The sequence below is a fragment of the Somniosus microcephalus genome, chromosome 5, assembly GCF_052327205.1.
Source record: "Somniosus microcephalus isolate GS21.2 chromosome 5, FLI_Smic_1.0, whole genome shotgun sequence".
NCBI classification, from domain to species: Eukaryota; Metazoa; Chordata; class Chondrichthyes; order Squaliformes; family Somniosidae; genus Somniosus; species Somniosus microcephalus.
This window is the reverse complement of record NC_140991.1, coordinates 293567608-294721040: the sequence shown is the minus strand read 5'-3', so window position 1 is coordinate 294721040 and position 1153433 is coordinate 293567608. Positions and strand designations below refer to the sequence as shown.

At 45.2% G+C, this 1153433-nt stretch overlaps 2 protein-coding genes across 3 annotated transcripts; one reads left to right on the top strand and one right to left on the bottom strand.

Annotated features, from left to right (window-relative positions):
- Window positions 1-203925: 203925 nt before the first annotated feature.
- On the top strand, window positions 203926-1005987 carry gmds (GDP-mannose 4,6-dehydratase). 2 transcript variants are annotated; one of them, XM_085989143.1, is made up of 11 exons: window positions 203926-204183; window positions 329341-329385; window positions 333898-333985; window positions 335495-335604; window positions 494841-495033; window positions 497091-497195; window positions 538414-538541; window positions 850100-850218; window positions 907575-907700; window positions 1004907-1004975; window positions 1005456-1005987. In XM_085989143.1, exons 1-11 carry the CDS (start codon window positions 204088-204090, stop codon window positions 1005463-1005465), a joined length of 1089 nt encoding a protein of 362 aa, XP_085845269.1. In that variant the 5' UTR covers window positions 203926-204087; the 3' UTR covers window positions 1005466-1005987. The 2 variants fall into 2 exon arrangements, with proteins under 2 accessions (XP_085845269.1, XP_085845268.1); XM_085989142.1 differs by having other exon boundaries at window positions 203927-204183; window positions 907575-907671.
- A 12760-nt stretch (window positions 1005988-1018747) lies between these two features.
- On the bottom strand, window positions 1018748-1020899 carry LOC147117811 (forkhead box C1-A-like). Its single transcript, XM_085989141.1, has one exon. The coding sequence runs from the start codon at window positions 1020692-1020694 to the stop codon at window positions 1019270-1019272; it is 1425 nt and encodes a 474-aa protein (XP_085845267.1). The 5' UTR covers window positions 1020695-1020899; the 3' UTR covers window positions 1018748-1019269.
- Window positions 1020900-1153433: the final 132534 nt, after the last annotated feature.

Genomic DNA, 1153433 nt, shown 5'->3' with positions numbered 1-1153433 from the left:
GCAGATTGGAGGGTGGCAAATGTAACCCCACTATTTAAAAAAGGAGGGAGAGAGAAAACAGGGAACTACAGACCGGTTAACCTAAGATCAGTAGTAGGGAAAATGCTTGAGTCTAGTATAAAGGATCTGATAACAGGACACTTAGAAAATATCAACGGGATTAGACAAAGTCAACATGGAGTTATGAAAGGGAAATCGCGTTTGACAAGCCTACTGGAGTTTTTTGAGGCTGTAACTGGTAGAATAGATAAGGGAGAACCAGTGGATGCGGTATATTTTGATTTTCAGAAGGCCTTTCATAAGAGGTTAGTGTGCAAAATTAAAGCACATGGGATTGGGGGTAATATACTGGCATGGATTGAAAATTGGTTAACAGACAGGAAACAGAGAGTAGGAATAAATGGGTCTTTTTCGGGGTGGCAGGCGGTGACTAGTGGGGTACCGCAGGGATCAATGCTTGGGCCCTAGCTATTCACAATATATATCAATGATTTGGATGAGGGAACCAAATGTAATATTTCCAAGTTTGCAGACGACACGAAACTAGGTGGGATTGTGAGTTGTGAGGAGGATGCAAAGAGGCTTCAAGGAGATTTAGACAAGTTGAGTGAGTGGGCAAATACATGGCAGATGCAGTATAACATGGATAAATGTGAAGTTACCCACGTTGGTAGGAAAAACAGAAAGGTAGAGTATTATTTAAATGGTAATATATTGGGAAATATTGATGTACAAAGGGACCTGGGTGTCCTTGTACACCAGTCACTGAAAGCAAACATGCAGGTGCAGCAAGCAGTTAGGAAGGTAAATGGTATGTTGGCCTTCATTGCAAGTGGATTTGAGTACAGAAGCAAGGATGTCTTACGACAGTTATACAGGGCCTTGGTGAGACCACACCTGGAGTACTGTGTGCAGTTTTGGTCTCCTTACCTAAGAAAGGATATACTTACCATAGAGGGAGTGCAGCGAAGGTTCACCAGACTGATTTCTGGGATGGCAGGGCTGTCATATGAGGAGAGATTGGGTCGACTAAGCCTGTATTCACTAGAGTTTAGAAGAATGAGAGGGGATCTCATTGAAACGTATAAAATTCTGACAGGGCTAGACAGACTGGATGCAGGGAGGATGTTTCCCCTGGCTGGGTGGTCTAGAATGAGGGGTCACAGTCTCAGGATACAGGTAGGACATTTAGGACTGAGATGAGGAGAAATTTCTTCACTCAGATGGTGGTGAACCTGTGGAATTCTCTACCACAGAAGGCTGTGGAGGCCAAGTCACTGAAGATATTTAAGAAGGAGATAGATAGATTTCTAGACATAAAAGGCATCAAAGGGTATGGGGAGAGAGCGGGAATATGTTATTGAGATAGAGGATCAGCCATGATCATATTGAATGGCGGAGCAGGCTCGAAGGGCTGAATGGCCTACTCCTGCTCCTATTTTTCTATGTTTCTATGTTTCATGATAATGGAGGAATTGAATATCAGCCCAAAAAATGATATTTTGTATAGGATTACTATTACATCTGTAGGCTTAAATAATACTACAGGTTTATAGTCATCTCCAACCACTATTATTTCCTCATCCAGGAACCCACGTTATACCTTTACCTTCTAGGCTTGCAACTAAAACCACATTGAAAAAAAAGGACTAAAACTAAAAAGAAAGAACTTAGTAAAACACTAAAATTGTTTTAAAAGTCTGATTAAAAAGAGAAATCCGAACCATCATGAAGACGTAGGTGTCCAGGTCACTACCACGACACACTCTTCCCATTTTGTGTTAGTCATGCTGACCTTCCTGATCACTGCCGCTTCCGACTCGCAGCCTCCTAACCCCACCCGGCCTCCGATTCCGACCCCAGCCATATCTCCCTCCCTCCTCCCCCCGGCCTCCAATCATTCTTCCCCGGCCTCCTCTCCTGACCCCCGGCCTCCGATCTTTCCCCTCCCGACCTCTGACCCCCAGCCATCTCTGCCAAACCCCAGCCAAACATCCTTCCCCTCCCAATCTCTGACCCCTGGCCTGCTCTCCTGACCGCCAGCCTCCCATCATTCCACCATGGCCTTCGACTCCTGGCCTCCGCTCCTAACCTCCGGACTCTGATCCTTCATCCTTAGCCTCCGTTCCCAAGCCCAGGGCTCCGCTCCTCCCTCTTAGCCTCTGATCCTTTCCCCTGGTCTTCGATCCTGACTCGCACCTTCACTTACCTGGTGGCCTGCTGTGACACTAGCAGCGGCCTGATCTTGGTCTCCTTCTTGCCAGCTGACTGTGCGTGCCATGTTGGCTCCATTGAAATGAGGCCCAAGGCCCTCAGATAGGTCCTGGGAGGAGGAGGAGACAAACTGGAGGGGCCAGGGGTTGGGGGGGCAGTGGGGTGGGTGGTGGTGATCAAGCACAGAGCAGTAGTGGCCTGCAGTATTGCTGTAGGGACAGTAAGCACTCCTGCTCCTCCTGGCTCCTGGCTCCACATGAAGGTAAGTGAGAAATAGTTAACTTCAGTGGCCTCCAGCGGTCCCTGTAGAGCGGGAAAAACATCAGAGCTTGCGCAGTGCCGGCTTCGCCTAGTTTTTGACCAATTTTAGAGCGGGGATTTTAAACAGCCTGTGCAAGGGGCCTGATGCCTGTTTAAGGTGGGCGCCGGGGATGCCTGAATATTGCCCGAGCCAAAATGGTGTCGGACATTTTCAGGAGCCTTTGTTTTGTGCCCAAGAAACAGGCAAAATTACATTCACTTTCGCCCTCACTGTGTCATTGTTTGCTTTGTATGAGATTAACTGTACCAGGCCACCTGCCCTTTCACCTCTTCCCTTCCCAGCGTCCAAGCGAATTACTTGTACTTCTTTCAATTTAGCACATTGTATTCGCTGCTCACGATGCAGTGATTGGGTGACCACTTTGCTAAAGACCTCCATTCATTCAGTCAGCAAGCATGACCCTGAGCTTCCGGCCGCTTGCCACTTCAATTCTCCGACCCACCCATACTCTGACCTCCGACTCCTACATTGTTCCAATGAAACTCAACGATAGCTCGAGGAACAGCACCTCATTTTTCTATTAGGCACTTTACAGCCTTCTGGCCTTAACACTGAGTTTAACAACTTTAGATCTTAACCACCACTCCCATTTTCTCAGACAGCTGGTGCTGGTAATGGAGGATGGTTTCACCAGAGCCACTGGGAGTGCAGGAATTAGGTTTTGGTGCTTGGGGTGGGCATCCCCTATCAATACATGACCTGGAGTCTAATTGTCTTTCTTCCACCACATTCCCAGGCCATGGGAGCCTTCTTCTCTTTGCCAGATTTTCCATGTTTCCCTCCCCTTCTGCTATCTGCTGTAAACATTTACACCTCCTCTGGACTCATCTTTTGTTTCTGTACTTTTTTCATTATCACCTCATTCCCCCTCCTATTGCTCATCGGCACACTGCCCCTCGGCCACACCATCCGAAAACATAACGTCAGGTTCCACATTTACGCGAACAACATCCAGCTCTACCTCACCCCCACCTCTCTTAACCCCTCCACTGCCTCTGATTTGTCACACTGCTTGTCCAACATTCCAAATTGGATGACCAGAAATTTCCTTCAATTACATATTGGGAAGACCAAAGCCATTGGGGGAAAAATTCGGTACCTTAGCGCCTCCAGTTAGCGCCAGCCGATGGCGCTAATGGGGCACTAGAGTATTATCTCCAAGGCAAGGCAAATCCAACACCGCATGCCAAATCCTGCCTCACCCCCACCCCAACCACCACAGTGCTGCCGCTAACAGTTATCGGCGGGAGCCTCAACGCCAGGTGGATCGCGATGTCAGTGAGTGTGCAACATTCACTGACCGCCTGATCTGCAAAATTGATTGTCGCTACCTACCTTAGTGCCTGGAAGAAACAGTGACAGGAAGAGCTGGCGTGAAGCAACAGTAAGCTGGCTCCAGGGACGTTATTTAAAGGGATCATCAGTAATGAGTCGCAGCTGTAGGTTAGTGGAGTTTCAGTGCTTTCTTGTCAGCTTTACATAGTGCAACAGTCTCATTCCATAATTTCAACGTTATTTAGTATCAGGAGTGTTGTGGCAAATAAAAAGTAGCTACAATTTAAAAAAATCAAACTGCTACACTTGGTAACATTAATGGACGCTGTACTGGCAGTCGACCTTACCCTCCAGGATCTATGGCGGAGGGAGCGGAGGAAGCGAGAAAGACTGGAACATGTGGCCAGAGGGAGGAGGAGGGCAATCAGGACTCTCAACAGGAGGCCTTACCCTCCAAGGGTATTCCGAAAGCACTTCTCCTACCTCCAATTAAGAAAGTAGCAGTATATTAGAAGGCTTCACTTCACCAAGGAGGTGGTCACAGAATTCTGCCACCTCCTGCAATCAGACCTACAGCTTCAGATCAGGGCGGCCATGGCTCTCTCAGTGGCAGTCAAGGTCACCATCGCCCTCAATTTCTTCGCCAGCGGATCCTTCCAGTCTGCAACAGGAGACATAGCTAACATCTTGCAGTTCGCCATCCATCGCTGCATCTGGGAGGTCACAGAGGCTCTCTACAGTAGGAGAAGGGATTACATTTCCTTCCCCATCACCAGAGAGAAGCAAAACGAGCATGCATGTGGCTTTGCCAGGATAGCAGGATTCCCCATCATGCAGGGGGCCATTGACTGCACCTATGTGGCTTTGCGGGCAGCGCATAACAATCCTGAGATCTTCCATAACCGCAAAGGCTACCACTAACTTAATGTACAGTTGGTGTGCGACCACAGACTGTGAATCCTCAATGTGAATGCCCGCTATCCTGGCAGCAGCCACAATGCCTTCATCCTACGCCAGACCTGCATGCCAGCATTCTTCCAGCCACCATGTCAAGCTCCCGGCTGGCTGGTCGGAGACAAGGACTATCTGCTCTCCACTTGGCTCATGACTCTCCTCCGCAACCCCAACATTCCTGCTCAGCACTCACATAATGAGAGTCATGCTACCACCAGGAACATCATCAAGCAGACTATCGGCCTGCTGAAGCAATGGTTCCGCTGCCTTGACCTCTTGGGAGGAGCCCTCCAGTACTCGGTTGAGCGGGTGTCCTATTTCGTGGTGGTCTGCTGCATGCTCCACAACTTGGCCATCATGAGGACCCAGCGCTTGCCACCAGGGATTGCAGGACCACCTCAGGAGGAGGAGGAGGAGGAAGACGAGGAGGACGAGGTGGAGGAGGAGGAACAGGAGCGAGGGAGGAGGCAGCCACGCAATCAGCCTTCTGGAAGGGCGGTCCGTGACCGCCTCATCAGACTGTGGTTCGAATGAATTAAACCCCAGAACCCCATTGCTCACCACATCCCTATCATTCCATCCCTGTTGCAGGCCATATTACAGCGCAAACTGAAATGAGACACACCACAAAAGAATACAAACTGAATTAATAAATGTATCAAAAATCAGTGAACACATATTTACAACAACAATATTAACTAGTCACCCTTGTGCAATCCCTGAGTGCCTCTCGTTACTGTGCCTTTGCCTACTCTAGTGCTCCTACGAAGTGTTGGCCCAGTGGCTGCAGCAGGGCTGGTGGAAGGCTGCTGAGTGTCTGTGTGGGAGACTTCAGATGGCCTTGCAGGACGCCCTCAGCCAGCTCTGGGCCTGGAAGGTCCGGCTGTAGACTGCACCACCTCAGCATGGGCGGCAGCAGTCTGGGCTGGCTGTGTTACAGGCAGCGACAAGGGCAATGGCAGAGTGGCAGTGGTGGGAGCAGGAATGCTGTCATCCTGAGAGAGGACAGCAGATTCCTGCTCCACTGACCCACTGCCACTCCCCCGGGGCAGCACCTCAGTATCCCGAGCAATCTGTTGGAGCACAGATTGCTGGCCTGCTGCGACACCGTGAAAGCCTCAGTTAACGGTGGTAGACCCAGCCACGATGGCAGCAGTCAGAGCTTGCATGGCATCATGCTGAGACTGTATGAGAGCAGTCTGAGATTGAATGGCACCAAGCATAGACTCCATTACAGCACTGAGATATTGCGTCGCTTCCACCTGTGCTGCAATGGAAGCTGCCAGATCGCCCATGACACGCGCTATCAGGTCTGGGTCGCTACGGTCTCTCTGGGAGTCTACCATCCTTTGCAGACTAGAAATGATGGGTTCCATGGTGTGCGCAGAGCCTTGTGCATTGTTGGAGTTGGACTCCTCCACGCTCCCTATCATTGCCGAGAGGCTTTTGGGCACCCTTGCCATTGCACCTATCATTTCCGTGTGCATGCCCATCACCCTTCTTCTAAACGCCTCCCCATTGAGGTCCTCATCCGAGTCCTGACAGCAGAACTCGTGCATGAACTTACTCTCCGGGGAGCTGGCCCCCAAGCTACCCTTTCCACCTGGCCTTGCTGCAGTCCACTCGTCCCCGGTGCCTCACCCTGTGCAGATCCCGCTACTATATTAGTCTCTAAAGAACGCGTAGTGCCAGTATCTGAGCTGGTGCCTGTGGGTGAGACATGCAGTGACGCGGTGTGTTCTTCCTCCTCTTCTCCCGCCTCGCTCTCTACAGTGCCCTCAGGGAGAGGCTGCTCAGGTGCTTGCTCATTATCTGAAAGCATAAAGGCACAAGAGTCGGGTTAAGGTGAGGGGAGGGGGGCAGGACGGAAGAAATGCATGCATGCAACATGAGTAGCTGGAAAGTGCGAAATTGTGGGATGAGAGGGAAGTGGGATGTGAGAAGAAGGAGTAGGAATGAACATATCGTCGTTGTCCCCAAGGGGGCCAATGTCGCCAGTGGCCACAGCGCCCACCGCCTGGCGCCCAATAATCTGTGGTACTTGAGTCTCTAGCTCAGACAGTGATTGGGTGTTGGCTTGTCCCCCACCTGTGAGCTCCTGCTCCCTCCTGTTGTGGGCCACCTTGGCCTGCAAGGGAAAGGAAAGTGTATGAGTGAGTGTGGAGCAATGTGTTTGGGTGATGTGCCTGCCATAGTTGAATAGCTGTCATTGTGTGCAAGGTGCGAGGTGTGGGTGTGAGTGTTTGTAGGTAGAGATTGTTGGTGGGTGAGTGCTGGGGGTGTGGTGCTTTGGGCAGTGTGTGAAGACTGTGGTTCAGATGGTGGTATGTAGCATCTGTTGAAGCGTTCAATCACCCTGACCATCCGAGTAAGGTCGTTAAATTACTTCCTGCACTGTGTGTGGGTCCTGGGGACCACAGTACTGCCTGAGATGTGCTGGGCTACCTCCCTCCACGTGGTGCGGAAGACTTGCGGCGAGAGCCTCCTGCCACTTGCCGGGTAGAGCACCGCACTCCGTCTCTCCACAGCGAACACCAACGCCTCCAATGCTTGTTCACAGAATCTGCGGGCTCTCTCCCTGGGGCATGGATCTGCCATGAGTACAGCTGCTTCAGTCCTCTGGCTCCTTCTCCTTGACCTGCTGCTGCTTGCTGAGTCAGCTGCACAGTCAGCAATGCTGAGAATAAGGTTCTGCACCATCAATTAACCTCCCCTTTAAGTACTGAAAAAGGCCTGTGGCAATCATAACTTATACACCAAATATTGGTCCCCCCTTTGAGGGTAAAGCCAATGAGCTTGGGTTTAAAGACTTGATTTATTTGAGCAGTGAGCACAAATTTTGCATGCATTCTAAAGCACTAGCACCCAGCACTAATTCTCCAACTTTTCTAAAGATACCGCCCATTCCTGGGCTATAATGAATTTCTAGTCCATTGTCTTTGGCCCATGCCACAAAATCTGTTTCCTAGCCAGCAACTCCATCCCTATCCCGGGCCTGTGTCTGAGGCTGAACCAGACCGTTCGTAGCCTCAGCATCCTATTTGACCCTGAGATGAGCTTCTGACCCAATATATGCTCCATCACCAAGACTGTCTACTTGCACCTCCATAACATCGCCCGTGCCACCCCTGCCTCAGCTCATCCGCTGCTGAAACTCTCATCCATGCCTTTGTTACCTCTTGGCTTGACTATTCCAACGCTCTCCTGGCTGGCCACCCACTTTGCACCTTCGGTAAACTTGAGCTCCTCCAGAACTCTGCTGCCTGTATCCTAACTCGCCCCAAATCCTGCTCACCCATCACCCCTGTGCTCGCTGAGCTACATTGGCAACGGCTTTATTTTAAAATTCTCATTCTTGTGTTCAAATCACAACATGGCCTCACCCCTCCTTATCTCTGTGACCTCCACCGGCCCTACAATCCTTCTCGAGGTCATTTAGGGATGGGCAATAAATGCTGGCTTTGCCAGCGACACCCACGCCCGAGGAACGAATAAAAAAACTACACTGAGATCTCTGCGCTCCTCCAATTCTGGCCTCTTGCACATCCCTGATTTCTTTTGCTCCACCATTGGCAGCTGTGCTTTCAGCTGTCTTGGCCCGAAGCTCTGGAATTCCCTCCCTAAACCTCTCCGATTCTCTACCTCTCTCTCCTCCTTTAAGACGCTCCTTAAAACCTACCTCTTTGACCAAGTTTTTGGTCGCCTGCCCTAATCACTCATTATGTGGCTCGGTGTCAAATCTTGTTTGATAAACACTCCTGTGAAGTTTTGGGATGTTTTACTAAGTTAAATGCACTCTATAAATGCAAGTTGTTGTTGTTGTTGTACATTCATCAGCTTTGCTTTTCATCACTCCCTCCTCCACCCTATCACAGACCTCTCCCTTTTGTTCTTACCCTGCTCCTTTTTCCCTGGCTCTGTACTTGCTTAAAAGCTGTTCATCTCTAACATCTTCCAATTCTGAAGAAATGACATCGACCTGAAACGTTGGGCTGGATTTTACCAACCTCGGTGGGTCCATGGCGGGCAACCTCACTGCTGGCTCTAGCCCGCTGTCCAAAATGATTTTTCCCCTGTTTGGGCTAGTTAAGCCCGTCCAGTGCGTTTGCCGGCCAATTGAAGGAAGTGGGTCTGATGAGGTCATTTGATGATGCGTCATCAGCCGGTTTCCTTAAAGGGACCATGCACAAATTTATTTTGACAGTTGTGCTGTCAGTGTTCTACAGCATGAGGTGCTGCAAACACTGACAAGCACTGCACAGAGGTGCAGGGCTGCACCCAGGCTCTACCATGATTGCCTCCATATGCTTATGGAGGGAGTCACAGCACGCAGGGAGGTTCTCTTCCCTTCCCTTGAGTGGAAGAGACCTCCCTCAGACACCAATGCAGCCTGGTTGCACATTGCACAGGAGGACACAAGCAGGGATGTCGTCAGGAGGACCAGGCTGCAGTGGCACAAACCTTTCATTGATCTCAGTAGATCACGAAACGTTATTGCAAAGCCACACTCAACCTCATCCTGCTGTGCCACTCACCACATCCCCATCACTCTGCTTTCCCTACCCTACTCCTGCACATCTATACTCACACCCACTCACCTTGCACCTCCACCCATCCCTCTCTATCTACATTATCACTTCCCCATCTCACTAGCCACCCCTCACACTCACCCTCATCCTAGTGCAATCATAACAACTAACAACACACAAGGGTAGGCACTTGGGTGTTTTAGCCAATGTTCATGCAAAGTTTCTGTTAATGTGGTATCAAGCATTGAAACCTTTATTTTGAACACTTTGCATTCTTGGACAGATTTGTGTGCACCTTTGGAAGTGGCTAAGTGAGTTGGAGTGAATGGTGAGACATAACGATACCCCCTGCAATGGTGATGAGTGTGAAAGGAATGGCTTGGACATTGTAGGGATGCTTTATGTTGTTGGTGTGGGGTGGTGCCAACCTGGAGCATCATGTGGCAGCCTGGGTGTACAGCATCAAGTGAAGTAAATCTGGCCATGGTGAGGCCATCCCTGGCCACCCGGGCAACAATGCAGTTGGGTGCTGATGCCCTGTGTCCTGTGCAGCATCAGTTGATTGCGGAGTAAGTTAGTATTGTTGTTGGTGCTGCTGGTGTGCCTGGTGATGCTGGTGTTGGGGCTGATCATGGTGGGATTCTGAGGACCAAGGTGAGATAGTTTCAAGGGCACCGATGCTGATGGAATAGATGGCAGGTGAAGTAGAGATGACAGAAGCGATCTGTCAATGGTGGGAGAGGTAATGAGGTCAGACTGGATGGAGACTTGTGTAAGGACTTGCAGCATCCTGAGTCTGTAGTGGAAATGCAGTTTGGAGAAGCTATTGGCTAAGGGAACATTTCTCAATCAGCTGGGAGTTTTGACTTGACATTTGAAGCTGTCAACTCAACAGCTGAAATAATGGCCACTGACCTCCTGCCTCAGCCTCACTGACGAGGTCTAAGAAACTGGTGGGTGACCTGTCAAAATCAAAAAGCTGGGAGAAAAAGCATTAAGTGGCTGTAAACAAACCTTTAATGATTTCAATTGCCTCCCCCGCTGCTGCGTGTCGGGTCTGCTCAGCGCTGGCAGACCCGACATTTGGGAAAGGCGCGTGGTGGCGGGTTGTCAGCGGGATCCCGACCTGCTGTCAAAATTTTTTTTTCCCACCCAACCCGCCATCAATCGCGCCCACTGACCACCCCCAGAAAATTCCCCCCATTAACTCTGTTTCTCTCTCCACAGATGCTGACCTGTTGAGAAAGACACAAACCATTTCTAGAGTGTAAGTGCCCATTTCAAAGGCACATGACTTGCCTCTTTATATTGATTGTTTGCAGATGGTCCCCTGCCAGGAAAAAATGGTTTGATGTGTTCCTTACACAATAGATGAGAGTTTGCTGCTTTAATGAAGATCCAGAGATGTTATTAGTAATGATTATGCAGCCAGCAGGATCGGTACCTAATTAAGGCATGTTCTGTTTGGCTAGGCTGTGCTTTCTGACGTTGTTTTCATCTGTCCTTCCTTATGACTCTGATCTGTCACTGTAAAAAGTAATTTGCAGTGGACAGTTTTTGTTTAAAACAACAACAACTTGTATTCATATAGCACCTTTAAAGTGGTAAAACGTCCCAAGACGCTTCACAGGAGCGGTATCAGAAAAAATTTGACACCGAGCGACATAAAGAGATATTAGTTCAGGTGACCAAAAGTTTGGCCAAAGAGGTAGGTTTTGAGGTGCGGCTTAAAGGATAAGAGAGAGGTAGAGAATCAGAGAGGGTTTAGGGAGGGAATTCCAGAGTTTAAGCCTAGGCAGTTGAAGGCACGGCCGCCAATGGTGAAGTGATGAAAATCAGGGATGTGCAAGGGGCCAGAATTGTAAGAGCACAGAGATCTCAGAGGAGTGTAGGGCTGGAGGAGATTGCGGCGATAAGGAGGGGTGAGGCCATGGAGGGATTTGAACACCCAAATTTTTAAATCGAGGCGTTGCCGGACCAGGAGCCAATGTAGATCTGCGAGCACGGGCGTGATGGGTGAACTGGATTTGGTGCGAGTTAGCATATGGGCAGCAGAGTTTTGAATGAGCTCAATTTTACGGAGAATGCAAAGCAGGAGGCTATCCGGGAGAGCATTAGAATAGTCGAGTCTGGAGGTAACAAAGGCATGGATGAGGGTTTCAGCAGCAGATGGGCTGAGGCAGAGGCAGAGGCGGAGGCGGAGGCAGGCAATATTATGGAGATGGAAGTAGACGGTCTTGGTGATGGAGAGGATATGGGGTCGGAAGCTCAGCTCAGGGTCAAATAGGCTGCCAAGGTTGCGAACAACCTCAGACTAGGGAACGGAGTTTGTGGCAGAGACCAAAGACAATGGCTTTGGTCTTTCCAATATTTAATTGGAGGAAATTTCTGCTCATCCAGTACTTGAACTGTGAAGGATACATTTTTTTTATCTTCCATTGACTCAGCTTGGACAGATAAGAAAAGAGAAACATAATCATCCCGGCACCCCATATTTTTTAACTATCCTATTTTGTTAAGAGTTGGGGGCTATAGGGATAACATAAGGTACAGTTCTCACGTAAAACTTTTCATCATGGATTCATATTCAAATGTGAATGGAGAGAACTGCAAAGACTTTAGAACTTTTATTATTTTGGAAAGGTGGTATAAATATGGTGTTTGTTGTGTTCCTGCTGATTCAATTTTATTTCTGTATAATTTTATTTTACAATAAATTGTGGCACACACTATCTCATGTACTTCAAACGCAAGGTCAAGTTTTGTTTCATAGGAAGCGTTGGCTTGTTTTGCATTGAACATGCATGAAAATTTTCCTTTCCAGCGGTTTTATACAACTGAATGCTTGCTGGGCTAGTTCAGAGGGCATTTCAGAGTCAACCAAGTTCATGTGGGACTGGAGTCACATATAATCAGACTGGGTAGGGGCAGCAGATTTTTTTTCCTAAAGGACATTTGTGAGCCAGTTGGGTTTTTACAACAATCTGACAGCTTTATGGTCCAGATTTTTTTTTAAACTGAATTCAAATTCTCAATCTACCATCGCCGGATCATTAGTCCAGGTCTTTGGATTACTAGTCCAGTAACATTACCACTATACTAACAGTTACCATGATAAATGATACCTCGCTCTTCTCCCTCTCCAAGCAAAAATAGTTAACCAACACGTTCTTTTCATGAAGGCAATGCTCTTTGACGTAAGAAAACTACTAGGCACTTGGTCAGAGTATTAAACAAGGCTTTAATCGACTGTTTCACAACATGGAAGTCTACTTATCCTTCACTAGTTCCTGTTTACAAAATGTCCCTGAGCAAGCTGGGCCCGTGCCCGAGTATTTATACTCTCCCTGGACAGCGCCACCAGCAGGCCACCCAGTATATTTCATAAGTCCTTTCTACATAAATGGCACGATTTATGTCACACTTTATTTTAAAAAAACCTCTGCTTTCATCTTATTGCTGCTAATGATCTTTTAAGTCTGATATCAAATGGTAGAGAAATGAAAGGTGTACAGGACAACACCTCTCCTGCTATCCTGCAAAAATACAGTCATCATGAAAAAAGTGTGTTATATATAAAAAAAGGATGGGAGGGGGCTGGAGTGGAGCATGGACTGGTTGGGCCGAATGGCCTGTTTCTGTGCTGTATATTCTACGTAATTCAATATATGTAATTTAAAATAACATTTTTTTTTCAAAAGAAAGGGTTCAAATCCAAGGTAAGGACATCAGCTTGACATGAGATTTGCAAAGCATACAGAATTCTTGATCTCCAAGAAGAGAAGCAGGGAATGTATGAAAGCAAATAATTCTGTCGGTCAGAATTCTATTTACTGAATGACCCTGTACTCAATGAAGCTCACAGCGTACCAATCCCCTGAGATATACGTTAATAGAGTTGTTAACTTTTGCGCCCCCCCCCCCATCCTAATTGGAAACAGGACAAACTATGACATGCTTTCAGGAACTTGTGAAATATGTATGTAACATTTTCCCATGCATTTCAATAGATAACAATGAAAAGGGAAGTGCTGAATCCTTTCTATCGGGGATAATTCTTTCCAAAATTTTGTGAATAAGTTGTTCCATATCGTGTTCTTTTTATAACAGTTTTGAACTTGAAAGATGGGAATGTCTTAATTTGAGAATAGTTATGTTCTCTCATTTTTAAGTTCTCCCTGTGTCATGTGCAATTCCTTGACCAAGAAGGGGAGTAGAGCTGTCTGCCTATGCCACGCGTATAACCAGCCACAAGATGTGTGCAAGAGAGGTTTTCATAGCCTCTAAGATTAGATAGTCACCAAGTAGAGAAACTTATTGTTTCTTAATGTTTTAATGTCTTAAAAGAAAGAATTACTCATTTGCTTCTGAATGCGTGCTTTTGTGTAAACTTGTATAAAAATTGCAATCTATCAGACTTAGTCCCTCTCAATTGTATGGAAGATACTTTAAATCGTCAAGCAGATTATGTGTCAAGATTTGTGTTGTTTATGAAGTAGGAGCTACAGAGAATGCCACAATGTACTCCATTGAGTTAACTCTCCTTACCTCTATAACGCTATCTGAGAATCATGCAAGAATTGAGAAACATGCTTTAGACTGTGTGTGTTTATATAATTTCTTCCTTGATGGCAGACCCATAAATAACATCTTCTGTCATGCATCAGAGGTCATGGTTACCAGTGAGTGGGTGGGTGACATGTTGAGAAGTTAAATATTCTGCTGTGTTGCTACTCAGTACCTTCTGTACTGAACCTTTCTCTGCTAAAGTGCGGCTACTCTGTGACTTGCCTTCTATTCTTACATGTAAGTTAAAATGGCTGGGGTTTCAAAAGATAAAACTGGGCCCATTTTTTTTAACACCCTTTTAAATTAACAAAATTGGAGGTCAAATCCTTCTCTTAGTCAAAGCCGGTTTTTCTTTGTAATTAATGAGCCCCCCCACCCCCTCCTAAAGAAATTGCATTTTCAGAAACCGTGCGTTTTAAAGCCTTGTGTTTCTGTGATTTCTTTAGCGGACTGTTAGTTATGGAGAAAAACGGACATTCTCCTTTATTGTTAAAAAGAAGAATTTCAGGCTCATATGTGTCGTCTTTACGTTTTGTAAATCCAGCCACATTCACATTGATACAGAGGAGTACACTTCGAGGCTCTGCTGATTAAAAATAGACATTCGCTGTGCAGCAAGCTTTCTCCTCACTCCCCCTGCATTTACTGAGTAGAACGGTTTCCTAGGTTATCATTCTTGCTGACAATGGAAAAATGTTATAAACTGTACACGTGTTCAGCAAAGGGAATACAGAATTTGAAGGGTTAAACAAATTTGACTTCTCAACTGGGGCAGGGTCAGTGGCAGCTGGGGGTGGGGTGGGGGGGGGAGGGGGTTGGTGGGGGGGGCTACAATTGGCCTCAGTTCCCCAAATTAGGGTGAGGGAAAATTCAGCCAGAGATCCCACGCTGATCACTGTGCACTGACTCTGATGCACAATTATGTGTGTGGGCATTGAGGCAAGGAATGGATTGGGCTTGTCTGTGAAGCATTCCTATGGTTGTATAGCCTGCTGATACTTTGAGGTACCAGGGGACATCCAGTGCCGACAAAGCTGTGTCTGCTGCAATTCAGTGTTTTCATGAATGGAGAGGAGAAAACTGGGGGTGGGGGGGGGGGGTGGAGAAGAAAATGTTGCCCAGAACCTATCTAAAATTAGGCTGACTGGTAAAGATTTCTGTAGTGTATGTGCCTTTAAGTCAGAACTACTTTTTACAGCTCCTGTATACTGTAGTACCGGCAGTGACCACGCCGGTATATAAGCTGTGCGCATGCCTCTGTACCCCAGTCTAGAGATTACCCTCCTCCAGTAAAGACCTGTTATTTGTTGATGTACAGCATCCGTGTGATTATTTATCCACTGAACCACAGATCTAACAATTTCCTTTATCACGATGTTTGCTCTTCTCTTCCTCTCTCCCCCCTTTTTGTCAGTCACTAGCTCTCTGTGTCTGTCAGTCTGCAATTTTCCATTCTCATATCCTTGTGCAGCAACTTTCAGCATCAATTATCTGTCTAACTCACAAATGCATCATTAACAAAAATCATTGCTGCTTTTGCTGCATCTACTGCATTCTTTCGCATAGAATTAATCCTTTCCTCTTCATTTTAATCCCCTCAGACAATACTGAACGCTACTAATATGAAGGGAAAAAAAAGAAAAATAAGTTAGTTGACACTGTGAACAGTACAGAGGGACATGGCAGCGTATTAGTGAGTCTTTTTAGGGCTCACTAAAAAGTGGAATGCTCTCAGCAGTGGTATTGGGGATAATAATATTCTTCAGAACCTAAGAAAAACATATTTTACAGAGAAATTTGCAGCGCCTAACTTTTTCTTCAGATCCATAGTTCTTTGATCCCACAGAAGTACTTGGCTCCTGTGTGGCTTGACACTTGTTTTTTAAAGCTCCTCACAGTTCTGAACGTGCCATACTGTTTCGCACAGTGTGAAGCCTTCAGTTATGTCTTCCTGCCTCAGACGGCATGATAGATGATCGTGCTTCTCCTATCTGTAGCGGTGGTAGTGGAACCCTTTCCCCCCACCCCCCCCCCCCCCCCGCCCGACTAAGAAAAATAGACGATGCTGCCTGGACAAATAACTCAGAACAAAAAAAAAGACGTTAATGGCTCACAATAATTGCGGTGTTTAAACATTCCCATGAAGTCCAGACATCAGTGCTGCAGCCTGGAATATCTGGGATGTGTAGCATTCTTTTTAAATGACACAAGCGTTAGACCAACAGTGTGGGAGACAGTGGGCAACAGAGACTCGAGTTTCCAGAAATACGTTGTCATGTATTTCAGTTCCTGCAGTCCAAAGAAGAACTGGAATGTCAGCCTCAGAAGTACTGACGCAGACAACCTGCCTTTCACCTCCGCTCCCTCCCAAGAGCAGCTACTTCAGAAAGTGAAAGCTATATATAGCTCAGCTCCTATTGTACCAATAGGGCTAATCAGTGTGACCATGGAACTTCAGCTCTTTGCTGAGAAGTTTTATGAAGACTCATACTTTATATTTAACTAATTCCTTAATCATTGCCAAATGTATTCATAGATATATTTTAAATAGCATTTTATTTAATACTTTTTATAGAGAAAATTAACCCTCAATGCACTAGCAGCCGCAGGGAATACTTAACTCCCTGGCTGGCCATTTGTTTTTAGGAGTTCAGCTCTTGCAAGGTTGAAAGATCTCCTACATGGGCGCTACATAGATGTCGAGGGTAGCTTTATTATTGTGATAATGTGTATCATATTAATATATATGTACAATTTAAAAGAGTCGCTTCGAATGACTCCTGGATAGCTGTGAGTTTGTCCAGTGACTGACTGAACTCTACAGATCAGGATGTTCCCAGGAAAGCAAATTTGGCAAGATTCCTGCTCCTGATCACTATCCAGTGATGCCTGATGGAAGTGCACACTTGTCAACATTTAGCAAGGTGCTTGACTGTGATGCCCTCAGCAGTTGAATAGGCTGTTGACAGGTATTGTCAAGAATGGGCAGTTAGGGTAAACACAGGAGGGAGACCAGCGCCTGTGGAATATTAATCTATCAACAAGCCTCTAGAAAGAGAGGGGAGAAAATTGATGATATGGGGAAATAAAGTTTTTTTTAAAAGAAGCAAAATACCGCAGATGCTGGAAATCCGAACTAAAAACAGAAAATGCTGGAAATACACAGCAGGCCAGGCAGCATCTGTGGAGAGAGAAACAGAGTTAACGTTTCAGGTCGGTGACCTTTTGCTGACCTCCCCCCGCCGATTCGCTATCACCTGTTTTACACTATCGTATAAAGTAAAATGACTCCCAGGTTAGAACCAAGTCATCAGCCTGAAACGTTAACTCTGTTTCTCTCTCTACACATGCTGCCTGACCTGCTGAATATTTCCAACATTTTCTGTTTTTTTTTAAAGTTACTTACACTCTGTCAGTTGTTTCATTTCCCCTCCATTCCTCCCTCCCCCCGGCCTCTTCTCAGTAAATACCGGTTTAAATTTTATGTTAGTTCTTGTCAATATTAAATACTTTATAAATTTTATTTTACCTCATTACTTATTTGTTAAAAAACAATACATTCCACTTGGAGCTAATTTTTAGTGTCTAGCAGGTTGAAAACACAATGGGGGTAATTTTGGCTCGGTGCGGTAATGTAAAATGAGCGATAACGAATTGGCAGCCTGTTTTACATGGAAGTAAAAATCAGGAGAGATGTAAAATGGGCTGCCGATTCGCTATGGCCCCGATTTACACTATTGCACAAAGGCAAAATGACTCCCATGTTAGAACCAAGACAGACGTTTATTAAAACTAGCACAAGAGGAAGCTGGACATTAATTTGCGTTTCTTTGCAGCAACACGTGACAATATGCAACAACCAATGAGATAAGTTGTTGGTGCTGAAATAAGTTAGTCCATTAGCAGTAAAGCAACAGTTAACAATACACAATTGGGGGAAGTGGGTGAGACACTGACCTTTCACCTTTAGGACTCGGGTTCACATCCAGCCCACACTGACCGGATGAATATCTGCTGGCTTTAAGGATCCTACGTGAAATGAGTTGTGAGAGTTCTCAAACACCACAAAAGGCTATCCCTAGTTTGTCCCTAATTAAGAATCGCTCGGAGGCCACACAGTGGCTGCTGTGGGAAATAGAAAATAAATCACCCCGATGCAGTTGGCAGTGCTAGTCTGAGGATGGGGCTGCTGCATTTCGTTGCAGCAGAGTAGAGGGAGCTTTACTATGTGTCTGGCTGTGTGCTATACTTCACCTGGGAGTGCTCGATATAGACATCAACTGCCTGAAATGGGAACAGCTCCATTCTCAAGCATTAAAATCCCTTGCAGTGACGAGCACAAAAATTGAAATAAAAAAAAAAGATTATTTTGAAAGCCCAGGTAAAACAACAACTTGTCAGTTTCTTTGATTGGGTTATTCATAATGCACTGTGTAAAATAGGAGACCCTAGTGTATTAAAACTATTTATTTACTTATAAACTGACTACTGTACACTGATGAAAATAGTAAATGGTTCTGTATAGTTTTTTAAAGTTATTTACAGTTATTTAAAATGAGGTTTCTCACAGGTGGTGCACTAAACACTTATTAAAAATGCTTAATTTTTGGTGATAAACCCATTTACAGCTGTATTAATAAAACTGCACCAGGTCACCATTCTTAAATACATCGAGGATGGTTTATTAATGCAAAAAAAATTAAAAAGCAGCCCGATTGCACTGGTTCATGGAGGATTTTACGTTTGTTATTGTGCAAATGAGTCTGACCAGGAACTTGAAACATAAAATCAATTCGAAAAACTAGCGCAACTTTGAGCGCAATTTGTGCACGGATTGCCGATTGCGCCCAAAGCGAACACTATACCCCCATTGGTTTCTTCACCTAGCATCTTTAGTGAAGAATGAGCCCAGTATAGCAAAGAATCAGAAGTTTCAATCATTAACCAGGCCATCTCTGACCTCTTCTGTCCATATCTTCCACTTGGCCCCGATTTTAACTCCAGGTGGATTCCCCGCTCAGGCCTGAGCTAAAATTACAGTCCCCTTCAGTGATGTCATTGGGCCACAATGTAAAGAAGGACCCTGTTGGCTCCGGGCGCATGTCCTTGCCTACTGCTCAGGAAAGCAGGTTACATATGCAGATGTTGCGATCATGGCGGCTTTCGGACAGATAAGAGCCAGGGCGATTTTAACAGCCCACCCGCCAGGTTTCTGCTGAGCGAGTAGGGTTAAAATCACCCCCATGCCCAAGGAAAACAAATTTACCTCAGCTCCCTCTGCAGGACACTCGCCCCCTCCCAACTCGCTCTGTTTTGACCCTTCATCGACCCTGACATCGCTGCTTCTATTTGCCTTCTCGATGGCTCCTGTAACGTATGTACCTTTAAGGGGGGAACTATGTTTTACAGCTCATGTATACTGCAGTACCAGCAGTGACCACACCTGTATATAGCACTGAGTAGTAATCTGTACAGTTCAGTTGCAGTGTGAGCCACGTTGAGTAAACACCTGTTGTACCGTTCTCCGCAGTTTGTGGCTTATTATACATGGACGTAACATTGGCGACAAGGCAGGTTCGAACCTACCTGCAACTCTGCATCACCTCCCGGGGATTCGTTCCTGGAGATCAGTGGATTGGAGGTCAAGGCCAGAGACTCGGGCGTCGACCACGGGCAACCGCCCAGTCATCCAGCAGAGACTCGAGAATTGTGGGGGAGGCTGTCAAGAGCCAGGCTTGGCTTTCCAGTCGAGGTGGTCCAGCGAAACGGGCTGGCAACAGGTAGTGCACAGACCCTTCCCGGACAGCAGCGGGCTAGAGCCCGACTGAGCGGCACAGCAAAGGGCCGAGCAGCGTCGACGGGGGAGAGAGAGAGAGGGCAGAGCGCACAGGGTGCAGCCGGTGTTCAGGGGCCGAGCAGCGTCAGAGAGAGGGAGAGAGAGACGCGCAGAAACCCGCGAGGCGCCGCCATTGCCACGAGGACCGCCGAGAGCGGCGTTGGCAGCAGCGCAGGAGAAGCGCACGAAACCTACAGGGCGCCGCCATTGCCACGAGAACCGCCGGGAGCGGCGTTGGTAGCAGCGGGGGATGAAGGAAAGCGTGGGAGACGCCATTTTAAGCCATTGGGAGACGCCATTTTAAACCACACCCAAAATGCCGAAGAGTGGCAGTATCACCGCATTTGACAATGAAGTCGAAGATTGGACTACATATGTCGAATGAATAGAGGTGTACTGCAAGGCAAATGAGGTGTCAGATGACAAGAAAGCGTCGGTATTGTTAAATTTAATGGGTGCAAAGACGTATGGTTTATTACGAAATCTAGTAACCCCAACGAAGCCAATGGAATAGAGTTTTGAAGACATAGTAACGATACTAAAGGAACATTTAAACCCCACACCGCTGCTGATAGCAGAAAGATTCAAGTTTCACAAACGGAACCAGCATAAGGATGAAAGCAATGCTGAATATTTAACAGAACTGCGCAAACTATCGAAACACTGCCAGTTTGGAGCGGGACTGGCAGATACCTTAAGGGACAAGTTTGTGTGTGGGCTTCAAAGTGAAGGAACCCAGAAACGGCTTTTATCTGAAAAGGACCGTACGCTGGAAAAGGCTTTCAGCATTGCGGTATCATATGAAGCAGCAGCACGGGGCGCTGCAGAGATACAACAGAGACCGCAAGAATATGGCACAAATGAAATGTCATATGGAACAGAGAAGTGCTATCGCTGCGGCAGAACAACACACGACCAGAATGATTGCTGGTTCAAAGACAAAGTGTGCAGACAGTGTGGAAAAGTAGGACACATAGCACGAGTCTGCAGGTTGGGAAAGAAAACCAGCAATAAGAAACCTACCAAAGGAAAGTACAAGAAGGTACATAAGATGATGGAGAATAGTTCAGACGAACAAAAGAGTGATAACGACTCCGAAAGCAGGGAACTGAGTTGTCTGAAACTACATCATGTGATCACAATGGAGGATCACCGAACCATTTGGGTCACTCTCAAGTTAGCAGGAGTCCAGGTAAAGATGGAATTGGACACAGGATCAGCCCTAACAGTCATAAACCGACGGGACTACGAGCGGCTATTCTCACACATACCCTTGAGAGGCACAAAAATTATTTTGAAGACGTACACGGGGCAAAAAGTCTACCCCAAAGGAAAAATAAGGGTGACCGTTATATATAACGGTAAGGAAACACCAAAACTAGACCTGTATGTATTGCAAGATGGAGGACCACCATTACTGGGACGTGAATGGATCCGGAAAATACAACTGGATTGGCATTCCATACAAGCACTGACTGTGGCTGATAAAAAGGATGATGACGTCACACCTGCGCGACTGTCAAAGATCCTAACTGATGCGAAAGAAGTGTTCCAGCAAGGACTCGGAACACTAAAAGGCATGACAGCGATGATTAAAATTGAAAAAAACGCAAGCCCAAAATTTTTTAAGGCCAGACCGGTACCTTATGCGATCCGCCCAGCCGTCGAAGCAGAGCTGGAGAGTCTGGAACGTTCAGGGGTACTGTCCAAGGTAGACTGGAGCGAGTGGGCTACACCCATCGTCCCTGTGATGAAAAAGTCATTGAGCAGCACGCCTGGGGAACCAAGGAAGGTTCGCATCTGTAGGAACTTTAAGGTAACAGGGAACCCAATCCTTCACACTATGCAATATCCACTTCCGCGGATTGAAGATATTTTCGCCTCGCTATCTGGAGGGAAATGCTTCACTAAGATTGATCTGGCCCAGGCGTATCTGCAAATGGAGGTAGAAGAAGCATCAAAAAAAATACCTCACAATCAACACCCATAAAGGTCTCTACCAATACAACCGGCTGGTATTCGGGGTAGCATCAGCTCCGGCTATTTGGCAGAGGGCAATGGAACAAGTCCTGCAAGGGATCCCAGGGACCCAATGTTATTTGGACGACATCCTGGTCACGGGCGAAAATGACAGTGATCACCTTGCCAACCTGGAGCAGGTGCTCACTAGATTGCAGGAATATGGGATCCGAGCTAACCGCCCCAAAAGCGAGTTTTTTAGAAAACAGATCTCGTATTGTGGCCACGTTATCGATAAAGAGGGGTTACATAAGTCCCCAGAGAAGATTGAGGCAGTAGTCAAGGCTCCAGCACCGGAAAATGTGTCACAACTGAGGTCGTTCCTCGGGCTGGTAAACTACTACCATAAGTTCTTGCCAAATTTGTCTACAATACTACACCCACTGAACACCCCTTTGCAAACTGGGGTGCCATGGAAGTGGAGTGACGAATGTAGACGAGCTTTCCAGAAGAGCAAAACACTAATCACATCGAAAGAGGTATTGGCCCATTACAACCCGGCATTACCAATTCGGTTGGCATGTGATGCGTCACCCTACGGCATTGGAGTGGTGCTGTTGCACAAATTCTCAGACGGCTCAGAGAGGCCAATAGCCTTTGCATCACGATCACTAACCTCAGCCGAGCGTAACTACACCCAGATTGACAGGGAGGCCCTCAGCCTAGTGTGGGGAGTGAAAAAGTTCAATCACTATCTGCACGGGCAGAAATTCACCTTGCTGACTGATCACCAGCCTCTTGTCTCCATTTTTAATCCGAAGAAGGGCGTTCCGGTGATGACTGCACAACGACTACAAAGATGGTCACTTTTTCTAGGGGCGCACCACTATGAGATTGAATATAAGGGCATGAAACAGCATGGAAATGCTGATGGGCTATCACACCTGCCACTGCCTACTGCGGAGGAAGCACCAGCAGTGGATCCTGTCAAAATATTCCATTCGATTATAGTTGAATACCTACCGGTAACTAACGCTTGTATCGAAAAGGAAACCCGGAATGACCGGACACTGTCTCGGGTATATGATTTGACGGTGAAGGGATGGCCAGCACATGGCGACTCACTGTTGCCAGCATTCTCGACAAGGAGAGAACAGCTGTCAGTGTGCCGGGGGACCTTGATGTGTGGATCCCGAGTGGTAATTCCACCCAAGTTAAGGGATAGAGTGCTCAATGAGCTTCATGAGGGTCATCTGGGAGGGGTAAAAATGAAAAGCCTAGCCAGGCTTATGTGTGGTGGCCGGGAATCGATAAACAAATCGAGGACCTGACCAAGAGCTGCTCAGGATGCCAGAAAGTCCAAAATGCACCACCACAGGCCTCTCTACACCCATGGGAGTGGCCCTCATCTCCATGGCAACGGGTGCATATTGATTTTGCTGGTCCATTCATGGACTCAATGTTTTTAATAGCCGTGGATGCGCACTCGAAATGGCCTGAGGTCATCAAAATGTCCTCCACCACCACAGAGAAAACTATTGCAGTCCTACGGACCATTTTTGCCAGGAATGGCTTGCCAGAACAGATTTGCTCCGACAACGGACCACAGTTTGTGTCCGAAGAGTTCCGGAGGTTCTTGAAAAAGAATGGGGTAAGGCATTACACATCCGCCCCGTATCATCCAGCCACAAATGGATTGGCTGAGAGGTTCGTACAAACCTTTAAGAAGGCAATAAAGGCTATGTACAATGACAACATTCCGCTGCAGCACAAGGTGGACAATTTCCTGTTCGCCAACCGGAATGCGACACATGCAGTCACCAACCAGGCCCCAGCCATGATGTTCTTTAACCGAAGGTTAAGATCTCGCCTGGATTTGCTCAGACCAAACGTACGAAGAGATGTTGAGAGTAAACAATTCCAGCACATCCATGAGAAGCCAACAAAGAGCTTCAATGTAGGGCAACCAGTCTTGGCCCGCGACTACCGAACAGAAAAGTGGCAGCCAGGAACGATATGCACACGGCCGGGCCCACTAATGTACACAGTGGACGTTGGGGAGAGCATCGTGAGATGCCATGCTGACCAGATCCTAGAGTCACAGGAACAAGTCAACCCCATGCCTCGCCTATACGTACCTGATGATGAACCCGACGTACAGGTCGCATCTACCCCAGAAACAGTAGCATCGGAAGCTGATGAACCAACCGATGACAGGGGGCCAGAATCGCCTCCGCACCAAGAGCAAGACACTCGGGAAAGGCGCTATCCAGAAAGGATCAGGAAGCCTCCCCAAAGACTGAATATATAAATAGACTATTTTCAGCTAATGTTGCATGTTAAAAAGTGTTAATTGTAATTAGTTTGATATTTAATTGTTAAATGAGTGTTATGGTACTGTTAATCTAAAAGGGGAGGAATTGTAATGTATATACCTTTAAGGGGGGAACTATGTTTTACAGCTCATGTATACTGCAGCACCGGCAGTGACCACACCTGTATATAGCACTGAGTAGTAATCTGTACAGTTCAGTTGCAGTGTGAGCCACGTTGAGTAAACACCTGTTGTACCGTTCTCCGCAGTCTGTGGCTTATTATGCACGGACGTAACAACACCCATCTCCATTAAGTCCATCATGGTCTCCCACCTGTGCCACTCCCCAAATACAACACCCACCTCCACACCCTCAGAGGCCACAAACTCGAGCACACCGATGCATGACTGACCTGGTCATCTAATGCCAGATCTGGCATCTTCCTCTCCACAGCCAAATTCTCTTACTATTCCAGGATCATCATAGAGAGCAAGAACAATTCTAGACTAATTTCTCAATGACATACTGCATCCTCTACCTCACATTCCTGCCCCCTCCATCCTTACCTCCAACCCAAAGTGTGTGGAGTTAATGGACTTCATTATCTCTAAGGCTCAACCATTTGAACTGCCACCTCTTCCTCTTTTTTTGTCTTGCTGGCTCCACCCTATCCTTTCCCAGCCTCTTCCTCACCTCAGTCCTGACTATGTATCCTATCCCATCCATCTCCCCTCCAGCTTTCACCAGGTTTGTCTACATGAGACCCAACTCCTGCTCCCTCCCCGTCCAACTCCTGAATACTGAACTACTTCTCCTTGCCCATCATCATAAATGGCTCCCTTTGTCCAGCTGTGATTGTAAAGCATCCAGTATTGCTATCCCCCTCTCCCGCATCACACTCTACAAAAAAACTCACCTTGATCCCTCTGACCTTTCCAACTATGGTCACATATTTAACCTCTCTTTCCTCTCCAAGGTCCATGAATGCATTGTTGCCACCTAGTTTCGTGCCCATTTCGCCCACAATTTATCTTTAAATCTTTATAACCTGGTTTCTGTCCTGCCCACCTCACCCAGGTAACCTTCGTTGATGACATTCTCTGTGACTGTGACCGTAGTCTGCTATCACTCATTGTCCTTCTCAGTCGTGTTTAACATGGTTAATCACTCCATGCTTCTCTGCTGTCTGCCACCTGTAGTCCACATTTGAGGGACTACGCTCAACTGGCTCCATTCCTACTTGTTCCAAGGACCCAACATCAGATCCCATAATACAAAAGCAAAATACTGCAGATGCTGGAAATCTGAAATAAAAACAGAAAATGCTGGAAATACTCAGCCGGTCAGGCAGCATCTGTAGAGAGAGCAACAGAATTAACATTTCAGGTCATCGACCTCTGGTAACTCTATTTCTCTCTCTACAGAAATAACAACAGAAAATGCTGGAAAAACTCAGCAGGTCAGGCAACATCCGTGGAGAGAAATTTGAGTTGACGTTTCGGGTTGGACCCTTCTTCAAAACTGGAAAGAAAAGAAACTAGATCGAAGGCAGGGCTGCGATCGGACAAAAGAATAAAAGAAACAAAAGAAGTAAAAGAGATTAGAAGCTAGACGAGATGGTAATAGGCTGGGATTAGGTGTAAAGTGTACTGGCAGGGCAAAAGATAGCTGCCAGGTGTGAGAGAGAAACAAAAGGAAAAGGGGGGGGGGGAAAGGAGTGGAACAATTACAAGAGAAAATGAAATAGGGGCCGAGCTTATGATCTGAAATTGTTGAACTCGATATTGAGTCCGGAAGGCTGCAGACTGCCTAATCGGAAGATGAGGTGCTGTTCCTCGAGTTTACGTTGAGCTTCCGTGGAACAATACAAGAGGCCAAGGACGGTGAGGTCCGAGTGGGAACGGAGCGGTGAATTAAAATGACAGGCGACCGGAAGCTCGGGGTCACCCTTACGGACTGAACGGAGGTGTTCCGCAAAGCGGTCACCCAATCTGCGTCTTTTTCTTTCCAGTTTTGAAGAAGGGTCCAACCCGAAACGTCAGATTGGGTGACCGCTTTGCGGAACACCTCCGTTCAGTCCGCAAGGGTGACCCCGAGCTTCCGGTCGCCTGTCATTTTAATTCACCGCTCCATTCCCACTTGGACCTCACCGTCCTTGGCCTCTTGTATTGTTCCACGGAATCTCAACGTAAACTCGAGGAACAGCACCTCATCTTCCGATTAGGCAGCCTGCAGCCTTCCGGACTCAATATCGAGTTCAACAATTTCAGATCATAAGCTCGGCCCCTATTTCATTTTCTCTTGTAATTGTTCCACTCCTTTCCCCCCCCCCCCTTTTCCTTTTGTTTCTCTCTCACACCTGGCAGCTATCTTTTGCCCTGCCAGTACACTTTACACCTAATCCCAGCCTATTACCATCTCGTCTAGCTTCTAATCTCTTTTACTTCTTTTGTTTCTTTTATTCTTTTGTCCGATCGCAGCCCTGCCTTCGATCTAGTTTCTTTTCTTTCCAGTTTTGAAGAAGGGTCCAACCCGAAACGTCAACTCAAATTTCTCTCCACGGATGTTGCCTGACCTGCTGAGTTTTTCCAGCATTTTCTGTTGTTATTTCGGATTTCCAACATCTGCAGTATTTTGCTATCTCTCTCTACAGATGCTGGCTGACCTGCTGAGTATTTCCAGCATTTTCTGTTTTTATATCAGATCCCATAAACTGCCCATTACCAAGACCACATACGATAGCAAAATACTGCAGATGCTGGAAATCTGAAATAACAACAGAAAATGCTGGAAAAACTCAGCAGGCCAGGCAATGTTCGTGGAGAGAAAATAGAGTCAACGTTTCGGGTCAAACTGAGTTTTTCCAGCATTTTCTGTTATTACCAAGACTACATACTTCCACTTATGCAACATTGCTCACGTTTGCCTTTAAGCTGATGAAATTCTTATTCATGCTTTAGTTATATCAAGAATTGCACTTCTCATTGGCCTCCAAGTCCTCCCTATACAAATTCCAACTAGTTCAAAACTGCAGCCTGCATTCTGTCAGGCATAAGTCTCACACCCATCACCCCTGACCTTACTGACATCTAATCCCAACACAGTGAATCCTGTTTTCCAGTGCACTGAGTCCCAAATCCTTGTCTTCCCATACAAATTCCTCCATGCGCTACGGTCCTCCAACTCTAGGCCCCCGTGCATCCTCCTCTCATTCCTCACTTGGTAACAGAGCGTTTAGCTGTCTTGGCCCAACCCTCTGAAACACTCTCCCTAAACTTCTTTGCTTTGCTATTTTCCTCCCTAACTGATAAAACCTCCGTAAAATCTTTTGATTTTGCCTTCCGTAAATTCTCTACTGCTTGGCCTGCCACCTATGTGTATTTATTACATTAAAAGGTGTAAAGTCCGCACCTCAATAATACACGGACTTCGGGAGAACAATTAAACAGGTATTTTACTGAACAGAGGGTAACGTCAGACTGAAGTACAGAAGCCTGCTAGGGCCTTTTATACAGGGGTGGTCACTGCCGGTACTGCAGTATAAAATCAGTTCTTCTCTTAAAGGTACATACACAACAATTCCTCCCCTTTTAGATAAACAGTACATAACATTCATTTAACAACTAAATAATAACTAATTACAATTACAATTTTCTCGGTACTATATACATCAACTGAAATAATCATTTATAAGTTCAGTCTTTGAGGAGGCTTCCTAATCCTGACTGGATAGCGCCTTTCTCGAGTATCCTGTTCTTGCGGTGGAGTCGATTCTGGCTCATTGTCATTGGTTGGTTCGTCAGCTTCCAATACCACTGCTTCTGAGGTAGACGCAATCTGTACTTCGGGCTCATTACCAGGTGCACATGCTCATGGTATGGGTTTGGCTTGTTCCTGTGACTCTAGAATCTGGTCAGCATGGCGTCTCACGATGCTCTCTCCAACGTCCACTGTGTACATTAGTGGTCCCTGCTGTGTGCATATCGTTCCTGGCTGCCATTTTTCTGTTCGGTAATCGCGGGCCAAGACTGGTTGCCCTATCTTGAAGCTCCTGGTTGGCTTCTCGTTGATGTGCTGGAATTGCTTATCCTCAACATCTCGTCTTATGTTTGGTTTGAGCAAATCTTCGGTTGAAGAACATTATGGCTGGAGCTTGGTTGGTGACTGCATGTGTCGCATTCCAGTAAGCAAACAAGAAATTATCTACCTTGTGTTGTAGTGGTATGTCGTCGTTATACATCACCTTTATTGCCTTTTTAAAGGTCTGAACAAACCTTTCAGCCAATCCATTTGTGGCTGGATGATATGGGGCAGATGTGTAATGTTTCACCCCATTATTCCTCAGAAACCTCTGGAAATCCTCGGACACAAACTGTGGCCCATTGTCGGAGCAAATCTGTTCTGGCAAGCTATTCCTGGTGAAGATGGTCCGTAGGACTGCAATAGTTTTCTCCGTGGTGGTGGAGGACATTTTGATGACCTCTGGCCATTTCGAATGGGCGTCCACGGCGATTAGAAACATTGAGTCCATAAATGGACCAGCAAAATCAATGTGTACCTGTTGCCATGGAGATGAGGGCCACTCCCATGGGTGTAGAGGGGCCTGTGGTGGTGTATTTTGGACTTTCTGGCATCCTGAGCAGCTCTTGGTCAGGTCCTCGATTTGTTTATCGATCCCGGCCACCACACATAAGCCCTGGCTAGGCTTTTCATTTTTACCCCTCCCAGATGACCTTCATGACGCTCATTGAGCACTCTGTCTCTCAACATGGGTGGAATTACCACTCGGGATCCACACATCAAGGTCCCCCGGCACACTGACAGCTGTTCTCTCCTTGGCAAGAATGCTGGCAACAGTGAGTCGCCATGTGCTGGCCATCCCTTCACCGTCAAATCATAGACCCGAGATAGTGTCGGGTCATTTTGGGTTTCCTTCTCTATACTTGAGTTTGTAACAGGCAGACATTTGACTATGGTCGCATGGAATATCTCAACAGGGTCTACTGCAGGTGCTTCCTCTACCGTAGGCAACGGTAGGCGCGACAGCCCATCAGCGTTTCCATGCTGCTTCGTACCCTTGTATTCTATGTCGTACTGATGTGCCCCTAGAAAAAGTGACCATCTTTGCAGCCGTTGCGCCGTCATCACCGGAACGCCCTTCTTTGGGTTAAAAATGGAGACCAGGGGCTGATGATCAGTCAGTAGGGTGAATTTCTGCCCATGCAGATAGTGATTGAACTTCTTCACCCCCCACACCAGGCTGAGGGCCTCCCTGTCAATCTGGGCGTAATTACGCTCGGCTGAGGTTAACGAGCGCGACGCAAAGGCTATTGGCCTCTCTGAACCGTCAAGGAATTTGTGTGACAGCACTGCTCCGATGCTGTAGGGAGACGCATCACATGCCAACCGAATCGGTAATGTTGGGTTGTAGTGGGCCAATACTTCTTTTGAAGTGATTAGGCATTTACATTTCTGAAAGGCACGCTTACACTCATCACTCCATTTCCATGTTACTCCAGTTTGCAGCAGGGCATTCAGTGGGTGCAGAATTGTAGATAAATTCGGCAAGAACTTATGGTAGTAGTTCACCAGCCCGAGAAACGACCTCAGTTGCGACACATTCTCCGGTGCTGGAGCCTTGACTACAGCCTCAATCTTGTCTGGCGACTTATGCAACCCTTCCTCATCAATCATGTGGCCACAATACGAGATTTGTCTTCTGAAGAACTCGCATTTGGGGCGGTTGGCTCGTAGCCCATATTCCTGCAATCTAGTGAGCACCTGCTCCAGGTTGGCAAGGTGTTCACTGTCATTTTTGCCTGTCGCCAGGATGTCATCCAAATAACACTGGGTCCCTGGGATCCCTTGCAGGACTTGTTCCATTGCCCTCTGCCAAATAGCCAGGGCTGATGCTACCCCGAATATCAGTCGATTGTACTGGTAAAGGCCTTTGTGAGTGTTTATCGTGAGGTATTTCCTAGATGCTTCTTCCACCTCCATTTGCAGATACGCTTGGGCCAGATCAATCTTCGTAAAGCCTTTCCCTCCAGATAGTGAGGCGAAAATATCTTCTATCCGTGGAAGTGGATATTGTACTGTGTGCAGGACTGGGTTTACAGTTACCTTGAAGTCCCCACAGATGCGAACCTTCTTCGGCTCCCCAGGCGTGCTGCTCAATGATTTCTTCATTACAGGAATGATGGGTGTGGCCCACTCACTCCAATCCACCTTGGACAGCACACCTGAACGCTCCAGCCTCTCCAGTTCTGCTTCGACGGCTGGGCAGATTGGGTACGGCACCGGTCTGGCCTTAAAAAATTTTGGGTTTGCGTTATCTTCGATTTTTAGCATTGCCTTTACTCCTTTTAGAGTCCCAAGTCGTTGTTGGAACACCTCTTTTGCGTCAGTTAGAATTTGTGACAGACGTCCAGGTGCGACGTCATCATCCTTTTTGTCAGTCACAGTTAGCGCCTGAATGGAATGCCAATCCAATTGTATTTTTCAGATCCATTCACATCCCAATAATGGTGGTCCTCCATCTTGTAGTATATATAGATACAGTTTCTGTGTTTCCTTGCCGTTATATTTAACTGGCACCCTTATTTTTCCTCTGGGGTAGACTTTTAGCCCCGTGTATGTCTTCAATACAATGGACGTGTCCTTTAAGGGTATGTGTGAGAATAGCCGCTCATAGTCTCGTCGATTCATGACAGTTAGGGCTGATCCTGTATCCAATTCCATCTTTACTTGGGACCCTGCTATCATGAGGGTGACCCAAATGGTTTGGTGATCCTCCTTTGCGATCACGTTGTGTAACTTTAGACAACTTAATCTCCTGCTCCCGGAGTCGTTATCACTCTCCTGATCTTCCGAACTACTGTCTGTCATTTTTTTTACTTTCTTGTACTTTTCCTTAGTAGTTCTTGTAGTGTTGGTTTTCTTTCCCGACCTGCAGACTCTTGCTATATGTCCCATTGTCCCGCATTGCCTGCATACTTTGTCCTTAAACCAGCAGTCCTTCTGATCATGGGTTGTTCTGCCGCAGCGATAGCACTTTTCTGCTCCATACGCCATTTTGTTAGCGCTGTATTCTTGTGGTTTCTGTTGTATTCCCGCAGCTCCCCATGCTGCTGCTTCGTAGGATACTGCCACGCTGAAAGCCTGTTCTAGCGTCAGGTCCTTTTCCAAAAGTAGTCGTTTCTGGGTTCCTTCACTCTGGAGCCCGCAGACAAACTTATCCCGTAAAGTGTCTGCCAGTCCTGCTCCGAACTGGCAGTGCTTCGATAACTTGCGTAGTTCCGTAAGATAGTCAGCATTGCTCTCATCTTTGTGCTGGTTTCTTTTATGGAACTTGAATCTTTCTGCTATCAGCAGCAGTGTAGGGTTTAGGTGTTCCTGTAAGATATTAACAATCTCCTCAAAACTTTTCTCCATTGGTTTAGCTGGGGTAATTAAATTCCGCAATAGGCCGTACATTCTCGCGCCCATCAAATTTAATAATACCGACGCCTTCTTTCCATCGGCCACCTCATTTGCCTTGCAGTACACTTCAATTCTTTCCACATACGTGGTCCAGTCTTCTACCTCGTTGTCGAAAGCAGTGATACTGCCACTTTTCGGCATCTTGAGTGATTTAAAATGGCGCCTCCCGCGCTTTTTCTTCTTCCCCAATGGAATAAAATGGCGCCTCCCGCGCTTTTCCTTCTTCCCCAATGGAATAAAATGGCACCTCCCGCGCTTTTCCTTCTTCCACTTGCTGCCACGCTGCTCCTAGCGTTCTACAGGGTAATGGCGGCGACCCGCGGCTTCGGCGCTTCTCACTTTTCCTTCCCCTCGTTTATTTTCTCTCCGCTGCCCGGTTCTTGAGCACCGACCGCGCCCTGTGCGCTCCACCCTCTCTCTCTCTCTTTCCTCCCGGTGACGCTGCGCGGCCCCTTTTGCAGAGCCGCTCGATCGAGCTCGAGCCCGCCGCAGTCCGGAAGGGTCAGCGCACTACCTGCTACCAGCACGACTTGCTGGAACACCTTGACTGGGGAGCCAAGCTCAGCTCTCCACAGCCTCTCCCGCAATTCTCCAAACACCGATGGATCCTTGGGCGGTTGCCCGCGGTCGACGCCCATTGCTCTGACTTCGACCTCCAAGAAACTTCTTCTCAGGGAAAGGTCCCCGTGAGGTGATGCAGTACTGCAGGTGAGTTCGAACTTGCTCGTCGCCACTGTAAAGTCCGCGCCTCAACAATACACGGACTTCGGGAGAACAATTAAACAGGTATTTTACTGAACAGAGGGTAACGTCAGACTGAAGTACAGAAGCCTGCTAGGGCCTTTTATACAGGGGTGGTCACTGCCGGCACTGCAGTATAAAATCAGTTCTTCTCTTAAAAGGTACATACACAACAAAAGGTACTATGCAAATTGCAAGATATTCCTCTTCGAGATCTATGTCCAATTCTAACCTTAGGATGTTGGGACTAACTGCCGTCCTATATATAATGAAGGGGTAATATTACTAATATATCTATAACATATTAAAAATAGTGAGTGGTCTCTACGTTCCAAAGTTATGACACCCATAAGTGATGTAACATTACATGACAAGACTACCTAAAAGAGCAATACAAAATGTACCTTTGGAATAGACAAGGGTGAAAAACGTGGAAAAGGATCAATAAGAAAATAAAAAATATAAATAAGAGGTTTGAATCCGCAAAAAAGTGATCATTTGTAGGAACGAGCTGAAGGACAATCACGGCCGGCCAAACGTAGACTCAATGGAGGTGGAGCCTTTAACTATGCAATGGAATGCTGAAACAGAAAAACATTCCTCCAAGTATATGGTGTAGTATAATGTTTCATTTGTACCCTCCTCTTCTTTCTTCTCCTTCTCCTCCCTTCTCTCCTCCCCCTCCCTTCTCACCTCCCCTTTTCTCATCTCTTCACCTTTCCTCCCCTCCTCACCTCTCCTCCCCACCTCACCTCACCACCTCACCACTTCACCTCACCACCTCACCTCACCTCATTACCTCACCTCTCCCTCAACCCTCCCCTCTGCTTCCTCTCTTCTCCTCTCTCCTCTCCTCAATAGGAGTGTACAATGGGCAGTAGCAAATCAGCCGTCCATTATACACCCTGCCTGATTTTCCTTTCTATTGACTTCAATGGAAAAAAATTCTGGTACAGCAGGTGGCCAATCTGCTACCACCTATTCTACGCCCCACCAAAGTTCAATGTGCAGTGCATAAGAATTAATAAGAATATGAAGTATGGAGAGAGGTGGTGCAGTGGCTTAGCGTATAGATTGCTGTGGCAGGGTCTTGGAACATGAGATTCCACGCACTGAATGAACTCCTGATCTATTGTATGGAGATGCTGGGACTCTCATGTGCACTGCCTTCCCACCTCACCGTCCCCCCCCCCCCCTTCCCACCAGGGTGAGGTAGTCATCCCAGGGATGCTTTCACACATCTGGTAGCTGTTTTCGGAATAGCATTGGTAAGGCTTTGAAACATCTCAGCAGCAGATGTGCTTGGCACAGAAAGACCAGAAAAAAAGAGTGGATGAAAAAACAAACGCACAAGAAAGTTTTCTATTGACCTTAAGAACAAAAAAGGAACATGAATAGGTCATTTACCTCATTAAACCCACGTCTTCCAACTCACCAGATACAAGTTGCACAGTTATAAATATTCTTATTACATATTGACAAAGAATATTTATGAGTAAAACTTCCAAGGACATAAAGATAGTGGAAAGAACTTACACGCCAGCATTTAGTGCCAAGCTACAAGGAAGAATGTGAGTTCAAGTCATGCCCCCCTACCTCAGTTCTTAATCAGAGCCTCATCAAGCTGCATGGCACCGATCAGAAATTGTAGCTGCAATGTCTCTCAGCAAGGGAATGGAAAAATAGGCAGGGAGAGTCCTGCTTGGGTGATCTCTGGTGATTCCCGTTGGATAGTTATATTGGCAGCAGTCTGGAAGCGGACCTCGTACCCGCCTACCTGCCTTGGCCCCAGGTGCTGGGTAAAGCAAATTATCAAGAATAGCGGGCAAAAATACAAAATAAGAGTGGAAGCTTAACTAAATATCTCTGAAGCAATTTTGCTCTAAGCAGCTAAAGCAATTGAGTGAAAACTCCAGGGTATCAATTGACCATCTAGATAGATAGTCAGGTACTATCTATACCTGACCAGCGGCACTCTACAGAAGACGATTCAGTGCTCACAACAGTACTGGTGTCATAGGGCCCCACAGACAGCTCAATCGCCTCTTCTGATGTATTCATCCATACCTTTTGACATAAGAAAACTACTAGGCACTTGGCCTAAGTATTAAACAAGGCTTTATTCAACTGTTTTTCAACATGGAGATCTAGTTGTGTCCTTCACTAGTTCCTGTTAAAGAATGTCCTGAGCAAGCTGGGGCCATGCCCGAGTATTTATACTCTCCCTGGACAGCGCCACCAGCAGGCCGCCCAGTATCATTTCATAAGTCATTTCCACATGAATGACAAGATTCATGTTACCTTTCATATTCATCATCTCCATTTAAAACAAATTAATTAGCATTGCATTAACTAGTTTGGCAGAATTCTATTCCATGTTCCGGAGCAAGGGGGGAATTTAATCTTTAGTCTTATTTAAGGCTTGCTAACTTGGTATTTATGGGCTTAGAAATTGCATCGCACCCGAATTGGGCTATTATCCTGTTGGATTGGCACGTGGAATGGGTACGCACATACAGCCCACCATATTGGTCCCTTAGGCATCTGTTTTATGTCTGTAAAACAGATGCAGCGTGGTCCAATTTCTAGGCCATGTTTTCTAAACTTGCAGTCATAGGGCTGGATTTTGCCAGCCCCGAGGAGGCGGGTATGGAGGCGGGACTGCCGGTAAAGTTGCAGAATGTGGGGGCGGATGGCAAACCCGCCCCCATCCTGCCTCCGTGCCCTTTTGCGTGCCAAGCTCATTTGCCGGCACTCCCGGTCTCTGGTGGCCCAGCTGGGCGCTGGGATGTGCTGCGCCAGGCACCTCCTGTCAGGGTTTGGGGGCCACGGGGCCGTGTAGATACGGGGCCGTGCTCTCCGGGCAAGGTAGGTTCTGGACCCAAGTGCAGAAACCAGGCTAGAGGCAGGTAGACAATCTTTAAGGTACTTTACTAAATTCACACATAACTAGATTCATACAAGGAACACAACAATATACATAGAACTCGAGACAAGTTACAAAACGGCTAGTCAAGAATAGGAACTCAGGACAGCTTCCATGAGGCAACCTACTTGTCCAAACTGAGCTGAGATAAGCTTACCACAAGCGCAACCAGCTTGCCGAGACGAGACTCGAGACAAGCTTTCACGAAGGGCTGCCACAGGGGTAACAGGCTTATCAATGAGCTCAAGACAAGCGCCAACATGGCAACATGCTAGTCCAGCCCAGCACCTTATCAAGACTAAGAACAACAAAAACACAAACTTAGATACATCTTAAATACAGAGTTCGAGATACACCTTAAATACAGAGCTCGGGATACATCTTAAATACAGAGCTCGAGATACACCTTAAATACAGAGCTCGAGATACATCTTAAATACAGAGCTCGAGATACACCTTAAATACAGAGCTCGAGATACATCTTAAATACAGAGCTCGAGAGAACCATGGCAACCAGCTAGTTAAAGCCAGGAGCCACAGAGCAAAGGCTAGTCCCCGGTTACCCGGTTAGGACTGAGCAAGGAAGGAAACAACCACAGAACCTATATACCAAGAAAACCAGGTGAAACCCATGAACAGCTAACAGGCCGTTAAGAATTAACACAGGAGGCTAGGAACAATTAACAAAGGGCTAGAACCAAACAAGTGAAGGTGCCATCTAGAGGCTACAGAAAAAACTGACTGGCACCCTCACACCTCCCCTTTAATAAGGGGAGGAAGGCCTGCACTACCGCGGCATGTAGCATCGTGATGCTGGCTCACAGCGCCCGAAGAGGGATGCAGGGCACTTCCAGTAGCACCCCTCCTCCCTCTCGGGGCACTACCTGGGAAAATCAGCCGCGGGGGCGCTACCTTTTTCAGGGCACTCATTTTAGCGCCCCGGTGAAGTTAGCCCCCAAAGGGGGCGCTACCCAATTTTTACCCGAGTGTCTCTGCTTCCACCACTTCCGTCGGCAGCGATTTCCAGGTCCACACCACTCGCTGTGTAAAAATGTTTTTCCTCACATCCCCCCTGTATCTCTTGCCCAAAACCTTAAATCTGTGTTCCCTAGTCCTTGTACCATCAATTAGTGGGACCAGCCTTTCCCCATCTAGCCTATCCAAACCCATCATAATCTTGTACACCTCTGTCAAATCACCCCTCAACCTCCTTTGCTCTAATGAAAACAAATCCAGCTTCTCCAACCTGTCCTTGTAGATAAGATCCCCCATCCCCGGAACCATTCTGGTAAATCTCCTCTGTACCCTCTCAAGGGTCTTCACATTCTTCCTAAAGTGTGGTGATCAAAACTGGACGCTATACTCCAGTTGTGGCCTAACCAGCGCTTTATAAAGGTTCAGCATAACTTCTCTACTTTGGTGCACAATACCGCTATTTATGAAGCACAAGATCCCATATGCTTTGTTAACCACTCTCTCAATATGTCCTGCCACCTTCAGGGACCTATGCACATTAACTCCCAGATCCCTTGTGAAGGAATAAGCCGTATAACCTATTCAGAAAAATACACTATCTTTTGAAAGAATTCTGGCCTTATTACAACATGACAAACTGGGTTTGGAAATCTAGAAACCTAACGATGAAAAAGCTGTGAACGCATTCTGGTTATTGAGATAAGATAGTTGTTGACACTGAATCAATAACCTTATTGAAACAGAAGGTTAAAGGCTCCGGCAGGCTGAACTTTTCAGAATGAAACAATGGTTCACCATGGATAAGGTGCTCTAATTTACACCTCGTAAAGAAGCACAAACATCTGCCTTCGTAAAAATGACATCAAGTAAAAAACACACCTGCCGTAACACCGTTTTTTATGGTAAACTTAGAACACATAGAGAGGAGACATCATTCTGTAATGCTACCAGCTGAGGTGACTGTAAGAATTGCAGGGGTCAGCAGAAAAATGACTAGAGATAATTAGCTTGCATCAGCAGAAAACCTTAAAGGAAATACCACTGGAAAAGGGTATAAATATTGAACTCTCAAATGGGATAGTAGACTCGCTTTAAAGGGGCAAAGCGACTCTCAGCTTCAGAGGCGGCTCTGTAAGTCTCCAACTCTTTGTATCTCGGGGATCAAAGGTATTTGATTTTGGTGGATATCCTGTAGAACACTAAGAACTGTAAAACTGTAGCAAAGTTAAGATTTGAAAGTAAGGTTCTCTGATAATAAAATTGTAAGCTTTCTCTTTTTGGAACTGTTAATGTTGCGATTGACTCACCAACTGTAAACTGCATGTCGGTTCTTTAATAAATCTATATATTTTTAGAATTGTCTGACATAAGACTTCTGTATCAAAAACTCGCAAACTCAATCTCTGTACACTCTTTGGTGAGGAGTTGTAGAATTCTGGGGGAGTTTTGCAGACCCTCATAATATCCGGAACATTACAGTCTAGCTAAACTTATTAAAACTGCTATCTGGAGGACGGTAACATTTTCAGGTTGTTCCTTTCCTTTAGGGAGAGATAGTCCGGACCTTTAGACCCAATTAAGCGTCTTTAGGATTCGGCTACCTCAAACTTTAGTTGAAAGTGAACGTCTGAGGAATATGCCTGATCTGGGGTAGCCCTAAAGGGGCTAGGACTAGTAATTATCCCTTCACCCTCTGTCCCTGCACACTCTTTAAAATTGTGCCATTAAGTGTATATTGCCTCTCCCTGTTTCTTCTGCCAAAATGCATCACCTCACACTTCTCTATATTAAATTCCATCTGCCACTTGTCTGCCTATTCTGCTAGCCTTTCTATGTCCTGTTGCAGTCAATTGATATCAATTCAATTCAATTCAAATCGCTTTATTGGCATGACAAGGTACATCTTATGTTGCCAAAGCATTGAAAAACATTCATGGTTGAACGCAAAAAATACAGATCTATCCATACAGTGTATAAACAGATATATCCCTGAGTGTATAAATATACATTCATATAATTTGTATATACTCTTTTCTTATATTTAGTGGTTGTCCCTCTGTTTATGGCAAGCTGTAACATAGTGTGCCACTAAGGTTACACAATTTCTCTCTTCCCCTAGTAGGTATGGGAGTTTTTGGTCGTCATTCAAATTTCTGAATTCCGGGCATATTTTTGTGAATTTTGGGTAGAAATTCTCCCTTATGCCCTGATATTTTCTACAAGCTGTGAGGAAGTGCATCTCTGTCTCCACCACTCCCTGACTGCAGTGAGAGCATATCCTGTCCTCTCTTGGTAGCCGGGTCTGCCTGTGTCTACCTTTTTCGATCGCCAGGCTATGTTCACTAAGTCATCATCACTGTTTGCCGCACCCCAAGTTTGGTGTCATCGGCAAATTTAGAAATTCTACTCTGTATTCCAATATCCAGGTCATTTATATATATCAAAAAAAGCAGTGGCCCCAGCACTGACCCTTGGGGAACACCACTGTCTACAATCCTCCAGTCTGAAAAGCAGCCATTTACCACAACTCGCTGTTTACTGTCCTTAAGCCAGTTCCTTACCCAAGCTGCCACTAACCCACCTATTCCATGAGCCTCAATTTTGTTAACCAACCTTCTATGTGGTACTTTGTCAAACGCCTTCTGAAAATCCATGTAGATAACATCCATTGCATTCCCTTCATCAATCCTCTCTGTTACTTCATCAAAAAATTCAATTAGATTAGTCAAACACGATCTTCCTTTTACTAAACGTGTTGGCTCTCCTTAATTAAACCTCTCCAAATGCCCGTTCATTTTTTCCTTGATTATTTCTCTTACGCGTGATTCTACATTGTGAGAGCTCTGTGACTTCAGCGGATGTGGCGGCAGGCTGCTCACTTCCCTGCTGCTCCTGCTTAGATGCCTTTGGCAGCCGTCCTCTGGTTTTGGGAACCTTCGAGGACCCCGCCAAAGTCTGCTCCTCCTGCGGCCATTCCTGTTGCCTCAGGCAGATGAGGCTGTGGCCGAGGGCTCGGCAGTGGCAAGGGAGTGGGAGCACTTGGAGAGGAGCCCCCACTTCCTTGTGCTCGTACATCACCGTCCCTCTCATGGGTCACCCGCACTTCACTGCGAGCAAGTTGCTGGAGAGCACCTTGCTGCACATCGGTGGGGCCATGTGGACCCGTCACTGTACTGACATTCCTCATGACAAGGACGTCCATGAACCTCTGGTTTCTCTCCTCAATAGATGCACATCTATCCTCCATGGATGGCCATCTATTTAGAAGTGTTACCATGTTCTCCTGAGTCTGATGATTTATGTGCTCCATGAAGGTTGCCATCCTTTCCATTGCAGCACCTATATTGCCCATAGCATTCACCATGGCATTGCTCATGTTTAGCATGGACTCCTCCATTCTCTGCACACTCGCAGTTACCGTGGGAAAAAACCCACTCAGAGCCTCCTGCACTTGTTCCTGAAGCTCCAGCAGGGCTCTTCTTCTGGATGGCCCCCGAGGCTCAGCGTCTACATGCAGCTGAGCAGAGCTGGGAGAGCCCAGCGTCCTCCGACGAGGACTCTCCACTGCTGTCCCTGTCTCCAACATCTGCTCCTGCTCACCTGTGAGCTGTGATACACCAGGTGACAACACTACTCTATCTCGCACAAAACCCACTGAGGTGTGCATCTCTGCGCTGGTGCTGGGTGCGCTGAGTGCTGGTGACGCTGCTCCCTCAGAGGCTGGTGGCTCCTCTGAGGAGTGCTCCTGCTCTTCCTCCTGTACAGTGGGGAGCGGGGCTCTCGATGGTCCTGCGGGGGAGTAAATGCATGAGTTAGACAAGTGAAATGTAGGTTGCAGATATATGCCATTGTGCAGATGCTCAGTACTCATTCTCTATGAACATCGTATCCCATATTAGTCACTCATGATTGCTAAATCAGAGGGTTGGAAATCAATTCTCTCACCAACTTGCTGTTCTATGCTCGTCTCTCCATCCCCCACTGCCAACTCCTCTGCACCTCCAGCGATCTCCAGGGCTGCCTCCTCAGCGCTCGTAAAGTGAGGCAGGAATGGTGGTCCTCCTCCTGTCCTCCCCCTCTACCTTTTATTGTGCGCTCTCTTCTCCTGCAGTGAGGGACACAAGTGGAGTTTGAGAGAGACTGATGGAGTGAGTGTTAAGAATGGATGACATAGATGTTTAGAGGCAGACTGTGAAGGAGTGAGGTGCACTAACCTTATTCCCTCCCTGTGCATTTTAAGTTGTAGGCATTGCATAAGGTTGTGAGTGTTGCATATCAAGGTGGGGACATGATTCTGTACAGAGAAAGAGAGGGATGGGTGAGGGTGCAAGGGATGTTAGAGTGAGTTGGGATGTGCAGGGGAAGATTCCCAATGCAGATTGATGGGGATGATAAGAGATGAAAGGCAGATTGAAGGTAAGTGTGATGTTATACTCACTTTAGCTGATCTCAACAGATCATTAAACCTTTTTCGACACTGAATCCATGTGTGTCTGCACACAGATCTCAAACTCACCATGGAGGGAGCCCTCATCGAACCTGGGTGCAACCTTAGTTTCTTGCGCTGCGCAGCAGCCAGTACGTCTGAGAGAAAAATGCTAATGCTTCTGCAAAGGGGACATGACCCCTTTAAATCTTCACTGAAACAACGCATCATCAGACGCGAGCATCTGGCACTCTGCAAGCAATTGCCTGGAGGGACCCACACGTCGGCCGTAACAGGCCAATCATGGTAAAATTTCACCTGTGGGGCAACGACAACCAGGAGTGGGACCGGAACCCCCCTCCGACCCGCCTCCGACCCGACTCCGACCCGCCTCCGACCCGCCTCCGACCCGACTCCGACCCACCTCCGACCCCCCTCCGACCCGCCTCCGACACCCCTCCGACCCGCCTCCGACCCCCCTCCGACCGCCCTCCGACCCGCCTCCGACCCCCCTCCGACCCGCCTCCGACCCGCCTTCGACCCCCCTCCGACCCCCCTCCGACCCGCCTCCGACCCGCCTCCGGCCCGACTCCGACCCGCCTCCGGCCCGACTCCGACCCACCTCCGGCCCGCCTCTGAAACGACTCCGACCCGCCTCCGAACCGACTCCGACCCGCCTCTGACCCGCCTCCGACCCGCCTCCGAAACACCTCCGACCTGACTCCGACCCGACTCCGACCCGACTCCGACCCGACTCCGACCTGCCTCCAACCCGCCTCCAACCCGTCTCTGCTGGGAAAATCGCGGCCCAGGTTTCTGTTTTTATTCTGGAATTATACAGTGGAGGAGATGCAAGTAAACTGTGATGAATTTCCTCTAGACTTGCAGTTAAAATTTCCATGAATTTCTGACTGAAAAACACTGTGAGTGCCATTTTGCCAATGCCCATGTGTTTATAATCCTTTCAAAATTAAATTGGTAATAACAATGTTGAGTCATATCTCTTTTGGAAATAAACCCTTATATTCAAACTGTAGTGTAAAACTAGCTATAGAGTGCTCACGATTACTTATATCCCTGCTCCTCAGACCAATTAACTAATAAGAAACTGGAAGCTTTATCATTTAATCTATGCGTACTTGCTTATTGAGCTTTGTTTCATTAGAATAAGCACTCAATTTACCATTTAAATTAAATAATTACTGTTCTGATTTTGAGGGATCATTCCTCTGTGCTTTGCTTAAGTCACCTTCTGGCAAAAATGCAAATTAAAAGCTTTTACATTGAATCTAGGATGGTAGTGTTCTCATTTCCTCATGGTAAATTGAATTAAATTATGTTAATTTCCACCTTAACAACCAGAAATTAGCCACTTGACCTTGTTGCTTATTGAAAATGAGCAGCAAATGTGATGGTTCATCCAGATCCAAAATTACAGAAATGAACGTCACATTGTACGTGTTTAATTGGTCAAACAACTGATTTTTTTAAAAAGTGGACAATCTTACGTATTTAAGAATAATACCAATATTTTCAATGCAGCCCAAAAAGATGTCCTGCAATACCCATATGCAATGAAATAGAGAAAAAGATGGAATGATTTTAAAAGGATAGCACGATTAAAGATGTTCCCATAACAAAGGTCTTGAAAAGTAAAGCTAGTGGAGATGTGTCATTCAGGAAAAAAACTTAGAGAGTTTGGATACAAAAGAGATGTTAATGATCCCAAGGATTATAATTTTGGATATAACCCTTACCCGACCAGCAGGTTCCTTCTTGTTAAACATCAGAGAGCTTTTTGGTTTTACTTGACTGACAATGCAGCCATGAATGTTCTCTCCCTTTTCTGGCCTGATCATTTTTTTTTGCCATGTGACTCTCGCCTCTGAATCAGAAGGTTGTGAGTTCAAGCCCCTCTCCAGAGACTTGAGCACATAATCTCCCCTGGGTGGGGAGTCTAGAACTAGGGGGCATAGTCTCAGGATAAGGGGTCGCCCATTTAAGACTGAGATGAGGAGGAATTTCTTCACTCAGAGGGTTGTGAATCTTTGGAATTCTCTACCTCAAAGGGCTGTGGATGCTGAGACATTGGGCTGGGTTTTGCCAATGGGGAGCTTTTGGAGGCGGGACTCCCACTTATTGGGTTTCATTCCCGCCTCCATCAACTTCTGGCCAACCCACACTATTTTCCCTTGATTGACCTTGTTAAGCCCGCCCAGCGGGCTTAGCAGGCCAATTAAGGGAAAGCCGGTCACAGCGAACATCAACGTATGACGTTTCATCTGTCAAAAGTTTTTGACAGATGAATTGTCATCATTTGACAGCTATGTGAAGCTGTCAAACACTGACATTCTCTGTAGTTTGATGAGTTCTTGAATACAAGACTTCATCAAACCTCTTTCTTTTGCAGAAATTAGATGGTTGTTGCATTGGAGAATGCAATAGCCATCTGTTATCTCTGCCACAGAGGTGCGAGACTCTCCGCATCCCCACCAATTGAAGCCTGCAGGAAGAAACAAAGGTAAGTAAACTTTTTTTAACACTTTCCACTTACCTCACATACTCACCTCTCCACACTTGCACCCATCACTTACCTTTACAGCACAATTTTGCACCCCTCTGACCCCCGCAGACCCACTGCTCAGCTTGGTGACCCTGGTGGGGTTCGGAGCCTTCGGGAAAAATGGGGATAATCCTCTTATCTGCCTGTTAACTACCTGTTAACAGGCAGATAAGTGGCACTGATCCCCTCCCCGCCTCCAAGGAGAAAGGACCCGGCGCAGGTCAGCTACCCACCTCCTGGCAAGATGGCACGGAGGCGGGTTGGGCACCCACCCCCAAATTCTGCCATTTTCCTGGCAGTCCCGCCTCCAAACCTGCCTTCCCAGGGCTGGCAAAATCCAGCCCATTGAGTATATTCAAGGCTGAGATGGATAGATTTTTGGACTCTAGGGGAATCAAGGGTTATGGGGATCGGGTGGGAAAGTGGAATTGAGGTCGAAGAACAGCCATGATCTTATTGAATGGTGCAGCAGGCTCGAGGGGCCGTATGGCCTACTCCTGCTCCTAATTCTTATATTCTTATGTTCTTATAATCTAGGCTGACAGTTCAGTGCAGTACTGAAGGAGTGCTACACTGTTGGAGGTGCCGTCTTTTGGATGAAACGTAAACCATCTGCCACCTCAGGTGGATGTAAAAGATCTCATGACACTATTTGAAGAAGAGCAGGAGAACTCTCCATGGTGTCCTGGCCAATATTTATCCCTCAACCAACATCAGTCAAGCAGATTATCTGATCATTATCACATTGCTGCTTGTGGGACCTTGCTGTGCGCAAATTGGCTGCCGCGTTTTCTACACTTCAAAAGTACTTCATTGGCTGGAAAGCATTTTGGGACATCCTGAGGTTGTGAAAGATCTCAGCGTATGGCCAACACTGGCAAGGCCACATTTACTGCCCATTCGTAGTAGCCCTGAGAAGGTGATGCTGACCCTTTTCCTTGAAGTGCTGCAGTCCTTATGCTGATGCTGCTCCCACAATGATATTAAGTAGAGAATTTCAGAGTGTTAACCTAGCAACAATGATGGAATGGTAGTATATGTCCAAGTCAGGATAACATGTGGTTTGGCGAAGAATATGCAGGTGATGGTGTTCCCATGATCTTGCTGCTTTTCTCCTAGATAGTACAGTGGGTTGATGGTGGAGGATTGGCAGGGGCACTGATCAAGTGAAAGGCTCTGTTCTGGATGGTGTCAAGTTCTTGAGTATTGTTATGTCGGCACCCATCCAGGTGAGTCATAAATATTACATTCCACTTCTTACATGAGCCCTGTAGATGGTAGAGAGACTTCAAGAGGCCAAAAGATGAGTTGTTCATCGCAGTGTACCCAGCCTCAGCTCTGCACTTGTACCCATGTTACTTATATAGCTGGTAGCAGTTAAGTTTCTGGTCAATGGTGACTGCCATGATGATGATGGTAAGGAGCGCAGGCAGTGGTGCCTTGAAGGTCAGGGGAAGGTAGTTGGGACTTTTTTTGTTGACAATGGTCATTGTTTGGTACTTATGCGAATGTTACCTGCTACTTGTCAGCCCAAGCATGAATGTTGTCCGTATCCTGCTGTAGGCTGGCATTGGCTGCTTCATTATTTGAGGCATTGTAAATGCAACAGAACATAATAGAATCATCAGTTAACAGCCCCACGCTTGACCTTATGAAGGCTATTGATGAAGCAACTGAAGATGGTTGGGTCAAAGGCACTGCCCTAGGGAAATCCTGGGGTGGCAATGATCAGCTCCCAACAGCCATGACCACCTGCTTTTGTGTCAGGTATGACTCCAGTATCAGGAGGGTTTTCCTTTTGAGCATAGTTTTGCAAGGTCTCCATGGTGCTATGCTCAGTTGCATGCTGCTTTGATGTCGAGGCCAGTTATTCTCGCCTCTCCTCTCGCACTTAGCTCTTGCATCCAGCTTAAGATCAAGGATGTGATGAAGTCTGAAGCTGATTGGACCTGTTGGGGCCTAAACTGAGTGCTGGTGAGCAATTTATTGGTGAGTAGGTGTCGTTTGATGGCATTGGTGAGAAAGACTAGCAAGGAGATTTGTGAGGTGCTGACTATCATTATTAGAGTGTCAATGGACACTGGGGAAGTGCCAATAGATTGGAAACAGGGTGATGTGGTTTCCATATTTAAAAATTTTGAGAAAGTATATGCAGGCAACTACAGACTTATTTAGATTTACTTAAATTCCATGTAAAATAATGGAATTGATTATCGGTAGTAAACTTGAGGATTATCTTTGCAACAACAACTTAGTAAGCAGCAGTCAACACAGGTTTAGACAGAGAGGGTCCTGCCTGAACAACCTCTCTGATTTTTTTTGAAGAAATGGCAACCCAAGTCAACTGTGGTGAACTCGACGTTGTGTACTTAGAACTCCAAATGATATTTGACAAAGTTCCACACAAAACATTACTAATAAAGTTCAAAGCTACGGGGATTCAGGACACATGGGCCTAGAAATTCAGTGGGCCTTGCGCCCACTTAGCGCCTAAAGAGGTCTTTTGCGCCGGCGGGGTGGTAGCGTGGAAATTGAGTGCAGCGGTATTGGCGGCGGTAGCCGTTAGCACTGCGCCGGGACCGATGACGTCATCGGTGTGCGCGGTGGCCCGTAACGCCCTGAAACCGCGCCGATCCCCATATTTATTTGCGGCCGCCTCCTCCGAAGCGGGCGCAAACAGCGACCAGAAAACGGAGCCGTCCTGCTGCCATAGTGGGGCGCTTTAAAGCGGAAGGTGCGGCCGGCCGCTTTTTCGGCGGCCGCCTGCCCGCACCTCCTTCCCCGGCCTCCTCCACCCCCCCCCCCGCGGCATTGCCGGCTGGTTTCCGTGGAGCCTGGCACTTCTCCGTTGTGCCGGGCTCTTTTGCCGGCACTCGCGATCGGGGCTCCGGCCGTTGCAGGCACCTCCCCCTTAAGAGAAGGAGGAGGCCTGCAGTACCGCAGCCTGCCGCACCGCATCGGGTGGCGCTGCGGCAACTAGCGCGCCGATATTCAGTTGCAGCGCCCCAAACGGAGGCGGGCACACCCTGGTATAGCGCCCGCTTCCGAATTGGGGCACAGAAGACGAATATACGGCGTGCGCTAATGCCTCCCCGCCCAGCGCTAACTTTTGGGCGCGAGCGAGCTGCCCGCGCCCAAGTGAATTTCTAGGCCATGGTATGCACTGGTATGGGTAAGAAATTGCCTGAAAGCAACAGGTACTGGTTAGAGGGGTAATGTTGGGGGTGGGGGAGGGGGTGGAATATTGAGTGGGTTGCACCAAGGACGTGATAGGACCATTATTGTTCCTAATTTACATCAATCACTAAATGCAAATTGATCAAATTTGCAGATCATACCAAACTGGATGGGCATTGAATGTGGCAAGCCTGAATTTAAAGAATGAGTTAAACACAATGGCCCAGAAATTCCAGTCGGAGGCTTCCCACGGGCGTAAGCCCCCGACCTGCACAACGAACCGTGCCGACCATAATGCTCTGGGCCGGCATAGAATTCCATTGATGTGCCTCCTCAAACTGCCGGTGCACAGGGCATGCGTATCCCAGGGGCGCAGCTAGTTTGCAGCGTCCCTGGGATCACGTGGGCCATGGGGAGCCAATCGGAGCAGGGAATCTCCTGTCAAATCTATGAATAGAGATCACCCTCAAAACATAAGTAAAACTTCAAATACATTTTAAAAAATCACATTTTTAAAATGACTATAAATTACATCAATTAACTTATTTTAAACAAATATTTAAATTTTTGAAAAAACTAATTAAAGTTTTCAACGGGGCTAAAAATAAACTTACCTTTCTTTAAAGTATTTTAAAATGATAAATAAGTGTTAAAAAAAATTTATTTTACTGATATCACCTCTTACCTTGTTAAAAGCGGGCCTTGCGCCTGCTTTTCCAGGCGTAGCTGTTACCGACTTACCCGGACTGCATCAACCTCGAAAAAAACGGGAGTTCCAGGCGTACGCGCAGCCTATCCGGTGCAGGCATTTGTCCTGTGAAGCCCTTTCTTCAGAGAACGGAAGTTCCGGTTTCCAGCGCACGCACAGTGCATGCGCAAAACCGGCACTTCCGTTGGCCCTACGGGTGAGTACACAGCGTGTACACACCCTTAGGGAATGGAATTTATGGGCCAATATGTGAATGGGTCGAACAATCGCAGATGACATTGAATGCAGACAAGTGTAAAGTATTGCACATAGGAAGGAAAAATGAGTGATTGACATACAGGAAACTTTTGTTTATCCGGAGGTTAAATGTCCGGAAAGCTCTATCTACCGGCAAAATTCAGGAGTCGGTTCAGTTAATTTTTTTTCTTTTCGTTGCTTCTTTTCTCCAGTCCTGGCTCTGCAAGCGTCTCTGTAGCTAAGCAATAGCTTCAGCTAGACGCTTGCAAGCTGCGCCGACTGTTTTGAAGCTGCTGCTAAGCAACAGGGTTTGTTGCTTCACACGGAGCTCTGAGCTCCGTATGTTTTAACATTAGCGCTGGTTTCTATGGCAGTTTTGATTTAACGGCACCAGCTCGGTCCCGTCGGTGCCGGATACCAGAAAGTTTCCTGTACTTCACAAATGGAGTAGAAATAGCTACGGATAAGGTTGAAAGAGACCTTGGGGATTTAGTAGACTCAACTCTCAACATGTCCAATTATTACAGACCATCAATCAACATAGCTAATAGATTGTTGTACTACATAGGCAAAACAGTAGAAACAGAAGTCAGAGAAAATCTTGATCAAATGGTATAGTCAGACTAAACCTTGAGTACTATAACAAAAGCAAAATACTGTGGATGCTGGAAATTTGAAATAAAAACAGAAAATGCTGGAAATACTCAGCCGGTCAGGCAGCATCTGTGGAGAGAGAAACAGAGTTAACGTTTCAGATCGATGACCCTTCGTCAGAACTCTTGAGTACTATGTTCAGTTCTGGTCACCCAAAAACAAGGGATACATTTAAAAGGCTAGAGGCAGTGCAGACAAGAGCTATGAGGATAATCCCTAGTGTTGGGATTTGAGTTATGAGGAGAGACTGAAGAAAATTGGGCTTTTCATCATGGAAAGGGAGCATCTGAGAGGTGATCTTATAGAGGTATATCAGGGAGTACATGGTATGGAAAAGGTTAATCCAGGATACTACTTTAAATTGAACAGTAGGAGTAGGACAAAGGGACACCAGTTCTCAAACTAGTAAGAGATAACTTTGGGACTGATGGTAGCAGACAGTGATCAACACTCGGAATTGGGCATCCAGGCAGAATGGTGGAGGCAAAAACCTCAAAATGAAATAATTTTAGAAGCAACTACATGCAGCATTTGGTGGATGAGTTAAGACCTTCCGTGTCCAGAAATATCTTGTGAAATTTTGCTGATGATTGGGAGGATACTGATGGGGCAGTAATTGGCCGGGTTAGATTTCTCCTGTTTTTTTTGTGGATTGGACAGACCTAGGCAATCTTTCACATTGTCAGGTAAATGCCAGTGTCATAACTGTACTCAAATAGTGTGGATAGGGAAGTGGCTAACTCTGGTGCACAGGCTTTCAGCACTACAGTTGTTGTCAGGGTCCATGCCTTTGCCGTGCCTGTTAGATCCGTGGTTCAGTGGATAAATAATCACACGGATGCTGTACATTAACAAATAACAGGTCTTTACTGGAGGAGGGTAATCTCTAGACTGGGGTACAGAGGCATGCGCACAGCTTATATACCGGTGTGGTCACTGCCGGTACTACAGTATACAGGAGCTGTAAAACGTAGTTCTGACTTAAAGGCACATACACTACAATTCCTCCCTTTTTAGATTAATAATACCCCCTTAATATTCAAATAACAATTACATTTTTACATGTACATTCAATAACAAAAGTCCATTTATAGATTCAGTCTTTGGGGCGGCTTCCTGACCCTTTCGGGATAGCGCCTTTCCGGAGGTTCTTGTTCTTGGTGCAGAGGCGATTCTGACCCCTTTTCATCGGGTAGTTCATCGGGTTCCACTGCTACTGGGTCTGAAGTAGATGCTACCGGTATGTCGGGTTCATCCCCAGGTACTCGAGACATGGGGTTGGCGCATTCCTGTGATGCTAAGATCTGATCGACGTGGCGTCTCACAATGTTCTCCCCGACATCCACGGTGTACATTAATGGCCCCTGCCTTGTACATATCGTTCCGGGTTGCCACTTCTCTGTTCGATAGTCCCGGGCCAAGACTGGTTGCCCTACATTGAAGCTCCTTGTCGGCTTCTCGTTGATGTGCTGGAATTGTTTGCCCTCAACATTTCTTTGCACATTTGGTCTGAGCAAGTCCAGACGAGATCTCAACCTTCGGTTAAAGAACATCATGGCCGGGGTCTGGTTGGTAACTGCATGTGTCGCGTTTCGGTGGGCTAATAAGAAATTGTCCAGCTTCTGCTGTAGTGGAATTTCCTTGTCGCACATGGCCTTTATCGCCTTCTTAAAGGTTTGTACGAACCTCTCAGCCAATCCATTGGTGGCTGGATGATACGGGGCGGATGTGTAATGCCTTACCCCATTCCTTTTCATGAATTTTTGGAACTCGTCGGACACAAACTGTGGTCCATTATCAGAGCAGATCTGCTCTGGCAAACCGTTTCTGGCAAATATGGTCCGTAGGACTGCAATCGTTTTCTCTGTAGTGGTTGAAGACATCTTTATCACCTCAGGCCACTTTGAATGAGCATCCACTGCTATTAAGAACATTGAGTCCATGAATGGACCAGCAAAATCAATGTGCACCCGTTGCCATGGAGAGGAGGGCCACTCCCATGGGTGTAGAGGGGCATGTGGTGGTGCATTTTGGACCTTCTGGCATCCTAAGCAGCTCTTCGTTAGGTCTTCGATTTGTTGATCGATTCCCGGCCACCACACATAAGTCCTGGCAAGGCTTTTCATTTTCACTCCCCCCAGGTGACCTTCATGTAGCTCTTTTAGCACTCTCTCCCTTAACTTGGGTGGAATCACCACTCTGGCTCCACACATCACTGTTCCCTGGCATACTGACAGCTGTTCTCTTCTGGATGAGAATGCTGGCAACAGTGAGTCACCATGTGTTGGCCATCCCCTCACCATCAATTCATATACCCGTGACAGCATCGGATCATTGCGGGTCTCCTTCTCTATAGCCGCGTTTGTTACTGGCAATCGTTCAATTATCAACGAATAAAATATCTCGATAGGGTCCACTGCTGGTGCTTCCTCCACCGTAGGCAGTGGCAGGCGCGATAGCCCATCAGCATTCCCATGCTGTTTCGTGCCTTTATATTCAATTTATATTGATTCGCCCCTAGAAACAGGGACCATCTTTGTAACCGCTGTGCAGTCATTACTGGCACGCCCTTCTTAGGATTAAAGATGGAGACAAGTGGTTGGTGGTCAGTCAGCAAGTTGAACTTCTGCCCATGCAGATAGTGGTTGAATTTTTTTACTCCCCATACTAGGCTGAGGGCCTCCCTGTCAATCTGGGCGTAGTTGCGCTCGGCTGAGGTTAGTGACCGAGACGCAAAGGCTACTGGCCTCTCCAACCCGTCTGGGAATTTGTGCGACAGCACCACTCCAATGCCGTAGGGTGATGCATCACATGCCAAACGAATTGGTAGTGCTGGGTTGAAATGGGCCAACACCTCTTTTGATGTGATCAATTCTTTACACTTCTGGAAAGCTCGTCTACGTTCGTCATCCCACTTCCATGGTACCCCTGTTTGCAGTAGGGTGTTCAGTGGGTGTAATACCGTAGACAAATTTGGTAAGAACTTGTGGTAATAGTTTACCAGCCCGAGGAACGACCTCAGTTGTGACACATTTTCCGGTGCTGGAGCATTGACTACTGCCTCAATCTTGTCAGGGGACTTATGTAACCCCTCTTCATCGATGACGTGGCCGCAATACGAGATCTGTTTCTGGAAAAACTCACACTTGTGGCAATTAGCTCGTAGCCCATATTCCTTTAATCTGGCGAGCACCTTCTCTAAGTTAGCGAGGTGATCACCGTCATTTTCGCCCGTGACCAAGATGTCGTCCAAATAACACTGGGTCCCTGGAATCCCTTGCAGGACCTGATCCATCGCCCTTTGCCAGATAGCCGGAGCCGAGGCTACTCCAAACACCAGCCGGTTGTATTGATAGAGACCTTTATGGGTGTTGATCGTAAGGTAATGTTTCGAAGCTTCTTCTACCTCCATTTGAAAGTACGCCTGGGCTAGATCAATTTTAGTGAAGCGTTTACCACCAGATAGCGAGGCGAAAATATCCTCAATTCGTGGAAGCGGATATTGCACCGTGTGAAGGACTGGGTTCACTGTCACCTTAAAATCCCCACAGATGCGGACCTTCTTTGGTTCCCCAGGCGTATTACTCAACGACCTCTTCATTACAGGAACGATGGGTGTAGCCCACTCGCTCCAGTCCACTTTGGACAGTACTCCTGAACGTTCCAACCCTTCCAGCTCTGCTTCAACCGCTGGTCTGATCGCATAAGGCACTGGTCTGGCCTTCAGAAACTTTGGGCTTGAATTTTCCTCTATTTTAATTGTTGCTGTTATTCCTTGTAGTGTTCCTAGTCCCTCCTGGAACACTTCTTTTGCGTCAGTTAGCTTTTTTGACAGTCATCCAGGTGTGACGTCGTCATCCTTTTTAGCCTCAACCTTCAGTGCCTGTATGGAATGCCAATCTAATTGTATCTTTCGGATCCATTCACGTCCTAGCAGTGGTGGTCCTCCATTTGGCAATACATATATATCCATTTTAGGTATTTCCTGACCTTTATATGTCACTTTCACCCTTATTTTCCCTTTGGGGTAGACTTTTTGCCCCGTATACGTCTTCAAGACAATCTCTGTGGCTTTCAAGGGTATGTGTGAAAATAGCCGCTTATAGTCTCTTTGATTTATGACTGTTAGAGCTGACCCTGTGTCCAATTCCATTTCCACTTGGACTCCATCTATGTTGAGTGTAACCCAGATAGTCTGGTGATCCTCCATTTCGGTTACATTATGTAGTTTCAGACAACCCAGCTCCTTGCTTCCGGAGTCTGTGTCACTTTTTTGTTCGTCTGAACCACTGTCCATCACCTGGTGTACCTTTTTGTACTTCTCCTGTGGAGATTTCTTACTGTAGTGTATGTGCCTTTAAGTCAGAACTACTTTTTACAGCTCCTGTATAATGTAGTACCGGCAGTGACCACACCGGTATATAAGCTGTGCGCATGCCTCTGTACCCCAGTCTAGAGTTTACCCTCCTCCAGTAAAGACTTGTTATTTGTTTATGTACAGCATCCGTGTGATTATTTATCCACTGAACCACGGATCTAACAGTGGCGATGAGTGTCGATGCGAATCTACCTGCAACATAAAACAAAAACAAAAAAATAGTCGAGTCCAGGAACACGGGCGTCGACCGCGAGCAACCGCCCAGCAGTCAGGCAGAGATCCAACTTCGCTGGGGAGGCTGTGGAGAGCCGGGCTTCGTTCCCCAGCCACAACGAGCAGTAAGAGACCGACGACAGGTCCAGAGCAGACCCTTCCCGAGCAGCAGCAGCTGGAGCCGACCAACGGCAGAGAGAGAGAGCCGAGCAGCGTCGACGGCGTAAGAAAGAGGGTGAAGAGAGCAGGGCGCAGACGGGGGTTGATCACCGAGCGGCGTCGAGGAAAAATACTGCAAACCGGGGAGAGAGAGAGTAAGAAACAGCCGGGTTCTAGACTGAGCGGCGTCGACAAATATCAAGAGAAGAACGCGCAGAGCACAGCCAGGGATCACGGGCTGGTCAGGGTCTGCGGGGCGAAGCAAGGGGAGATGCCATTGAGCTGCGGAGAAGCAGGGAGAGCGCGGGAGATGCCATTGAGCCGTGGAGAAGCAGGGAGAGCGTGGGAGGCGCCATTGAGCCGCGGAGAAGAAGGAAGAGCGCGGGAGACGCCATTTTGCGAAGCCACAGCGGATAAGACGGGCGAGCGCGGGAAGGAAGGGAAGCGCGGGAGACGCCATTTTGTGCCAGCGGAGAAGAAGGGGAAGCGCGGGAGGCGCCATTGGTGATAGTTAACGCACAACCAAGGATGCCGAAGAGTGGCAGTATCTCTACGTTTGACAATCAAGTCGAAGATTGGGCGACATATGTGGAACGTATTGAGGTGTACTGCAGGGCGAATGAAGTGCGAGATGCTAATAAAGCACTGGTTCTGTTAAATTCCATGGGTGCAAAAACTTATGGGTTACTGCGAAATCTAATAACCCCAGAGAAGCCGGTAAACAAGAATTTTGAAAGCATAGTAGAAATCCTACAGGACCACTTAAACCACACACCGCTGCTGATAGCAGAACGATTTAAGTTCCATAAAAGGAACCAACACAAAGACGAAAGTAATGCTGAGTACCTAACGGAACTGCGCAAGCTATCGAAATACTGCCAGTTTGGAGCGGGACTAGCAGACATGTTAAGGGACAAGCTGGTGTGTGGGCTACAAAGTGAAGGAATCCAGAAACGGCTTCTATCAGAAAAGGACCTTACGCCGGACAAAGCTTTCAGTATGGCAGTATCACATGAAGCAGCCGCAAGGGGCGCTGCAGAGATACAATGGAGACCGCAAGAATATGGCACCAACGAAATGACCTATGGAACAGGGAAGTGCTATCGCTGCGGCAGAACAACACATGACCAGAAAGATTGTTGGTTCAAGGACCAAGTGTGCAGACAGTGTGGGAAAGCAGGACACATAGCAAGAGTCTGCAGGTCTGGGAAGAAAACCAACAGTAAGAAATCTCCACAGGAGAAGTACAAAAATGTACACCAGGTGATGGACAGTGGTTCAGACGAACAGAAAAGTGACACAGACTCCGGAAGCAAGGAGCTGGGTTGTCTGAAACTACATAATGTAACCGAAATGGAGGATCACCAGACTATCTGGGTTACACTCAAGATAGACAGAGTCCAAGTGGAAATGGAATTGGACACAGGGTCAGCTCTAACAGTCATAAATCAAAGAGACTACAAGCGGCTATTTTCACACATACCCTTGAAAGCTACAGAGATTGTCTTGAAGACGTATACGGGGCAAAAAGTCTACCCCAAAGGGAAAATAAGGGTGAAAGTGACATATAAAGGTCAGGAAATACCTAAAATGGATATATATGTATTGCCAAATGGAGGACCACCACTGTTAGGACGTGAATGGATCCGAAAGATACATTTAGATTGGCATTCCATACAGGCACTGAAGGTGGAGGCCAAAAAGGATGACGACGTCACACCTGGACGACTGTCAAAAATGCTAACTGACGCAAAAGAAGTGTTCCAGGAGGGACTAGGAACACTAAAAGGAATAACAGCAACAATTAAAATAGAGGATAATGCAAGCCCAAAGTTTCTGAAGGCCAGACCAGTGCCTTATGCAATCAGACCAGCGGTTGAAGCAGAGCTGGAAAGGTTGGAACATTCAGGAGTACTGTCCAAAGTGGACTGTGTAGTGATCAATAACATGTCATTCTGTGGTGGACACTAGGTGGAGCAGTAGAGCTGTATATAGCTGTATGTATAAGACTACACTACCCATGAGGCTAGGCTACCCACAAGGCAGCAGTCAAGATGGAAGCCTCTACAAGATGCTGTACCTAGTCCACATGGCTCAATAAAGTAACTAGCAAAAGCTAGCTGTGTTCATAATAAGAATGTCTAGTTATTAATGAACATAACATGGTACCAGGGTGGTGAAGTTCTGCTGAAAATTGTGAAAAGCGAAATGGAGAATTTGAAGCAACCAGAGCGTTTGAATCTCACAGAAAAAATCGACTAAAACTGGCAGACTTTTAAACAGCAATTCGAACTCTACATTGCAGCCATCGGATTCGGTACGAAGCCAGATGCAAGGAAGATAGCGTTGCTGCTTACGGTTGCAGGCCCACAGGCGATAGAGGTATTTAATACATTTGTATTTAATCCAGCGGAGAACAGAGAAAAATTAGAAGATGTGCTAAAAAAATTTGATGCACGTTGCTCTCCCAAAAAGAATGAGACCTATGAAAGATACATCTTCTGTTCTCGGACACAGCAACAAAATGAGACTTTTGATAGCTTTATAACTGATCTGAAACTGAAAGCACAGACATGTAATTTCTCTGAGCTCAAAGCATCCATGATTCATGACCAGATTGTGTTTGGTATTCATGATAAAAAAAGTCAGGGAATGCCTGTTGAGAGAAACCGAACTAACATTGGAAAATGCTATGACAATATGCAAAGCCAGCGAGCTAGCTCAAAATCACGCGAAGACTTTCAGTGAAATCAATAATGATGCGAATGTAATGAGTGATAATGCTGCTGTCGGTGCTGTGTCCTACAAGGGGAAGAAACGTGGGCAGAACAGAAATGAAAAGCAATCGGAGGATGAAATTTTTAATTGTAAACGCTGTGGTTACAAACACCAGTTAAGACAATGCCCAGCGTTTGGAAAAATGTGCACAAAGTGTAATGGAAAGAATCACTTTGCCAAACAATGCTTTTCAAAAGTAAAAACGACGAAAGGGCAACGAGTTAATGTGATTGAGGACACTGATTTAAGTGAGACATTTTTTGCAGGAATGGTGTCATGTGACGATATCAAAAAAGATACAGAAAATGTGCAGCCCTCAGAAATAGACAATGCTGAACATAAAGTTAATGCAGTAAAAGAGGACAAATGGATGATCCCACTGCAGATAAATGGAGCATTAGTTACATTGAAACTGGACACTGGGGCAAAAGCAAACTTAATCAGTATGAGTGACATTGACAATATGAAAGAAAAGCCCAAAATACAGAAAAAGTCAGTACTACTGAAGGACTATAATGGACAGAAAATAGATAGCTTAGGTGTATGCAGACTTAAAGTGACAGTCAAAGACAAAGTGCATCATCTCATGTTTTCTGTTGTGGCTGAAATGCTTGATTCACTACTAGGTGACAAAGCTTGTGAGGACTTAGAACTGGTCAAAAGAGTCTACCGTATAAACTGTGCCATAAGCAGACCAGATGACTCAGGTGATGAAGCAGAGAGCCCATCAAGGATGAAAAGGCCAATGGGTATCCATGTCTTCAAAAAGCCTAGTTTCTCCAAGAAGAAAGAAAAAGACTTTAAGGTCAAAGAAAAGCAGTGGAAAGAGAAAAAGAGAAAGAAGAAGCCTGCACCAGAGCAGGAAGCAGTTCCAGTGGATACTCCTTCTTCCCTCAGGCCAATCTTTGGTGTTCCATTAGCCGAGGCTGCTGAGAGGACTATGCTGTATGATGGGATCCAGCTGCCAGCAGTTTTTCGAGAGTGCATTGACTACATTGAGAGTTATGGCATGAAGAGTGAAGGAAACACTGAAACCCTCTCCAAGCAAAGACCGCAAGGAGACCTCAATCTATACAAGAGCAGATTGATGACAATGCCGCAACTGCATCTTGTCATTCACCGCCAGAACAATCTCATGAAGACACATCAGACTTACCTGTGTTGAGAAGGTCCACACGTGAAGTAAAAGAGCCTGATAGACTTAATCTTTGAGTACAATGTAAAGCTTTGAAAATGTGTTGACTGTTTTGAAAATGTTTATGTTTATAGAGCACTAACAAAAGTGTTACTGATATTATCTTTATTGTTTTCTTGAAAGTTGAGTGATATTGATTTTGTTAAACCTCCAAAGAAAGGGGGATGTCGTGATCAATAACATGTCATTCTGTGGTGGACACTAGGTGGAGCAGTAGAGCTGTATATAGCTGTATGTATAAGACTACACTACCCATGAGGCTAGGTTACCCACAAGGCAGCAGTCAAGATGGAAGCCTCTACAAGATGCTGTACCTAGTCCACATGGCTCAATAAAGTAACTAGCAAAAGCTAGCTGTGTTCATAATAAGAATGTCTAGTTATTAATGAACATAACAGACTGGAGCGAGTGGGCTACACCCATCGTTCCTGTAATTGTAACGGCTTCAGCGGCACTTCCCTCTACTCGCCGCCTGATGGCGGTTTTTGAGGCTTCGGTGCGCTGCTGCCGTACCTTTGGGCCCCTCTCCTCACCTGTTTCTCGAGTAATTGATCTCATCAGAGTAATCAGGCTAGTTAATAAAGTGGTTCGGTTCTGTCCCTGTTTTGTCTGTGTGCCTCTGGCCTCACCTGTGTATTGTTAAAGTATTTGTCTCCTGTCTCATTTGAATAATTATGTCACGTGACCACTCTGGCCTGTATTTAAGCTTCCTGTTTCCTGTCCTCTTGGCTCAGTCCTGGGTTCACCTGCCTGCAAGTAACAGCTCTTGCTGTGTCTCTGGCGTTCTCGAGTCTCTCTGTTTTCGAGTCTCAACTGAATCTCCTTTCGAGTATTACCATGTCTCTGTGTTTTCAAGTCTCAAGTGCATCATCCTTTCGAGTGTTCCCCTGTTTCTATGTTCACGAGTCTCAAGGAAGCATCTTTCGAGTTCTACCCGGTCTTGAGTCCTTGGATAGGTTTCCTGCGCTTGGGTCCACTACCGAAACACTAGCAAAACGACCCCGTGAATGCACGGCCCTGTGACGGTAATGAAGAGGTCATTGAGTAATACGCCTGGGGAACCAAAGAAGGTCCACATCTGTGGGGATTTTAAGGTGACAGTGAACCCAGTCCTTCACACGGTGCAATATCCGCTTCCACAAATTGAGGATATTTTCGCCTCGCTATCTGGTGGTAAACGCTTCACTAAAATTGATCTAGCCCAGGCGTACTTGCAAATGGAGGTAGAAGAAGCTTCGAAACATTACCTTATGATCAACACCCATAAAGGTCTCTATCAATACAACCGGCTGGTGTTTGGAGTAGCCTCGGCTCCGGCTATCTGGCAAAGGGCGATGGATCAGGTCCTGCAAGGGATTCCAGGGACCCAGTGTTATTTGGACGACATCTTGGTCACGGGCGAAAATGACGGTGATCACCTCGCTAACTTGGAGAAGGTGCTCGCCAGATTAAAGGAATATGGGCTACGAGCTAATCGCCACAAGTGTGAGTTTTTCCAGAAACAGATCTCGTATTGCGGCCACGTCATCGATGAAGAGGGGTTACATAAGTCCCCTGACAAGATTGAGGCAGTAGTCAAGGCTCCAGCACCAGAAAATGTGTCACAACTGAGGTCGTTCCTCGGGCTGGTAAACTATTACCACAAGTTCTTACCAAATTTGTCTACGGTATTACACCCACTGAACACCCTACTACAAACAGGGGTACCATGGAAGTGGGATGACGAACGTAGACGAGCTTTCCAGAAGTGTAAAGAATTGATCACATCAAAAGAGGTGTTGGCCCATTTCAACCCAGCACTACCAATTCGTTTGGCATGTGATGCATCACCCTACGGCATTGGAGTGGTGCTGTCGCACAAATTCCCAGATGGGTTGGAGAGGCCAGTAGCCTTTGCGTCTCGGTCACTAACCTCAGCCAAGCGCAACTACGCCCAGATTGACAGGGAGGCCCTCAGCCTAGTATGGGGAGTAAAAAAATTCAACCACTCTCTGCATGGGCAGAAGTTCAACTTGCTGACTGACCACCAACCACTTGTCTCCATCTTTAATCCTAAGAAGGGCGTGCCAGTAATGACTGCACAGCAGTTACAAAGATGGTCCCTGTTTCTAGGGGCGAATCAATATGAAATAGAATATAAAGGCACAAAACAGCATGGGAACACTGATGGGCTATCGCACCTGCCACTGCCTACGGTGGAGGAAGCACCAGCAGTGGACCCTATCGAGATATTTTATTCGTCGATAATTGAACGATTGCCAGTAACAAACGCGGCTATAGAGAAGGAGACCCGCAATGGTCCGATGCTGTCACGGGTATATGAATTGACGGTGAGGGGATGGCCAACACATGGCGACTCACTGTTGCCAGCATTCTCATCCAGAAGAGAACAGCTGTCAGTATGCCAGGGGACAGTGATGTGTGGAGCCAGAGTGGTGATTCCACCCAAGTTAAGGGAGAGAGTGCTAAAAGAGCTACATGAAGGTCATCTGGGGGGAGTGAAAATGAAAAGCCTTGCTAGGGCTTATGTGTGGTGGCCGGGAATCGATCAACAAATCGAAGACCTAACGAAGAGCTGCTTAGGATGCCAAAATGCACCACCACATGCCCCTCTACACCCATGGGAGTGGCCCTCCTCTCCATGGCAACGGGTGCACATTGATTTCGCTGGTCCATTCATGGACTCAATGTTCTTAATAGCAGTGGATGCTCATTCAAAGTGGCCTGAGGTGATAAAGATGTCTTCAACCACTACAGAGAAAACGATTGCAGTCCTACGGACCATATTTGCCAGAAACGGTATGCCAGAGCAGATCTGCTCTGATAATGGACCACAGTTTGTGTCCGACGAGTTCCAAAAATTCATGAACAGGAATGGGGTAAGGCATTACACATCCGCCCCGTATCATCCAACCACAAATGGATTGGCTGAGAGGTTCGTACAAACCTTTAAGAAGGCGATAAAGGCCATGTGCGACGAGGAAATCCACTACAGCACAAGCTGGACAATTTCTTATTAGCCTACCGAAACGCGACACATGCAGTTACCAACCAGACCCCGGCCATGATGTTCTTTAACCGAAGGTTGAGATCTCATCTGGACTTGCTCAGACCAAATGTGCGAAGAAATGTTGAGGACAAACAATTCCAGCACATCAACGAGAAGCCGACAAGGAGCTTCAATGTAGGGCAACCAGTCTTGGCCCAGGACTATCGAACAGAGAAGTGGCAACCCGGAACGATATGTACAAGGCAGGGGCCATTAATGTACACCGTGGATGTCGGGGAGAACATTGTGAGATGCCACGTCGATCAGATCTTAGCATCACAGGAATGCGTCAACCACATGTCTCGAGTACCTGGGGATGAACCCGACATACCGGTAGCACCTACTTCAGACCCAGTAGCAGTGGAACCCGATGAACTACCCGATGAAAGGGGGTCAGAATCGCCTCTGCACCAAGAACAAGAACCTCCGGAAAGGCGCTATCCCGAAAGGGTCAGGAAGCCGCCCCAAAGACTGAATCTATAAATGGACTTTTGTTATTGTATGTACATGTAAAAATGTAATTGTTATTTGAATATTAAGGGGGTATTATTAATCTAAAAAGGGAGGAATTGTAGTGTATGTGCCTTTAAGTCAGAACTACTTTTTACAGCTCCTGTATACTGTAGTACCGGCAGTGACCACACCGGTATATAAGCTGTGCGCATGCCTCTGTACCCCAGTCTAGACTTTACCCTCCTCCAGTAAAGACTTGTTATTTGTTCATGTACAGCATCCATGTGATTATTTATCCACTGAACCACGGATCTAACACTTACTGTTGGTTTTCTTCCCAGACCTGCAGGCTCTTGCTTTGTGTCCTGCTTTCCCACACTGTCTGCACACTTGGTCCTTGAACCAACAATCTTTCTGGTCATGTGTTGTTCTGCCGCAGCGATAGCACTTCCCTGTTCCATAGGTCATTTCGTTGGTGCCATATTCTTGCGGTCTCCGTTGTATCTCTGCAGTGCCCCTTGCGGCTGCTTCGTGTGATACTGCCATACTGAAACCTTTGTCCAGCGTAAGGTCCTTTTCTGATAGAAGCCATTTCTGGATTCCTTCACTTTGTAGCCCACACACAAACTTGTCCCTTAACGTGTCTGCTAGTCCCGCTCCAAACTGGCAGCATTTCGATAGCTTGCGCAGTTCCGTTAGGTACTCAGCATTGCTTTCGTCTTTGTGTTGGTTCCTCTTATGGAACTTAAATCGTTCTGCTATCAGCAGCGGTGTGGGGTTTAAGTAGTCCTGTAGGATTTCTACTATGCTTTCAAAATTCTTGTTTACCGGCTTCTCTGGGGCTATTGGATTTCGCAATAACCCATAAGTTTTTGCACCCATGGAATTTAACAGAACCAGTGCTTTATTAGCATCTGGCACTTCATTCGCCCTTCAGTACACCTCAATACGTTCCACATATGTCGCCCAATCTTCGACTTGATTGTCGAACGTAGAGATACTGCCACTCTTCGGCATCCTTGGTTGTGCGTTAACTATCACCAATGGCGCCTCCCGTGCTTCCCCTTCTTCTCCGCTGGCACAAAATGGCGTCTCCTGCGCTTTCCTTCCTTCCCGCGCTCGCCTGTCTTCTCCGCTGCGGCTTCGCAAAATGGCGTCTCCCGCACTCTTCCTTCTTCTCCGCGGCTCAATGGCGCCTCCTGCGCTCTCCCTGCTTCTCCGCGGCTCAATGGCGTCTCCCGCGCTCTCCCTGTTTCTCCGCGGCTCCTGCTCAGCCCGTGATCCCTGGCTGTGCTCTGCGCGTTCTTCTCTTGATATTTGTCGACGCCGCTCAGTCTAGAACCCGGCTGTTTCTTACCCTCTCTCTCTCCGGTTTGCAGTATTTTTCCTCGACGCCGCTCGGTGATCAACCCCTGGCTGCGCCCTGCTCTCTTCACCCTCTTTCTTACCCCGTCGACGCTGCTCGGCTCTCTCTCTCTGCCGTCGGTCGGCTCCAGCCGCCGCTGCTCGGGAAGGGTCTGCTCTGGACCTGTCGTCGGTCTCTTACTGCTCGTTGTGGCTGGGGAACCAAGCCTGGCTCTCCACAGCCTCCCCAGCGAAGTTGGATCTCTGCCTGACTGCTGGGCGGTTGCTCACGGTCGATGCCCGTGTTCCTGGACTCGATTATTTTTATTTTTTTTATGTTGCAGCTAGATTCGAATCGACACTCGTCGCCACTGTTGGATCCGTGGTTCAGTGGATAAATAATCACACGGATGCTGTACATTAACAAATAACAGGTCTTTACTGGAGGAGGGTAATCTCTGGACTGGGGTGCAGAGGCATGCGCACAGCTTATATACCGGTGTGGTCACTGCCGGTACTACAGTATACAGGAGCTGTAAAAAGTAGTTCTGACTTAAAGGCACATACACTACAGTGCCGAGTGCACGCAACCATTTCTTAATGTCGTGGAGTGAATCAAATTGGCTGGACACTGCCATCTACGGTAGTGGGGAGCTCAGGATGAGGCATAGAGGGATCATATAATTGGCACATTTGGCGGAAGATGCTCAATAGCACTTCAGTTTTGTACACTTGCACTCACATGTTGGGCTCACCATGGTTGAGGATGGGGCTGTTCATAGAGCATCCTCCTCCCATTAGTTGCCTGATTGTCCAGCACCATTCTTAACCGGATGTGAATGGGCTACAGAGCTTCACTCTAATCTGGCGTTTGTGGACAGCTTAGAACTGTCTATAGTCTGCTACTTTTGGTGTTTAACGTGCCTGTAGTCCTGTGTTGTAGCTTCTCTCGGTTAGTGTCTCATTCTAATGTGTTCTATTGCACCTGGCACGCCCTTCTAAAATCCCCATTGAACCAAGGCTGGTCTCCCAGCTTGATGATGAGTTCGGGATGTGCCAGGCTATCACATTACAAATCGTGGTGGTATCGAGTCCTGCTGCAGATGAGGACCCGTGGTGTATCATGGATGCTAATTTGGGGCTGCAAACTCTAACCTTAGTCTGTCTCACTCAGCATAGTAATAATGCCACACTAAAAGAATTGAAGGGGTTGCGACCAGACTTTGGCTTTGTTATTCCTTTAAAAAAAAGGTCTATCTTCAGGCCGCCTTCACGCAATTTGTCAATTAAAAGGTGGTGGAGAGGCCTTCCACCAAAACTCCACCCCTAAAAATGATCACTGCGATTTCCCTCCCATGACCCCGCTGTGATCCCGATCTGCCTGCCAGATACATGCCTCACCGGATTGAAATGAAGCGGGGGCATGGGTAAGTGCCCGCCAAGAGTTCCCTGCATTTCCACCCACTTACCACCCCTGAGAATCAATGCCATTGTATGGTGCCTCACAGGCAGGAAGAGATTCGGGAAGGTGGAAGGTCACACAGGAGTGTAAGTCTGCAACGCCGTTTTGCTGATAGTCGCTTCCTCTACTTTGAAGCTGCAGGGCTCTGAGCATCTAAGGGTATTTTGCGAAACTTGCTGAGAGTTTAAAGGGAGCTCTGCCTTGTTAAATAATCCCCTCTTGGGATTTCATTGTTCCCGTGCCTTTGAAGAAGTGTATGATGAGGACACAGAGAAGGAACGGATGGAAGCCAGGATAGTGCAGCACCATGCACGTAAGCAACAGCCGACCGCCAAGTATCAATACCACAGAGTCTACAGACTACAGAGGTCTGGTCTGCATTTATCCTACAGGCAGTGTCTGTGAAGGCTGTGTTTCAATCTGCTAACTGATTTATTCCACTGCCGGCTACCTGGAAGCATCTGGGTGCATAAAAGCCTCTTTCCGCAGGGGTCGCTGCCTTGTCTGTGGCTGTGGAGGTGACAACAGCTCCAAACGTTTATGCATCCAGATGCTTCCAGGTAGCCGCGAGTGAAAATGAGTCAATCAGAAGTTTGTGTTGTTGCACTGTCGAGGCATGCCTCTGCGTTCATTCAGTTCCACATGGACCCAGCAAAACAGGGAGAAAGAGGGCCATCAACTTATTCCGAGTGGCTGGATTCCCGCAACTGCAAGGTGACATTGATGCCACCCTTCTTGTTTGAAAGGCCCTGTCTGAAAGCTTTATCACCATCATCTGCAGGAAGGGATTCCATTCCCTCAGTGTCCAGATCGTGAGTGATGTTGGCCACCCCATTATGCAAGTCAACGCAAGCTATCCAAGGAACAGCCATGATTTGTTTATTCTCAGGCAATCCAGGACACCTGCACTGCTCAGCCAGTGCAGTGTGACAGGGTGGCTGATAGGAGACCCAGGGATACCAGCTTCAATCTTGAATGATGATGCCTTTTCTGAATCCAAGGACAGAGGCCCAAAAACAGGTTCAATGAGACCTTGGCGCTACCAGGATCATTGTGGAACAGATCATTGGAATTCTCAAGTCTTGTTTTCAGTTCCTGAACAAGTCAGGGGAAACCCTGTGGTATAGTCCAGCAAGGGTTTCCAGAACTATAGTGGCTTGCCAACTCTTCCATAATTTGGACAGCAAAAAGGGATTGCGCCTTCCAAACACAGAAGGTGAAGTGGAAGAAGGTGCTGGAGACTTGTCCTTTTATTGAGCTATACTATTACTGTTACCTCTTATTACCATAACTAACCCTTGTGCCTAAAATTCTTTTCACTGTGCCCCTAACCTTTTACTCCTATGTGATGATGCCTCAGTGTCAGGAGATTGTGAGATTTGTGGCTGGGGCTGCACAGATGGAGCCCTCGAAGACTGAGGTACCATTCATCTCAGTGAAGCTGACGTCCTTGTAGGACCTGCTTCCAGTGTCATTCCACTTGCACAACCAGTGCCTACTGAGCCTAGACCAGAAGTACCCTTCAGTACAGGCTTTGGAGGGGGGACTACAATGATGTCAGCACATTATCACTGCCATGGTAAGCAGCAATATCTGCACTGACTCCTTACAGACCACTAGTGTAGGACACAGGCTCAGTTGGGCTATTGTCTGCGTGACAGCAGGTAGAATAGTTCCAATTAAGTCCTGAATGCCCTGAGCCTGGGTGTTCTTCAAACCATCTGTGGAAGCTTAAATATGATAGTGAATCAGCCACCCATTTTACACTCTGCTCAATTTTCTTTCCTATTGGCCTCTACCACCCACGACGAATTTCACTCCAATGTCTTTTCACTCAACTATATTCCCTTGTTGAGCATACTATCATGTGCAGGCAGTCTCTTCACTGCTCACGCAACTTTGCAGAAAATGTGATATGGGACAGTGGAATGGTAGGCGCGATGATGTACCCATGAGCAAGATGGTGGGAGTCTTTTGTGCCTACTGAGGGTCTCATTCTTTGCTTCCAGCAGTATCTCAGCTTCCGTGTAGGCACTCATGCCTTCACTTACCTTGACCAAAATATTTTCGGCACTGAATAGCTGTTTATGGGGTGGTATAGTTGGCACAGGCCTCCCTCCGCACTACCTGCACATCTTTATTCTGCAGCATAACTCCTTGAGGGGTCAAAGAGCCATCGTATTCTGACCATACCTCTGCCAACATTACCTTCTGAGAACCTTGGCGTCTTGGACATTGCAGACTCCCTGTCCCCTACAGATGGTGCTCCTTTATATGACATCGCTTTTCAACATTCAACTGCGGCTCTGGCACTCTCTCTCTTTCTTCCCTCCTTCTGAGTCATCTGCTGTCTATTTGGCAATTTCAGCTGCAGCAGCTCTTTAACTGCTGCGGGCTGCCCCAATTTCCTACCTTTCCAGTGGCAGAGACCCCAGTCAGGAATGGGATTCTCACTCAAATCCCACCTTGCATATTAAATGAGCCTCCACTCCAAGGAAATTGCAATGAGGTGCCATTGAGATCATATGGGTGGATGGAAGTGATGACTCTCAATTTTACTGACAATCTCAGGAAAATCCAAGGTTTAGTCTACTGAGCAGTGATGGTTCCTACTAATGTTATTGTGGACAGGTATGGTCAGCAGCCGGTAGTTTGACAAGAATGAGGTTGAGTAGCTGCTTCTGAGAAGCCCTCACTGTGGGTCAGGAGGGGTCAAAATCTGATGGTTGGCTAACACGGCCAAAATCAGTCAAAAGCAAGAGCAAGGCTGTGTGAGGTAAAACATCAAAAAACATCTCCAACAACTTGTTCCTACCTGTAATAATCGTTCCTCAAATCAGCGCTCTTCAGGCTCAAAACATCTTCACTTCTGCCAGTCTCTGTTGTCGCTGGCAACCACTGCACTTACACTTCTCATTCTGACTTACTAAAATCAGGAAATTCGGGGCTGCAGCGCCACTGACCCTCTTTAGAATATAATGAGGTGTCTGGGGATTCGGTGGGCAGATCACTGGAAGAGCTACAACTTGGCGGGAGGAGAAATCGATTTGGGGGGGGAACTGGCAGAAACGGCCTCCATCCCCTTTTGCTGCCCCTCCCTGCAAAAAACTCAGTGCCAGTGCCACCTCCTTCTATGTGGCACGAGAGAGATTTTTTGGATGCTTCCTTTCGTGGAGACCCAGCGTTCTGCCTCTCCTCTGTTCTACTGAGGTTTGGACATGGTCTCAGTGAGGACTTTAAGCTCTCTGCTTCTGCTTCTCCCTGACATGCCCTTGTCCCCCTTTTATCTGTCCATGCCGGATTCGCCAATAGAAAGCAATAGAAGAGTGGAAAACATCTCGAAAGGTGGGGCACAAAGACACGTGAGCCGTAGAGTGCAGTTACTTAACAGTGGCGGGTGGCACGTGCGCCCAGTCACTTATGCCCCTGACTGCCTGTGAGCAGTTCAAATCGCTCCCACGCCCCTGGGTTCTAGACACCGGACTTAGGTATAGGCGGCGATACAGAAAACTCGAGTAGACAGGTGGTTTGGTGTAAGAAAACCAAGATTTTATTAAAACAGAAACGAAAACACAGTCTTATGAGAAATTACTGGCAGAAAAATTACAGGCATATAACAATGATTATTATACTTATACAGGGAATGGGGAACACACGGCACATCGAGGGAAAAACAACTACTTTAACAATCCCCTTATCCTTATCCCACCCCTATGCCTAGCTAGATTAAGCTATGAGGGGCCAGGAATTCATGCTCACCAATCCAAAGCAAAGCCTGTTGTTTTAGCAAATGCGAGTTTTGAGGTCTGGCCTCCTGTCCTTTGGGGTATTCCGTCGCCACGTGGTCTCAGGGCGCGGTGCTGGAGCTGTTGCTGCAACACACCTTTCTTCTCCTCAGCTACCGTCATCGTCTCGTCGCAATGGGTTCTCTTCTTCTTCTCCCTCGGGCGGTCGTCGGCGGTAACGTTGCGTCAGCGAGACGGTTGGCAGTTTTCACTGCTTAGATTTTCCTACCCATTCTTGGAACGCCGGTATATTCGTTATGGTGTGGACACCTGCGTTTAATGCCTGCTTAATCGCAGTGTTTAACTAGCCAACTTAGTCTCACTGTCAATATATTTTCTTCCCCCAAGCGCCAGCTTATAACTAGGTGCTCGGTCTTAATTAATGTGTCTTCTGCTGCCCTTCTCTGCTCTTGTCGGGTCATTACCTTTTTTCTTCGTCTCACCTCGTTTTGCCTCGTTTCATCTTGTTTCGCCCTTTTGTGGTCCGTGTGTCCTGTATGACTTTGGACTCGGGTCTTGTCCCCACCCGCGCTTGGTATGGATGTCTTTGGTTGCAACTTAATGCAGGGAGCGAGAAGAGAACCCACCATGAGGCCAGGGCATGAGTACGAGCGGCAGGAGCCCAAGACCAGACAAGAGGTCAGAGTCAAGAGAAGAGAGCAAGTGAGCCGTTGCTACTAAGGGCCTACAGTTATACTCCTTTCGATGGCCCTTAATCTGCGCGCCAAATCAGGTCAGTCCATTGTTTGATTTTTGACGGGCTGTTTTAAATGATTATACCAATCTAAACTAACTAGTTTTAGATGGCCGTTTATCGCACCTGATGGCCCGATGTCCGGGCTGTATTGTCATTAATGCATTTTAATCAGCCTGTGCAGCCTTGATGGCTTCCATAAGCTGTTTCCGATTATTTATGCGGACAAACTAATGGCCTTGTGCTTAGGCCTAACTGGGTTGATCTGTTTCAATCTGACGAAATGCATATTCAGTGTTTGCCTAGCTGTCTGGTTTTTCAAACACAAAAGCCCTTTTCACAGAAATGCATTTTAAGTTTCGATTTCCCTAAGCAGCCTGTTCTGTGCTGCAGAGTCCAAGCTTGTAAAATCTTATAGGCTTTTGGTCACGAGGTGCAGATGCCATCTTTTGGGTACCCATTTTAAATTGTCCATACCGGGTCCCTTTTATTAATAACCTTGGGGAAATGTGGGAATTTTGTGAATCCTACACTCCCCCCTGTGATACTAAAACTTGCTTGAAGTATCATCCTTACAAGGTGAGCAAAATTTTCTGACCATCCATAGTCAACCTTCCCCTGTAATTACCTATCTAATATACCCACGGCACATGCACTTCCCATTCTGCGAAAATGTAGTGTACATAAGTATACATAGAATAACTACAGTCGTTTACACACATCCAAGCATGGAGGGGGTCCAACACCCCTGCACCACTTGGTAAACATACATCTTTATTAAAAACAACAAACACAAAAAAACAACAATCTTTAATCAAAAATGCAAGGAAAAAACTCAAACAGGCGTATCTCTCTCTACCTTCACATAATGTTCCTTCCAGATCCTCTGGTTTCGGAATTCTAACAACTGACCTTTTCCCTTGCACTGGATGCAGACTAGATACAACACTATCCCTAACTGGCAAACCACGAGAATGTGGGAAGCCAGTCTGATCCACGAAGGGACCTCTATGTTATTGAAAATGTCCCACCAGGATGGAATCACAATATCCAATATCTTAGCCTTTATCTCTACGGTTTTCTGCTCTCGAGCGTAAAAATGTTTCTGCGAAACTATAATGGCTTTGAGTATTTTGGTAAGGTGTTCAAGGAGAGGGGGAATTTCATAGCCAAAATGCGCTACATACTTCTGCAAGTTGGTAAAATTCTCCTTCACAGTGAGGTGAACAGTGGAGGGTTCAGGAATGGGGACAATTCGCTCCTGGGCCACTTGAACTTCTGCCTCGGGTTTAAAGCAGAAATTGCTATCACTAACCGGACACCAGCTATGCTGTCCATGCTGGTAGTGGGACACTCCTGTGGTGACACACTACGTTCCACCTCCTATATATGCTACATGCGGGGGAACATGGCCTTGTGCCATTGCCTCCATGGTACAATTTATAGGTTTCGTGCCAGCAGCTCTGAACCCACACTGTGGTTTTGAATAGGCGTTCAAGTGCTGGGGACACAGGATTACGTGTGCGCCCCCCAGCTCCGGCACCCTGAAAGGTCAGTACCTGTCATAGCGTGCTCCCACTTTATGACGTAAGGTGGGACCGCTGTGAAACGAATGTGTGCACCCCCTTGAATGACTCCAATGTTCTGAACCCTGTATACCGGCGCGGGTCGGGCTGTCCTACCCACGACCAGCATCCTAACTACTACTCCCATGATAGTCTGCAATCCACTGGGACTGGGTAGGCTTCGGAAGCTAGCCGGAGTTGGCATGGGCTTAATGCATTCTCAAATGGATGGAGGGCTGCGAGGTGTTTGTTGCTGATCCAGGAGGGGACTAAACCCTGTTTTAAATCCTCCAGATTACTGCGGCCCTCGCCCAGCAACCACGCCCCATAAAGCACGCACACTTCATTCTGCGCTGCCTGGTCAGAAGCATTTCTATCTTCCCTTATGAGGGCATTTACTGTCCTTGTGTGCTTCTCCAACTCCGCTATAATCTCCTTTAAATGGACCGTCATGGCCTGGTCCTCATGCAACTCCGAGCCCACTACTTTGTTCTCATCCATTAATATCTTCCTTAATTGTGTTTTTAAACCGTTTATCTGGGTCTGCAGCTCTATGTCATCCAGACTGTTGATGACAGAGGACCCAGTGTTAAATGCAGTAAAAACATCATTCCATACTCCCCTTCTTTGTCTCCCTGCATTACCCAAAAACTCGCGGTGTCTGGTGTACAGTTCGGTTTTGTCGACATTGGCGAAATCGAACTCATAAAACTTCCTGACCATGTCCTTTAATAGGGCCTGGTATAGCTGCTCTGTTTCTTTGGGACACCACTCTGGAAAATGTACCTCGGTGAGATTTAAAATCACGGAGGCTACCGCGTAGTGTACCCCCTGGTACAGCACCTGATCGGTAGGGACGAGTACCAGCCCATTCCCTGGTCCCTTGGTGGTGGTGGTGCACCCTTCCCTGTGTATCCTCGCTGCCGGCGCAGTGGGTGGGGGCTTACGGGGGCGGGTTACAAGCTCAGTGGCATTGACTGGGATCGGGGAGTATGGGACCGCGCACACCTTCCGGCTGGCATCCCACTTCATCCCCTTCCCGGTGTCTCGCCACTGCCAGTGGAAAACAATGGATATGCCTGCAGGGCAGACCCTCTCTGACCCCCACATACAGATGTAAATCCCTTGATCCGGTTCCCACCACTTGTCCCAACACACACTCAATCCTCCGTGAGTCCCTGTAATCGTCCAGTGGGTATTGTTCCCCAACCGTTCCCACTCGACTGCGGGGTTTCTCATATCTTTGCTCAGCTTTCTGAGCCACCACCACCTATCCAGAGGAATGTGTTCCTTGCACGTTAAACATATACGCTTCCCTACGGTGACGCTAACCCTTGTGGTAACGACCCGTAACCTGGGGCACAGGAGGGAGGCCTCCCCGTATGTGAATCCGGTTTGGCTGGAGTACTGAGATGAATTGGACTCCAGCCACCCTGGCCACCTTCCCTCGTGGGCGTAGACGGCGGTCTCCTCTGCATCCCGTTCACCGCTTCCGTCGGTCGCTATAGGTGCTCTATCTCCCGAGCACCCGTAGTTGTGGGAGTCTTCTACGGCACCCCTCTTTCCCAGGCTCAGTCCCATCAGGGCAAGTAGGATTACGGTCCCCTTCATCCCGACAGTCTTTCTGTAACAGACACAAAAACATACAGCCAGGTTCCCAAGAGATTCTCTGGCTTGGGTGAAGCATGGTCGGGTCTCGCGACCTCGACCCAAATACACACACTCTTAGCAGCTTACTACTTATCCAAAACTACCCATCACCTTATTTAACTTAAGCTAAAACACCCAAACTTAAACTAAATACTTAAACTTAACAATACAAACTTAAATTACCTAAACTATATACATCCGCCGCCCGTCTCTGGGCGGCCAGGCTAATTCCTGGTTGGACCGCGGCACACCGCTTTCCCCAGCGTGGCCGCACCGTCCTGCAATGTTTGTCCCTCGCCACCCATGGCGGCTAGCTGGGGACCTCTGTCCTTTGACTTCCCCCTGACTCGGGAGGCTGTCCCTTTAAACTGGGGAGCTGGTGACCATGGCTTTCTCGGCTGGGGCGTCCGTGGGGACCTTCTAGGAACTTTGGCGGGTGGGGCTTTCTTGGCCAATGGGCCTTTAACCCGGACCACTGTCCCCTCCAGTGCGGCCTGTGGGCTTACCACTACCGTTGGCTGGGGATCTTCTTCCTTAGGCTTGACCGCTCCCGAACCTGGGCTAGGGGCAGGTAACTCTTCGCAGCCTGTTGCTGTAGGCTGAGAGTCTCCGCCCCCAGGTCCCAAAACTGGGTCCGGGGCGGGGTCTTCGCCATCAGGTCCCTCCTCCTCTACACCTGGGTTAGGGGCGGGGTCTTCACCCTCGGGTCCCTCCTCGTCTGGATCCCAGAAGAGTGGGGGAGTGTCCCAATCGATGGGCAGGATGGCCCCCCCCTTTAAGCAAGCCACAGCGCCTGCCTGCGCTGTCTGTGAACTCGCTTCTGCTGCAGGCTGAGGAATTTTATCCTCAGACCTTACCCCAACTGGCTGTTTTCCCCTTTCAGGTTGAAACAGTTTGCACTGGTTGATATGAAACCATTTGGTACGCCGGGGCATTTTAACGGCGTATACCATGGGGCTGGCTTTATCTACAATGCTGTAGGGCCCCATGTACAATGGTTCCAAACTTCCTACTCGGGCATAGTTCCTCACCATGACCTGATCTCCTACCTCCCACTCGTGGTGCTTTCGGGGTTCGAGCAGCAATCAGTTACTCTGATGCTGCCTTCCCATGTTCCCAGCCGTCTGCTCGTGGACCTGCTTCAGGTGCTAAAAGAGGTTTCAGGCGAACCTGTCCCAGTTTTCCTCCCTGAGCTGACCCTCCGTGAGCAGCGGGGCTAGTACATGGGTGAGGGTCCGCATAACCCTGCCAGTCATCAGCTCATACGGGGAGTATCCCGTGCTTTTCGACTGGCTGGCCCGGATCCCCATCAGGACCAACGGTAGGACCTCGGCCCATTTACGGGGCGAGTCCACCGTCTCCTTCCTCAATCTTTCTTTAAGGGTCCTATTCATTCTTTCCACAATCCCTGATGACTGCGGGTTGTGGGCCACATGCCATTTCCCCTCGATGCCGAGCAGCATAAGGGTATTCTGCATCACCTGTCCGGTGAAGTGGCTCCCTTGGTCGGACTCCACATACTGTGGTAGTCCTCACCGCGAGAACACTTCCCGGACCAGGATCCTGGCAGTACCCAGAGCTGTGGCTGTTCTGCAGGGGAAGGCCTCTACCCATTTGGTGAACACGTCCACCAGGACTAGGCAGTACTTATAGCCTCCCTGGGCGGTGGGCAGGGGCCCAATGTAGTCGACCTGTATCGACTGCCATGGTCCCTCTACCCTCCTGATGTGTCCCATAGGTACCTTCCTTTTGTGGGGGTCGGGGTTATTCGCAGCGCACACAAGACAGCCTGCACAGAACTCACGGACATCCTCCCTGAGTCCCGGCCACCATCCCGACTGTTCCACCCATTGCCAGGTGGTCTCAGGCCCGGGATGTCCCGCTCCTGGGCCCTCATGTGCCAGTTGAAGGAATTCCCTCCGGTGCTGCTGCGGCACAACCCACTGTTCCCCCCGGAACAGCATGCCCTCTTTTACGGAGAGGGGTGCTGTGCCGTACGGACCCTCTACCCTTTTTCCCTCAGTCACTGCACTGAGGACTGCCTTGAGGACGGGGTCTTGGGCTTGGACTGTCTTAAGGTCCAGGGCCAACGCTACCCCTGCATGCCCTTGGGTCCCGTCCCTACCTCTGACCGCCGCTATGGGTCTGGACCCAAATGGGTCCCAGAAAGTGCCTGTGCGGGCACCCTCCTTGGCGAGCAAGTCAGCCTGCTGGTTGCCCTGGCTGCGGGGTTCTGTGGAGGAATGGGCTTTCACCTTGTGGATGAAAATCTCCCCTTCCTCCCCCACTGCGTCTAGGATCTTTTCCAGCAGTGGTTTTACTGTGAGGGGTCTCCCGTCGGCGGAGGTGTGGCGCGGCGGGACCAAATGGCCAGGTACTCCGTACACGAATTGCATGTGAACATGCTGTCCAAGCAAATCGTGTAGGGGGTGGGGAAGATTTTGGGGTGTGTAACAACGTACACCACCGCGGACAGTTCAGCCTGCTGGGCGCTCATGGTGCTGGGGAGCTTAATCGCCAGGGCAATGTTTGCCGTTGGGTCATAAACTCCGCACCCCGTGAGACGCTCGTCAGCAGATACCGTGCTGGAACCGTCTACATAGATCTCGTGGCCCGTAGAATGTATCCCGGCCCATAAACCTATGTTCACCTCCCAAACCCCTTCAATAGAACGCCGGTGGGCTGTTCCAGGATATATCAGGTTGGCTGCGAGCTTTGGCTCGCAGAGACCTTTCACCTTAAGATCCATCTGTGAGAGGAGCAAGGTCCAGCGGGCAATGTGGGCACTGCTCACTGTTCTATCCTTGATCCTCCCATCCAGAAGCATCTGGGTGGGTGCGTGATGGGTGAGGAGGGCGATGGGAGAGGTGCCTGTGAAGATCAGCGATCTTTTCACAGCCCAATGTGTGGCCAAAAGGTGACGTTCACAGTTGGAGTAGCTCCTCTCCACATCCGTGAGTATCCTGGAGGAGTAGACCACCGGCCTCAGCCGGCCGTGCCGCTCTTGGAGCAGTACAACATTCAGGCTGTCCCCGCTGGCTGCTACCTCCAGGAAAAACTCTTTCCCCCCATCTATGACCCCTAGAGCCGGTGCGGTCTACAAGTCCTTTTTGAGCCTGACGAATGCTGTCTGGCAACCCTCATCCCAAAGCCACTCCACTCCCTTGTGTAGGAGTCGGAGCAGAGGGGCTGCTGTGGCTGCATAGTCCTCAATAAAGTCTCTGCAGTAGCCGGTTAGCCCTAGGAATGACCTCACACCCGTTACTGTGTTGGGGACCGGTAACTCTTGTACCGCTTCTCTCCTAGCCTTATCTATGGCCCTTTCTCCAGCGCGGTCAGGCCCAGGAATTTTACCTCCTGCTGGCCGATCTGCGCTTTCTTTGGATTTACCTTAAAACCCTTTTGCCCTAGCAGCTCCAGCAGTTCGGCCAATAGTGGGCCATGCTCCTCTTTCGAGTCAGTGAACAGGAGCAGGTCATCCACATATTGGACCAACTGTCTGGGCCGGCTAAAATCCTTTAAACTGTTTGCCATGCACTGATGGAAAATGCTGGGGCTGTTGTAGAAGCCCTGCGGCAACCAGTTCCACGTGTATTGTTGCCCTTTAAACATAAAGGCAAACTTGTACTGATCCTCCCTCCTTAAAGGGATGGACCAAAAACCCGTTGGAAATATCCAGCACTGTGAAAGTGGTCGCGGATGCTGGAATACTTCCTATCAGGTCGGCAACTGCTGCTACCGTGGGTGCACAGGCTGGGATGTTACTATTGAGCACCCGATAGTCCACCGTGGCCCTCCAGGAATTGTCCGGCTTTCTAACTGGCCACAATGGAGAGTTTACGTGGGTGTCTATCGGCCTCAGAACTCCCTGCTGTACTAACTGTTGTGTCGGTACATTTCTACCTGGACACAATTTAGGGCTCAGAACTCAGAGATTCAAACATGAAGTGCTTTATTCAGGAAGGAAAGGAAGTTCTGGAAAGTTCCGAACAAAGAGAGCTAAACTTAACCAAGAGAACACCCAACCATTTATCTGCTGTGACAGCGCCACCACAGGTGGGAAGAGAACACACAATACATAACACTAACGAGGACATGGCTGCTTCCATGTCTAGCTCTGCTTCCCTGGGGAAGTTATACTGTTTCTGTGGTCGGGCCATGGGGTCCCCGTCTACGCTGACCTCAAACCCATTGACCCTCCCGCAGTCATGTTTGTGCATGGCAAATGTGGCCAGGTGGGCCTGCACAAATGCCTGGAACTCCGGTGGGGTATTGCTGACCATAAGCTTGAGGTTATAATACTCTTTGGGCTTCATGGTGCATAGGGTCCACTTCCCTTCCTTTCCTGGGATCACTACTACCTCACTGTTCTTTCCTTTGCCTGCCCCCCATAGGCAATGATTTCTCAAATCTACTAGGATCCCGTGGCCTACAATAAAGTAGGCCCCCAGGACCCCTCTTCCACCCTCCACTTCCCATTTCATCAGGACACAGGTCCACTTGGAGCGGAGCAGTCCTAACTGAATGGCGAGCGGGATGAAAAATGAGCCAGCCTGTTCTTTGCCTGTGAACCCCGACAGACTGTATGGGACCCCGTTAGATAGAGGCGAGGTGGTGGGGTTAGCTGAGTAGACCACGGTGCATAATGCCCCCGTGTCCAACAGATAGGTCCCCGTCACCTTTTCTACCTCCATCTCCAAGAGGGGTCTTTTCCATTCATCATACCGGAGAGAACTGGCTCTAGTCAGGGATGTTGGTTGGATGGGGCTGACGGGGTCAAGGCACCGGTAGTGGCTGCTACTCTCCCCTGGCCAGTCAATAAGGACCTCATGGTGTCCAAAAGTGACTCGACCTCTGTGGGAGGGATTCCTGCCCCCGCCCTTTGGGCTGGGGCTGTGGAATTCTTTCCCTTGTTATCTTTCCAAGGGTTTTTGCACTCCTTCCGCGAGTGACCATCCTTCCTGCACCCGTAACAATTCGTCTTTGTGCTGGGGGGGTTATTCCCTTCCTGGTGCCACTCTTTCCTACCCGGTCCGGGTTTCACCTCATGCACCTTCCCCTTGGGTGAGTGTGCATCGGCTCCCCTACCATTTTTATAGGCTAGAGTCAACTGCCTGACCACCATAAGTTCGGTGGTCTGGGGGTTTTTGGGTTCGAACCAGACATCTGCCTTTGCCCGGACCTGTGGCAAGCTGTTCGCCACCAAGCAACGGAGCCAATGGGCCAGGGGATCCCCGTTCAGGAACCCCGGTTCGGCACCCCCGGACAGGCCCTCTGGTACACAGGCCATACCGGTCCGCGAAAGCCTGCGGGGTTTCCCCTGCGAGCTGGACCGTCTTCTCCACACGGGAGAAAAGACTTCCCTCATTCATCCCCATGGCCTCCAGAACGGCATCTCTGAGCTCCTCATACCCGCTCTGCCCCCTCTTACACTCGTCAGAGAGGGATTGGAGGGGACTACTCTCCAGGGAGAATAGCAGCATCTTGGCTTGCTCAGCGCCATCGCAGTCGTTGACGCTGGCTGCCTGCTCTATGTCCCTGAAGTGGATCGAGGGGTCTCCCTTTTCGGACAGCTTCGGGATATGGTTGACCATAGCCCTAAGCTGTTGGGTGCTATAGGGTAATACGAACTGGTTTTGGAGGGGTCCCTCATCGTCGCCATTGATGGGTGGGCTGAACCTCCGATGCCGTGCTGGGTTCATCGGTCCCGGCTCCGACCTCTCCGGCGGGGGTTGCTCCACCTCTGCTCCCACCTCTGGCTCCACCCCCCCTTGCTGCCAAACCTCGCTGAAACTTGGCACTTCGGGTGGTGGTCGTGAGATCTCCTGCCCCTCAACCGGGTCATCCCTGGGCACTACCGGTGATGTTGGAACTGTCCTCCCCTCGTTCCCCATAAAATCCGCCTGACCTGCCTTTGGGCTTATGAGGCATACCATGCCTTTTGCCTTCCGGAGGGCCTGGCTCAGATTTTGTATCCGCTCTTTACAGGGGCCGTGGTCTGCCTCCTCAAACCCCTGTTCGCTCGCTAGCTTGTAAGCTGACTTTACCTCCTGTACTTTCTCTTCCTGTTCCCTAATCTGCCTTGCCAAGCAGGCGTTCTTCTCCGGCAACCTTAACTCATTTCCCTTGGCCTCGGTGACTTGGCACCATAGGTATTCCAACTGGGCCTTGTGTTCTCCCATTAAATGCACTCTCTCCTGATTCAATGCCTGCAATGCTACCAATAACTTCTCCCCTGCTAGAGCCTTATCCTGGATCTCCAGGGCTGACTCCCTTAACTCGACTTCCTGTGCTGCAACGAGCCTGTCCAAAAGCTGGACCTGCTTTTTGAAACACATCAGCCAAACTGCCTTCTCTGAGGACTTCTTGTGTTCCTTTCCCTCTGTCCACTTAGTTGCTGCATCTACCGGACGCCCAGCCCTTAACAGAGTGGTGATCCACTTCTTAGTGATATTCACCTTGCTAAACACATTATCAGGAATCCTTTCCTCCATCATGGTTTGCTCATCCGAACCATTGTCTACTGTATCGCAACCCTGTTGCCGGTGTCCTGCCGCGGTTGCAATTTTCTGTAGGGAGTGGCGGGTGGCGCGTGCGCCCAGTCAGTTATGCCCCTGACTGCCTGTGAGCAGTTCCAATCGCTCCCACACCCCTGGGTTCTAGACACCGGCCTTAGGTACAGGCGGCGATACAGAAAACTCGAGTAGACAGGTGGTTTGGTGTAAGAAAACCAAGATTTTATTAAAACAGAAAAGAAAACACAGTCTTATGAGAAATTACTGGTAGAAAAATTACAGGCATATAACAGTGATTATACCTATACAGGGAATGGGGAACACACGGCACATCGAGGGAAAAACAACTACTTTAACAATCCCCTTATCCTTATCCCACCCCTATGCCTAGCTAGATTAAGCTATGAGGGGCCAGGAATTCATGCTCACCAATCCAAAGCAAAGCCTGTTGTTTTAGCAATTGCGAGTTTTGAGGTCTGGTCTCCTGTCCTTTGGGGTGCTCCGTCGCCACGTGGTCTCAGGGCGCGGTGCTGGAGCTGTTACTGCGACACACCTTTCTTCTCCTCAGCTACCGTCGTCATCTCGTCGCGATGGGTTCTCTTCTCCCTTGGGCGGTCATCGGCGGTAACGTTGCATCAGCAAGACGGTTGGCAGTTTTCACTGCTTAGATTTTCCTACCCATTCTTGGAACGCTGGTATATTCGTTATGGCGTGGACACCTGCATTTAACGCCTGCTTAATCGCAGTGTTTAACTAGCCAACTTAGTCTCACTGACCATATATTTTCTTCCCCCAAGCGCCAGCTTATAACTAGGCGCTCGGTCTTAATTAATGCGTCTTCTGCTGCCCTTCTCTGCTCTTGTCAGGTCGTTACCTTTTTTCTTCGTCTCGCCTTGTTTTGCCTCGTTTCGTCTCATCCCCCCCCTTTTGTGGCCCGTGTGTCCTGTATGACTTTGGACTCAGGTCTCGTCCCCCACCCATGCTTGGTATGGATGTCCTTGGTTGCAACTTAATGCAGGGAGCGAGAAGAGAACCCGCCACGAGGTCAGGGCACGAGTACGGGCGGCAGCAGCCCAAGACCAGAAAAGAGGTCAGAGTCAAGAGAGCCGTTGCTACTAAGGGCCTACAGTTATACTCCTTTTGATGGCCCTTAATCTGCGCGCCAAATCAGGTCAGTCCATTGTTTGATTTTTGGCGGGCTGTTTTAAATGATTATACCAATCTAAACTAACTAGTTTCAGATGGCCGTTTATCGCACCTGATGGCCCGATGTCTGGGCTGTATTGTCATTAATGCATTTTAATCAGCCTGTGCAGCCTTGATGGCTTCCATAAGCTGTTTCCGATTATTTATGCGGACAAACTAATGGCCTTGTGCTTTGGCCTAACTGGGTTGATCTGTTCCAATCTGACGAAATGTATATTCAGTGTTTGCCTAGCTATCTGGTTTTTCAAACACAATAGCTCCTTTCACAGAAATGCATTTTAAGTTTCGATTTCCCAAAGCAGCCTGTTCTGTGCTGCAGAGTCCAAGCTTGTAAAATCTTACAGGCTTTTGGTCACGAGGTGCGGATGCCATCTTTTGGGTACCCTTTTTAAATTGTCCATACCGGGTCCCTTTTATTAATAACCTTGGGGAAATGTGGGAATTTTGCGAATCCTACAGTGAACCGAACTTTTCTTACAGGGAAAACCCACTCAAACACATGAGGCATTTTGGGGCCTAGCAATTTATGGATCGCCATTGCTGCCTCATGTACTTTACAGCACTGTCACTGAAATCTGGTGCTGTCAATTAAGGCAAATGAAGAGCGATCATGATGTTTGCAACAAATCAAGTGTTAATGTTTCTTTCTGAGGCTTCCAGCTCCATCTTACATTTAAATCTCACTATGCTGCTAAAGGTTTGCCATGTTGGTTTTATATCATCTTATTTAGTGAATATGTAACTGTATGTAACACATATATAACATTAATGGTCCTCTTGTATCTGAACTCCTGAAAGTTTGAAAGCCAGTAGAGTTCAAGTCTTTCGCAGTGGACTCTAGAATATTCTTGTCAGTTGGCACATAGTATACTTATTGTGAATCAGCTAGTCATAATTCATGTTCATATATTTTCACATATGATTCATTGACATCCAAACTAACGATTGCATCTTTGAACTAAAAGCCCATTGTCTTATCTGCAGAGGAGGAAAATGACTCAGATGATTTGGACGATGAGATCAGAATGGAATCAGCCCACACTGATGAACGAATAGCTCAGAAAAAACATAGGGAGGAGGTGCCCTTTACTCCAGCATCCTGCAGAGCGCTACCTCGCAAAAGGCTCTCGTCATGCAAGAGCCATTTAAAGTGCACCAAGGAACATGTTGACCACAAGAGTTAGCAGATCTTTACCTAAGAAAGGATATACTTGCCATAGAGGGAGTGCAGGGAAGGTTCACCAGACTGATTCCTGGGATGGCAGGACTGTCGTATGAGGAGAGATTGGGTCGACCAGGCCTGTATTCACTAGAATTTAGAAGAATGAGAGGGGATCTCATTGAAACATATAAAATTCTGACAGGGCTAGACAGACTGGATGCAAGGAGGATGTTTCCCCTGGCTGGGAGGTCTAGAACGAGGGGTCACAGTCTCAGGATATGGGGTAGGACATTTAGGACTGAGAGGAGGAGAAATTTCTTCACTCAGAAGGTGGTGAACCTGTGGAATTCTCTGCCACAGAAGGCTGTGATGCCAAGTCACTGAATATATTTAAGAAAGAGATACAGTAGATAGATTTCTAGACACAAAAGGCATCAAGGGGTATGGGGAGAGAGCGGGAATATGGTATTGAGATAGAGGATCAGCCATGATCATATTGAATGGTGGAGCAGGCTCGAAGGGCTGAATGGCTTACTCCTGCTCCTATTTTTCTCTGTTTCTACGTTTATCCAAATCTTCTCCGCTTACAGCATAAGACTGCAGAAGCTGGGGCTCAAAGGCTCTGGGTATGCAATACATTAGAGATATTGCCCACCTGCAACAGTAAACTTAGACCCTAGCATCAGTGTGTGCAAGAGGCAGACTGCAGCTGTTTCTCCAAATTATTGGGTGCTCTGGTAAATAACCAGACACCCCACCTCCATTGAGCTAATGCATGTTGCCTGTCAGACCGCCTTAGAGTCTTCTAAAATGAGCCTGGTGGGATTAATGGGGCAGAATTGAATGCTGCAATGGATAATCCTGCAGAGGTTCCTAACACTTTGGGCTGGATTTTGCGGGGGGTCAGCGGACGCGATCGTGGTGGCGGGTCGGGTAGGAAAGTGTTTTTCTCCCCCAGCGGGTCGGGACCCCGCTGTGAACCCGCCACCACGCGCCTTTCCCAAATGTTGGGTCTGTCAGCGCCGAGCAGACCCGACATTCAGCAGCGGGGAGGCAATTAAAATCATTGGTGGCTTGTTTAAAGCCACTTAACAATAGTTTTTTCCCAGCATTTTGGATTTGACAGGTCGCCCACCAGTTTCCTGCTGTGCCTAGACCTCGTCTGTGAAGCTGAGGCGGGAGGTCAATGGCCATTGAATCAGCTGATGAGTCAACAGCTTCAAATGTCAAGTCAAAGCTCCCAGCTGATTGAGAAATATTCCCTTAACCACTAGCTTCTCTAAACTGCATTTCCACTACAGATTCAGGATGCTGCAAGTCTTTGCACAAGTCTCCATCCAGTCTGACCTCATTACCTCTCCCACCATTGACAGATTGCTTCTGTCATCTCTACTTCACTTGCCATCTATTCCATCAGTGCCCCTGAAACTCTCTCACCTTGGTCCTCCGAATCCCACCACGATCAGCCCCAACACCAGCATCACCAGGCACACCAGCACCATCAGGCACACCAGCAGCACCATCAACAACACCATCCTTCTCCGCAATCAACTGATGCCCCACAGGACACAGGGCATCAGCACCTGACCACATTGCTGCCTGTGAGGCCAGGGATGGCGACACCATGGCCAAATTTACTTCACTGGACGCTGTACACCCTGGCTGCCACATGATGCGCCAGGCTGGCACCACCCCACACCAACACCATGAAGCATCCTTACAATGCCCAAGCCATTTCTTTCACACTCATCACCATTGCGGGGGGTATCATTATGTCTCACCATTCACTACAACTCACTAAGCCACTTCCAAAGGTGCACACAAATCTGTCCATGAACGCAAAGTGTTGAAAATAAGGGTTTCAGTGTTTGACACCACATTAACAGAAATTTTACATGAACATTGCATAGTTGGTATGATTGGACTAGGATGAGGGTGAGTGTGAGGGGTGGTTATTGAGATGGGGAAGTGATAATATAGATAGAGAGGGATGGGTGGAGGTGCAAGGTAAGTTGGTGTAAGGATGTGCAGGAGTAGGGTAGGGAAGGCAGAGTGATGGGGATGTGATGAGAGGCAAAGCAGGATGAGGTTGAGTGTGGCTTTGTACTAACATTTCGTGATCTACTGAGATCATTGAAACATTTGCGGCACTGCACCCAGGTCCTCCTGACCACATCCTGCTTGTGCCCTCCTCTGCAATGTGCAACCAGGCTGTGTTGATCTCCTAGGGAAGTCTCCTCTGCCCATGGGAAGGGAAGAGGACCTCCCTGTACATTGTGATTCCCTCCCTAAGAATATGGAGGGAGTCATGGGAGAGCCTGGGTGCAGTCTTTGTGCAGTGCTTGTCAATGTTTGCAGCACCTCAATGCTGTAGAACACTGACAGCACAAATGTCAAAAGAAAGTTGGCCGTGGTCCCTTTAAGGAAATCAGCTGATGACGCGTCATCAAATGATGTCACCAGACCCGCTTCCTCTAATTGGCCGGGAAACTCGCTGGGCGGGTCTTAACAAGCCCAATCTCGGGAAATTCATTTCAGAGGCCGGGATGGAGCCAGCAGCGGGGTCGGAACCCGCCACCGACATCGCCCGCCAAGGACTCACCGGGGTTCGTAAAATCCAGCCCAATTTCTATGACAATACATGCCACATCTGGTTGATATTGCATAGCAAATGACATGACATAAAATTAATAAAGCAAATCCTTGGTAGTGTCGCTTACAGACTGAGTTACTTTATACCAAGATCCAAATGTTAGATGGATTTGGAACTTTCACGAACAACCATCTGAATAAAAAATATCATTACAATTCCTCAGCAAAGTTATATTAAAACTTATTTAGTAGTGATGTAAACGACTTAAATGTTTTATTTTTTATTGGTAGAAGGGGAAGTGCAAAGAGACCTGGGTGTTCTTGTGCACCAGTCGCTGAAGGTAAGCATGCAGGTACAGCAGGCGGTTAAGAAGGCAAATGGTATGTTGGCCTTCGTAGCAAGAGGGTTCGAGTACAGGAACAAGGATGTCTTGCTACAGTTGTACAGGGCCTTGGTGAGACCGCACCTTGAGTATTGTGTGCAGTTTTGGTCGCCTTATCTGAGGAAGGATGTTCTTGCCATGGAAGGAGTTCAGCGAAGATTCACCAGGCTAATACCTGGGATGGCAGGAATGACGTACGAGGAGAGATTGGGTCGATTGGGTTTATACTCACTGGAGTTTAGAAGATTGAGAGGGGATCTCATCGAAACCTATAAAATTCTGTCAGGCCTGGACAGACTAGATGCAGGAAGGATGTTCCTGATGGCGGGGGAATCCAGAACCAGGGGTCACAGTCTAAGGATAAGGAGTAAGCCATTTAGGACAGAGATGAGGAGGAATTTCTTCACCCAGAGAGTGGTGAACCTGTGGAATTCTCTACCACAGAAGGCAGTGGAGGCGAATTCATTAAATATATTCAAGAAGGAGTTGGATATATTTCTTAAGGCTAAAGGGATCAAGGGATATGGGGAGAAGGCAGGAACAGGGTACTGAATTTGGATGATCAGCCATGATCTCATTGAATGGCGGCGCAGGCTCGAGGGGCCAAATGGCCTACTCCTGCTCCTATCTTCTATGTTTCTATGTTTCTATAATTTACCAATCTTTAATTTGAAGACTTGTTGAGTTTCAGCATTGTTGAATCCAGTCCATTTTTCCTTAATGTTAAAATTAAAATGTAATAATATGTATCTAACAATATAATCAAATGTTTACACAGCAGTGAGTCTAAAACTCTCTTCCAATCCTGGCCTCTTACGCATCTCCAATTTTCATCACTCCAGCATTGGCGGTCGTGTCTTCAGCTGCCAAAGCCATAAGCTCTAGAATTCCCTCCCTCAATCTATCCACCTCTCTACCACTCTCTCCTCCTTTAAGATACTCCTTAAAACCTACCTCATTGACCAAGCTTTTGGCCACCTATCCTAATATCTCCTTATGTGGCTCGGAGTCAAATTTTATTTTAAAGCAGTCCTGCGAAGTGCCTTGGGATGGTTTACTACGTGAAAGGTGCTATATAAATGCAACTTGCTGTTGTTTAATTTCTAATTTGACTTACCTAGGTCATTTTTAGCACCAATAAAAAGCAAGATAGCAGCCTTGCTTACTCAGATAGGATGGGCAGAATTTTCATTGTGTCGTGGAGGCGGGATTGGAGGCGTGTGGGGGGTTAAAATCGCAAAATCGGGGGGCACGAACCCATCCCGCCCCCAACCCGCCTCCATGCCAGTTTCAAAGGAGGCGGATACCCGACCTGTGCTGGGACCCGCCTCCCCGAGGCGGGAAGGGGATTAGTGCCAATTAACTGCCTGTTAACGCGTAGTTAACAGGCAGTTTTTAGCCTAATCCCTATTTTTATTGCTGAAGTGTGGGATTCCCGACGGCTCCAAACCACGCCAAGTTAGCGAGGCGGGCCGTTGGGCTGAAGGACTTGGAGGGTTCGAGGTGTCCGGTGTTCAGGTGAGTAATGGGTGCATGAGTGAAGAGGTAAGTGTGTTTGGTGTGTGTAAAGTGTTTAAAGAAGTTTTACTTACCTTTACAGCCTTCCTTCCTTCAGGACTCGGGAGTCCCTCATCTCACCGGCACAGAAAGCAGAATGGCCGCGAGCTGTCAAAAGTTGCAGCATTAAGCTTTCTGTTCTGGAGAGATCTCTAAATCAGCCTGAGAGGAAGGAATTAACTTGGAATACAGATTGTCAGTGTTTGACAGCTTCAAAGAGCTGTTGAACGCTGATATTTCATCTGTCAAAAGCTCTTGACAGATGAAATGTCAATCTGTGACGTCACCTGTTGCTGGGTGGCCCTTAATTGGCCTGCTGAGCCCGCTGGGCGGGCTCAACAAGGTCAATCAAGTCAAAATCGCGTGGGTTGGTCACAACTCGATGGAGGCGGGACTACAACCCCGAAAGTTGTAGTGCCGCCCCCTACACGCCTCCAGACTCAAAATCCAGCCCGATATGTTCCTCATACTGGCCTTTTCGTCCCTTTTGAATTTTCTATGAAATGAGGATACCACAGAGTAGCAGCAGTGTTTGGATGTGCTTCTGGTTTATGCAACATTTTTGCTGCAATTTCCTGCCATTTTATGATACACTTGTATAAAGTGATGGAGATATTATTAAGCGGGTGTTTGTTAGACATTGCTGCAGTTGTTTAGAAATAATTGGCAAATGCCAAGCCATCTGTGACATACTTAAATTTAAAAACACAGATCAGGAAGACAAAAGATCCCAACATGTCCTGCATAGAACATCAATTTTTTAATAACATTTTCAAAATAATAAAGAACAACACTGAGGAAAAATGGACAGGATATAAGTGATTAAAATCACTAACTGTAACTGGCTGTAATTGGCTGTAATATTATCAATTACAGATTGAACCATCATTAATCACTTCATGACCAGCTCTGAAACCATGAAAAACTACATTAGAATACCCGAGCAATGTAAAATGTTATATAAAACATGATTTATTATATGTTATATAGATTAAAACATTGCTCAGTGTTTACATTGAGATATTGGTTCAAATTGCAATAGTAGCTTAATAAAATAATTTATATTACGTAACAGATTATCACTGCTGTCTTGAATGTGTAACATTTTCAACTGATCTCAAAGTATTCTTTGAGCGTGAAGCCAGTTGTTTCATGACCACTGGAAAATGGAGGCAGGCTAAGGTCACTTACTGCAGTACAATCTTCCATTGCTGCTCATAGCAGGGCAGGCAGAACGGTGGCAATAGGCGTTTGGCATTATCAGATTCACACCTACAGTGCAAAATAGCAAATCAGACTGACAATAAAATCAATTGGAATTGGTTAGTCACAGTAATAATATCCTTTTTCAGGAGAATATCACCACTACTTTAATACAAGTGTATCATAAAATGGCATCAAATTGCAGCAAAAAAGTTATATAAAGCAGAACCACATCCAAACACTGCTGCTATCTTAGTTATCAAGATAGGCTAAAAGAGTTGGGACTCTACACTTTAGAAAAGCGTAGGGCTGGATTTTGCCAATGGGGAGCTTTTGGAGGCGGGACTCCCACTTGTCGATGTCCCGCCTCTATCGACTTCTGGCCAACCCACGCTATTTTCCCTTAATTGACCTTGTTAAGCCCGCCCAGCGGGCTTAGCAGGCCAATTAAGGGGAAGCCGGTTACAGAGAACATCAGCGTATGATGTTTCATCTGTCAAAAATTTTTGACAGATGAATTGTCATCGTTTGACAGCTCTGTGAAGCTGTCAAACACTGACATTCTCTGTAGTTTGATGAGTTCTTCTATTCAAGACTCATCAAACCTCTTTATTTAGCAGAAATTAGATGGTTGTTGCATCGGAGAATGCAGCAGCCATCTGTCGTCTCTGCTGGTGAGATGCCAGAGTCTCCGCATCCCCAACGATTGAAGCCTGCAGGAAGAAACAAAGGTAAGTAAACTTTTTCTAACATTTTCCACTTACCTCACATACTCACCTCTCCACACTTGCACCCATCACTTACCTTCACAGCACACTTTTGCACCCCGCAGACCCCCGCAGACCCACTGCTCACCTTGGTGACCCTGGCAGGGTTCGCAGCCTTAGGGAAGCCCACACTTGTGTGGGTAAAATGGGGATAATCCTCTTATCTGCCTGTTAACTGTGGCTGCAATTCCCTTCCCGCCTCCAGGAGACGGGACCCGGCGCAGGTCGGCTACCCGCCTCCCAGGAAGATGGTACAGAGGCGGGATGGGGGCGGGGTGAGCACCCGCCCCCAGATTCTGCCATTTTCCCGGCAGTCCCGCCTCCATACCCACCTCCCCAGGGCTGGCAAGATCGTGCCCGTAGACTTAGTGGTGATCTGATTGAAGTTTATAAGATGATGAAGGGAATAGATTGTGTTCCAGTTGACAGTTTGTTCCAATTGTTCAAATAGGTTAGGGAGGACCAGGTGTCACAGTTTTAAGTTATATAAGGCCAGTTCTTGGTTCGATGTCAATAGGTGGTTCCTTTCCCAGAGAATAGTGGACCTCTGGAACAGGCTGCCATCTCGTGCGGTGGACACCGATTCATGGAATTCAAATGAGAGCTGGACCTGTTTCTGGCTGGGACGGAGATCACCTCTTACAGAAGGGGTGGTATTGCAGGGAATTCAGGGCCAGACTAGTTTCAATCACCTAGATGGGTCGGAGAGGAATTTCCCAGATTTTTTACCCCCCAAATTGACCTGGGTTTTTAAATCTTTTTTTTAATGCCTCTCCCAGGAGATCACATGGTTTCGGGTGGGGCGGGGAGTGTATCTGTTGTGATACACAAGGTATCACGATTGCGTGGGACAGGCTGGATAAACCAGGAGGCCTTTACCTGTCCGTCACTGTTCGTATGTTCGTAGATGTTAACTCGATTGGCAATCTGTGAAAAGCAGCATGGACATCTGGCTGGCAGATGAGAGAAGAGCTCACAGTAGAAAGAGGGATTGTAGTGTAGAGAGTAATATAACAGACCATGTGTGCTGCTCAAACAGACTCCTCAGCTGTTTTTCCCCCTCATTTTTGAAGTCCTATTTAAGAGCTCACATGGGACTGCTGTGTATATTCATCTTGGTGCAACAGATGTGTGATGAAATATTCCATTCATCACTGCCTGTGACTGTGGTCGGTCAGTGTCATTTCCCTTCCCCCAGTCCTCATTGTATTGTTTATTGGAATGTGCTGGAATGTGCTGTGTGTAGGGCTCCGCCCATACCTGGCCCCTTTTGTAAGCTAGCTCAGTCTGGCCTCAGTCTCCAGAAGGAAGATACCTCTCTCTCTTACGTGTTACTTTCTAAGTTAATAAAAGCCTTGTTTTGTTTCGCTAACATCGAGTCTCGGAATTATTGAGGCACATCAATATGTAGTTAGATGACATAGGCAAGGAGATTCTCACTGAGTGCTGCCATTGCGCAATATTGAGATTAGTGGATTTGTTTTACTTGCTGTCTTCCCCGTCTCTGTATTTTTCTGCCCTGACTATATTTGCAAATGAGCGTTAATTTTGTTCACAAATGTTATTTTATTTTGATTTACAGCACCAAGAGATACAATTTTCCCAACCTCTCCAAAGCCATTTGCCATTGTCAAGTGATGACCGACAGAACGAAAGAAAACAACGAGCACGATTTTTTTTCCCATAAGAATTTAAAGCTGAAACCATTTTTACTTGGTGGATGGAGACAGTGTGGGACATTGAGTGGCACTGTGTAGCTGGAGGACAAAACAAAAATTACAAGATTGTAGGGCTTTCTATTCACGGTGGCACGAGAGGCATGCTTGTCCACTAATATTGTATTTCTATTTCTAGCTTGTCCCCATGGCAATAAATCGTGAATAAAAGTGCTCCTACAAGCAAAGGCAATGCACATCCTCATAAAAGGTGGCTCCGACCTACACCTTTAAAGCCCACATAAATGAATAGCAGTCTGCCTGTGGACTCAGTCATGTTTGTTTGCCTGCTCGTGTCCTGAATGGTGGAAGCCTGCCTCCATACAGCTCAGTCAATGAGTTCTGATCTCGCAGACTTTTCCCAGCCATTGGGTAAGTTACCAACCTCAGCAAAAGCGTCATTTTTAATTGGGGTGAGATTGTTTGTGATCTTTATATGGATATGTTCTGTTTTTCATGTAGCTTTGTGTGAATTTGGCCATTTTCCCAGGCCCATTAGTGAATCAGTTTGGCTCCTTGTGAGGGGTATCATTATTTTTACATCTAGTAGTGCGCATTCATGTAAGTGTTTAAGTGATCTAGTAGTGTAAATGCATCAAAGTCCCAGACCATCTAGAGGGAGTTATTGATCTTCATGCATGCAGCAGGCTGTCCCTAATCGCACGTTGCAGTTATGTTGCCTCGAATTCAAAAGACTCAAGTTTTAGGCCTTCTGGATCTAAAGAAGTCAGAATGTATGAAAACATTTACCCTGGTATCTAGTGACATAGCTGAAACCTGACGAAGTAACCTCTTGAGTAAAGGAAAGTTCAAAAAAAAAATCTATGCTGGATTCAAACTGATGACCTTGTGATTAGGGAACCCATTCCTTTACTGCTACTGGACAACATCCAAGTTAACTTTTCACAAGGAAGTCTAGAAAGATCACTAAGTGAATCACAGAATCACAGAAACCCCACAGTGCAGATAGAGGCCATTTCAGCCCATCGAGCCTGCACCGACACATATCCCACCTGATCCCCGTAACCCCTACACCAACACACATCCCACCCCCGTAACCCCACGTATTTAATCCCCCTAACACTAAGAGTCAATTTATCATAGCCAATCAACCTGACCCGCACATCTTTGGACTGTGGGAGGAAACCGGAGCACCCGGAGGAAACCCACGCAAACACGGGGAGAATGTGCAAACTCCACACAGACAGTCGCCCGAGGCCAGATTTGAACCCGGGTCCCTGGCGCTGTGAGGCAACAGTGCTAACCACTATGCCACCGTGCTGCCCTTAGTGATGCTGAATGAGAGGGGGGGCAATAAATCATCATATCTATAATTCTCTTTAGTTGCTGCCAGATCCTTATAATGCTTTCTGCGATTCCCATTTAGTCATCTATTTGTAAATTAACATTGGAACTCGTCACTGATCATATCCACAATCCTCAAGTGGAGTTTTCAATGGACGTCATGCAACTGACTGCTAGATTTCGGAGCTCAGTGTTTGCATGTTCCCCTACCAAAATCACTGGAGGCTGTTCTTTGAAGCTTTGCAGTGCCTACTTGAGGGCTTGAACAAGAAAAGTTGAGTCATAGCTCTGAAACATAAATGGTACTTTTATGATTTCCTGACCAATTATGGAGAAACTGTGTTCAGTTTTGATTTATCACAAAAATTTTCCCATATGCTTGAGGAAATAAGACCATCTCCTTAATCTACAGAGCATGCTCAGTGTCAGAATGCAGCGTGGGAATATGCTTGCTTGCTCCACAGCAACAAATAGATGGCTTAGGAGAATTCAATCGTATGATGTTTTGAAATGCCTTGGACGATCACAGTAGAGCTGAAACAATCTCTATGAAAGAGTGCAGTACCAAATGATACACACTCATGGTAGCAGTGAGGTGGGGAGAGAGAATTACTCTGGTGTCTTTATATTATAGATCAGTCAAAAAAAGTGTGTTTAAGATGTCCATTTCCCCCATCTTTTAAGCAATGGTAATTTCTCCTGTTTTGAATGCTATGTTAGTTGAGCATTGCCCATTGTGTTTCACTTGTGATGCCCAGTTTTAGCACTTGGCTCAACCCTCCAGAACCTAATCCCTGCTTTCTTTCTGTAAATGCTGCTTTCGACTGGTGCATAGATCCACCTATTCATTTCCTCCTAAACAAAATATCATGATTATCTAAATAGAAAAATAAATAGAAAAAAGGACAATAATTTATATTTCGCTATGCAACATGCCATGGGAGATGTTTCAAATTTATAAGCAGATGTTTGCATAAGAATGAAAGTATACTCCGTGCAGGATTTATCTGTGCACGCCACTTAAAATGTGCACCCTTCTAATTCTCGGTTCTGTGACTTAAAGCATTGCCTTAATGTACAAATGGTGAAAGTGGAGTGAGGCTAGGTTACACTGTGAGAAAATATTGACCTCACATCTCAGTGATGCAAAGTTTAATTCCTGCCAGAGATCAGATTCAGATTGTAGTCACCTATGGAGATGGATTGTTTTTATTCCCGTAAAACAGATTAGCTGAAAGGCCACGCAGTATTAACCTGATGACCCCGATCCCAAAAGGACAGAGTCTTCCGTCTGACCAAGAGTCTGCATAGCTGAACCATTGTGTAAGAAACTTCTGGCTACAGTTCCCCCATCCACAGAGGCGTCAGAATGAGAGAATTTTAGATGCCTGAAATAGCCAAAAATGGTTTGGAGGAAATATTGAGAAAGAGTTTGATTCACTAACTAATTTGTTTTTCCTAACTAAGAAGGTAAAGTCCTACAATCCATTGTAACCTATTGAAATGACCATTGGAATTCTGATCACATCCCGAATGTTTTGAATCCAGTATAGAAAACGTAATACATTTGTTGAGGAGGAAAATAAAATAGTTCATCGCTATGACATTTTCCCCCTGAAATTAATGATATAATACTGGTTCTTTATGGCTTATTAAATAACAGAAAGACCACATATCACATCTCTCAGCACATAACGAAGCACTTTTTATGTAAGTCCTGAAGATAGTGTTTCAGAGGATTGAGCCATTAGCAAAGCTAGCTTAATAAAGACAATGTACCTGAAAATCAGCTGGAAACATCTGTGAATGCCAGAATGAAAATGGCCTTTAATTGTAGAAAGAACCTCTACATGACAAATACATAGGATCAAAATCTAAATCTCAACTATAAATGTGATAAACACTCATAAAAATTTCTCTTTATTAAAGATCTGATTGAAGCATAAGAACATAAGAAGTAGGAGCAGGAGTAGGCCATACGGCCCCTCGGGCCTGCTCCGCCATTCAATAGGATCATGGCTGATCCGAACCTAGACTCACGTCCACTTCCCTGCCCGCTCCCCGTAACCCCTAATTCCCTTATCAGCTAGGAAACTGTCTATCTCCGTTTTACATTTATTTAATGTCACAGCTTCCACAGCTCTCTGAGGTAGCAAATTCCATAGATTTACTACCCTCTGAGTGAAGAAGTTTCTCCTCATCTCAGTTTTGAAAGGGCAGCCCCTTATTCTAAGATTATGCCCCCTAGTTCTAGTCTCACCCATCAGTGGAAACATCCTCCCCGCATCCACCCGATCAAGCCCCCTCACAATCTTATATGTTTCGATTAGATCGCCCAACCTACTCAACCTTTCCTCATAAGTCAACCCCCTCATCTCCGGAATCAACCGAGTGAACCTTCTCTGAACTGCCTCGAGAGCAAGTATATCTTTTCTTAAATATGGAAACCAAAACTGTACGCAGTATTCCAGGTGTGGCCTCACCGGTACCCTGTATAACTGAAGCAAGACTTCCCTGCTTTTATACTCCATCCCTTTTGCAATAAAAGCCAAGATTCCATTGACCTTCCTGATCACCTGCTGTACTTGCATACTAACCTTCTGTGTTTCATGCACCAGGACCCCCAGATCCCTTTGTACTGTAGCACTTTGCAGTTTCTCTCCATTTAGATAATAACTTGCTCTTTCATTTTTTCTGCCAAAGTGCATAACCTCACACTTTCCAACATTATATTCCATCTGCCAAATTTCTGCCCACTCACTTAGTCCTTTTGCAGGTTTTTTATGTCCTCCTCACTCACTGCTTTCCCTCCCATCTTTGTATCGTCGGCAAACTTGGATATGTTGCACTCGGTCCCTTCCTCCAAATCGTTAATATAGATTGTAAAGAGTTGGAGTCCCAGCACTGACCCCTGTGGAACACCACTAGTCACAGATTGCCAACCCGAGAATGAACCATTTATCCCAACTCTCTGTTTTCTGCTAGATAGCCAATCTTCCACCCATGCCAGTATATTACCCCCAATCCCGTGATTTTTTATCCTGTGCAGTAATCTTTTGCGTGGCACCTTGTCAAATGCCTTTTGGAAGTCCAAATACACCACATCCACTGGTTCCCCTTTATCCACCCTGTTTGTTAAGTCCTCAAAGAATTCGAGCAAATTTGTCAAATATGACTTCCCCTTCATAAAACCATGCTGACTCTGTCTCATTAAATTATGCTTATCCAAATGTCCTGTTACTGCTTCCTTAATAATGGACTCCAACATTTTACCAACCACAGATGTTAGGCTAACTGGTCTATAGTTTCCAGCCTTTTGTCTACTTCCCTTTTTAAATAAGGGCGTTACATTAGCAGTTTTCCAGTCTGCTGGAACCTTACCTGAATCCAGGGAGTTCTGGAAAATTACCACTAATGCATCCGCAATCCCCACCGCCACTTCTCTCAAGACCCTAGGATGTAAGCCATCAGGTCCAGGGGATTTATCCACCTTTAGTCCCATTATCTTACCGAGTACCACCTCCTTAGTGATTTTAATCGTGTTTATCTCCTCCCCCTCCCCCCTATAGCCCCCTGTTTGTCCAGTGTTGGGATATTTTTAATGTCCTCTACTGTAAAGACTGGTACAAAATATTTGTTCAGCATTTTTGCCATCTCCATGTTCCCCACCACTAATTTCCCGGTCTCGTCCTCTAAGGGACCAATATTCACTTTAGCCACCCTTTTTCTTTTTATATAACTGTAGAAACTCTTGCTATCTGTTTTTATATTTTTTGCTAGTTTACTTTCATAATCTATCTTCCCTTTCTTAATTAATCTTTTTGTTATTCTTTGCTGGCTTTTAAATGCTTCCCAATCTTCTATCCTCCCACTAGATTTGGCTACTTTATATGCCCTTGTTTTCAGTCGGATACTATCCTTTATTACTTTACTTAGCCACGGATGGCTGTCTTTTCTTTTATGCCCCTTTTTCCTCAGTGGAATATATTTTTCTTGAAAGTTGGGAAATATCTCCTTGAATGTACACCACTGCTCATGTACCGTCTTACACTTTAATCTATTTTCCCAGTCCACTTTAGTCAACTCTGCTCTCAAAACTTCATAGTCTCCTTTATTTAAGCTTAGTACGCTGGTTTGAGATCCAACTCTCTCACCCTCCAAGTGAATTTGGAATTCAACCATGTTATGGTCACTCATTCCAAGGGGATCCTTTACTAGGACATTTTTTATTAACCCTGTCTCATTACACAGGACCAGATCTAAGATTGCCTGCCCCCTGGTTGGTTCAGTAACATACTGCTCAAGGAACCTGTCCCTAATGCACTCTATGAACTCTTCCTCAAGGCTGCCCTGCCCAATTTGATTTGTCCAGTCAATATGAAAGTTAAAATCCCCCATGGTTATAGCTGTTCCCCAACTATTTCCTGATTTATACTCCGACCAACAGAGTTGCAACTGTTAGGAGGCCTATAGACTACGCCCACTAGTGACTTTTTCCCCTTATTATTCCTTATCTCCACCCAAACCATTTCATTATCCTGATCCTTTGACCCAATATAATTTCTCACTATTGCAGTGATTCCATCCTTTATTAACATAGCCACCCCACCTCCCTTTCCTTTCTGTCTGTCCTTCCTAATTGTCAAATACTCCTGGATATTTAGTTCCCAGTCATGTCACCTTGCAGCCATGTTTCTGTAATGGCCACCAGATCATACCCATGTGTAGTTATTTGTACCGTCAACTCGTCTATTTTGTTACGAATGCTGCGTGCATTCAGATAAAGAACTTTTAAATATGTTTTGTGACAATTTATTCCTGCTTTTACCCCCTTTACTACTTTACCTTTATATCTTTATACATTCTGTCCCTTCCTGACACGCTCTGGTTTTTAATTCCCCCACTACTACCTTGCTCTATTGCCTTCTCCGCTGACATTTTTATTTTTTGCTCTCTTGAAACCTCCCCCCCCCACTAATTAGTTTAAAGCCCTCTCTACAGCCCTAGTTATTCGATTCGCCAGGATTCTAGTCCCAGCACTGGCCAAGTGAAGCCCGTCCCAAGTGAAACAGTGAGAAGTACAGCACACTACAGAGAGAGGGAAATTATATTTAAACTAATCAGGCCCATTTTTTAAAAGACTGCAAATTGCTTTAGCACAACAGCATGGATGTCACTTTTAAATGTACATTAGGGGAGGGAGGTTAAACAGTAATCCTGCACAAAGCTGTCACCATGCTAGTTTTGGAGATGGACCCAGTGGCAGATGATAGGACATGAATTATATCCTGTTTGTATGCTGACAATGGGACAACAGAACAGACTCGACATATGTCTGCCTCCGACTGTCTGTGTAAACAGCTCAGATTCTGAACCTATTCCAAACTTGTCACTAAAGATTTTAATTTAAAAAATAAAAAAAGCAAAAAAAAGGGAAATGCATCAATGGTACAAATAGATATGATGAGGCTGATTTTTCTCTGCCTAACACCTCATGAGTGACTGGACCTGGAAGGCTAGGTAGGGGATATTGAAGTGAAGACCCGTTATGCATTTTCTGGGGCATCCCCTGGCATGGACAGGAGGCTCCAGCCTGAAACAGCTTACATTGTATGTTAATGACATGGGAGTGACATCAAAACACCTCTGCATCAAGGTCCTGGGCATCCAATTACATCTGGTGCTAGAGGTGGTGGCCAGCAACTTCGGATTGGAGGATCTGAAGCAGAGCTGCCAGAACCCTCTGCACACATGCAGCTTTCATGTAAGCTATTGAGGAGGAGGAGTAGCAGAGCTGGAGATCTCTGGCTTACTGCTACTAAGGGGAGCCAGAATCCAGTGGGAATTTATGCTACTGGTTAAAAAATCTGGTTATTATGTCATTGCTGTTTGTGGGGGCTTGCTGTACTTAAATTGGCTGCTGCGTTTCCTACATTACACCAGTGACAACACTTCCAAAGTACTTCATTGGCTGTAAAGCGCTTTGGGATGGACTGAGGTCATGAAAGGTGCCATATAAATACAAGTCTTTCCTTTCTTTTCAATAAGGTTGGACACAAAAAGCCTGTGCGACTAGCACTTGGAGGTCATTTTTGTCTTACTTCCGGCTCAGTGAGACTGAGCATTGAGTGGCTGAACCAGTAGTCTTTAAAGAGACCACTGCAGGCCACTCTGAAAAACTCAAAAAACCGGCTTTGCCATTGCTTTTTGTGGGGTCGGGGGAATATGAATGCTCCTCCTGGCACCACGAAAATCATCGTGCCCGCTGCTGGTTCTTCAGTGCACCTCGCTCCCCCGCTGAGATTGCCTCCGCCCCCTTCATGCCCCAGTTAAACGCCCCCGCCCTGATCAACAAGCTGCCTGTCAGCGCTCATTCAGCATTGTCTGATATTATTGTACTGAGGCCCAAACCATAAAAGTTGTTTGGGCCTCTCGCCGACGGCACTGGGCGGGCATCCTGATCGCTCCAAGAGGTAAATGAAACTCGGCCCCAGGGTCCTAGTGGGTCTTAAAGCAGTGCAAACTAGACTAGTTGGGGGTTAAATGCAAGAGGGTGCAGCCTTACACCCCCATGCACAAATGCTCAGTTTCAAGGAGCCCCGGAGATGGGGCTTCAGACCTGATCATAATGAATGTCTTCCCTCCCACATGACAGCTGTCCTTCATTCTGCCAGCACAAATCACACCTCATCTAGAGCCATCCTTTGTTCCTTAACCTGTCCTATTACCACCTCCTCTCGCCTTGAATATCTCTTAATGTCTCTCAATGTCTCTTAATCTCTCCTGCTTTCTATCCTATCACTGACCTTCCCTTTTGTTCTTTCATCCCCTCCCCCTTTTCCCAGCCCCTAAACCTGCGTTCCATTTCCTGCCTTTTTCCAGGTCTGACAAAAGGTCATCGACCTGAAACGTTAACTCTGTTTCTCTCTCCACGGATGTTGCCTGGCCTGCTGAGTTTTTCCAGCGTTTTCTGTTGTTATTTCGGATTTCCAGCATCCGCAGTATTTTGCTATCATAATAATGAAGAGAGCACTGTGGGAGGAGGCAGCATCAAGATGAGGAAGGATGTTCTTGCCATGGAAGGAGTTCAGCGAAGATTCACCAGACTGATACCTGGGATGGCAGGAATGATGTATGAGGAGTGATTGGGTCGATCGGGCTTGTACTCGCTGGAGTTTAGAAGAATGAGAGGGGATCTCATTGAAACTTATAACATTCTAACAGGACTGGACAGACTGGATGCAGGATGTTCCCGATGGCGGGGGAGTCCAGAACCAGGGGTCACAGTCTAAGGATAAGGGGTAAGCCATTTAGGACAGAGATGAGGAGGAATTTCTTCACCCAGAGAGTGGTGAACCTGTGGAATTCTCTACCACAGAAGGCAGTGGAGGCCAATTCATTAAATATATTCAAGAAGGAGTTGGATATATTTCTTAAGGCTAAAGGGATCAAGGGATATGGGGAGAAGGCAGGGACAGGGTACTGAACTTGGATGATCAGCCATGATCGCATTGAATGGCGGAGCGGGCTCGAGGGGCCGAATGGCCTACTCCTGCTCCTATCTTCTATGTTTCTATGTTTCTATCAGGTAAGGGTAGCAGCCCACAGGTAAGTGAATGGGTAGTTGAACATGGCGATTGGGGGCCTTGCTTCCCGCCCGCCGTTTTGGGGCCTTAGATGGCTGCATAGCGCCTGCAGAACTGAATTTAACCACCACCAAGCTGTCCTACACCCTAAGATGAAATCCGCCTCTTGATTCTCTCTGATTCGCTCCCACTTTCTAATTGTTTGGCCAGGAATTTGCTCTGAGCTTCTCACGCTCCACTGCCCTAACTTTGCTGGAAGTGCAGCGGAAACTCCATAAACCGGGGTTTCCAACACAATTCCAGTGAAGGTATGGTGGTGGAGCGTGAGCAGCACCAAGGAAATTCCTAGCCTCTCTTGCCCTACTTCTATCTTTTTGCATGTTTGACTTTCTCTCTCACACACAGTTTTCTCACTGCAGTCTCTGTATTTTATTTGTCTCCAACATTTGTTATAAACCTGCTCCATCTCCAGCTTTTTTCAGTTCTGACGAAGGGTCATCGACCTGAAACGTTAACTCTGTTTCTCTCTCCACAGATGCTGCCTGACCTGCTGAGTTTTTCCAGCATTTTCTGTTTTTATTTCAGATTTCCAGCATCTGCAGTATTTTGCTTTTGTATTTGTTTTAACTCTTGCTGTCTCTCTTTTTATGTCTTTCCTTCCCTGTATCTCCTCTCTCTTCTGTATGTCTCCCAATGTTTGTATTGTTCTCACACGTTCCTTTACTGATGTATTCAATTTCTGCCTATTAGCGTGTCTAAAACTCAGGGTATGCACCAAGATGGCAGCCAACATGTATTAGATCAACGTTATGTAAATAAAGAAAGATTTGCATTTATATAGAGCCAAAGTGCTTTACAGCCAATGAAGTGTAGTCACTGCTGTAACGTAGGGAGCATGGCAGACAATTTGTGCACAGCAAGCTCCTACAAACAGCAATGAGATAATGACCAGATAATCTCTTTCTTGTGGTGTTGGTTGAGGGATAAATATTGGCCAGAAAACCAGGGAGAACCTCCCTGCTCTTCTTTGAAATAGTGTCATGGCATCTTTTATGTCCATCTGAGAGGGCAGGCGAGGCCTCGGTTTAACGCTTCATCTGAAAGGCGCCACCTCCGACAGTGCAGCTGTCCCTGTCAGCCTGCGGTTTGTGCTCAAGTCCCTGGCGTGGGACCTGAACCCACAACCTACTGACTCAGAGGCATGAGTGCTGCCACTGAGCCAAGGCTGACGCAAGATCAGGCAGGGGAGGATGACCCTGAACTTGCTGTAACATGTACAATGAAATAGAAACTGATGGCCAAGACTCAAGCTGGGTTCCAGGAGGAGGCTGGGTGGAAAACAGCACATCGTCTGAAACTGGAGCCCGTATTTATGAGGGGAGTGGATGGTCTACAGTCTGGGAGCTACATTTTTAAACCGTCCAAAATGTAAAAATATATTCGATTCTGGTACTAATGGAAGACTTGAAACACTATCATGAATTTTGATGTATTGAATTTCGCCCCCACTGTCTCTCCAGAAAGTGGCAATGAATCTACTCTCTTAAAGCATCCTCAAATGTCTTCACATGAGGGAGTTGAGACATGGGCTACCCCATGATACTGCAAACATTAAGCTGTCAGAACTGATCCCCCTGGGACAGCAGCTATCCTGAGATGAGAGTCACTTCAGGCCTCTAAGGTTCCAAAGGAGCCACCCCAGCCAGCCACTGCTCCGCCACATCTCACTTAGGGAACGTCTCGGAGGAGTAGTGGATTAGGAACTACAGCAGGTAAGATAGCTGGCACAAAGGGGAGTCACGGTATTAAGAAGTAGTTGTAGAAAGGGAGAATGTATTTTGTTGGCATTTTCTTGAATGTTGTTGTTTAAGACAGCTTGATCACATAGAGTTCAGAGTTCATTTCTGTGTATGCTTTCAACTTTTGGGAGTTGAAGAAGATTTCTGTCTTATGAAGGATTTTGGTAGAACTTGGAAAGTGAGGGACTTTGTGAGGATATGGGGGGAAATAGACAAGTGTGAACCCCTCCAATCAGGTTTCCGCCCCTGCCGCAGCACTGAAACAGCCTTTTTTCAAAGTCAGAAATTAAATCCTATGTGACTGCGAACATGGTAAACCATCCTTCTCAACTTGTCTGCAGGTTTTGACATGGTTGAGCTCACCATCCTCCTCCAACGCCTCTCCTCCATTGTCCAGCTGGGTGGGACTGCCCTTACCTGGTTCCATTCCTATCTATCCAGTCGTAACCAGAGAATCACCTGCAATGGCTGCTCTTCCTGCTCCCGCACCATTAACTCTGGAGTCCACCAAGGATCTATCCTCGGCCCCTTCCTATTTCACATCTATATGCTGCCCCTCGGCGATGTCATCCGAAAACATGACATCAGGTTCCACAGGTGCGCTGAAGACACCCAGCTCTACCTCACCACCAGCTCTCTCGACCCCTCCTCTTCCTCTGATTTGTCACGATGCTTTTCCAGTATTGGATGAGCAGAAATTTCCTCCAACTAAATATTGGGAAGACTGAAGCCATTGTCTTCGGTCCCCGCCACAAACACCATTCCCTAATCACCGACTCCATCCCTCTCCCTGGTCACTGCCTGAGGCTGAAACAGACCATTTGCAACCTTGCAGTCCTGTTTGACCCTGAGATGAGCTTCTGACCCCATATCCTCTCCATCACCAAGACTGCCTACTTATACCTCCGTAACATCACCGTCTCCATCCCTGCTGCTGAAACCCTCATCCATGCATTATTTACCTCCAGGCTTGACTATGCCAATGCTCTGCTAGCCAGCCTCCTGCTTTGCACCCTCCGTAAACCTGAGCTCCTCAAAAACATTGCTGCCCGTGTCCTAACTCACACCAAGTCCCGTTCACCCATCACCCCTGTGCCCGCTGACCTACATTGGCTCCTGGTCTGGCAAGGCCTCGATTTTAAAAGTCTCATCCTTGTTTCCAAATCCCTACATGGCCTCACCCCCTCCCCTATCTCTGTAGCAGCCACAAAATGACCCTCTCGTTGTGGTATCCACCTCAGGGACACCTTGTATCAGCACTTACTGCCACTGATAAAGTGGCGGAAGTTACTTGGGGCAGGTTTGGGGAGGAAATGGAGGGGAATAGGGCCGAGGGTTAGTCATGCCTTCCCTTGACTCCATGTAAATGTGGCAGAGTGGGCTTCTGGAGCGCCTTGAAGGCATTTTTCTGTGAGGGGTAGACAGGTCCAGTTTTTTTGTGCTAGATTTGAGCCAGTATCCTTTACTCCGTTGACCATCCCAAAACAGGCGGCCATTTAAAGGAGAATCCAGGCCTCTTCTTTGATTTAGAAAGTCTATTTAATATATCTTAACATCTGAGTTGCTTTATACATATTAGAATTTGTTTCAGCACCACTCATTGAGCTGATTTGTTTTTTGAAACAGCTGAACCAGGGTGCCTGGAATTCTAATGGTTAACTTATTGCCACTGTCAAATAAGTCACACAAAAAGACGACATTTGTCCATTAGTGTTTGTATTTACCAACCAAACAACTTTAATGGGCCTAACAGGATGATTCAGTTAAACGTTGGACTTATCAGGGGACAGGGAGAAGGTCACAAGTGAGGAACATGTGCAAGTAATGGGTAGTAAAATGGGTCAGGTAATGATGGCTGAAAAATATAATCAGACTCACATTTGTTATAAAGTTCTGCAGCAGTTGGGGAACTTCTAAATATTATTAAATTAGTGTCAGCTGTGGCTCAGTGGGTAGCACACTCGCCTCTGAGTCAGAAGGTTGTGGGTTCAAATCCCTACTCCATGGGACTTGAGCACATAAATGCTAGGCTGACACTCCAGTGCAGTACTGAGGGAGTGCTGCCCTGTCAGAGGTGCCGTCTTTCGGATGAGACATTAAACTGCTCTCTCAGGTGGACGTAAAAGATCCCATGGCACTATTTCGAAGAAGAGCAGGGCAGTTATCCCCGGTGTCCTGGCCAATATATCTCCCTCAACCAACATAACAAAAAACAGATTATCTGATCATTATCACATTGCTGTTGGTGGGACCTTGCTGTGTGCAAATTTGGCTGCTGCGTTTCCCACATTACAACAGCAACTGTACTTCATTGACTATAAAACGCTTTGAGACGTCCGGTGGTTGTGAAAGGCGCTATATAAATGCAAGTCTTTCTTTTTCTTTTAAATTAAATATATGGCCATTGCTTCCTGGCTAACAGCAACGCTGCGGCCATAAAGGACATGTGACATTGAATTTTGGTTCTCAGCTGCTTCCCTTGTGTTGAAGAATAAGGATCACAACTCATAACAACTTGATTGCTTCTCCCAAAGCTGGCCTCTGCTTTTTATCTTTAAAATCGCTACTGGCCTGTTTAATTGAAATCACTTTTGCAACACAAAGGGAAAACTTACTGCCAGAGGGTGTAACCCTATTCCACCAGAGAGAATTTAACAAGGCAAATGGTTTAACTTATACATAGTAAACTTTACAAATTCACAATTCTTACAGAAGTAAGAATGAATACATTGTATCATTAAGCAGACTCCTTATATCATCAGTTTCAATTTACCGCTGGAAAAAAAATCACAACTGGAAGTGAGTGCAATATGATCTGAGATTAATACCTCACTGGTGATTTACCAGAGCAAAGTTCATGCAGTACTCATTTTCTACCACTAGATGTAGCTTAAATACTAATGTGAAGAGGACGATATTTACTGAGTGCGTTAGAGACATCTAGAGATACTAAAAGGTACTTCACAAAATTGGTTATAATTTTAAAAAGAAAATGCGGCTGGGAATCCTCACCTTAAATGCTACATTTTGTGAGGCAAGGCTCATTACAGGAGAATGGATTAGTGAGTCAGGCACAGAGTTTAGCTTGATAGCAAAATACTGCAGATGCTGGAAATCCGAAATAACAACAGAAAATGCTGGAAAAACTCAGCAGGCCAGGCAACATCCGTGGAGAGAAATTAGAGTCGACATTTCGGGTCGAACCCTTTTTCAAAACTGGAAAGGAAAGGAAATGAAATAGGGTTCACCCGAAACGTCGACTCTAATTTCTCTCCACGGATGTTGCCTGGCCTGCTGAGTTTTTCCAGCATTTTCTGTTGTTATTACAGAGTTTAGCTTGCCCGATTTGCGGGGCTCCCGATTTTTCCAGTCATTAGAATTCATCACTGGCAATAGAAAAGAAAGACTTGCATTTATATAGCGCCTTTCACGACCTCGCGACGTCCCAAAGCGCTTTACAGCCAATTAAGGACCTTCTTTTTAACATCTCATCCAAAAGACCACACCTGTGGCAACACAGGACTCCCTCAGTACTGTACTGGAGTGTCAGCCTAGATTCCGTGCATGCGTCTCTGGAATGGGACTTGAACCCTCGATCTTCTGACTCAGTGACAAGAGTGCTACCAACTGAGCCACAGCTGACACAGTCACAAAGTGGGCAGGCCAGCTCCGTGCCTGATTCTCTGATCCATGCTCCTGTTGAGTGGAGTGGAGTCTCACAAAATTTACCCTGAATGTTTAACATTGTAGTGTATCTACATAACCAGATATACTTACGCTGTCAAATTTTAGATGAGATTTTGTCCTGCTTTTACTTGTATACATCTCAATAACACCGCCGTCTCTTCCCCTGCCTCAGGCCCATCTGTTGCGGAAATCCTCCTCCAAGCCTTTGTCACTTCCAAACTTGACTATTCCAACACCCTCCTGGCCATCCTCCCAGCCTGCACCCTCCTCAAACTTCAACTCATCCAAAACTCTGCCGCCCATATCTTAACCCACATCAAGTTCCACTCAACCACCACCCCTACGCTCGCTTATCTACACTGGCTCATGGTCCCCCAATACCTCTAATTTAATATTCCCATCCTCGTGTTCAAATACCTTCATGACCTCACCCCTCCCTATCTCTGTAACCTCCTCCAGCCCTACAAACCTCCGAAAACTCTGCGTTCTTCCGTTTCTGGCCTCTTGTGCATCCCCCACTTCCTTTGCCCCACCATTGCCTGCCATGCCTTCAGGCATCTAGGCCCTAAGACTCTCCTTCAAACCTTCCTCTTTCACCAAGCTTTAGGTCACCTGTCCTAATATCTCCTTCTTTGGCTTGGTGCCAATTTTTGTCTGATTATACTTCTGTGAAGTGCCTTGGGATTTTCTTTTTTACATTAAAGGCACTATATAAATGCAAATTGTTGTTGTACTTGTATACACATATGTGCAACCAGAACAAGAAAAAGAATGGAAACAATTGCAATATTCTTACTTGTATATGTACAGCAATATTATACACACTACATCACATCCAATGACTTTTCCTGCTCTTTATTATTTACGTGCTATCACCCAAGAAGCTCATCCAGGGGCATATGGCCTGCTTTCACAAATAAGGTAGCGATACTGTGCTCTGCCTTTCTACCTTCTCCATCTACCTATCCAACATTAAGAGCTGAATGAGGCAAAGCTTCCTCCAAATAAATGTTGCCAAAACTGAAGCCACCATCCTCAGCTTCAGGAAGACATCTGTGCTTCTGGCTTCACCAATCTCCCCGGCAGCACTCAAGCTAGGTCTAGAGGTGCAAAATTTAGGAGGTCGTGCTTGCCTCTATACTCAACCTCCTCTCCACATCCAATTTGTCACTAAGATTGGTTCCATTCAACGCTGAAAAATTGCTCTTCCCTCCAACTCTGCTGCTGAAGTTCTAACCCATACCTTTACCACCTTGTGGCTGGCCCCATCCCTGTGAAGTACTCATCATGCAGGAAGCCATGGTTATCATTCTCACACAGAAACATAGAAACATAGAAACATAAAAGATAGGAGCAGTAGGTCATTCGGCCCCTCGAGCCTGCTCCGCCATTTAATGAGATCATGGCTGATCATCCAAACTCAGTACCCTGTCCCTGCCTTCTCCCCATATCCCTTGATCCCTTTAGCCTTAAGAAATATATCTAACTCCTTCTTGAATATATTTAATGAATTGGCCTCTACTGCCTTCTGTGGTAGAGAATCCCACAAGTTCACCACTCTCTGGGTGAAGAAATTTCTCCTCATCTCTGTCCTAAATGGCTTATCCCTTACCTTTAGACTGTGACCCCTGGTTCTGGACTCTCCTGCCATTGGGAACATCCTTCCTGCATCTAGTCTGTCTAGTCCTGTTAGGATTTTATAAGTTTCAATGAGATCCCCTCTCATTCTTCTAAACTCCAGCGAGTACAAGCCCAATCGACCCAATGTCTCCTTATACGTCATTCCTGCCATCCCAGGTATCAGTCTGGTGAATCTTCGCTGCACTCCCTCCATGGCAAGAACATCCTTCCTCAGATAAGGCGATCAAAACTGCATACAGTACTCAAGGTGTGGTCTCACCAAGGTCCTGTACAACTGCAGCAAGACATCCTTGCTCCTGTACTCAAATCCTCTCGCTGTGAAGGCCAACATACCATTTGCCTTCTTAACCACCTGCTGCACCTGCATGCTTACCTTCAACGACTGGTGCACAAAGACATCCAGGTCTCATTGCACTTCCCCTTCTCCCAATCTATTGCCGTTCAGATAATAATCTGCCTTCCTGTTTTTGCCACCAAAGTGGATAACCTCACACTAAAGCCGATGATCGCCTCCAAATTAATTTGAGTTCGGAAGGAGGTCCGAAAATCTGCTTTCAAATGATCTTGGGCTAAATTTAAGGTTATTTAAGAGGATGAAAGCAAAATACCTAAAATAAAACCAGAAAATGCTGGAAACAGTCAGCAGGTCGGGCAGCATCTGTGGCGAGAGATACAGAGCTTACGTTTCAGGTCGATGACCTTTCAACAGAACTGGAAGATGTTAGAAGTGAACAGCTTTTAAGCAAGTACAGAGCCCGGAGAAAGGGGGTGGGGGGACAGTAATAGAACAAAAGGGAAAGGTCTGTGATAGGGTGGAGGGGAGGAGTGATTAAATGACAAAAGAGATGATAGTGCGAGGCAAAAGGAGGTGATATGGTACAAATAAAGAAACAAAAGTTTAGTCCAGAGGAGCTGTAAATGTTCACAGCTGAAAGCAGAGGGGGAGGGAAGGATAGGCAATCGTGGCCCAGGAATGTGGCGGAGTAAGGTAGGCCCTAGGGGTGCGGACAATCTCGTCCGACATGTACCGATAGGGGATCCCCACCCCAAGCACCAGCCAACACCTCCTCTCAGTGGTTCTGGTGTAGCCATCCACCATTATCAGCACCTGCTGTCTGAGAAAATGGGAGCAGTGGTTAATATCTACAGTCGTTAAACTCAATGTTAAGGCCAGAAGTCTGTGAAGAGTCTAATCGAAAGACGAGGTGCTGTTCCTCAAGCTTATGTTAAGCTTCATTGGAACAGTGTAGGACCGGCCGAGGCACCGAGAGGTCAGAGTATGAGTGGGCGGGATGGAGAATTAAAGTGGCAAGTGACCAGAAGCTCAGGGTCATGCTAGCGGACTGAGCGGAGGTATTCAGCAAAGCGATCACCCAATCTGTGGTTAGTCTCCCCAATATAGAGGAGACCGCATCGTGAGCAGTGAATACAATGTACTAAATTGAAAGAAGTACAAGTAATTCACCTGGACGGTGGGAAGGGAGGAAGTGAAAGGGCAGGTGGCCTGGTACAGTTAATCTCATACAAAGCAAACAATGACTCAGTGAGGGCGAAAGTGAATGTCATTTTGCCTGTTTCTTGGGCACGAAACAGAGGCTCCTGAAAATGTCCGACACCATTTTGGCTCGGGCAATATTCGGGCGTCCCCGGCGCCCACCTTAAACAGGCCTCAGGCCCCTTGCATAGGCTGTTTAAAATCCCCGCTCTAAAATTGGTCAGAAACTAGGCACAGCCTGCGTCGCGCAATCTCTGATGTTTTTCCTGTGCCACAGCGGCCTAAGCAGCGACCCGGAATTATTCAGATGAGGTCTAATTTTGGATGAGCCTCAGGCCTCCTGCCCCAGCATGCGTTTCGAGCATCCTGACCATTGTCCGCTTGAAAACAGGCCTAAATAAATTTCTCTCTCCCAGTGATGGTGAATTGGTGGAAATTGATCGTCGGTAGAATTATCATAGCACAGAAGGCGGCCATTCGGCCCGTCGAGCCCGTGCCGGCGATTTAAGTAGCTCGCGTGATCATATTACAGCAAGAGTTACATGTCATTGGACCAGATTATCGTAAAATAAAGCAGAATGACATGGGCTCAGCTTTCATTTTCTCAGTACTTATGTAAGCTTAGAAAGTTGTTCCCTCGTGTTTGCCAAGTAGGCCAATTCATGGCAGGCAAAAAATAATAATTGTACAGCTAGCGGTAAGCAATTTGAAATAAGATATGCAGTGTAAATGATAACTTTTAGCTTACATGCCAGATATAGTAGGATATTAAACTGATGTTTATCTTGATTGCCAGGCCCTCTGTCTAAGCTGTCAATTCACCCTGAGAGAAGCAAACCAGATATTTTGCTTTTTGTCTGCAGCGGTGACTGCTCCTTATTTTCACTCCAACCCAAGCTTTCCCCCCCCCCCCACCCCCGCAAAAAAATGGGAGTTTCCTGCTGGATGACCGCAGGTTTCTGTCTCAATCGTTGTATGTTACGGACTGATGCTGCTACTGATCAGCTGATGTCAGATGATCCAGTTACTAGGCAATGACCCAGTTACACTGAGGTTGTGGCTGAAACCAGACTTTTTTTTTATACAGGAGGGAATATTGTGAGTAGTGAGGCTGGAGGGGGTAGATATGTGAGCAGAGTGTAAGAGAGCAGTGTTCTTACCTTGACAACTCTGGTGAGGTCATTGAACTTTTTTGTGACAATTCAGACATGTCCTGGGAGTTATGTTCTTGGCATTGAACTCCTCAGTGACCTCTTCCCACTAGTGGCGGAGGTATTCTGGTGGGCTTTCTGCTCCCTGGGGGTATCAGAATCTCCCTCCCCTTGTCCACCACCGGCACAAGAGCCTCCAATGTGGCATCAGACGACCTTGGTGTCCTCGCTGGACCTCTTGCAGCCATTTCTCCACTTGAGAAGTTTCCCTGCTGCCTGCAGCCAGAGTGCACCTCACCTTGAAGAGGTTCTAGCTGCCTTTAAGTGGCGTCAGAGATGCCAGATTTCTAGTGTTCCCCACCCCCCTGCCCCCAAACAGACGTGTAGCCAATGAATAGCACGGGTAACGCTGGCTGCACGCCTGAATCATTTTAATGAGGTCATGGCATGAATTTAACAAGGTCCCTGGGAGCACATGAACAATCGTGTGCCGCCCACGCCCTACCCTGCCCCTGGAGGTACCAATTGTAGGCACCTCTGCAGCTGTGCCCGGGTTCCTGACAGGAGGCATGAGCCATTTCTGAAAGGGATAGAGAATTGCAGACGGAGTGAATACACATGCTGAAGATGGGCTGCTGAGATTTTAGTGTTTTTAGTGTCTAAAGTGGGGGGAAAAAGTTTCATTTCATTTCAATTTTTAAAAAAGGTTTTAAAATTAAATTTAGTTCTAGTTAAGTTAGTTTAGTTTAGGTTAGTTTAAGTTTAGATTAGTCTAGACAAAGTAGAGAAGGAAAAGACCGCCAGAAAGACTACCAAAGAAAAAAAAACCCAGAGGAAAATAGAGGAAAAAAAAAAGCCAAAGCAAAAAAAAAAAGAAACAAGAGAAGAACTACACAAACCAGTGAACGGCAGCCACACGGGGCTTCAGCAGCGGTGGTTGAGTCGGCGGCATCGGGACCGAGTTCGAGGAGGCGAGGTGACTCGGGCCGCAGCCCAGCGGTCCAGCAACCGGCACAGCCGAGGGGACTCGGGCCGCATCCCAGAAATCGGAACGCAGCCCGGCAACGGGCACAGCGGAGAGGACTCGGGCCGCATCCCAGAAATCGGCACAGCCGAGGAGATCCGGAACGCAGCCCGGCAATCGGCACAGCGGAGAGGACTCGGGCCGCATCGCAGAAATCGGCACAGCCGAGGAGATTCGGAACGCAGCCCGGAAATCCAGCAATCAGCACAGCCGAGGGGACTCGGGCCACAGCCCAACAATCCAGCACGGGAAAGGCCCGAGGAGCCAGGCCAGCAGGCACAGAGACCTCTGAGGAGAAGGAGAGCAACCAGAAGGCTCGCAACCAAGACCGTGAGTACAGGGCCCAGGGAGGGAGGCCCAGGGAAAGGCCCGAGGAGCCAGGCCGAAACAGAGGCCCAGAGACCTCTGAGGGGGAGGGGAACAGCCCGAAGGCACCGGGAAACAGTGGCTCACAGACTCAGACCTGAGAAGGGTGAACCCAGGAGCCGAGGCCCAGGGACCACGGGGTCGGAGAGGGGGACCGGGAAAGTTCGCGAACAGGGAGAGGGTAACACCAAACCCGGGGCCCCAGAAAAGCTTATTCTAAGATCAACAATACTTTACCAAAAATGAGCGAATCAGAAGATCCACAACAGCCCCGCTTCCAGATTCCCCCCAACACCACAAAAAAAGCTATAAAAACGATCAAGCATGCTCAGATGAGAGAAAAACCAGAAACTCTCTTTACTGACTGTTACAACAATGGGACAAAAAGTAACCTCATATTCTACTCAGATCAGCCAGCGGCTTGGATCAGAGCAATAAAATCACACTATACCAGTGTTAAGCTAAAAAATACCGCAAATGGGTCCATAATGAAAATTAACACACCAGGAGACAGTTCAATCACGACTGTCAACGCGTACAATACCGGAACAATATTAGTGCAAGGCAACCTCGACAAATTTGCAACGGCCTTCAGGACACTGAAAAGATCAACTACGAGGGGAATGAACAGCCCCAGAGTGGCCCGCACTCCCCCCAACATTGACAACTTACCAGGAGAAAATCTGCATGGTCAAGGGATGAACGAGCCACACAGTTCAAACCAGACACTAACCCCGGGGAACCACAGCCACACGATACAACTGACAAACCCCAGCATAACTACCACGGAGGAAGCCACACATAGTCCCCCTACCATTCCCAGCCCACCAAGAGAAGAGCAGCATAGCCAGGAAGTGAGTGAGCCTTCCAGGGCCGACCAGCTTAGCCAGGAAGTGAGTGAGCCTTCCAGGGCCGACCAGACACATACCCCGGGATCACACAGCCAGATACAACCAAAAGATAAATTTTATCAATTAGAGATAGAGATGGTTAAACTTAGAGAGGAGGTCCTCAAATTGAATGACAAACAAAAGCAGGAGAGGGAGAGACACAAGAGAGAGCTGAATAGACTTGATAACCAGGTGAATCTACTTAAGAATCAGGTGAAAGAGCTGCAGGAAAAAGAAGAGAGCCATAGAGGAGAGAAAACACCATTAGACCAGCAACCAGAGACTAGAGATAAGACAAGACAGAGCCGGACGGAACGGCTGCACTCCCACACGGAACAAAAGCAACAGACACACAATACAAGGGGTGCCACACAGACCGACCAGCATGCTGACTCGCAATCTTCCCCCACCACCATGGAACCACAAGCGAGCCGCTCACAAGAGGTACGCACACACCAGACACCCCAGCCCAGCACACACACTATGAGTCCAGGCGAAAGCCACCAGACAGTAAACACAAACAAGGCTGACGTCGTAATACTCATAGACTCAAATGGGAAATTTCTATGGGAGAAAAAGCTCTTCCCTAGAAGTAAAGTAGAAAAGATTTGGTGCCCAACAACAGACAGAGCCATGGGATGGCTGACCAAAGCCAGATTAGGCTCCCCCCAACACATAATAATACACACGGGCACAAATGACCTAAAGGCCAAACAGAAAGAGGTAGCAACATCGCTCAGAGCAATGATTAGGAAGGCAAGCAGTACATTTCCAAACACTAGAATCACTGTTTCCACAATATTGCCGAGAACAGACTTCAACAACAACACAATTCATGAGATAAATGCCAGCATAGCAACAGAATGCGAATCAAACCACAACGTACACCTGGCCCAACACCCCACCCTCGATGAAGAATGTCTTTACGACCACGTCCACATCCAAAGGCAAAAAATATCGATCTTTGCTAAAGCCCTGAAGGACGTCGCTTTTAACCGGGTCCATACCCAGACTCCAAGAGGACCCCCCCCCGACCACCAGAGATCAGCGGGGTACATATCAGGAACACTACAAAGACCACCACCACACCAACCGAGACCGGAGAGGATCCCCATGCAAAACAACATTATCAGACCTGCACCACTCCTGTCCCACAGGGGAATAGGACCGCTACCAGCCAGACAGAGGGAGAGATGCACAGGACGTACGCAATACCTCAGACAGAAACAATCCATTAAGAGACAATAAGCAGATGTGCAGCAGCATCTACTTCCGCCTTATGGATCAAGGACTAATTAATAGAAAGAACTGTAACCAAATTGTATTAACTTTTGTAGACAACTGGGGTGATCTTTTCTTTCCCCACACTTAGACACGACAAACACGTACCACTCTTTAACCTATCATAGAAAAAGATAAAACTTAACATGAAATCCTTATATATTTCGACCTGGAATATCCAAGGTCTACGCTCTTCACTGCGAGAAGTGAAGAGTAGGACCCCAGAGTTCATAGAGGAAACTAAAGATCTAGATATTATCATTTTACAGGAAACTTGGTATAAAGGAAAAGGACACACCGGCTGTCCCCAAGGGTACACTGAGCTAGTGGTCCCCTCCAATAAATTACCAAGTGTAACCCAAGGCAGAGACTCCGGAGGCATACTGATCTGGTTTAAAACAGAACTTAAGAATTACATCAAATTTATAAAAAAGGGCGAAAACCATATGTGACTCAAACTTGAGAGGGAGATTATCTCAAACACCCAAGATGTTTACATTTGCGCACTTTATATCCCTCCAATCGATTCCCCGTACTACAAAGAGGACACCTTCTCCAACATGGAGGGGGAAATTATCCAATACCAGGCCCAGGGGAACGTGTTGATCTGTGGGGACCTCAATTCAAGAACGGGCGAAGAACCAGACTTCACCAATAATCAGGGAAACAATTACGTATTCGGGAATAACCACTTTGACATCCCTTCCCTTCCATACAGGCATAACTGCGACAAGCAGTCAAATACCAACGGTAAACAGCTACTACAGCTCTGTCGAAACCTGGGTCTGTACATTGTCAATGGTAGGTTCATAGGAGACCTCCTAGGAAGATCGACCTACTGCTCACCTCTTGGCTGCAGCACAGTAGACTATATGATTACAGACTTGGACCCATCCTCTTTCAGAGCATTCACAGTCAAACCACAAACAACACTGTCAGATCACAGCCAAATTACTATGTTTCTCAAAAAGACAGAAACAAACAACATAGAAACACAACCCAGTAAACTGTACAACACCAAAAAATCGTACAGATGGGCCAAAAACGACACGGAAAAATACCAGAAAACAATTAGCAATGCATCAACTCAAGCTCTCTTAGACACCTTTCTGGATAACATATACACTCACAATAAAGAAGGCGTAAACCGGGCAGTTAGTAAACTAAACAATATTTTTGATAATTTGGCAACAAATGCAAACTTGAAAGCTCGCAAGAACAAACCCAAAACAAAAAACTATGAAAAATGGTTTGACCATGATTGCCATAACATGAGGAAAAAACTTAGAAAACTATCAAACCAAAAACACAGACATCCAGAAAACGAGGAATTACACCTTACTTATTGTCAGACGCTAACACAATACAGAAACACACTCAGGACCAAAAAAGAGCAATTTATTAAGAATACACTCAGCTCCATGGAGGAATCCATTGAGTCGAATTGTTTCTGGGACAACTTGAAAACACTACACAAAAAACAACACGACGATTTGTCCATTCAAAATGGGGACACATGGGTAAACCACTTTGAAAAATTATACCAGAAAAACACACTAGGACCAGAGCAACACCAAATACGCAAAAAACTTGAAAAGCTTGAAATGGCCATAAAAGATAACCAAAACCCGCTAGACGCCATAATAACAGAAAAAGAACTTCTTGAAAAACTCAAGGACCTGCGACCAGGAAAAGCTTGCGGGACAGACGGCATACTAAACGAGATGATTAAACACGCAGACGACAAACTGAAACTGGCTATCCTAAAACTCTTCAACTTGGTTCTGAGTGTCGGTTATTTCCCTGACATCTGGAACAAAGGACTCATAACACCCATATACAAAAGTGGGGACAAAATCGACCCAAACAACTATCGAGGCATCTGTGTAAACAGTAACCTGGGGAAGGTATTCTGTAGCATCATAAACAAAAGACTTATAAACTTCCTTGAAGAGCACAATGTCTTGAGTAAAAGCCAAATTGGATTCCTGCCAAACTATAGAACATCCGATCATATCTTCACCCTACAGACCCTAATTGACAAACACGTTCACCATAACAAAAGCAAAATCTACGCATGCTTTGTAGATTTCCAGAAGGCTTTCGACTCCATCTGGCATGACGGTTTATTCCTGAAACTTATCGAAAGCGGGGTAGGAGGTAAAACATATGATGTAATTAAATCAATGTATACAAACAATAAATGTGCAGTTAAAATTGGAGACAAACAAACAAAATACTTCCCACAGGGGCGGGGGGTGACGCAGGGCTCGCCAATCTCACCGACACTCTTTAATATTTACATTAATGGATTGGCAAAACTACTTGAACAATCTACAGCACCCGGCCTCACCCTATATGAATCCAAGGTTAAATTCCTCCTCTATGCCGACGACCTGGTTCTGCTGTCACCAACTAAGGAGGGTCTACAGCAGAACCTGGACCTGCTGGAGTCGTACTGCCAGACTTGGGCCCTGACAATAAATCCCCAAAAAACCAAAGTCCTTGTGTTCCAGCAAAGATCCAAACAACATGGACCCACAATAAATTTCACAGTAGGAACAACCAAAATTGAACAAACCACTCACTACACATACTTGGGCTTAAAAATCAGTTCTACGGGAAACTTCAAACTGGCTGTGAATGAACTGAAAGAGAAAGCAAGAAGGGCTTTCTATGCCATCAAAAAATCAATCCAAATAGAAATCCCAATTAGCATTTGGCTCAAAATTTTCAAATCAGTAATTGAACCAATTGCACTCTATGGCAGTGAGGTCTGGGGACCACTAACACAACAAGATTTTGCAAAATGGGACAAACACCCAATTGAGATCCTACATGCGGAATTCTGTAAAAGTATCCTCCGGACTCAAAGGAAAACAGTAAACAACGCATGCAGGGCGGAACTAGGCCAATACCCATTAATAATCACTATCCAAAAAAGAGCCACCAAATTTTGGAATCACCTACAAATGAGCAACCCCCAATGCTATCACTACGACGCCCTGAAATGCCAAGAGCTGACCATAAAGAAGAATACCCTCAGTCAACTAGTCCTGGGACTCAATAAAGTAACTACTAACAATACTAACAATAACCAGCCCCAGGACAGTGACAGGGTAACACAAAGAATTCGACCCAACACAATCGTCGCTAAGCAAAAGGAAAAATATCTGTCATATTGGGCAGAAACAACAAAAACCCAAAGCAAACTCAATTGCTACTTGGCCCTAAACAGACAATACAACATAGCTGATTACCTGACCATGGTAAAGGATAACAAACTGAGAAGAACCTTGACAAGGTACAGACTTAGCGAACATAGCCTAGCGATCGAAAAAGGCAGACACAGGCAGACCAGGCTGCCAAGAGAAGACAGGATATGCTCTCACTGCAGTCAGGGAGTAGTTGAGACAGAGATGCACTTCCTCACAGCCTGTGGAAAATATCAGGGCATCAGAGAGAATTTCTATCAAAAATTCTCACAAATATGCCCTGAATTCAGAAATCTGACTGACAACCAAAAACTCCCATTCCTACTGGGGGAGGAGAGAAGCTGTGTAACACTGGCGGCACACTATGTTACAGCTTGCCATGAACAGAGGGACAACCAGTAAACTAAGACAAGAATATATATAAACAAGGCGAAAATATATTTATAAACTCAGGGATATACCTGTTTATACACTGTATGAATGGAACCGCGTTTATGTGTTCAACCATAAATGTATTTTGATGCTTTGGCAACATAAGATGTACCTTATCATGCCAATAAAGCGATTTGTATTGTATTGTATTGATAGCCCTCGTCGGTCAGTAGCCAGCCTGTAACCTGACAGCCTGGTTGGAAGGAAGGCGGCACAGAGGACTGGCGCAGGATGAAAGAACCACGACTGCGGCCAGAAAGCCGGTCACGGACCGGCATGATGTGCTGGCAGGGGTCGCAAACAAGCTGGACGTTGAGGGAGTGGAATCTCCTGCTATTAAGAAAGATGCCAGGCTGGTGACGGGGAGCACAGCACGCAAGGCAATGTGGGATAAAAACAGAAACTGCCGGGAATAATCAACAGGTCAGGCAGCATCTATGGAGAGAGAAACAGAGTTAACGTTTCAGGTCGATGAATTTTTGACCCGAAACGTTAACTCTGTTTCTCTCTCCACAGATGCTGCCTGACCTGCTGAGTATTTCCAGCATTTTCTCCTTTTATTTCAAATTTCCAGCATCTCCAGTATTTTGCTAAGGCAATGTGGGTGCAGTCTATGGTACCTTGCACCCTGGGGAAGTCGTCAATGCAGGAGGAGGCTTGTGTTCTCTCGTGCTGCTTCGCTCTGTCCATAGGGAAAGTGAGGTATGTGCTCCTCCTGGGCTAGAGAGCCTCCGTGACACAGCGCCGATGTCACCCAATGCAGCCAGGAAGAAATCAGTCGCATAAAAGTTAAGGGCCGCAGTGACCTTGACAGCCACAGGCAGTGCTGTCCATGCCTTAGTTCGAGGCTCGAGTTGCGGCTGCAGCAGGTGACGTAGCTCAGTGACAGCCTCCATTGTGAAGTGCAGGTGACTGGGACATTGCTCCTCAGTGAAACTAAAGTAGGCAAAGTGCTCGCTGATTACCCGCTGTGGGTCTGATCTCCTGCGCAGTGCCCTCCTCCTCCCTCTTCTCCAAGCTGACCCGGCACTTTCCTCTCTTCTTGTCTGCTCCTCCTTGTCCTCCAGCCGCAATGGCAGCCCTGCTAGATACCCATGACTGTAGTAAAACTGGTTTGAAGGCAGCCAAAAGCAGAGCAGCACCAGCAAAAAAAAAACGTGTTATCAGAATGCATAAAATATGGGAAAAAACACCCAAAAGTTAATGAACAGCCTCTAAGGACAAACAAAACCAGATGTAGTTTAAATAGCGCTTCTGAAGGGTTCTTACTGACTGAGCAACAGGAGTTGCTGAGCGAATTTATCATGTGACGAGTCAAGGACTGGGGCAGACCAAAATCACAAAAGGACCCTACAACAAACGCAGGACTCTTATTTAAATATTATAATGAGCTTCCTGAATTGTTTTGGCGTGCACGATAGAGGCCTAACGGATGAGCCTGATCCAACTTACCAAGCAGCGCACTTCCAGCGTGGGTTGGGCACGCGCGCGACGCTCATCATATTGGATACTTAGACACTCGGTTTATGCTTGTAAAATGAGCGTGGTGCCTAGGCCATAGTGTCTGAATGTACCCCACTGACAGTGCTTTACATACAACAAATTATTTTGAAATGCCGTGTCTTTTGTTAAGCCAGACATTACAGCCATTTACACACAGCAAGGTCCCACAAACTGTAGTGCAAAGAAAGACCAGCCATAGGGTTTATGGTGCGAGAAGAATTTTGGCCAGGACCCCAGAAGAACCCCTGGAGTTTTGGTTCGCTGCTCATCCCTAGATCTTAAGACTATGGCCTAGAAATTGGAACCTTTAGCGTATGGTTACAAATAGTCTGGGGAACTTGTACTGCATCTGAAGGCCTGATCCATTACTGTCAGTCAGTTGTGTAACGCAAGACGTACACTTGTACACCAGATTTTCAAATCTTACTAATAAGCGCTTGCAGTTGTGTCAGTAAACTGGAAATGAAATGATAATTGGGCTTTGTAAATGTTTACTGTTATTCTTACAAATGTCCGTATTGAATATGCATCCTGTTCCTCTGAAGTAAGAGGTGTGTGCTTATTACATTCTCAATTAAAGGAGATCTAATGACTTTTTCCTGTATCTGAAGGAATTTTTACATCTGCATTTACGCACATCGATATTCAGGTGTTCAGGGTATCCAGTAAACTTTTCACATCTCTTGGTCTATTCGGGAAGAAATCATAGATCACCTATGCTGGCTCTGATATCCAATATTGCAAACAAATCTCCCAGTTCCAGTACACCATTGCCCTTTCAAAAATGCTTATCCAGGTACTTTCTAGAGAGATAAACTCCTAAAAAGACTTAGGCCGCGATTTTGTCTACCGAGGCGGGTTAAGTGCGGCCGAGGTAGGTGGTGGGCTAAATGCGACCCCGCTCCCGGTTCCATCGCACTCTGTTGAAGTGATTTTGCCCTGATTGGGCTTGTTAAGCCCACCCTGAGAGGTTCCTGGTCAATTAATAGGAAGTGGGTCTGATGACATCACTTGATTACGCGTCATCAGCTGGTTTCCTTAAAGGGGCCATGTCCACATTCATTTTGACAGTTGTGCTGTCAGTGTTCTACAGCATTGAGGTGCTGCAAACACTGAATCACTGCACAAAGGTGCACGGCTGCACCCAGGCTCTCCCATGACTCCCTCCATATGCTTATGGTGGGAGTCACAGCACGCAAGGAGGTTCTGTTCCCTTCCAATGGATGTAAGAGACCTCCACAGGAGACCAACGCAGCCTGGTTGCACATTGCACAGGAGGACACAAGCAGGGATGTCATCAGGAGGACCAGGCTGCAGTGGTGCAAACCTTTCAATGATCTCAGTAGATCACAAAACATTACTGCAAAGCCACACTCAACCTCATCCTGCTGTGCCACTCATCACATCCCCAACACTCTTCCTTCCCTACCCTATGCCTGCACATCCTTACTCACACCAACTTACCTTGCACCTCCACCCATCCCTCTCTATCTACATTATCACTTCCCCATCTCACTAGCCAACCCTCACAATCACCCTCCTCCTTGTCCAATCATACCAACTAACAACACACAAGGGTAGGCACTTGGGTGTTTTAGCCAATGTTCATATGAAGTTTCTGGTAATGTGCTGCCAAACACTCAAATCTTTATTTTCAACACTTTGCGTTCTTGGACAAATTTGTGTGCACCTTTGGAAGTGGCTTAGTGAGTTGCGGTGAATGGTGAGACATAACGGTACCCCCCGCAATGGTGATGAGTGTGAAAGGAAAAGCTTGGACATAGTAGGGATGCTTTATGGTTCTGGTGTGGGGTGGTGCCAATCTGGCGCATCATGAGGCAGCCAGGGTGTACAGCATCAAGTGAAGTAAATCTGGCCATGGTGATGCCATCGCTGGCGTCCTGGGCAGCAATGTGGTCAGGTGCTGATGCCCTGTGTCCTGTGCAGCATCAGGTGATTGCGGAGCAGGTTGGTGGTGTTGTTGGTGCTGCTGGTATGTCTGGTGATGTTGGTGTTGGGGCTGATTGTGGTGGGATTCTGAAGACCAAGGTAATTTTTTCAAGGGCACTGATGTTGCTGGAATAGATGGCAGCTGAAGTTGAGATGACAGAAGCGATCTGTCAATGATGAGAGAGCTAGCTCCAAGGAGGTGACACTGGATAGAGAGTTTAGTCCAAACACTTCCAAACTGCATACAGCTCAAAAGTGTCTTCCAAATCCTGAAGGCTCCAGCTTCTGACATTGGAAAGTGAACAGCTGTGAAATGGTAGCTTTTATACCATTTTTGCAGCTGTTACCTATTCACAGCAATGGAGAGTCATAGAGAACCTGACACACTCAAATGACGTGATCACCGAGCGATGGGAACCTCATGGAAAAGTTGGGAAAATGGATAGAAGGTGATAAAATGCTGTTCAACTACCTTTGAAGACCCTCTTAACTATCTCAATTGGCTGACCCGCTGCTTAGTGCCGGGCCTGCAAAGCGCAGGCAGACCCCGCACTTGGGAAACTGACATGGAGGCGGGTTCAGAGCGGGATTCCGACCCGTTATTAATCCTTACAGTGAAAAGCCTCTGTAATAACAAAACTTATTCACTATATTTGTCTATTAAAATAGTAGGCTGTTTTTATTTGGATTCTAGGGAGTAGAATCCGAATTATTGGTTGCATTCTTTAAAATCTGACAGATCAGTGTGTTTTTAGAATTTGATTTATCTTGCATACCCTCTCTGTCAACCTACAAAACAACCGGAAACATAGCGCTTCACTTTAATAAATCGCGATTTCCTGAGAACGTCGCACAGATAGATAAGACCCGACCTTCGGCCTCCTGCTGATCTTACCGCCTGAAAGAGCGCATCGCACGGGAGGTTCTGCGCTGCGCTCATTTAAATCACGGCGCTGCCTGCGCTCTTTTTACTAGCGGCCGTTAACCTTGGCCCGCGGTGACACCGCCCGTTTTTGGGCTTAATCGAATTTCTAGGCTTATATTTTGCAGATTGAAGGAGTGATATTAAAACTTCAGCAGTCCCTTGTGAGATCCGGAAAGTTATGAACCATGGCACGGTGTGGCTGTGTTGTACTTTTGATTTTCATTTTAATTATTTTGAACGTGCCCAAATGATGATCATTAGACTTTGTATTAAACTTTCTCTCACAAGTGTCTTAATTCACTTTTTAATCTGGCACAGTCAAAAAAGTAAGGCAATTCCACAATGACTTTGAAACCACTGGGAGCAGCTTGAATTTCTTGAATTACAGTGAAACTGTTCTAGCCTTTGACACCAAACCTACTTATGGCATCTTGCAATGAAAGGTCATTATGTTTCAAATTGAGTTAGCAGCCCTTACAGTTCCTTGCTGTGAGACTGTGTTTTATATAATTACACTTTGTATAATTTTACTTCATTTCAAAATGATCTTGGCATAAAACACAATACTGACCACCAATATGACCTTATCAAAGTAACTTTGAAACAGTGTGGTTCCAACATAACTATCAAACTGTTACTTTATTTAGAACAAAATGACTGCAAGTATAAAATCTATTTTCTTGTGACCACAATAACACTGAATCTGTTCTATTTGGACCATAAACAAATCTGTACAGCATTTAACCATGAAAATCTACCTTCCTTTCGATGCAAACATATATACTGTATACAAAAGTCTTGCATCTAGTACATGTCCACCACATCTCAACGTGTCATATTGTAACTCTTTAATGTGTGACATTTGAAAAGTGACGCACCTCAACATGCCACACCTCAAACTGCATGCCACACTTACATCTCATTGGCTAAACACTGACAAATCACAACTGAAATGGGAGGGAAAGCTACCTATCAATAATTGGCAGTTAAACAGCTACCTATAACAAGAAACAGCGGGGTGGTGGTTGTAGCACTTCCATGTTCTTGTGTGAAGTTGAACCATACCAAAGTAGACAGAATTCAGATCTATTCAATCCGTTTTGAACTCATCCTATTCAAATCTATTCAGATTTCAACAGCAGGAATTGCCACTTGAAGTAATTGTACTGTCTGGTCTTTTAAGCACCGGTATGTTCTATTTCGCTGTGCTAAAGGAAGGTTATGAAACCCAAATCTAAAAACATTCTTTCCATCAGTTTTTTCTTGTATGTTCCTGTGATTGGTGCCATTTTGAAAGCATTTTGTTTGTGAAGTAACAATGCCGACCATTAGAAATATCTTTGTCCAGCCCATTAATCTGCAACAACTGCCAATCACAAATTACTTTTACAAGGGGAGGAAGGGGCCATATTATTTCAGTAGACACTGATATCTCTTTTTTAAAATCTTTTTCTCCACCTGTTTTTCTTCCTGTCCTCCCCTACCCCAAACGTGTTGCCACATTCCTGGTAAGACTCCTGGATGCTGGCTGCGCTCGGGAACCTCCCTCAAGTGGCACGTTATTTATGTTTGAGTCTTGACAGTGAAGCTATTCAATCACAGCTGGGCATCACATATCCACATGTGCACTTCCAGCCGGGAATTCTGAGCAAAAATCGGGAGCAGGAGCCTTGGCCATTTCCCCCCTCTCGCTACTCAGGGACAAAGTGCTTCCTGCCATCATCCAGGCAGAGATCAGCGCATTCAGCATGGACAAGGGATTAAACCTTTCTGATCTGTATGGCTCAGGTATTCAAGGGATAAACTTACTGAGCTGAGCCGTTTATGTCTTTAAATTGTCAGCATGGTTGTCTTTCTATCAGTGAGTTTATTGTTGTTATGCTTTTTGAAAAATTAATCATAGCACATATAACAATCCATTTGACTTCAGATAACATTCAGGGTGACAGTGGAAAATCTCACTTGCTGTGTCCTATGATAGCACAGTGGTAAGAAGCAGGCTGCTCACAATTCCCCACACATAGAATTACATAGAAATGACAACATCGAAACAGGCCATTCAGCCCAACTACTCTGTGCTGGTGTTTATTATCCACATGAACGGTACTACTAATCCCATGTGCCTGCCCTGATCCCATGCCCCTTTACTCTCTTAACCTTCAGCCATCTATCTAACCTGTTCTTGAATGTTACTTTAAATATTAGGTTTTTTTACCTCACATTTACCGACATCAAATTGTAGCTGCCACTTTTTTGTCCAGCCCGCCATCTTATCAAGTTCCCCTGCAGCTTCCTCGTCCATTCAGATTTAACTCCCGGGCCTCATGAGGCCAAGATAGTTTGCCCCACTTCGACCCCCCGTCCTGAGTTAAAATCGAGGCTTCTATCCTCATAGGCCCTCTTTGCTTTCCTTATCCCTTTCTTAGCCTCTTTCCTTATTTTTTTCATGTTCTCCCTTATTTCTTTATCATTTTCATCATACCTGTAGGCCCCATATGCCATCCACTGCAATTGTAGTTTGTTGCTAATCTCTTTATTTTGCCACAGCATTCTGAAATTTCTGAAGTATTCGCCCCTTTTAATGGTATATATTTTTTCTGCAGCTTTGCCATCTCCTTTTTCAAAATTCCCATTGCTGGTCTAAAAAAAATAGGATAAATATATAGGGAAAGATAAAATCTTAAAAAACAAAATTATTTGCTTTTCCCAAAAAATAGGTTAGTTTGGTCCTGCTGATCTCTCTATAACTACGAAACTTTTGGCAGCACATCACTAGTACCCTGTATAAAGATATCTTTTTCCTGAATGTCATACAATTTTCTTGGGAAAATTTATTGGCTTAGCTTGAGCTTTTGGCTTGGCAAGTCCCACCATGTTAGACCTTTGGCTCAGCTCAAACTTAAAACAGTCTGGGACTGGGAGACCCTCCTTTGCTAATTTTTTAAGAACAAGGGATTGTGTTACAAGATGATGCATTTTTGAATCTTTCGCCAGTCAAAATGGGGCTGATTTCCTTATTTGGGCTCAAGATGGGTACAAAGGAGCCTGGTGTGTGCGTCTGCACCAATCTGATATTTCACTGTGCACGCAGCACTGGGAAAAGTCAGCCTGTTAACTGCTACAAAAATGAGGGAGCCACCTACTAGGATTGAGCGCTGGATCATGTTCCAGACCTGAAGTCATCCAAATTCAGTCATTTCAAATCTTTGAAAGGACTCAAAAATGGCCAACTGTAGTTCACTTGAGTTCAGGTGGAATAAACATGCCCAGAGGATTAAAATGTGCCTCAAAATCTGCACAAGGATTTTGTATATTGCACCATGGTTTCCTGTTCTCATAGCAGATGGCGACTGCTTGTGACTGCTGTTTTGCTGGAGTCTTGTTTTTTTAAATTCCTATCACGACAATCAATTCTCTAGCAGTAGAGTAGGCATTAATTTTATGGCAACAAGGGAAGGGAATTGGATCTAACATTCTAAATTTCTTAATGGTATTGATGTGCTGATCAAAGCAGAACAAGTAGCTGCTTTCAAACTCGGCCTGTTTGGCGATGTACTCATGTTTATGTTCTAAGTCAGAAATTGAAAACATATGAAAGCTAATATTATAAATATTCTTTTAAAACATCATCCTATAAAACTTGATTCTGGTGGTGCACTGGCACAGCGCAATGAAACATCCATATATTCTAGAATCATAGATCATGGAATTTTGCTGCATAAAAATAGGTCTTTCGGCTCATGGTGTCTGTCCCATTAACCTGCCCTTTCAATTTTTTCTTTTCAAAATATTTATGTATCTACTTTCCTTTTAAAAGCTATTATGGATTCTGAATGTTAACCCTACTCGTTCAGCAGAAACCTGGCGGGTGGGCAGTTAAAATCGCCCTGGCTCTTACCTGTCCGAAAGCCCCCAAGAGGTGTATAAGATTATGACGGGTTTGGATAGGCTAGACGGGGAAAGGCTGTTCCCACTAGTTGATGGTACAAGGACTACGGGACACAGATTTGAGGTTTGGGGCAAGAGATACAGGGGAGAAGTGAGGAAAAAAAAATTTACGCAGCGAGTGGTGATGACCTGGAACTCGCTGCCGACGGAAGTGGTGGAAGCGGAGACACTCAGGCCTCAATTTTAACTGACCCGTGGAGTCGGGATTGGAGGCGTGCAGGGGGTTAAAGTCCCGAATTCGGGGGTCCCAACACCATCCCACCCCCAACCCGCCTCCATGTAAGTTTCAAATGAGGTGTGTACCCCCCCCCCCCCCGCACTGGGACCCACCTACCCGAGACGGGAAGGGTTTAGTGACAATTAACTGCCTGTTAACAGGTAGTTAACAGGCAGTTTTTAGCCTAATCCCTATTTTAAAGCTTGAAGTGTGGGATTCCCGACGGCTCCAAACCACGCTAAGTTAGAGGAGTCGGGCCGTCGGGCTGAAGGACTTGGAGGGGTCGAGATGTCGGTGTTCAGGTGAGTGATGGGTGCATGAGTGCAAAGGTAAGTGTGTTTAGTGTGTCTAAAGTGTGTAAAGAAGTTTAAATTACCTGTACTTACCTTTTTAGCCTTCCTTCCTCTAGGTTTCAGGAGTCCATCATCTAACCGGCACAGAAAGCAGAACGGCTGCGAACTGTCAAAAGTGACAGCCTGCAGCTTTCAGTGCCAGAGAGATTTCTAACTGAGTCTATGTAGAAGGACTCAGGTTAGAAGTAAGACTGTCAGTGTTTGACAGCTTCAAACAGCTGTGAAACACTGATATTTCATCTATCAAAATGTCTTGACAGATGAAATTTCAGTCTGTGACGTCACCTGTTGCCGGGTGGCCCTTAATTGGCCTGCTGAGCCCGCTGGGTGGGCTCAACAAGGTCAATCAAGTTAAAATCGCGTGGATTGTCTGCATCTCAATGGAGGCAGGACTACAACCCCGAACGTTGTAGTCCCGCCTCCTTCCCAACTTCTGAGTGAAAATCACCCCCTCAATGTTTTCAAGGGGAGACTGGATAGGCACTTGAGGGAAATAAACTTGCAGAGCTATGGGGATAGAGCGGGGGAATGGGACTGACTGGATTGCTCTACAGAGAGAGATGGCACGGACTCGATGGGCTGAATGGCCTCCTTCTGTGCCGTTATGACTCTATGATCACAACAACTACAAATTTAACCTGCTCTCCTGAGCAGGCAGCAAGGACTGAGCGGGGAATCCACCTGGAGTTAAAATCGGGGCTTCCACCACTGTTTCTGGAAGGACATTCCATGCCCTAACAACCCTCTGCGTAAAAAATTCACCTAAGCTCTCCTTTTGTTCTTGAGGTCCTCTAGTTACTGACTCAACAACCCTTCAACATTTTGAAAGCTTCTCTTAGATCTCTTCTTAGCCTTCACTTTTCTAATGAAGAGAAGCCCCAATTCCGTAGTCTCTACTTAAGGTAAAGCCTCTTACCTCAGTATGACCATAGTGAATCTCTTCTGCACCCTTTCCGTAGCCTTGGCATCCTTCCTCAAGTAGGGCATCCAAAACTGGACACAAAGGCCTATATATTCAGCCCGTGTTTCGGGCACTAATTCGGTTACTAAGCCCCTAATGTGGCTGTCAGGAAGCGCACACACATTTATGGCAAGAAGTGTGTTGTCCGCCATATTAGGAAAGGAAGAAAAACCATTGTGCAGTGCCGACGCCTGAAAAGACAGGCATTAGACGCTTTGCATATGAAAATAAGGGCCTAACGTCTGTTTGAGGCCCACACTACAAGATTGGAAAACCATGCCTTGGGGCTGCCTGTTACCAAAAAGGTAAGTTTTTGTAATATACTTACCTGAATGTGGAGTTGGGAGGAGCAGGAGTGCTCCTCCTGACCCCACATTTAAAGATCACAGGCGGCATGCTCTGCCAACCGGCCATCCGAGAGTTAAAATCTATCCTTTAGAGTCATAAAGGAAAGGGTGCTGACTTATTGGGGGTAATCTTGACAACATAGAAGATGACCTCCAAGTCACCATGGACCATTTCTCAGATGCCTGTAAGAAATTTGTCCTCATTACAGTCTAAAGAAGATGGAAGTTTATACCAGCCTGCCCCGGAAAACACTATATTCCGCCCAATATTACAATCAAAGGGCACATGCTGTCTGCAGTGGATTGGTTCACCTACCTAGGAAGCACCTTGCCATGTGATGCCATCCTAGATGATGAAATGAACCACAGATTTGTTAAAGCCAGTAGTGCTTTGGAAGGCTCCGTTTGAGGTTTTCGGATAAAAGGGGCATTAAACTGGCAACAAAATTTAAGGTCTACAGGCAATAGTTGTAACGTCTTTACTGTATGTGTACAATAGATGGACCACTTACAGTCACCACGTCAGAAAACTCAATCACTTTCATTTAGGTTGCCTCAGAAAGATCATGAAAATTCAATGGTGGCAAAGATTCTGGACACTGAAGTCCTCAGAAGAGCAAATATGCCAGACAATGATAGCAATAGCACAGCTAACATGAGCTGGTCACTTAGTCTGAATGCCTGATATTAGACTATCCAAGAAGGTATTCTACTGTAAGCTGAAGCTTGGTAAACGCTCTTCTGGTGGTCAGTTCTAACAATATAAGGATTGCCTAAAGACCAGTCTAAAATAATGTGGCCTTTCAACTGACACATGGGAACATGATGCTTGTGACAGGAAAAAGTGGCAAAAGATAATTCACATTTTACAACGCTTGAAGCAAGTCATATCCAGCTAGCCAAAGGAAAGATAGCCCAAAGGCAATCGAGGAAAGATCACCCCTTAGGTCAATCTGACATCCGATGTCCTGAGTGTGGGAAAACATTCCTCGCAAAACTTGGACTTTACAGTTATATGCAAACCCACAACCTGGAGATGAATCATTGACAACGATGGGCAAACCATCATCATCATTCCCTTGATGCATTTCTAATAATGCTGAATCACATTTGTTGGCAAGAACCTGTCTAGTTCCTTCTTGAAGCCCATTAAAGTTCTTGTTCCACCACCTGTGCCAGTAATCTGTTCCCTATTCATGTCAGGAAAAAAAAGTTCCTCCTGCATTTCCTGTCTCTTTTGTGCTTACATTCTGTACACAACAGAAAAGCTTACTTGGACCCAATTTGTCTAAACCTTTCATAATTTTAAACACTTCGACCATATCCCCTTTTAGTCTTTTTTCAACAGACAAGAGCCACAGGGTTGTCAATCCTTCCTCATGTGTCATTCCTTTAAGTTCTAGGAACAACTGTGTAGACGTTCCCTGTACCCCCTCCAATAATATCCTTAGGGAGACCAAAACTACACACAGTACTCCAGATGTGGCTACACCACAGCCAAATAAAAATGCTTAAATGGCCTCACTGGATTTATATGTTAAACCCCTTGCTCTGCATCCTAACAATCGGTTTGCTTTTTTTTGACAGCCTGGGAAAATTATGCTGATTGTTTTAGTGACCTGTTTATTAAAATCCCAAGATCTTGCTCCTGCTCTGATACCTCAAGTACATTCCCATTTAACACATAATCCACATTAACCATCCCTCTGTCAAATCTTCTAACCTTACAGTTCTTTGTATGAAACTGCATCTGCCATTCCTCTGCCCATTGATTGAACTTATCAAAATCCTTTTGAGTTTGTGAGCATTGATATTCATCATTTTTCAATTCTCCCAATTTGGTATTGTCTGCAAATTTGGACACTTTGGGCACATTTCCTTCCTCTAAATCATTTGTAAAAAATTATAGCCAAACAGCGGCCCCAACTCTGAACCTTGTGGCACTCTGGCTGCCAATCAGATGCCTATGCACTACTACTCATAGTTGTTTACCAACCTAACATTTGCCAATCCCTTTTAATATATTCCTATCTATCCCATAGGCTTGGAATTTATATAATAGCCTATTATGTGGGACAATGTCAAATGTCTTCCTGAAACCCAGGAAGATAACATCCACTGTCTCTCCCCTATCTACTAGGTCTTTCATCACCTCATAGCAATCCAATAAATTAGTCAAGCATGGCCTCCCACTGCTAAAACTGTCTCGGATTAGCTGGTGCCCCTCAAGATGCATCTCTCATAGTACTTTCAAACACTTCCCCAACAGTGGATGCGAGGTTTACAAGTTTATTATTTGATGGTTCATCCATTGCCCCATTTTTGATCCAATCCTCTGGGTCTTGGCTTCACTCAAGTGAACTCTGAAAAATATTAGCAAGAGGTCTCGCCATTGTTTGAGCAGATCACCCACTTGTTGTAGAACTCACCCAATTTTCATACCATTGATCTTAATGGAGTGAAAATCTCGAATGAAAGGACAAAGAAGTCTGATGTGGTGTAATGTTCTAGGATGGGGACTCAATTGAGGGAATGGTTCTTTATTTGAAAGTGGGGGGAAAGGAGTCAAAGCATTGGTGGAAAGGCAGACTGTTTTAAACAGAAAAGATTTCAATGATGAATTGGTGCAGCAGTCCTCTGAGTGATGGTCATCATGCTGCTGTCTTCCATGTACTGATACATTCAAAGCAGCTAGGGCCACCTCCCTAGCAATGTCCAAAATGAGGCCTCTTTGTATGTCAAAGCTATGCAGAGAAAATATTCTACAACAATGCTGGACACACAAGCTACAACCATTACTACACTTCAAAAGTACTTAATTGCCTGTAAAGCACTTTGGAACGTCTTGAAGTCATGAAAGGCCTAAATAAATGCAAGATCTTTATTTTCCTTTGTTCTTACTGCAAAGCCCCTGGCACCCATTTTAGATCCTGATAAGATACAGAGGGCTAGAAATTCATTATAGCCCAGGAATGGGCGGTATCTTTAGAAACGTTTGAGAATTAGCGTCAGACGCTAATTCATTCTCACTGCTCAAAGAAATGATTGGGCCGCTAAATCAAGTCTTAAAGGCTTAGCTCAGTGGCATTACCCTCAAAGGGTGGACCAATATCGGGTGCAGTAAATCTCAACTCATCATTGCCACAGGCTTTTCCCAGTACTTAAAGGGGAGGTTCATTGATACTGCAGCGCCTCATTCTCAGCATTGCTGGCTGTGCAGCTGCTCAGCAAGGAGAAGCACAACAAGGAGAAGGAGCCAGAGGACTGAAGCAGGTGTGCTCATGGCAGATCCACCTCAGTCGGGTGGTCAGGGTGATTGAATGCTTCAACAAATGCTGCATACCATCATCTGTATCACAAGCTTCACACACTGCCCAAAGCACCACACCCCCAGCGCTCTCACACCAACAATCTCTACCTATCAACACACACACCCACATCTCACGCCTTGCACACGATGACAGCTATTCAACTATGGTAAGCACAAGGGTCATTAGTTATTAGAATGAAGGTGATATGTGTGATATGTTTATGTATAAATTTATTAATGGAGTTTGCAATATTTTGTGGTCACCCTCATTTCACCTTTGCACCCAGGAGGACGCTGTGATATGGCATGACACAGGGATGGTATGATGGGCATGTGGTGAGTAAAAGGTTTAAGTCATCCTGGTGTGAGGCTAGAGGTCTGTTTGGAGGAGGTGGCAGAATTCTGTGACCAACACCTTGGTGATGCGGAGCCTTCTAATCCAGGAAACTTTGGTTTATCCGGAGGTTAACTGTCCGGAATGCTCGATCCACTGGCAAAATTCAGGAGTCAGTTCAGTAAGTTTTTTTTCTTTTTGTTGCTTTTTTTTCACCAGTCAGGCTCTGCAAGGTCTAGCTAAAGCTGTTGCTTAGCTACAGAGATGCTTGCAAGCTACGGCCGACTGTTTAGAAGCTAAGCAACAGGGTTTGTTGCTAGATACGGAGCTCAAAAGCTCCGTATGTTTTAACATTAGCGCTGGTTTGTCCGGCAGTTTTGATGGGACGGCAACAGCTCGGTTCCGTCGGTGCCGGATATCACAAAGTTTCCTGTACATTGCTCCTCGGTTAATTGAAGGTAAGAGAAGTGCTGTCGGAATACCTTCGGAAGGTAAGGCCTCCTGATGAGAGCCCTGATGGCCTTCCTCATCTCTCTGTGCACATGTTCCGGTATTTCTGTCTGCCTACACTCCCTCTGCTGTAGATCCTGGAGGCTGAGGCGACATGTCAGGACAGCCCCAAATAATGTTGCCAAGTGCAGCAGTTTGAATCTTTGAGCAATAAATATAGCTACTTTGCATTTATCAGAAGACTGCTGTTACAAAAGAAGCTTGAAATTACTCATACAAACTGTTCCACTGGGTGAAACTGATAAGAACCCTCTGAAACTAACCTGCCCTGATGGCTGCGAGTGACCAATGCTGGTGCCTTTAAATAATGTCGCTGGAGCCAGCTTCCTGCAGCTGTACGCCAGCTCTCCCTGTCGCTGTTTGGTCGAGGCACTAAGGTAAGTGGCGACAATGAATTTTCCAGATCAGGTGCCCAGTGACTGACATCATGATCTGCCTGCCATTGAAGTCCCCGGTGGTACCTCGTTCTGGCAGCGCAGCGGGGGGGGGGGGGGGAGGCTGGATTTGTCGTGCGGTGCTGGATTCATCTTGCCCTGGCGCTACTGCATCAGCGCCCCATTACTGCCATCTGCAGGCATTAATGGGAGGTGCTAAGCTACCGAATTTTTCCCCCAGCGGGTCCTCCCGATGTACACTCTTGCTGAGGCATGTGCTTCATTATAGCACCCCTCTGCTCCTGTTTGGACTATATTTAGTGAGGGCATTATCCATGTAAGCAGGCGGTAGGCTTTGTCCTGCACAAGCCTCCATTAAAGCCATTTCCTAGATTACAACAGTACACTTAAAAAGTACTTCATTGGCTGTAAAGCACTTTGCCTGAGGTCATGAATGGCACTATATAAGTGTAAGTCTTATTTCATTTATTGAGGTCAGGGAGGTCCAAATTTCTAAGTATGAATGGAGCATGACTACTACCAGCATATCTCGCACTGATGTGTAGGATCCTCTGTGTGTTGTCACACATACTCTGTACATTTAGGGAGCGGAAGCCCTTTCCTATTGAGAAAGTTGAGCAGGTTTTCTGTCAGAGCTCACAGGTTAATGTGAGTGCCATCAATTGCACCCTAGATCTTTGGAAAGCCAGCAACCCCATAAAGTTGGGTGGCCCTATCTGGCTGCCCTGCTGTAATGCTAAAGGATGATGAATTCCTCAGCTCTCCTGTAAATTATGTCAGTCACCTGACAATGCCTACCTGTACTACATCCTGGTGAGATTACGTAGATTCCCCATGGTTGCATGGTGCCATAAAAAGTGCGTGAGTTGTCACCTTCATAGCCACAGATAGAGCAGTGTGGACAGATAACTGTAGCTGCAGGTCCTCGTGCAGTAGGTGGAAGTTTTCCCCTATTTCCTCTTTGGTGAAACACACTCTTATATAAACTAAAATTGTCATCTGAATTGTGTTGCCAGCATATGCTCTGTGGGGGAGGGAGTAATATCTAGTGGAGAGCTTCCTCCTTAAATACTGCCTGACGTCCCTTTGTTGCATCCTGTGCTGCTCCTCCTCCTCCTCATCATCATCATCTTTCAGATGAACGACAAACAAGGGTCTGGATCTGGGAATGCTATACCCATTCCTGGAAAACCCTCATCATGGGTGGGGCGATGAGGGAGCCAAAACCTCTCAGTGGACTCACATTCTCAGAAGCGGTGAGAAGCAAGACCATGTCCCTGTAGGCAGAATACGCAAGTCATTCCCAGCTGCAGAAATTGCCAGTGAAACTCTCCACACTCTCCGGCTCGCAAACTCCTCACGTCCTCCTTTTTCGGCTGATCCTGGCAAAAACGGGACCTTATCATACTCATTCTAACAGTTACAAGCCAATTCGAGGGGGGTCAATTGCGGGGCGCAGAAACAGCTGCCAACCCCATGTGCCCCGATTACACACACGACTTGGAATATTGAGGATTAACTTTTTTGTGTGAAGTTTTAAAATATCTTGTAAATATTTCACCTAAATTGGTCCTAGCACTGGCATGAGTTTTGCCACAAGAACATACTACATACAGAAGCTATTACAGAATGTAAAAGTACCAATGTGGCAATGCATCATGGGCATGGTAGCGATTGTTACCAGACTTGCAATCCCTGGGCGATTCAAATCCTGCCATGGCAAATTGTGAAACTGATATTCATATAAATTTGGTAACTTGTGGGCGAGCACCAGAACAATGACAATAAAAACCCAACAATTTCAGGGAAGGGAATCTAAGGGCAGCACGGTGGCATAGTGGTTAGCACTGTTGCCTCACAGCGCCAGGTACCCGGGTTCAAATCCAGCCTCGGGCGACTGTCTGTGTGGAGTTTGCACATTCTCCCCGTGTTTGCGTGGGTTTCCTCCGGGTGCTCCGGTTTCCTCCCACAGTCCAAAGATGTGCGGGTTAGGTTGATTGGCTATGATAAATTGACCCTTAGTGTTAGGGGGATTAAATAACTGGGGTTACGGGGATAGGGTGGGATATGTGTTGGTGTGGGGGTTGCGGGGATCGGGTGGGATATGTGTCGCTGCAGGCTCGATGGGCCGAAATGGCCTCTATCTGCATTGTGGGGATTCTGTGAACTCCCATTGAGTCTGGTCTACGTGTGACTCTAATGTCACATTCAGGGCAATTAGAGATGATCAACAAAAACAGCCTCTCCAGCGTCACCCACACCCTGAGTTTAAAAAAAATAGTAGGGACACGTTTTCATGTCTCTTAATGCCTATGATACGATACATAAAATGTAACTGAGATGATAGTGGAAGCGGTAGTGCTCTGACCAGGCCGATTCATCCCAAATTGCAGTCAATTTTTAAAAAAAGCCTTGCATTCCAATGGAATCTATCTGTTACAGCATACGGCTGATTGGCTAGAAGTGCCCAAGAATACTATTAATGATGCCCGTATTTTGTAAAATGATACCAGTTGGCCCCGAACAGCATTTTTGTCACTGTCTTAAAAAAAAAATGTTACGGGAAAGGGAGTTAGGAGACTTCCAATTTTAATAGAGCACATTTCTTGGCTTCAATGAGCAATATATATTTTATCTATTAATTTTCCTGTGCAAGCATCCAACTGGGGCTGAGACATGAGGCCCAGAAGGAAAGCAGCTGGCTTAACTTTAACTGTAAAAGTGTATTTACGTGTTTTAAAATAGTTGAATTCTTAAGCAATTCCAAAGCAACACATACATGCCAAAGCTAGCATCACACCTATGGCAACTGGATGGATATTGAGTAGGTATTTTAATTTTTAAATTTTGTATACGGACAAATATTAAACTTAGTCAATCTTTGTCAGCTTTTTAACATCACAGATAGATTGTCTAACAATTGAAGCTGAATATCATTCCTCCTATATCTTTTTTCCTAAATTGAATTGGTGACTGATAATTCAACGCTGAAGGAAACCTCTTGAGCTTTCCAAAAGCAGAATACTGCGGATGCTGGAAATCTGAAATAAAAACAGAAAATGCTGGAAATGCTCAGCAGGTCAGGCAGCATCTGTGAAGAGAGAAACAGAGTTAACGTTTCAGGTCGATGACCCTTCGTCAAGACTGGAACAAGTTAGAGATGTAACAGATTTTAAGCAGGTGTAGGGGCAGGGAAAGGGGGGAGAGGAGGAAAGAACAAAAGGGAAGGTCTGTGATAGGGCGAAAGGCAGGAGAGATTAAATGACAAAGGGGATGATGGTGCAAAGCAAAAGGAGATGGTAATGGGACAAGTAAAGAAACAAAAGATGAGTCTAGAAGAGGTACAAATAGGAATGGCAGAAGCATCAACAGCTGCCATGTGGAAAATAGGGGCCGAGGTTATGGTCTGAAATTGTTGAACTCGGTGTTGAGTCCAGGAGGCTGTAAAGTGTCTAATCGAAAGATGAGGTGCTGTTCCTTGAGCTTACATTGAGCTTCGTTGGAACAGTGTAAGAGGCAGAGGATGGAGAGATCAGAGTGGGAATGGAGCGGAGAATTAAAGTGACAGGTGACCGGAAGCTCGGGGTCACGTTTACGGAGGTATTCCTCAAAGCCATCACCCAATCTGCATTTGGTCTCCCCAGTGTAGAGGAGACTGCAGCGTGAGCAGCGAATCCAGTATCTCTGGAGCTTCCCTGCTGGTTAATGGGTAAATGTGCCTGGTGTGATGCTCTGCCACATAGAGTTGAATTTCCCAGACTTAATTCCTGGTCAGGCTGAGTTGGTTGCCCTCAGCTGGACAGTGCTATGACTGGCCTCAATACATCTAGCTATAGGCTGGGCAAATCTGCGAGGGTTTCTGGTCCACTGCCCTGATCCTTGTGGAAAGTATGCATGTTTGTCAGCTCAGGAGAAGACCTGGCTTGGCTTTGATGCTCTTCGTTGTTGAACAACCTCAAGGTCTAGCTCACATGTGGGCACTGAATTTCCTTGGGTTATGGTCCTGGAGGTTATTACATAGAACTTATAGCACAGAAACAGGCCATTCAACCCAAATAGTCTGTGCTGGTGTTTATATTCCACATGAGTCTCCTCCCATTCCATCGACCTCATCGCAGCCTTTCAGCATATTCTCTTTTCTCGCATGTACACTGACGACACCCAGCTCTACCTCACCACCACCTCTCTCGACCCCTCCACTGTCTCTAAATTGTCAGACTGCTTTTCCGACATCCAGTACTGGATCAGTAGAAATTTCCTCCAGATAAATATTGGGAAGACCAAAGCCATTGGGCAGGATTTTCATTGGGCCGTGGAGGCGGGATTGGAGGCATGTGGGGGGTTAAAATCTCAAAATCGGGGGGCACGAACCCATCCCGCCCCCAACCCACCTCCATGCCAGTTTCAAAGGAGGCGGATACCCGACCTGTGCTGGGACCCGCCTCCCCGAGGCGGGAAGGGGATTAGTGCCAATTAACTGTTTGTTAACAGGTAGTTAACAGGCAGTTTTTAGCCTAATCCCTATCTTTATTGCTGAAGTGTGGGATTCCCAACGGCTCCAAACCATGCCAAGTTAGCGAGGTGGGCCATCAGGCTGAAGGACTTGGAGGGTTCGAGATGTCCGGTGTTCATGAGTGAAAAGGTAAGTGTATTTGGTGTACGTAAAGTGTTTAAAGAAGTTTTACTTACATTTACTTACCTTTACAGCCTTCCTTCCTTCAGGTCTCGGGAGTCCCTCATCTCACCGGCACAGAAAGCAGAATGGCTGTGAGCTGTCAAAAGTTGCAGCATTCAGCTTTCTGTTCTGGAGAGATCTCTAAATCAGCCTGAGAGGAAGGAATTAACTTGGAGTACAGATTGTCAGTGTTTGACAGCTTCAAACAGCTGTCAAACGCTGATATTTCATCTGTCAAAAGCTTTTGACAGATGAAATGTCAATCTGTGATGTCACCTGTTGCCAGATGGCCCTTAACTGGCCTGCTGAGCCCGCTCAACAAGGTCAATGAAGTGAAAATCACATGGGTTGGCCACAACTCGATGGAGGCGGGACTACAACCCCGAAAGTTGTAGTCCCGCCTCCTCAATGAAAATCCAGCCCACTGTCTTCGGTCCCCGTCACAAACTCCGTTCCCTAGCCACCGACTCCATCCCTCTCTCTGGCAACTGTCTTGAGGCTGAACCAGACTGTTCACAAAAGCAAAATACTGTGGATGCTGGAAGTCTGAAATAAAAACAGAAACGAAAGGTCATCGACCTGAAAAGTTAATTCTGTTTCTCGCTCCACAGATGCAGCCTGACCTGCTGAGTTCCACCCAACCACCAGAATTAATATCTGCAATGCAAATGCTTTGAGACATATAACCAAGGAATAGCCAGCATTAGATGGGAGAGAGAGAAAGAAAGAGAGAAAGAGAGAAAGAAAGAGAGAAAGAGAGAAAGAAAGAAAGAGAGAAAGAAGGAAAGAAAGAAAGAAAGAGAGAAAGAAAGAGAGAAAGGGAGAAAGAAAGAGAGAAAGAAAGAGAGAAAGGGAGAAAGAAAGAGAGAAAGAAAGAGAGAAAGAAAGTGTTGTGTATGTACCTTTAAGGGAATAACTGGTCTCAGACTGCAGTACCGGCAGTGACCACCCCTGTATAAAAGGCCCTAGCAGGCTTCTGTAGTTTCAGTTTCCAAGTTGTCTCCATTCAGTAAAGACTTGTTATAATCAACTCCTGCAGTCCGTGTCTCAATTATACACGGACATAATACTGGCGACGAGTAAGAAACGAACTTACCTGCAACTCAGCAGCACCTCAGACGACGTTATTGAAGGTCGAAGCCAGAAGAAAGAAAAAAAAAATCCAAAGAAACTCGAGAAACGGGCATCGACCGTGGGCAACCGCCCTCCAAATCATCGAATTGAAAAGTTGCAGGAGAGACTGTCAAGAGCCAGGCTTGGTTCTTCAGTCTGTGGTTTCCCAGCTAATCGGGCTGGTGGCAGGTAGTGCACTGATCCTTCCTGGGCTGCGGCGGGCTAGAGCTCGATCGGGTGGCTCTGCAACGGGGCCGGGCAGCGAGTCGGGAAGCAAAGAGAGAGAGAGAGGGTGGAGCACTCAGGGCGCGGCCGGTGCTTCGAAGCTGGGCAGCGTTCGGACCTAAGAAGAGGGAGGGAAGTGTCCCAGAGGGTCCGCTCCACGACGGGAACGGTTCTTCGATTAACGGAGCAAATATTGAAGCACGATAGAAAAATAAAAATACCGCGGAGAGCGGCGTTGGCAGCAGCGATCGGGGAGGCGCGAAGACCATAGGGCGTCGCCATTACAGGATAGTAAAATAAATATAATCGCCAGCAACAGCGTTGGCAGCAGCGGCAACGGCGGGAAAGCGCGGGAGGCGCCATCTTAACTCGGCGGGGAAGAAGGAAAAGCGCAGGAGGCGCCATCTTAGATTTTCAAGATGCCAAAGACTGGTGATATCACTGCCTTCGATAATGCAATAGAAGACTGGACCACGTATGTGGAAAGAGTCGAGGTATATTGCGAGGCAAACGAAATAGCCGATGAGAAAAAGGCATCGGTATTGCTAAATTTAATGGGCGCAAGAACGTACGGCCTATTGCGGGACCTGATTACTCCAGCCAAACCGAAGGCGAAGAGTTTTAACGAAATTGTTGCTATCCTACAGGAACACCTAAATCCTACTGCTGATAGCAGAAAGATTTAAATTCCACAGGAGAAATCAGCATAAAAATGAGAGCAATGCTGATTACCTTACGGAACTATGCAAGTTATCAAAGCACTGCCAGTTCGGAGCAGGACTGGCAGATACCTTATGGGACAAATTTGTCTGTGGACTCCTGAGTGAAGGAACCCAGAAGAGGTTATTCTCAGAGAAAGAGCTGACGCTAGATAAGGCTTTCAGCGTGGCAGTACCGTACGAAGCAGCAGCAAGGGGAGCTGCGGAAATACAACAAAAGCCACAGGAATACGGCACCCACGAAATGACACGGGGATTTGCAAAATGTTATCGCTGCGGCAGAACAAACCATGACCAGAAGGACGGCTGGTCCAAGGACAAAATATGCAGGCAATGCGGAAAGATGGGACACATTGCACGAGTTTGCAGGTCTGGGAAGAAGACCAACGACAACAAAAAGGCTACTAAGGAACCGTACAAGAAAGTACAAAAGATGACGGACAGTAGTTCCGAAGACCAGATGAGCGATAGTGAATCCGGGAACAAGAGACTAAGCTGTCTCAAACTTCACAACGTAATCGCAAAAGAGGATCACCGAACCATTTGGGTCACCCTCACGATAGCAGGGTCCCAAGTCAAAATGGAATTGGATACAGGATCAGCTCTAACCGTCATGAATCGGCGAGACTATGAGCGGCTATTCTCACACATACCCTTGAGAGAGACATCCATTGTCTTGAGGACGTATACGGGGCAAAAAGTATACCCCAGAGGAAAAATAAGGGTGCTTGTCGAATACAACGGCAAGAAAATACGGAAATTGTATCTCTACATTCTGCAAGATGGTGGACCACCGTTATTGGGACGTGAATGGACCAGAAAGATAAGTTTAGACTGGCACTCCATTCAGGCACTGACGGTGGCTGGTAAAAAGGATGACGACGTCACTCCTGGACGATTGTCAACCATCTTAACTGATGCCAAAGAGGTATTTCAACAAGAACTGGGCACTCTTAAAGGCGTAACCGCCTCGATAAAAATAGAGGAGAATGCAATTCCCAAGTTTTACCATATGCAATTCGCCCAGCCGTTGAGGCAGAGCTGGAGAATCTGGAGAATGCAGGCATGTTATCTGAGGTAGACTGGAGCGAGTGGGCGACACCCATCGTTCCTGTCATGAAAAAAATGTTAAACAATAAGTCTGAGGAGCCAAGGAAGGTTCGCATCTGTGGGGGCTTCAAGGTGACGGTGAACCCAGTTCTTCACACAGTACAATATCCTCTTCCAAGGATAGAAGATATCTTCGCCTCACTATCTGGAGGGAAGCATTTTACAAAAATTGACCTAGCACAAGCATATTTACAGATGGAGGTTGAAGAATCCTCTAGGAAGTATCTCACGATAAACACTCACAAAGGTCTTTACCAGTATAATCGACTGGTATTCGGAGTAGCATCAGCTCCGGCGATATGGCAAAGAGCGATGGAACAAGTCCTGCAAGGGATTCCGGGGACTCAGTGTTACTTGGACGACATCCTAGTGACAGGTGAAGATGACAGTGAACACCTTGCCAACCTAGAGCAGGTGCTCACTAGACTACGTGAACATGGGCTACGAGCCAATCGCCCCAAGTGTGAGTTTTTTAAGAAACAGATATCGTATTGTGGCCACGTGATTGATGAAGAGGGGTTACATAAGTCCCGTGACAAAATTGAAGCGGTAGTTAAGGCTCCAACGCCTGAAAATGTGTCGCAACTGAGGTCATTCCTCGGATTGGTGAATTACTACCATAAGTTTTTGCCGAATTTGTCCACAATTCTGCATCCACTGAATGCCCTACTACGAATGGGAGTAGCATGGAAATGGAGCGATGAATGCAAGCGGGCCTTTCAGAAGAGTAAGGACCTAATCACTTCAAGAGAAGTATTGGCTCACTACAACCCATCACTACCGATAAGACTGGCGTGTGATGCGTCTCCCTACGGCATTGGGGCGGTACTGTCACATAAATTCCTTGATGGTTCAGAGAGGCCGATAGCTTTTGCGTCACGCTCGTTAACTTCAGCCGAGCATAACTATGCCCAAATTGACAGAGAGGCCCTCAGCCTGGTGTGGGGGGTGAAGAAGTTCAATCGCTACCTGCACGGTCAGAAATTTACTCTACTAACTGATCATCAACCTCTCATCTCCATTTTCAACCCTCAGAAGGGCGTACCGATAATGACGGCACAACGGCTACAGAGGTGGTCCCTTTTCCTAGGGGCTCACCAATATGACATCAAGTACAAAGGAACTAAACAGCATGGGAATGCTGATGGATTGTCGCGCCTACCGCTGCCGACGGTGGAAGAAGAACTGGCAGTGGATCCAGTGGAGTTATTCCACTCGACTATAGTCGAATGTCTCCCTGTGACGAATGCAAACATAGAAAAGGAAACACGAAATGACCCAACACTCTCCTGGGTCTATGATTTAACGGTGAAGGGATGGCCAGCACATGGCGAACCACTGCTGCCAGCATTCTCGCCGAGAAGAGAACAGCTGTCAGTGTGCAGAGGAACCTTGATATGTGGATCCAGAGTAGTAATTCCACCCAAATTGAAGGATAGAGTGCTCAATGAGCTTCATGAGGGTCATCTGGGAGGGGTAAAAATGAAGAACTTAGCCAGAGCGTTTGTGTGGTGGCCGGGAATCGATAGAGAAATCGAAGAGATGACCAAGAGCTGTACAGGATGCCAGAAGGTCCAAAACGCCCCACCACAAGCCCCTCTACATCCATGGGAGTGGCCCTCATCTCCATGGCAAAGGGTGCGCATTGATTTTGCTGGTCCCTTTATGGACTCAATGTTTTTAATTGCGGTGGATGCACATTCAAAGTAGCCAGAGGTAATAAAAATGTCCTCAACCACCACAGAAAAAACTATCACAGTCTTACGAACCATATTCGCCAGGAATGGGCTGCCTGAACAGATTTGCTCTGACAATGGACCACAGTTTGTGTCTGAAGAGTTCCGGAGGTTCTTAAAGAACAATGGTGTTAAGCATTACACATCCGCCCCATATCATCCAGCCACTAATGGATTGGCCGAGAGGTTTGTTCAAACATTCAAGAAGGCTATCAAGGCAATGTGTAATGAAGATATACCCCTACAACACAAGGTGGATAACTTCTTGTTTGCCTACCGGAATGCGACACATGCGGTTACCAACCAAACTCCAGCCATGATGTTCTTCAATCGAAGGCTACGATGCCGCTTGGATTTGGTTAAGCCAAACGTCAGAAGAGATGTGGAGAACAGGCAGTTTCAGAATATGAATGAAAGGCCGACCAGGAGTTTTAAGATAGGTCAACCAGTTTTGGCCCGGGACTACCGCACAGAGAAATGGCAGCCAGGAACGATCTGTAGACGGCAAGGACCTCTAATGTATACCGTGGACGTTGGGGAGAGCATTGTAAGACGCCATGCTGACCAGCTTCTAGAGTCACTGGAAAACGTCAACTCCACACCACAATCTGATACACCTGACGATGAAACCGAAGTACCAATTGCATCTACCACAGAATCGGTGATATTGGAAGCAGACGAACCAAACAACGACATTGATCCCGACTCAACCTTGCCAGAAGAACCTGATATCCCAAAGAGGCGTTATCCAGACAGAATCAGGAAGCCTCCTCAAAGACTGAACTGATAATTGCTTAACTTCAACCCATGTATCTAGCAACTGTAATTGTAATTGTAATTAGTTATTATTTAGTTGTTAAATGAATGTTATGTACTGTTTATCTAAAAGGGGAGGAATTGTTGTGTATGTACCTTTAAGGGGATAACTGGTCTCAGACTGCAGTACCGGCAGTGACCATCCCTGTATAAAAGGCCCTAGCAGGCTTCTGTAGTTTCAGTTGCCAGGTTGTCTCCATTCAGTAAAGAGTTGTTATAATCAACTCCTGCAGTCCGTGTCTCAATTATACACGGACATAATAGAAAGAGCGAAAGAGAGGAAGAAAGAGAGAAAGAAGGAACGAAAGAAAGAAAGAGAGAAAGAAAGATAGATAGAAAGAAAGATCGAAAGATCATTTGCATAGCAGCTTTCATGACCTCAGGATATCCTGAAGCACTGCACAGCCACTATTTTAGTGTAGTCACTGATGTCATTGCAGGGAAATGCAGCAGCCAATTCGTACAGTGAAGTCCCACAACCAACAAGATAAATGTCCAGATAATCTGTTTTCAGTCATTTTGATTGAGGGATAAACATTGGCCAGGACACTAGGAGAACTCCTTTATTCTTCTTCTTCAAATAGTGCCATGAAATTTTTTTACGTCCCCCTGAGAGAGCAGACAGGGCCTTGGTGTAACGTCTCATCCAACCGACAGTGTCAGCCAAGTGTCATGAGTTCAAGTGTCTGGAGTGGGGCTTAAACTCCTGACCTTCTGCCTCAAGAGGTGAGAGTACTGCCACTGAGCCAAGGCTGACACAGAATTAGCTTTCATTATCTCTGTATCCAGTAGAATGACTGAGTGCAAATGCTACAGCTAACTTTCTCTCAATTTATATTTATCTTTAGCAAGGTTAGCTCCGAATTCTTAATGTGTTTCTGGATTTCTTTTTCACCTGTGACGACAGTCCAATATTGCTGTGCTTTTAGGTGAAATAACCATTTTTCTTCCATTAGGTCACCACAGAAGCAGCTGTCTTTGGAATTGGTACAGTTACTGACATATAGCTGGAGAGAGAAAAGGTCTCCAATCATACATAAGTAGGCAAAAGAAACTGATTTGTCTTACTTTCAACTGATGGGCAATACTCATCAGCAATGGGGGCCAAAATCCATCAGTATCAGCTCAAAGAACATGTGTGTTGCTGCTTGAAAGAGGATTATTTATGTAAAGTTAGAGAACACATTTCAAGACTGCAGTGACTTTCAAACTGCCATGAACAAGCATAAGATCAATATTAAAATAGAAGTTTATTGTGTTGGAGTGCTCGTTGCCTTGGTCCCACAATCACTGAGAAAAACAGAAACACGGCACAAGTAGTTTCCACAAGAAGGAATGAAACAATACAATAACTTTTTCTCTCACACAACCCAGACCTGACTATTGTGCCACTTGGGAATCATCTTGCATAAGGAACTTGGACGATGATCTTAAAAATATACATACACAATATTTTGTGTCAAGGAACAAGGCTCCATAGTGGCTTGACATATTGTCCTTTCATCTTTGAGAGCTAGAATAAAATCCAGCCCTCTGTGAGCTGATATAAGTCTTTCTGAGCTATTAACAAATACAAAACTGTGCATAATTCACATTAATCAGCACTAAGACAATAGTCTCACTCAGAGCGGTTTCAAGGTGTAAGCAATTTAAAAATATCACACTGGTTAGTGTGAGGAGAGAAACATTATTATGAGGTTGGGCAGAGTGAGTTTTGTACTGCACCTAGCCCATGCTAACCTGACCCCAGAGCACTTGATACTGACATCTGCTAGAGAAAGGAGGAAAAGTTCCTTTCATTGATGTCTGTCATCTTAATGAGCACAAAAAAGCTCTCGCCCTATGACTTTTGTGACAAAAATAAATACAACAAAGCATTATTTTACTTCGGCATACTTTGTTGAAATGAACCATATTTGCAAGACTAGCACTACCTCTAATAAATTGTCACTCAAGAAAGACTTGCATGTCTCTAAGAAATCTCTCCAAGTGCCTCACATATATTAATTATACAATGAAGTGTAGTGACTATTATTATTTATGCAAATCTAGAGTTAGGTTTATAGTAAGCGCACATTACAAAATCACTGACATCGAGAACAAAAGAGACTGCAAGACATTTTGTTCTGCCACATAACTTGCTGGCCTGGATGTTCCTCTGAATTGCTGCCCCTGGAGCCTTTGTGGCCTGAGTTGACTCTCATCCCAGTGAAGCTGCTGTTCCCAATGAATCAGCTTCCAGCAGCTATTCTCTTGCAGTAATAAGGGAATGCTGGACCAATGCTTGAAGCTCCCTCATGTGCATGCATTGGAGGGCACCTACAGGAGGTTGGGTCATTGCCACTCTCTGGAGAGATAGCGGCATCAGCACCCATTCCTTGCAGCCCACTGGTGCTGGACATAGGCTCAGAGGTGCTACTGGCCAGTGTCATCACAAACCACCAATGTCTTTAGCAGCTCTTCCTGATGCCCCCTGCTATCGCTTTCTTCAGGGTGTTCTGCAGATGGACTCCTCCCACTTGTCCCATCATCTCAACCACATGCATAGAAACCATCTCTATGAGATTGATGTTCAGTAATAGTTATTCTTTGAAAGACTGAGCCCCTAAGATCTGGGTCCCTGAAGCTCCTTAGCTAAGGGCAGTCATCTCGCCACCCTCCATGGAGGAACGGCACTCTCCCCTTTCATTTCTAGCTCCACATGCTCACTCGAACTCCGTGTTTCACCTAGTGAAAACCCTTCTGCTGGGGCTGAAGTCTCTGCTCTCCAAAAACAAATGTGCCCCTTTAAATGGATACAGCATTTGAAATGATGCCACGCTGAAATTCCCTCCACCCACGACCCACCCCCACCCCCAGCAGCAGTAAACCTATCGGGGGTGGTATTGCCACTCCAAATTCACCCTGTGTAGCAAATGAGAACACCAGACCCCAGACTCCGGGAGGAAGATGCTGCTCGTTAGTGGTGGAGCCACGTGAGTCTGCAGCCATCCCACCCCACCACTAACCTGCCAATCGGAGATGATTCTTCTTGCCTTAACTGTAAAGCCATTTGGAACATCACTTATTAGCGGGTGCTAAAAAGCTCCTTATCTTTTTCATTGGTCTTCCCCACTTATATTCCAATCCTATCATAAATCAAAGTTTCACAATATCCTTTTTCTCATACATCTTATAAGCTGTTCAAAACATTCCACTGAACTCTTTCAAAATAGTAATTACTGAGAAATTTATGGAATAATTATTCACTGTCCCAAAGGAGGCGAGATGCCAGCCAAGCATTTGCAGTAAATGCTTTAATGTTGTCATAATTTTTTTGGAGATAGAACTTGTAGTAACTGGTAAAAAGTCAAAAGCACAGCTAAAGTTCATCAAAGGTAATCCTGCGTAAATTTTGTTCAAGACAGTTTGACAACATAGTCCGAGACAGACCTGCAGGGAGATATGATGGTGCTGACGTTACTGTCGACACCTGAGGAAGTCACATCAATTTAACATACACTTAAATAGTGCAACTGTATCCAATGTAAAACAGGTATAATATTAAACTTTCACAAGGAGCTTGTGTTTTTAAGCACAATTCCTTCGCCGTACTCAATAATTTTCTGGGTAGTTTATTTTATGTGAGTGATTTACCCTGGTCCCGGTTGAGGATGGGATTTATTACCTGATTCCAACCCCCTTTTATGGGCCTGTACCTTTACACGGTAGCCGCATCCAATGGGCATTGTGCGGTTATTATTTGTGTGCATACAGGAATTGCATTTGCAATCCGATAACATTTTCTAAGCAAATTGCTCGGCACACAATTATGAGAAGGAACCCAATGTCAATGTAAATCTTGTGCAATCATCCTTTTGGTACCAAGGCAAGCAGGATGGGCCATTTGCAGTACTGTGCCTTTTTGTCACAAGCAAACCTATTAGATGGTTTAATACAATTCAATTCAATTCAATTTTATTTGCCATATGTACTAGTACAATGGAATGCTTACTCCACGCAGGGACACGTCAGCTATTTTTACAGCGCCGTGTTCAGAAAGTCAATTCTTTGGCATCCAGTGGCAGTGGGAGCACGCTGTCCCTCAGCCGCTCCGTCCTCCTCGTCACCGCGGCCTCCTCCTCATTGTTGCCGGCTCGGCTCCACGTGTGGTGGCCTGCTTCTCCCGCTCACCCTCTGGCCACCATTCCCGGCTCCCCTCCTCCCAGTCGGACTGCGAGTCGTCGTGGCTGCTGCTGCTGCTCGATGCGCTGCGCTGCCTCCGCCCGACTCGCCGAACACATCCTCCGGTCACCGCGGCCTCCACCTCACCGTCGCCGGCTCCACATATATATAGACAGGACTTGTCCTATTTGAAGAATTCTACTGTTTTTGTTTTTTTAAAAAGAGCGACATCTTAACATGACATTTCTTTAAACAGCTATTAATGTTTAAAATGCACTGACTTCAGCAGTGTGATCTAATCAACTTCACTGACTTCACAATGTCTGGCACACAGGTCACAGCTCTTTAGAAAAAAAACATGTTTCTGTGGGGGTTTTTTTAAGGAAGGACAAGTTGTGCAGCGTATAACGTTAAATCTTCTGAGTAAAACTTCGGGCATTAAGTAGCAGGCAGGAAAGATAACAGGCAATTAATCTTTAACCGTAATAGGTAACCTGTGACATGTTTCCTTTTTCTTTTCTGAAACAGTGTCAGAACAAAAGACATGTAAAGTAGAAACGTGTGCACTGTCTTTGTTTAGTTGCTGCACTGCAAGTACTGCCTCATTTTTTATTTCTAAAATGTCGTGACGTGTCTTACCTTATTCACGCTCATTTTATTATCCCACATCTGTCATACAGATAACATCTGAAGGGTCAATTGGAAGTAACTCATGACCTTCTTCATCACCAGAGCTTCCTCTGCTGGCACTTCCTGTCCAGACTATACTGAGAAAATGAGACTCTTACAGAAACTTGCAGCACTAGCTCAGGCAAAATAAAGATACCTCAGTTAGCCAATGCACAAATACCTTAAGTCCTGGGCCTCCAAAAAGTGGCACAATGGGCTGCTGATGAGGAAACAGGACATGGTCTTATCGCACAGACCCATTGATATTTATGCTTGCGGACTATAATAAAAAGGGTTGTTTGGGTGTCTGTGTGAGGAAGGTTTTCTTGTATTTGTGGTGGGAAAAGCATTACAGAAAGCTCTGAAAGTCAATCACACTCAGCCAGTTGATGAATGAAGTGTTGCAGACAGAAGCTAATGTTAGCTGAAGAAATCTGCTGCATAAACTAAAAATACTGGCACCGATTGTTTTTGAGCCACTTTCCTCTCACTCATTCAGATTGTTCCGACATTGATGTCTAAAAAGTCCCCAACACTTGTAAAAATAATAATGTTACGTTATAAATGCATACACCAGTGAAACCTGAATCCTACACATGCTAAGCATAGTTTAAACGTGATATAAGCAGTTAATGGGGCTTACATCTGTTAGTATCACAAATCAGGCACGATTCCAGCGGTACGCAGCGACGGCGCACCAAAACAGAGAGGCCCGAGGGCCTAAACTAAATTTGTTCTCGGTCCTCACCATCATAATTTAGGTGAGCTGCGGGTGGCCAATCAGGTGCCCCAGCACAGCCCGCCTACCTGGGCCTAACCAATTTTATCCAACACCGAGCCCCACAAGTCAATCCGGGGGGGGAGGCGATCGCGAGTGGGTGCAAGGGCATGCTGACAGCGGCACACAGTTGTTTTATGGAGCCAGGAGGAGCTCTCCTGCCCCTCTCTCACTTCACAAAAGGAAACAACATTTCAGAAGGTTTTTTCAGCCCGCTGGTTAGACCTGGGAAAATTGGTTGCAGCTTGCACATCATAATTCCAACTGGTCTAAACAAATTCAGGAGTCCGGGTCTGAAATGGGCACAGGAGTAGATCTGGTGCGGGCCTCTGATCTGTTCAATTGGTTATCATTGCTCCTGTTTTATGCCGGTAAAACATACACAATGTTGACTTTAAGCGCCAGTTAGTTTGCAAATCAACATAGTTTGTAGGTGTGTGAGGTACACTCAACTTCACAACTTTGCTACTGCTTCTGCTTTATATCACACATTTGGTTGTGGTTTCAAGGGAAATAAAAATACAGAAGCTGTTAGGGGCCTACAATATACTTACACTCCACACTGCACACAGTTCCACTTTCCTTAGCTTTCCTTTGGGAACTAATTCTGCTCCATATATACAATAGTAGACCAGGCAGATCGCCCACCTGCTGCTAGAATTTGGAGCAGAACATGGTTCTGCCTGGCCTCCATCCCATTTCTTAAATGCAGGCATTTTCTGGGGCTGGGGGCGGGATTGCAAGTGGACCTTCTGCCTGCTTCCCCCACACCAAAGGTCGTTACTGGGAGAGTTCCCGGGTTATGCTGGGAATTCCGCCCATTACGTCCTCATAAGGCTTCAGCAGAACTCTCACTAGCTCAGAGCCAATATGAGTACAAATGAGGCCTTCCAAAAAGCGCCAAACCTTTACCAAGCAAGGGTAGTAAAACCCATATTGGATCAGTTATTATCTTTATAAAAATGCTCTCTTAGCTCCAAATGGACACCAAAGATGTAAAAACTAGCTTGACATTAGGAGCTCCGCCAGGCCTTCTCTTCCAACCTCAGGGCGACAGGGCACTGCTCCAATTTTCCAGGCCAATATCAGGACAAATGCCACCGATGCACCCTTGCAGGTGTCACTGTGCAGATAACTCCTTCCCACTGGCAGTATTTCATACAGGACGGCATTTGTTGACATCTTGTTCTGCACTAGTAGCAAGAAACTCCCTGGGCAGTGTGGGAATAAAATCCAATTTATTGCCTTACAAGTACTTTCTGCATGTTTGCTTCGTGTTCTTTTACCCCAGTACTTCCCCTTGGTGATAGTGGATATTTTGTATGTTCTACCTCCTAATCCTGTGCTCCCTCTTAGCAGGAGTAACATTGATGGGCCTTCAATAACCACAAAACTAGAAGTTATAGACTTAAACAAGTTGGCTTTTAATCACTAAGATCAGAGCTAACATCTCAACACGCCGACTGGTTCACAGGAATGAGTCATACAGATCCTGGGATCTTTATGTAAGAGAAGTCAGGGGCGGAGCCAAGAGCCAAGACCTGGAACCTCCCAGGTTAGTCAGGAAAGAGGAAGTGAAACTATACACAGTGGGGGAGGGTAATATACATGAGTGCAAAACGAATACAGGGTCAAGACAAACAGATTTCATTACAGCTCTCTTAGCTCCAAATGGACACCAAAGATGTAAAAACTAGCTTGACATTAGGAGCTTCGCCAGGCCTCCTCTTCCAAGCTCAGGGCGATATGCCACTGCTCCAATTTTCCAGGCCAATATCAGGACAAATGCCACCGATGCACCCTTGCAGGTGTCACTGTGCAGATAACTCCTTCCCACTGGCAGTATTTCATACAGGACGGCATTTGTTGACATCTTGTTCTGCACTAGTAGCAAGAAACTCCCTGGGCAGTGTGGGAATAAAATCCAATTTATTGCCCTACAAGTACTTTCTGCATGTTTGCTTTGTGTTCTTTTACCCCAGTACTTCCCCTTGGTGATAGTGGATATTTTGTATGTTCTACCTCCTAATCCTGTGCTCCCTCTTAGTAGGAGTAAGTGAGGTGGATGGCTATGGGTGTCAGTGGGAGCCTCTTGGGATTGTGCTTTTCCTCCTCATGCAAGGTCACAAGGTGGTGTTGTGGTGACAACACATCTGGTATTGCATGGCTGGCTGGTCCTGCCGCTTACTGGCACAAATAGTCCGGAATTTTGAACTTTGCGTCGAGTTGGGTGAGTGCAGGCGATATAGCGGGTCGGGAACGCGATGTTAGAACATAAGAACATGAGAAATAGGAGCAGGAGTAGGCCATTTGGCCCTTCAAGCCTGCTCCACCATTCAATATCCTCATCTCCACTTTCCTACACTATCCCCATACCCCTTGATTCCCTTAATATCCAAAAATCTATCTGTCTTGAAGATACTCAACAACTGAGCCGCCACAGCCTTCTGAGGTAGAGAATTCCAAAGATTCACCACCCTCTGAGTGAAGAAATTTCTCCTCATCTCAGTCCTAAATGGCCGATCCCTTATTCTGAGACTGTGACCCCTGGTTCTAGATTCCCCAGCCAGAGGAAAGATCCTCCCTGCATCCACCCTGTCAAGCCCTGTAAGAATTTTGTATGTTTCAATGAGATCACCCCTTCTTCTAAACTCTAGAGAATATAGGCCTAGTCTACTGTTCTGAGCAATGCGCTGCTCAGAGCGACTTTCATTTAATGGCCCCAATTGAAGGAGTCATGCGCATTTCCTGGCCCTATTAAATGGTGCAGGTCTGATGACATCATTGATGACTCGTTTCCAGCACCCATGTTTAAAGCAGCCTTGCACTTAACTCATTTGAAGGTTGCCAGAGGAGGGTGGAAGGTGACAAAGAAAGGTTACAGTACTGCTATAACTTTGGAAGGATGGATAGCCAAAGGCAGAGGGCTGCACCATGCTTCCCTGATTCATCCCTGCATGCTCTGATGGAGACTGTCAGAGCACGCATGGATGTCCTTGTCCCTGCTGATAGGCAAAGAAGACCTCCACAAGAAACAACAAGAGCCTGACTGGGTATAGCTGAGGAGGTCAGCAGCGGGGATGCCGTGAGGAGGACCTGGATCCAGTGCAGGAAGCGCTTCAATGATCTCATGAGGTCAGGAAAGGTGAGTGCAATGCCACACTCACCTTCATCCTGAAGTACCTGTCAACACATCCCCATCACTCTGCCTTCCCAAGCCTACTCCTGCACATCATTTCTCACACCAACATACCTTGCACATCCAACCATCCCTCTCTCTTTATGTACATACTCACATCCCCATCTGACTAACGACCACTGACACTCACCCTCATTCTAATGCAATCATAGCAAGTAACACCACAGAAGGAGGTCATTTGGCATTGGCACCCCACTCCCTCACAGTCACCCTCTATAGATGTAATTCATCCATTCCTTACACACGATCCATCACTCTCACTCAAACTGCTCTTCCTTCCCTCCTTGCAGGAGAAGAGAGCCCACAACAACAGAGAGAGGGGGCAAACCAGAGGTGGGCCTCCAATAATCGCACATCTTACAGCAGCAGAAGAAGCAGCTCTGGAAGTTTCAGCAGCTCGAGAGACGCTGGCGGTGGGAGACGGAGAGAGGGGGAGCATCCCAGCAACCTGGTGATAGAATCACATCTCATAAAGTCACATGGCATAAAACAGTCACCCATATGGTGACTGATGTCAGCAGCCAGTGAAATGTCATCATGTGCATAATGGTAACGTTACACATTCTTATTATAACACTTCAAATTCATCTCTTTACTCTCCCACAGGTCCATCAACTGCCGCCCGCCCCCCCGCCCCCCGCACCCCACTGTCCAGCCGGAGGAGGAAAACGACTCCTCAGAGGAACCTCCAATCTCTGAGGCTGCAGCGTCAGCAGACCCAAGCGCAGCCAGCACCAGCGCAGATACTCACATCTCGGTGGGTCCTTTGCACCATACAGTAGAGTTGTCACCTGGTGTCTCAAAATTCACAAGTGAGCAAGAGCAGGTGGTGTTGACAGGAACACCAGGGACGTTATATAAAGGGATCATCAGTAATCACTCGCAGCTGTCAGGTTAGTGCACTTTCAGTGTTTTTTTGTTAGTTTCACCCACTGCAACAGTTTCATTCAGTAATTTCAAGGTTCTTTTGTATCAGGAGTCTTCTGGCAACTAAAAAGTAGCTACATTTATTCTTCAAAGATTCAAACTGCTACACTTGCCAATATTAATGGGGGCTGTACTGGCGCCACCTCGCCCTCCAGGATCTACAGCGGAGGGAGCGTAGGCAGCGAGAAATACGGGAACATGTACGCAGAGAGATGAGGAGGGACATCAGGGCTCTCACCAAGAAGCCTTACCCTCTGAGGGTATTCCGAGAGCACTTATCCGACCTTCAATGAAGCGAGGAGCAGTGTATTCGACAGCTCCGCTTCACCAAGGAGGTGGTCACAGAACTCTGCCACCTCCTCCAAACAGACCGCCAGCCTCACACCAGGATGACTTAAACCCCAGATCCCCTTTGGTCACCACATCCCCATCATTCCATCCCTCTCACAGGCCGTATCACAGCGCAAAGCTGAAATGAGAGACAACACAAAAGAATGGTAAGTGCAGTAATAAATTTATCAAAAAGTAGTGCACACATATATACACCAAAAATATCTACTTTCCACCCTTGTGCAATCACTTAGTGCCAGTCTTTACTGTGGCTTTTCCTGTTCTAGTGCTCCTACAAAGTGTTGGCCCAGTGGCTGCAGCAGGGCTGGTGGAAGGCTGCTGGGTGTCCGTGCCGGAGATTTCAGATGACCTTGCAGGACGCCCTCGGCCAGCTCTGGGCCTGGAAGGCCCGGCTGTAGACTGTGCCACCTCAGCATGGGCGGCAGCTGTCTGGGCTGGCTGGATGACAGGCAGTGACAAGGACAATGGCGGAGTGCTAGTGGTGTGAGCAGGAATGCTGTCATCCTGAGAGAGGACAGCAGCCTCCTGCTCCACTGACCCACTGCCACTCCCCTGAGGCAGCACCTCAGCATCCCCACCAATCTGCTGGAGCACAGATTGCTGGCCTGCTGCGACACCGTGAAAGCCTCGGTTGACGGTGGTAGACCCAGCCACGAAGGCAGCAGTCAGAGCTTGCATGGCATCAAGCTGAGACTGCATGAGAGCAGTCTGAGATTGAATGCTTCAAGCACTGACTGCATTACAGCACTAAGACGTTGTGTTGCTTCTGCCTGTGCTGCAACGGAAGCTGCAACATCACCAGTCACAAGTGGTATCAGGTCTCTCTGGGAGTCTACCATCCTTTGCAGACTGGAAATGATGGGCTCCATGGTGTGTGCAGAGCCTTGTGCAATTTTGGAGGCAGACTCCTTCACGCTCCTTACCATTGCCGAGAGGCTCTCAGGCACCCTTGCCATTGCACCTATCATCTCCGTGCACATGCCCATTGACATGAATCAGTCATTCATGAAAGAAAGACTTATGAAATAATACTGAGCGGCCTGCGGGTGGCGCTGTCCAGGGAGAGTATAAATACTCGGGCATGGGGCCAGCTTCCGCAGCATATTCTTAACAGGAACTAGTGAAGGACACAACTATACCTCCATGTTGTAAAACAGTTGATTAAAGCTTTGTTTAATGCTTAGACCAAGTGCCTAGTAGTTTTCTTACATCACCCATCACCCTTCTTCTAAAGGCCTCCCCATCGAGTTTCTCATCTGAGACCTGTGTAGCAGAACTCGCGCGTGAACTCACCTTCCGGGGAGCTGGACCCTGAGCTACCCTTTCCCCCTGGCCTTGCTGCAACCCACTCGTCCCCGGTGCCTCACCCTCTGCAGATCCCGCTACTATGCTAGCCTCTAAAGAACACGTAGTGCCAGTATCTGAGCTGGTGCCTGCGGGTGAGACATGCAGTGACGCGGTGTGTTCTTCCTCCTCTTTGCCCCCCTCGCTCTCTACCGTGCCCTCAGGGGCAGGCTGCTCAGGTGCTTGCTGATTATCTGAAAGCATAAAGGTACAAGAGTCGGGGTAAGGTGAGGGTAGGGGGCAGGAAGGGAGAAATGCATACAGCATGATTAGCTGGAAAGTGCGAAACGCTTGTGGGGTGAGAGGGAAGTGGGATGTGAGAAGAAGGAGTAGGGATGAACATACCATTGTTGTCCCCAAGGGGGTCAATGTCGCCGGTGGCCACGGCACCCGTTACCTGGCGCCCAATAATCTGCAGCACTCGATTCTCCAGCACAGACAGTGGTTGGGTGTCGGCTTGTCCCCCGCCTGTGAGCTCCTGCTCCCTCCTATTGTGAGCCACCTTGGCCTGCAAGAGAAAGGTAAGTGTGTGAGTGTGGAGCAATGTGTTTGGGTGATGTGCCTGCCATAGTTGAATAGCTATCATTGTGTGCAAGGTGTGAGATGTGGATGTGAGTGTTGGTAGGTAGAGATTGTTGGTGGGTGAGTGCTGGGGTGTGATGCTTTGGGCAGTGTGTGAAGACTGTGGTTCAGATGGTGGTATGTAGCATTTGTTGAAGCATTCTCTCACCCTGACCACCCAAGTGAGGTCATTAAATTTCTTCCTGCACTGTGTGTGGGTCCTGGGGACCACAGTGCTGCCTGAAACGTGCTGCGCTACCTCCCTCCACCTGGCATGGAAGACTTGTGGCGAGGGCCTCCTGCCACTTGCTGGGTAGAGCACCGCTCTCAGTCTCTCCACAGTGAAAACTAATGCTTCCCATGCTTCATCGGAGAATCTGCGGGCTCTCTCCTGGAGGTGTGGACCTGCCATGAGCACACCTGGTTCAGTCCTTCGGCTCCTTCTCCTTGTTCTGCTTCTCCTTGCTGAGGCAGCTGCACAGCCAGCAATGCTGAGAATGAGGTGCTGCAGCATCAATGAACCTCCCCATTAAGTAGTGAAAAAAGCCTGTGGCAATGCTGAGTTGCGATTAGACTGCTCGCGATATTGGCCCACCCTTTAAGTGTAACACCAATCAGCTTGATTTAGTACTCCAATCATTTTATTGAACAGTGAGCACTAATTTTTTGTGCAGTCAAAAGCATTTGCGCCAGGTGCTAATTCTTCAACTTTTCTACGGACACCGCCCATTCCTTGGCTATAATAAGTTTCTAGTCCTTATTGTTTTGATTTAAATTGCAACCTGTGTGGGAACACAGCATCGGCGGCAGTTCAAACCGGTGGCAGTGAGTCAGGAGCAGCCCGACTAGAGCGAGCCTGTGTGGGAACACAGCATCGGCGGCAGTTCAAACCGGTGGCAGTCAGTCAGGAGCAGCCCGACTAGAGCGGGCCTGTGTGGGAACACAGCATCGGCGGCAGTTCAAACCGGTGGCAGTGAGTCAGGAGCAGCCCGACTAGAGCGGGCCTGTGTGGGAACACAGCATCGGCGGCAGTTCAAACCGGTGGCAGTGAGTCAGGAGCAGCCCGACTAGAGTGGGCCTGTGTGGGAACACAGCATCGGCGGCAGTTCAAACCGGTGGCAGTGAGTCAGGAGCAGCCTGACCAATTCAACAGCAGGGGAGAGAGGTAAAAAGTAATCAAAGTGTGACGTCACCAGGAAGCAGGTAAGTGATTGGTTGGTGAGTATTTGGTTGGTGAGTATATCTCTTTTTTTTTAAACTTTAACTCTGGTTTATAGTTTCTAAGGTCTCTCTGGTATAGCAGGGACTGTTGGTAAACCAGTTAACTGTAGTGTAATTAGTGGGATTGATTGATTTAATTTAAATTCAATTAATTAAAGGGTAAGTCATGGCAGGACAGCCGGGCCCCGTGATCTGCTCCTCCTGCGATATGTGGGAACTCAGGGACACTTCCTGTGTCCCTGACAACTACATGTGCAGGAAGTGCATCCAGCTGCAGCTACTAACAGACCGCATTGCGGCGCTGGAGCTGCGATTGGACACATACTGGAGCGTTCACGATGCTCAGGACAACGTGAATAGTGCATTTACGGAGTTGGACACACCGCAGGTAGACGTTGGACAGGAAGAAAGGGAACGGGTGACCAACAGGCAGAGTACTAGGCGCAGGCAGGTAGTGCAGGGGTCCCCTGTGGCCATCCCCCTCTCCAACAGATACACCACTTTGAGTACTGTTGGGGGGGATGGCTTATCAGAGGAAGGTAGCAGCAGCCAACTTCCTGGCACCAGGGGTGGCTCTGCTGCACAGAATGGGAGGAAAAAGAGGGGTAGAGCTATAGTAATAGGGGATTCAATTGTAAGGGGAATAGATAGGCGTTTCTGCTGCCGCAAACGAGACTCCAGGATGGTGTGTTGCCTCACTGGTGCAAGGGTCAAGGATGTCTCCGAGCAACTCCAGAACATCTTGGAAGGGGAGGGTGAACAGCCAGTTGTCGTTGTGCATATAGGCCCCAACGATATAGGTAAAAAGCGGGATGAGGTCCTAAAAGCGGAGTATAGGGAGTTAGGAGATAAATTAAAAAACAGGACCTCAAAGGTAGTAATCTCAGGATTGCTACCAGTGCCCCGTGCTAGTCAGAGTAGAAATAGAAGGATACTTCAGATGAATATGTGGCTAGAGGAATGGTGCCAGGGGGAGGGATTCAAGTTCCTGGGACATTGGAACCGGTTCTGGGGGAGGTGGGACCAGTTCAAACCGGACGGTTTGCACCTGGGCAGGGCTGGAACCAATGTCCTAGGGGGAGTGTTTGCTAGTGCTGTGGGGGAGGGTTTAAACTAAAATGGCAGGGGGTTGGGAACCTGAGCAGGGAGACAGAGGAAAGGGAAACAAGGATAAAAGCAAAAGGTAGGAAGGAGAAAAACAAAAGTGGCAGTCAGAGAAATCAACGGTTTAAATCAAACACGGCCACAGTAAATAATAATTCTAATAGGTCTAAGAGCGTTAAAAAAACAAGCCTGAAGGCTTTGTGTCTTAATGCGAGGAGCATTTGTAATAAGATGGATGAATTGGCTGCGCAAATAGAAGTAAACAAATACGATTTGGTTGGGATTACGGAAACGTGGCTCAAGGAAGGCCAGGACTGGGAACTCAACATCCAGGGGTATTTGATATTCAGGAAAGATAGGCAAAAAGGAAAGGGAGGTGGGGTAGCATTACTGGTTAAAGAAGGGATTAACACAATTGTAATGAAGGATATTAGCTCTGATGAGGTGGAATCTGTATGGGTAGAATTGAGAAATACTAAGGGGAAAAAAACGTTAGTGGGAGTGGTTTATAGACCTCCAAACAGTAAGGCGGAGGTTGGGGATGGCATTAAAAGAGAAATTAAAGAAGCGTCTAATAAGGGCACAGCAGTCATCATGGGTGACTTTAATCTATATATAGATTGGGCCAACCAAATGAGTAACAATACTGTGGAGGAGGAATTCCTGGAGTGTTTACGGGATGGTTTCCTGGACCAATATGTCGAGGAACCAACCAGAGATCAGGCCATCTTAGACTGGGTATTATGTAACGAGAAAGGATTAATTAGCAATCTTGTTGTAAGAGGCCCCTTGGGTCGGAGCGATCATAATATGATCGAATTCTTCATTAAGATGGCGAATGAAGTAGTTGACTCGGAGACTAGGGTCCTCAATTTAAATAAAGGAAACTATGATGGTCTGAGGAGCGAGTTGGGTTGGATTGGTTGGGGAATGGCACTCAAAGGGTTGACGGTGGATAGGCAATGGCAAACATTCAAAGACCGAATGGATGAACTACAGAAGTTGTTCATCCCAGTTTGGCATAAAAATAAAACAAAAAAGGTGACCCAACCGTGGCTAACAAGGAAAATTAGGGATAGCATAAGGTCCAAGGAGAGGGCATATAAATTGGCCAGAAAAAGCAATAATCCTGAGGATTGGGAGCAGTTTAGGATTCAACAAAGGAGGACAAAGGGATTAATTAAGAAAGGGAAAATAGAATATGAGAGTAAGCTTGCAGAGAACATAAAAACTGACTGTAAAAGCTTTTATAGATATGTGAAGAGAAAAAGATTGGTGAAGTCAAGCATAGGTCCCTTGCAGTCAGAATCGGGGGAATTTATAATGGGGAACAAAGAAATGGCAATCCAACTAAATACATATTTTGGTTCTGTCTTCACAAAGGAGGACACAAATAACCTCCCAGAGATGCCGGGGAACATAGGGTCTGATGAAAGGGTGGAACTGAAAGAAATCAGTATTTGTAGGGAAATGGTGTTAGGAAAATTGATGGGACTGAAGGCCGATAAATCCCCAGGGCCTGATAATCTACATCCTAGGGTACTTAAGGAAGTGGCCCTAGAAATAGTAGATGCATTGCTGGTCATCTTCCAGAACTCGATAGACTCTGGAACGGTACCCATGGATTGGCGGGTAGCGAATGTTACCCCACTATTCGAAAAAGGTGGTAGAGAAAAGGCGGGGAATTATAAACCGGTAAGCTTGACATCGGTAGTGGGGAAAATGCTAGAGTCCATTATAAAAGATGTAATAGCAGAGCACTTGGAAAGCAGTGACTGGATCGGACAAAGTCAACATGGATTTACAAAAGGTAAATCATGCTTGACTAATCTACTGGAATTTTTTGAGGATGTAACTGGTAAAATAGATAAGGGAGAACCAGTGGATGTGGTGTATTTGGACTTTCAGAAGGCTTTCGATAAGGTCCCGCATAAGAGATTAGCGTACAAAATTAAGGCACATGGGATTGGGGGCAAGGTATTGACTTGGATAGAGAACTGGTTGGCGGACAGAAAGAAAAGAGTTGGAATAAACGGGTCGTTTTCCGAGTGGCAGGCAGTGACTAGTGGGGTACCGCAAGGATCGGTCCTAGGACCCCAGCTGTTCACAATATATATTAATGATCTGGACGAGGGAATTAGATGTAATATCTCCAAATTTGCAGACGACACAAAGCTGGGGGGGAGGGTATGCTGTGAGGAGGATGTCGTGAAACTCCAACACGATTTGGACAGGTTGGGTGATTGGGCAGAAACATGGCAAATGCACTATAATGTGGATAAATGTGAGGTTATCCACTTTGGTGGCAAAAACAGGAAGGCAGATTACTATTTGAATGGCAATAGATTGGGAGAAGGGGAAGTGCAAAGAGACCTGGGTGTTATTGTGCACCAGTCGCTGAAGGTAAGCATGCAGGTGCAGCAGGCGGTTAAGAAGGCAAATGGTATGTTGGCCTTCGTAGCAAGAGGGTTCGAGTACAGGAACAAGGATGTCTTGCTACAGTTGTACAGGGCCTTGGTGAGACCGCACCTTGAGTATTGTGTGCAGTTTTGGTCACCTTACCTGAGGAAGGACGTTCTTGCCATGGAAGGAGTGCAGCGAAGATTCACCAGGCTGATACATGGGATGGCAGGAATGGCGTATGAGGAGAGATTGTGTCGATTGGGCTTATACTCACTGGAGTTTAGAAGATTGAGAGGGGATCTCATCGAAACCTATAAAATTCTGTCAGGCCTGGACAGACTAGATGCAGGAAGGATGTTTCTGATGGCCGGGGAGTCCAGAACCAGGGGTCATAGTCTAAGGATAAGGGGTAAGCCATTTAGGACTGAAATGAGGAGGAATTTCTTCACCCAGAGAGTGGTGAACCTGTGGAATTCTCTGCCACAGAGGGCGGTGGAGGCCAGTTCATTAAGTATATTCAAGAAAGAGTTGGATATATTTCTTAAGGCTAAAGGGATCAAGGGATATGGGGAGAAGGCAGGGACTGGGTACTGAATTTGGATGATCAGCCATGATCTCATTGAATGGCGGAGCAGGCTCGAAGGGCCGAATGGCCTACTCCTGCTCCTATCTTCTATGTATCTATGTATCTATGTATCATGGTAATATAATACAGAAGCTTGTTGTCACCCCTTGCAGATTCATAACAAATCAGATTCATAATTAATTTAAAACGGAGATAGACAGTTTCCTAGCTGATAAGGGAATTAAGGGTTATGGGGAACGGGCAGGGAAGTGGACGTGAGTCTAGGTTCGGATCAGCCATGATCCTATTGAATGGCGGAGCAGGCCCGAGGGGCCGTATGGTCTACTCCTGCTCCTACTTCTTATGTTCTTATGTTCTTATCTCAGTAGTTCTGAGAAGACTTATCATGAAATACCAAATTACAAAGGGGTCTGTAGATTTGACAATCAGAGCTAATGTAACGATAGTTAACATAAAATTTGAATGTCAGTGGGAAAAATTCAGTCCTGTGAAATTGAGAATCTGTCAGTGTCTTTCCTGTTCGGCCGTGATTTCATTCATCAGTACTGGATCACAATTTGGCTTGTATGACTGGGTGCAATTCAGAACAGATGCTGGCTGTTTCACAGTGAAGGAAAAGCTCCTCAGAGACAGGTTTCAGTCAGACAGAAACCTGGGGATAGATCCATCGAACCACAGACAGCAACAACGCACAGCCCCTTGGTTAGACTTGCACTACAACAGAGAGGGGAGGTACAATGTAGGATAGCCAGAAAATTACTTGGGGGATAGTACTTTACTCAAGAATGTTGAAGAACAATTCGAATTAATTGGTCACCCGGCCTCTGGCAAATGTGTCAGAGATAAATGATTTGTTGAAACGCAGATATAAATTTTCCACTGTTTTCTGACTAACAGGGACAGACTGATATGATTATATATTATATTAACACACAGGAAGCTGCACCCATTGCCTTAACCTCCTCTCGCAGGTCACTGGCAAAAAATGCATTGGCAGGCCAACATGTTGAGGAGATGCCTCTTGAAGCGCTAATGGGAGGCGCAAAGCAACCAAATTTTTCCCCCTTGGTCTCCTTACCTAAGGAAGGATATACTTGTCATAGAGGGAGTGCAACGAAGGTTCACCAGACTGGTTCCTGGGATGGGGGGATTGTCCTGTGAGAAGAGATTGAGTAGACTAGACCTATATTCTCTAGAGTTTAGAAGGATGAGAGGTGATCTCATTGAAACATACAAAATTCTTACAGGGCTTGACAGGGTCGATGCAGGGAGGATGTTTCCCCTGGCTGGGGAGTCTAGGACCAGGGGTCACAGTCTCAGAATAAGGGATCGGCCATTTAGGACTGAGAGGAGGAGGAATTTCTTCACTCAGAGGGTGGTGAATCTTTGGAATTCTCTATCCCAGAGGGCTGTGGAGGCTCAGTCGTTTGAGTAAATTCAAGGCAGAGATCGATAGATTTTTGAATATTAAGTGAATCAAGGAATATGGGGATAGTGCAGGAAAGTGGAGGTGAGGTAGAAGATCAGCCATGATCTTATTGAATGGCGGAGCAGGCTCGAAGGGCCAAATGGCCTACTCCTGCTCTTATTTCTTATGTTCTTATGCTAGCAGATGATATTGAGCCAACCTTGGGCCCATAGTGTTTCCTGTGGTCAGAAGCCAACCAGGGAGTCTTGATTTTGCATTAACTATGGAAGATTGAACAAGGTGACCATTAAAGACAAATGACTGAGTGGATGACTCTTTAGACTTTCTAGCAGAGGACAAGCATATTAGCACACTGGACATGGCTTCTGGACACTGGCAAGTGGCTGTACATCTTGTCAGTAGCATCACAAGAACTGGCTTATGCAATTAAAACTAATGACAGTAAAATCCAGCAACTCGAATCAACCATCATGCACTACAGGGTTGAGCAGCCGATAATGTTCGAAATGCCTTATTTAATGAAGCGGGTAGAAACCAGAAAAAGTGGAGGAAAGGACTCACACAAAGGACAGATTCTTAAGGAAGAGGATGCTGCCATAGACATAGTGAAGGAGGAGGTTGTGGAGACACTTGATAGGATAAAAATTGATAAAGAAGAGGTATTAGAAAGGCTGGCGGTACTTAAAGTAGATAAGCCACCAGGGGCGGATGGGATGCATCCTAGGATGCAGAGGGAATTGAGGGCGGAAATCGCGGAGATACTGGCCATAATATTCCAAACCTCCACAGATTCGGGGGTGGTGCCAGAGGACTGGAGAATTACAAATGTTACACCATCGTTCAAAAAAGGGTAGTGGGGAAGCTTTTAGAAACAGTAATCAGGGACAACATTAACAGTCACTTGGATAGATGTGGATTAATTAAGGAAAGCCAGCATGGATTTGTTAAAGGCAAATCGTGTTTAACCAACTTGATCGAGTTTTTTGATGAGACAACAGAAAGGGTTGATGAGGGTAATGCGGTTGACGTAGTGTACATGGATTTCCAAAAGGCGTTCAACAAAGTGCTACACAATAGACTTGCCAGCAAAGTTGAAGCCCATGGAATAAAAGGGACAGTGGCAGCATGGATACAAAATTGGCTAAGTCACAGGAAACAGAATAGTGGTGAATGGTTGTTTTTCGGACTGGAGGAAGGTATACAGTGGTGTTCCCCAGGGGTCGGTTCTAGGACCACTGCTTTTCTTGATATATATTAATGACTTGGACGTGGGTGTACAGGGCATAATTTCAAAATTTGCAGATGACACAAAACTTGGAAGTATAGTGAACAGTGAGGAGGAGAGTGATAGACTTCAGGAAGACATAAACAGGCTGGTGAAATGTGCAGACACATGGCAGATGAAATTTAACACAGAAAAGTGTGAAGTGATACATTTTGGTAGAAAGAATGAGGAGAGGACATATAAACTAAGTGGTACAATCCTAAAGTGGGTGCACGAACACAGAAAGACCTGAGGGTGTGTGTGCACAAATCATTGAAGGTGACAGGGCAGGTTGAGAAAGCGGTTAAAAAGGTTTACGGGATCCTCAAAATAGGGATTAGGCTAAAAACTGCCTGTTAACTACGGCACACTGAAAATCTGGCCCAAAGAGTCTGCAAAGGGATATAGATAAGTTAAGGGAGTGGGCAAAAATTTGGCAGCTGGAGTACAATGTGGGAAATTGTGAGGTTATCCACTTTGGAAGGAAGAATGAAAAAGCAAATTATTATTTAAATTGAATGAGACTACAAAATGCTGCAGTACAAAGGGATCTGGGGGTCCACCACCGCAAACCACCAGTTAAATTTCGCATAGAAAAGCAGGGTATTTTTTAAATGGCGAGAGATTGGGAAAAATTGGTCTTCAGAGGGACCTGGGTGTCCTTGTACACTAACCACTGAAAGTTAACATGCAGCTACAGCAAGCAATTAGGAAAGCAAATGGTATGCTGCCCTTTATTACAAGAGGATTTGAGTATAAGAGTAAAGACATCTTGCTGCAATTATTTAGGGCCCTGGTGAGACCACACCTGGTGTATTGTGAACAGTTTTGGTCTCCTTGCATAAGGAAGGATATACTTGCCATAGATGGAGTGCAACGAAGATTCAACAGACTTATTCTTGGGATGGGGGATTGTCCTATGAGGAGAGATTGAGTAGACTAGGCCTACATTCTCTAGAGTTTAGAAGAATGAGAGGTGATCTCATTGAAAGATACAACATTTTTACAGGGCTTGACAGGGTAGATGCAGGGAGGATGTTTCCCCTGGCTGGGGAGTCTAGAACCAGGGGTCACAGTCTCAGAATAAGGGATCGGACATTTAGGACTGAGATGAGGAGAAATTTCTTCACTCAGAGGGTGGGGAATCTTTGGAATTCTCTACCCCAGAGGGCTGTGGAGGCTCAGTCGTTGAGTATATTCAAGTCAGAGATTGATAGATTTTGGGATATTAAGGGAATCAAGGGATATGGGGATAGTGCAGGAAAGTGGAGTTGAGGTAGAAGATCAGCCATGATCTTATTGAATGGTGGAGCAGGCTCGAGGGGCCAAATGGTTTACTCCTGCTCGTATTTCTTATGTTCTTATGTTATGTTCTCCCTGCTTGCTCTGACTCCCTCCACAAGCATATGTAGGGAGTCATCTGAGAACCTGGATGCAACCCTCTGCCTCTATTCAGTCGTGTGTGCAAGGCCGAGCGAGACCCAAATGGTAAAATGTACTGCCTGCACACTCCTAGATGAACCTTCAAATGCAACGTTGCCATGGCTCTTTTAAATATCCCGGCTGGAAATGATTCATCAAAGTTGTCATCAGACCCGCAGGCCTGTCTTAATAGCCGGCATTAAGGGAAAGTCGTTCTGAGGAGCGGGATGAAAAGGACAATGTGGTCCCGTCCTGCCACATCGACCACTCGCATCCGACCCGCCCAGGTAAAGGAAATTCCGCCCATAGTGTAATTCCCCCACTCAGCCACAGTGGCATTTTTGAGATCTTATAGCATCTGAATTTATTGAGTGAAAGCCTTTCCTTTTAAGGTAGACGTCTCCTTTCAGATAACATATACAGATAGACTGGTAAGCATAATCAATGGCACCCAAGATATTTCGAAAGGCAATAACAGCAAAAAAGCCTTGTCTGGTGCTCAACAGTAACAACATGCATTTATATAACGCTTTTAACCTAGTAAAACATCCTAAGGCGCATCTCAGCTGCTCCCAAAAGCCAGTACTGAAAAGCCCCAATTGCTTCATTAATTTAGAATTCAAATGGAATAAATGATAAATGTTGGCATTATAAAAGCAATGACCTTAATGAATAGTTATGTAGCTGATTTCAAGCAGTCTATCCACAACCGTAGTTTTATGCCCAGGTGATAAGTTCAAAATCTACCCTTATTTTGTTCATCTTACTTTTGTAACACAGAAGAAAATCCATTAGTTTACAGACAAAATTGGAAAAAAATGTTCTAAAAAATGTTTAAATTAATGTGAGCAAATTAAAAAGAACTTGCATTTATACAGCATCTTTCATCTATTCAAGACATCCCAAAACACTCTCACACAGCCTTGAATTATGTTTCGAAGTTCAGTCATTTTTGTTGTGTCAGCAAACTTTAAGGAAGAGAGTGGAATGAACAAGTGGGAACGAATACACGATTGCAATAAATGTAGTTATAGGTGATGCTATAGAATGTAAATGTAAACTCAATGACCTATAAATTTCATTAAAACTTGGATAGGATTACTGCTTTATAGTTATTGAAAGATATCAGTTGTTGTTTATAACAGATACATGGGAGGATTCCTCTGTTTGCTATTTGTAGTAAAATTGTAAACATTTCTCTTTACTTAGATTGATGATTTCACTACAAATAGTAGTCAGTGGAAATCTATTGCCATTTTTAAAAAATGTTCTACTGTTGCCGTGTCATGATTTGTATATGTCACTTTCCAACCTATAGATTACACATGGTCTGAGAAAAATTGATCTTAATAGGCCCTACAATGTTCATCCTCACTTCTTAAATGAATGACAAGTCTTCATTCACAACATACCATGGTACAATAGTAACCCTTCCACATGATACCAGTGTTCGCAACTGTCCTCATAAGCTCTTTTGCATGTGGCCCTTACAATTCCAATGTTTTAGGAGAAACACAATACCCGAGAGGCAGACAACTAGGAGAGGGAACCCACGATTTGAGCAGGCTCATAGATTTCAAGGAGCAAGCTATCAAGCCGATGGCGAGGCAGGCCTGCAATTGCAGTTGGTGATCACTGGGTCAGTGGGCCAATGCCAACCGCAGGTGAATGGGTGCAAAGCAGTAACTGCCTTTGATACTAAGCTGCCATTGAACTCCAGAGCTAGCTACCCTCTCCGGGTGCTGCACACCTATCCTATGCCATAACTCTTCAACCACAGGTCCAGCACAGCAAATGGGGTGGGGAGTAGGGGGGGGTGGGTGGGGGAGGGCAAAAGATAAGGATGATAATGAGGAGGAAGAGGAGGAGGAGGAAGAAAGACATCACCATCTCTTGATCGATGAGGATGATGATAATGAGGAGCATCCTGCCCCACTGACCACTGCCCCGTCAATTTAACCTCTTTTACCATCCACCAAGCACCAACTCAGAGACCTGTTGAGATCAACTGTGAAGGAATAAGCAATATATCTATTCAGAAAAATACACCATTCTATGAAAGAATTCTGACTTTATTAAAACATGACAAACTAGGTCTGGAAATCTGGAAGTCTCAACAATGGAGAAGCTGTAAACAGCATACAGGCTATTGAGATAAGATAAGTTGTTGACACTGAATCAATAACCTTATTGAAACAGGAGCTTGGAGGCTCCTGAAGTCTGCAGCCTTGGAAAGAACACAATGGTACACTCTGTTAAGGTGTTCTAAATCACACTTCGGAATGAAACACAGAAAATTAAGAAACATATGCCTTCATAAAAATGATATCAAATGAAACACAGGGGACACGATTCTGTGTTGCAACCAGCTGAGGTAAATAAGAATTGCATAGATCACCCTGTTAAGGTGTCCTAAATTACACGTCGTAAAAAGACACAAACAGAAGACCTTGGTAAGAATGACATCAAATAGATGCACCTGCTGGTTACACTGTTTTTTATGATAAGCTTCGAACACCTAGGGTAGAGACATAATTCTTAATGCTACCAGCTTATCTAACTGTAAGAATAGCAGGGGTCAGCAGAAAAATGACTAGAGATAATAAGCTTACATCAGCAGAAAACTTCAAAGGAAATACCACTGCAAAAGGGTATAAAAATTGAACTTTCAAATGGGATGATAGATTCGCTGTAAAGGGACTAGGACTAGTAATTATCCCATCACAAGATAATATAGATGAGGATATTGCACCGGGTGAATCACAGAGGAAGCTGGAGGAGTGGGAAGTGGATGGAAACTCACTTATTTCCCTGCAGACTTTGCAAAGATAGCTTTCCTTGACTGAAAGGCATTGGACTCAGATTTCATGGGTCCTGCTATGAAAAGAAGGATGTTGGATGAACCTCCCACCTTACATCCAGGCACTGAGGAAGTGTGGTAACATTAGAATAGCGCTTATCTTCAGTGAAGACATCAATGGAGCATTTATCAGCCATTGGAATCTGCAACCATCTCCTCCTCCGCAGCAGCCGAGGGCAAGTTGGTGTCTCTTCCTTACAGTAATCACACTTTGCAGTTCTGGATGTCCCGAGATTAAGGTTGAGAGATCCCTGCATTCTGGCTTGCAGACACTTGGGCCTGGCTTGCAGGAGACACTCTTGTGGGGCTTTCAAGATCTGATCGGAGCTGCTATCATGCTAAACATCCTCAACCTGAGTTTAGTTTTGAAAACTCCAATTATCATGTGTTTTTTAAAAATAGTTATTCATTAAAATGTTTACATTATTTATATTATGTGTGAGACAGTGGCCCCGATATTAACGGGGTGATGGGACGTGTGCAGGAGAGTCCGGTAGCAAGCAAAGAACCCGGCAAGGCTGGGGACGTGGAGGTCCTGCTGAACTTAACAGCAGGGCCTCATTTAAGTAAATCATAGCAGACTCCCTCCCACCAGCCAGCCAGATTAACTGGCTGGCGGGCGGGAGCAAAAATTAGCGACAGGAGGCCGCAACCAGGGATTCTGCCCTGAGGTCAATGTGAGGAAAGGCTCCAGCCATGATCAGGGCAGTGGCGGCGGGGGAGGGGCGGTGCGGGGTGTGTGAAAGATTGGGGCCATGATCGGGTGGGGCAGGAACCAGAGAGATCGGGGCCGCGATTTGGAGCGGAGTGGGTGCTTCCAGCGGGATCAGCTGCTGATGTCCGATTTTGATTCAATGAGCTTGTTGATTTCAATCAGTCGCACTGGCCGGTCCAATGAGTGGGATCGGGTTGGCTGGCCGCCTCTGATGATGTCGTAATAGGAGCTGCTTTTAAAGCTGCCCTCCAGCCTGAGCCTTTCCATTGTGGTTTCCTGGACCTGATTTAAATGCTATGACTTCTTCCAGAAGCAAGGCAGCTCCTTGTTTTAATGATGGGTTCCTCCAAGTTCTTGTGGATGCTGTCAGAGGGCGCAGGGAGATTCTCTTCCCTCCTGATGGCCGGAGGAAGCCTCCTCAGCAGACCAAGGCAGCCTGGCTGCGCATTGCTCAGGAGGTGAGCGCAAGGTCCATTTATGCACAGTCATGGATCCAGTGCCGCAAAAGGTTTAATGATCGTGAGAACATCAAAAGTGAGTATCGCATCTCACTTGCCTTCACTCTGCTTCCCTTCTCTTCTCATCACCAGCACTCTGCTTTGTAAGTCTCCTCCGTCACATCCCACCTTACTCTTATTTCCCTTGCACCCTTTCCTATCCATCTCTGTCTCTGCACTGAATCACTTCAGCATCCTGCCTATGCACACTTTAGACTCGCTCTCACTGTCATGCAGTGACAACAACTAACAACGCACAGGGAGCTAGCTTCCTCTTGGCATCTTACCCCTTCTTCATCTCCCTCAAAGCTTCTATGGTAGGGATTATTCACACTCACTCCATCACTGTGGCTGAAACACCGCTTGTGTCCCTCCTTGCAGGAAAAGATAGCCCATAATAAGAGGGAGAGAGCAATGACTGGAGGAGGAACACCTACCCTAGCAACATTGACCAGTGCTGAGGAGGCTGCTAACGAGATTGTTGGAGCTGGCGAGGACCTGGAAGTGGGCGATGGAGAGATGGGCACACGAGGAAGCTGGTGACATAATAGAGTTTCATCCCTCTCGGAAAGCAATGCAACATGATGTTCATAGAGAATCGCATTGTATCATCTACTCAAAAGGATGTGTCTGCTACATCAATATCAGATGTCTAATTCAAGCCTTTACTCTCCCACAGGATCATCAAGCGCCCCCCTCCCCACGATCCAGGACGAAGACCCGGACATCTCCTCAGAGGAACCTGAAGCCTCTGAGGGACCAGCGTCACCAGGACTCAGCGCACCCAGCACCAGCGCAGCAACGCACACCTCAGTGAGGCCATCGCGATTTAGAGTAGTGTTGCCACCTGGTCTATCACAGCGCACAAGTGAGCATCAGCAGATGGTGGAGACAGCGACAGCAGTGGAGAGTCCTTGGCGGAGGTCGCAGGACTCTCCTAGCTCTGCTGAGCTGCATGCAGACGCTGTGCCTCTGGAGCCATCCAGAAAAAGAGCGGTTCGTGAAATATAGGAACAAGTGCAGGTGTCTCTGGAAGGGTTTGCCTCCATGGTTAGTGCGAGTGTGGAGAGAATGAAGTAGTCCACCTCTAACATCAGCACTGCCGTGGTGGGGGCAATACTGCATGAAAGGATAGCTACGGCCATGGAGGAAAAAAGTCACCAGAGTCAGGAAAACATGGTGATATCTCTGGAGGAGCAATGGGCAGCTATTGAGCAGAGAGACCAGAGCTTCATGGACGTCCTTTTGATGAGGACTGCCAGATGCGGGTTCTCATGGCCCCATGAAGTGCAGCAAGGTGCTCTCCTGCCACTTGTCAGCACTGAGGTGCAGCTGACCCATGAGAGGGATGTTATTGGCAGGACAGAAGGAAGTGTGGGCTCCTCTCAAAGTGCTCGCACAACCATGCCACTACGGAGCCCTTGGTCAGAGACCCACTTTGCAGAGACAACTGAGATGGCCGTTTCAGCCCCTGCACAGCTGCAGGAAGAGCAGACTGTTGCAGGGCACTCCTGGCCTCCCAAACCCAGAGGACGCCCACCAAAGGCATCTAAGCAGGCGCAGCATCCTAGTCAGCAAGATGCCTCTACATCTGCTGAAGCCACAGGGGAAGCACGCAATTACAGAGCCATATGGTGGCCACCTATGGTCGAAGAGTAAGCTTATGGTAGTGTGCATACCCTGGTTGATGGGCAGCAGTGAACTGGAGGGATGCTGCATTGGTCACAACAGGGCATGAAGGCTCCCCTCATCCTCCGCCTACTCCTCTTCCCAGGAAGATATGTGGTGAGCCACACGGCTGCTGCTCCTCCGATTATGAGGACCAGGAGGAGAGGGCATAAATGTTTCCCATCCCCTTGCTATAGATTTCATTTGAGGTAACAATCTTGCAAGCGCACAGTCGAAGTGGCCTGAAATAATTCCATTCATGATACACTGCAGATGGATGTCAGCTTGAACAGTCAGAAGGCCAATAGATGTGCAAAGTGTTATCCCATACCTACAACAGCAAAGTTGTAGCATTTGAATGTCAGCCATGTTTCAGGGGGGCTTTTAAAGTGCTCCACCAATGCATACAAATCGTGTCCTTCAGCAACTCGTCTCCTTGAACCTGGCCTGTTTCTGACTAGTCGGGAACCAGGAGCCAGAAACAGGAAAATGGGAAACCACTATGAAAATAGAATTAGCAAGGCAGTTAACAGGCTGTTAACTGCCATAACTACCTGTCCCACAGGTTGGAGACGAGTCAGTTTGGGAGCAGCTAAACAGACACTCAGGAAAATCGGGTGGGTGCGGGATGGCTGCGGCTTGGGTGTCTGAAGCCATTTTTCCCAATTTTCCCAACAGACCCGCCTCCTCAGAGCTATTAAAATCGAGCCCCAGGAATCTATCCATCAGCCAAACCTCACGCTCAACACACAGTTGTGGCAAACATGAGCTCCACCTGCCTCAGTCTACCAAATCCCTACAGATAGCAGATCAAAGTATTTCCCCCCAATGCGGCCAAACACCAGCAGCCACACTGCAATATTAGCCCAGAAATTTGGGTCCCCACGCGTGAGTATGTGCCAAACCCCAGGAGCATTTCCCCGTGTTACCAAAACCCAAGATAATCACCCAGTGCCCAGGACTGACCCCATTATTAACAAAGCATGGGACTGTCCCCAGTTAAACCTAATTTCCCTCTCCAGTACTGTTAAATACCTGAATACTTACCTCCAATTAGCACATCTTGCATACCAACTTGTTGCGAGCTCTTAGCTTTTAAAACTGAATAAATAAATACGTTGTATTATATAGCACCTTTCATGTCCTCAGGACATCTGTTTCAAAGCCAAATAAATCAGCTTTGAAGTGTAGACAATTGTTTTTTTGAGCAAATGCAGTTGGCAATGTTGGCACAGGAAGATTCCACCAACCGTAAGTAAGATGACCAGTTAATCTGTTTTAATGATATTGGTTGAGAGAGAAATGTTGGCTAGGACAAAAATGCATAGGTAAAGGAATGTACATAAAAAAACAAAGGCCATTCACTTACAGTTTTATTCACATAACAATGGACAGAATTGTAGACTTCCACACCCAGAATACTAGATAAATCCCACATAACAACAGAAAATGCTGGAAAAACTCAGCAGGTCAGGCAACATCCGTGGAGAGAAATTTGCGTTGACGTTTCGGGTTGGACCCTTCTTCAAAACTGGAAAGAAAAGAAACTAGATCGGAGGCAGGGCTGCGATCGGACAAAAGAATAAAAGAAACAAAAGAAGTAAAAGAGATTAGAAGCTAGACGAGATGGTAATAGGCTGGGATTAGGTGTAAAGTGTACTGGCAGGGCAAAAGATAGCTGCCAGGTGTGAGAGAGAAACAAAAGGAAAGTGGGGGGGGGGGGAAAAGGAGTGGAACAATTACAAGAGAAAATGAAATGGGGGCCGAGCTTATGATCTGAAATTGTTGAACTCGATATTGAGTCCGGAAGGCTGCAGACTGCCTAATCGGAAGATGAGGTGCTGTTCCTCGAGTTTACGTTGAGCTTCCGTGGAACAATACAAGAGGCCAAGGACGGTGAGGTCCGAGTGGGAATGGAGCGGTGAATTAAAATGACAGGCGACCGGAAGCTCGGGGTCACCCTTACGGACTGAACGGAGGTGTTCCGCAAAGCGGTCACCCAATCTGCGTTTGGTCTCCCCAATGTAGAGGAGACCGCATCGTGAGCAACGAATACAGTATACTAGATTGCGAGAAGTACAAGTAAATCGCTGTTTCACCTGGAAGGGGTGTTTGGGGCCCTGGACAGTGGGAAGGGGGGAGGTATAGGGGCAGGTGTTACATCTCCTCCGCTTGCACGGGAAGGTGCCAGGCAAAGAGGAAGGGCTGTTTGAGGTGATAGAGGAGTGGACTAGGGTGTCTCGGAGGGAGCGGTCCCTGCGGAATGCTGAAAGGGGAGGGGAGGGGAAGATACGTTTGGTGGTGGGATCACTTTGGAGGTAGCGGAAATGCCGGAGGATGATCCGTTGAATGTGGAGGCTGGTGGGGTGAAAGGTGAGGACAAGGGGAACCCTATCGTGGTTGAGGGAGGGGCAGGGGTGAGGGCAGAAGTGCGGGAGATAGAACTGACACGGTCGAGGGCAGTGTCAACCACAGTAGAGGGGAATCCTCGGTTGCGGAAAAAGGAAGACATGTCTGAAGCACTGGTGTGGAAGGTGGCGTCGTCGGAGCAGATACAGCGGAGGCGGAGAAACTGGGAGAATGGATAAATCCCACAATGGCCCAGTAATTCGGGTCCCAACGCATGAGTAAGCACTGTGTACTCATGCGTGGGCCCGATGGAATTGACGGTTTTCAGCATGCACAGCGCATGCGCGGAAAACCGGCATTTCCTTTCCTCTGAACCAAGGGGTTCAGAGGTGGAACGCGTGCGCACAGGAGTCTGCGCGTGCGCACTGAAATTCCTTTTTTTTTTTACAGGGTTGCCCGTGCAATAAGGCCTCCAGTTTTTACGTGAGAAAAAAGCAGACGTAAGTACTTCGTTTTGAAAGGTAAGTGGTCTATCAATTAAAGTTAGAATTTTTTTTGCACAGGTTTATTATTTTTAAAGACTTTACAGTAAAGTAAGTGTATTTTTAGACCCGATTTGTTAAAAAATTATTTTTTCAAAAATTTGAATAATTGTTTAAATTAGTTTTTTACAGTTATTAATAGTTCATTTAATTAGTGGGATGTTTTTTTAACTTTTATTTGAAGTTTAAGTACTGTTTTGGGCGCCCGGAGTTTTCACGAGTTTGACAGTTCTTACTATCAAACTCATGAATTAACTTTTGCAACCTCTGATTGGTTGCCCAGTGCTCATGTGATCCCAGCTGGCTCATCGAACTAACTACGCCGCTGGATCACGCAAGCACAGCGCGCTGGGAGCTGAACCGGGCCACTGACAGGAAATCCACACAGGGCCAGGCTTCAACTGTCGGCGCGCTATGTAAGTGTAGGTCGGGGGCTTGCACCCGCGGGAAGCCCCCGACACCAATTTCTGGGCCAATATCACTTAATAAAAATAGAATTTGACTTATTCAGTCACTGTAAATTAGTGGCACTGATCCAATCCATACACGGCATAAACACCCCTATCATTAGAAAACAGTAAATCCTCGACTCATAATTTGTAACAGCACACGAGGTCTACTAAAAAGTACATTTATATCGTACCTTTCATGACCTCAGAATATCCTAAAGCAGTGTACAATCAATTAAGTACTTTTGAAGTGCAGTTGCTGTGGCAATGTAGATACTAGTAATTGTATCTGCATCCACTTTGTCATACTTACCTCCTGTATCATGATCTGGTCACACCTGGTGTAACAAGGCCCTCATGCCTGTTACCTTACTTAAATGCCTAGAGCCATACTTACCCTGCAATGCAGGCCTCCCAAGAGTAGTTCACAGTTGAGCCTCTTCTCCATCTCCCAACTGACTCACCCCCCAATGCCAACCCCAACCCAACCCGTATGTTTCTTTGCAGCCTTACAGCCATGCCCCCACCCTCACATTAGCTATCGACAAGTGCCAAAATGGGTTTGAGAGTAAAAGTTGTACAAAGGTTCATTGGAAAGTCTTCTTAATTAGCATGTCAGTTTTAAGCTCTAACTCTCTTGCTTGCCATGGTCACCATTTTCTCGGCGAGTTTTTCTCTCCCTCTCATCTGCTTTGATTGCTTTAAATATAGCAGAGAAAAAGCAAAGGCCTCAATTTTAACCCCCAACCCCCGATGGGCGGGAGAGGATCGGCGGAGGATTAAAATATCAAGACCTCATTCCCATCCGTTTAAAATGTAACAAGCACGAAGCAGGCCAGCAAAAGGCAGGCGTGGACCTAATTGACATTCAAAAGTCACAGCCCAGTGATATCAATTTTAATAACTTGTCATAGTATAATTTGAACTCACAACTGCTGGCTGACCAGTCCAGTGCCACAAACACTAGGCCAAGTGGGTGGGGGCAGGAAAAGAGGGAAACTGGAATGTAATCTGCTTCAGGCCACCCTTCAGGCAATCATTAGAAATGTACAAGCACAAACCAAGATGACTCACCCTCTGCTTTTCCACCCCTCCTTTTGGAGACCTACTAAGCCTCCATTTGGTGGCTCAACATGATAGTGCAATTGAGATCAGGAACCTGTTGAATGAGGGTGTGTCTTAAGAACACTCTGTCAATGTACAATGCAACGATGTTTGTTTTTATTAGAATTTTCTAAATGGTAGTATGTATTTTATATAGAAAATAATTCAGTAAGACAGCCAGAATACAGACATTATTTCATGAGCAGAGGCGCCCAGTAACTCAGGAGTCCTTTGGGGCTCATGGGTTACTGGACTTTGACAAACGTGCAATAAACTCTGCATTCCTGCTGTCGCAGTAAATTATCCTCCTATCACCTTTGCTTTTTAATGTAAGCCTCAATCTTGACATGACAAATTAATTTTTAACCGGAATTGTGAAAAGAATCTGCATTTTATTTAATTGTCTTGCTTTAAAATATCGTAAACTTTACAGCACCATTATGTGATGCAATTAATCATAAACCATGTTATGGTTTAACACTTCTGAAATTTAAGTCCTGAAGTGTGCAAAGTATATTTTTATATATATTTACTGTACCTGCAAACAATGTCTAACACGAGTAGGTTGACAGCTCTGTTGATTCTAATTTATTACCAACAATTATAGTCACACCTAGCAGACTAAACATGGCATGGTGGTAATTCAGTGTAATTGGAGCCACCTGCTAGAGAGTGGCGGCGTTGAGCCAAACCATTTCCTATTAATTACCATGTAGTATTATATCCCAGTCATACATTTGAAGAATTGTCTTCTCTCATTGTATTATTACATTTTTTACAATTTTTATTCAAGCTCCAGAACTTGTTCTTGGAAAGAAAATGGAAATATTTTTAAGTTATATTATTTTAATACTAGATAATGAATGCTAAGAAACAACAGCCATGACATTCCTCAGACTGCGGCCTTCCAGTGCGGATCCTGCCTGATTTTGTGGGGTCAGCGGGTGGGCACCTCATTTTCACGGGTCAGGCAGGGGCATCTCCAGCGTCCGCCTGCCCATGCCTGCCAGCGGCATTGGTACATGCCCAGCCGTGATGAGACTTTCCCAACTTGGCCATGATCCTATCAGCCCTTTGGGCAAGGGGAGGCAACCTGCACAGTTCTTTTTAAAACTTACTTTCTTTAGGGGTCCAAGCTGCTTTCCTGGCCTGGATCCCACTGGCGGGGCCCACTTACGCCCTTGTGGAGGCCAATACACTTGGCATGCTGACCACTACAACCACACTGGGTGCTGACTTAGGCTCAGGAATTGCAAGTCCTGGCTGTGGGAGTCTCTACCCCTGGCTCCACTTCCTGGAAGCCATTTATCTTGTGGGGGAGTCCAAAACTAAAGGTCATAAATATAAGATCGTCACTAATAAATCCAATAGGGAATTCAGAAGAAACTTCTTTACCCAAAGGGTGATGAGAATGTGGAACGCGTTACCACAGGGAGTAATTGAGGCGAATAGCAGAGATGCATTTAAGGGGAAGCTAGATAAGCACATCAGGGAGAAAGGAATAGAAGGATATGCTGATAGGGTTACTTGAAGAGGGGTGGGAGGAGGCTCATGCAGAGCGTAAATGCCGGCATAGACCAATTGGGCCGAATGGCCTGTTTCTGTACTGTAGACTCGATGGAAGAGGTGGATGGCATTAAGGGAAATGGCAAAACCTCAACATAACTGACTCTCTGCCACTTTCCTGGAGGTTCTGTCAGTCTCCCACCAGAGTTACTGCAGGAAAGTGGTGCAAACCCTATGGAATTTCAAGGCCAAATTTACAAACTCAGTTAACCCAATGTTTAGCTAGTAGTTCTTAAATTATTAGCATTTGAATTGAGTTCCTCTACCCATTGTGAATTCAATAATAAGAACATATGAACGCAAGAAATAGGAGCAGGAGTCGGCCATTCGACCCCTCGAGCCTGCTCCGCCGTTCAATAAGATCATGGCTGATCTTCTACTTCAACTCCACTTTCTTGCACTATCCCCATATTCCTTGATTCCCTTAATATCCAAAAATCTATCGATCTCTGTCTTGAATATACTCAACGACTGAGCCTCCACAGCCCTCTGGGGTAGAGAATTCCAAAGATTCACCACCCTCTGAGTGAAGAAATTTCTCCTCATCTCAGTCCTAAATGGCCGACCCCTTATTCTGAGACTGTAACCCCTGGTTCTAGACTCCCCAGCCAGGGGAAACATCCTCCCTGCATCTACCCTGTCAAACCCTGTAAGAATTTTGTATCTTTCAATGAGATCACCTCTCATTCTTCTAAACTCCAGAGAATATAGGCCTAGTCTACTCAATCTCTCCTCATAGGACAATCCCCCCATCCCAGGAATCAGTCTGGTGAACCTTCGTTGCACTCCCTCTATGGCAAGTATATCCTTCCTTAGGTAAGGAGACCAAAACTGTACACAATACTCCAGGTGTGGTCTCACCAGGACCCTATATAATTGCAGTAAGACGTCTTTACTCTTATACTCAAATCCTCTTGTAATAAAGGGCAACATACCATTTGCTTTCCTAATTGCTTGCTATACCTGCATGTTAACTTTCAGTAATTCGTGTACAAGGACACCCAGGTCCCTCTGAACACCAACATTTCCCAATCTATCACCATTTAAAAATACCCTGCTTTTCTATTTTTCCTACCAAAGTGGATAACTTCACATTTCTCCACGTTATATTTCCATTATAAATAGTGTGTAAGGCTGATGGTGGGACAGCTGCTCCTGGGGTGCTGTGTGTAGCAGCAATGAAATGAGCTGGCTTTGCCAAGGTCAGCTCACTCACATTATAGTGGGACATTCCCAGCTTGATGCACTGGACGTGCATAATAGCTGGGGTTGGGATTTTAGACGCAACAGCTGGTGCGCGCTCTTGAAGCTGCTCTGCAAATAAAGAAGTGGAGAAATGGCAGCAGCAGTCCCCCCATGCAGTGTGGCAGAGGGTAAGCACTGGAGAACATCACTCTAACAGATCGACAACATACACCGTTACGGCCCATAAAATGTGCGATCTCTGATAATGTAGTGCACGCTGCCGGTTCTTTTGCTACGAGGCAGATTAAGATACTTGGTGAGAAATGCTGTTGTATTTAGTGGTCCTGATATAAGGCTGAGAGGAAAAGGGATGGTGCTTTATTTGGACATACATGGAAATAATTGTTATGCTTTATGATGGACAATGGAGGACTATTGTAATGAGCTATAAAATAGGCCACATTGTTTAGATCTTGCAGATTTACTATCTGTTATACAGTACAGGGCACTAAAGTAAGTTAACATTATTTCTGTTTTTTTTGCTTCCTGTATATCTTAAGTATTTCCAGTTCATGAATCATTAAAAAATAAACAAAGTGGCTTACCATTGATTCCAATTCATTTCCTACTGATGAAGTGGATTTAGCTGTCTTGGTGCTCTGGTAGGCTTTGTGGGATTATGGTGTATGGTACACATTGCATACAGACCTTTATTAATTATTTTTCTATAAAATACACTGAATAATATCAAAAATGGCAAGCTCCTGTGGAGGCAACTGTAATTCAAAGGTGTTTCATTGTATGCAATGTACATTTATGCCACTCGGGCTTATGACCTTTGCACCTACGTCGTACCATTTCAACCTCAAAGCCTGGCTTATTGTGCCAAGCACATAGCAATAAAGAAGTGATTTATTTTTAATAAAATATTAATGTATTCATTTTTTAAAAACCTAGTACACACTAAGTTATATATAAAGTGCTATAAAATTAGTTAATATAATCTTTTTAAAGCTTCACTGTCACGGCATTTGTGAATAAAATCTTTTGTGCTAAAAATTAAAATGCTCCTGAAAATGCGCGATCAACCCACGCCCGTTCAAAATAATCCAGGCAGGTCGCAAACTTCGTGCTGCCTGCTAATTATAATGGCCCAGAAATTCGGGTCGGAGGCTTCCCGCAGGTGCAAGCCCCCGACCTGCACTTACATAGCGCGCCTGCCGTTGTGCTGTGGGCCCGCGTGGGATTCCGATCCTGGGCCTCCTCCAACTGCCGGCGCGCAGAGCTTGCGTATCCCAGGGGCGCAGTTAGCTCGAAGCGTCCCTGGGATCACGTGGGCCATGGAGAGTCAATCATAGCAGGGAATTTCCTTTCATAAATTTGACAGGAAGACCTGTCAAATCTATGAATAGAGATCGGCCCCAAAACCTAACTAAAACTTCAAATGAATTTTTTAAAAAACATCACATTTTAAAAATAACTATAAATTATATAAAATAATAACTATTTTAAACAATAATTTAAATTTTTGAAAAAATTAATTAGTTTTTAACAGGGCTAAAAATAAACTTACTTTTCTTTAAAGTATTTAAAAATAATAAACCTGTGGAAAAAATGTTTTAATTTTACTTAATTCACCACTTACCTTGTTAAAAACAGGCCTTGCGCCTGCTTTTTAAACGCGCAGCTGCTGGAGACTTACCCTCCCGGAGAAACCTGTTTAAAAAAAAAAAAAAATGGAAGTTCCAGGTGTACGCGCTGCCTCTCTGGTGCACGCGTTCGACCTGTGAACCCCTTCCTTCAAGGAAACGGAAGTTCCGGTTTCCATCGCATGCGCAGTGCATGCACGAAACCGGCACTTTCGTTGGCCCTACGCGTGAGTACACAGCGTGTACTCACGGGTGGGGACCCGAATTTCTGGTCCAATGATTCTGCCATTCAGCCCAGCGCTGAACACGCTGCTGAGTGGCTGCAAGCAGGGAGCCCAAGTTTGTGCGAGGCTAGCACTACTTAAATTCTCATCCGACGCTTCAACAAAAAACTTTTTTTCTTCCTTTCTGATGTCAAGCATCACGAGCTTCATCAACTCCTGAACACCACCGCCCCTCCGGAATCTTCTTCCCCTTCACTTTTCTCTGCCCCCCCCTTCTCCCAATCTCACCCCCTGCCGCGTTTTCACTATCCCTTCTGACCTTCCCCTCTCTGACCCCGAACGATCAGTCCTCAGCAAAGGCCTGAGCTTCATCCCCTTACGCCCCCACCTCAATGAATTTCGAGCTCGGCACGATGCTGAGCTCTTTTTCCGCTGCCTTCGCCTCCGTGCCCACTTCTTTGGCCAGGAGTCTTCCCCCCGCACGGCTGACCCTTTCTCCCGCTTTCAGAATTCTCGTTCTACCTGGACCCCTCCCTCTGGCATCTTACCCTCTCTTGATCTTTTCATTGCAAACTGCCACCGTGACATCGGCCGTCTCCATTTCTCTGCTCCCCTCACTCACACCAACCTACCTCCCTCTGAACTTGCAGCACTCCATTCTCTCAGATGCAACTCCAACATTGTCATTAAACCTGCTGACAAGGGTGGTGTTGTTGTTGTTTGGCGAACCGACCTCTACCTAGCGGAAGCTGAACGCCAACTCGCCGACACCTCCTCCTACCTCCACCTGGACCATAACCCCACTACCGAACATCAAGCCACCATTTCCAAGACTGTCACTGACCTCATCTCCTCTGGAGATCTTCTCCCTACGGCCGCCAACCTCATAGTTCCCCAACCCCGCACAGCCCGCTTCTACCTCCTTCCCAAGATCCACAAACAGGACTGCCCTGGTAGACCCATCGTTTTAGCCTGTTCTTGCCCCACGGAACTTATCTCTTCCTATCTCGACTCTATTTTTTCTCCCCTTGTCCAGTCTCTTCCCACCTACATCCGCGACTCTTCCGACGCCCTCCGCCACTTTAACAGTCTCCAGTTTCCTGGCCCCAACCGCCTCCTTTTCACTATGGACGTACAATCCCTCTACACCTCCATCCCCCACCAGGATGGCTTGAGGGCGCTCCGCTTCTTCCTTGAACAGAGGCCCAACCAGTCCCCATCCACCGCCACCCTCCTCCGCCTGGCTGAACTTGTTCTCACATTGAACAACTTCTCCTTTGACTCCACTCATTTCCTCCAAATCTAAGGTGTTGCTATGGGTACCCGCATGGGTCCCAGCTATGCCTGTCTTTTCGTGGGATATGTGGAACACTCTTTGTTCCAGTCCTACTCGGGTCCCTACCCTCACCTCTTATTCCGGTACATTGATGACTGTATCGGTGCCGTCTCCTGCTCTCGCCCTGAACTAGAAAATTTCATTCACTTTGCTTCCAATTTCCACCCTTCCCTCACGTTCACATGGTCCATCTCTGAATCTTCCCTTCCCTTCCTCGGCTTCTCCGTCTCCATCTCTGGGGATAGGTTATTGACAAACATTCACTACAAGCCCACTGACTCCCACAGCTACCTGGACTACACTTCCTCCCACCCCGCCTCCTGTAAGGACTATTCCAATCTCCCAGTTTCTCCGTCTCCGCCGCATCTGCTCTGACGATGCCACCTTCCATACCAGTGCTTCCGACATGTCTTCCCTTTTCCTCAACCGAGGATTCCTCTCCACTGTGGTTGACACGGCCCTCGACCGTGTCCGTTCTATCTCCCGCACTTCTGCCCTCACCCCTGCCCCTCCCTCCCGGAACCACAATAGAGTTCCCCTTGTCCTCACCTTTCACCCCACCAGCCTCCACATTCAACGGATCATCCTCCGCCATTTCCGCCACCTCCAACGTGATCCCACCACCAAACAGATCTTCCCCTCACCTCCCCTTTCAGCATTCCGTAGGGACCGCTCCCTCCGCAACACCCTAGTCCACTTCTCTATCACCCCCAGCACCCCTTCCCCTTCACCTGGCACCTTCCCATGCAAGCGCAGGAGATGCAACACATGCCCTTATACCACCCCCCTGCCCACTGTTCAGGGCTCCAAACACCCCTTCCAGGTGAAACAGCGATTTACTTGTACTTCTTGCAATTTAGTATACTGTATTCGCTGCTCACGATGTGGTCTCCTCTACATTGGGGAGACCAAATGCAGATTGGGTGACCGCTTTGCGGAACACCTCCGTTCAGTCCGTAAGGGGGACCCCGAGCTCCCGGTGGCCTGTCACTTTAATTCACCGCTCCATTCCCACTCGGACCTCACTGTCCTCAGCCTCTTGCATTGTTCCACAGAAGCTCAGCATAAACTCGAGGAACAGCACCTCATCTTTCGATTAGGCACTCTACAGCCCTCTGGACTCAACATAGAGTTCAACAATTTCAGATCATAAACTCGGCCCTTATCACATATATATATTTTCTTTTTTTTATCCACACTTTTTATTTGGCCCCCTTTTTTTCTTCCCTCCCACATGGCAGCTGTCCTTCATTCTGCCAGCACAATTCACACTTCATCTAGAGCCATCCTTTGTTCCTTAACCTGTTCCATTACCACCTCCTCTTGCCTTGAATATCTCTTAATGTCTCTTAATCTCTCCTGCTTTCTATCCTGTCACTGACCTCCCCTTTTGTTCTTTCATTCCCTCCCACTTTTCCCAGCCCCTAAACTTGCTTTCCATTTCCTGCTTTTTTCCAGTTCTGACGAAGGGTCATCGACCTGAAAGGTTAACTCTGTTTTTCTCTCCACAGATGCTGCCTGGCCTGCTGAGTTTTCCCAGCGTTTTCTGTTGTTATTTACTACTTAAAGCTAGCCTGCACTACTTAAAAGCAGCCTGCACCTCTTAAAGGAGAGGTGCCATCTGGCTGCAGCAGGTGATTCAACTGGCTGGGGAACAGAGTCTGAGCAGGAACAACACAGAGTAATGATGCAACAGGGCAGAATCTCTGACGCAGCACTGGAGTCCTTGGTGCAGGAGGTGGACAGAAGGAGAGAGGTCCTGCATCCACAGGGTCCAGGAGGCCCTCCAGATAAACTCTGAGAAGTGAGAAGGCAATGAGAGTCAATGGCAGTCAATGATACCAGTGTAGACCCGAGGACCTGGATGCAGTGTTGCAAGAAATTTAATGACACACAACGAGTGGTCAAGTTCAGTGAATTCATCCTCAAATGCCATATCCTTACAACTGTACCACTAGGCTAAGATACTGATCAATTCACCACCCCCCTTCACTCACCTACCAACAATTTCTATCAATCATGACTTATACCTCGCATTCATAGCGTTACCTCACCCTCACACAATTAGCACTGCTGCAAGCCTCACACCCACATCTCGCAGCTTGCACACACTGCCAGCTATTCAACCATGAGAGGTACATCACCCAAACACTTTGCACCACACTCACTGACACACTTCCCTCTCTCTTGCAGGAGAAGGTGGCTCATAACCAGAGGCAGCAGGGGCTAGCCGCAGGGAGACAGATGTGCCTGCATGACTTTACCCCCACGGAGAGATGATGCTGGAGATTATTGGAGCGGCCATCGCTGAGCCCGTGGCCAGCAGCACGGGCGAAACAATGCCAGATGCCGGTATCTTGATACCTAATCCTCCTTCTCACATCCTACTTCCCCCTCATCCCACAATCTCCTCTGATTTATAAGCTGCAGATGGTGTAAGCATGCCTTTCTTGCTTACCCTCCTCCCCTCACCACAACTTTGTGCCCTTCTCCTTTCACATAGCCAAGAACTGCAACCTGGCCAGGCAGTGGTGGAGGAGCAGGAACTGCAAGAGGAAGAAGGCAGTGATGCTGAAGACTCAGCTCGCAGCCCCCAGCTCAGATACGGACACTGCACGTAATTTAGACGGTAGCATAGAGGCGGGATCTGCACGTGGTGAGTCACCGGGCACGAGTGGCCTGCAGCCAGGGCAGGGGGAAATGGTCGCACAGGTGCCAGCTTGCTGGAAGGCAAGGTCCTGCACGAATTCTGCTGCAGAGGACTCAGATGAGGACTTCGACGTGGTGGCCTACAGAAGAACGCTGATGGGTATGCACAATAAAATGCTTAGTGCATTGGCAGGCCTGCCAGAAAGCCTGAGTGCAATGTCAAGGTGCATGGAGGAGACCAACACCAACCTTGCACAGGGGTTTGAGCAGAGCTTGGAACTCATTCTTCCAGCGTGGAAGTGGCGGGCAACTCCATTAGCGCACTTGTGGTCCCACCGATGATGCAGTGTCCGATGGCCGATGTCTCAGCTTCCATTGCAGCCAAAGCAGAAGCCACCCAACATCTGAGTGCTGCAGTGGAAGCTCAGACTGAAGTCATGCAAGCTCAGCTTGTTGCCAGGCAAGATCAGACTAAAGTCCTGCAAGCTCAGCTTGCTGGCATGCGAGCTCAGACTGTGGAGAGCAGGGCTCAAAGGGGCTTGCAGGGTGTCACAGCAGTCCAGCAATCTGTCCTCCAACAGATTACTAGGATTGCTGAGGCTCTGACCTGGGGAGTGGCAGTGGCTCCATGGAGCATGAACCTGCTGTCCTCTCTCAGGATTACAGCATTCGTCCTCCCACCATTGCCACTCCACCAGTGCCCTTGTTTTTTTTTTATTTGTTCCTGGAATGTGGGCATTGCTGGCAAGGCCAGCATTTATTGCCCATTCCTAATTGCTCTTGAGAAGGTGGTGGTGAGCTGCCTTCTTGAACTGCTGCAGTCAGTGTGGTGAAGGTACTCCCACAGTGCTGTTAGGGAGGGAGTTCCATTATTTTGAACCAGCGACGATGAAGGAACAGCTATATATTTCCAAGTCAGGATGGTGCGTAACTTGAAGGGGAACATGGAGGTGGTGTTGTTCCTATCAGCCTGCTGCCCTTGTCCTTCTAGGTGGAAGAGGTCATGGGTTTGGGAGGTGCTGCCGAAGAAGACTTGGTGAGTTGCTGCAGTGCATCTTGTAGATGGTACACACTGCAGCCATGGTACGCCGGTGGTGGAGGGAGTGAATGTTTAAGGTGGTGGATGGGGTGCCAATCAAGCGGGCTGCTTTGTCCTGGATGGTGTCGAGCTTCTTGGGTGTTGTTGGAGCTGCACTCATCCAGGCAAGTGGAGAGTATTCCATCACACTCCTGACTTGTGTCTTGTAGATGGCGGCCTGTCAGCCAGCAAGCCTGGCCTGCTGCCAGCTATGCCGAGCAGTTGCAGTCCAAATCCGGGCCTTCTAGGCCCAGAGCTGCTCGAGGTTGTCCTCCAAGGCCATCTGCTGTCTCCCCCACTGAAAGTCAGCAGCCTTCCACCAGCCATGCTGCAGCCACTGGGGTAGCACTGCGTAGGAGCACTAGTACAGGCAAAGGTACACGGAAGACAGGCACTAAGGGAATGCACAAGGGTGATTAGTTGATTTTGGTATATAATATTGGATGGTTTGATTTATAAATCTGGTTTGGAACTTTTTTTGTGGTGGCTTTTATTGTAGCATTGTGGTCAAGAGGACGGTGTGATGGTCAGTAACAGAGAGATGGTAAGGTATAGGACTGCTGGTGAAAGGGGAATTGGGGTTGCGTTCACTGGTACTGCAGTCGGTCGAGTCGATCACGGATAGCCCGGCCAGAAAGGGGCCTCCTCCCTTCCTACTCCTCCTCCACCTCCACCTCCTCCTCCTCAGCTCTTCGAGCAGCTGGTCCTCCTCTGTGTTGCCTCTGCTCATTCTCCCTGTCATGCTGCAGGCCAAGGGGGATGCAAACTACTGCACCCATGTCTGGGTGCAACTAGTCTGAGTAGAAGCCTTGAAGTAAGCTGCCACACTACTCCCTGGACACTTCATCAACTTCAAATAGGATAACAGACCACTAAACATGTACAAACTCACCAAGAGCCAGTAGAAATCAATCAGCAACTAACCTGAAAGCAGGTGATGATCCCTTTAAATAGCACTGGCCGGGGGTCCTTCCTGCAGCTGGCCGCATGTTCAGCTGTGCGTGTTTAAGAGAGGGCATTCGCTCCAGTGTTGGGCTCGAAAATGGCAGTGCTGGTGCCAAATCAGCTGACCTCACGATCTGCGTACTCTGCATACTTCCGGCACATGCTCCCAGCGTTCGTGCTGACAACCTACCCAAAATGGCACCTGGTGCGGCCTGCACCTGCGCCGCGGATGCCATTTTGGGCCCGAAAAACCAGGGGGCTACATAGCCAAATTTAGTGGCCTTTAATGGTTTAACCCTGTAACTCATTCCCATGTAACCATTGTTTTTTTAGTTAGTTAAAAAAAGAAGGAACTTGCATTTATATAGCCCCTTTCACAACTACAGGACGTCTCAAAGTGCTTTACAGCCAGGAAATACTTTTACCGTGTAGTGACTGTTGGAATGTAGGAAAATGCGGCACAGTTCACAGCACAGTCCCACACTTAGCAATGAGATAATCTGTTGGTTGAGGGACAAATATTGGCCAAGACATCAGGAGAAGTCCCCTGCTCTTCATCAAATAGTGCCATGGCAGATGTGGCCTTGGTTTAACGTCTCATCTGAAAAACGGCCTGTCCGACAGTGCTGCATTCCCTCAGTACTGCACTGAAGTGTCAGCCTGGATTATGTGCTCCAGACTCTGAAGTGGGCCTTCAACCCACAACCTTTTGAAGCAAGAGTGCTACAAGGTGAGCCAAGCTGACACCTTGGTATATGGTTAGGTGTTATAACAGAATCTCTGTAAATTCTCCCATCGACTAGCAATAGGAGTAAAAGTAGGCAGGAAAAATGTATTTTGCCCACAGACTCTTCTATTGAAATTGATAGTGATTGAGTAAATATCATACACCAAGAGGCCTACAACTCCTCTGCAATATTGCCTGCCTCTGCCCTTACCTCACTCCCACCTTTACTGAGACCTTTATCCATACTTTTCCTTTCTCCAGTGCCCTGCCAAACTCCATGTAGTGTCCGTGTGTAGATAAAGACACTGAAGACAGGAGTTGGTTCATAGGTATTTACTAAGCAAGTCTGGGGGGGGGGGTTTCTAAAGGATATATACAATACACAGGCTTATATAGCCCAAGTGGCAATTACCGGCATTACGCACACCTGGGGCTCTTAAAGGCACATACACCACAATTCCTCCCCTTCTAGCTAACTAGTACATCATATTTTAAGTAATTATTAATTACATGTTATATGCAAAATAATATACATTGCTGTATTAATTAATTATAAGTTAGTCTCTCAGGAGGCTTCCTGACTCGGTCCGGATAACGCCTCGGGGGTGTAGTAGTTTCTGGTGGTGTAGTAGGTTCTTCTGGCAAGGCTGATTTGGCTTGAAGGCCAGTGTCGGGTTCATCGGGCTCCAGTATCACCGGATCGGAGGTAGATATGGGTATCTCTACTTCATCGTTAGATGTATAGAGTGGTGGTGTAGGTTGTCCCTTTTCGGATGACTTGATGATTTGGTCAGCATGGCGCCTTATTATGCTGTCTCCGATGTCCACGGTATACATCAGTGGTCCTAATCGTGTGCAGATAGTTCCAGGCTGCCATTTCTCGGTACGGTAGTCCCGGGCCAAAACCGGTTGGCCTATCTGGAAGGCCCTAGTTGGCCTTTCATTCATGCCCTGAAACTGCCGGTTCTCCACGTCCCTTCGGATGTTGGGCTTGACCAAATCCAGCCGGCATCTTAGGTTTCTATTGTAGAACATCATGGCGGGAGTTTGGTTAGTAACCATATGCGTTGCATTCCTATATGCAAATAAGAAGTTATCCACCTTGTGCTGAAGTTTTATGTCTTCATTACCCATGGCCTTGATGGCCTTCTTGAAGGTCTGGACAAACCTTTCAGCCAATCCATTGGTGGCGGGATGGTATGGGGCGGACGTGTAGTGCTTTACCCCATTGTTCTTTAAGAACTTTCTGAATTCTTCGGACACAAATTGCGGTCCATTATCAGAACATATCTGCTCCGGCAGCCCATTCCTGGCAAATATGGTCCTTAATACTGTGATGGTTTTTTCCGTGGTGGTGGAGGACATCTTTATTACCTCCGGCCACTTGGAGTGTGCATCAACTGCGATTAAGAACATTGAGTCCAAAAATGGACCAGCAAAGTCGATGTGCACCCTTTGCCAGGGAGATGAGGGCCACTCCCATGGATGTAGAGGGGCCTGTGGCGGAGCATTTTGGACCTTCTGGCATCCTAGGCAGCTCTTGGTCATGTCTTCGATGTCTCCATCGATACCTGGCCACCATACAAACGCCCTAGCTAGGTTCTTCATTTTCACTCCACCCAGATGCCCCTCGTGAAGCTCCTTTAGCACTTTATCCTGGAGTTTGGGTGGAATCACCACTCTGGATCCACACATCAAGGTTCCTCGGCACACTGACAGCTGTTCTCTTCTTTGCGAGAATGCTGGCAACAGTGGTTCGCCATGTGCTGGCCATCCCTTCACTGTTAAATCGTAGACCCGTGAGAGAGTAGGGTCATTTCTTGTCTCCCTTTCAATGGCAGAATTTGTCACCGGTAGACATTCCACTATGGTAGAGTGGAATATCTCTACTGGGTCTACTGTAGGTGCTTCTTCTATCGTTGGCAACGGTAGGCGTGATAAACCGTCAGCATTCCCAAGCTGTTTTGACCCTTTGTATTCAATGTTGTATTGGTGTGCCCCTAGAAAAAGGGACCACCTCTGTAGTCTGTGTGCCGTCATAATGAGGACACCTTTTTTAGGGTTGAATATGGAGATGAGGGGTTGATGGTCAGTCAGCAAGATAAATTTTTGTCCGTGTAGGTAATGGTTGAATTTCTTCACTCCCCATACCAGGCTGAGTGCTTCCCTGTCTATCTGGGCATAGTTACGCTCAGCTGAGTTCAATGAGCGTGACGCAAAAGCTATCGGCCGTTCCGAGCCATCAGGGAATCTATGGGACAATACCGCGCCTATGCCGTAAGGGGATGCATCGCACGCCAGTCTGATTGGTAGTGATGGGTTGTAATGAGCCAAAATTTTCTCGGATGTGATTAAGTCTTTACATTTATGGAAGGCACGTTTACAGTCTTCGTTCCATTTCCAAATCACTCCTGTCTGTAGAAGATCATTAAGAGGGTGTAGAATAGTTGATAAGTTTGGTAAAAATTTATGATAGTAATTTATTAATCCCAGGAATGACCTTAATTGTGAAACATTTTCAGGTGCTGGGGCTTTTATAACTGCTTCAATTTTTTCAGGTGACTTATGCAACCCTTCCTTATTAATTATGTGGCCACAATATGATATCTGATTTTGGAAAAATTCGCACTTGGGGCGATTTGCTCGTAGGCCCCGTTCTTTCAGCCTAGTGAGCACCTGCTCCAAATTGGCAAGGTGCTCGTTGTCGTTTTCTCCTGTTATAAGGATGTCGTCTAGGTAGCATTGAGTCCCCGGAATCCCTTGCAGGACTTGCTCCATAGCTCTTTGCCAGATAGCTGGAGCTGATGCTATTCCAAAAACCAGTCGATTGTACTGGTACAGGCCTTTGTGTGTGTTTATTGTGAGATACTTTTTAGAGGTCTCCTCAACCTCCATCTGTAGATATGCCTGTGCCAAGACAATTTTTGTGAAACGTTTCCCTCCGGATAGTGAGGCGAAAATATCTTCTATCCTCGGAAGAGGATACTGTACCGTGTGAAGGACCGGGTTTACAGTCACCTTAAAGTCTCCACAGATGCGAATTTTTTTCTGTTCCTCAGAGTTATTTTTCAATGTTTTTTTCATGACTGGAACGATGGGTGTTGCCCATTCGCTCCAATCTATTTTGGATAATACGCCTGCCTTTTCCAAATTCTTCAGCTCTGCCTCGACTGCCAGACGTATTGCGTATGGCACCGGTCTTGCCTTAAAAAATTTTGGAATTGCTGTATCTTCCACTTTTATTGAGGCGGTGATGCCTTTCAAGGTTCCTAGTTTCTCTTGAAACACTTCTTTGGCGTTGGCCAAGATGTCTTTTAATCGTTCAGGTATGATGTCATCATTGTTTTTTTCCTTACTGGTCACCGTCAGTGCCTGAATGGAGTGCCAGTCTAAACGTATCTTCCTTATCCATTCACGTCCCAACAACGGTGGACCACCATCTTGTAGAATGTATAAATACAACTTTTGTATTTCTTTGCCGTTGTATACCACAGGCACCCTTATTTTTCCTTTGGGGTAGACTTTCTGCCCCGTATATGTTTTTAAGATAATGGATGTGTTTTTTAGAGGTATATGCGAAAATAGCCTCTCGTAATCTCGTTGATTTATTACGGTTAGAGCTGATCCTGTATCTGGCTCCATTTTAACTGGGGACCCTGCTATTGTGAGGGTAACCCAAATGGTTTGGTAATCCTCTTTGGCAAGTACATTATGTAATTTGAGACAGCTTAGTCTCTTGTTTCCGGAGTCGCTATCGCTATTCTGGTCTTCGGAGCTATTGTCCGTCATCATTTGTACCTTCCTGTACTTTTCTTTATTGATTTTTTGTTTTCTGTCAGTGGATTTATTTTGTCCAGATTGGCATACCCGTGCAATGTGTCCAATCTTACCACATTGCCTGCATGCTTTGCCCTTGAACCAGCAGTCCCTCTGGTTATGGGTGGATCTGCCACAGCGATAACATCTTCCGAACTCCTGTGTCATTTTATGGGTGCCGAAGTCCTGTGTCTCTTGTTGTATCTCTGCAGCTCCTTTTGCTGCTGCTTCGTATGATACAGCCATACTGAAAGCTTTGTCCAATGTTAAATCTTTTTCAGAAAGCAGTCTTTTTTGTGTTCCTTCACTTAAGAGACCGCAAACAAATTTGTCTCGAAGATAATCCGATAGTCCTGCTCCGAATTGGCAGTACTTTGATAGCTTTCTTAATTCGGTTAGGTAATCAGCGTTACTTTCATTCTTGTGTTGATTTCTCTTGAAGAACTTGAATCGTTCCACTATCAGCAGCGGTGTTGGGTTTAAATGCTCCTGCAGGGTATCAACAATTTCTTTAAAAGTCTTGTCCTTTGGTTTGGCTGGAGTGATTAAATTTCATAACAGCCCGTATGTCTTCGCGCCCATTAAGTTCAGAAGTACTGAAGCTTTTTTTTCATCTGTTATTCCATTTGCAGTGCAATAAACCTCTACTCTTTCCACGTATGTGGTCCAATCTTCTATTTCGCCATCAAAAGCCTCAATATTACCAGATTTAGGCATTTCAGAAAAGATATGGCGCTTCCCGCGCTTTTTTTTTCTCTCTGTAGCAACGATATGGCGCTTCCCGCGCTTTCCCGCCGCTGCTACCGATAACAACGCTGTTTTACTGTGGTTTCCGTTTATTCACTGTTGGAGACTCGTTCCCGACGGAGGTCTAAACGCTGACCTGCTTGCCGCGCCGGCCGTCTCTCGAGTGCACCCTCCCAGTCCGTTATTGCTTGCCTCCGATTTCGCTGCCTGTCTCAGCTGTAGAGCCCGCCGCTGGAGCTCCAGCCTGATGCCCAGGAAGGATTAGCACAGTACCTGTCACCAGCTTGGCCAGCTGGTGAAACCACAGTTTCTCTTACTTCCTTGAGTCTTCTGGACGCTGGAGGAATCGATGTCCTTGAGGTGCTGCCGAATTGCAGGTAAGTCCGTTTCCACTTCGTCGCCACTGTAGTGTCCGTGTGTAGATAAAGACACTGAAGACAGGAGTTGGTTCATAGGTATTTACTAAGCAAGTCTGGGGGGGGGGGGGGGGGGGGGGGTTTCTAAAGGATATACACAATACACAGGCTTATATAGCCCAAGTGGCAATTACCGGCATTACGCACACCTGGGGCTCTTAAAGGCACATACACCATAATTGCTCTTAAAGGCACATACACCACACTCCACCCTATGAAAACTCCAGTTCTGCTGCCCACATCGGTCCCACTTGGTTCCCTGTCCCCCAAAATCAAAATCCATGTCTTTGTTTCTAAATCCCTGCAGGGCCGTGACTCTCTGTAATTCTGCAACCTTTTACCAACCTCAAGCTCCAGTCCCTTGGGCATCCAGACTCTGGCCTTCTATGCATTGCAGCCTCCAATCGCTCCACCACCGGTGGCAGTTCCTTCGGCCTACTCTTTGGAACCCTCGTTAACCTGTGCTACTTCTCCCCCTAACTTTAAATGCCTCCTCAAAGCCCATTGTTTTCCGATGCTTTTGGTCACCATTCACTTTTCCATTGCTGCGTGGCATCCATTTCTCCCTGGTGAACATAAGAACATAAGAAATAAGAGCAGGAGTCAGCCATATGGCCCCTCGAGCCTGCTCCGCCATTCAATAAGATCATGGCTGATCATCAACCTCAATTCCACTTTCCCACCCGATCTCCATATCCCTTGATTCCCCTAGAGTCCAAAAATCTATCCATTTCAGCCTTGAATATACTCAAAGACTCATCATCCACTGCCCTCTGGGGCAGAGAATTCCAAAGATTCACAACCCTCCAAGTGAGGAAATTCCTCCTCATCTTGGTCTTAAATGGCCTACTCCTTATCCTGAGACTATACCTCCTAGTTCTAGACACTCCATCCAGGGGAAACAGCCTCTCAGCATCTACCCTGTCAATCCCCCTCAGAATCTTATATGTTTCAATGAGATCACCTCTCATTGTTCTAAACTCCAGAGAGTATAGGCCCAATCTACACAATCTCTCATCATAGGACAGCCCTGGTGAAGAGCTTTGATACATTCTAATACATTAAAGGTGCGATATAAATGCATGTTATTGTTTCTTTACCTACCTTCATATGCTCCCATTGTTTTGCATGGGAAAAAAATGGTGCCCAAATGAGCACTCTCCATAAACTAATCCCAGGAAAAAGGTTTCTTACCAAAACATTAAAAAAAAGAATGAACACAAAAAATTACAAATCAAGAAAATATTTTATCAAAATATTATTAACTGAGATGTAGGGAGGTGATTTTCCACTGGGTGGGTGGGCAGTTAAAATCGCCCAGGTTACTGATGGCTTGGGATTTTAACCTGCTCAACGGAACAGGTGGTGAGGACACCCGTCCAATGACGACGGGGTCCTTTTTGAAATATGCAAGTCTGGTCCCGATGACACGTGTTTTTTTCTGACCAGTCACTGTTTGGGACCCAACTGCAATCTTAACTCGGCAGCCTGAGAGGGAAGTTGCAGTGATTTCCCTGCCGAGTGGGGAAGAGAATCTGGGCCAGAACAGGTCCAAAAAGGGATCTTAAAAAAAAATATTTTTTGTACTTCCTTGTGGGGCCTGGAGGAGCAGGAGCTCTCCTCTGGGCCCACAAGTACAGTCTAGGCCTCTTCTGCCATGGACTTGCCCGCGACCCCCCCCAATTGCGAGACCCCCATGGGCGGCCCAAGCAGCTGATCCCACTACTTACCTGGTCTTGGTGGGCGGCCTCCGATTTTCATCCGCTTCCGGCCGACTTCTTTCCCGGAACGGGTGGGTAGTCGCCTGGCAGCATTTAAATATGGTTGCCAACTCTGGTTGAAGACATTCCTGGAGGTTTGACCACGTGATGTCTGACCATGTGACATCTATTCACGCGACATCTGATCGTGTGGCGTCTAATCGTGTGATGTCTGCTAATGTTACTGGCTTTACCGTGTAAAAGTTGGGTCCCCTGTAGGTTGAGTATCTTTGGTCGTGGTTTTGTGTCAGCAGCTGTTGCGTGCAAAATTCCGAGAACCGGGAATCCACGCAGGGAAGAAGGGAAATGGAGGGCAGGGAAGAAGGGAAACCAAACACAGAGGAGGGATTCACTGGGTGGAAACCAGAGGTGGGGGGAACTTTGATTCCACCATTAACTAATAGTAGCTCACTGAATTTGCACCGATAACTAACAATAATACTGGTAACCCTCAGATTCCCCTCCCAAAAAGAAAGACTTGCATTTATATAGCGCCTTTCACGACCACCGGACGTCTCAAAGCGCTTTACAGCCAATGAACTACTTTTGAAGTGGAGCCACTGTTATAATGTGGGAAACACGGCAGCCAATTTGCGCACAGCAAGCTCCCACCAATAGTGATGTGATATTGACCAGATAATCTGTTTTTGGTTATGTTGGTTGAGGGATAAATATTGTAATAACCAATAGTAATACAATAACGCATTGAGAGTCTATATGTAACTTGTAGTATACCTGTAACAAATAGGAATCCTATAACAGGCTGATAGTCACCATGAAACCATAGCCAGAATCCCCCTGCAGCGCACAAGCTGCAGTCAGGCTCCCCAGTCGATGACACTTTTAACAGGCCCGATGAAAGCTGCGAAACTAAAGCCAAAGGACAGTTTTGAAATGCCGAATACTGCCACAAGTAGACATGCCACAAAGCATACTGTTAAACCCTTTAAGGCATTTTGTGCTGAGCCATCCAACTAACAGAAGCTTATCAGCAAATCAGGTGTAGTCCGCCATGAGATAAATAGCCCACTGAATGCACCATGCGTGTGCATGGTGCCGCATAGGAAGAGTGGAAACAGCAAATTATAATTCAAACTGAGGCACCTAGAAACCTTAAAGGATCTTGACACAAGATGCTTCTTGTTTTAGTGTCTGACAGAGGGGATACAGGGACGGCAGTGCATGCGACTGTGCGTACCTGAACTTGTAAAATCTCAGGATCACTGCTTGCAGCACATGATGGCTCATAATAAAAAGGGAGCAGAGCAGAACTTAAAAAGTTCCCAGTCACTACAAGCACTTGACTCCATTTGAGGAGATCACCCTGAACATCGCAGAGCATCAGAGCATTGGGGGAGTCAGGAAGGATGAAGCCCGTGGGCTCCCCCAAGCTAGTGCCATCATGTTTCGTACTGTGTTTTTAAAAAAATCCCTTTTTACTTCGTATTGTAACGCTCTTGTGAAGCGCCTTGGGACATTTTACTATGTTAATGGCGCTATATAAATGCGTGTTGCTAATGTTGTTGTGGATTTGCTTTATCACTCTAAACAGGAGATTCAATATCGTTGTTTTGGTGGCACGGCTCCTTTTGTGTCCCGCTGACCCTAAAACACCAATGCTTTTCTGTACAACTCAAGACCATATGGAGACTGAGAGTGGGTGAAAGGTTATGGAATGCAGATGCCTATGGATTAGTGCAGCTCCAAACAGTACAAATGAAGTAAACTCTTAACCATAGGTTGGGAGATCAAGGAGAGAGAGAGACATCTGCAGGGTTGAACTTACCCGACTGTAATATGTGTCTCTTCTACAGCAAAGCGCCCTTTGTAACCTGAGGTGTTGGTCGTGAGTACGTTCAGGTTCATTTAACCTTTAATAAATCTTCAAGCGTTTGGCTGCATGTTGAACTCGTCCTTGGCATGTAGGCACAGAGCTGCAGCCTTTGTGTATATCATTACAAAATGCACATTCCTAATAATGCTGTGAAGTGGTAGAATGAATACAATAGTTCAGAGTCTGGTGGGTTGAAATAATATTTCGAGAGGTATTGACAAAGTTTTGAAATTAGAAAATGTCGACGGTCAGAAAAATTTGACTGAACTGAAGATTTTCTAGGTGGATCATTTTTTTCAAGAACTTACAGACAAATAGACTGGAGTTGCACCAAGGTTCAACTCAACTGGAGAGAAATGCTGACTAATGGTTTGCTGAAATACAGGGACAGACAGGCTAGAACATAAGCAAACACTGAAAGAAATTGCATGGGAGAATAAAAAAGGAGTGGGGAAAAGGAGACAGGCACAGGGAGAGGTCTATTTCTTGGTATATTTTGCCACTGAAGTATTTATAAATGTCAGTCTGCTCAGAAATAATCCACAAAGGCTGCAGTATTCCCAAATGCTTTCAAACATTTTCTAATATTGCAAGGTTCTGAGATATTTATTTATTTTACATTATGTACTTTATCCAGCAAATTCTCACAAGACTGGACTTCCTACGGTTTAATTTCCCCTGGTACTAAAATCTATCTGCTCAGCCTGCACTGGGGCAAGTTTGCCCATTAGAAGACAATCTAGCTGTAAATGTTTACTTCTCCAGTATTATAATCCTACTTTGATGCCTAGAACAGAGTGGGGAGAGGAGTGGGGGAGGGCAGAGGAGAGAAATGGGGAGAGGGTTAGGATGGAGAGTGGCATGGGGCAAAAGTGGAGGAGAGAGAAATAAAGGGGAGAGTAGCAAGGGAGGCGAGAAGCAGAGAGGGGAGAGGCGAGAATGGGAGGGGAGGGGAGAAGAGAGGAGAAGAAAAGCTGGGGTGAGGATAAGGAGAGGAGAGGGGAGAGGGAATGGGGGAAGGAGGTGCAGAACAGTGAAGGATGAGAAAAAGGGGAGTGGAGGGAAGGAAAGAGGAAGAGAGAGGGAGAGAGGAGAAGGGAGGGAAAAGGAGAGAGGGACAGGGAGAGGAAGGGAGGAACAGGAGAGAGGGAGAAGAGGGCCTGGGGAGGGGAAGAGAGACAGGGAAAAGGAGGGTAGGGGAAAGAGGGAATCAGGTGGAAAGTGGAGAGGGAGTGGAGAAGAAGCAGAGATAGAAGGGAGGGAGGGGTAGAGAGGCAGAGGAGGGGTTAGATATATTTCTTAAGGCTAAAGGGATCAAGGGATATGGGGAGAAAGCAGGGACAGGGTACTGAATTTGGAGGATCAGCCATGATCTCATTAAATGGCGGAGCAGGCTCGAGGGGCCGAATGGCCTACTCCTGCTCCTATCTTCTATGTTTCTATGTGGTAGAGGACAGTAGCTGCAGAAGGGAGGAAAAGAAGAGGGGGAAGGGAGAAGCAGCAAAGGGAGGGAGGGTGGTGCAAGGTGGGGAGGGAGGGGCTGGGGAGAGGGAGAAATTGGGGACAACTTCTCAGTTGGGTGGTGTATGTCGGGGGATTGGTGTTGGCGAAGGGGTTTTGCCACAGTTCAATTTTTGCTTCAACGGGGAAGGGAATTTTTGCCTAGGTGGGGGAGGGAGCGGAGAACAATGGCCCAGAAATTCGGGTCGGAGGCTTCCCGCGGATGCAAGCTTCCGACCTGCACTTACCTAGCGCGCCGGCCGTTGTGCTGTGGGCCCGCGGGGGATTCTGATCCTGGACCTCCTCCAACTGCCGGCGTGCAGTGCTTACATATCCCAGGGGCGCAGTTAGCTCGATGCGTCCCCTGGGATCACGTGGGCCATGGAGAGCCAATCGTAGCAGGGAAATGCCCATTCATAAAATTGACAGGAAGAGCTGTCAAAACTATAAATACTATAAGCCCCAAAACATCACTAAAACTTCAAATAAATAAAAAAAAAAATCACATTTTTAAAATAACTATAAATTACATAAAATAACTATTTTAAACAATTCAAATTTTTGAAAAAATTAATTACATTTTCTAACGGGGCTAAAAATAAACTTACCTTTCTTTAAAGTATTTAAAAATAATAAACCTGTGGAAAAAATGTTTTAATTTTAATTAATTCACCACTTACCTTGTTAAAAGCAGGCCTTGCGCCTGCTTTTTACATGTGTAACTCCTGGAGGCTTACCCTCCCGGAGAAAGCTGCAAAAAAAAGTAAGTTCCAGGCGCACGCGCTGCCTCTCCGGCGTACGTGTTCGACCTCTGAACCCCTTCCTTTAAGGGAACGGAAGTTCCGGTTTCCCGTGCATGCGCAGTGCATGCATGAAACCGGCACCTTTGTTGGGCCGACGGGTGAGTACCCAGCGCGTACTCATCCGTGGAGACCCAAATTTCTGGGCCATTATCATTTTTCTGATGGTTAAAATGCTCTTTTTTTCACTTCTTTTCGGTAGTTGAGCAAGAGGGTGTAATTACAGCGCAATAGGCTTTCATACACAGTCTGCATTATAAATGAGGGCATAAGAATTTATAACTCATAGAAATAAATAAAAGTTACAACACGGAAACAGACCATTCGGCCCAACCAGTCCTTGTTGGCATTTACCTTCTACACACGCAAATAGTTGTAATCACATCCACCTATTCAATCTAATCTTGAATGTTAACATGGTTTAGCCTCAACCACTGACCCTGGAAGTGAATTACATGGATTCACAACTCTCTGTGTGAAGGGGTTTCTCCTGCCCTCTGTTCCAAGGGGAAGAAATTGGGTGCCTTTGCGCCTCCGGGGGGGGGGGGTTGCCAACGGGGTGCTACTGGCTTTGCGACCGGGTGCGGCGCTAGTACCGACGGCCGCGAGATTGAGCTAGAGGTTTGCGGTGGCGGTAACCACTAGTGCCACGGTCTCCTGCGCCCGGAGATCATGACATCATTTGGGTGCGCAGAGTCCCAGCTCAGAAATTCACTCTTGCCCCCTGCCTGAGTGCCTGTCATTAGCACCGACAGGTACAGGAGGCGGCTGGAGTCAGATGAGCACTGGAGGAGCACGATATAAAGGGGTCAACTTCCGGGGTTTTTTTTGTCGGCAAACAATAGTTTGACAGAAGCAGACAGGCGTTTTGACCGTTTTCAACTTGAAGGAGTTTTCTGGCTGAGAAAAATGTCTCACTTTCATTTGGGTTACATTTGATAGTGCAACATTTCCATCATTTAATGGGGGCTGTACTGGCGCAGGGCCTCACCCTCCAGCGTCACCATCGGAGGCAGCGGAGGCAGAGAGAAAGATTGCAAAATGTGACCAGAGGGAGGAGGGCCAACAGGGCTCTCAACAGGAGGCCTTACCCTCCCAGGGTATTCCGGGAGCACTTCTCCTACATTCATCTCTCAGAGGAGCAGTGCCTTAGAAGGCTCCGCTTCAGCAAGGAGGTGGTCACAGAGCTTTGCCTCCTCCTGCAGCCAGACCTCCAGCCTCAGCTCAGGACCAGGATGTCTCTCTCAGTGGCAGTTAAGGTCACAGTCACTCTCAATTTCTACACCAGCGGCTCCTTCCAGGCTTCAACAGGAGATATTGCAAATATTTCACAGTTCGCCGTCCATTGCTGCATCCGGGAGGTAACAGACGCTCTCTACAGAAAGAGAAGGGAGTACAACTCATTCAGAGAAACAGGATGAATGCTCATGTGGCTTTGCAAGGATAGCGGGCTTCGCCATGGTTCAGGGCATCATTGACTGCACACACATGGCATTGCGGGCACCTCATCAAAATGCAGAGGTGTTCCGTAACCACAAAGGCTACCACTCTCTGAATGTTCAGTTTTGTGTGACCACAGACAGCGCCTCCTCGCTGTCAATGCCCGCAATCCTGGCAGCAGCCACGATGCATTCATCCTGCGACAGACCGGTGTCCCAGCACTGTTCCACCCACCACATGAAGCTCATGGCTGGCTGCTCGGAGACAAGGATTATCCACTCGCCACCTGGCTGATGACAACCCTCCGCAACTCCAACACTCCTGCTCAGCACGCATACAATGACGGCCATACCGCCACCAGGAACCTGATCGAACACACTATTGGGGTGTGAAAGCAACAGTTCCGCTGCCTTGACCGCTCTGGAGGAGCCGTGCAGTACTCCCCTGATTGAGTCTCCCTTTTCATCGTTGTGTGCTGCATGCTGCACAACCTGGCCATTCTGAGGGCCCAGCCATTGCCACCAGGGATTGCAGGACCACCTCAGGAGGAGGAAGAGGGACAGGAGGAGGAGGAGGAGGCGGAGGAGGAGGATGAAGAGGGGAAGGAGCAGCAGCAACGGAGGAGTGAGCCACTCAATCTTGCTTCTGCAAGGGTCGTTCGTGAGCGCCTCATTAGACAGCGCTTCCAATAAATGAGATATCACGTGGTGTTTGCACAGCACAAACACATTGTTACATCCAGCTCGCAGCCCCTATCACTGGGTAAAGGTCAAATGAGAAATATCACAAAATGTGCAACGTCAAATTAACAATTTAATATCGAACACAACTCTCTCTTAAGAAACACTATTCATAAAGAAACAATATATTTACAAACTCATCAATGTATTGACACACACTACCCCCATTTGCTAATAAAGTCTTCTTTACTCCCCTTCTTCAGTCATTTCCCTCCCCTTTGGAGCTCCCCCCTCCCAACCCTACTGCTCCTCCGTAATGTGGCCCCAGTGGTGCAGCAAGGCTGGTGGAAGGCTGCTGAGTCTAGGAGCCAGAGACTGCAGATGGCCTTGCAGGACACCCTCGACCAGCTCTGGGCCTGGAAGGCCCGGCTGCAGACTGCACCACCTCAGCATGGGCGGCAGCAGTCTGGGATAGCTGGGTTACAGGCTGCGACAGGTGCAATGGCAGAGTGGCAGTGGTGGGAGCAGGAATTCTCCTCTGTATCAGGGGGTTCAGCTTCTGACTCTGTCTCCACTTCAAAAATCTCAATTTCTAGTTCTTTCTGAAAAGCAAAATTGGGGAGGACACAGCAAGTCACCACAATTCACAAGACATATTGGGAGCATACAAGGAAGGATCCCTGGGCCTATATAGGTATCTGAATCTTCCCTTTAATTTGAGTGCAAATGTGACCTTTGTTACAGCATTCCTTTTCTTAATTGGTTGTCCTTCACAATGGTTCTGGAAGCCATGGTATTATTGGATACCCCTTACCTCCAAGAAGCTAGCACCTTGCCCTTGATTCTAAAAGAGTGCACAGACATTGAACGACCAAAGGATGCATGGGGGGCACGGTGGCATAGTGGTTAGCACTGTTGCCTCACAGCGCCAGGGACCCGGGTTCAAATCTGGCCTCGGGCGACTGTCTGTGTGGAGTTTGCACATTCTCCCTGTGTCTGCGTGGGTTTCCTCCGGGTGCTCCGGTTTCCTCCCACAGTCCAAAGATGTGCAGGTTAGGTTGATTTGGCTATGATAAATTGACCCTTAGTGTTAGGGGATTAAATACGTGGGGTTACGGGGATAGGGTGGGATATGTGTCGGTGCAGGCTCGATGGGCCGAAATGGCCTCTATCTGCACTGTAGATTCTGTGATTCTGTGTGATTCTGCGAATCATGACAGCTCCCTGCATTCTGTACACTAATATGCAGAAACCTATGCCTCTGGTCACATCAATTGGACATTAAGGGAGTGAAATCCCCTTTAGTTCACGGAATGGTGTAGGATGACAGTAGGAGCTTGTTTGGCCCCATGTGTGCAATCTATAGCAGTCATGGAAATTCTGCAATCAAATAAACATTAATGGTCTGCTCACCCATTTGTTTTGATTCTGCATTAAATGTAATGAAATGCACTGGGAAACAGGACTGACCTAGCAGAAACTCTGTTGCCCCTAAAATGAATCAGCGGCCAGGAAATTAAATGGGAAAGTCACTTTCTGAGCCACATTAAGAGCTGTCCTGGAAGTTTGCAGATCTCCTTGCAAAGCTCTTCCAGGGTTTCTTGACTGAACTTGTTTTATGCAAAGTCCCTGGGATTTATTCAATTAAGATCTTGTCAATCTCTATATCCTGGGGGCTGGGTATCCGTGAGATGGGGACTGGATCTCATGAAGTTTTGCCACATGAGTCTGGCCTCCTGGATTCTCTGCTGTTCCTCCTTCAACATATATATTGTAAACCCCACTGGGAAAGCCATACTGCAGCCTAACAGCATGTTTTCGAGAAATTTCCCAGACGAAAAATAGTCTTGAGGGAGAAATGAAGCTCGGAGCCTCAAAAATAAAGGGCTAAAAAATTTAACAAACGACCAATCCAAAATAAAGTTACCTGTCTCTACATAACAGCAGAATGAAACACGTAGAGTTTGCCAAACCTCGAGGATAGCCCTGGAGTCTCCAGGAATTATTGATCTCCTGGACACTACTGCGAGAAATCTAGGAGAAAAATTGTGTTTCTTTTCATTTTCATTGAACACTTCTGTTTATTAGTCATAAAAATATTGGAGATGGGAAAAAAAGCTGCTTGACTGGGCTGGGCAGTTGGAGGTTGGAGGTCATGTGACCAAACCTCCAGGACTACATCCAACCATAGTTGGCAACCGAAAAACACAGCATTTCACCGTTAAGATTCCTATATCAGCCTTCTTCAGCTGCTGTTTCAAAATACTGCTTTTTTTTTATAGTGACATGAGTTAGATGGGTGATTCTTATGGTGGAAATGATGGAATTTAGGACTGATGACATCATCCTGGCCTCTTGCTAGCATGGGTGTATTTTACACTCTCCCTCAATTCTGGTGGGATTTTGGGTAGAATTTAAATGGGTTGTAAATCTGGGAGATTATTTTGCTTTCTGAAATTCTGACCAAACTGTCACGATACCTTTGCTGGGGCCATAGAATCTTCAATGAGTTTGCAATCAATCTCAGTCTTTGAGATCATAAAGTTGATTTAAAATTTCCCCAATGTTGACTGAGCTGTACATTCACTCTTTGGCCAGTGTTTTAGAATGTGACTTTTTCCAAAGCACCAAGCTCTCAGGGCTATCAATTTCCCGAATGGTTAACAGTAACCTTTAGAATCAGAAAGAGTGCAGCAGACTGAAAATTCATGTAAATCTGGTACAGCACTGCGGCTATTTTACAGAGCGACAAACATAAAAATAAGTTACTCTTTTTGTCAAGGACAAATGAGCAGTTGTCACTTGGAATAAAGTCATGGGGCAGGATTTTCATTGGGCCGTGGAGTCGGGATTGGAGGCGTGCGGGGGGTTAAAATCCCGAAATCAGGGGTCCCGACCCCATCCCGCACCCAAACCCGCCTCCATGCCAGTTTCAAAGGAGGCGGGTACCCGCCCCGCACAGGGACCCGCCTACCCGAGGTGGGAAGGGATTAGTGACAATTAACTGCCTGTTAACAGGTAGTTAACAAGCAGTTTTTAGCCTAATCCCTATTTTTAAGGCTGAAGTGTGGGATTCCCGATGACTCCAAACTACGCCAAGTTAGAGGAGGCGGGCCGTCGGGTTGAAGGACTTGGAGGGGTCGAGATGTCGGTGTTCAGGTGAGTGATGTGTGCATGAGTGAAAAGGTAACTGTGTTTGGTGTGTCTAAAGTGATTAAATAAGTGTTACATACATTTTCTTATCTTTTCAGCCTTCCTTCCTTTAGGTCTCGGGAGTCCCTCATCTCACCGGCACAGAAAGCAGAATGGCTGCGAACTGTCAAAAGTGACAGCCTGCAGCTTTCTGTGCAGGACAGATTTCTAACTGAGTCTGTAGAGAAGGACTTATGTTAGAAGTAAGACTGTCAGTGTTTGAAACGCTGATATTTCATCTGTCAAAACCTCTTGACAGATGAAATTTCAGTCTGTGATGTCACCTGTTGCCGGGTGGCCCTTGATTGGCCTGCTGAGCCCGCTGGGCGGGCTCAACAAGCTCAATCAAGTTAAAATCGCGTGGATTGGCCACATCTCGATAGAGGCGGGACTACAACCCCGAAAGTTGTAGTCGCTCCTCCAACCCGACTCCTGAATGAAAATCCTGCCCATAGAGTTATACAGCACAGAAAGAGGCCCTTCGGCCCATCATGTCCGTGCCGGCCATCAAGCTCTGTCTATTCTAATCACATTTTTCTGCACTTGGTCCGTAGCCTTGTATGCTATGGCGTTTCAAGTGCTCATCTAAATGCTTCTTGAATGTTGTGAGGGTTCCTGCCTCTACCACCCTTTCAGGTAGTGAGTTCCAGATTCCAACCACCCTCTGGGTGAAAAAGTTTTTCCACAAATCCCCTCTAAACCTCCTGCCCCTTACCTTGAAACTATGCCCCCTGGTTATTGATCCCTCTACTAAGGGGAAAAGTTCCTTTCTATCTACCCTATCTATGCCCCTCATAATTTTGTACACCTCAATCAGGTCCCCCCTCAGCCTTCTCTGCTCTAAGGAAAACAACCCCAGCCTGTCCAGTCTCTCTTCATAGCTGAAGCACTCCAGCCCAGGTAACATCCTGGCGAATCTCCTCTGCACCCTCTCCAATGCAATCACATCCTTCCTATAGTGTGGCGACCAGAACTGCACACAGTATTCCAGCTGTGGCTTAACTAGCGTTTTGTACAGCTCCATCATAACCTCCCTGCTCTTATATTCTATGCCTCGGCTAATGAAAGCAAGTATCCCATATGCCTTTTTAACCACCTTATCTACCTGTCCTGCTGCCTTCAGGGATCTATGTACATCCACATCAAGGTCCCTCTGATCCTCTGTCCTTCCTAGGGTCTTACCATTCATTGTGTATTCCCTTGCCTTGTTAGTCCTCCCAAAATGCATCACCTCACACTTTTCAGGGTTAAATTCCATTTGCCACTGTTCTGCCCATCTGACCAACCCGTCTATATCATCCTGTAGCCTGAGGCTTCCCTCCTCGCTATTTACCACTCCACCAATTTTCGTGCCATCTGCGAACTTACTGATCATACCTCCTACATTCATTTCTAAATCATTAATGTACACTACAAACAGCAAAGGACCCAGAACTGATCCCTGCGGTACACCACTGGACACAGGCTTCCAGTCACAAAAACAACCTTCGACCATCACCCTCTGCCTCCTGCCACTAAGCCAATTTTGGATCCAATGTGCCAAGTTGCCCTGGATCCCATGGGCTCTTACCTTCTTGACCAGTCTCCCATGTGGGACTTTGTCAAAAGCCTTACTGAACTCCATGTAGACTACATCAACTGCACTACCCTCATCCACCCACCTAGTCACCCCCTCGAAAAATTCAATCAAATTGGTCAGACATGATCTCCCACTGACAAAGCCATGCTGACTATCCCTGATTAATCCCTGCCTCTCCAAGTGGAGACTAATTCTGTTCCTCAGAATTTTTTCCAACACTTTCCCCATCACTGATGTTAGGCTCACTGGCCTGTAATTCCCTGGTTTATCCCTACTACCCTTCTTGAACAATGGTACTATGTTAGCTGTTCTCCAGTTCTCTGGCACCTCCCCTGAGGCCAGAGAGGTTCTGAAAATTTGTGTCAGAGTCCCTGCAATTTCCTCCCTTGCCTCACACAGTAGCCTGGGATACATCCCGTCAAGGCCTGGGGATTTATCCACTTTTAAGCCCGCTAAAACCGCTAGTACCTCATCCCTCTCAATGCTAATTTGTTCAAGTATATCCCAATCCCCCTGCCTGATTTTTATGCCGACATCACCCTTCTCCATAGTGAACACAGATGCAAAATATTCATTTAAAACCTCACCCACATCTTCCGGCTCTACACACACATTGCCACTTTGGTCCCTAATGGGCCCTACTCTTTCCCTGGTTATCCTCTTGCCCTTAATATACTTATAAAACACCTTGGGATTTTCCTTTAATTTGCCCAGCAGTGTTTTTTCATGCCCCCTCTTCACTCTCCTAATTTCTTTTTTAAATACTCCCCTGCACTTTCTATAGTCCTCTAGGACTTCCACTGTTTTTAGTTCTTTGCATCTGCCAAAAACCTCCCTTTTTTTCCTAATCCATTCTTGTTTATCCCTTGACATCTAGAGTTCCCTGGGCTTGTTGGTCCCATCCTTGACCTTTACAGGAATATGTTGGCGTTGTACTCTCTCTATTTCCTTTCTGAAAGACTCCCATTGCTCTGATGTGGATTTTCCTACAATTAGCTGATCCCAGTCCACTTTGGCCAGACCCTGCCTTATCATATTAAAATTGGCCTTCCCCCAATGTAGAATCTTTATTTCCGGTCCATCTTTGTCCTTTTCCATGACTACCTTAAATCTCACTGAATTATGGTCACTGTCACCAAAATGCTCTCCTACTGACACTTCGACCACTTGCCCAGCTACATTCCCTAGAATTAGGTCCAGTACCGCCCCCTCTCTTGTAGGACTTTCTGCATGCTGGCTCAATAAGCTCTCTTGGATGCACTTGAAGAATTCCGCACCCTCTAAGCCTTTCACACTCTGACTATCCCAGTTAATATTGGGGAAGTTGAAATCCCCTACTATTATTACCCTATTATTTCTACACTTCTCTGAGATTTGCCTACATATCTGTTCCTCTATCTCTCCCTCACCATTTGGGGGCCTATAGTACACTCCCAGCAAAGTGCTTGCCCCCTTTTTGTTTTTAAGTTCTACTCATTAGAGGAATCTGCTAAGATATCATCCCTCCTTACAGCAGTAATTGACTCCTTGATTAATATTGCAACACCCCCTCCTCTTTTACACCCCCTCTGCCTCGCCTGAAGATTCTATACCCTGGAATATTGAGCTGCCAGTCCTGCCCCTCCCTCAACCATGTCTCTGTGATAGCAACAATATCATACTCACATGTGTTCCTCAACACCTTCAATTCATCTGCCTTACTCGCAAGACTCCTTGCATTAAAATAAATGCCATCCAGCCTTGCCATACTCCCTTGTGCCGTTACATATTTGCTCTGCCTTCCAGGCTGACTTGCTTTTCCTCTATATTTGGCTGTGCATCACCCCTTACTATAGCTCCACTCCGTATCCCATCCCCCTGCCAAGTTAGTTTAAACCCCCCACAACAGTACTAGCAAACCTCCCCGCAAGGATGTTGGTCCCGTTCCGGTTCAGGTGCAATCCGTCCGACTTGTACAGGCCCCACCTTCCCCAGAAGTAGACCCAGTGATCCAGGAAACTAAAGCCCTCCCTCCTGCGCCAACTCTTTAGCCACGCATTCATCTGCTCTATCCTCCTATTCCTATACTCATTAGCACATGGCACTGGGAGTAATCCAGAGATTACAACCTTTGAGTTCCTGCTTTTTAATCTGCTACCTAGCTCCCTAAATTCTTGTCGTAGGACCTCATCCCTCTTTCTACCCATGTCGTTGATACCAATCCACATCCCAGATGGAAGAGCAATAGCGTGCAGAGTCAACGGGGAAAATAATGTTATAATTTATCAAAAGCAAAATACAGCTGCTGCTGAAAATCTGAAATATAAACAGAAAATGCTGGAAATATTCAGCAGGTCAGGCAGCATTTGTGGAGAGAGAAACAGAGTTAACGGCCCTGAAATTGCATTGTCTTCCACGGCATACTCTCAAAGTACGCCATCGTATTCTCTTTGAAAGGCTCCAGAAGTTAGGGATTTCCGCATGTGCGAAATCTGGAACTTGTGATCTGTCAAGGTACGCTTTGACAAATCATCTGAACCGACTGAAAAATTAGTATTGCGGGTGTAGAGTTGGGCTATTTGCCCAACAACTGCCCAGTAATTGCCCGTGCCACTCTTACGGCTGGTAAAAGCAGGCAGAGGGCCTGCTTTCATCAGCGTAAGGCTATATATAAGGCTTAAATAAAACATTTAAAAATCCAAAATTTTGCACATAGACTTTAAATGAGTTTATGCTTAGATTAAGATGTTTAAAATTATTTATCAAAAAATTAAATTTTTATTGAGGTTGGTGCAATGAAGGGACTTATGAATAAAATTGCAACTCAGTACATTGATAATCATTAGAATTCTGTAAATTGTATAATTATTTAGGGATTCCATTGCATATCATTAAGGGATTCCCTTCGTAAATGACTGCAATGGAATCTTCCTTTGTCATTGGACCGGGTCCACGTGGTACGCTTCCAAACTGCCTGCACCCCTGAAATCCATGGACCTTTCCGCTGCCGTCCGCCTGGAGGCCCGAGCCCGCAACTCTTCGCAGCCTGGGCAGCTGGAGATAAATTCGTAGATGTTTCGTGGTTGGACGCATGCCTCCGACCGCAGTTTCTAGGCCAACGTTTCAGGTCAATGACCTTTCGGTAGCAGCCAATTTGCACACAGCAAGCTCCCACAAACAGCAATGTGATGATGGCCAGATAATCTGTTCTTGTTATGTGGATTGAGGGAGAACTATTGGCCAGGACTCCAGGGATAACTCTGCAAAATAGCACCTTGGGATCTTTTACATCCACCTGAGAGAGCAGACTGGGCCTCGGTTTAACGTCTCATCCAAAAAGACGGCACCTCCGACTGTGCAGCACTCCCTCAGCACTGCACTGGAGTGTCAGCCTAGCTTTATGTGCTCAAAGTCCCTGGAGTGGGACTTGAACCCACAACCCTTACTGACTCGGAGGCAAGTGAGCTACCCACTGAACCACAGCTGACACCTTATGAAGTTTTTCCTTTCCTTCAGTGATAATTAGGAAAACATAGAAACATAGAAGATAGGAGCAGGAGTAGGCCATTCGGCCCCTCGAACCTGCTCCGCCATTCAATGAGATCATGGCTGATCATCCAAACTCAGTACCCTGTTCCTGCCTTCTCCTCATATCCCTTGATCCCTTTAGCCTTAAGAAATATATCTAACTCCTTCTTGAATATATTTAATGAATTGGCCTCAACTGCCTTCTGTGGTAGAGAATTCCACAGGTTCACCACTCTCTGGGTGAAGAAATTCCTCCTCATCTCTGTCCTAAATGGCTTACTGTGATGAAATAACTCTGTGTTCTGGCATTTGTATTGTCTGTTGTTGTTGTACTTGTTAATGTCTGGAATGTTCTACAGGTGTAACCACTAATGCTCCTCCCTAGCCCCGCCCCTCTGGATCCTCCAGATTGGTGTGAGTCTTACTTATAAGAGCTGGGTCTTACTCATAAGGGCTGGGTCAGTGATGAATGATGGGTGCCCTGTGTTAACTTGATGCCATGTTCTTACTTAATAAAAGCCTTTAGTTTTAAGCTTTAACCTCTTGGATTCAGGCTGTTATTTGGCACATCACTTACCCCTTATCCTTAGACTGTGACCCCTGGTTCTGGAATCCACGGCCATCGGGAACATCCTTCCTGCATCTAGTCTGTCTAGTCCTGTTAGAATTTTATAAGTTTCAATGAGATCCCCTCTCATTCTTCTAAACTCCAGCGAGTATACGCCCAATCGACCCAATCTCTCCTCATACGTCATTCCTGCCATCCCCGGTATCAGTCTGGAGAATCTTCACTGCACTTGTTTGTGCCCCTTTTTTTTTTAAAAAGGGCACTTTTGTTAAATTTGACCCTTGATGAATAACTTAAAGTCAATCGGCAATCATGAGCAATAGGTGCAGTATCCGTACGTGTACTTCCAGGCCTGCTGGTGTCGCTGTGGCTGGAGTGGAGCGGGGAAGCAGCGGCAGCGGAGGCGGGCAGTTGCTAGGGGCGGGGCCGAGTTCAGACGGTTGCCACCGAGCGGCCGGCCGGGGTGGCCGCTTCCTTCACAACACGGAAGTGCGAGTCGGCATCATTCACACCGTGAGAGGCGAAGTGAATCTGCAGCCAGTGTCAGCGTGTGCTGAGAATAACGAACGGGTCGCCATGAATCAGCTGAAGTGTGCAGCGGCGGGCGGTGACAGCCCGGCCGCATCGCCCGGGAGAGACAAAGTGGCCATCATCACCGGCATCACTGGACAGGTAGGCATCAGGCAGAAGGGGAGCACATGCCGGCAACCTGACAGCCTGCTGATACATTGCATTCATTCAATGCAGTCAAACCCCCCTCTCCTCCAAACACAACCCTTTCAGATTGATCTGGGTTTTTTTTTGTGTGCCAGTTGTGCACTTCCAGGGTTTGCTTTCATTACTTTTCCTTTCATCACTTCACACCTGGACGGTTAACGCATCGAGTGCGAAATAACCGGCTTTGCAGCAGTTTACTTTTAATTTTTTTTTTATTTGATCTTGCATTAATATGACAGTTTGAGTACCTTGATTTCCCCACCAGTCCACCCTCTGCCCAGTCAGGCAGGTAAACGTAGCAGATAAGTAATGTGCACAAGATTTGAGGTCACTTGCTGTCTGTCGCTTGGCTTCTCTTTCTCTTAGCTGGTCAGAAACCCAGTAGATTTGCTTTTTAGCAGACTGTATACATTAACATTTGAATGGGATAGTTTCCCACCTTCTCTCCTCTGGAGGATAGATGATGAGGAAACTGGCATAATTTATATTTCACAAGTGAAGCGGGCTAAACTGATTAATGGTGTGAGTTTCCCACTGTTATCATGTACTCTGCGTGTGCCACGTGTTAGGCTAGTAAGTAAAATGATGAGTCAGATAGAAACTTTAGTTGCAAATGGGAATTACATTTGCATAAGAATATTGTCTGTTCTCAATTAAGAACTAGGTGCCAGTGATTACCGTGAAATTCTTTGATTTGCATCAGACAGATGGTGAACGCTGCAATATGATACCTATATTATATCTTGATAATTCTGGTAAGCTTGTATTGAATATGTTACAAACCCTGAATTTTGTGAGAGGATGTCATCATTCACCAATTGCACAGAGTATCTTTGCTGTTGATGTCCACTGCAAAGTCCACCACTGGGGCAAATAATCTACCGAGTGAAAGTTAAATAAGAACAACTCCTACCAACTGCAGGGTAAAATTATAAAAAAGGATTCTGGGAGCAATTTCCAGCTGGTAATCTCATTTTGTGGTTCGGACAACAGTTAATGGCATCTGAATTTCATAAGAGATTATAGTTGCTGGGTACAGCAGTGCGGTGGTCATGAGCTTGACGACTGTCACAGCAAGTTTTGAAATGGAGTTCACTAAACCTGGTAACTTGTGGGCTAGGACCAGAAAGAAAATGATCATTAAAGATTGTTGTAAAAACTCAACTCGTTCACTAATGTCCTTTAGGGACGGGAATCGCCACCACTACCCGGTCTGGCCTTACATGTAACTCTAGTCCATACTACAGGAAACTCTCTTTTTATCGGCACCTAAATAACCGGAAATCTCTCTTAACCGGCAAAATTCAGCAGTAGGTTCAGGTAAGTTTTACTTCATATTAGTGGCCATGTAACCGGGGTTCCTGGATCTATGGCCGTGTAACTGGGGTTCCTAGATCTGTGGCCGTGTAACCGGGGTTCCTGCAGCTGTAGGGACGCCTGGATCTGTTGCTGTGTAGGGGGCTCTCGTACCTTAGTAACTATACCTCTCTGTAATCCGGACTTTTTGATCAACCGGCACCACGCCGGTCCCATCGGTGCCGGATAAAAAAGAGTTTCCTGTACAAGGTTGACTCTTAATGTCCTCTGAAGTGGCCTACCTCCAAAAAGAAGATGCATGGCCATCACCATCTCCTCAGGGCAACGAGTGATGGGCAATAAATGTGGTATCATCACCAATCTCTAGAGTTATGTTATGAGCAGTATTTTTTTTTTTTTTTAAGTGAAATTGTTTTCTTACCAGTATACCCAGGAATTGGGAAGTAGGATTGCGCAGGGGAAAGGTAATAAAATTGTTTGTGATGTTGAACATTGAGGTATGCTGCAACATATAGCAGCTTCAAATATAAAATTTTTACAATATTGTCTAATCAGTTTGAGCACTGTTTTGTTTATATTGTATAAACATTACTTGCTAGAATAGCTGTGGAATTGTTCTTCAAAGTAAATGGGTTGAATTATAAAGAGTGAACCAAGCCAATTGTCCCACTCATGAATGGAATAAATTCTGGTTCACTGGCTTGCAATCAAGTACCTTGTACTACAGATGCAATTTAAAGCCTAAAATGAAATACTGTGGGGTTCATATTAATATCCCATAAAAAGTGGGCTGGTACCTGCATGCTTTATTGGTGGTGTGTTTTCCCAGAGTCCGGTTGCTTTAGATTGGATCCAGCTTACAAAGTTGCAAAGTATTTACAGCACAAACAGGCCATTCGGCCCAACAGGTCCATGCCGGTGTTTATGCTCCACGCAAGCCTCCTCCCTCCCCTTTTCATCTAACCCCGTCAACTTGTGGACCAATGTTGCATGAAAATGAATGAAAAGCAGACGTTATGGTGGGTCTCTTAGTGGGGTAAGAACTTTCCTTCTCTTTTTTAAGTCTTTAACATGAGTTTGGGCAAATTCAACTTTCAGGCTGCTTCCTAGTGTTGAGTCCACAGCTTGATGCTGATCAGAAAGTGGGAAAATGGCTATTCTCCAGCACTGCTACAGATCTCCGATGTAGGGAGGTACAAGGGAAAACCAATGGAAATCTGTGAAGCAGGTGGCCTTCCAGAAAAACTGGCACTGCAGTAACAAGATAGCATGTAGGTAATAATATATCGCCTAGTCAAAGAGAGTTATTTTTGTGTGCATATCATATTTAATTACAGTTGCCTTGGTAAGTGGTGGGTTGCTTTGTCTAATCATAAGAACAATGAAGATATGTTACAACTCCGAATCATACTCTCAGCCTAACGTAGAAGAGAACATTCTGAAATGCTAACAGTTACAATGCTAGGCAGTAAACTTGGGTGCATCTTCTTCTCTCTGCCTCACCCACCACCAGCTCTGTCGAGAGTTAATGGCATTTTGAGATTTAACATCAAGCTGGCTTTCAGACTTTTTTTGTTAACTAGAGCACTATTCGGTACGTTAACCATACAAACTATGTTGGCAGTGTGGGTGCTAAACACTGCAGATATTAAGCACTCTCTGCACAGTGTGAATGTGGACGTCATAGTGAATGTTTCATGTTTCAGTAGTGGTAGTAGCTTGAGGGGAGGCCAGTCGTGTCTGTGCCAGCTCTTTCAAAGATCTATTCAATGAATCCCACTCCCCCGCTCATTCTCTATACCCTGCAAATTTCTGCTTTTCAAGTATTTATCCAATTCCCTTTTGAAAGTTACTACTGAATCTGCTTCCACCACACTTTCAGGTAGTGCATTCCAGATTGTAACAACTCGCTGCCGAATAAAAAACATTCTCCTCATTTCCCCCCTGGGTTTTTTTGCCAATTATCTTAAAACTGTGTCCTCTGGTTACTGACCCTTCTGCTATTGGAAACAGTCTCTCCCTATCTACTCTTATCAAAACCCCTCATAATTTTGAATAATTCTATTAAATCTCTCCTTAACCTTCTCTTCTCTGAGTAGAACAATCCCAGCTTCTCTAGTCTCTACACATAACTGAAGTCCCTCATCCTTGGTACCATTCTGGTTAGGCTCCTCTGCACCCTCTCAAAGGTTTTGGGATCCTTCCTAAAGTGTGGTGACCAGGATTTGACGCAATATTATAGCTGAGGTCTAACCAGTGATTTATAAAAGTTTACCATAACTTCCTTTCAAAGAAACAAAATGTGTGGATCACACATGTCTAAGCACACATTCCCTGCTTTCAATGTGCTTTTCCCTCCACACCAGTTCACCTAACATCTTTTGCGCTGTCACCATTTGATCTTCTATCTCATTGGTGTATGCAAGCATTTGTCATGGAAGCAGTCTAATGATTGGTGAAATATTATGAAGCATTTAAGCTTTTGCGAATGTTCATGGTTTAAGTATGGGGACAGAGTTGTCACAATTTCAAGTGCATTATGTGATCTAGTAATTGGGTAACAACATTTGAACTTTGGGAGCAGCCAGTGTTTGTTTTCAAATAACTACATTCCCTTTCCTTCAAGCAAAGATCATAAGAATTGTGTTGTGTTGAAGGAACAACAAAGTGGATTGTCTGTGATTTATTTCCCTCCCCCTCCCAATATGGTGGGATTCTGATGTCAAATGTGTGAAGGTATCAAGTAACGGCACAGTACTTCTGTACAGGTTATCGGGTAAAAGGTGAATGGGGTCACACTTTAGTGTCTCTGTCCCACCCACCAGCAGCCAGCTTCAAATTCTGCATTGGCAGAGACCTCCAAGTATTTGTCTGGATTTCTGGATCCATTTTATTGGGGGATTCAGTGATGGTGCTGCCATTGAATGTCAATGGGAGGTAGTTAGGCTCTCTCTTGTTAGAGATGGTCATTGCCTGGCACTTGCGTGGCGTGAATTTGCCACTCATCAGTCCAAGCCTGGATGTTGTCCAGTAATTGCTGCATGCAGGCATGGACTGCCTCATTTTCTGAGGAATTGCAAATGGAGCTGAACACTGCAATCATCAGCGTATAGCTCCACTTCTGATCTTATGATGGAGGGAAGGCCATAGATGAAGCAGCTGAAGATACTTGGGTCTAGGACGCTGGCCTGAGGAACTCTTACAGTGATGTCCTGGGGCTGAGATGATTGGCCACCAACAACCACACCCATCCTTTGGGCCAGGAATGACTCCAGCCACTGGAGACTTTTCCCCCTGATGATTCCCATTGACTTCAGTTTTACTAGGGCTCCTCTGTGCCACACTCAGTCAAATGCTGCCTTGATGTCAGGAGCAGTCACTCTCGCCTCACCTCTGGAATTCAGCTCTGTGTTCATGTTTGGACCTAGGCTCTAGTGAGGTTTGGAACTGAGTGGTCTGGTGGAACCCAGACGGAGCATCGGTTAGCAGGTTATTGGTGTTGACGACTCGTTCCCTCACTTTGCTGGTGATTGGGAGTAGGCTGATGGGGCGGTAATTGACCGGGTAGGATTTGTCCTGCTTTTTGTGCACAGGACACAGCCGGGTAATTTTCCACATTGTCGGGTAGATGCCAGTGTTGTAGCTGTACTGGAACAACTGGGGTAGAGGCACAGGTAGTTCACGTGGAATGAATCAAAATGGCTGAACGCTGTCATCTATGATGGTTGAGAACCTCAGGAAAAGTCTGAGAAGGATCATCCACTCAGCACTTCTGGCTGGAGATGGTTATGAACGCTTCAGCCTTGTCTTTTGCACTCGCGTGCTGGGCTGCACCATCATTGAGGATGGGGACGTTCTTGGAGCCTGTTCCTCTTGTTAAGTGTCCACCACCATTTGCAACTGGATGTAGCTGGACTGCAGATTAATGTTGGTTATGGGGTCGCTTAGCTCTAGCATGCATGTTGTCCTGTATTGTAGCTTCACCAGGTTGGCCCTCATTTTTAAGTATGCCGAGTGCTGCTCCCTATATGCTCTTCAACACTCCACATTGAACCTGGGTTGGCCATTTGGCTTGATGGTGATGAAGGAGTGAAGGATATGCCAGGCCATCAAGTTCATAAATTGTGGTGAAAAACAATTTTGCTGCTGCTGATGGCTCACAGTGCCTCGTGGATGTCCAGTTTTGAGCTGCTAGATCTGTTCTGAATCTATCTGACTTAGCATGGTAGTGGTGCCACAGGACACGATGGAGGATGTCCTTGGTGTAAAGACGGGACTTGGTCTTCACAAGGACTGTGTGGTGGTCACTCTTACCAATACCATCATGGAGAGATGCATTTGCAACAGGTAGAGTGATGAGGACGAGGTCAAGTAGGTTATTCCCTCATGTTGTTTTTCTTACCAACTGCTGCAAGCCTAGCTTGGCAGCTATGTCCTTCAGGACTCGACCAGCTCGGTCCGCAGTAGTACTGCTGAGCCACTGTTGGTGGTGGATGACTTTCCACTCGGTGTATATTCTGTGCCCTTGTGCTCCAAGTAGTTTTCTCTTCCAATACCCTACCCTCCCCAGAAGTCTATTCCAAGTGTTGATTATTCTTTGAGTCAAAAATTCTTCCTGACATCAGTTTTGATTTTGGGCTTCATCTGTTTGTCCCCCTGTCCCTTGTCCTACTATCCTGGCTTACATTCAAGTAGTGCTACAGATTTACCTTTTCTTTACTAGTTAATATAGTATATACATCTATAATGTCCTCTCCAGTTAACTTTCTTTAAAGCTGAAGAACCAACATTGTGGCTCTTTTCTGTACTGCCTTAAGGGCTTGAATGTTCTCATGTCATGGTGACCGACATTGGAGACAGTACTTGGGATGTGGCTGATCAAAGCCCTGTACAGTTTCAGCATCACAGCCTCTGACTTAAACCCACATTGTTTGGCAGTGTAGTTCAACATTCTGTTTACTTTGTTGCTTGAAGCTTCACAGTGACTTACGCTAAGTGCTGAGTATACTACTACCCCCCCCCCCCCCCGCCAAATCTCTCTCAACCTCAGATTTAGCTAGTTCTACACCATTCCTAAATATGCCAACCAATTTTTTTCCCCATTGTATAATTCTTTATACTAATCTGCATTAAATTTCAACTGCCCAGTTACAGATTTTATCTAACTTTTTTTTAGTTCCTGGCTATTCCTATAACTTGATTCCTTCCCCCTTCATACCTGCAAACATGACCATTTCACGTTGAATTTCTGAATCCAAGTTATTAATATAAATGAGAAACATTGGAGGTCCCAACACTATAACATCACTCCCCTAATAAGTACCTGTTGTTTCCTTCTTTTCAGCCATTTTTAAAAATCCATTTCCAGTTGTTACTTTTTGTCGTGTTGGATTGAAATCACTCTTGGGATTTTCCAGGACAGGATGGAAAGCAACTTGCCTTTAACATAGAAAACACCCCCAAGGTGCTTCTTGTGGAAGAAGACTTCATAGAAGCTCTCTTAAAATGATGTGTTGCATTTGGGTGCATCATTTTCTTCTCGTATTGCTTGTTGTGATTTGTCAATATTCTTACCATTTGGTCCCACTTGTTATGATGTATGCATTTTGTTTTCTTGAAGACAGCAGGTACCATGGGCAAAGCCGCACCCGTGTATTAGAGCAAACGGGCAGGTAAATGTATAAATTGTGTTCCTGTAAGCTGAGCGGGCTAGCTTATTGGTTTCAAACTTATGTTTGACTGGGAATCGGGGGGAAAACTCTCCACTGGCTGGAGTCATACCTAGCACAAAGGAAGATGGATGTAGTGGTTGAAGGTCAACCATCACAGCCCCAGGACATCGCTGCAGGAGTTCCTCAGGGCAGTGTCCTAGGCCCAACCATCTTCAGCTGCTTCATCAATGACCTTCCCTCCAAGATAAGGTCAGAAATGAGGATGTTTGCTGATGACTGCACAGTGTTCAGGGCCATTCACAACTCCACAGATAATGAAGCAGTCCATGCCCACATGCAACAAGACCTGGATGACGTTCAGGCTTGGGCTGATAATTGGCAAGTAACAGTAATTCGTGCCACAGAAGTGCTAGGCAATGACTATCTCCAACAAGCGAGAGTCTAACCATCACCCCTTGATATTCAACGGCATTACCATCGCCGAATCCCTCACCATCAACATCCTGGGGGTCACCATTGACCAGAAACTTAACTGGACCAGCCATATAAATACTGTGGCAACAAGAACAGGTCAGAGGCTAGGTATTCTGTGGTGAGAGTCTCACCTCCTGACTCCCCAAAGTCTTTCCACCATCTACAAGGCACAAGTAAGGAGTGTGATGGAATATTCTCCACTTGCCTGCATGAATGCAGCTCCAACAACACTCAAGAAACTTGACACCATCCAGGACAAAGCAGCCCGCTTGATTGGCACCCCATCCACCACCATAAACATTCACTCCCTCCACCACCGGCGAACCGTGGCTGCAGTGTGTACCATTTACAAGATGCACTGCAGCAACTTGCCAAGGCTTCTTCGGCAGCACCTCCCAAACCTGCGACCTCTTCCACCTAGAAGGACAAGGGCAGCAGGCACATGGGAACACCACCACCTCCAAGTTCCCCTTCAAGTCACACACCATCCTGACTTAGAAATATATCGCTGATCCTTCATCGTCGCTGGGTCAAAATCCTGGAACTCCCTCCCTAACAGCATTGTGGGAGTACCTTCACCGCACAGACTGCAGTGGTTCAAGAAGGCGGCTCACCACCACCTTCTCAAGGGCAACTAGGAATGGGCAATAAATGCTGGCCTTGCCCGTGACACCCAGATCCTGTAAACAAATAAAAAATAAAAAAAAAGTTTATATTTTTCAATCTTACATAAAATTACATAGAATTTACAGCACATAAACAGGCCATTCGGGCCAACTAGTCTGTGCTGATGTTTATGCTCCACACGAGCCTCCTCTCACCCTACTTCATCTAACCCTATCAGCATATCCTATTACACTCTATTCCTTTCTCCTTCACCAGATGTTGTTTTTGTTTAGAAACATGTTGGTACCTCAATTGCCAGACAGAGGTGTGTGTGAGTTTATAACTTACTATTTAGGGTACATGAAATAAATGAAAATAATTACTGTAAAATGGAAAATCACCCCATGGTTTCGAAGTTTATAGTGATGTAAGAATTGTTAAGTAACAAGGTCAATTTTTTTTAATAAAAGAAGAAATTCTGGACTCTACTTAGCAATGGTTTGTGGCAGTGTATTCCACATTCTAACTGTGTAAAGACATTTTTTCTAACCTCCACTTTAACCCTTTTTATGATTTATCCTGAACTTGTACCCTCTTGTTACTTTCTCACTGATTAGGGAATGCAACGTAACACTATTTACCTTATCATAACCCTTCACAATCTATCAGGTCACTCCTGAACCTCTCGGCTCTCGTGAAAAAAATGCTGACATCTCAAGTCTCATTTCAGACACGCATGCTCTTTTGCTCTTTGGTTCATATACGTCAATGATACCTAAATTTGAAACCAGGTGCAAAGTGTCAATATGTGTTCTCGTTACAGTACATTTATTTTCTGTTTTAACATGATTGCTTCCAAACATGTTTAAAGAGGCACATCACTTTAGAGGAAGCTACTTTCAGTGCAAAGTATTCCTCCCAGCAAGATTGTTTTATAAAAAATAAAAAAAATAGTTTTAAAATGTCTCCTCTCTAAGAGGTGACATTCTAGTGCCCGGTACTGAACCCTTTGGTGTGTGTGTATATATATAATGTTATAATGATAAGGGTATTTAAAAATTAAAAGAAAAGCTTGATTCTTGGAAGTTAAACTAAATTGTTCAGTTATGTCAGGTGTTAAAGGTGGTCAACGCCAAGTGCCGGGCGGTGGTTAAGTAACATCATAAAAGTTTCAGGCAGGAGAAGACCTTCGATCGATCTAGCCCACCTTGTTGCATTTCTAATAACCCTGAATTCCATTTGTTGACGAGATCCTGTCTTGATCCTTCTTGAAACCCGTTCAGGTTTCTAGTTCCACCACAGTGCTGGTAATCTGTTCCTCATACTTAACACCCTTTTAGTAAAAAAGTTCCTATTTTCTTTTGTTGTCCTTAATAACAACTTATATTTATATAGCACCTTTACCATCCCACGGCGCTTCACAGGAGTGTTATTTAAAAAAAAAAAATTGACACCACGCCATATAAGGAGATGTTAGGACAGATGACCAAAAGCTTGGTCGAAGAGTAAGGTTTTAAGGAGCATCTTAAAGAAGAAAGAGCGGTGGAGAGATTTAAGGAGGGAATTCCAGAGCTTGGGACCTAGGCAGCTGAAGGCATGACCGCCAGTGTTGGAGCATTTAAAATCGGGGACGTTCAAAAGGCCAGAATAGGCGGAGCACAGAGGTCCAGGGGGATTATAGGACTGGAGGAGATTACAGAGATGAAGAGGGGCAAGGCCATGGAGGGAATTGAAAACAACGTTGAGAATTTTAAAATCGAGGCGTTGCTTAACTGGGAACCAATGTAGGTCAGCAAGCACAGGGGAGATGGGTGAGCAGGACTTGGTGAGAGTTAGCACATGGACGGCAGAGTTTTGGATGACCTCAAGTTTATGGAGGGTATAACTAGGGAGGCCGGCCAGGAGTGTTGGAATAATCACGTTAAGAGTTGACAAACATAAGAACATAAGAAATAGGAGCTGGAGTGGGCCATTTGGCCTTTCACAAGAACATAAGAAATAGGAGCAGGAATAGGCCATTTGGCCCCTCGAGCCTGCTCCGCCATTCAATAAGGCCCCCAATCTCAGTCCTACCTTAATCAGGTTGCGAATAGACCTCTTCCCTCAGTCATTTGTAGTGCTAATAGCACTGATTAAAACCTCTGTGTACAAAGGCATAGATGAGGGTTTTCGCAGCAGATAGGTAATCTGTAAATTCTATGCACGGCAGTAACACTAACTTGCATCAGATTTGCTCAAGGAATTTTAAACACTTCTATCATATTTCCTGAGTCTTTTTTCAATTTTTCCTCATAGCCATAAAGCTCGGGCAAACGATGGCCCTGAATTTCCGATCGGAGGCTTCCTGCGGACGGATGCCTCCGATCGGAAAAAATCTACGAACTTACCTGCTGGTTCCGTAGATCCCGAGGCTTGTGATCCTGGGCCTCTCCTTCGAAATGCGCAGAATCCCAGGTATCCCAGGGGCGCATGCGGTTCGCAAATGCCCCGGGATCACGTGGGCCATAGGGAACCAATGAAAGAAGGGAATCTGAAATAACAACAGAAAATGCTGGAAATACTCAGCAGGCCAGGCAGCATCTGTGGAGAGAGAAAGAGTTAATGTTTCAGGTCTGGGACCCTTCATCAGAACTGGAAAATACATTTGAAAAAAACATTATATATTTAAAATTAATTAAAATGACATTTAAGTAAATATATTAAACAAAATAAATTTTTTTGGGGAAAAAATTTAATGTTTTTATGGGGCTAAAAATAAACTTACCCTTTTGAAGAGTATTTTTAAATTTATAAATGAGTTATCAAATTTCATTTTTCTATTCTTTAAAACTCTTAAGCTGGTAAAAGCAGGCCTTACGCCTGCTTTTACCAGGCGTAAGAATTTGACAGGCATTCAGCAGGCTGAAGTTGTGCAAAAAGTGCATGCTCCACCCGTAGAGGCACTTTTCTTGTGCATGCGGATGATCTGTCAAGTGAATTCTTGACAGATCGCAAGTGCCGGTATTCAGCGCATGCGCTTTGCATACCTGAAACCGGCACTTGCGCGACCCCTACTGGCGCAGACGCACCTTGTATGCACCCGTAGGGGTTGCAAAATCCAGCCTGATATCTATTGTGCTTGCATTTCATACTTGCTGATTTGTCACGTTTGAACTTTATAGACCTGGAGATTCAGAAACTATTGTTCTTGGTGCTGTTGCCTCATTGGTAGATAAATCCTAAATCGGAATACTAATACCTGTTACTATGTGCAAATTGATGGGGACAAGGCTTTATATGTGCATACATGCCAACTGCTAACATTTCATTCTGACAGTCAGCAAAATGGGAATCTAGTCAGCATGTCAGTGTTAGCTGACAAAAATCAGCATCGACCAGACCCTCAGCCCTCAATCTCAGTCCTTCCTTAATCAGGCTGCGAATAGACCTCTTCCCTCAATGTCATTCGTAGTGCTAAGCCTCTGTGTACAGTCACTGTAACCTCTCGTGCTACAACCTTCCTTTAACTCTCCATTCTTCTGATTCTGGCCTCTTGTGCATCCCCGCTCCCCCATGTCCCACCATTGTGCCTTCAGTCACCTAGGGACTGTCCTTAAACCCCTCTGCCTCTCCACCTCCCTTTCCTCCTTTTTAAGAGGTTCCTTAAAACCTAGCTCTTTGTTCAACCCTCCTAACAGCTCCGTTAGCTCAGCTTTCCTTATGCTTCTGTGAAGCACTGTAGGACGTATTTTCTATGTTAAAGGCATTATATAAATGTAAGTTGTGTTGCTGCTACTGATGTGATGCCATTTTTGTTTATGGTATATAGAGGCTGGAAACACTGCTATTAGTGTTAGGAGTGGCACTGAGAGCAGAAGGGCCCAGTCAATTCTAATAGCACCAGGATTTGGGTAGCAGTGGGATGCGGGGGAAGGGGGATGGATGGATGTCAGGAAAAGGGAGAGGGGAAGTAATGGTATGAAGGGAAGAGGGCAGGAGCTGGGAGTGGCATTTTGGTATAGGGAGGGAGGAGAATTCCAGCATTAACTGACAGGGAATGGGGATGAAGATCTGAGGGGTGGGGAAGGGATGGGAGGGAAGAACACCATCTTGAACTGAGTTGGAGGGGGAGAAGAGTTCCAGATTAAATTGAGGTGCGAGAAGGAGAGGAGGTTGGAAGTTGGATGGTATACATGGTCTGTGTAAACAGGGCCTGCAAACACTAAAGTACTGTTGAACTGGGTTCGATGTGGGCAAATGAGTGTCGTTAACTTTTGGAGAAATGATGGTCTGATTGGTCTGTTGAAAATCCAACTGCCACTTTGTCTTCTTATAGAATAAAAATCCATTAATTGTGAAGTAGAAAAGTGCTTAAAACCAAAATTCATAATTTTTAATTTAAAAACTCAAAATGTTACACGGAATTACATAGAATATACAGCACAGAAACAGGCCATTCAGCCCATCTAGGCTGTGCTGGTGTTTATACTCTGCACGAGTCGCCTCCCATTCTGTCCACCTCACCTCAGCCTTTCAGCATATCTTTCTATTCATGTACTCAACACTCAACATCTCCGACACTGCAGCCGATGCAGGTGTGAAAATTGTAATTCATTTCAGACGTCATCCACAAACCTGTTTTCTACCCCCGTGCAGCTACAGGATGTATGGGAGCACGTCACTGAACTCCTCCTGAAATGCACTGCCAATTTTGGCTCTTCTGCATTGGATTTCTCCTTTCAAACTTTTGTGTGTTTATTTATGGGCCCACAAATTCGGGTCGGGGGCTTCCCGCGGGTGCAAGCCCCCGACCTGCACTTACCTTGTGCGCCGGCAGTTGAGCTGTAGGGCCCCGTGGAATTCCGCTCCGGGGCCTGGCCCAGCTGCCGGCGCGCTGTGCTTGCGTGTCCCAGGGGCGTAGTTAGTGCGATGCGTTCCCCTGGGATCACGTGAGCCATGGGCAGCCAATCGGAGGAGGGAAAAGCCCATTCATAAGATTGACAGGAAGACCTGTCAAAACTTATAAATACTACGGGCCCCAAAATAGCAGTAAACCTTCAAATAATTTTTTTTTTTAAATCACACTTTTTAAATAAACTATAAATTACATTAAATAACTATTTTAAACAATTTAAATTTTTGAAAAAAATAATTTTATATTCTAACGGGGCTAAAAATAAACTTACCTTGCTTTAAAGTATTTAAAAATAATAAACCTGTGCAAAAAAGTTTTAATTTTAATTAATTGACCACTTACCTTGCAAAAAGCAGGTCTTACGCCTGCTTTTTAAATGTGTAAATCCTGCAGGCTTACCCTCCCGGGAAAACCTGTTAGTTTTTTTTTAAAGTTCAAAGTGCACGCGCAGCCTCCCCTGCGCGCGCGTTCGACCTCTGAACCCCTTCGTTCAGAGGATCGGAAGTGCCGGTTTCCCGCGCATGCGCAGTGCATGCAGAAAACCGGCACTTCCATTCGGCCTACGGGTGAGTACCCCGTGCGTACTCACCTGGGGAGAGCCGAATTTCTGGGCCATGTTTTTATTCTTTCAATAGAAGTGAATGAATGTTATGTATACCTTTACCTTAAGTTACAAACCCTGTTTTACTACTTGGTTTCATATGACATGAGCTTATAATGAGGGCCATTCTTTAGTTGTCAGTTTTTATGGCTTGTCTCGGCTTTTTTGAAAGTGTCAGTCAGCTCTTGCTACTTTCCGAGATTAAGATGCATGTATGTGCCCTCTAAGCCTCCATGGTATGCACCTAAGTGGCCCATGAAGGCAAGATCCGTGCACGCCCTTCTTCTAATCTAAAAATACTGCACATAGAATAGAATCTTTGGGGGCGATTTTGCCAGCCCTGGGGAGGTGGCTTTGGAGGTGGGACTGCTGGGAAAATGGCAGAATCTGGGGGCGTGTACCATCCCGCCCCCAACTCGCCTCCGTGCCATTTTCCCAGGAGGTGGGCAGCCGACCCGCTCTGGGTCCCGTCTCCTGGAGGCGGGAAGGGGATTACAGCCACTTAACTGCCTGTTAACAGGCAGTTAAGAGGATTATCCCCATTTTTCCACCAGAGGTGCGGGCTTCCCGACGTCGGGAAACCCCGCCAGGGTCACTGAGGCGAGCAGTGGGTCTGCGGGGGTCGGAGAGGTGCAAAAGTGTGCTGTGGAGGTGAGTGATGGGTGCAAGTGTGGAGAGGTAAGTATGTGAGGTGAGTGAAAAGTGCTAGAAAATGTTTACTTACCTTTTGTTTCTTCCTGCAGGCTTCAACAGTTGGGGAACCGGAGACTCCAGCATCTCACCAGCAGAGATGACAGATGGCTGCTGCATTCTCCGATGCAACAACCATCTGATTTCTGCTCAGCAGATAGGTTTGATGGGTCTTGAATACAAGGACTCATCAAACAACAGAGAATGTCAGTGTTTGACAGCTTCACAGAGCTGTCAAACGATGACAGTTCATCCGCCAAAAATTTTTGACAGATGAAACGTCATACGTTGACGTTCTCTGTAATCGGCTTCCCCTTAAAGGTCAATCAGGGGAAAATAGCGTGGGTTGGCCACAAGTCGATGGAGGCGTGACTAAAACCCGACAAGCAGCAGTCCCGCCTCCAACACACCCCCATTGGCAAAATCACCCCCATAGAATGTTATAGTATGGAAGAAGGCCATTCATCCCATTGTGTCTGCACCAGCTTCCTGAAAGAGCTAATAAGAGCTTACTCAAATTCTCTTATCCTTTCCTTATAGCCTTTAGAATTTATCTTGGTCAGATATTTATCTACTTGTTTTTTTAAATTCTGTTACGGATTCTCTTCTACAACTGTTATAATTGGCAAATGAATTTCAACACCGATAAGTATGAGGTATTAGATTTTGGTAAGAAAAATAAGGTCACATCTTACTTGGAAAATAAAAATCTAAATGGGGGTAGAAGAGCAAAGGGATCTCTGAGTACAAATACAAAAATCACTAAAAGTAGTGACACAGGTTAATAAGGCCATAAAAGAGCAAACCAAGCACTAGGGTTTATTTCTAGAGAGATAGAATTGAAAAGTAGAGAAGTTATGCTAAACTTGTATTGAACCTTGGTTAGACCACACTTGGAGTACTGTGTACAGTTCTGGTTGCCATATTATAAAAAGGATATAGAGGCACTGGAGAGGGTACAAGAAAGATTTACAAGGATGATACCAGAAATGCGAGGTTATACCTATCAGGAAAGAATGAACAGGCTGGGTCTCTCTTTTTTCCTCGAAGGCTGAAGGGTAACCTAATAGAGGTCTTTAAAATTATGAAAGGTTTTGATAGAGTAGACACAGAGAGAGTGTTTCCACATGTGGGGAAGAGAAAAACTAGAGATCATCAATATAAGATAGTCACCAAGACATCAAATAGGGAATTCAGAAGAAACTTCTTTACCCAGAGAGTGATGAGAATGTGGAACTCGCTACCACAGGGAGTGGTTGAAGCGAACAGTATAGATGCATTTAAGGGAAGGCTGGATAAGCATATGAGGGAGAAGGGAATAGAGGGCTATGCTGATAGATTTAGATGAGGAAAGACGGGAGCAGGCTCGAGTGGAGCATAAACGGCAACATGGACTGGTTGGGCTGAATGGCCTGTTTCTGTGCTGTATATCCTATGTTTCTGGTAGAGCATTTCATGTCATAATAACTCTTGCAAAAAAACTTTAAAACATTCTCCTAACCTCTCCCTTTTGATAAATTAATAAGGTTGATTTTCCTCTGCTATGCACCTGCCCTCAGGCAAGGGGTCAGATTATGCGCCCCACCTGTGCTGGGGCTTCCCATCAAGCAGACCTATTCTAATGCGGTGAGAAGGGACACTTACAGCCTCTTGCCTCATTCTCTGATCCCAAAGGGACACCAGGGGAACGCTGGTCCAGTGGTCTTCCCCAAGACCCCCATGGACCAAGCGTCTTCAGAGGTCCTGGGGAACAGACTGAAAAGATGCAGTCAATATAAACATTTTTTTTTACCGTCTGCCCCACCCAGAGATAATTTGAGGCCCAGAGCACAGCTGCAGACCTCGTAGCTCGCCTCCTCCTCATTCCTTCCCTGATGTCAGTACAAGGCCACACAAGTGGCCCAGGACAGGAAATGTGGGTGCACCTCCTCTTACACGTGTAGCACACAACAGGTATGCTGCAACTGGGGTCGTGTAGCAATAGCCCAAAGACAGAAATATACCTTAAGGTGGAGCTCTAACAGCCTTCTAATTATGGAGGCAGTGCTATTAATCTATTCTTTTCAGGACTGCCAACAAAGGATTTGATGGTGGGATTGTCGATCGGCTTTAGAGACTAGGTGAAAAGTCAAATTTGAAAGGGTAACCCAAGGTAGACTTGACATTAGAACATTGATAGGTGACAGCATAGAGTAACTACATCCACTAAAGAAAGAACTTGCATACATATGAAGAGTCTGCGAGGTTCCCGAGGTCAGGCCAAAGAGTATGCAGGCAAGTATAAATATTTCTTGTTAATCCCTTTTTCCGCCCCCCCCCCCCCCCCCCCCCGCACTCCCTCCCATCCTCTTGGAGAGCAGCAGCCTGAAGAGCCCAATCTCAGTGGCCGGGAGCACAGCTGTCGGCCCAAGAGGCATCCAGTTGTGCTTACATTTTCTCCCAGTTGTACAGGTGCACGCCCCAGCCCAGGGGTGGACTTGCACCTGGAGTTCACCCGTGCCGTGCAAAAGCAGGACCCCAGGCCTCCTTGCGTGCACAGTGCCCATGGTGGAAAATCTCCCACTCACTCTGCTTACTGACTACTGCCAGAGGAAATAGCTTTTCCCCCTTTATCTTATTAAAACTTTTCATAATCTTGAACACCTCCATCTGATCCTCTTAACTTTCTCTGTTCTATTGAAAAGAACCCCAATTTCTCTTGTCTCCTCATAACTGAAGTCTTCTTCCCTGGCATCATCTTATTAAATCTCTTCTGTAGGCTTGGCACTCTTCCTGAAGTAAGGAACAATATTCTAACTGTAGCCCAACCAATTATTTATTCTGGTTTAGCATTACCTTGGTGTTTTTGCACTCGATGCCTCAACTTATAAAATCTAGGATTATATGCCTTTCTACACCTTTATCAAGTTGTTCTCCCAAGTTTTAAAGTCCTATATATCTGAGCCCCTTAGTTTCTCTTGGGAACATAGGAACAGGAGTAGGCCATTTAGACCCTCGAGCTTGTCAATTAGATCATGCCTGATCTGTATCTTAACTCCATTTACCCGCCACAGTTCCATATGCCTCAATACCGTTGCCTAACAAAAATCTATCAATCTCCATTTTGAAATTTTCAACTGACCTAGTGTCAGCAGCTAACCTTAAACACCTCAATCAGATCACCCCTTAATCTTCTATACTCGAGGGAATACAAGCCTCGTCTATACAACCTCATAATTTAACCCTTTTTGGCCCCGGTATCATTCTGGTGAATCTGCGCGGCACTCCCTCCAAGGCCAATATATCTTTCCTGAGGTGTGGCGCCCAGAACTGAATGCAGTACTCTTAATGCAGTTTAACTAGAACTTTATACAACTGTAGCATAACTTCCACCCCTTTGTATTCTAGTTCCCTTGAGATGAAAGCTAACATTCCATTAGCCTTTTAAATTATATTTTTTTACCTTACCTATCTACTCATTTTTAGTGATTTTTGTACATGGACCCCAAAATCTTTCTGCTTCTCTATAGTTCCTACCTTCTCCCCATTTATAAAATACTCTGATCTATCGTTTCTTGGGTCTAAAATAGATGACTGCACACTTCCCCACATTGAACTCCATTTGCCACAGCTTTGCCCACTCACTTAATCTATCGATGTCCCTTTGCAACTTTCTGCTCCTATCTACACTACTACTGTGCCACCTACCTTAGTGTTCAGCATACTTGGATATATGGCTCTCTATTCCCCCATTATCCCTACTTTCCGTCTCCTACCTCGTAACCAATTCCCTACTCATTTCAAAAGGTTGCCTCCAATTCCATACGTTTTCATTTTTCTTAACAGTCTCCTGTGCGGTGTCTGAGCAGTGGGAGGCATTCAAGGAGGAGATAGTGAGGGTTCAGAGCAAATATGTTCCCACAAAAAAGGGGCGAGACTCCCAAATCTAGAGCCCCCTGGATGTCGAGTGGCATACAGGGTAGGATAAGGCAAGAAAGGGAAGCTTATGTCAGATATCGAGAGCTAAATACTGCAGAAAGCCTAGAGGAGTACAGAAAGTGCAGGAAATTAGGAAAGCAAAGAGAGGGCGTCGAAAAATATTGGCAAGTAAAATTAAGGAAACCCAAAGATATTTTATAAATACAGTACATAAAGAGCAAGAGGATAACTAAAGAAAGAGTAGGGCCTATTCGAGACCAAAAAGGAAGCTTGTGTTTGGAGGCGGAAGACGTGGGTATGATTCGTAATGAATACTTTGCATCTGTCTTCACAAAAGAGAGGGACAGTGCAGACATTGTAGTTAAGGAGGAGCAGTGTGAACTATTAGATGCGATAAACATAGTGAGAGAGAAAGTATTTAAGGGGTTTAGCATCTTTGAAAGTAGATAAATCGCCAGGCCTGGTAGAAAGTTATCCCAGGCTGTTCAGAGAAGCAAGAGAGGAAAGAGCGGAGGCTCTGACTATAATTTTCAGCCCTCTCTGGCTACAGGTGTGATACTGGAGGACTGCTAACGTTGTACCATTGTTTAAAAAGAGAGAAAAGGCTAGATTGTGTAATTACAGGCCAGTCAGTCTAACCTCACTGGTGAGCAAATTGTTGGAAAAAATTCTGAGGGACAGTATTAATCGTCATTTAGAAAGGCACGGATTAACCAAGGACAGTCAGCATGGATTTGTTAAGGGATGGTCATGTCTGACTAACTTGATTGAATTTTTGAGGAGGTAACACAAAGGGTTGATGAGGGTAGTGTGTTTGATGTAGTCTACATGGATTTTTAGCAAGGCTTTTGACAAAGTCCCACATGGCAGACTGGTCAGAAAAGTTAAAGCCCATGGGATCCAAGGGAAAGCAGCAAGTTGGATCCAAGATTGCCTCAGTGGTAGGAAGCAAAGGGTAATGGTCGCCGGGTGTTTTTGTGACTGGAAAGCTGTTTACAGTGGATTTCCACAGGGCTCAGTACTAGGTCCCTTGCTTCTTGTGGTATATATCAATGATTTAGGCTTCAATATAGGGGGCATGTTTAAGGAGTTTGCAGATGATACAAAAATTGGCTGGGTGGTTGATGGTGAGGAAGATAGCAATGGACTGGTCAAGTGGGCAGAAAAGTGGCAAATGGAATTCAGTCTGGAGAAGTGTGAGGTAATGCATTTGGGGAGGGCAAACAAGGCAAGGGAATACAGAATAAATGGTAGGATACTGAGAAGTGTAGAGGAATAGAGGGACCTTGGAGTGCATGTCCACAGATCCCAGAAGGTAGCAGGCCAGGTAGATAAGGTGGTTAAGAAGGCATACGGAATACTTTACTTTATTAGCTGAGGCATAGAATATAAGAGCAGGGAGGTTATGATTGAACTGTATAAAACACTAGTTAGGCCACAGCTAGAGTACTGCGTACAGTTCTGGTCACCACACTACAGGAAAGATGTGATTGCACTAGAGAGGGTACAGAGGAGATTTACGAGGATGTTGCCAGGACTGAAGAGTTTTAGCGATGTTTTCTTTGGAACAGAAGAGGCTGAGGGGAGACTTGATTGAGGTGTATAAAATTATGAAGGCCTAGATAGAGTGGATAGGAAGAATCTATTTACCCTAGCAGAGAGGTCAATAACCAGGGGGCATAGATTTAAAATAATTGGTAGAAGGATTAGAGGGGAGTTGAGGAGAATTGTTTACACCCAGAGGGTGGTGGGGGTCTGGAACTCACTGCCTGAAAGGGTGGTAGAGGCAGAAACCCTCATCACATTTAAAAGGTACTTGGATACGCACTTGAAGTGCCGTAACCTACAGGGCTACGGACCAAGAGCTGGAAAGTGGGATTAGGCGGGAGAGCTCTTTTTCGGCCGACACAGGCATGATGGGTCGAATGGCCTCCTTCTGTGCCATAAATTTCTATGATTCTATGATTCCATCAACAAAGCAACTTTTTGGCAAAAATGCAGAACCAAAATGGAATAAAGTTATTTGCATGAATTTCATAATATGTTAAAAAAAATATCAGGATGTGATTTCAAGACTGAAATCTAATCGCAGAGTTCATGTAATGACTATAAATCTCTTAGGTTTTTCTGTTACAGTTTATGATCTCCTTTGAGCCTCATTCTCCTTATGAGGTTTTGGCCTTGCAGTCTTTTCCAGATATCCATTGTTCTCTGTATCTACCCCTGTATAAAATCTATAAATATACTTTAAGGCTGTGTTTAAAGACCCTGAAATATCTGTATTGAGTTAATTACCAAAAATTGTCAAGTGAAAGAATGACCAGTCTAATATATTGGGACTGGTTAATAAAAATAATTGTCCTAATATGAATTCTATTTCCCTGTGGAAATGCACTGTTGTTATTATTGGCACACAGTATCACAGTTATACCTCCTTATTCTCTGAAACTATGGATCATCAACATATGATCCATGTGCAATGAATGGAGTACATTTTTCAGTACAAGGTCCACTCTGTCAGTTCACAGGAGGACAAACATTTCTAACTTCATCCTTCCCTCTCTTTTTGCGTGTATTTCAGTTCTAGAGTATGGACTACTTTTCAATTTTTTACATCTTGTAGCACTCGCAGTTCGACATCCTTCTGAAAAGTTTACTTGGCTTCATTTGGTTTCTTGTCTTCATCAATTACCTAGTAGATGTCTTCAAAAGTTATGTCTGCTATTGATCCGTGGAGTGATTACCACCTCCCTATCCGAAAGACTGTGGTTACTGAATCACTGCAGGCAAGTATAAACAACATTGGATAATTGGCAGGCAAATATTTTGTTAGCTTCAGCACTGAGAACAAGAAGTCAGTAATTCTGTTGGCAAAGACTGACCATGATGTTGCCCACCCACCTCTCCTCTTTAAAGTAGTGATGGTCATCTAGCTCCCTGTCTTTAACATTACTACAATATAAAAACAAATCATTAATGATATAAAAGGCCTCAATATCTCAAATCTCTACTTGTATAACTACAGTTTTCCAAACCTGGCATCATCCTAATAAGAGATTTAATAGAGGTTTTAAAATTAAGATTTTTGAAGGGTAAATCTGAAAGGGCTATTTTCTCTAGTTGTGGAGATGGTGACAAAGAGGCATCATTTTAAAATTGTCATTAAACGAGTGAGGAAGTAGATGAGGTGAAATTTCTTGTGTGTTGTTGAAGAAGAGACTATTGCATCTTTTACCAGGAGATTGAATGAACATTTGAAGCAGCTGCTACAGGGCCATGGGGAGAAAGCAGAGAAGTTCCATTAGTTTGGGACTGCTGCAGCAAAGAGCTGGCACACAAACGATGGGCTGAATGCTCCTCTTCTGTGCAGAAAACATCAACGGTTCATTTATGATCCACATTGGCGCCCCATCCCCCATGATATTCAACTCAAAACCCTTGGCCTTGTTTATAAATCCCCCCCATGACCTTCCCCCATCCTGTCTCAGCAACTTCCTTTAACTCTATATCCAGTTCGGAAAGCTCTGCTCCTTTGATGCTAGCTTTCTGCGTTTCGACTCCCCTGCCCTTTGGCCTACCATTGGCATCAGAGCCTTAAGTTATCTCAGTCCTACTCTCTGGACCTCCTTCCCTAAACCTTTCCACCCTTAAAAACCCCCTCAGAACCTATCTCTGACCAATCCTTTTTAAACCTCCAACGGGGAGTCCAGAACCAGGAGTCACAGTCTAAGGATAAGGGGTAAGCCATTTAGGACAGAGATGAGGAGGAATTTCTTCACCCAGAGAGTGGTGAACCTGTGGAATTCTCTACCACACAAGGCAGTGGAGGCCAATTCATTAAATATATTCAAGAAGGAGTTGGATATATTTCTTAAGGCTAAAGGGATCAAGGGATATGGGGAGAAAGCAGGGGCAGGGTACTGAATTTGGATGATCAGCCATGATCGCATTGAATGGCGGAGCAGGCTCGAGGGGCCGAATGGCCTACTCCTGCTCCAATTTTCTATGTTTCTATGATGCCCTTCCTAGCTAGGCATCCCTTTTCTCTACACTAGTTTTTTAGGATATTCACTTTAAAGACACTATATAAATGTTGTTATCACATCGCACCTGGATGTTGGGTTTGAGGTGAAGAAGTTTAACTTTCCCATATACGTACATTTTTGTTCTCCTAGCTCCTGAGAGTTGCATCTCAAAGGTTGGTAGTGAAGTGATGCCACAGTGCCATCTCCTTAATGTTGCTTTTGTTCCCCTGGCATGATTGCATCCTGTCCTTGCAACATCCTTCCACAAGTGCCTCACACCCACAGCCATCAAATATAGCCAGGTCGATACTCCGCGCTCTCCCCCCCCCCCCCCCCCCAGTCCCCCACCGCCTCGCAGACTCCAGCATCATTTATGACCCCCCTAAGACACCCAAATTCACTGGCCTGGAGCCCTAGCCAGATCTCCCCCCATACTGCTGACCTCCACTCATCACCTGAAAATAGGGCCTCTAGGTCCTCTCCCTTTCCTGTCCTCCAGGCCCTATCCCTTTCCTGTCCTCCAGCTACCACCTGGGGCTTGAAAAGAATGTACCAGTTGCCGGCTTGCAGTCATGGCCATATCATTCCCATGACCACTGCCAACACCGCCCACTGATAAAAGGAAAAAAAAAGAGAAAAGAAGAGGGAGAGAGAGGAGAGACCCAGCAATGCAAAGGCAATGAAGACGGCTAAAAAAGAGAGAGCATATTTTGCAATCCACTACCATCTGTTTTGTGCATCCACCAAAAGTGAAAATCTACCACATAAAATCTTTATTTCCACATGAAATGTGATAGTTACAAGATTAAAAGTACTGTATTCAATGTGTTACTGTTTTTTTTCCAAAGTTAATCCGCTGCAGAAATGTAGGTAATAAGTTATTTCAGTTTCAGTGTAGAAAAATAAACTCTTCAGTTTCATGTTATCGTTTTCATTTCAGCTGTTGAATTGCCGATAGTAAAAGCTTATGTTAGACTGCTAGAAGTGGTATAATGGTGATTGAAACGTCTGCTTTACATATGCATGTGTGTCCTTCTCTGCATCTCCCGTAGAATTGCACACACGCAAGTCAGAGAATGTGGCTTCTCTCTCTCTCCTATCTATTCTGTTGTCTTCACATTGCCGTCTTTTCTCGTCTGCTTCTCTTTCTTTTTCAGTATGAAGATGATGGGGTGTTTTGGCAGAGAAAGGAGCATCTGACAGCTACTGGCTGAATATTTCAGTAGGGGTTATGGGGATAATGTGGCCACCAATGCCTCCCTTCCCATCTTATTACTCATGCTTTCCCCCACTCCCTCACTCTCCATGTGTCCCCCACTTCCTCTGCTTCCTGCTACTCCCTAGCTTTCCTACTATCCTCCCACTGTGCGTGCTACCCCTTCAAACTGCTCACTTCTTACTCACTTGAGACCAGGTGGTAAGCAACGAGAGGCCTGCTTACCTTCACCCTCAACCTGTTTTCCTCCTTTTTTTCCTCCCACCCTCCTTTCCCCTCAAATCCAGTTCCTGCAAAAAGGCTTTGTTTTTAAAATAAACCTTTAAAAAAACCAACAAAATCTATTTAGGATGAGGAAATATACTCTTGGTCTCTCTTACTCAATCTTTCTCTGTGTCTCCCAGGTGTCCGCAATTAGAATATTTACATTTTCCAGTTGTCAACAAAACACAGGTGATATAATTAAAGGTTTCTCTTTGCTTCAAAATTCAATTTGTGTTTTGTTTGAAAAATGAACTCAAATTAGGACGAGGAAAGACACTGTCAGCTTAATATGTACATACATATTCTCTCTGTTTATAAAAAAAAAACACTCAATATAAACTTTACCTTATTAAAGCTTTTGAAGTTTGTCCTCTAGATTTTCTAAAAATAATTTTTAAAACCAACTGAGCAGAAACTGCTAGAAGCTAAAGAAAAAAGTTTCAGCAGTTCAGCTGACTGAGAAGTACTGATGTATTCTGGGAAATTGGATACATTGCACATGTGCAGATTACCATCTGCATTCAGCTAACCTAATTCAGGAAAAATAAAGACGTTACAAAGATAAATTTAATTACGGTATATATGTATTCCTTGATTTTGTTTTGTTTACAATTTACATATTTTGAATATTAGATACTTGTTCAGAAAATGGGAGTGGGGTAACGGTGGCTTGGGTACTGAGGGTCAGAAAGGGGTCCTGGGCAGGTTGGGGCCCCATTCATTTGGCCTCCCTCTGCCATAAGGGTATTAATCCCTCCCACCCCAATACTGTCAGATCTCAGGAATCACAGAATCACAGAAACCCCACCGTGCAGATAGAGGCCATTTCGGTCCATCGAGCCTGCACTGACACACATCCCACCCGATCCCAGTATCCCCTACACCAACACATATCCCACCCTATCCCCGTAACCCCACGTATTTAATTCCCCTAACACTAAGGGTCAATTTATCATAGCCAATCAACCTAACCCGCACATCTTTGGACTGTGGGAGGAAACCGGAGCATCCGGAGGAAACCCACGCAAACACGGGGAGAATGTGCAAACTCCACACAGACAGTCGCCTGAGGCCGGATTTGAACCCGGGTCCCTGGCGCTGTGAGGCAACAGTGCTAACCACTATGCCACCGTGCTTGTCCATTTCTGTCGGACCGTACCTTCCCCACCCCTACCCCAAATTCCTTAAAACCTTTCCTGATCTTGCCGGACCCCAGGAACCCCTTCCTGGAACCGCATTGCATTGTTCGCAAACCCGTAGCTCACATTCCCAGTGCAGCAGGGCCCATATCTCCGTGATCATAGAACCTAGGACCTGTCCCATTATTCCCAGACCCCCTACCAGAGCTTCCTGACCTTATATAACTAATTAACACACTGGCTGTATTTATAAGGATTATTGGTAAGAATTTTCCAGAAACCACTTACAATAGATTTTTTAAGACTTGAGGATGTTGATGGAAGTAAACTGCCACAATTATTTATTAGAATAAATACATTTAGAATTGAATCCGTGTCGTGTTGGTGTACTTGAGAGGATGGAGCGATTTCATATTTGTGTTTCTAAATTCATACAAAACTATAATGTAAATGGGGGTGGTGAGGATCGAGCTTACTGTGAAGGTCCTGCATTTTATGTCAAGCCTGGCATTTTTTTTCTCTCGTAACTAATATTTCTGAATTTGTTAATTGCAGAGTTGATTTGTAATCCAACTCTGAGAAAACTGGCCAAAGCATGTTGCTGAATTGTTTCCAAATGATCAAACTGGTCTGGGGTTAGACCGTTATGCCATGACTTGCACAATTGCTAATGTACTGAATAGTTTTAATAAACATTCATGATTGTTACAAAATTGTGTCAGCCATAAATACCTTCTCTGGTTCAGTGACGTCACTCACTCCCGTAAGCATAAGAATTAAGAGCAGGTGTAGGCCATATGGCCTTTCGAGTCTGCTCCGCCATTCAGTAAGATCATGGCTGATCTTCAACCTCAACTCCACTTTCCCGCCCGATTCCCATATCTCTTGATTCCCCTAGAACCCAAAAATCTGTCTATCTCAGCCTTGAATATACTTAACGATTCAGCATCCACAGCCCTTTGGGGTAGAGAATTCACAACCCTCTGAGTGAAGAAATTCCTCCTCATCTCAGTCTTAAATGGCTGACCCCTTATCCTGAGACTATGCCCCATAGTTCTAGACTGCCAGGGGAAGCAACCTCTCAGCATCTACCCTGTCAATCCCCCTCAGTATCTTATGTTTCAATGAGATCACCTCTCATTCTTCTAAACTCCAGAGAGTATAGGCCTGATCTACTCAATCTCTCCTCAGAGGACAACCCTCACAGCCCAGGGATCAATCTATTGAACCTTTGTTGTACTGCCTCTAAGGTAAGTATGTCCTTCCTTAGGTAAGAAGACCAAAACTGTGCACAGTACTCCAGGTGTGGTCTCACCATAGCCCTCTTGGGGTGCTGTGAGGGAATATCGCGGCGCACTGCAGCACATCGCGGCGCACTGCAGCACGTCACGCCACAATACTGCAGGCCTTCCTCCCCTTCTTAGCTGGGCCACCAGGGATTGGAGTGCCGGCAAAAGAGCCCGGTACTCAAGAGAAGTGCCGGGCTCACGGAGCGCAGCTGGCACTCCGCGGGGTGGGGGCTGAAGAGGAGGCTGGGGACGGCAACGGGGGCAGGTGTTGGCAGGCGACCAGCAACAAAAATGGCCGTCCGGCACCTCGCCTTTAATTAGCACCGCCCCGGCCGCAGGTAGGCCCCCCTGACCCCGTTGGACATGGCATCCGGCGGTAAATCAGGGGGCGCTACCAAAGATCGTGGCCGGGGCGCTGTGCACGGCGATGATGTCAACGCTGGCGGTGCAGCGCCATGGGGCGCTAACGGTTACTGCCGCCGCTAACCTCCCGCTGAATTTCGCGAGAGGCATTGGTGGTACCGCGCCCGGGTGCTGGTTGCTTTGCACCCCGTTAGCGCCCTCTTAGGGCACTAATGGGAGTCGCAAAGCAACCAAAATTTTCCCTCTTGGGGTCCTCCTCACAGCTTACTTTCCCACCTAGCCTTGTATTGTCAGCAAACTTGGATACATTGCACTCAGTCCCTTCATCTAAGTCATTAATATGGTTTGTAAATGCCTGAGGCCCAAGCACTGATCCCACTAGTTATAGCCTGCCAACCGGAAAATGACCTATTTATCCCTACTCTCTGTTTTCTGTCCGTTAACCAATCCTCTATTCATGCTAATACATTACCCCCAACCCCATGAGCCCTTATCTTGCGTAGCAACCTTTTATGTGGCACCTTTATTGAATGCCTTTTGGAAATCCAAGTATACTATATCCACTGATTCCCTTTTATCTACCTTGCTAGTTACAGTCTCAAGAAACTCTAATAAATTTGTTAAACACGATTTTCCTTTCATAAAACCATAAGCAGCCTGAGTGTCTTGCTATTCTAGGAGTTGACTCACATTGCCCTATATCTACTTGTATGATAGCATAACCCAGGGATTTAACAATAGCATCCCCTCGTGATCTGGACCAAATAATTGTGTGTTTCTTGAAAGCAGTCCGAGTGAACACTTGATATAAATTATTACAGCGCATTATTGCCCTATCTGGTGAACATACAGAAGAACAGTTATGATTGGATTCATTTACTTTCATTAACACAAGATGTCTTTGTGTACTAATATAAAAATAATGAAGCTCAGCTCCGCTTCAGTGACTTAAAGCTAATTTTCTAACTCCTCTCTCTGCCATTCCTTCCTTCGCACAGTCCTTTGATGACTGACGGACTGCACAGCGAACTGTTTCCAAAAACCAGTCTCCTTCCGGTGTCTCTGATTCTCTGCTTTATATTCTGGCTGTGCACACCCAGAAAGATATCAAAACCTTCCAATATAATGGGTGGGAGGCATTTTTCGATTACCGAGACAAGCTACCAAGTTTCTTATTACAGTACTCGCAGTCTATTAGGAAACACCATCAAAACTACCACATTAGTATCTTCACCGACTGTCTCCGACCTCTTTTTATTTTACTTGCAGGAATATACTAGGCTTCACAGCCCAGCATTAAAAGTAACTTTTTTTCATTTCCTTACTGTGGAAAAGTGGTCAAAATGGATATGGTAGCCTAGCGGTTGTGATACTGGATGAGCAACCCAGAGTAAGTTTAAATCCTGCCATGGCAAGTTTTGAAATTGAATTCAATAAGTCTGGGAATTTGTGGCCTAGTACTGGAAAATAACCATGAAAAATGCTTGATTGTTGTAAAATCTCAATTGGATTACTGATGTCCTTTGGGGAAAGGAGCCTGCCACCTACATTTGATTTTTATCCAACGTTATGTGGTTGACTCCTAATGCCTTCAAGCCAACTAGGGATGGGCAATAAATACTGCCTTGCCAGTGTCACCCACAGCTAAGAACAAGTTTTAAGAAATCTTGAAGTGTGAAATACTGAGAAGGATCACAAGGGGAGGGACATTGATTATTCATTTTAGCAGCAGAAAAGTTAGCAATGCTCCTAATTCCAGTCTTTCTCCTTATAAACACCAAGGGGGCGAGTTTTCCAGCCCTGGGGAGGCGGGTATGGAGGTGGGACTGCTGGGAAAATGGCAGAATCTGGGAGCGGGTACCCAACCCGCCTCCGTGCCATCTTCCCAGGAGGCAGGTACCTGACCCGTGCCAGGTCTCGTCTCCTTGAGACGGAAAGGGGATTAGTGCCAATTAACTGCTTGTTAACAGGTAGTTAAGTCAGTTTTTTGGCTAATCCCTATTTTGAGCCCTAAAGTATGGGCTTCCCGATGGCTCTGAACCTCGCCTGGGTCAGCGAGGCAAGCCGTGGGTCTGCGGGGGTCGGAGGGGTCGAAATGTCCGGTGTGCAGCTGAGTGAGGAGTGCAAGTGTGGAGAGGTAAGTGCGTGAGGTGAGTGTAAAGTGTTTTAATCAGATTACTTACCTTTGCTTCTTCCTCCAGGCTGCATCCCTTTAGGCTGCGGAGCTGCCTCATCTCACCGGCAGAGAAAGCAGAAATACAGCAGCCTTCTGCTTTCTGCTCAGGAAAGCTTTCGAAGTGAGCCTGTGTCCAATGTCTCTACTAAGAAGACAGATTGTCAGCGTTTGATAGCTTCACAGAGCTGTCAAACGATGACAGTTCATCTGTCAAAAGACCTTGACAGATGAAAGGTAATTCGCTGACATCATCTGTCACCGGCTTTCACTTAATTGGCTGGCTAAGCCCGCTGTGTGGGCTTAACAAGGCTAATCAAGGGAAAATAGCGTGGGTTGGCCAGACGTCGATGGAGGCGGGACTAAAACCCGACGAGCAGCTTTCCCGCCTCCATCACGTCCCCATTGATAAAATCACCCCCCTAATTTCAGTTTGTTGCACTTTCAATCCAGCTGCTGATCCTCAGTTTGGTACTGACAGCTTCTAGTTTTAAAACAGCTCTTCATAAAACCTGTAATTCCTTCAATTCAATTCAGTCGAATATGTTCCTGAGTTTTCTATCTTGTTTTTCACAGATAAATACTAGTTCACTCGTGTTTCTCTATTTTAGTCATTTAAATTACTGGAAATACACATTAGGCCGATCAGCACCTGAAAATAGAAAAGACAGCTCAATGTTTCGGATGTAGACAGCCACAACACCAGAATCGCTAACCTTTTCTGTATTTATGCCAGATTTCCAACATTGGCATTTTTAATCTCTTAATCTTTTTCATCCGTGCAGTAATCAAATATGTTGCTCTCATTCCTTTTTTTAAAAAGCTTTTTGTGCTCTATCTGCCTTATTTTATTTTGTACTGTTCTTTTAAATTGAGTACATTTTGAAGTTAACAAACCTATTGTCTATTTTCTCAAACCTGGCATTTTTAAATTTAGTGAAGAAGGGAGATCTATTTGACGTTTCCGGTAATGCGATTTTTTTTTTTAGGTACCTCTGCAGCGCCACCTCTGGCCATCTCTATCTCCTGTGACATTCATACCAATTGGATAACAAATTCTATTCCTAACATAGATTTACAAAATCATCTGCACATCTTGCTGCAGAGAGTTAGCTCAGGTTTCTGACGCATATCAGTGAGTTGTCCAGATGAATATTAATGGCCTGAATACAATAGTTTTGTCAGACTAAAATATATAAAGGTATTTGGCTTGACAAAGGGTTTGACTCGAAATGTTGACTCTATTTTCTCTCCACGGATGTTGCCTGGCCTGCTGAGTTTTTCCAACATTTTCTGTTGTTATTTCGGATTTCCAGCATCCGCAGTATTTTGCTATCGTAAAGGTAATTTGTTCTTGAACCAGTATACAGGAAACTTTTTTTTATCCGGCACGGACGGGACCGACGTGGTGCCGGTTCATCAAAAATTCCGGATAACCGAACGCTATAGTAAAAGATACGGAGCCGAGAGCTCCGTATAAAGCAACAAACCCTGTTGCTTAGCTTCAAAACAATGGCCACAAGTTGCAAGCGTCTCTGTAGCTTAGCAACAGCTGCAGCCATCCCTTGCACAGCAACACATGGAGGAAGGCAAGTAATAAAAGTTACCTGAACCTACTCCTGAATTTTGCCAGTTAATCGAGGTGCCGGTAAATCGAAAGTTTCCTGTAGTCCTTTTTAGTTAACTGTAACTAATTTAGTGTAACTCTTGGTGTGTTTTGAGCCTACGCCCTTCAAAACACAGTTGTAAGTCCTTCTCTTCCTTTTCCTTTTCTGCCAGTCCCACAAGGCTGTTAATCTAAATGCCCAGAGTACTGAATGATACTTAAGTGCAAATGGATTTAATAGTGTGGCAAATTATGTATTTAGTGAAGTAAAGTTTGCTGCACAAGACTTAAAAAAAAAAAAAAAAAATTATATTTGTCAAAGGGTGATTTGGAAAATATGTAAGAGGGACATTCTCATTTGTGCTCTGTGACGATCAGCAATTCACAAACATTTATTCTTGGAAGCCAATCAATTTTCTTCAGCTACAGAAACATTTGAATTTAATAAGTAATGTAATTTGTGACAAAACCGCACTTAATCAAAGTATTAGCAGTGCTTAATGTGCCAAGACACAAACTGTAATAGTTAAGGTGGATATCACTGGCCAATATTTTATGTTAATTTCAGTATCTGCCACACAATTTCACTATTATCTCATTATCATTAAAGGTATTTCACTTTATAATATTGCATGAACATTGTGTCACACATTTATCACATACAGTATTAGTATTGCTATTTATTTCATTCTCTTGTTTCTATCTTGTGTAATCTTTACCTGTCACTTAATTTTTCCTTTGTTTCAACCTGTTCTGCTTTTTTTTCTTGTTTTTTTATTCATCTGCCGTTTGTCATTTTATATATTATTTAACTTTTATTGTGAGGCATATGCTACATGTGTGTATATATAAGTATAAATAATATATGTGCAGGCAATTAATGAGCAAATGAGCAGTACAACTTACAAATCAGCAACTCCTTTCTAAGCTGCTAGTTTGATTATCTTACAAGTCTCTGAGGAGTGGTCGTGGCTGGAAGTAGGGGTGGGGCCATGGGAGACTCCATCAAGTGAATTGAGATTTGCGATAATGCTTTGAAGCACAGCATTGTAAGACGTGTGCCTATAGGACAATATGGTAAACCCTAGTGTAAAAGTGGCGTTATGGATTGTCCACCCAGTATAGAAACTGCCCGTTTTTTATTTCCATTTATGACGATGGAAATTAAAATCAGGCGGTCTCTGTAATGGAAGGCCAATCTGAAATGGCAGTTTTATACCTGGCTGGCAAGTTGAAAATCTACTCCATATTGTCTTATAGGCACACTTCTTATAATGTGTTTAAAATTAGTATGCTGAGGAGCTAGTCCATTAATGGTTAGTTGGAGGTACATTAACGCAAAATGGACAAATATCCTCCTGATTACCAGCACATATTCTCATGTCTGGAGGAGGCGTCAACAAATAATTTACTGTAATAGCTGTTAATCTGGGTAATATAATGGAACCTGTGAAAAATCTTTAAGTATCATTATCCATGACAGGGTCTCTTTGTTGGCATAGTTGGCAAAGCTCTCACCTGGGGCAAAGGTTTATGGATTCAAGCCCCACGCAAGAATTTGAGTACATAATTCAGGCTGGCACTGCAGTGCAATTTTCAAAGAGTCCATTGTCAGAAGTGTCATCCTTCGGATGCAATGTTAAACCTATTCCTGTTGTTTAAGGTGGACGGTAAAGATCCAATGACACTCTTTGGAAAAAAGAGTTGGGTGTTGTTTCCCATTCTCCTGGCCAACATTCCTCCCTTATACCAACACCACCAAAAACAACAGTGTAACCTGTTATCCATGTATGTCATTGCTATTTGTGGGATCCTGCTGTCTTCAAAATAGCTGCCATGTTGCTCACAAAGCAGCATATAAATGGAAAAGGTAAATATTAAAGATTATTTCAAATTAAACTGCAAGAGTATGACAAGGAGCCACATGTTCACATTAGTAAATGGCAAATTTAGGACTGATACCAGGAAGTTTTTCTTCATGATCAACATGTGAAATAGATTCTTGGATAGAGTAGTGGAGGCAAAAACCCTGGAATCATTTAAGAATCCATTGATTGCTGCAGTAGGATACTTCAGGTTCATTCTGGATGGATGAATGAAGAAGGACCTAATGTCCTCCTTCATCCATAATTATATTGTGATATAAATCCAAAGGGGCGAAATTGGGTGCATTTGCGCCTCCCATTAGCACCCCCGGGGGGCGCTAACGAGGTGCAAAAGGCTTTGCGACCAGGCGCGACGCTGACATCGACTCCGGCCATATTCGGTGGGAGTTTTGCAATGGCGCTATGGCGTTGCACCCCGATCTCTTTCGCCTGGAAATCATGATGTCATCGTCGTGTGCATCGCCCCGGACCCAAAATTGACTTCCGCCCACTGCAACAGCGCCGGTCGAAAACACTTGGCAGCTGCAGGAGGCGTGCAGCAGGCGGACGGCCGCTTCAGGGGTGATAATTAAAGGCGAGTTTGCCGAGGTAAGCGGAAAAAAAACGTAACCTTTCTTGTAGTTTTTTTCGCGGGTCCCTGCCCGCGATCGATCAGCCCGGCACTCAGGCAGAGTGCCAGGCTGATCACGCAGGATCGCGGCTGCCTTGGTGGTCCAGGTAGGTACTTTTTAAATTGCAGCGCTGGCCCTTCCTTTTAAGGGAGGGAAGGAGCCTTTGAACGCGGCATGGCCCAGTGTGCGGCGCTGCTGAAGTCTCCGCCCCACCTGCTGCTGATTGCGCTCCAGGAAGGAAGTGGAACGCTTGATTTAGCGCTCCACTTCCTTCTTGGAATGCAATCGGCATATTTTTCAAAAGTTTGAAATCGTTAGCGCCTGGCGCTAACATTTCAAACTTTTAAAAAATTAGCGCTCCAAACGGGCAATAGTGAACTTCTCCCCACAAGTCTTTTGGCTAGTTTTGGTATAAAGAGACACCAAATCAACTGCATTTTAGAACTCTCTCCTACTCCATGTTGCTATATATCACTCATTATGTGTGTCTTTGTTACCTTTATCCAAGTTAATAAGGAAGGGAATAAATAAGGACAATAGAAGGACATGCTTTGTGTTAGAAAAGAGTGAGATAGTTAAGGTAGGACGGGTTGGATCTAGAGAAATGAGCAGGGATTGAGCAGCTATAGGGACAAATTATTGAGCAGGTACAGCAGATCAAAGCTGTGCACAGAATGGACTGAATCCATTTCCACATGTTACCAAGTCCACACATTGGACAGAGAGCGGCTTGAAAAAAATATGTTCAAGCAAATTATTTCAACTGCTGTGTGCCCTCAAATTTTAGCTTGTACTGTATTGGGGTACCTTTCTTTCCTTTTCTTTTTCTCCCTCTTTCTACTCTCATTGTCCTGCAGTTTACCTGGCTCTTGCTTTTTTGCCAGCTCCTTGTTTGGACATGCATATTTAAATGTGGTCCACTGGCTTTTTTTGGTTATTATTGTTTAATGCTTTTATGATATTTTATTCATTTTTGTACCAAGTTTTTGTGTGAGTTTCTGCATCTATTTGGAGATATTTTCCTTGTTCCCAGCTCAAGTGTAAGGAATTCATTTGGTCTTTTTCTCATTCTTTTAATATTTTTATAGCCAGGATCTGCTGCTTCAATCCTTGCTGTTGGCAGTGAATTTCATTTCAAGGCCCTGATGGTTTTGCAGCCACTGGAATGATTCAGATCAGTCTGCTTTTGCTGTAAGGCCTGCAATACTCTCTCTTAATTTTTTAAAAATCCTCCAAAGACTGACAGAAACCTGAAAAATTGGACTTTTGCTGTCTGGTTTATATAAAAAAAAAATATGCAGCCTGCTCAATAAACCGATTGGCCAAAAACAGGACAGGTGGCATCTCTAAGGGAGAAAGGAAAGCGTGCTGCAACAGTCAGGGAGCTGAATTATGCTAATTTTAACAAAGCTGAAAACAATTTAATCTCTTAATGTCTCTTAATCTCTCCTGCTTTCTATCCTGTCGCTGACCTTCCCTTTTGTTCTTTCGTCCCCTCCCCCTTTTCCCAGCCCCTACTTGCTTTAAAATCTATCCCCTTTCCTGTTTTTTTTCCAGTTCTGACGAAAGGTCTTCGACCTGAAACGTTAACTCTGTTTCTCTCTCCATGGATGTTGCCTGGCCTGCTGAGTTTTTCCAGCGTTTTCTGTTGTTATTTTGGATTTCCAGATCCACAGTATTTTGCTATCGCTGAAAACAACTTTGTTGCTCCTGTTGCATTTTTGGGGTTCATTTTGCCCTTTTTACAATAGATATTTTTGGCTTCTTTGTTTGACTACTCTCATATGTGAGCCCAAGCTCTCTAAGTCCTCAAGAATGTTTCTACTTTCCCTGATCTGTAGGTAGAACACCTAGGATTACAAACGGATAACTTTCTTTTTTGGATTACTTCAGATCGTCCTCTAACTGGGAGGAGTTCAGCCATTCCCGGACACACGGAGTGGTGTTTGCGTGTGTGGGGAGGGGGGGGACATACAAGTGATGGGGTTTGGGGCCCCCTCGATCAAACCTGGTCACCATATTATAAAAAGGATGTAGGGGTAGTGGAGAAGGTGCAACAAAGATTTACAAGGATGATACCAGAACGGAGAGGTTATAACCATCAATAAAGACTGAACAGGCTGGGGCTCTTTAGGCCGAGGGGGCGACTTGATAGAGGTCTTTAAAATTATGAAGGGGTTTGATTGGGTAGACATAGAGAAGGTTTTCCATTTTGGAGGGAGACCAAAGCTAGGGGCCATTTAATATAAGATAGTCACTAATTAATCCAATAAGGAATTCAGGAGAAACTTCTTTACACAGTGATGAGAATGTGGAACTTGCTACCACAGGGCATAGTTGAGGCAAACAGCACAGATGCATTTAAGAGGAAGCTAGATATGTACATGAGGGAGAAAGGAATAGTAGGATATGTATATAGGATTAGATGAAGTAGGGTGCATGGAGGCTTGTGTGGAGCATAAACCCCGGCATGGACCAGTTGGGCCGATTGGCCTGTTTCTGTGCTGTACATTCTATGTAATTCAGCCTCTCGTTCTTTCCTGTGCCTCCACAGGATCCCACTTACCTTCAAAATTGCAGAATAGCACTATTCTAGACCTTGTTTTTGGATTTAACTTCGAAACAAAATTACTAAACAGTAAATAAAACAAGGAAATAATGACATAACCTATTTTAACAGTAGCATTTAAGCTTTGAGCTCCTCGTATAGCAGAAAGCAGTGAATAGTACACAAGTCTGGGGTAAAATTAGGTTATAGTTAACTTTCTTACATTGATTCTTTTCCAATTTTGATCAATTTACCTTTTTTTATTTACTTCAACTAGCTCTCTTCGGATGCAGACAGACGTTTTCCCTTTGAAGGTTCCAGATCAAACTTGGTGATTTGAAAAATTAATAAATAATTAGCGCTTTATGAATTTAAATAGCAGTCTTTTAAATTCCAATTTTGACATGCATCTAAACTAATCACGCAGCGTGCTCGTATTTGAGTTGATATGGCTTGGCTCCTTCCTCAAGCAAACTGCCTGGAGACCAACAATATATCGAGTTGAGCTCGGCGATGATTTCTGTGAGTGAAGCTGGTTTTTAACTCCCGAATGAAAGTAGCCAGTATCAACCTAAAACGTGGACAAAAGTGCTTCAGTTTTGTCACAACTCTTATGAGTTGGAGTACAATAATGATGTTTCTTCCTTACAGTGGGTTCCTTTGTGTCTAACCTACATTGAAAATGCAATGCAGATCTTCAGAAGCACCATTTTGCTTCAGTATTCAAAGTAATTTCTAGGAAGCACAAGTAGTAAACCTGAGAAGAGCATAATCCAGTTTATAATGTGTAGATGTATTATTTTAGTAAAAATTATTAGAAACGATATAAAGTTTTAGTCTTCCCTCTCAAAATGTATTGCAGTGTACAAATTTGCAAGACTTGCTAACATTCAAACTATAACGAGGCAAAATTTTGCAATTTTTAAACCTCAAATGATGATTATTGAATTTGCTGTGTTGGCCATATAGTTTACAGCTTATTGAGTATAATGTGTACTATTTAGTTAATGCTTAATTTGGAATTTAATACCATCAATATACTGACATGATGCCTGCATTGCATGTGGATCTGTGAATTAACAGAAAACATGAACCACTGGCAGCTTTTTGGACATTTCGAAAGAAAACACAACCATAAATTTACAACAAATGGTTCTCGTACAGTAATTTATTATAAAGATATCATTGCTTCAGTGCTGGCGGTGTAGTTGCCAACTGTCAGTTTTATTCTACAGCCTCACCTTGTCAGACTGGGGCACTAAAATTGCTAGCCGGAAACCAGGGCATTTATGAGGGAGTTCCTGTTATTGACTTGGATTTGATGCCAAGTCTGGTGTGGGAGTTTATTCTCAAGTGCTGTTCTGACATGCTGCATTCTTCAAAATTGTTTTTTTAAAAGAAGCAGTGTTTTAAATTACTGCATTGACAATTGTAAATAAGTTTATATATAACAGTACCCCGTGTGCCTCTATATATTTACTATTTTCTAGACTATAGCAAACCTCCGTACGTGTCCTTTTAAAATCTAACAGGTGATTTTTTTCAGTCCTTTAATGGAGACCAGTTTTAATGTACTGGTGCTGCCCATGACTTCTTTTCATCAAGACAGCAATCTCCTTGACGGGCGCTGTCTCAATGACTCCGGTGGTGAATGAACCATACAGAGACCGGGAAGTTCCCATGTTCAATACTTGGTCTGGAATAAGTGTCCTGGGTTGAGGATAGGAGCACGGCAATAAACCTTTAGGTGCCCTGACGAGGATGGGGAATTTATCAGCCAGGATTCTCGCTCGTGATTGCTATCTAATGGCTCCTGCTGCGAACATTGCGCGGGGGTGTGCACGTTGGTTGAGGTCAAGACCGGGCTCCGCTGTAATGCCTCCCATGATCAAATAGCGCCTGGGCTCATATTTGAAGCTGGATAGTGATCAGGAATTAGAATCCTGGCTGATTTTACTTCTCCCTAATTTGGGAGCATAAATTAATTCAACAGCTGTTTGTATGCTTTAATTAACTGTAAGCCCTGTTTTCATTTGCTTTTAACTAGCTCAGCCTGCCTGGTAATTTTTACTGTAGCATATTACAGTGGGAATACAAGTTCATCTGAGATTTAAGTGATCTTGTAACCAGATATTCTCATAGCATGTTGTTTGTTAATATACATACGGAGCAGCTTTTTAGTCTGGTGCCCTGCTTAGCTGCATACCATGGAGCTTTGGGCTCCACATATAAAATGTAAATCCATGTTCCCATTAAGATGCAAGAAATATGAGGTAGCTATACAAAATCAGTCCCGGCATGCAGCCCTCCGCACGAGTGCACATGGGGAATTTAGGCGTTGGTTCCCAATAATTTTATGTCCTTTAAATTTAACGGGCATCTTGGGAGCACTTGCCCAAATTCCCTGTATGCACTTCCGTTGAATGATGCTCAAAGCTGGGAGGGTGAATTAAAACTAAAAATAAAATGACCCCACTTGGGTTGTTTGGCCAGAACTCCGGGTTGCCAGGGCTCTTGTGGAACTCATGGCCTATGCTGTGATTTTTTTTTTTTCCCTTAAATTTTCTGAATGGAAGTAAAAGTAGATTTGCGACGAGTTCAATCCTAATAGCGCAAAGTATTTCACCCTCAAGATGTTCAGTATCTGATGTACAGCAGCTACATTTTACTTTTGTAAGTCTATCTTTAAAGAAGTGCATGCAGTTACAGGTTCTTTATTCTGTAACTGTGGATTGAAATCTTCCACCACCCCCGCATTATGGACTGACATGCAATAGGAGCAGAAATATGTTGTAGGCATAAAATTAGAAATGTTCCAATGCAAGATTTTCTAGGATCTAAAAATAAGTACTTTGAAGGGGGAAAACTGCAAATATTAATTTCCAAGATCCTTTCCCACTCTTGGCAGCTCAATGAGTAAATGCACTGTGTGGTGTACTGAATCATACAGACCTGGAAGATCACAGCTGTGACCCCTGCTGTGTGCTGAGTTAGCCTAATTCCAGCTGAAGTGGCAATAGGGTCGTTTTATTTGGCTTCAGCACCGGGGGAAAAAGCATTTTTTTCTTCTTTTTTTAAATGCACTGTAATTTTAGAGGACTTCTCCAGGTTGTGTAGTACCTTGATACAATTAAATTTGCTCAGGAGCTTTGCTGTTACTTTGGAAACACAGCACTTCTTTGTTTTGTTGGAATTCATGGGTCATGTTGTGGTTTTTCATTTAGAGTTTTTGGATGGAAATAAAAGTTAATGAATTTGCTGCAGCTTTAGGCCAAATGGCACGAGTCTTCCACCCACATGGTGCTCACTCGCGACAGAAACACTTTCACAGCTCAAATTTAATGCCGGTGAAGAGAATTTTCCAGTTTTGTTAGTCAATATTTCAGCCTCCAATAACCATTTGCGAACAATGAACTGATTCTTGTGCACAAGGAGTGCGTTTTCCTCATATCAGTGCTCTATCGTTAAATTGGATTAATTGTTGGAGCCAAGCCTTAGTCTATTACATTAGCAAGTAAAATGCTACCGAGATTGATTAGGTGCAAGGGGTACAAAGCAAGAGGCAGTGTCAGCACATCGACAGTAAAAAGTACAACAGGCTTTTTTTTGCCTTTGAGTCACAACATGACAAAAATGTTGAATTGAGGACATATTTTGCGGAGGAGGGTGATATATTGATGGTGGTATTGATTCAAGAGCAAGGCGTAGCGAGTTGCAGTTCCAACGTGCTGGGTCATAAAGTTATAGAATGGGCGTTTCTGGCTTTTATTCCCCACATGATTAGTACCCGGACTTACACTTGGTATTGTGGGAAAGTGCAATGTGGAGACTTGGTGCTTCCTAATTGAAAGAGAGAATAATCACAAGGAGGGATGTTCTGGGCTGTGCACTTCATAACCAGTTATGGATAAACAGAGAACAGGCTTCCTGTCTACTCTGTTGACTGGCTTGGCAAAACAAAAAATGCAACCTAAATGTTCTTCAAAAGCAGACGTTAAATATAAAAATATTTTGCTCCTAATATTTCAGAATCACAGAAACCCCACAGTGCAGATAGAGGCCATTTCGGCCCATCGAGCCTGCACCGACACATATCCCACCCGATCCCCGTAACCCCTACACCAACACATATCCCACCCTATCTCCGTAACCCCACACATTTTAATCCCCCTAACACTAAGGGTCAATTTATCATAGCCAATCAACCTAACCTGCACATCTTTGGACTGTGGGAGGAAACCGGAGCACCCGGAGGAAACCCACGCAAACACGGGGAGAATGTGCAAACTCCACACAGACAGTCACCCGAGGCTGGATTCGAACCCGGGTCTCTGGCGCTGTGAGGCAACAGTGCTAACCACTATGCCATTTTTGCACGACATAATTAGTGCTTTGGTCTATATGCACCAAACCAATGATATAACAATCAGTAAATACAAGAGTGTCTGCTTCTCCTACATTTGGATTGATTTCAAATTGAATAGGTTTCAAATTTATCTGGAAATGTGATATTTGTTCAGATGGATTTGAATGCTTCTCACCTGTACTTGGAGTGAAAAATAAAATGTTAGGACAAAAGCAGCATAATTTTTTTTTTTAATGAAAAGAACTGTTTTTGAGTTAAAGGAGACGTAACTTCAGGGTGATTTTAAAAAAAGTGTTCCCTGTGTGCATGGTTTAGTAGAATGTTTATAGCTTGGCCAAAACAAATATTTAAAAAATTATGAAATAATTAATTAAATAATAGGATTGTGACTAAATAGTCTGATAATGTTCTGTCAGCAGTCTTCTCACTAGTAGATTTTTTTTGGCGTTCAAGGTGAGGAATGTTGGTACTGAGGAATGGAACACTTTCTCACTTTAGGCATCCAGTATTGGCATCAAAAAGTCTCGGGTCAGTTATAGTGCAGGACAGGTGCAGAGCGAAGCTCCCTCTGCTTTCCCAGCAATGTGCAAAAACCTCCATCTCGTAAGCACATTGTTTGCCTCTTTCCCACACCATCCTTGCTTGCCCTCTGACTGAGATTGCTAGTTCAATGCTAAATGAGGAGCAGATTAGTGCTGTGAGTCAGTCCCAAGCTGTCAAGGCTGCCTAAACTTCTTTCAAATGAAGAGGTTTATATCTCAACAATCTGAACTGGATTTAAGCTCTGGCCTTAGAATGAAAGGACAATATACAATCCAACTACACCAACCATTCTCCATAGAAATATGTTTAACATTAGTTTTTTTTTAATCGAATAGCTTTTATCAAACCATTCTTTTCAAAGCTAAACTGATATAGTTCCACTAATCAGGTGTCATCGACCTGAAACGTTGACTGCGATTTCCCCTACCTCGGCAGATCCGGGCCGGATGACCTCGGTGGCAGGTCCCGACCCCGCTGCTGGCTCCAGCCCGCTGTGTAGATTGATTTTATATTGATTGGGCTTGTTAAACCCGCCCAGCGCATTTGCCGGCCAACTGAAAGAAGCGGGCCTGTGACGTCATTTGATGACGCGTCATCAACCGGTTTCCTTAAAGGGACCATGTGCAAATTGATTTAGACATTTGTGCTGTCTGTGTTCTACAGCATTGAGGTGCTGCAAACACTTCCAAGCACTGCACAGAGGTGCACGGCTGCACCCAGGCTCTCCAATGACTCCCTCCATATGCTTTTGAAGGGAGTCACAGCACGCAGGGAGGTTCTCTTCCCTTCCCATGGGCGGAAGACACCTCCCCAGGAGATCAACGCAGCCTGGTTGCAGAGGAGGACACAAGCAGGGATGTAGTCGGGAGGACCAGGCTGCAGTGGTGCAAACCTTTCAATGATCTCAGTAGATCACGAAACGTTACTGCAAAGCCACACTCAACTTCATCCTGCTGTGCCACTCATCACATCCCCATCACTCTGCCTTCCCTACCCTACTCCTGCATATCCTTACTCACACCAACTTACCTTGCACCTCCACCCATCTCTCTCTATCTACATTATCACTTTCCCATCTCACGAGCCACCCCTCACACTCACCCTCATCCTAGTCCAATCATATCAACTAACAACACAGAAGGGTAGGCACCTGTGTGTTTTAGCCAATGTTCATGTAAAGTTTCTGTTAATGTGCTGTCAAACATTGAAACCTTTATTTTCAACACTTTGCGTTCTTGGACAGATTTGTGTGCACCTTTGGAAGTGGCTTAGTGAGTTACAGTGAATGGTGAGACATAACGATACCCCCCGCAATGGTGATGAGTGTGAAAGGAATGGCTTGGGCATTGTAGGGATGCTTTATGTTGTTGGTGTGGGGTGGTGTCAACCTGGCGCATTATAGAGTCAGATTTATACAGCACAGAAAGGCCCTTTGGCCCATCGTGTCCGCGCCGGCCATTAAGCCCTAACTATTCTAATCCCATTTTCCAGCACTTGGTCCGTAGCCTTGTATGCTATGGCATTTCAAGTGCTCATCTAAATGCTTCTTGAATGTTGTGAGGGTTCCTGCCTCTACCACCGTTTCAGGTAGTGAGTTCCGGATTCCAGTAACCCTCTGGGTGAAAAAGTTTTTCCTCAAATCCCCTCTAAACCGCCTGCCCCTTACCTTGAAACTATGCCCCCTGGTTATTGAACCCTCTACTAAGGGGAAAAGTTCCTTTCTATCTACGCCCCTCATAGTTTTGTACACCTCAATCAGGTCCCCCCTCAGCCTTCTCTGCTCCAAGGAAAACAACCCCAGCCTGTCCAGTCTTTCTTCATAGCTGAAGCGCTCCAGCCCAGGTAACATCCTGGTGAATCTCCTCTGCACCCTCTCCAATGCAATCACATCCTTCCTATAGTGTGGCGACCAGAACTGCACACAGTATTCCAGCTGTGGCCTAACTAGCGTTTTGTACAGCTCCATCATAACCTCCCTGCTCTTATATTCTATGCCTCGGCTAAGGAAGGCAAGTATCCCATATGCCTTTTTAACCACCTTATCTACCTGTCCTGCTGCCTTCAGGGATCTATGTACATGCACACCAAGGTCCCTCTGATCCTCTGTCCTTCCTAGGATCCTACCATTCATTGTGTATTCCTTTGCCTTGTTCTCCCAAAATGCATCATCTCACACTTTTCAGGGTTAAATTCCATTTGCCACTGTTCTGCCCGTCTGACCAACCCGTCTATATCGTCCTGTAGCCTGAGGCTTCCCTCCTCGCTATTTACCACTCCACCAATTTTTGTGTCATCTGCGAACTTACTGATCATATCTCCTACATTCATATCTAAATCATTAATGTACACTACAAACAGCAAAGGACCCAGCACCGATCCCTGCGGTACACCACTGGACACAGGCTTCCAGTCACAAGAACAACCTTCGACCATCACCCTCTGCCTCCTGCCACTAAGCCAACTTTGGATCCAATGTGCCAAATTGCCCTGGATCCCATGGGCTGTTACCTTCTTGACCAGCCTCCCATGCGGGACTTTGTCAAAAGCCTTACTGAAGTCCATGTAGACTACATCAACTGCACTACCCTCATCCACACACCTAGTCACCCCTTCGAAAAATTCAATCAAATTGTTTAAACATGATCTCCCCCTGACTCTTAGGCAGTTCCTCGGAACCGAGGATGACTTGCTTCCACATTAAAAATGAGTTCGCAGGTGACTGATTAGTCCAATGCGGGACCTACAGTCTCTGTCACAGGTGGGGCAGACGGTGGTTGAAGGGGCGGGTGGGTGGGGTGCTTGGGTTGACGTGCGCTCCTTCCATTATTTGCGCTTGGCTTCCGCTTGCTCCCGGCAAAGAGACTCGAGGTGTCAAAGTCATGCTGACTATCTTTGATTAATCCTTGCCTCTCCAAGTGGAGACCAATTCTGTCCCTCAGAATTTTTTCCAATACTTTCCCCATCACTGATGTTCGGCTCACTGGCCTGTAATTCCCTGGTTTATCCCAACTACCCTTCTTGAACAATGTTACTATGTTAACTGTTCTCCAGTCCTCTGGCACCTCCCCTGTGGCCAGAGCGGTTCTGAAAATTTGTGTCAGAGCCCCTGCAATCTCCTCCCTTGCCTCACACAGCAGCCTGGGGATTTATCCACTTTTAAGCCCGCTAAAACCTCCCTCTCAATACTAACTTGTTCAAGTATATCACAATCCCCCTGCCTGATTTCTATGCCTACATCGTCCTTCTCCATAGTGAACACAGATGCAAAATATTCATTTAAAACCTCACCCACATCTTCCGGCTCTACACACACATTGCCACTTTGGTCCCTAATGGGCCCTACTCTTTCCCTGGTTATCCTCTTGCCCTTAATATACTTGTAAAACACCTTGGGATTTTCCTTTATTTTACCCGCCAGTGTTTTTTCATGCCCCCTCTTCGCTCTCCTAATTTCTATTTTTAAGTACCCCCCTGCACTTTCTACACTCCTCTAGGGCTTCCACTGTTTTTAGTCCTTTGTATCTGCCAAAAGCCTCCCTTTTTTTTCCTAATCCATTCTTGTATATCCCTTGACATCCAGGGTTCCCTGGGCTTGTTGGTCCCACCCTTGACCTTTGTGAGAACATGTTGGCGTTGTACTCTATTTCCTTTCTGAAAGACTCCCACTGCTCCAATGTGGATTTTCCTACAAGTCGCTTATCCCAGTCCACTTTGGCCAGATCCTGCCGTATCATATTAAAATTGGCCTTCCCCCAATTTAGAACCTTTATTTCCAGTCCATCTTTGTCCTTTTCTATGACTACCTTAAATCTCACCGAATTATGGTCACTGTCACCAAAATGCTCTCCTAATGACACTTCTACCACTTGCCCGGCTACATTCCCTAGAATTAGGTCCAGTACCGCCCCCTCTCTTGTGGGACTTTCTACATGCTGGCTCAATATGCTCTCTTGGATGCACTTGAAGAATTCCGCACCCTCTAAGCCTTTCACACTCTGACTATCCCAGTTAATATTGGGGAAGTTGAAATCCCCTACTATTATTACCCTATTATTTCTACACTTCTCTGAGATTTGCCTACATATCTGTTCCTCTATCTCTCCCTCACCATTTGGGGGCCTATAGTACACTCCCAGCAAAGTGCTTGCCCCCTTTTTGTTTTTAAGTTCTACCCATATGGCCTCATTAGAGGAACCTGTTAAGATATCATCCCTCCTTGCAGCAGTAATTGACTCCTTGATTAATATTGTGACACCCCCTCCTCTTTTACACCCCTCTCTGTCTCGCCTGAAGATTCTATACCCCGGAATATTGAGCTGCCAGTTCTGCCCTTCCCTCAACCATATCTCTGTGATAGCAACAATATCATACTCCCATGTGTTCATCAACACCTTCAATACATCTGCCTTACTCGCAAGACTCCTTGCATTAAAATAAATGCCATCCAGCCTTGCCATACTCCCTTGTGGCTGTGCATCACCCCCTACTATAGCTCCACTCCGTATCCCACCCCCCTACCAAGTTAGTTTAAACCGACCCCCCCCCCCCCCCCCCCAAAACAGTACTAGCAAACCTCCCCGCAAGGATGTTGGTCCCGTTCTGGTTCAGGTGCAACCCGTCTGACTTGTACAGGCTCCACCTTCCCCAGAAGCAGACCCAATGATCCAGGAAACTAAAGCCCTCCCTCTTGCACCAACTCTTTAGCCACACATTCATCGGCTCTATCCTCCTACTCCTATACTCACTAGCACATGGCACCGGGAGTAATCCAGAGATTACAACCTTTGAGGTCCTGCTTTTTAATCTGCTACCTAGCTCCCTAAATTCTTGTTGCAGGATCTCATCCCTCTTTCTACCTGTGTCGTTGGTACCAACGTGAACCACGACCTCTGACTGTTTGCCCTCCCCATTCAAAATGCCCTGCAGCCGTTCAGTGACATCCTTGACCCTGGCACCAAGGAGGCAACATACCATCCTGGAGTCATGTCTGTGGCCACAGAAACGTCTATCTGTTCCCCTTACGATAGAATGCCCTATCACTATTGCTCTCCCACTCTTTCCCCCCCCCCCCCCCCCCCCCCTGTGCAGCTGAGCCACTTGTATTGCCACAGACTTGGCTCTTGCTACATTCCCCTGAGAAACCATCTCCCCCAGCAGTATCCAAAACAGAAAATCTGTTGGAGAGGATGGACCCAGGGTACTCCTGCACTACCTTCCTAGTTCTTTTACTCTGTCTGGCGGTCACCCATTTCCTGTCTGCCTGTGCACTCTTTACCTGCAGTGTGACCACCTCATTAAACGTGCTATCCATGAAGATCTCAGCTTCACCGATGCTCCACAGTGACGCCAGCCGCAGCTCCAGCTCCAAAACGCGGATTTCGAGTAGCTGCAGCTGGAGACACTTCCTGCACATGTGTTTGCCCTGGACACCGAATATGTGCCTGACTTCCCACATAGCGCAGGAGGAGCACTCCACGCTGCCGAGCTGCCCTGCCATGTCCTACCCTTAATTTACTCCCTTTACTTCCTCTAACTGAAAGAATATTAAATACACTAGGGACCTTACTTCACTTTAAACACTACTTACTGTAAACTAGAGACCTTACTTTTACTTCAACGACTGGACTGTAGAAATACTCACCAGGTCCTACTTACCAGGTCCTACTTACCAATCAGCTCCTTCCCTGGTTGTGATGTCACTTTAGCGGTTTCGCAGTTATTGTTGTTTGACTGCTCCCACTCTCGGACTCTCTCCCAACTCGCAGCACTCCTCTTCTTTGCTCCTTTATGGCCGCTCCGCCTTCTCTCAGGTCCCACTGCCGCTCCCACACAGGTCCACCTCCTCCGGTGTCGGGCCTCCTCTGTAGCGCTCCTTTATGGCTGCTCCGCCTTCTCTCAGGTCCTGCTGCCGCTCCCACACAGGTCCTCCTGCTCCGGTGTCGGGCCTCCTCTGCGGCAGACAGGGTGTACACCATCAAGTGAAATAAATCTGACCATGGTGAGGCCATCCCTGGCGTTCCGGGCAGCAATGTGGTCGGGTGCTGATGCTCTGTATCCTGTGCAGCATCAGTTGATTGCGGAGAAGGTTGGTGTTGTTGTTGGTGTTGGGGCTGATCGTGGTGGGATTCTGAGGACCAAGGTGAGATAGTTTCAAGGACACTGATGCTGATGTAATAGATGGCAGATGAACTTGAGATGACAGAAGCGATCTGTCATTGGTGAGATAGGTTGTTCCAATGAGGTGACAATGGATAGAGAGTTTGCTCCAAACACTTGCAACCTGCATAAAGCTCAATCTGTCTTCCAAATGCAGTAAGCAACAGCTTCTGAGCTTGGAAAGTGAACAGCTGTGAGATGGGAGCTTTTATAGCACATTTGCAGCTGTCAAGTAATGAGATGATCCCATGCTGATTCAACTCCTGACCTCCTTACCTGATGTGATCCCTGAGCAGCATGGACCCCGTGGGCAACCTCGTAAAATGTTAAGTTGAGCTCAAAATACTGTTTAATGGGCTGTTAACAAGGACATAATGACCTGAATTGCCTCCCCTGCCGCTGTGTGTTGGGTCTGTTCAGCCCTGACAGACCCGACATCTGGGAAAGTAGCATGGCGGCGGGATGACGGCAGGTTCCCAACTCGCTTTCAGGAAAAAAAAATTCCCATCGGACCCACCACCAAATGCGCCCGCTGAGCCCCCAAAAATTCCCCCGTTAACTTTGTTCCTCTCTCCACAGATGCTGCCTGACCTGCTGAGTATTTCCAGCATTTTCTGTTTTAATTGCATGTTTTTTTCATACGTTCCTGGGATGTGGGCGTCACTGGCGAAGCCAGCATTTATTGCCTATTCGTAATTGCCCTTGAGAAGGTGATGGTGAGCCGCCGCCTTGAACCGCTGCAGTCTACGTGTTGAAGGTACTCCCACAGTGCTGTTAGGGAAGGAGTTCCAGGATTTTGATTCATAAAACGCAATGCCTGATATCTGAGTTGGAGAGTGTGTAAATTGGGATTTGCGCCTTTGCGGAACCAGGAATTTCTGACAGACTGGTTGATGCTTTCTGTCGTGGGCTCCTTGATAGCTTTGTTTTTGTGTATCTACTCGATTGAATCCTTTTATCATTTTAATCACCTTGATTAGATCACCCCTCAACCATCTAAACTCAAGGGAATATAAACCAAGTTTATGCAACCTGTCGGCATAGTTTAACCCTTTAAGCCCTGGTATAATTTTGGTGAATCTGCCAATATATCCTTCCCGAGGTGCAGTGCCCAGAACTGAATATAGTACTCCATATGCGGTCGGCCCAAAGCTCTGCATAACTGAAGCATAATTTCTTCCCCTTTGTATTCCAGCCCTTTTGAGATAAAGGCCATCATTCCATGAACCGTTTTGATTTTGTTTTGTATCTTTGCACTAGCTTTTAGTGATTTGTGTACCTGGACACCCAAATCCCTTTGTTCCCCTGCAGTTCCTAGTCTCTTGCCATTAAGAAAATATTCTTATTTGTCGTTCTTGGATCCAAACTTGATGGCCTTATACTTGTCCACATTGAACTCCATTTGCAGCAGCCACTCATTTAATCTATCCATGTCCCTTTGTAACGTCCTTCTCCCATTTACACAACTTACTCTACCTCCTAACCGTATCATCTGCAATTCTTGGATATACAACTCTGTATCCCTTCATCCAAGTCATATATGTTGAAAAGCTGAGGCCCCAGTACAGATCCCTGGGGAACACCACTTGTCACATCCCTGCAATCAGAGAACATTACTTTTATCCCTATTCTCCTGTCTCCTACCTTCCAACCGAATATTCTTTAGTACGTTTGAGATGTTGCCCTGTATACTTTGCAATTCAATTGGCAATGACCTTCTCCAGAAGCTCCCCCAAGATTTGCAGTCCTTCATTCAATGCCTCCACCTTGAGTTGGCTGACTTGTCTGGATCTCTCATGAAGGGAGAGAAGGCTTGCAGGTGCTTCTGCCACTGCCACTGCCACTTTCTCCTGGCTGCCCTGCAATGGGTTTGCTTCCTCTTCAGGCGGCGTCAAATGCTGGACGTTGGCAATCCCCCTTCAGTAGCTTGGCATTCCCTGGCAATATGTGCTGTTTTCTCCTGCAGGAGGAATGCATAGTGTTAATTGGAAGCCACAGTCCCCAGATCCCGCAGTCACGAACAGTCAGGATTTGTGGAATGGATGTTGGCTAAGGTAGCTGTCAGGCATCGAGGGCCTAGATTATGAGACTTCAGTGCTAGCATGTATTACGGGATGTGAAATACTGATCATGAGTGCTGCCAAGTGATTTTCCTTCTGGGACATGGTGCTATGTTGCACTTCCTTTCTCTTCCTATTTCTTATTCTTTTCTCTCTCGTTTGTGTTTGCAGTTGTAGCCATAGATGGAGAGAGGCAGCAGCACTGAGACAGGTAGGTTAGAGGCAGTTACATCGACACTTAGACATCAGTGTTTAAGATAATAGTATCCCGATGCAGGGAAGCGGGTTCGGCAGCTACATTGGGACTCTGGCAGGTTGCTGCGGGTGGGGGAGGAGGGAAGGGTGGGGGCTGGTGTTAGGATGGGCAGGCGTGCTGGCATGTTCAGGGCCAACAGTCCTTTGTCAGCCTTTAAAGAAAAGAAAGACTTGCCTTCATATAGCGCCTTTCAAGACCACCGGACATCCCAAAGTGCTTTACAGCCACTTTTTGAAGTACAGTCACTATTGTAATGTCGGAAACGCGGCAGCCAATTTGCGCTCAGCAAGCTCCCACAAACAGCATTGTGATAATGACCAGATAATCTGCTTTTGTGATGTTGATTGAGGGATAAATGTTGGCCAGGACACCAGGGATAACTCACCAGCACTTCTTCGAAGTAGTGCCATGGGACCTTTTTACGTCCACTTGAGAGAGCTCAGTTTAACGTCTCATTTGAAAGACGGCATGTCCAGTGGTACTTGAACCCACAATCTTCTGACTCGGAGGCAAAGGTGCTACCACCTGAGCCACTGGCTGACACGAGAGTTGTTTTGTCGGGCTGTTTGGGTTGCATCAGTCTGGGCTGACTAATTCCTGATGGCAACCTTCCCTCCCACTCCCAGCACAGAGCCACAGATTCGTGAAGTGAATGCTAAAAACAAAAAGCGCTCATCTTGAGAAACCCATTGACAAATGGCTAATCTGCTGGAAGAGAATTTAAAAAAAAAAAAAGAATCAGTCAGCTAGTGCTTGTGGGTCTCACAGCCGGAGCCCAGTGGGCTGATGTATGTGTCCCACTCCCACCAGCATTGTTTTTCCCCCTCCAGTTGGGACCTGCAGGATGTTGAATTCCTGAGGCAGGCCTCAACTGGAGAGCGTTATTAACGCACCTGGGAATGGGAGTGCGTGTCAGCCTGCACTGCTCCCACTGAGAGAGCTGGTTGCTTTACCTCTTTTTTTTAATTCTCCGCTCCATAAATCTGACCATCCTGCTTTTGGATGTCACTGGTGACATTTTCTCCTCTGCTTTGAACAAAATTCCTGCCTGGTAACTTGTGGAGGTTAACCGCCTAGTTTCCTGCTTGTTTATACAATAAACTGATTAGTGCAGTTATGTAATGTTTGCGTTAATTTGCTTCCGATGGTCGAGCACGGTGCATCTCTTTGAATTTGCAATGTTCTCGCCTGGGCAGTAAATGCTGCAAGAATGTCTTACTGTCAGACAGTTTGAATATAGCCCCTTGCTTCTGCTGCAAGTAGGCAAAATACCTTAAAAGGTAATTATGAATTTCAATAATAGAATGCCTTAGAATATTAGGTTCAAGTCTGTTTTCTTTAGAACAGATGAGATTAAAGGGTGATTTGATAAGAGATATTTAAATTACGATAGGATGGGACAGGGTAGATAAAAGCAGACTGTTTCCAATTGTTGAGGGATTTAGAACGAGTGGCCATAGGTACAAACTTCAATGCAAGAGATTTAGAACAGAGCAAAAGAACCTTCATTACCCAGAGAGTTGTGAGGCTGTGGAATTCGCTTCCAGGGTTAGTGATTGAGGCAGAAACCATGTCAAGATTAGACTGGATCAGTGAATGAAGGTAAAAAGGTAAGTGGATAAAGGGATATGGGAAATCTGTGATTAAGTCCTGCCCATGTGGAGGGTAAATGCTTTCACAGGCTGAATGGCCTATTTCCATGCTGTAACTTCGACATATTCCCTACTGGCAGATCAGCTATTTCTGCTAGCGGGTTTTTCTTCAGTTGGGAGCGATTTAGCAAGCCATTTAAAATTGTCAAGCTTCAAACCTTCGGGACTGGGTTTAGACACCTACGGTTCATGATGTCTGCACAGGTCCTATAAAAAGAATGCTTGCAGTAATCGTGTTTGTAAATAGAAGAGGATCCAAGTTGGATATTCACCCATATAAAAAGGAATGTTAATGTCAGCACAGTTAAGGAAGGAATAAAAAGACACGACAGCAAACCTGGTCCAGACTGTAGTGTCCTAGTTACAGGCATCGTTGGCTAGAGTGGACGTTGTTTGGGTTGTGAGGACCATGGCTTGTTACCCAATTCAGTTACAATGCCTAGATTTAATTTGAGAATCAATGGGACATGGGTAGATGTGTATTCAATTACCATAATTAAAGATTCAGTTCAGTTATGCCTTTATGACTCCCAGTAGTTGATGTAGTTGATGTTTAGTTTATCATTCCAGCAATCGATCTTTATTTAATTCCACTTTATTTTGCAAATTGAAACTGTAGCTGGCCAATAGAGCAACAAGCAATATGTAACTGACTATCAAAATACTTAATTTAAGGTTGAATACCTTGTGTATCCCTTAAATAACAGATGTGTGCAAAAAATTTGCATTTTTTTAACTTCAAGCTGTATGCAAAGGACCATATTTATGAATAATCACAACGTATTTATTAGTTTTACAGTAAACCTACTGCAAAAATAAGGTTTAAAAATGGAAAGTAGTGGAGATGCAATGACCACTTATATTTTCTTCCAGTCAATCATTTTATAATAGATAGGCTGGGGTTCTTTTCTTTGGAACAGAGGAGACTTAATTGAGGTGCGTAAAATTATGAGGGGCCTAGATAGTGTGGATAGGAAGGACCTATTTCCCTTTGCAGCGAGGTCAATAACCAGGGGGCATAGATTTAAAGTAATTGTTAGAAGGATTAGAGGGGAGTTGAGGAGAACTTTTTTCATCCGGAGGGTGGTACTTGGATATGCACTTGAAGTGCCGTAACCTATAGGGCTACGGGCCAAGAGCTGGAAAGTGGGATTAGGCTGGAAATTTCTATGATTCCATTATATAACAAACCCATATAGTTGTTTCAATAGCACCTGCTTAAAACTTGTTACATCTCTAACTTTTTCCAGTTCTGATGAAGGGTCGCAGACCTGAAGCGTTGGGGGTGATTTTGCCAATGGGGGCATGTTGGAGGCGGGACTGCTGCTTGTCCGGTTTTAGTCCCGCCCCCAACGACTTGTGGCCAATCCACGCTATTTTCCCTTGATTGGCCCTGTTAGGCCCGCCCAGTGGGCTTAGCAGGCCAATTAAGGGAAAGCCGGTGACGGAACGCTTTGAGAAGCTGTCAAACACTGACATTCTCTGTTGTTTGGTGAATTCCTGTACTCAAGACTCACCAAACCTATTTCCAGAGCAGAAATCAGATGGCTGTTGCATCGGAGAATACAGCAGCCATTCTGTCATTTCTGCCATGGAGATGCCGGAGCCTCCGGATCCCCAACGATTGAAGCCTGCAGGAAGAAACAAAGGGAAGGAAACTTTTTCTAACATTTTTCACTCACCTCACATACTTACCTCTCCACACTTGCACCCATCACTCACTTCCACAGCGCACTTTTCGACCCCTCTCACCCCCCAGAGACCCACTGCTCGCCTCGGTGAGCCTGGCGGGGATTCCCGATGTCGGGAAGCCCGCACCTCTGCTGGAAAAATGGGGATAATCCTCTTAACTACCTGTTAACAGGCAGTTAAGTGGCTGTAATCCCCTTCCCGCCTCCAGGAGACGGGACTCGGCGCGGGTCAGGTACCCGCCTCCCGGGAAGATGGCACGGAGGCGGGTTGGGGGCGGGATGGGTACCTGCCCCCAGATTCTGCCATTTTCCTGGCAGTCCCGCCTCTCCAGGGCTGGCAAAATCGCCCCCGTTAACTCTGTTTCTCTCTCCACGGATGTTGCCTGACCTGCTGAGTGTTTCCAGAATTTTCTGTTGTTATTCCATATACTGTAGATGTTTGTCAGCTTACCAAACCTGTTTGATTTTATTTTATTCCTTTTTTAATAAAATTTTCCCTTAGGCTCGCTGCTGAGGTAGTCATTTGTGCACGTAGACAGTGAGCGTTGACCAGGTATTTGACCACACCTGAGAGGATGCTGTCCTCATACAACATATCGGTTTCCAGCAAGTTTTGCTGCATTGTGTTCAAGTGTAGGGACCTTGGCCAGTTTTTCCTTTTCTCTCTGCTGTTTGTTTGCCCCTTCCTAACCTATGGATTCTGAGGCCAATTGCAACACCCTGGTGCAATCATGCTATGATCAGCTACCTCAGCACAGTCTGGAGACTGAACCTGGAACATTAATAGTTTATATGATTCAGCTACTCGCTCCTTTAACCAGCTGAGCCATCATGATTCCACCAGTTTGATTCTAATGCAGTAAAAAGCTGAGAAATTTCTCTTGTAAGCAATACTATGCAGAATAGGTACAAGATTCTTGTCCTGTTAGCAACTTTTTTCCTATAATATAATTTAGAAGTAATGATGCCATGGGAGTCTAAATAATTCACGTGCAAAACTATTCCAATGATTTTTCTTGCCATTTTTTTCCTTTCCCCATATCCACTGTAGAAAGATAGTGACTCTTTTCTGGGACATGGGTGTCATTTGCCCAAGTGGTCGTCATTTGCGTGTGTGTGAGCAGATAGTGATAGGAGGCTATATAATTGCAGGAGGCATCACTGCTGAGCCCAATCCTGTCTTCACGCATTGTTCACTCTCACTCTCACTCTCACTCACACTCACACTCACACTCACACTCACACTCACACTCACACTTCCAGCTGAGAAGCGATCAAAAGTGGGAAACCAGGCCAATTTCCTTAACCTGGGGGCACTGTGGTCAATTAGAGGGACCTTACCACCACTCTGACTGAGATGAGCAAACATCACACAGATTGGGGATTGAACCAGGGACTTTTTTAAAAATTCGTTTATGGGATGTGGGTGTCGTTGGCAAGGCCAGTATTTATTGCCCATCCCTAGTTGCCCTCGAGAAGGTGGTGGTGAGCCACCTTCTTGAACCGCTGCAGTCCGTGTGGTGAAGGTACTCCCATAGTGCTGTTAGGTAGGGAGTTCCAGGATTTTGACCCATCGACGATGAAGGATCGGCGATATACTTCTAAATCAGGATGGTGTGTGACTTGGAGGGGAACTTGGAAGTGATGGTGTTCCCATGCGCCTGCTGCCCTTGTCCTTCTAGGTGGAAGAGGTCACGGGTTTGGGAGGTGCTGCTGAAGAAGCCTTGGCGAGTTGCTGCAGTGCATCTTGTAGATGATACACACTGCAGCCACGGTACGCCGGTGGTGGATGGGGTGCCAATCAAGCGGGCTGCTTTGTCCTGGATGGTGTGTGCGTGCATGCGTGCGTCTCAGCAGCTCGGTGGATAAACCTGTGAAAGCTATTCACAGTTAAACTTTTTTTTAACCAAAGCAAGCAATGGAAACATTTCCAGCACACTTTTTTTGTTCTATACTTTCTAGTAAAGCAGCAGTACCTTCTGTAAAATCACAAAATGCCTAAGGCCTATACCCACGTCATGCCAAAAACTACAAACGTGTATTGTTATTCAGTGATGCAGAAAGATGTACGAGTTAAGATTTAGCTAATGGGCAGGTGCGTGCAGGTGATTATAATTCCCACATTCTTTTCTTGTTTGTCACACTTTTAACCTGGCTATATTTTAAGTGTTTTTTCAGTGTGTAACAAAATATGATTTTGTAGACCATCTGTATTCGGGGTCAAGCTGCTTAGCATGTGTTGAAGATATGTGAATTCCTCAGGTTGTGTCTCAAAATGTGCTCGCATCTTGTAAGCTTATCTGTCGCTAAAGTCATTCCATTCCTAAGATGGAGAATTGCATGAAGCTTCTGCAGTGTCTTGTTGTGCCACCAGGGGAGCTGAGAGTCTTCTGATGTAATAATCTTAAAAATAAATGAAGCTGATTAACACCGCCACCCCCCCATCCCCCCCGAGGATAATGCACAACCTTGTAGGCTTAGACAGTTGAGTTTTATTTGCAAAACTCCATTATTTTACCAATCTCTCATGAAGGTAGCACAGCTAATGTCATTCCTGGATCAATAGAAATTATATTGTTAACACTTCTATCATTTGCCTGAACAACATTGTTTGTTAGCATATTTGCAAGAGCTTTAAATACTCAGTTACAAAGGGGTATGATGCAAGAAGAAATGTTGTTAAACATTGCAGACATTCTGATTACAATGATTATATTCCTTTCATTTTTGATGCATAAGCAAAACATCAATTTCACAATTAGTAGCTATTTAATAAAAAACATTTTTTTTGGAATTTGCTATTTTTTTCTGATATTTTAGTATTTTTAAACAAATAGTGAGGAACGGACTTGGAAACATGGTTCTGACAGTGTGAGGGTGCGGAATTAACATTAATACCATTAAATTCATCCTCGGGGTGCTTTACTTTCAATGATCCACCTTAATGCTGACCCATCAAACTGCCGGGCTCTAAGTTTATGCCAGTTACCTGAATTATGGCTTTGGGGTTCACTATTTGAACAAAAATTATGTATAATTAAGACATTAAGAGAACATGGTGCTGTCTTTTTTACAAAGTGTTGTGTATGTACCTTTAAGGAATAACTGGTCTTAGACTGCAGTACCGGCAGTGACCACCCCTGTATAAAAGGCCCTAGCAGGCTTCTGTAGTTTCAGTTTCAAGCTGCCTCTTGTTCAGTAAAGTACCTGTTAAACTGTTCTTCCAAAGTCCGTGTATTATTGAGGCGCGGACTTTACACAAAGTGATAAACCTCTTTCCATTTGTTTACAAACACAACACAATTATATAAAGCACATTGAAATGCAACATTATATCACTTGTATAATGCCATTGTGATGAAATTGTCTCAAACCTTAAAAAAAACATGTTTTCCAGAATGTCAGTGCCTGCTTACCCTGATGATTTCCCTAGGGAGAACTGGTGGGTGCAAGCAGATAGTGTTGATTCATTCAAATACAAATTCGATATATTTCTTTCAGAAAATACTGTTTTAGGATACAGTATATGAGCAATTTGAGATGTGGCATATGGTAGGTTTGAGAGGAGCGGATGACTTTAGAAGTATGGTTCCCAAAGCTTACCATCGCTGGGGGGTTTCTTCGCCTTGTGTGTGGGTATGTTGTAGATTAATTAATAGAGATTGATTGCCATGATTATTCAACCATTGCATCCGGATGTTAGAAGGTGAACTAGTGGACCTTGGTCTTTCTGTAATCTAGCAATTCCTGTTGATATGATTTGTAGTCTTGTTTTTTTTTAAAATTGAGCGTTGATTCTGATACTCTAACTTCTGAGGAATGATATTATGCAGATGTGTTCATCTGAAATATATGTTTAAAAGAGTTAATGATTTGAGTACTAAAAATACAGTGTGTTTGTCTTTTTAAAAGGTTGGTTGAGCACCCCCTGCTGTAACTTGACTGACATTTACCCTGTAATCGTGCCCAAAGCCACCTGTTCACACACAGCAGTCTGAGGATTTGCAGGTGTTTTTATTTGCTGTTCCACAGAGTGGCAGGCTTGAGGTGAGATTGAAATCTCTATTGCCATCTACAGGTAAATTTACTTAAATAGCAAACACAAAGGAAACTCAAGTTGTTTCCTAAGAGCTACTGCAGGGGACGCTCGATGCCATGTTAATTTTCTGTTTTCAAATCAATCAGTGCTGATAGACTGCTATGTTCCAGTTAGTAAATCTTTATTGTAGTCCTTTTGTCATTTTGATTCGTTCATTTTTTCTTGCTTCTCTGCATTTCTGCATTTCTCCCTCTGGTCTTATCAGTTATTTATTATGCACTGTATAGCCAATCTGTTGACAGCTATCTATCTTGGTCCACTGACCTATTCTTTGCACTGGCCGTTATCAGCTGGGGCATACCATAGTTCTGCCTGCCTGTCAGAATGGTTTGAAATTTGCTCAGCCGATCAGCGGTGAGGAATACCACTGGTCTGAGGGAGGAAATGGCGTATATCTTTTGGTTTTAACACATGGGGTAAAATTACTCCAAAGACTTCACCTTCCTTGTGTTCACAATATGTGAAGTCTGAAATTTTGCACCTGTCATGACCTATCGACTGTTTTGCAGTGAGATGTAACACTTCAAAATGCCATACCATTTACCATTACAGTTTAAGATTTTGCAGAAAATTTATCTTAACCTTTTTGATTACATTTTTCCAGAAATTCTGATGTATATATTTATATGACTGCACCAATGTAACCCTAACTAATCATCCTGAAGCAGTTTTAGTCATCTAGTCTTAAACAGCTCATTTATTATCTGAAGGTACCAATTTTTGTTCATGTATTTGAAGGCGAAGATTCCGCTGTCAAGTGTTGGCCAAAATAATTGGAAAGACTCATTCTCTGTTGCCTACAGACAAGTCCTTGTTTTCAAAATAGTCTAAATTGTGGTTTTCAAAATGTTAGTTCTAGCCATCTTTTTCTGGCACCAGGTCAACAAATAGTCCATCAAGTGGCATCATGCTGTCGAGCTTGGCATGGAAATCCCAAAATTGTGCAACAAGACATTTGGGGAAAAAAGTGACTGCATGTAAATGACCTTGGTTTCACCCTAATTTAACTGGTTTATCCAGGTGCCTCGCTAAATTAGCAGTATTTACCTTTTGGCAAATCTGTACCAAATGATAGTTGCTGCTGCTTATAGCACTGAGCTACATTAATCAAGAAGCAAAAGAAGCATTTAAATCGTGAGGCATTTAAGTGGTTTCTGCTCAGCAGTTCATAAAGGACTCCTGCTGTTCAAAGACTGGGTTGTGTCCTATGCACAGTACTGGTACTTCAATCCACAAATTGCTGTGGTTTTGATTCAGCTTCGCCAAAATATGACCTAACCAGTGTAGACAAGTTAGTTTCCACACACAAACCATGCTCTTGCTTTGGATATTTTTATTCTTTCATTCCAAGCAATATAATTTCATAGTAAAATTCCTCAGTTTGAGTGCTGGTCAATGGAACTTCAGAACTCAGCAATGGCCTTTTTAAAAAAAAAAAAAGAAACTTTATAATATCCTGCATATTTAAGAGTATTTTTACTCTACCTTTACTGCAGTACACGTAAACTAAACATAATGAAAACGCCAACGTGTTTCGAGGTGCAAGACTTCTTTTACTCCAAATGCACGTCGAGCATTGTGAGTTTGTGCAGAGAGACCATATTTTTTATATTGTACCAGAAAATCTGTTTTATTGTATCTTTTGGTTTGCATTGATGCTGATTTCTTAAGCCTTTGACTCGATAATCTGAAAAATGTATTTTAGGTGCCTTCTTTTAATGAGGGAAAGAGATCCTTCTTTTGTGTGTATACCTCAAGTGAAGGAGCTTCTACCAGTCATTTATATGATGCCTCTGTGATATGAATGGGCGCACAATGCAAGCAAAAGTTTTTAAAACTTGGAGAATTGAGAAAAGATGAAATGTAGGGAAGCAGTAGATAACTACTAAAGTGAAGCAGTATGATCTTATTAAGGTGTATTGCAGTAGTATGTTTGTTTTCAGTATGTGGTGGTGTTTTTAGTAGGGAAGGAGCAAGTTACATAAGGGGTTTAAAAAAATACAGATGTCAACATTTATGGGAAATGTGTTTGGGTTGAAAGCTATCATTCAAATTGAGCATAATTTTCCGCCTCATTACAATGACCCAAGGAAAGTCTTGACTGATTGCACAGATCAGTTTTAAATAACTTTCAGGATTGGAGCTATAGGACTCACTAAGAATTCCAAATAGAATGTACTGTTCCACATAAAATGTATAAAATACACAATGCCAAAGCAGTTTTAAGTTAACCACCTGCCTCGAGGCTCACAGATGCCTTTGAGAAAAGTGTGTAGTAAATTTTCAGTATAAATGCTGTTTTCTTCTGTGAGCTTATTTTTGTTGCTTTATGCAGTGCTAAGTGCTATTAAGGTGCTACTAAGGCATACCTTTTTGTGTACAAATGGTCTCAGACGAAAATGTTTGGGAAGCCGCTTGACCCATCGTACCTGTGCTGAGTAGAGCAATCCAGAACAAATCCAGTGCCCTACTTTCTCCCCATAGTGCTGTATTTTCCTCTGCCTCATTATTATTCATTTTTCTCCTGAAAAATGCAATGGTCTCTGCTTCAACTACTCCCTGTGGCAAAGCATTCTACACTCATCTAACGGTCTGCCTAAAGAAATTTCTCCTAATCCCTCTTCTTAATCTCTTGGGAACAAATTTTAATTAACAGCCCTTTGTCGCTGATGCCCCAAACCAAAGAAAATAGATTTCCCTGTTCATTCTATCAAAAACCTTCATAATTCTAAACACCCATATTAAATCTCCTCATGGCTTTCTCTGCTCCAATGGAAACAGTCCCAGTATCTCAAGTCTCTTCTCAGAACTATAGGGCACGATCTTGCCAGCCCCGGGGAGGCGGGACTGCCAGGAAAATGGCACAATTTGGGGTGGGTGCCCAACCCGCCCCCATGCCATCTTGCCAGGAGGCAAATAGCTGACCCGTGCTGGGTCCTGTCTCCTTGGAGGCGGGAAGGGGATTAGTGCCAGTTATCTGCCTGTTAACAGGCAGTTAACAGGCAGATAAGAGAATTATCCCCATTTTGCCCACATAAGTGAGGGCTTCCCGAAGGCTCCGAACCCCGCCAGGGTCACCGAGGCGAGCAGTGGGTCTGCGGGGGTCGGAGGGGTGCAAATGTGCGCTATGAAGGTAAGTGATGGGTGCAAGTGTGGAGAGGTGAGTATGTGAGGTAAGTGGAAAGTGTTAGAAAAAGTTTACTTACCTTTGTTTCTGCCTGCAGGCTTCAAGAGTTGGGGATGTGGAGAGTTTCGCACCTCCGCGGCAGAGATGACAGATGGCCATTGCATTCTCTAATGCAATAACCATCTATTTTCTGCAAAAGAAAGAGGTTTGATGAAGTCTTGAATTCAAGAACTCGTCAAACTACAGATAATGTCAGTGTTTGACAGCTTCACAGAGCTGTCAAACAATGACAATTCATCTGTCAAAATTTTTTGACAGATCAAACGTCATACGCTGACGTTCTCTGTAACCGGCTTTCCCTTAATTGGCCTGCTAAGCCCGCTGGGCGGGCTTAACAAGGTCAATCAAGGGAAAATAGCGTGGGTTGGCCAGAAGTTGATGGAGGCGGGACTGAAACTCGACAAGTGGGAGTCCCGCCTCCAAAAGCTCCCCATTGGCAAAATCCAGCCCATAGTTCCTATTCTTGGCATTATCCCAGTGAATCTACACTGTACGTTCTCCTTGGCTTTAATGTCCTTTCTATAATGGGGGACCGAAAACTGCGCACAGTACTGCAACTGTGGCTTAACCATTGCCTTATACAAAATTATCATAATCTCCCTGCTATTGTATTTATGCCTCTCCTTCTAAAACCCAAAATGCTACTGGCCTTTTTTTATTGTTTTATCCACCTGCATTTGTACTTCCAGGACATTATGTCACATCTTTATTGCCAGTGAGTTGGTATTCTGAGTGGGATAGAAGTTTAAGTATTTCTACAGTATATAATTTAGATTCTATATACTTTAACCTATTCTGTTGGTGCCTTTAGCTTTGTTTGAATAAATTACCATCATACTTTCACAGTTTATGCTAACAGCAAATTTGTACAGGCTTTATTTCCCCCAAATTAATGTTTTGTATCTTAGGCCATAAGATAACACATTACCTATGGTCCTGTTTACTTTAGAAGCATTTTTGCAGAGAACAAAAATATTTTTTTTTCAAAAAATACTTTGCATTAAAAACAGTATCAGTGAAATTATATCTTGCACTTTTATTAAATTCTGCAGGTTAATTCAGCAATAAAGATTATTGAAGCTATACAGAATGCGATCTGCTAATGCAGTTGGGGAAACCATATACATAGCTTGAAAAGTGCAAAATGCATTCAACATTCCGCGGTAAATCAAGTTAGCATGTTGGCTATTTTTGTACAATTAAGTGTACTATTATGTTCCTAAATCAGAAAAAAAGAATTCCTCCCATGGTTTCATTCCATTTTTGAAACCGTTTGTGTTCACTGCTCTCAAACTATTTGGGCTGCACAAAGCATGTTCTCTCTATTAATGTGCAGCTGGCATCATATTTATGGAGCTGAAGTAAATGGTCCTTTGTTCTTGCCAAAATTTGTATGTAATTAAAAAAAAAAAATCAAAGTGTATCTCAGCATTGCAAGATGTGTATTGGTGGCGTAAAGGCTATGATTAAGGGTTTCCTGAGGAAGAATTACAGAAAGAGATGCAGGACTCTACACTCCGTTCAAAGAAAGAGGTATCCAGTCATTATTTACCAATGTGGCTTCAGTTTTTTAAAAAAATATTCAGTACACTTCAAAATTTTCGAAGAGAACTTTCTGGGGAACATATTATTAAATGCAAATAGCTACAGAGTTCTGTTATTTAAATTGAATGTCTAGACAGCAGATACGTTTTACTCTTGTTACCTAAGAAATTACTGTGACAGGCCTCCAGATTAGTGATTTCTCAGGTGGACTGAGTGCAAATCAGTTGCAATTAAACAAGTGAAGTCATTTTCTGATGATAAATGGCTTTGCTGCTTTAATGGCATAACTATGTCAGCCTGACATTTGCTTCCTGTGTTGCATTTTGGCTTGGCTGCAGCCAGGAAGAAAAGTAAATTGTGGAACTTTTGGGAGATCCGAGATGCAGCTTAAAAAACATTCACAGTGTGTGTCTTTTGATATGTCGGACTGACGGGGAAGCCAACTGCAATTCTACTGAAGAATGAGTTTGGTTATGGTGATCGGCAGTTGCTGTCTGGCAGGGGCAGGAATCGGGATGTGGGGTTGGGGACTAGGCTCTCGAATGTTAATTACCATGTGAGCAGGGACTCTTGTTGAAAATATAAACAGTAGAGTGTCTACATTTCTGAGACAGATGCAGCGATATAAATGCAAAGCTTTTGCTCCAGAAAATGCCTGGGTCCAATGTTAAGACTGCATCCCATGGGTTTGATTACTCAGCCACTGATCACTTCAGTGGTTAAGGAGGTCTACAGTCATATTATTTGCATTAAAACTGTGACTGTATTAAAGCAAATAATAATAAGGAAAAAAGCACTGCAAATAAAAGTAGAAAATGCTGGAAGCATGCAGCAGGGAAAATACAGATTCATGTTTTGGATATAGACTCTTCGTCAGACCGAGACCAGGTTCTGACGTAGGGTCGAGATCCAAAACTTTAACCTGTCTTTTCTCCTTTAAGATGCTGACGGACTTGCTCATGGGTATTTATTTTGGTCATAACATTTCTGGTGTGTATTGAATTTGTTATCATTATATTGTGACCACTGAGCCACTATTCAATTTACTTCTTCCTCACTGGTTAAATGCTTTTCTCCTTTCTCATTTAAAAAAAAAAAAAATTGTTATTCAGTAACTATATTCTGCAATATCTTTTCTCTTTCCCCCCCCCCCCCCATTTTAATTTTCTTGCAATCACATTCTACCAAAAACAAATTCTACCCAGTCTTATTTCAGCAAAAGAAAATACTGATACAACCACAAGACAATTCCTTACCCACCTCACTATATACAGGTAAAAATACAATTTAGTGTGCTTATACACAAAAAAATCCTCAAAGTCAGAAACTTATTCATCAATGTGATTCCAACAACCATCATGCCCGCAACAATACTTTGGAACACAGCATAGCTTCCAACTCACCACAAAGACTGCACTGTTTTTCTCACATGACACTTTTCAGCATTTTCTGCTGAGTTAGTGCTCAGGCAGAAAACATTATTTATTATTATAAATTATAATGCCATTTTATTATTTTATATACAATACGGATAAAACATGGCAGTAATTCAACAAACATAGAAGGCACCAAAATCTGCTGACCTCCGGGTAACCCCTAGAATCGCCTCGGCTCCAGGAGGTCCAATTTGAAAATCAGGGATCTATCTACTGTGGTGTTGCTTGTGGCAAGTTGGAGGCTGTGTTGTTTTCTGAAGTACAGGAAACTCTCGATTTACCGGCACCTAAATAACCGGAAATCTCTGTTAACCGGCAAAATTCAGGAGTAGGTTCAGGTAAGTTTTACTTCATATTAGTGGCAGTTCTGGATCTGTGGCCGTGTAACCGGGGTTTCTGCACCTGTTGCTGTGCAACAGGGATGCTTGGTCTGTGGCTGGGGTTCCCACACCTGTTGCCATGCAACAGGGACGCCTGGATCTGTGGCCTTGTACAAGGCTCGCGTACCTTTTATTATACCTCTCTGTAATCCGGACTTTTTGATAAACCGGCACCACGCCGGTCCCGTCGGTGCCGGATAAAAAAGAGTTTCCTGTATTGTTGGGGCATGTTGGTTGTTGGAATCACATTTATGAAAATACTTGTGACTTTGGTAATTTTTGTTTTTGTTTTTACCTGTATATAGGTAAGAAAAAACAGCTTCCCATTTTGTTCTCACCCAGCAAGGGCATTGGGTGCAGTCTGTTTCAGGTGAAGCCTGTCTATCCTGTATGGGCCACTCCTCCCATGTTAGCATATATATTGATATATTTTAGAGATTTATGTCTTTATTACAACACGTGCATTGTCATTTTGGGACATGGTTCTTCTTTCATTTGGCCAATAGATGCACCCAGTGTTGAATCATTGTTACATATGTCATCTACTATAATTGCCTCTACTATAGTTGCCTGTAGTATTTCAGAAGTATGAGATCACAATTTGAGAATTATTATAAATACTATATTTTAGGTGTATCAAAGCTGTGTTATCATTCACCCTGAAGACTGGAGAGTTGAGTCTTCCTGAGAGACAAATATAGTTAAGATTCTTATCGTAGAATCATAGAATGATGCAGCACAGAAGGAGGCCATTTGGCCCACCGTGTCAGTGCCAGCTTTTTGAAAAACCTATCCAATTTGTCCCACTCCCCAGCCCTTTCCCTATAGCTGTGCAAATGTTCCCTCTTCAAGTATTTATCCAATTCCCTTTTGAAAGTTCTTATTGAATCTGCTTCTGCCACCCTTTCAGGTAGTGCATTCCAGATCACAACACCTTGCTCCGTAAAACAATTCTCCTCATATCGCCTTTGGTTCTTTTGCCAATTACTTTAAATTGGCAATTTAGCAAAAATAGGCTGAAATTTTTCTTCATTGCAACATGGGGGTAAGTTTCTAGATGTCAGAAATGTACCAGATGATCTAATGACCTCTCAAAACAACACAACAATGCAGCACTAAATAGTTGTCTGGTCTATAGAGAGGTTCCCAGTTTCTAATATACGTTTAAAAGATGTCTGATGCTGTTGTTTGGGAAGATAAAAGCCATTGGGCTCGATTTTCAATGGGCCTTGGCAGCGTTTGGGGGGTTAAAATCGCGAAAACTGGCGGGCGGGACCCCCCCACCCCCCGCCTGATTCCTGACTCCGAGCAACTTTAACTCAGTTGTGTCTAATGGTCCCGACTCGTCCCACCTCCAACAGGCGGGATAGGTCGTGAAGGCCCTTAACACGCACTAAATAGCCTCTATAATCCTATTTTGAAAGGCCCTTGCAAATTTAACCCTTTTCCCACATTAAACACGCCTGGTGGGAAACACGATGGTGAAACCTGGCGGGAGCACTATTGGATTGCTGACTATCAACTGCAGGTCAACCATTAAAGAGGAGATTTGATCAGCCATTATTTGCAGGTGGCAGGACTTAGTGGTCTCAGGTCTGGGGCATTTTTAGAAGGCTTAGCCACACCTGTGGAAGTTTGGAGCCTGACACCCATCTCCAATGTGACCTCCTGGGAAACCCCTCTCGCCACCTTCACTGAGCGCTTCCTCAACTGAGGCATATACCAGAAGCATGGGAGCCATTTATTTCCTTCCCTTCTGGGCATTAGATGAGCTCGAGCACCAGCCGCGGCACCAGCAGAACCAGGAACAACAGCAGCAACAGGAGCGCCAGGCTGCTGCTCACCCACCTGAAGCTGCACAGGCCAGAAGGGGCCAGCGCTTGGAAGTGGCTTGAGAGCACCTTGCTGCACATCAGGGAGGCCATGGGGACCCGTATCTGCACTGGCAGTCCTACTCAGAAGGACTTCCATGAAGGTCTGGTTTCTCTGTTCAATAGATGACCATCGCACCTCCAGAGATGTCATTCTATTCTGAACACTCACCATGTTTTCTGCACTCTGGCAACTTATCACCTCCATGGAGGTTGCCATCCGTTCCATGGTGATGCGTTGATGTGCCAATGACTCCACAAAGGCTCTGCTCATGTTCGCTATGGACTCCTCCATTCGCTCCACACTCGCAGTGACCCTGGAGACAAAACCTGCCAGAGACTCCTGCATCTGCTCCTGGAGTTCCAGCACTGCTGATCTTATGGATGGACCCAGAGGCAGAGGGTCGACATGCAGCTGAGCCGAGCTGGCAGAGTCCTGCGCCCTCCGAATAGGACTCTCCACTGCTGTCACTGTCTCCACAATCTGCTGATGCTCACTTGCGAGTTGTGATACACCAGGTGACAACACTACTCTATCTCGCGATGGTCCCACTGAGGTGCGAGTGTCTGCGCTGGTGCTGGGTGCGCTGAATTCTGCTGACGCTGCGCCCTCGGAGATTGCAGCTTCCTCTGAGGAGTCTGGATGCTCAGGCTCTTCCTCCTGGACAGTGGGGACGGGTGCTTGCGATGGTCCTGTGGGGGAGTAAAGGAAAGAGTCAGAGATGTGATGCCAAGGTTACATGCACATTGCATATTGCAGATGATCATAAGTCAATCTGTTAGAGCTTCAGAATCATTATCAGCGACTCATGCAATGTCAATGAGAGAGATGGAAAACTATTCTGTCACCAGCTTGCTGTGATGCACCCGTCTGTCTGTCCCCCACTTGCGCATCTTCCTCCAGCCCTATGATCTCCAGGACCGCCTCCTCCCAGGGGCTACTGAGGGTGGCCCTCCTCCTGTCCTCGCTCTTTCTCGCTTATTGTGAGCTCTCTTTTCCTGCAATGAGGGAGACAAGTGGAGGTTGAGTGAGAATGAAGGAGTGAGTGTAGAGATTCCATAGCATAGATACTTAGAAGGAGACAAAGATGGAGTGAGGTGGCAAGACCAAGGGCCCTCCCTGTGTGTTGTCAGTTGTTTTCATAGCATCACAGTGATAGGGAGTGTGAGGGCTGCATAGTCGAATAGTTAGGTGAATGTGACCATAGAGAGAGGGAATGGGTAAGGGTGCATGGATGTCAGTGTCAAGTGGGATGTGGAGGAAGCGATTGCTAAAGCTGAGTGCTGGTGAGGAAAGGCAATGGGGATCAGATTGAGGGTGATGGGAAATTCATACTCCCTTTTCCAGTGCGCAGAAGGTCATGAAATCTCTTCCTGCACTGAATCCAGGTTCTACGGGGTACTGATAATGAGTTGACCTCCTCTGCCACCTGGATCCACACAGCCTTGGTCTGCTGGGGAGGCTTCTTCCTCCCTGAAGAAGGGAAGAGCACCTCTATGAGCTCTTGCTCCCTCAACTAAAGCCTGCAGGGCAACATCATCAAACCTGGGAGCAGACCTAGGTCTCTGGCTGGTCATTCTGCCTCCAGGTCCCTCTAGCATGAAAGGGCAAAAGGTTGGCAGTCTGCAGAAGAAGCAAGGCTTGTTGCAGCTTCTAAATGCAGCAGCAATGATGACATCATCGGAGGGGACTTTCAGTCAGGAAAAACTCATTTACCAAGGGTTCCCACACGTTGGAAATCGATTGGACAATTAAGTTAAAATTGCATTAATCTCCCACATCCATTTAGATTTGGGTGGATGACACGAAACGCGGATAACACGACACCATCCCGCACCTGAGTTAAAATCCAGCCCCTTGTCTTTGGTCCCCACTGCAAACTCTGTGCCTTCACCATTCCATCTACCTCCCTGGCCACTGTCACAGGCTGAACCAGACTCTTTGCAACTTCACATCAGAAATGACTGGGCCACTGTATCCTATAGTCTATACTGAAGCAAAAATAAGTACCGATCGAATGTAATTGCGTGGAATATATCATTTTTCATGAGTAAACAAGCAATTAACATGGTTTTTGGGCAGTGCTATGTTTTTACTGCATTTCCTATTTTCCAAACAATTGTGAATTGTCTCTTTAATGCAAAGTTTACACATTAAAGTCAGACCTGCGGACCAGTTTGGATGGTCTTAAGTAAACTTTCCTTGCAGGTAAAGCTGCTCATCAAGAGACCTTGGTATCCTCTTGGGGAAAACAGGCTAAATCATTGTTTATTCTTAGGCTTTCTTTGTTTTTGGGTTGAACTGATGAAAGTGATTATAATCCTCTTCCTTTCTTGATCAAAAAACTTTGAAAGTCATGTTTTATGCAACCAGAATTCAGTAGGAATAGATTTAGTCACTCTTGGGTGAGAGTTCTCGGGACAGCAGTCCGTGGAGTGAAATTGTCAGGACAATTTACGATGAATCCCCTGATAGCCCCGTGTGGAACTTGTTGACCAATATGCTCGATCATAGAATCATAGAATGGTTATAGCGCAGAAGGAGGCCATTCGGCCCATCAAGTCCATCCCGACTCTGCAAGAGCACTTCAGTTAGTCCCACTCCCCTGCCCTTTCCCCGTAGCACTGCAATTTTTTTTTCCTTCAGGTGCTTATCCAATTCCCTTTTGAAAGCCACGATTGAATCTGCCTCCACTACTGATGCGCTATCAATTACTCATAAAAGACTGAGAGTTAAGAGAGTAACTAAAGGCTTTTATTAGCAAAGAACAGAGCATGCCTCTCGTGGTTGACTGGGTTCCAAGAAGGCAGGGGGCTGCAGGTCAATCACCTTTTATACCTGGGCCTGTGTGGGTGGAGCCAGCCGAGACATGTTGAGGCATGCATAGGTACAACAGTGTGTAACAGCAACAACAACAGTGGTTTACCACATTCACCCCTTGTTTAAAATTGAGTCCGGCGGGGTGAAGTGTACTAAAGGTTCGTGTAAGTAAGTCTATCAGGTGGCCTTGTATGCCGTCCTGATCGTCGTGGTGGCGGCGGTGATGGTGCAGCATCCAACGTTGAGTCTGGCGTCTCATTGAGTGGTTGGGTGGTCAATGACGGGTCCTGGGGCTGCGGCATGCCGTCTAGCGGGGTTGGGTTGTGGGTAGTGGTGGATGGCAATGGTAGTGTTTCAGGGGCACCCAAAGGTGCGAGATCTCGTGTGGGGGCTGTGTCCTCCCGCCCGTCCGGGTACGCTACGTAAGCGTACTGGGGGTAGGCGTGGGTAGTGGTGGATGGTGAGGGGGGTGTTTCGGGAGCACTCGAAGGTGCGAGGTCTCGTATGGAGACTGTGTCCTCCCGCCCGTCCGGGTACACCACGTAAGCATACTGAGGGTTGGCATGGAGGAGGCTCACCCTCTCGACCAGGGGGTCCGTCTTATGGGACCTCACGTGCTTCCGCAGTAGGACGGGTCCTGGAGAAGTCAGCCATGTCGGTAACAAGGTCCCCGATGTGGACTTCCTGGGGAAGGAGAACATTCTCTCGTGAGGGGTAGCATTGGTGGCTGTACAGAGCAGTGACCGAATGGAATGGAGCGCCGCAGGGAGGACTTCCTGCCAGCGAGAGGTCGGGAGGCCCTTAGATTTCAAGTTTAAAAGGACTGCCTTCCAGACCGTCGCATTCTCCCTTTCCACCTGGCCATTCCCCCGGGGGTTGTAGCTGGTGGTCCTCCTTGTAGCGATACCTCTCGAGAGCAGGTACTGCCGGAGTTCGTCGCTCATAAAGGATGAGCCCCTGTCGCTATGAATATAGCTAGGGAAACCGAACAAGGCGAAGAGGTCATTCAGACATTTAATGACCGTGGTACTGGTCATGTCTGAGCAAGGGCTGGCAAACGGGAAACGGGAGTACTCATCAATTATGTTGAGGAAGTACACATTGCGGTCGGAGGAGGGGAGGGGCCCTTTAAAATCGACGCTCAGCCGTTCAAAGGGGTGCGTGGCTTTGATCAGGCTTGCTCTGTCTGGCCTATAAAAATGTGGTTTGCACTCGGCACAGATTTGGCAGTTCCTGGTCATGGTCCTGACCTCCTCGATGGAGTAGGGCAGGTTACGGGATCTGATGAAGTGAAAAAACCTGGTGACCCCCGGGTGGCAGAGGTCATTGTGGAGGGTCTTCAGTCTATCGACCTGCGCGTTGGCGCATGTACCATGTGATAGGGCATCTGGGGGCTCATTGAGTTTCCCGGGCCGGTACAAGATATCGTAATTGTAGGTGGAGAGTTCGATTCTCCACCTCAAGATCTTGTCGTTCTTGATTTTGCCCCTCTGCTTATTATTAAACATAAAAGCTACTGAACGCTGGTCAGTGAGCAGGGTAAATCGTTTTCCGGCCAGGTAATGCCTCCAATGTCGCACAGCTTCCACAATGGCCTGGGCCTCCTTTTCGACAGAGGAGTGTCGAAATCTCGGGGCCCTGGAGGGTCCTTGAGAAAAAGGCCACGGGTCTCCCCGCCTGGTTAAGGGTTGCAGCTAGGGCAAAGTCGGAAGCGTCGCTCTCCACTTGGAAAGGGATGGACTCATCCACTGCGTGCATTGTGGCCTTCGCAATATCTCCTTTTATGAGAGTGAAGGCTGCACAGGCCTCTGCTGTCAGGGGAAGGAGGTGGACTTGATGAGGGGTCTGGCTTTGTCCGCATAGTTCGGCACCCACTGAGCATAGTACGAGAAAAACCCTAGGCATCTCTTCAGTGCTTTTTGGCAGTGGGGGAGGGGGAGCTCCATAAGGGGCTGCATCCTGTCGGGGTCGGGGCCGATGACTCCGTTCTCCACTACACAGCCAAGAATGGCAAGGCGCTTGGTACGAAACATACATTTGTCCTTGTTGTATGTTAGGTTCAGCCGCTGGGCCGTACGGAGGAATTTCTCTAGATTAACATCATGGTCCTGCTGGTCGCGGCCGCAGATGGTGACGTTGTCTAGATAGGGGAAAGTGGCCTGGAGCGCGTTCTGGTCGACCATCCGGTCCATCTCCCGTTGGAAGACTGAAACCCCGTTGGTGACGCCGAAGGGAACTCTGAGGAAGTGGTACAGACGACCGTCAGCTTCAAAAGCTGTGTACTGGCGGTCCTCAGCCCTGATGGGGAGCTGGTGGTATGCCGACTTTCAATAATCCCTTCCTTCAGGAGTCTTGCTACCTCTGATTTAATGAAGCTCCTATCCCCGGCACTGTAACGCCTGCTTTTGGTAGCGATGGGCTTACAGTCGCGGGTGAGGTTAGCGAACAAGGAGGGGGGGGGGACTTTAAGGGTGGAGAGGCTGCAAATGGTGCGCGGCGGGCGATTTAAAAGCTGCTGGCTGCAGACTGTGAGTGGGGGGAGGGGTCCGTCGTACGCTAATGTGACACTCTTAAGGTTGCACTGAAAATCCAACCCCAGTAGAACGGCAGCGCAAAGATGGGGCAGGACCAGGAGTTTAAAATTTTTGTATTCTGTGCCCCATACTGAAAGGGTCACTACACAGTAGCCACCGACGTCCGCTGACTGGGCTTTGGAAGCCAAAGAGATCCGATGTCGCGTCGGCAGGACCGGGAGAGAGTAACTCCGCACCGTGTCGGGGTGGATAAAGCTTTCCGTGCTCCCGCTGTCAAAAAGGCAGGTAGTGGCGCGGCCGTTTACCTTAATGTCCATCATGGACCTGGACAGTTGATGAGGGAGAGATTGGTCCAGCGTCACGGAGGCCAGCGTATGGTCGAGCGAGTCGATGTGGTCGTCAGATGAGGCGGTGGTTGAGTCCGGGTCCCCCGTGGTTGAAGTTGGAGACGTCCGAGATGGCGGACAAAATGGCGGCGCCCATGGTCCCGATCCCCACGCGGCTGGGGGAGCCCAAGATGGCGGACAAGATGGCTGCCCCCACGGTTCGCACGCGGTGCTGCTGGCGTTAGCGGTTTTACCTTTGCAGGCGCTGACAGTGTCCTTTCTTTCCGCAGCCGGAGCAGGTAGCGTTTCTCGCCGGGCAGCGTGCTCTGGGGTGTTTTGCCTGGCCACAAAAATAACATTTCTGTGCCTTGGACATCGCAGCAGCAGTTGAAGGTGGCGGTCCCATGACCCACGGTTGTGGCGTCCACGTTGCGGAGCGGTTAGGGGAGAAGGCGTCCATATTCCTGTGGGCCGCGTCGAGCGAGAGCGCGAGGGACACTGCCTTTCTCAGGTCCATTTCTCCCTTTTCCAACAGTCTCTGCCGGGAGTAGTCGGACCTTAGACCCGCAACGAAAGCATCTCGGATCAGTCCCTCCGTGTGTGCTGCGGCTGATGCTTCTTTGCAGTCGCAGTCTCGGCCGAGTATCCGTAGTGCCCGTAGGAAGGCCTCCACCGATTCCCCGGGCTGCTGTCTGCGGGATCTTAAGAGGTGCCGGGCATAGACCGTATTTACCGGGCGTGTGTATTGCCCTTTTAGCAGACCGATAGCCGCCGCGTAGGTCGTCGCGTCCTGGATTATTGTATAAACTTGGTGGCTCACCTTTGAGGCCAGGATTTCCAACTTGTTTTCGTCCAGGGTCACAGTTGAGGCTTGCAGGTAGGCCTCGAAGCAACGCAGCCAATGCGCGAATTTGGTAGCCGAACCCGCCTCTTGAGGGTCTAGGTCCAGGCATGTTGGTCTGAGGGCTCGCAGCAGCTCCTGTTGCTCAGCGTTTGGTGCAGCAGCCTGCTGTTCAGCATTTGGTGCAGCAGCCTGCTGTTCAGCAAATGTCGACATTTTGTTTTTGCTAATAAAATTGAGGCGCTATCAATTACTCATAAAAGACTGAGAGTTAAGAGAGTAACTAAAGGCTTTTATTAGCAAAGAACAGAGCATGCCTCTCGTGGTTGACTGGGTTCCAAGAAGGCAGGGGGCTGCAGGTCAATCACCTTTATACCTGGGCCTGTGTGGGTGGAGCCAGCCGAGACATGTTGAGGCATGCATAGGTACAACAGTGTGTAACAACAACAACAACAACAGTGGTTTACCACAACTACCCTTTCAGGCAGTGCATTCCAGATCCTAACCACTCGCTGCGTAAAAAGTTTTCCCTCATGTCGCCTTTGGTTCTTCTGCCAATCATCTTAAATCTGTGTCCTCTGGTTCTCGACCCTTCTGCCAATGGGAACAGTTTCTCTCTAACTACTCTGTCTAGACACCTCATGATTTTGAATACCTCTATCAAATTCCCTCTCAACCTTCTCTGCTCTAAAGAGAACAACCCCAGCTTCTCTGGTCTATCCACGTAACTGAAGTCCCTCATCCCTGGAATCATTCTCGTAAATCATTTCTGCACCCTCTCTAAGGCCTTCACATCCTTCCTAAAATGCGGTGCCCAGATTTGGACACAATACTCCCAGTTGAGGCTGAACCAGTGTTTTATAAAGGTTCATCACAACTTCCTTGCTTTTGTACTCTATGCCTCTATTTATGAAGCCCAGGATCCCGTATGCTTTTTTTCACTGCTTTCTCAACCTGCCCTGCCGCCTTCAATGATTTGTGCACATATACCCCCAGGTCTCTCTGTTCATGCACCCCCTTTAGGATAGTACCCTTTACTTTATATTGCCTCTCCTCGTTCTTCCTACCAAAATGTATCACTTTGCACTTTTCTGTGTTAAATTTCATCTGCCATGTGTCCGTCCATTTCACTAGCCTGTCCATGTCTTCTTGAAGTCTATCACTATCCTTCTCACTGTTCACTATACTTCCAAGTTTTGTGTCATTTGTTCACCACTATTCTCTGTTTCCTGTCACTTAGTCAATTTCGCATCCATGCTGCCACTGTCCCTTTTATTTCATGGGCTTCAATTTTGCTGGCAAACCTATTATGTGGCACTATACAGTGTCTGCTGTGGCTCAGTGGGTAGCACACTCACCTTGGAGTCAGAAGGTTGTGGATTCAAGTCCCACTCCAGGGTCTTGAAGCATGTAGGGACAGATTGAAGATGGCGGTGAAGACATCAGCCAGCTGATCAGCACATTCCTTGAGTACCCGTCTGCTCTCTCAGGTGGACGTAAAAGATCCCATGGCACTATTTCGAAGAAGAGTAGGGGAGTTATCCCCGGTGTCCTGGCCAATATTTCTCCCTCAAACAACATAACAAAAACAGATTATCTGGTCATTTTCACATTGCTGTTTGTGGGAGCTTGCTGTGTGCAACTTGGCTGCTGCGTTTCCCACGTTACAACAGTGTCTGCACTTCAAAAGTACTTCATTGGCTGTAAAACGCTTTGAGACATCTGGTGGTTCTGAAAGGCGCTATATAAATGCAAGTCTGTCTTCTTCACTTTATCAAATGCCTTTTGGAAGTCCATGTACACCATGTCAATTGCATTGCCCTCATCAACCCTCTCTGTTGCCTCATCAAAAAACTCGATCAAGTTAATTAAACACGATTTGCCTTTAACAAATCTGTGCTGGCTTTCCTTAATTAATCTACACTTGTCCAAGTAACTGTTAACTTTGTCCCTGATTATCGTTTCTAAAAGCTTCCCCACTACCGAGGTTAAACTGACTGGCCTGTAGTTGCGGGGTTTATCCTTGCATCCTTTTTTGAACAAGGGTGTAACTTTTGTAATTCTCCAGTCCTCTGGCACCACCCCCGTATCTAAGGAGGATTGGAAGATTATGGCCAGTACCTTTTGCGATTTCCTCCTTAACTTCCCTCAGCATCCTATGATGCATCCCATCCGGTCCTGGTGACTTATCAACTCGATGGTTAACTTTTCCCTAGTTTGTACTGGTTTAGCTGTTTTCAGTTGGGCAGTCATTGGCGTGCTGTAGCTCACAGTGCCTGTGTGCTAGCAGGAAGAAAAAGAATTCAACCAGGGTCCCACAGTTTGCTGTTCATTGATCCTTGCTGGAAACTTTGCACGTGTGGATGTTGGATGAGAAGAGAGAAAGACTCAGCTGTGGTGGCATAGTGGTTAGCACTGTTGCCTCACAGCGCCAGGGACCCGGGTTCGAATCCGGCCTCGGGTGACTGTCTGTGTGGAGTTTGCACATTCTCCCCGTGTTTGCGTGGGTTTCCTCCGGGTGCTCCGGTTTTCTCCCACAGTCCAAAGATGTGCGGGTTAGGTTGATTGGCTATGATAAATTGACCCTTAGTGTTAGGGGGATTAAATACGTGGGGTTACGGGGATAGGGTGGGATATGTGTTGGTGCAGGGGTTAAGGGGATCGGGTGGGATATGTGTCGGTGCAGGCTCGATGGGCCGAAATGGCCTCTATCTGCACTGTGGCGTTTCTGTGGTGTCGTCCACCTTCAAATAGTCTACCAACATTCAGTGGGCCCAGGCATGAAGGATGGCCATTTGCAAGAGGCTTTGGAGGGTGGATTGGTGCCCTTGGAACAGCACCCTAAAGGAGTCAAGACATTCAGAAGAGAAGGGAAGAAGTTTGGGTGAGAAGGAGGAAATTTTCAGTTTAGATTTTTAGAAACTATTTTGCTTAGAATGAGCAAGACTGGCAATTCTTATTTATAGATGTGACACCTGATTCTGCTTGGAGGTGAACCACCTTGAGTAGATTTGAGGTAAGTAAAATACAAATTACTGTCAGGAAGTCTAGGCTCAAATGTAACATATTAACATTGTTTCTTTTTTCTCCTCCTTCTGTTCTTTTGTAGTAATATGGAACCATATGCATATTTGCTTTGGAGTGACTCCATTTGGAACAGCAAGTTGAATCATGAAGCTAAAACCTTCCCCAAGTTTGATCCTGCTCATCATAGAGAAACTGCTTCAATAGCAGACAGGTTTTCCAAATTCAAAAATTTTTAAGTGTGGCCCCATCTAGAGTACTTGGCTATAAAATATTGGCTCTGCTAGATTCCAGTATTTTGGGAAAAAAAGTACTCTGGATAATGGGTTTCTCTTAATGTCATTTTAACCTGTCTGCTGTTGAAGATTTTCCAGTCATTTTAAAGATTTTTTTATTGTTTTTGACAGGCTCGATGGGCCGAAATGGCCTCTATCTGCACTGTGGGGTTTCTGTGATTCTGTGATCATGCACCTTTCATTGATTGAGCAGGTGTCTGACCATGAAACCTGCTGCCACATGACTGCTAATGTTACTCTGTCATCACCTGCTGAAACAACTCCCCTTCTGATGGCTTTCCCACCCTGCCTCACCTTATTTTTGAAGTTTGCTTTAAATTTTATAGTCAAGTTTTGTGCTCTGGATTCATGCAGCACGGTGGCATAGTGGTTAGCACTGTTGCCTCACAGCGCCAGGGACCCAGGTTCGAATCCGGCCTCGGGTGACTGTCTGTGTGGAGTTTGCACATTCTCCCCGTGTTTGCGTGGGTTTCCTCCGGGTGCTCCGGTTTCCTCCCACAGTCCAAAGATGTGCGGGTTAGGTTGATTGGCTATGATAAATTGACCCTTAGTGTTAGGGGGATTAAATACGTGGGGTTACGTGTTGGTGTAGGGGTTACGGGGATCGGGTGGGATATGTGTCGGTGCAGGCTCGATGGGCCGAAATGGCCTCTATCTGCACTGTGGGGTTTCTGTGATTCTGTGATCATGCACCTTTCATTGATTGAGCAGGTGTCTGACCATGAAACCTGCTGCCACATGACTGCTAATGTTACTCTGTCATCACCTGCTGAAACAACTCCCCTTCTGATGGCTTTCCCACCCTGCCTCACCTTATTTTTGAAGTTTGCTTTAAATTTTATAGTCAAGTTTTGTGCTCTGGATTCATGCCTGCTGAATTGAGGTTGCCCAAACTTATTTCACTTTAAGACCTGTACAACCGACAGAGAGGAGAGAGGCTCCTCTTTTCTGGATTTGAACCATTTACATGGGCTCCAGTACAATTCGCTGAATACATCCTTGTGGATGTTGAACAGACACTGTCTGTTGTCCATTAACGTTTTTATATGAGCTATAAACGTGGCAGCAAACATTTACCCCATATTGACCATTGAGCTTACAACTTCTCCAGGAGAAGTCCATGCAAATATACTAAGCCAGTGACTTTCAAGCTTTTGTGTGTGGGAGCCCTCTACAAATATTGACATACTCCATGGGATGCCCTTTGCCCTACGTCTGTAAGATAGTATTGGGTACCCAAAGGAAAACCGTGTCATCATTGCAGGAAACATATTTTGTTCATATTTAGCAACAGAAATATATACATAGAATTTACAGCACAGAAACGGGCCTTTTGGCCCAACTGGTCTGTCTGTGTTTATGCTCCACATGAGCCTCTTTCCACCCTACTTTATCTAACCCTATCTGCCTATCCCTCTATTTTTTTCTCCCTTGTGTACTTATCTAGCTTCCCCTTAAATGCATCTATGCTATTCACCTCAACTACTCTCTGTGGTAGAGAGTTCCACATTCTCATCACTCTGGGTAAAGAAGATTCTCCTGAATTCCCTATTGGATTTATTAGTGACGATCTTATATTTATGAGCCCTAGTTTTGGATTCCCCCACAAACGGAAACATTTTCTTTACGTCTACCCTTTCAAACTCCTTCATAATTTTAAAGACCTCTATTAGGTAATTCTTTAGCCTTCTCTTTTCAAGAGAAAAGTTCCACGGCCTGCTCAGTCTTTTTTGATAGTTATAACCTCTCAGTTCTGGTATCATCCTTGCAAATCTTTTTTGCACCTTCTGCCGTGCGTCTATATCCTTTTTGTAATATGGAGACCAGAACTGTACACCGTACTCTTTGAGAGTAAAATAATACACTAGCTGACCAACAAATATGGGAAAATACAAAAACTGATGACAGCCTAGTAGAACTTAGTAGAACCTAGTTAACTTGGTGAACCGTTTGGGATTCTCTCATGAATCTCATTGGGTTCAAGGCCCCAGTTTGAAAATCAGAGCAGCAAATCATTGAGTGAAGAAGTTTTCAACCTCTTACCTACTGAGATTCACAGCCTGTATCAGAGAATTCTGCCTCCCCGCCCCCCACCCCTCCTAGTTTATAGTCCATATAGATTGAGAATTTGTGCATAATATGAAAAGGTAACCATTCACTTACACCTGATACTGTGTGACTACTTACATTTTGTGTAACCTCCTGTGCAAGTATACTGGACAAATTGTACGCTCCGCATCTGAAACTTGGTGTCTTGCTTTCAGCTGCTAGCCTGCTATGCTCTCCATCACAGGATACAATGCAGAGCAGGAATGCACAGGCCACTGCTGGAAGTGCTGTAGCTGAGCATTATCATCTGCTCAAGTTGTCCTGTCCCTTGGCTTAGCTTGGAACATCCTTTTTCCATCTTCAGCCACTTTAATCTTTGTCCATCATGCTCCCTCTAACCTCTAACTTATCAATCTGGTGTTGACCACAAATGTGCTTTTTGCTCACTATTCAGCAGTCATCCTTGGATTTCCTTTCTGGTTTCAGATTCTCCTGGCATCTTTGGTCTTTAGCCGCTCCTGGCATTTTCCTGGCAATCCATCTTGTTTGCATTTATTAGATTCTCACCCAACTGGTATGTCTACGAACCATCTCTTGCTTTCTACAAAGGAATGGCATATTTTTTCCCTGCTAAGATTTTTTTTTACCTTCCTTTAACTAATTTGTTCTGAGCCTCCTGTTAAACTAGTTTTCCTAATTGTTAACATTATTATCCATTTTTTTAATGTGTTTACTCCTGTTCCATCTGCATGTGCAAAATGGATGCTACCCTGAATCCAAGCTTCCCTACCTTTTTAATTTGCCCTGATCCTCTCCCACCCCTGCACCATCTTTTCTTCATTGTCCCTAACACTCAAATTTCATCTCAGCCCCATATACAGTTTCTCCCAGATTAGCCTATATCTGTTCTGTTTCGGCATCCTCTGGTACAGGGAACATGTTGCCAGTTTTATCTCATTAGACACCCAAATTGCCCTATTTTCTACTCCCAGTATGTTCTTTGCTAGCTGCACTCCTCCATGGTAAATTTCTCTAATGTTCCCATCTCCAACTTCTCTTTCCTTTTAAGTGCCTTCTACATCTTCTACCTGCTCCCTCCGTCCCTTCAGACAATTTTGTGATCCCGTCCCTTCAGGTCACCCTCCAAAATATCTGCTCATAAGTTAACAAGTCTGTTCTCATTCATGGGGGAACAATTCAGTATCGCCTCTTTTGGGGCGCCATTATCGAACCAGCATCGTGCTGCTCAGTACCCAAAACTCCTTCACACAGCGTTGAATCTCTCCAGAAGTCAGTGTCTCTCGCTCTCTCTCTCTCTCTCTCTCTCTCCGAATGCGTGGTGCAAAAATGTTAGCAACAAAAAAAGGCAGGAAGCAGTCACCTTTAAATAGCGCTCCCCCAGTCCCTGCCTGACTGCGAAACGCTCCCCTCAACCTGTTGTTGCTAGCGGCAGGGGGCGCCACTCAATATCCGGTCTGGGGCGCTACTGGGGTGTTGCGCACTCGACTGACGTCACGATCTGCCGGCGCAGGAGATCGTGGCGGTAGTGTTTAGCGCCGCCGCAAAATGTCTAGTTAATTTCGCGAGCGGCGCAATCATCGCCGCGCACGGGCACTAGTTGCTTTGCACCCCATTAGCGCCCTCTTGAGGCGCAAACCAACTGAATTTTTCCCCCCTGATCTTATTTGGAAGAGTGTAGCCTACAGTTGGTAATTCTTCCCCCTCATTGAAGTTTTGTTCCACTACATTTCTCAAGCTAATTGTTTCGGTGCTGCTGTGACTGTCGTTTCCAGATTCCACACTAGCATCTCTCCCTATAATTCTGGATCCTTTTTATTTCCTGTAAACTTCTATATACCTCTGCCCCAACTCCATCAACCTTCCCGACCGGTTAAATTTGGTGGTGCAAATTGTCAACATGCTGCTCGAGCACAGTTTCCTTCATTCAATCATCTTGCACCTTTCATAAGATTATCTAACTCCACCCCTATCTCTCCCTGTCTGTTGCTGAGATGAATTCATACTTAATTACCTTAAAGCATGACTTTTCAAATGCTGCCCTGAATGGGGCCCTCCTTATTGCCCATCACAAACTGGAACTCATTCAAAATGTTTCTGTTTTTAATCTCCTCGAAGCCCTACACTACCTTGGTTCTCGACAGGCTCCATTGGTTTCCTGAGTCTCTACAAATCAGTTTCATGATCTATCTAAATAGAGACATAGGGCTGGATTTTACCAGCCCAGAGGAGGCGGGTTTGGAGGCGGGACTGCTGGGAAAATCAAAAAGAATGTGAGCGGGTCGCGAACCCATTCCCAACCTGCCCCCAAATCTTCCCGGGAGTCGGGTCCCTGATTTGCGCAGGGACCTGACTTCTAGCGGCAGGAAGAGGATTATAGCCACTTAACTGCCTGTTAACAGGTAGTTAACAGGCAGTTAAGAGGCTTTTTCCCATTTTGAGACTTCTGCGGGCTTCCCGACGTCGGGGAACCTTGCCAGGGTAAGTGAGGCGCGCTGTGGGTCTGTTGTAATGTTTGTGTATAGATGACAGCTGCAGAAGTGGTGTGAAGGATGCAATGGGACACTGGTGAGTATCAGAGGTAAGGAGATGTTGGGAAAGTCATTTTTAATGTGTTTAGATTTTTCTGTAGGTGACGAGCTTTGAAGTGTTTTGTGTGGCCTCACCTCATTGGGAGAAGTGACAGATCGCTTCTGTACCCTCACCTGCAGCTGCCATCTGTTTTATCCTAAGGAGAGAGTTATTGGAGAGCCTGGGTGCAAGGGCTCACCTTTGTACAGTGATTGTCAGTGTTTGACAGTACCTCAATGCTATCAAACACTGACAAATCATCTGTCAAGAAGAAATGGTACGTCCCTTTAAGAAAACTGGCAGGTGAAGCGTCATCAACTGACGTCATCTGACACCAGCTTTCCCTTAATTGGCCAGCAAGCCCGCAGGGCGGGCTTAACAAGGCCAATTGGGGCAAAATAGTGTCTGCATCAGACGTCGCTGGGGGCGAGACTAGAACCCGGAAGGCAGCAGTCCCGCCCCCAACTTGTCTCGGTAAGTAAAATCCAGCCAATAGATAACAAAAGCAAGGAAGTTATGATGAACCTTTATAAAACATTGGTTTGGCCTCAACTGGAGCATTGTGTCTAATTCTTGGCACTGCACTTTAGGAAGGATGTGAAGGCCTTAGAAACAGGGCAGAAAAGATTTACGAGAATGATTCTAGGGATGAGGGACTTAATTTATGTGGATAGACTAGAGAAGCTGGGGTTGTTCTCTTTAGAGCAGAGAAGGTTGAGAGGAGATTTGATAGAGGCATTCAAAATCATGAGGGGTCTAGACAGAGTAGTTAGAGAGAAACTGTTCCCATTGGCAGAAGGGTCGAGAACCAGAGGACACCGATTTGATGTGATTGGCAGAAGAACCAAAGGCGACATGAGGAAAAACCTTTTTACGCAGTGAGTGGTTAGGATCTGGAATGCACTGCCTGAAAAGGTGGTGGAGGCAGACTCAATCATGGCTTTCAAAAGGGAATTGGATAAGTACCTGAAGGAAAAAAAATGTCAGGGCTACGGGGAAAGGGCGGGCGAGTGGGACTAGCTGAAGTGCTCTTGCAGAGAGCCGGCACAGGCTCGACGGGCCAAATGACCTCCTTCTGTGCTGTAACCATTCTATGATCTCCTCACCACCTTCAAATGCTTTCACTGCCTTGCCCTATCCTATCTCTATGATCTCCATCAGCTTTGTGCCCCTGCTCCTTATCTTCACTAGTCTGGCACTGGTCTACTCCTTGTGCTGCCTTCTGCTCCACCAATCGTGGTGGCTCTTTTAACTATCTTGCCTCTGCCATTAGGTAGTTCCTTTCAAAAACCTTCTGTCTCGCTGCCTCCCTCCTTGCTTTTAAAATCATAGTTAATAACTTATTTTATGAATGCTTTTCAAGTGACGAACTGAATTAAATTAATTCCATTAATTCCCCTCCCTACCCTGGGCAGCAGAGGGTGGGGAGTCATTTTTATTGATCTTGTAAAGCATTCCAGCACATCTTCCCAATGCAAATAATGCTACATATGCAAGTAGTTGTTGATCATGATGGCAGTGGAGCTGGTATTTTAGATGATTGGTAGAGAAACCACCTTTCTTTACATTTTTGATGAATATCAATGGATCAGGAGTCCTGTGCAAACATTTTCTGTGTTCCATACCAATGGTGCACAGTTAATATATGGTATAATACATTTTATATTGCAGCTGAATATGCTTGTTATTCAATCTTCAGTTTCTTTTGATGTGGGAAATGGGAACTAAATGCTTAAACATTAAATCCACACAAATTCAATTTCCTATCCTTGCAGTTCTTCTTGGACTTTTAGTGAAAGCTGCATAATAGATTTATGATTATGGTACGTGGGGCATACGGTGTCTCATAGTCCACAAGGCGTATGTTGTGCACAGAACTGTAGGACACTAAAACCTGCTCCACTCACTGTGTTGTTTACATGGACTGGATCAACTTGCATTAACATTCCGCCATCTGCTTCTCGCAAGAAGGGCATCTCTGGAAATTGCACGTGTGCAGTTTGTGATTTTCCATCTATTACAATGAATGGATGGAAAATCACAGGCTGTGCTCCCACGATGCACATCCTGAATGCAGTGGATTGTGGAAACACCCCCTAGGTGTGTGGTGCAGTGTTTTTAGATTGGATCTGAGCTTCTGGTTTACTTTTTAACCAAAGTTGTTTAGTTTGAATGAGTAGACAATTAAGATTAGATCCAAGTGTGCGCAGTTGTTCCTATACTTCTTTCAGATTCCTTCATGAGAAGCCTCATATAAATAGATAACTTTATCATTTTCCTTATTGTGGTCAGGTGTTGAAATTGCTTTTTAATATGAACATAGACATATACAAAAATATTGGTAGGAAGAAACAGGTGGTGCATCTAGCCTTTCCCATACTGTTATTATGCCTTATGCATCACGTGAAGAGACTCCTTACCCCTTAGGTACCATTCCGTCTCCAGGGAGAGGCGACAAACCAAACCAAAACCCCAAGGCCAGTTAAGGAGGAAAAAATCTGGAAAAAATCCTCTTAATTCCCTCTAGGCAATCAAAACTTCCCACAAATTCCACAAGATTGTATTTTATTGAGTAACTTATTGTGAGGTACCTTTATAAAATGCTTTCTGAAAATCCAGGAGGACATCTGATCTATCATGTATCATTGACTTGGACGAAGGAATAGAGTTGTATATCCAGGTTTACAGATGATACTAAAGTATGTATGTATGTGTTTGTATGTGGTATGTATGTATATATATATGTATGTATATGAAATAGAAGCAGGAGTCGGCCATTTGGCCCCTCGAGCCTGCTCTGCCATTCAATAAGATCATGGCTGATCTGATCTTGGCCTCAACTCTATCCCTGCCCGCTCCCCATAACCCTTGACTCCCTTATTGTTCAAAAATCTGTCTCTCTCCACTTTAAATATATTCAATGACCCAGCCTCCACAGCTCTCTGGAGTAGAGAATTCCACAGATTCACGACCCTCTGAGAGAAGAAATTCCTCCTCATCTCCGTTTTAAATGGGCGACCCCTTATTCTGAAACGATGCCCCCTAGTTCTAGATTCCCCCACGAGGGGAAACATCCTCTCTGCATCTACAATGTCAAGCCCCCTTAGCATCTTATGTTTCAATAAGATCACCTCTCATTCTTCTAAACTCCAATGAGTATAGGCCCAACCTGCTCAACCTTTCTTCATAACACAATCCCTTCATCTCAGGAACTAACCTAGTGAACCTTCTCTGAACTGCCTCCAATGCAAGTATATCTCTCCTTAAATAAGAAGACCAAAACTGTACGCAGGTGTGGTACGCAGGTGTGGTCTCACCAATACACTGTACAGTTGTAGCAGGACTTCCCTACTTTTATACTCTATCCCCCTTGCAATAAAGGCCAATATTCCAAATTAGGAGAAACAGTAAGTTGTGTAGATGGGAGTAGGAAGTTACAAAGGGACATAGACAGATTAAGTGCTTGGGCAGGACTAGCAGATGAAGTTCAAAGTAGGGAAGTGTGAGGTCATCCACTTTGGATCCAAGAAATACAAATCAGAATATTGTCTAAATGGGGAGAAACTAGAAACTGTGAAGGAGCAAAGGGATTTGGGCGTCCAGGTGCACAAATCACTAAAATCTGGTGCACAGGTACAAAAAGTAATCAAAAAGACTAATGAAATATTGAGGAACAGCACCTCATCTTTCTGTTGGGCACTTTATAGCCTTCCGGACTCAACGTTGAGTTCAACAATTTCAGATCATAACCTCTACCCCCATTTTTTTGGACAGCATCTGCTGCTGATGATTCTGATATTCCCATTTACACCTCTAGATCCATCTTATGTTTCTTTACTTGTCCCATTAACATCTCCTTTCGCCTTGCACCATTAATCCTTTTGTCATTTAATCTCTCCTTCCAGCATTTTCTGTTTTTGTTAATGAAATATTGTCCTTTATCTCAAGAGGGGTGGAATATAGAGTCTTGATCAGACCCCATCTGGAGTATTGTGTTCAGTTCTAAGCACCGAACCTCAGGAAGGATATATTGGCTTTGGAGGGAGTACACTGCAGATTTACCAGAATGATACCAGGGCTTAAAGTGTTAAATTATGACAGATTGCATAACTTTAGTTGTATTCCTTTGAGTTTAGAAGGTTGAGGGGTGATCTAATTAAGGTGTTTAAAATTATAAAGGGATTTGATAGAGTAGACACAGATAAACCATTTCCTCTGGTGGCAGAATACAGAGCAAGAGTAAACATCTTAAAATTAGTGCTATGTTATTTAGGACTGAAATCAGGAACCACTTTTTTACACAAAGGGGTGGTGGAAATGTGCAATTCTCTCCTGCAAAAGGCTATGGTTGTTGGGTCAACTGAAATTTTCAAGACTGTGATAGACAGATTTTTATTGGATAGAATTATCAAGGGATATGGATCGAAGGCAGATAAATGGAGTTGAGGTACAGGTCAGCCATGATATAATTGAATGGTGGAACAGGCTCGAGGGGTTGAATGGCTTACACCTGTTCCTATGTTCCTATAACCTGGTGACTTTTTCAAAACATTTATTCAAAATAGTAAGACTGGATCTTCTTTTCCAGAAGCCGAGTTGGGTGTCCCCAATGACTCCTTCTTTGTCTAGAGCATCACATGATCCAGCTGGAATCCATTTTCCTTCCCCACCACTGCCCATACATACCACTGATTAGCATCTCCACCTCCCACTGACAGGACAAGAGTAGACAGAGACCAGGCAAAGGAACAAAAGAGAGAGAACATGACATAGAAGGAACGGTAAAAAAAGACGAGCGAGAAACAAAAGTGTACAGAGAATGAACCACCAACAGTAAGACAGCAGACAGGTAAAACTGAGTGCACCATTGAATTACCATCAACTTCCTGGGGGTTACCATTGACCAGAAACAGAATTGTACCAGCTACACAAATGCAGATCAGTGACTACATATTCTGCAGCGAGTGGCACACCTCTGAGTCGCCAAAGCCTCTCCACCACTTGCAAGGCACAAGCCAGGAGTGCAACGGAATACTCTCCACTTGCCTGGTTGGTACAGCTGCAACAACACTCGAGAAGCTCGATACCATGCAGGACAAATTGGTCGTCTTGATCGGCACTTCATCCAATGGCAGCTCATCATCTTGCCGTTGCAGCCACAGCTCCAGGTTCCACGAGCCTAAATATACACTCCCTCCACCACAGGCATACTGCGGCTGCAGGATACATTGCAGCACCTCCCAAACCCACGATGTCCACCATCTAGGAGGACATGGACAAGGACAGCAAGTGCATGGAAACACCAGCACCTCTGAGTTTCCCTCTGCTTTGCACAACATCTCAACGTTGGACATATATGGCCGTTCCTTCATCGTCGTTGGGTCAAAATTCTGGAACTCCCCACTTAACAGCATTGTGGGCGTACCTTCACCACATGGATTGCAGTGGTTCAAGAAGAAAGCCCAAACCTTCTCAAGGGATGGGAATTAAAATGCCATCCTTGCCAGTGATGCCCATATCCCAAGAACACTTGGGCAAATTTTGACTGTTAGGTAGATAACAGTGTCCTAGCTATACTGGAACAACTTGGCTAGGGGAGTGGCTCGCACTGGTGCACACGTCTTTAGCACTGTTGCTAGAATGTTGTCAGGGCCTATAGCCTTTGCTGTGTCCAGTGCATTCAGCTGCCTCTTAATGTCAAGTAGAGTGAACTTAATTGCCTGGGCACTGGCATCTATGATGGTGCGGATCTCGGGAGACTGACACTCTTAGCTGAAGATAATTGGAATGATTGGTAGTATCAAACAGAGTAGGTGACATGGTGAAGAATATCTCCCCTTAAGCCTCAACTATTGTAGGTAAACAAATTACATGTCAGAATTATAAATGGTTGTGATTTGCTATTCTCAGGAGTACTGTAAATACAGCCTCTCAATCGTACACTGCCTGATTACGTTAGGTTCTAGAGTGATCTTTAATTAATAGTTGATGTTTATGATCCTGTCAAATTGCACAGGGGCTGGTAACTGGAAGAGCAAGCCTGAAGTTGAGTCCATTCATCTGTAAACCTATTTTGATTGACACATAGTCCATTATTTTTTAATCTATATTTTTCAGTTTGTATTTGCAAAGTTGCCAGTTTTTTTTAAATGTACCATTGCAAATGTCTGTGTTTGAATCTGTTGATAATTAGGGTTCCTCTGAGGATCTCTGCTGTAGTCAGTTACTCACTTTACTGTGTTTGAATATGTATTCTTGAGCGCGACTGTCCAGGTTGCATATACTCTGTGATAGCTGCCATGATCCTGTGTCAGTAGATGTGTTTTATAATGGGATCGAAACCTCTATTTCGGTTATCTTCTCTCCCCTGTCCACCCACCCTCCCACCAACAAGGTGGAATGTTCAGCTTCCCTGAGGCGATCAATAATGTGAACCAGCCAACAAAATCTGAAGCTCATCACCAATGTGCCGGTAGAACTGGAATTTTAAATGACCTCACACAGTATGGTTGCAATGCTATTGCAGCTACTGCTAGGCCAGTGCCCTGTCTTTATTTTGTTTCTTTTCCGATCAAATTTCAATATTGGTAGTGATTTGTTATCGGGTGCACAAAGCTTTCAATCTAAGGGGTAAGTATCAAAACATTTTTAGATCTTTGTCTTAATTTAGTTAATATTTTAGCTCATCTCCAGTGCATGAGCTGCCCAGTCTATTTTGGAGAAAAGCTGTAATTCTGCATTTTGTTCTAATTGTACAAAATTGAAATTGCCAAATGATACTTGAGTTAAATCAGTCATGCTCAGCTCCATTGTATAAAATCAATGTGGATCAATATTTCATTTGGCTGCATTTGAATCAAGAATGTTAATACGGTCAACAAGGCTTGACCCTTTGAGAACAATACTCGCATTTCAGCACCTAAATAAGTAAAACAATATTAGGATTATTCTTGTGTAATTCTCATCATAGGATGAATTGTGCAATGTTCTTTGTTACTTTCTAACCTTCATCACCGGAAAATAATTTTTGCTGATGTTTCTGCGAAGGAAAAGACGTGCCTATTTTGAAAGTGGAAAAGTGCTTCTATGTTTGAAAGCTTAAAATTACATGTGAATCAATGTGAGCTCATATGAATTTATTCCCAAATACCACTTGGTTGCAGTAACTGCAAAAAGCAAAAATCACCCACTGATCCTGTGGCTTTTGGCTACCAAGACTTTGTTTGATCTACGACTGTGCCTTCTGTTTAAAATGAAATCCTCACTAGGCCACCACCTTCTTACAGAGCTTCAGTTGTCTAGTTAACATACACAAAATTGCTATGGAACTCAGTATCAAGCAGTTCTTCTGAATAAAAGTTTTTGAACTTATTTTAGATGTTTTTGAACTTATTTTTCTTTCCCCCTCCCTAGGAGGGTGCAAAATGTGGCAGACAAAATTTCCTGTGGGTAGTTTTTTTTTGACTGTAGTGCCTATGCAAAATAGAATCAAATATTAACCGTGATATGTCAGTTTTTAAGTGCTCCAGAGACATTCTCCTTAGAGCAGAGAAGGCTAAGAGGAGATTTGATGTTGGTGTTTAAAATCTTAAAGGGTTTAGATAGAGTAAATAAAGAGAAACTGTTTCCAATGGTTGAAGGGTTGATAACCAGGGGCACAGATTTAAAGTGATTGGCAAAACAACCAGAGGTGGCGTGAGGAAAAACTTTCTTATGCAACGAGTGGTTAGGATTTGGAATGCGCTGCCTGATAGGGTGGTGGATACAGATTCAATAGTAGCCTTCAAAAGGGAATTGGATAAATACTTGAAGGAGAAACAAAAATGCAGGGATATGGGGAAAGAGCGGGGTAGTGGGACTAACTGGATTGCTCTTCGAAAGAGCCGGTGCAGACTCAATGGGCCGAATGGCCTCCTTCTGTGCTGTACTATCCTATATTTCTGGTCCATTCTGGCATGAGGAGAAACTAAATGCCGAGAAGGATCATATCCTGATTTGAAAACTTTTGCTTTCTCAGGCATGTAACAACATGCACATATTTACTGAATTTCTTCCAGTTCTAAAGGCTGTTGAACTGTACTAAGTTGTTATCTTTCAGCAAATGAAAAATTGAGTTCAACAATTTCAGACTATAACCCCTGCCCCCATTTTTTCAGGTGGCAGCTGTTGATGATTCTGCCATCCCCATTTGCAACATTTAATCTCCCCTGCCTGCCACCCTAGCACAGACCGTCCCTTTAGTTCCTTCCTCTCCTCAGCCCCTGCCTCTGCACCTGCTTAAAACCTGTTACATCCCTAACTTTTTCCAGTTCTGACGAAGGGTCACAGACCTGAAATGTTGAGCGCGATCTTGCCAGGCCTGGGGAGGCGGGTTTGGAGGCGGGACTGCCGGGAAAATGGCAGAATCTGGGGGCGGGTGCCCATCCCACCCCCAACCCGCCTCCGTGCCATCTTCCCAGGAGGCAGGTAGCCGACCCGCGCTGGGTCCCGTCTCCTGGAGGCGGGAAGGGGATTACAGCCACTTAACTACCTGTTACCTGCGGAGGTCGGAGGGGTGCAAAAGTGCGCTGTGAAGGTTAGTGATGGGTGCAAGTGTGGAGAGGTGAGTATGTGAGGTGAGTGGAAAGTGATAGAAAATGTTTACTTACCTTTGTTTCTTCCTGCAGGCTTCAACAGTTGGGGATGCGGAGAGTCTCGCATCTCACTGGCAGGGATGACAGATGTCTGCTGCATTCCCTGATGCAGCAACCATCTGATTTCTGCTCACAAAAGAGGTTTGATGAGTCTTGAATACAAGAACTCCTCAAACAACAGAGAATGTCAGTGTTTGACAGCTTCACAGAGCTGTCCAAAATTTTTGACAGATGAAACGTCATACGCTGACGTTTTCTGTAACCGGCTTCCCCTTAATTGGCCTGCTGAGCCCGCTGGGCGGGCTTAACAAGGTCAATCAAGGGAAAATAGCGTGGGTTGGCCAGAAGATGATGGAGGTGGGACTAAAACCCGACAAGCAGCAGTTCCGCCTCCAACCCGCCCCCATTGACAAAATCGCCCCTGTTAACTCTGTTTCTCTCTCCACGGATGCTGCCTGGCCTGCTGAGTGTTTCCAGCATTTTCTGTAGTTATTTCAGATTTCCAGCATCCGCAGTATTTTGCTATTGCAATATAACCTATTTTTAGTTCTGAAAAGCCCCACACCATGAATTGAAGTAAATGATTGGTCATGGAAGTGCTTGTTACTCAGTAGAGCCTGTTGTAGATAGGGGCTGAGCACAGTACCAGGCTGAGACTTTAGGCCAAAACCAAGTTGCCTGAATTAATCTGGGTGAACCTAATGTAAAAATTGGGAGTTTAGTGAAGACAAATCTGGAAGCTTTTTTAAAATTTGAAATATGGATTGTATACTTTGCTGCTGGTAAACTCGTATTTCCCACCAGGGACCGGGAAAGAATAGCAAAACTGCACTTAAATTATCATGTGGGTTTGACAGTTCATTCATTTGAGGTCAGGATGTGACGTACGTAATCCCCATGTGGTCTGACATTTTTGTTAGTCAGAGGAGAGTTTGGAATGTTTGTCAGTTTGGCAAAGTGACAATCCTGCTGTAGGTGCCCTACATTGTTTACTGCTTGAGGATGGAGAATTATACATATATACATTGTCTGAATGTGTTTTATTTAAGAATGGGAGGATATGTAATTTGTTACAGAAGAACAGGGAGTGTGGAGTATTCGGATCCCTGGTTCCCTTTTCTTTGTAATAATTTTGTTTCAACAGCCGTTTACACGTTTTCTCAGGTCTTGGTAGAATTTAGAATAACAAAGTACAAGCTGCTTTGTAGGTTACATTTATTTGGACAAATTTCCTATTGAAATGTTTGTTTATTTTCCCACTAACATTGGGGGTGCATTAAACTCAAGCCATTTAACTGTTGCTCCATAGTCAGTGGCAGATACTATATAGTATGTGAGTGCACAAGAGTTTACGTTTCAATGTTACTGCTGCCACATCAAATTAGGTGTGCATTTGAGCCACAGATATATAAGCCTATGGCGCAGATTTTTTTTTTTCCTGTTACTGTGATTTATCTGTAGTAGATGTAAAAGTTGATGAATTTCAATAAATAGAAACATGTACAATTAGGACTGTATTTTCGCTAGAGGCAGTCAGTGTTAGCAACCATTCTCCCCAGTAGCAGAAAGACCACTAAGAATTAATGTTGGCACTATTTTAACCAGCAGTTGTATGAATCCATTCTCTCATTCTATTGAAGGTTTGTGTGTGTCTGTGTGTACAGTCAGAGATGACAACAATTGAACCTAGGTCATGAATAAGAACTGTAAGGAGATACCTTTAAGTCATTTTTGATGTTTGTGACTTCTTGAAGCCTATGTAACTCTTCCAGTAGCATCTATAAAAGTTATCTGTTTCAGGTGTTGCTCATTCATTTCCAGTTTCAGAAAATCTTCTGTGGCTTGTCTCAATAAAGAAGTACTAATTATTTTATGATTTTGTTTGATCTTCAATGTCCATTACATTCCATGGCGATTAAGCTTGTGGTTCATATCACTTGATTTACATAAGGGACCTGGGCCAGCAATTTCCTTGGAGCCTGCTGCTGTAACTTGGCTGGAAGTGCAGTAGAAGCTCTGTTTATGCATGCAAATGGGATTTCCAGTGCAGTTTCGACAAAGTTGCTGTTCCAAGGAGATTCCCAGACCTGGATTCTGAAATTCAATGCAAAGTGGTCAGATTTGCAGATGATTCCAAAATAGAAGGGGCAGTGGAACTGGAAGAGGGAGCTCAGGGATTACAGAATAAGTTGCACAAAAATATGTAAATCAACATAACAGTGGTGAATAGAACTTAATGCAGACAGGGGTAAAGTGCTGGAAGGAAGGAAGGAAAAACCAGTGACCTACATCCCTCAGGAAAATGTTGAAGTAGCTAATAATGAAGCTGAAAGAGACCTAGGAATTTTAGTAGACTTTGACACTAAACATTCCAACCATTGCAGCAATGAACAAACCAATAGGATGTTGAAACACACAACCAAAACAGCAGAACAGAAGTCAAGGGCCTGGAAGTTTGGCTACTAACAGGTCTTCTAAGCCTCCAATATGGCCGGCAAGAAGTGCACACATTGATTGCACACACAATGCCTTGCCTGCTCCCTGTCACCAGCCTGACATCTTTATCAATTTAAAGGAATTCCACTCCTTCAATGTACAGCTAGTTTGTGACCACAGGCAATGCTTCATGCAGGTCTGTACCCACTATCCCAGCAGCAAGCATGACTCCTTAATCCAGCGCCAGTCCTCTGTGCCGCCTTTATTCCAACCAGGCTGCCAAGTTACAGGCTGGCGATGGGGCAACAAAGGATATCCTCTCTGGATATTGCTCATGACTCCTGACAGGAACTGGTGCATGGCTGCAGAGCATGCCTACAACGAGAGCCATGCTGCCACAAGGGACATTATCGAACAAACATTTGGTGTGCTCAAGCAACACTTCCACTGCTTGGACTGTTCTGAAGGAGCTTTGCAGTACACCCCCAAGTGGCAATCCAGATTTGTCGTCTGCTGCATGCCCCACAACTTCACCATCGCGAGTATTGCATGCTGCCAACATGCACATTTACTGTTGTGTACAGTTCCCACCTCTCCCCTTGCGCACCTGATTCTGGCCGCGATCGGATTTCCAGGTCATTGAAGGTAGTGCTCAAACTGTATAGCCCTCGGGTCAGATAGCACCTTTAATACTGCATTAAATTCTGGTTACCAAGAAACAAGGGAGATATTCAAGCACTGGAGGCAGTACAGACAAGAACTGAGGCTGATTTCCTAGGCTGGAATTTTCCGGGGGGTGGGGGGGGGTGGGGGGTGCGGTCAGTGGGTGGGATCGGTGGCGGGTTGGGTGGGAAATTTGATTTTTTTTGACCGGGTCTGGACCCCACTGTCAACCCGCCGCAACGCGCCATTCCCAATGTCAGGCTGTCATTGCTGAACAGACTCGACGGGCAGCGGTGGGCAACCCAATTAAACTCATTAGCATTTAGTTGACAGATCATTAACAGGCTTTTTTAACTTACCTTTTCACTTTAACTTCATGGCCATGGGAACCACGCTGTTCGGGGACCACAGCTGTCAACCTGAGGTGGGAGTTCAGTGGCCATTGCTCCAGCTGATTACTTGACAGCTTCAAATATACAGTAAATGCTCCCACCTGACAGATCATCACTTTCCTCAGCCACAAGCTGTTTCTCAGTCCATTTCCAGCACAGATTCTGCAGGCTTTCCACTTTCCACTCTCCATCCACTCTTGGAAGAACTCTCTCACCATTGACAGAATGCTTCTCTCATCTCTACTTCACTTTCCATCTATTCCATCAATATGGGTGCCCTTTATACTGTCTCACCTTGGTCTCAGAATCCGACCACAATCAGCTCCAACACCAGCAGCACCAACAACACCAACCTTCTCCACAATCACCTGATACTGCACAGTACAGAGGACATCAGCACCCGAGCACATTGCTGCCCGGGAGGCCAAGGATGGCCTCACCTAGGTCAGATTTACTTCACTTGATGCTGTATACACATATAGCTACCACATGATGCACCAGGTTGGCACCACCCCACCATAAAGCACCCCTACAATGTCCAAGCCATTCCTTTCACATTCACCACCATTGTGGGGGGGGGGTACCATTATGTCTCACCATTCACTGCAACTCACTAAGCCACTTCCAAAGGTGTACACAAATCTGTGCAAGAATGCAAAGTGTTGAAAAAAAAGTTTTCAATGTTTCACAGCACATTAAAAGTAACTTTACATGAACATTGCATAAAACACCCAAGTGCCTACCCTTGTGTGTTGTTAGTTGGTATGATTGCAATAGGATGAAGGTGAGTGTGAGGTGTGACTAGTGAAATGGGGATGTGGTAATGTAGCTAGAGAAGGATGGGTGGAGGTGCAAGATAAGTTGGTGTGAGTAAAGATGTACAGGAGTAGGGTAGGGAAGGCAGAGTGATGGGGATGTGATGAGAGGCACAGCAGGATGAAGGTGAGTGTGGCTTTGTACTAATGTTTCGTGATCTAATGAGTTCAATTGAAAGGTTTGCACCACTGCACCCAGGTCCTCCTGACGACATCCCTGCTTGTGACCTCTTCTGCAATGTGCAACCAGGCTGTGTTGGTCTCCTAGGGAGGTGTCTTCCGCCCATGGAAAGGGAAGAGGACCTCACTGCGTACTCGTGACTTCCTCCATAAGCATATGGAGGGAGTCATGGGAGAACCTGGGTGCAGCCCTGCACCTCTGCAGTGATTGTCAGTGTTTGCAGCATTGCAATGCTGTAGAACACTGACAGCACAAATGTCAAAATAAAGATGGCCATGGTCCCTTTAAGGAAACTGGCTGATGATGCATCATGAATGACGTCACCAGACCAGTTTCCTCTAATTGGTCGGAAAACGTGCTGGGCGGGCTTAACAAGCCTTATCAGCGGAAAATAATTTTTCAGAGCGGGATGGACCCAGCAGTGGGGTTGGGACCCGCCACTGACGTCTCCTGCCACGGACCCGCCGAGGTAAGGAAAATCTCGGCCCTAGAGTCAGAGCCTGATTAATGAGGAAAGATTGGAGAAATTTGGACTTTGGCCTGGAAAGGAGGCATCTTGAAGTTGATTACATGGAAGTATGTAAGATTGTTAAGGGAATGGAAAAAGTAAACCCAAAATATTACTTGAAACTAATTGAGAATAGAACAAGGGGAAACCGGTTCAAACTAGAAAAAGATTATTTTAAGCGTAATATCAGTAAATTATTCTTCCAACAAAGAACACTCAATGTTTGAATAGACTTCCAGATGGAGTAGTGGAAGCAAAAACCCTGGAATCACTTAAATAGATAGATACTACAGCAAGGGAAATTCATGATCTTTCTGGATGAATGAATTAAGATGGGCTGAATGGTTTTCCTGGAGTTGATCAATTGTAGTCAGCGCAGAACTTGTCTTTCAAAGGGTCCTCTTTCCAGAAAGGAGAGAGCATACAGTCCCTACTGTGACTCGAACATAATGTTCTGCAGTTCAGCAGGGCCCGGGATACAATCACAGCATTAGTGGATGCCATTTCTGTGGTGCTATATGAAAGCTTCATGTGCCCACTACAGCTGAACCTCTTTAAAGTTTGGTATCTATTACATTTTTGGGTTTCTTTTACCTCTGCTCTTTTTAAAAAAAAAAAAAATAATTTCCATATTTTGGATTCTTCTCATAGATGAGTCTTAGCTCTCTACATCATAGAAACATAGAAGATAGGAGCAGGAGTAGGCCATTCAGCCCCTCGAGCCTGCTCCACCATTCAATAAATCATGGCTGATCATCCAAATTCAGTACCCTGTCCCTGCTTTCTCCCCATATCCCTTGATCCCTTTAGCCTTAAGAAATATATCCAACTCCTTCTTGAATATATTTAATGAATTGGCCTCTACTGCCTTCTGTGGTAGAGAATTCCACAGGTTCACCACTCTCTGGGTGAAGAAATTCCTCCTCATTTCTGTCCTAAATGGCTTACCCCTTATCCTTAGACTGTGACCCCTGGTTCTGGACTCCCCGACCATCGGGAACATCCTTCCTGCATCTAGTCTGTCCAGTCCTGTCAGAATTTTATAAGTTTCAATGAGATCCCCTCATTCTTCTAAACTCCAGCAAGTATAAGCCCAGTCGACCCAATCTCTCCTCATACATCATTCCTGCCATCCCAGGTATCAGTCTGGTGAATCTTCGCTGCACTCCCTTCATGGCAAGAACATCCTTCCTCAGATAAGGCGACCAAAACTGCACACAATCCTCAAATGTTTTTACTTGTCTTGGTATCTAGCTACGTTTCTTCGTCCAGTCTGGAATAGGGAACAGAGAATGCTTTAAAAAAATTACTTCAGCTACTAGTTATAACCCATTCCTCCACAGGATCCTCCTAGCCCTCAGAAAGCGGAGGAATAACATTACACTCGACTTTCTTTTAGGCTTTAACTGCCAAATACATTTATTAAACAGTAATAGACTAGTAAGCTAACACAATGGAGATCATTTCCACCTCCACTGCTTGGGCGGAGCTGATTAGCCGCTCGATATAGAACCTGCCTGACTTTCATCTCCATTAAGTTCAAAGGGAATGAAAATTACACCCAATAGAACATATATTTTAACAGTGGCTGTTAAGCAAAGCTGACGCCTTGTAATAGAAAATAAATAATTCCTAACTTTCATGCTAATTTTAATTAATTATTAGATGCGATTTTCTTTTGTCATCTTTTATTTCACCAACTACAGAAGTATCTGGCTGAGCTAACACGCTTTGAAACTTTCAGATAGATTCATTGCAAGGACTACTAAATAGACTCGTCTCTTTGAAAGCCCCAGATAGATTTACTGAGATGAAAAGGGTAGGTTGATAAATACCTTTTGAAATAGTGACTGGAGGAAGCAGAATATAAATAACATCTGTTAAATTCACAAAAAGCTACTGATCAGACACATATTTGAACAAATTATACAGCATGTTTGTATTTGAAATGAGTGCCTCCCTTAAGCAACAGCCCAGTAACCAACCAACTCAATTTTGCAACAGTGAATAAAGTTAGGAGAGCATTTCTGTTAATTAAGCTTTTTTTTAACCTTTTGTGTACCATGTCAGAATTAAGCCAATCCCAGCTGAGCCTTAGACAGACTTGCTTCATTTTTATCAGTCTCTACTGTCTTAAGTTGCCATAGTTCAACACCCAACTGTGGTGGGCACAGCACAGCAATATCATGTTGGCTGGCCTGGACAGCAGTCCCCGCTGCCATCAATTGACTTAGTGACTAATACATTCATATTGGGAGCTGACTTTGACAATCTGGGCACATGGAGCATGGAACCTTCCTGTCACTTGCAGCATGTAAACAGACTCAAGCTTCTAGCGGTTTAGATGCCTTTTAATCACTGTGAATCCAACACACAGTAGAATCATGAAAGTCTGGACGATATGATTGTGATCTATTGCATTTGAATGCTGTGCAGGATTTAGTCCTTGGCTCTCTTGATGTGACACTGATGCAAACAGAATTCTGACCTTTTTCAGTCCAACAGCTACCAGTTGCAGAGAATGAGGTGGCGAAATATTCTCAGCATCCCACAGGTGATCTGTGGGGACTTTGACAAGTGGGCCTACCTGGAAGTAGACCTCATGGTTACATTCCAGAATGAGAGGGTACCAGAGTTCTGTTCAAATTTCCAGCCATCTGGGTAGTGGCCCTGTGTGGCCTGTCAATCCACTGGCAAGGGAAGTTACTGTTGCTCCCCATATCATAGGTTATTCACAAGATTCGAAAAGAGTAAATCAAATTGTTTTCAGATCTTCTGACTCTTAGTGCTTAGTGACTCATTGGGATTCTGTACAGAAAGAACCTACTGACCCAGATCAATAGTTGAATCTAGGGCAGTAACCCCCCAGAGTTTTCATTTGGCTAGACTTTTGAAAGAGCTTTTAATTCTCTTTCTGTTTGTAGCTGCGGTACTGCTTTTAGAAATTCTGTTTTTTGCCAATTTTCTGGCATTCACCTTCCCCTCTTCTGAAGACATTTGATCCTTACTGAATAGAGTTCCACAGATACCAATTGCCCTTTGGCATCTCATCCAACTGGGCCATTGCTCATTTGTGAGCCTTGCAGGTGGCATCATTGCAAATCCTGCCCTTGCCCAAGAGCCATACCTGCACATGTTCAACAATCTCTACTGGAAAACAAATTAGGAGCAGGCATTCTGGCTGATTTTTTTTTACTCCTCAGTCCAGAGGTCCCATACTGCTGCCTAATGAGACTGAGAATCAACCCTGGGAAGTGCCTGGTCTGTGTGGCTCAATTATTTTACCTAAAGTTGCTGAATCATTGGAAGATTTGGTTTTTTAAGTTTGTTTCTAGTTACATTCTTTTATGCTAGTGCTTGCTGGTTACTGAATTCTCTGGGTAAAAAACTGATGGTCTGCCTTAGAATGTGGATGCTGCACAGCTAATCTACCTGACTGCTCACAGCATTAGTTTTCTAAAGGGGAAATCTTCATGGGCTCATTGCAATTCCTATTTGTCTGTACAGGTTGAACTCCTTGCAAAAAGTGAGGAACACTGTCTTTAATAAGTACTTAGCGGTCTTGGGATAACTATTTGCAAACAGACTTACCAAATCGCAGATTAAATGTATTTTGCAGTGGCATAGTTGAACTGAACCCGTTGTGAAATGTGAAGTGCCGTTCAACTTTCTCAGTAGACTGGGCTTAAGTTGACCTTGAGAAGGTTTCCTTACTTTTCCTGGGAAACAAAGTGACAAAGGTGGGGGAAGTGACCTTTACACATGTCGCAGGATGGGAGAATCTCATGTATAATGTCAATAATATTCGACTGGTATTTCCTTTATGATTCTCCCTACTACTGACTTGGACTTTCTTTTAGTAATACATGGACAATCATTTGATAAAGGAAGAAAGCACTACAGGTTAAGTAGTTTCACCTTCTAAGCAATACAGTAACAGGTGACCTGTTTTTGGCCATTAAAAAAAAAGTGCTGCCTTCAACTTGAGGGTCTAAGACTGGACTAGGTTGACCTGCTCTTTTTTAAGTTTTCTTTTCCCTTCTCACACCCTAAGGAAAAAATCTTTTCATGCATTTTGTATCTCTCCAGAGGTTTGGGTGAGATTGCGAACCAGCTGTGTGAGAAATCATGAATGTAACCCATATCTAGCCACTAGCAGTGCAGCAAGTTCGTACAGTAATATCCTTGCTATCAGTCTGTGGTGAATCACCGGTACAAGCTATTCCTGCCACTTTGTAATGCGCTGTATTAATGTACTGTACCAACGTTTTATGTCACTGGGCTATTCCAGGAGCTTTTAAATAGAGAATTGTCAATTAAGTTACTTGGGAAGGGAAATCTAGATTAAGTACTTTTTGTTCAAATTATTTCCCCAACTTTATAGTCTAAAATAATAGACGCATCAGAATTTTATTTCATATTTTTAGTGCAAACACTAATTTTGTTATTTGCATGGAGACCTTTAAGTCTCTTCTAGAATGCTGCAATGATGCTACCAACCGGGATTGTGCCTGTGCATTCTGGAGTGTCTTAATAGAAAATAGTGAGGGCCATGGCTTCAAACCAGCCTAGGAGCTGCTGTGGAGCCATGAGACCGCAGGGACCCATGCTATTGGTGGGGAATCTGAATCCCCAGCCAAAGGCATAGTTTCTTGAGATTCTGCAATCCTAGGGCTGGTTTAAAGTCCTGACCCCAGATGTTACGTGTATAGCTAGCTACCTCTGCTATTTCCAATGAATCTCTCTGTCATTGACATTACCTGAATGACTCAGCAGGGAGGGAGACCCAACTCTAGGCTCTCCATGCTATAAGAACATAAAAAAATAGGAGCAGGAATAGGCCACTTGGCCCCTCGAGCCTGTTCCCGCCATTCGATAAGATTGTGGCTGATCTTGGACTCAAAGCCACTTCCCTGCCCGCTTACCATAACCCTTCACTCCCTTATCTTGTAAAAATCTATTTCCACCTTAAATGTATTTAATGACCCAGCCTCCACGGCTCTCTGGGGCAGAGAATTCCAAAGATTTATGACCCTCTGAGAGAAGAAATTCTTCCTCATCTCAGTTCTAAAAGGGCGACCCTTTATTCTGAAACTATGCCCCCGAGTTCTAGATTTCCCCACGAGGGGAAACATCCTCTCTGCATCTACCTTGTCGAGCCCCCTCAGTATCTTACATGTTTCAATAAGATGACCTCTCATTCTTCTAAATTTTAATGAGTATAGGCCCAACCTGCTCAACCTTTCTTCATAAGTCAACCCCCTCATCTCAGGAATCAACCGTGTGAATCATCTCTGAACTGTCTCCAATGCAAGTATATCCTTCCTTAAATAAGGAGACCAAAACTGCACGCAGTACTCCAGGTGTGGTCTCACCAATACCCTGTACAGTTGTAGCAGGACTTCTCTGCTTTTATACTCCAACCCCCTTGCAATAAAGGCCAACATTCCATTTGCCTTTTTGATTACTTGCTGTACCTGCATGCTAACTTTTTGTATTTCATGCACAAGGACCCCCAGGTCCCTCTGAACTGTAGGCTTTTATAATCTCCATTTAAATAATAATTTGCTTTTTTATTTTTCCTGCCAAAGTGGATAACTTTGCACTTTCCCACATTATACTCCATCTGCCAAATGTTTGCCCACTCACTTAGCCTGTCTATATCCCTTTGCAGATTCTTTGAGTCCTCTGCACAACTTGCTTTCCCACCCATCTTTGTATCATCCGCAAACTTGGCTACATTACACTCGGTCCCTTCATCCAAGTCATTAATGTAGATTGTAAATAGCTGAGGCCCCAGCACCGATCCCTGTGGCACCCCACGAGTTACTGTTTGCCAAATGACCCATTTATCCCGATTCTCTGCTTTGTTAGTTAGCCAATTCTCTATCCATGCTAATATATTACCCCCAACTCTCTGAGCTCTTATCTTATGCAGTAACCTTTTATGTGGCACTTTATCGAATGCCTTCTGGAAAGTTGGTGGTAGATTTTAACTTTCACCACCGGGCAGAAAACTGGTGGCAGTGGACTGGCCACCGGTTATATTTCTATTGAAGTCAATGGAAAGGAAAGTCTGGCGAGGTGGATAATGGGTGGCGATTTACTTCATGCAGTTTTTCACCCAGCGATGATGGTTAAAATCTATCACTGGATGTTTTTACTAAAATGTCAAACAAAATTCTGCTGAGTATTATTTAGTTCTATTAAATGGGAGGGTACTTGGAACAAAATGTGATAACTGTAGACTTTGCTTTTCCTTTTGTTATTCTACTTTCAACAAAATTGATAAGATTCATCAGGGAAAATAATTTAACAGTTTAAAAAAAATAGAGCTGCTGGATATTACCCCTACATCTCTGTGCACACCCAGAAGCGCAAACCTGTCATGTGGGTGTTGGAGGAGTTACACAGGTGGACTAAATGCAGCAAAAGCTTAATAGCAGTGTATTGCATTTAAAATTGCTGCATAGTAAAGTGTTGTAGTCTTGGTGGTCTTAATCTGGCTATTGAAAGTGTAGAAGCAGTAAACTGGTTTTGAGTAGCATTTTATTTCAAATTGAGGTAAATGTTGAAAGAAAAAATTCAAAAGACTGAGTACAATTTCCCCAATGCTGCAGGTGATCCATTTACACTGACATTTGTGTGTCTCTGTGTACTATTTTCTTGTCAATTTTTTTGACATTTTTGAATGGATTCTAAATCCTTTTCCATCAGCATACCTTTTGCCAGAGGTATTTTGTCAGCATTGCTTGATTTTCTAATTCTACAGATATCGAGAACTTCAGATTTTGAAGTCCATTGCTGAGGTTTTCATTTTACGTTCGATGCCCCATGGCTTTGTGAAAACTTTGCATGTAGTTTGAAAGAGGAAGATTGATGTGTTTTCCTAATTTTATATCATTTTGATAATTCCTACTCGTATTGTACCATAACATGTGGTACAAGTCCATTTATAATCGCAGTTCTTTAGTACCTTGAAAGTTCTTAAAACTATGTTCGAGATAGAACAGAGGTAAAATGATGTCACCAAGACCTGTAGAGGACTTCAAAATAAAAATAAATTGTCTAGTGCGTTTATCCAATGAATACAGATTCTTTATATGTTGGAGTTTGGGTTCATATTTACTCCAAATCCTTTATAGGTTCAAATAAAGTTTTCCGCTGTGTTGTCATCATCTTGTACTGTGACGAGCATTCCCTATTCCCAACCCTCAACCCCACCTCTGCCTGCAAATTAGGGACATTGGCATTTTTGCCGGCTTTGACCTGGTAATATGGCCAGTAACAGTATTTTGCCGATTTTTTTTAATTTAACCTAATCTGTTGTAACATTCATTTGTAATGTTTTAACCCATCCCTTTTACTAGCGATTTGGAATGCATCTTAATGTTTGCTTGCAATCTGCAGGAAGTTTCATCTTTATTTAAAATTACACGATAAATTACCATGACGTTCAAAGCATTTTGCAGCAGACTTAAGTATTTGGTACATTTTTTAAAAACCTGGGCAATTCTGAGGCGGATACTGCTGTGATTGAGGGAGTAGGCAGTGCTGAGTCTCATAAGTTGAATATTTATGTCTCGAGTCAGAAGTGTTGGAAACAATGATTCCAAACTAAACATTATTAAAACAGTAATGGTTTTTCCAGCAATTATTTATTTTTTAACTTTTTATTGGCCAAATATATATTTATGGGTGAGCACTACTAAAATAATGATATTGGGGCAGAGCAGTTACATACATTTAGATAGAAAAATATATTTGGACTCAAGACTTTTAATATTGAAGTATTTCTTTAGAACATACCATTGTGTGCCTAATGAAAATGCTTTGGTATGAATTTAATATTTTCTAAATCCAGTAGAATTTAAAAAAAAGTAAAGAATATAAACTACTTTGGACTCAGATTAGAAGTAAAAAAAATACTCCTATATGTGTGTGTGCACGCACAGTTTGTTGGTTCAAGTGCTTTTTAAAAAAAAAAATTATTTAAGAGGGTTTAATTTCACATCTGAGTAGGGCCAGGTGGCAGGTTGGGGCCTGTGATCATAAGGCAGCTTAAAATAATAGTTCTAAGCCATAATCAAATATATAGTGTTTCAATTTTTTTTTCAAGTGTTGAAAGGTTCTAAAGATATTTCCTGAATTTTCTGATTTTTATCTGATTGGGAATTTACAGTGAACGAAGAACGCTAAATGGTAATTTTGCAATACAGCATTTATTCCAGGAACGACCTGATAACTTCTGAGTGACCAAGCCACAAATTAGCTGTTAGTGTTGATCTCGTGAGTGGATTAAGTTGTTTAGAGTATTCTGATTGTTGGGAATTCAGAAAATAATTTCACTTTTTAATCCGAGTGGGGGACTGTATTTATAGAGCTCTGCACTCCAAAAATAATTTACTGTGTTAAAAAGCTTTGAGATGCTTCAATGTCCTGCCAAGGCATTTTATAATTGCAAGCTTCTTTCCTTCCATCTTTCCGGGCATCCTTTTAACTCAAGATATTTGGCTGCTGCATTCAAAACTTTAAATGGGGATTTTAGTTAAACAGTTTGGGCTGTTACAGCTGCAAAGTTAACCGTGTTTTACGGTTGGTCATGTATCCAATGAAAACTTTTAGCTCCGTGACTGAATAGTAGGTCAGACGTTTTGAGAGATCTTTCAAAATGAATTCTGCATGCCATCAAGTAATGCGGATGCTTAAATATCCCCTGTTATAGCGCACATATTTTGCTCTGAAATGCAGAACTGATCTTGAAAGGAAATTTAAATTTCTGCTCTATTATTCAGTTGTGGAATGAAAAATTATTATCTCCATGACCAACTATAAAGCTATGTTTAACCTATGTCCCTGCTACGAGATTTTAAATGTGGTGGCGCAAGGACTCCTGTGGAAAGGAAGGGAATAATTCCAGTTGTGATGCTGTTTTGTGACCATGGAATGACATTTTTAAGCAAGAAAGGTTATTCAAGCGCGCCAATGGCATCAAGTTGATTGCGACCAACAAAAGCTGAGGCTGTTATTATCAAAGAAGGAAACCAAGTGCCCCTAACATGATTTATCAGGTAAATGCATTGTGTGGTGTGGTACCAAGGCATATTACTAAAACGTCCCAGGCTCGACATCTGTTTTGTGTTGAATTAGCTGATCTCAGCCGAGGCAGCAATTGGGCTGCTACAACTGGGCCGTGGAGGGGGGAAAAATAGATTAGCTGTGGTTCCTGTCCAAAATTGCTGCTCAATAGCTTGTGCTGGAAAGTGTGAATTGGGCTCCGCTGTGATGCTTCCAAGGTAAAATAGCTGAACTGCACTGTCTGAACTCATGGATAAAGGATGGTCACTTACGATAAACTCGTGGATAAAGGATGGCCCAGTTCTGACGAAAGGTCATCGACCTGAAATGTTGGGCTGGATTTTGCCAGCCGAGACGAGTTGGGGGCTGGACTGCTGCCTTCCGGGTTCTAGTCCCGCCCCCCACAACGTAGAATGAACCCACGCTATTTTCCCTTGATTGGCCTTCTTAAGCCCACCCTGCAGTTAATTGGCTCTAATCCCCTTCCCGCCCCAAGGAGACGGGTCCCTGCGCGACTCGGGGACCCGCCTCCCGGGAAGATGGCACGGAGGCGGGTTGGGAGCGGGGTTGGTACCCGCTCCCAGTTTCTGCCATTTTCCCGGCAGTCCCACCTCCAAACCCGCCTCCTCAGGGCTGGTAAAATCCAGCCCATTAACTCTGTTTCTGCCTCCACAGATGCTGCCTGACCTGTTGAGTATTTCCAGTATTTTCTGTTTTTATTTCAGATTGCCAGCATCCGCAGTATTTTGCTTTTGTGTCATGGATAAAGGATAAGTCACTTAGATGAGGTAGTGTAGAGTGATCAGTGCCCATGGAATTGTATCCCAACAGGAGCCAGTGCCGACAGAGGGTGGGGAGAAGGAAACTGAAGGTCTCGCTTTCACGCCATTACAAATGTAAGCTCTAAGTTTAGTACGTGCATTTCTGTGTGTAAAAGCATATTCTTCATTTGATTGAACATCACATGTCACTGATATGGCTAGAAATGCAGTTGGGTAAGTGCAGGAAAGCATCTAATATAAAATCTATGGCCTAGAAATTCGCTATCGCCGCGCCAGGTCTTTAGCGCCCGAAAGGTAGCGCCCGCCTGAAATTCAGTTGCAGCGCCCCAAGACGGAGGCGGGCGCTATTGCAGGGTTTGGCCACCTCCGCTTGGGGCGCTGAAAGTCAATTTCAGGCGTCCAGCTGCCGCAGCGCCACCCGATGCGGTGCGGCAGGCTGGGGTACTGCAGGCCTCCTCCTTCTCTTAAGGAGGAGCTGCCTGCAGCCGTGAGATCGCCGCTGGATTCCCCCGGCAAATGAGCCCGGCACCACGGAGAAGTGCCGGGCTCGCGGGGGTCAGAGACCAATGCCGCGGGGGGGGGGGGGGGTGGTGTGGGAGTCCGGGGAGGAAGGTGCGGCCAAGCGGCCGCCGGGAAAGCGGCCGGCCGCACCTCCACCTTTACGCCCCGGCCTCTCGGAGCTGCAAGGCCCCGTTTTACAAACGCTCTTTGCGCCCGCTACGGGAGAGGCGGCGGCAACTGAATTTGGGCGTCGGGCCGGCATCGCGTTGGAACCGGGGCGCTGCGCACACCGATGACGTCATCGGTGCCGGCGCAGCGCTACCGGCTAACGCCACCATTTGCGCTACACTGAATTCCAGGCTACCAACAGCGCCGGCGCAAAAGACCTCTTTAGGCGCTAAGTGGGCGCTAACACCACTGAATTTCTAGGCCTATGTGTTTATTTTTGTTGCTGTAATGTTAATTCCATGAAAATAAAATTGTGAAATTTTTTTCTGTAGTGTACATTTGTACTTTAGAACTTATTTTAAGTCTTTTGCAGGTTATCTTTATGAAGGGAGAAGTCTGTGTATTCCTCTGTATTTAGCAATACTGTAGTTTTGTAAACCAATGCAGAGTAACCAAGGCTGCTGTTCAACAGACATTCAGGAGGACAGCAAAAAGTTGGCATTTTCTGTTCCCCTCCAATCCTATCTTAGGAATTTTGTAAAATTCTGTTGCCGCAAACACCGTGTTAAAAATACACTGATGGTTTTATTTCTTAAATTAAGATAGCTATTTCTTGATGTCTTGTTTAAATTGCATAATATAATTTAGAACCCAAGCACATCACCATACTTGTGAGGTGACTCATTTAATACTTGTGCATCAGAGTCATTCCAACTTTGAAGCTTCATGCCAAGACTTCAGTGTTTATAGCTCTGGATATTGCATTAAATCCCCACTGGGACTCCTGCTGTTCCTGGTGTCCACTTCGAATACTTAGGACAGATTATTTGTGGAGACGTTCATTTCTTCCAATGTATTAGCAATCCAGAAAAGGAACTAATGCAAGGGAGTGATTTAACTATTCTCATTACTAAATATTCACTTGTTCAACATTGGCTTCGTTCCTTTTGATAATTTGTTTTACCCTGAGCTAGAAATCATAAAGCATTTCTAAAATTGCTGCCAAATAAAACTGTGACACCAAGATAATTATTCACTTTCAATACAGTTACCTCACAAATAAGTTTAAAGTTTAGTACATTTTATGGATAAAATAATGAGTAAATTTTTGTTGAGGAATTTCAATTTGGCAAGCAAAAAAGATACAAGCGCATTGTCAAAATCGCCTGATTAAAAAAATCACCTTTCTATTGTTGCTAGTTGTTTCCAAAAACAGGTTCAACAGATTGATTCCTGGGATGAGAGGGTTGTCGTATGAGGAGAGGTTGAGTAGATTTTGCCTATACTCTCTGGAGTTTAGAAGAATGAGAAGTGATCTCATTGAAGCATATAAGTTTCTAAGGGGAATTGACAGGGTAGATGCTGAGAGGTTGATTCACCTGGCTGGGGAGTCCAGAACTAGGGGGCATAGTCTCAGGATAAGAGGTTGGCCATTTAAGACTGAGATGAGGAGGAAATTTCTTCACTTAGAGGGTTGTGAATCTTTGGAATTCTCTACCCCAAAGGGCTGTGGATGTTCAGTCATTGAGTATATTCAAGGCTGAGATCAATAGATTTTTATACTCTAGGGGAATCAAGTGAGTTGAGGTTGAAGTTCAGCCATGATCTTACTGAATGGTGGAGCAGGCTCGAGGAGCTGTATGGCCTACTCCTGCTCCTAATTCTTATGTTTTTATAAGACATGGGGTCAAACTTATCCAAATTCTACATGCTTAAGTGGAGAATGTACAAAACCCAGAACATTTCTAAAAGCTACAGCAAAATCCATATAATAATTAGCAGTGAATATCCAAGTGAAATAATCAAAACTTCCTTCTGATCACTTTCAGTACATTGGGACTGAAGACATAACCTCCTTTTTATAAGAAGGATTGTTTTCAGTTCTGCCATAAACTCCACTCTCTTGCCATTGACTCCTTCCCACTCCATGGCCATTCACTCAGGCTGAATCTAGCTGTGTGAAACCTTGGAATCCAGCTTGATTGAGAGCTGAGCTTTAATCCCCACATCCTATCCAACACCAGGATTGTTTGCTTCTACCTCTACCCAGCTCGCTCTACCCAAGGGCAAGCAGGATTTTATCACCCCTCGACTCAATTTTTCGAACATTCTGTTTTCCGACATCCCCGACCTCTCTTTGATGAACCCCAATTTGTCCAAAACTCAGATGTGCTTATCCTGTGCTGCACCAAGTCTCATTCAGCTACCGCTTTATCACTGACCTACACTGGCTCCATGTCCCCAACTGACAGATGAAACTGTGACATCTCCATCATAAGGTCAGAATTGGGGATGTTCGCTGATGATTGCAGTGTTCAGTTCCATTCGTAACTCCTCAGATAATAAAGCAGTCCGTGCCCACATGCAGCAAGACCTGGACAACATTCAGGGTTGAGCTGATAAATGGCAAGCCACACAAGTGCCAGGCAATGACCCTCTCCAACAAGCGAGAGTCTTACCACCTCCCCAGGACATTCAACAACATTACCATCATCGACTCTCCCACCATCAACATCCTGGGGGTCACCATTGTCCAGAAACTTGCCTGCATGAATGCAGCTCCAACAACACTCGAAGCTTGACCCCATCCAGGACAAAGCAGCCTGCTTGATTGGCACCCCATACACCACCTTAAACATTCACTCCCTCCACCACCGGCGCACCGTGGCTGCAGTGTGTACCATCTACAAGATGCAATGCAGCATCTCACCAAGGCTTCTTCGACAACACCTCCCAAACCCACGACCTCTACCGCCTAGAAGGACAAGGGCAGCAGGTGCATGGGATCACCACCACTTGCAAGTTCCCCTCTGTTAAGTATGTGTATTGTATTGAACAATTAACACAAAGACTTAAACGTATAACTCAAACAGGTCTTTACTGGTTGGAGGTAGGGACTATACGTAGGTCTTTACTTCATGCCCACAGGCGGGAACTGAGGGGAGATCAGTACCCACAGTACTATTTATACCCCTATGGCCAGGAGTGGTACTGCGTATCACTACGCCCTACAAGTAGTGCAGTCCTGTCCATAGGTTCAAAGTAGCACACATATTACATACACAACATTCCTCCCTTCCTAGCTTTACAGTCATCTCCCCATTTAACATAACGTAATAACATATATACATATATAACTTCAGGTTTACATAACAGAATAACATAGATACATAGATAACTTCATGTCAAAACAGATCACAGATTCAATCTCTGTGGTGTAGTCGGTTCAGGTTGCTGGAGTGACTCATTCAATAGTCCTTCCATGGATTTAACAGTTTGAACTTCCGAACTGAATTGGCTCCGTTCGGAGGGACCACGTGTGTGATCTGGTAGAGGTAATAATGGTTCAGATGGGTCATCTTCTGTTTCGACTTTTCCTTTTCTGCTTCTTGGAGACTCTCTGGGCTCCACTGTCAGCTGCCAGCTGCATGCGCAGTTCCTCCTTCTCTTCCTCCTTTTTCCGTAGTAGAGCCACCTTCTCCCGATGTTCCGTAGACTTTCGGTGCTCCTCCATGATTTCTGTATGGTGGGAGTCGAAGTTACAAGTTGGGCAGGACAGGACATAGTAATATTCGGTGTCGTCCTGATCTAGGCCAGCGAGAGGGTCTTCTATTTCCTCCATACCCAGCTGGGCGTTAGCCAGCTTTTGTTCCAAGTCCAGACATCTTTCCTGAAGAGACTTCTTCATGCGTACCTCTTCATCCAGCTTTTTCTGGGCTTTCAGCAAGTCGTTTACTAATGACCTCATTTGAGATTTTACTACTTCAACTTCTTTTGGAGATTGATTGATCGGACTATTCAATCCCTCTACCGGAGCAGCTGTTTCAGCGGTCTGTTGTTCTACGTTGACGTGAGTCAGCGTACTTTTGGCATCCAAGGGCTGCTCTGTTGCAGTCATCTCAGTCTGTGTTGCCACCTCAGCTCTTCCAATAACCTTTGAGAGCTCCGAACCCCTTTCGTTTGAATATTGAAGTTCGTGTTCAAGTTTTTCCCATTTCAGAGTCCTGTCCTTCAGCATATGCAGGAGTTGGCTGACCGTTAACTCCTCTGACATCAGACGTTTTGTGTGCTCCTGCTCCATTTTCTCCATCAGCTGCTTCTGTTGTCTTTCCAGATTCTCCAACTCTATATCAAAGAACTCTTTCGTTGCATTCAACTCTTGCTCAAAACGGCGAAGCATTTGTTCTAATTGCTGTTGTAGTTTGAAATGGAGTTGAGTTCGAGCCCGGTGTCCCTCAGAAATGGGCACATCAGTAGACTTGCCAGACTCAGAATCCACAGTTAAACTATGTTGTTGTTGCTCAGTGGAATTCTGTGCTGAAACTTTGTCTTTTGCACCTGAGTTGGGCTTACCATCATCCGTTCCAGAGTCTGGGCCGACTATCTTCACCGAGTTCTCACTCGTTATTGTTTGTAGGAAATGCCAGTCCATATTCATTTTCCTAATCCACTCCCGTCCTAGTAGTGGAGAACCTCCTTCAGATATCACATATAAGTCCATTATTTGACTGTCTTCGCCCTTGTGGACCACTGCAACCTCTATTTTCCCGATGGGGTACACTCTTTGCCCCGTGTATGTTTTCAATATAATCCCCGTATCCTGTAGGGGAATATGTTGGAATAACTTTCCGTAATCTTTCTTATTTATGACCGTCAATGCCGATCCAGTGTCCAATTCCAGTTTTACTTGGACTCCTTCTATCTGAAGAGTGACCCAAATTGTCTGGAGGTCTGCACCCTTACCAGCGTTGAGTACTCTTAAGCTAGCCAGTTCATTACAGCTTAAGCTAGCCAGTTCATTACTGCTAGCGTCTGAATCGGACTCCTGTTCGGTCACCTTGTGTACCTTTGCGTATTTTCCTTGCGGTGACTTCTTGTTGCTGGTCTTCTTCCCTGACCTGCATACTCTAGCTATATGTCCAAGCCTACCACAAGTTCTACATTCTTGGTTTTTAAACCAACACTGGTTCTGATCATGCGTTGTCTTTCCACAACGATAACATTTGCCAGAACTCACACCCAATTTGTGTGCACTGAGCTCCGATGACCGTAGCTGCATTACTGCCGTGCCTCTCGCTGCGGCTTCGTGTGCTGCTGCCATAGTGACCGCCTTCTCAAGCGTCAGCTCATTCTCCTCGAGCAGTCGCTTTTGTGTATCCTGTTTAAATAAACCACACACAAATTTGTCTCGTAGTGCATCTGTCAGTCCCGTTCCAAACTGGCAATATTTCGCTAATTTACGCAATTCCAGCAAATATTCAGCATTGCTTTCATGCTGTAGCTGCCTTCTGTCGTAAAATTTAAATCGTTCCGCTAGCATCAGCGGCGTGGGGTTCAGATGATCTTTCAGGACAGTAACAATCTCATCGAACGTCTTATCCGCCGGTTCATCTGGTGATAACAGGTGTTTCAATTGCCCGTATGTCTTCGCACCCATTAAATTTAATAATGTTAGAGCTTTATCTTGGTCACGAATTTTATTGGCCTTACAATAATTTTTTACTCTTTCAACATATATGGCCCAATCTTCGAGGTCACTATCAAAGGTGCTAATATTCCCGTGTTTAGGCATTGTAGATTTGCAATTTCTCAGATTTTATTTTGTTTACTTGTTATCAAAGATGGCGGCTTCCCGCTCTTGCCGTCGTCCTCCGCCCACAAAATGGCGGTTTTCCCGTGCTTGGCGGTCTTCACCCGTCCCCCGACGCCGTCTCCCTTCAGCCCCCGAGTGCGGCCCTTATCTCCTGTGCGATCGATAGCCCGCGCTGTGCATCGCGGCTCTCGCACCTTGAGCTTCTGCAGCCGCCGCGCCTTTCAGTCCGAGTGCGGCCCTTATCTTTGGTCCCGATCGCTGGCCCGCGCTGCGCCTCGCACTTGAAGCGGCTCCCGGCCTCTGGCTCACCCGCTCGCGCGGCTCTTGCTCCCTCCCGGGCTCTGGCTTACCCGCTCGCGCGTTTCACCGCGGCTCTTATCAGGGATTGCGATCGCCCTTATCTTCTCCAACTTCCCCAGCCCTGTCTTTGCAGCCAACGCTGCACGGCTTACCCCACCACCTAGGTTGAACAAGGAAACTGCAGAAAGACTTCTGTCAGTCGCTGGAAGCTGTCAGGATGGCTGCTGCACTCCAGTGCTCAGTCGCTGATGGAGGCTTCAGAGTCCTAAAGCCTGTCGCTTCTAGTGGGGTGGTGATGTTTGAAACCTCTCTTCAACTGCCGCAGGGTAAGAACCTGACTCGTCGCCAGTGTTAAGTATGTGTATTGTATTGAACAATTAACACAAAGACTTAAACGTATAACTCAAACAGGTCTTTACTGGTTGGAGGTAGGGACTATACGTAGGTCTTTACTTCATGCCCACAGGCGGGAACTGAGGGGAGATCAGTACCCACAGTACTATTTATACCCCTATGGCCAGGAGTGGTACTGCGTATCACTACGCCCTACAAGTAGTGCAGTCCTGTCCATAGGTTCAAAGTAGCACACATATTACATACACAACACCCTCCAAGTCATAATCCATCCTAACTTGGAAATATATTGCCGTCCCTTCATCGTCGCTGGGTCAAAATCCTGGAAAACTCTACCTAACAGCACTGTAGGAGTACCTTCACCTCACGGACTGCAGAGGTTCAAGAAGGTGGCACACCACCACCTTCTCGAGGACAATTAGGGATGGGCAATAAATACTGGGCTTGCCAGCGATGCCCACATCCCATGAATGAATTTTTTTTTTTTAAAGCATTTAATTTAAAATCTTTGTCAACATCTTCAAAGCCCTCCATAATCTTGTCCCACCTTACCTCTGAAACTTTTCCCAGTCTTTTGACCCCTGATCCACCAGTTAGTTCTTCAACTCTGGCCGTTTGTGCATCCTCCACTCTCTTTACCTCACCATTGGTGGCAGAGTATTCAGCCTCCTCGCCGCTACTTTCCAGAATTTTCTTCCGAACCCCCTTTTCCTCTCTACCCCTTTAAAAACCAAACTTTCAGATATATCTTCTAAATCTCCCATCATGTTTTGGCATCCATTTCTTTTTATATTTTTCCCTTCTGTGAAGTTCTCGGGATGTTTTTCAATGTTAAAGGTGCTACATATATGCAAGTTGTTATTGTTCCTATAAGACATTTAATGCCACTGAAATAACAGGGGGGAGAAAATCTTTATTTGACATATAAACTTACTGTTACCAAGGTTGCGTGTAAGTGGAATAGTCTCCAGTATATGTACTAATTGTGCGGATCTTAATGCATTGCCAATTAAAGGGAGCTGCGTGAGAATATTCAAACTTAATTGCAAATGATACGTTCGGATGATGCAGATAGCAGATTTATTCCTGACAGCAGGGGTTGAATACCACTGCAAACTTGGCATTTTCTGTTGTGTTTTGAACAGAAGTGTGGCGTATTCTATCCAATCTAGGCACAGGTAGGCTAATGCAATCAAACTGAAGTACAGTAGACTGGAATTGAGGAAGTAAGATGCTTCCTTTCAAATATTGTGGGAGTCGTTTAGGTGGAGTGCTGGAGAGTAAGTGGTAGACTCTGTGTCATAAGGTTTTGTAACACAGGACATCCACCCAAGTTTTAATTACTCTCAAGTACAAATTGTGGAAGTTCAGTCCTTGGTTGGATTTGATCCAATTTTGGGCTTCTTTATCAGATGCCAAATTAGTGGAAGGTCTGCCTGAAGTAGAGTTCCTCAGCTCCTCTAGTCCCTTCCTGTCCCTTAATGTAATCTAAGGGAAACAGAGTGGAGGTTGCAGTTCAAATCACATTAGATAAGCCACAATATCGCAGTGCAAGCTCCATTCACAGTCTACAATTTTAGTCTTGGCTGCAACCTAGTGTGCCTGATATGCAGTGCTTAGTAAGAATGCAAAAATGTAGTCATGACATCGGTTCTCAACACTTCTGTGGAACTGTTAGTTTTGTTTTCTTCCTCTTTTTTGGAAAGTGTTCAGATATGAACTGTACTTTTTTTAGCCAGGACTGTGCTTAGTGGAATCTGTGCGTTGGTCCTGAAGCTGTGCATGACAACAGGTGCTTTCTTTTCAGCCTCAGTGCAAGGTCTCTCTCAATAGCACTGCAGAAGCTCATATAGTATATCAAACTAAAGCACAAAGCAACAGTTCAGATTTCCGAACTAATGGTTTTCATCCCACAATAGATGTCGTCTAATTCTGGGAAAGACAGTTGATGGTCAGTTTGGCCTTGACGGCTCAAGTTTTCTGTTACACAGCCTGTGATAATTAATAAGTACTGTGATCTGAATCTAGTCAGTAACAGCCTTTTAGCTTCAGTCCTTTTCTGCTGACTCCACAGGGGAATTTCAGTTTTACTTTGTGGCAGCTCTTCCTTTAGTGGTTTGTTTTCAAAATATAAAAGTTCCATTCTGGAATTCTAGTTCTTCAATGTGCAAAATTATAGACAAATGAAATATGGAAATATTTAAAATGTTTTGTTTCCTCTGCCATGGCCCAGCAAGTTTATACAGTCAGCAGCTAAAACAAATTGGGAACAATCCTGGGTCTAATCTCCAGTCTCTGATGAATTAGTACATCTTTGCTGGGGTGATGATAGAGGCATAACAATTGGCCTCAGTGCCCATGGATTAGGGTGGGAAAAATCATCTGAGTTGTGATTGCTGTCCAATAGCCCCCTGCTGGAAGTGAGCATGTATGGATGTTGGCTGAGGGTAGGATTGGGTTTGGCCATGGTGTCCCCTGTGGACTAGGCTCCCATCTTAATAATGACCTCTCAGCTAAGTTAATGGAGCAGACCTGGTGCTCGAAGAACTGGACCCAGCAAAGAGTCAATATTTTCAGGAAAGGAAGGGATTGGGGAAGATTGAGAAAAATAAATAAAAAGCATTCTTGTATCAGTTGTGAGGGATTTATAAGTATTTTATGCTCTCCATCATAAACTGTTCCGGATCTTTTGATGTAAGGATGCGTTATTTTTTTCTTTATGATTTTCTCATCTTCCTTTTATTTTCCTGTTGTCCCCAGGCCATATGCTAAGGGTGGTTGGGCAATCCACTGCTGCCTGTGCCATTATTGCGTTGGGCAGCTTTGAGGTGGACAGATGTAGTCTGGTGACGGTCTCTGATTTTTCTGCTTCCTCGTGGCATGGCTGCGACTGGCAGCTCTGTTGTGTGGAGAGTTGTAGACATGAACTCGTGTACAGTACTACCACTGTGTAATCAAGAACTTGTCCCACTTGCCCAAAGCCAAATTGGTTAAGGCACATTTTAATATATTTCTTATTTGTATTGGTCAGCCATTTGTTAAGAGTTAATTTTTTTTAACATGTTAAATGTAAACTTTTGATGTCAACCGAACACTTTATTGAATTGAGAAGGTTGTATTGAAATTACCCAAGTGCCTTCTGTTTCTTTTTAAATGTGTCTTCCATTGCATACATATTGGAAGCTGACATGTTTAAAGTCTGCAATATTATAGAAGTTGCTGCTACACTTTAAAATAGTGTATGATGCACCACAGTGTCACTCTTAAACCGTGTTCTATCAAATAGTAAGTACTGTACGTGGATTAATGACTTGTGATTTTTTTCAACTGATGAGTACCCAGTGCTGGCTGTTATATCAAAGATTTGCAGAAACTAGGCACACACACTATCTTCCATTTTCTCTAACCTACAAGGGAAGGCTAATTGGAAAGCAAACCATTTTGGTTGTCAGAGACCTTGGAGCAAGTCACCTGCCTTGCATGAACCAGAAAATAACATACCGTACTTGGGAGGCCTTTTTTAAGGGTTAACCTAAAGAGAAATTAAATTTAAAAAAAAAAAAATCTGTACTGCACCATAAAAAAAATCTATTTGTGAGAACTAAAAGGCAGCAGTAGTTATTTTCCAATTGTTTTGAGTGCAATTGATGTGAATTTTCAATCTTTGATTAAAATAAATCAAAATGAATGTGGTATGGATAAAGATATGTATTGTGACTAAGTGAAATGGCTTATACGGTTTTTTATTGTCTAATGCTATAAACTTAAGTGATTCATTTTTAATTTACTTTTTATTTTGAGTGTCTGGGCAATTTATTATAGTTCTTTAAAATATAAAATACTTTCTTCTGGCAAACAGCGTAATGTGAAAATCTGATATCAAATTTGTTTCTAAGCTGCTGGAGAGCTGCTGCTGAAGCAGTGTTTGAGTATAGTCATTGGATGATAGCTGAACAAGTCTTGTCTGAGCATGTGTGATTATATAATCTCGTGGCACCCTGTCTGACTGTCAGCCAGCTCCACATGCAAGTCTTTTCGGTGACCTTTTAGCCTGCATTTAAGAGTTGGTTACACCCTCCAAATGCTTACAAAGTTATATTTCCCAGTAATTCGCTTGTGAGATAAAAATTAATAGTACCCATTTGCTTAATGGTGTGCACCTTTTAGGTCTTGAATCTCTACCATCTTCACTGCTTTTCATCTGTATTGTGCTACCTTTGGCATATAGGTTGTGCTGCACATATATTTAAAAGTGGGTGTAAAGAATAATGATGTCAGTGAGTTTAACGCAGTCATTTATTTACTCAGTTACACTGTTCACAAAGTGCTCAACGCTTTTGTCAATAAATTTGTAAATGTCAATGACGTGTAATGGTGTGTGTGAGACATTTTTGAACAATGCCTGCTAGAATTGTGAAAAAGGTCCAGCAGTACAATTATAGGGTTTGCCTTTCTCAACTTGGGTGTGCCTGGAGAGAGCGTTGTGAACTCGCCTGCTCTAATTCTGCCTCACCCTGTACATTAAGTCTCTCACACACACGCCCACGTTGCCATATCCAACCACTTGACCTCACCATCGCCCGAGACCTCTCTGCCTTTGCGGTCTCGATTACTGACAAGAGCATGTTTCATCGTGTTTGTGTCTTCCTCAATGTCCTTATTCCACCTGATCACCCCAGTCTTTCCAACCCTGGCAAAATGTATCCCTCTCGAGCTCTTGCTAGCATCCTGTCTCACTCCCAACTCTGCCTCCTCAGACCCTTTACCTGCCACAGTACTGGTGCCTTTGTCAATCTGCTAAACAGCTCTCTTGCATCTGTTTTTGAGGGTTCCTATCAGACCCCTCGTTATCTTTCACCCTACTGCTCTCCCTGGAACTCTGTAGCCTCACATTTGAGGGCTACAGCTTTAAGCATACTTGGCTTGGTCATCCCTACCAGATCTTGCTTGACCACCTCAAGTATTAGCGACTCCCCTTCTCCGCTGCCAATTTCTACTACTACTCCGAGATCATCTTGGATAATAAGGCTACACTAAATTCCTCTTTACCACCCCAAGCCAGCTGCTTTGCTCTGCCAGCCTGTGCATCCTCACCTTTGGTGCGAGAAACTCCTGGACTTTATTGACTGCAAAGTTAAGGCCATCTACAGGAAACGCTCGTTTAAATGGCACCTAAATATCCGGAATTCTCTAATAACCGGCAAAATTCTCACTCCGAAAACTACAGTATACAGTCGTTTATAAGTTTTGTTTTACTGTTAAGTAATTAAAGAGTTATGGATTACCCTCAACTGGCATTACTGTACTTAATCAAGCATCTTCCACCATCCATTTAACACAACATTCTGTAGGTGAGTACCCAATTATACTGCACATTTCTTGATTTTTTAAAATTTTTGTTTGTTAAAAATAGCCTTGGTAGATATACCTCTCCGTTATCCGGAATTTTTAATCAACCGGCACCATCCCGGTCCCGTCGGTGCCGGATACAAAAGAGTTTCCTGTACTCGGCTGCCTCAGCCTCCTGCTGTTCTGTTGCCTAGTTGGTTTTTGAACCTCCTCCTCCTGGCTTCCCCAAAACCAGCCCGGATTGCAGAATATTCTACATTTCCCACTCCCATTAGCACTTCCGGATAGAGCTATTGACTGCACAATTGTCTGTTGTTGGCACAATACTTGTGAACATTATCAGCTGTTCCCTTTCTCCAGGCACTGTTTCCCTCTTCCTTAACCCCACCACTTACCTTTAGTGAGCTTGTGCCTGACCTTCTAGAACTACTGTCCCATTTCAAAATTTCCCTTTGTCTCTAAGTTCTTGGAAATCTTTCGGGGAATTTTTGGGGGGGTCATTGGGCACGTTCGGTGGTGGGTTGGGTGGGAAAAAAATGTTTTGACAGCGGTTGGGACCCTGCTGTCAACCCGCCGCCACACGCCTTTCCCAGATGTCGGGTCTGTCAGCGCTGATGACGTGTCATCCAATGACCATCATCAGACCCGCTTCCTTCAATTGGCTGGCAAACGCGCTGGGCGGGCTTAACAAGCCCAATCAGGGGAAAATCATTTTGGACAGTGGGCTGGATCCAGCAGCGGGGTCAGGACCCGCCACCAATGTCGCCCGCCGAAGTAGGGGAAATCGCAGCCTTTATTGCCACCAAACTCTGTGCCTATCTCTCCCTAAACCCCTTGTTTGAGACCCTTCAGCCTGGTTTCCATCCATTCACAGCAGGACAAATTGAACCTAGCCAGTTACTGCCCTTTCGGCTTACTCCCAATCATCAGCAAAGTGATGGGAGGAGTGGTCAACAGTGCAATGAAGCAGCACTTGCTCACCAACAACCTGCTCACAGCTGCTCAGTTTGGGTTCCGCTTGGACCACCTGGCTCCAGACCTCAAAACAGCTTTGCTCCAGGCATGGACTCAAGTCCTGAATTTCAGAGGTGAAGTGAGAGTGACCGTCCTTGACATCAAGGCAACATTTGATTGAGTGTGGCACCAAAGGAGACCTAACTAAACTGAAGCCATTGAGGATCATGGTAAAACTCTCCAGTGGATGGAGTCATACCTAGCACAAAGAAAGATGGTTGTGGTTGTTGGAGGCCAAACCTCTCAGCCCCAGGGCATTGCTGCAGAAGTTCCTCAGGCCAGTGTCCTAGTCCAAAATACCTTCAGCTGCATCATCGTTGATCTTCCCTCCATCATAAGGTCAGAAGTGTGGCTGTTCGCTGATGATTGCAGTGTTCAGTTTCATTTGCAATTCCTCAAATAATGAAGCAATCCATGCCCACATGCAGCAAGACCTGGACAACATCCAGGATTGGGCTGATAAGTGGCAAGTAACATTCATGCCACACAACTGCCAGGCAATGAAATTCAATGGTAGTACCATCACCGAGTCCTACATCATCAACACTCTGGCCATTGACCAGAAACTGAACTGCACCAGCCACATAAATGCTGTGGCTACTAGAGCATGTCAGAGGCTGGGTATTCTGCAGCGAGTGGCTCACCTTCTGACTCCCTAAAGGCTCTCCACACCTACAAGACACAAGTCAGGAGTGTGACGGAATGCTCTCCACTTGCCTGAATGCATACAACTGCAACAACACGCGAGAAGCTCGACACTATCCAGGACAAAGCAGTCGGCTTGACTAGGACTCCATCCACTAACCTAAACATCCACCCGTTCTGCCACCGGCAAACTGTGGTTGCAATGTGTACTATCTACATAGTGCACTGCAATAATTGTGGGAGCACCTTCATTATACACACTGCAGCGGTTCCAGAGGAAGTTTCACTACCACCAACTCAAGGACAACTAAATAAATTCCGGCTTTGCCAGCGACACCCACATCCCAAGAATGATTTTTTTTTAAACCGTAGCCATCCTGATCAAAGTTATCCATGATATCCTGTATGATTGCAACCACAATGCGTTATTTCTGTTCATCCTCCTTAACCATTCTACCGCTTCAATATGTCTAACACCTTTCCACTGCAGGCCACCTCCTTGGCATTGCCTGTTCAAAATTCTGTTCATACATGTCCCAACTTAGCCTGCTCAGCTGCAATGGCCTCTCCTCCTGCACTGCACGGTCACCACTGTTCTCCGAGGCGCCATCCTTGGACCTCTCCTATTCTTCACAAGCAGGCTGCCTCTTGGTCAACTTATCTGTAAGCTTGGGGTCAATTTTCATATATATGCTGACAGTGTCTTAGCTTTACGTCACCACCCTCCTCCATTACTTTTGATCTTCTACACTGTTCCAGTGAAGCTCTACCATCCCTATGTTGGGCATTCCGACCCTATGAGCTTAACATTGACTTTAATAACTTAAGACCTAACTGTACCCTCCATTGTCCCTACAGCAGTGGGTGCTTGCAATGTTGGGAGGATCTGTCCGATTCCAGGAGAGGCACGGCGGTTTGGCACTTGGGTCCGATACCCACAGCACTGGCAGTGGTCGGAGCTCATTGCATGAACCTGTTCTTTTCTTGTAATTGGTGGATCCACCGTACTTGCATATTGCTTGCTGTTTTGATATCTGCTGCATTTGCAACTTTTTTTCTCTCTCATGTTCCTTTTCTACATGGCCATCTCGTATCTTTTCACCCCCCACCCCCACCATGGCTATTTGCAGATACTCATGTCCTTTCTGTATGCCTGCATTATCTCGCTGATGATCTTTTATCATCTCACTGCTTACTATTGAGAGCAGTTTTCAAGTCATTTAATTGGCCCAGTAATTCCGGGCCCAACGCGCGAGTACGGACGGGGTACTCACGCGTGTGCCCGGAGGAATTGCCGGTTTTCAGCATGCACAGCGCATGTGCTGAAAACCGGCATTTCCTGTCCTCTGACCCAAGGGGTTAAGAGGCAGAACGCGCGCGACTGCACAGGCAGCGCGTGCGCAGTGAAATTCCTTTTTTTTTCCAGAGTTGCGCATGTGTCAAGGCCTCCGGTCTTTACACATTGAAAAACCTCACGTAAGTACTTAGTTTTTCAGGTAAGTGGTCTATTAATGTAATTGAGAATTTTTTTTCCCACAGGTTTGTTATTTTTAAAGAATTTACAGTAAGGTAAGTTTAGTTTTAGCCCTGTTTTTTATATAATTTTTTTTTCAAATTTTAAAATTATTGTTTAAAATAGTTTTACAGAGTTCTTTATGGTTCATTTAAGTAGTGCAATTTTTTTTAAATTTTCTTTCAGGTTTAAGTAGTGTTTTGGGGCCAGGAGTTTTCATGAGTTTGACGGCTCTTACTGTCAAACTCATGAATGAACTTTTGCAACCTCCCATTGGTTGCCCTATGCTCACGTGATCCCAGCCGGCTCATCGCACTAAGTACGCCGCTGGGTCACGCACGCACAGCGCGGCAGGACCTGAAGCGGGCCAGTGAGAGGAAATGCAATGCGGGCCAGAATTAAAATGTCAGCGCGCTGGGTAAGTGAACTTGCACGCGCAGCAAGCTCCCGATCCTAATTTCAGGGCCATTAACTGCGTCTGTGATTGGTGTACCTGTTGGATTTTTTCCCTCTCTTCCCCTCTCTTAATTCTTTTTTCAATCTTGATCTCTTAGCCTTCAGTCTGATGAAGACTGCACATCCAAAACACCATAATATGAATTTTCTCTTTACGGATGTTGACTGAAGTGTTCTGGGACGTCAGCCGCTATGTAAATGCAAGTTCTTTCTTCAATACCAAATAAGCCTAGTAATAACACTGCTCGGGTTTTAGTGTTACATTTTTCATGTCAACGAAAAATATAGAGCAAGCAAAAGCAATGTTTTCTTTTTATATGTAGTAATTGACTGATATATTTCTGCTAAGGAAAATATGTTGGAATTGAAAACCATTTTAATTTAAAAGAGAGAATAAATGTGCGTACTTAGAAGAAAATCATTTCATTAAGAATTTTCAGATGACAACGCAAACCAAAAAGCTAAAGTTTTAACTTGTTAGTGTAACCCTAAGATGTGATCATCACGTTCATGCATCCATTATTCTCTCGCTCTTTATCTCTCTTTCTCTAGCTCTCACTCTCTCTCTCTTTCTTGCTATCTTTCTCGCTTTTGCTCTTGCTCTTTCTCTCGCTTTCTCTCCCTCTCCTCTCTTTTTCTCCTTCGCTCCTCTTTGTTTCCTTCTCTCTTTCTTTCCCTCTCTCCTTTTTCTCTCTTCCTCTTTCTCTCACTCTTTCTTTCTTTCTTTCTCTCTCTCTCTCTCACTCTATCTCTCTCTTTGGGTAGGGATGCAGCAGATAATGACCTGGTCCCAATTTCTCGGCAGTCTGCTAAATTTCTGTACATGTTTTGGCAAAACTTAATTTTAACTTTTATTGTAATAAAACCTCATTCACCCGCAAGTCTATTTGTCTTCCTCCACTCTCCTCCAATGTTGGTGTGTATATATAAGAACAACACTAAACATGCAGGCCTGAGTTTCTGCTGATTATTTCGGCGCAATTCAACCGAAATTGGCGTAACCGGCGCAACAGATCGCGTAATTTACCCTTAAAATTCCGTTCAGCGCAACTCGAGTTTCCGTGATCTTTTGCGCTGGTTTAAATAACATCGTGCTAGAACCTCCACCCACAAAACTGGCCATGGCACCAGATCGAAATCACAGAATCCTCACAGTACAGATAGAGGCCATTTCGGCCCATCGAGTCTGCACCGACACATATCCCACCCTATCCCCGTAACCCCACGTCCCCTAATTAGTCACCATTGGGAGTTTCCGCTAATTACTCCCATTTGCAGGCCTTCGAGGTAGCTCCAAAAATTAAGCTGGTTCTTTTTGGGCTAAGAAACTGACTACTGTACTCCAATATAACTAGCAAATGGTTCGGTATCTTTTTAAAATCATTTTCAGTCACTTAAAATCTGGTTACTCACAGGCGATGGACTGACACTGTGATTAAAAATGCTTGTTTTTTTGTGATAAACCCATTTTCAGCTGTACTAATCAAACTACACCTAGTATCACTTTTAAAACGCTGCCCGATTGCGATGGTTCATGGCAAATTTTGTGTTCGGCGATATGCAAATTAGTTTGAGCTGAATCGCGAGTGGGGAAAAAAACACACTTTTCGAAACGGGCACAATTCTGGGCACAATTTGTGCCCATTTCGCAGATTGCGCCCAAAGCGGAAACTCTCCCCCGCACTACCCGAATACATCCGTGCATATAATAGTGTAACATTGGAGTGACGGATTCAAAAAAAATTAAACTAACCATATTAACAAGAAATTAAGTACTTGTGATTATATTCTACATGGCCATATTCTTGAAACAGATTTTTCTTTCTTTGAAGAAGCAAGCAAAAAAAAAATGTAAGTGCCATTATTGAGCAATGGTGCAGCACTTTAGAATTTGCAGGTTTAGCTTGTGTAGTTTAAAAGAGTTTTTGTTCTCTGCTGCTCTTTCTCACTATCTGTAAAGCAGTGCTCCTATCATAGACTAGGAATTGAAATGAAAAGGAAGTTGATGCCAGCACTGTACCTCCACATTCCAGTGTGAGTGGAAACTCTGAGAGACAGCCTGAGTGAAGGCGGGGGGAGGGAGGGAGACATTACTGACCCGGTTCATTTCTGATCCCTCTTATGCTAGCTGAAAGGACTGCTTATTTTTGTACTTTAAAATAAAAAATGAGAAATGTGAATTTCTATCCCTCCTAGATATTGTCAATTGTAGACATGAAACAGATATAGTGTTTGCTAATTAAAAAAAAAAAAATCACTTTTTCCACTTGACTTTTGCCATTAGGGTGAGTTCTTATTCTTTACACTCCTTACTTCTGGTTTTGTGGAAACTTGGCAATTTTTTCTATTCCCTTTAGCAGCATTAATAGCCCATAATGTTTCTTTAAAATTGGAGCCTTGAGATTTTTGAACTTCAAATTTGAGAACACCAAAATGTATAGTGTTGTGCACTGTGTATAAACTCTTTCACATACAAGTTTTGGGTTCTGATCCAGTAAGTGCAGTACATGATATATGTAGTGAATATTGGCTTAGAAATTCGGTATCGCCACGTTTGGGGTGCTACAGCTGGGCGTTCACTAAATTTAGTGCCCGGCGCAACTTCGCGCCACCTTCGCCGAAATTGAGTTGCATCGCCCCAAGAGGTTGCTGCTGCGCTAAAGCAGGCGATGCACGACTATCATAAGGTGCTAAGCCGGCGAGCCGAGGCGCTAACACCGAGGGCGGGCGCAGCGCAGGTGCGGCAAGTTTCTGAATGAAGGCAGACACGCTGGTGCCGGTCAGCTCTTAAAGGGGGAGGGTCGACTTGTTTGGCTGCCATGTCCTGCACACTGCAGCCCTGAAGCAAGGCCTGACCATTGCTGGTTCATCAGTTCTACGCCCAGGACCATGGAGAAACCCGCTATTCTTCCAAACCCCATTGCATGCTCTTGCTGCTTGTCCAGGGTCATGGGGAAGGCGATGTACTGATGTCTCCTTCTGAAAAGGGCATTGGTCACCTGGCGGATGCAGCAATGTACCGCGAACTGGGAGATGTTGGCAATGTCCCCAGTAGCAGATTGGAAGGAGCTGGTGGCATAGAAGTTGAGAGCCACCGTCACCTTCACTGCCACCGACAGAGACGTCCTGCTCCCCAGCTGTGGCTGCAGATCTCTGCGAAGCAAGTGGCAGATCTCAGTGACCACCTCCCTTCTGAATCGCAGCCTCCGAACACACTGCTCCTCAGACATGTTCAGATATGAGAACTGCTGGCGGTATACCCTGGGTGGGTAAGGCCTCCTGTGCCGACGCCTGTTGGCCCTTCTCCGTCTGGCCATGACTGGCACTCTCTCACGGCGTCTCTGAGCCCTTTGAATGCAATGCAGAAAGCCAACGTTTCCACCCATTGCTGCCCCCATTATATGTGGCGACTCAAGGCTATGGCACTGAAAGTTAAATCCAAGTGCAAAGCTCTGGCCTGAAGCCAGAAGTACCTGTGCGAGCGCTGAGTCAAAGCAGAAAGCTCTCTTCCCTTTGTCTCTCTCCAAATATCCATCTCTCACACAGAAGGATTGGCACAAAATGGCTGCCACTTATAATGCAGGAGGAGTCCCCTTTAAATAGCGCCCCGCAGCGACTGGGAACTGTTCCCCTCTACCAGTCGCTGGGGGCGCCAGGCGCACAGAAGGGCGGCGCCACTGAAGTTCCGGTTCGGGGTGCGCCAAGGGCGTTGCACCATGAAATGACATCACGATCTGCGCGCGCAGCTGAGCGGGCGCTGCGGTTTTGCGCCGCCGCTAAATCTTGAGTGAAGTTCGTGAGAGGCGCAGATCGCGCCGTGCCCGGGCGCTAACTGCTTAGCGCCCCACTTCTCCTAAGGCGCTAGCGGCTGGTGCTAACAACTGAATTTCTGGGCCATTGTCACTTCACAACATACCCACAGTGAAGCACAGGACATTGATTGCACATTTAGTGCTAACAAGTGCTTGTGTTACAAACTCAAGATCTACCACGCACCAAAGTCCATTGAACCAGCCGTGTGCACAGTTAGTATGCCATTGTTGTAAGTGAGAGTGTAGATGGAATTGTGCCAGATACACTTTAAGATGGAAAAATGACCAATAGGGAAAGGTTAAAAATTGAAATATATAATGCTCAGTTTGAGACCTGCATTTATGTAGTGAAAATTAAAGCAGGATATGTTATAGGGTGACTTAAGTAATTGAGAGTCCAATGGCTTTTTCAGTTTAATTTACTTGCTTTAGTTGAGTGGCTTTTGTCTGTTCTCAGCTAACTGAAGTGAGTAAGGATAATTCACAACTGTTATTTTGAAAACTTAAACTTTTTATTGTACCAGGATTTTCATTTTGATCTATTAACTAATTCACTGTTTCTCATATACAAACTATTCCTGATAATTCAATGTTTTTGCACTTAAAACATTGACTTAAAAAAACATTGACTTATCTGAAAATTGGAATTAACAACAAATTAAAGGTTCCATCTGAAAAGCATCTTTAACATAGAAAAACATCCCAAGGTGCTTCAGAGGTGTAATCTGAATAAAATGGATGCTGACTCAAAGGAGGAGACATTAGGAGGAGTGACCAGAAGCTTGATCAAAGAGGTGGGTTTTAAGAAGGGTGTTAAAGAAAGAGAGGCACAGGTTTAGAGAGGGAATTCTGGAGCATGGGGCCTAGACTGATGAAGGCACTGCTGCCAGTGTTGGAGCAATGCGAGGGATGGGATGCACAAAGGTTAGAGGAACACAACGTTTGTGGGAGGGGTAGTAGAACTAAAGGAGGTTACAGAGATAGAGCCCCCGAATTTAGGTGGGGGGTGGGAACGGAGCGTGTGATAACAGAAGCGGGCGTCGAGTCGGCAACTTCGGGAGACGTGGAGGCCAGGCCGATTTTAATGTCCAGGCCTCATTTACATAAGGCTTCCAGGTTTCCCGGCCAAGTGACGCGACTGCCGATGCTCCTCCCATCCCGCATGAAGCAATCTCCAGTGGGAGTCTCGGCCACTATTAAAAGCGCCAGTGCATCTCTTCAAGGGAGGCAGCATTCAGTCAGGGCTCAAATCTGAGTAATTGTAAATCATTGGTGGAAAGTCTCTGTGTCTGCGGTTGTGCCTTCTCTGCTCCCATACTGGTGAAAGCTAGCTTGTCCAACTTGGGAGCTTCAGCTAGTTCACGTGGCATGGTGGAGGGATCAGTTTGTAATCCTTGATAGTGTAGCAGTAAAGGAAAGAAAGCTTCAAACAGTCATTGTGCAGGACTCGCTGCCTTTGAAGGGGGAACTTGATGACATGTTCTCGTGCTCTGTTCTGATATGAAAGACAGGCTTCTGGCTTGCATTCCAATATCATATACCTGATATCCCCTATTTAGGCCACTGCTAGTGAACATCTGTTCCTGGCAGCCAGGAGTCAGCCTTCATACATAGAATCAAAGGTATTGCCTCAGATCCGACTACATTCTATTCTCAAGACTGTCCTTCCCTGAGCAATGAGTTACTTGAATGATGGACTCTGCATTAGACATAGCACCAATCAAAATAATCAGGGCTATTCCTCTGTTGCTTGGTCCTTGGATCACAAGATTTCCATTGCAGATGTCGTGTTGGTACCATTCCCTCTCTGGTGAACATGGTTGGTCAAGCACATCAGCCATGCTAGAGATGAAGCTACTAATCTGAATTGGAAGTATTCATCCAGGCAATGATCTTCCCATCTTGCCCAGCCACTCACCCTGTATGGTGGCCAGGACATTGTGCATATTGTTTTGGTGTTCAACTTCCTCACGTAGTTGGTGGCCCCACTGACCTCTTCTGACTTTTTAGGAAGAAGTCGTTAAATTCCCAAAAAACACAACAGTGACTACAAATTCACAGCCCGCAATACAGTGAAAGACTACAGCTGTATTGTCATTGTGGCCTCTTTACATCCAGCACACTGAAAAGTGCCAATCCAATCCCACCAGGGTTTCCCGAGCGATGTTCCCTTCCTCCGTGTTTCCCGTGCTACACCAGTTAAAATAACATTGGGGTCCTAATTGTGTAATAGGACCCCGGTCTACATATATCCATGAGCCTCCCGCCTCTCCATAGCGGGAGACTTGTCGGCCCCAATAATCACCGCTGTTCATATTGAAGCGGGTTGAGTGCGGGATCACCGCTTCTGCCACTTTAACCTCTCACCCGACCCTTTCCTGTCCATCACGGACGGGGTTAAAAGCAAGGTCAGTGAGTTACTGTTTAGCTGATGTGGAATGTGCACATTCTCCCTGTAGGGACAAATCCCACTTCGCTAAGTGCAAAGAGCTTGGGTGCATTTTGACAAGACGAACTTAGGGGCACAGGAATACTGCTGGAGATGAACCAAGTGAAAGCATGCAGCCTACCAGCGCAGTTAACTGGTAACCTTCCTGTTGCTTGTTCACCAGGGTCACCCAAACCATCAGATCTTTGACTTGTAGGGTTATTTGGAGCTACAGCTACAGAATAATCTCAGTGACAGACATGCCCCTTTAGGTTCCATCAGTGAGACAGGCTGGCTGTTCAATCATCATTGTAACAGTGCAAACCAGCCTGGGTTAATTTGTCTTTCTTAACTAGCTCAACAATAAAAATTGGACCATAAACTTTAACTATATTGTAATACTTATTGATGTGTGTACAATTTTGAACATGAGTAGTGAGTTTCTAACCTTTTTCATTTTTTTTTGGTCTCCTTTAGGATGGCTCGTATCTGGCAGAATTTCTGTTGGAGAAGGGCTATGAGGTGAGAGAATGCAGACTTGACTGGCTGCTTTTAACTGCATTTACTCTGTTTCCTGTCTTGCTATACTGTGTATTTTCCAGTGAAGTCCAGCTAAATAATCTCCGCTGTAGAAAAGAATATGCGACATGGCAAACATTTTGTGCCAAACCATGGTCTTCACTTGGGTCTGTTGCTACGTATGTTTATACAGTCAGATAAGCAACAACCTGCAGAAAGGGACTTAAATACTTAATAAAGTTGGAAACTGCACTGCCTATTATTGAATTCTTGACCCATTTAAAACAGCACTTTAGGGAATTAAACAACTTGGTGGATGAGTTTAAGAGACTGGACTATCTGGTGCAAAATCACTTGGGGATCAACTGTAGATGTACTGGATTATGTGACCGGGTCTGCGATATCATCAATTGTCCCCATCACCTAGAGGAAGAGAAAATAACATCATTTAACTCCTTAAGTAGTGCATTTCCCTTTTTAGCTTCCAAGATGCACAACCAGTTGATTATCAGATGAACCAGATGCAGTTGATTCATTAAAAACTGTTAATGGTTAGAAATCCTCTTTAATTGCTCCTCGTTTCTCTGCTGCTATACTAGATCTGCTTTTGTGCACTACTCACCTCCTTTGGATGAAGGGTCCCAGACCTGAAACGTTAACTCTGTTTCTCTCTCCACGGATGCTGCCTGGCCTGCTGAGTATTTCCAGCATTTTCTGCTGTTATTATTGTTAATTATCAATCCGTTTAGTTTACAGATACAGCTTGTTCGATGAAGAACTTTACTGTAGAACTGTAATATTGCATGAATATTATAATGTGTTACTTTGTAGAATCTCTTGGGGTAGATGCCACAGTATTACAACTCATTTACTAAATGAATGCAAAATATCTACTCTGGTGTTTTAGCCAATGTTCCTGTAAAGTTTGTATTAATGTGGTGCTAAACTTTGAAACTTTTTTATTTTCAACATTTTGCATTCATGGACAGATTTGTGTGCACCTTTGAAAGTGGCTTAGTGAGTTGCAGTGAATGGTGAGACATAATGATACCCCCCCCCCCCCCCGCAATGGTGATGAGTGTAAAAGGAATGGCTTGGACATTGTAGGGATGCTTTATGGTGTTGGTGTGGGGTGTTGCCAACCTGGCGCATCATGTGGCAGCCAGGGAGTACAGCATTAAGTGAAGTAAATCTGACCATGGTGAGGCCATCCCTGGCCTCCCAGGCAGCAATGTCGTCAGGTGCTGATGCCCTGTGTCCTGTGCAGCATCAGTTGATTGCGGAGAAGGTTGATGTTGGTGGTGCTGGTGTGCCTGGTGATGCTGGTGTTGGAGCTGATCGTGGTGGGATTCGGAGGACCAAGGTGAGAGAGTTTCAGGGGCACTGATGGAATAGATGGCAGGTGAAGTAGAGATGACTGAAGTGATCTGTCAATGGTGGGAGAGGTAATGAGGTCAGACTGGATGGAGACTTGTGTAAAGACTTGCAGCATCCTGAGTCTGTAGTGGAAATGCAGTTTAGAGAAGCTTGTGGTTAAGGGAATATATCTCAATCAGCTGGGAGCTTTGACTTTACATTTGAAGCTGTCAACTCATCAGCTGATTCAATGGCCACTGACCTCCCGCCTCAGCTTCACAGATGAGGTTTAGGCACAGCGGGAAACCGGTGGGCAACCTGTCAAATCCAAAAAGCTGGAAAAAAAACATTGATAAGTGGCTGTAAACAAGCCACTAATGATTTTAATTGCCTCCCCCACTGCTGCGTGTTGGGTCTGCTCAGCACTGACAGACCTGACAATTGGTAAAGGTGTGTGCTGGTGGGTTCACTGCGGGGTCCCGACCTGCTGGGGGAAAAAACACTCTCCCACCCGACCCGCCACTGATTGCGCCCGATAACCCCCCGCAAAATCCAGCCCCTGGTTTCTCTTTCCAACCCTTCTTAAATAATGGAGTGGCGCTAGTAAATGTCCAATCTAACGGCACATTTCTTGAATGAAGAGAACGTTGAAAGATTATGATTAACACTTCTGCAATTTCCTTACCTACTTCTTTGAATACCATAAGGTGGAAACCAGCATGTCCTGGAGATTTAGCTGTCCTAATTAGCATTATTTTCTCCATAACCTTTTTTTGGACTTATTTTGAATCCAATAAGTTCCTCCCCATGATTTATAATTAGTTTCCCTTCTATCACTGGTATTGTATCCTCTTCCTCGACTGTGAAAACGGATACAAAGTACAGTAAATTCTTTCTTATCCGGCACCAATGGGACCAGGATGGTGCCAGTTGATGAAAAATTCTGGATAACAGAGAGGTATACCTACCACGGTGCTGCTTTTCCACTCACCATCACCACTGACTAACTCGGCCACCGCAGGAGACTCGGACTCGGCAAAACGAGTGCTGGATGGATTCGGCAAGATTACCAGTTATTGAGGTGTTGTTTTGTATTGAGATATATCTATTTTGCCAGTTATTAAAGTGTTCCGGATGATAAAGTGCCATTTAAACAAGAGTTTACTGTACTCGTTTAATAAATCTGCCGTTACCATCTAGACTATTACAGTGTGACCTGCTTTAATGGGCCCACATCTCCCTTAACCATTCTCTTACCCGATATATTTATAAAAAACCTTTACTATTAGCCCTTGTATTACTTGCAAGTTTTTTTTCTTTTTTTTTTGCAGTCCATAATGTTTTCTTTGTCTCCCGATGTTGCTTTCTATATTTCTCCTAGTCTGCTAGATTAGCACTTTTCTTGACATTTGTGCAAGTCATTTCCTTTAACTTTCTACTGTTTTTTTTTACCTCATATGTTGACCATGGTTGCTTTAATGTGCAGGTAGAATTTTTGCTCTTTAGGGATATGTATTTGTCTTGTATTGTGCTAAATACTTCTTTGAATACTTTCCACTGTTTTCCTGTACGTTTTACCTGTTAAAAGCTCAGCCCAGTTTAATGTGTTCAGTTTACGTCTCATTGCTTCAAAGTCAGCCTTATTTAAGTTTAAACCCTTGGTTTATGCGTGATCTTTCTCCTTCTCAAACTCAATGTCAGACTCTATCATGTTATGAACACTGTTTGAAAGATGCTTCCTTACTGCCAAAATATACAATATACAGCCCTATTTATTGTTCCAGCCTGTTTCAGGTACAGCCCATCCCAGCGGTACAGCTCCTTCCTGTCCTAGTATTGGTGCCAGTGTCCCATGAAATAGAACTCCTCCTTCCCACACCAGTCTTTCAGCCAAGCATTCCACTTTCATGATCTGTTTGCCCCTATGCCAGTTCGCACGTGGCTTGAGTAATAATCCTGAGATTACTACCCTTGAATAACCACTAGAAATACGTGGGGACTGACCAGCACTTTTTCTTTCACCAGAAGAGTAAAACAAGGTTGTGCATTAACATCCTTCCTGTTCAATGTTTTCAATGGCATGTTGAATGGCATCTTAAAGAGAGGCTGAGAATGCCCATTCCAAGCTTTTCTCAGATGATTTGTTGTTGATGGACTTGTCTGCTGTTTTGAACCCTGGGTTTACGAGTTGCAAGTGGTTGTGAGTGCACCCATGACTTGTTTTATGGCCAATGTTCTGAAGATATTGATTGGAAGATTCATACAGGTACCAGAGATTTGGGGGAATCACAACTTTAGCTTCAAGACTGATTTTTGAGATTACCCCAAGAAGGGAGAAAAATTCTTGTGGTCTTGTCTCTTAAACTGTGAGGTGTATTTGATACCAGATGACCCTGAAGTAGGAACAGTCCAGTCCTCTGCTAGTAAGTTGCATGGTTCGACCAGATTAAGCTTCAGCAATACCCCTACATACACCTGGAGGTATTCTTGTCAACTTGTGTCGAACTTCTCTGCGCTTAGATATGTGGGGTGCAACCCTAGAGGGAAATACCAACAGCAACAACAACTTGCATTCATACACTGCCTTTAACATAGTAAAATGTCCCAAGGCGCTTCACAGGAGCATTATCAGACAAAGTGTGACACCGAGCCACAGAGAGAGCTATTAGGACAAAGCTTGGTCAAAAAGATAGATTTTAAGGAGCAACTTAAAGGAGGAAAGAGAAGTAGACTGGCAGAGAGGTTTAGGGAGAGAATTCCAGGGCAAACGGATGCTTGACTTATGATTTCTCAGTAGTTTTGTTTGGAGACTCTTAAGTAAAGCTGGGTTTCTGCGAGAGTCAGATACGTAGCTGACCAAAAGATTCTGTAATAGTCTATATGACAGCATAGAATACCCGTGTTGCTGAAAACATCTTTGCATTAGGAGGTAAGCACTTTGGTTTCCCAAAAGCGTAACAGCAATAAAAACTAGAGTTATTTTAGGGGCTGTGATTATTTTAAGACCACTCTGGTATTTATTGGTCTAGTAGAAGTTGTTACCTTCCTCCTGCACATTTTGTCCTTTGAATTCAATTTTTTTAGGTCTGCTAATGAGACTCAATGAATGATGAATAGATTTAACCTCTTTTATTTTTTTTGTTGTACATTTCTTCTCAGGTGCATGGCATTGTACGTCGATCCAGTTCTTTCAACACTGGGCGTATTGAGCATTTGTACAAGAATCCTCGCACACACATGGAAGGGAGTAAGTTCGTGTTTGTACATGGTTGACACTTTTCTTTTACCATTAAACTGTTCCCTTGCTGAATTTACTTCCCTTTTTGACTTTAGTTTTTTGTACAGCTGCACTAATAAAAACTTTTTTAACTTGTTAATTAATAAGCATCCAATTTGGTGGTATGACAGCTTTTGAACCACATTTTCATTTTCACAGTTTTGCCACCTTAGTCCATCAGTAAAACTGTGATAGCAGTTATTTGATGCATTTTATTACGCTGATGTAAATTTTAAAACCTTTTTAGGCAATTATGGTGATGTAAAACTATACATTGGCACAGATTCTGGTTGTTGCGAAGTTACCTTTTAATACTGTAAGGAATTTTCCTGTTAATTGCCAATAATTTTATAAAACCTTTTTGTCGCGTTCTGTCATTTGTTTACTTCAGGTTATAAAGCTTGTTGAACTAATTTACTATGATGGGTTCTGATTGAATGTTTTATTTTTCTTGTAATAACATTGAGAAACTTCCATATTAAGAATATACTTAAACATTTAACATTGAGTTGATGCAGGTAATGCAAGAAAATTACATTTTAATTTGGTGATTCTTATCTCCAACATATTTAAAATGGATTGAATATTTTAAATTTGAAATTGTGGTGGCAATAGGAGCTGTTGATGAGCAGTCACTACAGTAGTGTTCATTGAGTTAATGCAATTCTATCTAATATGGAGAATTAGTTGTGTTGTGGTTCAACATTGGTCAATAGAACAGTAGTTCAAGGGCACCATTGAATTCATACATGTAAGAAAGTGAAATATGGAGCTTTCAAACAATGGGGAGGATGAAGAGAGAGAGAGAGAGAGTTGTAAATTATAAACAGGAAGTGCAGAAACAAACCCTAGCTCTGAACTGGCTCGGTCCAGCCTTCTTTCTCTGGATCATTCTTAATAAGGGCACTGGACCACTGACTGACTACTTTCTGTTGTTGGGCTGAGCCATTAAATTATTTGTGCATTTTGATGGAGAAAATGGGAAAACAACTTAGTGCAAATATATGTTAATACTGTACTCTGCTTTGTAATATATTAAAATTTTGTTTTTCAATCTTTCATTCCAGTTGGTGGTTAATGACTCATTGTTTTGGAATGCCTCATTATTGACCTTTCATTTTCATTAAAAACCTTCCATTTGCTTTTTCTTTGAATTATGATAACATTAAAGAGACAACATCATTGTTTTCTCTCTAATTTTGATCCATAATTAAGCTGTTTGGATATTTTGTAGCACTAATATAGTAGCCCCTCTCTAACATTCTTGGATGGACCACTACTGCTCAATTAAGTGTTATCTTTTTTATTTTTTATTTCATTAACAGAAAAACAATACAAAATAACCTGTCTATAACACAACCTGACCTAGTTTCAGTTGGACTTCAAAGACAATGGTTTGGAGAATGTTCATTGTGTTGGTATTGTTGATTTGTTAAATTCTAGACACTGCTGACACTAACTTGGACTTTCAATTTACAGATATGAAGCTGCACTATGGGGACCTCACTGACAGCACATGCCTAGTAAAGATCATCAACGAAGTGAAGCCCACTGAAATCTATAACCTGGGTGCACAGAGCCATGTTAAAGTAAGTGATTTTGAGCAGAATATTGTATTGCCCGTCAGTACATATCTAGAACGTAAACTTAATGGGACTTGCATGCATAATGTCATCCTGAGCGATTCAGTGTTTTAGGAAAATTAGGCAACTGTCTAATTGTGCTGATGGACACTGGTAAATTGAAATTAATTGATAATAAAGACCCTGCAATATTAAAATGGTTTCATATCTAAACTGCACAAGTTAGCTCAGCACAGTGTAGAAACAAATATAGAACCAAGAGCATTTTTTCTCAGGAAGTTGCTTTTTTCCTTTTCAAGATGTTTAACTCTGGTTTTATAATTTATGCAAGTATGACATGATGTTTGGGCTGCACTTTGTGGACACTAATCTCCAGTTCCTCTCTAGTTAAAAGCTGAGATTGGGCTGTTTTGCCTGAGGGTAAATGTTTGCACATGGTGAACACGTCAGAGAATTAGCAATGGTCTGACATCGAGATAGTTTTCTAGATCAGTATGTCGAGGAGCCAACTAGGGAACAGGTAACAGGCTATTTTAGATCTAGCATTGTTGAATGAGAAAGGGTTAATTAATAACCTTGTAGTAAAGGAGCCTCTAGGGAAGATTGATCATAATATGACAGAATTTTATGAGTTTGAGAGTGATTTAGTTAAGTCCGAAACTAGGGTCTTAAATCTGAACATATAAACTACATAGGTATGAGGCGAGTTGGCTAAGGTAGATTAGGAAACCAGATGAAAAGATATGACAGTAGATAAACAATGGCAAATATTTAAAGAATTAATTTATAATTCGCAACGAATATACATTCTCCTAAGGAAAAAAAATACCATGGGATTACTAGTCCAACCGTGGCTAATAAGAGAAGTTTTAAGGATAGTATTAGATTAAAGAAAGAGGCTTATAATTTTGCCAAAAAGAGTAGCAAGCCCGAGGATTGGGAGGATTTTAGAATTAAGCAAAGGATGACCAAGAAATTGATAAAGAAAAAGAAAAGAGAATATGAGAGTAAACTAGCAAAATGCATAAAGATTGTAAAAGCTTCTACAGATATGTAAAATGGAAGAGATTAGTGAACATAAACTGGGTCCCTTAGAGGCAGAGACAGGAGAAATTAAAATGGGGAATAAGGAAATGGCAGAGACATTAAACAAATACTTTGTACCTGTCTTCACAGTAGAAGACACAAATAACATTCTGGAAATAGTGGGGAACCAAGGGCCTAGCAAGATTTAAAAAAAAAAATTTGTTCATGGGATGTGGGCGTCGCTGGCAAAGCCAGTATTTATTGCCCTTGAGAAGGTGGTGGTGAGCCGCCGACTTCACACACACAATCCCCACAATGCAGATAGAGGCCATTTCGGCCCATCGAGCCTGCACCGACACATATCCCACCCTATCCCCGTAACCCCACGTATTTAATCCCCTAATACTAAGGGTCAATTTATCATAGCCAAATCAACCTAACCCGCACATCTTTGGACTGTGGGAGGAAACCGGAGCACCCGGAGGAAACCCACGCAGACACAGGGAGAATATGCAAACTCCACACACAGTCGCCCGAGGCCTTGAACCGCTTGAACCGCTGCAGTCCGTGTGGTGAAGGTATCCCACAATGCTGTTAAGGAGGGTGTTCCAGGATTTTGACCCAGTGACGATGAAGGATCGGCGATATATTTCCAAGCCAGGATGGTGTGTGACTTGGAGGGGAATTTGGAGGTGATAGTGTTCCCATGCACCTGCTGCCCTTGCCCTTTTCGGTGGTAGAGGTGGCGGGTTTGGGAGGTGCTGTTGAAGAAGCCTTGGCGAGTTGCTGCAGTGCATCTTGTCGATGGTACACACTGCAGCCACAGTGCGCTGATGGTGGAGGGAGTGAATGTTTAAGGTGGTGGATGGGATGCCAGTGAAGCAGGTTGCTTTGTCCTGGATGGTTTCGAGCTTCTTGAGTGTTGTTGGAGCAGCACTGATCCAGGCAAGTGGAGAGTATTCCATCACACTCCTGACTTGTGCCTTGTAGATGGTGGAAGGGCTTTGGGGAGTCAGGAGGTGAGATACTTACAGAATACCCAGCCTATGATCTGTTCTTGTAGCCATGGTATTTATGTAGCTGGTCCAGTTAAGTTTCTGGTCAATAGTGACCCCCAGGATGTTGATGGTGGGGGATTCGGCGATGGTAATGCCATTGAATGTCATGGGGAGGTGGTTAGACTCTCTTGATTAGGCAGAGTCAACATGGATTTATGAAAGGGAAATCATCTTTGACAAATCTAAGAGTTTTTTGAGGTTGTAACTAGCAGGGTAGATAAGGACAAACCAGTGGATGTAGTGTATTTGGATTTTCAAAAAGCATTCAGTAAGGTTCCACACAAGAGGTGCTCATGGGATTGGGGGTAATGTATTAGCATGGATTGAGGATTGGGTAACGGACAGAAAACAGAGTAGGAATAAACGGGACTTTCAGGTTGGCAGGCTGTAACTAGCAGGGTACTGCAAGGATCAGTGTTTGGGCCGCAGCTATTTACAATCTATATTAATGACTTAGATGAAGCGACTGAGTGTCTGAGTGTAACGTATCCAAGTTTGCTGATGGTACAAAGTTAGTTGGGAAAGTAAGCTGTGAGGAGAACGCAAAGAGGCTGCAGAGAGATATAGACAGGTTGACTGAATGGGCAAGTACATGGCAAATGGAATACAATGTGGGGAAGTGTGAATTTATCCACTTTGGTAGGGGAAAAAAAAGCAGAATATTTTTTGAATGGTGAGAGACTGGGAAATGTTTGCCTTCAGAGGGACCTGGGTGTCCTTGTACATGAATCACAGAAAGTTAACATGTAGGTACAGCAATCAATTAAGAAAGCAAATGTTATGTTAGCTTTTGTTACAAAGGGATTAGAGTATAAGAGTAAAGAAGTCTTACTACAATTATACAGGGCATTGGTGAGGCCACACCTGGAGTACTGTGTACAGTTCTGGTCTCCTTACCTAAGGAAAGACATACTTGCCATAGAGGGAGTGTAATGAAGGTTCACTAGACTGGTTCCTGGGATGAGGGAATTGCCCTATGAGGAGAGATTGAATAGACTAGGCCTATATTCCCTTGAGTTTAGAAGAATGAGAGGCGATCTAATTGAAACATATAAAATTCTTAAGGGGCTTGACAGGGTTAATGCTGAGAAAATGTTTCTCCTGGCTGGGGAATCTAGAACACGGGGTCAGTCTCAGAATAAGGGGTCGGCCATTTAGGACTGAGATGAGGAGAAATTTCTTCATTCAAAGGGTTGTAAATCTTTGGAATTCTCCATCCCAGAGAGCTATGGATGCTCAGTCGTTGACTATATTCAAGACTGCGATCGATTGATTTTTGGATACTAAGGGAACCAAAGGGATATGGGGATAGTGCGGGAAGGTGGTGTTGAGGTAGAAGATCAGCCATAATCTGATTGAATGGTGGATCAGGCTCGAATGGCCTACTCCTGCTCCTATTTCTTCTGTTCTTATCCGCTCTTTTCTCTGATCCATCTTCCCCTGAAAAATGTCATTTGAGAGAAATTATTTTGATCATTGTTGAAAAGGGCATCCCATTAAGTTGTTGACAAGTAGATTGAAGAGTATCAAACCCTGAATATCCTGAGGACAAAAAACAACGACTTGTTAGTTTATAGCTTCAATGTTCCTGGAATAAACCATGCTATTTTTTAAGAATTATAAATTGTTGCTTGTGATTGACGTTTATTAGAGCTTAGTGGGCTAAAGGGTGTATTAACGTGGTTACCAATTAAAGCAGAAGAATGTGACTAGGTGGGATGATAACAGGCTGGTGCATTATGAGACTGGATGTAGCAAAAGTGTCAGGGAGTGGTTTGAGGGTGGCATAGTAGCAGAGGGATGTTTTGGGTGTGGTATGAGTCAGGAGAGGATGCTATGAAATTATATTAACTCCCTACAGAACTGTGCCAAATCTTTCACATGAAAATAGAGTGCAAGCGATTCCTGATTCTGTATAAATTGTACTTTATGCTAAATAAAAAGCTCTGTACTAAATTCCCAGGTTGGTAATTTAGGCTCAAGTGCAACCTGATCGACATTTAAACCCTGCTCTTCTCAGTGAACAAAATGATGTGGCTTTCCGGCACAATGGTAGATGGAATGCAGTGCTGTAGAACACTAATCCTTCCATAGTGGACTGACGAGAAAATCTATGTGAAACCAAAGGAACAGGAAAAAGAACATTAAGCCTGTTCCTTCCACAGACCAGCTATCATGGACTGTACCCAAGTTTAATCATCTGAGGAAAAACTGTACAAAGTTTATCTTTCTCAGCCTTCCTCAAAGATCAATTGTGCAAAACCTCTAAAACCTATCTAACCGTATATCCTACATTATTTATTCTTGACAGATTATCTTCATTGGCATGATGTTTCCATGGTCCCAGCAACTTATTTTCGAGCCTTCAGTTCCATTTCGAACCTCCCATTCAACAAGCTCTTTTGCTGGTGGTCTATTGTATATAATCACTATTGTACATGGAAAGTTATCCTTCAAATCGCAAGCCTAGCTTGAGCCTCATCCATTTTATCAGCAAGGCCTCCAGTTCTATGTTGATGAGCAAAGTTAAATATCTTTTATGAATATTAAATATCTTATTTGCTTCTACACCATCGTTTCCGCTCGGCATTTTACACATTAGGATTGTGCTTCATTAGTTCAGTTCTGTTATTTTCTCTTTGTAAGTCTTAAGTTCTAGGTGGAGCCCACGTCCACCATTATAGCCACGTCCACCATTATAGCAAAGGTACACCTGCTTCCACTTAGAATACAGCCCGTCAACATTAGGTTCAAGCCTTATTCCTTTTTTCTTGAATATCACAATAACATTTGCTGTCCTCTTGCCCTTAGGTACAACTTGTATATTTAAGAAATTCCTAAATGTTAACCAGAGACTCCTATTTCCTTAAAATAAGGTAAGTGGTGAAGGGGGTGTCTGGAGGCATTCATGGTCAGGAGGAGGGAAACCTGGGGTAAAGGAGGCCCAAGGTTTCCTTGTGGGACCCGAAGGAGCACTCCTGCACCTCCCAGCCCACAAGGAAACCAAAAAAAGGTTTAATTTACTCGTTTTTCTGGACCACTTCTGGCCCTGCAGCTGCTTGTCGCCACTTTTCACTGCTACTCCGTGCGACTTGCACGATCCTTCCAAGCCAAGGGCACTGAGGCTAATTGTAGCATTACTGCCACATTAATAAACTGTTAGAATTATAGCACCACCGCGGCTCTCGTGTAAGTGAAGGATCGTGAGGGGGGGGACGAAGGGGTAAGAAAGAACGCCGGAGTGGGGGGGTGGGGTGAGGAGGGAGGGAGAGAGGGAGAGGGAGAGAGAGAGAGAGAGAGAGAGAGAGAGTCAGGGAAACTCTGGGCTGGGAGTGGCGATAATCGGGATGATGCGTTACAGGTAAGTAACTTACCTTTTTTTGCAGGCGATCTTTAAGCTTGGTTTCCCCGAGTGCAGCCGGCGCTAGCAGAGGCTGCCTCAGGGCAAACCAATGTTACAGTGGGGACCAGAAGCAGGCATTGGGTCCTTTATTTGCATATGCAAAGGGCATGATGCCTGCTTCATATGTGAGTAAAGGATAACTCTTGTTTGGCATTACCCAGTATGGCGGCCATCGCATTTCTGGTCGGAAGTGCTTCCTCCCTGCCATTTTGGGGCCTAAGTAGGCCGTGTATCACCTTAAAAACAAGTGCTATGCAACCTAATTTCTAGGCCTTAGAGTCTACAACATAGGATGAAATTACTAAACACTTAGAGAAGCATTGGTTTGCAAAGGGCTTGTTGTGATTGACTGATTCAGAGTTTATAGATAAAGGGAATGTGGTGGATGTATCAGTAGATTTTTAAAATTCATTCGTGGGATGTGGGCATCGCTGGCAAGGCCAGCATTTATTGACAATTCCTAATTGCCCTCAAGAAGGTGTTGGTGAGCCACCTTCTTGAACCGCAGAGGGCAGTTAAGAGTAAATCACATTGGTGTGGGTCTGGAGTCACATATAGGCCAGACCAGATAAAGACGGCAGATTTCCTTCCTTCCTTCCCTAAAGGACATTAGTGAACCAGATGGGTTTTTATGACAATCCAGTAGTTTCGTGGTCACCATTACTGATACTAGTTTGTTTTTTTAAAATTCTAGATTTGTTTAATTAACTGAATTTAAATTCCCCAGCTGCCATGTTGGGATTTGAACTCGCGTCTCTGGACCATTAGTCCAGGCCTCTGGATTGCTCGTCCAGTAACATATCCACTATGCTACTGTACCCCTGATAAGGTGCCATATAAGAGACTTGTTAGAAAATGAAGGCACGTGGTATAAGAGAGAACACACTTACATGGATAGAGAGAGAGCAAGGGGGCAGGGATTAAAACGGTGGATTATGTACTAAACATCATATAACATCGGCCCTAATTTACATGTTCTTTGAAGAAGCAATGTCTTATTATGTCTATGGCGTTGCTTCATAATTTTCTCCTCTGGTTGTCGTTTTAACCTCTGGGATATTGAAATCCTAAATAATTATTATAATCAATTTCTGCTGCCACACTAACTTGTTTAAACAGTAATCCATCTACCTATTAATCATGAGCTGACAGTCAAAAACACTTGCCAGTTATTACTTGGTTGCCCTTATCATTACTAATTTCTGCCTAATCTGCTTCCTCCAGCTTTCAATGGGGCTATTCTATTTTCCAAACATGCCATATTGAAACAATACTGGAAATACCAGCAGGTCCATCAGCATCTGTAAAGAGAAAAGAGGGGTTAATGTTTCAGACGTGGACTCTAATTAGTTGCATAGTGTTTTTTGTCTTCATGTTGGTGAGACGGGTTTATGTCCATTTATTTTTTTAAACTTGGCCTACATGGCTGAAGGAAGGTACCGTGATGAGTGGGAAAGCAACTAATATAAAATGAAAGCTTTATTGCCATAATTAGACTTGAAAATAGAATGGAAAATGTTTTCTCGACCTGTTGGCATAACCAGAACCCACCAAGCATTGACACACCAGACAAGCACAGCAGTGCACACGAGCACCATTATCACGGTGTGGAATCAGTTTCCACCAATTCAACCACTTAGTAAAACTTACTCACTGCCACAATATATCTTGTACACTGTATATTATGAAAGTAACACATGGATGTGTTGTAGCCAAGGACTAATTGCAATAACTATATATTTCTTTTAAGTGTTTAGGTATAGAAGTTTGTAATAGAAGCTCTGCACTCTGAAGGGTAATATACAATGATATACATTAATTAGGTTTCGTGTGCCTCACATCTGTATTCTGTAAATGCAACAATTATAGCTAATCAGAAAAATGCACTGGCTTGTCTTCAGCATTTTTCTCATTTTCCTGTATCCTTTTAGCATCTTAACTGTCCTTAATAGTGTGACTTGTTGTTGAAGAATAACCAGTATAAAAAAGTTCTTCCTATTTAGTGAAATCTTTTGTATTGGAGTTCTGATACAAAATGACTGCCTATCTCTTAATGTTGTGTTTTCTTTTCCCAGTACCATTTGTTTGTTTTGCATGTGATGTATGACTTCTAAGTTTGACTTCAGAGACGTCTCCTGTTTCAATAAATGGAATGTTCGTCTGCAATATTTTTACATGTATATATTTATGTTGGCTGCTGTCTCCCAGAAACTACAGTCCTCTATGAATCTCTCACTTCCAGTTAATTAAAAATGGGCCATTCTGAAAGTAAGAAAGTAAAATAATAGGAAATTAGCCTGGTTTCCTATAGGAAACACATGAAGATAGAAGTGACTCTTACAATATGATTACAGTACCGTAGCAGCATAATTTTCATAGAAATATAAACACATGTCATGGTGAAGTATGAAATTTGTCTCATGACCTATTTTTTCAAAACCTATGACAAGAATACACGACATCAAATAAAGAGGAAGTCCATTTTAATGTGTGTTACCATTTACGTTGTTCAATCAAAGTGCTGAGATGTAATTTATATGGTGCACGTCTAGTTAATAAAACAATAAAAATAGGCCCCTTTAGGGCAGGATGGTAGCATCGTGGTTCTGTAGAATGGAGTGGTAAGACATGATTTGAACTAGTGATTGTTTATAAGGGGAAATTCCTGACTCTGGCCATTGTATCAGGAGAGAGCAGGGGCTAGACATAAGCTAAATGCTCCTCTGCAAGGGTAGAAGAAAAAAATGACATGGTGAACCATCACTTGCCGATCTTTTGATGGCTGACTACAGATTGGCCTTGCGAGAGGTCTAAAGCCAGGTCCTATCCTGCCAATGTGATGGTGCATAGCATGGAGAGACTTTAAAAAAAATAAAGGGAGAAAAATACATTTAAAAATCGGGGTAGGGTAAAGAGAAACAGTTGTTAATGACAAATATATATATTTTTAATAATACAAAGTGGTGAATAGTAACATAAGCAGTTTGAGTAATAATTAATGTACAGAATCAAGAAGGGCTCCTCATAAATGGAATATACTGGGCATTTCACTGTTTCCCCATTTTGTGTTCCATCCATGTCACCAACACCAAGACATTATGCTATTTCCACCCATTGACTATGAATAGGGCATGGGAGAAATCTGACCCAATATTGTTTTCATCCATGCAAACCAATGGTCAGAGTTTTATGCAGACAATATTTCAGACTTGAGTGTTTGCTTGTTTGTGTTTGTGGACAAAAATCAATGCCACTCTTCAATTGTCCCCAGACTCCTACCCACAGCTTCTTCTCCGTGGGATCAAAACTCTGCTACTTGCTGGGGGTGGGAATTCCTGATCTTGTGAAACTACTGAACAATCAGGAATTCCTGCCATAGTGTGCAGCAGAGTTTCAATCTCTGGAGCATTAGCTTCAGGTAGGGCTAAGAGGAGAATTTGGGCAGAACGTTGCTAGAGTGAACAGGAGAAGAATGCCTTTGTGAACTGGAGGGAGGAGTAATAAGGGGGAAAATTGGAGAAAAGTGTGGGTATGCACTAGAGGATGGAAGAAGAACACCAACATAAACTAGTGCTGAGAAGAAGAATGTTGGGGATAATTTGATGAGGAATTAGGGGAGAAGAATTTCTATAAACTTATATTCAAGAAGGAGTTGGATATATTTCTCAAGGCTAAAGGGATCAAGGGATATGGGGAGAAAGCAGGGACCGGGTACTGAATTTGGATGATCAGCCATGATCGCATTGAATGGCGGAGCAGGCTCGAGGGGCCGAATGGCCTACTCCTGCTCCTATCTTCTATGTTTCTATGTTAAGAAATGTGCCTGTCTGAACTGCAGGGAGTTAAAGAAGTACTAGAGTCACTGATGAGGTAGTGGGGAAATAAAAGGTATAATCATGACGGGGAGAGGAAGGAAGACTATCCGTGTGAATTGGGTGGAAAGTGAAGAGAAAATTGCCTCCATATCACTGTAATAACTGTATAAGCAATTTAGATACTTTAGTTATGGGAAGGATCGATACGTATCCATAACTAGACACAAAATTGGAAGAGTAGTAAACACTGAGGAAAATAGTAATTGACTTCAAGAAGACATAGATAGGCTGATGGAATGGCAGACACATAGCAGATGAAATTCAACACCAAACAGTGTGAGGTGATACATTTTGGTAGGAAGAATGAGGAGAGACAATCTAAACTAAATGGTACAATTTTAAAGGGGGTGCAGGAACAGAGAGACCTTGGGGTGCATGTGCACAAATCTTTGAAGGCGGCAAGACCGGTTAACAAAGCAGTTAATAAAGCATATGGGATCCTGGGCTTTATAAATAGAGGTATAGAGTACAAAAGCCAGGAAGTTATGCTAAACCTTTATAAAACACTAGTTTGGCCCCAGCTGGAGTATTGTGTCCAATTCTGGCAATCGCACATTAGGAAGGATGTGAAGGCTTTGGAGAGGGTACAGAAAATATTTACTAGAATGGCTCCAGGGATGAGGGATTACACTTATGTGGATAGACTGGAGACGCTGGGGTTGTTGTCCTTAGAGCAGAGAAGGCTAAGAGGCGATTTGATAGAGATGTTTAAAATCATGAAGGGTTTAGATGGAGTAAATAAAGAGAAACTGTTTCCAATGGCTGAAGGATCGATAACCAGAGGGCGTAGATTTAAGATGATTAGTAAAAGAACCAGAGGCGACATGAGGAACAACTCTTTCCTGTAATGAGTATTTAGGATTTGGAATGCACTGCCTGATGAGGTGGATACAGATTCAATAGTAGCCTTCAAAAGGGAATTGGATAAATACCAGAAGGAGAAACAATTGTAGCACTGGGGGGGGGGAAAAGCAGGGGAGTAGGACTAACTGGATTGTTCTTCGAAAGAGCCGGCGCAGACTCGATGGGCTGAATGGCCTCCTTCTGTGCTGTACTATTCGATGATTCTAATGGCCTGCAATTTCTTTGCAAGATGTGAGAAAATTCCTGCACCTTTTGCTACACAAGTGATGGAATGTTGGCTGTACCTGCAACATATGTTATGACAAACCAATACCCTACTGCATTTTTAATGTGACTACATGTTATGAGCTCACATTCAAGGCTGTTACTCAGCGTTTTTCATGTTCTTGGGTTGTCATGTATGTGCTTCACCTTTCAGTTTACGTTTGTTATTTCAATGAGGGAAGGGTTTTTTAATACTTCCCTTGATGTGTTGTAATATGCCTCTATGGCCAGATATAATCTCTCTGGAACAGATTGTTTGGTTGCCTGGAAAGTTAGTTATTTTAGAGAGGAAGCTTACACAGCAACCCCTTGCATAACCTTGTTTAAAAAAAATTGCTATGGCGAAGGTTTTAGTCAAAACTGACTAAAAGTTTAATTTTTCTCAGGACTTATCCTTTAGCTTCCCTGTTTCTGTCTGATATACTTTCATTTATGCCATTTTTTTCTTTTGGTCTCTTTCACTGTTCATTTGTCAATGCTACGATTAATGTCCCCCATTTTTCATGCAAATCATGGATCACCTCATCAGGAGTTTGACCAAACAAATTTTGCTTCCATGTTAAGTACTCTTCCTCCTGGGCAGAAGCATGGCAGATGCAATATAACGTGGATAAATGTGAGGTTATCCACTTTGGTGGCAAAAACAGGAAGGCAGATTATTATCTGAATGGCAATAGATTGGGAGAAGGGGAAGTGCAACGAGACCTGGGTGTTATTGTGCACCAGTCACTGAAGGTAAGCATGCAGGTGCAGCAGGCGGTTAAGAAGGCAAATGGTATGTTGGCCTTCGTAGCGAGAGGGTTTGAGTACAGGAACAAGGATGTCTTGCTGCAGTTGTACAGGGCCTTGGTGAGACCTCATCTTGAGTATTGTGTGCAGTTTTGGTCACCTTATCTGAGGAAGGATGTTCTTGCCATGGAAGGAGTTCAGCGAAGATTCACCAGGCGGATGGCAGGTATGACGTATGAGGAGAGATTGGGTCGATTGGGCTTGTACTCGCTGGAGTTTAGAAGAATGAGAGGGGATCTCATTGAAACTTATAAAATTCTAACAGGACTGGACAGACTAGATGCAGGAAGGATGTTCTTGATGGTCGGGGAGTCCAGAACCAGGGGGTCACAGTCTAAGGATAAGGGGTAAGCCATTTAGGACAGAAATGAGGAGGAATTTCTTCGCCGAGAGTGGTGAGCCTGTGGAACTCTCTACCACAGAAGGCAGTAGAGGCCAATTCATTAAATATATTCAAGAAGGAGTTGGATATATTTCTTAAGGCTAAAGGGATCAAGGGATATGGGGAGAAAGCAGGGACAGGGTACTGAATTTGGATGATCAGCCATGATCGCATTGAACGGCGGAGCAGGCTCAAGGGGTCGAATGGCCTACTCCTGCTCCTATCTTCTATGTTTTTTCTATGTTTTTCTATTCGCTGCCCCTTCATCCTGTTCCTCCCTTTGGGAAGAAGGGACTTTTTTTTATAGGTACTTTTTGAAGTTAAACGTTGAATTTAAAATGAGGAAAAGAATGAAATTGCAGCACTGGCAAATATGTTGGCAAGTGTAAAAGTAGCAGTTTAGGCCTGATTCAAGAAACAAGGGCATTTTTTTTCACAGCCACCAGTCAGGAGAAGAAACTGCTCAATTTTTCTGTTTGGGTCATTTGCATGTGCAGTGCTCCCTCCTGGCGCAGGTTACCCCTGGCAGGGTCTTGCACTGGATTGGATGAGTGGAAATAGGAGCATAGCTGCAGGCCTCAGAGGCTTGCAGCTATGCTGCTGGCCATCCGCATCAGGGCCTTCTGGCTACTGCTGAGGATCATCCTTCTAAACATTGAAGAGGAATAACCTTCATCGAGGCTCCATTTTCAGGGTGCCTCTGGGACTCTTTCCCAGTTGAGAAGAATATGGTGACTCTGACTCTGCTTGGGAGTGGCCTGAAGGTGGGGCAGGGGGTGGGGGGGGGAGAGGGTGCACTCCCAAGAAAGATCAGCGGGGTGCGGCTCTGGCTTTCTATCGATCCTTTAGCTTAATGGGAACAAGTAGCATGACAAACCCAGGGTCTGCATTTGAGAGCATTGTGAAGTAGCAAGCGGACAGGTACTCACCTGATTCTGGACTGGGTCACTTAGTTGTATCATTAACTTCTGGGCTCATTTGAAAGATGTATGATGATCAGAACAAACGATTTAGCACAGCAACAATTGCAGAAATTCACATGATGGGTACAAATGATATGATTTGACTCTGCCGTGACTCTGTGGTAGCACTCTCACCTCTGATTCAGAAGATCATGGGTTCAGGCTCCACTCCAGAGACCTAAGCACATAGGCCCATATTTTCTGATCGCAGGCCTCCCGCGGGTGGAGGCCTGCGATCTGGAAAAATCTGCGCCCTTACCTGAGGGCTCCCAGGACGCGCACACTTCCGCTCCTGGGCCTCAGCAAACTTGAAGTGCACAGGGCCCACTTATTCCAGGGGCACATGTAGTTCGCAGCGTCCCTGGGATCACATGGGCCACGGGGAGCCAATCACAGAAGGGAATCTCCCTTCATACATTTGACAGGAAGACCTGTCAAATATATGAATGGAGATCAATGAAAAAACATAGTAAACTTTAAATAAACTTTTTTTAAATCACATTTTTAAAATGACTTGAAATTACAATAAATTGTAAAAATTAAATTTTTTGAAAAAATAATTGAAGTTTTTTACAGGGCTAAAAATAAACTTACCTTTTTTTAACGTATTTTTAAATGATAAATCAGTGAAAAAATTTTTAAAAACTTTTTTCAACTCTTATCCTCGTAAAAGCAGGCCTTACGCCTGCTTTTACCATGCGTAAGAATTGTAAGGGTTTTCTGCGGTCGGAGGGTCTCCAAAAAGCGGAACTACCTGCCCGCAGAGGCCCTTCTCCAGGGCAGCCGGAGGATCCGTCAAGACCATTCTTGACAGATTGGAAATGCCGGTTTCTAGCATGCGCTGTGCATGCCTGAAACCGGCATTTCTGCTGTCCCTACGGGTGGGTACACAGCGCCTACCCACCCGTAGGGATCGGAATATCCGGCCCAGTATCTAGGGTGGGACTTTAGTGCAGTATTGATGGAACGCTGCACTGTTGGAGGTGCTGTCTTTCAAATGAGATGTTAAACTGAGGTACCGTCTGCCCCCTTAGGTGGAGGTAAAAGATTCCATGGCACTATTTGATGTGGAGCAGGGGAGTTCTGCTGGTGTCCTGGCCAACATTTATCCCTCAACCAATACCAAAATGAGATTATCTGGTCAATCGTCTGATTGCTGTTTGTGGGACCTTGCTGTTTGTGCAAATTGGTTGCCGTGTTTCCTTACATTCCAATAGCGACTGCAGTTGTAAAAAGTACTTCATTGACTGTGAAGAAGTTTAGGATGTCCTGTGGTTGTGAAAGGTGCTACACCAATTCGAGTTATTTCTTGTTCTCCAATTTTAATAAGGAGTGTCTTTTACCTCCCATTGTTTCAGGTTCATTATTGTAATATCTCGTTTTATAGTTGGCAAGCGCTTGGCTCCTGTCTGGTCATTTTCACTTTCATTCAGACGAAGTTTAAACTGTGCCGGTGAGCGAAGTGGAGCTGAGTGTTTATTGACCGCAAAAGCAGATGTTATAGATTGAACTCAGCATCAGTCCTTGGACCTGATTGTGGCCTGTTCAATTTTATTACTCCGTGGCATGGAAAAAAAAGGTCAGATCTTAAGTCCAACCTTAGTTGGTGCTTACTGTTGTTGCCATTTTTATTGCGAAGCTGTAGGTGTAGTAGTATTATTTCCGGTCTTTAATATACAAATCAACACAATTCTACTCCTGCTACTTGCATGAATATTTGCATTGTTTATATGAAGGGCAAATAATATTTAATTCCTTTCTTTCTTAATTAAAAAAAAAAGAAATTTGGTTCTGAAAGTACATTGTGGAATACCTGTGTACAAATGCTGCATGATTTTGTCTAAAATAACACTTTCTACTTTAGCAAAGGCATTCATAGATCCTTACAATGTAGAAGGAGGCCATTTGGCCTGTCATTCCTGTGCATTAACCTATTCAAAGTAAATATATTCCTTTACAGTTGCATTTAAAGAATAGAACATATTTTGAGCGAATGTGTTGAGAATATTTAACACTTTTTATAATTAAAAAGCCAAACTCCTTATTTACAATTAACTTAAATTTATTTCATTATTTTTGAAGAAAAAAAAAAATTGCCTGGGCTAATCCAGGACAGTCAACAAGGGAAGGTCATGCTTGAATAATTTATTTGGAAATTTTTGAGGAAACTACAGAATGTATACGTCAAGGGAAATGCAGTGGATGTTGTACATATGGATTTTCAGAAGGCATTTCAATAAATGCCGTATGAGACTTCTTAAGAAAATGACAGTGTATGGTATTAAAGGATATGCATGGATAGAAAAATGGTTGGGGAAGCAGAGGAGGGATAAGGGGACATAGTCGCAGGGTAAGAGAGCGACCATTTAGGACTGAAATAATGAGAAATTTCTTCACTGAGGGTTGTGAATCATTGGAATTCTCTGCCCCAGAGGGCTGTGAATGCTGAGTCTTTGAGTATATTCAAAGCTGAGATCGATAGATTTTTGGACTCTTGGGGAAGCCAGGGATATGGAGATCGGGCAGGAAAGTGGAGTTGAGGTCGAAGTTCAGCCATGATCTTATTGAATGGTGGAGCAGGCTCGAGGGGCCGCATGGCCTACTCATCGAAACTTATAAAGTTCTGACAGGTCTGGAAAAACTAGATGCAGGTAGAATGTTCCCGATGGTCGGAGAGTCCAGAACCAGGGGTCATAGTCTAAGGATAAGGGGTAAGCCATTTAGGACAGAGATGAGGAAGAATTTCTTCCAGAGAGTGGTGAACCTGTGGAATTCTCTACCACAGAAGGCGGTTGAGGCCAAGTCTTTAAATATATTCAAGAAGGAGTTAGATATATTTCTTAGAGCTAAAGGTATCAAGGGATATGGGGAGAAGGCAGGTACGGGGTACTGAGTTTGGATGATCAGCCATGATCTCATCGAATGGCGGAGCAGGCTCGAGGGGCCGAATGGCCTACTCCTGCTCCTATCTTCTATGTTTCTATGTTCCTATTTCTTATGTTCTTATGATATTTTCAAATTTGTGGTATTTGGGTGGTGGTGTGCTCCAGGGATACCGCTCTTTCTAAAAAATTTACATAAATGATTTGTAATCACTGTGAGAAATGATATTGAAAGTTTGTTGTTCATAGCAAATTGGGACATAGCAATCTGGCAAATTCAAATAGAGAAATTGAAAGAAGGGAAGAATAGAGGTTATCAAACTTATAGAATGTTTGTCCCCTCAAACTTATAGAATGTTTGTCCCCTCAAACTTATAGAATGTTTGTCCCCTCAAAATTATAGAATGTTTGTCCCCTCAAAATTATAGAATGTTTGTCCCCTCAAAATTATAGAATGTTTGTCCCCTCAAAATTATAGAATGTTTGTCCCCTCAAAATTATAGAATGTTTGTCCCCTCAAAATTATAGAATGTTTGTCCCCTCAAAATTATAGAATGTTTGTCCCCTCAAAATTATAGAATGTTTGTCCCCTCAAAATTATAGAATGTTTGTCCCCTCAAAATTATAGAATGTTTGTCCCCTCAAAATTATAGAATGTTTGTCCCCTCAAAATTATAGAATGTTTGTCCCCTCAAAATTATAGAATGTTTGTCCCCTCAAAATTATAGAATGTTTGTCCCCTCAAAATTATAGAATGTTTGTCCCCTCAAAATTATAGAATGTTTGTCCCCTCAAAATTATAGAATGTTTGTCCCCTCAAAATTATAGAATGTTTGTCCCCTCAAAATTATAGAATGTTTGTCCCCTCAAAATTATAGAATGTTTGTCCCCTCAAAATTATAGAATGTTTGTCCCCTCAAAATTATAGAATGTTTGTCCCCTCAAAATTATAGAATGTTTGTCCCCTCAAAATTATAGAATGTTTGTCCCCTCAAAATTATAGAATGTTTGTCCCCTCAAAATTATAGAATGTTTGTCCCCTCAAAATTATAGAATGTTTGTCCCCTCAAAATTATAGAATGTTTGTCCCCTCAAAATTATAGAATGTTTGTCCCCTCAAAAATTATAGAATGTTTGTCCCCTCAAAATTATAGAATGTTTGTCCCCTCAAAATTATAGAATGTCCCCTCAAAATTATAGAATGTTTGTCCCCTCAAAATTATAGAATGTTTGTCCCCTCAAAATTATAGAATGTTTGTCCCCTCAAAATTATAGAATGTTTGTCCCCTCAAAATTATAGAATGTTTGTCCCCTCAAAATTATAGAATGTTTGTCCCCTCAAAATTATAGAATGTTTGTCCCCTCAAAATTATAGAATGTTTGTCCCCTCAAAATTATAGAATGTTTGTCCCCTCAAAATTATAGAATGTTTGTCCCCTCAAAATTATAGAATGTTTGTCCCCTCAAAATTATAGAATGTTTGTCCCCTCAAAATTATAGAATGTTTGTCCCCTCAAAATTATAGAATGTTTGTCCCCTCAAAATTATAGAATGTTTGTCCCCTCAAAATTATAGAATGTTTGTCCCCTCAAAATTATAGAATGTTTGTCCCCTCAAAATTATAGAATGTCCCCTCAAAATTATAGAATGTCCCCTCAAAATTATAGAATGTTTGTCCCCTCAAAATTATAGAATGTTTGTCCCCTCAAAATTATAGAATGTTTGTCCCCTCAAAATTATAGAATGTTTGTCCCCTCAAAATTATAGAATGTTTGTCCCCTCAAAATTATAGAATGTTTGTCCCCTCAAAATTATAGAATGTTTGTCCCCTCAAAATTATAGAATGTTTGTCCCCTCAAAACCATAGAATGTTTGTCCCCTCAAAACCATAGAATGTTTGTCCCCTCAAAACCAATCAGGATTATCAGTAGAAGAACGAAGGGGAAGTTTGAAGAAATATTTCACTCCGAGGTTATTAGAACGTACAATGCTTTGAGCAGGAGAATGGAGCATGTGCCATCATTTAAAATAGAATTATTTGAAATGAGGGAATATAAAGCAATATGGAAAGAGAACACAGAAATGGGATTAGAGTAGATAACTCCAGCATAGTAGGACCAGCAGAGGCACAATGGGTCAGTCGGCCTGTTGCAATATAAACTATTTGTGCTCACCAGTGTTTAGAGATGGGAATCCCGGGAGCTGGAATCCTTTTCTTTTTATGTTACTGATGATATCAAACATTTGACTTTTGGTATACTCTATGCAACATAAAAGCCAACCCCTACTGCACTGCTGACTTACCATTTTCCACAGTCTATCTTTACCTCAGAGTAAATTTCTCAATTAATCCCAGTTGTTTTATGTTTAAAGGGTATTTATTTTGCTATTGACTCGTGGTTGGTCACTGATTAAAATGACCCAGAATCATTTCCCAGAATTGTTAGTAATCATAAATGAGGGGTTTCTATTCTGTATGTCTGGGCTTGATTGGAACGCAGCTGTGAAATAACCCATCTTTCAATTATTCTTGAGAGTTATTAAAATGAACATGAATTTATTAGCATTTTTAAAAAAGTGGGGTGGAGTTTCCGCATTGGCTGCAATCGGCAATTCGGGCGCAAATTGCGTTTGTAATTGCACTAGTTTCCCAAGGTGAAGTTATGGTTCAAGTTTCTGCTCAAACTCATTTGCATAATCACAAATGTAAAATCGTCCATGAACCAGAGCAATTGGGCAGCATTTTTGTTTATTTTTTCTTGCTTTGATTAACAATATTCCATCTATATATATAAATCGGTCGATCTGTCTGTCTGTCCTTCTGTCTGTCCGGCATTCTGTCTGTCTGTCTGCACGTGTGCTTGTCCGGCTATGCGCTCGAAAGTTACAGGGCGTACCTACGCGTGCGTTACGTCGAAAGAAAGCTTACCTTTCCAAAACGGTTTTAAGTGTATTTACGTTTCAGCCGGGCTAAAATCGCGCCCGCGGTATCCGAAAAACCTTAACGTTCCGCTCATTAGCATCTCATTATCCGCTCATTAGTGACAGAGTGACCTCGAGCTCGACCAATCGTACGCTGGGTTGCTGGCGTGTGCCGCCGGGCCAATCGGTGCGTGTGTGGGCGGGCCTTATCGTTCTGAACCGAGGTGAGTAGCCGCCATCTTGCTTCCATTCTTTTTCCTGCTTTCTGCGTCTTTCTTTTCAAATATACATTTCCAGCAAAATGAAATTCAATTTATTAAATTCTTTTAAAATAAATCACTCATTTGTAAATATTTTATCTAACCTGAACATTCTTTTTCCTACCTTTGCCTGTTTTTTTCTTAGGCCTGAAAGCCTGGGCCTTTCTTGCCCAGCCAGGCCCGAGCTAGGTAACTGGGCTGCTGCTAAGCTCCTCACCCACCCCCCCGCCCCCCCCCCCCCCCCCCCTGGTGTCACGTTACCCGGGGCAACGGCGTCAGCCACGAGGGTCAGGGTGCGCGCGCAGCAGGAGCAGGTGAGACTCTGTTCCGCGGGGGGCGGGGCTCTCGAGAGTGCGGATCTCGGCCTTGGTGCAGCTGAGACGCGGCGTCTCTCTCTCTCTGGCTCGGCCGGGGGGCGGGGCTTGGTCAGCGTCAACGGTTACCCTGGCAACCGGGCCCTCCGGCCATCTCGCACAGCCGCAATCTTGAAGCCAGCTCGGGAGGCCGGTGCTCGGAAGATCGCGCCTCCGGAGTTCGGTGCTTGGTTGGTGGGGGGGGCGAGTCTCGGGGGGGCCAACCTCTGGAGTTCGGGGGGTGGGGATCAGGGGGCTCGGGAGTTTGGGGGGACGGGGATCAGGGGGCTCGTGGACTCTCCCCCTTCCCCTCCCCTCCCCCCCTCCCTCCTCTCTCTCTCCTCCTCCCCTCCTCCCCTCCCTCCCCGCCCCTTCTTCCCCCTCCTCTCCCCTCCCCCCGCCCTCCCTTCCCCTCCCCCCCGCCCTCCCCTCCCCCTCCCCCCCTATCTCGGGGCGGTGTCTGGGGCGCAAAGCGCAGTAGCGCTGGAGCACTACGCAGCTGCTCCGCATAGCGCTGACACGTTTCATCGCCCCTCCCCTTCCGGTAAAGGGGAGGGATGCTGTGCACTCTGCAGGCCATTTGACGGCCTCCACTAGCACACTAGGGCGGTGTGGTGCCGTGGCTGCAGCGCGGCACTGAGATGCAGTGCCGGGTTGCGCGATGGCGGCCACGGCCCACGCCAAGGGCCGCCACGAGGGGCCGATCTAGAGGTCGGTCAAAACAATGAATTGGTGGTGCGGGGTGCAGCGGGGTTTCCCCTTTAATTACCGCCTCACGAGCGGAGGTCAGCTTGGTTCGCGACCTGCGAGGCTGTCGCTGACATCGCCCACGGCAGCTTCACGGGGTGTAGCCGAATTTCTGCCGCAGGGCGGTAAGGGGCCATGACAGGGTGCTAAAGGATCGCATCGCTGGCGGCGCAGTGCCTTAGGGTGCTACCGGCTACCGCCGCCGCTAACCTCCCGCTGAATTTTGCGGGAGGTGTTAGCGGCGCTGCGCCCGGGCGCTAGCGAGGGACACAAACCAACCCAATTTTTCCCCCGATATTTTTTTTATATTTAAAAGGTGCCTGTTGGTGACCTTGCGCATAAAAAAAAAGAAGCTTCATTTTTAGAGCCTTCTCGAAGCCCCGCAAATGGGTACAATTAGCGAAAAATTGCCATTGTGATTAATTTGATCTGGGAGCGTGGCCAGTTTTGTGGGCGGGACTAGCTAACCAGCGCAAAAGACCTCGGAAACTCGATTTGCGCTGCACGTAACTGGCGCTTGAAATTCAGCGATCTTCTGCGCTAGTTTGGCCGATTTCGGACGAATTGCGCTGGAAAGACCAGCGCAACCGAGCGGAAACTCTACCCCAGTGAGTTTAATTGACAAGGGAATGATGTGAATTAAAAGAAAAATAATATATCTTATCAGAGACATGTGGTGGTAATCTTATTGGAGTCAAAGGCTTCTTATTTTTATTTGCAGGCTCATGTAACGTGACCTTTTTAATATGAAACTAATATTTTTGCTTTTACAGTAAATTACATTTTTGTAGACATGCAAGTTACTGTAAAAACAAAAGTATCACTTTTATCTGAACACAGTTATTCATTTCCTTTTTCAATTGACAGATGGCAGCAGAGTGCCATGCATGTTAAGAAGCTGGCTGCTGTGCAGGTACGATGCTGTGCAGAAACACCACACTTGCACTGTTAGTTTATATCGATTGTACTCAGAATGTATTCTACTCCTGGCACCAATTAAGTCAGGCAGGCTGGATTGCTAATTACCACTGAAGATGAACCGGAGTAAAGAAAGCAGGTGGGATTCTAAAGTGTTGTGATGGTTCTATATTTGAGACTCTGTGCGTTTGCTTTTGTCCCTTCTCTGCAACTCTGCTTGGAGAACTGATGTTGGTTTATAATTGAGCTTAACTGGAAAAATAGTGCTAATTTTTACAGGTCAAATTGGCAAGATAAAATATTTATAGGAAATAGTTGTTGAACGTTCTGTTACTGAAAACATAGGGCTGCCTCAGGTTACGATATGGTTTGGCCAGTGTGCGTAGCTTTCAGTCAAGCAAGTTTAAAAAGGAAATGTCAGCTCATGAATCAGGCAGGCATGTCTTGGGAATGTTCGCTTGTCTCGCACAAATCTCTGCCAGCATTTTAGAAAAGCTGCACTGCTGCTCTTTGCGTTGGGACAACAAAAATGAGCAAAACTCGTTTCAGTTCTCTTTCTGTCCTGTAATTCATAAGGAATCTAATTATCTACTTGTTAAGAGTAAGAGCCTGACAGCACAGAATGACTAGTTAGTAATTATGTATTATGTTATGCATATTTGTGTTTGTAGCGTTAAAACTGTAACCATGGTTTCCCACAGGTGGTTTTCGTGGCCTTTTCCACCCATGGAGCTGAGAACATGTATCTTGCTTCTTGTGTGCGATTATAGATGAATAGCATTTATAGTTCTGAAATAATTTTTATCAGAAAACTCAGAAGTATGTTTTCTGTCTTGCAGATAAAGTGTAATTTTTAGGATAAGGTGGATTTTTGATACTTAACACCCCTTTTTCAACAGTGGACAACTTTTAAGAGACACCTCTGCACTTTTGCCACGAATCACAATACCATGTAGAACATGCTCTCAAAACAACAGTTAACAAATAAACAATAGCAATGATATTTTTAACAGGTGAAAGATGTTGGTGAAGAACTTGGGTGACTAAGAGAAAATAAAAACAATAGGTTACCCTTGTGAATCCCATTACAATGACACATTATTGACAATACAGATGTTCTTGTGGGATTAGAAGTGATTGTAAATTTTAAATGAAAACAATGAAGATCACAATAAAAATTATTGCTTTTACATTAAAAAACTGATGTTTCCATTTTCTGGAGTATTTTGAATATAAAAGTGAAAATGCAGTGCAGAATTTTGCAGGAGAAAATCAGAAGCGGGTACAAACCATTGAGTTAAATTAATATGTTTGGAAAATGGTTAAATTTCAATTATATCACGCAGAACTGTTCTATAGAGATTGAAATTGTTGTTAACTAGATTTACGTCAAACCAAAATGAATATACTGAGACCAAGACAGGAACAAATTAGGACTTGGTACAATTACGTATGCAGTGTACAAGTAGTCAGCAATTAGGTGATAGCAAGTTTAAATATAAGGGAACTATGTTTCAGCAGGTGTGATCCACATTTTGTATGTACTCACTACACTTTAGCTGCACAGTTTACCTCAGTACACCATCTGTAATCCAAAACCTCTTGTTTCATTGGGGTAGAGAAGGGATTTTTTTTGCTGTAAGTTTCACAATGTTTTTTGGTTTGAGTAAAATGGGAGATTTCATTTAAATGCATATGTTCACAGACGAGTGATAATGTAATAATTTTTCTAAAGGTTTGAAAAATTCTCTTCTGGAAACTGACCACCTGCATTTTATACGATGTTGGATTCTAATTGTTTTGAGTTAAAGCTGCCAATAGACACTTGGCCCAGTCTGAATGTTTACAGCCATGCCGTATGTATGGAATCAATGCAGTGTTGGCATTTGGCACATGCATACACCTTTGGATTTTCTTATAATTAACGTAGTTAAATTATTCTTGATTTAAATTCTATGATGTTCAACCAACTTTTAAAAATTATTTCAAATTTAATTTTCATTTTTTAAATTTTTCTTGGTACTATTTGATACCATTCAGATTATGCATTTTAACTCTTTTTTAAATGAATGTACATGCTATTAATGTGAAGCTTTGGAACTCCAGCTGTATTTATACGCAGTCGACATTATGGGTGGGTGGTAATAATGAAACCCGGTTTGCACACTTCAGCAGAGAAAACCTCGGAACTAATCTGAACTAGTGAATGTACTCGAGTACAACATTGCATGTAACCGGGTTAAATTATGAGGACAGGTTGCATAGATTTGGCTTTCATTCCTTTGAATATAGAAGATTAAGGGGTGATCTATTTGAGGTGTTTAAGATGATTAAAGGGTTTGATAGTGTAGATAGAGAGAAACTATATCCTCTGGTGGGGGAGTCAGAACAAGAGGGTTTAACCTCAACATTAGAGTGAGGCTGTTCAGGACTGATGTCGGAAAGCAGGTACGGGCACACAAAGGGTAGTGGAAATCTGGAACTCTTTCTTCCAGAAAGCTGTTGAGGTGAGGTCAATTGAAAATGTCAAAACAGAGATTGATAGATTTTTGTTAGGCAAATGCATTAAAGAGTTACACTACCAAGGCGGGTAGATGGAGTTAAGATACAATTCAGCCATGATCTAATTTAATGGCCTACTCCTATTCCTATGTTCCGATAACACAGGATAACAAATTGATATCCACACTGGTGTCACAAAATTTATCAGCATGTTCAGTAAAAGCCTGTCAATATATGTCAGGTTGGTGGAGAAACTACCTGCTGTATCATTTCAAACCTGTGTGTTTGTGCCCACATCGCCTGCCAGCTCGTCTTTTATTTTGAGGTGGCTTGGAGCTGGAAGGGATAGCGGGCATTGTGTGTTGAGACAGCAGCCACAAAATTCAATACTTGGAGCGATTTATGGTGCATTGCACAGAAATGTTGCAGTTACTATTTGAGCTCCTTAAACGTTTTGTCATTTGTTTATTGAAAAAATTACTCATTTATAAGGTAAAGACATCACTATTTCCCAAAAAGCAGGGTTGGATGCACCTCATTTAATTGCAGCATAATGCTGAAGCTATGGAGCAAAATATTAAGTTGGCTTTTACTCGTGATCAATGTTCCCTGTAATTTTTTCTTTCGGTGCACGGGCCCTTTAACTGGCTGCGCGGCCCATTCAATTTTTTGTGCATGCGCTGTTATTTCCATTGAAAGGCCAGTGAGCGGGCTGTGCGGCCACGCAGCTTAGCGGGAACGTTGCCTGTGACACACCCATCCTTGACAATAAGTATCGCCAACATCTATCTAATTCGATATTTATCAAATTTTTGCTGTCAAAGCCCCACCAAAAACTTTTAGCCTCCTATGTGCCTTTTCTTAAGGATATTGGTACTGGTAAGTCTGCAAAAGAGTCTCTCCAGCATGCTCTTATATTGGCAGGGATCAGGTGAACTGTGAAGAGAGATTTGTCTTGAATTGGCATTAAGCTGATACATGGGTTGTCCTGTTCATGCACAAAAAAGCCCAAGATTGATAAAGGACTCAATACATTTTAGTAATCAATTTTGGGCCACCTGCTATTTGAATAATGACATGGTCACTTTATAATGAATAGACTACACAGGTGAGCTGGCTGTTTGTAATTACATGCAGTGGCCATATGTTGCTGGAGATATAAAATTACAGCTTTATTCTAGTGCATGCTCTTTATTTAAAAAAAAAAAAATTGGTTTAGAAAAATCAAGTTGTTCTTTTATAAAAAAAAAAAAATGCCACAAATAAGTTTTATTTCCCAAGCGCAAGTAACTAAACTAAACTACATTTCTGGATTTGTACCTATGTCACATAACCATGAACTGCATTTTAGTATCGTCAACTAGGGTAAGGAATACAGTTCCTTTGACCAACTGGATTCTGACTTTAATTTGACAAAAATCTGTTTTTATTGCAGGACAAAATAATTTTTGCCATAATAATATGCTAATTTAGGGGAAAAGCCTAAATATTGAAACTTTTGAAGACTGTATCACTACAGAAATATTTTCCCAGGAAACGCTGCACTGTAAGAGTAATAAACACAAATTGAGGATCAAACCAACAGCTTATGCCAGCTTGTGAACGATGTTTAAAGTTCCTGTGAGTTTTAACTGCTGGTCTTATGGTGTAAAATATTTACAAGGCTATAGTTTGTTTACGTTATTACATTGAACTTCATTTTTTTCCCCCCATTTAGAAAAATAATTTATGTAACTTCTTGTAACTCCACAAAATTCAGAAGTGTGTTTTTTATCAAAACATTTTTAGATTTTGAAACTGACTGAATTTAATCAGATTAGTTTTGTAAGAGCAAATTTATTTGTATAAGAATATTTTACAGTAATTTTTGTGCTTTTAACATTTTTATAGTTTTAAATATAGATCATTTTATCAATGATTTTTTTTAAAGTATTTTCTGCTGATGTAGAAACCGCATTTTACTTGTAACACAAGAGATGATGCCCTTTTGTTGGACTTATCTGTATTATGCAATACTTTATTGGTCTATCAGAATTTAAAAGAACTAATGGTGTAATTCTATTTTTTTATGTTCCACATTAATTACTATATTACTTATTTTCAAAGTTGCCAAATTTGAGCAGTTTGATAAGAAAATACTTTTCCTACGTTCGTAGCAAAACTTTCCAACGGTATTTGAAGTTTCAAAGCCCAGAAACTCCACTTTGTTGCATACATGTTAGACTGCTTCATCTCGGATTTGTTATGCTAAATTTATAAATAAAGACTTTTGTTTTAATCATGTTAGTACATGTTACTTTGGAAAAAATCTCTGTGGAATTGAATTGTAATTGTAACTCGTGTGCGTAATTGCACATAATGAGCTCTGTACATGAATGGCGTTGTTCATAGTCCTCTTTCCTTTCTTAACGTCGCTTTTCTTTAAGAGATGTTTAACTCCTAGATTACTCCTTAAATGTATAGTTTTGTAATGACTGCAATACCATGTTACAAATCTCAAAAAATGGAAATTCCACCGCTTCTCTTCTCAAAATTGAAACCATTATAATTTGTGACCTTTTGTTTAGTTCATTTATTCGGCCAGGGTGAGAAAGAAGAATATTTTTATTTCAACAGTAAGTGTTGAAAATAATTACTTGTGGGAGCACTTTCTGGCCTGACTCTCTGAACGCTCTCAAGTAATATCACTAGAAATACTCACAAACCTAGGGTTATTTATCATTCTCATCCTTTGTGTTAATTCATCTCATTATATTCTTCCTTTAGTTACCAGTATCTCTAATAATATAAGTACTCATTACAGTATTTAAAAAAAAAAAAAAATGCAACAATAAAAATAGAAAAGGGAGGTGGATGGAAACTAAGGATGAGAGTTAATCCTAAAACCTCATAACTCTTAATTTAAAAAGGGTTATTGAAAGTGATAGTATATACTTATAAAAAGTTGCAAAATACAGTATAAACTGCAATATTTTCCTAAAATAATTTAAAATTGGCATTTTTGTCATTTCATGGAGTTATTGAAATCTCTCAAACCAGGTGAACACATATGTGTAAATAAAATTCCTAAAAATACATATTTTTAAATATTAAACTGGATTGACATAGGGAAGCATTGTTCAGTATTTACACTGGGTAAATAATTGGGTACAGTAGGTGCACTGTATCTCCTACTTTACATTTCATACCAATAAAAAAATGTATTCATTGCAACTGTAAATATGAAATCTTTTGGTCAGTGTAAGTTCCCGCATATGTGTAGAACCCCGTGTATTACTGTAAAGGGCCAGTTTGGTATTCATTTACTTAAGTGGATTTTTAAATAGCTGAATAGAATTTAGCCATTTGATCATAAAATAGATTCATAAGCTCACACAAGTCAGGTGCATTGAAGGACATTGTAGTGCCCCCAATTTCCCTGAGGCACTAATCACCAGTAGCCCTGTATTAACAAAATGATTATCCAGAATAGTAGTTACGAATTGTAGCTCTCTTGTAGTTTTACAATTCGAGCTACTCTGTGTAACTTAATTGTAAATTACATTTGCTGTGCAGTTTTTAAACATGCAAACTAACTGTACTCTCAATGTTATGGGGAAAATAGAAATCTTTTTAATTTTTGAATTTGTGAAGTTCAATTTCAGTGTTCATGAAAATAGACACTTATAATTCATTTATGTTTGATCTGTTAGGCTACCTGTCATTTGTAGAAAATGATGCATCTCATGTGGCACGCAGATACGCACAGACACACAAGTGGACCAATGCTATTATTGGGAATCATTTGTGACTGACAACTGTTTTCACAGACCTCATGTACGCAATTAGTGAATGCTTTTATTTAGAATTTTAATTCATCATAACTTCAAAATAGAACTTTCTTGGGATCCTGTAATTTTTTTGAATACTGTGAATGGGTACAATAACATGTAGCTTTTTGAGAGTCTGTTACATCAAATGGTTTAAAAACTATATCATTTACAAAGAATTATGACCAAATTTAATATCCTTATTATTGTTAATTTAGGGTATATTTGTTTAACCAGGGACTATATAGATATATATTTTATTCGTTTATGGGATGTGGGCGTCACTGGCAAGGCCAGCATTTATTGCCCATCCCTAATTGCCCTTGAGAAGGTGGTGGTGAGCCGCCGCCTTGAACCGCTGCAGTCCGTGTGGTGAAGGTACTCCCACAGTGCTGTTAGGTAGGGAGTTCCAGGATTTTGACCCAGCGACAATGAAGGATTGGCGATATACTTCTAAGTCAGGATGGTGTGTGACTTGGAGGTGGTGGTGTTCCCAGCGCCTGCTGCCCTTGTCCTTCTAGGTGGAAGAGGTCACGGGTTTGGGAGGTGCTGCCGAAGAAGCCTTGGCGAGTTGCTGCATTGCATCTTGTAGATAAAACACACTGCAGCCACGATTCGCTGGTGGTGGAGGGAGTGAATGTTTAAGGTGGTGGATGGGGTGCCAATCAAGCGGACTACTTTGTCCTGGATGGTGTCGAGCTTCTTGAGTGTTGTTGGAGCTGCACTCATCCAGGCAAGTGGAGAGTATTCCATCACACTCCTTACTTGTGCCTTGTAGATGGTGGAAAGGCTTTGGGGAGTCAGGAGGTGAGACACTCGCTGCAGAATACCTAGCCTCTGACCTGCTCTTGTTGCCACAGTATTTATGTGGCTGGTCCAGTTAAATTTCTGGTCAATGGTGACCCCCCCAGGATGTTGATGGTGGGGGATTCGGCGATGGTAATGTCGTTGAATGTCAAGGGAGGGGCGGTGGTTAGACTCTTGCTTGTTGGAGATAGTCATTGCCTGGCACTTCTGTGGCGCGAATGTTGCCTGCCACTTATCAGTCCAAGCCTGAATGTCATCCAGGTCTTGTTGCATGCGGGCATGGACTTCTTCATTATCTGAGGAGTTGTGAATGGCACTGAACACTGTGCGGTCATCAGCGAACATCCCCATTTCTGACCTTATGTTGGAGGGAAGATCATTAATGAAGCAGCTGAAGATGGTTGGGCCTTGGACACTGCCCTGAGGAACTCCTGCAGCGATGTCCTGTCAACCACCGCAACCATCTTCCTTTGTGCTCGGTATGACTCCAGCCAGTGGAGAGTTTTCCCCCCCGATTCCCATTGACTTCAGTTTTACTAGGGCTCCTTGATGCCACACTCGGTCACTCTCACCTCACCTGTGGAATTCAGCGCCTTTGTCCATGTTTGGACCAAGGCTGTAATGAGGTCGGGAGCTGAGTGGTCTTGGTGGAACCCAAACTGGGCATCAGTGAGCAGGTTATAGGTGAGTAAGTGCCGCTTGATAACACTGTCGATGACACCTTCCATCACTTTGCTGATGATTGAGAGTAGACTGATTGGGCGGTAATTGGCCAGATTGGATTTGTTCTGCTTTTTGTGGACAGAACATACCTGGGCAGTTTGATAACATTTGGAGACAGGCTTGGTGGGGTTACTGAGCTTGATTGTGCAAAGTAGCTGATAGAATTATTGCAAACTTCCTGGGTTAATGACTATCGTTTCAGCTGGATCTTGGTATTAATTCAACTCTTTCTTATTGATATACTGTACTCAGTAACTTCTCTGAGCCATTTATTTGGTTGTGCTATTAATACTGGTTCGGCATATGTATTTCAAGTATTGGGAATAGACAAAAAATCCAAATGATTTTCTTTATCATAGAGGCTTAACTTTGATTGTTTAACAATAACGGTAAAATATCGTTTTAAAAAAAAAAAAAAAAACCTACATTGCTGGATCACAGTAACTCTCTAAGTAGAGAGAAGTTGTTTAAGCAATTGTACTGCAATAGTCCACTACAATTAATTTGCCAGTCTTGAAGCCTACTTTATGAAGATTACCGTATCTGGTCAGTTTTCAACATTTGCTTAAAGCCAGGAAATTTTCCATTTTTCTAAGGTTTCAATGTTTGTCAGGTAACTCAAGCAATGAAAAGTGTTAGGTTAGTTTACAGTTGCAGTGTATTCAGCATTAATTAGTTAAAGAGATACTGTCATTGTCTTTAGGAGTTTTCTTGGGTTGCTTTGATACTGGCACTGTTTCAGTTTTGATTCCAGAAAACCAGCCCCTGGATTTTAAACTGTTAAATCCGTTCCTTTCGCCTGGTTGCAGCTTCATAAATCCACAAAAAACTGGCTCTACGAGTTTACCACCAGAACGAGGGAGCGGGATTTAGCAACATAAATGTCGGGCTCACAAAGGCTGGTTTCTGGAATTTGAACTGAAACAAAAGCGATATTAAAAGTAATTTTAAACTTTACCCAGTAAAAATAGGTCCACCCAACTTTTGATCATGGCAAATCCTGGCAAGTTTACTTTTGGATTTCAGCTGGCTGCGTGAGAGATGTGCGTCAGTAGCCGGCTCCATTAGCACAAGTACTGTGCAATGTCAACACAGCTTTAGTGTGTTTTTTTAATCAAATTCTGCCACAATGACCGAACAGTTCAAACTGCTACTATTCAAACTTTTTCTAATTGTTTTTCAGTTGCTTTATTTATGTTCCCCCTTAATCTGTCTATCTGTAATTTGAAAATGCATTTTGGCAAGCATGATTTGTGACTCTTACCATACGCACCCAGATGTTACAAGCCTGTACTCGGTCCTTGAAAGATAAATGGTCTTGATGACAGTGCCCCTTTAAATATCTCCAGTGAATGAACACAGCCTTTATTGCAAAATTAAATGATTTTTATTTTTCTCGTTGGAAATCAAAGGCTTAGACTGAATAGAGGTGATCAATTGTTGGAGTGAAAATTAGCTCCCATGTATGATGTGCCTTGGAATTGCACACTTTCTGCTGGGAAAACTTACAAATAGCTGCTGTGTGATAGAAGAAGTAACTGCTGCTGATGTACAATTCATCCCGCTTGTGTAGTGGGTAATATTTTGTTTCTTTGTATTGTGAATTTGATGCGTCCTAGTGCTTTTCACTACTGAGGTTGGGAATGCATTCAGGGTAGCCTTTTGAAGGTGTCCAGGAGCTGATGTAAGGCTGCTATACTTCAGTGAATTCTCAGTATGTGTTTATTTTATTCATTTACATTTTTTGTTGTAGCTGTTTGTTTCTACTAGCCCCTTTGGGATAGGTTCGGCCAGTGATATGGGAGCAGTCTGCAGATTATGAGGTGGGAACATATGGTTCTAGTAAAATCCTTTAAACCTGTTACCAAATATAACACTTTCAAGAGCAGAAAATGCTCCCCCTGTCCACCTACCATCAAAAAGTCCAAGTTGAGAGAGAGGTTGTAAAGCAAATGCTTTCCTAGATGTGTTAGCTTTTGCCACCTCTTATTGCTATGGAAAAGCAATAGTTCACCCTTGTATTTTGTGATTTAATGATGCCAGTGACAGCTGAAATATTACATTTAGTTTTGGAGGTAATGGTGCATTCTTGACTTTTTACTGAATTGTACTTTTTAGATTTAATAAGTATTTTCATACTTTTTTAAAAACTGTGATTTTGAATGTGTAGCAATTCTCAATACAACACTTAATTTTGGATGTTGGGAAGTTCTCTTAAGTGTTCCATTTTGTGTGTTAAATACTGACAATTATTTTAATTGCTTTAATTCCTGTTAAATTATACCTGTTAACTCTCCCACCAGCTTTTGGTAATGTACAAACGTTCTGACTGAGTCACCTGCTTGTGGTAAAGTTTTCTGAATCTTGCTTGTGCATTAATTACTAATGATTCTTAAAAAATAATTTTGCTAAACATTCGATTAGATTTTCATCTATTAGCTTCCAAAATGCAGCACTGTAAACCATGTTAGTGCCATGAGATGTGATGCCTCTGAAAGAGTTAAATTTTATCCCAACTACAGAATGTTCCACAAATATGAATGTTTGAAGCAAAGATAAATCTGCAAAAACCAACTGACGAAACATGCCAGTTCCATGCGGGATATATGACTTCAGCCCGAAATACAGCTTTATTGATAATGAAAAGAATGACAGGAAGATGTTGTAGTAAAATGGTGCAGTTCCACAGACATTGTACTACATTTGTTATCTAGAACTTGCTGCATTTATGCCACCATGTACACAAACCCAGCTAATCTGCAGTCTGTCACTTCAGTCGTCATTGTTTAGTCTGTTGCATAAATGGAAATGTTTGTAAGATCAAGTTCTTTCCCTCGTAACAGAAAACTTTTGTTTTCATGGAGGAAACAACACTTACATTACTTGCTGATGTACAGTAACTTATTTGCATGTTTTTTAGACTTTGTTTGTTCTGCCTGCAGATAGGGAGCTGATTAAGAGTTACATGATGCTTTCAACTATTGGTCTAATGATTTTTTAAGTTTGTACTCTGGATGTGGACAATGCTGGCAAGGCCATTGTTACTGCCCAACTCTAGTTACCCTGAGAAGGTAATGGTGGGCCTTCGTGAACCGCTGCAGTCTTTGTGCTGTTGATGTTCCCATGATAGTTTTAAGGAATTCAAGGAATTTAAACCAGTGATAACGAAGGAACAATGGTATATGTACAAATCAGGAAGGTGTGTGACTTGGAATGGAACCTGGAAGGGTTGCTGTTCCCATGATCTTGGTACGAATGTTCTGTCACTTTCAGCCCAAACCTCTGTGATGTGATCCAGCTCCTGCTGTAGGCTAGCATGGGCTGCTTCATTAATAGAAGTGGTTAATGGAGCTAAACACTGCAGAACCATCAACTCAGTCCCACTCCTGACCTTATGATAGAGGGAAGGTTATTAATGTAGTAGATAGAGATGTTTGGGTGGAGGATGCTTCCCTGAGGAATTCCTGCAACCAAATTCTTGTGGCTATGATGACTGGCCTCCAAGAACCATAATCATCTTCCTTAGTGTAGGGTATGACTCCAGCCATTTGGAGAGTTTTCACATTGATCTCTCACCCCTTGACCTCAGTTTTGCCATGGCTCCTTGGTGCCATACTCGGTTGAATGCTACCTTAATGTTGAGGGCAGCTACTCTCGCCTATCTTCCAGCATTCAGCACTTGTGTTTATGTTTGGATCAAGACTGTGATGTGGTTTGGAGCTGACTAGTTCTGGTGGAACCCGAACTGAGCATCAGTGAGCAGACTATTGATGAGTATGTGTTGCTTGATGTCAGTATTGATGACTCCTTCCATCACTTGGTTGATGATTGGGAGGAGGCTGATAGGGTGGTTTTCTTCTTCTTCCATATGGTAGTAGCAAAAAAACAAATCAAACATCCAGGCCAAAACTTCCAGTGTAACAGTGTGGCTATCTTGTAGACTGCCTGCGAATTTCCTCTGAGGGCAGTTCTCATTGATGTGCTCCAGGGTCTGATTAAGAGCTCCGCAGTCACTTTAATCTTCCATCTATGGAGGCAGCAGCATCTACCATGACTGGTTCTGAGGTGGTTGATGGTTGTCCACTGTTTGCAAGGAAGGTTTGATCCTTCAGATTGTACTGTGGGGTCCTTTTTATAAGGAATCCATTTAGTATGCTGCAGTTCTTCCAAACATTTCGCCATCGGTCATCAAGGCTAAGGGTGGTAATTGGCCGCGTTCGATTTGCCCTGTTTTTTTGTGGATAAGACATCCCTAGGTACTTTTCCACATTTTCAGATAGGTATCAATTTATAACTGCATTGGAAAAGCTATGTAAGGAGGATGGCTAGTTCCGGTGTGCCTGGATGTTGTCAGGGCTCATAGCCCTCACTGTTCTAGTGCACTTAGCCACTTCTTAATGTCACGCGGAGTGCTCGCAAAAGCTTCAGCCGCCTTTTGTACTCATGCTGGGCTCCACCACAGTTGAAATTGGGGATGTTCATGGAGTCTTCTCTTCTCATTAGTTGCCTGATTGTACACCACCATTCTTGACTGGATTTGGTAGGGCTACAGACCTCTGCCCTGATCGGGTTAGTTGTGGAACTGATTAGCTCCATCTATTGGCTGCCGCGTTCTATGCTTATCATGCAGATTACCCTGTTTTGTAGGTTCACGAGGTTGGTGCCTCATTCTAAGGTACACCAGGTATTGTTCCTGTCATGCTCTTCTGTACTCCCCATTGAACCAAGTTTAGTTTCCTGGCTTGATGGTGTTGGAAGAGTGAGGGATGTGCCAAGTCATGATGTTACAGATTGTGGTGGTGTACAGTTCTGCTGCTGATGGCCCACAGTACTTCAAGGATGCTTTGTTAATCTGTCCCACTTAGCACGGTGGTAAGCACCACACCATATGACGGGAGGGTATCCTCTCTATCATTGTACCATTTATTTTGGGAAGCTGGAAACATAATGCACATTAATAATTTACTGTCAAATGTGATTTTTATTTCATATATAACCTTTTCTCAAACTTTACATTTTTTGTATGGTACGGTTAACATTTCCCATTATTTAAATGTAAGCCTGTAATTAATCCGTGCAGCAGCCAGCTACACACTTTTAATTCTTAACGCTATCGGCCAAAATATACTGTAGCCAATGAACAAACGGCACCTGCCGTTAGTTAGACTTGCCCTTGCCAGTTTAATCGCCATGAGCTTTTACACGGCAAGTTGCTGTATGTGGGAGATCGAAATGGCGCGGCGCCCTCTACATGGCATCTGGGGTCTGTGTGAAAAGGGCAAACAACTGTGTATCTCCTTAACCAATCAGATTGAAAAATCGTTAATGAACAGCACAGAGTCTGAACCAGGAAGTGTAAGTCAGAATAGTGAATTCAATGTCAAATTAGGTAAAGAAAGAGAAATAAAGAGAGGGAAAGAAAGATTGGCTTGAGAGAGAGAGATAAAAGAGACGGAAAGAAAAAGTTAAAAAATAACTTAAATTTTGTTTTTAAATCTCCAACAGTAGTTAAAAGCTGAAGGAATGCAACTCCACACTTCTAAAAGTTAATTTTCAGTGTCAGAGAGGTTGTTTGGCAGTAATTAAGACTTAGCACGCCATTAAAAAGGGTACTTTGAGTGAAATGGACAAGTCCTGACCAATGTTCCCTTTAATTTTTTTGGCTGCGCAGTTCATTCAAATTCCTGCGCATGCGCGGTTTTTCCTATTGTAAAGCCAGCAAGCGACCTGCGCGAGACCTGCAGACGGCTGCGCCGCTTAACGGGAACATTGGCCTTGACTTTCTGTGGCAATTTTAGTCCGTATCCAGGACGTTAGTACAGGAACTTCACATCATTCAATACATTTGAATGGGGAGCCAGACAGTGAGATGCTGTTTTCGTGCAGCTTACGGAGGAGTGGTGCATCTCGGAGAGCAACCTTCGGATTTTCACATTTAACTGCACATCTGCGCTGGCCTGAAGTTGCTGTCCGATTTGCGCATAAATAACAGTGAACCTCACCGTTATTTTTATAGTAAATTCTGTCCCTATATAGTTGGTGTTTTTTTAAATTCTGTATTAATGTTTTTTTTTACATAATAGAAGTGTAAAATATATTTTTCCATCCGAGGTCAAAGAAAAACAAAAAAAGAACTAAACCAGCAAAAATAAGTGAGCAAAAAGGAGCCTAATAAAGGGTGATACTGTGGCAGTGATAGAGATGAAACTGGAATAATAAGGGTCACCTATGAGGGTAGATATGGGAATCCAGTTTTGAGTGGAATAGGCTACATGTATAAAGAAGAATGTGACTATAGGGAAGTTGGCCATAGTGATCAAGGTTCTGTACAGATAAGATTTTGATTGTCAGCACTATTTAAACCGTATATTTTGGAAATACTGATTGCACCCTCTGTGTGCCATAGAATAAGAAAGAAAGACTTGCATTTACGTATATAGCGCCTTTCATGACCACCGGACGTCTCAAAGCGCTGTACAGCCAATGAAGTACTTTTTGAAGTGGAGTCACTGTTGTAATGAGGGAATGCACTGTTGTGATACAGCACAGAAGGAGGCCATTAAGTCTGCGCCGGCTCTTTCGAAAAGCAATCCAGTTAGTTCCACTTCCCTGCTCTTTCCCTACAATTATTTTGCCCTTAAAGGATTTATCCAATTACTTTTTGAAAGCTACTATGGAATCTGTTTCCACCACCCTATCAGGCAGTGCGCTCCAAATCCTAACCACTCGTTGCGTAAAAAAGTTTTTCCTCATGTCCCCTCTGGTTCTTTTGCCAATCACCTTAAATCTGTGTCCTCTGGTTATCAACCATTGGAAACAGTTTCTCTTTATTTACTCTATCTACACCCTTCATAATTTTAAGCACCTCTGTGCCTGAACCTGAATACCACGGAATCCCCTAAATCCTACCCTCTCCTATAATCTAAAGGCTAACAGCCAAGCTTACCTTACCTTCCTTCCTACTTTTTTCAATCTTGGGGTGTCCTGCATTATGACCTGTTTCTCAGTTTAAAAAAAAATAATGGAATGATGTTTCATTTACTCTGCAAAAGAAATACAAATGTTAAACACTTTTGTTTGTGTGTCTTCATTCTCATTTTCTTTCTTTTCTTTTCTTTTTCTCTCTCTTTCTCTCGCACGCACAAATACACACTCACTCACTCACTTTCTCGCACGCACATGGAATATAAGCCTGAGACCAATTATTACCATGAAATTACTTCATGGTATTGAGCTGATTTTTATGTTTTATTAACAATGTACAAAGCATGTTGTGGCATTGTTTTATTGCTTTCTTTGTGCTGACAACTGCAGTCAGTATGATTGTCGATGAGTGATGCTGTTTACACTGAAGAAGTGAGGATTTGATATCTCAATAAGTTTACCAGTATGAGCATTGTTATTCTATGTTTGTGTGTATGTGTAAGTGAGACAGGTAATGGCTAAAGTACATTACCACAGGAATGACATTTTGCAGAAAAGAACATTCCAGGAACAAATTTTGTATTGATTCTCAAATCACTCAGTTTGTGCAAGGTTAGCATGAGTGGGAGTAGCATAGTCATGCAGATGTTACATGGAGACCATCCAACACATGGTCTGTGCTTGAGCTTCATGCGTGGTATGTAATACCACCAGCCTATTGTGCAGTTTATTTATTCTAATCTTTAATTTTCTCCACTTTCACATGACACACAAGGAATAATTTTCCTGGGCACAGTGGTTTGCTTGGGTGCAGAGAATATCAAAAAATTGAGTGGCTCGGATCATATGGCTGTACTGGTTTTTCCTTCCACTAACTTAAATGGGAAGATAATAAAGCAGACTGCCTTAGTGGCATGAGTCCCGGCCTACCCGATTTTCCAATATTCATTGCACCCAGGGGCTACAGTGCACCGGAGTGCTGACCCAGGAAAATCTCCCCAGGAGTATCTTACAAAAATTTTGAGGGAAACATATGCATGTAGTCACCACACTTATTAAGAGCAGAAGTTAGAACTTGCATGATATTAGCACAGTTAGTGGAAAAAATAAATGTTGAAAGGTAGGAAACATCGGAAAATATTTGAGGGTGTGGGGCTGGCGAGAAGGAACAAAACTTTGGTGGTAGCTTTATTCTTTTGAAGATGAAAGCAACATTGAAACTCTATATAAAAAAAATTTTAAAAAAAATAATGCAGAACCAATATCCTGCTTTTCTGAAGCAATACTGCAAACAACAGCATTGACCACTGAAGATCTATATCGGGAAAAACTTTGGAATATTTAGAAAAATCTGAAATTTGTTCCAGTTCAGATTGCTTTGATTGCAACTTTCTGTTTTTTAAAAAAAAGAGAAGGCTTCTTATCTGGTGTCAGTAGAAAATTGTAGTTTTTGCCTGTTCTGTGGTACTTGTGTTATTTTAAAAGTAGTATGAAAAGAATGCCTAATAACAGAAAATGCTGGAAAAACTCAGCAGGCCAGGCAACATCCGTGGAGAGAAAATAGTCAACGTTTCGGGTCTAACCCTTTTTCAAAACTGGAAAGGAAATGAAATAGATCGAAAGGCAGGGCTGGGAGAGAACAAAAGAGAAGTGAAGAGACATTAAGAGGTATTCAAAACGAGACGAGATGGTGATAGGACTAGTGGAGACAAAAGACGGCTCAGATTAGGTGTGAAATGTTCTGGCAGAATGAGAGACAGCTGCCATGTGGGAGAGAGAAAAAAAAGGAAAGGGGGGGAGGGAAAAACCAAAACAAAGGGGTGGATGAAAAATATAAGTAAAAATGTAATAGAACATTTCACACCTAATCTGAGCCGTCTTTTGTCTCCACTTGTCCTATCACCATCTCGTCTCGTTTTGAATACCTCTTATGTCTCTTCACTTCTTTTGTTCCCTCCCAGCCCTGCCTTTCGATCTATTTCATTTCCTTTCCAGTTTTGTAAAAGGGTTAGACCCGAAACGTCGACTCTTAATTTCTCTCCACGGATGTTGCCTGGCCGCCTGAGTTTTTCCAGCATTTTCTGTTGTTATTTTGGATTTCCAGCATCTGCAGTATTTTGCTATCGTACTGAAAAGAATGCCTATATGGTTTCCATCAGCAGCTGGAAGAGAGAGTGGTACATGTGATATTCTTTCTTGTTTTGGTAGTGCAGTATGTTGCTGTACCAGTGCTTTATCAGAGAGGTTTAAACTTGTGGCTCCCCACATGTTGGGCTCGAATTTCATCAGGCCGTTGAGGCGGGATTGGAGGCATGTGGGGGGTTAAAATCGTGAAATCGGGGGGCACGAACCCATCCCGCCCCCAACCCGCCTCCATGCCCGTTTCACAGGAGGCGGGTACCCGACCTGTGCTGGGAGCTGCCTCCCCAAGGCAGGAAGGGGATTAGTGCCAATTAACTGCTTGTTAACAGGTAGTTAACATGCAGTTTTTAGCCTAATCCCTATTTTTATCCCTGAAGTGTGGGATTCCCGACGGCTCCAAACCATGCCAAGTTAGTGAGGCGGACCGTCGGGTTGAAGGGCTTGGAGGGTTCGAGATGTCTGTTCAGGTGAGTGATGTGTGTATTAGTGCAGAAGTAAGTGTGTTTGGTGTGTGTAAAGTGTTTAAATAAGTTTTACTTACCTTTACTTAATAATGCAGCCTTCCTTCCTTTAGGTCTTGGGAGTCCCTCACCTCACTGGCACAGAAAGCAGAGTGGCCGCGAGCTGTCAAAATCTGCAGCCTCTGCTTTCTGTTCTGGAGAGATCTCTAAATCAGCCTGAGAGGAAGGAATTAACTTAGAGTACAGATTGTCAGTGTTTGACAGCTTCAAAGAGCTGTCAAAAGCTGATATTTCATCTGTCAAAAGCTCTTGACAGATGAAATGTCAATCTGTGACATCACCTGTTGCTCGGTGGCCCTTAATTGGCCTGCTGAGCCTGCTGGGCGGGCTCAACAAGGTCAATCAAGTGAAAATCGAGTGGGTTGGCCACAATTCGATGGAGGCGGGACTACAACCCCAAAATTGGGAGCCTCGCCTCCTACACGCCTCCATTGATAAAATCCAGCCCGTTGAGTTTATGGGTGATCCCAATCCTTTGTGAGAGTGGAAGTGCTAAGTAGAGGCCAAGCACTACATCATAGGAATAGGGTCAAACTGGGGGACAGTTGCAGACCTTCTAGCAGCTGGTTGCATTGGTTGAGGGTTTGGAGCAAGCCACTTGCCCTCATACTCTCGGTTAGGAGTGACGTAGTTTGTGTGCATAAGCTTCATCCACAGCAACTTCCAGATCGAGTAGTGAAGGCAGAAAACTTAGCATCATTCAAGAAACATTTCTATTCTATAATGGGGGAATGTCAGGATTTCTTTGGAAAGGTGAATCAAGGTGGGCTGAATGGCCTTCCTCATTCATTATTCTCTTGGGATCTTGAGAGACATTCTCCAGAGAGAGTTGTGTCTCATTGCATAGAAGACAACTAGTATCTGTGTTTGCAACACGATGAAGATCCTTACAGCCTGGAAAAAATGAGCAACTGATTTTAACAGTGCATTCAGGGAAATCCTTTTCTGTCTCATTTAGCTTCCCTGCCTGACCCTTAACTCGTGCAACAAAATCAGCTGTCCATTTGGAGCATTAGAAATTCTGATATCCAGAACACTCTGCTCCCTTTGGTTGGAGGCTTTGACCTGTTCCCAGTCCTGGGCACTAACAGATGTCTGGGGATACATTTATGTTTGGTGCTTCTATAGTTTGGGTCATAAGAAAGCACTGTTTACATTGGTAAAACTGTCTACTTAATGGTTGCAGAATTGCTGGTTTTAGCAGTGTAAATGCTGTTTTTTCACAATCTGAATGACAGAAACACAAAAGAAAAATGTGCTTTAGGATCCACTACCAAATCCAGCAAATCTTAAAGCCTGCTGCTACCAGTTTTAAACATGTCTTCGCTGTTTCGCCCTCCTGCACACTGCTTTACTTTCTGTTCAGTTTAGTGACTTTGTGTGGAGTGACTAGAAATACAGAGGCCAAAAACCTCATTTTTCAATGAACTGTACACATGCAACATGGCCCCACCCTCACTTCTTGTTTTCATTATCAACCACCTGCTTGAACCCCTATCCTCAGACCCCCTCCTCCTTCACCGCCAACAAGTGAGGGGAGCTCATCGATTTTTTTTGTCACCAAGCTGGAGACTATCCATTCAGCTAGCTCTACTACTTCACCCCCCTTGCCGATCAAGCCAAATCTACTCCCAAGTCCCCCCACCCTTAGCCCTAAACCCCGTCTCTCTTTTCTCCCCGATCTTTCCCTGCCTATGTCCTTTCAGAGTAATTGATATTAATTTGATGACCCTGCCCAGAGTCCTCATTTTCCCCACAGGAAGTGAAAGCTTCAAATCTGTTTGAAAGCATAAGTTGCTCTATGCTGTCCTGCTCTAATCTTTCCTTCCTGCCTTTTCCCGCCCCTCGGACAGTCACTGATCTTTCTAATGCCTGCTCTCTATCTCTCATTGATGTGATTATCCTCTCAAGTTCTCACTGTAAAAAAAAAAGCTCTCCCTCCTTGATGTGTCAAATTGTCTCCATCTCCTTCTCAAGTTCTGAGATTTTGAGCTTGAACAATGTGAGTTGGTGATACTGCCACAGGCATGTTTGCCTGAGTCAACACTGTCCCACGTAATGGGCTACTACATGAAGTCTAAACCCATTATATAGATGGGAATGTATTAAAATGTATTGTTAAATGGTAGATTAGGTGGTAGACAACAATGAGTAGCAGTTTTGGACAGGTATCTCGTTGGCAGCCAGTTGCCAGTGAGGCGACACACAAGGTTCAGTTTTGAGGCCGCTGTTGGTTATCTATATATATAAAAGGATCGCTCTGTCTGTCATTCCATCTGTCTGTCTGTCTGTCTTGTATAAACTCGAAAGTTATAGAGCGTACCTACACGTGTGTTACATCGAAAGAAAGCTTACGATTCCAGAACCGTCATAAGCGTATTTACGTTTTGGCCAGACAAAAATTGCGCCTGCGGTATCCAAAAAACGTTCAACATTCCGCTCATTATCCGCTCATTAGCATCGAGTGACGTCGAGGTCGACCAATCGTACGGTCGAGCGACCCGACGGTCGACCAATCGCTGCGTGGCGGGGGCGGGCCCTCCTAGAGTCGAGTGACGGGATGATTGACCAATCCTATGCTTCGGTGACCTGACGGTCCACCAATCGGTGCGTGTGTGGGCGGGCCTTATCGTTCTGAACCGAGGTGAGTCGCCGCCATCTTGATTCTAAACTTTTCATTTCTTTTTCCCGCTTTCTGTGTGTTTCTTTTCAAATCTACATTTCCAGCAAAAAAAAAGTTGCTTTTAAAACACACATTGTTTTTTAAAAAAGTTAATTAATTTGTAAATCTTTTCTGTAACATCTAGAATTTTCCTACCTTTAACCGTTTTTCCAGGCCTGTAAGCCTGGGCCTCTGTGGCCCAGCCACGCCCGAGCTAGGCACCTCCCGTCGCGCTGAACAAGCGGCTCGCGATCGCCGCCATCTTTGTGAAGGCTGGAGGGGGCGGGCCTGAGCCGAGCGTCGCCACCGCCGCCATGTTAGTAAAGGCGGGTGGGGCAGGAGTCAGCGTGCGCGACTTGAGTCCGGCCGGGCCTCACGCGGTAGGTTGCGCGGCGGCGTCTCTCTCTCTGCTCTTGAAGCCGGCTCGGGCGGGGCTCGGGAGATCGGGGGGGGGGCGGGGCTCGGGAGATCGACGCTCGGGAGATCGGGGGGCGGCGCTCGGGAGATCGGGCCTCGGGAGGGCGGGGCTCGGGACATCGGGGGGGGGCGGGGCTCGGGGACTCTCCCTCTCCCTCCCCCTTCCCCCCCCTCCCCTCCCCCCCCCCTCCCCCTCCCCCTCCTTCCCTCTTCCCCTCCCCTCTTCCCCTCCCCCCCTCCCCCTCCCCTCTTCCCCTACCCCTCTCCTCTTTCCCCCCCCTCCCCCCAGTCGCTCTCTTCCCCCCCCCCAGTCGCGCTCTCTTCCCCCCCCGCAGTCGCGCTCTCTTCCCCCCCCAGTCGCGCTCTCTTCCCCCCCCCCAGTCGTGCTCTCTTCCCCCCCCCCCCCCAGTCGCGCTCTCTTCCCCCCCCCCCCCAGTCGCGCTCTCTTCCCCCCCCCCAGTCGCGCTCTCTTCCCCCCCGCCCCCCAGTCGCGCTCTCTTCCCCCCCCAGTCGCGCTCTCTTCCCCCCCAGTCGCGCTCTCTTCCCCCCCAGTCGCGCTCTCTTCCCCCCCAGTCGCGCTCTCTTCCCCCCCCCCCCCCAGTCGCGCTCTCTTCCCCCCCAGTCGCGCTCTCTTCCCCCCCAGTCGCGCTCTCTTCCCCCCCAGTCGCGCTCTCTTCCCCCCCAGTCGCGCTCTCTTCCCCCCCAGTCGCGCTCTCTTCCCCCCCAGTCGCGCTCTCTTCCCCCCCAGTCGCGCTCTCTTCCCCCCCAGTCGCGCTCTCTTCCCCCCCAGTCGCGCTCTCTTCCCCCCCAGTCGCGCTCTCTTCCCCCCCAGTCGCGCTCTCTTCCCCCCCAGTCGCGCTCTCTTCCCCCCCAGTCGCGCTCTCTTCCCCCCCAGTCGCGCTCTCTTCCCCCCCAGTCGCGCTCTCTTCCCCCCCAGTCGCGCTCTCTTCCCCCCCAGTCGCGCTCTCTTCCCCCCCAGTCGCGCTCTCTTCCCCCCCAGTCGCGCTCTCTTCCCCCCCAGTCGCGCTCTCTTCCCCCCCAGTCGCGCTCTCTTCCCCCCCAGTCGCGCTCTCTTCCCCCCCAGTCGCGCTCTCTTCCCCCCCAGTCGCGCTCTCTTCCCCCCCAGTCGCGCTCTCTTCCCCCCCAGTCGCGCTCTCTTCCCCCCCAGTCGCGCTCTCTTCCCCCCCAGTCGCGCTCTCTTCCCCCCCAGTCGCGCTCTCTTCCCCCCCAGTCGCGCTCTCTTCCCCCCCAGTCGCGCTCTCTTCCCCCCCAGTCGCGCTCTCTTCCCCCCCAGTCGCGCTCTCTTCCCCCCCAGTCGCGCTCTCTTCCCCCCCAGTCGCGCTCTCTTCCCCCCCAGTCGCGCTCTCTTCCCCCCCAGTCGCGCTCTCTTCCCCCCCAGTCGCGCTCTCTTCCCCCCCAGTCGCGCTCTCTTCCCCCCCAGTCGCGCTCTCTTCCCCCCCAGTCGCGCTCTCTTCCCCCCCAGTCGCGCTCTCTTCCCCCCCAGTCGCGCTCTCTTCCCCCCCAGTCGCGCTCTCTTCCCCCCCAGTCGCGCTCTCTTCCCCCCCAGTCGCGCTCTCTTCCCCCCCAGTCGCGCTCTCTTCCCCCCCAGTCGCGCTCTCTTCCCCCCCAGTCGCGCTCTCTTCCCCCCCAGTCGCGCTCTCTTCCCCCCCAGTCGCGCTCTCTTCCCCCCCAGTCGCGCTCTCTTCCCCCCCAGTCGCGCTCTCTTCCCCCCCAGTCGCGCTCTCTTCCCCCCCAGTCGCGCTCTCTTCCCCCCCAGTCGCGCTCTCTTCCCCCCCAGTCGCGCTCTCTTCCCCCCCAGTCGCGCTCTCTTCCCCCCCAGTCGCGCTCTCTTCCCCCCCAGTCGCGCTCTCTTCCCCCCCAGTCGCGCTCTCTTCCCCCCCAGTCGCGCTCTCTTCCCCCCCAGTCGCGCTCTCTTCCCCCCCAGTCGCGCTCTCTTCCCCCCCAGTCGCGCTCTCTTCCCCCCCAGTCGCGCTCTCTTCCCCCCCAGTCGCGCTCTCTTCCCCCCCAGTCGCGCTCTCTTCCCCCCCAGTCGCGCTCTCTTCCCCCCCAGTCGCGCTCTCTTCCCCCCCAGTCGCGCTCTCTTCCCCCCCAGTCGCGCTCTCTTCCCCCCCAGTCGCGCTCTCTTCCCCCCCAGTCGCGCTCTCTTCCCCCCCAGTCGCGCTCTCTTCCCCCCCAGTCGCGCTCTCTTCCCCCCCAGTCGCGCTCTCTTCCCCCCCAGTCGCGCTCTCTTCCCCCCCAGTCGCGCTCTCTTCCCCCCCAGTCGCGCTCTCTTCCCCCCCAGTCGCGCTCTCTTCCCCCCCAGTCGCGCTCTCTTCCCCCCCAGTCGCGCTCTCTTCCCCCCCAGTCGCGCTCTCTTCCCCCCCAGTCGCGCTCTCTTCCCCCCCAGTCGCGCTCTCTTCCCCCCCAGTCGCGCTCTCTTCCCCCCCAGTCGCGCTCTCTTCCCCCCCAGTCGCGCTCTCTTCCCCCCCAGTCGCGCTCTCTTCCCCCCCAGTCGCGCTCTCTTCCCCCCCAGTCGCGCTCTCTTCCCCCCCAGTCGCGCTCTCTTCCCCCCCAGTCGCGCTCTCTTCCCCCCCAGTCGCGCTCTCTTCCCCCCCAGTCGCGCTCTCTTCCCCCCCAGTCGCGCTCTCTTCCCCCCCAGTCGCGCTCTCTTCCCCCCCAGTCGCGCTCTCTTCCCCCCCAGTCGCGCTCTCTTCCCCCCCAGTCGCGCTCTCTTCCCCCCCAGTCGCGCTCTCTTCCCCCCCAGTCGCGCTCTCTTCCCCCCCAGTCGCGCTCTCTTCCCCCCCAGTCGCGCTCTCTTCCCCCCCAGTCGCGCTCTCTTCCCCCCCAGTCGCGCTCTCTTCCCCCCCAGTCGCGCTCTCTTCCCCCCCAGTCGCGCTCTCTTCCCCCCCAGTCGCGCTCTCTTCCCCCCCAGTCGCGCTCTCTTCCCCCCCAGTCGCGCTCTCTTCCCCCCCAGTCGCGCTCTCTTCCCCCCCAGTCGCGCTCTCTTCCCCCCCAGTCGCGCTCTCTTCCCCCCCAGTCGCGCTCTCTTCCCCCCCAGTCGCGCTCTCTTCCCCCCCAGTCGCGCTCTCTTCCCCCCCAGTCGCGCTCTCTTCCCCCCCAGTCGCGCTCTCTTCCCCCCCAGTCGCGCTCTCTTCCCCCCCAGTCGCGCTCTCTTCCCCCCCAGTCGCGCTCTCTTCCCCCCCAGTCGCGCTCTCTTCCCCCCCAGTCGCGCTCTCTTCCCCCCCAGTCGCGCTCTCTTCCCCCCCAGTCGCGCTCTCTTCCCCCCCAGTCGCGCTCTCTTCCCCCCCAGTCGCGCTCTCTTCCCCCCCAGTCGCGCTCTCTTCCCCCCCAGTCGCGCTCTCTTCCCCCCCAGTCGCGCTCTCTTCCCCCCCAGTCGCGCTCTCTTCCCCCCCAGTCGCGCTCTCTTCCCCCCCAGTCGCGCTCTCTTCCCCCCCAGTCGCGCTCTCTTCCCCCCCAGTCGCGCTCTCTTCCCCCCCAGTCGCGCTCTCTTCCCCCCCAGTCGCGCTCTCTTCCCCCCCAGTCGCGCTCTCTTCCCCCCCAGTCGCGCTCTCTTCCCCCCCAGTCGCGCTCTCTTCCCCCCCAGTCGCGCTCTCTTCCCCCCCAGTCGCGCTCTCTTCCCCCCCAGTCGCGCTCTCTTCCCCCCCAGTCGCGCTCTCTTCCCCCCCAGTCGCGCTCTCTTCCCCCCCAGTCGCGCTCTCTTCCCCCCCAGTCGCGCTCTCTTCCCCCCCAGTCGCGCTCTCTTCCCCCCCAGTCGCGCTCTCTTCCCCCCCAGTCGCGCTCTCTTCCCCCCCAGTCGCGCTCTCTTCCCCCCCAGTCGCGCTCTCTTCCCCCCCAGTCGCGCTCTCTTCCCCCCCAGTCGCGCTCTCTTCCCCCCCAGTCGCGCTCTCTTCCCCCCCAGTCGCGCTCTCTTCCCCCCCAGTCGCGCTCTCTTCCCCCCCAGTCGCGCTCTCTTCCCCCCCAGTCGCGCTCTCTTCCCCCCCAGTCGCGCTCTCTTCCCCCCCAGTCGCGCTCTCTTCCCCCCCAGTCGCGCTCTCTTCCCCCCCAGTCGCGCTCTCTTCCCCCCCAGTCGCGCTCTCTTCCCCCCCAGTCGCGCTCTCTTCCCCCCCAGTCGCGCTCTCTTCCCCCCCAGTCGCGCTCTCTTCCCCCCCAGTCGCGCTCTCTTCCCCCCCAGTCGCGCTCTCTTCCCCCCCAGTCGCGCTCTCTTCCCCCCCAGTCGCGCTCTCTTCCCCCCCAGTCGCGCTCTCTTCCCCCCCAGTCGCGCTCTCTTCCCCCCCAGTCGCGCTCTCTTCCCCCCCCAGTCGCGCTCTCTTCCCCCCCCAGTCGCGCTCTCTTCCCCCCCCAGTCGCGCTCTCTTCCCCCCCCAGTCGCGCTCTCTTCCCCCCCCAGTCGCGCTCTCTTCCCCCCCCAGTCGCGCTCTCTTCCCCCCCCAGTCGCGCTCTCTTCCCCCCCCAGTCGCGCTCTCTTCCCCCCCCAGTCGCGCTCTCTTCCCCCCCCAGTCGCGCTCTCTTCCCCCCCCAGTCGCGCTCTCTTCCCCCCCCAGTCGCGCTCTCTTCCCCCCCCAGTCGCGCTCTCTTCCCCCCCCAGTCGCGCTCTCTTCCCCCCCCAGTCGCGCTCTCTTCCCCCCCAGTCGCGCTCTCTTCCCCCCCAGTCGCGCTCTCTTCCCCCCCAGTCGCGCTCTCTTCCCCCCCAGTCGCGCTCTCTTCCCCCCCCAGTCGCGCTCTCTTCCCCCCCCAGTCGCGCTCTCTTCCCCCCCCAGTCGCGCTCTCTTCCCCCCCCAGTCGCGCTCTCTTCCCCCCCCAGTCGCGCTCTCTTCCCCCCCCAGTCGCGCTCTCTTCCCCCCCCAGTCGCGCTCTCTTCCCCCCCCAGTCGCGCTCTCTTCCCCCCCCAGTCGCGCTCTCTTCCCCCCCCAGTCGCGCTCTCTTCCCCCCCCAGTCGCGCTCTCTTCCCCCCCCAGTCGCGCTCTCTTCCCCCCCCAGTCGCGCTCTCTTCCCCCCCAGTCGCGCTCTCTTCCCCCCCCAGTCGCGCTCTCTTCCCCCCCCAGTCGCGCTCTCTTCCCCCCCCAGTCGCGCTCTCTTCCCCCCCCAGTCGCGCTCTCTTCCCCCCCCAGTCGCGCTCTCTTCCCCCCCCAGTCGCGCTCTCTTCCCCCCCCAGTCGCGCTCTCTTCCCCCCCCAGTCGCGCTCTCTTCCCCCCCCAGTCGCGCTCTCTTCCCCCCCCAGTCGCGCTCTCTTCCCCCCCCAGTCGCGCTCTCTTCCCCCCCCAGTCGCGCTCTCTTCCCCCCCCAGTCGCGCTCTCTTCCCCCCCCAGTCGCGCTCTCTTCCCCCCCCAGTCGCGCTCTCTTCCCCCCCCAGTCGCGCTCTCTTCCCCCCCCAGTCGCGCTCTCTTCCCCCCCCAGTCGCGCTCTCTTCCCCCCCCAGTCGCGCTCTCTTCCCCCCCCAGTCGCGCTCTCTTCCCCCCCCAGTCGCGCTCTCTTCCCCCCCCCAGTCGCGCTCTCTTCCCCCCCCAGTCGCGCTCTCTTCCCCCCCCCAGTCGCGCTCTCTTCCCCCCCCCAGTCGCGCTCTCTTCCCCCCCCCAGTCGCGCTCTCTTCCCCCCCCAGTCGCGCTCTCTTCCCCCCCCAGTCGCGCTCTCTTCCCCCCCCAGTCGCGCTCTCTTCCCCCCCCAGTCGCGCTCTCTTCCCCCCCCCAGTCGCGCTCTCTTCCCCCCCCAGTCGCGCTCTCTTCCCCCCCCAGTCGCGCTCTCTTCCCCCCCAGTCGCGCTCTCTTCCCCCCCCAGTCGCGCTCTCTTCCCCCCCCAGTCGCGCTCTCTTCCCCCCCCAGTCGCGCTCTCTTCCCCCCCCAGTCGCGCTCTCTTCCCCCCCCAGTCGCGCTCTCTTCCCCCCCCAGTCGCGCTCTCTTCCCCCCCCAGTCGCGCTCTCTTCCCCCCCAGTCGCGCTCTCTTCCCCCCCAGTCGCGCTCTCTTCCCCCCCAGTCGCGCTCTCTTCCCCCCCCAGTCGCGCTCTCTTCCCCCCCCAGTCGCGCTCTCTTCCCCCCCCAGTCGCGCTCTCTTCCCCCCCCAGTCGCGCTCTCTTCCCCCCCAGTCGCGCTCTCTTCCCCCCCAGTCGCGCTCTCTTCCCCCCCCAGTCGCGCTCTCTTCCCCCCCCAGTCGCGCTCTCTTCCCCCCCCAGTCGCGCTCTCTTCCCCCCCCAGTCGCGCTCTCTTCCCCCCCCAGTCGCGCTCTCTTCCCCCCCCAGTCGCGCTCTCTTCCCCCCCCAGTCGCGCTCTCTTCCCCCCCCAGTCGCGCTCTCTTCCCCCCCCAGTCGCGCTCTCTTCCCCCCCCAGTCGCGCTCTCTTCCCCCCCCAGTCGCGCTCTCTTCCCCCCCCCCCCCCCAGTCGCGCTCTCTTTTCCCCCCCCCCCCCCCCAATAACAACATGCCCTCGAAAAAGCCTCGGCACCGCCGGGCACTCCAGCTAGTAATTTTTATAAATGAGTTTGAGTAAGGAATTATGTTGAAAATGTCCAGATTTGCAGATGATACCAAATTGGGAGCAGTGGCAAATGATGCACACAAATTCAAAAGGAACTTGACAAGGTCGATCAGTGGGTGGAAAAATGGCAGATGCAGTTTAATACATGGAAATATAAGGTTGAGATTTGGCAGAGGGGAAGGTTGATGTGGATTATGTGCTAAATGGGAATGTACTTGAGGTATTGGAGCAGGAGATAAATCTTGGAGTTTTAGTGGACAGGTTCAGCGCAATGTTCCCAGACTGTTTTAAAAAAGAAAACAAAAAGAAACCTGAAGAATGTTGGGATGCACAGCAGGAAGCATAACATAAATCCAAAGCGGTCATTCTAAAACTTCGTTTTGCCCTGGTGCGACCACATCGGGAACACTGTGTAGTTTTGGTCTCCCTATTTTCAGAAGGTATTCAGTTATTGGAGGGGGTTACAGAGAAGAGCTACACATTTGATCCTAGATTTTAAAGAGAGTGATTAATGAAGAAAGAGTGACATCCTGGGTCTTTTCTCTCTTGAAAAGAGAAGACTAGGAGGAGATACGATAGAAGTGTTTAAAATTAAGAAGGGTTTGGCCAAATTGGCTTCAGGTCAACTCTTCTGTTAGGTGCAGCATTTAAGCACATACAAATTAAGAACAACAAAAGAAAATAGGAAATGCTTGAAGTAATTTTTTTACTAAAAGGATGGTAAGAATGTAGAACAGATTACTGTCATAGGTAGTGGAATAAGAAACTTTAATGGATTTCAAGAAGGAATTATACAGGTTTTTTGTCAACAAATGGGATTCAGGGTTATTAGAAATGCACAAAGAGAATACTGTGGATAGGTGAGCTAGATGGATCAAAGGTTTACTCCTGCCTGAAACTGTTGTTATGTAACACCTGGTGCTCAAAACTCCCACATCTTACAGAAATGACACATCACTGTCTCTTCCTGTGTTTTCAGGTTTAGTTCGTTTTTTTCTACTTTAAACTTTATATTACCGACTCCCATTCTCACAAAATTCCTGTTTTAGATCGCTTCACTCTCGCATTGTTCCCACCTCACTCAGTGATGTGCTCTCAGCTCAACTTTGTTCTATTCATACTGATGCTACAGGAAACTTTCGATTTACCGGCACCTAAATAACCGGAAATCTCGGTGAACCGGCAAAATTCAGGAGTAGGTTTTACTTCATTATTTATTTGCCGCCTTCCATCTGTGCTGTGCAAGGGTGTGGCTGCAGCTGTTGCTAAGCTACAGAGACGCTTGAAACTTGTGTTCATTGTTCTACAGTTGTTGCTAAGCAACAGGGTTTGTTGCTTTATACGGAGCTGTCAGCTCTCCCTACTATAGCGTTCGGTTATCCGGAATTTTTGATGAACCAGCACCACGTCGGTCCCGTCTGTGCTGTTATGTTCATTAATAACTAGACATTCTTATTATGAACACAGCTAGCTTCTAGCTAGTCATTTATTCAGTACACGTTCTCTAGGTACAGTATCTGTAGAGGCTTCCATCTTGACTGTTGCCTTGTGGGTCTTAATATCATACAGCTGGGTAGTGTAGTCTTATACATACAGCTATATACAGCTCTACGGCTCCACCTAGTGTCCACTATAGAATGACATGTTATTGATCATTACACGTGCCGGATAAAAAAAAGTTTACTGTACATTGCGCAATACAGACGCAACCTACCAGTACACAAGCAATGTGTTGTAAGATATATGAAGAAGGTAGTCACAGTAGTATTATGGTATTAATACAGCTCGTGAGGCATTAGTTTTAGTTGCCATGCTAACTACATCTCCCGTGACACACATTATTCCACCTCCGAATGAAATCCAATGGCATGCAGCCACAACATATTTTATGTTAAAAGTATTTTACCATTAACATTAAAAATAAAGTCCCCACACATTCATTTGCTGCCGCATCTCAGTGAGCAAATGACCTTTTTTTTAAACTGTGCCATGTGATATCATTTCCTTTGAAGGCATCGTGATGAATTCCACTGCAAGAATGTAAATTGAACCTAATATTTATGTAAATGATTAGCATTTATTTGCAAAATAATATGTAACAAAGTAACCATTTCAGGGCACTAATACTAACATGCACAGTCACTAAAGCACTTAAAAGGAAAGCACATATTTTCCCAAACCCATTTTTCCCCTACATTTGAGCTTGGCCATGAATCCCTCAATGATCGAATACTCTCTTGGCGCTCATTATCTAGGCTTACACATTTCAAATTGCCACTTGGTGAATGTATTGAAGGGATCCCAGCAACCATATTTCCTGATTTTTTCAGTCATTGGTGAGAGAGCCTGATTCCACATCTCAATGTGAGTCACCACATTCAGCAGAGGAAGCAAGAAAATGATTTGGGTGAACAAAAGAGGGGAAAAAAGATAAATGAACAAATATGCAACACAAAATTTTGCATAAATCTATCAAATGTGTTTTGCTGCACAGAAAAATTTATTACATGCAATATAGAGAGACTAAATTGTTACAACTTAGCCTCTTCTACACAGTGGAATCAGTGCAGACATATTGACATCCTAGAGCCACACACATGTCCTTTTATATTAGAAAAAAGAAAGATTTGCATTTATATTGCGCCTTTATGACCACCAGACGTCCCAAAGTGCTTTACAGCCAATGAAGCACTTTTTGAAGTGTAGTCACTGTTGTAATGTGGGAAATGCTGCAGCCAACTTGCGCACAGCAAGCTCCCACAAACAGCAATATGATCATGACCAGATAATCTGTTTTTTTTTGTGATGTTGATTGAGGGATAAATATTGGCCAGGACGCTGGAGATAACTCCCCTGCTCTTCGAAATAGTGCCATGTCCACCTGAGAGAGCAGATGGGGCCTCAGTTTAACGTCTCATCCCCCTGGAGTAGGACTTGAACCCACAACCTTCTGATTCAGACAGGAGTGCTATCCACTGAGCCACAGTTGACACTGTATTGTAAAGGGCAAGTTCAAGTGCAAAGGATATGATTGGAGACGCTCTACCTCTGCAATCTAGAAAGAAGGTACTTAAGAGGGATCATCTTGAGGTTTATAAAAATATTAAATTGTACCAATAAGATCAGCCTAGAATATTATTTCTAAGTAGGTCATAAATTTAAATTATTGAAAAATAAATTTAGAGCAGAAAGTTGAATTATTTTATTCAAAGCACATTAAGGACTCGATTTTGCCAGGCCCGAGGAGGCGAGATTGGAGGCGTGTGAGGTGGTAAAATCGCAAAAAATGGCAGGCGGGCCCGATCCCGCCTCCATCCTGCCTCTGAGCAATTTTCCCAAATGCGTGTTTTCTGACCCTGTTTCCATCCCGCCTCCAACATAGAAACATAGAAGATAGGAGCAGGGGTAGGCCATTCGGCCCCTCGAGCCTGCTCCGCCATTCAATGCGATCATGGCTGATCATCCAAATTCAGTACCCGGTCCCTGCTTTCTCCTCATACCCCTTGATCCCTTTAGCCTTAAGAAACATATCCAACTCCTTCTTGAATATATTTAATGAATTGGCCTCTACTGTCTTCTGTGGTAGAGAATTCCACAGGTTCACCACTCTCTGGGTGAAGAAATTCCTCCTCATTTCTGTCCGAAATGGCTTACCCCTTATCCTTAGACTGTGACCCCTGGTTCTGGACTCCCCGACCATCGGGAACATCCTTCCTGCATCTAGTCTGTCCAGTCCTATCAGAATTTTATAAGTTTCAATGAGATCCCCTCTCATTCTTCTAAACTCCAGCGAGTACAAGCCCAATCGACCCAATCTCTCCTCATACGTCATTCCTGCCATCCCAGGTATCAGCCTGGTGAATCTTCGCTGAACTCCTTCCAGGGCAAGAACATCCTTCCTCAGATAAGGCGACCAAAACTGCACACAATACTCAAGATGTGGTCTCACCAAGGCCCTGTACAACTGCAGCAAAACATCCTTGTTCCTGTACTCAAACCCTCTTGCTATGAAGGCCAACATACCATTTGCCTTTTTAACCGCCTGCTGCACCTGCATGCTTACCTTCAGCGACTGATGCACAAGGACACCCAAGTCTCGTTGCACTTCCCCTTCTCCCAATCTATTGCCATTCAGATAATAATCTGCCTTCCTGTTTTTGCCACCAAAGTGGATAACTTCACATTTATCCACGTTATATTGCATCTGCCATGCTTCTGCCCAAATCATCCTGGAGTTTCTCTGCATCCTCCTCACAGCACACACGCCCACCCAGCTTTGTGTCGTCTGCAAATTTGGAGATATTACATCTCGTTCCTTTGTCTAGATCATTAATATATATTGTGAATAACTGGGGTCCAAGGACCGATCCCTGCGGTACCCCACTAGTCACTGCCTGCCACTCGGGGGAAAAAAAACCCGTTTATTCCAACTCTTTGCTTTGTCTGCCAACCAGTTCTCTATCCACGTCAATACCTTGCCCCCAATCCCATGTGCCTTAACTTTACATGCTAATCTCTTATGCGGGACCTTATCGAAAGCCTTCTGAAAGTCCAAATACACCACATCCACTGGTTCTCCCTTATCTATTTTACCAGTTACATCCTCAAAAAATTCCAGTAGATTAGTCAAGCACGATTTACCTTTTGTAAATCCATGTTGACTTTGTCCGATCCTGTCACTGATTTCCAAGTGCTCTGCTATTACATCTTTTATAATGGACTCTAGCATTTTCACCACTACCGATGTCAGGCTTACCGGTCTGTAATTCCCCGTTTTCTCTCTACCACCTTTTTTGAATAGTGGGGTAACATTAGCTACCCTCCAATCCATGGGTACTGTTCCAGATTCCATCGAATGTTGGAAGATGATCAGCAATGCATCTACTATTTCTAGGGCCACTTCCTTAAGTACCCTAGGATGTAGATTATCAGGCCCTGGGGACTTATTGGCCTTCAATCTCATCAATTTCCCTAACACCATTACCCTACAAATACTGATTTCTTTCAGTTCCTCCCTTTCATCAGACCCTATGTTCCCTGACATCACTGGGAGGTTATTTGTGTCCTCCTTTGTGAAGACAGAACCAAAATATGTATTTAATTGGTCTGCCATTTCTTTGTTCCCCATTATAAATTCCCCTGATTCTGACTGCAAGGGACCTATGCTTGACTTCACCAATCTTTTTCTCTTCACATATCTATAAAAGCTTTTACAGTCAGTTTTTATGTTCCCTGAAAGCTTACTCTCATATTCTATTTTCCCCTTCTTAATTAATCCCTTTGTCCTCCTTTGTTGAATCCTAAACTGCTCCCAATCCTCAGGTTTACTGTTTTTTCTGGCCAATCTATATGTCCTCTCCTTGGATCTTATGCTATCCCTAATTTCCCTTGTTAGCCACGGTTGAGTCACCTTTTTTGTTTTATTTTTATGCCAAACTGGGATGAACAAATTCTGTAGTTCATCCATGCGGTCTTTGAATGTTTGCCATTGCCTATCCACTGTCAACCCTTTGAGTGACATTCCCCAATCAATCCTACCCAACTCGCGCCTCAGACCATCGTAGTTTCCTTTATTTAAATTCAGGATCCTAGTCTCTGAGTCAACTACTTCATTCTCCATCTTAATGAAGAATTCGATCATATTATGATTGCTCCGACCCAAGGGGCCTCGTACAACAAGATTGCTAATTAATCCTTTCTCGTTACATAATACCCAGTCTAAGATGGCCTGATCTCTGGTTGTTTCCTTGACATATTGGTCCAGGAAACCATCCCGTAAACACTCCAGGAATTATTCTTCCACAGTATTGTTACTAATTTGGTTAGCCCAATCTATATGTAGATTAAAGTCTCCCATGATGACTGCTGTGCCCTTATTGCACGCTTCTCTAATTTCCCTTTTAATGCCATCCCCAACCTCCGCATTACTGTTTGGAGGTCTATATACCACTTCCACTAACGTTTTCTGCCCCTTGGTATTTCTCAGTTCTACCCATACAGATTCCACATCATCAGAGCAAATATCCTTCCTTACAATTGTGTTAATCCCAAGAGGCAGGATAGGCCCTTAAGGCCCTTAATAACCAGAAATGCCTCTCTGATCCCATTTTGAGAGGCCTTTCTGATTTTACCACTTTTCCCATGTCCTGTACGTCTCCTCTGGAACACGCCGGTGAATCCTGGCGGCCTCACAAGTGGACTGCTTACTGACAGCTGCAGCTCCACCATTAAAAAGGAGTTTTCAGCAATCATCATTTGCAGGTGGCAGAACTTTGTTGTCTCAGGTCTGGGGGAACTTTTAGCAGGCATACCCATTGTTGTGGAAGTTTGGAGCCTGACACCCATCTCCAGTGAGACCTCCTGGGAAACCCCTCTCGCCACCTTGACTGAGCTTTTCCTCAACTGAGGCATATACCAGAAGCATGGGAACCATTTATTTCCTTTCCTCCTGGACATCAGATTCGGACGAAGACCAGCCATGGCAGCAGCAGAACCATGAACAACAGCACCACCAACAGCAGGAGTGCCAAGCTGCTGCTCACCCACCTGAAGCTGCACAGGCCAGAAGGCGCCAGCGCGCGACCACATTGCTGCCCGGGATGCAAGGGACGCACTCATCTTTGGCCAGATTTGCTTAGCCTGCACAATCAAACATTTTGGCTCGCACCTTCTTATCAGACCATCGACAATGGCCAAGAACCTGCGGATTCCTATCACTCTGACCACCATACTAACAATTGCAAGTCGCCCTAAGCCCTCAATGTGGAAGTCCCATTTGCGAAATGACACACGCCACAACTGCAGCAGTTTGCCATCAGAATTTTTTATGACAATAACCATCTGATGGCTTTTCAAAATTAAACATAACATTACACCCAAGTGACTACCCTTGTCACTACTTGTGCATTATCTTCCTCTTACGCGTGCTCCTACGTGGTGGTTCCCCCTTGGCATCAGCACATGTGGAGGCCCCTTGCTCACTTTCTTGCTGCTCCTGTCTTGACACCTTTGGCGGGCGTCCTCTCGGCAACAGTCTGCTGCTCCTGCGGCTGTGCAGGTGTTGAGACGCCGATCTCAGTTGGGTGGGGACTCTGGTGGGGCTCTGACTGAGGGCTCTGCAGTGGCATGGTCGTGTGAGTGCTTGGAGAGGAGCCCCCACTTCCTTGTTGTATGCCACCAACATCCCTCTCATGGGTCAGCCCCACTTCAGAGCTAGCAAGTGGCTGGGCTGCACCTTGCTGCACTGCAGGGGGGTCATGAGAACCCGTTTCTGCACTGGAAGTCCTACTCCAGAGGACTTGCATGAAGGTCTGGTTTGTTTGCTCAATAGCTGATCATCGCTCCTCAAGAGACGTCAGTCTATTCTGAACAACTACCATGTTTTCCATACCCTGGCGACTAAGCTCCTCCATGGACGTAGCCATCCTCTCCTCTTCCGTAGCCATCTTCTCCTCTGCGGTAGCCAGCCTCACCGTGGAGGTAGCCATCCTTTCCAAGGAGGTTGCCATCCTTTCCGTGGTGATGCGTTCATGTGCCAACGCCTCCAAAAGGCTCTGCTCATGTTAGAGATGGACTCCTCCATTCGCTCCACACTCACAGCGACCCTGGAGACAAAACCTGCCAGAGACTCCTGCACCTGTTCCTGGAGTTCCAGCACCGCTCTCCTTATGGATGGACCCGGAGGCACAGGGTCGACATGCAGCGGAGCCGAGCTGGGAACGTCCTCTCTACTGCGATGAGGACTCTCCACTGCTGTCGCTGTCTTCACCATCAGCTGGTGCTCACTTGTGAGCTGTGATACACCAGGTGACAACTCTACTCTATGGCCCGAAGGTCCCAACGAGGTGTGATTGTCTGCGCTGGTGCAGGGTGCGCTTAATTCTGCTGATGGAGCGCCCCCAGAGGTTGCAGCTTCCTCTGAGGAGTCTGGAAGCTCAGGCTCTTCCTCCTGGACAGTGGGGACGGGGGCTCTCGATGGTCCTGTGGGGGAGTAAAGGAAAGAGTTAGAGATGTGAGGTAAAGGTTGCATGCACATTGAATTGTGCAGATGATCATAATAATTCTGATGCTCTAACAGATTGACTTATCAGTCACTCATGCAATGTCAATGAGAGAGATGCCAAACTATTCTGTCACCAGCTTGCTGTGATGCACCCGTCTGTCCGTCCCCCACTTGGGAATCCTCCTCGATCCCGGCAAGTTCCAGAGCCGCCGCCTCCGAAGTGGTGAGCTGGGCTACTGAGGGTGGCCCTCCTCCTGTCCTCACTCTTTCCCTCTTATTGTGGGCTCTCTTTTCCTGCAATGAGGGACACAAGTGGAGTTTGAGTGAGAATGAAGGAGTGAGTGTAGAGAATCCATAGCATGGATGCTTAGAAGGAGACAACGGGCCCTCCCTGTGTGTTGTAAGTTGTTGTCATTGAGTCACAGTGATGGAGTGTGAGGGCTGCATGGTCGAATAGTTAAGTGAATGTGACCGTAGAGCGGGAATGGGTAAGGGTGCAGGGATGTCAGTATCAAGTGGGATGTGGAGGAAGAGGTTGGCAAAGCAGAGTGCTGGTGAGGAGAGGCGATGGGGATGAGATTGAGGGTGATGAGAAAGTCATACTCACTTTTCCTGTGTGGAGAAGGTCATGAAACCGCTTCCTGCACTGCAGCCAGGTTCTGCGGCACATAGAGATGGCATTGACCTTCTGGGCCACTTGCAGCCACACAGCTTTAGTCTGTTGTGGTGGCTTTTTTCTCCCCGAGGAAGGGAAGAGCACCTCCTTATTAGATCTTGCTCCCTGCACCAGAGCTTGGAGGGAGGGCTCATCAACGCAAGGTGCACACTTTTGCTTGCTGGTGGACATGGTCGGTAAATTCATACAATGTCCAAAGCGTTTCCAGTCTCCAGAAGAATCAAGGCTGCTTGCAGGCCTTAAATCCAGCAGCATTGATGACATCATCGGAGGCGAGTTTCTGTATGAAAAGACTCATTGGGCCAGGGGTTCCCACACGCAGGAAATCAATTGCCCAATTAGGGGAAAATCCCACTTTTTCAACATATCACTTAGGATTTGGGGTCCTGACACGATTTCCACCTGACACGACCCAGCCCACCCACACTGACAAAATCCAACCCTAAATGTTTGAAATGATTTGGCAAGCAGGATAGTCTTGGGAAAGACATTAGGAATGTTCAAAATGTAGTTCGGCATTCGGCTAGGCAGTTTACTATGCTGGAAGGACAAGCTTTGATGGGCTGAATGACCATTTGCGTCCTTAGCTCTTCTTGCATTATGATTAGGTAAGCCGTGATGACAGCCTCACCTGGAGCCAGCTAACTAGAATGCACTTTAGTGTTTCAATTGTACACGTCAGTCTGGAATTTTAAGTTGCTACTTCTCGATCAGATAATTTAATGTCGCTTTTACGCAAGATTTTGCCTGTTTAACCAAAAGACAATAATTTAATTTATGTGCTTTTCTTTTTTTTAAAAAAAGGAAAGGTCAAAAAGTTCATGGAATTTATTTTTTTAAAACACAAACACATTGATGGATTTATGTCTAACAGTGCCAAATAATGTACCTTTACTGTCCTCTGTAGTTTCAGTGGATGCTTTTTAAGATCATCTTTGATAAGGTCACCTCCTGGCTCCATGTATTCTGTCTAGCTGAGAGGCTAATATCTGCTTAGTGAACTATAAAACCTCAGTCTATGCAATTCAGCCTGCAAATTATACAATAAATCAATCACCACACACTGGCATAGGCCATATAGCTATTGCTACAGAAAATCTATTTTGCTAAAGGGTTTTCCGGTACATTATACAGCACCAGGTAAAAGTTGTTACCTTACTCTGCCTAACCAGTAATTTGCAAATGCCTTTGACAATAGAAAAAATTGGATGTGCAACATTTAATTATGCCTAGTTTTGCTTCACTGCAAAGAGTTAAAAGATACATTTTTGGCCCAGAATTTGCTGAAAAAGTAACAGCGTTTGAACGACACTCGTTCTTATTTCTGTGCAAATCGTCCAGCAACTTATTGCAAGGAAGAGATTCCTCGTGAATTGCGAATCGCTACAAATTGCTGGCCGATTTGCACCACTCTGCCGTTAGCTTCGCAAAAATGGCACCTCGTCCTTGACCTCCCTGTGATTTTCATGAAACATAGAAAAAAAAATAGGAGCAGGAGTAGGCCATTCGGCCCTTCGAGCCTGCTCCGCCATTCAATATGATCATGGCTGATCCTCTATCTCAATACCATATTCCGGCTCTCCCCCCATACCCCTTAATGCCTTTTGTGTCTAGAAATCTATGTCTCCTCCTTAAATATATTCAGTGACTGGGCCTCCACAGCCTTCTGTGGTAGAGCATTCCACAGGTTCACCACCCTCTGAGTGAAGAAATTTCTCCTCATCTCAGTCCTAAATGTCCTACCCCATATCCTGAGACTGTGACCCCTCGTTCTAGAACCCCCCCCCCCAACCAACCCACCCAGCAAGGGGAAACATCCTCCCTGCATCCAGTCTGTCTAGCTCTGTCAGAATTTTATATGTTTCAATGAGATCCCCTCTCATTCTTCTAAACTCTAGTGAATACAGGCCTAGTCGACTCAATCTCTCCTCATTCGAAGTTGCTGCATTTGCACATTCATTGCCCATTAAACTCATCACAGAAAGTTAAGTCTAGTAATTAACAGTACAAGTACCCTTTTAATGGCATGATAATTGTTAATGACTGCCAATCAACCTTTCTTGCCTAGAAAATGAATAATTCTAAGTGTGGAGTCCCATTCCTTCAGGTTGTGATTTGGTGTTGGCGATTTAAAAAAAAAGTCAAATGTTTAATTTTTCATTCTTTTTCTTACTTTTCCTTTCTGTCTCTTTTTCTCTCTCTCTTAATCCAGTCTTTCTTTCCCTCTCTTTATTTCTCTTTCTGTACCTGATTTGACATTGAATTTACCCTCCTTCTCAGCCCTTCCCCTGTTTATTTCTCAATCCTTTAAATTCATTGCTTAAGGAGATACACTGTTTGTCCCATTGTTCACCAAGGTCCCAGATGCCCTGTAGCCCTTGCTGCGCTGTTATCAGCTCACACTTCCAGCACCTTTGTGGGCAAAAAATTTGAAACCTGCATGAACAAGTCTAACGAACAGGGCCGCAGGATGCCCCGCTCCAGCAAAATCTGGGCCTTTATCACAGCAAACATGGGATTGCTCAGCTGTTTAAATATAGAATTAAAAATATTAGTTACTCATTCCAGTTGATTATTTTGAGTGCTTTACTCTGAGTCTTGACTTAGCGATAGCACTCTTAGCTTTAAGTCAGAAGGACGTGGGTTCAAGCCCTACTCCAGAGACTTGATCACATAATCCAGGCTGACACTTCAATACAATACTGAGGGAGTTCTGCAATATCGGAGACAGCATCTTTTGGATGAGATGTTAACTCAAGGCCCCATAATCTCTCTCATTGTAAAAATCCAATAGCACTATTCGAAGAAGAGCAGGGGATTTGTCCCAGTGTCCTGGCCAGTATGTGTCTCTCAACCATCATCACCAATACAGATTGAAGGTGAGAGGGTGTCTGGCATCTCACATTGTGGGTGGGGTGGGGTGGGGGGGGTGAAGGGAAGTGAATGAAGAGTTAAGGATGAGGTGAGTGATAGTAGATTGAGGGGGAGGGGAGGGTACAGGGAGCTCAATGGGGAAGAGATATGGTGAGTGATGAGAGTGAGGGAGCGGTAGGAAAGGGAAGGAGTAATGGGAGGGTAAAAGGGTACAGGTCACATGATGAGAGTGGGCAGATGAAGGCAAAGGTAGGGGAACCTTTGAGGGCCACGTTTCCCCCACAAATCCCCACCCTAAAATAGAACTTGCAACCGTTGGTGACTACTTTCTGTGCCACGCCACCTACCACCTCTCACCCAAAAGGATAGAGAGAAAGACAGAGAGAATCTAAAAGAAAAGTTAGGGAGAGAAATAGAAGAGAGCGGGAGCAGAAGCAGAGAGAAACCGCAACCTTAAGAGAGGTAAGAGAGAGACCATACTCTCCCAATTATGTGCAATGCCACAGGAAATCAATTAGTGTATATATTATATATGCTAGTCGATCTCTAGTGACACTTCATACAGAGACCAGATGTAGTCATTAGGTGATGCGGAGTTAGCGGCTGAAGGACAGTTGATCAGGGTGCGCAGGTGTAAATTTATATATTGGCCTGTAATTTCCGATGGGAGGCTTCCTGTGTGCGGGTGCCTCCTATCGGAAAAAAATCTACGCACTTACCTGAGGGCTCTCGAGGTCTGGACACTTCCGATCCTGGGCCTCTCCACAGTCGAAAAGCGCAGGACCCACGTATCCCAGGGACGCAGGCGGTTCGCAGGTGTCCCTGGGATCACGTGGGCCATGGGGAGCCAATGAAAGAAGGGAATCTCCCTTCATACTTTTGACAGATAGACCTGTCAAAAGTATGAATGGGGATCACTGAAAAAAGACACTAAAACATTAAATAAATTTTTAAAAAGCTATCACGTTTTTAAAATGAGTTAAAATTACATTAAATTAAATATTTTAAGTTTTTTACGGTGCTAAAAATAAACTTACCTTTTTTAAAAGTATTTTAAAATTATAAATGAGTGGGGGAAAAAAAATATTTTTTGTTACTTTTTTCAACTCTCATGCTGGTAAAAACAGGCCTTACACTTGCTTTTACCAAGTGTAAGATTTCTAAGTGTTTTCAGCGGGCGGAGGTTCTGCAGAAAGCGGAACTCTCCCCCTCACAGAGGCCCTTCTCCAGGGCAGGCGTCCGATCTGTCAAGAGGATTCTTGACCGGTCAGAAATGCTGGTTTTCAGCGCATGCACTTCGCATGCCTGAAACCGGCATTTCCGATGTCCCTATGGGTGTGTACATAGCTCGTACACACCCGTAAGCATCAGAAAATACGGGCCAATATTTTGATATTGGCCCAGAAATTTGTGTCGGGGGCTTCCCGTGGGTGCAAGCCCCCGACAGTTGAGGCCTGGGCCTGCGTGGATTTCTTCTCTGTGGCCCGTTCCAGCTCCCGGCGCGCTGTGCTTGCGTGACCCAGCGGCGTACTTAGTGCGATGCGTCGGCTGGGATCACATGAGCACTGGGCAACCAATCGGAGGAGGGAAAAGTCCATTCATGAGGTTGACATAAGACCTGTCAAACTCATGAAAACTCCGGGCGCCCAAAACAGTACATAACCTTAAAATAATTTTTTTTTTAAATCACACTATTTAAATCAACTATAAATAACATTAAATAACCATCTTAAACAATAAATTAAATTTTTGAAAAAATTTTTTAAATAAAAAATCAGAGCTAAAAATACACTTACCTTACTGTAAAGTATTTAAAAATAATAACCCTGTGGAAAAAATGTTCTAATTTTAATTAATTGACCACTTACCTTTTAAAATGAAGTCCTTACGTCTGCTTTTTTAATGTGTAAAAAGTGGAGGCCTTCACGCACGGGCAAACCTGTCAAAAAAAAAAGGAAGTTCAACGCGCACGCGCTGCCTCATACGTCGCACGCGTTTCACCTCTTAACCCCTGCTTTCAGGGGACCGGAAGTGCCGTTTTCCCGCGCATGCGCTGTGCATGCAAGAAACCGGCACTTCCATTGGGTCCACGCGTGGGTACCCCGTGCGTACTCACGCGTTGGGACCCGAATTAATGGGCCAATATATATCGTTAAATAGCAGAATTTATGGCAATTTGGGAAGCAGAGAAATAGAATTGTTTGGAGCATAGATGTTTCTCTGCAAGGGAGACTACAGAGCTGGGAGAAGTAAAACTGAGGTGCTACAATGCCAGCACTGGTGGGAGGGTATAATTACTTTGTGTTTAAAATCTTACTTTCTGTGTTTAAAACCTTGCTTCCAGCTGACACTATTTTGTCACACTTTTGCATAATTAAATAGGTAGTTTGCATTATAAATTATGCACATAGGAATTTATAATAGGAAAGTTGATGTAAAAGTGTGGCAACTGGAAATAAGGTTTTATAGAGAGGAAGTGTGTGCGTTTCTAATATAGTACTGTCGATCTCCTGTGGTTTTTTTCACCCAGCGATTCAAAACCAAGTGGAGACTTCAGGTGGAGTGCCTTGGGATGTTTTACTACGTTAAAGGCGCTATATAAATACAAGTTGTTGTTGTCGGAGCAGGGTTTGAAGGCGGGCGGAGAGTTTTGCTTTCTGCAGAACCTCCGCCCGCTGAAAACCCTTAGAAATCTTACGCCTGGTAAAAGCAGGTGTAAGGCCTGCTTTTACCAGCATAAGAGTTTAAAAAATTAAAACAAAATTAATAATTTTTTCACTCATTTATAATACAGAAATGTACACACTTCCTGTCTATAAAGCCTTGCTTCCAGTTGTCACACTTTTACATCAACTTTCCTATTATAAATTCCTATGTGTTGTTGTTGGAGCAGGGTTTGAAGGCAAGAGATCATTGTTTCTGGGCATTCAGATATAATTCAGTTCCCATTTTAAATCCATGCATTCTGTCCTTGTTTTTATATTACCATTATACGTTTCTATGTCCACATTTATACTGGAAGTTACTTAGGTGAACATGTCACAAAGTAATTACACTCTCCTGTCAGTAGTGCATCAGCGCCTCCAATGGCAGGAGGGTGTAATTACAATGTGATTAGTTTACATAGGCAATTTTCATTATCATAGCATCGTAGAATGATACAGCTCAGAAGGAGGCCATTCGGGCTGTCGTGCCTGTGCCGGCTCTTCAAAAGAGCGATCTAATTAGTCCCACCCCTCCTGCTCTTTCCCCATAGCCCTGCACATTTTATATTATAAATGTGAACATCTGAATTTATAACAGAAAAATAATATCAATAGAGAACACATTGGGAAATGGCAATTTACAGAAAATGAACCATCACATGGCATAGGGCTGTGTAACTAGTTTTAAATTCCATTATATTGTATGCATGGACAGAATTTTTATGATTTGCCTTTGTTCAGCAAATTGTGAAACTGGCACTATTTAAAAAAGGTGGTAGAGAGAAAACGGGGAATTATAGACCGGTAAGCCTGACATCGGTAGTGGTGAAAATACTAGAGTCCATTATAAAAGATGTAATAGCAGAGCACTTGGAAAACAGTGACAGGATCGGACAAAGTCAACATGGATTTACAAAAGGTAAATCATGGTTGACTAATCTACTGGAATTTTTTGAGGATGTAACTGGTAGAATAGATAAGGGAGAACCAGTGGATGTGGTGTATTTGGACTTTCAGAAGGCTTTCGATAAAGTCCCGCATAAGAGATTCGCGTGCAAAGTTAAAGCACATGGGATTGAGGGTAAGGTACTGACTTGGATAGAGAACTGGTTGGCAGACAGGAAGCAACGAGTTGGAATAAACGGGTCTTTTTCTGAGTGGCAGGCAGTGACTAGTGGGGTACCTCAGGGATCGGTGCTAGGACCCCAGCTATTCACAATATATATTAATGATCTCGACGAGGGAACTAGATGTAATATCTCCAAGTTTGCAGTTGACACAAAGCTGGGTGGGCGTGTGTGCTGTGAGGAGGATGCAGAGAAACTCCAGTATGATTTGGACAGGTTGGGTGATATGGCAGATGCAGTATAATGTGGATAAATGCGAGGTTATCCACTTTGGTGGCAAAAACAGGAAGATAGATTATTATCTGAACGGCAATAGATTGGGAAAAGAGGAAGTGCAATGAGACCTGGGTGTCCTTGTGCACCAGTCGCTGAAGGTAAGCATGCAGGTGCAGCAGGCGGTTAAGAAGGCAAATGGTATGTTGGCCTTCATAGCAAGAGGATTTGAGTACAGGAGCAAGGATGTCCTGCTGCAGTTGTACAGGGCCTTGGTGAGACCACTCCTTGAGTATTGTGTACAGTTTTGGTCGCCTTATCTGAGGAAGGATGTTCTTGCCATGGAGGGAGTGCAGCGAAGATTCACCAGACTGATACCTGGGATGGCAGGAATGACATATGAAGAGAGATTGAGTCGATTAGGCTTATATTCGCTAGAGTTTAGAAGAATGAGAGGGGATCGATTGAAACTTATAAAATTCTAACAGGACTAGACAGACTAGATGCAGGAAGGATGTTCCCAATGGCGGGGGAGTCCAGAACCAGGGGTCACAGTTTAAGGATAAGGGGTAAGCCATTTAGGACTGAGATGAGGAGGAATTTCTTCACCCAGAGAGTGGTGAACCTGTGGAATCCTCTACCACAGAAGGCAGTTGAGGCCAACTTATTAAATATATTCAAGAAGGAGTTAGATATACTTCTTAAGGCTAAAGGGATCAAGGGATATGGGGAGAAAGCAGGGACAGGGTACTGAATTTGGATGATCTGCCATGATCTCATTAAATGGCAGAGCAGGCTTGAGGGGCCGAATGGCCTACTCCTGCTCCTATCTTCTATATTTATGTTTCTATACTCATAAAAACACCATGCAATGTGTGATGCATGTGCATACAAAATGATAGCCTTTTGATTTTCCTTGTCCTTTCTGCTAACATTTTTAAATCAGTTACAATTATTCAATCTTTGCTACAACATCCAACTGTTGGAGATTACTGTGATTATAAAAAGAACAATAATAGTTTTGCCACTATTTTGTATCCCCCTGTTTTTCTCCTAACTTCACATTCTAACTACCACTTGACCAGATAATGCTACAGTAATTCTTTCATAAAGAAAGCACCAGGTTTCCTCTGTGGCAACTCTCCATGAATAAAGTCATTTCATTGTTGTAATCTCTTAAAAAGTAACTTAACTATACTGACAAGATAACAAGTAACTTAACTATACTGACAAGATAACAAGTTGTATAAGACCTACAAAATGCCAGTCGGTTTAACGTCAGTGGTGGGGACGCTTTTAGAAACAATAATCTGGGAGAAAATTTACAGCCACTTAGACAAGTATGGATGAATAAACGTGAGCCAGTGTGGATTTGTTAAGGGTAAACCGTATTTGACTAACTTGATTGAGTTTTTGATGAAGTAAGAGAGAGGGTGGATGAGTGGCGTAGGGCAGTGCAGTTGATGTTGTGTATATGGACTTTCAAAAGGCGTTTGATAAAGTACCACATATTAGGCATGTTAGCAAAATTGAAGCCCATGCAATAAAAGGGCAGTAGCAGCATGGATGCAAAATTTGCTAAGGGATAGAAAACAAAATTTGCTACGGGATAGAAAACAGAGTTGTGGTGAATTTTGGACGGGAGGGAGGTATACAATGGTGTTCCCCAAGTTTCAGTACTAGGACCACTGCGGTTTTTAATATACATTAATGACTTAGACTTGGGGGTACAGGACACAATTTCAAAATTGGCAGACGGCAGGAAACTTGGCACTGCAGTAAACAGTGAAGAAGATAGTAGCAGACTTCAAGAGGACATAGACAGGCTGGTGGAATGAGCGGACACATGGCAGATGAAATTCAACGCAGGAAAGTGTGAGGTGATACATTTTGGTAGGAAAAGTGAGGAGAAGCAATACAAGCTAAATGGTACAATTTTAAAGCAGGGTGCAAGAACAGAGACCTGGGTTGTTTGCACAAATCTTTGAAGGTGGCAGGACAGGTTAACAAATCAGTTAATAAAGCATATAGGATCCTGGGCTTTGTAAATAGAGGCAGAGCGTACAAAAGGCAGGAAGTTATGTTAAAACCTATATAAAACACTAGTCCAGCCCCAGCTGGAGTATTGTGTTCAATTCTGGACACCACACTTTAGGAAGGACATGAAGGCTTTGGAGAGGGTAGAGAAGAGATTTACTAAAATAGTTCCAGGGATGAAGGATTACTGTTGCTTGGATAGACTGGAGAAGCTGGGGTTGTTCTCCTTAGAGCAGAGAAGGCTAAGAGGAAATTTGATCGAGGTGTTTAAGATCATGAAGGGTTTAGATAGAGTAAATAAAGAGAAATTGTTTCCAATGGCTGCAGGGTTGATGAGCAGAGGGCACAGATTTAAGATGATTGATAAAAGAACCAGAGGAGACATGAGAAAAATCTTTTTTACACAATGAGTGGTTAGGATTTGGAATGCACTGCTTGATAGTAGCTTTCAAAAGGTATTTGGATAAAACTTAAAGAAGGAAAAATAGCAGGGATATGGGGGAGTGGGACTAACTGGATTGCTCTTCGAAAGAGCCGTCGCAGACTCGATGGGCCGAATGGCTACCTTCTGTGCTGTATTATTCTTTGGGCTGGATTTTGCCAATGGGAGCTTTTGGAGGTGGGACTCCCACTTGTCGGGTTTCAGTCCCGCCTCCATCAACCTCCGGCCAACCCACGCTATTTTCCCTTGATTGACTTTGTTAAGCCCGCCCAGTGATGGAATACTCTGCACTTGCCTCGATGAGTGCAGCTCCAACAACACTCGAGAAACTCGACACCATCCAGGACACAGCAGCCTGCTTGATTGGCACCCCATCCACCACCTTAAACATTCACTCCCTCCACCACCGGCGTACCGTGGCTGCAGTGTGTACCATCTACAAGATGCACTGCAGCAACTCGCCAAGGCTTCTTCAGCAGCACCTCCCAAACCCGCGACCTCTTCCACCTAGAAGGACAAGGGCGGCAGATGCATGGGAACACCACCACCTCCAAGTTCCCCTCCAAGTCACACACCATCCTGACTTAGAAGTATATCGCCGATCCTTCATCATTGCTGGGTCAAAATCCTGAAACTCCCTACCTAACAGCACTGTGGGAGTACCTTCACCACACGGACTGCAACGGTTCAAGAAGGTGGGTCACTACCACCTTCTCAAGGGCAATTGGGGATGGGCAATAAATGCTGGCCTTGCCAGTGACACCCACATCCCATAAATGAATTTTACAAAAGGGGTAAGTGCTTTGTTTCAAAATAATGATTACTCTATTTTTCAGTAAATGGCACATTACGTTAATATTAATGTTCTTATTATGGAGTGTTTTGTTTATAACACAAGTTGTGTTTTTAAAATAGTGCTGTTTACTTTTCATTATTTTAAAGATGTTTGTGCTGTCTTGTGTTGTATAGAAGTGGGATAGCTGGCGAGTTACTACCATTGACGTGGCAGTTCATCAGAAGTCAATGCTGTTGATAAATTGCCTTGCAATTATGGGCCCCTCAGTTGACACTGGGATGCAACAAAATAAATCTGAATGGAGAGCTGTGGGAAGTAGGAGCACCAGGGATATAAATTTAGGATGAAGAATGAGGGAGAGGCAGACCAGAAGAAAAAGATGATGGGGGAGAGGAATAAACTGGGAAAAAGTGAGAACAACCAAGAAGAAAGCCAATAACAGTAAGCTGAAAGGATCTGCAAGAGGTAGCTGGGACATGTAGGGCAGCATCGCAAGTTATTTCCTGAAAGTGGCATATGAGGCACATGGAGCACTGCTATTGGGTCTTCTGTTGAGCATCCGCAAAAATATTTTAAATACATTTTCAAAGCTGTTTATGATTATGAATTAGAGAAATCCACTTAATCCAAGCACTTTCTGAATCCATCATAAACTTGGAAGAAACATTTTATTTAAATTGTCCCTTTTTTTAGTATATAAAAACAAAAGATGTTGATGGTAGGGGACATGGCATTAGAAACATAAGAATTTCTGGACAAAAAAGGACATGGTCAATCTAGTTTGTCTTCTACCATCCTGGTAGTCGCATTATATAACGGCAATGGTGTTGTTGATTAATGATAACAATCAATCTACCAATTGGTCTACAACAGGCACCGATATGACATGAGGAAACACCAGTGGTGGAGAGCTTTGAGAACTATAGGTCCAAAGTCACCTGTTCCTCCTAAGCATGCTACACTTGCCAGATGGCATGTCTCAAATTACTCAAATAATGTATCCCAAAATGTTATTTTCTGAAAGAAATCTATCTAGTTTGCATCAATACTAACTGCTTTCAACATTTTCCGAGGGAGCCTGTTCTACAGATTGACCACTTGCTCACTGAAAAATTGTTTCCGCAGAATAGTTTTGAATTTATCCCTCTTCAAGCGCAGAATCCCCTGATTCTACTGCTCTGGATAAGGTGAAATAGATTGTCATGGTGGTGCCATTGAAGACCAGGGGAGGTAATTGGGTTTTTTGTTGTTGCAGTTGGTCATTACCTAGCATTTGTGTGGAGGAAATGTTACCTGCCACTTGTCAGCTCAAGTCTAGATGTTATCCAGATTTTGCTGTAGGCTGGCATGGACTGCTTAATTTTAGAGGATTTGTAAATAGAACTGAACAGTAGAATAATCAATTAAGAGCCCCACTCCTGACCTTATAATGGTGGGAATATCATTGATGAAGCTGCTGAATATGGTGGGACTGAGGACACTTCCCTAAGGAAGTCCTGCAGTGATGTCCTAGGACTGTGATGACTGGCCTTCAACAACCACAACAATCTTCCTTTTCGTCATGTCAGTCCAGCCACTGGAGGGTTTTCCCTTTGACCCCCATTGATGTCAGTATTGCTAGGGCTCTTTGGTACTATACTCTGTCGAATGCCACCATGATATCAGGGGTAGCTACTCTAACCTCTCCTTAGGCATTCAACTCTTGTGCCCATGTCTGAATCAAGAGCTGAGTGGTTCTGGCCATATCTAAGCTGAGCCTCCGTGAGCAGATTATTGGTGAGTAGGTGTTGCATTGATAACTCCTTTCATCATTTTGCTGTTCATTGAGAGGAAGTTGATAGGGCAATAATTGGCTGGGTTAGATTTGTCCTGTTCTTTCCAGATAGAACATACTTGGGCAGTTTTCCATATTGTCGGGTAGCTACCAGTATTTGAAGAGCTTAGCTGGAGGGCAGCTAACTCTGGTGTTCAGGTCTTCAGCACTACAGCCAGAATGCTCTCGGGCCCAGTAGCCTTTGGTGTGTAGGTTGGTCCAATTGGTTCTTTTGGCTGAAGATGCTTGCAAACATTAAAACCTTGGCCGCGATTTCGCCTACTGGGGCGGCCAGGGTTGGTGGCGGGGTGCGACCCCGCTGCTTGCGCCAGCCCGCTCTGTGAAAAGAATTTTACGTTGATTGGGCTGGTTAAGCTTGCCCAGCATGTTTCCCGGCAAAATAAAGGAAGCGGGTCTGATGTCGTCACTTGATGGCGCGACATCAGCCGATTTCTTTAAATGGAGCATGCGCAAATTCATTTTGACAGTTCTGCTATCAGTGTTCTACAGCATTGAGGTGCTACAAGCATTGCACAGAGGAGCACGCCTGCACCCGGGCTCTCCCATGACTCCCTCCATATGCTTATGGAGGGAGTCACAGCACGCAGGGAGGTTCTCTTCCCTTCTAATGTGCGGAAGAGACCTCCCCAGGACACCAATGCAGCCTGGTTGAAAATTGCACAGGAGGACACAAGCAGGGATGTCGTTAAGAGGACCAGGCTGCAGTGGTGCAAATCTTTCAATGATCTCAATAGATCACGAAATGTTACTGCAAAGCCACACTCAACCTCATCCTGCTGTGCCACTCATCACATACCCATCACTCTGCCTTCCCTACCCTACTCCTGCACATCCTTACTCACACCAACTCACCTTGCACCTCCACCCATCCCTCTCTATCTACATTATCACTTCCGCATCTCACTAGCCACCCCTCACACTCACCCTCATCCTAGTCCAATCAAACCAAGTAACAACACACGAGGGTAGGCACTTGGGTGTTTTAGCCAATGTTCATGTGAAATTTCTGTAAATGTGGTGTCAAACATTGAAATCTTTATTATCAGCACTGTGCGTTCTTCGACAGATTTATGTGCACCTCTGGAAGTGGCTTAGTGAGTTATAGTGAATGGTGAGACATAATGGTACCTCCCGCAATGGTGATGAGTGTGAAAGGAATGGCTTGGGTATTGTAGGGATGCTTTATGGTGTTGGTGTGGGGTGGTGCCAACCTGGCGCATCAGGTGGCAGCCAGGATGTACAGCGTTAAATGAAGTAAATCTGGCCATGGTGAGGCCATCCCTGGCGTTTTGGGCAGCAATGTGGTCGGGTGCTGATGCCCTGTGTCCTGTGCTGCACCAGCTGATTGTAGAGAAGGTTGGTGTTGTTGTTGGTGCTGCTGGTGTGCCTGGTGCTGCTGGTGTTGGGGCTGATCGTAGTGGGATTCTGAGGACCAAGGTGAGATTATTTCCAGGGCGCCGATGCTGATGGAATAAATGGCAGGTGAGGGTGAGATGACAGAAGCGATCTGTCAATGTTGAGAGTGGTTGTTCCAATGAGGTGACCCTAGATGGAGAGTTTGCTCCAAACACTTGCAAGCTGTATAAAGCTCAGCCTGTCTTCCAAATGCAGTAAGCAACAGCTTCCAACCTTGGAAAGTGAACACCTATGAAATGGGAGCTTTTCCAGACCATTTGCAGTTTAGAAATGATCACATGCTGACACAACACCCGACCTCCTTACCTGACGTGATCTCCAAGCAGTGGGGAACCCGTTGGCGAACTCTCAAAATCTAAAGGTAAGCTTAAAATACTAATTAATTGCCTCTTAACAATCCAGCTAATGATGTAAATTGCCTCCCCTGCTGCTTGGTGTTGGGTCTGTTCTGCACTGACAGACCCGACATCTGGGAGACTAGCATGGAGGCGGGTTGACAGCGGGTTTCCGACCGACCTGCCACCAAACGCGCCCCTGACCGCCCGAAAATTCACCCCCCCTTGTCTCTCACAGTTGCATGCTGGACTCAACCATATTTGGGGACGGGGATGTGCATGGAACCTCTTTCCTTCATTTGCCTGGTTGTCCAACACCATTCTGACTGGATGTGCGAGAGTTTTGTTATGCTTCGTTGATTGTGGGAAAGCGTAGCTCTATCTACAACCTGCTGCTTTTGATGCTCATCATGTAGGTAGCCCTGTTGTGTAACTTCACTGGGTTGGTGGCTCAATCAAAGATATGCCGGTTGCTGCTCCTCACATGCCTTTCTACACTCTCCATTGAATCGGTTTTGATCTCCTGGCTTGATGGTGATCAAGAAGTGAGGGCTGTTTTGCGACATGAGGCTACAAATTGTGGTGGTTTACAATTATAGAATGGTGAAGTAAGTCGCTCCCTCGCCTTCTGACACAGGCCCAATCTGTCTGCTTTGTCCTTCAGGACCTGGTCAGCTCAGTCAATTTGGGTGTGCAGGGAACTGAAAATATCTGTGCCTGAACAGTGAGGCCCAAGGCATACACAATATTGGGCCTTCAGCATCATTTCCATTGAGCTGCGGAGAGTGATGGGCAGCCCGCTGGTGAACAGGGATTGAAGATCGAATAAGTGTGGGAGGGAGGGGGCAATCAGATCGGGATGTAGCAGTGTGCATGGGCAGAGGAGGAGCGGTGGTGATTGGGAAGGGGAGCGGCAACAGAGATTGGGAAGTGGAGCATTGGCGATTGGTGGGGTGGGGTAGCAGCGGCTCGTATTCTTTTAATGTGGGGTTGGTAGGAGCCTCAAACTGGTGGTAGGCCCCTTATTTGGATATGCAAAGGACCTAATGACAATTTTTTTTAACCCTTTACCGCACTTGGCTTGGCATTGCTTTGCACTAGTAGTCTAAGCTTTGGAAGTCGCAAACTGGGAGATCAAACTTGGAACCCTGCACTCTATAATGCTCTGCATTGGTATACCTTGCTGTCCCAATATATTAAAGCCTTTAGTGAAATCATTGAAATTATCCTGAATATCTAGCACAGGAAAGCAATTTGTGAATAAAAAGTGAACTGTTTTGAAGCATTATTAGGCATTATTATTCAAAAATATAAATCATTGACCGCACATATAAGACTGCAATATTTTTTAGGTTTCGTATTAATGTTTCGTTTGGATACTCCCTTTGGTTAGTTGTTACTGAATACAGTATGTAATAATAATAAATAACTTCCGGATGAAGTTATGTGCACATCACTTCCTGTGAACTGTGAACTCTGTGCATACATCACTTCCTGTGCATACGTTGCTTCCTGTGTTTGGACTAGTATAAATACTGAACTGCTCAGTATGGTAAAAGGGCTTCTCCTAGAGGCATGGTGAAGACCGCTCTTGTATATAGTATAATTATAAGTTGCTTAAAGCTTACTTTAAAGTTCCTTGATGTGTGAGACTCCTTTTTTACATCAATTTAAGCAACTTAGTATTTACACTCACAAATACTAGACCTTCGGACAAACTCGGAGTTAAGGATCCAGGGAACCACCCATCATGGAAAACATCCTTAAACCTACTCGTCTGGACTTGGACCCAAACGCACCAGCAGCTGGCAGGGTATGGAAGCATTGGTACCGTACTTTTGAGAATTTTCTTGATGAATGTAAAGCGAATGCTTCTACTAAACTGAGGATACTTATCAACTATGTGACCCCAACAGTGTTTGAATATGTTGATGAATGGGATCATTACGATGAGGTGATCCGGGCACTTAAAAAACTATATGCCAAGACCGCAAATGAGGTCTATGCTAGACATCTACTGGCCACAGCCCGACAAGGGCCAGGGGAATCGATTAATGAATTCCTTCAAGAACTTCGCAGGCTCAGCATAGATTGTAACTTTCAGGCAGCCTCGGCTGAGCTGTACCGCGAAGAAATGATTCGTGATGCTTTCATCTGCGGGATTGCCTCTCCATTTATACGCCAGCGTCTACTAGAAAGTAAAACACTTGAGCTACAAAAGGCTTTTGACCTGGCTTGTTCTCTGGATTTGGCAAAGAAAAATGCAGACCTCTATCAGCTGCCCAGATCTCGATCTGCTGCTGTAACTGCGACCAGACGATTCAAGTGGCCTCAGGTGAACCCTATCATGGAGGAATCTAATCCTGATGATAATTCTGATGAAGAAGAGGAGTATGACCCCACTTTAGCAGCCTCTTGGCAATCTAGGAAGGAATGCTTCTTTTGTGGAGATTCTTTTCACCCTAGGAAATTCTGCCCTGCTCGCAATGCGATCTGCAGTCATTGCGATAAAAAGGGACACTTTGCAAAAGTTTGCCATTCAAGAGCCTCTACGAGGGCCTATCCAGCTAAGGCCTACCGAACTGCCCCAATTAGGGCCTATCAAGATGCTCCGGCTAGGACCTATCAAGCTTCCTCTCGAGCTCTCTCCCGAAGAAGCACACCTAGAGTTTCAGCCACTCTCTGTGCAACCACACCAATTACAGCTGCTTGCCCACAGAACCTGTTTCATGCAGCTACAAAAGTTTCAATTAATGGGCATACCTTAGATGCCTTAATTGACTCAGGAAGTACTGATAGTTTCATTAGAGAACAGATTGTTGCGAAATTGAAACTACATATCTTCCCATCGGACCAGGCAATTGCGATGGCTCAGTCATCACTTAATACCAGAATCTCCGGCTTTTGTATTATTGATATGACACTTAATGGTCGCATGTATCCCTCCACCCGACTTTCGGTGCTCAAGGACTTATGTAGTGATCTCATCTTAGGGCTGGATTTTCAAAAACAGCATAAGAAACTCACCATTGAGTTCGGCGGATCCAAACCTGGACTTACTATTTCTAATATACTGTCTAAATTACCGTTTTGTGCATTATCAGCAGCTTCACTTGATGAACCCTCATTATTTGCCAGTATTCCTCCTCGATGCAAACCAATAATAACGAAATCGCGGCGCTTTAGTCAGGAAGACCAATCTTTTATTGAGGCTGAAATCTCTCGACTTTTAGCAGAGGATATCATCGAACCATGTTCGTCGCCCTGGCGGGCTCAAGTAGTCATCGTCAAGAACCCTCTAAAACCTCACAAACAACGACTATGCATTGATTATTCGCAAACCATCAATCAATATACTGACTTGGACGCCTACCCATTGCCACGCATTGATGATATATGGTTAATAAACTGGCCGAATACAAAGTGTTCTCAACTTACGATTTAAAAAGTGCCTATCATCAGGTACCCTTGAAGGTCTCGGATAAGCAGTACACGGCCTTTGAGGCTAATGGACGGCTGTACCAATTTCGTCGCCTCCCATTCAGGGTTACTAATGGAGTGGCTGTCTTCCAATGGGCAATGGATGGCCTGGTTAAGCAGGAAAACTTAAGGGACACTTTTCCCTATCTTGATAACATTACTATTGCAGGTCACGATCAACAGGAACACGACGCCAACCTCCAAAAATTTCGGGATGCCCTCCATCACCGTAACTTAACTGAATGAATCTAAATCTGTTGAGTCGCAACCGACCATCAACATCCTTGGCTACTGCGTAGGCAATGGTATCATTAAGCCAGACCCAGAAAAACTTCGCCCGCTCCAAGAGCTCCCGTCACCTAAGAATCCGGCTTCTTTACGTCGGGCTCTCGGTTTGTTTGCATACTACGCTAAATGGATTCCTCATTTTTCAGACAAAATCCAACCCTTGCTGCATGCTAGATCATTTCCATTGGAAACAGCAGCTGTTGCAGCCTTTAACCTTCTCAAAAAACAGTTGGAGAAAGCGGCTCTTCACTCCATCGATGAGAATCTCCCTTTCATAGTCGAATGTGATGCCTCGGAGGTGGCGATCTCGGCTACTCTGAATCAGGAAGGTCATCCTGTAGCATTTATGTCCAGGACCTTACAAGGTGCCGAGCTACATTATCCTCCGGTTGAGAAGGAAGCCACAGCCATCATAGAGGCGGTACGGAAGTGGAACCATTTCCTAGCTCGCCAGCACTTTACATTAATCACGGATCAGCGATCAGTCGCCTTCATGCTCGATAATCGAAAACGAACCAAAATTAAGAATAAAATACAGCTTTGGAGGATGGAACTGGCCTCTTTTGGTTACACCATTCACTATCGACCTGGCAAGGAGAATGTGGCCCCGGATACCCTCACACGAGCATTCTGCTCCACTATGTCGTCCTCTACTCTCATAGATGTCCATAATGGATTGTGTCATCCTGGCGTTACGCGCATGCTACATTTCGTACGATCACGGAATCTCCCTTTTTCTACTGGAGATGTAAAGAAAATATGCTCAGAATGCCGGCTTTGTGCAGAATTAAAACCTCAGTTCTTCCGCCCCTCAGATGGTATGCTCATACACGCAACCCAACCGATGCAACGACTTAGCATCGATTTTAAGGGCCCAGTGCCCTCTTCAACTCGGAACACATATTTGCTCACCATGATTGATGAATATTCACGTTTTCCGTTTGCCTTCCCCTGCTCCAATATGCTGGCGTCCACAGTAATCTGCTGCCTTGAGCAGGTATTTTCTCTCTGTGGCATGCGGCTTACATTCACTCGGATCGGGGTCCATCCTTTATGTCAAGGGAACTCGAGGACTACCTCTCAGAACGGGGAATTGCTACAAGCAAAACAACGCCATATCATCCCATCGGAAATGGGCAGGTAGAGAGGTATAACGGTATCATCTGGAATTCCGTACATCTTGCTTTAAGATCTCGGGGCCTACCAAACCAGCAATGGGAAGCAGTGCTTCCGGATGCATTGCACTCTATACGGTCCCTTCTTTCTACAGCCACAAATACTATACCTCATGAGCGGTTCTTTGGATTCCAGCGTCGCTCATCTTATGGGACATCCCTCCCGTCATGGCTAACTACTCCTGGACCTGTACTACTCCGAAGATACGTTCGGACGTCTAAAAATGACCCTCTCGTAGACGAGGTCGAACTAGCCGATGCCAACCCCACCTATGCATACATACGATATCCCGACGGCCAAGAATCTACCGTATCATTACGGGATCTGGCTCCTTGCCCACCAGGACCTAGTGGGACATCGAGTGATGGTATTTTACCAGGAGCCTCTTGGAACCTACCGGGTACCCCACTCCAGGATCCTGATCTGACACCAACTAGCTTGGTGCTGGTAGAACCCCGTACTCAAAGTTGCGACCCTCCCAGTACCGCGTACCAAAGTACTGATCCGCCACAGACCAGCTCTGCACCTCCCTCTGAACAGAGACAGACCAACTCTGCACCTATTGGGGCTCGTACACGAAGCCATGATCTCCCCGACCCTTCACAGGGTAATCCAGGCCACACAGACTCTGACCAATGGCCAACAGCATGTAAGCGGACCAGAGACCCTCTACGACGGGAACCCAAACGGGTGCGACTCTTCCTCATTCGGCGGCTGCGGAATAAAAGGAAGACCACAGCCTTCTAATCTCGCAGGAGGGAAGAATGTAATAATAATAAATAACTTCCGGATGAAGTTATGTGCACATCACTTCCTGTGAACTGTGAACTCTGTGCATACATCACTTCCTGTGCATACGTCACTTCCTGTGTTTGGACTAGTATAAATACTGAACTGCTCAGTATGGTAAAAGGGCTTCTCCTAGAGGCATGGTGAAGACCGCTCTTGTATATAGTATAATTATAAGTTGCTTAAAGCTTACTTTAAAGTTCCTTGATGTGTGAGACTCCTTTTTTACATCACAGTACATTATGTTCCGGGAATAATCTATGTTTTAAATATTTATTATGTAATGGAAACTTATGGCACAGTAAGCATGATGACATTGGGCAAATGAGGGTGTGGCTCCTCCAGAACTTTTGATTAAAGAAAGCATAAAGGGGAAATGATTGTCTTGTTTTTGTACTCCATAATTATTCTTGTACCTTAACTATGATGAAATGACAAGTTAAAAGTGTGGAACTGGTAGAGGTTGCTTTTCAAGGGAAATAGTATGTCTTTCATTACTGCTTGAGAACCTGCACCAGCTCTTGTGACTCATGAATCCTTCTCTTAGGACCAAGCCTCTCATTAATTTAACATCTTAAGCAGTTCGCATGCATTTTACTACCCAATATTTAAATTCTAGAGAACAGCAAGTTTTCAGTCAGATAAATATGGAGTAGGATTGAAAGAAACTTGTATAATGAGTGAAAATGGGTTGTTACATTTTTTGATTGTAGCATTAAACAGAAATAAATGTAGAAAGTGCACTGTTCATAATTGCTAGTATCTGCATGCAGTAAACAAATACTATCCAAAGCTCCATTTTTTAATTAACTTTTTATAGCCTTTTAACAAAAACTTGACACAAATGCCAAGAATATAGAAACAAAAGTTAGTCAAATAAGTATAATAATTCAGAAACAATCACTACTTTTTTTCTTTGTTAAAAAACCTATTTTTCAAAGATGTAATTTAATGATCAATTGGGATAGTCACATTGAATCATGCAATGCTAGATGTGCTGGTTGGAGATGGTCTAATTTATGAGAGGTTGGTTCTTCTAAAGCACTTGTGATTTGATAGTTCTGTCTTGAATCTTAAAGAACTAGATGTGCTGATAGGAAACATGCTGATTTATGAGGGCTAGACTCTTAAAATATTTTTGATTTACAATGATCAGCACACTCACCATTCTGTGTGTCCTTTTTCCTTTTAACACGCAGAACTTGCCCTCGTTTGTCCTCTCCTCCTCCCCCTGTATTTCTGAAGATGTGGCGACTGTAGCAGTATAGACACAAATACAAAATAACAAATATTCAATGATAATATGCTGACATTTTAAAATCTTATTATGGGTACTGACCAGAATTAATTTAAAAAAGTGGAGGGAAACTTAGTACAGTATGTGCAAATTGTGAACAATATTACCTCTTGTGCTTTAGCAGACTGTCTAAATGTTATTTTTGGACTTCAGTGGACTTCAGTGATTGAAGTGACGACCCATCACATTTGCTATATTTAATTTTCTCTTTTTTTCTTTTTGTAGTTTTAAGTTATTTTCTGCAGGGAATCTTTTAATTTTCGGTTGTGCAAAGCATATTTGCCGTATAAACAAAGGCGATTTTTGTCTGGCTCTGGAAACGAGCCAAGCTACTTGACATGATGACAGGTGTGATATTATTTAGAGCTGGTTAAATTCAGGGCTGTATGGGTGCTTTGTTTCCCCTAAGATTGTGTTTTGACTTGCATATTTTTAACTGCCATTGTGGTATTGACCTTTTTTTATTCAATGGAGAGCAAGGAATATGCCTGTAAGAGCTAGTCAAGAAATCACTGGCATTCCTTCTACCTGATTTGCTCATCCTGTATAAATACTTTGTGGAGGATTATTTTAAGAGTTTGTTATCAGTTAATGTTTTACCTTGCCTAGACATTGTTTTAAATTGATATTTAAAAATAGACATGAGTACCTAGAAATTTGGCTGTGCATCGGCCTATGGGCGCTAAAGGCCTCCCAAGCTACCAATATGGCAGGCAGGGACGTGCACGCTCATTACAAGCTGGATGTACACCGCCCACCGTATTGGTAAAGGCCATTAATCGGCCTACAGTATCCACACCTGAAAGAGGCGTTAAGCTACTTATTTGCATATACAAAGTGACCAACGCCTGTTTGAGACTCCACCGCAAGATTGGTTTACCCTGAGGCAGCCTGCGCCAGAGCTGGCTGCACGCAGGAAAACCAGGCCTATAAGTGGCCTTACAGGCAGTTCTTCGAGGGACTGCATTTTAGGCCTCTCCCAACAAGGTAAGATTTAAAATACCGGCCCCACATTAAAAGAACGCAGGCCACTGCCGGCCACAACTCCCGCCCTCGCCGCCATTCCCTCTCTCCCACCACTTCCACCCGCCGCCGCCCCCCCCCCTCCACGGATCACTGCTCCCTCTTCCCTGACCAACACACTCTCCCAACCCGGTCACCCCTTTCCTCACTTACCTGAGAGCCACAGCGATGCCAGCAGTGGCCCGATCTGAAATCACGCTTCGCCGGTGAGCTGCCTGTTACTTTCCACAGCTCACAGGCTCGATGGAAATAAGGTCTGAAGCCCAATATTGGGGGCGTTTCGGGGCTCCCTCCACCTCTTGCATACCCAAAAATGGGCGCGCCTGAATTTCTAGGCCAAGGCCTAATAGGAAGTGAAGTAAGATTTATTTCTAATAATAATAACTTTTTTTTACTTATAACTATGTTGGGTTGAATAACTTTTGCTTAATTACTACAGAAAAATGATTACCTTGAAATTACACTCTGCAAATATTAGTATAGGAACTCTTAACAAGCTTGTATGAAATACTTTTGTAACTATTTTAGCAGGGGCTTGTTTAAAATAAATGGCTCAATATATTACATACTATCACATTGTTATGTATTGTGTGTTCTCCTCCCACCTGTGGTGGCGCTGTCACAGGAGATAAATGGTTGGGTGTTCTCTGTTAAGTTTAGTTCTCTTTGTTCAGAACTTTCCAGAACTTCCTTTCCTTCCAATAAAGCACTTCATGTTTGAATCTGAGTTCTGAGTCCTAAATTGTGTCTAGGTAGAAAGGTACCGACACAACAAGTGGCAACGAGGAGCGGATGAATCTGCGTACGTTACGGGTGCAGTGAGTAAACAGAAAATTTAATTTGAAACGTGAGATGGCTACTATATTAGGAAACATCGGTGATCTTGATGAAAATGTGGAGCAATGGAGTGCATATACGGAACGTTTTGACTCTTTTGTATTGGCGAATGCGGTGGCAAATGAAAAGGTCGTGCCTACCTTTTTGAGTGTAATCGGGCCAAAGACATTCAATTTACTTCGCAGCCTCGTGCAACCAGATAAGCCAGGAACTAAAACATATAAGCAACTAGTGGAAATTCTTGGAGCACATTTTTCACCAAAACCTCTGGTTATTGCTGAGAGATTTAGATTTCACAAACGGAATCAAGAGGAGGGGGAATCAGTGACGATGTTTATTGCTGCTTTAAAAAGGTTGTTGGAACACTGCCAGTTCAAGGAGGTGCTGAATGACACCATTAGAGACAGACTTGTGTGTGGTCTGCAAAATGCAGCCACACAGAAGTGCCTTCTTACTGAGGACAACCTTACTCTTGAAAAGGCCATTGAAGTTACTGTCTCCATGGAGATGGCGGAAAAGGAGGCTCACCAGTTGAGTTCAACAGGGAGAGTTCACAAGGTGTCGTCTGAGCCTAAAGGTGCGTGGAATGGCACATGTTACCGTTGTGGGAAAACGGGCCATCACGCTAATGACTGCTGGTGTACGGAGCTGGAATGCCGAAATTGTGGCAAAAAGGGTCACATTGAACGCGCCTGTAGAGGTAAAAAAAGAACAGACAGAGCTGGGAAGCATGGAAGCAAAATGTCTGTATTTGGACAAGAGAGGAAAAAGAGTGTTCATTCAGTGCAGTATGATGGAACAAGCAAAACAGAGGGGAGTGACACCTCTGAGGAGGAAGAAGTGCACATACTGACGGTTGCAGGTGATTTAAATGGCTACTGGGTGTCACCACTGGTGGAGGGACAATCAGTGCGGATGGAGGTGGACACAGGCGCGGCTGTGTCCCTTGTTTCAGACACTGTCTACAACAAAATGCTAAAGCATCTTACCCTTCAGCCAACAAACATTGTGCTAAAGACGTATACCGGCGAACCTGTGGCCATGAGAGGCGTCATTGAGGTGACAGTTAAATTGAACGGACAGACTGCAAAACTGCCACTATATGTGGTAAAGGGAAATTACCCATCGCTACTGGGACGTGCGTGGCTAGAGAAAATCACGCTGGACTGGCTTGCAGTCTGCATGATGTCAAAAGGGGAGTCAGGTCTGACTGCAGTGTTAAACAAACATGCAGAACTCTTCAATGGGGAACTTGGGAGCATGAAAAAGATCAGCGTGAGACTGGACATTAAACCTGACAGCAAGCCGAAGTTTCACAAAGCCCGACCTGTACCCTATGCAATTAGGCCAAAAGTTAAGGCGAACTTGGAGGCCTTAGTCGAGAATGGAGTCCTGGAGCCTGTGAGCGTGAGCAAATGGGCCACACCCATTGTTCCTGTCCTGAAAAAGGATGGATCTGTTTGAATCTGCGGGGATTTTAAAGTGACTATTAACCCGGTGCTGTCTGCGGAACAGTACCCTCTTCCCCCTCATTGATGATCTTTTTACGCGCCTGGCCAGAGGGCAAAAGTTCAGCAAAATAGAATTATGCCAGGCTTATCTACAAATGCATGTCGATGACAAATCAAAGGAGCTGCTGACAATTGTGACACACAAGGGGCTATACAGGTACTGCCGCCTTCCGTTTGGAATTACGTCGGCCCCTGCTCTATTCCAAAGGGCAATGGATCAGATTTTGAGTGGACTGCCAGGAGTCCAGTGCTACCTGGACGACATCCTTGTCACTGGGACAAATGAGGAGGATCGTCTTCTGAACTTGGATGCGACACTACAACGACTGAAAGAGTACGGACTCAGAGTTCATAAAGACAAATGTGAATTCTTTCAGTCTTCAGTTGAGTACCTGGGGTATGTGATTGACGCTACTGGCCTGCATAAGGCGCCATCAAAGGTCAAGGCGATCGTGGAGGCCCCAGCACCCCAGAATGTGAGCCAGTTACGTTCATTTCTGGGGCTACTTAACTACTATGGGAAGTTTATTCCAGACTTAGCAACTGATGTAACGGCTTCAGCAATGTTGCTATGTCAAGGCAAAACATGGAAATGGACTGAACTGTGCAATGAAGCTTTCGCCCAACCAAAGAAAGCATTGCTGAAATCGGAGGTCCTGACACACTTCGACCCAAAGCTACCCGTGCAGCTAGCATGTGATGCATCACCATATGGTGTGGGAGCAGTCATATCCCACATCATGCCTTCTGGTGAAGAGAAACCTATCGCCTTCGCATCATGCACCTTGAACAAGGCCGAGAGTAACTATGTGCAGATCGAGCGCGAGGCCTTGGGAATCGTTTTTGGAATTCGAAAAATTTCATCAGTACCTGTTTGGGAGAAGGTTCACACTCCTGACGGACCACCGTCCATTGACTTCAATCTTCAGGCCCCACACCGGAATTCCGTCTCTTGCTGCAAGCAGGATGCAAAGGTGGGCTTTACTGTTGTCAGGACACACATACGACATCAAATATCGCAAATCAGACTTGCACGGCAACGCAGACGGTCTCTCGAGACTACCCTTGCCTGTTACTCCCCCAGAGCCTCGTCAGATAGACATCTTCTACTTTAGACAAGTGGAGGGAGCACCTGTCACTGCAGTTCAGGTGCGAAGGTACACCCGCAATGATCCTGTCTTGTCTGAGGTAATGGATGATGCCATTCGAGGGAGAGCTATAGGAGATTCTCCTAGTTTGAAACCTTACATTTCAAAAAGAAATGAGCTCTCCATCCAGGCAGGTTGTCTTCTTTGGGGACGCCGTGTCATCATTCCGCCACCTCTGAGGGAACCTATACTGCAACAACTTCATACAGGCCACAGTGGGATGGTTCGGATGAAGGAAATGGCAAGAAGCTACTTCTGGTGGCCAGGTCTCAATGGGAATATTGAGGAGAAAGCCAAAACATGTTCCCCATGTCAAAGGGTCCGGAATGTTCCACAGCTGGCAACCCTACACCCCTGGGATTGGCCTGCAGAAGTGTGGCAGCGAGTACATGTGGACTTCGCCGGTCCTTTCGAAGAGAAGATGTTTATGGTGGTTGTGGACGCTCGTAGCAAGTGGCCGGAGGTCGCTGTGATGAGGTCTACCACGGCAGAGAAAACAATTGAGAAACTTGGTGAGATGTTCAGCCATTATGGCTCACCGGAACAACTCGTAAGTGACAACGGTCCACAATTTGTATCACAGGAGTTTGCAACCTTCCTGCATGTGAATGGTGTCCAACACATCAGGTCTGCGCCCTATCATCCCTCTACTAACGGCCAAGCAGAGAGGTTTGTGCAAACTGAAGCACGCCTTGAAGGCATCGCAAGGTCAGGGCTCAATCCACCAACGTCTGAACAGCTTCCTGTTGTCCTACAGGAACGAGCCGCATGCCACAACCAAAACTTCCCCCGCTTCGCTCATGATGAAGAGGCAGTTGCGGACAAGTTTTGACTTACTCAAACCTCCAAGGGCAGAACAGGTTGTCCATTGTCAACAACAAGCTCAAGTTGAAAAGAGAGAGAAAAGAGCCAAGGAGAGACGGTTTCACCCTGGAGAGCACGTCCTAGCTCGAAACTACAACACTGGACCGAAATGGGTTCCTGCTACGGTGATCGCGCAGACGGGCCCTGTGCCTTACATGGTTGAGACTGCTGAGGACGTTGTCTGGAGAAGACACACAGATCAACTGTTGCTAGGGGCAGAGACAGCCACAGAGGCTCCAACGGCTGGTTGGCTTGAACTGTTTCCTGATGATACCGCAAACCAGCATCCTTTGCCACAGTGCTCTTCTCCAACACAGGAAGTCAAAGAGACTGTTCCACCTGTGCAAACTCCTGACTTTCGACTGACACAGGCACCTTCTCCATCCAGGCCTGTGTCAATGCCTACTACTGTGGAAGCCAGCGATGACCGCCAGTATCCTGTCAGAGAGCGGCGGCCTCCAAGACGCTTGGATCTGTAGGCTTAGTGACTTACCCTGGGGTTTATTCTGCCCCAGTCTTGTGGGTAAAGTCAGGGTTTGAGGCAGTCTACCTCTACCCTAGGTTCATTGAGTGCATTGAAAGTAACTTACCTGTTGAGGAATAATGTGGACCTTCCATTTAAGAGGGGAGGAAATGTTATCTATTGTGTGTTCTCCTCCCACCTGTGGTGGCGCTGTCACAGGAGAGAAATGGTTGGGTGTTCTCTGTTAAGTTTAGCTCTCTTTGTTCGGAACTTTCCAGAACTTTCTTTCCTTCCAATAAAGCACTTCATGTTTGAATCTCTGAGTTCTGAGTCCTAAATTGTGTCTAGGTAGAAAGGTACACAAATTTTCAGAACCTCTCTGGCCACAGGGGATGTACCAGAGGACTGGAGAACAGCTAACGTAGTACCATTATTCAAGAAGGGTAGCAGGGATAAACCAGGGAATTACAGGCCAGTGAGCCTAACATCTGTGGTAGGGAAATTATTGGAAAAAATTCTGAGGGACAAAATTAGTCTCCACTTGGAGAGGCAAGGATTAATCGGGGATAGTCAGCATGGCTTTGTCAAGGGTAAATCATGTCTGACAAATCTGATTGAATTTTTCGAGGGGGTGACTAGGGGGGTGGATGAGGGAAATGCTGTGGATGTGGTTTACATGGACTTCAGTAAAGCTTTTGACAAAGTCCCGCATAGGAGACTGGTCAAGAAGGTAAGAGCCCATGGGATCCAGGGTGCCTTGGCGCGTTGGATCCTAAACTGGCTGAGTGGCAGGAGGCAGAGGGTGATGGTCGAAGGTTGCTTTTGTGACTGGAAGCCTGTGTCTAGTGGGGTACCTCAGGGATCGGTGCTGGGTCCCTTGTTGTTTGTGATCTACATAAATGATTTGGATGAGAATGTAAAAGGTATGATCAGTAAGTTCGCAGATGACACGAAAATTGGTGGGGTGGTAAATTGTGAGGAGGAAAGCCTCAGGCTACAGGACGATATAAACGGGTTGGTCAGATGGGCGGAAAAGTGGCAAATGGAATTTAACCCTGAAAAGTGCGAGGTGATGCATTTTGGACGGACAAATAAGGCAAGGGAATACACAATGAGTGGTAGGACCCTAGGAAGTACAGAGGGTCAGAGGGACCTTGGTGTACATGTACATAGATCCCTGAAGGCAGCGGAACAGGTAGATAAGGTGGTTAAAAAGGCATATGGGATACTTGCCTTCATTAGCCGAGGCATAGAATATAAGAGCAGGGAGGTTATGATGGAACTGTACAAAACGCTGGTGAGGCCACAGCTGGAGTACTGTGTGCAGTTTTGGTCGCCTCACTATAGGAAGGATGTGATTGCTTTGGAGAGGGTGCAGAGAAGATTCACCAGGATGTTACCTGGGATGGAGCGCCTCAGCTATGAAGAGAGGCTGGACAGGCTGGGGTTGTTTTCCTTGGAGCAAAGAAGGCTGAGGGGGGACCTGATTGAGGTGTACAAAATGATGAGGGGCATAGATAGGGTAGACAAAGAGGAACTTTTCCCCTTAGTAGGGGGGTCAATAACAAGGGGGCATAGATTCAGGGTAAGGGGCAGGAGATTTAGAGGGGATTTGAGGAGGAACTTTTTCACCCAGAGGGTGGTTGGAATGTGGAACTCAATGCCTGAAAGGGTGGTAGAGGCAGGAACTCTCACAACATTCAAGAAGCATTTGGATGAGCACTTGAAATGCCATTGCATACAAGGCTATGGACCAAATGCTGGAAAATGGGATTAGACTGGACAGGGATGGATGGGCGGCGCAGACACGATGGGCCGAAGGGCCTCTTTCTGTGCTGTAAAACTCTATGACTCTATGACAACACACATAATGTTTACAGCACAGTAACAGGCCATTCAGCCTAACTGTTCTATGCTGGTGTTTATGCTCCACACGAGCCTCCTCCCACCTCACTTCTTCATGTCCTATCAACATATCCTTCTATTCCTTTCTCCCTCGTGTACTTATCTAGCTACAGGAAACTCTCGATTTACCGGCACCTCAATAACCGGAAATCTCTGTTAATCGGCAAAATTCAGGAGTAGGTTCAGGTAAGTTTTACTTCATATTAGTGGCCGTTCCTGGATCTGTGGCCGTGTAATCGGGGTTCCTGCACCTGTTGCTATGCAACAGGGCCACCTGGATCTGTGGCCGTGTACGGAGCTCTCGTACCTTTTGCTATACCTCTCTGTAATCCGGACTTTTTGATAAACCGGCACCACGCCGGTCCCGTCAGTGCTGGATAAATAAGCGTTTCCTGTACCTCCATTAAAGTAATCAACTAAGAAATTCAATACAATTATGTTAAGTAACACTCCGCTGATATTTGCTCAGTATAATTACAAGGCCTAAGATGCTATCAATTGTTTGATCTAATGTATACTTTGTATCATGATACCATCATTGTTTTCGACACTCTTACGTTGCCTCTACTAGTTTTGCTGCTGTATCCTGGAACTGGTTCTCTTCATTGGGGAAACGTGAGTGATTCTGATGGAAAGAAGAGAAGCTTTCAATGTTGTGGCGTGATGTGTCTTTTCACTTCTAGAGATGCACTATGTCTCAAAGCACCGTTTTCTGAATTCATTTATCAGTTAATACTTCAAAAGAGTTAGCTTAAATATGACTCCAGAAAAGTGATGCATTCCTAAAGTGTAGACAGCATAGCACTGACTAGCAGTCTATCAAAAAGCTTGTCACTTTTTTTTTGAAAAAGGGTAAGTCTGGAGTGTAACCACAAACCAATGTGGTGAAGTCCTCCTTACATGCTTAGCCACGTGTTTAGAGCTTTAGTGGATGCTATACTGATCACGGCCATTCCAAGTATCACATGTCCACACAAAATAGCTTCTATCTTGCCAGGATCACCTGAAGAAGGTTCTGAAAAATATTTTTCAGCTTTCCTAATGGTTTTGTTCAAAATAAAATTCATTTCTTAACCTGTTCATTCCCATCCTTACTTCACACACTCTTCTGTCACATGGCAAGCAAATGATTTGTTCCCAGACCAATGCGTCTCTGCAGCTGACCACTAGGAGGTGCAGGAGATTGATCTGGCTATACTTGATCCTTCCACCTTGCACCTAGCAAATGTCCATGGGTGCAATAACAACAGAAAATGCTGGAAAAACTCAGCAAGTCAGGCAACATCCGTGGAGAGAAATTTGAGTTGACGTTTCGGGTTTGACCCCCCTTCAAAACTGGAGAGAAAAGGAACTAGATCGAAGGCAGGGCTGCGATCGGACAAAAGAATAAAAGAACCAAAAGAAGTAAAAGAGATTAGAAGCTAGACGAGATGGTAATAGGCTGTGATTAGGTGTAAAGTGTACTGGCAGGGCAAAAGATAGCTGCCAGGTGTGAGAGAGAAACAAAAGGAAAGGGGGGGGGGAAAGGAAAGGAGTGGAAAAATATAAGTGAAAATGAAATAGGGGCCGAGGTTATGATCTGAAATTGTTGAACTCGATATTGAGACCGGAAGGCTGCAGAGTGCCTAATCGGAAGATGAGGTGCTGTTCCTCCATGGGTGCAATCCTTAGCTTTTTTTCCACGTTTGTGAATTCATAGTATTCTTCAAAATAAAATATTGTAAATTGTGACTGTAATAATCATAATATAATTAGACATTGGTGTCAAAACACTTACGACAGTATTTTGAGAGCTTTAAAAAGCAGCAGATTTCTAGAGTGGATGATTTATATGGCATTTAACTGAGAATGTCTTGAGTTAAAGCAGGTATTATCTGGAAAGCAATTTTGTAGAACTGCTGCTACAGAAGTACTCACCAGTCTTTTTGTTTTTTATAATGTAATTTAATATTTTGGAAAGGTAACTACCGGCCAGTCAGCAAAAGGTTGGTAGTGGGGAAACTTCTAGAGACCATAATTCGGGATAAATTAATTGTCACTTGGAAGAGCATGGGTTGATCAATGACCGGCAACATGGATTTGTTAAAGGCAAATCATGTCTGACTAACTTGATTGGGTTCTTCGATTAAATAACAAAGAGGGCAGTGCAGTCGATGTGTATATGGACTTTCAAAAGGCGCTTGATAAAGTGCCACATAATAGACTTTTTTTGAAACTCATGGGATTAAAGGGGCAGTAGCTGCATGGATATGAAATTGGCTGTGAGGAAGAAAGCAGAGAGTCGAGTGAACGATTGTTTTTCAGACTGGAGGGAAGTATACAGTGGAGTCCCCCAGGGGACCACTGCTCTTTTTAATTAATATATCTTAATGACTCTCACTTGGCTAAAGGGGGCATCATTTCAAAGTTTGCAGATGACACAAAGCTTGGAAGTATAGTAAACAGGATAGTAGCAGACTTCAGGAGGACATAGGCAGACTGGTGAAATGAGCAGTTGAAATGGCAGATGAAATTTAATGCGGAGAAGTGTGAAGTGATGGATTTTGGAAGGAAACTGACAAGAGGCAGCATAAATGATATGGTACAATTTTATAGGGGGTGCAGCAACACAGAGACCAGGGGTTCACAACAAATCTTTGAAGGTGGCGGGACAAGTTGATAAAACTGTTAAAAAAGCATACAGGATCCTTGGTTTTATAATTAGAGGCATGGAGTACAAAAGCTAGGAAGTTATGCTAAACCTTTATAAATCACTGGTTTGACCTCAGCTAGAGTATTGTGTCCAATTCTGAGTGCCACACTTTAGAAAGGATGTCAAGGCCTTGGAGAGGGTGCAGAGGAGATTTACTAGAATAGCACCAAGGATGAGGGATTTCAGTTATCTGGAGAGACTGGAGAAACTGGGATTGTTCTCCTTAGGGCAGAGAAGGTTAAGGGGAGATTTAATAGAGGTGCTCAAAATTATGAGGGGTTTTGATAGAGTAGATGGGGAGAAGCTGTTTCAACTGACAGGAGGGTTGGTAACCAGAAGACAAAGATTGAAAATAATTGGCAAAAAAGCCATGGGAGAGGTGAGATTTTTTTTTTTTTTTTTTACAATCTGTTGTTATGATCTGGAATGCATTGCCTGGAAGCAGATTCAATAGTAACTTTCAAAAGGGAAGTGGATTTCTACTTCAAAAGAAAAACATTGCAGGGCTACGAGAAAGGAAGTGTAGCTCAGGCACGATGGGCCCAATGGTCTCCTTCTGTCCTGTTTCATTCTATGATCCTATGTGAAAACAGTATGATCATTGCACCACTTGTGGGGTGGTTAAAATCAAGGCCTTGGTGGTTCAGGTTTCCACTCCTATCTTAAGCTGCTCTACTCCACTACCCAGCCAATACTATCTATTCTAGTATAACAACAGAAAATGCTGGAAAAACTCAGCAGGCCAGGCAACATCCGTGGAGAAAAATTAGAGTCGACCTTTCAGGTCGAAACCCTTTTTCAAAACTGGAAAGGAAATGAAATAGATCGAAAGGAGGGCTGGGGAGGGAACAAAAGAAGTAAAGAGACATTAAGAGGTATTCAAAACCAGACGAGATGGTAATAGGACAAGGGAGGACAAAAGACGGCTCAGATTAGGTGTGAAGTGTACTGGCAGAATGAGAGACAGCTGCCATATGGGAGAGAGAAAAAAAAGGAAAGTGGGTGGGGGGGGGTGGGGGAGGGAAAACCCAAAACAAAGGGGTGGAAAAAAAATATAAGTAAAAATGTAATAGGGGCCGAGGTTATGATCTGAAATTGTTGAACTCGATATTGAGTCCGGAAGGCTGCAAAGTGCCTAATCGTCTTTTGTCCTCCCTTGTCCTATTACCATCTCGTCTGGTTTTGAATACCTCTTAATGTCTCTTTACTTCTTTTGTTCTATCGCAGCCCTGCCTTCGATCTATTTCATTTCCTTTCCAGTTTTGAAAAAGGGTTAGACCCGAAACGTCGACTCTAACTTCTCTCCACGGATGTTGCCTGGCCTGCTGAGTTTTTCCAGCATTTTCTGTTGTTATTTCGGATTTCCAGCATCTGCAGTATTTTGCTATCTATCTATTCTAGTCTCTGGTACCTCTGGATTTCGCACTGGGGCAGGTCTGAAGCGACATCTTGCATTTAAGTTATTTTTGTTTCCCCCTTATGTTCTCCATTTTTAAAGATGACCTCAACAATTGATTGCCAGTGTTATAATTAACAAGGACATTAGGAAACTGAAGGTTTTTTTTTTAGCAGAACACCTACTAATACTTCTGTCAGCTCTAAGTAAATGCTCTACAACAGGCAATTTGTTACAGTATTGTAAAGAAATAATGAGATGTGGAAGTGGTGTGGGTAGAATTTTCAATTCGTCTGTAATGAGAAGAAAATGGAATCTAATTTCCACTCATTTTATACTTTAATGTATTGTAAACCTAAGAGAAACTGTGAGCACTTCAGCACTGGGAATAGAACAATTGGCCAGACACATTGATAAATATTCATTTAAAATTAGCTTGTTACAGAGCATTAACCAGCGGCAGAGCTATAAAGGAAACACCATGGTATAAAATTATCTTTGGATATTTATTAGCAATTAATTCTGAGTACTGAAGGAGAATTTTTGCACTAAAATTTGTTTTAAATGTTTTTGTTTAATAGAAGAACTTTAAAAAAAATTGATTCCATACATTTTCTTGTACTTCATCATCTACACAGAAAGTGTCTCGGAAACTCTTTCTGCAGATATTTGACAGATGCGTGTGAAATTGAAAAGCTCAGTGTGACAATGGGTCCTTGAAGGGGTTAAGATAAAAATAGGTGTTCTATTCTATCCTTGGGAGCCAGATTACCAGTAAAATGATGAATGCCTTTCAATGGGAGCCCTCTTGGTACACTATTCAGAGACTTTGATTAGTGTGTTGAGTCTAGCCTCACATCTTAAAGGCACGCACTATAACACCTGTGAAGAATTAGCGATAGCTTTCAGTAACTCACACCGACACTGCGATATCGCATCACTGAGAAAGTACTTTATTTCTGATGACATGATGTCATTGCACTCGCATGAAATCGCATAGATTTAAAAAAAAACACTGCTTGGTTGAAAAACCTGTCATCCTTGAAGTAGGATTTTGAACAGTGTAAATACCAGAGTCATTATGCCCAGACATGACAGCATGCTGCAGGATTCTTCAGTGAAATCAGACATACAATACACAGAGAGTTGAAATGACAATAACATGATTGTTACTTGGTGAGCCACTGAGAAATGGGCTTGTCAGCTTAATACCTGGGGGAAAAAGCTACATATATATGAATTCAGAAAGGTGACAAAGGATCGGATTATCTTGCAAATTATAGCTTAGTGATATTGTAGTTATGTCGTAAATTGTTTGCATGTAAATATGTCAAAACAATGTATTATGCTATGCTATTATGTAGTTGTTATACAAGGGGAATGCGCACACATTCTCTTGGAACAAGCAACGGATCCCAAGTTATAACTTGGGGCTAAAAGTTCAGTTAGAGTTATGGTGAGCGGTGGTTTGTGTGCAAGTGTCAGAAATTGCTGCGGACCACCTGGTTTTTTTGAGCCTGGTCGATTGCCATTATGCCTTGTTCTAGAGAGGTGGTGATGCTGATAGAGAAAGAAGTTTCAAATTTGAAACATAAATTTGGAGGCAAGTAACCAAAATGAAGTGCTTTTTTGGATTCTGAATGTTTTGTATCTAATGGTCTAAGTTTTATTAAAGGAAAATGAAACTCTAGTACTCTACATGTCAACCTTCAGCCTAGTACATGCAGCTTTCCACCATGTATTCAAATGGATTTTCAGACAGCTAAATAGCCTAGATATCTCTCGTATTTTGAAAATAATAATTTGTGTGCAAAATAATCACATTTGAAGGGATTTCCCATGGAGCTCTATTATTAGCCCGTATTTACTTGTCAAAAATTGCAGCACACGTATGCTTGGCCTGTTTTCAAACTTCTTTCATAAAATTGAGCGTCAGGTACAAAATATTCAAAAAATAACCCCCTCCCCACCCCACAAAACATTTTTTTCATGACTCGAGTTGAGCAGAAATGTTCAAACTGAAACTTGCTGGCGCATCAGAATGCCACTTTTAAAATCAAGGCACTAGGGAAAAGTTCCAATAGTCTGCAGCAATCTCTAGCACATAGTAGCTTGCCCAGCAGGGCAAAAACCACAGGTAAGCATTGCGTAAAAAATTTGGAAAGGAGGGAAAAGTACACAGGATAGACTTATAATTAAGCAATGAACATATACACTTATCCTTAGAATCATCTTCTCCCTTAAATAAAACAGTGTGCAAAATGCTCGGAATCAGGAAAGTGTTGACCTCCCAATTGGCAAAGCTGTTAGTTCACACCCCAGCTCTTGTATATTGATGACAAAATTTTCCAATCTTCAGTGAATGAGTTTGGTTCTCTGCTGGGTCACACAATATGTGCACTATATGGCATTGGCGCATAATATGCCAGATGGGAATGGAAAATGGAACGAGCATCTCCACCTCTCATCCAGCAGTATTCTTGCCAACGGTAAGGCTTCAGGCTGAGGTCAGGAAGTGGAGCAATAGTAAGATTTAAAGAAGTGCGTGTGGGTTGGTGGGAGAGGAGAGGAGATCCAAATAAAAAATATACATGGCACCCACTTGTAGTATGTGGCACAGTGGTGCAGTGTGTTGGAACTTCCATGGACTATGCCACAGAATGGTTGGATGTGGATTCAGAGCAGTTATTGGTGGAGGCTTAAAGCAGGTTCCCTGCTCATTTTCTTGGCCTGGAGTGACAGCAGCTTGGCAGTGTGTGGGGAACAAGGGGAAAGGGGGAGAGAAAAAAAATCAAATCACATCCGAGAAAGGCTGGTGACTGTAAAGTTCGCAATAGCCAGCTTCTTTCGATAGCTATGCCAATTATTTCTGAACAGGGAAGTGTAATTTGGCATAGCTAACATGGAAGTGGGGGAATAACGCTGAGTGCAGCCCGTGTATCATTTAGGTGTCCTTTTTTTTAATAAAAATCCTTCCCACAAATACAAATACAGAACAGCATTCATGTAATTTCCAGTAATACTTCCATAAATGCAACTTCTATCTATTCATTGGAATTTGCTGATTAATATAATAAAATTTCACTTATCAGACTGGTCCCGTTTTCTAAACTGAATAGTGTGGACTATAGTTTGAATGTTTTCCACATACATCCTTGATTAAACAGCCTTTCTGAAGAAATATCTCTTCAATAATGTCAGTTATCTTCACACTATTTTCAGGCTTCCAGAATAAAGCCCCACCTATATTCACCGGGTATTAAAGAGCAAAGACAGAAACAAAAGCAGAAATGATGTTAAATTGCTGATGAAATGAAAGTGCTGTACAAAATTGAGTGTTCCCATTCCCCCGATGCTATACAGACTGAAGCAAAAATTTCCTTAATGGTTACATGTTAAATCACTGCAGAAGAATTGTTGACAAAAGAAACTGAGCTAAAAGTCCACTGTCTCAAATCTGACCAGTTTGCTATAATTGATGAACTATCACATTCTTCCTTTCTGAATTTTGGTGTCTCTACCTGTTTTGAATGTGGCTACAAAAATGAACTGCCAAGCTGCTGTCACATCCAGTATAGTCTATGCTTAACTGAAATATTCTCTGAGGCAGGTCTAGCTAGATCGGTATTGGTTGCATATAATTTACAGTGTTTTTGTCTCCATGGTTTATGGCCTGACATGAGGATTTTCAAGTCTGTCACTCTACTGTGTGGGTGAAATAGTTCTGAATTTCAGTGGACCACCGACACTGTCTGTAATTTAAGTAATGATTGATTTAGTACCATCTTGGGAGCTCAATTTTAGCAGGACCAGCTCTCAGAGAAAGTTAAATGCCCGCAGTTACTGTATTTTATACCAAATACAAGAGGCCAATACTTGCAGGTACAGTATATCTTGTTCAGATTTTCCATTTTCAGATTAGTAGTAGCTGCTGGAATATTGGGTGTAAATGTATCCTTTAAAGGCAGAGTTAAAATAGTTCAGACTTTGGTCACACATAACATGGTGTTCGATTTCAGTTTCTGAGCACTTCGTGTAACGGTTGCCATTGCAACGGCGTAAAAAAATCAGATCAAATTTCATACTTTGCTGTGAATGACATGGAATAGTTCAATCTTGATCATATCTCTTGGGCCAGAATCAGCCAAAAGCTATTAGCTATTTTTAACAAGAAAAATAGGGGGGTTTGTGGAGGGAAGTGTGGGCTTAGCACTGGTGTCAGAGGAGACCACAATGCCTGTATGTGACAGCCAGGAAATGACTGTGACTGTTCAGTGCCACAATTGCAGCATTCCTTTAAAATTGCACAATGACTAAAAAGTAACTTTCATAGATTAGCTTGTTACCCAAAAGCAAATACGAAGTGCTTGGGTTCTTTCCGTATCTGAGATAGTGGTGAGTACGTTGCTGGAACAAAATTGAAGACACCATCTCCCTCGGGGGGGAAAAATTATCAAGTGGGTTGTAACTGTGCAGGAAAAGAAGCTAATACTGTATTATTGTTTTTCTTGCAACCCAAATTAACCCCACGTGTCATACAGAGTACAGTGGGTTCATTGGGGTGGTTACCGGGAAGGAATTTTAGTGAAGAGTTCTCTTAAAATCATACACTATGATAGCAAAGTTAGAGTGGCTTGCAGCACTCATCTGAACCCTGAGTTTAAATTATAGCCTCTTATCATCATATCTATTAGCTTTGATCTCCTGTGGCATTGCTCACAACCAAAGGAAAAATAATATCTCATTCCACTAGCCTTCCGTATCTCTCTCTCTCTCTCTCTCTCTCTCTCTTTCTGTCTTTATGTCTCTCTTTCTTTCTTTTCTCCTCTCTGTGTGTGTGCTTGCCTTTGACACATTTGCTTCCTCTTGCTGCAAGTTTGTTCTTCCATTTGTCCCCTGTCTCTTCTGTATGTATCCCATTGACTCTGCATACCACTGGCACATGTTCCTTTACTGATTTACTGAATATGTATCTGTTAGCTTTTCTAAAGGCCAGGGCACGCAGCAAGGTGGCAGCCAATATTGAATTGGTACCAGTGCTTGGCAGAGAAAGGGCATGCTGGAGCTGTAGCAGCATGCATGGGTGAAAGATTAATTGGAGGCTGGAGTATGAGCTGGGAAAGTTTTTTAAAATTCATTCAGAGGATGTGGACGATGCTGGCATGGTCAGCATTTATTGTCTATCCTTAATTGCCCTAGAGAAGGTGGTGGTGAGCCGCCGCCTTGAACCACTGTAGTCCGTATGATGAAGGTACTCCCACAGTGCTGTTAGGGAGGGAGTTCCAGGTCTTTGACCCAGCCACGATGAAGCAATGGTGATATATTTCCAAGGCAACGAGACCTGGGTGTCCTTGTGCACCAGTCGCTGAAGGTAAGCATGCAGGTGCAGCAGGCTGTTAAGAAGGCAAATGGTATGTTGGCCTTCGTAGCGAGAGGTTTGAGTACAGGAACAAGGATGTCTTGCTGCAGTTGTACAGGGCCTTGGTGAGACCACATCTTGAGTATTGTGTGCAGTTTTGGTCGCCTTATCTGAGGAAGGATGTTCTTGCCATGGAAGGAGTTCAGCGAAGATTCACCAGGCTGATGCATGGGATGGCAGGAATGACGTATGAGGAGAGATTGGGACGATAGGGCTTATACTCACTGGAGTTTAGAAGAATGAGAGGGGATCTTATCGAAACTTATAAAATTCTGACAGGACTGGACAGACTAGAGGCAGGAAGGATGTTCCCGATGGTCGGGGAGTCCAGAACCAGGGGTCACAGTCTAAGGCCTAAAAATTCAGGGCGCCAGCTTCGCCAGGGCGCCGGAAGTACCGCCCCGGAAGTAGTCGCGGCCGCCCGCCGCAAATTCACTATCGGCACCCCAGAGGGAAGCGCGGCGCTACTCGAGGCGCCCCACATCCTTCTTGGGGCGCTGCAACTGAAGATCGCAGCGCAACGTGCCGCAGCGCCACACGCTGTGGCACGCCGTGCTGTGGTACTGCAGGCCTTCCCCCCCCCCCCTTCTTAAAGGGGAGGGACCTGCTGCAGCGCGCTCGAAGAACGCGAGTGCCGGCAAAAGAGCCCGACACCGAGGAGAAGTGCCGGGCTCTTGGAACACAGCCAGCACTCTGCGGGGGGTGGGGGGTGCTCAGGAGGCCGGGGACAGCGGCGCGAAGAGGTGCTGGCAGGCGGCCAGCAAAAAAAATGGCTGCCCCGCACCTTAGCGCCTCTACCGCCGCGGGTAGGCCCCCCTGAACCGGTCGCGTAAAAGCAGGGGGCGCTACTAAATTTCACGATCGGGGCGGTAGAGGGGTGCTGTGCACACCGATGACATCATCGGTAGCGGCGCAGCGCTAAGGGCTAGCGCCGCCATTAGCGTCCCGCTAAATTTAGTGGGAGGCATGGCCAGTGGCGTACAACCGACTAAGTGCCCTCTTAGGGCGCTAACGGGTGGCGCAGCCCACTGAACTTCTAGGCCTAAGGATAAGGGGTAGGCCATTTAGGACAGAAATGAGGAGGAATTTCTTCACCCAGAGAGTGGTGAACTTGTGGCATTCTCTACCACAGAAGACAGTAGAGGCCAATTCATTAAATATATTCATAGAAACATAGAGATAGGAACAGGAGTAGGCCATTCGGCCCTTCGAGCCTGCTCCGCCATTCAATGAGATCATGGCTGATCTTCGTCTGAGATCATAGCTGATCTTACCAGTTCAGTACCCCGTCCCCGCCTTTTCTCCGCAACCCTTAATCCCCTTAGCCTTCAGAAATATATCCAATTCTCTCTTGAAAATATTTATTGAATTAGCCTTCACAGCCCTCTGTGGCAGGGAATTCCACAGGCTCACCACTCTTTGAGTGAAGAAATTCTTCCTCATCTCTGTTTTAAATGATTTGCCCGCTATTTTTAGACTGTGGCCCCTGGTTCTGTGCTCCCCGGCCATTGGAAACATTCTCTCTGAATTCAGCCTGTCCAGGCCTGCCATAATTTTATATGTTTCGATGAGATCCCCTCTCAATCTTCTAAACTCCAGTGAGTACAAGAAGGAGTTGGATATATTTCTTAAGGCTAAAGGAATCAAGGGGTATGGGGAGAAAGCAGGGACTGGGTACTGAAATTGGATGATCAGCCATGATCGCATTGAATGGCGGAGCAGGCTCGAGGGGCCGAATGGCCTACTCCTGCTCCTATCTTCTATGTTTCTATGTAAGTCAGGATGGTGCGTGACTTGGAGGGGAACTTGGTGGTGTTCCCATGCGCCTGCTGCCTTTGTCCTTGTAGGTGGTCGGGGTTGCGGGTTCGGGAGATGCTGTTGAAGTCGTGGTGAGTTGCTGCATTGCATCTTGTAGATGGTACACACTGCACCCACCTTGCACCAGTGGAGGAGGGAGTGACTGTTTAAGGTGGTGGATGGGGAGCCAGTCAAGCGGACTGTTTTGTCCTGGATGGTATCGAGTTTCTTGAGTGTTGTAGGAGCTGCACTCATCCAGGCAAGTGGAGAGTATTCCATCACACTCCTGACTTGTGCCTTGTAGATGGTGGAAAGGCACTGGGGAGTCAGGAGGTGAGACACTCACTGTAGAATACCAAGCCTGTGACCTGCTCTTGTTGCCACAGTATTTATGTGGCTGGTCCAGTTAAGTTTCTGGTCAATGGTGACCCCCCAGGATGTTAATGGTGGGGGATTCAACGATGGTAATGCCGTTGAATGTCAAAGGGGGATGGTAAGACTCTCTCTTGTTTTCAAGTTGTTATTGAACTGAAGGAGATAATAGCAATCTTGCCTGGTTAGGCCACATTCGACAGGCCTCTCTGAATTCAGATTGTGCATCCAAAGTTAAATGTCATGCTGGCATTTGTTATTCATTTGTGGTGGATGGCCTGTTCAAACTCGTTAAAAATTTCAAACAATGTAATATGTGTTTCTTTTATCTACTGTATTTTTGGGGGATGGATGAGTGGTTAGACATCTTCATGGTTCCTTGTTATTTATGAATGAGAAGCATGCGTATGTGAACTTGACAGACGCTGATGTAATAACATTTCTCTTTGCCCACAAACCTACAAAATCATGTAATATTGTGTGATAACAAAGACATCTGCAACACGTTAATCAGTTTTCATAATAGAAGATCCTGACTTGTAAGCTGGCTTTCCCATTTTATATGACTGGATTTAATAAATATATTGAGATCATTCCTACATCCTTGAAACATGCAGTAAGACTCGCTACATTTTTCAAGCAATGTTACATGACTATTGTGGATAGCTAGACAGTTGATTGGGATTCATGAGTTATATTACATAATTGTAGAAGACCCAGTATCTCCTGAAAATACATTGAATTATACAAGTATTTTACAAGAGTGTAGTATAGTCCATGGGGGTTAAAGTAGGCTCTGTAGTGCCCATCTTTTAGGTGCTACACGGCAACCTAATGCTCGAAAATGGTGTTGATCTGCGTGCACACTTCTGACGAGGAGTGTGCAAGACACCATCTTGGTAAAGGGGATTGCGCTCGTCCATACCTAATGACTGTCTGCAGCATGTAGAGCAGGCAGATTATGACGTCAATCAGTGTGGAACGCTGATTTGACGCCAGCGCTGCCATTTTTGAACGCCACACTCCATTCAATGCACTGTCTCAACATTGCGCAGCTGAACACGACGTTAAATGGAATGAAGGACCCCCCCCCCCCCACCAGCGCTATTTATAGGGATCATGAACTACTGACAGGTTAGTTGCTGGATTATTTCTTCTGGCTGCTGGTGCAAATGTACGTGTTTTTGGAGCTAGCTTATACTTGGCTAAAGTTTGAATAGTTTACAGGGACTGGTCTGGCTGGTGCTGAAGTACTTTTCTGTTCATTTAAAAGCTGGTACTGAAACAAGTTGCTTCCAGACATGGGTGGCCTGGGAGGCCTTCTTTCTGGGAATTGAGCATGATTGGGAGAATGACAAAAGGTCTGCTTTCACCAGCGTAAGAAAAGTAAACATTTTAAAATAAAAAATCATTCACAAACATTTAAATTTAGTTTATGTAAATTTTGGCCCAGATTAAAATATTTAAAATTATTATTCAAAAAAGTTAAATTTTTAATGTAAATGCTTCATTAAAGGAACTTTTAATTAAATGTGAAAGTGGGAACATTTATTTTTATTAGAATTGTGTAAATTCTTTAATTATTTGGGGATTCCATTGCTTGTCATGAGTGGATTCCGTTCAGAAATGATAGCAATGGAATCCCCCTTTCTGATAGGAGGAGCTGGCCCATGTGATCCTAGGGATCACGTGTGCCTGCTGGCCCAGGACGCAAAGTCTCTGAAGTCCAGGAGCCTGCAGGTAGGTTTGGATTTTTTTTTGGTTGGAGGTGTTGGAGAGGAAACAGCTAAGGGTACATGTCAAAGGAGGTATCTTGGAATGGAAAGATATGATGATTGATGTTCCACAGGGGTACATAAATTATCTGCATGTAGGAGTTGAGGGAGAAATATGGAAATTTTCTGTTAATGCCAAATTGGAGGGATATGACACATTATGTTGAAGATTATGAAAGACTGCAGGAGGACATAAGTTATGAGGATCGATCGAAAGATGGCAGATACAGTCAATGTACAAAAATGTAAATAGTGCCTTTTTGGAAGCAAGAGTAGAAACCGGAACTACTGCCTTAAATAGTAAGGTTTTAAATGGACAGATAAGCTTATGGACCTTGGTGTGCAGATACACAATGGCACAAATAGATAAGGTCGTAACACAGGCAATGGAATGCATGCTTTTGTATCTCAAGGCATAGAATAGAAAACCAAAAAGGTAATGTTGAACATGTACAAGACTTTAGTTAGGGTGTAGTTGCAGTGTGGGGTACAGTTTTGGACACCCCATTATAGGAAAGATAATGGAAGCAATGGAAAAGGTGCAGCATAGGAAGTTACCAGGGATGAGGGGTTACAGTTCTGAATAAAGGCTTGAGTATTTTAGGTTTTCTCCTGAGAGCAGAGAAAGTTAAGGGGTGACTTCTAGAGAGAGGCCTTCAAGATTCTGACAGGTTATGAAAAGGTAAACAGTAATAGATTGTTTCTATTTGCCGGTAAGATGGTAATGAAGGAGCACAAATTTTAAGATAATCACAACAATAATTAAAGGGGAGGTTAGAAAAAAAATTCTAGAGTGGTTAGAATGTAGAATTTTCTACCAGTAACAGTTAAAATAGAGTTCATGCTTTAAAAGGGAAAGAATATTAGAGTATCGGAGTTTTGGAGAGAGTGGGATTATCCAATCAGCTTGCGTGGAGAAAAATGCTGGTGTAGACTTGATGGGCCGAATGGTCTGTTTCTGCGCTGTAACATTCTATGATTCTGTAATCATTTCCGCATTTATTAACAGCATATAACCAGAATAATAGAGATGTTTAAAATTATAAATAGCGTGGATAGTGGCCTGTTACCAGCGATTGAGGGGTTTAGAATGAGGGGACATAAATATAAGATTTATGTGAGAGACTTGGGGCAGAGAGCAGGAGAAACTTTTACACAAAGGGCTGTGAGGCTGTGAAATGCACTACTGGAGTTCGTGATTGAAGCAGAGACCATGGCGACATTTAAAAATCTGTTGGATAGATGGCTGAAGGAAAGAGGAATAAAGGGATATTCGAAAAGGGTGGGCACATGGGATTAGGAACACTCTTCATGTAGAAGATTAACACTAATGGCCCGTTTCTGTGTTATAATTTCTGTAATTTTTTGTGAAGGTATAGGGGGCTAAATTTGGGTGATTTGCGCCTCCCGATAGCGCCCTAAGAGGGCGCTAATGGGGCACAAATCAACTAGTGCCTGGGCGTGGCGCCGCTAACGCCTCCTGCGAAATTCAAAGGGGGCGCTACCCAATTTTTACCCCATAGACTATAAGACAATATGCAAATAATGGAATGCCAATGTACATTATTTATAGCATACCTGTTTCACATCATAAATGCTTAGCCATCTGATTATACACTGATAACATGTTCCTTTAAATAATAAAAGCTGCAGGGACCTTTGAGGCATATGATAGACAAAGTTGCTACTTTACAATCTTATTTTTGGGCCAATATGATTTTAAAATTCAAAATTTAACATTTAAAAAATACTTGACTAAATTACCAGAAGAATTTTTTTTTTAATTCTCCTTTGTGACTATTTTATTTTCTTTCTGTTGGTGACTTTGCCTTAGTTTAATGCAGTGCCTGTGTCTTTAAAAGAAAGAATTTGCATTTATGTAGCATCTTTCAGAATGTCCCAAAGCACTTTATAGCCAATGAAGGACCTTTAAAGTACTTTATTAAGTATAATGTATATTGTAAATATAAACTAAATTTTTTGCTTGAAATCAAGAAAAGGACAATAGCATCTCCAGAATCCTGAACAAAAGCACTGAGCTGCCAACACTGAAGCAAAATGCATTCCTGTTCATCAACTTTTTTGGCCTTGGGTTTTCCTGTCAGTTTTACTATATGGCTTCCTTATCAAAGCACTTTATCAGAAGGGAGTGGATGTGGGTTAACCACTTCACTCAACTTTACTTCCCAACAAACCATTTATGAGCAATTGTCAGCAAAGTGTTGTATGCCAACTCCATGCAGACTTTCTGGTATTCTTCAGCTGCACGGCACACAGGTGTGGGTGAGTAAAACTTTTCAGTACTCATTTTAAAGAAAAAGAGTCCTTCCTGCTTGTAATGTTTGAACGTCTGTCAGGCTCATGGCGACCTGGTAGCTCTGGCTGCCTCAGGGCAAACCGATCTTGCAGTGGGTCCTCAACCAGGCATTTGGCCCCTTATTTGCATATGCAACGTGCCCAACGCCTGTTTTAGGTGTGGGAACTGCACGCCAATTTTTTGCCCTTTACCAATATGGCGGGTGACGCACATCTGGTTTATAATGAGTGTGCGCTTCCAGTCCACCATACTGGAGGCCATAGATCCTAAAGGTGGGAGGGGTGTGCAGGTAGGAAAGGAATTTTTTTTAAAAAGCCAAATGGAATTTTGAGTTTTATACAGAGTGGCATTGACTACAAAAGCCAGAAAGTGATGTTGAATTTGTATAAGACAATGGTTAGGCCACAGTTGGAGTGTTGCATGCAGTTCTGGGCATTGCTTTAGGAAGGATATTGGAGTTGTGGAAAGGGTACAGGGAAGATTCACTCAAATGATACTAGGAATGAAGGACTATAGTCATGAATGAAAGAATCCAACAACTGAGGCTTCTTCTCTTGAACAGAGAAGATTAAGGGGAATCAAAGTGAGCTTTTCAAAATAAGGAAAGGATATAAGATGATAAACAATGAAAGGTTGTTTCCATTGGTTCATGAATCAGATAAAGGGGGCAGAGACTCAAGATTATCATTAGAAGAATGAAGTGGAATATACATAGAATCATAGAATAATACAGCACTGAAAGAGGCCATTCGGCCCATTGTGCCTGTGCCAGCTCTTTAAAACAGCGATCCAGTTCATCTCACTTTCCTGCTCTTTCCCCATAGCCCTGCAAATATTTCCTTTTTTAAGTATATATCCAATTTCCTGTTGAAAGTTGCTATTGGATCTGCTTCCACCACCCATTTTTATGACAATGCGTTTTAGATCATCATAATTCACTGAGTAAAGAAAATTCTCCTCATCTCTCCACTGGCTTTCTGTGTCCTCTGGTTACTGACCCTCCTGCCAGTGGAAACAGTTTCTCCCGATCTACTTTATCAAACCCCCTCATAATTTTGAACACCTCTACTGAATCTCTCCTTATCTTGCTCTGCTCTAAGGAGAACAGTCTCCTTCTCTAGTCTCTCCATATAACTGAAGTCCTTCATCCCTGGTACCATTCTAATAAATCTCCTCTGCACCCTCTTCAGGGCTTTGACATCCTTTCTAAAGTGTGGTGCGTAGAATCGGGGGAATTTTTACCCCAAAAAAACGGGTGGGTAGGCATCAGGTGGGAAGTTAAAGTGTTAAAAATCTGAATCCTGACCTCAACCTGCCTCCAACCCGCCCACTTCCGGTTTTAGCGGAGGCGGGACGGGGGCGAGCAGCCAACCCGATTTAAGTGGAGGCGGGTCACCCATTGAAATATTATAATGAGGCTGGCATGCCTCATGGTGATCCACCAGTACAAATTTAACTCTGGCTGGTCGGGTGTGCATGTGTACGTGTGTACATCAAGATGACTGGATTGGGCTTGGCTATGATACCCTGATGTTAAATAACAGATACTCCGTGTGCAGTCTCTCACCTGAGGAATGGCCACTCAGGTGAGGTACTCCAGCATGAAACAGCAGCTTAAAGAAGAAGACAGATAATTAGGGGAGAAAATTGATTGAGAAAAAAAACCTTTGTGTGTGTGTGTATATATAGATTTAAGCTCAATAGAATAATTTACAATAGCTGACATTTACAATAAGCGCTTTACAGCGACGTAAACCCCTAAATAATGTCAAACCGTCTGACCTGTAAGTTCAGAGGGCAAGTGCTTAATGTAGTCCAACATAAAGAAGTCATTTCTTTTCCTGTAAACCACTCACGGTTTGTTTTATTCATACCTCACGTTGTTTAGCTTAGCATTTTCTATTTAGAATGATACGTTTATCTTATAAAGTAATTGTTTGTTCTGTTTTGTGCAAAACTCATTGGTCCAAAGAAGGCTGGTGCTCAGAATAACACAGGCCTGAGGCTGAGTGAAATGTGCACACGGTCTTGTACTTTACATTAGTGCCCAGCAGCTGGAGAGCAAAAAGCAGAACATTGGCCAGTGTGAGAGCAGCAAAGTGGAGAGGACAAGTTAAGCAGGCTTGATGTGGAGAGGTTTTTGTGGTGGTCTGGAAGTCAGTGGAAACACATGCGGATAGCTTATGTTCTTTACAGAAAGAAACCACCAGACCACGTGTAATAGTAGGGAAAGTGTGGCTTTAAAATTCTTGGTGTATACTCATTTTAAATGGAGACAATGGCCTCGATATTACCCCCCCCTCGATATTAAAATCTTTTTAAAAAAGGGGAAGGAGACCCCAACCCGCTGCATGCGCACTCATTGCCATTTTTACATAGGAACATGAGGCCATTCAGCCCCTCAAGCCTGTACCGCCATTCAATGAAATCATGGCTGATCTGCGACCTAACTCCATATACCCGCCTTTGGACCATATCCCTTAATACCTTTGGTTAACAAGCTAATTGGCTGCCGCGTGTCCCACATTACAACAGTGACTCCACTTCAAAAGTACTTCATTGACTGTAAAGCGCTTTGAGACGTCTGGTGGTCATGAAAGGCGCTATATAAATGCAAGTCTTTCTTTCTATCAATCTCAGATTTAAAATTAACAATTGATCTAGCATCAATTGCCGTTTGCAGAAGAGAGTTCCAAACTTCTACCACCCTTTGTGTGTAGACGTATTTCCTAATTTCACTCCTGAAAGATCTGTCTCTAATATTTAGACTATGCCCCCTAGTCCTAGAATCCCCAACCAGCAGAAATAGTTTCTCTCAGTCAACCCTATCTGTTCGCCTTAATATCTTGAAAACTTCAGCGTGTTTCGTGTCTTTAGAGTGTCCCACCCTCAAGAGGCGGGGCACTTCATTAACATATTTAAATCAGGCTCCCGCAGAGCAATTGTGAGCCTGATGTAACAGTTGCCAAGTGGGTTTCCCAGGGATCGGGAAACCCGGCAGTAAAAGGGAGCCGGGCGCTGCTGGCTCAAGAAGGTAAGTGCATTGTACAGCACTCCTTGTGGGCCAGGCCAGCCCCTCAAGGAAGCTTTCAGCCTTCCCTTTGCCGATGGTGGTCTCTCTCTCCCCCCTTCTACAATAGTCGGCCTCCCCTGCCCCCCTCCAGCCCCGATGTGTCGTTCCCTCCCTTCTGCGATTGCCTCTTCCCTCCCCCTGCCCGATCTCTCACTCCCTCCCTCCCGCGATGGGCTCTCTTTACCCCCCTACTAATCGCAGATATCTCCCTACCTCCCAGTTGCCAGGGACCGTCCCCTAGGGTTTCCTGCCGCGGTATTCCCGCCCAGCAGCCGGCCAGCCTGTCAATTTGGCTGGTTGCCAGGCCAAACAAAAGAAAAAGGGGGAGAAATTGAGTATAGCCCTGTTTGGGGCGCCAGCCTCGCCAGGGCGCTAAAAGTAGCACCCCGGAAACATTTGCACCCGCGCACCGGAAATTGAGTGGTTGCGCCCCAAAGGGAGGCGCCCCGCATCCCTCTTGGGGCGCTGCGAGTGAATATCGTGGCGCTACTTGCCACAGCTCCACACGCTGCGGCACGTCGCGCTGCGGTACTGCAGGCTTTCCTCCCCTTCTTAAAGGGGAGGGGCCTTGTGCAGCGCAACCTGGGGCCCAGCTGGGCCCCCGAGGATCGGGAGTGCCGGCAAAAGGGCCCGGCACTGAAGAGAAGTGCCGGGCTGTTGGAGCGCAGCCGGCACTCCACGGGGGGGGGGGTTCAGGAGGCCGGGGACGGGAGCGCAGGCAGGTGTTGGCAGGCGGCCAACAACAAAAATGGCCGTCCCGCACCTCGCCTTTTAATTTGCTCCTCCCCGGCCGCAGGTAGGCCCCCCTGAACCGGTCGGACATAGCGTCTGACAGTAAATCAGGGGACGCTGCCAAATATCGCGGCCGGGGCGTCAGCGGGGCGCTGCGCACACCGATGACGTCATCGGCAGCGGCGCAGCGCTAACGGTTAGCGCCACCACTAAGGTCCCGCGGAATTTAGCGGGAGGCGTGGGCAGTGCCAGGCGTGGGCAGTGCCGCGCCCGGGCGCGAGTTGGCTTGCGACCCACTTAGCCCCCCCTTAAGGCGCTAAGGGGTGGCGCAACCAACTGAATTTCTCCCCCAAAGAATTGTAATGTCCTGTCGTTAAATTTGGCAGGACCTCTGCATCACCAACCTTGCTGGGTTCTCCCTGCGCTCCCCTGCACCCTGACCGCCGCCTCGTAAATATCGGGGCCTATATTGTTGAAGGTGGTGGGCTTTTTTTCGACTTTAAAAAGACAACCACATTTTCTTTCTCGTAAGAATATAATAGGAGCAGGAGTAGTCCACACGACCCTCGAGCCTGCTCTGCCGTTCAATAAGATCACGTCTGAACTTTACATCAACTCCACTTTCCCGCCCTATCCCCATATCCCTTGATTCCCTTAGTGCCCAAAAATCTAGTGCTCTCAGTCTTGAATACACTGAACAACTGAGCATCCACAACCCTCGAGAGTAGAGAACTCCATGAATTATATGACTGTCTCGAGGGTGACTTTTTGGGGGGATAGGAGGATATTGATATGCCTACACCCACAATAGTTGACTTTGTGAGCACACAAAGAGGCTTTTATTGCAAAATGGATATTTTTTATGACTTTTCCATTAGGAATTTGCTGACTTAACATTGGTATATCAGAGGGAAAAAAGTGTACATTTGCACAGCACCTTACAACATCAGTTAGAAATGACTCAAAATGTTTAGCACATAATGAATTACTTTGAAGTGAACTCGCTGTTATGTAGGCGAATGCATCAATTACTCAGGTGCATAGTTGCAAATAACCAAAATAGTCTCTTTTGATGTTCCATAATTTAAAGAATGATGTCTGCCAGCAACATGACCCTTTTGTTTCAGCCTTTCATCCGCCAAGGCAAGCCTGCCCCTTCAAGTTTATACGCTCTGCTCTTTACTGCTTCGATTCAAAGTTCTGATAGATCAACAGATTGTAATTTATAATCTTCACCATTTATATTCAGCATTTACACCGGGTTAAAAATATTCTCTAGTATTTATGGATGCACTTAATTACAAGGCAGCATGCTACGTTTTTCCTGTATATGGCTTAAGAAATGGATTGAACAAAGAGGCTTAATATAGCTGTATGTTACTATGGTTACCAATCAACAAAATCATAAATATTTCAGGTCTACTGTAAATCATTTTTTGTTTCTTATCACCGTTTGATCAGCTGGTTGAGAACAGTAAGTAAAAATCATGCGCAGGCTTAGAGATGTTACCATTTTCATAAGAATTTTAGAAAACAGAAACTTGTTGCGAGGTTTGGAAGGGAAATGAGACTTTGTAACAGATATTGTAAAGGCCTCATTTTGTAGTTTATCCAACTGCTGTACACTATTAGAGAATGATGTGGAAACAATTCTGCTGTAATGTTAACCGGTCTTTTGAAATCTTTTACACAGTACCTTTTTATTTACAAATAAAACTAACTTTGTTTATACCTTACTGAAATGCATGCACGTAAGAAAAATACATATAGGCAAGAATATTTTACAAGTCAATTATACATTAAATTCAGATGATGTCATGAAATGTGGGATCAAAACTCATAACATTTATCAAACTCATTTGAACTTCAAAATGCATTAATTGTACTCCAGCTTGCATTCATTTATATAGACAGGTGGAACTTGTCGTTTTCTGCGCTATCAGCAAATAGTTTTTTTTAATTTCTCTCTACACTATAGGGAAATAGAGCATTAACATATTAATATTTATATATATTTATATATATATATAAGGGATATATATATATATAGATATGTTTGGACCCGAACACCCTGTGATTTAAGAACAATCTCGCCATCAATACGCAATGTAAAATTCAACAGTTGAAAGAATTACAACTAATATTAATGCTCTTTTGGTTTCTTAATATTAACTTTGAGTATTTTTTACTTTTAAAAACAATGAGGGATTGACTTTTACTCTCTGGGTTTTGGGTGGATTGGGTTGGGTTGGGGCAGGGGTGAATGCAAAGTGCACTCGCAGACACAGAGTTCAGGTGAAACGGGTGGAAGGCAGCAGCTGCCCGACAGGTGGGAGCGGAAAATTGGGCGCCCAGAGGCTCACCTGGAAAGCGGATAAGTCGCAGGAAAGGGGCTTTGATAGGATCTCACAGGAGAGATGGGGAGGTTAGTCCGTCCGAGGCACAGGAGGCTGTGACTTTCCTTGTGGGGCCCGGAGGAGTACTCTTGCTCCTCCTGGCTTGATTTTGACTTATTTGCCTGGCCTCTTTGACCTCCCGACAGCTGCTGACCTTTCATCCGGCAGGAAAGCTGCGGCCTGAGTTAACACCCAGCTGGGGTGTTCCATTGATGTCATGGGATCCTGTTTTACATAAATGAACGAGGCTCCCACCTACCTCTGTCGGGCGCCTCGGCTGCAGAACTGCAGTGGTGGTTAGAGATTCCAGCGGGAACGAGGCAGTAGGACTGCACACTCCATTTTAAAGTCCCTCCCTCTGGGAGTCTTGATGACGCTGTTGGCGATAGACTTTGTAGGAGAAGCTGCTGAGCTTGATGATGCAAATGAAGTGAACTTAATTCTCATGTGAATAGTTGAAATGGCAGGATTCCTGAAGCACCCTGAGTTAATAACTATATTGATTTGTTTTGGCAGCTTATCTGCACGCTCAAGCTGAATAACTCCTCTCAGCCCATGTACCTGATGAAGTTGTCAGCACTCACTATCCAAACAAAAATATATATATATAGTTTTTAAATAAAACAATCCAGGAGTGTAAAAAGGAGTACCACTTGCAACAGTTCCGATAATGTTATTTCTGCTACGGTAAGTACTGTTAATCAGAATGTGCTGTAACTCAGATCTGCTACTTTGAATTGGTACGTTACATGCAAAGAATCTGAATTTAAACTATTAATACATTATCTCAAAGATTACATTGATTGAAGCGGTGGAATTAATCCAGCCATTCTTTCAGAAGAGCAGTTGGAAGAAGGCAAAAGATTACAAGCATCAATGGGAGATGGGCAACATTTGGAGCTGAATGCAATTATTCAGCAATGAATGTATTTCCTTTCCAGAATAGCGCAGAGAAAAATTTGTCTCTACTTCAAAGTTAATACATCAAGATTTTTAGTTTTATTTCAACAGTGTTGCCATGGGAATGTAATGCAGTGTGCTAATTAGTGGCAGGTCATAGATTCATACCTGTGAGTTATGTATCTCAGCAATGCTATTATAAGCAAGTTGCACGTGGAAGAAGGGAAAATCAATTGGAGAGTTGTACAGGGCTAATCTTCCATGCCCCTTAGCAAATTGTCACAGAGCAGCATAGATAGAGACCTGGGGAGTGGTTCACTGCCCGTTCCTATACTTAGGTATATAGGTAGCAAACTGTGCATTGTTTTGGAACTCCAAGGCTGGCCAGATGGACTGATTTTTTTTTTTATGTTCCTATGTTCCTAATTGTGTAATTAGTTATTAAAATAATATGATCTGAGAAACTGCGTGTGAATAGTTTTTATCCATTGTAACTTCATATATTACCAGTTCCATTTTGTTTTAAGTTATAGGTGATCAATGTACATAGATTGTCAGCGATATTCATGTATAAACACTTAAAACACTCGTATGAAATTCTTTCGTGTGCCGGGGAGGTGTTAACCCATTTAAAATAAACATTCCTGAATTAAAATAGGGGACAGAGGAATGTTAGACAAACACGTTAAGCATACATCCACCGATGTTCCTGATGGTAATTTCCAGGCTCAGGTTCCTGCATGCATCCTGCAACATTTTGTTTGGTTCAAGTTTAAATTAAATTGAAACGATCGTAATCCATGAGTATAGAAACCTAAATAAGTAAATAAGAATAACATTGCTTCTATTTATTGCACATCAGACTAGCTAATATTTTTGCTGCTGTGTTCATGTAATATTTTTTTTGTCAATTATATAGATGTGTGTCCTGAATGTGTGCAGAAATATATGCAAGATCAATTTATGAGAAGCTTGGCAAAGATGTTAATTTAGTTATCTTGTTATTTTCATGTTTTCTTCACTACAGATTTATAAGCCGTTCTGAAATAGGCTTCTAAAATAGATCACTATTTAATTAGTTCTGAGCAATTACTTTATTTGGAATGATGTGGGAGGTTTCAAACTGTGAGTGTTGCCTTGGTAAAATAAATAAAAATTAACTGCGTGTGTTTATTAGCCGTTTAAATTGGGCAGTTGCTCATGCAGAAACGGGGAGCCTTAACCTCAGTGGTGTTTAGTTGGGAGCCAGTAACCATGGCCCTCGGTTCTGAGCTAATAACTTGTGAATGTAAGAAGTCACACAACACCAGGTTATAGTCCAACAGTTTTATTTGAAATCACAAGCTTTCGGAGCGCTGCTCCTTCGTCAGGTGACTTGTGAAGCACTGGAAACCAAAGGTATCATGTAATATTCGTTGTTGTGTTTTCATTGTGGAAGTGTTGGCCTAGAAATTCAGTCGCGTTTGCGCCCACTTATGGGCTATAGAGTGGTTTGCGTCGGAAGTTTTTTCGCGCCCGAAATTCAGTTGGTCCGTAACATCGACGTTAGCCGGTAGCGCTGCGCCGGCACCGATGACGTCATCGGTGTGCGCAGCGCCCCGGTTCCAATGCAATTCCGGTCCGACCGCCAAATTCAGTTGTGGCGGCCGCAAACAGCGTTTGCAAAACGGTGCCTTGCAGCTCCGAGAGGCCGGCGCATAAAGGTGGAGGGGCGGCCGGCCGCTTTCCCGGCGGCCGCCTGGCCGCACCTCCCTCCCCGGACTCCTGCACCACCCCCCCGCGGCATTGGTGTGTCACTCCCGCGAGCCCGGCACTTCTCCGTGGTGCCGGGCTCATTTGCCGGGGGAATCCAGCGGCGATCTCACGGCTGCAGGCAGCTCCTCCTTAAGAGAAGGAGGAGGCCTGCAGTACCCCAGCCTGCCGCACCGCATCGGGTGCCGCAGCGGCAGCTGGACGCCTGAAACTGACATTCTTCGCCCCAAACGAGGCGGCCAAACCCTCCAATAGCGCCCGCCTCCGTGTTGGGGCGGCGCAACTGAATTTCAGGCGGGCGCTACGGGAATCCGGCCGAGCGCTAAATTTCGGGCGCTAAAGACCTGGCGGGGCTATACCTAATTTCTAGGCCCAGATGCCAAAATAATGAATTTTAACAGACAATTAGGGAACCAGAGAATTATTTGATATTTGCCTGTTGAGCGATACACTGTCAAAAACATTGAGTAGCATCATTAGTGAGGATTGTGCAATTATATAACTAGAGGAGGCATGTGCCTATTTGCTGCATCTAGTCCTATATAGCTCATTGTTCTAACTGTACTCATCATTAATAGAAAGCAGCAAGTACACATCCTGTAACCCTATTTCCTTATTTATTGTGAGTATCCTTCCTATGCTGAGATACATTTCCTTTGTAATAAAGCAGTGAAAACCCATCCTTTGTGCAAACTTTACTTGGACAGCCTCTCACTTTGGTATTGTCATGTACACCTTTGATGTGTTGTGCAGCTTCATCTTCTCTTTTTACATTATTACATTTAATATTCACATTAAATACTTAACAGTATAAAAACTAGGCAACTGAAAAAATGCTAAAACTATAATACATATTTTGTATACAGTATTTTATATGAAATAACAACAGAATGCCGTTTGATAGAATTGTAATAAGAATGGATAAAATTAAACTTGGTGGTATTTGAGAGCATTGAAAGACCTGGAGACTATATACTGCAGAACCAACAAGCAAACCAGAGAATGCTAATGCTTATTTGTAACTAGCATGTTTCTGAAGGGTATATGTGAGAGGGATATCTGTAAAGGGACAGTGCTTGGTGAAACGGAGTCAATTGTAAACTTTAATAGACTTTAAAAACGGGAATTTGGTGCAGAGGGGGAAAGAGGGTGCGAAGTAATTTAAACCAAGTAAATATATAAATAAATAACCAGTAATTAATTAGGTCTAAGGAGATAAAATTTAAATGAATTAAGTAGTGGATACCAACATTAAACAAAACATAAGACTTTTAAGTAAAATGATGAGACAGCTGAGACCCGTTGCCTACAATTCCTGAGCCATATGGGAACTCCAGGATGCTTCATGTGTCCTGGATAACCACGTGTTCAGGAAGTGCACCCAGCTGCTCAAACTCGAGCACTGGGTTTTTGAGCTTGAGGAGCGGCTATAGTCACTGCAGGGAATACGGGAGGCTGAGAATTTCCTGGATCACATGTTCTAGGAGGTGATCACCCCACAGCCACAGAATGTTCAGGGGATAGTAAGTGGGTCGCCTTCCAGGAGTGTGGCGCTCACAAACTGGTTTTCAGTGCTGAATACTGGCGACACCGCGGGGAAGTGCAGCCTAGAGCACGGCCATGGCACCGTGGGGCAATTGGCTGCTCAGGAGGGGACAGCGAAGTGTGGAAATACAGTTATCATAGGGGATTCAGCAGTCAGAGATTAGACAGGCGTTTCTGAAATAATAATAATAATTCAACTTTATTGTCATTGCACAAGTACATGAACAACGAAATGTGATCTTGCAAGCTCCCATGACTGGGAGAAGCAAAGTCGGTGCGCGCCGCCATTCCATTTCCACCATTCCTCCTGTCCGACAATCTTCAGCCCAACGCCCGGGCCTGCTCACCAGCCGCTCCTCTTTCCGTGACCTTCTCACCAACCGCCCCTCCTCGGGGCTCCTTCCGTGACCTTCTGTACCTGGTCTTCCCTGATGGTCACCCCTCCAGGTACTAACCAGGCCTGGCTCTGCTTAGCTTCCAAGCCTTGCCAGTGACCCTGTCCCTAGTCCCAGGAGGGGGCTCGACCTGCAGAAGACGGTGGCCCTCGCTAACTCGTTAGACGTGGCCCTCCAGAACATGGACGCCTACCCCCCTGACCGGATGGCCACGTGGATGCCACGGGAGCAGCCATCTTGGGACCCGGTAAGGCCACAAGCCGCCAGCAGCCCAACTACAGCGGCAATGACCAGAGGCCAGAAATGCTACTTCTGCGGCCAGGCCGAGCACCCCAGACAGCAATGCCCAGCAAAGGACGCGACCTGCTCCAAATGCGGCAAGAAAGGCCACTGCGCGAGAGTGTGCAAGGCGAAATCGACCCCCAATTCCAGCAGCGCCTCGTGTGAACCGTACAGGCTGCCATTTTGGACCCCACCAACCACGTGTGAGTCGTGCGGGCCGCCATTTTGGACACCACCAGCCGAGGGGGAGCCGCCATCTTGGACACCATCTCGGGACTAGACCCTCGGCGCGGGCGAATACTACAGCGACCCACCGACCTCGACGATGGCCTCCATCACCCTGGACCAATCTAGGCCCCATCAACTAGCCAGGTCCATGATGAACGTAAAGGTAAATGGCCATGCCACAAATTGCCTTTTCGACTGCGGAAGCACGGAGAGCTTCATCCACCCCGACACGGTGCGACGCTACTCCCTATCGGTTATGCGCACACGCCACCAGGTCTTTATGGCCTCAAAGTCCCATACGGCGGACGTCGGCGGCTACTGTGTAGCGACTCTGACAATGAACGGCGTGGAGTACAGAGAGTTTAAATTCCTCGTCCTGCCACAGCTCTGCGCTCCCGTACTGCTGGGATTAGACTTCCAGTGCCATCTGGAGAGCGTCACGATGGCATATGGCGGGCCCCTGCCCCCACTTACAGTCTGCAGCCAGCAGAATTTAAACACGGCGCCGCGCAAAGTATGCAGCCTGTCCACCCTGAAGGTCAAACCCCCCCCCCCCCCCCGTTGTTCGCTAACCTCGCCAAAGACTGCAAGCCAATTGCTACTAAAAGCAGGCGGTACAGTGCCGGGGATAGGAGCTTTATTAAATCAGAAGTACAAAGACTCCTGAGGGAAGGGATTATCGAGGGCAGCACCAGCCCATGGCGAGCCCAAGTGGTGGTAGTGAAGACCGGCGAAAAACAGCGCCTGGTTATTGATTACAGCCAGACGATCAATCGATACACGCAATTAGACGCATACCCACTTCCCCGCATATCTGACATGGTCAACCAGATAGCACAATACCGGGTATTCTCGACGATTGATCTGAAGTCGGCATACCACCAGCTCCCCATCAGGCCTGAGGACCGCCAGTACACGGCCTTCGAGGCTGACGGTCGCCTCTACCACTTCCTCCGAGTCCCCTTTGGCATCACCAACGGGGTCTCGGTCTTCCAAAGGGAGATGGACCGGATGGTTGACCAGAACGCGCTGCAGGCCACCTTCCCCTATCTAGACAACGTCACCATCTGCGGCCATGACCGGCAGGACCACGACGCCAACCTAGAAAAATTCCTCTGTACGGCCCAACGGCTGAATCTGACATACAACAGAGAAAAATGTATGTTCCGCACCGCGCGCCTCGCTATTCTTGGCTGCGTGGTGGAAAACGGAGTCATCGGCCCCGACCCCGACCAAATGCGCCCCCTCCTGGAACTACCCCCCACCCACTGCCTAAAAGCCCTGAAGAGATGCCTAGGGTTCTTCTCTTACTACGCCCAGTGGGTGCCCAACTATGCGGACAAAGCCCGGCCCCTCATCAAGTCAACCTCCTTCCCCCTGACGGCAGAGGCCCGTGCGGCCTTCACCCTCATAAAAGAGGACATTGCGAAGGCCACAATGCACGCAGTGGATGAGTCCATCCCTTTCCAAGTGGAGAGCGATGCATCCGACTTTGCCCTAGCCGCAACCCTTAACCAGGCGGGGAGACCCGTGGCCTTCTTTTCACGGACCCTCCAGGGCCCCGAAATTCGACACTCCTCAGTCGAGAAGGAGGCCCAGGCGATAGTGGAGGCTGTACGGCACTGGAGGCATTACCTGGCCGGTAAACGTTTCACCCTGCTCACTGACCAACGGTCAGTAGCATTTATGTTTAACAACAGACAAAGGGGGAAAATCAAAAATGATAAGATATTGCGGTGGAGGATCGAGTTATCCACCTACAACTACGATATCTTATACCGGCCTGGGAAACTTAATGAGCCCCCAGACGCCCTATCCCGTGGGACATGTGCCAACGCACAAGTCGATAGGCTACGGACCCTCCACAACGATCTCTGCCACCCGGGGGTCACCAGGTTCTTCCACTTTATTAAAGCTCGCAACCTGCCTTACTCCATCGAGGAGGTCAGGACCATGACCAGGAACTGCCAGGTCTGCGCTGAATGCAAACCGCATTTTTATAGGCCAGACAGGGCACACCTGATTAAAGCCACCCGCCCCTTCGAACGTCTCAGCGTCGATTTCAAGGGGCCCCTTCCCTCCTCTGACCGCAACACGTACTTCCTCAATATTATTGACGAGTACTCCCGTTTCCCCTTCGCCATCCCCTGCCCGGACATGACCAGCGCCACAGTCATCAGGTGCCTCCACGACCTGTTCGCCATATTTGGCTTCCCCAATTACATCCACAGCGACAGGGGCTCGTCGTTCATGAGCGACGAGCTGCGCCAGTACCTGCTCGAGAAGGGCATAGCCACGAGCAGGACTACCAGCTACAACCCCCGGGGTAACGGACAGGTAGAGAGGGAGAACGCAACGGTGTGGAAGACCGCCATGCTCGCCCTAAAATCCAAGGGCCTCCCAATCTCCCGCTGGCAAGATGTCCTCCCCGATGCGCTCCACTCCATACGATCACTGCTCTGTACTGCCACAAACGCCACCCCTCACGAGAAGATGTTCGTCTTCCCCAGGAAATCCACCTCGGGGACATCACTACCGCCATGGCTGACATCTCCGGGACCCGTCCTGCTCAGGAAACACGTGAGGAGCCATAAGACGGACCCCCTGGTCGAAAAGGTTCACCTCCTCCACGCCAACCCACAGTACGCCTACGTGGCGTATCCTGACGGGCGGGAGGACACAGTCTCAATTCGAGACCTCGCACCCTCAGGTACCACCCGAAACACCATCGATCACCACCCACTACCTCCACCCAGCACCACTACCCACGACGCACCACCGGGGTGTCTACCACGAACTGACGACATGCCGGTGCCATCCCTACCCCGAGAGGACGACACGCCAGTGCTCCGTCCCACGCGAGAAGCGGCCGCGGGCAAAGAACCGCCGCAACCGGCACCACGAAGATCATTACGGCAGACAAGACCCCGGAGAGACTTTCGTATACGAACTTTTGAAACACTTCACCCCGCCGGACTCTTTTTTAAACGAGGGGTGAATGTGGTAAACCACTGTTAACCTGTACATGCCTGTGTGGTAAACCACTGTTAACCCTGTACAAGTCCAGGCATGTCTCAGTCTCACATGGTGTTTTGGCTCCCTGGTGCCAGGGTAAAGGACATCACTGAACGGGTGCAGAACATGTTGCGGGAGGGCGGTGAAGGGAACAGCCAGAAGTCATAGTCCATGTGGGAACCAGTGGCATAGGTAGGAAAACGGTTGAGGTCCTACAGACAGAGTTTCAGGAGCTAGGGAAGGAAGTTTAAGAGCAGGACCTCAAAGGTAGTAATCTCTGCATTACTCCTAGTGCCACGTGCTAGTGAGTATAGGATATAGGAGCAGTAAGATAAGACCGGTTAACGCGTGGCTGGAGAAATGGTGCAGGAGGGAGGGCTTTAGATTCCTGGGTCATTGGGACCAGTTCTGGGGCAGAAGGGACCTGTACAAGATGCACGGGATGCACCTCAACAGGGCTGGGACCAATATCCTAGCAAGGAGGTTAAATCGTGGTGTGGTGGTGGATCTAAACTAGTTTGGCAGGGAGATGGGCACCAGGATGAAGCATTAGAGAAGAGATAAAAAGAGCACAGAGGACTGGGGGAGACAAACAGCATTAGAATAAAGAGTAGCTCAGAAATAGGAAGTATCAAATGGGGGGAAATGTGAGGCAGACAGATGGGTTTGGGGTGCACGTATGTAAATGCCTGGAGCATGGTAAATAAGGTTGGTGAGCTGCAGGCACAAGTAGCGACATGGGATTATGATATAGCGGCAATAACGGAGACCTGGCCCAAACAAGGGGAGGAATGGCCACTTGCTATTCCTGGCTACAGTGTATTCAGGAAAGATAGGGAAGGAAGTAAAGGAGGGGAGGTGGCAGTATTTATGAAAGATACTGTTACAGCACTAGAAAGGGATGATGTACTTGAGAGTTCAAAGACAGAATCTATTTGGTTAGAATTGAGGAACAATAGAGGAGCTATTACACTGCTGGGTGAATACCAAAGGCTACCAAATAGTGGGAAGGAGATAGAGGAGCAAATCTGCTGGCAAATTTCAGAAAGATGCAAGAACTTTAGATTAGTGATAATGGGGGACTTCAATTATCCTAATATAGACTGGCAAAATAACAGTATAAAGGGCAAAGAGGGCGAGGAATTCCCGAAATGTGTACAAGAGAACATTCTTGATTAGTGTCTCCAGCCCAATGAGGAAGGAAGCTGTGCTGGATCTGGTTCTGGGGAATGTAGTGGTGCAAGTGAAGCACATTTCAGTGAAGGAGCATTTGGGAAACCGTCATCACAATATATCAGGTTTAGAGTAATTATGGAAAAGGAAAAGGAAAAATTGAATGTAAAAATACTCAGCTGGAGGAGGACTAATTTCATTGAGTTGAAAGGGGATCTGGCCCAGGTGGATTGGAATCAAAGATTGGCAGGTAAAACAGTAAATGAGCAATGGGAGGCTTACAAAGAGGTGATAGTTTGGGCACAGACTAGACATATTCCCAGGAGGGGGAAAAGAAGGCCATCCAAAGCTAGAGCTCCCTGGATGACTAAAGATAGAGATTAAAATGAAACAGAAAATGGAGGCTTATGATAAATGTCGGGTTTATAATACAGTAGAGAACCAAGCTGAATACAAAAAGTACAGGGGAGAACTGAAAAAGGAATTAAGTGGGACAAAGAGAGTGTACGAGAATTAATTAGTGGCTAACATAAAAGGGAACACTAAAGTTCTTTATAAACATATAAATAGTAAAAGGATGGTCAAAGGAAGGGTGGGGCCAATGAGGGACCAAAAAGGAGACCTTTTTGTGGAGGCGGAGGAAATGGCTGAGATACTAAATGAGTATTTTGCATCCGTCTTCACAAAAGAAGAGGATGCTGCCAATGTCACAGTAAAGGAGGAGGTAGTAGAAAATTGGATAGGATAAAAATAGATAGAGAAGGTACTTAAAAGGTTGGCAGCGCTCAAAGTAGCAAAGTCACCTGGTCCGATGCGTTCTAGGTAGCTGAAGGGATCAAGGATGGAAATAGTGGAAGCTCTGGCCACAATCTTCCAATCCTCCTTAGATATGGGAGCAGCGCCAGAGGACTGGAGGATTGCAAATGTTACGCCCCTGTTCAAAAAAGGGAAGAGGGATAAACAGGCCAGTCAGCCTAATGTCGGTGGTGGAGAAACTTTTAGAGACAATAATCCTGAAGAAAATGAATTGGCACTTGGAAAAATATGGCTTAATAAATTAAATCCAGCAGGGATTTGTTAAAAGTAAATTGTGTTTGACTAACTTGATTGAGTTCTTTGATGAAGTAATGGCAAAGGTTGATGTTGTGTATATGGACTTTCAAAAGGCGACAAAGCACCACATAATAGACTTGGCAAAATTGAAGTCGGTGGGATTAAAGGGGCAGTGGCTTACGTGGATACAAAATTGGTTAAGCGACAGAAAGCAGAAAGTAGTGGTGAACGGTTGCTTTTCAGACTAGAGGGAAGTGTGCAGTGGTATCCCGCAGGGATCGGTGTTGGGACCACTGCTCTTTTTGATACATATTAATGACCTGGATTTGGATATACAGGGAATAATTTCAAAGTTTGCAGATGACACGAAACTCAGAAATATAGTAAACAGTGAGGAGGATAGTAACAGACTTCAGGAGGGCATAGACAGACTGGTGAAATGGGCAGACACATGGCAGATTAATTTTAACGCAGAGAAGAGTGAAGTGATTCACTTTGGTAGGAAGAATGAAGAGATGCAATATACAATTTATAGGGGGTGCAAAAAACAGAGACACTTGGAGGTGTATGTACACACGTCGTTGAAGGTGGCGGGACAAGGCGAGAAGACTGTTAAAAAGGCATACGGGATCCATGTCTTTATAAACAGAGGCATAGACCAGAATTTTCCAGGGTGGTAGCGAGCGTGATCGGTGGCGGATTGGGTGTGAAAGTTGTTATTTTTGACAGCGGGTCAAGAACCCGCTGTCATCCCACCCCCACATGCCTTTCCCCCAGATCGGCAAGAGGTGGGTGACCCAACTGAAATGATTAACGGCTTGTTGTCAGACCCTTAACAGGTTTTTTTCAACGTACTTTTTAAATTTAACTGCATGGCAACGGCAACCACGCTGCTCGGGAAGCATGTCTGTCAACCTGAGGCGGGAGTTCCGTGGCCATTGCTCCAGCTTATTGCTTGACGGCATCAAATATACAGTAAAAGCTCCCACCGGACAGATGATCACTTTCCTCAGGCAGAAGCAGTTGCTCAGTCCATTTCCAGCACAGATCCTGCAGGCTGCAAGTGTTTCCAGCAAAGCCTCATTGAAACAACCGCTTTCACCATTGATAGAATACTACTGTCATCTGTACTTCACCTGCCATCTATTCCATCAACATGGGTGCCGTTTATACTGTCTCACCTTGGTCCTCAGAATCAAACCACGATCAGCCCCAACGCTAGCAGCACCAGGCACACCAGTAGCACCAACAACGACACCAACCTTCTCCGTAATCACCTGATGCTGCACAGGACAGAGCGCATCAGCACCCGAGCACATTGCTGCCCGGGAGGCCGGGGATGGCCTCATCATGGCCAGATTTAGTTACCCTTACAAAAATGATATACCAGGTTGGCATCACCCGACACCAACACCATAAAGCATCCCTACAATGACCAAGCCATCCCCTTCACACTCATCACCATTCCGGGGGTACCGTTATGTCTCACTAACTCACTAAGCCACTTCCAAAGGTGCACACAAATCTGTCCAAGTGTTGAAAATAATTTTTTTTATGTTTGACACCAAATTAACAGAAACTTTACATAAACATTGGATAAAACACCCAAGTGCCTACCCTTGTGTGTTGTTAGTTGGTATGATTGCACTAGGATGATGGTGAGTGTGAGGGGTGACTAGTGAAATGGGGATGTGGTAATGTAGATAGAGGGGGATGGGTGGAGGTGCCAGGTATGTTGGTGTGAGTAAGGATGTGCAGGCGTAGGGTAGGGAAGGCAGAGTGATGGGGATATGATGAGAGGCTCAGCAGGATGCAGTTGAGTGTGGCTTTGTACTAACGTTTCCTGATCTAATGAGATCATTGGAACATTTGCAGCACCGTACCCAGGGCCTCCTGAACACACCCCTGCTTGTGACCTCCTCTGTAATCTGCAACCAGGCTGTCTTGGTGTCCTGGGGAGGTCTCTTCCGCCCATCGGAAGGGAAGAGAACCTCTCTGCATGCTCTGACTTCCTCCGTAAGCATATGGAGGACGTCATGGGAGAACCTGGGTGCAGTCCTGCACCTCTGTGTAGTCATTGTCAGTGTTTGCAGCACTTCAATGCTGCAGTACACTGGCAGTACTATGTTAGATTAAACGTCAAATCTAATGTGGCCAAAGTCCCTTTAAAGATCCCGGCTGAAAATACGTCATGAAAGACGGTACCAGACCCGCTCCATTTAATTGGGCTGGGTAACGCGCAGGACGGGCTTAATAGGCCCTACTAACGTAAGTTTATTTTCAGCAGCGGGATGGAGCTAGTGGGGGGGTTGCACCCTGCCATGGCCACTGCCCGCACCGGGCCTGCCAAAGTAGGCAAAATTCCGGCCATAGAGTACAAAAGCAAGGAATGCTAAACCTTTATAAATGTAAGAAGTCACACAACACCAGGTTATAGTCCAACAGCTTTATTTGAAATCACAAGCTTTCGGAGCGCTGCTCCTTCGTCAGGTGACGAAGGAGCAGCGCTCCGAAAGCTTTTGATTTCAAATAAAGCTGTTGGACTATAACCTGGTTGTTAAGTCTGTGTGTTCCAGTTGTATTAAGATTAATTACTGACACAGACTACAAGAATAAAGTTCAACAGGTCTTTACTAGTTGGAGGTCAGGACTATACTAAATACAATCTCACTACACAGTACTTATATACCGGTGGTCACCACCGGTATTACGTATACAGCAGCCAGAGAAAGTAGTACATCTCTTAAGGTGGAACAGGCTTAAGTTCTCTTAAGGTGGAACAGGTTACATACACCACACTGGTGTTGTGTGACTTCTTACATTTGTCCACCCCAGTCCAACTCCGGCATCTCCACACCAAACCTTTATAAAACACTGGTTAGGCCCCAGCTGGAGTACTTTGGCCCATTCTGGGCACCACACTTTTTAGGAAGGATGTCAAGGCCTTGGAGAGGCTGTGAGGAGATTTACTAGAATGGTACTAGGGATGTGGGACTTCAGTTATAGGGGGAGACTAGAGGAACTGGGGTTGTTCTCCCTTAGAACAGAGAAGGTTAATGGGTGATTTGATAGAGGTGTTCAAAATCATGAAGGACTTTGATAGAGTAAGTAAGAAGAAACTCTTTCCAGTGGCAGGAGAGTTGGTAACCAGAGGAGACACAGATTTAAGGTAATGGGTGACGAAGAAAAACATTTTTAGTCAGCAAATTTTTATGATCTGGAATGCAGTGCCTGAAAGGGTGGTGGAAGCAGATTAAATAATAACTTTCAAATGGGAATTGGGTAAATATTTGAAGGGGGAAGAATTTGCAGGGCTATGGGGAAGCAGCAGGGCAGTGGGGCTAATTGGAAAGCTCTTTCAAAGAAGCGGTTCAGGCACAGTGGGCACGAATGGCCTCCTGTGCTGTAAGATTTTCTGATAATGCTGGCTCAGCAAGTAGTGGTTAAGTTTGCATTTGAACTTCAGCAGAGAGGACACAGAGTTCCAGATGATGAAACTGCTGTACGTGTGCTGCTAGTGTTTGTTTTAGAATTTATAGATTGATATTTAGAATCTTGAGGTAAGACAGCTCTTATCCTCGAGCCAAATCTCCATGCTAATACCTAAAGTGCTCGCAGTTCTTGCATATGGGACTGGGTAGCACAGTGGGTCGAACATTGTCCTTCCACTGCTGGAATCTGTATTCAAATTAACCCATGTTGATAGAATGAAAGCCTCCTCTGTTGGCCAACTGTAATATTCCTAAATAAAAGAGTTAGGGCAATCTGAACCTAGTTTTATATGGACACAAAACTGTCTATAATTCAACACAAATTAGAACTAAAATTGATGTGTCACTCACCATTGCCAAAATTATAAACTGTTGTGGGTAATGTAAATGCCACCGTGGTGTTGCAGGTGGGGCTTTTTTATGGTTAGTGTTAGCTCATATTGCTGGGGCAGAGTAGAGGAGCTTTACAACGCATCCAGTTCATGTTTTACTTGGCCTAGGAATGTTTGGTGCTAGCAGTTCGTGCCATCCCCCAGTATGGTCTTCTCACAAGAATTAACAAACAAAAAATCCAAGAAAATCTTGTGCTACTCTGGTGACTATCTTGTAGAGGGCCGACAGCCTGAACACACTTCACAGATATTGTCGAGGACGGACTCTGGCATAGAGTAGTCTTGTGTTACGAAGGATTTGGACTGCATTGAGTCCAGGAGCAAGAGATTGACTTTCTTTGCAGCTTGCCAAACATACCCAATATTTAACCATGTAATTTTGTGTAGCACTGAAGTTGGTGACTGTAACAAATAGGATTTAATTTCTTTAATGTTACCATTCTTAATGATTTATTTTACCTGTATGCTGGCAATATCTATCATCACAGCATATAGAGGACATACAGCCCGTCACACCTCTGTCATAGCTTGGTCTTCAACTGCAGTTTGTTACCTATTTGTTCTCCTTACCTAAGAAAGGATATACTTGCCATAGAGGGAGTGCAGCGAAGGTTCACCAGACTGATTCCTGGGATGGCAGGACTGTCATATGAGGAGAGATTGGGTCGACTAGGCCTGTATTCACTAGAGTTTAGAAGAATGAGAGGATATCTCATTGAAACGTATAAAATTCTGACAGGGCTAGACAGACTGGATGCAGGGGGAGGGTGTTTCCCCTGGCTGGGGGGTCTAGAACAAGGGGGTCACAGTCTTAGGATACGAGGTAGGACATTTAGGACTGAGATGAGGAGCAATTTCTTCACTCAGAGGGTGGTGAACCTGTGGAATTCTCTACCACAGAAGTCTGTGGAGGCCCAGTCACTGAATATATTTAAGAAGGAGTTAGATAGATTTCTAGACACAAAAGGCATCAAGGGGTATGGGGAGAGAGCGGGCATATGGTATTGAGATAGAGGATCAGCCATGATCATATTGAATGGCGGAGCAGGCTCGAAGGGCCGAATGGCCAACTCCTGCTCCTATTTTTCTATGTTTCTATTTGGCAAGTGCATATGATTATTAAGCCAAGGAGCTGCAAATTTGTTCCAAAATAGAGCTTGGTATCTTTATAAAGAAAGAGAAAGATTTATATACTGTAGCATGTCATGTCCTCCTTGTATCCCAAATCACTTCACATCCAAATGACTTACTTTTCGAAGTTTAGCCTCTGTTATGTAGGAAAACATAGAAACATAGAAGATAGGAGCAGGAGTAGGCCATTCGGCCCCTTGAGCCTGCTCCGCCATTCAATGCGATCATGGCTGATCATCCAAATTCAGTACCCGCACCCTGCTTTCTCCCCATACCCCTTGATCCCTTTAGCCTTAAGAAATATATCCAACTCCTTCTTGAATATATTTAATGAACTGGCCTCCACCGCCTTCTGTGGTAGAGAGTTCCACAGGTTCACCACTCTCTGGGTGAAGAAATTCCTCCTCATTTCTGTCCTAAATGGCCTACCCTTTATCCTTAGACTGTGTCCCCTGGTTCTGGACTCCCCGACCATCAGGAACATCCTTCCTGCATCTAGTCTGTCCAGTCCTGTCAGAATTTTATAAGTTTCAATGAGATCACCTCTCATTCTTCTAGACTCCAGCGAGTACAAGCCCAATTGACCCAATCTCTCCTCATACGTCATTCCTGCCATCCCAGGTATCAGCCTGGTGAATCTTCGCTGAACTCCTTCCATGGCAAGAACATCCTTCCTCAGATAAGACGACCAAAACTGCACACAATACTCAAGATGGCAGCCAATTTTGCACACAGCATGATCCCACAAACAGCAGTTGAGATGCAAGCTCTTGTTTAGTCGTGTCGGTTGAGGATAGGAATTGACAACGGGGAAGGCCAGCTCTCACTCCAAAATAGCAATATAGTCTACTCTTAATTCAGTAGCTTAATTAAAATTCATCTAGTGAAAGTGAGGCAGTCTTGGTAGGGTCCTTGATGAGGTACATGCAGGCTACATGTCTCATTTGCTATTCTAACCTAATGCTTACTGTACTGTGATACTACTGCACTCTGTTCAACCAAATATGGACCCAAGGAATACGATCAGCTTTTGGTGTGCTAATAAAGTATTTTCATATGTTTGCACAGCAGTCTGTTGGCACAGCATTATTATGTGATTCTATATATCTTCAGCAAGAACTTCCAAGTCAGCTTTATTCCTATTTCACTTGCACCCTGGTGCCTCCACCTTGCAATTATTTTTCACACATCCGCCATATATCATCAGAATTTAAAAAGAAAAATTCTTTAATTGCTGTTCTCATTGACAAATGCAGCCTTTTGGTACAAGGCTGTAATTTAGTATGTATGTTCTATGCAGAGAATCATAATTATGTTATGACAACGAAGGAGTCTATTTGGTTAATCATGACTGTGCTGGCTCACTGACAGAGCTATTCACTTAGTCCCATTTCCCTGCCCTTTTAGATTTTTCTTTTAAAAATATTTATCCACTTCCCTTCTGAAAGTATTACAGATTCTGCTTCCATCACTCTTATCAGGGCATTTGGTGTCCTAACAACTCCAGAAAAAAACAATCTCCTACCCCCTCTCTTCATTCTTTTGGTCAGCATCTTAAATGTATGCCCTCTAGTTATCAACTTACTGGTTAGTGGAAATAGTTTTTCCCTATCTGCTTTATCACAACCCTCAATTTTAAACACCTCTAGTAGATCTCCTTCTCTGTTCTAGTGAGAAGAACCCATTTTCTCCAGTCTCTCCTCATAACTAAAGCCTCTTATTCCTGGCTTTTGTGCTCTATGCCCCTATTTATAATATCTAGGACGCTAATGCCTTTTCTTTATAGCTTTATTAATCTGTCCTCCTATTTTTAAAGATATTTTACAGTTGTTGACAACCAGTAGGGTTTTCTGTCCTGGTTTATGATACTGTCGGAACCCCTCAATTCAAAGCCTTGTATTATATCATGGAGTTATTCAAAGCGTATTTAAGTATGAGGAAAGTAAGGGGCACATAGATTTTCTGAAATGGTTATTCTTATTTCAAATCATAGCATATATGTTTGGCTTGTATGTGTGTCTTTGGGCACTAATACACATAAATGTAGATTTGGGAGTTTGCATATTAGCCAGCAGTGAATAAAATGTCTTAACAAATGGGAATTTCAACCAATTTTATTACATCCCTTTCTCTTAAGCTGCGTTATTGCCAGAATAAGAATGATTACTAGTTATATTAGTTACCGCCAACAATTACTACTGCTACTAAATTATTATGCACACATGTAACTAGTTATTACAAGAGATTGTAACATTCTAAAATAGCAATTAAAAGTGAAAGAGGCATTAGGAATTGGCTACTTATTTTATGTGGGACTAGCTGGCAAGCTTCATATTCTAGTTGATAGCATCTTAATTATACTCTTGGAAAACAAGCCTGTTATTCCCACATTGTGACTTACTTTAGTATAAAGGATAACATTTCACTGACGTCTGAGATGAAGTCAACAATTGCTGGAATCTATAATCACATAAGTAGGTGTAGGATTCACAGTAGTTTCACTGGGAGCAGCAATGTCATTGGATTAGCAATGGGATATTACCCATTGCTAACGTAATCTGTTTTAACAACCAGGAAGGCCCATCATAGACAGAACACAAAGAGAATAAGAACTCAGCAGAGCCGGGGACGTGGAGGCCCTGCCCATCTTAAAGAAAATGCTGCAGTCTCCAAACTGACAGCCTGGCTGGCAAATGGGAGCACGAGCAAATGGCAGGAGGCCCCAGCCGGGGGCCTGTGGTAGGCGACAGCTCGGGGCCGCGATTGGCAGGAGGCCCCAGCCGGGGGCCTGTGGTGGGCGACAGCTCGGGGCTGCGATCGGGAGGGGAGGGGAGTGTTTCAAAGCTCGGGGCCGCGATCGGGAGGGGAGGGGAGTGTTTCAAAGCTTGGGGCTGCGATCGGGGGTGGGGGTGATTCCAATTCAAAGCTCGGGGCTGCGATCAGGAGGGGGTGATGTGTTTTATAGCTCAGGACTGTGATCAGGAGGGGGTGGTTTGAGAAGTCGGAGCTGCGATCAGGGGAGGTTGAGAGGTCGGTTCCTCGATCGCGGTGGGGGAGGTCGAGTGGTCTGAGCATTGATCGGGAGGGTGGGGTGTGGCCTGGTTCAACATAAGAAGTAGGAGCAGGAGTAGGCCATACGGCCCCTCGGGCCTGCTCCGCCATTCAATAGGATCATGGCTGATCCCAATCTAGACTCGCGTCCGCTTCCCTGCCCTCTCCCCATAACCCCTAATTCCCTTATCTGCTAGGAAACTGTCTATCTCCGTTTTAAATTTATTTAATGTTGCAGCTTCCACAGCTCTCTGAGGTAGCAAATTCCATAGATTTACTACCCTCTGAGTGAAGAAGTTTCTCCTCAGTTTTGAAAGGGCAGCCCCTTATTCTAAGATTATGCCCCCTAGTTCTAGTCTCACCCATCAGTGGAAATATCCTCACCGCATCCACCCGATCAAGCCCCCTCACATAGAAACATAGAAGATAGGAACAGGAGTAGGCCATTCGGCCCTTCGAGCCTGCTCCGCCATTCAATGAGATCATGGCTGATCATCCAAATTCAGTACCCTGTCCCTGTCTTCTCCCCATATCCCTTGATCCCTTTAGCCTCAAGAAATATATCCAATTCTTTCTTGAATATATTTAATGAACTGGCCTCCACCGCCCTCTGTGGCAGAGAATTCCACAGGTTCACCACTCTCTGGGTGAAGAAATTCCTCCTTATTTCAGTCCTAAATGGCTTACCCCTTATCCTTAGACTATGACCCCTGGTTCTGGACACCCCTGGTTCTGGACTCCCCGGCCATCAGAAACATCCTTCCTGCATCTAGTCTGTCCAGACCTGACAGAATTTTATAGGTTTCGATGAGATCCCCTCTCAATCTTCTAAACTCCAGTGAGTATAAGCCCAATCGACACAACCTCTCCTCATACGTCATTCCTGCCATCCCAGGTATCAGCCTGGTGAATCTTCGCTGCACTCCCTCCATGGCAAGAACGTCCTTCCTCAGGTAAGGTGACCAAAACTGCACACAATACTCAAGGTGCGGTCTCACCAAGGCCCTGTACAACTGTAGCAAGACATCCTTGTTCCTGTACTCAAACCCTCTTGCTACGAAGGCCAACATACCATTTGCCTTCTTAACCGCCTGCTGCACCTGCATGCTTACCTTCAGCGACTGGTGCACAATAACACCCAGGTCTCTCTGCACTTCCCCTTCTCCCAATCTATTGCCATTCAAATAATCTGCCTTCCTGTTTTTGCCACCAAAGTGGATAACCTCACATTTATCCACATTATAGTGCATTTGCCATGTTTCTGCCCAATCACCCAACCTGTCCAAATCGTACTGGAGTTTCACGACATCCTCCTCACAGCTTACCCTCCCACCCAGCTTTGTGTCGTCTGCAAATTTGGAGATATTACATCCAATTCCCTCGTCCAGATCATTAATATATATTGTGAACAGCTGGGGTCCTAGGACCGATCCTTGCGGTACCCCACTAGTCACTGCCTGCCACTTGGAAAACGACCCGTTTATTCCAACTCTTTGCTTTCTGTCCGCCAACCAGTTCTCTATCCAAGTTAATACCTTGCCCCCAATCCCATGTTCCTTAATTTTGCACACTAATCTCTTATGTGGGACCTTATCAAAAGCCTTCTGAAAGTCCAAATACACCACATCCACTGGTTCTCCTTTATCTATTTTACCAGTTACATCCTCAAAAAATTCCAGTAGATTAGTCAAGCATGATTTACCTTTTGTAAATCCATGTTGACTTTGTCCGATTCTGTCACTGCTTTCCAAGTGCTCTGCTATTACATCTTTTATAATAGACTCTAGCATTTTCCCCACTACCGATGTCAGGCTTACCGGTCTATAATTCCCCGCTTTTTCTCTACCACCTTTTTTGAATAGTGGGGTAACATTAGCTACCCTCCAATCCATGGGTACCGTTCCAGAGTCTATCGAGTTCTGGAAGATGACCAGCATCTACTATTTCTAGGGCCACTTCCTTAAGTACCCTGGGATGTAGACCATCAGGCCCTGGGGATTTATCGGCCTTCAGTCCCATCAATTTTCCGAACACCATTTCCCTACAAATACTGATTTCTTTCAGTTCCACCCTTTCATCAGACCCTATGTTCCCCGGCATCTCTGGGAGGTTATTTGTGTCCTCCTTTGTGAAGACAGAACCAAAGTATGTATTTAGTTGGTCTGCCATTTCCTTGTTTCCCATTATAAATTCCCCTGATTCTGACTGTAAGGGACCTACGCTTGACTTCACCAATCTTTTTCTCTTCACATATCTATAAAAGCTTTTACAATCAGTTTTTATGTTCCTTGCTAGCTTACTCTCATATTCTATTTTCCCTTTCTTAATTAATCCCTTTGTCCTCCTTTGTTGACTCCTAAACTGCTCCCAATCCTCAGGATTATTGCTTTTTCTAGCCAATTTATATGTCCTCTCCTTGGATCTTATGCTATCCCTAATTTCCCTTGTTAGCCACGGTTGAGTCACCTTTTTTGTTTTATTTTTATGCCAAACTGGGATGAACAAATTCTGTAGCTCATCCATTCGGTCTTTGAATGTTTGCCATTGCCTATCCACCGTCAACCCTTTGAGTGACATTCCCCAATCAATCCCACCGAACTTGCTCCTCAGACCATCGTGGTTTCCTTTATTTAAATTGAGGACCCTTGTCTCTGAGTCAACTACTTCATTCTCCATCTTAATGAAGAATTCTCCATCTTAATGAAGAATTCTATCATAATATGATCACTCCGACACAAGGGGCCTCGTACAACAAGATTGCTAATTAATCCTTCCTAGTTACATAATACCCAGTCTAAGATGGCCTGATCTCTGGTTGGTTCCTCGACATATTGGTCCAGGAAACCATCCCGTAAACACTCCAGGAATTCCTCCTCCACAGTATTGTTACTAATTTGGTTGGCCCAATCTATATGTAGTTTAAAGTCACCCATGATGACTGCTGTGCCCTTATTGCACACTTCTTTAATTTCCCTTTTAATGCCATCCCCAACCTCCACCTTACTGTTTGGAGGTCTATATACCACTCCCACTAATGTTTTTTTCCCCTTAGTATTTCTCAATTCTACCCATACAGATTCCACATCATCAGAGCTAATATCCTTCATTGCAATTGTATTAATCCCTTCTTTAACCAGTAATGCTACCCCACCTCCCTTTCCTTTTTGCCTATCTTTCCTGAATATCGAATACCCCTGGATGTTGAGTTCCCAGTCTTGGCCATCCTTGAGCCACGTTTCCGTAATCCCAACCAAATCATATTCGTTTACCTCTATTTGCGCAGCCAATTCATCCACCTTATTACAAATGCTCCTCGCATTAAGACACAAAGCCTTCAGGCTTGTTTTTTTAACGCTCTTAGACCTATTAGAATTATTATTTACTGTGGCCACGTTTGATTTAAACCATTGATTTCTCTGACTGCCACTTTTGTTTTTCTCCTTCCTATCTTTTGCTTTTATCCCTGTTTTCCTTTCCTCTGTTTCCCTGCTCAGGTTCCCAACCCCCTGCCATTTTAGTTTAAACCCCCCCGAACAGTGCTAGCAAACTTTCCCGCAAGGATATTTGTCCCGCTCTGGTTCAGGTGCAACCCGTCCGACTTGTACAAGTCCCACCTTCCCCAGAAGCAGGCCCAGTGATCCAGGAAACTAAAGCCCTCCCTCCTGCACCAACTCTTTAGCCACGCATTCATCTGCTCTATCCTCCTATTCCTATACTCACTAGCACGTGGCACCGGGAGTAATCCAGAGATTACAACCTTTGAGGTCCTACTCTTTAATCTGCTACCTAGCTCCCTAAATTCTTGCTGCAGGACCTCATCCCTCTTCCTACCTGTGTCGTTGGTCCCAATGTGAACCACGACCTCTGCCTGTTCACCCTCCCCCTTCAGAATGCCCTGCAGCCGTTCAGTGACATCCTTGACCCTGGCACCAGGGAGGCAACAAACCATCCTGGAGTCACATCTACGGCCACAGAAACGCCTATCTGTTCCCCTTACGATGGAATCCCCTACCACTATTGCTCTCCCACTCTTTTTCCTCCCTTCCTGAGCAGCAGAAGCACCCCTGGTGCCAGGAAGTTGGCTGCTGCTGCCTTCCTCTGGTGTGTCATCCCCCTCAACAATATCCAAATTGGTATACCTGTTTGAAAAGGGGATGGCCACAGAGGTTCCCTGCACTACCTGCCTGCTTCTATTGCTCCGCCTGGTGGTCACCCATACAATCTTATGTTTCGACAAGATCGCCTCTCATTCTTCTGAATTCCAATGAGTAGAGGCCCAACCTACTCAACCTTTCCTCATACGTCAACCCCCTCATCTCCGGAATCAACTTATCTATATTGTATTCCAATTGAATTTTACATGCCAAGTTTTACCACAGTCCCTGTCTTGTAAATATTGCCTAGGTCCTTCTATAATTCCTCAGCTGTTCCATCAGCCTGTTGCCCCCCTCCACCATTTAGTATCATCTTTGAATTTGCCCAACTTTGTGTTTCAGAAACAGTAGGGAGAACAGATCCCTGGGGCACACCACTCAGTACATCATCTTAGCCTAACGTCTTTCCCTTCTCTCTTGTCTAATTCCTTATCCAGCCATACGTTTTGCCAAGGTCCCACTTACTTAGGTTTGTATAGAAGCTTACAAACTGGATCTTTATCAAAGGTTCTCTAGAAGTATAAGGGGGAAAAATTCGGCCGCGCCCCCTCTGGGGCACTAACTTCGCCGGGGCGTTACTTTTAGCGCGCCGAAAACGTTAGCGCCCCAGTGCCATAAGTTGAGTGATAACACCCCAAGCAGGAGGCGGGGCGCTACTTGAAGCGCTCCCCCTCCTTCCTTGGGCGCTACCATTCAATATCGCGGCGCTATGCGCAACAGCGCCACATGCGTCGGCACATAGCACTGCGGTATTACAGGCCTCCCTCGCCTGATTAAAGGGGAGGGGCCTAGCACAGCACGCACCGGGGCCCTGCTGGACCACCAGGGAGTGGGGTGCCGGAAAAAGAGCCGATCGTGGCCGGCACCCCGCATAAAGAAGCAGAAGGGGACAGGTGCTGGCAGGCGGCACAAAAAAGGCTGCCCGGCACCTGCCCTTTAATTTGTGCCACCGCGGCCGCAAACACAGCACCCTGACTCTGTCGGACATGTCGTCTGGCGGTAGGTCAGGGGGCGCAACTGAAGTTTGCGGCCGGGGTGCTGCGCACGATGATGACGTCATCGCCGGAGGCGCAGCGCCGCGGGGCGCTACCGCCGCCACTAACCTCCTGCTGAATTTCACGGGACGCGTTAGCAGCGCCGCGCCCAGGCGCTAGGGGCTTTGTGCCCCGTTAGTGCCCCCGGGGGCGCTAATGGGAGGCGCAAAGCAACCCAATTTTACCCCTAGGTGTACTATATCATGGGGCTTTCCAACATTCAGTTAGGGTGTCACTTCCTCAAAAATGTGAAGGTGATTGGTCAGACAGGACCGTCCCCTTTTGAAACTATGCGACTACCACTTACTAGGTTGTTTTCATATCGGTGCTCCTCCACTTTGTTTGTACTGATGTAAGACTAATGGGCCTGTAGTTAACCGAGTTTGTTTTATCACCTTGCTTGAATCAAGGTCCTAAATTGTCTCATTTCCAAACCAGTGGGCCATCCACAGTATTCATTGACTCCTTCATGACGACTGTCAGCACTATGACCCTAGTCTGACTTCGGATCCTCAGTATATACCACCTGTCCCTGGGGATTTATAGGTTTTTAATCTGTCTGGAATATCCATGCAAGTGATAGTAAAGTCATTAGGTTTAGTTCTAGAACTTCTTAGGTTGTTGATGTGCTATGAGTGCCTTCTCTAGTGAGTACTTCCAGGAAATAATCATTTAATATGTTAATTATTTTTGATTAATTCTCAGTCTCAACACCATTTGCATTCTTAACTAATCCAATTCTTCTTTAGTAACCTTTTTTTTCTATTAGAATACCTGAATAATGTTTTAGTGTTACATTTCTATAGCGTGGCTTTTAAAATTTGTCAGAAGACATAAAGAAGGGTAAACATGTTGCCTATAAAATACTTACCGTTGTCCTGATTTTGCCAGAATATAACAAAACTGAACCAAATAACTGCATAGTCATAAACTTTGTAAGTGGAGTATTTTTTAAGTAGAAAGGTACAGTTCATTTAATTTTAAATTGGTTAAACAAACTGAATTAAGGAAAAGGCTACTGTATACTGTTGTCAGCCATGTGATAAAGTTGAATAACTGTTGCAATCCGTTCTCATCCACTCGTGTCATAAGTGAGCACTATCTAGTGCCTGTTAAAGTGCATTGTAAAGCTGATAGAACTTTGCATTTGAATGAGCCAATGCATTCTCCATTCTCCAGTTCATTAAGCTCATAATGGCCCTGTAATAAATTTACCTTGTCACATTTACTGTTCTGAAGATGTTTAGATTAAGGCTGGGAAAGTGGACACTCCTGGTAGTATGAGAACACAAGCTATAAAATGTAGAATATTTGGGCCAACTGTGTGTGAAAACAAAAGTTGACAAACGTCCTTTGGGATTAACTAGCACTTCTCCTAGCCCAGCGGAGAGCACAGGAGGTGTTGGAAAGATACTCGGTAGGAGGCCTTGAGAAAGACCAGGTGGCAGGACCATGATCTTTCTTAGTGTTGGCTGTCACATCCATTGTAGACAGATGCAGCCAGTGTCATCAAGAGGTGTGAATTGATTTCAGCAGTGATTACGTGCATAATGAAAACTCATTAATAGCAAAGTGTGACATTGCAAACCATATTCTGTCCCAGTTTAATTGCAAAAAATGTCCTCCTTTTTCAGACAATTTTTAGAGGGCAGACTATTTTGATTAAACTGGTAAAACTAGCTTAAATAAAAATAAAAATTAATGAATGTTTTCTTTAAGTAACATAATGGGCAATGATGGTGTCATTTTTGTGTGTAATGGCACTTTTACTTTAGGTGAGTGCTGTCAATCGCAGACGTGCAGATCTCTCACTTTCAAATATTAAAGGACTTAACGTCTGGATACCCAGAAGCATCAGAGCCTCATGTCTCTGAGTCTTGCAAATTGCTGTCATTTCCTTTTAAAACTAAACTTATGATGCTAGATTCCCTCCTTTTTGGCATGGGATTTATGGGTCTCTGGCCTAAACAGGTCTGGGTTGAAGTGATGGCACCAGCTCAAGTAAATAGGGAGAATGGCACATTGGAGGTGTTGGTCTCCATTCGAGTGTCACTCCCTGCCATCCTTTGAAATAATGTGATACTACCATATAGTATATATATATGTATATAGAACAGTAGCACAGCATTGCTTACGCTGCTTCTATCTTCCAGTTTGCACCAAATGATCTCAAACCCATTCATATTGCAAGTTTGCTGCAGATCAGGGCAAAATTGGCGAACATAAATGGCTGCAGCCAGACTGACTGTCTTGAGGTATCTGTGGATTTAAAGTGGATTTGCTGCCACTTGCCTGTGCATTGCCCCCCTCCTGTCTCCCCCCCCCCCCCCAAACAAAGCCACTGACAAAACACTGCAGGTGACTGCTGCTTGTCTACACAGTTTTAAAAACGATACCCTGTAGTTGAAAGACAGCTACAGGGAGAATACAACTCTTAGGTGTTTTTACTTTTGTCCCAGGTTTGCAAAGAGCAATGTCACTTTGTGATTTATAAGTGATGGTTTCCAGCAGCTAGTTCTGCAATATAATTGGACTATCGGTTTCAGTCAAACTTACTGTTGCTGCTCATTCAAAATCCACAATACTGTGGATCAGTGACTTTCCAGTTAATTACAAAAAACCAAAGAACATTCTAGATATTTAAGTTATCCTTTGTCAGAAGCGTCCCAAAATGCTGCACATACAATGAATTAATTTGAGTGACTTGCTTTGTAAGCAACTGTGTCAACCAATTTGCCCATTGTAAGATCCTACAAGCAGGAATTGGATGAATGACCAGTTAATTGTGTGGTGTTAATCAGGACACTGGGAGAACTTGCTTCTCTGAGTAATGTAATAGGGTCTTTAATATCCACCTGAACTACAGAAACGAGCAGGCGAGGCATCAGTCCATCTCATCTGAAGGGCAGCACCTCTGACAATGCAGCACTCCCTTAGTATTACACCGAAATATCAGCCTAGTTTATATACTCATGTTCTGGAGTGGGAATTGAAACCATGACCTTCTGACTCCAAGAAGAATCCGACCAATTGAACCAAGTGGGTACACAAAGTAAGAGGATGTGAAGTTTGGTTGAGCATTGGATTCCCATTCATTATGCTGAAGTTCAAATTCAAGTCTTGATGGAAATAGGAACTAGCTTCCTCCATAGGTCAATTTTGTTTTTTTGGCTGATCAGTTAAGGTAGTATACCTTTCGGTGGAGTGGCCCATTACGAGATGTTTGGCGAGGGCAGGAATGGCAGGAACTAGTAAGATGGTCGGGAAGACCTGTATCTGTGTCTGTATCAGCTTCCATCAGTGAATTGCCTGCATCAGTCGTAGCATTTCCCAAAAAAATCAATTAATTATGAAAAGTCATTTGAGATGTTTTGATGTGAAAGACACTATGCAAGTGCATTTATACTATAGAGAATAACAAAGATAATGGCAATAGATAAGTGAATGTTCCAGTTTGTGCCGTCCTATGCCCTAGAGGCGGATTGAAGACGGGACAAAAAGGATTAAAATTTGGGGGCAGGAGATGACGGCTTGGTGATTCATGTACCATATTCCTCATTCCTCCAGCCCCACTGTATTGTCACAGAATGGCATTGTCAAAGGCCATGGTGACGTCTATGGTACCTGAATTCCAGACTGTGCAACCTTTGGAGGCTGTAAAAGTGATTGGGAAAATGATGACAGATTACATTAGTTAAATTTTCGATCTTATTAAAAAAATCTTGGGATGACCTTAAATTGCCTTCATATTCTGGATTTGGTGTTTTGTAGTACTTCTGTTATTTTTCTTAAGCAGTGGTAGGATGGTAACAATTTGTGGCTATCCAATTAGATTTGAGTGATTTATAGATGATGCAGACACTCAGAATAATGTTGCTGCTTGTAAAACCATGTTATTAGAAACAGCCCAGAGAGAAACATATTGGCCCAGAAATTCGGGTCGGGGGCTTCCCACGGGTGTAAGCCCCCGACCTGCACTTACCTTGCGCGCCGGCAGTTGAGCTGTAGGGCCCCGTGGAATTCCGCTCCGGGGCCTGGCCCAGCTGCCGGCGCGCTGTGCTTGCGTGTCCCAGGGGGGTAGTTAGTGCGATGCGTCCCCTGGGATCACGTGAGCCATGGGCAGCCAATCGGAGGAGGGAAAAGCCCATTCATAAGATTGACAGGAAGACCTGTCTAAACTTATGAATACTACGGGCCTCAAAATAGCATTAAACCTTCAAATAATTTTTTTTTTTTAAATCACACTTTTTCAATAAACTACAAATTACATTAAATAACTATTTTAAACAGTAATTTAAATTTTTGAAAAAAATAATTTTATAAAAAAACAGGGCTAAAAATAAACTTACCTTGCATTAAAGTATTTAAAAATAATAAACCTGTGGAAAAAATGTTTTAATTTTAATTAATTGACCACTTACCTTGTAAAAAGCAGGCCTTACGCCTGCTTTTTAAATGTGTAAATCCTACAGGCTTAACCTCGCGTGAAAACCTGCAAAAAGAACCTAAGTTCAAAGCGCACGCGCAGCCTCCCCTGCGCGCGCATTCGACCTCTGAACCCCTTCGTTCAGAGGATCAGAAGTGCCGGTTTCCCGCGCATGCGCAGTGCATGCAGGAAACCCACACTTCCATTCGGCCTACGGGTGAGTACCCCGTGCGTACTCACCCGTGGAGAGCCGAATTTCTGGGCCATTACATTTAGTTCTGAACTCAGCTAAAAGCATAAGACCTGAAAATGACTCTGAGGAATTCAACTATCTGTACATTCTAATGTTATGACTTATTTAGGCAATACACCATATATTTGGTATCTTTTGAAGTACAGATTGCTTATACATAGTTTGGCCAAAAATATATACTGCTTTTGAAGTTAAATTGTTCTAGGATGTAGTATTAATTTGTGAGTATTTGTGCCATTTGCAGTCAAGATAGTGGCTGTTAATGCTCTGCGCACTTGGAAACAAAGATTGCTTTCTCTTGTGTTTTCTTCCAACTTGTTTTGAAGCAAATGATTCATCAAATGGTGAAGATTAAGCGGAGGAATCTGCCAATTTGTAAAATTTGACTCCTCCTAATTAAAGCAAGGCAGCAGGATACAGAGTTCCTGCCCTGCACCTGATTAAAGCCAAATGCACTGAGAACAGCTGGATTTGGGAGGAAGCCGTGAGCTGTACTCAGCTGGGGGTGTAAGAGAACAAGAAAAAGGCCTGAGTAGGCTCAAGCTAGCTGATGATGGCTGCTTTGTTGTCACCTTCTTTTGAGTTTCCAGATAGCATTATAGGAATCCTGCACTGGTAAGAGGTAACAGAAAGGACACACTGTTAAAGGAAGCAGAGCCCGAACACTGGCAAAACATTTAGTCATCATTGTATAACTTTTCATGTTTTAAAACATTTTGTAGAAGGACAAAATATCTAATATAGTGTGAACTTCAATCTAGATTTAAAACTTTTTTGTAAAGAAAAAAGAAAGACTTGCATTTATATAGCGCCTTTCACGACCACCGGACGTCTCAAAGCGCTTTACAGCCAATGAAGTACTTTTGAAGTGTAGTCGCTGTTATAATGTAGGAAATGCGGCAGCCAATTTGCGCACAGCAAGCTCCCACATACAGCAATGTGATATTGACCAGATGTTGTTTTGTGATGTTGATTGAGGGATAAATAGTGGCCAGGATACCAGGGATAACTCCCCAACTCGTCTTCGAAATCGTGCCATGGAATCTTTTACGTCCACCTGAGAGAGCAGACAGGGTCTCCGACAGTGCAGCACTCCCTCAGCACTGCACTGGAGTGCCAGCCTGGATTTTGTGCTCAAGTCTCTGGAGTGGGACTTGAGCCCACAACCTTCTGACTCAGAGATGAGAGTGCTACCAAGGGAGTAATGGCTGACACTAAACTCATTTCCATTTTCATTAGGTATCGTGTAACTTAAGAAAAAAAAAAAAATTTGTATTAAAATACTATCCTGTTTCTACATTGTCGCATCACAGATGTGAACTACTTTAGGCCTAATGACCCATACAGATGTCGTTCTGCAAAATGAAAATTGCCAGGATTCCTATTTAGGAGGAGTCTGAATATTTTTTTGTTATTGACATTGTTAACTAATGTTGTGCCTTAGGCCACGATTTTGCCAACCGAGGTGGGTCCGGGGTGGCCGGGGTCGATGTTGCAGTCCCAGTCCGCTGCCTACTGTAACCCGCACTCTCCAAGCGATTTTTCATTGATTGGGCTGGTTAAGCTCACCCTGCGAGGTTCCCAGCCAATTAACAGGAAGCGGGTCTGATGACGTCATTTGATGACGTGTCATCAGCCGGTTTCCTTCAAGGGGCCATGTCCATATTCAGTTTGACAGTTCTGCTGTCAGTATTCTACAGCATTGAGGTACTGCAAACACTGACGAGCACTGCACAAAGGTGCACGGCTGCACCCAGGCTCTCCCATAACTCCCTCCATATGCTTATGGAGAGAGTCACAGCACGCAGGGAGGTTCTCTTCCCTTCCCATAGGCAGAAGAGACCTCCCCAGGAAATCAACGGAGTCTGGTTACACATTGCACAGGAGGACACGAGGAGGGGTGACGTCAGGAGGACCAGGCTGCAGTGGCGCAAACCTTTCAATGATCTGAGCAGATCACGAAACGTTACTGCCAAGCCACACTCAACCTCATCCTGCTGTGCCACTCATCATATCCACATCACTGTGCCTTTCTTACCCTACTCTTGCACATCTTTACTCACACCAACTTACCTTGCACCTCCACCCATCCCTCTCTATCTACATTATCACTTCCCCATCTCACAAGCCACCCCTAGCACTCACCCTCAACCTACTGCAAGTATACAAACTAACAGCACACAAGGGTAGGCACCTGAGTGGTTTAGCCAATGTTCATGTGAAGTTTCCGTTAATGTGTTGTCAAACAATGAAATCTATATTTTCAACACTTTACCTTATTGGACAGATCTGTGCTCACCGTTGGAAGTGTCTTAGTGAGTTGCAGTGAATGTTGGGACATAACTCCACCCCCCCCCCCCCCCCCCCACAAATGTGAAGAGTGTGAAAGGAATGGCTTGGTCATTGTAGGGATGCTTTATGGTGCTGATGTGTGGTGGTGTCAACCTGGTGCATCATGTGGCAGCCAGGGTGTGCAGCATCAAGTGAAGTAAATCTGGCCGTGGTGAGGCCATCGCTGGCCTCCTGGGCAGCAATGTTGTCGGATGCTGATGCCCTGTGTCCTGTGCAGCATCAGGTGATTGTGGAGAAGGTTGGTATTGTTGCTGGTGATGTTGGTATGCCTGGTGATGTTGGTGCTGGAACGGATTGTGGAGGGATTCAGAGGACCATGGTGAGATTTTTTTTCAAGGGCACTGATGCTGCTGGAATAGATGGCAGCTGACGTTGAGATGACAGAAGCGATCTGTCAATGGTGAGAGAGCTTGCTCCAAGGAGGTGACAGTGGATAGAGAGTTTACTCCAAACACTTCCAAACTGCAAAAGTGTCTTCCAAGTCCTGAAGGCTCAAGCTTCTGACATTGGAAAGTGACCAGCTGTGAAATGGTAGCTTTCATACCACTTTTGCAGCTGTCACCTATTCACAGCAATGGGGAGACAGAGAACCCGACCTACTTACCTGATGTGATCTCCGAACGACGTGAACCCCGTTAAAAAGGTGGGAAAATAGAAATCGGCTGGCAAAATACTAGTTAACAAGCGTTTAACAAGCATTTAACTATCTTAAATGCCGCCCCCACCCCGCCGCTTGGTGTCGGATCTGTTCTGAAATCGCAGACCCGACACCTTGGAAAGTTACATGGAGGCGAGTTCCCAACCCGTTGTCAATCATTTTGATTTTGACAGTGGATCCGCCTCTGAACCTGCACTCTGAGCACTGGCAAAATCGCGGCCTTAGTGATTGTGGACAAATAAAACGTTCCAAATTCCACTCACGCACTTACAAAACCTTAGTGTGCTAGTGGTAGGTTAATAATGCACCCTGGCAGGAGCATGGTAAGTGTTACCAATAGGAGTTAAACAGTAAGCAATAGCAATACTCAGCCCTGTTTGACAGTCTTGTGTGTACCACTAACAGATCTCTGTTTGAAGCCTCCAGGTGGCGCTGTTGTTGAAGTCCCAAACTTAGATATAGCAAATACTGGAGTTTATGGAAAACTGTTGAAATAAATAATTGAACCACAAATACTTTGTAAGCAGTGTGGAACTGTACATTTTGTTAATTTTAATCAATACCCTCATTCACCATAACTTCTGTTTTTTTTTAAGCACATTCAGTACAGTGATAGAAATGTTGTTGCAGCCCAAATCTCCATGTTGTTTTTCTATTGAATCTATTTGCATCAGTACTAGGGAAGAAATAATTCCCAGTATTAAAAAAAAATTGTCAGACGGGAAGATTGAATTGTTAGTCAGAAATATAAATGAATATTGTTCTGTTGAAAGTCGCATTGTGTCCTCCTACCCTCACTGTTAAATGACAAATTCTTTAAATATTTATTGGGATAAATTAGTACAACATATGTTCTGAGACGTGCAGTATGTGTTTGGAGCTTTTATTCTTTTCAGCTATTCCATGTGGTGTCTGCCAAGTAAGATGCATGTGTATTGAGCTGGAAGATCTCAAACGAGATCCTCGGATATCCATTTTTATCTTCCCTGTCACCTTCCCAAAATAGATTTGGAAAGTACTCCTGTTTAATATTTAAACACTTAAAATTACCTTCCTGAAAAATGAAGATAAATTTAGCTGAGTTTTGTTTTTAATGTGCACTATAGCTATGAAAAATGGATTATGTAATGCATTGAAATCTTGTTATTCTATTAGTATTTCAAGTCTCTATTGTATGACTAGTAATAGGCAATAAGTAGATAAAATTGAAGGAAGGCAACGTACAGTCAGTGTCTGTGCTGCACACTAGTGACGGGTTTTATTGCATTAATGTTAAGCTGAAATATTCCAAATGTAATTTTTTTTTTAAACTAAAAACCCTAGTTGAAGGCCCACTAATGTTGAAAAGAGCACAAGAAGACTAAATAATTAAAGAAATGGTGGTTAATTAGCACCAAACTTATTATTTAAAAGTCTGTAGATTATTGTAACAATATTTTGCATGAATTAGAATGGATTCATATGGGGTGGCTGTTTGCAACTGTACACTCGGGCAAAGAAAGTGAAATAGGTGCATATAAGAAGCCTGACAGCTTACTCTTAACTACTGAAACAGGATTCCATGCTGTGGAATCTACCTTACTGTTGGTAAACACTACCAGATTACAAATAGGTTAATTAGTTTATTCAAACAATACTTTGGGTTAAGAAACTGCAGTGTCGTGTAGTTCCAGTGCTGCTGTTTAGCACAAAGTGTTAATATATTACAAAGCTATTTTGGATGCGTTGAATGCTGTTTTGCAACAAAATAAATCTAGTATTCAACAGGGTTAAGGGGCGTGCTTAGGTTTCTTTTAAAGAAGTTTCTGGTTGTTTCCAATGCTCCCCCTAAATTGTCTTTGTTGTGCGCGGCCTGTTTATTTCAGTGCGTGGTCCCTTTAAATTTCTGCCCGTGCGCAGTATTTCCAATGGAGAAGCTTGCGAGCGGTCTGCGCGGTACCTCGCAGATTACTGCGTGGCCGCGCACGCGCGCAGCTTAGAGGGAACTTTGGTTGTTTCCAATATACAGTTTCACATGAAGAGTCATAAAGATGTTGAATAAATGACTACGGAATCAAATAGACTGAATGGGCTTAAGAGACAAAATATGTTTCTGGAGAAAGAGTGGATTGAGGGATATGGTGAGAAGGTGGGGTTAAGATAAGTTTTTTTTAAAAAGGCATGAATTTGTTGAGCTAACCAGCCTTTTCCTGTTAAGGCTTCCTATGGTCCGAGTACTGCATTTGTTGACTAGGAAATTGCTCTGCTTACATGGAAACCTGTTTAGTTCAGCTTCCTTCCCAATGAGACTTCCTTATTGTGGGGGGGGGGGGGAGAAAAAAAATCACTTTCGTATCAGTAAATTCCCCAATTTATCAATGCATTTTAAAATTGGACACTAATGATGTTTGGTACAATTTAGACAATGTGTTGGTGAGACAATTTCCTAGGATAGGTGAGATATCGTTACAGTCATATAAATAGAGAATCGAGAGTGTGGCTTTCTTAACAGAAGTAATTCAGAGCAATGTCTGATTTGTATTAAAAGTAATAATTCCATTTACCCTCAACAGAAGTGCATACGCATTCTCTTCAGAGCATAATTAATCACATTTTTATATGCATTTTATTACAAGATGCTACTTTTTATAGAATGGAACTCCATTTTTTTAAGGTAAAGTCTATTTCCTGCTCAGAAATGTCACTTTAACAGGGACCAACTTCAATCATTAGTTTGAAGAGTGGAGAAAGCTTCAAATTCAGTAACAAATTTAGACCTTGGTCAACCTCACCTTGGTGTTGCTCCTTTCAAGATATATATTCAAAAATTCTCTAATCCCAAATTATGGCAGGCTTTGTTTCTATGGGGGGGGGGGGGTCTAGAACGAGAGGTCACAGTCTCAGGATACGGGGTACGACATTTAGGACTAAGATGAGGAGAAATTTCTTCACTCAGAGGGTGGTGAACCTGTGGAATTCTCTACCACAGAAGGCTGTGGAGGCCCAGTCACTGAATATATTTAAGAAGGAGATAGATAGATTTCACAGAATCACAGAATCACAGAAACCCCACAGTGCAGATAGAGGCCATTTCGGCCCATCGAGCCTGCACCGACACATATCCCACCCAATTCCCGTAACCCCACGTATTTAATCCCCCTAACACTAAGGGTCAATTTATCATTGCCAATCAACCTAACCCGCACATCTTTGGACTGTGGGAAGAAACCGGAGCACCCGGAGGAAACCCACGCAAACACGGGGAGAATGTGCAAACTCCACACAGACAGTCACCCGAGGCCGGATTCGAACCCGGGTCCCTGGCGCTGTGAGGCAACAGTGCTAACCACTATGCCACCGTGCTGCCTTTCTAGACACAAAAGGCATCAAGGGGTATGGGGAGAGAGCGAGAATATGGTATTGAGATAGAGGATCAGCCATGAGCATATTGAATGGCGGAGCAGGCTCGAAGGGCCGAATGGCCTACTCCTGCTCCTATTTTTCCATGTTTCTATGCCGATGTTGCCAATGGAAACTTACATTGAAATTTCCTGCAGAGCTCATTTGGTTACAGTGGTATAAACTCTTGTAAAAGAACCACAAGTGCAGTGTCACCGATAGGGACGCCAGGAAACCCAGGTGGAGCACTATAAACACATGCACCGTCCACCGTTCTTCAAAGTACAGCTTGGGAGTTGAAGGTAAATGTAAGATTGCTGCCCTCTTGTTTTAATTATTCAGTGTTTCAACAGTATTTCTATTTTCAGAGATGTCCATCGAGGACAGCACGGGCTCCTCGCCAGGTATGTCCAGATTGAGCCCTCCCCGCAAGGCAAAATTGTGACGTGCGCAGCCGGCCACAATTATTCTTGGCACCCGTTCTGCCGTGTACTGCAGGACATTCCCTGATCTGTCCAGGCACCTGAATCTCCACTCCTCAAACTAGCCTTGGACGTTGGTTCCTGTTAAGCTGACATTTCCTAGCAGGCCGCTGAATCGGACTTTTAACACCCTTATGGTCCTGTCCACCTCCTGCCTGGTCACTGCATGGGCATGATTGTAACTGCTGCATCGTGAATCACATGGAATAGTGTCATCGGCCATGGCATCAAAGAGATGGGCATTGTCCCCGAGAATCCATCCATTCATTCGCCTTCCCTCGCTGCATAACTGCATAATGGCTGAATGGCGCAGGAGAAAGATGTTGTTGCAGCTTCCCATATGCTGTGCATTGACGTGCAGTTTCTGTTGCTGGCTATCACGGACAGTCTGGACATTCAGCAGGTGGAACTACTTCTTGTTGATATGTGGGACAGAATTCCAAGTTGGCGTCTCCCGTTCCAAGTGGGTGCTTTCGATCACCCGCTGCATCTTAGAGCATCCAGCAAGCCTGTAGAAGTGAATGGTCCTGTCTCTCTGTTCCACTTGCGACATACCATAGCTGGTGAAGTCAGGTGTCCTCCAAGAAAAGGGCATCTGTCACCTGGTGAATGCAGGCCCGTCCAGCTCCCTAGCTGATATTCCCTAAATTCTCCGTGGTCAACTGGAAGGAGCCAGAACCATAAAAATTCACGGCTGTGGTGACCTTCATCTCTACAACAGTGCTCTGCGAGAAGTCAACTGTGTATTCAGGTATTCCTGCCAAATGTCACGCAGATGACTGATGGCTTCTTTTGTGAAACGCAGCCCCCTGACACCGCTCCGCCAAGAGGTCCTGGTACGACTTGCGGTAGGGGGCTAATAGCGAGTGGGCTGCTGTTTTCTTCCCTGGTGCCCCACTTTCAGCCTTCTACCTTGCTGCTCCTCTTCCATTACCATTATTATGCAGAATATGGGTATGCCCATTGGGAAGGTTATTCCAGTAGCTTAGTCCTGTTGAATGTGTTAGTGGGGGGAGAGGGGTCCAAAATATTTCTGGTGCACTTTGGTTATGTCTAGAAAAATTGTAAACAATCACTATCAAACCCCAGAAATAAAGTTCTTCCAAGGCTGAAACTCCTCAGTTACACCGATATCAGGGAACTTTGGTGTTGTGCTGTGCCTAAATATATGGGCATAAAGCTACACCAGCACATTACAGGTGTAAATGCAGGAAACTCATGTGAGCTGCTCTTTTTTGTACGGGGCGGAGCTATGTTAATGAGCAGCAGAGGATTTTGGTGGACTTATTGCGGCAATGGCACAACAGATCAAGGAAATTTGCCTGTAACCCTGTTTCAGTGCAAAATTAGTGCAATTCAGCGATGTGCGAGTTTCGTCGCTAAAAATTGGCACCATGCCACTCGTGTGCCGTAGGTACAGTGAAAATGATGAGGAAATTCCAATCCAATGTTATCCTGAGACCGCCCATTTCCTGCAGTTTTTAGAAAGTGTAGTTAAGATATCAGTCAATGTGCAGATTAAAATTAAACTTATAGGGGGCTAAATTCGGTTGATTTGCACCTCCCGTTAGCGCTAATGGGGCACAAATCAACTAGTGCCTGGGTGTGGTGCCGCTAATGCCTCCCGCGAAATTCAGCGGGAGGTTAGCGGTGGTGTTAACTGTTAGCGCGTGCGGTGCTGTGCCGCCGGCGATGACGTCATCGCCGTGCGCAGTTCCCTGCTCGCGCCCCGGCTGTAATATTGGGTGGCGCCCCCCGACTTACCGCCGGACACTATGCCCACCAGGGTCAGGGAGGCCTATCTGCGGCTGGGGCGGCGCTAGTTAAAAGGGAGGTGGCAGGCGGCCATTTTTATTACTGGCCACCTGCCAGCAACTGCCCCCGTTGCTGGTCCTGGCCCCCGTGAGGCCCCCCCCAGCGGGGTGCCGGCTGCTCTCCGTGAGCCCGCCACTTCTCTTGAGTGCCGGGCTCGTTTGCCAGCACTCCTGATTCCTGGTGGCCCAGCTGGACACCCGGATGCGCTGCACCAGGCCCCACCCCTTTAATAAGGGGAGGAAGGCCTGCAATGTCGCAGCACGTAGCACCACGGTTTTGGCTCGCAGCATTCCAAGAGGGTCGCAGGGCGCTTCCAGTAGCACCCCTCCTCCCTCTCGGGGCGCTACCTGGGAAAATCAGCCGCGGGGGTGCTAACTTTATTGGGGCGCCCCGGCGAAGGTAGGGGGCGCTACCCAATTTTTACCCCATAATACTTTGAGGCACCAGTTTCCATTAATAAGTAAGATGTAAACCACTGTCCTTTATGGACTATAAGTGATGGACGAGTTCTCTAAGGTGACGTTCACTTGCACTTACAAAATGTTCTGAAAGTAGTAATAAGCAGCAGAATAAATAAGAGAAGGTTGGAGTTAAATGTGCTTGTTTTTCAAAACCATTTCCAAATGCATTTTTTGATTTTGGTGTAAGATTGGTCATACAGTTTGCAATGTATTTTGAATTAAGAGGTGCAGGGGGCAGGGTTGGTGTAATGGGTATGGCAAATGAGTGACAGGACTCTGACAAACATCAGAGCCATTGCATGCAGAGGAATTCCATCAAACTAAAACTGCAAAGGAACAGTGGATGTCTTGCTAGGCAGATACTCTGGGCTCTTGCCGACATAGTCTGAAAAGAACACTTACTACTTAATTCATCACCACTTCAGAACACTTCAGTCTCACATACTTGAAAGGTTAAAGCATTAAATAGTTTCTCACCCAGTGAAGGCTGCACTGCATCTATCGCAGGCTGGCTGCTCCAGTGTTGACATGCAGACCCTTTATGATTTCAGCCCTGTACAAAGCTTCAGATTTGTTCTGCCATTCTGATTGCTAAAACATTTTTGTCATATTGAGCAGGTTAGCAGCTGATGACAGCTACCAAGGGGATGAGTTTTTAAATTTAATAATGGAAAATTATTTTGTAACCAGTCAGTGTATAAAGCATGACTGAATAAAAAAGGAAACTTGGGGACCCATATTGAATGAATAAGTGTTAAATTTAGGTGTGTATAAAAATACAGTGCTTATCCCTGTATATGCCCACAACGTTGGGTTTTAGATGAAGCCCGTCTACTTTTACAGATGTGGGAAAGAACTCCTCGGTGGAGTCGCTCAGTTTAATGCTGTGGATTCAATGTGGATAGTCCTGGGGGATTTCCACAGAGCATGTGTACTAGCCAGTGCTAATATTTTGTAATAGCATAGATTGTAAAATTTACAAAATAATTACAGAAACAAATTGCAGAACAAAAGCATAGATTATGATCAGATTTTACAGACTACAGCAAAAATTGGCCAGTGGACACTGTCCATGGGATGCCCTCTCTGCTCCCCTCAACTAAATGGCAGTGTTAAATTTGTAGTATTGAAATGAGAGGCTCTTGAGGAGCTGTTTTTGAGAGAGTAATTCTAAAACAACACTGTTGGCCCTGATTTTTAAAACCTACCAGCGTGGTCACTAACAGGGATGACTACTTTATATCTTACATAGTTAGCACTTATCGCCACTCTCATGTTCTTGTTTTCGAATACTCTCAAAATGATAAATTTAAATTTTACGGAACTTGTCCAAAATACTTTCAGTATTATTTTGGTCTTGTTCCCTTTCCTCTCAATTCTCCACCCTCCTATCCGTCCTAAACCTCTCCATCTATCTAAACTCCCCAGCCTTATTCACGGCCATCCCCTTGACCTCATCATCTCTCATGGCCTATAAACTCCAGTGGCGTCAATCACTGCCAAAGTCATCTGCAACCACTTCCTTGTATCCCTCACCACCCATATCATCCTCCAAACCTTCTTTGTTCAGCATCTGACCATGTAAACATTCTCCTCCAACATGCTTCCAATGACATTTCTAACTCACTGCCTAGCTTTTCTCCTTCTATGTGGCTTAATACCCTGATGCTGTTGACTTGCTCAACCACTCTTAGTCTTAAGCAAAACCATCACTCGCTTTCATTCTCTCCCAGTCCCTGCTAGTACAGCCCCCATTTTGTCTCCCTCAAATCACAGGGGAACAGACTTCAGTGAATCTGGTGTTTAGTCATTCACTGCCAGATGTGGCTTCACCACATCAAGCTCCATTAGGCCTTGTCCTCCACAGTCAAAACTGCTGCTTTTTCTAGGATTATCTTGGAAGCAAAGATAAGCCAATAAATTCCTTTTCTCTTTCCTCCCCCCCCCCACCCCCCACCTCTAACAACTGCAAGGAATTCATGGATTTCCGCATCACCTAGCTAGAGGCCATCTGTTCAGCTGCCTCTGCTGCTTTCTCCCAACACTTTCTCTTGCTGACTAAGCCAGATGTCCCCCACTCCTCCTCCTACCCCAGCCATGATCCCTCATCCCTCTCTAGTTTCTCCCCATCATCCCCCATGTTCTTTTCCAAGCTCATCTCATCCATGAGACTCAACTTTCGCTCCCTTGTCCTCCTCCTCACTAAACTGATACCCAATTTCCTCTTCGCGACCTTCCAGGCTTGACTACTCCAGTGCTGTCACTTCCTTTTATCCTCCTCCCTCCACAAGCTCCAGTTCATCTAAAACTGCCGCTCATATCTATCCCACACCGTGTCCCATTCACCCATTGTTCCCATCCTTGCTGACTTAGATAGGTTCCTAGTCCACCAACGTCTCAAATTAAAAATTCCTGTCCTTGCCTTTAAAACCCTCCTTGCCCTTCCCTTCTTGCAAAACTTCTTTCAGCGCTAAAACCTCCCCCCTCGTTGTCTGTTTCTCTAACTCTGGGCTGTTGTGTATCTCTCTCCCTTTGCCATTGGTAGCTGTGCATTTAATCACCTACCCACTTGCTGCAATTCCCTCCTCAAACCCCTCGGCCTCTCCACCTCCCTCCTCTCACTTAAGATCCTCCTTAAAGCCCACCTCTTTGATCAAGCCTTTGGTCACCCCTCCTGAACACTCTTTCACTCAGTGTCTATTTTTTCCCAATGTCTCTTTGAAGTACCTTGGGACATGTTCTACATTCAAGCACAATAGAAATGCTTCTTCTCCTCCTTCATTATCTTGCTCCTCTTTTTCCTCTTCCTCCTCCGCTGCCATGAATGGAGGTGTGTAATTTGCCTGCAGAAAATTGCAGCATTTCCTAGATTATGCTACGTCTGAACTCTCTTTTAGTTAAAGTTCCACATTGTATTTAATAATGTTTATTTTTTAAGGAAGGGCTCTGTAAATATTCTATGATGTATATTTTGTTGTAATGATGAATAAAATTTTAATTGGGATTTATTTTTAAACAAGGTTTTTTTCCATTTAATTGGATTCTGCAAGGCAAAAAATTGCCGAGTATGGTAGATTATATCATTCTGTTTGGCTTATAGTCTTTGAGTCTCATTTCATCTGCAGTCTCTTGATGTACTGTACAGTGTAATTAATTTGCTGAAAATAAGCAGACATCTCCATGTTTTTCTCACCAACGTAAAGTCAAACAACAAAAATAATTATTCAGTTAACAGGTATAAATTGTAAAAGACCTGACTGAATAAGATGTTACAAAACGTACTATTTTTTTTCACAATGTGGACTAAAAAGAAATTTTAGCATGTGGCTTAACAGCAAAGGGAGAGATTGGTTACTGTGGAGTGAATTAATACACTCATCCAATATAGTTTTTGAAAGCTTATTGTTACGAGGTCAGTAAATTGTGAGTAGGGTAGGCTAATGGTTAAAGCACTGGACAAGCAACCGGGAGGTCATGAGTTGAAATCCCGCCATGTCAAGCTATGAAATCAAATTCAATAAATCTGGCAATTTTTAGGCTGGCACCAGAAAATGACCATAAAAATTGCCAGCCTGTTGTAAAAGCCCAACTGGTTCACTAATGACCAGCCTCCCGAAACAGTGTGGCCTACTCAGGGCAACTAGGTGGGGTGGGGCTGCAATAAATACTGTCTGGCCAGTGTCGCTCACATCCCAAGAACAAACATTTGCTGCGAAGTTGGACTGGATGTTTCATGTGCACGCCACACACTGAGCCACACAATCATAAAATTGTATTGATTGCACTGATGTAAGGTGAGACAGTGAGCATTGGCTGTAATGTCTCCTGCATGTCATAAATCTTTAAACTTCAATGGTGTTGAAAGAGTTGAAGATGCAGGATGATTTATTTGCCAAGGGTGTGGAGAACTACATTGTAATTCAAAACAATACCCATGACAAATTTAAAATATTGTCCTTAACACAGCCTTTCATCTCCTACAGTGCATAAAAATATGCCTGAGCTTTGTGTACTAGGCATTGTCCTGACCATTGATGATAATCATAACTATATTAATTAAAATAGATGATAGCAAAATACTGCAGATGCTGGAAACCCGAAATAACAACAGAAAATGCTGGAAAAACTCAGCAGGCCAGGGCAACATCCATGGAGAGAGAAACAGAGTCAACGTTTCAGGTCGAAGACCCTTCGTTAATTAAAATGGAAGCTCATAAATATTTTAACTTAATTACAGGTGTGGTTGAATTGATTCATACTCAAGAGTTGTCAGTGACTTAAGGGCATCATTCCCTGAGAATTGCCAGCTTGGTTAATGGATTTTGAAAATCATAACACTTTGCTGTGTTGCCAATGACTTTACGCTAGTCTACAGCAACAGCAGTGTCAACCACATGCCTCAGTGTCACCAAGTTTAGGACCAGGGAAATTTAAAGACATAGGGGGAAAAATTCAGTTGTTTGCGCCTCCCGTTAGCGCTTTAAGAGGGCGCTAATGGGACGCAAAGCAACTAGCGCCTGGGCGCGGCGATGTTTGCGCCGCTTGCAAAATTAACCAGCCATTTTGCGGCGGCGCTAAACACTACCGCCACGATCTCCTGTGCCGGCTGATTGTGACGTCAGTCGAGTGCGCAACGCCCCGTTAGCGCCCCGGACCGGATATTGAGTGGCGCCCCCTGCCTTACCGCCTGCCGCTAGCAATGACCGGTTCAGGGGAGCGTTATGCTGTCAGAAAGGGACTGGGGGAGCGCTATTTAAAGGCGACCGCTTCCTGCCTTTTTTTGTCGGTGACATTTTTGCACCACGCGTTCTGAGAGAGAGAGAGAGAGAGACTTCTGGAGAGATTCAACGCTGTGTGAAGGAGTTTTGGGTACTGAGCAGCACTTTGCAGGTTTATTTTGATTTGCCCTTCCTAGTATCGATTTAGAAGAGACTGTGGGGGCTGCACTCTGAGCTCTTCCCCTGGGGGTCTCCATTGTTCTTTCCAGCAGATTTGATGTACAGGTCTCTCCAGGCCGACATTCAAGGCTGCAATGAGCAGGATGTGGATGGAGTGCAAAATCAACCCTCCCCTTTAAGATAAAAACAGAAAAATGCTGGAGAAACTCAGCAGATCAAGCAGCATCTGAGAAGAGAGAAACAGAGTTAACGTTTCAGGTCGATGACCTTTCGTCAGAACTCCCCTTGAAGAACTGGCTGGCGCCAGTGTGTCAGTGTTCCATTGCTGACTGACATCACAAGAGTTTCGCCAGCGCTCTGAGGTAGCGCCTCGCTCCTCGGCCTTTGCGCCTTAAGAGAGGTGTGTAGCGCCTGATTTAGCGCTCCAATCACCTCCAGGGGCGATAAAAGCCAAGTTTGCAGTCAGAGGTGATAATTAGCGCCAGGTGCTAATCTTTGCGCCCGGCCGATAATTGCGCCCCAAATGGGGCGATACTGAATTTCTCCCCCATAGTTTGCTTTATTTTTTAGAAACAAATTAACTTTATTTTTAAATGAATATATTTGTGTGCTCAACTCGCTAGAGGGCACGGAAAGCTTTGAAAAGTAAAAAGGAAAATCTATTATCACACCCTTAATGCACCTGGTCCTGAGTTCACACAAATCAACTAGTGTGACAATCATTGTATCTACCACCACCTTTTGGTGGGGTGAGGGCAGTTTCTTCCCCGGTACCTTGAACATGGTGATTCTTGTTGGGGTATGTTGCACCAACTGCCGTCTGGTACCTTGCTCAAATGGTCATTCTTCATGTATGAGTTACACATTGCACGTCAGCAGGCCATTCAACTGCGGCCCTCACCCAGTATCCACACACATACACATCCAGCAAGGGGTCACTGGACAGCAATCAGAAGTGGGAACCCTGATTAAATTTACACCCCCCCTCCCCAGTCGTTGGGACGCGAAAACCATTTGTAGTGCCCCCAACTGGTATCCTAGCTGAAATCAGCCAACTCAACGCGAGCAAGGGATCAAACTTGAGACCACCTTCAGTCTGAATGATTCAACACTATATCACGTGGTGCATTTGTATATCATGCTTTCATTGAGCTCAGCCTCTCCTCATTTACTGCTGCCTCTGTCAACATTGCTTTATGGCAGGTACGTCCAGCCTTTTGGAATAGTGGGACAGATGCAAACATGTTGAATACTCAATTTATTTATTGTTTCTGGTAATCATTGGACCACTCCCAAGTGGGTGAGTTACAGGCAGCAACATCAGCACTGCGCTGGGGCAGTAGCATTGGGGCAGTAGCATTGGTGGTCACTGCTTTCAGAGCTTGCTGGAAAGAGACTATGCAGATAATGCCTTATGCTGAGGGGTGGCTGATCGACGCTTGTTACTGACTTTCTGCAGTGTCTTGGGGGAGTATGGGTGGGGGCATTCTCAGGTTCAGCAGCTCTATGTGTGCCCTTTTTAGGGCTGTTCTCAGTTGCTCCATAGAGTGCTGGTCAAACTCCGCTTCCAGGAGAGAGTTGCACTGACTGAGGGTGAGTGCTGTAAATGAAAGGTGCTGACAGAGAACACTGCTGTTTCTGTGGCCGCAGACGTGACTGCAGGATGGTATGTTGCCTCCCTGGTGCCAGGGTCAAGGATGTCACTGAGCGGCTGCAGGACATTCTGAAGGGGGAGGGTGAACAGCCAGAGGTCATGGTCCATATCGGTACCAACGACATAGGTAGAAAGAGGGCCGAGGTCCTGCAAGCAGAATATAGGGAGCTAGGAAATAAATTAAAAAGCAGGACCTCAAAGGTAGTAATCTCAGGATTACTCCCAGTGCCACGTGCTAGCGAGAGCAGAAATAGGAGAATAGACCAGACGAATGTGTGGCTGGAGAGATGGTGTAGGAGGGAGGGATTTAAGTTCCTGAGGCATTGGGACCGATTCTGGGGAAAGTGGGACCTGTACAAGCTGGACGGGTTACACCTCGGCAGAACCGGGACCAATATCCTTACAGGGGGGGTTGCTAGTGCTGCTGGGAAGGATTTAAACTAGTTTGTCAGGGGGCTATGAACCTAAGTGTGGGCCCAGAACAGAGAGAAACAAAGCTGGAAGTGCAAGTTAGAAAAGTAGTCAGCAAAACTAGTAGGGAGCAGAAACAAAGGCCAACAGTAAAAAGGGTCAAACTGCAGAAAAATATCAAACGGGCAAAGTTGAAGTCACTTTATCTAAATGCACGTAGCATTCATAACAAGGTGGATGAATTCATGGCAATAATAGAAGTAAATGGGTATGATGTAATTGCCATTACAGAGACATGGTTGTAGGGTAACCAAAGCTGGGAATTGAATGTTCCAGGGTACTCAACATTTAGGAAGGACAGACAAAAAGGAAAAGGAGGTGGCATAGCGCTGTTAATAAGGGATGAGATCGGTACGGTAGAGATAAAAGATCTTGGCTTGGCAGATCGTGATGTAGAACTGGAATTAGTTTGGATGGAGCTAAGAAACAGCAAAGGGCGGAAATCATTGGTGGGAGTTGTGTATAGGCCACCAAACAGTAGTGGTAATGTAGGGCACAGTATCAATCAAGAGATTAGAAGTGCATATAACAAGGGCAATACGGTAGTCATGGGGGACTTTAATCTACATATTGACTGGGCAAATCAAATTACCACTAATGGTGTGGAGGACGAATTCTTGGAATGCATTCAAGATGGTTTCCTGGATCAGTATGTGGAGGAACCAACCAGGGAACAGGCTATTCTGGATCTGGTACTGTGTAATGAGAACGGGCTAATCAATAATCTTGTGGTAAAGGGGCTTTTAGGGACAAGTGACCATAATATGATTGAATTTTATATTAAGTTTGAGAGTGATGTAGTCCAATCTGAAACTAAAGTCTTCAATCTAAACAGAGGAAACTACAAGGGTATGAGCGACAAGTTGGCCATGGTAAATTGGGAGACTACACTAAAAGGTATGCAGGTGGACATACAATGGCTAACATTCAAGGAAATAATGCATCATTTGCAACAAACATGTATTCCTCTAGGGCATAAAAACCCAAAAGGAAAAGTGATCCAACCATGGCTAACAAAAGAAATTAAAGCTAGTATTAAGTCAAAGGAGGAAGCTTATAAAGTTGCCAGAAAAAGCGGTCAGCCTGAGGATTGGAATCTTTTTTAGAAATCAGCAAAGGGGGACCAAGAAATTGATAAAGAAAGGGAAAATGGAATATGAGCACAAACTAGCGAAAAATATAAAAACAGATTGTAAAAGCTTCTATAGGTATGTGAAAAGGAAAAGACTGGCAAAGGTAAATGTAGGTCCTTTACAGTCAAAGACGGGAGAATTTATAATGGGGAATGAGGAAATGGCAGAGAAATTAAATAAATACTTTGTTTCTGTCTTCACGGAGGAAGACACAAAAAACCTCCCAGAAATACGAGAAAACCAAGGGTGTGGCGAGAATGAGGAACTTAAAGAAATTATTAGTAAAAAAACAGTACTAGCAAAATTAATGGGACTAAAAGTCGATAAATCTCAAGGACCGGATGACCTACATCCTAGGGTTTTGAAAAAGGTGGCCATTGGGATAGTGGTTGCATTGGTTGTCATCTTCCAAAATTCTATAGATTCTGGAACGGTTCCTGCAGGTTGGAGGATAGCAAATGTAACCCCACTATTTAAGAAAGGAGGGAGAGAAAAAACGGGGAACTACAGACCTGTTAGCTTCGTATCAGTAGTTGGGAAAATGCTGGAATCTATTATAAAGGATGCAATAACTAGGCACTTAGAAACTAATAGTAAGATTGGGCAGAGTCAACATGGATTTATGAAAGGGAAGTCCTGTTTGACAAACCTATTGGAGTTCTTTGAGGGTGTAACTAGTGGAGTAGACAAAGGGGAACCAGTAGATGTGGTGTATTTGGATTTTCAGAAGGCCTTCGATAAGGTCCTACACAAGAGGTTGGTGAACAAAATTAGGGCGCATGGAATTGGGGGTAATATACTAGCATGGATTGAGAATTGGTTAACAGACAGAAAACAGAGTAGGGATAAACGGGTCTTTTTCAAGATGGCAGGCTGTGACTAGTGGGGTACCGCAAGGATCGGTGCTTGGGCCCCAGCTATTCACAATCTATATCAATGATTTGGATGAGGGGACTAAATGTAACATTTCCAAATTTGCTGATGACACAAAGCCAGGTGGCAGTGTCAGTTGCGAAGAGGATGTGAAGAGGATTCAAGGGGATCTCGACAGACTCAGTGAGTGGGAGAGCACATGGCAGATGGATTATAATGTGGATAAATGTGAAGTTATCCACTTTGGTAGAAAAAACAGAAAGGCAGAGTATTTCCTAAATGGTGAAAGATTGGGGAATGCAGATGCTCAAAGGGACTTGGGTGTCTTTGTACACGAGTCACTGAAAGTGAATGTGCAGGTGCAGCAAGCCATTAGGAAGGCAAATGGTATGCTGGCCTTCATTACAAGAGGATTTGAGTACAGGAGTAAAGAAGTCTTACTCCAATTATACAGGGCCTTGGTAAGACCACACCTGGAGTACTGTGTACAATTTTGGTCTCCTTACCTAAGGAAGGATATACATGCCATAGAGGGAGTGCAACGAAGGTTCACGAGATTGATTCCTGGGATGGCGGGACTGTCGCATGAGAAGAGATTGAGTAAACTAGGCCTGTATTCTCTTGAATTCAGAAGAATGAGAGGGGATCTCATTGAAGCATACAAAATTATTACAGGGCTTGATGGGGTGGATGCTGGGAGAATGTTTCCCTTGGCTGGGGAGTCTAGAACCAGGGGCCACAGCCTCAGGATAAAGGGTAGCCCATTCAGGACTGAGATGAGAAGAAATTTCTTCACACAGAGAGTGGTGAATCTTTGGAATTCTCTACCCCAGAGGGCTGTGGAGGCTCGGTCATTGGCTATATTCAAAACAGAAGTCGATAGATTTCTGACTAGTAAGGGTATCAAGGGTTATGGCGATAAGGCCGGTGAATGGAATTGAGGCAGAAGATCAGCCATGATCTCATTGAATGGCGGAGCAGGCTCGAAGGGCCGAATGGCTACTCCTGCTCCCATTTCTTATGTTGTTATGCTAACTCTGAGTGGGAGCACCGCAGGCTTCCCTCCAGTTGGGAGCAACCTTATCAATTCATGAGAGGTGAATATAGACCTGCTGTGCTCTCACGAAGCGAGGTATTTCTGGGAGGCAGACCACAACTGGCCCACTGGCTGTGATTGAACAACCCAGCTTTATTCGATAAAACAATAGGTGGAGAGAGCATGCAGTTACAAAAGCTATGCAACCAACCTGGATTGAAAATAACAACACGGGCAGCATTACCAGGGAATGCTATCACACTTGACGTTTGTCACTTACAATGTATGTTTAAGTGGCAGACTTCTATAATTACAGTGCTCGAGATTCTACTGGCAACGATGCCAATTAATGCAGATGTTCTTAATATGTTTCTGACTGCCAACAGTAAATCTAAATGTATGTTTTAATCGTTTTATTGGGAAAACTTTGTTTTAAATAAGGACTTTGTGTTGCTGCATTCAATTGTTCAAGTTTTCTTCCTGAAATCCTTGTATTAACAACCTTGGGGGTTCATTTCCTCTGGTAGTGTACTGATTAGCATTTTTGCATAAAATTCCACTGTCTGCTATTTTAATGCACTCATTAACCCATTAAATTAAACGGGTTAATGGCTATGCTAAAATAGTCTGCATTGGAATTTTACATGAACACATTCATCAGTGAACCAGCAGAGGAAATTAAACCCTCTTGAGTCATCACACAGTCCTGTAACTGTTCAAGCTACAGGGGTATAAATTTATTGCCAGAAATTGCATGAAGGGGAGATGCTGAACTCCCAGTGACAATCTTGTTTTATGACTGTGCTAATGAAGGTATTTGGAAGGAAGGGAGGGGTGAAGTGGGGCACAGTTGAACAATTAAACTGAGACGTAATTATGGCAGAAGTCATTTGTCTGATGTTTTTGTTTTCTTCTGTAAATTATATCTGAAATATAATAATTTAAAATATTAATGCATATAGATTAAATACCACCCTACTTCCCCTGCCCCAGCTAATCTTCCAGCTCTGAGGATGGGTGGTCTGTACAACAGATAATCAAGATCATTGCTGTTGCCTAGATGAGGGGTAAACTTGCGTCGTACAGGCCTGACCTTGCTGCTTTTCCTCCCTCTCTCTGCTAAGATGGCGAGATGCTTCATCCACAGTGATCTTCGGAACTGTCAGTAGTTGCCCAGAGGATGCAGGACGGTTTGGTTGCATTTGAGATTGACACTTAAATTGAACTCTCCCGTTGGGAGTCCTTTGCAAAGCAAAATCCTCATCAGATGGTCAAGTTTTGTCATGCAGAAATGGTTGGCCCTATCAGCTACTTCCAGCTTTCAACTCAGAAATTACCGATGAAAGCAACAACAATTTGCATTTATATAGCGCCTTTAACGTAGCAACACACCCCAAGACGCTTCACAGGAGCGTTATCAAACAAAATTTGACACTGAGCCATATAAGGAGATATAGATTTTTTTGGGGGGCAGGTGACCAAAGAGGTAGGTTTTAAAAAGCGTCTTAAAGGAGGAAAGAGTGGTGGAGAGGTGAAGAGGTTTAGTGAGGGTATAATTTATCATTATCAGGGTAGTTTTAACCTAAACCACCCCGTGGGAAACTGAGAGGACGGGATCGGTCACCCCTTTTACACCTCGCCTGATTTTACTTTCCACTGACTTCAATAGAAAGTAAAATAATGCAGGGTATAAAGCGGGTGACCCACCCGATCCCATTTGTTTCCCGCCGGGAAGGTGAGCTTAAAATGACCCCTTGTATATATGGCTCTATGTAATATGGCTTCAGACTGCCATTCTGCAGTGCTGCTTTCAATAACGCCATTCTCAGCAAGATTAGGTCGTTTTTACTTAGAAGAACTTGACTGAGCATCAGTTTGTTTGAAATTGTTAATAAAATGTATCGTAGATTTGCAATCTGGCACCATGCCATATACTTCAGTTGCTGTTGGTAAACACTGAGGGTTCAAGTTACTGTAATTGTTTACTTCCCTGGTAGTTGATGGTGCTGCTTCCAATAGATGATGTTTTAATTAAGTAGTAATATTTGTTTTGATTTGTATGGCATACACAATTCAGATGTGTTAAAAAAAAAATAGTTCTCTGTAGTCAAGTACTGAAATGGTTAAATTATTATACAATTAACTTTTTATCAACATCGTGTTTCATAGTTCTTTTTTTCTATGGGAATAAGTTGAAAAAAATGTTAGAAAGCCAAGAGTTGCTCACCTCCCACATTTTACACTGACTCTTCAACTCCCATGATGCATATAAAGAAAAATGAATTGGATATCCATTTACATCTCAGCACTGCTGTTCTCAAGTGACTATGCTCTTTTGATTTTAGTTAAAAGCTTTGGACACAGCTTGAATTTTACCCCCTAGCCAAACTTTAAAGTTACAATAGTGTCACTAATCATAAAAATCACAACATTTCCAACTAGAAGGTTCATTTGTTCTTTCGCAACCCATTCCTTTGGTCACTATGTATTCAAGCCGCCTGTGATCTTCAGTGCAAAGCTATAAGGAACTGACTGGTAACTTTTGTGCCATTTCAAAACTGCAGAAATTGTGAACAGTAGGTTGAAGATTGTAATGAAAGATAAACCGCTTGAGCCATAGAGTCTTGACAGCTCCCCCACTCCATCAAATTAATAATGAATGGTTGAGAGATAAGGGGAAATGATGGGGAGGGTATACTTTCCTGACATAGTTTTATGGACAACCTGATTCTCATGTGCAGTTTTATCTCTCACAGTCCTCCATTTCATTCCCTTATCTGATGATCTGTACATTCCACTAATGAAGTCTAATAAAAGTGGGGGTAGACAGAGCGAATAGGTGCTAACCCTAGCAAGCCATTTTGCTGACTGCTGATATCTGTACGTGGCACTGAAGCTCATTGGTGCCTTAGCCACTTCCTAAAAAAGAATTAAGATTGAAGACCTTGTTTCAGACCAAAAAAAGTTATCAGCTTGAGGATAAATGGTTAGCCAAACAGATACTGGATTGTAAATTCTATGTCTGTCATTACAGCCTTAATGGAGGATCTAGACTGTGGCAGTAATTCTAGCTCTCAACAAAAATGAATACTAGGGGATTAGGTTGACATATTAATGCATTTAAAATGAGAAATCTAAATTCGTAAGAGTTAAATGGACATTAAAATAAACTAAGCCAGTCTACCGCATATTGTATCTATATTGTCCGCTTGTTAAAATGATGAAGATGTTGAATGTGATATGTCTACCCTTCAGCAAAGGTAAGAAATACTGTAAAAGCTCCAGCCTTTTGATTTTTAAAACCACTTTTGAGTTATTTTTAATGCATTTTTACTCCTCTTTAGTTTTCTCCCATGCATTATTCTTGATTTGATTTTTATGTATGTAGTGAAAGTAAAATGTTGATGTTTTGCGAATGTATGAATACAAACAATGACGGACAGGAAAAGCCCCTCTGGTCCATCCAGCCTGTCCTATACAATTGTCATACCGAGTGCATCACACTGTATACACCCTCCATCCCACCCAGAAACCATGTGATCTCCTGGGAGAGGCAAAAACATTAAAAACCCAGGCCAATTTCGAGAAAAAAATCTGACAAACTCAGCCCCCCCTGGCCCCCTTAGACGATCAGACTAATCCAGGAGATAACTCTGGCCCTGATAATTCCTTGAAGTACCTACCTTTTTGTATGAGGTGATCTCCACCCCAGCCCGAAACGGGTCCAGCTCTCGCTATTCTCAGGCTGAGCCGGCAGGGAAGCTTCTTCCACTCCTGTGCCAGGAATGCTCCATAGCCGGTCAGTACGAGGCCCATGAGAATGAACCAGGATGAATCTCTCTGCATGTTTTTCTTTCTAATCTGTTTATTTACCTTCTCCTTCTCTTTCCTTTCCCCAAACCAAAATTCCTTTGTTGTGAACAATTACAAGATGACGTTGATGGAATATTTTTGAGATTTTATGGAAACTGCACGTTATTTTCCAAAAAAACAAGTTTCACAATGGTTTATTATGTGCCCTGTACCTCTGAAATTTGAGCTTAGCTTTTAAAATGGTGTTTAATTTTGGTTTTATTTATAGCTCCTGTCAATATCTGTTACATTTAAGAGTGATTTTGAGGACGTTTTACTATGTTAAAGGCGCTATATAAATGCAAATTGTTGTTGATAATTATAGATCTACACTTGTACACGATTAATATAGTAAGAATAAAGAAAGAAATTGCATTTATATAGTTCCTTTCACATCCTTAGGATATTCTAAAACACTTTACAACCAATGAATTACTTTCGAAATATTGTCAACGTTTTGGAGGGAATCGCAGCAGCCAAACTTGTGCACAGCAAGGTCCTAGAAACAGCAATGAGATAAATAACCAATTCATTTGTTTTTGGTGATGGTTATTGAGGGATAAATATTGGCAGGACACTGGTAGAACTGTGCTTTTTTTCAAACCATGACATGGAATCCTTTATGCCCACCTGAAAGGGCAGATGGGGTCTCGGTTTAACACCGCATCTGAAAGATGACACCTCAAGTTCCAGTCTAGATCATGTGCTTAAGTCTTGGAATGGGCCTTGCACCCACAACCTTCTGACTCAGAAGCAAGAGTGCTACCACTGACATTTAGGGAACCTTTGCTGGCAAAATTAATCATTCTTTTCTACGCTCTAACTGCTCATTTGATTTAGCACTACTTCAGCTGGACAGTAGATTTTGCTTAATCCTAATGTTGTTGGCCTCACTAGACTTATTTTGTGATAAATACCCATTTCCCTTGTAACCAAGACTTTTTTTGCAGTATGTCTTTGTACCGTCTGTGAGTGAGCCTTTATTTTTGCATTTCCTTTAGATCTCCTTTGACCTAGCAGAGTATACTGCAGATGTTGATGGTGTTGGTACCCTGAGACTCCTGGATGCCATTAAAACCTGTGGCCTTATAAATACAGTGAAGTTCTATCAAGCCTCCACCAGCGAGCTGTTTGGCAAAGTACAGGAAATTCCACAGAAGGAGACGACCCCTTTCTACCCTCGGTCACCATATGGCAAGTACTATAATGTGTTTGTGTGCATTGAGTTCATGTCTTGGAGCTGAAGCCATTTGGATGGAAAATAAAGACTGAACAAAGTGTCTGGACTGGTTGAGAGATATACCGTTTATAACTTGCCAAACAAAACTGATTTTCAGGAATAACCTAAAGGATGGAAATTGCAATGGCTCATTTTTTTTTTAAAAAGCTGTTCATTTCAAATATTCAATTTAGAACACTTAAAAACTGTGATACAGATGACAAATATGGTGATATTTAGAAAATGATGAGATTTGTCGTACATATTGTTTTCTAAATTCTGTCCCTGTTACTAATTAATGTGTGCATGAAAATTTGTCAGAATGTTAGTAATAGATTTATTTCCTAACTTAAGGACGCTGTTTTTTTTAAAGTTCTGTTCTCTCCAATTTTCTCCTCTTCTAAAGACATTGATTCATGCTGGGTTACGGTTCTAAAGGTTCTTTGTGGTGCTACATCAAAGTGGCTGCTGTTCATGTGTGCGCCTAAGCTGTCAGAGCAGGCAGACTATTCCACTGTGGGGGCTATCACAACTCAGCCCAATCATGTCCTTGCCCAAAGTCTACATGTGCACGTTCTGAAACTCAGAGGCCATTATAGATCCCCTATTGCTATCCTGGCTTAAATCAACTAACTCAGCAATGCGATCGAACTTATTGCATTAAAGGCTAAAACTGAGATTGTTTAAATTAAAAACTGTTCTTTCCTGCATTTATTCTGAGAGTATCAAACCCCCCCCACTATTTTACTTCTAGTTTCTAGTCTGCCTGGGGCGCACACCTCTGTAGCAGAGTGGGTAGATGGGTGATCTCCCAGTTAAAGTTGCTTTGAGCCAGCTGCTGGGAGATGTACGAGAGTAGCTTGGGGGGATCTCTGCCTCCATTTTCTGTCCCCCACAGCAATGTAGCTGAAACCAGAAACTCAGTGTAGTCTTAGGAGATGGAAGGTAGCCATAGCTGAGACCCTTCAAACATCACAATAATGTGCTTAAATTGAGCCTGGCATTAAGGTTCTAGATTTTAAAAACAAAAGCAAGCTTTTCTGATGACTCAACAAGCTTATCCAGTGAGTAGCTTACTTATACAGACAAGGAAGGTCTTAGATGCAGTCTCTGGTTTATACTAAGTTAGCTGAACTCAGCTGATTAGCAATAGAGATACAGGAAACTCTCTTTTTACCGGCACCTAAATAACCGGAAATCTCTCTTAACCGGCAAAATTCAGGAGTAGGCTCAGGTAAGTTTTACTTCATATTAGTGGCTGTTCCTGGATCTGTGGCCGTGTAACCGGGGCTCTCGTACCTTAGTAAGTATACCTCTCTGTAATCCGAACTTTTTGATCAACCGGCACCACACCGGTCCCGTCGGTGCCGGATAAAAAAGAGTTTCCTGTACTACAATTGTCCTTAGTCTCCCTGGGTTAGGAACAGAGAAGTTAGCAAGGGATCCTGCTTTTGATTGGCAACTAGAAACTCATGCTGGAAGTGGCCACGTGTGGACATTGGACAATGACAGATGTTCCTTTTAAGTTATGTAGCCGCGCAGCACCCTACAGCTCCCTGCCCATCGGCTCTTCGGCTTTTAAATGGGAAAAACCGCGCATACGTGGTATTTTGAATCGGCCGCTCAGCCCTTAAAGGGCCCACGCACCCAAAAATTTTTTTAAAGGGAACATCGGCTGTGATACTCTCTGCAGTTGGATAGCCTGCTGGCATTTGCCATCAAGGCTTCTATGTGAATATAGCCATTCAGGCAAAGTGCCACTGAATATCTGGCGCCCTTAGAAATGTACTCCAGCAAAATAGTAAGCCCTCAAGTAATGATACGGGGATATCGGCAAGGTAAAAGCAAGTAAAAGAAAAAAAATGAAGGAAGCTTTAGTACTTCCTACAGGCTCTTCTCATTTGTATTTGAGTCGGTGGATCTGTTAGTAGTGAATTATCACTGAGAGGCACTATTTGTCAGATTTCAACTCAGTTTTTATCTATTTTAGAAATGAACATTGCTGACTTGCAGGCTGTTGTTTATTCTACAGGAGTGGCCAAGCTTTACGCCTACTGGATAGTGGTGAACTTCAGGGAGGCTTACAACCTTTTCGCTGTCAATGGCATTCTTTTCAACCATGAAAGTCCAAGAAGAGGTTAGAAAAACTAATGCATTTAATATATTTTAATATATTTCTATTTTTAGTGCCTTTGGGATATTGCTTCAAATTTGGCATGATTTAGGATTTTTAAACTATGACTGTAAAAGTGTGTGTTAGTAATATAACCATTTGAAGTTTGAGTCTTTAACATCTCAGCAGAAGCTTAGATTCTCCGTTAAATTATGTTCTTACATAGCACTATCCAAGAGACTGAGAAGTAAATTAAATTCATTTTAATTTTTACTTGTGTTGGTTCACCCCCCAAATTTTTTTTTTTTTAATAAAAGGAATGCTTAATTTTTTTCCATATACATAGATTTATTATTTCCCCTCCAATGAATTCTGCCTCCAAGTACTTCTGCCTGCACCCCAGTTTAGGTCCTTCATTGTTACCACCATGCTTCCTCCTTCAGCTGGGAGGATTGTCTTGAAGCTTTTTCATAGGAACATAGGAAGGAGCAGGAGTAGGCCATTCAGATCCTCGAGCCTGTTCCTCCATTCAGTTAAATCATGGTTGATCTGTATGCTATTCACCCGCCTTTGCTTCATATCCCTTAATACCCTCACCTAACAAAAATCTATCTATCTCAGTTTTGAATTTTTCAATTGACCTAGCCTCAACAGCTTTTTGAGCAAGAGAGTTCCAGATTTCCACTACCCTTTGTGTGAAAAAGTGCTTCTGGCTTCACCCCTGAACAGCCTAGCTCTAATTTTAAGGTTATGCCCTCTTTGTTCTGCACTCCCCCACCAGAGGAAATAGTTTCTCTACCCTGTCAAATCATTTAATCATCTTAAACACCTCAATTAGGTCACCTCTTTTCTGTTTTGGTGAGATCAACTAAACTGTAACTTAACAAAAAACACAACAAATTAAACTTAACTAATTAAATTAAAATATCGTTTCCGGTGGTGATGATGCACTCCAGTCTCTGCGGTGCCCACCGGTCGCGGAAGGTCTCGAGCGTGCCAGCGGACACCGCGTGCTCCATCTCCAGAGCCACCCGGGCACGAACGTGGCTGCGGAAGAGAGGCAGGCAGTCGGGCCGAAGGACCCCCTCGACCGCCCGCTGCCTGGACCAGTTGATGGCCACTTTGGTCAGGCCCAGGAGCAGTCCCACGAGGAGGTCCCTCGACCTGCCCGCTCCCCCCCGCACCAGGTGACCAAAGATCAGGAGTGTGGGACTGAAGTGCAGCCAACAATTGAGGAGCAGCCCCTTCAAATAATGGAAGAGGGGCTGCAACCTCTCACACTCTACGTAGATGTGGAATACAGACTCCTCCAGGCCGCAGAAAAGGCAGGCGGCCTGGGAGTCCGTGAACCGACTTAATAATTTATTGGACGGGACTGCTCCGTGCAACACCCTCCAGGCCAAGTCCCCAATAATTAGGTCGCCTCTTAATCTTATATACTCAAGGGAATACAAGCCTAGTCTATGCAACCTGCCCTCATAATTTAACCCTTTTAGCCCCGGTATCATTCTGGTGAATCTGCACTGCACCCCCTCCAAGGCCAATATCACCTTCTTGAGGTGCGGTGTCCAGAACTGAACGCAGTACTCCAGATGTGGTCTAACCAGAACTTTATACAACTGTAACATAACTTCCACCCCTTTGTATTCCAGCCCCCTCCAGATAACGGTTAACATTCCATTTTAATTATCTTTTCTACCTGTCCACTAGCTTTTGGTGATTTCTGTACTTGAACCCCTAAATCTCTCTGCTCCTCCACAGTTTGTAGCTTCTTACCATTTAGGTTATACTTTGATCTATCTACAGTATCTTGGGTCCAAAGCCAATGACTTCACACTTTCCCCACATTGAACTCCCTCTGCTACAGTTTTGCCCACTTACATAATCTATCAATGTCCCTTTGCAACTTTCTGCTCCCATCTACACTACTTACTGTGCCACCTTATTTAGTACCGTCAACAAACTTGGATATTCGGCTCTCTATACCTTCACCTAAGTCATTGATAAACATGGTGAAAAGCTGAGGCACTGGTAAGATCCCTATGGGACACCATTTGTCGCATCCTGCCAATATCCCTACTCTCTGTCTCCTACCTCCTACATTTCCCTACCCATGTCAATAGATTGCCTTCAATTCCATGCACTGATCATTTGTGCGAAACCTTATCAAATGCCTTCTGGAAGTCCATATAAATAACATCCCATAGACACTCCCTTATCTACCACGTTAGTGACCTCCTCAAAAGATTCAACTAGGTTAGGTAGACATGACTTACCCTTTACAAATCCATGCTGACTCTCTCTGATCAGTTCATATTTGTATAAGAGTTCAGTCACTCTGTCCCTAATAACAGATTCTAGTAACTTACCTGCAACTGACGTTAGACTAATGGGCCTATAATTGAAGGGATAATTACTAGTCCTAGCCCCTTTAGGGCTACCCCAGATCAGGCATATTCCTCAGCCGTTCACTTTCAACTAAAGTTTGAGGTAGCCGAATCCTAAAGAAGCTTAATTGGGTCTAAAGGTCTGGACTATCTCTCCCTAAAGGAAAGGAACAACCTGAAAATGATACCGTCCTCCAGATAGCACTTTTAATAAGTTTAGCTAGACTGTAACGTTCCGGATATTATGAGGGTCCGGAAAACACTCTCAGAATTCTGCAACTCCTCACCAAAGAGTGTACAGAGATTGAGTTCACGAGTTTGATACAGAAGTCTTATGTGAGACAATTCTAAAAATATATAGATTTATTGAAGAACCGACATGTAATTTACAGTTGGTGAGTCAATTGCAACATTAACAGTTCCAAAAAGAGAGAGCTTACAATTCTATTATCAGAGAACCTTACTCTCAAATCTTAACTTCGCGACAGTTTTGCAGTTCTTAGTTTTCTACAGGATATCCACTAAAATCAAATACCTTTGATCCCGAGGTACAAAGAGTTAGAGACTTACAGAGCTGCCTCTGAAGCTGAGAATCGCTTTGCCCCTTTAAAGCGAGTCTACTATCCCATTTGAGAGTTCAATATTTATACCCTTTTCCAGTGGTATTTCCTTTAAGGTTTTCTGCTGATGTGAGCTAATTATCTCTAGTCATTTTTCTGCTGACCCCTGCAATTCTTACAGTCACCTCACCTAGTAGCATTACAGAATTATGTCTCTTCTCTAGGTGTTCTAATTTACCATAAAAAACGGTGTAACGGCAGGTGTGTTTTACTTGATGTCATTTTTACGAAGGCAGATGTTTCTTACTTTTATGTGCTTCTTTACAAAGTGTAAATTAGAACTCCTTGTACAGGGTGAACCATTGTTTGATTCCGAAAGGTTCAGACTCCCGGAGCCTTTAACCTTCTGTTTCAATAAAGTTATTGATTCAGTGTCAACAACTATCTTATCTCTACAGCCAGAATGCTTTCACAGCTTTTTCATAGTTAGGTTTCTAGATTTCCAAACTCAGTGACGTAATAAAACTCACTACACACTTGGTTTGAGCATAAAGCAAGGCTTTAATCAACTTGTTTCAGAACATGGAGGTCTTGTTGTACTTCACTAGTTCCTTGTCTTACAAAATGTCCCTGGAAAGCTGGGGCCAATGCCCGAGTATTTATACTCCTTGCACGGCGCCACCAGCTGGCCGTCCAGTGTTATTTCACGAGTAGTTTCTTGATGAATGATGAGATTTATAACATTCTTCCTGCCCAAAAGATTTGGAAGTCCGACGACTTCCTCTTAGCGGATCAGGCGGACCACGAATAGCCACAGTCTTTTAGATTTTCGTTTATGGCTAGAAGGCACGTCTCCCCGGACCGTGTCTTGGTCCCTGGGCCGCTTGATCCGTACCGGTGGATCGACAGGGCCTGTGTTGCTCTGATCGACCCGAGGGAGGCTGGGGAGATTGTGACTCCGGGTGCGGGTCCCTACAGGCGCAGAACTGGCTTCATCCTGTTGGATAGCCGGGGATTGACCGGCATCCTGGCCTCTGGTGGCCATCCCATGGGGAGCGCTTGACTCCCCGAGTGGATCCGGTGGTGCAGCTGGCAGATCTCTCGATGCCCCAGGTAGGGCGTCATCTTCGGGGGAGTGCAGAGTGTCGGCATCATCCCCGTGGGTCCCTCTATCGGTTGGGTCCGTGGAACCGGCCGGACAGAGAGCCAGGTCCCGGAGCGAAACGGTGGACTCCCGGCCATCCGGGTACCGCACGTGCGTGTACGTGAGGTTGATGTCCGTGAGTTCTACCTCGTCAACGAGAGGATCGGTTTTAGATGATCGGATGAATCTTCGGACCAGCACGGGGCCGGGAGCTGCCAACAATGACGGTAGAGACATCCCATGGGTGGAGCGACGCTGGAAGTTGAAGAATCGCTTGTGAGGTGTGACATTGGTAGACGTAGAAAGGAGAGACCTGATGGAATGCAGCACGTCAGGGAGCACAGTTTCCCACTGCTGGTCTGGTAGGTTGCGTGACCTCAGTGCAAGACGAACAGCGTTCCAAATGATAGCATTGTATCTCTCAACCTGTCCGTTACCGATGGGATGGTACGGTGTCGTTTTACTTGTGGCGATTCCCCGTTGGGAGAGAGAACTTTTGAGTTCACTTGACATGAAGGAAGGACCCAGATCAGAGTGGATGACATTGGCCGTACCGCAAAGGGAAAGGACTTGATCAAGGCATTTAATCACTGTGGAAGTAAGCATATTGGGACAGGGGAAAGCAAAGGGAAAGCGTGAATATTCGTCCACCATAGTCAGTAAGTAGGTGTTTTGCGTTGAGGAGGGCAATGGCCTTTTAAAGTCAATGCTGAGTGGCTGCATAGCGTGTATGAGCGAGCCATCCGATGGACAGAGGAATTGCGGTTTTAATTCCGCACCAATTCTACAGGAGGAGCACGTTCTTTTCACATCTTCCGTAGAAAATGGGAGATTTTTAGATCGCACAAAGTGCAACATACGGGTAACGCCAGGATGGCATAAGTCAGTATGAAGATCCGCCAGAGTCGAAGTTGACATAGAAGAGCAGAATGTCCACGTGAGGGTATCCGGGGCCACATTCTCTTTGCCGGGTCGATAATGTATGGTGTATCCGAAGGCGGCCAGTTCCATCCTCCAGAGTTGTATTTTGTTATTCTTGATCTCAGTGCGTTTCCAGTTATCCGGCATAAAGGCCACGGAGCGCTGATCGGTTATAAGTGTGAAATGGCGACGAGCGAGAAAATGACTCCATTTATGTACCGCTTCGATGATGGCCGTAGCCTCCTTCTCGACAGGAGGATAATGGAGCTCGCTACCCTGCAAAGTTCTGGACAGAAATGCAACGGGTCGACCACCTTGATTCAGGGTAGCAGAGATCGCCACATCCGATGCATCGCACTCGACCACGAAAGGAAGATTTTCATCAATGGAACGAAGCGTGGCTTTTTCCAGTTGTCGCTTGAGGAGGTTGAAAGCTGAAATAGCCGTTACCTCTAATGGAAATGACTTTGCGTGAAGCAGGGGCTGGACCTTGTCGGAGAAGTGGGGTATCCATTTCGCATAATAGGCGAACATGCCGAGTGCCCGACGAAGAGAGCCGAGATTTGTAGGGGGAGGGAGCTCCTGAAGCGGACGAAGTCGCTCCGGATCCGGTTTGATGACACCGTTGCCCACCCAGCAGCCAAGGATGTTGACTGATGGTACTGATTTCACAGATTTGGACTCATTTAAGGTTAAGTTGCGACGACGGAGAACGTCAAATAATTTATGGAGGTTGGCATCATGCTCCTTCTGGTCATGACCAGCAATGGTAATATTATCCAGATATGGAAAAGTGTCCGTAAGTTCTCCTGTTTGACTAGGCTATCCATTGCCCGTTGAAAGACAGCCACCCCATTGGTGACCCCAAATGGAAGGCGACAAAACTGGTAAAGCCAGCCATTGGCCTCAAAGGCCGTATACTTCTTGTTAGAGTCCTTTAACGGCACTTGATGATATGTGCTCTTTAAATCAAAAGTTGAAAATACCTTGTAGTTGGCAAGGTTATTGACCCTGTCATCGATACGTGGTAGTGGGTAGACATCCAGGTGGGTATACAGGTAGACTACCTTTTATCTGAACTTCCGAAAACCGAAACCCTCTTAAAAACCGAAGGTTTTTTCGTTCAGCGTAAGTCGTGCGCACGACATGACCAGAGTGGCGCACGACTTACGCTGAGCAGAGGGTCAGCGTAAGTCGTGCGCACGACCCCGACCCCCGCCGACGACCCCCGCCGACACCCCCGCCGACCCCGACTCTCGCCGACCCCGACCCCCCCGCCGACCCACCCCCGACAAATTTCCCAGTCTTATAAAATACCTTCCGAAATCCGAAATTTTCCGAAAACCGAAACACGGCTGGTCCTGAGGTTTTCGGATAAAGGATAGTCTACCTGTACTGGTTAATAGTTTGCGAGTAATCGATGCAAAGACGTTTCTTGTGTTGCTTCAGAGGATTTTTAACAACGACGACTTGAGCCTGCCAGGAAGATGAACATGACTCAATGATGCCGTCAGCTAGAAGGCGAGAGATTTCTGTCTCGATAAAGGATCGATCATCTTGGCTGAAACGTCGTGATTTAGTAACTATGGGCTTACATCGGGGGGAAAGATTGGCAAACAAGGAGGGCTCGTCGAGCGAAGCCGCCGAAAGCGCACAAAACGGTACTTTGGAAATAGTAAGCTCTGGCTTTGACCCTCCAAACTCAAAAGTGAGTCTTTTATGTTGTTTCTGGAAATCCTGTCCCAGGAGCACATCACTGCATAGGTTCTTGAGCACCCCGAGCTGGGTAGAGGAATAAGTGCGGCCATTGAGAATAAGGTCGACAAGACAAAAGCCGGAAGAATTGGTGGTCAGTGTCGTCGGAGCCATTGCAATTTCCCTGTCCGAGGGGTAAATATGCAGTTTTAACTTACTGACAGCCCGCTGACTAATGAAGCTGTCAGAACTGCATAAGTCGATTAGTGCACTCAAAATGTGTCCATTTACCGAAACCTTTGTGGCTGCATGGGACAGACTTTGGGGAAAAACAGCTGTGATGGGAGGAGGGGCAGTTTTACCCTTGACAGTTGCAACCTTAGTAGTGGCTCTTGGGGGAGGAGCAGTTTTATAGATAGTAGCTGCAAAACTAACAGGAGCTCTCGACCGGTATACCTTAGAAAAGTGGCCTTTCTGACTAACAGCGGCTCTTGACTGGCATACCTTAGAAAAGTGACCTTGTTGCAATGATTACAGGTCGCGTTACGAGCAGGACAAAATTTCCTATAATGGAATGCACCTCCACAGAAGAAACACTTCCTTCCAGATTGCCAAGATGCCGCTAGGGCGGGGTCGTCATCAGTGTAGGTTTTTAGGGTAGGGTTGTCATCAGCCGGGTTGGAGTCGTCATCCGTGAGGGCTTTCGCCCGAGGCCTATCGAAAGAGTCACTAAAAGTGATAGCAGCAGCCCGTGCACGTGGTGAAAGATAGGTGTCTGCATTCCTCTTTGCTAAGTTCAGAGAACATGCCTGGTCATAGGCAGCCTGTAACTTGAAGCTTTTATTCTCCAACAGACGCTGACGTATGAAGGGAGATGCAATCCCATTAATAAAGGAATCACGAATTAACTCTTCCTGGTACTGCTCAGCTGTAACAGCTTTAAGATTACAATCCTTGCTGAGCCTGCGAAGTTTCTGAAGGAATTTGTCAAGTGATTCCCCGGGTTGTTGTCGAGTTGTGGCCAGTAGATGCCGAGCAAAAATTTCATTTGGGGACTTGGCATATAGCTGCTGTAGTATTTGGATAGCGGCGTCATAGTCTACACAGTCTTCGATATAATCAAACACATGAGAGGATACATAATTAGCAAGTATCTCTAATTTACCAGGAACATTTTCACCACACACCCTGAGGAAGTTGCTGAAAGTACGATACCAGTGTTTCCATACCTTAGCAGCTATAAGTGAATTCGGGTCCAGGTTGAGACGGGCGGGACTGAGTAGTTTCTCCATGATGGATCGATTACTTGTCTGAGTTCCCTTCTACGGTTCGAGTCGTAGCTGGCTGTTCCCAAAATCACCCCAAGCGTGGAGTCGATATCAAGTTGATTAAATTGACATAATAAAACTCACTACGCACTTGGTTTGAGCATAAAGCAAGGCTTTAATCAACTTGTTTCAGAACATGGAGGTCTTGTTGTTCTTCACTAGTTCCTTGTCTTACAAAATGTCCCTGGAAAGCTGGGGCCGACGACCGAGTATTTATACTCCTTGGACGGCGCCACCAGCTGGCCATCCAGCATTATTTCACGAGTAGTTTCTTGATGAATGAGATTTATAACACCCAGTTTGTCATGTTTTAATAAAGCCAGAATTCTTTCATAGAATGGTGTATTTTTCTGAATCGGTTATATGGCTTATTCCTTCACATAATTTCCTGGTTTATTCTCCCACTCTTCTTCAATAATGGAGTGACATTGGCAATTTTACAATCCAAGGGAACAATTCCTGAATCAAGAGTGTTTTGGAAGATCATGACTAAAGCATCTGCAATTCCCTCAACTTTTAATACCCTGGAGTGGAAACTATCTGGTCCTGGAGAATTGTCAATCTTCAGCCTCATGTTTTTTCTCCATTGCCATTGTTTTATTTATTTTAATTCTAGAAACGTTTCTCCCCTTGATTTAATTTTAGTTTTCCACATATCTCTTGTATTATATCTTCTTCCTCCTCTACTGTGAAGACTGATACAAAGTAATTATTTAGCAAGTCTGCCATTTCCTTATTTTTCTATTATAATATCACCTACACCTATATTTAAAGGGCCCACATTACTCTTGGCCATTCTCTTTCTTTTAATATATTTGTAAAAGCTTTTAATGTTACCCTTGATAGCCCTTGCAAGCTTTTTCCCGCATTCTCTTTTTTAAACTCTTACTTCTTTGTATCCCTTTGCTGTTCTTCATATCTCTCCCAGTCTGTGGGATCTCCACTATTCTTTGTATTTGTGTAAGCCCTTCCAGTTTTATACTATCTCTCGCCTCTTCATCGTAGGCCATATGCTTTTTCAGGTCATATACTCCTTTTATTTATTTTCGTGTGTCCCCCATCCCCCTTTCACTAAGATGGGATGCTCTACTGTTGTATTCTTTACCATCCAGCGTCAGAACTCAACCAGCGAAACTGGTGTTCAGAAAATGTCCACAATGAGACCACTCCTCTATATTCAGCAGCCATAGATTTGAAATACAGGAAACTTTTTTTTATCCGGCACCAACGGGACCAGCGTGGTGCCGGTTCATCAAAAATTCCGGATCACCGAGCGCTATAGTAAAAGATACGAGAGCTGAGAGCTCCGTAAAGAGCAACAAACCCTGTTGCTTAGCAACAGGTTCAGAACAATGGCCAGAAGTTACAAGCGTCTCTGTAGCTTAGCAACAGATGGAGGAAGGCAAGTAACATGAAGTATGAACCTACTCCCGAAATTTGCCGGTTAACTGAGATTTCCGGTTATTTTAGGTGCCGGCAAATCGAAAGTTTCCTGTATGGCATTTCAGCACATTAGCAGTAATTAACAGTTGCCCTATCTATCAATTAACAAGATTGTTACCTAAGATGGAGTTCCTGCGCACCTGTGCTGCAAGGCCTACTGGGGACGATTTTCTTTCGCCAGTTCTTGGCGCATTAGAGGGAAGAAATGGAAGTGGAGACCTGTAACACTAGATTTCTGTTTCATTTGCACTTGACATGCATTTGCTGGGATATCCCTGACATGGAAGGTAAACTGCAGGCAGGAGCATTTCAATACTATATAAAATAATGTAAGAGTGGTGGCATAATGCCTCTTGCATAATTTTTCTAAGGTTTCTGCCAGTCAGGCACCTGCCCCAAAGACCACCCAAGCAAACTGGACATTAGAAGTTGCAGGGCTGCTCCTTTAAATTGGAGGATCTATACGTGGTTAGCTATCAAATTCCTCCCAATGCAGGTAAGCTGTTTTCCCCAGTTCTTTGGTGTGCCTTGTCTGTACTGTGGGGATGCAGCAGGACAACATTTTGCCTCAGACTTGCATGCTACCTTTAAAGCCTGCAGCAGTGCGCAACATCCCACCCTTTTTTTGAGTAAATGCTGATTTACATCGGATGATCCTATCTGGCACTTATCCAATAAATGCTAATTAGCTGAATACAGAAAACTTGCTGGGCATGATCTAATTGAATGGCTGAATGGCCTACTCATGGCTCACCTTGGGTAAAATTGTTATATTGTAATAAATCCAACCTTTGTGGGTGGTGAAGAGTTCTTTATTGAGGTGATCAAACCAAGCACAAATTAAAACAATTACAATGCTCAAGTCATAGTTACAAGAACAGAATAAAATTACCCCATTCTCTTCTAGGTAGAGATGCTCGACCTGCTTGGGTGTTTCCATTTACTTTGTAGCTTCTTCCTCTCCTACTGACTTCGTAGAGTCACCTGTACTTATACTGGCCTTGCAATCGGTACAAGCCCAACCTTTGCACCCAGAGCCTCGAAATGTGACGTTCTTTTCCCAACGTAACAAGGTCAAGGAAGATTAGGTTGATTGGCTATAGTCAGCTCGATAAGTTTAGACTGGAGGGAGACGGGGCCGATCAGCCATGAGCTAATCATCAACAGGCTAATTTCTTTAAGAGACAGGTATTGTCCAGAGCTACAGTGATTAAGATAAGTCTGGTCGACTATGAGCAGCTTGTTGCAACAAGGCGTTCTTACTAAATTTAGTTAAAGACGTTATCTAAGATTACAGTAGCTGCGCTAAGCACAGGTTATATCAGCGTTTTAGTTTTAACTGTTTCATTGCAAGGCAGCGTATTATATGTACACCATATCTTCATGAGCTCTTGCTTGAATCTTCCTTGACCTGTCCATTCTTATACAGCTAATATGAGAAAAGTGCAACGCTCAACTTATGCTGGGGCAATGGAAGGAAAATCAGCCCCACTGTCTCCTGCCCTCTTCTGCCCCTACTGTACCTGGCTCAGGACTAATTGCACAATGGCCTACCTTGGCACCTGAGCTCAGTGCTACTTCATGACTAACACATAATGTGAGAAAAACTGCAACAATGCACAGCAAACAAAAATCTTTCCTAATTTTACTTCCAAGATGTCAACAATCTTGTAATGGTCTTGCAGTTAAATTTTGATAAACACACCTGTAGGGCTGATGTCTTTATACATTTGGGTAACACAAAATTCTTGCGAGTTATTTAAAAATGGAACTGTCTTTTATTTTATCATCAGTGCCTAGATTTGAAATAGGATAATTTAATAAAATTACAAATATGATCCATTTATTTCTGAACATTTTATGTGGCCATATCATCACTAACTCACAAATCATTGCTTGCTTCATTATGTCATAATGTGGTGCTTTAAATTAGACACATATATATATTTAGTATACACAAATGTTACAAATTAGATAAAACACAGATGAGGATTTTAATTTTAAGCATAATATTATTTATATAAATTGCTTACCTTTTTTAACATTTTACGTAAGTAGTAGAAAGAATTTACATTTATATAACACTTGATTAGGTGTCGCATAAATGCTCCAAAGGGTGTCATGTACAGTAAAGGACTTTGAAGCGGGTCACTGGTAGGTGGGTAAATGTGGCAGCCAATTTGTGCACAGCAAGGTCCTGCAGACCGCAATGAGATGAATGACCAGTTAATCTGTTTTTGCTTGAATACACAAAGAACTCCCTGCTCCTCTTTGAATAGTGCTGTGGGATATTTACATGAATGAATCACTGAAACCTGCCAAAGGGAGTTTTGATTAATGTGTTGGCAAAAGGACAGTAGCCCCCAGTACTGAACTGAAGTGTCAACCTTGCTTTATATATTAAATCTGAGTGTGGGGCTTGAACCCATAATCTTCTGACTACTGGGTGAGAGTGCTGCTGACAGAGCCAAGCTGATATGACAAGTCGAGTACACTTTATACAATTCAAAGAAATACATATTTGTTTGCAAAAGAAGGCTAACATGATTTACTGTTTCATCAATTCAGTGGTCATACCTAATCTTGTAAAATACATGCCAGCATAATTTTATCTCCAGGATCACGGACAGACGTTTAGTTGAGGAGAATTCACTGGTAAAATTGTCCTTAAGAGACTATATGGGGTGAAGTTAGTCAACACTTAGAAAGGTATGGGCTAATCAGGGCTGATATCTCCTTCTATGGCTCAGTGTCAACATTTTTATTGATAACATTCTTGTTAAGCCCCTTGGGACGTTTTGCTCCATTAAAGGCGCTATATAAATGCTTGTTGTTGTTGTATTCCCTTGCATATAGAAGATTATGGGGTGATCGGATCGAGGTTTTTAAAATGTTAAAAGGATTTGATAGGGTAGATACAGGAATCAAGAACAAGGGGGCATAATCTTAAAATTAGAGCTGGACCTTTCAAGCGAGAAATTAGGAAGCACTTTTTCCACACAAAGGGTAGTAGAAATTCAGAACTCTCTTTTCCCAAAAGCTGTGGATGCTAGGATAATTATAATACAAGATAGTCACTAATAAATCCAATAGGGAATTCAAGAGAAACTTCTTTACCCAGCGAGTGGTTAGAATGTGGAACTCGCTACCACATGGAGTAGTTGAGGCGAATAGCAGAGATGCATTTAAGAGGAAGCTAAATAAACACATGAGGGAGAAATTAATAGAAGGTTATGCTGCTAGGGTTAGATGAAGTCGGGTGGGAGGGGGTTCGTGTGGAGCATAAACCCCGGCATGGACCAGTTGGGTTGAATGGCTTGTTTCTGTGCTGTACATTCTATGTAACTGAAGTTTTCAAGACTGAGATAGATACATTTTTGTTAGGTAAGGGTAACGAGGGATATGGAGTAATGGCGAGAAAATGGAGTTGAGGTACAGAACAGCCATGATCTAATTTAGTGCCAGAGCAGCCCCAAGGAGCTGAATGGCCTATTCCTGTTCCTAAGTGCAAGGAAGTGTGGTTGAATTTGTACAAGACATTGAGTAGGGCACAGTTTTAGTATTGCGAACAGTTTTGAGCAGCTTCTTACGGGAAGGATATTAGAGCCATAGAAAAAAATAAAGTGAAGAATTACTAGAATGATACCAGGAATGAGGTAATAGTTATGAAAAAAGTGCTTGAAAAATTAGGGCCTCTTTCACTGGAACAGAGAACGTTAAGGGGAAATGGCAGTGTTTTTATAAGATTTGCTGTCTGTAAACCTTGCCAGGATGTTAAAATCATTCAGGAGTTGGGAACATCTCTGTTTCACCTTGGTGCCCTATGTCTCCCTCCTAGAATAGTGTGCAAGTCTACAAAGAGTATTATAACGCAAGCACAGTTATACTGCCACATGAAGTGCCTTGAACTGTATAGATTTCGGTTGGCTCTACCCTTCAACAAACAGAGCAGCAACAAATCATCAACAACAATTTGCTTTATATGGTAGCTCTAATCCAGTAAATATTCCATGCCTTTTCTAAAGGAGAAACTGATGCTGAGCTGTAAGAGGAGAGATAACCAAAAGCATAATAGATGAAATAGGTTTTAAGATTTTTGACAGTGAGGAAAGAGTTACAGAGGCAGAGGAGTTTGGGAGAGGATGGAAGTTCTGGGGAAGAGAGCTAAGATGGCACAAGGCTCAGTCACCAGTGGAGGGGGGATATATAAGAAGTCGGTGTCAGAAGACTGAAGTGTACAGGCTGAGATATAAAACTGAAGGCGGTTGAAGAGGTAGGGTCGGGCACACCTGTGGAGAATTTATAAACGAAGACAAGGATTTTGACACAGATGGGTAGTCAGTGGAGGTTAACAAGGTGATGGGCGGACGTGATTTAGTGCTGGACAGGATGCGGGCGGCAGACATTTGTACAAGTTGGAGTTTGTGTAGGTTAAACTCATCACACTAGCTGAGAAGGGTGTTGGAGAAGTCAAACCTGGAGGTAACAAAAATGTGTGTAATGTTTCCTGTTGCAGTGGGGGTGAGGTATGGCCGAGGCGAGTGAAGTTGTGGACGTGGAAGTAAATCTTCTTGTGATAGTTAAGAATTGGTGCTTAAAGCTCAGATCAGAACAGGCCACAGAGGTTGCATACTGCCATATTCAGCCAGATTGAGCAGCTATGAAGATGATATGGTCCGAGACAAGGGTACAGAGTTTTTTTCAGGAGCTGAACAGGCTGATTGGTTTGCATTGGAGGAAGTTCTGGCTCATCCATGAATTGATGTTGGACAGGCAATTGAACAGCACAGTGGTGGTTATTAGAGTTGAGGATGATAGCATAGCTGTAGAGCTGGGTGTCATCAGCAGACATGTGGAAGCTGAGTTCATGTCTTTGATAATGTTGCTGATGGGTGACAATCAAGAAAAAAACCTGTAAACATAGAAACATAGAAGATAGGAGCAGGAGTAGGCCATTCGGCCCTTCGAGCCTGCTCCGCCATTCAACGAGATCATGGCTGATCATCCAAACCCTAGCACCCGGTCCCTACACCGACAGCCATCCCACACAAGCCCTATCCCCGTAACCCTGTAACCCCACGTATTTAATCCCCCCTAACACTAAGGGCCAATTTTTTATCATGGCCAATCAACCTAACCCGCACATCTTTGGACTGTGGGAGGAAACCGGAGCACCCGGAGAAAACCCACGCAAACACGGGGAGAATGTGCAAACTCCACACAGACAGTTGCTAGAGATGTGCTGTTTACAGTGGGTCAGGTAGGAGAAGTAGAAATCAAGTGGGGATAGTCCCACAGAGATGAACTGTGGAGGAAGATGGAGTGGTCAAATGAGTCAAATTCTGCAGCTAGGTCAAGAAGGGACACTGCACCACGGTTGCAGTCACAGATGTCTTTCTTGATGACGAGAATTGTCTGGAATTGTTCTTGCCCTTGAGGATAATCCTGGAGTAGTGGGAAGGATTTGGCCATGGGGAGAGATATGGTACTACTTGAGGTGGTTGAACCAGATCTAAACAACCAGGTTGGTTATATGTCAAATGTGCTAGAGTTTATAGCCCTCAAATTTGAGGCTGCAGAGGCATGAATTGTAACATGAGGAATGGCAGCGATTAGTGATTGAGGAACTTGAAATTCAAAGCTGGTCAAGGGAGCTGTTAAGCAGATCGATAGCATTGTCATGGCAGATGGAAGGACAAGCAAGAGGAAATTGGGAGTTTTAAAATCAAATGGTGAAGGAGGGGAGCTCTTCTTGGGGTGAAGAATGAGTATAGTGGGATTATAGACGGGAGATGAGATCAGAGATAAGTCTTCAATTATTCCTGTCCGAGTGTTGGCTAGGCCTTGTGTGATTGTGAGGTTCAGGGAGTAGCTGTGAGTGGGGAAGTTGATGTGCAGGCTGAGATTGAGTGAGGACGGGAGGGTGAAGAAATCTGGGGAGAGGGGTCAGGGAATTTAGGTGGTAAGATTTAAATCTGCAAAAGCACCAAGAGTCTGGATGGAGCACACACTGAATATGCAAAGTAGCTCTCATTCCTGCCCACTGGTGACTTGACATCATGCATATTTGAAACTGGTATTCTTAAAAGCTCAAAGTTCTCTTTGGCCAGCACCTCACAGAATATGACAGGAGAGACTCTCAGCAGCAAGGTCCAGTTTCACAAATGAACTCCATAGCAAGACTATTCATATCTGCAGCAAATGGGGTAACCTACTAATTGGTTTCAAGGCAATGTTTCAGAACAAAGATTACTGAAGATTTTGTTACATGAATAGTAGCTCTTATTGGCCTGTGAATTTCCTGGAAATGAAAGTTTATTTATGCCTTTCCTCCGTTTCCTTTTATACCCAAGCGTATCCACAAACTCCAAGCAGAACCTCAATTACCTTCCTACTGGCTGAGGAAAACTAGTTTTTTGGATCATCTTAATCTGAACGTTGCAGGACGCTTCCAGAGCTCATTCAAGTGGCTGATGTGACAGCACCACTCAGTGCTACCATTCAATAGCTTGTCATTTGAGAGATCCACCCTAATCCAAAAGGGTCCCCTTTCTTCAATAAGAAAGTCTTTTCTGGCATCCCAAATAAGTTGCCTCTTAAAAGCCTAGAATGCCAAATGGAAAAGGTTCGTGCATTGATACTAGAACTTGAATTCTGTGCAAAATCCTGTTTCTGTTCTGTTCATGCGACAAGCAGTTCTGATTAATTATAGTGTTGCTTGTACCTCCAGGCTGTAGGTGGGTCCAGAATGAAAGGTAGCTACACATAGAAGTATTATTTTTATTAAATGTTTACAATTGGTTGTGACATTTCAGCTGTCTTGTACTATTTAAAGATATATTTCAATCAGGGTTTGTTTCACAGGTTACTGAGAGTTCATGTGGCTGTCATTGCATTCTATCACCTGACCTTGGTGCAGAGTTTAATTGATGAACACTTAATCATGTCCAGATTCACGAAGAGTGCCTGGAAAACCAAAACTTTAGTTAACAATAACCTCCTGAGATTTGAGTCAAACTTTCATCTGAAGTTTGTCACATTTAAGACTGTTACCTGGCTCATTCTTATTTCAGCATTCAAAGTTAATGAACTTCATGGTTTAATGTTTCTGCCATCTTGTCTTAGAGCTTCCCTGGTGGCTCAGCGGGTACTAAGTAGTTGAACAAAACAAAGAGGAAGGTTTTAGGTTTTATTTCCAGCCTATGCTTAAGCTAGCAGACGTCAGTCAGAGACAGTAGGGGCTGGATTTTCCTAAATCCACTCCGAGAGGCTTGGGATGAGACTTCCACCCGCCCTAAAAACCCTGCATGACCCTGGTGGAGTTTATTCCTTGGACCTTATTAAATATGCAGGGCAGACTCCCAACTAGATGTCTGCCAGCAAGAGGGAGCCCAGTGATGCCTGGGGAGGAAGATGCAGCAGTGCTGCAACCATTGTATCTAAGTTTCATTAATCTCAAAATAACAGTGAAACATTTTAATCATCACCGCACGCCTCTTCTATTGAAAGGAAGTGCCTCTTGCTGATCACAGAGCTGTAATTATTTATATGAACAGAATAAAAGGCATTCTGCAGTCAGGTCCCAATTAGGCTCTAGAGGGAGATTCCCTGCTCCAGTGAAGCCCGTCACACTGGTGCTACAGTAGTGTAAATGCAGCAATAGCTAGATACATCAACAACCCACATCACCAAGAACATTTATATAGCGCCTTTAATGTAGAAAAAGGTCACATTGCTCTTCGCAAAGGCAAAAGGAGAAAAATGGATGTGAAGCCAAAGAAGGAGATATTCAGAGGGGTGACGGAGGGATTTAAGGAGGGAATTTAAGGGTTGATGGGTGAGTGGGATTTGGTGTGGGATAGGATATGGGCGGCACAGTTTTGGATTAGCTGAAATCTATGGAGGCTGACCAGGACAGAACTGGAATAAAAACAGAAAATGCTGGAAATACTCAGCAGGTCGGGCAGCATCTGTGGAGAGTGAAACAGAGTTAAAGGGCTGGATTTTGTGATTGGAGACGAGATGGAGGCGGGACTGCTGCTTGTCGTGTCAATGTCCCGCCTCCATCCTCGTCTGATCAACCAGATGGATTTTCCCCTGATTGACCTTGTTAAGCCCGTCCTGCGGGCTCAGCAGGCCGATTAGGGGGGAAGTCACTGGCCAAGCACGTCAACGCTGGACGTGCCATCTGCCAAGACTTCTTCAAAAAAGATATGTCAGCGTTTGACAGCTATGTGAAGCTGTCAAACACTGACATTTTCTGTAGTTTGATGAGTCCTTGTGTTCAGGACTCATCAAACCTTTCAACTTTGTAAATTTCACATGGCTGTTGGTTTGGAGGATCCAACAGCCAGTCTGTGAAATCGACAAGGAAGATGTCTGGTCTCCCGATCCAGCGCGGCTGAAGGCTGTAGAAAGAAAACCAGGTAAGTGAACATTTTTTAAAACTTATCACTCACCTTACATACTTACCACTCCACACTTGCACCCATCACTCACCTCTACATCTTACTTCCAGGTGCCGCTGACCGCCGCAGACCTCCTTCACATCTCCTCCAACCTGACGGGGTTCTCCGAGGTTGGGAAGCCTTCACCTGTGAAGGTAAAATGGCACTGATCCTTTTTTCAGCCTGTTAACTACCTGTTAACAGGCAGTTAAAAGGATTAAATGCCTTTCCCACCTCCAGGAGACTGGACCCGAAGCAGCACATCTTCCCGCCTCCTGGCGAAAGGGCACGGAGGCGGGATGGGGGCAGGTTGCCATCCGCCCCCACTTTCTGCTACTTTACCGGCTGTCCCGCCTCCTTGGGGCTTGGAAATCCAGCCCAAAGTTTCAGGTCGATGACCTTTCATCAAAACTGGAAAGAATTTGAGATGTGACAGATTTTAAGCATGTGCAGGGGCAGGGAAAGGGGGGAGCGGAGGAAAGAACAAAAGGGAAGGTCTGTGATGGGGTGGAAAGCAGGAGAGATAAATCACTTAATCACATTTAATCACTTGGCTATACAGGGCATAATTTCAAAGTTTGCAGATGACACAAAACTTGGAAATGTACTAAACAGTGAGGAGAATAGTAACAGACTTCAGGAGGACATAGACAGACTGGTGAAATGGGCAGACACATGACAGATAAAATTTAATGCAGAGAGTGATGCATTTTGGAAGGAAGAATGAAGAGAGGCAATATAATCTGAATGGTACAATTTTAAAGGGCTGCAGGAACAGAGAGTCCTGGGGGTTCACACAAACAAATCTTTGAAGGTGGCAGGACAAGTTGATAAAACTATTAAAAAAGCATATGGATCCTGGGTTTATAAACAGAGGCATGGAGTAAAAATGCAAGGAAGTTCTGCTAAACCTTTATAAATCACTGGTTAGGCCTCAGTTGGAGTATTGTGTCTAATTCTGGGCACCACACTTTAGGAAGGATTTCAAGGTCTTGCAGAGGGTGCAGAGAAGTTTTACTAGAATGGTACCAGAGATGAGGAACTTCATTTATGTGGAGAGACTAGAGAAGCTGGGATTGTTCACCTTAGAGCAGAAAATGTTAAGGGGAGATTTAATAGAGGTGTTCAAAATTATGAAGGGTTGCGCTAAAGATAGGGAGAAACTGTTTCCACTGGCAGGAAGGTCAGTAACCAGAGGCCACCAATTTAAGACAATTGACAAAAGAACCAGAGGGGAGATGAGAATTGTTTTTACGCAGTGAGTTGTTATAATCTGAAATGCACTACTTGAAAGGGTGGTGGAAGCAGATTATATAGAAACTTGTAAAAGGGAATTGGATAAATGCTTGAATGGGAAAAAATTGTATGGCAATGGGGAAACAGCAGGGGAGTGGGTCTAATTGGATAACTCTTTCAAAGAGCCAGCAAAGGCACAATGGGCCGAATGGCCTCTTGTGCTGTAAAAATCTATGATTCTGAGAGGCAGTAGTTGTTAATCAGTGGCAGAGTCGTAAGGGGTGAGTGGGATGGGGAAGAAGTTAGCGAAGTTAGCCCCAGCGGGTGCTGGGCACAAACATCATCAAGAGAGGTATGATGGGGCAGTTGGGGTTGCTGCTCTGCCAACACAGCAGCAGAGTAAATCAGAGAAGCCAGTAGAGCAAAACCTCTGATTAGCATCAAGTTTCCCCAACTTAATAAGTTTTGTTCCTCTAGGAAACCAAAAGATTGTACCTGAGTACAATGCTTTCCATAGCATGAGATTGTCATTTTGCCCTCTTGGATGTTGGGGTGTGGCGTTTGAGCTACATTCACAGAATGAGGAAATTCACACTTGCTGGGAAAAATCTAAAAAGGTTTGTCTGTATGTTTCTTTCACGGCTGAATTTTTTTTTTTTTTAAATGGAAGATTTCCAGCAACTTGCAACTTTCATTATTACACATTTTTCTTTTAAATATAAAATATTTACAGTAAATTCTGCCACAAATTTTTATCTAGCAAAAGTTGGCCTCTTTAAAAGAAGCAGTCCACATTTTTTCCAATAAATGTTTAGTAGAAGTTGTACAGTAATTTAGTGATGAAACAAACTGAACCTTCAAGCTACCATTTAGTTTCTCTGTTCCGAGTTCAACAATTACATCAGAGAATAAATTATTTAAAGAAAGCAGGAATCAGAGGTGACCTTCTAAGATGTGGATCACCATGGGAGTGATGAACACAGAATACAAAAGTTCAAGACTGGTGAACTTAAAAAGGGTAAAATCGACTGGCTAAGTTTAGTGCAGTTTTTTTTAATGAAATAAAAAGTTCTTGAGGGGATGCTTTGGTGGCATTTCACTCACCCTGGCAATCCAATTCAACATGCTCTTGTTATTTTGGTCTGCAAACCTTTTCATGAAATTTAGGAAACCCAGTGTGGATGGCCACTACAATTAATAGTCTGCTACATTTGCTAGTAAGATTTGTAGATCATGATTCTGAATACAACTATATTTATAAATATTGCAGGAGGAGGAAAAAACAGATATTTCACTGTTTTACCTTTAAGGCACGATTGAGAAGATGGATTGTAAACATTTTGCATAGAAGTACTGTAGTAGTTGAAAGTCTCTCACTTTCATTCTGGGCACAGCTATAGCCGGGAAGTAGTACAAATAACACCATTAATCAGAACTGTTTTTTATCATGGCTGAAAGGATGTCTCAGATATTTTCATATGGTATTGAGGTAAACACTTATATTATAAATCTAGTGGTAACTTATTGCCATCACATTTAGACATCATGAAGTGTTCCCACCTGTATTTGTGTTACTTGGTTGTCACAACACCCAAAAATGTAATGAATAAAATGCCATTGAAGTAAGCCAAAAGGCCTATGATTGACTTCCAGGCCAACAGAATTTGCAGGACCAGTTTTACAACTTTTAATTAAATCTTTTTGCAGTAGTGTAGCTGTAACTTCAACTTCAGCATGTGGTAACAAAATCCAAAAATAAGTTGATGAGCAAGTCTGTCATTATTTGCTTATTTAAAAAAAAATCAGAGGATGGTGTATTCGAGAATAAAATATTGCAAAATACACAGTTCATATTAAGTCATACTGAGTAAGGCTAATTGTAGGGCAGAGTTCTATATTTATTAACCAGTCCTGACAAAGGGTTTCTACCTGAAACGTTGACTCTATTTCTCTCTCCACGGATGTTGCCTAGCCTGCTGAGTTTTTCCAGTATTTTCTGTTGTTATTTCTATATTTATTTATTTAGCGTATGCAGCCTCGGCATATAATTCCATCCATCTTTGAGCATTGTCATCACCAGAATGCAAAGCGTTGGAGTCACCAGATAGTTTAGTTAGTGGGCGTGAGTCAGTGACATGGTGACATGGGATATGGTTCATATTTGTCCTCAAGGATATTTGTTGTCAGCATGAAGGCCCCATAGATGAAAATTTGAGGTGCATTGTCCCTGTCCAGCAGTTGAGAAGCGCCCAACTACAATGTGGCCTGTTGAATCCTGTTGATGAGATGGTGATTTACAGAAGCATCTGCTGTCCACTCTTCATGTCAATAAGGAAAAGTCAAAAGAGTAAGAAAAGGTTAACTATTTTGGATGTCTCAAAGAGCCGTGCTGTTGGTGGATAGAACAAATCAAAGTGAATTGGCAACCTGATTTTGTCACAAAGTCTATTCATCATCAATTTTCCTACTGAAAACTGCAGAGAAAGTCAAAGCCTGAATTAACCTAATCGCCAACCATGGCATGGTTGGTGATTAGGTTAATTCAGGCTTTGACTTTCTCAGCAGTTTTCAGTAGATTGTTTTGGTAAGTTAATGACCAGTCCAGCATGTTGCCCAAGTAAACAGGGTGAACATTGTGTTTAAAAAGCTGACTATTTAGGATGATAGTAAGGCTATAGCATTGTGTAAGTGGAAGACAGGCTTTGTGATAGTTGGTTGAACAATAGTCCACCATAACTTTCACATCATTACTGAGTGTGGTTTCCAGGGTGAAAACGTCTTGAGTAGCAAAGGGACTGTCAGGATCATAGATGCATTTCCATGTTTATGTGTAGATTAAAAAAGAGTTGTACTAGAACTGTTCGCTGAGGGAGGCCATTGATTTGTTATCACCATGAGCTGATGCCATCAACCATGTGCACTCTGAAATGTCAGCCCCGTAGCAATAATTCTCACAAGCAATTGGCCCAATATGGCAGCACTCTGGGTATTTTTGCCAGAAGACTAGTATGCCAGACAGTGTCATAGACTTCTGTTATATTGAGGAAGACAATATCAGTCTCGAGGTATTTCCGAAAGGGTTCTTTATTAAATCACTGATCTAGACCAGTTATATGAATATATAGTCATACTTTGATTGTTGTTACTTGACAGCATAATATTATTGAAAATGTAGTGCAGCTACATCCAAGATTGGTAGATCTGAACACAGTACCCTGTAATGTAGCATTAAAAAAAAATCTCTTTAAATTACTTTACAAGTATGGAATCGTCTGTTGGTGCTATTTTAGCATTTTAAAGAACGTTTTTATGAGTTAATGTTTTAAGTTCTTTCCATTAAGGACCTTGACCTCAAGGATCCAAAAGCTGTACCTTTTCAGTAATCTTCCTCTAGCAGTAATGTGTACCCCGAGGATTAGCAATTCATTTGTTTGCTAGGTTTAATGTAATCTTGCTATGTTGCCAATATTGTTTGAATTGGCAGATATTAAACACAGAGCAGAGTTCCTAGAAGATAAAATAACACACATATTTATCTGCAAGTAAATTGTGGTGGGAGGCAAATTCTAAAAGTACAATTTATCTGAAGAGGCATTTAATGAAAAGAATACATAATTTAAAAATATATAATGGGCCTAATGCCCTTCATAAGAATGACTTATGAAGAAATGTGAAAGTTTTAATGATTCACGACACAATCTGGCAAGGCCAGCTCTGTAGTTTTGTCCTGTTATGCCACTTGCAGTATTGGCATAAGGTATTACACTGTAGCATGTTGAGCAGACAAGAAAAGAAGTATTTTGGTAGCATAGCAGAATTCTAAAAGAACGCTTTTATTTTGAATCACAGAATTATGCAGCACAGAAGGAGGCCATTCAGCTCATCTTGCCTGTATTGGCTCTTTGAAAAAGCTATCCAAGATTTCCAGACATACTTAAAGATATTACATTCAAATATACTATTGATGTACAAATATACAAGTACATTTTACAATGGTAGAGCAAAACAGAATTCACACTATATACAGAAGGCAAATACATTTCTGCCTCTGGAGGTCCAAATATGTCAATCAGTAATGTAGTAAACCACTTTGACCTTTGGGTTAAAAACATTGTTTTGGAATTATAAATATACCAAGCAAATTCACACATTCATGACACTTGTCAATAATGATTGTCTGGTTTTATGTCTTGCTTCTGATGAATGTTCATTGACCAATCAACATCGGGCTTAGATTGCCATAATCCAAATTTGAACACAAGTAGCAGTTTTTCATTTACCGAGCAAGACAAACAACTTATTTTAGTTTTTGCTCATGTTAGTGAGATGTTAAATCAGTTCAGCAGAATACTGCATCATACAGATCTATTTTATAAGAAAAATAATTTATTAATCTTCATTTTGTTTTCTTTTTGGGAGTGACATTTTCACTCATCGAGGTCAAGGATGTCAGCACTGAGGAATGAACACTTTGTTCTAGTGTTAACATCAAGCATTCTCACCTCAGACTGCACCACTATTAACATTTCCAGATCCCAAACCTCCTTCATGATTTATCTGAGAAAGATTACCAATTTGTTGCCAATTAGTATCAAATTATGGATATTTTTGTCCTGTGGATGTATGTCTACTAGAAACGTTTTTTTCCTCTGCCAATTTGTTGCTCTTTTCTCCTTTCTTGAATGGAATGACTCCTAGCTAAAGTACAGTTCCATGGATGTTAGTCGTCCCCCAGTACACCGAAGTGATCATTGTTTAAGTGTAAGCCCTGATATGTTATTGAACTGCCAGGGGCATAACAGCCAGGTCTGACCTTCAGCTCTCTGACCCGCTGTCTTCACATAAAGCCCTTCCAGCAGGGGTTGTTGGATAGGAAGCAGGAATCCTGGCAGCATTTTCCCCCTCCCCTTCCATAATCTGCTGCACTGAAGCCAATTGTTGTCCCTCTACTGCTGCACTAACTGAAATGAGCTAACCCAGCACAGACCAAGGATTAAGCAACTTCAGTCCCATGAGACTTTTGTAGCAATCACAGCCAATCACCTCTTGCAATACTGGCCCTCAGGTTGCACCTAGAAAGAAAGGCACACTAAGACAACAACATGCATTTATATAGCACCTTTACTGCAGTAAGACATCCCAAGGCACTTCACAGGAGCATTATCAAACAAGATTTGACACCGAACCACATAAGGAGATATATGGGCAGATGACCAAAAGTGTGGTGAAAGAGGTAGGTTTTACGGAGCGTCTTAAAGGAGGAAATAGAGGTAGAGAGGCGGAAAGGTTTAGGGAGGAAATTCCAGAGCTTAGGGCCTCAGCAACTGAAGGCACGGCCACCAATGGTGGAGTGATTAAAATCGGGGATGCGCAAGAGGCCAGAATTGGAGGAGCACAGATATCTCTGGGTGGGGAGGGGGGGGGGGCGCGGGTGGCGGGCGGGGTGGGGTTGTGGAGCTGGAGGAGGTTACAGAGATGGGGAGGTGCGAGGCCATGGAGGAAGTTGAAAACAAGGATGAGAATTTAAACATGGAGGCGTCGCTCAACCAGGAGCTAATGTAGGTCAGCGAGCACGGGGGTTATGGGTGAACGGGACTTGGTGCGAGTTAGGACACAGGCAGCAGATTTTTGGATGAGCTTAAGGTTATGAAAGGTGGAAGATGGGAGGCCAGCCAGGTGTGCATTAGCATAGTCAAGTCTAGAGGTAACAAAGGCATGGATGAGGGTTTCAGCAGCCGATGAGCTGAGGCTGGGCGGAGTCGGGCGATGTTACGGAGGTGGAAATAGGTGGTCTTAGTTATGCCACGAATATGTGGTCGGAAGCTCATCTCGGGGTCAAATATGACACCAAGGTTGCGAACAGTCTGGTTCCGCCTCAGACAGTTGCCAGGGAGAGGAATGGAGTCGGTGGCTAGGGAACGGAGTTTGTGGCAGGGAAGCGCAGTGTCAGGAAAGAGTACGTTGGCCTTTGTTCATTTTGGAGTTTGTACTAAAGGCAAATGCTCAGTTATGTCATGCTGTGTTATTCATCGAGGTTAGAATCATAGTGTTCATTTGTGTCCCTTGCAACAGCCACTAGGAGTCCTATGAGTGACCATTATCCTAATGCTTTTCTCCATGTACTTCTCCCTCCAAAGCACCTTGATATGCCTATCAATTAGTCCAATAAAAGGCGACGAGTTAAGAACGTAACTGAAGGTTTTTATTGGCTAAATAACAGAGCCCACCCTCGTGGGTGATCCGATCCAACAGGGAGGAATACTAGCCAGTCAGCTACCTTTATACCTGGGCAGGTAATGGGCGGAGTCGGAGGTGGTCAGCCCAGGTATAACAGTGCGACAAGAGGCGACCTCGTGTAGTGATGTGACAGTGAGAACAGTGAGAACAATATACAGTGATAACTATAACAGTGGTTTACCACATTCACCCCTTGTTTAGATTAGAGTCCGGCGGGGTGAAGTGTATTACCAGCTCTGGTATGTCAGTCTGTCCGGAGGCTTCGTTAGCCTCTCCGATCGTCGCAGCTGCGGTGTTACATTATCCGGTGTTAAAGCTGGTGTCTGCGTAGTCGGCAAAGGCTCGTGGGGTTCCGGCATGCCGTCTACCTCGGCTGGACTCGGGGGGTTGGGAGGGGGGGGTGAGGGTGCGAGGTCTCGTAAGGAGACAGTGTCCTCCCGTCCGTCTGGGTAAGCCACATAGGCGTACTGGGGGTTGGCGTGCAGGAGGTTCACCTTCTCGACCAGGGGGTCCGTTTTATGGGCCCTCACGTGCTTTCGCAGCAAGACGGGTCCCGGAGAGGTCAGCCAGGTTGGTAGGGTGGTTCCCGTAGTCGACTTCCTGGGGAAGACAAACATTCGAGCATGGGGGGTGGTGTTAATGGCAGTGCAAAGTAGTGACCGGATGGAGTGCAGCGCAATCGGGAGGACCTCTTGCCAGCGGGAGGTTGGGAGGCCCTTAGACTTTAAGGCTAAGAGGGTGGCCTTCCATACCGTCGCGTTCTCTCTTTCCACCTGGCCGTTCCCTCGGGGGTTGTAGCTGGTGGTCCTGCTTGCTGCAATACCCCTCTCCAATAGGAACTGACGGAGTTCCTCGCTCATGAAGGAGGCGCCCCGGTCACTATGTATATAGTTCGGGAACCCGAACAAGGCGAAGAGTTTGTTCAGGCATTTAATGACCGTGTTACTGGTCATGTCTGGGCAGGGGAAGGCAAAGGGGAAACGGGAGTACTCATCAACGATGTTGAGGAAGTACACATTACGGTCGGATGACGGTAGGGGCCCCTTGAAGTCGATGCTCAGACGCTCGAAGGGGCGGGTGGCCTTGATCAGGCTTGCTCTGTCCGGCTTATAGAAGTGCGGTTTGCACTCAGCACAGATCTGGCAGTTCCTGGTCATGGTCCTGACCTCCTCGATGGAGTATGGCAGGTTGCGGGCCTTAATGAAATGGTAGAGTCTGGTGACTCCGGGGTGGCAGAGGTCATTGTGGAGGGTCTGAAGTCTATCACTTTGCACGCTGGCGCATGTAATGCGTGAAAGAGCATCAGGGGGGTCGTTCAGTTTACCGGGCCGGTACAAGATCTCATAATCATAGGTGGAAAGCTCGATTCTCCACCTCAAGATTTTGTCGTTCTTGATCTTGCCCCTCAGCTTGTTATTAAACATGAAGGCAACCGAGCGTTGGTCGGTGAGGAGGGTAAATCGTTTGCCTGCCAAGTAGTGCCTCCAGCGCCGTACTGCCTCCACGATTGCCTGGGCTTCCTTCTCGACCGACGAGTGTCGGGTCTCGGGGCCCTGTAGGGTCCTTGAGAAGAAGGCTACCGGCCTACCCTCCTGGTTAAGGGTAGCGGCTAGGGCGAAGTCGGATGCATCGCTCTCCACTTGGAAGGGGATTGACTCATCCACTGCGTGCATTGTGGCCTTGGCTATGTCTCCCTTAATGAGGGAGAAGGCCGCGCACGCCTCTTCCGTGAGGGGGAAGGATGTGGTTTTCAGGAGGGGTCTGGCTTTGTCCGCATAATTGGGTACCCATTGGGCATAGTAGGCGAAAAGCCCCAGGGTTCTCCTAAGTGCTTTTGGACAGTGGGGGAGGGGTAGCTCCATGAGGGGGCGCATTCTTTCGGGGTCGGGGCCGATGACTCCGTTCTCTACTACACAGCCAAGGATGGCAAGGCGCGCTGTGTTAAACACGCATTTCTCCTTATTGTAGGTGAGGTTCAGCCGTTGGGCCGTACGGAGGAATTTCTCCAGATTCACGTCATGGTCCTGCCGGTTGCGGCCGCAGATGGTGACGTTATCGAGATAGGGGAAAGTGGCCTGTAGTCCGTTCTGGTCAACCATCCGGTCCATCTCCCGTTGGAAAACCGAGACCCCGTTGGTGACACCAAAGGGGACCCTAAGGAATTGGTAGAGGCGGCCATTCGCCTCGAAGGCGGTGTACTGGCTGTCCTCCGGGCTGATGGGGAGTTGGTGGTAGGCCGACTTGAGGTCGATGGTCGAGAATACGCGGTATTGTGCAATCTCATTGACCATGTCCGATATGCGGGGGAGGGGGTATGCGTCCAGCTGGGTGTATCTGTTTATGGTCTGGCTGTAGTCGATAACCAGGCGATTTTTGTCGCCGGTCTTGACTACCACCACCTGGGCACGCCAGGGGCTGCTGCTCCCCTCAATAATGCCCTCTTTCAGGAGTCGCTGCACCTCAGAGCTAATGAAGGCTCTGTCCCCAGCGCTGTACCGCCTGCTCTTAGTAGCGACAGGTTTGCAGTCGGGGGTGAGGTTAGCGAACAGGGAAGGTGGCGGTACCTTGAGGGTGGATAGGCTGCAGGTGTTACGCGGTGGGCGGTTTAACTTTCGCTGGTTGTCGACTGTGAGTGGGGGGAGGGGTCCACCGTATGCTAGGGTTACACTTTGGAGGTGGGATTGGAAGTCCAGCCCTAGTATGACGGCAGCGCACAGCTGGGGGAGTACGAGGAGTTTAAAATTTTTATACTCTGTCCCTTTAACCGACAATGTCACGACACAGTAGCCGCTGATGTCTGTGGCGTGCGACCTCGATGCCATCGAGATGCGGCTGCGCGTTGGCAGGACGGGGAGGGAGTAGTGGCTCACCGTGTCTGGGTGGATGAAGCTCTCCGTGCTTCCGCTGTCGAACAGGCAGGTCGTGGCGTGGCCGTTGACTTTGATGTCCATCATTGAGCTGGCCAGGTGGTGCGGGCGGGCTTGATCCAGGGTCACGGAAGCTAGGGTGTAGATGAGCGCGTCGTTGTCATGACAAGATGGCGGCGAAGATGGCGGCCCCCGTAGTTCACATGAGGCTCTGTTTAAATCGTTTGCCCCGCACAAAGATGGCCGCCCCTGCTGTTCCCATGAGGCTCTGCAGGCTTCGGCTGCCCCGCACAAAGATGGCCGCCCCCAGGGTTCGCATGAGGCACTGCTGGCTTCTGAGGATTTGCTTCTGCAGGCCTTGGAGAAGTGGCCTTTCTTGAGGCAGGTTTTGCAGGTCGAGTTTTTGGCTGGGCAGCGCGACCTCGGATGCTTCTCCTGGCCGCAAAAGAAGCAGCCAGCGGCCCGATCGGGGTTGCCTGATGTCGGGGCCGGTACCGGGGCTAGCGGGCCCGGTCGGATCCGTGATGCAGACGCTGAGGTAGGTCCCGGGGGCAGCGCTGTGAAGGGTGGTGGGGTGGGGGTCGGGCCCGAGTCCCAGGGTCGCGAATAGTACCTGGCAAACGCTTCCTGGTCTTGCTGGGTGGCCTCTAGGGTGAGGGCGAGGGCTTCGGCCTTGTCCAGGTCTATGTCCTTAGCTTCAAGCAGTCTTTGCCGTGTGTAGTCGGAACGTAGGCCTCTCACCAAGGCGTCGCGGACATTGTCTTCCATGTTCGCAGTAGCCGTCACCGCTTTAAAGTCACAGTTCCTGCCGAGTTGTCTCAGCGCTCGTGAAAATTCAGCTATCGATTCTCCTGGCTGTTGCTGGCGAGATCTTAAGCGATGCCTAGTGTACATGTAGTTTACCGGGCTCCGGTACTGCTGTTTCAGTAGGTTGATGGCGTCGTCGTACGTAGTCATGTCCTGGATGAGTGTATATACTCTCGGGCTCGCTTGGGCTTTCAGGACTCTTAGTTTGGATCTCTGAGGGACGACGGCTTCCTCCAGGTACGATTCGAAGCAGTCCAGCCAGTGTTTGAAGTCGTTGGCTGAGTTTGGTGCCTGTGGGTTTAGATCCAGGTATGGTGGTTTCAAGGCTTGCAGCCAAGCCGGCTGGTGTGGCCCGTTGTCTGGAGGCTGCTGTTGCTGTGCTGCTGGGTGAGCTCCTTGCTGTTGCTGTTCATTATCAGACATCTTTAAAATTTAGCCAATAAAATTGATATGCCTATCAATTAGTCCAATAAACGGCGACGAGTTAAGAACGTAACTGAAGGTTTTTATTGGCTAAATAACAGAGCCCACCCTCGTGGGTGATCCGATCCAACAGGGAGGAATACTAGCCAGTCAGCTACCTTTATACCTGGGCAGGTAATGGGCGGAGTCGGAGGTGGTCAGCCCAGGTATAACAGTGCGACAAGAGGCGACCTCGTGTAGTGATGTGACAGTGAGAACAGTGAGAACAATATACAGTGATAACTATAACAGTGGTTTACCACACACCTATTGACGTAAGAAAACTACTAGGCACTTGGCCTGAGTATTAAACAAGGCTTTAATCAACTGTTTTTCAACATGAGATCTAGTTGTGTCCTTCTCTAGTTCCTGTTAAAGAATGTCCTGAGCAAGCTGGGCCCATGCCCGAGTATTTATACTCTCCCTGGACAGCGGCACCAGCAGGCCGCCCGGTATTATTTCATAAGTCATTTCCACATAAACGACAAGATTCATGTCACCTATGGTCGTCTTTTCTGGAATGATCATGTTGAGGTCTTTCTGTTTGGCAAAATTATGCAGGACACAAACATGTGGGAAATGCAAGCTGGAGCATACTGCAGCGTCCCTCCTGACCTCTCAAGGTGTCAAAAATGTCCCTTTGAGACACTGGTAGAGGCATGTGCCTTATTATAGCAGTCTTCTACTGCTGTTCATGCAGCTCTTAGTGGGGTCATTAATCATGGGGAAAAAAACCTTATTGCTCACAAGCCATCCGTTGATATAATTTTCTTCTGTGAAGAGCTCAGGGCTAAATTCCAAAGGATGCCTGTATTGTGACAACTTCCAGCAAATCTCATGTTGAGTTGGAGGGTTCTTTTCATGTTGGCTGACACAATCTAGATGTTGAGTCCACAGACAGTCAGAGGCAAGTTCGAAGCGGTCTCGGCTCAAAGCGCAAAAAAACCTCATTGTCATCTGCACTAATTGGTACGCAAACTTTCAGGCTGAAAAACTCCTCACTTCTGCCAGTCTCAGCTGATCTTAGCAACAGTTGTGCTTTATCTTCCCGATCTAAATTACCCCGAGTGCATTGCGAACGTAACTCCGAACTTGGAATGCCAGTACCACTGACCCTATTTTGTGCATGGGGACTCGGTGAGCTGATTATAGGAAGGTCCAAATCGCTATGGCAAATTTAACCACGTGAATTTTGGGGCACAAGGTCAGTGGAAATGGCTTCCACTCTAATTTCCAAGCCACAAAAAAATTTGCCCTTATTTTAGGCCAAAAACGACTTGGAACTTTGGGGCCAAGAAGTTTCTTTTTAAAACTAGCTATTTCTAGAATCTTGTCCCTAGCTCAACTTGATGCAGACGCTGCAAGTTTCATCTGCTGTTTACAAAGCTTGAGTAAGGAGCAAAGCTACTTTTGAACCAACATAGCTTCTATGCTGGCCAGTTATTTTTGAATGTGGAAATCCAGGAAGTCCCAGTAACTGTTTTGGGGATATTTAAGGATCTGCAGCTGTTTGAATCTGGATCAGTTTGGAATGTCTGTGCATATAGTTCAGACTAGCACAGTTCCCGCAGTGATGATGAAAGGAAGCACTGTGTGTATGAGTGACTTGCATCTCAAACAGGTAAATAGCATTGAAATATTACATCTGTAAGGGCCTATGGGGTAAAGATTGGGTAGCTTTGGGGCGCTACCTTCGCCGGGGCTCAAGAGGAGTGCCGGGCTCACGGAGAGCAGCCGGCACCCCGCGGGGGTGGGGGGCTTCACGGCGGCACGGCGCGGCGCTAATGGTTAGCGCCGCCGGTAATGTCCCACAGAATTTTGCGGGAGGCATTAGCGGCGCTGCACCCAGGCGCTAGTTGATTTGCGCCCCATTAGCGCTAACAGGAGGCGCAAATCAAACGAATTTAGCCCCCTATATCTTTCAATAACAGTAAGCTGCATAACACTTTTATTTATGTCACTCAAGTAATATATTGATTCAGTAAATCTGATGTATTACAGTGAAAAGGAAATGTTTTGTTCAGGCTGCAGTGGGACCCCAGTAAACAGCAAAAACCACCATCCAACTCCCACAATACTCCTAGCAATGCTACAGGAGATAATGTAGTACATAAAATAAATAAAAGCACTAAAATAGCTTCTAACCTGTTGCTACTCCTGCAGATGCTTGTGCTCCTCAGTGTGTTTGAGTTTCAATCCTACATGGTGTGGATGCTGGCTATCTGCCCTTTTACAGGCAACCACAAAGGAGGGGATGTGGGACTGCAGGTGACAGTTTTCAAATATCGATGTGAATTTACCCAATTGGTTGAAGTCTGGACATCTAGGGGGAGAAATTCGGCTGGTTAGCCCCAGGCTGGGGCACTAATGAAGTAGCACCGGGCGAGGCAAATCCAGCGGCGCATGCCAAATCCAGTCACCCCTTAGCGCCACCGCTAACAGCTTGCGCCTGGGGCGTTGGCGCCAGGCAGATCGTGACATCAGTGAACGTGCAACGCTCACTCAGCGCCCGATCTGCCAAATTGATTATCGCCCCCTGCCTTAGCGCCTTGCCACGACAACGATGGGCAGAGGAGGCGTGAAGCAGGTGGATGGCGGCTCCAGGGGTGCTATTTAAAGGGATCAGTCGCAACTGTCAGGTTAGTGCTGTTTCACTGCTTCCTTGTCAGTTTGCGATTGTGCAAGAGTTTAATTCAGTCATTTAAAGGTTCTTTAGTATCAGCTACTAAAAATTTGTTACATTTATTCTGACAAAATTTCAAAGTGGTACACATTGTTACATTAATGGGGCTGTACTAGTAGTCAACCTCACCCTCCAGGATCTACGGCGGAGGGAGCAGAGGCAGCGAGAAAGATTGCAAGATGTGGCCAGAGGGAGGAGGGGGGCCAACAGGGCTCTCAACAGGAGGCCTTACCCTCCGAGGGTATTCAGAGCGCACTTCTCCTACCTCCAATTAAATGAGGAGCAGTGTATTAGAAGGCTCCACTTCAGCAAGGATGTGGTCACTGAACTCGGCCACCTCCTGCTACCAGACCTCGAGCCTCAGATCAGGGCGACCACAGCTCTCAGTGGCAGTAAAGGTCACCGTCGCCCTCAATTTCTTCGCCAGCAGTTCCTTCCAGTCTGCAACAGGAGATATAGTGAACATCTCGCAGTTTGCCGTCCATCGCTGCATGGTCACAGAGGCTGTCTACCGTAGGAGAAGGGACTACATTTCCTTCCCCATCACCAGCGAGAAGCAGGACAAGTGTGCATGTGACTTTGCCAGGATAGCGGGCTTCCCCATCGTACAGGGAGCCATTGACTGCACCCACGTGGCTTTGCGGGCACCGCATAACAATCCTGAGGTCTTCCATAACCACAAAGGCTACCACTCACTTAATGTGCAGTTGGTGTGTGACCACAGACAGCAAATCGTCAAGGTGAATGTCCGCTATCCTGGCAGTAACCACGATGCCTTCATCCTGCGCCAGACCGGTGTGCCAGCACTCTTCCAGCCACCACATCAAACTCGCGGCTGGCTTGTCGGAGACTAGGGCTATCCGCTCTCCACCTAGCTCATGACTGACCTCCGCAACCCCAGCACTCCTGCTCAGCACTCATATAATGAGAGCCATGCTGCCACCAGGAACATCATCAAGCAGACCATTGGGGTGCTCAAGCGCAACGGTTCTGTTGCCTTGACTGCTTGGGAGGAGCCCTCCAGTACTCGTCAGAGCGGGTGTCCCATTTCGTTGTGGTTTGCTGTATGCTCCACAACTTGGCCATCATGAGGGCCCAGCCCTTGCCACCAGGGATTGCAGGACGAGGAGGAGGAGGAACAGGAGCAAGGGAGGAGGCAGCCACTCAATCGGCCTTCTGGAAGTGCGGTCCGTAATCGCCTCATTAGACTGGGTTCCAATAAATTAAACCCCAGATCCCCGTTGCTCACCACATCCCCATCATTCCATCCCTGTCGCAGGCCATATCACAGCACAAAGCTCAAATGAGAGACACCACAAAATCATCCAAAGCCAATTAATAAATTTATCAATTATCAGTGAACACATATTTACAGCAACAATATTAGCTATTCACCCTTGTGCAATCCCTTGGTGCCCCTCGTTACTGTGCCATTGCCTACTCCAGTACTCCTACGAAGTATTGGCCCAGTGGCTGCAGCACGGCGGGAGGAAGGCTGCTGAGTGTCCGTGTGGGAGACTTCAGATGGCCTTGCAGGATGCCCTCGACCAGCTCTGGGCCTGGAAGGCCCGGCTGTAGACTGCGCCACTTCAGCATGGGCGGCAGCAGTCTGGGCTGGCTGGATGACAGGCAGCGACAAGGGCAGTGGTGGAGTGCCAGTTGTGGGAGCAGGAATGCTGTCATCCTGAGAGGACAGCAGCTTCCTGCTCCATTCCTCCAGGGCAACACCTGAGCATCACTATCAATCTGCTGGAACACAGATTGCTGGCCTGCTGCGACACCGTGAAAGCCCCGGTGGACGGTTGTCGACCTAGCCACGATGGCAGCAGTCAGAGCTTGCGTGGTATCAAGCTGAGACTGCATGAGAGCAGTCTGAAAATCGATGGCACCAAGCATAGACTGCATTACAGCACTAAGACGTTGCGTCGCTTCCGCCTGTGCTGCAATGGAAGCTGCGACAGCGCTCGTCACACACGGCATCAGGTCTGGGTCACCACGGTCTCTCTGGGAGACCACCATCCTTTGCAGACTGCAAATGATGGGCTCCATGGTGTGCGCAGAGCTCTCTGCAATGTTGGAGGTGGACTCCTCCATGATCCTAACTATTACCAAGAAGCTCTCGGGCACCCTTGCCTTTGCACTTATCATCTCCGTGTGCATGCCCATCACCCTTCTTCTAAAGGCCTCCCCATCGAGGTCCTCATCTGAGACCTGTGCAGCAGAACTTGTGCGTGAACTCACCCTCCGGGGAGCTGACTCTCGAGCTACTCCTTCCCCCTGGCCTTGCTGCAGCCCACTCGTCCCCGGTGCATCACCCTGTGCAGATCCTAGCCTCTAAAGATTGCGTAGTGCCAGTATCTGAGCTGGTGCCTGCGGGTGAGACAAGCAGTGACACAGTGTGTTCTTCGTCGTCCTCTTCTTCTGCCTCGCTCTCTATGGTACCCTCAGGGACAGGCTGCTCAGCTGCATGCTCATTATCTGAAAGTATGAAATATAAAATTCTGACAGGTTTAGATAGACTGGATGCAGAGAGGATGTTTCCTCTGGCTGGGTGTGTCTAGAACGAGGGGTCACAGTCTCAGGATATGGGGTAGGACATTTAGGACTGAGATGAGGAGAAATTTCTTCACTCAGAGGGTGGTGAACCTGTGGAATTCTCTACCACAGAAGGCACAGTCACTGAATATATTTAAGAAGGAGATAGATAGATTTCTAGACACAAAAGGCATCAAGGGGTATGGGGAGAGAGCGGGAATATGGTATTGAGATAGAGGATCAGCCATGATCATATTGAATGACAGAGCAGGCTCGAAGGGCCGAATGGCCTACTTCTCCTATTTTTCTGTGTTTCTATAAAGGCGCAAGAGTCGAGTTAAGGTGAGGGGAGGGAGGCAGAAAGGCATGCATGCAGCTTGATTAGCTGGAAAGTGGGAAAGGCTTGTGAGATGAGGGGGAAGTGGGATGTGAGAAGAAGGAGTAGGGATGAACATACTGTTGTTGTCCCCAAGGGGGTCAACGTCGCCGGTGGCCACGGCACCCACCACCTGACGCCGGATGATTTGCAGCACTCTTTCCTCCAGCTCAGAAAGTGGTTGGCTGTCGGGTTGTCCCCCGCCTGTGTGTTCCTGCTCTCTCCTGTTGTGAGCGACCTTGGCCTGCAAGAGAGAGGAAAGTGTGTGAGTGAGTGTGGAGCAATGTGTTTGGGAGATGTGCCTGCCATAGTTGAATAGCTGTCATTGTGTGCAAGGTGTGAGATGTGGGTGTGAGTGTTGGTAGGCAGAGATTGTTGGTGGGTGAGTGCTGGGGGTGTGGTGCTTTGGGCAGTGTGTGAAGAGTGTGGTTCAGATGGTGGTATATAGCATTTGTTGAAGCATTCACTCACCCTGGCCACCCGAATGAGGTCGTTAAATTTCTTCCTGCTTTGTGTGTGGGTCCTGGGGACCACAGAGTTGCCCGAGACCTGCTGGACTACCTTCCTCCACATGGCGTGGAAGAATTGCAGCGAGGGCCTCCTGCCACTTGCCGGGTACAGTACCGCCCTCCGTCTCTCCAGAGCGAAGACCAATGCCTCCAATGCTTGGTGGCAGAACCTGCGAGCTCTCTCCCTGGGCCGTTGATCTGCCATAATGACACCTCCTTCAGTGGTCCAGTTCCTTCTCCTTGGTCTTCTGCTGCTTGCTGAGACAGCTGCAGAACCAGCAATGCTGAGAATGAGGTTCTGCAGCATGATTGAACCTTCCCCTTAAGAACTGGAAAGAGCCCGTGGCAATGATGACTAGCGATTAGACTTCACCTGAAATTGCTTAGCGCTTTGAATCTTAACGCCACTGAGCTAGGTCATTAGCGCTTGATTTAGCGCTCCCATCCTTTCTTTGAGTGATGACACTGAATTTTGCATGCAGCGAAATTCATTAGCTCCTGGCGCTAAATCTCAAACTTTTCAGAAGTTAGCGCCCATTCCTGGGCGATAATGAATTTCGCCCCCCCCCCCCGCTAGTCTATTAGAACAAAGCAGTCCCATTTTGCTTCCTTCAGTTGTTGCTCAGTTTACATCATGGATGATATGGTAAGATCTAGCAGACTGTAGCTTGAGGAACCAGTGTGTCTAAAAAATTGTGACAACTTCTGACAAAATCAAGACAGAAAGACCTGAGATTTCTTACGGAAATTGGAACATCTTCATCAATCTGGGATAACTGAGAGGAATGCCCCTGACAGATAAATGGGTGGTGAGTTTGCCAACTCCTACAGTGCATTATTGATATCAGATTTTGTTACTGGTGTAACAGTAGCACCAGCATTATTAACAGCAGGGAGCAGCTCACCCATTGTAGTCCCACCAAACGGTTGAACTGATTCTCATGATAAATTCATTTTTTACAAATAGCTAGTTTTTCCTCCAGTAAATTTATAAACAAAAATTGAATCACAAATAATTTATAATGGTCTAAGTCTGGGCGAAACTAATTTCCATCATACCAAGTCCCATTTGCAAAACCACATGTGGTGCTTCACAGTGGCATAAGGAAAATTGCACGCCTGCAGATGGTGTCACCAAGGGGCAGCATATGGATAAGGAAGGGGAGAAGAAGGAAGCTTTTGGGTCATAGTGTGGAGGTGGGAAGTCAAGCTATAGGTAGAAATGCTTTGGCTATCATTGAATGACTATGATTGGGTAGCTAACTAGACAGTGGAGTAAAGGCTTTGGACGAGGATAATGTGATCAATCATGTCGAAGCCTTGAGAAATGACAAAAAGGGATAGTGCCCCACGGTCACAGAGAATGTCGTTAGTGACTTTAATTAGGATGCTTCGGTACTGTTGGAGGGGCAGAAACCTGATTGGCAAGGTTCATTAGGGAGTTGCGGGAGAGATGGGCACGCATCAAGAGATGACATCACGTTGAAGGACCTTGGAAAAGAAAGGGATGTTGGAGAAGGGTTTGCAGTTGACAAAGACAGAGGGGTTGAGGGTGGGTTTTTGAGGAAGGGGTGACAACAGTTTTGAAAGAGAGGGGACAGTGGCTGAGGAGAGGGAACTATTTACAATGTCAGCTAGTATGGGGGTCAGAAAGGGAAGTTGGATGGTCAGATGGAATAGTACTATTTTAGGGGGTATGGTAGCATAGTTGTTATGTTACTGGACTAGTAATCCAGAGGCCTGGACTAATGATCCATTATCCATAATGAGACATGAGTTCAAATCCCACCAAGGTAACTAGGGAATTTAAATTCAATTAAATAAATCAGGAATAAAAAGCTAGCATCAGTAATGGTGACCATGAAACTACCAGATTGTTGTAAAAACCCATCTGGTTCATAATGCCCTTTAGGGAAGGAAATCTGCCATCCTTACCCAGTCTGGCCTATATGTGACTCCAGACCCACAATAATGTGGTTGACTCTTAACTGTCCCCTGCAATAGCCTAGCAAGCCACTCAGTTGTATAAGGTGGCTCACCACCATCTTCTCAAGGGCAATTGGGATGGGCAATAAATGCTGGCCTTGCCAGCGACGCCCACATCCCATGAATACATTTTTTTAAAGTTTTTACCGTCAAGTCAAAACACAAGACGGTCATGATACTACTAAGATACCCAAGGAAGACCACAAGTTATTGCATGATCAAAATGTTAAGTGCAACTCTGCATTTAGTCCAGTCTGGAGAAGACTGGAGTTGAGTCAAGGAGGGTCAAATGTTAACAGAGGACATTTCAAGAATTACAAATGTCTTTTCTAATAAGAATAGTTGATAATCTTGTATCCAGCAATTAACGTGGCAAAACCTATATTCTTTGAAGTTAGTAAATGGTTCCTAGGCATCTTCCAAGCCCTTTCTAGTTTAATCTGGGTCAATATGGCTCTTTGTCCCTATTGGTTTCTTATTAAGCAGCTTTACCACCATTTCAACTACTTATCTACACTTTTCTCTGATGCAGTTCTACATGGTGCTAGGTCCAGGGTGTTTTGTTGCACTTGCTTCTCCAGTAGTAATGGAAACCTGTGCTAAGGTTGATTGAAGAACTGTCTTAGTTATGAATGATTTATGAAGGTTTTCCTCAGACATACAGATCTGTCCATTTTTGGTGAAAATGAAAATCAGTGGTCTTGTATATGTAATATACAAAAGGGACTGCTCTTTCCTATAACGGGGCACTGCTTTACAGTGACTGAATAAATCCGATTCTGTTTTATTACGTGGGATTCCTGGGTTTTTGTCAGTGTTTTGGGAATTGCTCATCATCACCAGTCAGCCAAGTGATTGATTCAAATTAAAGTTAAATGTAAATTTTTAATTTTAATTGAAGACTAAATTAACATGCAATTGTGAAGCAATTTCAGCTGATTTTTTAAAATTTACTTCATTAAAGGGTAGATGGGTCTTACTGTAAATGGCATTTGGGGGTATGCAAGAATCCCCTGGGATGATTTACTTTGCTGGTTTTCCTCCTCATTGTGGGGAAGTGCGCTCAGCATCAAAACTGTGACAGCAGAACTAAGATGAAGAACACGACCTGTGAGGGAAACCACAAGTGCAAACTTGTGTCCTACCATTTAATTTCATGGCAGCATATTGAAGCACTATCATAGTATGCCACCAGCTTTTCAGTTCTTTGAAGACCCAATTATTACAGTTCAGGTGGGGGTGGGGTGGAAATTTGTCATCTTGCTTGCAGATCCTTCATCGTTAGTGTACAGTGTTTGCTAGTCTGAAATGGGAGAGTGAAACAACAGCAAAATTGTGTCATCAAGACAAAATAAGATATTTAAGCAGTAAAAAATCCACTTGGCTTGCTTCAGTATCATCTGTCTTACATACATTAGCTGTCAAACTGGGGCTCAGATCAAAAGCCTTTGGAAGGTTTCTCAAGTTTACAATAAAATTGCACAAAGGACACACTTATATTGTAAAATGCCTGCCTGCCAGTATATTTTTCAAACACAATTATAGTATGGCTAATTGCCAGTCCTTTTATTTTCATCAAAAAGAAAACAAATTTTGTTGACAACAGTACTTCAGCAAATACTTTTTTGCATAATTATTATCAATTTAAACGACTAAGAAAAAGAAACACTCACCGAAAATGCACAGTTCAAAGTAATTTTTTTATCTGAGAAATTAATACTTTTCAGAAAATGTACCTATAAGTTTTTGAGTACCTGCTGTTAAATAGTGTTGATTTTGGCAGTCCTTAGCAAGCAAATTAGGTGTAATCTCTCTGATCTCAGTGGTCCGTTCAGTCAGCCATGACATTCTCAGTGTCTGTCCTTTTTGCTTCCCGGCTGTGCAGAGCCATGGCTGAGGCAATTCTCTGCGGGAGTGATGAAGATCACCCAGTTTAACAGCAGATGGCGGCTAGTGAAAAATGGAGTCACCAAGCTAGAGTTCAAATTAGGTTCAGGAACAAAGTTAACTTGCCTTCTGTTGATGAACCCTATTTTAAATTTTCTTTTTTTTTAATGTGACTTCCAATTAAATACAAAATCCCAGTGATTACCTTTCACCAACTGACATTTTATTTCAAGGCAAGTTTGATTGTTACTTTCACATATTTATAATGCAACAATTTTATGCCTTAAGGTCTCAGTTTGTCATTAGGAATCTGATGAGCAATTTATTTTGTGACTTAGTGTCTGAGGGAAAATGTTTAACCAGGCTTTGTGATAGAAAATAATTAATACTCACCAGTCCATAATAGACAATTTTATCCTTCTTTGCTTCAATATAGTGTAAGTACTTCACTAAATTAAAAAAGAGGCCTTTTGACTTTAGGTGTGTTGTACAATAATTTAAATGTATCTTGTACAGTCCCCACCACTTATACTGTCCATGGTTATTGTGGCCAGCTGTTTATACCAGGTTACTAACGTTAACCATTTGCCATTCCCATAGATGTCAAATGACAAAGTCACCGCTTATACCGTATTAAACTCTCTGGCTAATTTGGGCAGACTCAGCTGTTCAATCAGCTGTTTGCACCTAGTTAAGGTGCAATTACCTTGGCAACTTAATCTCCTGTTTAGTGTTGGGTTACAGTTTGCACTAACAGTACAGACTGCAGCAGCAAACATGGCTGGAAAGAGAAAAACAACCAGCTCCAGCACAAAAATTGACCTAAGCAAAATGGATGAGCTGCTGAAGATGAGGCAGCGCAACCTAGCACAGCACCTTGGTCTATCTAAATGTACTGTCGCTGACTTAGATACAGCATGAACACTGGCATTTTTTTTTACTGTCTACCTCATATAGTGAGCAAACCATGCTAACGCGAATGCACCCACTATAAGCGATGGGGACTCTAACTGCATATAACTGTCTTTGTCTTTGTGCAGAATTAGTAACGTTATCTGATATATTAGTGGACTTGCCTATAATTATGAAATCACTTTTAGTACTTGTAGAAATTAATGTTATGTCACTTGTGTTGTTAGCTTTGTATTACGGGATTAGATTTTGCTACACTGAACATGTTCTAACTTATAAATTTTGGTAATATATTTGATCATCAGATCCATTTTATGTAATGCCTTTCACCTGTTGGTTCTGATCATTGCTGTTATATGGTACTGGCTGATGCTGTTCAACATTTTTGTTTTAAAATTGTTTGATGTTATCTATAATGGTAATTTTTTAAAAAGTGAAAAAAAAGTTAAAACTCATTACTTTCTAATTTTTCCATTTTTAAACTTTAAAATTTAAAAATTTGGTGACATTGTGTATTTGGTGTTTATAGGCTGACAGTTACATTCATTTTTATTGGCTTGGTTCCTGAATTGAAGATCTAAATAGTAAATGAAAAATTATTAAGTAGTTTCTAAAGAGGTTTTAGAAAGTTGTTTGCTGTGTAAATGGAGCTCTCTTGGCTCTTTGGTTTGAAGCTTCTGGGTTTACTCAACTGACAAATGATACCATAATACTAAAAAAAACGAGTAACTCTTAATGTTAAATTCATTTTTGTTTCTATTTTGATGCAGTTAAACAGCCGGAATAACTATACTGATGTTATCTGTTATCTTTGTTTCAGGGTCTAATTTCGTAACTCGGAAAATTAGTCGGTCCGTGGCTAAGATTCACCTCAGACAGCTGGATTGTTTTAGTTTGGGCAATCTGGATGCCAAGAGAGATTGGGGTCATGCCAAGGACTACATTGAGGTAGGCCATTGGCCAGAGGCTGTTCAGAAATAGTTCCCTGCCTGGATGATACGTTTCACGCATCATCTCAAAAAAATTGCTTGATCTGTATGGTGTATCTTGTGAACTTGTGCCAGAGGAGAGTTGCTAACACAGTGTACAGTCAATTACAGCCTAGGGAATTCAGTTCCATGGTGGGCTACCCCAGTCCTGACCTGACTAAAAAACAACCTTTCTCTTCACTCAGAACAGCTATAAGTTTACATTTCACTGGTAACATACTGCCAGAGGGTCATTCTGAACCTTTTACAACATCTTCAGTTTTTTTTTCCCCTCTAAACCATTTTTTTCCCTTTTCTTCTCCCTGCATACATGTATGAACGTACAAGCATGTTTGCATTTTAGAATATATTTAATTTCATTTTCCACTCTATAGCATGGAGCAACTATGGAGACTGTATTTAACTCTACTAGACAGCAGCAAAAATAGTGTCTGGACTAGGCTAGCTTGTTTCCCTCAGTTGGGTCCTGACAGGTTTCCTGTGCTTACAATGCTATTTCTGTCTTTTTGAATCATACATCCCTGGGACACAGACACTGGTTTTCCAGAACTATTTACGTAATTTAAACAGAAGCTAGGAACCTACAAAGCAAGAAAATCTGACAGTTTAATAAGGGTGCGGCAACAAGTTTATGGTAACTGCCTCTGTGTGGGTTTACTTTCTATGTGAAAGAAAGCAGCAAATCCAGATGTCTGCTACTGGTAGTGCAAACACCACAGAACTTTATACTGATGATATATTTGGTTCCTACTTAAATTTTAATGATAGACTTAAACTGCGCTTTTTGCAAATGGTATATAGTTAAAGCAAATTTTTATCCTATTAGAAAGGTCAGTCTGCAATTACAGATGGAGGGAGAAAATTATAATTTTCTTATTTTATGCTGCCTCGTCACAATTTTCCTGTGTTAAACCTTTCCTAGTACATGTAGTCTTTGGCATAAGTGTGCTTCTATGGAATTTTGTGCAATTGCATCTACCTCACAAGTTGAGGAAGGTGAAGCAATGAGCTGAGCAAATGTCTGATTCATTAGATTCTGTTAAACCGACCAGAGGTCTAATTCATTAGATTTTATTAAATTCAGGTCTCTTTTTTTTTTGTTATTGCTGCTGTTTCGTAATCCTAATCAAAATCTAGCACTCGTAAAAATTGAATGAGTCTGGTTTAAGATAAATGCTGTGGTTGCTAACAAATGGCAGTGCAAGAAGCCAAAAAAAATACAAGAGCAACCATTTTTTTAAATTAAATTTGGCTAAAAGTCTAGGTTATTTAAAAAAAAACTCAAGTCTGCTCTGATCTTATCTGTAGTTTCTGCAGGATTTAAGGCTGCCAATGCCAGGCACATTTTACTACAGTGTGTCTAACGTTTCTTAGTTTTCATACTTTTGAAGTCCAGTGGAAAGGTAGGTGAATAAACAGCAAAATCTTTGTACTATATTACTTAGTGATACGGGGACAAATTTAAAATATTGTGGCCATTACTGCTGCATTATTATGAAATCTATACATGTGAGATGATGTACCTGGTTATAATGATCATTCACAGACACTTCCGTATATATTTGAAATGCAGTTGTGCATACTCCATATCCTTGTAGCTTCTGCAGGATATTTTCCATGTTTTTATTTCAGATTGTGTACTGGAAATTGCCTTGCCTGCAATACCTTTTTGTATTTTTATTTTGCACCTTCAATTTTCCAACAACTATTATTTTTCAGCTACTTTTTCACCTATGCCAACGCCCCACTTTTAAGAAGAGTTTAAAGTAGTTATGGAATAGGATGGGGAACAATCAAGCGTGAAAACACTTAACTGGAGGAAGGATAATTTCAGAGAGTTAAAAGTGGATCTGGTCCAGGTGGATTGGAATCAAAGATTGGCAGGTAAAACAGTAAATGAGCACTGGGAGGCCTTCAAAGAGGAGCTAGTTCGGGTACAGACTAGGCAGATTCCCATGAGGGGGAAAGGAAGGGCATCTAAAGCTAGAGCTCCCTGGACGACGACAAGATTAAAGTGAAACCGAAAACGGAAGCTTATGATAAATGTCAAGGGCTAAAAATTGTATAGCGCCCAACTGGGGCGCTAGCTTTGCCAGGGCACTACTTTTAGCGCCCCGGAAAAATTAGCGCCCCTGCGCCAGAAATTGAGTGGTTGCACCCCAAGAGGGAAGCGGGGCGCTACTGGAAGCGTGGCGCTGCGGCACATTGTGTTGCGGTGTTGCAGGCCTTCCTCCCCTTCTTAAAGGGGAGGGGTCTTGCGCAGCGCGACCCGGGGCCCAGCTGGGCCCCCGGGGATCGTGAGTGCCGGCAAAAGAGCCCGGCACTCAAGAGAAGTGCCGGGCTCTTGGAACGCAGCTGGCACTCCGCAGGGGGGACGGTTCAGGAGGCCGGGAACTGGAGCGCAGGCAGATGCTGGCAGGCGGCCGGCAAAGAAAATGGCCGCTCCGCACCTCACCTTTAAATAGCGCCTCCCCGGCCGCAGGTAGGCCCCCCCTGACCCCGTCGGACATAGCGTCCGATGGTAAGTCAGGGGGCGCTCCCGAAGATTGCGAGCGGGGCGCTACCAGTTAGCGCCGCCACTAACCTGCTGAATTTTGTGGGAGGCGCCGTGCCCAGGCACTAGTTGCTTTGCGCCCCGTTAGCGCCCTCTTAGGGGAGGCGCAAAGCAACCCAATTTTTCCCCCCAAGTTCATAAGCTAGTGATAATGGGGACTTCAAATATCCTAATATAGACTGGCAAAATAACAGTGTAAAGGGCAATGAGGGGGAGGAATTCCTGAAATGTGTACGAGAACTTTTTTTTATCAGCATGTTTCCAGCCCAAAGAGGAAGGAAGCAGTGCTGGATCTAGTTCTGGGGAGTGAAGTGGGGCAAGTGGAGTATGTTTCAGTGAAGGAGCATTTGGGAAACAGTGATCACAATATCATTAGTTTTAGAGTAGTTATATGGAAAAGGACAAGGAAAAATCAAATGTGAGAATACTCAACTGGAGGAGGACTAATTTCAGTGAATTTAAAAAGGGACCTGGCCCAGGTGGATTGGAATCAAAAGATTGGCAGGTAAAATAGTAAATGAGCAATGGGAGATGTACAAAGAGGAGCTTGTTTGGGTACAGACTAGACACATTCCCACGAGGAGGAAAGGAAGGCCATCCAAAGCTAGAGCTCCCTGGATGACAAAAGATATAGAAATTAAAATGAAACCTTTTGGGGCCTAGATAGAATGGATAGGAAGGACCTATTTCCCTTAGCAGAGAGGTCAATAGCTAGGGGGCATAGATTTAAAGTAATTGGTAAAAGGATTAGAAGGGAGTTGAGGAGAACCTTTTTCACCCAGAGGGTGGTGGGGGTCTGGAACTCACTACCTGAAAGGGTGGTAGAGGCAGAAACCCTCATCGCATTTAAGAAGTACTTGGATATGCGCTTGAAGTGCCGTAACCTACAAGGCTATGGACCAAGAGCTGGAAAGTGGGATTAGGCTGGAGAGCTCTTTGCCAGTCAGCACAGACATGATGGGCTGAATGGCCTTCTGTGCCATAAATTTGTATGATTCTGTAAGGAGAGGATGCTGCCAATGTCACAGTAAAAGAGGAGGTAGTAGAGAAATTGGATAGGATAAAAGGAAAGAGGAGGTAGTTAAAAGGTTGGCAGCACTCAAAGTAGAAAAGTCATCCAGTCCAATGGGATGCATCTAGGTTGCTGAGGGAAGTAAGGGTGGCAATAGCGGAGGCTCTAGCCACAATCTTCCAATCCTCCTTAGTTTTGGGAGAGGTGCCAGAGGACTGGAGGATTGCAAATATTACACCCTAACGTATATGGTGGGGAAACTTTGAGAGACAATAATCCAGGACAAAATTAATTGTCATTTGGGAAAATATGGGTTAATAAATGAAAGCCACCATGGATTTGTTAAAGGCAAATAGTGTTTGACTAATTTGATTGAGCTCTTTGATGAAGTAATGGAGAAGGTTGATGAAGATAATGTGGTTGATGTTGTGTCAAAAGGTGTTTGATAACATGATAGACTTGTTAGCAAAATTGAAGCCTGTGGGATTAAAGGGGCAGTGGCAGCATGGATAAAAAATTGCTAAGAGACAGAAAGCAGAGAATAGTGGTGAACGGTTGTTTTTCAGATTAGAGGGAAGTATACAGTGGTGTCCCCCAGGAGTCGGTATTGGGACCAATGCTTTTTTTGATATATATTAATGACCTGGATATACAGGGCATAATTTCAAAGTTTGCAGATGACACAAAACTTGGAAATGTAGTAAACAGTGAGGAGGATAGTAACAGACTTCGGGAGGACATAGACACCCTGGTGAAATGGGCAGACACATGACAGATCCAATTTAATGCAGAGATGTGTGAAATGATGTATTTTGGTTGGAAGAATGAGGAGAGGCAATATAAACAAAATGGTGTAGTGGTACCACCGAGTGTCCCTTACTTACTATACACAATTCTCTTTAACAATGTTTATATAGAGTTTGCATGTACGGGGCGTTGCCCCTTTAAGAGGGCGGGCAAACGCGATGACGTCATGTCGCAAACCACGTGACTGCCCAAACATGGGTAAACGCGATGACATCACGTCGCAAACCACGTGACTGCCCAAGAGCGCGGGTAAACGCGATGACGTCACGTCGCCAACCACATGACTGCCCAAGAGCGCGGGCAAACGCGATGACGTCACGTCGCAGATCACGTGACCACCCAAGCGCGAGAAAACGCGGGCAAATGCGATGACGTCACGACGCAAACGACCGGACTGCCTAGTCAGTCCTCGTGGCATCCCCGTTGGGGAAAGACCTGCTCCATGGCTCTCCTGCATCGATCTTTGTTGTTTTCTGGAATTCATCTAAACCTACATTAAAGACCTGTTTGATTGTCCTCCTGAGTTCGACCTCCGTTATTAGTTAGGAATACGACAATTCCTACAATGGTACAATTTTAAAGTGGGCGCAGGAATAGAGAGACCCGAGTGGTGTATGAACACAATTTTTTAAAGGTGGCAGGACAAGTTGAGAAGGCTGTTAAAAAGCATTCGGGATCCTTGGCTTTATGAACAGAGGCAGAGAGTACAAAGGCAAGAAAGTTCTGCTAGACCTTTATAAAACACTGGTTAAGCTCCAGATGGAGTATTGTGGCAAATTCTGGGCACCACACTTTAGGAAGGATGTCAAGAGGGTGCAGAAGAGATTTACTAGAATGGCACCAGGGATGCGTGTCTACAGTTACATGGAGAGACTAGAGAAACTGGGATTGATCTCCTTAGAACAGAGATGGTTAAGGTGTTCAAAATCATGAAGGGTTTTGATCGAGTACATAAGGAGAAACTGTTTCCAGTGGCAGGAGGGTCGGTAACCAGAGGATGCAATTATAAGGTCATTGGCAGAAGAACCAGAGGCGAGATGAGGAGACATTTTTTCACGCAGTGAGTTGTTATGATCTGGAATGCACTGCCTGAAAGGGTGGTAGAAGCAGATTTAATAATTTTCAAAAGGGAATTGGATAAATACTTGAAGGGGAAAAATTTGCAGGGCTATGGGGAAAGGGCAGGGGAATGGGACTAACTGGATAGCCCTTTCAAAGAGCCGGCACAGGCATGATGGGCGGAATGGCCTCCTCCTGTGCTGCATCATTCTATGATTTTATATGCAAGCAATATGATCGTGGCTGTGTTGCTTATGTATACCTTGGCTCCAAATCAGCTCTGAACTTTATCCCCCTCTTGAAGATCTGTTACTGCTACCCACCCATTACCCTTCAACTAGCGGGAGGATGGCCTGAACCTTGGGCCACTCCTTAGCTGTAGTCAGCATTGACTGGTTTCTACGTAGGCTAAACTGGTTCTGTTTGTGTTTGATCTGAAGCCCTCCCCTCTTTGAAATGGAGCACACGACTGCCACACATTGCTCCATTAGAAGTCTAGGAAAGGATGGAAAATCACCCCTACTGTTGCCCATGCAAATGCTCAATTTTGAAGGACAGAAGGATATAGAATCTAACTCTTGGCTTTTTAGTTGGGAGTGTAACAGTTGCTGGACTGCTCTGACAACATGCAATTTAAACAAAAAACTTTTTTTTTCCTCCATTTCTCTCTCCTAAAGATTTTGATTCCTTCCTGGGCATAGTTCCATGGGTGGAGAGCACTCTCCTTTACTTCATCCAAATGGCCATTTTCAATGTGTGAGCCTAAACAGTATGGGCTAAAAAAAAAGGAAGACTTGCATTTATATAGCACCTTCACAACCTCAGGATGTCCCAATGGGCTTTACAACCAATAAAATACATTTTGAAGTGTAGTCACTGTTGTACTGTAGGAAACATGGCAACCAATTTGCATACAGAAAGTTCCCACAAACAGCAATGAGATAATGACCAAATAATCTTTTTTTTTTTAGTGATGTTGGTTGACGGATAAGTCTTTTCTTCTTAGGCAGTCCCTCGGAACCGAGGATGACTTGTTTCCACACTAAAAATGAGTTCTCAGGTGACTGATGAGTCCAATGCGGGATCTACAGTCTCTGTCACAGGTGGGGCAGACGGTGGTTGAAGGGGTGGGTGGTAGGTGTGCTTGGGTTGACGTGCGCTCCTTGGGCTGCTTGCGCTTGGCTTCCGCTTGCACCCGGCGAAGAGACTCGGTGTTCATCGCCTTCCCAGATGCTTCTCCTCCACTTTATGCGGTCTTGGGCCAGGGATTCCCAGGTGTCGGTGGGGATGTTGCACTTTTTCAAGGAGGCTTTGAGGGTGTCCTTGAAGCGTTTCCTCTGCCCACCTGGGGCTCCGAGTAGAGCGCTTGTTTTGGGAGTCTCGTATTGGGCATGCGGATGATGTGACCCGTCCCTCGGAGCTGATTGAGCGTGGTCAAAGCTTCGATGCTGGGAATGTTGGCCTGAGCAAGAACACTGACGTTGGTGCGCCTATCCTGCTAATGGATTTGCAGGATCTTGCGGAGGCAGCGTTGGTGGTTCCTCTCCAGTGCTATGAGGTGCCTGCTGTACATGATCCATGTCTCTGAGGCATCCAGCAGGGCGGGTATTACTACTGCTCTGTAGACCATGAGCTTAGTGCCGGGTTTGAGGTCCTGGTCATCAAACACTCTCTTCCTCAGGTGACTGAAGGCTGCACTGGCACACTGAAGGAGGTGTTGGACTTCGTCATCGACGTCTGCCCTTATTGACAGTATGCTCCCGAGGTATGGAAAGTGGTCCACGTTGTCCAAGGCCTTGTTGTGGATTTTGATAATCGGGGGGCAGTACTGTGTGGCGGGGGGCAGGTTGGTAGAGGACCTTTGTCTTACGGATGTTTAGTGTAAGGCCCATGCTCTCGTACACTTCGGTGAAGGCGTTGACGTTAAGTATTGGTGAGGGGACTAGGGCGAACTCTCCTGCTCTTCTCTGAAGAGTCATGGGATCTTTCACATCCCACTAAGAGGGCAGACTGGGCCTCGGTTTAAAGTCTCCTCCGAAAGACGGCACTTCCGACAGCGCAGCACTCCCTCGGTGTTATTAGCTAGCAGAGAGGCAATGCCTCTAATCCCGATTCTGTCCTTACTTGACATCTTCACACATTTCCAGAGAGGTTAGTTGGCTCGTGTTCAGGAGCAGGAATCCGATCCGATTTCCCCTCCCTAAATCAGATGTTGAGGATAGCATCCCTACTAACACCCCAGCTGAGAATAGCTAATTCAGCACAGATTGAATCGACTGAGGACCTTTCCAGTCAGTGTGGTTCTGCTACTCATTGCCTTAACCAGCTGAGCCACGGGGGAGCTTCTGGATGCATCATTGAACTCGCACTATTCAACACACAATCATTTTGCACGTGTGGCTGTTTGATCACTTTTATTCCTGGTTAATTCCCAGGGCCGTACTCTTCAATTGTTCTACATGAACTCTGTTTAATTATTTTGTTTTGACATGATCATTAATAAAGATTCAAGATTCAAGATCATTTTATTGCCATATGTAACTAGTGCAATGGAATGCTTACTCCCCACTCCCACAATACAAGCATATAAATATAAAAGCAAAAAATAAAAACAAGTATAAATAAAAACAATAAGCAAATAAGCAGAAAGTATAGCAATAACAGTCCAAGTTGCAGGATATGATGAATAGTGCAAAAAAGCCTCAATTACCACTGGAAATAATAGTAATGTAATTTGATAAATATATGGTAATATAAGTATAATATATATATTTACATAAACATATAACTATAATATATGGGGCAGTGCGGTTAGCAGTTCAGTAGGCGCACTGCCTGTGGATAGAAACTGTTCTTAAACCTGCTGGTCCTGGTTCGGATGCTGCGGTACCGACGTCCGGACCGCAGGAGGGAGAACAGTTTGTGCCCAGGGTGATTGGGGTCCTGGATGATGGAGCGGGCCTTGTTCTGGCACCTGGTCTGGAAGATCTCCCCGATGATCTTTTCTGCTGTATTCACAACTCTCTGGATGGCTTTCTTGTTCTGTGCAGTGGTGTTACCATACCACACATTGACACCACTCGTCAGGACACTATGGTGCCGCGGTAAAAGTTCACAAGCCACTGTGTGCTTATGCCGCATTTCCTCAGGCACCGTAGAGGGTAGAGGCGCTGGTGTGCCTTCTTCAGCATAGCCTCAGTATTATGGTTCCAGGCCAGGTCATCAGAGATCTGCAATCCCAGGAATCGGAAGCAACTGACGACTTCCACTGGTGTCCCGTCTATGCTGATGGGGCGATGGTTCCCTCGGTGGCTTCTGAAGTCCACGATGAGCTCCTTAGTCTTGCCAACGTTCAGGGCAAGGTTGTTGTCATCGCACCATCTCATCAGCTGGACTATCTCATCTCTGTACTCCGTCTCGTCATCGTTGCTTATCAGGCCAATTATTGTGGTGTCGGCAAACTTGATAATCTGGTTGTTGCTGTGTATGGCTGTACAGTCATGTGTAAACAGAGAGTACAGCCAAGGACTGAGGCAGCAGCCTTGTGGCACTCCGGTGTTGAGGACCAGAGTGGATGAGATGTTGTTCCCTATTTTCACCACTTGAGGCCTGCCAGTCAGGAAATCCAGAATCCAATTGCAGATGGGGGTGCCCAGGCCTAGGTCCCTCAGTTTCAGGACCAGCTTGGAGGGAATAATAGTATTAAATGCAGAACTGTAGTCAATGAACAACAGTCTGACGTAAGTAAAGAACATATTGTAAACTTTAAAAATACACCTATTAATGTATGGAATTTTTAACATATATATTTTGACTACATTTCACATTGTATGGTAGCCATAAATTTAAGTTATTAATGCTGTGTTGCTTGTGATGCTCGGATGATGCATTTCACATCAATTTATATTAGTTGTGTTTGGGATTTTTATGGACGAGGCTATAAAATAAACACTGAATTGCTTTTATCTGAACTTTTTTATTACTTTGGTAGAAATGGTATTCTAATTGTACATAAATTAAATGAGAAGCCAAATGGGGATAGACTTTTAGTTGATGCTGTATTAACCATAGTCTATCATAATACAATCAGATAAATTCTTGTCTTGTAGCGGCTGGGAAACCCGGAAGTGTGGGTAAGGCAGAGGTCCTGCCGAATTTAATGGTAGGATCTCATTTGAATTTTTTTTTCTTGGTTTCCCTGCCGGCAGATTGAGAGGCTGGCTTGCTGTCGGGCGGGAGGGCCTGCACTGGAAGGCCACAGCCGGGGAGTGGAGAGGAGGGAGGGAGCAATCGCAAGGGGGGGTTTGAGGAAATTGCAGGTCGGGAGAGGGGCAGGCGATCATAGACGGGGGGGGGGGGGGGGGTGCGGTGATCGCAGGGCGGGAGGGGAGGGGTTGAAAAGATCGTGGGGCAGGAAGGAGATCATGCATCGCAGGGAGGGAAGCAGGTTAGCTGGGGGAGAAGCACTCCTGCTCCTCCTGGCCTACAAGCACTGCTGGAAAGGCACTTACCTGCTGGATCTGGCAGCTCTCGCCTCCCTTCAGCTGCCGGGTTTCCCAAGCCCTGGGAAACCTGGCCCGCAGCCATTAAATCTAAGAGTCTGTTAAGATTTGAGGCACCCAGCTTCATTAACATATTTAAATAACTGACTTGCCTCTCGAGAGCAGGTTCATCATCAGCCCTCTAACCCGCCTCCGGTAAAACCGGAAGCAGGCAGGTTGGAGTGGGGGTGGTGTTGGAAGACAGTTGGGATTGGTGAATCACAAAGAATCATTTATTGTGACTCTGCACTGTTTCCTCTGCTGAAGAAGCAAGTTTGGTGGTGTGTGGCATCAGCAGGACCAGGCATTAGAGACAATCATTGTTTTTCAGATTTCAAGACTTTGAAATGTGGTTATTCACAATGTACTGATCTACTGATTTTCAAGGAACAGGGTGCATGCAGATCATCAGGAACTTGAAACTCTCCTATTTTTGTAGCGCTGTGATGGTGACCAAATTGAGCCTCCTCACACTTAAAATGACGCAAATTGGTCTCGTGCCAGATTTTATATTTTTCTCAGCAGATCTTCCCTTTAGCGCTGTGCACCTATATAAAAAAACACAAGAGTGTTCAGCTGGCCTGGCCTGGAGAAAAGAAAGACTTGCATTTATGTAGCGCCTTTCATGATCTCCTGATGTCCCAAGCACTTTAGAGCCACTGAAGTACTTTTTGAAGTGTAGTCACTGTTGTAATGTAGGAAACGTGTCAGCCAATTTGCACACCACAAGTTCCCACAGACAGCAACGTGATAATGACCAGATAATCTGTTTTTGTTATGTTGGTTGAGGGATAAATATTGGCCAGGATACCAGAGATAACTCCCCTGCTCTTCTTCGAAATAGTGCCATGGGATCTTTTACGTCCACCTGAGAGAGCAGACGGGGCCTCGGTTTAACGTCTCACCTGAAAGATGGAAAGAAAGAAACGGACCTTTCGCTATATTGTAGTTTTGAATGTTGGTTACAAAGTTTAATTTTTTTCTACTGAATAATTAGTTCAAACTGCAATTTCCTTTGTCAGTGATATCCTTTTGCCATGGAAGACAGGTATTTTGCATTGCAAGGCTGTTAATACCAGTTCATTTTAGAGCTGTCTTACTTGCAGCTGCAATTTCACTTGCACCAAACCTTTCAGGGTGGGAATTACTTTGGCATGGTTCCAATTATATTCCTCAATTAGGATGAGCAAAATGTATTCATGAGGGGGCAGCAAAACCAGCTGGGACTATACTTCAGACATTATGCCCGCTGTAATCCCAGGAACCACATTTAGAGCTCCAGACAGGCCTACCTAAGCATGTCGGATGAGATCTGTCTTCCCTGCCTCTGCTTTCCAAGGCAGACTGTCATTCAGCTATGTCATCTGCTCCAGGTTGATTTAAGAACAACTTGACTTTGGCCTCTTCACATTATGGTGAAATCCACTGCATTAAACTTTAATGCAATTGGAAAGTTGCAAGCCACCCAGGGACACCTGCCAAATCATCCAGTCTGCTGTCCATAATTGCATCAAGCAGGTAATAGACGCCATGTTTGCAAGGCCAGCATCTTCTTCACTTTCCCTATGGAAAAAATGGCATCAGCTTTCCAAGACACACAACTTTTTCCAAGTGTCAAAGTTCCCAAGAGTGCAGAACAACTTAGATGGCACCCAAGTGGCTAGCTGAGCTCCTTGTATTAACACCATGGTTAACATGAACAGAAACAGTTTCCATTCCATTAGCTTGTAGTTGGTTTAGGGACCAAATGAGCAGCGTGTAAGCCACGTATCATGTAAGCACCTCTGATGCCACTAAGCTTGCACCAGTCCATCATGCTTGTATTATTCAAAGGCACTGGGAGACTGCTAGTCTATCAGAGCTACTCTCTTTAGCCCTGGCAGAAGACCCTAATGTAGAACAGTGTCAACTAAGTCAGAAGGTCATAAGATCAAGGCACATTCCTGAGACTTGAGCACCTAGCCTCAGCTGACACTCCAGTATAGTACAGAAGGAGTGTTGTACTATCAAAAGGTGCCAGATTTTGTATGAGACGTGAAAACCGAGGCCCCGCCTGCCCTCTGAAAGGGATATAAATGATCTCACGGCACTATTTGAGGAAGACCAGGGGCGTTCTCCTGCTGCCCTGGCCGACATTTATCCCTCAATCAACATCACTATAACAGTTTAATTGACCACTGATCTAATTGCGGTTTGTAGGATCTTGCTGTGTGCATATTGGCTGTCACTTCAAAACTAATTAATTGGCTGTGGTGCTTCGGGACATCCTGACATCATGAAAGGTGCTCTGTCAATGCAGGTCCTTCCTTCCGCCCTCGCATTTCCTCCAAGGTTATATAGCTTGGTTTTTCCGGATCATCTGAGGTCAGACCTCCCCGGCCCCCACCCCCAGCCACAAATTTTAATAGGCACTCTCTGCATGTGCAATGAGTGCACGAGGCATGCGATTGGCTAGTGTGTTGGGAAGAGCAAGGCAGTAGATCTTAAAGAACTGTTCACCATTAAAGGTGAAGGGAATGCAGTCATTCTCTTGGTGATCTCCATGTGCACAGCTTGCACAGGAGGGTGCCCTTCAGCTCCACAATGGACAGCATCCTTTGTTGCACAGCGTGCAGCAGGACCTCCAAGACGTTGCCATCAAAGGGGTAATTTTTGTTTTCCACATTTCTGTTTTCCACCATTATTTTCTGGAATACATCTAACATAATTATTTGGCTAATAAAAACAATCCCCTTACCTTTAGTGGTGAACAACAGCCCATTAAGAGCTGCTGCCGTGCCGATTTTCTGCTCTCCCCCAACACACTGGCCAATATTGTGTCTTCTGCAGTCATTGCACATGCATAGGGAGCCTATTAAAATTTGTGGGTGGGGCTGACATTACAAGATTTGGCAAGCCAAGCCCTCTGTACTCCAGACCTAAGCCTGCCCGTACTCACATTGCTACCGGTACTGATTTTGATGGGATTTCAAAATCTGCGTTGTATTGTATACCTTTACATCGAAGCAACCCTTTTTAGTAAATGGCAAACACACCTGAATACTAAGTTCAATTTCAGTAGTCCTAAAATAGCCCAAGCTTTGTCAATTCTAGTAATGTATGGCCTGCTTCATAAATAATTACACAGTTCTCAAAAGAATCATTTTATTCCTTCACCATCTTGGTTATTGCTAGGCTTAGTGTTCCCAATGGCCTATGAACTTGGTATTACACTTGCGAGGTGTACAGAATTCCTTCTGTTTTGCCAACCTGCTGTGGTTGTAACAGGTTGCCAAATATAATATTTTAATTTAGCTTTTGTATTTGTACTGATTCTCTTTGTGATTACCTGTGCGGATTACAACAGGATGAGCTTTGATACCTTCATCATAAATATAAATGTTTTTGTTTACCAAAATAAGAAAACAAACTATTGGTTAGACATTGTTAATTGTGGTGGAACCCATAGTAATTATACATCAAAGAGGAAAATTGTTTGTCTGAACTTATTCTTGCAAGAAAAAAATGAAGAAAATAATACAGTTGGTGATTGAAATATGATTTGTTAATTGACATAGCATCCCAGTAGAATTCATTTGAACACTGAGTTAATATTTGCAGGTGTCGGGTTTTTGGATTTTTGACTAATTGGCCTAGGAGGGATTTTTGTTTTAAGTGGTAATATGTTTTCAGAATCAGGATTCTAAGAATTATACCCAAAGATCCAGCGCCTTTTAACTTGACAGGGAAAAAAGGCGAGAGCCGCTGGAATAAAGGGGACTAGTATATAAGCTGAATTAGAAGGAGATGGGCCAACCATCAAAACTGTTATCCATTTCATTTTGGGACATTGGGAGGTCATTAACATATCCCAACATTTCTTAGTGATATTCACACATGTAGATCTAGATTTTCCTTGCTGAAACCACCTTTGTTCAGGCAATATAGAGGTGCTTTGGTGAGTAAAATGGGGCATGAGGCTTTCCACTGAAAGTCCACCCCAAAAAATAACACTGATCCTGCCGTAACCTTGAGCTGCCCATCCTGGTGCATGAAGGTGTTAGGGGTGTGGGTTAGTTATTCACGGGATTTCCCTTTCCATCCATTGACCACCCCTAGAAATCAACGGCATTGTAAAGTTGGCCGTGTTTGGGGCAGAATAGTGTCGCAGGAGCAGGGGGAAATTCGAATGTCATTGATCACACAGAGTAGCCATCTTGCAACACTGATTTGGCTGGAAGTCACTTGCATCACTTAAAAACTGCAAAATCTCTGTATTGAAATACATTACCAGAATTGACAAAATTTAGGCTATTTTAGGACTGAAATTGAGCCTAGTATTGGAGTGTGCCGTTGCCACTTAATATTGCTGGCAATTTCAAGAAAGTTCTTTAGACGAAGAAATTGATTCTATTTTTGGAATACCATTGTTCTTGTGCTTTAAAGTGGAGATGATGAAGACATGAAGGAGGAGAGGAAGGAAGCCATGAGAGTGCACCATTATGCACTCAGGCAACAGTGACCTGTAGGTATTCACATCACAGGCTCTAAAGACCACAGAGGTCCTATCTAAAACTTTTATAGGTATGTAAAAAGGAAAAGATTAGCAAAAGTAAATGTGGGTCCCTTACAGGCTGAGACAGGAGAAATTATAATGGGGAATAAGGAAATAGCAGGGAAATTAAACAAATACTTTGGGGTCGATTTTCAGTGTGCCATGGAGTCGGGATTGGAGGCGTGCGGGGCGTTAAATTCCCGAATTCGGGGTGTCCTGACACCATCCCGCCCAAAACCCGCCTCCATGTAAGTTTCAAAGGAGGCGGGTACCCGCCCCGCACTGGGACCCGCTGACCCGAGGCGGGAAGGGATTAGTGCCAATTAACTGCCTGTTAACACGCAGTTTTTAGCCTAATCCCTATTTTGAAGGTTGTCGTGTGGGATTCCCGACTGCTCCAAACCACGCCAGGTTAGAGGAGTCAGGCCGTCGGGTTGAAGGACTTGGAGGGGTCGAGATGTCGGTGTTCAGGTGAGTGATGGGTGCATGAGTGCTAAGGTAAGTGTGTTTGGTGTGTCTAAAGTGTGTAAAGAAGTTTAAATTACCTGTACTTACCTTTACAGCCTTCCTTCCTCTAGGCTTCGGAAGTCCATCACTCAGCCGGCACAGAAAGCAGAATGGCTGCGATCTGTCAAAAGTGACAGCCTGCAGCTTTCAGTGCCGGTGAGATTTCTAACTGAGTCTGCGTAGAAGGACTCATGTTAGAAGCAAGACTGTCAGTGTTTGACAGCTTCAAACAGCTGTGAAACACTGATATTTCATCTGTCAACACGTCTTGACAGATGAAATTTCAGTCTGTGACGTCACCTGTTGCCGGGTGGCCCTTAATTGGCCTGCTGAGCCCGCTGGGCGGGCTCAACAAGGTCAATCAAGTTAAAGTCGCGTGGATTGACCGCATCTCGATGGAGGCGGGACTACAACCCGAAAGTTGTAGTCCCGCCTCCTTCCAGACTTCTGAATGAAAATCCAGCCCTTTGTGTCTGTCTTCACGGAAGAAGACGCAAAAAATTTCCTGGAAACAGTGGAGAACCAAGGGTCTAGCGAGAATGAGGAACTGAAAGAAATTAGAATGATTAAAAAAGTAGTACTGGAGAAATTAATGGAACTGAAAGCCGATAAATCCCCTGGACTTGATGGCCTACATCGTAGGAGTTTGAAGAGTTGGCTATAGAGATAGTGGATGCATTGGTTGTCATTTTCCAAAATTCCATAGATTCTGGAACGGTTCCTGCAGATTGGAAGGTCCCACTATTTAAGAAAGGAGGGAGAGAGAAAATGGGGAACTACAGACCAGTTAGCCTGACATCAGTAGTAGGAAAAATGCTAGAATCTATTATTAAGGACGTGGTAATAGGGCACTTAGAAAATAATAATAGGTTTGGGCAGAGTCAACACGGATTTATGAAAGGGAAATCATGTTTGACAAATCTGTTGGAGTTTTTTGAGGTTGTAACTAGCAGAATAGATGAGGGGGAATCAGTGGGTGTGGTGTATTTGGATTTTCAGAAGGCATTTGATAAGGTGCCACACAAGAGGTTATTAAACAAAATTAGGGCTCATGGGATTGGGGGTAATATACTAGCATGGATTGAGGATTGGTTAATGGACAGATAACGCAGAGTAGGAATAAACGGGTCATTTTCGGGTTGGCAGGCTGTAACTAGTGGGGTACCGCAAGGATCAGTGCTTGGGCCTCAGCTATTCATAATCTACATCAATGGTTTGGGTGAGGGGACCAAATGTAATATATCCAAGTTTGCTGATGATACAAAGCCGGGTAGGAATGTAAGTTGTGAGGAGGATGCAAGGAGGCTTCAAGGGGATATAGACAGGCTAAGTGAGTGGGCAAGAACATGGCAAATGGAATATAATGGGGAGAAATGTGAAGTTATCCACTTTGGTAGGAAAAATAGCAAAGCAGAGTATTTTTTAAATGGTGAGAGATTGGGAAATGTTGGTGTTCAGAGGGACCTGGGTGTCCTTGTACACAAATCACTGAAAGATAACATGCAGGTACAGCAAGGAATTAGAAAAGCAAATGGTATGTTGGCCTTTATTACAAGCGGATTTGAATATAAGAGTAAAGACGTCTTACTGTAATTATATAGGGCCCTGGTGAGACCACACCTGGAGTATTGTGTACAGTTTTGGTCTCCTTACCTAAGGAAAGATATACTTGCCATAGAGGGAGTGCAACGAAGGTTCACCAAACTGATTCCTGGGATGGGGGGATTGTCCTATGAGGAGAGATTGAGTAGACTAGGCCTATATTCTCTAGAGTTTAGAAGAATGAGAGGTGATTTCATTGAAACATACAAAATTCTTACAGGGCTTGACAGGGTAGATGCAGGGAGGATGTTTCCCCTGGCTGGGGAGTCTAGAACCAGGGGTCACAGTCTCATAATAAGGAGTCGGCCATTTAGGACTGAGATGAGGAGCAATTTCTTCACTCAGAGGGTGGTGAATCTTTGGAATTCTCTATCCCAGAGGGCTGTGGAGGCTCAGTCATTGGGTATATTCAAGACAGAGATCGATAGATTTTTGAATATTAAGGGAATCAAGGGATATGGGAATAGTTCAGGAAAGTGGAGATGAGGTAGAAGATCAGCCATGATCTTATTGAATGGTGGAGCAGGCTCGAAGGGCCAAATGGCCAACTCCTGCTCCTATTTCTTATGTTGTTATATGCTCTATCTGTATTTTTCTTATAAGCAGTGTCTGAGCAGGCTGTCTCTTCCCTCTGATGCAATAACTGAGATATGCCGGTTGTTGAAACCTATCTTACAGCCTCATTCCACCAGGGCCATTGCCTTGTGAGTGGCTGTAAAGTGGGAACAGCACTAAACTTTTGTCCATCCAGATGTTTTCAAGCGGCCTCTGGTGATATTAGTCACATCAGTTAATCAGCGGTGCATTACACAGGTGACAGATGCTCTGTTCAGGAATGCCTCTGTGTTCATGGACCCAATTAAGGTGAGACACAGAGGGAGAGCAATCAACTTCTTCCATGTGGCAGGATTCCTCCAAGTGCAATGTACTATTAATGCTACCCACATGGCAGTAAAGGCCCTGTCTGTAAGCGTCATCAATTTCAAGAACAGAATGACATTTTAGTCACTGAACATGCTGATAAAGAGTGATTCAAGCTGTCTCATTCGGCATGGAAGTACATGCTACCCAAGAAGCAGGCAATTCTTAGACAACCCAGGAAGTCTGCACTGCTCGGCCAGGGTAAAGTAAGGATGGCTGAATGGAAACCAAAGCTACTCATTTCAGCCATAGCTGCTGCTGCTTATCGTGTCCACGGACAGTCTATACATAGCCCAGCCAGAACTGGACACATTTTTGCGCCTTGTTGTTGGATTCGGCAAGATCTGCAACAGTGCAGGGTTCCTCTAACGATGGGCATTGCAGGAGATGTTGCATAGTCTGTGCCTCAGTTCCACATTCACAAGTTGTCGGGCTGGTTGAATATCCCCATTTGCTTAGTGACACCTTTGAGCAACCTACACCGGTCCTAAGTCTGTTAAGGCACTTCCAGATTGCCCAGTTGCAATTAGCTCCTGGGGGAAGGCTTTCATCAGGTAAAATTTCCATCGCTGGGGGTTGTTCAAGACTGGCGAGCCGGTCTTTCCACAAGGCGATGCGGGCTTCAGATGAGGTTGATTGTAATGGAACAACACTGTTCATGAAGCTCTTCCTTGACTTTAGGCGGCTGGGTGTAGGTGTATGACAATGCAGAGGGTGCCTCTCATCTGATGTTTGACGGAGTCGCTCTTTCTTGCTGGCTACCGCTCTTCTTGTATCAGGGGGAGCGATACCCGCCAGGATATATAGGCTGTTGGTGTTTGTTGGTTTTAAGCAACCTGTGATAAATTGGCAGCTTGCATTCAGAACGGCATCCATAGCTGATCATCCCTTTCTGTTATCTGAGGACATAGATTAAAAACAGGTACAAAGAAGTATTGCACGCTACACAAACAATAGTTTAACAGACCATCGGTATTCTCAAGTCATTGTTGGAAAGACAACTGTATCCCTGTACAATCCAGCAAGAGTTTCAGAAATATAGTGGTGTGCTACATCTTCCATAATTAGACCATTACAAAGGGATTTGGCCTTCCATTTGTGCCACATAAGTGCCAGGTAATGACCATCTTGAACAAGAGAAAGCCCAGCCATCTCCCCTTAACTTTCCAGAGTAACCCCATTGTCAAGTCCCCCACCATCAACCATTGCCCGGAAGCTGAGCTGGACCAGCCATATCCGCACCATAGCTACAAGAGCAGTGGTTGTGTACTTAACGGCAGGCGGCTTGCCTCCTAACCCTTCAAAGCCTCGCCACCATTTACAAGGCTCAGGTTAGGAGTGTAATGGAATACTCACCACTCACTTGGATGAGTGCTATCAAACAACACTCCAGAAGCTCAACACCATTCAGGACAGAGCAGTTTACTTGATTAGTGCCTCTGCACTGCGTTCGGCGGTCGAGATGGCACTGACTGCCTGAGCTGTGAGCTGTCTCCCTCCAAACTGCCTGAGCCTTCTTTTTCTGGGGCTTCTGTTTCTGGGTGGCATAGGTTTTCTTGTCTTGCTCTTATTTCTGCCAGACCTTCACCACAGTTTCATAAATTCTTGGGGCTTTGATCATTGTAGACCTTCACGAAGTCACTCCACTTCCTGCCATTGGAATTGTTACTTCAGCTCCAGCTCTCTGTCTCTCTCCTTCTGTCTCTTTGTCTGTCTGTCTCTGCCCCACTCCCCTGCCACCCCTCCCACTCCCCGCGATAGCAATCTGTGCATCTGGCCCTTTAAACTGCAATTAGACCCAATTTCCCTTCCTTCCAGCGGCAGAATACCAGTCAGGCATGGGATTCCAACTCTAAACTTGGCTTGCTTACAACATTAGTCCCACCCTAATAAAAATGCAGTCAGGTGCTAGCGGAATCACAGGAAAATCCAGGCCGCAGCGTCAGAATGGTTCCTTCTCATTCAGCACAATAGGGCTGGGTTGTGCGTGGGGGAGGTTTTTGATCCGCGGAGTTTGGTCTGATTGGCAGCTCAACTGCCCGATTCTCAGACATGGGAAACTGGGGAAGGGCCAAAGGTCAAGCTTTAGGTTTTCTGTGCAGCTAAGTAAGGACACATAGGGAGAGTCTACAGAAAGTCTGCTGAGATCTGGGAAGGGAGTTGGACACAGGACTGTAAAGTCTCCCTAATTAAGCTTAGTGCCAACTAGTTTGAGGAGTTACTGGTCAGAAAAGTATATTTAAGTGATATTGTGGCATGGTTTGTTATTTCTATGTTACATGGAGTGTTATGAAATAGGTTAAGGTTTATTGTAAATGTTACTCTGTTCATATATGTAAAATAAGTCAATCTGTTGGTTTATGATTGGACTTGTCTCACTAAAGTGTACATCAGTTCAGCTTTTGGAAGATAACAAATGCATATGGTTACAGTATCCAGTTGATATAACAAGGAATTTTATTATTATAAACATGGATTATGTTATCCTAGACTCGTTATGGGGCAGTAAATGTAAATTCTGAAGAGACATTGGGGGCAATTTCCGGCAGCTCGTTCAGGCAGTAAAGACCCTCTGAGGTGGCCAAGATGAGTTCTTGAGCTGAAACGCTGGCTTAGCCTAGGGCGCCATCTTGGTAAAGGAGTTGAAGCTTGTGCTAGGAACGGCTGCCCGGAGGATCGTTAAGGGGCTGATTGGCACTTAAATTGCCTGCTAGTGCTCATTAAGGATGCTGCATGGCATTTTGGTGGCTAGCATTTGATTTAATACCCTCTCTGAACAGCGACCAGCTGATTGGGAGTAAGTTAGTCGTTGCTGAGTATTTTGAGCGCTACTTAAAGGTATATCACCTTTTATTGTTCACTTGCTGCTGGAGGTTTGAAGAGGATTTTTGAAACACATCGGGAGACTTTCTGGGACACTTTGTCAAGACTCCACCAACACTCTCAATATTTATTCTGTAAATTCTCAGGACTTCACCGAAAAGGGGTGAGTGCTGTGCTACTCCACCTTATTGGACACCTTATAGGAGTCACCAGGAGAAAGGGAGTGCTTGGTCACCGGCATCTTGTTAGGGGCCCCCTTGATCTGCAGGAGGAATGGGAGGAGGACATGAGGCCAGGCAAAGCAGCATTAGCTGCTGCAGGAGAGAAGGACAGGAAGGCGAGGTGGGTTCCTTCCCCTGCGGGTACAGGACATACCTCCTCCTCTGGACCTCCTCCACCAGGACCTCCAGCGCTGCGTCCGAGAACCTGTGCGCCCTTTCACTTGGTCCCTGAGCCATCCTGAAACCTGTCAGCCAGCACACGCCACACCTTCAGTGGAAGTGAGTGCATGCAGCCCACATACACTGCTCCACGAAAATTGCGTCTAACCAGTGTAAAGTCCGCGCCTCAATAATACACGGACTTCGGGAGAACAGTTTAACAGGTACTTTACTGAACAGGAGGGCAACGTCAGACTGAAATACAGAAGCCTGCTAGGGCCTTTTATACAGGGGTGGTCACTGCCGGTACTGCAGTCTAAAACCAGTTCTTCCCTTAAAGGTACATACACAACAACCAGCACTCAAGTGCTCAACCTGCAAGTGTCTGTTTTAGCACCTCCAGGCAAGTTCAAATTATGGTAATCAGCAAATAGGACCAAAATTGTGTGTTAAAACCAGACTTTCAAACAGGCGTGTCTTATTAGCACAGCACCCATTTAGCACCTGTTTTCACCCTTTCACCAAAATGACCTCCACTGAACTCAAGCTTTGTAACATTGGGATTTGTTTTTTGTCTTGAATACACAGGACATCTCTTTGGTGCCGATAAATTCAGGCATTTCTTCATTGCGTAAATGATTTTTATAACACAAACTGGTGTTCTGTCATCTGTGATTACCACTGCTGAGATACGCTACATTGACCAAATATTTTAGGCTAAAAATCCCCAGTACAGGAAAATCTCGCTTTACCGGCACCCAAACAACTGGAAATCTCAGTTAACCGGCAACATTCAGGAGTAGGTTCAGTTAAGTTTTGCTTCATATTAGTGGCCGTTTCTTGATTCTTGGCTGTGTAATCGGGGGTTCCTGCACTTGTTGCTAAGCAACAGGGACGCTTGGTCTGTGGCCGGGCTTCTTGCACCTGTTGCTAAGCAACAGGGAAGCCTGGATTTGTTGCTGTGTACGGAGCTCTCGTACCTTTTAACCATAACTCCCTGTAATCCGGACTTTTTGATAAAGCGGCACCACGCCGGTCCTGTCGGTGCCGGATAAAAAAGAGTTTCCTGTACAAGAATTTCTATGCTACATATAATAATTAGTAACAGCAATTTGTCACAACTTCCTTCGAACCTGATCCCAATTTTTTTTTTAGTACCCCATCCTTGCTGTCTCAGTAGCTTTGATGTCATTTTACAGACCTGTATTTTGCATACGAATGATTTTTGACAACTACCTCCTGTTTGGCAAATGTGATAGGTGGACCTGACCTTGATTCCATTTACCTAAAGTCTCCAGCCTTATTCGACACCCATTCCCATCAGCTTAAAAAGCAATTTGCCAGTCACCTTTCTTCCCATTCAGCTCAGACCTCGCTTGTATTCACTGACGTATTTTACCTGAATCTAACCACTCTATCCAGTTGCCCTTAATCACATTCCCCTACTGGCCATAAACCTTATTCTCTTCACAGAATCACAGAAGCCCCACAGTGCAGATAGAGGCCATTTCGGCCCATCGAGCTTGCACCGACACATATCCCACCCGATCCCCGTAACCCCACGTATTTTAATCCCCCTAACACTAAGGGTCAATTTATCATAGCCAATCATCCTAACCCGCACATCTTTGGACTGTGGGAGGAAACCGGAGCACCCAGAGGAAACCCACGCAAACACGGGGAGAATGTGCAAACTCCACACAGTCACCCGAGGCCGGATTCGAACCCGGGTCCCTGGCGCTGTGAGGCAACAGTGCTAACCACTATGCTACCGTGCTGCCCTTACTTACAGATCAATTTCCCATCTACGCAATTCTGATCTTGCACTGTAACTTATCTGACTAGTAAAGTCTTTAAATATTGCTCTAAATAACAAACTAATGGTTAAATCACTAAAACATTTTTTTAGATAATCTTATTTTTCACAGTGCTATTCATATTAATAATTAGTGTTGCAATGAATGTGATCACAGATAAGGGAAACAGCATCACTCGATAGAACTGTAGATTATACATTTTTTTCTGTTTCTTAATCAATGTAGGTAATTATTAGATTTAATAAAACATTCTCTTTGCCATTTTTGGCAAATACTCATGTGAATTTTGTCCTGTACATGTCGTATTATTTTATGGGTTCTTTTTTCACATGTGTTTTTCACAATTAGTGCGCAGTTCTGAAAGGCCCTTGTCTCACTGCCTTTACTGCAGGAAATAATTTGCTTCGAGTCGAACATTTTGGCCTGCCAAATTGTTGGCCCTAAATACTTCTGGTTCCGCTTCATAGCTTTCTCAGAATTTTTTAATGCGTGGTGCTGTCTTCTAGGCTGCTGTGCTTTGTGTCTTGGTATGTTTCTACCACCTCCTTTTATGGATGAAGAGGAAAATAATACCAGTAAGCTGTTTTTTTTTCTCAGCAAACAAAAAAACAAGACAACACAAAATCTATTTTGCCTGTGAAGAAAATGTGTGGCAAGTTTTATCAGCTGTATAGTAGCACCTCACACATCGCCTTAAAAATTAAGCCAATAATAAATTTATCACATCTCATGTGTTTTTATCAGAATTATTATTTTAGGATTGGAAATTGCTCGTGAAAATTATAAAACTGAGGAGATCCCAGAGAGACTTAAGCAAACAATATTAAATATCTAGCCTACCTCAATATGGGTAATGTTTTCCTGAAGCTAAATTGAAAATGCATTGAAGTTGGCTTTCTTGCATAAAAAATAGTGAAGGTACAGGTGGTAAAAATTTAGTGTCCCATTGGGTAGGTAATGGGGCCCATATTCAGTTTTAAATTATATGTTGCTTAATCCATGCAATGTGTAGAATGTCGGTACTGTATTTTTAGATTGCTCCTTCAAACTTGAGTTTTAATTTAGGTTCTGCACACTGCTCTCATTCACAATGAACTGTAGTCATTTTTTATAATTGCAGTAATCTAGGTCTGATAGTCCCCACATCTAAAATGGCCATGTACATGGAGCTCCCTAGTTGGTTGATTTCAAATGTAAGAAATTGAACTGAAACTGACAAGTAGCTTATTGAAAAAGGGAGCACAGCAACTTTAAATCTCGTTGAGGTAAAATTTCCAGAAGAATTAATCTAAGTGATCAACTTGCATAAATGTACACGGCACTAAAAGCTGTCTGCTGGGTAGAAGCTGAGGCTGCAGACTTATGGCCCTGTTCTACTGCAGGTACTAGTTTAAGATGACTCTACTCACTTTAGGGCAATGTGAGCAGGCAGCACTAAGTTATACTGCTGGCTCTACACCACTGTTCTTGGAGGTCTGTTGATGTGCAGCCAAATATAGTAACTTTCAAAAGGGAATTGGATAAATACTTGAAGGAAAAAAATTACAGGGCTATGGTAAAGCGCAAGAGGCACAGGCACGATGGGCTGTATCATACTATGTGCAAAACTCTGCTCATCATAAGAACATAAGAACATAAGAAATAGGAGCAGGAGTAGGCCAATCGGCCCCTCGAGCCTGCTCCACCATTCAATAAGATCATGGCTGATCTGATCCTAACCTCAAATCTTCTATCACACTCCATCCCACCCGAACCCATGTGATCTCCCGGGAGAGGCGAAAAACCAGATAAAAAACCCAATGGCCAATTTGGGAGAAAAAATCTGGGAAATTCCTCTCCGACCCATCTAGGTGATCGAAACTCTTCCAGGAGATCACTCTGTCCCTATATTTTCTACAATACTTACCTTCTGTAAAGGCGATCTCCACCCCAGCCAGGAACAGGAATAAAACCATCTCCTGAAATCTAACACAGAATTAGAACACAAGAAGTAGGAGCAGAACCAGGCTACACGGCCCCTGGGCCCGCTCTACCCACAGGGCCATGACCATTCCGAACCTAGACTCATGTCCAATTTCCTGCCCACTCCCCGTAACCCTTAATTCCCTTTACTTCTAGGAAACTATCTATTTCTGTCTTAAATTTATTTAATGATGTAGCTTCCACAGCTTTCTGGGGCAGCAAATTCCACAACCTACCACCCTCTGAGTGAAGAAGTTTCTCCTCATCTCAGTTTTGAAAGAGCAGCCCCTTATTTTAAGATTATGCCCCCTAGTTCTAGTTTCACCCATCATTGGGAACATCCTCACCGCATCCACCCGATCAAGCCCCTTCACAATCTTATATGTTTCAATGAGATCGCCTCTCATTCTTCTGAACTCCAATGAGTAGAGTCCCAATCTACTCAACCTCTCCTCATATGACCACCCCCTCATCCTCGGGATTAACCGAGTGAACCTTCTTTGTACTGACTCGAGAGCAAGTATGTCTTTTCTTAAGTATGGACACCAAAACTGTATGCAGTTTCCAGGTGCGGTCTCACCAATACCTTGTATAACTGCAGCAATACCTCCCTGTTTTTATATTCTATCCCCCTAACAATAAAAGCCAACATTCCATTGGCCTTCTTGATCACTTGCTGCACCTGCATACTAACTTTTTGAGTTTCGTGCACCAGGACCCTTTGTACTACAGTACTTTCCAGTTTCTTGCCATTAAGATAACTTGCTCTATGATTTTTCCTGCCAAAGTGCATAACCTCACACTTTCCAGTATTGTATTCCATCTGCCAAATCTCTGCCCACTTACTTAGCCTATCTATGTCACTTTGCAGGTTTTTTATGTCCTCCTCACTCATTACTTTCCCTCCCATCTTTGTATCATCTGCAAACTTTGATATGTTACACTCGGCCCCCTCCTCCAAATCGTTAATATAGATTGTAAAGAGTTGGGGACCCAGCACTGACCCCTGTGGAACACCACTAGTTACTGATTGCCAGTCTGAGAATGAACCATTTATCCCAACTCTCTGCTTTCTGTTAGAGAGCCAATTCTCCACCCACGCCAGAATATTACCCCCAATCCCGTGATTTTTTATCTTGAGCAATAATCTTTTGTGTGGCACCTTGTCAAATGCCTTTTGGAAGTCTAAATACACTACGTCCACTGGTTCTCCTTTATCCACCCTGTGTGTTACTTCCTCAAAGAACTCAAGCAGTTTGAAGTAAGGGGATACATTTTTTTTAAGTTAGGGAAGAGCGGACTATGCTATCCACTCTTTTACTAACGCTAAAAATTCAACTATCAATCCAGCAAATGTGTATTTAAAGTTTTAAAAGATGGCTTTATTCTTGCTCATCAATTCAGCAACAGCATCCCAGTGGCATTGCAGATTTTGTTAATATAGTGTGAAAATTGATTTTCCATGATGTAAAATCTACAATATCACTACCCCTTAAACATTTACTCAGAAGGATGGAAGGTTTGGACGGAATGGACCCAAATTTTACTAATCCATACCCTTTTGTTTTTACCTTACTTTGTGTACTTTTTATTTTCATCTTTGTCTCTTGGTTACCTCGAACCCGCCCCACTTACAGTTTTAACGGAGGTGGGCGACCAACCCGCTCCGAGGATGCGGGATTGCTCATTTAAATATTTTAATGAGGCTACATGCCTCAGATTTTATCTCTCTTTTAGCTTTAACGCCGGCTGGCTAGATTTTCCGGGCCTCGGGAAACCCGGCAGCTAAAGGGTGGCGAGGACTGCTCCAGGGAAGAGGTAAGCGCTTTTCCAGCACTGCTTGTGGGCCAGGAAGAGCAGTTGTGCTTCCTCCGGCCCCAAGAAAATCTATTTCCCACCCCATGCGATCGGACCCCTTCCCCCCCCCCCCACCCATGGGCGGGCACATTCATGCAAACACAGTTTGCTCACTATGGCCAGTATAACAGACTACAGTGAAAACCCTGTAGTTGTAATGGGGGGTTTTCACTATTACTATGAATGTTGGGACAGACACCTCTTCAGAAGGATTGTCAACACAGTCCACAATACAGGAGGGGCAGGAGGTAGTGATTCCCATGTGAGACTCCCCATGAATGTGGGAGAGTTGCGAGGCTTGCTATATATATAGCGCTATGCCTCCAGTCTTTTTTTTAAACTGCTAATATGCGTGCATTCGTTTGGCAACCTGGAATCGGCATCTCCATTTTACCTGGAATTAAAGTGCTTCTGTAATTCTGAAGCATCTGTCTTATTACTTTGCCTATTCAATTAGGTGATGCACAAAAATCCTTGCTTTTTATTCCCAGGTTGTTTTGTGGTTCACGGAAACAATTTGGTTCCTAACTAAAATATAAATCAGTTTTAATCAAACTGTGAATCAATCTTGTGAAGAGTGTGGCTAGCCATTTGAAATCTAACGAAACCAGACGATTCTCTTCTCTTGAGCACGTGTTATTCAGATGTTGATCAGTGTCAGAGGCTTGAATTAAAAACTGACATTGAGACAATACGTTGGATTACAACATTTGACTCACCTTGTCAATCCACATTTTCTTTTTAAAAGGTTAAAATAAATTATTGCTGTTGCACACTGGGCACTCACTCGAGGTCCTATATACTTATTGCATGCATCTCATTATATGACTTTGTGATGGGTTATGACTTACTTCAATGGCCCAGAAATTCGTGTCGGGGGCTTCCCGCGGGTGCAAGCCCCCGACCTGCACTTACATAGCGCGCCGACAGTTGAGGCCTGGGCCTGCGTGGATTTCCTGTCTGTGGCCCGTTCCAGCTCCCGGCGCGCTCTGCTTGCGTGACCCAGCGGCGTACTTAGTGCGGTGCATCGGCTGGGATCACGTGAGCACTGGGCAACCAATCGGAGGAGGGAAAAGTCCATTCATGAGTTTGACATAAGACCTGTCAAACTCATGAAAACTCCGGGCGCCCAAAACAGTACATAACCTTAAAATAATTTTTTTTTAAACATCACACTATTTAAATCAACTATAAATAACATTAAATAACCATTTTAAACAATAATTTAAATTTTTGAAAAAAATAATTTTATAAAAAATCAGAGCTAAAAATACACTTACCTTACTGTAAAGTATTTAAAAATAATAAACCTGTGGAAAAAATGTTCTAATTTTAATTAATTGACCACTTACCTGTTAAAATGAAGTCCTTACGTCTGCTTTTTTAATGTGTAAAAAGTGGAGGCCTTCACGCACGGGCAAACCTGTCAAACAAAAAGGAAGTTCAACGCGCACGCGCTGCCTCATACGTCGCACACGTTTCACCTCTTAACCCCTGCTTTCAGGGGACCGGAAGTGCCGTTTTCCCGCGTATGCGCTGTGCATGCAAGAAACCGGCACTTCCATCGGGTCCACGCGTGGGTACCCCGTGCGTACTCATGCGTTGGGACCCGAATTACTGGGCCAATGTTGAGAGTGTCTCCTCAAGCTTTTGTCCCAGGCTGTAGAACTGTTGGTTGAACTCGTCTATCACAAGGGGGGAGTTGAGAGAAGGATTCTCAACATCGGGGTAAGTGCCTTTGTGTTTCTATTTGTCTCTTCCTGTTTTTGCTTACTGATATTACGCACTGGGAAAAATGGAAGATGTTTTTCAAAGCAATTAAGAACATTGGACTCGAGCCCTCGCCATCAGCTCTGACCGTTGCCATGGGGGGAAAAAAATGTGATCTGCTTGAGGGTGTATATTTCACACAGCTCAGAATTTCTCCTGATGTGGTAAATGGAGTTAGGAGAGCTGTGGCAAATGCCAAAACGTTACTTGGAAACTAAAGCCCCAATTTGAACCCTGACCTCCCAGCTGGAACGTCGCAGACCCGAGGTTAAAATGGCAACTGGACAGAACCTGCAGTGTTCCTGCAACATTCCTGCCCTCCACCCCCCCCCATGATTTTAACTCTTAGGCTTTTGGGAGCGTGGAGGCCAGCTGATGTAGGGAGGCAGGGCCTCCTAAATATTCAACTGTCGGGGCCTGATGATGTATTTCGGACCCCAATGTAATTTTAACTCTGAAATGTGCGATTCGCACAGCCTCCCAGCTGCCAATAAGCAGCATCAGGCCAGAAGGGGCTCAGATTAGTATTCATTTTTAACATTTTGGTATGGTTCCTCGTGGCCTAGGAGGAGCAGAAGTCAGCCATGGGCATTTCCTCATGACATTGGTAAGTTTGTAGCAGCAGCTCACTCGTCCCCTCGACTTGTATTCAATGGGAAGAAAAACAGAGGGGGGGAGAAATTCGGTATCGCCCCGTTTGGGGTGTAAGTATCGGCCCGGCGCAAATTATCGCCACCTACTGCTAAATTGGCCTCCTTCGCCCCAGGAGGTGCTTGGAGTGCTAAAACAGGCGCTGCACGACTGTCTTAAGGCGCTAAGCTGGAGGAGCGGGGCGCTACCTCCGAGGGCGGGTGCAGCGCAGGTGCTGTCAGTTAGCGATTGCACACAGACACGCTGGTGCCGGTCAGCTCTTAAAGGGGAGGGTCGATCTTGAATTGCAGCCACACTCTGCGCATCGGAGCCCTGAATCTCGGCCTGGACAGACCTGTTGCGGCATACTTAAGCCAAGGACCATGGAGAGGGCCAGGGAGCGAGCGCAGCGGTTCAGCGAGGGGGCCTTGCAGGTTCTGGTTGGCACGGTGGAGCGCAGGCGATCTCTCCTGTACCCGGACAGTGGCAGGAGGCCGCTGCCCAGCGACTATCGCAAAGCTTGGAGGGAGGTGGCTCACAGAGTGACCTCCAGCAGCATGGTGCCTAGGACCCCTGTGCAATGCAGGAAGAAGTTCAACGACCTCACTCGGGTCGTCCGGGTGAGTGCCCTTTTCAGAATCCTCTTCATCCCTGCATGTCGACCTCACTTTATGGCCAAAGGGTCCTGAAAGCCCCAATGCCCAGCCCTCATCCAACACCTATGGCCCTTTCAGGAAACTCACACGCACATTCAGCACTTTGCACACTGTAAGGGCTATTCGACCATGGGAGGCAGTGCAGCCAAGATCAGGGCTTCACACTGTAAGGGCTATTCGACCATGGGAGGCAGTGCAGCCAAGATCAGGGCTTCACACTGTAAGGGCTATTCGACCATGGGAGGCAGTGCAGCCAAGATCAGAGCTGCACACTGTACTCAGAGCCCGTCCTTTCTCTTGCAGGGCAAGCTGGCGCATAATAGGAGGCAGCAGCAACGGACCGGGGGAGGCCGGCCTCACCTTCAAGCCCTGACCGATCTGGAGCAGCGAGTCCAACGGATTATGGCAGGCCGGATGATTGGCCCCGTCGTCACTGGAGATGCCGACCCCATTATGGACAGCAATGGTAAGGTCATCACCTTTTTGACCTCTCTCCTTCCACTTATTCCTCACACCAGCATCCTTTGCCACTTTCGAGCCAAATCAGTACATCGCAGCACTCATGCCTCCCTTGCTGCCACCCTGTCCTCACGCTAAAGCCACTCTTGTACCTCCCTGCTTTCAGATGCTGATTCACCAGGTGAGGAGGCGGGCCCTCAAGCTGTGAGTGATTCTGAAGGCGACGAGGAGGAGGAAGCCGGACCATCAGTGCCACCCTCAGCCGAGGCAGCCCATGGCCATAATGGGGACACGTCTTCCCTGGAGGGGAGCAGGGGGGAAAGGTCTGAGGAGGGTGAAGCTTTGGGGCCCAGCTGGCTGCAGCAACACGAGGGGGGTAGGGGAAGCTCAGCGGCCTTCTCCCCGGAGGGAGAGTCTGGCCTCGAGTCCTGCTACAGTGAGCGCAGAAGAGGTGTGGCTCCTCGCTGAAATGAGCGCCCAGGCAGAGCACAGGCACACTGAGCTCATGGCTGCAGTGGCAAGGATGCCAGATTCCATTGAGTCACAGGCAAGGAGTGTCCAGGACTTCGGCGCAGGACAGGCAAGGAGTGTCCAGGACTTCGGCGCAGCACAACCAAGGATTGTCCAGGACGTCGGCGCAGCACAGGCAAGGATTGTCCAGGACGTCGGTGCAGCACAGGCGGCTGCCACGCAATTGCTAAGTGCTGCAATGCAGTCAGTGGCTGGTCTGATGCAGACGCAGATTGAGGCCACACGAGCACTGACTGCTGCCACCCTCGCTGGATCGGGCAGGATTCCCCGGGGCCCTCACCGCGCCGCGGCAGGCCAGCAATCTGTGCTTCAGCGGATTGCTCCGCATGCTGCAGTGCTGCCCCGTGGGAGTGTCAGTGTGTCGGCCGAACAGAGAGTTGCTGTCCTCTCTCAGGATGACAGCATTCCTGCTGCCAGCACTGTCACTTCTCCACTGCAGCTGCCACCACCTGTAGGACAGACTGCTGCCACCCATGCAGAGTTGGAGCTGTCAGCAGCCGGGCCCTCCAGGCCCAGAGCTGGTCCAGGCTGTCCCTCAAGGGCATCTGCAGTCTCAGTTTCTGACACTCAGCAGCCTTCCCCCAGCCTTGCTGCAGCCACTGGGGTCCCATTGCGGAGGAGCTGCAGGGTGGGAAGGGGCCAATCTCGCAAGCGAAGCAGATCACCCTTGAAGGGCAAAAAGTAGGAGGTGTGGCAAAATGTTATTAATTGTTTTATTGAAGGCTGAGGATCGTGGTCATATTTTTGTTACTGTTTTGGTCATTGTCTCCAGGTTGTGAGAGCCAGTTATGTGACTGACTTTTTTGGGGGGTTTCTTTCTATTACTTTGTCATGCGGGAAGGGTACACAGTTTGTTAAATAAAGAAGTGTCTTTATTCAGAATGTGCATGTTTGCTCTTTGAACTAATTGTTGCCTTGACCGGCCTAGGGGTTGCGGGACGGTTCCATTCAGGTTCTTTGAATGGCAGAAGCCATTCCCTCAGAGGGGGCCTAGAAGCGACTTGCTATAAGCCGCTGATGGACAGCCCTTGCACTTTGTGCCTCCCTCCTGTCTTGGTGCTGCTGCTCCTCCTCCTCTTCTGCTGGTGCTCCAATGTCTAGTGGCATTGGCTGAGTCCTGAGGATTGCCAGGTTATGCAGCATGCAGCACACTACAACGAAGTGGGAGACTTGCTCAGGTGAGTACTGAAGGGCTCCTCCGGAATGGTCCAGACAGCGGAACCGTTGCTTGAGCATGCCGATTGTGTGCTCAACGATGTTCCTGGTAGCTTGATGGCTCGCATTGTATCGTTCTTCAGCAGGGGTGCTGGGCGAACGGAGCGGGGTCATCAGCCAGGTGCACAGAGGATAGCCCTTGTCCCCGAGAAGCCAGCCTCCTGGGTGAGCCGGGGCCTCAAAGGTCTGCCACAGAACTCTGGCGCAGGATGAAAGCGTCGTGGCTGCTGCCTGGAAAGCGGGCATTGACAGCGAGTATCAGCTGTCTGTGGTCACACACCAACTGGACGTTCAACGAATGGAACCCCTTTTGGTTGTGGAAATCCTCGGCATTCTCTTGTGGCGCCCGCAAAGCCACATGCGTGCAGTCAATGGCGCCCTGCACCATAGGGAAGCCCGCTATTCTTGCAAAGCCCATTGCACGTTCTTGTTGCTTGTCCGGGGTCATGGGGAAGGAGATGTACTGTCGTCTCCTTTTAAAGAGGGCATTCGTGACTTGACGGATGCAGCAATGCACCGCGAACTGGGAGATATTGGCAATGTCCCCAGTAGCGGATTGGAGGGTAGCTAATGTTACCCCAATATTTAAAAAGGGGGGTAGAGAGAAAGCAGGGAATTATAGACCAGTAAGCCTTACATCGGTTGTGGGCAGAATGCTAGAGTCCATTATTAAGGATAAAATAGCGGAGCACTTGACAAATGGGGAAAGGATCGGACAGAGTCAACATGGATTTACAAAGGGTAAATCGAGTTTGACTAATCTGCTGGAATTTTTTGAGGAAGTAACTGGTAAAATAGATGGGGGAGAGCCAGTGGATGTGGTGTACCTTGACTTCCAGAAAGCCTTCGATAAGGTTCCACACAAAAGATTATCATGCAAAATTAAGGCTCATGGGATTGGGGGCAAAGTATTAACGTGGATAGAGAACTGGCTGGCGGATAGAAAACAGAGAGTTGGAATAAACGGCTCGTTTTCGGAGTGGCAGGCAGTGACCAGCGGGGTGCCGCAAGGATCTGTCCTGGGACCCCAGCTGTTCACAATATATATAAATGATCTGGATCAGGGAATTGGATGCAATATTTCCAGATTCGCTGACGACACTAAACTAGGAGGAGGGGTGGGCTCTGATGAGGATGTCAGGAGGCTACAGTGCGATTTGGACAGGTTGGGGGAATGGGCGGATACGTGGCAGATACACTATAATGTGGATAAATGCGAGGTTATCCACTTTGGGGGTAAAAACAGGAGGGTAGATTATTATCTAAATGGCAATAGATTGGGAGATGGGGAAGTGCAGAGGGACCTGGGTGTTCTTGTGCACCAGTCACTGAAGGAGAGCATGCAGGTGCAACAGGCGATTAAGAAGGCAAATGGTATGTTGGCCTTCATATCAAGGGGGTTCGAGTATAGGAATAGGGATACCTTACTACAGCTGTACAAGGTGCTGGTGAGACCGCATCTGGAGTATTGTGTACAGTTTTGGTCGCCCCATCTGCGGAAGGATGTTCTTGCCATGGAAAGAGTGCAACGGCGATTCACCAGGCTGATACCTGGAATGGCGGGAATGACCTACGAAGAGAGATTAAATAGTTTGGGCTTGTACTCACTGGAGTTTAGAAGATTGAGAGGGGATCTCATCGAAACATATAAAATTATGGCAGGCCTGGACAGGCTGAATTCAGAGAGAATGTTTCCAATGGCCGGGGAGCACAGAACCAGGGGCCACAGTCTAAAAATAGCGGGCAAATCATTTAAAACAGAGATGAGGAAGAATTTCTTCACTCAAAGAGTGGTGAGCCTGTGGAATTCCCTGCCACAGAGGGCTGCGAAGGCTAATTCAATAAATATTTTCAAGAGAGAATTGGATATATTTCTGAAGGCTAAGGGGATTAAGGGTTACGGAGAAAAGGTGGGGACGGGGTACTGAACTGGTAAGATCAGCTATGATCTCAGACAAAGATCAGCCATGATCTCATTGAATGGCGGAGCAGGCTCGAAGGGCCGAATGGCCTACTCCTGTTCCTATCTCTATGTTTCTATGTTTCTATGAAAGGAGCCGGTGGCATAGAAGTTGAGAGCCACTGTTACCTTCACTGCCACCGACAGAGATGTCCTGCTCCTCAGTTGAGGCTGCAGATCTGGCTGAAGCAGGTGGCAGAGCTCAGTGACCACCTCCTTGCTGAATCGCAGCCTCCGAAAACACTGCTCCTCAGACATATTGATGTATGAGAACTGTTGGCGGAAAACCCTGGGAGCGTAAGGTCTCGTGTGCCGACGCCTGTTGGCCCTCCTCCCTCTGGCCATGATTGCCACTCTCTCTCTGCGTCTCTGTGCCCTCTCAATGTAATGGAGAAGCACGACGTTCCCATCCATTGCAGCCCCCATAGTATGTGGCCACTCAAAGTTATGCCGGTGAAAAAGCAAAGCAACTACAAAGTTCTGGTCAGAAGCCAAAAGTACCTCAGCGAGCGCTGACTCAATGCAGAAATCTCTCTCCCTTTGTCTCTCTGCAAATCTCTCTCTCTCTCAGAAGGAGTGGTCCAAAAATGGCTACCACAAAGAAGCCAGGAAGAGCCCCCTTTAAATAGCGCCCCCCCAGCCTCACAGTGACTGGGAACCGTTCCAGTCAACCTGTCGTTGGGAGCGACAGGCGGAAAGGAGGGGGACGCCACTGAATTTCCGGTTCGGGCGCCCCAAGGGCGTTGCACTCTGAAATGACGTCAGGATCTGCGTGCGCAGCTGAGCGGGCGTTGCGGTTTAGCGCCGCCGCTAAATGTCCACTTAATTTCACGAGAGGCGCAGGTATCGCCGCGCACTGGCGCTAGCTGGTTTGCGACCCACTTATCGCCCTCTTAAGGCGCTAATGGGTGGCGCAACCAACTGAATTTCTCCCCCAGGGAGTTTACTATCAAATCAAGAACAATAGAGAAAGTTTACTGAGAGACAAGATCTCAGTGCAATAGTGCTGAAACACAACTGAGGTCAAACAAATATATTCAGCTTTGCAGAATGCAATGATTTTGCATTTTAGTAGCAACTGAGACTGACAGCCATCTTGATTGAGACAGCAAATTGGTGCAATTCAACATTAGGGCCACGATTTTGCCAGGGCTCAGTGGACATGATTGGTGGCGGGTCAGCTGTGAAATTTAAAATGATTGACAGCGGGTCGGGCACCCGCTGTCAAAACGCGCACACCTGCATTTCCTGATGTCGGGTCTGCCGGCACTGAGCAGACCTGACGGGCAGTGGCAGGGGACCCAATTTAAATCATTAGTGGCTTTTTTGCTCAAGGTGCGGTCTCACCAAGGCCCTGTACAACTGTAGCAAGACATCCTTGTTCCTGTACTCGAACCCTCTTGCTACGAAGGCCAGCATACCATTTGCCTTCTTAACCGCCTGCTGCACCTGCATGCTTACCTTCAGCGACTGGTGCACAAGGACACCCAGGTCTCTTTGCACTTCCCCTTCTCCCAATATATTGCCATTCAAATAATAATCTGCCTTCCTGTTTTTACCACCAAAGTGGATAACCTCACATTTATCCACATTATAGTGCATTTGCCATGTTTCTGCCCAATCACCCAACCTGTCCAAATCGTACTGGAGTTTCACGACATCCTCCTCACAGCTTACCCTCCCACCCAGCTTTGTGTCGTCTGCAAATTTGGAGATATTACATCCAATTCCCTCGTCCAGATCATTAATATATATTGTGAACAGCTGGGGTCCTAGGACCGATCCTTGCGGTACCCCACTAGTCACTGCCTGCCACTCGGAAAACGACCCGTTTATTCCAACTCTTTGCTTTCTGTCCACCAACCAGCTCTCTATCCAAGTCAATACCTTGCCCCCAATCCCATGTGCCTTCATTTTGCACGCTAATCTCTTATGTGGGACCTTATCGAAAGCCTTCTGAAAGTCCAAATACACCACATCCACTGGTTCTCCCTTATCTATTTTACCAGTTACATCCTCAAAAATTGCAGTAGATTAGTCAAGCATGATTTACCTTTTGCAAATCCATGTTGACTTTGTCCGATCCTGTCACTGCTTTCCAAGTGCTCTGCTATTACATCTTTTATAATAGACTCTAGCATTTTCCCCACTACCGATGTCAGGCTTACCGGTCTATAATTCCCCGCTTTTTCTCTACCACCTTTTTTGAATAGTGGGATAACATTAGCTACCCTCCAATCCGTGGGTACTGTTCCAGAGTCTATCGAGTTCTGGAAGATGACCTGCAATGCATCTACTATCTCTAGTGCCACTTCCTTAAGTACCCTGGGATGTAGACCATCAGGCCCTGTGGATTTATCGGCCTTCAGTCCCATCAATTTTCCTAACACCATTTCCCTACAAATACTGATTTCTTTGAGTTCCTCCCTTTCATCAGACCCTATGTTCCCTGGCATCTCTGGGAGGTTATTTATGTCCTCCTTTGTGAAGACAGAACCAAAGTATGTATTTAGTTGGTCTGCCATTTCCTTGTTTCCCATTATAAATTCCCCTGATTCTGACTGTAAGGGACCTACGCTTGACTTCACCAATCTTTTTCTCTTCACATATCTATAAAAGCTTTTACAGTCAGTTTTTATGTTCCCCGCAAGCTTACTCTCATATTCTATTTTCCCTTTCTTAATTAATCCCTTTGTCCTCCTTTGTTGACTCCTAAACTGCTCCCAATCCTCAGGATTATTGCTTTTTCTAGCCGATTTATATGTCCTCTCCTTGGATCTTATGCTATCCCTGATTTCCCTTGTTAGCCACGGTTGAGTCACCTTTTTTGTTTTATTTTTATGCCAAACTGGGATGAACAAATTCTGTAGCTCATCCATTCGGTCTTTGAATGTTTGCCATTGCCTATCCACTGTCAACCCTTTGAGTGCCATTCCCCAATCAATCCTACCCAACTCGCTCCTCAGACCATCGTAGTTTCCTTTATTTAAATTGAGGACCCTTGTCTCTGAGTCAACTACTTCATTCTCCATCTTAATGAAGAATTCGATCATATTATCTGACCTCATTACCTCTCCCACTGTTGACCGGTCGCTTCTGTCATCTCTACTTCACCTGCCATCTATTCCATCAGCATGGGTGCACTTTATACTCTCTCACCTTGGTCCTCAGAATCTGACCATGATCAGCCCCAACACCAACATCACCAGGCACACCAACAGCACCAACAACAACACCAACCTTCTCCACAATCACCTGATGCTGCACAGGACACAGGGCATTAGCACCCGACCACATTGCTGCCCGGGACGCCAGCGATGGCCTCACCATGGCCAGATTTACTTCACTTGACGCTGCACATCCTGGCTGGCACATGATGCGCCAGGTTGGCACCATCCCACATCAATACCATAAAGCATCCCTACAATGCTCAAGCCATTCCTTTCACACTCATCAGCATTGCGGGAGGTACCGTTATGTCTCACCATTTACTGCAACTCACTATACCACTTCCAAAGGTACACACAAATCTGTCCAAGAAAGCAAAATGTTGAAAATGAAGATTTCAGTGTTTGACAGCACATTAACAGAAACTTCACATGAACATTGGCTAAAACACACAGTGCCTATCCTTGTGTGTTGTTAGTTGGTATGATTGGACTAGGGTGAGTGTGAGGGGTGGCTAATGAGATGGGGAAGTGATAATGTAGATAGAGAGGGATGGGTGGAGGTGCAAAGTAAGTGGTGTGAGTAAGGATGTGCAGGAATAAGGTAGGGAAGGCAGAGTGATGGGGATGTGATGAGTGGCACAGCAGGATGAAGTTGAGTGTGGCTTTACAGTAACGTTTCGTGATCTACTGAGATCATTGAAAGGTTTGCACCACTGCAGCCTGGCCCTCCTAATGACATCCCTGCTTGTGTCCTTCTGTGCAATGTGCAACCAGGCTGCATTGGTCTCCTGGGGAGGTCTCTTCCGCCCTGCATGCTCTGACTCCCTCCATAAGCATATGGAGGGAGTCATGGGAGAGCCTGGGTGCAGCCGTGCACCTCTCTGCAGTGCTTGTCAGTATTTGCAGCACCTCAATGCTGCAGAACACTGGCAGCACAAATGTCAAAGTAAATTTGCACATGGTCCATTTAAGGAAACCGGCTGACGACGCGTCATAAATAACTTCATCAGACCCGCTTCCTTCAATTGGCCGGGAAACTCGCTGGGTGATCGGGGAAAGTCATGTTCCATTCTTCATGCCTGTGAGAGACCTGCCATAATTTGCTTTCCAGGTGAGGTAGCCTGTACTCATTAATTCAGTTTTTACTATATATTTGCACAATGAAATCCCATTAGCTTCATTGTCATCTCACTGATGAATGGCTGTGCCTTGTCAGCTTAACTCATCATTAACCTGTATTGAGGCTGTTGGATGGTTGAAACACAGTCTGATTATCAGGTGCAATAATCGTGTTATTTTAATGGAGAATTAACACTTTGCATGACAAAGCAGCCCTGGATATTGTGCACACCTACACTAATTTGAATTGATCTAAAATTTAGATTACTTACCAACATACAGGAGAAGACCCATTGGTCCATCTAGCCTGTCCCATATACTTAAGAGCCCAAAGCATATGTTTAGTATTAATAAGTAACAGCTCATTTAAGACTAACTTCAACCTGTTGCTTCTACAGATTTGAAAATGAGAAGTGGTTCCACAATATGCTGTTTTGGAATTTGACCCATTTACATTGTGCGGTAGATTTCACAATATCAGTAAGAACAGTAAAACAAGCGTGATCATGTATGCATAGTCATTCAAAAGTCACAACAAGAACTTTCAGCCATGGACATTCCCCAATGTCTGGTAAAAGGCCCTTACAGGTCAGGACAACATCAGCCGCAGCAACAGCTACTTGCATTTATACAATGTCTTTAATATAGGAAAACGTCCCAAAATGCTTGATAGAAGCATAATCAGACAAAAATTGACACCAATCCAAAGTGTTAGGAGCGGTGTCTGAAAACTTGGTCAAAAAGGTAGGTTTTAAGGGGGGTCTTAAAGGAGCAGAGGGAGTGGTGAGACAGAGTTGAGGCAGAGAATTCTAGAGCAAAGGTCCGAGACAGCTGAAGACACGTTCAACAATATTGGGGCGAAGTGACTGGGGTAGCACAAGATGAATGCAGAGTTCTTTGAGGGTTACAGAGATATGGAGGGATTTGAACACAAGGATAAGAATTTTAAAATATTGATTTTATAATTATGTAAATTCTGTAGTTTTCTTGAGTCATCTCAATGAACAAGGTAAGGGTTAGGTTTTCTTTTGTACACTGAGAACTGGGGCCTTACTGGCACCAAGCCACTCCATCCCATTGCTGCATTCGCCCAAGTCCGTTCCATCCTGCTGCTGCCATCATCCTGGTTGCTGCTTCCCACTGGTGCTTTGGCTCCAGCTCACTCCATTCTGCTGCTGTACTGTCTTGTTCAGGAGCATGCTTTTGTTTTTGTTCATTCCTTTGCCTTCATTAAAATACTCAGCATTTATAATTCCTACATTTTTGTTTTCACCAAATCTTAAGCTTCCAACAGAATTATAATAGTTAATAGCTCAAGAATAATATGTTGATTGTCTCTATACTGTCTTGATAGAATTGTTGGCTTATTCACGAAACATTCCTGAATCGAGGGGATCAACCTTTTAGGCATTTGCTTGCAAAACGTGACTGTGTCCAGGAGTTTCCCCAGAGCTGGTCCCTCTCCATCGCTGAATGTGACTGTGGCCAGGAATTTCCCCAGAGCTGGTCCTTCTCCATCGCTGAATGTGACTGTGGCCAGGAATTTCCCCAGAGCTGGTCCCTCTCCATCACTGAATGTGACTGGCCAGGAATTTCCCCAGAGCTGGTCCCGTTCCATCGCTGCATGTGACTGGCCAGGAAATTCCCCGGAGCTGGTCCAGTTCCGCCACCGTTTACATGCGTTTGTTAGAGCAGCGTTGTGGGACAAGCTATGAGGAAATTCCCATCCAATATGATTATTTTGTCACTCATTACTCCATAAGCTCTTTTTTACAAAACTAGGTTAACTCTAGCAAACAATTCATTATATTTGAGTTCGGACTTAGAATCCGATACATGTGAAGCGTATATGTTGAGAGCCCACAGGATTCAGTGTGCAATAAGCACATCCAACAAATGCAATTTCTAAATAAGATGCGATAGATATTAAGTACATACATAAAGAAACGTGTGAAAAATGCTTAGATATTGGAGGCTTACAGGAGAGAGAGGAGACGGGGAAGGAGAGACTTATAGAAAGAGTGATATTGAAACAATGAGAGAGTCAGGCAGAGTGATATAGGCCTCGACATTACCCTCACCATGACGGGCAGGAGAGGGACGTTGGGTGGGGGTGCGGGGTTAAAGACTTAAATATAGGGAATGCTTCCCCAGCACACCGCGCCCACGCCCACCTCCTGGAGACATATTTAAATCGGTCTGCCACATTGCCCGATTTAAAATTCACTGTTGCTGTGCAGCTTCCCCAGGGGTTGGGAAACCCGGCAGTGAAAGGAAGGCGGGAGCTGCTGGGAAGGCAAGTGCCTTTTCCAGCACTCCTTGTGGGGCTAGGAGGAGCAGCAGTGCTCCCCCCCCCGCCCCGACCCCTGAAGGAAACCTTTAGCCTCCCCGCTGCCGATTGTGGCCTCTCTCTCTCTCCCCCTTGCCCTAATTGCCAAACTTCCCCGCCGCCCCCTTCCCCCCCCCGCCCCCTTCCCCCCACCCCCCCAGCCTATTGCTGGGGACCATTCCTAAGGCTCCCTGCCTGTGGCCTCCTGACGCTGGCTTGCCCTCCTGGCCTTGGCAGGTTCTTGGGCCACCCTCACACACTCCCCGTAAATATCGGGGTCGTAGACATCACACTGAGAAAAGTCTGTGACGGCCATACAGAGTTAAAGAGGTTAGCAGATGAAGACAGAGAAAGCAACACGAAAAGAATTAGAGTAGGAAAGAAGTATACACTATTACAGGAAAATAGATTATTTTCATTGATGCATATGCAGTGCTACATGAGAACAACTATAGTACATTTTGTGTTACATGATATAATGTTACTGTCATAGAAACATAGAAGATAGGAGCAGGAGTAGGCCATTCGGCCCCTCGAGCCTGCTGCGCCATTCAATGCGATCATGGCTGATCATCCAAATTCAGTACACGGTCCCTGCTTTCTCCCCATACCCCTTGATCCCTTTAGCCTTAAGAAATATATCCAACTCCTTCTTGAATATATTTAATGAATTGGCCTCTACTGCCTTCTGTGGTAGAGAATTCCACAGGGTCACCACTCTGGGTGAAGAAATTCCTCCTCATTTCTGTCCTAAATGGCCTACCCCTTATCCTTAGACTGTGACCCCTGGTTCTGGACTCCCCGACCATCGGGAACATCCTTCCTGCATCTAGTCTGTCCAGTCCTATCAGAATTTTATAAGTTTCAATGAGATCCCCTCTCATTCTTCTAAACTCCAGCGAGTACAAGCCCAATCGACCCAATCTCTCCTCATACGTCATTCCTGCCATCCCAGGTATCAGCCTGGTGAATCTTCGCTGAACTCCTTCCATGGCAAGAACATCCTTCCTCAGATAAGGCGACCAAAACTGCACACAATACTCAAGATGTGGTCTCACCAAGGCCCTGTACAACTGCAGCAAGACATCCTTGTTCCTGTACTCAAACCCTCTCGCTATGAAGGCCAACATACCATTTGCCTTCTTAACCGCCTGCTGCACCTGCATGCTTGCCTTCAGCGACTGGTGCACAAGGACACCCAGGTCTCGTTGCACTTCCCCTTCTCCCAATCTATTGCCATTCAGATAATAATCTGCCTTCCTGTTTTTGCTACCAAAGTGGATAACCTCACATTTATCCACGTTATATTGCATCTGCCATGCTTCTGCCCAATCACCCAACCTGTCCAAATCATCCTGGAGTTTCTCGGCATCCTCCTCACAGCACACACGCCCACCCAGCTTTGTGTCATCTGCAAATTTGGAGATATTACATCTAGTTCCCTTGTCTAGATCATTAATATATATTGTGAATAGCTGGGGTCCAAAGACTGACCCCTGCGGTACCCCACTAGTCACTGCCTGCCACTCGGAAAAAGAGCACGATTTACCTTTTGTAAATCCATGTTGACTTTGTCCGATCCTGTCACTGTTTTCCAAGTGCTCTGCTATTACACCTTTTATAATGGATTCTAGCATTTTCCCCACTACCGATGTCAGGCTTACCGGTCTGTAATTCCCTGTTTTCTCTGTACCACCTTTTTTGAATAGCTGCCCTCCAATCCATGGGTACTGTTCCAGATCCTATCGAATGTTGGAAGATGATCAGCAATGCATCTACTATTTCTAGGGCCACTTCTTTAAGTACCCTAGGATGTAGATTATCAGGCCCTGGAGATTTATCGGCCTTCAATCCCATCAATTTCCTTAACACCATTTCCCTACAAATACTGATTTCTTTCAGTTCCTCCCTTGCATCAGACTCTATGTTCACCGACATCTCTGGGAGGTTATTTGTGTCCTCCTTTGTGAAGACAGAACCAAAATATGTATTTAATTGGTCTGCCATTTCTTTGTCCCCCATTATAAATTCCCCTGATTCTGACTGCAAGGGACCTACGCTTGACTTCACCGATCTTTTTCTCTTCACATATCTATAAAAGCTTTTACAGTCAGTTTTTATGTTCCCTGCAAGCTTACTCTCATATTCTATTTTCCCCTTCTTAATTAATCCCTTTGTCCTCCTTTGTTGAATCCTAAACTGCTCCCAATCCTCAGGTTTACTGCTTTTCCTGGCCAATTTATATGTCCTCTCCTTGGATCTTATGCTATCCCTAATTTCCCTTGTTAGCCACGGTTGAGTCACCGTTTTTGTTTTATTTTTATGCCAAACTGGGATGAACAAATTCTGTAGTTCATCCATGCGGTCTTTGAATGTTTGCCATTGCCTATCCACCGTCAACCCTTTGAGTGACATTCCCCAATCAATCCTACCCAACTCGCGCCTCAGACCATCGTAGTTTCCTTTATTTAAATTCAGGACCCTAGTCTCTGAGTCAACAACTTAATTCTCCATCTTAATAAAGAATTCTATCATATTATGATCACTCTGACCCAAGGGGCCTCGTACAACAAGATTGCTAATTAATCCTTTCTCATTACATAATACCCAGTCTAAGATGGCCTGATCTCTGGTTGGTTCCTCGACATATTGGTCCAAGAAACCATCCCGAAAACACTCCAGGAATTCCTCCTCCACAGTATTGTTACTAGTTTGGTTAGGTTCCTAGAGAGCAAATAATAAAAATGACAACAGAGAAGGTCATAGACTTAGGTAGCAGTGGGGAAATTAAAAACCAGAGCGTGTCAGGAAGGGGCAGAAGGTATGGAGTGAAAGGTAAAGTAATAAAAAGGGCAAAAGCAGGAACTAAGTGTCACAAAACATATTTGAAAGTTCTCTATCTGAATGCACGTAGCATTCGTAACAAAATAGACGAGTTAATGGCACAAATAACTACATATGGGTATGATTTTGTGGCCATTACAGAAACATGGCTGCAGGGTGACAATGCCTGGGAATTAAACATACCAGGTTATTTAATGATCAGGAAGGACAGGCAGGAAGGAAGGGGAGGTGGGGTGGCTATGTTAATAAAGGAAGGAATCACTGTAATACAGAGAAATGATATTGGGTCAAAAGATCAGGATAATGAAACAGTTTGGGTGGAGGTAAGGAATAATAAGGGGAAAAAAACACTAGTGGGCGTAGTCTATAGGCCTCCGAACAGTTGCAACTCTGTTGGACGGAGTATCAATCAGGAAATAGTTGAGGCTTGTAATAAGGGAACATCTATAATTATGGGGGATTTTAACTATCATATTAATTGGACAAATCAAATTGGGCAGGGCTGCCTTGAGGATGAGTTCATTGAGTGTATTAGGGATGGGTTTCTTGAGCAGTATGTAACTGAGCCGACCAGGGGGCAAGCAACCAGGTCCTGTGTAACGAGACAGGATTAATTAAAAATGTCCCAGTAAAAGGATCCCCTTGGAATGAGTGACCATAACATGGTTGAATTCCATATTCAATTAGAGGGTGAGAAGGTTGGATCTCAAACAAGCGTGCTAAGCTTGAATAAAGGAGACTATGAAGGTATGAGAGCGGAATTGAGTCGAGTGGATTGGGAAAATAGATTAAAGGGTAAGACGATACATGATCAGTGGTGTACATTTAAGGAGTTATTTTACAACTTCCAAAAAATATATATTCCACTGAGAAGAAAAGGGTGTAAAAGAAAAGACAGCCATCCGTGGCTAAGTAAAGAAATTAAGGATAGTATTCGACTAAAAACAAGGGCATATAAGGTAGCCAAATCTAGTGGGAGGATAGAGGATTGGGAAAACTTTAAAAGACAGCAAAAAATAACAAAAAGATTAATTAAGAAAGGGAAGATAGATTATGAAAGTAAATTAGCAAAAAATATAAAAACAGATAGTAAGAGTTTTTATAGTTATATAAAAAGAAAAAGGGTGGCTAAAGTAAATGTTGGTCCCTTAGAGGATGAGACCGGGAAATTAATGGTGGGAAATATGGAGATGGCAAAAACACTGAATGAATATTTTGTATCAGTCTTTACAGTAGAGGACACTAAGAATATCCCAACACTGGACAAACAGGGGGCTATGGGGGTGAGGAGCTAAACACGATCAAAATCACTAAGGAAGTGGTACTCGGTAAAATAATGGGACTCAAGGTGGATAAATCACCTGGACCGGATGGCTTACATCCTAGGGTCTTGAGGAAAGCGGCGGTAGGGATTGTGGATGCATTGGTAATAATTTTCCAAAACTCCCTGGACTCGGCAAAGGTCCCGGCAGACTGGAAAACTGCTAATGTAACACCCTTATTTAAAAAGGGCAGTAGACAGAAGGCTGGAAACTATAGACCGGTTAGCCTAACATCTGTGGTAGGTAAAATTTTGGAGTCCATTATTAAGGAGACAGTAACAGGACATTTGGATAATCATAATTTAATAGGACAAAGTCAGCATGGTTTTATGAAGGGGAAGTCATGTTTGACAAATTTGCTGGAGTTCTTTGAGGAAGTAACATATAGGGTGGATAAAGGGGAACCAGTGGACGTAGTGTATTTAGACTTACAAAAGGCATTTGACAAGGTGCCACACAAAAGATTATTGCTTAAGATAAAAAATCACGGGATTGGGGGTAATATTCTGGCATGGATAGAGGATTGGCTATCTAACAGAAGGCAGAGAGTTGGGATAAATGGTTCATTCTCAGACTGGCAATCAGTAACTAGTGGTGTTCTGCAGGGGTCGGTGCTGGGTCCCCAACTCTTTACAATCTATATTAACGATTTGGAGGAGGGGACCGAGTGTAACATATCAAAGTTTGCAGATGATACTAAGATGGGGGGGAAAGTAGTGAGTGAGGAGGACATAAAAAACCTGCAAGGGGACATAGACAGGCTAAGTAAGTGGGCAGAGATTTGGCAGATGGAATACAATACTGGAAAGTGTGAGGTTATGCACTTTGGCAGGAAAAATCGTAGAGCAAGTTATTATCTTAATGGCAAGAAACTGGAAAGTACTGAAGTACAAAGGGATCTGGGGGTCCTGGTGCACGAAACTCAAAAGGTTAGTATGCAGGTGCAGCAAGTGATTAAGAAGGCCAATGGAATGTTGGCTTTCATTGCTAGGGGGATAGAATATAAAAATAGGGAGGTATTGCTTCAGTTGTACAAGGTATTGGTGAGACCGCACCTGGAGTACTGCATACAGTTTTGGTGTCCATACTTAAGAAAAGACATACTTGCTCTCGAGTCAGTATAAAGAAGGTTCACTCGGTTAATCCCGGGGATGAGGGGATGGACATATGAGGAGAGGTTGAGTAGATTGGGACTCTACTCATTGGAGTTCAGAAGAATGAGAGGCGATCTTATTGAAACATATAAGATTGTGAAGGGGTTGGATCGGGTGGATGCGGGGAGAATGTTCCCGATGATGGGTGAAACTAGAACTAGGGGGCATAGTCTTAGAATAAGGGGCTGCTCTTTCAAAACTGAGATGAGGAGGAACTACTTCACTGAGAGGGTGGTAGGTCCATGGAATATGCTGCCCCAAAAAGCTGTAGAAGCTACATCATTACATAAATTTAAAACAGAAATAGACAGTTTCCTAGAAGTAAAGGGAATTAAGGGTTACGGGGCGCGGGCAGGAATTTGGACATGAGTCTAGGTTCGGATCGGTCATGGCCCTGTGGGTAGTGGAGTGGGCCCAGGGGCCGTGTAGCCTGATCCTGCTCCTATTTTGTGTGTCTAATTCTGTTAGATTCAGGAGATGGTTCTGTGATAGTGGATTGGCAGTTAGGATCAGATCAGCCATGATCTTATTGAATGGCGGAGCAGGCTCGAGGGGCCGATTGGCCTGCTCCTGCTCCTATTTCTTATGTTCTTATATGTAGATTAAAGTCACCCATGATGACTGCTGTGCCCTTATTGCACGCTTCTCTAATTTCCCTTTTAATGCCATCCCCAACCTCCGCATTACTGTTTGGAGGTCTATATACCACTCCCACTAACCTTTTTTGCCCCTTGGTATTTCTCAGTTCTACCCATACAGATTCCACATCATCAGAGCTAATATCCTTCCTTACAATTGTGTTAATCCCTTCTTTAACCAGCAATGCTACCCCACCTCCCTTTCCTTTTTGCCTATCTTTCCTGAATATTGAATACCCCTGGATGTTGAGTTCCCAGCCTTGGGCACACTGGAGCCATGTTTCCATAATCCCAATCAAATCATAATCGTTTACCTCTATTTGCGCAGCTAATTCACCCAGCTTATTACGAATGCTCCTCGTATTAAGACACAAAGCCTTCAGGCTTGTTTTTTTAACGCTCTTAGACCTATTAGAATTATTATTTACTGTGGCCATGTTTGATTTAAACCGTTGATTTCTCTGACTGCCACTTTTGTTTTTCTCCTTCCTATCTTTTGCCTTTATCCTGGTTTCCCTTTCCCCTGTCCCCCTGGTAACACAATTGTAAGGAAGTCATTATAAAACAGTATATTCTCCAACTCACTAGGAGCAATGTCATTGGAGATAAACTAGTGCATTTTAAAGTTTAAGGGGGCGATTTTGCCAGCCCTGGGAAGGCGGGTTTGGAGGCGGGACTGCCGGGAAAATGGCAGAATCTGGGGGCGGGTACCCAACCCGCCTCTGTGCCATCTTCCAAGGAGGCGAGTACCCGACCTGCGCCGGGTCCCGTCTCCTCAAGGCGGGAAGGGGATTAGTGCCAATTAACTGCCTGTTAACAGGTGGTTAACAGGCAGTTTTTTGGAGAATCCCTATTTTCAGCCCTGAAGTGTGCGCTTCCCGACTGCTCCGATCCTCGCCAGGGTCTGTGAGGCAGGCCGTCGGTCTGCAGGGGTTGGAGGGACCGAGATGTCCAGTGTGCAGGTGAGTGATGAGTGCAAATGTGGAGAGGTAAGTGTGTGAGGTGTGTGTAAAGTGTTTTAATAAGCCTTATTTACCTTTACTTCTTCCTGCAGGCTTCCTCCCTTCAGGTCTCGGGAGTCCCTCAGCTCACTGGCACAGAAAGCAGAATGGCCGCTGAACTGTCAAAAGCTGCAGCCTCTGCTTTCTAGTCTGGAGAGATCTCTAACTGAGCCTGAGTGGAAGGACTCAAGTTAGAGGACAGATTGTCAGCGTTTGACAGCTTCACAGAGCCGTCAAATGCTGACATTTCATCTGTCAAAAGCTCTTGACAGATGAAACGTCACTCGCTGACGTCACCTATAACCGTCTTTCCCTTAATTGCCCTGCTTAGCCTGCTGGGTGGGCTTAAAAAGGCCAATCAAGGGAATATAGCATGGGTTGGCCACAAGTCGATGGAGGTGGGACTAAAACCCGACAAGTGGGAGTCCCGCCTCCAAAAGCACCCCATTGAGAAAATCCAGCCCTAAGGTTGAGGAATGCTGGTTGAGAGGATTTTTAAAAAAAAACTGTTACTTCAAGTTGTCTCTTAATGCAAAGTATTACACATTCACCTGAATATTAAACAAATGATACAGTAATAGTCCCAATCATATAACTTTAGGACCTTGAGAAATCGGGCCCTCAAAATCTGGAATTGGCATGCTGTAGCTGGTTAACTGTGGTAGTAAAACAAAAATACCACTATTCTAAAGCCAACGTGTGGTGGGGGTTGGGGTGGATGTGGCGGGGGGGTAACTTTCAACTGCCTAAAAAAACAGGCGGAGGAAAATTGTAGAGGAACCGTGGCTGCTCTGTCGATGCCCAAGACCCACCTGATGTAATTTTCAGGTAGGCCTGTAAATGAGCGCACAGCACACCCATCTGTTTCAGGTGGACACATGTTGAATTATGCAAATTGGGGTCCTAAGCCTTCCTCCGAGGCCTGACCTGCCAACCATCTCAGCGTAGGAGCCGTCTGATTTCCTGCCCACTTGCAACTGGTCTGCTGCAGCGGTGTGCCTGTTTATAGCATGCTCAACTCGATGACTGCATTCAAATGAGGCCTAAACCTGAAAAATAGTTCAAGCCTCCCAATGCTGGCTTAGCGCCTGCGACATAGCTGCCCTGCCACTTTCAGGCTCATTTTAGACGAATGTTTAAAATCAGCCATGATAAATAATTAATCAAAAGTGGAAATCATCTTTCTGGTGTTAAACTGCATTGTTGATTATGGAATGTGCAGTCCTGTGCCTGTTAGATATGTGAAGCTGGGAGTTGGGCAATCAGGGTGCACTTTGGGAGCAGCTCCTCTGCAAAACCCCTTAGTTAGATTTGGTTTTATAGCATTTTTCACTTCTTGAGAAAGACGTGTTTTCATGCCATCTTTGAAGTAGATAAATAAACAGTTGGCAGCTGTGAGGCCAAAACCTATTTCTCCCCCATGTCACAGGCAGTAATGGCTTAGCAATTAATTGCAAGTGAAACCTTAGACCTGAATGCACAGCACAAGTGTAATAAAGTTGGAGGTTAAATGGCCCCGGTGTGCTGTCTTGCCATTAAAAGTTGTCTAAGCCTCAACTCCCAGATCAGTGTGGTCCCCAGCTCTGTCGGCTTATGAAAGTCACCCCTGTTGTTTTTTGAAACAAATATTGTGGTTATTTAAACAGCTTCATGGTGAGCTGTTGAAAGAAACCAAAATAATTACCACACAAACACTGGGTATGCCATTGAAAAGCTAATAATTCATGTGATGCATTATTTTTTCTTACTCTGAGCTCATTCTGTGTGAATGAATGCGTTGAAAAATATTTTGCTCGAAAGTTCTTATTCTTACTCTTTTACCAAAGATCATTTTACTTAGGTGCCCCAAAGGAAGATGGATATTCCTGAATGTAGTTTCTTTGGGAGTGATACACAGACTCCCAACTTACAAACAACATTTTCCACTAGTGCAAGTTACATTATTTTGTACACATAAGGGGTGATTTTTGTTGTGTGCGTAAGGATCATTTTCAGTACTTTTATTGAGATTTGGGAACTTCTGAATCTTTCCAATCATTCCAGCAGAATGAACATGTAATAATGCATATGTCACAAGTATTTCATTGTGTGAAGCCCCTTAAGATGTTTTAATGTGATGGGTAGCCTTTGTAAATGCAAGTGTTCATTAGTATTATATTCATTCAAGTACCATTAGCATCTTGGAGTATCAGTTGGGGAAGATGGAGATGATGGACTTGAAAACTATAAGAATAGCAATTGGAGATCACAAATGGAAGAAATTAATTTAAAAGTACTGACTTGGTGCCACCCAGCAGGAAATTGCTAAGATGCTGGCTTAAAAAAGACTCCCAGCCCAACCAGTTGCACTAGTTTCAGGCTTTGCTTAGGCTCAAGCATTAGGCCTGCACGGCAGCCCTGCTTTGTTTGGAAAGAGCTTATGCTCCTCCCTAATATTTTATCCTTAAATGTGGGTTCTGCTTAAAGACGGCCTTTGGTGGCTTCCTGTAGTTCAGCAGCTACAGTACGTGCATGGGTATTATTAAGACCACCCTTGGTGCAGCTGCGAGTGTCGCAGGTGGTCCTTAAAATCAGACTAAGAAAAACAGAGCGGGGGCGGGGGTTGTTGGTGGGATTGGGAAGCTGTACATAAGGTTGTGTGGTGGTGGTCTTCAAATCCAAGTGGTCTGACAGCAAGTTTCTCTGTAGTTTAGCCCATCTGTATCAATGGAAATCTGCAATTCATTGAACGTATTGTCAAGCAGTTACTCACCTGCTGTAGTCAGCGAGTCCTGTATGTTAGGCAATGCAACTACAGTAGCTTACCAATTTATGAATCACATAGAACAATAAAGCACATTGTTCTGTACTAGTCTGCCGATGTGGTATATTTTTATGTGGGAAGTCTATTTATAATCTACATATTATTGTAGATAACAGCAATTACTGGCCATGCACAAATTCCTAGCTATTTACATAGGAAATCAGTTACATTTTTTTCAATTGGGAAAATTCCCCAAACCCACAGGGTGCACTTAAAATGCCACTTTTGGTCTTCGATGGAATACTTGAGTTTTCAGCTGTAGGTGTTTTGGGATCTAGGTTGACCTAACAACCAACATTTTATGATCCAAAGTTAGACCTGCTGAACTTTTAAATCGGCTTTATTTGGCAGACATTAAACAAAATCTCCCAGGACATTTTGAGCTAGCTACCAGACTGAATTTATTGAGCAGACACCCCATTCTGTTGACAGGGTCCTCCCAGTCCTTCCATTGTATTATACACCAGCTTAATTTACTTACTTTGTTGCACTTCTACACATAATTTCAAATGCCTTTCTGTAATCCAACACCATTATTTGCCAGGACCTTTAAAGAAATGCTAGTGAGAGATTCTGAACCCTCCCACTAGCTGAAATCTATATTTAGGTGTCAATAAAATCCTGTCTGAGTGACATTAACTCATTGAGGGCTGTGATATTTGGCTGTAAAATGTAACCAGTTTTTGTTCACTTTATGCTATCATTCTGGTCTTTAAATATATAATGGCTATTGAATGTAATTGTTTTTGAACAATCTTGTTTAGCCCACATGAATTAAAATTTAGAAAGCAGGAGCATTGTCACGTTTTAGAGTTTCTGACTGTGCTGCCATAGGGGAACTTTGGTGTAATGTGTTAAAAATAGGGAATTCAGAAGAAACTTCTTTACCCAAAGAGTGGTGAGAATTTTTTTTAAATTCACTTATGGGATCTGGGCGTCGCTGGCAAGGCCATCATTTATTGCCCATCCCTAGTTGCCCTTGAGAAGGTGGTGGTGAGCCACCTTCTTGAACCGCTGCAGTCCGTGTGGTGAAGGTAATCCCACGGTGTTGTTAGGTAGGGAGTTCCAGGATTTTGACCGAGCGACAATGAAGGATCGGCGATATACTTCTAAGTCAGGATGGTGTGTGACTTGGAGGGGAACTTGGAGGTGGCGGTGTTCCCATGCGCCTGCTGCCCTTGTCCTTCTAGGTGGAAGAGGTCGCGGGTTTGGGAGGTGCTGCCGAAGAAGCCTTGGCGAGTTGCTGTAGTGCATCTTGTAGATGGTACACACTGCAGCCACGGCATGCCGGTGGTAGAGGGAGTGAATGTTTAAGGTGGTGAATGAGGTGCCAATCAAACGGGCTGTTTTGTCCTGGATGGTGTCGAGTTTCTTGAGTGTTGTTGCAGCTGCACTCATCCAGGCAAGTGGAGAGTATTCCATCACACTCCTGACTTGTGCCTTGTAGATGGTGGAAAGGCTTTGTGGAGTCGGGAGGTGAGACACTCGCCGCAGAATACCTAGCCTAGAATGTGGAACTCGCTACCACAGGGAGTGGTTGAAGCAAATAGTATAGATGCATTTAAGGGGAGGCTAGACAGGCATATGAGGGAGAAGGGAATAGAGGGTTATGCTGATAGATTTAGATGAGGAAAGATGGGAGGAGACTCGTGTGGAGCATAAATGCCGGCATGGACTGGTTGGGCCGAATCGCCTGTTTCTGTGTCGTATATCCTATGTAATCCTATGCTACTATTGAGTTAAACTTAGCTGACAAGGGGTTAAATTTACAGAACTCCAGGACTACGAGATGTAGATTAAGATTAAGATGGAGTGCCTGAATCAGCATGTTTCAGACATAGAAAGTTAGTTGGACATTTCATTGATTGTTCTGGTTCAGAAGCCTTGCTTAATTTGAGTTCAATGGGGATAGATGCTGGGGAAGCCTGCTGAGATTCTGTTTCCTGGGGTCAGAATTAACACAAATGAGAGAAGAACCCATGTTCAAGGTCAGTCAGATCTAACAACGGCTATGAGAAGACAAGCTTTGGCCTGAGCTAGGAATTAAGTCAGTTTTCCCAGCTAGAAGCTGACCTGAAAACAAATAAGATAAGACATGATAACAACAGAGAATGCTGGAAAAACTCAGCAGGTCAGGCAACATCCGTGGAGAGAAATTTGAGTTGATGTTTCGGGTTGAAACCCTTCTTCATGTTTTTGTTGCATTGTGTTGTAGGAGCAGTTTAAACAAAACTGGAATTGCTACTTCTCTCTATAAAATAAACCAGTTCCTTGATTTGTCATTGACCTCATCTTACCAGAGGGTTCATCATTTCCGCCTATCACAAGACAGGGAAGTGCACATAAGGCATGCAAGAAACGCACCGAATCCAGTTCAAATTGTGAGATCTCCTAGGTTGTGCTATTGTATAGGTAGATATTAGGCAGGAAAAGTTAACTCAAGAATGTAAAATGTATGAAGTCTGCTCACAGGAGTATTCTGTGCCACTGAACCCATGAGAATATCTACAGCAGGCACACATCTATAATGAGCACAAATCCCACCAAAACAAAAGAGACTTTTACTAACTTCTCCGCCATACTTTTGCATCAGCCTTTGCTGCCTAATAAAGCCTCTTCAGTCTTCCTAGAGCTATTTCCTCTCCGCTCTCCTCTAAAAACTAGAATCATTTTGTTTCTCTGTTCACAACTCCCTTGCTATCTGGGCAATAAAGAAGCCTCCCTGCCCATCCAAAGTGCCTTCTAGGATCCTCTTGGACCTTCGACGAGCTCCAGACCCATCCTTCTCCAGACCCCACCCTTTGGATGAGATGTTAAACTAAGGTTCTGCCTGCTTGTTCACATGGGTTTTAAAAATCCCTATGGTCCTATTCTGTTATCCTGGCCAAACATTCCTCCATCCACAAACACCTCCAATAACAGATTAACTGGACATTCACCTCAGTGATGTGCATGGGACATTGGTGGTGCAGAATGGCTCCCATGTTTGCTTACATAAGTCACTGCATTCGAAATAGAAAATGCAATGGCTTCTTAAATAGGATGAGTACAGTATATGAAATAGGATGAGTGGACCTGACTGAGTAACACGTGGCCACGTAAATATCTCTGTCAAAGAATATCCTTTATTCATTCGGAGAAAACAAGCTTTTTAGTTCCATATTTTCCCATGATTGTAGTTTACAATGTTCAGTATTCAAAGTAGACCAAATGTTCATTTTCTCAATGTTTAATGCATTATGACTATTGCTAGGGAAATCTTGCATTCTGAAGGTTAACTTGCACTTAAGTGAAGACTGCTCAAGTGCTTCTTTCTTGTTAACATGTTCCATGTGAAACTGAGGCAACAGAATACATTTTAATAAATTTATCAAAACAAACCTACAAAAATAGGAAAATAAAGCAACCTGAAGCAAAGTTCATCAAGCTGAAAATTGCGTTTTTTGGAAATGAAACCTATGGCTCTTTCCAGACTAATCTGATTACCCAATTCTGACACGGAAAACATGCCACTGTTCGAAATGTGCAACATTTCCAGATTTATTTTAAGTCCCTCCCTTAAAATGTGTATTGTCGCAATGATTTTGCCTATTGCATACAAATTGTTACCTTCTTCCCTATTGAATATTTCCCTTGGCTAATCGGACTATGCACTCCTTTTCCAGGTGGCAGACATGTTATGGTGATAAACTGCATGTAAGGTAATAAACTATAGTGGCAGCAGATAATTGTGCTATCTCAGCTAGCGGAATCAAGGAAAGCAAATACCTGTAAAGCACAGGCATGCCAAAAACCTGAAAGCCTTTGGTTAAATTGGAAGTAAACAAAATAGCATGAAAATTGAACAGAGAAATCATAAAACTGGATGCAGACCCTTGGCATAAGCTGGTGAACAAATTTCCCGTCAAGGACCGATTACAATTAAATGTAATCAAATGATTTTTCATGGATTGAACATGCCCCAGTACTGTCCCGACATCTAATCCAGTCTTTCGGATCCTGTGCTGCAGAAGGCAGTTGATCTAGTGGTGAAATAAAGCTGAAGCATGTTGAATCTTTAGTTCTCTGCCAAGGCAGTTGACATATAAATGTGATGTGAATACATACAGGTTCCCTTCAGCAGGCTTGTTTGAGACCTGAATATATATGTAACTAAAAACAGAAAATGCTGGAAATACTCAGCAGATCAGGCAGCATCTGTAGAGAAAGAAACAGAGTTAACGTTTCAGGTCGATGACCCTTTCATCAGAACTATATATTTAACTAGGTGTTAGGCATTTATATTGAGCTCTTCTGAAATGCAGCACTAAGAGTTTAGCACAATTTCCTTCTCTGGCTTCCACATTGCCATCCCATGCTTCTCAAAGCAGCTGGATTGAGACCTCCACAAACTCTCAATTTCTTGGTATTGTGGCAGCTTCCTGCAATACACAGACACACGCACAAATACACAGTCGTATTGCTCCATAATGCATTGTGCAACCTAAACTGAATGATTCAATTTTAAATCTGCACGCGGTATTTTCTGAGAGGTGGTCTGTAATAATCAACTCATTGCTCAGAATGACTGAAAGTTAATGAAACAAATAACTGACAAATGGCCACCATAGTTTTAATATATTTTATTCAGAAAGCTTGTGTATTTTTGGAAAAGTGCACAGAAATGAATATCAACATGAACATAGTGGGACTGATCTATTTGAAAACTACAGCTTATGTTGTAGCTTGCTCACTATAAGGTGGGAGTCAGTAAAAGGAGATAAATATTCAACATAATGGATTCATAGGTGTGCAGCCATGTGCAGTACCTCAATAAAATATATAGGGGGAGAAATTCAGTATCGCCCCGTTTGGGGCGTGATTATCGTCTGGGCGCAAAGTTTAGCGCCTGGTGCTAATTATCGCCTCTGACTGCAAACTTGGCTTTTATCGCCCCTGGAGGTGATTGGAACACTATCAGGCGCTGCACACCTATCTTAAGGCACAAAGGCCGAGGAGCAAGGCGCTACCTCAGAGCGCTGGCAAAGCTCATGTGATGTCAGTCAGCAATGGAACACCGACATAATGGCACTGGCCAGTTCTTAAAGGGGATTGGGTCGATCTTGCTCTCCATCCACACCCTGCTCATTGCAGCCTTGAATCTCGGCCTGGAGAGACCTGTACATCAAATCTGCTGGAAAGAACAATGGAGAGGCCCAGGGAAAGAGCTCAGAGTGCAGCCCCCATAGTCTCTTCTAAATCGATGCAAGGAAGGTCAAATCAAAATAAACCTGCAAAGTGCTGCTCAGTACCTAAAACTCCTCAACACAGCTTTGAATATCTCCTGCAGTCTCTCTCTCTCTCACTCAGAATGCGTGGTGAAAATATTTCGCAGACAAAAAAAGGCAGGAAGCGGTCACCTTTAAATAGCGCTCCCCCAGTCCGTTCCCGACTGCAAAACGCTCCCCTCAACCTGCCATTGCTAGCGGCAGGCGGTAAGACAGGGGGTGCCACTCAATATCCAGTCCGGGGCGTTGCACGTTCGACTGACGTCATGATATGCGGGCGCAGGAGATCGTGGCAGTAGTGTTTAGTGCTGCCGCAAAATGTCTAGTCCGCACACGGGCGCTAGTTGCTTTGCGCCGCATTAGCGCCCTCTTAAGGCGCTAACGGGAGGCGCAAACCAACCGAATTTTTCCCCTATAATGACTTATTGGACGAGGTGAGGAGATGTCAACTAGGTTTCTCGAAGAAGAGAAAATTGGATGGTGGGTCAAACATGTTAGCCTTGTATGCCACTTAGATTTCGCTGTAACAACAGGATTGACAGTGTGACAATAAGGTTACCTGTTTGCCTGCCCCTCCCGCTCTCCAATCAGGGAAATGATGAGAGATAAAGGTCGGAATTTTCTGTACCTGGGCGGGTTGGGTGCAGGCGGTCGCCGTGGCGAGTTACGACCCCGTTCCTGATTCCATCCTGCTCCGGAGATCGACTTTCCGTTAATGGTACCTATTAAGGCAGCCTTGCGTGTTACCCGGCCCTATTAAATCAGGGTCTGATGATATAATCGATGTCGTGTTTTCAGCCGGGATATTTAAAGGAGCCATGGCCACATTGCATTTGAAGGTTCATCTAGGATAGTGCAGGCACTGCACAGCACCATTGCTGTGTTACAAAGAGTTTTAAGCATAACTGCAGAGACAGAGGGCTGCACCCAGGTTCTCCGATGACTCCCTCCACACGCAGTGAAGTCCTCTTCCCTTCCGATGGGCGGAAGAGACCTCCCCAGCAGACCAAAGGAGCCTGGCTTCAAATAGCAGAGGAGGTCAACAGCAGGGATGTTATGAGGACGGCCTGGGTGCAGTGCCGCAAATGTTTCAATGATCTCATTAGATCAGGAAATGTGAGTACAAAGCCACATTCAACTTCATCCTGCTGTGCCTCTCATCACATTTCCATCACTCTGCCTTCCCAACCCTACTCCTGCACATCCTTACACCAACATACCTTGCACATCCACCCATTCCTCTCTATCTATATCCCCATCTGACTAGCCACCCCTCAAAGTCACCCTCATTCTAATGCAATCATACCAACTAACAACATACAAGGAGGCCACTTGACATTGGCACCCCACTCCATCATAGATACCCATCTATCCCTTACGCTCATTCCCTCACTCTCACTCAACCTTCTCTCCTTTCCTCCTTGCAGGAAAAGAGAGCGTACAATAAGAGGGAGAGGGAGAGAACCGGAGATGGCCCTTCATCATTGGCCACATTAACAGCAGCAGAGGAGGTTGCTTTGGAAGTGTCTGGAGCTGCAGAGCAATTGGAGGTGGGAGACGGAGAGAGGGGGACATCTCATCAACCTGGTGACAGAATTACATCTCATACAGCCACGTGGCATACAGCAGTCACTCGTATGGGAACTGATGTCAGCAGCCAGTGAATGTTCATCATGTGCATAATGGTATCTGTATCCATTCTTCATAAGGCATATCTAGCTCATCTCTGACCTGTAAGCACCCCTCCCCCCTGCCAACTGTCCAGGAGGAAGAGGAAGACGACTCCTCAGAGGAGACTCCAGCCTCTGAGGACACACCGTCACCAGACATGAGCGCACCCAGCACCAGTGCAGATACGTACACCTCGGTGGGTCCCACGCGAGATAGAGTAGTGTTGTCACCGGGTCCGTCACAACTCACAAGTGAGCAAGAGCAAATAGTGGAGACAGGGACAGCAGTGGAGACTCCTCGCCGGAGGGCGCAGGACGCTCCCAGCTCTGCTCAGCTGCATGCAGACGCTGAGCCTCGGGGGCCATCCAGAAATAAGGCGATCCTGGAGGTCCAGCAAGAAGTGCAGGAGGCTTTGACAGGTTTTGCGATTGCAATGTCTGCAAATGTGCAGAGAATGGAGGAGTCCATTTCCAACATGAGCTCCACTGTGTCGCAGACGATGGTGACTGTCGGCTTTTCCATGGAAAGGGTGGTCACCCGCATGGAGCAGCTAATGCGCCACTCACAGGAGCATATACTATCTATGGAGAATAGATGGCAGATGCTCATGAACCTCCTGTCTAGGAGGCATGTCAACATAGATGTGGGACCTTATGGCCCCACTGCTGTGCAGCAAGGTGCTCTGCAGCTCCTTGCTAGCAGGGAAGGGCGGATGGCCCATGAGAGGGATGATGATGATGAGAGGGGTCATGGAAGTGGGGGCTCCTCTCAAAACGCTCACACTTCTCCCCTGTTGTCGCTCCCCCCCACCCCCAGTCAGAGCCCCAGATGGCTCCTCAGATCACGATGGCCGAGTCTGCCCCTGCACAGTCACAGGAGGAGCAGACTTTGGTGGGGCCATCACAGGCTCCAAAACCCAGAGAACGTCCGCCAAAAGTCACAGCAGGGAAGTGTGCAGGCTGCCTCTACCTCTGCTGAAGCCACAGGGGAAGCACCTCGTAGAAGCACGTGTAAGAGAAAGATGAAACACAAGTAGATGCACAAGGGTAGCCACTTGGGTGTTTTAATAAATGTTTCTGTAAAGTTTCTGATACTGTGATGTCACGCATAAAACTATTTATTTTCACTACTTGTGTGCACCTTTGGAAGTGGCTTAGTAAGTTGGAGTGAATGAGCAGACAAAACGTTACCTCCAGCAATAGTGGTCAGTGTGAACGGAATGGCTTGGTCATTGTAGGGATGCTTTATGGTGCTGCTGTGGGGTGGTGTGAACCTGGCGCAGCATGTGGCAGCCATATGGATGTAATGTGTGAAGTTAAATAAATCTGGCCATGATGAGGCCATCCCTGGCCTCCTGAGCAGCAATGTGCTCAGGTGCTGGTGGAATCTGGACCGCAGGTTCCTCCTGCTCCACCTCCTCCTGCTCTGAAGAGACTGTGTGCTCAGAGCCTTGCTCCTCATGCAGCACTAATCCTCGCTGCTGCGCTATGTTGTGCAGAGCGCAGCAGACCACGACGATTCTGGAGACCCCGGCTGGTGCATACTGAAGGGCTCCTCCAGATCTGTCGAGGCATCTGAAGTGCATTTTCAGCATACTTATTGTCTGCTCTATGACACATCTAGTGAAAATGTGGCTTTCATTATATCTTTCCTGAGCTTCAGTACTTCGTCTCCTCAAGGGTGTCATGAGCCACATCTTCAGTGGATAGCCCTTGTCTCTAAGCAGCCAGCCGGAAAGTCTGTTTGGAAAGGTGGAGAGCTGAGGGAGGGTGGAATGGCGCAGGATGAAAGAGTCATGGCAACTGGCTGGGAATTTGGAGCAAACATGCATGATGATCTTATTATGGATGTAGACGAGCTGCACATTGAGGGAGTGGAAGTCCTTGCGGTTGACAAAGACTCCTGGGTGATGATGGGGTGCCCTGATGGCCACGTGTGCAATCAATGATGCCCTGCACCCGTGGGAAGCCAGCCAGAGCGGCAAAAGCCAAGCGCCCGCTCAGCAACAGTAGCTTCATCAGTGGCAAAGTTGATCTAAGTGGCTGAATTGTCAAAGAGGGCATTGTTGATCTGTGTGATGCATCTGTGGGTGGCCGACTGCGAGATGCCGCAAATGTCTGCTGCAGATCCCTGGAAGGAGCCTGAGGTGAAGAAGTTGAGGGCGCGGGTGACTTTGACTGCCACTGGTAAGGCGTGTCCACCCGCTCCTCTGGGCTGCAGGTCTTGCTCCAGCAAGCTGCAAATGTCTGCAACGAACTGGTGAGATAGCCTGAGCCTCCTTTTGGCACTGCTGCTCGGTCATGTTGAGGAAGCTCATCCTCTGCCTCTATACCCTGTTGGGGGTATCGCCTATGGCATGGTGCAGCCCTGCGCTGATGTCCTCTCGCCTGTGCAACATCAGGTAGTTGAGAAGGTTGGTGGTGGTGTTGGTGCTGCTGGTGTGCCTCATGCTGCTGGTGTTGGGGCTCGTCGTAGTCCGAATCTGAGGACCAAGGTGACGCAGTATAAATGGCACCCATTCTGATGTAATAGATGGCAGGTCAAGTAGAGGTGACAGAAGCAATCTGTCAATGGTGTGATAGGTTCTACCAATGAGGTGACAGTGAATCCCGACTCAATTGGAAACAGTTGCAACCTCTAGAAAGCTAAATCTGTGCGGATAATGCATTCAGCAACAGTATCTGCTTTAGGAAAGTGACCAGCTCTCAGCTGGGAGTTTTTATTGTACTTTACATGCTGTACACTAATGAAGTGCATCAATGGCCACTGAACTTCTGCCTCAGGTTCACAGATGTGGTTCCCGAGCTGCGTGATTCCCGTGGTCATCCAGGGAAATTTGAAAGGTAGGATTAAAAAGACGCTTAAGGGTCTGAGAAGTACCTCATAATGATCTCAATTACCTCGGCCGCCTCTGCCATTCAGGTCACTGTCGCGCTGGCAAACGCACCCGAGGGAAAGGTGCATGGGGGCGAGATGACGGGTTCCCGACCCGCTCCAAGGTTTTTCAAATTTCCCTCCCGACCCGTCTCCACTCGCGCGGACCCCAGAAAATTCCAGCCAAGATCTTACAAAGTAAGAGGAGTATAAAAAAGTGTTTGTTATGTTGCAGTTTTTCAGAATAATCATATTTTCACAAGTTCTTCAGAAATTCAAACAGATTGCCAAGTTTGTGCCAATTATGTGATACCCAAAGGTTATGACCTACATTTGACTGATTGCTTAATCAACCATTGAACTATTCACTGTGTTGATGTACAACTTGCCCAATTGATGGCTGATGGGTTCCTAGGTAGGTCCAACAGACTCGAGTGATTCATCTTTGACGGTTTTCTTATCGTTGTGATCTAAAGTTAGAGTACAGCAGCAGAATGGTGAGCAGTTCAGGCTAATATGATTTATGAGTTTTTTAATTGAGAGACATCGCGTTGAAATTAAATACATATTTAAAGGAGGTATATAATTTTGCAAGACAGAAACTGTGAGGCCAAATTAAGGGTATTCATTGTGACAGTGTTCATGGAACTTAACATCATTTTGCTAATCTTTTGGAATGTGAATTGCAATCTGCGTGCTTTTGCAAGATGATGTACTCCTGGTAAACCTTTTCAATCTGATAAACTAGCACCAGAAGAATTTGTATGTAAGTGCATGACAGAATTATTAGTAATAAAGTCCTCTGAATTGGTAAACAGGCTTTGAGATAATGTTGAGGAAGACCTGCTTAGTCTGTGCAGAAGTCTAGCTTCCTCAGCCCCAGACAGTGCCTTATGTGCTCGTGAAGGTCAGTGAATTTCTTGCAGCTTTTATCTGAAGGAGGCTGATAAGCATTCTCTCTCTCTCTCTCTCTCTCTCTTTGATTCTGTCTGCTTAATGTCAGAACTGGCTTTTACAAACTTTCTGATAGCTGTTGTGAAAATCGTTACCTCTCTGACTGTAAAGTGTGTTTAGATTTACTCTGGATTTATGAATCCGTTGATCTGACATTTAAAGACCAGCGCAGAGTGTTCTGTGCATTCTAAAGTGGTTAAGTGTTTAAACTTTTCCGAGCTAATAATTGCTTTATTATGTTGCTTGAAATCCATATCAGTATCAAATCAGCTAGAGTGCACTGGCAGTGTCTTGTCCTCTTAGACAATATCAGTCATTATCACGTGCTTTGATTTATGTGACATAATGATGTATTCTGTATACGCTGGAATAGCTTGATAACAATCAAAACCCAGTATACACCTTAGGCTACGGTAGCACTGCAGTTACTTTGCATAGCCCCCTTAGATTGTGGTCCCTGTATGTTATTGCTAAGAATATGTAGTGTGTTTTGTCACATACTCAAAAGCCATGTTGTGGTTTCTCAGTGTTCCCGCAGTTTGCAGAACTGTGTAAAGAACCAGCTTCACATATAGTAGAGTGGATAGCATTGGCAAGTATTCCCATATGTCTTTTTATATAATGAATAAATGTATCTGTTTCAGTGGGATTGTTGTATCTCCCAAGTTAATCACTCAGAGGCTTGGCGCTGTTGAAGAGCAAAGGCCTATTAGTGGTGATCCACCCTTGATGGAATGGCAGATAATGAGGAACATCCTTTTCAAATGCAGTGGTTTAGCAGAAAACCTCAATCTGGCTTTCCTGTGGCTAACGTAGTGCAGATGAGTGTCATGATTAGTCCTAATGAGTGACCAGGGATTTATTGTTTTGCAGGAGATAAGCCATGATGAGCTTCCTTGAATGACATATAGGGCTAAAATCTCAAATCTTTTTAAACCATTCTGTGTAACTTCCACTATTTGTCCATTTGCATGCTATCAGACCTTAGGCCTGAAACCCTGTTTAAAACGAGTTATCTGGACTGTTTATTATTTGGTAATTCGTTTGAGCAGTGGAATCTGGAGGTGCTTCCTATGCTGACATCCACTGCATCCTATGGTGCCTTTCTGTTTATGGCTAAACCTCCCTCCCCAAAGCTGAAATAAATCAAAGTTAGTTGAAACTCAGCCGCAATAAATCAAGACCTGTCCGAAATTGGAGCCTACCCAGTCAAACTGTCACAGCTTGGCTTTCACTGAGGATTAATTAAAGGACTGATATAAAGCCCAGATGTGCTTAGGCAGAATAGCAAACTGCCTGGTAGTGGCTGGGCTGGAAACTAGTCTCCCTGCTAATCTGCCCACCCAAGGAGGAGGATAAGAGCACCGAGTCAAACATGTTCTTACTGATTTTATGGAATTTGACTTCAAATGAAAAAAAAAAGCGACCCGGTAATAATTTTACAATAACAATAAATCCAATAAACTGCTCCTAGAAAATTGTCCGATTCCTCATAAATCGCTCCACTAGATGGAACAATCTATCTCTGAGCCAGAAAAACTGAGAAGACTGGTCCCTCAGTTGGGTCTCAACTTAATAAATGGAAGATTTCGAAGCATCACCACAGTTATATGCAGAAGCTTATGCATAGAAACCACTCTGTTGGTGACAGATATGCCATAGCACCTACGGTGGAGGAAGAGGACAAAGAAGAAACCAAAGAAATAAAACCAAAAATGTTGATCCAGCCAGTTAGTAACATTGAGGACGTTTCTCTTCTAGCACTGGCATTTCTGGGGAAGGCTGCAATCGCTCAAGCCATGAGATTTATTTTGTAGGGAGCTATTGCGGCATGCTCTCCGCCTCCTTCTCCTCCTCCCCCTCCTCATCCTCACCAGCACCCCCACCCCTCCAAAAAAAATCATAATTTATGGCACCTTATTTAGTACTTTCCAGCATTTTTGAAGGCATTTTCTCCCCAGCCATTCTGTTGCCTTCCAACGCAACAGCAACTACTACTGTTACTTTTGATTGAACTATTTTCTTTACCTGTTTATTTTTATTTTGCGGTTTACAGAGAAATGTATGTATTTTGTTCTTTTTACTTTAGGACAACTACCATTTTGTTTTTTTACACGATAAACAATGAGAATCTGTATGTTATTAAGTTTAGTGATAGTATTGCTTATATCTGTTTAATATGCATGCTGGCTCGTTTACTTGTGTTTTGAGTCCTATTCCTTGCTTATTCATCAATTGCCCTCCGACTATATGTGTTTGCGGGCGAAGGAATAGTGCTGGTGGATGGCTACTTACCGGCTAACTACATGGGATATAGAAGTCTGCAACCTGTAACTGCAACAAACCCTATTGTAGATACTTTACCATATAATGTTACAGCTCAGAAGGAGGGTATTTGGCCTATCATGTGTGTGTTGGCTCTTTTCTGGTGCAATTGAAAACCATTCCCACTGACTCTACTCTCTCTCCATAACCCTGTATCATCCTCTGCTTCAAATATTTGCCCACTCTTCCCTTAAAAGATGTAATGGTCTCTGCTTCAACAACTCCCTGTGTAAAAGCATCACATGTTGTCACAACCCTCTGTGTAAAGAAATTTCTCCTAATCCCTCTCTATACTCTCGATGACAAGTTTAAAGTTTGTACCCTCCTCGCTGACCCCCCCCCAACCCAAGGAAATAGTTGTTCCTGATTCATGCCATAAAAATCTTTAGAATTTTTAAAACCTCTATTAAATCTTTTTTTATCTTCTCTATTATAGAAACATAGAAACATAGAAGAAACATAGAAGATAGGAGCAGGAGTAGGCCATTCGGCCCTTCGAGCCTGCTCCGCCATTCAATGAGATCATGGCTGATCATCCAAATTCAGTACCCTGTCCCTGCCTTTTCCCCATATCCCTTGATCCCTTTAGCCTTAAGAAATATATCCAACTCTTTCTTGAATATATTTAATGAACTGGCCTCCACCGCCCTCTGTGGCAGAGAATTCCACAGGTTCACCACTCTCTGGGTGAAGAAATTCCTCCTCATTTCAGTCCTAAATGGCTTACCCCTTATCCTTAGACTATGACCCCTGGTTCTGGACTCCCCGGCCATCAGAAACATCCTTCCTGCATCTAGTCTGTCCAGGCCTGACAGAATTTTATAGGTTTCGATGAGATCCCCTCTCAATCTTCTAAACTCCAGTGAGTATAAGCCCAATCGACACAATCTCTCCTCATACGTCATTCCTGCCATCCCAGGTATCAGCCTGGTGAATCTTCGCTGCACTCCTTCCATGGCAAGAACGTCCTTCCTCAGGTAAGGCGACCAAAACTGCACACAATACTCAAGGTGTGGTCTCACCAAAGCCCTGTACAACTGCAGCAAGACATCCTTGTTCTTGTACTCGAACCCTCTTGCTACGAAGGCCAACACACCATTTGCTTTCTTAACCGCCTGCTGCACCTGCATGCTTACCTTCAGCGACTGGTGCACAAGAACACCCAGGTCTCTTTGCACTTCCCCTTCTCCCAATCTATTGCCATTCAAATAATAATCTGCCTTCCTGTTTTTGCCACCAAAGTGGATAACCTCACATTTATCCACATTATAGTGCATTTGCCATGTTTCTGCCCAATCACCCAACCTGTCCAAATCGTACTGGAGTTTCACGACATCCTCCTCACAGCATACCCTCCCACCCAGCTTTGTGTCGTCTGCAAATTTGGAGATATTACATCCAATTCCCTCGTCCAGATCATTAATATATATTGTGAACAGCTGGGGTCCTAGGACCGATCCTTGCGGTACCCCACTAGTCACTGCCTGCCACTCGGAAAACGACCCATTTATTCCAACTCTTTGCTTTCTGTCCGCCAACCAGTTCTCTATCCAAGTCAATACCTTGCCCCCAATCCCATGTGCCTTAATTTTGCACGCTAATCTCTTATGCGGGACCTTATCGAAAGCCTTCTGAAAGTCCAAATTCAGTGGAAATAGTCCCAGTACCTCAAGTCTTTCCTCATAGCTGTAGTTTATCATCCTAAGTGAACCTATACTCTGTCTCGTCTGTGGGTTTAACGTTCTTTCTGTAAATGGGTGCCTACAACTCCACATGGTACTCTAACTGTGGCCTCGCAATTATCTTGTACATATTAATCACAATCTCTTCGCTCTTATACTCTTTGTCCCCATTAATTAAACCTAGAAAGCTATTGGCCTTTTTTTTACAGCTTTATCTACCTGCATTTGCACTTTCAAGGAATTATGTTTCTGCATCTCCTGGTGGTTCAGTCCTGTAGTCTTTTAACAGCTGTCCATTGAGTGTATACTCCCATTCCTTGGTGTTCCTCCCAAAATATATCAAGTTCCGGCTGCTGCCTGTCTGCCCATTCAGCTAAATTCAAGTATTTTACAACTGCTCACTATTTGCCAGACCCCTCCTTTCATCAGCAGATTTTGATACTGTGCACCCTATGCCCAAGTCTATGTGTATCCAGAACAAAAGTGGACTCAGCACGGATGCAGGAAGTACACCACTTCCAACACTTCTTGTCCGAGCATTGCTCATTCACCCAACACTTTGTTTCCTGTCCATCAACCAACCTTCGATCCATGCTGCTACATTTTCTTTTATACCATTCCGTGATGTACCTGCATCAATGCCAGGATCTCCTTGAGTGGACTCAGTAAGCTCATTGTTTTTAGAGGTGCCACTTACTGCCACAGAACTGCTGCTGATATGGAGTAGCACAGCAGCAGCTTGAACTCCTGCTTCCAATTCTGTCGGATATTTTCTCACCTTCCCCACTGATATGACTGAGCAGAGAAAAGTGGACAGCTGAGATCTTGAAATCCCTCCCTAATGGTTGCCTGTAGTTATTCTCAATGGTACAAGCAGCGCGGCAACTTTAAAAGGAGGGGCGAGGCAAGGCCCGACCAATTCAACAGCAGGGGAGAGAGGGAAAAAGTAATCAAAGTGTGACATCACCAGGAAGGAGGTAAGTGATTGGTTGGTGAGTATTTCTCTCTTTTTTTAAACTTTAACTCTGGTCTCTCTAGTGTAGCATGGACTGTTGGTAAACCAGTTAACTGTAGTGTAATTAGTGGGATTGATTGATTTAATTTAAATTCAATTAATTAAAGGGTAAGTCATGGCAGGACAGCCGGGCCACGTGATCTGCTCCTCCTGCGAAATGTGGGAACTCGGGGACACTTCCTGTGTCCCTGACAACTACATGTGCAGGACGTGCATCCAGCTGCAGCTACTGACAAATCACATTGCGGCACTGGAGCTGCGATTGGATGCATACTGGAGCATTCACGATGCTCAGGACATCGTGAATAGCACATTTACGGAGTTGGACACACTGCAGGTAGAGGTTGGACAGGAAGAAAGGGAACAGGTGACCAACAGGCAGAGTACTAGGCGCAGGCAGGTAATGCAGGGGTCCCCTGTGGCCATCCCCCTCTCCAACAGATACACCACTTTGAGTACTGTTGGGGGGGATGGCTTATTAGAGGAGGGCAGCAGCAGCCAACTTCCTGGCACCAGGAGTGGCTCTGCTGCACAGAATGGGAGGAAAAAGAGGGGTAGAGCTATAGTAATAGGGGATTCAATTGTAAGGGGAATAGATAGGCGTTTCTGCGCCGCAAACGAGACTCCAGGATGGTGTGTTGCCTCCCTGGTGCAAGGGTCAAGGATGTCTCCGAGCGGCTGCAGAACATCTTGGAAGGGGAGGGTGAACAGCCAGTTGTCGTGGTGCATATAGGCACCAACGATATAGGTAAAAAGCGGGACGAGGTCCTAAAAGCGGAATATAGGGAGTTAGGAGATAAATTAAAAAACAGGACCTCAAAGGTAGTAATCTCAGGATTGCTACCAGTGCCACGTGCTAGTCAGAGTAGAAACAGAAGGATACTTCAGATGAATACGTGGCTAGAGGAATGGTGCCAGGGGGAGGGATTCAAGTTCCTGGGACATTGGAACCGGTTCTGGGGGAGGTGGGACCAGTTCAAACCGGACGGTTTGCACCTGGGCAGGGCTGGAACCGATGTCCTAGGGGGAGTGTTTGCTAGTGCTGTGGGGGAGGGTTTAAACTAAAATGGCAGGGGGTTGGGAACCTGAGCAGGGAGACAGAGGAAAGGGAAACAAGGATAAAAGCAAAAGATAGGAAGGAGAAAAACAAAAGTGGCAGTCAGAGAAATCAACGGTTTAAATCAAACATGGCCACAGTAAATAATAATTCTAATAGGTCTAAGAGCGTTAAAAAAACAAGCCTGAAGGCTTTGTGTCTTAATGCGAGGAGCATTTGTAATAAGGTAGATGAATTGGCTGCGCAAATAGAAGTAAACAAATACGATTTGGTTGGGATTACGGAAACGTGGCTCAAGGAAGGCCAGGACTGGGAACTCAACATCCAGGGGTATTCGATATTCAGGAAAGATAGGCAAAAAGGAAAGGGAGGTGGGGTAGCATTACTGGTTAAAGAAGGGATTAACACAATTGTAATGAAGGATATTCGCTCTGATGATGTGGAATCTGTATGGGTAGAATTGAGAAATACTAAGGGGAAAAAAACGTTAGTGGGAGTGGTTTATAGACCTCCAAACAGTAAGGCGGAGGTTGGGGATGGCATTAAAAGGGAAATTAAAGAAGCGTGCAATAAGGGCACAGCAGTCATCATGGGTGACTTTAATCTACATATAGATTGGGCCAACCAAATTAGTAACAATACTGTGGAGGAGGAATTCCTGGAGTGTTTATGGGATGGTTTCCTGGACCAATATGTCGAGGAACCAACCAGAGATCAGGCCATCTTAGACTGGGTATTATGTAACGAGAAAGGATTAATTAGCAATCTTGTACGAGGCCTCTTGGGTCGGAGCGATCATAATATGATCGAATTCTTCATTAAGATGGAGAATGAAGTAGTTGACTCGGAGACTAGGGTCCTCAATTTAAATAAAGGAAACTACGATGGTCTGAGGAGCGAGTTGGGTGGGATTGATTGGGGAATGGCACTCAAAGGGTTGACGGTGGATAGGCAATGGCAAACATTCAAAGACCGAATGGATGAACTACAGAATTTGTTCATCCCAGTTTGGCATAAAAATAAAACAAAAAAGGTGACCCAACCGTGGCTAACAAGGGAAATTAGGGATAGCATAAGGTCCAAGGAGAGGGCATATAAATTGGCCAGAAAAAGCAATAATCCTGAGGATTGGGAGCAGTTTAGGATTCAACAAAGGAGGACAAAGGGAGTAATTAAGAAAGGGAAAATAGAATATGAGAGTAAGCTTGCAGGGAACATAAAAACTGACTGTAAAAGCTTTTATAGATATGTGAAGAGAAAAAGATTGATGAAGTCAAGCGTAGGTCCCTTGCAGTCAGAATCGGGGGAACTTATAATGGGGAACAAAGAAATGGCAGACCAACTAAATACATATTTTGGTTCTGTCTTCACAAAGGAGGACACAAATAACCTCCCAGAGATGCCGGGGAACATAGGGTCTGATGAAAGGGTGAAACTGAAAGAAATCAGTATTTGTAGGGAAATGGTGATAGGAAAATTGATGGGACTGAAGGCTGATAAATCCCCAGGGCCTGATAATCTACATCCCAGGGTACTTAAGGAAGTGGCCCTAGAAATAGTAGATGCATTGCTGGTCATCTTCCAGAACTCAATAGACTCTGGAACAGTACCCATGGATTGGCGGGTAGCTAATGTTACCCCACTATTCAAAAAAGGTGGTAGAGAAAAGGCGGGGAATTATAGACCGGTAAGCTTGACATCGGTAGTGGGGAAAATGCTAGAGTCCATTATAAAAGATGTAATAGCAGAGCACTTGGAAAGCAGTGACTGGATCGGACAAAGTCAACATGGATTTACAAAAGGTAAATCATGCTTGACTAATCTACTGGAATTTTTTGAGGATGTAACTGGTAAAATAGATAAGGGAGAACCAGTGGATGTGGTGTATTTGGACTTTCAGAAGGCTTTCGATAAGGTCCCGCATAAGAGATTAGCGTGCAAAATTAAGGCACATGGGATTGGGGGCAAGGTATTGACTTGGATAGAGAACTGGTTGGCAGACAGAAAGCAAAGAGTTGGAATAAACGGGTCGTTTTCCGAGTGGCAGGCAGTGACTAGTGGGGTACCGCAAGGATCGGTCCTAGGACCACAGCTGTTCACAATATATATTAATGATCTGGACGAGGGAATTGGATGCAATATCTCCAAATTTGCAGACGACACAAAGCTGGGTGGGAGGGTATGCTGTGAGGAGGATGTCGTGAAACTCCAGTACGATTTGGACAGGTTGGGTGATTGGGCAGAAACATGGCAAATGCACTATAATGTGGATAAATGTGAGGTTATCCACTTTGGTGGCAAAAACAGGAAGGCAGATTATTATTTGAATGGCAATAGATTGGGAGAAGGGGAAGTGCAAAGAGACCTGGGTGTTCTTGTGCACCAGTCGCTGAAGGTAAGCATGCAGGTGCAGCAGGCGGTTAAGAAGGCAAATGGTATGTTGGCCTTCGTAGCAAGAGGGTTCGAGTACAAGAACAAGGATGTCTTGCTGCAGTTGTACAGGGCTTTGGTGAGACCACACCTTGAGTATTGTGTGCAGTTTTGGTCGCCTTACCTGAGGAAGGACGTTCTTGCCATGGAAGGAGTGCAGCGAAGATTCACCAGGCTGATACCTGGGATGGCAGGAATGACGTATGAGGAGAGATTGTGTCGATTGGGCTTATACTCACTGGAGTTTAGAAGATTGAGAGGGGATCTCATCGAAACCTATAAAATTCTGTCAGGCCTGGACAGACTAGATGCAGGAAGGATGTTTCTGACGGCCGGGGAGTCCAGAACCAGGGGTCATAGTCTAAGGATAAGGGGTAAGCCATTTAGGACTGAAATGAGGAGGAATTTCTTCACCCAGAGAGTGGTGAACCTGTGGAATTCTCTGCCACAGAGGGCGGTGGAGGCCAGTTCATTAAGTATATTCAAGAAAGAGTTGGATATATTTCTTAAGGCTAAAGGGATCAAGGGATATGGGGAGAAGGCAGGGACAGGGTACTGAATTTGGATGATCAGCCATGATCTCATCGAATGGCGGAGCAGGCTCGAAGGGCCGAATGGCCTACTCCTGCTCCTATCTTCTATGTTTCTATGTTTCTAAATGATTTTCAGCCTGCCATAATGGCTTTCTGGAGTTTCCAGCCTGAAAGTTCAGATAGCAGCATTGGGAGCATTCATGAGAGATGCTCCTACTGTGCTTATGGCTTCCGTAACTGATGTCTCCACTGCAGGTGTTACTGGTGTTGTCTTGTGCATAGTGGCAGACTGCACTACACACAAATGTTGCTTTATCACATCAATCTTGGGTAGTCGCACTGCGCGTCCAGGTGTAGGACGTCGCCACACCACCCAGACCACCTTCCATTTATGGGAAAAGAGACAAGTGACGGCTTGCATTTCAAAGAAGGGCCACTAATGCCTGCATCCCCTCGCAATTCAGGACCTGTGCCCTGTAGCATCTGGTTCCTCATCAAACACAGTCACTGCTACCCCTTCAATTGTAGATGCAGGACGAAAGCGAGACTTGCAGAAAGAGTGATGGAGAAGGATTGAGAAATAGTCAGCTGCAAGCAAAGATTCAGATACCACAATGAGTAAATTGTATGAGAGACATACAGAGAGAGAGAACATGTTTTGAACAGAATCAGAAAGACAGATCACAAATAATTGGAAAGTAAGAAAGAAACAGAGAAGCTTTTGAGGCAAAGAAAGAAAGAGGCAAATTTTTGACCATGAGCAATGCCACGAGAGAGAATTTATTATAGAATAGCACACGGTCATCGTGTGTTCTGTGGATTATAAAACAGCATAACTTCTTCATTATGAGAAATGCCATGGGATCAGTTAGTATTTTTTACAAACACAACTTCCCATCATATGCATTATCCCAATTAAGTGACTCTTTTGCAACTTGAGAAGCACTAATGGTTCATTATTGCAGGCACATTGGAATTGGGTGATGTTTTCATTGCTACGAATAAAATTGCTTTTCTGGGAATTGCAGATTTAAATTCAGTGCATTCCTTTGATTTCATTAGCAGTCCATTAAATTCAAACAAATTCACTCATTTACCCTGTTTTTTGAGAAAATATTAATTTCCGCTCTCAGACGTCCACATATATGCATTTTAAGCAGGGTACATTGGATAACAGTAAAGAACAGAAACCTTGGCTATTTTTTTCTTGTGTACCTCCCCAGCTCAAGGGTACCGAGACCATTTCTAACGCTCAGTTGCTACTCTGGCTGAGATCATATAACTCAGCCTAGCCTGGGAAATAAACCTTTGCACCTTCTGACCTGCATGGCTCAGTAACCACAGCATGATATTTACTCACTGAGACATTAGAACTGGAATTTAATTGAAAGATATTGACATTTTTAAAATCTTGATTAGATATTTGGGTAATAGAGTCTGAAAGTAGTTCCAGTCATGATGTCATTCCCTTGAAGTTGTTTATTTTTTTTTCTGGGAAGTTCTGTGTCCACCTGCCAAGTGGGATAAACAGATGTAAACTTGTTTGTATTCTTTTGTATATATTTTTTGAAACCTGTGGCAGAAAAGTATCGTGATAGCAGATGTGGTTAGATAATATGATCCACTTTCCGTACGCCTACATGTTGTACCCAGTCTGAACAAAACACTCTTGGAAAAAGAAGCATTTAGTGCACCAGGTATCCCTCACCTGAAACCTGAACCATAAACTGACAACCAACTACCTGCACATGAGCACTCAGCTTGCAAAGTGTTTGTCTTTCAGATTTGGGGTATAACAGCAGCAGAGCTGGAATATAAAGGTGGCATTCATGTTCAGACTGGACCCCGGACTATGTTTAAACATTACGTGAGGAATGTGCTTTATTTCTGTCGGTGGACTTTACAGTAATTAGGCGTGCTTTTGAGAGCCAACAATTATGCAAGGAAACCACTACTACTGAGGAGAATAGCAGTGATTTAATTTTCAAAGCTTTTGCTTAATATAATTGAGTGTACTATATGGGTACTGAAAATACATTTGGAAAGCATTTTGGAAAGTTAACGTTTGGCAGTTAAAGGTTTTTTTTAAAATAAATCTATCCTTTGTCACATGTCTAGTACTTTATCTAATAAATACCTCCAGCATGCACCCTTAAAATATGCTGCAAGACTAACAAATATATGGAAATACTTAGTATGAAGAGCTTAAACATTTAGGCCTGTATTTTCCGATCCCTACGGGTGTGTACGAGGTGTAGGGACATCGGAAATGCCAGTTTCAGGCATGCGAAGCGCATGCGCTGAAAACCGGCATTTCTGATCTGTCAAGAATCCTCTTGACAGATCGGATGCCTGCCCTGGAGAAGGGCCTCTGTGGAGGGAGAGTTCCGCTTTCTGGAGACCCTCCGCCCGCTGGAATCACTTAAAAATCTTACACCTGGTAAAAGCAGGCATAAGGCCTGCTTTTACCAGCATAACAGTTTTAAAAAGTTCATACTTTTGACGGGCCTATCTGTGAAAAGTATGAAGGGAGATTCCCTTCTCCCATTGGCTCGCCTGGCCCACGTGATCCCAGGGATGCTTGCGAACCGCCTGCGTCTCAGGGATACATGGGCCCTGCGCATTTTGACTATGGACAGGCCCAGAATTGGAAATGGCCACACCTCAGGAGCCCTCGGGTAAGGGTGTAGATTTTTTCCCGATAGGAGACACCCGCACACAGGAAGCCTCCTATCGGAAATTACAGGCCTTAGTGTCTTTCTGGCATTTGTGAAGCTACAATTTGCCCTCTATGGTTTCTGGACAATGACATATGTATTTCTGCATGATTTATGGACCCTGTATAGTGTATATACAGTGCAAGATACTCGGATATAAAGTGCTATCAGAGCAGGTCCCTGATATGTTCTATCATTAATATTTCTAATGCTTGTTGATTTTGCTGTACGTTCACCATGTTTGTGTACTTTTTTGGAATCAAAATGCATGTAAGGATCTGCTAATTAGGGACCATCTGTAGACTTTGGGGGGGGAAATTAGTTAGCAACCATTACATCGCCTGGGCGCTAAATTTAGCACCCGCCGAAAAATAGCGCTGGCGATCGCTAAATTCAGTTTTAGCCCCCCAAGAGGGAGGTGGAGCGCTAATTCAAGCGCTCCACTTCCTTCTTAAAGCGCTAACCCCGAATTTTGGGATGGTGTGTTCTACAGCGCTACGCACTGGGCCACGTAGCGCTGCCTCATGGAAGGGCTTTTCCCCTCATTAAAGGGGAGGGCCCAAGCCCACAACTCTGCGGGGCCCTACCTGGACCACCAGGGAACGGGGTGCCGTGCCAGCAGCCCGGTACACAAGAGGCGTGCCAGATTGCAGCACGAACCTTGCATTCAAAGGGGCAATGGGCTGCGACGTAAGTCAGATGATTTTTTTTCCCCCGCCCGCCACCTCCCCTTTACTTATCACCCTGCGAGCCTCCTGCCGCTCCGTTCCCGCCCCCTGAATCGGTCGCTGTCATCGCCCGGCGCAGATTCAGGGGGCGCGGGCCAATTTTGCAGACGGGGCAAAAATGGGGCGCTGCTCACGGTGATGATGTTGTCATCGTCCTGCGGAGCGGGGCGCTACCGGTTACCGCCGCCGCTAAACTCCCACTGAATTTAGCGGGAGTTGTTAGCGCCGTCGCACCTAGGCGAAAAGTCATTTGCACCAATGAGAGGCGCAAATGCACCGAATTTCTAGCCCTCTATTTTCTACAGAAGTACAACGAGTAGTCTGGCATGGTTGGGACGAGTTAATACTGCATATACTTTTTGTATATAACCAATTTAATTTTTCTTTTGCAGTTTACTCTTGATAAGGGAAGAGCAAAGTAACCAAAGATTACAATTTATATTGCTATGAAAGAGAATTATGGATAGACCCTTACCAGTGCTCCTTCACAGAAACCTAATGGCAATTTGTATTATCAGTGAATGAGATGAACAAGATATCATTGACAGGATTCATGCCAAAAAATGTACTTTACTAATAATTTATGTGAATCTGTGCATAGCCATAATGTGATAATTTGGCTACGAAGCATTACGAACTAAAGGTGTGCCAAAATAGTACTTCAAACCAGTTGGATTTCAGCGGGATACAGGAATATTCTGGCAGAGCAACTGTGGTAGTTCATTCTTTTCGTTCAGCAGAGACGAAACCTAAAGATTATTTCTGCCAAATTAGAAATTTAAAATAGTCCTAAAACAAACAGATTGAACATCACCTTCATTATACTTTTTAAAAAAAATCAAAGCTTCATAAAAACTGTTAATGTTAATATCCCTTTGATTTTTGTCTTATGTTATTTTTTATTTATTTTATTGAATATCTTTGTTTAAACAATTAGTTCTGATTATCTGGGGGCAGGGAAGGTGATGGGCGAAGAAACTGGCAGTGTGAGGGAGCTAAAGTCACATGCATGTTTTAAGAGGGTGGGCTGGATTTTCTCTGTGGAGGCAGGATGGCGGTGGGAGAGCTGGTTGGCGGTTTCTGGTCCCGCTATCATCTGCAGCCGCTTTCTCAAAAAGATTTACCGTAGATTGGTCTTGTTAAGCCCGCCCTGCAGGGTTCCTGGCCAATTAATAGGAAGCGGGTCTGATGACGTCATTTGATGACGCGTCATCAGCTGGTTTTCTTAAAGGGACCACAGCCACATTGATTTTGACAGTTGTGCTGTCAGTGTTCTGCAGCATTGAGGTGTTGCAAACACTGACGAGCATTACACAAAGGTGCACGACTGCACAGGAGGACACAAGCAGGGATATCGTCAGGAGTGGCGCCAACCTTTCAATGATCGTCAGTAGATCACGAAACATTACTACAAAGCCACACTCAACCTCACCCTGCTGTGCCACTTATCCCCATTACTCTGCCTTCCATACCCTACTCCTGCACATCCTTATTCACACCAACTTACCTTGCACCTCCACCCATCCCTCTCTATTTACATTGTCACTTCCCCATCTCACTAGCCACCCCTCACACTCACCCTCAACCTACTGCAAGCATACCAACTAACAACACACAAGGGTAGGCACTTGAGAGGTTTAGCCAATGTTCATGTGAGGTTCCTGGTAATGTGTTGTCATACAGTGAAATCTATATTTTCAACACTTCACCTTATTGGACAAATCTGTGCGCACCTTGAGAAGTGTCTTACTGAGTTCCAGTGAATGTTGAGACATAACATTCCCCCCTCCCCCGCTATAGTGATGAGTATGAATGGAATGGCTTGGACATTAAAGGGATGCTTCACGGTGCTGGTGTGGGATGGTGTCAACCTGGTGCATCATGTGGTAGCCAGGGTTTACAGTGTCAAGTGAAGTAAATCTGGCCATGGTGATACCATTGCCTCCCGGGCAGCAATGTTGTCAGGGGCTGATGTCCTGTGTCCTGTGTAGCATCAGGTGATGGCGGGGAAGGTTAGTGATGTTTTTGGTGTGCCTGGTGATGTTGGGGCTGATCGTGGCGGGATTCAGAGGACCAAGGTGAGATAGTTCCTAGGGCACCGATGTTGCTGCAATAGATGGCAGCTGTAGGTCAGATGACAGAAGTGATCTGTCAATGGTGAGAGAGGTTGTTCCAATGAGGTGGCACTGGACATACAGTTAGCTCTAAACACTTGCAAGCTGAAGTAATCTCTATTTGTCTTACAAATGTAGTAACAAACCGTTTCTGAGCTCGGAAACTGAACACCTGCACCATGGCAGCCTTTACACCACTTCTGCAGCTGTCAGCTTAACAGATACATCAAAGCAAACTCAAATCACGCCAGGGTGAGCTGGCATGTTCCCCGAGCAGCGGGTAACCCGTGAGGGAGCATGTAAAATTGCAAGGTAGGCTCAAAATAGCATTAAATTGGCTCTTAACAAGCCATTTAATGATATAACTTGTCTTCCCCCACCGCTTGGCGTCGGGTCAGTTCTCCGCAGACAGACCCGACACCTGGGAGACTCTCGTGGAGGCGGGTTTCCTACCCACTATCAATCTTTGCTATTTTGACAACGGACGCACCTCCAAACCCGCCTGCTGAGCGCCAGCAAAATCCAGCCCAGTATTTCCATTCCTGTAAAGTTAATCGGCAGAGCTTTGGAGATTGTTTTCTGATCACATAAAGTGGTGGTGTCATCCATAATGTAATGATGTCATTTTTGATGTCATGAGGACACACACTGACAAATGCCAATGGGCCATAATTTGCTGCAGCAGGGCATTAAGAGGCCTCCACTGTTAGACTTGCCCTTGTCCATTTAATCACAATGATATTTTGCTGCGCAAGTTGCTGAAAGTGTGAGCTGATAACGGTGCAGCGAGGGGAAACCGGGCATCTGGGACCTGAGTGAACAGGGCAAGCAACGGGGTATCTCCTTAACCAATCAGATTGAAAGATTGTGAAATTAGCAACGCAGGGACTGAGAAGGAAGCGTATATTAGAGAGGGTAAGTTCAATGTCAAATCAGGCACAGAAAGAGAAATAAAGAGAGGGAAAACGGGATTGGATTAAGAGAGAGAAAAACGAGACAAAGGAAATGTTTTTTAAAAATTAAAAGATTTTAAATATTAAATTTTTAAAATCTCCAAAAAACAATTAAAACCTGAAGAACTGAGACTCCACACTTGTAATAGTTAGTTTTTAGTGCCAGAGAGGTTGTGTGCCAGTAATTGACACTTATGATGTCATTAACAGGGTACTTAGACTGAAATGGACAAGACTTAACTTTCTGTGACGAATTTAGTTCATGTTTACCGCGCAAATACAGCGACTTCATGCCATTCAATGCATTTCAATGGTGAGGCAGACAGCGAGATGCCGTTTTCATAAAGCTAATGGCGGAGCGGTGCAACTCGGACAGCAACTTTAAGATTTCCACATTTAATTGCGCATCTGCCCTCGCCTGAAGTTGCTGTAGCATTTGCGCATAAATAACGGCAAGTGCCATTAGCCTCACCATTATTTTGACAGCAAATTACGGTCCATTCAGTTCTTTCAGAACCAAGCAATTTAATTTGTCTCCCAAAAGGAGAATGATTCATCTTTAATTTAAATTCAAACATCTGAGCTGTGTTTTTCCCTCGTCATTGCTCCCGAAGTGTTAACACTCTGTGCTCGCTGACCTACATTGGCTCCTGGTTAAGCAACACCTCGATTTCAAAATTCTCATCCTTGTTTTCAAATCCCTCCATGGCCTCGCCCCTCCCTATCTCTGTAATCTCCTCCAGCCCCACAACCCCCCCCCCCCCCCCCCCCGAGATATCTGCACTCTTCTAATTCTGCCCTCTTGAGAATCCCTGATTATAATCGCTCAACCATTGGTGGCCGTGCCTTCAAGAAAGAAAGAAAGACTTGCATTTATATAGCGCCTTTCACGACCACCGGATGTCTCAAAGCACTTTACAGCCAATTAAGTACTTTTGGAGTGTAGTCACTGTTGTAATGCGGGAAACGCGGCAGCCAATTTGCACACAGCAAGCTCCCACAAACAGCAATGTGATAATGACCAGATAAACTGTTTTTTGTTATGTTGATTGAGGGATAAATATTGGCCAGGACACCAGGGATAACTCCCCTGCTCCTCTTCGAAATAGTGCCATGGGATCTTTTACGTCCACTTGAGAGAGCAGACGGGGCCTCGGTTTAACGTCTCATCCGAAGACGGCAGCTCCAACAGTGCAGCACTACCTCAGCACTGCACTGGGAGTGTCAGCCTCACTTTGTGCTCAAGTCTCTGAAGTGGGACTTGAACCCACAACCTTCTGACTCAGAGGTGAGTGTGCTACCCACTGAGCCACAGCTGACACTGTTGCCTAGGCCCGAAGCTCTGGAATTCCCTGCCTAAACCTCTTCGCCTCTCTACCTCTCTTTCTCCTTTAAGACGCTCCTTAAAACCTACCTATTTGGCCAAGCTTTTGGTTATCTGCCCTAATTGCTCCTTATGTGGCTCGGTGTCAAATTTTTTGTCTTATAATACTCCTGTGAAGCGCCTTGGGATGTTTTACTACGTTAAAGGCACTATAAGTTCTTAAATAAATATTCAAAAAAAAAAACAAAAGGTACAAATAAACAAAGCAATATTAAAATGATCTTTGGAATGATTAGATTTTTAAAATTGGAAAATCACAGCACCTTATTAAAAAAAAATTGAAAATCTTTAACTAAATTATTTTGTTTTTCCTGATGACCTGCACTGTGCAGAATCACATTTGTGCACAGTTAATGAGCACATTGCAGATTAGCATGGTTTCTGGTTAACTTTTTCTAAAAGTTCCAATTAGTAAATATTGCCTGGTTCCTTGCCATTGATAATGAGGAACTAGTTGCTGACCAACTTGTTCTATTCTTGAAAGTGTGGGAACTTTTTGAGGTGCAATGTCACATGCAACTTTTATATGAACCAAAATTGACACTTCAGTCCTTTTATTAATATATACATTCAAGAATGACACCTTGGCAATCAGAAGTGCCTTCCACAGACATTGCCAACTCTCCCTTTTAAAGTGAATAATACCTCACTCATGCACAGAACCTGAGCTATCAATGATGGTAGAATAATGTTTTCTGAATTTTCTTTTTCATATCATCCTGTAGTGTATGTACCCGTCTACCTTTAAGGGAACGATTGAGTGTAACCGTTCACCTTTAAGAGAACTACTTTAGGTGTGGCACTATTTGATTGGCTTCTGTATACGGTAATACCGACAGTGACCACACCAGTATATAAGTGATGTTACAGGATAACTAGGGCAGATTTGCCCTGACCTCTGAATAGTAAAGACCTGTTTGTTTGTACTTCAAAAGTCTGTGTATTTATTTACTGCACAACCCACAGACTTTACAGTGGCGACGAGTCCGATCGTACCCTGCGGCAAGAATAGCAAAGTAACAAAGAGCGTCGAAGAGAGGCAACCGCCCTCGTCGTGCTACCAAAAGAAAACACGAGGCTACAACAACGGAAAGTGTGGTACTTTACAGAAGCTGGAAGACTAGCAACAAAAGCTTCATCAGCAACAGGCACTGATTACCCTGCTACCACGGTGTGGAGTGAGCCGACCAGCAAGAAACAAGGCGGCCGAAGAGACTGTGAGTAGGGGAAGGGGTAGAAGTATCTGGAGGAGAAGGGCAGAGCACTCGACCTCGGTCGAGGGGGAGCTGTGCCGGCCAAAAGTCGGGTCCAACGGCGTCGGGTGACAGCCGGACCGCGATCGGCGGGAAAAATCTGGGCAGCGACCGCAGCCACGAAGCGCTGAGCCTGCGAGTAGGCGCAGGAGGAGAAACCCAGCCGCAGCCGGGGAGGGAAACACCGGTCTGCGAGAGGGCTGGGGAGGCGAACGGGAACCGTGCGGGTGAGAGCCGGGTGCGGAGTGAGAGACTGCGAGGAGCCAGTCCAGCGGCTGAGCTGTTCTCCACCAACGGGGTACTCAGAGCCGGCAAAACCGAACGTGCGGGAGTGGGAGAGCGAACAGGAGCCGAGAACAGGGAGAGAGACTGCGCGAGAGCCAGTCCAGCGGCTGAACTGTTCTCCACCTGCGGAATACCCAGAGCCGGTAGAACCGAACGTGCGGGAGAGGGAGAGACAGAGCCGAGCACGGGGAGAGAGAGACTGCGCGAGGGCCAGTCCAGCGGCTGAACTGTCCTCCGTTAACGGGGTGTACCCAGAGCCGGTAGAACCGAACGTGCGGGAGAGGGAGAGACAGAGCCGAGCACGGGGAGAGAGAGACTGCGCGAGAGCCAGTCCAGCGGCTGAACTGTCCTCCGTTAACGGGGTGTACCCAGCGCCGGTAGAGCCGTGCGGGCGGGAGGAAAAGACAGAGCCGAGTAAGGGGAGCTGTGCGAGAGCCAGCCCAGCGGCTGAACCTGTCCGCTGTGGGGAAAGCGTACCCCTTACACCAGGGAGAAACGCGGAAAGCCGCCATTAGGCGGAGAAGATGACAGAGGCGGGAAACCGCCATTGAAGTGGGCGGGGAGAGAAAGGAAGAGCGGGAAACCGCCATTTTCGCGGGAAAAGAACCGCCATCTTAACTGCCATTGAAGTGGGCAGAGAGAGAGAGAGAGAGAGAGAGAAGGGAAGAGCGGGAAACCGCTATTTTCGCAGGAAAACCGCCATTTTAGATAAAAGATAATAAATAATACTTAAAGAAATACTGTGCTGCTTCAAAGAAAGAAAGATGCCTAAGCGAGGGAATATTAACGATTTTAATTCTGAAATAGAAGACTGGGCCACGTACGTGGAACGCATAGAGATCTATTGCGAAGCCAACAAAATAGAGGAAGACGACAAGGCGATAACATTGCTAAACTCGATGGGGGCAAAAACATATGGGCTCTTGAAGCATCTAATAGCACCAGCTAAACCAGCGGATCAGACCTTCGAAGAAATTGTGGCTGTGCTGAAGGACCACTTGAACCCCACACCGTTGATGCTGGCTGAGCGATTCAAATTCTACGCAAGAACGCAGAGGAAAGACGAAAGCAATGCGGAATACTTGGTCGAACTGCGTAGGCTAGCGAAATACTGCCAGTTCGGAGGGAATCTGACAGAGGCACTGCGGGACAAGTTCGTATGCGGATTGTCCAAAGAAGGAACGCAGAAGCGACTACTGGAAGAAAACAACCTCACACTGGACAGGGCTGTCCTCATAGCTGCATCACACGAAGCCGCAGCGAAAGGAACGGCCGAAATGCAGCTAAAGGCGGCGGCACTCGGGGTGGACCAAATTACTTCGAGCACAACAAAATGCTACCGTTGTGGGAAGACCACGCACGACCAGAATCACTGCTGGTTTAAGAACCAAGAGTGTCGGAAATGTGGCAAACTGGGTCACATCGCGAAGGTATGCAGGTCCGGGAAAAAGACCAACAATCAACGGAAGCCACCACAAGAAAAGTACAACAAGATACACAAGGTGGCTGAAAAGAGTTCAGACGAACAGAATTCAGACTCAGACCCAAACAACCAGGAGCTGGGTAGTCTGAAGATCCACAATGTGGGGAAAGAAACTGATCTACAAACGATTTGGGTCGTACTAAAAATAGCTGGAGTCCAAGTACGAATGGAGCTGGACACTGGATCAGCTCTATCAGTCATCAACCGAAGGGACTACCACCGGCTATTCTCTCACATACCTTTGAGAAAGACCAAGTTCGTATTACAGACATACACGGGGCATAATGTATACCCCATGGGGAAAATAAGAGTCAAGGTGAGAGATAGAGGGAAAGAACACCCAAGAATGAATTTGTACGTATTACCTGAGGGAGGACCACCACTTCTAGGACGGGAGTGGATTAAGAAAATAGACATGGAATGGCACTACCTAAAAGCCATAATGAAGGAGGATTCGGTGCAAGCTATCAGCTCAGATTCTGAGATGGATGACGATAAGACCAATTCAAATATGCATGACAAGGCTAAAGGGGACTTGCCGACGATGGGGAAGGAAACAAAGACATGCAGAAAGACTTATGTCACCAAGAAGAATAAAGTTACAGAGCAGAACTCCAGGTTGACAGAGAATTCTGAGCCTGTTCAAGCTAAGGATTCATCCACGACGGAAGAACACCGAGCTCGGACTCAAACTTATGTCAAAGTACGACAACAATTAGAACAGTGGAGTGACTGCCTCGTACAAGAGATGAAAAATATGGAAAAGTTCTGGGACACTGAATGGGAGAACCTGGAAAGACAACAGAGACAGCTAGCTCGAGAAAAGAGCGACCATAGAGCCATCGTGGCCAAGTACCGATCACATCTCCCTGAAACTGTTCAGGAACTAGACTATTTACAGAACGACCTAAAGGAAGAGGAATCTTCAGGAAGCCAGGATTTTATCCCAGTTCATCTCTACGACTCGTTGCAAGCAGAGTGTAACAAGTTGAAGGAACAGTATGAACGGGCCCAGACTACAATCCTGGAAGGGGTTAACTCGGCAACCTCCGAAAAGCTAGTTTTAGTGAAAGCATATGAACAACTAAAGTTTGAACATGAGCGAGAATTACAAAGGCTGCAGGAAATGTTTGACGAGCTCCAGGCCAAGACAGACTCATCGGTAGAGATTCCATCCGTAGATGGAAAATTAGAGGTGGAAGACATAGCAGAACGTGAAATTCAAGATGTCCAAGAACTTGTTAAATTATTGAAGGAAACCCAAGACAAATATGAGGCGGCAATGGCAGAGGTCCAACAACTTGAAGAACATATTCAACTAGGAATCCGGGCAGTGGAAGGAAAGGCCAATGGAAGGAACACAGAGACTGTAGGAATGGCCCCTGATCAGGAGTTAGCGAACACCAAGGCGCAATTTCTTCGAGCGCTTAAAACCAAAGGACCGGAGGAAAGGAAGGTGAAAACATTGGAGGGAAAGGTGGATGAAATGGAGAAGGCGCTAATCCACAGTGTCCCCGTAGAAGAGTTAACGGCCAGCCAACTCTTATACACGCTGAGGGACAAGACTCCAAAATGGGAACACGAGTTTCAGGTTTCAAAGGGAAAGAAGTCGGAGCTTCCAAAAGTCACGGAGAGAGCTGAGGGGGCAACGCAGCTTGCACATGGATGTCAAAAGTATGCTGAATTACGTCAAGGGGAACAGAAGAATGCGGAAACAGCTACTTCAGTAGAAGGATTAAATAGCCTGATAACGGAATCCCCGATGGAAGGGAAGGTATTGAACTCACAAATGAGGCCAGGCGTGAAGGAATGGCAGACATCCCAGGAAGAGCGGGATGAATATGAATGCTTGAAGAAGTCTTTTCAAGAAAGATGGTCAGAGAAGGAACCACCGTCGGCTAACGTCCAGTTGGATAAGAAGGAAGTAGAAGGGCCCCTCACTGGCCTAACTCAGGACGACCCCGAATACTATCCTGACCTATTGAGTGACACTGAATATTACGAGGATCTGGTCTGCCCAGTTTGTGATGAAAACTCCCAAAGTACAGAAATCCGCATGAAGCACTTAAGGTCTCATGAACATAGAGAGTTGGTGGCGCTACAGATGGCCGCAGAGAAAGGAGCTCCGAGAGTTTCAAAAAGGCAGAAAAGAAAAAGAAGAAGCAGGAGATAATAACTGTCTAAAATACTATCATCTCAGGCGGGACACCATGAAAGGAGCTAAATTAGTTGAAAACCCGAAAATTATCAAGACAGCCAGTTGGTTGTAAAAGTCCGCACTGCTGGTTCAACAGGATGGTAGGTCAAGCTGTTACGTTAAGAAAAAGGCTATGGAGGAGTCACGCTAGCCATGTGAACCGGCTACACCAAAGAGATGCTGTTCAGAATGAGTCAAGATCAGAGACTGAATCTATGAACTGTTTCCGCAGAGACTGAACCTGTGAACTGTTCCCACCGAAAGTATATCTGTAAACTGTTTTATATGACGTTGACTCCACCGGAATTATCTCTGTAAATTGTTTGTTCTCCACCAAGAGTATATCTGTAAATTGTTATGTGAAGTTGAAGATATGTATGTTTAACGGGGACCCTGTAAGTAATAAGCTAAAAAGGGAGGATTGTAGTGTATGTACCCGTCTACCTTTAAGGGAACGATTGAGTGTAACCGTTCACCTTTAAGAGAACTACTTTAGGTGTGGCACTATTTGATTGGCTTCTGTATACGGTAATACCGACAGTGACCACACCAGTATATAAGTGATGTTACAGGATAACTAGGGCAGATTCGCCCTGACCTCTGAATAGTAAAGACCTGTTTGTTTGTACTTCAAAAGTCTGTGTATTTATTTACTGCACAACCCACAGACTTTACACATCCTACTTCCACCAATTTAACTAAGGGAAGGAAAGACTCCTATGCAGGTCTTATAGTATGTTAACAAATGGGATTTGAGGAATACTGTAAACTTCTTCAACATAGCTGTTTATGTGTGCTATTTTATGTCGAGAATCTTTCTTAAAACTTTTTTTTATTTTTGAGTGTATGTGTTTAGCAAACAAAAGTATGAACTTCATCAGAGTCTGAGGTCCATTAATCGTTGAAGTTTCTATTTGTGCAACTAGTAATTAGCTTTATACAGTGGGCCCAAAGTGATATTGGTCATTTTTAGTACTTCTGTGTGGTGTGAGTTCCCCTCCACAATCTTCAATTTATATAGAGAAGTGAAGTTATAGCGTGAGTGCAGAAGAATTAAAGGATGTGGAATCAATTGAAATTGTCTTACTAAAGTGGGAAAAATCCTACTATTTAACCTACTGTTGTCTGTTGTCTCTTCCTCCTCCCTTCTTCACTTGTCCCAGCAGCACAGGAACCATTGATCATCTCAGTCTATACATTTGCCTAAATAATAACATTCACTGCACTAATTCATTCTGTTAAATACTTTGAGACATTTTATTTACATGATAAAAGCAAATATTTTTCTTTCTATGCCTATCCTTATAACCTTCAATCTCATTCCCAATCAAATATTTATCCAGTCCCTTTTTTGACGCAACTAATTGACACCATACCGACCATTTTCACTTGGCGTCTGTTCAACACGTACATTAATCTGTGAAAGGGTAAAATTATCTGCTCATCTCTAGTCTCAGTAGTATGTAGTCTTTGTCTACATGACAGTGACTGCATTTCAAAAAGTATTTTGTGAAGAACTTTGAGACATTCCTCAGAGACTTAATATGGCACTGTATAAGTGAAAAGTCTGTCATCCATCCTTTCTTTCTCTCTCTTACTTGAGACTTGATCATTTTGAATCCATGTCCGCTAGTTCTGTTACATTCCAAGTTAAGTAGGCTGAGTACATTTAACATCATCTGTGTTAAAATCCTGAATTATATCACACATTGATTAAAAAAAAATACAAATTAATCTCTGTTAACTTCTTTTGTAAGTTCAAGCGCTAGGTTCTGGAACCAATCTTCTTCTTGTTTTCTGGACCCTCTCTAGTGCATCAATGGGCAGCTGTTGCAACAGGACTGAGAAAGGGCTGAGCCAGCGAGGGAGCATGATGAATTTGCATCATTGACTCAGTAACATTATAGACTCCCTGTGCCCCATTCAGCTCATCACTGAATAACTTGCTGTCTGTTATACAAAAACAAATCTTAACAATTGTGATGAAAATTTAAAAAGTACATTTGCAAACCATTCGGGTTATTTTTATTTGACTTTCAGTTCTGAAGTAAAAAAGAACAATATAGAGTTTTGCTCTCCTCTTGTCTTTGAGAAGACACAGAGATGGATTCAGATTGACAAAGTTCTGGGAAACAGTGCCAGTAAGAACTGGAGCCCAGAGGGAGCTACTTTTTTCATATTATACAGACACACTTTCATAAATATCTGTAGACAGCAGTGGCTGGGATCAGGCATCCCCATCGTATGCGATTCGGTGTACTTTTTATACCCTACAGTCGTAAATCTGTGAGCTTTCAATAAGACAACTGATTTGCTGCCTTTAGGGATCTGGTTGAAAAATGTTGCTGATCGCTTCTGGATAATATTCTCATTGCCAGTCCCAGCTGTAGCTAGTTCATGATGCCTGATTTGTTACAAATACAGGAATTCCTGCCTGTAGCGCAGAGTCCACTCTTGGATTGAATCAGCAGTATCCCAGACTGACAGTGAGATCGTCAAGGAGGGAGAGTGCCTCTGAAGTAGTTGGGGGGTGGGGGAGGCGATTTACTGGGGAAACTGCTTTGAAGAGGAGCATAACTAATCAGTTAGCTTTTGGGGAAGCGATGATCTGGTTAATTTATTGAATATGGATAAACGGAAGTGCCACCTTTTAAAAAGAAAGAATTACAATCTACCAATTGTGCATTTTTTTTTAAATGTAAGGGGGAGAAATTGGGTGAGTAGCGCCACCTGTTAGCGCCTAAAGAGGCAGTCAGTGGCTGTAGCGCCACTGGCTGCGTCTCCCGCGATATTCAGTAGGGGCGCTAATGGTGGCGTTAGGCATTTGCGCTGCGCCGCCACCGATGACATCATCGGTGTGCGCAGCGCCCCATTCGTGCCCCGTTCGCGATATTTGGTAGCGAACGCCGCAGTTGCGCCGTTCGCTACCCGCGCCCGGTTCACGGGGCCTTACTGTGCCGGCAGCGGCGCAAGTTAAGGTGGAGGTGCGGGGCGGCCGCTTCTTCGGCGGCTGCCTGCCAGCACCTCCGTTCCCGGCCTCTTAACCCCGCCCCCCCCCCCCCGCAGCATTGCCGGCTGTTTCCCGAGAGCCCGGCACTTCTCCTTGGTGCCGAGCTCATTTGCCGGCACTCGCGAGCGGGGATCACGCTGTTGCAGGCACCTCCCCCTTAACAGTGGGAGGAAGGCCTGCAGTACCGCAGTGTGCCGTGCCGCAGCATGTGGCGCTGTGGCACGTTGCACTGCGATAATCAGTTTCAGCGCCCTAAGAGGGACGCGGAGCGCCTCGAGCCTCGCCCCGTGTCCCTCGAGGGGCACTGAAACTGAATTTCTGGCGATCGGTATCACTCCGATCGCTGCGCTAAATCCTGCGCTCAGGCGACTTTTGCGCCACTTTGGCGCCCCAACCCAATTTTTAGGCCTAAGTGTTTAAAATTAATCAGAATGCACCATTTGATGAAAAATTCAACATTTTCTCCCCTAGCCTGCCCTAGAAAGCAGTTGGTGCAGGGGAGAAGCAGGATTTGGAAGGAGTGCGCACAATTCTATATTTGCTCCATAACGCCGTGACTACATTTGATGTTTCAAATGTAGTTTCATCACTGATCTATGAATAATTTAATCATCAGATTGTTTTGAGATTAGGGCTATACATGTTTAACCTTGTTGATGATATCTTCATATTGACTGAATACTATTTTTGCCTCAATTATGTGCCTTAATCCTAACCTTGGAGAAACATTCCTCTCCTCACACCAGCTATCTTCAGTTGAGCTCATTAAATATAGCACCTAATTCTGTGAGGGACGAAAAATTCATTGCGTTTCAACTTGGGAGATCATGAACTGCCAGGAATGAAGATATCGGGCAGGGGGAATCATTCTGTTCATTGGAGTTCATTTTATGGGCATTGGATAACTATGAAAGTTAACAAAAGGCTTAAAATCTTTAAAACTCAACCATTTGCTAGTATTTTTGAGATCAGTTGTAAATTTTATGGGAGAGAAGAAGATGGATGGAGGCAATATTGGAAAATGTAGCAGCAACTTTATGCAGAGAATTCCATTTTGGGGGAATCTGGGAGAAAGCAATGCAGAGAGAGGAGCCAGCTGTGATTGAATGGGTCAAGATTCTATGATCTGGTCTGTTTGGCCTTCAGTATCAATTTTGCATTTGGGTCTGGACATTAATGTATCATGTTCTTGAATGTTACCATATATCCAGGCATCATTTAATGTGCAGGTTTGCAACCACAGCGAATGTGTAGATTTAAAATAAAATTTTGAGGGGAGCAATGTTTTGCATAATTGAACAGCGTAAGATATTTTAATGACATACTACCAGGAGGAGTAATCAACCCAAAATAAAGTGTGATAAAAGTAAAGAGAAATATGATTACTCTTTTTAATATAGGGTGACCATACATCCCTGTTTTCTGGGGACAGTCCCCGGGTGAGGTACTGTGTCCCTGGGCCATCAATGTCCCCGGAAGAGTCCCCAGTTCATAAAACTTGTCCCTGAATAGACTAGAGCCATATTCATTGGCATGTATGCATATCGTACCGTTAGACATAATCACAGTTTCAGGTCAGTGGACTGAACAGTGTTATTGTTTTATTTTTAAATGGTGTCTGAATGCGCTTCAGTCGTGTGACGTCACATCCGCGGTAATTGTATGCACATTTGTTTTGCATTTCTAGTGTATATGTGCAACTGTTAAAATATAGGCTGCTAAAAAAAATTTGCCTCGCTACACTGCGCAACCTACATTTTCCGTCCTGGCTACTTTGCTGTGTTCCCATCCTGTGTGGCCCCGGATTCGGTTTAGAAAATATGGTCACCCTATTTTAATAGTATGTTGTCATTTTAAATAGCAGCTATTAAACTATACATAGTATAATTGGAATAAGTACAAAGCAGCACTCGTTACAACAAGTGCCCTCAGTATTGGGTGCCTGAAAAAAAATATCTTGTTACTATAACTATCAAGGCATTTCTTTTTTAAACTGATTTGAGAAACAGTTCAGTTCACACATGTGTAGTTAGAATGTTTCCAATAAAAGGCTGATCAGATTTCTGATAGGTTTACTACTTTTTATCATTAAGGTAAATGATCTGTCACACAAATTTAGTTTAATTTGTCTAGTCACACATTTTGTTGTGAAATAGCAATGAGGTTGTATGCCAGCCTTGGGATCTCATCTCTAACATTAGGAATGACTTCAGTCGAGTAAAACTTTGTGGTGGCTGATTTAGAAAAATGATTCCGCTTTCTGGGATGTCCTGAAATGGCCACTGAAAAAAGGGTCTGAAATTCAATTCACAGCCATGCACTTTTGCCACCCTCTTTGGGACTTCCCTCTTTGGCCTGGGCTTAATTGCAGGACTGATATAAACAAGGGGCCTAGTGTGAAACACACTACAGGCAGCTGGAGGTGAACTGGCAGTGCAGACAGGGATCGGGTTTAGAGCTGAAGTAAAACAACGTGGTTTTATCTGCGAGCAACACTGCAAGTCCTGCAGCTGTGTAACGAGAATGCATATCTAATCACAGCATTCAGAGGAATCAGTCTTTATATTAACACTGGTAAAGGAAGAAAGAAACCTATTTTTGTCCGTCAAACTTCATTTATGTTGTTTAATTTTACAGAAAGGGTAAGAATTTGCCTCGGATTTGCATTTTGCAGCAGCTATTTGCATATTCCTGTAGCGAGCTGATTGAAGAAGCTTTTCCTTGTGCATTTAGAGATCATTTCTGCATGTCCTGAGGTTTATAGTGAAGAGAATCCTTTTTTTTATGTGAATTACGATGCCCGAGTGTTGAGAAAGTACCTGAACTCAGAAAACTAACCCTAATCAACTAATTGTTACCATAACACACTGCAGAACACTTTAAAAAAAGCTATCATATTTCTTGACCCAAGTAGACTGGACATTTAAAAAGCATTACAGTTTTTTTTCCAATTACACTGCATTGTTTAAGGAAGAAGGAAAGTGCTTTCAGTTATATAGCACCTTAAAACTGTGTAGCCTCCTTACAAAGCAGTGTATCATTTTCTTATCATTTTAATCACAGTAACTGCAGCAACTTAAAAAATGTAGCCGTGTTTCAAAAGCTGCTGTTATTCAGAGCAGCATGTGAACTGTTTTCTTTCAAATATTAAACAAACTTACAGTAGTTTTTCTATATTTAAGAGTCTGCAGTTACCTGCATCTAATAACTATAAAATTATATTGTGTTTCCAGACTGAAGGTCTCTGTAGAACCCCAGTGCAACTGTTATTACACTAACAGTACATAGCTCAACTGCAGTATAATTATAGCTTATAGCTGTCATCACATAGTAACCTAAGAAATCCAGCCCCTATGCTTTGTTGAGATACAATTATGTGGTATGAACTTTAATTGTACATAATATAACACTAGTCACTGGATAAAGTCTGTGCCTCTATAGGAAATACCCTGTACTGTACACAGAATCCTAGAGCATTAGGCCTTCATATACTCACCCTTAAACCCATCACCATCACAAGGCTACAGTGACAAGAAACTAACACTTCAAAACAAACTTCTATTATGTAACGCTTTATGGAATGTGTTTTGTAGGCATGGAAATAATTGGCTTAAATCCTCCTCCCGCCAACCCCAACTTTCCCCCTGGATTGTGCAGAATAAGCTGGTCTCAACCAAGGCAGCTGGTGGAGGTTACAATTGGCCTCAGTGCCCTGAGCTGGGCGGAGGAGAAATCATTCAGGGTTTTCCTTCCTTGATCACTATTTAGTGATCTCTGTGAGCAAACATGAGTGCGTGGACATCAGGATGGGGTTCAGGTATGATCATCCTCTCCCCTGCTCCACAAGCACCCACCCATTATGAAGTAGCTTCTGAAATTCACTTTCTTAGCTTTCACATGAAGAATAGCCACTTGGCCAAGGTACTGAAGGGCAGATGGTACATATGGAAAGCTATCTTTTAAGTTTCCCCAGGCTATGCTGAGAGGGAGGGCAAGTGAACAACCTGCTTCCAGGTCCTCTATCTCTACCACATTTGAGGTAGTTACTAGGAATTGATTAGGGGTCACCCAGGGCAACTTATCCAACAGCACCTTTCCCCACCACCGACCCCGCCCCTGCCCCCGTTCTCCATCCCCAACAGCATGAGCAAGTCAGGAACTTGACAAGTGTGAGTCCTACTATGCCGTAGCACAGTACATTATTATATTGCACCTGTGCTCCACCATACTGTTGAAGTACAGATGCTTTTAAAGCACTTCTAAGGTGTCCTCTGCAGGATAAACTCTCTGAAGACCCCCTCTTTACTATAGTTTTACACGTGAGGCAGCGTCTCTGGGATTCAGGTGCTGGCTCTCGAATATTGTTTGCAGAGAGAGCCTGAATTTCCAGATAAATCTGCCATATGCTGTAACTAGATAGGAGTTGCTGCACAACCTTACTAAACATTATCCACAATCAAAACAAAATCGTGTAGCATTGCAAAATTGCCCCGTAGGCTGTTATTAAATTCCATTAAAACCTGGCAAAAATCCTGAGAGTTTAACCCCTTAACTGACACTGACAAGCATACAGTTTCATGTTAACAATTGAATAGTGAATGCTTGTAACCCTTTATGAATGTGCTAACTTGGAATTTATTTGAAGCTAATGCTTTCTGAAGCAATTTCTACCAAAACAGGATGAGCATGAACGGTTTATTTCATAAACAGAAAGGATTCTCTTCTTGATAAATAACCTGAGGTACCTTCGTAATAGAATTATTAACCGAGTCGAGCCACTGAGAAGGTCAGATTGCTTTGTTCCTCTTTTATTTTTGTGCAACTGATTCTGAAAAAATTGCTGCGTTGAATATTCAAGCGCACAATTAGCTAACTGCAAAAATATATCTCCTTATTTTCTTTGATTAGATGCAAGTACAAAAGACTCCATGTGCATTCGGCTTTTAAAACAAGGGCTTAAATTTTCCCCTCTACAGTTGAGGGTGCACCTCGCGATCAGAACGGCTGAGATTTAATCCCTGATGTCTCCTGAGTTGGCTGATCTCAGCTGGGGCAGCAACAGCAGAGCTGGCTTTAATACCTCTAGGCTCAGGAGGCAAAAGAAGCAGCCAGGGATTCCACTCCCAAGTGCTATCCAGTAACTTCTGCTAGAAAGTGCATGGCCTAGAAATTCAGTTGTTAGCGCCAGCCGCTAGCGCCTTAGGAGGAGGAGAAGTGGGGCGCTAAGCGGCTAGCACCCAGGCGCGGCGCGATCTGCGCCTCTCGCGAACTTCAGTCAAGATTTAGCGGCGGCGCAAAACCGCAGCACCCGCTCAGATGCGCGCGCAGATCCTGACGTCATTTCATGGTGCAACGCCCTTGGTGCGCCCCGATCCGGAACTTCAGTGGCGCCCCCCTTCTGTGCGCCTGGCGCCCCCAGCGACTGGTAGAGGGGAACGGTTCCCAATCGCTGCGGGGGGCGCTATTTAAAGGTGACTCCTCCTGCATTATAAGTGGCAGCCATTTTGTGCCAATCCTTCTGTGTGAGAGACAGATATTTGGAGAGAGACAAAGGGAGAGAGCTTTCTGCTTTGACTCCGTGCTCGCACAGGTACTTCTGGCTTCAGGCCAGAGCTTTGCACTTGGATTTAACTTTCAGTGCCATAGCCTAGAGTTGCCACATATAATGGGGGCTGCAATGGGTGGAAACGTTGGCTTTCTGCATTGCATTCAAAGGGCTCAGAGACGCTGTGAGAGAGTGTGTTAAGTCTGTGTGTTATATGGAGAATTACTACACAGACCACAAGAGTAAACTTTAACAGGTCTTTACTAGTTGAAGGTCAGGGCGGAACTGCCCAATAAATCATTACACAGCACTTATATACCGGTGTGGTCACCACCGGTATTACAGTATACAGCAGCCAAGATAAAGTAGTGCAACCCTTAAAATAGTTCTCTTAAAGGTGGAATGGTTACATACACTACAATCCTCCCTTTTTAGGTTAACAGTATATATTCCCATTAAACATAACATCATAACATATATATACAACTTCATGTAAAAACAGTTCACAGATTCAGTCTCTCTGGAGGCTTCCTGACTCGGTCCGGATAACGCCTCGGTGGTGTAGTAGTTTTCAGTGGTGTAGTAGGTTCTTTTGGCAAGGTCGATTCGGCTTGATTGTCAGTGTCGGGTTCATCTGGTTCCAGTACCACCGGATCGGAGGTAGATACTATGGGTATCTCTGCTTCATGATTAGGCGTATAGAGTTGTGGTGTAGATTGTCCCTTTTCGGATGACGCTATGATCTGGTCAGCATGGCGCCTTATTATGCTTTCACCAATGTCCACGGTATACATCAGCGGTCCTAGTCGTGTGCAAATAGTTCCAGGCTGCCATTTCTCGGTACGGTAGTCCCGGGCCAAAACTTGTTGACCTATCTGGAAAGTTCTAGTTGGCCTTTCATTCATGCCTTGAAATTGCCGGTTCTCTACGTCCCTTCTGATGTTTGGCTTGATCAAATCCAGCCGGCATCTTAGTCTTCTATTGAAAAACATCATGGCGGGAGTTTGGTTTGTGACCGCATGTGTTGCATTCCTGTACGCCAACAAGAAGTTATCTACCTTATGTTGTAGATTTATGTCTTCATTACCCATGGCCTTTATGGCCTTCTTGAAGGTCTGGACAAACCTTTCAGCTAATCCATTGGTGGCGGGATGGTATGGGGCGGACGTGTAGTGCTTAACCCCATTGTTTTTTAAGAACTTCCTGAATTCTTCGGACACAAATTGCGGTCCATTATCAGAACAGATCTGTTCCGGCAGCCCATTCCTGGCAAATATGGTCCTTAATACTGTGATGGTTTTTTCCATGGTGGTGGAGGACATCTTTATTACCTCTGGCCACTTGGAGTGTGCATCCACCGCGATTAAGAACATTGAGTCCATAAATGGACCAGCAAAGTCGATATGTACCCTTTGCCATGGAGATGAGGGCCACTCCCATGGATGCAGAGGAGCTTGTGGTGGGGCGTTTTGGACCTTCTGGCATCCTAGACAGCTCTTGGTCATTTCTTCGATGTCTCCATCGATACCTGGCCACCACACGAACGCTCTGGCTAGGTTCTTCATTTTCACTCCACCCAGATGCCCCTCGTGAAGCTCCTTTAGCACTTTATGCTGGAGTTTGGGTGGAATCACCACTCTGGATCCACACATCAAAGTTCCTCGGCACACTGACAGCTGTTCTCTTCTTTGCGAAAATGCTGGCAACAGTGGTTCACCATGTGCTGGCCATCCCTTCACCGTTAAATCGTAGACTCGTGAGAGAGTCGGGTCATTTCTTCTTTCCTTTTCGATCGTAGAATTTGTTACTGGTAGACATTCCACTATGGTTGAGTGGAACATCTCCACTGGGTCCACTGTAGGCGCCTCTTCTACCGTTGGCAACGGTAGGCGTGATAAACCGTCAGCATTCCCATGCTGTTTTGATCCTTTGTATTCTATGTCATATTGGTGTGCCCCTAGGAAAAGGGACCACCTCTGTAGCCTTTGCGCTGTCATAATGGAAACGCCCTTTTTAGGGTTGAATATGGATACCAACGGCTGGTGGTCTGTCAGCAGTGTAAACTTCTGGCCCTGCAGGTAATGATTAAACTTCTTTACTCCCCACACCAGGCTGAGAGCCTCCCTATCTATCTGAGCATAGTTGCGCTCAGCGGAGGTCAATGATCTGGATGCAAATGCGACTGGCCTTTCTGAGCCATTTGGCAACTTGTGTGAGAGTACTGCTCCAATACCATAAGGAGAAGCATCACAAGCTAAACGAATAGGTAGTGTTGGGTTGAAGTGAGCCAACACTTCCTCTGAGGTGATCAATGTCTTGCTTTTGCGAAAGGCCTTCTTACAGTCCTCGCTCCACTTCCATGGTACTTCTTTCTGCAAAAGAGCATTCAGCGGGTGCAGCACCGTGGATAGATTTGGCAGAAACTTATGGTAATAGTTAATCAACCCTAGGAACGATCTCAACTGGGATACATTTTCCGGAGCGGGAGCCTTCACAACAGCTTCGATCTTGTCAGGTGACTTGTGCAGCCCCTCCTGGTCAATGACATGACCACAGTACGAGATCCGTTTCTGAAAGAACTCACATTTCTGGCGATTAACTCGAAGGCCATATTCCTTCAACCTGGTGAGCACCAGTTTCAAATTTGCAAGGTGTTCCTCATCGTCATCTCCTGTAATCAGGATATCGTCCAAGTAACATTGAGTGCTTGGAATTCCCTGTAATACCTGCTCCATGGCCCTCTGCCAAATTGCCGGAGCCGAAGCCACTCCAAAAACCAGTCTATTATATCGATACAAGCCTCTGTGCGTGCTGATTGTGAGATACTGGCGCGACTCTTCCTCAACTTCCATCTGTAAGTACGCTTGCGCCAGGTCTATCTTGGTGAAGCGTTTCCCGCCAGACAATGAAGCAAAGATATCCTCAATCCGCGGAAGCGGATATTGCACCGTGTGAAGCACCGGATTAACTGTGATCTTGAAGTCTCCACAGATGCGGACCTTCCCCGGTCCCCCTGGCTTGTTACTCGATGAGCGCTTCATGACGGGAACAATGGGCGTGGCCCACTCACTCCAGTCCACCTTAGACAGTACTCCTGAACGTTCCAGCCCTTCTAGCTCAGCTTCCACAGCAGGTCGTATCGCATACGGTACCGGTCTGGCTTTGAAAAATTTTGGGTTTGCATGTTCTGCAATCTTGATTTTTGCCTTAATTCCTCTCAGTGTTCCCAGTCCCTGTTGGAACACCTCTTTAGCCTCATCCAATATTCTGGACAATCGTTCAGGTTTGACATCTTTTTTTCCGGAATCTACCGTTATTGCGTTTAGGGAGTGCCAGTCCATATTTATTTTCCTGATCCACTCCCGTCCCAGAATTGGTGGACCTCCCTCAGGTAGTACATTTAAGTCCATTCCTTGGTGTTCTTTGCCCTTGTGTATCACCTTGACTTTTATCTTTCCGATGGGGTATACCTTTTGCCCCGTGTATGTCTGCAATACTATCTCCGTATCCCGTAGGGGAATATGTCTGAATAACTTTTTGTAATCTTGCTTATTCATGACCGTCAACGCCGATCCGGTGTCCAATTCCATCTTCACTTGGACTCCTGCTATCTGCAGTGTGACCCAGATAGTTTGTCGGTCAGCTTCCTTACTCACGTTGTGAATTCTCAGACTACCCAGTTCCTTGCTGTTGGAGTCTGAATCCGAATTCTGTTCATCCGAACTCTTCTCAGCCACCTTATGTACCTTTCTGCACTTTTCCTGTGGTGACTTTTTGTTGCTGGTCTTCTTTCCTGACCGGCCTACTTTAGCTATGTGACCAAGCTTGCCACATTTTCTACATTCCTGGTTTTTAAACCAGCATTGATTCTGATCGTGTGTTGTCTGCCCACAACAATAACATTTCGTTGTACCCGAAGCCATTTGATCTACGCTGAGTACCGCTGCCTTCAGCTGCATTTCCGCAGTGCCTCTCGCTGCGGCTTCGTGCGATGCTGCAATAGAGACAGCCTTATCCAGTGTAAGATCATTCTCTTCAAGCAGCCGCTTTTGTGTTCCTTCTTTCGACAATCCACACACGAATTTGTCTCTCAGTGCCTCTGTCAGGCTTTCCCCAAACTGGCAGTATTTCGCTAGCTTACACAGTTCAATTAAATACTCCGCGTTGCTTTCCTCTTTCAGTTGCGTTCTCGCATAAAATTTAAATCGTTCCGCCAACATCAGCGGTGTGGGGTTCAAATGATTTTTCAGAACAGCAACAATTTTAGCGAAAGCCTGATCCGCCGGTTTAGCTGGTGATAGAAGATGCTTCAATAGCCCGTATGTCTTCGCACCCATTGAGTTTAGTAAGGTTAGTGCTTTATCTTCATCTGATATTTTATTTGCCTTACAATATATTTCTATGCGTTCTACATACGTGGCCCAATCTTCAACATCGGGATCGAAATCGTTGATGTTACCACGCTTAGGCATCTTCGCAACCTTCTTGAGAAACAAAAGAATTATTTATTTTTTTTCTTTTACAAAATGGCGGTTTCCCACGCTTGTCTTCTTCCCCCGCCTCCGAAAATGGCGGCTTCCCACGTTTGCCTTCCTCCCCCGCTGGCTGTAATGGCGATTGCCGTATTGCTGCGCTCGCCCTCCCCCAGCGGTTTTCAAATCGCGCCTCCCAGCCCCTCTTGCAGTCCGGTCCTTTCCCCCCGGCTGCGGCTGAGTTCTCCGCGGGTTTTTTTTTTTTTTTTAATTTATTTTCTCCCGCGCCTTACGCTGACCCGGTCGCTGCGCCTCGCGGCCTCGGTAGCTGCCCGGCCTTTTTCACCGGTCGCGGTCGAGCTCTCTCTCGACGCTGTTGCGTCTCCCAGCCCGCTTGTAGCCCGGTCTCTCACACCGGCTGCCTTTGCAATCACCGCGGCTTCCGTGCCTTACGCTGCCCCAGTCTCAGCGCCTCTGGCCCCGACTTCTGTCCGGCTCTTTTCCCCGGCCGTGGTCGAGTTCTCCGCCCTTATATCCTCCGTTTTTTTAATTTTCTCCCCTACTCACAGTCAACGTGGCCGACTTGCTGCTCGTCGCTGATCGGCTTACCCACCACCGTGATAGAAGGAATGATCACTGCCTGTTGCTGATGGAAGGCTTCGTGTCAGAATTCTTCCTTTTCTCTGCAGACCCGAGTCTTCTCTCAGCAGAATGATGAGGGCGGATGCCTCCTCTTGACGCCCGTTAAACTGCCTTGGATGTATCTCTGCCGCAGGGTAAGATCGTACTCGTCGCCACTGTTAAGTCTGTGTGTTATATGGAGAATTACTACACAGACCACAAGAGTAAACTTTTAACAGGTCTTTACTAGTTGAAGGTCAGGGCGGAACTGCCCAATAAATCATTACACAGCACTTATATACCGGTGTGGTCACCACCGGTATTACAGTATACAGCAGCCAAGATAAAGTAGTGCAACCCTTAAAATAGTTCTCTTAAAGGTGGAACGTTACATACACTACAGAGTGCCAATCATGGCCAGACGGAGAAGGGCCAACAGGCATCGGCACAGGAGGCCTTACCCACCCAGGATATACCGCCAGCAGTTCTCATATCTGAACATGTCTGAGGAGCAGTGTGTTCGGAGGCTGCGATTCAGAAGGGAGGTGGTCACTGAGATCTGCCACCTGCTTCGCAGAGATCTGCAGCCACAGCTGAGGAGCAGGACATCTCTGTCGGTGGCAGTGAAGGTGACGGTGGCTCTCAACTTCTATGCCACCGGCTCCTTCCAATCCGCTACTGGGGACATTGCCAACATCTCCCAGTTCGCGGTACATTGCTGCATCCGCCAGGTGACCAATGCCCTTTTCAGAAGGAGATGTCAGTACATCTCCTTCCCCATGACCCTGGACAAGCAGCAAGAGTGTGCAGTGGGATTTGGAAGAATAGCGGGCTTCCCCATGGTCCAGGGCGCCATTGACTGCACGCATGTGGCTTTGCGGGCACCTCTACAGATTGCCGAGGATTACCGCAACCGGAAGGGCTACCATTCGCTCAACATCCAGTTGGTGTGTGACCACAGGCAGCTCATACTAGCTGTCAATGCCTGCTTTCCAGGCAGCAGCCACGATGCCTTCATCCTGCGCCAGACTTCTGTGGCAGACATTTTCGAAGCCCAGGCTCACCCATGAGGATGGCTTCTCGGGGACAAGGGCTAGCCTTTGTGCACCTGGCTGATGACCCCGCTCCGTGCGCCCAGCACCCCTGCTGAAGAGTGATACAATGACAGTCATCAAGCTACCAGGAACATCATTGAGCACACAATCGGCGTGCTCAAGCAACGGTTCCGCTGTCTGGACCGTTCCGGAGGAGCCCTACAGTACTCGCCTGAGCGAGTCTCCCATTTCGTTGTAGTGTGCTGCATGCTGCACAACCTGGCTATCCTCAGGACTCAGCCACTGCCAGCAGACATTGGAGGACCACCAGAGGAGAAGGAGGAGGAGGAGCACCAAGACGGCAGGGAGGCACAAAGTGCAAGGGCCGTCCGTCGGCGGCTTATTGCAACTCGGTTCTAGGCCCCCTCTCAGGGAATGGCTTGTGCCAATGAAAGAACATGAATGGGGCTGCTCCGCAAACCCTCAGCCGGTCAAGGCAACAAATAGTTCAAAGTGCAAACATGGACAATGTGAATAAAGAAATTTTTTTATTGTGCAAACTCTGTGCCCTTCCCGCATAACAAACTAATTCAGATAAACCCCCCAAAAAACAGTCAGAGACATAACTGGCTCTCTCAACTTTCAGAAAATGAAAAAAACAGTTAAATAAAAATATAAACAACATTCCCGGCCCTCATATAAAAAACAAACACAACAGTCTCGGCCTTCATATATAAAAAAAACATTCTCGGCCTTCATATATAAACACAACATTTGGCCACGCCTTCTACTTTTTCCCCTGCGAGGGTGATCCGCCTCGCTTCCGCGAGTGGCTACTTCCCGCCCTACAGCTCCTCCTCAATGGGACCCCAGTGGCTGCAGCAAGGCTGGGGGAAGGCTGCTGAGGGTCAGATGATGAGGCGGCAGATGCCTTTGGGGGACGGCCTGGACCAGCTCTGGGCCTGGAGGGCCCGGCTGCTGACTGCTCCAACTCTGCTTGGGCGGCAGCAGTCTGTCCTACGGGTGGTGGCAGCTGCAGTGGAGGAGTGACAGTGTTGGCAGCAGGAATGCTGCCAACCTGACAGAGCACAGGCACTCCCTGGTCGGCTGATACACAGGCACTCGCACGGGCCAGCACTGCAGCATGCGCAGCAATCTGCTGAAGCACAGACTGCTGGGCTGCTGCGGCACGGCGAGGGCCCTGGCGATGCCTGGCCGATCCAGCGAGGGTGGCAGCAGTTAATGCCCGTGTGGCCCTGATCTGTGTCTGCATCACATCAGCCAGTGAATGCACGGCACGACTGAGCACTTGGCTGGAAGCCGCCTGTGATGCAGCGAAGTCCTGCTGACTCCTAGCCTGTGCTGCCGCGAAGTCCTGCAGACTCCTTGCCTGTGCTGCACTGAATTCCTGCAGACTCCTTGCCTGTGCTGCCCCGAATTCCTGAACACTCCTTGCCAGTGACTCTATGGAGTCAGGCATCCTTGCCACTGCAGCCATGAGCTCAGTGTGCCTGCGCTCAGCCTGGGTGCCCATTTCACCAAGGAGCCACACCTCCTCTGCGCTCACCGTAGCAGGACTGGAGGCCGCACTCACCCTCCGGGAAGAAGGCCGCCGAGCTTCCCCACCCCTCCCGCGTTGCTGCAGCCCGCTGGGCCCCGGAGCTTCACTCTCCTCAGACCCTTCCCCCCCTGCTCCCCTCCAGGGAAGACGTGTCCCCATCATGGCCATGGGCTGCCTCGGCTGAGGGTGGCACTGATGGGCCGGCTTCCTCTTCCTCCTCCTTGAATTCAGAATCACTGACAGTGGCAGCTTGAGGGGCCGCCTCCTCACCTGGCGAATCAGCATCTGAAAGCTGGGAGGCACAAGACTTGCTTTAGAGTGAGTACAGGGCGGCAGCAAGGGAGGCATGAGTGCTGCTATGCACTGCATTGGTTCGATAGTGGCAAAGGATGCTGGTGTGAGGCACAAGTGGAAAGAGAGAGGTCAAAAAGGTGATGACCTTACCATTGCTGTCCAGAACAGGGTCGGCATCTCCACTGGCGACGGGGTCAATCAGCCGGCCTGCCATAATGCGCTCCACACGCTGCTCCAGGTCGCTGAGCTCTTTCAGGTCAGGACGGCCTCCCCCGGTCCGTCGCTGCTGCCTGCGATTATGGGCCAGCTTGCCCTGCAAGAGAAAGGACGGCCTCTAAGTACAGTGTCAAGCCCTGATCTTGCCTACACTGCCTCCCATGGTGGAATAGCCCTGACAGTGTCAAGCCCTGATCTTGCTTGCACTGCCTCCCATGGTGGAATAGCCCTGACAGTGTCAAGCCCTCATCTTGCCTGCACTGCCTCCCATAGTGGAATAGCCCTGACAGTGTCAAGCCCTCATCTTGCCTGCACTGCCTCTCATGGTGGAATAGCCCCGACAGTGTCAAGCCCTGATGTTGCCTGCACTGCCTCCCATGGTGGAATAGCCCAGACAGTGTCTAAAGTGCTGAATGTGCAAGTGGTTTTCATGAGAGTCCCATAGCTCTTGGATGAGGGCTGGGTATCGGGGCTTTCAGGTCCCTTTGGCCAGAAACTTAGGTGCACATGCAGGGATGAAGAGGATAGTGGAAAGGGTACTCACCCTGATAACCCGAGTGAGGTCGTTGAACTTTTTTCTGCATTGTACTGGAGTCCTGGCAACCATGCTGTTGGTGGTCACCATGTTTGCCACCTTCCTCCAGGCTTTTCGGTTCTCGCTGGGAAGCGGCCTCTTCCCACTGTCAGGGAAGAGGACAGGTCGCCTGCGCTCCACTGCGCCAACCAGTAGCCTCAGGGCACCCTCGCTGAAGCGCTCCGCTCGCTCCCTAGCCTTCTCCATTGTCCTGGGCGTTGAATTGTTGAACCAGCAATGGTCAGGCCTTGCTTCAGGGCTGCAGTGTGCAGGGCGTGGCAGCCAATCAAATCGACCCTCCCCCTTTAAGAGCTGACCGGCGCCAGCATGTCTGCCTTCAATCAGCAACTCGCCGCACCCGCCCTCGGTGTTAGCGCCTCGGCTCGCCAGCTTAGCGCCTTATGATAGTCGTGCATCGCCTGTTTTAGCGCAGCAGCAACCTCTTGAGGCGAAGCAACTCAATTTCGGCAAAGGTGGCGCTAAGTTGCGCCGGGCGCTAAATTTAACGAACGCCCGGCTGTAGCGCCCCAAACGTGGCAATACTGAATTTCTAGGCCCATGTGTTTGGACATCATGTGAGATCACAAGTTAGGTTTCAGCTGGGATTCTGCCCATGGCCAGGTAGCCTGCTGACAATAATACAATAGCAAAATACTGCGGATGCTGGAAATCTGAAATAACAACAGAAAACGCTGGAAATACTCAGCAGGCCAGGCAGCATCTGTGGAGAGAGAAACAGAGTTAATGTTTCAGGTCGAAGACATTTCGTCAGAACTGGAAAAAAGCAGGAAATGGAACAGATTTAAAAGCAAGTTTAGGGGCTGGGAAGGGGGGAGGGGATGAAAGAACAAAAGGGAAGGTCTGTGATAGGATGGAAGGCAGGAGAAGTAAAGAGACATTAAGAGATATTCAAGGCGAGAGGAGATGGTAATGGGACAGGTTAAGAAACAAAGGATGGCTCTAGATGAAGTGTGAATTGCGCTGACAGAATGAAGGACAGCTGCCATGTGGGAGGGAAGAAAAAAAGGCAAAAACAAAAAGTGTGGATAAAAAATATAAATATGATAGGGGCCGAGGTTATGATCTGAAATTGTTGAACTCTATGTTGAGTCCAGAGGACTGTAAAGTGCCTAATCGAAAGATGAGGTGCTGTTCCTCGAGCTTACGTTGAGCTTCCGTGGAACAATGCAAGAGGCCAAGGACGGTGAGGTCTGAGTGGGAATGGAGCGGTGAATTAAAGTGACAGACGACCGGAAACTCTGAGTCCCCCTTACGGACTGAACGGAGGTGTTCCGCAAAGCGGTCACCCAATCTGCATTTGGTCTCCCCAATGTAGAGGAGACCACATCGTGAGCAGCGAATACAGTACACTAAATTGGAAGAAGTACAAGTAAATCGCTGTTTCACCTGGAAGGAGTGTTTTGGGGCCCTGGACAGTGGGAAGCGGGGAGGTATGAGGGCATGTGTTACATCTCCTGCGCTTGCACGGGAAGGTGCCAGGGGAAGGGGTGCTGGGGGTGATAGAGGAGTGGACTATGGTGTCGCGGAGGGAGCAGTCCCTACGGAATGCTGAAAGGGGAGGGGAAGATGCGTTTGGTAGTGGGATCACGTTGGAGGTGGCGGAAATGGCGGAGGATGATCCGTTGAATGTGGAGGCTGGTGGTTTCTTAACCTGTCCCATTACCATCTCCTCTTGCCTTGAATATCTCTTAATGCCTCTTTACTTCTCCTGCCTTCCATCCTATCACAGACCTTCCCTTTTGTTCTTTCATCCCCTCCCCCTTTCCCAGCCCCTAAAGTTGCTTTTAAATCTGTTCCTTTTCCTGCTTGTTTCCAGGTCTGACGAAAGGTCTTCAACCTGAAACGTTAACTCTGTTTCTCTCTCCACGGATGCTGCCTGGCCTGCTGAGTATTTCCAGCGTTTTCTGTTGTTATTTCAGCCTGCTGACGCTTGCTGTTTAGCCCTGTATATGAGGAATGTTCATTCACAAAAGGTACTATAGGATGGCCCGTGCCAGTGGAGCCGTACGCCAGCATTAGTCAGTAGCTTCAAAGAGGAGAAAGAAATTTGGAGCCATCTTCAGTGTTAACAGTTTTCTGCATTTGGCATCAATGTGATGTATACACAAGACAAAATCCATCTCTGTTACAAGTATTACAAAGTATTTACAGCACTGAAACAGGCCATTCAGCCCAGCAGGTCTATACCGGTGTTTATGCTCCACACGAGCCTCCTCCCACCCCCCTTCATCTAACCCCATCAACATATCCTTCTATTCCTTTCTCCCTCATGTGCTTCTCTAGCTTCCCCTTGAATGCATCCATGCTATTCACCTCAACTACTACCTGTGGTAGCGAGTTCCACATTCTAACCACTCTCTGGATAAAGAAGTTTCTCCTGAATCGCTGTTGGATTTTTTAGTAACTATATTATATTCATGGCAAATCGTTCTGGTCTCACCAGCAAGTGGAAACATCTTCTCTACCTCTACCCTATCAAGCCCTTTCATAATCTTGAAGACCTCTATCAGGTCAGTCCTCAGTCTTCTCTTTTCTAGAGAAAAGAGCCTCCGCCTGTTCAATCTTTCCTGATTGGTATCACCTCTCAGTTCTGGTATCATTCTAGTAAATCATTTTGGAACCTTCTCCAGTGCCTCTATATCCTTTTAATATTATGGAGACCAGAACTGTTCCCAGTACTCCAAATGTGGTCTAAATCTCTAGTTGAATCTTCTAGTTTTGTTATTGAGTTCAGCGCCCAAGCTCCATCTTTCTCTAGACAAGAATTAAAAGTACCACAAAAGACGTGAGTCACAAAATAATTTTTTTAAGTAGTTTCAAGTGCAATTTTTCCTTGGCATATATGGTTTAATACACTTACCGGAAACACTGAATTTTTTTTTAAACTTAAAAGGCAACTAGAGAGTTTCAAAAGTATATTATTGCTTGCTCATTTATAATTTTATACTGTCCAGATATTCCTCGACAGTGGTTTTCTCAATCTTTTTGCAAAACGTTTGTGCTGAACAAAAATAATTTTTTGTTCCTTTTTGATGTCCCACTATATCATGTGCAGATACTGGTGTTGCATCATTTATGAAATGGAATAAGAGAGCATTAACAACACAATGGCCCGGATTTTGCGGTCAACGGCGCTCACTGTTCACCTCAAAAAGCTGCCCACAAAGTTTTAGCGGGCTCTAGAGTGAAGATTTCCTCTTTTCCAATGTCAGTTTGAATTTGGCACTTTCTACAGGGTATCTATGAACAGAGCAGGCAGCAGGGAGGATGATCAACCAATCAGATTGAAGAATCCGCACAGACGGAAAAGCAGGATGTAAAAAGCAGGAAATATAAATTATATTTAAATCATTGTACCGAAAGTGAAATAAAGATTGGGACATACACATGGGATTAAGGGAGAAACTTAAATAGCAAAACACAAAATTTAAAAATATATATATTTTAATTCTTTTTTTCAAAATCGACAACATTTTAATTTTCTTTTAAGGGAATGAAACGCCACACTTTTCAGGGCCAGAGAGGTTGTTCAGCAGTAATTATAACTTAGTACGCCGTTTAAAAACTTAGTAACTCCTCATTGAATAAGGCTTAAGATTTTCCTCAGTCTTTAGAGCAAGAATAGTCAGTAATTAGTTTAGGTTCACTGCGAGGACTGCAACAGCACACCCTGTGGAGGAGCAGGGTATCTCTGACAGCAACTTCCGATTTCTGTGTTTAACTGTAAATGTACGGATACCAGAAGTTGCTGTCAGTTTGCCCCTGCCACAGTACCGAAACGGCTCTCATCAAAGTCACAAATGACATCCTTTGCGACTGTGACAAACTATCCCTCCTCGCCCTCAACCTGTCTCCTGCCTTTGACACGGTAGACCACTCCATCCTCCTCCAACACCTCTCCACCATCGTCCAGCTGGGCGGGACTGCATTCGCCTGGTTCCATTCTTGGCTATCTAATTGTAGCCATAAAATCACCTGCATTGGCTTCTCTTCCCACTCCCGCATCCTTACCTCTGATCTATCCTTGGCCCCCCCTCCTATTTCTCAAATATATGCTGCCCCTTGGCGACATCATCCGAAAACATGGCGTCAGTTTCCACATGTATGCTGACGACACCCAGCTCTACCTCAGCACCACTACTCTCGACCCCTCCACGGTCTCTAAATTGACACACTGCTTGGCCGACATCCAGTACTGGATGAGCAGAAATTTTCTGCAATTAAATATTGGGAAGACCAAAACCATTGTCTTCAGGCCCTGCCACAAATTCCGTTTGCTAGCCGCCGACTCCATCCCTCTCCCTAGCATCTGTCTGAGGCTGAACCAGACTGTTCGCAACCTTGGTGTCATATTTGACCCTGAAATGAGCTTCCGACCACATATCCATGGCATAACTAAGACAGCCTATTTCCACCTCCATAACATTGCCTGTCTCTGCCCCTGCCTCAGCTCATCTGCTGCTGAAACCCTCATCCATGCCTTTGTTACCTCTAGACTTGACTATTCCAATGCACTCTTGGCTGGCCTCCCACATTCTACCCTACATAAACTTGAGGTCATCCAAAACTCGGCTGCCCGTGTCCTAACTCGCACCAAGTCCCATTCACTCATCACCCCTGTGCTCGCTGACCTACATTGGCTCCCGGTTAAGCAACGCCTTGATTTCAAAATTCTCATCCTTTTTTTCAAATCCCTCCACGGCCTCGCCCCTCCCTATATTTGTAATCTCCTTCAGCCCCACAACCCACCGAGATATCTGCGCTCCTCAAATTCTGCCCTCTTGAGCATCCCTGATTATAATGGCTCAACCATCGGTGGCCATGTATTCAGTTGCCTAGGCCCTAAGTTCTGGAATGCCCTCCCTAAACCTCTCCGCCTCTCTTTCCTCCTTTAAGAAGCTTCTTAAAACCTACCTCTTTGACCCTCATCTGTCCTAATTTCTTATGCGGCTCGGTGTCAATTTTTTGTCTTATAATACTCCTGTGAAGCGCCGTGGGACATTTTACTACGTTAAAGGCGCTATATAAATCCAAGTTGTTGTTGTAATAACGGTGAGTGCTGACAGCCTCGTTGTTACTACCGCAAATTCCGGGCTAATAACTTGCATTTAAATAGCACCTTTAACATAATAAAACATCCCAAGGTGCTTAACAGGAGTGTTATCAAACAAAATTTGACACCAAGCCACATAAGGAGATATTAGGACAAGTGAGGTAGGTTTTAAGGAGCATTTTAAAGAAGGAGGGAGAGGTAGAGGAGGAGAGGTTTAGGGAGGGAATTCCAGAGCTTAGGGTTTTGGCAGCTGAAGGCACGGCCGCCAATGGTGGAGCGTTTAAAATCGGGGATGAGCAAGAGTCCAGAATTGGAGGAGCGCAGGGATCTTGGAGGATTGTAGGTCTGGAGGAGGTTACAGGAATCGGGAGGGGAGAGGTCACGGAGGGACGACATCAGTTATAAAGTGGTATAAAAGTTGTGAGGTTTTTCCATTTGAAGAGCTTTTTTGGCTTTGGTCTTCACATTTTGTATATCCAAAGAAGACCAGCTATTCATGCAATTAGTAACTAAAGGTTAGCATCACCCGCAGAAATAAGACCAGTACTGAAAGAAACAACTTTTTTTTAAATTTCTCATGAAAACTAAGGCGATATGGCTGCCAAGTTTCCTGACATCATGTAGTTGGACATTGCTTTGAAAGGAAAGGGAAAGTATTTCACATAAAATTGATGTAGCTAATGAAATAAATGGAGCCTGTACAATTGCTGGGAATCTGATCATGTTAATTTTGTGACAAAATTTAATGATGTCTCTGCAATTAAGTGTAATGTTGTCCCAATAACTATTTGTTAAAACCAACATAAATTTGATGTACTATGTGGCAAGAACATGATTTTGTAGTATCTGGGGAGGCTGCAAGCTATGTTCCCACATTTCCTTTCTCCTCTCACTTCCCTCTATTTTTGCAATATTCTTATGAATTCTTGATTTATTTGAGCATCTTTGGTGAATTTTATGCTAATCTAGATGAAGAATGATCGTGCTGGGAAATGGAACACTTCCCCATTTCAAGCATGAAACACGCTTAAGTCAGGTATGATTGGATGCTGAGTAAACTTCCACCACATTGTCCCTCAACCCCAATCTCAGACGAGCTTCCTGTTCTGTACCAAATGATGTTTTTCCATTTCACATTCCATGGCCTCTTCGTGTCAGATTGCCAGTTAGTGCTGAACTAGGATTAGTGTTGCACTGTGGGCTCGTACTCACTAAGAACTGGATTGAGACTGCCCAACTTTTTATGGAAGACCCTTACAACCGGCAGAGGGAAGGGACTTCCAAATGATCATTTTCGGGTGGATTTGAAACCAGTAATGAAAGGCCGGTGTCTAACCCGCTATATCCAGACCTTCATTTTAGTGTCTTGACTGATTTGATGGCTATACTGAACATTCACAGCTTCAATTACACATCCCCTTGCGTGTTTAGTCTGCTCTGATACCTTTGCTGCATATCAAATGAGGCACAAAGTCATAGAAATGTCATCAGAGGAGGTCGTCATTTGGCCAATTCTGCATGTTGGGGGGGTGGGGGGGGAAATGACAGGACGGGAAGCAGCATATTGTGGGAAGACCTAGTTTAAGGGGTTAAAAGTTGAACCATGGAGCAAAAAGTTTGAAACAGTGGTTACAAAAAGAAATTGTAACTCTCTCTTGGTTTAGCCACTTTACATTTGAGGTGTAAAAATTGTTAAATGCACTACATTAGTGTAATGCCAACCAATTAAAAATGAATAGAACAGTCCTGAAACAAAACCTTTATACAACTTCATGGAAAATCAAGTAAATGCTTTTCTAAAATGTCAACACTAAGTCATTTTATTGCAGATGATTTCATTTCCTTTCAGTTTTAATGAGCTACGATTGACTTCCATGTTTTTTGGTTGATGAACCTAATATTACACTCAAATAGTTTTGACTATTGAGGGAGCATTTTAATTTTCAAACAGGAGGAATGCCAGGTTATTTAAACACTATTCACAATATGCCTTGAAAGGTGTTGTATTACACATTAGTCGCTTTTTGATTCACAGCTACCGCTGGTTCTGCAATGCATAATACACTGTAACGGTTAATATTTTAGTGGGGGTGTTGACCCATTTTACACTTAAAGTGGGGGCCTACTGTTCCATCAGATGAATGGTACTTAGTAACTAGTAACTTAAGCAGATATTGTTGGACAGCTGCCAGCCAGCAAGTAAATGGCTAACTTCAATTTACACATTTAGCAGCAATCAGCCTCCTGGTCAGGTTACCCCCGGGCAGTCTTGTTTAATGTGTCATTATTCAGCAAGTAAATCAGTGCTGACTGCAGTTCTCATAATTTAACTTATTTGGATATATTTGTCATAGACTGTGCGTCACAGTTGTTGAGTAAAGTGATCCAAGCCATAGGAGCTTGGGAACGTTAACAGATGGGCATGACACAAAATGTTGAACTTGTTCAGATTATTTGCATTCTTTTGCTCAAGTTATCACTTAATAGTCTTAGGACTGTGATGGCAAGACTTGGCACTATGGTACGTTAGGCGCAGAATTGAATGCTAATATCTTGAGTGTTTTTAAATTCCCAGCCTTATTTGGCCACTTCACTTACTTTCAGTCTCCTGCAGGTTGCCAAGAATCTCACTGGGTAAAATGCCACTTTGGTGAAGACATGAGTGGATTAGCTGCTGTAAAAAGCCTTCCAGCTATTCCTGCTCAAGTTGCCATCATAACTTGAATCATTTTTTGCGGGGGGGGGCGGGTAATGGGAGTCAAACATCTAACATAAAAAAGTTACATTTAGAAAACTTGCAATACTGCTGTTTGATTAACAGCTAATGCCCTGTTTGCTGAGTAGATTTGTTGGGCTGATATCCTGAGTCAGTGTTCATCATATTCATGGGGAACAGAGCACAGTAGAAATAAAAGTTCTGTTTGCACAGGCGTGTCAAAGATAAATTATACATCATCATAGAGATAAAGTAGCATTACAAAGCAACTGCAGCTGATTTTTCTTGAGCTTTACAAGTACTCATTTGAATATTTTGTTCCTCATTGAAAACCCAACTTAGATGTTCTAAATAAAATTTGTCATTCATGGCCATCCGCTCTGTTGCTTTTTATCCCAATCTTATTCCCATTTGTCCTCTTCTCCTTTGAAGGTGCTGACTTTTGCTAGTGCATGTTGCCACTTACTTCAGCTTTCCTCCGATATCTCAGCAAAGTAGCTATTCATATATGAACCTACAAAATGAGTGATAGCAGACTATTTGACTATGGAGGACATTACAGACAAGCCAGTTCCTGTCTTCATCCAATATCTACATGTGCACCTTTCAGTAAGGATGACTGGATAGCAATCAGGAATAAGAACCCTGGCTGACCTTTCTCCTGACTAGCCCAAGGATACGGAGACCAGCTGTAGCATCTCAACTGCTGCATTTGCTGAGATCTGCTAACTCAGTTCAAATGAAGAATCAATCAGGCAACCTTTGGCCCAATATCAAATTGTGCTACCAATTTATTTACCAAGTGAACTATCCAGAGAGCTCCCGCTGTTACTTTTGCACTTCAAGAATCAAGAAACACTGCCAGCAAGTCCTCTATGGCAGCTGATTCTGTCTTCAAACCGAAACTGCCATTCATTCTTTCACTCTCTCTCATTCTTTCCCCCCCACCCCCCACCTCTTTCTCCCACGTCTTTTCTCTCTCGCTCTTTCACCTGATAAATACAGAGTTCACACTATGATACGTGAGCAATTTATTTTCAATTAACTTCCATTTGACCAAAGGCTGATCTGTCACATAAAAATCTGACCAATTTAATGAGTGAGGGTGGGTAAGAGGAATATTCTTGTTTGGTAATTCCCGAGACATAATCTGTATAGCAACTGACTGTAAATGTCAATAACTCTTCAAGCTATAGAAACTTATTATTATATTATACCACAAGATGTCATTGCAAGCTGAACACAGCGTAAGGAGAGGCTCCTGACCAGTGTAAAATTTTTGGTATATGCCAATGATTTTATTTTCTGAAACCGAAATATCCAATCCATATATCTGAGTTTTTAATCTATGGGTTTCAGATTTCACACGAGCAGAAAACAGTAGTTTATGTGTGTGCAAAAGTTTTCTTTTTAAAAAAAAAAATATGCTTGCGCAGTTCACCTGACGCAGTACCCAATACAATGCACTCTGTTATTTTTTTTGCCTTAAATGCTCCTCAGTTTAGGGCAGACCTAATGGAAAAATATTTATTTCTGTGTCTTGATGCTATTCATTATTTCTACAAAATCAACGTAATTCCAATGTTACTTTTTAAAGCAAGAAATGGTACTTATTACCTGTACTTTGTATCTACATTCAGTAGAATTTTAAAATAGCCTCCTGTTCACCTGTGCTCTGTAATATTTATTACATCGCTAAAATTGCTTTTTGCCTGTCTTCACAAAGCAGAAACAAAAGCATCATTCTGATCTGTCTGCCGGTGATCATTACAGCTTTAATGGCACTATCCCTGCCATTTTAATCAGCTTGTTGTTTAGAATGCTCTGAAAATTAGCTTTGTATGCACCATAGAAAATTTGAGTTGTTACACTGTGAGCCAACAGAAAGTCAGTTGGTTTAGTAGTGTGCATAGGCTGACTTTTAGAATAATAATAGAGGTAATGTGGAAAATAGACTGATGTATTGCATGAATACACTCACAATACATAGAGAATACAAATGGGGCATACATTTGTTTTCTCAAAAAGAATTTACTGCATCCTTTTCATGTTCCTTAACTCATTCAATGTTTACCAAATCATTTTTATGAGGAGCATCTCGATCTCCATAAGTCAGCTGTAGTTCAGTTAGTGGCACTCTCGCCTCTGAGTCAGAAGGTTTTGGGTACACTCAAGTCCCACTCTAGAGACTTGAGCACAAAAATCTAGACTGACACTGCAGTGCAGTACTGAGGGAGTGCTGCATTGTCAGAGGTGCTTTCTTTGGGATGAGACGTTAAACCGAGGCCCCGTCTGCTGTCTCAGGTGGACATAAAAGATCTCATGGCACTATTGTGAAGAAGAGCATATGAGTTCTCCCTGATGTCCTGGCCAATATTTATCCCTCAACCAACATCACTAAAACAGATTACCTAGTAATGATCACATTGCTGTTTATGGAAGCTTGCTTGTGCAAATTGGCTGCCGTGTTTCCTACATTTACAATGGTGACTACACTTCAAAAGTACTTCATTGACTGTAAAGTGCTTTGGGATAGCCTGAGGTCATGAAAGGCGCTATATAAATGCAAGTCTGTCTTTTTAAGTAACAAAGTTAAAAGTGGATTATTAAGATCTTTTTTATTGAGAAACCTGGCTAAAGGGTAATACACCACCAAGGCTTAAGAGAGGATAAGGTAAATCAAGAGGTACTGGTTAGGTGATGCTAAATTTGAGTGTTACATTTTATAGAATTTAGGAGAAAAGAGAGATTAAAGGAGATGCAAAGTTCTGAGGTGCTGGGAAAAGACTTGGGAGCCTGTGTAATGAAGTAAGGATTCACAAAAGGAAAATGCGAGCTTATGAAGAAGAAGGAAGGACATTTCAGAGGAGCAATGGCTATAGTGGTATCTATAAAATAGAGACCAGAAAGACTACAACCGAGAGGGTGGGTGACCTCTCTCTCATTTTTAGTCTCCCTCTCTGTTGTAGTCTTTCTTGTATTGTTCTTGTATTCTGCCCGGAGTGTGAGAGAGATGGTGGAAGTGTCTTGGGTGAACTTGACTTTAAAGAGAGTTAAGAATTGTTGAAAGGAAATGAAAATGTTTGGCACGAAAGATGAAGTCAAAGTTCTTGGAGGCAACTTTAACAATGAAGAAGGTGCTGGAGATAATGGGGGTGAATTTCTGCAGGAAGTTTTCCGATCGCCCACTGTAACTATGGCGGAAGAGGCACAGAAACCATAGAAAGAAGGCATAATCACTGCACAAATTTTTCGGGGTTTCTGCGGCTGTTCCGCCAACGTTACGGGAGATGATCGATAGTTCACCCTCACTGAGACTAAGAATGTCAGTAGACGGACCAACAGTGGAGCCAGAATAGGCAAAAGGTGGTAGATGTTGGTTGGACTTGGAACAGACATGAAGAACCTATGTATCTTGGGTGTACTGCATAAAGGGATTATCAGCATTCTAATAAATACCCTGACATGCTACCAAATCTTTGGTATAAATTGTTTAAACATTTAACGTATCAAATCTGTTTTTTCACTGTACTTACTAAAAACTGAATGCAGTACTGTAAAGGAAATGTGTCATAATGAAGTGTTGTGTATCCTGTAGTTAGAATGCCACATGAATTTCTTTTATAGAGGATTTTCCTATAGTGTTGTCATAAACGCCTATAATACAGAAAATAACTCGCCTTGAATTGCTGAATGTGATGGTTCTTTCACAAGTGTGAAAGGCCTATTGTAACTAGAGGTAATAGAAAACGGTAGGAAATATTTTTTTTAAAATCAAGTTTAAAAACAGTCTTTTGGGAATCAGTAGGCTATTGTGCTTGTATTCTATGTGGAGAGCTTCTAGTCATCTTGTTGGTAACAAAATGCATCTTTTAGTGGAATGTTGTACGTTGTTGAGTGGAATATTGCACGTTGTTGAATTATCAGGAAGATGCATGAAATTCTGGGGACGATTTTGCCAATGGGGACGGGTTGGAGGCGGGACTGCTGCTTGTTGGGTCGTTGTCCCGCCTCCATCGACTTGTGGCAAACCCACGCTATTTTCCCTTGATTGACCTTGCTAAGCCTGCCCAGGGGGCTTAGCAGGCCAATTAAGGGGAAGCCGGTTACAGAGAACGTCAGCGTATGACGTTTCATCTGTCAAAATGAGTTGTCATCGTTTGACAGCTCTGTGAAGCTGTCAAACGCTGACATTCTATGTTGTTTGATGAGTTCTTGTATTCAAGACTCATCAAACCTCTTGTGAGCAGAAATCAGATGGATGTTGCATCGGAGAATGCAGCAGACATCTGTCATCTCTGCCGGTGAGATGCGAGACTCTCCGCATCCCCAACGGTTGAAGCCTGCAGGAAGAAACAAAGGTAAGTAAACATTTTCTAACACTTTCCACTCGCCTCACATACTTACCTTTTCACACTTGCGCCCATCACTCACCTCCACAGCGCACTTTTGCACCCCTCCGACCCCCGCAGACCCACTGCTCGCCTCAGTGACCCTGGCGGGGTTTCCCGACACCTGGATGCCCGCGCCTCTGGTGGAAAAATGGGGATAATCCTCTTAACAGGCAGTTAAGTGGCTGTAATCCCCTTCCTGCCTCGAGGAGACAGAACCCGGTGCAGGTCAGCTACCCTCCTCCTGGGAAGATGGCACGGAGGCGGGTTGGGGGTGGGATGGGCACCCGCCCCCAGATCCTGGGATGGGTACCTGCCCCCAGATCCTGCCATTTTCCCGGCAGTCCCGCCTCCCCAGGGCTGGCAAGATCGTGCCCAATGTCACAAAGCAACAGTTTATTTAGGCATCTAGAGGAATTGAAATGCAGTCAGGGTTTCTTCCTCCCTTATAATTTGTTATGGGGTCAGATCAACTGAGAGATCAAGCTGTAACCTTGTTGGTCTGTGTGGTTCAGGTGCTGCAGGTTCGTGCGGTGTGCTAACCTCAGTCAATCTACAGGGGAGGCCCCTAAATTATGATTTTATCCCAAGTATATCCAGAACTGTCTGATTTGGGATTGGCTATGTGTGTATAATACATTTATAGTATATTTTTCTCTTTTTATGAATAAAGGATTATTTGTCCTTGCACTGTAGAAAATAAACAAAGCAATATGGCGGCTGTGAGCCATTTTGCTGCCAAAGTTTCCGCTCAATCTGAATCTGTTAGTGTTAACTGAAGAATCAGGAGGCACCTGTGATTATGATGCTTGTACACTCCTCAAGCACCTAAACTGGTATGTGGCTGGTATAAATGGCAAAGTAGAAAAGGCCAGTGAAGATTTTGTGAATACAGGTACACTATCCCTTATCCGAAAGCCTTGGGACCAGCTGAGTTTCGGTTTTTGGAATTTTTCGGATTTCAGAAGGTATTATTATAAGACTGGGAAATTTGTATTTAATATAAATTGTAAAAGTTCAAGCTACCTCTTGCGACTGTTCCGTGTCTCATTCCCCTTCCTGCTTCTCTGGAAAGCCGGACATCGGCTGACTCCTACTAAGCTGGCCCTCCTTCACACTGCCCGGCTCGGCCTGCAATCTCCTACCCAGGAGGGAACTCTGTGACCCTCTGCCCTGCTCAGCGTAAGTCGTGCGCCACTCTGGTCATGTCGTGCGCACGACTTACGCTGAACAAAAAAACTTTCGGTTTTTTTCGGTTTTTGGAAGTTCGGATAAAGGATAGTCTACCTGTACTGTTTTACAGAGGGGGACATAGAGACTCTGTTAGATATTGTGAACCTTTAGGGCTAGCCTGCAAGTACTTATAATGTGGCAGGAAACTGAGAGACTTAAAGGTGTCATGACCACTTCCCCCTTATTAATCTGACTCCCACTAGTAACTCCGACCAGACTCCTGCAGGCAGCTCACACTGAAATGAATGAACTTGTGGTTGATTTTTGAGCTCTAAATTCATTCATTTGATTACGTTAATTGCCAGCAGGAGTCCAGTTGAGTCAAGGCTGCCAGTGGGAGCCGAGTTCAGTTGGGGCCAGTAGTGGGAGTTGGCTTAGGTCAGAGCTCCCTTGTGTCAAGGAGGAGCTGGCAGCAGAAATCAGGTTAATTAACGGGATGTGTGGCCCCACCCCTAAATCTGCAACAGTTTCTGTTAGTGTTGTGCTTAAACTTCGACATCTTACACTTCCTTTATAAAACGAATTCTCCGGTCTGTTCTTTGAGTCGGGATTAATCTGCATATTCATCCCAAAACTTATATGAGCCTATCTTCATTACCCTTGACCAAGAATGAAAGCAGGAATCTACAAGTTTCTTGTTTTCCTGCACCACTAGTACATATTGTGAAGCCTCATGGGCCACATACTAAGTCTGACTTCATGCTCCCATTAATTTGCAAGTATCTAAAGTTGAATAATAGTTGATAAACATGTCTTGATGTTCTGATTTAGGATTTATCTATCAATGGAGTAACAGTACTAAAACAATCCTTTGCAAACCTCCGGGTGCACAAAATGAAAACCAAACAAACCAGTGAACAAGAAATCAAGCTGCAAACATAACAACATTCCCTGATTTTCAAGGGCTCCTGGACAACATGGCTCACGGCCATAGTCAGGGCACCCCTGGACTAAGCTGTCATTAATGAGCAATATTTTTTCTGTGGGCTAACTTTCATAAAAGCACAGGATGTACATGCAAACATGTCTACATTTGATGTTTGCAGTCAACGTTTTAGGGGGCCAGTCCATGGATGAAACTCAAGCCGACTGCTCCTCTTTGCCCCTCTTTGCGCCGCTTTAGGGCTCTGACCGCAGCCCTGCTGCTACTGCAAGTCCAAACAATTGACTAGCTGCATACTGTGGGCAAGAACTCCTGCTTGCATACTGCAGCTTCTTTCAATCACGTGTGCTTTTACAGTACCGGCAGCATCAGGACTCTGGGAGGAGAAGGGAGAATCAGAGTGATGGTGTGGGGTGAAGAGAGTGCCAACATGAACTAGGTGGGGGGAGTGGAGGTGAGTGCTAAAGGAAAGTGAAACATAACTAGAATGGGGGAGGAATAAAGTATCAGGTTGAATTGAGGGGAGAGGGAAGGAGAAGAGTTCCAGCATGAATTTGGAGGGGAAGAGGTACCTATTTGAACGAACTTGGGGGGTGGGGGTGGGGGGGGGGGGGTTGAATGGGGGTCGAATGCCTGAACTATGGGAAGAGGTTGGCGGGAGAGAGTAAGGAATCTACAAGTTTCTTGTTTTCCTGCACCACTAGTACATATCGTGAAGTCTCATGGGCCACATACTAAGTCTGACTTCATGTCCCCATTAATTTGCAAGTATCTAAAGTTGCATAATAGTTGATAAACATGTCTTGATGTTCTGATCTAGGATTTATCTATCAATGGAGTAACAGTACTAAAACAATCCTTTGCTGAGATAGCATTTGAGGAAATAATGGTCTGGTTGGTCTGTTGAAAACCCAAAGATCACTTATTTTTGCTAATTTGTCTGTTTTTGTAGTCTGCAAAATTCTAGGTTGGCGTGGGAGCTAGAATGGGTAGCAGTATAAATGGAGAACGCTACTACCACTTTCTGCATCTTTCTTAAATTTTTTTTGCTAAGCTTTAGCAGGGAGGATAAAGTAGCCCTAAGGGAGTTCTCTGTACGTGTGACAGAAATATGTCAGTAGGAGTATATTCAAAGCCCTTGAACGTGTTGTCGCCAACACAAACCCGTACCCATCTTTCCCAGAACTCCATGTTTGAATCCCTCCATCAGGTTTCCGCCCCTGCAACAGTAACGAAACAGCTCTTTCAATTGGCTGTAAAGTGCTTTGAGACATCCGGTGATCGTGAAAGATGCTATATAAATGCAAGTCTTTCTTTCTTTGTCTTTCTTATCAAAGTCACAAATGACATCTTATGTGACTGTGACAAAGATAAACTAGCCCTCCTCGTCCTTCTCCACCTATCTGCAGCCTTTGACACGATTGACCACACCAATGCCTCCTCCAATGCCTCTCCACTGTCGTCCAACTGGGTGGGACTGCCCTCGCCTGGTTCCCTTCTTACCTATCTAATCGTAGCCAGAGCATCACCTGCAATGGCTTCTCTTCCTGCTCCCGCATCATTACCTCTGGTGTCCTCCAAGGATCTATCCTTGGCCCCCGCCTAGTTCTCATCTACATGCTGCCCCTTGGTGACATCATCTGAAAGCACAGCATCAGTTTCTACATGTACGCTGATGACACCCAGCTCTACCTCACCACCACCACTCTCTACTCCTCCAATGTATCTAAATTGTCAGACTGCTTCTCCGACATCCAGTACTGGATAAACATAAATTTCCTCCAACTAAATATTGAAAAGACCGAAGCCATTGTCTTCGGTCCCCGCCACAAACTCCGTTCCCTAGCCACCAACTCCATCCCTCTCCCAAGCATCTGTCTGAGGCTGAACCAGACTGTTTGCAACCTTAGTGTCATATTTGACTCCGGACACACATCCACACCGTCACTAAGACAGCCTATTTCCACCTTCAAAACGTCGCCCGACTCCATCCCTGCCTCAGCTCATCTGCTGCTGAAACCCTCATCCATGCTTTTGTTACCTCGAGACTTGACTATTCCAACGTATCCTGGTCCGCCTCCCGCGTTCTACCCTCCGTAAACTTGAGGTCATCCAAAACTCGGCTGCCCGTATCCTAACTCGCACCAAGTCCCATTCACCCATCACCCCTTTGCTCGCTGACCTACATTGGCTCCCGGTTAAGCAATGCCTCAATTTTAAAATTCTCATTCTTGTTTTCAAATCCCTCTATGGCCTCGCCCTTCCCTAGCTCTGTAATCTCGTACAGCCCCACAACCCTCCGAGATATCTGCGCTCCACTAATTCTAGCCTCTTGAGCATCCCTGATTTCAATCGCTCCACTATTGGTGGCTGTGCCTTCAGCTGCCAAGGCCCTAGGCTCTGGAATTCCCTTGCTAAATCTCTCTGTCTCTATCTCTTTCCTCCTTTAAGACGCTCCATAAAACCTACCTCTTTGACCAAGCTTTTGGTCATCTGTCTTAATATCTCCTTATGTTGCTCAGTGTCAAATTTTGTTTTATAACGTTCCTGTGCAGTGCCTTGGGACGTTTTACTACATTAAAGGCGCTATATAAATACAAGTTGTTGTTGTTATTTCATATTCTTCAATATCCCATTCCCTCTAAGTGTAGACAAATCCCCATGCCTCATTAAAAGTCTATTAATAGTGCTTCTATTAATAGTACTACTAACACAGATGTTTCTTATTAAAATCCTTTTTTCCCCATTTGTTCCTTCAGTGAAGAATCCAAATTGATTGAATTTGTATTGTAACTGGTCAAATGTAGAAGCAATCTACGCTCACTTTCTGTGGGAGATTTCAGTTATCCACTGTTAATTGGACGGTCATGTCAACATGAAATACTGAGAACCTTAAAGTTTTGTAGTCAAACAAAATGATCTATCCCCTGATGGCTCAGTGAGTTAATTCAGTTAGTAGCTGAGCCAGAAAAACAAGAAACTTCAATGCCCATGCCTTGGTCTGTACTGAATTAACTTTTGTCAGCCAGGGTGACTGAAAAGGGTCTTGGCATTAGCCTCAATAAGCTAAGGAGAGTGAAAATTCAGCCAAGGATCCTGCCCCTGATTGTTCTTCAGAATTGCACGTTTGTGAAAGTTGGATAAGGACAGGGTTAGGCTCGCAGTAATTCTCCCTCAATGTCAGATAGTCTTCCAACGCTCACTGAACTCAGATGAATATGGCCAATTAGAATGGCAACTGGCACTTGTGGAACAGTACCCCAGCAAAGAATCAGCACCTTCTAGAGGAGAGGGGGAAAATTGCCAGCAAAAAATTAAGAAAAAAAATTTGGTAGAGTCAACCACATAGTACATACTCGAAATAAGGAAAGTTTACCACTATTGCCTAAATAATTATATTAAAACACATGGGGCTGAGCGAAAAAGCCACTTTTTAATACAGCTTTACTGAATTAAAGGCTGATTTTTTTCCTCATTTTTGTGGGAGGGAAATATTGTTCCACCTGATTATTGCCTCTGATAGCAGAGGAACATGAAAGGAAGTTATTCAAACAAAAATTTCACCTGCCGTTTGAGTAGGATTCGGGATCCATAGCACATGTTGGGGTGGTGTGTTTCCTTGCTGTCACCAGCTCATTGCTGTTGATTAATCTTGTCTTTCAGCAGGCCAAGCTTGAGTGTCTCCCCACAGCTTGGCTTCTAGTGCTAAGCTCTTAGTACAGATCTCTATCTATCTCTCTCTTTCTCACTCGCGCTCTCTCTCACACACACATTCGTTCACTTTTCTCTCTCTCTCTTTCTCTTTTTCTTTCTCTTTATTTTCTCACTCTGTCTCTTGTTTATTCAAATTCTATACCAGTACTTATCCTTTCACTCATAGCATGCAGGAGCAGAACAGCATCTGTTTAATATCACTCTTTAACACTGCTTGTCACCACACTTCCATTAATTTTTACACGCTCTGCTATCCATCCATACATTAAACATTTTTTCATTAAAGTATACTTTTTTTGAAATGGAGCTATGCATATGTCAACTCAGACGGTAAATTCATAGCTGCTGCTTGTACTTCACGTTACTAGTGTCAAGTTAAATGAGTCATAGTACGGTTTCCAGCTGATGCTTTGAAGTCAGATGACAGTTTAAGAGCATCAATAAATTCCAGCATAAAGCTTTACATTGCCCTCATACTGTGCGAGCTAATTGCCTGATCTTTGACTTAATAGGAGTCGCTGGGCTAAATAATTTGTCAAATTTGTAGTCCACAATAAATATTCTGACTGCCCAGTTTATGAGTCCTTTTATTGTGAAGCTGTATTGGTCCCATTTGGATGCTGTCATTTGCAGTTAACAGCAACTTTGTCAAGTGATGGCATTATTCTCCAGGGTAAGTTTATGTATATAGAGAGGTTCTTATAGTGCAGAGTTAAGTACCACGTGATTTTGCATGTTCATTAAGACTACGCATAGATGAAAACAAAGCAGTTCTTTTATTTACAGTAAGCGTTTCGAAGTACAAGAGCAATTGAAAGCATATGTTTAAATTTGCAGGGTAATGGGCTAGCTCATGCTGCTAGAATACATTTCTCAAAGTTTCAATCCTCTCAGAAGTTCCAGTTTCCTTCGTGAGTTTATTGTCACAAAGAAAGTATTGTCAAGTACATTTACAACGGATCTGACTTGATGTTACTCGTAAGATTTCTGTATACAGCGGGACAATTAGAAAAACGTTGACATTTATTTCGTAATTGTTCAGGAATATCATTATACAGTTCACAACAATTCAAAATGCCTTGAGAGCTGGCGATGATATGGGAATCGGAAACCATCTCGTAATACCCCTTAGAGTCTATGTGGAGTCGCTGGGTTTGTGACAGTGAATTAATAAGCAAATACTTATCAAACTGTGCTGTATGCAAAAGTTATATTTCAGATTACCAGCATTTCAGTTTCCCTTTCTTTTTATCTCTACTCTGTAAAAGTGTGCCAATATTTTTGGGCTCTTTAGTTATCACCACAAGTTTTGCTGTGTTCTTTACGGACTGTTGCCACCAGTTTGATGAAACTCTTCAATGTAATCATATCATTAAACTTGTTAAGAGGAGAATCCCGATTAGTCCTCAGTTCTTTATTTGTTCTAATTTAAACTGTCTTTAGCTATGTTAGTTTGACGTAAGAAAATAGCGCTCGGCCTTCCCTCCCTTTCATCTGTGACTTCAATAACTGTGTTGGCTTCCATTTAAAATGTTGCACGTTAGTTTTTGATAGCTTTTTAATTTTAATCCTTTTGAGACAAGACTTTGATTTAGCTGGAGGTGTTTCACAAATTGTAAGCTGAAGACTGAATTTCTCTTCTGTGCCTTTTGCTTTCTTTGCCAATTGATGCGCACTCATATATAATCACATATAGACTGCACTGAAATGTTGTAAATTCAGACATCTACAGCTGGAACAATCCAAAAAACTCAACCAGGTTTGTGTTCCCTGTGTCAAATGCAGGAGGCAGTGGCATCATAGAAGTCCAGTTACTTCATGTTGTTTCACAAAGCTCAAGTAAGTGGTAATTGGTTTCAGAAAATCCATTTTAATGAATATTAAATTAAAATTCATTAATGAGCAATGAATATTTATTCTGATGCCAAATTATCCATCCCATAAAATCTAATTGTCACCTTTCTCTGTAAAATAGTATAAGTAGATGTATCCAATTAATAGCATAAATAACTATAACAAATTGATTATCCTGTAAACTGATATAAATATCTGCATCCAGTAGACTACCCCTGTGAAGTGGTGTACAAAACTGCATCAAATGACTTTCTTATAGTTATGAGATGAGCGAGCAAGTGTTTACGGAAATTTCGGAAGACTGCGTGCTAGTTCTGGCCTGGTTGTGTTGCCCCAATTTGTAAGACTGGTTTTCCCTGAAGCTCAGAGTGCTGCTGCACCTTTTCTGGCATTCACTGTACTGTGCATATGCAGTGGCTCTCTGAGTGTCTGAGAAAACCAGAATGGCTGGTTGATCCTTTCCTGCTTGTTGCAAATACAGTTATAAAAGGACGCAACTGCTGCCAACGAAATAACGTAGTTGTGTGTGCGCAGTTCCAGTGGTTTTTATGGTTGTCCTCCCCGGACTTCCCACAGATTGGTAAGAGGGGAGGGGGTGGGGAAAAGAGGTCGCTGCTGCCGCACTGAGCCACGTCAGGAGAAGAAAATTAAAATTAAAAGTTGAATTCGTGTTTCTGTCAGCTTATGAAAGTTAACATTTATGCGTTGCCGAACTAATGAAAGTTAACATTTGTACGCTGCCGAACTGAGCCGAAAAGAAAAGAAAAATTAAAAGTTGAATTGGTGTTTCAATCAGCTTATGAACTAATGAAAGTTAACATTTATGTGCATTGATAATACTTTTAATATTACTAATGCCCTAACTTAATTTTCTATTTTATTCTCCTGCCCCATTCTTAATCTCCTTGGCCTTATTTATGTTTTGTATCGGTCCACTATGCTACCTGTAACTTTATACTTTGGGAACAGTCTTTGTTTTTTTATAATTCCCTGCATTATCTCCATTGTTCACCACATCGTTCTTTTCCATCTTTTACATTTCTTCCCCAGTGCTATATATGTGTTCTGAAATCTAGGTATCGTATCTCTGAATAATATCCATTTTCCTTCCATGATTTTCTCCTCTAACACTGCTTCCAGTCCAATTTCATGCTCCTCATCCCCTCAAAATCTGCCTTTCTAATGTTGAACATTTCCATTGTATTCATCCTCTTCCATCAGAAGCCAAAATTCAAACTCCACCATATTGTGGTCACTATTGCCAAGTCATTCTTTTACTCTGACCTACTCGACCATCTGCTGGTTGCTCTTTAAAATCAGGTCTAATAGCACGGTTGGTCATGTGAATTCCCTGAAAATGTGTTCCATTTAGCAATCCAGTATTGCATCCAGAATTACGTGTTCACTCCCATTGCATAATCTATAGATTTCCAATCTATCGCTGATACATTGAAGTCACTGATAACAACTGCATCTTTTCACATGCTCACTTCCCTTATTTGATTACAGAGTTCATGGTCCATTCCTCCTGCTGACCTGGTGGCCTATAGAAGATATTCATAGTTTGTTTCCTTCCCCTCACATCCCTCATCCTTATCTGTAAGGTTTCAACCTTATCTGCACCTGGACCAGATAGATTCATCTGTTATAATCAAGTTTTCTTTCACATAAAAGGCTACATCCTCTCCCAATTTGTTTATCTATCTCCGTGTAATCACTATCCCTGTGTGTTTACCCAATCAGTGTCACTGTTGAACCAGATTGCCCTGATGTCTATGATAGCACAGCTACACATTTCCCATTTTATTTCTACGACACCTAGCGTATAGAACTTTGAGGCTAATGTGGTTATTTACTTTGTTATTATTTCTCCATGTGTTCATATCCTTAAACGCTGACATATTGCTTCTCATATCTTTTCTAACTTTGTTCCTTTCTAGTTCAGCTATGTTTGTCCCTCCCCTGCCTTATTAGTTGAAATCTTCCCCTGCTACCTTATTTACCCTCTCTATAAAGACATTGGTATCAGTCTCATTCAGGTGATGCTTGTCCCATCCGTAGAGCGTCCTTCTGCCCCAGAACTTGTCCCAATATCCTAGGAATCAGAAATCCTCCGATGCACATTATTCTACTCACTATTAAAGTAATGAATCTATTTCTCCCTGACATGTCCAGTACATGTCACCAGAACTAATTCTGATATAACTGTCCTTGAAATCATGCATTTTAATCTAGAACCTTGTTTTCCAAACACACTCTGCGAGACCTTCATCCTGTTCTTTCCTATGAAGCACAGACTGATACAACACAGAAGGAGCCATTCGGCCCATCATGCCTGTGCCAGCTCTTTGAAAGAGCTATCTAATTAATCCCACCCCCCTGCCGTTTCCACATAGTCTGCAAATTTTTTCCCTTCAATTATTTATCCAATTCCCTTTTGAAAATTATTATTGAATTTGCTTCCACCACCCTTTTAGGCAGTGCATTCCAGATCATAACAACCTGCTGCGTAAAAAATATTTCTCCTCATCTCGCCAGTGGTTCTTTTGCCAATTATGCTAAATCTGTGTCCTCTGGCTACCAATCCTTCTGCCACTGGAAACAGTTTCTCCTTATTTACTCTATCAAACCCCTTCATGATTTTGAACACCACTTAAATCTCCTCTTACCCTTCTTTGCTCTAAGGAGAACAACCGTGATTAATGAGTACTTTTAGCACATTTTCTGTTGATATCTATCTACTGAAAAAATGTAATTATAAGAGAAATGAAGGTGGTTCTAATCTTACATTGAAATGAGATACTTTGGCATTGCCGAGACAACTTGTAGATTGTAGGAAGAAGGAAAGCCTGGGACATAAGGATTTGATAACAATGTGTTAGAATAGGAGACATAGGCCTGATAGTTCAAGGACTGAAGTGATTGTAGCATTGTTAATGGGAACTCGGGACACCTGCTGGTGTCTTGCAGTCATCCTTTGTCCCTGTGCTTTCTGCTTGAAACTGTTGGTCGCAGCTAACCTGAGAACAAGCATTTATCTAGAAATATCTTTTCCCCTTCAATGACATTGCCAATGAAGAGCACTGCTCCCAGCTGTTTCATCTAGATTTACTCGGAGCACCACCTTAAAGTTTCAGAAGCCACCAGTTGTAGATATAAAATGGCAATGGTCTGGAAGGTAGTTTAAACACAGTCTTTGCTTTCAGAGTCTGACGTTGCTTGCAGAATTTCAATCGTACAGGATGGGGAGTCAGTGATCTAGTATACAGGTACACTACCCTTTATCCGAAAACCTCGGGACCAGCCGTGTTTCGGTTTTCGGAAAATTTCGGATTTCGGAAGGTATTTTATAAGACTGGGAAATTTGTCAGGGGTGGGGGTCGGCGGGGGGTGGGGGTCGGCGGGGGGTCAGGGTCAGCGGGGGGGTCGGGGTCGTGCGCACGACTTACGCTGAACGAAAACACTTTCGGTTTTCAGAAGTGCGGATAAAGGATACACTATCCCTTATCCGAAAGGGTGGGGGTCGGCGGGTCGGTCGGCGGGGGGTCGGCGGTGGGGGTCGGGGTCGGCGTCGGGTCATATTTTGCGCCACTTTCGGTTTTCAGAGGTTTTCTGTTTTCGGAAGTGCGGATAAAGGCTATCCCTTATCCGAAAGGGTCGGGGTGGGGGTCGGCGGGGTCGGCGGTGGGGGTCAGCGGGGGTCGGGGTCGGCAGTGGGGGTCGGCGTCGTGCGTACGGCTTACTCTGCCCTGCTCAGCGTAAGTCGTGCGCCACTCTGGTCTTGTCGTGCGCACGACTTACGCTGAACGAAAAAACCTTCGGTTTTTAGAGGGTTTCGGTTTTCGGAAGTTCGGATAAAGGGTAGTCCACCTGTATAAGCTAAATTCCCATTTAGAAGCCACTTTTGCCACTGACCAGCAGTTTTAAAGAATAATCATAGGATCACAGTAAACTGAGACAGCAGAATGTGCACCGATTATTGTTTCCATTATACCACAATTGGTGGGTTTACAGTAGCAATTTATAGGTGTTACATGTTGCTGCCTTGTACTTCTCCAAGCTTTCTCCTGTCATAGGCACTGACTGTTGTTTCTTCATTTGCTTCCTCACTCAATTAAAATCACACTATATCCATTTTTCTTCTGTCTGTGTTGCAACCTATCTTTTCTCACTCAAAGCTTCTCAATATGAATGCAAAGATGTAGTGCTACTAGTCCATCATTCTATAGCGTCCCAAGGGACTGCATCACGAGATTTATTAATCCCTGCACCATCTGACCTCTGTAGTATAGAAAATGACCATATTAGCTGCTTTGAAATCATACAGGAAATTACTTAAAATATATTTCTTGATTTTGATATGTAGCATTTGTGAGTTACATTCAATGAGTTACCACTAAATGGTTATTCCACCTAAATTACCATGAATTTTGCATTTGTAACATTTAAATTTTACTCGGCATTCAGATGAATGCAGTTCCCCTTTAATCCACTGGGTAGCTAGGAAGCATGCTGCCATGTAAACCCTGTTGCTATCAGCAGTCTTTCAAGTGAAGTCAATGTTTTTGAACTTTACAGCACATTTCTTCCATGTATTTCTACCCAGCTACAGAATCTCTTGGTTTCCAATAGCCTTCATGATCCATTCCGTATTTAGATACCCAAGGGTTTGTTGGTTGAGGTCAGTGAGCCACGAGACCTACATGCTAAATCTCTAGCTGAAGTACCTCCTCCTGTTTATCGAGTACCTTTGTACTGTTTAATGGGAACCAAATTGACCCCAAAATGGATCATTTACTTCCTTTCACTATCTATTTGTGTACTGCGATTGAATTTCAATGGCCTGCTTCTCAGCGATATAAAATGAAATGCCTATTAGCCAGCTTAAAAATCCATTGTTCCATTCCATCCATTGTATCATACTGTACTAGGTTCTGTTTAGATATAACACATATAGCCAGTGGTCTGTATTTGATCTAAGGCCTTCACAACTTTATAAATTATATCCTCTGAGCATTTAGAACAGAATCTCATTCATTACTTTGATTTCTGCAGTGGTGCCAGTTTCATCAACAGCTTTACATGGTGAATAAATGTTATGAATTTGGAAGACAAAATCCACCTTTTGATTTTTTTTTTTTGTTAATCCAGATTTTAAAAATGTGGAGTTGTCACCAGAAACAGCAAAAAAACCCTGCCAATGTTGGGAATTCTGAAACAGAAACCGAAAATGCTGGAAACACTTAGCAGGTCAGGTAGCATCTGTGGAGAGAACAGATGAGTTGCCATTTCAGGTGTTCAAGGGTCAACTGAAATGTTAGCTCGCTCATTCTCTCCACAGATGCTGGATGACCTGAGTTGTTTCCAGCATTTTCCATCAGAGTTGTCACCGCTGTAGTTTCTGGCAAGCTCTACATGTACATAGGACTGGTGTGCCGGTGTTTCCCGGGATAGGGAAGGCGATCGGGTTGGTGCTAGGGTTGGATAGCCCTGTCAGAACACTGTGCTGCACTCTTGATATCGACCTATTTTATTCTTCCACCAGACTTTTGGGCTGCTGGAGCCTACTCTACTTTGCTAGTTTTTTATGCTTCCAATTCCACTTAGCTAGCCTCCTTTAGCTCTCTCGTGTTCAGAGTCTTGTACAGGAAACTTTCGATTTACCGGCACCTAAATAACCGGAAATCTCGGTTAACCGGCAAAATGCAGGAGTAGGTTCAGGTAAGTTTTACTTCATATTCTACTTGCCTTCCTCGATCTGTTGCTGTGCAAGGGTGTGGCTGCAGCTGTTGCTAAGCTACAGAGACGCTTGGAACTTGTGGCCATTGTTCTGAACCTGTTGCTAAGCAACAGGGTTTGTTGCTTTATACGGAGCTCTCAGCTCTCCGTATCTTTTACTATAGCTTTCGGTTATCCGGAATTTTTGATGAACCGGCACCACGTCGGTCCCGTTGGTGCCGGATAAAAAAAAGTTCCCTGTATATGTCTTTTATTTCTTTGATTGCTCTCATTCTGCCTCCTTGTGTCTCCTGCACATTTCACTTCTGCCCTTTATCCATTTCCTGGTTTCCACCGTAGCCCTTTGCAGGCCCTGCTAGGCCTTTTCCTGTGATGTGTCGTTGTTGTATCTTCTCTCCCCCTTCCCTTTTTCTATTCCTTTTTAAATGCTTTCCATCTGTAATATCTTTCAGTTAGAGGAAAGGTTTATACCTGAAATGCCGACAGATTTGTGCTCCCTTGACAGAAGCTGCCTGACCTGCTGAGTGTCTCCAGTATTTTCTGTTTTTGTTTCAGATTTTCAGTAGCTGCAGTATTTTGCTTTCTGTTCTACATGTGAGTAGCTGTGGGCCAGTTGCTCTCAGCTGTTTCAATAGAAACCACTTGTTGTGGCACCTCTTGCTCAGATCAAAAATCGAGCTAAAATGTCGCGACAAATAAGTTTATAAAATAAATCAGCACTCAGTGTGGCTTCACGGTTCTTGTTTTTATTTGAAAAGATTTCATAGAATGATACAGCACAGACGGAGGAGGCTATTCGGCCCATCGTGCTTGTACCGGCTTTTTGAAAAAGCTATCCAGTTAGTCCCACTCACCTTCCCTTTCCCCATAGCCATGCAAAATGTTCCTTTTCAAGTATTTATCCAATTCCTTTTTAAAAGTTACTATTGAATCTGCTTCCACCACCCTTTCAGGCAGTGCATTCCAGATCATAATGCATTGCATTAAAAAAAAATTCTCCTCATCTCCCGTCTGGTTCTTTTGCCAATTTCCTAAAATCTATGTGCTCTGGTTAATGACCCTGCTGCCGCTGGAAACAGTTTTTCCTTATTTGCTCTATCAAATTCCTTCATGATTTTGAGCACCTCTGTTAAATCTCCCCTTAACATTCTCAGTTCTAAGGAGAAGAATCCCAGCTTCTCTAGTCTCTCCATGTAACTGAAGTCCCGCATCCCTGGTACCATTCTAGCAAATTTCCTCTGCACCCTCTCCAAGGCTTTGACATCCTTCCTAAAGTGTGGTGCCCAGAATTGGGCCAGTACTCCAGCTGGGGCCTAAGCCTCAGGTTTGGCATAATTTCTTTGTTTTTGCAATCTATGGGGGGAAAATTGAGTCACGCCCCCTTTGGGGCGCTAACTTTGCCGGGGCACTACTTTTAGCACCCCGAAAAAATTAACGCCCCCGCAGCCAATTTTCCCAGGTAGCGCCCCGAGAGGGAGGAAGGGCACTACTAGAAGTGCCATGCGTCCCTCTTGGGGCGCTGCGTGGCACTGCGACGCGGCACGCCATGCCTCGGTAATGCAGGCCTTCCTCCCCTTATTAAAGGGGAGGGGCCTGGCACAGCATGTCCTGGCACCCAGTTGGGCCACCAGAGATCGGGAGTGCCAGCAAACGTGCCCGGCACTCGAGGAGTGCCAGGCTCAGAGAGCGGCTGGCACCCTGCGGGAGGATTCACGGGGGCCAGGGACAGCAATGGGGGCAGGTGCTGGCAGGCGGCCAGCAACAAAAATGGCCGCCCGCCACCTCCCCTTTAACTAGCGCCGCCCCGGCCGCAGGTAGGCCTCCCTGACCCCGTCGAACATAGCGTCCGGCGGTAAGTCAGGGGGCGCTACCGAAGATCGCGGCCGGGGCACTGCGCACAGTGATGACGCCATCGCCGGCGGCGCAGCACCGTGGGGTGGTAACGGTTACCGCCACCGCTAACTTCTCGCTGAATTTTGCAGGAGGCGTTGGCGGCGCCTCGCCCAGGCGCTAGTTGCTTTGCGCCCCGTTAGCGCCCTAAGAGGGCACTAACAGGAGGTGCAAAGCAACCGAATTTTTCCCCCCATGTCTCTCTTTATGAAGCCAAGGATCCTGTATGCATTTTTTACAGCCTTCTCAACTTGTCATTTTTCATATTTTAGTATCTTTGATGACACACACAGCCATATTCAAGCTCAGCCTTGTGAAAAGGTGCGCAAAGGGTGGCAGAAGTAGGCAATGGCTTTTTTTTGCAATCATTGTCATGTTTGGCTTCTTGTTACTGGTGAAGCAGACTGACAGTAGCTATGAAGCTGATGACTATACAATTGCAGTTGCATTTAGATGTCTTCCACGTTTCTTTGTAAACTATTTCTTTTTCCAGATATTTCATCCTAGCTGAACAGTCTTATTTCCAATACATATGTATTTCTTTTTCAATATCCATGAAACAAAAAAATCATGCGAAGGGGGCATAATTGTATTCACGTCCAGCATTTAGAACAGGTTCTCATTTCTTTATTTGATTTGTGCAAAGGTTCCTGTCTTATCAGGAGTATTTATTTGGTAATTTTCCAACAGAGGGATGTTGAGCAATGGCAGTGGAGCGTCCTGTCCGGTGGCCTGTCACTTTAATTCACCGCTCCATTCCCACTCCGACCTCACCGTCCTCGGCCTCTTGCATTGTTCCACAGAAGCTCAGCGTAAGCTCGAGGAACAGCACCTCATCTTCCGATTAGGCACTTTACAGCCCTCTGGACTCAACATAGAGTTCAACAATTTCAGATCATAACCTCGGCCCCTATCACATATATATACATTTATTATTATTTTTTTATCCACACTTTTGTTTGGCCTTTTTTCTTCCCTCCCACATGGCAGCTGTCCTCCATTCTGCCAGCGCAATTCACACTTCATCTAGAGCCATCCTTTGTTCCTTAACCTGTCCCATTACCACCTCCTCTCGCCTTGAATATCTCTTAATGTTTCTCAATGTCTCTTAATCTCTCCTGCTTTCTATCCTATCACTGACCTTCCTTTTTGTTCTTTCATCCCCTCCCCCTTTCCCAGCCCCTAAACCTGCTTTAAAATCAATGCTTTTCCTGCTTTTCCCAGTTCTGACGAAAGTTTCTCGACCTGAAACGTTAACTCTGTTTCTCTCTCCACGGATGCCTGCTGAGTTTTTCCAGCGTTTTCTGTTGTTATTTCGGATTCCAGCATCCACAGTATTTTGCTATCGTCCTGTCCCTGTGTTCGTTTTTTATTTTATTTTCAGAAACGCAGACAACTTGATTCAATCTAGCAATTTCTCCATGCCTAGTCTCAGATGAAGATCAAAATTATTAGTCCCTGATCTGTTCAAACTCACATAATCAAGAAAAGAGAGCCCAACATGTTTTGAATTGAGGACTGAACTGCAAACCAGTGTGGAAGCAAAGGGGGCAGAAATTGGACATCAGTGTTTAGTAGTCTTGTCACATCTCTTTGATCAGTGTCTTGTGGAGATTGAGTAAATAACATTGTGATGACTTTGAGTAATGCAGTGGATAGTGAGGAGCACCTCACTGGTTAATAGGTGACTTTATTTAGTTGCTTCTCCTCTGTAACTTGCCAGTACTTGAACACAGCAATGTATGAATGGAGGACATTACTTTACTTCAACACTAAAATATTTGAAAAGTGACTAATCTCTGAAACCATTCTCTCATCTACTACAATGCATGTGATTAAAAGTGAGCTCTTATTTCATTCTTTGAAAGACATGCAATACATAATCCTGCTTAATTCAGTACTTTATCTTGACAGTTTAGGATCTTGCATGATAATATTGAAACTTTAAGAAGGAAATTAAAGATCCCATGGCACTATTCAAAAGAATATTCCTCCTTCAACCAATACCACCAAAAGTAAATTAACTTTCAGAGAGTGTTGTCCATATTATAGGCAATACTAACATAGGAGGCATAATGAACAATTCTGAGGATCACAGGAAGCTGCAAGGGGGTATTGATGAGATAGTGGAATAGGCAAAAAAATGGCAAATAGAATTCAATGTCAGTAAATGTGATGTGGCATATTTTAGTAAAAAAAATACTTTAAGAAAAAGCTGCGTGATGTGGAAGAGTAGAGGGATTTGGGGGTTTGGGTTCACAAGGCTGGGTGCGGTAACGTACTTACCTGGTCTGGCCTGTATGTGACTCCAGTCCCACACCAATGTGGTTGATTCTTAATGCCCTCTGATGTGGCCTAGCAAGCCACTCAATTCTACAAGGTCAACTAAGGATGGACAATAAATGTCGGCTTTGCCAGCGACGTCCACATCCTGGGATTGAATTACAAGCAGCCCCTCAAATGGATAAGCCAATTATTTTTTTTAAACTCTTATGACAAGGTATATAATATAAAAGTAGAGATATGATGGTGAATTTATATACAACTTTAGTATGGCTACAGTTGGAAAACTATGTGCAGTGTTGAGGTCCACATCATAGTATTAGGCAATAGCTCAAATTCACTAGGATGCTGCCTAGTATGAGGAAATACAAATACCAAAAAAGACTTGGAAAAATTGGGGCTGTTTTCGTTAGATTCTGAAGGCATGGGACAGAGTAGATAGAAACACTTTCCAGTGGATGAGGGGAAATAAATATAACATTACATGTAAAAGCTTTAGGACAGAGAGCAAGAGAAACACTTTTACACAGGGTTGTGAGACTGGAATGCACTACTCGTGATTGAAACAACTTTTAAGAATAGGTTAGATAGGTGGTTTAAGGAAAAAGGAATAAATGGATATGCGAAGAGGGCGGGCACATGGGATTAGCACCACTGCTCATGTGGAGGATTAAAGCCAACATGGACTGGTTCGGCTGAATGGCCAGTTTCCATGTCATCATTCTATGTAACTCTTCATTTATATAATTGCTGTTTGTTGGATCTTCCTCTGCACAAAATAGCTGCCACGTTTGCCTTCATAAAAACAATGACGGCCCTTCAAAAAGTAATTCATTGTATATGAAATTCTTTGGGACGTTCCTGAGAGACATGATAAAGCACTGTATAAACACAAGTCTTTCTTTCTAAAGGGGAGTGGATGATTTCCTCTGTATTTATAGCAAAATCGCAAACATGTTCTTTGTAAATACATTGCAGGGAAAAAAAATTGCAGGGCTACGGGGAAAGGGCAGAGGAGTGGGACTAGCTGAATTGCTCTCGCAGAGACCCGACCCGTGCTCAACAGGCCGAATGGCCTCCTACTGTGCTGTAACCATTCTATGATTCTATTCTATGAACACATTTTGGCTATATATAGCACACAGAGGAAATCTTCCTAGGGCGTGAACAACAAGAATTTTAAATCATTATCTTTAGGTCGGTGACGTGATTATATTGTTTTGGGCCAGTATGACATGCAAATCTAATTTGCAGGCTCCTCTCCGTCAACTGTGGCTCAGTGGGCAGCACTCTCACCTCTGAGTCAGAAGGTTGTGGGTTCAAGCCCCACTCCAGAGACTTGAGCACAAAATCCAGACTGACACTCCAGTGCAGTACTGAGGGAGTGCTGCACTCAGCCGTCTTTCGGATGGGACCTTAAACCGAGGCCTGTTCTGCCCTCTCAGGTGGACATAAAAGATCCCATGGCACTATTTCGAAGAAGAGCAGAGGGGTTATCCCCGGTGTCCTGGCCAATATTTAACTCTCAACTAACATCGCTAAAACAGATTATCTGGTCACTAACACATTGTTGTTTGTGGGAGCTTGCTGTGTGCAAATTGGCTGCCGCGTTTCCTACAATCCAACAGTGACTACAATTCAAAAGTACTTCAATGGCTGTAAAGCGCTTTGGACATCCTGAGGTTGTGAACGGTGCTATATAAATGCAAGTCTTTCTTTTTCTTTGTGAAGCTCTGTGTTAAACCATTTTGGAGGAGTAGATAAGTTGTCACATAGGGCCAGAGGTTTTCCTTGCATAACACTTGCGCCAGTATGATTTTTTTTTTTAATTCAGAAGTGGTGATGTGGTGCGCAACACAATACACCACATAATTGGTAGCATGTTGATATATGCGTTCAGTGAGTTCCCTATCTCAGCTATGCTATCCAGGGGAGGCACCAAGACAATTTGGTCTCCATCCCCCGCACCCCCCTTCCCCAATAGGAAAAGAAGAAACAAAAATCAGAGAGCCAGTAACCTTTGGCCAAGCTGATGCGTTTTGTTGGAACTGGCCATAAAGCTGGATTAGTAGAAGCTTGGAAACTGTTGGTCCAGCCTGTCTACTTGGTTGAGAAATACAGAAAGACCAGGCAGAGTTTAAAAAAAAACATTTTAATACAGACTCTCTCAAATGTTTGCCAAAATGTCACAAATATTTGGCAGAAACTATTTAGCGGTGGGGCGGGGGGGGGGGGTGGGAGGGGAGAAGAACAGGCTTGTTCCACCCATGTAGTGGAAAAGTGCTTTTAAAAGATCCCCTAATCCGACTTTACTTTGCCTGCCTGCTCCATGAAATGGTTGAACACAGAGCTCCAGAGAAGAGCCTGTAACTAGGATTATTTACATAGTGAGTAGTTTATTAGTTGTTTATTGAAACTAATAGTTTCCACTTATCTAGGGGTAAGTGCTTAAGTTCTTTGTGCTTAACCCTACTCTGCAATTCCTTTTTGCTTCTCTTCATGATCTGTCAGGCCCGAGTATGACAAAGGGGGGAGGTGGTACCCGTGCTGTTAGTGAAATAAATCTAATATACTCATAAGAGCCCTGGGACTGCTTTACTTGGCCAGTCGTTCAACTCAACTATCACTTCATCCGATGTAAACAGGTGGGCAATGTACAGTAGTAGGACATAGGTTCACAGCAACAATTGCTGTAAGGCAAATTCCTGTTGTCGCTCATGTGTTCAGGAAGGCAGGGGATAGGTGCAACAGTAGAAGAGAATCAGAAAGCATGTTGCCAAGGTCCCTTTCCCATTTTGCCTCTCTCAAGCGAGGCATTGGCAGAGGTCCAGAAGCAAGTCAACTGTTCACCTACTTAGCTGGTGTGTGGTGCTTGTACCTGAGGAGAAAGAAAAACTAAATAATTTACAAAAATGGAGGAAAATAAAAAAAATCTAACAGAAATATGGCGGTTAATTTGTTCAGTTATATTTTTTTTAAAAAGAGACTTTTATTTATCTAATGCTTTCACAACCTCAGGATGCCCCAAAGCGCTTCACATCCAATGAAGAACCTTTGAAGTGTAGTCACTGTAGGAAACATGGCAGCCAATTATCGCACAGCAAGCTCCCACAAACAGCAATGACAAGATAATTTTTTTTAGTGATGTTGGTTGAGGGATAAATATTGGATAGGATACCAGGGAGAACTCCCCTGTTGTTCATCGAAATAGTGCCATATGATCTTTTATGTCCACATGAGGGAGCAGACGTCGTGGCCTCAGTTTAACGTCTCATCCGAAAGACGGCACCTCCGATAGTGCAGCACTCCGCTGGAGTGTCAGCCTAGATTTTATGTTCAAGTCTCTGGAGTGGGACTTGAACCCACAATCTTCTGGCTCAGAGGCGAGAGTGCTGCATCTGAGCCATAGCTGACACTTATGAGTGTTTGCTAGGCTATGGGGTCCATTATTGTCCATTGGGACTGTACAGTCCAACATAATAGTCTTTTTGAAGATGGTGGTAATTTTCCATCGTATGACAAGAGGGTGTTATAATTAAATTTATGATGAAAGTCCTAGGAACAGGAAGGATCATTGATACAGGAAAAATTGTCACCATATGTAAGTGAAAAATGAGCTGTTCCATATCTATTGCATCTTGGTACTTATGCGCAGAGCAATGTGTTGCAGCAAAATACACCGATTAATTCTGAATAAATCAAAGTTATTTATAAATTATGCACTAACACAGCAGCCCTTATTGAACTCAAGTTTGTGTGCATAAGGTGTGGTAGTGTCTGATTTATTACAACAAAGGAGGTTTTGAGCAGAATATGCTCCCTCGGCCCACTTCTAGTAACTCTATGTGCCGAGTTTGTGGTGTGAGGAGATATGAAACAGCATGTTCTGACTTCCATAACAAACAATGTAGCCTCTGTTGCCCAGACCTTTAGTTCCTGTCTTATTGGGTTGGAATGGTTAGTGAAGCCTAGGTTCAAAGCTCTTGGCGTCTACATATATCAGTTTTGAAGTTTTATGTATTTTGCTTTCTTAAACATCTGCTATTTTACTTTTACCTTCTGAGCTCCCATTGTTATTCCAGCTGATAGAATGAGTAATTTGATAACTAAATTTCAGTTAATCAAACGTGTACTTGAGTATTTTGGAATTTAAATTGAAAACTCCATTCAGCCACTGTTGTCAAACACAAGATATTTTTATATTGAAAGGGATGGGGATCTCACTTTGGACTACAAGTACTATAGCTTGCTCTATGAGAACTCTTATTAATGTCTAGTATGTTCTCAAAATGTCTCAGTTTTGATTTTTAAAAAATATTTTAGTGCCTCAAGGAGTCATTTAACAGGCCCGTATAAAGAGAAACTGATAGATAAAGAACAAGACTATGGGCCCGATTTTGTGGCTTGTGTGGGAAATGGTCGGATTCCCCCGAATGTGGGGTTTCTGACACACAAAAAAATGTCAGCCAGCTCCACACAATTTTCCCTCAAGTGGCCAATTAATTCCCAGCATGTGGCCAGCCTTGCTAATTGTCCATTTCTAGTCAGAAAGCCCCACAGCATGATGTCATCATTCGTGGTGCTTTCAAGGTCCATAGCAAGCACTGCATCCTCTGAAGGCTTCCAAACGAACCATGCAGGATGGCAGAGGAGCCTGCAGCAGCTGTGGCCAGTGCCAGACCCCGAGCTGCCTCCAAATTCGACGAAGCTTCACTGCAGGCATTATTGGATGGGGTTAGAGGCCTCCCACTGAGACCAAGGCTGCATGGATGCAGGTGTCAGCAGATGCCAACTCGCTGGGAGTCACCAGAAGAACCTTGGCATTACATCTCTAACTCCTTCCTTTACTCCCCCACAGTACCATCCAGAGCCCCCATCCTCACTGTGGAGGTGGAAGAGGCTGTGCAGCCAGACTCCTCAGAGGAAGCTCCAACCTCTGAGGGTGCAGCGTCAGCAGAAGTAAGCGCACCCAGCACCAGCGCAGACACTCACACCTCGGGGGGACCTTCGGGACATAGAGTAGTGTTGTCACCTGGTGTTTCACAGCTCACAAGTGAGCCTCAGCAGATTCTGGAGACAGGGACAGCAGTGGAGAGTCCTCGTCTGAGGGCACAGGACTCTGCCAGCTCAGCTCAGCTGCGCTGCATGTCGACCCTCTGCCTCTGGGTCCATCCGCAAGAGAAGAGGTGATGGAGATGCAGGAGTCTCTGGCAGGTTTTGTCTCCAGGGTCGCTGCGAGTGTGGAGCGAATGGAGGAGTCCATAGCGACCATGAGCAGAGCCTTTGTGGAGTCATTGGCGCATGAACGCATCACCATGGAAAGGTTGGCAACCTCCATGGAGGAGATAACTCGCCAGGGTACGGAAAACATGGTGAGTGCTCATAAGAGAATGACATCTCTTGAGGAGTGTTGGCCATCTATTGAACAGAGAAACCAGATCTTCATAGAAGTCCTTCTGAGTAGGACTGCCAGTACAGAAACGGGTCCCCATGGCCCCCTAAAGCGCAGCAAGGTGCTCTCAAGCCACTTCCAAGCATTGGCCCCTTCTGGCCTGTGCAGCTTCAGGTGAGTGAGCAGCAGCCTGGTGCTCCTGGTGCTCATCCTGCTGTTCCTGGTTCTGCTGCTGCCACCTCTGCTGCTGGAGATCCTCTAATGGCAAGAAGGGAAGGAAAAAAAAGGCGTCCCATGCCTCTCATAGATGCCTCCGCTGAGGAAGCGCTGAGTGAGGGTGGCGAGAGGGGCTTCCCAGGAGATCGCATTGGAGAAGTGTGTGAGGCTCCAACCTTCCACAGCAGTGCCTAAGCCTTGAAGAAGTAGCCCCAAACCTGCAACAACAAGGTCCTTCAACATACAAGTGCTGTCCCTTTAAATCGCAGCTTCTCCGATTAACCTGCAGCTGACAGCAAGCAAGCTGGCAAGCTTCACGCCAGGTTTCATCAGCGGGGTTCCCTGCAGGCGTGTTTGATGTGGGGAAAGCCCCAAAATCGCAACGGCCCCTGAAAATCGACTTAAACAAGGTAATAATTGCTCATTAGTGTTCCGACGGCCAGTCCCGCCAGCGGCGGGCGGGACTGAAGCGGGTCACGGAGAAACGGCGGTCCGAAAGTCGGACGGGGCGGGGAATCAAGCGGGGTGGGGGGGGGGGGTCGCGACCCCCTTTTTTGACGATTTTCGGCCCCCAGCCACATGAAAAGCCGCCCGACGGCTGGCAGAAAATCGGGGCGTATGGGTCCGAAATGCTATGGTCTTTTGGTGCAAAATTGGGTTACGTACTGATGTGGGGTGTACGTCAGATGCGGCAGAGACATACTCATTCTAACATGTATGCTAAATTCTGGTAGAATTGCCTACTGGCAGAAGATCTGCCTGTCTTGTATACAAATGACAGGATAATGAGGGCTATCCCAGAAATGTTGCCATTTACTCGAGAATTGTAGAAAGGAGGACTGAGCAATCTGCACGACTTGTCAAACAAAGAAGTGGTTGAGTTCACAGGCTTTGAATGTTCATGAACTTTGTCCGAATTATCAGCTTTGACTGAAGCAATTGGAAAAATGTTTTCTCTGCTGTGTAACTAAGGAAGGATTCTGCAAGCTGCCTTTCTGCAGTGTTAGGCAGGGAAATCTTTGGCTTCCCCACCCTTCTGTCATGAAGCCCTTATCATGGGGTTCACCATGGGCATTCCCATGAATATCCTTATAATGGCAGCAGAATAGGAGGATGAGGAAATGAGAGAGGCATGCAGGATAAAGCCACACCAAGGAGAAGATAACCAACTAGGAGGCACTCTTCCACCAGAGTCTACAGACCACGCCATCCCTCGCTAATGTCTTGGATCTAACCTGCTTAAGGAGGCATAGAACGAACTCTGTCTCCTGTTGCAAAATGACCTCCAAAAATCCTCTCAAACACTGAAAAACAAAGAACAGACATACTGCAGAAAGAAATGAAAGACTTGCATTTATATAGCACCTATCAAGACCAACGGACATCCCAAAGCGCTTCTAGAACACTAGAGTTTATATCACAGTGGTTTTACTGCGCACATATATATTTACAGCGTGCCTCCTATTACCATAGTGCCTTTCTGTGCTGCTCTTAACCCTATCCTGGGACTGCGCCAAGATGAAAAGCTATGAGCAGCCACCTGGAGAGAGGATGCCATCCCGAAGGTAGATTCTGTATTGTACTAGATCTGAATGCCCACTGATCAGCAGGAAGGCAGACCTGATGATATCAGTTAGATCCTGCAGACCCTGAAAGATGCCACCCTGAAGCTCTTGAAAGTTGCTTTCTGTCATCAGCCTGAAACTTCCTGGAAACTTGCGTCATATTAATGGCGCATCAGTGGCATGCGCCATTATTCCAGCATAGATATTCTAGGATACAGTGGCATAAGAGTTATGCCTTTATTTACGCTGTGCCATAATTTCCTGGGACTTCTGCGCTGCTCCGCAGATACCCTCGCCAAAACTGAGAATAGTTCATTATCACGGTTGCTCCCACCATTACCGTCAGTGCAATCGCAAATTTCTTCGAATTACACCCACTGCTGCCACTTAGACTGAAAAGTAATGGCGCAAGTGACCTGGTATTGACATGATTTATGGCCCTCATGTCTCTCAACCTCTGAGGACAACAAACAGACTATTAAAGCTGTGCAGCTTCATTCCCACAATCTGCAAATTATTCTCTGATTTTTCTTTTCTGCTTAGTCAATTTTGGTAGTCTTGCCATTTATACCATCCAGACTCCTGTGAGTGCCTGAGGGCAATACTTTAAGGACCCCCACCCCCACTCCACTCTACGCGTTAAACAGATGAAAGGATTGCAACAGCCTATCCACTGGGCATTGCCCTGTTCTTAATTATCATGAACAACCGGGAGGAGGCATGGTGCGTGGCTGGAGACTGCCCTGAACTCATTACTACACGCCCCAGAGAGAGAAAAAGGGAGCAAATGTCATTCGAGGTGCTGTTGGAAAAGGTTTGCATACATAGACTGCGCTTCACCATGGAAGCAATTGGCCACCTCTGCAAAATGCTGCAGGAAGATCTGAAGTCAGGGTCTACCTCCCACAAGCCTTGTCAGTGGGAATGACTGTGATGACCACCCTTAACTGCCCATTTCCCTACATTACAACAGTGGCTACACTTCAGAAGTAATTCCTTGGTTGACTTTGGGACGCCCTGAGGTTGTGAAAGGTGTTCTATAAATGCAAGTTACTTACTTTTTTTAAAGGCCTATTTTACCACCAATCACATGCAAGATTGAAATAGTCATATGATTTTTGTGATTCGAGCATTTTTGGACATGCTTGTGTGTGTCAAGACGAGAAGAATCTGCTGATACGCAAGCTCGAGAATGGTCCTCGGAACCCAACTACGGTTAGACAAATAAACTGCTGAAAAGATTAATACCAAAGAGTCTATTTGTTTCAAATATGCCACATGTCATAGCTTTTGTACTTTTCAACTGTACTCTTGCTACTTCAGTGGCAAGTTTCTGCGGGAGGCAAATGTTTGATTTTTGATTTTTATCCATTGTCACTCTATCATTGTCAGAGAGACCAACCCCATAATTTATCACCAAAGGATACAGACTTGCTAATTAGTATCCCAAATCAATTTGCCGGGTGTGAGGTTGAAGCTGCAGCGTAGAAAGGTCAACCTTCAGATAAGACGCATCTCCCACCTTACTGCCCGAGGTCTGTTTTTCCAGTTTTCTTTTGTGTTAGCTGTTGGTGAGTAATTTCAGTGCTGTCAGAGAACAGTCACCATTTGTATATGTGCACATCCTTGTCTATGAACCCTAAAAGAGTGTTACTATAAAAGAGTAACATTTGATGCCAGTGCCTCCGTCTGCAGTGTCAAAAGACAAAATTCTTGAACTATATAAATATTTTTTAGCACTAAGAAACTGGCATTAGAAGCACTTGCATCTGAAAATAGGTTTGTGCCCATTTTCCTCTCATGTGCCTGGCTGGTGACTGTGATTGCCTTTAGTATAAGTATCTGTGTGTTGGTGTTAGTTTGGGGGAGTGCGCTGTGGAGAATATTCCTATTATCACACTGTGTGCCACTTAAGTCAACAAAAACATATTTGCATCTCTGTGCCACACATACTAATCAAATTTTCAGAGCATTAAGACTGGGCACTAATCCAGTTAAATTAACCACCACAGGGATTTTCCACTGCTGTAGTAAGTTCTTATTTTATGTCTTCATATATTCCACTAACATTACTCTGATGTTTTAACACAGGAATGTGGGAATAGTGCTGGTGGAAATGCACGAGAGGGATGTCTGGCCCAACCAGTCCAGTGGGCCAGATGGGAAAACTAAAAATATCTTTTTACACCCTCTATTCTAAACGTCAGTTAAAACAGAACCAAAGTCCTAACCATATTGAGAACATAATTCTCAACTGTGTATGACGTGAAAGGGACTTTTTTGAAAAACTGTGTTGTGATAAACATGTCATTTTCAGGGGTGTTTTGGAAAAAAAGTCAGAACACGGGAGTGAGTTGTGAATTTCGCCAATCTCATCCTGGAGGGAGAAATTGGATGAAAATGGAGAACTAAAAGGTAGCCAAGGGAATTGGGGGGAAGAAAGTACGATTGTGAAACCAAGGCAATAGGAAAGTTACATAGAAAGTAGGTGAAGTCACGGGTAAAAAAAAAACAAAGAAAGAGAGATCATAGAATCATAGAATGGTTACAGCACAGAAGGAAGCCATTCGGCCCTTTGAGCCCATGCCAGCTCTCTGCAAGAGCACTTCAGCTAGTCCCACTCCCCCGCCCTTTCCCCGTAGCCCTGCAAATATTTTTCCTTCAGACACTTATCCAGTTCCCTTTTGAAAGCCACGATTGAATCTGCCTCCACCACCCTTTCAGGCAGTGCATTCCAGACCCTAACCACTTGCTGTGTAAAAAAGTTTTTCCTCATGTCGCCTTTGGTTCTTTTGACAATCACCGTAAATCTGTGTCCTCTGGTTCTTGACCCTTCCGCCAATGGGAACAGTTTTTCTTTATCTATGCTGTCCAAACCCCTCATGATTTTGAACACCTCTATCAAATCTCCTCTCAACCTTCTCTGCTCCAAGGAGAACAACCCCAGCTTCTCTAGTCTATCCACGTAACTGAAGTCCCTCGTCCCTGGAACCATTCTCGTAAATCTTTTCTGCACCCTCTCTAAGGCCTTCACATCCTTCCTAAAGATAGATATTACGAGAGAAGGGAAAAGGAAGAGACAGGAAGAATAAGGAAATATTTTGTGGGTGAATTTTCTCAGGGCTTCTCCCACTGCTGCTATAACTTTGACTGAACTTCAGCAGAAACCCTGTTTTTAGCGTGTAATCAGGGTTTCTGCCGAAGTTACAGCAGCATAGCGAGAGAAGCCTTTAGGAAATTCATCCACTTTCTACATATGAGAGTAAGATTTAGATCCTGAAAAACAGCCAACACTATGAATTAGCACTATTTGTACTTGTAGAAACATTCCTGCAATTTAACAATTTAGTATAATGCCATTTGCAACTTCAACAAAGAATGTACAGAAGTATCTAACAGTTCATATAAGATGCCTAATTTCTGTTCCAGTAATAAACAGCCTGTACTTTATCCAGGAATTGAGGACAGAATGAAAGACAAATTTTAAAAAGTCAAGACTGTTGATCAGCCTGCTATCTTTATTACCCCCGCTGCAATTGAGGCAGAAGCAGTTACAACTATTTGATCATAGTGATTCAGACAGCCGCATCAATAATTCTATGTATCTGTTTCGTAGTGTTCGCAAATAAATGGCAAAGCTGAGACAGTAGTGCAGAGCTCTCCATTGGCACTATCACACTGAGCTCTCCATTGGCACTATCACACTGAGCTCTCCATTGGCACTATCACACTGAGCTCTCCATTGGCACTATCACACTGAGCTCTCCATTGGCACTATCACACTGAGCTCTCCATTGGCACTATCACACTGAGCTCCCCATTGGCACTATCACACTGAGCTCTCCATTGGCACTATCACACTGAGCTCTCCATTGGCACTATCACACTGAGCTCCCCATTGGCACTATCACACTGAGCTCCCCATTGACACTATCACACTGAGCTCTCCATTGACACTATCACACTGAGCTCCCCATTGGCACTATCACACTGAGCTCTCCATTGGCACTATCACACTGAGCTCTCCATTGACACTATCACACTGAGCTCTCCATTGGCACTATCACACTGAGCTCTCCATTGGCACTATCACACTGAGCTCTCCATTGGCACTATCACACTGAGCTCCCCATTGGCACTATCACACTGAGCTCCCCATTGACACTATCACACTGAGCTCTCCATTGGCACTATCACACTGAGCTCTCCATTGGCACTATCACACTGAGCTCTCCATTGGCACTATCACACTGAGCTCTCCATTGGCACTATCACACTGAGCTCTCCATTGGCACTATCACACTGAGCTCCCCATTGGCACTATCACACTGAGCTCTCCATTGGCACTATCACACTGAGCTCTCCATTGGCACTATCACACTGAGCTCCCCATTGGCACTATCACACTGAGCTCCCCATTGACACTATCACACTGAGCTCTCCATTGACACTATCACACTGAGCTCCCCATTGGCACTATCACACTGAGCTCTCCATTGGCACTATCACACTGAGCTCTCCATTGACACTATCACACTGAGCTCTCCATTGGCACTATCACACTGAGCTCTCCATTGGCACTATCACACTGAGCTCTCCATTGACACTATCACACTGAGCTCTCCATTGACACTATCACACTGAGCTCTCCATTGACACTATCACACTGAGCTCTCCATTGGCACTATCACACTGAGCTCTCCATTGGCACTATCACACTGAGCTCTCCATTGGCACTATCACACTGAGCTCTCCATTGGCACTATCACACTGAGCTCTCCATTGGCACTATCACACTGAAGATTGTCAGTAGAAATAAGTGGTTGGAGCCTCTCTGTATGGAGCCTCTTACGAGAATATCTTCAAATTGTATCTGACTGCCCTCAGTTGAGTTTGACCATATAGTATTTGTCCAGTCAGAATACATTCTTGTGGATGATGCTCCTATAATTTCTCCTTTTTAAAATGTCTCCACACTGTGCATCATTCTGATCCCATATGGTCTCTGATGCCATTCCCAAATCCAGTAGCAGTAGATGCGCAATCTCCTTGTAGAGAAACACCTGGCCTCCACTCTGCTCCTCCCACAATAGTGTGGACAAATTCAAGAACCTACTTTGTGGGGAATTTAAAAGCTAAATGGCCTTTTCTTATTCCATGTTTGTTCAAGTTCTCATCATATTGTTCCATTGTGCCCAGTAGTTGCAGTGATTGAGTAGTACAGGTAGACTATCCTTTATCCGAAGACCTTGGGACCAGCTGTGTTTCGGTTTTCGGAATTTTTCGGATTTCAGAATGTTTTCATCTCCGTATCTGACAACAAACACTGTGCTTGTAAACACTCGGGCCCTGCCTTGGAAGCGTCTCTGAAGCTGTTGCTAAGCTACAGAGACTCTTTCCACAGCCTGACTGTTTAAAAAAATGCTAGGGGAAGAAAAAAAATGCTAGGGGAAGAAAAAAACCTAACAAAACAGCTGCTGATTTCTGCCGTTAGATCGAGGTTTCCGGCTCCCCCTGCTCCGTATCTGAATTCCTTGATTTAGCGGGGGTCTGGGGCTTGACTGCCACCGCCAGTTGTGGGAAAGCCGGATATCGGCTGACTCCTACACTAAGCTGGCCCGCAAATCAGGTCCGGGGGGGGGGCGGGGGAAGAAAAGACTATCGGACGGGCCGCTGCAGCTATCGGACGGGCCGTTGTATTATTGGGTTCACTCTCCCGGTACCTCCTTCACACTGCCCGGCTCGGCCTGCAATCTCCTACCCAGGAGGGAACTCTGTGACCCTCTGCCCTGCTCACAGGGAAAGGCAGAGCTCCCGGACCACTCCTGTCATGTTTGGCGCCACTTGGGTCATGTCGTGCGCACGACTTACGCTCCACGAAAAAACTTTCGGTTTTTAGAGGTTTTCGGTTTTCGGAAGTGCGGCTAAAGGATAGTCTACCTGTATATGCAATAGCACTCCGGTGGGGTTTTGTGTAGCACTGCAATGCAGCTTCTGAGAAGTTGATCATTATGAATTTATGTACACAAAAAATTTGTTGAGTCACCGATCCCTGAATCTTTTCACTGCCACTTATAGTACTATCTGCTTTTTCCTCTTCCTGCGAATGTCATTCTCTTCAATATTTTCCATATATATTAAAGAAGGGCTCAATATGTGTCTACGTCTATGCAAGAAAGTTACAGTGACCGTTGGTTAGTTCAAAAAATCGCAAAGTATTGTTACCACTTTAGAACTATTGAAGTTAACAGTACAGAAAGAGGTCATTCGGTCCATCATGTCTATGCTGGCTCTTTATTGGAGCAATTAAAAAATAATCCCAATACCCAGCCCTTTCCCCATTGCCTTGTATCTTTCTCGACTTCAAATATTGAATCCAAGTTTCTCTTAAAATATGCAGTAGCAAAGCATTTCAAGGTCCTTACATAAAGAAATTTCTCCTAACGTCTCTCTTCACTTTTTAGTGAAAATTTTAAATTGATTCCCTAACCAGAGGAAATCGTCTTTCCCTATGCATCCTATTAATGCTTTTCATAATTTTCAAAACCTCTATTAAATCTCCTCTTCGTCTTCTCTGCTGCAGTTTGAAATAGTCCCAGTATTTGAAGTCACTCCTCAGAACTATAATCTATGCTGTCTGCTCTCTCTGGCTTTAATGTCCTTTCTATGATGGGGAGTCCAAAACTGCACACGATACTCTTTGACATAATTTAGGATTACTTCTTTACTCTTGTATTTATGCCCCATTTATAAAACCCAAAATATTGTTGGCCTTCATATGGCTTTACCTAACTGTACTCACATTTTCAGGGAATTATGTATTTAAACACTCCCCCGGTCTCTTTCTTCATCCAAACCCTTCAGCATCTTTTAATTGACTGTATACTCCCACTCCTTATTTTCTCCCAAAATATATTACTTCACTTTGCCACATAAAATTGCTTCTGCCACCTGTCTGCCCATTATGATAACCTGTCTCTCTTCCTAAAGACTTTTACAGTACTTCTTGCTGTTTCCCAAACCCCCTACTTTTGTATCATCAGCAAATTTCAATATTGTGTTCCCTATATCCAAGTCTAAATCAGCTATACGTATTGAAAAGTAAACCCAGCACTGATTGCTGGGGTACTTCACTTCTAATCCAAGCATCACCCATTTACATTAACTCTTTGTTTCCTGTATGTCAACTAACTTTTTATCCATATTGTTGCACTTCATCTTGTACCATATGCCTGAATTTTTCTGAGACACCTTATTGAATACCTTCTGAAAATCTATATATACTACATCTAGTGCATTCCCTTTATGCAGTTGGTCATTTCTTCAAAAACCTCTTATTAAATTTGTCAAATGCAACTTGCCTCTAACAAATCCATGCTGGCTAACCTTAATTAACTATGCATTTTTAAATGCTCACTAATTTTATCAACTTTCCTTAAGTGTGTTGTCTTGCACAGTGACAGACTCAAGTACTCGTGCAACCTGATATCCATTCACCCCTGCAGCAGATTGTTCAGCATACATCAGAATTAATAGTTGCCGCAAACGTTAGCTTTGTATAATGTCATTGAAACTTTCCAGTGTAATAAACTTGACACATCAAGAATGTACTCTAACTAGAGTGAAATTTTCACAGATGTTTTCAATAAGGTATCTGCAGTCCAATTTAAGTTCTAACATATTGATGCTGGGAACACTGTTGCCTTTTATCCATCTAAATAGTGCTGCTTAACAGACTTGGGGTTTAGGGGCTTTCCCTGTGGTTTTGTGGGTGTTCCTGTCAAAATTTCCCATCGCAAAAAATACTTCAGCCAGCATGTATGTGTGTATTTATATATAAAATATATATATTCAATTGTTTCACTATACTGCTTGATTGTTGCGATTTACTTGTGTATCAAAAGATTCATTTTCTTTGAAGATGACTAACTGTATTTGTCATGTTAGAAAATCTTGAACAACAGATCATCAGTGATTGTATACACGCTGATTGGGGTTAGGCAAACAGGGAGGCATTTTTACAATTGCTTTGTATATGAACAGAATTAGAGCTGCAGTTACATAATTGAAGAGATTACACTCGACTTTATGGCTGTTGGATTGTTGGTTTCCCTTCACCTGGAGGAGATAGTCTTGCATCACTTGGGTTTCACAGTGACTGCACTTTAGCTGCAACTTTAAACTTGAGTTTTAAAGTTTAAGAAGTTCCCACAGACTGTGTTTAGTTTTCTAATGTTAGGACGGAGCTATGTTATTATAAAAATAAGCAAGTAGCCCCACAGATTTTCCACATAAAATACCTACAAAGAAATTTAAGGACAATTACTGAAGAGCGTAGAATATCATGGGGGAAAAATTCACTATTGCCCCGTTTGGGGTGCTAATTTTTAAAAGTTTGAAAAGTTAGTGCCAGGCGCTAACGATTTCAAACTTTTGAAAAATGCGCCGTTTGCGCTCTTGGAGCGCAGTCGGCATCAGGCGAGACGGAGACTTCAGCAGCGCTGCACACTGGGCCGTGCAACACTGCCGCGTTCAAAGGCTCCTTCCCTCCCTTAAAGGGAAGGGCCATCGCTGCAGGCTCTGCAATAGAAAAAGTACCCCCCCCCCCCCGGGGGCGCTAACGGGAGGCGCAAAGGCACCCAATTTCTCCCCCAATGTACTTAAGAACAAATTCAGGTTTATTTAATTAAAAAATGTTCCCCATTTAATTTCAACGGGACTGAGTTCCTGATAAGAGCTTGAAATTCCTCTTGTGAGCAGTCTGTTCCTTTAGTTGCAGTGTGCAGACTGATGTTTTGGAAGCTTGGTTTATAAGTGAGATTCACGGATTTTCTCTGGTACGTATTTTGCTGTCAGTATTAGAAAGACACTGTTCCAATGAAAATTAAGGTTTTACAAAGACATTTATTTCAATACAGCAATTTGTAACCTTGGAAAGGGGACTTCCTCTCGTGCAAGTTTATTGTTTTCTTTACAAATTAAACTTATTGTAAACAATATTTTTTAATGAAAAAACCTACTTCTCAATTTCATAAATTTGGTAGTGGAAAAAGCAACGCTTCTGGTGGATTCTGGAGGAGGACCGTCGCTGAATGCTACAGAATTTTGTTGTTCCAAATTCTGTTGCTAGATGATTTCTTTGATCCTGGAGCAGCAAAAGAATCAGTGGTGAAGATCAAATCCCTTTTGTTAGTGCTCCGCTTAATAGAGTTGCTTCTGCAGTCCCTTACCTCTCCCAGTTTATAATAATGAGGTTCAACAGTAGGTTGCTGCAGTGAAACCTGAAACAAAACGTGAAATGCGATAGTTTGAAACCTGGGACCAGGACTTAATGGAATTGCATATTTTTGTTGATTTTAACGTAAACAAAAAGTGTCCCAGAATAAAAAGAGCCCCTACAATTTAATTTTTTCCAGTCTTTCAGATTATTTTATGAAAAACAAATACTGCAGCAGTTATTCAGCTTGTATATTTGAAGAGTCAGATGAGAGGTCATCTGATGCATTGAGGAATATAATGAAAATTTAATTCAAGCACTTTCTTTTTGAGAAACAAAAACTAGTTTTTTTTGGGGGGGCGGGGAGGATATTTTTGGCCCTCATTTTGTAATTATTGGTAGCTGGTCCTCAGCTGCACAGCAGTTTATAATCTTTGTCAATCCAAACTACACTGGATAAGTTTCAAACATCCCTCAGGGCACTTTGAACATGCAGCAAAGTGTTTGCCAACCTGTTCATGTGAATTGGAATTCTGTTATTGGCTGGCAAGCAAACGCTCTGGTTGTTTGCTGATTTTCAAACCAATGTTCTGGTCGGGTTTACAGCACCAATGTTCTTATTTGAAGATTTGACTTCGAAAAACAATCTTAAGAATCATTGCCTAGCCACCAGCCCTCATACACCCATCTCTTGACATACTTTGAATACTGCCTCATTTTTCAGATTATATTTTTATGATTTAAATGCACTAATGTATGTTGGGTTAAGTCTGTCAAATGTGTATAATTGATGAGGGCTAGAAAACAGTGGCCCAGAATTTGCTGGGGCGGGGCATCTCGCAGCGAGCGCCATGAGTTGGATTTCCTTTCCTCGGCGCAAATCGTGCAGCAATTTGTAGCGATTCGCAACTCACGACCTATCTCTTCCTCGCTACAAGTTGCTGCGGTTGTTTCCGCATTAGTTACGGCGTGCACACTTATCTCGCTGTTATTTTTCCAGCGAATTCTGAGCCATTGTTTCACCATCAGGACAACTTTTAAGAAGGAAGGAACATCGGAACAGGAGTAGGCCATTTAGCCCCTCGAGCCTGTTCCGCCAGTCAATGAGATCATGGTTGTTCTGTGGCCAAACTCCATATCTCCGCCTTTGCCCCATATCTCTTAATACCTTTTGTTAACAAAAATCTATCAATCTCAGATTTAAAATTAACAATTGACCTAGCATCAACTGCGATTTGCGGCAGAGAGTTCTGACCTTCTACCATTCTTTGTGTGTAGAACTGTTTCCTAATGTCACTCCTGAAAGGCCTGTCTCTAATTTTTAGACTATGGCCCCTAGTCGTAGAATCCCCAGCCAGTGGAAATAGTTTATCCCTACCTACCCTATCAATTCCCCTTAATATCTTGAAAACTGTGACCAAATCACCCCTTAATCTTCTAAATTCCAGGGAATACAACCCTTTCGAAAATCGGAAATCATATGGTTACAAAGAATTAGCTTCCTCATCCTATGGTATTTTCTATTTATTTATTGCTATAATAATGGTTAAGTGCTAAAAAATGTAACTGGTTGCTGGGGTATTGGAGTTACTGAGCCTGACAGCATAAAAGAGCTAGATTAGCAAACATAGATGAAGGAACATTTTCATTGATGCACGCTAGGTAAATATAGCTAACTAAAGTTAGTTTTGCTTCCTCACACTGTGGGCTCCATAACTCCTCCAGGCTATATCCCCCAGTGATGTAATTAACACTCCATGTTTAAACAACAACATTCCTCCTCTCAATAAAACCTTAATGGAAAGAAAACATTAAAATTAATCTTAATTATTTATAACTGATTTTTTAAAGAAGCCATTGGAGTTAGATTTCCTTTTTAAAAGGGGATATATCCGTAGAATTATTACAAAATTATGAAAATGCGCATTCAATTTTTATAATTGCATTACATAGTTGTGTTTTTTTTTTCTCGTGTTTCCTCCCTTCCTCCTCAAAAGGCAGTGATTCATGCTGGGATACATGCCCGCAGACATCAGCAGCTCTCTGGTTCCTCGCTTAAGTCACAATCATTCAATTATGAGCCTGTACAATGAGCGTCAGTGGGCTTTTCTGAATGTTGGGGGCATCACAGATGCTGAGAACACCGAGATCAGCAAACTTAATACAAATCGAGTATTGAAATAGGGACTTTCTGATCTGTACACTTAATGCAATACCAATGCAATGTACTTAACTACTAGCTATCAGGAGGATAATCTAATTTTCTTTTAAAGTACTTCGACTTGATTCTTGTTTCTCCCACCCACTGCCCGTGTGCGCCCCCCCCCCCCCCCCCGAGTTATAGGAAATAATTTAATGTTGTTGTTGTTGTTATAGTCATTGGGTCAATTTAAAACCAGTAAAATTAGTTTTCAAGGATGTATAAGTGGTATTTTTTAACCACAATTAAAGACACAGGAGGTAATTTTTACCCCCAAAAACAGGTGGATTTGGGTTGGATGAGAAGTTAAAATTAAAAGAATTTCAAACCTGCCTTGAACCACCCCCCCCCCCCCCCCACTTCCGGTTTTAACGGGGGTGGGCGACCAATCCGCTCTCAGGACATGGGTTGGTCAGTAACAGCTTTTAAGGATGATGTGGAGATGCCGGTGTTGGACTGGGGTGGACAAATGTAAGAAGTCACACAACACCAGGTTATAGTCCAACAGTTTTATTTGAAATCACAAGCTTTCGGAGCGCTGCTCCTTCGTCAGGTGAAGACTTCACCTGATGAAGGAGCAGCACTCCGAAAGCTTGTGATTTCAAATAAAGCTGTTGGACTATAACCTGGTGTTGTGTGACTTCTTAGCTTTTAAGGAGGCTGCATGCCTCCATTTTTACAAGCTTTTTATTTTTAACTAATGTTGGCCAGGTTTCGGAAAACCCGGCAGGTAAAAAGAGATGAGAAGGGTCGGATCCATAAGATAAGTCCCTGTGCAGCACTACTTGTGGACCAGGAGGAGCAGGAGTGTTTACTCCAGGCCCAACAAGCTTATCTGCTTCACTGCTCATGATCGGCGATTCACCCCAAACCCAAACTCGCCCCCCGCCCCCACCCCTTCCCCCCCCGGCCACCATCTCGAACCCCCCCCAACCCCGGCCACCATCTCACCCCCCCCCCCCGACCCCCATCTGGCCCCCCACCCCCGACCACCATCTCGCGCTCGACCCCCCCCCCCCGACCACCATCTCGCCCCCCCCACCACCATCTCGCCCCCCTCCCGACCACCATCTCGCCCCCCCCAACCACCATCTCCCCCCCCGACCACCATCTCGACTCCCCCCGACCACCATCTCGACTCCCCCCGACCACCATCTCGCTCCCCCCGACCACCATCTCGCACCCCCGACCACCATCTCGCCCCCCCGACCACCATCTCGCCCCCCCCCGACCACCATCTCGCCCCCCCCCGACCGCCATCTCGCCCCCCCCGACCGCCATCTCGCCCCCCCCGACCGCCATCTCGCCCCCCCCGACCGCCATCTCGCCCCCCCCGACCGCCATCTCGGCCCCCCCGACCACCATCTCACCCCCCTGACCACCATCTTGCCCACTTCCCTGATTACCATCTCGAGCCCCCTCCCTGACTACAATCTTGCCCCCCGACACCATCTCGCCCCCCCCTGCCCTCCATACCAACATCTCACCCCGCAGATCACCATCTCGACCCCCCGACTACCATTTTACCCCCCCGCCCTCCAGACCAACATCTCACCTCCCCAGATCACCATCTCACCCCTCCCCCCGACCACCATCTCACCCTCTTGCCTCCCTGACCACCATCTCATCCCCCTGACCACCATCTCATCCCCCTGACCACCATCTCATCCATAACTCTTCCCCCCACACCACCCGCTCCGAACGTGCGGCCCTGTAAATTTCTTACTAATGAGGATTGATTTAAAATCTCTTCTGACAACATAAATCTAGCCCATAGCTGTGTTGGTTTGGCAGCATTGAGTTGCCCTTTCTTCAGCAATTACACTGATGAGAGATCTGGTTTAAATTGTACAGCAAATAATGTCATTTGGTGACCAACTGAGTTTTGATGGGTTGGGACCCTGTATGGATTGCAGCACTTTTCGCTTTTCCCCCACTTCTCTTGAGTATAATCAGAATGCAACAAGTTGTTCTGCTTCAGATCTTTCAACTCAAATGTCACTCATTTAAAAAATGCACAATTGTAGATTTCATTGTACATTTTAGCCTGTCTATTGCTGAGTTTTTACAGCACCCTGACTGTATATCAGTAGTGATCTAAATGGGGAGCAGCAGTCCCACTGCCCACTTGCATTGGTGTGGAGTGGGGACAGTCATATATTTGCATGCATATCTTCAGATTGTTGTATGATGTAAGTTCTCATCAGTTGAGGAGAGATGATGGGTCTGTGAGCTCCTTTCAATTGGTAGAAATTAAAAAACAGCCTAATGTATTGTAGGAGTTTTAACAGGTTACTTTTAAAAAGGGTGATATGCAGCAGTGGCCATTATACTGCTGCTGATGCAAAGTGAAAACTGTGAGTGACGTGTCTATTGACACCGCTGTGTCAGCCAATGTTTGAGGTGGGGCAGTCCTGCCAGCCAGTGAGTTGGAGTCAGGGCAGGACTGCCAGCCAATGAGTTGGAGGCGGGGTGGACCATCAGCCAATGAGTTGGAGGCCCGATGGACCACCAGCCAATGAGTTGGAAACGGGCCAGGACTGTCAGCCAATGAGTTGGAGGCCAGATGGACCATCAGCCAGTGAGTTGGAGGCGGGGCCAGGACCATCAGCCAGTGAGCTGGAGGCGGGGCCAGGACCATCAGCCAGTGAGCTGGAGGCGGGGCAGGACCGTCAGCCAATGAGTTGGAGGCGGGGCAGGACCGTCAGCCAGTGAGTTGGAGGCGGGGCCAGGACCGTCAGCCAGTGAGTTGGAGGCGGGGCCAGGACCGTCAGCCAGTGAGTTGGAGGCGGGGCCAGGACCGTCAGCCAGTGAGTTGGAGGCGGGGCCAGGACCGTCAGCCAGTGAGTTGGAGGCGAGGCCAGGACCGTCAGCCAGTGAGTCGGAGGTGGGGCCAGGACCGTCAGCCAGTGAGTTGGAGGCGGGGCCAGGACCGTCAGCCAGTGAGTTGGAGGCGGGGCCAGGACCGTCAGCCAGTGAGTTGGAGGCGGGGCCAGGACCGTCAGCCAGTGAGTTGGAGGCGGGGCCAGGACCGTCAGCCAGTGAGTCGGAGGCGGGGCCAGGACCGTCGGCCAGTGAGTCGGAGGCGGGGCAGGATTGTCAGTCAATGAGTTGGAGGCGGGGCAGGATTGTCAGCCAATGAGTCTGAGGCGGGCTGAGTTTATTTTAAGAGTCTCTATGAACTGCAACAAACAGAACTCATGCAGAAAATGAATCCCAGCCACTTACAGTAGTGTGGTCTCCAGGCTTGATTTGACGGGGGAATTATCCAATCGTCCCCATTCTGGCCAGGAATAGTGGTGTCACTATATGCAGTCAACTGTGAGCCCATCTTCTGGAGGTGTCCTGTTTACCAGTACAGTGTACTTTGCATTGCCAACCTTATCTAATTGTTTTGGCACCAGGTGACAAAAATCAGTGTGGCACTGCCACCAAAGGTGCAATTTAAGTATAGCATAAAGCCACATGTGAATGCTGTTTCAGTAAGATGTGTGTGGTACATGAGAGGATGAATGAATTTCACTGTCCCTTCTCAGCATGTTCCTCTCCAACTTTAAATTGTGGCTGAGATAATTTATCTAAAGAACCAGAAAATAGAGAAAATGGAAATGGGGAAGGTGGGGAAGCAAATTCAAGAAAAAAGGAGATAAAAGGCAAAACTAAAGGCAATATCTAAATAGCCACAATAACAATCTATTTGTGAATTATACTGCGAGACCAGCAACTTTAACCAGTATCCCAGAAAAATGTATTTTTAACCTGTTCATGTTTGTTCAATGCTTCATTGTCTTATTTTTTTATTATTTCTTACCAGCCAGTCTCTTGGGGGAGAGGGAATCTGCCTGAGCAAATTCAATCAATCTTTAGTAAATCCGCAAATACAGTAGCTGGTGTCAATTGTGAAAGCTGTATTGTCTTTATTGAGCATTCTTTATCTGTTATCTGCAAAAGCTTCCTTTATCTACAACAGCTTCCTCTTTCTAAGATAGAGACTTTGATTAATGAGGAGCTAATAACACTTCTTAGCATTTGGCAGACTTGACTGCTTATTGTATGTTTAGCTCCGTGTTTATCACTGTTTACACTGGTGTAATCTGTGGGATTGTACTGTGCGCAGTACATTACTGAAATCCCACTGAGCACCCTCGACCTGGGTGTTCTAACATTGGTGGTTATGCTTTATAATTTTGCGGTCGAGCAGGCATTTGGAATGGAAGAGAAAGAGAGAAACAAAATGCATTGCCAGCTCAGTTAAAGCACTCTCAGCAAACAGGTTTGAGCAATAACAGTGTTTCTGAGGGTAGGCTAATGACACTTAAGTGGGGTTGGTCCCAGTAATGTAATATATACAAAGCAGTTGCAGATCTGGATCCAATAATGTATCATTTACCACGTCTGGAATAGATCGTCTGGGTGAATTAACTGAACTCTTGCCCTGCTGTGCGCTTTTGCTCTCTGCTCATTTGTTTGTTAGCCTTCTACCCTGTAACTTGACCTCTTTCCCCTCTTGCACGAATGCATCTCGACCTCAGAACCTTGAGATTCTGCTATCTCACATGTTTCTTCGTTTCCATATGATGTGGTTAGGAAATAGCTTGAAATTTTTAAATGTTTGCCCCAGGCAGAATTGGCAGGTGCATTGGGGAGCTAAGGGAAAAAGTTCACTGCTTGCCGAGTACAGGCTCAGTCAGGTGAGCGGAGAGTGACCTGGTTGAAACTCAAAAGGATCATCAAATACGTGTTCACGTGTCTGGAGGTGGAAGGAACAGGCGCTGACAGTTCAGCATTGTTAGCTACAAAGGTCATGAGATCCTGTCTTCAGCTTGTTTCTTCTCTTTCTACATCACTCAAGAAGAATGTTGAAGCACAAATGGTGGAAACTTGCAATAAATCAAACCGCAGCTTAAGGGTCATTTGACTGCTGCACACATTGTATGAGCACTTAGTAAATGAATTGTGTCAGAAAATTAGCTACTTCTCCTGTACTCGGGGCTGCACTGGTTGCACCTTTAATGGCCCGTATTTTCCGCTCACAGGCAGAGGCCTGCGATCTGGAAAAATCTGCGCCCTTACCTGAGGGCTCCCGGGACGCACATGCTTCCGTTCCTGGGCCTCACCAAACTTGAAGTGCGCAGGGCCCACGTATCCCAGAGGCGCATGTAGTTCGCAGCGTCCCTGGGATCACGTGGGCCATGGGGAGCCAATCACAGAAGGGAATCTCCCTTCATACATTTGACAGGAAGATCTGTCAAATATATGAATGGAGATCAATGAAAAAACATAGTAAAACTTCAAATAATTTTTTTTTAAATTATATTTTTTAAATGACTTGAAATTACAATAAATTAAGTATTTTAAACAAAAATTTAATTTTTTGAAAAAAAATAATTAAAGTTTTTTACGGGGCTAAAAATAAACTTACCCTTTTTAAAAGTTTTTTTAAATGATAAATCAGTGAAAAACATTTCTTTTAACTTTTTCAACTCTTATCCTGGTAAAAGCAGGCCTTATGGAGGGTCTCCAAAAAGCGGAACTATCCGCCCGCAGAGGCCCTTCTCCTGGGCAGCTGGAGGATTCTTGACAGATCGGAAATGCCGGTTTTCGGCGCATGCGCTGTGCGTGCCTGAAACCGGCATTTCCGATGTCACTACGGGTGGGTACACAGCGCGTACTCACCCGTAAGGATCGGAATATCTGGGCCAATAAACCTAAGTCAGCACACTCTTCCTAATTCATGGAAAAGTTGCTTCCAAAAGCAAATCAATTTAACTGCACCTTCATAACAACAGAAAATGCTGGAAAAACTCTGCAGGCCAGGCAACATCCGTGGAGAGAAAATAGAGTCAACGTTTCGGGTCAAACCCTTTGTCAAGACTGGAAAAGCACAGTCTTGACAAAGGGATTGACCCGAAACGTTGACTCTATTTCTCTCTTCACGGATGTTGCCTGGCCTGCTGAGTTTTTCCAGCATTTTCTGTTGTTATTTCGGATTTCCAGCATCTGCAGTATTTTGCTATCGTAACTGCACCTTCAGCCTGTTTTATTTCAGTCTTTGCACTGAATGAATGCAGCCATCTTTAATCAGGAAATCATTGTAGCAGTAGACTCTGAATTGCAGTCGGCTAGTTTTAAGGAAGGAGAATAGTTACCTGTGGTTGGATTCCTTTGCATGTGCAAATTTAAGGCAGATTTCTCCCAATTTGATACGGAAACATCTTCTAGTAGTCTGTCACTGGTAATATGCTCCCCAATTATTTTCAATGACAAGGTTATTTGTTTAAGGATGTTAAAGAGCATGAATTCAATAAGTCTTTTTGTATGTTGGATATCCCATTTATATTGAAAGCTTTTTGGCAACAGCAGTACAGCAGTCGGAAGTGTTCAGCTGTGTCTTTGATGGCACCACTGCCTTAGCCTTCAATGGTAATGCCAAGTGGCATTGCCAAAGTCATCAAAACATGGCGGCACTCTTGTTTGCCTCTGTTTAAGCAGTAAAACGGTTTTGCTACTGCTTGCCTGCACAGATCTCTCCCAGGACAGGTGCAGGCACTAATAAAAATGTATACCACAGAAATATTTAGTGGAAGATCTGTTTGGCACTCAAAAGCTCAGAAGTACTTCAGTTGTTGATGAGTTAGTTTTCACAGTTAAAAGTGAAATGTGTAAAACCAGTATTTGTAAACGCACTCCTATTTTATTAAATAGACCAGTGGATGATGTGTGTAATTTTTGGGAAGTCTAAAGCCATTTTTATATTGCCTTATGTGGAATGTTAGAGCTACCCGCAGCCATGCCAACCTCATGCAAATGGCGCCTTCCCCAGAATAGGGTTGCCAACCCTCCCGGATTGGCCGGGAGCCTCCCGGAATTGACAGAATTGAGGATAGAGCAACCTGGGAGAAGATAGGGAAGTGCAGTTGAAGGGCAGTGCCAATGAGGAAAGGGGGATCTTTGATGGGCAAATGTGGGAGGCCAGGCGTCGGCAGTGCTGATTCAGTACGCTGCGCGAGGGTGGCAGATTACAAGCGACGAATGAGAAGACTGGTGCCAACCGACTGTGAAATACCTATGCAGCTATCATGCAGGTGGGTAATGGTGGCAGCGCTGCGGCCTGGTTTGAAGGACTGCAGCATGGTTGGTTTACATGGGCGTGTGCAGGGGCTGGGGGCAATGTTTGGCTGCTAATTGGGTTGAGGGTTGTAATGCACACCAGTAACACTGGGACAAATCTTGCTGGAGTGGGGCATCTTGCAGCGTGCCCCGTTAATTAGACTTTCTCCTGGACTCTTCAGCTCGAATATAAGTTGTGCCATAACTTGCTGGAAGTGCAAGCTGATAACTTGCGACTGCGAGGGCAACAGGGCCCTTAGTGAACAATGGGACAAACAATTTATCTCCTTAACCAATGAGATTTACCAATTGAGAAAGAAACAGGGGAATGACGAAAGAAAGACTTGCATTTATATAGCGCCTTTCACGACCACCGGACGTCTCAAAGCGCTTTACAGCCAATGAAGTACTATTTGAAGTGGAGCCATTGTTGTAATGTGGGAAACGCAGCAGCCAATTTGTGCACAGCAAGGTACCACGAACAGCAATGTGATAACCAGATAATCTGTTTTTTTGTTATGTTGGTTGAGGGATAAATATTGGCCAGGACACCGAGGATAACTCCCCTGCTCTTCTTCGAAATAGTGCCATGGGATCTTTCACATCCACCTGAGAGAGCAGACGGTGCCTCAGTTTAATGTCTCATCCGAAAGACGGCACTCAGTACTGCATTGGAGTGTCAGCCAAGCTTTATGTGCTCAAGTTCCTGGAGTGGGACTTGAACCCACAATCTTCTGACTCAGAGGCGAGTGTGCTACCCACTGAGCCACAGCTGACACTAGGTGAATTAGAGTTAAATCAGGTACAGAAAGACGAATAAAAGAAGGAAAGAAAGATTGGATTAAGAGAGAGAAAAAAAAGACAGAAAGGAAAAGTAAGAAAAAAATGTAAAATTAGAAAGGGTAGAGTAGCCACTTTGGGCACAATAGGCAAATCCGGCGCCCAAAATTGCGCCCGTTTTGAAAAGTGTTTTTTTCCCCCCGAGTTTCCACTCAAATTCATTTGCATATTGCTAAACGCCAAATCTGCCATGAACCAGTGCAATCGGGCATGTTTTAAAATATAATTTAAAAATAATTGCATTAAAATATATTCACCATTGATATATTTAAGAGTGGTAACTCGGTAAAATTTGATTAATACAGCTGAAAATGGGTTTATCACAAAAAATAAGCATTTTAAATCACAGTGTTAATCCATCATCTGTGAGTAACCCGATTTTAAATGACTGAAAATGACTTTTTAAAAATATACAAATCTCTTTTCTAGTTAGATTGGGGTACAGTAGTCAGTACCTTAGAAAATGTTTTTAAAAATTCATTCAAAACTTACCTATTAATGTCCTTGCACCCAAAAAGATCCAGCTTAATTTTTGAAGCCTCCTCGAAGACCTGCAAATGGCGGAAACGCCCAATGGTGATTGATTAATCCGGGGGTGTGGCCAGTTTTGTGGGCGGAGTCTGCTTCTCGCGCAATGTTTTTAAAACTATCGCAAAAGATTGCGGAAACTCGAGTTGCACTGAATGCAATTTGCGCTTAAAATTCCGCGATCTTTTGCATCGGTTACGCTGATATCAATCGAATTGCGCCAGGAAAAACCAGCGCAATCGAGCAGAATCTCCAAGCCAACATGCAGGAATGAGACTCAACAGTTTAAATTTTTCCCTTTCTAGGCCGGAGAAATAATTGGCAATGCATTTACAGTTATCACATTGTTAAAAGGGTAATTATGTGCCCTAACTTTCTGTGGTGAGTTTAACAGGCAATTAATGTGCAAATCCAGCAAGTTCTTAAAAATGACTGGGAGGCTAAGGGTGAGATGCTGTTTGTGCCAAGCAAATGGCGGAATGGCATAAATCATTTAGCAAATTCTGGAGATTCGCATCTCACAGCCTATCCCTTCTTCCCCTGAAGTTGCTAGCCGATTTGTGCATTAATAACGGGATGAGTCGTGAACACTGTAGTGTATGTACCTTTAAGAGAGAACTACTTTTACAGCTCCTGTATACTGTAGTACCGGCAGTGACCACACCTGTATATAAGCCTTGAGCATGCCTCTGTACTGTCAGTCTTTAGACTACCCTCCTCCAGTAAACACCTGTTGATTGTTAAGTTACAGCCTCCGTGTAGTTATTGGAAAACATCATACTTTAAGAATCACGGATTCAACAAACACGGCAGTATTTTTCCAGGAAATTACCTTTGTATCGCATTTCAATATCTCAAATTTCTTAATCATGGATAACAAACTATAGCAACTGAGTTTCATTCGTTGGAGGACATTTTGATGAGCAGTTTAGCAACATGTCAAGCTTCAGAATCTGACTGACAGAATGAATACGCCTTGTAACAAAAATGACTAGCACAAACTGAATAAACAGAAAGTGAAATGCTGTAGCTGCTGGAAATCTGGAAAAAAAATACAGAAACAGCTGGAAACATGCAGCAGGTCAGTCAGCATCTGTGGAGAGAACAGGCAAGAACGTTTCGGGTGTAGACCCTTCATCAGAAACGGAAGAAATTACAAGTAAACAGCCTTTAAAAAGGAACAGAATAAAGCAAAGGGAGATGGAGGATGCAAGCACACAGACACTCGCGCACACACGAGAGAAGTAGAATGACCAATAAAGTGCTTTAAGTAAAAACAGTAAACTGTTAAATGGCTGCAGTGATATCATCATGAGACAATAGGAGACATAGTGAAAATAATTGAAGACATTTACGAGACATGGTTCTCTTGGCCGAGGAATAGTATGTAGCAGGGAAGGAATATATTATTGAAATGAGGCCAAGTCTTTTCAATAGTGACCTTGCATACAGTCAGTCATTCTAAACATCAGCTGACAAAATGGAACTGACCAGTCCTCCTGAATTGATTAAGGTTTTGAATGAATATTTTCTATACGCTGAAGAGCTCCTACTTTTATGATGACAGGAATTTGCTTTGATTTAAAAAACATGTGTTCCTCAATATGTTATTTGTTCCTCATTGTGCCTTGGTTAAATTCTGATTTTGACTCATCAGCATGTTCGATATTGTAGAGATTTTGGGGGGAAGGAATATTAGATGGTAGGGCATTTTAGTTGCGTCCATTCCACTTTTGGTGAGCATAAACCTTCTGCCAATTACCTATTGCAGGCCCTGGTTGAGGGGAAAAAATCCTTGGTTGCAATGCCTGGTGCAGCCCCTTCATTTGTATCTGCCTCTGTGGGGAAAAATCAATGATTTCCTCCACACATGAAGCACGTGATCTTTTGCATGAAAAGACACAAAGCTGGTGCCAGGCAATTCCTGACCATGAGAAGATCTGGTGGATGGGAACGCATCCATGCTGCTTTCACACAGCTCCGAGCAGCCACCTATAAAGCAGCATTGATGGAGGTTTGGGATCAGATCTGGCCTACAAGGCAACGTGAGAGCAAGGGAGAACATTTTTGGGGTTTTTTTTTTAAAAGGAAAGGGGATTGCACTGTTCATGGGAAATTGATGACTATAAGAGCGCTGTATTTGAGAATTCAGACAATTGAAATGGCAGAAGGAATCTGAGACGGCAGTGTTATCTGGAGTGGGGTTTTATGATCTGACAGGTAATAAAAGCAAGCCTGCAAGCAGTGAGTGTATTTAGCAGTTCATACACAACTCTGACCATGGTAATGTTCAGCATTTAGAGCACTAAGTGTTTTGACATGGAGTGTTAGCCTTAGATTTATGATGTTGAGGTGTTGCTGCTTAAATGCTGTTGCTCAAGCGGCCTGATCTCGATCTCTAATGATCAAAACATTGTAAATAGCAGGTTACTACAAGAATAGCTAACAGTCTAACTGCTAATTTTCCTGCAGAGCTAATGCTCCATAATCAATAATCAATGTACATTAATCGCCCTCTGTTTCAAACTCATTAGGTTTCACAATTAAATTCACAGTTGGGCTGGATTTTGCGGGAGGTCAGCGGGCGCGATTGGTGGCGGGTCGGGTGGGAAAGTGTTTTTTTTTTCCCCAGTGGGTCGGGACCCCGCTGTGAACCCGCCACCACGTGTCTTTACCAATTGTTGAGTCTATCAGTGCTGAGCAGGCCCTACACACAGCGGTGGGGGAGGCAGTTAAAATTATTAGTGGCTTGTTTACAGCCACTTATCAATGTTTTTTCCCCCAGCTTTTTGGATTTGACAGGTCGCCCACCGGTTTCCCGCTGTGTCAGGACCTCGCCTGTGACGCTGAGGCGGAAAGTCAATGGCCCTTGAATCAGCTGACGAGTTGACAACTTCAAATGTCAAGTCAAAGCTCCCAGCTAATTGAGATATGTTCCCTTAACCACAAGCTTCTCTAAACTGCATTTCCACTACAGATTCAGGATGCTGCAAGTCTTTACACAAGTCTCCATCCAGTCTCATCTCATTACCTCTCCCACCATTGACAGATCACTTCTGTCATCTCTACTTCACCTGCCATCTATTACATCAGTATGGGTGCCCTTGAAACTCTCTCACCTTGGTCCTTAGAATCCCACCACGATCAGCCCCAACACCAGCATCACCGGGCACAACAGCAGCACCAACAACACCACCAACCTTCTCTGCAATCAACTGATGCTGCACAGGACACAGGGCTTCAGCACCCAACCACATTGCTGCCCGGGAAGCCAGGGATGGCCTCATCATGGCCAGATTTACTTCACTTGATGCTGTACACATTGGCTGCCACATGATGCACCAGGTTGGCAACACCCCACACCAACACCATCCCTACAATGCCCAAGCCTTTCTTTCAGACTCATCACCATTGCAGGGGGTACCGTTATGTCTCACCATTCACTGCGACTCACTAAGCCACTTCCAAAGGTGCACACAAATCTGTCCAAGAACGCAAAGTGTTGAAAATAAAGGTTTCAGTGTTTGACAGCACATTAACATGAACATTGCATAAAACTCCCAAGTGCCTACTCTTGTGTGTTGTTAGTTGATCTGATTGGACTAGGATGAGGGCGAGTGTGAGGGGTGGATAGTGAGATGGGGATGTGATAATGTAGATCGAGAGGGATGGGTGGAGGTGCAAGGTAAGTTGGTGTGAGTAAGGATGTGCAGGAGTAGAGTAGGGAAGGCAGAGTGATGGGGATGTGATGAGAGGTACAGCAAGATGAGTTTGAGTGCGGCTTTGTACTAACGTTTCTTGATCTACTGAGATCATTGAAATGTTTGCGCCACTGCAGCCTGGTCCTCCTGACAACATCCCTGCGTGTATCCTCCTGTGCAATGTGCAACCAGGCTGTGTTGATCTCCTGGGGAGGTCTTTTCCACCCATGGGAAGGGAAGAGGACCTCCCTGCGTGCTGTGACTCCCTCCAGAAGCATATGGAGGCAGTCATGGGAGAGCCTGGGTGCAGCCGTGCACTCTGTGCTGTGCTTGTCAGTGTTTGCAGCACCTCAATGCTGTAGAATACTGACAGCACAAACGTCAAACTAAATCTGGACATGGTCCCTTTAAGGAAACCGGCTGATGACACATCATCAAATTACGTCGCCAGACCCACTTCCCTCTAATTGGCCGGGAAACTCGCTGGGTGGGCTTAACAAGCCCAATCAGGGGAATGTCATGTCGAAGGCCAGGATGGAGCCAGCAGCGGGGTCAGAATCCGCCACCGACGTCGCCCGCCACAGACCTGCCGAGGTCAGCAAAATCGCGGCCTAAATGTTTCCACCACTACATTGTTTTAAATATTTTCTTTCCTCCAATCTGCTTGTCTCCTCAACTAAATGCATTAACCCCTGTTGGGGTCCGTTCCATTGCTACCTGCAGCCTCTTGTTCCTAGCCCAATACAATATGTAATGACTTGCATTAAATTATACAATATTTAGTAAAGGCGGTTGGATCCATCTTCTGTGTTTTCAGTGATTTAAATCTAACTGGAACAGTTTCTCACTGAAAGCTTTGCTGGACTACTATTTATTGCTGATGCTGTTGCTGGGTCAGCCAGAGTACACAGACCCTACTGGTTGGTTTCTGCTGAATGTGAGGTGTTGATCTGAAATTTGCCAACAAACGGGATACAGCAGCTCAGCTTGGGGCCAGTTTATTTCCTGATGATGCAGCAATAGTCAGAGAGCAACTTACAAAGAAAAAATGGATTTGAGCCATATTTGCTGGACACAACCAAATTCCAAGCTGGCAAGCCTCAAGGAGTCATAGGTCAAAGGTCAAAGTTATACCAGGGTACACACGAAGAACCCTGTCCACAATTGAACCAAACATGTTGTTCGTCCAATTGAAATAACTTGGCAGCTGAGAGGCAGATTTAGATTCTCATCTTTTTGAGGTTAAGAGGGCACACTGATGATTGCTCAAGGCATACAGTTGTTAACATAACTGGAAAATAATCCATTATTTTCAGTCAGTTTGATTGAGGTAATAACATATGATGGCAATTTGAGCTGATAAACTTTCAATGATTATAGAGCAAAGGTCTTGTTCGGTGTGTCACCTATAACTGCTCTACTTTTATGTCTGGATTTGTTATTTGCCTGTGTGTGGTGGTAGAAAGAATTTTTTTACTATATATGGGCTCATGTCACTCAGGATTAATAATGAAGGTAAAAATGGTATGTGCTTTAGAAAATAAATTCTGTTTAATATTTTTTAATTTAAAGTCAATAAAGAAAAGAAAAATAATCTAGTGCTTTTATAATTACAGCTAATCATAAAAATGTGAATGATTTATTTGTAGAATGATCTCCAAAGTGGCCCTTTAGGATCCAGCACGTCTTATATTTTTACAAAGTAATAGAAATTCCTGTATTCCTGTGTCATAAAACTCTGTGAAACAAATACAAGGGGTAGATTAAGCTCCAGTATCGAGTTCTGTTTTTGCAGCCTATCATTTTAAAACCTATATTTTTTCTGGGAGGCCGTGTGGTGCAGCTGGCGAATGCAACGTTTACACAACGATCCGAGAATGAGCTTGCTCCACTTCATTCTCCGACCTGCCAGACCATGGGTCTGGAACAACCTCATTCGTTGTTTGTTCCCATTCAGAAGACGCTGCTAAGTGTACTCGCCCACTCCCAACCATCAAGTCGACATGTACTTGCTCCTTGCACACTGTAGGATATCCCAAGCAAGCATGCTATGTTACATGACTATGTGAGATAGTATGCTGGTAATCCATTTGACAAAAAAAAGAGAAACAGTCTGTCACATTGTTATTCTGCTAGTCTTTTATACCAGGCAGAAAACACCCTTCTCCTTAATTTGCTCTATGCTTTGGTATTAAGATAAGATGATCAGGCAGTACTCAGCTGGACTGACACACAGTGGTTGCCCCAGTTGCCCACATATTCAGCTCTCAACTCAAGTGGAGGGATGGGAAAATCAGAGCGATCAAGAGGGAAAGAAAGAATGAGAATGTTCCCTGTACCTTTGGGGATGCTTGACGAGGAGCATTTTTGGCAGGAGCCTGGCATCAAGTTGTTTCCCTGCTCTCCCAGCCAAGGCATGATGTGTGGTATTGAGAGAGCTCTGCATTAGCACACAATCTTCAGTGTGTTAAAGGAGGATTAAGATGACATATCAGATCACAAAACAGGTTTGCAGTTTCATCTCTACCTTGTAATGCAGCCTTCAAACACATCCACTGTCTTTTATTCTCTGGAATACGAAAACACTTTGCAATTACTTACCACAGTGTTATGTTTTATTAGGGTTAAATTCAGTGATATATTGTACGCCTAAGAGGATCTGGCAATGTGCATCCACTGAAAATATTCATTTTTAACACTTCATTTGTTGCCGTTTTCCAGCATTTGAAGTGACATTTATTATATTCTTTGTGTGAAGTAACTGAATCTGCTAATCTGAAAAATAAACTGTAATGGTGGGCTGTAGTATGTTGTGGTAATTCTTAGCAAAATACATACGTATTCATTTCTTGACTCTTGTTTTCTGTTATAACACTTTTTAAATTTAATTTAAAAATAAATCACTGAAGAACTGCTCTCTCCTATTTTGTGAAACTGGTTACATATCTTTAAAAAAAATCACCTTGTTCTTTTCTTGAAACAACTAGTGGCCGATAATCCGTGGCTCTACTGCTGCCATAACTTTGTCGTAGCTGGGTCCTGGCCATGCATCAGTGCCTCTGCCCACCCCAAAACAAGGCCATCAGGGGGCAGGGCTGGGTGCAAAGGATCCCAAGTCAGGAGTTCCCAGTTTCTCGGCCCTCAAAGACCCAGGATAGAATTAGTGGAGGTAAACCTGGAGAGACCAGGCACACCTTCCTGCTAGATAGCGGAAGTGGGGCCACCTGGGGCCCAGGCTAGGATCATGGCTTTGAACACTGAAGAGGAAGTGTAATACAGGAAACTCTCGATTTACCGGCACCTAAATCTCTGTTAACCGGCAAAATTCAGGTGCAGGTTCAGGTAAGTTTTACTTCATATTAGTGGCCGTTCCTGGATCTGTGGCTGTGTAACCGAGGTTCCTGCACTTGGTCTGTGGCCGGAGTTCTTCCACATGTTGCTAAGCAACAGGGAAGCCTGGATTTGTTGCTGTGTATGGAGCTCTCGTACCTTTTAACTATACCTCTCTGTAATCCGGACTTTTTGATAAACCGGCACCACGCTGGTCCCCTCGGTGCCGGATAAAAAAGAGTTTCCTGCACTGTTTTGAAGAAAAACTAAAATTGGTTCTCTTACAAAGGAGTTACTGGGAGCACTTGAAAAAATATTCTTGGTGGTTGAGGGAGGGGGAAAATTTGGGCACCCTACCTTAAGGAAGATTTCAATACCATGCAGTGTCTGCTGCACAGAGAAGTAATAGGAGATCTAAAAGAAGGGTTCAAAATATGGAAACATTAATTCTGAAGGTCTGTAACTCGAATTAGTGGCATAAGTTTAAGATGATGATGAGTAAAATGAAGAGAGGGGTTAGGAGATTTTTTTACACAGAAAGCACTGATGGAATCTGTGCAATAGCTTTTCAAAGAGAAGTGAATAAATACTTGAAAAAAACATTAAAAGGGTTTGGGGAAAGGGCAACGCTTTCAGAGAGGCAGTACAAGTGCAGTGGGCCAAATGGTGCTGTAAGATTGGATGATTCTAGTGGTGATGAAGAAAACAGAGAGATGTTTTGAGAGGAGGGTTAGGGAGATTGCGCCAGGCATGAGGCTGAAAAGCTGAAGGACCCACAGCGAAAAATGAAATGGAGTAGGAGGATGCAAAGGAGGCTAGCCATACTGCTGCTATTCACCTGTTACACCACTAGTTTCATCATACTACTAGTGCCCAATGATTCAAACTAATTACCTTGGGGGAAAAACTGAGTCGCGCCCCAAAAAAATTAGCAACCCCGCGGCCGAAATTGAGTGGTAGCGCCCCGCCTCCCTCTTGGGGCACAGCGAGGGAATATCGCGGCGCTACGCCATGTGCTGCGGCACTACATGCCACGGTATTGCAGGCCTTCCTCCCCTTAAAGGGGAGGGGCTTTTCGCAGCGCGACACGGGGCCTAGCTGGGCCACCGGGATCGGAGTGCCGGCAGAAGAGCCCGGCACTCAAGAGAAGTGCCAGGCTCATGGAACGCAGCCGGCACTGTGGGAGGGGGGGGGTGCGTTCAGGAGGCCAGGGATGGCAGCAGAGGCAGGTGCTGGCAGGCGGCCAGCAACAAAAATGGCCACCCGGCACCTCGCCTTTAAATAGCGCCGCCCTGGCCGCAGTTAGGCCCCCCTGACCCCGTCGGACATATTGTCTGGCGGTAAGTCAGGGGGCGCTTCCGAAGATCGCGGCCGGGGCGCTGCGCACAGCGATGATGTCATCGCCGGCGATGCAGCACCGCGGGGCACTAACGGTTACTGCCGCCACTAAGCACCCGCTGAAATTCGCGGGAGACATTGGCGGTGCCGCGCCCGGGCGCTAGTTGTTTTGCGCCCCATTAGCGCCCTCTTAGGGAGGCGCAAAGCAATCGAATTTTTCCCCCCTTCTCTCTCGCTCCGCTTTCCAAACCAGCCACATGAGAACATAGAAACAGTTCAACAAAAAAAATCAAGGTCCATCTAGTTCACCTTCTACCATCCTGGTAGTCGTTTGATACAACAATAATGGAGTTGTTGACTAATCAAGGCAATCAGTCTCTATCAATTAGTCAGCAACAGACCCAGACATGAGGCAAGGAAAACCCACCAGTGATGGACGGCTTTGGGAACCATAGGTCCAAAGTCACCTGTTCCTCCCAAGCATGTCATTACCACACGTCTGGTCTCAAATTACTGATATCCCAAACTACTACTTTCTGAAAGAAATCTATCTAATTTGCATTTGAACGAATCAACATTTTCTGCTTACACCATCAATCTAGGGAGCCTGTTCTAAAGATTTACAACTTTGCTCACTGAAATAATGTTTCTGCAGATTAGTTTTGAATTTCACCCCCTTCAAACATATGCTGTGTCCTCTAGTTCTACTGTTCGGAACAAAATGGAATAGCTTGTCATGGTCTACATTATCTCGTCCCTTTAGAATCCTAAAAACAGCAATCATATTACCTCTCAACTTTCTCTTTATGTAATCACTCCTCATAATCCAATCTCTCCATCCCCTCGATCATTCTAGTTGCCCTCTTGTGTATCCTTTCAATATCCTTTTTGTACTGTGGCTCACAGAACTGTACATAGTATTCTAACTGCAGTCACACCATTAATTTATAAAGTGGCAGGATTACCCCACTATTTCAGCTCAGTATTGATCTTTTAACACATCCCAATATCTGATTTGTTTTACTCACTGCCACAGAGCACTGTTGCAATAGCTTCAATTTATTGTCAATTAAGACCCCTGTATCTTTTTTCATTTGCTATACTCATTATTTTCTTTCCCTTTAAGTAATAGTCCCTTGTTGGATGTCAAGCACTTTGCATTTATCTACATTGACTTTTATCTGCCATCTGTCTGCCCAATACCCAAGTATATTTAAATCCTCCTGTAACTTATCCTGTTCAGCCTTGGAGTCAACCACCTTCAATAGCTTTGTATTAGCTGCAAATTTAGCCATTGTGCTTATGACTCCTAGCTCCAGATTATTTATGAAGATATTAAAAAGAGGTCCCAAAACAGACCCTTGGAAGACCCAACTGGTAACTTTCTCCCAGGCCGATGACAATCCCTGTAGCATCACCCTCTGGGTTCAATTACATATCCAATGTAAAATATTTCAACTGATTCCAACTTCCTTTATTTTCAGTACCAACCTTTCCAGAGGAACTGTATCAAAGTCCTTAATGAAATCCAAGTACACCACATCCACTGCCTTGCACTTATTAAGCACCTTTGTCACACCCTCAAAGAAAACCAGTAAATTAGATTGGCAAGACCTCCCCTTCGTGAACCCATATTGGCTTTTAGGATTTTGTTTCTATCCCAATGCTGCATGATCTTATCTTTAATAAGGGTTTCCATAACATTACCAACAATGGATGTCAAACTCACTGGTCTGTAGTTTCCTGAGTCACTTTTGCTATCTTTTTAAAAATAAGAGTAACGTCTGCCTTTCTCCAGTCCCCAGGCACTGCTCCAGTATTTAATGATTTCTGGAAGATTTGTGCCATAATTCCTGCAATTGCTTGGATCCTCAGATGCATCTTATCCGGCCCCTGAGATTTACTTACCTTACTTTTGCATAGCTGTTCAGCAACCATTACAACTGGCACTAATATGAATAGTGTTGCAACTTACCTCTGCAACATCCTCTAGTTCGCTTTCAAGATAAATAAGTTACCTGCCTCATCCTTGATTAAAAACAGAATCAACAAACTTATTTAGCACATTTGCAGCTTGTCGTGCCCTCACTCGAGTCCACTTTCAGTGGCCCCATTTCATCCCTCATTTTTCTTTTGCTCTTAATGTAAGCTCATTTAAAAAAAATATTATCCTTCATTTCTCTTGCCATATCCAACACAATTTTTTTCTTTGCCATTCTGATGCCTTTTTCACAATCCTGGCATGCCTTATGGTCTTAAATCTGTATCATTTTCCTTCATGGCCTTAAGTGCCTTTTCTTTCTTCTTTATGAGTTGCTTAATAGTCCTGTTCACAGGCAGAGGTGTGCTTAAGCTTGGTACCTTTGCTTTGCATGGGCGCACATTGGTCCATTGCATTCATAATCATTTTCTTGAAGCAACTCTACAGTCCCTCCACTCCCCTAGCCATATTCAAACCTGCCTGACCCACGATGAGCAGACTTCTCAAGCACGTAAAGTTGGTCCTCTTAATTTTTTTTACAACCTCACCGGTCTTTGTAATGTCAAATGTGATCACTGGTATTTAAAACCTCACCCAACAATAACTACAATTTGCATCTTAATCATAGTAAAATGTCCCACGGCACTTCACAGGAGTGTAGTCAGCCAAAAATTGACACTGAGCCAACTAAGGAGACATTAGGACAGATAACCATAAGTTTGGATGAAAGAGCTAGGTTTTAAGGAACATCTTAAAGGAGGAGAGGGCGATGGAGAGGTTTAGGGAGGGAATTCCCAAGTTGGATGGCTGAAGGCACAGCTGCCAATAGTGGGGCGAAGGTAGTGGGGGATGCACAAGAGGCCAGAATTGGAAGATCACAGAGTTCTTGTAAGGTTATAGGGCTACAGGAGGTTACAGAGTTGGGCGAGTGAGGCCATGGAGGGATTGGAACATGAGGATGAGAATTGTAAAATTGAGATGCCTCTGAGTTGGAGATTTGATTGTCCCCATTACTCAATCAAATCCAAGATGCATTCTCCCCATGTTGGCTCTTACTAACTGAGTCATAAAATTGTTTTCTATTAACTCTGGAATCTTCATCTACTAATACACACTCTAACTGGAGTGTCACAGTAGGTCCAGCAAGGTGGGGGAAGAGTTTCTAACCTGGAAAAGGCCTGGGGGAGGGGGGAGAGCTCAGGACCTGGTTGAGGGGCTGACCTTGAGACCTGGAGCAGAGCTTGAGATTTGAAGGAGGTCTGGTGGAGAGCTTGGGACCTGGAAATAGCCTGGGGAGAATTTGAAGAATGGATCTTGAAAGCCTGCAAGAGCAGGAATAGTCTGGACATGGAGCTGGAGGTCTCAGTGGAGAAGTCAAGAGCTGGAGCCTGTAGGGAAGAAATATCAGGACCTGGAGTTAAGAGACTGCAGGAAGAATTTGGTCGCCTGAACTTCAGAAGAAATTGAAATGAACAACAGTAATTATTATACTGCTGCTTACCAGTAAGAAGGAAGACTGGGGTCACAGAAATGGGTTTCTAATGGTGAGCATAGCTTGTAGGACCAGCCATTGTTTGTATACTACAGCTAAGTATGGCCCATGAAGCCAGACGGGTATTTCAATGCAAAGTTCTGGCTGTCAGAAGGGAAGAAACGGCTCCCCTTTGCCTCTGCCCCCAAATTCAAAGGCCTAGAAATTCGGTGGGCTGCGCCACCAGTTAGCGCCCAAAGAGGGCACTTAGTGGCTTTAGCGCCACTGGCCACGCCCCCCGCGAAATTTAGCGGGGCGCTAATGGCGGCGTTAGCCTGCAGCGCTGCGCCACCACCGATGACGTCATCGGTGTGCGCAGCGCCCCGCTACCACCCCGATCGCGATATTGGGTCGCGCCCCCCGCTGTAACGCTGGTCGCAATCTGCGACCGGTTCAGGGGGGCCGACCTGTGGCGGTAGTGGCGCTAATTAAAGGGGAGGTGCGGGGCGGCCATTTTTTTTGCTGGCCGCCTGCCAGCAGCTCCTCGCGCCGCCGTCCCCGACCTCCTGAGCCGCACCCCCCCCGGGCAGTGCCGGCTGTGTCCCAAGAGCCCGGCACCTCTCCTCGGTGCCGGGCTCATTTGCCGGCACTCGCGATCTCTGATCGCGCTGGTGCAGGCCCCTCCCCTTTAAGAAGGGGAGGAAGGCCTGCAGTACCGCAGCATGCCATGCCGCAGCGTGTGGCGCTGCGGCACGTTGCGCTGCGATATTCAGTTGCAGCGCCCCAAGAGGGACGCGGGGTGCCTCGAGCAGCGCCCCGCTTCCGTTTGGGGTGCTGAAACTAAATATCGCACTGGCGCAAGCGGCTCCGTCCGGAGCGGAAATTCCGGTGCCCAGGCGAGCTTGGGGCGCCACCGAATTTCTAGGCCAAAGTCTGTAATTGCGTGACAAAGGAACACCACTGATTTTAGCAATTGAAAGGCGAGCGTATGTTTGTGTACAGAAGTTAGAAGTGGATATACACCATGTAGCTGTGCATATCCTCTACTCCACCCCTGGATAGATTACTAGCTAGGCTACCATGGCAGACATCAGTAGTCATGGGGCTAGATTAATTGAATTGTATGATTTGACAAGGATTAGTATTGTACTATTTCACAAAGGAATTAGATCAACTGTGTCCTAGAAAATGAGATGTGCACAGAGAGTTCACAATGCTGTTGTGCAACAAACTTGGGTGGTGATCAGGAGAGAGGGAGGGAGCTGTGCGGGAGCCGGCAATGGTCTTCGGCACTGCAGTGGCCCTGGAAGGACTGTTCTTCCCAGCTCCACATTCACATAAGAACATAAGAAATAGGAGCAGGAGTAGGCCAATCGGCCCCTCGAGCCTGCTCCGCCATTCAATAAGATCATGGCTGATCTGATCCTAACCGCCAATCCACTATCCAGAACCATCTCCTGAATCTAACAGAATTAGACACACGAAATAGGAGCAGGATCAGGCTGCACGGCCCCTGGGCCCGCTCCGCTACCCACAGGGCCATGTCCGATCCGAACCTAGACTCATGTCCAAATTCCTGCCCGCTCCCCGTAACCCTTAATTCCCTTTACTTCTAGGAAACTGTCTATTTCTGTTTTAAATTTATGTAATGACGTAGCTTCTACAGCTTTTTGGGGCAGCATATTCCATGGACCTACCACCCTCTCAGTGAAGTAGTTCCTCCTCATCTCAGTTTTGAAAGAGCAGCCCCTTATTCTAAGACTATGCCCCCTAGTTCTAGTTTCACCCATCATCGGGAACATCCTCCCCGCATCCACCCGATCCAACCCCTTCACAATCTTATGTTTCAATAAGATCGCCTCTCATTCTTCTGAACTCCAATGAGTAGAGTCCCAATCTACTCAACCTCTCCTCATACGTCCATCCCCTCATCCCCGGGATTAACCGAGTGAACCTTCTTTGTACTGACTCGAGAGCAAGTATGTCCTTTCTTAAGTATGGACACCAAAACTGTACGCAGTATTCCAGGTGCGGTCTCACCAATACCTTGTACAACTGAAGCAATACCTCCCTATTTTTATATTCTATCCCCCTAGCAATGAAAGCCAACATTCCATTGGCCTTCTTAATCACTTGCTGCACCTGCATACTAACCTTTTGAGTTTCGTGCACCAGGACCCCCAGATCCCTTTGTCCTTCAGTACTTTCCAGTTTCTTGCCATTAAGATAATAACTTGCTCCACGATTTTTCCTGCCAAAGTGCATAACCTCACACTTTCCAGTATTGTATTCCATCTGCCAAATCTCTGCCCACTTACTTAGCCTGTCTATGTCCCCTTGCAGGTTTTTTATGTCCTCCTCACTCACTACTTTCCCTCCCATCTTAGTATCATCTGCAAACTTTGATATGTTACACTCGGTCCCCTCCTCCAAATCGTTAATATAGATTGTAAAGAGTTGGGGACCCAGCACTGACCCCTGCGGAACACCACTAGTTACTGATTGCCAGTCTGAGAATGAACCATTTATCCCAACTCTCTGCCTTCTGTTAGATAGCCAATCCTCTATCCATGCCAGAATATTACCCCCAATCCCGTGATTTTTTATCTTAAGCAATAATCTTTTGTGTGGCACCTTGTCAAATAAGTTTTTTTTTTAAAGAGTTACCTTTTTGGTGGCAGCCTCCACTGGTCGTTTTAAGGAACGCCTGTTAGGCCGCGTGTAAAGCGCATTTTACTGATCACAGCCGGCCTGGCGCTAGCTACGTTCAGGGCAGGCCAGATTTACAAAGGGGGCCTCAAACAGGGATTAGGCCTTTTGCACATTCCCATAGGGGATCTAACGCCTGTTGCAGGAGTGGGCCCTGGACGCCTCTTTTTCTGCCTTTACCAATATGGCACGTAATGAGCGCGCGCGCCTTGTTTGTTGCTTACGCGCCCATTTTGCGCTTGTAAAATGGGCAGGGTGCCATCGAATTTCTAGGCCTGTGTGTTTACCTTCTACCTCCCCCACGGTCATCAGGAACAAAGTGTGGAGAATTGCAATTGCAAGCTCACATCTGACCATTTCTGTCACTGTTAACTTGCAATTGAACATGACCTTTTATCCTGATACATTTTATGTTCTGTGTAAACCTACATAATTCCTGATACATTTTATGTTCTGTGTAAACCTACATAATTCAGTTGTATATGTGGCCCACCAGAACATAACTACAACATGGAAAGGTTTCTTGAAACTAAGTGGTTCATTATTTTTAAAGAAAGGGTGGAACTTTGCAATAAGGTATGTTGGGAGGATTTGATGTCTGACAGTTTTGAACAAACGCCTAGGTATGTTTAAAAAGGATACTGTCTTTCACACAGTAGTTCACTATTGAAATGAATGAGTCACCATCCTATGCTTGTCTGACTTTACCCAAGCAGCACATATTTAACGGTGGCATGAAAAGGTTCACCCAAATATGAAATCTGCACACATAAAAGATGCACTGTTAAGAGCAATGATACATTGTATGAATAGATTTCCCTCTCCATAACTGCTATAATACAGTGCCCAGGGTGAAATGCAGAAATGATTTGATGTGGATGTTCTTTGTGCCTTAACAGTCTAGAAAATGCTGAAATTAAACTGTAGTTTCAATTAATACTGTCTGAACTTCAAGAGAAAGTCGTGCAGTATTAATGTGGTGAATTCATACATATGTTTTGCGAAGTGGCTGTACAATTTTCTCACAATGTGCTTGCACAAGAATACAATGAGGTTGTCAGTAGTGTTCTACACACCCTGCCAAAAATGCATTGTTTAGGGAGACCACCTCCCAAAATGGTGGTGTCAGTCGTGGCTCAGTGGATAGCACTCTCTTCCCTGAGTCAGAATGCGGTGGGTTCCAATCCCACTCCAGGGACTTGATCACAAAATCCAGGCTGACATTTCAGTGCAGTACTGAAGGAGTGCTGCACTGTCTGAGGTGCCGTCTTTCGGATGCGACGTTAAACCGAGGCCCCGTCTCCCCTCTCAAGTGATGTATAAGATCCCATGTCACTATTCGAAGAACAGGAGGGAAGTTCTTCACTGTGTCCTGACCAGTATTTGTCCCTCAGCCAACACCTAAAAACAGATTATCTGTTCATTATCATATTGCTGTTTGCGGGAGCTTGCTATACGTAAGTTGGCTGCTGCATTTCCTATATTACAACAGTGGCTACACTTCAAAAGCACTTAATTGTCTGTAAAGTGCTTTGGGACATCATGAGGTTGTGAAAGGCTCTATATAAATGCTTTTCTTTCTTTTTCAAATTGCATCTACCTGGATTGGAGCCGTAAGCTAAAAGCCTTAAAAAGTGCAACAACCACAAGCTTGCAAGACCCCTCTATTGTAGGCAGGACACTTGATATCCTTTTGACCAAGCAGAACCTCAGGGACTATCATCAAATTATCTCCATTCCCAAATAGTGATTTAAAAAAAAGTCTCTAAGTTCTTCTACCTATGAACCAATGGTCCCAATTGAGAGGGTTGGCAGGTTATCTGCTCTCTGACTCTGCCTACATCGTGGGAAGCGGCCTGCTTATGATTTGACCACTATACATCTATTTGTTCCGCCCTCCCTGTGGGGAACTGTTTTTCTTCGACTTGGCACAATCCTACTGTGGATGATCTATGTGGGGAACTGTGACCACAACTTCATGTCATAGCATTTCTCTATGCAGCATATTGGTGCTCATCTTAAGCTTTCTTTTTCTTCTTAATTGCAAAATGACATTTTTTATATACTTATAAAGGGAGTACTGCCGCCAAAAAATACTGAATCTACCAAATCCTGCCAACCCTCATTCGCTCAAAGCAATTCCAAAACTATTCAGATGCACATATATATGCAATTCCAAAATATTTCATCCATATCCTGATTTCTGTCCTTCAGAATCATTTATAGTGTGCAGTTTCCTACAACTGAATGACTATCCCTATCTTTTATGTGCTGTAACACATGGTTGCAGTGCTGTTGCTGTTTGTTTTGTGGTGATGGAGAGAAACAACAACAACTTGCATTTATATAGCGCTTTTAACATAGTAAAATGTCCCAAGGCTTTTCACAGGAGCGTTATCAAATACAATTTTACACCGAGCCACATAAGGCAATATTAGGACCAAAAGCTTGGTCAATGAGGTTGATTTTAAGGAGCGTGTTAAAGGAAGAGAGAGGCAGAGACTTAGGGAGGGAATTCCATAGCTTAGGGCCGAGGCAGCTGAAGGCATGGCCGCCAATGGTGGAGTGATTAAGCTCAAGGATGTGCAAGAGGTCAGAATTGGAGGAGCGCAGAGATCTCTGAGGGTTGTAGGGCTGGAGGAGGTCACAGAGATAGGGAAGAGCAAGACCATGGAGGGATTTGAAACCAAGGATGGCAATTTTTAAATCGAGGCATTGCTTAACCAGGAGCCAATGTAGGACAGCAAACACGGGGGATGGATGAACGAGACTTGGTATGAGTTAGGATACAGACAGACTTTTGGATGAACTCAAGTTTACAGAGGGTGCAAAGTGCGAGGCCTCCCAGGAAGGCATTGAAATAGTCGAGTCTAGTGGTAACAAAGGCATGAATGAGGGTTTCAGCAGCAGATGAGCTGAGGCAGGGGGCAGAGATGAGTAGGACACTAATGTTGTCATATGATCTGTTTCCACTGAGCATGTGGAGATTAGAATGGCTCCTGTATTGTCTGCTGTGTGTGGGGTGCCAACCGATGCATTCTATAACAGTAAGCTGCTTGCAAATCGTACTGTTTGTATTAAAATTTCCTCCCTTCCTCTTGGGACGATGGAGACTCATACTGTGGTGTAATTCCATGGACAATGACAGCCCTCAGGTACCTCCCTCAAGTGACCAATCTTCAAATCTGAGCCTCGGCAATAAGCCCCAAAAGACAGTTCGTTTGCAGGAGTACTGAACCACATTATTGTTGCCGCCCAATATCTACAGGGGCAATTTTTCACGGGATAGCGATCACAAGCAGGAACCCTGGCTGACTTTTCCCTCCCTAGCCTGGGGACACTGAAGTCAATTGTAGCACCATCTACTGTGTTATCCCAGCTGAGATCAGTTAGTTCAATACAGAGTGGGAATCAGACATGGAACCTCCTGGTCCGTATGACTTAATAGCACATCACATGGTGTATTTACCCAGGAGTGCTGTTTTCTCAGAAGTTCCTTTTTTTTCAAATGTGGTTGATAGTGTTTGGGATAAACATGACGCGTGACAAAATTCAGTGATTTATTGAAAATAAACCACTGAGCAAGTCACGTTTATACACCTATCCCGGATGTCTCTCTGTGACTTGTTTAAAAAGAGATTTCTGTCACGTGTCCTTTATAGATTACTTGCTGTGCATCCACACCTGCAGTTGTCAGCTTTTCAAAGTGAAACTGAAGGCCATATTAAGAATTCAGGACAAATATAAAATGGATGATGAGCTCTTCCTCCTTTTAAATATTAAAGACTTAGACCACTTTGTTTAGGGGAGAGCATTTTTCTGTTTCACAAGGGACCAGAACACACTTGAAATTGATTTGACCTTTGATGTTTGAACCTACCCTTCCAAAGCTGCCTCTGTCATGTGTAAGGCCTAGCCCGTTCATTACACAAGGAAAGGGAAACCTTTCACTTGTATCAGTTTGTGTATGTGCTGTATAATTTCATTGGCTTTCTTTTTGCCCATTTTACTTGCATATCCATCGTTATTGTATTTGGCCGTTCAGTGACCAATCCATTCTGTTAAATGGAAATTCAATCCTCTTTAAACATTGTACAATTCAATCGTTTACTCACAAATAATATCCTTGGCCCAGTGTTCTAAACTGTGTGCAGCTGTGTTGTATGAAGCACTGTTGCAATCAAGTACTTCAAATAATGTGACCCACCTGGGACCACTTTTTTAACTGGGAAGCCTGTCCACAATTAAGTCAGTGAGCAAGCAGACAGAAGGCAAAAAGTCACCACCCATGTGGTGATAAAAATGCACCGTTAGAAACTGGCCTGCTCCGCAGTCACAGCTGTGCACGGCACAACAGCAGGCAAAGGAGCTTCACGGAGAATAAATGGCTGAAACTTACTCTGTAGGTCTTGGTCAGATTTATTCCATATGTGGGGTTTACAGAGGTGGTTTATTGGTCTCACGTGCCACTGCTCAAAGTACTTCCCAATGCTAAAGCGCATGTCTCCCCACAGCCCCTTCCTGCTTTAGGCTGAGCTGACAAGTTACTCCTTTTCAGTGCCTGTTTCTTTCTCTCTCTCTCCTCCATCTCTCGCTCCCTCCCTCTTCATTATGGTTTAATTTTACTGTTCAGTATGATACTGACAGACCTCAGTATATCAGTTCAAACAATATTGTCATCCCACACAACGTATATTCTAAAATGACATTTAGAAACACAATTAATATTTTTTAAGAAGGTTACCAGTGGAAACACTATGATCGTCTTCAGGATCTTTTGCCTAGAAGGTGAAAAATCAGTCGGAGTTGTCATTCCTATTTGCTATCCTGTGATTCATGCTAGTAACGTGCACAGGTGAGAACAGCATCAAGCTCTGTTTTGGTGCCCCTAAGCTTAAATGGTATGCCAACATTTATTGTTGCGGCTCAAATTAAAACTGGCCGCTTTGGTACAATACAGAGATGGAGTCTGTGGGTGCCCTTAGAACTGTCCCATCTTGAATCAGCACTTTAGGGGAGATGAGGGCAGAAGAAAATATGGGGAAAAAGTAAAAGAGGCCCACATCACAATATATCCATCAAAAAATAATATTTCAATATTCAGTGCACATTTACACCAAGGCCCATTTTTTCCTGATTTCCTGCCATAACATTGGTGGGAGAACAGCAGGGCCATTTTCAGCCATCGTCGCCATTTCTCCCCGGGTTCCACTTGAGGTTAGGCAGGAGACCAGGGCAACTGCCTACAGAAATTCAGGGCCTACAAGTTTAGCATCAGTGCAAAACAGTTGGGCTTTGCACTGACACCCAACTTGTGCAGTGTAAAGCCAGTGTTAATGGCCTGCCTCACACTGCAGAGAAGTGGAGCAAAACTCCATTCTCCAGGAAGTCTCGTTCTGCTTTGCTCCTGTGTTTGGTCGGGTGCCAGCTCCAGATTCAGGCTGTATTTATACTGTAACTAGCATTGGTGCAAAAATATGGATCATTATGAAAGGGACGACATTGATTATGCTAATGAGACAATAGGCTTTTCCATATAATTTAAAGCTTGGGGAGTGTCAGCATCCTCCTAGATTGCTATTGGTTTGGATGGAAAAATTTCTCCCATAGAAAACCACTGCTAGTATAGCCTCAAAGTTTTTATTTAAAATAAGTATTCAGTCCTGCATAAATCCAACCTTAAGTTAAATTAAGTACATATTTATAATTGCAACTCGCTCTGTCAATCAGGAAGAAGGTGGATACAGGAAACTTTCGATTTACCGGCACCTAAATAACCGGAAATCTCGGTTAACCGGCAAAATTCAGGAGTAGGTTCAGGTAAGTTTTATTACTTGCCTTCCTCGATCTGTTGCTGTGCAAGGGTGTGGCTGCAGCTGTTGCTAAGCTACAGAGACACTTGGAGCTTGTGGCCATTGTTCTGAACCTGTTGCTAAGCAACAGGGTTTGTTGCTTTATACGGAGCTCTCAGCTCCATATCTTTTACTATAGCTTTCCGTTATCCGGAATTGTTGATGAACCGGCACCACGTCGGTCCCGTCAGTGCCGGATAAAAAAAAGTTTCCTGTAAATATTTGCGGCACCAGTGAAATGTGTGTTGTGATTTTATTTTGGTTGAGTTACCCCTTTAAATAACTCTCAAAAAAAATTAACTGGTCTTTTAATTTTGCCTCAATGTTTTGGACCGCATATAATTGGCTGAATGAAGTTTAGTAATTATACTGTTGTTATGACCAGTGATGAATATTACAAAATATAACAACATCTTGCATTTATATAGCACCTTTAATATAGTAAAACGTCCTGATACCTGAACTGTATCACCTGAATGCAGTTTGCCCATCTGAAACTTCATCTGGAGCAAGGAAAGCAAAGGGAGACCGTGTCAGTGGGCAGAAGGAAAGCATCATTTGTGACACTATCTGTAGTAACTTAACACATTACGAAGCTTGCAAATAGGAAAAATCAATTCATAAAAGGGGTCCAATGCCTCAACCCACTTATCATGCAACTGAATGGAGTTTATGAGCATTAATCTTCCATTGCTTAGACCGTAAGCAGTAGTGGAATGCATCTTACAGATCAATGGAAACCATTGGCTCCAGCCTGTGCACTGACTAAATCTTTTAATTACACATTTTGTAAGAGGTCATTCCAGTTCAACCCTACCAAGCAGTCAACCTCAGAATCATGTCTTCGTTCAACATGCAGTGTCTGTCTCAAGTCAAACTCACAACCTGATGAAACGGGGAATGCTACACGTTCTTTAATTATAGGGTTGTTAAATCATTCTTTCAATCAATTTCTACAATTTAACACTATCCGGTTCAGCTGTTTACTGTGCCAAAGCTTAAGTTTGTTTTCTGCATTTTGTGCAACTCTCAGTCAGTAATGCTCAATCAGCCAACTTCTGATGCAGTGAAATGCCTAATATAGTGTAAACAAAAAAGATTTTTCTCCAAGAGTTTTAAGTTGATCAGGTCTGTACCACTAGGTACAGGAGACAAAAGCAGCAGGAACAGTAAAAACTTGTCTCCGTCCTTCCCTTCCATGTATATTAATGTCATCTGGGTCAAGTAATGGGGGAAGCTTCCAAAGCTATTTTACATCAGCATGAAGTGAAAAGTCTTTGCAAAAAAAAAAATCCCGTAAACGAATTAACTAACCGTGTAAATATTTAGTAGACTTTGTGAGGAAGCTGGGGATCAGGGCAAGTCTGCACCTAACTGGACCTATTTCTGAGAACATTGTGCTTCCTCTGCATGAGGCCCTGCGCTATTTCCACTGTGCTCTTAGGTTCAAGTCGCCTTTTCATAAGGCAGAGCTGATCTGGAGATCCTGTCCAGGCCTGTGGGAAAATGCAGCAAGGCAGCAGCTATTAATACTGTTCCTTTCCCACTCTTTCTCAAAGGAACTCCCAACAGGAAGATTTCAACACAATCTACTAATAATGGTCTCTTGGTTTTAACCCTTTTGTTGCTCAACTTGTTAGGTTTAGTAGTGGCTTTCTTTGGATCAGAGTTCCCAGTGCACACTAAACAAGCTTGTTTCATTCTGCTAGTACCACTTTGCTTTATCTAGGCATGATTGTATACCACAATCTAAATCTAAATGTACACTCTCGGGAGCCGCAAGCCTACATTTCGTTGTACTGCACTTGTGCACTAACAATGACAATAAAGTTGATGATTATTATAATTATAAAATGTGAACTGGACCCAAGTGAGAAATTTCTAAATTAAATGATTATAGTTGAGATGCCTTGAAAACAAAGTGATGTGTAACCGAATGGGAATCTTTTGAGATCTGAAAAATCAGGGGTGTAGTGCAACATAACACATTACCAGGAGAACTCTTGCTGTGTTTTGACGACAGTTACAACTGAAGCCAAGTAAAGAGCAGCTGAGATCAACTAACTCATCACAATGGGGATCAGTTCCACGTTAGTCAAAGCATTTAACAACTGAGCACTTTTTCTTTATATAAAGAAATGGAAAGTGGATTAATCTCAATTTTGCTTCAAGTACAATTTCTCATTAGTGACTGATGGGCGGAATGACTTGGCATGAGTCATTGCATCAACAAATGTGTCAAAACCAATGGCGTAACAAGTATAAAGTAAAAATTCTAGCTGTTTGTTGCTTGGGATGTCTGGACTTTACACCTGACGTCTTCACTGTACAAAAAGCATTTACAATGCTAGTAGATCGCCTTTGGCATTGCTCGTGTGGAGCCTAGAGCACACACTGATGTTTAGCTGCTAACTCCGTCTGTCTCCTTAGGAATACTGCTCAAGTGCTCCCTATGGAAATCTAAGTAATTGTGGATGCTTTAAATTCCTCAGGTCAATTTGAAGTCAGTAACTTTCTTCTAAATTTCAGGCTCCAGGATGAAACGCCTGCATCAGTTTTTTTTAAGATTGTTTTGCATCTGTAATATCTGGAGTATGACAGTAAAAAAAATATATATTGATGTGAGGAGTTCAGTCACTTATCCGAGCTTCACGTGACTGGAGCACAATAGATGTCAGCATGCCCTGCAGGATTTTCCGTCCATTAATTTCAGTGGATGGAAAAACCTGCAGGGCCCACTTTTCTTCATTCCCAAACTCGTTATGTGCTCCTAGAGCACATGCCCCTCGCTAGGAGTGCACATTCATAAAATCTACGCTATTTTTTAAAAGCTGAAGGAAAAATATTAATTAATTCAAACACCATAATTATGGGTTTTTTTCTTTACTGCAGTTTGTTTTAATTGTTGTGTCACAAATAGGTATTCAGAATTTTTGAAATACATAAAATCAGAGTTAACTGCCGCTGATGTCGTTTAATTCAATTTTTTCTTCAACTAGTTTTTGTCATTTTGGTGCTGCAGCTGTTAAAAGTGGTATCAACTGGGGAGCCTGGCTGCATCTTGTGCAATGCAGGGGGATTCTGGCAGCAGTTACAGGGTGAATATCAGTGGGTTATAGGATTACTACTAATTACAGGTAGGATATCGGTCCATTACTCTTATTACTACTAGTATAGACTTATCAGTGAGTTATTGTATTACTGTTGGTTCTGAGGGGAATCTGAGTTACCAGTATTACTATTAGATATTAGTGCAATTTCAGTGAGTTACTTTTAGTTACTGGTGGAATTAAAGCTTGTCCGACCTCTGATTTCCCCTCTGTGAATCGCTCCCCGACCTCTTCCCCGTCCTCGGTTTCCCTTCTTCGCCTGCTCACGGGTGGCCTCCTGGTTCTCAGAACTTCTCCCACAACAGCTGTTGGCATGAAACCACGAGCAAAGAGACTCAACTATGGAGGACTCAAAAAAAAAAAAAAAAAAACCCAATTGCAGCAGACGTCACGTGGTCTGTATGTCACTTGATCAAACCACCAAGAATGCCTTCAACCAGAGTTGGCAACCCAACCCTTCTCCACAGTATGTCCCAGGTATCTATCTATATATATAAAAGGATAGATCTGTCTGTCTGTCCGTCCGTCCTTCGGTGTGTCTGTCCGGCTATACACTCTCAAGTTATAGAGCGTACCTACACGTGTGTTACATCAAAAGAAAGCTTACGATTCCAGAACGGTCGTAAGCGTATTTACGTTTCGGTGAGACAAAAATTGCGCCTGCGGTATCCAAAAAACGATCAAAATTCCGCTCATTATCTGCTCATTAGCATTGAGTGACGTCGAGGTCGACCAATCGTACGGTCGAGCGACCCGACGGTCGACCAATCGCTGCGTGGCGGGGGCGGGTTCCTGGCTCGTGCGGGCGGGCCCTCCTAGAGTCGAGTGACGGGACGATTGACCAATCCTACGCTTCGGTGACCTGACGGTCGACCAATCGGTGCCTGTGTGGGCGGGCCTTATCGTTCTGAAGCGAGGTGAGTCGCCGCCATCTTGATTCCAAACTTTTCATTTCTTTTGCCCGCTTTCTGCGTGTTTCTTTTCAAATCTACATTTCCACCAAAAAAAAAGTTGCTTTTAAAACACATTGTTTTTAAAAAAGTTAATTCATTTGTAAATCTTTTTTCTAACCTCTATAATTTTCCTACCTTTCACCGTTTTTCCAGGCAGGCCTCAAAGCCTGGGCGTCTGTTGCCCAGCCACGCCCGAGCTACGCACCGGCCATCCCGCTGGGCCCGATTCCGAACCAGCGGCCAGCCATCTTGGTAAAGGCTGGCTGGGCTCACTGCAAGCTCCTCGCGCTTGCGCTGCACGGCGCACGCGCACCTCCACACAGAGCGCGGCCAGAGGGAAGCGAGCAGGTTGGGGGGGGCGGGGCTCGGGGGAGCGGAGAGGGTTACCCCGGCAACCGGGCTCGCCAACCGCAATCGGCCGTCTCAAGCTGCTCAGGCCCAGGCCCGGTCCCGGAGATCGGGAGGCGGAGAGGGGAGGAGGGTTACCAAGGCAACCGGGCCCGGCCAGCCGCAATCGGCCGTCTCAGGCCCGGCCTCGGGAGGGCGGGGCTCGGGCTCACCGGGGCGCTGCGCTCGGCATGTCGGTGCATGGGGTGGCACGGAGCTCAGCGAAGCCATCGCCGGCAGAGGGGAGAGGGTCTGCTGGCTCCCCTACTCCCTTCCTCCCCCCTCCCCCTCCCCTCCCCCCTTCCTCCCCTTCCTACCCCCCTCCCCTCCCCTCCCTTCCCCCCTCCCCTCCCTTCCCCTTCCTCCCCCCTTCCTCCCCCCTTCCTCCCCCTCCTCCCCCTCCCCCTCCTCCCCTCCCCCCTCCCTCCTCCCCCCTCCCCCTCCCCCCTCTACCCCCCCTCCCCCTCCCCCTCCCTTCCCCCCAGTCGCGCTCTCTCTCCCCCTCCCCCTTCCCCCTTCCCCTTTCCCCCCTCCCTTTTCCCCCCCTTTCTCACCCCCTTCCCCCAGTCGCGCTCTCTCTTCCCCCCCAGTCGCTCTCTCTCTTCCCCCCCCAGTCGCTCGCTCTCTTCCAACAACAACATGCCCTCGAAAAAGCCTCGGCACCGCCGGGCACTCTAGCTAGTTTAAAAATAAAGGAGCCCATTAGTCCTCTGTTACCTGAGTGAAAATAAAGTAAGAGCTTAACAATGACTAATAACATAATATAAAAGCATAGACTTGGTTGAGATTGCCTTGGCTGCTGCCGACATGCTCAGTGTTTCACTCTGCAGAATCGAGGACCAATGGTGACTTTCAAATGTAGTTAATTGAGTTCTGAAAACAAATGACACCTAGCGTTGCCTTCTCCCTCAATGTACAGGTAGACTACCCTTTATCCGGACTTCCGAAAACCGAAACCCTCTAAAAACCGAAGGTTTTTTCGTTCAGCGTAAGTCGTGCGTACGACCCCCCGCGGACCCCCCCCCCCGACCCCGACCCCCACCGACTTACGCTGAGCGTCAGCGTAAGTCGTGCGCACGACCCCCCGCCGACCCCCCCCGCGGACCCCGCCGGCCCCGGCCCCCCCGCGGACCCCGCCGGCCCCGACAACCGCCGACCCCCCGCCGGCCCCGACAACCGCCGACCCCCCCCCGCCGGCCCCGACAACCGCCGACCCCCCCCCCGCGGACCCCGCCGGCCCCGACAACCGCCGACCCCCTCCCGTGGACCCCGCCGGCCCCGACAACCGCCGACCCCCCCGCGGACCCCGCCGGCCCCGACAACCGCCGACCCCCCCGCCGACCCACCTTCCGAAATCCGAAATTCTCCGAAAACCGAAACTCGGCTGGTCCCGAGGTTTTCGGATAAAGGATAGTCTACCTGTACTTGCATAATGATCAGAAAATGGATGTCTTCAGAAATGTAACCAGTGCCCGTTCTGTCAAATGATAGTGTGACAATGTGTTTTGTTCCTTTTTTAAAAAAAAACCTGTTCCAAATTACTTGACTCTTCATCCACTACAAATATCATTGATTCAAAAAGCTTCATTCAATTGGTGAATTTCCCACAGACCATTTACTGGTGGTTATCACTAAACAGAAAACATCTAAGGTAGCTCAAATGTCAACCAGCAGGAGCATGCTCTACAGAACCCATAGACAGAAAAAGGCACCAAAGTTTAGTTGCCTTCTGTCCTCCAGTTGAGCTGTCCAGGCTTGTTCAAGAAGAATAGACGCATGGACACATTGGTAAAGGGGGTGGAGGAAGAGAGTGGGAACTGTACCATTCAAGTTTTTTTTTTCACATCTGTATTTTGACAACTCATTTTCTTATTTTATTAACACCAACATTAAAATTATAAATTGTTCTGATGGTTTGGAGGTGTTCTGTAGCCAAGAAACATGAAGTTGATGTATTGTCAGATGGTTTCTGCTGGGGTTTGTTGTTCATGCTCTTTATAACATTGATATTGATTGCTGCAATGGTTTTCCATCAGTTTTATCAATTTTAATTGGAACTTTTATCAGTTATCTCTGGCTATCTATTTCAAAGTATTCACTAGGCTTGGGAATCACATACAAATTATTCAGAACTTCAGGCAGTTTGTTAATATTTTTATGAAAGTAGAATTTTATGGGAAGCTTCGATGAAAGAAAAATCTTGTTTGCTGAAATACTTTACAATTTTATGATTAAAATGATTTTCAAAGTGTGTTTCAATTTTTAGATTTTGCTCTGGTGTGTTTTTTAACAGAAACATCCTTATACTTCCTGCACATGTGCATTCTTCTGTGCCTTTTTCTGAATAGTCAGCATGAGATTACCACATGCTAAGGTTTCATTATAGACTTGGGAAAAGCAAGTTTTGCCACCCACAATTTTCACTGCTGCTCTTTTTGTGTGAACACACCGTGGCAAGACCAGACCATCTACCTCCGCCAATTTTTAAAAGAAATGTGTTGCTTTTTAAAAATAAAACATTGATTATATTTTTTTCACCCTTCCTGTTCCCGTAAGTTAAACTGAAAGACTGAACTGTGACTTCATTAATTTCTTCCATTCAAAAATGAATACAAAGTTCTGTTCTGCCTTCCCCTTAAATTTTCCTTTGTCTTCTGAAGGTGGTTACTTTTGCTGCGATATGGTGCCATGAGTTTAAGACAGTGAGTGGCAGCAGACTATTTGACTATGGGCCGGGTGAAATCCTGGCTGATTTTTTTTTCCCTCCTCGCAGCCCATGAATTATATAAATAAAAGACAGGCTTGCATTTATATAGCTTTTTATCACATCTCTCCGAAAGATCCCAAAGTGCTTTACATGTAGTGCATTACTTCGATTTTGTTACGAGGCAGGAGTCCAGGACTGAAAAGATTTAAAGGAGCACTTGTTTGTTTTCTCGCAGTCTACTATAGGGAGAGCTTTTCATCAAGCCTGCGCAAAAAATGCTCAAAATTAATGATCTCTGTGGTCTTTTCTAAGTGTAAGTTATTTTCAGGAGCTAAACACTCCACTAGTTTCTGCTAGTTATATCAGCGCAATCCGGGCGGAATTGGCCAAACCAGCACAAAATATTGGAGAATTTTACAAGCAAGCGAGTTACGCCCAAAACCACTTAGTTTGTGTTTTCAGTATCTTTTACTCTAGTTCAAGATTCAATTCCCCTGGATCAGGCTCCTCCCACAAAATTGGCCACGGACCCAGGCCGAAATTGCGAGATTGCGCTGGTTCAGGAAAGGCACTTGTAGGCACGCTTTAAAAGTTTCTTGATATGAAAAACTTTTTTCATTTACTGTACTAAGAAACCGACTAGTGTATACCAATTAAACTATTAAATGGTTCAGCATAGTTCTTTTAAGTCATTTTTCAGGGATTTTAAATCAGGTTACTCACAGGTGGAGGACTGGACATACTTATTAAAAATGCTTATTTTTGGTGATAAACCCATTCTCAGCTGTATTAATAAAACTGCACCAGGTTACCACTCTTAAATACATCAAGGAATACTTTTTAATGAAAAGGAAAAAGAGAGAAACAATTACGTTCTCTTATGCTGCCCAATTGCACTGGTTCACGGAAGATTTTCCGTTTGTGATTATGCAAATGAATTTTAGCGGAAACTTGAAGCCTCACCTAACCAGCACAATTTCAAGCGCATTTTGGGTGCAATTGAGAAATTGCAGCCTAAGCGGAAACTCTACCCCAATGTCTTTTTATAAGTTCTTTTTCTTATGTCGCCCTGTACAATGTACTATGCCTGGCCAAGATTGAGGACAAACCTTGAAAAGGCTAGTTGGTGGAGCCACACAGGAGTGCTATTTACTGTCATTGACCCAGATTTTATAGGACCTACAGTGTACGCACAGCTTGACAGATTGTACGGATCCGCTGGAAGGACCTTTAGGACTGAGATGAGGAGGAATTTCTTCACTCAGAGGGTAGTGAACCTGTGGAATTCTCTACCACAGAAGGCTGTGGAGGCCAAGTCACTGAATATATTTAAGAAGGAGATAGATAGATTTCTAGACACAAAAGGCATCAAGGGGTATGGGGAGAGAGCGGGGATATGGTATTGAGATAGAGTATCAGCCATGATCTCATTGAATGGCGGAGCAGGCGCGAAGGGCCGAATGGCCTACTCCTGCTCCTATTTTTCTATGTTTCTAAATTGACTTTCGTTGGCGCAGAGTTGGACTATTTGCTCAACTACTGCCCAGCAAACACCTACCAAACCTTTACGCCTGGTAAAAGCAGGCATAAGGTCTTTTACCAGCGTATGGGTTTAAATAAATGTTAAAATAAAACATCTTAAACTTACACTTACATTTGAAATTAGTTTTGTCCTGGTTAAAAATGTTTACATTTATTTTTTTCTTAATTAAATTTTTATTTTAAATGTTTCATTAAATAGTATTTTAATTAATTTTGAACCTGTGATTATTTATTTTTATTTCAGTGGTGTGAAATTGTCTTTTTTAGGTGATTCCTATTATGCTTATGGGGATTCCGTACGTAAATGGAATCCCCATAAACATACTAGGAATCCCCCTTTGTCATTGGTTGGTCTGGCCCGCGTGATCCCAGGGACGCTTGCGAACCACATGGGACACGTGGGCCTTTACGCAGGCCCAGGACCGCGAAGGTCCGGAGGCAGCAGGTAAGTGCGTACTTTTCTTGCGGTTCGGAGGCGTACGCGGGCGGCAAGCCTCTGACTGCAATTTCCAGGCCAGTGTCTTTCAGAGTTGTAATACTATCTCTTCAAAAAGGTAGGCTACTGCATTAATGTAAATGTTAATAACGTATTACTGTAGACCTATTTCCACTTACTCCTAAATGAACACAGAAGCTTAATTAAGTTCCTGAAACTGACTTTTTTTTTAAATTGACAGCTTTAAAATGTTCAGAAAAGTAAAAATTGTTTTTGTAAAACTTGACCACCCCTTTGACAAATATGCTCTCAACTTTTATTTTAAACTTTGAAGCTATTTTCAACCGTCTATTCTCGCTGCTATCTCCCAAAAGATTGTGTGCGGGCTGGGGTTTGTGCTCTGCATGATCCCCAGTGAAGTGTGTGATTCTCTCACAATCCCTGGCCCTCGTGGGCTACGGAAGATCGACCCTTGAAGGGGCGTTGCTGCCTCAATGCACATTTTTTGTGTTGGCCCAGATCCAGGAACCGCCTGGTCTGGAAAATCTGTTACTGTGCCACCATGTTGGCCTCTGGGGGAAGGTTGTGCTGCAACAGATACTAAATCTACTACAGCATGTACTTTCACAATTCAGCTTTTGTGTTTCTTTTTTTTATTAACATTTTGTAGTGGCAGAGGTGAGTGATAACATGATGCCACATGTAACCAGTTATATCTTCACATCCTTCTCTGTTTACCTGTCTTCATAACAAATGTCAGTGTATGACTTCTTTCTTATCCTGTGTGGAACGATTTGTTGAATAATTACATATTTCAATTGAACGTGTGTTGGAGAGAGGATTAATCAAACAACAACTTGCATTTATGCAGCGCCTCTAATGTAGTTAAAAGTCCCAAGGCGCTTCACAGGAGGGTTATCAAACAAAATTCGAATCACATAAGGCAGTATTAGATCAGAAACTTGGTCAAAGAGGTAGGTTTTAAGATGCATCTTAAAGGAAAAGAGAGAAGTGGAGAGGCTTAGGGAGGGAATTCCAGAGCTTAGGGCCCAGGCAGCTGAAGGCACGGCCGCCAGTGGTGGAGCGATTAAAATCAGGGATGCACAAGAGGCCAGAATTAGAGGAGCGCAGAGATCCCAGGGGAATGTAGGGCTGGAGGAGGTTACAGCGATAGGGAGGGGCGAGGCCATGGAAGGATGTGAAAACAAGGATGAGAAATTTAAAATCGAGCTGGAGGCAGCGACTTCCACTCCCACCTTCAAAAGCGTCACTGCTTGGACTTCAAAACAAATTGGTAGACACGGATTCTGCTGCTGTTTAGCAATGCAAGACATGCTGAAATATAGCATCATCACAACAAAGCAGCATACTCGTAATGTTTTTCGGTGAGGATGCCATGTTTTTAGGTGCCGTCTATTTCTAAACGGCAGAGTAAACCATCGTTTGTTACTTGCAGCTGTGCGTTCATATTGTATAATTGGGTATAAAACAGCAGAAAAATAAACTGCTTGGATCAAATACACTGAATAATATATTAATAATAGAATTCTTTCAGTTGTTAAAGACTATGCTGACTCTCTTTTTATATGGGAAATGTATATGGAAGCAATAGACCTTTGGTAAAATAAGAAAGTGCTAAAAGACTAAGGGATAAATTTCCTGCCTCTGCTAAAAAGTAAATGTGAGTAGAAATGTATTAAAGTTAATGATCTCAAATCATTGAATCCATAAATCCCTCTAGACTTCACTGGTAAGTGAGTTTGGTTTGGGGTCAGCAGTCTCCTAGGGGGCTGAATACTACTTTCACTTACGTCTACCTTTTTTGCTAAAGTTAGCGATGGGAAGAATTTTGGCCCCTTAGTGTTTGTGCAGTAAGAAACTATAATTTGTAGTCTAAAGGACCTTCCCCCCACCATCAAACTGCTGTCAGCCTCCACAAACGATGGATCCCAACTGGAACAGGCTGACAGACTTACATGGAAGTCATAACCTGCTGCCTCTGACATTAGGTTAACCCCTCCATCCCAGGGGAGTTGGCAGTTAAATTACCAAGAGCTACAGAAATGCAACACTGTGAGTCTGTGGATGTGCTGGGGCTAGCTTGGGGGGAGGAAGGTGGGAGGAGGAACATAAATAAATCACAAACTGCAGCGCTGTCTTAATGTCATTAATCTAACTGGCTGTGAACTAGATAGATTAAAAATCTGATGTTCAAAACAAAATAAATGTTCATAAAAATGAAATGTTCAAAGCAACAAAATTCAGGAGTAGCCCAGTTCTCACAATATCTTAAATTGTCAAAGCAGAAATGAAAGTTGATTGAAGTGTAGGGTTCATGAAGTGTATAAGGCAGTTACGTGTAACAGCTAGAATGCATTAGCATTACATTGAAACCAAGCATTCAAATACATTTGAGTGAACTATGCTCACATTGCCGGTCTAAGCAACTGTGCTTGTAAGTGAAAGGAAATGTAGTTGTCACTAAATATTTTCCAGTCTGATGGCTAATATTATTTTATAGGGAAAGTGCCTGGTTTGCACTTTCTAGTCATGACATTTTAAAAAAAATTTAGGAGATGTTATGGAGGTAGATATTCGCCTGTGCCTGTTTTCAGGCCCAGAACCAGTGCAATGCACGTCTAATCACGTGGACAGAACTAGGAACTAAAATTGGTCAGGCGCCCTCATTATCATTATATAGACAGGCTGTCTGCGCTCGATATGCTGTTCATTGGCAGCTCAGTTAATTGGGGGTGTGTATATCGGGAATTCCTGATGCAATATAAAGGCAGCCAGCACCTTTAAAGGATAGGTGCTTGTTGACTGCAGGCAGCTAGAAGGCAACAACTCAACATGGCAGGCCAAGGAGAAGCATCAAAGGTCACCTGCTTCAATTCAATTCAATTCAATTCAATTCAATTCAATTTTATTTGTCATATATGCAGCAGACGTGTGTACTGCACAATGAAATGTTGATTTTTACGAGTCCTCCCAACATTGGAATAAATATGGCATAACAATGATAAAAATACTAATAGAAAGACAGTAATAATAAATAAAACAACAGTAATAAATAATAAATTAATCGTTCATGAGTCTTATGGCCTGGGGGTAGAAGCTGTTTCGAAACAGTTATGTAAGAGGAACATCCATGAGGTAGTAGTGTTGGAGGGCATTCAGAGGGTGGGTGGAAGGAGTGGGTCAGATAGCACGTAGGATTATTGGTGAGCTGGGAAGAGGGCTTGCTTAAGAGAATATCTCCTCAATTTATTGACTTACAGTTCTGGCAGCTGGCAGCACTGCTCGGCTTTGGTCTTCATCATCATCCTCTTGTTCCTCGACTCCTTCTTCATTTTCCTCCTCCACTTCTTTCTCCTGTGGCGGCTGCAAGGCTTGGCCCACTGAATTGTATAAATGTGTAGCATGCAGCAAACCAGTACGAACATGGAGACTTGCTCGGGGCTATACTGGAGTACTCCACCAGATCGTTACAGGCCCTGGGACCTTTGCTTGAGGACATCGATGGTTTGCTCAGTAAAAGCTCTGGTTTCTGTGTGGCTCTCATTGCATCAGCATCTGTTCCCGGCTTCCTGACAGGAGTCATGAGCCAGGTGTAGAGGAGATGCCCACTGTCTCCAAGTAGTCAGCCTGCCACCTGCTGGTATGGGTGGAAGACGGGATATGGAGGACTGGCATGGTTTGAAGGCATCATGACTACTGCCAGGAAATCTCTGCCTGTGGGTCACAGACCAGCTGAACATCCAGGGTTTGGAGCCCCTTCCTGCATCTTGATGGCGACAACGCAAGGCAACATGTGTACAGTCAATGGGCAGGATTTTCATTGGGTCATGTAGGCGGGCTTGGAGGCGTGCGGGTGGTTAAATTGCAAAAACTGGCGGGCGGGCCCAACTCCATCCCGCCTCCATGCAATTTTCAAAAATTTGTGTCTAATGGTCCTGACTCCGTCCCGCCTCCAACAGGTGGGATAGGCTGTTAAGGCCCTTAACAAGCTCTAAATTGCCTCTATAATGCCATTTTGAATTACCATTGCGATTTTAACCCTTTTCCCACATGAAACACACCTGGTGGAAAACACGACGGTGAAACCTGGCAGTCAGCAATCCAATTGTGCTCCCATCAGCTGCAGGTCAACCATTAAAGAGGAGATTTGATCAGCCATTATTTGCAGGTGGCAGCACTTTGTAGTCTCAGATCTGGGGGAACTTTTAGGAGGCAAAACCACAGCTGTGGAAGTTTGGAGACTGACACCCATCTCCAGTGTGACCTCCTGGGAAACCCCTCTCGCCACCTCACTGACCCCACTGAGCGCTTCCTCAACTGAGGCATCTACCAGAAGCATGGGAGCCATTTATTTCCTTCCCTTCTGGATATTCAATGAGGCTGAACAGCAGCAGCAACAACAGCAGCAGCCCCAACAGCAGCAGCAACAACAGGAGCGCCAGGCTGCTGCTCACCCACCTGAAGATGCACAGGCCAGAAGGGGCCAGCGCTTGGAAGCCCGTCGGCGCAGGAGATACCCCCCAAACAGGGTCTACAGACACAGGGTCAGCTATCTCAACATGTCTGAGCAGCAGTGCCAAAGGCGGCTCCGACTTGCGCGAGAGGTAGTGGGTGACATCAGCGCAATACTACAGCAAGACCTGCTGCCCAGAGGACCAGGTGGACAAGCATTACCAGTGGCTATCAAAATCACCACCGCACTCAACTTTTTTGCCTCAGGCTCATTCCAGGGATCAGCAGCAGACATCAGCGGCATCTCCCAGGTGGCCGCACACACTTACATCACGCAGGTAACCGATGCCCTCTTTGCCCTCGCGCACAATCACATCCATTTCACCAGGGATCGAGCAAGTGTCACGGCGCGAGCGGTTGGATTAGCTCACTTGGCAGGCTTTCCAAGGGTGCAGGGCATCATTGACTGCACACATGTGGCCCTTAAGGCACCCCATCGCAATCCATGTATTTTTGTCAATCGCAAGGGCTTCCACTCCCTTAACGTTCAGCTGGTGTGTGACCACAAGAAGGAAATTTTGCATGTTTGTGCCAAGTACCCTGGCAGTTGCCATGACTCCATACTGCACCAGTCTAGTGTGCCTCTGCTATTCAGTCCGCCAGACCAACTTAACGGATGGCTACTTGGAGACAAGAGCTATCCCCTGAGGACGTGGCTAATGACGCCGTTGAGGAGACCATCCAGGGAAGCTGAGGAGAGCTACAACTCCAGCCACATGTCCACCAGAGCCATAATCGAGCAAACCATTGGTTTGCTGAAGATGCGCTTCAGATGCCTGGATAGATGAGGTGGAGCCCTGCAGTACTCAGCAGCCACGGTCTCCAGAATCGTCGTGGTTTGCTGTGCACTTCACAACATGGCACAGCGTCGTGGCTTGCAGATTCCTGAGGATCAAGTGGCTCCTCACATATCCTCCTCAGATGAGGAGGAGGAGGAGGAGGAGAGCGAAAACGAACATCTTGCAGAGGCCCATCAATCAGCGACAGCAGTACGCGAGAACATTGCTGCCCGGGATGCAAGGAACGCACTCATCTTGGCCAGATTTGCTTAGCCTAGCCACTCGAGCACTTTTGCCTCGCATCTTCTTACCTGAACATCGACAATGGCCACAAACCAGCTGATTCCTAGCAATTTGACCACCATACTGACAATTGCAAGTAATCCTAAGCCATCAATGTGGAAGTCCCATTTGCGAAATGACACATGCCACAACTACAGCAGTAGCTATCAGATTTTTTATGTACTTGATTCATATGATGGCTTTTACACATAAAACATCAAATTTCACCCAAGTGACTACCCTTGTGACTATTTGTGCAGTATCTTTCTCTTATGCGTGCTCCTACGTGGTGCTTCCCCTGTGGCTTCAGCAGATGTGGAGGCCCCTTGCTCACTTTCTTGCTGCTCCTGTCTCAACACCGTTGGCGGATGTTCTCTGGGGTGGTGAACCTGTGAGGGCTCGTCAGCAGTCTGCTGCTCCTGCGGCTGTGCAGGGGTTGAGACGCCTATCTCACTTGGGTGTGTACTCTGGTGGGGCTCTGACCGAGGGCTCTGCAGTGGCATGGAAGTGTGAGCGCTTCGAGAGGAGCCCCCACTTCCTTGATGTCTGCCTCCAACTTCCCTCTCATGTGTCAGGTCGATCTCAGTGCTTGCAAGTGGCTTGAGAGCACCTTGCTGCACATCAGGGGGGCCATGGTGACCGTATCTGCACTGGCAGTCCTACTCAGAGGGACTGCCATGAAGGTCTGGTTTCTCTGTTCAATAGCTGATCATCGCTCCTCAAGAGATGTCATTCTATTCTGAACACTCACCATGTTTTCAACACTCTGGCGACTTAGCTCCTCCATGGCCGTAGCCATCCTCTCCTCTACTGTAGCCATCCTTTCCGTGGTGATGCGTTCATGCGCCAATGCTTCCACAAAGGCTCTGCTCATGTTCGCTATGGACTCCTCCATTTGCTCCACACTCGCAGCGACCCTGGAGACAAAACCTGCCAGAGACTCCTGCATCTTTTCCTGGAGTGCCATCACCGCTGATACTGTGGATGGACCCAGAGGCAGAGGGTCGACATGCAGCTGAGCCGAGCTGGCAGAGTCCTGCGCCCTCCGACTAGGACTCTCCACTGCTGTCCCTGTCTCCACAATCTGCTGATGCTCACTTGTGAGCTGTGATACACCAGGTGACAACACTACTCTATGTCCCGAAGGTCCCACCGAGATGTGAGTGTCTGCGCTGGTGCTGGGTGCGCTGAATTCTGCTGACGCTGCGCCCTCAGAGGTTGCAGCTTCTTCTGAGGAGTCTGGAGGCTCAGCCTGTTCCTCCTGGCTTGTGGCGACGGGTGCTTGCGATGGTCCTGTGGGGGAGTAAAGGAAAGAGTCAGAGATGTGATGCCAAGGTTACATGCACATTGCATATTGCAGATGATCATTAGTCCATCTGTTAGAGCTTCCGAAACATTATCAGCAACTCATGCAATGTCAATGAGAGAGATGGAAAACTATTCTGTCACCAGCTTGCTGTGATGCACCCGTCTGTCCGTCCCCCACATGCGCGTCGTCCTCCACTCCTACGATCTCCAGGACTGCCTCCTCCCAGGGGGTGAGGTGGGCTACTGATGGTGGCCCTCCTCCTGTCCTCGCTCGTTCTCTTTTATTGTGAGCTCTCTTTTCCTGCAATGAGGGAGACAAGTGGAGGTTGAGTGAGAATGAAGGAGTGAGTGTAGAGAATCCATAGCATAGATGCTTAGAAGGAGACAAAGATGGAGTGAGGTGGCAAGACCAAGGGCCCTCCCTGTATGTTGTCAGTTGTTTTCATAGCATCAGAGTGATAGGGAGTGTGAGGGCTGCATAGTCGAATAGTTAGGTGAATGTGACCATAGAGAGAGAGGGAATGGGTTAGGGTGCATGGATGTCAGTGTCAAGTGGGATGTGGAGGAAGAGATTGCTAAAGCTGAGTGCTGGTGAGGAGAGGCAATGGAGATCAGATTGAGAGTGATGGGAAATTCATACTCACTTTTCCAGTGCGCTGAAGGTCATGAAATCTCTTCCTGCACTGTATCCAGGTTCTGCGGGTAGACGATAAGGAGTTGACCTCCTCTGCCACTTGCTGCCACACAGCCTTTGTCTGCTGGGGAGGCTTCTTCCTCCCTGATGAAGGGAAGAGCAGCTGCTTATGAGCTCTTGCTCCCTCCGCTAAAGCCTGCAGGGCAACGTTGTCGAAACTGGGAGCAGCCCTAGGTCTGTCACTGGTCATTGTGACTCCACGTTCCTCTAACAGCAAATGCCAAAAGGTTAGCAGCCTGCAGAAGAAGCAAGGCTTGTTGCAGACCTTAAATGCAGCAGCAATAATGACGTCATATTATGCGACTTTCTGACTGGAAAAACTCATTTGCCATGGGTTCCCACACGCTGGAACTCAATTGGGCAATTTAGTTAAAATAGCATCAATCTCCCACATCGAATTAGATTCGAGTGGATAACACGAAATGCGGATTACACGACACCAACCCGCACCTGAATGAAAATCCAGCCCAATGAGTCCTTGCACCTGGGGAAACCCAGCGCTGCAGGCAAATCTGAGAGCGCTCTCCTGCTGATTAGCAGCCTGCATTGGGAAGCTCATGTATTGCTGTCACCTTGCGAAAGGGCATCCGGCACCTGCCTGAGGCAGTTTGGACAGCAAACTGACTGACGTTGCTTATGTCATCCCTTCCAGCCTCGAATGAGCCTGTAGCATAGAAGTTGAGCGCCATCGCAAGGTTGACAGCCACAGGCAGAGCTGTGTGTGCCCTGGTGTTCGGCTCCAATTCCTGCTGTAACAGGTGACATAGGTCAGTGACTGCCTGCCTATGCGCAGCCTTCTCGCACACTGCGGCTCTGTCATGTTGAGGTATGACATCCTGTTGCAAAACATCCGCAGGCTGGAAGGCCTCCTTTGCCCTTGCCTCTTTTGTTCTTCTCTATGGGCCTCCACAGGTCCATGCTTGCTGCTGCTGCTGCTGCTGTTCTCCCGGGTGTTGTAGCCTCAATGGCAATCCCGTTAACATTCCCATCTTTACCAGTACTGCAGCCTGTGAAGTGACAAGAGTACAGCTGCAGCCAAAAGTCAACGCTCCAACAGCTATTTAGTACTAAAGACTTCCCAAACTCAGCCAAAGGATGTCTTCAAAGATCCACAGCATCCAAAAAGGACTATCCAGAGACTTACCTTAATGTAGGTGGGGAACCCGTTACATATTGCTGCTTCAGCCTGCTCCCGGAGTGTTCGTGCTATGTTTTTCTGGGCGGGCTTAAGAATGATCAAATCCAATGCTCCCAGGCATTAATTTCCCAAAAGGGTCTTAAAACAAGCGCAGGACTGCTATTTAAATATTTGAATGAACCCAACATTCGTGTTCAGGCAGTCGCCATGGATTCCTAAGGAGCGCTTTAACCAATATGGTGGCCGGTGCAGGACGTCACACTGGGTGAAATGCCGATGAATTTCTACTCCATGTTCCCTATTTTTTTTAATTCGCCCTGTGAAAGCAAAGGGTTAATGGGAGTTTTGATAATTATTGGCAGTAAAAATGATTCCTCTGCCTCTTCAGAATCATTCCAGTACCATTTAAATTTCATTGCTACCTCTACCTTTCGTGGCCCATTCAATTGTGAATGACTCTTCAATGTCTCTAAGTGCTTCTGCAGGTTTCACATTTCATCCTGTCACCTTCTAGATGAGCTTTCCATACTGCATCAGGGAGGATATTTGATGCCTTCAATGTTATTCTGGTGCCTCCCCTTGACAAAGAAGACAATCTTTCCAGTCGTTTATACTGTGAAACCAGAGTTGTCAGCATAAGCCTGCCAGCGGCCTTTTGCCCCGGGTGATTAATGCACGCAGGGACTCATACCATCCCTCACCTTCCTCCAGTGCATTCGTTATCATGGCATAGCATTTCGTATTTTCAGCTGTATGGTGACCCGGACTGAGGCCCAGTGGCGCCAGCAATTTTCCGTCCTTTGTACAAGTATCCAGAGATTGGTGCAGAGTAGCTGCCAATGATTTTACTCAGTACTGTTATGTCATCTTCACTCGCTAAAGACTTCCTTCCTTCAGTGAGCTTTACACCGACTATCAATGCAATTTAGTTGATAGCAGTTGAGCAAGACAGGGAGAGATTTCCCTGAATGTGTCACATTCTCACCATAAATATTTCCTTTGTAACCCAACTGACATACATGTCTAAACAGAAGTTCAGTTAATAACATGTTTTTAAATCTACTTTGGCCTTTTGGCCACTGAGGTAAAATTAAGATTTTTTTTATAGTTGTTTTCGAATTTGAAATGAGACAGTATAGTCATACTTTTGTTAGCCTAATAACAAAGCAAATATACAAGTGCCCAAATTAAACAGAACCTTTAATGCCATCAACTTCCTTTGCTGGAGATACAGTGCCAAAATAGATGAAAATGCACCTACATTTTCCACTAGTGGGGAAAAGCTATTTACAACATGTTGTATAAATTCAGTGTGCTAAAGAACAGTGCTTCTGTTTTTAAAAATATTAACATTTATTGTACCATATAGTGAGGTTTTTAAAAAAAAAATCGGTATTGTGTTTGAAATAAATAATTGTTTTTAAGGTAGTGCACCTTCAATTCAACCAGGCCCATACTCCTCCGAGGACACCTCAGACCCTGTCCCTTGACCAATGGAATTGTGAACCTATTACATTTGTTGTTGTCCCTTGCAGTTTTCAGCAATGGTTGTGAGGTGGAGGAAGCAATGTAGCAACGAGCAGCTTTCAAGCCCCTCAACTATTGTGGAAGCAAGTAGGTAATTGTGTTGAAATTTCTTCTAAAAAATATATATTTCTTTAAATAAGGGGAATATATCTAAGTAATAGCAGTATTGTGATATGGCATGTATATGATCAGTTATGCTGTGCCACTGATTAGTAGGGCATGGGCTTATGGCTATTTTAGCCCACACGATGACTTCTAATGTTTATGGGGTCCATGTACATTGATCAAGAAAATGTAATGGTCAGGTACAAAAAATAATCAAAAAGGCTAATGGAATGTTAGCCTGTATATCTAGAGGGCTAGTATATAAAGGGGAGGAAGTTTTGCTACAGCTATACAAAGCCCGGGTTAGACCACATCTAGAGTACTGTGTACAGTTCTGGACACCACACCTTAGAAAGGATATATTGGCCTTGGAAGGAGTGCAGTGTAGATTCACCAGAATGTTACCAGGGCTCCAAGGGTTAAATTATGAGGAGAGATTACATAGAATTACATAGAATATACAGCACAGAAACAGACCATTTGGCCCAACCAGTCCATGCCGGCGTTGATGCTCCACTCGAGCCTCCTCTCATCCTTCCTCATCTAACTCTATCAGCAAAACCTTCTATTCCCTTCTCCCTCATGTGCTTATCTAGCTTCCCCTTAGATTCATCTATACTATTCGATTCCACTACTCCTTGTGGTAATGAGTTCCACATTCTCACCATTCTCTGGGTAAAGAAGTTTCTTCTGAATTCCCGATTTGATTTCTTGGGGACTATCTTATAGTTAATGGCCTCTAGTTTTGCTCTTCCCCACAAATGGAACCACTCTCTCTGTATCTATGCTATCAAAACCTTTCATAATTTTAAAGACCTCTATTAGGTCACCCCTCAACTTTCTCCTTTCAAGAGAAAAGAGACCCAGCCTGTACATTCTTTCCTGATAGGTATAACCTCGCAGTTCTGGAACGAATTACATAAACTAGGCTTGTATTCCCTGGAATATAGAAGGTTAAGGGGTGATTTAACGGAGCTTTTTAGGATTTTGAAAGGAATTGATAGAGTAGATTGAGAGAAACTTTTTCTGCTGGTGGGGGAGTCTAGGACAAGGGGACATGACGTTAAAATCAGAGCCAGGCCATTCAAGAGAAGTTAGGAAACAACACTTCAAACAAAGGGTGGTAGAAGTGTGGAACTCTCTCCCACTAAAAGCAGTAGATGCTAATTTTAAATCTAAGATCGATAGATTTTTGCTAGTCAAGAGTATTAAGGGACATGGACCCAAGACGGATGGACAAAGTTAGGATACAGATCAGCCATGATCTTATTGAATGGTGGAACAGGCTCGAGGGGCTGAATGGCCTACTTGCATTACTATGTTCTTAATGTTGGCCACACTGACAGGATGAAATGGAGAATGAAGGTGAGGCACTTCACAAAATAGATTAAAGAGTAATCGTTCTGGGCAGCTCTTGAGCTCCTCCTAGCAAGCAGTTACAGAGGAGCACTGATAGAAGCCTGAAAGCAGGTCTTGTGGCAGGAGTGATAACTGTTTGGTTGTGGGGGTAACACAACAAGAAAAGATTTGTAATAGCTCCCTCTCCCAACCCCCTCCCCACCCTCTACCCAAAAAAAGTGTGTGAATGAATGTGCTAGCAGAGTAATCCCAAGCTTACTCTTGAAGCTCCTGGAAAAGTTCACTTCTTCAAATAAATGAGATGCCTAATTTATGACGGACTGTCAGTAATCAAGCTTCTTTTGAGTTTTCTGCAGAACAAAGATACAGAAGAGCTGGAATGAAGCTCTGCCAGCTCTCAGTAGGTGGATAGATTTTGATGACAATACTGCAAAGCTGCCAAGTTACAATTGCAGCAAGATTGGAAAACTTTGACCTCCTCATCACTCTCTGTGTTGCGCTGTTGGAGGTGTTGGCTTCTGATGTTGCTATTTACATGCTTTGGCAGTATTTTTTAAGCAGTGAAGTGGCTGGATTGCATGCTAGTTTTACAAACAAATAGCGAAAACATAAAGTTGTAAATTCTGCACTGTTTGCGGATAGGAAATCTGAAATCACATGCAGATGCTGGATATTGCTCAGAGAGAAAGTTGAATTACAACGTGGCCATTTTTACTGGAGCAAGCTGCTTTGCTACACCACCTATTGGGAACCCCGCCTCAATCATCGAGGCAGATTAACTCCAAGTGCAAAACTGCGTAGTTGCCGAGAGAAGTGTGAAGAAGTGTAACAGAAGGGCCCTGTTTACGAAATGTTTCCAGGCTTGGAATGCCTTTCATAAAAGGGATGTTCTGCACAAGCTGTGCTTATGGAGGGTGTTTTTTTATTTGTGGTCCACTGTCTGCTAACTCATGAGTTCTCAACATATTTTCTGAATGCAAGGGGGAAAAGAAACGATGGCTCTTTTTGCAACAAGTTTTAGAATGTCCCCATACAAATCCAGTACTGCTCGCAAAATTAAAGCATTTATCTTTTCAGAATGACTAGACAAAGAAATTTAAATTGTTCTAAATCATAGAATCATAGGGCTGGATTTTCTCAGCCCCAAGGAGGTGGGTATGGAGACGGGACTGCCGGGAAAGTTGCAGAATTTGGGGGCGGGTGGAAAACTCGCTGTTGTATCTATGCTTTAATGCGTTCAATCAAGCATGTAGATACGTCGAATTAAATCAGAGTCAGGCAGACGGGCTTATAACTGCGATCTTCACTTTATTGCGTAAAATGGCCGACTGCCGTCTTACCGGGTAATTCCCATAATGCAATGCACATTACATTACCGTATTGACTGGTGTCAAACTTGCAATCAATACACGACATCCCCCTTTTCCTTGGAAACAAACTTGCAGTTTACAAACAGTTGCTTACAATAACATTGCATAACTTATTTGGTTTATAAACTTTTTACAAACTTGTGTCTTACCACACAACTAAATAATTCCCAGGTTTAAACATTTAACATCACCCATGCAGTTCTCGCACAGTTTATGTTGTGACATAATCAGACAGTCTTTGGGGTTTTCTTTTAACCCTTTGAGGTCTGGCTGTATTGGGTATGTCTGACATGTTGGTGTCAGTGGGTATTGCCTGTGTCACAGTGGTATGTGTGTCAGGGTCTACTATACTGTCCTCAGTCCCTTGTGTTTTCTCCTGCTCATGGAGTGTCTCCTTTGGTCCATTGGTTCTGTACTTCTTCACAAACGTAGTGTTTCTCGAGTAGCGTGCTCCGTCTGGAGATTCTACTACTACTTGACTCCCTGTTTTACTCAAAACTTTGTGGGGTGTGGCATTAAAAGGAGTGGTGAACTTGTCCACTTTGTCCTGCCATACCATCACCGTGTCGCCAACTTCCACCTCTGAGTATTGTGTTCTCCGCTGTTCATCTGCGTACAGTTTGGACTTGCCTTTTTGTTCTGCGTCCCGGTCACGTACTTCCATGTCTGCGCGCGACTCTGTGATGTCTGGCAGCTTTCCTCTCATTTTCTGTTTAAAGAACAGCTCTGCCGGGCTCTTTCCTGTCGTGGCATGGTCAATGCTCCTGTACACAGTCACATATTTTCTAAGTTCACGTTTCCAATCTAGTCCTTCTGACTGAGCAATTCTGATTCTCTTCATCAGCGATGCATTCTGGCGCTCGACTTCTCCGTTAGCCTGAGCCCATTTTGCTGTCGTTTTCAGGTGTTTGATCCTGTTGTTTTCACAGTATTCTTTAAATAATTCAGATCTGAATTGGGGACCATTATCAGATTTGCAGGTGATTGGCAAACCATGACCGCTGAAGATTGACTCTAAACTATCAATAACCTTCTCTGTTGTTGTGGAGGTCATGATGTCGTATTCATAGTAGCGACTATAATAATCAACTACCTCAAGAATGGAGTGGTTGGATGGCAAGGGTCCCAGTAAGTCTGTAGCTACATCCTGCCAGGGGCCCTCCGGTAATGGTGTTGATCTCAACGGTTCAGGTGGGTCGAGTCTGGCTACTATCTGAGAGCTGTGGCACGCTTTACAGTGTTTTTCAGCTGCCTTGTTCATGCCAGGCCACCAAACCTTGGTTCTGAGATGTTGCTTTGTTCCAACTATTCCCAAGTGTCCTTCATGTGCTAACACCAGGGCTCGTGCGTGTAACACTGTGGGTAGCACGATGCGTGTTCCCCGAAGAACTAGGTACCCCACTACGCACAGCTCGTTTGCAATTGCTGCATAAGCTTTACAGTTCTCAAAATGTCCGTTTGTGATTGCCTTCCGTACCTCAGTCAGCTCTGGGTCGGTAGCAGAGGCTTCCTCCACCTCTCTAGTAGTGAGTGCTTTTGGTGTCGCACTCACAGCTACAAATCTCACGTATTCATCTGAGCCATGAGAATGTCTCTCCTGTTTTGCTGTCTCCCCCAGCAATCGTGACAGTGGGTCTGCAATGTTTTGCTTGCCTGGAATGTGTATCACCTTAAAATCGTACGGCTGTAATCTAAGTACCCATCTCTCTATACGGGCACAGGATTTAGAGTGTGGGCCGTATATCACTTGTAATGGCTTATGGTCAGTTACCAAGTTAAATTTTCGGCCATACACATATGGATGCAGCTTCTCACAAGCCCATACAAGAGCTAAGGCCTCCCTCTCTCTGTTTGAGAGTATTTCCTCTCACAGTCTGTTAAACTATGACTTACATAGCATATTGGCACCTCTTGTCCCTGTTGGTCCTGAACTAGTACTGCGCCTAAACCTACAGGACTGGCATCTGCTATCACCTTGGTTGGTGCATCCTTATCAAAATATGCTAAAGTGCCGGCTCTGGCCAACCCTTCCTTGAGTGCACTGAATGACTGTCTCTGTTGTGATCCAAATTTAAATGGTGTGTCTTTTCTCGTCTGGCATCGCAGTGGCTCTGATAGCGTTGCAAACTGCGGGATGAATCTGCTACTGTACCCAACGAGTCCCAAGAAACTCCTCACCTCTGTAGCATTCTCTGGTTCCCGAGCTTCTGCCACCGCTCGCACTCTCTCTGCTGTTGGTCCGATGCCCTTTTCAGACAACAGGATTCCCATGAAAATCAATCGGTCCATGTTGAATTGGCACTTCTCTGAGTTTAGTGTCAGTCCACTTTCCATTAACCACAATGAACTCCGCCTGCTCAGTTTTCTTACCTATTGTAATCCCACATGTGAATACACCTTTAACTGACAGTGGTCGGCTAGAAGCATAAGAGAATAACTTTCTCTCTGTCTTAGGGACATGTGACTGACACTTAATGTGTTCTGACTTTAATCCTTCCCATGTATTCTCATCTATCACATTATTAGTTGCACCCGAATCAATTAACATTCTCAGGTTTACCCCCCCCACACAAAAGGTAAGTCTCTCTGTCACGTTATTTCCAGTAACAGCAAATGCAAAGTCATTTTGTTCCTCTACATTGTTCACACTGTGTTTCTTTGTACCCTTTGTGCGGCATACTTTGGAGAAATGATCCTTTCCCTTGCACTTATGACACGTTTGTCCGCGTGCTGAGCATTTCCGATCTCTGCCCATGTGGCCTGTGTATCCACATCTGTAACATTTCCTTTCGTTCCTACCGCCATTTCCCTTTGGTTTCTCTGTCGAGCTTTTCGCATAATACCCTCTTTTCTGTGTAACACGACGAACAGCATCTGTCTCCGCCTTCTCTGTACATGACATGGCTGACATCTGCTCCTCGACGTTTTCACATTGAGGCGCCAATTGTAACGTGCGGGCAAGCGTTAGACCTTGCCCTTCCTCTAGCAATTTCCTCCGCACATAGGCTGAAGTGCACCTACTCAGGATAGCGTCTCTTATTTGATTATCCGCATCCCCCCCAAAAGCACAGTCTTTAGCAGCCTGCCGCAAGCGAGTAGCAAATTGTTGCACAGTCTCACCTGTCTGTCTAGCAAATGCTGTGTTGACCTGGGGCACGAAGTAGTGATTCAAAGCACTAACCACCGCCGTGTAGTCTGCTGGCTCTCCTGTGTCCGGTAAAGTCGAAAAGATATCCTGGACATCAGGTCCTGCTAGGTGTAGAAGTAGAGCTCTTCTCCTCTGCTTTGTGGCGCCTGTAGAGGTATCGTCGATAATGAGTCCTTTGCCGTCGGCATAAAGCTCAAAAGACGTTAACCACCTCGTCCATCTTGGACCCAACGTGGCTGGCTCGGCGAAGCATGCAAAATTTTGAATGCCAGTCTTCTCCATCCTAGCTAACTAAAACTTGGGCAACTACCTATCTAAAATGATTCCATTCGTTATCCTCGTCGCCAATGTTGTATCTATCCTTTAATGTGTTCAATCAAGCATGTAGATACGTCGAATTAAATCAGAGTCAGGCAGACAGGCTTATAACTGCGATGTTCACTTTATTGCGTAAAATGGCCGACTGCCGTTTTCCCGGGTAATTCCCATAATGCAATGCACATTACATTACCGTATTGACTGGTGTCAAACTTGCAATCAATACACGACACCCGCCCCCAACCCACCTCCGTGCCCTCTTGCCAGGAGGCGGGAAGCCGTCCTGCCCCGGGTCCCGTCTCCTTGGAGGCGGGAAGGGATTAAAGCCTATTAACTGCCTGTTAACAGGCAGTTAACAGGCAGAAAATAGGATTATCCCCATTTTTCATCCTGAAGTGCGGGCTTCCTGACCTGGGGGAAACCCATCGGGGTGTAGGACACGAATAGGAGGTCTGCGGGGGTTGGAGGGGTCTGAAAGTGCGATGTAGAGGTGAGTGATGGGTGCAAGTGTGGAGTGGTAAGTATGTGAGGTGAGTGTAAAGTGTTAGAAAATGTTAACTTACCTTTGTTTCCACCTACAGCCTTCAGCCGCTGTGGAGCCGGAGTCCCCGACATTTCCATTGTAGAGATCACAGACTGGTTGTTGCATCCTCCAATCTAACAGCCAGCTGATTTCTGCAAAGTAGAAAAGTTTGATGAATCTGGAACACAAGAACTCATCAAACTACACAGAATGTCAGTGTTTGACAGCTTCACAGAGCTGTCAAACGATGACATTTCTTCTTTCAAAAGTTCTTGACAGATGACACGTCATACGTTGATGTGCTCTGTCACTGACTTCCCCCTAACTGGCCTGCTGAGCCCGCTGGGCGGGCTTAACAAGGTCAATCAGGGGAAAATCCCACTGGTTGGCCAGAAGCTGGTGGAGGCAGGACTGAAACCCGACAAGTGGGAGTCCCGCCTCCAAAAGCTTCCCATTCAGAAAATCCAGCCGATTGAATGGTTACAGCACAGAAGGAGGCCATTCGGCCCATCGAGCCTGTGCCAGCTCTCTGCAAGAGCAGTTCAGCTAGTTCCACTCCCCCGCCCTTTCCCCGCAGCCCTGCAATTCCCTTTTGAAAGTCACGATTGAATCTGCCTCCACCACCCTTTCAAGCAGTGCATTCCAGATCATAACCACTCGCTGCGTACAAAAGTTTTTCCCTCATGTCACCTTTGGTTCTTCTGCCAATCACCTTAAATCTGTGTCCTCTGGTTCTCGACCCTTCCGCCAATGGGAACAGTTTCTCTCTATCTACTCTGTCCAGACCCCTCATGATTTTGAAATCCTGCGGCAAAAGAAGAAAAAATACATTCAAATAAATTGTATTTTTTAAAGTTTTACGGTATTTGCAAATGAGATCTATACACTCCCAAGCAACAGTCTTTGGAAGTCACGTACACAGTGTGTCTTACATCAGCATTCAGAGAGCCTTTATTTCATCACTATTGGGTGACATAATAAGATATAGCTAGAGGCAACTGTAAGTGCCGTAACAAGTACAGATGTCTCAAGTTTAATGCTTGTAGTTGTTGGGAGCACAGAAAGACTGAAGTTATTTTGGGATATTGACAGACAAGTCACAATCTCCCGTAGCCTAATGCATATTCCAGGAAACCTAGTTTGGCAAGTGGGAGCTAACTCGTAAAGGAGTCTAATATATATGAACATATACAAGGAATAAGAACTACCCTTTTAACCAAGATTTTGATACTGCAGCAACAACTTGTAATCCATCAGAGTTAAAATATACAATTTTCAGTTTACACCTTGAATTGGAGCACCAACACACTGCACAGATTCACACACCCCAATTTAAAAAATGTCTGCACTATATAAAAAAAATATATATCACTTTTAACCACATGGTGCAACACTGAGCCATGAACAATAACAAAAGTGCCTGTTTTGATCTCTGGCCTGTGCTGAGTTAATCAGTCTCAGCTGCAGAGGCAGTGCAGGCAGTCCAGTTGCCTCTATTCCTGGTATAGGGAGAAGAAAGGTCAGAGTTTCCACTCGATCACAATGGTCCCTTCTCGAAGTGCACATATATAGACATCAAGTGAAGATGTGATTGGCTGAGTTATAATGGGCCCTGCAGTTGTATAACTCAATGATGCTCACTGCCCAGGCTTATTCCTGAGGAATGGTTACTTGGGCACAGCAGTGCAGGGCATCTGCCTGTCAGATTGTAGCCAGAGTCGCTACCTTCAGTAAAGGACACATAAAAGGAGCAATTTCATCCAAATTTTGCAGCATATTTGCAAGTTGTGCAAAAGCAACCTTCAGGAAATGTGAATTAGCATTGTTCACTCCCACAATAATGTGAAAAGTTCAGGGTTCATAATGGAGGAGTAACTGTTTTATACTTCAGAAACACTTTTATCTTTACAAAAGCTCATATTTGCGTTGTTTCATTTAAGCAAAAGTGTAATGTAGCCCAGTCTGAACTGACTGATTTGCGTTTTATCTCGCTTTAGGAAATAAGTTATTCCAGTCTTAACTAGGTCACCTAACTGGCTGAGGGAGAAATTCTTTTGCTGTTCCACATCACTCAAGTGTACCTCCTGGTGGGTCAGTCAAGGAAGAGAGTGCACAAAACTGTCTCCAAGCGCAATTGCCCCTTCATCCCATGCAAGATAATGCCAATTTGGGAATGAGGCGAACAGAGAGGAAAAACGAGGGGAAAACGATGACGCCGCTATTTTTAAAATTTATGTTTGTTGTACTTCTTACCCATGGAAATAAGAATGAGCTAATGGTTGAAATGTCCCAAGATATTTTTCTGCCATCATTTTCGGTTAAATCTTTAACAGCTTCACTGGACAAGAAAACAGTCCAATATATAGGAATTTGCCCGGAATTTGCGGTCAGCAGCAAAGCGAAGGCGCTCACTGCTGGCCCCGAAGTACGCTTCGCACAAGGATCTCTTGATCCCTGTGTCGAGAACTTCGAGTTTTCCTGACATTCAATTCAAATCAAATCAACAAAGTATCATGGGGCTCCCCTTGTGTGAACTGCTGTGACGTCAACAAGCTGTCTACGCAGCCAGTCAAAACACAGAATTCTCACAGAGAGCAAACAAGTAAGTAAGCTCTTAAAGTTCTAACTTTTTTAAAATGTTAGAGAGAGCAAAACAAAGATTGGGGCGCTCACATGGGGAAAAGGCAAACCTGAAATAAAGATGGACAAACTTTAAAAAAAAAAACTTAAAAAAAAAAAGTTTCTTAAATATTTAAATTTTTATTAAAATGGACACTACACAAAATTTAAATTAGTTTTCCAGGCCCTTAACATTTGTTTAGGAGTAATAACACTGTCAAAACCCCAGTTACACCTAATCCCTTTGGATCTAACATTTAGTGGGGAATTTAACAGCGTAATTACTGCGGAAGAGTCGAAGTTTTCATCAATTTCCCTGATTTGGGTGATTACACAGATTGCCGGCTCTGTGGGGTGGGGGTGGGCACAGCGCAGCCTGTTTCAGAGTCCTCAATGACAGACCACAACTTCAGGGTTTCAGCATGCATGTGTCAAACCCCAAAATTGCAGTCAGTTTCAAAGGCGGAATGACGGCGAGCGCTGGCAGTTCGCTGTTATCCCGACTGCAAATTCCAGGCCATAGTATTTAATTTGATTTTTTTTCTTTTGAGGTCTATGTATAAAATGAAGAATAATTTTACACAATTCAACATTCAACAAAACTGGAGGGGCGCACGACTGCCAGAGGAGTTTAGGCTTAAATGCAAATGATTAAAAGGTACCAAATGGGAATGAAGTATTTATTTCTGCTATAATCCCTATTGTGTCTTTAAGCATGTTTGAAGGAACTTGATAACATCTACTCAGTCCGCCTGTACCAAACCTCAAAGGTGCTATTAAGACCCACAGACGTTTGTTGTTTTCCACTGAATACTATGAGATATATAGATTGTTTAGGCTTGTGTTGGATAATTACAGTTGCAACTCATTCTTCACATGTGTACAGGCTGCAGTTTCCCGCTCTTCTGTAATTTCGGCACCATTTCTGACAGGCTTCCAGCCTTATTGAATCTGTACATCCTCCAATTCTGGCACCTTAATTAAAGCTATCAGTAATGAATGAGCAGGACTGTGGTAGCTGTTATTGGACGCACACATTGAATGTACTATAATAGCAGTTCTTGAGTAGCAAAACCGTTTAGAGCACTAGCAAAACAATATTTGACAATCTTTCCTCTGCACACACTGCTTTTGGAGGGTCTCTATTCCTATTCTATGGTCACCAAGTTACCGTTATTTTTCCTATTCTCCTAGTAGTAAAGAAGCTGCGTGAGTATTGATGGCCTCATCTTAACAACACGGGTGGTTTGGAAGAATTATTGAGCCCATCAGTGAGGTGAATTACCATCCATGCTGAAGTGCCGTGATTGCTGTAGCAGTTTAGAAAATGTTCCCCCAAAAATCAAATTGAAATAGACAGGAAACAAATGGATGTTCGTGTTAATCGTACATTTTTTTTTTTAAACTCCTTAATTCTGCAACAAGTGAAACACCCTTGTTTAATTTATGGAGGTCCGGATGCATTTAGTCTCCATCCAAGAAGTACTTACAAAATTTGGCTCAGCGAGGCAAAAGTGTAGACTGCATTTATGAGAGTAGAAACCAAATGATGGATTGAGGCTCCCTGATGGCTCAAGTTAGGTTATGCATTGTGTGGTGCAATATTGATTTATAAAAAGCAGGAACAGGCTTGGATCGAACCTTGATCTGTACTGAACGAATAAACTTCAGTTAGGGCAACCATGGAGTGCTACATTTGGCCTCAATTAGGAAGAGTTTTTTTTTAAAAAGCAGCAAGCATTTCCACTCCTGATTGCTAGTGATCCATCCTAGAAAAGTGCATGTGTGTGTGGCTCTTGGGGAACGAGAAGAATTGGATTAACTCCGATACCCCCCACCCCCCCCCCCCCCCCCCCAATGGTCCAATACGCACCAGCACTGTCTAGGCTCATACATGTGGCTATGTAGGGGGGTACTGGAAGGCTGCCAGTACCCATGAACTGTACCTCAGCCTGAGCTATTATGTACAAGAAAGGACGAATAAAGTGAAAGTATTTATCACCACCAATGCACTGCTCCTCTATAACTTGCTTGAGAACAGCCTTAATTAAGTTTATTAAATTTTGCTCAAAAAAAGACGAAATCTGGTGAAAAATGTGAATATAAACACGAGTTGCATGTAAAATGTATAATTTTCTTTTGAAAATATCTAACATTAGCCAAATTTAAGGAATACAACTTTTATACTTGTAGACAAAAATAATTGGAGAGGTGGGCTATTGAGGTCTGAAATGTGGTGACCTCACATTAGACATGTAGTGGAAGAATTTGTTGAAGTTGAGACTTCACTAGGAAGTGCATGTGCCGTGCATGCTCCCCCCTTGTTTATGGGCATTGAGCAATCTAAGCAGGGGTCCTTAAAGGGACAGCTGCTAGCCGCTCAGGAAATGGCCACAAACATTTTTTCCGTGTCTTTTTATGGGGTGGGAAGGAGCAGGAGTGCTCCTCCTGGCTCTACAAACATGTTGGTCCCAGCCGGCCAACATTCCTGTGGCTCAAAACCAGCAGGCTGCTTTGAGACACCCTTTTGGCATCTGCTGCTTGCTGGTCGGATTCAAATAAGGCCCAAGCCTCAAAATCGCCCAAAATCGGCCACCCAAAAGTTAAAATCTACCTGGTTGTCCTTAATTTGTAAATATGGCCCCTTGTGCTTAAATTATGTCATTCTTGTCATTTCTGGGATCAACCATGTAGCCCTTTTCTGTTTCCCCCATCACTCTCTTAACTGTCCAATCTGTCCGTGGTATAGTAAAATTGCTAACGGAACGGATTATGAGTAAAGAATCTCGCTGAGTGCCTACATGTTCCTGATATTGATCATTTCTAACATGGCAGCAGTATCACTGCATTTACAAAGAAATGAGAAGGTGCACTTTGGTGAGAGGGTGATGGAGAGATTAGTCGGATATTCTGATATCTTTGTATCAGCCAAAGAATGTCTGGAAGCATCTCCACAGATGTGAGAACAGGGGTGGGGGGGGGAGGCATTATGAGGATATAGTAGTCGGGGAAAATATTACTGACCTGAGACCCAGAACTGGATTTCCCCCCGCACCCCCCACCCCACCTAAAATCAAGCAGGATAGCAGCAGAAACTTTGGGAAAATGGGGCCATGAGGCCTATCCTACAATGCTGCAGCTCTTGCTACCTTCAAGGCTCTTCTGTCCCGTTATGGTTCCTCGTCGCCTCTGGCTCTGGCAAGGTCCCTCTCGGCTGGGAATCTAACTGAGAACTGCATGGCCAATGAACCCCGACCCAGGAAAATGTGTAGGGCTTGCGGCAGGGTCAGGAGGGGAGGGTGGAAATCTCTCCGTGCCACTGGAAGGAAAATCTAACCCTTTACCTATGACCTACCAAGCTTTGAACGATGGTGCTTTGCATTTGATCAAGGTGGCCATTCATCTGGTGGAGACCGGATTAAAGGCAGTCCTTAATCTCTGTAAAATCTACCCTTGAAGATGACTGCAATCCAGTGATTGCTTTGACAGGCCTTGGCAGTTTTCAAGGTAGTTCCAACTCTGATTTATAACATTAGTGTCATAAGACTCAGAAGATTGGAATGTGATTGTCGTACTTAGCTTTCCTTGTGCTACCCCCTAATGATTGGCAAAACTTGTAATTTTAGTTCAATGGCATTATTTATTTACTACTGTGTTGGAACCATAGCAGAATCTACTGAAAGAAGGTGCTACTCGATAGATTGCAATTTCCCAACTGTTGCTAATTGGACACTAACATAATCTTCCCTCTTTGTTTGAAGGTCTGGCCTTCTTTAATCTGAATTAAATACTTGTCAAGTCTATACATGCCATAAAGAAGTCCTTCAAGTAATGGAATATTTATTAAATTCCAGTTTCATTGTTTATTATTTAAATAATTTTATTTAATGGGTCAACACACCAGTTTAACCATGATATTGCTATACTTTAACCAGAACAATTTATATTTATATACTAATGGCCATGCTTGACAATGAAAATATCAGTCTAGGATGAAAGAGATCAATTTAGCTGTTATGGATACTTTTGGCATCTATCTTGATAAGTTAGTTGCTTTATTCAACCTTTTCTATCACGCTATACCTCCAACAGCCATCGGTGAAGTGCAGTCTCCAAACCACTGTCTGTCCTGCGTTCATATCAGGGACAATTCAACCAGTTTGATGATCCCTTCATTTTGAGTAGTAAGTACCTTGCAGGCTTAGCTATATGAATTGCCATCCACAATCTTTTTAGCACTTCAACCTGTTCTATTCACTATTGCATGTGATAAAGTGCCACATAATAGAGTTATTAGCAAAATTGAAGCCCATGGGATTAAAGAGGCAGTGGCAGCATGGATATGAAATTGGCCAAGAGACGGAAAGCAGAGAGTAGTGGTGAACGGTTGTTTTTCAGACTGGAGGGAAGCATGCAGTGCTGTCCCCCAGGGGTCAGTATTAGGACCACTGCTCTTTTTGATGTATATTAATGACCTGGACATGTGTATACAGGGCATAATTTCAAAGTTTGCAGATGACACGAAACTTGGAAATGTAATAAACAGTGAGGTGGATAATAACAGACTTCAGGAGGACATAGGCAGCCTGGTGAAATGGGCAGACACATAGCAGATGGAATGTAATGCAGAGAAGTGTGAAGTGATGCATTTTGATAGGGAGAATGAGGAGAGGCAATATAATCTAAATGGTACAACTTGCATACACAATACACAAATCTTTGAAGGTGGCAGGACAAGTTGACAAGGCGGTTAAAAAAGCATACGGGATCCTTGGCTTTATAAACAGATGCATAGGGCTTGATTTTAATAGCCCTGAGGAAGCGGGTTTGGAGGCGGGTCTGGGGAAAATCGGAAAAAATGGCTGCAGACACCCAACCCGCCTCCATCCCGCCCCCACCCAATTTTCGTGAGTGTCTGTTTAGCCGCTCCCAAACTGACCCGTCTGGAACTGGTGGGACAGGTAATTAAGGCAGTTAACCGCCTGTTAACTGCCTTGCTAATCCTATTTCCATAGTGGTTTCCCATTTTCGTGCTTCTGGCTCCTGTTTCCCGACTAGTCAGAAACAGGCCAGGTTCAAGGAGACGAGTTGCTGGAGGACATGATTTGTATGCATTGGTGGAGCACTTTAAAAGTGCCCCTGAAACATGGCTGACACTCAAATGCAACAACTTTGCTATTGTTGGTATGGGATAACATTTTGTACATATACTGACCTTCTGACTGTTCAAGCTGACACCCATCTGCAGTGTGACATGAATGGAATAATTTCAGGCCACTTTGACTGTGCGCTTGCAAGATTGTTGCCTCAAATGAAATCTATAACAAGAGGATGAGAAACACTTATGCCCTCTCATCCTGGTCCTCATAATCAGAGGAGCAGCAGCCATGTGGCTCAACGCAGATCTTCCTGGGAAAAGGAGGAGGAAGACGAGGCGCCCGTTGTGACCAATGCAGCATCCCTCCAGTATACTGCTGCTCATCAACCAGGGTATGCACACTGCCATGCCACATTAGCATAAGCTTACTCTTCAACCATAGGTGGCTACCATATGGCTCTGTAATTGCAGGCGACACTTGTCCGACGTCATACTTCATCTCTGCTATACCCTGTTATTTCCTATCACTTTTACCATCAGCATTACAAAAGCAAGTCACCCTGAACCCTCAATGTGCTTTTGCCATTTCCTATAACACGTAGGCCACACAATCAACTGTTTGATATAATTTATCTTTAACATATGACAAAAGGATAATAAACCAGTAAGAGTCAGAAAAAAAGAAACATCACCCAAGTGACTTCCCCTGTGACTATAGGTGCTTAATCTTTCTCTTACACGTGCTTCTACGTGGTGCTTCCCCTGTGGTTTCAGCAGATGTAGAGGCACCTTGCTGACTAGGATGCTGCACCTGCTTAGATGCCTTTGGTGGGCGTCCTCTGGGTTTGGGAGCCTGGGAGGGCTCTTCAACAGTCTGCTCTTCCTGCGGCTGTGCAGCGCTGAAATGGTCATCTCGGTTGTCTCAATTTCAAAAAAGCCTGAATTGCTTCTTAACACATTTTGAACATTTAAATCAGTACTCTGTATTGCGCAAAATCTCTAATACTACAATTCTACTTATTTTCAGTGCAAGTTTTAAAAACAATAAAAAGAATATGCTGACCATAAGGCAGGCCCCCACTGAATTCCAGTTTTGGAGAGTATAGTAGTAAGAAATAATGAAAAGCTGCCTTCATTTTGATTTTTATTATTTATTCATTTTAAAGCTATTTCCTCCCACTTTATCCCTCTATTAATCTGCATTAGTCATTTATCACCAGGTGCTATTGCTAGGACTATATATTCTTCAAATAATTAACGGGAACCCAGCCTCATCAATATTGAGCGGCATGTATCAGAGTAGGATAAATCCATGTTTAGGTTGGCTATGAAATTTACTGAACTCTTAGTGTGATAATCTCTGATTAAGTTTGCACATATCATATGAGCTGAAAATGATTTCAAAACATTGACTGTTGCACATTGGAACAGAATTCAAAGGGAGTTCACAGCCATTAAAGCCCAGGGAGGACAATGGGCATTTAATAGTCCTGTCAGTTACATCGGGGAAGTTGCAGCTGCGTATAGAAAAATTTAATCTAATCCTTTAAATGTGGAGTCCTGTATATTTCAAGCTGCAATATGTTAGGATAAAACATCACCATGTTTCATTCTCTACGTGAAATAATTCTCTTCCTCTTGTTATTTAAAAGCAGCAAATGTTCAAATCTATCTTCAGTCTGTGAAGGAGAAAAAGTAATGGCTGTGTGTTTAGACTGCCTCATTTGGTCCGTGAATTACACTGACCTGCTGGGTTTCATGTATGGCCCAGCAACTAAAGTAAACCTACAGGAACTGCTGGTGAAGCTGCAGAGTACTGTCTGTAACCCTGCAATTTCCAGACAGTGCTTGAAAATTAGTGCTCTCATTGATGGACCTCACTGATAATTTACAAATGTTGCACCGTATTGTGTGATGTATTATGCAGGTATTTTTATTTTGTTTTAGCATTTAAAAGAGACACGGTATAAAATGACTCTTATGCTGGAGGATCAAATGGTAAAAAGGTCCAGTCCTCAATCACCCGCTCCCCTTCCCACGGCGTCTTCCTGTGCAAGTGCAGGAGATGCAATATCTGCCCTTTTATCTCCTCCGTTCCCCCCGCCCAGGGCCCCAAACACTCCTTCCACGTGAAATTGCAATTTACTTGTACTTCTTTCAATTTAGTAGACTGTATTCGCTGCTCACATTGCAGTCTCCTCTACACTGGGGAGACCAAGCGCAGATTGGGTGACTGCTTTGCGGAACACCTCCGTTCAGTCCGCAAGCGTTACCCCGAGCTTCCAGTTGGCTGTCATTTTAATTCTCCAAATCACTCCCACTCTGATCTCTCTGTCCTCGGCCTCCTGCACTGTTCCAGTGAAGCTCAATGTAAACTCGAGGAACAGCAGCTCATCTTTCTATTAGGCACTTTACAGCTTTCCGGACTCAACACTGAGGTCAACAATTTCAGATCATAACCTCTGCATCATTTTTTCACACGGCAGCTGTTGCTGATGATTCTCATATTCCCATTTACCATTTACTTCTGAATTTCCCATTTACTCTGGACCCATCTTTTGTTTCTTTACTTGCCCCATTACCATCCCCTTTCGCCTTCCATCATCACCCCCTTTGTCATTTCATTTCTCCTGCCTTCCACCCTATCACAGACCTTCCCTATTGTTCTTTCCTCCCCTCCCCCTTTTCCTGCCTGTGTACTTGCTTAAAACCTGTTACATCTCTAACCTTTAATAGTTCTGACGAAAGGTCGTCGACCTGAAGCATTAACTCTGTTTCTCTCTCCACAGATGCTGCCTGATCTGCTGAGTATTTCATTCTGTTTCAGATTTTCAGCATCCAGTGTATCTTGCTCTTGTATACGTATCTCACTGTTATTTACTACAATTGCGGGGGAAGGAAGCTCCAGTCGACAATCGGGTGGGGGGTGGGTGGTGGTGGGAATAGAGGCCTGCGATTGGGATGGGTGGGGGGTGGTACAATGCTGGGGATGGGGGAGGCTGAAGGCTTCCATGAGGGGGCCTGGGGGCCACAAGGAGTGCTGCAAGAGCCACTAACCTTGGGAAGCTGGGAGCTCCTGCCTCCGTTTCACTTTCGAGTTTTCCGTCCCCTGGGAAACCCGTACAGCACAAGTTATTTTCAAATCCGGCTCCGAATTGCACTGTAGGAGCCCGATTTAAATATGTTAACAAGCGCCCCATCTCTCCACAGACCCCCGATACAGTGCGTGCGTGCTCGACATGTTGGGTTCCATGAATTTCACTTTTTAACCACCCCCTACCTTCTCCAGTCCATCGTGTTGGTATTAATATCAAGGCCATGAAATCAGCCTTTTACCCTTTCAGCATCACAACTTTACAGCTTTAAAAATACACCAAGCTTTTATTTCACTTACCCTCTTCGTTTTTTTATACATAGTGATGACTACACAAAATAGTAGTGGAAAAATTTATAAAAACATAGAATGTTTCCCAGGGCCCTGAGTGAGAATCCTGGCCTTTGATTCTCAGCTAGGTGGCTTAGTAGAGGAACTCATGCTGGCAGAGTAATGTATCTCAAGGAGATGAGATCATCAAGAGGGCCTCTGCTCCAGCACAAAGTATCCAGCCTTGCCGACCAATATAGAGTGGTATCAGTGGCCAACAAGCCACCCAGACTGTTCCTAGCTGAAGGAGAGCGGGAATGAGAGGTGATTTAAAAACAGCAGATTAACAATCATGTTTCCTAGTAGCTTGTGGTATTCTGTTTTGCATTTTTTATCCATATCCCTAAACAATTGAATGAAAATTCACAGGCTTCTGGAAAATAACTTGGCAAAAAGTGGCAAGTCAAGAGGAAGCTAGTTGAAATAATGACCACGTCGTTTTAAGAAGTCGAAAAAAGATTTTTTTTAAAAGATTGGTTTAGGTCTTCCATTGCCTGAAAACACACGAGGGGTGAAATTGGTCTTGGGCAGTAGCGCAAAACGAGTGATAGCAAATCGGCAGCTTGTTTTACACCCTGCCTGCTTTTCGTTTCCATTTATGTCTCTTTCGCCCATTTTGCACTAGCGCCCAAAACCAATTTCACCCTCTGGATTTATTATTGCACATAGGTTTGCTATTTGCAAACCTTTATTCCCAACAGTTTATTTGTAAAAGCGAGTACTTATGAATTCAAATTCCATACAATATAGATAATTTAACTATTTCCCCTTCAATAGAAACTGTTTGTGATTTTATGGATATTTGTACTATCAACACTCATCTATATCAGACCAATGAAAGATAAGACAGAGACGGAAGTGCTGATGCTGTTAAAGTTGCAGTATCCTTTTCCTGAGCTTTCTTTCTCGGCCTGCATTGAAATCTAAAAACAATAGAAGCAGTTTGTCCCCAATTGAATTTTTGTTAACATTTCATCCATTATCTATCTTTTGAAGGGGTTAACTCTTTCTCTGCTGACATTATTTGCGTCTAATTGACCTAATGTTCTTAAACATATGGAATGATTCCCAGTTTCTCAGCTTGCTCCCTCTTTTACTTTTTCCATTAATTTCTTTCCCCTCCTCCCACCCCTGCCCCTCCCCACAAAAAAACCCTAGCTGAATCAGTCTGTCCCACTTCTAAATCATTGTAGTTTTCACGTAGATAATTAGGCCCCAGTAAAACCTTTATTAAAACCAGTGGAGCCTTCGAGAAGTGCAAGTCAGCAAGTTATCTGATCAGCTTTGCCACTTGTTCTGGTCATCTATAAACGTGCATGCACCGATCTTTGTTTTGATCGACCACAAAATTTTTTATATTAACAAAGAGCCGATGGTAAGTCTGCTCTTTGTTAACACAAAAGTTGACCTTGAACAGATTGAACTCTTATTGCAGTCACTGTGAAGCTGAAGCAGTTAACAAGAGCACCAACGCTAATAGTGAATGGAGTTCACTGCAGTTATACGCTACAAAACCTGCAGTATTACTGGCTATTAAGAGTAAGGAGTTGGAGACCAACTTGGATCAAGAATAGGAGTAAAAAGAACAAATCAAGGCAGCTGGATTTGGAGGGAAAGTTTGAATTTAGTTTTGAAATCTGTTGACACGTATGATCATTTGATGGAATAGGTGATTCTTCATATTCTAAACTTCAGACCAAAAGATCTGATGCTGGCTATTGCAAAAATGTTTAACTTGCACATTCAGTGCCTATTATGAAGAATTAAGTTATCAAGTGTTTTTTTAATCAATTTTCTCGTAAAATATCATACAGTAAACTAAAACAAATTCATTTAGCAGTTGAGTATGATTACTTAGAAGGAAGTTGTCAAAGCTATGATTTGTTTACATTAATTTGCTGGCAACTCATCAGAAACACAAACAAAAACATAAGGGTACATCTTCACAGCCTGCTAGAAAGCACACACTGATTATAGTTGTGATAGGAATGATACTGTGCCACCCCCATCTAATGGATGATACACATCAAATATCTTGATGCACATAGCTGATACAAGCTCTTGTGTGGTAAGCAGTGTAAATAGTTTTCTGTTGTGTCCTTGCTTTCCACTTCAAGAAGTAGATTTCATATAGTAGATATTTTTACTTCATATCCAAAAAGTTGTCATGTTTAACTTCTTAAATGAGTGAATTCATATCTTGGGCTGAAGTCTTGCGACCAGTTTAGGGATGAAACCATATTAAATAATTCTGAACATTGACAATTTTTCCATTAATTAAAATATTGTTCATCAGATATAATTTTATTAAAATTACTGGTGGATCTTTCTCACTGTTGCTTATGGGCTTGAGGAGGAGATTGAGCCATTTGTCTGGCGATGTTAGGTGGTGGGGGCAAGAGGACTTGGATGAAGGTCAGGGTTTAGGATGACGCTGAGTGTCGAATTGAGATTGGGAGCATCTGGGTAGCGGGACTGGGCATTGATGTGTAGCTAGAAATCTAATAAAAAGAAAATTAAGTCTGTGGAGCACAGAATGGCGTAGAATGGGGTATAAACGACTTAAATTGAGCCTGAGGGTTGTGGTGGTCCAAGCATCTCTACATTAGTGTGCTGTAAATGGAATACAGGATTGTGCAGCTGTTCTTTCTGCCATTTTATTCTTGGGAGCATATGGTAGTCCACTTGCCTCAGAATTCACGGCATTCAAAGCAGCACTATTTTCCAAAGCTTTCCTCACAATCTAAGTCTGGGTGGGGAGTATTTTGATGGTTCTATCTCATTTTTGTTATTATCAAGAGATTGTGCACAATTTTTGAACTGGAGGAAATTGAAATTGGAAAGAAATGAAGGACTGGATGACTAATGAAATATAGCGACAACTTGGTAGCACTCATGCCTCTTACTCAGAAGGTTGTGCATTCAAGCCCCACACCAGAACTTCAGAAAATAATCTAGGCAATACTGAGGAAGTGCTGCACTTTTAAATATGCTGCCTGTTCTGATGGTTCAGGTACGTGAGAAAGATCTCATTCAAAGAGGAGCAGGTAGTTTTGGTATCTTGACTAACATTCCTCCCTCAACAGATTAACTAGTTGTTACTGTTTGTGGGAATCTTGTACACAAAATGGCTGCCAGGTTTCCTTGCATCACTACAGCCACTGCATTTCATTGCACATGAAGCACTTCATGCAAGAAGTACAAATTGATTACACAAGTGAACTTTTACAAAATAATTATTGTGTGGGGAAAGATTTTAAAATATGTGAATTACAATTCTGTCACTGTTAATTGTTCATTACTGCGATTATTCTTCAGCTACAACATATTGTCATACATTAAATGATGGTAGGCAAAGTACGCTTTACATATTACAGTGTGATGGTGAGTGAGCCTTACATTGTGACTTAGGTTGCAGATGATCCAGAAGACTGTTTATTTGGGGATTGACCACAGCGTTAGGGTGTACTGCTGCTCTCGCTCATTAAGACAGTAGGCAGGATTTTCATTGGGCCGTGGAGTCGGGATTGGAGGCGTGTGGGGGGTTAAAATCCCGAAATCAGGGGTCCCGACCCCATCCCGCACCCAACCCGCCTTCTTGCCAGTTTCAAAGGAGGCGGGTACCCGCCCACCCGAGGCGAGAAGGGATTAGTGCCAATTAATTGCCTGTTAACAAGTAGTTAACAGGCAGTTTTTAGCCTAATCCCTATTTTTAATGCTGAAGTGTGGGATTCCCGACAGCTCCAAACCACGCCAAGTTTACGAGGCAGGCCGTCGGGTTGGAGGGGTTGAGATGTCAGTGTTCAGGTGAGTGATGTGTGCATGAGTGCAAAGGTAAGTGTGTTTGGTGTGTCTAAAGTGTTTAATGAAGTTTAAATTGCCTTTTCTTACCTTTTCAGCCTTCCTTCGTTTAGGTCTCGGGAGTCCCTCATCTCACCGGCACAGAAAGCAGAATGGCTGTGAACTGTCAAAACATAAGAACATAAGAAGTAGGAGCAGGAGTAGGCCATACGGCCCCTCGGGCCTGCTCCGCCATTCAATAGGATCATGGCTGATCCGAATCTAGACTCACGTCCACTTCCCTGCCCTCTCCCCGTAACCCCTAATTCCCTTATCTGCTAGGAAACTGTCTATCTATCTCTATTTTAAATTTGCCTTCAGCTTTCTGTGCAGGAGAGATTTCTAACTGAGTCTGTGGAGAAGGACTCCGGTTAGAAGTAAGACTGTCAGTGTTTGACAGCTTCAAACAGCTGTGAAACACTGATATTTCATCTGTCAAAACCTCTTGACAGATGAAATTTCAGTCTGTGACGTCATCTGTTGCCGGGTGGCCCTTAATTGGCCTGCTGAGTCCGCTGGGCGGGCTCAACAAGGTCAATCAAGTTAAAATCGCGTGGATTGGCCACATCTCGATGGAGGCGGGACTACAACCCTGAAAGTTGTAGTCCCGACTCCTGAATGAAAATCCAGCCCAGTGTCTTCTGGGGTTCAGTTGTGCTGTCACAGCTTTGTTTCAATCTTTTCTCTAAACAGCAAGGGAACAGCACGTAAAAACAGAAAATGCTGGAACCGCTCAGCAGGTCAGGCAGCATCTGTGTGGAGAGAAACATAGGGTTAACGTTTCAGGTCGATGACCTTTTGTCAGAACTAGTCAGAGCCAAGATAGTTGCTAAGAAAAGTGATGTGGCTGTGAAGGGGAGTTTTAGCAAACACATGATCAAATGTAAGAAGAAAAACAGATATCAATGAAAGTGAACAGGTAAAAAGAGACAAACGAAAATCTCATAGAAGAAAGGAGCAGAACTTTGCAAGGTGGCCATTCCTGGAAGAGAGGTGCCAGTGAGTTAAACAGTTAAAAAAAAATACCACAGATGCTCTAAATCTGAAATAGAAACAGAATTGAACCGTAAGCACAGGACTGTGGGGTTCCCGTCACAATAGTAAGTAAATTGAAGTAATGATAATTTTGTTTCCTTACTGAAGACAATAAAAGACCCATAGTTGAAAAATCGATGGCAGTTCTGGCAGACACCTGCCGTAAGTTTAGCAAGAATCCCAGACTTAGTTGAGGATTCTGGGATGGTGGGGTGGGGCAGAGGTTGGCGGCATGGGTTGGGAATTAAGAAGGCTGGAGTTCCCGTGCCCTGGTTCTCAGTCAAGAACTAGCATAGCTCCCTGGGGCCCAGCTGGGGATCCAAGCCGGGGTAGAGGCCCGGACCACCGCTGAGGATGAGGACTCAAATTTTTGTTATATTTAAAAACTCCAGGGCCAACCATACACCGCTCTGTGCAGCCTCTTCTGTGCCCAGATACTCACCAGGCATCAAAGGCTTCTCTTGGCCCTGGCCTGGGTCCCATCCCCTCACCCGTGGCAGGATGATTGACAGCTGCAACAGGCAGGCTCATCCCAGCACTTATGCCGGGAAGTAACCCACCCCACAGTGGCTCTTCAGGGCCCTGATCTGTGATCATCAGTTATCCCCCTTTATCTACAAAATTAATCAGTTCATTTTTACTTGCGCCCAGGCAAGTATTGCTCACAGAATTTAATTATCATTTAATACAGAGAAGATTCCATCCCACGCATGTACCCCTGCTTCCCCCGCATTCTGTAGTTTGTTGTTTTTTGATGAAACATCTTTTATTAATAGCAAAGGTCACATATTTCCAGGGTAAAAAGTGCAAGGAATTATAGAATAAGACCAAGTAGGTCAAGGAAGACATATTTTATTGGAGACAACTTACTCCTCCTCACCCTGGTGAATATTGCATTTTAGCATCACTTGTAAAACAAAGTAGTCAATACTCCTTTTTTTAAAAGAATTATATATATTTTTCAACGATCATTATCTATGACAGATCTGATAGCATGAAAAAATTAGAACAGTATGTGGGATCGAACTGCCTTATGAAACTTCTGCAGAAAGCACGTTTGCCCCAGAAAACGTTTCTTCCATGCTGAACACATTACAATAAACATCCTGCAAACCTAGAATGGATTTAATGAAATTTTGTGGTTCAGAGTTGGTCACAGCAATGGAATTTTCATGCCAGGATTAGCATGAGCAGGAAGTTAAGTGGATTCTAGTGAAATGCTCTACACTTAGTTAATAAAGCTGTCGTTCTTTTACAGAATTTAGTAGGGGATAAGATTTACAAGCTATGTAGAGCGTAACACTCTGGTCCATTCTACTGACAGTAGCAAACATCATTTGATACAAAAGTCTGATACATTTTCCATTAAGCAGATAGTATTTATTTCCATGTCTCATTTTATATCCCATAATAACTCTTTAGTGATTTTTGTAAGGAACCTGAGCTTGATTTTTCTTGCCCATTCATAGCCAATGGGCAGAAAATCTAGCACGATACTGTAGAATCTCCTTGTAACACTCATTATACCACAAACTCTGATATTGCATGTATTTGCTTATGGTTTCTGCTCCAATACAGAAATCATATAAAACATCCTCACTGTAAAAGAGCTTACATTTATATAGCACCTTTCACATCCTCGATGCCCCAAACCACTTCACAGCCAACAAATTACTTCTGACGTGTAGTCACTGCTGTAATGTGGGCAAACACAGCAGCCAATTTATGCACAGCAAGGTCCCACAAACCACAGTAAGATAAATGACCAGTTAATCTGTTGTCAAGGTGTTGATTGAGGGCAGAATGTTGGCCTGGACACCGGGAGAGTACCTGGTTATTCTTCAAATAGGTCCATGAGATCTTTTCTGCCCATCTGAACAGTCAGAAAGAGACTCAGTTTAACCTCTCATCCAAAAGATTTGTAACAGTTACATACCACAGCCTCTGAAATAACACATTTCTTCTTGTTCCCATGCTGTAACTTTTAATATAGAAGCTCAGGTATTCCTACAGATACTGCAGAATATGCTTGAACTCAAACTTTAAAATTATGAGGGGTTTTGACAGGGAGACAGTTTCCACTGGCAGAGGTCGGTAACCAGAAGAGACAGATTTACGATAATTGCCAAAAAGTCCAGGAGGGGAATGGGGAGAATATTTTTTACACAGCGAGTTGTTACGATCTGGAATGCATTGTCTGAAAGGGTGGTGGAAGCAGATTCAATAATAACTTTCAAAAAGGAATTGAATATATACTTGAAAGGAGACATTTGCAGGGCTATGGAGAAAGAGCAGGGGAGTGGGGCTAATTGGATAGCATTTTCAGAAAGCTGGCATAGGCACAATGGACTGAATGGCTCCTTCTGTGCTGTATAATTCTATGAACCCCTCCCACTATGCACCCCAACACGTTGATGCTCTGTGCCGACCCGCCAATACCTGTACACCACATCGGTAGTTAATGATAACACACTTTGGCACATGATCGGTGCAGGTGGGGGCTCTACTTCCTAAAGAAACCTGAGACAGCAGGCGCAATGGCATCACTGCAGATATGTGAATGTCTGACTGTAATGCTGGATACCCCCAATCACTGTATGTCATGCTTTCAATGACACGGAATTAAAGAAGGCATGCCGGGTGATCAACAGACATTGTAGCCTGATTTGACACACTCACCAATATGCCATGATCCATTTCTGTACACCCTGGCACACTTACCTGACTGTGATCGTGGGAATCTACCTTCTCAAGGTTTGGTTCAGCAGAGAGGCAGAATATTACAGCAATGTCTTCAGGAGTGGAATGGGAGGGAGAAAAATTGGCATGGGGAGGAAGAAAAGCATTCTGGCATGTGCGATGTTTCTTTTGGCATATTGGTACCAACACACTGAATATCCATTTTATACTATGCCACACCCTCTATGATCATTAACAGCAATCATCCTCTCTTTAAATTTCCTCTCACTATAACAGTGTGTGATATCCAGGATACAATCAAGGCCCCAAAGGAACATCTGCTCCAAGCTCCCCCTGCGCCTGCACAGCATCTGCCCAGGAAAGACTACATTTAATTTTTTTTTTCTTCTTCCTTAATTTTTGTATTTTTTATGGTCTTAAATATGTTCTTTTTATTTTATCTTTTATTATATTCTGGTGTTTTTTCATTTTCAATCTGTTCTGTCTAATCGATGGAATTTATTGGCACTAATGGCACCGGGCAGCACGGTGGCAGTGGTTAGCACTGTTGCCTCACAGCACCAGGGACCCGGGTTCGAATCCGGCCTCGGGTGACTGTCTGTGTGGAGTTTGCACATTCTCCCCGTGTTTGCGTGGGTTTCCTCTGGGTGCTCCGGTTTCCTCCCACAGTCCAAAGATGTGCGGGTTAGGTTGATTGGCTATGATAAATTGACCCTTAGTGTTAGGGGGGATTAAATACGTGGGGTTATGGGGATTGGGTGGGACATGTGTCGGTGCAGGCTCGATGGGCCGAAATGGCCTCTATCTGCACTGTGGGGTTTCTGTGATTCTGTGATATAGATAACTCCTAAAGCCGCCCGTATCATTGCAGCCACTGAAGTACCAGTGGCTGTTGATGAGGAAGAAGAGCAAAATCCTTTTTACCCCTGCTCCCCAGTCTGAGCCGCTCCTCTTGTCTTATTGACTCTCTGTGCTGTTGAATTTGATATAATTTTTGTCTCGTGTTCGTTTTAATGTTCCTGAGGCAAGATTTACCCACATAATTTTTTATTACAATACGGATAATGGCCCTGACTTTACGGCCAATATCGCAGCCATATTAATCAGCAGGTGCATGCAGTATCACAAAAGATTAATGAATAAACCTGAAATCTGGAGAATTAAACAGCCATAAACGCGAGCCCAGATGTTCCAATATTGGTGTCGTTTAGAGTGGAATGGTTATTGGTAGGTTTTAGACACATTCAAAGCAATGTTGAAATGAAATGGCCACCTGTTTGAAGTAGAGTGGACACTGTCACTGCCCCTCACCCCGGAAACTACATCACAGGGCACAGGATTCCAGTAGCACAAAACACCACCCTTGTCCATTTTCAATGATCGGCCATCCAATTTATGCCACTGCAACAGTTGGCTAGCAAAGAAAAATCTAGGCTTGTAACAGATACCATCACCATAACACACCAAATAAAGGACAACCTTATGGAAAGGAAAGTGTCATTGTTCCTGTAGACCAATTACTTGGACCATGACTAAGCTTCTGATTCAGGAATGAAATGATTATTTAATATATTCAGTTATTTGAAATACAAACGTTCATGGTGAAGCACTACATCAAACAAGTTTAAAAGTAAATATCTTGGAAGAATGTTGCTGACCATATTGGGTGCTTTCCATTGCGAATATCATAAGATAGAAGCACAAGCAGCAAGTCAGAAGTGGCTAAACATATCTAAAGCCTTCAGATACTTAATAGTCTCTTTTATGCAGTTACAATGGCTAACAACATTCCTGTTAAAATGTGATTGTTCAGTAGTTGTGCAAAAACAGCAACGCAAATTTATCAAATGATCAAATCTTTAATGGTGCTGTTATATTTTTGGTACTGGCATCGTTACACTGCTTAGTGTAGGGAACAAATAGCAACGCTGAGTTATACTGCTGCCCCACATCACAATCTGTCAAGGAAAAGTGGAGTTCTACACGTGCTTGCTTGCAATTGTGCAGAGTTTTGCTCACTAGCATTCAAATGCCAGTGAAACTTTTAACATTAGTAAAGAACTGTTGGAACAATCCAACCATCTGTCTGGGAACTTTTTATAAAGGTCACTCTTCTCCTACAGCTGATGCAAAGCCAAAGGAGCCTGTCATTTCTTGACAGCATTTAATCAGCCAACATCAGTCCCGAGTTGTGCTGAACAGTGTGCATTGATACAAAGCTGGAACTAGTTCCAATTAGTGCAAAATCTATAGTATAACTGTCCAGTAAAACTGTTTTAGTTTCTTCTGTCATGGTTTGTCTACATTTCATCATATCTGAGTGATTATGTTTGGAATAGTATCAACATAGAGATAAATGTTTACAAGCATGCCGTTTCCTATATGAAAAGAGGCATAAAATATATAGGTTGCACTAAGCCATAACAACAATTTTGCACTTGACATTATCAGATAGCAAAATCTATGGTGCAGTACCAAAAGTCAGAACTTCTCATTTTTATTACAGCTGTTTGGAATGGTTTAAATTAGCAAGAGGCATTATTTTCAAGCAGAAAAGAGAATTATTTAATTTTAGGGCACTAACTCAAGATTATTTTTAAGCCCTTTTGTTTGCAAAACCTTTCATTCATCTAGGTTCTGTAAGAAGCAATATGCAGAGCAGAATTGATCCCAAGATATATTTCATAGCTTTACGTTGCATGGTAATTGACTAAGCAGCAAAGAAATTGGAGGCCAAAGTTCAAATAAAAACAAAGGGGTTTACGGTAGTCTTAGGAAAACATACAGGAGCTAATTTTAGCTTTTCAATCAAATTGACCCAGTCTTTAACCCTGGCAAACATAACTGCAACATACATCCAATAGACAATAGTTCGCATACCAGCAGTACACTGGAAACAGATGTCAAAGAGGAGTTTATGACTATCAGAATTCCAGCAGAGTTTGGCTATGCTAGAACTATATTTCTTTCTTAATCTGAAGCTTTTGTACGTGTGTGTGTAGTACTTGTTCTTGGAAATGACCAGCCATTTTTTTAATGTTAACATAATGCATGTTACAGACATATGATGAGATGAGAACTTTGAAGGTAATTATCTGCAGCAAGAGGATGGCAATGTGTGCCTTAGGGAAAAAATTACACGTTGATGAATCATGTGATTTCATTCAGTGGTTTATTGACATTATTGCTTATTGACAAATACCTACTCCTCACAGAGATGTGTTGCTAGCATGAAATACAAGATTGAATATTTATTAAATATTCGGAAGAATAGATACAAAATATAAAGATTAACTGAGGTATTGGATCTGAACAATAAGTTGCAAAATGTGCTGATTCACATGGAACAAATGTACCAAAATCACTACCAATAAAGTAGAGTCCCTGAAATGTTGTGCTGTTTGTACTTTTTGGTTTTAAGCAAAGCAGATCTATTTTATGATGAGGTCCACCTCCTCATTATGTGTGGCAGCAACTTACAATCTACTGGATGTAGCGCAAATGGAAAGGATGGCAATGCACCATAAAAGTAGAGTGGGAATTTCTAAATGGATGTTGGAGCAATACGGGACATTGTGAAAACAGATATCTGTGGAAAAAGTAACTTGCGCGCAGGTCAAGCAAAACAGGAAATTGTAGTCAAGGAAGAAACGATAATAGTGTGACCCTGTAGGTGCCAGAGAGACAGTGGAATACTAAACGAAATAAATATGATCATAGTTGGCTGGGGGTAGTTAGAAAACTTAAAGGAGCTGTTGCATTGTCTGATGAAATCACTGGATGTATGTGTTGTGATATGAGGTGGAATATTAATTTTAAACCTTCACTGTTCTTCAACTGCATAATTATTGTAAATTGGCCGTGTTCTCACTGGAAAAGAGAAGATTGAGAGGATTGCTGTTTTCAGGATTCTAAAGGGACTAGATAATGTAGACCATGAGAAGCTATTTTACATTGTCCAGAACAGTAGAACCAGAGGACATAGCCTGCGCTTGAAGAGGGATGAATTCAAAACGAATCTGCGGAAACAATTTTTCAGTGAGGGAGTGGTCAATCTATGGAACTGGCTCCCTCGGGAGACGGTGGGAGCAGTTAGTATTGACACATTCAAATGCAAATTAGATAGATTTCTTTCAGAAAATAACATTTTGGAATACAGTATACGAGTAATTTGAAACATGACGTGTGGTAAGTGCAGCATACTTGGGAGGAACAGGTGACTTTCGATCTATGGTTCCCAAAGCTCTCCACCACTGGGGATTTTCTCGCATCATGTCTGGGTCTGTTGTAGACTAATTGATAGAGATTGATTGCTATGATGTAGTCAACAGCTCCATTATCATTGTATTGTGCCACTACCAGGATGATAGAACCTGAACTAGATGGACCTTGGTCTTTTTTCATTGAGCAATTCCTATGTTCATTGGATATTATCCAATGTTTCCACTTTGTGAAGCGTGTAATGTCTACTGGAGCCAGTAAAGCTCAAACTAAAAAAATATATTTGCATTCACTTTTTTCCAAATCTATGTTCACTGGGGCATTGAGTAGCACACTCACCTTTCAGCTCTGGGACTTTAAATCCAGCACTGACTAATGAGATCAAAGTCTCCTCTCTCTGGTGGCTACATGGAGGCTGCTTGAAATTAGGTTGGGCAGGTTCCGGCTGGTGCCGCTAATTTGGCACTAACTGCACTCAAAAAAGCTGCAGGATGGCTGGTATAGGAAATACATAAAAATCACAATCATTCAGTAGGGGGTGATCATCTGAACTTGGAATTTAAAGTACATTGGGGCACAATAGAAGGTGTTTAAGCTTTACCTAACTGTGGACTTGATGCAGATTCCTGATGCCACAAATGGAAACGTGTTCCATTTCCAGCACTGACAGCCCTCACCTTGATGGCCACACTATGGGCTGGATTTTTCCAACCTCAGCGGGTCCGGGGCGGGCGACGTCCATGACATGTGGGAACCTGGCATCTGTCTCGATCCCGGCCTCCAACAAGATATTCCGATGATGGGGCTTGTTAAGCCTGCCCTGCGAGGTAACCAGTCAATTAATAGGAAGCGGGTCTGATGACATCATTTAATGACACATCATGCAAGGGTCAAGGATGTCTCGGCGCGGGTGCAGAACATTCTGGAGGGGGAGGGGGAACAGCCAGTTGTCGTGATACATGTTGGTACCAACGACGTAGCTAAAAAAAGGGAAGAGGTCCTACAAGTAGAATTTCGGGAGTTAGGAGCCAAGCTAAAAAGTAGGACCTCGAAGGTAGTAATCTCTGGATTACTACCAGTGCCACGTGCTAGTAAGAGTACAGAGAACAGGATAGTTAGGCTAAATACGTGGCTTGAGCAGTGGTGTAAGAGGGAGGGTTTTAAATTTTTGAGGCATTGGAACCAGTTTTGTGGTAGGTGTGACCTATACAAAAGGGACGGTCTACACCTGTGCAGAGATGGAACTGATGTTCTCGGGGTAATTTTTGATAAAGCAGTTCGGGAGCATTTAAACTAGTATGGCAGGGGGCTAGAAACCTATGTAGTGAAATAGAGGAAAGTGAAAGGCAGACAGAAATAAATGATAAAAGGGTGAGGAACAAAAAACAAAGGGCCAAACTAATTCATAAAAAATGTGAGCATAAAAAAAGCCTGAGGGTTTTATACCTTAATGCGAGAAGCATCAGGAACAAGGTAGATGAATTAGCTGTGGAAATAGAGGTTAATAATTATGACCTAATTGGGATTACGGAAACATGGTTGCAGGGTGAGCAGGGCTGGGAGCTTAACATACAGGGGTATTCAGTATTTAGGAAGGATCGACAAAAAAGAAAGGGAGGAGGGGTAGCATTGCTAGTAAAAGAGGGGATAAATGCAATTGAAAGGAAGGATATTAACTCAGTTAATACAGAATCTATATGGGTGGAGCTAAGAAATAGCGAGGGGCGAAAAACATTAATAGGAGTGGTATATAGGCCTCCAAATAGTAAAATAGAGGTTAGGGAGGGCATCACGAGGGAAATTAGAGAAGCGTGCAATAAGAGCACAGCTGTCATCATAGGTGACTTTAACTTACATATAGATTGGACTAGCCTAATCAGTAAAAATAATGAGGAGGAGGAATTCCTTGAGTGTTTGAGGGATGGTTATCTGGATCAATATGTCGAGGAACCAACTCGGGAACAGGCTATATTGGACTGGGTACTGTGCAATGAGAAGGGACTAATCAGTAATCTTGTTGTACGGGGACCCTTGGGTCAGAGCGATCATAACATGATCGATTTCTCACTCGAAATGGAGAGCGAAGAAATTGACTCAGAGACTAAGGTCCTGAATTTAAACAAGGGGAATTATGATGCCATGAGACGGGAACTGAGTAGGTCTGATTGGACAACGTTCCTGGGAGGACTGGAGGTAGATAAACAATGGCAAACATTTAAAGATAGAATGACAAAATTGCAAAAATTGTTTATACCAATCTGGCATAAAAGGAAATCTAAAAAGGTGACTCAACCGTGGATAACAGGGGAAATTAGAGACAGCATAAAATCCAAAGATAGGGCGTATAAAATAGCCAAAAAAAGCGCCAGAGCGGAAGATTGGGAACAGTTTAAGATAGAGCAAAGGAGGGCAAAGGGCATAATCAAGAGGGGCAAAATAGCTTACGAAAACAAGCTGGCGGAAAATATAAAAACTAACTCCAAAAGCTTTTATAAGTATATCAAAAGGAAAAGACTGGTGAAAACCAAAGTTGGTCCATTGCAGTCAGATACGGGGGAATATATAATGGGAAATAAGGAAATGGCAGATCAACTAAATGCATACTTTGGGTCAGTCTTTACGAAGGAAGACACAAAAAACCTCCCTGGGATATCGGGAAAAATAGGGACATTGGCAAAGGAGGAACTGACGCAAATCAATATCTCTAAGGATATGGTGTTAAGGAAGCTAAAGGGATTGAAGGTGGACAAATCCCCAGGGCCTGATAACATGCATCCTAGGGTACTGAAGGAGGTGGCCCTAGAGATAGCGGATGCACTAAGGATGATTTTTCAGAATTCATTAGACTCGGGAACAGTGCCGATGGATTGGAGGGTAGCTAACGTTACCCCACTATTCAAAAAGGGGGGTAGGGAAAAAGCAGGTAATTACAGACCTGTAAGCCTTACATCAGTTGTGGGCAAAATGCTGGAGTCCATCATTAAGGATGAAATAGCGGAGCACTTAGCAAATGGGGACAGGATAGGACAGAGTCAACATGGAATTACAAAGGGTAAATCGTGCTTGACTAATCTATTGGAATTTTTTGAGGGAGTAACTGGTAGAATAGATGGGGGAGAGCCAGTAGATGTGGTGTACCTGGACTTCCAAAAGGCCTTCGATAAGGTCCCACATAAAAGATTAGCATGGAAAATTGAGGCTCATGGGATAAAGGGGAAAGTTTTGGCGTGGATAGGGAACTGGCTGTCAGATAGAAAACAGAGAGTTGGAATAAACGGCTCATTTTCTGAATGGCAGGCAGTAACAAGTGGGGTACCACAGGGATCTGTCCTGGGCCCCCAGCTGTTCACAATTTACATTAATGACCTGGATCAGGGAGTCGGATGCAGCATTTCCAAATTTGCAGACGACACTAAACTAGGAGGGGGGGTGGGCTCAGAGGAAGAGACCAGGAAGCTCCAGAGCGATTTGGACAGACTGGGCGATTGGGCGGATAAATGGCAGATGCACTATAATGTGGACAAGTGCGAAGTTATCCACCTTGGGTGCAGGAACGGGAGGGCAAATTATTATTTAAATGGCAATAGATTGGGGGAGGGGGAAGTACAGAGAGACCTGGGTGTTCTTGTACACCAGTCACTGAAGGCGAGCATGCAGGTGCAACAGGCGGTCAAGAAGGCAAACGGTATGCTGGCCTTCATAGCAAAAGGGTTAGAATACAGGAACAGGGATACCTTGCTGCAGCTGTACAGGGCACTGGTGAGACCACACCTCGAGTACTGTGTACAGTTTTGGTCGCCTCATCTGAGGAAGGATGTTCTTGCCATGGAGGGGGTGCAGCGGCGATTCACCAGGCTGATACCAGGAATGGCGGGAATGACCTATGAGGAGAGACTATGTAGTTTAGGGATGTACACACTGGAGTTTAGAAGATTGAGAGGGGACCTCATAGAAGTGTATAAAATTCTGACAGGTCTAGACAGACTGGATGCAGAAGGAATGTTTCCCTTGGCGGGTGAGAACAGAACTAGAGGACATAATTTAAGGATAAGGGCTAAACCATTTAGGACAGAGATGAGGGGGAATTTCTTCACTCAGAGAGTGGTGAACCTGTGGAACTCATTGCCACAGAGGGCAGTGTACGCCAGCTCATTAAATATATTTAAGAGGGAATTAGATATATTTCTACGGGCAAAAGGGGTTAAGGGTTACGGAGAGAAGGCGGGGACGGGATACTGAATTAAAGGATCAGCCATGATCTCATCGAATGGCGGAGCAGGCACGAAGGGCCGAATGGCCTACTCCTGCTCCTATCTTCTATGTATCTATGTATCAGCCGGTTTCCTTAAAGGGGCCATGTCCAAATTGATTTTGACATTTGTGCTGTCAGTGTGCTGCAGCATTGAGGTGCTGCAAACACCGACTAGCACTGCACAAAGGTGCATGTCTACACCCAGGCGCTCCTATGACTCCCTCCATATGCTTATGGTTGAGTCACAGCATGCAGGGAGGTTTTCTTCCCTTCCAATGGACAGAAAACACCTCCCCAGGACACCAATGCAGCCTGGTTGCACATTGCACAGGAGGACACGACAGGGATGTTGTCAGGAGGACCAGGCTGCAGTGGCACAAATCTTTCAATGATCTCAGTAGATCACAAAATGTTACTGCAAAGCTGCACGCAACCTCATCCTGCTGTGCCACTCATCACATCCCCATCACTCTGCCTTCCCTACCCTACTCCTGCACATCCTTACACCAACTCACCTTGCACCTCCACCCATCCCTCTCTATCTACATTATCACTTCCCCATCTCACTAGCCACCCTCACACTCACCCTCATCCTAGTCCAATCATACCAAGTAACAACACACAAGGGTAGGTACTTGGGTGTTTTAGCCAATGTTCGTGTAAACTTTCTGTTAATGTGTTGTCAAGCATTGAAATCCTTATTGTCACCACTTTGCCTTCTTGGACAGATTTGTGTGCACCTTTGAAAGTGTCTTAGTGAGTTCCAGTGAATGGTGAGACATAACATCCCCCCCACCCCGCAATGGTGATGAGTGTGAAAGGAATGGCTTGGACTTTGTAGGGGTGCTTTATGGTGCTGGTGTGGGGTGGTGCCAACCTAGTGCATCATGTAGCATCCAGGATGTACAGTGTTAAGTGAAGCAAATCTGGACATGGTGAGGCCATTGCTGGTGTACCGGGCAACAATGCGCCGGGTGATAATGCACTGTGTCCAGTGCAGCATCAGTTGATTGCGGAGAAGGTTGGTGTAGATGTCGGTGCTGCTGGTGTGCCTGGTGCTGCTGGTGTTGGGGCTGATCGTGTTGGGATTCTGAGGACCAAGGTGAGGTTTTTTGCAAGGGCACCGATGCTGATGGAATAGCTGGCAGGTGAGGTTGAGATGACAGAAGTAATCTCTCAATAGGTTGTTCCAAGGAGGTGACAGTAGATAGAGAGATTACGCCAAACACTTCAACAGTGCATAAAGCTCAAAAGTGGGTTCCAAATACTGAAGGCTGAAGCTTCTGAGATTGGAAAGTGACCAGCTGTAAAATGGTAGCTTTTATACCACTTTTGCAGCTGTCACCTAATGAATGAAATGGAGAGTTGTTCAGAACCCGACATACTTACCTGGTGTGATCTCCGAGCGACAGGAACCTCATGGAAAACTTGGGAAAATGCTTTGTACCTGGTAAAATGGTGATTAAATTGCTTTAAACACCCTCTTAACGAGCACAATTGCATGACCCGCCGCTTGGGATAGCAGGAATGATGTATGAAGAGAGATTGGGTCGATTAGGCTTATATTCGCTAGAGTTTAGAAGAATGAGAGGGGACCTCAGTGAAACTTATAAAATTCTAACAGGACTAGACAGACTAGATGCAGGAAGGATGTTCCCGATGGCGGGGGAGTCCAGAACCAGGGGTCACAGTTTAAGGATAAGGGGTAAGCCATTTAGGACTACGATGAGGAGGAATTTCTTCACCCAGAGAGTGGTGAACTTGTGGAATTTTCTACCACAGAAGGCAGTTGAGGCCAATTCATGAAATATATTCAAGAAGGAGTTAGATATATTTCTTAAGGCTAAAGGGATCAAGGGCTATGGGGAGAAAGCAGGGACAGGGTACTGAATTTGGATGATCAGCCATGATCTCATTAAATGGCAGAACAGGCTCGAGGGACCGAATGGCCTACTCCTGCTCCTATCTTCTATGTTTAGTGCCATGTCTGCAAAACACAGGCAGAACCGGCACTAGGGAAACTCACAAGGAGGTGGGTTTAGAGCGGGATACCGCCCCGCTGTCAATCTTTTGGATTTTGACAGCGGACCCGCCTCCAAACCCGACCTCTGAACACCGGCAAAATTCAGTGCATTGTTTTATGTTTGCTTTCTTTTCAATTATTCCCTCCTTTTCCTGAGGATCCTGGCTCTTTCTGGAGGGCAGTTTCATGGGTGCTAGCCACCTTCCAGTAGTTTGCCCACCTGACCCTTCCAGACAATGGGTGTTGATGGGGCACTCAACCTGGGGGTGGGGGGCACCATAGTCCAGCTTGATCCTGTCCATATTTACCCATTTTCCAGCAGGCCTTGCTTGATGGTGCTCGGGAGTGGGAATCCTAGATGATTTCTTTTCTTCCTAGCTCAGGGATATGAGACCAATTGAAGCACTCTTAACACAAACCTGCCTGAGATCAACTAGCTCAGCACAGGTCAGGGATCAAACTAGGGTGTTTCTTGGTTTTGTTTGGTTCAGTTCCATACATAGCCACCTGGAGAGAGATATTTTATATAATCAAAAAAAGACCTGCAGGGACTGAGTGGTGCAGTGGATTGGATATTGGCCTTTAACCTCTGGGACTGGGTTCAAATCCAGCCCAGACTAATAAAACGAGTCTCTTCTGTCTGCAAACTAAAAGGCTCCAATGTGAAATGAGTTTGGTTACAGCTCAAAGCAGGTCCTTAACTTGGCACTAACTGGCTGTAACTTCAAGGGTTCCGTCTGAGATCACTGAGTCAACACGGTTTTATGAAAAGGAAATAGTGTTTGACAAATCTATTAGAGTTTTTTGGAGGTGTAACTAGCAGGGTAGATAAGGGGGAACCAGTGGGTGTAGTATATTTGGATTTTCAGAAGGCATTCAATAAGGTGCCACACAATAGGTTGTTACACAAGATCATGGGATTGGGGGTAATATCTTAGCATGGATTGAGGATTGGTTAACAGATAGAAATCAGAGAGTAGGAATAAGCCGTTCATTTTTGGGATGGCAGGGTGTAACTAGTAGAGTGCCGCAAGGATCAGTGCTTGGGCTTCAGCTGTTTACAATCTAAATCAATGACTTAGATGAGGGGACCGAGTGTAATATATCCAAGTTTGCTGACGATACAAAGCTAGGTAGGAAAGTAAGCTGTGAGGAGGACGTAAAGAGGCTGCAAAGGGATATAGACCGGTTAAGTGATTGGGCAAGAAAGTGGCAGATGGAGTATAATGTGGGGAAGTGTGAAATAATCCACTTTGTTAGGAAGAATGGAAAAGCAGAATATTTTTTAAAAGATGAGAGACTAATAAATTGAGTGATTTAGGTGTCCTTGTACACAAATCACAGAAATTTAATATGCAGGTACAGCAAGCAATTAGGAAGGCAAATGGTATGTTGGCCTTTATTGCACGGGCGTTGCAGTGTAAGTGTAAGGAAGTCTTGCTGCAATTATGTAGGGCTTTGGTGAGACCACATCGGGAGTACTGTGTACAGTTTTGGTCTCTTTACCTTAGAGGGGATGCAACAAAGGGCCATTAGATTGATTCCTTGGATGAGAGGGCTGACCTATGAGGAAGGATTGAGTAGAATGGGCCTATATTCTCTGGAGTTTAGAAGAATGAGAGGTGATCTCATTGAAATGCATAAAATTCTTAGAGGGCTTGACAGTTTCCCCTGGCTGGAGAGTCTAGAACTAGGGGTCATAGTCTCAGGATCAGGGGTCGGCCATTTAGGACTGAGATGAGGAGAAATTTCTTCACCCAGAGGATTGTGAGTCTTTGGAATTCTCTACCCCCGAGGGCTGCTCAAGTCGATGAATATATTCAAGACTGAGATTGATGGGTTTTTAGGCACTAAGGGAATCGAGGGATATGGGATAGGGTGGGAAAGTGGGGTTGATGTAGAAGATCAGCCATGATCTCATTGAATGGCGGAGCAAGCTCGAGGGGCTGTACGGCCTACTCCTGCTCCTATTTCTTAAGTTCTTGTGTTCTTATGCTATTCCTGATCCAGGAGTTTGATTCTGACACTGGAAGCCCAGAATGAGAAACTATTGCATTTCCCAGCAGTGATATCGCTCAACTTGAGCAGAAAATTCACAAAAAGAAACAGTAAAAGAAAAGACCTGAACTGAAAAAAAAGATGATCAAGCAATCTGGGCTCCCATGTGAACATTAAGGGCTCGATTTTCCCAGCCCCGAGGAGGCGGGTTTGGAGGCGTGTGAGTTGTTAAAATTGTCAAAACTGGCAGGCGGGCCCGTTCCCGCCTCCGAGCAATTTTCCCAAGTGCGTGTTTTCTGACCCACTTTCCATCCCGCCTCCAAGAGGCGGGATAGGCCCTTAAGGCCCTTAACAACCACTTAATTGCCTCTATAATCCCATTTTGAGAGGCCTTTCCGATTGTAACACATTTCTCCTATCCTACACGCCGCCTCTGGAACACGCCAGGTAATCCTGGCGGCCTCACTAGTGGATTGCCTACGAACAGCTGCAGCTCCACCATTACAAAGGAGTTTTTACCGATGATCATTTGCAGGTGGCAGAACTTTGCTGTTTCAGGTCTGGGGGAACTTTTAGCAGGCATAGTCAGTGTTGTGGAAGTTTGGAGCATGACACCCATCTCTAGTGTGACCTCCTGGGAAACCCCTCTCCCCACCTTGATTAAGCGCTTCCTCAACTGAGGCATATACCAGAAGCATGGCGACCATTTAATTCCTTTCCTCCTGGACATCAGATTCGGATGACCAGCCGCGGCAGCAGCAGAACCATGAGCAGCAGCAGAACCATGAGCAGCAGCAGAACCATAAGCAACAGCAGCACCAACAGCAGGAACATCAACAGCAGCGCCAAGCTGCTAGTCACTCACCTGAAGATGCACAGGCCAGAAGGCGCCAGAGCGCCACCATATTGCTGCCCGGGATGCAAGAGACGCACTCATGTTGGTCACATTTGCTTAACCTGCACAATCAAACAGTTTAGCCTCGCACCTTCTTACCAGAGCATTGACAATGGCCAAGAACCTGCGGATTCCTTTCACTCTGACCACCATACTGACAATTGCAAGTCGCCCTAAGCCCTCAATGTGGAAGTCCCATTAGCGAAATGACACACACCGCAACTGCAACAGCTTGCCATCAGAATTTTTTATGACAATAAGCTTTTCAATAGGCTTCTCAAAATTAAACACAACATTACACCCAAGTGACAACCCTTGCGACTACTTGTGCATTATCTTCCTCTTGCGCGTGCTCCTACGTGGTGCTTCCCCTGTGGCTTCAGCAGATGTGGAGGCCTGTTAGGGAATATATATATATATATATATATATATATATATTTTAATAACATAGATTTTAATATGATTAAACTAATGAATGAAAGTGCTGATTTAGCTTAATTGAAAGTGCTGATTTAGCTTAAACTGTGAACAATGAAAGTGCTGCTTTAGCTTAACTAAGAGAACAAAGAAATGAGTGATGTATGAGAGATCCAATCAGTGTGATAATGTCAGATCGGCCGATGTAGTTGAACCAACCATGGCTCTGCATGCATGCTGCTGAGCCAATGGTAATAAAGGGGGCGGGTACATTTTCTGTGATCTGCTGCTGTATAAAAACCAGCCATTTTGAACATGCTTGTCAGTCGGATGAAGGAAGTCAAACAGTGTAAATCAAGTGATGCAATAAATCGACTATTTAAAACTTACCACCGGACTCGCAATCTTTTATTTTAGTGTGTTGACCTCATTAGTGTGGTCCACTGAAATTACCTTGATCTAACAAGGCCCCTTGCTCACTTTCTTGCTGCTCCTGTCTCAACACCTTTGGCGGGCGTCCTCTGGGGTTGTGAACCTGTGAGGGCTCGGCAACAGTCTGCTGCTCCTGCGGCTGTGCAGGGGTTGAGACGCCGATCTCAGTTGGGTGGGGACTCTGGTGGGGTTCTGACCGAGGGCTCTGCAGTGGCATGGTCGTGTGAGCGCTTGGAGAGGAGCCCCCACTTCCTTGTTGTATGCCACCAACATCCCTCTCATGGGTCAGCCCCACTTCAGAGCTAGCAAGTGGCTGGGCTGCACCTTGCCGCACTGCAGGGGGGTCATGAGGACCCGTTTCTGCACTGGAAGTCCTACTCCAGAGGACTTGCATGAAGGTCTGGTTTGTTTGCTCAATAGCTGACCATCGCTCCTCGAGAGATGTCAGTCTATTCTGAACAACTACCATGTTTTCCATACCCTGGCGACTAAGCTCCTCCATGGACGTAGCCATCCTCTCCTCTTCCGTAGCCATCCTCTCCTCTGGTAGCCAGCCTTACCACGGAGGTTGCCATCCTTTCCGCGGTGATGCATTCATGCGCCAATGCCTCCACAAAGACTGTGCTCATGTTCGCAATGGACTCCTCCATTTGCTCCACACTCGCAGCAACCCTGGAGACAAAACCTGCCAGAGACTCCTGCACCTGTTCCTGGAGTTCCAGCACCGCTCTCCTTCTGGATGGACCCTGAGGCACAGGGTCGACATGCAGCTGAGCTGGCAGAGTCCTGCGCTCTCCGACGAGGACTCTCCACTGCTTTCCCTGTCTCCACCATCTGCTGATGCTCACTTGTGAGCTGTGATACACCAGGTGATAACACTACTCTATCTCGCGAAGGTCCCACTGAGGTGTGAGTGTCTGCGCTGGTGCTGGGTGCTCTGAATTCTGCTGACGCTGCACCCTCAGAGGTTGCAGCTTCCTCTGAGGAGTCTGGAAGTTCAGGCTCTTCCTCCTGGCTAGTGGGGACGGGGGCTCTCGATGGCCCTGTGGGGGAGTAAAGGAAAGAGTTAGAGATGTGAGGTCAAAGTTACATGAACATTGAATAGTGCAGATGATCATAAGTCAATCTATTCGAGCATCAGATTCATTATCAGTGACTCATGCAATGTCAATGAGAGAGATGCCCAAGTATTCTGTCACCAGCTTGCTGCGATGCGCCCATCTGTCCGTCCCCCACTTCGGAATCCTCCTCAATTCCGGCGATCTCCAGGGCCGCCTCCTCCGAGGTGGTGAGCTGGGCTACTGAGGGTGGCCCTCCTCCTGTCATGGCTCTTTCCCTCTTATTGTGGGCTCTCTTTTCCTGCAATGAAGGACACAAGTGGAGTTTGAGTGAGAATGAAGGAGTGAGTGTAGAGATTCCATAGCATAGATGCTTAGAAGGATACAAAGGGCCCTCCCTGTGTGCTGAAAGTTGTTGTTGTCACGGCATCACAGTGATAGGGAGTGTGAGGGTTGCATGGTCGAATAGTTAAGTTAATTGTGACCTTAGAGAGAGAGGGAATGAGTAAGGGTGCAGGCTTGTAAGTGTCAAGTGGAATGTGGAGGAAGAGGTTGGCAAAGCGGAATGCTGGTGAGGAGAGGCGATGGGAATCAGATTGAGGGTGATGGGAAAGTCATACTCACTTTTCCTGTTCGGAGAAGATCATGAAACCTCTTCCTGCATTACAGCCAGGTTCTGCGGCTCAGCGAGATGGAGCTGACCTCCTGGGCCACTTGCAGCCACACAGCTTTTGTCTGCTGGGGTGGCTTTTTTCTCCCTGACGAAGGGAACAGCACCTCCTTCCTGGATCTCGCTCCATGCACCAGAGCTTGGAGGGAAGGCTCATCGAAGCGTGGAGCACACTTTGGCCTACTGCTGGACATAGTTGATGAAGAAGGCAAAGACAGCAATGGCCATAAAGGTTGCAGTCTCCAGAAGAAGCAAGGCTGTGCTTGCAGGCCTTAAATCCAGCAGCATTGATGATGTCATCGGAGGCGACTTTCTGTCTGAAAAGACTCATTGGGCCAGGGGTTCCCACACGCAGGAAATCAATTGGCCAATTAGGGGAAAATCCCACTTTTTCAGCACTTCAATTAGGAGTCGGGGTCCTAACACGATTTCCACCTGACACGCCCCAGCCCGCCCACACTGACAAAATCTAGCCCTATGTGTGCAACATTTAGACTTGGAAGAACCCATATTTAACATTTGCTCACCAAATTGTGGCCTAATTGATAAGGAAATATGTTGTCGACAAATAGACTCCTATCTGCACCAGCTACTGACCCCAACAAAAACTTGGGATTAAAAAAATGAAACAGATTGTTATCTGCTAGAAAGTCTACAATTATTAGCATGATCATACAGCTGCGCAGAATTGTTTGTTTAAATCCCCTCATCAATAATGTGTAATAGTGAGATCAAAATTAGAAATTTGGGCCTGGGAGTGTTGTTTTTGTGTGCATTATTTTCCAGAATGTGAACCTGGGAGTACCCAGGTTTAGATATTGTGGTCCACAAATTCGAGCACACCCAAGAACAGGGTAGGCCTGAGGCACACATGACATTAGGCCTCGGGCCTCATTATCATCGAGCCGACAGGCTGTGGGCACCTAATTGGCATCCCCGGGCCGACAGGCTGTGGGCACCTAATTGGCATCCCCGGGCAGCTCGCCGGTGAACAGGACTCAATGGTTGGGCATTCAGGTAAATTGTTTAAGGGGACTGGGAAAGGGGGGGGGCGACCAGATAGGGAGGGTCGGCAATTGTGGGTGGAGTCATGGTTGCAATTGGTGGGGCAGCGGTGACCGGCAGCGGCCCAGGTGGTTTTAATGTGGGGACAGGAGGAGCAGCCCTGCTTCGAATTGGTTGCAACCTACAATGGTCCCTTTAAGGACCACCGGCTAGGCCTCATGTAGACCTGGTTTTCCGGAACGCAGCCGGCCCAGCCCCAGCTGCGTTCAAGACAACCCAATTTTGCGGAGGGGGCTTTGAAAAAGCGTTCGGCCCCTTATTTGAATATGCAGTGGACCTAATGCCTGTTTCAGGCATAGGCCTTGGGCGCCTATTTTTTTTGCCTACGCCAATATGGCAGGCAGTGCGCTTCCGGCTCGTACTGAGCGTGCACTTCCTGCTCACCATATTAGAGGCTTAGGAGGCCATTTCGCGTCTGAAAAACTAGCGCTGCAAGATCAAATTGCTAGGCCTGTCTGTTTATTAATATTTAAATACTCAACAGACTGAGCAAGTTATACTAAATGCTGAGATTGTATTTTGATATCACAACTTGATCTTTTCTCCATGAGATGAGCAAAAGTTAAATTTCTATTACAAGCCCTGGAGGTAACATCTGCAGATTTGCAAACCATTGCACTTTCCCTTGTGAAATAACTCTGGTGGCATCACAGGGCAACTGCACTCACTGACTCAAGCCATCTGCATTTATCCACATCAGGCCTCATGCCTGCTGCAGATTTTCCTCTATCTTCTGTCCAACTCTAACCAGCCTTTCCTGAATGCTTATGTTGGCTCCATCTGTGACCTTTCACCTTCTTTTGCTTTGCTCCAGCTGTGATCTTTCCCACTCATTTGACCCCACTCGAGCCTCAACCTTTCCCATTCATTCAACCCATTTTACTTGTGCTCCCTTTGTGCAGACCTACATTTCTCTCAGTTATTTGGTGTTGCTTATGCTGTGGCTTTTTCAGGTTTTTTAGGCAGGCTCCTACCTGGAATATCTCCCGTTCATTGACCCCCCTCGCTTTCTAATCGGAACTCCATGCTGAGTTCAAATTAAAGCTCATCATACAGACGCAATAGATAAAAATACAGGTACACTGTCTGAAGGTGAAATTATCGCACACCATGGCAGGCTGCTTAAATCTAGGGTATAGCTGTAGTGCCTCCTCCTTTAGATGTGGCGATACAATCTTGGACGGGGATTTCCTATTCTGACCTCTTGGTGTGAGTAACAATTTCCTGCTGCAGGCACATCGACTATCCCCAGCACAGGACGTGCTTGCAACAGGAAGTTTCTACCTATAGCAAATCTTTGCAACAGGAAGCTCATCCTCAGATTGCCAAGAGCAAATTAATCTACCATTATTTCTTTAAGCCTATATAAAATGTATGTACTGTATATCTTTCATGTACAGTGTATGTCTATAGCCTATACAGTGTGTGCCTGCACATATCTATTACATGTATGTGTGCAGTTTCTGAGCATTGATACATAGTTTGTGCCGATAGGCAGATATTTCTATAATATGTTGGATCTTGAGTGTAAGTTTTCTCATGAAGAGCACCATATCGCACTGAATTATTGCAGTTAGTTGTTTAGACCCCTTCATTTTAGATTTATTTCATATATAACATTGTTCATATACTCCATGACTTTGTAAAGCAGCCAGAGTTTAACTGAAAAATGGAAAGTTCCCGTAAACTTGCAAAGTAGGGAATCTGAAATTATTGGCATGGGCCCATTTTAAATCTCCATCCTTTTAATCCATTGTAACAGTGTGGGCATTGATAATTGCCACTAATGTGGATGAGCTCCACACTAGTTCCTTCCTTAACTTAATGAATGAGGAACTGAAGCATAATTCCCTATTCCAGTACTTCGATGCCAGTGTTGTTTTATTTATAGTAGCTCTTGTTATATTGTTCACATGCAATCCAGAACAATGGAGCAGTTGGTAGGGATTAGAGGTCAGGCAGGGACTGCAACATAGAACCATGGAGCAAAGCAGCTTGGGAGAGTGGGAACTGGAGTGAGGATGAGTGCAACACAAGGCCGAGTTCAAACAGAGATAGAGCTGGTCTGTTTACTGTAGCAACTGTGAATGGAAAAAGTCCATGGCCTGAATTGGGCAGAACTGTTCCTGATGCAGAGACATTCCTGTCACAGAGGCAGAGACAGAGGCACTCCTGACAGAAAGGAGGTTTTCCTGGTACAGAGAGGGGAAGCAGAGGCATCACACCACTTCTGCAGCTATCATCAATCCAGAAACATTACAGCAGACTCACAGCATGCCACACTTACCTGGCATGGTGTCCGGACATCGGGAAACCCGAGCGGCAAATTTCAAAAATAGCCTGTCAACTACTAGCAACTACCTGTTAAAAGGCAGGTAATTGCCTTTACTCCTCTTCCCGCCGCTAGATGTTGGGTCCATGCGCAAATCGGGGACCCGACACTTGGGAAAATTGTTTGGAGGCGGGTTGACAGCGGGATCGCAACCCGCCGTCAATCAAAACGATTTTAACCTTTGACCCGCCTCCAAACTCACCCTCTGAGTGCCGGCAAAATCCAGCCTGAAGTGTCAACTCCACACCCAGCTCATGAGCCCATGCATGAAAACAGTGAGCAGGGGTGTTTCAGGCGGTGTGGATGGGAGCGGAAGCATTTTTGAGATGGACAGTGTTAGCATCAGTCTATATAATGTATACCACGGTTGCACTATTATTGTATTAATTACAAGCCCCTTACAAATTGTTAGTTACATTGTTTTCCTGTCAAAGTTAGTTCAGATATAGTTCAAAAGTTCATGCTTTACTCTGCAGGTCGCTGTTCAATTTTGTTGTGTGAGAACATGCCAAATTATAACTCACATTTTAATAGTGTTAATTGTATTCCGTCACTGGACTGGGAGAGGGAGCTCACTACCATCCCTCATAAACTCCAACACCTGCATTCTGACCTGGAGGAGGTCCCACTTCCCTCATCACTGGGCCCCTGTCCCCCTGCACATCAAATTAAAATGTTCAACCTCGTGTATGAATCCATCCACATCCTCACCCTGTCCTTCTGTGTATCCCTCTCCCTCCACTCTACCATTGCTTTCAGCTGTCTCTCAAGCCTTCCACCTCTGTACTTCTCTCTCTCTCTTTACATACTTCCTTAAATCCCATCTCTTTGACCAAGTTTTCGGCCAGCCCACTTCCCTCCCTCACAAAGCTTGCATCCATTCTTTTCTCCCTCTGCGAAGTGCTCGAGGACATTTTTTCTATGTTAAAAGTGCTTTATAAATGCAAGTTGTAAGTCTTGGCACACTTTGTGACGAGCCATTCTTACTACCAAACATCAAAAAATGTGCCCCTGCCCTGTTCCGTATCCTGATGATATTATTAGACACAGAAGGGAGTTGTAGTCCACAGTGCTTGCAGAGTTTCACCGGCACAATCTGGGTGGAGTTCTGCTATCTGGTTGAACTCCATCTGCAGTAGTAGCTCTGAGAAGGAGAGTTCAAGTCCCAATTTTCTTGAAAGTGGGCAGACCTCCAGATGGCAACATTGTTGGAGTGATTTTCAATGCATGAAAGGCAACTGTATGGGTAAGTTATAATGATTTTCTTGCACATTATGTATTTTTAATGTGTTTATTATAAAAGAAACTAGAGCCCTGAGTTGTGCTACAGCATACTAATGTATGAACATTTATCATTTTCATCTGAAATTACTTTCTCCATTATTTTAACAAAGGCATTATCCTGTTTATTTTAAATGGGTTAACGCCTCTGTTAAAATAGCAGAGAGAAATTAGCGTTTGCATACTAACAGTCCATAGTGCAATTTCAGGGCACTTGCTTTAGTACAATTTCCTTGGGTAACTGACAAAACAAGATGGCAGCCGAAAACATTTCAAAATAATGTATCTTGAGTGATTTTATTGGCTGCCATTTTCCTCCTGGTTAGTTGTTGTAGCAGTTTGCTGATTTTTGATTAGTGGTACTGATTAATAGTTTGCATTGCTGTTTTCTAGTTGTTTATTAGATTCCATATTTGTTCAGATGCTGTTATTTGAATATGAAATTTTGAGCCAATCTAGTGCAAGCATTCCATAACTTTGCATGCGTGACACTTTCAAATGTGACACAGTGAAGTGTGACGGACATATGCCCAACACCATACTTTTAGTCGGTAGATAGATTTACTGTACAAATAACACCGGGAACACGAAGGTAAAGTAGCCCGGTAAAAAGTTATTAAAATCTAGAATGTAGATATAAAACAATTAGACCTGATGAAATCTGGAGAATATAAAGGGCTTTTTCTCATTCTTACCAATTTATGATCTGCAGCAATGTATTATTTTGAAATAAAACAGGCAATTTTAACCCTGCCCGCCTGGTGAAAACCATGCATGCGGTCAGTTAAAATCGTCAGTGGGACTTGTGTGTCACGGACCCAAACTCTTCCAGCAAGTTCGGTTTTAACCTGCTCTTCTGAGCAGGCAGGAAGGAACATGATGGAAAATGAAGAGGTCCTGTTTTTTAAATATGCAGATATGGCTCCGATGACATCATCAGGGCTCAACTGCTATTGTGGCTTTCCCGCCAGGCCAATCTAGCGAGAAGAGAAGTTAGGGCCAGAAGAGACTCAGAGGTAAGTCATTTTACTTTTTTGTCTTTACTTATGGGGCCATGAGCCTCCAGCCCCACAAGGAGAGTTTAGACCACTCCTGACCCGGGCATTGTCCCCTCCTCTGATTAGGAGTCCCTCCTGAACCCCTTTCCCACAACTTACCTGAGTGTTGGGGACTGTTCCTTCGGTGCCTGTCGGCAGCCTCCTTCCACCCGACATTGCGCCCCTGCTCACTGGCCAGCAGCCACTTCCCACTGATTTTGGTGGGAGGCTGACTAAGGCTATATGCAGTTGACTCCCGAGCCTCCCACTGCCGAAGTCTGGACAGTTTGCCACCCGCTTAGACCCCTGCCTGCCCAGCTCCCACCCTGAGTTAAAATCGGGCCTAAAGTCTCTTCCTACTGCTTATGTGAACGAATCAGAACTGATTAGGCCTTATGGCTGAATTTAAACTTTGCTCACTTTGTCAGTGGAGAAAATATAATCTACTCTGATGCACAATTTTATGTCACTAGATTAATATTTATTAATTCACTTACACATGTTCCCGCACCAATAAAGTTACACTGGTGTGTCAGAGAGGAAACTACTTTATCTGACCCAGGTCCATTTTCTGCCCATGGGGTAGAGAGATGGGCAAAACTTTGAAGAAAATAGTTAACCCAATGAGCCATGGCACTACTGCAAGATGACATATGGAGTGGCACAGGACTGAGCATGGTGTCTGGGCCTACGTGAACTGCTCAACAGAATTGTTCCTAGTTCATGTGCATAATAACCCTCTTAATATCTATGTCCATAAACACAATGGGGGTGAAATTGGGTTCTGTAGCACCCCTTTTTGTGGGCGTTACGAGGCCTCTTAAATTACGAAAATACCGTCCATGATGAGCTCGCACACTTCCGAAGGGAAGTGCGCCGGCACCATATTTGTGATGGGGTTTGCGCATGCACACCTAACAACCTCCGGCAGTATGCAGAGCAGGCAGATCATGGCGTCAATCATAATTTGACGCCGGCGTTGCCATTTTGGAGCTCCACGCTCCAGCCTACGCCCACTCTTAACCTCGCACAGCTGAACACGACGCTAAGCGGCATGAAGGACACCCCACCGGCACTATTTAAAGGGATCATCAACTACTTGCAGGTTAGTTGCTGGATGATTTCTTCTGCCTGTTGCTGCAATTCTTCACATTTTGGGGGCTTTTCCATACGTGTTTAAAGTTTCAACAGACTACAGGGAGTGGTCTGACTGGTGCTGAAGTACTTTTTTGCTGATTTAAAGGCATGTGCACATACCGGTTGCTTCCAGACGTGGGTGACCTATTGGGGCTTCCTCTTGGCATTGAGCGTGACTGGGAGAATGTGCAGAAGCCACACACAGCAGTTCAAGCTGCTCAAAGAGGGAGGAGGCATTTCTGTGTGCCCGCCGGCGAGCTGGCACCTGCGCTATCCTTTCCCCCAGCCCTAGCTCCAGCGCACTTGTGCCCAGTGTCTCACCACGTGCCGACCGCACCTCTATCCTACCCTCGAAATTGCGCGCAGTGTAAGTATCTGACTGGCGGCTGTGACTGTGAAATCGAGTAACGGTATCCCTTCATCTTCACTTTCTTCTTGCTCTTCCTCCATTGCCTGAGCAGGTTCCAGTTCTTGAGTATCTGAAATTAAAAAGGGCCAAGGGTTGGGTTGTGGTGAGGGGAGAGGAGAAAGTAAGAAGTGCGTGCTTACACCACCTGCATCTTGTAATCTTGTAAACTGCTTTAAGGAAGGCTGATTCTGCCATTACAGGGAAAAAATGAGTAAGAGTAAACACAGCCAATCTGCCAGCGATATCGGACATAATTGCCAATTTCTCACAAATGAATAATCAGTTTGCTGTAACATTCAATCATTTCTCATGAATCCAGAGTAGAACGTTTGGAAAGCTCTTCCACTGCATACTTTCTTATGGATTTTAACTGCGAGGATACGTTTCCCAAAGTGCAAGCTTTCATATTATCAATTACTGCCAGTTTGTTGTATTTTGTTGGCTAGCTATAATCTTGTGTACACATTGCATACAAGTAGTTGCATGTGTGTACTCTGCAATTTGGCTGTTAAAATTTACAAAATGTACTACCTGGAAAGTAACATATTGGCCCGTAATTTACAGTCGGTGGCAAAGCTAAGGCACTCGCCACTGACCTCGGAGAAAGCTGCCGACAGAGATTTTGCATTCTCTGTGGCAAGAAGTTTACCTTTCTCAACGTAGAATTGATTGTAGCGCTGTATAATGGGAATCCCCAGCGACAAGCTGCAGTGATGTCAACATGCTGTCTAAGCAGCCAATCACATTGAAGAATTCTCACAGACAGCAAACCAGGAAATGAAAAGCACTGAATTATCTGCACTTTTAAAAAATGTTAGAGAGAAATAAAGATTAGGACAAACACATAAGCCTAGATTTTCAGTGTGCCGTGAGGCAGGCTTTTAGGCGTGCGGGGGGCTAAAATCCCGAATTCGGGGGGTCCTGACACCATCCCGCCCAAAACCCGCCTCCACGTAAGTTTCAAAGGAGGCGGGTACCGCCCCGCACTGGGACCCGCCGACCCGAGGCGGGAAGGGATTAGTGCCAATTAACTGCCAGTTAACAGGCAGTTTTTAGCCTAATCCCTATTTTGAAGGGTGTCGTGTGGGATTCTTGATGGTTCCAATCCACGCCAGGTTAGAGCAGGCGGGCCATCAGGTTGAAGGACTTGGAGGGGTCGAGATATCAGTGTTCAGGTGAGTGATGGGTGCATGAGTGCAAAGGTAAGTGTGTTTGGTGTGTGTAAAGAAGTTTAAATTACCTGTACTTACCTTTACAGCCTTTCTTCCTGTAGGCTTCGGGAGTCCATCATTCAGCCGGCACTGAAAGCAGAATGGCCACGAGCTGTCAAAAGTGACAGCTTGCAGCTTTCAGTGCCGGCGAGAGTTCTAACTGAGTCTGCGTGGAAGGACTCAGGCTAGAAGTCAGACTGTCAGTGTTTGACAGCTTCAAACAGCTGTGAAACACTGATATTTCATCTGTCAACACGTTTTGACAGATGAAATTTCAGTCTGTGACGTCACCTGTTGCCGGGTGGCCCTTAATTGGCCTGCTGAGCCCCCTGGGCGGGCTCAACAAGGTCAATCAAAGGAAAATTGCGTGGATTGGCCAGACGTCAATGGAGGCGGGACTAAAACCCGAAAGTTGTAGTCCCGCCTCCTTCCCGACTTCTGAATGAAAATCCAGCCCATAGGGTTAAGGTAGAAGCTGAAATATCATGAACAAACTTTGGGAAAACATTTTTTAATTGTAATATTTATCATAATGGAGAAATTTGACACTCCACAAAAATAAAAAATCATTTTTCAAGGCCAGAACGCGGTTGTTTAGCAGTAAATACGCAGTTACAACCCTAGTTACACCTATTCCAACAAGGCTGAACATTTAATGGGGTATTTAACAGTGATATTAGCGTGGAAAAACGCAAGTTTCTGTCAGTTTCACTGATTCCATGGATTGTCGACTAGGGGTGGGGGGAGGTGGTGGTTCACAGGATTTCAGGATTTAGCGCATCTAAAGTTACGGTCAGTTTCAGAGGGGTAATGACGGCAAACGCTGACAGTCGCCGTCATTGCCCACCTCAAAATCTAGGCCAATGAATTAATGGATGTAGGTGCAAAATAGTTTTGCATTTTTAACTTTTGATCTCTTAATCTGTTGACTTGACGGATATTCACTTATTATAAAATCTGGTGTACTGATCATAGTATTAGGTATTCGTGGGTGTATTAGGCACACCCACGAATTTTACGCTGCAAGACTGATGAAGCACCACTCCCACCAGGTTTTCAGTGTCGTGGTGCATGTGTTGTTTGAAGAGAATTCGAGTGTAAAATTTACCATAGCAGCCTATGTAAAAGTAAATGAGAATCAAGTGTAACTTATATTTCTTTAAACTGCTGCTGAATCTGCCAAGTCTGAATCCATTTGGGAAACATTTCTAGTTGCTCAATGTCATTCATTAATTGAAAAAATAAAAAATGGTATAGGCCCTTTCCAAGCTGTCTCTGAGAACAAGTTTCATATTGTTCTTCACGACTTTTATTTTTTTTTCAAACTTTGCTTTCCTGTCGCCCAGTTTTCTCCCTTCCCCTCCTCCTTCCTTCCTAGGGTACTGTTTACAAGCTCCTCTCAGCAGCTCGGGTAAAACCCACACATTGCAACCCGGAAAACCAGCAGAGGCTGACGCAGTCTCATAAAAGCTGACAATCAAAAAGCAATCCTGAATGTAGGCTGATGATATGCTGTTACACTGAGAGTAAAGTGGGGCACAGGCTTGTCACAACTTAAGCTGCAAGTATATTCAGTTCTGCGGTTGATTTTGAACTGCTGGCTGCCCGTGTCTTGCTTGAAAAACTGGTAGCCAGCAGTTGAAAATTGAAGGGGGTGGGGGTGCAAAAGCTGAGGAGGATTTTCCCCCATTTCTTGTGAAGAAATTGTGGGCTATTGTGGCTGTGTATTGGTACTTGTTAAAGTATTTTTAAGTTATGTATACTGTTGCAGCAGTGACATTGAAGCATTTTTCTCGCCCTTCCCGAAGTGGCAGGACATGAATTTTCATCTGTGATTTCTCACACTGTTACCAGTGGAGGCCAGACTCCCAGAGGGAGGAAGGAAAAAATCAGTTACTCTGTGGCATTCTCACATGTCCCTGGTGGCTGGCTAAAGAGAATCATTGATTGAGGCATGGGAACTGGTCTCTAGCCCATTCTCTTTGCCTGACAAGGTGCATGGTCTCGGAGGCTAACGGAGTTAAAAACGAGACACTGATTTAAAGAAAAATTAAATGATAGCTTAAAAGGTAATGTCATTTTGCTATACCTTGCGTTGCTGCAAAGGCCCGCTGCCCCTCGTGATGGAATATACTGAAACTTTGAGTTTAACTTGCTTCCTGGCTCTCCAGGACATGAGGCTTTTTTGTTGGACACAAATGAGATAGAACATTATACAATAGCAGAGCTGAGTGCCCCTTTTTCAGTGTGAGCAGGAAGAGGGAAAGGGAAATGAGAAGCCAATCATCAGGTCCACTCCCCCTTTGCAAAAGGGCATTTTTGATTAACCAGTTGTGCAACAAATAAAATATCGTGATTAAGAGGGGATGCATATAGGTTGGAAAATTTGGAATATGCAAGTTACTGCACTTGCTTATGATAATGTTTGATTGCTTTAATGCCCTGAAGTGCTGGGGCTGTATTTTGGTGGCATAATGTCACCACCTTGTAAGCATTGTTTCACTTATTAGTTTGCACTTCTGGTGATAAGTGACTTGTCAGCGACTATTGGTACCAATAGCAGAAAGCTTGAAATGTTTAAGTTCAGCCAACAGGAAGTTTGAAAACACTTTAAAAACAGTTGTGATTATCAACACAACATTGTGCTGCTCGCTTCCCATTGCCTCCACCCCTATAAACACACCGCCCAAAACAAGAAATGCCATTGGGGAAAAAAAGTCTGCAATTTGATTTGACCCAGAATAACTTATAATCAAGAGAAACTATTTAGCAAAAAGAGAAATTTGTCCCCTGAGCTTTTTCATTAGTTGTGCTGATTGATATGTAGATCGTGCATACTTACATAAGGATTGAATGCCACGAGCATTCCATGTGAGAAACAAAGGTGTTGCTTTGCTGCGTGCTGCTGTCTAGCATAAGATTCTGCAATCCAGGCTATGGCAAATCGGTCTTAATTAGGATTAATATTCTGCTAAAAGTGCACTGCTGTAAATCTTCCCATTTGGGAAAAATGTGTCTCTCTTTTTCTTATCAGTTCAGCTAAGCCACTAATTGTTGCAGCTTTCAAGGGTTCTATCAGTCTCCGATCAGAACAGTTGGTGCATTTTACCTTCCAAGGAAGTGTACACTGAGCCAGATGGAGCAGCAAAAATGTAGGAGCTGGCGAAACTCATAATTGAAACAGGCGACTGCTCTACTACAGACAGGAAATAAAAGGAAGACTGGCTCTTCTATGGATTAAATTAGATGTTTCAGATTCAGACAGTATCAGGAAAAGAAGACTTATGTTATAAAAGGTAACAGTAAGTTCATTCCATTGAACCCCCACTGACATATGTTCTGTTGAACTCTCACCGTAATGTACTGGTTTGCTTAAAAATGACTCCGGAATCTGTTTTACAGACAAACAAACCAGTGCAGTTGTATTGCTGTTTTTGGGACATGAAATTACATGAGCGACCTCTTGTATGTTAATCCTGCACAAGGCATTTAAAAGGACAAGCTTAGCCCTTCCTTGCCTCTAAATGTAAAGCTGTTGTATATGTTGTTTCTACTCCATGTTCAGCAGACATGTTTTCACTGTTTAAAAAAAAATGTTGAGTTGCATCTATGGTGATATCCTCCCTTGCGCTCTCTCTCTCTCTCTCTCTCTCTCTCACACATACACACACTCACATTGAGATTCTTCAATTTTGAAAAGATAAATACCACAAGGAGAGGGGAATCTGAGCCAACTCCTCAAGATGATTGTGTTGTATAATACTAATAAAACCCTTCTGGTTGCAGCATTTTTTTCCCTCGCCAAAACCAAATGTACCAAGATTGTAAATTTACCATTTGATTTTGTTTTGTAGATTTCTGTCATTCATCTCTATAGAGTACTCGTATTTAGACATTTTCAAATGAGCAGTTTTGCAGATGTTACGTGAGAGAACAGAGGTGTTTATTGTGAAGCTTGAAAAAACAGCTTTGGAGTACTTAGTCATACAAATTAAACATTGAGGTCTTATGTGTATTTGACAAACCACAAACTCCAGCAATACAGTAGTTGAAACAAACACCATCCTGGTTTTGAAGTATTGTAATGCTGCACACATTTTCTGAACTGATTTGTAAAGAAGTTACAGATTTAGCTTGTTTAAATTAAGTTACTGACCACAATTATTTCCTCATTTTCTAAAGTATATGTGTATGTGTTTGCATAGATGACGTTGATCTGTGCATATTTTAAAGTATAATTTGTACAGGGGCCTATTTCTCTTCCCCCTCCCCCACAACTGTAACAATCTGATGGATTGCAATCTTTGAAAATGGTGCATATTTATTTTGGCACTCAGATTAATTAAGAATACATAGTGGTTAATCAAGCAATACATTAGATATTCCATTATTACCAAGTTGCATAACTTATGAATGACAAAATGTTGAGGTCATGTCATCATGAAACATTTTTTGCATTGGCTAGTACCCACCCACCCACCATGGCTTTCATGCTCTAAAAATACTGTGAAACTGAACCCTTAATACAGTTAATTAAAAAAAAAATTCAAAGACATTTCAATAAAAAGAAAGACTTGCATTTATATAGCACCTTTTACGACCTCAGGACGTCCCAAAACGCTTCACAGCCAGTGAAGTACTTTTGAAGTGTAGTCACTGTTGTAATGTAGGAAACACAGCAGCCAGTTTGCACACAGCAAGCTCCCACAAACAGCAGTGAGATAAATGAGATAATCTGTTTTTTAAGTGATGTAGTTTGAGGGATAAATATTGGCCAGGACACCGGGGAGGGGAACTCCCCTGCTCTTCTTCGAATAGTGCCGTGGGACCTTATGCATCCCCCCGAGAGGGCAGACGAGACCTCAGTTTAACATGTCATCTGAAAAAATGTTGAGTACAGTTTGGAAGCATAAGTAAATGCAGCTCGATGCAGGGGAGTGTGCGATCTGATTGGTTACAAGGTATATTCCTGGTTCTCCGTATCCTCATTGTGATAATGTTGAGCAATTTGCAGGCCAATGTTATAACATGAAGTACAGTAACACTCTCTCTAACATGGCGTTGTCACATTCCTGATGCTCTATTGTGTGTGTTGTGTACTGTAATGTATATATTTAAATATACATAATGCCCACAAGGGTACAGGCAGCAGCCCGGAAGCAGGTTACCTGAATATCCTCTATACCAGGGAACAGCTTATGGCCCAGGAAGACTAAAGAGACGAGAAGATTTTATTTTTAAAACAGTAATGAAGGGAACTACGTACATAATTTTACTCTGCATATATTTCAAATTATATATTCAGCGAGGAATGTGCTGCTTAGTAAGAGATAGCTGCAGGCATTTGTGAATTGATATTTTCATTTTAAATAAAGTGTATGTTGATTTTTTATTTTATGTATTTTTGCACAACTTGTATTTGCTTTTTGCTTTGCATATAAAAAAAAAATGTCCTTTCCTTTTAAATCTGGCCATGCCACACACCATTCCCTGGCCAAGAAGGTGGGTGAGGAATTGCTCCCAGGCCGCTCCCATTCCCACTCTATAACTAACTAGCCACTATGATGTGTGTTCACGGGATGTTTTTCCTGGCAGTTTTCCCTCCTAATCTTCGAGGAATACAAGAACACAATTTTAAGTTAAAATGCCGTTGATACTGTAATCCATATGTCCCCTGCAGCACTTCTCTCCACCATCCATCATGGATTGATGCCACTCCACCATATATGCATTCCTTCCCTTGAAGAATAAAAATAAACATTAAGTACTTGTAAGACAGAAACAACTAGTGCCTTATCACATCCTCAGGATGTCCAAAAGCATTTTACAACCAATTCATTAATTTTTAAGTGCAATTGTGTAGGTAAAAATGGCAGCCAATCTGTGCACAGCAAGATCCCACACATAGCAAACGAATGAATGACCAGATTATTTGCCTTTGGTGTTAGATGAGAAAGGAATGTTGGCCAGGACACCAGAAAAACCCTGCTCTTTGAATAGTGCTATGGGATTAGGCTGATTAGCTCTCAATTCAACATCTCATCTGAAAGATGGTATCTCCAGCTCCTTCAGTACTGCATAGAGGTGTTAGCCCAGATTATATGCCCAAATTCATAGTGTGGCATAAACCCATAACCACCTAACTCAGGCAAGAGTGCTACCAACTGAGCCAAGCTTGCACATGTAAAGAGAAAACGGTTTCAATCTCATTGGGTACAATTGGGCTCATTTTTTTGTTTTGGGCATGCGTCTAGTGGTGGTGGTATCTTACTGTGTCACCAAAATTGCGGTTTTAAATCTGTCATGGAGATGAAGCCCTTATAGACTATATACCGTGGTGTTTGACGAGCAATACTGTGGAGTAAGTCACTCTTGAATTTCCCTCCCACCTCTGCAGAGCATTTCATCCATCCTGCTATGGCCTTTACAGTATAAAGGAATGGTTTAGCTTCTGTTTGGCACCTCCTCCAGCAATAAAGGCAAGTCCAGGAGCTCACATTATAGGCAACTGAAGACCCAAGTCTGTTTCCTACCACACACTAACTAGTTTGTTGCACCATTTCGCCTATCTTTACACCTTTTTCCATAGAAGGTGCTGTCTAATTGTATTGTCCATTAGAGAATCCTCCTTCTCTCCCTTGCTGATTTTTGTCAAAATTGCTTGGTGGGAAACAAGTGATTTTTTTTTTGTTTCATTTGATTTTAAAATCTGCGAATACTGTAACAGATGCTTTTTGTTTCTTTGTGTGACTTGAACAGCAGTAGGTACAGACCATATGAACAACATATATTCTGGTGGTAATAAATGAACATAGATAAAGTACTTCAGCCAGAAGCCACAGATTTTCTGCATGAGAGGCCACTTCTGTTGAGGTTATGCATGAATGCAGTAGTTTATGAGTTTACTCCTGATTCAAGTAGGCAGTTTAATGTCTTATGTACTGCATGCCAGGTCTTTTGTAGTGTGTTTTTGTATATTTTAACTAAGCTGACAGATTTCTCAAATGAGGAAATACTATAATCTAAGCAGAGTTCAATGATAAAACTTAAATCTGACTTCAGAGAAAGAACTAGGGAACTTAGAAAATAAGAGTCTAAATGGAGTAGAGGACAAAGGGATCTAGGCGTACAAATTCACATCATTAAAAATAGCAGCGCAGGTTAACAAAGCCATAAAAAAATGAAAACAAAGCACTGGGGGTTCATTTCCAGGAGACTAGAATTCAAAAGCAGAGAGATTATGTTAAACTTGTATCGAACCTTAGTTAGACCACACCTAGAGTCCTGTGCACTGTTCTAGTCTCCATATTACAAAAAGGATATAGAAGCACTGGAGAAGGTGCAAAAAAGATTGACAAGGATGACACTAGAACTGAGAGGGTACAACTATCAGGAAAGATTGAACAGGCTGGAGCTCTTTTCTTTAGAAAAGAGAAGACTGAGGGGTGACTTGATAGAGGTCTTTAAAATTATGAAGGGGTTCAATAGGGTAGATGCAGAGAAGATGTTCTCACTTGTGAGGGAGTCCCAAACTAGGAGTCATCAATATAAGGTAGTCCGGTGCAGTCGGAGTAGGTGGCGGCTTCAAAACCCGCTCCCGTCTTCATCCCGCCTCCTCCAAGTGATTGATTGGGCTTGTTAAACCTGCCCTGCAAAGTTCCCAGCCAATGAAAAGGAAGCGGGTCTGATGACGTCATCTGATGACGCGTCATCAGCCGGTTTCCTTAAAGGGGTCGTGTCCAAATTGATCTTGACAGTTGTGCTGTTAGTGTTCTACAGCATTGAGGTGCTGCAAACACTGACAAGCACTGCACAAAGGTGCACGGCTGTTCCCAGGCTCTCCCATGACTCCCTCCATATGCTTATGGAGGGAGTCACAACACGCAGGGAGGTTCTCTTCTCTTCCCAGGAGATCAACGCAGCCCGGTTGCACATTGCACAGGAGGATACAAGCACGGATGTTGTCAGGAGGACCAGGCTGCAGTAGTGCAAACCTTTCAATGATCTCAGTAGATCACGAAACGTTACTGAAAAGCCACACTCAAACTCATCCTGCTGTACCACTCATCACATCCCCATCAGTCTGCCTTCCCTACCCTACTCCTGCACATCCTTACTCACACCTTGCACCTCCACCCATCCTCCTCTATCCAGATTATCACTTCCCCCTCTCACTAGCCACCCCTCACACTCACCCTCATCCTTCTCCAATCATACCAACTAACAACACACAAGGGTAGGCACTTGGGTGTTTTAGCCAATGTTCATGTAAAGTTTCTGGTAATGTGATGTCAAACATTGAAACTTTTATTTTCAACACTTTGCCTTCTTGGACAAGTTTGTATGCACCTTTAGAAGTGTCTTAGTGAGTTGCAGTGAATGGTGGGACATAACGTCACCCCCAATGGTGATGATTATGAAAGGAATGGCTTGGACATTGTAGGGCTGCTGGTGTGGGGTGGTGCCAGCCTGGCGCATCATGTGGCAGCCAGGGTGTACAGCGTCAAGTGAAGCATATCTGGTCATGGTGAGCCCATCCCTGGCATCCTGAGCAGCAATGTGGTCGGGTGCTGATGCCCTGTGTCCTGTGCAGCATCAGGTGATTGCGGAGAAGGTTGGTGGTGTTGTTGTTGCTGCTGGTGTGCCTGGTGATGTTGGTGTTGGGGCCGATCGTGGTGGAATTCTGAGAACCAAGTTGAGATTTTTTCAAGGGCACAAATGCTGCTGGAATAGAGGGCAGCTGAAGTTGAGATGACGGAAGCGATCTGTCAGTGATGAGAGAAGTTGCACTGGATATAGAGTTTTCTCCAAACACTTCCAAACTGCATACAGCTCAAAAGTGTCTTCCAAATCTTGAAGGTTCAAGCTTCTGACATTGGAAAGTGAACAGCTGTGAAATGGTAGCTTTCATACCACTTTTGCAGCTGTTACCTTTTCACAGCAATGGAGAGTCATAGAGAACCTGACACACTTACCTGGTGAGCGACAGGAACCTCGTGGAAAAGTTGGTAAAATGGCTAGAAGGTGGTAAAAAGCTGTTCAACTACCTTTAAAGACTCTCTTAACTATCTCATTTGGCTCAGTGCCAAGTCTGCAAAGCGCAGGCAGACCCTGCACTTGGGAAACTGACACGGAGGCGGGTTCAGAGCGGGATCCCGACCTGTAGTGTATGTAACCGTTCCACCTTTAAGAGAACTATTTTAAGGGTTGCACTACTTTATCTTGGCTGCTGTATACTGTAATACCGGTGGTGACCACACCAGTATATAAGTGCTGTGTAATGATTTATTGGGCAGTTCCGCCCTGATCCTCGACTAGTAAAAACCTGTTAAAGTTTACTCGTGGTCTGTGTAGTAATTCTCACTATAACACACAGACTTAACAGTGGCGACGAGTACGATCTTACCCTGCGGCAGAGATACATCCAAGGCAGTTTAACGGGCGTTGAGAGGAGGCATCCGCCCTCATCATTCTGCTGAGAGAAGACTCGGGTCTGCAGAGCAAAGGAAGAATTCTGACACGAAGCCTTCCATCGGCAACAGGCAGTGATCATCCCTTCTATCACGGTGGTGGGTAAGCCGATCAGCGACGAGCCGCAAGTCGGCCACGTTGGCTGTGAAGTAGGGGAGGGAAAAACGGAGGATATAAGGGCGGAGAACTCGACCACAGCCGGGGAAAAGAGCCGGACAGAAGTCGGGGCCAGAGGCGCTGAGACTGGGGCAGCGTAAGGCAAACGCAGCCGGTGTAAAAGACCGGGCTGCAAGCGGGCTGCGGGACGCAACAGCGTCGAGAGAGAGCTCGACCGCGACCGGTGAGAAAGGCCGGGCAGCTACCGAGGCCGCGAGGCGCAGCGACCGGGACAGCGTAAGGCGCGGAGAAAATTTTTTAAAAAACCGCGGAGTACTCAGCCGCAGCCGGGGGGGAAAGGACCGGACTGCGAGAGGGGCTGGGAGGCACGATTTGAAAACCGCTGGGGAGGGTGAACGCAGCAATACGGCAATCGCCATTACAGCCAGCGGGGGAGAAAGACAAGCGTGGGAAACCGCCATTTTGAAAAAAAAAAGTTAAAGAAAAATTTCTTGTTGTTTCTCAAGAAGATTGCGAGGATGCCTAAGCGTGGTAACATCAACGATTTCGATCCCGATGTTGAAGATTGGGCCACGTATGTAGAACGCATAGAGATATATTGTAAGGCAAATAAAATATCAGATGAAGATAAAGCTTACTAAACTCAATGGGTGCAAAGACATACGGGCTATTGAAGCATCTTCTATCACCAGCTAAACCGGCGGATCAGACTTTCGCTAAAATTGTTGCTGTTCTGAAAAATCATTTGAACCCCACACCGCTGATGTTAGCGGAACGATTTAAATTTTATGCGAGAACGCAACTGAAAGAGGAAAGTAACGCGGAGTATTTGATTGAACTGCGTAAGCTAGTGAAATACTGTCAGTTTGGGGAAAGCCTGACACAGGCACTGAGAGACAAATTCGTGTGTGGATTGTCGAAAGAAGGAACACAAAAGCGGCTGCTTGAAGAGAATGATCTTACACTGGATAAGGCTGTCACTATTGCAGCATCGCACGCAGCCGCAGCGAGAGGCACTGCGGAAATGCAGCTGAAGGCAGCGGTACTCAGCGTAGATCAAATGGCTTTGGGTACAACGAAATGTTATCGTTGTGGAAAGACAACACACGACCAGAACCAGTGCCGGTTTAAAAACCAGGAATGTAGAAAATGTGGCAAGCTTGGTCACATAGCTAAAGTATGCCGGTCAGGAAAGAAGACCAGCAACAAAAAGTCACCGCAGGAAAAGTGCAGAAAGGTACATAAGGTGGCTGAGAAGAGTTCGGATGAACAGAATTCGGATTCAGACTCCAACAGCAAGGAACTGGGTAGTCTGAGAATTCACAATGTGAGTAAGGAAGCTGACCTACAAACTATCTGGGTCACACTTCAGATAGCAGGAGTCCAAGTGAAGATGGAATTGGACACCGGATCGGCGTTGACGGTCATGAATAAGCAAGATTACAAAAGGTTATTCACACATATTCCCCTACGGGATACGGAGATAGTATTGCAGACATACACGGGGCAAAAAGTATACCCCATCGGAAAGATAAAAGTCAAGGTGATACACAAGGGCAAAGAACACCAAGGAATGGACATATATGTACTACCTGAGGGAGGTCCACCACTTCTGGGACGGGAGTGGATCAGGAAAATAAATATGGACTGGCACTCCCTAAAAGCAATAACGGTAGATTCCGGAAAGAAAGATGTCAAACCTGAACGATTGTCCAGAATATTGGATGAGGCTAAAGAGGTGTTCCAACAGGGACTGGGAACACTGAGAGGAATTAAGGCAAAAATCAAGATTGCAGAACATGCAAACCCAAAATTTTTCAAAGCCAGACCGGTACCTTATGCGATACGACCTGCTGTGGAAGCTGAGCTGGAAGGGCTTGTACGTTCAGGAGTACTGTCTAAGGTGGACTGGAGTGAGTGGGCCACGCCCATTGTTCCCGTCATGAAGCGTTCATCGAGTAACAAGCCAGGGGAACCGGGGAAGGTCCGCATCTGTGGAGACTTCAAGATCACAGTTAATCCGGTGCTTCACACAGTGCAATATCCGCTTCCGCGGATTGAGGATATCTTTGCTTCATTGTCTGGCGGGAAACACGTCACCAAGATAGACCAGGCGCAAGCGTACTTACAGATGGAAGTTGAGGAAGAGTCGTGCCAGTATCTCACAATCAACACGCACAGAGGCTTGTATCGATATAATAGACTGGTTTTTGGAGTGGCGTCGGCTCCAGCAATTTGGCAGAGGGCCATGGAGCAGGTATTACAGGGAATTCCAAGCACTCAATGTTACTTGGACGATATCCTGATTACAGGAGAGGACGATGAGGAACACCTCGCAAATTTGAAACTGGTGCTCACCAGGTTGAAGGAATATGGCCTTCGAGTTAATCGCCAGAAATGTGAGTTCTTTCAGAAACGGATCTCGTACTGTGGTCATGTCATTGACCAGGAGGGGCTGCACAAGTCACCTGACAAGATCGAAGCTGTTGTGAAGGCTCCCGCTCCGGATAATGTATCCCAGTTGAGGTCGTTCCTAGGGTTGATTAACTATTACCATAAGTTTCTGCCAAATCTATCCACGGTGCTGCACCCGCTGAATGCTCTGTTGCAGAAAGAAGTACCATGGAAGTGGAGTGAGGACTGTAAGAAGGCCTTTCGCAAAAGCAAGGCATTGATCACCTCAGAGGAAGTGTTGGCCCACTTCAACCCAACGCTACCTATTCGTCTAGCTTGTGATGCTTCCCCTTATGGTATTGGAGCAGTACTCTCACACAAGTTGCCAAATGGCTCGGAAAGGCCAGTCGCATTTGCATCCAGATCATTGACCTCCGCTGAGCGCAACTATGCTCAGATAGATAGGGAGGCTCTCAGCCTTGTGTGGGGAGTAAAGAAGTTCAATCATTACCTGCAGGGCAAGAAGTTTACACTGCTGACAGACCACCAGCCGTTGGTATCCATATTCAACCCTAAAAAGGGCGTTTCCATTATGACAGCGCAAAGGCTACAGTGGTGGTCCCTTTTCCTAGGGGCACACCAATATGACATAGAATACAAAGGATCAAAACAGCATGGGAATGCTGACGGGTTATCGCGCCTACCGTTGCCAACGGTAGAAGAGGCGCCTACAGTGGACCCAGTGGAGATGTTCCACTCAACCATAGTGGAATGTCTACCAGTAACAAATTCTACCATTGAAAAGGAAACGAGAAATGACCCGACTCTCTTAAGAGTCTACGATTTAACGGTGAAGGGATGGCCAGCACATGGCGAGCCACTGTTGCCAGCATTCTCGCAAAGAAGAGAACAGCTGTCAGTGTGCCGAGGAACCTTGATGTGTGGATCCAGAGTGGTGATTCCACCCAAACTTCAGCATAAAGTGCTAAAGGAGCTTCACGAGGGGTATCTGGGTGGAGTGAAAATGAAGAACCTAGCCAGAGCGTTTGTGTGGTGGCCAGGTATCGATGGAGACATCGAAGAAATGACCAAGAGCTGTCTAGGATGCCAGAAGGTCCAAAACGCCCACCACAAGCCCCTCTACATCCATGGGAGTGGCCCTCATCTCCATGGCAAAGGGTACATATCGACTTTGCTGGTCCATTTATGGACTCAATGTTCTTAATCGCGGTGGATGCACACTCCAAGTGGCCGGAGGTAATAAAGATGTCCTCCACCACCATGGAAAAAACCATCACAGTATTAAGGACCATATTTGCCAGGAATGGGCTGCTGGAACAGATCTGTTCTGATGATGGACCGCAATTTGTGTCCGAAGAATTCAGGAAGTTCTTAAAAAACAATGGGGTTAAGCACTACACGTCCGCCCCCATACCATCCCGCCACCAATGGATTAGCTGAAAGGTTTGTCCAGACCTTCAAGAAGGCCATAAAGGCCATGGGTAATGAAGACATAAATCTACAACATAAGGTAGATAACTTCTTGTTGGCGTACAGGAATGCAACACATGCGGTCACAAACCAAACTCCCGCCATGATGTTTTTCAATAGAAGACTAAGATGCCGGCTGGATTTGATGAAGCCAAATATCAGAAGGGACGTAGAGAACCGGCAATTTCAAGGCATGAATGAAAGGCCAACTAGAACCTTCCAGATAGGTCAACAAGTTTTGGCCCGGGACTACCGTACCGAGAAATGGCAGCCTGGAACTATTTGCACACGACTAGGACCGCTGATGTATACCGTGGACATTGGTGAAAGCATAATAAGGCGCCATGTTGACCAGATCATAGAGTCATCCGAAAAGGGCCAACCTACTCCACAACTCTATACGCCTAATGATGAAGCAGAGATACCCATAGTATCTACCTCCGATCCGGTAATACTGGAATAAGATGAACCCGACACTGGCATTCAAGCCGAATCGACCTTGCCAAAAGAACCTACTACACCACCGAAAACTACTACACCACCGAGGCGTTATCCGGACCGAGTCAGGAAGCCTCCAGAGAGACTGAATCTGTGAACTGTGTTTACATGAAGTTGTGTATATATGTTATGATGTTATGTTTAATGAGGAATATATACTGTTAAGCTAAAAAGGGAGGATTGTAGTGTATGTAACCGTTCCACCTTTAAGAGAACTATTTTAAGGGTTGCACTACTTTATCTTGGCTGCTGTATACTGTAATACCGGTGGTGACCACACCAGTATATAAGTGCTGTGTAATGATTTATTGGGCAGTTCCGCCCTGATCCTCGACTAGTAAAAACCTGTTAAAGTTTACTCTTGTGGTCTGTGTAGTAATTCTCACTATAACACACAGACTTAACACGACCCGCTGTCAATCTTTTAGATTTTGACAGTGGACCTGCCTCCGAACCCACCCTCTGAGTGCCGGCAAAATTCCGGCCGTAAGTTCTATGTAATTCTATGGACTAAGGGGTGAAATTGGTCTTCGACAGCAAGTCTGTCCTGTCTACAAAAAGCAGGACAAATCCGACCCGGCCAATTACCGTCCCATCAGTCTACTCTCAATCATCAGCAAAGTGATGGAAGGTGTCGTCGACAGTGCTATCAAGCGGCACTTGCTCAGCAATAACCTGCTAACTGACGCCCTGTTTGGGTTCCGCCAGGCCACTCAGAACCTGACCTCATTACAGCCTAGGTCCAAACATGGACAAAAGAGCTGAACTCAAGAGGTGAGGTGAGAGTGACTGCCCTTGACATCAAGGCAGCATTTGATCGAGTGTGGCATCAAGGAGCCCTAGCAAAACTGAAGTCAATGGGAATCAAGGGGAAAACTCTCCATTGGTTGGAATCATACCTAGCACAAAGGAAGTTGGCTGTGGTTGTTGGAGGTCATTCATCTCAATCACATGACATCGCTGCAGGAGTTCCTCAAGGCAGTGTCCTGGGCCCAACCATCTTCAGCTGTTTCATCAATGACCTTCCCTCCATCATAAGGTCAGAAGTGGGGATGTTCGCTGATAATTGCACACTGTTCAGCACCATTCGAGACTCGTCAGATACTGATGCAGTCCGTGTCCATATGCAGCAAGACCTGGACAACATTCAGACTTGGGCTGACAAGTGGCAAGTAACATTCGCACCACACAAGTGCCAGGCAATGACCATCTCCAACAAGCGAGACTCTAACCATCTCCTCTTGACATTCAACTATCAACATCCTGGGGGTTACCATTGATCAGAAACTGAACTGGACCAGCCATATAAATACTGTGGCTACAAGAGCAGGCCAGAGGCTGGGAATTCTGCGGCGAGTGTCTCACCTCCTGACTCCCCAAAGCCTTTCCAAGGCACAAGTCAGGAGTGTGATGGAATACTCTCCACTTGCCTGGATGAGTGCAGCTCCAACAACACTCAAGAAGCTCGACACCATTCAGGATAAAGCAGCCCGCTTGATTGGCACTCCATCCACCACCTTCAACATTCACTCCCTCCACCACCGGCGCACTGTGGCTGCAGTGTGTACCATCTACAAGATGCACTGCAGCAACTCGCCAAAGCTCCTTCAACAGCACCTTCCAAACCCGCGACCTCTACCACTTAGAAGGACAAGGGCAGCAGACGCATGGGAACATCACCACCTACAAGTTCCCCTCCAAGCCACACACCATCCTGACTTGGACCTGTATCGCCGTTCCTTCACTGTCGCTGGGCCAAAATCCTGGAACTCCCTTCCTAACAGCATTGTGGGTGTACCTACACCATATGGACTGCAGCAGTTCAAGAAGGCGGCTCACCACCATCTTCTCAAGGGCAATTAGGGATGGGCACTGAATGCAGGCCTAGCCAGCCAGCGACGCCCACATCCCATCAATGAATTTAAAAAAAGCCGGTTTTACACCCCACCGGATTTTCTTTTCTGTTGACTTCCTTCAATTCAGACTTATGGGTCTTGTCCTCATTTCACTACAAATATTAACACCAACACCAAAACCAGAACACTTTTTTTTAATCCAACAACTCAATTCCATCTGTCTCTAATATTTAACAGAAATACTGAAGAATCACCCTTATGCAACCTCTTAGTGCTGTCTTGTGTGCTTGTTTACCTATCCTAGTACCTCTATGAAGTATATCTCTAGTAGCTACAGCTTGGGAGGTGGAAGGCAGGTGAGCTTCCATTGAGGACACTTCAGACTGCAGCATTTCGGCGTGGGATGGGGCAGTATGGCCCGGCTGGCTGTGTGGCACTAACAAGGGCACTGGCAGAATGGGTGGCGGTGGAGCAGGCATGCTGTCACCCTGAGAGAGGACAGTAGGTGCTTCCCCCATGGAGCCAAGCCCACTGTCCTGGGGCTGTGCTTCAGTACTCCTACATCTCTGCACGTGAACAGAGTGCAAGAGTGATGTGACGCTCTGAGTGCCCCTCTCAACACTTGTCCCTAGAATCAAGATGGCAGCTGTCTGAGCTCCATGGCAGCAGTGTGAGCAGGTATTGAAGATATCAGAGCGCTCAGCAGAGGCTCCATCATGGTAGGCACCACTGTAGCGTTCATGGAGCTGAGCACTCTCTCCATGTTGGACAGAATGGTTTCCATGCTCTCCGCAAAGCCCTGACGTAAGTGGGATCTGGACTCCTCCTTAATCTGAACCATTGCGTGCAAGCTCACTGGTCGCTTGCCCAGTGCACCTTGCATTTCCTGGTGTATGCCCATCATCGGTCGCCTGGGACCTCAAAGTCAGCAGCTGAGTCCTCTGCAGCAGTGCTAGTATGTGATGTCGCCCTCCGGCAAGCTGGTACCTGTGGTGCCCTATCCCCCTGCCCGAGCTCCTGCACACTTGCGTGTCAGTGATTCGCCATGTGAGGACCCCTTCTCTAGCCTACCCTTTAAAGTACATGTGGTGCCAGTTTCTGAGCTGATGCCTGCTCGCGTCAGATCAAGTGATGGTGCATCTTCAGGAAGGCTGATCTCCTCTTCCTGAAGTGGCAGAGATATCTCCACATTTTCAGCACCTGAAATGAAAGAGCTATCTTAGTGAGAAGGGAGAGGAGAGAGAGAGAGAGGGCTGGATTTTCATTCAGCAGTCAGGAAGGAGGCAGGACTACAACTTTCTGGTTTTAGTCCCGCCTCCATCGACGCGATTTTCCCTTGATTGACCTTGTTGAGCCCGCCCAGCGGGCTCAGCAGGCCAATTAAGGGCCACCCGGCAACAGGTGACGTCACAGACTGAAATTTCATCTGTCAAGAGTACTTGACAGATGAAATATCAGTGTTTCACAGCTGTTTGAAGCTGTCAAACACTGACAGTCTGACTTCTAACCGGAGTCCTTCTCCGCAGACTCAGTTAGAACTCTCACCGGCACTGAAAGCTGAAGGCTGTCACTTTTGACATCGCAGCCATTCTGCTTTCAGTGTCGGCTGAGTGATGGACTCCCGACGCCTAGAGGAAGAAAGGCTGTTAAGGTAAGTACAGGTAATTTAAACTTCTTTACACACTTTAGACACACCAAGCACACATACCTTTGCACTCATGCACCCATCACTCACTTGAACACCGACATCGCGACCCCTCCAAGTCCTTCAACCCAACGACCCGCCTGCTCTACCTGGCGTGATTTGGAGCCGTCGGGAATCTCACACGACACCCCTCAAAATAGGGATTAGGCTAAAAACTGCCTGTTAACTACCTGTTAACATGCAGTTAATTGGCACTAATCCCTTCTCTCCTTGGGTCGGCGGGTCCCAGTGCGGGGCGGGTACCCGCCTCCTTTGAAACTTACGTGGAGGCGGATTTTGGGCGGGATGTTGTCGGGACCCCCGAATTCGGGATTTTAGCCCCCCGCAGGCCTAAAAGCCCGCCTCACGGCACACTGAAAATCTAGGCCAGAGAGAGAGATTCTTGGGAGCAGAGGTTTGTGAAGGAGAGCATCAGAATGATCTTTACTCTGCGGGGTCCTCAGTGACTGCTGAAAATGGCATCAGAACACAATCTATGACGATAAATCCAGGAATAACAAAGCACGGCATAAGTTTACATTCACCTTTAATACAACAAACTCTAAAGTGATCATAAGCCAACGTGCTCTTTCCTCTTTCATTGTGCTTCCCCAAGGTGTATAAACCTGCCCTACTTTCTTCTATTCTAGGCATCTCCTAGGTGCGACCTGTGGGCCAGTATCATGAAGTGGTTGGCTGCACCTGTGGTACAAAAGGCTAATGGAATTGTGGCTCTCCTCTCATAACGGTTTGCTCCTGGGATAAAGCCACTACTGGCAGAATCCTTGGGGTTTGTGCCTGGGCAGCCTGGTGTAACTTCCCATATTTAACTTGCATGGTGCTCTAAGGGTAAAGTCAGAGGCATGGAGTCTGCCTCTGTCCTGAGAGACTAGAGATTTAAGCAGGTGATCTCCAACCGCGTCCTTTCCACTTGGCCCCGGTACTGTGTCCCTACTGATCAGCAGCTTGGATGGTCTCATGGCAGCTATCAGATCCTGAAAGACTTGAGAGACAGTGCCCACTTACATGGAGCCTGCATTATATGAACATAAGAATTAGGAGCAGGAGTAGGCCATACGGCCCCTTGAGCCTGCTCCGCCATTCAATAAGATCATGGCTGATCATCGACCTCAACTCCACTTTCCCACCTGATCTCCATATCCCTTGATTCCCCTAGAGTCCAAAAACCTATCTATCTCAGCCTTGAATATACTCAAAGACTCAGCATCCACAGCCCTCTGGGGCAGAGAATTCCAAAGATTCACAACCCTCTGAGTGAAGAAATTCCTCCTCATCTCAGTCTTAAATGGCCGACCCCTTATCCTGACACTATGCCCCCTAGTTCTAAACACTCCAGCCAGGGGAAACAACCTCTCAGCATCTACCATGTCAATCTGCTTCAGAATCTTGTATAGTTCAATGAGATCACCTCTCATTCTTCTAAACTCCAGAGAGTATAGGCCCATTCTACACAATCTCTCATCATAGGACAGCCCTCTCATCCCAGGGAATCAATCTAGTGAGTCTTTGTTGCACCGCCTCCAAGGCAAGTATATCCTTCCTTAGATAAGGAGACCAAAACTGTGCACAGTACGCCAGGTGTGGCCTCACCAAGGCCCTGTGCAATTGTAGCAAAACTTCCTTACTCTTATATTCCAACCCCCTTGCAATAAAGGCCAACATGCCATTTGCCTTCCTTATTGCTTGCTGTACATGCGTGCTAGCTTTCTGTGTTTCTTGCACGAGGCCATCCAAATCTCTCTGAACATCAACATTTAAAAGTTTCTCACCATTTAAAAAATATTCTGTTTTTCTATTCTTCCTACCAAAGTGAATAACCTCACCTTTCCCTACATTATACTCCATCTGCCACCTTACTGCCCACTCACTTAGTCTATCTATATCGCTTTGCAGACTCATTGGGCTGGATTTTGTCATCCCCGAGGAGGTGGGTATGGAGGCAGGACTGCCGTTAAAGTTACAGAATTTGGGGGTGGCTGGCAAACCCGTCTCCGTGCCCTCTTGCTAGAATGCGGGAAAGCTGTTCTGCCCCTGGTCCCGTCTCCTCGAGGCGGGAAAGGGATTAAAGCCCATTAACTGCCTGTTAACAGGTAGTTCATGGGCAGAAAATAGGATTATTCCCATTTTTAACTCCGAAGTGCAGGCTTCCTGACCTCTGGGAACCCTGCCAGGGTGTAGGAGACGAGAAGGAGATCTGCGGGGGTCAGAGGGGTCTGAAAGTGCGATGTAGAGGTGAGTGATGGGTACAAGTGTGGAGTGGTAAGTAGGTAAGGTGAGTGTAAAGTGTTATAAAATGTTCACTTACCTTTGTTTCTGCCTACAGCCTTCAGCTGCTGTGGAGCCAGAGTCCCGACATCTCCATTGTAGATATCACAGACTGGCTGTTGGATCCTCCGAACCAACAGCCAGGTGATTTCTGCAAAGTTGAAAGGTTTGATGAGTCCTGATCACAAGGACTCATCAAACTACACAAAATGTCAGTGTTTGACAGCTTCACAGAGCTGTCAAATGATGGCATTTCTTCTTTTAAAAGTTCTTGACAGATGGCACGTCATACGTTGATGTGCTCTGTCACTGACCTCCCCCTAATTGGCCTGCTGAGCCTGCTGGGCAGGCTTAACAAGGTCAATTGGGGGAAAATCCCGCTGGTTGGCCAGAAGCTGATGGAGGCGGGATTGAAAGCCAGCAAGCAGCAGTCCCGCCTCCAGAAGCTTCTCATTGAGAAAATACAGCCGTTTGTGTTCTCCTCACAGCTTATTGTCCCACCTAGCTTTGTATCATCAGCAATCTTGGATACATTACACTCGATCCCTTCATCTATGTCATTCATACAGATTGTAAATAGCTGAGGCCCAAGCACTGATCCTTGCGGCAACCCAATAGTTACAGCCAGTCAACCTGAAAAAGACCTATTTATCCCTCTGTTTTCTGTCCGTTAACCAATTCTCTATCCATGCCACTATATTATCCCCAACCCCATGAGCCTTTATCTTGTGTAATAACCTTTTATGTGGCACCTTATCGAATGCCTTTTGGAAATCCAAATATACTACATCCACTGGTTCCCCTTTATCTACCCTGCTAGTTACATCCTCAAAAAACTCTAATAAATTTGTCAAACACGATTTCCATTCATAAAACCATCTTGACTCTGCCTAATCATGTTATGATTTTCTAAGTGCCCTGACACCACTTCCTAAGCATTTTCCTGACGATTGATGTCAGGCTAACTGGCCTGTAGTTCCCTGTTTTCTCTCTTCCCTCCTTCCTTGAATAGCGGTGTTACATTTCCTACCTTCCAATCTGCTGGGACTGTTCAAGAATCTAGGGAATTTTGGAAAATCAAAACCAATGCATCCACTATCTCTGCAGCCACCTCTTTTAGAACCCTAGGATGTAGGCTATCAATTCCAGGGGATTTGTCGGCTTTTAGTCCCATTAGTTTCTCTAGTACTTTTTCTCTACTTATATTAATTATATCCCACCAATCTTACCATCTCCCACAGCTAGAGCAGAGTGACTCCCTAGCAATTTCACAACTTGCTCCTTTTAAGGAGTCAACTCTCTCATGTGCAGAATGCCCGTGTTCTCTGCCTCTCACTGTGATGGACTACATGTGCAACTATTCCTTTTAAAGAGTGAGCAATGTGTTGGAACCCATCATGCCCAAGGGAGGAAAAGGAGATTTACCACTGTGTTACCTTGCCTATCATCATTAGGTCATTGAACTTCTTCCAGCACCAGTTCTGGGGTGAGAGAGGTGGCAGTCAGTGCCACTCTCACCACCCTGCTCATGACACACGGAGAGTTTTTTGCGGCTTCCTCCCATGGAGACCTTGCAGTCTTTCTCTCCTTTGCTATATCTGCTCCAGGCACGTTTGTAAGTTGACTTCATTGAAATTGTGTGCTTGTCTTCTCTGCTTCCTCCCAATACCGTCCTCATTCTTTGGTGCCTCTGCCAGACAGTTTTAAAAGTGACACAAAATTATGCTTAAGCCACTCAGTACAGTTACCAACTAACAGTCAACTCAGTCTGCCAAGCACTTTCTTTCTTACCCACTGCTGCAATCTTAAGCCAGATTTGACTTCTTAAAGGCTCCACTCCACGTTCCAAGGGCAACCCGGCCTCCCGCCCAACCCAATGCAATACTCCCACTTTCATGAGATTTGTACTACTGAACAACCAATGGGTACTTAAATGAGCAGAACCCACAAAATCTGGCAGGGGTCAGTGTTGCAGAGGGGCAACTAGCGTAAGCTCCGGCTCAAATGGACCGTGGAATTTCAGGACCCATTTCTTCTCGTTAGGTTCCAACAAATGTTCTCTCTTTGAAAAGACCACCATGAAATAACAGGCACTGCCCAAGTGAATATCTCCCGCCTAACTACAGTTACCATTACAACTTGGACAGATAATCACAGTATGCATTAAGTTCAAACATTTCACATATTCATTTGTAGTAGAGTGCCAACAAATAGTTCCTGCAGTGTGTCAATTGAATTTTATGTTTTGTTTTAATGGCTGATAATAGAATTATCTTCTAAAATCTGTAATTAAAGCATTGATTTTATTTTTGGGCAGCTGAATAAAATGTGATGGGGAGTGGAATCAAAATATGATCGACCATTCTAAAGGCTGTAGGTTGAGTTTTATTTTGTTTTTAAACTTGGCTTTAGAAGAATAATGTCTGTACAATTCCACCTACTCTTATCCAAATACAAATCCAGCAAGCCATTAAAGGAATGATAATTTTAGAGAAGGTGATAAATAAATTATAACAGGAAAGGGGAGTAGTTAGGGGGTTTGCTGAGCAACAGCGGGAATTAACTGCATTGTCACTTCTCACTTCTGAAATAATTTTATAGAATGGTTATTTTTCTTATCCCCTTACCCCCCTTCTCTTCTGAAAGTGGTGACTCATGCTGAGGTATAAATCAACAAGCATCTTCTTTAATATTTCATCAAAGCAAGCATTCTTCAAAGTTGTGAGCATCAACAATATCAGTGAGCTATTTGACTGTGGAAACCATCATGGCTTAGTCTGAACCTGTTCTCACTTATCTCCACCCATGTGGACAGCTGTGGTCATTGATAATCATTAGGAGCAGGAACTGTTTTGCTTTTTAACGTTTGATTTCCTACCCTGGGGACACTGAGAAAATCGATAGCATCCCCACAGCCCAATGCCCCTCCCCCCACCCCCCTCCCCAAACAAAAATTGGCTAGTTCAGCATCGACCAGGGATTTAACCGAGACTTTACTGTATTATCTGGTTCAGTTCCACACCACGCAATGGACCTACTAACTGAGCTATGTTCCGATGTAGGGTTACGCACATAATAAGCTGACTTCTCTCTTTACAGATGGTGATTGGCCTGCTTTGTATTTCCAACACCTTGCTTTTATTTCAGATTTCCAGCATTTATAGTGTTATCGTTCCTTTTTATTCTCAAGGAAATTAACATGTCCATTTCTATATATCATCCAGTTGTTGATATAGATGCTGCCCAATTAATACAGGCACATAGGGGGAGAAATTCAGTTGTTTGCGCCACCCGTTAGTGCCTTAAGAGGGCGATAAGTGTGGTGCGAGGCGGCTAGCGCCCGGGCGCGGCGAGACCTGCGCCTCTCGCGAAATTGAGCGGACATTTAGCGGCGGCGCAAAACCACTCAGTTGCGCGCGCAGCTCCTGACGTCATTTCATGGTGCAACGCTCTTGGGGCGCCCTGAACCGGAAATTCAGTGGCACCCCCCTCCTTTCCGCCTGGCGCTCCCAGCGACTGGTTGACTGGAACGGTTCCCAGTCGCTGTGGGGCTGGGGGGGCACTATTTAAAGGGGGCTCTTCCTGGCTTCTTTGTGGTAGCCATTTTTGGACCACTCCTGTGTGAGAGAGAGAGAGATTTGCAGAGAGACAAAGGGAGAGAGCTTTCTGCATTGAGTCAGCGCTCGCTGAGGTACTTTTGGCTTCTGACCAGAACTTTGTAGTTGGTTTGCTTTTTCACTGGCATAACCTTGAGTGGCCACATACTATGGGGGCTGCAATGGGTGGAAACGTCAGGCTTCTCCATTACATTGCGAAGGCACAGAGACGCCGAGAGAGAGTGCCAATCATGGCCAGACGGAGGAGGGCCAACAGGCGTCTGCACACGAGACCTTACCATCCCAGGGTTTTCCGCCAACGGTTCTCATACCTCAACATGTCTGAGGAGCAGTGTTTTCGGAGGCTGCAATTCAGCAGGGAGGTGGTCACTGACCTCTGCCACCTGCTTCAGCTAGATCTGCAGCCTCAACTGAGGAGCAGGATGTCTCTGTCGGTGGCACTGAAGGTGACAGTGGCTCTCAACTTCTGTGCCACCGGCTCCTTCCAATCCGCTACTGGGGACATTGCCAATATCTCCCAGTTCGCGGTGCATTGTTGCATCCGTCAAGTCACGAATGCCCTCTTTAAAAGGAGACGTCAGTACATTTCCTTCCCCATGACCCTGGACAAGCAGCAAGAGTGCGCAATGGGATTTGCAAGAATAGCGGGCTTCCCCATGGCCCAGGGCGCCATTGACTGCACGCATGTGGCTTTGCGGGCGCCGCAAGAGAATGCCGAGGATTACCGCAACCGGAAGGGGTTCCATTCGTTGAACGTCCAGTTGGTGTGTGACCACAGACAGCTGATGCTCGCTGTCAATGCCCGCTTTCCAGGCAGCAGCCACGACGCCTTCATCCTGCGCCAGACTTCTGTGGCAGACCTTTTCGAAGCCCCGGCTCAGCCAGGAGGCTGGCTTCTTGGGGACAAGGGCTATCCTCTGTGCACCTGGCTGATGACCCCGCTCCATGCGCCCAGCACCCCTGCTGAAGAACGATACAATGAGAGCCATCAAGCGACCAGGAACATCATTGAGCACACAATCGGCGTGCTCAAGCAACGGTTCCGCTGTCTGGACCATTCCAGGGGAGCCCTTCAGTACTCACCTGAGCGAGTCTCCCATTTCGTTGTAGTGTGCTGCATGCTGCATAACCTGGCAATCCTCAGGACTCAGCCACTGCCACCAGACATTGGAGCACCAGCAGGAGGAGGAGGAGAAGGAGGAGGAGCACCAAGACGGGAGGGAAGCACAAAGTGCAAGGGCCGTCCATCAGCAGCTTATTGCAAGTCGGTTCTAGGCCCTCTCTGAGGGAATGGCTTCTGCCATTGAAAGAACATGAATGGAACCATTCCGCAACCCCTAAGCCGGTCAAGGCAACAAATAGTTCAAAGAGCAAACATGCACATTCTGAATAAAGACACTTCTTTATTTAACAAACTGTGTGCCCTTCCCGCATGACAAAGTAATAGAGAGAACCCCCAAAAAAAGCAGTCAGACACATAACTGGCTCTCACAACCTGGAGACAATGAACAAAAGAGTAATCCTCGGCCTTCAATAAAAAATTTAACAGCATTTTGCCACATCTCCTACTTTTTGCCCTTCGAGGGTGATCTGCTTCGCTTGCGAGATTGGCCCCTTCCCACCATGCAGCTCCTCCGCAATGGGACCCCAGTGGCTGCAGCAAGGTTGGGGGAAGGCTGCTGAGTGTCAGAAACTGAGACTGCAGATGCCGTTGAGGGGTGGCCTGGACCAGCTCTGGATCTGGAGGGCCCGGCTGCTGACTGCTCCAACTCTGCATGGGCGGCAGCAGTCTGTCCTACGGGTGGTGGCAGCTGCAGTGGAGAAGTGACAGTGTTGGTAGCAGGAATGCTGCCATCCTGACAGAGGACAGCAACTCCCTGGTCGGACGACACACTGGCACTCCCACGGGGCAGCACTGCAGCATGCGGAGCAATCTGCTGAAGCACAGACTGCTGGCCTGCTGCAGCGCGGCGAGGGCCCCGGCGATTCCTGCCCGATCCAGCGAGGGTGGCAGCAGTCAGTGCTCGTGTGGCCTCAATCTGCGTCTGCATCAGACCAGCCACTGACTGCAATGCACCACTAAGCACTTGCGTGGAAGCCGCCTGTGCTGCGCCGAAGTCCTGGAGACTCCTTGCCTGTGCTGCGCTGAAGTCCTGGAGACTCCTTGCCTGTGACTCAATGGATTCGGGCATCCTTGCCACTGCAGCCATGAGCTCGGTGTGCCTGTGCTCCGCCTGGGCGCTCATTTCAGCGAGGAGCCACACCACTTCTGCGCTCACTGTAGCAGGACTCGAGGCCAGACTCTCCCTCCAGGGAGAAGGCCGCCGAGCTTCCCTCCCCCCCCCCCCCGCCCCCCCCGCATTGCTGCAGCCCGCTGGGCCCCAGAGCTTCACCCTCCTCAGACCATTCCCCCCTGCTCCCCTCCAGGGAAGAAGTGTCCCCATTATGGCCATGGGCTGCCTCGGCTGAGGGTGGCAGTGATGGCCCGGCTTCCTCTTCCTCCTCGCCTTCAGAATCACTCACAGTGGCAGCTTGAGGGCCCGCCTCCTCACCTGGCGAATCAGCATCTGAAAGCAGGGAGGTACAAGAGTTGCTTTAGCGTGAGGACAGGGCAGCAGCGAGGGAGGCATGAGTGCTGCAATGCACTGTATTGGTTCGATAGTGGCAAAGGATGCTGGTGTGAAGCACAAATGGAAGGAGAGAGGTCAAAAAGGTGATCACCTTACCATTGCTGTCCAGAACGGGGTCGGCATCTCCAGTGGCGACGGGGCCAATCATCCGGCCTGCCATAATCCGCTGGACTCGCTGCTCCAGACCGGTGAGGGCTTGAAGGTGAGGCCGGCCTCCCCCAGTTCGTTGCTGCTGCCTCCTGTTATGGGCCAGCTTGCCCTGCAAGAGAAAGGACGGGCTCTCAGTACAGCGTGAAGCCCTGATCTTGGCTGCACTGCCTCCCATGGTCGAATAGCCCTTACAGTGTGAAGCCCTGATCTTGGCTGCACTGCCTCCCATGGTCGAATAGCCTTCACAGTGTGAAGCCCTGATCTTGGCTGCACTGCCTCCCATGGTTGAATAGCCCTTACAGTGTGTAAAGTGCTGAATGTGCGTGTGAGTTTCATGAAAGGCCCATAGGTGTTGGATGAGGGCTGGGCACTGGGGTTTTCAGGACCCTTTGGCCATAAATTGAGGTGGGCATGCAGGGATGAAGAGGATACTGAAAAGGGTACTCACCCTGACGACCCGAGTGAGGTCGTTTAACTTCTTCCTGCATTGCACAGGGGTCCTAGGCACCATGCTGCTGGAGGTCACTCTGTGAGCCACCTCCCTCCAAGCTTTGCGATAGTCGTTGGGCAGCGGCCTCCTGCCACTGTCCAGAAACAGGATAGATCGCCTGCGCTCCACCACACCAACCAGAACCTGCAAGGCCCCCTCACTGAACCACTGCGCTCGCTCCCTGGCCCGCTCCATGGTCCTAGGCGTTAGAATGTGGCAGCAGGTCTGTCCAGGCCGAGAATCAGGGCTCCGATGCGCAGGGTGTGGCTGCAATCCAAGATCGAACCTCCCCTTTACGAGCTAACTGGCGCCAGCGTGTCTGCGTGCAATTGCTAACTGGCTGCACCTGCGCTGTGCCTGCCCTCGGTGGTAGTGCCTCGCTTCTCCAGCTTAGCGCCTTAAGACAGTCGTGCAGCGCCTGTTTTAGCGCTCCAAGCACCTCCTGGGGCGAAGCAGGTCAATTTAGCAGTAGGTGGCGATAATTTGCGCCGGGCGCTAAATTTCGCGCCCGCTTGAATATTACGCCCCAAACATGGCGATACAGAATTTCTCCCCCATACACTCAATAGTTCCCCTTTATAACCAGGCATGTTTTGCTGTAATACATTATTCTTTCAGGAACTAGTTGATTGACTGTTACAGGTTTACATTTTAACAAACAAGACAGTGAAGTGAGATCAAATTCAATTACAGTAAACCATCTCTCTGGATGGAGTATACAGTTTAGGGTTAGGATCATGGCCATCAACTTCATCAAAAAACTCGATGCTGAATGACTATTTCCTATAGATAAACTGGACTTAATGCTTCTACAAAAATAAGTAATACGTATGCAGAGATTACATTCTTTATGACTGGAGGCACTGGTTTCCACTGATATTTAAGGACTAAATAGTGGAAATTTAGTGTTCAGATTTTCACCATCAGCAAGTAGTTCCATAATTATTGCAGAAAAGTTGTTCTATTCAGTTACATAGTAAGTTCCCTGTACATGGGAATTTTTATCACTATAGAAAGCTTATTTGTAAGCTAGTTCCAGTATATTATTTGTCATTTGAGGAATTGAACCATCTTGCATCTTTTTATTTTCTGCATTTGTTCAAGGACATCCAAAACTTTGCTGTTAAATGGTTTTAGTTCAGATCAAAGTATTCAGGTCCAGATTCCAACATAGCTTTAACCTGCTGTACTCCAGCCCCTCCATTGTAGGATTCTAAATGACTCCTTACCAGAAGAGAACCTAGAATACATTGAACAATGAGGCAATAAATCCACTCACAGTATAGAAATGAGAGAATCTATAATTAGTAAATAAACTATGGCCCACTTTTTTTTCAAAGTAGCAGCTCAAGTTATTCAAGTTCGACTCGACTTCAAAATTAAATTAAGTGCAGAAGCAGCAGAACCGTAGCCCTTCAACTTCTTTTCAGTTTCTCGAAATCTCCCTAATTGTGTGAAAAAGCAGGCATTCCAGCAAAACAAATGAAACCTACTCTCTCACAGCAACTGTTAATGCCGACAGTGCCTCTGTTATAATGAACTGGGTACTTCGCACTACATGAAAGTACTCTCCACAAGACTCAACACATTTTAAGCCAATTAGATGCAGCTAATGATCATCACAAATGTACTACACCAAACCACTTTAACAGTTGGGAACACGTATAAGTGAACTTTGAAAACCATGGAAAGATTACTGCTGGTTAAATAACTACAAATGATTTTAGGAATACAAAAGACCAGATGTCCATATTAAATGTATAGTCCCCTGAAGTGGTCAGTGGATGAAGCAAAAATATGTTCTTTCCAGTCTGATACTTTGTACTTTTGTATAAAAGTTCTTTTTGGATAGACTAAGGGAATAGTGGTAATCCCCTTGCATTTACTTGCCACTTTCTTGGACATATTCAAGATACTGTGTAAGTTTATCATTTACTTTCTAGCAATGATTTTACAAGACTTTATTTTGTGCAGTTGGGGAGATGATGCTTTTTGTTTTTCAGCCAGTGTGACAATGTAATAGCATTTGAAATTTATCAGAATTGCAGCTTGCATTCTAGATATATATCAACTAACAGGTTAAATCTTTATATGCATTGTGGGAATTGAATATCCTCACACGCTGAACCACACAGATAGTTGCTGAGATTAAATTCAGGTCCCTGTGAGAATTCTGCTGTGCAGACATTCAAAGCAAAACATCATGAAAACTCATATGCTGCAGTTTTGTGAGTTCACATATGCTGCACAGTTGATTTCTGTGAAGAGGAAATTCAGTTAGTCAGGAAAAAGAAAAGCAATTTTCAGGAATGGGTCTTACCAGAATTCAACTTTTCACTGTTACTAACTAATCTAAGAATGGATGTGTGAAGGTAAATTGCCTCTAAATCATTTTTTTTTTCACTTTGGAAACCTGTAAAGAGTGGTACAGTAACATTTTTCCCCAAATGTGCTCCCCTAATTCTCTCTTCTGAATACAGTGACTTACTGTAATGCTATTGCACGGGCACTGGCAGCACTCTGGTACATCACCCAAATGGCCATTCATTCTTAATGTGTGAACCTAGGCAGGAGTGTCTTAGAACTATTCAACTTTGGGAGGCTTAACATCCAAATTAAATTCTGTTATTATTCTGTACGTGAATATGTATTTATATACACTGGTTCGGACACAACTGGAGTATTGTGTCCAATTCTGGGCACTGCACTTTAGGAAGGATGTGACGGCTTTAGAGAGGGTACAGAAGATATTTACAAGAATGGTACCAGGGATGAGGGACTTCAGTTACGTAGATCGACTGGAGAGGCTGGGGTTTTTCTCCTTAGAGCAGAGACTATTGAGAGGAGATTTGATAGAGGTGTTCAAAATCATGAGGGGTCTGGACAGAGTAGATAGAGAGAAACTGTTCTCATTGGCGGCAGGGTTGAGAACCAGAGGACACAGATTTAAGGCGACATGAGGAAAAACTTTTTTTATGCAGCGAGTGGTTGAGATCTGGAATGCATTGCCTGAAAGGGTGGTGGAGGCAGATTCAATCGTGGCTTTCAAAAGGGAATTAGATAAGTATCTGAAGAAAAAGAATTTGCAGGGCTACAGAAAAAGGGCGGGGGAGTGGGACTAGCTGAAGTGCTCTTGCAGAGAGCCGCCAGGGGCTCGACGGGCCAAATGGCCTCCTTCTGTGCTGTAACGATCCTATGATTCTATTGTTCATAGTGTATATATCCACTATGAATAAAGCTTATATATATATAATATATATATATATACACACACACACTAATAATAAATGGGAATTCTGGCTGACCTTTCCTCAAATGAGACTAGCTACTCAGCAAAAGAGCAGGGATCGAATCCGGGGCCTTCCTGGTCTATATGATTCAATACCACACTTGGGTGGCGTTTTACATACTGAGCCATTGGGGACCTAAAAGTGCCTTTGTACTCAGTGTAAAAATTGGTAACAGTTCGCCAAGAATCAAATATCTGGTAGGACCACTGCGATAGATTTTAACTGATTATCCTGCATTTTGCAAACTTGACTGCATTATGATTTTTGGTGCCGTTAGTTGAGGTTTGAATGTTGACCGGGACACTCGGAGAGCTCCCCGCTCTTCATCGAATGGTTCTAATGCAATCTTTTACCTCCACTTGAACAGGCTTACAGAGCCTCGGTTTAACATCACCTCTGACCATGCAGATGTCCCTCAGTACTGCACAAAAGTGTCAGCCTAGACTATGTGCTTAGTGGGGTGGGGCTCAAACCCACGACCTGCTGATTCAGAGGCAAGAGTTACTACCTCTGGGCCAGCCTGACACTTGAATCATTATGGTATGCAAAAAGTGGAGCATTAGAGACAAAACTCATTCTGATCAGTAACTTAGTTGCACTGTGAACAATAATTTTGAAATTAAATGAAAATTAAAATGTACAGAATACCAAAGAGTTGGGAGGGAATAAATTATGTTTGCTTTCCATTTTCGATTGGATACGCTATGTATATCACCAGATTACTTGTCCTAAATAGTACCGTATATAGTTGTAGGAAAAATTGGTTAACTGACCTATATGGTTTATTTATTTGTAATATAATTTTTATGTCCCTTTATTCCTTAAGAATACGTTTGTAAAAATATGTTTTTTTTATTTTGCTTTTAAAGGATGATATCCAGGGCATTTTAAACTTTTCTCTGTGTGGGGCCCCCCTGAAAATATTGACACACTCACGAAGGACCCTCTGTCCTAACTTCCAAAAGATGTTTCAACAACCCAAAGGAAAACAGTGCTATCATTGCAACAAAAAAAAATCACTAGTATGCAGCTATGGCAATAATTTGTTAAAAAGGCAAAAAATATAAGTACAAAATTCTCGAGTTGTTGTGCTTACAGTGTGGAATATACCTGGCCCAAAATAGAAATCTGTTGACCTTGCAAACCTGTGGCATCTCCTTGCAGACCCCGGTTTAAAAAGCTTTGCCATATTTCAGCCAGTACTGCCTACATGAATCCATCTTGCCTCCAGGTCAAGTATGATGATAGATAAGCTGTATGACACAGTCGCAGTTTCCCAAGCCCACCCACGTTGAAACAAGTGGCCTTGGCTGGGTAGCAGGAGTGCTATTCTGCTCAAAATTAAAAATATATAAGCACATTTTTAATGCATATAAATTATATTGCAAATTATTTGTTGAATTTCAGTTTTAGCAATTCACCTGCCAAACTAAGAAATATGATTCCTTTAATTTCCTGTATAGATTTGTTACTGGATGACATTTGGTGTCGGTCACTGTAGTAAAGCAGCTAAAGCTGTAGTGCTAAAGATACATTGAGCTTTGGAGATTAGTCTTCAAAATGAACCACATTCTGACCTCTGATGTGCATGACCCACCATTCAGCTGACTCTGCTGGTTTCCTGCTTTACCCCCGCCCCCCCCCCCCCCACTTACCCACCAACCCACACCTACCCAAAGTCTCCCACCAGCCCTAGCTCAAAACCTGTATCCTTCTCTAGTTTCTCTCCTATTTCCCCTCGTGCATGCCCTCTCCCTGTTTATTTTGTTCATGAGACCCACCAGCTGCTCCCTTGACCCCATTCCCACTAAACTGCTGATCACCCAACCTCACTTCCTAGCCCTCATGCTAGCTGACATTGTAATTGGTTTCCTCTGCTCAGATACTGGTTTCTCCCTTTCAAAACTGCTGTCATCACCCCCTCCTCAAAAAACACATCGTCGCCCCTCTGCCCTTCCAAACTTCAGCCCCGTCACAAACCTCCCTTTCCTTTCCAAAGTCCTTGAACATGTTGTTGTCTCCCAAACCATGCCCATCTTTCCCACAACTCCATGAGCTGGATTTTCATTCAGCAGTCGGGAAGGAGGCGGGACTACAACTTTCGGGTTTTAGTCCCGCCTCTATTGAGATGCGGCCAACCCACGCGGTTTTCCCTTGATTGACCTTGTTGAGCCCGCCCAGCGGCGCTCGGGCTCAGCAGGCCGATTAAGGGCCACCCGGCAACAGGTGACGTCACGGACTGGAATTTCATCTGTCAAGACGTGTTGACAGATGAAATATCAGTGTTGAAGCTGTCAAACACTGACAGTCTTACTTCTAACCTGAGTCCTTCTACGCAGACTCAGTTAGAAATCTCGCCGGCACTGAAAGCTGAAGGCTGTCACTTTTGACAGCTCGCGGCCATTCTGCTTTCTGTGCCAGCTGAATGATGGACTCCCGAAGCCTAGAGGAAGGAAGGCTGTAAAGGTAAGTACAGGTAATTTAAACTTCTTTACACACTTTAGACGCACCAAACACACTTACCTTTGCACTCATGCACCCATCACTCACCTGAACACCGACATCTCGACCCCTCCAAGTCCTTCAATCCGACGGCCCGCCTGCTCTAACCTGGCGTGGTTTGGAGCTGTCGGGAATCCCACACGACACCCTTCAAAATAGGGATTAGGCTAAAAACTGCCTGTTAACTACCTGTTAACAGGCAGTTAATTGGCACTAATCCCTTCCCGCCTCGGGTCGGCGGGTCCCAGTGCGGGGCGGGTACCCGCCTCCTTTGAAACTTACGTGGAGGCGGGTTTTGGGCGGGATGGTGTTGGGACCCCCGAATTCGGGATTTTAACCCCCCGCACGCCTCAAAGCCCGCCTCACGGCACACTGAAAATCAACCCCCATGTCTCTGCCCTTTCTGTCCCTGCCAGTCACAGAAAAGGCCCCAACCAAAGTCACACATGACATCCTCCGTGACTGTAACCATGATGTATTATATCTCCTCATCCTCCCCAACCTCTCAGCAGCCTTTTACACAGTTGACCACACCATCCTTCTGCATCACCTATCCTATGTTGTCCAGCTCAGTGGGACTGATCTCGCTTGGTTCCACTGTTAACTATTTAATCATAGTCACAGCATCTACAAAAACAGCTTCTCTTCTCGCCCCGCACCGTTATCTCCGTTATCCCCCAAGGATCTATCCTTGGCTCCCTTCTCTTCTTTAAACACTTGCACCTGTGTAACATCACCTCCCCCCACCCCTACCATGCCCCATCTGCTGCTGAAACCCTCATCCATGCCTTTGTTACCTTCATGCACGACTATTCCAATGCTTTCCTGGCCAGCCTCTCATCCTCCACACCTTGTAAATTTCAGTTTGTCCAAAACTGCTGACCCGTCCAGTCCCACTCGCCCATCACCCCTACCCTCGCTGACCTACATTGGCTTCCGGTGTCACAGTGGCCCCAAATTGGAAATTTTCATCCTTGTGTTTAAATCCTCTTGGCTTCACCTGTCCCTATCTCTGTAACCTCCTACAACCACCACCTCTAAACACTCCGTTATACAAATTTGGCCTCGCGCGCATCCCCCTCTCATCACCCCACCATTGGTGGCTGTGCCTTCAGCTACCTGGGCCCCACGCTCAGGAATTCCCTCGCTAAATCCCTCTGCCTCGCCACTGTTCTGCTTTAAGACCTTCCTTAAAACCTATCACTTTGACCAAGCTTTTGGTCACCATTTCTAATATCTCCTTTGGCTTGGTGTACATTTTCTTTTTGATTACACCTCTGTGAAACACCTTGGAAGGTTTTTCTATGTTAAAGGTGGTATATACATACAATTTGTTGTTGCTGCAGTTGGTTAAAGAATAAGAAGCACCAACACATTGCCATCTGTTTCTTTGAATTGGGTGACCCAACACCAAAACAATTGGAGTCGACTGCAAACATGACAAATTGTCATGTATTTGTTCCAAAAAGCTCTTAAAGACTTGGAGAAAAAGAACTGTGGTACCAGTGGGGAAAATCCATTCTGATTACAGTCCTGGATTTTAGTATGATTGAGGCTCTGAATCAATGAAGACAGGCTAAAAATAAAGCAAACTACGAGTATATTTCAGGAGATGGTTCTATTCCTGTTCCTGGCTGGGGTGGAGATCACCTTTTACAGAAGGTAAGTACAGGTACTGTAGAAAATATAGGGACAGAGTGATCTCCTGGACGAGTTTCGATCGCCTAGATGGGTCGGAGAGGAATTTCCCAGATTTTTTTCTCCCAAATTGGCCATTGGGTTTTTTATCTGGTTTTTCACCTCTCCCAGGCGATCACATGGGTTTGGGTGGGATGCAGAGTGATAGTAGATTTGAGGTTAGGATCAGATCAGCCATGATCTTATTGAATGGTGGAGTAGGCTCGAGGGGCCGATTGGCCTACTCCTGCTCCTATTTCTTATGTTCTTATGTTCTTATATGTTCTTATACTTGAGGTATTGTGCGGCATGTTTTGCGGCCTGTAGTAAAGACCCAGTTTGGCTTCCTCCTTTCTTTGTTCACAGCAGGAGTACTAAACATACTACCGCACGTTCTTCAGAATCCACCTCTGCAGGGCAGGCATTCAGTTGTTTATGCTTTGTGTTGGATCTTTTAACACTACCAGTAGAAATTGGCAGATAATGGAGTGATTAACCTCAATAAGTAGTTAATTATCTGAAACAGCCAGTTAGCCACATTGTCACTTTTTCCAGTTGATCTTCTGACCCCCAGCTTACTAAGGTCTAGAATAAGCGTATCCCACGACACTATCCCTTACCTGTCATATAAATAATTGCTCCACCACAACAAGACCCGAGGGGGCTGTTGCTGGGGTGTTGAGAAGTACAGTACAGACTGATGGAGAAACCCAGCATTTGACCCTAGCTGTTCTTCATTACTCATACAACTTTTCATTCATCACTCTTGATGTTATACAGTAAACATACAGCCATTAATAAAGCTGCAGTATCCATTTTATTTTGGAGTCCTATAATTTGTAAAATGTGGATAGATTTTGCTAATCCCCAGTTCCAAGTTTTAATTAAAGGCCCGTGTATTGTTTTTAAACAAAGTTAACAGAAAATGCCTGGGCAAGTATAAACAAATAAGGCAGTGGCTTTTCTCATAGGATGCAGTAGCTGTTTGGTAAGCATTAATGAGATCCCTATATTAAGCTTTGACTGTGCACGGTCCTACAAGCATAAAACTGGCAGTAGGGTAGGATTCCAGATTGCCCCAATGACTGCCAAGTTGAACTCGTTTTTAATCATTGAGGAAAGTCCTTAGTGGAAAAGATGAATTCTTGTGGTGGAGTCCACAATGGAGTCAAAACCAGATTACATTGTTTAGATCATACTTCTCTTGAGATCACCATTTTTTTTCTCAATTCTCTAACCGCGCATTCCCCGCCCCACCCCCTTCTCCTAAAGGAAGGTGCTGACTTGTGCAAGGATATGATTCCAAATGCACTGGCTGTCTTGCCCAAGCAGCCATGAGTAGGTTTAGACGGTGACTATCAATACGCTATTCAAACACAGAGAACATCGCAGCTGAACCTGATCGTTTCCACTTCCAACGGTCACACGTGCACATTTTCCTAGCCCCTGCGAACTAAAGCCAAATTTAATACCAACATCACTACCCTGTCTGAGATCAACTAAAAGCACAGGAATCAAATCTGGGACCATACTGGTGTGCGTATAGCTCCATAGCATGCCACAACCTAGACTACCAAATTTCGAAGCCCCATTCTATTCCCACTCAAATTCAGGAGAGACCAACCTGTTAAGATCCAATAACACTTCGTCCCACTGTTGTGATAAATTTCACTGACTTAAACTGCACAAACTTGTTATTGTGTATCCAAATGTAAATATTGGCACATCTTGCAGTTTTATTGCCACTCTAATGGGAATGGAAATTAATCAAAATACTTTCTGATTTTTGTTTTAATGTGCTTATATAATCTACACAGCAGACCCAAGTAACTTACTGCACATTTAAGTAGCTTGTAACTCAATATTGATGTAAAAAGCTACATAGATACTGGAAACATAATACAGAAACCATAGGTCCCAATTGTATCTTTGTAAAATATATTAAGTAGATAAGATGCAGCTGTAATGATTCCTGCAGGTTTTGAATATGGCCTGATGATGCAGTCCAAAGAGGCATCCTGGGATAATAAGTAACTCAACTGTTCAGGTCCACCAAACCTCCCCTGACCCGCAGAAACATTAGGAGAGGCTTGCTGATCGGAGGAGTTTAGGTAAAATTTTTAGACATTACTTCTGGTGGATATAAAACATGGTTACAGTTGACTATCCAACAGATTTAAGATTAACATTTTAATTAAGTTCAGAAGGATGGCTGACTGGAACCTGCAAGATTTTGTTTGCACCATTATCTACAGATAGAATGCAGTTTTCAGACATGCAGATTGCGTATCCTATTTTTGTCCATTTACAGCACTGTGTCAGCTTGGTTCAGTTCATAGCAACCTCAGCAATGCACTGGATCAGCCTGAGCTCACAAAAGGTTGTGATTTCAGTTATTTTATTTCTTTCAGTTTGCTAGTTTCTGCTGCTTTTAATTACATTTTGATTTCTTTTGCGTAAAGTGATTTATTTCAGTGAGTTACCTTTGTGCCTGAGAGACACAGGGCTGGATTTTCATTGCGGAGTCGGGTTGGAGGTGGGACTACAACTTTCGGGGTTGTAGTCCCGCCTCCATCGAGTTCTAGCCAACCCACGCGATTTTGACTTGATTGACCTTGTTGAGCCAGCCCAGCGGGCTCAGCAGGCCAATTAAGGGCCACCCGGCAACAGGTGACGTCACAGATTGAAATTTCATCTGTCAAGACCTTTTGACAGATGAAATATCAGCGGTCACAGCTGTTTGAAGCTGTCGAACACTGACAATCTGTACTCCAAGTTAATTCCTTCCTGTCAGGATGATTTAGAGATCTCCCCGGAACTGAAAGCTGAATGCTGCAATTTTTGACAGCTCGCAGCCATTCTGCTTTCTGTGCCGGTGAGATGAGGGACTCCCGAGACCTGAAGGAAGGAAGGCTGTAAAAGTAAGTAAAGGTATGTAAAACTTCTTTAAACACTTTACACACACTAAACACACTTACCTTTGCACTCATGCACCCATCACTCACCTGAACACCGGACATCTCGACCCCTCCAAGCCCTTCATCCCGACGGTCCGCCTCCCCTAACTTGGCGTGGTTTGGAGCCGTCGGGAATCCCACACTTCAACCTTAAAAATAGGGATTAGGCTAAAAACTGCCTGTTAACTACCTGTTAACAGGCAGTTAATTGGCACTAATCCCCTTCCCACCACCTTCTTTGTGTCATGTGAGGCAGTCCCCATTTCCTCTCTGTCTAATTCCCCCATGGTAGGTGTCTCCGAGCTAGTGCTTGAGAGAGATGGAGTGAATGAATGATTATGCATGCTTGCATTGCTGGGCGATGAGGGGCTGCCTCTTGGTCATGCACTACATCTCCAGGATGAAAAGAGGTTAGAATGGTTTCCTGAAGAGCTGAGCTCATCGATCACTTTCAGTAGAAGTGACATGAGGACTTCATGGTATGGTTCAGTGGCAACTAACGAAGGGCAGAAGAGGGGGCAGAAGAGGAAGAGAAGCAGATGCCATGACGAGCCTTTAGCTGGGACAAGTCTCTAATTTTGATTCTTTTACCCTCTTTCCTATAGATATTTTTGGTTTCCAAGTTTCAAACTATAAGTGAGTCCTATCTCCCTACATCCTTGAAAGTGTCACTGCCCCGATATCTAGGTAAAATATCAGTGTGCTCTGGATAATGATCAGAGAACTCTGATTTAGATAATTTCAGCTGCTGATTCTATTCTTGCTTCCTCTTTGGCAGTAGAATAACACTATAATAGATCTTGTTAGACATTTTTACAGTAGTTAAACTCTATTAATGCTATATATGCTAGAAAATAATGTAATATTTGTAACTCTGGCCTGTATATTTGTCCTGGCCAATATTTATCATTCAATCAACATCACTGAAACAGATTATCTGGTCATTATCACATTGCTGTTTGTGGGAACTTATGTGCAAATTGGCTGGTGTGTTTCCTACATTACAATAATGACTACACTTCAAAAAGTACTTCATTGGCTGTAAAGCACTTTGGGATGTCTGGTGGTCATGAAAGACGCTATATAAATGCATGTCTTTCTTTTTCTCTTGTGCTAAGACTATGCTAGAATTACTTTTTTATGTAGTGGTTCATTATTGTTCTCGTCACTAACTATGGAAGTTATCTGACTTAGCTAATTTTCTTCAGAGGTTCCAGACACACAGCATCCTATCGGAGGCTGCAGGTCAAACTCTCTTATTTGAAAAATTCAGGCTGATATATACCTCAAAACAGCGACCAAAGCTTTCTGAATTTAAATAACTGTTAAATTCCAAAGAACCTGCTGATCAAACATATTTAAACAGATTACGCAGAATGTTTGTATTTGAATTGAGTGACTTGCGCCCCCCCCCCCCCCACCTCTCTCAGATACTTGTTTTTCAGGTAAACAGATTATTACAACAAAATAAAATAAACTGAGCTGGAACCATCTGTGAGAGAAGGTGGTTTTAACCCTTTGTATACTAGGACAGAATCAAAGAAGGTAATACCAAACAAAATATTTGACAAGAATGTTTAATTTTAGTTAGAGGTTTGAGCTTCAGCGTGTCATTACCTGTGGCTGATTTGTCCTAGCAGTTATGGGTTAAATTGTGTTTTTAAAAATTAGCCAGAAGGGCAAAATTATTTTCGATAACCATGACATAGTAAAATCCAGTTGTCACCATGCAACAACTTTCATCTATATAACACCATGCAACAACAACTTTCATCTATATAACACCATGCAACAACAACTTTCATCTATATAGCAACTTTAACATAGTAAAACATCCCAAGACACTTCACAGGGGTGTTATTAGATACAATTTGACACGAGCCGCATAAGGTGATATTAGGACAGGTGACCAAAAGCTTGGTCAATTAGGTAGGTTTTAAGGACTGTGTTAAAGGATGAGAGAGAGGTGAAGAGGCCTAGTCAGCTGAAGGCACGGCGATCAATGGTGGGGTGAAGGAATTTGGGTATGCACAAGAGGGCAGAATTGGAGGAACGCAGAGTTCTGGGAGGGTTGTAGGGCTGGAGGTGGTTACAGAGATAGGGAGGCAGCACATAACAAGCAATCAGGTTACATGTGAGGCTTTTTGTGGGATAATTGCGTTTAAAGATGTGGGTGAAGGAACTTTTCCAATTGAAAGCTGGGGTTGTAAAGGGTATTGTGCTACCTTAGGTATTGAGATTAAGCTACGCAGGCGTTTTAAGACAATAATGGGGAAGTGATTATAAGTCGCGAATATGCTTACTATAGTGCATATTTCGAAAATATGGCTGACTTCTCTTACCTTGCATAAGAGACCATATTACGGTCATTAACCTTTTCGTGGCACTGAGTAGCCATATGTTGAATGACAGAATTTGTACTAAATGGCCTGAACATCATCTTTCACTGAAGTGCTTTCCTTGGGGTCCTCCTTTTGTCAATTCCAAAGGAGGCCTCCCTCCTGAGCCTAACCTGAAAGATCACTTCAATATCAATCTACAAAGCTCTGTGCCTGTAGTAGTCCTCTCGGAAATTTTTAGATGAAAAAATCAATTTGGTGCAACCAAAACAAAGTTTGGTGTTGTGGCCCCTTTATGCTATTACAGGGCTTTTTAACCCACAGCAACATAGTGCTAAATGGATGAGCTCCCAATTACAGGCATTGACAATGGAAAACAAGTTGACCCTGGAAATTACAGAGGAGTCAGCACTTATGATGCCAGGCAGGTGGAATTCCCACCCCACCCCATTGCAAGAAACCCGAGGATCGCCAAGAATTGGTCCTCGGGCCTCATCTACATATTCGGGGTGGGTTACTAGAGCCTGTTGTGCCTCTACAGGCAGCGCGCTTGCAATTCCGGGCCGCCTGCCTCGCTGGTCTCCACAGAGGTATTTCTTCGGAAAAAAAATTAAAATTAAACTTTAGTTGTTGGTCGCAGGGGCCGCTGAAGAATCCAGCTCACTCATCAGTAACTAATTTTACACAGGGCTCCTTCAACGGGCGTTAGGCCCCTAATTAACATAGTCAAGGACCCTAATGCGTGTTTTAGGTTGGGCTGGGAAGCTCAGAAATGAGCCCTGCGAATTTGGCAGTGGGACCAATGCCTGTGCAGATTTGCCACAGGCAATCCCACTGCTAAATTGGTATGCTTTGCACCTGTTTTATGTCCAAAAAAACAGGCGTGACACACACCAATTTCTACGCCAGTTTGTCATTTCCCTGCTCAGTTGTATGACCAATCTAAATCCTTCTACAAATTTCTAACTGCAGTATTCATGCTTACTGCTCTCTCAATGTTAGTTTTCTTTGCAAATTTAACAAGCTTACAGTTGGCCTCTGTATCCAGGTCATTTGAGTAGATAAAAAGCATGGAGTAGGCCCCTGTGGTACTCCCTTAAAACCTCCCTGCAGCTCAACACTACGCCTCTCATGAGTGCTCTTTGTTCCTTACTTTTATTGAACTTTTTATTCAGTCCCTTGTTCTACCCTGGATTCCCATGCTTTTTAGTTTTATTAGAAGGTTTTCATCTGGGACCTTGTCGAAGGCTTTATGAAAGTCCAAATAAACAATATCATTGGGGAGTTCTACTTTATTTATAATATCTTCAAAGAAGTCATGAAATTTGTCAAGCTTCTCCTTCTGAATGTATTCTGGCTGTTTCTTATTAAGTTACTGCTGTATGTGTACTCCTCCAGCTTATTCTTTAGGAGGTTTCCATTACTTTACCTGCTGTTGATAGGCTAATGGTGTTGCATATGTAGCTTTCTCTCTCTTTTTAAATAGAATTACTACATTTGCTTGGATTCAATCTTATGAAATCTCTCCAGTACTCAATGATTCTTTCATGGCTAAAGCTGATGCCCCACAGATTTATTTCTTAGACTCTTCCAGCGCCTTAGGATATATATTCTATATACATGGGGCTTTGTTAGATTTCAGTCCCCCTTAATTTATCAAGTATCTCCTCCACATTAATGTCTGAATGCTGTAGGATGTTCATGATATCACAATAATTGGATAGCAATAGCGGCACCAAATTCATTTTTTCATCTAAAAATGTCCAAGAGGACTACGACAGGCACAGTGCTTTGTAGATTGATTTTGAAGGGATCCTTCAGGTCAGGCTCAGGTCCTCTTTGGAATTGACAAAAGGAGGACCACAAGGAAAGCACTTAAGTGGAAGATGATGTTCAGATCATTCAATACAAATTCTGCCATTCAACACATGGCTACACAGTGCCACAAAAAGGTTAATGACCGTAACATGTTATGCAAGGTAAGAGGAGTCAGCCATATTTTCCAAATATGCTATATAGTGAATAATTTTAGAAAATAACCATTAAGTAATTCTACCATGTTCCCTTCTCCCCAAGTTACTCCACCACTTTTTTCCTTTAAAAAGGAAAAACGTGTTATTTATATAGTGTGTCCATCTTCAGTATTGCACTGAACTGACTGCCTAGATTGCATGCTTAAGTCTGTAGCGTGGTGTGAACCCACAAGTTTAGAGTTATAATTCCCCCCACCTCTTCCCCCCCCCCCCCCCCACCCCAAATATTCATCAATGATGTCTCACAACATTGAGATTTAATGAGTTTATCTAATCAGTTTGCTGTGGGACTGATAATGTGAGGACAACTCATTTAAATATTTTAGTGGCACATCCTTAATACATGACACACTGTGATCACCGTATGGGCGGGAGTAAAGAACGTCAGTGCCAGCAGCGATAACTTCTGGCTGCTGGTAAAGTGCCACTAATCTTTCTTTCTCGTAGTCTTGGGGAGCAAAGTCCTAATTGAAGAATTGCCTATTGGTGGCTGAAAGCTGACAATCAGGGTGTCCCGCTAACAAGGAGAGAACCACCAAGATTAGTCACAGTATGGAGAAGCCTCCTAATTTAAATAATTTCTGGGACTTTTAAGAGCCCCCACATTGTGGCCAGCAGTGATGAAAGGACAAAACAAGAAAACAGTGGCACTTTACAGGCAGCCGGCAGCCCTTCCATTGCTGCTGGTGCCTGCCATTGTATTATCAGCCTCTATGTCGACAGTGCATATGTATTATGTTAAATATATGTGTTAAAAACTAAAATACTGCCTAATGTAATGCATCGCTCTGATATATTTTGATGAAAATGCAGTTCACTTAAACATTTGGCCCCTCACTTCAACTGAAAAAGCAGAAGTTGGCTAGAGTGACTGTTGTGTGCACTACTCCCTAAGACAGTACCAGAAGTGATGGTTCCTGTGGAAGTACACTGTGTGTTATTAAGGAAATGGCCCCTTTTCACAAGTCAAGGATGCAATTGACTTTCTAAAACTCTTAAGACCATTTCATGATGATCTTTGATTTACAGCCAGTTTTATGTTGTCATTTCGGATTTTAGGAATGCTTTTAAGAGAAATAATCAAGGCAGTTTTTTTTCCAGAATAGACTTCTATTGGTATTTTTGTAACTGTAATCATTTTAAATTAGCTGACCATACCTCACTAGAATAGTTTGATGCTATAACAGAAAAATATATGATTATTCCCTAAGTTTTCTGTGTTGGAGATGAGTGTTTAGTTATGTGAGGAAGGGGAAAGGGTCAATAAACTGGAAGGCGACAAGGACCTTTAAAAATTATTTTACTGAAGTTGCAGAAACTTCTTCCTGAAAATTCTGATAGAACCAGAGTGTCTGTGTTGCATTAAAGGTACAATGTGTTGAAGGAAAAATGTGAAGTAAATAGAACATTAGATGCCTGTTTAAACCAGGACATTGACTGGGAGATCACAATACCAGGATATAAAGGCTACAGAAGGATCAGTAAATCAGGGGGAAGGTGGTAACATTGGTAAGAGTGAACATTCCATCCATAGAAAGAGATCATATGTGCCTTGAGTGATTTGGAAAAGTGTAGTTTGAGGCTAGAGATAGAAAAGTAAAGATGATAAATGTTGGATCTTATAAACCTTTTGGAGAGGCGGAGAAAGAAGGTAAACTATGCTTTTATAGATGGAACAAACCTGGAAAACGATCAGAACATTGATCATGAAGAATTTCCATTGATTGTGAAAACATGATCAGGTATGGTAACGTAGTGGTTATGTTACTGGACGAGTAATCCAGGGCCCTGGACTAATGATCTGGAGACATGAGTTCAAATCCCGCCACGGCAGCTGGGGAATTTAAATTCAGTTAATTAAATAAATCTGGAATAAAAAGCTAGTGTCAGTAATGAAACTACAGGATTGTCATAAAAACCCCTCTGGTTCACTAATGCCCTTTAGGGAAGGAAATCTGCCGCCCTTACCCGGTCTGGCCTATACAGGTAGACTATCCTTTATCCGAACTTCCGAAAACCGAAACCCTCTAAAAACCGAAGGTTTTTTCGTTCAGCGTAAGTCGTGCGCACGACATCACCAGAGTGGTGCACGACTTATGCTGAGCAGGGCAGAGGGTCACTGAGTTCCCTCCTGGGTAGGAGATTGCAGGCCGAGCCGGGCAGTGTGAAGGAGGTATACCGGGAGAGTGAACCCAACAATACAGCGGCCCATCCGATAGCTGCAGCGGCCTGTCCGATATTCTTTTCTCCCCCCCGACCCCCCGCCGACCCCCACCCTTTCAGATAAGGGATAGTGTATCCTTTATCCGCACTTCCGAAAACCGAAATCCTCTGAAAACCGAAAGTGTTTTCGTTCAGCGTAAGTCGTGCGCACAACATGACCAGAGTGGCGCACGACTTACACTGAACAGGGCAGAGGGGTCACAGAGTTCCCTCCTGGGTAGGAGATTGCAGGTCGAGCCGGGCAGTGTGAAGGAGGTACCGGGAGAGTGAACCCGACAATACAGCGGCCCGTCCAATAGCTGCAGCAGCCTGTCCGATATTCTTTTCTCCCCCATCGACCCCCGACCCCCCGCCAACCCCTACCGCCGACCCCCACCCCCGACAAATTTCCCAGTCTTATAAAATACCTTCTGAAATCCGAAATTTTCCGAAAACCGAAACACGGCTGGTCCCGAGGTTTTCGGATAAAGGATAGTCTACCTGTATATGACTCTGAAATGGCCTAGCAAGCCACGCCGTTGTACCAAACTGCTACAAAGAAGTATAACAGCACGTGGACTGCAACAGTTCAAGAAGGCGGCTCACCACCTCCTTCTTGAGGGCAATTAGGGATGGGCAATAAATGCTGGCCTTGTTGATGATATGTACCTGGGTTCTACATTGGAAATTAAGAGCTAAGGTAAAGAATCATGGAACATGAAATATAGTATTGCAGTGAAAAGAAAATGGGGATTAAAACAGTAAACAGACAGGGTACCTGTAAATGAGAACTTTTCAAAGTGGAAAGAGGGAACCCCAGGTCGATCTTGGAACTCTTGCCATTTTTAATATAGCCCCGTTGATCTCCTGTGGCATTGCTCATGGTGAATTAGATGATATGCTGTTTTATAATGGTTGAAGTGCTATACCATATAATATACCATGCAATAAAATAAACTGCTTATTTTCCCACAGCACTTAGGATACGTGTCACAGATCTGTTAGAATCAATTAAAGAAGAACACCCATACAAGTAAAAGAAATACGGTCCTGGGAATGGCTGGCCTACCTGCCATCCAAGCTTGGAATTGTGTGTGGATGTGTTTGTGTGTACAGGAAATTTTCGATTTACCGGCACCTAAATAACCGGAAATCTTGGTTAACTGGCAAAATTCAGGAGTAGGTTCAGGTAACTTTTATTACTTGCCTTCCTCCATTTGTTGCTGTGCAAGGGTGTGGCTGCAGCTGTTGCTAAGCTACAGAGACGCTTGCAACTTGTGGCCATTGTTCTGAAGCAGGGTTTGTTGCTTTATACGGAGCTCTCAGCTCCGTATCTTTTACTATAGCTTTCGGTTATCCGGAATTTTTGATGAACCGGCACCACGTCGGTCCCGTCCGTGCCAGATAAAAAAAAGTTTCCTGTATTTCTGTCTGTATCTCTGAGGAGGGTCCAAAATAAGGAGTATAAGGGAAGGAAGGAAAAGGACAAGAATCCTTGACATTTAGAATTTTCTTTTTAGCAACCTTTAAATATGTATAAGGAGCTTGTGAATAGGTGTAATCCCAAAGGGAAGACCTGGGCTTAATTTTACCACGGTGGCCATTTCTCTCAGGTGCTACATTATAAAATAGAGGGTAGCATAGGAAACTTAGGAACAGGATTAGGCCATTCAGCCCCTCAAGCCTATTCTTCCATTCAGTTAGATCATGGATAATCTGTACCTCAACTCTATTTATCCGCCTTTAATCCATATCCGTTAATACCATTAACAACCTGTCAATCTCAGTTTTGAAAATTTCAATTGACCCAGCATCCACAGCCTCTTGGGGGGGGGGAGAGAATTCCACATTTACACAGGCCTTTGTGTGAAAAAGTACTTCCTGATTTCACTCCTGAATGCCCTAGCTCTGATTTTAAGTTTGTGCTCACCTTGTTCTGGATTCTCCCACCAGAGAAAATAGCTTCTCTATATCTACTCTATCAAATCTTTCAATCATTTTAAACACCTAAATTAGACCACCCTTCAACATTCTAAACTCAAGGGAACCTGAAGTTTATGCAACCTGTCCTCATAATTTAACCCTTTAGCTCTGGTAGCATTCTGGTGAACCTGCGCTGCACCCCCTCCAAGGCCAATATATCCTTCCTGAGGTGCGGTGCCAAAAGCTGAACACAGTACTGCAGATGGGGTCTGACCAAGGCTCTATACAACTGAAGCATAACTTCCTCCCCCTTTGTATTCCATCCCCCGTGAGGTAAAGGCCAACATTCCATTAGCCTTTTTGATTGCTTTTTGTAGCAACACATACACTATCCAACAATGTGTTTAGATTTGGATTACAATATTATAATTCCATATTGCAATGTCATTATTGACACAAATTAAAAGAAAATTCCACCCATTGGCTCTGTCGCTACTTTTTAATATCCGGTACACCTGATCTGAGGCACTTGCAGATTTCCAAGAGCCACAGTCGAGTGCCAATGGATAATTTCTGTACACTGTTAAATAGATATTGTACTTGTACATATTTGTCTGACTTGTAATCCTGAGGGTGATCTTGACAACTTATACAACAGTGTGATCTTGAGAGTTTGCCAGTTGGCCCAAAAATCACAGATGTGACCTTCACACCAGTGTGATCATTAAACCAGATTTTATGTTAAGTGTCATTGGAGGGCTACAGCACGCTATTAGCTACAGGTTGGTATGAATGAAAAATTGTTTTGAACAAGTAGTGTAAAGAATGGACCTCCGCATGATCTGGAAGGTAAATTAACTTTTTGGAAAAACACCAAGATCATACAGGGAACAATATGAACACAATTTCATGCAACATTTGTTAAGTCAAGTTAAACTGCATGCTGCTCCTAAACTGCATTCTGCTCCTTTAATGCAAAATAATATAATTCTATTGAAGAAAACAAACGCATGCCAAAGAGTACTACTAACTTTGTCTTTCAAACTCCCCATTATGATGAGATTCCAGCCTCTGCCACGTTATCACAGGACACCATCAAACTGGAGCTCAGAGTTTAACCAATGAAGAGATGCAGGCCTAGAAATCCGGCTGCAGAGTGCCTGTTTTTTGGGTGCTAAGCGGCCAACGATGTCCCCAGTATGGCAGGCAGGAAGCGCGTGCACACTTCTGCCATATTGGAAAAGGGAGGTTGCGCTGGCGACAGAAACGCATGCCAATAGCATTCTAAATAAAGAATGCAGGAAACTCTCTTTTTACCGGCACCTAAATATCCGGAAATCTCTCTTAACCGGCAAAATTCAGGAGTAGGTTCAGGTAAGTTTTACTATATATTAGTGGCCGTGTAACCGGGGTTCCTGGATCTGTGGCCGTGTAACCGGGGCTCCTGCACCTGTGGCCGTGTACGGGGCTCTCGTACCTTGGTAAGTATACCTCTCTGTAATCCGGATTTTTGATCAACCGGCACCACGCCGGTCCCGTCGGTGCCGGATAATAAAGAGTTTCCTGTAATATATTTAAATTGGGGTCCTGCTCTTCTTGCAGGACTCGTTTTCCAATTTAGACCGATCCAGCACTTCACTCGCCATGTGCTTGCTCAGCACAACATGACACAATCCGGCAGGAAGGCCCCCTCGCTAGCGCTATTTAAAGGCATCATGCAGTACTTATAGACTAGTTGCTGGTTTGGTATTTCTGGTTACTGCTCGATGTCTAGGCATTCTTGCTGTGTTGTATCACTCTTGAAAGTTCACTTTGCCTGCACAGAGAGAGGTTTTGTTGACCTTGCACTGTTGCTGCTCTTTGCCGCACAAATAGTCTGCAGACATGGATGGTGTCATGGGGCAAGGAAGACACCACTGAAGAGGAGAAACTGCCAGAAGAGGCAGGCTGAGGAGGAGGGCACTAAACAGGAGGTCATATCCACAGAGGTTCTTCAGGGAGCACTTCTCCTACATCAGGTTTACAGAGGAACAATGTCTTCACTTCACAAAGGAGGTTGTCACTGAGCTATGTCACCTGCTGCAGCCACAAACCAGGGCACAGACGGCACTGCCTGTGACCCTCAACCTTTGTGCCACGTACTCTTTCAGGCTGCAACAGGCGACATCAGCAACATCTCATAGCTCGCAGTACACAGATGTATCAGGGAGGTCACGGAGACTCTCTACACTGGGAGAAACACCTACATCTCCTCCCCCATCTCCTCCCCTATTGACAGAGCGAAGCAGGGCAAGAGAGCACTATGTTTTGCACACCTGGCAGGCTTCCCCAGAGTGCAAGCCATCATTGACTACACACACATTGCCTTGCATGCTCCCTATCACCAGCCTGGCATCTTTATCAATTGAAAAAGTTTTCCGCTCCCTCAAAGTACAGCTGGTTTGTGACCACAGACAGTGCTTCATACAGTTCTGTGTCCATTATTCCAGCAACAGTCAAAAATATGAGCGAATTCTTCTTACTTTAACAACTCTAGTTAAATCATTATTTTTTTTCCTGCATAAGCAGCCATATTCTTGTTGGAATGCTCCTGGCATTGATGTACTCAGTTATCTCTTCCCACTCCCTCCTGAGTAGATGCCTGGAGGGCTTCCTGTCCCCATGGGTAAAAGGACGTCCCTCCTCATCTCCACTACCTGCACCAAGGCCTCTGGTGCAGCATCGGAGAACCTTGATACCCACACTCTCCCTCCTTTAGCCATTTCTTAATCACGTTACACATTCTTTGCAGCTAGAATGTGCCTCCCTTTTTAGATGTACTGGCTGCTTTTAAGTAGTGTCCTGGACTCCCAATATTGCCTCTCCCTGATAGCCGTGCAGCTGGTTGAACACATGAGTCATTGTAATTAGTCTGTGCTCCCTGCATTAATTATACCTGGCGCGGGAAGTCCATGCACTAACCCCTGTGTACCTCCTTTCGGGTACGATCCGATTTCTAGGCCACAATGTGGCTTAAAGTGGCTGCTGTAAAATAGCATTGGGAGAAGCCAGGGAGATGTTTGGCTTCACCCAACACCCCCACCCCCTCTTGATCTATGTGGAACTGAAAGAATCAGGATAAAATTAACTTTAACAAAAAAGACAAAGGACAGAAACAAAAAATAAACAAAGTCTTCAGTTGTTCATGTCCCAGACTAATGTACCCAAGCAACTGATTCTCTGCGTCAGAAATTATTGTCTGGAATTGACTGAGGTCAAGTTATACGTTTTACATATTTTTTGTTTAAGCACATTTATTGAACTGGACAGCATTGCTTGGAGGGTTTTCACACAAACGAGAAGAGTCTCTCTATTGCAGTTTACTCATGGGATTAACTTGGATCACCCACCTCTCTGAGTTTAATGAAATTCTCTCCTGTATTTTCATGTTTGGATGAGAATCTAAACTTATCTCATGCTAATTTCGTTATCCAGTGCCCTCTAGGGAAGTTAGATAGGCCCAAGTCCTCCTTGAGGGAAACATGCAGGGATGTAGTGAATTAAACATTCCTGAGAAATTGCAAAGCCACAGCCCCCAGAGAATTTAGACATAAACTGGCTCCAGACTAGCTGCCTGAGACCTTAGTCACCTTTTCAGCACTTCTCTGACATAGTCACCAATCAAGGCTGGGCCTCCTTGGTCAACAGGGAAGGTAGCAACGGGGGGAAAAGGGGTGGAATTCTGGGAGGTCTGCAGGTTTCTCAATAATTCAGCCAAGTTTATATGTTGTAAAGGGCAAGCCCTTGTCAAGAGTTATGGGGCATGGGAGACATTTCTGTCACAAATTATGGCAAAATGTAATAAATTAATTTGATGGTGATAATTATAGCAACATGAGATCAAAAGTTCTAAAAGTAACACAAAATTGTGCAAAATAATAAGAACATTGTAATAAGAGTAAAGGGTAGAAGTTACAATCTGTATAACTATAAAAACAAGAAGGCTTTCATGAAAAAAAATTTGTCTTTTTTTAAAAAGGCAGAAAAAATAGATCACCTCCCACTCAGCATACCACAGGGAGCATTATTTCCCTGATTCATAACTGTATGTGCATGTGCTTGTATGTAATATATATATAATATATATAAATAACATGAAAAGAGGTACCTGCCTAGCATTTGACAGTTACCTTACATTGAGATATCAGGGGGGAGGGTGGAATGAAGATACTTGAAATGGTTAAAATGCCTCCTGTCTGCCTATCTGTTTAATATGAGACCTAGTTTGTATATATTTTTTTCAAATGAAATACATTTATAAAAACAGTTGCAAATAAATAAATGTTATTAGCATAATGAAAGACATTTTCCCACAATGGTACTGATGATATTGGCTCCTTTTCAACTTTACATTGCATTTAGACGCCGCTACTGTATTCTACAAAATTTCCTAGGGTTTCTTTGATAAAATGTTCATTTATTATTTAATCTCTTGGATATCCCAGTAGGGCAGCAGTTAAGAGCTGTTATACCCTATATAGTAAGTTCCCAATCTGAGCCAGACCTGTCCGAGTAGGATGCTGGTATGAACGATAACTGTTTTGTTTTTGTGCATACAGATGTTGTAAATGTGCTGGGCTATTGCACTTAAACTTTTGTTTACTGCCGTTTTAAACAATGTTATGTTGGAGTCGTACAGTTTTTGGACTAATGCAATATCATTTTTTTAATAAGATAAATTGACCCTTAGTGTTAGGGGGATTAAATGGGGATATGTGTTGGTGTGGGGATTGGGTGGGATATGTGTCGGTGCAGGCTCGATGGGCCGAAATGGCCTCTATCTGCACTGTGGGGTTTCTGTGATTCTGTGAACTGGTTAAAATTGTTCCTAGAGTTAATTAAGGAATATTTAGTCTTAAGTGACCTAACGATGCTCAGAAGATTACGCACGTGTTTTCATTTCTCTGTCCTCCTATTCCGCTTCAGGCTCTAACCGAGGGGGTAAGTCGGCAATCCGCTCTCCCAGGCCTCTGCTATTACTCATTGTTATTGCCTACTCCCAGGCCTCTTATCACTGCTGCTCGTTTTATCCTCCTCATTTGCTGTGGGACGTACTGAGCCTCACTGAGTAATACAACTGCAATTGCAAACTCACTATATGAGGATCCTAGAAGATTCTTTAGGTGGCAGTGTTTTTTGCATCTTGCCTAACATTAGTCTAACAAAATGTTCTTCTGCCTGTTTAAAGCAAGACTACTTGCTGACTTTTGGTCGAGGATCATAATTCCATGCAGTAACTTGCTTGAGGGCTACTCTCACAAACCCACCATAAGGCAATGTGCTTCTTTTTAAGCTTTTGGATTAGGATTTTGTGTCTTCGTTATTGCCTATTTTGCTAACTTTATCTGGTCCCTTTTTTCAAGCAGCAGATAACATTGATGATGCTAATGGTACTAAATAAGAACTGAGTAATCTTTTATTAGTGCTGAGGCCCTGTAACAACACAGACACTGGCTGAACTCAGTTGTATAATTAACCGCATGAACTGTACACTCACCTCAATGCTTTAATCACAAAACCCTCCAGCAGTGTCACTTCATTCTCAGTGAAATAAGCAGTTAACTAAGCAAGGGCAGTTTACGCTGCAGCTCCACACCAGCCTCCAGCTACCAATCCTGCAAATTAACTTGAATGCTTTTCACACTGCTGTTTTAAAATGGGCTGATTAACGGGCTGACCAGTTAAAAACCAGACTATCACCCACTTCAGAGCAAAGTGTAAGCAACAGGAACAGGAGGTGGTGCTCTGGAGCTGGATTGGATTCTGATGGATCAGAGCAAGAGGTTTATAAACACCACAGTTAACCCACTGGCTATATGACGGACACCTCGGCCTAATGTTGGAGTCTGGGGGGGCGCGATTTTGCCAATGGGGAGCTTTTGGAGGCGGGACTACCACTTGTCAGGTTTTAGTCCCGCCTCCATCTACTTCTGGCCAACCCACGCTATTTTCCCTTGATTGACCTTGTTAAGCCCGCCCAGCGGGCTTAGCAGGCCAATTAAGGGAAAGCCGGTTACAGAGAACGTCAACGTATGACGTTTCATTTGTCAAAAAATTTTGACAGATGAATTGTCATCGTTTGACAGCTCTGTGAAGCTGTCAAACAGTGGCATTCTATGTTGTTTGATGAGGTCTTGAATTCAAGACCTCATCAAACCTCTTTCTTTTGCAGAAATGAGATGGTTGTTGCATTAGAAAATGTACACTTTTTCTAACACTTTTCACTTACCTCAGATACTCACCTCTCCACACTTGCACCCATCACTTACCTTCACAATGCACTTTTGCACCCCTCCAACCCCCACAGACCCATTACTTGCCTCAGTGACCCTGGCGGGGTTCGGAGCCTTCGAGAAGCCCGCACTTGTGTGGGCAAAATGGGGATAATCCTCTTATCTGCCTGTTAACTACCTGTTACCAGGCAGTTAAGTGGCTGTAATCCCTTCCCGTCTCCACGGAGACAGGACCCGGTGCGGGATGGCTACCCGCCTTCTGACAAGATGGCATGGAGGCGGGTTGGGCAGCCGCCCCCAAATTCTGCCATTTTCCCCGGCAGTCCCGCCTCTCCAGGGCTGGCAAGATCTCGCCCTTGGTGTCCAAATAGTGTACTTTTTCTTGGCCATCGGTGTTGCCATTTCTAATGTAATGTGTTTTGGAAAAGGATCAATTCAAGTTGCAGGGTTTTTAAGTTCATATTGTCCACTATCCAAAAGCTTTCTGCAACATTCTTTCATTGAAGCTGATTTTAAAATGTTCTGAAATCTATCATGAAGTTCTGCTTCAGAAAATTACAAATTCTGTTAAGAAAACAGTCAAGATGTTTTTTAAATGCTCATGACTTAACTCTTTCTATAGATGTAGGCCAAGTCCTTAGAGAGTCCATCAAAAAAAAAAGGTTGTATTGCCTGCTTTTTGATTTGTGTCTGTAAGTGAGACCTCTTCCAGTACATCTTGAGCAGATTTAATGTGATACATGCAACACTTCTGTTTAGATGCTGTCTTTGTTTGACTTGTAGAAATTCTTTCAAAGGTCTCTGAGGATGATTGTGTTGGCCTCATTTTACAATTGCATTCCATTAAGGAGACAGTAACATTCATATAGTATAACAGGCATAAAATTTCAGGCAGTGTGCTGCTTGACTTCTTAATATACTGAAATTATTTGCACAGCACATCGACTGGTTTCTGTGTCTGTTCCAAACAGGGAGAGAAATTTACGTTAGTTAATTGTCATTAGAATAATTTATAGTGAAAATTCAGTTTTTAAAAATTTTATAAAAGGTGAACCAGTTTAGAAATATTTTAAGGCCGAATATATACAGTCACAGTAAAATACAAAGTTAATTGAATTCCAAATATGTGGGATAAAGTGACAAACTGCACAGGACCAGTGATATATATTCCTTAAACTGCAGTACTTAGAAAAAGAGTGTAGTGTAATGTAGTGATACAAATATATTAAAGGAGGTGATCAGAAGATGGTGTATTCCTTCCAGCTATATTGAAAGGGAGCTAAATATAATGGTAAAGTTATTCCTTTCATCTGTTATATTAACTGTTGTGAATGTTTCTCAGTAACTTCTTATTCCTATGTTCTGTGCACATCATCCTTGCATAATTAATGCACCAGGGATGCCATGTTTCTTTTTTAACCATTGACATAATGGTGCTTTGGATTCAGTTCATGTGTAAATTACCCTCCTATAATCTCATTCTTAATCGATGTTGTAAAAAGTCCATTTTATACATTCATGAATGTGAATTCACAATTACATAATTTACCCAAGGTTATCAGCAATGATAAAAATGTCATGGCACCGTGGGACCTAAAGAAGAGAACACAGAATACTTTGACCAGAGGAATAGTAAACATCTGAGAAAAAAGCATGTAACAGAGAATTTTACCCTTGCAATTTTACCCTTTCAATAAGTAAGTGATACTTGTGAGCATTTCTGTACAGTAGAACTTCTAGAGCGAGGGGCTACAGCGTTTCTGGACAGTGTGAGAAGCCCCACTACAATTTGGGAGGATCCTTTTTTTAAACCAGTGACTCATCATTGCCACTGCCAAGTGTATTGCCGCTGTCCTCTAAGAAAGACAGGCATCCGATCATGAAACTCACCGACAAAATCCACCCCCACACAAAAAATATCCAAAATCCCATCACATCACAACTCGCAGCGAGTTGTTGTGATCTGGACTGCACTGCCTGAAAGAGTGGTAGAAGCAGATTCAAGAGCAACTTTTCAAAAGAGAATTGTATTTTCAGTATACTCGAAAAGGAGAAATTTGCAGGGCTTTGGGGAAAGAGCAGGGGAGTGGGATTAATTGGATAGCTGTTTTAAAAGAGCCGGCACAGACACGGTGGGCTGAATGGCCTCCATTCCATGATTCAGTGATCTGAGTTAAAACTTGTAAAAATGAGTGGTGTGTAATTTTAATCATCTTTCTTTTTTGGATAAACTAAATAGTACAATTTTAAAGTGGGTGCAGGAACAGAGACCGGGTGGGGCTGTACGTACACAAGTCTTTGAAGGTGACGGGAGAAGTTGCGATGGCTGTTAAAAGGACATACAGCATCCTTGCCTTTATAAATAGAGGTTTTGGGATTATTTTGGTGTAAGGGTGAAAATAGGCACTAAGTGGGTGCTGTGTTAATAAGACAAACCTGTTGGAAAGTCTGGTTTTAGCATGCAGTTTTGGGCCTAACTACTGATTACCATAATTTCAATTTGCCTGGAGGTAAAACAGACACCTGGGCCAGAATTTTCCTATTAACAAAACGGATGGGTTCGGAGTGTGGGGGCAGTTAAATTGTTAAAAATGGAATTCCCGATCTGATCCCGCCTCCAACCCGCTCACTTCCGGTCTTGCCGGAGGCGGGACAGTGGGGCGATCGACCAACCTGCTCCCAGGGGGGCGTTATCTCAATTTAAATATTGTAGTGAGACTGGAAGCCTCATTTTCCCCTCCATTTTCAAATTAACTGCCTGTGGACGGGTTTCACACAATTCGTGAAACCCGGCAATTAAACAGAGGTGAAGACTGCTGCATCCAGGAGGTAAGTGGATTTATACCTACCTCCTGGATCCAGCATCCCAACCATGCCCGCCCACCCACCCCCCCGTGATCAGACACCCCACCACGAGGCCTCCAATCACCTTCCCAGGCCTCCCCCCACCAACGATAATGATGAGGCCGGCCACGATCCTCCAGCCCCCCTCCCGATTCACCACACCCCCCCCTCCGATCCCTAGCCAACCCCAGCGATCCCCAATTCCCCCCCCCCCCGCAATTCCCGATCACCTGCCGATCCTGCAACCTGCACCGCCCCCCCCCCCCCCCCCCGCTGCCGATCATCTCTCCACCTTCCCAATTGCTGATACCCCAGCCGATTCCAGACCCCCTGCCGCGATCCCTCCCCCGGACCAACCCCTCACAATTGAGGCCTACCTGCCCGCAGCCAGCCAGCCTCTCAAGCTTGTTTACTCCTGTTCAGCTTGTCGCTGTTGGGAGAGGGTGTTAGTTCAAGTGCTAGCCACCAAAATGCCACGCAGCCTCTTTAATGAGCGCTAGCAGGCAATTTAAGTGGCAATCAACCCCTTAATGACCCTCCCAGGCAGCCGTTCCTAGCGCGCGCTTCAACTCCTTTACCAAGATGGCTTCTTGCGCTAAACACTGGCTCAACTGGCATTGCAGCTCAAGACTCCATCTTGGCCACCTCAGAGGCTCTTTAGTGCCTAAAGTATCTGGGGAAAATCGCCCCCATAGAGTACAAAAGCAAGGAGGTTATGCTGAACCTTTATAAAACACTGGTTTAGCCCCCAGCTGGCATTGTTGTGTTCAATTCTGGGCACTACACTTTAGGCCTTAGAGTGGGTGCAGAGGAGAAGTGTGAGGTAATGCATCTGGAGGGCTAACAAGGAAAGGGAATGCACATTAAATGGTAGGACACTAAGTAGTGTAAAGGAACAAAGGGACCTTGGAGTGCATGTCCACAGATCCCTGAAGGTAGCAGTCCAGGTAGATAAGGTGGTTAAGAAGGAGATAAGGTGGTTAAGAAGGCATACGGAATGCTTGCCTTTATTAGCCGTGGCATAGAATACAAGAGCAGGGGGGTTATGCTTCAACTGTATAAAACACTAGTTAGGCCTCAGCTAGAGTACTGCGTGCAGTTCTGGTCACCACATTACAGGAAAGATGTGATTGCACTAGAGAGGGTACAGAGGAGATTTACAAGGATGTTGCCAGGAGTAGAGAATCTTAGCTATGAGGAAAGACTGGATAGGCTGGGTCTGTTTTCCTTGGAACAGAGGAGGCTGAGGGGAGACCTTATTGAGGTGTATAAAATTATATGGGGCATAGATAAAGTGGATAGAAAGGACCTATTTCCCTTAGCGGGGGGTCAAAAACCAGGGGGCACAGATTTAAAGTAATTGGTGGAAGGTTTAGAGGGGATTTGAGGGGTAATTTCTTCACCCAGAGGGTTGAGGGGGTCTGGAACTCACTACCTGAAAGGATGGTAGAGGCAGGAACCCTAACCACATTTAAAAAGTACTTGGATGTGCACTTGGGATGCTCTAACCTGCAGGGCTACGGACTAAGAGCTGGGAAGTGGGATTAGGCTGGATAGCTTTGTTGGCTGGCGCGGACACGATGGGCCGAAATGGCCTCCTTCCGTGCTGTAACTTTCTATGATTCTATGAGATTTACTAGAATGATAGCAGAGATGAAAGACTTCAGTTACATGGAGAGACTGGAGAAATTGAGGCGATCTTATTGAAACATATAAGATTGTGAAGGGGTTGGATCGGGTGGATGCGGGGAGGATGTTCCCGATGATGGGTGAAACTAGAACTAGGGGGCATAGTCTTAGAATAAGGGGCTGCTCTTTCAAAACTGAGATGAGGAGGAACTACTTCACTCAGAGGGTGGTAGGTCCATGGAATATGCTGCCCCAAAAAGCTGTAGAAGCTACATCATTACATAAATTTAAAACAGAAATAGACAGTTTCCTAGAAGTAAAGGGAATTAAGGGTTACGGGGAGCGGGCAGGAATTTGGACATGAGTCTAGGTTCGGATCGGTCATGGCCCTGTGGGTAGCGGAGCGGGCCCAGGGGCCGTGTAGCCTGATCCTGCTCCTATTTCGTGTGTCTAATTCTGTTAGATTCAGGAGATGGTTCTGTGATAGTAGATTGGCTGTTAGGATCAGATCAGCCATGATCTTATTGAATGGCGGAGCAGGCTCGAGGGGCCGATTGGCCTACTCCTGCTCCTATTTCTTATGTTCTTATGTTCTTCTTAGAACAGAGAAGGTTAAGGAGAGATTTGATAGAGGTGTTCAAAATCATGAGGGGTTTTGATCGAGTAAACAAAGAGAAATTGTTTCCAGTGACAGAAGAAGAATCAGTAACCAGAGGACACAGATTTAAGGTAATTGTCAAAAGAACCAGAGGCAACATGAAGAAAAAAAATTTACGCAGTGAGTTGTTTTGATCTGGAATGCAATGCCTGAAAGGGTGGTGGAAGCAGATTCCATAATAACTTTCCAAAGGGAATTGGATAAATACTTGAAGTGGAAAAAATTGCAGGGCTATGGGGAAAGAGCAAGGGAGCGGGACTAATGCCGGCATAGGCACGATGGGCCGAATGGCCTCCTTCTGTACTGTATGATTCTATGAACTGCTTTTCATGGCTGACTATTTCCTTGGAGCTGCTCCTGCTTTGCACCGTAACTGTGCCAGAATTACAGTGGAAACCCTGTTAACTTGCATAAATGGTGTGTCTGGTGCACTTCCGACAAAATTACAGCAGGAGCAGCTCGGAAGAAATCCCCCCGCCCCCCCCCCCAGTATTTGTGTTTTTTAATTTAATTATCTGGGGAGAAAGGGTGATTGTAGGAAGTAGAAAAAGTACAACACTAGAATCTTTACTGCAAGCTACTTGTACTTGCCTTAATAAGATATTCAAGGACAGTACGGTGATCTGCATCACATTGATAATGATGCTTTTTTAAAAAAAAAATCTCCGACATTAACATTTGAATAAAAGGAATTTAAAACTGGCCAACAGCACCAAATCATAAAATAAGCCCAGAATCTATCACCAATACAAGTACAAGCTCTGTGGAAAAGACAAAGGTGCACTTGAAATAGCGCTGCCGAACGTCATGTGACACTGAGTATGAGCAGGAAGGTGGGAATAAGTGAACTTTTGCCTCCGTTGTGCAGCCCATCAGAGAATAAATGGACCAAATCAACTGAGCAGATGTGTAAGGATGTGGAAGGTTGAATACCTTTCACACAGAGGCCTTTGTGTTCTGGGCATGATCTGGCATTATGATGGGATGCAATAGGCCTCAGCTTTGCAGCAATTACTAAGCCATTATCACGCTACAACACAAGATCGTTTTTCTTCTGATTTAGGCTGTCACCTGTTCTTCATTTACCAGTCAATAACCATTAATTATCCTCCGTAGAAGTTTAAACAAAGCGTCCCTCCTGTTAAAACCAGTAAACCATTCAGTAATGATAAATAAACTGAGAACTGCAGGGAACCCCCCCTTCCACCAGCACCATTTACTGCCTGAAGTCCTATATGATGGGAACTACTAAAGGAAATACCTAGAAATTGGAAGGTCAAGGGCCTGATGAGGTCAAATTCTAGGCTGCAGAAGAAGCAAAATCAGAATTCTAACTGCAGCCGTGCAGTAACTTGCAGATTTATCATCAGCAGGCAGAATAATACACTTTGTGAATGTGTAGATCTGAAAAACTAGACTAAAGTTTTAAATTCTGAATGAATTAAATGAAGACATTTGTAATTACATTTTTAGCGAATACATTTCTTTGAAAAATGGAATGATTGCAAAGCTTTATCAGTCTTGCTCAGCACATTGCTCACATTATTTGCTTGTACAGTTTTGTCCTTTTGACTTCTGAATGTAAAAACTCACGTTGGGATATGGTTCCATGGGCACTGGCAGCCACCCAGTACCTCACCCATGTGGCCATTCTTCATGCGAACCTTGACAGTAGCTGTTGGCAGGCAACTCAGCTTTGCAGGGCATCACAGCCAAGTGCAAGCCTACCTCAGCCTAGTGTCAGCTGTGGCTCAGTGGTGGCACTCATGCCTCTGAGTCAGAAGGTTGTGGGTTCAAGTCCTATGCCAGAGACTTGAGCACAAAATCTAGGCTATCAGTGCAGTACTGAGTGATGTTGGAGAGGGAAAGCTGGGTATTGTTAAGCATGTATGAAAGCTGCCCTCATGCATACAGATAATGTTACTGAGGGGATAACATATGGTTAAGTACTAGGAGGGGGCCAAGGCAGGAACCTTGTAGCTCACTGGAGGTGGTCATCCAGGTATAGGGTGGAGAAGCCATAGTAGGAAATGCACTGCCTTTATTGATATTTATATCCATAGTTATTTAATGTAATTCATTCATATTTCAAATACTTATGTTGACATCCTATGAAAAGCCTGTATTGTTGTGTATGAGACACTCATGAAATAAAGGACTATGCATTTTTATGTGTAATAAATTCATTGGGTATAATAAATTAATGTGATAGTAAATGTATATTTTTTAATTATCCAAAAGGTAATACATGTTGATAGATTAGGAAAATATTTACCAAATTAATTAGTTTTAGTTGATAAAATGAGCTAGATTATTTCAGAGGATGAAAATGTTGCTCTGATTAGCTGGGTTTCACGTTTACCTTAGGGTTCTTAGTTTTGAGCTTTTATTTTTTTAATTATTCAAGTTTTAATTATTTTTTATTCAGGTGATACTCTGCAACACAAATATATGTTGCATTTTGTGGATGAATATCAGAGGGCGGAGAAGGTTTTAAAGGAATTTAGCTTTTTTTTTTAATGCTTTTTCTAGTTTTTTAAATTTTATTGAGGTCAGTTGTCATAATGAGGTTGGACACAAATGAAGCAAGACCGCACCTTCACATTCTCCTCCCTGACAGGTGACACAACTGTCTGCCTCATTTCTCAGATCTTCCTGTACCCAGTATCACCTGTGATTTGTGCTGGAGAAGAGAAGTGGAAATGATTGCAGGCATACGATACAAATTGTGCTTTTATGAGTTGTCACAAAACGTTGGTGCAGAATCTCCAACTGAAATTCGCAATGATTTCTCCAAATAAACTCCTAACTAATAGATTGACAAAGGATTATGTAACTATTCCTTCCTGGATCATGAACCGGAGAAAAACATCAGAAGGGTGCCTGGTTAAAAAACATCCTACCAATGGTTTTATCGGTGTATTATACGAGAGGTTTTGGATGTATGGAGGACACTGGGAGTGTGTGAAATATGAAAAGTGTTTATTAGCAATGGACAGGCTTGATGACTTTCACTGTTTTCCACACATTAAAGAGTAATTCTTCATAATTAAAAAATGATTTATAGTTATTTTTCTTTGTAATGGTCTTTCACTTCAACTTTTCTGTGTACTGTGACAGAAATGCCATAATGGATTGTTACATCACAAGTGTAGAAGTATATGGATAATATTTTAACACTTAAAACAACTCTGTACGTGACAAACAGAGGATACATTACAAAGAACAGTGAGTTTATATCCCATAAATGAACTGACCTCGTAATTCACAAGCCACAAATTCGTACGTTAGCTAGGTCTGTGCCATGAATAGGTTATGTAGAGATTATATCACAGCAGCAGTGTGATGTGATGCATGTCTCCAACTCACTAGGGAATAGGGGAAGAGCCTACAGCATTGGAGTAGGCCCCACGTAAACCAGTATTTCTTGTAGTTTTCAGAATCTTGCAATGCATCTAAGTCATTCTTTAGAACTTGTGTGTGAAGATCAAATGAGTTTCAAAAGCAGATGTTGCATTTGATACAACAACTCTTTTATCAGTTACATTATTCTCATTAATAACGCCACAGTGATCATACATTTCGATGAAGAAAGGTTGTTACATGTTTGACCGGGAGAAATAATAGATATTTGGCTTCATCTCATGCTTTATATGCTAATTGAAACTCAGTAACTCACTCCACTTGCTTCTATGGCAACTAATGGCCTGCGTTTCTCGTCTGTGCTATAGATGGAGGAGAGTGATGTTCATTGTGACTGCCTCCCCCAATGTCTCTTAGGGCTAGAATTTCATTGAAGATGTTAAACCAAGTCCCTTCTGTCTGTTCTGGTAGGTCAGGTGGATGTTAAAGAATGGGGAGCGCTCCCAGTGTCCTTGACAAAGTTCCTCCTTCAACTAACATCACCAAAACAGATTAACAAGCTATTCATCTCATTGCTGCTTATGCAATCTTGCTGCATGTTAAATGGCGTCCATGTTTCCTTAAATAGCAGCAGTGTTTGCACTTAAACATAATTCATTGTCTTTGAAGCGCTTTGGAACATTTTGAGCGGTTATTTATAACTGACAACGTGTGCTGTATGGGCCCAATTCTGAAAAATGGTCAATTGGAGGTTTACCCCCTCGCTTTGGTGGAACCATATGGCACCTCCAAAAGCAGAGGGAAGAAAATGGGAGAAAAACAAATACACACATTGTCTGTCGGGGGATATTTTGTTCTAGTAATCTTGGCCAAACTCTAGTTCCTCCACCTTTGGAGATAACTTATAAATCCTTTCAGATTTCAGGTCATACCATGGGGGAAAGTGAAGGTACCTCCACATAAAATTATGTTATGTAAAATTTGTTATACCATTTGAAGATTGAACTGAATCTAAAAATAAATTAAATTCAACCTCTGTCAAGCAATCTAAATTTCTGGAATTATGTATGGTGAGTTTACCATAGATCCACCACAGTAGAATGTCTCCTACAGTTCTGGAGATACATCCCAGTATTCACAGCTAAACTAATTATCCCATGATCTACTGACATGGTGAGTGGAAGTTAAATGAGATGGCATTCAAGGGTGCTGATGTTCTAGCACAGAAAATGTAAAATGTGTCTCTGCAGGTGCCCCAGTGCAAAGAAGCTGTAGAAATGGGAAGAAGTAATATAAATAGCATAATGTAATTTTGTTTTAAATGATCAATAGGGCCTGTGGTCTAGGAGCTTGGTCAAATATAGAAAGCAATGCAGACATCAACATTTAAGATTAGATTAGCGAGGTGAATTAAGGAAAAGGGGATGAGGGGATATGGGAACAGGGTGGGTAGATCTGATTAGGACTATTTGCTTTTGTGGTGGATAAACTCTGACACAGACTAGTTGGGCCAAATGGCCTGTTTCCATATCTGAAATTTTAATTTCTGGAACACCTTGCTGGCGGGCCCACCATAACAGCATAAGCATAATTTTATGTACAATGTTATATTTCCACTCTACTTTTGTATTTTTGATTTATAGTGCACAAAAGAAAGCAGATTCCCCACTGAACAAACTCTTCCACATAGGTCAACATTGACCAGTCTACAATAACCCAATTCTGTTTAACTCATGAAAAGGCCCAAACTCTGTGCGTCAGGTTTTGTTGTTGGACAGGGATAAGGATTACTGCCATTGTAGTCTCAAGAGATATGTTGAAATTGTGCAAAATATTGGTTCAAGAAGCCAGAATTGAGCTTTTAAATAAAATTTGGTTTGCCTTCAATCACGGCGAAGTGCTGAAGCATAGATGGATCAGCTGAGTTAGACCATTGACTCATTCATCTCTGAATTATGTGTAAGGCTAATTTAACAAGCCAATGTATACAAAATGGGCATGATGAACAAAAAAATTGGGGCGATAGATTCTCCCACCTATACTATGTCTATATCCAAAGACTAAGGGGGAGAAATTGTTTGGGGTGATAACTTTTGCGGGAGGGAAGGGCCACTGCTGCAGGCTCTGCAAGAAAACAAATCCCCTGATCACTGACAGCACCGCCGATCAGCCCCAAGCACTCTAACAGAGTGCAGGGCTGATCAATCACGGCACCTGAAAAATAGAAAAAAATGCACAGAGTCTTGATGAAACTTTTTTCGCCTACTTCACCAGCAATCCCTTTAACTACCGCTTCCCAAGTGGCCACCCCAGGTTACAACGCCCCCTGCAGCTGCTGGTGTTGAAGCCCAGCGATGTTGCGGTGGGTGGAAACCAAGTTCGCATCCGGGGCAGTACCGGGGCGCTGCACACCGGATGACGTCACGATCTCCGGGGCGCAGGAGATCATGGCGTTAGGATTTACCGCCTCCGCTAACCTGCAGGAGAAGTTCGTGGGCGTCGGTACTCTCGTCGCACCCAGTCGCAAAGCCGGTAGCGTCCCGTTATCGCCCCCCCGGAGACGCTAACGGGAGGCGCAAACCAGGGGAATTTCTAGCCCTAAGAAATTTGGAGAGGGTTGGATATGGTGCTGGAAAGGATGGCTATTTTAATGAATTAAACTTAGCAGTTGAATATCACAAGACAGATACAGGTGAGGAAGGCCATTCCGCCCATCTTAGTTCATGTATCCAGAAAGATCCTACATTCCTGTTTCTATACCCCACACAGCCAGCACACGCGCACGCACGCACACACACACACACACACACACACACACACACTCCAACTATTTCAGAAGTGATTCCATGGTTTTTGCCTCTACTACTCTCCCCAGAGTTTCATTAATCTGTTGATCACTCTTTGTGTGAAAAGTAACTTCATAACATCAGTTTGAAGTTGCTTTTTAACAAAAGGACTGAAGAAAGAACATTCATTTATATCGCACCTACCATGTTCTCAGGACATCCGAAAGCATTTGAGTTATAAGTCTACTAAAATCTCTAGAATTCCTTCTACTTATTCCTTAGCTATTTCAAATCCAATCATGAAATACGTGTGTAAATGAGTGTGGTCTCATCCAATTTCTTCTTTGTGCTTTCTTTTTGTAATAGATAGTATATTGTATTTAGATTTTCCTCATTTCAAGCATTTTGTAAATTAACAACAGGAGCGTTTGAATAACCTGTACTCTTGGAAAATCAAGGATTTCTTGTGTGCCCCAAACATCTGCTTATTATTCCAAGGTGTAATTCTAAAATACCTCTGTTTATTACTTGGTGGAGCTACTAGTCAAGATAATTTAGCTGTGGAGTAGTAATAATAATAATCAAGATAATCTATGATTCTATGAGTTCCAGCTGGCAGTTATTGATGATGTGTAAACCTCCAAGTTTCATCTTGTAAATCTGAAATTTTACTTGAGTTATTACTTTTTATGCGGTTATTTACCTCAGATTACCTGTACAGGAAATGAAATGAAGGCAGAGAATTTTTATAAAAAAAGCAAAAGTAGTTTTGGGCACTGAGTATTAGAAAACTGAATGGTAGCTTTTATACAGAAATAAACAAAGAATACAGAATATACAAAGCAGTATTTTATGGAACTTTTGGCACCTGAATATTGGTTGCTCACTTCATTTTTGGGGTAAGGTCCATATGTGAAGCATTAGGAAGTATAGTTATACCTTATACTTTTTCTAGCAAGAGTGCTTTTTCAATTGTGGATGGAGAATGCTAACATGAAGTCCCTGTAGTCTGCTTTGTCTGCAAGATGCCCCAGAGCTAGCTGCTATAGCGTGTAATGAAAGACTCGAGGTATGACAGAGTTGTTGCACACTTCTGGGATCTGAGTTTGTATCAGCTTTGATGAGTTCTCTCAGTTTCTCTTTCTTGTTCCCCCACTCAGAGTTCAGTCAAGTCACAGTGCACACAATACCAAGTGCAAAATGGGCCTACAATTAGTGCCAGTAAAATGAAAATGAGATTTGTATAAACCTGTCAGTGCTGGCAAGTTAGAAACAATGCATATGTTAGTAGCCAAAAAGCAATGGTCCTGTGGTGATCCCTGACAGGTTGTGCATATCTGTATACATCCATCACTGACGCTTCTTAAAATGGAGTCCATTTTACAGTACTTACAAACCATATGTTTACTAGCCTTTTTGTAAGCAGCACTGTGATCTTAAATAGTAAATATTGTTTAACTGAAATCATCAAGTAAGACTGTGCTAAGGGCACCACAGATGATTCACTCCAGTCTTTTCTCTCGTATTACCAGGCAATGTGGTTGATGGTGCAACAGGATGAACCAGAGGATTTTATCATAGCTACAGGAGAAGTGCACAGTGTTCGAGAGTTTGTGGAAAAGGCCTTCAAACACATTGATAAAACCATTGTGTGAGTATCAAAATGTGCCTCAGTTTGATTTCTAATTTGGTCTTCATCTAATCTCACCATGTTTGTATATTTGCATTATGAATAGGATCTAAACATAACAAAAAAAAGGCTTTTTTACAGATGAATACTTTATATAATCTAACGTGAGTTGCCAAATAACTACAAATATTGCAGGCTGATCGACAAGAAGAAAATTGTGTTAAAGGTTTGTACTTGGTGTAAAACTGCACAGAAATGGAATGGATATGAATTTGGAACATTAAGCATGCTTGAGCGGAGTTTACAAAGTGATGATCCCATCATATTACTGGGCAAGCCGGTGACAGTTCTCCAACTAATTAGGATGCATTTATAATAGTTTGCATTATAATTTGATGTTGGATCTGTTTAAATATGTGTTAACAGGGAGAGAACAAATCTTGAATGTGTAACAGATCATGTAACCCAATCTGTAGCCTTTTGCATTGGCACAAGTAGCCTTAATACAACATCCTGGTCATTATGATATTGTTTGACTTTGACTTGATGTCTGTTTGCCTGCTGCTCATATTTGTTTTTGATTTTGTTTTATTTGCATGCAATTCACATGAAGCGAATCCTTGTAGTGTCATACAGATCAAGAATAGGTTGTTCAGAAGTAAAGGCAAAACGCTACACACACACACTTCCTCAGATTTATTCTCTTTAAGAAGCATTGTGTTCAAATCCAATTAATAATCATTTTATCATTCCTATGCAGTCTAAGTGTCATTTTTATAAGTGCAAGACAGCCATATATTGAAGCAATAATTTTTTTTACCATGTACTATACTAGGCAATTGAGTACAGTTAGTTGGATTGAAAGATGAGACCATTAGGTCGAGTCCTTCAGTTGAACTCCCTGCACTCAATTCCCCAGTACAGTGCACAGTGAGGCTCTTTATTGCTATTCATTCACAGGTTTAAAAAGTTAAGTCTCAAGTTTGTTTTTACTTTGGGGAAAATACTTTGAGTATGAGCGAGGCAGCAGATTTCTTTGAATTTCCAAGAGTTGTTCAATCAGTTCTAGGAAAAGGTCTGTTGTCACTGTTGAGATATAGAGGGGGGTTGAAAACTTAGCATCCCATTGAGTATAGGAACATCTTGTGAGGCTGTATTCCATTGTATATATTTCCACCAGAATTTTAGACATGGGGACCTGGTTTCCTTTCGAATCATTCCATCTGTGTATAGTGACTCTCTCATCAACTCTGGGGTTCCCCAGGGCTCCTCTGCTCATCAACTTAAAAAAAAATTCAGCCTGAATAAACCTCGAAAGTACAGTCAATTAGAATGTTTTAAGTCCAAATATTTTGATTATTTTTAAATACAGGTGGATAGTACATCAACCCTTGTGCATAACTGTATAACAGTTATTAGACTATTAGTGACTTACATCTCACAATACAGCAATTGTGCAACTGCACTTAAATGTATGTTGATGGCTGACAAAAGAAAACAGTGCATCATTAAAGCCAATGTTGAAAGTTTTAGTGTCCGTACTCCGAAATCTTTGCTTGATAGGTCTTCTTCTTAGGCAGTCCCTCGGAACCGAGGATGACTTGCTTCCACATTAAAAATGAGTTTGCAGGTGATTGATGAGTCCAATGCAGGACCTACAGTCCCTGTCGCAGGTGGGGCAGACGGTGGTTGAAGTGGCGGGTGGGTGCGCTCCTTGCACTGCCTGCGCTTGGCTTCCGCTTGCTCCTGGCGAAGAGACTCGAGGTGTTCGGCGCCTTCCCAGATGCTCCTCCTCCACTTTGTGCGGTCTTGGGCCAGGGATTCCCAGGTGTCGGTGGGGATGTTACACTTTTTCGAGGAGGCTTTGAGGGTGTCCTTGAAGCGTTTCCTCTGCCCACCTGGGGCTCTCTCGCCGTGCCAGAGCTCCGATAGGCAGAAGGCAGTTCATTGTCATTTTACCTGCTTTTACACTGGTACTTGTTTAGTTTCAGTCATGAACGAGTGGCTCCCTCCCATCTGCTGGCTCACCACTTTCACAATTCAACAATTGGCTTCATTGTCCTGATGACGGAATTGTCACCCTACTATTTCATGGGTCTACGATTCTGCCACTGAGATAGGGGAGCCTATTTTAGCAATGTAAATGGTGGAAGCTAGTGTATGGACAGTCTTCTCCTGTGACTCAAACTAAACCAGCACCAGTATAAAACTGAAATAACAACAGAAAAAGCTGGAAAAACTCAGCAGGCCAGGCAACATCCGTGGAGAGAGAAACAGAGTTAACATATAAAACTGGTTTTATTGATAATTTGCAGTCTAATTATTATGATACACAGCTTTAATTGGTCTGATGCTGTCAATGGTGGGACACGCTTCAATGCAGTGATTATAAAACTATGACCACTTGACACTAACTAGCCTACTTAAAACTATTTATTATATAAAATCATTGCTTTGTGTGCTCCCATTGACACGCAAAAGGTGTGTGTGAGAACAGTAGAACTGCTTCTTGCCCACGGTAAAATGGCTTGCATTTACACTCACACACACTTTTGCTTTCAATAGGAACAGCAATTACTTTCTGCCATCGCTTTGATTAATGGCCAAAATAATTCTGTTTACTTTGTGCATTGGATCAATCAATTTTGTACACAAAAGCTATTTCATGTTAAAATACCTACACTTTCTTATTAGCATACTGAGGATGTTATTGGAGATATATAGCCTTTTTGTGCTGGTTACTTGTACCATAAGAAGTCACCAATCCTGCTCAAATACTAAACATTCCTTAGTGCACAGGGTATTTACCATTATTTCTATCAAACTGTGTGGTTTAATCCCGCCTGCAACAGGGGCAGACAGGTCTGCGCAACATGCTTCTTTGATGTCCTCATAGTACATGTAAGCACACAGTTGAACTCCTAATGCCCCCAAATCACTGTTGATGTTAAATTTAGTAGATTAGCCTAAGGACAGAATAGTATTGTTTCTACTTGTTTCATATTTGCTTTTCTCTTAACCTGCGACCCTCTGTGGTTCATGACAGCAGCCAGTTATGTTTTACCAGCAATAATGGATGATCCTGTGTGGTTCTTTACCTAAAGCTCCTTACCTTTCTGATTTAAAAAAAAAAATCTTTCTTCAGCAGGCACTGTGACATAGAATGGTAGAGGATGAGTTCACGCCTGCATTTCCCAACTTGGTGACTCAAGGTTTTGTTTTGGAGCTGTCTTGGGGAAGAGAAGTTGCCTGATGGAGGGGAGGCTTTTACTCAGTTGAAGTGTGGCAGAATGGGATGTTGAAGGACAAATTAACCCACACGGCTATTTTGCATCCCTCAGAGGCGACTTCTAAAGCAGCAATCGCAAAGACCTCAGAACAGAATGTCTTCTTGCCCTTCTATTCACAAGTCATTGTCTGAGTAAAGAAATGTAATGGGGAATTTTTCATGTTAAACTTCGTTGGGTAGAAAGAAGGGTATTCTTTGGAGTATAGCTAGGTAAAATTAACAGATATTTAGGAAACAATTTAAAACCTGATCAACTTGAAACCATTCCATCATGCCCCTTTGGTGGAGAAGATACCCTTGTTTTATTCCCCTACAAACAGTTGTTCTCTTGGTCCTCCTATAGCTCTTCCATGACATAATTAAGCTTTGCTGTCATGCTCTGATTCAGATGAATTTGCCTGATGTGTGATTTAAGCCTGAACATGAGTTGGTAAATATCTTTATATTTACATTAAGTATGTGGGGGGATAAAAACTTCTTTTGAGTCGTACAAGCTACATGTTGAAACTAATCCATTCTTGGCAAGTAAGAAGACTGTAATACATGTATAAGTCTTTGTAGTTTTTACTGAGTTGTTTATATTCATTTTAAGTTAGCTAAAATGTCTGGAAGGCTTTTCTGAAATTGAGATCATTATACAATGGAGCCATGCTGTGATTGTTTTTAATTTGCCAGCAAAAATACAAAAATGATCTGGAGTGTGATTTGATCTTCTGAAATATGATTACAAAAACTAAAGCTTTATTAGTAACACTGGTGTCAGAATCTCTTTGGTTGCTATACATAGCAAAATCATAAATGCATTTGTGACAATTTCCTCTGGTATTTCAAACAAAATTGCAAATGTGTTCTTTTAGAATGGGCTTACAATTTCCGTGGAAATACTGAACACAGGAAATCTTCACAAACACATTTACAATGTCACTACACATAGCAACCAAAGGAATTCTTACTCCAATATTTTTCCACCATTAGACATAAAGGGGGAAAAATTTGGTTGCTTTGCGCCTCCTGTTAGCGCCCTAAGAGGGCGCTAATGGGGTGCAAAGCAACTAGCGCCCGGGTGCGGCAATGTTTGCGCCGCTCACGAAATTAACCAGACATTTTGCGGCGGTGCTAAACACTACCGCCACGATCTCCTGCGCCCGCAGATCGTGACGTCAGTCGAGTGTGCAATGCCCCGGTAGCTCCCTGGACCGGATATTGAGTGGTACCCCCTGCCTTACCGCCTGCCACTAGCAACAACAGGTTGAGGGGAGCGTTTTGCAGTCGGGAAGGGACTGGGGGAGGGCTATTTAAAGGCGACCGCTTCCTGCCTTTTTTGGTCGGCAACATTTTTGCACCACGCGTTCAGAGAGAGAGAGAGAAAGACTTCTGAAGAGATTCAACGCTGTGTGAAGGAGTTTTGGGTACTGAGCAGCACTTTGCAGGTTCATTTTGATTTGACCTTCCTTGCATTGATTTAGAAGAGACTATGGGGGCTGCACTCTGAGCTCTTTCCCTGGGCCTCTCCATTGTTCTTTCCAGTAGATTTGATGTACAGGTCTCTCCAAGCCGAGATTCAAAGCTGCAATGAGCAAGGTGTGGATGGAGAACAAGATCAACCCTCCCCTTTAAGAACTGGCTGGCGCCAATGTGTCTATGTTCCATTGCTGACTGACGTCACATGAGCTTAGCCAGCGCTCTGAGGTAGCGCCTTGCTCCTCGGCGTTAGCGCCTTAAGAGAGGTGTGTAGCGCCTGATTTAATGTTCCAATCACCTCCAGGGGCGATAGAAGCCAAATTTGCAGTCGGAGGCGATAATTAGCGCCAGGCGCTAAACTTTGCGCCCGGCTGATAATTGCGCCCCAAATGGGCCAATACCGAATTTCTCCCCCAAAGAGTGCACAAATAATAAAATAATATAAATATATTGCATAAATACTAAGTTGTAAGCTATTTACAGCTTAAGAGAAAAATGTAGTGGTCCAGTTGCCACGTACATCTCCAGAATATTTCCCACCTACACTCCTACCTTACTACCATCAGTGCTGAAACCATGGTTTTGTCATCTCAAATCTCAATTTTGCCAGTGCTCTCATTGTTAGCCTTCCCAGATCCACCCGACACAAACTCCAACTCAACCAGAACTCTCTGACCATGTCTCCAAGTATACTGATATAAAAATCCTCATCCTGCTCTTCAAATCCCTCACCTCTGTCTCATCATTCAAAAGATACCTTCATTCATACACCTTGGGAGCTCTTATTATATGAAAGGTCCTAAGTAAATGTCAATTGTTGATGCTTTAGGTGAGTTTCCAAGGTATCCTTTTACTACCACTACAAGGGCAGAAGTGTCAAACAAATGTCAAGTTAATAAAGTAAAATGAAAAGCACTAGAATGTAATCCAAAATGAAGAGAGACTGAAAATACCAAAAGTTACAGTAAGTGGGGACTGTTCCTGTGAGAACTACATTCATAATGTCAGGAGGGAGTTGAGAACAATCAAATCAGATATAATATCATCCAACATGCACACTAAGTTTTAACTTGTACAACTCTCTTTCTTAAGGTGAGTGTCACTTTTTCCATGTAATGCTCATGTCAGTAAGCATAGGTTATAGCACAGGACAGGTGCAGAGTAAAATGTGCACAAGTGTGCACATACATACACCCCAATATTATTTTATATATAATCTAAAATATCTATTAAATTCTGAGTAGCATGCATCTACGCCTGTCACACTTCTGACATTACACCTTGAGGACTTGCACCTAAAAATGAATGTCACACTTCCACCTATTGGCTCAAATTTCTTACCCAGAATGCGATAACAGATCATAACTGAATGTTTAGGGAACGTGATAATCAACTTCCAATTAAACACTACTAGAGATGTCTGAACGCAATCAATCGTGATTAGTCAGCAAACATTAGCAATAAAAAAGTGGAACCGATGAAATCACTCAATATTTTTTTGAAATTCTTACTTTCTCCACAAAGCTGTGGATTTAGTACTGGAAATAAGGTTTATAACATATTAACGACAACATTTGGAAGAAAATTATTAAACTTACCTATGCAATTGCCTCTGGCAATTTTTTCTGTTGGGACGTCTGAAGCTTGAGTTCATGCTCATGGCCAGAGCAATCACTATCGGCTAAAGGCACTCAACATGGTTGTGCAATACAACTCCCAGTGTAATTCTGTGCCTACAGCTCCCACAGCTATTTTTATGATTGACAGAAACACTAATTACTTGCAGAGTATGCTGTTTGTAAGCCCGATCCCCTGCTCCATGAGGGAAATTAATTTTAAGAACAATGACAGAGGCAGAATTTTTTATTTAGTACAAAACATAATAAAGCGTGAACTCATCTTTTCTGAGAGAGTTTTGGTGAAAGAACTAAGTACGTTACTATATTTTGCAAAAACGCCATGTTCTGTGTGTAACAAATGGCACTTTGAAATTTTGCTATTGTTTCATTTTCACTTATATTTTATAATGTATTCTAAATTATTATGACAGCTGCAGTTTTGATTTTGATGTGTGCTTGAAAGAGAACTCAAAGCAAACAGCAAAATGATTTGTCAGAGACGTTCTGAATAAAAGTCCTGAATTTAAACATGTTTATTTAAGCAGAACCTTCTGGTGACACTAAGCACTGTTGCACAGGTATCTGCTAAAGAAGGAAAAATGCAAATTAACTTTTTTTTTAAGGTTTTGTATTTCTTGGCACTTTAATAAGCCATACCCTAAAAAGATATGAGAGAGTTTCTCATCAGATAAACCAGATGTGAGAGATGCACAGATTGATTGATTATTTAACTGTTGTATCTGAGGGGAAACAATGGCCGCGAATTTGCAAATGGTTACGGCTTGGGAGCGGGTCAGCTGGTTTCCGGGTTCCAGTCCCGCCCCCAACTGCATCCGGCCCACGGACGTGATTTTACGTCGATTGGCCTTGTTAAGCCTGCCCTGTGGACTTGCCGGCAAATTAAGAGGAAGCCGGTCAGATGACATCATTTGATGACGCATCATCTGCCGGTTTTCTTAAAGGAACCACGCACAATTTTTCTTTGACAGCTCATTTCTCAGTGTTTGACAGCATTGAGGTGAGCTCTTGCAGCCAGGCTGCCCATAGGCTAGAACAGCTGGCAGCTGCAGGTGAGGTTACAGAAGCGATCTGTCATTGGTGAGAGAGGTTCTCCCAATGAGGTGGGACTAGACAGCCAATTCAAAACTTGTTACCTACAGAAAAGTGTAAATTATAAATGATTTTCCCAACATTTTCTTACTTCTGAAACTCACCAGTGCACCATTGGATCCTTCACACCACTTCTGCAGCTGTCATCAATGCAGAAACATTACAGCAGATTCACAACATGCCACACTTACCTGGCGTGGTGTCCGGACGTCGGGAACCCCGAGGCACAAACGGTAAAATTGAAAAAGAGCTTGTTAACAAGTATCAAGCACCTGTTAACCAGGTAAGTGGCTATAATCCTCTCCCCGCCGCTAGGTGTCGGGTCCATGTGCAAATCGGGGACCCGACACTTGGGAAGATTGATTGGAGGCGGGTTGACCGGGTTTCCTATTTTGCGATTTTGACAGCGGTCCCGCCTCCAATCCCGCACTCTGAGAACCGGCAAAACTCCGGCCAATGTATTTATTTATCTACCTGTAGTTTGTCTATCTACTAGCAGTGTATTTGTTTAAACTTTATTTTCCAGAAAATCAAAAAACATTTACTTTGATGTCCCTGAGCACAACTCGCATGAAAATCTTTAGAAATACTTTCACTGGAGATGTGCACAACACCCACCCACCTTGCAACAGCATAACTTTGGACTCACAACAAGCAATGTCAAAGGAGATCTGCTGGTTGAGACAAAAGAAGAGCCACATAGATTAATACTTTGTGCTCTCATTGAATGTTCTCACCATTGTAACAGCTCTCAACTTCCTCCTGACATTACAAAGTCAATGTGGTTAATGCTTCACAATTTGGAAAGCAAGAGTCACTGTTGAGCTGGAAACAGTAATGGCTGGATTTTCATTGGGCCGTGGAGTCGGGATTGGAGGCATGTGGGGGTTTAAAATCCCGAAATCAGGGGTCCCGACCCCATCCCACCCCCAACCCGCCTCCATGCCAGTTTCAAAGGAGGCGGGTACCCGCCCCGCACTGGGACCCGCCTCCCCGAGGCAGGAAGGGGATTAGTGCCAATTAACTGCCTGTTAACAGGTAGTTAACAGGCAGTTTTTAGCCTAATCCCTATTTTCATTGTTGAAATGTGGGATTCCCGATGGTTCCAAACCACGCCAAGTTAGCGAGGCGGGCCATCGGGATGAAGGGCTTGGAGGGGTCGAGATGTCCGATGTTCAGGTGAGTGATGGGCGCATGAGTGCAGAGGTAAGTGTGTTTGGTGTGTTTAAAGAAGTTCTACTAACCTTTACTTACCTTTACAGCCTTCCTTCCTTCTGGTCTCGGGAGTCCCTCATCTCACCGGCACAGAAAGCAGAATGGCCGCCAGCTGTCAAAATCTGCAGCATCTGCTTTCTGTTTCGGGGAGATCTCTAAATCATCCTGAGAGGAAGGAATTAACCTGGAGTACAGATTGTCAGCTGTCAAACACTGATATTTCATCTGTCAAAAGGCCTTGACAGATGAAATTTCAATCTGTGACGTCACCTGTTGCCGGGTGGCCCTTAATTGGTCTGCTGAGCCCGCTGGGCCGGCTCAACAAGGTCAATCAAGTCTAAATCGCGTGGGTTGGCTAGTACTCGATGGAGGCAGGACTACAACCCCAAAAGTTGTGGTCCCACCTCCTACCCGACTCCTCAATGAAAATCCAGCCCTAAATGTCAACAAAACAAAAATATCCACAATCTAGGTGTCACCAGAGCAGCTGTCAATTTAACACGTCAGATGTTTAAGCTTATTTGGGTGGGGAACAGAAATATTTTTTACCAGCCATTTCTGGAAGGAATGCCCAAAAAAGCTTTGAAGGATAGCTGAGATAGGAGGGCACCTGTTCCTGCACCTAGCCATATTGCATTGCCTGGGGATTGAGTGTACAGAGGAAACTCAAGCGGGAACGATCATTTGCCCAAAGAGAGCCTGTCCGATTTTCTGTCAGAAAAATCAGACGTATGCTTCCTCCCACCTGATTTCCCTCAGTGCGCTGTGCCCAGTCGATCAGATATGGCCGGGTGCAGAAACAGGAAAATCTGTTGCTGGGCATTTGACTTATTTGTGGAATGGAGAGTACCTGAAAAGGTTGCTGTGGCGCAGTTCAAAAATGATAATACCCCTCATTGTCCAATTTGATTCTTTGTACTATTGCTCCTTTGTTCGCCTGTCACTGAGGTGTAAGATCAAACATCTATAAAACCATCACCTACTCCTATTGATGTAGGTGAGGTAATAACATATTGACGTTTTGCACATATGTAATAGTGAAACTACATAACGTTTGTATGCATCACAGCCAGTATCTTACTACCAAACCATGGATCCTGACATTACAGATCCCCTTTCTCTGAACGCTAACAAGTTGTAGCTGTAGGTGTCAGTAACTTGGATTGTTAACTATCACCTAACCATGTTTTGTTTTCCTCTAAAGTAATGATAAATTTCTAAGGCATTGCCCTACGGCACCAGGTGAGCCTCATTATTTACATTGCTTAAAATATTTACAATGATTGTGCGCTTCAGTGAGTAAAGTATATAGGCACAACTGAATGAAATTTCATAAGATTTTTTCCTCAGAATTATTTTATTAATCAATAAATTATCACTACTATTTTCCTACATTCAAATTTTCTGTAAATAAATTATTTAGCATGAAGTAATGACAACAAAAATGCTCATCCACATCAAATCTAACTGTGATATCTTCCCACTTACCACAATTCATGCTGAATCCTGTCCTGCACTCAACATTCTTTTGACCCCTTCTAACGCAAGCAAGAAAGATCTCTCAAATCTTCAAAAAAAAAGCATCTATGCAGTTGATAATATTTGGAGGTAGGAGACAGAAGAGTAGGGATACCATAGGAACAGGAGTAGGCCATTCAGCCCCTCGAGCCTGTTCCACCATTCAATGAGATCATGGCTGATCAGTATTCTAACTCCATCCACCCGCCATGGCTCCATATCCCTTAATACTCTTGGCTAGCAAAAATCTAGCGATCTCAGATTTAAAATTATTAAAGGGAATTGGCGGGATGCGTTTGTCATAATTTTCCAAAGCTCTTTAGATTTGGGAATTGTGCCCTTGGACTGGAAAATTGCAGATGTTACTCCATTTTTTAAGATGGGAGAGAGGGAGAAACCAGGATACTGCAGACCTATCAGTTTAATGTCAGTTTTAGGGAAATTATTGGAATCTATTATCAGGGACAGGGTGACTGAGCATTTGAACACGTATGAGCTGATCAAAGAGAGTCCGCATGGATTTGTGAAGGGTAGGTCATATTTGACTAATCTGGTTGAATATTTTGAGGCGGGCACTAACGAGGTGAACAGGGGAGTAACCATGGATGTTGTCTATATGGACTTCTATAAGGCATTTGATAAGGGTCCGCATAAAAGATTGTTAGCAAAAATGAGAGCACATGGAATTCTAGGTAACCTTAGGACACGGTTTGATAATTGGTTGAAAGGTAGGAGACAGAGTAGGGATAAATGGAATGTACCTATCCAACAGGTACATTGTACTTGCTACCTGTGAGGATAAGGATAAAGACTGTCGGAAGGCCAGCCAGAATGCGGACCATGGCACTTTGGAGCAGGAGGCTGTCCTAAGGGGGGAGGAGGATGAGGAGAGGAAGCATAATGTGGTAGTTGTAGGGGATTCTATAATTAGGGGGACAGATAGCATCCTTTGTAAGCAGGATCAAGAGTCCCACATGGTATGTTTGCCTACCTGGTGCCAGGGTAAGGAACATCGCAAACCGGCTTGAAAGGATACTGGAAAGGGAGGGGGAGGATCCAGTCATATCATAGAATCATAGAAATTTACAGCACAGAGCAGGCCATTCGGCCCATCTTGTCCGTACTAGCCGACAAAGAGCTATCCACCCTAATCCCACTTTCCAGCACTTGGTCCGTAGCCTTGTAGGTTACGGCACTTCAGGTGCATATCCAAGTACTTTTTAAATCTGATGAGGGTCTCTGCCTCTACTACCCTTTCAGGCAGTGAGTTCCAGACCCCCACCACCCTCTGGGTGACAAAATTTCTCCTCAAATCCCCTCTAAACCTCCGACCAACTACTTTAAATCTATGCCCCCTGGTTATTGACCCTTCTGCCAAGGGAAATAGGTCCTTCCTATCCACTCTGTCTAGGCCCCTCATAATTTTATACACCTCAATTAGGTCTCCCCTCAGCCTCCTCTGTTCCAAAGAAAACAACCCCAGCCTATCCAATCTTCCCTCATAGCTAAAATTCCCCAGCCCAGGCAAAATCCTCGTAAATCTCCTCTGCATCCCCTCTGGTGCAATCACATCCTTCCTGTAACGTGGTGACCAGAACTGCACGCAGTATTCTAGCTGCGGCCTAACTAGTGTTTTATACAGTTGAAACATAACCTCCCTACCTCAGCTAATAAAGGCAAGCATCCCATATGCCTTCTTAACCACCTTACCTACCTGTCCTGCTCCCTTCAGGGACATGCACTCCAAGGTCCCTCTGATCTAATGCACTTCTCAGTGTCTTACCATTTATAGTGCATTCCCTTGCCTTGTTAGCCCTCCCTAAATACATTACCTCACACATCTCCAGCTTGAATTCCATTTGCCACTGTTCTGCCCACCTGACCAGTCCATTGATATCTTCCTGCAGTCTGCAGCTTTCTTCTTCATTATCAACCACACGGCCAATTTTTGTAGCATCTGCAAACTTCTTAATCATACTTCCGACATTCAAGCCCATATTGTAATGTATATACCTTTAAGGGGGGAACTACTTTTTACAGCTCATGTATACTGTAGTACCGGCAGTGACCACACCTGTATATAGCACTGAGTAGTAATCTGTACAGTTCAGTTCCAGAGTGAGCCACGTTGAGTAAACACCTGTTGTACCGTTCTCCTGCAGTCTTGTGTCTTACTACTGATGGACACAACACATATCATTGATATATACCACAAAAAGCAAAGGATCCAGTACTGAGCCCTGCGGAACCCCACTGGAAACAGCCTCCCAGTCACAAAAACACCCTTCGACCATTACCCTTTGTTTCCTGCCTCTGAGCCAATTTTGGATCCAACTTGCCACATTGCCTTGGACCCCATGGGCTTTTACTTTTGTGACCAGTTTGCCATGCGGGACCTTGTCAAAAGCCTGGCTAAAATCCATATAGACTACATCAAATGCACTAGACTCATCGACCCTCCTTGTTACATCCTCAAAAAATTCAATCAAATTAATCAGACACGACCTTCCCTTAACAAATCCATGCTGACTGTCCCTGATTAATCCGTATCTTTCTAAATGAAGATTTATCCTGTCCCTCAGAATTTTTTCCAATAATTTTCCCACCACCGAGGTTAGGCTGACTGGCCTGTAATTACTCGGTCTATCCCTTTCTCCCTTTTTAAACAACTGTACCACATTAGCAGTCCTCCAGTTCTCTGGCACCACACCTGTAGCCAGAGAGGATTGGAAAATGATGGTCAGAGCCTCTGCTATTTCCTCTCTTACTTCTCTTAACAGTCTGGGATACATTTCATCAGGGCTTGGGGATTTATCCACTTTCAAAGATGCTAAACCTCTTAATACTTCCTCTTTCGCTGTTTATTTCATCTAATATTTCACTCTCCTCCTCCCTGATTGCAATGTCTGCATCGTCCCTCTCTTTTGTGAAAGCAGACACAAAGTATTCATTAAGAACCATACCCATGTGTTCCGCTTCCGCACACAGGTTATCTTTATGGTCCCTAATAGGCCCTGCTTTTACTTTAGTTATCCTCGTGCTCTTAATATATTTATAAAACATCTTTGGGTTTTCCTTGATTTTACTTGCCAATATTTTTTATGCCCTCTCTTTGCTTTCCTAATTGCCTTTTTAATTTCACCCCTGCACTTTCTATACGCCTCTCGGCTTTCTGCAGTAGTGAGTCCTTGGTATCCTTTCTTTATTCTTTTCTTTATCCTACCCTGTATGCCCCTTGACATCCAGGGAGCTGTAGATTTGTTGGTCCCACCCTTTTTCTTTGAGGGAATCTACTTGCTCTGAACCCTCGCTATCTCCTCCTTGAATGCCTCCCACTGCTCTGATACTGATTTACCTTCAAGTTTCTGTCTCCAGTCCACTTTGGCAAAATCACCTCTCAGCTTAGTAAAATTAGCTTTTCCCCAATTGAGAACTTTTATTCCTAGTCTATCCTTGTCCTTTTCCATAACCACCCTAAATCTAACTGAATTATGATCACTACCACCAATATGCTCTCCCACTGATATCCTTTCCACCTACCCAGCTTCATTCCCTAAAACAAGGTCCAGAACCGCCCCTCTCTTGTTGGGCTTGCTACGTAATGGCTAAAAAATTTCTCCTAAATGCATTTTAAAAATTCTGCTCCCTCTATGCCTTTCACACTAGTTTTATCCCAGTTAGCATTAGGGAAGTTGAAATCCCCTACTATTACTGCCATATTTTTGCACGTCTCAGAAATTTGCCTACATATTTGGTCTTCTATCTCCCTCTGACTGTTCAGAGGTCTAGAGTACACTCCCAGCAGTGTGATTGCCCCCTTTTTTTTCCGTTCAACCCATATGGCCTCATCTGATGATCCTTCTAAGATATCCTCCCTCCTCACAGCTGTAATTGATTCTTTAATCAATATTGCGACCCCCCCACCCCTCCTTTTTTATCCCCCTCTCTCTCTCATCTGAAAACCCTGGAACCAGGAATGTTGAGCTGCCATTCCTACCCTCCTTTCAGTCGTTGTGGTCCATGTTGGGACCAACAACATAGGTAAGAGTAGGCAAGAGGTCCTGTTTGGGGAGTAATAGGAGCTAAATTAATGAACAGGACCTCAAGGGTTATAATCTCTGGATTATTACCTGAGCCACGTGCAAATTGGCATAGAGATAAGCTGATTAGGGAAGCAAACACATGGTTAAAGGAGTGGTGTGGGAAAGAGGGGTTCCATTTCATGCGGCACTAGCACCAGTATTGGGGCAGGAAGGTACTGTACCATTGAGACAGGCTCCACCTGAACTGGCCTGGGACCAGGGTCCTAGCGGAAAGGATAAATAGGGCGGTCTCAAGGACTTTAAACTAGTAAATGGGGGGGGGGGGGGGGGGAGGGCTCAGGTGGAAATTTTAGTAAGAATAGTATTTCAAAAACAAATGAAAGGGAAGAGAGTAGAGTAACAGTCAGAAATTGTGCTTTAGGCACTACATGTAGAGGGAAAAATAAAAGATGTAAAGTGATTAAACCAGGTGAGAGAAGTAAGAAACAAGTGAGAAAAACATTAGAGCTGAAGGACAGGCTAGGGTGTGTGGCTCAAATAAGCGTTCTTTAAACAAACGCATGGAGTATAAGGAATAAATTGAATGAACTGCAGGCGCAAATTCAAAATTGGAGGGTATGACATGGTAGCCATTACTGAGACATGGCTGCAAGACGGTCAGGACTGGGAACTAAATATACCAGGTTATAAGGTTTACAGGAAAGATAGGGAAAATGGCAGAGGGGGAGTGATTAAGGATGAAATCACTTCAATGATAAGAGAGAATATAATGAGAAGTAAGCAATTAGTGGAGACATTATAGGTAGAATTAAGAAATAGGAAAGGATTTAAGACTGTAGTGTTATGTATAGGCCCCCTGGTAACAGCTGTGAAGTGCTAGATTGTATAAATGCAGAGATTAGACAAGCGTGTAGCAAAGGCAGAGTGGTTTTAATGGGAGATTTTAACTTTCATATAGATTGGGATAAGCAGACTAGCACCTGTCAGAAAGATAGTGAATTTCTTGAGTGTGTCCGGGATAGTTTTCGACAACAACATGTCCTAGAGGCAACAAGGGGGCATGCCATATTAGATTTAGTAATGAGTAATGAGCCAGATTTAGTTAACAGCCTAACCGAGCGTGAACATTTATCCAATAGCAATCATAACATGATCAAGTTCAACGTAGCATTTGAAAGGAAGAAACGCAAAACAGCTACTAAGATTCTAGATTTGGGTAAGGCTGACTTCAAAGGGATGAGACAGAGACTGTCCACAGTAAACTGGGCAAATCTGTTAATGGGTAAAATGACAGAAGATCAGTGGGAGATGTTCAAAAATGAATTTACGGTGATACAGAACTAGTTTATACCCCTGAGGGGCAAGAGCTCCACTTGCCAAAAGAAACAGCCATGTATGAATAAAGAGGGTAAAGGACAGCGTAAAACTAAAAGAAAAAGCATACAAAAATGCAAAAAATAGTACAGACCCTGGCAAATGGAAAAGATAAAAAGAACAGCAAAGGGTCACAAAACAGATATTAAGAGCTACAAAAAGGGAGTATGAAAAGAAACTTGTAAGGGATATCAAAATCAACACAAAAAGCTTTTACAATTATATTAGGAAAAAGAAGGTAGTCAGGAGCAATGTTGGCCCCTTAAAAACTGGAAGCGGTAATATTGTCGATGATAAGGAAATGGCGGACATGTTGAATAATTACTTTGCGTCAGTATTTACAGTAGAGGAAGAGGACAGCAAATCAGAAATCCCAAGGAAACTAATACTGAATCAGGGACAGGGACTCAATAAAATTAATGTAAGTAAAATAACAGTAACAAAGAAAATAATGTCATTAAAGTGTGACAAATCCCCAGGACCAGATGGTTTCCATCCCAGGGTTTAAAAGGAAGTAGGTGAGCACATTGCAGATGCCCTAACGATAATCTTCCAAAGTTCCCTCGATTCAAGAACCGTCCCTTTAGATTGGAAAATTGTGCATGTCACTCTGCTATTTAAAAATGGCGAGAGAGGGAAACCAGGGAATTATAGACCAGTTAGTCTAACATCTGTTGTCGGGAAATTGCTAGAGTCTATCATTAAGGATAAGGTGACTGAACACCTCGAAACTTTTCAGTTGATGAGAGAGAGGCAGCATGGATTTGTGAATGGTAGGTCATGCCTGACAAACCTGATTGAATTTTTTGAGGAGGTGACTAAAGTAGTGGACAGGGGATGTCTATGGATGTTTTTATATGAACTTCCAGAAGACATTTGATAAAGTCCCACATAAGAGACTGTTAACTAAGGTAGAAGCCCACAGAATTGAGGACAAATTATTGACCTGGTTAGGAAATTGGCTGAGCGGCAGGAGACAGGCAGTAGAGATAATGGGTAGGTGCTCAAATTGGCAGGAAGTGACTAGTGGTGTCCCGCAGGGATCTGTGTTGGAGTCCCAACTATTCACAGGATTTATTAACAGCTTGGATGATGGCATAGAAAGTCATATATCCAAATTTGCCGATGACACAAAGATAGGCAGCATTGTGGGCAGTGTAGATGGTAGCATAAAATTACAACGGTATATCGACAGATTAAGTGAATGGGCAAAACTGTGGCAAATGGATTTCAGTGTAGGCAAATGTGAGGTCATCCACTTTGGACCTAAAAAGGATAGAACAAGGTACTTTCTAAATGATGAAAGGCTAAAAACAGTGGAGGTCCAAAGAGACTTGGGAGTGCAGGTACATAATAATTAAAATGTCATGAACAGGTACAGAAAATAATCAAAGGCTAATAGGATGCTGGCCTTTATATCTAGAGGACTAGAATACAAGGGGGTAGAAGTTATGCTGCAGCTATTTAAAAAAAAAAAACCCTGGTTAGACCACACCTGGAGCACTGTGAGCAGTTCTGGGCACCACACCTTAGGAAGGATATATTGGCCTTGGAGGGAGGGCAGCGTAGGTTTACCAGAATGATAGCCGGACATCAAAGGTTAAGTTACAAGGAGAGATTACACAATTTAGGGTTGTATTCCCTGGAATTTAGAAGGTTAAGGGGTGATCTGATCGAAGTTTTCAAGATATTAAGGGGAACAGATAAGGTAGATGGAGAGAAACTATTTCTGCTGGTTGGGGATTCTAGGACTAGGGGGCATGGTCTAAAAATTAGAGCCAGACCTTTCAGGAGTGGAATTAGGAAACACTTCTACACACAAAGGGTGGTAGAAGTTTGGAACTCTCTTCTGCAAACGGCAATTGATGCTAGATCAATTGTTAATTTTAAATCGGAGATTGATAGCTTTCTGTTAATCAAAGGTATTAAGGGATATGGGCCAAAGGCGGGTATATGGAGTTAGGTCGCAGATCAGCCATGATCTCATTGAATGGTGGAGCAGGCTCGAGGGGCTGAATGGCCTACGTTCCTACTCTGATTGGCGGAATGTAATAAGTGGTGTTCCCCAGGGATCTGTACTGGATAAATAAATACAAGTACAGTCGTAGTTGTTGTTGTTGTTGTTGTTGGAGCCTCAGCTTTTCACCATATATATCAATGACTTGAATGAAGGAATAGAGAGTTGTATATCCAAGTTTGCAGGTGACACTAATTTAGGAGGCACCGTAAGTTGTGTGGATGGGAGCAGGAAGTTACAAAGGGACATAGACAGATTAAGTGAGTGGGCAAAACTGGCAGATGGAATTCAACGTGGGGAAGTGTGTAGTCATCCACTTGGCTGCAAGAAAAACAAATTGGAATATTTTCTTAATGGCGAAAGATTGGAAGCTGTGGAGAAGCGAAGGGATTTCGGTGTCCATGTGCGCAAATCACTAAAAGCTAGTGTATAGGTACAAAAAGTAACCAAAATGGCTAATGGAATGTTGGCCTTTATCTCAAAGAGGCTGGAATGCAAAGCGGAGGAAGTTCTGTTTCAGTTGTGCAGAGACTTGGTCAGACCCCATCTGTAGTACTGTGATGAGTTTTGGGCACCACGCCCCAGGAAGGATATATTGGCCTTCAAAGGGAGCCGTGCAGATTCACGAGAATGATACCAGGGCTTAAAGAGTTAAGCTATGAGGTCGGGTTGCATAAACTTGGCTTGTATTCCCATGAGTTTAGAAGGTTGAGGGGTGATCTAATTGAGGTGTTTTAAAATGATTAAATAATTCAACAGGGTAGATACAGAGAAACTATTTCTCTGGTGGGGGAATGCAGAACAAGGGGGCATAATCTTACAATTAGAGCTGGGGCATTTAGGAGTGAAATCAGGAAGCACTTCTTCACACAAAGGGTGGTGGAAATCTGGAATTATCTCCCCCAAAACACGGTATGCTGGGTCAATTGAAATTTTCAAGACTGAGATCGACAGATTTTTATTAGGTAAATGTCAAGGGTGATGGATCTAAAGCAGATAAATTGAGTTGTGATACAGATCAGCCATAATCTGATTGAATGGCAGAACAGGCTTGAGGGGCTGAATGGCCTTCTCCTGCTCTTGAGACATTTACGCACCTAGAACTTGACAGTTGATTGAAGTGGATGGTTGCTTGCGCTGGTTAGCCAAGCGATATCAGGAGAGTAGTTTTGCTTCCATCTGGCAGAATGAAAAGTACCCAGTTGTTTTGTGTCATGGATGAGGTGAAGGTCATATTGCGAGGCCCAGTCCAAAAGGTCAACTCCATTTTGATCTGACCCTGTATTCCTAGGTAGTATGCCAGCTATTAAATTCTCTATCTTGGAATGCAAGTTTTGGGAGTTGAGGAAGAATATTTGGCATAGGCCAGGGTTGGCTGAGAGGCTTGACACATTTGCCACCCTGAAATAACTGACTTTCACATTATTGCAGAGATTCAATATTAATGGGCGTAATTCCGTGTCAGCAAGATTTGCTCAAACATAGGTAGCGCGATCATATTTGCTTTGCAGAGAGTTACTCACAAGGTCATAATCTTTTATGTTAAGGCAGCTGGTCGGAAGGGTGTTGATGTGCGTCTCTTAAAGGCAGATTACGTCCATGTTATGTTTGGAGGCTAGGGAGTAGAGAACGGAGAGCTTAACAGCTTAGAGACCTTAATCATTTTGCTGAAGGATTTTCAGGGATTGGCCAATGTTCAAAGTTTCTCGATCATGGTTGAGATCGCTTAGGAGTCTATGCTGAACAAGTAATGAAAGACTTGGCTGGCTAGTTACAACTTTGGTTTCCCCTGCTTGAGCAGTGTATATTATACCACAGTTGTGCAGTAATAACCCTAGACTAGTTCTTCGGTCTAAATGGTACTACGTTTTGATGACAAAGAACATACCGAATTATAGCACATAACATGAAAATAATACATACTGTTTAAAAAAAAATTGGAATAATTTCCAGGCTGTAATTTAATCTGAGATTTCAAATGATGGTTGTAAACTGGTTGGGGGCAATTTTTACTTTTATGGTCAGGTGAAAAAAGGGTGCAAGCGAATCATGTTTAACACCATGTCTGATTTTCTTTTCCATGTGAAGTCAATAATGCAGGATAGAATGGCAGCAGAACAGTTTTTGACAAGTTGGAACTTGTGAAGGGTGTTACATAAATCGAGTCTTGAGATAAATAAATTGTTGGTAATGGTTTCAGCAAAGATGGTGGTGAGCTAGGAGCAGAGCCAGGCAAAGTTACTGAGGTGGAGTGTGTGCGATGGATTGGATATGGGATTTGAAGCTCAGCTTCAGGTCAATCAGAACAACGAGGTTGCACACGATCTGGTTCAGCCTGAGCGAGCATAATGGGGAGAGGGATGGACTTTTGATCAAGGATACAGAGTTTTTGGTGGGGGAAAGTTCTGGCTCATCTGCAAGGTGATTTAGCAAAGACACTCATAAAACAGGTGATTATAAAATCCAAGGAGATGGTGGCGAGGTGAAGCTGCATATTGTCAGCATATTTGTAGAAACTGATTACTGCCTGTGGATAATGTCTCTGAGGAGCAGCATGTAAATGAGGAAAGGGAAGGGGCCAAGGATGGGAGCATGGAATACACTGGAGTGACCATACTGGAGGAAAATTCATTGTTGCAGACATGCTGGCTGTTTTGATATAGATAAGTGGAGCCAAGCAAAGGTGTTCCCTAGAAGACAGACTGCAGAGGAGAGGCAGTGGAGGATAACAAGTGTTCAACTATTTTGAACATCCTGGAGATGTTGAGGAGGACAAGGAAGGATAATGTGCTACTGTCATAGTCACATAGAATGCCTTTAGTGGCTATTATATGGCAGTTTTGGTGATGTGAGCAAGACAGAAGCCAAATTGAAAGGATTCAAAAGGGAATTTTGGAAGAGGTGAGCATGGAGCTGGTTGGCAATGAACATGAAGTGGAAAGAGTTTACATATTTAACAGTGGGATCAAGGTTCCGTTTTTTGACAAAGTGTGATGTCAGTAGTGCCCATCTATCCTGCAACTTCCTGTTTGAATCTCTCCGATCAGGTGTCCTTTTTCTTACTCATTTTCAGGATGTGGGCATTGTTGGCAAGAGCAGCACTTATTGCCCATCCTGGTTGCCCTGAGAAAATGGTGGTGAGTCCTCTACGTGAACCGCTGCAGTCCGTGTGGTGAAGGTGCTCCTACAATGGTATTAGGAGGGAGTTCCAGGATTTTGGCCCAGCAACAATGAAGGAATGGCAATATATGTCCAAGTCAGCATGATGTGTGACTTGGAGGGTAATTTGGTGGTGATGGTGTTCCCATGCACCTATTGCCCTTGTCCTTCTAGCTGGTGGAGGTTGTGGGTTTGGGAGGTGCTGCCAAAGACGTCATGGCGAGTTGCTGCAGTGCATTCTGTAGATAGTACACACTGAAGCCACGGTACACCAATGGTGGAGGGAGTGAATGTTTAAGCCAGTGGATTGGGTGCCAATCAAGCGAACTGCTTTGTCCTGGATAGTGCCAAGCTTCTTGAGTGTTGTTGGAGCTGTAACCATCCAGGCAAATGGAGAGTATTCCATCACAGTACTGACTTGTGCCTTGTAGGTGGTAGAGAGGCTTTGGGGGGTCAGGTGGTGAGCCACTCACCACAGAATACCCAGCATCTTCCATCTTGTACCACTTTAACCAGGAAATATAGCCGCCATCATTAATTGATTGTCACTTCTTTAAAGGCACTGGACACTGTGGGCTGGATTTTCTCAGCCCCAAAGAGGCAGGTATGGAGGTGGGACTGCCGGTAAAGTAGCAGAAAGTGGGGGCAGATAGCAAACCCGCCTCCGTGTCCTTTTGCCAGGAGGCGGGAAGATGTGCTGCTTCGGGACCCATCTCCTGGAGGCAGGAAAGGGATTAAATTCTTTTAACTGCCTGTTAACAGGTAGTTAACAGGCAGAAAAAAGGATTAGTCCCATTTTACCTTCTCATGTGAAGGCTTCCCGACCTCGGAGAACCCCGCCGGGTTGGAGGAATCGAGTAGGAGGTTTGCGGGGGTCGGAGGGACCTGAAAGTAAGATGTAGAGGTGAGTGATGGGTGCAAGTGTGGAGTGGTAAGTATGTAAGGTGAGTGCTAAGTGTTTAAAAAAAAAAAGGCTCACTTATCTTGGTTTCTGCCTACAGCCTTCATCCGCCCTGGATCGCGACTCCCGACATCTTCCTTGTCAATTTCACAGACTGGCTGTTGGATCCTCCGACCCAACAGCCATCTGAAATCAACAAAGTTGAAAGGTTTGAGCCCTGAACACAAGGACTCATCAAACTACAGAGAATGTCGGTGTTTGACAGCTTCACAGAGCTATCAAACGCTGACATTTCTTCTTTCAAGAAGTCTTGACAGATAGCACGCCTGATGTTGACGTGCTCTGTCAGTGACTTCCCCCTAATTGGCCTGCTGAGCCCACAGGGCGGGCTTAACAAGGTCAATCAGGGGAAAATCCCGCTGGTTATCCAGAAGATGATGGAGGCGGGACATAGACCCGACAAGCAGCAGTCCCGCCTCCCAACTCATCTTCATTGAAAAAATCCAGCCCTGTAACTTACCATTAGATGTCCTGTTGCTCTGAAAGCTGCAGTGAGATTTTGTATCCTGAACTCTCAAAAATGCTTCCTTTGCAGGCAGCTTCCATTGATGTTGGAGACAATGGGGTAGATTTTGCCGAACCTGTCGGGAAGAAGGCGGGACTTCCCCTTTCGGGTTTTTGACCCGCCTACTTCGACGTCCGGCCAATCCGGGCGATTTTCCCTTGATTGACCTTGTTGAGCCCGCCCAGCGGGCTCAGCAGGCCAATTAAGGGCCACTCGGCAACAGGTGACGTCACAGACTGAAATTTCATCTGTCAAGAGTTCTTGGCAGATGAAATATCAGTGTTTCACAGCTGTTTGAAGCTGTCAAACACTGACAGTCTGAGTTCTGACATGAGTCATTCTGCACAGACTCAGTTAGAACTCACACCGGCACTCAAAGCTGAAGGCTGTCACTTTTGACAGATCGCAGCTGTTCAGCTTTAAGTTCCGGCTGAGTGATGGGCTCCTGACGGCTACAGTAAGAAAGGCTGTTAAGGTAAGTACAGGTAAGTAAAAGTTCTTTACACACTTTAGACACACCAAACACACTTACCTTTGCACTCATACACCCATCACTCACCTGAGCGCTGACATCGCGACCCCTCCAACTCCTTCAACCCGACGGCCCGCCTGCTCTAACCTGGCGTGGTTTGGAGCCGTCGGGAAACCCACATGAAACCCCTCAAAATAGGGATTAGGCTAAAAACTGCCTGTTAACTACCTGTTAACAGGCAGTTAATTGGCACTAATCCCTTCCCGCCTGGGGTCGGCGGGTCCCAGTGCGGGGCGGGTACCCGCCGCTCCTGAAACTTACATGGGACGGGGTTTTGGGTGGGATGGTGTCGGGACCCCCAAATTCGGGATTTAACCCCACCTGACGGCTCCCCGAAAATCTAGCCCAATGATTCAGCTGACTTTCTATTAATAAAAACATTTTATACATGTTCTGATCCAAACAGAAAAACAAACTTCATAAATAAAATCAAAAGAAACAACATAGAAGCATGTGTCCATTTAAGAGCTCCCTTTCACACACATCTTACTTTATCCATTTAATCTGGGTATTAAAGGTAACACTGGGCAGGATTCTGTCCAAAGGTCAGGAAATCCAGAGAATCTACTAGTGGCAGCTTCATTTGTATGTGGGACCCGCGCAAAATGAAGCTCTCATACACAATGTGTGACAACAGAATATTAAAGCCCAATTACAGAATAGCACATGAACGGGGTCTAGCAGGGACTGGGTAAAATTTGTGGGGTGCTCAATTTTCTAGCCCGCACATACCCGAATTTCACGAGCGAGTTTGATCCCACTGTACAGAAAATATGCCACATGGTGTTCTCATTACTTTGTATGCGTGCTGTTGTTACTGACAGTTCTTGGTCTTCTGATTTAAGATTTATTTACCAATGAGCCAACAGTGCTAAAAACTGCCCTTTTCAAATCTCCAGGCCCACAGAATTCAAACAGGACAGTGACCAAAAAAGTATAAATGCAATTAGGACTGAATTGGCAGGCCTGTCGCTTGCTTGGACAGTCCTGCCGTATACCTTCCTCCCAAATAAGTCGCTTTTCAAGGTTGAAGAGTTTGAGCTTAACCAGTTATTCCTAATACCTCACCCATCCAATACCAAAGAACTGTCTTGTTCTTTACTGCATCACCCCCCCCCCACCGCCCAGGGAATGTGAGTGGTCTCTTCCATTGCAGAAACCCAAGCTGTGATCAGTACAGGTGCGATTTGGCCAGAGTACCATAAGCCTAAACAGGACTCCGAGATTTGAACTCAACTCATTTGGCAACATTACTTATTTCCCTGTCAGCTTTGTTCATTGCTGCCTCACGTTGTTTAAACATAATTGATAAGTCAACTGACATTCCTAGGTCTCTTTAAACTTCCCCATTTACAAGATCCGCCGCACTTTGGAGTGCACAAAAGATAGACAAGAGATAGAGTTTGTGCATGTGTGGGAGACAGTGAGACAATGTGGGAGTAGGCAAGAAAAGGACTGTGAGACCATGTATGTATGAGAGAGGATGAATGAGGCTGTGTATGTGAGTGAAAGATTGTGATCGTGTGTGAGACAGAATACTCAAATATATAACTAAATGCATTACTTCAGTTTTGTAGAGATAGGAACAAGAGTAGACCGTTCAACCCCTCGAGCCTATTCCATCATTTGTCAGACATGATCCACCCATCACAAATCCATGCTGACTCTCTTTGATCAGCTTATTCTTGTCTGAGTGCTCAGTCACTCTGGGCTGAATTTTACCGGCGCTCAGAGTGCGGTTTTGGAGGCGGGTCCACTGTCAAAATGACAAAGATTGACAACGGGTCGGTAACACGTTGTAAACTCGCTTCCTTGTCAGTTTCCCAAGTGTCGGGTCTGTCATCCTTGAACAGACTCGACACCAAGCGGCGGGTCGGCCAATTTAGATAGTTAAAGCTTATTAAAAGGTAGTTAAGAACCATTTTCCCATGTACTTACCATTTTACCAGGTTTTCAACGAGGTTCCGGGAGAGCGGCTATCATGTCAGGTAAGTATGTCGGGTTCTCAATGACTGTGGATTGCTGTGAATAGGTGAAAGCTGCAAAAGTGGTCTAAAACCTACCATTTCACAGCTGTTCACTTCCCAATCTTAGAAGCTGGAGCATTAATGATTTGGAAGACAGATTGAGATTTATGCACCTCTGAAGTGTTTGGAGTAATCTCTCTGTCCACTGTCACCTCCTTAGAACAACCTCTCAACATTGACAGATTACTTTTGTCATCTCAACCTCACCTGCCATCTATTCCATCAGCCCCAACACCAGCATCACTGGGCACACTAGCAGCACCAGCATCCACACCAACCTTCTCCACAATCAACTGATGCTGCACTGAACACAGCGATGGCTTCACCATGTCCAGATTTGCTTCACTTAACACTGAACACCCTGGCAAACCACATGATGCACCAGGTTGGCACCACCACACACCAGCACCATCAAGCATCCCTACAATGTCCTCGCCATTCCTTTCACACTCATCACCATTGTGGGTGGGGGGGGGGAGGACGTTATATCTCACTAATCACTGGAACTCACTAAGACACTTTCAAAGGTGCACACAAATCTGTCCAATAAGGCAAAGTGGTGCCAGTAAGGATTTCAATGCTTGACAACACATTAACAGAAAGTTTGTGGATGTAATGAGCAGGGTGGATAAAGGGGAACCAGTAGATGTCGTGTATTTGGAATTCCAAAAGGCATTCGATAAGGTGCCACATAAAAGGTTACTGCACAAGATAAGAGCTCACAGTGTTGGGGGTAATATATTAGCGTGGATAGAGGATTGGCTAACTAACAGAAAACAGAGAGTTGGGATAAATGGGTCATTTTCAGCTTGGCAAACTGTAACTAGTGGGGTGCCACAGGGATCAGTGCTGGGGCCTCAACTATTTACAATCTATATTAATGACTTGGATGAAGTACTTGGAGTGTACTGTAGCCAAATTTACTAACGATACAAAGATAGGTGGGAAAGCAAGTTGTGAGGAGGACACAAAGGGGGAAAAATTGGGTTGGGGCGCTACCTTCGCCGGGCCGCTAATTTTAGCGCCCCGAGAAAGTTAGGACCCCCGCAGCCGATTTTCCCAGGCAGCACCCTGAGAGGGAGGAGGGATACTACTGGAAGCACCCCGCATCCCTCTTGGGGCGCTGCGAGCCAATATCGCCACACGCTGCGGCACATCGCGCCGTGGTACTGTAGGCCTTCCTCTCCTTATTAAAGGGGAGGGGCCAGACGCAGCGTGTCCCGGCACCCAGCTGGGCCACCAGGGATTAGGAGTGCCGGCAAACGAGCCCAGCACTTGAGGAGTGCCGGGCTCACGGCTGCAGCCGGCACCCCGCGGGGGAGCATCACGGGGGCCGGGGACAGCAACGGGGGCAGGTGCTGGCAAGCGGCCAGCAACAAAAATGGCCGCCCACCACCTCCCCTTTAACTAGCGCTGCCCCGGCCGCAGGTAGGCCCCCTTGACCCCGGCGGACATAGCGTCTGGCGGTAAGTTGGGGGCGCCACCCAATATTACAGCCACGCCCGGGCGCTAGTTGATTTGTGCCCTGTTAGCACCCTCTTAGGGTGCTAATGGGTGGTGTAAATCAACCGAATTTAGCCCCCAAAGAGTCGGCAAAGGGATATAGATAGGTTAAGTGAATGGGCAAAAATTTGGCAGATGGAGTATAATGTGGGAAAATGTGAGGTTATCCACTTTGGTAGGAAGAATAGAAAAGCAAAATATTATTTAAATGGAGAGAGACTACAGAATGCTGCGGTACAGAGGGATCTGGGTGTCCTCGTACATGAAACACAAAAAGTTAGCATGCAGGTACAGCAAGTAATTAGGAAGGCAAATGGAATGTTGGCCTTTATTGCAGGGGGGATGGAGTATAAATGTAGGGAAGTCTTGCTACAACTGTACAGGGCGTTGGTGAGACCTCACCTAGAGTACTGCGCACAGTTTTAGTCTCCTTATTTAAGGAGGGATATACTTGCATTGGAGGCAGTTCAGAGAAGGTTCACGAGGTTGATTCTTACGATGAAGGGATTGTCTTATGAGGAAAGGTTGAGCAGGTTGGGCCTATACTCATTGGAGTTTAGAAGAATGAAGGGTGATCTTATTGAAACATATAAGATTCTGAGGGGGCTTGACAGGGTAAACATAGAAACATAGAAACATAGAAGATAGGAGCAGGAGTAGGCCATTCGGCCCTTTGAGCCTGCTCCGCCATTCAATGAGATCATGGCTGATCATCCAAATTCAGTACCCTGTCCCTGCCTTCTCCCCATATCCCTTGATCCCTTTAGCCTTAAGAAATATATCCAACTCTTTCTTGAATATATTTAATGAACTGGCCTCCATCGCCCTCTGTGGCAGAGAATTGCACAGGTTCACCACTCTCTGGGTGAAGCAATTCCTCCTCATTTCAGTCCTAAATGTCCTACCCCTTATCCTTAGACTATGACCCCTGGTTCTGGACTCCCCGACCATCGGGATCATCCTTCCTGCATCTAGTCTGTCCAGGCCTGACAGAATTTTATAGGTTTCGATGAGATCCCCTCTCAATCTTCTAAACTCCAGTGAGTATAAGCCCAATCGACACAATCTCTCCTCATACGGAGTTTGAGGATGTTTCCCCTCATGGGGGAATCTAGAACTAGGGGGCATAATTTCAGAATAAGGGGACGCCCATTTAAGACGGAGATGAGGAGAAATTTCTTCTCTCAGTGGGTCGTGAATCCTTGGAATTCTCTACCACAGAGAGCTGGGGGGCTCAGTCATTGAATTTATTCAAGGCTGAGATAGACAGATTTTTGAACCACAGGGGAGTCGAGGGTTATAAGGAGAACAGGCAGAAAAGTGGAGTTGAGGCCAAGATCATCAGCTGTGATCTTATTGAATGGCGGAGTGGGCTCAAGGGGCCAAATGGCCTACTCCTATTTCTTATGTTTACATGAACATTGGCTAAAACACCCAAGTGCCTACCCTTGTGTGTTGTTAGTTGGTATGATTGGACTAGGATGAAGGCGAGTGTGAGGGGTGGTTAGTGAGATGGGGAAGTGATAATGCAGATAGAGAGGAATGGGTGGAGGTGCAAGGTATGTTGGTGTGAGTAAGGATGTGCAGGAGTAGGGTTGGGAAGGCAGAGTGATGGGGATGTGATGAGTGGCACAGCAGGATGAGGTTGAGTGTGGCTTTGCAATAATGTTTTGTGATCTACAGTGACGATTGAAAGGTTTGCGCCACTGCAGCCTAGTCCTCCTGACAACACCCCTGCTTGTGTCCTCCTGTGCAATGTGCAACCTGGCTGCATTGATCTCCTGGGGAGGTCTCTACCGCCCACTGGAAGAGAAGAGAACCTCCCTGCATGCTGTGAGTCCCTCCATAAGCATATGGAGGAAGTCATGGGAGAGCCTGGGCACAGCCCTGCACCTTTGTGCAGTGTTTGTCAGTGTTTGCAGCATCTCAATGCTGTAGAATACTGACAGCACAACTGTCAAAATTAATGTGGACATGACCCCTTTAAAGAAACCGGCTGATGACGTGTCATCAGATGACGTCATCAGACTCACTTCCTTTTAATTGGCCGGGAATCTCGCAGGGTGGGCTTATCAAGCCCAATCAGGGCAAAATTAATTTTAGGAGGCGGGATGAAGACTGGTGCGGAGTTTGAGGCCGCTGTCTCCTCCGGCCACACCGGACTCGCCACTGCTGGCGAAATTCCGGCCTTTGTTTCTGATAATGGCCCAGAAATTCGGGTCGGGGGCTTCCTGCGGGTGCAAGCCCCCAACCTGCACTTAACTTGCGTGCCGGCAGTTGAGCTGTAGGGCCCCGTGGAATTCCGATCCGGGACCTGGTCCAGCTGCCGGCGCACAGTGCTTGCGTGTCCCGGGGCGCAGTTAGTTCGATGTGTCCCCTGGGATCACGTGGGCCATGCGCAGCCAGTCGGAGCAGGGACTGCCCATTCATAAGTTTTGACAGGAAGACCTGTCAAGACTTATAAATACTACGACCCCAAAATAGCAGTAAACCTTCAAATAATTTTTTTTTTTTAAATCACATTTTTTAAATAAAGTATAAATTACATTAAATAACTATTTTAAACAATAATTTAAATTTTTGAAAAAAATAATTTTATATTCTAACGGGGCTAAAAATAAACTTACCTTGCTTTAAAGTATTTAAAAATAATAAACCTGTGGAAAAAATGTTTTAATTTTAATTAATTGACCACTTACCTTGTAAAAAGCAGGCCTTACGCCTGCTTTTTACATTTCTAAATTCTCCCGGAGAAACCTGTATTAAAAAAAAAAAAACGTAAGTTCAAAGCGCACACGCAGACTCCCCCGCGCACGCATTCGACCTCTGAACCCCTGCTTTCAGAGGAATGGAAGTGCCGGTTTCCCGCGCATGTGCAGTGCATGCAGGAACCTGGCACTTCCATCGGGCCCACGGGTGAGTACCCCGTGCGTACTCACCCGTGGAGACCTAAATTTCTGGGCCAATAGATTTCAGTAACTTCCCACAACTGATGTTAAACTGATGGACCTATAGTTAACTGGTTTCTCCCTCTCTCCTTCCCTTCTTAAATAATGGAATGACATTTGCAATTTTTCAATCCAAAGGCACACTTCCTGAATCCATGGGGGAGAAATTCAGTTGGTTAGCACCTCCCGTTAGCACCTCCGGGGGGGCAATAACGGGGCGCTAACGACTCACTGCCCGGGCGCGGCAATGTTACTGCCGCCTGCGAAATTCACCTGGCAGTTTAACGCCACAATCGCCTGCGCCTGGAGATCGTGATGTCATCCGGCTGTGTAGCGCCCTGGAGCTGAACCTCGGTTCCGCCCCCTGCAGCATCGCCGGGCGAAAACACCGGCAGCTGCAGGAGGCGTTCATCGGGAGGCCGGGCACTTCGGGGGCAGTACTTAAAGGCAAGGTGGCCGAGGTAAGTAAAAAAAAAAAATTCTGAAATGCTCTTTCTCTTTTTCTTTTCCTTTGTCTTCGCCAGCGATCGATCAGCCCAGCACTCTCTTACAGTGCATCGGGCTGATCGACCCGGATCGCGGCTGCCGTCGGGGACTAGGTAAGTTTTCCCCTTGCAGAGCCTGCAGCGATGGCCCTTCCCTTTAAGGGAGGGAAAGAGCCTTCCAATGTGGCAGTGCTGCACGGCCCAGTGTGCAGCGCTGCACACCTACTGCCCCGCCTGCTGCCTGTTGCGCTCCAGGAAGAAAGTGCAGCGCTCGATTTAGCACTCCACTTTCTTCCTGGAGCACTAACACCCAATTTTTTGCACCTGGTGCTAAGTTTCCCAGCTTTCAAAATTTACTGCCCCCAAATGGGGCGATACTGAATTTTTCCCCCATAGAATTTTGGAAAATTATGACTAATGAAATTTCCTCAACTATTTCTGTTAATATTTTGGGGTGGAAACCATCAGGTCCTGGAGATTTGTCTATCTTAAGTCCCATTATTTTTGCCATTTCCATTTTTGTAACTCGTATTAAATCCACTAAGTTCCTCCTCTTGACTTATTTTTCATGTTCCCTTGTACCACTGGTATTTTGTCCTCCTCTGCTGTGAAAATGGATACAAAGTACTCATTTAACAAGTCTGCCATTTCCTTATTGACCATTTATAGTCTCACCTACATCTGTCTTTAATCACAGAATCACAGAAACCCCACAGTGCAGATAGAGGCCATTTCGGCCCATCGAGCCTGCACCGACACATATCCCACCCGATCCCCGTAACCCCATGTATTTAATCCCCCTAACACTAAGGGTCAATTTATCATAGCCAATCAACCTAACCCGCACATCTTTGGACTGTGGGAGGAAACCGGAGCACCCGGAGAAAACCCACGCAAACACGGGGAGAATGTGCAAACTCCACACAGACAGTTGCCCGAGGCCGGATTCGAACCCGGGTCCCTGGCGCTGTGAGGCAACAGTGCTAACCACTATGCCACCGTGCTCTCGTATTCCCCTTTACCACTCTCTCAATATATTTATAAAAACTTTTGCTTTAGTTAGCTTTGATATCCCTTCCAAGTTTTTTTTCATATTCCTTTTTGCACCTCTTGTTACTTTCTTTGTATGCCTTTGTTGCTTTTTATGGCTGTCCCAGTCCGTTGGTTTCCACTTTTCTTGCATTTGTGTAAGCCTTTTCATTTAGCTTGATACTGTATCTTGCCTCATTTGTCGACCATGGTTGCTTAATGGCACAATGGAGCCTTGGTTTTGTATTGTATCAAGTACTTCTTTGAATACTTCCCACTGTCTGTAGGTTTGCCCATTAAGAGTTCAGCCCAGTTTACTGTCATCAATTTACTTCTCATTGCTTTGAAATTTACCTTACTTAAATTTAAAATCTTGGTTTGTGACTTTCCTTTCTCACCAATCAAACCTGATATCAAATTCAATCATGGTCGCTATTTGCAAGATGTTCCCTTAATGCCAAATTGTTATCTAATGCTGGTTTATTACTCATCACTAAATCTAGTGTGGCCTGTTCCCTTGTCCATTCTAAAACATATTGGCTTAAAATTTCAAGTATGCTGAAAACCTATCGGTGCCACCGCGGGACGCAGTTAACGGCCACCTGAATTCATAGCTATTGGTGCTGCCTGCTAATTTATATTAGCGCAGCACTAAACTTACCATGCAACCCTCTTTTTCTGGTGCTACTCTCAGCAGGAAGCCCAATGTAGTGTGGCCGTAGCGTCCCTGAAACATGAACTGCGTTATCTTAAAGCAAGGCTGTCATTTTAGAAAGCAGTGTTGGTCCCTTAAAGGGGAACTGCCTTCTAAAATGAAAAAAATAAAAATCACTAAAAAATAGGCAGCTTTTAGCCCTTAGAGCTCAGCTGCCTGCTGGAAAAAAAAACCATTAAAGTAATTCCCAAATGGCAGTTTTCAGCTCTTAACGCTGAATTGCCTTTCAAACCTAAAAAAAATGTCAAAAGTGCCTCAGCACTAACACAAATGGCTGAACAAGACAGGGAAGGGGCACCCAGGGTCTTTCACACAGCACTTCAGCTATGTGCATGAGGTCAACACTGCAATAGAGGTCCTCTACCCACAGGGACCAGGAGGCCCTCCAGAAAGAAGGATGTGGGACCCCCACGACCTGGCTCCAGTGCCCAAAGAAGATTCATGACCTCAGACCAGTGGTCAAGGTCAGTGAATGCATCTTCAAATGCCGTACCAAACACGAGGCATACCTCCCATACCTTGCTTCACCTCACCCCCTTGGAGGAGACGGTGCTGGCCATTCTTGGCAGGAGCAAGGCTGAGCACTTTGACAGTCGGGGGGCTGAAAGGATACAAGATGCTGGTATCCTCATTATCCTCCTTCTCGCATGCACCTCTTGCTTTCCTGCCCTCCCTCACCACCGGGGGGGGGGGGGGGGGGGGGATTTTTTGGGGGGTCAGCGGGCGCGTTCGGTGGCGGGTTGGGTGGGAAAATCTTTTTTTTCCCAGCGGGTCGGGACCCTACTGTCAACCCGCCGCCACACGCCTTTCCCATATCTCGGGTCTGTCACCACTGAACAGACCCAACGCAGTAGCGGGGGAGGCAATTCACATCATTATGACCTTGTTAATAGCCCATTAAGAAGTATTTTTAGCTCACCTTTACATTTCACGAGGCTGCCCACGGGGTCCACGCTGCTCGGGGATCACGTCAGGTAAGGAGGTCGGGAGTTGTATGACCATGGAATCATCTCATTACTTGACAGCTGAAAATGTGCTATAAAAGCTCCCATCTCACAGATGTCCACTTTCCAACCTCAGAAGCTGTTGGTTACTGCATTTGGAAGACAGATTGAGCCTTATGCAGGTTGCAAGTGTTTGGAGTAAACTTTCTATCCAGTGTCACCTCATTGAAACAACCTCTCTCACCATTGACAGATCGCTTCTGTCATCTCAACTTCACCTACCATCTATTACATCAGCATCGGTGCCCTTGGAAAAAATCTCACCTTGGTCCTCAGAATCCCACCACGATCAGCCCCAACACCAGCAGCACCAACAACAACACCAACCTTCTCCGCAATCAACTGATACTGCACCATGGCCAGATTTACTTCACTTGATGCTGTACATCCTGGCTGTCACATGATGCGCCAGGTTGGCACCACCCCCACCAACACCATAAAGCATCCCAACAATGCTCAAGCCATTCCTTTCACACTCATCACCATTGCAGGGGGTACCGTTATGTCTCATCATTCACTGCAACTCTCTAAGCCACTTCCAAAGGAGCACACAGATCTGTCCAAGAATGCAAATTGTTGAAAATAAAGGTTTCAATGTTTGACACCACATACAGAAACTTTACATGAACATTGCAAAAAACATCCAAGTGCCTACCCTTGTGTGTTATTAGTTAGTATGACTGGACTAGGGTGAGGGTGAGTGTGAGGGGTGGCTCGTGAGATGGGGAAGTGATAATGTAGATAGAGAGGGATGGGTGGAGGTGCAAGGTATGTTGGTGTGAGTAAGGATGTGCAGGGGTACGGTAGGGTAGGCAGAGTGATGGGGATGTGATGAGAGGCACAGCAGGATGAAGTTGAGTGCGGCTTTGCAGTAATGTTTTGTGATCTACTGAGATCATTGAGAGGCTTGCACCACTGCAGCAGGTACTCCTGATGACATCCCTGCTTGTGACCTCCTGTGCAATGTGCAACCTGGCTGTGTTGGTCTCCTGGGGAGGTTTCTTCTGCCCATTGGAAGGGAAGAGGACCCTCCATATGCATATGGAAGGACTCATGGGAGAGCCTGGGTGCAGCCATGCACCTCTGTGCAGTGCTTGTCAGTGTTTACAGCACCTCAGCGCTGTAGAACACTGACAGCACAAATGTCAAATTCAATTTGCGCATGGTCCCTTTAAGGAAACGGGCTGATGACGCATCATCAAATTACGTCATCAAACCCGCTTCTTTCAATTGGCCAGCAAACGTGCTGAGCGGGCTTAACAAGCCCAATCGGGAAAATCATTTTGGTCAGCGGGCTGGAGCCAGCAGCGGGGTCGGGACCCACCACCAACGTCGTCCTCCACGGACCCGCCGAGGTAGGGGAAATCGCAGCCCACAACTCTACCCTTGTGTCTTCCTCATTTCACTCACCCAAGAAATGCAACCTGCCCAGCCAATGGTTGACCAAGAAGAGGAAAAGGAGAGTGTAGAAGAAGAAACACCGTCACTCAATTTCACACTCCCAGCCACCAGCTCCTCGAGGTCGTCCTGCAAAGCCATCTGCAGTGTCCCCCACTGAAAGTCAGCAGCCTTCCACTAGCCGTGGCATAGCACTGCGTGACATCAGTAGGGTAGGCAAAGGCACACACAAGACAGTCACTAAGGGAATGCACAAGGGTGATTAGTTGATTTCTTGGTGTCATATTGGATGGATAGATGTATAAAGTTGGATTGGAAAGTTTGCTTTGTGGTGGCTTTCATTTCAGCATTGTGGCCAAGAGGATGCTGTGATGGTCAGTTACAGAGGGAAGGTGATGTGTGGGACAAATGTTGAAAGGGGAATTGGGGTATTGTTCACTGGTAACGCAGGCGGATGATTCCATCCCGGATATCCTGGCCAGAAAGGGGCTGTCTGGGTTGCTGCATCCTCTTCCACTTCTTCCTCTTCTGCATCTTCCCCTTTTGCGTCTTCCTCTTCCCTCTTCGAGCGGATGCTGGAAACCTGAAATAAAAGCAGAAAATGCTGGAAATACTAAGCAGGTCAGGCAGCATCTCGACCTGAGATGTGGGGCTGGATTTTCATTCAGGAGTCGGGTCTACAACTTTTGGGGTTGTAGTCCCGCCTCCATCGAGGTGTGGCCAATCCACGCGATTTTAACTTGATTGACCTTGTTGAGCCCGCCCAGTGGGCTCAGCAGGCCAATTAAGGGCCACCCGGCAACAGGTGACGTCACAGACTGAAATTTCATCTGTCAAGAGGTTTTGACAGACGAAATATCAGTGTTTCACAGCTGTTTGAAGCTGTCAAACACTGACAGTTTTACTTCTAACCTGAGTCCTTCTCCACAAACTCAGTTAGAAGTCTCTCCTGCACAGAAAGCTGAAGGCTGTCACTTTTGACAGTTCGCAGCCATTCTGCTTTCTGTGCCGGTGAGATGAGGGACTCCTGAGACCTAAAGGAAGGAAGGCTGAAAAGGTAATTTAAACTTCTTTAAACACTTTAGACACACCAAACACACTTACCTTTTCACTCACGCACACATCACTCACCTGAACACCTCGACCCCTCCAAGTCCTTCAACCCGACGGCCCGCCTCGCAAACTTGGTGTGGTTTGGAGCTGTCGGGAATCCTACACTTCAGCATTAAAAATAGGGATTAGGCTAAAAACTGCCTGTTAACAGGCAGTTAATTGGCACTAATCCCTTCCCGCCTCGGATAGGTGGGTCCCAGCGCGGGGCGGGTACCCGCCTCCTTTGAAACTGGCATGGAGGCGGGTTGGGTGCGGGATGGGGTCGGGACCCCTGATTTGGGGATTTTAACCCCCCACACACCTCCAATCCCGACTCCATGGCCCAATGAAAATCCTGCCCGTGAACTCTGTTTCTCCACGGATGCTGCCTGACCTGCTGAGTATTTCCAGCATTTTCTTTCTTCCCGGAGGCCTTCCTTTACCTTCTTCTTAGGCGGAACCGAGGATGACTTGCTTCCACATTAAAAATGAGCTGATGAGTCCAATGCGGGACCTACAGTCTCTGTCACAGGTGGGGCAGACGGTGGTTGAGGGGGCGGGTGGGTGGGCTGCTTGGGTTGACGTGCGCTCCTTGCGCTTGGCTTCCGCTTGCTCCCGGCGAAGAGACTCGAGGTGTTCGGCGCCTTCCCAGATGCTTCTCCTCCACTTTGTGCGGTCTTGGGCCAGGGACTCCCAGGTGTCGGTGGGGATGGTGCACTTTTTCAAGGAGGCTTTGAGGGTGTCCTTGAAGCGTTTCCTCTGCCCACCTGGGGCTCTCTTGCCATGCCGGAGCTCCGAGTAGAGCGCTTGTTTTGGGAGTCTTGTATCGGGCATGCGGACAATGTGACCCATCCATCGGAGCTGATTGAGCGTGGTCAGAGCTTCGATGCTGGGGATGTTGGCCTGAGCAAGAACACTGACATTGGTGCGCCTATCCTGCCAATGGATTTGCAGGATCTTGCGGAGGCAGCATTGGTGGTACCTCTCCAGTGCTTTGAGGTGCCTGCTGTACATGGTCCATGTCTCTGAGGCATACAGCAGGGCAGGTATCACTGCTGCCCTGTAGACCATGAGCTTAGTGCCGGGTTTGAGGTCCTCGTCTTCAAACACTCTCTTCCTCAGGCGACCGAAGGCTGCACTGGCACACTGAAGGCGGTGTTGGACTTCGTTGTCGACGTCTGCCCTTGTTGACAGTAGGCTCCCGAGGTATGGAAAGTAGTCCACGTTTTTACCATCCGAAGCCTTGCTAGCATCCAGCATCACTCCCTGTAAACTTTAAAAACTTTTAACATCTATTGCACCAAGCCACTACTTCAATAAAATATAAAAAAATAAAGTCCAAAAGCTTAAATCCAAACTTACCTGAACAATGTGTGTATCCCTTTAAGAAGCGCTGACGGCATCTCTGCCGGTCTGCTACACGCTCGCTTGTCTGAGCGTGCCTAGGACCCAGTGTTAAAGTCAGTGCAAAGGTCCGAGTTTGACGACACACTGCTGGTTTGCATTTTTAGGGCCAGCACTGCTAATGGCAGCGCTATGGCCCTCACCAAAATGGCGGCCGCCGAGCCCTAAGCCAGAGGCGGATAGGAGCGAGGCGGCCGCCATTTTTTTGATCAAAGGGCCTTAATGGAGAGCGGTAGGTCTGTGAATTTTGAGGCCATAGTTCTAGAATGCCCTGAATGCATTCTTTAAATTTATTGCCTTTACTACCTGGGCTGCTCTGCTTCTTCCAGTCTATGTGAAAATTAAAATACAAGTGTGTAACACTTTAATAAGCATTTAAGTTGGGCTGTAACTTCATCATTGTGTTCCTGTTTATTGTCTTTACTTTGTTGTTAACATGTGGTAAACCTCTTTTCATGTTGTGGTGTCTGCTGTGATGGAGAGTGCAGTATTTTCCTTCTGCTTTATTGAGTAATGACTGGCGAGGCTTCATGGTTTTTCTCAACGGGTGTGGCATACTGTTACAAGGTTTGAGAACCCTGGTTTAATCTTGTGCAGCTAAATCATTCTCAGTTGTAATGCATTTATTCATTGAAATTGATAAATAGCAGACCCTGCATAAATAGCAGGTTTAATGAGGTGTGACATGCTCTATTTAATCTCTGTAACTGCTCAACTGCAAAAAAAACTTTTGATTACTATTTTAAAGCTGAAAAATAGTGGAAAATACATTGTAAGTGTAGGAGCCAAGTAAAGTTTGCATTCCATCCAAAATAGCACTGTATAATATTGTATTGAGAAGATACTGCACCTTGTTTGCCTCTTTTACTTTAACCTAGCACTATGCTGACAATTTCATACATTCATCCTCGATACCCCTATATCTCACAAGAACGCAAGATAGGTACAGATGAGGAACGCCACATAGAAAGAGTATTTGTTACGGAAACAACCCAGAGCACGATCTGCTATATGCAAAGCAGTAGAAGAACTAGGTTATCTCACGTGCCGTTAGGCATGGAAGAGAAGAAGTGAGAAAGACAGACCAAACTAGCAGTGGTAAGTGAACGCGAGGAGCCAGCTTGGGAACTACAAAATGAGTTAGACAAAATATGTAAGTCGGCTGATCAATGGCAAATGAAATGTAATATGGATGAGTGTACAAAGGAAGAAAAGTGGGCGAACCCTGTGAATGGTGCTGAAATAACTAAGGATGAAGTTGAAAGGTATCCAGGGCTTTTAGTAGACTCAACAACAACATGAATTTATATGTGCCTTTAATGTGGAAAAATGAGAGATGAGGGAACTGAACTGAGGGAGCCAAGCCAAAGGAGTGATGGGTGATGAAAAGCTTGGTCAAAGAGGTAGCTTTCAAAGAATGTCTTAGAGGAGAGGGAGATGGAGAGGCATTGGGGTTTAGTGAGGAAGTTCCATAGATTGGAGCCTAATCTTGCACAAAGGGAGGAGGAAATGCACACCAAACCAGGGTCAGAGGAAGGGAGACGTTGTGGGGGAAGGAGGGGTTATACGGCTGGAGGAGGCTACAGAGATGCGGTGGTGGTAAAAGCCTTGGACGGATTTAAAGACAATGACAGGAAATTAAAATGTGATTCATTGGAGGGACAGTGAGCAGATGTAGGTCTCTGATGACGGAGTTAACGGGACTTGGTGCAGACTTCTAATATATAGATATATTGGCTCCTTTTTTGGCCCTTAATGTCTGCCTATTTCTGCAATATGGTTCTAAGTTACTGTGTTCATACTTGTCTCCCCTCATTTTCCGATCAGTCTTGTCTGAGAATCAATTTCTTCCCTGCTCTCCTTTACATATCTCAATAGCTATCTCAATATTCGTTGCGAATCTCATTGGCCCAGAAATTGCATCTCATGGTGAATGCCGTGAGTTAGATTTTTTTCCGCACCCTTCAGTTCCAAATATTTTTCAGTCGCAAATTACCAGAAGTGCGAATTGATAATGACGTGGGACCTCTTGAAAGTCAGGACCAACAGTCTATCTCCTCAACCACTGAAATTTAAGGATAGAGAAAGAAACAGAGCGAATGATGGAGAAGGAAATAGCTTGAATTAGAGTTAAATTAGATAGTGAAAGAGAAATAAAGTGAGGGGCAGAATGATTGGATTAAGAGAGAGAAAAAGAGACAGAAAGGAAAAGTAAGAAAAATGTTTCAAAAACCTCTAGGAACAATTTACTACCTGCAGGAGTGAGACTCCTTAGTTTCAACTGTTCCCTTTCTGGGCTTCTAATGTTGAATTTCATGACAGGACCATAAATCACGTCATTAACAGGGTCCTTACGACGTGAAATACCAGCCCTAAATATCTGTGGCGAGATTCATTCATATTTACGCCACAAATCCAACAATTTCTGGACACTCATGGGGGGAGGTTGATGGCGAGATTCTGTTTTTGTGCGGTTAACAGCAGAGCGGTGCAAATCATCCTGCAATTTGTGGCGATTCGCAACTCACTGTGTATCTCTTCCGCACCATACATTGCTGGGTTTTTAAGCATTAATAATGGCTGGTGACATGCACTCGCGTTATTTTTCCAGCAATTTCTGGGCTATTGTTCCGGCTTTGTTTAGGTGAAGCCAGTCTTTATGCCTGTCTTTTTTTGTCCTGAAAATATTCCATTGTTTATAAAAATGACAATTATTCTCACACCAAATTGCCAGCAATTTAATGACACTCTGAATTTTTCTGAGGTCCATATCTGATTTCTTCCTGTGTCGTTTATTCCTCCACAGACTACCACCACTTGCCCTCTTTCTGCCCCTATCCCCACCCTTTCTCAATGTGAGCTACTCTAGCTGCAGCTTTAAAAAAACTCACCATCCTACAGGTAGTGTACTTACAACACACATGGGTATCTATCATCCTGAGTAAAGAGTTTCCAACAATTACAGTCTCCCTGTGCCTTTCGTTCTGCATCATTGTCTCCACTATCTTCTCCCTCCTTTCCCTGAATCCATGCCATCTGTCACTTAGTAGATTATGCTTTTCAAATTGTTCACCCAGTAGATCTCTCAAGATAGTTTCAAAAACGTTTCCTAGAAGAGATGGTAAATTTACTGGCCTATAGTTTCTGTATTTGTCTCTAAAACAATGGGGCCAGGTTAGCGGTTTTCTGGGAACTTTTTCTGATGTAACCAAACTAATAAAATTGGCAATTAAAGCTTCATCTAATTTTAACCCCTTTGTCCTTTGAGTCGTCAGTACACGTTGTCTGGACCAAGTACTTATTTTTAAAAATCATCAAACCTTCTTTGAACCATATATATCCTTCATCCTTTATTATTTGCATACTGCATAACTCCTCCTCTGAGGTTCCTAGACATTTGATCTCTAACTTGGGCTTACTTCCCTCCTCTTCCTGGATAAAAGACCAGTGGTTAAAATGGAATTTCCTAAGAAGAACTAATCAGCATCCCAAGCATTGTAATCTTAGACGCTGGTGCTGTGAGAACTGCTCTGTTTAGATTGCAGGGCAGTTTCCACAGCAGCTGGAACAACAGAGAAAAGCTGCACATGCAGAATAATTTTGTTTCTGACCACTGTAACTTCCCCAGTGGCTGAGAAAGATACCTACAGGACAGTAAACGCTAAACCCATTTCAACTGACCAGTCCTGCACTACGCAGCCAGTGGCGCTCCTGTATACCACCTCTTCTGGTGAACTTGGGACTAGGGTTGCCAACCCTCCAGGCTTGCCCTGGAGTCTGCAGGAATTGAAGATTATTCTCCCGGACACTGCTGCGAGCAACCCAGGAGAAAATTGTATTTTGTTTTCATATTCTTTGAACACTTTTTTGTTTATTAGTTACAAACATATTAGAAATAGGGGGAGAAAACGGCTGTTTGACGGTGCAGGGCTGTTAGAGGCGACAGGTCATGGGATGAAACCTGCAGAAATCTGTCCAACCAGAGTTGGCAACCCTACCTGGGACCCTTGCCAAGCACCAGTTTTGCTTTACTTACTTTACCTTGCCAGAAAAGTAGTTCTCACATTATACTACAATATGCATAGAAGCAAGAATAGGCGATTTAGCACCCCGCCCCCGCCACCACTCCGGGCCTGTTAAATTCAATTAAATCACGGCTGACCCATAACTCAAATCTATTTACCTGCCTTTGCTCCATACCTCTTGATACTCTTGCATAACACAAATCTGTTTTGTTTTTTTAATGGCTGGATTCCTTTGATTCTGTCTAGTTTTAGACACAGCACAACAGATCCATAAAACATACAAAGAGAAGTTAGCGCAAGGTTTAACTTTTAGTTTCAAAGGGTAGGATTGTGTTTTTTAAAATGGCACAAGAAGAGCATTCAGTAAAGATCATTGCGGGATTTCTTTTTTTTTAAAAAGAAGGCAAGGGGAGACGCTAGGGTAAAGTTCATCGACATTGTGCTTTTTTAAAACAACATCCATTAACCATAATTATGGGATTTTTAAATAAAGGAGTGTTCCTTCAGTAAAGTTCATCATTTAAAAAAGGAAAGGGAATAACATCCTGTAAAGTTCATCTTCACCAACATGGAATTTAACTACATGAGCTTCTGTTGCCCTTTAATCTGTTGTGAGTTGACCGGGATGCATTTTGATTGTGTCCTGACCAACATTTCCTTAGAATTTTCCAATTTGCTACTATAGATTTCCAAACCATTACTGTATTTGAATGAACCTTTAAACGTGTTTGATATTCTATGGCTATTAATTTAAATGGAAGTAAAATAGGACAGGCTGCATTACACCCAGATGGTAAACACAACAATCTAACTCATTGTTGAATCCTAAATTCAAGGCTGAGATCGATAGATTTTTGGACTCTGGGGGAATCGAGGTGATATGGAGATCGGGCAGGAAAGTGGAGTTGAGGTCAAAGATCAGCCGTGATCTTATTGAATGGCGGAGCAGGCTCGAGGGGCCAAATGGCCTACTCCTGCTCCTAATTCTTATGTTCTTATGTAATGCTCCCCTACTTCTATCTTCTGCATTATTACTGGATCATTACATTAGATCAAGAATAGCGGCTGCCTGTGCCTGCTGTACTACAAACTGAGTAAGGAAGTGATCCTGTACCACCTCAGAAATATGCAATCCTCTTCAGTTTTTACTTTGCTTTTTTCCTAGTCAATATCAAGGTAATTGAAGTCCCCAATGATTAACATTTTGGATGTTTTCAGACCTCCCTGAGCTGCAAACTATGTTTCCCTGGCAATCTCTTATCTAGGAAGTCTATAACAACTATTAATTACCTTCTTTACAACAACTAATAATTACCTTCTTTCCATTACTATTCTTAATGTCAATCTACATCATCTCTGCTGTAGAAGCCGTCGTAAGTGCCCCGCAAGTTCCGGGTTTCTGTATGCGATGTACGTGCGCGAAAACCCGGAACTTGCGATCTGTCAAGTTTCTGCTTGACAGATCATATGCATCCGCTGGAAATTGACATTCGCTGGTGCAGAGTGAGGCTATTTGCCCAACTACTGCCCAGCGAATACCCACCAAACCCTTATGCCTGGTAAAAGCAGGTGTAAGGCCTTCTTTTACCAGCATAAGGGTTTAAATAAATGTTAAAATATTTTTTTTTCATGATTTAAACATTACCTTACATTTAAAATTAGTTTTTGTCCCATTTAAAAATGTTTACATTTATTTTTCAAAAAATTAAATTTTTCATTTTAAATGTTTAATTAAATGGTATTTTAATTAATTTTGAACATGTGATTAATTATTTTTATTTCAGTGTTGTGAAATTGTTTTTTTGAGGTGATTCCTATTATGCTTACGGGGATTCCGTACGTAAATGGAATCCCCATAAGCATACTAGGAATCCCCCTTTGTCTTTGGTTGGTCTGGTCCGCGTGATCCCAGGGACGCTTGCGAACCGCCTGCACCCCTGGGATATGTGGGCCTTTACGCAGGCGTACGCCTGCAGGCCCAGGACCGCAAGAGTTCGAAGGTCCGGAGGCAGCAGGTAACAGCGGAGTTTTCTTGTGGTTCGGAGGCATTCACCCGCAGCAAGCTTCCGACCGCAATTTCCAGGCCATCATTTTTTCCCCATAGATGCAGTGTTCTGTCTTAACTATATTTGCCACTCCTTTAGCTGCTTTGCTCTGCCTAAAGATGTGCAAGAATGATACCAGAACTGCAAGGGTATACATATCAGGAAAGGATGAACAGGCTGGTTCTCTTGAAAAGAGAAGGCTGAGGGGTGACCTAAGAGGTTTTTAAAATTATGCAAGGTTTTGATAGAGTAGACACAGAGAAAGTGCTTCCACTTTTGGGAAACAGCAAAACTAGAGGCCATCACTATAAGATAGTCAGCAAGAAATCAAATAGGGAATTCAGAAGAAACTTCTTTACCCAGAGAGTGCTGAGAATGTGGAACTCGCTACCACAGGGAGTGGTTGAGGTGAATAGTATAGATGCATTTAAGGGGAGGCTAGACAAGCATATGAAGGAGAAGGGAATGGAGGGTTATGATGATAGATTTAGATGAGGAAAGACGAGAGGAGGCTCGAGTGGAGCATAAACACCAGCATAGACTGGTTGGGCCAAATGGCCTGTTTCTGTGCTGTATAACCTATGTAATCCTACCCCTACTGTGGGCTCTAGAGCCTGGTGTTTTCAGCCTGCAGTAAATACCCGCTTTAACTAGGTTTCTGTTATTATTATATTGTGGCGTTACCACATTGGGGAAACACTGTGTGTATGTAGATAAACCTGTATAATCCCCTTTTAACTGCTGTATTTCCCTCCCCCCGCAAGACAGTTGCAAGCTGAGAGGAATAAGGCATGTTCAGACTTGCCTGCTGCTGAGAGAAGGAAAACCAATCAGGTTCCAGCAGGTGACCAATCCGTGAGTCATCACAGGTTCGCGGGCTTTACGAATTCAGTACTGTATTGTGAGAGTTGGAGTAAAGACCTATTTCTTATAGCTCGCTGTGTTGCCTATTTCTTTACACGGGAGACTGTAGTCTCCCACATTGGTGACCCCGAATGTCGGCGGCCGAAGCCCCCGACTCACGTAGTCCTACAGAGGCCAGCAACGACCCGACGGCAACCAGCAGCAGCCCGATGTCGGCCGGCGCCGCGTCCTTGAAGCTCCCCACCTTCTGGGAACACCAAGCACCAGCTTGGTTCGCGCACACGGAGGCCCAATTCACCCTTCGCAGGGTTCAAGACGATGAAGAAAGGTACCTCCACGTAGTCTCAGCACGAGCAAGCTCCACCGCCGCCGAAGTTCTCAACCTGCTGGGGAATGCACCACAGACCGGCAAGTACTCAACCATTAAGGGCCGCTTGCTGCAGGCTTACGGCCTGTCCGGGGAGGAGAGGGCCCGTAGGCTTCTTTCACTATCAGGCCTCGGCGACTCTACCCCGACCCAGTTGATGAGCCGGATGCTTGCGCTCCTGGGCTCTGAACCGCAGTGCTTCTTGTTTCGGGCCCTTTTCCTCAGCCTGCTTCCTCAGCAGGTACAGACTGCCCTCGCGGGGTCCCCGATCACGGACTGCGTACAACTGGCAGGCGCCGCGGACAAAGTCTTCGCTGTCGCCCAACTCGGCTGTGCAGCCGCGAGGCGCCCCGACACCACCGAGCACGCGCCGCCACGCCAGGCCGCAGAACTATGCTACTACCACGCGCATTTCGGCCACAAGGCCCAGCGCTGCAGAGCACCCTGCTCTTTCGATCAAACCAAGATGGCCGCCCGGCCCAACGCGCCAGCCCCGCGCCGCCGTCTAGGCCCGCTCGACTGCACCCCCGCCGCCACGATGGCCATCGGCACCGCAGGTAAACTGCTGTACATAACCGACTCCCTTTCAGGGCGCAGATTCCTTTGCGACACCGGAGCCCAATGCAGCATAATTCCTGCCTCCCAGCTCGACATCCAGGCAGGCTGCAGCGGCCCACCCCTCGTGGCGGCAAATGGCGCAGCCATCGCTACTTTTGGAAAGCGACGGGCCGAGGTTTGTTTCAACGGCCAGCAATTTACGTGGGATTTCGTGACGGCCTCAGTGGCACATCCCTTGCTGGGCGCCGATTTTCTTTGCGCCCACGGACTCCTGGTCGACGTCCGCGACAGGCGCCTGATCGACGCAGCAACTTTCGCTTCACTGTCCTGCCAGCAGAGCAACAGCCCGGCCCTCGTCGGGTCCTGCTCTGCCCCGGCGGATGACGCCTACTCGCAGATTTCCCGAGGCTTACACAACCGACCTTCTCAGCCGCGGCAGCCAAGCATGGTGTCGAGCACCACATCGCCACTACGGGACCACCAGTGTTCGCCCGAGCCAGACGCCTGGACCCAGCCAAGATGGCGGTGGCCAAGGAAGAATTCGCCACGATGGAGAAACTGGGCATCATCCGCCGCTCGAACAGCCCCTGGTCGTCCCCTCTCCACATTGTGCCCAAGCCGGGTGGTGGCTGGCGCCCCTGCGGCGACTACAGACGGCTCAACGATGCCACCATGCCCGATAGATACCCCATTCCGCACATCCAAGACTTCTCGGCACACCTAGCAGGAAAGTCCGTCTTTTCCAAGGTCGACCTGATTCGCGGCTACCATCAGGTCCCCGTCCACCACGCAGACGTCCAGAAGACGGCGGTCATCACCCCCTTCGGACTGTTCGAGTTCCTGCGCATGCCCTTCGGGCTCAAGAACGCCGCACAGGCCTTCCAACGGCTCATGGATTCCGTCCTACGGGACCTGAGCTTCCTGTTCATCTATCTGGACGATATCCTCGTGGCCAGCACCAGCAAGGCCGAGCACATCGCGCATTTGCGCTCTCTTTTCCAGCGCCTCAGCCAACACGGGCTAATCGTCAACCCGGCCACCTCGGTCAAGGCGCTGCAGGAATTTTTGGGGATGGTCAATTTCTATCACCGTTTCATGCCCAAGGCCGCCTCACTTATGCGCCCCCTCTACGAAGCCACCAGGGGCAAAACGGGCAAAGAGCAACTCACCTGGTCCAGCGAGATGGCGACAGCCTTCCACCAGACCAAAAGCGCCTTGGCCAACGCCACACTACTGGCCCACCCCATCCCGGGTGCCAAGACCGTCCTCACCACAGACGCCTCGGATTACGCCGTCGGCGCTGTCCAGCAACAGTGGGTCGAAGGCGCGTGGCAGCCACTGGCATTTTTCAGCCGACAGCTGCGCAAGAACGAGCAGGCCTACAGCACGTTCGACAGAGAGCTCCTGGCCCTGTTCCTGGCAATCCGGCACTTCCGTTTCCTCCTGGAAGGCCGGCCGTTCACCGCATTCGTGGACCACAAGCCGCTCACTTTCGCCATGGCCAAAGTAACCGAACCCTGGTCCGCGCGCCAACAGCGCCAACTCAACTTCATCTCGGAGTTCACCACGGACATCCGCCACGTCGCCGGCAAGGACAATTTGGTGGCCGACTGCCTCTCAAGACCCTCGCTCCACGCAGTGCACCTGGGCGTCGACTACACCAGCATGGCGAGAGACCAGGCCGCCGACGCGGAGATCCAGGCCCTCAGGACGTCAACCACCAGCCTCACTCTGGCCGACATCCACTTCCACGCAGCCGGCACAACCCTCCTGTGCGACGTCTCAGTCCCCTCGCCTAGGCCGGTCGTCCCATCCGCCTGGCGCAAGTGAGTTTTCGACATCATCCACGGCCTCTCACATCCAGGGATGCGTGCGTCTCAGAAACTCATGTCCGCCAAGTTCGTCTGGCCTGGACTCCACAAGGATGTGAGAGACTGGACCAACACATGCGTGGCGTGTCAGCGCGCTAAGGTCCAGCAGCACACCAAGGCGCCATTGGAGTGTTTCCCGGTGCCCGAGAGGCGTTTCGACCACGTCCACGTCGATCTGGTAGGCCCCTTGCCGCCGTCGCACGGTTTCACACACCTGCTCACGATCGTCGACCGCACCACCAGATGGCCAGAGGTGGTTCCCCTCGCCTCCACCACCACGACCGACGTCGCGCGAGCATTCGTCTCGACATGGGTGGCCCGGTTCGGCGTGCCGACCGACATATCCTCGGACAGAGGCCCCCAGTTCACCTCCCACTTGTGGAATGCCATCACCGCCGGCCTCGGCACCAAGTTGCACAGGCCAACGGGCTCTGCGAGCGCTTTCATCGTTCCTTGAAAGCCTCCCTCCGCGCCAGCCTGGCCGACACCAGCTGGATCGACAAACTGCCCTGGGCCCTCCTGGGATTGCGCACCGCGCCCAAAGAGGACCTCCACGCCTCCGCGGCCGAGATGGTCTACGGCCAACCGCTCAGAGTACCAGGCGACTTCCTCCCCCTGACAACGGAGCCGTGGTCGGCCGCCAGACAGCTTTCCCTGCACCAGGACGCGGCCCAGCAATTCCGTCCAGTGCCCACTTCGCAACACGGCCCGCAGCCGTCCTACGTGCCTCGGGACTTACGACATGCGGAGTTCGTCTTCGTGCGCCAGGACGCGCACAGAGGCCCGCTGCAGGCACCATACACCGGCCCCTTCTCAGTATTGGAGACGGGGGACAAAGCTTTTCTTATCGACGTCGGCGGGAAGCCGGACCTTATTTCAGTAGACCGCCTCAAACCGGTGCACCTGGACCTCAGCTTCCCGTTTCGTCCGGCTCTTCCCCCACGGCGGGGCAGACCTCCCGCGTTGGCGGCGGCCCCACAAGAGGACCAAGACACACCAGAACCTTACTTCCCGGCCGCCGCCCCACCTTCGCCGGCAGCCCGTCCAGCCAGCCCACCGGCAGACCAGCCGACGAACCAACCGGCCGACCTCCCAGACAGCCCTCCTTACACGCCAGATGGCTACTACAGCCGCTACGGCCGTTTGGTCAAACCTCCGCAGAGACTGACTTTTACAGTTAACGAGGATTCTGGGGGGGCGTATGTGGCGTTACCACATTGGGGAAACACTGTGTGTATGTAGATAAACCTGTATAATCCCCTTTTAACTGCTGTATTTCCCTCCCCCCGCAAGACAGTTGCAAGCTGAGAGGAATAAGGCATGTTCAGACTTGCCTGCTGCTGAGAGAAGGAAAACCAATCAGGTTCCAGCAGGTGACCAATCCGTGAGTCATCACAGGTTCGCGGGCTTTACGAATTCAGTACTGTATTGTGAGAGTTGGAGTAAAGACCTATTTCTTATAGCTCGCTGTGTTGCCTATTTCTTTACGCGGGAGACTGTAGTCTCCCACAATATCACACTTTTCCTTCAATTTTTGTTTCCAAAGCCACAATTTACTCCTGGGAATAATATTTATTACTTACCAAAGACTGGTAATAACCCAGAAATAACGTCCCTTTCCTTCAGCTACAAAACAATCTACTTTTGAGCAACTGTGACTTTACAAATTGGTATTAGTAAGCAGTTTGAAAAGATGTATTGAAGTGTTTACACACTGATTCTGCTGTATGCAACAACATATCAGAATACTGGTTGATCTCCTGTAGCACTGCACATGGTTAGTTGACGAGTGTGGTCACTATCTTACTTGCCCCTGATGTTTTTCTGTTGCTGTTTCTCTGTCTCTCCTCTTCTCTTTCTGTCGGTGCTGTCTCTCTACCTATTATGTTTGTTTCCCTTTGTCCATTTCAGTTTCTGTCACTGTCTTTTCTTCTTCCCTTTTGATGGACGGTGGTGGACATCGCAGGGCATGGAAAGCAGTCCCCCAACGATTGTGGGCTTCCAATTGGGATGGGGGAGAGGGGAAAATGCCCTCAACACCTGCTTCTCCCAGTCACTCATGCTCCCCAGTCTCTCGCTCGATTCATCCCCATATCGCTTCACCTTCCCACTCCCCATTCTGCTTCCCACCACCCTGTCACTCCCATCGCTCAAAAAAACACTCGATATAAATTTTACTTCCGTGAAACTTTTGAAATTTGTCCTCTTGCTTTCAAAATTATTTGAAGAAAGGCTGTTAGGATGCAAAAAATTCCCATCAGCGCAGTACTGATACATTGTGGGAAATTAGGTACACGACATGCTAAGACTGCACAATCCAAATTTAGCTCATTAATTCAGTGGTCTGGGCAAAAACGATCAAATACAAGCCTAGGTTTTTCCAAGAGGCTGAAAAGTAAAAACTTGACTGAATTTTTCTAATTTAATAACATTTTTCAAGTAAAAACTTTAATGAAAGCACTAAAAGACACCAAAGACAATTCAGTAGATAAATAGTGATTTTTAAAATATTTTATTTTGTTTAGACCCTTATTGTGGATATTAAAAATTCCAATTATCGAGGGAAAATATGTCAACTGAAAACAAAATTCAGAATGCATTTTGAGAGATTTATGAGAATCTGGTGGCCAGATTGCGCAATCACAGGATAGTATACTCTAACAATAGAGTAGCAGCTATTGTTGCCTAGAAATTCAGTGTTCATCAGGTCTACTAAGCCCCCAATATGGCAAGCAGAATGTGCGCCACCCACCATACAGGAAACTCTTTTTTATCCGGCACCGACGGGACCGGCGTGGTGCCGGTTTATCAAAAAGTCCGGATTACAGAGAGTTATAGTTAAAAGGTACGAGAGCTCCGTACACAGAACAAATCCAGGCTTCCCTGTTGCTTAGCAACAGGTGCAAGAAGCCCAGCCACAGACCAAGCATCCCTGTTGCTTAGCAACAAGTGCAGGAACCCCCGATTACACAGCCAAGAATCAAGAAACGGACACTAATATGAAGAAAAACTTAACTGAATCTACTCCTGAATTTTGCCGGTTAACCAAGATTTCCGGTTGTTTGGGTGCCGGTAAATCGAGAGTTTCCTGTATTAGATAAAGGTAGATGCGGTGGCGGCAGCAGTGCTCATCGGGAACATTTAAAGGGCAGAATAATTGATACAAATTAGGGTCCTGCACATCATGCAGGATACATTTTTGATTTTAGAATGCCCCAGCATTTCCCTTGCAACACGCTGATCTCGTAGAGTGCAATGTGGCGCTAACCAGCAGGAAGGCCCCCAGACTTACCTGAATGTGGAGCCAGGAGGCGCAGGAGTGCTCCTACCGACGTCACATTAAAGAATGCGGATCGCTCCCCACACCAGCTATCGCTCACTCCCCCCCAACCCCTGGGCCACCGCTTCCTCCCCCTGGCCTGAGGCCCATTCGCCCACCCTTCCTCACTTACCTGAGGGCTGCTGCGATGCCAGTGGCAGCCTGATCTTCAATCGTGCTTCACTGGAAGCTCTGCACAGCTTGGTGGCTCCATGGAAATGCAGCTCAAGGCCCAATATCGGAAGCGCCTTGGGCCTCTCCATTTATGCGCAAGGTTTGTACCGAATATGGGCGCGCCTGAATTTCTAGACCTCTGTGCCGCACAGTTTGACACCTTTAACAGTGAAAATACTTACTGCAGTGCCACCTTCAGGACTAACAGGTACTGTAGGTACTTAAAAGGAGTTTTCAATGAAACGTTTGCCTTATGTTCCAAATTTAATATACAATGAGTCAATCACCAGGGGATTGCACCTGGGTGAAAAGTGCTAGGAAGTGAAGAAAAATATCCCGCAAGAAAAGCTGACTGGTACAAATGCACATTGGGAAATCCAATTGCACAATCCAATTTCAGCTCAGAGTCACTTGTCTGAACAGAAATATCAAGTCCAAGCTGATGCTTTTCAGAGAGGTTAAAGCCTTCAAATAAAAACCTTAATAAAGGCATTAAAAAAAACAAAAGAAAACTCAGTGGATATATTTAATTATGTTTGAGAATTATATTGGGCCTGAATTTGCGGTCAGAGGCTTCCCGCGGACGGATGCCTCCGAACCGCAATAAATCTGCGCACCTACCTGATGGTCCTGGATCCACGGAGACTCGCGCTCCTGGGCCTCTGTGTAGACATGCGTAGAGGCCCACGTATCCCAGCGAAGCAGGCGGTTCGCAAGCATCTCTGGGATCACGTGGGCCGGCCCAACCAATCCGAAAGGGGATTCCCATTTACGTACGGAATCCCAAGCTTAATAGGAATAATCCAAACAATACATTTTTACACCACTGAAATAAAAATATAATCATTACAGCTTTAAAATTAATTAAAATACAATTTAATTAAATATTTAAAACAAAAGTTTAATTTTTTGAAAAATAAATTTAAACATTTTTTAAGGGGCCAAGAATAACACAAACTTATTTTACAGGTTTTTGAATGTAAAATGATTTTTAAAATTTTATTTTAGTATTTATTTTCACCTTTACGCTGGTAAAAGAAGGCCTTACGCCTGCTTTTACCAGGCATAATAATTTCATGGGCAATCGCTGGGCAAGAGTTGGGCAAATAGCCAGCGAATGTCCATTTCCTGTGCATGCAGTCCTGACAGATCGCAAGTTCCAGGTTTACACATGGGCTGCGTATGCGTGAAAACCCAGAACTTGGCGAGGCACTTACGATGCGTACGCAGTTATTGGCCCCGGAAAATCCAGGCCATTATTTTAGAATTTTCTTATTTTGTTTAGACCCTTATTTTAGACATTAGAAATTTCAGTTACTGAAGAAAGAAAATGGCAGATTTTTTAAGAAAGCATTTGAGTGATTTATGAAAACTCTGGCCAGATTGTGTAATCTCAGGGTGATATACTCTAACTATAAAATAGCACATATTGGGCTGAATTTTGCCAGCGCTCAGAGGGCGGGTTCGGAAGTGGGTCTGCTGTCAAAATCCAAAAAATTGACAGCGGGCTGGTATCCCGCTCGAAACCTGCCTCCTTGAGAGTTTCCCTCGTGCTGGCTCTGCCTGCGCTTTGCAGACTCGGCACTAAGCGGTGGGTCATGCAATTGTGTTTTTTACCAGGTACAAAGCATTTTCCCAATTATTCCACAAGGTTCCCGTCGCTCGGGGATCATGCCAGGTAAGTATGTTGGGTTCTGAACAACTCTCCATTTCTTTAATTTAGATGACCGCTGCAAAAGTGGTATAAAAGCTACCATTTTACAGCTGGTCACTTTCCAATCTCAGCAGCTTCGGCCTTCAGTATTTGGAACCCACATTTGAGCTTTATGCACTTTTGAAGTGTTTGGAATAATCTCTCTATCCACTGTCACCTCTTTGAAACAACCTATCTCAACATTGAGATTACTTCTGTCATCTCAAACTCACCTGCCATCCATTCCATCAGCATCGGTGCCCTTGAAAAAATCTCACCTTGGTGATCAGCCCCAACACCAACATCACTGGGCACACCAGCAGCACCATCATCCACACCAACCTTCTCCGCAATCAACTGATGCTGCACTGGACACAGGGCATCATCACCCGTGCACATTGCTGTCCGGGACACCAGCGATGGCCTCACCGTGTCCAGATTTGCTTTACTTAATAATTGAACATCCTGGCTGCCACATGATGCACCAGGTTGGCACCACCCCACACCAGCACCATCAAGCATCCCTACAATCTCCAAGCCATTCCTTTCACATTCATCATCATTGGTGGGGGGTGGGGGAATGTTATGTCTCACCATTCACTGGAACTCACTAAAACACTTTCAAAGGTGCACACAAATCTGTCCAAGATGGCAAACTGGTGACAATAAGGATTTCAATGCTTGACAACACATTAACAGAATGTTTACACGAACATTGGCTAAAACACCCAAGTGCCTACCCTTTTGTGTGTTGTTACTTGGTATGATTGGACTAGGATGAGGGCGAGTGTGAGGGGTGGCTAGTGAGATGGAGAAGTGATAATGTAGATAGAGAGGGATGGGTGGAGGTACAAGGTAATCTGGTGTGAGTAAGGATGTGCAGGGGTAGGGTAGGGTAGGCAGAGTGATGGGGATGTGATGAGTGGTACAGCAGGATGAGGTTGTGTGCGGCTTTGCAGTAACATTTCGTGATCTACTGAGATCATTGAAAGGTTTGTGCCACTGCAGCCTGGTCCTCCTGACGACATCCCTGCTTGTGTCCTCCTGTGCACTGTGCAACCAGGCTGCATTGGTGTCCTGGTGAGGTGTCTTCTGCCCTTTGGATGGGAAGAGAACCTCCCTGCATGCTGTAACTCCCTCCATAAGCATATGCAGGGAGTCATGGGAGAGCCTGGGTACAGCCGTGCACCTCTGTGCAGTGCTTGTCAGTGTTTGCAGCACCTCAATGCTGTAGAACACTGACAGCAGAACTGTCAAAATCAATTTGGACATGGCCCCTTTAAGGAAACCGGCTGATGACGCGTCATCAAATGCTGTCACCAGACCCGTTTCCTATTAATTGCCCGGGAAACTCGCAGGGTGTGCTTAACAAGCCCAGTCATCGTAAAATCTTGTTGGAGGCCAGGTTCGAGACACATGCCAGGTTCGAGACACATGCCAGGTCCCAACACGCCACGGACGTCACCCACCCCGGACCCACCAAGGTTGGATAAATCCAGCCCATTGTGTGTCATACAGTGTGACACCTTTAACATTGAAAAGTTCTTAATCACAGAACCTACTTACAGGAGTAACAACAGAAAATGCTGGAAAAACTCAGCAAGTCAGGCAACATCCGTGGAGAGAAATTTGAGTTGACGTTTCGGGTTTTGAAGAAGGGTCAAACCCGAAACGTCAACTCAAATTTCTCTCCACGGATGTTGCCTGACTTGCTGAGTTTTTCCAGCATTTTCTGTTGTTATTTCGGATTTCCAACATCTGCAGTATTTTGCTATCATACTTACAGGAGTAACAGGTACTACAGGTACTTATGAGTTTTCAATTAAACCGCACGCCCCACATATTGAACTTAAGATATATTAGATATTTTAAAAAGTATGTTTAGCACGCACAGACTCCACACCCATTGTTACATTTGGATAACAATTTAAAATGCTAGATTCTTATGCAATACTGTCAGAAATTGGCTAACACATTCTAGCCTGCAAAGTTCCCTAACCGTAGAATAATTAAAACTCTGGTAGACATGAGCCCTGGTCTTAGTAATCATACTTAAATGAGAAAGAGAAAGAGAAAGCAGCCCAATCTGACCTGTCATTGCCTCAGCATTGATTTCATGAATGCAGAACAATTACATCTTAAAGAGACACTGCCTGCACTTCAGCAGCAGAATAATGCATTATGCATTGCATGGTGTAATTATAAAACAACATGTCATCTGACATACAGTAGTATGGAATTTCCATTTTTTTCCACTTTATAAAGTTATCAAAAATTATATTGCAAACTTACAAAATAGTTCTCACTCCAAGAAATTGCTAGATTCAACCATTTTTTGGTTGTTTTTTGGTGTCCTGTTCGTTGCTGTCAACATTCCTCTGCCACCTCTTTTATGCCATTAATGGCAATCCTATAACACTTTGTAAATTTTTTAAAACTTTTTTACACATTATTGGAATAATTTGATGAATTGCGCTCCCGATGTGGATTTTTCCCGTCCGGAGTGCACATGGGGAATTTGGGTCACCGGGTTGTCTGGGAGCACAAATTTGTAAATTTTGCCTTTTAAAAATTATGATTGCAGCCTTTTGCAGTTGGAAGAACAGGGTTTTTTTAGCCAATAAGGCATCTTTATGCCTGATAACTTATTTGGCGAGAATAAGCAATGCAATTTTTGAAAAACACAGTTGCCATTTAGCTCCAGCAGCATTAACGTTCATTAGTAAAGGTGAAGTAAATCATTTCCATGTGTTGAGTGTAGATTTCCATAATATGTGGTGTCTCAGCTTACTGCGAAGATCTTGACATCAGAATATGCAGTTTATCTCACTGAGCAGTAATTGTATGCAAATCATGTTCAGAAGTGCCTTGCTTCCCAAAAGCCCCGTGGACATTGAACCTATATATGGCAGAATTCCTGCGACATTGCTCACAGTGAGTTGGAGGATACACTGTTTTGCCATTCCTGTGGCTACATAAACAGAATCTCCAGGCAAATTTCATTGTTCATCCATAGCAAAATGAAAGGTAAGTTTAAAAAAGAACTCAAAGCCTCTTTAAATTACTTACACTAAAAAAAGAGGCTCTTAATTTTCAAAAGACAGGTACAAGAGATAATACTATAATATATTGTATAGTATAATTTAAGCATATGGTCCCCCTGTGGCAGATTTCATAGCTCCATCTGCAGTGATGTACAGGAAACTCTTTGGTATCCGGCACCGATGGGACCGGGATGGTGCCGGTTGATACAAAATTCCGGATAACAGAGAGGTATATCTACCGAGGCTATTTTTAACAAACAAAAATAAAAAAAATCAAGTATTTGCAGTATAATTGGGTAATCACCTACAGAATGTTGTGTTAAATGGGTGGTGGAAGATGCTTGATTAAGTACAGTAATGCCAGTTGAGGGTAATACATAACTCTTTAATTACTTAACAGTAAAACAAAACTTATAAACAACTGTATACTGTAGTTTTCGGAGTGAGAATTGTGCCGGTTATTAGAGAATTCCGGTGCCGGTTAAACGAGAGTTTCCTGTAAAAAGTAAGTTTTTAAAAGTAGACGGTTTGGTTACAGCAAGGAGAACTGTAAAAGACTTCAGGAGGACATAGACAAGTTAGCAGAATGGCAGACAGATTGCAGATGCAATTTAACTTGGATATAAGCTTTGGGTAATAATTTGAGAGAGGAGGAACAAGGCACGTGCGTATACGCTCAATGGAAAGATGCTGAGTGCTGTGGATGAACAGAGAGACCTAGAGGTTTCTGCATAATTCCCTGTAAGTGCAAATGCAGGTAGATAACTCTACAAAAAGGCCAATAGCATTTTGGGTTTCATAAATAGGGGCCTAAAGTAAGGGGAAGTAATGATAAGTTTGTACATGGCAATGGTTAGGCTGCAGTTTGGACACTAGCAAGAACATTATGCTGAATGTTCTCTATGGCTTTAGAGTCACTGTGATGATGCCAGGGATGGGAAACTATAGCTATGGGGAGAGACTTGAGATATTTGGACCATTTCCACTGAAGCAGAGAAGGGAGGCTAAGAGGAGATTTAATGAAGGTTTTAAAAATTATGAAGTGTTTTGATCGAGTAAATTTTGATTAAGGATGTCAATTTTAAATTATCGCTAAGAGAATAAGGAGAGATGATGGGAGAAATGTTTTTATGCTAAGAGTTGTTGGAGCATGAATTGCTTTGTCACAGGTAGTGCTTCAGACAGAGACTGCTGCATCTTTTAAGGGAAAATAGAAAAATATTTGAAGCAAAGAAAGATACAGGGCTGCGGGGTAGAGCATGGGACAGTGGGATTAGTTTTGGATTGCTCTAGCAAAAAGCCGACTCAAGCACGGTAACCATCTTCGGTGCTGTAACTTTGTTTGGTGCTATTTGTATAGCATAATGAGTTTAAGTGCTTGTAAAGGATTGTGCCCTTCAAAAATTCAGTGGTGCCTTAGTAATGGAGTCAAGCATTGGGTGGATGAGGTGTCACGGTGAGGTCAAGAATCATGATTTGATGAGGCCGCAAGCAAGGCCCAACATGGTTGTCTCAAGGTCAATCGCTATACAACCAGGGAAAGCAAACGGGGCGGGTGGGGGGGTTAGGGTGTGACCCCAGGCCCATAGTTGAGTACGGTTAGCAAGTGGTGCTTGCAAATGGGCAGGAGGGTCTTGGGTGTCCCACTTACCAGGCGAAAGACGGAAAATCGGGTATTAAACCGGGAAAAAGTACCTGAAAATTGAGTTATAAAGCTAAATGGTGGGCAGATTTGGACGACTCACACCACAGCATCATTACTGATGGGAGGTCTGTAATCGCCATCTTTTACCACACCACCAGCTCGAGTCTTGCACCACATCACCACCCAGTAGCCAAAAAGCTGTAACTACAGTATCACACAATGTTGACATAAAGATTTTCTGTTTTAAAATTGTTAATGCTTTGCAGAGGGATTTTTTTCCCCATCATAAATGACATAACAAAGTGAGAGAACATGGTGATTACAGGAAATAAGTGTTCCGGAAAGAAATATATGTCACATGCGGGTGTGTCAGCCATGGCTCAGTCGTAGCACTCTCGCCTCTGAGTCAGAGGTTCGTGGGTTTAAGTCCCACTCCAGAGACTTGAACACGTAATCCAGGCTGACACTCCACTGCAGTACAGAGGGAATGCTGCATTGTCAGATGTGCTGTTTTTCAGATGATACTTTACACGTCTACTCTTTTAGTGTCCTGGCCAGCATTTATCTAATATCTGTGTTTCTTGGTGCATTTCTAATAATCTTAAATCCCATTTGTTTACAAGAACAGGTCCAGTTCCTTCTTGAAAAGAGATGATCTGGTCATTTACTTCATTGCTGTTTGAGGGAGCTTACAGTGTGCAAATTGGCTGACGCGTTTCCTACATTACAACAGTGATTACAATTGAAAAGTAATATATTGGCTGTAAAGTGCTTTGGGATGTCCTGAGGTTGTGAAATGCACTATATAAATTCAAGTCCTTTTATTCTTTCTATTGTTAATTTGTAGATAGTTATCATTGTTTTTTACTGTGGATAATAAGTTCACTGTATTTGGGCGAAAATTAGTTTCTGAACTTTGAAAAGTATTTTCCAATCAGGATGCGCAGTAACTTCATAAACGATGTATGGGAATGTACACTCTCAAAATGTGTGTGATTGTACACCTCAATATCTATCTGAACATAAGTAATAGTTTCAGGCAGGAGAAGACCTTTGATCCAAATCCACTGTGTTCTCTTGGTGCATTTCTAATAACCTTAAATCCCATTTGTTAACAAGAACAGGTCTAGTTCCTTCTTGAAACCTATGACGGTTTCTTGCTCCACCATCTGTGCTAGTAATCTATTCTGTATCATTAATCATACAATGGCTTCATAAAATATACGTGAATGTGCATGTATATATGTATATAATAGCTTCATAATATATATGTGTAAATGTAATAAGAATAAAAGGGATGTCAGTCCCATTAATATGTTTTCTTTTTACAAAATAGTCAAAACTATGTCATTGTCTTTTTCCAGATGGGAAGGTCAGGGTAAAAGTGAAGTGGGCAGGTGTAAGGAAACAGGCCAAGTCCACATAACGGTTGATCCCAAGTTCTACAGACCCACTGAAGTGGTAAGAACATTTAAAAAACATATTGAAAGGTAACCTGGTTCTGTTCATGTGAATTGCTTCATTTGACAGTTTGTTTCTAAAATGATCGATTATATCATCTAAAATTGTAATTTTGTTTCAGAAATACTATGGGTCAATGGGTGGTGTTAGAAACCTCTCTAACAGTTGGTAATATACCTTCACTGTTACTCCCACTACTACAATGTATTATTTGGTGGTTTACTCTTGTTTCTGACTATTAAAGTTGCTGAAGCCGATTTCTTGTGCGTCTTTGGTTTGTATTCAAGTTTGTAGCACAAATGTCCATTGTTTATAATTCTGTTCTTGATTCTTTTGAGATAATTTCTTCCAAATTTGCTCTTTTTATTTGTTTTTACTTTGATCAATTTACTTTTTTAAGTTGAATTCCACAAGAGATCGTTGACTGGGTAACTTGAGCCATATTTATACTTCTTTGTGTCAAGTCCACAAGAAGCAGGACAAATCCAACCTGGCCAATTACTGCCACACCAGCCTACTCCCAGCCATTAGCAAACTAATGGAAGAAATCATCGACAGTGCTATCAAGCGGCACTTACTTACCAATAACCTGCTCACCGATGCTCAGTTTGGGTTCTGCCAGAACCGCCCGGCTCCAGACCTCGTTACAGCCTTGTTCCAAACATGAACAAAGGAGCTGAATTCGAGGTAAGGTGAGAGTGGCTCAGATTATACGTATGAGCACGGGTCTCTGGATTCTGAGGAGCTGGTGCACCCAGTATGTGCACACTCTGTTTCACTTGTCCGCATATACTTTACAGCTATTTGCTAGAGTCAGCCTACTGGCCTGAAGGGTTGAAGTAGGTACAGGGTATTTCAATATGAATTGTGATCTTTTGACTTGATTAGATCTTGAAGAATATTCTCAACTTGACATGTTATACAGAACTGTGACAGCTACTCTTTACTTTGCTTTGCATACCAAATTTATGCTACAGGGCATAAACTTATTGTGAAAATGATAGTACAACATAGACATATGTAACTAGTTGCTGGGAGGCTGGCAGATATAATGCAAGCAACTCACCTGTTTTTTTCTGCTTTGATTTCCCTCTGCCACAACTTCCACCAGAGGAAAACCTAGGGGACAAAATTGGGCTTTGTAGCGCCTGTTTTTTGGGTGCTATGGGACACCTTAGGGATCCAAAATGGCATCCACGGTGTGCACACACTTCTGGCGCGAAGCAGGCCAGGCGCCATATTGGTAAAGGGGTTAGCGCGCACACACTTAACGTTGGCCAGACATTTACAAGGCAGGCAGATCATAATGTCAATCAGCGTGCAACACTGATTTGACGCCAGCACTGCCATTTTGGAGCTCCACACTCCAGCCAACGCCCTCTCTTAACCTTGCACAGCTGAACATGATGTGAAGCAGCATGAAGGACCCCCCACCAGCGCTATTTAATGGGATCATCGACTACTTACAGGTTTGTTGCTGGTTTATTTCTTCTGGCTGTCCCTACAATTCTACAAGCTTTTGGTGCTTTCAAGTTTCAAAAGTCTACTGGGAGTGGTGTGGTAGGTGCTAAAGTACTTTTTGCTGACTTCAAGGCTTCTGCACAAACCAGTTGCTCCCAGACATGTGTGCACTAGTAGGCCTTCCTCTTGGAATCGAGCATGACTGGGAGAATGAGCAGAGGCCACGCAGAGCAGGACAAGCTGCTGGAAGAGGGAGGAGGAGGAAGGCTCTCGGCAAAAGTCCATATCCGCCCAGCGTGTTCAGGGAGCAATTCTCCTACCTGAACCTCAGCGATGACCAATGTTTGAGATGTCTGCACTTCACTAAGGAGGTCTTCACTGAAATCTGCCACCTATTGCAGCCACAACTCCAACCTCAGAGCAGGGCAAAGACCGCATTGCCAGTGGCTGTGAAGGTGACCATGGCTATGAACTTTTATGTGTCTGGCTCTTTCCAGGCTGCTGCTGGACATATTAGCAACATCTCACAGTTTGCAGTGCGCTGTTGGATAAGGGAGGCTCTCTATTCAAAGCGAGATAGCTTCATTTCATTCCCTCTTGCCAAAGAGAAGCAGGCGGAGTGAGAAAGAGGGTTTGCAAGGATTACAGGCTCCCCCATGATGCAGGATGCCATTGACTGCATGCACATTGCTTTGTGTGCGCCTCATATCAACTCTGCCATGAACCTGAACTGAAAGGGATTCCACTCCCTCAACGTGAAGTTGGTGTGTGACAATAGGCAGCGCATCATGCAGGCCAATGCCCGGTATCCTCGCAGTAGTTACGATGCATTAATTCTGCTGCAGTCCGCTGTGCCAATTGTATTTCAGCCACCACGGCATACCAAAGGGTGGCTACTGGGTGACAAGGGCTATCCCCTGAGTACATGGCTCATGAGTCCGGTTCACATCTCACAGACACATGTGCAGCACGCATACAATGAGAGCCATACTGCCACAAGAAATCTGATAGAGCAGACCATTGGCGTGCTGGAGCAACAATTCCGCAGTCTGGACTGCTCTGGAGTAGCCCTAAAGTATTGGCTGAGCGGGTCTCAAGATTTATGGTGGTATGCTGCATGCTGCACAACCTTGCCATCATGAAGGAACAGCCCTTGCCACCACCTATCAGGCGAGAAGCTGAGGAGCAAGAGCACCTGGAGGAAGGGGAGGAGGCTGAAGAGGAGGAAGAGGAAGGGAGGCTGCAACTTAGACAGCCCTTTGCTACCCGGGCAAAGGTGAAGAACGAATTTGAGTGTAAAACCAATAACTGCAACCCTAATTTCTCATTCACCAACAGTCCATACACCTTAACTTCCCTCTGCCACAATGCAAAAGTAAAAGCCAACTCAAAATACATATTCCAATCCAAATTTATAAATTAAATCATGCCATATTGCATACAAACTTAAACTAATCACCCATGTGCGTTCCCTTAGTGCCTGTCTTCCGTGTGCCTTTGCCTGTCCTAGTGCTCCTACAAAATGCTACCCCAGTGGCTGCAGCATGGCTGGTGAAAGGCTGCTAACTTTCAGTGGAGGTGAGTGCAGATGGCCTTGGAGAGTGATCCCGAGCAGCTCTGGGCCTATAAGGCCCAGCTGTAGACTGCACCATCTCGGCATGGGCGGCAGCAGTCTGGGCTGGATGCTGATGGGTAACAGGAAAGGGCACTGGAGGATGGCAGGGTGGGATCACAAACACTGTCATCCTGAGAGAGGACAGCAGGTTCGTGCTCCATGTAGCCACTGTTGCTCCCCCAGGCCAGCGCCTCAGCAATCCTAGTAATCTGTTGGAGGACAGATTTCTGGACTGCTGTAACACCCTGGAAGCCCCTGTGAACACTGGTATCCAGAGCCATGATGACAGCAGTCTGAACTTCCACTGCAGCACTCAGACTTTGGGTGGATGCTGCTTGTGCTGCATTGGAAGCTGAGAGATCGGTCATTAGATGCTGCATCATGGTTGGTTCCACAAGTATGTTGATGGAGTTGGCCACCAGTTCCATGCTGGAAAGGATGAGCTCCAAGCTCTCCACAAAGCCCTGTGCCATGTTGGTGCCGGAGTCCTCCATGCTCCTTGACATTGAACACATGCTTTCTGTCAGGCTTTTCAATGCACCGAGCATTTCGGTGTGTAGACCCATCTGCCTTTATCTGTAGCCTGGCCCATCAAAGTCTTCATTTGAGTCCACTGCAGCAGAACTCCTGTGTGACCTCGCCTTCCAGCAAGCTGGCACCTGTGCTATCCTTGCCCCCTTGCCCTGGCTGCAGCGCACTTGTGCCCAGTGTCACTCCATGTGCAGATCCTGCCTCAATGCTATCCTCTAAGATACACGCAGTGTCAGCATCTGAGCTGGTGGCTGTGAGTGTGAAATTGAGTGATGGTGTGTCTTCATCACTGTCTTCTTGGTCTTCCGCCACTGCTTGGGCAGGTTGCAGTTCTTGGGTATCTGAAAGGAAAAAGGGACTAGGGTAGGGTTGTGGTGAGGGGAGTGGAGAAAGTAATAAGTGCCTGCTTACACCATCTGCAGCTTGTAAGTCAGAAGAGATTATGGGTTGAGGGGAAAGTGGGATGTGAGAAGGAGGATTAGGTATGAGGATACCTTCATCTTCAATGGATTCAGCCCCGCCGCTGGTCACGGCCTCAACAATGGCCCTTCCCATAATGTCCTCCATGGGGGTTAGAACATGCAGGCGCACCTCTCCCCCTCCAGTTAGTTTCTGCTGCCTCCAGTTGTGCACCACCTTCTCCTGCAAGAGAAAGGGAAGTGTGTCTGAGAGTCATGCAATATGTTTGGGTGATGTGACTGTTATGGTTGAATAGCTGGCAGTGTGAGCAAGCTGTGAGATGTGGATGTGAGGCTTGCAACAGTGCTAAGTGTGTGAGGGTGAGGTAAAGCATATGAATGTTAGGTATGAGTCCTGATTGATCAAGATTGTTGGTAGGTGAGTAATAGGCTTGTGATGAATTGAGCAGTGGCTGAGGCTAGTGGTGCAGTTGGTAGAATGTGGCATTTGAAGACGCATTTACTGACCTTGACCACTCATGTGAGGTCATTAAACTTTTTGTGGCACTGCGTCCAGGTCCTTGGGGCTAAACTCCTGGCATTGACCTCCGCAGCTATCTGTTCCCACTGCCTTTTATCCTGTGTCTAGAGTGCCTCCTGCCCCCCTGTGGATACAGGACATCTCTCCTCCTTTCTACCTCCTCCACCAAGACCTCCAATGCAGCATCTGAAAACCTTGGTGCACACTCTCTCCCATGGTCAGCCATTGTTAATTGTTGCACAGAACACTATTCCCAATGATCTGAGCACCTCCAGCAGCCACAATGCACCTTCCTTTTAAGAGGTGCAGACTAGCTTTAAGCAGTGCAGGCTAGCTTTAAGTAGCGCTAGTGCTGGCTGCATGCAGAAATTATTTTAATGAGCAGACAGCGCGAAGTTGGCATGCTGCCTGCAATACACTGAACGGGCATGGGGTAATCGCGCATCACGATCCCTGCGCCCGTTTTCGGGGGCTATCCAATTTAATCCCCACAGTTTCCACCAGTGACACTTATTTGACAGGCAAGATTTTCTTGTTAAGAAATCGTTGGTGCCAGTCTATGTTCTTTGTAGCATAATAGATCGATAAACCAATGTGTTAAAAAACTTGAATGGAACCTGGTGAGTTATGTAAATGGTGCTTTAGAAGTTGAACTTAATCATTAGAAACGGAGGAGGGGCGTTGGAGGTGGATGGTGTGGTCAACCATGCCAAAAGGCTGCAGAGGGGTCGAGAAGGAGGAGGAGGGATAGTGCACCATAGTCAGTCACAGAGGATGTCTTTTGTGACTTTAATTAAGACCGTGGCAGGGGCAGAAATCAGATTGGAGTGGTTCAGATATGGAGATGCGGGAAAGAGGGGCACAGATTTGGGAGCCGGCAACATCCTCTGCTGACAAACCACTTTATAAATATGTATTGATGAAGTTTCTCTGTCTATTTAACAGAGAAATCACTGATAGTTTTAGCCCAAATATCTGTACATATTATGGAATGTAATATTGTTCTGAATAAGTCCCCATCGATGAATTGAAAAAGGTTACTCTTTAAATATACTTTTTACTAACTAGCAAAACATCTTTGATTTGTGCAGAATTCCTACCAATTGGTGTGTGTGCAAGAGAGGAAAAGAGAGTTAGGGGGAAATTGGAGGTGGCAACACCCCCTGTGTTTCTTTTGTTTTGTGCTACTGCTCACTGTACAGAATGTCAGGATACATAATTCTATTTTGATGGAGTTCACTAAGGAACGAGATACTCTGGCCTAGAAATTGGCCTGAGGCGCTCAAGCGGCGCAAAGTTCGCCTGGGCGCTGGAATTTGCGCCGCAATTGCCACATTAGCGATCGCCGCAAATTCAGTTGAAGTGCCCCTAGAGGGAGACGGGGCGCGGCTCGAGGCGCTCCGTGTCCCTCTTGGGGCGCTGGAAATGAATTTCGCAGCGCTACGTGCTGCAGCGCCACACGCTGCGGCACTGCAGGCCTTCTTCCCACTGTTAAGGGGGAGGGGCCTGCAACAGCGTGAGCCCCGATCGCGAGTGCCGGCAAAAGAGCCCGGCACCAAGGAGAAGTGCTGGGCTCTCGGGAAACAGCCGGCAATGCCGTGGGGGGGGGGGGGGGACCAGGAGGCCGGGGACGGAGGTGCTGGCAGGCAGCTGCCGAAAAAGCGGCCGCCCCGCACCTCCACCTTAACTTGCGCCTCTGCCGGCGCAGCAAGGCCCCGTGAACCGGACGCGGGTAGCGAACGGCACTACAGCGGCGTTCGCTACCAAATATCGCGATCGGGGCGTGAATGGGGCGCTGCGCACACCGATGACGTCATCAGCGGCGCAGCGCAAAAGGCTAACGCCACCATTAGCGCCCCTGCTGAATATCACGGGAGACGCAGCCAGTGGCGCTTCAGCCACTAACTGCCTCTTTAGGTGCTAACAGGTGGCGCTACTCACCCAATTTTTCCCCCTCTGAGTCCAAAAGTGTTCTGCGCCCTGACCGCATCACAGCAGCTGCTACTAAGTTTCTCAAACACTATGAAGTGCCGAATACAGTGACTAAATTACATTTTGAACAACAATTCAAGAAATTACGGCTGTGTAAAATAAGTGAAGTATAGAAATAAATGGGAAGTGGAAGGTCAAGCCCATGATTCCACCTGTAGGAGTCCGTGGAAGCCTTTCGGGATGGTCAGCCAAAGTACTAATGCCCCAGATTATGGTCTGGGTCTATTATTCATGCAGTGTGCACCAACAGCAAACTAACCAAGAGTGTTGTCATGTATACTTTTATACAGCGATGTTGGATGCGGTTTAATCTGCTGGCCCCCATGTCACTCTGATCAAGAACAATGGAGCTGTGTGCATTGCAGCATCCGAATGTCGGTGCTTGACTAATGTTGAAAAGTTAAGAGGTTCCAGTGGTTATACTGCAACCAGTGCAGAGTTGAAGTAGTGTGAAAGTCTTCTTCTTAGGCCGTCCCTTGGAACCGAGGATGACTTGCTTCCACATTAAAAATGAGTTCTCAGTTGACTGATGAGTCCAATGCGGGACCTACAGTCTGTCACAGGTGGGGCAGACGGTGGTTGAAGGGGTGGCTGGGTGGGGTGCTTGGGTTGACGTGCGCTCCTTCCGCTGTTTGTGCTTAGCTTCCGCTTGCTCCCGGCGAAGAGACGCGAGGTGTTCGGCGCCTTCCCGGATGCTTCTCCTTTGTGCAGTCTTGGGCCAGGGATTCCCAGGTGTCGGTGGGGATGTTGCACTTTTTCAAGGAGGCTTTGAGGGTGTCCTTGAAGCGTTTCCTCTGCCCACCTGGGGCTCTCTTGCCGTGTCGGAGCTCCGAGTAGAGCGCTTGCTTTGGGAGTCTTGTATCGGGTATGCGGACGCATGTGAAAATACCTACTAGAGGGGGTCTCAAATCTCCTGTATAAACACCCAAAATACATGACACAATTTATTTTAGTGCGAAGCTGTAACCACTTTATATTGACACGCTGTGTCATATCACTGGTCTATTGTACATTTCCAATCTTTTCAATATCTAGAAGCCCAATAAATGACCCCCTCCCACTCCTCAAGTTGCTTGTTTAAATATGCTTTATATTGATTCCTGTTCCGCTGTGTATTTTTTGTTACTTTTTGTAGTGGTCATGTTTTTAATCTATTCACAAGAAAAACTGATGTTGATGTACGACAGGATAGTTCCAGTACATTTGGCAGAAACTGAAGTTGCATCCTCTGTTATAAGTACAGCCCTACTGCAATTAGATTTCATGCTTTTAAAATAATCCAGTGTTGTCCAGACATACTTGTGGTTGTATAGCAGTGCTATCACTTTTTGTTTCCAAGTTTATAAATTGTTTAAAAGGATTGTGCTTCTCAATCTTGAGCCTTCACTTGCTGTTTAGATCCAATCAGTACTCACTTAAGCAATGCAATCGGTTTAAGGGGTATTCATACTTGGGAATGTAATAATACTGCTTTGCAGCCACAAATATGTCTGGCCAATGTTGCATTTTCAAAATGCAGTGTGTAATTGCAATAATAAATCTAGCACATGGCACAACTTTAGTGACCTCACAGATAGACAGTGCAGCTACTGTTTAGTGAGAGATTTCTTATACTGTATTAAAGACAAACCTTAGTCGATTATTTTTCTTAGTGGATTGTATTTATCATTTCTGCTTATTTTTGGCCAAGTATAGAGATTAACTGGTGAATAGTTGGGATGTCTAGTAGGGCCAATTTGCCGTAACCATGAAAGCACGGGCAGGAAAAAGCCATGTTTGGCCAGTAGAGTGGAATTTTTCATATTTGCTGCAGTTAATCGGTGCCGAAATTGCCCAAATAATTCAAACAGTAAAGTTTATGTTTTCAGTGATTCATGCTGTTAGAAGAGGGGGCTTTACAGGGATGGTTGTAAGGGATAATTTCATGATGCAACAGAGTTTGATTATGTAAATTGCTCCCACTGCAACACAAGAATTGCTAGAAATAACTCTTTATATATATATATATATAAAAAATATACAAAATAACAAACTAAAATCTCCCAATTTATTTTTTCATCTATGCTACGCACCATTCTTCAGTCAAGAGGGTGAGCAGCAGATAATCCCAGGCCTTTACTAATGGTGCTGTGTAATCAGCAAGTGTGCAGCAGCAACCATGGTAATTTTATTTTTTCTTCCTCCTCCATGCAAAGAAGCATCTGGCATTCCACTCAATGCAAACATCATGCTAACATGTGGACAATAATGGGTGCCGGGGAGAAGATCCAAGTCCTATGAAAGGGAGCAGAGTAAGAGGTTGAGGGCAAAATTAGAAGCTTATATCATATCACAAATTTGGTTTCTAATGTGAAAGCACTTTGTCGGTTTTGTAGGCCTTGTTTATTTAAGAAGACAAGCCTACACCAATACCTCTGTAAATGATCACCGGGAGGTACATGAAACCGGGCTTCCAATTATTCCTCCCTCTTTACTCTGATTGACACCTCCCCACAGCAACATGTTGAGATTAGGAACTCACTACAGGAAACTTTTTCGATTAACTGGCCCCTAAATAACCGGAATGCTCTATCCACCGGCAAAATTCAGGAGTCGGTTCAGGTAACTTTTTTTTACTTTTATTACTTTTTTTACTCCACTTGTTGCTGTGCAAGGGTGTAGCTGAAGCTGTTGCTAAGCTACAGAGACGCTTGCAACTTGTGCCGATTGTTTTCAGGGTTTGTTGCTTTATACGGAGCTCTGAGCTCCGTATCTTTTACTATAGCGTTCGGTTATCCGGAATTGTTGATGAACCGGCACCACGTCGGTCCCGTCCGTGCTGGATACCAGAAAGTTTCCTGTAGATGGGGAGTCACAAGTATGAACCGATATCTACTTACAGTTGCACCACCATGCCATCCATGTGGTTGCATGATTAGCAATTAACTCTTGGTGCACAACTGATGAGTTTACTCACTCTGGTGCACTATTACACTGGGGACAACAACAGCAACTTGCATTTATATAGTGCCTTTAACATAGTGAAAGGCACTTCACAGGAGCGTTATCAGACAAAATTTGACACCAAGCCACATAAGGAAATATTAGGACAGGTGGCGAAAAGCTTGGTCAAAGAGGTTTTAAGGGGTTTCATAAAGGAGGAGAGAGAGGTGGGGAGGGAATTCCAAAGCGTTGTGCCTAGACAGATGAAGACACAGCCACCAATGGTGGGTTGAAGGAAATCTCACAGATGAGCATACTGGTTTTTTGCCAACCACTTTCTATTTTGATGGGTAAAAACTGATCAGAGACTGGTGGGTTACATTTTTGATGCATTTATCACTGCTCTAGTTCTTGGTGTTCTTATAATGGATTTTGGAATAGTTTTCTTTTGCCAAATAAAGCCAATTTATTCTTTTGAGATTGGTCCCACCTAAAAAAAATAAGTGCTGGGATACAGATTGGGACAAGACTTTAAAGTTACATTTAAAGGCGGAAAAGCTGGAATATTTAGGAAAAAAATAAAGTACAAAGAGTTACATTTAAAGAAATAGAGAAAGAATGGCAAAGGACAACACACTGAATTTAAAAATTATTTTTAATTAAAATTGCTTTCCCCACTTAAGTGTACTACTGCAGCAGAAAAGCTACTCCTGACATTTGAGTAGCTTTCTTACTGTAATATTAGTGTTTTTTCAGTGTCTGCATGTGCACTGAAGAGCATCCTGTTTAAGAAGATAGTCATTTCCATAAAGCTGCCAATAGTCTTTGGGACTGATCGCTCTCTACCAGAGTAAAAGGAAATTGAAGCAGATGTATCTTCAGAAAAAAACCAATGATCTACCCTATGAGAAATAATAGTCTCATATTTAGTTATATTCAAAGTTATAGATGATAGTTTAGAAACTGGAAATACAGCAGAATCTTTTGAAGCAGAATAGGTCAGAAGACAAGAATGTAACTTATATATATATATTATGGAATGTCGCTTGGTATCATAGGAGTTTCTTAGCTTGCCAGGGACAAGACAACTGTTCCCTTTATACACCCCTTAAACTCACAGAAAAAAATGTAAAATTTACGAGCAAAGAACCTGCACGCCTTGCAAATATTCATTTTAAAGGAATGAGTGGACATGTCTACACTGAGGAAGTCGGGAACAAATTGGGACTTTGGAAACTTTTACAGATAGGAAAAAAATGGCATAATTGTGCGGTGCTAGGTTCTTGTGCCAATAACTTTCCTTACTGCACAAAACACATATAATTTGGCACAATTAGAAGGGATAAAAATACAGTTTAGAATGCTGCCTGAACCTGTTTGGCTTTTTGACAAGGGCTCACTGACTATAAAAAGCTTTTCAAATTGACTTTACCTAACAAGCTTTGCAACAGAACAAAAGCTGAACTGTAATCTCTTCCAGGGGTTATCCTTATCCTATGTTCAGTTTTGCTTTGTTCAAGGATTAAACGGTGTTTAAGCAGGGTTAGCTGTAAACAGTGGGAATGTGTCGAGTAATAGCAGAGGCTCAGGTGAGTGATTACAGAGTTCACATTGTGGGCTGTGGCACCTTCGACAGCGCAGTAATCCCTCAATACTGCATCGAAGTGTCAGCCTGGATTATGTACTCGCCTACCACTCCTACTCAATGGGGGAGAAATTCGGCAGCAGAGTGCCGAGCTGATCAATCACTGGCGAAAACAAGCGGGGAAAAAAACGAGAAACAGAATTTCAGAATTTTTTTCACTTCGCTCGGCCACCTCGCCTTTAAGTATCACGCCCAGCCTCCCGATGAATGCCTCCTGCAGCTGCCGGTGTTTCCGCCCGGCGATGCTGCAGGGGGCGGAACCGAAGTTCGGGTCCGGGACGGTGCACACGGCGATGACATCACGATCTCCGGGCGAAGGAGATCGGGGCGCAACACCATAATGCTGCCGCAAACCTCCCGCCGAATATAGTGGGAGCAGATATTCTCGCCGCGCGCCCAGTCGGTAACTGCTTAGCGCCCCCCGGAGGTGCTAATGGGAGGCGCTAAGATGCCCAATTTCTAGCCAATATCTCATCATAAGATTTCCTGTTTGCTATTTGTAACAAAATCATAAATATTCTTTATACTAGCGTTTAAGATTTCACTACAAACCTTAATTGCAAATATAAAGACCATTTCACCGAGATTCTCCTTTTACATGGTCACAGCTATTCTCAACCATCTTACTTAATTCGTGGCTTACAAAAAGAATCTTTGACATAATTCCCATTATCATCCCTGTCCCAGGGAGAATTGTGCAGCATCCATGCAGAGCAAATTCAAATTGTTTCCAGTGACACGGTTCTGGTAGTGCATACTGAATTTAAATGCAAGGTTCATTTTAGGAGGCAAAGGTACATTTTAGATGTCAGCTTTGGCTCAGTTGTAGCATTCTTACCTGTGAGTCAGATGATTGTGGATTCAGGCCCCACTCCAGAGACTTGAGCACATAATCTAGGATGACACTTCAGTGCAGTACTGAGGGATTACTGCGCTGTCAGAGAGGCCAACTTTCAGATGAGACATTGAACCGAGTTCCCGTCTGCCCCTCTCTGGCGCATGTAAAAGATCCCGTGACACTATTCAAATAAGAGCACAGGAGTTCTCCAGGTGTTCTGGCCAACATTAATCCCTGAACCAACACCACTAAAACAGATTATCTGGTCATTTATTTCATTGCTGTTTATGGGACCGTGCTGTGTGCAAATTGGCTGCCGCATTTCCCGATGCTATAACAGTAATTATGCATCAAAAGTACTTAATTGGCTATGAAGAACTTTGGGACATCCTGAGGTCATGAAAGGCATTATATAAATTAAGGTTCTTAATTTATTGGGCCAAATACATGTAACATACGTGAGCCAAATCACTAGTTTTAAGGAAATAAATAGAAGAATGAATGTCATCATCAGGACTTCTCAAAACAAAAGTTACAAAAATGATTATTTCCTTTATTTTACATTTTTAAGTGTGATTATTTTTATTTAACCAGAAAATCTTCTTTATTTTTTAATGCTTTCTGCCCTTCTTTACTCTAAGGGGTGATTTTCAACTGCCACTCACTCGTTTCTCACCTGAAAAACAGGTGACCGGCATGGGAACGACAGGTGAACACCTTTGACACCCAAGGCCCAGTCTTCAGGGAGGCTTTTAAATGGGCGCCAGCACTCAGAATCATATAGCACAGAAGGAGGCTATTTGGTCCATCGCGCATGTGCTGGCTCTTTGAAAGAGCTGTCCAATTAGTTCCACTCATCTGCTCTTTCCCCATAGTTCTTTCCACTTCAAGTATTTATCCAATTCCCTTTTGGAAGCTATTATTGAATCTGCTTCCACCACCCTTTCAGGCAGTGCATTCCAGATCACAGCAATTAGCTGCGTAAAAAAAAAAATATTCCTCATGGCACCTCTAGTTCTTTAGCCACTTACCTTAAATCTGTGTCCTCTGGTTTCAAGAAGGAGTTAGATAGATATATTTCTTAAGGCTAAAGGGATCAAGGAGTATGGGGAGAAGGCAGGGACAGGGTACTGAATTTGGATGATCAGCCATGATCTCATTGAATGGCAGAGCAGACTCGAGGGGCCGAATGGCCTACTCCTGCTCCTATCTTCTATGTTTCTATGTTACCGATCCTTCTGCCACTGGAAACCGTTTCTCCTTATTTACTCTATCAAAATCCTTCATGATTTTGGACACCTCTATCATTTTTCCCTTTAACCTTCTCTCCTCTAATGAGAACAACCCCAGCTTCTCTAGTCTCTTCGTGTAGCTGAATTCTTCCATCCCTGGTACCATTCTCGTAAATGTCCTCTGTACCCTCTCTAAGGCCTTGACATCCTTCCTAAAGTGTGGTGCCCAGAATTGGCCAAAATACTCCAGCTGGGGTCTAACCAGTGTTTTATAAAGGTTTAGTGTAATTTCCTTGCTTTTGCACTCTCTGCCTCTATTTATAAAGCCATGGATCCCGTATGCCTTTTTAACAGCCTTCTCAATTTACCCAAAGCTGGCAGGAGGCTGTTTAAATATGCAAATTAGGGCCTGCACCAGTTGTAGAACCACGATTGCTACTTTCACTTACAAGTGAGTGAAGTATGCGCTGTGCAGGCTAGGCCACGTTGTTCCAGGCATTAACTGGCCTAATCAGCGGTCCTTTAACGGCATAAGAATAATTCCAGTAACATCCAAAAACAGCCTAAGGAAAATTTTTGTGAGGGGGGTCATTTTTGGGGGACCGGCGAAACAAGATTGCCCCTCTGGGTCCCACAAAACTACAGCAGCCTGCTCCAGGCCCATTCACTACAAAATATTACAAATCTAAACGCTAATCTGTATATCTCTATAAACAACTGTTACATACACAAAGTTGAAGCCCATGGAATAAAGGGGACAGTGGCAGCATGGATACGAAAGTGGCTAGATGACAGGAAACAGAGAGTAGTGGTTAACGGTTGTTTTCGGACTGAAGGAAGGTACACAGTGGTGTTCCCCAGGGGTCGGTACTAGGACCACTGCTTTTCTTGATATATATTAATGACTTGGACCTGGGTGTACAGGGCACAGTTTCAAAATTTGCAGATGACACAAAACTTGGAAGTATAGTGAACAGTGAGGAGGATAGTGATAGACTTCAAGAGGACATAGACAGGCTGACACGTGGCAGATGAAATTTAATGCAGAAAAGTGTGAAGTGATACATTTTGGTAGAAAGAATGAGGAGAGGAAATATAAACTAAAGGGTACAATTCTAAAGGGGGTGCATGAACAGAGAGACCCAGGGGTATATGTGCACAAATCTTTGAAGGTGGCAGGACAGGTCGAGAAAGCAACTAAAAAAGCTTACGGGATCCTGGGCTTCATGAATAGAGGTATAGAGTACAAAAGCGTGGAGATTATGATGAACCTGTATAAAACAGTGGTTCGGCCCCAACTGGACTATTGTGTCCAATTCTGGGCACCACACTTTACAAAGGATGTGAAGGTGCAGAAAAGATTTACGAGAATGATTCCAGGGGTGAGGGACTTCAGTTACGTGGATAGACTGTAGAAGCTGGGGTTGTTCTCCTTAGAGCAGAGAAGTTTGAGAGGAGATTTGATAGAGGTGTTCAAAATCATGAGGGGTCTGGGGATAGAGTAGATAGAGAGAAACTGTTCCCATTGGCGGAAGGGTCGAGAACCAGAGGACACAGATTTAAGGTGACTGCCAAAAGAATCAAAGGCGACATAAGAAAAAGCTTTTTTACTCAGCGAGTGGTTAGGATCTGGAATGCACTGCCTGAAAGGGTGGTGGAGACAGACTCGATCACGGCTTTCAAAAGGGAGTTGGATAAGTACCTGAAAGAAAAACATTTGCAGGGCTACGGGGAAAGGGCGGGGGAGTGGGACTAGCTGAAGTGGTTTTGCAGAGAGCTGGCACGGGCTCGACGGGCCGAATGGCCGCCTTCCATGCTGTAACCACTCTGATTCTTTATTTCCTTAGGAGCTGTGGGAGCTAGCTAACATCTTTCAATAAAGATCTTAGTTGTTCGATTGAACTATACTCCGAGGACTGTTGTCCCATTAGCTCCATTTTATAGCTCTCAACCTGTTGCCAAGGTTCATTATAAATGAATAACCCAACCTCATTCAAAATATAACAAGCTGTCATATTCATAACTGAACCTGTCACAAAGTCAGTATATATTTGAAAGATATGCATTAGAGGCCTTCCTAAGCCTGTTATGAAGGTGACTATAGCAACAAAATTTGCAACATATGTAATGAATTTAGTTTAAGAATGCAGGTGACTTTTTAATTTTTCAGGGGACAGCTACCAGACCGAAACAAGACAGACCTGCTTCATATTTATCACAGACCCCCATCAGAGAATGGATTTAAAAAAAATAAACTGTAAATGTTGGAAATCTTGTCATAAAAATGGAGAATGCTAGAAATGTACAGCAGGTACATCAGCATTGGTGAATAGAAAAGATAGATTAAGCTTTTGTGTTTCAAAATGTCTAGATCTGAAACATTAACCTAACTTTTCTCTTCACCATTATTGATGGCCTTTCTGTGTATCTCCAGTATTTTCTTTTTTAATTCATTGGAATTACTGAGCCTAATACTATGAGAGCTGAATTATCAGTTGAGATACAATAATTTACTTGGAGTACTGCAGATTCTACTGTGTGTATTGATTCTGACCTCTCGCATTCACATTAAAAAAGGCAAAGTAAGGAAACTGATAAAACTAAGGATAGTTGTTTAGAACGCGATACTTAAGAGTCAACGGGGCGGTAGCAGAGCTAACATTGAACTGATAGACTTAACGCATTGTTCCCACTCTATTGCTATATTTCTGGGGGTCATCCGCCTGGCAGCCAAGACACCCAACTGAGTCATACTGATTAGTGTATGCAAATTGGTGTCCTATGACATACATAGGACTCTGATGCAATTTTAACAACCTATTGGGTGGAGTGTCTGCTATGGATGCACCACTCAGTAAAGCCTGACAGTACAGTAGAAGAGGCCCAAAATACTTAAGTGCTACAATTTGATGACTGCACAGTGTTCAGTGCCATTCACAACTCCTCAGATAATGAAGCAGTCCATGCCTGCATGCAGCAAGACCTGGACGACGTTCAGGCTTGGGCTGATAAGTGGCAGGGTAACATTTGCGCCACGCAAGTGCCAGGCAATGACTATCTCCAACAAGCAAGAGTCTAACCACCGCCCCTTGACATTCAATGGCATTACCATTGCCGAATCCCCCACCATCAACATCCTGGGGGGTCACCATTGACCAGAAACTTAACTGGATCAGCCACATAAATACTGTGGCAACAAGAGCAAGTCAAAGGCTGGGTATTCTGCGGCGAGTGTCTCGCCTCCTGACTCCCCCAAAGCCTTTCTACCATCTACAAGGCACAAGTAAGGAGTGTGATGGAATACTCTCCACTTGCCTGGATGAGTGCAGCTCCAACAACACTCAAGAAGCTTGACACCATTCAGGACAATGCAGCCCGCTTGATTGGCACCCTATCCACCACCTTAAACATTCACTCCCTCCATCACCGGCGTACCATGGTTTCAGTGTGTACCATCTACAAGATGCACTGCAGCAACTCGCCACGGTTTCTTCGGCAGCACCTCCCAAACCCACGACCTCTTCCACCTAGAAGGGCAAGGGCAGCAGGCGCATGGGAACACCATCACCTCCAAGTTCCCCTCCAAGTCACACACCATCCTGACTTAGAAGTACAGGTAGACTATCCTTTATCCGAAAACCTCGGGACCAGCCGTGTTTTGGTTTTCGGAGAATTTCGGATTTCGGAAGGTGGGTCGGCGGGGGTCGGGTCGGCGGGGGGTCGTGCGCACGACTTACGCTGACGCTCAGCGTAAGTCGGCGGGGGGGGGGTCGGCGGGGGTCGGGGCCGGCGGGGGTCCGTGGGGGGTCGTGCGCACGACTTACGCTGAACGAAAAAACCTTCGGTTTTTAGAGGGTTTCGGTTTTCGGAAGTTCGGATAAAGGGTAGTCTACCTGTATATCGCTGATCCTTCATCGTCACTGGGTCAAAAGCCTGGAACTCCCTACCCAACAGCACTGTGGGAGTACCTTTACTACACGGACTGCAGCGGTTCAAGAAGGCGGCTCACCACCACCTTCTCAAGGGCAACTAGGGATGGGCAATAAATGCTGGCCTTGCCAGCGATGCCCACATCCCATAAGCGAATAAAAAAAAAAATTGTGAAGCCAGAAGGAGCAGGAGTGCTCCTCCTGGCTCCACACAAATAATGTGGGCCACTGCCGCCCCAGGTTGCCCCGACCCCACTCGCAAATGCTACCCTCTGCCCCCAACCTACATTTTCCTCATGGCCACCCAATTTGGACATGAGTCTAGGTTCGGATCGGTCATGGCCCTGTGGGTAGCGGAGCGGGCCCAGGGGGCGTGTAGCCTGATCCTGCTCCTGTTTTGTGTGTCTAATTCTGTTAGATTCAGGAGATAGTCTTGTCATAGTGGATTGGCGGTTAGGATCAGATCAGCCATGATCTTATTGAATGGCGGAGCAGGCTCGAGGGGCAAATTGGCCTACTCCTGCTCCTATTTCTTATGTTCTTATATCAGGATGACCGTTTGACCCCACAACCCGCTGCATATATGTTAGCGAGGTCCAGGTATTGGATGACCAGGCGGCCGTCCGATAGTTAACATCTACTCCATAGAATAATAGAACCTTTTTAGCTTTCGTGAAGCAAGTCCTATTGCCTCAAGTCTTAATAACTAAAACCTCTCATTCCCAGTAGCATCCTATTACATCTTTGCTGCCCCTTTTCCATTGCTTTTATATCCTTCATTATTTGGTGTTCCCAAAACTGTACACGGTACTCTAATAATGGAGGCTGTTTTTAAATTGTTGCCTTATTAAATATAATACTTTATTGTTGATTTCCATTTGGAAAGGGCATTACTAAGCTTAACTAAAATTGCAAAATGTTGGCACAACACATGAAATAATTTAGGCACTGATGCCTGCTGCGTGGACACCAATATCCCAATACTTACTGTGATTATTCTACTCACCTCCCACATGTTTGCAAAGTCTGTAGTACTTTCTGAGGAGAAAGTACAACCCAATTCATGCAGCACTCCACGTGAACTGAATGGCTTGCTTCCCCTTTACAGCCCCTTAGTCACATCCCACATATTCATTGAGAAATGATGACATGTTGACTGCTCAATGATAAGGGAGTTATTTTCAGTTGTAGAGGGCAATATGTGCATTTAAACAGGAGGTTAGCTGTGAGATACAAGTCAATAGATCAATCAATGGGCTCTGAAGACAACGTAAACCACAACAGAATAGCTCAAGCATATATCCACATAAAAATCCTAAAATTCTGTTGCTGGCTCTCATATCCACCAAATATATATATATTTTTTTCCATTTCTATTATTATGGGCAGTTTGAGTTGGCTGTGGTTTTATTGCTGAGATTGTGCCTCAATGTCCCATTGAGGAGTGAAGTTCCTGAATCAGGTAGGTGATGGAGAATTATAGATAAACATGTCAGATCTGCAGCATCACAGAAGTGGTACCATAGTAATACCAGAGCACCTGTGGTAACACAATGTAGGAGAATACAGTAAATGTTATTACCGAACACTAAATCTCCCTTCTAATTCTCCAATGAGCAATGCCACAGTTAAGACATTGCTATGTGAACTATTTGTTAGATTCAGGATACGACAGTTTGTGCATTAATATGACACACTATAACTGGATAATGAAGTTGCCGATTGAAAGACTTAGTAGCCCCAATTTTCTTCCTCCATCCTCTACCTGTGTGCATGTCAGGCAGAATATACCCCAAGTGTGCTCCAACTGGTGTGACCTGAACCTGTATCTCTAGGTTTAAATCATTAGTCTAGGCCCAATGTTCCCCAGGTGCAGGCCCACACCTTGAAGAGTCCTGTAACCAGAACGAGCTGACGCAGCAAGCCTCAGAGACCTGCTGCGGCAGTAATGACATCTGGCTGTGGAGCACAAAAACAGCAGCCAGAAAGCCTCCATTCCACAAGAATCTTCTTGCTGGCTACTCAGGCCCAAGTTCTGCTTCTCCTGGGTATCCCTCCAAATGAACGTCTGCCCCATGCATCTCAAGGAAACCCCATTAGAGCCTCCCTGCCTTATTTGCATGGACATCGCCTGCTCAAAGCTCCCTCCCCCCTTTCTGGGGAGCCACAGGACATCACTGAGCAGCATAAAGGATGCTGACACTGCATTATAGATCTCTGCCCCATTTTTCTCTTTTGCACCCAAGAACTGAGCATTCCCCAGATGCAAAGAACAGGAAAATTAGTCCCATTGAATTTTGGCAGTTGGTGAAAGACCACATAAAAGAGATGGTTTCAGGTGGCTTTGACTTCACACTGGCTACAGCAAAACTACAGCCCGTGCACATTAACTTCTTAAACTTTTTTTAATGTTATCTATCAATTCTTTACTGATAAAAATATAACCAATGTTTGCTGATGAGTGGAGCTGTGTGCAAGCACACTGGTGCAAAGCTACACTTGCCTGATCAGAGAATGATGCATGGGCTGGCAAGGTAACTGAGCACTAGGGGCTGTTCATTATTCTAAAATGTTACTGGTGTCAGACTGATGCCTAGAGTATCACGACACCAGACTCTTTCCCCATATCCAGAGAAGGCTAAGAGGAGATTTGATAGAGCTGTTTAAAATCATGAAGGTTTTAGATAGAGTAAATGAAGAGAAACTGTTTCCAATGGCTGAAGGGGCGATAACCAGAGGACACCGATTTAAGGTGACTGGCAAAAGAACCAGAGGCGACATGAGGAAAAACCTTTTTACATAACATGTGATTAGGATTTGGAATGCACTGCCTGATAGGATGGTGGATACTGATTCTAGCTTTCAAAAGGTCTGTACCCTCTCCAAAGCCATCACGTCCTTCCTAAAGTGTGGTGCCCAGAATTGGACACAATACTCCAGCTGGAGACGAACTAGTGTTTTATATAGGTTCAGCATAACTTCCTGGCTTTTGTACTCTCTGCATCTATTTATAAACCCAGGATCTTGGAGCATTCTTCATGAGGGAGACGAGGAATATCAGACTGACTCAGACAACTGCTTGTATTGTGTTATTAGCAACAGCTCCTGAGCTACTATACTTGGCCTTTTACAAGACACAAATATATAAATTTACAAAAAATCAAAGATGTAATTTGACTGAAATAACATTACTAGAACCATCACCAAAATAAATATGCAGTTAAATGTGATGCAGCTTCGATACCAGGGGTGTAAAAGAGTTCTTTAGACATTACCACTGAAAAACAGTAGTTTTTCATAATGTGCCCAGAATTTAAACTCTCTAAGACAATCCATGCAAACAGTGCAGGTACAGGCAACACCTTGAGATCAATCCATATCAAGAGGGACTGCGTTTGTCATAAAGACTCACTATATTCTGGCCCCAATCCAACTTGTTCCACAGACAGCATTATAATGACAGGTGTACATTGTACCACATCATTACTTGAGCTGGTACACACCATTTTGGTGGAACTGTTAGAAAATGCACTATTGTTAGTGTTAGTGTTGGAACTAAACATTTCTTTATATTTAAAAAAGGTTATTCGTTAGAGCTGTAAGAATGCATTCCATTCGATACAAGCGATCTGCGTATGTTCTGAACAATGTATGCGATTTTGGCATTCCATTAATGAAGTCAGTGCTAATGAATTAGTTAATTATATTCATTAATCCAAACAATCTTGACAACAGGAAGAGGTTAGCCAGTAACGGATTGAAATTATCTCCAAATTCCACCATTTAGTGCTTCAGTCAGCATGAGGAGACGATGACTGGAGATGTGACACACATGAATGAATCTTGTGCAGTTCCTCTGTCTCAAATTTCCTGAGAGATAACTCTGACATGAAGTAATGTTTTTAGTTAAAGTAAGCATTTTATCCTGTCGATGAAGTGAGCTGACAAATTGGAGGTGGGGGCCAGTCAGCAAACTGGCATGGCTGTTTATATATTTAAAAAATTCTGTTAGGTGAGTGGTTGGTGTATACTTAACTGGATTAACGTATGAGGAGTCATTCTTATCTTAATCCTGTAATTGTAGTGTAGTTGTTTATTAACCTATCTTTCCTATCAATAAGAGTATTAAATACAATATGCAATATATAGCCACAAAAACTCCCAACCCTTTAACCCTCCCGCCCCTAGTTTCATGTAGAGGATACATGTCAATAATCTTTACACAAATACATAGATCTATATATTATATACAAGCTAAGTCACCTAGGATGATACCACTTTGGCAAATGTTTCATCATGGATTTGAGGTGCTGTCAATAAACTGAGTGAGTTTAGTCTTGTGGTTTCCATTTCAGTCCTTCACCATGTTACTGCATGTAAAACACTACAGAGTGTGTGTATTATCCTGTCACTAAAGGAGAAATAATATCCATACACAAATCTCTATCAAATGTATGTATAAGTGATGAATTCTTTCCACTTTATTCCTGTCGTCAACCTTGTATAGGAATTCTTCCAGAATTTTTTGACTCACTGCCTTAAATCTGACTCAGCTTCTGATTGGGTTTCTGCAACAAAACTATGAGTTGAAATGTTCTAGAAAACTGGGATAAGACAGTATCCCAATATATATCCTTCAGTATGGCAAAAAATGTTTCATTTCAATTAATATTTCTCTCTCTCTTCCGTCACCCCTCCCTCTCTCTCTCTCCCTGTATATCTGTATGTATCTGTGTGTGTATATGTAAATCTATATGGGCTAGATTTCTCACCCATTGCCTACAAATTGGCTGGAGATCCACCCCTTACGCGTGTGTGTGTGTGTGTGTGTGTGTGTGTGTGTGTGTGTGTTTGTTTGTTTTAAAAAAACTTGCAAATAGTAGGCCCTTATTGCATAACTTTTTGGTAGTACTACTGGGTGAATGTGTCCCAAAATAGCAATTGGGAGCCTAAGTACATGATCGGTCCCTGATAGCATAGTAAAAGGGCCTACAGGCACGCGCTTCAGCCACCCGGCTGTAGACCCTTCCGAAGATGGCATTGGCAGGATTGGAAACAGGGTGGTAAGCTACCATTTTAGAGGCACTACCGCCCTGTTTCTGCCCAGCGATACCGATGAAAATCTCCCCCTGAAAATCTTGGTGACTCTTTAATTATTGTTGTTTTATGTTCAATGACTATTCTCCTTCATAAGGATAATAATCATTTTGTCGGTGAACCATACCCATTACCAGGTGCAGTGAGGTGTTCTCTCAAATCCAGCCCAAACTAATAGATGAGCTCCGGACCCCAGACCATTACTTCTATCTCCCTTTCTTTTTTTCTCTTGACCCCTCTTGCACACTTCTCTCCTGTCTCCTTCCCTTCCTGTCACCCAGTCATGCCACCTTTTATTTGTCCTCTCTCAAGAACTTTGCCTCCTGCTAATCCCTACCCCAACCCATCACTATTCTTCAAACGTTCCTACTCTCCTGCTGCCATCCCAGACTTGAGTCTTCTTTGGATAAGCTTCTCTCTCTACATTCTCCAAAGTGCCCATCAAGACACTTGTCACTGCCTCTTTAGAAGCAGCAACCCCTCCATCCTCCTAACCTTCCCACTCAGTGCACCTACTGGGGGCTAATCTTACCAACCATCTTCCCATCCACTCACCCACCCACCACTGCCCACTTGGACTCTTGACAGTACTGAAGAACCACCGGCCCTCTGCACTTCCCTCTAGAATGTTCACTTGCAAACAAGGCTCTTGCCAGCCACAACTTTATTGTAGATAATTATTTTGACATCATGACTTCAACTGAGAGTCACTTTGCCCCTTACTGAAATTCCCTGTCTGGCTATACTTTACACCATCTGCCCCACCCAAACCATCATGGTGGCAGTGCGACCCTTATCACCAAATCACACTTTTTCTCGCTCCCTAAACCTCTGGTACCTTCTTCTCCTTCAAGCACATCACCTTGTCCCACCCCTCTCCCTTAAACTTCTCATTCTCTACCGCTCCCCCCACCCCAACAAGCCCCATCATTTCCTCCCTCAGTCTTAAAATTGCACTTAAAAATTCCCAACATTTAGATGCCTTTTTCCCCAGTAAAATCCTTACACTCTCCCATTCTGGTTGTGCCCCCTGGTATGGCCTTCATCTTTCTTCCCTTAAGTCCAAAGGACATAGAGTTGACCATATCTTGCACAACTGGTTTAGCCATCCAGATCTGGCTGGACCACATCAAGCAATATCTACCAAAACTGCTCACTACTCCACGATCATCCCAGAGACCAAAGATAATCTCCGGATTCTTTTTTCTATTAATAAACCTCTCCTTTCATTCCCTCCCCAAGTTCACCTTGTCTATGAGAAACACCTCCTGCTACCTTGACCCATGCCCACTAAACTGCTGATTACCCAACTTCCCTTCCTGGCCTCCAGCTGACAAAGTAAACAGTTCCCTCTCCTTAGGTACTGTCCCACTCCCTTTCAAAAACAACGTCATCAACCCTCTCATCAAAAACATTCCCTTGACTCCTCTGTCCTTTCATACTAATAATACATCTTCAACCTCCCTTTCCTCTCCAAAATCTTTGAGTGTATTGATGTCTCTCACATTTTTGCCCATCTTTCCCAGAAATCTATAGTTGAATCTCTGCAATCAGGTTTCTGCCTCTGCCACAGCCCTGAACCTGAAACGGCCCTAATAAAAGTCACAGATGACATCCTCTGTGACTCTAACCATGGAGCACTTTCCCTCCTCATCCTTCTCAACGTATCTGCTGCCTTTGACATGGTCGACTACAACATCCTCCCTTGCTTGGTTCCACTCTTATCTATCTGATCGTAGCCACAGCATCTCCAGCAATGACATATATTTTCCTGTCCATGCACAATTACATAGGAACATAGTAGTTGCTAGATGAAAAACGACTACGGTCCATCTAGTTCACCTTCTACCATCCTGGTCGTCGCAGATACAATAATAATGAAGTTGTTGATCTATCATAGCAATCAATCTCCATCAATTAGTCGACAACTGACCCAGAAATGACACAAGGAAAGCCCCGAGGTCCAAATTCACCTTTTTCCTCCCAAGCATGCTACACTTACCACATGTCATGTCTCAAATTACTCAAATACTGTATCCCGTGTTATTTTCTGAGAGCCCCCCTTCTCCCCCCGAAATAAGTTAAAGGTTTCCCCGAGACCCCACCCCTCTCTAGCCGTTGCACTGGAATTGACACACTATAAAAACACTTGCCCCCTTTGTCTTAAAGGCTGTGGACTGTGCCTAGTATCACCAGATGTACTGTTCCAGCTGTATGCTGGGTCTCTCAGAGAGCTGGGAATGTGGAACCTCCCAGTGTGGGCAGTCCCCAGCCCTCAAATGAACGCAGTGTCTATTTCTGACAAGGCTAAACAGAAATTCCCATGCAAGGCTGCGACCCACCGTATCCTGATCCCAGCCTAAATTACCGCCCTTCTGGTGCACTCCTACCTAAGTCATGGTGGAAGTGTGCCAGAAAGGCCGTGGGTTTTCTGTCCCATAAAGTTTAAATCAATGTTCCTATTAATTGGTGCAAATCACCAGTAGTTGATGAAAACAGCTCTTAGTGTTCTGATTTAGGATTTAGCCACCAATGAGATTGTGGTGCTAAGAACAGACCTTCCAAACCTCCAGACCCACAAAGTTGGCGGGTGGGCTGCCCACCTCCGTTAAAATTGGAAGTGGACGGGTTCGGGTCAGGATTAAGTTTTTTTTAACACTTTAACCTCCCACCGACCTCAACCCACCCGTTTTTTGGGTTTCAAATTCCCCCCTTAGTCACAGTGATAGATGCTTGGAAACAGTTTGCCTTCCTCACCTCTCTTAAGGAGCAGCATGTGGAAAATTTGTTTGAAAATTGGAAAATACTAAAAAAAAATGTGGACATGTTCCAATAAAGTTAGAATGTGAGCATTAAATACGTATAAACATAAGCTTTGGTTAGCCAATCAGACTAACCCCTCCTTTTGGAAAAAAATACATAAATCTGAAGGAACTGGTTAGACATTTTTTACTTTAAAAGTAACCGAATCAGTGTTATGCAACATGACATTTGCATCAGTTGCTAGTTTGAATTGTACAGTCTTGTTATTGTAGTGCCAATTTTTATATTATTGGATAATATTTTGCATAAAATGTTACTATTTTTGAAGTGTATACTCAGTGACATTTAACTGCCTCAGCAGTTCTTTGTCACTTTTGCAAAAAAAAACTGCAACAGATCCACTGTGTTTCGGTACCATTTGAGGCCATGCTGGTTCAAATAGGTTCAGCAATATTTTAAATGTTGGAGAGTTTAATTGACTTGTTTGGGTTTTTTTCTGCTATGCACTGCTGAAATTTAGTTCAGAATTTTCTGTACCTGGGCGGGTCGTGTGCAGGCAGTCGCTGTAGTGGGTTGTGGCCCCGTTCTTCATACCATGAGATTGTTGAGATACCGCGGCAAACGTGGGAGTCGAGACCTGAGCTAGTAAAACACAACCGCTTTTATTCTACCTCACGGCAAAGAGGAAGTAGAAAAGCCCGCGCATCCACTTAAATACTTCCCAGACAGGAAGTGCTCCCGGCAGCCTGTCCCTGCGGGAAACAAGTTGCTGGAGGAAAGGGCCCCCGGCTGGGGGCGTCTGCTTAAACTGTCCGTGCCGCCGTGAGCGGATTATGTCCAGTGGTGGCGTGTCGCCACAGAGCTCCCCCCAGAATCCGCTTAGGAGGAGTGGACGAGTCGTGACGGTGGTCTGATGGTTCTGCCGCAGCGGCTCTGAGTGGTCGCTGGTCTAGTTGGTGGGGCCGGGCGGTTCGCCGCCGGCTGTGCTGGCTTGCTGGCGGGACGGCCTCTAGTTGGAGGCCGGGCCACGGGGACCTGTTCCCCTGGTTCTGTGTGTGCTGGTTTGAGCCGGTCGATGGAGACTGTGTCGACCCTGTCGCCGAGTCGCAGCTTGAAGACCTTGTCCCCGGTTTGTAGCACCTCGTACGGTCCGTCGTACGGGGGTCGCAGGGGCCCGCGGTGCGCGTCGTGTCGCACGAAGACGAAGCGCGCCTGCTGTAAATTTGGCGGGACGTGAGGTGCGAGTTCGCCGTGTCGGTTGACCGGAAGTGGGGCGAACTGCTGAGCAGAAGAGAAAGAGTTGAGCCGCTGCTGTTCGGCCGACCAAGGCGTGGTAGCCTCCAGAAGGAATTCGCCTGGGACGCGCAGCGGTTGTCCGTAGACTAACTCCGCTGCCGAGGACTGGAGGTCTTCCTTGACCGTGGTGCGTAGGCCTAGTAGCACCCACGGTAGGCGGTCGGTCCAGGTACTGTCCTGCAGGCCGGCGTGGAGTGAGGCCTTGAGTGACCTGTGGAAGCGTTCACAAAGCCCGTTGGCCTGCGGGTGGTACGCCGTGGTTCGGTGGAGCGTCACCCCGAGGTTGCGTGCTGTGGCCGTCCAGAGTTCGGAGGTGAACTGGGCGCCTCTGTCGGAGGTTATGTCGGCGGTACGCCGAACCTCGCAACCCAGGTGTTAACGAACGCCCTGGCGATGTCGGCTGTGGTGGTGGAGGTCAGCGGCGCTGCCTCAGGCCAGCGTGTGTAGCGGTCGACCATCGTGAGGAGATAAGTTTGGCCTTGCGATGGTGGCAGGGGACCGACGATGTCGACGTGTACGTGGTCGAAGCGGCGGCTGGGTACCTCGAAGTCTCCCAGGGGTGCTTTTGTGTGCAGCTGTACCTTAGCCCGTTGGCAGGCGAGGCAGGAGGTGGCCCAAGTCCGAACATCCCTGCTGAGGTCGCGCCAGACGAAACGCTGGGAGAGGAGTTTGACGGATGCGCGGGAACCCGGGTGGGAGAGCCCGTGGAGCGCGTCGAAGATGCGGCGGCGCCAGGTTGCAGGGACGACCGGCCTGGGTTGGCCGAGTGAGACGTCGCAAGTGACTGCCGTGGCTTCGGGCCCGTGCGCGACCTTGACTAGGCGTAGCCCTGGCAGGCTGGTAGCCGCCGAGAGGAGGTCTGGGTCCGTGAGCTGGGCCGCTGCTAGTTGCGCGTAGTCGACCGCGAGGTGATTCGCGCAGATGGCGGGACAGGAAAGGCAGTCGGCGACAACGTTGTCTCTACCGGAGATGTGCTGGATGTCCGTAGTAAACTCGGACACGGCCGCGAGCTGGCGTTGCTGCCTAGCGGACCAGGGTTTGGTGTGCTTGGCCATCGCGTATGTGAGCGGCTTGTGGTCCACGTACGCGGTGAAGGGGCAGCCTTCCAGGAGGAACCTGAAATGGCGGACCGACAGGTGGAGCGCGAGAAGCTCGCGGTCGAAAGTGGAGTATTTGACCTCCGGGGGGCGCAGTTGGCGGCTGTAGAAGGCAAGTGGCTGCCACGCGCCATTGACCCACTGCTCGAACACGGCGCCGACCGCGTGGTCGGAGGCGTCGGTGGTGAGCGCGACCCGGGCATCGGCCCTCGGGTGCGCGAGCAGGGTGGCGTCGGCGAGCGCGTTTTTGGTGGCGTCGAAGGCGGCTGACGTGTCAGTGGTCCAGGCTACGTCCATCTTGCCGGATTTACCTCGGAGGGAGTCGTATAGGGGCTTCATGAGGGCTGCCGCTCTGGGGATGAACCTGTTGTAGAAGTTCACCATCCCGAGGAACTCCTGGAGGTCCTTGATGGTTGTGGGGCGGGGGAATTGCTGGACAGCCTGCACCTTGTTGGGCAGGGGGACGGCCCCAGCAGGGGTGATGTGGTGACCGAGAAAATCGATCTCGGTTCGGCCGAATTGACACTTCGCCGGGCTGAGGATGAGCCCGTGTTGGGCTAGGCGCCCGAACAAGATGCGAAGGTGTTCGAGGTGTTCCTGTTTGGAGGAGCTGGCCACGAGAATGTCGTCTAGATAGATGAATAGGAAGTTTAGGTCCCGGAGGACTGAGTCCATCAGGCGCTGGAAAGCCTGGGCTGCATTCTTGAGGCCGAAGGGCATCCTCAGGAACTCGAACAGGCCGAATGGGGTGATGACGGCCGTTTTGGGGATGTCCGCGGGGTGTACGGGGACTTGGTGGTAACCGCGCACCAGGTCGACTTTGGAAAAGACGGTTCGTCCGGCCAGTTGGGCCGAGAAGTCCTGGATGTGTGGCACCGGGTATCGGTCGGGGGTGGTGGCGTCGTTAAGGCGGCGGTAGTCCCCGCAAGGGCGCCAGCCTCCGCCGGGCTTGGGGGCGATGTGGAGGGGCGAGGCCCAAGGGCTGCTGGAGCGGCGGATGATGCCGAGTTGTTCCATGGTGGTGAACTCGGCCCGCGCGATTTCCAGCTTGGCCGGGTTGAGTCTGCGGGCGTGGGCAGAAACTGGGGGGCCGGTGGTGGGGATATAGTGCTCCACACCGTGTTTGGCGGCTTTGGCCGAAAAGGTCGGGTTAGTGAGGGCGGGAAACTCGGCTAGCAGTGCCGAGTAGTCGTCCGTGGCTCTGGCGAGGCAGTAGGTCGTCAGGCCGGCCGAACGGGCCGGGGTAAATGCGCCGGGGATGGGGGCCATAGTATTGATGTCGACGAGGCGGTGCCTCGGAATGTCGACAAGGAGGCCGTGGGCGCGTAGGAAGTCTGCGCCGATGAGTGGGCAGAGGACCTTAGCTGTGAGGAACTCCCAGCGGTAGCGGCGGCCCGCGAGGTCGAGCGTGACCATGCGGGTGCCATATGTGCGGATGTCAGAGCCATTGGCTGCGGCCAGCGTGATACCCCGTGTGCCGCGTTGGATTTCGAGGGCGGAGGTGGGGGTGATGCTGTGCTGGGCCCCTGTGTCGCACAGAAATCGGCGGTTGGTTCTGTCGTCGGTGACGTACAGTAGAGGCCCCTTTTGCCCCGCGGCCATCGCGGGGGCCGGTGCGGGGGGGGGGGTTTGAAAGTACACGGTGGCGTGCAGCGTTGAGCCCTAGCGCCAAAACGGGTGTGGTAGTAACAGTGACCCGGAGTGGTAAGGCGGTCGGGCCTAGTGGGCCAGGAAGACCGCGTGGTCGTTGCCGTGAGGTCGGGCGCGACGTCGCGAGCGGACTGTGCAGAGAGCAGCCGGTCGGCCTTTTCGGCTATGTCATTCAGGTCCGTGGAGCCAGACTCCACAATGAGCGGGCGGATGCTGGCGGGGAGCTGCCGAATGAAAAGCGTGCGAAAGAGGGCGCCGGGGTTTCTGTCGTCCGAGAGGGACAGCATGTGGGAAAGCAGGTCTGATGGTGAAGCGTCACCAAGGCCGGGGAGGTCAAGGAGTTGGCAGTGGCGCTGGTAAGAGGACGTTTGAAATTTTTTGAGGAGCGCAGCCTTCAGCTGTTCGTACTTGCCGTCCAGTGGTGGATTCTGCAGCGCTGCCCAAACCTTGGGGACTGTGGCGTAGGTGAGAGCGGAGACGAGGTAGTCGTACTTTGTGGCGTCGACTGTAATGTGTTTCAGCCGGAATCTGGACTCAGCTTGAACAAACCAGGCTTCGGCCAGGTTCTCCCAAAAGTCCGGTAATTTAACCGTGACTGCGTTTGTATCCGCCATGCTAGCTTAGGATTCGTCCTGAGCGTCGGGGTCACCAGTGTTGAGATACAGCGGCAAACGTGGGAGTCGAGACCTGAGCTAGTAAAACACAACCGCTTTTATTCTACCTCATGGCAAAGAGGAACTGGAAAAGCCCGCGCATCCACTTAAATACTTCCCAGACAGGAAGTGCTCCCGGCAGCCTGTCCCTGCGGGAAACAAGTTGCTGGAGGAAAGGGCCCCCGGCTGGGGGCGTCTGCTTAAACTGTCCGTGCCGCCATGAGCGGATTATGTCCAGTGGTGGCCTGTCGCCACAAGATCAACTTTCCGCTAATGGGGCCTATTAAGGCTGCGCTGTGCGTTACCCGGCCCAATTATATGGTGCGGGTCTGATGACGTCAGTGATGACGCGTTTTCAGCCTGGATATTTAAAGGAGCCATGGCCACATTGCATTTGAAGGTTCATCTAGGATACTGCAGGCAGCACACTGCACAAAAACAGAAAATGCTGGAAATACTCAACAGGTCAGGCAGCATCTGTGGAGAGAGAAACAGAGTTAACGTTTCAGGTTGATGACCCTTGGAAAAAGCTGGAGATGGAACAGGTTTTTAAGCAAGTGTAGGGGCAGGAAAAGGTGGGAGGGGAGGAAAGAACAAAAGGGAAGGTCTGTGATAGGATGGAAGGCAGGAGAGAGTAAGAGGCAAAAGGGATGATGGTGCAAGGCCAAAGGAGATGGTAATGGGACAAGTTAAGAAACAAAAGATGGCTATAGATGAAGTGTAAATGGCGATGGCAGAATGAAAGACAGCTGCCATGTGGGAGAGAGGGAAAAAAATTGAAAAAAAAGATAGGGACCGAGGTTATGGTCTGAAATTGTTGAACTCGATGTTGACTCCAGAAGGCTGTAAAGTGCCTAATCGAAAGACGAAGTGCTGTTCCTTGAGCTTACGTTGAGCTTCATTGGAACAGTGTAAGAGGCTGAGGATGGTGAGGTCTGAGTGGGAGCGGAGAATTAAAGTGACAGGTGACCGGAAGCTCGGGGGTCACCCCTACGGACTGAACGGAGGTGTTCCGCAAAACGGTCACCCAATCTGCATTTGGTCTCCCCAGTGTAGAGGAGACCGCATCGTGAGCAGCGAATACAGTATACTAAATTGCAAGAAGTACAAGTAAATCGCTGTTTCACCTGGAAGGAGTATTTGGGGCCCTGGACAGTGGGAAGGGTGGAGGTAAAAGGGCATGTGTTGCATCTCCTGCACTTGCATGGGAAGGTGCCGGGCGAAGGGGAAGGGGTGTTGGGGGTGATAGAGGAGTGGACTAGGGTGTTGCGGAGGGAGCGGTTCCTCCGGAATGCTGAAAGGGGAGGTGAGGGGAAGATGTGTTTAGTGGTGGGATCATGCTGGAGGTGGCGGAAATGGCGGAGGATGATCCGTTGAATGTGGAGACTGGTGGGGTGAAAGGTGAGGACAAGGGGAATCCTATCGTGGTTCCGGGAGGGAGGGGAAGGGGTGAGAGCAGAAGTGCGGGAAATAGAAGGACATGGTCAAGGGCCTTGTCAACCACATAGCACACTGCGCAATTGGACTGCTAGAACGAGTACCAAACATGACTGCACTGAGACAAAGGACTGCACCCAGGTTCTCCAATGATCCCCTCCATATGCTTGTGGAAGGTGTCAGAGTACATAGGGAGGTCCTCTTCCCTTAGAATGGGCAGAAGAGACCTCCCCAGGAGACAAAAAGAGCCTGGCTCCAAATTGCAGAGGAGGTCAACAGCAGGGATGTGGTCAGGAGGACCTGGGTGCAGTGCCACAAACATTTCAATGATCTCATTAGATCAGGAAAGGTGAATGCAAAGCCACACTCAACTTCATCCTGCTGTGACTCTCTTCACATTCCCATCACTCTGCCTTCCCAACACTGCTCCTGCACATCCTTACTCACACCAACATACCTTGCATGCCCTCCTATCCCTCTCTATCTACATTATCATGTCCCCATTTGACTAGCCACCCCTCACACTCACCCTCATCCGAATGCAATCATACCAACTAACAACACACAAGGAGGCCACTTGGCATTGCCACCCCACTCCATCATAGTCACCCTCTAAAGATGTAACCCATCCATTCATTACACTCATTCCATCACTCTCACTCAACCTTCTCTTCTTTCCCTCCTTGCAGGAAAAGAGAGCCATCATTGGCCATCCTAACATCAGCAGAGGAGGCTGCCTTGGAAGTATCTGGAGTCTCTGAGCAGCTGGAGGTGGGAAACAGAGAGAGGGAGACATCTCAGCAACTTGGTGACAGAATTACATACCATACAGCTACATGGCATACATCAGTCACTCATATGGGGACTGATGTCAACAGCCAGTGAATGTTCATCATGTGCATAATGGTATCTGTATCCATTCTTCATATGACATATCTAATTCATCTCTTTACTCTCCCACAGGTCCATCAAGAGCCCCCACCACTGTCCAAGAGGAAGATGACTCCTCAGAGGAGCCTCCAACCTCTGTGGATGCACCGTCACCAGACATAAGTGCACCCAGCACCAGTGCAGATACTTACACCTCGGTGGATCCCACGTGAGATAGAGTAGTGTTGTCACCTGGTGTCTCACAACTCACAAGTGAGCAAAAGCAGATAGTGGAGACAGGGTCAGCAGTGGCGACTCCTCGCCAGAGGGCGCAGGACGCACCCAGCTCTGCTCAGCTGCATGCAGACACTGAGCCTCGGGGGCCATTCAGAAAGTGGACGTTCCTGGAGGTGCAGCAAGAAGTGCAGGGGGCTCTGACAGGTTTTGCGACCGTGATGTCTGTAAATGTACAGAGAATGGAGGAGTCCATCTCCAACATGAGCACCACTGTGTCACAGGCAATGGCGACTGTAGGCTCTTCCATTGGTAGCTAATGCACCACTCACAGGAGCACATGGTCTCTATGGAGAATAGATGGCAGAGGCTTATAGACATCCTCTCTAGGAGGGATGTCAACGTAGAAGTGGGTCCTCATGGCCCCACTGCTGTGCAGCAAGATGCTCTCCAGCTCCTTGCTAGCAGGGAAGTGCGGATGGCCCATGAGAGGGTTGATGGTGAGAGAGGACATGCAAGTGGGGGCTCCTCGCAAAGCGCTTCCACTTCTCCCCCGTTGCCCCCTCCCCCACCCTCAGTCAGAACCCCAGATGCCTCCTCGGATCGCGATGGCCGAGTCTGCCCCTGCACAGTCGCAGGAGGAGCAGACTTTGGCGGGGCCATCACAGACTCCAAAACCCAGAGGACGTCTGCCAAAAGGGTCTGCAGTCGCAGCAGGGAAATGAGCAGGCTCCCTCTACCTCGGCTGAAGCTACAGGACTAGCACCTCGTAGAAGCATGCATAAGAGAAAGATGAAACACAAGTAGATTCACAAGGGTAACCACTTGGGTGTTTTATTAAATGTTTCTGTAAAGTTACCGTTACTGTGATGTCACAGGTAAAAATCTTTATTTTCACCACTTTGAGTCATGGACAAATTTGTATGCACCTTTGGAAGTGGCTTCGTGAGTTGGAATGAATGGTGAGACATAACGTTACCTCCAGCAATGGTGGTCAGTGTGAAAGGAATGGCTTGGTCATTGTAGGGATGCTTTATGGTGTTGCTATGGGGTGGTGCCAACCTGATGCAGCATGTGGCAGCCATGTGGGTGTAATGCGTAAAGTTAAGTAAATCTGGCAATGTGCTCGGGTGCTGATGGGATCTGGACCGCAGGTTCCTCCTGCTCCTCCACCTCCTCGTCTTCCAGCTGATGCTCCTCCTCTGAAGAGGCTGTGCGCTCAGTACCTTGCTCCTCATGCAGTGCTAATCCTCGCTGCTGCGCTATGTTGAGCAGGGGGCAGCAGACAATGACGATTCTGGAGACCCTGGCTGGTGCGTACTGAAGGGCTCCTCCAGATCTGTCGAGGCATCTGAAGCGCATTTTCAGCATGCCTATTGTCTGCTCTATGACACATCTGGTAGAAATGTGGCTTTTATTATATCTCTCCTGGGCCTCAGTACTTGGCCTCCTCAAGGGTGTCATGAGCCACGTCTTCAGTGGATAGCCCTCGTCTCCAAGCAGCCAGCCAGAAAGTCTGTTTGGAGGAGCAAAGAGCTGACGGAAAGTGGACTGGCGCAAGACGAAAGAGTCATGGCAGCTGCCAGGGAGTTTTGCGCACACATGCATGATGATCTTCCTATGGTTGCAGATGAGCTGCACATTGAGGGAGTGGAAGCCCTTACAGTTGACAAAAACTCCTGGGTGATGATGGGGTGCCCTGATGGCCACGTGTGCAGTTGATGGTGCCCTGCACCCATGGTAAGCCAGCCAGAGTGGCAAAACCAAGCGCCCACTCAGTAACACTAGCTTCATCAGTGGCAATGTTGGTACAATTAGCTGACTTGTCAAAGAGGGCATCGGTGACCTGTGTGATGCATCTGTGTGCGGGTGACTGCGAGATGCTGCAAATGTCTGCTGCAGATCCCTGGACGGAGCCTGAGATGAAGAAGTTGAGGGCGCTGGTGACTGTGACAACCACTGGTAAGGCGTGTCCACCCGCTCCTCTGGGCGGCTGCAGGTGTTCCTCCAGCAATGTGCAAATGTCTGCGAAGACCTGGCATGATAGCCCAAGCCTCCTTTGGCACTGCTGCTCCGTCATGTTGAGGAAGCTCATCCTCTGCCTGTCTACCCTGTGTTGGGGGTATCGCCTCTGGCGCGGTGCAGTCCTGCGCTGATGCCTTGTACAGCATCAGGTGGTTAAGGAGAAGGTTGGTGGTGTTGTTGCTGGTGCTACTGGTGTGCCTGTTGCTGCTGGTGTTGGGGCTCATCGTGGTCCGATTCTGAGGACCAAAGTGAGAGAGTATAAAGGGCACCCTTGCTGGTGGAATAGATGGCAGGTCAAGTAGAGATGACAGAAGTAATCTGTCAGTGGTGTGATAGGTTCTTTCAATGAGGTGACACTGGATGCCGAAGTTGCTGGAAACACTTGCAACCTCTAGAAAACTAAATCTGTGCTGACAATGCAGTCAGCAATAGCATCTGCCTTAGGAAAGTGATCAGCTGTGAGGTGGGAATTTTTATTGTACTTTACATGCTGTGCACTAATGAGCTGGAGCAATGGCCACTCAACCTCCACCTCAGGTTCACAGATGTGGTTCCCGAGCTGCGTGATCCCTGTGCTCATCTGGGGAAATTTGAAAGGCAGAGTACCTCATAATGATTTAAATTAGCTCGCCCGCCTCTGCCGTTCGGGTTGCTGCCTCGCTGGCAAACGCGCCCGAGGGAAAGGTGTGTGGGGGCGGGATGACAGCGGGTTCCCGACCCGCTGCAAGATATTTCAAATTTCCCACCCAACCCGCCTCCAATCGCGCCCACACGGATCCAAGAAAATTCCAGCCTTAGTAACAATGTAAAGTTTCACATCCCAAAATGTTTGTCATGTGAGGGGGAACAAGCTCATTGGACTATGCTTTAAATTGCTGAGATCCTAGAATGTGGAATTTATTTAATCGGCACTGCACTTTTATGCATGGCTTTTTTGTTAAGCGGCTGATAACCAACATTGCTACTTTGTTTCTGGACTCTGGTAGAATCTAACACCAGGAGTGGCGACACAAATCGATTTAAAAATGAAACATTTTAATAAAATTGCAAGTGACGAGGAAAGTGTTATATAAAAAGGAGATTCTTTAAAAATATCGGATGAGTAAAGTAACTCCATATGGCAGTCAAAATAAAAACCATAAAATGAATTGCTAATGGAGCTGCAATGGCTTTGTCACTTAATATTATATTTAATATTCTGCATGCACTATATAGAAAGCCACCTGGCAATCTTTGCAGAAGATTAAGGGGTCAAAAATGAAAAGTTGTTCAAAGAAATTTATATTGAGTCTGAGCTTATAGACTGAGTCTGCCATTATGGGTCAGCTGACAGGTTAACTAAAATTAATTAAAACCAGCCTTTGGAGTTAAAACGATTTTGAAGATGTCATCTCAATGCACGCAGTGCCATGTAGTCATCTACAAGTTACTCTGATAAGAATCAGTGGTACAATTGGCCCAAGTATACCCAAATATTTAGTTTTATTCATTTGCTTTAGATAGTTATTTTAAGCAAAGTTTTGAAACTTTGCATTGACAGGATTCCTTTTGCTAGTTCAGTTTAAGATCTGTAATTAATTTGAACTTCTGCTCTCATGAACTTTCTGCTTTAGACTGTTACTAATTAACAAAAAGTTTTTTTTAATAAATAATTGAAATATGACAAAGCTGTCAACAAATTAATGAAGGTTGACGTATTTGCCAGGTCTCCCTTTGCTCCAGGGGATGTTCGGCAGCCTAATTGACACAACAGTGGTCTTGCAGAACCTTTAGGCTCTTGGCAGTTTGCTGTAGATTACAGGGAAGTGTCATCAATATGCAAAGTGATGGAGTGAAGGGAAGAAGCTAAAAGCCACAGTGTTTGTTGTGAAGAGCGTTATATGGAAACAGCATTTCTAGTGTAGAATTTCCATAAGCCCTGCAGCTGTGCTCTGACTGTCAACCTCCACACATACTCTTCCCCCACCCGCCCCCCCCGCCATCACTAAAGGCTGTTGGGAGTTCATGTCAGTGGAAACCCAGCCTCACAGCAAGATGTTTTTCAAGTAGACGCTGTAAAGACAGAACAGAAAGAAATATGTTACTTTTTGAGGGGTGGGGGTAAGCTTATGCCATAAATTACATGACTGACATTTTCATAAATCCTCTGTTGTGAGGAATAAAGTGCACAAAACATAACTGATATGTGAAGTGAAACACTTCTCCTTATTGTTTCTTCAAATCCAAGAGTCTGTGTACTTTGACATCCCTGGTGTTATTTCTTCTCCTTTCCTGATCAAACAGTTATTTATATATATATTTTTTAAATTGTTTGTGGATTTATTTTGTGAAATAACTTGAAGTGCCTGTTTCGAAAAGTGTTTTTGAAAGTCACTTTTGAAAGCGAAGGGTTTGAGGCAGTGTAGTTTATTTTCAATAGAGGGAGCTGGGACAGTGTACCAGGTAATGCTGAATATTTTCACTAATACGCTGTACAAAGAGTGCATTCATTGGCGCTGCCCTTTGGAGAAACTGCCTCCTTAGCTGCGGTTTGTAATAAAATGCTTTCCCGGCTGCCAAGCTGGTCTGCTTCAGTGTACATACCAGCAGTGTTCCTATTAGCTACCAAAAAAAATTGTTCCATTTGATTTTAAAGTATAATAATACGCATATGTTATATGTGACACAGAATTTGCCTGGTTTATTTGTGACAAGCCAAATACTGTGGTGGTTTTGTTGGCCTCTTTGCTGTCAGTGATTATGAACTATTTCAGACTGTTACGGGGACGCAATATATATATTTTTTTAAAAGCCCAAACATTTCTGCCACTGTAGCAAAAACTACCTCTGCAACATTGTAGTACAAGAGGTATGGCATGGCAAAAGCTCAAAGGCATTTCATTTGTGCTGGTGCACTTTTCTTTATGATAAATCTCTTTTCCACTTATGTGTAGAAACACAAGCTAAATTGCATAAGAAATATGGCTGTGCCTTCAACTTTTACTGATTTACAAACTTTTTTAAAATTTCCAGTTGGTATGTTACTGAATTGGTACATAGGCGTCTGTAGCCATGCAGAATGATGAAAAGACTGGATGTAATTTGGGCCCACACTCTGTGCTTTCCCAAGTTCTTGTGCAGTGAGACAGTGAGTCCCTTCCTACCTTTTCTGTGACTGCCAAATGGATTTTTTCACATTTCCACTGGCTTTTGGCATCAGCTACTGCAACAGTGCTTTTATTCAAAATTTTATTGCTAAATTCAAACAATGAAAATTTTGTGGAATATGAAAATTGAAAGTGGATCTCTTCACAAATAGAAAGGACCACATTAGCAGCGATTTTAGTGCCCTGATTCTTTCATGAAGCAAACATTTAACTTAATTGTATTTTATCATTATAAATACATCTCCACTTATTGTCAGGGCCGCAATGCTACTTATAAGTACTTGGGATTAAAGCTTAAGTTTGTCCCTTTTCACCCTCGGTCTAGAGGGAGCCTGGGAAATGATGTTTATACTGAATTTAAATTGATTGGGCAAGTTTAATGTAATCAGGTCAAAGGTAAAACTGCTTAGCTAAGCTCATCAGCAACTCAGATTTCACCAGCAATGTATTAAAAAACAGAGAGAAACGTAAAAAGCCTATGGTGATAACATCTGGCTGTGAGCACATGAACTTTTTGTGCTATGATTGAATGGAAGTTAATGGTGGGGAGGGGCAATCTGGAGCAGTTTCATTCCTGAATTATGATTGAGTACTGATAAGGCGGAATGCCAGACTTTGATCAATTGTGGCCCCATTATCAGGCCATCCATAGGGTAGTAGGTAGCTTTAGGACCTGACAGAGTGTTTCCTGTGCTGGCCTGAGGTCTTGCATGCATGAGGCTCTTCCTGGGTGTTAAGCAGCAGTCAGTCAGCCAGTGCTTTGTGTGTGGGCAATACTGTAAACAAGCCAAGCAGAGAGCCAAGATTAGACACATTACACTTTACACCATGTTGCTGTGCACAACCTGAACCTCGCATGGCTGAGGCTGCGCCAGCTCTGGCGACATGCTTAGCATGCAGATAGCCACCACAACAGTCAACAGAAATAAAGATGGACGACAATATTTAAAGGTGCGTTGTGCTGTTTATTTACCAATCCAAGGGGGAGAAATTCCCCTGGTTTGCGACTCCCTTTAGTGCCTTGTGGGGGGCGGTAACGGGGGGCTAAGGGGTTACCGACTGGGCGCGGCGAATTCACCGACGCCCGCAAACTTCCCTGGCGGATTTGCGCTGGCGCTAAGACTTATCGTCTCGCTCTCTTGAGCCCCAAAGATCGTGATGTCATCCGGTGCGCAGCGCCCTGGAAGTGACATTCGCTCTCCTCCCTGCAGCATAGCCAGGCGTCAACAACGGCAGCAGCAGGAGGTGTTGTCACCTTGGCTGGCCACTTGGGGCACGCTATTTAAAGGCAGTGGCTGTCATGTAGGGCAAAAATTATTTATGTCCCCATTCTGGTGCTTCCTGCTTTCTTTTGCCCCCGCGATTGCTCAGCCCTGCACTCTCTTAGAGTGCTTGGGGCTGCTATGCGCATTGCGCAGGTGCCGTCGCCCAGCAGACACAACCTGAAGATTCATTCAACACAGCATTGGTCCAAGGAGCCTGTAAAACCGGCAGCGCTGCCCTGAATATTGCTCAGCGCTCTGCCGATACCGCCCCTCTCACTCCCGTTAGCGCTCTAAGGGAGGTGGTAGCGCTTGATTTAGCGCTCCACTTCCCTCTTGGAGCGCTAAAGCGGACGTTCCCGGCAGCAGCAAACCTTTTTCGTCTGGCGATACGTTTGCGCTCCCTGAAAAGTTATCGTCCCAAACGGGGCGCTACGCAATTTCTAGCCCCAAGTCTTTTTGGTTTTAATTGGTAGAATTCCGTTCAGAGGTATTTTGGGTCATTGGTGAACCTGCTTTAATTCACACTTTGTCTTTTTTTTCTAAATTTCAAGACCATAAGAAAGTTGCCTGTGGCAGGGCCTAATTTATTAATTTTTTAAATAAATGAATATTGCAGTATCAAGAAGATCTTTAACTACTTGAAGGTTGTGGGTTCAAGTCCCACTCCAGAGACTTGAGCACAAAAATCTAGGCTGACACTCCAGTGCAGTGCTGAGGAAGTGCCACACTGTCGGAGGTGTCGTCTTTCAGATAAGATGTTAAACCGAGACTCTGCTCTCTCAAGTGGACATAAAAGATCCCATGGCACTATTTCGAAGAAGAGCAGGGGAGTTATCCCCGGTGCCCTGGCCAATATATATCGTTCAATCAACATCACTAAAACAAACAGATTATCTGGTCATTATCACATTGCTGTTTGTGGGAGCTCCACTTCAAAAGCACTTTGGGACATCCGGTGGTCGTGAAAAACGCTATTTAAATGCAAGTCTTTCTTTTTGTACTTTCCCTAGTCGCTAAGTAGGTAAATGCATAGCCTGCTGTGCTAATAAGATGTAAGAGTAGATTATAACTGTTGGACGACCAGCCGGCGCAGTGCGATCATGCTGGCGGGAGGTTTGGTCTATTTTGAGGGTTCGGCCTAGTTCCCAAGCTGCTGGGGAGCTTTGCGCCCGAATCAGGTAGCTTGGAGGGTGACCCGGCCAGCAGGAACGTAGGACGGGAGGGGGGTGGGGTGAAGGGGGTGGGGGGTACTGATCGCGAAGGAGGATGCCGTGAGCAGCAGCGGCTCACATTATTCTTGTGGAACACTCCTGCTCCTCCTGGCCCCACAAAAATCATTTTTCACTTATCTTTTTGGGGCCACTTCCTCTTCATCACCCAGTACAACTGTGCAGAGCAGAGTGTGCACGGCCTGCACTCCTCCCAGTTGTCCCTTGAAATTGTATCGGGGTCTTATGTACATAAAAATATCCCAATACGCCTACAGTAATGAGGCTCAAACCTGATTCAGACAGGCACTTGGGCCAGCCAGCTGAAGAATCATAGAATGATACAGCACAGAATGAGGCCAATAAAAGAAAAACTTGCATTTATATAGCGCCTTTCACGACCACCGGACGTCTCATAGAAACATAGAAGATAGGAGCAGGAGTAGGCCATTCAGCCCCTCGAGCCTGCTCCGCCATTCAATGAGATCATGGCTGATTATCCAAACTCAGTACCCTGTCCCTGCCTTCTCCCCATATCCCTTGATCTCTTTAGCCTTAAGAAATATATCTAACTCCTTCTTGAATATATTTAATGAATTGGCCTCAACTGCCTTATGTGGTAGAGAATTCCACAGGTTCACCACTCTCTGGGTGAAGAAATTCCTCCACATCTCTGTCCTAAATGGCCTACCCCTTATCCTTAGACTGTGACCCCTGGTTCTGGACTCCCCCGCCATCGGGAACATCCTTCCTGCATCTAGTCTGTCTAGTCCTGTTAGAATTTTATAAGTTTCAATGAGATCCCCTCTCATTCTTCTAAACTCCAGCGAGTATAAGCCCAATCGACCCAATCTCTCCTCATATGTCATTCCTGCCATCCCAGGTATCAGTCTGGTGAATCTTCGCTGCACTCCCTCTATGGCAAGAACATCCTTCCTCAGATAAGGCGACCAAAACTGCACACAATACTCAAGGTGCGGTCTCACCAAGGCCCTGTACAACTGCAGCAAGACATCCTTGTTCCTGTACTTGAATCCTCTCGCTACGAAGGCCAACATACCATTTGCCTTCTTAACCGCCTGCTGCACCTGCATGCTTACCTTCAGCAACTTGTGCACAAGGACACCCAGGTCTCGTTGCACTTCCCCTTTTCCCAATCTATTGCCATTCAGATAATAATCTGCCTTCCTGTTTTTGCCACCAAAGTGGATAACCTCACATTTATCCACATTATACTGCAACTGCCATACATCTGCCCAATCACCCAACCTGTCTAAATCATACTGCAGTTTCTCGGCATCCTCCTCACAGCACACACGCCCACCCAGCTTTGTGTCGTCTGCAAACTTGGAGATATTACATCTAGTTCCCTCATCTAGATCACTAATATATATTGTGAATAGCTGGGGTCCTAGCACCGATCCCTGCGGTACCCCACTAGTCACTGCCTGCCACTCGGAAAAAGACCCATTTATTCCAACTCTTTGCTTCATATCTTCCAGCCAGTTCTCTATCCAAGTCAGTACCTTACCCCCAATCCCATGTGCTTTAACTTTACACGCTAATCTCTTATGCGGGACCTTATCGAAAGCCTTCTGAAAGTCCAAATACACCACATCCATTGGTTCTCCCTTATCTATTCTACCAGTTACATCCTCAAAAAATTCCAGTAGATTAGTGAAGCACGATTTACCTTTTGTAAATCCATGTTGACTTTGTCCGATCCTGTCACTGTTTTCTAAGTGTTCTGCTATTACATCTTTTATAATGGATTCTAGCATTTTCCCCACTACCGATATCAGGCTTACCAGTCTATAATTCCCCATTTTCTCTCTACCACCTTTTTTGAATAGTGGGGTAACATTAGCTACCCTCCAATCCATGGGTACTGTTCCAGAATCTATAGAATTTACAGCCAATGAAGTACTTTTTAAAGTGGAGTCACTTTTGTAATGTGGGAAACGCGGCAGCCAATTTACGCACAGCAAGCTCCCACAAACAGCAATGTGATAATGACCAGATAATCTGTTTTTGTTATGTTGGTTGAAGGATAAATATTGGCCAGGACACCGGGGATAACCCCCTTGCTCTTCTTCGAAATAGTGCAATGGGATCTTTTACGACCACCTGAGAGAGCAGACGGGGCCTCGGTTTAACGTCTCATCTGAAAGACGGCACCTCCGACAATGCAGCACTCCCTCAGCACTGTACTGGAGTGTCAGCCTAGCTTTATGTGCTCAAGTCCCTGGAGTGGGACTTGAACCCACAACCTTCTGACTCAGAGGCAAGTGAGTTACCAACTGAGCCACAGCTGACAGGCCAATGGGTCCATCATTCCTGTGCTAGCCCTTTGGTAGAGCTATCCAATTAATCCTACTGCCCTGCTCTTTCCCTATAGCCCTGTAAATGTTTTTCCGTTCCCTTTTGTATGTTACTCTTGAATCTGCTTCCACCACCCTTTCAGGCAGTGCATTCCAGATCACAGCAACTCACTGTGTAAAAAAAATGTTTCCTCATGTCGCCTCTGGTTCTTTTGCCAATCACCTTAAATCTGTGTCCTCTGGTTACCGACCCTTCCGTCATTGGAAACAGTTTCCACTTATTTACTCTATCAAAGCCATTCATGATTTTGAACAGCTCTATCAAATCTCCTCTTAACTAAGACCCCGGTAAATACGATGGTGGAGCGGGAACACGGCAATAAGTTTACCACAACGATTTTAGCTTGACTACCGACCTGTCTCCGCTGGGCGGACAGAGTTAAAATCAGCTCTATAGAAACCAACCATTTCCCTGGTGCGTGCTGAGTTAGCTGCTCTCAGCTGGAGAGAAAACAGGAGCACCGCAAATCACCTCAACAGGAGTAGCAGGAGGCAATCAGCCAGTGTTTGCACTCCTGGTTGTTCTCCCCAGTAACCCATGATGGAAAGTCCATGTGCAGACAGGATGAAGCTCAGCTGTGATGTGGTGTCAAATAGCCGAAACTCACTGTTGAGGCTCACTCATTTGGCCTAGCACAGGAGGGTGGCTGGTACAACCATACCCCAACCTTCAGGAGAGGACAAGAGGAAAGAATAATGGGAAAAATAATTTAGCAACTCAAAAGAATTGCAAAAAGTATTCTGAAAAGTTTTGGGATTTTTTTCTCGAGAGTTGAAATTGGGTACAAAATGCAATAACTGAAATTCGGTGTTTTTAAGATGCAGAGTTAAAAGTAAAACAGATGGAATGTTTTGATGCAAAAGCAAAATACTGCAGATGCTGGAAATCTGAAATAAAAACAGAAAATATTGGAAATACTCAGCAGGTCAGGCAGCATCTGTGGCGACAGAAACAGGGTTAACGTTTCACGGGAAGGTGCCGTGGGAAGGGGAGGGGGTGTTGGGGGTGATTGAGGAGTGGACCAGGGTGTTGCGGAGGGAGCGGTCCCGTCAGAATGCTGAAAGGGGAGGGGAGGAGAAGATGTGTTTTGTTATGATATCACGCTGGAGGTGGGGGAAATGGGCTCATAGTGGATGTTTGTCGATAGCCTATCTCCAGAAATGGAGACAGAGGAGATGAGGAAGGAAAGGGAAGAGTCAGAGATGGACCATGTGAAGGTGAGGGAAGGGTGGAAATTGGAAGCAAAGTGAATGAAATTTTCTAGTTCAGGGCGAGAGCAGGAAACGGCATCGATACTGTCATCAATGTACCGGAAAAAGAGGCGAGGGACCTGAGTAGGACTGGAACAAAGAATGTTCCACATATCCCACGAAAAGGCAGGCATAGCTAGGACCCATGCGGGTTCCCATATCAACACCTTTAATTTGGAGGAAGGTTTTAATATCTTAAATCACATTTGTATAAAGGACTGGAGGGAAAATATTTGGCAAATCTACATTTGCTGTGAAACTTTGGCTTAGAGGCAAACGACTGTTTACCACAGCCCTTGGTTACAACTGACATCATGCCAGGCAGTTTGTACAAGTGGATTTATGTCAGTAAAAAAAATCTATTCATTAAATGTAGGGCCATCTGAAAATAGGTTGAAGAAGCTGTAGCTGATATTCCGATGAGGTCACTCTGCCAGCGCAAGTGTGCTGGAGCAGAACCCAGGGCCACCCAAAATGACGGGGTTGTTCACATGGTTGGCGCAGGCAAAGAATGCATCAGCTGCACCCACTCCAACTGAAGCCCAAAATATCAGAGCAACTTCGTGCCACTCTAACACAGCCTGGGAAGGGCCTCAAAGGAGCAGAGTAGCTCCAAACCTGCAGCTTCCAAAGGAGCTACCAGGTTGTCCCTGCAATGCAGTCAATCACCTCCAGATTACTCCTTCTGGCATTCTGGGGCCTTTACTAGCTAGGCCCCTAACAGAACCTAAACCAGCTCTCAACCAGAATAGGTTCCACAGTACCTATCAAGTGCACTGGGCCAAATTTCACAGGAAAGCCCAGGAACTCCCCCAGACATGCCCCCTTAACATAGTGGGGGGCCAGCAGTAGATCTGCCCATGGCCCCCTCCTCCCAAAATTTCCTGGCCTCCTTTCCATGGAGCAGAATCTGAAGATTGAGAAGATTTGCTAGAATGGTGCCAGGGATGAGGGACTTCAGTTATGTGGAGAGACTAGAGAAGCTGGGATTGTTCTCCTTAGAGCAGAGAACGTTAAGGGAAGATTTAATAGAGGTGTTCAAAAATTATATGGGGTTTTGATAGAGTAAATAAGGAGAAACTGTTTCCACTGGTAAGAGGGTCGGAAATCAGAGGACCCAGATTTAAGGGCCCAGTAATTTGGGTTCCAGCGCGTGAGTATGGAAGGGGTACTCACGCGTGGGCCCGATGGAAGTGCTGGTTTTCAGGATGCACAGCGCATGCGCTGAAAACCGGCATTTCCTGTCCTCTGAACCAAGAGGTTAAGAGGCGGAACGCGTGCGACGTTTCAGGCAGCGCGTGCGCACTGAAATTCCTTTTTTTGTAAAGAGTTGCCCGTGCGTAAAGGCCTCTGGTTTTTACGCTTGAAAAAAACAGACATAAGTACTTAGTTTTACAGGTAAGTGGTCTATTAATACAATTTAGAATTTTTTTTCCACAGGTTTAATGGCCCAGAACTTGGTGTCGGGGGCTTGCCGCGCGTGCAAGCCCCTGATGTGCACTTACCCGGCGCGCCGACATCTGAAACCTGGCCCGCAGTGGATTTCCTGTCAGTGGCCCGGTTCTGATGTCGGCGCGCTGTGCTAACCTGACCCAGCGGCGTAGTTAGTGCGATGTGCCGGCTGGGATCAGGTGAGCACTGTTCAGCCAATCAGGGGAGGGGAAACTTCATTCATAAGTTTGAGAGTAAGAACTGTCAAACTCATGAGAAGTACTGCACCCCAAAACACTACTTAAACTTTAAATAAAATTTTAAAAAACATCCCAATCATTAAATTAAGTATAAATAAGTTAAAAAAAAATAATTTAAACAATTTTTTTTTTTTGAAATTTTTTTTTTTTTAATAAAAAGGGTCTAAAACTAAACTTACCTTATTGTAGATTCTTTAAAATAATAAACCTGTGGGAAAAAAATTCTAAATTGCACTAAAACACCACTTACCTGTAAAAATAAATACTTACGTGTGCTTTTTACAAGTGTAAAGACCGGAGGCCTTTAGACATGCGCAAATCCCCCAAAACAGAGGAAATCCAAGACGCACGCGCTGCCCCCTACAGCGCACGTGCTAGCCTCTTCAACTCTTGGGTTAGAGGAGAGGAAATGCCGGTTTTCAGCGCATGCGCTGTGCATGCTGAAAACCGGCATTTCCTCCGGCCAGACGCGTGAGTACCCCTTCCGTACTCACGCGTTTGGGGAGGAATTACTGCCCCATTATTTTTTAAGAATTTACAGTAAGGTAAGTGTATTTTTAGACCTGATTTGTTAAAAAATTATTTTTTTCAAAATTTGATTAATTGTTTAAAATAGTTTTTTTACAGTTATTCATAGTTCATTTATTTAGTGGGATGTTTTTTTTAACTTTTATTTGTAGTTTAAGTGCTGTTTTGGGCGCCCTGAGTTTTCATGAGTTTGACAGTTCTTACTATCAAACTCATGAATGAACTTTTGCAACCTCCCATTGGTTGCCCAGTGCCCACGTGATCCCAGCCGGCTCATCAAAATAACTAAGCTTTAATTCTGTTTAAAACTACTTTACATTCTTCAAAATAATGTAAAAGTATTTAAAACTTTATAAAAGTTACCTAAAGATTAATAAAAATACAAAAAATTTATTTAAAATGCTGCTCTGCATGTAAAATTGCTTTGCAGCTTGTGTTAAAAATTGGGGGCGGGGCCTATGTTAAGGAGACCTCAAGGGGCGTGTCTAACTTAGACTCCGCGCTCGAGGCTTCGTGCTGGCTGCACTCCTGGGCGGCGTGACGTCAGACGCTGCCCGGGAGTAATCAACTGAAAACAGGAATTGCAAGCATCCCGGGAGCAGAACGGCAGGCGCGCCGGGTAAGTGCACATCGGGGGCTTGCACGCGCGGCAAGCCCCCGAACCTAATTTCTGGGCCAAGGTAATTGGCAAAAGAATCAGAGGGGAGAGGAGGAGAATTTTTTTAATACATTGAATTGTATTGGTCTGGAATGCAGTGCCTGAAAGGGTGGTGGAAGCAGATTCAATAGTAACTTTCAAAAGGGAATTGGATAAATACTTGAGTTGGCACACGAACAATGGGCCGAATGGCCTCCTTCTTTGCTGTCGGATGCTATGATACTGCGTTGTTTCTTTAACTCATTTCCAATCAATGTCTTAAATTATAGTGTAACAAAATGAGAATGTTCTAATTTTTTTGCAATAGACAATCACTGCTATATTGTACAATTTTTTTTTAAATTCGTTCATGGGATATGGACATCGCTGGCAAAGCCAGCATTTATTGCCCATCCCTAGTTGCCCTTGAGAATCTTACCAATAAGTCAGGACTTACCAGCAGGACAAAGAGACAGAGTGACTTTCCACATCCTCAGTTGAGCTTTTGTTCCCCCAAGGCAAAAAAAAATGCATTGAATTTGGAAAGATTTTCATATAAGCATAAAGGGCTTGAATACCATCACCTGTGTTTTCATTATAGTTAAAATAAAATGTATACATTCAAATTAATCACAGCCGTGCTAGACAGATAATGTGGGGGGTTTCCGACTTCTGCCTAAAACGGACATAAAGCTGGCATCGGAAGGCCTGGCATACCTGGACGGGGGCTGGTGGTAGAGCTGCTCTCAGAAGGGCAAGCATGGGCTGGCAGTGTGCCGCAGCATTTCTTTTGGAGCCAGGGAGCACAGAAATAAAAGATAAAAGATTTGGGGCCCTTTTGCAATTCCTTTAAGGGTCACTGGTTAGGCTGCTATCACTGGTTGCTGTACTTTAGGATGTGGCTCTGAGATATGTCAGTACTGCTGAAGGGAAACTGGGATTTGATAGCGGTTGGGGGAGTCTGAATGTGGACCTTGGTTACTGGCAAATTCTTGGACTCTGGTAAAAGTGATGTTGGAAGTCTTGGGATATGGCAGTATTGTGGTGGGGGGGGGGTTGTCCTTGGGACTGGGAGTATAGTGAGGAGAATACAAATGTCAGCACTAGGGATGGAGGATTTCAGGATGTAGCAGCAATGGGCACATACCAGGCTGTGGAGCACTGAAACTCCTGGGTTGTGTCAGAACTGGAAGTGGGTCCTTGAGATGTGTAAATGCAGCAACTGGGAATCCTTGTCCAGTAGTAATGAACAGGGGGAACCTGGCATCTTATACCATTGAGGGGGAGTGGGAGGGGGTGGGGGATGGGTGGGGGTTGACTCAAGAGTCTAGCTGCACTGAAAACCGAAGCCTTGCAGTCTGGCAGCACTTGTTGACAGGGCCTTGAGCAATGAGAGGGAATTCCTGGGTTAGGAACAATGTAGGAGTAGGAGTAGGCTCTTCAGCCCCTGTTCCACCATTCAAAGAGATTATGGCTGATCTGTGTCCTAATTCCATTTACCCGCCTTGGCTCCATATCCCTCAGTACCCTTGGCTTGCAGAAATCTAGCGATCTCAGATTTGAAATTATTAATTGAGCTAGCATCTACTGCTTTTTGTGGGGGAGAGAGTTCCACACTTCTACCACCCTTTGTGTGAAGAAGTGTTTCCTAACTTCTCTCCGGAATGGCCTGGCTCTGATTTTAAGGTCATGTCCCCTTGTCCTAGACTCCACCCATCAGTGGAAAAAGTTTCTCTCTATCTACCAGATCAATTCCTTTCAAACTCTTAAAAATTCTCAATCAAATCACCCCTTAATCTTCTATATTCCAGGGAATAGGATCCTAGTTCATGTAATCTTGTAATTTAACCCTTGAAGCCCTGGTATTCTGGTGAATTTGCGCTGCACTCCTTCCAAGGCCAGTATAAACTTTCTAAGGTGCAGTGCCCAGAACTGTACACAGTACTCCAGATGTGGTCTAACCAGGGCATTGTATAGCTGCAGCAAAACTTCCTCCCCTTTATATTCTAGCCCTCTAGATATAAAGGCTAACATTCCATTAGCCTTTTTGATTATTTTTTATACCTGACCACTACATTTTAGTGATCTGTGTACATGGACCCCTAAATTTCTTTGGATCTCCACTGTTCCTAGCTTTTTACCATTTAAAAAATACTCTGATCTATCCCTTTTTGGTCCAAAATGGATGACCTCACAATTACCTGTGTTGAAATCCATCTGCCACAGTTTTGTCCACTCACAATCTATCAAAGTCTCTTTGTAAGTTTATGCTCCCATCCACACTATTTACTAGGCCACCTATCTTTGTGTCGTTGCCAAATTTGGATATAAGGCTCTCTATTGGGTTATCTAAGTTATTAATAAACATAGTGAATAGTTGAGGCCCCCAGCACAGATCCTTGTGGGACACCACCAGTCAATTCCTTCCAATTCAGGTACATACCCACTATCCCTACTCTCTTTTCTACCTCCTAACCAATCTTCTAACCAGGTCAATAATTTACCTTCAATTACATGGTCTTTAATTTTAGCCAACAGTCTCTTATGTGTAACCTTATCAGATGCCTACTGGAAGTCCATATAAACTACATCCATAGACATTCCCCTGTCTACTACTTTGGTTACTTCCTCAAAAAATTCAATTAGGTTCATTAGACATGACCTACCCTTTGCAAATCCATGTTGCTCTCTCTAATCAGCTCAAATTTCTCTAATTACTCAGTCACTTTGTCCTTAATTATAGATTCCAATAACTTCCCCACAACAGATGTTAGACTAACAGGTCTATAATTTCCTGGTTTCTCTCTCTCACCTTTCTTAAATAATCAAGATATATTTGCAATTTTCCAATCTAAATTCCTGAATCAAGAGAGCTTTGGAAGATTATGGCTAAAGCATCTGCAGTTTCCTCCCCTACTTCCTTTAAAACTCTGGGGAGGAATCTATCAGGTCCTGGGGGGGGGGGGGGGTTGTGTTAGAACAGAGGGGTTTTTGGGGGGGTGAAATTACTGGGGGAAACCCAGGTGGCAAGTAGCACTGAAACTGGAAGTCCTCAGGCCTGGCAGCACTGAGCAGGAGCTCTGGGGTCGAGGAACATGGTGGGGAGGTGCCGGGATCTGTCAGTAATGGGGTGGAAGGTTTAATGGAGTGGCAGCAGTGGGGAGAATACTGGGCTGGGGAGCACTGGCATGTTCTAGGATGTGTCAGAACTAGAGTGAAGTTCCTGTGGTCTGTAAATACCCGGTAGTACTGGAAAAGGTGATCCTAACTTCTGAAAGCATTAGAATACTGCATTTACCAACTTTTTTTTTACTAAAATAATAAAAGAAAATGCTGGAAATACTCAGCAGGTCAGGCAGCATCTGTGGAGAGAGAAACAGAGTTAACGTTTCAAGCCAATGACCTTTCATCAGAACTGGAAAAAGTTAGAGATGTAGCAGGTTTGAAGCAAGTACAGGTGCAGGGAAAAGTGCGGGTGGGGTGGGGGAAGAAAACAAAAGAAGAAGGTCTGTGATAGGGTAAAAGGCAGGAGTGGTTAAATAACAAAAGGGATGATGGTGCAAGGCAAAAGGGGGTAATAATGGGACAAGAAAATAAACAGAAGGTGTGTCTAGAGGAGCTGTAAATGACAACAGCAGAATTATTACCAGCAGCTGCTGTCCAAAAGAAAGGGAGCAGCGGTTATGATCTGAAATTGTTGAACTCTATGTTGAGTTCAGAAGGCTGTAAAGTGCCTCATCGAAAGATAAAGTGCTGATCCTTGAGCTTCCATTGACCTTCATTAGAAGAGTGTAGGAGGCCGAGGTCAGAGTGGGAGTGGGGGCAGTGAATTAAATTGACAAGCAACTGGAAGCTCAAGGTCATGCTTGCAGACTAAACGGAGGTGTTCCACAAAGCGATCATCCAATCTACATTTGGTCTCCCCAATTTGGTCGGGAACCCGCCTCAACGCGCCTTTCCCCATGTCAACGCTGGGCAGACCCGACCGGCAGTGGCGGGCGACCCAATTACAGGAAACTTTCGTTTAACCGGAGGTTAAAAGTCCAGAAAGCTCTATCTACCGGCAAAATTCAGGAGCCGTTTTCTATAGGTTTTTTTACTTCTCGTTGCTTTTCTTTTCCCAGTCAGGCTCTGCAAGGTCTGTAGCTAAGCAACCGCTTCAGCTAGAGACGCTTGCAGCTGCAGCCGACCGTTTTGGAGCTGTTGCTAAGCAACAGGGTTTGTTGATTCACACGGAGCTGAAAAGCTGTGTATGTTTCAACATTAGGGCTGGATTATACGGCAGTTTTGACCTAACGGCACCAGCTTGGTCCCGTCAGTGCCAGATACCAGAAAGTTTCCTGTATACTGTCTCACCTTGGTCCTCAGAATCCGACCGCGATCAGCCCCAACACCATCAGCACCCAAGCACATTGCAATTTCATCAGTTCACAGCCTTTTTGTTGGTGAATTTGCATATGGGCAAATGAAAATTTTAAATATGTGTATCAGTTGAGAGAAATTTGCATACATGAATTTTGCATATAATAAAGCGTGATAGTGAGGTTTTATAGGGAAGTGTGACGTAATTGCATGTTAGCTGCACTCTTTCTATGTTACTACTGGATCACCCATGGCATTGCTTACGGTAAGTTGTATGATGCGCGGTTCTATAAAAACCGCAATGTTGAAAATCCACAGCCATTCAGTGAAATGCTGCAAATTCAGCTGGGACCTGGATACACTGGCTTCCTGAAGTTCCCACTTTGCCAAATTGGGGTAGTGCCTTTTTAAATAATAAGAATTTCATTACCTTGTCTTAGTTATTGATAAACACCTTCCACCCCTTATCCTGCTGCTAAAGCATACGTGTTTTCCTCTCTACAAGGTCTAATTAATGTTGAGTAAACAATGGATGAATAACACATTAAAAAAAGGTGTGGATACTGTGACTGGTATTTTCTATTACTGGAACGTTTATTACTATATTCATAAGATCACACGAATCGCACATCCTGCACTTTCAGCAGAAGCTGAACAGCACAGTCGGCTAAATCGTACCCTGACACATTAAACCCTAAAGCACCTGGGAATGAACAACTTTGACCATTTCATTATTTCTGGCCACAGTACAAATTCACAAGCCATGTATAAGTAAAAAGAAAGGGAAACCCTTAAACATTGGAGATTGAACCAAATCCCCATACTATACAAAGGACATAGTACCACTAGAGAAAGTGCAAAAAGATTTACAGGGATGGTACCAGAACTGACAGATTACAGCTATCGGCAAAGATTGAACAGGTTGGGGCATTTTTCTTTAGATCCAATAGAGAAATGAGGCAAATTGCTTTATTCAGGCAGTGGTGAGAATGTGGAACTAGCCACCACAGGAAGTGGTTGAGGCGAATAGCTTAGATGCTTTTAAAGGGAAACTAGGCGAGCACTTGAGAGAAAAGGGAATAGAAAGATATGTATGAGGTAGATGGAATTGGGAGCAGACTTGTATGGAGTATAAACACTAGCACAGAGTAGTTGGTCCGAATGGCCTCTCTCTCTGCTGTAAATTCTATGTGATTCTAAGCAACAGTTACCAATTCATATGACCTTACATCTTGGGTCATCCACCCAGAAAGACACTGAACTCCACCATTGCAGCACCAGTTGGTTCTTAAATTATTCCAAGGTTTTGGCCTCCACTACTCTATCTGGGAGTCCATGGGCTAGATTTTCCTGGAGCCGTCAGGCGGGGTTTCAGGCGTGTGGTGGGGGGGAAAATCCCGAATTTGGGGGGTCCCGACACCATCCCGCCCAAAACCCCGCCCCACGCAAGTTTCAGGGGCGGCGGGTACCTGCACCGCACTGGGACCCGCCGAAACCAGGCAGGAAGGGATTAGTGCCAATTAACTGCCTGCAGGCAGTTTTTAGCCTAATCCCTATTTTGAGGGGTTTCGTCTAGGTTTCCCGACGGCTCCAAACCACGCCAGGTTAGAGCAGGCGGGCCGTCGGGTTGAAGGAGTTGGAGGGGTCGCGATGTCAGCGCTCAGGTGAGTGGTGGGTGCATGAGTGCAAAGGTAAGTGTGTTTGGTGTGTCTAAAGTGTGTAAAGAACTTTTACTTACCTGTACTTACCTTAACAGCCTTTATTCTTGTAGGCGTCGGGAGTCCATCACTCAGCCGGTACTTAAAGCTGAACGGCTGCGATCTGTGAAAAGTGACAGCCTTCAGCTTTGCGTGCCGGTAAGAGTTCTAACTGAGTCTGTGCAGAAGGACTCATGTCAGAACTCAGACTGTCAGTGTTTGACAGCTTCAAACAGCTGTGAAACACTGATATTTCATCTGTCAAGAACTCTTGACAGATGAAATTGCAGTCTGTGACGTCACCTGTTGCCGGTGGCCCTTAATTGGCCTGCTGAGCCCGCTGGGCGGGCTCAACAAGGTCAATCAAGGGGAAATTGTGCGGATTGGCCGGACGTCGATGTAGGCGGGTCAAAAACCCGAAAGTTGATGTCCCGCCTTCTTCCCGACAGGTTCGGGAAAATCGACTCCATGTTAGTCACTCTTTACATGAAGAGGAATTTCTTGCTATCAGTCCTAAATTTGCCTTTTATTAGTTTGAACCTGTGTCCCCTTGTTCCTGCCCATGCTGTCTTTCCTGGTTCCATCTATTCTGCAGCATCTGCCGTCAACTTTGGGTGTTCCTGGGCCAGCTGCTAATCTTTGTTGCCTTACTGGCTTTGCGCTAATAGCACTTTCACCTACTGCCCATGTCCTCTGATGCTCCCAGGCTAACTGGCTGCCCTTAACTAGTGGAAAACCATTTATTTACTTTCTAAAGCACTCATAGTACTTACAATATACCTGTCAAGTAAAATTACTCAGCAGATATGTTATAAGCACAATGAGTGCTTTATAAAACAAAAATCCACTTTTCCTCTAGCAAAGGCCTGTCAATTAGCCCGGGAGTACAGTGACAAAATGCCACGACCTGGAAAGTTGAAAAGAGAGGGAGGAGCAATGAATGGGGAAAAGGTGAGAGATGGCAGAGCAAGCAATTAGGAAAGCAAATGGTATGTTAGCCTTTATTACAAAGGGATTGGAGTATAAGAGTAAAGAAATCTTACTACAGTTATATAGGGCCTTGGTGAGACCACACTTGGAGTACGGCGTACAGTTTTGGTCTCCTTGCCTAAGGAAGGATATACTTGCCTTAGAGGAAGTGCAACAATGGTTCACTGGACTGATTCCTGGGATTGGGGATTGTCCAATGAGGAGAGATTGAGTAGACTAGGCCTATATACCCTAGAGTTTAGAAGAATGAGAGGTGATCTCATTGAAACATATAAAATTCTTAAAGGACTTGACGGGGTAGATGCTGGGAGGATTTCCCCTGGCTGGGGAGTCTAGAACTAGGGGTCACAGTCTCAGAATAAGGGGTTGACCATTTAGGACTGAGATGAGGGAAATTTCTTCACTCAGGGTTGTGAATCTTTGGAATTCTCTACCCCAGAGAGCTGTGGATGCTCAGTTGTTGAGTAGATTCAAAACAGAGATTGATAGATTTTTGGATACTAAGGGAACCAAGAGATATCGGGATAGTGTGGGAAGGTGGCATTGAGGTAGAAGATCAGCCATAATCTTATTGAATGGCGGAGCAGGCTCGAAGGGCTGAATGGCCTACTCCTGCTCCTATTTCTTATGTTCTTATGTAACATTTGAGGTGAGGGAACGAGGAAGGGTGAAACAGTGAAGGAGTCAAGGCACAACAGTGAGGGGAGACAGAAAGGGTGAGGTAAGGAGAGAGGGGAGGTGAGGAGAAAGAGTGAAGGGAAAATAAGGATGAGAGAGGCAAAGAGGAAGAAAGGAAAGGGAAACTTAAAATGGCTGCTAGTACTCATTAAAGAGGCTGCACGGTATTTTGGTGGCTAGCAGTTCAACTAAAGCCCTCTCCTAACACCGACCAGTTGTATGGGGTTAACAAGGTGTTGATGTCAGTTTCAAGCTCTACTTAAAGGGACACTCACCATTTCATGTTCACTGCTGCTGGAGCTGTAAAGAGGACCTCTGAAACACGTCGGGAGACTTTTTGGGACATTTTGTCAAGACTTCAACACTCAAGCAACATTTATTCCGGAAATGCTATGAGGACTTCACCTAAAAAGATTAAGTGCTGTGCTACCCCACCTTATTGGACACCACGTAGGAGTCACCAGGAGAAAGGGAGTGCTTGGTCATGGGCACCTTGCCAGAAGTCCCCCTTAGTCTAGACGAGGAATGGGAGGAGGACATGAGGCCAGGCAGAGCAGCACCAGCTGCTGCAGCAGAGAGGAACAGGAGGGCAAGGTGGCGTCCTTCCCCCTCTGCGAGTACAGGACATCCCTCCTCCACCAGGACCATCCGAGAACCTGTGCGCCCTCTCCCTCGGTCCCTGAGCCATCCTGCAACGTGCCACTGTGTGCCAGCCAGAGCACTCCACACCTTCAGTGGAAGTGGGTGCGTGCAGCCCACATATATTGCTCCGCGAAAATTGCAGATAATCAGCACTTGAGTGCTAAACCTGCGGGTTTCTGGTTTAGCACTTCCAGGCATGTTCAAATTATTGTACTCAGCAATTAGGACCAAATTGTGTGCTTAATCCAGACTTTCAAACAGGCTCGTTTTACTAGCACTGCATCCATTTAGCGCCTGTTTTCACCCTTGGGCAAAATAACCCCCTCGGATTTTACAGCACAGAAGGAGGCTATTTGGCCCGTCATGTCTGATGGCTCTTTGCTAGAGCTATTCGTAAACTAATTTCATTGCTCTGCTCTCTCCCGATAACCCTGCATTTCCTCGGCTTCAAATGTGTATCCATTTTCCTTTCAAAGGTGCAACGTTCACTGCCTCAGCCACTCCCTGTGCCAAAGCATTTCATGCTCCAAAAACCCTGTGAATAAAAAAAAACTCCTAACCCCTCTCCCCACTCTCCTGTGACAGTTTTAAATTGATGACCCCTCATCATTGACAAGAGAAAATAGACTTTCCCTATTGATCCTATGAAAACTCTTCAGAATTTTAAAAACCTCTATTAAATCTTTGCTTAGCTTTCCCTGCTGCAGTAGAATAAAATAATTCTGTTCCAGAGCTTCAAGATTTTGCTCCATCAAAATTAGGTGTGTCTACCGCTGCCAAGATGTCCGCACATACATAAAAATGTTATAGTATTGCTAGCAGGTCCCGATGGCTTTGCTCATGAAGAGTAAGAAGATATGTTGTTTTCTGATGTGTAATCTACAGCGTACTGTCAGGGCCACTGATTTATGGTAAATGAATAATTGAAATAGTGCCCCCGATGCCAGGATTGCACCCGATGGTGCTCTCCAGCACTGATCCTGCCAGAGTTTGCAGGGTCAGGCAAGCGCAAGCAACATTTTTGGGTGCAGCCTCCCAAAAACTCCAGTGCCTGCCTGGCTGTGGGGGGTGGGTTTGCTCAGACCCCTCGTCCCTGACCATGGTTCTATCAGTCCATTCAGCAAAGGGGGTAGTTCTGTGCATTTTTGGTTTTAATTTTTGCCTGTTTGGGGTTAGAGTCATAGAGTAATACAGCACGGATAGAGGCCCTTCGGCCCATCGTGTCCGCGCCGGCCATCAAGTCCTGTCTAATCTAATCCCATATTCCAGCATTTGGCCCGTAGCCTTGTATGCTATGGCATTTCAAGTGCACATCCAAATGCTTCTTAAATGTTGTGAGGGTTTCTGCCTCCACAACCCTTTCAGGCAGTGAGTTCCAGACTCCAACCACCCTCTGGGTGAAAAAGTTCTTTCTCAAATCCCCTCTAAACCTCCGGCCCTTTACCTTGAATCTATGCCCCCTAGTTATTGACCCCTCTACTAAGGGAAAAAGCTCCTCAGCATCCATCCTATCTATGCCCCTCATAATTTTGTACACCTCAATCATGTACCCCCTCAGCCTCCTCTGCTCCAAGGAAAACAAACCCAATCTGCCCAGTCTCTCTTCATAGCTGAAGCGCTCCAGCCCTGGTAACATCCCGGTGAACCTCCTCTGCACCCTCTCTAACGCGACCACATCCTTCCTGTAGTGTGGCGACCAGAACTGCACACAGTATTCCAGCTGTGGCCTAACCAGTGTTCTATACAGCTCCATCATAACCTCCTTGCTCTTATATTCAATGCCTCGGCTAATGAAGGCAAGTATCCCATATGCCTTTTTTACCACCTTATCCACCTGTTCCGCCGCCTTCAGGGATCTGTGTACTTGCACACCCAGATCCCTCTGACCCTCCGTCTTGCCTAGGGTCTTTCCATTCATTGTGTATTCCTTTGCCTTGTTAGTCCCCCAAAAGTGCATCACCTCGCACTTTTCTGGGTTAAATTCCATTTGCCACTGTTCCGCCCATCTGACCAACCCATCTATATCGTCCTGCAGACTGAGGCTACCCTCCTCGCTATTTACCACCCTACCAATTTTTGTATCATCCGCGAACTTACTGATCATACCCTTTACATTCATATCCAAGTCATTAATGTAGACCACAAACAGCAAGGGACCCAGCACCGATCCCTGTGGTACCCCACTGGCCACAGGCTTCCAGTCACAAAAACAACCTTCGACCATCTGTGACCATAGTGCCTTCTGCCACTAAGCCAGTTTTGTATCCAATGTGCCAAGGCACCCTGGATTCCATGGGCTCTTACCTTCCAGGCCACCTGCCTGGCTGGGTCCACGTTGCACCCTTGTAGAGGCCGGTACGTCGCCACTCACTTGGCGTGCTGACTGCCACTACAACTCTCCGTCCTGACTGAAGCTCAGGAGTGGGACTTCCTGGCCTCGGCAGTCTCTTAATGGAAAATAGAGATTGAAATTTTATAATTCCCAAAAAGTGAAGCTGAATGAGTCTCTTATTTGCCTTTAAAGGGACAGTAAGGATTCTGTTTTCTCAGATTTTTAACATGTGCAGCACTTTATTTTGCAGCGCTCTATGTTGACCATTAGATGCGAGGAATGGAAAAGTATTCCATTCCCCAGCACTGACAACCTTCACCTTCTATGAGTACAATCATCAAATAATATATGAGCAAAATGCTGCAGTCTAGTTTGGTCAGGATCATTTTCCCACTATATCACACATCAATATAATCTAAAAGTTGCTTTTGTGACCCACTGTAGATTCTGTAAATCTCCATTCTCATTCAGTAATGTTTTGGAAAATCTTACACCATTCCAACGTATGGGTAGGAATGAAAGGATATTCCCTTTGGGCAGGAATCCTGTGCACATGAATGCACTCAGGTCTGACACCAAATTAGCAATCACCTTCTGGCAGACCACCAGAGAGGAAATGTGGAGAAAGGAGATGGCTTGTTGGTGCGATATTGGACATTCTGAGAGGAATTTTTGATGGCATCTTAATGGCACCTTGGATTGCAAACGTTTCTTTTAACCTGTCATTCGGTGAAAGGAAAGAAAGAAAAGCTAAATTGTAGTCCACGTTTTCCGCGATGACTACAAGTATGTATGTAAAATGAAAGCCACATGGGTAGGGAAATCCATTGTGGCACAGGAAAAGCAGAGACCTAATTATACTCAGGACCCATATTCATGAACTTGTACACAATGTTCAGTGTCAAATATTCCCACGGTATTGCAAGCAGTTCTGCACTTGTAAACATTGGCCCCAAAGTTCTGAAATCATATTTCTCTAAAACAACAATGAAGTTGCACTGCTTTTTGATTTGGTGCCGTGCAAAATCAAAGGTTCATGGGAGGTTAAACGTTTCTGTTGGCCTCCCAGAAGCTGGTGCAGTTAGTGAACTCTGTGGTTGTGAAATCATACTGATCTGGGCTTTTGAGGCTGATGGAAAGCTTTACAAGCAGTGCTGAGGGATTGAGTGCTGCGTTTAGTGGTCGTGAAGTCAGCCGTTTTAGCCATCTCCTTATAATCCTTAGGTTTCAGAAGTTGGAACAACTGAGAAAAGGTTGCAATCTACAGTTCAAACTGCTTTTAATGCTCACCTAGTTTTGGCAATACAGTGTGCAGATAATTTAACCTTTTTGGCTGCAGTGCCCCTTCAGCCACCCATGTAGTCCTGCTAGAGAACTGCACAATTGTACTTAATAATGTGCTACTGGGACTATCGATGGAGCTTTACTCCTGCTTTGACTACCATTTTGCAGACTGTGTTAACAGGAGAATTGGATGCAGTTTTTCTCTATAAGAAGTAGACCCAATCTTCCTGAATATTCTTTTGGAAGGATAGTTACGTTTCCTCTCAGGAATAGTGTTACATAGGATCATAGGGGGAAAAAATTAGGTATCGACCATTTTGGGGCGCTAACATTGCCTGGGCGCTAACTTAAATTGAGTTTTAGCGTCCCAAGAGGGAAGTAGAGTGCTAAATCAAGCGCTCCACTTTCTTCTTAGGGCGCTAACGTCGGAGAGCGGGGGGGAGACTTCAGTAGCGCTGCACACTGGGCCATGCAGCTTTCAAAGGCTTCTTCCCTCCCTTCAAGGGAAGGGCCATCATTGCAGGCACCGCACTTTAAAAAGTACCTACCTGGACCACCAAGACAGCCGCAAGCCCGTGCGATCAGCCCCGGCGCTCAAGCAGAGTGCCTGGCTGATCGATCGCGGGCAGGAACCCGCGAAAAAAACTAGAACAGGAAAGGTAAGTTTTTTCCCCACTTACCTCAGCCACCTCACCTTTAATCATCGCCCCCGAAGCGGCCGGCCACCCGATACACGCCTCCTGCAGCTGTCGGTGTTTTCGAGTTACGCCACAGATCAACCTTGATCTCATTGAATGGCAGAATAAGCTGGAGGAGCTAAATGGCCTACTCCTGTTATTATGTAATGTGGAGAGACTAGAGAAGCTGGGATTGTTCTCCTTAAAGCAGAGAATGTTAAGGGGAGATTGGATAGAGGTGTTCAAAATCATGAATGGTTTTGATAGAGTAAATACGGAGAAAGTGTTTTCAGTGGCAGTAGGGTTGAGCGCCGGGCTGATCGCGCGGGCTTGCGGCTGCCTTGGTGGTCCAGGTAGGTACTTTTTAAAGTGCGGAGCCTGCAATGATGGCCCTTCCCTTGAAGGGAGGGAAGAAGCCTTTGAAAGCTGCATGGCCCACTGTGCAGTGCTGCTGAAGTCTCCGCCCCGCTCTCCGACGTTAGCGCCCTAAGAAGAAAGTGGAGCGCTTGATTTAGCACTCTACTCCCCTCTTGGGACGCGAAGGGGGCAGATGTCAATTTAGGGTCCGGGGTGCTACCGGGGCGATGCGCACGGCGATGATGTCACAATCACCGGGCGAAGGAGAACGGGACGCAACGCTGTAGTGCCGCCACAAAATTCCTGCCGAATATGGCGGGAATTGATTTCAGCGCCGCACCCGGTTGCAAAGCCATTTGCGCCCCATTAGCGCCCAATTTCACCCCATATAGCACAGAAGGAGGCTATTCAGCCCATCAAGGGTGTGCCAACTCTTTAAAAAAGCTATCCAATTAGTCCCATTCCTCTGCCCTTTCCCCATAGCCCTATACATTTTCCCCTTCAAGTATTTATCCAATTCTCTTTTGAAAGTTACTACTGATTCTGCTTCCACCACATTCAGGCAGTGCATTCCGGATCATAACAACTTGCTGCGTAAACAGTTTTTTCCTCATGTCACCTCTGGTTCTTTTGCCAATTACCTTAAATCTGGGTCCTCTGGTTACCAACCTTACTGCCACTGAAAACACTTTCTCCGTATTTACTCTATCGAAACCATTCATGATTTTGAACATCTCTATCCAATCTCCCCTTAACATTCTCTGCTTTAAGGAGAACAATCCCAGCTTCTCCAGTCTCTCCACATTACATAGGAACAGGAGTAGGCCATTCAGCTCCTCGAGCTTATTCCGCCATTCAATGAGATCAAGGTTGATCTGTGGCTTAACTCCATATAACCGCCTTTGCCCCTTATCCCTTAATACCGTTGGTTAACAGAAATCTATCAATCTCAGATTTAAAATTATCAGTTAATCCAGCATCAACTTCCATTTGTGGAACAGAAGTTCCAAACTGCTACCACAATTTGCATGTAGAAGTGTTTCCTAACTTTACTCCTGAAAGGCCTGGCTCTAATTTTTAGGCTATGTCTCCTAATCCTAGAACCAGCAGAAATAATTTCTCTCTATCTTACCCTATCAGTTCCCCTTAATATCTTGAAAACTTTGAGATCAAATCACCCCTTAATATTCTAAATTCCAGGGAATACAACCCTGGTTTGTGTAATATTTCCTCTTAATTTAAGGCGTGGAGTCCAGGTATCATTCTAGTAAATCTACACTGCACTCCCTCCAAGGCCAATATATCCGTCCTAAGGTGTGGTGCCCAGAACTGAACACAGTACTCCAGGTGTGGTCTAACCAGGGCTTTGTATAGCTGCAGCATGACTTCTACCCCCTTGTATTCTAGTCCTCGAGATATAAAGGTCAACATTCTATTAGCCTTTTTGAATATTTTTTGTACCATTCTAATGATCTATGTACATGGACCCCTAAGTCTCTTTGGACCTCCATTGCTTCTAGCTTTTCACCATTTAGAAAGTACTCTGATCTATACTTTTTGGGTCCAAAGTGGATGACCTAACACTTGTCTATATTGAAATCCATTTGCCACAGTTTTGCCCATTCACTTAATCTATTAATATCTCTTTGGCCCAGAAATTCCGTTTGCAGGCCTCCTGCGGGCGGAGGGCTGCGATCTGGAAAAACCTGCGCCAAGACCGGAGGGCTCCCGGGAGGCACAGAGTTCCGTTGCTGGGCCTCTCCAAACTGCCGGTGTGCAGGGCACACATATCCCAGAGGTGCAGGTGGTTCGCAGCGTCCCTGGGATCATGTGGGCCATGGGGAGCCAATCAGAGAAGGGAATCTCCATTCATAGATTTGACAGGAAGACCTGTCAAATATATGAATAGAGATCAGCCCCAAAACATAGTAAAACTTCAAATAATTTTTTTTTAAATCACATTTTTAAAAGGATTATACATTACATAAATTAACTATTTTAAACAAAAATTAAAATTTTTGAAAAAAATAATTAAAGTTTTTAACGGGGCTAAAAATAAACTTATCTTTAAAGTATTTTTAAATGATAAATCAGAGGAAATTTTTTTAAAACTTTTTTTAACTCTTATCCTGGTAAAAGCAGGCCTTGCACCTGCTTTTACCAGGCGCAAGAATTGTAAGTGTTTTCTGCGGGCGGAGGGTCTCCAAAAAATGAAACTCTCCGCCCGCAGAGGCCCTGCTCCAGCGCAGCCGGAGGATCTGTCGAGCTTTCTTGACGGATCGGAAATGCCAGTTTCCAGCGCATGCGCAGTGCCTGCCTGAAACCGGCATTTCCGATGTCCCTATGGGTGAGCGCACAGCGCGTACTCACCCGTAGGGACCGGAATATCCGGCCCTTTGTATTTTTACACTTCCATCTACACTGCTTACAATGCTGCCTATCTTTGTGTCATCGGCAAACTTGGATATGTGGCTCTCTTTCCTGTCATCTAAGTCATTAATACATTCAGTGAATAATTGAGGCCCCAACACAAATCCCTGTGTTGATTTTGATATACCTTGCAAGTTTCTTTTTATACTCCCTTTTTGAAGCTCTTACTATCTGTTTTGTCAACCTTTGCTGTTCTTTGTATCTCTCTCATTTGCCAGGATTTTTGCTATATTTTGAATTCTTCTATGGTTTTTCTTTTAGTTTTATGTTGTCCCTTACCTCTTTAGTCGTCCATGGCTCTTTTTGGCAACCAGAGCTCTTGCCCCTGAGGTTCTGTATCACTGAAGTCCCGCATCCCTGGTATCGTTCTAATAAATCTCCTCTGCACCCTCTCCAAGGTCTTGACATCCTTCCTAAAGTGTGGTGCCTAGTAATATTAGCCACAATACTCCAGCTGGAGCCTAACCAGTGTTTTATAAAGGTTTAGCCGAACTTTCTTGCTATTGTACTCTATGCCTCTGTTTATAAAGCCAAGGATCCAGTATGCCTTTTTAGCAGCCTTCTCAACTTGTCCTGCCACCTTCAAAGATTTGTGTATGTGAACCCCCAGGTCTCTCTGTTCCTGCACCCCCTTTAAAATTGTACTACAGGAAACTTTGTGCTATCCGGCACCGACGGGACCGAGCTGTTGCCGTCCCATCAAAACTGCCGGACGAACCAGCGCTAATGTTGAAACATACGGAGATTTTGAGCTCCGTATCTGGCAACAAACCCTGTTGCTTAGCAACAGCTTCTAAACAGTCGGCCGTACCTTGCAAGCGTCTCTGTAGCTTAGCAACAGCTTCAGCGAGACCTTGCAGAGCCTGACTGGTGAAAAAAAAGCAACGAAAAGAAAAAAACCTAACGAAACGGCTCCTGATTTTTGCCGGTGGCTCAAGCATTCCGGACAGTTAACCTCCGGATAAACCAAAGTTTCCTGTATTTCGTTTCTATTGCCTCTCCTCAATCTTCCTACCAAAATGAATCACTTCACACGTCTCTGCGTTAAATTTCATCTGCCATGTGTTTGCCCATTTCAGCAGGCTGTCTATGTCCTCCTGAAATTTGCTACTATCCTCCTCACTGTTTACTACATTTTCAACTTTTGTGTCATTTGCAAAATCTGTATACCCAAGTCCAAGTCATTAATATATATCAAAAAGATCCGTAGTCCTAATACTGAACCCTGGGGGACACCACTGTATACTTCCCTCCAGTCTGAAAAACAACCGTTCACCACTACTCTCTGCTTTCTGTCCCTTAGCCAATTTCATATCCACCATTCCATGGGTAACATTTCTGCTTTCCAATGGAAAGGATTCTGTTTAAAAAAAAATAACATTTTAAAATTTATAATTTTATTAACATAATGAAACATACTTTCTGTCATGAAAAATGACAGCTTTGGTGAGTTCATTGTACTTGTGCTCTCTTTGTTGTGATCATTTGTCAGATAAAAGGAGTACAACACAGAGGAAGGAACACAAAGGTCAGAATTTTGTTTAATTCAAGAATGGCTTGCACCTCTCTGCCTAACTGAAGCAAGGCATCCATTGCACCAATATTTACAGAGTGGACATGAATTCAGTGACTATTATTGATGCACTGTTACTGATGTAGAAATGTTATTAATTTCTGCTTATAATAACTTAACGAACTCACACTGACAGGAGAAGTCAAGAAGACTGTATCCATTCATGAAAGCTATGTGCACCTGGTAAAATCAGAAAGATTTCTGACAGAGTTTGTTGTTGATCTATGAAATAATTTAATTCAATAAATTATTTTTGGAAGTCATCAGAACAAATTACATGGGATTGAGTGGGGTTAACCTGCAATCCTTTCACCTCTATGACCTACATTTAAATTCAATCCAAACTGGATCAGATGAAAGTTTCCTTCCTCTACTGATTGTAAGGGTCCTATGGGAAATGAGTCATTATTTGTCACAAACTTACAGCATAAAACTGCCCATAATTTGGCGCATAATGGGAAATGGAAAAATTCACACTGATGCAATAGTGGGTACTTTCCTAGTCTGAAATCAAAGCACATTGTTCGGGCAAAGTAGATGGAGGTTTGCCCTTCATTTATAGATCATATACTATAGGTAAGGAAGTAGAACTAAAAAAGGGGGTGGAATTCTAAGTGGAAAAAGCACTGGGCCCTGATGGCATTCATCCTACAATTCTGAAGAAAGTCAGAGCAAATAGCATAGGCTCTGACCGCAATCTTTCAAATATATGGAAGTTGTGTGAGGGAAATGGAGAGTCATCAACACAAGATCTGTGTTCTAGAAGAGAAAAAGAGATAAATAGATTCACTGTAGACTAGTCAGCCTTACATTGGTGGTGAGTAAACTTCTAGAAGCCATGAACTGTAGAAATGTGATGCGATACAGGAACAGGGAGAGGCAATATACACTTAATGGCACAGTTTTAAAGAGTGTGCAGGGACAGAGGGACCTGGGAGTTAATGTGCATAGGTCCCTGAAGGTGACAGGACATATTGAGAGCGTGGTTAACAAAGCATATGGGATCTTGGGCTTCATAAATAGAGGTATTGAGTACAAAAGTAGAGAAGTTATGCTGAACCTTAATAAAGCGCTGGTTATAAACAACTAGAGTATTGCGTCCAGTTCTGGTCACCACACTTTAGGAAGGATGTGAAGGCCCTTGAGAGGGTGCAGAGGAGATTTACCAGAATGGTTCCAGGGATGGGGGATCTTAGCTACAAGGACAGGTTAGAGAAGGTGGATTTGTTTTCATTAGAACAAAGGAGGTTGAGGGGTGATTTGATAGAGGTGTACAAGATTGTGACGGGTTTGGATAGACTAGACGGGGAAAGGCTGTTCCCACTAGTTGATGGTACAAGGACTAGGGGACACAGATTTAAGGTTTTGGGCAAGCGATACAGGGGGATATGAGGGAAAACTTTTTTACGCAACAAGTGGTGATGACCTGGAATTCGCTGCTGACGGAAGTGATGGAAGCGGAGACACTTGGGGAGAAATTCAGTTGTTAGCGCCAGCTGTTAGCGCCTTAAGAGGGCGATAAGTGGGGCGCGAAGTGGCTAGCGCCCGGGCGCGGCGAGACCTGCGCCTCTTGCGACATTGAGTGGCCATTTAGCGGCGGCGCAAAACCGCAATGCCTGCTAAGCTGCGCGTGCAGATCCTGACGTCATTTCATGGTGCAACGCCCTTGGGGCGCCCCGAACCGGAACTTCAGTGGCGCGCCCCCTCCTTTCCGCCTGGCACTCCCAGCGACTGGTTGACTGGAACGGTTCACAGTCACTGTGGGGCTGGGGGGGGGGCGCTATTTAAAGGGGGCTCTTCCTGGCTTCTTAGTGGTAGCCATTTTTGCACCACTCCTGTGTGAGAGAGAGAGAGATTTTCAGAGAGACAAAGGGAGAGAGCTTTCTGCATTGACTCAGCGCTCGCACAGGTACTTCTGGCTTCAACCCAGAACTTTGCAGTTGGATTGATTTTTCAGTGCCACAGCCTTGAGTGGCCACATATTATGGGGGCTGCAATGGGTGGAAACGTTGGGTTTCTCCATTGCATTGAGAAGGGTCAGAGACGCCGAGAGAGAGTGCCAATCATGGCCAGACGGAGGAGGGCCAACAGGCGTCGGCACAGGAGACCTTACCCTCCCAGGGTATTCCGCCAGTAGTTCTCCTACCTCAACATGTGTGAGGAGCAGTGTATTCGGAGGCTTCGATTCAGCAGGGAGGTGGTCACTGAGCTCTGCCGCCTGCTTCAGCCAGATCTGCAGCCTCAGCTGAGGAGCAGGACGTCTCTGTCGGCGGCAGTGAAGGTGACAGTGGCTCTCAACTTCTATGCCACCGGCTCCTTCCAATCCGCTACTGGGGACATTGCCAATGTCTCCCAGCTCGCGGTGCATTGCTGCATCCGCCAAGTCACGAATGCCCTCTTCAAAAGGAGACGTCAGTACATTTCCTTCCCCATGACCCTGGACAAACAGCAAGAGCGCGCAATGGGATTTGCAACAATAGCGGGCTTCCCCATGGTCCATGGCACCATTGACTGCACGCATGTGGCTTTGCGGGCACCTCAAGAGAATGCCGAGGATTACCGCAACCGGAAGGGGTTCCACTCATTGAACGTGCAGTTGGTGTGTGACCACAGACAGCTGATACTAGCTGTCAATGCCCGCTTTCCAGGCAGCAGCCAAGATGCCTTCATCCTGCGCCAGACTTCTGTGGCAGATTTTTTCGAAGCCCCGGCTCACCCAGGAGGCTGGCTTCTCGGGGACAAGGGCTATCCTCTGTGCACCTGGCTGAGGACCCCGCTCCATGCGCCCAGCACCCCTGCTGAAGAACGATACAATGAGAGCCATCAAGCGACCAGGAACATCATTGAGCACACAATCGGCGTGCTCAAGCAACAGTTCCGCTGTCTGGACCATTCCAGGGGAGCCCTTCAGTACTCGCCTGAGCGAGTCTCCCATTTCATTGTAGTGTGCTGCATGCTGCATAACCTGGCAATCCTCAGGACTCAGCCATTGCCAGCAGACATTGGAGCACCAGCGGAGGAGGAGGAGGAGGAGGAGCACCAAGGTGGGAGGGAGGCACAAAGTGCAAGGGCCGTCGTTCAGCGGCTTATTGCAAGTCAGTTCTAGGCCCCCTCTGAGCGAATGGCTTGTGCCATTGAAAGAACATGAATGGAACGGTTCCGCAAACCCTGAGCCGGTCAAGGCAACAAATAGTTCAAAGAGCAAACATGCACAATCTGAATAAAGACAATTATTTATTTAACAAACTGTGTGCCCTTCCCGCATGACAAAGTAATGCAGAGAAACCCCCAAAAAAACAGTCAGACACATAACTGGCTCTCACAACCTGGAGACAATGAACAAAAGAGTTAACAAAAAATGACCACGATCCTTGGCCTTCACTAAAAAAATTACCAGCATTTTGCCACACCTCCTACTTTTTGGCCTTCGAGAGTGATCTGCTTTGCTTGCGAGATTGGCCCCTTCCCACCCTGCAGCTCCTCCACAATGGGACCCCAGTGGCTGCAGCAAGGCTGGGGGAAGGCTGCTGAGTGTCATAAACTGAGTCGGCAGATGCCCTTGGGGGACGGCCTGGACCAGCTCTGGGCCTGGAGGGCCCGGCTGCTGACTGCTCCAACTCTGCATGGGCGGCAGCAGTCTGTCCTACGGGTGGTGGCAGCTGCAGTGGAGGAGTGACAGTGTTGGCAGCAGGAATGCTGCCATCCTGACAGAGGACAGGCACTCCCTGGTTGGACGACACACTGGCACTCCCACGGGGCAGCACTGCAGCATGCGGAGCAATCTGCTGAAGCACAGACTGCTGGCCTTCTGCGGCGTGGCGAGGGCCCCGGCGATTTGTGGCCGATGCAGCGAGGGTGGCAGCAGTCAGTGCTCGTGTGGCCTCAATCTGTGTCTGCATCAGACCAGCCACTGACTGCATTGCACCACTAAGCACTTGCGTGGAAGCCGCCTGTGCTGCACTGAATTCCTGCAGACTCCTTGCCAGTGCTGCCCTGAAGTCCTGCAGACTCCTTGCCTGTGCTGCCCCGAAGTCCTGCAGACTCCTTGCCTGTGCTGCCCCGAAGTCCTGGACACTCCTTGCCAGTGACTCTATGGAGTCGGGCATCCTTGCCACTGCAGCCATGAGCTCAGTGTGCCTCTGCTCCGCCTGGGCGCCCATTTCAGTGAGGAGCCACACCTCTTCTGCGCTCACTGTAGCAGGACTGGAGGCCAGACTCACCCTCCGGGGAGAAGGCCGCCGAGCTTCCCTACCACCCCCCCCCCCCCGCGTTGCAGCAGCCCGCTGGGCCCCGGAGCTTCTCCTTCCTCAGACCCTTCCCTCCTGCTCCCCTCCAGGGAAGACGTGTCCCCATTATGGCCATGGGCTGCCTCGGCTGAGGGTGGCACTGCTGGTCCGGCTTCCTCTTCCTCCTCGCCTTCAGAATCACTCACAGTGGCAGCTTGAGGGCCCGCCTCCTCACCTGGCGAATCAGCATCTGAAAGCAGGGAGGTACAAGAGTTGCTTTAGCGTGAGGACAGGGCGGCAGCGAGGGAGGCATGAGTGCTGCAATGCACTGTATTGGTTCGATAGTGGCAAAGGCTGCTGGTGTGAGGCACAAGTGGAAGGAGAGAGGTCAAAAAGGTGATGACCTTACCATTGCTGTCCAGAACGGGGTCGGCATCTCCAGTGGCGATGGGACCAATCATCCGGCCTGCCATAATCCGCTCCACTCGCTGCTCCAGGTCGCTAAGGTCTTTAAGGTCAGGCCGGCCTCCCCCGGTCCATTGCTGCTGCCTCCTATTGTGGGCCAGCTTGCCCTGCAAGAGAAAGGACGGGCTCTGAGAACAGTGTGAAGCCCTGATCTTGGCTGCACTGCCTCCCATGGTCGAATAGCCCTTACAGTGTGAAGCCCTGATCTTGGCTGCGCTGCCTCCCATGGTCGAATAGCCCTTACAGTGTGTAAAGTGGTGAATGTGCATGTGAGTTTCATGAAAGGCCCATAGGTGTTGGATGAGGGCTGGGCACTGGGGCTTTCAGGACCCATTGGCCATAAAGTGAGGTGCACATGCAGGGATGAAGAGGATACTGAAAAGGGTACTCACCCTGACAACCCGAGTGAGGTCGTTGAACTTCTTCCTGCATTGCACAGGGGTCCTAGGTACCATGCTGCTGGAGGTCACTCTGTGTGCCACCTCCCTCCAAGCTTTGCGGTTGTCGGTGGGCAGCGGCCTCCTGCCACTGTCCGGAAATAGGATAGATCACCTGCGCTCCACTGCGCCAACCAGAACCTTCAGGGCCCCCTCACTGAACCGCTGTGCTCGCTCCCTGGCCCTCTCCATGGTCCTAGGCGTTAGAATGTGGCAGCAGCTCTGTCCAGGCCGAGAATCAAGGCTCCAATGTGCAGGGTGTGGCAGCAATCCAAATCGACCCTCCCCCTTTAAGAGCTGACCGGCGCCAGCATGTCTGCCTGCAATCGCTAACTGGCTGCACCTCCGCTGCGCCCGCCCTCGGTGGTAGCGCTGTGCTTCTCCAGCTTAGCGCCTTAGAACAGTCGTGCAGTGCCTGCTTTAGCGCTCCAAGCATCTCTTGGGGCGAAGCAGGTCAATTTCGCTGAAGGTGGCGATAATTTGCGCCGGGCGCTAAATTTTGCGCCCGCTCGACTATAACGCCCCAAACGTGGCGATACTGAATTTCTAGGCCTCAATGTTTTCAAGGGGAGACTGGATAGGCACTTGCAGGGCTACGGGGATAGAGCGCAGGAATGGGGCTGACTGGACTGCTCTTCTCGATGGGCCGAATGGCCTCCTTCTGTGCCGTTATGACTCTATGATACATTTTGGGAGGAAGAATAACAAGTGGAAATGTACACGAAATAATAACTTTTAAAGGGAGTAGAACAACAGAGAGACTTGAAGATTCAGATACACAAATCTTGAAAAGTGGGAGGACAAGTTGTGTAAAAATTGCATATGGGATCATATTTTCTATAAATAGGGGCATATAGTACGAAAGCAAAGGGTTTATGCTAAACATATACAGACCATTAGTTAAGCCGATGTTAGAAAATTGTGTCCAATTCTGGGCACTGTACTTTAGAAAGGATGTCAAGGCCAGAGAGAAGGTACAGAACAGATTCAATAAGATGATACCTGGGTGAGAGGTTGTAGTTATGAAAAAAAAATTAAAGAAACTGGGGCCCTTTGCACTACTAGAATAGATATGGTTAAGAAGTGATGTAATAGAGGTGTTCAAAATTATGAATGGTAGATAGGGAAAAATTATTTTACTGACCAGTGAATCTGGAGCTAGAGGGCATAAATTTAAGATCATCGCCAAAAGAACAGCGAGGTTAGAAGATTTTTTTTTTTTAAACAGAGATATGTTGGGACATACCAGAAACAGTGGTGGGAACAACAACAACATGCATTGATAAAACGTCTTTAAAATAGAAAAACATCCCAAGGTGCTTCACTGAGGCATAATAAGACAGAAATGGACGCTGAGACAAAGAAGGAAATATTAGAAAGGGTGACTAAAAGCCTTGGGTTTTAAGGAGAATGGATAATAGCTTTCAAAAGGGAAATGGTTAAATATATTTTTTTTATGTAATAAAGTATGCTGAAAGGGCAGGAAAATGGAAACTAACGGATAACTCTTTCAGTGTGAATGATCATCTTCTGTTTTGTAATATTCTATGATTCCAGAGATCTATGTATGCTACATCTGACCTGTAAGTGCCTGGTGCAGATACTGAGTGCCAAGACTAACAGTAACACCTTGATGGAGAGCACAAATTGACAAATATATATATATATATAAAACTTCTTCACTGAAAGCCTCATTTCACTGCACCAAATAGCCAATATCAATTTAAATGTTAATCCTTTAATAGTGCCACTTAGTATTACTTGTGAAAAGTAATTGATAGCCTCATTATTTTGTAGGTCTTAGTAGAATGAAGAGCCCTCTGGGTTGTTACCTTGATGTAGAGCTTAAGTAAAGTGTCTAAATATTAAGGAATAAGATACCATGATAATCAACATGGTAGTGTGGTAGCAGTGCAGCCTTTTACAGCCCACTACCTAAGTGTGCCAAAAGTATACACCAAAAACAATGTAGCACATAACCCTCGAAGCAAGGGTTTGAATAAAATTTGTAATCTGACAGATTTTGATTAGACGTGGGTAATTAGGCTGATGGGTGTATATTTCCATTCACATATCTGTTTCAGCTTAGTCTGCAAATTACAATATTTGTGGCATCAAGGCATAATGGCAACAGATATAGTCAATGGCATAATGCCAACAGATATAAGTAAACCTCAGTTTTCTAAATGTTTTTGCAATACTGTCCATATGTGTATATTTTTCCTCTTCCACGTTTCTTCCCTCCTCTCCTGAAGGCACTGATTCTTGCTGATGTATGGCTCCATAGGCATCCGCTGCCCTCCAGTACCTTAGCCAAGTATGTGCGAGTCTAGACATTGAGTGCCAGCAGACTATTTGACTGCAGAGCAGCACAGCTGAGGGCGCTTCTATTCTCACCCGATGTCTATACAGCATGATGTACGGGTACAGCACTGTTATCTTTTGGGTACATTAGCATAGTAGTTATGTTACTGGACAAGTAATCCAGAGGCCTGGACTAATTATCCGGAGACATGGGGCAGGATTTTCATTGGGCCGTGGAGGCGGGATTGGAGGCATGTGGGGGGTTAAAATCCCGAAATCGGGGGTCCCGACACCATCCCACCCCCAACCCGCCTCCATGCCAGTTTCAAAGGAGGCGGATACCCGCCCTGCACTGGGACCCGCCTCCCCGAGGCGGGAAGGGGATTAGCGCCAATTAACTGCCTGTTAACAGGTAGTTAACAGGCAGTTTTTAGCCTAATCCCTATTTTTAAGGTTGAAGTGTGGGATTCCCGACGGCTCCAAACCATGCCAAGTTAGAGGAGGCGGACCGTCGGGATGAAGGGCTTGGAGGGGTCGAGATGTCCGGTGTTCAGGTGAGTGATGGGTGCATGAGTGCAAAGGTAAGTGTGTTTGGTGTGTGTAAAGTGTTTAAAGAAGTTTTACATACCTTTACTTACTTTTACAGCCTTCCTTCAGGTCTCGGGAGTCCCTCATCTCACCGGCACAGAAAGCAGAATGGCTGCGAGCTGTCAAAAATTGCAGCATTCAGCTTTCTGTTCCGGGGAGGTCTCTAAATCATCCTGACAGGAAGGAATTAACTTGGAGTACAGATTGTCAGTGTCCGAAAGTTGTTGTCCCGCCTCCAACCCGACTCCTCCATGAAAATCCAGCCCATGAGTTCAAATCCCACCACGGCAGCTGGGAAATTTAAATTCAGTTAATTAAATAAATCTGGAATAAAAATCAATAATGGTGACCATGAAACTACCAGATTGTCGTAAAAACCCAGCTGGTTCACTAATGTCCTTTAGGGAAGGAAATCTGCTGTCCTTACCCGGTCTGGCCTATATGTGACTCTTAACTGCCCTCTGAAATGGCCTTGCAAGCCACTCGGTTGTATCAATGGGCAATAAATGTCGGCATTGCCAGCGACGCCCACACCCGTGAATTAATTTTTTTTTAAATCCAACACACTGTACCCCAGAATGGCAGGATGGAAGTTCATATCCACAATTTCCCACTTGTTAGAATCTTCTTCATGACTGTGCCACCATGAGGGCACATCCAAGCAGAGGTCTTGAGAGCCAGTCATCCTGGGCTGCTTTTGTGCACCCTTAAGGTGTTAGCTAAAGGTGACATTTATCAGAGGCTGCAAACCGATCTCATGCATTTCTCAAGCCCAGGGAAGAAAAATAAATGATAGGAAAATCAAAACTCTGGCAAGCTTAGAAAGGACAGGTTAAATGTACACATCAGGGCCATCTGATGCACTAAAATTGCTTCTGTGTTGCTTTTGTGCTGTGCTGGTGTCACCAGCTCTTGACACTAGAGATAGCAGCAACCCCAAAGTAAAACCGTCAGATTCGCTAAGGCCAGCAGCTGGTAAAACGCCACCAGCTCGTAACATGGTGTCAGCCATAGCTCAGTTGGTAGCACCCTCGCCTCTGAGTCTGAAGGTTGTGGGTTCAAGTCCCACCCCAGAGACTTGAGCACAAAAATCTAGGCTGACACTCCTGTGCAGTACTGAGGGAGAACTGCACTGTCAGAGGTCTTTCGGATGAGACTTTAAACCGAGGCCCCGTTGGCTCTCTCAGGTGGGCGTAAAAGATCCTATGACACTATTTTGAAGAGGAGCAGGGGAGTTATCCCCGGTTCCCTGGCCAATATTTATCCCTCAATCAACATCACTAAAAGGCAAATCTAAGCTACAGTCGCCCTATAACTCCCACAACGTCATCTTGATTACTTTTTTAATATTAGCTTTAAGATAAAACTGGGTGGTGCAGTGGGATGACACATCCATGGTGATGAAGCACAGGTTTGATTTCTCCATTCAGCTGAGTTCCTGTTCCTATCTACACTGCTAGGGAGCAATGCTGAGTGAAGGGCAGACACTTGCTTACAGGACAGAGAGAACATTGTCATCAGACACCCATAGCAGAATTCCTGACAGCTGATACACAGCAGCATTAGTGATGCATGGGAAGAGGTCAGTCCCCTACTCTTCCAGAAGCAGGAAGCCTGGGGAAAAGAGCAGTGTGGAAAATGTACAGAGGACCATACCCTTTCAAAAAAAAATTATAAATTAGCAACAACAGATGCAGTGAGATTATTGCACCATCCTCTGTAGGTAAGTACAAAGTGTGTTACGAAGCAGTTTGCCATTGCAATGCTGCCCCTCTCAAACCCCCAAATTGTAGAAGATCATTTTAGTTTAGAACTTTTTCCAGTTGTATTTCTAGGAAGCTGTTGTGCATATAATACTTCCAGTGATGCTGGAGTGGTCCAACTCTGACACTCTGCCAAACAAGTAAATGCACAGTATTCAACATGTGGGGGTGAGGTGGGGGCGGGGGAGAGACAGTCAAATCACTAACAACAGCACAACAATAAAAGGAAAGAATCGCCAACTGACACTCATCTGTGTACAGAACCAGGACTTTCTGTGAGGGGAGCTGCTTGTGGCAGGAAAAGGATTGTGCTACACATGGCAGTTCCCTGAAGCAGCACATTTTTGGGTATCAAGAGCTGGCAGGTATGTTTGAAAGGAGAATAGCTGAGCAGTAAATGGCATGAAAACTACTCAAAGAAGTACTAGGTCTAGTCTAGTTGCTGTAGAGATAAGACAGAATTTAGATATTGGATTTTTTTTGGTCAATTGGCAGCAACATGTGGGAAATTCCACTCATGATTAGGGCTGGATTTTACCTTTCGATGCGGCTTGGGGGCGGGACAGCTGCCTTCTGGGTTCCAATCCCGCCCCCAACGACATCCGACGCACAGACGCTATTTTGCGTCAATTGGCCTTGTTAAGTTCGCCCTGTGGACTTGCCAGCCAGTTAAGAGAAAGCCGGTGTCAAATGACGTCAGGTGATGGCGCGTCATCTGCCGGTTTTCTTAAAGGGGCCACACACAATTTTTTTTGACGGGTGATTTTTCAGTGTTTGACAGCATTGAGGTGCTGCAAACACTGACAATCACTGTACAAAGGTGAGACCTTGCACCCAGGCTCTCCAGTGACTCCCTCCTTAGCCTAGATCAGATGGCAGCTGCAGGTGAGGTTTCAAAAGCAATCTGTCACTGGTGAGAGAGGTTCTCCCAATGAGGTGGGACTACACAAACACTTCAAAACTTGTTACCTACAGAAAAGTCTAAATACATTAAAAATGATTTTCCCAACATTTTCTTACCTCTGAAACTCACCAGTGTACCATTGGATCCTTCACACCACTTCTGTAGCTGTCATCAATGAAGAAACATTACAGTAGACCTACAGCATGCCACACTTACCCTGGCGTGGGGTCCGGACTTCGGGAAGCCCGCAGTAGACCTGTCAAAATTGGAAAAAGCCTCTTAACTGCCTGTTAACAAGCAGTTAAGTGCCTATAATCCTCTTCCTGCCGCTAGGTGTCGGGTCCATGTGCAAATCAGGGACCTGACACCCGGGAAGATTGTTTGGAGGCAGCTTGACAGTGGGTTCGGGACCCGCCATCAATCTTTGCAATTTTGCCACCGGTCCCACCTCCAAACCCGCCCCCTGAGCGCCGGCAAAATTCCTCCCTTAATCTTTATATCCTTGCGAAATTTCTAAATGGAAATTAACAAATCGATCCTATATCCTATATATTTTTAGAACCCATGTATGCTTTAACTAATTTTGGCAACTTGTTTCCTCATTAGTCTTGGCACCCCGTTCCCTCCTTCCAACTTAAGATCCCTGATTTATACCCGCCAAGCCATGGCCCTCAGTTTCACTCACAAAGGAGCATACGAACAGGAGGAGGCCATTCAGCCCCTCAAGCCTGTTCTGCCATTCAATTAGATCATGGTTGATCTGTACCTCAACTCCATTGGCCTATCTTTGCACCATATCCCTTGATACCCTTACCTAACAAAAATCTATCGATCTCAGCCTAAAAAATTTAAATTTACGTAGCATCCAATGTCATTTGGGGAACTAAGTTTTTGATTTCCACTACCTTGAATGGCCGAGCTCTAATTTCAAGATTGTGATCCCTTGTTCTAGCTTCTCCTACCAGAGGAAATAGTTTCTTTGTATTGACACTGCCAAATCCCTTTATCCTTTTAAACATCTTGATTAGATCACCCCTTAACCTTCTAAACTCAAGTGAATACAAACCCATCCTCAGAATTTAACTCCTGAAACCCCAGTATCATTCTGGTGAATCTATGCTGTATCCTGTCTGATGTTAATGTATCTATCCTGAGGTTCAGTGCTCAAAATTCAACACAAATTGAGGTCTGACCAAGGCTCTGTGTACAACTGAAGCATAAATTCCTAATTTTGTATTCGAACTCCCTTGAGATAAAGACTAACATTCCATTAGCCTTTTTGTACCTGTGCAATAGCTTTTAGTGATTTGCGTACATGGACACCTGAATCCTTTTGCTCCTCCACAGCTCTCACCATTTAGAAAATATTCCGAATTGTCTTTCTCATACCCAGATTGGATCTCCATATTGAACTCCATCTGCCACAGTTTTGTGCATTCACTTAATCTGCCTATGACCCTTTATAACTTCCTGATCTCATCCGCACAACTTACTGTGTCTCCCAACTTAGTATCATCTGCAAACTTGGATATAATACACTCTATTTCTTCATCCAAGTCATATATACATGTGATGAAAAGCTGAGGCCCCAGTCCAGATCCTTGGAGAACACCACTTGTCATACCCCGTCAATCAGAGAACATTCCCTTTATCCCTACTCTCTGTCTCCTACCTCTCAACCAATGACCAACCCATGTCACAAGGTTATCTTCAATTCCATGAGCTTTCATTTTTGATAATTTCTTGTACAGAACCTTATCAAATGCCTTCGGAAAGTCCATATCGACAACATCCATAGCTAGGTCAAAATCCTGGAACTCCCTCCCAATAGCACTGTGGGAGTACCTTCACCACATGGACTGCAGCGGTTCAAAAAGGCAGCTCACCACCAGCTTCTCAAAACTTTTCTCCCCAAATTCAATTTTCTCCCAATCACATTCTACCAGGAAAAAATCTCCACAATACAGCCACCGTGACTGACCTTTACTCACTCCACTTTCTAAAACCGCTAAAAATAAAATTTACGATGGAAAAACAAGTAAAAAGCAAACGATTCAGAAAGAAGAATTGTAACTTACCCAGAAGCTTACCTATTCAAACCCTCCAGCATTCAATCCCCAAAGGACCCCATCCACGCAACTGTGATTCATGAACACCCTCCCTTGACATCCCACAGCTCAGCCCACACAGCTGATTCCTGATGTTCTGAGCCAAACAACTATTCTATCAATCCTGCAAACTATTGTCTGGCCCAGCCTCCATCTTAAGTTATTTGCAAAGTGAGTAAATGTAATGTAAGACTGATGCAACAAGGCTTCTGATTCCTGGGGCATGCATTGGGACCAGTTCTGGGACAGGTGAGATAAGATGGATGGGTTGCACCTCAACAGGGCTGGACCCAGGGTCCTTGCGGGGACGTTAACTGGTGCTGTGGGGGAGGGTTTAAACTAATTAAGCAGGCGGAGTGGGACCAGGATGAAGCATTAGAGAGGAGAAACAAGTGAAGATGATAGTAACAGACTTCAGGAGGACATCGATAGACTGGTGAAATGGGCAGACACATGGCAGATGCAATTTAACACAGTGAAGTGTGAAGAAGTATGCGCACAAGTCTTTGACGGTGGCAGGACAAGTTGAGAAGGCTGTTAAAAAGCATTCAGGATCCTTGGCTTTATAAACAAAGACATAGGGCTAGAATTTCCCAGGGCCGTGGAGGCGGGAATGGAGGCGTGTGGGGTGTTAAAATCGCGAAATCGGGGGGCACAAACCCATCCCGCCCCCAACCCGCCTTCATGCCCGTTTCCCAGGAGGCGGGTAGTTAACAGGCAGTTTTTAGCCTAATCCCTATTTTTATCCCTGAAGTGTGGGCTGCCCGACTGCTCCAAACCACGCCAAGTTAGCGAGGCGGACCGTCGGGCTGAAGGACTTGGAGGGTTCGAGATGTCCGGTGTTCAGGTGAGTGATGGGTGCATGAGTGCAGAGGTAAGTGTGTTTGGTGTGTGTAAAGTGTTTAAATAAGTTTTACTTACCTTTACTTACTAATGCAGGCTTCCTTCCTTCAGGTCTCGGGAGTCCCTCAGCCCACCGGCACAGAAAGCAGAATGGCCGTGAGCTGTCAAAAGCTGCAGCCTCTGCTTTCTGTTCTGGAGAGATCTCTAAATCAGCCTGAGAGGAAGGAATTAACTTGGAGTACAGATTGTCAGTGTTTGGCAGCTTCAAAGAGCTGTCAAACGCTGATATTTCATCTGTCAAAAGTTCTTGACAGATTAAATGTCAATCTGTGACGTCACCTGTTGCCGGGTGGCCCTTAATTGGAAAATCGAGTGGGTTGGCCACAATTCGATGGAGGCGGGACTACAACCCCAAATGTGGGAGTCCCGCCTCCTACTCGCCTCCATTGATAAAATCCAGCCCATACAGAACAAAAGCAAGGAAGTTCTGCTAAACTTTATAAATTACTGGTTAGGCCCCAGCTGGAGTATTGTGTCCAATTCTGGGCACCACACTTTAGGAAGGATGTCAAGTCTTGAGAGTGCAGAGGAGATTTACTAGAATGGTACCAGGGATGCAAGACTTCAGTTACATGGAGAGACTAGAAAAGTTGGGATTGTTATTCTTAGAGCCTAGAAAGTTAAGGGGAGATTTAATAGAGGTGTTCAAAATCATGAACGGTTTTGATAGAGTAAATAAGGAAAAACTGTTTCCAGTGGCAGAAGAGTCGGTAACCGGAGGACGCAGATTTATGCTCATTGGCAAAAGAACCGGAGGCAACATGAGAAATTTTTTTACACAGCGGTTTGCTATGATCTGGAATACACTGCCTGAAAGGGTGGTGGAAGCAGATTCAGTAGTAACTTTCAAAATAAAATTGGATAAATACTTGAAAGGGAGACATTTGCAGGGTAATGGGATGAATTGGATAGTTCTTTCAAAGATGGGCTGAATGGCCACCTCCTGTGCTGTATCATTACCGAAGAATCAGACTACAACTTCCAGATGCCATTGCATGGCTGCAGACCCGGATTTCTCCATTCCTTCCTTCCCTTCCACCTCACAGAAGTCTGACACTTCTCCCTCCTAGCTTCAACCCCTACTTGACGGTCACCCACTTCAAAGCCTGCTCAACTTAATTACTGGCCGTGCTTCCATCATTCTCTCTCCTGTAGTGAGCATCCCTGCCACTGCTGTCTCTCCCGATAATCTTCAACCCTCCTGCTGCAACAGTGCTGCTTGCTCCTGCTCGGGCTCGATTGCAATCACACTCACTCCCTTCCCTACCTTGTATTTTTTTTCAAGTGCAGTGGACATATTGAGTACTTTAGTTAAAAAAAAAAAGTTTAATCACAGTTGATGTTTGTAGGCTGAATACATAATTTAAAAACACGAGGTAGATTAAATGTAATTTTGCACAAGTAAACATATTTTAAGCAAAAGAAGGAATCAGAAAAGAACGATAATTGAGTACAAAAGTAAACTGAAGATTACAAGCCTTTTATAAGAGAAGAAAAAAGAAATTTAAAAAATGTAAATTGACATCAAGAGCAAGCAAAATACAAATAATTATGGGATAACATAGTAGATTAAATCTAATAGTCTGTCTGATGTTTTTGCCCAGGATCAACATCACGGATGACCAACTAGCTTTGTTTAATTCCCTTGGCAGCCTTTGCTTCTTTAATAGATTTCAGAATCATCCGGAAAGAGATTCTTGCCTGTAGCATATTTATAAATCTGTTTTTAAAGAATTATCTTTAATATCCTTCAATTTTACACTGTCACTTTCTTTTCAATTGAAGTGAAGTGTTTGCTTGAACATTGAGTATTTCTGATTTCATGGGAGAGCTAGCAAGGAGTTAATGAACCCATTATTGCCATGAAGTTGAAGTAAAGTACAAACATTTATTCCAGGGTCAATTCATCTCCCTCTATCAGTAGTATCAAAATGGATTATCACATAAGAAATTAGAAACACGGGTAGGCCATTCGCTCCCTCCAGCCTGTTCCGCCATTCAGTTTAGAGGGTGGCGGGGAACACCACATGTCACATCCCGTAAATCAGAGAACAAACCCTTTATCCTTGCTCTTTGTATCATACATTCCAGGCAATTACCAGCATATGTCACAAGGTTACCTCCAATTCCGTGTACTTTTATTTTTACTAAAAATCTCTTGTACGGCTTCTTATCAAATGTCTTCTGGAAGTCCATTTAGACAACATCCATAGACATTCCTCTATCCACCATGCTAGTGACCTCCTGTTAGAAATTCAGCCAGAACTAGACCTACTCTTCACAAATCTGGGCTGACTCTCTTTGATCAGCTGATTCTTGTCCAAGTGCTCAGTCTGTCTCTGATGATAGATTCCGGTAACTTCCCCTGCAATTGATCCTAAACTGACAAGTCTGTAGTTACCTGGTCTCTCCCTCCCTTCATAAATAATGGAGTGAAATTTGCAAATATTCCAATTCAAAGGCACAATTCCTGAATCCAGAGGGCTTTGGAAAATTATGACTAACACATCTTCAATTTCCTCATTGATTTACTGTCAATAGCATGTAGAGAAATTTCATACGAAAGCGGTAGCATATTTGTTACAAGTATCACTGAAACATCAACTCAAATTTCTCTCCACGGATGTTGCCTGACCTGCTGAGTTTTTCCAGCATTTTCTGTTGTTATTCCAGTTTATCTCTTGTTGGACGTAGTAACTCTCCCAAACCATTTCACCAGATGATTTCATCATAACTCACTCTTTAAATATTTCTTTTCAAAGTCAGCAGAAAAAGTGAAAAAAGGATCTGAAAGTTAATCCTGATTCTTTTAACAGTTTGATTTTTAAAAGAGGGCTTGATGATAACAGCCTTTCAAGAATCAAGCATATTGCTGGATATATCAACTGCAGAATCAGACTAATTTCCTACTGTAAAATGCTGAACTAAACCAAATCTTTCCCAGAATGAGTGAACATGCCCAGAAGGCACATAATAGTCGCCACATATGTGGGTGGCCCAGTAAACATAGTTGGTGGGACATGAGTTTGTCCCTGCTGTTTTCTCTGCACTGAGTTCAGGGGGAGCCCTAAGCAGAGAGAACTTGCTTCCCACAGGTGAGGAAAGAAAAACTGGGGCGGGTAAGTCAGCCCTGGCTGTTGTCTCGCACAACTTTAGCAGCCAGTTATAGGTCGAGATTGGCAAACACTTTGCAGTTGGTCGCCTGTTTGACCTCTTTGTCAGTAATGACAAGTGGCATGGGGAAAGGAGAGAACAGATAAAATAAGAGATTGAAAGAGCGTTTTGTGGTACCGTGAGGATCATACATGATTGAGCAGAAACTCAGTTCATCCAGTCTTCAGTGTTGTTTGGAGATTCTTTATTTCTACTCTGTATCTTGAAATAACCTGGCAGCACTGAAGACCAGAATGAGGCAGAAACCCAATTTATCATCACACATATAAGTAAAAACTGTACATTTGTGTTTTTATGTAGATTTAATAAGGTAATAAAGCAGAAACCCCCAACATTGCATGTAATAGAACATTTCTTTATTTCCTGCGATGCTTTGCATCATTGACAAGTCTGGATTTTAAGAAATATGTGCAACCTAACAATTCCTTCTTCGGGTTTCTGATGTTAAAAAAAAGCATACACAAAAATGTAATGAATTGTTAATAATATCCATCACTGTGAAGATCCTCCTGTATATCCCATTGCAGTAATTTCCTTTTCATATGCCAGTTTTGAAGAAAAGAATAGTATTTTCTGGAGCATATGTTGGTACTGTCTCTTGTTTTACTGCTGGAGAGGAGGGGGAGCCACAGGTGGAAATGATTTGTGGCTCTGGCACTTGAACTGACAAAACCTGACCCCTGCCCTGTGTCATGTACCTGTATTACTGCAGGCCTGTTAATACTTGAATCCTTTTTCATCAGCAGCATCTGCTTTCCTTTGTGATATACAAAACAGTGTAGCTCTGACTACAACTCTGTGTGTAAGACAGGAAGGTTTCTTTTGTACTTACACCATTTGTAGACAGACTTTGACATAAAATTGGGTTCATTTTATTATCTGAATGCGTTGGAGACGAATATATTTTTCCCTCCAATTTTTGAAAGGCATTGACTCTTGTGCAGTAGTTAAGGCTGACGGTTGTTCCCGGTCCGTGCATGTGCACTTCCAGCAGGGGTCACTCTATATCAATCGGGTACAGGAAGTCTGCCCAATAAAAGTGTCCTTACCTCAGCCTCAATTGAGATCAGATAGCTCAGCCCGGACCATCGGTCGACTTGGGACCTTTCTGCTCTCTGAGGCTCAGAGCTACAGAGACCCTGAAGCTTGCAGATTCATTCTTGAATGTACATACATTATGGACAGGTGACCTTTCATTATTGCCTGACTTCCCGTGCAGTTAAGATTGCCTTTTACTATCTAATGAGGTGGCTGACTTCAGTATTGAGCCTGTCACCAGTAATAGAGTTTAACAGCAAGCCAGAAAGGCCTTTTTCCATTTCTCTTGCATAGTTGTTGAAATACACTTGCAAAAGTTTACAGTAACAGTGTCAGAAGCTGGACCTTGATTCGGAAAGCTTTCGCTGAAGTAAATCTGATTATTTTCCACATGATTTTCCTGAAAGGATGTTATGATTTTCTAGATGTATGTTGGCCGGTGATAAATGAGGCTTTTATATGATGTAATGTGAAAGGTTGGTGCCTTGACTTCCTCCTTCGTGGAGCTTAGCGAAGAGAACACTCTGAGCAGGGTTAGCAGCCTCGAAGTTTTACTTTTTTCCCAGTACCCATTATCTGGCTTCTAACAAACTGCTGCCAAGTGTAAGACATGAGGCACTTAAACCTGTGTTTTATGGGATTCCTCCAGCTGCTGCATGTGATGAAGCAAAGGCCGCATTGTCTAGCATAACAGGCTGCTGTGTAATTGGCATTCTTTCGCAGTCCATATCCCAGTATCCCCTGTTTTGTCCTGTTTGTGGTTTATCTCCTTTGTCAGTGTGCTTGTCAAAGCCAGCGCTGACTGACTTCATTTCCCTAAAGTGGAGCTCGAGCATTGTTTGGGCACTGACGGTATTCTGTCAGCCCCCCTGATGGACAATACCACTGATTCGCAACTTCCTGAGTAGACCAGACAGCTAGCTGTGTATTTCCAACCCCCCCCCCCCCCCCCCCCCCAACTCATCTCTTATCACCCTCGGTCATTAAACAGGCTCTGTTTTCTAGTTCATTTTGTGCTTATATAGAGCCTTAGAGTGAAATCACTTTTATTATGAGGTGGTATCCCTGTTTAGACTTGATGAAATGTGAGATTATTATGCTGATAAGATAAGAATGCTGCAGTAAACTTCCCTATGAAACTACTGGGAAGGAAATTACTGCCCAATCTGAATCGAGTCACATTGATCTGTGACAGGCCTGAAGTAAATACAGATCTTTATTTTTTGAGAGATATTTATGGGTCAGTACTAAAAAGCTTCAATACTCAAAAGTAAAATTGAAGTACTGGCCCCGCAGTGTGAGCGTGCCCACTCATGCCATTCTGATACAGATTTTGCTCACGAACCAACAAAAAAAACATACACACCAGCATTCCTTCATTCCCTTGGTGCCTGGGTTGTTCCACTACTCTGCCCTCATATGAAAGGAAGAAATTCAAAAGCAAATGCCACTTGTGGCTGTTATCACAGAATTCCTGAATCTCTTCTAGTCAGATGTATTTTTTTCAATTTATGAATTGGTCTTACAGGTAATTCCTAGTTCATTTTGTGCTTATATAAAGCCATAGAGTGAAATCACTTTTATTATTGCAAACATGAAAAATTCTTGGCAAGTAAAATCAAGGAAAACCCAAAGATGTTTTATAAATATATTAAGAGTAAGAGGATAACTAAAGAAAGGGTAGGGCCTATTAGAGATCATGAGGGTAATCTGTGTGTGGAGGCGGGAGACATCGGTAGGGTTCTTAATGAATAATTTGCGTCTGTTTTCACAAAGGAGAGGGACGAAGCAGACATTGTTATTGGAGGGGAGGAGTGTGAAATATTAGATGAAATAAACATAGTGAGAGAAGAAGTATTAAGGGGTTTAGCAGCTTTAAAAGTGGATAAATCCCCAGGCCCAGATGAAATGTATCCCAGGCTATTAAACAAAGCAAAAGAGGAAATAGCAGAGGCCCTGACCATCATTTTTCAATCCTCTCTGGCTTCAGGTGTGGTGCCGGAGGACTGCTAATGTGGTACCCTTGTTTAAAAAGGGAGAAAAGGATAAACTGAGTAATTACAGGCCAGTCAGCCTAACCTCGGTGGTGGGAAAATTATTGGAAAGAATTCTGAAGGACAGGATAAATCTTCATTTAGAAAGACACGGATTAATCAAGGATAGTCAGCATGGATTTGTTAAGGAAAGGTTCTGTCTGACAAACTTGATTGAATTTTTTGAGGAGGTAACGAGGGTAGATGAGGGTAGTGCATTTGATGTAGTGTACATGGACTTTAGCAAGGCTTTTGATAAGGCTCCACATGGCAGACTGGTCACGAAGTTAAAAGCCCATGGGATCCAGGGCAAAGTGTCAAATTGGATTCAAAACTGGCTCGGAGACAGGAAGCAGAGGGTAATGGTTGATGGGTGCTTTTGTGACTGGAAGGCTGTTTCCAGTGGGGTTCCACAGGGCTCGGTACTGGGTCCCTTGCTTTTTGTGGTATATATCAATGATCTAGACTTGAACATAGGGGGTATGATTAAGAAGTTTGCAGATGATACTAAAATCGGCTGTGTGGTTGATACTGAAGAAGGAAGCTGTAGATTGCAGGAAGATATCAATAAATTGGTCAGGTGGGCAGAACAGTGGCAAATGGAATTCAATCCAGAGAAGTATGAGGTAATGCATCTGGGAAGGACTAACAAGGAAAGGGAATACACATTAAATGGTAGGACACTGAGTAGTGTAGAGGAACAAAGACACCTTGGAGTGCATGTCCACAGACCCCTGAAGGTAGCAGGCCAGGTAGATAAGGTGGTTAGGAAGGCATATGGAATGCTTGCTTTTATTAGCCGTGGCATAGAATACAAGAGCAGGGGAGTTATGCTTCAACTGTATAAAACACTAGTTAGGCCTCTGCTAGAGTACTGCGTGCAGTTCTGGTCACCACATTACAGGAAAGATGTGATTGCACTAGAGAGGGTACAGAGGAGATTTACAAGGATGTTGCCGGGAGTAGAGAATCTTAGCTATGAGGAAAGACTGGATAGGCTGGGTCTGTTTTCCTTGGAACAGAGGAGGCTGAGGGGAGACCTTATTGAGGTGCATAAAATTATGAGGGGCATAGATAAAGTGGATAGAAAGGACCTATTTCCCTTAGCAGAGGGGTCAAAAACCAGGAGGCACAGATTTAAAGTAATTGGGGGAAGGTTTAGAGGGGATTTGAAGGGAAATTTCATCACCCAGAGGGTTGTGGGGGGTCTGGAACTCACTGCCTGAAAGGGTGGTAGAGGCAGGAACCCTAACCACATTTAAAAAGTACTTGGATGTGCACTTGGGATGCTCTAACCTGCAGGGCTACGGACCAAGAGCTGGGAAGTGGGATTAGGCTGGATAGCTCTTTGTTGGCCGGCGCGGACAAGATGGACCGAAATGGCCTCCTTCCGTGGTGTAACTTTCTATGATTAGCAGACTCCTGTTGGTGGCATGTCAATGTTTGTGTATTTGGAGCTCCCAGACTGATCATCAATCGGTCGGTTATATGAGGCTTGTAGCAATTGATTTGTTTCAGTAATCAAAGAAATAAAGTATGCAGTTCTTATCACTTTGCAATAATATTTTATTTACTTGCTAGACTTTCCAATCTACACAGGAAATATTGGTTTGCAATTGCGAATGAATAATTGCACCAGTTATTTCAGTGCCTATTTAGCTTTTTCTCACGTGGAGAATCCATCCCATAAGAAGCAGTCAAAGACTTGGTGCAATTATTGAAATGTTAGGGGAATAGGTCTAAGGAGACTTCTCCAAAACCTGGAAATTCATGAACAGCCAGCATGATGTAAATGCCTGACCAGGTTAATGCTGACTGTAATCTGTATAACTCGGTGTCTGCAGTGTTTTGAATTCAGAACTGGATGTCTACGTTCTTGAGAATTTAAATTCATTCTGAAAGTTTAGAATTTACAAAAAAAAAGGCCTAAACCCTTTTGCATATAGCTGCTCTTTTAATATTGAAATGACTGCCACAAGCTGTAACTAGTGAGAAAACAGATCAGAGCAAACATTATTTGACGTGCATTTTTTGATGAGTTTAATCTTACTATTGAGCTGCATTGTAACACTTAGAGTACCAAAAAACTTTTCACCTTTTCAATAATTTCGCCAAAATATATAAACTGCCTCAATGATGGTTTTCTATAAATTTCCGACAATGACTACTTTGACGTGGAATACAAGACATGGTTGGGCCTACTGAACAGTTCTTTATAGTGTTCACTGAATAAAGATTTTTTTAAATCCTTTTTCTTGTCCCTTTTTCTCTTTTTTCCTATACTTTTGGGTTTCTTCCCTGCACTCCATCCCCTCTGTCCAAGCTGAGAGGGTAGGCAGCTGACCCTTTACAAGATGGTTGGCAGTAACTCTTGAACCAGCTGCCAGAGGGTGGCATTTTGTTGTGGAGGAGGTGTTGTTCCACCCTAATCTCTATCTGCCACCTCCTGTGACAACGTGGCTAAGATTTGTACAGTTCAACTTTGTGACGTATGCTGACAGCCGTGTAATCGTAAACCTTTTTTAAGTTTTATGCAGAAATGTTACTGCTCTCTTTATAGGGTTTACAGCAGTGCCCATTATTTCAGCTACTTCACTGGATATGTGAAACACATTTTGTGTAACATTTACACAATCACTTTCTCTTGTGATGTATCATGGTTCCCTGTAGAGATAATTGCATCTTAAATCAATAAGTAGTCCATGACCTGTGTACTTTTCAAAGGTTAATGAGATTTGCTATGCATCCTCGTCAGTGTTACACACACTTGGAAATTAAGTGGGTTTTCTTAGCACACATTAATGCAATACAAATTAGGTGTATTCAAGCATATACAAAGGGCCAAACTATGCCTCTTCAGTACTCTTGCTGAGTAGGAGGGGTGTATTGGTAGCACTGGGTAAAGTTGTCATTGACAGATTGTGGTTTATCAGATGATTAATTTCTCTATGCTCTGTGGCTGTGGCCAATTGAAACATTATGGGTCTGAGGAATAACAGACAGAATGTGCTGGCTTTAACATTAGAGTAAATCAAACATTGAGATACGTAAGAAAAAGAATTACCATCATTAGGAGTAATAAGATGATGATGTTCAGAAATATGAAATACAATATTTACTAAATGGCGACCGACATTGTGAAAAGTAAGATGTACAGGAGAATATTATGTACAATAAGTTGGGACAGAGAGGAAGCTGATTGTACACAGACTTATATATATTAGGATTAGTTATACCTGGAATTCCGAATGCTGCAGTTACATTGCATGACTTGCATTAGTACAAAGCAGTTTTTGCATCACACGATTGAAAAAAGACTTGCATTTATATAGCACCTTTCACAACCTCAGGACATTCCAGGACAGCCAGTGAAGTATAGTCATTTTGTAATGTAGGAAACATGGCAGCCAATTTTGCGCACAGCAAGCTCCCACAAACAGCGATGTGATAATGACCAGATAATCTGTTTTAGTGATTTTTTTTATTTATTCGTTGATGGGATGTGGGCATCACTGGCAAGGCTGGCATTTATTGCCCTTGAGAAAGTGGTGGTGAGCCGCCTTCTGGAACTGCTGCAGTCCGTGTGTTGAAGGTTGTTCCACAGTGCTGACTTTGTCGTAGCGATTTGGTACAACCTGGTGGCCATTTCAGAGGGCAGTTAAGAGTCAACCGGATTGCTGTGGGTCTGGAGTCACATATAGGCCAGACCGGGTAAGGACGGCAGATTTCCTTCCCTAAAGTGAACCAGATGGGTTTTTCCGACAGTTTCATGGTCACCATTACTGATACTAGCTTTTCTTTAATTCCAAATTTATTTAAATAACTGAATTTAAATTCCCTCAACTGTGGTGGGATTTTGAACTCACATCTCTGGATTATTAGTCCAGGCCTCTGGATTACTGGCCCAGTAACATAACCACTATGCTACTGTACCCCTTGATTGAGGGATAAATATTGGCCAGGGCACCAGGAATAACACCCCTGCACTTCTTCGAAATAGTGACATGGGATCTTTTACGTCCACCTGAGAGGTTTAACATCTCATTTGAAAGACAGCACCTCTGACAGTGCAGCACTCCCTCAGTACTGCACTGGAGTATCAGCCTAGAAGTTTGTGCTCTGGAGTGGGAAAGTTAAACCCCCAACCTTCTGACTCTGAGGCGAGAGTGCTACCCACTGAGCCACAGCTGACGCACAGTAAAATGTAATGTAACCCTGCAGATCTCGCATCAATTTGGCATTTTTCTGGGACAGTGTTATCACATAGAAGACAGGAGTGTATACATTTTTCTTGGACGGTAGCACAAGACAGGCGATAGCCAATCGGCAGCCCGTTTTGCCCGTCAAAGGAAAGAAAATCGATCGGAGTGCAAAACGGGTTGCCGATTGGCTATCGCCGGGCTTGCGCTGCTACCTAAGACAAATTTATACCCCATGGTTCTGTAGCACTTGTGTCACGTCAGCTGCTAGCAAATCTCAACCAGTGCAAAACGCTTTTTTTTTAAATTTAACATAAATAATTGCTCAAGCATTCTGATAAATCACTTTTAATGTTGTGCGTGATCACCAATTGTCTTCTCTCTCCTCCTGCTCCCCTGATTGACTCCTTGCTGGGGTTATAGTTCCACAGGCACTGGTCACCTTCTGGTACCTTTCCCAAGAGGCCCTTAATCATGTGTGAATGTCAGCTGGCTCTTCAACCATGTGGAGCATCACAGCAGAGCCAATCCTGTGCTTACTTGATATTCACACATGTCCACTGCCCGCAGGGTCAATAGTTAGCAATCAGAAGCAGGAATCTTGGCTAGTTTCCCCCTCCCTAATATGGGAGCACTGGGTTTAATTAGAAGCATCCTTACCACCACTCCAGCTGTGATCAACACAGCTAGGAGAGTGAATTTGGGACCTCCCTGGTCTGAATGACTCACATACTCACTTTGTAAATCTACTGAGCCAATACAGGCAGCTCACTTTAATTTTGTAATGATAAAAATGACTTCATTACCCCATTTGCTCTTATCTAAATTCACAAATTTACTGGCAGTTTGGCTGCTAAGTAGAGCTACATGTATGCATTTGAGTGCAAAAGCATGGAAAATCTGCTTTTCCCCAATTTGAGAGTGATGTGAGCAGCCAGGATAACTTTGCGCACTCAGTTCACACCACACTAAAAATGGTAGTGGTGTTGAACCACTACCAGTTCTATAATCTGAGGCATGTGTTAGGAGCAAAATTGGGATTTATTAAAAAATCTGTGTCGAGCCAGAACAACAGCGTGGTTTTCCAGTGCTGGACTGTACCACTTCACTGATGTATGGGCAGTGTTCTCACAAATTCACCGTTATAATCTCCATGTAATACACTTATTTATTTGACATTTTTTTGTACCACACAAAATATGACTTGAATATTTCAGCCTCTTAACCTAAAACTTATTATTTGCTGGCTTGGAAGAATTACTGAGCATGATGGTCTGAGATAACTAAAACTAAAAGCTGATGCACTGTAGAATTAATACGTTTGGGATGGATTTTTCCAGTGAGCAATATTAATACTGCCCAATTTTCTGATTTGCATTCCTGGCCTCCACACTGCAAGCTTATTTTTCACTCATTTTTAAATGGGTGATGATGGCTTTAGATGGGGGAAAAAATTGCTAATATAGGGCAGGGCACTAGAAAGTTCACCTGACCCCATTTGTTTGCTATTCAAAACAAGTACAATGAATATGACCAGCTTTTTAAAAAAGAAAATTCCTTTATCATTCCATCAGCTAATATTAAAATTTTGGAACAGTTTCTCCCAGGGCATGGCTGGGGTTCTGCCTCACTCCAAGAGTGTGAAATAATAGCAGTCATGGCAGCGACTGGTTTGTTGAATTTTTATTGCTGTGGCCACTCCTGGGCTGAATGCCTATTTTCACATGTACACTGGCTGTGAGGCACATTTCAGTCACTGAAATGCCTGAATAAAGAAAGAAAGACTTGCATTTATATAGTGTCTTTCAAAACCTCGGGACATCCCAATGTGCTTTACAGCCAATTAAGCATCTTTCAAGTGTGGTCACTGTTGTAATGTAATGCAACCAGTAGAGGAAAATAATGATGTCAGTAATAAGCCCTACTGCCTCCCCACTATGGAATCATATCCTCCATCTCTCCTCATGTTAATTTAGCACTCTTGTACTATCGGGTTCAGTAACTCCTTCCTGCCAGTTTCCCGAATTATGTCATCGAGCACTATTTAAACAAAAGTAAATGGTCCACCTCTCTATTAAAAGGTGCTTAATTTAAATTAGTTGATAATTTAATTTTAGCACCAAATTCTACTTTCTTGTGTTAGTTTCATTGCTTACTTTGAATTATTGGAAAATTCAAAAAATTCCATGCGAAAGTGACTCCGTTGTCATACAAAAGCAAGATACTGCGGATGCTGGAAATATGAAATAAAAACAGAAAATGCTGGAAATACTCAGCAGGTCAGGCAGCATCTGTGGAGTTCTGACGAAAGGCCATCGACCTGAAATATTAACTCTGTTTCTCTCTGCACAGATGCTGCCTGACCTGCTGAGGATTTCCAGCATTTTCTGTTTTTATTTCAGTTGTCAATGGACTGTCTCAACATCTAATACATCGACAAAAATAAAGAAAAGGTTGTTGAACGAATAATATTTTTTTGGCAATTCTGTTTTTAAAGAATGAATTAATCGTGGGACTTGTTTTTAAAGCTTCATATTTACAACATTTATTTTTTCAAAGTGCTTCCTGTAAACTTTGACAGTCAGGCAAAGACTTCGCCAGCCATTCAGATGGTAGGCAGCTGCAACAGTACACCCAAATACAGTTACCACTCACCAGAGCAATCCACAAGCTACTCTACCTGCCACGCTATAGCATGTAGGCTGTGTACCGTGAAGGCAATGTATGACAACATTCCAGAAAAAAAAGAAAGACTTCAGAAAAAAAAGAAAGACTTGCATTTACAGGAAACTCTTTTTTATCCGGGACCGGCATGGTGCCGGTTTATCAGAAAGTCCGGATTACAGAGAGTTATAGTTAAAAGGTACGAGAGCTCTGTACACAGCGACAAATCCAGGCTTCCCTGTTGCTTAGCAACAGCTGCAGGAACCCCGGCCACAGACCAAGCATCCCTGTTGCTTAGCAACAAGTGCAGAAACCCCCGATTACACAGCCACAGATCCAGGAACGGACACTAATATGAAGAAAAACTTAACTGAACCTACTCCTGAATTTTGCCGGTTAACCGAGATTTCCGGTTGTTTGGGTGCTGGTAAATCGAGAGTTTCCTGTATATAGCGCCTTTCATGACCACCGGATGTCCCAAAGCGCTTTACTGCCAATGAAGTACTTTTTGAAGTGTAGTCACTGTTGTAATGTAGGAAACACGGCAGCCAAATTGCACTCAGCAAGCTCCCACAAACAGCAATGTGATAATGACCAGATAATCTGTTTTAGTGATGTTGATTGAGGGATAAATATTAGCGAGGACACATTCTGTAACTGAAAAGAAATTGAAAAACAAATTGGAAATACTGGGGGTGGGGGAGTGATTTGTGGTGGAAGGAATTTGTGTTGTGTATCTTGTCCTTTGAATAAAAAAATCAAATTTGTGCTAAGTCTTTATACATTAAACAACTGTGTATATTTAACTAAAGCTTTACAGAAGGGCTTAACCAAAGGGCTGCTCCATTAAAGAACCCTTACTGTGAAAAGGTAGCCAATATATGGGACTGAGTTTTGCCAGCGGATTCGGAGGCGGATCTGCTGTCAAAATCCAAATGATTGACAGCGGGGCGGTATCTCTCTCTCTCGCAACCTGCCTCCTTGTGGGTTTCCCTAGTGCCAGTTCTACCTGCGCTTTGCAGACACGGCACTAAGCGGCAGATCATTCAATTGTGCTTGTTAGGAAGGTGTTTAAAGTAATTAAATCAACATTTTACCAGTTACAAAGCATTTTGCCAAGTTTTCCACAAGGTTCCCATCGCTCGGGGATTACGCCTGATAAGTATGTCGGTTTCTGAACAAGTCTCCATTTGTTTCATTAGGTCACAGCTGCAAAAGTGGTATAAAAGCTACCATTTTACAGCTGGTCACTCTCCAATCTCAGAAGCTTTAGCCTTCAGTATTTGGAACCCACTTTTGAGCTTTATGCACTTTTGAAGTGTTTGGAGTAATCTCTCTATCCACTGTCACCTCCTTGGAAAAACCTATCTCAACATTGACAGTTTACTTCTGTCATCACAGCCTCACCTGCCATCTATTCCATCAGCATCGGTGCCCTTGAAAAGATCTCACCTTGGTCCTCAGAATTCCAAAATGATCAGCCCCAACACCAACATCACCAGGCACACCAGCAACACCAACATCCACACCAACCTTCTCCGCAGTCAACTGATGCTGCACTGGACACAGGGCATCATCACCCGTGCACATTGTTGCCCGGGACGCTAGCGATGGCCTCACCATGTCCAGATTTACTTCACTTAACACTACACCCTGGCTGCCACATGATGCACCAGGTTGGCACCACCCCATACCAGCACCATAAAGCATCCCTACAATGTCCAAGCCATTCCTTTCACACTCATCACCATTGGGGTGGGGGGAGGGGACGTTATGTCTCACCATTCACTGCAACTCACTAAGATACTTTCAAATGTGCACACAAATCTGTCCAAGAACGCAAAGAGTTGAAAATAAAGATCTCAATGTTTGACAGCACATTACCAGAAACTTCACATGAACATTGGCTAAACCACCCAAGTGCCTACCCTTGTGTGTTGTTGGTTAGTATGCTTGCAGTAGGATGAGGGTGAGTGTGAGGGGTGGCTAGTGAGATGGGGAAGTGATAATATAGATAGAGAGGGATGGGTGGAGGTGCAAGGTAAGTTGGTGTGAGTAAGGATGTGCAGGAGTAGGGTAGGGAAGGCAGAGTGATGGGATGTGATGAGAGGCACAGCAGGTTATGGTTGAGTGTGGTATGACAGTAATGCTTCGTGATCTACTGAAATCATTGAAATGACACTGCAATCTGGTCCTCCTGATGACATCCCTGCTTGTGCCCTCCTGTGCAGTGTCCAACCAGGCTGCGCTGGTGTCCTGGGGAGGTCTCTTCCGCCCATTGGTAGGGAAGAGAACCTCCCTGCGTGCTGTGACTTCCTCCATAAACATATAGAGGGAGTCATGGGAGAGCCTGGGTACAGCCGTGCACCTTTGTGCAGTGCTTGTCAGTGTTTGCAGCACCTCAATGCTGCAGAACACTGACAGCAGAACTGTCAAAATCAATTTGGACATGGCCCCTTTAAGGAAACCGGCTGATGATGTGTCATCAAATGACGTCATCAGACCCGCTTCCTGTTAATTGGCTGGGAACCTCGCAGGGCGGGCTTAACAAGCCCCATCATCGGAATATCTTGTTGGAGGCCGGGATCAACACAGATGCGAGGTCCCCACTCGCCACCGACGTCGCCCGCCCCGGACCCGCCGAGGTTGGAAAAGTCCAGCCCATGGTCTCTATATGTGTGGAACTATCACATCCACTATAAAGAGGCAATACTTAGCCAAATGTAAAACCACAGTCCAAGGAACTTGGAGATATTTGTCAAGTTGTCACATTTGTGCACTGAGTGATTATTGTTTTGTGCTTTGACAAGATCTTAAGCAAGCAAATCTCCATTTCACCCCACTCTTTACTGTTCCTGTGCTGTATTCTCCAACCTTAAGTAGCTGGATTTAGTGTGTCTACCAACAGTGCCCGATTCTGTCAGTAGGTAATCCCATGCACCCTGTAACAGGTGGTGGAGCCTTGCATCAAATTCCTGCTTCCTTGAGATTCATACATAACCAAGTTTTTAGCAATGCTTCCCAAATATTGGTAAAACAGCTCAGTGTCAGTATTTAAAATGCATTACCAAAAGTTGCCAATGTATAATTCTCTCCCCCCCCCCCACTTTTGTGCTGAAATTGTTGAAGTTTAGAGTACAAATTAGAAGGTTTTAGTTAAGTGTGAGTCATTTAAAATGCATATACATTCCTGCACAGTAGGAACAGTGCATACATGCAGATTTAACCAGGAAAAATAACATTACAACACAATGCAATTTGTTCATTGTGATCGTACAGTGATAGTCACAATCTCATTTATTCAACGTTGTGTAGCTGCTTTTAACAAACTGGATTTATTCTGTAGGCATTTTCACAGTCCTTGAATGTGATATCTCACACTAGTGAAAGTAGAAAATATTATACTAAAAGCAACCTGTAGCTAAACAGACTTCTTGAAAATGGCCAGCTGAAAGGATCGTCACTAATATATGATTGTGTTGTCATGCCTTTGACTTTAAGTCATTGGCAATTAAACTAACGTGTCATAGGGCAGGTACACATCTCCACATTTAAAAAAGCATAGTAATGGATTTCACACAAACTAATTTGTTCAGAACAAAAATCCAATCAACTTTCACAGCAATAGAAAATCAGCATAATAGCAACTGCTAATTATTTTAACATTGTAGAATAATATTTTGAATGATATTAGCTGTAATGTAATACTTCAGGCATTACCCTGCATGAAACCACTCTCTCAGCTGGAAGCACCACAAAAATAACTGCACAACATTCTCTGCAGTGCCGAATCAGTTAAAAGGCATTTTGACTGTCGCAAGAATATCGGCTTTTAAAATCCAATGGCCTAGAAATTCAGTGGGCTGCACCACCCGTTAGCGCCCAAAGAGGGCACTTAGTGGGTTTTGCGCCACTGGCCACGCCTCCCGCTAAATTTAGCGGGGCGCTAATGGTGGCGCTAGCCGTTAGCGCTGCGCTGCCACCGATGACGTCATCGGTGTGCGCAGCGCCCCGCTACCGCCCCGATCGCCAAATTTGGTAGCGCCCCCTGCGACCGGTTCAGGGGGGGCCTACCTGCAGCGGTAGAAGCGCTGAGGTGCGGGGCGGCCCTTTTTTTTGCTGGCAGCCTGCCAGCACCTCTCCGCGCCGCCGTCCCTGGCCTCCTGAGCCCCCCCCCGCGTTGTGCCGGCTATGTCCCAGGAGCCCGGCACTTCTCCTCAGTGCCGGGCTCTTTTGCCGGCACTCGCGATCGCCGATCGCGCTGCAGCAGGCCCCTCCCCTTTAAGAAGGGGAGGGAGGCCTGCAGTACCGCAGCGCGCCGTGCCACAGCGTGTGGCACTGCGGCACGTTGCGCTGCGATTTTCAGTTGCAGCGCCCCAAGAGGGATGCAGGGCGCCTCGAGCAGCGCTGCGCTTCCGTCTGGGGTGCTGAAACTGAATTTCTGGCGGGCGTTCACGACTCCTTCCGGGGCGGTACTTCCGGCACCCTGGCAAGACTGGTGCCCCAAATGGGGGCGCCAGTGAATTTCTAGGCCAATATTTTTTAACAATATTTTAAAGCATTGTACTGATGTCTTCATTGTCATCACGGGAGATGTTTAATGCTAACCAGCCTCCTGAACCATGAATTAGGAAGATAAGAACAATAGTAGGTCATTCAGCCCCTCGGGGCTGTTCCACCATAGCTAATGGCTAATTTGTGCCTCAACTGCATTTACCCGCCTTTGCTCCATGTCCCTTGATACCTTTGTTTAACAAAAATGTATTGATTTCAGTCTTAAAATTTCAATTGGCCCAGCATCCACAGCCTTTTGGGGGCGCGATTCCAGATTTCCACTATCCTGTGTGTGAAAAAGCACTTTCTGATTTCACTGCTAAGTAACCTAGCTCTAATTTTAAGATTATGCCCTCTTGTTCTGCATTGCTCCACCAGAGAAAAGTTTCTCTGTATCTACCCTATCAAATCCCCTTATCATTTTAAAGACTTTGATTAGATCACCCCTCAATCTTCAAAACTCAAGGAAATACAAACCAAAGTTATGCAACCTGGCCTCATAATTTAACCCTTTAAGTCCTCGTATCATTCTGGTGAATATGTGCTGTACTCCCTCCAAGGCCAATACAGGAAACTTTTTTTATCCGGCACGGACGGGACCGACGTGGTGCTGGTTCATCAAAAATTCCGGATAACCGAAAGCTATAGTAAAAGATACGGAGCTGAGAGCTCCGTATAAAGCAACAAACCCTGTTGCTTAGCAACAGGTTCAGAACAATGGCCACAAGTTGCAAGCGTCTCTGTAGCTTAGCAACAGCTGCAGCCACACCCTTGCACAGCAACAAATGGAGGAAGGCAAGTAATAAAAGTTACCTGAACCTACTCCTGAATTTTGCCGGTTAACCGAGATTTCCGGTTATTTAGGTGCCGGTAAATCGAAAGTTTCCTGTATATCCTTCCTGAGGTTCGGGGCCCAAAACTGAATACAGTGCTCCAGATGGGATCTGACCAAGGCTCTGTACAACTGAAGCATCGCTTCCTCTCCTTTGCATTCCAGCCTCCTCGAGATAAGCGCCACTATTCCATTAGCCTTTTTGTACCTGTGCACTAGCTCTATGTATTCACTAATGCTCTGAAGTTGCCCTTTCATGAACTAATGACTGAAATGAGGGCAAGCAGTCAGCACCATCGTACCCAGCAATCTTACGCACCTTCGACTTCTGAGTGGCAGGTTTAGCAAAGGCTAAGAGTGAACCGACCAAGGTATTCTCCGGTGTGCTTGTTCTAATCACTTGGTGCCCAGAGATAAACAGTGTTCATCACAGATGTAATGTTCTATTGCGATTCTCCCCTAAACACCAACCATTTAAGCAGCCAGTGAGAGATGACCTGAAAAAATTTGTTGTAAAAGAAGCTGATGTGAAAGTAAATTAATACTTGGAAGAAAAAAGAAACAAAATTGTTAAGAATTCAGATCATGTGTTAGGAAATTCATTGGATTTAATTATTTACCCCTCAATCGTGTCATTTTTTTGTGTCTGCATAAATTTGAAAAAAAGTATATAGTTCAGCACATTTAGCAGATAATGGGCACTCTTGGCAAATGCAGGCCAAGTGGTGAAAATCAGTTGACAATTTTGATGAGCCCTTTTAGCCTCCTATATTATTCTGCCCCAAAGTAGGAATGTATTACTTGTAATTAAAACATCAAATACAGCCAGAAAGGAAAATAAAGCCGTAATTTTAATTAAACGCTTCCAGTATCCTGAAACGGGATTGTTTATTGGTATAAGTACAACAGAAATCCGTTGGGGGTATTTTTTCCAGTAAAGTTCAAGATTAGCGCTGACTGAAAATCAGCGCAGGGTAAATGTGGAGTTTGAAAGTGTGAGAATAAATCGGATGGAAACCACTGGTTGCCTGTTTCAGTATTTTCACTGCCGATTGTGCTGCTTTTTCTGCCCTATTGGTGTCAGGAATGAAATTAATACCGGTCCTGATCTGAATAATGAAAGCGGCATTGTGGAGGAACATTCATTTTACTTTCTCGCTGGTTTTGAAGTGTTAACTAGCTCCTGTTCAATCACAAATCTGTGGGCAAGTAACTGAGACGGTCTCTGAAAATGGAATTGCAAGTGAAATGTCAAATTGTGTTTAAAGCCGCCGTACTTGACACTCACAATAACAACAACTTGTGTTTATGTAATACAAGATTGACACGCCAGGGAGAGAGAACTGATCTAACAGCTTTTTGTTTGTTACTTGTTGATTTTGCACGCGTTAGCTCTTAGACAAAATAAAGTCAAGTGTAGAGGAGCAAAAAAAAACTCGACCGTCTCGGCCTGTATGAACGCCAGCGGGAACTCGTTCAGGGTGGTACCTGTCAGTAAATCGACCCCTCGCTTACCCCTGACCTTAAACCTGTAACATCCCAGAGAGACTGTGTGCTGCCGCGGGGCTCGATTACCCCAGCGCTTTGTGGAGGTTTCAGCGAAAGAAGCGGCAATAAACCATTAAAATACAACACCGTAAAGCACATCAGACCGTGTCGTTGACGATGACCTGTGCTTCTTTTTAAAGGATTTTCTGCAAGGAGACAGCACCAAAGCGCTGCAGAAGCTGGGCTGGAAACCAAAAGTTGCGTTTGACGTAAGTTTTCTTTTGGAGTTACAGATATTAAGAAAATGAATTTGAAAGCTCGTTCTCCTCCCCCCCCCAAAAAAGCAGTGTTGTGTTTCTGTGAGTCCATGTATGGAGTGTCTCAGTGCCACCACAGGCCCGATACCTCCCAGTTTTATCTCGTGTTTCAACATTTTAACAATGGGTTTTATTTCTCAATTTCTTTTCCCAATGCAACAATGTCACAGAAGGAATAAACACTGTCGATGTCCTAATCGGTAATGTTGGGTTAAAGCTGATTTTTTTTCCCGTTTATATAATAATATATATATAACGCTGTTGGTTACAGTTGCTCACATTTTGTTCTTCCTCTGTTCGGCCCCTGACTTGTGTGAAGCCCACGCGATACCCCAGTGCCAATTCACGGTGTAACTCTAACTGGTGGTTTGGGCTGAGCTGGCCTTTTTAACGGCGTTCTCGCTGAGCTGACGGTGCTGTGCTTGTGTGCAGGAACTGGTGAAGGAGATGGTGGCTGCTGATATGGAGCTCATGAAGACCAATCCAAACGCCTGAGGCCGGATACTAGTCCACACTCCAGAGCCGCAACATGAAACACTGGGTGCAATGCAATAATTAGAAAGGAATAATCGACATATCAAATAAACATGGGAATCACATTTATAATGTGATGGTTTTTTAAATGATGTGTTAAATGATGTACTGTTACTCGAAAACAGTACAAATGACCGGGTATTTAATCAATTGGGACTGGATGATGGGAATAATTAAAATAGTACAAAATGATCGGGTATTTATCAATTGGGACTGGTTGATGGGAACAATCCTTTAACAATGAAGGCGTGTTTCTGTTTTAAACTGCCTTTAATATTGGAATTACTACTTTGTAAACGGGGCGAGTTCTGTGTAGGACTGGGGAGCAGCGACGCTTTTGTACGTTTCTGTATTAAATAAGGTTCTGCTGATGTGTTTCTGAAAATGATCTCTTGTCTTATTAAAATATGAAGGTGCCGATTTCTAACAATTCAAGACTCTCGTTTTCCATTTGTGTGTGTTATATAAATTTTAACCCGTGCAACATCCATTCCTGTGCGATGGCATCATGAATTGTTGTTTTTACACATAATAGCGTTGATTTTTTTAAATTTCAAAGAGCAAGGCTTGTACTTCTGTACAGACCCATAATCGTGGACAGCCTTTTAAGAGTAGCTTTCACACAGAATACACACAGTGCGGAACTTTAGCCTCCAAGGAACAAAACGGGCTTAGTTTTGCTCGGCACGAAAATTCCTTGGAAACCCTAATGAAGGCTTGTGGACGTAAGTGGGAACAATTTCAGGGGTAGGGAAGGCAGTCTGGTTATAAAGGATCCCTCTGTATTTCACACCATTCAACCCGCAGATCTGTGCCCTTCTAGTTCCGCTCCCTGCTTTCTATAATTAGACCCCAGTCTGACTCGGGGGGATGCAGGCGATTTTTTTTTTTAAATACACGCCCTCTGGTACATATTTAACCTTTAAGGTAAGATCATTTAAAGTCTGTTGTTAAACTATTTCTCTCTCTTCTGGAAAATGATTTTTTTTCTCTCAAAGGCACAGGACGTGGTTATGCTGCATTTCAATCCCCTTTCTCTATAAGCTTTCAATGCTGTATGTTATCCATTGAATCTTGCAGTTTATCCTGGGTCCGGAAATTCCCCTCCCCTCCCCCCCCCCAAAAAAAATCTCCTTCCTTCCACAGAAACCACCACAAGTACAGCCCTTCAGCCCTCTCACTGTTAGTCTCAGCTCTTAGTGCAAAGTATTTTCAAATTGATTAAAAAGTCAGTCCGACCATCCTTTTCAAACATTATCCGAGCAAACTATATTTTCTGATTTTATCACAGTGAGTAGGGCAAAGACACCGGAGTTACGCCTGCCCGAAATAGGTTTCAAGAACAAAAAAGTTAAATTGGGAATAAATTTAGGGCGATCTTTATATAAGTGCGCTGGCTGTGAAATGCATTAAGTCTTATTGCTATATTTAAAAAAAGTTTCAGTTATTTCGTTTCCTGAACCTTTGCACAGCAGCAAAAAAAAATAATTCACTTTAGTCATCGGGTGGTGCAAGTATTACAGGGTAAGTGTTGCAATCGTTTGAATGGGAGAAGCCACCCAAGAGTTCCAGGTGATGCACAGGGAACATCGTGTATACGTGGGGTGGGTTTAACAAGTGTTGGTCAATGTGATTTGATTATAATAAGAAAAGTGTCTACAAAAATGCGCGTATTCCCGTTGACCTTTTTCCCGTCTAATTCCAACCCTTGTTAAAACAAATGGTCGGTCCCAGTTTCCTGGCATCAAACCGATGATCTCGCCGTGCGGGCGCAAGTGAAAATGCTGTGAATTATTGCGGCAACTAGGGAGTTGTATTTGCTGCATTTAAAATGCACAGCACGTTTTTTTTTTGCGTAAAGAGATTCGGTTGATTTAGTTTATTAACTGAACACCTCTCTAAAAGGCTACAGTTCCCAGCAGTCAGACAGTGGGCCTTATTGAGTTTAATTGGGAACATATGTCAGCAGGCATCGCCAAAGTCTGGGAAAGAGACACCAGCTTGATACAGGTGCAAGCAACTTTTTTTCCCCCCAAAACACATTTAAAACGTTGCACACAGTTTTAAAAGTTGAAAGTAGGCAATCTAGGTAGCTTCATAAATGAATGCAATCCTCGCATCTATTTATTAATCGGATTATTAACCAACCATCATCGAGCGCAGGCGGACGATTTGAAAAAGCGTAGATTGTGTTTGGGTTTGCACTGTGTGTCTACTGCCTGGGAAACAGCACCGTGCCTCACATTCTGACTGACCATCGTTGCCCTCAGCTGATGAAAGGAAGCCTTGAGAACAGGTTTATTATACTCTTTTAAAAAAGAGGGTATTGCTGTAGATTTTAATCTAACATCCCCTTATTTAAATACATTGCACTCTGCAATTCTTCGAACGTGATTTACGTTTTCGCTATAACTTTAGTTCTAATGATTTGCAACAAGTGCTACTCAGCAATCAAATAAATTATCATTTCATTGCCGATATCTAGCGTCGGCTCATCTTGTATATTAGTTTCAAAAATTCGTTTATATATATTTTTTAAATCCTGTAGAGCTTCACAGAATGTAGAAACGATATTTTGTTCTGTCCAGAACCACATCCAAATCAATATACACCAGGCAATATCTTATTAAACAACATTTCATATTTTTACATACACACATACAAGTCAAAACTGATCATCGCTTCGGGAACTGCAAATTCAATATTTGTTATAATTTTAACAAGCGACCTCCGAAAATATTTTAATGCAGAAATTCGTTGAAATACTTTAAGAAAAAAGCTATGGTGAGTTATGCGAATTAACTTCGTGAAAAGCCAAGGATTTAAAACTATGAACCACATTTTCGAGCAAACTGATGAATTTCATTGTAACGGCTTGTGTATTTCATACAATGGTGCAACAACAACAACACTTGCCGCGTGTTAACTTTATAATTGTTTAACTTTATAGCTGGAGCATTAATAAATCCCAGATTGACGGATAGACGGCATATTTCCAATCACTACTTTCGAATTGCTTTACAATAGCGACTGGGAAAATCGATGTGTATTAATATACAATTAATCATGCAATGATTTTTCAAGGGTCATTCTTAAATTAGAGACAAGTGAAATTGCCATTTCATTCTTGAATCGTAAATATATGTAATGTGTGTGTGATATATTTCTAGTAATTGGTGCTAATTTCCTGTCGATTGCTGCACCATCGATTACTCTTCAAGTACAAGTGCACCGGACCCAGGAAACCTGAATTTTCAGTTTTCCTCGGGTAGATGGAAAATACCCAACCCTCTGGTGGGTGTGAACTTGTGGGTTGAACTGGGTGCAAACCTGTGTGGTGGGGAGGGCGCCCGCAGATGAGTAATCCTATATATATTTTAAAAATATATAATATATATATCGCTTAATAGAGTGGATAATGGAGATGAATACTCCGTGTGTACGCGTGTAAACAGAAAGAGAAATGCCCGAACAGGTTCCACCCTGACCAGGTGCCTCAGCACTTGAACTCTTCGTAGGTTCAGATGACATCAGGTGGTCAATCACTGCCAGTCTCTGATGAACTTCCCATCAATGCGGCTCCTTTTGCTGTTTCTATCCAGTCAGACTTTTCCATAACCATAACCAACTAGTATCACATATTACTTAAAGCCCTGGCTTTATGCAAGTACCTTTCAAGTAGTTCTGTTTTGTTTAAAAGATTACAGTTCATTTCAGCTCTTGTGTTTCCACACCCGGGACAATCGGCATTCGAAAAATGTAGAGATTTATTCACAATTCTGTGCCGAATTTTAAATATTTGTTCATTCCTACGCTTTATATTTCATTTTGTTAAATTGTGATTAGGAAAGAATCCCCGCAGCAACTTTTTGTTTTTTAAAAATATTTTTCTGCTTACACAATATAACGTAGCTTATCTGAAACTTCGACGGCAAGACAATGTATTAAAATTAAAATAAATATATGTTATGCAGAACTGAGAAAAATCATGTATAGACTAAGTTTTGGCAACAGGATTGTACGGTTACAATGTACTTAACAAGAAATCACAAAATAGTGTTTAAAAGGACGCCTTTGTTTTTATATTAATGCACTTGAATCTTATGTAAATGTTTCCCTAGAAAATTGGTGCTAATTACATTTCTAAACTAAGCAATCAGATGTATAACTTGTGACTGGTCTTCTGTATGGTTGTAGAAAAGAATTGTTTATGTCTGTTCTTTACAGCCAAGCTGTCATTTTACTAAACTGAAACACTTAACCTGAGTCTTAAATTTCTCATTACATTTACAATAATATTGTAATTTCGGTTTAAAGACGTAATTTAATTAACACATTTGGATACTTGTGATTTTATTACATGTATTATATTGCTTGAATAACCATTTCACTTCAAACATGTTCTGAAGCTAATTTCAGTACAGCTTTGTTCAACCGACCATCCTGTAAGTGACTGTAGCCGTTATATTATAGAAGCTTTACCAAAAAAAAATCCTTGGAGAAATAACAGGAATATAAATCAGTCCTCAGTTTAGTCTATGAAAATAGAGACGTTGCATTTGAAAACAAAATGTCATTGCTTTCTTTTGAAGAAATGTTATTCCAAATACAACAAATGTTTCTGAGGTTTATACAATGTTAAGATTACACTGTCTAGTTATTAAGTACTAGTAGGCCTGCAATTTCAAAAGATCCAGCGTCCCTTTAATGTGTTCAATCTGTCCAGGTGCTTGCAGCGTTCCAACTTGAAGTTGCAGTTCTGTTATCCTGCCCGTGACATGCGGCTGCCTTGGAGTTTGCCTGCTGGCAATGGCAGAGCTTCCCAACCCCTTGTACTGAAAGGAAGTGAGTGCAACCGTTGCATCTGAAGAGTCTCCGCAGTTACTGCTTTGCACCATCAACACTATTGGCTCCTGCATATAGCAAACAAAACCAGGCCTCTCCTCTCGGCTTAGCCTTTTCATTTGGCGAAAATTAGAATTCAACCCATACAACATAGATTTTTTACCACACTGAGAACGCCATATAAAAGAATAGACATATTTTCTGGATAAATTATATTTGGAGCTTGCATGACGCAGAATACTTTGACATGGAGACACTTGGAAACACCGAGAGCTTCGAGGCCCCGTTCGGCTGATGAATCTTTGAGCACCAACTGATTTCTCCAGTGTCTATAAAAGCTTTTTAAAAATATGTATTTTTTTTTATTTCTGAGTCATATTCAGTGAAAGAACATTTAGAGAATTTCGGCTAGATTGGGTCTTTAATCGCATTACATTGACAAGGAAAGGGAAAATTCAAATACTCCATTTGTTGATATAGTGCAGAAGTGCTACTGCAATTCTCACAGGGTTAAACAGACAATACCCAGTAGTGGCTGCAATTTTTCAACTCTGATTATTCCACAGATTTTACGCTGTAGAAGGTTTGTACAATTAGTAGCGAGGGTATGTTTTGTATGTTTACCTTCACTTTAAGCTTTATCTCGTCAAATGTCACAATTGTAAATATCAAAATGTCTAATTATATTTGGTTGTTAAATCTGCAAAGACCCTTCTATCTAATTTGAATGCAAGAAATCACAGTCCGTGTTCAGCTACGTGTATGGATTGAGTAGCACGAACTAAAACTGTCGGTAACCTTTTAACGCAGCCCCGGCAGGTCAACCGGATGGGCACGTTCTCTTTAAACATCAGTTGGTTCGAAAACCAACCGCTGAACCAGGTAAATCAAAGGCTTCACTTGTATTCTTGCCTTGGTGGAAAACTGAGTAAAGCGACAAAGCCTGCGGTGTGCCAGTCCAAACACTGGGAGAATAGTGCGAAGTCTCACATCTGCAAACTGAACGGCAGTCAAGCCAGCGTCTCACTTCTCCACTGCTACAACCTCAAGGAAACACCGCACAAATAACAATGATTGACTTTTTTTTTTAAATCACATCCCGTCAAAATCTTCTTTTAAGTCAAGAAAATCGTTTCAAAGCTTCAGGAATCCTGTTTGGCGTCGGTTTGCTTAATATGATCAGAAAGGCAGCGAGTGGGAGAGGAGGTCGCTGACACCTTTGTGATTCTTATCTCCGTTGAACTGTGAATTCTCACTGTTTTCAGTTCTTAAGCATTTCTTTCCCCCCTGAGTCACAGTGTAAAAAAAACGCAAGTGCAGTATTGTGCCCAGACTTCTCAATGAGCCAATGCTGGATTATCTGGAAATACTGAAACCCCCATCGCAAGGTTTGGAGGGAGAAGGTGGGGATTAAATTAGGGTTACTAAACACACCATACCCTTTTGCACGTTGACTGTAAGACTGTTTCAAAATAACTTGAGGAAAAAAAGCCGCATCGTCGACTGTCTAACAAAGCTTCTGATAGCACTTTGCCCAATATTGTAATCTATTTCAGAAAATAGACAACAACCTGGTTGTCATCTCTTATTCTGGATGGTGCGAGGACAATTTGAAAACGATACCCTTGAGCATTTTAAATAAATGAAAAGAGATAAGGGCAGATTCAACCGCCCAATGATACTAGGGTGAAGGTAAAGCTTTTGAGCTGGAGTTGAAATACAATCTGAGCCCAGACTACAAGTGGAGGCCAAGGAAAGGGGAGAAAGTGTGTCTTTAACATTTGTATTTTCCATCTCGTTACTAGCTCGTTCCACATTCAATGTACACAGTGAGCCCACAAGCTTGAAAAGCTCGCAAATGACTTGTTTCTTCTTTCTTAGCCATGCTTTTCATAACCTGTATCTTGGTCTCATAATGACGCCACAAAGTGGCATTTATAGCTCATTTTGTGGCTATTTAAAATCGAAGTGAAATGGCATGTACTTTATAGGCGTTACTAGTTCATACTGTTAACCCTGTCGAATTAAGATTTTCAATTTCTCTTCTTTCCCCACACACGCTGAGAAATGCTGTTTTAAATGAGTCACATTGTCCTGATTTCGGGGCCGAGTCTCTGGGGGCTCTGGGGCTGGCCCTGAACTTTCCTGCTTGTTCAGATGTCCCGAACTCTTGTGCTGCAGTTTGCTTGTCACGGCACTGGCGGTTTTCCGACTCGAGTTCCTATTCTCTCACCATGTGGACCGATCTAAAGTGTCGGGGCTGCTGGTTTGTTTGTGGAGCGCAGGTACCCTTCAGTCCTGTGTTGTTGCCCCCCGCCCCGCCGCTGTGCCTCTACCCTCCTCCCCCCCTTCTCCGAAAGTGTTTGTGAAAATTGGCCCGTTTGCCCACCCATGTTGAATCAAGCTGTGTTTACTTAGGGAAAAAATTGTCGGCCACCCAACCCTATAATCAGCTCTGACCTGAAGCTCTCCAGCGTTGAGTTTATTCTGACGCTTGGCTTACAACGGGAGTGAAAGTAAAAGCAGAGGAGCCAACTCGGGCCTTTGGATCAGCTCAAATCGAAAGTAAAGAAAATCTTTGACCCTTTCACCCAAACTAGTCTGAAATCAGACGCATGCAAATGAGTTAAGTTCAAGACAACGTGGAACACATCACCCGACTATACAACAAAAATACACGGGGACAGTTATACGGCGCTGAGCCCCGGGAGCTGCCAATGGCCAGTTCCACTCCTGTTATTCGCCAAAGAAACGGACACCAGAATCAAGATAAAGACGCCTGGAAATGGGAGCCTCTGCATAAAAAAGACGTTTTAATGAATTATTTAAAATGTTCTTTATGACTGTTTTGGGTGGCGACCTGCTATGGAATTGCCAGAGACACCAGATTTCAATTAGTTGTGTACAAAATAAACTGGCATAGAACTTCTTTTCGAAGTTCTAATTTTCGTCTCCACCCATACCACATTTTAAATAACCCGCCAGGGAAAAAAAAATCACAACTCGGCAACACTTCAAAACTGTGAAGCCAAAACCAGAAAATATTTACTGTAAATATATAGATCTTTAAAGATAAAGGGTGCCCAGCCAAAGCCCCTTGTTGGACTCCTTTTTGTTGTGGAGTTGTTAACCAGCTGACATCCCCTGCACTAATCTCTGGCTGCATTTCGCTCTGCGCTTTTCCGTCTAATGAAAAATGGTTCCGCACACTGATTGAATTTTATTTCTTCCTGCACTAGTCAGATTTAGTTGCATGCGTGCAATCAATCTTCTTACTAACGTGACGTTTGTTTATTGGGCTGGGGAGAATTAATGGTTTTATAATTCAAGTTGGAAACCGAATTTCTAAGCATGCACACGCATGGTATGCATATATAAGTATGTATGTACATATGACGATGTCGATATGATTTGGAATACACGGTTCTGTCTCTTCAGTTGGCTTAAAATTATATAAAGAGAATGATCCAGTGCGATAATATATGGAATGAATCGGAACGAACAAAAGTATACTAAAACCTGCATCTGCATTAGACAAGAGTGTTTATTGCTATCTTTAGACTGAAATTTTAGTTAAATGTGTTTACATAAAATATTTCCATATGCAGTGTATATATAAAATTGGCCCATAATCAATTGTTAAAAAATCAGTATATCGTCAAAACATTTAAAAACTAACATAAATGTACGCATTATATACGTTAACATTTATACTGGTTCTAATTTGCCTTATTCGTCATTTATTTATCTTTTTTCTGAATGATTTCTTCATATCTGATGCTATATATTTTCTACAGCTTCGCGAAGTAAGTGCGATCGAATTCTGGTTAGGTGTATAGGTACTGATTAAATGGGATGCCTGGACCCTGGATTGAGCACTCTAAATAAAGTACAGGTAGTGTAAATATAGAGGAAGAACTGAAGTGTCAGACACACAGCTGCCTCCATTGTTTTTTTAAAGAACTCCCACTGCCTTCGTTCTTTTGAATATTTTTTAAACCGGTTTTGGTGCAGCCAGAATACTCAAATGTTGTGTTTATAAATAAAAATCCGCGCGGATTGAGAGACTAGAAGTTCTTTAATCCTGGTAACTCGAGAGAGAAGGATTTCTCATCTGGTGTTTGAAGATTAAAGAAGACGATATAGCCAAAACAAAAACAAATACTGCGATGCAGTTTAACCGTAAAATTCCCCGACACTTAATCCATTCGCTTAATGTTTGAGCAGATGTAGAGCCAATGTATTTTGACAAGACAAATCACAATGATTAAAACAATGATGAAGCTTACATTTTAATTATTATACCATATGTGTAACCTGGAGGGAGTGTTTTCTATTTCCATATTTGTATCATTAAACCCATAAATAGTTCTGTAATTCTCTATTTTAAATCCGCTGTATGAATGAAGTCATTAATGAGCAGCAGTGGTACACAGTACTTCCACGCCTGAGACTTACTATACCCCACTCATTACTTTGCTACTGGGGAGTTATCTTATCAGTCTCACTTTGCGAAATATTCATCATATAATCACAGCTGGTATTGACGTCGACGACCTCTCTATCTAACTACCTGCGTGTTTATCTATACAGACATACATTATTTATATATGTATTACGTATGTGTGTGGATAAATAGTTAGATGGACAGACAGAAATGTATATAAATACCTGTGCAATATATATATAGACACACACATACATAACGAGATCCGGTTATATGGAACTAGTTGGGAGATTATTATAAGCAGATTGCATTATAACCATACCCGACTACACTATTTGTTACAAAACTGATCTTTGGGAACAATTTGCAAACATGAAGAAATAGGTAGCGATTTTTCCACATTGCATTAGAAGTATTAGAATTACATTTCCACTATACCTACTTTTACTCTGTGTCCATATTGTAAAATATAGTGTATTCTGATCTAATTCTGTCAATTCGTATATATTTAGGCCTAATCTCCTATTACTAATCTTAATCCCATATCGTTTGTCATATTGTTTGAACAGGTAATTATCACGATGAATATACGAGTTGTTAAGTGTTTAAAAACTCGGCAAATTAAATACAATTTGCTGCTAAACAACATTTATAAAATACAGTTCCATCATGTCATAAAAATACGATTAATAATACATTTTATATCGCCATAATTCTGTACACTTTACAACGCGTCGTCATATTTTACATATATCCTATGCAATCAAGTCATCCTCAGGGGAGTCTAGAACATGTCATTATTCCAGTACCTAATGTGTTTGATTTTTTACATTTCCCAACTATTCAACGGTTCACACATTATTAGTAATAATCTTAATTTTTTAACTATTATTTGTCATTAGCTTCTATCTTGGGCAGAAATCGCGTACGTTAATACATCGCTTCTCGAGAAAAGCAATTCATCAATGACACTATCATTGACTGTGTATTTCCAGTCAGTATCTGCACAAGCCCGTTCCATTCGATTACTCGAAATTGTCATCGGCTACATGCTCATTGACATAATTCACTTGTGATTTCTGATGTACAAAAATAATTGGCACATTCGATAAACTCTGTTAACAGCTATCCCAAATATCGATGCTTGACAGTGACTAAAAGTTGATTAACCACATGCTCTGTTCAACTTATACAATAATATTCGCAAAAACTAGATCCTGAGATTCCTTGTAATGTTACTAAGATGTTATCTCTCCCACTCTTCGTTACACACATTTTGAAAACGATAGTGAATTGCATATTCTAATTGTTGTACATTAGGTGAGGATGTTTTTGTGTAAAATCAACTTTTAATCATGAAGCCTAATCCTAATCATATTGCACTTCAATATTCTCAAAAGCTGTTAGCATAACCCATTGAATTTAACTGAGCGATATTTACAGCAGGAGCCTCAACACAGGCAAGATGGCAAAGTGGAAATGCACGGATTAAAGTGTGAGCTGCATTAAAATATAAATAATTTTCCTTTGCTTATAAATACAGTCAAAGAGTTGCTTTCCTGTACACCGAGCAGTGCTATCAGTTACGGCCCATCCCTAGGGATTCTTCGTTGTGGGAAATAGGGTACACGTATATTTCTATGTATTCCGGAATCCAACGTCTGTAATTTTGTGTCTCGGCCACTCATTTTTAAATCGTACCAAAACGTAAACGAACAAAATCATAGACGAATCAAAAGCGGAGTGGTGCGCTCCTCGCAGTTAAAATAACGCGGGTTGCAGCGTGGGGTCGTGTCTGCTATCTACGAAATGTCAGGAATGAAATCTGTTTAAACTCCACACCTAGTCCTCGGTTCTTAAACACACGTGTGTATTCAAAACAAACTATAGGAATGGTGTGTAAACAGTTAATCACAGAGCGGCTCCGTGTCTAATAGAAGTCGATTAGCCCAAAGTGAACACATTACACAGCCCTATCCCAGTGACCTCAATCACGTTAGTTCAAGCAAATGAATTGCCATGTAACCCATTTTAATTAAAAAGTCCAAATTAATTCTAAAGTAGATCACGCTTCAAGTATCACTTTTTTTTGTTGCAGTGGTAGTCTTCAATAGTGGAGATTGTATAATACATTTGTTTAATGGCGCAGGTTTTGCGGGGTGAGAGGATTGTCTCCAGGGTTTCTTCTTTAAATGTCTAGTCAACACTCAACCAGCCCTAATAAGGTATAATATGCGCTCAATAAATCTAACTGCTGCCAATGCTCTTGTGTATTGTTTGGGAGGCCTGTTGGTTACTGTAATGGTCTCCTCTTATTTGCTGCACGGAGTTAAATAAATATTCCCAAATATAATACAGTAATATGATTTAAAACTATGACACTAATGTATTAAGCGCTTCCAAGTTCCAACTTAAAATGTTAGATATTTGTTAGTGCCAAACAGCAGTAATGGCTGACGTCGGTTTTATTTTTCAACTGCTGGTTCGAAATTCTTCACACTGTCTTTGTAGGACAGTAGTATAACTTTATTAGTTCCAGATTGGTTTCTGACTAATCTTAAGGCGCAGGTTACTGGAGGTTAGAGAGGGGCGCCTTTGGCTAGGCCTTACCTGGCGGCACTTTAAGGATTTTTTAAATATAAAAAAGCCAAAATAATAACATCAATCAATACAAGTACACACCAGCCTTCTTTGACACTTCCTTGCGATAGGAATGCAAATGAAGAAGCCTTGATCTTTAAACTTCTGTTAAAACTGCCTTGAGTTTCTGAAGGGCAGTATAACTTCTGATCTTCATCTAAATGTACGTTAAAAAAAATTGAGAAGGCAGCAGAACGGAACGGAGGAGTTATATATGCATTTCAATCCATCCCGTGTAGGCCGGCAAGAGCGAGCTGCTCAATCTGATTTTTTTTGTTGGAAATACAGAGTGTGACTGAAGAACCAGCTGCCGGTAAGTAGAATTTGAACAAGGTGATAATTGGAAAGATTCCGCATCCAGCAACTTTAAAAGTAAAAGTTTCCATAAACTTTCATAAATCCCAGCGTGCACCTGAATGCGGCCAACTTTTAAAGTCGGAGCGTGTCGTAAACTTCACATAAAAGTATGCAAATTAAAACAAAGTTTCTGTTTTGCAGAGACGTTACTTTAAAAAAATCAGATATAAATAGCAGAATGTAAGCAGAGAGCTTAGAAATAAAAGAAAAATGGTAAGAATTCCTGGTCTTTCCGCAGTACTGTACTTGCACTCCTTTTGTAAACATGCCAGACCAGATTGGGCGCAGAATTACTACCAAAATGTAAAGAAAAAAATGGCAAAACACCTCCGTCACCTTCACAGCAAGGTGGCTGGGCAATCAGTCCGAGCATGACAACATCACCTTTAAGAAGCGGTGGATGTATTGGGACCACCGAGCACACCAAATTGTCGTGAGTTTTGATGTCAGCTTTTATAAAAGGATCCACAGGTGATTATTGTGTCTTTAAATCACTGCCTGGTGGCTCGAATTTGGCAGCAATCAAGTAAGAAAACAATTGCAATTATTGTCTAATTGTTGTCTTTAGATAGCAGAGCCGATAAGGGGCAGTTTTATCCGAAATGTCAACTGCGGCTGGAGATTCTGTGCAAACATTTGGCATTCGGCACCTTTCTCTTTGCTACTTATGTAACAGCTAGACTGAAAGGAACAGCGACACATTTTGAGATTGGAACGTTTTGGGGTCGCCACATGAACCTAATTCAAAATCCTCTTCATTAAACTGGTAACGTGTGCCGTCTTTATAGATCAGCAGTATTTGGATGGACACTATCCCTCGCTCTCTCTCTGCCAATGATGGAGCCAGAAGTTGTAAAACAAAAGTTGACACACTGAAGATTCTAGTTTACAATAGACGTGGTTAGCGCTAGAATCGAATTGTAATTTATTTATAAACAAACAATGCAATGCCTTCAGAATACTTTCAACAAAAGGAGAGAAGAAAATCGCGTTATACAGTTTCCCTTTTTATAATGGAAGGTGTAACATCAAGAAGAAACAACATTTAAAAAAACATTCGAGGGAGCCTTTAGAGTCAGCACGAGAACACTTTAGGGGAGTTTGGTCCATATTTAAAAAAAAAAGAATATCCTACTACAACTTAAAATAAATTACTATAATACATTTACATTTTATAACAAGTCCAGGTAAGCTTGCTATGAATTTTAATAGATTTGACACAAACTTTGTAATATTTTAAACAACTTTTTTTTGCAAAATAAAAGCAACTTACGTTTCATTTGGAGTAACACTGTCCTTTTAACCAAATTTCAAATTGGATTTGTTTTCTGTTTATATACATATATGAAATAGATATATAAACATGGGCTGTTGTTGCTTGTGTATGAAAGAAAAAAATAATAGTTTGTAAACTTTTTTTTTGTCAGTACTTGCTGCAGTCATACACAAACGAACCTGAAGTGCGGTAAAGCGTCTGGGCCGCAGGAAAGGACATTTGGCAGCTGCTATTCCCATTGACATGTGCGGAACCGACGGCGGAGTTAGTTAGGCCGATTCGCTGCGATTCAAACATTTCTCGGACCGAGTGGAAGTTCTGCTGCTGTCCGGGATAGGCGCTGCCAGTCAGATGAGTCAGATCGCCGGCCTGGTTGAGGTACCAAGAGGCCAGGCGTCCTGCCCCGTGTCCCTCGTGGCCGTTGCTCAGACCGTGGGTTAAGGAGGAAGTGGCGGTGGTGGTGGGGATGGAATAGTCTGGTAAAGTCTCGTCCACTGCGTTGGCGGTGGCCGGCATGTGAGCGGGCCTGTCCCCCGAGTAGAGGCTCATCGCCTGCATGTTGCAATGGTAAGTCCCGGCACTCGCACCGCCGCCACCGCCGGAGGTCATGTTCTGACTGCAGGACGAGCTGTAGATGGAGGGCTGGCTGGAGGTGTAACTGAGGGATATGGAAGGGGTTATACCTGTCCGGGAGGAAGCGACCAGGCTTGGGTTGAGTTCGCTCGAGTTGTGGGGCGAGCCCCTGAGAGAGGTGACAATGTTCTCCACGCTGAAGGTCTGGTGATGGTGCTCAGGGTTGTCCAGGCTCATGGACCTGGTGGACGGGATGCTGTGAGGGCTGCTGCTGGACATGCTGCTGCTGCTGTCGGGGCTCTCGATCTTCGGCACCATGCTCAGAGTGGGAGAAGCGGCCAGAGGAGGGGACGGGGCCCCATTCTCGGTCTTAATCTCCTGGATCCTCATGGGTTGAGAGCTGGAGTTTTTTTCCGACTCCTGAGCCTGCTGCCTGGGCTGCGGGTCTTTGCCCTGCCGGTCCTTCTCCTCTTTCTCCCGTACGGCGTCTTTTTTCTTAAAGCGCCTCCTCCTCCTCAAGAAACTGCCATTCTCGAACATGTTGTAGGAGTCAGGATCCAGGGTCCAGTAGCTGCCTTTACCGGGCTTTTTGTCATCGCGGGGCACTTTGACAAAGCATTCATTGAGAGACAGGTTGTGGCGGATGCTGTTCTGCCAGCCTTGCTTGTTCTCCCGGTAGAAGGGGAACCTCTCCATAATAAACTGATAGATCCCGTTCAGAGTGATCTTCTTGTCAGGGGCGTTCTGGATGGCCATCGTAATGAGGGCGATGTAACTGTACGGAGGTTTCACCATGTCCTTGGGCTGGGGCTGGGGGGTGTAGTGTCCATAGGATCTGGCCATGCCGGCGGCGTACTGTTCGTGAGCCGGATGCGAGTACATGCTCATTGGGGCCGGCATCCCTGTGTAACCCGGAGCGGGTCGGTAGTAATTCTGATCGCTGATATAGGGCACGACTCCCAGAGAGTTGGGACTCGATACTGAGTAGCGAGCTTGCATCGCTGCCTTCCGCCTTGTGCTTGCAAAGCCGACTTCTTTTCCCCCCCCTCGCCGAAATTCCGACACACAATGCAAGAGAGAGAGAGAGAGGGAGACAAAATCCCAACTTTTCCAAGCTGCACAAAAGTGCTCCAAACTTCGCTCCAAACTTTTATTTTCTTTTTCTTTCCGCGGGGTGGCAGAGTGAATTGGAAAACTTCTGAACTTTGAGCATCCGTCACTTGACAAGACTTTTACGCAGTTAGTTTTTTTTCCCAGCCGCAGCCCCGCCCCGAGGCAACAGTGTCCAATTGAAGCCGCTGCCGCCCCTCAGTTGCTGCTGTTTCTGGCCACACACACGCATATCGCAGAACCTAGGTGGCGTCTCGCTGCCCCATCCCACTTCTAACACCAGCCCCTAATTCCAGTCCCAACGGCACGGCACTTAAAAAGGCAATGCCCCCTTTCTGGACATATTCACCCCCTTCCCTCCACTTACATTTTTTTGTGTGTTGCTTTCCTGTTTTTAACGCTCTACTTAAGTTGGACTTTTAAAGATTGGACAGCGACTGTGGCTAACCTGAGTTTGTAAAAGTGACCAAAATAAATAAATGCAAAGATAGCTTTGAACTTTATTGAAATACAAGTTTTCAGTACCGTCGGTGTAAAAACAACAACACAAAATAAGATCTGCACTGTAGACAAAATAAACAAATGCGCCAGACACAACACACGAGTAAAACTTTAGCGGTAGTTTTCATTTAAAAAGACTATTAATAAAAAATAGATTTTCAACTTAAAAAAAAGAAAATCAGGTAATATTTCGAAGACGGACGCTAGCCCCAAGCTAGGATTTATACTCTCATTTAAGTTTGAATTTTGAAGAGGTAAAGCCGCCGTTTTAATTTCAGCGGTTTGTGGGTCTCGCAATGTGGGAGCTTTTGAGTTTAAAGTGTGGAACCTGCCTACTCACTGAAGTGTGAAATATGTCTGCACTACTGATTCTCCGGAGATTCTTCACACCACAGCATGAGAATGAATACAAAAGTGGGCAAATAATTGTCAAAACTAACGTAAAGTCTGCAACGCGTCGCATTAGAAATGGAAACAATTTAGGCCGCAACATAATTTAAAAAAAAATATATAGATGAAATATTAAGATCCCGTTCAAACAGCTGGATATGGTATTAAATGAGTTGGGTGGCTGCTTTAATTAAATCAATTTCTAAACTCCTGAGGTGTGACTCCATTTGCAGATGTGTAAAAAAGGGATTTGTTCTCTCCCTCGTTGAGCCAAACGGGACTGTGACAGGCTGTGAACGGAAAGTGTGATTCCCAGATTCTTTGGTGTCCATCGCCGGACTCTTAACTCACACCTAGAACGTGTTTGCGGCTGGTCGCATCATGGTCAATTTCGTTAGCTATCAATCAACAGATCCCGGATGCTGATTTTTATTTTACCTTTAATTTAATTCAGGGTTTTCTTTATTTTAGACAATTCCAGTATTATAAAGCACTATTGTTTCCTCTTCTCTATCAATCGTGGGTTGGTTTCTTCACGCAAAGCCGCATTTGTGCTTATGAATTTATCAATGCGAAAACTGGCGCATTTTCTTTAAAATATACTTCTATTAATGTTTGGCGCCTGTGAGAAATGCATTATATCAAATATTCTATCATGAATTGTTATTAGGAAACTGAAAAAAAATGCTTGTTCCTTGCAGAATTCTGCAACATCCAAGATGAGGATCGCGTTTAAGAGAATTGATGGTCCTTTTGAAATATCCATATATGAATATAATTGTCATTTTTATACTAGACGCACCAATTTTCTCGAATTCGATTTATATTCTGTAGCTGGAGGGTCAGATCATTGAGTGCTGAGATACCCCACACTTGTAATCGATTAGTTACCAATAGCAATGAAGCCTGTGCTAGCTTTGTAACCAATCCATTGTTACTTCAGCTCACCCCCAGAATTTATTTGCAATTTATCGCATCAGGTGTCTTACAAGTTGCTTTGTACCAATCAGTGGAAAAAATACTGGAAACATGACAGCATGAAAATAACGATTTATTTCTAATTTTAAAGGAAAACTCCAGGCATCCGATCACTTTACAGTCGCAAATATGGGCTAATTCAAAAAGTAGATAAATAAACAAATGCGCTGTATATAGAGTCCTGGCCTAGTGAGCACTCTTGAGTTCTGATGGATGCATATGGATATATTTTGTAATACTTTCGCCTGGAATGGTTTTAATTCCGCCCCTCGTTGAGTGCGGTTTTGCTTTCGATGTGAATCTGCTGCGTGGGTACAATGCGATTCATTGTATTCCTATCGGGACACTGCAGGTGGACCTGACATGTTCTTTGGGCCATTCTCCACACATGAAGACCCCCAAATGAACTTTGTTCCACCTCAGGCTGTTTGTACAGCAAGAGATTTGCTTCATAATCCTGCCTCCCTAAAGTAAAAAAAAAATCACATTTTGAACTGACCGTCCCCTTTGATTTCTTAAAAAATATTTTAATTGTGTAGTTTGATATTTTCGGTCCAACAGACACTTATGTCAAAAAATGCTGCGCTTAAAATAATAGAATACAGTCGAGGTTTAAAATATTAACTTGGCGTGTCTAATAAACTGAACAAGGATAATCTGCAGATTCCAAGTTATTCTGAAATATTTACACTTCATTACTGCTAACAAATATCGTGTTTTTATATGATACAACTGGTGGCATCTTTTTTTAAACTAGTGTTGGGGTTATATATAATTGTTTATTGTGATAAAATATTACAAGGACAAGCTGCACTAATACAACTCTGCTGCAAATACAGACCTGCGTGTGACCAGACGGCATTACGTTGTGTCGTATAAGTAAATCACAAGTGAAAGCAAGGATTTCAAATTCCTGCTGTGTTTTGGTATCCGTGACGCTTTATTTGTATTTGATACGGTCTATCGGGGACGTCTAAACATGACATGAGCTCGACACTCAATTACAATTTAAGTTTAATAGAGCAAACAGTTTCATTTCATGGGATTTATATTTAACCAATTCACAAGTCAAACAAAGAGCGGCATCTCTTGTTAACAAAAGGGTAAACGTTCAAAAACGTTTCCTTCTAACGGTTTAAGCTTCTTCACAAAATGTAAAACATCTTCCTGTAGGTTAAACGCAGAAGGTTAGAATTGCAACAAAGCAAGGTGAAGCAAAGCTAATGGAAATGATTGTAACCGCCGATGGAACCGCCGAAGGTAGTGTCATCCTTCCTGTATCTCTGCCGAGGTCTCTCTTCTGTAACACGTAACTCTAGTTCAGAACATTTGCTGTAAAAGTTCTGTACAAATACACAAAAATATTGAAACTCTCCTACTGTTTTGACTGAGGGCAGCTGGCAATGATCTGCTGCTCCTTTAAGCAGTAGCCGCTGGATGGGAAAATTCCACTCTCTAATATTTTTAATGATTGTTTATTCGCAGGGTCACAGACTGGGGATCCAGACCACCGCCGGCCACTATTGGTCATTGTACAAGACACTGACTTTTCCTTTTTAACAACAAGGCATATAGTAAATTATACCATTTAAATAATAAAATAAGTTTATTGCCGGTATACACATCTGGGCAAAATACGGCCAAGTCAAATGCTGCACTTACATATATATATTATTTAATATATATATATATAATATGTGTGTGTGTGTGTGCGCGCGCGCACTATTTGGACATACTGTATAACACTCATTGCGCTTTGCATCATTTTATATATTTATTATATAATGAAAGGACTTTAAAATCGCCATACTTCAAATAACAAGAACATACACAGGTTCGAATACAATGATGTTTCAGGATACTTTATACTTCGATATTTGTATATGTTTATGCAGAATGTTCGTTGTGTGAAATATAGGGTGGTGAATAGTCAAATGTATTTACTTACACTAAGTTAGGCCCTTTGTTCCCATAACTCAGAACCTGATAAAATCTCAGTCTGCTCTGGCCGGTTGTGTGAACTACATTTCGATGTACGTTAGACATGCAAATGAGTTGATCCAATACTGTAAAAATAAACCTCAGTCTAAGCTCAAGGAAAAAAAAAGCAGACCTGTAAAAGATCAAGTTAATTAGAAGTGCGCTGGGCACACAGATACAGTATTTAAATGTAATGTATATGTGCAGTACTTACGCAAGTCATTTTGGAAGCAAAAATAGAAGGAACAAAGAAAGTCTTAAACTGCAAAAAAAAACTCTTACTTTCTGTGAGAGTAACTGTAATATAAGAAGTTCTATATGATGCCAACAAACCTGATATTTTTGTTGTGATTGAGACACATAGAGTATCACAAACTACTCTTTTATATTACACTTCATTAAAGACGCCTACACATCTATTCCAGTAGCGCGTGCAGTCGTCATTTTATATTTATTATGATATGGTATGGGAAATGATTGAACAAGAGGCTGCCCGTTATGGAGACCGGCAATTCACTAATCCACAGAAGCAAATCCATTCACAGAATTGGATTGCTGTAGCATACAGAACACAATACCTTGCGTGAAATGCATGGGCAGTATAGATGAAGACACGAAGGACACCTGGACGTGTGCGACTGCCCAGATTGAACAACTGCAGCGCGTACCCCTGGCGCCCTCTGCAGGACTTGAAGGTTTCTGCGTCATCCGATGCCTTTCAAACCCGCCAGTTCAGCAGCAGCCTGCATTGAGTCGCAGCTCAAACTCACACACACACACACACACATTTAAAAACATTAAAAGTCTTAATTATCTTGTATCACGAACATAATTATGCTGAAAATGTTATATACACATTCTGAAACACTGTTTGTACGATCTAATACAAAATGGACTTTAATTCCACCTTTCAAAACTACAAAACTATGCGAGTGCTCGATGCAACAAGATGGATAACTCGTAAAAGGTTCATTAAAGTAACACTTGTACAATAACCAGATTGAAATTAACAACTTAATTTGGTTTCATTGCATTTCAATTTCAATTCCAATTACATTTTATCTAATATTATATCCGTTCAACTCCCAGGATTAAGAGCTAACATTTATTTACATTTGTCCAGGTTTATTCCGATTGCAAAAGAGCTTCAATCAGGATGACAGGCATGTCGTTCACAGGATCTGGAGTGAATCAGCATCACCAACAATGAAAGTATAATCACAATTACAATTATAATACTCACTTCTCTTCGAAACTTTTCAAAGCGCTTTACTTGATGAATTACATTGAATATTAATAATGTGAACACATATTAAATTTGACACAATATGGGTGAAAACGGCTTTATGCAAAAAATAAAAATAAATGTGACTTGATTGTAAATTCAGTATTTTTAAATTGCTCATGAAATTCGAAAAGAAGAAGCATAGGGAGATTCACAAGGAGTTCTGCTACCTATTGAGGCATCAATGTAGAGACGGTTACATCTGAGGTGCGATAAAGAGCTGCTTAGTTTATGATTTTGCACAAAGAAGTGTACAAAAAACACGGGAACAATTAAATACGGTGCCACAATCTTGTATTTGTGCTCTCTCTCAGGTTGTTGTATAAATCTCGACTGTCTGCGGAGACTCAGAAACTACTTCGGAACACATTCCCCCACCCAAAAAGGTTCAATATATGCAAACTCATTACGAAACGAAATAGTTAACAAAACACCTTTGCTTTAGAGAATATAAAGACTAATTTTTGATAATAAAAGGGGGAACAAATGTGTTACTGCCTGCGATCCGATCGGTTACGAATGCCATCAAACCCCATCCCTGAAATTTCTTGTTATATTTATTTACGCGCCGAATGGACCCGAAACCCTGGCGTTTGTCGGAAATCCCCGCGTTTCTGGTGGTTGGAGAGACAATGCTACGTTTGTTGAATAAAGTGCTTTTCAAACTCACAACTGCAACAAACTGAGAGGAGTCTGGAAGTGGCGAAAGGGACTAACAGGTTCCACTAATGTAGACCAGGAGGTTTTGTGCATTATATCACCTGCGGGAGTCGGGATGATTTTTGTTGAGTGTCTTCTGGTAGATTTCGAGCAGGACAAATAAATACTACATAAAAAATACTTAAAATCAGAGGGACGTAGAAAGTAAAGGGACGTCTTATCACAGGCTGAATGGAAATACTAATGCGAAAACCTATACACAAGCAAATTAGACATGAGATGATGTTTTATATTATAACAACGAATTACTTATTTCAAGTTATATATTTATCATTTTTATTTTTACATAAAACTAATTTTCAGATCTATGAATGGTTGTTCCCCTTTCAAATATATATCCACACTGATATATTTTAATCGTTCCCTGAATGAAAACAACTGTTTTATAAGAAGCCACGGTGCAGGCGTCAGCAGCTCAAACTCCGAGATACCCAACGAAAACTCGTTTCTTGGGATTCAGGGATTGTCTTATTGTATGTTTTAAATGTACGTTCAGGCATTTCCCGGTGTACATGATTAAACGCTATGGTTGGCGTTTCATAATAACACCAGCCAGTCAGTCAGTCAATACACTGACCTGCCCCATCAGTTGCTGAACATTGTATGTCACCACGGCTGTTGGATGTGCAGTTTGAATCAAGGGATATATATGCCCACGCCTCCACTTAATGCATGAAAATATCGCCGAACTACAAACTGAAAACAGTTCTTTAAATCCAATCTGTTAACCTGAGCTTTATTTCTGATCACAATGAGTACGACTGGGGGAGGAGGAAGTAGCCTGTACCCTGAGATCTTTCCGAAAATACCACTGCACAAATGCATGGAATATACAATACAATAATGTTTGTTACTGATGTCTTTAACGTGATTATTTTATCTCGGGGTTCAAGCCTTCGGGACACCCCCCCCCTAAAGGGATTCGCATCCTTTAATTAGACTCCGGCCAAGCCTTTGCAAGCATCATCGGTCAATTTGAATTACATTACATTTCTTAAATAAATGAGATTCTGTTAGGTATCGTCGCCTTTGCAAAATTCGCACAAACAATTCCGGTGTTAACAATAAACAGGAATTTCAACAGAGCTGTGGTTTAATTAATTCATCGATTGCGCTTTAAGCATCGGGGTCACGAACTTTCACAATTCTGATACGAAACACCCAGTGGGAGGATACGTGTCAACAGTACTCAGTGTGCGATCTTACATATTGTCAGAGGGAGGCGTACACACTCAGCCCTGTTGCGTAAACAGCAGCATCGATACTGTAATTACTTCCAACATGAATGAACTGTCTATTGTCAAGCTGCTCCCTCAGCTCTCTGAGCCGCTAAATGGCACCATCTAGTGGGAGTCCGTGTGTGGGCAATGAGGACACGACTCTCTGGTCAGACTGGCGGTACAGGAGGTGAGCCAGCTTCTGTCTCCCGCTCTGCCGTCTGCAGAGTTTGGACAGGAATATTTACAGGTGCTAAATTGCTTTATGTCTGCTGAGGGGCTGGCCTCGCCGTCAATGGCCTTTTGTTCACCTGCAGCCACCCTCCACTTTAAAAAAAAAAGGTCAAATCGAACTTCAAGTCTACTCACATTTTAAGATGTTTTATGGCCAAATAAATCGCCCACACGAGGATCTGAGAAGAAACGAACACATCATTCATTTCCACATTCCCAAGCCCCCACATGACGTGGATGAGATCAACGTTTGCAAAAATACGTTTCATTTCGCAATCTGGGGGTGGAGGAGAAAAACCCGAGTGAAACAGTGTGGGGTAGACGCATGCGCGCCCGCAGACACGTTTTGAAGTATTTAACCTGGCAAAATATTATGGACATGATTTAGGGAAAAAAAGGCTTGAAGCACGGCTGAAGGTGTAATTTGAACTATTATGGTCTAGTAGGCATTCAAACGACCCAATTTCTTCAACATCTAAAATCAGATCTATTTGCACCCATAATAGCCATGATTACAAACATCTACTTTGCTTTGACATGTTATCCTTGGATTGCGATTATGCCGAGATCAATGCTTCTATGTAATGGGAGTAAGCTGAAATTGTGTATTTGGAACCGTGTGCTTTCATTTGATTTATAGTTTGAATCCAATTTGTCTTTGCCCAGACTAGACAGTGCTGCACACTGCAGAATTGCCGTATAACGTTGGCAAGTGATTAGAGACTTTGCTGCTTCGCCTTCACTTTTCGTTCACTCCGCCCCTCTCAGATGTTGGTGAATCTGAGAAAGCGCAGAATTGTTTGTTTTGGTTGCTTTCCCTTATCCAATCTTGACACGGAAGTAGGACGGGTCATCTAACAGTCGCCACCACAGCTGCGTAATACAGGGCCGGTCCCTTGCAACAGTGGGGGACGAGCGTCAGATGTTCGCTTCCATCGAGTGGGAACTGAATAAAGCTCAAGAAAAGCTCGTGTCTCCAGTCAGGCGAAAATATGCGCTCCAACTTCTGAAGTAAGCAGTAAACGTAGCTGGAACAGATGAATCACCCCGAGCCTAGGTTGGAGAAAACAAGGCCACCCGAGACACTGAGCGTTTTCATCACCAACCAGTTATTTTAGGGATAGTGAAAAGGTCACTATATACATGTACAGAGTACGCCCGTTTGTGAGATACATCTCCCCAACCCAGGCTCCCGGGCTCGGATTGGGGGCAGCTACAGTTCAGATGTCAGACGATCTGTGAGCAATGTCAGGAAAGAAAGGCTTGCATTTATGTAGCGCCGTTCATGACCCCCCAGGACGTCCCAAAGCGCTGTACAGCCAATGAAGCACTTTTTGAAGTGTAGTCACTGTTGTAATGTAGGAAACCTGGCAGCCAATTTGCACACAGCAAGCTCCCACAGACTGCAATGTGATAATGACCAGATAATTTTTTTTAGAGGTGTTGATTGAGGGATAAATATTGGTCAGGAAACCGGGGGGGGGATAACTCCCCTGCCACGGGATCTTTTATGTCCATCTGAGCGAGCAGACGGGACCTTGATTTAACGCCTCATCTGAAAGGCGGATGTCAGGAAAGCTCACTTAGCAGATATCTGTTTATTGTTAATGTTATCTACTCTGATCCGCTGCTATCTCAAATCAAAGACTGAAGGTTTCCCTACCCTTGTGTTCACAGTACGTTGGTGAGATCTTTTCTCACCCTAGATATGTACTGCATTAAACTAGAAGATGTCAGAAAATAAAGTTGGCTTTAAATGGCATTGTATGAAACATAACATAGAAACATAGAAGATAGGAGCAGGAGTAGGCCATTCGGCCCCTCGAGCCTGCTCCGCCATTCAATGCGATCATGGCTGATCATCCAAATTCAGTACCCGGTCCCTGCTTTCTCCCCATACCCCTTGATCCCTTTAGCCTTAAGAAACATATCCAACTCCTTCTTGAATATATTTAATGAATTGGCCTCCACTGCCTTCTGTGGTAGAGAATTCCACAGGTTCACCACTCTCTGGATGAAGAAATTCCCCCTCATTTCTGTCCTAAATGGCCTACCCCTTATCCTTAGACTGTGATCCCTGGTTCTGGACTCCCCGACCATCAGGAACATCCTTCCTGCATCTAGTCTGTCCAGTCCTGTCAGAAATTTAAAAGTTTCATTGAGATTATGAACCATAAGACATTTGCTGATGTCTAAACTTTTAAATATGTGAAAACATATTTTGAATATTGTATTGCCCTTTTTGAATGGTGCTTAAGAATATGGATTAAAACATTGATCTACTTTTGCCTGGCTGTACACCAATCACAAAACACTCAGCTTCAGCCATTATACAGGACCATCAACCATTTGCTGCTGTTCACTGGTAAAACCCTAAGGGAATACACAAAGATTGCTTCTTAAATGGAGGGTTAAATGATTTGTGCACAGATAATCTTTTTCCGGATTACTCCAAAGTCCTGATTCAAAATTTGCTGGGTAACCTGAAAACGAGCGGCAGCATCAGCAATTGCCCCAACTATTTTAACAGAATAAATCAGCCCGCAGGAAGGAACCGAAAAGAATATGGTGATCAAATACTGGTCCCGTTACATATGAAGGGACAGCTAATTAGTGCTCACCATTAACTGTTGGATTGTCCTCAGGCAATGGTTGGAATGCTGTTGTATCTGTCAATCTGAGGCGCCCAACATAAGAACAGAAGTAGGCCATTCAACAACAACAACTTGTATTTATATAGCACCTTTAATGTAGAAAAACGTCCCAAGACACTGCACAGGAGTATTTTAAGACGAAAAAAAATTTGACACCGATCCACAAGGATAAATTAGGGCAGGTGACCAAAAGTTTGGTCAAAGAGGTAGGTTTTAAGGAGCGTCTTAAAGGAGGAAAGAGAGGTAGCGAGGCAGACAGGTTTAGGCAGGGAGTTCCAGGGCTTAGGGCCTAGGCAACAGAAGGCACAGCCACCAACGGTTGAGCGATTATAATCAGGGATCCTCAAGAGGGCAGAATTAGAGCAGCGCAGATATCTCGGGGGGTTGTAGGGTTGAAGGAGATTACAGAGATAGGAAGGGGCGAGGCCATGGAGGGATTTGAAAACAAGGATGAGAATTTTGAAATCGAGGCGCTGCTTAACCGGAAGCCAATGTAGGTCAGCGAGCACAGGGGCGATGGGCGAACGGGACTTGGTGCGGGTTAAGACATACAGCCCCTCGAGCCTGTTCTACCCATTCAATGAGATCATGGCTGATTTGTATCCTAACTTCATCCACCTGCTTTGGCTCCATATCCCTTAATACCCTTGGCTAGCAAAAATCTATTGATCTCAGGTTTAAAATTATTAATTGAGCTAGCATCTACTGCTTTTTGTGGGAGATAGTGCCACACTTCTACCACCCTTTGTGTGAAGAAGTGTTTCCTAACTTCTCTCCTGAATGGCCTGGCTCTGATTCTAAGGTTCTGTCCCCATGTCCTAGACTCCCCCACCAGTGAAAACGTTTCTATCAAATACCAAATTCAATCATATTATGGCCACTATTCACATGATCTTCCCTTACTGTCACATTGTTAACTAATTATGTTTTTTTATTCATTGCTAAATCTAGTTTGGCCTTATCCCTTGTCGATTCTAAAACACATGCATTCTAGAAATTTGTTGGCTTTATTAATTTTGCTATTCTGCTTTTCCCAGTCTATGTGAAAATTAAAATTTCCTATTATAACTACACTGTTTATACTTCCCTGATCACCATATTTGTATATTCCCCAACTACATCACTACTATCAGGAGGTCTGCTGATGACTCCTACCAGAGTTTTACTTCCTTTTCTGTTTGTTAGTTCGATATATAGTGTTTCCACTGACTTATCACCCATGCTGGAAAGCTTTCTTTCCACTGCTGTAATTGTGTCTTTTATCCTCCTTTCCCAATTTCCCTGTCCTTTCTGAAGATACTATAATCTGGAAAAATTTAGCTCCCAGTTATGCCCAGCTTGTAGCTGCTTCATATCCTTTGGGCTGAATTGGTGCGTCTAACTCATCTGTTTTATTTCCTATGCTACATGTTGTCCTTGGGGCCTCTATCAAACTCGTGCTTTACAGTAGGAATCTTGCTGGGAGCTTGCCATGGATACGTAATGACTGCCAACCCAGGGAACAGGGCTGGGCCTGGGATCATGGCAGGGTCAGTGCAGCGGGTGTAAATCCCAACCCAGCCTGTCGGAGCGGGCTTAGGACACTTCTGCCCAAAGTGTCCTTGAAGATGAGCAGAAGCCCTTGTGGTAGGCTATCTGAGTTGAGAGATTAGTTGGTGTTTCAGTCTTCTGAGAGGTTTCCCATTGCATTAATGAGTTTCCTGAACACCCAGGTCCTGAGAGAGAAAGAGAATGATCGGTATGGGGATGAGTGAAGGCAGGTGGTGAAAGATATGTATTGGCAGCAGTGCCTAGACTCACCTTAGCTACCCTTATGAGGTCACTGAATCTCTTCCTGAACTGTGTGACAATTCTTGGGGTGGTGGAGGTAGCACCTCTGCCAGCTCCCTCCATACAGCTTGAACCACCCTCTTTTGGGACAACCTGCCCTCAGTGCCCAACAATCTTGCCTTTCTGACCCTGACTTTTGCCAAAAGGACCTCCACGGAAGCGTCCGAGATACTGGGAGCCATTCCTACTGCTAACACCCTCAAGGCTGTTGCTTCCTCAGACATTCTTGATGAAGAATGATGTTGCCTGGAACTGAACTCCCTTCCCTTCCAGCAGCAATAAATCTATAAGGAACAGTATTATTGCTCCAAACCCACCCTGCATAGCACAAGAGGGTCCTGGGAGGAAACTGCAATGGGTTCGCAGTAGATTCATGTGGGCGGGCTGTATTCCCAATCTGACGTTACCTCACCATTATCTTTTGGGTACCGTAGCATAGCGATTATGCTACTGGATTAGTAATCCAAAGGCCTGGACTAATGATCCGGAGATATGAGTTCAAATCCCACCACTGCAGCCAGGGAATTTAAATTCAGTTAATTAAATGAATCTGGAATAAAATAAAAAGCTAGTATCAGTAATGGTGACCATGAAACTACCAGATTGTCGTAAAAACCCATCTGGTTCACCTATGTCCTTTAGGGAAGGAAATCTGCTGCCCTTACCTGGTCTGGCCTATATGTGACTCCAGACCCACAGCACTGTGGTTGACTCTTAACTGCCCTCTGAAATGCCACTTATTCAAAGAAGGCGGCTCACCACCACCTTCTCGAGGGCAATTAGGGACATGCAATAAATGCTGGCCTTGCCGTTGACAGCACATCCCGAGAATGAATAAAAAAAAACTTCACTGGTATACTGGATTGGTTTCTTTGTGCTACTAATTGCTGAGGCCACCACTCACATCCACTGGATCATATGATGATGTCCCATGATCGATTCTACACATCACCTTGGCTCTTAATTTTCCACGGAAATACCTCTAGCAGTGCATCCTTCGATACTCTACCCCTAAATTAGCTCCTGGATTTACTTGCCCTCCACACATGTTTCCGAACCTGGATATCAGTTCATCGATGCTCCAAGCTGATTCCACCCTATCTACGTCAACTACATTCCACCATGGGACCTCTGACTTTAACTTTGGACTCTTTCCTATCGTCTCCTCTCTATTCTCCATTTACTACCAAGCCATATCTATCCTTATCTTTGACATGCCTATGTAACCTGAGTTTCCCTGTGTCCATCTGCGTATTTTGGCTGCTGCTCTGAACCACTTCTACTCCCCTTTCTTTTCTCTTTACCCCTCTTAGGCCCCTCTCCCCTGTCGTCATGCCTCCTTTCATTTCTTTCCTCTCAGGAACTCTGCTCCCCGCCCCCCCACCAAATCCCACCCCAACCATTCACTTCTCCTCAACTTTCCTACTTTTCTGCTGCCGTCCCAGGCTTGACTCTCTCTTGGATAAGCCCACATCTTCCCTGTGTGCCTTTCTCGACATCCTCTGTAGGACCCATCGAAGCACTCGTCACTGCCTCCTATGAGCACTAACCCCAACTGCTCCATCCTATTCTCTCGTCAATCTTCCCACCCAGTATGCCCACTGAGGCTAAAATTGCCAACTTCCTTCCTGTCCCATTCACCCCTCTCCCCGCTGACTCTGTGGACTCCGCAATGGATCAGCTATCACCGTCCCTCTCCACATCTCCCTCCAGAATGCCCATTCACTTGTCAACAAGGTCCTTGCCATCCATGACCTTATTGTGGATGATTGCATTGACATCACGGCCTTGACGGAAATTTGGCTTACTGAAGCCTCCTCACCTGGATATACCTTCCACCGCCTAAACCGCCGTGGTGGCTGTGTGGCCCTTATCACCAAATCTCACTTTCGTTTGTCCTACTCCTCTGACACCTTCTCCTTCTTTGAGCATCCCACCTTGTTCCACCTCTCTCATCTCTCCTTTAAAATCCTTGTTCTCTACCGTCCACCCAAGTACCATGACAAATATCTCACCGAGACATCAGGTTCGACATCCAGTATTGGATGAGCGGAAATTTCCTCCAATTACATGTTGGAAAGCTGCCACAAACTAGACACCAGCTCCATCCCCTTCCCGGGCCACTGTCTGAGGCTGAACCAGACGGTTCGCAACCTTGGCGTCATATTTGACTGTGAGATGAGCTTCTGACCTCATATCCTCTCCATCACCAAGATTGCCTACTTTCACCTCTGTAATATCACCCATTTCCATCCTTGCCTCAGCCCATCTGCTGCTAAAACCCTCACCCATGTCTTTTTTACCTCTGGACTCAACCATTCCAATGCTCTCTTGGCCGACCTCCCAACTTCCAATCTCCATAAACTTGAGCTCATCCAAAACTCTGCTGCCCCGTGTCCTAACTCGCACCAAGTCCCGTTCACCCATCACCCCCTGTGCTCACTGCCCCGTGTCCTAACTCGCACCAAGTCCCGTTCACCCATCACCCCCTGTGCTCACTGCCCCGTGTCCTAACTCGCACCAAGTCCCGTTCACCCATCACCCCCTGTGCTCACTGCCCCGTATCCTAACTCGCACCAAGTCCCGTTCACCCATCACCCCCTGTGCTCACTGCCCCGTGTCCTAACTTGCACCAAGTCCCGTTCACCCATCACCCCCTGTGCTCACTGACCCGTGTCCTAACTCGCACCAAGTCCCATTCACCCATCACCCCCTGTGCTCACTGCCCCGTGTCCTAACTCACACCAAGTCCCGTTCACCCATCACCCCGTGCTCACTGCCCCGTGTCCTAACTCACACCAAGTCCCGTTCACCCATCACCCCCTGTGCTCACTGACCCGTGTCCTAACTCGCACCAAGTCCCGTTCACCCATCACCCCGTGCTCACTGCCCCGTGTCCTAACTCGCACCAAGTCCCGTTCACCCATCACCCCCTGTGCTCACTGCCCCGTGTCCTAACTCGCACCAAGTCCCGTTCACCCATCACCCCCTGTGCTCACTGCCCCGTATCCTAACTCGCACCAAGTCCCGTTCACCCATCACCCCCTGTGCTCACTGCCCTGTGTCCTAACTCGCACCAAGTACCGTTCACCCATCACTCCTACACGTGCTGACTTACATTGGCTCCCAGTCCGGCAACGCCTCTAATTTAAAATTTTCATCCTAGTGTTCAAATTCCTCCATGGCCTCGTTCCTCCCTATCTCTGTAATCTCCTCCAGCCCTACAACACTCCGAGATCAGTGTGTTCCTCCAATTCTAGCCTCTTGTGCATCCTTGATTTTCATCACCTCACCATTGGTGGCCATGCCTTCAGCCGCCTAGGTCCTAAGCTCTGGAATTCCCTTCCTAAACCTCTCTGCCTCTCTAGCTCACTCTCCTCCTTTAAGATACTCCTTAAAATCTACCTCTTTGACCACTACAAGACCCTCTCTCTCCATTTGGTGCATTTAGGGTAATTTCTGCTGCTACCCTGGGCCTAAAACTAATGCTTCACCTAATGGTCCTGGGGAATAGTGGGAATACAGGCAAAGGGGTCTGGACTGGGAAACTGGGCTCTGTCCCCACTCCCCCTGCCAGCATTTTACATGCTGTGGTTGGGGAATAAGCATCCACTAGTGATCCTGGCCGGGGTGGTGGGAGGGAAATCTAGGTCCGTGAGGTATTGGTAGACCTTACAGTCCAATTTCACCCCCTTTTCTACCACTATCCCACCCAATTTCATGTGGGGATAGTGGAGCAAAATCCACTGATTTAGTGAATCATTATGGTATGCACGTACTCGTATTTTTTTGATATTCACCCTCGGGATATGGCCATCACTGGCAAGGTTGATATTTATTGTCCATCTCCAGTTGCCCTGAGAAGGTTGTAATACAACTGAATGGCTTGTTAGACCACTTCAGAGGACAGTTAAGAGTCAATCATGTTGGTATGGGACTCTAGTCAGACCGGATAAGAACAGCAGGTTTCCTTTTTTAAAGGACATTAATGTACCTGTTGGATTTTTATAACACTCCAACAGCTTCATGGTCACTTTTACTGATTCCAGCTTTTTATTTCCAGATTTAAAAAACTGAATTATAAATCTCAAACTGCCATGGTAGGATTTGAACTCAATCTCTAGAGTTCACCTTTATGGTGTCAGCCATGGCTCAGTTGGTAATAAACTCGCCTCTGAGTCAGAAGTTTGTGGGTTCAAGCCCTACTCCAAGAGACTTGAGCACCAAATCTAGGCTGACACTCCAGTGCAGTGCTGAGGGAGTGCTGCACTGTTGGAGGTGCCGTCTTTCAGATGAGACATTAAATTGAGGCCTCTCGGGAGGACGTAAAAGATCCCATGGCACTATTCGAAGAAGAGCAAGGAAATTCTCCCCTCTGTCCTGGCCAATGTTTATCCCTCAACTACCATCACTATAACAGATTATCTGGTCATTATCATATTGCTCTTCGTGGGACCTTACTGTGCGCAAATTAGCTGCCACATTTCCTACATTACATTTGAAATCGCAACACTTCAAAAGTACTTCATTGGCTGTAAATCACTTTGGGATGTCCTGAGGTCGTGAAAGGTGCTATATAAATGCAAGACTTAAAGCAGAAGTTCATCCATAACCATGGCATGAGGACTCCCATCACTCAAAACTCTGAGTACGCAGGAAGACAAGGCCATACACATCAGAGACAGACAGACAGGAGAGGTTATGGGTGATGGTGAGGTTGAAAGTGAGGTAGCAACAGAATGTTGGTAAAAGCTGAGAAATGTGCATCATAGGTAGTCTCAGGTACATGTGCTTTCTCAAAGTATTGAAATGCCTTTACACTCAGCAACTAGATCTTCAAGGGTAAATATCATAATGTGCACAGATAAACCAGCTCTTCTGTGTTTCATGTCATAGAGGGTACTGTTATAAATCTCATCATCATCAAGAAACTACTCATGAAATAACGCTGGACGGCCAGCTGGTGGCGCCGTCTAAGGAGTATAAATACTCGGGTGTGGGCCCAGCTTTCCAGGGACATTTTGTAAGACAAGGAACTAGTGAAGTACAACTAGACCTCCATGTTCTGAAACAAGTTGAGTAAAGCCTTGCTTTATGCTCAAACCAAGTGCGTAGTGAGTTTTATTACATCAGGAACTTTGCAGAAAGAAGGGGTGTGGGGAGAGAGCGGGAATATGGTATTGAGATAGAGGATCAGCCATGATCATATTGAATGGCAGAGCAGGCTCGAAGGGCCGAATGGCCTACTCCTACATAGATACATAGATACATAGAAGATAGGAGCAGGAGTAGGCCATTCGGCCCTTCGTGCCTGCTCCGCCATTCGATGAGATCATGGCTGATCCTTTAATTCAGTATCCCGTCCCCGCCTTCTCTCCGTAACCCTTAACCCCTTTTGCCCGTAGAAATATATCTAATTCCCTCTTAAATATATTTAATGAGCTGGCGTACACTGCCCTCTGTGGCAATGAGTTCCACAGGTTCACCACTCTCTGAGTGAAGAAATTCCCCCTCATCTCTGTCCTAAATGGTTTAGCCCTTATCCTTAAATTATGTCCTCTAGTTCTGTTCTCACCCGCCAAGGGAAACATTCCTTCTGCATCCAGTCTGTCTAGACCTGTCAGAATTTTATACACTTCTATGAGGTCCCCTCTCAATCTTCTAAACTCCAGTGTGTACATCCCTAAACTACATAGTCTCTCCTCATAGGTCATTCCCGCCATTCCTGGTATCAGCCTGGTGAATCGCCGCTGCACCCCCTCCATGGCAAGAACATCCTTCCTCAGATGAGGCGACCAAAACTGTACACAGTACTCGAGGTGTGGTCTCACCAGTGCCCTGTACAGCTGCAGCAAGGTATCCCTGTTCCTGTATTCTAACCCTTTTGCTATGAAGGCCAGCATACCGTTTGCCTTCTTGACCGCCTGTTGCACCTGCATGCTCGCCTTCAGTGACTGGTGTACAAGAACACCCAGGTCTCTCTGTACTTCCCCCTCTCCCAATCTATTGCCATTTAAATAATAATTTGCCCTCCCGTTCCTGCACCCAAGGTGGATAACTTCGCACTTGTCCACATTATAGTGCATCTGCCATTTATCCGCCCAATCGCCCAGTCTGTCCAAATCGCTCTGGAGCTTCCTGGTCTCTTCCTCTGAGCCCACCCCCCCTCCTAGTTTAGTGTCGTCTGCAAATTTGGAAATGCTGCATCCGACTCCCTGATCCAGGTCATTAATGTAAATTGTGAACAGCTGGGGGCCCAGGACAGATCCCTGTGGTACCCCACTTGTTACTGCCTGCCATTCAGAAAATGAGCCGTTTATTCCAACTCTCTGTTTTCTATCTGACAGCCAGTTCCCTATCCACGCCAAAACTTTCCCCTTTATCCCATGAGCCTCAATTTTCCATGCTAATCTTTTATGTGGGACCTTATCGAAGGCCTTTTGGAAGTCCAGGTACACCACATCTACTGGCTCTCCCCCATCTATTCTACCAGTTACTCCCTCAAAAAATTCCAATAGATTAGTCAAGCACGATTTACCCTTTGTAAATCCATGTTGACTCTGTCCTATCCTGTCCCCATTTGCTAAGTGCTCCGCTATTTCATCCTTAATGATGGACTCCAGCATTTTGCCCACAACTGATGTAAGGCTTACAGGTCTGTAATTACCTGCTTTTTCCCTACCCCCCTTTTTGAATAGTGGGGTAACGTTAGCTACCCTCCAATCCATCGGCACTGTTCCCGAGTCTAATGAATTCTGAAAAATCATCCTTAGTGCATCCGCTATCTCTAGGGCCACCTCCTTCAGTACCCTAGGATGCATGTTATCAGGCCCTGGGGATTTGTCCACCTTCAATCCCTTTAGCTTCCTTAACACCATATCCTTAGAGATATTGATTTGCGTCAGTTCCTCCTTTGCCAATGTCCCTATTTTTCCCGATATCCCAGGGAGGTTTTTTGTGTCTTCCTTCGTAAAGACTGACCCAAAGTATGCATTTAGTTGATCTGCCATTTCCTTATTTCCCATTATATATTCCCCCGTATCTGACTGCAATGGACCAACTTTGGTTTTCACCAGTCTTTTCCTTTTGATATATTTATAAAAGCTTTTGGAGTTAGTTTTTATATTTTCCGCCAGCTTGTTTTCGTAAGCTATTTTGCCCCTCTTGATCATGCCCTTTGCCCTCCTTTGCTCTATCTTAAACTGTTCCCAATCTTCCGCTCTGGCGCTTTTTTTGGCTATTTTATACGCCCTATCTTTGGATTTTATGCTGTCTCTAATTTCCCCTGTTATCCACGGTTGAGTCACCTTTTTAGATTTCCTTTTATGCCAGATTGGTATAAACAATTTTTGCAATTTTGTCATTCTATCTTTAAATGTTTGCCATTGTTTATCTACCTCCAGTCCTCCCAGGAACGTTGTCCAATCAGACCTACTCAGTTCCCGTCTCATGGCATCATAATTCCCCTTGTTTAAATTCAGGACCTTAGTCTCTGAGTCAATTTCTTCGCTCTCCATTTCGAGTGAGAAATCGATCATGTTATGATCGCTCTGACCCAAGGGTCCCCGTACAACAAGATTACTGATTAGTCCCTTCTCATTGCACAGTACCCAGTCCAATATAGCCTGTTCCCGAGTTGGTTCCTCGACATATTGATCCAGATAACCATCCCTTAAACACTCAAGGAATTCCTCCTCCTCATTATTTTTACTGATTAGGCTAGTCCAATCTATATGTAAGTTAAAGTCACCTATGATGACAGCTGTGCTCTTATTGCACGCTTCTCTAATTTCCCTCGTGATGCCCTCCCTAACCTCTATTTTACTATTTGGAGGCCTATATACCACTCCTATTAATGTTTTTCGCCCCTCGCTATTTCTTAGCTCCACCCATATAGATTCTGTATTAACTGAGTTAATATCCTTCTTTTCAATTGCATTTATCCCCTCTTTTACTAGCAATGCTACCCCTCCTCCCTTTCTTTTTTGTCGATCCTTCCTAAATACTGAATACCCCTGTATGTTAAGCTCCCAGCCCTGCTCACCCTGCAACCATGTTTCCGTAATCCCAATTAGATCATAATTATTAACCTCTATTTCCACAGCTAATTCATCTACCTTGTTCCTGATGCTTCTCGCATTAAGGTATAAAACCCTCAGGCTTTTTTTATGCTCACATTTTTTATGAATTAGTTTGGCCCTTTGTTTTTTGTTCCTCACCCTTTTACCATTTATTTCTGTCTGCCTTTCACTTTCCTCTATTTCACTACATAGGTTTCTAGCCCCCTGCCATACTAGTTTAAATGCTCCCGAACTGCTTTATCAAAAATTACCCCGAGAACATCAGTTCCATCTCTGCACAGGTGTAGACCGTCCCTTTTGTATAGGTCACACCTACCACAAAACTGGTTCCAATGCCTCAAAAATTTAAAACCCTCCCTCTTACACCACTGCTCAAGCCACGTATTTAGCCTAACTATCCTGTTCTCTGTACTCTTACTAGCACGTGGCACTGGTAGTAATCCAGAGATTACTACCTTCGAGGTCCTACTTTTTAGCTTGGCTCCTAACTCCCTAAATTCTACTTGTAGGACCTCTTCCCTTTTTTTAGCTACGTCGTTGGTACCAACATGTATCACGACAACTGGCTGTTCCCCCTCCCCCTCCAGAATGTTCTGCACCCGCGCCGAGACATCCTTGACCCTTGCACCAGGGAGGCAACATACCATCCTGGAGTCTCGGTCGCGACCACAGAAACCCCTATCTATTCCCCTTACAATCGAATCCCCTATTACTATAGCCCTGCCACTCTTTTTTCTATGTTCTATGTTTCTAAGCCGGCCACTCAGATGGCCACATGGGCACATCCAGATCCACAACACCTGCCACTTCTTCACCAACCAAATAGCATCTTACTTGCACAAGTAAGTAAGATCCCATTGCAGAGCGGGTGAAGAAGCCCAGAGACACTCACTCAGGGGTAAGTAGTTAGCAGAGCCGTCATTGAGTGAAGCACTGGGCACCAGAGAGAATGAGGAGCTGGGAGTGGAAGTGAGGGAGAGTGCCGTTCTTCCATGGAGGGTAGAGATATGACTGCCATCAGCTCAGGAGCTTAGGGACCCAGATCTCAGGGGCCCAGTCTTCAAAACAGCTATGGTTAGAGAGCATCAATCTCATTTGGAAGCAGTGGAGATGGGTTCCATGCATATGGTTGAGATGATGGATAAGTGAGACGAGTCCACTACCTGCATCTGCAACACAATGCAAGAAGTTTCCCATGACCTGCAGGAACAGTGGGGGAGCAAAGGGATTTGGGTGTCCAGGTACACAAATCTGTGCTAATGCACAGGGACAGTAAGTAATCAAAAAGGCTAACGGAACGTTGGCCTTTATCTCAAGAGGATTGGAACACAAAGTGGAGGAAGTGATGCTTCAGTTGTACAGAGCCTTGGTCAGACCCCATCAGGATACAGACCCCATTGCATTCAATCCTGGCCCCGCACCTCAGGAAGGATATATTGGCTTTGGAGGGGGTACAGCACAGATTCACCAGAATGAAACCGGGGCTCAAAGGGTTAAATTATGAGGCCAGGTTGCATAAACGTAGGTTGTATTTGATTGAGTTTAGAATTTTGTGGAGTGGTCGAATTGAGGTGTTTAACATGATAAAAGGATTCGATAAGAGTAGATACAGAGAAGCCAATTCCTCTGGTTGGTCAACCCAGAACAAGGAGGCACAATTTTAAAATTAGAGCTGGCCATTCAATACTGAAATCAGAAAACATTTTTTCACACAAAGGGTAGTGGAAATGTGGAATTCTTTTCACCAAAAGTCTATATCAATTGAAATTGTCAAGACTGAGATAGATAGATTTTTATTTGGTAAGGGTATCTAAGGATATGTGCAAAGGTGGATAAATAGAGTTGAGATACAGATCGGAACAAGATCGAGGGGTTGAATGGCCCATCTCCTGTTCCTATGTAACACCCCAGAGACAGTGACAGCCTTGGAGACTTTTGTAGCATCAAAATGCTAGGAAAAGCTTCTAAGGACTTTGGTTGCTTCTGGATTGGTACCATAGTTATTTTGAACAAAACAACTTTACAGGGCTTTCAGGAGCTACATTGGGACTATTTGGGCTGTACTTACACCAACCAGTAGCATAGCTGAGTCTGTGCCAGTGCTCCGCAGTAAATGGGTTCAGTTGTTGCTGACTCGCCAGAGAGTGGCATTCAATTTTCCATTATAAATATGGACATAGGAATTTAGAATGCAAAATTTGCCACAGAAGTGTAACAAAATTGTGACAATAGGAAGCAAAGGGTTTTAACTTTTAAATGTTTTCTTATTTATTCTCAGGATGAGGGCAACGGTAGCAAGGGTGCAGTTAGTGCCGATCTCTAGTCGCTCTGAGAAGTCGGTGGTGGGCATTCTCCTTGAACCACTGCTGTCCTTGTGGTGATTGCGTTCACATGATGGTGTTACGTAGGAAATTCCAAGATATTGACCAAGCAACAGTGAAGAAATGACGATACACGTTGAAGCCAGAATGGTGTGTGACTTGGAGGGAGACTTGGAGGTAATGAAGTTTCCATGACATTGCTGCTGTTGGCCTTCTTGGTGGTAGAGGTCACAGAGGAGAGGGGAGCTATCAAAATAAGTTTGGTCAGTTGCTGCAGTACATCCTGGAGGTAGTTGCACACTGGAGCCACAGCATGCCAGCGATGGAGAGGGTGGATATTGAGTTCAGTGACAGTGATGTCAATCAAGTGAATTGCTTTGTCCTGAATGTGTAGTTGTGTAGTTGTGACTACACCATCCAGGTGAGTGGTGATTATTCCATCACACTCTTGATTTTACCCTAGTAGATGATGGAGAGGCATTGATGTGTAAGGCGATGAGCCACATACTGCAGGGCGTCCAGCCTCTTCTCTGCCTTTATAGCCGCAGTGTTGGTATGGCTGGCCGAGTTAAGCTTCTATTGGTATGGCTGGCCCAGTTAAAGTGACCCCTAAAATGAAGGTGAAGGGAGATGGCTGGGCCTTCTCTTGTTGGAGATGGTCATTACCTGGCACTTTTGTAACGTGAAAGTTACCTGTCACTTTCAGCCCAAGCCGGGACATTGTCCAGATCCTGCTGTAGGCTGTTATGGGCTGCTCCATTATTGCTGGAGCTGTAAATGAAGCTAATCACTGCAAAATCCTCAGCAAACAGTTCCAGCCCTGACCTAATGAAGAAGGGAAAGTCATTGATGAAGAAAACTGGGTGGAGGTGGGGCTGCATGATTGACTGCTGACAATCATGACCATCTTCCTTTGTGTCAAGTATGACACAGGTATGATCCCAGCCACTGGATGATTTTCCCTTTGACTCCCATTGACCTCAGTTATGATAGGGCTCCTTGGTGCCATACCTGATTGAATAGTGCCTTGATGCTGAGGGTAGCTATTCTCATCTCTGCTTCGACATTCAATTCTTGTGTCCATGTCTGGGTCAAGACTGTGATTGGGTATGGAGGTGAATGATTCTGAAGGAACCTGAACTGAGCATTGGTGAACAGATTATTGGTCAGTAGGTGCCATTTGATGACACTATTGATGACTCTATCCATCACTTTACTGATGATTCAGAGGGGGCTGATAAAGCAGTAATTGGCCTGGTTAGATTTATGCTATTTCTGTGTATGGGCGTATCTGGGCAATTTCTCACATTGTCGTGTAGATGCCAGTATCATAGCTGTACTAGACCTGCTTGGCTAGGGGAATGGCTTGCTCTGGTGTACAGTCTTCAGCACTGCACCCGGAATGTTGGCAGGGTCTATAGCTTTTGCTGTGTCCAGTGTACTCAGCTGTTTCTTAAAGTCACATAGAGTGAATTGAATTGGCTGGACACTAGCAGCTATAATGGCCCAAAAATTCGGGTCTCCACGGTACTCACCCGTAGGCCCAATGGAAGTGTCGGTTTTGTGCATGCACTGCGCATGCGCGGGAAACCGGAACTTCTGTTCCCTTGAAAGAAGGGGTTCAGAGGTGGAACGCGTGCGCCGGAGAGGCAGCGCGTGTGCATCGAACTTACTTTTTTTTGCAGGTTTTTCCAGGAGGGTAAGTCTCCAGCAGTTACACTTTTAAAAAGCAGTCGCAAGGCCTGCTTTTAACAAGGTAAGTGGTGAATTAATTAAAATTAAGACATTTTTTCCACAGGTTTATTATTTTTAAATACTTTAAAGAAAGGTAAGTTTATTTTTAGCCCTGTTAGAAAATGTAATTCATTTTTTCAGAAATTTAAATTATTGTTTAAAATAATCATTTCATGTAATTTATAGTTATTTTTAAAATGTGATTAAAAAAAAAATTATTTGAAGATTTAGTGATGTTTTGGGGCTTATAGTATTTATAGGTTTGACAGCTCTTCCTGTCAAACTTATGAATGAAGCATTCCCTGCTACCATTGGCTCTCCATGGCCCACGTGATCCCAGGGGACGCATCGAACTAACTGCGCCCCTGGGATACGCAAGCACTGCGCGCCGGCAGTTGGAGGAGGCCCAGGATCGGAATCCCATGCGGGCCCACAGCTCAACGGCCGGCGCACTAGGTAAGTGCAGGTCGGGTGCTTGCACCCGCGGGAAGCCCCCGACCCGAATTTCTCGGCCATTGATGGGGACCACAGGAGGAGGCTGAGTAGGATCATCCATTCAGCACTTTTGGTTAAAGACACTTGCAAACACTTTAGTTTTGTCTTGGACTCAAGTGCTGGGCCCCACTGTGATTGGGTTTGGTGATGTACATGGTGCCTACTCCATCTATTAATTGGTTGGTTGTCTACCACTATTCTTGACTGGATGTGGTAGAGCTAGAGAGCTTTGTTCTGATCCATTGGTTGTGGGACTTCTTAGCTCTAACCATCGAAGCATAATCAGAAATTCTGAGATATAATAGTGGGTCTCCATCAGGAAAATGAAATAAATAAAAATGGGCCTCCATTAGCACAATAAATAAATAAAGAACTTAGAAACATAGAAGATAGGAGCAGGAGTAGGCCATTCGGCCCTTCGAGCCTGCTCCGCCTTTCAATGAGATCATGGCTGATCATCCAAATTCAGTACCCTGTCCCTGCCTTCTCCCCATATCCCTTGATCCCTTTAGCCTTAAGAAATATATCCAACTCTTTCTTGAATATATTTAATGAACTGGCCTCCACCGCCCTCTGTGGCAGTGAATTCCACAGGTTCACCACTCTCTGGGTGAAGAAATTCCTCCTCATTTCAGTCCTAAATGGCTCACCCCTTATCCTTAGACTATGACCCCTGGTTCTGGACTCCCCGGCCATCAGAAACATCCTTCCTGCATCTAGTCTGTCCAGGCCTGACAGAATTTTATAGGTTTCGATGAGCTCCCCTCTCAATCTTCTAAACTCCAGTGAGTATAAGCCCAATCGACAATCTCTCCTCATACGTCATTCCTGCCATCCTAGGTATCAGCCTGGTGAATCTTCGCTGCACTCCTTCCATGGCAAGAACGTCCTTCCTCAGGTAAGGCGACCAAAACTGCACACAATACTCAAGGTGCGGTCTCATCAAGGCCCTGTACAACTGTAGCAAGACATCCTTGTTCCTGTACTCGAACCCTCTTGCTACGAAGGCCAACATACCATTTGCCTTCTTAACCACCTGCTGCACCTGCATGCTTACCTTCAGCGACTGGTGCACAAGAACACCCAGGTCTCTTTGCACTTCCCCTTCTCCCAATCTTTTGCCATTCAAATAATAATCTGCCTTCCTGTTTTTGCCACCAAAGTGGATAACCTCACATTTATCCACATTATAGTGCATTTGCCATGTTTCTGCCCAATCACCCAACCTGTCCAAATCGTACTGGAGTTTCACGACATCCTCCTCACAGCATACCCTCCCACCCAGCTTTGTGTCGTCTGCAAATTTGAAGATATTACACCCAATTCCCTCGTCCAGATCATTAATATATATTGTGAACAGCTGGGGTCCTAGGACCGATCCTTGCGGTACCCCACTAGTCACTGCCTGCCACTCGGAAAACGACCCGTTTATTTCAACTCTTTGCTTTCTGTCCGCCAACCAGTTTTCTATCCAAGTCAATACCTTGCCCCCAATCCCATGTGCCTTAATTTTGCACGCTAATCTCTTATGTGGGACCTTATCGAAAGCCTTCTGAAAGTCCAAATACACTACATCCACTGGTTCTCCCTTATCTATTTTACCAGTTACATCCTCAAAAAATTCCTGTAGATTAGTCAAGCATGATTTACCTTTTGTAAATCCATGTTGACTTTGTCCGATCCTGTCACTGCTTTCCAATTGCTCTGCTATTACATCTTTTATAATGGACTCTAGCATTTTCCCCACTACTGATGTCAGGCTTACCGGTCTATAATTCCCCGCTTTTTCTCTACCACCTTTTTTGAATAGTGGGGTAACATTAGCTACCCTCCAATCCATGGGTACTGTTCCAGAGTCTATCGAGTTCTGGAAGATGACCAGCAATGCATCTACTATTTCTAGGGCCACTTCCTTAAGTACCCTGGGATGTAGATTATCAGGCTGTGGGGATTTATAAATATTGGCCAGGACATCAGGGAGAACACCCCAGCTCTTGCTTTAAGGAAGTCGCACATGGGCTCTTTTATGACCACCTCAGTTTTATGGTTCTCAGTTTAAATTATGGACTCACGTGGGATTTGAACCCACAACTGTCTAACTCAGAGGCAAGAGTGCTACCACTGAGCCACGGCTAACACTAACTTGGGGGGAAAATTCGGTTGTTTTGCGCCTCCCATTAGCACCCTAAGAGGGCACTAATGGGGCGCAAAGCAACTAGCGCCCGGGCGCGGCGATGTTTGCGCCGCTCGCGAAATTGACCAGACATTTTTGCGGCGGCGCTAAACACTACCACCATGAGCTCCTGAGCCTGCAGATTGTGGCATCAGTCGAGCATGCAACGCCCCGTTAGCGCCCCAGACCGGATATTGAGTGGCGCCCCCTGCCTTACCGACTGCCACTAGCAACGACAAGTTGAGGGGAGCGTTTTGCAGTCGGGAAGGGACTGGGGGAGCGCTATTTAAAGGCGACCGCATCCTGCCTTTTTTTGTTGCCGACATTTTTGCACCACACATTCTGAGAGAGAGAGAGAGAGACTTCTGGGGAGATTCAACGCTGTGTGAAGGAGTTTTGGGTACTGAGCAGTACTTTGCAGGTTCATTTTGATTTGACCTTCCTTGCATCGATTTAGAAGAGACTATGGGGGTTGCACTCTGAGCTCTTTCCCTGGGCCTCTCCATTGTTCTTTCCAGCAGATTTGATGTACACATCTCTCCAGGCCGAGATTCAAGGCTGCAATGAGCAGGGTGCGGATGGAGAGCAAGATCAACCCTCCCCTTTAAGAATTGGCCGGTGCCAGTGTGTCTATGTTCCATTGATGACTGACATCACACGAGCTTCACCAGCGCTCTGAGGTAGCGCCTCGCTCCTCGGCGTTAGCGCCTTAAGAGAGGTGTGTAGCGCCTGATTTAGCACTCCAATCACCTCCAGGGGCGATAGAAGCCAAGTTTGCAGTCAGAAGCGATAATTAGTGCCAGGCGCTAAACTTTGCGCCCGGTCGATAATTGCGCCCCAACCGGGGCGATACCGAATTTCTCCCCCCAAGACTTTAATTACCATTATAATATAATAATAATAATAATCAACTTTATTGTCATTGTTAGTGCACAAGTGCAGTACAACAAAATGTAGGCTTGCGGCTCCTGAGAGTGTACATTTAGATTAAGACATTTAAACATTCAACATTCATTTGGCTTGTAATACATTAACATAAACATAATAAAGTGCATTGGCAGATGTGCAGGCTTTAGAGTTTATTTGTGGAGTTCAGTAGGATGACAGCCCTGGGAAAGAAGCTGTTCCTAAATCTGGTCGTTCGGGTGCGAATGCATCTGTAGCATCTCCCAGATGGCAGGAGGGCGAACAGACTGTGGCTGGGGTGGGTAGGGTCTTTGATGATGGTCCGTGACCTCCGTAAACAGTGTTTCTGGTATATGTGCTCTATGGTCGGTAGCCGGGTGCCGGTAATGCGTTGGGCAGTTTTGACTACCCGCTGCAGGGCTTTCCGGTCATAGTAGCTACAGCTGCCATGCCATACTGTGATACAGTTCGTCAGGATGCTCTCTATTGTGCAGCGGTAAAAGTTAGAGAGGATCAGGGGTGACAGGTTACATCCCTTCAGCCTCCTTAGGAAATATAGGCGCTGCTGGGCCTTCTTCACCAGAGAGGAGGTATTGAGGGACCAGGACCTTTACTGTCATTTCACAGGAAGAAAATGCTACTCTCATCACACACTCTATGGAACACAGTTGGAACTGTGAACAAATTACCTGTGGACGACAATTAGTAATTGTAAGTATTGGTTGAAACATTGGCCCGTAATTTCCGATAGGATGCCCCCTATCGGAAAAAAATCTACGCTCTTACCTGAGGGCTCCCGAGGTCCGGACACTTCTGATCCTGGGCCTCTCCACAGTCGAAATGTGCAGGGCCCACGTATCCCAGAGGCGCAGGCGGTTTGCAAGCGTCCCTGAGATCACATGGGCCAGGCCAGCCAATAGGAGAAGGGAATCTCCCTTCATACTTTTGATAGATAGACCTGTCAAAAGTATGAATGGAGATCACCCCAAAAACACATCAAAACATTAAATAATTTTTTTTTTAAATCACATTTTTAAAATGAGTTAAAATTACATTAAATTAAATATTTTAAACAAAAATTTAATTTTTTGAAAAAATAATTAAAGTTTTTTATGGAGCTAAAAATAAACTTACCTTTTTTAAAGTATTTTTAAATTATAAATGAGTAAAACATTTTAAAAAACTTTTAAAAACTCTTATGCTGGTAAAAGCAGGCGTTAAAAATCTTACGCCTGGTAAAAGTGTAAGTGTTTTCAGCGGGCGGAGGTTCTGCAGAAAGCAGAACTCTCCACCCGCAGAGGCCCTTCTCCAGGGCAGGCATCCGATCTGTCAAGACCATTCTTGACAGGTCAGAAATGCCGGTTTTCAGCGCATGCGCTGTGCATGCCTGAAACCAGCATTTCCGGTGCTCCTACGGGTGTGTACACAGCTCGTACACACCCGTAGGCATCGGAATATACGGGCCATTGTGTTGTTATTCTGCAATTTTACTTCCTCACATTCACAAACATCAGTTTTTCTGGATGCAAAGTAAAGAAGAGATTCACACATAGCACAAATCATCAATCTTCAGCAAAAATGCCCTTTCAAATATTTATCCATAACTTTTTTCCTGATCAATTTTCTCTGCCATTTTTCTGCCCACCACCTTCCCCGAAGGCAATGACAACTTACTGGGGTATAGTCCCATGGGCACTGATCGCCCTATTGTACCTTACCCAAATGCTCATTATTTATGTATGAATCTTGTGATGATCTTCTGGCGGGGTGGGGCATCATGGCTAGCATATCTCATTTCTAATGTTGGAGCCCAGATTTTCCACGTTAGTGATGAGTAAGCCTAGTATTTGGCATTAGCATTAGGCATCTAAACATCAAAAGGTGGCTGACACATTGCAAGCTGTCTCATGTTGGGCCTTCCCCATGTTCTAAGATGACACACTTGAGGATAGAAAATTGGAGACACTTGCTGTGGCAGGCTTGATAATCCATTACAGGAGTCAAGCAGGCTCATAGTATGATTCACCAGTCAGCCTGGCTCATTAGTGGGATCTGGAGGAGTAAATCTGCCACTGAGGTAGGGATTGTTCCCACTCAACTCTAAATAACTCTGCAAGCCAATGCCCTAATGTGTCTTCTTCTTCTCTTAGGCAGTCCCTCGGAACTGAGGATGACTTGCTTCCACATTAAAAATGAGTTTGCAGGTGACTGATGAGTCCAATGTGGGACCTACAGCCTCTGTCACAGGTGGGGCAGATGGTGGTTGAAGGGGCGGGTGGGTGGGATGCTCTCCTTGCGCTGCCTGTGCTTGGCTTCCGCTTGCTCCTGGCGAAGAGACTCAAGGTGTTCGGCGCCTTCCCGGGGATGCTTCTCCTCCACTTTGTGCGGTCTTGGGCCAGGGATTCCCAGGTGCCGATGGGGATGTTACACTTTTTCAAGGAGGCTTTGAGGGTGTCCTTGAAGCGTTTCCTCTGCCCACCTGGGGCTCTCTTGCCATGCCGGAGCTCCGAGTAGTGCGCTTGTTTTGGGAGTCTCGTATCAGGCATACGGACAATGTGTAATTGTAAGATGGTCCTACCTGCATCAGCAGTGAAAAACTTACCAACATCACGTGCTGGTAGAATATATGATTTCAGCTGGTTAATCTCTGTGTACATTTGGAGGATTCCTAAATCTCACCAAGTGCCACCTCGACCTAAGTTATCTATATTTAAGTAAGCAAACAGAAAATCCACATGCATGGATTTCTTAGGCTCTTACATATGGCGATGTGTTTCCATGCATGTCAGACACGTCGTTGACCAAAAAAACCCATAAGGGCTGGATTTTGACAGCGCTCAGAGGGTGAGTTTGGAGGCGGGTCAAAGAGTAAAATCGTTTTGATTGACGGCGGGTTGCGATCCCGCCGTCAACCCGCCTCCAGACAATTTTCCCAAGTGTTGGGTCCCTGATTCGCGCATGGACCCAACCCCTAGCGGCAGGAAGAGGATTAAAGGCAATTACCTGCCTATTAACAGGTAGTTGCTAGTAGTTGACAGGCTATTTTTGAATTTTGCTGCTTCTGCCTCGGGTTTCCTGACGTCCGGACACCACGCCAGGTAAGTGTGGCGTGTTGTGAGTCTGCTGTAATGTTTCTGGATTGATGACAGCTGCAGAAGTGGTGTGAAGGATCCAATGGTGCACTGGTGAATTTCAGAGGTAAGAAAATATTGGTTACTGCATTTTGAATACATTTACACATTTCTTTAGGTTACATGTTTTGAAATCCATGTCCAGTGCCACCTCATTGGGAGAACCTCTCTCACCAGTGACAGATTGCTTCTGTCACCTCATCTGCAGCTGCCTATGGAGGGAGTCATTGGAGAGTTTGGGTGCAAGAGTTCACCTTTGTGCAGTGATTGTCAGTGTTTGCAACACCTCAATGCTGTCAAACACTGAGAAATTAGCTGTCAAAAGAAATTGTGCATGGTCCCTTTAAGGAAACCGGCAGATGACGCATCATCAAATGATGTCATCTGACTGGCTTCCTCTTAATTGGCCAGCAAGCCCGCAGGGTGGGCTTTACAAGGTCAATCAACATAAAATCAGGTCTGTGGGCTGGATGCAGCTGGGGGCGGGACTGGAAGCCGGAAACCACCTGACCCACACCCAACCCACCTCCATTGATAAAATCACGGCCTAAGAATCCCCTCAAGTATACAAAACATATTCAAGGAAGACATAAGATAAGTCAAACTCTAAGTTTTATACATATACAAAATCATATACAAAAGCATACTGGTGATCATGTATTAGGGCAGGCATTTAAAAGTGACTAAGAATTTGAGAGTTAGCAGCAGCATCCATAACTTTAGAAAGTGCTAATTCAAAGGCAAAGGATGGTAGCTGGAAGAATAACAGGGATCGCCTTTCTTAGGGAAAGGTTGAACATGTACAAATTTCCAAGGAGGAAAGGTGGACTGGGTATAAACTCAGAGGCACAGATCTTGTGGATGATGGGAGAGATACTATCAAGACTAAAGGTTTTATTGGAGACCAGAGAGCAGAGGATCTGACAGTCCTTGTAGGGTTAAGAGTTGATGTTGGTCATAATGTTATAACGGAATGGAACAATGGAGGGAGCTTATTTACTAAGATCATCAAGCTTAGAACTGGAAGGAAAGTGTAAGCCAGAAAGATCAACTTTCTCCTTGGACTAGCTAGCAAATATACCATCAGGATGAAAGGAGAATACACAGAAATTAGGAGAAACAGTTTTGGCAAGGGATGAGATGGAACGGCTGCTGGAGGGGCAGGAAGGCAGCACTTGAGCTTCTTTTCAATAAAGTTGCATTTAGCAGCTTTGAAAATGAATTTGCAGGGTTGTTAGAAGTGATCAAGTTGGCTTTGAATGCTACAGAATGATTAGGTTAACAGGTGTGATGGAAAGCAGAAACACAGAGACGGTGCTGCAGCTGTCGATTCACATGAAGAGAAAAAAAGAGAGTGAAACATTCCATGCAAATCTACAATTACTTTGTTGGCATGGAAAGAAGTATCAGAAGAGTAAAAACAGCAGTTGAACCAGGGAAAAGCAACAAAGAATTCTTGAGTAAAACCAGAAAATGCTGGAAATACTCAGCAGGCCAGGCAGCATCTGTAGAGAGAGAAACAGAGTTAACGTTTCAGGTCGATGACCCTTCGTCAGAACTTCATCAGAATTCTTGAGGACCATTCCAAATGGTCAAACAAGAAGGGTGTGATTTGTTGTAGAGCATTCAGCAGGAGGCAGATTTGAGACAATGGTCAGAGAACGCATTGGGAAGGAAACGGCTTACCAGCTGATTAATGATATAAGTAGCCTGATTGACAAGTTGTTTGAAGTCACCCATTACTTGGTACCAGTGTTAACCTAGTTAGTAGAAGAAGGAAAGGAGTCTTTGCTGATGATGAACATTGGTACCTGCAACTCATTAATGAACTGACAGATAAACAAGTCAATATTTGGACCCAAGTTCTTAGTCTTTACAGGGAGATTTGGACTATCACTGGCTTTATTGAGGCTGTCCACTCATCTGGGTTGAGCAGTATCATCGATGATATCTCTGGCAAGCTCCTGTATGCAGTGCTGTGGCAGGTCTATTATTGTTACCATTTGGAATATTTTCTCTTAGGCTCCAAAACTAATTTCTGGGGGTTGAGTTTCCATTTTGGACGCAATCGTCAAATTGCACCCAAATTGCACCCAAAATTGTGCTGGTTAGGTTACAGTTCAAGTTTCTGAGAAAGTTTATTTGCATAATCACAAACGTAAAATTTTCAATGAACCAGCGCAATCGGGCAGCGTAACAGAACGTAATTGTTTCTTTTTTTCCTTTCTATTAAAAAGTATTCCATGATGTATTTAAGTGTGGTAACCTGGTGCTGTTTTATTAATACAGCTGAGAATGAACATTTTTACTAAGAGAGTTCAGTCCTCCACCTCTGAATAACCTGATTTAAAATCACCAAAAATGACTTTAAAAAATCTATAATGAACCATTTACTAGTTAAATTTGTGGACACTAGTCAGTTTCTTTGTAAATTAAATATTTTTTGATATGGAAAAATGTTTAAAACGTGCCTACTATTGCCTGTGCGCCCAAGAAAATGAACGCAATTTGAAGATCCTTCCTGAACCAGCACAATTGGTGGAATGTCACAATTCCGACATGGGGGCGTGGCCAGTTTTGTGGGCGGGGCCTGATCCCGGCAAATTGAACCTTGAACCAGCGTAAAAGATCACAGAAAACATGAACGCAAATGTTTTTGGGCATAACGCAGTTACATTTAAAACTCCCCCATCTTTTGCGCTGGTTCAGCCAATCGTGCATTGAATCTGGGCCATCCATGTGGACCATCACAGCTGAGCTGCTCTCCATACCTGGTGACTATGTGTGCACACGTACACTTCTAATAGTAGTCACTGAATAATAGTTGCAGGAACTCTAATCAGTTATCCCCTTCTCTAGGCCCCAGCTGTGATTGGCTAACTTGGCACGGACCAGGAATTGAAGCCGGGGATTTTCCTTGCCTATATGACTCACAAGTTGTGCAATTGTCTACTCAGTCACTGGAGGTCATTTATTTTTTCTTAGCAGAAATATCATGAAGTGCTGCAGTTTGGTAACTGTATCTGACCTGATATTCAGTGTTGTAAAACCTTTTTTTTGTGATGGATGCATTAATCTATTTTTTTTAAGAGTTACTTATTGCATCCCTCCCCTATTCTGATCTTTCCAGCCCATGCACCACCTGTGGGTGAGAGGGTAGCCAGGGATTCTGTTCAAAAGCCTGTATCAGTGTCACTTGAAAATGAAGATGAGGAAGAATCTCCGCACAAGATCATGGGTGAAATCAAGAGCTCAACCTGTAGCGGATTTTGTTCCTGATTTTTATTCTGCTTCTTTTTCTTTTGTTTATCTTATTTTTATTACTATATTTCTCTCTTAATTTTCACCCCTTTCCTGATATTACTGTTTCTCTAGGAGATCTTCCCTTCATTAAGTAAAGTACTAAAATACCCAAATATTTCTGTAAGACAACGTGCTTCTGGATAGAGGCCCAGAAATTCGGGTCAGAGGCTTTCCGCGGGTGCAAGCCTCCGACCTGCACTTACCTGCTGCGTGAGATTCTGATCCTGGGCCTCCTCCAACTGCCGGCGCGCAGTGCTTGCATATCCCGGGGCGCAGTTAGTTCGATGCGTCCCCTGTGATCACGTGGGCTATGGAGAGCCAATGGTGATAAGCCAAGCAAATCACATACTGCCTTACAAATGCCTTGCAAAGCATGATGGACTAGTTGACATGGGTTTAAAGTTTAAATGTAAAAAACTGATGCAGGACTATAGGAATGCAGTAGAAGTAGATAAGAAGGAACAGAAGGAGCAGTATGTTCCACTCCCTAACCGCACTCAAGGAGACATAAGATAACTGGTGTAGCAGTCTCATGGTCACTATTTGTTGAAAGTTAAATGTGAAACTTAAGCAAAACTCTGTAAAAAAAAACAAGTGACTCGTGGAGCGCGTGATCGCCTAGTTTTCTGTTTTCCATGACTTGCAATTTATGAAAATGTATAAATATTGTAGCCCCGTGAGTCTCGAGGCTCACTCTTTGGGAGGCATACTTGTGTGTAGACACAAAGGGTTTCTCAGAGTGAAGTCCAGGTACCTTAATAAAACTTTACTTATTTTACAGTTTCTGACTTTGTGTATTACTGAGAAAGTGATAGACTGACCGGCGTGTTTAGTCTCCTAAAGCAGCGAACCCTGATCCCCCAAGTTAGGGGTAGATCCTCCTCACAGAAGCGAGGGGTTAACAATGGTAGCAGGTAATGCTTCATTCATAAAATTGACAGGAAGAGCTATCAAAACTATAAATACTATAAGCCCAAAACATCACTAAAACTTCAAATAAATATTTTTAAAAATCACATTTTTAAACTAACTATAAATTACATAAAATAACTATTTTAAACAATAATATAAAGTTTAGAAAAAATTAATTACATTTTCTAACGGGGCTAAAAATAAACTTACCTTTCTTTAAAGTATTTAAAAATAATAAACCTGTGGAAAAAATGTTTTAATTTTAATTAATTCACCACTTACCTTGTTAAAAGCAGGCCCTACGCCTGCTTTTTATATGTGCAACTCCTGGAGACTTACCCTCCCGGAGAACCCTTCAAAAAAAACGTAAATTCCATGCGCACGCGCTGCCTCTCCGGCGCACGTGTTCGACCTCTGAACCCTTTCCTTTAAGGGAACGGAAGTTCCGGTTTCCCGCGCATGTGCAGTGCATGCACGAAACCGGCACTTCCATTGGGACTACAGGTGAGTACCCCGTGCGTACTCACTCGTGGAGACCCGAATTTCTGGGCCAGAGTAAAAGTCTAAACTTGTCAAAAAAAAGCAAAGTACGAGACATGTTAGCAAGCGTAAAATAAAGTGCAGTGTTGTGTCATTGTAAAAGTTTCTGAGGTACTGAAAAACGGAGTCTTGGTAACAGAAGTGTCTGTAATTCTAAGGCCAGTATCTCTAAAGGCAGTAACTCTGGCACAGTAGGGGCAATTTTTACCCTCCCCTCCTGATGGGAACTGGGTGGGTAAAATCGGCTGGGTAACTTACCCGCTGACGTCCTGATTGGATCCCGTCGACTTCAATTTGCTCTCTGAGTAGGCGGCAAAGTAGCCTGCACTTGGCTGACACAGGAAACGAAAAGAAAGATCTGCTCCATAATAAAGGTGGATGGAAGCCTCGGCGGATCGACCTAATTCCACGTGCTTGCTCCGCCTGCTTCTCTCTGGCAAGAGAGAATAAAATGTATTCAGCTCTCCTTGTGTATAGAGCCTCACTCACCTCCCTTACACAAGAGTGGACGGCAAACTGGGAGATGTTACAGATGTCACCTGCTCCAGCCTGGAAGGAGCCCGACGTGAAGAAGTCACCTTTACAGCCACTGGCAGTGCCGCCCTCACCCTGGATTGAGACGGCAGGTCTGCCTGCAGCAGGTGGCAGATTTCAGTGAGCACCTCCTTATGCACTGTTCCTCGCTGCGGTTGTGGTAGGAGAATTGCTCCCTGAAGACCCTGGGTGATATGGCTTCCTGCTGAGAGCCCTTCTCCCTCACCTCCTCCTCCTTCTGCCACTTCTAGCAGCTTGTCCTGCTCTGTGACGCCTCTGCTCATTCTCCCTATCATACTGCTGGCCAAGGGCAATACAAACTACTGCACCCATGCGTGGGAGCAACTGGTCTGAGCAGAAGCCTTGCAAGACAGTACCAAGTCCTTGAGAGCATGCCACACTACTTCTTGTACACTTTAGGCAACTTTATAAAGAAGTCTAGAAAGCACAAAACACTTGTACAAACTCACCAACAGCTAGTACAAACTCACCAACAGCTAGTAGAAATCAATCAACAACTAACCTGTAAGTAAGTGATGATCCCTTTAAATAGTGCTGGTGTGGGGTCCTTCCAGCTGCATGTTCAGCTGTGCGAGGTTAAAAAAGGGCGTTAGCTCCAGCGTTGAGGTCAAAAATGGCAGCACTGGCGTCAAATCAGCGTTACACACTGATTGACGTCACAATCTGCCTACTCTGCATAATTACGGCGCATGCTCCTAGTGCCGACGCTAATGCCCTCGCCTGAGCAGCGCGCGCACATTTCTAATGCGGGCTGCGCCAGATGCCATTTTCGAGCCAATTCGGCACCCGGAGCGCCCTAACAACGGGCGCTATGCAAGCGATTTTTGGCCCCTTATCTTTACAAAGACAATGGTGGCTGAGAGAAGAGGAACTAAGATAATAGGGGCAATTTTCTGACATTACACCACTAGCAGGGAGCCTTGCCCACTGGAAGTGCTTATTGGAAATTCAGGCTCACTGGACAATTTTCCAACCATTGATTTAAATGGTTGGAAAATTCTGTGCAGCATACATCAAAGTTTCCGATGTGTGCTCCAAATGAGCAAGGCTCCCTGGTGAAAGCACAAAGTCTGAAAACTACCCTTCACAGCTTGAACTGTAGAGAGGCTCACAGACCTGAACATGATCTAGATCTTTATAACGTTGGAAGACATGAGTAATAATGTCAAATATTTGGGGAGTGGAGGGAACTTTTATTCTCATCAAACTGAGGGATTTTAGTTTGAGCATTTTCTGATTTTAGCAGCCAGTGTCAGCATCAAGTACCTTCAGGTAAAGTATAGCATAGCCAACTGCAGCTGCAAAGTAAAGCCCCTCTACTCTGACCCAATGGGGGCAATTTTAACCCCAAAATACAGGTGCATTTGGGTCGGGTTTAAAAAATCTCAAAACTGAACCCAACCGCCTCGAACCCGCCCACTTCCGGTTTTTACAGAGGTGGGAAGGGGGAGGGCAACTGACCCACTCCCAGGAGGTGGATCGCTCATTTAAACATTTTAATGAGACTGCGTGCCTCAGATTTTATGGGCTGGATTTTCTCAATGGAGATGAGTTGGAGGCGGGACTGCTGCTTGTCGTGTCAATGTCCCACCTCCATCATCGTCTGACCAAGCAGAGGGATTTTCCCTTGATTGACCTTGTTAAGCCTGCCCTGTGGTCTCAGCAGGCCAATTAGGGAGGAAGTCACTGACAGAGCACGTCAATGTCAGACGTGCTATCTGTCAAGACTTCTTGAAAGAAGAAATGTCAGCGTTTGACGGCTCTGTGAAGCAGTCAAACACTGACATTCTCTGTAGTTTGATGAGCCCTTGTGTTCAGGACTCATCAAACCTTTCAATTTTGTCGATTTCAGATGACTGTTGGTTCGGAGGATCCAACAGCCACTCTGTGAAATCGACAAGGAAGATGTCGTGTCTCCCGATCCAGGGTGGATGAAGGCTGTAGGAAGAAAACAAGGTAAGTGAACATTTTTCCACACTTATCACTCACCTTACATACTTACCACTCCAAACTTGCACCCATCACTCACCTCTGCATCTTACTTCCAGGTGCCTCCAAACCCCGCAGACATTCTTCACGTCTCCTCCAACCCGACGGGGTTCTCCGAGGTCGGGAAGCCTTCACCTGAAAAGCCAAAATGGCACTAATCCTTTTTCCTGCCTGTTAACTACCTGTTAACAGGCAGCTAAAAGGATTTAATGCCTTTCCCACCTCCAGGAGACGGGACCCGAAGCAGCACATCTTCCCGCCTCCTGGCAAAAGGGCACTGAGGTGGGATGGGGGCGGGCTTGTCATCCGCCCCCTCTTTTTGCTACTTTACCGGCAGTCCCGCCTCCATGCCCGCCTCCTCGGGGCTGAGAAAATCCAGCCCAACCCTCTTCTACTTTAACACTGGCTGGCTGGGTTTCCCGGGTCCTGGGAAACCCAACAGCTAAAGGGAAGTGAAGACTGCTGTGTGGAAGAGGTAAGTGCTTTTCCAGCACTGCCTGTAGGCCAGGAGGAGCAGGAGTGCTGACACCCGGCCCTCCAAGCAAAACTGTTTCCCATTCCATGCGCTCGGAGCTCCCTCCCCCCCCCCACCGTGATCAGAGCCCCCTCTCCCCATGAGGTGAGAGTAAATGCCTTTGAAAACAAAGCGACATTTGATTAGCACCACAAAGCCTGAGTGAAGCTGAAGTCAATGGGGAATCAAGGGGAAACTCTCCACTGGCTGGAGTCAAACCTTGCACAAAGGAAGATGAGTGTGGTTGCTGGAAGTCAATCATCTCAGCTCCAGGACATCGCTGCAGGTGTTCCTTAGGGCAAACGTCCTAGACTCAACTATCTTCAGCTGTTTCATCAATGGCCTTCCCTCTATCATAAGTTCAGATGATTGCACAGTGTTCAGCTCCATTCGCAATTCCTTAGATAATGAACCAATCCATGTCCACATGCAACAATACCTGAACAACATCCAGGTTTGGGGTGATAAGTGGCAAGTAACATTCACAACACACAAGTGCCAGGCAATGACCATCTCCAACAAGATAGAGCTTAACCTCCTCCCTATGACATTCAATGGCATTACCATCACCGAATCTCCCAACATCAACATCCTGGGAGTCACCATTGACCAGAAACTCAACTGGACCACCACATAAACACATGGCTACTAGAGCAGGTAAGAGGTTGGATATTCTGTGGTGAGTGGTGAGTGGCTCACCTCCTGACTCTCCAAAGCTTCTCCACCACCTACAGGCACAAGTCAGGAGTGTGATGAAATAATCTCCACTTGCATGAATGGTTGCAGCTGAAACAGTACTGGTGAAGCTCGACATCATCCAGGACAAAGCAATCCACTTGATCAGCACTTCATCTACTAGCTTAAAAAAACACTCCCTCCACCATTGGCATAACGTGGCAGCAGTGTGTATTATCTAGAGTATGCACTGCAGCAACTCGCCAAGGCTTCTTCGGCAGTACCTCTTGAACCTGCGACCTCTACCACCTAGAAGTCAGCAGGTGCAGGGGAACACCATCACCTACAAGTTCCCCTCCAAGTCGCACACAATCCTGCCTTGGACAGGATTGTTGCCGGATCAAAATCCTAGAACTCCTTACCTAACAGCATTGTGGAGTACCTTCACCATATGAACTGGAGAAGTTCAAGAAGAAGGCCCACCACCATCTTCTCAGGGCAACTAGGGATGGTCAATAAATGTCGGCCTTGCCAACAATGCCCACATCCCAACAATGAAGATTGAAAAAAAAACTCGCAACAAACTAAATTTCCGGCAAAATTAAAGTTTAGACTAATTTTTTTCTTCCACTGGGTTGTGCTTATACATGGAATAAAACAATTACCGCTATGTTAATTAACTCCTTGCGGAAAAAAGAGTGAATTGAAGGTTATAAGAAGACGTATACGCAATAATGGTTAAATAATTTATGGAACTTGATGCTTCGAGTCCCGCTGGGATTATGGAAATGCCATCTGTGGAATGTGACTAGTCAGGGTTGAATAATGTAGGCTGTAACGTTAGCCTGATATCCTGGAGTTTCACTGGGGGTTATAGGGAAGAAGTTTCATACAACTTTACTTACTTGGAAGTTTGCCCTTACAACCAGCAGAGAGCGGCGAGAATTCAAGGCCAGATCCCACCAGTGAAAGGACAGAAACCAACTAATCCAGCCAATCGTATTAACATTTATACTCAGCATGTTTCATTTATTTAGCTTTTTCTTGTTTAGAGTGGTAACTTTAGTGATCCTGTGTTCCCAATGGGGAACCTCACTTGAAGGGAGCAGACACCAGAGATAAGGTGGTCAATTTAAACCAAACCTGCCAGTCGGGAAACTGACGAGATCGGGTGCAACACTGGTTTTAAACCCCGCCCGATTTTACTCTCTGCTAAAGTCAATAGAGAGTAATATTAGGTGGAGTGTAAAAACAAGCTTTCCACCCGTTCCCATGGGCTTCCCGCCCGGTGAGTTAGGTTAAGATTACCCCCAAGGCTACAGCGCAGTTTTGCTGATTCTCCACTGGGAGCACAGAATTGCTTCATTGACCCTAAAATCTGTTAAAATTGTCACCATTGAAATGCACTTATAAAATGATACCAAAAAAAACCCCTCTACTGTCACGTGGTTCCACGTTATCAGGGGATAAAGGCAGATAGTGCAACAATTTCTTGGATTTGGTTCCCATCAATTAAATTCAACTATACAAGTCCTTATAAGGTCAGAAACACCACCAGTTCTACTGCTGACATGAAATAATTGTAGTGACTTCTGTGCAGGACTGAAAAACATTTGCAAAGTGTTTTGAAGATTTCTTGCACAAACACAGTCTGCACAGCAGTCACACAGAAAATCAGTTAGAATCCCACTTTAGCGTACAGCTCACTGTGACACACTATACCCTAAACATCATATGCCAGCAAGGGTCAACTGTACCACATAGTGACAGTAAAATGATACTTTTGGGACACATTATCAAGTTATCCATGTTAATGGGATTGTGACAGATGAATAACTAGTTATCCTCTAGAGCATCTACTCACATAAATAATAAGGCAATGATAACCAAAGAGGTCCATGGGGTGTTAGAGGGAATTGAAGATCCAAATAACTTTAATATAAATAATACTCATGCCTAGCATTAACAATCTTTTATAATAACAACAGAAAATGCTGGAAAAACTCAGCAGGCCAGGCAGCATCTGTGGAGAGAGAAACAGAGTTAACGTTTCAGGTCGAAACCCTTTCGTCAGAGGTGGCAGAGGTCCAGCTTGGAGCAGAGTAGGAGACATTGAAAGCAGAGGTTCAACTGTTTCAGTCCATATAGCAACATCACCCATGGAGAGCTTTACCTGGAAGCTTGGTATGAGAACATATGCTCATATACCCAGTATTTGGTGTCAATCGTGATTTGGCTGCATAGACACAGAAGCTATTATTGAAGGTCTGCAGTTCTAACTGATGAACCATCATTTAATGAGATATCGTGTGTATATGTTGTGGTCAGGAGGATGGGTGGCAATGCACACAAACCTTTTTCTGGTGAGTTGTGCTGCTCGTAGGGTGTTCCTGGTACCTACTGTTTACCTAGTGGAGGTTTAAACCCACACTTGTCAGTTGCCTAATGACTTATTAGTGACTATCCTCCAGGGAGATGGTGAGGTAAACAAGATCTCTTTGGGTTTGAGATGTCTCCAAGTTGACATGCCTGGCAATAGAAAAATGGAATGAAGTCAACCCTCTGTGGTAGATTCAATAATCTAATACCTGAGCTGAGCAGGTCCACAATATTCCAGGGTACCATTGATGACTGACCAACCAGCTGAGCTTATCAATGAGACGTGAAGGGATAGACCTGTCACTGGGGTTAGGATTCTTCTCAGTCAGGTTCATATAACCCTGCATCCAAATGCCCTAATGGGTTGGTTCATCATGGATGGACAAGCAAAGGGATGCTTACCAGTGCTCTGTGCTGTTAAACTGTGCTGTTTTAGCTGGTTAAACTCCAGCAGTACTCCTGTTCACGCTAGAAGGTCTTTAAACCTTGGGTCCTGCCAACCTGTGGCTAAGTTCTCTGGGCTTTGGTAAGTGGGGTTTGTTCCTACAAGGAGAGATTGCAAACTCCATGTGGGGCCAATAGAAACTCTAACTGATTGGACTTCTGAGTAGCTTCATTTGGGGACTGTTAAGCACGACAGTTTATGGAAACCCATCGTCATCACCGAGCTGACAAAATAGAGATGCATCAGCGTGTCTTGCAATGCGGTACATGTTGGAGGAGTGTTACGTCCGTGTATAATCAGACACAGACTGTGGAGAACGGTACAAACGGTGTTTACTCAATGTGGCTTAGACTGCAACTGAACTGTACAGATTACTACTCAACGTTATATACAGGTGTGGTCACTGCCAGTACTACAGTATACATGAGCTGTAAAAAGTAGTTCCCCCCCTTAAAGGTACATACATTACAAGGAGGAAGAGAAGATAAGCAGCAGAGGATGACCAGGGAAGTCTGAGGCCATATGATGAAAGTCACCAGGATCCTGTTCTACCCCATGCAACTTGCCTACCAGCGATGACAGACTACTTGTTCTTACTGAGAGGCAATATATGAGGAGGCTACACATCAGTGAGGAAGCCATTGATCAATTTTAACACTTCCTGGAACCAGATCTGCAAAGAAGAAGCAACACCAAGCATTGAGCTGCCAGTCGCAGTGAAGCTGATTCTCAGTTTTTGTGTTACAGGCTCTTTTCAGGCTTGTGACTTAGCAAGAATCAGTTAGTCTGTTGTTCACCACAGCAATATGAAGGTCAGAGATGCATTGTTTCAAACACGCTGCATGCCAGTGCACGTTAAAACTAGCAATGGGCCTGCAGTAGCAGCAGCTGGATCTTTTGAAAGACATGGTATTCCTAAAATAAAGAGAGCCATTGATGATAGCCAAGTAGTCATTCAAGCATGGTAGAATTTTGCGATTTTTCAACTATTCGGCTCGTAAGAGATTTTGGTTTAATTTATGTTAAACGTCGCTATGAAGTTAAAATCAGTTCACAAAATATGTGGAAGTGGAATGGTTTTGGTACAGGGCTAGCAACTTAGAAATTGTGAATTCTAAATCCCATCATGGCAAGTTGTGAAATTGAATTCAATAAATCTGGTAATTTATAGGTTGGCGCCAGAATATAACCATGAAAGCTTGGTGTAAAAACTCAATTCATTCACTAATATCCTTCCGAGAAGGGAATCTGCCACCATTATTCAGCCTGGCCTATAAGTGACTCCAGTCCCAAACTATGTGGTTGACTCTTATTACCCTCTGAAGTGACGACTCGGTTCCCAGATTTGAGCAATAAGTGTGGCCTTGTCCATATCCTGAGGATATTTGTTTTTAAACTCACAGAGACACACAAGCTATCTGGACAAATTCGTTGGATACGAGTGGAATCAGTCATCTCAGATTTGTGTATGCTCATATACCATGTCAGTTTGAGGCAATGACAAGTCTTCCTGAACATCATATTGTAACACTGTCATGGTAAACTTGACTGAATCTCCATTTGACTGAATCTAAAAGTGACCAAATGTATCGACAAGCTTTGAGGGCAGGAGGCTGCTTGGCTAAAAACATTTGTAAAATAAGTGAGGTGCTGGTACTTTTCCTTCAAAAGATAAGATCTTGAAAATTCTGTGAGAACCACGAGTCAACAACCCTGCAGATGTGAAAAACAATTGGGCTCGATTTTCCAAGCCCTGAGGAGGCGGGCATGGAAGCGGGACAGCACGTAAAATCGGAGAAAGGAGGCGGGAAGATGTGCAGCTTCGGGTCCCGTCTCCTGGAGGCGGGAAAGGCTTTTAATCCTTTTAGCTGCCCGTTAAAAGGGATTAGTGCCATTTTACCTTCACAGCTGAAGGCTTCCCGACCTCGGAGAACCCCACCGGGTTGGAGGAGATGTGGAGAAGTTCTGCGGTGGTCGGAGGCACCTGGAAGTAAGGTGTAGAGGTGAGTGATGGGTGCAAGTGTGGAGTGGTAAGTATGCAAGGTGAGTGATAAGTTAAAAAAAGTGTTCACTTACCTTTTTTTACTTCTGTAGCCTTTAGCCGTGCTGGATCGGGAGAGCGGACATCCACCTCGTCAATTTCAGGTAATGGCTGATGGACCCTCCGATCCATCAGACATCTGAAATTTACTTTTTAACAATGTTTTTTCAGTCCTCACCACAAAGACTAATCAAACTCAAGAGAATGTCAATGTTTGACAGCTTCACAGAGCTGTCAAATGCTGTCATTTCTTCTTTCAAGAAGTCTTAACAGATAGCACGTCTGATGTTGACGTGATCTGTCAGTGACTTCTTCCCTAATTGGCCTGCTGAGTCCGCAGGGCGGGCTTAACAAGCTCAATCAGGGGAAAATCCCTCTGAATGGTCAGGCGAGGATGGAGGCGGGACATTGACACGACAAGCAGCAGTCCCGCCTCCAACTCGCCTCCATTGACAAAATCCAGCCCAATGACTCTCTCCAATCCTTGGATGTCTGGCCTTGGTTAACAGAGTGTCAAAACAGATAGGAAGAGAGAGAGAGAGAGAGAGAGAGAAAAACACGAATGCTGTGGGCATGTTGCCAAGTTTTGGGGTCTAAGTGTTATTGGACACTGACATTCGGGGCTATAGTCAGATGGTGACCTGGTCAGTTGCCAGTTAAAGTTAGTGATACGTTTAGTCATCATTGAATTGTCCTCTCACCTGGTGAATAGTATGTATGTGGTTTTGCTTATAATCACCTGAGCTTAAAGTAAATGATTTTAGATGCTTGCTTGTAATAAGTACATGAATTGAGTACAGTTTGTATTCTGGTAATTATTTGTAACCTCTTGCTGATTTTAAGTAAAAGAAGTTTCACAGGTTCATTGGGTTTTGTGTTGTCTGTTCCACGGGTCTGAACTCTATAAACTGTCAGACACTCAGAACGTCTTACACTAGAGATGCTTGCACCTTTAATCTTAGAATAGTTTTCATTCAAAAGGTACCCAGTAAGGTGCCTACCAAAAGAGACAATGTAGTTGCCATAGCTCCCATGCCAAGAGGGGAGTGTTCTTTTTCAACGTGGTGAGCTTGATTGATGGCTCGGTGAGCCAATCCTGAACCCACAGAGCTGTGAGATGGGTTAGAGTCAGCTTTAAATCTCGAAGTGTTAAAACACTCGCTGCATTTTCTTGTTTCAATCCAGTGGACAGTATGAATTATGATATTGTAAATTGTGCTTTCCTAAATGGGATATGATTAAACACCTGAAGCTTACAAGCAAAAGTTTAAGAAATTAAGGAAAAATCCATTTAGTACTGGCAGAGAATTGGTTGTTGAATTAGAAGACATTTTGAAACGTGGGTTAGAGAGCAAAAATGTATTGGGCTACATAGGTCTTTGGCACCTCATTTTAAGAGACAGATTTTTGGAAATACTTCCAGACAATTTATGAATCTGGTTACTTGATCCACAAGGAATGAGTCTGAATCAATGCTGCTGAACGAGACTCAAGAGGCTGAGGACAACAAAATTAAGGTCATTTCCCTGAGGTTTCTGCAGATCTTCTGCTGAAGTTATAGCAGACGATTGGGAGAATCCCCCATGGAAATTCAACCCCTAAATGTTTTAAAATGTGACCAAGTGGACAACAGGTCCAACCTCTGATGATCTTTTAGAAATCTTACAAGGCAATCTTACAAGAAATGTCTTCTAATTCAATAACCAATACTGCATGAGCTCATAACATATGAGATGACTGCAGATTTTGAAAAAAAAAGTCTTCTACCATAGCCCAATCACTGTGAATGTGATGCAGACAAAAGAGCTATGGGACATTGATATTCCTTCACAATAGTACATCCCTGTCCTGGTGCAGAGTCACTGTTACTTGAGAGCAAAGTTGTCCACAATTGGGGGCTCTGGAAAACCATGGAGGTGTGCATGGCTAGAGTTTGACTGGAATATTTCAGTTGCCCAGGGGTCACAGAAATAGGGATCTATTCATCCACACTGTTAGAGATATAGGCCACGATTTTGCCGGCGCTCAGAGGGCGGGTTCGGAGGCGGGTCCGCTGTCAAAATCGATATGATTGACAGCGGGTTGGGAACCTGCTCCGAACCCCGCCCTCCATGTAAGCTTCCAAAGTGTCGGGTCTGCGATTTCAGAACAGACCCGACACCAAGCAGCGGGGGAGGCATTTAAGTTAGTTAAATGCTTGTTAAGAACTATTTTGCCAGCCGATTTCTATTTTACCACATTTTTAAGGGGGTTCACGTCGTTCGGAGATCACGTCAGGTAAGTATGTCGGAAGTTCAATTGATCTGAATAGTTCACAGCTGCAACTGTAGTATAAAAGCTAACCTTTCAGATCTGTTCACTTTCCAATGTCAGAAGTTGCTGATTTCAGGATTTTGAAGACACATTTGACCTTTATTGAGGCCGTAAGTGTGTGGTGTAAACTCTATATCCACTGTCACCTCCTTGGAATAACCTCTCTCCCCATTTACTGATTGCTTCTAACATCTCATCCTCACCTGCCATATATAACAGTAGAATGGGAACAATTTATACTCTCTCACCCTGGTCCTCAGAATATGACCACGATCAGCCACAGCAGCAGCAGCAGAACCAGGCACACCAGCAGCACGAACAATCAGAGCAACAACCTTCTCCTCAACTACCTGCTGCTGCAAAGGACAGAGGCCATCAGCGCAGGGCTGCACTACGCCACAGAAGATATGCCCAAAACAGGGTTTACTGGCAGAGGATGAGCTTCCTCAACATGACTGAGCAGCAGTGCCAAAGGAGGCTGAGACTTTTGCGACAGGTGGTCGCAGACATTTGCACAATGCTCGATCAAGACCTGCAGCCCAGAGGAGTGGGTGGACACCCCTTACCAGTGGCTGTCAAAGTCACCAGCACCCTCAACGTCTTTGTGTCAGGCTCCTTCCAGAGATCTGCAGCAGACATTAGCGTCATCTCCCAGTTGGCCGCCCACAGATGCAGCACGCAGGTCACCGATGCCCTCTTTGACAAGTCTGCCAATTACATCCACTTTTCCACTGATGAAGCCAGTGTTACCGAGCGGGCGCTTGGCTTTGTGACTCTGGCTGGCTTCCCACGGGTGCAGGGCATCATCGACTGCACACATGTGGCCATCAGGGCACCCCATCATCACCCGGCAGTATTTGTCAACCGCAAGGACTTCCACTCCCTTAACGTGCAGCTGGTGTGCAACCATAGGAAGAGCATCAGGCATGTGTGCGCCAAGTTCCCTGGCAGCTGCCATGACTCTTAAATCCTGCGCCAGTCCACTGTCCCTCAGCTCTTTGCACCGCCAAATGAACTTTCCAGCTGGCTTCTTGGAGACAAGGGCTATCCCCTGAAGACATGGCGAATGACACCTTTGAGGAGGCCATCAAACGAGTCTGAGGAGCATTATAATAAAAGCCACATTTCCACCAGAAGTCCCATAGAGCAAACAATAGGGTTGCTCAAAATGCTCTTCAGATGCCTGGACAGATCTGGTGGAGCCCTTCAGTATGCACCAGCCAGGGTCTCGAGAATCGTCATTGTCTGCTGCGCCCTGCACAACATAGCGCAGCAGCAAGGATTAGCGTTGCACGAGGAACAAGGCGCAGAGCACACAGCCTCTTCAGAGGAGGAGGAGGAGAATGAGGTTCAGCATGAGTAAGACCTGGAGGAGGTGGCTGACCCACTGCGACCACCACACGAGCACATTGCTGCAAAGGAAAATGGGCTTTGTCAGTGCCGAGCAGTTGGCTGCAGAGGTGACTGATAGAGTGGTAGGAGGTCCAAGGATTTTGCGCCCCTGAACAGAGTCAGGGGGAAATGCTATTTCAGGTGAAGGGCTTGTCGGATCAGTTTTGAGGGCAGCGAAAGTGCCAAATTACATACCAAATAATTACACGCCAATTAATAATTTAATTGTCCTAGGAGATTTGAGTAGCACGAGCCACGACAGGTTAGGGGTGATGCTGCTTGCCAATCACAGCTGAAGGTTTTGGGAAAGTCACAGCAAAAGTTCATACCTCACTTCGCAGACTGAATTTTAAAAGGCACTTTACCCAGGGAGCATATTGCGAGCCACACAGGGAGATTCCGATGTGCCTGGGAATTGGTTCTACGCCACATCTCCTTCCGATGTGTCTTGCCTGCTCAAGGGAAAGACGCAGCAGGTCATGTGATACATCTCCGCGCTGACAACAGAGTGAACTGGTCATTTGGGACAACAACAGCAAATGCTGGAAACACTCAGCAGGTCAGGCAGCATCGAGGCGAGAGAAACAGAGTTAGCGTTTCGGGTCGGGGACCCTTGGTCAGAACTGGAAAAGATTAGAGAAGAGAGATTTTTAAGCAGGGGCAGGGAGGAGGGGAAGAAAGAACAAAGGGAAGGTCTCACAGGCTGGAAGGCAGGAGAGATTGACTGACAAAAGGGATGATGGTGCAAGGCAGAAAGAGAGGTAATGGGACAAGTTAAGAAACAAAAGATGACTCTAGATTGGATGTGAATGGCGATGGCAGAATCATCAACCGCTGCCATATGAGAAGACCAGCGGAAATTTTTAAAAAAAATATCGGGGCCGAGGTTATAGTCTGAAATTGGGAGCAGCTACTTAAGCTGGCTGGCGGATGAGGAGCCTGAGCAAAACCCACGAGCAGCTTCAGCTGCAAAGCTGGTGACACACGGTGGTTTGGCTACAGGGGTCATTCAGAAAATTTGACACAAAGCAAACTGCCACATACTACATGGCAGCGCAGCTGGAGTGAGGTAGCAGAGACACAGGAGTGGCATGTCTTTCAGAATCCAGACCATGGAACCCTGAGGTCTGGGAGAACGAGCAGCTGTGATGACATGCGTAGCATAGGAAGCATGATCCTTGCAAGTGAGCCATTGGGCTCACACATGAGGGATTCTTCCTGAGGGGGGAAGTTACATAAAATGTTGTGATTTTTACTTATTACGCATGGAAGGATTTTGCATTCATTCATATTATGATGTTGCTTTGAAATTACAGTCAGGTAATAGAGGGTTACCTCACAGAGACACACAAGCAATCTGGGATGTTGTTTAGGACAAAATAGTTTGATTTGAATACCAGGTGAATCAGCCATCTCAGAATTGTTTATTCTAACATGCCATATCCGTTTGAGACAATGGGGAGTCATCCAACACATCCTAGAGATGTTTATACCTTTAACGTTAGAAAAATTTGCATTCAAAGGTGCTCAGCAGAGTGCTGAACTAAACAAACTATGCAGTTGCCATAGCTCCCACACCAAAACAGCGATTTACTTGTACTTCTTGTAATCTAGTATACTGTATTCGCTGCTCACGATGCGGCCTCCTCTACATTGGGGAGACCAAACGCAGATTGGGTGACCGCTTTGCGGAACACCTCCGTTCAGCCCGTAAGGGTGACCCCCGAGCTTCCGGTTGCCTGTCATTTCAATTCACCGCCCCACTCCCACTCGGACCTCACCGTCTGCGGCCTCTTGCATTGTTCCACGGAAGCTCACTGTAAACTCGAGGAACAGCACCTCATCTTCCGATTAGGCACTTTACAGCCTTCCAGACTCAATATCGAGTTCAACAACATCAGATCATAACCTCGGCCCCTATTATATTTTTATATTTTTTATCCACACTTTTGGTTTGTGACTTTTCCTTTTTTCTCTCTCCCACATGGCAGCTGTCTTTCACTCTGCCAGCGCATTTCACACTTCATCTAGCGCCATTGTCTGTTTCTTTACCTGTCCTATTACCATCTCGTCTCACCTTGAATATCTCTTAATGTCTCTTCTTTTATCCCCTCCCCCATTTCCCAACCCCAAACTGCCTTTTGTTTCATTTCCTGCCTTTTCTCTCAGTTCTGTAGAAGGGTTTCGACCCGAAACGTTGACTCTATTTCTCTCTCCACGGATGTTGCCTGGCCTGTTGAGTTTTTCCAACATGTTCTGTTGTTATTACCAAGGATGGTGTTCTCTTTCAACATTGTAAGTTTTATTGGTGACCCAATCACTGACCCACAGAACTGAGGGGAGGGGTCAGAAGCCAGCTTTGTTTATCCATCTCCCTCTGGACTAGTCAATCAGCAGCTTGAATCTGGAAGAGCGTTAGAGGGAGCTCTCATTTTCCAATCAACCAGAGGGAGTTTGAGCTTTTCTTGGCTGAGATATGAACACATATGTCCTGTAAGAGAAAGGTTAGTGCCAGTTAATACATGAAATATTAGCTTGTAAAGTGATTTCAGCCCATAGCAGAGGGACAGAGTTGCATAATTTATTACTTTGATGTTTCATGGCGCAGTAGAGAATTGATTGAATCTCACCTGAAAACAATGTTCTGTTCATTCATACATTTCATATAAAAACAAACAAGTTTGTTGTTACAATTGACTTAATCTTGATAGAATGCTTTTCAGTCTGCTTTCTGAAATTTGAAGAACACACATTCTGGTACACGTTAAATCACAGTATCCAGCACAAACAATGAGGGCTCTTATTGTTACGGTCCCCAGTTCATGTGATTATTTACAAGATATTGTGCAGTAAAGGTGTTCTCCAGGTGGTAGGGGATATGAGGTCCACTTACGAGTGATGCTAAACCCGAGAAAGTATCTAGTACTGTCCCAAAATTTGTAACACGTACCTGAGTAACATGTCATGGTACTCACCAATAGAAAAGGATACTGCTTGATCAATATATAAATGGTATGTTACCCATGTCATGGAGATATGGGTTTTCTACTTAAAATGCGGCTCATGACTATCCAATTCTTGCTCCTGTCGACCGACGACCCCCCATCCCACCATAAGGAGCGTACAACAAAGCATATTTGAGAAGAGTGTTATTGAGAATATATTTAAAGATAATATTTCTGGCCAGCAATAGTGTTTTCCACAGCAGGGACTGGGTGATTGGGGTCTGGCGAATAGTGAGCCTGTGAATTCATGACTTCTTGGCCAACTCTTGCATCATTCAACTTTCTATAACTGGTTTCCTGCTAGTATTGTTTGCTCTTTCACAGCACCTTATTAGCTAGCAAAATACAGTGCAAATGTGGGCCTTATGATTCAACCTGCAATTCTCCTGGTTTCCCACCCAGTATTAACTCTGACCATTTGAAATGGCCATTTAAAAAAAATTCATTTATGGGATGTGGGCGTCGCTGGCAAGGCCAGCATTTATTGCCCATCCCTAATTTCCCTTGAGAAGGTGGTGGTGAGCCACCTTCTTGAACTGCTGCAGTCCGTGTGGTGAAGGTATTCCTACAGTGCTGTTAGGGAGGGAGTTCCAGGATTTTGACCTAGTGATGATGAAGGATCGGCAATATACTTCTAAGTCAGGATGATATGTGACTTGGAGGGGAACTTGGAGGTGGTGGTGTTCCCATGCGCCTGCTGCCCTTGTCCTTCTAGGTGGAAGAGGTCGCGGGTTTGGGAGGTGCTGCTGAAGAAGCCTTGGCGAGTTGCTGCAGTGCATCTCGTAGATAGTACACACTGCAGCCACGGTACGCCGGTGGTGGAGGGAGTGAATGTTTAAGATGGTGGATGGGGTTCCAATCAAGTGGGCTGCTTTGTCCTGGATGGTGTTGAGCTTCTTGAGTGTTATTGGAGCTGCATTCATACAGGCAAGTGGAGAGTATTCCATCACACTCCTTACTTTTGCTTTTTGTAGATGGTGGAAAGGCTTTGGGAAGTCAGGAGGTGAGACACTCGCTGCAGAATACCTAGCCTCTGACCTGCTCTTGTTGCCACGGTATTTATGTGGCTGGTCCAGTTAAGTTTCTGGTCAATGGTGACCCCAGGATGTTGATGGTGGGGGATTCGGCAATGTTAATACCATTGAATGTCAAGGGAAGCTGGTTAGACCCTCGCTTGTTGGAGATAGTCATTGCCTGGCACTTCTGTGGTGCGAATGTTACCTGCCACTTAGCCCAAGCCTGAACATCATCCAGGTCTTGTTGCATGCAGGCATGGACTGCTTAATTATCTGAGGAGTTGTGAATGGCACGGAACACTGTGCAGTCATCAGCGAACATCACCATTTCTAACTTTATGTTGGAGGGAAGGTCATTGATGAAGCAGCTGAAGATAGTTGGGCCTAGGACACTGCCCTGAGGAACTCCTGCAGCGATGTCCTGGGGCTGTGATGATTGACCTTCAACCACCACAACCATCTTCCTTTGTGCTAGGTATGACTCCAGCCAGTGGAGTGTTTTCCCCCCCGATTCCAATTGACTTTAGTTTTACTAGGGCTCCTTGATGCCACGCTCGGTCAAATGCTGCCTTGATGTCAAGGGCAGTCACTCTCACCTCACCTCTGGAATTCAGCTTCTTTGTTCATGTTTGGACCAAGGCTATCATAAGGTTGGGAGCCGAGTGTTGTTGGTGGAACCCAAACTGGGCATCCATGAGCAGGTTATTGGTGAGTAAGTGCTGCTTGACAGCATTTTCGATGGCACCTTCCATCACTTTGCTGATGATTGAGAGTAGACTGATGGGGCGGTAATTGGCCAGGTTGGATTTGTCCTGATTTTTTTGGACAGGACATACCTGGGCAGTTTCCCACATTGTCGGATAGATGCCAGTGTTATAGCTGTACTGGAACAGCTTGGCTAGAGGTGTGGCTAGTTCTGGAGCACAAGTCTTCAACACGATAGTCGGGACGTTGACGGGGCCCATAGCCTTTGCTGTATCCAGTCATCCTCGGTTCCGAGGGACTGCCTAAGAAGAAGAAATGTATCCAGTGCACTCAGCCGTTTCTTGATATCACGTAGAGTGAATCGAATTGGCTGAAGACTGGCTTCTGTGATGGTGGGGACCTCAGGAGGAGGCCGATATGGATCATCCACTCTGCACTTCTGGCTCAAGATGGTTGAAAACTCTTCAGCCTTGTCTTTTGAACTCACGTGCTGGGCTCCACCATCATTGAGGATGGGGATATTCATGGAGCCTCCTCCTCCCGTTGTTGTTTAATGGTCCACCACCATTCACGACTGGATGTGGCAGGACTGCAGAGCTTTGATCTGATCCGTTGATTGTGGGATCGCTTAGCCCTGTGTATAGCTTGCTGCTTCTGCTTTTTAGCATGCATGTAGTTCTGTGTTGCAGCTTCCCCAAGTTGGCACCTCATTTTTAGGTACTCCTGGTGCTGCTCTTGGCATTCTCTTTTATAGTCCTTATTGAACCAGGGTTGGTCCCCTGGCTTGATGGTAATGGCAGAGTCAGGGATATACTGGGCCATGAGGTTACAGATTGTGGTGGAATGCAATTCTGCTGCTGCTGATGGCCCACAGTGCCTCATGGATGCCCAGTTTTGAGCTGCTAGATCTGTTCTGAATCTATCCCATTTAGCATGGTGGTAGGGACACACAACATGATGGAGGGTGTCCTCAGTATGAAGACGGGACTTCGTCTCCACAATGACTGTGCGGTGGTCACTGCTACCAATACGGACAAGGACAGATGCATCTGCGACAGGTAGATTGGTGAGGACGAGGTCAAGTAGGTTTTTCCCTCATGTTGGTTCTCTCACCACCTGTCGCAGGCCCAGACTGACAGTTATGTCCTCAGGACTCAGCCAGCAGTGGTGCTACCGAGCCACTCTTGGTAATAGACATTGAAGTCCCCCACCCAGAGTACATTCTGTAACTTGCTACTCTCAGTGCTTCTGCCAAGTGGTGTTCAACATGGAGGAGTACTGATTCATCAGCTGAGGGAGGGCGGTAGGTGGTAATCAGCTGGAGGTTTCCTTACCTGAAGCCATAAGACTTCATGGATTCCAGAGTCAATGTTGAGGATTCCCAGGGCCACTCCTTCCCGACTGTATACCACAGTGCCGCCACCCCTGGGTCTGTCCTGCCGGTGGGACATGACATACCCAGGGATGGTGATGGAGGAGTTTGGGACATTGGCTGAAAGGTATGCTTCTGTGAGTATGATTGTGTCAGGCTGTTGCTTAACTAGTCTGTGGGACAGCTCTCCCAATTTTGGCACAAGTCCCCAGACTGGGGTTGACTGGGCTGGGTGTGCCGTTGCCGGTAACGAGGTCGATGCTGGGTGGTCCGTCAAGTTTCATTCTTTTTCGTAGCGGTTTGTTACAACTGGGTGGTTTGCTGGGCCATTTCAGAGGGCAGTTAAGAGTCAGCCACATTGCTGTGGGTCTGGAGTCACATACAGGCCAACCAGGTAAGGACGGCAGATTTTCTTCCCTAAAGCACATTAGTGGGTTTTTACGACAATCCGATAGTTTCATTACTGATACTAGCAATTATTCCAGGTTTATTTAATTAACTGAATTTAAATTCCCCAGCTACAGTGGGCTTTGAACTCTTGTCTCTGGGTTACTGGCCCAGTGACATTACCACTACACTACCGTTCCCGTTCAAAGTTACCCTACTGCAAGATTTAGGGATTGCTTTCAAAGCACCCATTCACAGGATTTCATGGAAGAGGATGAAGATCAAGGAAGGTATATGAGGGAGATCAAATTGCACCAGAGACGGACTGCCTGGACTTGTTATTATGCCAACAACCAAATAGGCAGAACACTACTAGTGGGAGTCAAAAAACTTTTCTGCCTGCACCTCCTTCCAGGATTGCATAGGGATCATCTACAATGTCAGCCAATTTGCTGACCAAATATATCAAACAGGTGATGAATACATTATTGAGCTGGGCCGGCACTTCCCTCTCCTTTCCTGCTGAACAGCAACAAAACCATGCCCAATTTCACTGCGCTGTCACATTTTCCAGAATTTTCTCTTCCTCACCTGTCCACTGTGGCTCATCAGCCGATCCTTCCTCAAGCACACAATCTGCATCCTTCAGGCTGTGTGTTGCTGTGCTGGAGCTTGCAGATGTTGGTGAGGGTGATGAAAGATGCTGCGAGGGTTGTTTTCTACTGACTCCCTGGCAATGCTGGCAATCTGCTCTCCCAGGCCTGCAGTAGAAATAAAGAACTAGCATTTACATAGTGTCCTCAGGACATCCCAAAACACTCCACAACCATTTAATTACTTTACAGTGCAGTCAGGCTATCCCTCTTCAAAAAATTCAATGAGGTTGGTCAAGCAAGACATTCCCTTTTGAAATCCATGCTGACTATTTATTATTATATTTTTGGTTTCTAGATGTCCTTCCATTTTTTTACTTTAGTAGGGATTCCATTATTTTTCTACCACCGATGTTAAGCTGACTGGTCTATAGTTCCCTGGACATGTTCCATCTCCCTTCTTAATATAGGTATCTGCCAGTCCTCTGGCACTAGACCTTTTTCTAATGAATTACTAAATATATGTAGTAATGCCTCTGCTATTGCTTCCCTAGATTCTTTTAAAATGTGCAGATGTAATCTGTCCAGACCAAGGGTTTTATTCTCTTTGAGTTTCATTAGTTTATTTAATATATCTCCTCGTTTGATTTTAAATACAGTTATCTCATTACTAATCTGATCATCCAATGTCATCTCCACCTGTTCGTTCTCTCTGGTAAATACTGAAGCAAAGTAATTATTTAATATGTCTGCCATCTCTCTATCACTGCCTGTGGTATTATCCTGTCCATCCCTTAGTGGCCCTATTCCCATCCCAACCTTCCTTTTTCTATTTACGTGCCTGTAAAATATTTTGCTCTTTTGTTTTATGTCCCTTGATAATTTAATTTCATAGTTCCTCTTTGCCTTCCTAATTATTTTGTTGACTTCTCTCCTAATCTCTTCATATACTCCCTTATCATGCTCTCCCCTGCTATCCATGTACTTAATGTATGCCTCAATTTTTCCCTTATGGCTTTATTCATCCAAGGTGTCTCATTAGTGTTTAGCTTGTTCTTGTTTTTTAGTGGAATATATTTTTACTGGACTCTGTTGAATGCCATTTTAAATGTTTCCCATTGCTGTTCTATGTCACTGTTTGCCAATATTGTTGTTCATTTTATTTTCCCAAGTTCTATTCTCAGCCCCTCAAAATCAGCTTTTCTCCAATCTATTACCCTGGTCTTTGTCATACTTACGTCTTTCTCAATTATTATCTTAAAGTGTATTATATTATGGTCACTTTTGCCTAGATGCTCCCTTACTTTTACTTCTCTTATCTGCTCTGGTTCACTCCCCATTACTAGATCTAATCGCAAATCCTCTCTTGTTGGGCTTTTTACATATTGGGTTAGAAAGGAGCCCTGTACACATTGTAGGAACTCCATTCCCTTATCCCCTTTACCTACCTCTTATGTCCAATTAATATCTGGGTAGTTGAAATCTCCCATGATTATTATTCTTTTTTTTAACTTATTTCCCTCATTTATTTGCATATTTCTTCCTCCACCTCCCTTCCACTATTAGGTGGTCTGTAGACTACACCTATTAGTGCGATTGATCCTTTATTATCTTTTATCTCTATCCATATGGATTCTATTTTTGTTTTGCTGATAGCTGCATCACTTTTTTCTACTGCCATTATGTTATCGCTAATAAGTACAGCTACTCCACCTCCTTTTTCCCTCTCTATCTTTTCTAAATATGTTATGCCCTGCAATGTTTAATTCACAGTCCTGATTTTTCTGTAGCCATGTCTCAGTAATCCCTACTATGTCTGGTTCCTCACAATGCATGATTGCCTCCAGCTCCCCTCTTTTATTATGGACACTGTCTGCATTGCTGTACAGACAGATTAACTCATTTTTAATAGCAGTTCCTCTCACTTTATTTTTAATCATCTTTTTAAACTCCTGGGGGGAAAGATTGGGTTGGTTTGTGCCTCTCATTAGCACCTCTGTGGTGCAAATCCCCAAACGCCCAGACACAGCGCCGCTAACCCCTCCCATGAAATTCAATGGGAGGTTAGTGGTGGCGATAGCCGGTAGCACCCCGCGGCTCTGCGCCGCTGGTGATGATGTCATCGCTGAGCGATGTGACCCTTTAATGCCCCGCCACGGCCGCTTACCACCCTGCGGCATAAATTTGGCTGCGCCCTGCGAAACTGCCACAGGCGATGTCAGTGACAGCCTCGCGGGTCGTGAACTGGGCCGAACTCCGCTCGTGAGGCCATAATTAAAGGGGAAGCCCGGCTGTGCCCCACACCGCCACTTCATTATGGTCGGCCCCTCATGGCGGCCCTTGGCGCGGGCCATGGCTGCCATCGCACAGCCCAGCAACACGTCTTGGTGCAGGCCATCAAACGGCCTGCAGAGTACGCAGCATCCCTCCCCTTTAACGGAAGGGGGGGGCGATGAAATGAGTCAGCGCTATGCGGAGCAGCCGTGTAGTGCTCCGGCGCTACCGCGCTTTGCACCCCAGACATCACCCCAAGAGGAAGTGGAGCGCCCGAGATAGTGCTCCATTTCCTTGCCGGGGCGGTAAACCCAATTTAACAGCCGGGGCAGTACTTCCGCTCCGGGCGCTAAATGGCTGGCGCTAATTCGGTTACCACGCCGAAACGGGTCATAACCGAATTTCTCCCACCTGTTCTATAACTCTATTTATTCCCTGGCCATCAATGTCCTTCCTTACTTTACTCTTTCCTATGCTCTTCTTTCCTGTTTTGTTTATATTTAGGCTGGTTTCATTTCTTGTAGATCCCTCCCCCCATCTTACTAGTTTAAAGCCTTTGCCACCTTCCTATTTACCCTTTCCGCTAGGACATGGGTCCCATCCTGGTTCAAGTTGAGCCTGAGATTGGCTCTTTGGCACTCAGGTCAGGAAGTCCCAGAATAAGGTCGTATAGGCTGTATGGAGGGAGGTGTCTCAATGCCACGTCAACCATTCCACATATGGGAACATAGTGCCAGAAATGGTTTAATGTCCTCACAAGGTTGGCCAAGATAAGTGAAGGCACAAGTACCCATATACGTGCTAAAAGCATGACTCACCTCCATATCTACCAAATCCTCACAGAGTAAATGATGTGATATTTATAATCACAGCCCATATGCACACTCCTTTCCCACCATTCCACTATGCCTTCTTGAAGTAGTGTTGGACTCCAAAGAGAAGAGGTTGCTACATAGCCTGCCAGTGAGAGCAAATGGTACGAAAATAGGAGGTATAGTCAATTCTTTCGCAGACCAAAGGGAATTGGAAATGGATATTGATAAAATTGTGGAATGGGCTATAAAGTGGCAGTTGGAATTTAATTTCAGGAAGTGTGAGGTGACGCAGTTTGGTAAAACAAATAACAGTAATGATACTCTGAATGGAAGTAGGCTCGGTGCTGTGGAAGAGCAGAGGGATTTGGGGCACAGGATCACAGAATACTAAAGGCAGCACCTCAGGTTAATAAGGCTGTAAAAAAAATCTAAAGAGTTTTATCTGAAAAATCTGTCCGTTGTGTTCTGCTCTAGGGTTCACAAGTGTCACACATGAAAGCCACTTACAAGAGAAGAGTAGCTGAGGTGGTTTCCCATTGCCTTTCTCACAGTTTCTTTTACCTTCTCCTAGGTGGGCTGCAACCAAGGCTAAAGGAGCCCCACCTATCTTTACAATGGTGGCGGGGAGGGGGGTGCGGTGGTGCGGGGGTGCGGGGTGACACAAGTACCCCCGCTGGACATCAACCCAGTATTCAGAGCCAGCACTTCGGTCTCCACTTGCCAGGTCTGTGTGGAGTGGAGCCCGAACCCAACCCTTCTAACTCAGAAGCATGAATACCACCACAGACCAATTTGTCACTCTGTCCGGACAATAGTATCCTTCTGGATGTCAACCCAGTATTTAAATTCCATTTATAGTCTTCATGCACTGGGGCTGCCTGGAGTGGAGCTTGAACTTTTTACCTTCTAGACCCAGAGGTAGGAATGCGACCACTAAGCCAAAGGCTCAGTCCTAGTGAGAAGCCTATATAAAACCTTAAGACCTTAGTTAGATTACTGTGCACAGTATTAGGCTGCACATTATAGAACGGATATTGAGGCTTTAGAGAGGGCACAACACTGATTCGCTAGGATACTGTCTGGTATGAGGAAATACAAATACAAAGAAAGACTGGAAAAATTGGATCTTATTTCATTGAGATAATGGAGATTTCAGAGTGATATGATAGAAGTGTTTAAAATTATAAAATGATGAGACAGGGTAGATAGGAGCAGAGTGATTCCAGTAGTTGAGGGGTCAAGAATGAGGGGCCATAGATACAGGATTATATGTAAGACATAGAGGGAGAGGGCTACTCGATTCAGCGATGTGGAATTGGAGACATTGGTGGGGGCAGTGGAGAGAAGGAGGGAACCACTGTTCCCTTTATCTGACAAGAGGCCATCGCCACGGATATTCAGAGCCATCTGGCGAGAAGTGGCCGAGGAGGTGTCGGCCAGCACTGTCATACACCGAACCCTTACACAGTGCCAGAAGAAATTCAACGACCTCAGTCGGGTGGTGAAGGTGAGTACATGCTTGCAGACCTCCTACATACCAGCCTCTGAACCCCTGTCTGTGCACACTGTACAAACCACCACTTCCCCACCACTCAACCACTGAGCATCTGCATCTACTCAAACTCACATCCTCATCTCACGCCTTGCCTACATTCAAAGCTATTTAACCACGGCAGGCATATCTTCTCCAGACATAGCTGGCCTGTCACTCAAACAAGTTCCTTTCTTTTGCAGGCCAAGATGGCACATAATACGAGGGAGCAACAGCGGACTGGAGTGGGGGGGGGAACCTCAACTGCGAGACCTCTCTGACCTTGAGGAGCGAGTGCTGAGGCTCATTGGCCCGCAGGTGGTGGGCGCCGTGGCCAGTGGAGGCGTCGACCAGCTAGGGACAATAACAGTATCTTTATCCCCTCTCCTTTTCTCATCCCACTTTCCCATCAAAGCAAAAGCATTTATCACCTCCCACCTCCTGATACTGTCTGCCTTCCTTGCTCCCTTCCTGCCCCCCTGCCCTCACCTTAACGCGAGTCTTGTGCCATTTATGCTTTCTGATAATCTCCCAGCAGATGTGGAGCCTGTACCTGAGCCCCCCCAGCACACTCAGGTGGGAGAGGAAGAGGAGGAGGAGCCAATCACTGCGTCACTGCATTTCTCACCCGCAGACACCAGCTCAGAGACTGGCACTCAGAGACAGACACCAGCTCAGAGATTAGCTTAGCACATTGGTCTGCACTGGGTGATGCACTGGGGCCTAGCGGGCTGCAGCAAGGTCAAGGGGAAAGGGAACCCTGGGAGCCATCTCCCTGGAGGGAGAGTTCGCGCGCAAGTTCTGCTGCACAGGACTCAGATGTAGACCTCACGGGGAAGCCTTTAGAAGAACGGTGATGGCCATGCACTCCGAGATGATAGGTGCAATGGCAAGGGTGTCCGAGAGCCTCTCGGCAGTGGTAAGGAGCGTGGAGGAGTCCACCTCCAGCATTGCACAGAGCTCTGCGCACACCATGGAGCCCATCATTGCCAGTCTGCAGATGATGGTGGACCCCCAGAGAGACCGTGCGGACCCAGACCTCATGACACGTGTCATGTGCGATGTGGCAGCTTCCATTGCAGCACAGGCAGAAGCAACGCAACGCCTTAGAGCTGTAATGCAGACAATGGCTGGTGGCATCGAATCTCAGACTGCTCTCATCCAGTCCCAACCGCATGCCTCGCAATGTCTTGGTGCTGTCATGCAGCCTCAGCTGGATGCCACGCGTGCTCTGACTGCTGCCATCGCTGTTGGGTCCACCACAGTCCACCGGGGATCTCACGGTGTCCCAGCAGCCCACCAATCTGTGGTGCAGCAGATTGGTGGGGATGCTGAGGTGCTGCTCCGGGGCAGTGTCAGTAGATCAGTGGAGCAGAAACCTGCTGTCCTCTCTCAGGATGACAGCATTCCTGATCCCACCGCTGCCACTCCGCCATTGCATTTGTCGTTGCCTGTCACCCAGCCAGCCCAGACTGCCGCCGCCCAGCCTGAGGTGGCGCAGTCTACAGGCGTGCCTTCCAGGCTCAGAGCTGGCTGAGGGCATCCTGCAAGGCCATCTGAAGTCTTCCGCATGGACACTCAGCAGCCTTCCACTAGCCGTGCTGCCACCATAGGGGACACACGGCGGAGGAGCACTAGAATAGTTATGCCAAAGAGGGGATATAAGGAAATGCAAAAGGGTGATACGTAAATACATTTTTTGTTTATTATACAATAAAACGTTATAACATAAATTTAAATTGGAAAGCTAAATGTTTACTGTTGTGTCTCACGTAACTTATGGGGCTTGGTTATGGAAGGCCATATTGATGTGGTCTTGGGGAAGTCTAGAGGAACGTGGTAGTGGGATGGCATTCAGTTGAACTGAGCTGCTATGAGACGCTCGCAGACTGCCCTTGAAGAATCCCTATTGACTCTATGCCTCCTCCGTCGCCGCTGTTGCTGCTGCTGCTGCTCCTCCTTGTTCTCCTCCACATTCTCCTCCTACTCTTGCTCCTCCTCCTCCAGCTCTTCCTCCTCGTCCTCCTCCTTCTCCTGAGGTAGTGTGTCTATGCCTGGTGGCAATGGCTCTGCCCTCATAATAGCGAGGTTGTGCAGCATGCAGCAGACGACAACAAATAGGGAGGCCCGATGAGGAGAGTACCGGAGGACTCCACCTAAGCGGTCATGGCAGCGGAACCGTTGTTTCAGCACTCCTATCTCCTGTTCAATCACGCTCCCGCTGGCGGCATTACTGTCATTGTAGAAGTGCTGGGCAGGAGTGTTTGGGTTGTGTAGGGGAGTCATCAGCCAGGTGGAGAGCGGATAGCCCTTGTCACCGAGCAGCCACACACGAGCTTGATGTGGTGGCTGGAAAAGATCTGGCACACCGGTCTGGCGTAGGATAAAAGCATCGTGGCTACTCCCAGGATATCGGGCACTGACAGTTAGGAATCTGCGTGTGTGGTCGCACACCAACTGAACATTCAGCGAGTGGTAGCCTTTTCGGTTGTGGAATATGTTTGGATTGCTCTGAGGTGCCCGCAAGGCGACGTGGGTGCAGTCAATGGCAACCTGCACCATTGGGAAGCCCGCTATCCTGACAAATCCGCATGCATGCTCGTGCTGCTTCTCTCCGGTCATAGGAAAGGAAATGTACTCCTTTCTCCTTCGATACAGTGCATCCATGACATCTCAGATGGAGCGGCGCATGGCATACTGGGAGACGTTGGAGATGTCTCCTGTTGCACATTGGAATGAACTGCTAACATAGAAGTTGAGCACAATGGTCACCTTCGCTGCCACTGAGAGAGCCGTCCTCACCCTGGTCTGAGGCTCGAGGCCTGGCTGGAGGAGGTGGCAGAGCTCTGTTACCACCTCCAAGCTGAAGCGCAGCCTTCGCAGATACTGCTCCTCAGTGAAATGGAGGTACGAGAACGGCTGCCGCAATACCCTGGGAGGGTAAGGTCTCCTGTTGCCAGCCCTGTTGCGCCTTCTCCCTCTGGTCACATGTTGCTGCCTTTCTCCATGCCCCTCTCCCTGCATATCTCTAAGCCTATGTCCTTGCATATCTCCAGGCCTTTGTCCCTGCAGTGCTCGCCTCCTAAAAAGCCTCCGACATTCACGACGGAGCAGGTAGTCGACTGCCATCAGAGCCCCCATTAAAGTGTATAAATAGTTTTCACAAACATTCACTGAGTTAAATACAGCAATTGTTAACACTCATGACAGCCCTTGGAGCTAAAATCGCAGCAATGTGTTCAGCAGCTTGTCTGACAATGTCTCAGCAGAGTTATGGCCGATAAAAAAGTTTCCCCAAGATGGCGCCTTTAAATAGTGCACATGGAGCCGACTCCCGACTGCAGCTCGATGGCTGGTGCTGTCATTGTTAACGCCAGGTGGTAAGTGAGGGGGCGCGGCCGAATTTTGCAACGTAGTGCTAACGGGGTGTGGTGGTACCTATAGGAGCGGGGCGCTAACTCTTAGCACCTCCGCGAAAACCCAGCCCAATTTAGCACAGGGCGCTAATATCGCCACACCTGGGCAAAAAAAAAAATCCCATTTGCGCCCCGTTAGCGCCCTATGGAGGTGCTAACGGCAGGCGCAAAGCAGCCGAATTTCACGCCCTTAGAGTAGAGGGCAGGAGAAATTTCTTCTTGCAGAGAGTTGTGAGGCTCTGTTAGCCCAGGGTTAGTGGTTGAAGCAGAAGCTATGGCCCTGATTTTAACTCCTGGGCTTATTAGAATTTCACTGGTGGGCTTCTCACCCAGTTCACTGACCCGCCAGGAAACCTGCCCACTTTCGGAGTGCAATTTCAGGTGGGTCAGCCAAAGACCTATTTAAAGTGGAATGCCACCTAAAGCGGGTTTCATTGCTTTTTGGCTCCTGGGTAAATTTTGCTGCACAGAGAAGAGGAATGTCTGAGATGTTAAGGAAGCAATTCTCCAGGTTCTCTGAAGCCTCCCTGGAGGTCCTGCTGGAAGAGGTCATTATGAGGAGGGATCCCAAAACATCATCTCCATTAGGAATGGAGAGACATTGCACAGATTGTCAGCTCCAGGCGCATCACTCCCAGGACCTGGATCCAGTGCAGGAAGCGCTTCAACTAAATCTCAAGAGTAGCAAGGGTGAGTACTGCTCTTCATTTCTCCAACTCTGACAACACATGGCAATAGTTCTTTCCCCTATCCTGTACCACTCTCAACAATTGTTTCCCTTCTATCACATCCTTCACCACCCAGCACAAGGCCACCCGACACCACTTCTCATTCTCATTCCAAACACACATTCATCATTTCCTTGCTTCCTTCACAGCAGCCACTAACACCACTCACTTATGAGCCTTTGCACAATCACCAACTTCTCTCGTGGCTCCTTCCTGACCACACTCCACACACCTGCTTTGAATGCAGCACCTCCCTATCCTGACTGCCTCTTGCTTCTTCTCCCTCTCAGCATCTACACAAGCAGAAGCTCCACACATCTGCACTCTCCTTTGTTGAGATACTCACTAGCTCTTGCCTTTTCACCCTGCAGGACCTGACAGTGCACAACACTTGTCTTATGCAGAGCTCCTCAAAGAGGCCCTGATATGACTTGTGCTGCCTGTATATTCTTTGGGGATTCAGGGCAGGTGGCATGAGGGGAAAATTCTGATAAGGCAGTTTTTGAGGTAAGGGACACAGAAACCACTTTGATCGAAGTCACTGATATCTTTTCTGATCGTAACTGTGGCATGTTAACCCTCCTTGTCCTCCTCGATCTTTCTAACGCAGTAAAAATGCCATCCTCCTCCATTGACTCTCCTCTGTCACCCAGCTCCATGACATTGCCCTTGCCCACTCTGCCCCAACCTAGCCAGCACATCTGCACCATTGAGTTCTCTTTCTCTCCTGCACAATCATCTCCAGGTACCTCAAGTTTCAATCCTTGACCTCTCCTCTTCCTTATCTACTTACTGTTCCTCAGTGGCAGGCACCTATACGTACATTGATGACACCCTACTTTAGTTCTCCGCCACTTCCCTTGACCCATGACCAATTTTATGCTGTTAGATTACCTGAGTGCCATTAAGCAGTGGATGAGCCAATATTTCCTTCGACTGAACATCAAAAAACCAAAGCCATCGTTTTCAACCCCCGCCATAATCTCTACTCCTTAGCCACTCACTCAGTTTGAATCAGGACATGCAAAATTTTGGCATCTTGTTTGATCCAAAGATGGGTTTCAAATCCCAAATCCTGGGTTGTTCTCTTTAGAGCAGAGAAGATTAAGAGATTTGATAGAGGCGTTCAAAATCATGAATGGTTTTGATAGAGTAAATAAGGAGAAACTGTTTCCAGTGGCAGGAGGGTCGGTATTCAGAGGCCACAGATTGCAGGTGATTGACAAAAGAACCAGAGGCAACATGCGGAAATATTTTTTTTACACAGCGAGTTGTGATCTGGAATGCACTGCCTGAAAGGTTGGTGGAAGCAGATTTAATTGCAACATTCAAAAGAGAATTGGATAAATACTTGAAGGGAAAATATTTTCAGAGCTATGGGGAAAGAGTAGGGTAATTGGATCGCTCTACCAAAGAGCCGGCACAGGCACGATAGGCTAAATGGCCTCCTTCTGTGTTGTATCATTCTATGATTCTATTCAGCTCCAAGGCTGGTTGCCGACCTCTGCCCCACCTCACCTCCACCGCCATCAAAACCATTATCCATGCCTTTATCACCTCTGGACTTGGTTTCTCCAATTTCAATATCATTGATCTCCCATTCTTAACCCTCTATAAACTCAAACTTTTCCAAAATTCAGACATCCATATCCTATCCAAGGTCCAGCTCACCCATTACCCCCATCTTCGCAGATCTACAATGGGCTTCCTGTTTCCCAGTGTATTAAATTTAAATGTTCTCACCTTCAACTCATTCCATGGTCTCACTTCACCCTACCTCACCAACCTCCTCCAGCCTTATGCATACTCCTATATTCTTCAGTCCTCTGCCTTTGGCCTTCTGCCCATTTTCCTCTCCCTTCATCCCAGTATTTGTGGTGGAGCCTTCAGCCATGTTGGCTGTATTCGCTGGAACTTTCTCCTTAAACTCCTCCACTGCTTAACTTCTCTCCCCCTTTAAAAGCATTCTTAAAAACATATTTTTGCTCATCTCTCCTAACTCTCTCACTGTGGTTGGTGTCTGTTCCTTTTTATTTTTTCCTTCAGTAAAGTGCCCTGATGATGTTTTTTCGACATCAAAGGTGCATTAGAAATGTAAACTGTTGTTAAGTATTCACTAATACTGGCAAGAACAAATTCTAGGGTATACTTTTACTTTTGAATGCATTAATTGGACAAAACATTAAACAGCGTGTTGTGACTTCACTGCATAATTTCAAATTACCTGAAATATCTGACGCATCTTTGAAAGTCTAAGATGTTCCAGGACTGCTGTGTAATCAAGATATATACATGTAATGCACCACATTTTATTTTGACTTGAACAACTGTGGTCCTTTGTCTTAAGTGTGGTTGGCACAAACACTTCCCAAACTTTAGGAGCTCACTTCAGTAACTCACTGTGCATCTGGGATACCTAAAACAGTCTTAAGAAGATATTTGATCTGTTTTGACTGGATGATTGCCTATGACCACACTTCCTAATAGTGAGACGCAGCATTTGCAACCACATTTTAATCAGCTTAAATGCAAAATATATGCACCAATGTAATTTCCCTTTCCTGAAGAAATATGTGGACCACCCGTGTAGGCCAGTGAATTCTGATCCCCTTTTCCTCTTTAGCAGAACAATTAATGCTCTGTTCAGAGAGCTAAGTTGTCGACGTGCAGAACGGGTCAGAATTGGAGTTAGATCCTTCCAGAATACCAAAAACACCAATGTGCCAATTTAATAAGCTCTCATACTAGCTGACCATAGTCCTTTCAACTTTTTTTTTGTAGAAGTGCCTGTCTCCAAGCAAGAAGGAAATGGAAGTTGTAAAAGGATGTTAGCTGAAATGCAAATAAATGCAAACGCAGTCATTGAATGAGCTATGCCACCACCCCACCTCCATCAAAGTATCGCTGTTTTTTGTTCTATTTGGCTTGTAAAATCAGTCTTGGCTGCAGTACAAATTATATTGCACTACAAAAAGCTTATCTATGCCGCCGGTGAATCAAAATTTGGTATGGAACTCCTGAATATGTCAACTTTAGATATACTTCTGATCTAAAAATTGCCGTCTTTCACAGTATGGATCTCATGTTCCACAGTACATAATAAAACCTGCTCAATCTTAAATAAAATGCAATTCTCCATTTTTCTTCTCAACGTATCTTCAATTTTTTGACAATTCTAAGACCCTGTGCTGAGTCTTTAAATTTTCAAGTGCTTCCCGGATATATTAGAATACTTGTGTGACCCCCCTAAAATTTACAAGTAGAAATACAATTTTTTTTCATGCACGAAGAGTCATAGGCCTAGAAATTGGGTTGGTAGCGCCGGCGCTGAGCGCCTAAAGAGACCTAGAATTGGGGCGAAGCCCTATGTTGGGGCGAACGCTATGAAGATAGCGCCAACTCAGATATTGACTATACATTTAGCGCCTGCGCTAAGTGTTTGCGCGCGCCCGTGAGCGCAAGCAGCTCATGACATCATTTCAGTGTGCAACGCCTTTTAGGAGCGCCTGAGTGCATATTGGGTGGCGCCCGGAGCCTTAGCGCCCAGCGCTATTAGTGACAGTTCGAGGGAGGGCTAACAGGCCCTTCTCGGAGTAGGGCGGCGCTATTTAAAGGGGACAGCTCAAGTGCAGAATCTTCTGCCACTTGGCCTGCTCATTGCGATCGCTGTTAGAGAGAGTTGGCGAGCTAATGTGGAGCAGAGTTCTGGGAATTTAGTTTTACAGTACTTGGGACCTTCAACCCTGTCCGAAGCACTTGCAGCACTACGCCTAAAAGCCTTTTGACCAACTGGCATCGGAATGGGAGCTTGTTTGGAGGGCGACGGCCTCATCGCCCAACACTGTGAAGGGGCAGAGAGACGGCGGGAGAGAGGGCTGGGATTGGCCAGAATGAGGAGGGGCAATGGAAGTCGGCCAATCCGACGGGATGCTGCGAGGGTCTTTAGGCAGCAGGTGACAAGCCTTGACATGTCGGAGGAGCAGTGTTTGCGAAGGCTCCGAATCTGGAGGGACATTGTTACTGATCTGTGCCACCTGCTTGGTCAGGATCTGCAGCCGCGTGAACGCTGCAGAACCTCTCTGTCCGTGATGGCTAAACTGACTGATGGCCTCCATTTTTATGCCAACGGATCCTTTCAGTCAGCCATTGGGGACAATGCGACTGTCGTTCAGGCTGCAGTCCGCTGTTGCATCCGGCAAGTGACTGATGCCCTTTATAGGCGACCGCGTCAATTCATTACCTTCCCTCGGACCCTGCACAAGCAGGCGGAGGAGGAGGAGTATGAGGAGGAGCAGGAGGAGGAGGAGGAAGAGCAGGCGGAGGAGGAGGAGGAGGAGGAGGAAGATGGAAGGGCTGCTGAAAGTGGAAGGTCCATACGTCAGAGGCTCCTCTGGACTCCTGTCGACACCCCTGTGGCGGAATGATGAGAGTCTTAACTCATGCGCACTTTGGATGTTTGAGGGCCTCTGAATGCCAGCATCACTGAAAGTAGTCACATGCACCATGCAACATTGAAACTTCTGTTTATTGACACAAAAGTCTTTCATTACAGCTAAACAACGTAATGTGAGCAGAAACCATAACGTTCAAAAAAACTGTGAACTGCTCGGCAAAGCCACAAAACTCAACGGCCTAGAAATTCAGTTGGGCGCGCCAGCCGCTAGCGCCTTAGGGGGAGTAGATCTCGAGCGCTAGGCGCTTATCGCCCGGGCGCAGCGCGATCTGCGCCTCTCCCCAACTTCAGGACACATTTAGCGCCGGCGCAAAGTCTTAGCGCACGCCCTGCTGCGCGCGCAGATCATGACATCATATAATAGTGCAATGCCCTTTGTGCGCCCCAAACCGGAACTTCACTCGCGCCGGCCCATTGTGCGCCGGGCGTCCCGAGCGACTGTGAAGTGGAACGGTACACAGGCCAGCCGGGCCGGGGGGAGCGCTAATTAAAGGGCACTTACCCAGCAGTATAAAGGCCAGCCATTTTGCAGCATTCACTCTTGTGCAACGGTTTTTTGGACAGAGACCAAGGAGGAGAGTTTACTGGTTTGGACCAACACTTGGACAGGTATTTTTGGCTCAGGCCAGAGCTTACCAATTATCTTAGCCTTCATTCAGAGCTCAGTGTTTGCCAGCATATAATGGGGGCTGCATTGGGTGGCAACGCTGAATTTCAGCCTTATGCCAGAAGGGTTTACAGACGCCGTGAGAGAGTGGCAGCCCTGGCTAGACGCAGAGGGGGCAACAGGCGTCGCCAACTGAGGCCTTACCCACGCAGGGTATACCGCCAGCAGACCTCCTATCTGACCATGTCTGCCGCGATGTGTGTTAGGAGGCTGCAATTCCAAAGGGAGGTGGTTGCAGACATCTGCTGGCTGCTTCAGAGAGATCTGCAGCCACAGCTGATGCGCAGGACGTCTCTGTCGGTGGCAGTGAAGGTGACGGTGGCTCTCAACTTCTATGCCTCCGGCTCCTTCCAATCCGCTACTGGGGACATCGCTAACATCTCCCAGTTCGCCGTGCATTGCTGCATCCGCCAGGTGACCGAAGCCCTTTTCAGAAGGAGACATCAATTCATCTCCTTCCCCATGACCCTGGACAAGCAGCAGCAGCGTGCAGTGGGGTTTGCAAGAATAGCGGGCTTCCCCATGGTGCAGGGCGCCATTGACTGCACGCATGTGGCTTTGCGGGCACCTCTTGAGCATGCCGAGGATTACCGCAACCGGAAGGGCTACCATTCCCTCAATGTACAGCTGGTGTGTGACCACAGGCAGCGCATCCTAGCTGTCAATGCCCGCTTTCCAGGCAGCAGCCACGATGCCTTTATCCTGCGACAGACAACTGTGGCTGACATGTTCCAGGCACAGCCACCCCCAAGAGGATGGCTTATCGGGGACAAAGGCTATCCTTTGTGTACCTGGCTCATGACCCCGCTCCGCGCGCCCACGACCCCTGCTGAAGAGGCATACAACGAGAGCCATCAAGCGACGAGGAACCTCATAGAACAAACAATCGGCGTGCTCAAGCAACGGTTCCGCTGTCTCGACCGCTCCGGGGGAGCCCTCCAGTATTCGCAGGATCGAGTCTCCCAATTCGTCGTCGTTTGCTGCATGCTGCACAACCTGGCTATCCGCAGGACTCAGGCACTGCCACCTCACGTTGGACCACCACCTAAGGAGGAGGAGCAGGAGGAGCATGAGGACGACGAGGACAAGGAGTACCAGCCCAGGAGGGACGCACAAGGTCCAAGGGCCGCCCATCGTCGGCTTATTGAACGTCACTTCTAGGCCCCCTGTCAGGGAATGGCTTGTGCCAATGATAGAACATGATTGCAGCCGCTCCGCAAGCCCTCAGCCGGTTAAGGCAACAAACATTTCAAAGATCAAACATGGACAATGTGAATAAATAAAATGCTTTATTGTACAAACTCTGGGCCCTTCCCACATGAAAACCAAAAACAGAGGAAACCCCCAAAAAATACTCAAACACATTACTCGCTCCCACAACCTGGGGAGGATTAACAAAATAGGGCAACTAAAATGGCCGTCATTCTCGGCCTTCGTCCAAAACAAACATCACATCATCGGCCTTCAAAAAACAAACATCCAATTCTCGGCCTCAAGAAACAAACACAAATGGCCACACATTCGACTATTTGGCCCGCTAGGGCGATGCCTTGGCCATCTTTGGGTGGCCCCTGCCCGCCCTGCTGCTCCGCCTCAAAGTAAGGCCATTGCCTGCTGCAAGGCTGGGGGCAGGCTCCTGAGGGGCACATGTCGTGACGGCAGATGCCCTTGGGGGTCGGCCTAGTCGAGGTCTGGGCGTCGAGCGGCCGGCTGTTGATTGCTGCAGCTGTGGCTGGCCAGCATCAGTCGCTGCAGCAGCTCCTGGCAGCTCCACTGGGGGAGTGGCAGTGGCGGCTGGAGAAATGGCGGCAAGCTGGCGGATGGCAGGCGCTCGCTGGTCGCCTGAGACACTGGCACTCGCCCGGGCCAGCACTGCAGCATGCGCACCAATCTGCCGAGGGACAGACCGATGTGCTGCTGCAGCGCGCCGGGTGCCCTGGTGATGCCTGGCTGACACAGCGAGTGTGGCAGCAGTGAGTGCCCGTGTTGACCTGTTCACTGACCGCAGCAGAGCAGCCAGTGACTGGACGGCACCACTAATCACCTGGCCAGTCGCTGAAAGATCTGCCCGGTATTCCGCCCGACTGGTGGCCTCTAAGGGCCCGAACTCAGCCACACTCCGAGAGAGGGAATCGATGGACTCAGGCAACCGTGCCACTGCCACCATGAGCTCCGTGTGCTGGCGCTCCGAGTCCGCGGACAAGTCTTCGAGGCGTTCCATCTCCTCGGCGAAGAGCATCTCCTGACTGGAGGCTGGACTCTCCCTCTGGGGAGAAGGCCGCCGAGCTTCCACCCCCCTCCCGCCTTTCTGCAGCACGCAGGTCCCAGGAGCTCCCCTCCCCTTCGACACTTCCGCCACGCTGCCCTCCACGGAAGACGTGTCCCCTACATTGGCCTGGGTGGCCGCGGCTGAGGGTTCCCCTGATGGGCCGCCTTCCTCTTGCTCCTCCTCCTGCTCCTCCTCGGAGGGTCTGTCACTGGCAAGTTGAGGGACCTCCTCTTGACCATCTGAAAGCAGGAAGGCACAAGAGTAGCTTTAGAGTGAGGAGAGGGCGTCAGTGCGGGATGCATGAGTGGTGGCATTCAGCGCATTGGTCGGACAGTGGCAAAGGATGTAGATCTGATGCGCAAGTGGGACGAGAGAGGTGCAAAAGGTGATGTCCTTACCATTGCTTCCCAGAACAGGGTCGGCATCTCCACATGCAACGGGCCCAATCACCCGGCGACCCATGAGGCGCTCCACGCGATGTTGCAGGTCGGTGAGTGGCTGGATATGGGGTCGTCCTCCCCCGGTCACAGTCCGGCTCTTGCGATTATTCGCCAGCTTGGCCTGCAAGAGAAAGGACGGCCTCTAAGTACAGTGTGTCGCCGTGATCTTGTGTGCACTGCCTCCCATGGTGGAATAGCCTGGCCAGTGTGTCGCCATGATCTGGTGTGCACTGCCTCCCATGGTGGAATAGCCTGGCCAGTGTGTCGCCATGATCTGCTGTGCACTGCCTCCCATGGTGGAATAGCCTGGCCAGTGTGTCGCCATGATCTGCTGTGCACTGCCTCCCATGGTGGAATAGCCTGGCCAGTGTGTCGCCATGATCTGCTGTGCACTGCCTCCCATGGTGGAATAGCCTGGCCAGTGTGTCGCCATGATCTGCTGTGCACTGCCTCCCACGGTGGAATAGCTTGGCCAGTGTGTTCAGTGCAGAATGTGCAATTGATGCTCATGCCTGTGCCATAGCTGCTGGATGAAGGCTGGCCATTAGAGCTTTCAGGTCCCTTTGCCCATAATGTGAGGTGCACATGCAAGGATGAGGAGGTCATTGGAAAGGGTACTCACCCTGACAATGCGTGTGAGGTCATTTAACTTTTTGCGGCATTGAACACCGCTCCTGGGGGCCTCGCTGTTGGCTGACAGCTTGCTGGCGACATGCCTCCAGGCTCTCCTGTAGACGCGGACCGTCGCCTTCTTGCCATTGTCCGGGTACAAAACATGGCGCCTCTTCTCCACAGCAGCAAGCAGCACACTCAGCTCTGAGAAGCGCTGCGCACGTTCACAGGCCTTCTCCATGCCTTCAGGCGCTATTTGGGTCCAGCAGCAGTGTTCAGGCCTAGCTGGAGGGCTCCACTATCCAGGGCGTGGCAGCAGACACAGTCGACCCTTCCCCCTTAAGAGCTGGCCGGCGCCAGGGTGTCTGCTGTCAGTCACGAGATGGCCGCACCTGCGCTGCGCCCGGCCTCGGCGCTATAGATCACCACCTCCGGCTTAGCGCCCAAAGAGAGGCGTCCAACAGCAGTTTTAGCGCTCGCCCGAACTAGTAGGGCGAAGCTAATGAATATCGGAGAAGTGGCCTAGATTTGGCGGCGGACGCAAACTTTAGCGGACGCCCCACTTTAGCGCCCCAAAAGTGGCGTCAGTGAATTTCTAGGCCAACAAACCTTCTGCAAATATAACAGCAGGTGAGGATGTCCTTGAATTTGGACAAACAAACGTCTCAGCACCTCCCTCTACAACTGGCCTCTTGAGGGAGAACGACTTCTCTTTCGCGCCCGGCCCCTTCCCTCCCTGCTGCTCCTACGTAATTGAACCCCAGTGGCGGGCTCAAGGCTGGGGGACGCTTGCTGACTGTCTGGAAGCGCAGAAGCCCCTGAGGGACGGGCTGGCCGACCTCTGGGCTTGGAGGGTGCGGACGCAGGATGCTTGCTGTGACCATGGCTGGAAGCAGTGTGGCCTGCAGGTGGTGGCAGCTGCAATGCAGGCGTCCCAGCGCTGGCATGTGCAATGGTCTCCTGCCGAGAGAGGACACCTGCACCATGGTCGGACGACACACTGGCTATCTGAGGGGAGCGGCTCAGCTCATCCGCCACAATCGCATGCTCCACTGATTCCTGGCCTTGTACGGGAGTGGAAGGGCCCGGGGTGATCCTATCTGATGCAGAAAGGGTGGTTGCAGTGAGAGATCGCGTTGCGTCAATCTGGGTGTGGAGGAGCCCAGCAAGTGACTGCGTGGCAACAGTGAGGACCTGTGTGCCAGGTGCCAGTGCTTCGGAGAAGGCCAGGACAGTTCTTCCCATGGCTTCGGACAAGGCAGGTGCCGACCGCTCCACTGCCTCGGACAAGCCCTGCACAGACCTTTCCAGGGATTGTCCGAAGCCCTGAACAGTCCTTTCCATTGCCGATTCAAAGCCGTGGACAGTCCTCTCCATTGTTGGGCTGAAGCCCTGGATAGTCCTGTCCATTGTGGCCCCGAAGCCCTGGATAGACCTGTCCATTGTTTCCCTGAACACCTGGAGAGTCCTCTCCATTGTTGCCCCAAAGCCTTGCAGAGTCCTCTCCATTGTTGCCCCGAAGTCCAACATACTCCTAGCCAATGAATCTATTGACTCAGGCATCTTCTCCACTGCAGCCATCAGCTCCGTGTGTCTGACCCGGGCCTGTTTGCTCATCTCAGCCAGGCGACGGACCTCATCTGCACTCTGTGCAGCAGTCATGACGACCTGCCTTGCCCTGCGGGGAGACGGTGGCCAAACTTGCCTATCCCCCGTGCGTTGCTGCATGCCGCTTGGTCCGGCAACTGGTTCATCCTCAGAGCCACCCCCCCTCCCCAGTCTGCAGATGTGTCAGCTCCCCGGATTCTGCAACGGCTGGTCCGGATTCCTCCTGGTCCTCGCCTCCGGTGGCACTGGCACTGGCAGCTTCAGCGCGTTGAGCCCGAGTTGGTGCTGCTTCATCTGAAAGTGGGAGGTGGAAGAGTGGCTTTAGCAAAAGGACAGCTTTGTTGAAAGGCATGCCAGATTGCGGCAAGGCTCTGACATGGCTGCACCCTGAGGATGCATGCTGGCGGGGGGACCAAGTGGAAGGCAACAGGTGAAAAAGGTGAGAGTCTTACCCTCGCTGTCGGTAATGGGGTCGGCAGATGCAGTGGTCACAGGACCAGACAGACGTCCTCCAAGAATCTGGTGCACACTCTCCTCCAGATCCGTGAGAGTGACCACTTGTGCAGGTCCGCCACCGGTTCGACGCTGCTCCTTTCGAATCATCGCCAGCTTGGACTGCAGGGGAAAGAAGGGGAGGTTCTGTCACACGATGCCTTGAGACCTCATCGCATGCCCCCCATGGTGCAAGAGCCCTTACATGAGGCCTTGAGACCGCATCGCATGCCCCCCATGGTGCAAGAGCCCTTACATGAGGCCTTGAGACCGCATCGCATGCCCCCCATGGTGCAAGAGCCCTTACATGAGGCCTTGAGACCGCATCGCATGCCCCCCATGGTGCAAGAGCCCTTACATGAGGCCTTGAGACTGCATCGCATGCCCCCCATGGTGCAAGAGCCCTTACATGAGGCCTTGAGACCGCATCGCATGCCCCCCATGGTGCAAGAGCCCTTACATGAGGCCTTGAGACATCTGTCCATGTGTGTGCCCAGAAAGGGCCATGGGTGCATACTGACAGATGGCCATTGGCGCATCATTGCAGCAGGTGCCCGAAGTCAGCTGCAGGTGGAGGGAAGCACAAGTTTGGTAAACCATCACTCACCCTAACGATCCGTGTGAGGTCGTTGAATTTCTTCCTGCACTGAACAGGGGTTCTGGTCGCCATGCTGCTGGAGTTGACCCTCACAGCAACCTCCCTCCAAGATCGTCGATAAGCCTTCTGATTCGGCCTCTTGCCATTATCCGGATACAGGACCTCTCGACGGTGTTCAACTGCAGCCACCAAGTGGTCCAGAGCCTCAGTGCTGAAGCGCTCTGCTCTCTGCCGAACCTTCTCCATGATGAACAAGTTTGTACCGCCAGACAAGGGCGAGCGCCGAATCTGAGGCCTACAGGGCATTGGGTGTTGAAGCTCAGGCTGACTGACCCACCCCTTTAAGAGCCGGCCGGCGCCTGCAGGTCTCGTGCTTTCCCGTAATTGAGTTCACCTGCGCTGCACCCGTCCACGTCGATATTGAGTAGCGCCTGACCTTTTGCGCCTTAAGAGCACCGTGCAACGGCTGATTTAGCGCCTCAATCCCCTTTGGGGGCGATGCAACCCAATATCGCGCCAGGCGGCGATAAGTTTCGTCTGGCTATAAACTTTGCGCATCGCCAGCACTAACGCCTCAAGCGGGGCTATACCCAATTTCTAGGCCATAGTTTCTCAATGGATGATTTGAAGAATGAAAGAACTTGCATTTATTTATAATATATAATTCATGTCCTCAAAGTGCGTCACAGCCAGTGGATTACGTTTTTAAGTGTTGCTTTCGTTACCAGCAGCAGCCAATTTGCATACAGCCAAGATCCCACAAACTGCAAATGAGATAAAGGACCAGTTAAGTGTTTTGGGTGGTGTTGTTTGAGGGATGAATGTTACAAGACACTGGGAGTGCTCCCTGCCCTTCCTTGGCAAACAGTGCGAAGCAGCGGAAGGATTCTTAGGCTGATTGACAGTCTGCCAGGCTGCAACATAATTGCTCCTTCCATGACTGCAACAGTCATTCTACCAGCTGATGGGTGGTTAGTTCTATACTGAGGGAGGGTTTTAATGGTCTCCCACAACCCGTACGACGAGGGGAGGCCACCTACACCCACCGGACGTAAGTATCCCGCTGGATGTCAAGCCAGAATTTAGAGTCGGAGCTCCGAGTCAAAAGCTTCAAGCTCCACTGCAGTTTACTGCAGCATTTCAGTCCAGAGAAAAAGTCATAAAATAACTTTTGTAACCAACAAAATGACTTGAATATTATGTATCGGCTATTGAATGTCCTTTCCTGAAGTATGTTTTTATGTGTACTTGGAAGTTTAGAGCTCACTCATGAAAATAAAAAATGTCAGCTTGGCTCAGTGGTAGCACTCGCATCATCATACTTTCCCTCAACTATCCAACATCCATTGGCTTTTTCCAGTCTGTGAGCTTTCTGAGGGCATCAGTCTTAAGCCATATGGCACGCATGGGCTGACCTTCATATTCTTCCTGCCCATATATTCGGTTACTACATGGAAGCCACATTTTCATTACTTCATCAATGTTGGTCACTCTGCCATCCCAGCTGATACCAATTTCCTCCTTGCACAGCTTCTTCGAAAAACGTTCAGCCTCTGCTTAGGCACATTTTTGAGTATCCAGCTCTCGGCACCGAAGAAAAGTGTTGATGGACACTATTTTCTTTATTACATCCTGTGATTGGCATCTCGTGATTGGCTTAAATAGTCTGTCAGAATTATTTCTGGCTAACATAATATTCCTTTTCACCGCTTTCTTACATCCTGCCAGGAATACAACCTTCCAGGTTTTTAAAAATTCATTCATGGGATGTGGGCGTCGCTGGCAAGGCCAGCATTTATTGCCCATCCCTAGTTGCCCTTGAGAAGGTGGTGGTGAGCCGCCTTCTTGAACCACTGCAGTCCGTGTGGTGAAGGTACTCCCACAGTGCTGTTAGGGAGGGAGTTCTAGGATTTTGACCCTGTGATGATGAAGGAACGGCGATATATTTCCAAGTCAGGATGGTGTGTGACTCAGAGGGGAAATTGGAGGTGGTGGCATTCCCATGTGCATGCTGCCCTTGTCCTTCTAGGTGGTAGAGGTTGTAGGTTTGGGAGGTGCTGCCGAAGAAGCCTTGGCGGGATGCTGCAGTGCATCTTGTAGATGGTACACACTGCAGCCACGGTACGCCGGTGGTGGAGGGAGTGAATGTTTAAGGTGGTGGATGGGGTGCCAATCAAGTGGGCTGCTTTGTCCTGGATGGTGTCAAGCTTCTTGAGTGTTGTTGGTGCTGCACTCATCCAGGCAAGTGGAGAGTATTCCATCACACTCCTGACTTGTGCCTTGTAGATGGTGGAAAGGCTTTGGGGAGTCAGGAGGTGAGACACTCGCCGCAGAATACCTAGCCTCTGACCTGCTCTTGTAGTCACAGTATTTATGTGGCTGGTCCAGTTAAGTTTCTGGTCAATGTGACCCCCAGGATATTGATGGTGGGGGATTCGCCAATGGTAATGCCATTGAATGTCAAGGGACAGTGGTTAGACGCTCATTTGTTTGAGATAGTCATTGCCTGGCACTTGTGTGTCATGAATGTTACCTGCCACTTATCAGCCCAAGCCTGAATGTCGTCCAGGCATGTGGGCATGGACTGTTTCATTACCTGAGGAGTTGCGAATGGCACTGAACACTGTGCAATCATCAGCGAACATCCCCACTTCTGACCTTAGGATGGAGGGAAGGTCATTGATGAAGCAGCTGAAGATGGTTGGGCCTAGGACACTGCCCTGAGGAACTCCTGCAGTGATGTCCTGGGGCTGTGATAGTAAACCTCAAACCACCACAACCATCTTCCTTTGTGCTTGGTATGACTCCAGCCAGTGGAGAGTTTTTCCCCCGATTCCCATTGACTTTAGTTTTACTACTGCTCCTTGATGCCACACTTGGTAAAATGCTACCTTGATGTCAAGGGCAGTCACTCTCACCTCACCTCTGGAATTCAGCTTCTTTTGTCCATGTTTGGACCAAGGCTGTAGTGAGGTCTGGAGCTGAGTGGTCCTGGCGGAACCCAAACTGGGCATTGGTGAGCAGGTTATTGGTGAGCAAGTGCCGCTTGATAGCACTGTTGACGACACCTTCCATCACTTTGCTGATGATTGAGAGTAGACTGATGGGGCGGTAATTGGCCGGATTGGATTTGTCCTGCTTTTTGTGGACAGGACATACCTGGGCAGTTTTCCACATTGTTGGATAGATGCCAATGTTATAGCTGTACTGGAACAGCTTGGCTAGAGGTGCAGCTCGTTCTGGAGCACAAGGTATGTTAACTTCCACCGTCACACCATTAATGCTCACTCCCTTCGACCTCTCTTCATCCTTCTGTACTCTGTGGGAAGCTTCTTTCCATCGTCACCTAGCTCCTGGGTGCTTACAATGACAGCATCCAGCGATTCAGCAAGAATGGTACCACCCTCAATATATTCCAGATCTTGACTTACATTTACACTTACAACTTCCCTGCAGTCATCCTTCTCACAAGAGTAGGACTGGGCTGGCATTTGACTTGCCAAACTAGGTGCTGTGGCCAACCATCCAGTTTGGTAAATCGCCTGCCACCAGACCAATGTCAGAAGGCAGCCCTCCAACCCTCTGGCCATTTCCCATGGGGAGTTCCCATAATGCACTGCTCATCCGGCCATCTAAGTTAGGATTGTGATATCCTGAATAACAACAGAAAATGCTGGAAAAACTCAGCAGGTCAGGCAACATCCGTGGAGAGAAATTTGAGTTGATGTTTCGGGTCGAACCCTTCTTCAAAACTGGAAAGAAAAGAAGATAGATCGGAGGCAGGGCTGCGATCGGACAAAAGAATAAAAGAAACAAAAGAAGTAAAAGAGACAATAAAAGGTATTAGAAGCTAGACGAGATGGTAATAGGCTGAGATTAGGTGTAAAGTGTACTGGCAGGGCAAGAGATAGCTGCCAGGTGTGAGAGAGAAACAAAAGGAAATGGGGGGGGGGGGGGGGAAAGGAGTGGAAAAATTACAAGAAAAAATGAAATAGGGGCCGAGGTTATGATCTGAAATTGTTGAACTCGATATTGAGTCCGGAAGGCTGCAGAGTGCCTAATCGGAAGATGAGGTGCTGTTCCTCGAGTTTACGTTGAGCTTCCGTGGAACAATACAAGTGGCCAAGGATGGTGAGGTCCGAGTGGGAATGGAGCAGTGAATTAAAATGACAGGCGACCGGAAGCTCGGGGTCACCCTTGCGGACTGAACGGAGGTGTTCCGCAAAGCGGTCACCCAATCTGCGTTTGGACTCCCCAATGTAGAGGAGACCGCATCGTGAGCAGCGAATACAGTATACTAGATTGCGAGAAGTACAAGTAAATCACTGTTTCACCTGGAAGGGGTGTTTGGGGCCCTGGACAGTGGGAAGGGGGGAGGTATAGGGGCAGGTGTTACATCTCCTCCGCTTGCACGGGAAGGTGCCAGGTGAAGGGGAAGGGCTGTTTGGGGTGATAGAGGAGTGGACTAGGGTGTCTCGGAGGGAGCGGTCCCTGCGGAATGCTGAAAGGGGCGGGGAGGGGAAGATACGTTTGGTGGTGGGATCACTTTGGAGGTAGCGGAAATGCCGGAGGATGATCTGTTGAATGTGGAGGCTGGTGGGGTGAAAGGTGAGGACAAGGGGAACCCTATCGAGTTTTGGGAGGGAGGGGCAGGGGTGAGGGCAGAAGTGCGGGAGATAGAACTGACATGGTCTTGGGGGAGAAATTCGGTATCACCCCGTTTGGGGCGCAATTATCAGCCGGGTGCAAAGTTTAGCGCCTGGCGCTAATTATCGCCTCCGACTGCAAACTTGGCTTCCATCGCCCCTGGAGGTGATTGGAGCGCTAAATCAGGTGCTACACACCTCTCTTAAGGTGCTAATGCCGAGGAGCGAGGCGCTACCTCAGAGCGCTGGCGAAGCTCATGTGATGTCAGTCAGCAATGGAACACAGACACACTGGCGCCGGCCAGTTCTTAACGGGGAGGGTCGATCTCACTGTCCATCCACACCCTACTCATTGCAGCCTTGAATCTTGGCCTGGAGAGATCTGTACATCAAATCTGCTGGAAAGAACAATGGAAAGACACAGGGAAAGAGCTCAGAATGCAGCCCCCATAGTCTCTTCTAAATCGATGCAAGGAAGATCAAATCAAAATGAACCTGCAAAATGCTGCTCAGTACCCAAAACTCCTCAACACAGCGTTGACTTTCTCCAGAAGTCTCTCTCTTTCACTCAGAATGCGTGGTGCAAAAATGTCGCCGACAAAAAAAAGGCAGGAAACGATTGCCTTTAAATAGCGCTCCTCCAATCCCTTCCCGACTACAAAACGCTCCATTCAACCAGTTGTTGCTAGCGGCAGGTGGTAAGGCAGGGAGCGCCACTCAATATCCAGTCCGGGGCGCTACCGGGGCGTTGCACGCTCGACTGACGTCACGCTCTGCGGGTGCAGGAGATCGTGGCGGTAGTGTTTAGCGCCGCCGCAAAATGTCTGTTCAATTTTGCGAGCGGCGCAAACATTGCGCAAGTTGCTTTGCGCCCCATTAGCGCCCCCATAAGGCGCTAATGGGAGGCGCAAACCAACCGAATTTTTCCCCCCTTGAGTCTTCTGAAGCAGCTTCTAAAAGGTGAATTCACTCAACTGATCAAAAGTTGTTACAGTTTCGCTTCACCACAGTTTCCACATGTCTTGCATTTCAAATATTGGTCCCTTATAGTTTAGATCATGTGATTAACATACCACTCTAAACTTAATATCCGAGAAATTGGTTTGCGCTGGCCTGCTGGCCCGCAGGAAGGTCCTGGGAGGAGGGGGGAAGCAATCGGGAGGAAGGGGGTGACCAGGAGGGGGAGGGGTGAAGCAATCGTGAGGGGGCTGGGATTAGTCTTCAGCACTACAGCGGAGCCGGGTGGGGCACTCCTGCACCTCTCGGCTGCACATCCAGGTAAGTCTTTTTTTAAACTTAACTTTTTTGGTGGCAACCTGCAGTAATCCCTTTAGGAACTGCTGGTTAGACTGAATGTAGAGCACGTTTTCCTGGCGCTGACTGCATTCAGGGAAGCGCAATTTTACATAGAGGGCCTCAAACAGGCTTTATGCTCCCTATTTACATATGCAAAGGGTCCAAAACCTGTTTCAGATGTGGGCCTAGGACGTCTCTTTTTCCAGCTTCACAATAATCCGTGCGTGTGCCCCGCCCATCCTATTGGATGATGAGGCGTCCGCTTTGCGACTGAAAGACGGGCGCAGCGCCACGAAATGTCTCGGCCAATACCTCTCTGCTTTTGCAAAGAGGTTAAAGTGAAACCAAACTGTTTGTTTCACCACATCGTAACTTACACTCGACATAGAGATTACCCCGGAAAATGATGCAACTACTTTGTCACCGACTGACGGTACCAGCTGCTCTGTCCATATTTCTTTGGCCCACTTGTACTGAACTACTAAGAGTTCAAATGCCGTTAAGGAGTTATCTACGTTTTTAAACAACATGTCTGGTCCATGAGTAATATATCCCACCAATTGCTACTGTTTTGAGGATTTTACAGTGTTCTCTATCAAAGGCTTTTCAGTGGTCCCGGGAAGCAAGCCTATTGCTTTATGATCTGGCAGTTACACCTTTTCTATGTTCTCACAAAGGGGCGATGACATGCGGCAAATAATAACCTCATTTGCTGTCATTATCTGCAAAGAACGAGAAAGTCTGTAATTAGTTCATTACCTTTCATAAAACGGGCTTCTGATCTAATTCAATAATTAAACAACAAAGTTCTAGTTGTGACATGGAGAAACCCAGGCCCTCTTCATTTCCTGCTGCTCGATTCTTCATTTGCCCTTAGGCAGGCCTTGCTTTTGTCAGAACTCATTTGTCTAAACAGTTCCACCGAAAGAACTCCTGTACTGTATCAACCCCGCCCCCCCACCCCCGCTTTTAACCCCTTAGGCGTTAAACGCATATTTCTGTTAACTCCTTGACGAAGAGGTTCTCAGGCTAACTCAACAAGCTTTACAGCCTTCCGGACTCAATATCGAGTTCAACAATTTCAGATCATAACCTCGGCCCCTATCATATTTTTATATATTTTTTATCCACACTTTTGGTTTGTGCCTTTTCCTTTTTTTTTCTCTCCCACATGGCAACTGTCTCTCATTCTGCCAGCGCATTTCACACTTCATCTAGAACCATCTTTTGTCTCTTTACCTGTCCTATTACCATCTCGTCTCGCCTTGAATATCTCTTAATGTCTCTTCACCTCCCAGACCTTCCCTTTTGTTCTTTCATCCCCTCCCCCATTTCCCAGCCCCCAAACTGGCCTTTTAATCTGTTTCATTTCCTGCTTTTTTCTCAGTTCTGACGAAGGGTCTTCGACCTGAAACGTTAACTCTGTTTCTCTCTCCACGGATGTTGCCTGGCCTGCTGAGTTTTTCCAGCATTTTCTGTTGTTATTTCGGATTTCCAGCATCCACAGTATTTTACTATCGTAATATTTTATACACAACGGTCTGGAAAGTCCTAGGGCCCTGCTTCGGTTGCATAAATGTGGAGGAGCAGAACACCCACCGGCCCTCACCTGAGGCTGGAGACCCCAGTCTCAGATTTTGCCTAGTCACCGGCACCTGCAAGGGCACATTGATTGTGGGTGCCCTGGCCCAAACCAATCAGACCTTCTGAGGCGCAGCAGAGCACTCCCGAAGCTGGAATGAGCTGACAAAATTAAAAAAAATTTTGTTTGAACTCATTGACTCCCACTGGCACTGCTCCAACTAGAGAGAAGGTAATCAATTCCCTCCAGGAATGATTTCTTTACTCTAGTGAAGGTATGGTGGCTCCAGAAGGCCTCAAAGGGACTCATGCCAAATCTCCACTGGCTGAGTTGCGCTGAGGCCTTTCAAGGACGTAAGAGGAGGAAATTCCCTCAAAGGCACGTCAGGGAACTGCCTGTTCAATGGTTGCTCTGGTGTCTGCTCCTGAGTGCACCTGAAGAGGGCGCAGCAATGTGAATTTCATGCAAATACATGACCTTTGCACTCAAACTTCCTTTATTAGCGCTGGGTGTAGTTCAAGGGCAAGCGGGTCCAGAAAATCCTGGCGCTGCGACTCTAGAGCTGCCACTTAGGTGCTATTTGTCTTAAGGGACAGACTGGTGTTGCCAAGAAAGCTCTGTATTTTTGGCTTTTTGAATAAAAATAGGGTTTTGCCACTTACATACTTGATGGAGGGCATATTCAATACTATGGCATATTTGGAGCCAGATGAGGGGAAACAACCACAAAACTCCCTTGACGGCTGCTAAAGTCTAGCCATCTCCTAAGCCACAAACACCAGTTTCCCTATTACCAACTAGGAATCATCCATCTTCCTGACCGTACAACTGCTCCATGCCATCTGGAATTAAAAAAAAAGTCACAGTCATCCAGAACCCTCCTCCTATCATTGCAGTATCCTTCTTCATACCCGCACTTGATATCCCTGTTCCTCTAAATAACGCTTGGCACAATGATGCCACCCCCTTAGCAGCTTCATCCAAGGCTGACCGTAAGGGTGTTCAGACTGTCGCATAGTGTGCTGCTACCATCCCAACCATGGCACAACAGGATCTACTCCATGGGTACAGTAGTGTTGTGGTTATGTTACTGGACTTATAATCCAGACAACATGGGGGAAAAATTCAGTATCGCCCCATTTGGGGCGCCATTATCGTCCGGGCGCAAAGTTTAGCGCCTGGCGCTAATTATCGCCTCAGACGGCAAACTTTGCTTTTATCGCCCCTGGAGGTGATTGGAGCGCTAAATCAGGCGCTTCACACCTGTCTTAAGGCACAAATGCCGAGGAGCGAGGCGCTACCTCAGAGCGCTGGCGAAGCAAGGAAGAGCAAATCAAAATGAACCTGCAAAGTGCTGCTCAGTACCCAAAACTCCTTCACACAGCGTTGAACCTCTCCAGAAGTCTCTCTCTCTCTCTCTCTCTCAGAATGCGTGGTGCAAAAATGTCACCAACAAAAAAAGGCAGGAAGCGGTCGCCTTTAAATAGCACTCCCCCAGTCCCTTTCTGACAGCATAACACTCCCCTCAACCTGTCGTTCCTAGCGGCAGGCGGTAAGGCAGGGGGCGCCGCTCAATATCCGGTCCGGGGCACTAACGGGGCATTGCGCACTCGACTGACATCATGATCTGCCGGTGCAGGAGATCGTGGCGGTAGTGTTTAGTGCTGCCGCAACATGCCTAGTTAATTTCGCGAGCGGCGCAAACATCGCCGTGCCCAGGCGCTAGTGGCTTTGCGCCCCATTATCGCCCTCTTAAGGCGCTAACGGGAGGCGCAAACAACTGAATTTTCCCCCCCATGAATTCAAAGCCCACCATTGCAGTTTGAGAATCTGAACTCAGTTTCAAAAATCTGGAAATTAAAAAGCTAGGATTAGGAAAAAGTGACCATGAAACTTGTTGTAAATATCCAACTGGTTCACTAATGTCCTTGAGGGAAGGAAACCTGCCATCATATGACTCCAGTCCCACACCAATGTGGTTGACTCTTAACTGCCCCCTGAAATGGCCTAGCAAGCCACTCAGTTGTAGAGATGGACAATAGATCCCAGCCTTGTCCACATTGATGAATAAAGCACTCATTCACAGGGAAAGGAAGCTTTCAAAGGGGGTGATTTTGCCAATGGGGGCGCGTTGGAGGCGGGACTGCTGATTGTCGGGTTTTAGTCCCACCTCCATCGACTTGTGGCCAACCCACGCTATTTTCCCTTGATTGATCTTGTTAAGCCCGCCCAGCGTATGACGTTTCATCTGTCAAAAATTTTTGACAGATGAAACGTGAAGCTGTCAAACACTGACATTCTATGTTGTTTGATGAGTCCTTGTATTCAAGACTTATCAAATCTCTTTTGTGAGCAGAAATTAGATGGTTGTTGCATCGGAGAATGCAGCAGCCATCTGTCATCTCTGCCGGTGAGATGCCAGAGTCTCCGCATCCCCAACTGTTGAAGCCTGCAGGAAGAAACAAAAGTAAGTAAACATTTTCTATCACTTTCCATTCACCTCACATACTTACCTCTCCACACTTCCACCCATCACTTACCTCCACAGGGCACTTTTGCACCCCTCCGACCCCCGCAGACCCACTGCTCACCTCGGTGACCCTGGCGGGGTTTCCCGACATTGGGAAGTCGCGCCTCTGGTGGAAAAATGGGGATAATCCTCTTAATTGCCTGTTAACTACCTGTTAACAGGCAGTTAAGTGGCTGTAATCCCCTTCCCATCTCCAGTAGATGGGACCCGGCGTGGGTCGGCTACCTGCCCCCTGGGAAGATGGCACGGAGGCAGGTTGGGGGCGGGATGGGCGGGATGGGCACCCGCCCCCAGATTCTGCCATTTTCCCAGCAGTCCTGCCACCCCAGGGCTGGCAAAATCCAGCCCTTTGTGTCAGCCATGGCTCAGTTGGTAGCAACCTCACCTCTGAGTCAGAAGGTTGTGGGTTCAAGAAACACACCAGAGACTTCAGTGTAAAAATCTAGGCTGACACTCCAGTGAAGTACTGAGGGAGTGCTGCACTGTTGGAGGTGCCGTCTTTCAGATGTGACATTAAACCGAGGCCCCATCTGCTCTCTCAGGTGGATGTAAAAGATCCCATGGCACTATATCAAAGAAGAGCAGGGGAGTTATCCCCAATGTTCTGGCCAATAGTTACCCCTCAATCAACATCACTAAAAACAGATTCTCTGGTCATTATCACATTGCTGTTTGTGGGAGCTTGCTGTGCGCAAATTGGCTGCTGCGTTTCCTACATTACAACAGTGACTACACTTCAAAAAGTACTTCATGGCTGTAAAGCACTTTGGCATGGTTGTGAAAGGCGCTATATAAATGCAAGTCTTCCCTTTTTTCTTTTTAAAATAAACGTAAAGAACACCAACATGCAATTTACAGCTTCTGGCACACAGACATAAATTAAAATCTTACCATTCTTTATCAGAAGGTGCCCAGATAATAATCCTAACCCTGTACCTGCAAAAAAGTAATTGTGTTGGCTCTCCCATGGGGTTTTAACAATGTCTGCCTCTTTAATGGTGCAGGTGCCTTTTAGGTCCAAGATACACCCAGACTTCCTCTTCTCTTCCTGAAGCACCTCCAATAGAGCGACTTTGGGTGTGCCTGGTGTACACTGTTCATATTTCAATTATTCCCGACAGGAAGTTTGGCTCAGTGGCTGTGCTCCGGATGCAGGACACTTCTGGTGTACAGTGCTTCCAGTCAGTGCCGGGAAAGCAAGATCAGCCAGAAATAAAACGGTAAATACTCAGGGAGTTAGGAACACTTTGCACATCTGTGTAGAACATGTGGATTTTCACAATAAGACAGACCAGTTTTTCTCGATCAAAGGCATAATGATTAAATCAAAGGAACAAACCAATTTAATCTTCTGATCAGACACAATCTGATCTTTAAGTCAGATGTTGTCACATAAACACATGTAGGAACACTAAAAATACTGGGCAATTTCCAGCGGCAGCATAAATTAGTCAGCCAAAGCCCAGCTGAAAGCTGAACAAGACATGAAACAATGCATTGAAATGTCTTGATGGATTCTTCACACAGCACTGAAAACTGGAATAAGGCAGAAAGCCAATTAATTATTAAGCAATGCTTAAACTCTTAAGAAAGAAAGACTTGCATTTATATAGCGCCTTTCACCACCTCAGGACATTCTAAAGCACTTTACAGCCAATTAAGTACTTCTGAAGAGTAGTCACTGCTGTAATGTAGGAAATGCGGCAGCCAATTTTGAGCACAGCAAGCTCCCATAAACAGCAATGTGATAATAACCAGATAGTCTGTTTCAGTGATGTTGGTTAAGGAATAAATATTGGTCGGGACACGGAGGGAACTCCCCTGCTTTTCCTCAAAATAGTTTTACGTCCACCTGAGAGAGCCGGTTTAACTCCTCATCCGAAAGACGGCACTTCCAAAAGTGCGGCACTGGAGTGTAAGCCTAGATTTTGTCCTCAAGTCTCTGGAGAGGGATTTCGAACCATGCAACCTTCTGCCCCACAGGCGAGAGTGCTACTTCTGTGCCATGGTTAACACCTCAAGCAAGCTTGCTCCTGTGGAGGAGGTATAATTGTATGTACGTTGCTACTGTTGAACGTATCGTAATGATTTTTGGAAACTACAGTCACCATCTAAATATAACCATCTTTTCTGTGAGGAAATAGTAATTTTTCTGCTGCAGCTCCCTTTGCTGTTAAATCTGAGGCTATTATTCTAGCTGTTCTTCTCCCTAGAAGTCATTTTATGCCATTATGATATTTTCTGCAATCCTTTTTGGTGATAGGGATCAGGTTTATTTTTGACAATTTTTGCTTTTGCTTCATAATAACCAGCTGGTGTTGGGATGTGGCTTTACCGCAGTAAATAAGGACCTCTTATGTGTTTACAAATTTTCTGACCAATATGTCCACCACTTCCTTCCTAAAATGTGACATTGTGGACCAGTGAATCGTTGCCTGCGTTTTGCCATTTTAAAACCAGCAGAAATAATAGCCAATAATTTATAACAAAAAGCCAGGTGGCTAGTTTCAGAATTTCTGATCATTAATCTGACTTAGTAGCATGATCGAAACTTGCATTCAGATAGCTTAACTCATTGTCTATAGAATTACTTGAAAATGCAGTATTAGCACTTCAGCTCTGAATCAGTATAGTTACTGATTATGAGACAGAAAGCAGAGTTTAGTGGTGAAGGGTTGTTTTTCAGACAGGAGGGAAGTATACAGTGGTATCCCCCAGGGGTCGGTATTTGGACCACTCCGCTTTTTGATATATATTAATGACCTGGGCTTGGGTATAAAGGGCATAATTTAAAAGATTGCAGATGACACAAAGCTGTAGTAAATGTAGTAAACAGTGAAGAGGATTTAGGAGGACATAGACAGTCTGGTGAAATGGGCAGACAGATGGCACAGACAGGAAATTTAATGCAGAGAATTGTGAAGTGATGCATTTGGGAAGGAAAAATGATGAGAGGCAATATAAACTAAATGGTACAATTTTAAAGGGGGTGCAGGAACAGAGAGACCTGGGAGTTCACATACATAAATCTGGATAACCAGATTGTGTCAGGAAGGGACAGAGCGTACAAACAAAAGAGTGCGCTAACAAATAGGGTCCGGGTAAGAAAAAATGGTAATAAGACAAATATGGCCATAGTACAAAACAATGTTAAGATGTCTAAAAATGTTAAAAAGACAAATCTAAAGGCACTGTATCTGAATACATGAAGCATTCGTAATAAGGTAGACGAACTAACAGCGCAAATAGATGTAAATGGATACGATATAATTGCAATTACAGAACCATGGCTGCAGGGTGACCAAGGCTGGGAGCTGAATATCCAAGGATATTCGATATTTAGGAAGGACAGGCAAAAAGGAAAAGGAGGTGGGGTGGTGTTGTTAGTAAAAGATGAAATCAGAGCAATAGTGAGAAAGGATATTGGCTCAGAAAATCATAATGTAGAATCAGTCTGGGTGGAGCTAAGAAGCACCAAAATGCAGAAAACATTGGTGGAGTTGTCTATAGGCCTCCAAACAGTAGTGGTAATGTAGGGGATGGCATCAAACAGGAAATTAGAGATGCATATAACAAGGGTACTACAGTAATCATGGGAGACTTTAATCTACATGTAGACTGGTCAAAACAAATTAGCAATAATACTGTGGAGGATGAATTCCTGGAGTGTGTACGAGATGGTTTTGTAGACCAGTATGTTGAGGAGCCAACTAGGGAACAGGCTAACCTAGATTGGGTATTGTGCAATGAGAAGGGGTTAATTAATAATCTTGTTGTGTGGGGTCCTTTAGGGAAGAGTGGCCATAACATGATAGAATTCTTCATTAAGATGGAAAGTGAATTAGTCTAATCCAAAACTAGGGTCCTACATCTAAACAAAGGAAACTACGATGTTATGAGGAGTGAGTTGGCTATGATAGATTGGGGAGCTTCATTAAAAGGCATGACGGTGGACAGGCAATGGCTAACATTTAAGGAACGAATGCATGAATTGCAACAGTTATACATTCCTTTCTGGTGCAAAAACACAAAAGGAAAAGTGGCCCAACCATGGCTAACAAAAGAAATTAAGGATAGTATTAGATCCAAAGTGGAGTTATATAAAGTTGCCAGAGAAAGTAGCAAGCCCGAGGATTGGGAGCAGTTTAGAGTTCAGCAAAAAAGGACCAAGAGATTGATTAAGAGGGGAAAAATAGCGTATGAGAGTAAACTTGCAAGGAACATAAAAGTGGACAGTTAAAGTTTCTACATGTAAAAAGAAAAAGATTAGTGAAGACAAATGTAGGTCCCTTACAGTCAGAAATGGGAGAATTTATAATGGGAAACAAGGAAATGGTAGAGCAATTAAACAAATACTTTGGTTCTGTCTTCATGGAAGAGGACACAAATAACTTCCCAGAAATGCGAGGGACCCAAAAGACTAGTGAGAAGGAGGAATTAAAGGAAATTAGTATTAGTAAAAAAATAGTGCTGGAGAAATTAATGGGACTGAAAGCTGATAAATCCCCAGGGCCTGATAATCTGCATCCCAGAGTACTAAAAGAGGTAGCCATGGAAATAATGGATGCATTGGTTGTCATCTTCCAAAATTCCAAAGATTATGGAACAGTTCCGGCAGATTGGCGGGTGACAAATGTAACCCCACTATTTAAAAAAGGAGGGAGAGAGAAAACCGGGAACTATAGACCGGTTAGCCTAACATCAGTAGTAGGGAAAATGCTGGAGTCTATTATAAAGGATGCGATAACAGGATACTTAGAAAATATCAACAGGATTAGACAAAGTCAACATGGATTTATGAAAGGGAAATTGTGTTTGACAAACCTACTGGAGTTTTTTGAGGATGTACCTGGTAGAATAGATAAGGGAGAACCAGTGGATGTGGTGTATTTGGATTTTCAGAAGGCCTTTGATAAAGTCCCACATAAGAGGCTAGTGTGCAAAATTAAAGCACATGGGATTGGAGGTAATATACTGGCATGGATTGAAAATTGGTTAACAGACAGGAAACAGAGAGTAGGAATAAATGGGTCTTTTTTGGGGTGGCAGGCGGTGACTAGTGGGGTACCGCAGGGATCAGTGCTTGGGCCCCAGCTATTCACAATATATATCAATGATTTGGATGAGTGAACCAAATGTAGTATATCCAAGTTTGCTGATAACACAAAACTAGGTGGGATTGTGAGTTGTGAGGAGGATGCAAAGAGGCTTCAAGGTGATTTAGACAAGTTGAGTGAGTGGGCAAATACATGGCAGATGCAGTATAACGTGGATAAATGTGAAGTTATCCACTTCAGTAGGAAAAACAGAAAGGTAGAGTATTATTTAAATGGTGGTAGATTGGGAAATGCTGATGTACAAAGGGACCTGGGTGTCCTTGTACACCAGTCACTGAAAGCAAACATGCAAGTGCAGCAAGCAGTTAGGAAGGCAAATGGTATGTTGGCCTTCATTGCAAGAGGATTTGAGTACAGAAGCAAGGATGTCTTACTACAGTTGTACAGGGCCTTGGTGAGACCACACCTGGAGTACTGTGTGCAGTTTTGGTCTCCTTACCTAAGAAAGGGTATACTTGCCATAGAGGGAGTGCAGCGAAGGTTCACCAGCATTCCTGGGATGGCAGGACTGTCATATGAGGAGAGATTGGGTCAACTAGGCCTGTATTCACTAAAGTTTAGAAGAATGAGAGGGGATATCATTGAAACGTATAAAATTCTGACAAGGCTAGACAGACTGGATGCAGGGAGAATGTTTCCCCTGGCTGGGGGGGGGGCGGTCTATAACAAGGGGTCACAGTCGCAGGGTTCGGGGTAGGACATTTAGGACTGAGATGAGGAGAAATTTCTTCACTAAGAGGGTGGTGAACCTATGGAATCCTCTACCACAGAAGGCTGTGGAGGCCAAGTCACTGAATATATTTAAGAAGGAGATAGATTTCTAGACACGAAAGGCATCAAGGGGTATGGGGAGAGAGCGGGAATATGGTGTTGAGATAGAGGATCAGCCATGATCATATTGAATGGCGGAGCAGGCTCGATGGGTCGAATGGCCTACTCCTGCTCCTATTTTTCTATGTTTCTATGTATCTAATCTTTGAAGGTGGCAAGACAAGTTGATAAAGCTGTTAAAAAACATATGGGATCCTTGGCTTTTAAATAGAGGCATAAGGCTCGATTTTGCCAGGCCCAAGGAGGCGGGATTGGAGGCATGTGAGGTGGTAAAATCACAAAAAATGGCATGCGGGCCTGATCCTGCCTTCATCCCGCCTCTGAGCAATTTTCCCACATGCGAGTTTTCTGACCCTGTTTCCATCCCGCCTCCAAGAGGCGGGATAGGCCCTTAAGGCCCTTAACAACCACTTAATTGCCTCTATAATCCCATTTTGAGAGGCCTTTCTGATTTTCCCACTTTTCCCACATGCTGCACGCCTCCTCTGGAACACGCCAGCGAATCCTGGCGGCATCACAAGTGGATTGCTTACTAACAGCTGCAGCTCCACCATTAAAAAGGAGTTTTCACCAATCATCATTTGCAGGTGGCAGAACTTTGCTGTCTCAGGTCTGGGGGAACTTTTAGCAGGCAAACTCATTGTTGTGGAAGTTTGGAGCCTGACACCCATCTCCAGTGTGACCTCCTGGGAAACCCTTCTCCCCATCTTGAATGAGCGCTTCCTCAACTGAGGTATATACCAGAAGAATGGGAACTATTTATTTCCTTTCCTCCTGGACATCAGATTCGGACGAAGACCAGCCGCGGCAGCAGCAGAACCCTGACCAACAGCAGCACCAACTGCAGCAGCAACAGCAGGAGCTCCAAGCTGCTGCTCACCCACCTGAAGCTGCACAGGCCAGAAGGCGCCAGCGCATGGAAGCCCATCAGCGCAGGAGATACCCCCAAAACAGGGTCAACAGACAGAGGGTCAGCTACCTCAACATGACTGAGCAGCATTGCCAAAAGAGGCTCCGACTTTCGTGAGAGGTAGTGGGTGACATCTGCGCAATGCTGCAGCAAGACCTGGAGCCCAGAGGAGCAAGTGGACACCCCTTACCAGTGGTCTTCAATGTCACCACCGCATTCAACTTTTTTGCTTCAGACTCATTCCAGGGATCAGCAGCAGACATCAACGGCGTCTCCCAGGCGGCCGCATACACTCGCATCATGCAGATAACTGATGCCCTCTTTGCCATCGCTCACAATTACATCAATTTCTCCAAGGATCAAGCCAGTGTAACTGCGCATGCGGTTGAGTTCGACAATCTGGCAGGCTTTCCAAGGGTGCAGGGCATCCCTTAAGGCACCCCATCACAATCTAGGTATTTTTGTCAACCACAAGGGATTCCACTCTCTCAACGTACAGCTGGTGTGTGACCACAAGAAGGAAATTTTGCATGTTTGTGCCAAGTACCCTGGCAGTTGCCATGACTCCTTCATCCTGCACCAGTCTAGTGTGCCTCCGCTCTTCAGTCCGCCAGACCAACTTTTCGGATGGCTACTTGGAGACAAGGGCAATCCCCTGAAGACGTGGCTAATGACGCCGTTGAGGAGCCCATTCACCGAAGCTGAAGAGCGCTACAATTCCAGCCACATTTCCACCAGATCCATAATCAAGCAAACCATCGGCTTGCTGAAGATGCGCTTCAGATGCCTTGATAGATCAGGTGGAGCCCTGCAGTACTCAGCAGCCAGGGTCTCCAGAATGGTCATGGTTTGCTGTGCACTTCACAACATGGCACAGCATCGTGGCTTGCAGATGCCTGAGGAACAAGTGGCTCATCACATAGCCTCCTCAGATGAGGAGGAGGAGGAGAGCAACAACGAATAGCTTGCAGAGGCGCATCAACCAGTGGCAGCAGCATGCGAGCACATTGCTGCCCAGGATGCAAGGCATGCACTCATCTTGGCCAGATTTGCTTAGCCTGCACAATCAAACACTTTTGCCTCGCACCTTCTTTTCAGACCATCGACAATGGCCAAGAACCTGCAGATTCCTATCACTCTGACCACCATACTGACAATTGCAAGTCATCCTAAGCCCTCAATGTGGAAGTCCCAATAGCGAAATGACACACGCCACAACTGCAACAGTTTGCCATCAGATTTTTAATGACAATAACCATTTGATGGCTTTTCAAAATTAAACATAACATTACACCCAAGTGACTACCCTTGTCACTACTTGTGCAGTATCTTCCTCTTACGCATGCTCCTACGTGGTGCTTCCCCTGTGGCTTCAGCAGATGTGGAGGCCCCTTGCTCACTTTCTTGCTGCTCCTGTCTTGACACCTTTGGCGGGCATCCTCTGGGGTTGCGAACCTGTGAGGGCTCGGCAACAGTCTGCTGCTCCTGCAGCTGTGCAGGGGTTGAGACGCTGATCTCAGTTGGGTGGGGACTCTGGTGGGGTTCTGACCGAGGGCTTTGCAGTGGCATGGTCGTGTGAGCGCTTGGAGAGGAGCCCCTACTTACTTGTTGTCTGCCACAAACATCCCTCTCATGGGTCAGCCCCACTTCAGAGCTAGCAAGTGGCTTGACAGCACCTTGCTGCAATTCAGGGGGACCATGAGGACCCGTTTCTGTACTGGAAGTCCTACTCCCGAGGACTTGCCTGAAGGTCTGGTTTGTTTGCTCACTAGCTGACCATCGCTCCTCAAGAGATGTCAGTCTATTCTGAACAATTACCATGTTTTCCATACCCTGGCGACGAAGCTCCTCCATGGACGTAGCCATCCTCTCCTCTACGGTAGCCAGCCTTACCATGGAGGTAGCCATCCTTTCCATGGAGGTTCCCATCCTTTCCATGGTGATGCGTTCATGCGCCAACGTCTCCACAAAGGCTCTGCTCATGTTAGTGATGGACTCCTCCATTCGCTCCACACTCGTAGCGACCATGGAGACAAAACCTGCCAGAGACTCCTGCACCTGTTCCTGGAGTTCCAGCACCGCTCTCCTTCTGGATGGACCCGGAGGCACAGGGTCGACATGCAGCGGAGCCGAGCTGGGAGCGTCCTGCGTCTTCCGACGAGGACGCTCCACTGCTATCCCTGTCTCCACCATCTGCTGTTGCTCACTTGTGAGCTGTGATACACCAGTTGACAACTCTACTCTATGTCCCGAAGGTCCCACTGAGGTGTGAATGTCTGCGCTGGTGAGGTGTGACGTCATCAGAGGCGACTTTCAGGATGGAAAGACTAATTGGGCCAGGGGTTCCCACATGCTGGAAATCAATTGCCCAATTAGGGGAAAATTGCACTTTTTCCCCACATCACACTGGAGTCGGGTTCAGGACTCGAAAAACACCTGACACGTCCCCAGCCCGCCCCAATGGCAAAATCGAGCCCATAGAGTACAGAAGCAAGGAAGTTACGCCAAACTTTTATAAATTACTGATTAGGCCTCAGCAAGAGTATTGTGTCCAGTTCAGCAAGGACATTAAGGCCTTGGAGAGGGTGCAGAGGAGATTTACTTCAATTGTACCAGGGATGAGGAGTTTCAGTTATTTGGAGAGACAAGAGAAGCTGGGATTGTTCTACTTAGAACAGAGACGGTTAAAGGGAAATTTAATAGTCATGTTCAAAATTATGAGGGGTTTTAATAGAGTAGATAGGGAGAAACTATTTCCACTGGCAGGAGGTTCGGTAACCAGAGGACACATGATATAAGATAATTGGCAATAAAAGCCAGGGATGCAATGAGGAGAATTTGTTTTACTCAGCGAGTTGTTACGATCTGGAATGCATTGTATGAAAGGGCGGTGGAAGCAGATTCAATAGTAAATTTCAAAAGGGAATTGGATCTCTACTTAAAAAGGAAACATTTACAGGGCTATGGGGAAAGAGCAGGGGTGTAGGACTAATTGCTGGCTCCTACAGAGAGCTGGCACAGGCACGATGGGCTGAATGGCCTTCTTCTGTGCTGTATGATTCTATGATTCCAAATTATAGCTCTTTAAGCACAATGGAAAATCAAAATTTGTAACTTTTAACTTGCAGAAAACACTTCTTTGATGGTGGCAGGGCCTTTGAAGGTTAAGTACATATATAGTCCTAAAGGTAAGTGAATGTTCATGGCATGGATCAAATATGAAGTTGTTCATCTTTGGCTAGATAATACCAAACAGAGGGTAGTTATCAATAGTAATAGTTCTACTTTGGCAGCTGTGATGAGTTGAGTCCTCCAGGGATTAGTCCTGGAATCACCGTTCGTCAAGTTATTAATTAATGACTTTGGCAAAGGTCAAAGGTATTACATGTCAAATGCATGTTTGCAACTGACACAAAGTTGTACAGGAAACCAGGATATTTCACGGAGACAGCGCATATAGATCGGCAGATACTTACCAGCATGAATGGTATTTAGTTTCGAGAAGTGTAAAGCAATACATCTATTAGTACTAAAAATACCAACTACAATTACACAGTAAGCAGTATATCATTACAACAACAACTTGCATTTTATAGCACCTTTAATGTAAATAAAATGTAGCAGGAAACTATGTATGTTAGGGCACCGGCATCATTGCAAAGATTGATAATTTGACCCTGTAACACATTATAATAGGAGTGAAATCCTTAGCATTTGGGAGGTTCCAACCCTAATTTAAACTCACAAGTGGCAGTAGCACAATACTAAGGCCTAGAAATTCATTTTGGGCGGTGGAGCAAAATGGGCGGTAGTGAATTGACTGCAATGGAACCGAATATCTGGCGCTGCGTATAGCGGACGGCCGATCCGATACCGCCTGTCTAGTGCCACCGCCCGAGATGAATTTCCAGGCCAAAGAGTTTGGGTGTATAACAAGATGTCAGCTTGAACGTGCTGTGCCATAACCTCAGGACGTGATGATGTCAGGACTGCAATAATCACCACCTAACAAGTTCAGGTTGTTTGTTTTACATTAACAGTTCTTACTTCCATTCTCACTTTGGCTTTAAATGTGTTTGGTCTGATTTGCGCATGTGCGTAATAAATAGGAATGGGACATCAAGCGAATCATCCAGGAACTGGCAACCGGTTTTGGAATCACTCAAAAATTAAAATCTGCGAGTACAGGAAAATTGCACCTTAATCCACAAAAAGATTGAGATGGTGATCATAAAACATGATAGCAATTCCCAAGACATGTTAGGATGTAGAGGTAGATCAATGAAGCATAAGGAGATTGTACTCAATTTATAGATCATTGGAAGACCTCATTTGGAGCATTCTGCCCAGTTCTGGTCACAGTAGCAAGGTGTAGAAGCCTTGAAATGAAATGAGGACAAGGGTTTAAATAAATGATAATCAGAGTCTAATGCAGCAAAATCAAATTCTAATAGATAAAAAGAGGGGAGATAATTATAGTTTTTAAAGTTATTAGTGTGATGATGCTCGTTGTGCTGAAACAGAAGAAGAGGCATGGGGAACTTCATTATAAACTAAAGAAACCTTGAGCTAAATGTCTGCAACATCCATGCTAATTTTCCAAAGCTTGAAAATTAATGATTTCTTATAAAATTAAACAGGGCACAGAGATAATAGAATTCTTCATCCTCAACATGTACCTCTTGCTGGATTAGTCACAAATCAGTCACAAAAGGCACAATAGGAAATTATAGCTTAGAACATAAGAACATAAGAAATAGGAGCAGGAGTAGGCCATTCGGACCCTCGAGCCTGCTCCGCCATTCAGTAAGATCATGGCTGATCTGATCTTGGCCTCAACTCCACTTTCCTGCCTGTTCCCCATAACCCTCGACTCCCCTGTAGTTCAAAAATCTGTCTATCTGAGCCTTGAATATATTAAATGACTCAGCCTCCACAGCTCTCTGGGGTAAAGAATTCCAAGGATTCAGGACCCTCAGAGAGAAGAAATTCCTCCTCATCTCCATCTTAAATGGGCGTCCCCTTATTCTGAAACGATGTCTCCTAGTTCTAGATTCCCCCACGAGGGGAAACATCCTCCCTGCATCTATCCTGTCAAGTCTCCTCAGAATCATATATGTTTCAATAAAATCACCTCTCAGTCTTCTAAACTCCAATGTGTATAGGCCCAACCTGCTCAATCTTTCCTCATAAGACAACCCCTTCATCCCAGGAATCAACCAAGTGAACCTTCTCTGAACTGCCTCCAATGCAAGTATATCCCTCCTTAAATAAGGAGACCAAAACTGTACGCAGTATTCTAGGTGTGGTCTCACCAACGCCCTGTACAGTTGAAACAGGACATCCCTATTTTTAAACTCCATTCCCCTTGCAATAAAGGCCAACATTCCATTTGCCTTCCTAATTACTTGCTGTACCTGCATGCTAACCTTTTGTGTTTCATGTACGAGGGCCCCCAGATCCCTCTGTACCGCAGCATTCTGTAGTCTCTCTCCATTTAAATAGTATTTTGCTTTTCTATTCTTCCTACCAAAGTGGATAACCTCACATTTTCCCACATTATACTCTATCTGCCAAATTTTTGCCCACTCATTTAACCTATCTATATCTCTGAGCCAGAAGGTTGTGGGTTCAAGTCCCACTCCAGGGACTTGTGCACATAAAGCTAGGCTGACACTCCAGTGCAGTGCTAAGGGAGTGCTGCACTGTCGGAGGTGCTGTCTTTTGGATGAGACGTTAAACTGAGGCCCTGTCTGCTCTCTCAGGTGGACGTAAAAGATCCCAAGGCACTATTTCAAAGAAGAGCAGGGGAGTTATCCCTGGTGACTTGGCTAATATTTATCTCTTAATCCACATAACAAAAACAGATTATCTGGTCATTATCACATTGCTGTTTGTGGGACCTTGCTGTGTGCAAATTGGCTGCCGTATTTCCCACTACACTCCAAAAGTACTTCATTGGCTGCAAACCACTTTGAGACGTCTGGTGGTCATGAAAGGCGCTATATAAATGTAAGTCTTTCTTTCTTTCTTCTTTCTTTGCAGACTCTTTGGCCACAAATTTAATAGCACTGGGGGGTGGGTTTGGAGGCGGGTTTGCGAGCCACCCCCAAATTCTGCCACTTTCCCGGCAGTCCCGCCTCCATACCCGCCTTCTCGGGGCTGGTAAAATCCAGCCCAAAGAATCTGCAAAGGGGTATAGATAGGCTAAGTGAGTGGGCAGTAAGGTGGCAGATGGAGTATAATGTAGGGAAATGTGAGGTTATTCACTTTGGTAGGAAAAATAGAATACTTTTTAAATGGTGAGAAACTTTCAAATGTTGGTGTTCAGAGAGATTTGGGTATCCTCGTGCAAGAAACACAGAAAGCTAACATGCAGGTACAGCAAGCAATAAGGAAGGCAAATGGCATGTTGGCCTTTATTGCAAGGGGGTTGGAATATAAGAGTAAGGAAATCTTGCTACAACTGTACAGGGCCTTGGTGAGACCACACCTGGAGTACTGTGCACAGTTTTGGTCCCCTTATCTAAGGAAGGATATACTTGCCTTGGAGGCGGTGCAACGAAGGTTCACTAGATTGATTCCTGGGATGAGAGGGCTGTCCTATGATGAGAGATTGTGTAGAATGGGCCTATACCCTCTGGAGTTTAGAAGAATGAGAGGTGATCTCATTGAAACATACAAGATTCTGAAGGGGATTGACAGGGTAGATGCTGAGAGGTTGTTTCCCCTGGCTGGAGTGTCTAGAACTAGGGGACATAGTCTGAGGATAAGGGGGTAGGCTATTTAAGACTGAGATGAGGAGGAATTTATTCACACAGAGGGCTGTGTATCTTTGGAATTCTCTGCCCCAGAGGGCTGTGAATGCTGAGTCTTTGAGTATATTCAAGGCTGAGATAGATAGATTTTTGGACTCTAGATGTATCAGGGGATATGGAGATCAGGTGGGAAAGTAGAGTTGAGGTAGAAGATCAGCCATGATCTTATTGAATGGCAGAGCAGGCTTGAGGGGCCTTATAGCCTACTCCTGCTCCTATTTCTTTCTTATGTTCTTATGTTACCTGCTGTTCGGGGAACACGCCAGCTCAGCCTGGCGTGTTTTGAATCTACTCTAATGTTTGTGAAAAGCTGACAGCTGCAGAAGTGATGTAAAGGATGCCATGTTGCGGATGATGAGTTTCAGAGCGCAGAAAATGTTGGTTACTGCATTTTTAATATATAAAGAGATTTCTATAGGTTACAAGTTTTACATCCAACTGTATGTCCAGTGCCACCTCATTGGGAGAACCTCTCTCACCATTGACTGATTGTCATCTCACCTGCTGCCATCTATTGCAGCAACATCGGTGCCAATGAAACAATCAGACCGTGGTCCTCCGAATCCTTCCACGATCAGCCCCAACACCAACATCACCAAACTCATCACCAACCTTCTCCGCCATCACCTGATGCTGCACTGGACACAAGGCATCAGCCCCTGATAAAATTGCTGCCCGGGAGGCCAGCGATGGCACCACCATGGCCAGATTTGCTTCACTTGATGCTGTAAACCTTGGCTGCCACATGATGTGCCAGGTTGACACCATCCCACACCAGCACCGTGAAGCATTCCTTTAATGTCCAAGCCATTCCATGCACACTCATCACTATGGCGGCGGGCAGGGGGGGGCGGGGGGGGGGTTGGGGGTGGGGGTGGGGAGTTATGACTGAACAATCACTGGAACTCAGTAAGACACTTCTCAAAGTGCGTTCAGATCTGTCCAATAAAGGGCACTTTTGGGAAAAGAGATTTCACTGTATGACAACACATTACCAGAAACTTCACATGGACATTGGCTAAACCTCTCAAGTGCCTACCCTTGTGTGTTGTTAGTTGGTATGCTTGCAGTAGGATAAGGATGAGTGTGAGGGGTGGCTAATGAGATGGGGAAGTGATAAAGTAGATAGAGAGTGTTGGGTGGAGGTCTCGTCTGCCCTTGGAAGGGAAGAGAACCTCCCTGCGTGCTGTGACTAACCATATGTAGGGAGTCATTGGAGAGCTTGGGTGCAAACGTTCAGCTTTGTGCAGTGATTGTTAATGTTTGCAGCACCTTAATGCTGTCAAACACTGACAGAACAACTGTCAAACTCAATGTGGACGTGATCCCTTTAAGGAAACCGGCTGATGACGTGTCATCAAATGACATCATCAGACCTGCTTCCTGTTAATTGGCCAGGCGGGCTTAACAAGGCCAATCAAGGGAAAATCACGTCTGCAGAGCGAATGCAGCTGGGAGTGGGACCGAAACCCGGAAACCAGCTCTCCCACCCCCATCCCGCCTCCTCCATTAAATTTGCGGCCTTTGTGTCCTCCTCACAATTTGCTTTCCCACCTATCTTTGCTTCGTCAGCAAATTTTGCTACAGTACACTCGGTCCCTTCATCCAAGTCATTAATAGAGATTGTAAATAGTTGAGGCCCCAGCACTGATCCCTGTGGCACCCCACTAGTTACCATTTGCCAACCTGAAATGACAATTTGCTATATTACCAAATGAATGCTTAATGTTTGTATGAAAGTCTTCTGTCAACAATTTTGATAAATGCATTCACCAGTTTATTTTAACCAGGTTAAAGCCACTGTTAAAATAATAGACTCATTAGGATTCATGTGTTTATGCTTCAATATTGTAAACAGAACTTTCTAGGCTTAAATAAAAACTGAAAATGCTGGAAACACTCAGCAGGTCAGGCAGCATCTGTGGCGAGAGAAACAGAGGTTGGTGACCCTTCATCAGAACTTCATCAGAATTCTTGAGGACCAGTCCAAATGGCCAAACAAGAAGGGTGTGATTTGTTGTGGAGCATTCAGCAGGAGGCAGATTTGAGACAATGGTCAGAGAACTCATTGGGGAGAAAATGGCTTACCAGCTGGTTAATGATATAAGTAGCCTAATTGACAAGTTGTTTGAAGTCACCCATTACTTGGTATCAGTGTTAACCTAGTTAGTAGAAGAAGGAAAGTGGAGTCTTTGCTGATGGGCTTATATCGTTTTCCAAAAACGTACCCTCACACCATAACAGCAAAACTGAAACAAGGTTTAAAAGTATTGTCCTCCCAAAATGTGGTGGTGATTTTGTTTGGGAGGGAGCTCGAAGAGCTATAGGTCACTGCCATACACAAGTGATGTGATGATGTGTTTAACTTGCAAAATGTAATAATCACAGTCTTATGAGTATGCTGACGCTTTGCACGGTGGGGCCTATACCTGTACTTCCACACAGTCAGTTGAAGTGATGAGCACTTTGCTTTTATGCTCCTCCCACCAATGAGTCATCCAAGGCTGGGTTTCTCAGAAATTTGTGTTAAAATATACAGAAATATAGAATGCATGTTATTTTTATATTCATGCTCAATGATCAACTGTAATATACAGCCACAAATTATAAAAACAAAGTCATTTTAAAACAATGATGCACCAGCTGTGAAGTATTGTTCACATGGTGATGTGGCGGAGCCACTGAATGACTCTGGGCAACTGTACATAATTCCCTTTAACGATGTTCTAACACCAGCCTAAGTCTGTACCATTGTGTTAGACATTACTTCGTTTTGTATATAGTGTTTGTATACATGGGGTGTGGCCCCTTTAAGAGCGCAGGTAAACGCGATGGGCAGCACGGTGGCATAGTGGTTAGCACTGTTGCCTCACAGCGCCAGAGACCCAGGTTCAAATCCGGCCTCGGGTGACTGTCTGTGTGGAGTTTGCACATTCTCCCCGTGTTTGCGTGGGTTTCCTCCGGGTGCTCCGGTTTCCTCCCACAGTCCAAAGATGTGCAGGTTAGGTTGATTGGCCATGATAAAAAAAATTGGCCCTTAGTGTTAGGGGGGATTAAATACGTGGGGTTACGGGGATAGGGCTTGGGTGGGATGGCTGTCGGTGTAGGGACCGGGTGCTAGGGTTTGGATGATCAGCCATGATCTCGTTGAATGGCGGAGCAGGCTCGAAGGGCCGAATGGCCTACTCCTGCTCCTATCTTCTATGTTTCTATGTTTCTATGACGTCATGTCGCAAACCACGTGACTGCCCAGGCAGTCCTCGTGGAAGCTCCATCTTGTACAGACCTGTTTTCGTGGTTCTCCTGTATCGATCTTAACAAACTGTTTAAACTCGTTTAGTTTTACATTAAAAGCCTGTTTGTTTGATCGCCTGAGTCGACCTCAGTTCTTAGTTAGGAATTCGTCAATTCCTACAGTGACATATTTATTTTGGTTGTTCTGGTAATTTATTTTGATAGTCCTGTTACAGATATGTTAAACTTTATTAGACCTGCAGGACTATTCATAATGCAACAAATTAAATGTTGTACATTTTCAGTATACATACACTTTATAGCTACATTTTCATCACTTCACACATGACAGCAAGCATCTGAAACAATGGCCTCGATATTAACCCCCTCCCCCATTAGAGGGTGGGTGGGTTAAACCGTCAAATGCCAGAAATGTGACCCTAACCCGCCACACAAGCACCCGTTGCCATTATTACGGCAGCAGGTTTGCTGTGTCCAAGTGTCCTGCTGTGGAGAGGCCGGGCATATTCGCTAACATATTTACAACAGGCTCCCGCAGTGCAATTGGGAGCCCGATTTAAAAATTCACTGCTGCTGCAGCGTCATCAGAAATAAGCGCACCCCGGGGTTGAAAACTCAGTCGTGATAGGGAGACGGGAGCTGCCGGCTCCACAAGGTGAAGTGCCTTTTCCAGCACACCTTGTGGGCCAGGAGGAGAAAGAGTGCTTCCCCCAGCCCAGCCCCTGAAGGAAGCCTTCCTACTGCCGATCGCCGGCCTCTCTCGCCCTCCAGCCCCGATGTCGTCTCAGCCCCCTTCAGCCCTCCATTCGCGATGGCTGACCACCCCACTTCCCGATTGCAATGTCAAATTTGGCCGACTGGGAAACGGATCCAAAAAATAATAATGAGGTCTTGCCATTAAGTTCGGCAGAACTTCCGCGTCCCCGGCCCGCACCCTGTAAATATCGGGGCCGATATTGCCAAGGATTCTTGTTAAATTTATTCTTTTGCAATTACTGTGGATTTAAAAAAATAATCTTGTCAAACAATCATACATAATGTACAATAGATGGCAGCACTGTGCAAACTTGTTTCATACTTGTTAGTGCCGCAATTAAGGTGACCACGTGAGTTGTAGTTTCACTCTAATCCCACTGACAAAAATTTGATTCTCCACGCTGAAAAAACGTTGTATTCCTTGTGAAGATTACAAGAGAATTATCAATTTATCCAACACTCAATAATGAGCACAGAATGGTCTGCACAGAGCAGGATTAAACGGAGTGGACTTAAACAGAGTGTTTTATTTGGGAATTTGGAAAGAGTGGGAATTCGGAGAAGAGGGGGAAGGAGTTGCTGCTTTTTGCCTACAGTACTTGTAGTGCTTTGTGTTATAGGTAGATATTTAATTTCAGTACCCATAACTTAATCTAGATCAAGTAAGTAGTCAAGAAACTACACTGTAAACTAAGTTATCTAATTACCAAATTTAATTAAATAAAACAAGGTCATATAGGGATGGCAGTGCAGGCGGTGTGCAGCAACTGCAGCATGTGGGAGTTTGTGGAGAGCATTGTGATCCCAGACAACCACGTTTGCAGTAAGTGCCTGCATCTTGAGGAACTTCAGCTCAGAGTTTTTGAGCTGGAGTCTGAGGTGCAGACATTGCGGGGCATCAGGGATGGGGAGAGTTACCTGGGCACTTTGATCCAGGAGGCAGTCACGCCCCTTGGGTTCGGTAATGGTACAGGTCTGGTTAGTGGTCAGGGACAGGAGGGTGTGACTGCAACTCAGGCAGGTAAGGGGACCCCAGGTGCAGTGCTGGAGGAGCCTCAGCCTTTGCCCTTGTCCAACAGATATGAGGTTCTTGCTGCCTACAGGATGGATGAGCAAGCTGACCATGGTGCAGGAGGCCATTCAAGTGGGGGGAGTGAAAGAGAATGTAGTTGTGGTAGGTGACAGTATAGTCAGGGGGATAGATACTGTTCTCTGCAGCCGTGACTGAGAGTTCCGAAGGTTGAGTTGCCTGCCCGGTGCCAGGGTTGTAGGGGTTCGCAAAATCCCCTCAGCCCCCGAAGATCGGGAAATATTAATCCACATCGTGGACGAAGACTTTGCGTGATTTAAATTGCCTCTGGGTTGGACAATGTTTTAAAACATACCCAGAATCCCAAAAAAGGCTGCGTTGAAGGGCTCGCGAACTAGGCAGCACTTAGACACTGGAATCAAAGAACTTTGTAAAAATCGCACACTTTAAGATTGTATATTTTATTAAAGGATGTACTCTTGAGTTTTGAACGGTTTAAATTGCCCAGGGATAAAATGGCCGTCAGACTGCGTGGCCAAGGACAAAGGACCTGGAAGCAGCTTTCTGTGTCTGTGAAGCAATGGCAGTCAAATTCTGTCAATCAAAAGGGGAGTTTCCCCTCCCTGCAGAGACAATCGATGTTTGTTTACAGAAACTGCTACTTTGTGTACACAAGGGATTAAACCACTTGACTGCGGTTTCAGTGACCACAAGATAATGGGTTTCTGTTTACATAGTAATACAACTCCATTCAAAACCCATCAGGGTGAATGGAGATGGTTCGAAGGCTCAGCACAGACATTTGAAAAGAGACACTCAAACTGAGAAAAGGAACAGTTTAAAATTGAATGGGTTTGAATCACCCATTACTGGACAATGGGGACAGTTGGATCCCTTTTGTTTTAGCCCAGAAACTTCCGGATCTGGGCGGGAACATTTCGGCCCCAAAATTGGGGTATAAGAGATAGCTTCTCAGGGGCATCTCTCTCTCTCTGGCTTGCCTCCGTGTGCCCTCTACAGCGTGGAGTCTGTCTGAAGAAGTAAGAACACCAGCAGTTTACTTTTAAAACACTGGGGTGTTTCTTTACATCGGGGCAGTGAAGATCTAAGTTTCGCAGGGCACGGAGCTGGCATTGCAGTGGTGAGCATATCTTTTTCTGGCCTTCCACAAGGCAACTTAGGATAGGCATAAGGGTGGGAGTAAAGTGGGATTTTCGTTAGAATTGTGTATTTTAGTCGTTTTCCCTCATTGTGTTCATTTTTTTCTCTCCCCTATTTAAGCAAATTTACCATGATTACTTTGATCGTGTGGTGTAGTTTCTTAGTTGTAATAAAATTTGACTTTCTTGCATCCAGACCATTTGTCCGTTTTAATATATCACTAATTATAAGTTCCTCCAGTCAGAACTGGAAGGGGTGGTTTAGCGATTCGAAACTGCTGATTGGAATTGGTCACAGTGCAGTGGCAGAAAAAGGCTGCCTGACCAGGTAAATTACCGTAAACCAGGTAAAAGAAGGTAAATTACTGTAAACCAGGTAAAGGTTGCCCCCCTACAGGGTTAAAGACATCTCCTTGTGGCTGGAAGAGAACTTTGAGTGGGAGGGGAGGATCCAGTTGCCGTGGTCCACGTAGGAACCAACGACATATGTAGAACTAGGAATGAGGTTCTGCTGAGAGAGTTTGAGGAGCTAGGATCCAAATTTTTTTTTAATTAGTTTTTTTCATGAGATGTGGGCGCCGCTGGCAAGGCCAGCATTTATCGCCCATCCCTAATTTTCCTTGAGAAGGCGGTGGTGATCCATCTTCTTGAACCGTTGCAGTCCGTGTGGTGCAGGTCCTCCTACAGCGCTGTTAGGGAGGGAGTTCCAGGATTTTGACTCAGCGATGATGAAGGATCGGCGATATACTTCTAAGTCAGGATAGTGTGTGACTTGGAGGGGAACGTGGAGGTGGTGGTGTTCCCATGTGCCTGCTGCCCTTCTTCTAGATGGAAGAGGTCGCGGGTTTGGGAGGTGCTGCCGAAGAAGCCTTGGCGAGTTGCTGCAGTGCATCTTGTAGATGGTACACACTGCAGCCACGGTGCACCGGTGGTGGAGGGAGTGAATGTTTAAGGTGGTGGATGGGGTGCCAACCAAGTGGGCTGCTTTGTCCTGGATGGTGTTGAGCTTCTTGAGTGTTGTTGGAGCTGCACTCATCCAGGCAAGTGGAGAGTATTCCATCACACTCCTTACTTGTGTCTTGTAGATGGTGGAAAGGCTTTGGGGAGTCAGGAGGTGGGACACTCGCCACAGGATACCCAGCCTCTGACCTGCTCTTGTTGCCACAGTATTTATGTGGCTGGTCCAGTTAAGTTTCTGGTCAATGGTGACCCCCCCCCCCCCCCCAGGATGTTGATGGTGGGGGATTCAGCGATGGTAATACCATTGAATGTCAAGGGGAGTGTTAAGTCTGTGTGTTCCAGTTGTATTAAGATTAATTACTGACACAGACTACAAGAATAAAGTTCAACAGGTCTTTACTAGTTGGAGGTCAGGACTATACTAAATACAATATCACTACACAGTACTTATATACCGGTGGTGACCACCGGTATTACGTATACAGCAGCCAGAGAAAGTAGTACATCTCTTAAGGTGGAACAGGCTTAAGTTCTCTTAAGGTGGGAACAGGTTACATACACCACAATCCTCCCTTTTTAGCTTAACAGTCATATCCCCATTTAACATAACATCATAACATATATACATATATAACTTCAGGTATAAACAGTTCAAAGGTTCAGTCTCTCAGGAGGCCTTCTGATTCGGTTTGGATAACGCCTTTCAGTGGTCTCTGATTCTTGTTGCTGAGGTGACTCTTCTTGTTGGTTTCCTATGTGTTGGACGTCATCATCAGGTACAGTCCCTGCCGAGGTAGATGCTTCAGGTTCATTAACGTCTTCCACAGTTGTCTCTGTCGCAACAATGGGTTCGACCCTTGCTCTTGATTCTACCAGTTGATCCGCATGACGCCTTATCACATTGTTACCAATATCTACTGTGTACATCAGAGGTCCTTGTCTGGCCCGAATTGTTCCGGACTGCCATTTTTCGTTTCCATAGCCCCTTGCCAACACTGGTTGTCCTACGTCGAAACTTCGAGTGGACTTGTTATTAATATGCCGGAACTGTTTGTTTTCCACTTCCCTCCGCACATTTGGTTTTAACAAGTCCAACCTGGACCGCAACCTCCTGTTATAAAACATCATGGCAGGACTTTGGTTAGTCACTGCATGAGCGGCGTTTCGATATGCCATTAGGAAATTGTCCACCTTGTGTTGTAACGGAATCTGATCATCGTTCATGGCCTTTATTGCCTTTTTGAATGTTTGGACAAATCTCTCGGCCAACCCGTTTGTCGCCGGATGATATGGGGCAGAGGTATAATGTTTCACCCCATTCTTCTTTAAGAATTTTTGGAATTCTTCCGACACGAACTGTGGCCCGTTGTCCGAACATATCTGTTCTGGCAATCCGTTCCTTGCGAATATTGTTCTTAACACCGCAATTGTCTTTTCTGAAGTAGTGGTATTCATCTTGATCACTTCTGGCCATTTGGAATGTGCGTCCACCGCAATTAGGAACATGGAGTCCATGAATGGACCAGCAAAGTCAATATGTACGCGTTGCCATGGGGCTGAAGGCCATTCCCATGGGTGTAGCGGTGCGAGCGGAGGTGCATTTTGCACTTTTTGGCACCCAGCGCAGCTTTTTGTCAACTCCTCTATCTGTTGGTCAATGCCCGGCCACCATACATAAGCCCTAGCAAGACTTTTCATCTTAACTCCCCCCAGATGACCTTCATGCAGTTCCTTTAGAACTCTTTTCCGTAACTTGGGAGGAATAATCACTCTTGTCCCGTACATCAAAGTACCATGGCAGACGGACAGCTGGTCTCGCCTTGCCGAGAATGCCGGTAACAGAGGATCACCATGTGTTGGCCATCCCTTCACTGTCACCTCGTAAACTCGGGACAGTGTCGGGTCGTTCCTGGTTTCTCTTTCAATACTTGCATTGGTGACTGGTAAACACTCGATGATGGTCGAATGAAATAACTCAACAGGGTCAACTTTCGTCGTCTCTTCTGCTTCAGGTAGTGGCAGGCGCGACAGCCCATCAGCATTGCCATGCTGCTTTGTACCTTTGAATTCTATTTGATATTGATGTGCCCCTAGGAAAAGGGACCATCTCTGGAATCGCTGTGCTGTCATCACCGAAACACCCTTCTTAGGGTTAAAAATGGATACCAACGGCTGATGGTCTGTCAGAAGTGTGAATTTTTGGCCCTGCAGGTAATGATTAAACTTCTTCACTCCCCATACAAGGCTGAGAGCCTCCCTATCGATCTGCGCATAGTTGCGCTCAGCGGAGGTCAATGATCTGGATGCAAACACGACTGGCCTTTCCGTGCCATTTGGCAACTTGTGTGAGAGTACTGCCCCAATACCATATGGAGAAGCATCACAAGCCAACCGAATAGGCAGTGTCGGGTTGAAGTGAGCCAACACTTCCTCTGAGGTGATCAATTCTTTGCTTTTGCGAAATGCCTTCTTACAGTTTTCGCTCCATTCCCATGGTACCCCCTTCTGTAAAAGAGCGTTCAGCGGGTGCAGTACCGTGGATAGATTCGGTAGAAACTTATGGTAATAGTTAATCAATCCCAGAAACGACCTCAACTGAGAGACATTATCCGGAGCGGGAGCCTTTACAACTGCCTCTATCTTGTCAGGAGACTTATGAAGCCCCTCCCGGTCAATGACATGACCACAGTACGAGATCCGCTTCTGAAAGAACTCACATTTCTGCCGATTAACTCTAAGTCCATACTCTTTCAGTCTGTTGAGCACCAGTTCCAAGTTTGCGAGGTGTTCTTCATCACCATCACCTGTAATCAGAATATTGTCCAGGTAACATTGTGTGCCTGGAATTCCCTGTAATACCTGCTCCATGGCCCTCTGCCAAATTGTCGGAGCCGATGCCACTCCAAAAACCAGCCTATTATACCGGTACAAACCTCTATGCGTGTTGATCGTGAGGTACTGGTGTGACTCTTCATCAACCTCCATCTGCAAGTACGCCTGCGCCAGGTCTATCTTGATGAAGTGTTTCCCGCCAGACAACGAAGCAAAAATATCCTCAATCCGCGGAAGCGGATACTGCACCATGTGAAGCACCGGATTAACGGTGATCTTGAAATCTCCACAGATGCGAACCTTCCCTGGTTCTCCTGGCTTGTTGCTCGAAGGACGTTTCATAACGGGAACAATGGGCGTAGCCCACTCACTCCAATCTACCTTAGACAGTACACCTGAACGTTCTAGCGCTTCCAGTTCCGCTTCTACAGTAGGTCGTATTGCATAGGGTACCGGTCTGGCTTTGAAAAATTTTGGTTGTGCGTGTTCATCAATCTTGATGTTTGCCGTAATTCCTTTCAGCGTTCCCAGTCCTTGCTGGAACACCTCTTTAGCATCATCCAATATTTTGGACAATCGTTTAGGTTTGACATCTGTTTCCCCGGAATCTACCGTTAGTGCTTTTAAGGAGTGCCAGTCCATATTCATTTTCCTAATCCACTCCCGTCGCAGTAGTGGTGGACCTCCTTCAGGTAGCACATATAAGTCCATTACTTGGCTTTCTTCGCCCTTGTGGACCACTTTTACCTCTATCTTTCCGATGGGGTACACTCTTTGCCCCGTGTATGTTTTCAATATAATCTCCGTATCCCGTGGGGAATATGTTGGAATAACCTTTTGTAATCTTTCTTATTCATGACCGTCAATGCCGATCCAGTGTCCAATTCCATCTTTACTTGGACTCCTGCTATCTGAAGAGTGACCCAAATTGTCTGGAGATCTGCATCCTTACCAACGTTGTGTACTCTTAAGCTACCCAGTTCATTACTGCTAGCATCTGAATCTGACTTCTGTTCGTTCGAACTGGTCTTTGTCACCTTGTGCACCTTTATGAATTTTCCTTGAGGTGTCTTTTTGTTGCTGGTCTTCTTTCCTGACCGGCATACTTTAGCTATATGGCCAAGCCTGCCACACGTTCTGCATTCTTGGTTTTTAAACCAACACTGGTTCTGATCGTGTGTTGTCTTTCCACAACGATAACATTTTACAGTACTCAAACCTAATTTATTTATACTGTGTTCCGGTGACCGTAGCTGCATTACTGCCATGCCTCTCGCTGCGGCTTCGTGTGCTGCTGCCATAGTGACCGCTTTCTCAAGCGTCAGCTCATTCTCCTCGAGCAGTCGCTTTTGTGTATCTTCTTTTAATAATCCACACACAAATTTATCTCTTAGCGCGTCTGTTAGTCCCGTTCCAAACTGACAGTACTTTGCTAGCTTACGCAATTCCATTAAATATTCAGCATTGCTTTCATCCTTCAGCTGCCTTCTGCTGTAAAATTTAAATTGTTCCGCTAGCATCAGCGGCGTGGGGTTTAGATGATTTTTCAGGACAGTAACAATCTCCTCGAACGTCTTATCCGTCGGTTCATCTGGTGATAAAAGGTGTTTCAATTGCCCGTATGTCTTCACACCCATTAAGTTCAATAACGTTAGTGCTTTCACTGCATCTGGGATTTTATTTGCTTTACAATAATTTTGTATGCGTTCTACATACATGGCCCAATCTTCGATGTCGCCATCAAAGGTATCAATGTTCCCATGTTTAGGCATCGTTGCAATTTATTTTATCCCAAGATGGCGGCTTCCCGCTCTTGTCTTCGTCCTCCGCCTACAAAATGACGGTTTTCCCACGCTTGGCGGTCTTCACCCACTGGCTGCAATGGCGTTTGGCGTGCCGCTGCTGCTCCCCTTTCCTAGCGGTTAGTAACTCCCCCGACGCTGTCTCCGCTTCACCGCCGTTCCCTCGGGCATTCGCGCTTCCCCGATGTCGCGCCTCGCAGCCCTTCTTGCAGCCTGGTTATTAGCACCGGCTGCGTTCGCCTTCACCGCCGCTCTCGTGCCTTCAGTCACCCCAGACGCTGCGCCTTTTTGGCCCGAAAGCGGCCCGGCCCTTATCACCAGCCGCGATCGATGTCACCGCCCTTATTCCTCCGTCTTCCTCCCCCCGTCTGTACAGCCAATGCGGCCGACTTTCTGCTCGCGTCGCTGACTGGCTTACCCACCACCGAGGTAGAAAGAAGATAGCTGACTGCCGCTGATGGAGGCTTCGAGTTCAGGATGTCTTCTGCACTCTGGGTTCTCGATGCCTGCCGCGCGACGTGTCTTCCAGCAGGGTGATGAGGGTGGATGCCTCTCTTCGACGCCCGTTCTGTGGACGAAGCCGCCGTGGATATAAACTGCCGCAGGGTAAGAATCGGACTCGTCGCCACTGTTAAGTCTGTGTGTTCCAGTTGTATTAAGATTAATTACTGACACAGACTACAAGAATAAAGTTCAACAGGTCTTTACTAGTTGGAGGTCAGGTCTATACTAAATACAATATCACTACACAGTACTTATATACCGGTGGTCACCACCGGTATTACGTATACAGCAGCCAGAGAAAGTAGTACATCTCTTAAGGTGGAACAGGCTTAAGTTCTCTTAAGGTGGAACAGGTTACATACACCACAGGGAGGTGATTAGACTCTCGCTTGTTGGAGATAGTCATTGCCTGGCACTTCTGTGGCGTGAATGTTACCTGCCACTTATCAGCCCAAGCCTGAATGACGTCCAGGTCTTGTTGCATGCGGGCATGAACTGCTTCATTATCTGAGGAGTTGTGAATGGCGCTGAACACTGTGCGGTCATCAGCGAACATCGCCATTTCTGACCTTATGTTGGAGGGAAGGTCATTGACGAAGCAGCTGAAGATGGCTAAAAAGCAAAACCTCAAAGGTAATAATCTCTGGATTGTTACCTGAGCCACGCGCAAATTGGCATAGGGACAAACAGATTAGAGTTTTAAATGTGTGGTTCAAAGAGTGGTGTGGGAGGAAAAGGTTTCAGTTCATGGGGCACTGGCACCAGTACTGAGTAAAAAGGAAGCTGTTCCATTGGGCCAGCACCACTTAAGCCGGGGCTGGGACCAGTGTCGTGGTGAATCGAATAACTAGGGCAGTAGACAGGGCTTTAAACTAATGAAAGGGCGGGGGGGGGTGGGAGGATTCAGGAAAGAGTAAATTTAAAAGCAGTTAGAGAAATGTCAAGGCTCTAGAGCAGAGTAGAGTTTTGGGTAAAAATAAGCAGAGTGGGTCAGGAAAGGACAGAGAGAGTAACAAAGGTAATAAGGCATCAGTGACTAAGGTGACATCAGGGAAAAATAGATATAATCAAAGATAAAGGCACTGGGCTGGATTTTGTCAATGGGTTGTAGTCCCGCTTCCATCGATTTGTGGCCAATTAAGGGACACCCGGTTACAGATGACGTCAGTTGTTGAGTCTGTGGCCTAGAAATTCAGTTAAGGCCCGCCAGCAGGCTAACGCCCAAAAGTTAGCGCTGCGCGCGGAGCCAGTTGCGCCCGGCAGAAATTCACTTTTAGCGCCCCAAGTCGGAACCGGGCGCTGTTCCAGGGTGTGCCCGCCTCCGCTTGGGGCGCTGAAAGTGAATTTCAGCGCTCCAGCTGCCGCTGTGCCACCCGATGCGGTGCGGCAGGCTGGGGTACTGCAGGCCTCCTCCTTCTCTTAAGGAGGAGCTGCCTGCAGCCGTGAGATCGCCGCTGGATTCTGCCGGCAAATGAGCCCGGCACCACAGAGAAGTGCCGGGCTCGCGGGAATCAGCCACCAATGCCGCGGGGGGGGGTGGTGTAGGAGGCCGGGGAGGGAGGTGCAGGCAGGCGGCCGCCGAAAAAGCAGCCGACCGCACCTCCACCTTAAAGCGCCCCAGTAGCGCAGCAGTACGGCCCCGTTTTTCAAACGCTGTTTGCGGCCGCTGCAGAAGAGGCGGCCGCAACTAAATATGGGGTTTGGGCCGGAAGCGGGGCGGTACCGGGGCACTGCGCACACCGATGACGTCATCGGTGTCGGCGCAGCGCTACCGGCTACCGCCGCCATTACCGCAGCGCTGAATATCAGCGCACCCCCTTACACTGGCGCAGAAACCCTCTTTGGGTGAAAAGTGGGCGCAAAGCCTACTGAATTTCTAGGCCTGTGTTTCCAAATGTAGTTATGCTGAATAACTGGACACAGACTACAGAAATAATTAAACAGGTCTTTAGTAATTGGGGGTCAGGGCTGAACTGGAATACACTTTGCTCCACAGGGTTTATATACCGGTGTGGTCACCACCGGTACTACAATGTACAGGAGCCATCAAAAAGTAGTCCATCACCTTAAGGTATCCTCTTAAGGTGGTACAGGTTACATACACTACAATTCCTCCCCTTTTAGCTTAACATTGTACACCCCAATTTAAACATTACATGGATAACATATATACAACTTTCACACAAAACTGTTCAAAGATTCAGTCCCTGAGGAGGCCTCCTGATCCGGGCCGGATAATGCCTTTCAGGGATCTCTGGTTCTCGTTGCTGGGGTGACTCATCCATTTGATCTCCTATGGATTGAACATCATCATGTACGTTCGAGTCTGAGGTAGATGCTACAGGCTCAATAACTTCTTCAACTGGTGTCTCTGCCGTAGACATGGGGTCGACCCTTGTTCTCGATTCCACAAGTTGGTCAGCATGACGTCGTATTACGTTCTCTCCAACGTCTACCGTGTACATCATGGGTCCTTGTCGGGCACGAATTGTTCCGGATTGCCATTTATCATCCCTATAGTCCCTGGCCAACACTGGTTGTCCTATTTCGAAACTCCGAGTGGCCTTGTTATTTACGTGCTGGAATTGCTTGTTTTCGACTTCCCTACGCACATTGGGTTTTAGCAAATCCAACCGGGACCGCAACCTCCTGTTATAGAACATTATGGCAGGGCTTTGATTTGTCACTGCATGCGTGGCGTTTCAATATGCCATCAGGAAATTGTCCACCTTGTGTTGTAGTGGAATATGGTCTTCGCTCATGGCCTTTATCGCCTTTTTGAACGTTTGTACAAATCTCTCGGCCAACCCATTTGTAGCCGGATGATATGGGGCAGATGTATAGTGTTTCACCCCATTCTTTTTCATGAATTTCTGGAATTCTTCTGACATGAACTGTGGTCCGTTGTCTGAACATATTTGTTCCGGCAACCCATTCCTTGCAAACATGGTTCTTAGAACTGCGATCGTCTTTTCAGAGGTAGTGGTCGACATCTTAATCACTTCTGGCCATTTAGAATGTGCGTCTACTGCTATCAAAAACATGGAATCCATGAATGGACCTGCAAAGTCGATATGCACACGTTGCCATGGGGTTGAAGGCCATTCCCACGGATGCAGCGGTGCAATTGGAGGTGCGTTTTGAACTTTTTGGCACCCTGAGCAGCTTTTAGTCAGATCCTCTATTTGTTTGTTGATACCTGGCCACCACACATAAGCCCTAGCAAGGCTTTTCATCTTGACTCCCCCCAGATGACCTTCATGCAATTCCTTCAGAACTCTCTCTCTTAATTTAGGAGGAATAATCACCCTTGTTCCATACATCAATGTTCCTTGACAGACGGACAGCTGTTCTCGTCTGGCTGAGAATACTGGTAACAGTGGGTTGCCATGTGCTGGCCATCCCTTCACTGTCAAATCGTAGACCCGAGACAGTGTCGGGTCGTTTCGGGTCTCTCTCTCAATACCCGCATTGGTGACTGGTAAGCATTCGATGATGCTCGAGTGAAATATCTCGACAGGGTCAACTGCCGGTGCCTCTTCCGCTGTAGGTAGTGGCAGGCGCGACAGCCCATCAGCATTACCATGTTGCTTTGTACCTTTGAATTCGATATCATATTGATGTGCCCCTAGGAAAAGGGACCATCTCTGAAGCCTCTGTGCCGTCATAACCGGAACACCCTTCTTAGGGTTAAAAATGGAAACCAACGGCTGGTGATCTGTCAGCAGCGTAAACTTTTGGCCTTGCAGGTAATGGTTAAATTTCTTAACTCCCCACAAGAGGCTGAGAGCCTCCCTATCTATCTGAGCATAGTTGCGCTCTGCGGAGGTCAATGATCTGGATGCGAACGCGACTGGCCTTTCCAAGCCATTTGGAAACTTATGTGAGAGCACTGCCCCGATACCATATGGAGAAGCATCACAAGCTAAGCGAATAGGCAGCGTTGGGTTAAAGTGAGCCAACACTTCCTTAGAGGTGATCAGTGCCTTGCTTTTTTGAAAAGCCCGCTTACAATCATCGCTCCACTTCCATGGTATTCCCATTTGCAAAAGAGTGTTCAGCGGGTGTAACACCGTGGATAAATTTGGAAGAAACTTGTGGTAATAGTTAACCAACCCAAGGAACGACCTCAACTGGGATACATTTTCTGGAGCGGGAGCTTTCACAACAGCTTCGATCTTGTCAGGTGACTTATGGAGCCCCTCCTGGTCAATGACATGGCCGCAGTACGAGATTCGCTTTTGAAAGAACTCACATTTCTGGCGATTAACTCTGAGCCCATATTCTTTCAATCTGGTGAGCACCTGCTCCAAATTCGCGAGGTGATCCTTATCATCATCTCCTGTAATCAGAATGTCGTCCAGGTAGCATTGTGTGCCTGGAATTCCCTGCAATACCTGCTCCATGGCCCTTTGCCAAATCGCTGGAGCCGATGCCACTCCAAAAAACAGTCTATTATACCGATATAAGCCCTTATGTGTGTTGATCGTGAGATACTGGCGTGACGCTTCATCAACTTCCATCTGTAGGTACGCCTGCGCCAGGTCTATCTTGGTGAAGTGTTTCCCGCCAGACAGCGAAGCGAAGATATCTTCAATCCGCGGAAGCGGATATTGCACCGTGTGAAGAACCGGATTAACAGTGATCTTGAAATCGCCACAGATGCGAACCTTCCCAGGTTCCCCCGGCTTGTTGCTCAATGAACGCTTCATGACAGGAACAATGGGTGTGGCCCATTCGCTCCAGTCCACCTTTGACAGTACTCCTGAATGTTCTAGCCCTTCCAGCTCTGCTTCCACAGCAGGTCGTATCGCATATGGTTCCGGTCTGGCTTTGAAAAATTTTGGGTTTGCATGTTCTTCAACCTTGATGTTTGCCGGAATTCCTTTCAGTGTTCCCAGTCCCTGTTGGAACACCTCCTTAGCATCGTCCAATATTTTGGACAGTCGTTTAGGTTTGACGTCGTCCTCTTTACAGGAATCTACAGTCAGTGCTTGTATGGAATGCCAGTCCACATTTATTCTCTGATGCGCTATCAATTACTCATAAAAGACTGAGAGTTAGAAGAGTAACTAAAGGCTTTTATTAACAACAGAATGGAGGTCTGCCTCGAGTGGTCGACCGGTCCAGGATACCAAGGGCTGGGGAGCAGTCACCTTTATACTAGGACCTGTGGGAGGAGTCAGCCGAGGCATGTCCAGGCATGTACACAGTGGAATACAAACAGGACAAACAGGAATACAAACAGTGGTTTACCACATTCACCCCTTGTTTAAAATTGAGTCCGGCGGGGTGAAGTGTATTAAAAGTTAGTGTATTGGAGTCTCTCCGGAGGTCTTGTCTGCCGCTGTGATCGGCGTGGCGACGGCAGGGGTAGTGAAGCTTCCGGCGTCGAGTCCAGCGTAGGCTGTGGCACAGGCGTGTCGTCCTCGTAGATGTCGAGCGGGTCGCGGGGCCCAGGCCTGCCGTCTGCTGGGGCTGGATATCGGATCGTGGGGGGGGGTGGTAGTGGGTAGTGGGTTACTGTGGTCCCCGAGGGTGCAAGGTCTCTTATGGAGACTGTGTCCTCCCGCCCGTCCGGGTATGCGATGTAAGCATACTGGGGGTTGGCGTGGAGGAGGTCGACCCTCTCGACCAGGGGGTCCGTTTTATGGGTCCTCACGTGTCTTCTCAGTAGGACCGGCCCTGGGGACGTCAGCCATGGCGGTAGCGATGTCCCTGATGTGGACTTCCTTGGGAAGACGAACATTTTCTCATGAGGGGTGGCGTTAGTGGCAGTGCAGAGCAGTGACCGAATAGAGTGGAGCGCATCGGGGAGCACATCCTGCCAGCGGGAGGTTGGAAGGCCCCTAGACTTTAAGGCTAGCAGGACGGCCTTCCAAACTGTCGCATTTTCTCTTTCCACCTGTCCGTTCCCCCGGGGGTTGTAACTGGTGGTCCTGCTTGTGGCAATACCCCTAGTTAGCAGGTACTGACGGAGTTCGTCGCTCATAAACGATGAGCCCCGGTCGCTATGGATATAGCTGGGGAAGCCGAACAGGGTGAAGAGGTTGTTCAGACATTTAATGACCGTGGCACTGGTCATGTCCGGGCAGGGGAAGGCGAACGGGAAACGGGAGTACTCATCAATAATATTGAGGAAGTACACATTGCGGTCGGAGGAGGGGAGAGGCCCTTTAAAATCAACGCTCAGGCGGTCGAAGGGGCGAGTGGCTTTTATCAGGTGGGCCCTGTCTGGTCTATAAAAGTGTGGTTTGCACTCAGCGCAGACTTGGCAGTTCCTGGTCATGGTCCTGACCTCCTCAATAGAGTAAGGCAGGTTGCGGGCCTTGATGAGGTGGAAGAACCTGGTGACCCCCGGGTGGCAGAGGTCATTGTGGAGGACCCGTAGTCTATCGATCTGCGCGCTGGCGCAGGTGCCACGCGATAGCGCATCCGGGGGTTCATTTAGCTTCCCGGGCCGGTACAAGATCTCGTAGTTGTAGGTGGAAAGTTCGATTCTCCACCTCAAGATCTTGTCATTTTTGATTTTGCCCCTCTGCTTGTTGTTAAACATAAAAGCAACTGAACGCTGGTCAGTGAGCAGGGTAAATCGTTTTCCGGCCAGGTAGTGCCTCCAATGACGCACAGCCTCCACAATCGCCTGGGCCTCCTTCTCAACAGCGGAGTGTCTGGTCTCCGGCCCTTGGAGGGTTCGTGAAAAGAAGGCCACGGGTCTCCCCGCCTGATTGAGGGTAGTGGCCAGGGCAAAGTCGGACGCGTCGCTTTCCACCTGGAAGGGGATGGATTCGTCCACTGCGTGCATGGTGGCTTTGGCAATGTCCTCCTTGATACGGTGGAAGGCTAAGCGGGCCTCTGCCGTCAAGGGAAAAGAGGTGGACTTGATCAGCGGATGGGCCTTGTCCGCATAGTAGGGGACCCACTGGGCGTAATAGGAGAAAAACCCTAGGCACCTCTTCAGGGCCTTGAGGCAGTGGGGCAGTGGAAGTTCCATAAGGGGACGCATCCGGTTGGGGTCGGGGCCGATGACTCCGTGTTCCACAACACAGCCAAGGATGGCGAGGCGGTTTGTGCGGAATATGCACTTCTCCTTGTTATATGTCAGGTTTAGGAGTTGGGCGGTGCGGAGGAATTTTTCGAGGTTTGCGTCATGGTCCTGCAAGTCACGGCCGCAGATGGTCACATTGTCCAGATATGGGAAAGTGGCCTGCAACGCATTTTGATCTACCATCCGGTCCATCTCCCTTTGGAAGATGGAGACCCCGTTGGTGACGCCAAAGGGAACCCTAAGGAAGTGATAGAGGCGGCCGTTTGCCTCAAAGGCAGTGTACTGGCGGTCCTCAGGGCGGATGGGGAGCTGGTGGTACGCTGATTTCAGGTCAATGGTCGAGAAGACGCGGTACTGCGCGATCTGGTTGACCATATCAGCTATACGGGGGAGTGGGTAGGCGTCCAGCAGGGTGTAGCGATTTATTGTCTGGCTGTAGTCGATGACCAGGCGCTGCTTCTCGCTGGTCTTAACGACCACAACCTGGGCTCGCCAGGGGCTGGTGCTGCCCTCAATAATCCCTTCTTTCAGGAGCCGCTCCACTTCGGTTTTAATGAAAACCCTGTCCCCGGCACTGTATCGCCTGCTCTTTGTGGCGATGGGCTTACAGTCGGGGGTGAGGTTAGCAAACAGTGGTGGGGGGGTGACTCTGAGTGTGGAGAGGTTGCACCTGGTGCGCGGCGGGCAGTTTGGAAGCTGCTGGCTGCGGACTGTGAGTGGGGGTAGGGGTCCACCGTACGCCATCGTAACACTTTTAAGGTGGCACTGAAAATCTAACCCCAGCAGGACGGCAGCGCAGAGGTCAGGCAGGACCAGAAGTTTAAAATGATCGTACACGGTCCCGTCTACTACGAGTGTCACCACGCAGTAGCCGCCGATGTCCGCCGACTGGGACTCGGAGGCCATAGAAATCCGCTGTTGCGCAGGCAGGACTGGGAGAGAGCAACGCCGCACCGTGTCGGGGTGGATGAAGCTCTCCGTGCTCCCAGAGTCAAAAAGGCAGATTGTATCGTGACCATTTACCTTAATGTCCATTGTGGAACTGGCCAGTTGGTGCGGTCTCGCTTGGTCCAGTGTAACGGATGCCAGCGTAGGGGTCGGTGTGTCGCTGCGGGTATCAGATGAGGCGGTGTCGGGGGCCTGCTGCGTCCCGGCTGTCGTCCAAGATGGCGGCGTCCATGATCCCCATGTGGCTGGAGGCGTCCAAAATGGCTGCTGTACCGGTGATTCGCACACGGCCGGGAGGTCCAAAATGGCGGCCCGCATGGCCCACACGCGGCGCTGCTGGGGTTCGGGGTGGCTTTGGCCCTGCAGACGCTAGCGTAGTGTCCCTTCTTCCCGCAGCCCGAGCAGATCGCGTTTTTCGCCGGGCAGCGCGCTCTGGGGTGTTTTGCCTGGCCACAGAAGTAGCATTTCTGGCCTTGGGGCACTGCTGTCTGGCCTTGGGACACTGCTGCGGTAGTTGGGCCGTTGTTGGGGTGTGGCTGGGGTGGCACGGCGCTATGAGGCGGTCCTACCGTGTCCCAGGCTGTCATTCCCCGTGGCGTCCACGGTGCAGAGGAGTAGGCATCCATGCCCTGGTAGGCTGCATCCAACGATAGTGCGAGTTCAGAGGCCTTGTTGAGGTCGAGGTTACTCTGCTCCAACAGTCGCTGTCGTGTGTAATTGGATCTGTGGCCCGCTACAAAAGCGTCCCGGATAAGTTCCTCTGTGTACACGGCGGCCTTTACATCCTTACAACCACAGGCCTGGCCAAGCACAGACAGTGCCTGAAGGTATTCCACGGTCGATTCCCCAGGTTGTTGTTTACGACTCCCCAGGAGGTGCCTGGCGTACACTTCGTTCACTGGGCGCGTGTACTGGTCCTTGAGGAGCTTGATAGCATCCGCGTACGAGGTCGCGTCTTGGATGACCGAGTACACTCGATGGTTCACTTTGGAGGTCAGGACATCCAGTTTGTCCTCGTCCGATTTGATTGCTTCGGAGGCGGTCAGGAATTTTTCGAAACACTTAAGCCAGTGAGTAAACTTGGTGGATGAGTCCGCCTCCCGATGATCTAAGTCCAGGCATGCTGGTGTGAGGATCTTCTCCATTATAAAAATGTTGTTAATAAAATTGATGCGCTATCAATTACTCATAAAAGACTGAGAGTTAGAAGAGTAACTAAAGGCTTTTATTAACAACAGAATGGAGGTCTGCCTCGAGTGGTCGACCGGTCCAGGATACCAAGGGCTGGGGAGCAGTCACCTTTATACTAGGACCTGTGGGAGGAGTCAGCCGAGGCATGTCCAGGCATGTACACAGTGGAATACAAACAGGACAAACAGGAATACAAACAGTGGTTTACCACATTCTCCGGATCCATTCCCGTCCCAGTAGTGGCGGACCTTCATCAGGTAACACATACAAGTCCATTTCCTGACTTTCTTTACCATTGTAGACCACATTTACTTTTATCTTTCCGATGGGGTATACTATTTGCCCTGTGTATGTTTTCAATACAATCTCCGTATCCCTCAGGGGAATGTGTGAGAATAACCTTTTGTAATCTTGCTTATTCATGACCGTCAATGCCGATCCAGTGTCCAATTCCATCTTCACTTGGACTCCTGCTATCCGAAGCATGACCCAGATAGTTTGGTGGTCTGCTGTGTTACCCACATTATGTATTTTTAGACAACCCAGTTCCTTACTGCTGGAGTCTGAATTCATCTTCTGTTCATCCGAACTGTTCTCTTTCACCTTGTGTACTTTTTTGTACTTCTCCTGCGGCGACCTTTTGCTGCTGGTCTTCTTTCCTGACTGGCATACTCTCGCTATGTGACCAAGTTTGCCACATTGCCTGCATTCTTTATCTTTGAACCAGCACTGGTTCTGGTCATGCGTTGTCCTTCCGCAATGATAGCACTTTACTGCGTCCAATGTCATTTCATTGGTGCTGAATTCCAATGGCCTTTGCTGTATCTCTGCAGCGCCTCGTGCTGCTGCCTCGTGCGATGCTGCAATGCTGAAAGCTTTGTCCAGCGTAAGATCCTTTTCCTCTAGCAGTCGCTTCTGGGTTCCTTCCCTTAGGAGCCCACACACTAGCTTATCTCTCAGTGCGTCTGCTAGTCCTGTACCGAACTGACAGTACTTTGATAACTTGCGCAGTTCGATTAAGAATTCAGCGTTGCTTTCCTCTTTAAGTTGAATTCTTTTGTCGAATTTAAATCGTTCCGCTATCAGCAGCGGCGTGGGGTTTAAATGCTCTTGCAGGATAGTAACAATATCCGCGAAACTCTTTCCTACCGGTTTATCTGGTGTTACAAGGTTCCTTAATAACCCGTACGTCTTCGCACCCATTGAGTTTAATAGGGTTAGTGCTTTCTTATCCTCCGGTACCTCATTCGTTGTACAGTAAACTTCGACGCGTTCCACATAAGTGGCCCAATCTTCCACATCGCTATCAAAAGCAGTGATGTTACCCGTTTTTGGCATCCTTGTTGAGTTTCCTTTCCTTCGGATATGATTGTTATTATTATTATTTTTTTTCAAAATGGCGGCTTCCCGCGCTTGGCGGCTTTTCCCGCGCTTGTCTTCTTCCCCCGCCGACTCAAAATGGCGATTACCGCGCTGTTGCCGTTCTCGCCTCCCAGCGGTCCTTTATTTTCCCCTACGCTGCTGCTCTTGTTCCCCGCCGCTCCCGCGGTCCTTGTGGACATAAACACTTTTCTGGCTGCTGCGCGTCTCTGCCCCGATTGCAGTCCGGCCCCTGACACCGGCTGCAGTCGTGTTCTCCACCCTTTTCATCGTTTCCCTCCCCTTCTCTTACTGACAACTCGGCCAACTTCCCCCCCGTGCCGCTCGATCGGGCTTACCCGCTGCTGTCGTCGAAGGGATGTTCACTGATGTTTGACTTCGTGGCCAGAACCAACCCGGGTTCCTGATTGCCTCCCGTGCTATGCAGTGCCCAGCAGGATGTTGAGGGTGGATGTCCTTGATCGACGCCCGTTTCAGAGGCGAAGCTTCCTTTGATGCAACTGCCGCTAGGTAAGATCAGACTCGTCGCCACTGTTGAGTCTGTGTTTCCAAATGCAGTTATGCTGAATAACTGGACACAGACTACAGAAATAATTAAACAGGTCTTTAGTAATTGAGGGTCAGGGCTGAACTGGAATACACTTTGCTCCACAGGGTTTATATACCGGTGTGGTCACCACCGATACTACAATGTACAGGAGCCATCAAAAAGTAGTCCATCACCTTAAGGTATCCTCTTAAGGTGGCATAGGTTACATACACTACATCAGTGATGTACATTTCATCTGTCAAGAGCTTTTGACAGATGAAATATCAATGTTTAACAGCTCTGTGAAGCTGTCAAACACTGACAATCTGACTTCTAACTTGAGTCCTTCTCCACAGACTCAGTTAGAAATCTCTCCAGAACAGAAAGCAGAATGCTGCAACTTTTGACAGCTCGCGGCCATTCTGCTTTCCGTGCCGGTGAGATGAGGGACTCCCGAGACCTGAAGGAAGGAAGCCTGCATTAGTAAGTAAAGGTAAGTAAAACTTATTTAAACACTTTACACACACCAAACACACTTACCTCTGCACTCATGCACCCATCACTCACCTGAACACCGGACATCCCGAACCCTCCAAGCCATTCAGCCCGACGGTCCGCCTCGCTAACTTGGCGCGGTTTGGAGCCGTCGGGCAGCCCACACTTCAGGACTGAAAATAGGGATTAGGCCAAAAACTGCCTGTTAACTACCTGTTAACGGGCAGTTAATTGGCACTAATCCCCTTCCCGTCTTGGAGAGGCAGCTCCCAGCACAGGTCGGGTACCCGCCTCCTGGGAAACGGGCATGGGGGCGGGAAGGGTTTGTGCCCCCCGATTCTGCAATTTTCCTGCCACTCCCACCTCCAAACCTGCCTCCACGGGGCTTGGAAATTCGAGTCCACTATATCTGAATGTGCAAAGCATTCGCAACAAAATAGATGAATTAATAGTGCAGATAGAAATTAATAGGTTTGATTGAATAGCCATTACAGAGACGTGGTTGCAATGTGGTCAAGGTTGGGAACTAAATATTCCAGGCTACTTAACTTTTAGAAGAGATAGGCAAAATGGAAACGGAGGAGGGGTAGCCCTGATAATAAAGGATGGAATAAAGACAGTGGAGAGAAAAGATCTTAGCTCTGAAAATCAAGAAGTAGAATCAATTTGGGTGGAGCTAAGAAACAGCAAGGGGCAGAAAACATTGGTGGGAATTGTTTATAGGCCCAGAAATAGTAGTTGTAATGTAAGATATAAGTATAAATCAGGAAATTAGAGGCGCATGTAACAAGAGTAATACAGCAATCATGGGGGACTTTAATCTAGTATAGACTGGGCAAACCAAATTTGCAGTAATAGTGTGGCGGACGAATTCATGGAATGTATGCAAGATAGTTTTCTAGATCAGTATGTTGAGGAACCAAATAGGGAACAGGTTATTTTAGATCCAGTATTGTACAACGAGAAAGGGTAATTAATAACCTTGTAGTAAAGGGGCCTTTAGGGAAGAGTGACTATAATATCATAGAATTTTGGTGTATTTGGACTTTCAGAAGGCTTTCGATAAGGTCCCGCATAAGAGATTAGCGTGCAAAGTTAAATCACACGGAATTGGGGGTAAGGTACTGTTTTGGCTAGAGAACTGGTTGGCAGACAGGAAGCAAAGAGTTGGACAGGTTGGGTGATTGGGCAGATGCTTGGCAAATGCAGTATAATGTGGATAAATGCGAGGTTATCCACTTTGGTGGCAAAAACAGGAAGACAGATTATTATCTGAATGGCAATAGATTGGGAAAAGGGGAAGAGCAACGAGACCTGGGTGTCCTTGTGCACCAGTCGCTGAAGGTAAGCATGCAGGTGCAGCAGGCGGTTAAGAAGGCAAATGGTATGTTGGCCTTCATAGCGAGAGGATTCGAGTACAGGAGCAAGGATATCTTGCTGCAGTTGTACAGGGCCTTGGTGAGACCGCACCTTGAGTATTGTGTGCAGTTTTGGTCACCTTACCTGAGGAAGGATGTTCTTGCCATGGAGGGAGTGCAGCGAAGATTCACCAGACTGATAGCTGGGATGGCAGGAATGGCATATGAGGAGAGATTGGGTCGATTAGGCTTATATTCGCTGGAGTTTAGAAGAATGAGAGGGGATCGCATTGAAACTTATAAAATTCTAACAGGACTAGACAGACTAGATGCAGGAAAGATGTTCCCGATGGCGGGGGACTCCAGAACCAGGGGTCACAGTCTAAGGATAAGGGGTAAGCCATTTAGGACAGAGATGAGAAGGAATTTCTTCACCCAGATTCTAGACTCCCTGTGGAATTCTCTGCCACACAAGGCAGTTGAGGCCAATTCATTAAATATATTCAAGAAGGAGTTAGATATATTTCTTAAGGCTAAAGGGATCAAGGGATATGGGGAGAAAGCAGGGACCGGGTACTGAATTTGGATGATCAGCCATGATCGCATTGAATGGCGGAGCAGGCTCGAGGGGCCGAATGGCCTACTCCTGCTCCTATCTTCTATGTCTCTTTGTTTCTAATTTTATATTGAATTTGAAAATGATTTAGTTAAATCTGAAACTATGGTCTTAAATCTAAACAAAGCAAACTACATAGGTATTTTTTTTTTTAATTCATTGATGGGATGTGGACATCGTTGGCTGGCTAGGCCTACATTTAGTGCCCATCCCTAATTGCCCTTGAGAAGATGGTGGTGAGCTGCCTTCTTGAACCGCTGCAGTCCATATGGTGTAGGTACACCCACAATGCTGTTAGGAAGGGAGTTCCAGGATTTTGGCCCAGCGACAGTGAAGGAACGGCGATACAGGTCCAAGTCAGGATGGTGTGTGGCTTGGAGGGGAACGTGTAGGTGGTGATGTTCCCATGCGTCTGCTGCCCTTGTCCTTCTAAGTGGTAGAGGTCGCGGGTTTGGAAGGTGCTGTTGAAGGAGCTTTGGCGAGTTGCTGCAGTGCATCTTGTAGATGGTACACACTGCAGCAACAGTGCGCCGGTGGTGGAGGGAGTGAATGTTGGAGGTGGTGGATGGGGTGCCAATCAAGCGGGCTGCTTTATCCTGAATGGTGTCGAGCTTCTTGAGTGTTGTTGGAGCTGCACTCATCCAGGCAAGTGGAGAGTATTCCATCACACTCCTGACTTGTGCCTTGTAGATGGTGGAAAGGCTTTGGGGAGTCAGGAGGTGAGACACTCGCCGCAGAGTTCCCAGCCTCTGGCCTGCTCTTGTAGCCACAGTATTTATATGGCTGGTCCAGTTCAGTTTCTGATCAATGGTAACCCCCAGGATGTTGATAGTGGGGGATTCAGCGATGGTAATGCCATTGAATGTCAAGGGGCGAGTTGGCTAAGGTAGATTGGGAAACTAAATTAAAAGATATGATGGTAGAGAAGCAATGACTAGCATTTAAAGAATTAATAATAATTTACAACAAATATACATTCCTTTAAGGCACAAAAACCCCACAGGAAAAGTGGTCGAACCGTGGCTAACAAGAGAAGTTAAAAGTAGTATTAGATCAAAGGAAGAAGGTTACAAAGGCCCAGAAATTCGGGTCTCCACGGGTGAGTACGCATGCATGAAACCGGCACTTCCATTGGGATTACGCATGGGGTACTCACCCGTAAGCCCAATGGAAGTGCCGGTTTCGTGCATGCACTGCGCATGCGCGGGAAACCGGCACTTCCGTTCCCCTGAAAGAAGGGGTTCAGAGGTGGAACACGTGCGCAGGAGAGGCAGCATGTGCGTATCGAACGTACGTTTTTTTTGCAGGTTTTCCCGGGAGGGTAAGTCTTCAGGAGTTACACTTTTAAAAAGCAGGCGCAAGGCCTGCTTTTTACAAGGTAAGTAGTTAATTAATTAAAATTAAAAAAAAATTTCCACAAGTTTATTATTTTTAAATACTTTAAAGGTAAGTTTATTTTTAGCCCCATTAGAAAATGTAATTAATTTTTTCAAACATTTATTTATAGTTTATTTTAAAAATGTGATGTTTAAAAAAAAAATTATTTGCGGTTTTAGTGATGTTTTGGGGCTTATAATATTTATAGGTTTGACAGGTCTTCCTGTCAAACTTATGAATGAAGCATTCCCTGCTACCATTGGCTCTCCATGGCCCACGTGATCCCAGGGGACGCATCGAACTAACTGCGCCCCTGGGATACGCATGCACTGTGTGCCGGCAGTTGGAGGAGGCCCAGGATCGCAATTCCACGCGGGCCCACAGCTCAACGGCCGGTGCGCAAGGTAAGTGCAGGTCGGAGGCTTGCACCCGCGGGAAGCCTCCAACCCGAATTTCTGGGCCATTGTTGCCAAAAAGAGTAGTAAGCCTGAGGATTGGGAGGATTTTAGAATTCAGCAAAGGAGGACCAAGAAATTGAGAAAGAAAGGGAAAATAGAATATGAGAGTAAACAAGCGAGAGACATAAAAACAGACTGTAAAAGCTTCTATAGTTAAGTAAAAAGGAAAAGATTAGCAAAAGTAAATGTGGGTCCCTTGTAGGCTGAGACAGGAGAAATTATAATGGGGAATAAGGAAATAACAGAGAAATTAAACAAATACTTTGGACTGGATTTTCTCAGCCCCGAGGAGGCGGGTATGGAGGTGGGACTGCTGGGAAAGTTGCAGAATTTGGGGGCGGGTAACAAACCCGCCCCCAACCCACCTCCATGCCCTCTTGCCAGGAGGCGGGAAGCCGTCCTGCCTCAGGTCCCATCTCCTTGGAGGCGGGAAGGGATTAAAGCCTATTAACTGTCTGTTAACAGGTAGTTAACAGGCAGAAAATAGGATTATCCCCATTTTTCGTGCTGAAGTGCGGGCTTCCCGACCTGGGGGAACCCCGCCAGGGTGTAGGAGGTGAGTAGGAGGTCTGCGGGAGTTGGAGGTGTACGAAAGTGTGATGTAGATGTGAGTGATGGGTGCAAGTGTGGAGTGGTAAGTATGTGAGGTGAGTGTAAAGTGTAAGAAAGCCTTCAGCTGCTGTGGAGCCAGAGTCCCAACATCTCCATTGTAGAGATCACAGACTGGCTGTTGCATCCTCCAATCTAACAGCCAGCTGATTTCTGCAAAGTAGAAAGGTTTGATGAGTCCTGAACACAAGGTCTCATCAAACTACACAGAATGTCAGTGTTTGACAGCTTCACAGAGTTGTCAAATGAAGACATTTCTTCTTTCTAAAATTCTTGACAGATGACACGTCATACGTTGACGTGCTCTGTCACTGACTTCCCCTAATTGGCCTGCTGAGCCCGCCGGGCGGGCTTAACAAGTTCAGTCAGGGGAAATTCCCGCTGGTTGGCCAGAAGCTGATGGAGGCGGGACTGAGACCCGGGAAGCAGCAGTCCTGCCTCCAAAATCCAGCCCAATTTGTGTCTGTCTTCATGGAAGAAGACATAAAAAAACTTCCTGGAAATAATGGAGAACCAAGGGTCTAGCGAGAATGAGGAACTGAAAGAAATTATATCAGTAAAAAAATAGTACTGGAGAAATTAATGGGACTGAAAGCCAATAAATTCCCTGGACCTGATGGCCTACATCCTAGGGTTTTGAAAGAGGTGGCTATAGAGATAGTGGAGGCATTGGTTGTTATTTTCCAAAATTCCATTGATTCTAGAATGGTTCCTGGGGATTGGAAGGTAGTAAATGTAACCCCACTATTTAAGAAACGAGAGAGAGAGAAAACGGGGAACTACAGACCAGTAGCCTGACATCAGTAGTAGGGAAAATGCTAGAATCCATTATTACGGATGTGGTAACAGGGCACTTAGAAAATAATAACAGGATTGGGCAGAGTCAACATGGATTTATGAAAGGGAAATCGTGTTTGACAAATCTGTTAGTGTTTTTTGAGATTGTAACTAGCAGAATAGATAAGGGGGAACCGGTGGGTGTGGTTTATTTGGATTTTCAGAAGGCATTTGATAAGGTGCCACACAAGAGGTTATTGAACAAAATTAGGGCTCATGGGATTGGGGGTAATATACTAGCATGGATTGAGGATTGGTTAACAGACAGAAAACAGAGAGTAGGAATAAACAGGTCATTTTCGGGTTAGCAGGCTGTAACTAGTGGGGTACCACAAGGATCAGTGCTTGGGCCTCAGCTATTCACAATCTATATCAATGATTTGAATGAGGGGACCAAATGTAATATATTCAAGTTTGCTGATGATGCAAAGCTGGGTGGGAAAGTAAGTTGTGAGGAGGATGCAAAGGGGCTTCAAGGGGATATAGATAAGCTAAGTGAGTGGGCAAGAACATGGCCAATGGAATATATTGTGGAGAAATGTGAAGTTATCCACTTTGGTAGGAAAATAGAAAAGCAGAGTATTTTTTAAATGGTGAGAGATTGGGAAATGTTGGTGTTCAGAGGGACCTGGGTGCCCTTGTACACAAATCACTGAAAGCAAACATGCAGGTACAACAAGTAATTAGGAAAGCAAATGGTACGTTGGCCTTTATTACAAGAGGATTTGAGCATAAGAGTAAAGACGTCTTACTGCAATTATATAGGGCCCTGGTGAGACCACACCTGGAGTATTGTGTACAGTTTTTGTCTCCTTACCTAAGGAAGGATATACTTGCCATAGAGGGAGTGCAACAAAGGTTCACCAGACTGGTTCCTGGGATGGGGGGATTGTCCTATGAGAGATTGAGTAGACTAGGCCTATATTCTCTAGAGTTTAGAAGAATGAGAGGTGATCTCATTGAAACATACAAAATTCTTACAGGGCTTGACAGGGTAGATGCAGGGAGGACGTTTCCCCTGGCTGGGGAGTCTAGAATCAGGGGTCACAGTCTCAGAATAAAGGGTCGGCCATTTAGGACTGAGAGGGTGGTGAATCTTTGGAATTCTCTACCCCAAAGGGCTGTGGAGACACAGTCGTTGAGTATATTCAAGAGAGAGATCGATAAATTTATGGATATTAAGGGAATCAGGGATATGGGGATAGTGCAGGAAAGTGGAGTTGAGGTAGAAGATCTGCCATGATCTTATTGAATGGCAGGGCAGGCTCTAGGGGCCAAATGGCCTACTCCTGCTCCTATTTGTTATGTTCTTACATTAAATTGTTTTCTTATTGAACATAACTTCAAGCTGTACTGGAGTCTATCAGATAGATATTGTATATTTCCTCATTAGACATTCAACACTGCTCCATGTATGAGAAATTGGTAACAGACTAGATTTCCACAATGTTGCTATCTCTGATGCACATGGCTTATCTTCTAATAACAGCTACAGTAACAGTTGTATTGAGATCAATTCTGTAATATCTGACTGCAATCTTATCTTTAGAAATAATTCCCTTTTCGGAGGAACACAGGATATTGAGCTTGGTGTTTGCACCTTCAATGCTAATGGGAAGCTATTTATTACAAGCATGTCATCATAGACAGGGATCAGTGTTACGCCAAGCTCAAGGAACAAGAAGGAAACAAAAGGCCAGTCACTGCACCTGCCTTCCTAGTGGAATCTCCTCACTATGACATCAATGAGATTGGAAAGCTTACAGTGCAGGGGATAGTGGGCACAAACCTGCATCTGCCACTCTATGGGGCAGTAGGGAGCAGTATGACTGCACTGCCCCTTGTCATTAAGACCCTATGGGCATGGACATCTGTTTGAAAATGGCAATTCATGCCTTGGTTTCATAACCCTTAATACCCTTGCCTAACAAAAATTTTCAATTGACTTAGGTTCAACTGCTATTTGGGGGAGAGAGTTCCAGATTTCCACTACCCTTTGTATGAAGAAGTGTCCCTTGACATCCCCCATGAATGGCCTAGCTCTAACTTTAAGAATATGCTCCCTTGTTCTGCACTTCCCCACCAGAGGACCCAGTTTCTCTCTCTACCCTATCAAATCCGATAATCATCTTAAACACCTCAATTATATCATCCCTTAATCTTCGATACTCGAGGGAATACAAGCCTAGTCTATGCAACCTGCCCTCATAATTGAACCCTTTTAGCCCTGGTATCATTCTGGTGAATCTGCACTGCACCCCTTCCAAGGCCAATATATCCTTCCTGAGGCACGGTGCCCAGAACTGGACGCAGTACTCCAATATAAAAATAGGGAGGTATTGCTGCAGTTATACAAGGTATTGGTGAGACCGCACCTGGAATACTGCATACAGTTTTGGTGTCCATACTTAAGAAAAGACATACTTGCTCTCGAATCAGTACAAAGAAGGTTCACTCGGTTAATCCCGGGGATGAGGGGGTGGTCATATGAGGAGAGGTTGAGTAGATTGGGACTCTACTCATTGGAGTTCAGAAGAATGAGAGGCGATCTTATTGAAACATATAAGATTGTGAAGGGGCTTGATTGGGTGGATGCGGTGAGGATGTTCCCAATGATGGGTGAAACTAGAACTAGGGGGCATAATCTTAAAATAAGGGGCTGCTCTTTCAAAACTGAGATGAGGAGAAACTTCTTCACTCAGAGGGTGGTAGGTTTGTGGAATTTGCTGCCCCAGAAAGCTGTGGAAGCTACATCATTAAATAAATTTAAAACAGAAATAGATAGTTTCCTAGAAGTAAAGGGAATTAAGGGTTACGGGGAGCGGGCAGGAAATTGGACATGAGTCTAGGTTCGGAATGGTCATGGCCCTGTGGGTAGTGGAGCGGGCCCAGGGGCCGTGTAGCCTGGTTCTGCTCCTACTTCTTGTGTTCTAATTCTGTATTAGATTTCAGGAGATGGTTTTATTCCTGTTCCTGGCTGGGGTGGAGATCGCCTTTACAGAAGGTAAGTACTGTAGAAAATATAGGGGCAGAGTGTGTGATGAAATATATGCCTTCATCAGCCTATGTGTTTTACCTGTGTGTTTCACCTGCTTGTATTGTGTGAACCACCCCCTTTTGTTCCTATTGTGTGTATTGGCTACGCCCCTGTCTTTTGCCATATAAAGGTCTCAGGAGCTGGATGAGTCATTCCTACCAGACGCCCGATGTGGGAAGACCTGTAATGCTGCTATGTTCTTAGTGATTAAAAGCCTTAGTTGAATCCTTTAAATTCCTTGTCTTTGAGTTATTGAAGGCACATCAATTTTAATCACTAAAACACCAGGATGGATCGACTCCTGAAACCAGAGCACTTGGATCTGGACCCCCATGCCTCAGACGCAGCCACACAGTTCGGACACTGGTTCCAATGCTTCGAATTTTTCATTGCAAACTCATCCACTGCCATAGCCGCAGCCGAAACCGCTACCGGAGACATGAAACTGGGAATCCTGCGAAACTGGGTGAGCCATCGGGTCTCCCCCCTCATCCAAGATGCCACCAGCTACGAGGAGGCCTGCACCATCCTGAAGGCCCACTACGCGCGGCCAATAAACGTGGTGTACGCCAGGCATCTTCTGACTACTCGCACGCAGCGGCATGGTGAGTCACTAGAGGACTTTATACTAAACCTAAAAGTACTGGGCAGAGACTGTAACTGTAAGGCCGTGTCTGCCATCGTGTACACGGAGGAGCTGATTCGAGACTCCCTTATTGCGGGCCTCAGTTCAAATTATATTCGGCAGAAACTGTTTGAAAAGGAGGGACTGGACTTAAAACAGGCTATAGATATAGCGCGATCGCTGGATATGGCCCAGAGGAACTCTGAATCCTGTTCCCCTGGCCACGTGGCCCACTCCGCCTCGTGCGCGCCGTGGCGGCCGCCATCTTGGAAGCCATCTTCACCTCCCAGGTCTCAGGCCAGCCCAGCACCATCGGAGCCCCAGCCTCCACCCAGGAGCCCCACTACTGCCGCAATGCATCGGGGCCCGAAATGCTACTTCTGCGGCCAGGACAAACACTCCAGGCATCTGTGCCCAGCGAAGGGCACCACCTGTTTTAAATGCGGGAAGAAAGGACATTTCAGCAAAGTCTGCAGAGGGAACCCCGCCTCCAACTCCACCACCGCCGCGTGCGCGCCGTGGGAGCGGCCATCTTGGAAGCCACCTTGTCCACCCTCATGGAGTCTACCATCTTGCCCCGACTACACGGACCTCCAGGACCCACTGGTGGCCTCGATCACAGTGGATCAGTCCAGGCCGCATCCGTTGTCTAAATCGATGATGGACATAGAGGTAAACGGGAACAAGGTTAAATGCTTGATTGACTGCGGGAGCACCGAAAGCTTTATTCATCCTAGCCTGGTAAAACGACTTTCACTAACGATAGTCCCCACACAGGGCAAAATCGCCATGGCCGATAAGACTCATACCTCAAAAATTACAGGTTTCTGCGCGGTTATGTTGTCAGTAAAAGGCAATGATTACAGAGATTTTAAACTATTGATAATGCCAGATCTCTGTGTGAGCGTGATCTTGGGTCTGGACTTCCAGTGCCACCACCAAAGTATCACGCTTACCTACGGTGGGTCCCAGCTGCCCCTCACAGTGTGCGGTCTGGCTACCCTGAAGGTCAAGCTGCCCTCTCTGTTCGCCAACCTCGCACCCAACTGTCGACCCATAGCGACCAAGAGTAGGCGGTACAGCTGGGAGGACAGACGGTTCATTGCGTCCGAAGTAGAAAGACTCAAGCGGGAAGGTATCATCGAATGCAGTACCAGCCTGTGGCGCGCCCAGGTAGTAGTAGTTAAGGGTAGCGAAAAGAAGCGGATGGTGATAGATTATAGCCAGACGGTTAATCTATACACCCAGCTAGACGCCTACCCTCTGCCCCACATAGCGGATATGGTTAACCAAATCGCGCAATACCGGGTGTTTTCCACCATCGACCTAAAATCGGCATACCACCAGCTCCCCATTAGGCCGGAGGACCATCCATACACTGCCTTCGAGGCGAACGGACGTCTCTACCACTTCCTCAGAGTC

Excerpts from the sequence above, each read along its gene's own strand:
- LOC147117811 (XM_085989141.1), bottom strand. The coding sequence starts at position 1,020,694 with ATGCAAGCTCGCTACTCAGTATCGAGTCCCAACTCTCTGGGAGTCGTG.
- gmds (XM_085989142.1), top strand. The coding sequence starts at position 204,088 with ATGAATCAGCTGAAGTGTGCAGCGGCGGGCGGTGACAGCCCGGCCGCA. Across the intron at positions 204,184-329,340 it reads TCACCGGCATCACTGGACAG|GATGGCTCGTATCTGGCAGA; the intron begins GTAGGCATCAGG and ends GGTCTCCTTTAG. Across the intron at positions 538,542-850,099 it reads ATGCCAAGGACTACATTGAG|GCAATGTGGTTGATGGTGCA; the intron begins GTAGGCCATTGG and ends TCGTATTACCAG.